The 1153433-nt window shown below is 45.7% G+C and overlaps 12 protein-coding genes, 6 long non-coding RNA genes and 1 other non-coding gene across 38 annotated transcripts; 12 read left to right on the top strand and 7 right to left on the bottom strand.

The window, feature by feature from the left end:
• Positions 1-2413: 2413 nt before the first annotated feature.
• Positions 2414-27744, bottom strand: LOC143781396 (uncharacterized). Of its 2 annotated transcripts, none has more exons than XM_077267990.1 (7): positions 27564-27744; positions 26486-26583; positions 24453-24521; positions 19363-19476; positions 13789-14442; positions 12108-12170; positions 2414-3504 (listed from the first exon to the last, which is right to left on the bottom strand). In XM_077267990.1, exons 2-7 carry the CDS (start codon positions 26568-26570, stop codon positions 2774-2776), a joined length of 1716 nt encoding a protein of 571 aa, XP_077124105.1. In that variant the 5' UTR covers positions 26571-26583; positions 27564-27744; the 3' UTR covers positions 2414-2773. The 2 variants fall into 2 exon arrangements, with proteins under 2 accessions (XP_077124105.1, XP_077124106.1); XM_077267991.1 differs by having other exon boundaries at positions 2622-3504; positions 19363-19473; positions 27564-27699.
• A 13421-nt stretch (positions 27745-41165) lies between these two features.
• LOC143783363 (thiosulfate sulfurtransferase-like) lies at positions 41166-56965 on the top strand. Its single transcript, XM_077271772.1, has 2 exons — positions 41166-41818; positions 56433-56965. Exons 1-2 carry the CDS (start codon positions 41242-41244, stop codon positions 56711-56713), a joined length of 858 nt encoding a protein of 285 aa, XP_077127887.1. The 5' UTR covers positions 41166-41241; the 3' UTR covers positions 56714-56965.
• A 7454-nt stretch (positions 56966-64419) lies between these two features.
• RPS10 (ribosomal protein S10) lies at positions 64420-68688 on the bottom strand. The gene is made up of 6 exons (XM_077267996.1): positions 68560-68688; positions 66801-66950; positions 66542-66713; positions 65234-65311; positions 65087-65142; positions 64420-64507 (listed from the first exon to the last, which is right to left on the bottom strand). The coding sequence occupies exons 2-6, from the start codon at positions 66948-66950 to the stop codon at positions 64463-64465; spliced, it is 501 nt and encodes a 166-aa protein (XP_077124111.1). The 5' UTR covers positions 68560-68688; the 3' UTR covers positions 64420-64462.
• A 20-nt stretch (positions 68689-68708) lies between these two features.
• Positions 68709-91034, top strand: CCDC13 (coiled-coil domain containing 13). 3 transcript variants are annotated; one of them, XM_077267993.1, is made up of 15 exons: positions 68709-68828; positions 71399-71611; positions 73203-73351; positions 73736-73878; positions 74202-74285; positions 79050-79166; positions 79863-79967; positions 82867-83031; positions 83113-83289; positions 83666-83872; positions 84674-84816; positions 85510-85593; positions 87162-87433; positions 87907-88009; positions 89783-91034. In XM_077267993.1, the coding sequence occupies exons 2-15, from the start codon at positions 71406-71408 to the stop codon at positions 89946-89948; spliced, it is 2121 nt and encodes a 706-aa protein (XP_077124108.1). In that variant the 5' UTR covers positions 68709-68828; positions 71399-71405; the 3' UTR covers positions 89949-91034. The 3 variants fall into 3 exon arrangements, with proteins under 3 accessions (XP_077124108.1, XP_077124110.1, XP_077124109.1); XM_077267995.1 differs by having other exon boundaries at positions 84689-84816; positions 89783-91030; XM_077267994.1 differs by lacking the exon at positions 68709-68828 and adding an exon at positions 68843-68925 and having other exon boundaries at positions 89783-90087.
• A 6628-nt stretch (positions 91035-97662) lies between these two features.
• On the bottom strand, positions 97663-101844 carry RPS23 (ribosomal protein S23). Its single transcript, XM_077268000.1, has 4 exons — positions 101690-101844; positions 99290-99449; positions 98477-98597; positions 97663-97855 (listed from the first exon to the last, which is right to left on the bottom strand). The coding sequence occupies exons 1-4, from the start codon at positions 101691-101693 to the stop codon at positions 97709-97711; spliced, it is 432 nt and encodes a 143-aa protein (XP_077124115.1). The 5' UTR covers positions 101694-101844; the 3' UTR covers positions 97663-97708.
• Positions 101845-102020: 176 nt separating this feature from the next.
• Positions 102021-107309, top strand: LOC143781401 (uncharacterized). The gene is made up of 5 exons (XR_013216689.1): positions 102021-104021; positions 105508-105628; positions 106027-106109; positions 106324-106423; positions 106934-107309. It is a non-coding gene; the product is annotated as an uncharacterized LOC143781401 (long non-coding RNA).
• Positions 107310-111664: 4355 nt separating this feature from the next.
• On the top strand, positions 111665-168654 carry LOC143781399 (protein-cysteine N-palmitoyltransferase HHAT-like protein). 3 transcript variants are annotated; one of them, XM_077267999.1, is made up of 13 exons: positions 111665-111819; positions 113377-113483; positions 125738-125861; positions 125958-126025; positions 126275-126388; positions 129734-129928; positions 138633-138842; positions 139377-139548; positions 139964-140108; positions 140488-140523; positions 155945-156146; positions 163911-164052; positions 168415-168654. In XM_077267999.1, exons 3-13 carry the CDS (start codon positions 125756-125758, stop codon positions 168534-168536), a joined length of 1512 nt encoding a protein of 503 aa, XP_077124114.1. In that variant the 5' UTR covers positions 111665-111819; positions 113377-113483; positions 125738-125755; the 3' UTR covers positions 168537-168654. The 3 variants fall into 3 exon arrangements, with proteins under 3 accessions (XP_077124114.1, XP_077124112.1, XP_077124113.1); XM_077267997.1 differs by lacking the exons at positions 111665-111819; positions 113377-113483 and adding an exon at positions 114277-114393; XM_077267998.1 differs by lacking the exons at positions 111665-111819; positions 113377-113483 and adding an exon at positions 122376-122511.
• Positions 168655-216002: 47348 nt separating this feature from the next.
• On the top strand, positions 216003-257551 carry LOC143783206 (uncharacterized). The gene is made up of 7 exons (XM_077271625.1): positions 216003-216137; positions 219021-219113; positions 242155-242187; positions 242376-242417; positions 252766-252823; positions 253391-253466; positions 257388-257551. Exons 2-7 carry the CDS (start codon positions 219109-219111, stop codon positions 257549-257551), a joined length of 378 nt encoding a protein of 125 aa, XP_077127740.1. The 5' UTR covers positions 216003-216137; positions 219021-219108.
• A 1215-nt stretch (positions 257552-258766) lies between these two features.
• On the bottom strand, positions 258767-282329 carry LOC143783364 (uncharacterized). The gene is made up of 14 exons (XM_077271773.1): positions 282137-282329; positions 281890-282036; positions 266750-266829; positions 266566-266626; positions 266367-266489; positions 266127-266264; positions 265722-265943; positions 261760-262209; positions 261446-261652; positions 261242-261369; positions 261019-261158; positions 260848-260931; positions 259881-259952; positions 258767-259125 (listed from the first exon to the last, which is right to left on the bottom strand). Exons 3-12 carry the CDS (start codon positions 266817-266819, stop codon positions 260887-260889), a joined length of 1584 nt encoding a protein of 527 aa, XP_077127888.1. The 5' UTR covers positions 266820-266829; positions 281890-282036; positions 282137-282329; the 3' UTR covers positions 258767-259125; positions 259881-259952; positions 260848-260886.
• A 3317-nt stretch (positions 282330-285646) lies between these two features.
• On the bottom strand, positions 285647-728775 carry LOC143781409 (uncharacterized). 2 transcript variants are annotated; one of them, XR_013216696.1, is made up of 3 exons: positions 727604-728775; positions 711678-711829; positions 285647-286957 (listed from the first exon to the last, which is right to left on the bottom strand). It is a non-coding gene; the product is annotated as an uncharacterized LOC143781409 (long non-coding RNA). The 2 variants fall into 2 exon arrangements; XR_013216697.1 differs by lacking the exon at positions 285647-286957 and adding an exon at positions 701523-702759.
• LOC143781410 (uncharacterized) lies at positions 317004-318825 on the top strand. The gene is made up of 3 exons (XR_013216698.1): positions 317004-317150; positions 318623-318657; positions 318797-318825. It is a non-coding gene; the product is annotated as an uncharacterized LOC143781410 (long non-coding RNA).
• LOC143781407 (uncharacterized) lies at positions 323122-325703 on the top strand. The gene is made up of 5 exons (XR_013216695.1): positions 323122-323178; positions 323367-323408; positions 324231-324270; positions 325220-325269; positions 325595-325703. It is a non-coding gene; the product is annotated as an uncharacterized LOC143781407 (long non-coding RNA).
• LOC143781402 (uncharacterized) lies at positions 344591-359965 on the top strand. The gene is made up of 7 exons (XR_013216690.1): positions 344591-345663; positions 354706-354774; positions 356267-356305; positions 356553-356611; positions 357938-358053; positions 359580-359614; positions 359754-359965. It is a non-coding gene; the product is annotated as an uncharacterized LOC143781402 (long non-coding RNA).
• Positions 368241-489239, top strand: LOC143781406 (uncharacterized). Of its 4 annotated transcripts, XM_077268005.1 has the most exons (6): positions 430419-431276; positions 431463-431504; positions 436533-436572; positions 437884-437942; positions 438168-438203; positions 438392-439037. In XM_077268005.1, the coding sequence occupies exons 1-6, from the start codon at positions 431251-431253 to the stop codon at positions 438561-438563; spliced, it is 375 nt and encodes a 124-aa protein (XP_077124120.1). In that variant the 5' UTR covers positions 430419-431250; the 3' UTR covers positions 438564-439037. The 4 variants fall into 4 exon arrangements, 1 of the variants encoding a protein (XP_077124120.1); XR_013216693.1 differs by lacking the exons at positions 430419-431276; positions 431463-431504 and adding an exon at positions 437509-437558 and having other exon boundaries at positions 436385-437417; positions 437884-437944; XR_013216692.1 differs by lacking the exons at positions 430419-431276; positions 431463-431504 and adding an exon at positions 437509-437558 and having other exon boundaries at positions 436385-437417; positions 437884-438203.
• Positions 728776-857581: 128806 nt separating the features above from the next.
• Positions 857582-998109, bottom strand: LOC143783366 (uncharacterized). 11 transcript variants are annotated; one of them, XM_077271781.1, is made up of 14 exons: positions 924865-924877; positions 924577-924633; positions 923847-923966; positions 923295-923316; positions 922514-922532; positions 920971-921036; positions 911647-911721; positions 910237-910284; positions 908862-908915; positions 895194-895268; positions 887197-887286; positions 885492-885542; positions 876789-876862; positions 857582-857733 (listed from the first exon to the last, which is right to left on the bottom strand). In XM_077271781.1, exons 3-14 carry the CDS (start codon positions 923856-923858, stop codon positions 857702-857704), a joined length of 618 nt encoding a protein of 205 aa, XP_077127896.1. In that variant the 5' UTR covers positions 923859-923966; positions 924577-924633; positions 924865-924877; the 3' UTR covers positions 857582-857701. The 11 variants fall into 11 exon arrangements, with proteins under 11 accessions (XP_077127896.1, XP_077127895.1, XP_077127892.1 ...); XM_077271780.1 differs by having other exon boundaries at positions 924861-924877; XM_077271777.1 differs by lacking the exons at positions 923847-923966; positions 924865-924877 and adding an exon at positions 998078-998109.
• Positions 877471-911884, top strand: LOC143783368 (uncharacterized). The gene is made up of 3 exons (XR_013217132.1): positions 877471-877562; positions 878801-878837; positions 911846-911884. It is a non-coding gene; the product is annotated as an uncharacterized LOC143783368 (long non-coding RNA).
• On the bottom strand, positions 879015-883193 carry LOC143782051 (cyclin-T2-like). The gene is given in 3 exon segments (XM_077269148.1): positions 879015-879040; positions 882546-882731; positions 882734-883193. Coding segments are annotated over 3 exon segments (636 nt in total). The 5' UTR covers positions 883158-883193.
• LOC143784088 (5.8S ribosomal RNA) lies at positions 909901-910054 on the top strand. Its single transcript, XR_013217706.1, has one exon. It is a non-coding gene; the product is annotated as a 5.8S ribosomal RNA (ribosomal RNA).
• LOC143783365 (uncharacterized) lies at positions 927325-931550 on the top strand. The gene is made up of 2 exons (XM_077271774.1): positions 927325-928292; positions 930710-931550. The coding sequence occupies exons 1-2, from the start codon at positions 927555-927557 to the stop codon at positions 930722-930724; spliced, it is 753 nt and encodes a 250-aa protein (XP_077127889.1). The 5' UTR covers positions 927325-927554; the 3' UTR covers positions 930725-931550.
• Positions 998110-1153433: the final 155324 nt, after the last annotated feature.

Below are 1153433 nucleotides of genomic sequence, written 5' to 3' on the forward strand. Positions count from 1 at the left end.
TACTTATCTAGATGTGTTGTGAGAACTTTGAACCCCCAAGTGTTTCACTACAGTTTATAACGCAGAGCCGTGAAAATAAAGCATCTTTTTTTTCCCACAAAAATGATTTTTAGCCCCCCAAATTTTTATTTTCCTAAGGATAACAAGAGAACTTGGACCCCAGAAGTTGTTGTTCAATTTGTCCCGAGTACGCTGATAATACATATGTTGGGGTAAACCCCTTTTTGGGCGCACGGGAGAGCTCGGAAGGGAAGGAGCACTGTTTTACTTTTTCAATGCAGAATTGGCTGGAATTGAGATTGGACGCCATGTCGCGCTTGGAGAGCCCCTGATGTGCCTAAACAGTGGAAACCCCCCAATTATAACTGAAACCCTAACCCAAACACACCCCTAACCCTAATCCCAACGGTAACCCTAACCACACCCCTAGCCCTGACACACCCATAATTCTAATCCCAACCCTAATCCAAACCGTAAATGTAATCCAAACCCTAACTTTAGCCCCAACCATAACTTTAGCCCCAACCCTAACCCTAACTTTACCTCCAACCCTAGCCCTAACCCTAACCCTACCCCTACCCCTAAACGTGACTGAAATACGTGGCACTTAAATACGTGGCACTGAAATACGTGGCACTGAAATACGTGGCACTGAAATACGTGGCACTGAAATACGTGCAACTGAAATACGTGCAACTGAAATACGTGGCACTTAAATATGTGGCACTGAAATACGTGATACGTGGCACTTAAACATGTGGCACTGAAACACGTGGCACTGAAACACGTGGCACTGAAACACGTGGCACTGAAATACGTGGCACTGAAATACGTGGCACTATGACTGTCAGAAAATGTTCATTAAACGGTTAGGGGTGAGGTTAGGGGTAGAGTTAGGGTTAGGGTTTGGATCTCTTTATCACCTTGATGGTGGTGGGTGGCTTTTCAGTGTGTTTTATGTTTTTTTTCGATAAAAACGCATGCGTTTTTAACGCAAACGCATGTGCTTAAAAACGCAAGAAAATACTGCAGGTTGTATTTCTGAAAATGAACGCATGCAGAAAAAAAACGCATGCGTTTGAAAACGCGACCAAACCCGTACAAAAAAACGCATGCGTTTTCAATGTTAAATATAGGGAAAAAACGCATGCGTTTTTTTGTGCAAAAAACGCCGCAGACAAAAACGCAAGTGTGAAACCAGCGACGCTTTTTATAGCAAAAAAGTTTTTGCGTCTCCACATTTTGAGACCTATAATTTTTCCACATTTTGCTCCACAGAGTCATGTGAGGTCATGTGAGTACGATTACAGTGATACCTCATTTATATCATTTTTTTATGTTTTGGCGCTTTTATACGATAAAAACTATTTTATAGAATAAATAATTATTTTGGTATTGCTTTATTCTCAGGACTATAACTTTTTTATTTTTTTGCTGATGATGCTGTATGGCGGCTTGTTTTTTGCGGGACAAGATGACGTTTTCAGCGGTACCATGGATATTTATATCAGTCTTTTTGATCGCGTGTTATTCCACTCTTTGTTCGGCGGTATGGTAATAAAGCGTTGTTTCTTGCCTCGTTTTTTTTTTTTTTTTCTTACGGTGTTTACTGAAGGGGTTAACTAGTGGGACAGTTTTATAGGTTGGGTCGTTACGTACGCGGCGATACTTAATATGTGTACTTTTATTGTTTTGTTTTTTTTTATTTAGATAAAGAAATGTTTTTATGGGAATAATATATATTTTTTTAATTATTATTTAGGAATTTTTTTTAATTTATTTTTTTTTTACACATGTGGAAAAATTTTTTTTTACTTTTTTACTTTGTCCCAGGGGGGGACATTACAGATCGATGATCTGATAGTGTGCACAGCACTCTGTCAGATCACCGATCTCACTTACATCGGTGCAGGCTTACCAGCGCTTGCACTGAGCAGACACTCGGTAAGCCACCTCCTTCCCTGCAGGACCCGGATGCCGCGGCCATCTTGGATCCGGGACCTGCAGCCAGGAAGGAGGTAGGAGACCCTCGCAGCAACGCGATCACATCGCGTTGCTCCGGGGGTCTCAGGGAAGCCCGCAGGGAGCCCCCTCCCTGCGCGATGCTTCCCTATACCGCCGGTACACTGCGATCATGTTTGATCGCGGTGTGCCGGGGGTTAATGTGCCGGGGGCGGTCCGTGACCGCTCCTGGCACATAGTGCCGGATGTCAGCTGCGATATGCAGCTGACACTCGGCCGCGCTCCCCCCGTGAGCGCCGCTGATCGGTGATGACGTACTATCCCGTCGGTGGTCATACGGGCCCACCCCACCTCGACGGGATAGTACGTCCGATGTCAGGAAGGGGTTAAAGTAATTTCCTCAAGAAAAATCTAAGGAAAAGAGTCAATATCAGCACCAACATCCAATATCTTCCTTAGACTCGAGGAGGCACGTTACAGATTTATTAGCGATCAGCTTCGATGATAATAAAGACATGAAGAAGCCGCGTTCCTCCGACGTGACACTATATCGCCACGTTTGGGTAGCAATACCCGGCGCCGTCTTGTCTCTGCTACATTTGGACATTACTGACTCCGGCTCGGCTGCGCTGCCTGCTGGGGTCTGAGGTAGTCTAAAATTCACCCGATTTCTCATCACATGATCCGTTTGTTGCTTTGTCCCGCACACATACTTTACACTGCAGCTCTGCTTTTCCAGATTGGCTGCTGGAATACCATCAACTATGGAGATCAAGAAGCTGCCGTAATGGTCAGATAGGCAACGTCCGGATCAATGTTTTTTCCGAGGCCGGGATTGGAAAGCCGTGGCCGCTCTCCGTCTTTGTCTACTTGGGTTGAACTCCGAGGCGGTGGACGAAGCAGACGCTGGTTCTGCAGAACCTGCCGGAGACATTGATGTGGAGTCAAACATGGCCGCCGTCTCCAATATTTGGCTGGGGTTGGATTGGGCTGCCGGGTATTTAGGTGACGATGCAGGCGACGCCATAGGGCTCACAGTCGGGGCCGGCTGCAGGGCTTTTATGGCTTGCACGATGGCCCCGTAGAACTGTTTGGTGTCGCTCATATAGTTCTGGAACATGTGGTTGAAATGCGTTTGGTTCATGTGTATCTGCTGCACGTGAGCGTTTAGCTCTCGCACCTCCGACGCCAGCCCCTCCAGCTGCTGCACCATCCTGGCGTTTCCTTCCACTACGTTTTCTCGTAACTTGTGCAGTTCGGCATTGCCGGCCTGTTTCAGGTGGTGGAGGATGCGGGCACGGTCTTCCTGCAGCTGGTAATGCTGCTCACTGACTGATGGCTCGGGGCCGTTTGTGATGTCCAGGGGGGCAGGTAATTTGTACTCAGGCTGCAGTTCGGCACCATTCATTGCCTCATGGGTGGCTGGGGTACAAGGGGCTTCTTCCTCCGACCATTCACCGATAAGGTGGATGTCTGCCGGGGAGGAAATCTCGTCATAGTCAGAGACGGGCTCACACGTCAGGGCTTGGGTCATCTGCGGAGCTGCAGAGAACAAGGAAAAGATTTTACTAAATCAATGTCCACCCAAAATGTAGATCACCCCCATCACTTGGTGATAAACCCTAGTGGATCCGAATATATCAAATTGATCTCCAAATGTGTAAGTTCTCTGCTCCATCAAGGTATGTGATGAGGGAACAGCCGCCATCTTGGACGGGCATACTAACACAGATTGGCGTGACTCCATTTTGCCTCCTGGTCACAGGTGTGCAGAGAGGAGTGCTCCTGGCCCCCACCTTTTCTAATGAACATAGTGCCTATTAGTATGGTAATCGGCTGAGCTCAGTGTAGATTGCAGAAGGTACTTCAAAGCTCAGTTAGGAAGCCACACCAGCAGGGGGCTTGGAAATGCCTGGGGGCTTAATTAAACCACGCATGTCAAGTGGCCACTGGATACACATCTCTTATGGCTGTCCAGTCAAACCGTCTCCAACATGGAATCATGAATTATGGACGCATAATCCGAGATACCGGCTCATAAAAAATATTCCCCTCGTCCTAAAGAAATTGTGCATCTAATAGTGCGACTCCTGTGTCTGTGGGAGGTCTGAAACCCGAGATATAGAGATCAGCCTCCCACAGGGACCGAATGGGTCCAGGTTTGATCCCTGTACGACCGGCAGAACAAACCACAGGCGCTGGTACTGCCCGGGTACTGATCCGATCATCCGAGAGAAGTTATCCCATTTATTAGATATTGGAATAAATCTTGCAGGGAGGCAGAGGGGTGGAGATTGCTAAGCCCACCCAGCTACAGGGGGAGGGACACGGCAGGGTTAAGAGCTGGAACATGTGGAGAGTGGGACACACAGAAGATGACCAGCTAAGAAACAGGGCATGCCAGCCAGAGGGGAGCAAGCACACGCTTTCTGGGGGCTGCCCGGCAACTAAAGTTTTGGACCTGCGGAACGCTGCGCCCCCCGGCTTCCACAAGCGACCTCTAACCTGGTAAAGTGACCTCCAGCTTTATACCTTAAGCCTTGTATCATTGTTGTTGTATTGTACTCTGACTGTAACTCTTGATATATTGTGATGTATATTTCTTGTAATTACCTAGTGCGCCCTTAAGGCAATTAAACCATAAATTAATTTTGGGCTGATCCTTTTACTCTGATTGCGAATCTTAGAATACCCAGTGTGGGTAACAGGGCAGCCTCCCCGGCGGCCATTTGCTCTAGGTGCAGTTCCCTTACTGACCTGAGAGACAAAGGGGGCGCCTGAGAGCTGTGCCTATGTAGTGACGTCACGGATTGGTGACGTGGGAGGAACAGGGGCTTCCTTCACAGTGGTGGCAGCAGTGGGATCAGAGTAATAGTGTGCGTGGGACCCCTACTCCCAGACACTAAAGGCTACCAGTGGTAACTTTCACTGCTGGGGTCTTAAGGTCAGCCCAGCACTAGACGGTCAGAGTGTAAATATAATAAGTTGTGTGCAAGGTCAGGGTTACAGCTGTGTCAGTAACCAGAGGTTCCAAAGATGGCAGAGGGCACCAGGAGTGCAGTGAGGGCGCAGGCCAGTGCTATGGTCGATGAGGAGGTGGTGGTGGACTTTACTGTTCAAGGCGAGGGGGAGCTCAGCCCAGACTCCCCAAGGAGCCAGCCACCTGTGCTTAGTCCGGCAAGGGACTACCCACCACCTACCCGCCCCAGCCTGTCCACATCAGAGGCCCTTGTTGCAGCGGCAGTGGCACGTCTCGAGGCGGGTAATGAAGACGCCTATATGAGACTCATGGCAGCTGCAGAGAAGGCAGCGGAGGCCGAGCGTGCAGAACGCCGTGAAGCGGTGGAGCAAGAGCGTGCAGAACGCCGTGAGGCAGCGGAGCGGGCCGAGAAAGCTGCAGAGCGGGCAGAGAAAGCTGCAGAGCGGGCAGCAGAGCAAGCAGCGGCAGAGAGAGCAGCGGAGCGCCAGCACCGACTGGAGATGGCTCAACACGGGCTCCCGCTGGACGCCCCAGCACCACCAGAGTCCAGGGTTTCCAAAGTCCGGGCCGAGGACTTCCCTCTGCTTGAGAAGGATGGAGACCTGGATTCCTTCTTGCTGGCCTTTGAAAGGACCTGCCTTCAACACCATCTGGCCCCGGCTCAGTGGGCAAGATACCTGACCCCCCGTTTGAGGGGTAAGTCCCTGGAAGTTTTGGGGGACTTACCTGCCGGGGCGGAGCAGGACTACAGCAGCATCAAACGGGCCCTGATCCAACACTACAACCTCACCCCGGAGTCCTACCGCAAGAAGTTCCGGAGCCTGCAGCGGGGCCCAAAGGACACCTGGACCGACCACATGCGGGCGTTGCTGCGAGCTGCAGAGCACTGGACCTCGGGTCTAGCGCTCAACACCCGCCAGGAGGTCCAGGAACTGTTCGTCACGGAGCAGTTCTTGTGGAACTGCTCAGAGGACCTCCAGCAGTTCCTTCGTGACCGGAAACCGAAGGGGGCTTCTGCTACAGCCGCCCTGGCAGACGAGTATGCCAATAACCGGGCGCCTGAGCCGAAGAAGCCTGCCAGCAGCTCCTGGAGAGGGGGTAAGCCCAATCCTGCCCCTGTTTCCCCAGCCCCCAGAGTGCAAGGGGTGTACCCCCCTGCTGCCCTCTCCAGGCCAGGCGCAGAACCCAGACGTTGTCATCACTGCAACCAGCTGGGACACTTCAAGTCTGCATGTCCCCAGCGTCTTAAGGCCTCATCCCTGTCCCTGAAACCGTCCACTGTTTTATGTGTGGGAGGGGGTGGTGGGAGGTCCCTGGACAATTACCAACCCGTCACTATCGGCCGCACAGCGGTCATAGGACTGCGGGACACAGGCGCTGAACGAACCCTGGTACGTCCTGAGGTGGTGTCCCCTCAAGACTTGGTACCGGGAAAAACCCTTTCAGTCTCCGGAATTGGAGGCGTGGAACCGGCGCTGCCTGTCGCCAAGGTGTTTTTGGACTGGGGCGCCGGGAGGGGAATGCGGGAGGTGGGAGTAACGTCAAATATTCCTGCCAATGTATTACTTGGGACCGATTTGGGGCGGATAGTGTCTCAGTATGTGGCCACTGAACCCCCAAGTTCGGCTCCCCAAGAATGTCATGACTCTACTGTGAATGTTGATGTGTTGAATGTGCCTCCAACAGTGGAGGAGGGATTGAAACCTGAGGGTAATCCATACACTGACACCACACACACAGGGCTCACAGGGAGGACAGGTGAGGAGACTGTAGGGGAGAGCTCAGAGGTGGAGGGAGGGGCTGCTATGGGCAGTGTAGGGCCCCTAAGTGAATCCAGCCTGCTGAGCCTAGGGCCCCTGCAGGAAGAGGAACAGGCCATGGGGGGAGGAGGCGTCCCAGGAGAGGAGCCACCAGGTAAGACCCCAGGGCAGGAGTTCCCCACACCCGGGATGTCAGGAGGGCAGGGAAGTCTGCCTGACCCGGCGACTTGGTCAGGAGTCGGGGGGAAGCAGGCGCTACCCATGGGCACAGCGGTCGTGGCCGCTGTCACCAGGAGTGGGAGCGCCGGAGCCCAAGGAGCCTTGCAGAGGTCCGAAGGCTTCCCCCTCTCTGACCAAGTGGCGGCCGAGTCAGACAGCGGCCAGGAGACAGATCCCGGGGAGCTGACAGCGGATGTGGCAGTGTCGTCCATTCTCGCCACATCGAGTCAGGGATTTCAGGCAGCGTTGGAAGCTGACGCTAGCCTGAAAACTCTCAAGGAGCAGGCGGCACAGCCTCCTGGTGAGTCAGACCGCGAGCGTTTGGTCTGGGACCAGGGACGGCTGTACCGGGTATCGGTCCAGCAGGGTTCACCGGAGGCGTGGCCCAGGGACCGACAGTTAGTGGTACCCTATCCGTTCAGGGTGGAATTGTTGCGGATAGCACACGAGATTCCCATGGCTGGACACCTAGGGATCGCTAAAACCAGGGCCAGGCTAGCGCAGCATTTCTACTGGCCTGGAATGAGGACCGAGGTAATTGCCTACTGCCGTTCGTGTGACACCTGTCAGAGGGTGGGGAAGGCGGGGCGACGCCCCAAAGCCCCACTGGTAACTCTGCCCATCATTGAAGAGCCTTTCTCGAGGGTGGCTGTGGATCTCATTGGACCTCTGTCCACTCCCAGTCGCTCCAGGAAATGCTTCATATTAACGGTAGTGGACTATGCCACTCGGTACCCGGAGACGGTCGCTTTGTCATCCATTCGGGCTGACAAAGTGGCCACTGCCTTACTGGAGATCTTCTCCAGAGTGGGGTTTCCCCAGGGAATGCTCACCGACCGAGGGACCCAGTTCATGTCACAGCTGATGGAGTCTCTCTGTAAGCAGATCCAGGTGCAACATCTGGTAGCCAGCCCGTATCACCCACAGACCAATGGCCTGTGTGAGCGGTTCAACGGCACCTTAAAGCAGATGCTTAAGATGTTGGTCGACTCCCACGGGAGAGACTGGGAGCGGTATCTCCCACACCTTCTATTTGCCTACCGGGAGGTTCCACAGGCCTCAACGGGGTTCTCCCCCTTTGAGCTCCTGTACGGGCGACGTGTACGGGGGCCCCTTGCTCTGGTGAAGGAAGCGTGGGAAGGAGATTTTGCCACCCCTGGAGTGTCGGCCATTGAGTATGTTGTGCGCTTCCGGGACAGAATGACGGCCTTGACACGGCTGGTGCATGACAATATGGCCCAGGCCCAAGCTGACCAGAAGCGGTGGTACGACCAGAATGCTTGTGAGAGGACCTACCAGGTGGGTCAAAAGGTGTGGGTACTGGTCCCCGTCCCACAAAACAAGCTTCAGGCAGCCTGGGAGGGTCCATACCTTGTGCACCAGCAGCTCAACGCCGTCACCTATCTGGTCACCCTGGACCACGCCCGTGGAAGGAGGAAGGCCTTCCACGTGAACATGATGAAGGCACATCATGAGCGGGAGGCTTGTGCCCACCCAGTATGCAACCTCCCGGAGGAAGGGGAGGTAGAGACCCTCCTGGATCTGCTCACCCAAGCCAAGGCGGGTGGATCCATCGAGGATGTGGGGGTTGGCCACCAGCTCTCGGAGGACCAACGTTCCCAGCTGGGGGTCACCCTACACCCCTTTCGGGAGCTGTTCAGCAGCCTGCCCGGAAGGACTGAGGCAGCCGTCCATGATGTGGACACCGGCAATCACCCCCCGATCCGGCGTTCAGCATATCGGGTCTCTCTCGAGGTGCAGCAGCACATGCGCCAAGAGATAGACGAGATGCTGAAGCTGGGGGTGATCCAAGCATCTAACAGCGCGTGGGCTTCGCCGGTAGTCCTCGTCCCAAAAAAGGACCGAACTACGCGGTTCTGCGTGGACTACCGGGGGCTCAACGCTGTGACGGTCACCGATGCGTACCCAATGCCGCGCATCGATGACCTGCTCGATCAACTGGCCGGGGCCAAGTACCTGACCATCATGGATCTGAGCAGGGGATATTGGCAGATTCCCCTGACCCCTAAGGCACGGGAACGCTCTGCCTTTATCACCCCATTTGGACTGTACGAGTCCACGGTGATGCCCTTCGGCATGAAGAATGCCCCTGCCACTTTTCAGCGGATGGTCAACACGCTGCTCAAGGGACTGGAAGGGTATGCGACCGCGTACCTGGATGACATTGCCATCTTCAGTCCCACCTGGGAGGATCACCTACAGCACCTGGCGCAGGTGTTGGGGAGGATCCAGAGGGCAGGGTTGACCATTAAGCCAGAAAAGTGCCAGGTGGGTATGAGTGAGGTCCAGTACCTGGGACACCGGGTAGGTGGGGGAGCTCTGAAGCCAGAGCCCGGGAAGGTGGATGCCATCACCTCCTGGCCCTCCCCCAGGACCAAGAAGCAGGTGATGTCCTTCTTGGGGACTGCCGGGTACTATAGGAGGTTTGTTCCACACTATAGCACCCTGGCCAAGCCCCTGACGGACCTCACCAAGAAGAAGCTGCCCGTCGCAGTCGACTGGACAGTCGCCTGTGAGACAGCTTTCCAGGCGCTCAAAACCGCCTTGTCTAGCTCTCCGGTACTACAGGCAGCCGACTTCACGCGGCCGTTCGTAGTACAGACCGATGCCAGTGACTTTGGCCTCGGTGCTGTGCTCAGCCAGGTCGACACTACGGGACATGAACACCCTGTTTTGTACCTGAGCCGGAAGCTCCTGCCGAGGGAAGTGGCCTATTCCACGATGGAGAAGGAATGTCTGGCAATTGTATGGGCCCTGCAGCGTCTGCAGCCGTACTTGTACGGACGCCACTTCACCGTGGAAACAGACCACAACCCCCTCAGCTGGTTACACTCGGTCTCTGGGACGAATGGGAGGTTGCTACGCTGGAGCCTGGCTCTCCAGCAGTATCACTTCAGCATTCGCCACAGAAGCGGCAGAGACCATGGTAACGCTGATGGGTTGTCCCGGCAAGGAGAAGGTGCGGAAGGGCGCACGGAGGAACACAGGAATGTGATGCCCCCTAGCGCCCTCTAAAGTAGGGAGGTGTGATGAGGGAACAGCCGCCATCTTGGACGGGCATACTAACACAGATTGGCGTGACTCCATTTTGTCTCCTGGTCACAGGTCTGCAGAGAGGAGTGCTCCTGGCCCCCACCTTTTCTAATGAACATAGTGCCTATTAGTATGGTAATCGGCTGAGCTCAGTGTAGATTGCAGAAGGTACTTCAAAGCTCAGGGAGGAAGCCACACCAGCAGGGGGCTTGGAAATGCCTGGGGGCTTAATTAAACCACGCATGTCAAGTGGCCACTGGATACACATCTATTATGGCTGTCCAGTCAAACCGTCTCCAACATGGAATCATGAATTATGGACGCATAATCCGAGATACCGGCTCATAAAAAATATTCCCCTCGTCCTAAAGAAATTGTGCATCTAATAGTGCGACTCCTGTGTCTGTGGGAGGTCTGAAACCCGAGATATAGAGATCAGCCTCCCACAGGGACCGAATGGGTCCAGGTTTGATCCCTGTACGACCGGCAGAACAAACCACAGGCGCTGGTACTGCCCGGGTACTGATCCGATCATCCTGAGAGAAGTTATCCCATTTATTAGATATTGGAATAAATCTTGCAGGGAGGCAGAGGGGTGGAGATTGCTAAGCCCACCCAGCTACAGGGGGAGGGACACGGCAGGGTTAAGAGCTGGAACATGTGGAGAGTGGGACACACAGAAGATGACCAGCTAAGAAACAGGGCATGCCAGCCAGAGGGGAGCAAGCACACGCTTTCTGGGGGCTGCCCGGCAACTAAAGTTTTGGACCTGCGGAACGCTGCGCCCCCCGGCTTCCACAAGCGACCTCTAACCTGGTAAAGTGACCTCCAGCTTTATACCTTAAGCCTTGTATCATTGTTGTTGTATTGTACTCTGACTGTAACTCTTGATATATTGTGATTGTATATTTCTTGTAATTACCTAGTGCGCCCTTAAGGCAATTAAATCATAAATTAATTTTGGGCTGATCCTTTTACTCTGATTGCGAATCCTAGAATACCCAGTGTGGGTAACAGGGCAGCCTCCCCGGCGGCCATTTGCTCTAGGTGCAGTTCCCTTACTGACCTGAGAGACAAAGGGGGCGCCTGAGAGCTGTGCCTGTGTAGTGACGTCACGGATTGGTGACGTGGGAGGTACAGGGGCTTCCTTCACAAGGTACAACTATGCTCAATGACTCTTACACTGCATTGCCTGTGGGGATGTGGGCGGTCTGGACTCCGTCCCGATAAATGGATTATTTTATCATTCATTAATCTTGGATTTATCCTCAGAGTCCCATTATAAGGAACATTCTGTAACAACACTTCAGCTCTGCTATATCCTAGGGGCCTGTGTAGGAATTATTGCGAGGGAGATAGAGTATTACCGTATATGGGGGAGATATCTTGAAATTCTGAAATTGCTATGTATTAAAATAATAATACATTAAGAAGACTTTTTCTCCACCATCAAATGTGGGTGAACTCAGTTCTCACTGAAACTAGGGGCTTTTTTTTTTTTTACTTGCCAGCTGCAGAATGAGTCATCTGAAAATCAGTCAGTGAGATCATTCTGGTGGAGAGTTTGTAACTCTCTGGTCTGTCTTTCGCTGAGCGCCTCTGTGCGGCTTTATGACCACATGAAAGCTAAGTTTTCCTTTAGTGTGGTCATAAATCAGTTGAGAGTAGATCAGGGAAAGGCAGATAAAAGCCTTACTTTTCATTAGTCTGAGCTCACTGATGAAATACCAGTTAACTCAGCCAGTGACAGACAGTGCAACGCAGAGGCTATAGGAAGCAAGTACTGCAAAAGAAGTAATAAAACCCAAATGCAGAAAATATTTTTAGCCCCAAATACATGAATTTAGGTAAAAAAAAGTTTTTGCTTGAAGGTGTCCATTTTAAGTATATACAGTTCTGTGCAAAAGTTTTAGGCAGGTGTGTAAATAGTGATGATGATAATAATAATAATAATAATAATAATAATAATAACAGTATCTGGTGACCGCCCGTCGCCTCCATCATCATTATCTGGTGACCGCCCATCACCTCCATCATTTTCTATGCATTTTCCACACCTGCCTAAGACTTTTGCACAATGTTTTACCTCCGGAATTAGTTCAAAACAGATGTTGTTATAATGGGGGTCTCACCTGAAGTATCGATGATGGGGGTCCAGGATGGACACTGCTGAGGTGTTGATGGAGCAATGGAATCTGAAAAAATGAAATCCTTATTTTTCGGGTGAAGCTGTGCTGTGATCACTGGAGGACGGGGGTCTGTAATGTCACTACATGAAGAATCGGGGCATTGCTGAACATCATGGGGAGAAGGAGCACTGCTATAACTACTGGGGGGCTAATGTCAGAAGTGCCAGGAATGCTGTGATTACTGGGGCACGAGGGGTCTGCTGTGACTACTAGAAGGACAGGACCAGGGGTAGTAGGGGAGGGGGAGGTACTGCACTGTATACTGGGGAAGTGGGGCAATAAGGGGAGTAAGAAAGAGCTGGTACAAGAGGAGCCCAACACTGACTGGGAATGGGCAGGGGTCAGCTGTGACTACCAGGGGAAAACAAAGGGAGGGACTGGGGTAATTACAGGGAAGGAAAGAAATGAACTGCTGAATCTACTGGAGTAAAAAAAGAGAGAGGCTTCCCATGACTATGCCTGTCCAGACTGGTGGGGAAGGAAAGGGAGGGCTTGTTGTCATTACAGGTGGAAATAATGGGGGTCTGATTTGGAGAAAGAAAGATGGGTTGATCATGGGGAAAGGAAAGAGAGGGCTGCTGTGGCTACTGGAAGAAAGAAAGGGAGGATCTGCTGGGACTACTGGGTAAAAGAAACGGAAGGCCTGCTGTGACTACTGGGTAAAAGAAAGGGAAGGCCTGCTGTGACTACTGGGGGAAGGATAGGGAGGGTCTGCTGTGACTACTGGGTAAAAGAAAGGGAGGCCCTGCTGTGACTACTGGGGGAAGGATAGGGAGGGTCTGCTGTGACTACTGGGTAAAAGAAAGGGAGGCCCTGCTGTGACTACTGGGGGAAGGATAGGGAGGGTCTGCTGTGACTACTGGGTAAAAGAAAGGGAGGCCCTGCTGTGACTACTGGGAGAAGGATAGAGAAGGCCGGCTGTGACTACTGGGTAAAAGAAAGGGAAGGCCTGCTGTGACTACTGGGTAAAAGAAAGGAAAGCCCTGCTGTGACTACTGGGTAAAAGAAAGGGAAGGCCTGCTGTGACTACTGGGGGAAGGATAGGGAGGGTCTGCTGTGACTACTGGGTAAAAGAAAGGGAGGCCCTGCTGTGACTACTGGGGGAAGGATAGAGAGGGCTGGCTGTGACTACTGGGTAAAAGAAAGGGAGGCTCTGCTGTGACTACTGAGGGAAGGATAGGGAGGCTCTGCTGTGACTACTGAGAGAAGGATAGGGAGGGCCTGCTGTGACTACTGGGGGAAGGAAAGGGAGGGCCTGCTGTGACTACTGGGGGAAGGATAGGGAGGGCCTGCTGTGACTACTGAGGGAAGGAGGGGTATGCTATAATTATTGGTAGAAAGAGGGGCCTGTTGTGCCTACTGGAGAAGGAGGGATCTGCTATAAATACTGGGGAAAGGAAGTCTGCTTTGACTACTGGGGAACGGACGAGTCTGCTGTGACTACTGGGGAACGGACGAGTCTGCTGTGACTACTGGGGAACGGACGAGTCTACTGTGTCTACTGGGGAAGGAGGTTGGGGCTGCTAATACTTCTGGAGGAAGAAGCATACATTACAATTTGTGCCGTAGCTTATTTTCCTATATTCCATGCTGTGACCGTTAGTCCCCCCATAGTTGCACTCACCGGGGTCCTCCAGGCTGGAGGGCTTGCATGTGTCCAGTACACGTTGTGCTGCATTCATGGTCACAGAGACGATCTTCTGCCGTAATTTTTCCTCCCAGTGATTGAACCTGATCTGCTCCGGTGGGCCGATGCCCCCCATGGCCTGATGTTCCAGAGCCGCCATCTTGACTTTCACAGCTCGCTTGCAGTCCCCGTAGCGCTTCTTGCACACCTCGATAGTCCTGTAAGTGGCCCCGATACTGTTGACCTTATTAACCACTTCCTGCCAGAGACGTTTCTTCCTGGAGGCGCTGCCTTTCAGGGCAGAGTACCCGCAGAGCTCCTTGTAATGGCTGAGCACGCTCTCTACCAGCACCTTGTTCTCTTCTTCACTGAACCTCTGCCCCCGCTGCCGCTCCTCTTCCACATAGGCAGCACTGTGTATCTTCATCTTTCGGTCAAATTGCTGCCGGTCCCTAAACACATACTGGCGCCAGCCGCCCCTCTTCCTCCGTCCAGGGTTCCTCCCAATCTGCCTGGACAGCCCGTTACACCCCGGTCTGGAGGCCGCTCTCCCCGGCTCCCCGTTACCTCCGGGCTTTGCAGGTGCCGTCTCCCGATGATATTCTATACTGTCTTCTGCCCCCTGGCACCCGGTGCCACCGTCTGTGCCAGCTGAATACATGACAAATGCCCACAGGAATAGACAGGAAAAGTGGAGAAGAGGAAAAAAAAAAAAACACAAAATGGATATTATATTTACCAAATAAACCAATATTTAGGGTTTATGGGTCAGGAGCGCTGCATGGGGACCTCAAAACATCCGGGACCCAAGAGGCAGCAAAGGGCCCTGGAACTATCTTGGCCCCAGAGTTGGCCACTATTTTGCCTACTTTGTCTTTTTAGAAAAAATATCAAGATCTCCGCTTGCCATCAGTGAAGGTAAACATCCCTGTCGACCTCCCCTGGCCAAAAACCTGAACAGACCTGATACTTCCCACAGCTGAGGGTTGGATACAATTGTATCGAATCTAACAATACACTTCAGGCCAAGTTTCTGTTACTTTGCTGCAATGTATCAGTCCAGGCTGTCACAGACATCTCCTGCTGTAGGCAGATAAACTTCAGCTAAACATTCAATGACCATTTGCAGTATCTCTGCTTGCTGCGGTGAACGGTTCACAACCAGTGACTCAGTAACATATGTGCACAGGGCGAGAATGAGACCAAATACAGGAATTACAGCTGAACAGTGGATACAGCAATAACACAAGAGGCTCGTACCTGTCCCTTTAAAAAGATTGGACATGTTGTAAGAAACCTTATACCCAACAGTGAGGATGTAAGTGACTGGTAACACCCTGATAATGGTGCTGTCGCCATGAGGCCGGCGTCACACTAGAGAGTTTTACGGACGCATGAGAGGCGCAAAAACTACGCATTGCACACGGACCAATGATTCTCTATGGGACAGCTCCTATCTGCCGTATATTTCTCACCGTATTTTACGGGCGTAGAAAATCGCAGAATGCTGTCAGCGTATTGCATAGAAAATCCGCCAATGAAAGTCTATGGAGGCGAGAAAAATACGGATTATACACGGACCAGCAGTGTGACTTGTGAGAAATACGGACCGGTGTTCTCTAGAAAAGCCGGTAATTGAGTGCGGTGTACAGTCAAATCACACTGACAGGTTAGAACAGTATAGATAGAATAAATGTCTACACATAGTATAGGGAGGGAGATATATATAATGTCAGTGAGACATATATATATATATATATATATATATATATATTTCATACAGCACTAGATAGCAGAACAGCCGGTAATTCAATTGCCGGCTTTTCATTTCTCCTTCCCAAACCCGACAGGATATGAGACATGATTACATACAGTAAACCATCTCAGATCCCTTCTTTTTTTACATATTCCTCACTACTAATATTAGAAGTGTCTGTGTGCAAAATTTTGTGGCTGTAGCTGTTAAAATAAAGGGTTAAATCACGGAAAAAATTGTTGTGGGCTCCCGCGCAATTTTCTCCGCCAGAGTGAAAGCCAGTGACGGAGGGCAGATATTAATAGCCAGGAGAGGGTCCATGGTTTCCCCCCCCCCCCCCCGGCTAAAAATATCTGCCCCCAGCCACCCCAGAAAAGGCACATCTGGAAGATGCGCCTATTCTGGCACTTAGCCTCTCTCTTCCCTCTCCCCTGTAGAGGTGGGATATGGGGTAATGAAGGGTTAATGTCACCTTGACATTAAGCCTGGTTAATAATGGAGGCGTCAATAAGACACCTATCCATTATTAATCCAATATTAATAAAGGGTTAAAAAAACACACACATTTGGAAAAAAGTATTTTAATGAAATAAATACACATGGTGTTGTAATATCTTTATTATACGTTCAATCCAATTGAAGACCCTTGTCACCTGAAACAAAGTTAACATGAAAAAAAAACGGGGAATGAATGGAAAGCAGGGGAACGTAGCTACCTAGACTTGCGGTGCTGCGCCCCCTGCTGGCATAAACTCATATGAACTCGAGCGTGAAAAAATATTCAGAAAAATTCCCACGCTCGAGTTCATATGAGGTTATGCCACCAGGGGACGCAGCACCGCAAGTCTAGGTAGCTACATTCCCCTGCTTTCCATTCACTCCCCAGTTTTTACAGACAGGAGCACAGCTGCATTAGCAGAGCTCATGGTTGTAAAATTATTTAGCCCCTTCTGATGGATTTACAGCGTGGGACATGACTGTAGCGGCGGAGAGGTATGGGATATTGTTGTTTGGTTTTTTTACCTTTTTTACAGAAGACATGGGTCATCATTTGGATTGAGAGTATAATAAAATATTAAAACATCCTGTGTATTTATTTCATTAAAATACTTTATTCACAATGTGTGTGTGTATTATTAACCCTTTATTAATATAGGATTAATAATGGATAGGTGTCTTATTGACACCTCTCCATTATTAACCTGGCTTGATGTCACCTTACAATAGCAAGGTGACATTAACCCTTCATTACCCCATATCCCACCGCTACACGGGAGTGGGAAGAGAGTGGCCAAGTGCCAGAATAGGCGCATCTTACAGATGTGCCTTTTCTGGGGTGGCTGGGGGCAGATGTTTTTAGCCAGGAGGGGCCAATAACCATGGTCCCTCTCTAGGCTATTAATATCTGCCCTCAGTCACTGGCTTTACTACTCTGGCGGAGAAAATTGCGCGGGAGCCCACGCCAGTTTTTTCCGTGATTTAACCCTTTATTTTAACAGCTAGAGCCCCCAAATTTTGCACACACACTCTACTAACATCATTAGTGAGGAATATGTAAAAAAGAAGGGATATGAGATGGTTTACTGTATGTAAACCATGTCTCATATCCTGTCGGGTTTGATAAGGAGAGAGCAAAAGTCGGCAATTGAATTACCGGCTTTTCTGCTATCTAGTGCTGTATGAAATCTACATATATATATATGTGTGTCTCGCTGATATACAGGTCCTTCTCAAAAAATTAGCATATAGTGTTAAATTTCATTATTTACCATAATGTAATGATTACAATTAAACTTTCATATACTATAGATTCATTATCCACCAACTGAAATTTGTCAGGTCTTTTATTGTTTTAATACTGATGATTTTGGCATACAACTCCTGATAACCCAAAAAACCTGTCTCAATAAATTAGCATATCAAGAAAAGGTTCTCTAAATGACCTATTACCCTAATCTTCTGAATCAACTAATTAACTCTAAACACATGCAAAAGATACCTGAGGCTTTTAAAAACTCCCTGCCTGGTTCATTACTCAAAACCCCCATCATGGGTAAGACTAGCGACCTGACAGATGTCAAGAAGGCCATCATAGACACCCTCAAGCAAGAGGGTAAGACCCAGAAAGAAATTTCTCAACAAATAGGCTGTTCCCAGAGTGCTGTATCAAGGCACCTCAATGGTAAGTCTGTTGGAAGGAAACAATGTGGCAGAAAACGCTGTACAACGAGAAGAGGTGACCGGACCCTGAGGAAGATTGTGGAGAAGGACCGATTCCAGACCTTGGGGAACCTGAGGAAGCAGTGGACTGAGTCTGGTGTGGAAACATCCAGAGCCACCGTGCACAGGCGTGTGCTGGAAATGGGCTACAGGTGCCGCATTCCCCAGGTAAAGCCACTTTTGAACCATAAACAGCGGCAGAAGCGCCTGACCTGGGCTACAGAGAAGCAGCACTGGACTGTTGCTAAGTGGTCCCAAGTACTTTTTTCTGATGAAAGCAAATTTTGCATGTCATTCGGAAATCAAGGTGCCAGAGTCTGGAGGAAGACTGGGGAGAAGGAAATGCCAAAATGCCTGAAGTCCAGTGTCAAGTACCCACAGTCAGTGATGGTGTGGGGTGCCATGTCAGCTGCTGGTGTTGGTCCACTGTGTTTCATCAAGGGCAGGGTCAATGCAGCTAGCTATCAGGAGATTTTGGAGCACTTCATGCTTCCATCGGCTGAAATGCTTTATGGAGATGAAGATTTCATTTTTCAGCACGACCTGGCACCTGCTCACAGTGCCAAAACCACTGGTAAATGGTTTACTGACCATGGTATTACTGTGCTCAATTGGCCTGCCAACTCTCCTGACCTGAACCCCATAGAGAATCTGTGGGATATTGTGAAGAGAAAGTTGAGAGACGCAAGACCCAACACTCTGGATGAGCTTAAGGCCGCTATTGAAGCATCCTGGGCCTCCATAACATCTCAGCAGTGTCACAGGCTGATTGCCTCCATGCCACGCCGCATTGAAGCAGTCATTTCTGCCAAAGGATTCCCGACCAAGTATTGAGTGCATAACTGAACATTATAATTTGATGGTTTTTTTGTTTGTTATTAAAAAACACTTTTATTTGATTGGACGGTTGAAATATGCTAATTTATTGAGACAGGTTTTTTGGGTTATCAGGAGTTGTATGCCAAAATCATCAGTATTAAAACAATAAAAGACCTGACAAATTTCAGTTGGTGGATAATGAATCTATAATATATGAAAGTTTAATTGTAATCATTACATTATGATAAATAATGAAATTTAACACTATATGCTAATTTTTTGAGAAGGACCTGTATATATAGAGACTGTATATATGTCTTCATGAATATTTGAGCCCATGGATCCATTCTATCTCCATTTAGCAAGGTTGCGAGAAAAAAACGCAGTACGGATGCCATACGGATTACATATGAAGGATGACATGCGTAAAATACGCTGCCACACCTTGCCTACGGATGACATATGGGTCACTGTTTTGGGATCATTTCTGCGTATTACGCCTGTAAAAAACGGACCGTATTTTCATACGCCAAGTGTGACGCCGACCTAACAGTTACCAAAGGGAAAATCTTTTTCTCTGCAATCCAAGTTTGAGAAAGGCCCATGTTATAGGGCCGAAATGTTACTATTGATTCAATTTTCTTATAAATAAAAGCATATTTGTCCTGAGTGCCGTGAACGTCACATAATTACTGATGCTGGAGCAGCAGCCATTGTGGGAGGTCGGGGCGACGGCCATTCATTTCCTTTCCATATAATGATAAGAGGACACTCACCCGGGCTGCAGCAGGGAGCAGCGGCGCTCTCCTCCGGGGGATCACGCTTCTCCGTCTTCCACTCCTTCTCAGATTTAACCTGACGTTCCCCTACAATTGGCGCCTCCTTTCCTACTGGAAGTAGAAAGAATAGAACGGGTCAGTCCCTCTATATTACAGATCAGTCCCTCTATATTACAGATCAGTCCCTCTATATTACAGATCAGTCCCTCTATATTACAGATCAGTCCCTCTATATTACAGATCAGTCCCTCTATATAACAACTCAGTCCCTCTATATTACAGCTCAGCCCCTCTATATTACAGCTCAGCCTCTCTATATTACAGCTCAGCCCCTCTATATTACAGCTCAGCCCCTCTATATTACAGCTCAGCCCCTCTATATTACAGCTCAGTCCCTCTATATTACAGCTCAGCCCCTCTATATTATAGCTCAGTCCCTCTATCTTACAGATCAGCCCCTCTATCTTACAGATCAGCCCCTCTATATTACAGCTCAGTCCCTCTATATTACAGCTCAGTCCCTCTATATTACAGCTCAGTCCCTCTATATTACAGCTCAGTCCCTCTATATTACAGCTCAGTCACTCTATATTGCAGCTCCCCCCCTCTATATTACAGCTCAGTCCCTCTATATTACAGATCAGTCCCTCTATATAACAGCTCAGTCCCTCTATATTACAGATCAGTCCCTCTATATTACAGCTCAGTCCCTCCATATTACAGCTCAGTCACTCTATATTGCAGCTCCCCCCCCCTCTATCTTACAGCTCAGTCCCTTTCTATTACAGATCAGCCCCTCTATATTACAGCTCAGCCCCTCTATATTACAGCTCAGTCCCTCTCTATTACAGATCAGCCCCTCTATATTGCAGCTCAGCCCCTCTATATTACAGCTCAGTCCCTCTCTATTACAGATCAGCCCCTCTCTATTACTGATCAGTCCCTCTCTATTACAGATCAGCCCCTCTCTATTACTGATCAGTCCCTCTCTATTACAGATCAGTCCCTCTCTATTACAGCTCAGTCCCTCTCTAATACAGATCAGCCCCTCTCTATTACAGCTCAGTCTCTCTATATTACAGATCAGTCCCTCTATATTATAGATTAGTCCCTCTATATTACAGATCAGCCCCTCTCTATTACAGATCAGCCCCTCTCTATTCCAGATCAGTCCATCTCTATTACAACTCAGTCCCTCTATATTACAGACTAGTCCTTCTATATTACAGATCAGCCCCTCTCTATTACAGATCAGCCCCTCTCTATTACAGATCAGCCCCTCTCTATTACAGATCAGTCCCTCTCTATTACAGCTCAGTCCCTCTATAATACAGATCAGTCCCTCTCTATTACAGATCAGCCCCTCTCTATTACTGATCAGTCCCTCTCTATTACAGCTCAGTCCCTCTATATTACAGATCAGTCCCTCTCTATTACAGATCAGCCCCTCTCTATTACAGATCAGTCCCTTTCTATTACAGATCAGCCCCTCTCCATTACAGATCAGTCCTTCTATATTATAGATCAGTCCCTCTCTATTACAGATCAGCCCCTCTATATTATGCTACGTTCACATTTGCGGTCAGCGCCGCAGCGTCGGGCGCCGCAGCGTCGCCGCATGCGTCATGCGCCCCTATATTTAACATGGGGGCGCATGTACATGCGTTGTGCTGCGTTTTGCGCCGCATGGCTGCAAGCGTTGGACGCAAGAAACGCATCAAGTTGCATTTTTTTTGTGTCCAACTTTCGGCCAAAAAGCACGCATGCGGCGCAAAACGCAGCGTTTTAGCGTGCGTTTTGCCGCGTTTTTGTTTGCGTTGTGCGCTGCGGCGCCGACGCTGCGGCGCACAACGCAAATGTGAACGTAGCATTACAGATCAGCCCCTCTATTTTACAGATCAGTCCCTCTATATTACAGATCAGCCCCTCTCTATTACAGATCAACCCCTCTCTATTACAGATCAGTCCCTCTATATTACAGATCAGTCCCTGTATATTACAGATCGGTCCTTCTCAATTACAGATCAGCCCCTCTCTATTACAGATCAGTCCCTCTCTATTACAGATCAGCCCCTCTCTATTACAGATCAGTCCTTCTATATTATAGATCAATCCCTCTCTATTACAGATCAGCCCCTCTATATTACAGATCAGCCCCTCTATTTTACAGATCAGTCCCTCTATATTACAGATCAGCCCCTCTCTATTACAGATCAGTCCCTCTCTATTACAGATCAGTCCCTCTATATTACAGATCAATCCCTCTCTATTACAGATCAGTCCCTCTATATTACAGATCAGCCCCTCTCTATTACAGATCAGCCCCTCTCTATTACAGATCAGTCCCTCTATATTACAGATCAGTCCCTGTATATTACAGATCAGTCCTTCTCAATTACAGATCAGCCCCTCTCTATTACAGATCAGCCCCTCTCTATTACAGATCAGCCCCTCAATATTACAGATCAGTCCCTCAATATTACAGATCAGTCCCTCAATATTACAGATCAGTCCCTCTATATTACAGATTAGTCCCTCTATATTGCACATCAGTCCCTCTATATTACAAATCAGCCCCTCTCTATTACAGATCAGTCCCTCTCTATTACAGATCAGCCCCTCTCTATTACAGATCAGTCCCTCTCTATTACAGATCAGTCCCTCTCTGTTACAGATCAGTCCGTCTCTATTACAGATCAGTCCGTCTCTATTACAGATCAGTCCCTCTATATTACAGATCAGCCCCTCTCTATTACAGATCAGTCCTTCTATATTATAGATCAGTCCCTCTATGTTACAGATCAGCCCCTCTATATTACAGATCAGCCCCTCTCTATTACAGATCAGTCCTTCTATATTATAGATCAGTCCCTCTGTTACAGATCAGCCCCTCTATATTACAGATCAGCCCCTCTATTTTACAGATCAGTCCCTCTCTATTACAGATCAGTCCCTCTCAATTACAGATCAGTCTGTCTCTATTACAGATCAGTCCCTCTTTATTACAGATCAGCCCCTCTCTATTACAGATCAACCCCTCTCTATTACAGATCAGTCCCTCTCTATTACAGATCAGCCCCTCTCTATTACAGATCAGTCCCTCTCTATTACAGATCAGTCCCTCTCTATTACAGATCAGCCCCTCTCTATTACAGATCAGCCCCTCTCTATTACAGATCAGTCCCTCTCTATTACAGATCAGTCCCTCTCTATTACAGATCAGTCTGTCTCTGTTACAGATCAGTCCCTCTATATTATAGATCAGTCCTTCTCAATTACAGATCAGCCCCTCTCTATTACAGATCAGTCCTTCTATATTATAGATCAGTCCTTCTATATTATAGATCAGTTCCTCTATATTACAGATCAGCCCCTCTATTTTACAGATCAGTCCCTCTATATTACAGATCAGCCCCTCTCTATTACAGATCAGTCCCTCTATATTACAGATCAGTCCCTCTATATTACAGATCAGCCCCTCTCTATTACAGATCAGTCCCTCTCTATTACAGATCAGTCCCTCTCTATTACAGGTCAGCCCCTCTCTATTACAGGTCAGCCCCTCACTATTACAGATCAGCCCCTCTCTATTACAGATCAGCCCCTCTCTATTACAGATCAGTCCCTCTCTATTACAGATCAGTCCCTCTCTATTACAGATCAGTCTGCCTCTATTACAGATCAGTCCCTCTCTATTACAGATCAGTCTGTCTCTATTACAGATCAGTCCCTCTATATTACAGATCAGCCCCTCTCTATTACAGCTCAGTCCTTCTATATTATAGATCAGTCCCTCTCTATTACAGACCAGTCCTTCTATATTATAGATCAGCCCCTCTCTATTAGAGATCAGTCCCTCTCTATTACAGCTCAGTCCTTCTATATTATATATCAGCCCCTCTCTATTACAGATCAGTCCCTCTCTATTACAGCTCAGTCCTTCTATATTATAGATCAGTCCCTCTCTATTACAGACCAGTCCTTCTATATTATAGATCAGCCCCTCTCTATTACAGATCAGTCCTTCTATATTATAGATCAGTCCTTCTATATTATAGATCAGTCCCTCTCTATTACAGCTCAGTCCTTCTATATTATAGATCAGTCCCTCTCTATTACAGACCAGTCCTTCTATATTATAGATCAGCCCCTCTCTATTACAGATCAGTCCTTCTATATTATAGATCAGTCCTTCTATATTATAGATCAGTCCCTCTCTATTACAGCTCAGTCCTTCTATATTATAGATCAGTCCCTCTCTATTACAGACCAGTCCTTCTATATTATAGATCAGCCCCTCTCTATTAGAGATCAGTCCCTCTCTATTACAGCTCAGTCCTTCTATATTATACATCAGTCCCTCTCTATTACAGACCAGTCCCTCTATATTATAGATCAGCCCCTCTCTATTACAGATCAGTCCTTCTATATTATAGATCAGTCCCTCTCTATTACAGACCAGTCCTTCTATATTATAGATCAGCCCCTCTCTATTAGAGATCAGTCCCTCTATATTATAGACCAGTCCTTCTATATTATAGATCAGACCTCTGTGCAGGGACATTATAAGGGCCCTTTGCAGTCCAATATCTCACCACTCTGCACAGTTCCTCCTGCTTTAGGCCGGTGCCCACAATCCGTAAGTTGCAGCGCTCTGGACGCAGTGTATATTCGCTGCCGTCTACTGGACGCAGGTGACTCCTCTGTGATCACTGAACCGTGCGGATTCACCGCGTCCAATACATTACATTAATGTCATTTCTGTTGTGGGGACTCGCGTGTCCAGAAGACAAATAGACGTGCTGCGGTCTGGGAAGACGCACCGCATGTCCGTCTCCGCGAGTGAGCCGCGACGTAGTATGAGGTTTCTTGAATCACATCCACTGTGCTGTAACATCTGGATGCTGCGGGTTGGATGTTGAACAAGTACACAGCATCCAACCGGCAGCGTTTACTGATCGTGGGCACATACCCTGTGATAGGGGACCCCTTACATCTTGGACCCCCGTGCGGCTGCACAGGTTGCACCAATGATGTCTCTGCCCCTGGGTCACTATGTCTCCCCATATTACAGCTCAGTCACTCACCTACTGTTTTACTCAGGGGATCGTCCTCTATCTTGATCTCAATTCTCTCCAATACGACCTCGGGGATTCCTGCAATGTGTAAACAGTGAATTGTGATCTTTAATAAACACAGAAGCAGATGAAGCAGAGCTGACTATGTCATTTCAGGGGACGTGTCATCATTTCTCCCCCTAAACTGCTGTCATGAAAGAATGAAAAAATTTTAAGTGAAAAATAGCATCAAACAGCAGAGCATAGAAATGAACCTGCATGCAAGGAAATGGTGATGTGTCCAGTGGGCGGTCCTTCATCTATTAAGAGTCCTGTGATAGATAACGTCGGAAGCCCGTCCCTTCTGTATCATCTGATGTCCTCTGACCACATGAGATGGTTTAGCGAGGGGTGACTGCAGGTAACAAAGGACACTTCACAGGTGAAGGACCGGGCGACAAACAAAGGACCAAGCTGCAGATGCTTCACAGATAAAAGACCACCCAGAGGACACTTCTCAGATCAAAGACCACCCAGAGGACACTTCTCAGATCAAAGACCTCCCAGAGGACACTTCACAGATAAAAGACCACCCAGAGGACACTTCTCAGATCAAAGACCACCCAGAGGACACTTCTCAGATCAAAGACCACCCAGAGGACACTTCTCAGATCAAAGACCTCCCAGAGGACACTTCACAGATGAAGGACTGCCCAGAGGACACTTCAATGATGAAAGACCGCCCAGAGGACACTTCAAAGATGAAGGACTGCCCAGAGGAAACTTCAATGATGAAGGACTGCCCAGGGGACACTTCAAAGATAAAGGACTGCCCAGGGGACTCTTCAAAGATAAAGGACTGCCCAGGGGACACTTCAATGATGAAGGACTGCCCAGAGGACACTTCAAAGATGGAGGACTGCCCAGAGGACACTTCAAAGATGGAGGACTGCCCAGAGGACACTTCAAAGATGGAGGACTGCCCAGAGGATACTTCAAAGATGGAGGACTGCCCAGGGGACTCTTCAAAGATGGAGGACTGCCCAGGGGACACTTCAATGATGAAGGACTGCCCAGAGGACACTTCAATGATGAAGGACTGCCCAGAGGACACTTCAAAGATGGAGGACTGCCCAGAGGACACTTCAAAGATGGAGGACTGCCCAGAGGATACTTCAAAGATGGAGGACTGCCCAGGGGACTCTTCAAAGATGGAGGACTGCCCAGGGGACACTTCAATGATGAAGGACTGCCCAGGGGACACTTCAATGATGAAGGACTGCCCAGAGGACACTTCAAAGATGGAGGACTGCCCAGGGGACACTTCAATGATAAAGGACTGCCCAGAGGACACTTCAAAGATGGAGGACTGCCCAGAGGACACTTCCAAGATGAAGGACTGCCCAGAGGACACTTCAAAGATGGAGGACTGCCCAGAGGACACTTCAAAGATGGAGGACTGCCCAGGGGACACTTCAATGATGAAGGACTGCCCAGAGGACACTTCAATGATGAAGGACTGCCCAGAGGACACTTCAATGATGAAGGACTGCCCAGGGGACACTTCAATGATGAAGGACTGCCCAGAGGACACTTCAATGATGAAGGACTGCCCAGAGGACACTTCAAAGATGGAGGACTGCCCACGGGACACTTTAATGATGAAGGACTGCCCAGAGGACACTTCAATGATGAAGGACTGCCCAGAGGACACTTCAATGATGAAGGACTGCCCAGAGGACACTTCAAAGATGGAGGACTGCCCAGAGGACACTTCCAAAATGAAGGACTGCCCAGGGGACACTTCAATGATGAAGGACTGCCCAGAGGACACTTCAAAGATGGAGGACCACCAAGCTGACACTTTTGGAGTCATTGGCACACAGGGCTAGAATGATTACAGAATGATGTTAAGCAGGGAGATACCACAGGTCATATACTGTGCTCAGCAAGACAACCAGCATCTTGATCTTAGTCTGTGTATAATTGTAAGCTCTGCTACACCGGCTCACACTACTACCATGTGTATGTGCAGCAATTGGTGCTACGCTCCGCACACTCACGTAACAGGTTGGGGTCCATGCTGATGAAGGCCTGCGCTCCTCTGATCCTGCTGAGATACGAGTGTTTCTGAGATAACATCTGCATGATGGCTGCTCACCTGAAAAACAAGAATATCGATATAATGTGGAGTCACAGAGGATCAGCTCTTACCATGTAACCTTCAGGGGCCACAGAGACACGGGGCCAAATCCTGATATCGTCAATTCTTACTGTAAAGGAAGACAGATAAGAAGAACCCACAAATATGTGTCCCAGAGATACGATAAATAGAATACATAATGGATAGATAATAGAAATAGATAGAATATATAAAAGATAGATAATAGATAGATGTGGGCCTAATAAAGTCCACCTTTACATTTGAAAACCTTGGAGTGCTGCTTCCCATCTTTATATATTTGGTAAATATATGGATTATTGCCAGGAGACCTGTGTACCCATCTAACTGAATGTGCTGTGCCATTTTTCTCTAACTACATAGATAGATAGATAGATAGATAGATAGATAGATAGATAATAGATAGATAATATATGGATAGATAATAGATAGATGATAGATAATAGATAGATAGATGATAGATAATAGATAGATAGATAGATAATAGATAGATAATAGATAGATAGATAATAGATAGATAGATAATAGATAGATAATAGATAGATAATAGATAGATAGATAGATAGATAATAGATAGATGATAGATAATAGATAATAGATAGATAATAGATAATAAATAGATAGATAATAGATAGGTAATAGACAGATAGATGATAGATAATACATTAATAGATAGATATGAGATAGGTAAGCAAATCTAATATTCCAAGAAAAAAATAAAAAGTATTCCTATGCAATTACATATTCAGCTGTGGTTGTTTGATATTTGCATCTTTCCCATACAATCCATTTTATATCTTCCTATTATTCTTATAATCATATTTTTACAGATGCATCAGTACTATATACATCCTTCCTACACATTTCTATGTACACACATTGTGTACACCGGTCCTTCTGTTCTCTCATGGAAGGGTTAATAGACTGGGGAGGGGTTTGCCTGCAGTAAAGTGACTCACCCAGGGACACAGGAGGGAGGTGCTGGGTGCAGAAAATACAAGAAGAGAGTGAGGTCTGGCAGGATGCCGGTGTTCCGTGCTGTGGCCCTTCCTCCGCTCCTCCCGGGGGCCCGTGCATTTGATGCCTGTACAGCGAGGAACCGATCATCCGGGAACAGCCAGATCCTCCTGCTGCTGATACAAAGGAAGCACTTCCAGTGGGAGGAGCTACAGAGAGTGCAGGGGGTGGGGCCTCACCTAGATACATTGTATCAGCACCAGCAACACTGGAGATCCTGCGAATGCAACAAAGTAGCACATTAAGTCTGCTGTGTATACCCACAGCACTGATCATCCTGTCCAAACATACGCCCTACTGATCATCCTGTCAACCCCAACATACACCCCACTAATCCTCATGTCCAAACTAACAAATACCCCACTGATCATCCTGTCCACCCCAACATACACCCCACTGATCCTGTCCACCCCCAACATACACCCCACTGATCCTTCTTTGCCCCTCAACATGCACCCCTACATACACCCCACTGATTCTGTTAACAAAAACCCCACTGATTATCCTGTGCATCCCACTATACACCCCACTAATCATCCTGTACACCCCCCAACATACACCCCACTGATCATCCTGTCCACCCCATCTCACACCCGACTGATCCTCCTGTGCACCCCAACATACACCCCACTGATTCTGTCAACAAAAAACACACTTATTATCCTGTGCATCCCCAACATACACCCACTGATCCTCTTGTGCACCCCAACTTACATCCCACTGATCCTCCTGTGCACCCACCACATACACCCCACAGATTATCATGTCTGCCCACAAAATACACCGTACTGTGTAGACACGGGGGGTCAGTGGGTGCTCTAGTCTGCTGGCTCGAGACTGCATGGACCAAGGATCATCCCACCGCACGCCCGCTCTCCTTTTACTATGGGCATAAAACTACTCAGAACAGTCTCAACCCTCTGCTGACTCGCCGGGATTAAAGCAGCTGCAACTTCCATGGCAATCTACCTCCACTTGTGGCATGTACAGAGAGGAGGACAAGCTTAGAAAGGTGACAGTGCTTTGAGGTACAAGGCCAGGTGACTGGAGGGTCACAACCTGGCTTCTCCAAACATCTCCATGGAGTCAGGTGAGTCCCAGTCCTGGCTTTCCCAAACGTGTCAATGGGGCTCAGGTGACCGGTGGTTCCACATCCTGACTTCCCCATATGTATGCGTGGGTTCAGTGATGGTCAATGGAGCAGATCTGTATTCTTTCAGCTGAGGCCGTGGTCCTCTAAGCTGGTGTCCTGTAGAATGTCAAATTTGTGTCGCTTGTGATGGAGCCATGATATACTGGCTGTTGTCTTGTAGAGTGTTCCTGGCTGTGGTTTTGTAAAGAGTCTCTGGAATCTCTTCTTACAGAGGCATATCCCCTTTACATAGTTCACAACTGTTGTCCTTCAAGCCATCATCCACAGGTCAAGAAGAAGGTGTGATGAGATTAACTCATATTGTTTGAGTATTTACCATAATCAAATTGCACAGTTTGTCCTTCTCTGTTTTGCAGGTCAAGAAACTAGCTTGCCTGGACAATGACTAATCAACATATTAACAAGCATGTATTGTTCAATTATCCTGCGTCTCTGTCATCCAGGATAACAACGCAATATGTTACAACAAACATCAACGTAAAAGTCAATATTACGGGCTCATACGAACAATAGTCTGTGTTTTCTTGACCAACCAAAGCAAAGCACATAAATTCAAAAGTCAATATATAGATAACAGTCTATGCCTCCTGGCCTACTGAAAATACAGGGTGGGCCATATATGGGGATAAACTTGGGTGGGCCATTTATATGGATACACCTAAATAAAATGGGAATGGTTGGTGATATCAGCTTACGGTTTGTGGCACTTTAGTATATGGGAGGGGGAAAACTTTTCAAGATGGGTGGTGACCATAGCGGACATTTTTTACCCGCCATTTTGGATGTATCTTTATAAATGGCCTACCCAGGTGTATCCACATAAATGGCCCACCCTCTATATGTCTGGATAATTAAGATAAAATGCAGTGTCAGCACATTGCTCCCTCATTTTAATAAGCCAAACTTGATAGGTTTCCCATCATCCTCCACTTAGGGACAGTCCATCAGCATGTCTAAGCACAGACACAAATGTAAAAGGTCTCACCTTCATGAGAAAAAAACTTTGTATCATCTAGTTTCCCCATAGCATTTTTGTGTCTTCCAATAGACTCCACACGTGCACACGTTGCAGATTTGCTGCGGCTCCGCAGCGTTTTTTGAGGTGCAGAAACGCTGCAGATCCGCAGTTGATTTGCAGTACAATGTAAATCAATGAGAAAAAAAAAATGCTGTGCACACTTTGCAGAAAATCCGCTGCGGAAACGCTGCGGTTTAAAAGAAGTAGCATGTCACTTCTTTTTTGTGAATCTACAGCGTTTTTGTACCCACTCCATTATAGAAAACCGCAGGGGTAAAAAACGCAGCAAATCCGCAAGAAAACCGCAGCAAAAACGCACAAACAAACGCTGCGGAACTGCACAAAAAACCGCAGGTGCGTTTTCTGCCAGGAGAGACAGAATCCACACCAGAAATTCCTAAGCCGAATCCGCAACGTGTGCACATAGCCTAACAGGCCAAGTTACATGTAACATAAGACCCTTCCTTGATGTCACCTTCACAATTCTTGCATCCATTGAACTTGTGAGTTTTTGGAGAGGTTCTCCTTGTATTTCTTCCCTCCCAGAGCTGCTGTTTTGATGTGAACGGCCTCCCACCCTCATAGATCTTTTGCTTGATGATCCTCCAAAGGTTCTCTATAGGGTTGAGGTGAGGGGAAGATGGTGGCCACACCATGAGTTTATCTCCTTTTATGCCCATAGCAGCCAATGACTCGGAGGGATTCTTTGCAGCATGAGATGGGGCATTGTCAGCATGAAGATGATTTTGCTCCTGAAGGCACGTTTCTGCTTTTTATACCATGGAAGAAAGTTGTCAGTCAGAAACTCTATATACTTTGCAGAGGTAATTTTCACACCTTCAGGAACCTTAAAGGGCCTTACCAGCTATTTCTCCATAATTCCGGCCCAAAACATGACTCCTCCACCTCCTTGCTGACGTCGCAGCCTTGTTGGGACATGGTGGCCATCCACTACTCCATCCACTACTCCATCCATCTGGACCATCCAGGATTGCTCGACACTCATTAGTAAACAAGACTGTTTGGAAATTAGTCTTCATATATGCCTGGGCCCATTGCAACCGTTTCTGCTTGTGAACACTGTTTAGGGGTGGCCGAAGAGTAGGTTTATGCACCACAGCAAGCCTTTGAAGGATCCTACACCTTGAAGTTCAAGGGACTCCAGAGGCAACAGCAGCTTCAAATAACTGTTGCTGCTTTGTAATGGTATTTTGGCAGCTGCTCTCTTAATCCAATGAATTTGTCTGGCAGAAACCTTCCTCATTATGCCTTTATCTGCATGAACTCTGTCTGTGCTCTGTTTCAGTCACAAATCTCTTCACAGTATGATGATCACTTTTAGGGCTGTCCCACACGTCCAGATAATTCCGGTACCGGAATAAATCGGTACCGGAGTTATCCGTGTCCGTGTGCCTGGGAACTCACGGAGGCCATACGTGCGGCACACGTGTGCCGCCCGTATGGCGAGTGGGTACCACACGGAGCGTGTGGTACCCACTCTGCATGGTGCTGAAGCTGTGATTCATATCTTCCCTGCAGCAGCGTTTGCTGCAGAGAAAATATGAAGAATAGTGTTTAAAATAAAGATCTATGTGTCCGCCGCCCCCCCACCCCCTGTGCGCCCCCCCGCTGGTCAGAAAATACTTACCCGCGCCCTCGCTGCTTCCTGGTCTGGCCGCGGCTTCTCCTGCATGCGGTCACGTGGGGCCGATCATTTACAGTCATGAATATGTGGCTCCACCTCCCATAGGGGCGGAGCCGACTATTCATGATTGTAAATGAGTGGCCCCACGTGACCGCATACAGTAGGAGGCGCGGCCAGACCAGGAAGCAGCGAGGGAGCGGGTAAGTATTTTCTGACCAGCGGGGGGGCGCACAGGGGGTGGGGGGGCGGCGGACACCTAAATCTTTATTTTTAACACTATTCTTCATATTTTCTCTACAGCAAACGCTGCTGCAGGGAAGATATGAATACCGGCTTCAGCACCATGTGGGGGGGACAGCGCTTACTGTAGCGCTGTCTCCTGCACGCACACGGACCCCAGACGGAGAATGTCCGTGTGAGGTCCGTGTTTTACGCGGACCCATTGACTCTATTGGGTCCGTGTAAAACGTGCGCTCCCACGAACACTGACATGTCTCCGTGTTTGGCACACGGAGACACGGTCCGCAAAAAATCAATGACATCTGAACAGATGCATTGATTTTTATGGGTCTACGTGTGTCAGTGTCTCCGGTACGTGAGGAAACTGTCACCTCACGTACCGGAGCCACTGACGTGTGAAACCGGCCTTAAGTTTTCGTGAAATGTCTAATGTTTTCGTGCCTTGCACTATTTAACACTTTTCGGCAGCAGAGAGATCCTTTTTATTTTCCATATTGTTTGAAACCTGTGGCCTGCTTAATAATGTGGAACATCATTTTTAAGTAGTTTTCCTTTAATTTGAATCACCTGGAAAACTAATTATCACACGTGTTTAAGATTGATTTCAGTGATCCATTGAGCCCTGAGACACAATACCATCCACAAGTTTATTTGAAAAACAAAACAATTAAGGTCCGCAGCAGCTTTACATGCGTTTACAGTACAATGTAAACCTATGGAAAACGCAATCTGCAGTGCCCATGCTGCGGAAAAAAACACGCGGAAACACTGCAGGTTACATTCCGCAGCATGTCAATTCTTTGTGCGGATTCCGCTGCGGTTTACACCTGCTGCACAATAGGAATCTGCAGGTGTAAAACCGCAGGTGGAATCCGCATAAAATCTGCAAAAAAACCATGGTAAATCTGCGCTCCACACCGCAGATAACGCAGCAAGAGTACGCAGCAAGCAGGTCCTGGATGTCCGTATGTGTGCGGTCGTTGCCGTGCAAGCTAGGACGCTCCCCTGGGTTGGAGGCCAGCGGATTGTGCATGTGTGCTTGCCTAGCGTCTGAGTCACAAGTAAAGAGAGGACTAGCTGGATTTAAGTGCAGCTATGATCAACGAGCATGGTTAATCATGTATTGAAGTGTGGTTATAATGAAAGGAACATGGGCGCTCCTATGTCAAAGGGCATGGTAAAATAAATGGACAATAAATGTACAATAAAGGTGTCATAATTAGTGAGGACTGGAGGTGAAATTCCCATTCTGCAGAAATGTAAATAATAGTAGCATTAGGAGGAAAGGCGCGACATACTGAGATTAATGTCCAGTGCTGAAACACACGGATATTGTATGTAACCCAGAAGTAGGGGATGAGGGGGAGGAATATACAGAAAATGTAGTCACTTAGAATTCTATAAATATTAGGGTAACTTTGTGGGGACTGTTTCTGGCAGCATTGATAGTGTTAGGTGCCCCCTGTGAAAGAGTCGTGGAGCTGGATCATCAGTATGTCTGGGTGCACTTACCGAGGCGATGGTGTAAAATCAACGGATCTGTGGGGAACAAAGACATGTAAAACATAATGAGCAGAATATAGCGATGTGTTATGGTAACCTAAATGTAGATATATTCAGGTCACATGTTGTACAAATTCTATATACATTAAATAAAGATAGAACCTAACCCGAAGCAAATAACAAGTAAGGTAATATACAACAGGACGAAAGTGCAATCAGGTCACCAGGCTGATGGTAGGAATAGAGGGAAGCACAAGGTGCCGCACTGTGGTCCTGTATAACAATAGCATAATGGAACGATGTAAAGGCATCTGCGAAACTGCCACGCACAATCCTGGGATGGATGTGTGGGGGCTTTCACAAAATGGCAGAGCCCCCGCACCACCAAACCTGCCACACCAGCCTGGGATGAGTCAGATTATTGCCAGACCATCGAACACCTCCTGTGACCCCGTTCCACCAGCGCTCCCAATCACACCCTACCCCTCCGGTAAGCTGAATAATTCAGACTGTAAGACGGACCCTCATTTGACGCGTTAATTTTTTCCCCTATTTTTCTTCTGAAAATTTGGGGTGCGTCTTATGGTCCAGTGCATCTTATAGTATGAAAAATACAGTAATTAATATACAACAGGACGAAAGCGCAATCAGGTCATCAGGCTGATGGTAGGAATAGAGGGAAGCACAAGGTGCCGCACTGGGGTCCTGTATAACAATAGCATAATGGAACGATATAAAGGCAACACATCAGGACAGGATGCAGAAAGCAGCAATTACGTAACAGTGGGTTTATAGCATATAGTTGTTGGAGCAAGAGGAAAAGAGGTTTCTCAGTAGTGGCATACTGTGTAGGGCATGTGCGGTAAGGTGCTGTAATGAAAGGACAATATGTCAATAATAGCAAGGAATCTCAACGTTACAGATGACACCTGCTGTGCATGCCTCATCAATGGTCTGCTGGATCTGTCTACATGCCTCCCTGCTTGTGGAGCCTTGGACAGTGTCTGCAAGCACCAGTCCCCTGCAGCTCATCCGGATCCACCGGGCTCAATAGTATCCCACTACTGGCACCATAATGTGGAGACACAGGCGATCAGCAGGCGCCCCGGGTCCGCTGGCTCAAGACCGTATGGACCAGGGCTCATCCCACTGAATGCCCGCTCTCCTTTTACCGCGGGCATAGCACTACTCAGACAACACAGGGTGAGAGTAAAACAGTATGGCAACACTTTATTGAACCACAAACAGACAATAACACATAGAACAGTCTCAGTAAAATACCCAAGATGGTGCAAAATTACAGAGTCTCACCCGCCCGCTTTGATTAAAGCAGCTGCGACTTCCAGGGCTGACTACCCCCACCTGTGGCATGCACAGAGAGGAGGTAACGACAAGCTTAGGACACTGACAGTCCATTGAAGTATGAGGCCAGGAGACCGGTGGGTCCAAATCCTGGCTTCTCCAAATGTATCCATGGCTTCAGTGATGGCCAATGGAGTAGATCTGTATTCTTTCAGCCAGGGCCGCGGTCCCCTAAACTGGTGTCCTGTAAAATGTCAAATCTGTGTCCCTCATGATGTAACCATGAAGTCCTGGCTGTTGTCTTGTCGAGTGTTCCTGGCTGTGGTTTTGTAAAGAGTCTCTGGATCTCTTATTACAGAGGCATATCCCCTTTATATAGTTCACAACTGTTGTCCTTCAAGCCTTCATCCAGAGCTCAAGAGGAAGGTGTGATGAGATTAACTCGCATTGTTTGAGTATTTAATCAATTTGCATAGTTTTTCCTTCTTTGTTTCCAGGTCAACAAATTAGCTGGCCTGACAATGACTAATCAACATATTAACAAACATCTACTGTTAAATTATCCTGCATCTCTGTCATCCAGGATATTAACCAAATATGTTACAACAAATGCCAACTTAAAAGTCAATATTATGGGCTCATACGAACAATACTGTTGTCTGTGTTTCTTGACCAACAAAAGCAAAACACTTACATTCAAAAGTCAATATAACAGGTAACAGTCTATGCTTCCTGGCCTACTGAAAATAGATGTCTGGATAATTAAGATTAAATCCTGTGTCCTCACACCTGGTGATCATCCTGTGCACCCCCAACATACACCCCACTGATCATCCTGTCCACCCCCAACATACACCCCACTGATAATCCTGTCCACCCCCAATACACACCCCACTGATCATCCTGTGCACCCCCAATACACACCCCACTGATCATCCTGTGCACCCCCAATACACACCCCACTGATCATCCTGTGCACCCCCAAATACACCCCACTGATAATCCTGTCCACCCCCAATACACACCCCACTGATCATCCTGTGCACCCCCAACATACCCCTCACTGATCATCCAGTCCACCCCCAATATACACCCCATTGATCATCCAGTCCAGTCCTTCTATGCACCCCATTGATCATCCTGTTCACCCCCAGGGTACAACCATATGTGGGAACATCCTACTTTGAAAGGGATTGTGGGAGCATCCTACTGTGTGTGGGGAGGTGTAGGTGACATATTACTGTGTATGTGTAGCTGTAGAGCCCATCTTACTCCGTATGGGGACCTGTGATCACATTATACTGTATAGGGGTCTGTAGGGGCATCATACAGCGTAGGGGACTGTGGGGGCATAATACTATGTGTGGAGGGATTTGGGGGAATCATACTGTGTGTGGGGAACTGTGTGGGAAATCATACTGATTGGGGGCATTATGCAGTGTGCTGTGTATGGGAAGAATACTGTATGTGGAAAGAGTTGTGGGGGCGTCACACTGTGTGGCCATCATACTGGGTGGGGGCATCATGCTACGTGTGTGGAGCTATGTTTGGCCTTAAATTGTGTGTGGGGACTTCACAATGTGTCAAGGCTGCTGATGTGGGCATGTGGGGGCTATTCCTTTTCGTGGGAGCATCACACTGTTTGTAGGGGGCTGAGGCAGCATCATACTGTATGGAAGAACGTGGGGGTATTGTAAGAAAGTCCTTACTGAGAGCTGAAAGATCCGAGAAGACACTGCAGACAATTCCTTATTAAGGTTTATAAGAGAAGTGCCACAGAGCAGATACAGAAGACAAGTGAAGCCCGCAGACACGCGTAGGTGTCCAGACAAGTAATACAACGGTGGGCGATCTGGTGATGCTGGGCGAGCTGGCGATGGTGGGCGATCTGGCGATGGTGGGGGATCTGGCTATGGTGGGGGATCTGGCCATGGTGGGCGATCTGGCCATGGTGAACGATCTGGCGATGGTGAGTGATCTGGCGATGGTAGGCGAGCTGGCGATGGTGGGCGAGCTGGCGATGGTGGGCGATCTGGCGATGGTGGGCGATCTGGCGATGGTGGGCGATCTGGCGATGGTGGGCGATCTGACGATGGTGAGCGATCTGGCGATGGTGGGCGATCTGATGATGGTGGGCGATCTGGCGATGGTGGGTGATCTAGCGATGGTGGGCGATCTGGCGATGGTGGGCGATCTGGCGATGGTAGGCGAGCTGGCCATGGTGGGCGATCTGGCGATGGTGAACGATCTGGCGATGGTGAGTGATCTGGCGATGGTAGGCGAGCTGGCGATGGTGGGCGAGCTGGCAATGGTGGGCGATCTGGCGATGGTGGGCAATCTGGCGATGGTGAGCGATCTGGCGATGGTGAACGATCTGGCGATGGTGAGCGATCTGGCGATGGTGAGCGATCTGGCGATGGTGAACGATCTGGCAATGGTGAGTGATCTGGTGATGGTGGGCGATCTGGCGATGGTAGGCGATCTGGCCATGGTGGGCGATCTGGCGATGGTGAACGATCTGGCAATGGTGAGTGATCTGGTGATGGTGGGCGATCTGGCGATGGTAGGCGATCTGGCCATGGTGGGCGATCTGGCGATGGTGAACGATCTGGCAATGGTGAGTGATCTGGTGATGGTGGGCGATCTGGCGATGGTAGGCGATCTGGCCATGGTGGGCGATCTGGCGATGGTGAACGATCTGGCAATGGTGAGTGATCTGGTGATGGTGGGCGATCTGGCGATGGTAGGCGATCTGGCCATGGTGGGCGATCTGGCGATGGTGAACGATCTGGCCATGGTGAGTGATCTGGCGATGGTAGGCGAGCTGGCGATGGTGGGCGATCTGGCGATGGTGGGGGATCTGGCGATGGTGGGGGATCTGGCGATGGTCTGGCCACGGACAACAGTGTTAGAGGCTTCTTATACATGGTTAGGCAAAGGAAACTACATACAGCAGAGGAAAAGGCACATACATGATAACTTCATACTGCGGAGAATAACGTATTTTAGAACAAAGTGATAATGCAGCAGGACAATAATTACTAGTATTCCAACAAACCCTGAGATCACCCATAAATCTCAATGTTAGCCGCTGTCATTATTACTGACATCACTATTGTCCTGCTTCTATCCCAATATTGCTACCATATCGTACCACTTATTACCTATCACAGCCCCCGATTCCAGTGACCCTCTACGGACTCATTCACATCTACTAACGGCACTGATGTCACTTTGTGTCTCCTCTGTGGGTAAGTCTCCCAGAGCGGCATCTTCACTCTTCTTCCAACCTACAGATCACTCATCTCCTCCCAGATCTAGTGGATCCACGATTCTACCACAGTAAGGATGACGAGCCACTTTCCATACATTGTACATGGCAGCGCCGTCACCAGATTTACATCACACGGTTCAAGGCTGGAACAATGTGTCACCTAATATTATCCTTTTGTCATTAGTCTGGTTATTGTCATGTGGCTCTGATATCGTATCTCACCTGTTTTCCTTATGGTCCTGATTACATTTATGGCCCATTATTTAATAATTTACTGTAAGAACAAATCTATTTACCGCCTTACCTAATTACAGTTATGTAGAGGAAATGCCCAGGTTATAGCAGTGTGGTCCATAGCACTTCATACAAGATGCATAATTTACACCAGATATACATATTACATACATGAAATGCCCGGGTTATACCAGCTGTACATGTATAATTATATACAGGAGATGCCCAGGTTATACCGGCTGTACATATATAATTATATACAGGAGATGCCCAGGTTATACCGGCTGTACATGTATAATTATATACAGGAGATACCCAGGTTATACCAGCTGTACATATATAATTATACACAGGAGATGCCCAGGTTATACCAGCTCTACATATATAATTATATACACAGGATATACCCAGGTAATACCGGCTGTACATATATAAATATATACAGGAGATGCCCAGGTTATACCAGCTGTACATATATAATTATATACAGGAGATACCCAGGTTATAGCGGCTGTACATATATAATTATATACAGGAGATGCCCAGGTTATACCAGCTGTACATATATAATTATATACAGGAGATGCCCAGGTTATACCGGCTGTACATGTATAATTATATACAGGAGATGCCCAGGTTATACCAGCTCTACATATATAATTATATACAGGAGATACCCAGGTTATAGCGGCTGTACATATATAGTTATATACAGGAGATGCCCAGGTTATACCAGCTGTACATATATAATTATATACAGGAGATGCCCAGGTTATAGCGGCTGTACATATATAATTATATACAGGAGATGCCCAGGTTATAGCGGCTGTACATTTTCCTATCTTGCTGTGTTTACGTCAGACTTTACTCGAGCAGTAAACATATTTACATCTTTCGTGCAGTATAGATTCATTGATTTCCTTAGCAGCGGACAAAGTACCTTTTAATTAATATTATCAGATTAATCATTAACAAATTAAAGTCTTCGTTATCAGGGTCGCAGAGAAACAAATAATCGTAAATAATTGCAGCCTCTGTGATCTACCGCCATATCTGTACTATGGAAAGCTGAGTGACAACCACATTCTTCTTCACATTCGCTCATGCGTTTCCTGAATGGCCGCTCTGTTGGGTTCGGCGGTGTCACCACTAAGTGATAATCTCTGCGACACTCAGCTTTCCCAGGAGCAGATATGTAGATACAGGAGTGAGGGACTGAGCAGTCGGACACCCAATGATCAGCAAGTTGTCACCAGACAACCCCTTTAATTCTCCAGCCAAGTGTTGGTGATACAGTCAGTTTAACATTGGAGAGAAGACAAAGGTATCCCATACACAAGTGCAGTTTGCTATCTGGCCACTGTGTGGCAGCACCTCCAGACTCTCCAGCTATGTGCTGATGATACTGCCAGGGTTTCACTGGGAAAAAGGCAAAAATGGGAACATCTCACCTGCAATCATTGCAAATTCATAATTCATCATTACCCTCCCAGTCTATATGACCTGAGGATTCACCCGGGATAACTGTCATTAGTGATTGGGCAATTGCTGGTATGGACGGGGGTGTATTCAGCAGCTAAAGCGTTAATTGCCACTAATCAGTTAGAAACAATATATTTCGCAATAATATGTTATGAGGTTACAATGGGCAAGATACAAGAAGTTTGTCAACAAGTGGAAGGATTGTGAGCAGTCCCAGCTACACAGGGACAAGTCACACTTTAACCACAAATTGCTTAAAACCCAACTTTCCCTGATTCCTGAGACCACGACCCGGTGACCCCCGCACCGTCAGACTCAGTAATGTATCAGGCTATGTCACCACCTTCCGGAAACTAATTACTTTACATGGTTTTAATCCAACTTTTACAGTTTTTTAGAGTTATTTTTTCTTTAATGGAACCTTTTCAGAGGACATACAAAGTTTTGAAAAACTTTTACAAAGTTGTTAGTTGTTGTGTGAGGGTGGTGAATAAAACAGCAAATTCTGCAATTTTACGGGCACAAGTGAGGCGATAACTCGTGGTACAGACGCCAGATTTATATTGGCTGTTTTATGTTTTGCACAATTAAAATACTTAAAAACCCTTTATTATCAGTGATTATGTTCTGAGCCAGAATGTGATTTTAGATGGATAAAGGTTACCTTTTATTGTTGTCATTTTGGGGAACTTATAAATGATTACTTATCTTCCATTTTGTTGTTAGGCAGGGTGATTGTTTTTTTTTGTTTTCTTTTGTTTTGCTTTTTTATGTTTTGGTATGGACCAGGGTGCATTCAGCAGCTAAAGCGTTAATTGCCACTAACAGCTGAGGACGTTCTAGAAGCCAAAATACACATTTATTCATATTAAAGTGTTTTATAAAGTTATCCCCGATCTTTAGGAAAGGGGTAAGTCACTGCTCAATGGGGGCCAAACAAGTGGAACCCCCCAAACGAGCGTAGAGCGACACTCAGAAGACCCCTCTGAAAGGAGCCAAGGTCGAGCATGCGCACCTCCACTCCATTCTTTGTTTGGGGGACCTCCGTTCCATTTAATTGAGCTTTTCTGAGCCCAGTTCATGAAATTATTGGGGGTCCCAATAATCAGACCCTCAGCGATCAGTAAGTTATGGCCTGTCCTTTCAATTGTGGTAGAATAAACTTTTTTGTGCTTTTTCCTCTTTTTCATATTTTTAAGCATTTAATTTAATCAAAAGCCTCTGAGACCCTTATAAGTATAACACATCCGTAGCTGCCATAGCCATCCATTTCACCCTGTCCACGTCTGTCCCATAGAAGTGAACGGAGTGGCGGTCACCACGGCTCCATTCATACAAGGCTCTTCTTTTATCCTCTAAATATCATCTATCATTGCATGCACTCTTCTACTAATCTGCATGGGTGACAGTCTGCACTGCATATCTGGCATTGTAGTCATGAACCAGGAGGCCCAGGATGAACAATGCCATAGATTATCCAGGGTCACGGATGTGTGGTAGCTCCTGTGTGCTCTCAGCCCTGCCTATCTAATGACTGTGCAACTTGCCTTCTGTGGCTGTCACTTCACTAATGATAATGACCTGATAAGCGGCTGATAAGCGTCCTAACCTAAAGGTGAATAGTAGCTGAGACTCTGCGCGCCACCTCCACCGATGGCAGGATGCCGCAAGGAAATAATTAACTGCTAGATCTGCATAAGCCCCAGGAGCCTCCTCCGCCTTAGAATAAAAACTATGGGCAGGCGTCTTCTTCACCCATTGAAGCAGCCATGGTGAACCGGGCATTGGTCTCCGCTGGTTGGCTCGCAGGAGCCCTGAAAGCCAAGAAAGTCCCAGTCCTAAGGGTGCTGGACACAACCTGGTACTCACCAGGGGGTAAAGATGCCAGGAAGGAGTTTGCAGAGCGGCACATACCAGGAGCCTCCTTCTTCGACCTGGAGCACTGCAAAGACCAGCAGTCGCCCTATGAGATGATGCTGCCCAGTGCCGCCCAGTTTGCCAAGTACGCTGGTGAGCTTGGCATCAGCAATGACTCCCACGTGGTGGTCTACGACTCCGACAGCTCGGGCATGCTCTATGCCCCCAGGCTGTGGTGGATGTTCCGTCTTTTTGGCCATGACAATGTGTCGGTACTTGACGGGGGTCTCACAAATTGGATGAAGCAGGGCCACCCGGTGACATCTGAGGACACAAATGTGACGCCCGAGACGTTCCAGGTGACAATGAACCGCACTCTGCTCAAGAGCTTCGAGGACATAGAGGAGAACATCACCAGCAAGAGGTTCCAGGTGGTGGACGCCCGATCCAAAGGGAGATACCAGGGCCCGGAGCCAAAGCCCGGAGAAGGTGAGGACTAGGGGATGGTGGAGCACAATGACCATCATGTGTGGGAAAATGATGACGTGTATAAATATATACAAAAGCAAGAAATAAGTATTGAACACGTCTCCAATTTTCTAAGTAAATATATTTCTAAAAGGTGCTATTGACATGAAATTCTCCCAAGATGTCGTTAGCAACCTATCCAATCCACAAAGGACAAGAAATCATCCATATATTTCCATAAATTATGTGTAATAATGAGAAATGACGCAGGAAAATATACTGAACACGTTATTGAAATGTATTTAATACTTTGTATAAAAGCCTTTGTCGGTGATGAAGCTTCAGGACACCTAATGTATGGAGAAACTAGTCGCAGACATTGCTCAGGTGGGATTTTGGCCCATTTTTCCTCATAAACTTTCTTCACATCCTGAAGCTTCCATGGCTCCTGCTATGAACTCTGAGCTTTAGTTACTTACATACATTTTCTCTTTGAAACCAATTGTGAGTTTCCTTGGCTGTGTGCTTGTGATCATTGTCTTTCAGTCCTCCCTGGTTTCATCTTCATCCTGATAGATGACAGCAGATTTTTTTTATCAAGAATATCTCGGTACACTTGTCCATTCATCCTTCCTTCAATTACATAAAGTTTGCCAGTGCTGTATACTGAAAAACAGCCCAACACCACGAAACTTCACTGTAGGTATGGTGTTTTTGGGGTGATATACAGTGCCTTTTGGCCTCCAAACATCATGTCTTATGGCATCCAAAGAGTTCACATTTTGTCTCATCTGACCAGACTATATTATTCTACAGTCTTGTCTAAATATAAAAACCATACAGGCCATGGAGGTTGCGTGGTGAGCGTGCATACAGGCCATGGTGGTTGCATGGTGAGCGTGCATACAGTCCATGGAGGTTGCATGGTGAGAGTGCATACAGGCCATGGAGGTTGCATGGTGAACGTGCATACAGGCCATGGAAGTTGAGTGGTGAGCGTGCATACAGGCCATGGAAGTTGAGTGGTGAGCGTGCATACAGACCATGGAGGTTGCATGGTGAGCGTGCATACAGGCCATGGAGGTTGCGTGGTGAGCGTGCATACAGGCCATGGAGGTTGAGTGCATTGCTTATAGTTTTCTTTGAAACAATTGTTCCTACTGATTCCAGGTCTTTCTGTTGCTCTCCTCAGATTGTCCTTGGCTCTTGGAAAACTCTTCTGATAATTAATTTCACTCCTTTGTCTGAAATCTTGTGGGTAGCACCTAGTTGTGGCCGGTTTATGGTGAAATTATTTACTTTCCACTTCTAGATTATGACCACAACAAAGTTCAGTGGAAACTTCAGTAGATTAGAAATTCTTCTGTAACCAATTCCATCAGTTTGTTTTGCAACAATAAGGCTGTGAAGGTCTTGAGACAGCTCACTGGTTTTCCCCATCATGAGATGTTTTTTTGTGTGGCACCTTAGTAATGAGACACCATTTATAGACATCAGTTGCACCAGCTGATATTATTTGTCACTAACTGGCAGGATTGCTTTCTAATTACTGATAGATTTCAGCTGGTATCAGGACTTTCCAGGTCTAGTTGCACATTTCTTTCTTCATGTGTTCTTTATGTTTCCCTGTGTAATTTCTCATTATAAGACATAATTTATGGACAACTAGGGTGACTTTATTGACTGTGTGGATTGGATGGGATGTTACCAACATCTCGAGAGAATATCATGTCAATAGAACCTTTAGAAATAGATTTACTTAGAAAATTGGTGACCTGTTCAATAATTATTTCACCATCTGTATACATTGCACAGTACTACTACTCCTTCTGTCCTGTATATATACACTGCACAGTACCACTCCTCCTCCTGTCCTGTATATATACTCTGCACAGTACCACTCCTGTCCTGTATATATACACCGCACAGTAACACTCCTCCTGTCCTGTATATATACACTGCACAGTACCACTCCTCCTGTCCTGTATATATACACTGCATAGTACCACTCCTCCTGTCCTGTATATATACACCGCACAGTACCACTCCTCCCGTCCTGTATATATACACTGTATAGTACCACTTCTCCTGTTCTGTATATATACACCGCACAGTACCACCTCTCCTGTATATATACACTGCACAGTACCACGCCTCCTGTATATATACACTGCACAGTACCACTCCTCCTGTATATATACACTGCACAGTACCACTCCTCCTGTATATATACACTGCACAGTGCCACTCCCCCTGTATATATACACTGCACAGTACCACTCCTCCTGTATATATACACTGCACAGTACCACTCCTCCTGTCCTGTATATATACACTGCACAGTACCACTCCTCCTGTCCTGTATATATACACTGCACAGTACCACCTCTCCTGTATATATACACTGCACAGTACCACGCCTCCTGTATATATACACTGCACAGTACCACTCCTCCTGTATATATACACTGCACAGTACCACTCCTCCTGTATATATACACTGCACAGTGCCACTCCCCCTGTATATATACACTGCACAGTACCACTCCTCCTGTATATATACACTGCACAGTACCACTCCTCCTGTCCTGTATATATACACTGCACAGTACCACTCCTCCTGTCCTGTATATATACACTGCACAGTACCACTCCTCCTGTCCTGTATATATACACTGCACAGTACCACTCCTCCTGTCCTGTATATATACACTGCACAGTACCACTCCTCCTGTCCTGTATATATACACTGCACAGTACCACTCCTCCTGTTCTGTATATACACACTGCACAGTACCACTCCTCCTGTCCTGTATATATACACCGCACAGTACCGCTCCTCCTGTCCTGTATATATACACTGCACAGTACCGCTCCTCCTGTCATGTATATATACACCGCACAGTACCACTCCTCCTGTCCTGTATATATACACTGCACAGTACCACTCCTCCTGTCCTGTATATATACACTGCACAGTACCACTCCTCCTGTCCTGTATATATACACTGCACAGTACCACTCCTCCTGTTCTGTATATACACACTGCACAGTACCACTCCTCCTGTCCTGTATATATACACCGCACAGTACCGCTCCTCCTGTCCTGTATATATACACTGCACAGTACCGCTCCTCCTGTCCTGTATATATACACTGCACAGTACCGCTCCTCCTGTCCTGTATATATACACTGCACAGTACCGCTCCTCCTGTCCTGTATATATACACTGCACAGTACCACTCCTCCTGTCCTGTATATATACACTGCACAGTACCGCTCCTCCTGTCCTGTATATATACACCGCACAGTACCACTCCTCCTGTCCTGTATATATACACTGCACAGTACCGCTCCTCCTGTCCTGTATATATACACTGCACAGTACCGCTCCTCCTGTATATACACTGCACAGTACCACTCCTCCTGTCCTGTATATACACACTGCACAGTACCGCTCCTCCTGTATATACACACTGCACAGTACCGCTCCTCCTTTATATATACACTGCACAGTACCACTCCTCCTGTATATATACACTGCACAGAACCACTCCTCCTGTCCTGTATATATACACTGCACAGTACCACTCCTCCTGTCCTGTATATATACACTGCACAGTACCACTCCTACTGTATATATACACTGCACAGTACCGCTCCTCCTGTCCTGTATATATACACCGCACAGTACCGCTCTTCCTGTCCTGTATATATACACCGCACAGTACCACTCCCCCTGTCCTGTATATATACACTGCACAGTACCACTTCTCCTGTCCTGTATATATACACTGCACAGTACCACTCCCCCTGTCCTGTATATATACACTGCGCAGTACCACTCCTCCTGTCCTGTATATATACACCGCACAGTACCACTCCTCCTGTCCTGTATATATACACCGCACAGTACCGCTCCTCCTGTCCTGTATATATACACCGCACAGAACCGCTCCTCCTGTCCTGTATATATACACCGCACAGTACCGCTCCTCCTGTCCTGTATATATACACTGCACAGTACCACTCCTCCCGTCCTGTATATATACACCGCACAGTACCACTCCTCCTGTCCTGTATATATACACTGCACAGTACCACTCCCCCTGTCCTGTATATATACACTGCGCAGTACCACTCCTCCTGTCCTGTATATATACACCGCACAGTACTGCTCCTCCTGTCCTGTATATATACACCGCACAGAACCGCTCCTCCTGTCCTGTATATATACACCGCACAGTACCGCTCCTCCTGTCCTGTATATATACACTGCACAGTACCACTCCTCCCGTCCTGTATATATACACCGCACAGTACCACTCCTCCCGTCCTGTATATATACACTGTATAGTACCACTTCTCCTGTTCTGTATATATACACCGCACAGTACCACCTCTCCTGTATATATACACTGCACAGTACCACGCCTCCTGTATATATACACTGCACAGTACCACTCCTCCTGTATATATACACTGCACAGTACCACTCCTCCTGTATATATACACTGCACAGTGCCACTCCCCCTGTATATATACACTGCACAGTACCACTCCTCCTGTGTATATATACACTGCACAGTACCACTCCTCCTGTCCTGTATATATACACTGCACAGTACCACTCCTCCTGTCCTGTATATATACACTGCACAGTACCACCTCTCCTGTATATATACACTGCACAGTACCACGCCTCCTGTATATATACACTGCACAGTACCACTCCTCCTGTATATATACACTGCACAGTACCACTCCTCCTGTATATATACACTGCACAGTACCACTCCTCCTGTCCTGTATATATACTCTGCACAGTACCACTCCTCCTGTCCTATATATATACGCTGCACAGTACCACTCCTCCTGTCCTGTATATATACACTGCACAGTACCACTCCTCCTGTCCTGTATATATACACTGCACAGTACCACTCCTCCTGTATATATACACTGCACAGTACCACTCCTCCTGTCCTGTATATATACACTGCACAGTACCACTCCTCCTGTCCTGTATATATACACCGCACAGTACCACTTCTCCTGTCCTGTATATATACACCGCACAGTACCGCTCCTCCTGTCCTGTATATATACACTGCACAGTACCGCTCCTCCTGTCCTGTATATATACACTGCACAGTACCACTCCTCCTGTATATATACACTGCACAGTACAACTCCTCCTGTCCTGTATATACACACTACACAGTACCACACCTCCTGTCCTGTATATATACACTGCACAGTACCACTCCTCCTGTATATACACTGCACAGTACCACTCCTCCTGTATATATACACTGCACAGTACCTCTCCTCCTGTCCTGTATATATATATATATATATATATACACTCACCGGCCACTTTATTAGGTACACCATGCTAGTAACGGGTTGGACCCCCTTTTGCCTTCAGAACTGCCTCAATTCTTCGTGGCATAGATTCAACAAGGTGCTGGAAGCATTCCTCAGAGATTTTGGTCCATATTGACATGATGGCATCACACAGTTGCCGCAGATTTGTCGGCTGCACATCCCAAAGATGCTCCATACAAGGCAGGATGGATCCATGCTTTCATGTTGTTTACGCAAAATTCTGACCCTACCATCCGAATGTCGCAGCAGAAATCGAGACTCATCAGGCCAAGCAACGTTTTTCCAATCTTCTACTGTCCAATTTCGATGAGCTTGTACAAATTGTAGCCTCAGTTTCCTGTTCTTAGCTGAAAGGAGTGGTACCCGGTGTGGTCTTCTGCTGCTGTAGCCCATCTGCCTCAAAGTTCGACGCACTGTGCGTTCAGAGATGCTCTTAGGCCTACCTTGGTTGTAACGGGTGGCGATTTGAGTCACTGTTGCCTTTCTATCAGCTCGAACCAGTCTGCCCATTCTCCTCTGACCTCTGGCATCAACAAGGCATTTCCGCCCACAGAACTGCCGCTCACTGGATTTTTTTTCTTTTTCGGACCATTCTCTGTAAACCCTAGAGATGGTTGTGCGTGAAAATCCCAGTAGATCAGCAGTTTCTGAAATACTCAGACCAGCCCTTCTGGCACCAACAACCATGCCACGTTCAAAGGCACTCAAATCACCTTTCTTCCCCATACTGATGCTCGGTTTGAACTGCAGGAGATTGTCTTGACCATGTCTACATGCCTAAATGCACTGAGTTGCCGCCATGTGATTGGCTGATTAGAAATTAAGTGTTAACAAGAAGTTGGACAGGTGTACCTAATAAAGTGGCCAGTGAGTGTATATATATATATACATATACACTGCACAGTACCACTCCTGTCCTGTATATACAGTTGTGGCCAAAAGTATTGACACCCCTGCAATTCTGTCAGATAATCCTCAGTTTCTTCCTGAAAATGATTGCAAACACAAATTCTTTGTTATTATTATCATCATTTAATTTGTCTTAAATGAAGAAACACAAAAGAGAATGAAGCAAAAAGCAAAACATTGATCATTTCACACAAAACTCCAAAAATGGGCCAGACAAAAGTATTGGCACCCTCAGCCTAATACTTGGTTGCACAACCTTTAGCCAAAATAACTGCAACCAACCGCTTCCGGTAACCATCAATGAGTTTCTTACAATGCTCTGCTGGAATTTTAGACCATTCTTCTTTGGCAAACTGCTCCAGGTCCCTGATATTTGAAGGGTGCCTTCTCCAAACTGCCATTTTTACATCTCACCACAGGTGTTCTATGGGATTCAGGTCTGGACGCATTGCTGGCCACCTTAGAAGTCTCCAGTGCTTTCTCTCAAACCATTTTCTAGTGCTTTTTGAAGTGTGTTTTGGGTCATTGTCCTGCTGGAAGACCCATGACCTCTGAGGGAGACCCAGCTTTCTCACACTGGGCCCTACATTATGCTGCAACATTTGTTGGTAGTCTTCAGACTTCATAATGCCATGCACACGGTCAAGCAGTCCAGTGCCAGAGGCAGCAAAGCAACCCCAAAACATCAGGGAACCTCCGCCATGTTTGACTGTAGGGACCGTGTTCTTTTCTTTGAATGCCTCTTTTTTTCTCCTGTAAACTCTATGCTGATGCCTTTGCCCAAAAAGCTCTACTTTTGTCTCATCTGACCAGAGAACATTCTTCCAAAATGTTTTAGGCTTTTCAGGTAAGTTTTGGCAAACTCCAGCCTGGCTTTTTTATGTCTCGGGGTAAGAAGTGGGGTCTTCCTGGGTCTCCTACCATACAGTCCCTTTTCATTCAGCCGCCGACGGATAGTACGGGTTGACACTGTTGTACCGTCGGACTGCAGGGCAGCTTGAACTTGTTTGGATGTTAGTCGAGGTTCTTTATCCAACATCCGCACAATCTTGGGTTGAAATCTCTTGTGAATTTTTCTTTTCTGTCCACATCTAGGGAGGTTAGCCACAGTGCCATGGGCTTTACACTTCTTGATGACACTGCGCACGGTAGACACAGGAACATTCAGGTCTTTGGAGATGGACTTGTAGCCTTGAGATTGCTCATGCTTCCTCACAATTTGGTTTCTCAAGTCCTCAGACAGTTCTTTGGTCTTCTTTCTTTTCTCCATGCTCAATGTGGTACACACAAGGACACAGGACAGAGGTTGAGTCAACTTTAATCCATGTCAACTGGCTGCAAGTGTGATTTAGTTATTGCCAACACCTGTTAGGTGCCTCAGGTAAGTTACAGGTGCTGTTAATTACACTAATTACAGAAGCATCACATGATTTTTCGAACAGTGCCAATACTTTTGTCCACCCCCTTTTTTATGTTTGGTGTGGAATTATATCCAATTTGGCTTTAGGACAATTCTTTTTGTGTTTTTTCATTTAAGACAAATTAAATGAAGATAATAATAACAAAGAATTTCTGTTTGCATTCATTTTCAGGAAGAAACTGAGTATTATCTGACAGAATTGCAGGGGTGTCAATACTTTTGGCCACAACTGTATACACTGCACAGTACCACTCCTCCTGTCCTGTATATATACACTGCACAGTACCGCTCCTCCTGTCCTGTATATATACACTGCACAGTACCACTCCTCCTGTATATATACACTGCACAGTACCACTCCTCCTGTCCTGTATATATACACCGCACAGTACCACTCCTCCTGTCCTGTATATATACACTGCACAGTACCGCTCCTCCTGTCCTGTATATATACACTGCACAGTACCACTCCTCCTGTATATACACTGCACAGTACCACTCCTCCTGTATATATACACTGCACAGTACCACTCCTCCTGTATATATACACTGCACAGTACCACTCCTCCTGTCCTGTATATATACACTGCACAGTACCACTCCTCCTGTATATACACTGCACAGTACCACTCCTCCTGTCCTGTATATATACACTGCACAGTACCACTCCTCCTGTCCTGTATATATACACTACACAGTACCACTCCTCTATATACACTGCACAGTACCACTCCTCCTGTATATATACACTGCACAGTACCGCTCCTCCTCTATATATACACTGCACAGTACCACTCCTCCTCTATATATACACTGCACAGTACCGCTCCTCCTCTATATATACACTGCACAGTACCACTCCTCCTGTATATACACTGCACAGTACCACTCCTCCTGTATATACACTGCACAGTACCACTCCTCCTGTCCTGTATATATACACTGCACAGTACCACTCCTCCTGTATATATACACCGCACACTACCACTCCTCCTGTATATACACTGCACAGTACCACTCCTCCTGTATATATACACTGCACAGTACCACTCCTCCTGTCCTGTATATATACACTGCACAGTACCACTCCTCCTGTTCTGTATATATACACTGCACAGTACCACTCCTCCTGTATATATACACTGCACAGTACCACTCCTCCTGTATATATACACTGCACAGTACCACTCCTCCTGTCCTGTATATATACACTACACAGTACCACTCCTCCTGTCCTGTATATATACACCGCACACTACCACTCCTCCTGTATATATACACTGCACAGTACCGCTCCTCCTGTATATACACTGCACAGTATCACTCCTCCTGTCCTGTATATATACACTGCACAGTACCACTCCTCCTGTCCTGTATATATACACTGCACAGTATCACTCCTCCTGTCCTGTATATATACACTGCACAGTACCACTCCTCCTGTCCTGTATATATACACCGCACACTACCACTCCTCCTGTATATATACACTGCACAGTACCGCTCCTCCTGTATATACACTGCACAGTATCACTCCTCCTGTCCTGTATATATACACTGCACAGTACCGCTCCTCCTGTATATACACTGCACAGTATCACTCCTCCTGTCCTGTATATATACACTGCACAGTACCACTCCTCCTCTATATACACTGCACAGTACTGCTCCTCCTGTCCTGTATATATACACTGCACAGTACCACTCCTCCTGTATATATACACTGCACAGTACCACTCCTCCTGTATATACACTGCACAGTACCACTCCTCCTCTATATACACTGCACAGTACTGCTCCTCCTGTCCTGTATATATACACTGCACAGTACCACTCCTCCTGTATATATACACTGTACAGTACCACTCCTCCTGTATATACACTGCACAGTACCACTCCTCCTCTATATATACACTGCACAGTACCACTCCTCCTGTTCTGTATATATACACAGCACAGTACCACTCCTCCTGTATATATACACTGCACAGTACCACTCCTCCTGTATATATACACTGCACAGTACCACTCCTCCTGTCCTGTATATATACACTGCACAGTACCACTCCTCCTGTCCTGTATATATACACTGCACATTACCTCTCCTCCTGTCCTGTATATATACACTGCACAGTACCACTCCTCCTGTATATACACTGCACAGTACCACTCCTCCTGTATATATACACTGCACAGTACCGCTCCTCCTCTATATATACACTGCACAGTACCACTCCTCCTGTATATACACTGCACAGTACCACTCCTCCTGTCCTGTATATATACACTGCACAGTACCACTCCTCCTGTCCTGTATATATACACTGCACAGTACCACTCCACCTGTATATATACACTGCACAGTACCACTCCTCCTGTATATATACACTGCACAGTACCACTCCTCCTGTTCTGTATATATACACAGCACAGTACCACTCCTCCTGTATATATACACTGCACAGTACCACTCCTCCTGTATATATACACTGCACAGTACCACTCCTCCTGTCCTGTATATATACACTGCACAGTACCACTCCTCCTGTATATATACACTGCACAGTACCACTCCTCCTGTATATATACACTGCACAGTACCACTCCTCCTGTATATATACACTGCACAGTACCACTCCTCCTGTATATATACACTGCACAGTACCACTCCTCCTGTATATATACACTGCACAGTACCACTCCTCCTGTATATATACACTGCACAGTACCACTCCTCCTGTATATATACACTGCACAGTACCACTCCTCCTGTCCTGTATATATACACTGCACAGTACCACTCCTCCTGTATATATACACTGCACAGTACCACTCCTCCTGTATATATACACTGCATAGTACCACTCCTCCTGTCCTGTATATATACACTACACAGTACCACTCCTCCTGTCCTGTATATATACACTGCACAGCACCACTCCTCCTGTCCTGTATATATACACTGCACAGTACCACTCCTCCTGTATATATACACTGCACAGTACCACTCCTCCTGTATATATACACTGCACAGTACCACTCCTCCTGTCCTGTATATATACACTGCACAGTACCGCTCCTCCTGTCCTGTATATATACACTGCACAGTACCACTCCTCCTGTCCTGTATATATACACCGCACACTACCACTCCTCCTGTATATATACACTGCACAGTACCGCTCCTCCTGTATATACACTGCACAGTATCACTCCTCCTGTCCTGTATATATACACTGCACAGTACCACTCCTCCTGTCCTGTATATATACACTGCACAGTATCACTCCTCCTGTCCTGTATATATACACCGCACACTACCACTCCTCCTGTATATATACACTGCACAGTACCGCTCCTCCTGTATATACACTGCACAGTATCACTCCTCCTGTCCTGTATATATACACTGCACAGTACCGCTCCTCCTGTATATACACTGCACAGTATCACTCCTCCTGTCCTGTATATATACACTGCACAGTACCACTCCTCCTGTATATATACACTGCACAGTACCACTCCTCCTGTATATATACACTGTACAGTACCACTCCTCCTGTATATACACTGCACAGTACCACTCCTCCTCTATATATACACTGCACAGTACCACTCCTCCTGTTCTGTATATATACACAGCACAGTACCACTCCTCCTGTATATATACACTGCACAGTACCACTCCTCCTGTATATATACACTGCACAGTACCACTCCTCCTGTCCTGTATATATACACTGCACATTACCTCTCCTCCTGTCCTGTATATATACACTGCACAGTACCACTCCTCCTGTATATACACTGCACAGTACCACTCCTCCTGTATATATACACTGCACAGTACCGCTCCTCCTCTATATATACACTGCACAGTACCACTCCTCCTGTCCTGTATATATACACTGCACAGTACCACTCCTCCTGTCCTGTATATATACACTGCACAGTACCACTCCACCTGTATATATACACTGCACAGTACCACTCCTCCTGTATATATACACTGCACAGTACCACTCCTCCTGTTCTGTATATATACACAGCACAGTACCACTCCTCCTGTATATATACACTGCACAGTACCACTCCTCCTGTATATATACACTGCACAGTACCACTCCTCCTGTCCTGTATATATACACTGCACAGTACCACTCCTCCTGTATATACACACTGCACAGTACCACTCCTCCTGTATATATACACTGCACAGTACCACTCCTCCTGTATATATACACTGCACAGTACCACTCCTCCTGTATATATACACTGCACAGTACCACTCCTCCTGTTCTGTATATATACACAGCACAGTACCACTCCTCCTGTCCTGTATATATACACCGCACAGTACCACTCCTCCTGTCCTGTATATATACACTGCACAGTACCGCTCCTCCTGTCCTGTATATATACACCGCACAGTACCGCTCCTCCTGTCCTGTATATATACACCGCACAGTACCACTCCTCCTGTCCTGTATATATACACTGCACAGTACCTCTCCTCCTGTCCTGTATATATACACCGCACAGTACCACTCCTCCTCTCCTGTATATATACACTGCACAGTACCACTCCTCCTGTCCTGTATATATACACTGCACAGTACCACTCCTCCTGTCCTGTATATATACCCTGCACAGTACCACTCCTCCTGTCCTGTATATATACACTGCACAGTACCACTCCTCCTGTATATATACACTGCACAGTACCACTCCTCCTGTATATATACACTGCACAGTACCACTCCTCCTGTATATATACACTGCACAGTACCACTCCTCCTGTCCTGTATATATACACTGCACAGTACCACTCCTCCTTTCCTGTATATATACACTGCTCAGTACCACTCCTCCTTTCCTGTATATATACACTGCACAGTACCACTCCTCCTTTCCTGTATATATACACTGCACAGTACCACTCCTCCTGTCCTGTATATATACACTGCACAGTACCACTTCTCCTGTCCTGTATATATACACTGCACAGTACCACTCCTCCTGTCCTGTATATATACACTGCACAGTACCACTCCTGTCCTGTATATATACACTGCACAGTACCACTCCTCCTGTCCTGTATATATACACTGCACAGTACCACTCCTCCTGTCCTGTATATATACATTGCACAGTACCACTCCTCCTGTCCTGTATATATACACTGCACAGTACCACTCCTCCTGTCCTGTATATATACACTGCACAGTACCACTCTTCCTGTCCTGTATATATACACTGCACAGTACCACTCCTCCTGTATATAAACTGCACAGTACCTCTCCTCCTGTCTTGTATATATACACTGCACAGTACCACTCCTCCTGTATATATACACTGCACAGTACCACTCCTCCTGTCCTGTATATATACACTGCACAGTACCACTCCTCCTGTATATATACACTGCACAGTACCACTCCTCCTGTCCTGTATATATACACTGCACAGTACCACTCCTCCTGTCCTGTATATATACACTGCACAGTACCACTCCTCCTGTCCTGTATATATACACTGCACAGTACCACTCCTCCTGTATATATACACTGCACAGTACCATTTCTCCTCTCATAGAATCCTAGAATGTAGAGTTGGAAGGGACCTCCTGGGTCATCTTGTCCAACCTCCTGCTCAAAGCAGGATTCACTAAACCATCTCAGACAGATGTCTGTCCAGCCTCTGTGTGATGACTTCCATTGAAGGAGAACTCACCACCTCTCGTGGCTGCCTGTTCCACTCATTGATCACCCTCACTGTCAAAAAGTTTTTTCTATTATCTAATCTGTGTCTCCTCCCATTCACTTTCATCCCATTGCTTCTAGTCTTTCCTTGTGCAAATGAGAATAAAGATGATCCCTCTACACTGTGACAGCCCTTCAGATATTTGTAGACTAATACATCCCAGAATTGCATTTGCCCTTTTTGCTGCTGCATCACACTGTTGACTCATGTTCAGTCTGTGATCTATTAGTATACCCAGGTCTTTTTCACATGTGCTGTTACTTAGCCCTATTCCTCCCATTCTGTATATGCTTTTTTCATTTTTATTGCCCAGATGTAGTATTTTGTATTTTTCCGTTAAAAACCATTCTGTTAGTTGCTGTCCACTGCTCCAGTTTATTTATATCTTTTTGATTCCTCTCTCTCTGTTCTCTAGTATTAGCTATCCCTCCTAGCTTTGCGTCATCAGCAAATTTAATCAGTTTACCCTCAATTCCTTCATCTAAATCATTGATAAAGATGTTGAACAGTACAGGGCCCCAGACAGAGCCCTGTGGTACCCCACTTGAGACATTCTTCCAACTGGATGTGCAGCCATTTACGACCACTCTTTGAGTCCGATCACTAAGCCAGTTATGAATCCACCTAACAGTTGCCTTGTCCATTCCACACTTAAGTCATTTTTTCAATAAGGATTGTGTGAGATACTTTGTCAAATGCTTTGCTGAAGTCAAGATATAATATATCTACAGCATTTCCCTGATCCACCCAGTCAGTGATTCTGTCATAGAAGGATATTAAGTTAGTCTGACATGACTTATTAGTTTCAAACCCATGCTGACTCTGTTTAATCACTTCATTCTTATCAAGGTATTTACATACATGTTGTTTAATAATTTGTTCAAAGATCTTTCCTGGTATGGAAGTCAGACTCACCGGCCTATAGTTCCCTGGGTCCACCTTCTTCCCCTTTTTGAAGATAGGAACAACATTTGCTCTTCTCCAGTCTTCAGGGACTTCTCCTGTTCTCCAAGAATTTTCAAAGATTATGGAGAGTGGTTCAAAAATTTCTTCCTGTATATATACACTGCACAGCACCACTTTTGGTTGTAATTCTCAATTTCTGCTGTTATTTTGGGGGAAGATTAGTAACATTTTCTCCTTTTCTTCAGGCATTGAGCCCGGACACTTTCCTGGATCCGTGAATCTTCCTTTCTCCGTCTTCCTGACGCCGGACGGCTATGAGAAACCAGTGCATGAGATCCGACAGCTGTTTGAGGAGCGAGGCATCGACTTGACCAAGCCACTGACCGCCACCTGTCGCCGGGGGGTCACCGCCTGCCACCTTGCTCTGGCCGCATTCGTACTGGGAAAAGAAGACGTGGCCGTCTATGACGGCTCTTGGTCAGAATGGTTTCATAGAGCAAAGCCAGAGCACAAGGTCTTCGAATAGAGGAACAGGGTGCAATAAATATGGGGGGAGGGGCTGTGGTGGACTTGATGGGTCAATTAGGGGGCAAAGTCAATTGTATATACTCTGTCAATGGTTGCATTTATTTGTATGAGCCCCTATTGGGATCTATGGAGATCCAGAAGCTATGGAGATCCAGAAGCTATGATTTATTTTAGCAGTGATTTTGCGATTTCTAAAGTGTCCACTAGGTGTCAGTATAACATATAGAATTCAATAAAAGCAATAAATCTCTTTTTCTGGTCTAATTAGTATCTATGGTCTAGTTAGCATCTATGGTCGGGTTGGCTTTGCAAGTGACATTAAATACTCTGTCCTGTAGAAAATCCTCAGCTATGAAGCGATGCTATCTACAGGTGGGTGTCTCTTCACTCTAACATCAGAATTGGCTTGTAAAGGCTTCTAGAGGTGGCAATGGAGCGAGGTCTTGTCTTCCTTCTGTGTAAGAACTATTTTGTATACCAGCTGGATCTCCACAAGGATTGACAGTAACTTCTGAGAAGCACAAATTACTGTGCAGTGCCCAGAATGGTCACCAGAGGGCGCACCAACAGGAAAGTAAATTGGGGGGAATTCTGAAAAAATGTAATTCATTGTAAATGTATAAAAAAGCCGAATAATTGTGATTTATCAGCTTCACTGTACGTCACTGAGATCCCTGCACTATGACTCTGGGCAAGAGTTACGTAACTTCCTCTGCAGACGATGCACATCGTCGCCTAATGCTAAATTTTTACAGTAATACACAAGCAAGGAATATGCAAAATGAAGCCTCCACAATGTACAGTACTCCTGACAGCCAAGGATGTTACATATCAGCTGCAACCAATCACTGGCTGCAGTGGTCACCTGGCATCCTGCTTTGTCAGTGGAAGCGAGGATTGAGGCAGCGGTACAGTGGAGCGGCCGAGCTTTAGTGACAGTGTGACTGTATATATTGTAGTCGGCGCATGAGCTGTAGGTGCCATGGCGGCCCGTAAGGGGACACGCGGGACCTGGAACATCACAGTCAAGGGGACAGACATGTGCATCCCGCCAGCTGGTGGGAGGCTGCCCCATCCATCACGTGTCGCGAGGCCGGACGACCTGCAGGTTTTGCATATGATGATCTCCTACGTGGCGGCATTATGACTGCACAGTCTGATTTTGCATCACAGTCGACACAGCAGCCATAGATGTCAATGCAAATTACAGGCGACCGGTCTGCAATTCATTCCTCTTATTTCCTATACAGTCACACGATTTTACTTGCACAACTCCTCTGATAATCACCTGCACGATACATTTTGATCAGGACATTAAAAAAAATTATGTTTCGTGGATGTTCCATTATATAATGTCCCCATATGATCCGGGGTCCCACATCGAGTCTTTCTCTTGGAACACAGTGGTATCCCCCCACCGGCACAGGAGCAGACCACATTGCAGACCCCAGGAACGTTAGTAAAACTTTGAGACAATGATGATGTCATGGTGGGTGAAGATATAATTTAACATTAGGGTATAAAAGCCCCAATGACGGGTAAGATGGGCTCCGGGAAATAATGAAACCTTTAACCACTTAGTGCAAAATGCTGTGTATTTAGGGCAGCAGCGGAGCAGTCTCCACACGGTAGGAGCCATATATGCTGCATCGTCCGGACCGGAGCTGCAGTCACTGCTGTCAACCATTTATTGCTGCTGTCAATGTCTGACGTTTACATCAGGGGCAAGGAACCATATTTCTGCCAGGGAACATTTGGATATTCATTCCATCTTTTGGGGGCCGTACAAAGTTTATCAACTTCTATAAATTACCCTGCTACATTTGGTCACACATTTAATTACCTCCCCCCTAATGTGACGGCTGGAGCTGCTCCTCAGTGGTGATGGATGATGTTGCTACGCACAGCTGCTTTTCCAGAGTTGTGTCTGGAGCACAGGAAATTTTCCGCAATAAGAGCTCTGCAGTTTACATCCCACAGGAGCTGCCGAGACCGCCCTATACACATCCCACAGGTGCCGCCGAGACCGCCCTATACACATCACACAGTAGAGGCCGAGACCGCCCTATACACATCCCACAGGTGCCGCCGAGACCGCCCTATACACATTACACAGTAGAGGCCGAGACCGCCCTATACACATCACACAGGAGAGGCCGAGACCGCCCTATACACATCCCACAGGAGAGGCCGAGACCGCCCTATACACATCCCACAGGAGCCGCCGAGACCACCCTATACACATCCTACAGGAGCCGCCGAGACCGCCCTATACACATCCCACAGGAGCCGCCGAGCGGCCCTATACACATCACACAGGAGAGGCCGAGACCGCCCTATACACATCACACAGGAGAGGCCGAGACCGCCCTATAGACATCACACAGGAGAGGCCGAGACCGCCCTATACACATCCCACAGGAGAGGCCGAGACCGCCCTATACACATCCCACAGGAGACGCCGAGCGGCCCTATACACATCACACAGGAGAGGCCGAGACCGCCCTATACACATCACACAGGAGAGGCCGAGACCGCCCTATACACATCACACAGGAGAGGCCAAGACCGCCCTATACACATCACACAGGAGAGGCCGAGACCGCCATACGCACGTCACACAAGACGCTGCCGTATACACATCACACAGGAGACTGCTGTATACACAATGCACAGGAGATAGTGGGGCAGGTGTATAAACATCACGAGACAGTGGCGCTTGGTCCTACATCACAAAGGACACTGTGGCTCCTGGCTTCTTCAGAGGGTCGGGGCACTGGCTGGTGTCAGCACATAATCCTTTTTCTAGTCACCTTCCACGACAGCATAGGAGGATGTCTCCATTCCCTAATGGGGGACAGGAAGCAGAAGATGTTAAAAGGCCCCTCCTACCTCCTATTCGCCAGTCTTTCCTGTCCCCCATGGGGCATGGAAAGGTTTCGTATGCTGTGTGGCCGGCGACCGCAGTATACCTGTTTTTTTCCTGCAGGGCAGTGGTGATCGTCGGCTCTGCCTTCCTCCGCATTCCTGCTGCTTCCGTCTCCCTGTGACTCAGGACCATCCTGGCCCATCTGCGCCTCCGAGGGGGTAAAGCGGGCCAGTGATCCCCGGCAGTGTCCTCCGTGAGCTCACCGCCATTTGCCTCCTCCTCTGCTGCGGTGTTCGGCGTCCCAGAAGTGACGTCACCGCTGCGCGCGCGCGCGTCACTTCCGGTCCTGCGGTCCACTGTGTGGAACGCTACTGCTTCCTGGATTTTGCCTCCTACGGCCCCCGGATCTCCGACGCCGCAGATAGCACGCCGCTCCACGTGGTAGCCTGCTCTAGGACCCGGGGAGGAGGAGGGGAGTTGATTGACCTGCGCTGGGGGCTGGGTTTATTTCCTATATAAACCGGCCTGAAGACACCTCCAGGTAAGACTGATCCCTGTTAGAATGGATGGTGCTTCCTGCCCTGCATCTGCAGAGCCCAGCGCTGCCCCTGCTCCAGTAAGTCTGCCCGGAGTGGGTCCGAGCCAGGGTGGTGGGTACCCTTCTATTTTCCTGACTCCACTCTCCCTCTTTTTGAGGGAGACAAGTCTGCCCAGAAAATCCAGGCCAAAAAGTCTTCAAAATGTGCAATCTGAAGCTTCCCGCTCTATGGGAGAAGAAACGGTGTCCGGGGTGCACGGATAAAGTTGTCAGAGCCGAACAGCCTTCCCTCCTTGAGGAAATCCGTACCCTAGTTAAACATGAAGTACAATCCTCTCTAGCCGCCTTCAATCCTCCTCCACCTCCGCTGCACGATCCATCTCCTTCTAAAAAAAAAAAGATTCAAATTGAGGACTCTGAGTCTAATCATTCATATTCATCCTCCTCGGAGAGATGGGGTGAACCTTCAAATTCTAAATTTGTGGAAGTGAGAAAATATTTTTTCTCCTCTGATTATATTGATGAGCTGGCAATGGCGGTTCGTAACACAATGGGGTTACAGGAGGAGTCTGTTCCTCAATCTATACAGGATGAAATGTTTGGAGGATTGAAGTCAGAAAAGCAGGTGGGGTTCCCAGTACATAAAAATATCCTAGACTTAATATCTCAGGAGTGGGAGCTCCCGGAGAAACGCCTAGTCACCCCTTCTGAAATGAGACCCAGGTTTCCCTTAGAAGCGGGTTCTCCTTCATGGGATGTGCCAAAGGTCCATACAGGTAGCGAGAGTTGCACAGACAACCTCGCTTCCCCTTGAAGACTCCTCTCAGCTGAGGGATCTGTTAGATAGGAAAATGGAGAGCTTACTGAAAAAGTCGTGGGAACATTGCTGCTACCTGTGTCACAAGAGCCCTCTCTCGATGGATAGATTAACTGGAAAAACATATTTCTCAGGGTACTTAAAGAGAGGAGAACTACTGGACTCTCTTCCCATGCTTCAAAAGGCTTCGGCCTTTCTAGCGGACGCCTCCATGGAGTCTATTAAGATTGCGGCCAGATCCTTAGTCCAATCTAATTCTGACCGAGGAGCCCTTTGGCTCAAGATGTGGAGCGGGGACGTTACCTCGAAAATTAAGCTGTGCTCAATTCCTTTTAAGGGCGATTATCTCTTTGGTCCCGCTCTAGATTAAAATTCTGGAAAAGGCCACCGATAAGAAAAAGACCCTTCTAGAGCAAAAACCTGTCAGGAAGCAGTTTTTTCGTGCTCCCCCAATTTAATACTCCTCAAACAAGAGGTAAAGGAAAAACTGGGAGATGGAACTACACCAAGGGAAAGGAAGAAATTATCCTCATTCCGCAGCAGGATATATGACTCCATCCCGGTGGGGGGGGGGGAAGGATCGCAAAGTTTGTCCATCATTGGCGGGCCATTACCAATTGTCAGTGGGTCCTCAATGTGATACAAGAGGGCCTACTGATATTAATTCTATCACCCCCCCCCCCCCCTCGTAATCTAAGAATTACCTCCCCAACATCTCAGGGGGCCTATACAATGATGGGGGGGGGGGGGCGGTAATATTGCATACTCCTTTTCAGGGACACTGGAATCAGACGAGTGCCAGGTCCTCCAATTTCAGGGAGTTGAAAGCAGTAGAGGAAGCCCTCCTAGCCACAAACAGCTTAATATCAGGCAGTCACGTAAAAGTTTATTCAGACAACACGACTACTGTTGCTCACCTCAAGCATCAGGGGAGCTCAAAATTCAACAGCCTGGCAGGCATCTCAAACCGAATATTCCACTGGGCCGAAAATCACCTTCTCTCCCTCACAGCTGACCACTTGAAGAGGTCTTCCAACCTTCAGGCAGATTTCCTGAGTCGCCAGGACATTCAGCCAGGAGAGTGGAGCCTGAACAAAAGTCTTCGGGATGTTGGCGGACAGATGGGACCTACCAGAGGTCGATTTATTCGCCTCAAGCCAAAATAACACAGGTCAAAACCTTTTTTCTCTGAATCTCAGAGACAATTCCAGAGGGGTAGACGCATTGGCCCAACCATGGAACTTCTGTTTAGCCTATTCCTTCCCGCCAATCCCAATATTGTCGAAAACCCTTCGGAAGGTCCGAGAGGAGCAGGTGCCGACCATCTTGGTGGCCCCGGTATGGGCGAAAAGAAGCTGGCTCAATCTCATCATCGAACTACAAATAGACAGGCCAGTCCACCTGACGATATTCTTCTACAGGGGTCCTTCCAACATCAGAACCCAAAAAAATTGCTGAAGCTGAAGTTCTAAAGGCTGTAGGACTGTCAGACTAATTTCTACGTTGCAAAGGTTTAGGTAACCGGTTACTAATGCAATCTACAGCAAGGTATGGAAAACATTTTCATCCTTCTGTCTACCTAATAATCCAGATCCACTTCATCCGAATATATCAAGAATATTAGATTTCCTTCAGCCTGGGTTAGAGTTAGGCCTTAGACCCAGCACACTAAAGGTTCAAGTTTCCGCTCTCAGCATTGCTTTTGACCAAGATCTGGCCAACCACCACTGGATCAGAAGATTCATGGTATCAGCTCTTAGATCACAACCTGGGAAACAGCCCAATGTACCTTCATGGGATTTAAATCTAGTCCTTAAGAGGGCTCACACAAGCCCTTGACTTCTTGTTCTCCTCAATTCCTGTCATACAAAGCTGCCTTTCTGGTAGCGATAACCACAGCAAGACGTGTGGGGGAACTTCAAGCCTTATCAGTCAGAGAACCCTATTTGTTAATAACAGATGACTATAATCCTCCGTCTTGATCCATTTTCTCTACCAAAGGTGGTGTCTGATTTTCACCGATCTCAGAGCATTATTCTTCCCTCCTTCTGCCAGAATGCAGCAAACCCAAAAGAGGAAGAGTCCCATACTCTCGATGTTAAACGTACTGTCCTACACTACATTGAACAAACTAGCTCTTTTAGAGTTGATCAAAACTTGTTTATCCATATGTCAGGTCAGAAAAAGGGGAGAAAGGTAGCAAAAAGCACCACCTCTAGTTGAATCAAGAGGACCATACAAGACACCTATCTGGCCCAGAACTTGACACCTCCAATTGGGGTCAAAGCCCACTCTACAAGATCTACTTCAGCTTCATGGGCAGAAAGAGCAGGCGCCTCCATCGAGCAGATCTGCAGGGCCGCAACATGGTCTTCACCCCATACCTTTACCAATCACTACAGATTGGACTTATTGTCAAATAGGGATCTAGTCTTTGGCCGGAAAGTTCACCAGGATATTGTCGTTTTTTTCCACCTCTAGAGTACTTTAGAATTCAATAAAACTCACCAACTACCACCAGATTCTTCAACTTTTTATGTCCATTTACCTCCATTTTTCCCCAGGAGTGCCGTTCTTCCTGCCCAATACTGTGGTACAGAGTCGAAGTGATCAGATGACGGCAGGTTCAAATACCCCTGATTAACAAGTCAAATCACTACTGCTCTCTATTACAGATACAGAACAAGTATTACCACATCCCAAAAATACAATAAAAGCATAATATTAAATAACTCCGACGATAGAGGCTGTGGGAGGAATATCGACGCGACAGAACTGTGGTTCAGTCACTGCTCCAAACAAATAAAATTATATATAACGTTCCCCAAATTGGCATAAAGTCAGAACACCCCTCCAACTGCACCATGGACCAAAAAGTCACACAAATGCAAAATATTCACCTGGAATAGGGTTTTTACTGAAGGGCAGGAGAGTTGCACAATAGAGGGTCTGCAGGAGCAGCAAGTGGGGGTCCGACAAGTTTGCGGCTGCATTTTTTAAAATTATATTACGGCTTTAGTCAGGATTAATGGTGTCATTAGTAATGAGAAATCCCGGCAGATACTTCTCATCTGATCGGCCCCACATTTTTTCTGAAGTCGGACAATGACCCCCAACATCCAGCTAATGTCGTTAAGAATGAGTAGTCCTGGGGGTGATGATCTGGTCCCGGAGCCCTGATCTCTCATCATCCCGTCTGTCTGGGATCACATGAAGGATCTGCACAAGCGTCAAACACAGGAGATCGGAGGTCAGGTCTCCCAGGTTCAGCTCAGGATTGTGCGAGCAGAGCGGCAGCAACCAGATCCGACTCCTGTACTAGTCCAGCTAGGGGACAGCGCAGACCCCCCACCTGCACCATACTATCAGAACACAGCTCCTATAAGTGCACAATAAGAATATAATACCATACACTAAATATTCAACACGGACCCTTTATATGGCAGATGTGGTTGGATAAACAAAAGGCAGAAAATACTGTTGTGTCGCAAAATGTTTTATTGAGAAAGCATAAAGAGCCGCATCACTGTGGGGGTTGTTGTCCGCGACCGCGTCCGAAGCCTCCTCTCTGCAATACAAGACAGCAATGATAAGACACGGAGGACTTTATTATTAGAGGTCAATTAACAGTTGAAACGTACGGCAGAAACGCAGCCAAGTTCCCACCATCAGTATATGGTGCGAATATAATGCTGCAGATCTTATGCAACATTATCTGCTCTTGTGGGAATTTTTATTATGCCCTTTTCTGAAGGTTTTTTCAGCTGCAGCTTTTGTCATCTTTTCTGTTTGTCAGGTTTTAAATAAAGAGACTTTGTTTAGAAGCAGCATCACTTTACTGTGATAAAACCCATTGATAAAATTCATCCATAAATAAACCCACATTTACAGAAACAGACCTGCTGTAGATAGACACCAGAAACCATATTTTTGCAGAGTAAAAAACAAAAACAAGCACCCCCACAGTGTACATGAGGTTTGCATACATCTTACCCACCTTGCTAGATCTATACACAAGTTGCATATTTTTTGGGGGGGCATGAAGTGGTTTTTTTTTTTTTTTTTTTTTTAAGGGGATTGGGGGGGGGGGGGGGGGAAGCACCCATCCTAAAACAGAAATCTACAGCTGGAGGTTGATAAAACTTACAAACTGAAATTCTGTGGCAGCTCCAGCGCCAGCCTCTGCTTTCTTGTCTGCACCAGCTGCAAAGAAAAAAAAATAAAAAAAAATGTAAATCTAAAGATCACAGCATCAACCGATCCAGAGGTAGCAATCATTTCACTGGAGACTTACGTGGAGCAGCGCTGCGTCTGTAGGTGTCTCTGTCTGTCTCACCACGGGACAAGCGGGCAGGACGCTCGCCCTCCAAACCTAAGAGAAAGCAGGCAAATTCATGTAAGATTCATGATCCCGACAGATCCGAGGTATTTTACTGACTGCAGTTATAAAAAAAAAAAACACACGTAAAAAGGAAACATTTAAAAGAAAATCCTTTTATTATGTGCTTCATAAAAATAGAGCAAATCCCAATTGTCAGATTTCTCAGGGATTATCTGTCATGGCATCAAATCCTCCGAGCCCCGAAGGAGCGTTGCGACCTGTACATAGCGGGGAGGACTCTACTGCAGACTTTGTTAGGGATAAGGATCAGACCTGGCTGGGTCTCATAGGCAGACTGGGGGGGGGGTGTCTTTAGTTGGCAACCCATTGGTACCCTATGCTCACAGGATTTTTTTTTGGGGGGGGGGGTCAGACGTGACCTCACCATCTCCTTTGTTCCCAACAGCCTAACTGCTGCTGTCGCAATGGTCAATGGCATCCAAGAAGTTACTCGAGTGATTGCGGCTCGCTCCCATTGCTGCATATAAGAGTGCCGATTGCTAAAGAGCGTCTCATCGGAACATTCCCAAGACGGGATGTAAAAGTGAATTAAAATGTCACTTAAGGCATAAATGTGGAAAGATAAATAGAGCTAAGTAGCAGCATTGCCTGTAAGCAGTCATGTGGGGGTCCCCATCTCAGGACTAGTCCTGGCTTGCACACAGTCACCTCACCTCAATGTGCAGGCAACAGATGAAGACAGTCCGGACTGATCATGGGACAAGGACCGCCGGACTATTCCTCCTAGCACAGTAAGATCTTAATCACTTTATGCTGAAAAGGACAATAATTTAGAGACTGGCAACGTTACAAAACCTAATACTGCGTATAATGCTATGGTGGAGGTTGGAGGTTTATCTGCAGAAACCTAGGCCAGAGTCACAAGCCTGAACTATATGGCCCATACTCAGACCACAAAACATTAGGTCTGGATGCAGGTAGGTCGTCTGACCTGAACCATCAACTCATAGGCCAAAAAAAGAGCCCGTCAGCACCGGTGTGGAGACCCACTGGTGCCCCATACATTAGCGCTGTGTGAATCCAGCCTTCAATAGGAGAAGGATACTGTTCGCCAATACAATGGAGCTTTGATGCCGTGCTATATCGATTGCACAGTCCACTGCCAGAGGGGCTCTTTCTGGTGACCCCCATGTCTTGCACCCCTTTCCTGGAGCCGGCACATTTGCTCCAATAGGCACCATATTGACGGCCATTGCTCACCTTTAGGTCGTGGTCTGCCAGTCTCAGGACGACTCCTCCTTAGAGTAGCGGGGACGATCTCTGGGGGCAGATGCAGGAAATCCCGCAAATACTGGATCCCTTCATTTGTCAGGTACCAGTAGAAGTGACGCCAGGCAAACTGCTCCTTCACATACCCACGGGACTTCAGAGACTGCGGGAGAAGCACAAAAGCGTCAGAAGTTCAACCCCAGCACAACATACCGGTATAGGAACCCTGCGCCGTTACATGGCCACGGACCTGCATGGCCTTCATCACATGGAGGTTGGGCACGTTCTTGTCACTCAGTTCTGGGTGCTTTGGCATGTGGACATCCTTCTTGGCCACCATAACTCCCTCCTTAAACAGGAGCTCGTAGATGGCAATGCGATCTTTCTTGGGCATCAACATCTAAGGGCAAAGAAAAGAAAATCAATACTGGTGATCTGGATAAAGGTACCTTCACACTGACCAACTTTCCAACGATAACGATAGCGATCCGTGACGTTGCAGCGCCCTGGATAACGATATCGTTGTGTCTGACACGCAGCAGCGATCAGGATCCTGCTGTGATATCGCTGGTCGGAGCTAGAAGTCCAGAACTTTATTTGGTCGTCAGTTCGCCGTGTATCGTTATGTTTGACAGCAAAAGCAACGATGTCAGCAATGTTTTACAATGGTAACCAGGGTAAATATCGTGTTACTAAGCGCAGGGCCTCTCTGACCTTTCCGGCGCCTGCGCACTGCAGTACTTTGCTCTGCCCTCAACAGGGCAGACAAAGTACACCTGCGCCGGAGCCGCGGCGTAAAGACCTGAAGAGGACGTCATGGAATGAAGATGGGAGGTGCCGGAGCGGACCGGAGACACCCATCCGACCGGACCGCAGCGGGACCGCCCCTGGGTGAGTATAATCTAACGTCTTTTTCTCCTCTTTTAGGTAACATCGGGGGCTTATCTACAGCATTACAGAATGCTGGAGATAAGCCCCTGATGCCGGTGAGCTTACCTCACCAGCCATTTTGGGGGGGACAGGTTCCCTTTAATGTGATGGTACCTTAAGACACGGTGGCAGATCAGACAGTAGAATTAAGGCTCATTAAACCAGGAACACAGAGGCAAGGGGGCTCACAGCCGCCACATGGGGGCCAGGCAGCATGTTGGTTGTTCATGGCTACAGACAAGAGCCCTGAAAATCTCCTAGCTACCAACATCATTTCAGATTGTAAATGTTGATGTAAATCGCTGTGATGTGCATATAATGTCTTACCCCAACTACTAATCAAAATAGACACCGGGACCCCCTCCCCAAAACAAGCCAGGGCAGCAGACCCCCCCTCCCCAAAACAAGCCAGGGCAGCAGACCCCCCCTCCCCAAAACAAGCCAGGGCAGCAGACCCCCCCTCCCCAAAACAAGCCAGGGCAGCAGACCCCCCCTCCCCAAAACAAGCCAGGGCAGCAGACCCCCCCTCCCCAAAACAAGCCAGGGCAGCAGACCCCCCCTCCCCAAAACAAGCCAGGGCAGCAGACCCCCCCTCCCCAAAACAAGCCAGGGCAGCAGACCCCCCCTCCCCAAAACAAGCCAGGGCAGCAGACCCCCCCTCCCCAAAACAAGCCAGGGCAGCAGACCCCCCCTCCCCAAAACAAGCCAGGGCAGCAGACCCCCCCTCCACAAAACAAGCCAGGGCTGCAGACCCCCAATCCACAAAACAAGCCAGGGCTGCAGACCCCCAATCCACAAAACAGCCAGGGCTGCAGACCCCCAATCCACAAAACAGCCAGGGCTGCAGACCCCCAATCCACATACCTAGGTTCGCTGCCCCACCCCCGGCTCTCAGCCGCCAGTCCGGGAGGAGGCCGCAGACTCTTTCTCCATTATCACCCCACTCCACGTTAATCCCCACATATACGGCGGCTCCCCTCCCTCCACAGCTCCTATACACACTGCGCCATCGATAAACGCCGAGCAGCACCGGATGGCGGCCACGTACACCGGATTACCGGGAGCCGGCTGAAACTCACCTCTGCTGCTTTCTTGGAGGCCTGATGAGGAAAGGAAAGAGCATGCGCAGAACGGTCGAACTTCCCTCAGAGAGCAGGACCCCGGATGAGGTGTCCTCTTACTGCCTGTTTACAATTACTGAACACGTGACAATGTGACGTCAGTGGTCGCGGCCTTCACGCGGCCCAGAGGGGAGGCGCTGGATGATGACGTTGTGGCGCCGTTTCTATGGAGCCGGTCACCTTGGTTACGCGTCCTCCTCCTAAGGACGGTGAAAACTGGGGAACGGGTGAGTGATCGGAGGAGATGGGCTAACCGGTCATATCCTCTGTACAGCAGTGACTACACCGCTGAGGATGCGGGACAGTGTGTGAGGATGAAGGCGGGTATATCACGCTATAAAGAGTGTAAACATCCACCCCCCTCCCCCATAGTGGAAAAACTCAGGATCCCCCATAATAATCAGATACCCCCATAATAATCAGGATCCCCCATAATAATCAGGAGCCCCCTTAATAATCAGGATCCCCCATAATAATCAGGAGCCCCCATAATAATCAGGATCCCCCATAATAATCAGGAGCCCCCATAATAATCAGGAGCCCCCATAATAATCAGGAGCCCCCATAATAGTCAGGAACCTCTATAATAATCAGGAGCCCCCATAATAATCAGGAGCTGCCATAATAATCAGGAGCCCCCATAATAATCAGGAGCCCCCATAATAATCAGGAGCCCCCATAATAGTCAGGAACCTCTATAATAATCAGGAGCCCCCATAATAATCAGGAGCCCCCATAATAATCAGGAGCCCCCATAATAATCAGGAGCCCCCATAATAATCAGATACCCCCATAATAATCAGGATCCCCCATAATAATCAGGAGCCCCCATAATAATCAGGATCCCCCATAATAATCAGGAGCCCCCTTAATAATCAGGATCCCCCATAATAATCAGGAGCCCCCATAATAATCAGGATCCCCCATAATAATCAGGAGCCCCCATAATAATCAGGAGCCCCCATAATAATCAGGAGCCCCCATAATAGTCAGGAACCTCTATAATAATCAGGAGCCCCCATAATAATCAGGAGCCCCCATAATAATCAGGAGCCCCCATAATAATCAGGAGCCCCCATAATAGTCAGGAACCTCTATAATAATCAGGAGCCCCCATAATAATCAGGAGCCCCCATAATAATCAGGAGCCCCCATAATAATCAGGAGCCCCCATAATAGTCAGGAACCTCTATAATAATCAGGAGCCCCCATAATAATCAGGAGCTGCCATAATAATCAGGAATCACCATAATAATCCAGCGCCCCCATAATAATCAGGATCCCCCATAGTGGGAAAACTCAAGGGCCCCCATAATAATCAGGATCCCCCATAATAATCAGGATCCCCCATAATAATCAGGATCCCCCATAATAATCAGGAGCCCCCTTAATAATCAGGATCCCCCATAATAATCAGGAGCCCCCATAATAGTCAGGAACCTCTATAATAATCAGGAACCTCTATAATAATCAGGAATCACCATAATAATCAGGAATCACCATAATAATCCAGCGCCCCCATAATAATCAGGATCCCCCATACTAATGAGGAGCCCCCTTAATAATCAGGAACCCCCATACTAATGAGGAGCCCCCTTAATAATCAGGAACCCCCATACTAATGAGGAGCCCCCGTAATAATCAGGAATCACCATAGTGGAAAAACACAAGGGCCCCCATAATAATCCACTTCCTTTTTGCACGACGGAAAGTCATTTGATCTAGTGGTCTTCATCTGTATCTATTGGTCCACCTGACCTAATAGACACACTGTAATCAGTAACTGAAGGTCTGATGTAAGACCGAAATGTTGTGTTTACTACGTCAGTGGACAACATTAAATTATCGTTTGATCACTTAAGTTCAGTGCCTTGTTATATGCTAACAGTGTGGGAACCTACTCTGGCACCTTCATTAAGTGTCCCCCATAATAATCAGGAACCCCCTTAATAGTCAGGATTCCCATAATAATCAGGATTCCCATAATAATCAGTTGTCCCCATAATAACCAGGAGCCCCATAATAATCAGATGTCCCCCATAACAATCAGGAGCCCCCTTAATAATTAGGTGTTCCCATAATAATCAGTTGTCCCCATAATAACCAGGAGCCCCATAATAATCAGATGTCCCCCATAACAATCAGGAGCCCCCTTAATAATTAGGTGTTCCCATAATAATCAGGAGCCCCCATAATAATCAGGTGTCCCCATAATAATCAGAAGCCCCCTTAATAATCAGGAGCCCCCATAATAATCAGGAGCTCTTATAATAATAATAATATGTCCCCCATAATACCTGGGAGCCCCCATAATAATCAGATGTCTACATAATAATTAGGAGCCCCCATAATAATCAGGAGACCCAATAATAATCAGGAACCCCCATAGTGGAAAAACTCAGGACCCTCCATAATAATTAGGTGTCCCTATAATAATTAGGTGTCCCCATAATAATCCAGTGCCCCCATAATAATCAGGATTCCCATAATAATTCAGTGCCCCCATAGGAGCCTCGTGTTCCCTATACTAGGATTGGACATATATTTGTCCTCTGACATCATCAGATTTGGGCAGATGCCAGAACCCCTATTGTGCCCGTGTCCAGCCCCCCTGCCATATTGGACCCTTTAGGACCGGCCCAGACAGTTGGAGGATGGGAGCTGCTGACAACAGCTGACAACCTCCCGCCAGCTTAGCGGTGATAGGCGGGGGTTCCCCATACCGCCGAGGCTTCCTCTAGTCTTTGGGGTCTTCTGTAACTAGTGAATCTCTGCTGTTTTTTATCTCTCCCTCCAGGATCATCATGGAGTCGGACGCCGCCGTGAACGAGAACCTGCGGCTGCAGTTCCGGGCGCTGCAGGAGCAGCAGCAGAAGCGTCTGCAGAGACTGATGGAGAGAAAGAGAGAGAAACTCAGCGAGGAAGACAAGAAGGCCGACACGTTCGGAGTCCAGGACCGGATGAACCTGCTGCAGACTGACGCCGAGGCCTCCGGTGAGCTGGGGAGAAGGTGAGACTGTCCGGCTGTGTGCGACCTCTCCATCAGTCCCTCCAGAGCTGATCCTGCAGACATGGTGGCATCGCTGGAGTGTTCGGCGACATTACTATTGTAACGTCAGGACATGTCAGTGAGCACCAGCATGGCGTACAGCTGCCAAACCTGGCTCCTGCCTTCTGCTGCCTTCACCACCCCCCCGTATATCAGCACAGCTTCATTCCTGGAGTGATTTCCCATCCGTCCCCTGCAGAGTCTGCCCTGGATGCTTTGCTTTATCTTTGCCTTATTTGTGCTTTCCTCCCAACCCACAGTAATGAGAATCTGCCTTTCTTAGGGTTCTTAGAGTGCTGAAGACGGCCCACATCAATGTCCCATGGTCCGCCTGCGATCAGCGTGAGCAGGGGACAGTGTTGAGAGTTGTATTCAAGTGTAAAATTAAGAATAAAATGAAAGATCACATTGTCCCCTGTAAACATAGAAATAATAAACAGCAATATCCCTCACCTGTCTGAAGCTGAAATAATCCATGGTGTCCCATGTCATAATTCGCCTGTGCAACATTTGCTCATCAGTATGACCGGAGGTCGGAGGCGACCGCTCACGCTGAAGAGCTGGGGAGAATGGCTCGCTGCAGTGAGACCGGGCCTCACAGTGAACTGTGGTGACCACAATGAGATCACTGCTAGCACCGTGAGAAAAACTCTAACTATGCAGAGCTGAGCTCAGCGACTTCACCGCAGTTCCCCGTGAGAATTTCACTGGGGAACGCAGACTCAGTGACATGCAGTAACCTTGATGATGTCACCGCTGGTCACTGCCGCTGCGCTCGCAGCAGCTCATTCTCCAGTGATTCTCAGCCTTGATGGTGACATCACTATTTATCGCAGACATGGGTTACGGCTGATCACAGGCAGAGCAGGGGACAATGATGTGAGCTGTCTTCAGCACCCAGCGCTGGGGAACAGCATTAATGGTACAGTTGATTCCCAGGCACCGGTACATGTCACACTGATGACACATGGATGTCATCAGCGTACACATGTGTGGGACATTTTGCAGCCCTTGCTGCTGTTAAAAACGGACATGTCAGCGCGCTTTGCCCACGGACACACAATCTGTGGAAACACACTGACGTGCACACTCATTCACATATTCTTGTATATGTGAAAACTGTGACCACACGTACCGGACACACTGACGTGTGAAGGAGGCCGTAGATGCATTTCCCCCTCTCCTGACAGGTACGACCTCCCCCTCGGCCCTGCTGCATATATGTGGATCCTCCAGCTGAAATCCAAGGCTGAACCTCTGATCATTCACTGGGGCTAATCCTCTGTCTTTCCACACAGTGTCCCCACAAAATATGTGGCAGGTTAAGAAAATGTGCTGAAATGCGTCAGCGGTGGAGAGATGGCGCTGGGGCGACAGACAATAAGTAACACCGATATTATTCTTACACACAAGATACCATAACAAAAATGTAAAACCCCTTTCACGCCTCTGCTCTCCAGCGCCACCTATCGACTCATCTGCATGAAGCTGATTTATCCTACAGAGCCCGCCGTCTATGTGCCCCGTGTACTAACCCTTCCCCACATTACAGGCTCCTGGAGGATGAGAACGAGCAGCTGCAGGGCCAGATCCGGGAGCTGCAGGACGAGAACGGGCGGCTCCACAAACTCCTCAAGGAGAAAGACTTCGAGATCCGACATCTCAGGAGGAAAGTAGAAGAAAGCAAGATGGCGCTGACAGGTGACTGCTCCCTGGCCGCAGTAACATAACAGCGCAGATGGCGTATTCTGTGGTTAAAGTGTTACTCCGCTGTCACTATCAGTCACTGATCCTGAGCGTTGTGGACCCTCCTCTGTGGGTGGTCTGGAGAACCACAGTTCAGGAAACCAGCACGATCCCATTGGGCTTTATCCTTCCTCTGTAGACCACTGCAGAGAACGGCATTAACCCCTTCCACATCCAAACCCACCGGAAAGAGTAGATGTTACTAATAATGGTTAAGAGCTTTGACCAGTATAGTCCTCCATGGCAGCGAGATCAGGGCGGCAGTGTAATGCCGGCATCCTGGCCACCTCTTGTGACTACTAGCCGCTTCGACTCACACCTCTGTACATCTGCCTGCAGGGACGGCCGGCCTCGCTGGAGATGTCGCAGCCACGAAAATCGTAGAATTGTCCAAAAAGAACCGGGAACTGAGCGCCGAAATGGAAAGCGAGAAAAGCAAAGTGAGACAGCTGAATAACAAAGTGAAGGCGCTGGAGAGAGAGGTAACAACATGGCGGATGAGAAAGCACAGAGTGTCCAGCCCGACCACCACAGGCCACATCTCCATCCTAACTAGTCATTCCTACAGCCCCCATGCAGACCAATGTGTCTTCATGGTTACAGATTAACCCTATACAGTGTGATCCCGCAGATGTGCTTTCCCTCACCCTCCTTGTCTCCTCTCCTGCCATCTATTGAAGGGTGTGGGGTAAGACCCCATTGCAGGGCCTGACCACTGTCTCCGTGCTCGTATTATTCCTCCCTCATTATGGGGGGTGAGCACATACAGTGAATGTCACTTGGGGTGTGTCAACTTTTTTTGCAGCTTCAGAATGCAAATCTTGCAGAAAACTTTGGGAAGAATGCAGGACCTGGGCTCAAGGTCTCCCGCTCTGCAGAAGTCACTCCGGTGAGTTTACCACGTAAAAGGCAAATATTTAGAATTGAGAGTCCTCAGTGGTTGATACTAGTGATGAGCGAGTGTACTCGTTGCTCGGGTTTTCCAGAGCATGCTCGGGTGGTCTCTGAGTATTTGTTAGTGCTCGGAGATTTAGTTTCTATCACTGCAGCTGAATGATTTACAGCTACTAGCCAGGCTGAGTTCATGTGGGGGTTGCCTGGTTGCTAGGGAATCCCCACATGTAATCAAGCTGGCTAATAGCTGTAAATCATTCAGCTGCGGTGATGAAAACAAAATCTCTGAGCAGTCATAAATACTCGGAGGACACCCGAGCAACGAGTACACTCGCTCATCACTAGTTGATACCTTTTAATTGCTAACTGAAAAGATGGTAAGAAATTGCAGCTTTCGAGACTACTCAGGCCTCTTCATCAGGCATAGACTAATGCAAAATCTGAAGAATCACTATTCATACACAACACAGCACAGAACTGTCATTATGGGAGAGTGATAAACAGTTGTGTCCATAAATTTTGGAACAGTTCCTAGATAAGGAGTGTGAATGTTTTGTTGTCCTCTGATTGGTGTCTGGTTCTGCTATGATGGCCCATAAGGTCTAAAGTGCAAATTCCTTAATTGATGTACAAAGACATAAATCCATGCGGCACATTCATTCCTGCACTGAGAGTGTCAAAGGTTGTCATAAATTTATACTCCCAAATTCTCCTGTCTCTCTTAGATTTGAAGTTACCCTTCAATACACGTAATTTCATGTCCATAATGTTATGATTGGGGAGACAAAAATGTTTGGCCACAGGTAGATCCATTCTTTTTTCTCTTATTGTGTGGCGGTGAGAATTTATCCTTGTTCTCAGTTTCTGCCTGTCTCCCCCACATACAGACCCCCAGCTAGACATTTGGTACAAATAATTAAAGGGAATCTGTCACCCCCAAAATGGAAGATGAGCTAAGCCCACCAGCATCAGGGGCTTATCTACAGCATTCTGTAATGCATTCTGTAATGCTGTAGATAAGCCCCCAATGTGTCCTGAAAGATGAGAAAAAGAGGTTAGATTATACTCACCCAGGGGCGGTCCTGCTGCGGTCCGATCCGATGGGCGTCGTGGTCCGGTCCGGGGCCTCCTATCTTCTTACGATGACGTCCTCTTCTTGTCTTCACGCTGCGGCTCTGACGCAGGCGTACTTATATTCCCTGTTGTGGGCAGAGCAAAGTACTGCAGTGCGCAGGCGCTGGGCCTCTCTGACCTTTCCCGGCACCCGCACACTGAGTACTTTGCTCTGCCCTCAACAGGGAATATAAGTACGCCTGCGTCAGAGCCGCAGCGTGAAGACAAGAAGAGGACGTCATCGTAAGAAGATGGGAGGCCCCGGACCGGACCGCGACGCCCATCGGATCGGACCGCAGCGGGAACGCCCCTGGGTGAGTATAATCTAACCTCTTTTTCTCCTCTTTCAGGATACATCGGGGGCTTATCTACAGCATTACAGAATGCATTACAGAATGGTGTGGATAAGCCCCTGATGCCGGTGGGCTTAGTTCATCTTCCATTTTCGGGGTGACAGGTTCCCTTTAAGTACACCCCATTAGATGTGACGCAGCTGAAAGTACCTGGGATCTTGTAGTCCTGATGTGAGTTGTGATCTTTATCTTGTCCGTGGTCATTATAAATGGACAGGTTTTACATTTTTTCTGGTTGCAGGGAAAGGTTCCTGCAGCTGTTGGAGAGGACAGGGAGCTTCTGACAATGATGCTTCTTAGATTTGGGGGCTGCCTAAAACACAGTAGTGGGGGGTCTGGAAAAATGGATTGTAGTCGGGCATCTTTTTGCAGTAAAGGTTGTAATTTCCGTGCAGCTCCCCTTAGCACCTCCAGATTTGGATTGTAGGTGACTACTAGAGGTACCCGGTTATTCTCTTCTTTAGTTTTGTAATGTAGCAGGTGATTCCTTGATATTCTGGTGGCTCTTGTAATCTGGTTTTCAATTGTTCTTGGATGGTCGCCCTGATTCACAAAGGTCTTTCTGAGGCGACCAAGGTGTTCATCTCTATCCATGGGTTGGAACATACAGTTAGGTCCATATATATTTGGACAGAGACAACATTTTTCTTATTTTGGTTATAGACATTACCACGATGAATTTTAAACAAAACAATTCCGATGCAGTTGAAGTTCAGACTTTCAGCTTTCATTTGAGGGCATCCACATTAAAATTGGATGAAGGGTTTAGGAGTTTCAGCTCCTTATCATGTGCCACCCTGTTTTTAAAGGGACCAAAAGTAATTGGACAGATTCAATAATTTTAAATATAATGTTCATTTTCAGTACTTGGTTGAAAACCCTTTGTTGGCAATGACTGCCTGAAGTCTTGACCTCATGGACATCACCAGACGCTGTGTTTCCTCCTTTTTGATGCTCTCCAGGCCTTCACTGCGGTGGTTTTCAGTTGCTGTTTGTTTGTGGCCTTTCTGTCTGAAGTTTAGACTTTAACAAGTGAAATGCTGCTCAATTGGGTTGAGATCAGGTGACTGACTTGGCCATTCAGGAATATTCCACTTCTTTGCTTTAATAAACTCCTGGGTTGCTTTGGCTTTATGTTTTGGGTCATTGTCCATCTGTAGTATGAAACGACGACCAATCAGTTTGGCTGCTTTTGGCTGGATCTGAGCACACAGTATGGCGGCTCTGAAGACCTCAGAATTCATTCCTGTGTCACATCATCCATAAACACTAGTGACCCAGTGCCACTGGCAGCCATGCATGCCCAAGCCATCACACCGCCTCCGCCGTGTCTTACAGATGATGTGGTATGCTTTGGATCATGAGCTGTACCACACCTTCGCCATACTTTTCTCTTTCCATCATTCTGGTAGAGGTTGATCTTGGTTTCATCTGTCCACAGAATGTTCTTCCAGACCTGTGCCGGCTTTTTAGATGTTTTTAGCCTTTTTCTTCTTGATGCTTATGAGTGGCTTGCACCGTGCAGTGAACCCTCTGTAGTTACTTTCATGCAGTCTTCTCTTTATGGTAGATTTGGATATTGATACGCCGACCTCCTGGAGAGTGTTGGTCACTTGGTTGGCTGTTGTGAAGGGGTTTCTCTTCACCATGGAGATTATTCTGCGATCATCCACCACTGTTGTCTTCCGTGGACGCCCAGGTCTTTTTGCATTGATGAGTTCACCAGTGCTTTCTTTCTTTCTTTCTCAGGATGGACCAAACTGTAGATTTTGCCACTCCTAATATTGTAGCAATTTCTCGGATGGTTTTTTCTGTTTTCGCAGCTTAAGGATGGCTTGTTTCACCTGCATGGAGAGCACCTTTGACCACATGTTTACTTCACAGTAAAACCTTCCAAATGCAGCACCACACCTCAAATCAACGCCAGGCCCTTTATCTGCTTAATTGAGAATGACATAACGAAGGGATTGCCCACACCTGTCCATGAAATAGCCTTGGAGTCAATTGTCCAATTACTTTTGGTCCGTTTAAAAACAGGGTGGCACAGGTTAAGGAGCTGAAACTCCTAAACCCTTCATCCAATTTTAATGTGGATACCCTCAAATGAAAGCTGAAAGTCAGAACTTCAACTGCATCGGAATTGTTTTGTTCAAAATTCATTGTGGTAAAGTCTAGAACCAAAATTAGAAAAATGTTGTCTCTGTCCAAATATATATGGACCTAACTGTATACGATTGTATCTGATGGCTTGGCTGTAGACAATGGAGTTTTTTATGTGTTTTGGATGGAAACTGTCCCATTTACGGTATGTTGGACGGTTGATTGGCTTCTGATACAGGGACGTCTCTATTTCATTGTTCCGGCTAACATGGTACAAAGATATATATCCTTCCACGTAAAAGGAAAATCCATTTCTACAGATCTGATCTGTTACCCATAATTGATGCGTTTTGCATGCGTTTTTCATGCATTAGAAAATCGCTTGTAAATCGCATGTCTATGGGTGCGGAATTGTCGCGATTTCGCAAAAATAATGAACAGGCTGCTTTTTTTTTTCAGCGATGCGTTTCCCCCACGGAAAAAAATGCATCATGGGCACATAAATTGTGGAATGCATTAGAAAATAATGCTGCTGGTAAGCGGCAAAAACGCTGAAAAAACGCAACGTGGGCACATAGCCTAATCCCATCTGATTAGTGATGGCTGTATACGTCTGTATGTAGTGAGCTCCCTCTAGTGGTGGCTGTATAAATCTGTATGTAGTGAGCTCCTCCTATTGGTAGATGTATAAATCTGTATGTAGGGAGCTCCTCCTATTGGTAGATGCATAAATCTGTAGTGAGCTCCCTCTAGTGGTGGCTGTATAAATCTGTATGTAGTGAGCTCTCCCTAGTGGTGGCTGTGTAAATCTGCATGTAGTGAGCTCCCCCTAGTGGTAGGTGTATAAACCTGTATGTAGTGAACTCTTTTATTATAAAAATACAAAACTTACAATCAATAAATAGCAAAAATCAAAAACCCCAGCAAAAGCAGCTGTCCGAGTCCAACATTACCCCCCCAGTCCAAAGCAAAGTCCGAGTCCAGCATAACTGCCCCCTGTCAAAGCAAACCCGCAAACCTGTATGTAGTGAGCGCCTCCTAGTAGTGGCTGCAAAAAGCCATTTTTACCGTAGTTCATGCCTGTGTCGGGGGAGCTGAGCTCTGACTATTGTGAAGCAGAATGGAGAAAGGGAAGTGACGGATTCCTCATGTTTGGTCCTTTACTTTTTAATGTACCTTTTCTATGTCTGCAGCAGGACAGCTCTGAGCTGAAGGCTGTGCAGGAGAAGCTGGCGGCGGCCAACCTGAAACTGTCCGAATATCGTAACCAAATCCAGAGCACAAGGCAGGAGCTGAAGATGGCGCACAAGGTACGTGTGATGTAACTTAAAGGGAACCTGTCACCAGGAATAACGCTGTTCACCAGCACATACGGGGTTAGTCTGCAGGTTAACAGCGTTCTGATGCTGTCCAGCAGCCGAGTGCAGTGGTGATCAGCCGTCAGTCAGGGCCGGGGGCGCATTTACAGCGGCAGAGTGGTGACTGAACCAGCCCGCCCACACCTCCATGACTGAAAACCGAATGCTGGTGGGGAAAATTAAGGTAACTTTATCCCCGCTGCATTCGGCTACGTGCAGGCACCGGGCAGCATCATAACGCTATTAACCTGCAGATTAACCCCTTATCTGCAGCCTGTGTCTGGTGACAGGTTCCCTTAAAAGGTGCATTCCTGTAAACTGGACCTATCCACACAGTAGCTGATAACTGTCTGATCACTGGGGGTCTTCATCTGAAGAATGGAGGTCCGTGAGGTGTCAGTGGAATGGCGGATGTGCATGCTAAGTGTAAAGGACTGATAGATGGCGCTCCCCGATCTGCATCATGTGCAACCGCTGCTGCCTTGAAACTAGGGACTTGTGACCAGTGAGGGGCTCAGCAGTCGGACCCCCAGTGGACAGACACTTATCACCTGTTCTGTGGCTGAGTAATATGTTGTCATCCTTGGAACACCCCTTTAATGTTTGTACTTCCTAAGAATGAAGGATTCTTGTCACATGGACCTACAGGTGTTAGTCAGCGAGGTCGGTGAAGAGGTGACCATTTCTCAGCTGCTTTCCTCAGCGGGCGGCTGGAGGGGGCGAGCACAACAGATACTGGCGTTACAAGGACGGGTGAGTAGAATCAGGGATATGTGCAGATATGAGGAGGAATCGGTGTATGAACTGCAACCTAACAACTGGAATGTGTACCGCCACCTAATGGGTGCAATGTGTACCGCCACCTAATGGCTGCAATGTGTACCGCCACCTAATGGCTGTAATGTGTACTGCCACCTAATGGCTGTAATGTGTACTGCCACCTAATGGGTGTGATGTGTACTGCGACTTAATGACAGCAGTGTGTACTTTCACCTAACGGCTGCAATGTTTACCTCCGCCTAATGGCTGTAGTGGGTATTGCTACCTACTGGCTGTAATGTGTACTGCCTCTTAATGGCTGCAATGTGTACTTCCATCTAATGGCTGCAATGTGTACCGCCACCTAATGGCTGCAATGTGTACCTCCACCTAATGGCTGCAATGTGTACCTCCACCTAATGGCTGCAATGTGTACCACCACCTAATGGCTGCAATGTGTATCGCCACCTAATGGCTGCAATGTGTACCGCCACCTAATGGCTGCAATGTGTACCGCCACCTAATGGCTGCAATGTGTATCGCCACTTAATGGCTGCAATGTGTGCTACTTCCTATTGGCTGTAATGTGTACCGCCACTTAATGGCTGCAATGTGTGCTGCTTCCTAATGGCTGCAATGTGTACCTCCACCTAATGGCTGCAATGTGTACCGCCACCTAATGGCTGCAATGTGTACCGCCACCTAATGGCTGCAATGTGTACCGCCACCTAATGGCTGCAATGTGTACCGCCACCTAATGGCTGCAATGTGTACCGCCACCTAATGGCTGCAATGTGTATCGCCACTTAATGGCTGCAATGTGTGCTACTTCCTATTGGCTGTAATGTGTACCGCCACTTAATGGCTGCAATGTGTACCTCCACCTAATGGCTGCAATGTGTACCTCCACCTAATGGCTGCAATGTGTATCGCCACTTAATGGCTGCAATGTGTGCTGCTTCCTAATGGCTGCAATGTGTACCGCCACCTAATGGCTGTAGTGGGTATTGCTACCTACTGGCTGTAATGTGTACTGCCTCTTAATGACTGCAATGTGTACCGCCACCTAATGGCTGCAATGTGTACCTCCACCTAATGGCTGCAATGTGTACCTCCACCTAATGGCTGCAATGTGTATCGCCACTTAATGGCTGCAATGTGTGCTGCTTCCTAATGACTGCAATGTGTACCGCCACCTAATGGCTGCAATGTGTACCTCCACCTAATGGCTGTAGTGGGTATTGCTACCTACTGGCTGTAATGTGTACTGCCTCTTAATGACTGCAATGTGTACCGCCACCTAATGGCTGCAATGTGTACCTCCACCTAATGGCTGCAATGTGTATCGCCACTTAATGGCTGAAATGGGTGCTGCTTCCTAATGGCTGTAATGTGAACTGCAGCTCTGGCAAGTATTCACTGAAAAGGACATCAACCCCCCAAAAAATCACTGAAAAAAGTCTAATTACCAATATCTGGTTGCAGTATATTGCATTACATTGGTATTGTGACCAGGTATTGGGAATAGGCATTGTGGAGACACGGGGAAGGGGGGGGTCAGCGGGTGCCCTGGTCCACTAGTCGAAACTGTGGACCAGGGATCATCCTGCCGAACGCCCGCTCTCCTTTCCTTTTACCGTAGGCATAATACTAGTCAGACAGCACAGGGTGAGAGTAAAACAATGTGACAATACTTTATTGTACCATAAAACAGGCAAATAACACATAGAAGAGTCCCGGCACACTACCCAATATGGTGCACATTACAGTCTCCCCTCCACTGACTCGCCGGTATAAGAGCAGCTGTGACTTCAGATCTTCCAGAGCCGACTACCTCCATGTGTGGCAAGCACAGAGAGGAGGTAGCGAGAAGCTTAGGAAGCTGACAGTCCATTCAGGAGCAAGGCCAGGTGACTAGAGGGTGGGTCCCAATCCTGGCTTTCTCCAAACGTATCCATGGACCGGTGGGTCCAAATCCAAACTACCCTAAAAGTATCCATAGGTTCAGTGATGATTAATGGAGCAGATCTGTATTCTTTCAATCGGGGCCGTGGTCCCCTAAGCTGGCATCCTGCAGAATGACAAATGTGTCACTCGTGATGGAGCAATGATGTCTTGCGTGCTGTCCTGTAGAGTCTGGTTCTTTGGATCTCTGGATGTAGATCTGTATGGTTGCAGAGGGGCATATCCTCTTTTTATCCTTCAAGCAAGCATCTAGAAGTCAAGAGAAAGATGTAATAAGGTTGACTAGCATTGTTAGATTATTTATAGTTTATCCTTCAATGTTTGCAAGTCAACAAACTGGTTGGCCTGGACAATGTGTAATCAACATATCAGCAAACATCCTTGTTCAATTAACCGGCTTCTCTGTCATCAAGGATAACAGCACAATACTGTATGTTACAAGAAACATCAACTTACAAGTCAATATTACAGGCTTATACGAACAAAAGTCTTTGTTTTCATGACCAAAAAGAAAGAAACACATGCATTCAAAAGTTAACAAAAAGATATTGGTTTATTCCTCCTGGCTTACTGAAAATAGCCGTCTGGTTAATTAAGATAAAATGCTGTGTTGTCACAAACATTTTTCACTGTGTTTCTTTATTCTTTTTTAAGCTCTTGCTTCTAAGGGGTTAAAACAAGTGATAACTTATTAATAGGATAGGTATACTCGTTACAAAATGGGGCGGTAGGTCGGACGCCTGGCCACCATTTTATTCATTCTCTAGGTGAACATTGTTCTGCAGCCCCCATAAAGAATGAGTGGAGCTGTGAGAAGGGGGAGATGTTACCAGTCAGGTCTTCAAGGAGCAAAAGTGCTAAGTACTCCATGTAGATCTAGAGCGTTTCCGTTCTCCCTTATGTGACCTCCGTTCTTGTTCTCCCCGAGGTTCGGGAGCTGGAGACTCAGCTGGGGCAGGCGAGGAGTCCGGTCTCTGAGCTCAGCCTAGAAGAGGAGATGTTGGGCATTTCTGTACCCAAGAGATTCGCTGCTCAGGAGAAGAACCTAATCAGGATCCGCAACCTGGAGAAAGAAAGGAAGGAAACCTTGGAGGTGAGTGATCCGCCAGCGTGGCACAATATGGCAGCACATTACTCTGCAGCCCGGCGACTCCATTCTTGTGTCTGATCCTAGCGGCTGACCGGAGAACACGACGCTCTGAAGAAAGAACATGAGGAACTGAAAAAGAAGCTTGATGGCTCCAAAGCCAGGAACAAGTCCTTGTGTAATGAGCTGAAGACCCTGAAGATGCAGGCGGCGACGCTGCTGGAGAAGGGGAAGCACGACGACGAGCTGATCGATGCTTTACTGGTAACGTCCCAGTCATTACTCGGCACAACATGGCTGACACTGTCTGACGAGAGCGAGTCAGATTTTCCCTGGTGGTCTAAAGCAAAAACAGGGGCCTCAGATATTTTATTCCTTGGTGGTAGTGTTTTTTTTACCTGGGTGGTCTCGGGCACCATCATACCTGATGGTCTAGGATAGAAGAAGCCATTAATACCTGGCGGTTTAAGGAGAGAGGGTGCTTCAGATTTAATTACCTGGTGGTCTTCATTAACGATCGGCACCCCCCTGACTCCACACTCTCAGACACGGAGACTTTTCACCACGTAACCACCATGGGGAACATCTTACACCTGTAATGCCGTGCCTCACACGTGTAGTAATCAGCATCTCCTTCCAGGACCAGCAGAAGAACATGCAGGAGATCTTAAGTCGTCTCAGTCAGCAGGAAGAAAAGCACAAAGACTCCCAGCAGACCCTGAACCTGCAGCTCAACAGCGAGAGCCAAAAACAGAACGCTCTGGTCGCCCAACTGAAGGGGATGGTGGCCGAGAGAGAGGCGAAGGTGAAAGAGCTGGAAAAGGAGGTGCAGCAGCTGACCCTGAAGGTGAGACGTCAGCTCCTTGTCTGTCTGCCCAGTAATTATAGTATGTTAAATAGGGAGAAAAGTATGTGCCCCCCACACACATCCATCTCCTAGAGCTGATCTGACCTCCCATCCCATATTCTTAGATGTCAATATGGAGTCGCTCCTCTGCAGATATAACGGCTCCTGCTCTGATAACAGCCCAGAGCATCATCCTCCTCCACCACAGCGGGCACAGTGCAGTCAGGGGGCAACGTCCTCCTGGAATCACCAAACCCAGACTCCTCCATCAGACATAGAGAAGTGTGATCCGTCACTGCACAGAACACGTCTCCTCCAGAGTCCAGCGGTGGCGGATTTACACCGCTCCATCCGACGCTCGGCATTGTGCTTGGTGATGTACGGCTGCATGCAGCTGCTCGGCTATGAAGCTCCCGGCGGGGCGCAGTGTTTGTACTGATATCAGAGGAGGTCTGGACTCTGCAGTTATGGGGTCAGCAGAGCGGTGGTGACTTTTCTGTCCTCTGCTCCTCAGCACTCGGCCCCCCGGCTCTGTTGCATTATGCGATCTCCACTTTGTGGCTGAGTTGCTGCGGCTCCTTCCAGTTATCAGTAATATCACTCACAGGTGATGGGGAAGATTTAGGAGGAAGAAATGTCATGGACGGACTTGTTACCCCGGTGGCTCAGGGATCCAAATACTTTCGCAAGGCACTGTAATATGAGTTTCACTTTTTATATTGAAGAACTGAAATAAATTAACTTTTTGATGATATTTTAATTTTGTGACAAGCACCTGTATATATCTATAAATAGTGTCAGGTTTTCCATTCACAGAGCCCCAGTGACAAGCAAGTGAGAAGTAAAAGTGCTGAGACCATAAAGGCAGCAGAGGGGATGAGATGTGAGAGCTTCGGCCCGGTGCGGTCACCATCGGACAGCGAGGACTCCCTCGGCTCAGCCAGGTAACATACAACACCCGGGTGATAGTGATCGTTATCAGGGACTTTTCTATGATATGGACTACGCAGATCTGTGATCGATCGATTCCATCCCGAGTCTCTATCATTGGGATAGAGGAGAACCTCCCAATCGTTAAGGCTCTGACAGTTGGTGCCCCCACTGATCCTGAGAATCAAGCATGAATGGAGCGGTGGTCGATCATGCCAACTGCCACTCCCATTCATAATCATTGGAGAGCTCGGTCCTCCGTCAGTCGGGAATGTATGTGCTCTCTCCAGGATCGGTGACAACCCCTGGGATCTGCTCCTCCTTCTGGGGTTTATGCCTCTGATGGCAGCCACCTCCGGGGCAGGGACCCCATCCTGCAGGAAGATCCCTGCTGGACATCACCTCCAGACTGCCTGAACCTGGAAGTAATGGAGGGAACAGAACGTCCTGTCCTTGTGCCCCGCTGTACGGAGCCGCGCTAGCACTGAGCGACATTGTGCCCACAGCAATGTATCATGTCACCGTCCGGTCGTCCCATCCATGCACTGCTCTCATGGTCGCAGTGTGACTCCGGCCTCGAGGATGAGGTTGGTCGGTGCTGCTGCCGTTACTGCGCCTCGGTCCCCTGCACTCAGTAACGTGAGCGAGAAGTGCACATGTGCCGCACCGCATACGTGACGTTAGTTATGTCTCCTTATTTCATGCAGGACGGTATCAAAACTGGGACATGAACTAATAGAGACAGCGCCGGCCTCCTCCGCGGTTCTACGCTCCGGACCCGCACCTCACAGGTAGACGGAGTCATTACTGTATCACACCCAGAGTAAGCGCATTGCTAGTGCACCTATGATGACACATCAGGCATTACTAGTGCACCCATGACGACATGCCAGATATTACTAGTGCACCCATGACGACATGCCAGATATTACTAGTACACATGATGACATGCCAAGTATTACTAGTACACATGATGACATGTCAGGCATTACTAGTGTACATGATGACATTGCAGGCATTAGTACATGATGACATGCCAGATATTACTAGTGCACCCATGACGACATGCCAGATATTACTAGTACACATGATGACATGCCAGATATTACTAGTACACATGATGACATGCCAGATATTACTAGTACACATGATGACATGTCAGGCATTACTAGTGTACATGATGACATTGCAGGCATTAGTACATGATGACATGCCAGATATTACTAGTGCACCCATGACGACATGCCAGATATTACTAGTGCGTGTGACAATGTGCCAAGCATTACTAGTACACATGATGACATATAAGCACTAGTAATGCCTGACATGTCATCATGTGCACTAGTAATGCCTGTAATGTCATCACAGGGACTCTTATTGCCTGCAATTTCATAATTTGTGCTAGTAATGCCTGACACATCAGGCATTACTAGTGCACATTATATGTCAGGCATTACTAGTACACATGATGACATTGCAGGCATTACTAGTCCCCGTGATGACATGTCAGGCATTATTGGTGCACATGATGACATGTCAGGCATTACTAGTGCATATGATGGCATTACTAGTGCACATGATGACATTGCAGGCATTACTAATCCCCGTGATGACATATCAGGCATTATTGGTGCACATGATGACATGTCAGGCATTACTAGTGCATATGATGGCATTACTAGTGCACATGATGACATTGCAGGCATTACTAGTACACATGATGACATTGCAGGCATTACTAGTACACATGATGACATTGCAGGCATTACTAGTCTCGTGATGACATGTCAGGCATTACTAGTACACATGATGACATTGCAGGCATTACTAGTCCCCGTGAAGACATGTCAGGCATTACTAGTGCATATGATGGCATTACTAGTGCACATGATGACATTGCAGGCATTACTAATCCCCGTGATGACATATCAGGTATTATTAGTGCACATGATGACATGTCAGGCATTACTAGTGCATATGATGGCATTACTAGTGCACATGATGACATTGCAGGCATTACCAATCCCCGTGTTGACATGTCAGGCATTATTAGTGCACATGATGACATTGCAGGCATTACTAGTCCCCGTGATGACATGTCAGGCATTACTAGTGCATATGATGGCATTACTAGTGCACATTATGACATTGCAGGCATTACTAGTCCCCGTGAGGACATGTCAGGCATTACTAGTGCACATGATGACATGTCAGGCATTACTAGTTCACATGATGACATGTCAGGCATTACTACTGCACATGATGACACATCAGGCATTACTAGTGCACATGATGACATGTCAGGCATTACTAGTTGACGTGATGATGTGTCAGGCAGTAATTGTGTTGTCTCTCTCAGTGACAGCTCGGAGCTGCGGGTTTGGCGGGCGCAGGCGGCAGAGTTCAGAGCGCTGTGCCAGGCCGCTGAGGTGGAGAGGGACCGCCTGGTGGAGTTTGTGTCTGTGCTGCAGCGGAGGGTGGAGGAAAGTAACACGAAGGTCCTGGAGGCAGAGAAGAAGCTTCAGGAGGAGAGGAAACGCTGCGTCCTGCTGGAACAGCAGCTGGAGAAGATGAAGATGGAGGCAGGCAGGAACGGAAGTACGCAAAAGCCGTCTGCTCGCGGAAAGGCCGGTACGTTCCCAAAATCTGTGTGTAAAAAGGGGGCTGCTGTGTTACCAACTACTATACATGTGGCGTGAAGTCACCCAGGGCTAATATGGGCATCATAAATCCTAATTCACAGGATGTACTCCAATCACTCATGTACTACTGGCGCCCCTTGCTGGTTCTGTGTCTCCTAGCGCCATAGGCACACACAGCGAGCTCTGCGCGGAGCCTTCACAGTATATACTCAGTCACTCATATATTCCTGGCGCCCCCTGCTGGTTCAGTGTCCTCACACACCATGCTCCCTTGGCTCCATAGGCACACACAGCGAGCATGACGCAGAGCTTCACAGTATATCTCCAGTTACTAATGTATTTGGGCGCCCCCTGCTGGTTCAGTGTCCTCACACACCAGCCGTGCTCCCCTGGCTCCATAGGCACACAGAGGGAGCTCTGCGCGGAGCGTTCACCCACTGACGCCGTCTCTTCTCTCCGCAGCTCCGTCTCTCAACAACTCCAGACACTTCCTGAATTTCGGTGAAATGAGCGAGCTGTCGTCCAATGTCCCCCTGGAGACACAGATGGAGGAGCTCCGTACACAGTAAGGCCGCCCTCCGCACACAGTAAGGCCGTCCTCCTCACGCAGTGAGACCGCCCTCCGCAGACAGTGAGACCGCCCTCTGTAGACAGTGAGGCCGTCCTCCGCACAGTGAGGCTGCCCTCCGCACGCAGTGAGACCGCCCTCCGCACGCAGTGAGACCGCCCTCCGCACGCAGTGAGACCGCCCTCCGCACGCAGTGAGACCGCCCTCTGCACGCAGTGAGGCTGCCCTCCGCACGCAGTGAGACCGCCCTCCGTAGACAGTGAGGCCGCCCTCCGCACGCAGTGAGGCCGCCCTCCGTAGACAGTGAGGCCGCCCTCCGTAGACAGTGAGGCCGCCCTCCGCACGCAGTGAGACCGCCCTCTGTAGACAGTGAGGCTGCCCTCCGCACGCAGTGAGACCGCCCTCCGTAGACAGTGAGGCCGCCCTCCGTAGACAGTGAGGCCGCCCTCCGTAGACAGTGAGACCGCCCTCCGCACACAGTGAGGCCGCCCTCCGCACGCAGTGAGGCCGCCCTCCGTAGACAGTGAGGCTGCCCTCCGCACGCAGTGAGACCGCCCTCCGTAGACAGTGAGACCGCCCTCCGTAGACAGTGAGACCGCCCTCCGCACACAGTGAGGCCGCCCTCCGCACGCAGTGAGGCCGCCCTCCGTAGACAGTGAGGCCGCCCTCCGCACGCAGTGAGACCGCCCTCTGTAGACAGTGAGGCTGCCCTCCGCACGCAGTAAGACCGCCCTCCGTAGACAGTGAGGCCGCCCTCCGTAGACAGTGAGGCCGCCCTCCGTAGACAGTGAGACCGCCCTCCGTAGACAGTGAGACCGCCCTCTGTAGACAGTGAGGCCGCCCTCCGCACAGGCGCGCTCTGTGGCATCTCTTCCTGATCTATTTTAATTACGGAGTGTTTTAAAGGGATTGTCTTCTGTGAACAACCCCTTTACCATCGGGAAAACCTCAGCCGAGATTCTGTATATTTTCCAACTGAAAACCCCGCCATGTAGAGGTTATCTCCAGAGCAGGCGGCATCCAGTGCAGGAGACAAGGCCTAGTACAGGGTGTTTAGTTAAAGGGGTTTAAGCCAAGAGGTGGGAATGTGTGCAGTAAAAAACAAACCACTTCGCCTTTTCAATCCTCTGCTGCACCTATGGTCTCTGCCAGTCTCTACTTTCCTGCTGCATTCATGTTATTGCAGCCAATCCCAGGCCTGCATGTGGCACATGACCACCAAGGCCAGTGATTGGCTACAGCAGTCACATTACCACCGAGGCCAGTGATTGGCTACAGCAGTGAGCAGATAGTTGTCTGTGACCAGAGCAGCTACGCTGCAGCAAGAGGGTGAGAAATGGTGAATAAGGGGGATTTTTTTTATACCTTACTCTCTGCTCGTTTTTACGAATCCTAAAAAAAACCTTTAAGGGTATGTGCACACGTCAGGATTTTGTCAGGATTTGTAGCCAAAACCAGGAGTGGAACAATTAGAGGAAAAGTATAATAGAAACATCTGCTCCACTTCTGCATTTATCACCCACTCCTGGTTTTGGCTACAAAACCTGATGAAAAATCCTGACAAAATCCTGACGTGTGCACATACCCTAAATGCATTGATCTGTAATCCCTCACCTGCTCCTGAGTAGCAGCCTTGTGACAGACTATGACGGGAACAGAACCTGTGGGATTTGGACCAGCGCCCATGAGCTGTAAGAGGCAGTGTTAGTTCCCATATACAGCTGTGCCCGCGAGCAGCTCAATAATCGTCCTGTCACATCTGTATTTCAGGCTCGACATTCAGGTCGACGAAAACGAAGCTCTGAAAACGGCCCTGAGGAGCGCGCTGAAGACCAAGGAGGACGACCTGCGGCTCTACCACGACATGATCACCCAGGTGAAGCAGATCTTCCTCCAGGCCCTGCGGCAGCACAAGCAGGAGCACGGCGCCCTCTAGTGGCCCCGGAATGTGACACGAGGTCCAGCACTGGTGCCGTTCCGTCAAATGGCCCAGAACCAGTCACAGCAACTTACATACGGTATATACTGGGCCGGCACACGTCCTGCAAAGAGCACGATGTTCTGTCTGCTCCAAACACAAGATCTAAACATTTCACAGCCCCCAATACTGTGATGGGCTCTTAAAGAGGAACTGCACTTTTATAACACGGCGTGTCTCTGCCGATGCCCCCACTTGTGTTTGGAGCACGCCCCAGCTCAGATTCTCCTGGTTTCCAGAGAGTGCCGAGAACGTAAGGCCGACCTCACATATCCAACAATCATAGTGCAAGTACGGACCCCCATGTCCAGACTGGCCGCAGATCTCGTGCCCCAAGTACAACAGCCTAAGGCCACATTCACACTTCTCCTGACTCGCCAGCCGTTTTGCCTCAATATTGCATCCTTTTTTATAAACTGAAGTTAAACTTTTTTTTTTGTCCTTCAACTCTTGATGCATTAAAAACAGATGGAAGCGCGACAGGTCCGTGCATCGCCCAAGAAGCAGCAGACGGGTGTGAATGTGGCTGAGCGAATATGTTCGGAATCGATCACCGAATCTGAGTTTGCCGTATCGGTTCCCTATTCGGGCAGAATTTGTTTGATGATCGCGTCCCAACAGATTCGGTCATTTCTACTCCCACTGACATTCGTCTGTGTTTGGCAAATATTGCAAAAACTATATTCGCTGCTGATCATAATCAGAACTAAATATTGAAAAACTGGCTCAACTCTACTTATAAGCACAGATGGGGCAGGAGCCCCTCACCCTGCCCAGACTGCGGGGGCTCAGGAATATTTACTATTCGCCGTCATCACTGATGTGCAACATGTAGTAGGCAGGACGGGCCATTGGGGACCAATTACCAAGACACCCCCCCCGGAACCGCATCCTGTGCACATACAGCTGCACATATACGCTGGTTATACCGCATCCTATCCTCCGCACTGCCGCAGCTTCTGATCGCTGCTGTATAAACATTGATGAGGTCTTCAATTTTTTGTTTTATAAAATTGTCAAAATAAAGAACCTTAAACTTGAGATAATAGATGAAGAGTTGTGTCTGGTGTGAAATGCATGGGTTATAATTAAAGGGGAACTGCAGTCAGGATTAAAAATATATATTGTTTAGTCCATCAATGCCATCCTGGGGCCGAGCTACAGTACGAAACAGCAGCTGATCTTGGAGGTGCCGGTGTCTTGACTGAACCGATATGGACGACCTATTCTATTGTCCATGTTGCCAAGTACACAGCGCTCAGCCAGTGCCACGTAGTGTACAGACCTTCCTGTGAGCACAGGACGGCCGGGACAGAGCACCTTGTTTCTAGCAGACACAGATCAGCTCTTCCTGTGACCAGTTGCTGGATCGGGCTCTTTCCTCTGATGTACAACTTACATTGAGTGAAAAAAAAGTTTATTTAAAAAAAAAAAAAAAAAAAAAAGTATATACCCCAAACTAGCACAAAAAAAAAAAAAAAAAAATTTACAAGTTGTCCTGGATAAACAAAACCCCATACAGTGACATGACCGCTGAAGACAGGCAAAAAAAAAAGTCTGCCCAGTCATTAAGGCCCATTCTGGGGTTCATTTAGGAAGCGTTTTCCTTCTAGACATGAGCCAGCGCAGCTCCTTTCACCTATAAGGACAAGTAGGACTTCACCATAGTTTGGACTCCAGATCTGTTTTGGGGCACGATAGCGGCATAGACCCAGATACCAGCAGTGCATCTTATACTGAGCTTCTTGCTGTAGTTTTGATTAAATCTCCATTTTATTTGTGACACTCACGATTTGTAAGTTTCTGTCTACACTAATGCACATAGGAAGGATTGTGACAGTCGATGGCAGGTACAGAGTGAGCAATTACAGGGGCTCATCACTGATCTAGCAAAACTACTGCAAGAAGCCTCATAGGAGACAGAACTAGAATCAGGATCTCTATCCCAACTTTATAATACAATCCCATCGGGCGGCAAAAAAAAACAAACACCAAGGTTACTTACGGGTAGCCGGTTTTTCCGGAGCCCATGACGGCACACCTGAGAGAGGGGATCCGCCCAGTCAGGACAGGAAACCCTACTGAAAATAAAAGGGCGGTACCTCTCCCTCGCTTCAGTTGGTTTTCAGAGCATGAGAGGCCCCCCTGGTTAGTACACATGGCAAATCCATCACCACATTATATTAACTAAACACACCCAAAACAATAGTGCACACCGAAGGGTGATAAAAGGGGGGGAATATACGGGTGCCGTCATGGGCTCCGGAAAAACCGGCTACCCGTAAGTAACCTTGGTGTTTTCCCTTCCCCCATGACGGCACACCTGAGAGAATTTTGTAGAATGAAACCTTTAGGGAGGGACCACCGCTTGGAGCACCCTTCTACCAAAGGTTAGGTCAGCAGAGGAGGAAAGGTCTAGCCGGTAGTGTTTGAAAAAAGTTGAGGGTGAGGACCAGGTAGCGGCCTTGCAAATTTGGTCAATTGATACCTCAGCTTTCTCTGCCCAGGAGGTAGCCACAGCTCTGGTGGAGTGAGCCTTGATGCCGTCAGGAACCGGAGTGCCACTTGCAGAGTAGGATAAACTAATGGCCTCCCTGATCCATCTAGCAATAGTACTTTTAGCTACCCCGCACCCTCTTTTGCTACCCTGAAAGGCTACGAATAGGGTTTGGTCTTTCCTCCACTGACTAGTCATAGACATGTAATGTAACATAGATCTTCTCACATCTAACATGTGGAACTTTTGTTCCCCTGGATTTTTAGGATTACTACAGAATGATGGTAAAGTAATCTCTTGACTTCTATGGAACTTTTGAACCACCTTGGGGAGATAAGCCGGGTCTGGTCTTAGAACAATTCTGTCATCAAAAACCTGAGTATAAGGAGGGCATATTGACAGGGCCTGTAAATCACTTACCCTACGTGCCGATGTTAAGGCTACTAGTAAAACTGTTTTAAGGGTAAGTAACTTAGGTGATAACTCCTGCAAAGGCTCAAAGGGCTGTTTAGTCAGGGCTTCTAAGACCAAATTTAGATCCCAAGGAGGGATTTTTGGGATAATGACCGGCCGAGATCTACTGCAAGATTTTATGAATCGTGAGACCCATCTATTTGAGGCAAGATTACAATTATATAGGGCCCCCAGGGCAGAAACCTGAACTTTAAGGGTGCTGGTTGCCAACCCAAGATGTAACCCTGCTTGCAGAAACTCTAAGATAGGACCTATAGGAGCCACCTCCCCCAATGGTTCACCCAGGAAGTCGAGGAATTTTTTCCATGTCCTACCATAGATCCTGGAGGTTATGGGTTTTCTGCTTTTCAACAGGGTGGAGATTAACCCTGGAGAGAATCCTTGGCGACTTAGTAACGCCCTCTCAAATTCCAGGCTGCGAGATGGAAGCCCTTCACCTGAGAGTGGGTCACTGGGCCCTGGGTTAGCAGGTCCGGAACCTCTGGCAGGATCCATGGGTCTGTTACCGACATCTGCCTTAGAAGGGAGAACCAAGGTCTCCTTGGCCAAAAAGGAGCTATGAAGATGATATTCGCCTGATCCTCTCTGATCTTCCGGATCACAGCTGGAATCATCACTATCGGGGGGAATGCGTAGGCCAGAGAAAACTTCCAAGGTATCAGTAGGGCATCTACTGCGAAGGGATGTTCTCTCGGATTCAAGGAGCAGAACCTCCTGACTTTTCTGTTGTGGGAGTTGGCGAACAAGTCTATCTCTGGTGTGCCCCAGGCTTGGACTATTTGTTGAAATATCTGGGGGTTTAATGACCATTCCCCCTGCTTTAAGCCTCTGCGACTCAGGAAGTCCGCTTGAGTGTTTTCTGTGCCTTTGATGTGCAATGCCGACAGAGATGACAGGTGTTGTTCTGCTAGTTGAAAAAGTATGTTTGATGCCTGCATGAGGCCTTTGCACCTCGTTCCCCCCTGATGATTGACATACGCCACCACTGCTCGATTGTCCGTCAGGATTCGAGTATGGCGACCCCGGAGTAAAGGAAGAAAATGTCTTAGGGATTTCTCCACTGCCCACAGCTCTTTTTCGTTTGATCCATAGTTCTTTTCTCGTATGGACCAGGTCCCTTGTACAGAGTGAGACCTCAGGTGAGCCCCCCAACCTGTACCACTTGCGTCGGTCGTGATAATGTCTATGACCGGATTTTGCCACCGGACCCCCATTGTCAGGTGGTTTCTCACAGTCCACCAAACTAGGGAATCCCTTACGCCCAGGGAGAGACATAGATTTCCTTCTAAATGCCCTTTTAGTAGTCTTTGAGCTGAGAGAACTTCCCACTGTAGTTGTCTTAGGTGGAATTGTGCCCATTCTACTGCCGGAATACACGATGTTAACGAGCCTAGAAGGGACATTGCCTTTCTCAGAGTCATTGTCGGCTGGCGTATTGCTGTACTGGTCAGATTTATTATTTTGTCTACCTTGTTTTCTGGAAGAAGGCAGAGCTGACGTTCGGAGTCCAGTATTAACCCCAGGAAAGATTGTAATTTTACTGGCAGCAGTCTGGACTTGGGGATATTTATTATCCAACCCAGCTCCCTTAGAGTTGATGTTACCACTGATACTTGATGAGTGCAGTGGGACTCTGATCTTCCTATTACCAGGAAATCGTCCAGATATGGGACAATGACTACATCCCGGGACCGGAGGTATGACATAACCTCCACCATCACCTTGGTGAAAACCCTGGGAGCTGTAGACAGACCGAACGGAAGGGCTGTGTATTGATAATGTTTTATCTGGTTCTGGACATAGAGAGCTACTCTCAAATATTTCTGATATTCCGGATGTATTGGTATATGATAATACGCGTCTTTCAAGTCGATTACTGCCATGAAGCAGTGTTGGAAAAGGAGTTTTATGGTCGTATTTATAGACTCCATCTTGAAAGAGTAGTTCTCTATGGATTGGTTGAGTTTTCTCAAATTTATAATAGTTCTCCAAGAACCATCCGGTTTTTGGATCAAGAAGAGGGGGGAGTAAAATCCCTCTCTCTCCTCCCGAGCAGGAACCTCCTGAAGAACCCTTTTTTGGATGAGTCCCAAGACTTCGGTTTCTAGGGCAGATTGTTCCTGCAGAGACTTTCTTCGGGGAGTTATGATAAAGTTTCGTCTGGGTGGACAGGTGAATTTTATTTTGAGGCCGTCTCTGATGATATTTATGACCCAGGTACTGGGGGAGATGTTTACCCAGGCCGGAAAGAAGAGGGAGAGTCTTCCTCCCACTTCTGGCGTAATGTCATTGGGGGGATTTTTTGGCTGAAGTAGAGGGCCCTTTAAACATATAGCCTGAGCCTCTTTTATCCCTAAAGTCCCAGTTTTTCCTCTCCCCTGGGGGGCGACCTCTATTAAATCTTCTCCTCCGAAAAAAGGGTTTTTTGGACTCTTTAGGGATATTGGGAAAGCCTTTCTTTTTATCTCCTGCATGTTCCAGGATTTCTTCAAGCTTCTTCCCAAAGAGAAGTTGACCATCACATGGGATGGAGCACAGCTTGTGTTTAGATGGTAAATCCCCCGGACAACCTTTGAGCCAGAGGGCTCTTCTTGCCGCATTAGACAAGCTCGCTGCTCTGGCCGTTAGTCTTGCGGAATCTGCAGAAGAGTCTGCTAAAAAGGCTGCTGCTCCTTGCACTAAGGATATATTGGCAAGGATGTCGGTTCTGGGTACCTTGTCCCTTAGCTGATCCTCTATCTGCTGTAGCCAGACCATCAGAGCGCGGGCCGTACATGTTCCAGCGACTGCTGGCTTCAGGCCCCCCGCTGAGGCTTCCCAGATATGTCTGAGAAACCCATCTGCTTTTTTGTCAAGCGGGTCTTTAAGAACACCCGAGTCCTCTAATGGGAGGGATGATTTTTTTAAGCATTTGGCTACCGCTCCGTCAATTTTTGGGATCTTTTCCCAGGGTTCAGAGTCTTTATTCTCAAAGGGATATCTCCTTTTGGATGAAGAGGGCAAAGAACCCATTTTTTCAGGTCTTTTCCACTCTTTCTCGATTAATGCTTTTATTTTTGCATTAACTGGAAACGTGCGTTTCCTCCTCTCTTCTAAGCCACCAAACATGACATCCTCTAGTGACCTAGGTGTCTTCTCTTCTTTAAGGCCCATTGCAGACCTAACTGCTTTGACTAATTTGTCCACGTCCTCAGTGGGAAAGCATGGACGACCCCCTGAATCACTGTCCGAGGAGGAATCTGAAGAGTGGACCGAGGCTGGAGAAGTAGAGGGAGATCGGGATGTTTTATGACTCCCCTGTCTCTGAGAGGTATCCGACTCTGTGGATGCCTTACGGCTTCTCCCTCTTGGCTCGCTAAGGGCCAATTTCAAGGAGTCTTTAATTTCAGCCTGTATTATGGCTTTAAGGCTAGTGGCGAAATTAGGGGTTTCTTCTTGAATAGTCTTATTAATGCAGTCAGCACAGAGATCCTTCTGATACTGCACTGCAAGCGGGTTTTTACAAAGGGCACACTCTCGGTTCTTTGTTTTACCGGTAGCTTTCCTGGACCCCTAGTGATCAAAACAGAAAAATGGACCCTGTTACCATAAGGGATACATTCACGTAGATCACTCACCACCGCCGACAATCAAGGGTACCGATTTTGGAGGCTGGACAGATGCACGTGAAGCGTCCCTCCTGGACGCCGACGAATCTTGCCGGACGGAACGACCACTGTTTCTACCACTTGAGCGGCTGCTCCTGGTATGCTGGTGGCTCGGCAAGGCATCTGGTGAGAGCTCCTGCTGCTGTTGCTGTTGTGAAAGCGGCTGCTGCAGCTGCTCTTGTTGTCCTACTTCCATGGTGAAGTTTTTGGACATGAGCGCGTCTTCTGTGGTCTACCACCCTTTTATGGGGGGACCACTGCACTCCCCGCCTCTCCGGTGCCCAGTAATGGCCCCTCCCCCTCTCTGCCATGCCGCCGGAGTCTTCATTCACCGGCCGGCGTTTTCTTCATGGGCGCCGCCATCTTGGATCCGGCGCCTGCCTCCGACGCCACACGGGCACGCCCATTCCCAGCGTGCCTGGCGTGTGACGTCAGAAGAGCGACCCGGAAGCGGCCGCCGCGCCTGGACGCCGGCAGAGAGGGGAGGGCGGCGTGGCAGCCATGGAAGGAACCCGGTCCTCCAACCATGCTGCGCAACGCCCGCACGGACGCAGTGACCCGGGGGGACCTGCGGACGGCGCCTCCAGGACCCGAACCTCCGACGCACAGGCGCTGCCTGTTCTTCCACGCCGGGACGGGACCTGGGTAAGTTGAACCGCCGTGTTCAGTACAAGGGTCCCTGTCAGGACAGGAAACCCAACTGAAGCGAGGGAGAGGTACCGCCCTTTTATTTTCAGTAGGGTTTCCTGTCCTGACTGGGCGGATCCCCTCTCTCAGGTGTGCCGTCATGGGGGAAGGGAAAAAAAAGTGTGAGGTTTACTTTATGGGGATAGAAGACAATCTTGCATTACAATGTATAGAAATGCAGCAAGGAGCCCAGAGCTTGATCCTGGAAGAGCGCTACTAGTATACAGGTCCGATAATCACCGAGGAAACTGCAGGGAGCAGCCCGACAGGGTCTCCTCCTCACCAAGCAGTCATGTGTGATCGGTCGGACCCCCAATGCAAAAAAACTAAATACGAGAGCAAAAAAAACATGTACAGTGATAACCTGGAGTGTGAGAAAACTGTTTATTGTACGAGGAGATGGCAAAACACGTCTAGGATCTGGGTCTCTCCTTCTTGCCTTTGTACAAAGCCAGCAGGGACACATTGGCTACTTTCACAACCTTGAACCTGACACCGGGAATGTCACCAACAGCGTGACCGGCCCGACCGAATCCAGCCACCAAAACTTCATCGTTCTCCTAAGAGAAAAAGAAAAGGGAAAATGTACGTGTCACAAAGAATCACTGATGATGCAGATTACACACGGCCCCCGGAGGACGAGACCCAACCTTCATTTACTCGTCTTGTAATAACGAAACTTAATTGGAGAAAGGAGCCCATCAGTGAGATTTCACCCACCAGTCACTGTTACATTAGGGCGTGTGACTTCTAAAACTGTTCTCGTTGGATATATTTGGAGAAGGACCTTTTCAACAGTTTCCTGGAGGGTTTTTTTTTTTGCCAACCCGGCAAATTATCCCTTACAGGATGGGGGATTATGGATTGCTGGAGGTCTGACTGCTGGGACCCCAAGTGAATGCAATCAGAGACCAGTTCTCAGAATCTAATAGAGGTATAAGCAGTAGGACGCTGGTAACTGGCAAGCTGCCCCCCCTGCAGATGGACAAAACATGCCTGCTTAGGGTAACCCTTTTGTTCACTGTAAGCAAGTTATTCTACTGAAGTAAAGGATTTGGAGCCGATCAGATTAGTCCAGGAGACCGCTCCAGATCCCTTTATTATTTCTTGACCGACATCCCGAGGACATCATGTGAAGCCAGTGTGACCCTCTCCTGACTGCTGCCCCCAACCAAAATTACCTCAATGAAGTTCAAGCAGCCGTCATTGGGAACGAAGGCGGTGATCTTCTTGCCGTTCTTGATGAGTTGCACTCGAACACATTTTCTGATGGCAGAGTTGGGCTGTTTGGCCTCAACACCACTAAAAACACAAGAATAGACCAGAATAAGATCAGGCTGCGGATCACAGTGCACACTGAAATGGCAAAATACTACCGCAGTCAGGCTTAGTTCACATATTGGGCCCTTGCTGCAGATTTTATATGTGAATTTGAGTGCAGAAAACACATGAATATGTCAATTGTTTTTGTAGACTCTGCAGATTTCACCATTTCCAATGGAAAGTGAAAATCTGCAGGTAACAAGCGGTAATAAGCGCATTTTTACCATGGAAACATCTGCACTAAAGGTCAAGTCTGACTACAGAGCGGGATCGTGATCACACAGGTCGCTCCTTGCTGCACGTAAGGACACATACTTCAGTGCACAAATCCAGCAACCCTGATAAATGTACTTGGGGGCCTCTCTGGCTACAAGCAGGTGCAGACCTGTGCTGCAAATGTCACCAAATCCTGGAATACATGCAGTAATCTAGGATTAGAAAACAGTGTCAATGCTTAGAACCCACATGTAATAAACATGTCGGCACAACGGTGGTCCTGCCCCCATTGGCTTTGATTTAATCCACTGTTGAAAGAGTGTAAAGTAACACATTTTCGCACAAAAATGACTTGGGCCAAAATCTGCAACATTTTCACACCACATAAGTGTTAAAACGAAATCGATCATTTCTAATTAGATTTCTAATTACGACACACAAGTCCGGCCACTTACACTTTTTCCAGGACGATGCCTTTGGCGTGGGAAGCGCCTCCAAAAGGGTTAGCCTTGAGCGCTGTCCCCAGGTGGGCCTTCTTGTACTGCTTGTCGTGCCATTTCTGCTCACGTCGGTTGTCGCGGAGCTTTCTTGCTGTACGAAGACCACGGCACTTACCTGAGAATGGAGAAATAGGTTAGTAAAATATACGTCTGCTGCCCAGGATTGCTGGGAATTGTAGTTTCACAACCTAATGTGTCACAGGTTAGCGTATACTGCCGTATGGAATTATTTTAGGGCTTTGTGATTGCAATAACTTCTTATACCACCCCTCCCCCGGTCTAGTGCTGTGAGGGCATGTTCTTGGGGTACATTACAGCATTTCCAATGTAAATGAGAAATGGGGGAATCTGCAGTTTTGCTGTGGTGACCCTGCTGTGTAGATTGCTTTACTAAGTTCTTACTTTTATAGTTTGCAGTAACCCCAATTATGTGGCTTTTATTTTTGACACATTGTAAATAACTTTTCTGCCCCCATGGCTTTTTTCCTCTCTTAATCTCTCAGGTCACATTTATATACCAAATACTGACCTTCTGCGCCCTCCCACCCCCCCACCCACTAATTGGGTCTAATGCCTTCTGATGTGGCCAGGATGTGACTGATGCAGCCTGGCGGTGGCTGCAGCTCATCAGGGAACATGGCGGATGGCAGAGCAGACTGGCACCATGGTAAAGGAACCCCTGCAGACAGTCCCATGGTATTTAATGAAAGAATATAGCCAAGGTCAGCGTCATCTCTGATCACTGCCGTTAGATGGTTGACCGCTGGAAGATACAGCCGGCAGCCACAAGTGATGATGCCGGCAGCGATGTTTATGATGGGAGGTGACAGCCCGCAGCCACAAGTGATGGTGCCGGCAGTGATGTTTATGATGGGAGGTGACAGCCCGCAGCCACAAGTGATGGTGCCGGCAGCAATGTCTATGATGGGAGGTGACAGCCCGCAGCCACAAGTGATGATGCCGGCAGCGATGTTTATGATGGGAGGTGACAGCCCGCAGCCACAAGTGATGATGCCGGCAGCGATGTTTATGATGGGAGGTGACAGCCCGCAGCGATGTTTATGATGGGAGGTGACAGCCCGCAGCCACAAGTGATGATGCCGGCAGCGATGTTTATGATGGGAGGTGACAGCCCGCAGCGATGTTTATGATGGGAGGTGACAGCCCGCAGCCACAAGTGATGATGCCGGCAGCGATGTTTACGATAGGAGGTGACAGCCCGCAGCGATGTTTATGATGGGAGGTGACAGCCCGCAGCGATGTTTATGATGGGAGGTGACAGCCCGCAGCCACAAGTGATGATGCCGGCAGCGATGTTTACGATAGGAGGTGACAGCCCGCAGCCACAAGTGATGATGCCGGCAGCGATGTTTACGATAGGAGGTGACAGCCCGCAGCCACAAGTGATGGTGCCGGCAGCAATGTTTATGATAGGAGGTGGTCTTATGTGTCTGATGTGCGGCCCTGATGGAGCCAATCGGGCAGAAGCATCAACAGCACTGACCGGAGACTCCACACATCACAAGTCATCACCGAGGATCGGGATAGGAAAGTTCCAACCCAGCAGTGACTGAGCAAGTTTGGGGGTTTTGATTTTTTTCCTCTTTGCTGGGGGGGGGGGGGAATTTACCTGCCTTCTAAAAGTTATGTTTGCACCATCAGGAATCCCTGCTCTTTGGATGCAGCAGATACCCCGCTCCGCCCAAAGCGCTGCCCCTTGTTGAACGCGCGGTGATTCCAGATATGTTCATTGAGCACATCTGGAATCACGGCATCGTATTCATAGACTGGGTTATTTATCTCACGGGGATGGTGCGTCTCAGCAAGATAGACATGCTGCAGTCTGGAGAGACGCGCCACATGTCCGGATACGCGGGTCTGCCGCCTGTGTACTTGTACGCATAGTGGAGATGGGATTTCACTAAATCCGCTCTGAGGTAACGTCTGGACGCTGCGGGGTGGATGATGCAGGTGTACACAGCGTCCAATCCGCAGCTAATCCTGAAGGAAACACTGAAGCCACCAATTCAGAAAAACATCAGCGATTCAGACCACAAAAAAAAATGTAATTCTTAAAAAAAAATGGTGAATTTCTAACACATTTGCTCGGTGACGGCTCGGGTCCCTCATCATTGTGCCCCACTATAAAGGCCATGCGGCCTCCCCGCACATTACACGGCGGTGTCATGGCGCCTCCTCACTGCGCCTCATGGAGTCACCAGTCCCGCGCCTCATCTCCCCGGGCCCCGGCCGCTCTCCCTCCCGCTCACACCCGGGATCTGCCGCCCGCTCCCCGCACAGCACGGTCCCCTCCCGGCCGCACGGCAGCCGCTTCACGCGAGCAGCCTCACTCACCCATCCTGCCTGATTCAGGGCCGACTGCGGAAAGACTGATTCCCAGAAGCCACCGAGAGACCCGGCCGCTGCCAGGACCCCAGAAAGGCCGTCCTCAGCGATGCCTGATCCACAAACACCCACGTTATAGCCGGTATCGCTCTCTAGGCCACCATTACACCCTGGTATCTGACTGGACAATATTCATATATTATGTAGACGACTTGCGGATGATTTCATGCTTAAAATATTGAGGTTTTCTTTTGCCCCCAACAGGCAGTAGCTGGTAAAAGACTTAGTAAACTACAAATCCCGTGATGCTTAGCGGTTCAGGGGGCCTGAAGCTCACTCCGCCCCCGAACGGCCCCATAGTAGTCTGGTCACGTGGACAATAACATGAGCCAGCTTACTGCTATGCTAGTCAAAGAGATGGGTGTTGGGGCTGGAGCCGGAGGAGCTGAGACTTGTAGTCCCCCACACTGAATTGCAGGCTCCGCTGTCCATTTTATTTATGTGTGATAATGACGGCAGCTGCAGTGTGTGCTGAGAGAGACAGTGCCCCCTTATGGCTGCAGGGCCTCCATTGTAACCAGTCTCCCCTCTGATAGCCACAGTGCCCCCCATAGCAACCAAGACCCCCGTTATAGTCACAGTGCCCCCATAGTAACCAGGTACCTACCTGATAGTCACAGTGCCCCCATAGTAACCAAGACCCCCGTTATAGCCTCAGTGCCCCCATGGTAACCAGGTACCTACCTGATAGTCACAGTGCCCCCCATAGCAACCAAGACCCCCGTTATAGTCACAGTGCCCCCATAGTAACCAAGACCCCCGTTATAGCCTCAGTGCACCCATGGTAACCAGGTACCTACCTGATAGTCACAGTGCCCCCCATAGTAACCAAGACCCCCGTTATAGTCACAGTGCCCCCATAGTAACCAAGACCCCCGTTATAGTCACAGTGCCCCCATAGCAACCAAGACCCCCGTTATAGTCACAGTGCCCCCATAGTAACCAAGACCCCCGTTATAGCCGCAGTGCCCCCATGGTAACCAGGTACCTACCTGATAGTCACAGTGCCCCCCATAGTAACCAAGACCCCCGTTATAGTCACAGTGCCCCCATAGTAACCAAGACCCCCGTTATAGCCACAGTGCCCCCATAGTAACCAAGACCCCCGTTATAGCCTCAGTGCCTCCATAGTAACCAGGTGCCTACCTGATAGTCACAGTGCCCCCCATAGTAACCAAGACCCCCGTTATAGCCACAGTGCCCCCATAGTAACCAGGTGCCTACCTGATAGTCACAGTGCCCCCATAGCAACCAAGACCCCGTTATAGCCTCAGTGCCTCCATAGTAACCAGGTGCCTACCTGATAGTCACAGTGCCCCCCATAGTAACCAAGACCCCCGTTATAGCCACAGTGCCCCCATAGTAACCAGGTGCCTACCTGATAGTCACAGTGCCCCCATAGCAACCAAGACCCCGTTATAGCCTCAGTGCCCCCATAGTAACCAGGTGCCTACCTGATAGTCACAGTGCCCCCCATAGTAACCAAGACCCCCGTTATAGCGTCAGTGCCCCCACAGTAACCAGGTGCCTACCTGATAGTCACAGTGCCCCCATAGTAACTGTGGCTATAAGGAGGGCACCTGGTGACTATGGGGGCACTGTGGCTATAACGGGGGAGACTGGTCATTATGATTTAAAAAGAGAAAACAACAAAAATATCTTATTGACCCCCTGGGAAGGGGAACAATATCATTAGTCTACTCAGCCATCAACCCTCCACATGATGAGAATAACTCTAATTCATGGTACAATGGGAGGAGGATTCACTATATCTGTGGAGAGCTGACAGCGATGTTGGAAGCCCCCAGACGTCTGTTGTGAAGACTTCCCTGAACGTTCTCCACAGAACATACCATGTCCCGGCAAAACTTCATAGCATTTACCCAAATGTTTCAGAGGATGCAATTTACTAGGAGATGTGTACCATACTTGGTGGCCTTGCCCAGCGGTATCAGACCTGTGGCACAAAGTGAATCTTCTCATTGTACAAATGTTTGAGGGACAGTCCAATTAGACCCCTTTATCTTGCTCCTGGGGGCAAAACACCCGGGATTCACTAATAACTTACACAGACTGGTACATTTTCCATTTATGGCCACCACAATCCACGTAGCGGCAAAGTGGAAGTCCCCTTCACTCTGTGTATCTCTGGTAAGACAGAGGATGAATGCTATCATGCTACAGTATATGAGCGTATTGAAGCCACCAGAGCTGACATGTGGACCCCTTCTGTAAGATATGGAACCCGTGGATGGATCTAGATCCGAACACACAACTAAAGGTACCTTCACACTAAACGATATCGCTAGCGATCCGTGACGTTGCAGCGTCCTGGATAGCGATATCGCTGGTCGTTTAGGAAAGTTCAGAACTTTATTTAGTCGTCCAATCGCCGTGTATCGTCGTGTTTGACAGCAAAAGCAACGATACCAGCGATGTTTTACAATGGTAACCAGGGTAAATATCGGGTTACTAAGCGCAGGGCCGCGCTTAGTAACCCGATGTTTACCCTGGTTACCAGCGTAAAAGTAAAAAAAACAAACAGTACATACTCACCTGCGCGTCCCCCGGCGTCCGCTTCCCACACTGACTGAGCGCCGGCCGTAAAGTGAAAGCACAGCACAGCGGTGACGTCACCGCTCTGCTGTTAGGGCCGGCGCTCAGTCAGTGCAGGGAAGCGGACGCCAGGGGACGCGAAAGTGAGTATGTACGGTTTGTTTTTTTACATTTTGACGCTGGTAACCAGGGTAAACATCGGATTACTAAGCGCGGCCCTGCGCTTTACACTTTAATTAGCCCTTTTCTGTGCAATTGACACTGCACTTCGCACCTTATATTCCTATATGTCCCTTTTTTTGTATTTGACGCACTGCTTGTAAAATACTTCAATTGCATTTTTTTGGTCACTGTTGCAAAAAAAAAATTTTTGCCTCTTTGGGGGTTTGATTTTTTTCACAGATTGACTATGATTATTTATTTCTCCCCACTAACCTATTTAACACTATATATACAATTATTTTTGTTGACATTATTTATTTGCAGTCATTTTCACAGATTTTTTTGCACATTGTTTCTATTTAATTTGTAAGTAATTTTTTCCTATATTCGATAATCTTTGGGAGCTATTTTATGTGATCACATATATATTAATATTTATTACATTTTTATATTGTGATCAATAATCAAAATTATATTTTATTTCATTTAAATTGTTTTCCCTTCTGGTCCGCTACTTTTTATGTTAGGCCCATATATTCAACTATATATTTATAAAAATATTCTCTTAAATATATTTTTATACAACACTGTCCTGATACATGCACATGTTTCTTATACAGTACTACTGTTTGCCTCTATATGTTTAATAAAGGCAATTTTATTCTAATATTTCTTGTCCAGTATTTTATGATAGTCCACCGTTTCAGGGTTTCTTTTCTGTTCTCATGTTCCAAAGGAGAATTTCTTTTTTCTATAGTCTATACTTAATATGGCATGTCTGATGTGAACTGATGATCATGAATTGATATGATCCACTGTAATCAAGTATTGAAACCAAGAATCCATTGAGCTATAGAAATATCAGGAAAGTTTTTTCAGTGTAATATTCTTTTTATTGGATTGTATGAACACCCATTGCGGTTCCTCTTCTATGACTCAAAGAAGCAATGTCAACCCAATGCTATTCTTGGGATGGACCCACGACATGAAATCGGGTTATCACCTTCACCCGGGTTTTCAGAGTTTAGATAATCCCAGTGTTTTATTAGCAGTGTGAGGACCCATAGCGGTTCCCGAATGTTGGGGATTTCTGTACCTAATTGACTCGCTGCTCAGAAGAATCTATTCAGGATCCGCAACCTGGAGAAAGAAAGGAAGGAAACCTTAGAGGTGAGCGATCCAACAGCGTGACACAACATGGCAGCACTTTTTAATGTCACATTTGCAAATATGTCAACCACAATGTAAGATTTTAAGTTGGAGTAAGAAATCTTCTCTCTAGGGTATTATCTCTTTTTGTACAACTGTATCTTTCTGAATAATTTCTTGTAAAAATCAACTGTTTTGTGTATGCAGCTCCTATGCAGATTCATGTACATTCAGCCATTTCCTACAACAAATGATCACGAACGGCAGCATTGTGATCCTCATTTTCGTGCTCACTGGAGTCCTAATAAATCATTTCAATGATGTGGGGTGATTTTGGCTGTGATACTGAGAGCAAACGTTACATTTTGGTATATCGTGTTCTAAAGGTGAATTTCTGTTTTATACTATATATTTTACAGGTAACATATAACACCCCAAATAGATGCAACACCACAGTCTCGGAAACCCAGACACATGCAGCTTTGGTGGAATTAGGCGTTAGGCGAGTATAACTGTGTTAGTTTTCCATTTGTATTTAAAAATAACAGTCTTTTGTTTTATTTCTAATTAAAGACTTTATTCTGGCTGTGTATTTACCATATAACTATAGGATTAGTAATGTATAGGAGCCTTATAGACGCGTCTCCATTACTAAGCCGTGGGCTTGATGTCACCTGACAATACCCGAAGAAAACAATTTCCCATGCTTTTCAAAGGGCCAAGGGACTGAACCAGGATCTGTTCATTTCCCCCAGTGATCGCCATCAGGACAGAAGCGTCCGATTTATCACGGACTACAATGACCAATGGAACCGGGTAAGGAACATTCTAGCATCCCATTGGGATATCCTTACAACGGACACACAAACCTCTCCCTTAGTCACTCCCCGTCCTGCCCTAACGGCCAAGAGGGCTCCCAACCTGGGTGACATTCTGACCAGGAGCCACTTTTCACATCCCTCCACCAGTCTGAATCGTGGGATACGATTTAGGGGGTCATTCGCTCGTGGGGAATGTAGTGTTTGTCAATATATCCCAGCTACTAGAGATTTCTTCACCAATCCTCTTGATTCAAAGTCATATCGGTTGACATCCTACATCAACTGCAAGGCTGTTAATGTGATCTATGCTATCATCTGCCCCTGCAATAAGCTGTATGTGGGCCAGACTTCTCAGGAGCTTAGAATGAGGGCACAGAAACATCTGTCCACGATACATCTGGCAGCTTCTGACATTAAAAAGGACAAGACGGTGTCCCCAATTGCCTCACATTTTTTGACTGATCATGGTGGCTCCTCTGCTCACATTTCCTTTTTTGGCCTACAGAAAATTCAACTTCATGCTAGAGGTGGAAACCACAGGAAGCGGTTGCTTCAAATCGAATCTCGGTGGATCTTCAATCTGCGGAGTCTTTCACCATGGGCCATGGCTGAACGTCCCCACATATGTACTCACACCTGCTGGGACTCTCCATTTATGAATATCCTCCTATTATATGTTTACAATATGTTAAGTAAACCATTGAGTAGTATTCTACATGGTTCCTTTTTTTCTCTTTTTTTTTTTTTTAGCTTGGGGTGCATATTTTTATCTGTTCCATTCTGATAAGTACATATATTCGGGGCCTTTGCCTCCTCCATATCTCCCTGCTATTATAGCAGGCACCTATTGGCGTCCTCCAGTTCCGGATTACTGTGGTATGTAATCAGGCTATTGCCGTTTTCTCACATCATTCACCTGTCCTCAATCTTGACCAATCTGACTGCTATTTAAGACTTCTTGGCTCCCTCTCCTGTCACTTCCCCTGACGAAGCTGCATCCTGCAGCGATACGCGTGGGGCTCTCCCCACACTACTTGGGTCCCGGGACCATTCCCTTTCTGACTCTGTGACGGCTGACGCCACGCACTGGACTGCCTGATATAGTCAGTGACGCTGCTACCATGAGGCGACTTGAGCTCTTTGGCTCAGGCGGCAGAAGAGAGGGGGCAGCAGATTCTGTAACTGGATTTGCGCTGCTAGGTTTTTTTTTTTTTTTTTTTTTTTAACTCCGGGGTCAAATGCCCGGGGAGAAGGATGGGGGAGCCACGCACGCAGGGGAGAAGGATGGGGGAGCCACGCACGCAGGGGAGGAGGATGGGGGAGCCACGCACGCAGGGGAGGAGGATGGGGGAGCCACGCACGCAGGGGAGAAGGATGGGGGAGCCACGCACGCAGAGGAGAAGGATGGGGGAGCCACGCACGCAGGGGAGAAGGATGGGGGAGCCACGCACGCAGGGGAGAAGGATGGGGGAGCCACGCACGCAGGGGAGAAGGATGGGGGAGCCACGCACGCAGGGGAGGAGGTTGGGGGAGCCACGCACGCAGGGGAGGAGGATGGGGGAGCCACGCACGCAGGGGAGGAGGATGGGGGAGCCACGCACGCAGGGGAGGAGGATGGGGGAGCCACGCACACAGGGTGGGAGGATGGGGGAGCCACGCACACAGGGTGGGAGGATGGGGGAGCCACGCACACAGGGTGGGAGGATGGAGTATAAATATGGAGTATAAATACTAGGCCCTATAGGGGGGGACACAGTGTGTATAGAAAGGAGAGGTCAGTGTGAAGAACATGTACCATAAGAGGGACAGTGTGGGGGTCATATTTTGTGCAGACAATATAGTGAGGGGCAATTTATTATACAGGAGCATTATAATGACACATCTTTAAGGGCGTCTTGTGGAGACTTTCTGCAAAAGAGTGGAGAAGATGGAAGTCTGCAGAGACGGCTGTGGATGAGAAAACTCATCATGGGATCTGGACAAGATGAAGAAAAGAAGGAGAACGACTCCAGAGGCGACGTCATCTATAAGGTACCTGGATGTAAATGTTATTTGTGATACTAATTTTCATGTTTTTATTTATGTTAGGAGCATTAAAGGGGATGTCCAGGTTTGTAATGAGTCTGCAGTCATTCTTTGTGACTGCAGACTTCTGACTTCTCACAGTGCGCCCTGCACACTGTCAGGATTCTCTGGTGCTGGCGATTTACATACATGCGGTCACGTGCTGACTAGACATGTGTGACCTCACTCTATGAAAATGAACTGAGTGAGGCCGGGCACGTCTAGTCGGAATGTGGTCAGAAGTATACAAATCACATGCTTGTGCTGACATGACCGTCCACCGGCCAGGGAGAATCCCAAATGTGTGCAGTGCATTAGCTGTGAGAATTCAGAAGCTGCGATGTCAGGATTCAGCTCTGCAGGTTCCAGTCGTCACATGGACACGTCACTCATATGCGATTTTCATACTCATGGTCCTGTGACATCGAGCTTCTCTTCTGCTTCTCTCAGTTTTTCACTGAACATTGAGAGCATTAGGGAGAGGAGCTCGTGGGCACATGACTGAGTGTGCAAATCCCATATGTCCTTGGTGGAGGGGGGGGGGGGCGGGTTTACCAAAATTGCCCCTGGTGCCAGAAACCCTAGATACACCTCTGCTGGTATGCTACTGTGAGCGGCGATTACTGGGATCGGTGGAGGGATGTGTGTGCACAGGCAGTGAGGCAGGGACTGTGTGAGTGTGTGTGTGTGGGGGGGGGGCGCCATTTTTCCTTTCGCCTCAGGCAGCAGAGAGGCTAGGTTCACCCCTGGATATGGTGATGTTCTTTTTTCACATTTAGCCTTTTGGCCCACTTTCCTGACATAGGTCTGCCCTTTTTCCTTCCATTTTGATGGCATATGTCGGCGGGTGAACCCTAAACGCTCCCTACACTACGCCAACAGTACTCCGCAGTGGTAGCTTTGCCTTTCCATAGGAGCTGTTTCTGGTATAAAACTCCCCCTTTTTTTTTTGTTTTTGAGGGATTTATGCTTATTCCCTTGCTGCACTTTAGTAGGCTTATCGGGGACCCCTAGCGAGCATTAGCCCCTTTGCTTATATAGGGGCAATCCCGCACTATATGGTACTCTGGGGACGCCCAGAGTTTTCCTGCTGCCTTGCTCTGTGTACACAAGCCATTGTCCGTGCATATGTGTGGTGCTATTTGTGATACATCATTGTACCCTAGGTTGTCCTTCTATATATTTCATGATAGTACCAATGGTGTGTTGGTGGCGTGATTTACGATATACTATTGTACCTTAAGCTGTCTCTATATATTGACTTATTATAGGACCAGTGGTGTGTTAGGTTGTATTTTAATATATGTTTTTACTTGTGTTTTCTGTCTTCCCTAATAAAAATTTTGTATTTTGGTATTTAATTGTATTTTGGGTGTGCGCCCTATATGCATAGTCTCTTTTCTTGTTTGTCTGATATATGCTGCTGCTATGCATTGAGTTGCACCCCTCACTATACTTACCCTATAGGTTGTGATTGGCTTCTTGCCCATTGGTAGTGCTCCCTAGCTTTCCCCCTTTTTTGCTGACAATACAAAGGTGACATCACCTCCACAAATATGAACCCCACTTGCCACCGCTACAGGGCAAGTGGGAAGAGCCAGGCAAAGCGCTAGAATTGGTACATCTAATAGATGCGCCTTTTCTGGGCAGCTGCGGGCTGCTATTTTTAGTCTGGGGGGCCTATATCAATGGCCCTTTACCAGCCTGAGAATAACAGCCCCCAGCTTTCAGCTTTAGCAAGACTGGTCAAAAAAGAGGTGACCCCACACCTTTTTTTTCAATTATTTATTTAAATAATTAAAAAACAACAACATTGGCACCCCTCTATTCTTGATAACCAGCCTTGCTGAAGCTGACAGCTGAGGGATGCAGCCCCCAGCTGTGAGTTTTGCCTGGCTGGTCATAGAAAATAGGGGGGACCCACGCTGTTTTTTTTTGGTTTTTTTTTCATTTATTTATTTACATTTCAGGCAGCGAGTGAGGAATACTCCCATCAGACGCTACTGCTGTCATTGTTATTAGCAGCAGCAGGTGTAGGCTGTTGGGAGTAATAGTCCCACCAGTCACCGCCTGCTGTCATTGTTATCACTTGAATACAACTCTCATCATTCTCCCTTGTTCATGCTGATCGCCGGCAGAGCAGGGGAGAATGAAGAGAGCTTCTTTAGCACCCGGCGCTTACTGTACCGCTGCTTCCCTGACGCCCGCCGTGTGGTACTGATGCGGCACAAGTTGCCACACATGTGCCGCAAGTATTACACACATGGACACTATCATCTCCGGTAACATTTTTTCCGGTACTGGAAATATCAGGACATTTGAATCTGGTGTGTAAAGTAGTAAAGAGATTACTAGTAAACCCGTGATGACATGCCAGGCATTACTAGTGCATGTGATGACAGTGCAGGCATTATCGTACACATACCATTAAATGAAAAACATTACTAGTAGCCATAATTACATATTAGGCATTACTATTACACATGATGGCACTGCAGGCATTACTAGTACAAATAATGACATGTTAGGCATTACTAGTACACATGACATTGCCGGCATTACTAGTGCACATGATGACATTGCCGGCATTACTAGTACAAATAATGACACGTCAGGCATTACTAGTGCACATGATGACATGTTAGGCATTACTAGTACACGATAACATTGCAGGCATTACTAGTACACATGATGATATTGCAGGTATTACTGGTGTACATAATGACATGTCAGGCATTACTAGTACACATGATGACATTGCAGGTATTACTAGTGCACATGATGACATGTCAGGCATTACTAGTACACATGATGACATGTCAGGCATTACTAGTGCACTTGATGACTTTGCAGGCATTACTATAGTGTGCACACATATCAGGCATCACTAGTGCACATGTCATGCTGAAAGAGAATTATTGGTGTTTGGTGTGACAGCTCAGGGCTGCGGCTTTGTCGGGCGCAGGCTGCAGAGTTCTGACCGATGTCTGGGGGTCTCAGCTCGGGGTTAATACGACATGCAGTGAATAGAGCGATTCTGCCCCTAACACAATATATTCTCTCCGCAGCTCCGTCTCTCAGTAACGCCAGACCCTTCATGAATTTCAATGAAATGAGCGAGTGCTCATCTAACATCGAAAGAAGAAATATAAGCCAGCTCACCCGTGATGCATAAACCAAACCTCGGGAGCACGGACCCGCTGTGTCCAGGCGTATAGAGTCCAAAAAAGAAGAGAATGTCCAGCTTCACCGAATCCGTAAAAAAGAGTTTTCTTTATTCACAAACTTTAAACATAGAGGATACAGACTTCAGCACGAACCATATGGGTAAGAATCTCAACGCGTTTCTGGAGACTAAGCTCCCTTGCTCATCTAACGTCCCCTTACAGACATCGATGTGGGAACTCCGCACACAGTGAGGCCGCCCTCCGCACACAGTGAGGCCGCCCTCCGCACACAGTGAGGCCGCCCTCCGCACACAGTGAGGCCGCCCTCCGCACACAGTGAGGCCGCCCTCCGCACACAGTGAGGCCGCCCTCCGCACACAGTGAGGCCGCCCTCCGCACACAGTGAGGCCGCCCTCCGCACACAGTGAGGCCGCCCTCCGCACACAGTGAGGCCGCCCTCCGCACACAGTGAGGCCGCCCTCCGCACACAGTGAGGCCGCCCTCCGCACACAGTGAGGCCGCCCTCCGCACACAGTGAGGCCGCCCTCCGCACACAGTGGGGCCGCCCTCCGCACACAGTGGGGCCGCCCTCCGCACACAGTGGGGCCGCCCTCCGCACACAGTGAGGCCGCCCTCCGCACACAGTGGGGCCGCCCTCCGCACACAGTGAGGCCGCCCTCCGCACACAGTGAGGCCGCCCTCCGCACACAGTGAGGCCGCCCTCCGCACACAGTGAGGCCGCCCTCCGCACACAGTGAGGCCGCCCTCCGCACACAGTGAGGCCGCCCTCCGCACACAGTGAGGCCGCCCTCCGCACACAGTGAGGCCGCCCTCCGCACACAGTGAGGCCGCCCTCCGCACACAGTGAGGCCGCCCTCCGCACACAGTGAGGCCGCCCTCCGCACACAGTGAGGCCGCCCTCCGCACACAGTGAGGCCGCCCTCCGCACACAGTGAGGCCGCCCTCCGCACACAGTGAGGCCGCCCTCCGCACACAGTGGGGCCGCCCTCCGCACACAGTGGGGCCGCCCTCCGCACACAGTGGGGCCGCCCTCCGCACACAGTGGGGCCGCCCTCCGCACACAGTGAGGCCGCCCTCCGCACACAGTGAGGCCGCCCTCCGCACACAGTGAGGCCGCCCTCCGCACACAGTGAGGCCGCCCTCCGCACACAGTGAGGCCGCCCTCCGCACACAGTGAGGCCGCCCTCCGCACACAGTGAGGCCGCCCTCCGCACACAGTGAGGCCGCCCTCCGCACACAGTGAGGCCGCCCTCCGCACACAGTGAGGCCGCCCTCCGCACACAGTGAGGCCGCCCTCCGCACACAGTGAGGCCGCCCTCCGCACACAGTGAGGCCGCCCTCCGCACACAGTGAGGCCGCCCTCCGCACACAGTGAGGCCGCCCTCCGCACACAGTGAGGCCGCCCTCCGCACACAGTGAGGCCGCCCTCCGCACACAGTGAGGCCGCCCTCCGCACACAGTCAGGCCGCCCTCCGCACACAGTCAGGCCGCCCTCCGCACACAGTCAGGCCGCCCTCCGCACACAGTCAGGCCGCCCTTCGCACACAGTCAGGCCGCCCTCCGCACACAGTCAGGCCGCCCTTCGCACACAGTGAGACCGCCCTCCGCACACAGTGAGGCCGCCCTCCTGCCTGCTTTGTTTCTTTTTTCTTTGTATTGTTTTGTGTGTTTTTTCTATGTTTGCCATTATGGTCAGATTTGGAGTTTCCAGAAGTTTTCGGCTGATTTATCAACTGCAACAAATTTCATCCAAATTCATCGATGCTGCAAAAGATTTCATCCTATTCCTATATTCCAGCAATAGTGAGTACAAGAGATCAAATGATCACAGGTTCAAGTCCCATGTGGTGACAAAAAAAATATATAAAAAATTGATATTTTCTAAAACAAAAAAAAAAAAAAGTAAAATATATAAAAAAAAAAATAAAAAAGGTTCCATCTATCTATCTATCTATTGAATCAAAACCCTTGCCCGGTCCGAAAATAGAGAAATTAAAAAAAAATCAAATAAATTAATCATATTTGATGTCACTTTGTCTATAAACTTCCAATCAATGAAAATATTAAATTGTATTAACTTTTTGGGTAACTGCAATAATGGGAAAAAAATGGCAAAAAAATAAAAATGTGTCTTGTCATGAAGGAGTTAAGATCGGCGGTTCTTCCAGGAGATCAGGCAGGTGAAGGAGGTCTTCCTCCACGCCCTGTGGCAGCGCCCTCTAGTGTCCTGGAAGGTGATAATGAGATACACAATATCAAATTCATATTAATTATTTATTAGAACTGATTAATTAGCACTAATGTATTAGAGAATCGCATAACTGGCAATTCCCTAATATTCTCATGGGGTCACAGTGCTCTGTACCAGGTGAATCACTACTCTAGCCGCACTGTGGCGGAGATGGCGAGTGTGGAAACCCTGAGACTGAAGCTGATCCCTGAACTCAAGGAGAGAAGAGGCCACTGGCCGATACTAATATAGACTGGAAAACGATCCCCGCTCTATATTAAGAGCGCAGTGAGCCGAGGGAGGGTACGATTACTGACCGCCGCCTCCACCGGACCACCACCTGCTGTCTAGAGAATTAAAGGGGCTTCTCACTCCTCCAAGGAGAAAGTCACCTTACACTTTATACTCTGCACTATGAACATGTTGGCTCTAAAGTGTATGTGCACACAAGCACTGCACTAATCTGCTGCACAGACCGGACTGGTGAGCATCCTCATAGATTTACGCTGCAAGCAGTATTATAGGAGTTATATTCTTGTACATAGGAGCAGTATTATAGTAGTTATATTCTTGTATATAGGAGCAGTATTACAGTAGTTATATTCTTGTACATAGGAGCAGTAGTATAATAGTTATATTCTTGTACATAGGAGCAGTAGTATAATAGTTATATTCTTGTACATAGGAGCAGTATTATAGGAGTTATATTCTTGTACATAGGAGCAGTATTATAGTAGTTATATTCTTGTACATAGGGGCAGTATTATAGGAGTTATATTCTTTTACATAGGAGCAGTATTATAGTAGTTATATTCTTGTACATAGGAGCAGTATTACAGTAATTATATTCTTGTACATAGGGGCAGTATTACAGTAATTACGGTATATTCTTGTACATGGGGGCAGTATTATAGTAGTTATATTCTTGTACATAGGGGGCAGTATTATAGTAGTTATATTCCTGTACATAGGAGCAGTATTATAGTAGTTATATTCTTGTACATAGGGGCAGTATTATAGTAGTTATATTCTTGTATATAGGAGCAGTATTATAGTAGTTATATTCTTGTACATAGGAGCAGTATTATAGTAGTTATATTCTTGTACATAGGGGCAGTATTATAGTAGATATATTCTTGTACATAGGAGCAGTATTATAGTAGTTATATTCTTGTACATAGGGGGCAGTATTATAGTAGTTATATTGTTGTACATAGGAGCAGTATTATAGTAGTTATATTCTTGTACATAGGGGCAGTATTATAGTAGATATATTCTTGTACATAGGAGCAGTATTATAGTAGTTATATTCTTGTACATAGGAGCAGTATTTTAGTAGTTATGTTTTTCACATAGTGGCAGTAAGTATTTTAGTATAGTAGATGATATAGAACAGTATATCTATTTCATGGCAGTTACTGTATAATGATATTCCGTCCTGGATGCCTTCACTGTCATGTATTGGACACAATGTCTTCCATTCAGGACTATTTGGCGGTACAGTACAGATGTATGAATTGCTGGTGATGGCCTCGGGCTTTGTATTTGCTGCACTTATAAGGAAATCACACGAGCTAATTACATTTTCTGTGGAGCTGATTCTTGCTTCATAGACATTTCCTTTACCTACATGTTTCTGATCAGGTGTGACATCATTTCTTATACTGTTGTCACACCCTGAGTGTCTTCGTCCTGTTCCTAATTGGCAGGTGATAGAATTTCCAGTCTCAGATAGAGGAGAGCGGTGGCAGAACTGTGATTGCAGCTCTGGCTGTGACATGAGTAGAAGACATCATGTAGCTGTAGATAAGAGGAGGATTCATAAGTTTCTGAATGTTCTGAAGAATGGAGTTCAGATAACCGTGTGTTTTGTAGAAACCTGTATAATTTTGCCGCAGTAGTTGCCCTTGGTGATATAACTGCCTGGCTCGGTGAGAAGGGGCATTTCTCTGGGTACAATGCTGAGCTTGTCTCTAGGTTTTGTCATATAATCAGACCCACATTACAATAATTGTGTTATAGGAAACACTAGCTGACCCCATTACACAGCTTATACAATGCCGCCCCTGTTACCTGCCCACCATCGCTGCCAAGAAGCCCATAGGTAGAAGCCAGGAGGGCACAGAATAGGGAACATGAAACACGATTCATCCAGGGTCCTGGAGTCACATTGTGTTTCCCATCCCATAATATAAGGAGAGTAATTGACAAAACACCAACAGGACCAGACAAGACAGATCATGACCAGCACTACTGGACCAGATAGGACAGATCAGAACAGGACCGGACTGGACTAGACAGGACAAATCAGGACTGAAATGAACTGGACCAGCAGACAGGACAGAACAGGACTGGCCCTGTGTGCGCTGGCGCTCTGACGTCCTGTGTGTGCTGGCGCTCTGACGTCCTGTGTGTTCTGGCGCTCTGACGTCCTGTGTGTGCTGGCGCTCTGACGTCCTGTGTGTGCTGGCGCTCTGACGCCCTGTGTGTGCTGGCGCTCTGACGCCCTGTGTGTGCTGGCGCTCTGACGCCCTGTGTGTGCTGGCGCTCTGACGCCCTGTGTGTGCTGGCGCTCTGACGCCCTGTGTGTGCTGGCGCTCTGACGCCCTGTGTGTGCTGGCGCTCTGACGCCCTGTGTGTGCTGGCGCTTTGATATCCTGTGTGCGCTGGTGCGCTGACGCCCTGTGTGTGCTGGCGCTTTGATATCCTGTGTGTGCTGGGGCTCTGACGTCCTGTGTGTGCTGGTGCTCTGACGTCCTGTGTGTGCTGGCGCTCTGACGCCCTGTGTGTGCTGGCGCTCTGACGCCCTGTGTGTGCTGGCGCTCTGACGCCCTGTGTGTGCTGGCGCTCTGACGCCCTGTGTGTGCTGGCGCTCTGACGCCCTGTGTGTGCTGGCGCTCTGACGCCCTGTGTGTGCTGGCGCTCTGACGCCCTGTGTGTGCTGGCGCTCTGACGCCCTGTGTGTGCTGGCGCTCTGACGCCCTGTGTGTGCTGGCGCTCTGACGCCCTGTGTGTGCTGGCGCTCTGACGCCCTGTGTGTGCTGGCGCTCTGACGCCCTGTGTGTGCTGGCGCTCTGACGCCCTGTGTGTGCTGGCGCTCTGACGCCCTGTGTGTGCTGGCGCTCTGACGCCCTGTGTGTGCTGGCGCTCTGACGCCCTGTGTGTGCTGGCGCTCTGACGCCCTGTGTGTGCTGGCGCTCTGATGCCTTGTGTGTGCTGGCGCTCTGACATCCTGTGTGTGCTGGCGCTTTGATATCCTGTGTGTGTGCTGGCGCTCTGACGTCCCGTGTGTGCTGGCGCTCTGACGTCCTGTGTGTATGCTGGCGCTTTGATATCCTGTGTGCGCTGGTGCTCTGATGCCTTGTGTGTGCTGGCGCTCTGACGTCCTGTGTGTGCTGGCGCTTTGATATCCTGTGTGTGTGCTGGCGCTCTGACGTCCTGTGTGTGCTGGCGCTCTGACGTCCTGTGTGTGCTGGCGCTTTGATATCCTGTGTGTGCTGGCGCTCTGACGTCCTGTGTGCGCTGGCACTTTGATATCCTGTGTGTGTGCTGGCGCTCTGACGTCCTGTGTGCGCTGGCGCTTTGATATCCTGTGTGTGCTGGCGCTCTGACGTCCTGTGTGCGCTGGCGCTTTGATATCCTGTGTGTGTGCTGGCGCTCTGACGTCCTGTGTGTGCTGGCGCTCTGACGTCCTGTGTGTGCTGGCGCTCTGACGTCCTGTGTGCGCTGGCGCTTTGATATCCTGTGTGTGTGCTGGCGCTCTGACGTCCTGTGTGTGCTGGCGCTTTGATATCCTGTGTGTGCTGGCGCTCTGACGTCCTGTGTGCGCTGGCGCTTTTATATCCTGTGTGTGTGCTGGCGCTCTGACGTCCTGTGTGTGCTGGCGCTTTGATATCCTGTGTGCGCTTGCGCTCCTTGCCCTGCATTATCCTGCTTATCTGGCAGCTTACAGTGACTGACCTGTGGTCTACAGAACGGGGAGCAGTGGAGCAGGGAGATTGTGTGTCCCTGATCTACCACAGGGCTTAACCATATGGGTGAGGGACTCGGGACATCCGCACCCTCTTTCCCCTTCCCTCCACCTCGGTAACGACACTACTGGTTCCACTGCAGTAGAAAGTATCACCATTGATAGGCTTAGATACACAGCAGCACCCTAGGGTTGTTGGTTATGGATACTGAAGGGTCAGATGATGGACGTGTGCAGGGTTCACTGTCATGTAATAAACCTACAATTAAACAGAGTCAGAAAACATACAACAAGACATACAGATGGGCGATCTGTGAGGGGCTCCTACTAAGGCCGGGGTCCAACTCGCACGGATCTCGCGCATCAATTCCTGGCACTGCCGCCGGCGGTTCGGACCGCAGCGTTCAGCTGCATAGAAATACATACAACCGCACGCTCCAGCCCGAGTGCCGGCGGCAGTGCCGGGTATTGATGCGAGAGACTCGTGCGAGTGTTTATCACATTGCACTTGCAAGTGTGACCCCGGCCTAAGAGACAAGCACACTGTCTGTGCTCAGGGCGACCAGTGTTATCATAGGGACACCGGACAGTCAGTCAGTTCTCATTTATCATCATCTTCCAGGAAAAATATCATCTGGATTCTGCCAAGCGCTATTGACCATATGTGTACTGAGCTGGAGCAGGATACAATTGTAACAAACCTTCAGCTATACCAAGAATGTTTCCTTTCAATGACAGCAAGCAGAGATGTTGAATCACAAAGTATATTAGAAAACTATTGGCATTCATTTAGTTCTTTCATCCTAAGTGCAAAGGAAAACACTAATTCTCTAAATGTCTGGCTTTAAAACAGAATGTTCCTATTCACTGACAGCAAGCACAGATACAGGTCCTTCTCAAAAAATTAGCATATAGTGTTAAATTTCATTATTTACCATAATGTAATGATTACAATTAAACTTTCATATATTATAGATTCATTATCCACCAACTGAAATTTGTCAGGTCTTTTATTGTTTTAATACTGATGATTTTGGCCTACAACTCCTGATAACCCAAAAAACCTGTCTCAATAAATTAGCATATTTCACCCGTCCAATCAAATAAAAGTGTTTTTTAATAACAAACAAAAAAACCATCAAATAATAATGTTCAGTTATGCACTCAATACTTGGTCGGGAATCCTTTGGCAGAAATGACTGCTTCAATGCGGCGTGGCATGGAGGCAATCAGCCTGTGACACTGCTGAGATGTTATGGAGGCCCAGGATGCTTCAATAGCGGCCTTAAGCTCATCCAGAGTGTTGGGTCTTGCGTCTCTCAACTTTCTCTTCACAATATCCCACAGATTCTCTATGGGGTTCAGGTCAGGAGAGTTGGCAGGCCAATTGAGCACAGTAATACCATGGTCAGTAAACCATTTACCAGTGGTTTTGGCACTGTGAGCAGGTGCCAGGTCGTGCTGAAAAATGAAATCTTCATCTCCATAAAGCATTTCAGCCGATGGAAGCATGAAGTGCTCCAAAATCTCCTGATAGCTAGCTGCATTGACCCTGCCCTTGATGAAACACAGTGGACCAACACCAGCAGCTGACATGGCACCCCACACCATCACTGACTGTGGGTACTTGACACTGGACTTCAGGCATTTTGGCATTTCCTTCTCCCCAGTCTTCCTCCAGACTCTGGCACCTTGATTTCCGAATGACATGCAAAATTTGCTTTCATCAGAAAAAAGTACTTGGGACCACTTAGCAACAGTCCAGTGCTGCTTCTCTGTAGCCCAGGTCAGGCGCTCCTGCCGCTGTTTATGGTTCAAAAGTGGCTTTACCTGGGGAATGCGGCACCTGTAGCCCATTTCCTCCACACCAGACTCAGTCCACTGCTTCCTCAGGTTCCCCAAGGTCTGGAATCGGTCCTTCTCCACAATCTTCCTCAGGGTCCGGTCACCTCTTCTCGTTGTACAGCGTTTTCTGCCACATTATTTCCTTCCAACAGACTTACCATTGAGGTGCCTTGATACAGCACTCTGGGAACAGCCTATTTGTTGAGAAATTTCTTTCTGGGTCTTACCCTCTTGCTTGAGGGTGTCAATGATGGCCTTCTTGACATCTGTCAGGTCGCTAGTCTTACCCATGATGGGGGTTTTGAGTAATGAACCAGGCAGGGAGTTTTTAAAAGCCTCAGGTATCTTTTGCATGTGTTTAGAGTTAATTAGTTGATTCAGAAGATTAGGGTAATAGGTCATTTAGAGAGCCTTTTCTTGATATGCTAATTTATTGAGACAGGTTTTTTGGGTTATCAGGAGTTGTAGGCCAAAATCATCAGTATTAAAACAATAAAAGACCTGACAAATTTCAGTTGGTGGATAATGAATCTATAATATATGAAAGTTTAATTGTAATCATTACATTATGGTAAATAATGAAATTTAACACTATATGCTAATTTTTTGAGAAGGACCTGTACAACTCGCCTTGTCCATTGTAAGAGATGTAGCAGAGCTGATCTGCTTTGGGGTAAGATAACACAAGAGGACCAACAGCAGATCTACGTAACACCCCAAATAACGCCCGATCATAGCGCCATGAGCAGAATGACGCGCTCAGCTCTGCACCTTGGGGACAGGAGCGTCGCTGCTCACGTTCAGTTTCCGCACCAGCGGTGCCTACAATCAGTGCCAGTCCAGCACTCCGCTGCCAAGTGCAGAGCAATCCGCCTACGACCCTCCTGTCAGACACTGCACCATCCTGAGGCCTTAAAGACAAGTTTAGCGGTACAGGACATTATTTTAAGAATGTTCAACGTTTTTACATCTCTGCTTGTTGTCACCTATAGGCTGGAAATATTGTACAAAACTTCTCACAGCTGAGGATTTGTTACAACTGTATCCAGTCTAGATAATCCGTAGGAGAGAAAAAAGCTCGCAAAAATGTACAACCCTTTAATAAATGAGGGGATGAAAACTATGTGACAATTCAGATTAGGTGATAATGAAAGTGAGTCCAGGGCTACATGTAGCAGAGGTAGTGTCACAGTGTGTGGGGGGCTTCTAGGGGATTCTCATTTCTACTACTTTACAATACACTTTGCTTCGGTTATGCTTCAATTTTATATTTCTGCAACCTGACTGTGAACACATCACATCTATAGGTTTATATCCTGTACAGATCTTCTACTTCTCATATATGGACCCCAGTCTGATACATGTTACCTGCACTGATACATTGTAACAACCCACCAGCCCAGACCCCAGACTGATACATGTTACCTGCACTGATACATTGTAACAACCCACCAGCCCGGACCCCAGACTGATACATGTTACCTGCACTGATACATTGTAACAACCCACCAGCCCGAACCCCAGACTGATACATGTTACCTGCACTGGTACATTGTTACAACCCACCAGCCCGGACCCCAGACTGATACATGTTACCTGCACTGATACATTGTAACAACCCACCAGGCCGGACCCCAGACCGATACAGGTTACCTGCACTGATACATTGTTACAACCCACCAGCCCGGACCCCAGACTGATACATGTTACCTGCACTGATACATTGTAACAACCCACCAGCCCGAACCCCAGACTGATACATGTTACCTGCACTGGTACATTGTTACAACCCACCAGCCCGGACCCCAGACTGATACATGTTACCTGCACTGATACATTGTAACAACCCACCAGGCCGGACCCCAGACCGATACAGGTTACCTGCACTGATACATTGTTACAACCCACCAGCCCGGACCCCAGACTGATACATGTTACCTGCACTGATACATTGTAACAACCCCTCAGCCTGGACCCCAGACTGATACATGTTACCTGCACTGGTACATTGTAACAACCCCTCAGCCTGGACCCCAGACTGATACATGTTACCTGCACTGATACATTGTAACAACCCACCAGCCCGGACCCCAGACTGATACATGTTACCTGCACTGGTACATTGTAACAACCCCTCAGCCTGGACCCCAGACTGATACATGTTACCTGCACTGATACATTGTAACAACCCCTCAGCCCGGACCCCAGACTGATACATGTTACCTGCACTGATACATTGTAACAACCCCTCAGCTGTTCTATGAACTGAGTATAGACATAAACATTATATTTGCTGACAGTAATCACAGGATATGTTAGAAAGTTGCAGAACTTCTCTTCTTGGCTTGTGTGTCGGGGTCCTAGTTCATTTTAATAGCTGTGTGACCCCACATGCTGCCACCATGGTGAGTATGCCCCCTACAGCCATTGAATATAATCCCCCCTCCCCCAGTCATAGCCTGATATCAGTGGAGTCCTGGGCTATATGGAGAATGTTATCACAGGCAGGAGGGGAGCAGCCATCTGACCCCCAATGTATCTGCTCCTTTGAGCACCTGTGCACCTGGCAGTGCTCCTCAGCCCCTCTCCAGCCATTGTGTGTGACAGGCGGCCCCTGCACATCCCATCCCTGCTCAGCTCATCCCAGCCTCCCACATCCATCTAAACTTACTTGTGAGACCCTGAGGCAGTCACACCCTGGATCCAGGGGTCCCTTTCTCCTGACTCTTCCCTGCTGGACTCTGCTGCCTTCCTCCATCCTGGGCTCCCACATTCTGCACCTCAAGGTCAGTGATAGGGGGGGACCTCAATAATGGAGCATTGTGTCCAGCCTTGATTAGCATTGCAGAGCCTGTCACATGGGGGCTGTGGGCTTCATGCCCCTCTTTATACCACCCAGGGTCCTGTACACTGGAGCAGAATACTGATTTGTGCACTGCAGATATTTCTCCAGAGCTCTGATATTACATTGCTTTGTGGAATATTATGTCACATTGTCTTATAATAGCCCTGGATACATTAGAACAGCACAGAGTGAGACTTCATCATTGATACATTGTTACATTTCACAGTAAATAAATAAATAGGAAAGTAAAAGACTCCCCCTTCCTCCAGGTCTTCTCTGGGGATTGGGAGCTGTAGGTTACTGGTGGATGTTACATTGTAGCAGAATATCCTCCTGATCATACAATGTAGCAGTGTGGTGGGTTGTGGATTTTGCTGCAGACCCCATGCACTGCAGTGACTGCGCTATTAATGGAAAGAGATGAAGAACACAACACAGCTGAATTAGCTGCCACCAGCATTGCTGACATTACAAAGTGCCAGAAGTAACCCAGCACCAACTGCACCCAGCAGAGCCCCTGCAGCACTTCTTCACTCTGCAGTCTGTACATGAAGGCTATATTGTCATACCACCCATCCGCCACCAGGGGAGCTATAGCAGCTGCTGTCATTGGCTTAAAGGGAAAGTCTATTATACCATTTCTGTCCATATTTTGGGGGACGCTGAGTGCACGAAGCCCCTCTCCTGAGATCCCATCATATAAGTAAAAATCCACATCGATAGTCTAACATTAATTTCAGAGAAAATCTCACAAATGTTTAATCGATTAGAGTTTCAAACAGATGAGCCGATACTTTTGGAAAAATATAACCAGGAGTGAGTAGGATAGGTTAGAAAAAAGTTAGTAATTAATGAATTTTCATAAACGCATGCAAGAATAAATTCATTTCTAGAATCCTACAAGCCATAAACCCTGATAAACATCCACTGCCCGGCACCATGGCTCTGCCCGAAAGAGTCACCGCATAGCATTGGCCTAAGAAAGTCAAGAATCCCAACCCGGTCACCATTACCCTCCATTTACTAATGATAAAGTAAAAGCCTGACCAGTGTAGATAAGATACAAGACAGAGAAGGAGCAGAATGTAGAGTAATGTGTGCAGCGCCCCAGTATGTGTGCCCCCCAGAGCCGCCATGTTATCAACAAGAAACAGGAGCAAAGACAAGTGACGGGCAGGGAGGGTAACAAAGAGATCACCGATAAAATGATCCACTCATGTAATAAATACTAGTAAAGATATTTCCAAACACATGTGCTGGGACCCTGCCGAGACCCCGGGGAAGGACACAAATACACGTGAGGACCGCTGCCATATATACAAGTGAGGACCGCTGCCATATACACACACACGTGAGGACCGCTGCCATATACACACGTGAGGACCGCAGCCATATATACACACGTGAGGACCGCTGCCATATATACACGTGAGGACCGCTGCCATATATACACGTGAGGACCGCTGCCATATATACACACACGTGAGGACCGCTGCCATATACACACGTGAGGACCGCTGCCATATACACACGTGAGGACCGCTGCCATATACACACCTGAGGACCGCTGCCATATACACACCTGAGGACCGCTGCCATATACACACCTGAGGACCGCTGCCATATATACACCTGAGGACCGCTGCCATATATACACCTGAGGACCGCTGCCATATATACACGTGAGGACCGCTGCCATATATACACGTGAGGACCGCTGCCATATATACACGTGAGGACCGCTGCCATATATACACGTGAGGACCGCTGCCATATATACACGTGAGGACCGCTGCCATATATACACGTGATGCCCATTTAATGACTGTATAGACTAGACGATAATTAGGAAACAAGGGATCCTAGATATACTCAACACTCCAACATCAAACCTTATAAAAAAGGGACTTTACTGTATGCAATGTATATCGTATTAACGAATTGTTGACAAAAATATATTTGTCATAATATTGTCCTACATCTACACACGTATCTACTACAGTACTGCTCCTATGAGCAAGAATATAACTACTATAATACTGCTCCTATGTACAAGAATATAACTGCTATAATACTGCCCCTATGTACAAGAATATAACTACTATAATACTGCTCCTATGTACAAGAATATAACTACTATAATACTGCTCCTATGTACAAGAATATAACTGCTATAATACTGCCCCTATGTACAAGAATATAACTACTATAATACTGCCCCTATGTACAAGAATATAACTACTATAATACTGCTCCTATGTACAAGAATATAACTACTATAATACTGCCCCTATGTACAAGAATATAACTACTATAATACTGCTCCTATGTACAAGAATATAACTACTATAATACTGCTCCTATGTACAAGAATATAACTACTATAGTACTGCCCCTATGTACAAGAATATAACTACTATAATACTGCTCCTATGTACAAGAATATAACTACTATAATACTGCCCCTATGTACAAGAATATAACTACTATAATACTGCTCCTATGTACAAGAATATAACTACTATAATACTGCTCCTATGTACAAGAATATAACTACTATAATACTGCTCCTATATACAAGAATATAACTACTATAATACTGCTCCTATGTACAAGAATATAACTACTATAATACTGCTCCTATGTACAAGAATATAACTACTATAATACTGCCCCCTATGTACAAGAATATAACTACTATAATACTTCCCCTATATACAAGAATATAACTACTATAATACTGCTCCTATGTACAAGAATATAACTACTATAATACTGCTCCTATGTACAAGAATATAACTACTATAATACTGCTCCTATGTACAAGAATATAACTACTATAATACTGCTCCTATGTACAAGAATATAACTACTATAATACTGCTCCTATATACAAGAATATAACTACTATAATACTGCTCCTATGTACAAGAATATAACTACTATAATACTGCCCCTATGTACAAGAATATAACTACTATAATACTGCCCCTATATACAAGAATATAGCTACTATAATACTGCCCCTATGTACAAAAATATAACTATTATACTGCCATTTCTGTAGAATCTATTGATATTGAATAGGTCGGAGATCCTTCCCATCTCTCGGTATCGCGTTTACGGTATATATTCTTAGCTGGCTGACAGTATTCTTCCATTTGTAGAGTTGATTTGCCGCCACTATGGGGATTAAGACAGCATTACCGCACTATGAGCTCGGCTTCTACGCTCTGGTCCTGAGCTGCGCTCTCGCTTACTCTATGAATGGCATCTTTGAAGCCTCTCGAGGTATGGCGTGTTTTTTTTTTTATTAATGTGACTATATTGGGGGAGATTATTATATATGAGGCTGATTGTTATTTATGTTGTTTTATTCTTTTTCAGATAACATGAATCGGAAATCATTCAAAGAGAACGTGAAATCTGGCTGGTATTACTTTGGGAGAAAAATGGTGAGAGAAAGCAATGATTGAGGCCGGCAGCAATAATAACAGCGCCACCTCGTGGCCTTTTAAGCTACTACAAGTCCTTTATGCAAGTTAACCCATAACTATAATGGCGGCCATTGTTCCGGTCACCCAGCTTTCCCCACCTCCTGAATGAGCAATTTCTGTAGACATCTCAGAAACTAGGAAGATAATGGCAGATAATTCCCTTTATTTCCATACGAGCTGCAGTTTGACATCTTCTGATTGTTGCAGGACGTCGCAGACTTTGAGTGGGTCATGTGGTTCACGACTTTCAGAAATTACATCATTTTTGCGCTTGCCGGACACGTCATTTTCGCCAAGGTCTTCTCTCTCCTAATCCCTCAGGTGGGTTTCTTCATGTGACGTACTTGCAGATGATAAGGGTCCCCCACAATCAGTATGAAGCATCTCTGTAATGGGGTCCTCGTAGAATATTGAACCCATATATACACCTGCCCACAAGTACGAGCGCAGCCTCAGAATAACAGCACAAGAGCCTCCATTATACAACCCCTGGCAAAAATTATGGAATCTCCGGCCTTGGAGGATGTTCATTCAGTTGTTTAATTGTGTAGAAAAAAAAGCCGATCACAGACATGGCACAGAACTAAAGTCATTTCAAATGGCAACTTTCTGGCTTTAAGAAACACTAAAAGAAATAAAGAACAAACAATGTGGTAGTCAGTAATGGTTACTTTTTTAACCAAGCATAGGGGAAAAATTATGGAATCACTCAATTCTGAGGAAAAAATTATGGAATCATGAAAAACAAACAAACACTCCAACCCATCACTAGTACAGTCGCACCACCTCTGGCTTTTCTAACAGCTTGCAGTCTCTGAGGCCTGGCCTTAATGAGGGTCACACAGGACTCTTCATCAATCTGGCTCCTACTTTCTCTGATTGCTGCTGCCAGATCAGCTTTGCAGGTTGGAGCCTTGTCATGGACCATTTTCTTCAACTTCCACCAAAGATTGTTCTATTGGATTGAGATCCGGACTATTTGCAGCCATGACATTGACCTTATGTGTCTTTTTTCCAGGAATGTTTGCACAGTTTTTGCTCTATGGCAGGATGCATTATCATATTGAAAAATGATTTAATCATCCCCAAACATCCTTTCAATTGATGGGATAAGAAAAGTGTCCAAAATATCAACATAAACTTGTGCATTTATTGAAGATGTAATGACAGCCATCTCCCCAGTGCCTTTACCTGACATGCAGCCCCATATCATCAATGACGGTGGAAATTCACATGTTCTCTTCAGGCAGTCATCTTTATAAATCTCATTAGAATGGCACCAAACAAAGGTTCCAGCATCATCACCTTGCCCAATGCAGATTCACCATTCATCACTGAATATGACTTTCATCCAGTCATCCACAGTCCACGATTGCTTTTCCTTAGCCCATTGTAACCTTGTTTTTCCTGTTTAGGTGTTAATGATGGCTTTCGTTTAGCTTTTCTGTATGTAAATCCCATTTCCTTTAGGCGGTTTCTTACAGTTCTGTCACAGACGTTGACTCCAGTTTCCACCCATTCGTTCCTCATTTGTTTTGTTGGGCATTTCCTGTTTTGGAGACATACTGCTTTAAGTTTTCGGTCTTGACGCTTTGATGTCTTCCTTGGTCTACCAGCATGTTTGCCTTTAACAACCTTCCCATGTTGTTTGTATTTGGTGCAGATTTTAGACACAGCTGACTGTGAACAACCAACATCTTTTGCAACATTGTGGGATGATTTACCCTCTTTTAAGGGTTTCATAATCCTCTCCTTTGTTTCAATTGACATCTCTCCTGCTGGAGCCATGATTCATGTCAGTCCACTTGGTGCAACAGCTCTCCAAGGTGTGAGCACAACTTTTTAGATGCAGACTAACGAGCAGATCTAATTTGATGCAGGTGTTAGTTTTGGGAATTGAAATTTACAGGGTGATTCCATAATTTTTCCCCTCTGCTTGTTCTAAAAAAGTAACCATTACTGACTACTACCACATTTTTTGTTCTTGATTTCTTTTAGTGTTTCTTAAAGCCTGAAAGTTGCCATTTGAAATTACTTTAGTTTTGTGCCATGTCTGTGATCTGCTTTTTTTTCTGCAAAATTAAACAACTGAATGAACATCCTCCAAGGCCGGTGATTCCATAATTTTTGCCAGGGGTTGTATATCCAATACTGAGCTCCACATCCCCCGATTCCCTCCTCACAGCCTTAGGGCAGTCTCACACGTCCAGATAATTCCGGTACCGGAAACAATCGGTACCGGAATTATCCGTGTCCGTGTGCCCCTACGTTTCTGGTGTACATCAGTGTGGCACACGTGCGGCACACATGTGCCGCCCGTGTGCCCACTGGGTACCACACGCACCGTGCTGGGTACCACACGTACCAGCATCTGGTGCTGAACTCGCAAGTCATATCTTCCCTGCAGCAGCATTTGCTGCATAGAAGATATGAATAATAGTGTTTAAAAGAAAGATCTATCTGTCCAAACCTTTGCGCCCCCCCGCTGTTCTGAAAATACTCACCCGCCTCCCTCGTTGGCTGTCGCTGCTTCCTGTCCTGGCCGCACCTTCTACTGTATGCGGTGACGTGGGGCCGCTCATTTACAGTCATGAATAGGCGGCTCCACCCCTATGGGAGGTGGAGCCACATATTCATGACTCTAATCGGCGGCCCCACGTGACCGCATACAGTAGAAGGTGCGGCCAGGACAGGACACTGCGAGGGAGGCGGGTGAGTATTTTCAGAACAGCGGGCGGACGCACAGGGGGCGGGAGGGCGGCGGACACATAGATCTTTCTTTTAAACACTATTATTCATATCTTCTATGCAGCAAACGCTGCTGCAGGGAAGATATGAATGGCGGCTTCAGCACCATGTGGGGGGGACAGCGCTTACTGTAGCACTGTCTCCTGCACGCACAGGGACTGCACACGGAGAACGTCCGTGTGCGGTCCGTGTTTTACATGGACCCATTGACTTTAATGGGTCCGTGTAATACGTGCGCTCCCACGAACACTGACATGTCTCCGTGTTTGGCACGCGGAGACACGGTCCGCAAAAAATCAATGACATCTGCACAGATGCATTGATTTTAATGGGTCTACGTGTGTCAGTGGCTCCGGTACGTGAGGAAACTGTCACCTCACGTACCGGAGCCACTGACGTGTGAAACCGGCCTTAGGCTGCCGTCACACGCTCAGTATTTGGTCAGTATTTTACATCAGTATCTGTAAGCCAAAACCAGGAGTGGGTGATAAATACAGAAGTGGAGCATATCTTTCTATTATACTTTTCCTTTAATTGTTCCACTCCTGGTTTTGGCTACAAATACTGATCCTGAGCGTGTGACGGCAGCCTTATGGTTACAGGCTGCCACTAGTGGGAGCTCACTCATACAGGGGAGCATATAAAGACTTATGCAGCAGCTCCCCCTAGTGGCAGCTACCAGAAACTCTTACTGGAAACTTACCTGCTCCCCCAGCATTTTGGGGGGACACCGATACATTGCAGGAAAGTAGATACAGATGAATGTAGAATATATTAATCAATAAATGTATCAAGACCATAAGAAATCATTACACCCTGCAGGAATGAATCAGTCTCCCACAGGATCAGTGCACTGCTCTCCTGAAATCCTCTGTGCTGCTGTTTCAGCTTGTCTCCTCTGGTCCTGCCTCCTCACAGCACAGGTCCTGGGTTTACATGCTCTATGGGATGCTGACCGTCCTGACCATCATGGGCAGTAACTACCTGATGCTGATCCTGTCGCACTGCCTCCTCCTCTACACCGTGTCGCTGGTGAAACAGAAGTGGCTCTGCTTCATCGCCGGTCTGTGCAGCCTCGCATCCTTCAAACTGGAACCTTTCATCTCTTGGCAAGTATGTTTTCTGAGCTACAGGAGCTGCCATGACTAAATCACAGGCCTGCTGGGGACTACAAATCCCAGCATACCCCATCAGCCAGGATCAGGGGTTCCACTACTGAGGCAGATGGAGACCTTCAAGTTCAAAGGGGTCTTACCATTTCTGGGGTATGCATTACATAAAGGTTGAGGGTCTTTTCTCTGCATAGACAAAAAGTTATATACTGACTCCCTGCAGCCACCACTAGAGGGAGCTGTATACATGTGAGTGCTGCAGTTGTATTACCACTAGAGGGAGCTGTATACATGTGAGTACTGCAGTTGTATTACCACTAGAGGGAGCTGTATACATGTGAGTGCTGCAGGTGTATCACCACTAGAGGGAGCTGTATACATGTGAGTACTGCAGTTGTATTACCACTAGAGGGAGCTGTATACATGTGAGTGCTGCAGATGTATCACCACTAGGGGGAGCTGTATACATGTGAGTACTGTAGTTGTATTACCACTAGAGGGAGCTGTATACATGTGAGTGCTGCAGTTGTATTACCACTAGGGGGAGCTGTATACATGTGAGTACTGCAGTTGTATTACCACTAGAGGGAGCTGTATACATGTGAGTACTGCAGTTGTATTACCACTAGAGGGAGCTGTATACATGTGAGCACTGCAGTTGTGTTACCACTAGAGGGAGCTGTATACATGTGAGTACTGCAGTTGTGTTACCACTAGAGGGAGCTGTATACATGTGAGTACTGCAGTTGTATCACCACTAGAGGGAGCTGTATACATGTGAGCACTGCAGTTGTATTACCACTAGTGGTAGCTGTATACATGTGAGTACTGCAGTTGTATTAACACTAGGGGGAGCTGTATACATGTGAGTACTGCAGTTGTATTACCACTAGAGGGAGCTGTATACATGTGAGTACTGCAGTTGTATTACCACTAGAGAGAGCTGTATACATGTGAGTACTGCAGTTGTATTACCACTAGGGGGAGCTGTATACATGTGAGTACTGCAGTTGTATTACCACTAGAGGGAGCTGTATATATGTGAGTACTGCAGGTGTATTACCACTAGGGGGAGCTGTATACATGTGAGTACTGCAGTTGTATTACCACTAGAGGGAGCTGTATACATGTGAGTACTGCAGTTGTATTACCACTAGAGGGAGCTGTATACATGTGAGTACTGCAGTTGTATTACCACTAGGGGGAGCTGTATACATGTGAGTACTGCAGTTGTATTACCACTAGGGGGAGCTGTATACATGTGAGTGCTGCAGTTGTATCACCACTAGAGGGAGCTGTATACATGTGAGTACTGCAGTTGTATTACCACTAGGGGGAGCTGTATACATGTGAGTACTGCAGTTGTATTACCACTAGAGGGAGCTGTATACATGTGAGTACTGCAGTTGTATTACCACTAGAGGGAGCTGTATACATGTGAGTACTGCAGTTGTATTACCACTAGAGGGAGCTGTATACATGTGAGTACTGCAGTTGTATTACCACTAGAGAGAGCTGTATACATGTGAGTACTGCAGTTGTATTACCACTAGAGGGAGCTGTATACATGTGAGTACTGCAGTTGTATTACCACTAGAGAGAGCTGTATACATGTGAGTACTGCAGTTGTATTACCACTAGAGGAAGCTGTATACATGTGAGTACTGCAGTTGTATCACCACTAGAGGGAGCTGTATACATGTGAGTACTGCAGTTGTATTACCACTAGAGGGAGCTGTATACATGTGAGTGCTGCAGTTGTATTACCACTAGGGGGAGCTGTAAACATGTGAGCACTGCAGTTGTATCACCACTAGAGGGAGCTGTATACATATGTGTTATGAACTGGTGGCCTAGGAGCAGCATGAGGCGTACTCTGGAGAAGGTGGTACCTGTACTGACCGCAGACCCTGAACTTAACACCGCAACTAGAAGTAGCCGTGGAATGTACCTGTCACTCCCTAGACATCTCGACACAGCCGGAGGACTAATTACCCCTAGAGATAGAAAGGGGAAAACTATCTTGCCTCAGAGAAAATCCCCCCAAAGGATAGACAGCCCCCCACAAAAATTGACTGTGAGAAGAGAGGGAAATAATATACGCAGACTGAAATCAGGATTTAGCAAAGGAGGCCAATTCTAGCTAAATAGAAAGGATAGGACAGAGTACGATGCGGTCAGTATTAAAACACTAGAAAATATCCACCACAGAAAATACAAAAACTCCACAACTAACTAAAGATATGGAGGGTATATCTGCATCTCCAGAGATACCAGCTTGGCTAAACAAATCCTTATACAGACCAAGCTGGACAAGACAAAACATGGAAGGTAACTAGAACAATCAGGCCCACAGCATGTGGACTGCAGAAAACAAAGCCAGCACTTATCTTTGTTGAAATGATCAGCAAGCAAGAGAGACCAGGCAGGGATGTGAATCCTCCAGAAAACAATGGACAACTGACACTAGCTAAAGGGTCAAGCAAGACTAAATAGCCCAGTCAGAATTGCAATAAGTGGACACACCTGATAAATGCTGCGATCCAAACACAGCAGCACTACCACTTATAACCACCGGAGGGAGCCCAAGAACAGAATTCACAACACATATGAGTGCTGCAGTTGTATCACCACTAGAGGGAGCTGTATACATGTGAGTGCTGCAGTTGTATTACCACTAGGGGGAGCTGTATACATGTGAGTACTGCAGTTGTATTACCACTAGGGGGAGCTGTATACATGTGAGCACTGCAGTTGTATCACCACTGGGGGGAGCTGTATACATGTGAGTGCTGCAGTTGTATCACCACTAGAGGGAGCTGTATACATGTGAGTGCTGCAGTTGTATCACCACTAGAGGGAGCTGTATACATGTGAGTGCTGCAGGTGTATTACCACTAGGGGGAGCTGTATATATGTGAGTGCTGCAGTTGTATTACCACTAGAGGGAGCTGTATATATGTGAGTACTGCAGTTGTATTACCACTAGGGGGAGCTGTATACATGTGAGTGCTGCAGTTGTATTACCACTAGAGGGAGCTGTATACATGTGAGTACTGCAGTTGTATCACCACTAGAGGGAGCTGTATACATGTGAGTGCGTTGTATTACCACTAGGGGGAGCTGTATACATGTGAGTACTGCAGTTGTATTACCACTAGGGGGAGCTGTATACATGTGAGTGCTGCAGTTGTATTACCACTAGGGGGAGCTGTATACATGTGAGTGCTCCAGTTGTATTACCACTAGAGGGAGCTGTATATATGTGAGTACTGCAGTTGTATCACCACTAGGGGGAGCTGTATACATGTGTGTACTGCAGTTGTATCACCACTAGGGGGAGCTGTATACATTTGAGCGCTGCAGTTGTATTACCACTAGGGGGAGCTGTATACATGTGAGTACTGCAGTTGTATTACCACTAGGGGGAGCTGTATACATGTGAGTACTGCAGTTGTATTACCACTAGAGGGAGCTGTATACATGTGAGTACTGCAGTTGTATCACCACTAGAGGGAGCTGTATATATGTGAGTACTGCAGTTGTATTACCACTAGGGGGAGCTGTATACATGTGAGCACTGCAGTTGTATTACCACTAGAGGGAGCTGTATACATGTGAGTGCTGCAGTTGTATCACCACTAGAGGGAGCTGTATACATGTGAGTGCTGCAGTTGTATCACCACTAGAGGGAGCTGTATACATGTGAGTGCTGCAGTTGTATCACCACTAGGGGGAGCTGTATACATGTGAGTACTGCAGTTGTATCACCACTAGAGGGAGCTGTATACATGTGAGTACTGCAGTTGTATTACCACTAGGGGGAGCTGTATACATGTGAGTACTGCAGTTGTATCACCACTAGAGGGAGCTGTATACATGTGAGTGCTGCAGTTGTATCACCACTAGAGGGAGCTGTATACATGTGAGTACTGCAGTTGTATCACCACTAGGGGGAGCTGTATACATGTGAGTACTGCAGTTGTATCACCACTAGGGGGAGCTGTATACATGTGAGTGATGCAGTTGTATCACCACTAGGGGGAGCTGTATACATGTGAGTGCTGCAGTTGTATTACCACTAGGGGGAGCTGTATACATGTGAGTACTGCAGTTGTATTACCACTAGGGGGAGCTGTATACATGTGAGCACTGCAGTTGTATCACCACTAGAGGGAGCTGTATACATGTGAGTACTGCAGTTGTATCACCACTAGGGGGAGCTGTATACATGTGAGTGATGCAGTTGTATTACCACTAGAGGGAGCTGTATACATGTGAGTACTGCAGTTGTATTACCATTAGGGGGAGCTGTATACATGTGAGTGCTGCAGTTGTATTACCACTAGGGGGAGCTGTATACATGTGAGCACTGCAGTTGTATCACCACTAGAGGGAGCTGTATACATGTGAGTGCTGCAGTTGTATCACCACTAGAGGGAGCTGTATACATGTGAGTACTGCAGTTGTATTATCACTAGGGGGAGCTGTATACATGTGAGTGCTGCAGTTGTATTACCACTAGAGGGAGCTGTATACATGTGAGTGCTGCAGTTGTATCACCACTAGAGGGAGCTGTATACATGTGAGTACTGCAGTTGTATTATCACTAGGGGGAGCTGTATACATGTGAGTGCTGCAGTTGTATTACCACTAGGGGGAGCTGTATACATGTGAGTACTGCAGTTGTATTACCACTAGAGGGAGCTGTATACATGTGAGCACTGCAGTTGTATCACCACTAGAGGGAGCTGTATACATGTGAGTACTGCAGTTGTATCACCACTAGGGGGAGCTGTATACATGTGAGTGCTGCAGTTTTATTTAGCATTACTTTATACATAGTAACATTCAGCTAAAGCATGATGTTATGCTGGGATTGGTAGTACATTGTGACTTCAGCTCCATGTAGAAGCCGTTTATCAGTATTGCCATTAGCCATGGGTGCTTTATGAGATACCGATCTTGCTATCCTCCCCACAACCCATATAGCAGGATACTCAGCCTCATCTTGTAGCAAGTATCCACAGGGGTGTAACGCCATATTCCCTGAATTGGGGCCTATACTCATACATTTTGCCCCATGTGAGAATGAAAGTTTTCCAGTAACATATCAGTGAACTGCAGTAACAAAGTTTATGGAAATAATGAAAGAAAAGTTTAGAAGGAGTCAAGTGATACATGGTGAGAAATCCCCTATATAGTCATAAAATTCTAGTTATATGCAGCCATCACTAGGGGGCGCACATCATGTGTTTTTCTCTTCCTTACAGTTTCTTCTTCTGCTACACAATATTTGTTTCATTATTTTATACACGTTGAGCGATTGTTGGGATCACTCGCCGTATTTCAGTATTCCGTGTATTTCTTACGCTCTTTATCGTCCCTCACCTCCTGCTATCGGCATTCATTATATTTCCAAGCAATGTTTTTATATTCGGGAGATTTTCCGTTTACGTCCGTATGTGCTTTTTTGTATTTTTCATCACCATCTTTTATCAATTTTGGCTTGTTCACGTTACATGCGCCTTGGTTCTCTTATGCTATGTGCAGTATATATATATTTGTATATGCCCTTTTTATTCGGTCTATTTTGCATTTATATGTTTACGTCTTTCATGTTTTTATTTCACATTTTCACAGAGGATTTTAGTTCTGTTTTGTGGCTTTGCTATTACTTTTTTGTATTTCACATTCCGTCCTCGTTATTACCCTCGGCTATTATATTATCGTCTCTTTATTGTCTATTCTGTGACAGCTTATTCTGATATACGTCAATTATCGAGCTTTATTACAATGCTCTTGCAAATTAAGAGATAATTTTATAACCTGTTTTCTTCCACTATTTTTGTGGCCCTCTCCATTATATGGGATGGTATATTTTATTTCCTAATCTACCCCTCCCATTAACGGTTTGTGATGTCTAACCCTCATTTACATGATTGATTTTTTCTCGTAGTGTTTCCACCGATCTCATTTCATCACTTTTATTTCTTTTGCACTGTGTCATATTTTCATCTCTTTTTTATTCTACTATTTATTAGGTTCACCATCATTTCTCTTTCCTACCTTATTTCATCCTTTGCTATACTCGCCTCTTCTCATCTTTACATTATACTTGGAGTACAAATCATAGTCAGCATCAAGTTTCCACTTTCCTTCTCACCATGACTGGTCCTGCACGCATGCACCACCTGTGTCCTGGCTGTCGAGCCGTCTTCTGTATCTCATGTGTTGAGCACGTCGGGTCACCTGCACCACCCGTGCTGGCGTCACCTGATCACATGACTGACTTCTAGGTTCCTCCTGACGACGGACAAGTCTCCTTGACCTCAGTCTCCTCCTATTGACTTACCTTTTCAATGCCTCCGGCTCCAGTATGACACCATGCCCTGATGAAGGTCTTTATTGGAACGCGCGTCGGGGTGGGCGCCATACTTGTCTCTCCTAGACAACCACATAATCATCCTACTTGCCTATTGACTGTTTGGTGTTGTCTATATCTTTTCCATCATGCAGTGTATTTTTACTATAGTGCTGTATCCTCTGCATAGTGTTTGTACACTTGGGTATATTTGAGCATGCTATGCCCGGTCATCTGCATTTATTCTTTTATTCTTATTTGCTTGGGAAATAGCCTGTCACCCCTATGGCCCTCGGTCTTATTTGTTTGCTGATTCATATGCAGCCCTTTTTGGTGGAATCGTATAAGCCTGTTTGCATGACCCACTTGAGCATTTTCCCCTCTTCTTACATACGGTATATATATATATATATATATATATATATATATATATACTTTTTTATATACCTATATGCTTCCTGTATATATACACTTTATATACAGTTGTATGATAAAGTGTTTGCCCCATTCCATGTAAATATTAGACAAACATAACACCAGTAATCACAAAATGCAGTTTATAAATGAAGGTCTTTATTATTAAGGGAAAAAGAAATCCACACCTCCAGGGTCCTGTGTGGAAGGCCGGGGTCACACTTGTGAGTGTGACCTGAGAAACTCGCATGAGTCTCTCACATTAATCCCCGGCACTGCCGCTGGCACTCGGGACCGGACTGTGCGGCTCCGTGTATTTCTATGTGGCTGAACGCTCCGGTCCCGAGTGCCGGCGGCAGTGCCGGGTATTGATGTGAGAGACTTGGGCGAATTTCTCACATCACACTCGCCAGTGTGACCCCGGCCGAAAAGTGATTGCCCCTAAACCCAATAAGTGGTCGGACCTTAGCAGCAACAACTGCAATGAAGCGTCTGAGATAACTGGCGATGAGGCTTTTACCTAATCAGCATCTACCTGATGCCCTCTGTATAATCTTAGAGTTCCCATTTGTGCTCTCTTATGTTCTCTGGCACACACCTGTTCCCCGTGGTCTCTTTGGGAGGTGAATATAGTTTTTATATATCTTTGTATATACGGATACACGTGAGTAATTGTTTTTATAATGTGGGCGCCGTCTTCTGCAGTGCCGCGGCCCGACCATTGTTATCAAGGGTTTTTTTACTTTTGAGCTCCTTTCCTCTGACTCCTTCTATAACCTAATGTTCGGTTTTTCTTCTTAGAGCGTTTATTTATTTTTGGACTCTTCTTTTGTAAACTGCTCCGGTCTCTCATATGTGAGGTCGTCTTCTCCCAACAGCAATTGTAAGATCTCTCCACAGGGGATCAATGGGATTTAGATCTGGACTTATTGCTGCCACTTTAGAACTTTCCAGCGCTTTGTTTCCATCCATTTCTGGGGGCTTCTTGACGTATGTTTGGGGTCATTGTTCTACTAGAACCTATAACGCAAACCCAGCTTTCTGACACTGAGCACTACATTGTCACCTAAAATCCTTTGGTAATCTTCCGATTTCAGGATGCCAGAGGCAGCAAAATAACCACAAAACATCAGTGGACCTCCACCATATTTGACTGTAGGTACTGTGTTCTTTTCTTTTTAGGTCTCATTCCATTTTTGGTAAACAGTAAAATGATGTGCTTTACCAAAAAGCTCTATCTTGGTCTCATCTGTCCACAAGCTGCTTTCCCAGAAGGATTTTACCTTACTCACATGCATTTTGGCAAAGTGCAGTCTATCCTTTTTATGTCTCTGTGTCATCAGTGGGGTCCTACTGGGTCTTCTGCTAGAGCGTTTCAATCACACGTGGACAGATAGTTTGCACTGACACTGATGCACACTGAGCCTGCAGGACACCTTGAATTTCTTTGAAGCTTGATTGGGGGCGGCTTATCCACCATCCAGACTATCCTGCGTTGCAACCATTCATCAATTTTATTTTTATCATTTACCTCTACGTGTAAGCAGAGGATTTGGGGCTCTGTATCATGGAGCTACACACACTATAAAATAATTTGAGATGTTGTTTTTTTTCAGAACAGAATTTTGATCGACTTGGTTTTAGACAAATCTAAATAACATTTAACTGCAGAAATTAAAAAAAATGTTTAATTTAAAAAAAAATGTATTAGAAGTCAGTTGAGTAAATTATTTGCAATGCCCAATGTCTTGTCCTGCTGCTACCACTAGGGGACACTGTGATATCGCTGTATGCAGACATTGGCCTGAATAGGAGCTGCCCCCTAGTGGTGTTAGCAGGTAATTGTAATGGTAATTGCCCTTTCATTGTCAGAACATTGCTGACTGTCTCCGGTCGGTGACCAATTGCACTTTTCTGTTTTCTACAGAACGGCTTTGTTTCCGGGACCTTCACTCTACAAGAAATCCTCTTTTTTGGGGGCAGCGGCTTCTCCATCCTGCGCTGCATGAGCTTCGCCCTGGAGACCTGCAACAAGAAGGAGGGATTTTACACCCCCATCCAACTCCTCAAGTATAACTTCTACCTTCCTTTCTTCTTTTTTGGCCCAATTATGACCTTTGACAAATTTCGTGAGCAGGTGAGATGAGGTGGTAAATAAAAAACACTATATACATGTGTACAGGGTCATGCAAAAGTATTTGCCCCTTTTTAATTTTTTTCCAGTTTTAACTTTTAAAGGGGATAAAACACACTTGGCATTAGAGAGGGGGTCCAAAGCCAACAGGCTCCATATTACATAATAATTGCCTCCCCTAATACCCGTCTGTTTAAGACGACGACTGCACCATATTACGGGGGCAAATACTTTTTCCCTTCCCTATAAATATAATTTTAATTTGTGTTTTTGCCTTATGTGGTTGGGCTGCAAACAAATATCCAGTCGCTGTCTATCATTCCGAGCTCGCCAGTAATTTCACTTGACTTCCCCTTTAAGAAGTGAGACTTTTAAAGGGGCAGGTGCTGATTTTTTTTTTATTCGATTTGCTGGAATGACGCATCCTGATCAATTCTGGTCACTATATAATTCAGAGATGCTTCACATACACTGAAATTCCTCTAATCCGGCATCCAATAATCCGAAATTTATGATCTGTACTTTCTGCCATTGCAGGTGAGCAGCAAGAGCACGGGCCGTAAGGACGACGAGATGAGGAGCATCCGCGTGCAGGCCGTGGTCCACGTGCTGATCATCCTCCTCGTGGACGTCTTCTTCCACTTCCTCTACATTCTCTCCATACCGTCAGACCTCAGGATGGTGAAGAAACTTTCAGATTGGTCCCTGGGTGAGGCAACTTCTTTTTTTTTTCAGGATTTTTTGTATCAATGCTCATTGTAACACATTAGTATACAAGTATCCCGAGCGGCCGATCACCAGATTTCCCCGGATTCAGGAAAAGGTGAAATCCATCTCTGTGGATGTAAACTCTGGTGACTGATGGCCGCTCTTCTCACTGTTAATCCTGAATCTTTTTATCGCTGCAGATCCCTGTAGATTTGAGCCAGGAAAAAGTCAAAACTTTCCTAAACTTAAGAAAAGTTTAGGAAACTTACTTACAAGCACTAAGACTGACTCCCTCCCCACCCTGAGCCACCAGATATGTGCGCATGAGAAGTTTCCATTCATTGTCAGCAAGCAGAGATCTTGTAAACAGCGATAAAGGTGACATTCTATAACTCCGCGTCCGATCTTCCCGGCAGCCGGACTGGCGTACTCCAACTTGGTCTACGATTGGGTGAAGGCAGCCGTGATGTTTGGTGTTATAAACACCATCTCCAGACTGGACCACCTCGACCCACCGCAGCCCCCCAAGTGTATCACCATGCTATATGTCTTCGCTGAAACGTAAGTCAGCGCCTAATTAACACTATTTTATCCTCATTGTAACATAATGTTGATTTAAATGGTTTGTGTGCACAGTTCCTATGCAGACCTGTATATCTCCATGGTAACAGACTACAAACAAATCCTGTGTAGTCTGATCGTATATACACATAGCTTTTAAGCCATAGTGCATGATTCCTTCTCCTATGGATAATCAACAGACTGTAAGTTTTAGTCTACAACCATGGAGGCACATAGGTCTGCAGAGGAGCTGTATACACAAAACGGTAGGAGATATTTAATACATGATGTTGACAAAGTGATGACAAAAAATAAGTAATAACCTATAAATATCTGCCGAGTTCATTCATTTCATTTCTTTGGTTTTCCTTTGTTTCAGGCATTTTGACAGAGGAATTAATGACTGGCTTTGCAAGTGAGTATCAGCCGGTGTCAGCCATCCCCATAGCTGTCTGTGTCTGCCCAAAAACATCACACAGATTCTGGGAAGTGAAGCACTAAGTACTGCAAAATGTCTTACTCTATGCCCCTCCTATTTATAAAGGACACGCCCCCAACATATTCCATGCCCCTCCTATTTATAAAGGACACACCCCAACTGTACTCTGTGCCCCTCCTATTTATATAGGACACACCCCAACTGTACTCCATGCCCCTCCTATTTATAAAGGACACGCCCCATCTGTACTCTATGCCCCTCCTATTTATATAGGACACATCCCAACTGTACTCTATGCCCCTCCTATTTATAAAGGACACGCCCCATCTGTACTCTATGCCTCTCCTATTTATATAGGACACACCGAACTGTATTCTATGCCCCTCCTATTTATATAGGACACATCCCAACTGTACTCTATGCCCCTCCTATTTATATAGGACACATCCCAACTGTACTCTATGCCCCTCCTATTTATGAAGGACACGCCCCAAATATGCTCTATGCCCCTCCTATTTATAAAGGACACGCCCCATCTGTACTCTATGCCCCTCCTATTTATATAGAACACACCGAACTGTAATCTATGCCCCTCCTATTTATATAGGACACACCAAACTGTACTCTATGCCCCTCCTATTTATATAGGACATAACCCAACTGTACTCTATGCCCCTCCTATTTATATAGGACACATCCCAACTGTACTCTATGCCCCTCCTATTTATGAAGGACACGCCCCAACTGTACTCTATGCCCCTCCTATTTATATAGGACACATCCCAACTGTACTCTATGCCCCTCCTATTTATATAGGACACATCCCAACTGTACTCTATGCCCCTCCTATTTATATAGGACACATCCCAACTGTACTCTATGCCCCTCCTATTTATGAAGGACATACCCCAAATGTGCTCTATGCCCCTCCTATTTATATAGGACACATCCCAACTGTACTCTATGCCCCTCCTATTTATATAGGACACATCCCAACTGTACTCTATGCCCCTCCTATTTATGAAGGACACGCCCCAACTGTGCTCTATGCCCCTCCTATTTATATAGCACACATCCCAACTGTACTCTATGCCCCTCCTATTTATATAGGACACATCCCAACTGTAATCTATGCCCCTCCTATTTATGAAGGACACGCCCCAATTGTACTCTATGCCCCTCCTATTTATATAGGACACACCCCAACTGTACTCTATGCCTCTCCTATTTATATAGAACACACCCCAACTGTACTCTATGCCCCTCCTATTTATAAAGGACACCCCCCAACTGTACTCTATGCCCCTCCTATTTATATAGGACACACCCCAACTGTACTCTATGCCCCTCCTATTTATATAGGACATACCCCAACTGTACTCTATGCCCCTCCTATTTATGTAGGACACACCCCAACTGTACTCTCTGCCCCTCCTATTTATATAGGACACACCGAACTGTACTCTATGCCCCTCCTATTTATATAGGACACATCCCAACTGTACTCTATGCCCCTCCTATTTATATAGGACATAACCCAACTGTACTCTATGCCCCTCCTATTTATGAAGGACACGCCCCAACTGTGCTCTATGCCCCTCCTATTTATATAGGACACATCCCAACTGTACTCTATGCCCCTCCTATTTATGAAGGACACGCGCCTACTGTGCTCTATGCCCCTCCTATTTATATAGGACACATCCCAACTGTACTCTATGCCCCTCCTATTTATATAGGACACATCCCAACTGTACTCTATGCCCCTCCTATTTATATAGGACACATCCCAACTGTACTCTATGCCCCTCCTATTTATGAAGGACACGCCCCAAATGTGCTCTATGCCCCTCCTATTTATATAGGACACATCCCAACTGTAATCTATGCCCCTCCTATTTATATAGGACACGCCCCAATTGTACTCTATGCCCCTCCTATTTATATAGGACACACCCAACTGTACTCTATGCCCCTCCTATTTATATAGGACACGCCCCAACTGTACTTTATGCCCCTCCTATTTATATAGGACACACCCCAACTGTACTCTATGCCTCTCCTATTTATATAGAACACACACCAACTGTACTCTATGCCCCTCCTATTTATATAGGACACGCCCCAACTGTACTTTATGCCCCTCCTATTTATATAGGACACACCCCAACTGTACTCTATGCCTCTCCTATTTATATAGAACACACACCAACTGTACTCTATGCCCCTCCTATTTATATAGGACACGCCCCAACTGTCCTCTATGCCCCTCCTATTTATATAGGACACATCCCAACTGTCCTCTATGCCCCTCCTATTTATAAAGGACACACCCCAACTGTAATCTATGCCCCTCCTATTTATATAGGAAATGCCCCAACTGTACTCTATACCCCTCCTATTTATAAAGGACACGCCCCAACTGTACTCTATGCCCCTCCTATTTATATAGGACACACCCCAACTGTACTCTATGCCCCTCCTATTTATAAAGGACACCCCCCAACTGTACTCTATGCCCCTCCTATTTATATAGGACGCACCCCAACTGTACTCTATGCCCCTCCTATTTATGTAGGACACACCCCAACTGTACTCTCTGCCCCTCCTATTTATATAGGACACATCCCAACTGTACTCTATGCCCCTCCTATTTATGAAGGACACGCGCCTACTGTGCTCTATGCCCCTCCTATTTATCTAGGACACATCCCAACTGTACTCTATGCCCCTCCTATTTATATAGGACACATCCCAACTGTACTCTATGCCCCTCCTATTTATGAAGGACACGCCCCAAATGTGCTCTATGCCCCTCCTATTTATATAGGACACATCCCAACTGTACTCTATGCCCCTCCTATTTATATAGGACACATCCCAACTGTACTCTATGCCCCTCCTATTTATGAAGGACACGCCCCAACTGTGCTCTATGCCCCTCCTATTTATATAGGACACATCCCAACTGTACTCTATGCCCCTCCTATTTATATAGGACACATCCCAACTGTAATCTATGCCCCTCCTATTTATATAGGACACATCCCAACTGTAATCTATGCCCCTCCTATTTATATAGGACACGCCCCAATTGTACTCTATGCCCCTCCTATTTATATAGGACACGCCCCAATTGTACTCTATTCCCCTCCTATTTATATAGGACACACCCCAACTGTACTCTATGCCTCTCCTATTTATATAGAACACACCCCAACTGTACTCTATGCCCCTCCTATTTATATAGGACACGCCCCAACTGTCCTCTATGCCCCTCCTATTTATATAGGACACACCCCAACTGTACTCTATGCCCCTCCTATTTATATAGGACACATCCCAACTGTCCTCTATGCCCCTCCTATTTATAAAGGACACACCCCAACTGTAATCTATGCCCCTCCTATTTATATAGGAAATGCCCCAACTGTACTCTATACCCCTCCTATTTATAAAGGACACACCCAACTGTACTCCATGCCCCTCCTATTTATATAGGACACACCCCAACTGTACTCTATGCCCCTCCTATTTATAAAGGACACGCCCCAACTGTACTCTATGCCCCTCCTATTTATATAGGACACACCCCAACTGTACTCTATGCCCCTCCTATTTATATAGGACATACCCCAACTGTACTCTATGCCCCTCCTATTTATGTAGGACACACCCCAACTGTACTCTCTGCCCCTCCTATTTATATAGCACACATCCCAACTGTACTCTCTGCCCCTCCTATTTATATAGGACACACCCCAACTGTACTCTATGCCCCTCCTATTTATAAAGGACACACCCCAACTGTAATCTATGCCCCTCCTATTTATATAGGACATACCCCAACTGTACTCTATGCCCCTCCTATTTATGTAGGACACATCCCAACTGTACTCTACGCCCCTCCTATTTATATAGGACACGCCCCAACTGTACTCTATGCCCCTCCTATTTATATAGGACACGCCCCAACTGTACTTTATGCCTCTCCTATTTATAAAGGACACACCCCAACTGTAATCTATGCCCCTCCTATTTATATAGGACATACCCCAACTGTACTCTATGCCCCTCCTATTTATGTAGGACACACCCCAACTGTACTCTCTGCCCCTCCTCTTTATATAGGACACATCCCAACTGTAATCTATGCCCCTCCTCTTTACATAGGACACATCCCAACTATACTCTCTGCCCCTCCTATTTATATAGGACACATCCCAACTGTACTCTATGCCCCTCCTATTTATATAGGACATGCCCCAACTGTACTCTATGCCCCTCCTATTTATATAGGGCACACCCCAACTGTACTCTATGCCCCTCCTATTTATATAGGACATGCCCCAACTGTACTCTATGCCCCTCCTATTTATATAGGACACGCCCCAACTGTACTCTACGCCCCTCCTATTTATGTAGGACACGGCCCAACTGTCCTCTATGCCCCTCCTATTTATATAGGACACGCCCCAACTGTACTCTATGCCCCTCCTATTTATATAGGACACACCCCAGCTGTACTCTATGCCCCTCCTATTTATATAGGACACACCCCAACTGTACTCTATGCCCCTCCTATTTATATAGGACACGCCCCAACTGTACTCTATGCCCCTCCTATTTATATAGGACACACCCAACTGTACTTTATGCCCCTCCTATTTAAATAGGACACGCCCCAACTGTACTCTATGCCCCTCCTATTTATATAGGACACACCCCAGCTGTACTCTATGCCCCTCCTATTTATATAGGACATGCCCCAACTGTACTCTATGCCCCTCCTATTTATATAGGACACGCCCCAACTGTACTCTATGCCCCTCCTATTTATATAGGACACATCCCAACTGTACTCTATGCCCCTCCTATTTATGAAGGACACGCCCCAACTGTGCTCTATGCCCCTCCTATTTATATAGGACACATCCCAACTGTACTCTATGCCCCTCCTATTTATATAGGACACATCCCAACTGTAATCTATGCCCCTCCTATTTATATAGGACACATCCCAACTGTAATCTATGCCCCTCCTATTTATATAGGACACGCCCCAATTGTACTCTATGCCCCTCCTATTTATATAGGACACGCCCCAATTGTACTCTATTCCCCTCCTATTTATATAGGACACACCCCAACTGTACTCTATGCCTCTCCTATTTATATAGAACACACCCCAACTGTACTCTATGCCCCTCCTATTTATATAGGACACGCCCCAACTGTCCTCTATGCCCCTCCTATTTATATAGGACACACCCCAACTGTACTCTATGCCCCTCCTATTTATATAGGACACATCCCAACTGTCCTCTATGCCCCTCCTATTTATAAAGGACACACCCCAACTGTAATCTATGCCCCTCCTATTTATATAGGAAATGCCCCAACTGTACTCTATACCCCTCCTATTTATAAAGGACACACCCAACTGTACTCCATGCCCCTCCTATTTATATAGGACACACCCCAACTGTACTCTATGCCCCTCCTATTTATAAAGGACACGCCCCAACTGTACTCTATGCCCCTCCTATTTATATAGGACACACCCCAACTGTACTCTATGCCCCTCCTATTTATATAGGACATACCCCAACTGTACTCTATGCCCCTCCTATTTATGTAGGACACACCCCAACTGTACTCTCTGCCCCTCCTATTTATATAGCACACATCCCAACTGTACTCTCTGCCCCTCCTATTTATATAGGACACACCCCAACTGTACTCTATGCCCCTCCTATTTATAAAGGACACACCCCAACTGTAATCTATGCCCCTCCTATTTATATAGGACATACCCCAACTGTACTCTATGCCCCTCCTATTTATGTAGGACACATCCCAACTGTACTCTACGCCCCTCCTATTTATATAGGACACGTCCCAACTGTACTCTATGCCCCTCCTATTTATATAGGACACGCCCCAACTGTACTTTATGCCTCTCCTATTTATAAAGGACACACCCCAACTGTAATCTATGCCCCTCCTATTTATATAGGACATACCCCAACTGTACTCTATGCCCCTCCTATTTATGTAGGACACACCCCAACTGTACTCTCTGCCCCTCCTCTTTATATAGGACACATCCCAACTGTAATCTATGCCCCTCCTCTTTACATAGGACACATCCCAACTATACTCTCTGCCCCTCCTATTTATATAGGACACATCCCAACTGTACTCTATGCCCCTCCTATTTATATAGGACATGCCCCAACTGTACTCTATGCCCCTCCTATTTATATAGGGCACACCCCAACTGTACTCTATGCCCCTCCTATTTATATAGGACACGCCCCAACTGTACTCTATGCCCCTCCTATTTATATAGGACACGCCCCAACTGTACTCTACGCCCCTCCTATTTATGTAGGACACGGCCCAACTGTCCTCTATGCCCCTCCTATTTATATAGGACACGCCCCAACTGTACTCTATGCCCCTCCTATTTATATAGGACACACCCCAGCTGTACTCTATGCCCCTCCTATTTATATAGGACACACCCCAACTGTACTCTATGCCCCTCCTATTTATATAGGACACGCCCCAACTGTACTCTATGCCCCTCCTATTTATATAGGACACACCCAACTGTACTTTATGCCCCTCCTATTTAAATAGGACACGCCCCAACTGTACTCTATGCCCCTCCTATTTATATAGGACACACCCCAGCTGTACTCTATGCCCCTCCTATTTATATAGGACATGCCCCAACTGTACTCTATGCCCCTCCTATTTATATAGGACACGCCCCAACTGTACTCTATGCCCCTCCTATTTATATAGGACACATCCCAACTGTACTCTATGCCCCTCCTATTTATGAAGGACACGCCCCAAATGTGCTCTATGCCCCTCCTATTTATATAGGACACGCCCCAACTGTACTCTGTGCCCCTCCTATTTATATAGGACATGCCCCAGCTGTACTCTATGCCCCTCCTATTTATATAGGACACGCCCCAACTGTACTCTATGCCCCTCCTATTTATATAGGACACACCCCAGCTGTACTCTATGCCCCTCCTATTTATATAGGACATGCCCCAACTGTACTCTATGCCCCTCCTATTTATATAGGACACGCCCCAACTGTACTCTATGCCCCTCCTATTTATGTAGGACATACCCCAACTGTACTTTATGCCCCTCCTATTTAAATAGGACACGCCCCAACTGTACTCTATGCCCCTCCTATTTATATAGGTCACATCCCAACCGGTGGCAATTAGTTTAGTAGTGCATATATCCCCACTGCAAAATTAACACAGACCCATAAACATATACAGAGACCAGACTCCCGTAGTACATACATACGAACTAATACATAGTCCCTAATGTAATCCATACCTTTTCAATATAAATCTAAGACCAGGTCCTCTAAACCCAGACCCAGTGGCATAACTAGAATCTGATGGGCCCTAGTGCCCATTGGACCTGTTCATCCTCCACATGTTAGCTAAATTTATGGGCCCTTGCACTGTTCTAAATCCTATGAAGGCATAAGTGTTGCCCCCCATTATTTCATAATGTTCACCATTCTGTACTAATGTCCCCCATCGTGGTATATAGGTATATATGTCCCCCATTCTGGTATATATGTCTCCCCTTCTGGTATATATGTCCCCCATCCTGGTATATATGTCTCCCATCCTGGTATATATGTCTCCCATCCTGGTATATATGTCCCCCATCCTGGTATATATGTCTCCCCTTCTGGTATATATGTCCCCCATCCTGGTATATATGTCTCCCATCCTGGTATATATGTCCCCCATCCTGGTATATATGCCCCCATCCTGGTATATATGTCCCCCATCCTGGTATATATGTCTCCCATCCTGTTATTTATTTCCCCCATCCTGGTATATATGTCTCCCCTTCTGGTATATATGTCTCCCATCCTGGTATATATGTCTCCCATCCTGGTATATATGTCTCCCATCCTGGTATATATGTCCCCCATCCTGGTATATATGTCTCCCCTTCTGGTATATATGTCCCCCATCCTGGTATATATGTCTCCCATCCTGGTATATATGTCCCCCATCCTGGTATATATGTCCCCCATCCTGGTATATATGTCTCCCATCCTGGTACATATGTCCCCCATCCTGGTATATATGTCTCCCATCCTGTTATTTATTTCCCCCATCCTGGTATATATGTCTCCTATCCTGGTATATATGTCCCCCATCCTGGTATATATGTCTCCCCTTCTGGTATATATGTCTCCCATCCTGGTATATATGTCTCCCATCCTGGTATATTTGTCCCCCATCCTGTTATTTATTTCCCCCATTCTGGTATATATGTCTCCTATCCTGGTATATATGTCCCCCATCCTGGTATATATGTCTCCTATCCTGGTATATATGTCCCCCATCCTGGTACATATGTCTCCTATCCTGGTATATATGTCCCCCGTCCTGGTATATATGTCCCCCATCCTGGTATATATGTCTCCCATCCTGGTATATATCCCCCATCCTGTTATGTATTTCCCCCATCCTATTATATTTGTCCCCCATCCTGGTATATATGTCTCTCATCCTGGTATATATATCCCTCCAATCTGGTATGTATGTCCCCCATCCTGGTATATATGTCCCCCACCCTGGTGTATATGTTCCTCATCCTGGTATATATATCTCCCATCCTGATATATATGTCCCCCATCCTGGTATATATGTCTTCCATCCTGGTGTATATGTCCCCCATTCTGGTATATATGTTTCCTATCCTGGTATATATGTCCCCCATCCTGGTATATATGTCTCCCATCCTGGTATATATGTCCCCCATCCTGTTATTTATTTCCCCCATTCTGGTATATATGTCTCCTATCCTGGTATATATGTCCCCCATCCTGGTATATATGTCTCCTATCCTGGTATATATGTCCCCCATCCTGGTACATATGTCTCCTATCCTGGTATATATGTCCCCCGTCCTGGTATATATGTCCCCCATCCTGGTATATATGTCTCCCATCCTGGTATATATCCCCCATCCTGTTATGTATTTCCCCCATCCTATTATATTTGTCCCCCATCCTGGTATATATGTCTCTCATCCTGGTATATATATCCCCCCAATCTGGTATGTATGTCCCCCATCCTGGTATATATGTCCCCCACCCTGGTGTATATGTTCCTCATCCTGGTATATATGTCCCCCATCCTGGTATATCTATCTCCCATCCTGGTATATATGTCCCCCATCCTGGTATATATGTCCCCCATTCTGGTATATATGTCTCCTATCCTGGTATATATCCCCCATCCTAGTATATTTGTCTCCCATCCGGAGATCCTTCCTGGTATATATGTCCTATATTCTGATATCTTTCCCCTGCCGTGGCATATCTGTGCCCCATCCTGGTATGTACAGTATTTTTATTATTATTATTTATTCTTATAGCGCCATTTATTCCATGGCGCTTTACATGTGAGGAGGGGTATACATAATAAAAACAAGTACAATAATCTTAAACAATACAAGTCATAACTGGTACAGGAGGAGAGAGGACCCTGCCCGCGAAGGCTCACAATCTACAAGGGATGGGTGAGAATACAGTAGGTGAGGATAGAGCTGGTCATGCAGCGGTTTGGTTGATCGGTGGTTACTGCAGGTTGTAGGCTTGTCGGAAGAGGTGGGTCTTCAGGCTCTTTTTGAAGGTTTCGATGGTAGGCGAGAGTCTGATGTGTTGTGGTAGAGGGTTCCAGAGTAGGGGGGATACGCGAGAGAAATCTTGTATGCGATTGTGGGAAGAGGAGATAAGAGGGGAGTAGAGAAGGAGATCTTGTGAGGATCGGAGGTTGCATGTAGGTAAGTACCGGGAGACGAGGTCACAGATGTATGGAGGAGACAGGTTGTGGATGGCTTTGTATGTCATGGTTAGGGTTTTGTACTGGAGTCTCTGGGCAATGGGGAGCCAGTGAAGGGATTGACAGAGGGGAGAGGCCGGGGAATAGCGGGGGGACAGGTGGATTAGTCGGGCAGCAGAGTTTAGAATAGATTGGAGGGGTGCGAGAGTGTTCGAGGGGAGGCCACAGAGCAGGAGGTTGCAGTAGTCAAGGCGAGAGATGATGAGGGCATGGACTAGGGTTTTTGCAGATTCTTGGTTGAGGAATGAACGGATTCGTGAAATATTTTTGAGTTGAAGTCGGCAGGAAGTGGAAAGGGCTTGGATATGTGGTTTGAAGGAGAGATCAGGGTCAAGGATTACCCCGAGACAGCGAGCTTGTGGGACTGGGGAGAGTGGGCAGCCATTTACTGTAATGGATAGGTTCGTTGGGGGGGGTCGCGTGAGATGGGGAAAGATGATGAATTCTGTTTTGTCCATGTTAAGTTTCAGAAATCTAGCGGAGAAGAAGGATGAAATAGTGGACAGACACTGAGGGATTCTGGTTAGTAGGGAGGTGATATCTGGTCCAGAGATGTAGATCTGTGTGTCATCAGCATAGAGGTGATACTGAAAGCCATGAGATTCTATGAGCTGTCCCAGGCCAAAGGTGTAAATGGAGAAGAGCAGGGGCCCAAGGACTGAACCTTGTGGGACTCCGACAGATAGGGGGCGAGGTGAGGAGGTGGTGTGTGAGTGGGAGACGCTGAATGTCCGGTCTGTTAGGTATGATGAGATCCAGGATAGGACCAAGTCTGTGATGCCAAGGGATGAGAGGGTCTGTAATAATAGGGAATGGTTCACTGTGTCAAAGGCAGAGGACAGGTCGAGGAGGAGGAGAACAGAATAGTGTCGCTTGCTCTTGGCGGTTAAGAGATCGTTGGTGACCATAGTTAGGGCAGTTTCAGTGGAATGGTGTGACCGGAAGCTAGATTGCAAGCAGCCAAAGAGGGAGCAAGAAGAGAGATGGGAGGACAGTTCAAGGTAGATGTGTTGTTCCAGTAGTTTGGAGGCATAGGGGAGAAGTGATATAGGGCGATAGCTAGATACAGAGGATGGGTCAAGAGAGGGCTTTTTGAGGATAGGTGTGATGGAGGCATGTTTAAAGCTTGAGGGGAAAACACCAGTTGTTAGTGATAGGTTGAAGAGATGGGTTAGGGTTGGGATGAAGACTGTGGTGAGGTTTGGGATGAGGTGGGATGGGAGCAGGTCAAGTGCACAGGTGGTGAGATGCGATCTTGAGAGTAGAGTGGAGAGTTGATCTTCTGTAATGGTGGAGAAGTTGGTTTTGGAGGTGGAGGGCAGGGAAGTCGGGAGGAAGGGCTCTGGGGCTTGTTGACCAAAACTGTCTCTGATGTTATCAATCTTCTGCTTGAAAAATGAGGCAAAGTCTTCAGCTGAGATGAGTGGGGAGGGAGGAGGTGCTGGGGGACGGAGGAGAGAATTGAAGGTGTTGAATAACTGTTTAGGGTTGTGAGACAGGGAGGATATGAGAGATGAGAAGTAGGTTTGTTTAGCTGTGGCGAGTGTGGTCTTGAAAGTAGTGAGGGACTGTTTGAATGCGATGAAGTGGTCGTTGGAGTGGGATCTTTTCCATCTGCGCTCAGCAGCCCTGGAAGCTCGCCTCAGTTCTTTGGTCAGGCTGGTGTGCCAGGGCTGTCTGTTGATTTTGTGAGCTTTGGTATGTGTAAGTGGGGCAGCAGATTCCAAAGCTACAGCTATTGTGGTGTTATATAGAGCGGCAGCATCATCCGCATTGTGTATGGAACTTATGTCTGTGAGAGGGAGGAGGGATTCAGAGAATGAATGTAGGTCAAGATGTTTAAGATTTCTGCGAGGGTGTGAAAGTTTGTGGGGTGGGGATTGTAAACATGGAGTGGAGAGAGATGAAAATATGGGAAGGGTGTGGTCAGAGAGAGGAAGAGGTGAGTTAGAGAGGTTAGATAGGGAGCAGAGGCGGGTGAAGATGAGGTCTAGTGTGTGACCATCTTTGTGAGTGGCTGCAGAAGACCATTGAGTGAGGCCAAAGGAGGAAGTGAGAGATAGAAGTTTAGTGGCAGCTGAGAGGGAAGTGTCAATGGGGATGTTGAAATCGCCCATGATGATAGTGGGGATGTCCGCAGAAAGGAAATGAAGTAGCCAGGTGGTGAAGTGGTCAAAGAAGGTGGTGGCTGGCCCTGGGGGGCGGTAAATGGCAGCCAGTTGGAGGTTGGAGGGGGAGTAGATGCGCACAGAGTGCACCTCAAAGGAAGGGAGGGTAACAGAGGGTGGCAGTGGGATTGGGGTGAAGGAGCAGTTATCTGACAGGAGAAAACCAACTCCTCCGCCATGCTTGCTGCTGGGGCGGGGTGTGTGAGAAAGGTGAAAGCCACCGTAAGAGAGTGCAGCAGGGGAGGCTGTGTCAGAAGGGGTGAGCCAGGTTTTGGTGATGGCGAGGAAGGAAAGTTTGGTAGTAACAAAAAGATCATGGATGTAGGAAAGCTTGTTACAGACAGAGCGAGCGTTCCACAGAGCTCCTGTTAGTGGGACTGGGGAAGCGGGGGCTGGGTGAATGGGTATAAGGTTAGAGAGGTTACGGAAGTTTGTGATGGAGCGTGGGTGGGAGGTAGAAATGACTGTGGGAATATGGTGAGGAGGACCAGGATTTGGAGAGATATCACCAGCAGTGAGAAGGAGCAGAGATAGTGTTAGCAGGTGGGAGCAGGAGAGGGCATGAGGGGGCTGCCTGTGCTTTGAGACAGAGGATTGTATATTAAGGACCAGTTCTGAGGAGGAGGTGAGATGAATGGGGAGGATTGAAGAGGAGATGAACAGTTCCTTACTTGGTGTGGGGATTGGGGGAGGTAGCAGAAAGTGAAAGATGATAGGGGTAAAAGTGACAAGAAACAGAAACATTGTTTGCAGTGACTGGCCAGTTACCTTCAGGTTCAATTCAGGTTTTAATTCTAATGTAATCCACACTTCTAGGATCACACTGCAGACTAAAGTCATGCAGACTTGTGCTATGCAATATATGGAAAGCTAAGTGCGTTCAGGTGTGGAGCAGAGAGGAGTGGTCTCTGCTCATCTTGGTCAGAGAATTAAGGGTGGACCAGATGCATACAATCAAGACTAAGTAAACAAGGTCATAAATATCACAGGGTAAGTTGGGGTTAGCTGAAAGGCATACCATATGAAAGCAAGGAGCAGGGGGAAGTCTATGTGCAAAGCTGGGTGATGTACTATGTGCACTTCATAGCAGCAGAGCTGGGTGGATGAACATACCTGTTGGAAGTATGTCCCTTATCCTGGTATATCTGTCTGCCATCCTGGTATATCTGTCCCCCATCCTGGTTTATATCTCCCATCCTGGTATATATGTCCCCCATCCTGGTATATATGTCTCCCATCCTGGTATATACATCCCCCATCCTGGTATATACGTCTCCCATCCTGGCATATATGTCCCCCATCCTGGCATATGTCTCCCATCCTGGTATATATGTCCCCCATCCTGGTATATATGTCCCCATCCTGGTATATATGTCCCCATCCTGGTATATATGTCTCCCATGCTGGTATATATGTCTCCTATCCTGGTATATATGTCCCCATCCTGGTATACATGTCCCCCATCCTGGTATATTTGTCTCCCATCCGGAGATCCTTCCTGGTATATATGTCCCATATTCTGATATCTTTCCCCTGCCGTGGCATATTTGTCCGCCATCCTGGTATATATGTCCCTCATCCTGGTATATCTGTCTGCCATCCTGGTATATATGTCCCCCATCCTGGTATATATGTCCCCATCCTGGTATATGTTTCCCATCCTGGTATATCTGTCTCCCATCCTGGTATATATGTCCCCTTCCTGGTATATATGTCTCCCATTCTGGTATATATGTCTCCTATCCTGGTATATATGTCCCCATCCTGGTATACATGTTCCCCATCCTGGTATATTTGTCTCCCATCCGGAGATCCTTCCTGGTATATATGTCCCATAATCTGATATCTTTCCCCTGCCGTGGCATATCTGTCCGCCATCCTGGTATATATGTCCCTCATCCTGGTATATCTGTCTGCCATCCTGGTATATATGTCCCCCATCCTGGTATGTCCCTCATCCTGGTATATATGTCCCCATCCTGGTATATCTGTTTCCCATCCTGGTATATCTGTTTCCCATCCTGGTATGTCCCTCATCCTGGTATATATGTCCCCCATCCTGGTATATATGTCTCCCATCCTGGTATATATGACTCCCATCCTGGTATATTTGTCCCCCATCCTGTTCTTCCATCCTGGGTTCCCTCCTGGTATATGTGTCCTTCAGCAGCCAATGGACAGGTCGCCTCATCAAGACCTAATTTGTGGAATCACCAGTCTTCAGAAAGTGTTTGCAAGCATCATGTGTGTTTTGCAGAGGCAGTGTTGGTGCACAGAGCTATACAGTGCTGAGCTCTATACTACAACTGTCCTAAGGCAGAATACGGTGAGAACCACTCAAGCAAGCACAGAAAAGTGACCGTCCATCATTACTGTAAGACATTAGACATTACGGAAAATTCCTACAACCTTAAAATTATCCTTATGTGCTGTCGTGAAAACAATCAGTCACTCTGATGAAAATGTCTGTTAGCCTGTTCCATGAAGGAAAGATCTAGAAATACCTCTGCTGCAGAGGATAAGTTCATCAGAGATTCCAGCTTCAGAAACTGTAAATTGACAGCACCGCAGATAACTGCCCTCAAAACTAACGTACAGACATCAAGTACAAAACATATCTCAACATCAAGTGTCTAGAGAAGACTACAAGGAGTGTCCTTCATGGTCAAATTGCTGCAATGAAGCCATTACTGAGGACCACAAACAAGAGGAGGCTTGTATAGACCGAGGACTGGACATCAGATCAGTGGAATCTGTTCTGTGCTCTGATGAGTCAACGTTTGAGATTTTTTGCATCAACCGTTATGTCTTTGTAAAACGCAGAAAAGATGATCGGATGGTTTCTACTTGTCCTGTGCTGGGAACTCCTTCACGACTGATGGCGCCTTTCCAGGTGACGACCTGATGAAGCTGTGGAGAGAGCCCAAAGATGACATAAAGCCGCCATCAAAGTACTAGGAGGTGTACTCTGAAGATTAACACTTAGTCTGGCTTGTCGCATATGTTTCTTTACTCCTTGTTCTCATATCTGTTCCTTCCTTCCTGATTTGCCGCTTTCAGTCTGAATCTACAATGTGCACATTCCAATAAGAACAAGGAAAAGCATCATAGGAACGGGGGTGTCCAAACTTTTAACTAGTGCTGCACATGCAGATACATGCAGACTATAGACCCTCTAAATAAACACAGAAATTCTCATTTATCCCAGAAAAAAATGAGAAAAGAAAACATAAGAATCTCCATTACAGGTTATAGAAGGATTATGTATATGAGCGGTACATTGTTCATACACTGTCTTCTTCTACACAGATATGTCTACGACTACCTTGGCGAGAATCATGATAATATAAAGAAAGAACTGGTGGCCACTATTGCCACATTCATAGTCACTACTCTGTGGCTTGGCCCATGTGAAATCGTCTATATCTGGTCTGTCTGCAACTGCTTTGGTCTGAATTTTGAGCTTTGGGTACAGAAGTTTTTCGAGCTGCAACCATTTGCCAGCATAGAGGTAATTTATTACTATGATACTGCCATATAATTACACTGAAACAATACTGCCCCTATGTACAAGAATATAACTGCTATAATACTCCCCCCTATGTACAAGAATATTACTCCTATAATACTGCCCCTATGTTCAAGAATATACTGTAACTACTATAATACTGCCCTTATGTACAGGAATATAACTACTATAATACTGCTCCTATGTACAAGAATATAACTACTATAATACTGCTCCTATGTATAAGAATATAACTACTATAATACTGCCCCTATGTACAAGAATATAACTACTATAATACTGCCCCTATATACAAGACTATAACTACTATAATACTGCTCCTATGTACAAGAATATAACTACTATAATACTGCCCCTGTGTACAAGAATATAACTACTATAATACTGCCCCTGTGTACAAGAATATAAATACTACAGTATAATACTGCCCCTATGTACAAGAATATAACTGCTATAATACTCCCCCTATGTACAAGAATATTACTCCTATAATACTGCCCCTATGTACAAGAATTTAACTACTATAATACTGCTCCTATGTACAAGAATATAACTACTATAATACTGCCCCTGTGTACAAGAATATAACTACTATAATACTGCCCCTATGTACAAGAATATAACTAATATAATATTGCCCCTATGAACAAGAATATAACTACTATAATACTGCCCCTATGTACAAGAATATAACTACTATAATACTACCCCTGTGTACAAGAATATAACTACTATAATACTGCCCCTATATACAGGAATATAACTACAATACTTCTCCCATGTACAAGAATATAACTACTATAATACTGATCCTATGTACAAGAATATAACTACTATAATACTTCTATGTACAAGAATATAACTACTATATTACTACCCCTGTGTACAAGAATATAACTACTATAATACTGCCCCTATATACAGGAATATAACTACAATACTTCTCCCATGTACAAGAATATAACTACTATAATACTGCCCCTATGAACAAGAATATAACTACTATAATACTGCCCCTATATACAGGAATATAACTACTATACTTCTCCTATGTACATGAATATAACTACTATAATACTGCTCCTATGTACAAGAATATAACTACTATAATACTGCTCCCTATGTACAAGAATATAACTACTATAATACTGCCCCTATATACAGGAATATAACTACTATACTTCTCCTATGTACAAGAATATAACTACTATAATACTGCTTCTATGTACAAGAATATAACTACTATAATACTGCCCCTACGTACAAGAATATAACTACTATAATACTGCCCTTATGTACAAGAATATAACTACTATCATACTGCTCCTATGTACAAGAATATAACTACTATAATACTGCACCTATGTACAAGAATATAACTACTATAATCTTCCCCTATGTACAAGAATATAACTACTATAATACTGCTCCTATGTACAAGAATATAACTACTATAATACTGCCCCCTATGTACAAGAATATTACTACTATAATACTGCCCCTATGTACAAGAATATAACTACTATAATACTGCTCCTATGTACAAGGATATAACTACTATAATACTGCTCCCTATGTACAAGAATATAACTACTATAATACTGCTCCTATGTACAAGGATATAACTGTTATAATCCTGCTTATTGACAGTTTCCATCTCTGTATTTGTCTTACATTACACAGTAATGTCACGCCCTACAGATGGGTCTATCGGGTGGACCCTCTGGACCGCAAATACAGCGGTTGCTGATACCAGGAAGGGAGAGCCAGACCAAGAAAGCAGGTTAAAAGCTTTATTGTAAAGTAATACAAATACTAGGGGAGACTCCCCAAAGGAGGGCCACAGGACCACAACACCAGGGTGCCTCTAAGGAGTCCAAGGCTTGGAGTGACCCCTATACAGGGATTTCCCCTTGACCACCAATAGAGGGTCCGATGAAGCAGACACCTGTGTTAAACCGACCTAGGAGGCTGGGATGAACTGAAAAGACAGGGCAGAACGTGGAACTAGGAAGCAGGCTGAAGACTGCAGGGAACCGTCCAGGATCCAGGACACAGGATGCCGAGAAGGCCAGACACGATCCTAGGGGAAAAAGGAACACAGAGTAAGGCAGGCAAACTGGATTGGTAAGCATAGCAGGACAAGACCTGGAGCAGCAACTTCAGGATAATAGAAGTTGCCCAGGCGGAGTCCAGGAGTGACTGAGATCCTTTTATCCCTCCAGCCTGCAGGTGATAGGCCGGGAGGAGGGGCAGTGAGTAGGAACGGGCTGGCCGTTTAAGAAGCCAGAGAGCTGGCCTGCCCGCCCCCTATGCACTCCCTAGGAGAGGGAGAGGAACGAGGAAGTGCAGCAGACATGGGAGCAAGGACCCGGGCAGCATGTCTGCAGGGATGGGCCCCGGAGCGCCGGCGGATGACCGGAGCGTGACCCTGCTGGCTCAGGACAGAACCGGAGGAGGTAAGAACAGGCGGGGAAGAGAAAGTAGGTGCCCCGGACCACGAGGTGGTGACAGTACCCCCCCCTCCAGGCCCCCCCGGGCGGCGACTGGCAAGGAACCGACGTAGGAGACGAGGAGCATGGATGTTGCCCTCCGGTTCCCAGGACCTCTCCTCAGGACCAAACCCCTTCCAGTCGACTAGGTACCATGTGGCACGCCCTCTCTTCTTCACGTCCAGAATGGCACTGACCTCATACTCGTCATTGGCCGATATAGGAGGAGGACGCTCTCCCGGATCCTGGGAGAAGCGGTTGAGGATCACAGGCTTGAGGAGGGAACGGTGGAAAGAATTATGTATTCGCAGAGAAGGAGGCAGTCGTAGCTGATAGCACACATCGTTGAGTCTCTGGGACACCTCGAACGGTCCGATGTACCGAGGTCCGAGCTTGAAGGAGGGCACCTTAAGGCGGACGTACTTGGCTGATAACCATACCTTGTCACCCGGTTGAAACATCTGGGCATCAAGTCTTCTTTTGTCGGCATGGTTCTTCATACGCTGGGATGCTTTCTCAAGAGCTACACGAGTCTTGTTCCAGATGTCGGCGAAGTCACGAGCCACGGCCTCTGCTGCAGGATTGGTAGTAGCGATGTCCAAGGGGGTCGGGATCCTCGGGTGCTGCCCATATACAATAAAGAATGGAGTGTTACGTGAAGACTCACCAACATGATTATTGTACGAGAACTCCGCCCAAGGCAGTAGGGACGTCCAGTTGTCGTGGTGTGCGTTGACAAAGTGCCGTAGATAACCTGCCAACACCTGGTTTACCCGTTCCACCTGTCCGTTAGTCTGTGGATGATAAGCCGAAGAGAAGTCCAAGGTAATATCGAGTTTCCTGCAGAGAGACCGCCAGAATCGGGACACGAATTGAACTCCCCTATCGGAAACAATGTTGGAGGGTAACCCATGCAACCGGAGGATATGTAGAACAAACAGCTCGGCCAGCTTGGGTGCCGAAGGAAGACCAGGCAGAGAAACGAAGTGACCCATCTTGGAAAATCTGTCCACCACGACCCAGATGACAGTATTCCCGGAGGATGCAGGAAGATCCGTGATGAAGTCCATCGCAATGTGTTGCCATGGTTTTGATGGTACAGGCAAGGGCAAGAGTTGACCGGCGGGAAGCCGTTTGGGGGTCTTGTTGCAGGCACAGGAAGAACAGGCAGAGACGTAGTCTGTCACCTCTTGACGCATCCCAGGCCACCAGTAGTACCGGCCGATCAACTGTAGGGTCTTAGTCAGACCCGCGTGCCCAGCTAGTAAGGAGGAATGTCCCCAGCGGAGGATGCGTTCTCGATTAGGTTCAGGCACCAGCGTCTTCCCTGGGGGTACCTGCGACAGTCGGAGCGGTGCAACCATGATCACCTTGGATGGATCGATGATGGGACGAGGTTCCTCCTCATGATCGTCGGTAAGAAAAGAGCGGGAGAGGGCGTCAGCCTTGACATTCTTATCTGCGGGACGAAAATGAAGACGGTAATCAAACCGAGCAAAGAATAAAGACCAACGGGCCTGGCGAGGATTGAGCCTCTGGGCAGAGTGGAGATAGGCCAAGTTCTTGTGGTCAGTGTAGATCACCACCGGGTGCACTGCTCCCTCTAGGAGGTAACGCCACTCCTCCAAGGCCATTTTGATGGCAAGCAACTCACGGTCACCAATGGAGTAATTCCGCTCACAGGAGGAAAAGGCCTTCGAAAAGAAGCCGCAAGAGACCTTACATCCGGAGGCGGCTCTCTGCGTGAGGACGGCCCCGGCACCTGTGGAGGATGCGTCCACCTCCAGAAAGAACTGCTTCTCAGAGACGGGCCTGTGCAGGGCTGGTGCGGAGGAGAAGGCCCGTTTGAGTGCCTGGAAGGAGCACTCAGCCTCTGGAGCCCATCCATTAGCAGGTGTTCCCTTGGGTGTGAGTGCAGTGAGGGGCTTGACCAGATCCGAGAAGTGCGGGATAAACTGCCGGTAGTAGTTGGCGAATCCCAAGAAGCGCTGGATGGCTTTGATCCCGACTGGCCGAGGCCAGTTCATGATGGCCGACACTTTATCAGGATCCATCTCCAGCCCAGAGTCAGAGACGATGTATCCAAGGAACGGCAGAGAAGACCGCTCGAAGAGGCATTTCTCATACTTGGCGTACAAGCGGTTCTCCCGTAATCGAAGGAGAACTCGTCGGACGTCTCTTCTGTGTGTGGGTAGGTCTGGGGAGAAAACCAAGATGTCATCTAGGTATACCACAACACATACATACAGCAAGTCACGGAAGACGTCGTTCACGAACTCCTGGAAAACGGCTGGTGCATTGCACAGTCCGAAGGGCATCACCCGGTATTCGAAGTGACCATCACGGGTGTTGAAGGCGGTTTTCCACTCGTCACCGGCCCGGATGCGGACAAGGTTGTAAGCCCCTCGCAGGTCCAGCTTGGTGAACAACCGGGCTCCCCGGAGCCGATCGAAGAGTTCTGCAATAAGAGGCAGAGGGTACTTATTCTTTACCGTGATGGCGTTTAATCCACGGTAGTCAATGCAAGGACGCAAAGACCCGTCCTTCTTTTTCACGTAGAAGAACCCGGCTCCGACAGGGGATGAGGACCTCTGGATGAATCCCCGGGCCAAGCTGTCTGTGACGTATTCTGACATCGCCTGAGTCTCAGCAGGGGACAGTGGGTAGATTCGTCCTGTAGGAAAAGAGGCACCTGGAACCAAATCGATGGGACAATCATAAGGCCTGTGCGGGGGCAAGACCTCTGCTTCTCGTTTATCGAAGACGTCTGCATATGCCCAGTAGGCCTCCGGAAGTCCAGGCAAGGACGTAGGTGAGGGAGGCAAACGGATAGGCCGGACGGACAGCAGGCAATGGCTATGGCAGGCCGAACCCCAACGCTGGATCTCCCCACTTCGCCAGTCTATGACTGGCTCATGCATACGCAGCCATGGCAGACCGAGCAAGAAAGGTGGGGAGAGAGTGGGTAGCACGAGAAAGGCAATCCTCTCTGTATGGAGAGCTCCGATCTGAATCTCCACCTCACTGGTAATGCCCTCAACGGAGTCTTGTAGGGGTCTCCCATCAACGGAGGTGATGGTGCGGGGATGCTGCAGGGGGTGTATAGGGATGCCGAGGCGGAGAGCCATGTCTCGCTGAATAAAGTTACCTGCAGATCCCGAGTCCAAATACGCCAACTCTGAGAACCGCCTGTCACCAATTTTCACCTGTATGGAAACAGTTAATGGTAGAGAGGTATCACTCTCACCTAGGATGGCCTCTCTTACCTGTCCTAGGTGGAGGAGTTTTCCGGTCTTCTGGGACATTGCCGGCGGAAGTGGTTGGAGCCACCACAATAGAGACACAACCTCCGGGCGACTCTCTCCTCACGCTCCCGGGGACTCAGCCGGAGACGATCCACCTCCATGGGTTCGGGTGCTTCGGCAGACGAGGCGTTACCTGGTAACAGGGGCCTCTGAAAAGAGGGTGCCAATCGAGGTGGTCTTCTCTCCTGGGCTCTCTCCTTGGTGCGTTCTTGTAGGCGGCGGTCCATCCGGACGGCAAGGGAGATGTATTCGTCCAGGGTATCGGGGAGGTCTCGTACGGCAAGCTCGTCCTTCAGGCGACTGGATAACCCTCTCCGGAAGACACCGATCAGGGGCTCGTCAGACCAGCGAAGCTCCGAAGCCAAAGTGCGAAACTGTATGGCGTATTGGCCAACCGAGAGAGTACCTTGCTGTAAGCTGAACAACTCCTCCGTGGCCGAAGCCACTCGACCTGGCTCATCAAAGATCTTCCGGAAGGTGTCCAAGAAGGACCGCAGATCAGATACAATGGGGTCCTCTCTCTCCAGTAGTGGGTTGAACCAGGCCAAGGCCTCGCCCTCCAGGTGTGATGCCAGAAAGGCCACTTTCGCCACATCTATTGATGAGGGAGAAGCCTGAAATGCAGCTGACATTGGTTGATGAAACCCCTGCACATTTTTGGATCCGCAGAGTACCTGGTGGGTTTGCAGAGACGAGGGGAAGAGAAGACGCCTCCTACGGCAACGGGATCCAACACGGGTGCAGCAACCGGGGCAGGAGGAGACCGCTGCAGATTCGAGAGCCGCTCGTCCACAGACGTCATGTACTCCAGCATCTGGGTCTGTATCCGTCCTTGTTGATCCAGCTCTTGATGTAGATCTGCAAGATGAGAGGAGTAAGATGCATCCACCCCCTGAGGGGAACCTAGACAGGCCTCAAGGGTCCGCATGAACACAACAACCTGTTCCTGGCTCTGGCGGAGACTAGCAAGCTCCCTCTGAGCATCGAACCTGGCATCAGCGGGGTCCATGGCCTGGGCAAAATCTGTCACGCCCTACAGATGGGTCTATCGGGTGGACCCTCTGGACCGCAAATACAGCGGTTGCTGATACCAGGAAGGGAGAGCCAGACCAAGAAAGCAGGTTAAAAGCTTTATTGTAAAGTAATACAAATACTAGGGGAGACTCCCCAAAGGAGGGCCACATGACCACAACACCAGGGTGCCTCTAAGGAGTCCAAGGCTTGGAGTGACCCCTATACAGGGATTTCCCCTTGACCACCAATAGAGGGTCCGATGAAGCAGACACCTGTGTTAAACCGACCTAGGAGGCTGGGATGAACTGAAAAGACAGGGCAGAACGTGGAACTAGGAAGCAGGCTGAAGACTGCAGGGAACCGTCCAGGATCCAGGACACAGGATGCCGAGAAGGCCAGACACGATCCTAGGGGAAAAAGGAACACAGAGTAAGGCAGGCAAACTGGATTGGTAAGCATAGCAGGACAAGACCTGGAGCAGCAACTTCAGGATAATAGAAGTTGCCCAGGCGGAGTCCAGGAGTGACTGAGATCCTTTTATCCCTCCAGCCTGCAGGTGATAGGCCGGGAGGAGGGGCAGTGAGTAGGAACGGGCTGGCCGTTTAAGAAGCCAGAGAGCTGGCCTGCCCGCCCCCTATGCACTCCCTAGGAGAGGGAGAGGAACGAGGAAGTGCAGCAGACATGGGAGCAAGGACCCGGGCAGCATGTCTGCAGGGATGGGCCCCGGAGCGCCGGCGGATGACCGGAGCGTGACCCTGCTGGCTCAGGACAGAACCGGAGGAGGTAAGAACAGGCGGGGAAGAGAAAGTAGGTGCCCCGGACCGCGAGGTGGTGACAAGTAATATCAGCAGTTGATGTGAGACACTTTGGAGATCTAGAACTTTGTTACTGACGGTAATTTCCGGTGACTTATATTATGTCCTTTTTCCTATTAGGCGAAGCTGCCGGAGTCGATGTCTCGGAGAATCCGAGGCTTTTTTGGGGCGGCCAACTTCTGGGCTATTATATTGTACAACATCTTAGCCCTGAACAGTCTGGATTTCGCTCTGCTGGTTGCCAAGAGGATTCTGATCACAGGTGAGTGACGGGTGAATATATGATACCGGCTGTATATATGGCAGTTGGTCACTGTAAGTCCGGCCCTTGCCAGGAGGAAATATCATCTGTGTTATATTTAGAACTAGCTGTACTACCCGGCTTCGCCGGGGTTAATGACTGCTGTTAGCAAAATAGAATGTGATAACAAAAATTTATTCTGCACACAAAAACCACAAAACAAATAGATAGAAATGTAATTATTAAAAGGCAAAAACTAAGCTAATAGAAGCATTTCACAACATATATTAGCTTTGTTATACTGAGAATGTCTTTGTTGCCTATATTAACCAATCAGAGCTCAGATTAATTAACTGTAGCAAAATAGAAGCTGAGCTGTGATTGGTTGCTATTGGCAGCCTGATAAATCCCCAGCCAACAGGAAGCCCTCCCCCTGGCAGTATATATTAGCTCACACATACACATAATAGACAGGTCATGTGACTGACAGCTGCCGGATTCCTATATGGTACATTTGTTGCTGTTGTAGTTTGTCTGCTTATTAATCAGATTTTTATTTTTGAAGGACAATACCAGACTTGTGTGTGTTTTAGGGCGAGTTTCATGTGTCAAGTTGTGTGTGTTGAGTTGCGTGTGGCGACATGCATGTAGCGACTTTTGTGAGATGAGTTTTGTGTGGCGACATGCGTGTAGCAACATTTTGTGTGTCGAGTTGCATGTGACAGGTTAGTGTAGCAAGTTGTGTGCAGCAAGATTTGTGCATGGCGAGTTTTGCGCGTGGCGAGTTTTATGTGTGGTGCGTTTTGAGTATGTGCAAGTTTTGTGTGAGGCAACTTTTGCATGTGTTGCAACTTTTGTGCATGTGGCAATTTTTCTGCGTGTGGCAATTTTTCTGCGTGTGCAAGTTTTGCGTGTGGCGAGTTTTCCATGAGGTGAGTTTTGCACGTGTGGCGAGTTTTGCATGTGGAGAGTTTTGCGCGTGGCGAGTTTTGAGCGGCGACTTTTGTGTTTCTACTTTTATGTGGCGAGGTTGGTGTATGTGTGGGGAAATGTGCGCTGAGGGTGGTATATGTGTTCGAGCACGTGGTAGTGTGTGGCGCATTTTGTGTGTGTTCATATCCCCGTGGTGGTGTGGTGATTATCCCATGTTGGGGCCCCACCTTAGCAACTGTACAGTATATACTCTTTGGCGCCATCGCTCTCACTCTTTAAGTCCCCCTTGTTCACATCTGGCAGCTGTTAATTTGCCTCCAACACTTTTCCTTTCACTTTTTCCCCATTATGTAGATAGGGGCAAAATTGTTTGGTGAATTGGAAAGCGCGGGGTTAAAATTTCACCTCACAACATAGCTTATGACGCTCTCGGGGTCCAGACGTGTGACTGTGCAAAATTTTGTGGCTGTAGCTGCGACGGTTCAGATGCCAATCCCGGACATACATACATACATACACACATTCAGCTTTATATATTAGATTATATGAATTAAGAACAACTAAGACATGGAGTGCTCAAATTTTTTTTACGTAGAAGCAGAATAAGGCCCCCCCCCCCCCCCCAGCTATGGTGTCCAGACGCCTTTTATTAGACAACCCCGTTATCTTGCACAATGCTTTTAGTAATTTTACTATTTGGACACTAGATGGCATCAAAATTCAAGACAGTTCTCCAGGATTTGGGGGGGGGGGGGGGGGGGGCAGGCTGCACCTCTGCGCCCCTATAGCTGCACCTCTGCGCCCCTCTATAGCTGCACCTCTGCGCCCCTCTATAGCTGCACCTCTGCGCCCCTCTATAGCTGCACCTCTGTCCCCCTATAGCTGCACCTCTGCGCCCCTCTATAGCTGCACCTCTGCGCCCCTCTATAGCTGCACCTCTGAGCCCCTCTATAGCTGCACCTCTGTCCCCCTATAGCTGCACCTCTGCTCCCCTCTATAGCTGCACCTCTGCGCCCCTCTATAGCTGCACCTCTGCACCCCTTACAGCTGCACCTCTGCGCCTCCTATAGCTGCACCTCTGCGCCCCCTATAGCTGCACCTCTGCGCCACCTATAGCTGCACCTCTGCGCCCCTTAGAGCTGCACCTCTGCGCCCCTTAGAGCTGCACCTCTGCGCCCCTTAGAGCTGCACCTCTGTGCCCCCTATAGTTGCACCTCTGCGCCCCTCTATAGCTAAACCTCTGTGCCCCCTATAGCTGCACCTCTGAGCCTCCTATAGCTGCAGCTTTGCGCCCCTATAGCTGCACCTCTCCGCCCCTTATAGCTGCACCTCTGTCCCCCTATAGCTGCACCTCTGCTCCCCTCTATAGCTGCACCTCTGCGCCCCTTATAGCTGCACCTCTGCACCCCTCTATAGCTGCACCTCTGCTCCCCTCTATAGCTGCACCTCTGCGCCCCCTATAGCTGCACCTCTGTTCCCATCTATAGCTGCACCTCTGCGCCCCTCTAGAGCTGCACCTCTGCGCCCCTATAGCTGCATCTCTGCGCCCCTCTATATCTGCATCTCTGTGCCCTCTAAAGCGGCGCCCCCTATAGCTGCACCTCTGCACCCTCTATAGCTGCACCTCTGCGCCCCTCTATAGCTGCACCTCTGCACCCCTCTATAGCTGCACCACTTTGCCCCCTATAGCTGCACCTCTGCACCCCATATAGCTGCACCTCTGTCCCCCTATAGCTGCACCTCTGCGCCCCTATAACTGCACCTCTATAGCTGCACCTCTGCGCCCCCTATAGCTGCACCTCTGTCCCCTTATAGCTGCACCTCTGTGCCCCTCTAGAGCTGCACCTCTGCGCCCCTATAGCTGCATCTCTGCGCCCCTATAGCTGCACCTCTGTCCCCCTATAGCTGCACCTCTGTGCCCCTCTATAGCTGCACCTCTGCGCCCCTCTATAGCTGCACCTCTGTCCCCCTATAGCTGCATCTCTGCGCCCCTCTATAGCTGCACCTCTGCGCCCCTCTATAGCTGCACCTCTGCACCCCTTACAGCTGCACCTCTGCGCCTCCTATAGCTGCACCTCTGCGCCCCCTATAGCTGCACCTCTGCGCCCCTTAGAGCTGCACCTCTGTGCCCCCTATAGCTGCCCCTCTATAGCTAAACCTCTGTGCCCCCTATAGCTGCACCTCTGAGCCTCCTATAGCTGCAGCTTTGCGCCCCCTATAGCTGCACCTCTTTGCCCCTTATAGCTGCACCTCTGTTCACCTATAGCTTAACCTCTGTCCCCCTATAGCTGCACCTCTGCGCCCCTCTATAGCTGCACCTCTGCGCCCCCTATAGCTACATCTCTGTGCCCCTATAGCTGCATCTCTGCGCCCCTATAGTTACACCTCTGCGCCCCCTATAGCTGCATCTGTCCCTATAGCTGCATCTCTGAGCCACTCTATAGCTGCACCTGTCCCCCTATAGCTGCATCTCTGCACCCCCCTATAGCTGCACCTCTGCTCCCCTCTATAGCTGCACCTCTGTCCCCCTATAGCTGCACCTCTGGTTCCCCTATAGCTGCACATCTGCTCCCCTCTATAGCTGCGCCTCTGTCCCCCTTTAGCTGCTCCTCTGCGCCCCTATAGCTGCACCTCTGTCCCCCTATAGCTGCACCTCTGTGCCCCTCTATAGCTGCTCCTCTGCGCCCCTATAGCTGCACCTCTGCTAATCTGATAGGTTCTTCTTCTTATATTATCATCCTGCCCTTATTGTGATGGAAATCATATCTCCACATCCCAACTTCCTCCTGAGCCAACCTGAAAAAGTAGAGCTGCAGTGTAAAGCATGGGCTGGGCAGGGACTGAATTGAATTCCAAACCTGGGATTGAAAAGTGCATTGGTCCATCCTGCCCCCTCCACTTCTACAGATCGGGGGTCACTATGGCTCTACGACAGTTGTTAATGGTATCTGTGTCCGGAGGATGTGGCGGCCCCCTGCATGACTGGCCCACCTCTCATTGGCCAGATGGGCAGTCCGGGTCTAGTGCAGAGCAATAATGAGGAGCAGAGGATCCTATGGGGACGAATGTGGACTCACTGGTCGTAGCTGTGCCATTATGTGACACAACTGCAGTGTAAAGCATGGGGGACGGTCAGAACGGCAACTCGAGGCTCTGGCAGAGGTTGGGCTGAATTTTGGGTTTCCTCAGATAATGTTTCTGTAGTCACTGGTCTTAGTTGTTTGCTAATGGATGAAAGCTGCAGTGTAAAGCATGGGGGATAGAGCATCAGCCTGGGATTGTTAAGAGACAGGCGTTGCTTTTTTTACTACCGTAGACTCCAAAAGACAGGGCCTACTTAGTGCTGGAGCGTGTAGTATGCCCTTCAGTGATTGAGGAGCCTGAAGACCCCCAGAGTAATGTTTGGGGGGCTGAGGTAGAACTGACGCCCTGCATCTCCTCCGCTTCCAGGCTTCCCGGTCAGCACGCTGTCCATCCTGTTTGTGACGTACTGCGGAGTTCAGCTCATCAAGGAGCGGGAGCGCGTCCTGGCCCTAGAGGAGGAGAGGAACGAGAAGCTGAAAGCCGCCTGACCCTACACCCAAAGACCCCCAGATCCCGACCCCCCGCAGATCAGCGCTGCAGGATGCCCCCTGCACAGGAGCCGCGAATCTCCACCCAGAACCAATAAATATTTTATATAAGGATGAATTCTGTTACTTTGTATCAACAGGTGAATCATTTAAAGGGCCAGCGTCCAGACTTCATCATCGCACACAACTGGGCAGCTGTGTACTTTGTATGTCAGCTTTTCATTCTGTGCAGGATCTCTGCTTGCTGTCATTGATTGAGAATATTGCATATCGGAGGAGAAAAATCCTTCCTGACCTAATACTTGTCACTGCTGAGGGTTTGCTACAGTTGTGTCCAGTGCAGCCAATCCTCTGTGTAAACTATCAGGATAATGTTGCTGATGCCTAGACAAGTGTAACAAATCCTCTGCTGTAATAAGTATTAAGTCTGTGCAGGTTTTTAGCCTCTAGATGGAAACAGGAATGTTCTCGTTCACTGACAGCAAGCAGATTTATGGAACAGAAATCTGAAGTATTTCAGACAAGTAACCTGGAATCCCCATGATTATTGGGTTTGCAGGATGTTTTTCCGGAGTATTGGACTCAGTCCCACAATCTGCCATACAGGTAGTGATGGAGCGTCGCCGGCAGAGGTTGTCAGCTGACAACGTCCAGGCTCAGAGATATCTCAGATCCCAGCTGTTTAACTGTTTGTGTGCTGCTGTCTTGAGTATCACAGCTTGTAAACGCTTGGTGTACATCACATAAGAAAACCTCGCATTACCCTCGCTACAATGTTATTCAGTTAGGCAGTGCTCATCTCTGAGTATTTCCTCACCTCGAATTGGAGTGAGGAAAAATTTGCAGCTTGCTGCGATCGGCCGCATGAAACGGCCGAGATTCACCAATGAAAGTCAATGGGTGCAAGAAAAAAAAAAATCGTACGGCCCACGGACCATGTGTGTGCACACCCATCTCATGGGAAACCCAATATTTCATCAGCCGAGTACTGTAAATTCACAGCGTGACCCGTTAGAATAGAAGAGATAGAATAAAAGAAAAAAATGGCTTTGGGTGCCCCATATTATTCCTAACCAGCTGAGGGAAAGGCGACAGCTGGGGGCCGATGATTATAGCCTGGAAAGGGGGTAATAAACATGGAACTTCCCATGCTATTAATGCCAGCTCACAGCTGTATACTTAGCCTTTTCTGGCTATTAAAATGGGGGAACTCCCCAAAAAAGATGAAGGATTTTTAAGAACCAGCATGATGTGACTGCAGCGCCCCAGAGTCCTGGTCGTTGCAGTAATGTCGTTCTTCCACCAGGGGGAGTGATGTTACATCTGAAGGCAATAAAGGAGATCTTCCTACCAGGTATCACAAACCATACACCACACTTCACACTCCAGTCCACCAGGGGGAGCCTTGCTCCTATCTACTAGGGCACTTTTCACAATTAGGTAAAACTGGTGGGCTGGATAGAAAGTTAGTCAGATGTTGACTGGGCCTCTCCCAGGCAGTTCCTGTCAGGCAGACAGGGGGAAAAGAGGAACATCAGAGCTGCAGACAGAGAGGTCCCTGACAGGGGTGGGATCCTGTCAGAGGCCTAGAGAGAGGGCCACGGAGCTGCGCCTGCCCCACGTGCGGCAGCATCCTAAGGAAGGACACGAAGAGAATTGTATTGTAGCGGGTGAGAAACGAAGTCGTAGCACAAGGAGAGGAATCCAGAAGGAGTTCTGCCCTGCTCAGGCTGCCTCCTTCTGAGGTGCAGAATCCGGTAGCCGGAACACCGAGGGAGCAATTGTCTCCAAGCCTTGCTTCAGAGACCGGCAGGACAGTCAATTCCACATTGGCTGCCCGACCATATACCCAGGAGGCACGGAGGCAACTTGTGGGGGCTGGGGCGTCTCTAGGGTCACTGTAAAAAGCCTCAGGCCACTAGTCATACGGGTTTGTCCTATCCACACCATCTGGGGGACAGAGAGGAAGACATAACATCTACAACAGTTGTGAGGACCTTACCAAGAAGCTCAGCAGGGAGGAACTACAACACACAAGTGCTAGTGGAAGGCTATTGATTTCCACCTGGGGGACTCTGGATTTGCCTTCGGACCGGCCGGACTCTGCCTACCCTGTGGTCTGTACCCTGGACTGTGGATGCTGAAGTTTCCAGTAAAGGTAAAGAGACTGCAACCTTGTGTTCTCACTCTTCACCGCATCTTACATCATCCACCATCACCTCAGGGAAGCCCTGGGGATACATTTCACCTGTGGGAAGGTATACCATCTAGCTGACATCACATCACCCCAGCGGACCTCTAAGCAGCGTCGGTCACCCTGACCGAACACCACAGGTGGGTGGTTGGTGAGGTGGCAGCTCTGGCGGCTGGTGAGGTGGCAGCTCGGGTGGTTGGTGAGGCGGCAGCTCGTGTGGTTGGTGAGGCGGCAGCTCGGGTGGTGGTGAGGCGGCAGCTCGGGTGGTTGGTGAGGCGGCAGCTTGGGTGGTGGCGAGGCGGCAGCTTGGGTGGTTGGTGAGGTGGCAGCTCGGGTGGTTGGTGAGACGGCAGTTCGGGTGGTAGTGAGGCGGCAGCTCGGGTGGTTGCTGAGGCGGCAGCTCGGGTGGTGGTGAGGCGGCAGCTCGGGTGGTTGGTAAGGCGGCAGCTCGGGTGGTGGTGAGGCGGCAGCTCGGGTGGTTGGTGATGTAACGGCTCGGGTGGTTGGTGGGGCGGCAGCTCAGGTGGTTGGTGAGGCGGCAGAATGGTTATTGCAGGCTGTAGGCTTTCCTGAAGAGATGGGTTTTCAGGTTCCGTCTGAAGGATCCGAGGCTGGGGATAATCGGACATGTTGAGGCGTGGAATTCCAGAGGATGGGGGATATTCGGGAGAAATCTTGGAGGCAGCCGTGCGAGGAACGAATAAGTGTGGAGGAGAATAGGAGGTCTTGGGAGGATCGAAGATTACGTGAGGGAAGATAGTGGGAGATTAGTTCAGAGATATAGGGAGGAGACAGGTTGCGGATGGCTCCGCAGATCAGTGTCAGTAGTCTGAACTGGATTTGCTGGGGAATCGGGAGTGTTGTGATCCTTAGTGGCTGAGGATCACGAATAGACCAGCAAGTGAATAAACTAAGGACAAGCTCTAGGGAAATGGTAACTGGACTGATCGCAAATCTGAACCTATCCAACACAACTAGAGGTAGCCGGTGAACGTGCCTAAAAAATTCCTGGACGTCTCGAGCCAGCCTGAGGAACTAGCTACCCCTAAAGAGAAAGAAAGACCTCGCTTGCCTCCAGAGAAATAATCCCCAAAGATATAGAAGCCCCCAACAAATATTAACGGTGAAGTAAGAAGAAGGCAAATACGTAGGGATGAAATCAGATTCAGTAAAAGAGGCCCACTAGTACTAGAAAGCAGAAAATAGAGCAGGGGTCTATGCGATCAATTAAAAACCCTTACAAAATATCCATCCTGAGATTTCAAGAACCCACACACCAACTAACGGTGTGTGGGGAGAAACTCAGCCCACTAGAGCAACCAGCAAGCGAGGGAATTACATTTTAGCAAGCTGGACAAGAAAACATGATAAACACTGCTGATCAAAAAATGAGCAAAGAAAACTTAGCTTGTCCTGGATGGACTGGGAGCAAGGAGTCAGAAGGAATCTGAGTAGCACTGATTACATCGACAGCCGGCAACAAGTGAAAGTAAAACAGAGCTATATAGGAACCTCCCAGAGGATAACGAACCAGCTGATAGCCAGAGACCAGCAGGATAACAAACAAAGCCACCAGGGGGAGCCCAAAGCAAAAGTCACACCATACCACCAGTGACCACAAGAGGGAGCCTGAAAACAGAGTTCACAACAGTACCCCCCCCTTAAGGAGGGGTCACCGAACCCTCATGAAAACCCCCAGGGCGATCAGGATGAGCCACATGGAAGGCACGAACCAAATCGGCCGCATGAACATCAGAGGCGACAACCCAAGAATTATCCTCCTGACCATAGCCCTTACACTTGACCAAATACTGGAGCCTCCGTCTAGAAACACGAGAATCCAAGATCTTCTCCACCACGTATTCCAATTCTCCCTCAACCAGCACCGGGGCAGGAGGCTCAACCGGAGGAACCACAGGTACCACATACCTCCGCAACAACGAGCGATGGAACACATTATGAATAGCAAATGATGCCGGGAGGTCCAGACGGAATGACACAGGGCCAAGGACTTCCAGAATCTTATAAGGACCGATAAACCGAGGCTTGAACTTAGGAGAGGAGACCTTCATAGGAACGAAGCGAGAAGACAACCACACCAAGTCCCCAACGCGAAGTCGGGGACCCACACAGCGACGGCGGTTGGCAAAGAGCTGAGCCTTCTCTTGTGACAACTTCAAATTGTCCACCACATGATTCCAAATCTGATGCAACCTATCCACCACAACATCCACTCCAGGACAGTCAGAAGGCTCCACCTGACCCGAAGAAAAACGAGGATGAAATCCCAAATTACAAAAAAAAGGAGAAACCAAAGTAGCAGAACTAGCCCGATTATTAAGGGCAAACTCGGCCAACGGCAAAAAAGTAACCCAGTCGTCCTGGTCAGCAGAAACAAAACATCTTAAATAAGTCTCCAAGGTCTGATTAGTTCGCTCGGTTTGGCCATTCGTCTGAGGATGGAAGGCCGACGAAAAAGACAATTCAATGCCCAACTTAGCACAAAAGGTCCGCCAAAATCTAGACACAAACTGGGATCCTCTGTCAGAAACAATGTTCTCAGGAATCCCGTGCAAACGAACCACATTTTGAAAAAACAGTGGAACCAACTCGGAGGAGGAAGGCAACTTAGGCAAGGGCACCAAATGGACCATCTTAGAAAAACAATCACACACCACCCAGATGACAGACATTCTCTGAGAGACAGGGAGATCTGAAATAAAATCCATGGAAATGTGCGTCCAAGGCCTCTTCGGGACAGGCAAAGGCAACAGCAAACCACTGGCACGAGAACAGCAAGGCTTCGCCTGAGCACAAATTCCACAAGACTGCACAAAGGAACGCACATCCCGCGACAAGGAAGGCCACCAAAAAGACCTGGCCACCAAGTCTCTGGTACCAAATATTCCAGGATGGCCCGCCAACACCGAAGAATGAACCTCGGAGATGACTCTGTTGGTCCATCTATCCGGGACAAACAGTCTCTCCGGTGGACAGCGGTCAGGTCTATCCGCCTGAAACTTTTGCAGCACACGTCGCAAATCTGGGGAGATGGCAGACAAAATCACCCCTTCTCTAAGGATACCAGCCGGCTCTGAATCTCCAAGAGAGTCAGGTACAAAACTCCTAGAAAGAGCATCAGCCTTCACATTCTTCGAACCCGGCAGGTACGAGACCATGAAATCAAAACGAGAGAAAAACAACGACCAACGAGCCTGTCTGGGATTCAGCCGCTTGGCCGACTCGAGATAAATCAAATTCTTGTGATCAGTCAAGACCACCACACGATGTTTAGCTCCCTCGAGCCAATGTCGCCACTCCTCAAATGCCCACTTCATAGCCAACAGCTCCCGATTACCGACATCATAATTCCGCTCGGCAGGCGAAAACTTTCTTGAAAAGAAAGCACATGGCTTCATCACAGAGCCATCGGGGCTTCTCTGCGACAAAACAGCCCCCGCTCCAATCTCGGAAGCATCAACCTCCACCTGGAAGGGAAGTGAGACATCTGGTTGACATAAGACCGGAGCCGGAGAAAACCGACGCTTCAGCTCCCGAAAGGCCTCCACAGCCGCAGAAGACCAATTAGTCACATCAGAACCCTTCTTGGTCAAATCCGTCAAAGGCTTAACAACGCCAGAAAAATTAGCTATGAAGCGACGGTAAAAATTAGCAAAACCCAAGAACTTCTGAAGACTCTTAACAGATGTAGGCTGCGTCCAGTCATGAATAGCCTTGTTGAGGGAGGATTTAAATTGATCCTTCACGGTTAACTCAGTGATTTCCAAATTAATATACAAGGTGTTGCCGGCAACTGAAAATGACCAGACGGAGACGTGTGTCTCTGTATGGGGGATCGAGCTGATCTCTGGCCCCCGTTTATTTTGTATATGAGTTTTCATTGTCACAGAAATTATACTTCAACCAATCAGCATAAGAACACGCTCACAGTTCTTAACCTATAAGAATGCAGGAAAAACTTAACCCATGAGGATACAGGAAAAATGGAAACTACAGATATAGTCATGTCTTTTTGGCACAGTATGTGTTTTTCTAACAGATGCCTCAGTCTTGTATAGCGATACACCCCCGAATCTCTTATCTGGCTCGAGACAGAAGACTCAAGGTCTTTATACCAATTATGAACAATAGCCTAGTTGCATACCAGGCTTGTGAACAACAAGATAAAGTTACTTCATGGCAGCTGTAACCTTTTACCTAATTAAATAACAGAATTTATCTTTAAGCAACAAGAAAATGGAGTCAAAAACACAAAATGGAGAATCTAGCACAAAATGGAGAACCTTTCATAATTTGTTCCTTCACATTCCCCCCTAGATAAATTTTGTTAATTAATGTCCAGCATCAGAGATACTATCCCGAGCTCTAAGCTCGAGGGGTACTGGTCTTCACATGACTGGTGCCATGTTACCAGCCATTTTAAATACAGTTTCATTAATATCTACAAGCGAGGGAAAAATGTTATTATTTCACAGTCTAAGATATAGCAGTACAAAAAGTATATAAGAAAATATATTTTCACCTTGACAATCCCCCCTAAACACTAAGTTTTTCCCTTAAAGAAAGATCCTTCGAGACTGTCCATGTGATTGGAAAAGGGGAGGTGGATTTCTTCATCCAGACACCACAGAAACTCTCCCCTAGCGAGAGGCCTCCAGGCAGCTGAACCCTTCACTAACCTCACATGGAGTTCTCCCACTGTCCCTAAACTAAATCTCTTAGCATCATCTGAGAATGGGGGGTTCTGTCTACTCTCTTGAGGGGGACATACTTAGGGATCTCCCTTGGATCAGTACCATCATACTCTGGTGGGTCTACTTCTTGATTGAGGAAGGTGCCAGTCGAGATTGCTTTCACTAACTACCTAGGCCTGCTCAGGTGTACTTATACATCTATCATATTGTCATTATTTGCTTGTAAAATGAGAAAGGTTGTTTCTCAGGGTCAGCCAATTGTTTTTGCATAGCTAGCTAGTCAGAGGGCCTCCAGGGATAATACTCCTGTATCTGTCTTACCCTACCTGATGTGGTTGGTTCTCTGGTGGTGGGGGGCGACATGACATACTGGTCTACAGCTCCTTCCCAAAAGGATTACTGTCAGCCTACTCCCAAAAGTTAATGTCCCCACTATCTGCCAACCACAATCCTGTGTCAGCTTCTTATATCACTACATGTGATCTTGTCTGGACAGGTTTCAGTGTAATTCTCTTAGGTCGGGTTGCAGCACGGGTCATACAAGTGTTAGGGCCCAAATCCTCAACTATACCCTGGAAGGCATCACAGCTATAATTGACAAATCTTTGTTCACTGTAATATATATATTTGATCCACTCAACATTTTTATTAATCTGCACCTGTGGGATTATAGAAGCAATGCCGGCATAAATCTGGTTCTGGGCTTTAAACTGGTCAGGTACCCCCCTTGGCACTCCAATGGCATCAATATATATACTAGTGGATCTTCTTCATAACTCATGTGGAGCTGATCAAAACTTCTCCTCTTTCTGGTAAGTCCATCAGGTATCTTTGGTGTACATATATTGTGTATGTTTAATTAGCAAATCAGTATCTAGAGAACTGTTCTCTTTGCAGAAACTTGTCTTGAAGATCCCTACTGGTGTACCTGTGGTGTCGTGGGAATTATAGCAGGTGTAATTGTCAGCTAATACGGTTACTCCTCCTGGAACCTTTAGGCCATGTGCACACGTTCAGTATTTTTCGCGTTTTTTTCGCGTTTTTTCGCTATAAAAACGTGATAAAAACGCGAAAAAAACGCTTACATATGCCTCCTATTATTTTAAGTGTATTCCGCATTTTTTGTGCAAATGTAGCCTTTTTTTCCGCGAAAAAATCGCATCGCGGAAAAAAAAGCAACATGTTCATTAAAATGCGGAATTGCAGGGGATTCCGCACACCTAGGGGTCCATTGATCTGCTTATTTCCCGCACGGGGCTGTGCACACCATGCGGGAAGTAAGCAGATTATGTGCGGTTGGTACCCAGGGTGGAGGAGAGGAGACTTTCCTCCACGCACTGGGCACCATATAAGTGGTCAAAAAATAAGAATTAAAATAAAAAATAGCGATATACTCACCCTCGATGTCTTCCCGCCTCCACTGCATGCTGCCGTTCGGTTCCTGTAGCTGATGTGCGGCGAAGGACCTCGCCGATGACGTCACTGTCCTGTGATTGGTCGTGAGCGGTCATGTGACCGCTCACGTGACCGTGACGTCACGGAAGGTCCTGCGCGCACTCACCAGCTATAGGAAGACGAACGGACGCCGCTGATGAGATGTCTGGGTGAGTATAAGCATTTTTTTATTTTTTTTATTATTTTTAAACATTCTCTCTTTTACTATAGATGCTGCATAAGCTGCATCTATAGTAAAAAGTTGGTCACACTTGTCAAACAGTATGTTTGACAAGTGTGACCAACTTGTCAGTCAGTTTTCCAAGCGATGCTACAGATCGCTTGGAAAACTTTAGCATTCTGCAAGCTAATTACGCTTGCAGAATGCTAAAAAAAACGCGAAAAAAACGGAAAAAAACCGCAAAAAAAAAAATGCGGATTTCTTGCAGAAAATTTCCGGTTTTCTTCAGGAAATTTCTGCAAGAAATCCGCAACGTGTGCACATACCCTTAGTTTAGGTTCCTTATGAATTAGTGGAACATAATCTGAGCAATCAGTGGACTTCAAACCTTTCAACAGATTCATGACACAGGCGGTGGTGTTGTCATCAGGAAAAAGCAATACATATGTGTATAGGTGTGTATTCGCAGCAGCACAAGCAATACATCCTACAGAGATATTCTGGACTCTTACATTGTATCTCACCCATTCTAACCACAGGTTTTTCCTTGGGGCTGTTTGTGTTTCTATGGAGAAAACCTCTTGCCAACTGAGACCTGGAATGGGGATCACTTCATTGACTACATTTTGCAAACGCTCACCTGGGCCTAAATTCCCATGGTATCCACTACTAAATACATAATTATAATGCCTTCCCAGTACAAATGTCTGCAGGTCAGCAGATTGGGGGCTTTCGAGATTTAGGAGGAGGGGGTGACAACTTTTACCCCATTTACAGCCCCTAAGTGGTTGCAGAAGGGCTGTTAGATGCATTCTCTCACGAAGACTCCTACCCGTCCCATCCTTGGGAACATGGCTTCACTAGATTTATATCCCCAATCATCTCCCGTATTCCAGGCAGCATCTGACCAATAATAACAGTTACTGTTGTCATTTCTGGTAACACATATATAAAACTGGATGATCCCCTCTACCACCCGTTCAGTCTCGGGGCACTTGACTACATCACAGAAATCAAATCGCCAGATATTCACCGGGGCTGTCAGGTTTACCCAGAGTATAGTGGGACCAGAATTCTTATTTACAATAGGGGCCGAAGAGGTAGGGGCGAGGATGGCCCCCATTTCCAGGATCAAAAACAACAGTCTCTTTTACAGTGTGAGGCATGGATCCAGGTGCTCTTTCCTTCAAGTTTTACTGCAGTGGGGGTGACCAAGATCACCGTGTGAGGTCCTTCAAATCTCGGCTGGAGACAATCTCTGCGCACAAACTTTTTCACATACACCAGGTCTCCTGGCACAAAGGGATGGTGTCCAGGAACCTTGTCTGGGTCTGGAAAAGAACTGAAAACGGTTAAATGCACTTTGGCAAGGTGTCCATGTGAGGCCTGCACATAGCTAGTCAAGTCCTGGTACTTGAGCTGCAACTGTTGTGGAAAGAAACATTCAATATTGGGGCTCCTGACAAACAGAATCTCATACGGTGACAGTCCTGTCTTCCTGTTTGGGGTATATCTTACTGAAAACAAAGCTAGAGGAAGGCATTCTGTCCATGGTTTACCAGTCTCTACCATTGCCTTTTGGATTTTTAAGCTTAAAAATTCCATTTAGTCTCTCCACTCTTCCACTACTCTGCGGATGGTATGGAGTATGCAATGCTTGACTTACCCCCAGTGCTGCCATTACCTCTGACATGATCTCTCCAGTAAAATGGGAACCCCGATCGCTTTCAATGACTTCAGGAACTCCATACCTGCATATGATCTCAGCCATCAGTTTCTTCACCGTTGTCTTAGCCGTAGCTTTGGCAACTGGGTAGGATTCTGGCCAACCTGAAAATAAATCAATGCAGACCAACACATACTCATACGTCCCTACCCTGGGTAACTGAATATAATCAATCTGCAGTCTCTGGAATGGGTAAAGGGGCCGGGGAGCGTGTTTGGATGGGGTTTTCACTGTCCTACCCTGATTATGTGTGGCACATATCATGCAGCTCTGTACCTGCCTTTCTGCGCAGGTGGAAAACTCGGGGGCAATCCATTGTTTCTGTAGGGTGTCACACATGGCCGTCTTCGAGTGGTGCACATTCTCGTGCAGAACCTGTGCCATCATTGGGTACAGTACCTGTGGTAGGCAGACCTTTTCACCCCTCCCCCATAGTCCAGTGACGGTATCAGAGCAAGCCCCTATCTTTTGCCACCTATTTTTCTCCTCCTTACTTGCCTGTTCTTGTAACTGGGCTAAGATGTCTTTCAACACAAGTGGAGATGGTGGGGTGTCCAGGTGATGTACTCTAGAGGCCACAGGAGTGCTTGCTACTTTCTTGGCAGCCTGGTCTGCCAGTGCGTTACCCTTTTTGTCCGTCCATCAGTGCCTTTGGTATGTGCCTTTACCTTTATGATGCCTGCTTGGGTGGGGAGCTGTAGTGCATTCATAAGTTGCTGGACTGCCTCAGCATGTTTAATGGGGTGGCCATTTGCTGTCAGGAAAGCCCTGGCTCTCCAGATAGGCCCATAATCATGTGTAATGCCAAAAGCATACCTGGAATCAGTGTAGATATTTACAGTCTTACCTTCTGCTTCTTGTGCAGACATATGAGCTGGCATTGACTCTGCCTTGATTACCTCATGTTCTGAGACCACAGCATATCTGGTACAGTAGCGTCCTTGGTCATCTTGGTGACGGGATCCATCTACAAAAAGCTCAAAATCAGCATTAGAATAGGCACACTAGAGACCAGCCGTTTCCTGAGACATCAATTCTAGACAATCATGTGGTTTGGAATCCTAATCTTGTTCCTCTGGATCCATTCTTAAAAGAAAAAAAATAAAAAGAGAGTGTCCTTGCTCATGTCACCTACTCCTCCCCCCTTTGGATCCAGGGGAACTAGGAGAAAAGTAGCGGGGTTTAGGACAGTGCACCTTTTTTTTTTTAAATCACATTAGTAGGCATGAGAATAGCACACTGAAGTCGCAACTGTCTAGCCATGGACATGTGGCCAGGTTGTACTTGGTTAAGGATACTATATACATCGTGTGGGGTGGCCATAGCCTCTCCTGGTTGCAAGGGGCCATAAGTGGCAAGGTAGGCCTGACACTCTTGGGCTATGACTGGCCCCCCTTTGGCATAACTGTCCACGTCAATTGTCATCCCTGATAAATGAATGCAAACAGAACTGGCAATCTGGGTGTAATGGAATGCTGAAGAAGACATTGGCAAGATCGATAACCATGAACCAAGCAGCATCCTGAGATATCTGGGACAAAAGAGTATGTGGATTAGGCACCGGAGTTTCTGGAACAGTAACTGCATTAACTGCCCGTAGATCTTGTACCAGCCGGTACACAGGGGGTTGGCCGGGTGGGGTCTTTTTCTTAATGGGAAACAAGGGCGTGTTCCATGGGGAAACACAGGGTATCAGGGCACCATTATCGAGTAACGTTTGTATTTGCCCCTTGAGGCACTGCTCCTGATCATGTTTCAAACGGTACTGATGGACTTTGGGAAAAGGGGCACCAGGTTTGAGAAACACTTTTACTGGTTCTACAGGCATTATTGGGGGAGAATCTGGGTCTATCAGGACCATCATAACTGTGGGAAGGGCATGTAGGATACAGATCTCATTATATTCATCTGCATAGGGGTTATATAACGTAAGGACCATCTGACCATCATCTTGGAATTGTATTCTGGAGCGGAACTGTGATAATAAATCTGCCCCCAGTATATATTGGTGCTTTGGGATTGAGGGGCACAGAGCTTACAGTCGGGAGAAGAGGCTTGATTTCCTGGGGAGGGACCTTATCATCAAGCAGGGAGACCCCCTGTTCCAGATCATCATTTTTAATTGTTTGTCTTTCTGACACATTATTCATCAGAATTCACTTCCTCTGTTGATCCTCAATTTGCTATATATCAACCACTCAACTTGCTTTTACCAATCTTTCATTCACTTACAAATTTCCTTCTAAAACTAGACACTAGATTTCACTTTCAATTTTCCAGATTATATTTCTTTGTACTTCAAACAATATTGTCGCCTTAAACAAAACACAAATTTATCAGCGCGTAATCTACACCAAGAAAACACAGAGAGACTCAAGAGCGCAGCTACGCGCGCGCGCCCTCCCTTTTCAGAAACAGATAAGAAAAATCACAGCATTCCTCAGCACAGAAGAAAGCCATAACGCAGCTGTATGACTCCCCCCGCCCATCGGATATTCCAAAGACAAACACAGACACAAAATACAGCAGTTCTTAGACTTAATTAATTTCTACGAAACCTTCATCACACAATTCACATACCAGAACACCTTAGAAAAACCTATAATTGAGAATATTTTCCCCATTTTTGGGCTAACAATATCAGATTCATAATACAACTTCAAAGACTTCTTTTCCTTCCACAAAAACGGATTCTCCTTTAGAGCTAAATATCCTTCTTAGTTGTGCATAATACCGACGGCCTTACGGTTTTATTCCACTGGGTCTCTCTCTGTCCCCCGCTGGGACAACCCAAAAACGCGGTACTCAGTGAAAGGAGGAGGGCGTCTTAGACTTAACCCTCCGGACACCCCTGGAAATACATAAATATATGATTCCTGAGTTACGCATCCTACCCAATCTTCGATCACCTCACCGCGCCTGATTCTAACAGTGATCAGGAATTCAGAATATTTTGACTATAAAGAGAATTACATCACTGGTCAATCCGGGGTGTCCGTCCCTTATGAGGTACGGTTCGAGCACTGGGCTTCCAACGGAACTACACCTCTATATGATTCCACCCAAGAATCATCCCACCTCCGGGGACAAACCTCAGATCCTCTTTGCAGCAACAAACACAGGAAAACCACACCAAACGGTCAGTCTGGACAGTATAACTGCCAACTTACCGTGGTTGTTGTGGGGGATGATCAGTCCCAATTTTCCAGTGCCTGTGTCCGGTCCGAGGATCCTTTGTCTTGTTGTCCTCCGGGCAGCAGAGGCGTTCCTGCTTGGAGCCCCACGTTAAGCGCCAACTGTTGAGGGAGGATTTAAATTGATCCTTCACGGTTAACTCAGTGATTTCCAAATTAATATACAAGGTGTTGCCGGCAACTGAAAATGACCAGACGGAGACGTGTGTCTCTGTATGGGGGATCGAGCTGATCTCTGGCCCCCGTTTATTTTGTATATGAGTTTTCATTGTCACAGAAATTATACTTCAACCAATCAGCATAAGAACACGCTCACAGTTCTTAACCTATAAGAATGCAGGAAAAACTTAACCCATGAGGATACAGGAAAAATGGAAACTACAGATATAGTCATGTCTTTTTGGCATAGTATATGTTTTTCTAACAGATGCCTCAGGCTTGTATAGTGATACACCCCCGAATCTCTTATCTGGCTCGAGACAGAAGACTCAAGGTCTTTATACCAATTATGAACAATAGCCTAGTTGCATACCAGGCTTGTGAACAACAAGATAAAGTTACTTCATGGCAGCTGTAACCTTTTACCTAATTAAATAACAGAATTTATCTTTAAGCAACAAGAAAATGGAGTCAAAAACACAAAATGGAGAATCTAGCACAAAATGGAGAACCTTTCATAATTTGTTCCTTCACAGCCTGAACCTTGACTGGGTCCATCTCAATAGTAGAAGGAGAAAAAATGAAACCCAAAAAAGAAATCTTCTGGACTCCAAAAAGACATTTTGAGCCCTTCACAAATAAAGCATTGTCACGCAGGACCTGAAAGACCATCCTGACCTGCTTAACATGAGACTCCCAATCATCCGAAAAAAAAAGAATATCATCCAGATACACAATCATAAACTTATCCAGATATTCACGGAAGATGTCATGCATAAAGGACTGAAAGACAGAAGGAGCGTTAGAAAGTCCAAAAGGCATCACCAAGTACTCAAAATGGCCTTCAGGCGTATTAAATGCAGTTTTCCATTCATCACCCTGTTTTATACGCACAAGGTTATACGCACCACGAAGATCTATCTTGGTGAACCAACTAGACCCCCTAATGCGAGAAAACAAATCAGTTAACAATGGCAAAGGATACTGAAATTTGACCGTGATTTTATTCAAAAGGCGATAATCAATATAGGGTCTCAGGGAACCATCCTTTTTAGCCACAAAAAAGAATCCTGCACCAAGAGGGGATGAGGACGGGCGAATATGTCCCTTCTCCAAAGACTCCTTTATATAACTGCGCATAGCAGCATGCTCCGGCACAGATAAATTGAAAAGTCGTCCCTTAGGAAACTTACTACCAGGAATCAAATTTATAGCACAATCACAGTCCCTTTGAGGAGGTAGAGAATTGAGTTTGGGCTCCTCAAATACATCCTGGTAGTCTGACAAAAACGTAGGGACTTCAGAAGGAGTGGACGAAGCAATGGACACCACAGGAGCGTCACCATGAATTCCCTGACAACCCCAACTTGACACCGACATAGCTTTCCAATCCAGGACTGGATTATGAGTCTGCAACCATGGTAGACCCAACACGACGACATCATGCAAATTATGCAGTACAAGAAAGCGAATCACCTCCTGATGAACAGGAGTCATGCACATGGTCACTTGTGTCCAGTACTGAGGTCTATTCGTAGCCAATGGTGTAGAATCAATTCCCCTTAGTGGAATAGGGAATTTTAAAGGCTCCAAATCAAAACCACAGTGCCTGGCAAATGACCAATCCATCAGACTCAGGGCGGCACCTGAATCTACAAAAGCATTAACCGGGAAAGATGACAGGGAACAAATCAGGGTAACAGACAAAATGAACTTAGGCTGTAAAGTACCAATGGTGACAGATTTATCAACCTTTTTTTTGCGCTTAGAGCATGCTGAGATAACATGAGCTGAGTCACCACAGTAAAAGCACAACCCATTTTGCCGTCTATAATTTTGCCGTTCACCTTTGGTCAGAATTCTGTCACATTGCATAGATTCAGGTGTCTGTTCAGAAGACACCGCCAAATGGTGCACAGGTTTGCGCTCCCGCAAACGCCGATCAATCTGAATGGCCAGAGTCATTGACTCATTCAGACCTGCAGGCGTAGGGAACCCCACCATGACATTCTTAATGACTTCAGAAAGACCTTCTCTGAAATTTGCAGCCAGGGCACACTCATTCCACTGAGTAAGCACCGACCATTTCCGAAATTTCTGGCAGTACACCTCTGCTTCATCTTGCCCCTGCGAGAGGGCCAATAACGTTTTTTCAGCCTGGTTCTCAAGATTAGGTTCCTCATAGAGCAATCCAAGGGCCAGAAAAAACGCATCTGCACTGAGCAATGCAGGATCCCCTGGCGCCAATGCGAAGGCCCAATCTTGGGGGTCACCACGCAAAAAGGAAATGATAATCTTAACTTGCTGAACGGCATCACCAGAGGAACGAGGTTTCAAAGAAAGAAACAACTTACAATTGTTCCTAAAATTCAGGAACCTAGATCTATCTCCAGAAAACAACTCCGGAATAGGTATTTTAGGCTCTGACATAGGACTGTGAACAACAAAATCCTGAATACTTTGAACCTTAGCAGCAAGATGATCCAGACTGGAAGCCAAGCTCTGGACATCCATGTCAGCAGCTGAACTCAGAGCCACACCAAGATTAAGAGGAGGAGAGAAGCTAGCCACAGCAACTAGACACACGGCAACAAAAAAAAAAATTAAAAATTTCTCAAGGCTTCTTTTCTCCTGCTTCTGCCATGCACTTAACACTTTGTGGCCGGCTGTACTGTTGTGATCCTTAGTGGCTGAGGATCACGAATAGACCAGCAAGTGAATAAACTAAGGACAAGCTCTAGGGAGATGGTAACTGGACTGATCGCAAATCTGAACCTATCCAACACAACTAGAGGTAGCCGGTGAACGTGCCTAAAAAATTCCTGGACGTCTCGAGCCAGCCTGAGGAACTATCTACCCCTAAAGAGAAAGAAAGACCTCGCTTGCCTCCAGAGAAATAATCCCCAAAGATATAGAAGCCCCCAACAAATATTAACGGTGAAGTAAGAAGAAGGCACATGCGTAGGGATGAAATCAGATTCAGTAAAAGAGGCCCACTAGTACTAGAAAGCAGAAAATAGAGCAGGGGTCTATGCGATCAATTAAAAACCCTTACAAAATATCCATCCTGAGATTTCAAGAACCCACACACCAACTAACGGTGTGTGGGGAGAAACTCAGCCCACTAGAGCAACCAGCAAGCGAGGGAATTACATTTTAGCAAGCTGGACAAGAAAACATGATAAACACTGCTGATCAAAAAATGAGCAAAGAAAACTTAGCTTGTCCTGGATGGACTGGGAGCAAGGAGTCAGAAGGAATCTGAGTAGCACTGATTACATCGACAGCCGGCAACAAGTGAAAGTAAAACAGAGCTATATAGGAACCTCCCAGAGGATAACGAACCAGCTGATAGCCAGAGACCAGCAGGATAACAAACAAAGCCACCAGGGGGAGCCCAAAGCAAAAGTCACACCATACCACCAGTGACCACAAGAGGGAGCCTGAAAACAGAGTTCACAACACGGGAGCCAGTGGAGGGATTCGCAGAGGGGAGAAGCAGGGAAGTAGTAAGGAGAGAGGTGGATTAGCCGAGCAGCAGAGTCGAGGACAGACTGGAGTGGTGCAAGAGAGCCAGCGGGGAGGCCACAGAGGAGGGCGCCACAGCAATCGAGGCGGGAGACAATGAGGGCATGCATAAGAGTCTATTATCTATCTATTATTTACAGGTGGGTACGGAAAGTATTCAGACCCATTTAAATGTTTCACTCTTTGTTTCATTGCAGCCATTTGGTAAATTCAAAAAAGTTCATTTTTTCTCATTAATGTACACTCTGCACCCCACCTTGATTGAAAAAAACAGAAATGTAGAATATTTTGCAAATTTATTAAAAAAGAAAAAATTAAATATCCCATGGTCATAAGTATTCATACCCTTTGCTCAGACACTCATATCTAAATCACATGTTGTCCATTTCCTTGTGATCCTCCTTGAGATGGTTCTACTCCTTCATTGATTGGGAAAGGCGCACACCTGTCTATATAAGACCTCACAGCTTACAGTGCATGTAAGACCAAATGAGAATCATGAGGCCAAAGGAACTGGCCAAGGAGCTCAGAGACAGAATTGTGGCAAGGCACAGATCTGGCCAAGGTTACAATAGAATGTCTGCAGTACTCAAGGTTCCTAAGAGCACAGTGGCCTCCATAATCCTTAAATAGAAGAAGTTTGGGACCATCAGAAATCTTCCTAGACCTGGCCGTCCAGCCAGACTGAGCTGTACTGAGCCAAGTACAGAGATATCATGGATGAAAACCTCTTCCAGAGTGCTCTGGACCTCAGACTTGGCCAAAGGTTCACCTTCCAACAAGACAATGACCCTAAGCACACAGCTAAAATAACAAAGTGGCTTCAGAACAACTCTGTGACCATTGTTGATGGGACCAGCCAGAGCCCTGACCTAAACCCAATGGAGCATCTCTAGAGAGACCTGAAAATGGGGTCCACCAACGTTCACCATCCAACCTGACGGAACTGGAGAGGATCTGCAAGGAAGAATGGCCGAGGATCCCCAAATCCAGGGGTGAAAAACTTGTTGCATCATTCCCAATAAGACTCATGGCTGCACTAGCTCAAAAGGGGCTTCTACTCAATACTGAGCAAAAGGTCAGAAGACTTATGAGCATGTGATATTTCAGTTTTCTTTTTTAATAAATTTGCATAAATTTCTACATTTCAGTTTTTTTTTTTAGTCAAGGTGGAGTGCAGAGTGTACATTAATGAGAAAAAATGAAAATTTAAGAATTTACCAAATGGATGCAATGAAACAAAGAGTGAAAAATGTAAAGGAGTCTGAATACTTTCTGTACCAACTGTATTTATTATTATCCATCATCTATTATCTATCTACATTACGCGTCTCGGAAAGTGGCGCTTTTTTTTTTGCAAACTTTGCATTTTTCTTTTGACCACTTAAATAAAACAGAACCTATACATGTTTGGTATCTGTGAACACGTAATGACCTGGAGAATCATAACGGCAGGTCAGTTTTAGCGTTTAGTGAGCATGGTAAAGAAAACAAAAACGAAATTTGTGGAATTGCCTTTTTGCAGATTCACTGCCCTTCGATTTTTTTTTTCCTGTTTTCAATATATGATATGGTAAAACCAATGGTGAAGTTCAAAAGTACAACTCGTCCCGCAAAAAAAACAAGCCCTCACGTGGCAATATTGACAGAAAAACATTAAAAAGTTATAGCTCTGGGAAGACGGGGAGCAAAAAACAGAAACTCAAAAACAGAAAATCCCACGGTCGTTAAGAGCTTTTTGTTTTACTGCAAAAAACTTGCACATTTTGCAAAATGTCGCAAAGTTTGACAAAAATGTTCTGCTTCATATAAAATCTATCTTGGTGGAGGCTGCTGTACATTTCCACAAACATTTTAGTGACTTTTCAAAAAGTTTAAAATAAAAAAAAAAAAATCGCATGAAAACTTCTGGAAAGTCTAAACCCTGCCCACAAATGCTTAAAACAAAACAGACGTACACAAAACAGGGAGTTTAGAAAAGGTACAAATGAAAAGATGATTATGGTGCAAATGGAAAGCTGGCAAAATCTGCCCCAATCAATGGTGAATCGGCCCCTTCATCTCTAATGAGTAAGTCTGTTCTCCGCTGACATCTGCTTATGATCAGTCTGTCTCTGCCATCTCTAATCCATATTTTCCTTTACAGAAGTTCAGTTCTCACATGGCGCGGTCATTGTCCTGATTATTTATCATTCTTGTTCTTGCTGCCATCGACACTGCAATTTCTTCTACGTAGAAAGAAAGTGATCAAGCCACAAGCATGAAATGGTTTCACCAACAGCTGCTAGTGTCTACCCAGAATCTGTGCCTGTTCTGTCAGAGTGCAAGTGACACCTCCTAGCGGGTAGAAAGACCCTGCGCTAAAGCTGTAATGTAACTGATCCGTATGTGCACGATGCGCAGCGACCTTACAGAGGCCTGTAGTATGCCAGCATGCAAGGATGTGTGACAGAGTGGTGAGCGCAGTGCTCGTGCCAGGAGTCCGGTGATGCTACCGGCACATGTGAAACACACTCCCTAGTGGTGTGCAGCTTACTTCTGGTAGCGGTGAGCACAGTGCATGTGCCAGGAGTCTGGTGATGCTGCTATCTGGAGAAGTGGAGAGCACGGTTTGTGTGCTGAGCCTCCGATGGCGCTGCAGGATTACTGCGGAGGGTAGTTAAGGCAGAAGACCTGGGGAGCCTCCTACTGTGGTGTCAGGTTCCCTCCGTTAGCCAATGCAGTAGACTGGCGGTGTGCTTCGGCCAAAAAGCGCTGCCGCACAGTGGCGAGGTTGGAGGTGGGCATGGTCTGGGTGATGTCACCAGAACTGGGGGATGGGTGTGCAGCGCCCCAGAGTCCTGGTCGTTGCAGTACTGTGGCTCCGCCGCTAAGGGGGGCTATGGTACGTCTGATGGCACTGAAGGAGTTCATCTGACCAGGTATCACATACACCAATACATTTCACAGTCGGGCCTCCAGGGGGAGCTAAGGGTGCTATTTATTAGGCCACTCCTCACCGTGCGGGTAAACTGGGGGTCAGGCAGGAAGTTAGTTCAGAAAGCTGACTGGGTTGGAACCAGGCAACACCTTGTGGCAGGGGGTGTTGTGGGGAAGATTCGGTAGGGTCCCTGTCAGGTTTGGGACCCTGACAGAGGCCTGGCAACAAGAAAGAACGTTGCGGGACCGTGCCTGCTCAGCATAGCGGCGGTGCCCTAAGATAGGATCAGAAGCGAGATATATTGTGCTGAGTGAGAAACGAGATCAGAGCAAGAAGGAGAATACCAGTAGGAGTCGTGCTGTAAGACCGAGGCAACATCCTACTGAGGCGCACAACAGGCGGCCGGAACGCCGAGGAAGTATTCATATATCTAGCTCCAAGCAATACTTCAAACCACCGGCAGGACAGTCAGTCACAGGCAGGCTGTCTCACCTAAATCACCTATGCAGACTTGGGGGGCAACCTGTGGAGAGGGGCGACTTTAGGGTCCCGGAAGAGCTCCGAGCCTACCCGTCATACAGGTGCGTCCCAACCATAACACCGGGAGGGACGGAGGATTAGCAGAAGATCATCTAATCGAGTTGTTGTGAGGGAACACGAGAAACAGACACAACAGTTGTGGGGACTATCCCGTAAGCACAGCAGGGGAGGACCACAACACATAGCGCTAGCAGGAAGGCACAGATTTCCACCTGCAAGGAGAACTCTGGAGGTGCCATCGGACCGGCCGGACTTGCGCAGCCTGGTGAACCGTATTCCGAACTGAGGACCCAGAGACCTTCAGTAAAGAGGTAAAGAGACTGCAACCTGGTGTCCTCGTTATTTACTGCACCGCACCACCACCACTATCTACATCTATCACTGTACGCCCCTCAGCAGGGTCACGGACCGGGTCTAGCCACCGTGACAACCCCAGAGCAGGGACTCAGAGGCCCGGTACTGGGTACCCCTCGGCCCTGCAGCAGTGGGGGCGCTACAACTTGGCGTCACGAACAGGATCTACTTAAGCCTGACGAATCAGGTCATGTGTGCCTTGGAATTGTGATTTATTGTGCTTGGACTGTACTTTATTGCAAAGACTGTGCTGCGCCATTTGCCGCCAAAATCCGCCGCCATTACAGCGCTGAGGAGAGCGCAGGAGAAGAAGAGGGGCGTGGAGTAGGCGTGGACAAGCTGGAGAGCGCGAATGACAATGGCCGCCCAGTCTAAATATTTCTGTGTCCTGAGGACGTGTCCGTCAACAGCCGAGGTCTGCCTCCTGATCCTGTTTGGAGGGTGGAGACCATGGAGACGGGGCCGCCCACGAAAGAGACCGCGGGAAGAAGATGCTGGGGAGGAGATAAAGATGGCGACGCCGGGAGCACCGCGTGGGGATGACCCGACTCGGCATGGAGCCGCATCACCGGACACAGCCTCGGAGACGCCATCGTTGCGGGGACTGGCTCTCACGGAACCACCGATGGGTCGACCTAACTGGCAGATGTCCGAGGAGTGTGTGGCCGCGGCCGAGGCCCGACAGATAGCACGCCGCTTGGAGGCTGATGCCCGCGTGCTCGCTCGGCTGGGCCAGCCCACGGAGGTCCGCCTGTCTCCGGTGTCCCCTGCTCCTCCCAACCCGACCGCGGCTGGAGGTACGCTGCAGACACAGGGCATGAGAATCCTGCCGGAGGCCGAACACCTGCGGCACCTGTTGACGGCGTGGCGGAGCCGGCCCCATCCTGCAGCCCAGATTGACCTGACCAGCGTGGAAGAAACCCCGCCGTCACACTGGGGTGTAGTGGTGTCCTTTAACTCCCGACACGGAAGGGGAGTTATACAGGAGATTGGGGAGCCGCTACAGGTCCGTGTAGACCGGGAGGAAGTAGAGCCCTGCGGAGGAAGGTTCGCTCGCGACCTGGAGCCAGGTGACGCTGTAACCTACACCAGGTGGAGGAGGGAAACAGGTGAAGCTGGCTGGATAGCTCGGGGAGTCCAGCGGTGCGTCACACTCCAGGCCGCTGCCGGAACATCAGAAGACGCACCTCCTGCTGAGAAGGCAACGGAACCTGTCCCTGCAGAGCAGCGGGGAACCCGGACCCACCACGTACCTTGGGGGCGTGCCGGTCCATCAGTGAGAAGAGCATCACGGCGAGGGATCCTGTCACTGTCGGGGCAGGAACCGCTCCTTGGATCGGCAGCGCGACCCGTTGGTCTGGTGAGGCCCAGAAGGAAACCACCTTCTGCACCACAATAGTAAGATCTTAAAACTCTGCATGACCTGTAAATAGTTCTTCAAACTGTTTGTTTTTGCTGCTACGTTGCTGCTAAACCCGTCCAGGGTTACTCTTAAAGGGATCCCTTTGTTGACCCGGGATCCCTATTGCTCTTTGTTTGTTTTTCTACCTTTGGTTCCATTACTAAGAAACTGCTGAATCATGAACGATGCATGATACGAACTCCTTGTACATAGTTTGCACCTTCTTAAAGGTGCTCCTTACTGGTTTTACATAAAAGAAGGACTCTTTGCGAAGATACGATTCTTGGAACTTGTACTGGAGTCCTAGCTGCATACGGACTCGCAGCTTGAGAAGCTGCGCTACCTCATAAAGACTTGGTCTCCTCTTAAAGGGGATGTTCACGCGTTGCACTTAGGAATGGTATTGCCTTGAGACCGCTAGAGGGCAATAATGTCTTAGAAGAAAGAAAGTAATAATGTTGATATGTAAACGTTAAATGTAACCAACTAGTTAATTGTGAAAAGTGTTTGATAATGTTGATAGAAGGATGAGGACAGGAAGTGAACCCGTAGGGGTTAGTGGTGAGTCCTCTTAGGAGCCATATAGGGATGGCTCAGTAATCTCCAACTGAAGGAAAAACATGTTCTATACTGTGTATAGTAGTGGAAGGACAGAAGGCTCGGGCTGAAAGGAGCGGTCCTGTAATAGAAAGGAGAGGCAGTAGGTCTGGAGCCGTTAGGACAGGCGGTCCTGCAGACGTAAAGTAGGAGAATGTAGCACAGTTGCTTAAGCCTTATAATGTGTTATAAGAAGGTCTTTAGTGGATTCAGAGTGTACGTCCTTAAAGGCAATGTTAAATTATTGTTCAAAGATTTGCACTAAGTAGAATACCCGGTTGGGTGAGAAAAGTTATTTATACTAAGTTATTCAAAGTATTTAACCATGTTTGTAACGTTCAAGTGTCCTTACCTCCCATAAAGGGAAGCTCTGTTCAAGTATGCTTATTGTTATTGCACTCACAAAAATTGTATGTATTTTTGCTGACATGTATTGTTGTTTTCTTCCCGGAGTACTGGATTTAACCGGGGGGGAGTGCAGCGCCCCAGAGTCCTGGTTGTTGCAGTACTGTGGCTCCGCCGCTAAGGGGGGCTATGGTACGTCTGATGGCACTGAAGGAGTTCATCTGACCAGGTATCACATACACCAATACATTTCACAATTTCACAGTCGGGCCTCCAGGGGGAGCTAAGGGCGCTATTTATTAGGCCACTCCTCACCGTGCGGGTAAACTGGGGGTCAGGCAGGAAGTTAGTTCAGAAAGCTGACTGGGTTGGAACCAGGCAACACCTTGTGGCAGGGGGTGTTGTGGGGAAGATTCGGTAGGGTCCCTGTCAGGTTTGGGACCCTGAGAGAGGCCTGGTAACAAGAAAGAACGTCGCGGGACCGTGCCTGCTCAGCATAGCGGCAGTGCCCTAAGATAGGATCAGAAGCGAGATATATTGTGCTGAGTGAGAAACGAGATCAAAGCAAGAAGGAGAATACCAGTAGGAGTCATGCTGTAAGACCGAGGCAACATCCTACTGAGGCGCACAACCGGCGGCCGGAACGCCGAGGAAGTATTCATATATCTAGCTCCAAGCAATACTTCAAACCACCGGCAGGACAGTCAGTCACAGGCGGGCTGTCTCACGTAAATCACCTATGCAGACTTGGGGGGCAACCTGTGGAGAGGGGCGACTCTAGGGTCCCGGAAGAGCTCCAAGCAGGGCCGGCTCCAGGTTTTTGAGGGCCCTGGGCGAATGAGTCTCAGTGGACTCCCCTTTAACACATACCACGATTCATGATCGCATATAACACAGCCATGTAGTATATAACACAGCCCATGTAGTATATAACACAGCCACGTAGCATATAACACAGCCATGTAGTATATAACACAGCCTATGTAGTATATAACACAGCCACGTAGCATATAACACAGCCATGTAGTATATAACAGCCCACGTAGCATATAACACAGCCACGTAGTATATAGCACAGGCCACATAGCATATAACAGCCCATATAGTATATAGCACAGCCACATATTATATAACAGCCCACATAGTATATAGAACAGTCATGTAGTATATAGCACAGCCCACGTAGCATATCTCTCCTCCATCATTTGCTTTGAACTTTACCGGCAGACGCCGGTATAGTTCAATGCAGCGGGGGAGTCGGCGCTGGCAGCAGGCGGGCCCCCTGCCTCACAGGGGCCCCATAGCGGCTGCGTGATGTGCCACTAGCTGAGGGCCCCTGGTGGGCAGGGGCCCTAGGCACTGGCAGCTGCCTTACCCTAACGCCGGCCCTGAATGGGCCCCCCTGTCTCGCCAGGGCCCCGGCGCTTGCCCCGGTACGCCGGGTGCTGACGCCGGCCCTGGCTCCGAGCCTACCTGTCATACGGGTGCGTCCCAACCATAACACCGGGAGGGACGGAGGATTAGCAGAAGATCATCTAATCGAGTTGTTGTGAGGGAACACGAGAAACAGACACAACAGTTGTGGGGACTATCCCGTAAGCACAGCAGGGGAGGACCACAACACATAGCGCTAGCAGGAATGCACAGATTTCCACCTGCAAGGAGAACTCTGGAGGTGCCATCGGACCGGCCGGACTTGCGCAGCCTGGTGAACCGTATTCCGAACTGAGGACCCAGAGACCTTCAGTAAAGAGGTAAAGAGACTGCAACCTGGTGTCCTCGTTATTTACTGCACCGCACCACCACCACTATCTACATCTATCACTGTACGCCCCTCAGCAGGGTCACGGACCGGGTCTAGCCACTGTGACAACCCCAGAGCAGAGACTCAGAGGCCCGGTACCGGGTACCCCTCGGCCCTGCGGCAGTGGGGGCGCTACAGGTGCATGAGAGGGCCAGAAAACCAATGCGTTTCAAAGGACTCAGTCCTTCTTTGTCAGGGCTGCTGACCCCACCTTAAACTTGGCCATATATATATATATATATATATATATATATATATATATATATATATATGTAAGCCCCCCACTGTGTCCCACTGATACCTATTGTTGAAATGCGCATCTTGTTAAATGAGGAGAGGTGACCAATCTGCATATTCAATTATCTACTTTTCATACCCTGTTTCCCCGAAAATAAGACATCTCCCAAAAATAAGACCTAGCTGTGGTTTTGCAGAACTGCTAAATATAAGGCCTCCCCTGAAAGTAAGACCTAGCAAAATTGTTTTTTGGTAGCATGCCTGCTAGAACACCAGAGCATACAGCTGTGATTCTTTTTCGCCCGCTGCCGTTGTCCCCTACCTTCACTGTCTGTTGCAGGACATGAAGACCGGCCGCCAACCCCGATGTTCCGTTCTGCGGCCATCACTTGTAAAGGTGCAGGCAAGGCATCAAGAGGCCCGTCGCCTGCAGCCTTCCCTGTTGTCAATTGTCAGCCTGTCATTAACCCGTCTCCTGCTGCCATACCGTACTGTAGTCTCCAGGGCCGGACTGAGCATCTGGCACTTCCGGCAAATGCCAGAAGGGCCGGTGCCTGTAGTGGGCCGCTGGATCTGTTCCTGCTTCCGGGGCACACCACGTAACTACGGGATCCCCCTCCTGCAATGACGCCACATGGATATTCCCTTGTACTGTGAATGGAGAGCGGCCATCCCATCCCCATGCAGACAAGCAGCACCGGCAGCCTCCGCCCGCAGAGCATGAGCACGCCATCAGGGAACCACGCACAGACAGCACGGAGTGATGACCCGACCAAGAAGGGGCATGAGCACTCATTATTCCTCATTATCCCCTGCAGCGCCGGACAAGTGTGTGAGGTGCCGTGCCGCAATAGTGATTGCAAGACCCCAACGACTCCCACACACATTAGGCCCCACACACCCCTTCACCCCCGGAGCTTTTTCCGTTTTTCCGTTTTCGTTTTTCGCTCCCCTCCTTCCCAGAGCCATAACTTTTTTATTTTTCCGTCAATTTGGCCATGTGAGGGCTTATTTTTTGCGGGACGAGTTGTACTTTTGAACGACATCATTGGTTTTACCATGTCGTGTACTAGAAAACGGGAAAAAAATTCCAAGTGCAGTGAAATTGCAAAAAAAGTGCAATCCCACACTTGTTTTTTGCTTGCCTATTTTGCTAGGTTCACTAAATGCTAAAACTGACCTGCGATTATGATTCTCCAGGTCAGTACGAGTTCATAGACACCTAACATGACTAGGTTATGTTTTACCTAAGTGGTGAAAAAAAATTCCAAACTTTGCAAAAAACAAAACAAAACAAAATTGCGCCATTTTCCGATACTCGTAGCGTCTCCATTTTTCGTGATCTGGGGTCAGGTGATGGCTTATTTTTTGCGTGCTGAGCTGGCATTTTAAATGATAGCATTTTGGTGCAGATACGTTCTTTTGATCGCCCGTTATTGCATTTTAATGCAACGTCGTGGCGACCAAAAAAACGTAAATCTGGCGTTTCGATTTTTTTTCTCATTACGCCGTTTAGCGATCAGGTTAATGCTTTTTTTTATTGATAGATCGGGCGATTCTGAACGCGGCGATACCAAATATGTGTAGGTTGGTTTTTTTTTTATTGATTTATTTTGATTGGGGCGAAAGGGGGGTGATTTAAACTTTTATATTTTTTTTATTTTTTTCACATTTTTTTTTACTTTTTTTTTTTCTTTTGCCATGCTTCTATAGCCTCCATGGGAGGCTAGAAGCAGGCACAGCCCGATCGGCTCTGCTATGCAGCAGTGATCATAAGATTGCTGCTACACAGCAGAAATGCCGTTGTGCTGTGAGCGCCGACCACAGGGTGGCGCTCACAGCCACCGGCGATCAGTAACCATAGAGGTCTCCAGGACCTCTATGGTTACAATGTACAAGCATCGCCGACCCCCGATCATGTGACGGGGGTCGGCGATGCGCTCATATCCGGCCGCACGGCCGGATGCGGTAGTTAAATGCCGCTGTCTGCGTTTGACAGCGGCATTTAACTAGTTAATAGCGGCGGGTGATCGCGATTTCACCCGCCGCTATTGCGCGCACATGTCAGCTGTAAAAAACAGCTGACATGTCGCGACTTTGATGTGCGCTCACCGCCGGAGCGCACATCAAAGCAGGGGACCCGACATCTGACGTACTATTACGTCAGATGTCGGGAAGGGGTTAGGCTCTACACACAACAGATGGAAATTAATGGAAATTATCAAGACACCTTCAATAAAGGAGTGGTTCTGCAGGTGGGGATCCACAGACAACATCTCAGTACCAATGCTTTCTGGCTGATGTTTTGGTAATTTTTGCATGTTGGTTGTGCTTTAACACTTGTGGTAGCATGAGACGGACTCTACAACCCACACAAGTGGCTCAGGTAGTGCAGCTCATCCAGGATGGCACATCAATGCGAGCAGAGGCAAGAAGGTTTGCTGTGTCTGTCAGCTTACGGTCTAGAGGCTGGAGGCGCTACCAGGAGACAGGCCAGTACACCAGGAGACGTTGATGGGGCCATAGAAGGGCGACAACCCAGCAGCAGGACCACTACCTCCACCTTTGTGCAAGGAGGAACAGGAGGACCACTGCCAGAGCCCTGCAAAATGACCTCCGGCAGGCCACAAATGTGCATGTGTCTGCACAAATGGTTAGAAACTCACTCCATGAGGATGGTCTGAGTGCCCGACGTCCACAGATGGGGGTTGTGTTCACAGCCCAACACCGTGCGGGACGCTTGGCATTTGCCACAGAACACCAGGATTGGCAAATTCGCCACTGGTGACCCGCGCTCTTCACAGATGAAAGCAGGTTCACACTGAGCACATGTGACAGACGTGACAGAGTCTAGAGACACCGTGGAGAGCGATCTGCTGCCTGCAACATCCTCCAGGATGACCGGTTTGACAGTGGGTCAGTGATGGCGTGGGGTGGCATTTCTTTGGATGGCCGCACAGCCCTCCATGTGCTCGCCAGAGGTATCCTGACTGCTATTAGGTACCGAGATGAGATCCTCAGACCCCTTGTGAGACCATATGCTGGTGCAGTTGGCCTTGGGTTCCTCCTAATGCAGGACAATGCCAGACCTCATTTGGCTGGAGTGTGTCAGCAGTTCCTGCAAGATGAAGGCATTGAAGCTATGGACTGGCCTACCGGTTCCCCAGACCTGAATCCGATTGAACACATCTGGGACATCATGTCTCGCTCCATCCACCAACATCACGTTGCACCACAGACTGTCCAGGAGTTAGTGGATGCTTTAGTTGAGGTCTTGGAGGAGATCCCTCAGGAGACGATCTGCCGCCTCATCAGGAGCATGCCCAGACGTTGTAGGGAGGTCATACAGGCACGTGGAGGCCACATACTATACTGAGCATCTTTTCCTTGTCATGAGGCATTTTCACTGAAGTTGGATCAGCCTGTAATTTGATTTTCCACTTTGATTTTGAGTATCATTCCAAATGAAGACCTCCATGGGATATTCATTTTGGTTTACATTGACAATTATGTTTTATTGTTCTGAACACATTCCACTATGCAATGAATAAAAATTTGCAACTGGAATATTTCATTCAGAGATATCTAGGATGTGGTATTTTAGTGCTACCTTTATTTTTTTGAGCAGAGCCACGTATATTGCCCAGCCCACGTAGTATATTGCCCAGTGACGTAGTATATTGCCCAGCCACGTAGTATATTGCCCAGCCACGTAGTATATTGCCCAGTCACGTAGTTTATTGCCTAGTCACGTAGTATATTGCACAGCCCACATAGTATATTGCCCAGTGACGTAGTATATTGCCTAGCCACGTAGTATATTGCCCAGTCACGTAGTATATTGCCCAGTCACGTAGTATATTGCCCAGCCATGTAGTATATTGCCCAGCCATGTAGTATATTGCCCAGTCATGTAGTATATTGCCATCACGTAGTATATTGCCCAGTGACGTAGTATATTGCCCAGTCACGTAGTATATTGCCCAGCCATGTAGTATATTGCCTAGTCACGTAGTATATTGCCCAGTCACGTAGTATATTGCCCAGTGACGTAGTATATTGCCCAGTGACGTAGTATATTGCCCAGTGACGTAGTATATTGCCCAGCCACGTAATATATTGCCCAGTCACGTAGTATATTGCCCAGCTACGTAGTATATTGCCCAGTCACGTAGTATATTGCCCAGTCATGTAGTATATTGCCCAGTCACGTAGTATATTGCCCAGTGACGTAGTATATTGCCCAGCCACGTAGTATATTGCACAGCGACGTAGTATATTGCCCAGTCACGTAGTATATTGCCCAGCCACGTAGTATATTGCACAGCGACGGAGTATACAGCACAGAGCCACATAGTATACAGAGTTAAAATAAAAAATAAACATATACTCACCCTCCGAAGGCCCGTTAAAGTCCTGGCCCTGTGCGCGGTGCAGGCGTCAGTTTCCAGTTCCAGGGTGTGATGACGTCGCGGTCACATGACTGTGACGTCATGGAAGGTCCTTCTCGCAGGGCCTGTGATAACGTCGCGGTCACATGACCGTGACGACCGCAGGCGGCAGCTTCCGGTCCCAGGATGGTATGCCAGAAGGACCTTCCATGACGTCACGGTCATGTGACCGCGACGTGATCACAGGCCCTGCGAGAAGGACCTTCCATGACGTCACGGGCCTGTGATCACGTCGCGGTCAGATGACCGTGACGTCATGGAAGGTCCTTCTGGCATACCATCCTGGGAACGGAACCTGCCGCTTGCATGGAGCGGTCACCGTAGCGTCGCTAGGAGTGCGAAAGGCGGCGGATGGTGAGTATAGCAGGTTTTTTTTATTATTATTATTTTTAACATGACATATTTTTACTATTGATTCTGCATAGGCAGCGTCAATAGTAAATAGTTGGGGACACACAGGGTTAATAGCAACGGTAATGGAGTGCACTACACTGTGGCCCGTTACCGCTGCCATTAACCCTGTGTGAGCGGTGACTGGAGGGGATTATGGAGCGGGTGACTGCAGGGGAGTAGGGGAGGGACTAATCGGACTGTGCCCGTCGCTGATTGGTTGCGGCAGCCATGACAGGCAGCTGCCGAGACCAATCAGCGACTTGCATTCCATGACAGAGGCCGCGACCAATGAATATCCGTGACAGACAGAAGGACAGACGGAAGTGACCCTTAGACAATTATATAGTATATATATATATATATATATATATATATATATATATATATATATCCAAAAAATTGAGGCAGCACACCAAATCCAAAGTTACAAAGTACTTTTTAATAGCCCATATGGCTATTAAAAAGCACGTTGTAACTTTGGATTTGGTGTGCTGCCTCAACTTTTTTGGATAAGTATTTACTAGGACTGGCATGTACCTGTGAGGCATCTGCACCCTACCTCTTAACTGTGCTGATTTTTCTATTTATTATGTATATATACACTCACTGGCCACTTTATTAGGTACACCTGTCCAACTTCTTGTTAACACTTAATTTCTAATCAGCCAATCACATGGCGGCAACTCAGTGCATTTAGGCATGTAGACATGGTCAAGACAATCTCCTGCAGTTCAAACCGAGCATCAGTATGGGGAAGAAAGGTGATTTGAGCGCCTTTGAACGTGGCATGGTTGTTGGTGCCAGAAGGGCTGGTCTGAGTATTTCAGAAACTGCTGATCTACTGGGATTTTCACGCACAACCATCTCTAGGGTTTACAGAGAATGGTCCGAAAAAGAAAAAAAATCCAGTGAGCGGCAGTTCTGTGGGCGGAAATGCCTTGTTGATGCCAGAGGTCAGAGGAGAATGGGCAGACTGGTTCGAGCTGATAGAAAGGCAACAGTGACTCAAATCGCCACCCGTTACAACCAAGGTAGGCCTAAGAGCATCTCTGAACGCACAGTGCGTCGAACTTTGAGGCAGATGGGCTACAGCAGCAGAAGACCACACCGGGTACCACTCCTTTCAGCTAAGAACAGGAAACTGAGGCTACAATTTGTACAAGCTCATCGAAATTGGACAGTAGAAGATTGGAAAAACGTTGCTTGGTCTGATGAGTCTCGATTTCTGCTGCGACATTCGGATGGTAGGGTCAGAATTTGGCGTAAACAACATGAAAGCATGGATCCATCCTGCCTTGTATGGAGCATCTTTGGGATGTGCAGCCGACAAATCTGCGGCAACTGTGTGATGCCATCATGTCAATATGGACCAAAATCTCTGAGGAATGCTTCCAGCACCTTGTTGAATCTATGCCACGAAGAATTGAGGCAGTTCTGAAGGCAAAAGGGGGTCCAACCCGTTACTAGCATGGTGTACCTAATAAAGTGGCCAGTGAGTGTATATATATATATATATATACATATATATATATCTATCTATCTATACAGTATCTATCTCCAACCCGTTACTAGCATGGTGTACCTAATAAAGTGGCCAGTGAGTGTATATCTCCAACCCGTTACTAGCATGGTGTACCTAATAAAGTGGCCAGTGAGTGTATATATATATATATATACATATATATATATCTATCTATCTATACAGTTGTCTCACTTATTCACTCTCGTCTGGACTATTGTAACTCTCTACTAATTGGCCTACCTTTTACCAGACTCTCCCCGCTCCAATCTGTCCTGAATGCTGCTGCCAGGATCATATTCCTCGCCAACCGTTACACCGATGCCTCTACCTTGTGCCAGTCATTACACTGGCTACCCATCCAATCCAGAATCCAGTACAAAACTACTACCCTCATCCACAAAGCACTCCATGGCTCAGCACCACCCTACATCTCCTCTCTGGTCTCAGTCTACCAACCTACCCGTGCCCTCCGCTCTGCTAATGACCTCAGGTTAGCATCCTCAATAATCAGAACCTCCCACTCCCGTCTCCAAGACTTTACACGTGCGGCGCCGATTCTTTGGAATGCATTACCTAGGTTAATACAATTAATCCCCAATCCCCACAGTTTTAAGCGTGCACTAAAAACTCATTTGTTCAGATTGGCCTACCGCCTCAACGCATTAACCTAATTATCCCTGTGTGGCCTATTAATAAAAAACAACAACATAATCACGTTCCTCCATCATGTTCTCATACACTTTACGCAGTTAATTAGCCTCTGTGTCTGTACTGTTACATACTTAGGCAGTTAACTGGTTCATGCAGCTTTACATGAACACCCGAGCCTTACACTATGGCTGGTCCAAATAACTAAAGCAATTGTTACCATCCACCTCTTGTGTCTCCCCTTTTCCTCATAGATTGTAAGCTTGCGAGCAGCAGGGCCCTCATTCCTCCTGGTATCTGTTTTGAACTGTGATTTCTGTTATGCTGTAATGTCTATTGTCTGTATAAGTCCCCTCTATAAGTTGTAAAGCGCTGCGGAATATGTTGGCGCTATATAAATAAAATTATTATTATTATTATTATTATTATTATATATACTGTATTATATTTAATGCCAACCAGTCAAAATGTGAAAAAAGCATGTATTGAATGTTGTTACAAAATATTATTGGTGTATATCGCAGCAGTGAAGTAGTGGCTTACAAATGTATTAACCCCAACTCCTGGCATTTTTCGTGTTTTACTACCGCACAACCTGGAATTAAACAGTTTTTTTGAGGGTTTGTGTCAGTTCATGTACAGAACATGCCGACAACTGTGAACATTTGATTTTTTTTTTATTGTGAAGCAAACAACAAATAGGACAAAATAACTGAAAACTTCAGTGTGCAAAGCTATTCACCCCCCTAAAGTCAGTACTTTCTAGAGCCTCCTTTTGCAGCAATTACAGCTGCAATTTGCTTTGGACAAAACTCTACAACAGGGGTCTCAAACTCGGCTGGGTATATGGGCCGCACACAGAAAAACATTCAATTTCGGGGGCTGCATTATTTGCATGACAAAATGACATTTTTAGTGATACCACTTTTTTCTCTATACACCTTTTCAACTAGTCCCTATCTTGTAGTAATGCCCCATGCCGGTCCCTATCTTGTAGTAATGTGCCCCATGCTGGTCCCTATCTTGTAGTAATGCCCCATGCTGGTCCCTATCTTGTAGTAATGCCCTATGCTGGTCCCTATCTTGTAGTAATGCCCTATGCTGGTCCCTATCTTGTAGTAATGCCCCATGCTGGTCCCTATCTTTTAGTAATGTGCCCCATGCTGGTCCCTATCTTGTAGTAATGCCCCATACTAGTCCCTATCTTGTAGTAATGCCCCATGCTGGTCCCTATTTTGTAGTAATGCTCCATGCTGGTCCCTATCTTGTGGTAATGCCCCATGCCAGTCCCTATCTTGTAGTAATGCTCCATGCTGGTCCCTATCTTGTAGTAATGCTCCATGCTGGTCCCTATCTTGTAGTAATGTGCCCATGCTGGTCCCTATCTTGTAGTAATGCCCTATGCTGGTCCCTAGCTTGTAGTAATGTGCTCCATGCTGGTCCCAATATTGTAGTAATGCCCCATGCTGTTCCCCATCTTATAGTAATGCGCCCCATGCTGGTCCCTATCTTGTAGTAATGCCCATGCTGGTCCCTATCTTGTAGTAATGTGCCCCATGCTGGTCCCTAGCTTGCAGTAATGTGCCCCATGCTGGTCCCTATCTTGTAGTAATGTGCCCCATGCTGGTCCCTATCTTGTAGTAATGCCCCATGCTGGTCCCTATCTTGTAGTAATGCCCTATGCTGGTCCCCATCTTGTAGCAATGCCCCATGATGGTCCCAATATTGTAGTAATACCCCATGCTGGTCCCCATCTTATAGTAATGTGCCCTATGCTGGTCCCTATCTTGTAGTAGTGCCCCATGCTGGTCCCTATCTTGTAGTAGTGACCCCATACTAGTCCCATCTTGTAGTAATGCCCTATACTAGTCCCTATCTTGTAGTAATGCCCCATGCTGGTCCCTATCTTGTAGTAATGCCCCATGCTGGTCCACATCTTGTAGTAATGTGCCCCATGCTGATCCCTATGTTGTAGTAATGCCCCATGCTGGTCACTATCTTGGAATAATGCCCCATGCTGGTCCCTATCTTGTAGTAATGTGCCCCATCCAGGTCCCCTCCCATATATTGCAGACATGTGCTCCATCCAGGTCCCCCCATATATTGCAGACATGTCCCCCATCCAGGTCCCCCCCATATATTGCAGACGTGCCGCATCCAGGTTCCCCCATATATTGCAGACATGTCCCCCATCCAGGTTCCCCCATATATTGCAGACATGTCCCCCTTCCAGGTTCCCCCATATATTGCAGACATGTCCCCCATCCAGGTTCCCCTATGTATTGCAGACATGTGCCCCATCCAGGTTCCCCCATATATTGCAGACATGTGCCCCATCCAGGTCCCCCCATATATTACAGACATGTGCCCCATCCAGGTCCCCCCATATATTGCAGACATGTCCCCCATCCAGGTTCCCCCATATATTGCAGACATGTGCCCCATCCAGGTTCCCCCATATATTGCAGGCATGTCCCCCATCCAGGTCCCCCCATATATTGCAGACTTGTGCCCCATCCAGATCCCCCCATATATTGCAGACATGTCCCCCATCCAAGCCCCCCCATATATTGCAGACATGTCCCCCATCCAGGTTCCTCCATATATTGCAGACTTGTGCCCCATCCAGATTCCCCCATATATTGCAGACAGGTCCCCCATCCAGGTTCCTCCATATATTGCAGACTTGTGCCCCATCCAGATTCCCCCATATATTGCAGACAGGTCCCCCATCCAGGTCCCCCTTCCAGGTCCCCCCCATATATTGCAGACATGTGCCCCATCCAGGTTCCCCCATATATTGCAGAAATATGCCCCATCCAGGTTCCCCCATATATTGCAGACAGGTCCCGCATCCAGGTCCCCCCCATATTGCAGACAGGTCCCGCATCCTGGTTCCCCCATATTGCAGACAGGTCCCCCATCCAGGTCCCCCCATATATTGCAGACAGGTCCCCCATATATAGCAGATGGGTCCCCCATCCAGGTCCCCCATATATTGCAGACAGGTCCCCCATCCAGGTCCCCCCATATATTGCAGACGAGTCCCCCATCCAGGTCCCCCAATATGTTGCAGACAGGTTCCCCCATCCAGGTCCCCCCATATATTGCAGATGGGTCCCCCATCCAGGTCCCCCCGTCCCCCCATATATTGCAGACATGTCCCCCATCCAGGTCCCCCCATATATTGCAGACAGGTCCCCCATCCAGGTCCCCCCCATTTTCACATAGACATAACAGAGGAGAAAAAAAAAAAAGATCCTTCTCACCTGTCCTCCGATCCCTCGGCGTCCTTTCTGCTCCTGTGGCCCGCAGGCACATAGACCCCTTGATGATGGCAGCCCGGTCCAGCAGCCGCCGACATCCGCGCTGTAGTGCAGTGTATTGCCGCGCAGACACCGTCTCTCCGCACAGCATTACTGGTGTCAGGCGCCGGCCTATCAGGGGCCCGCAGCTGACATCTGCGTCCTGGCGCAGCGGCGTATGACGTCACTGCCACACGCAGATGTCAGCCGCTGGGCTCCGATAGGCCGGCGGCTGTCACTAGTATTTCTGTGCAGAGAGCCAGTCTCTGCGCAGCAATACACTGCACTACAGCGCGGATGTCGGCGGCTGCTGGAGCGAGCGCGATCGTTACAGGGTCTATGTGCCGGCGGGCCGCATGAAGCAGCCAGAGGGGCCGCGTGTTTGAGACCCCCTGCTCTATAAGCTTTCCACATCTTGCCACTGGGATTTCTGGCCATTCCTCAATGCAAAACTTCTCCAGTTTATTCAAGTTAGATGGATTCCTTTAGTGAACAACAATCTTCAGGTCTGACCATAGATTCTCAGCTGGATTAAGGTCCGGGCTGTGAATAGACCACTCCAAAACTATTACATGTTTCCCCTTAAACCACTGGAGTGTTGCCTTAGCAGTATGCTTTGGGTCACTGTCTTCTTGGAAGGTGAACCTCCGTCCCAATCTCAAATCACTGATAGACTGAAACAGACACTAAGGCTACTTTCACACACAGCATATTTGCTGCGTATTTTTACGCGCGCGTATTTTGCTGCTGCTTTACCTGCGTTTTTTTACGCAGGCAAAAAACGCAGCTGCTTTCACACACAGCGTTTTTTGCTGCGTTTTTTGCAGCTGCGTTTTTTTCAGCATTGTGTACTGAAAATAAAGTTTGTTTGAAAAAAAAAAAAGGGGAAAAAAAAAAAGAGTCATTGAGGTCATTTCCTGTCTTTATGACTCAGAATACAATACACACTGGAGTTAACATCATGTCGATTCTGCCAGCTGCAATGGCCTTGAGCCAAAGACGCCTCAGCAAGCGGAACAGACATCAGCTGGGGTTTACTAACCCCACTGTCACTAACCCCAGGTTACTAGGGCAGGCGTCAGTCAGACGCCCCCCCTCGTAACCCTGTACGGTAAGGGTATGTTCACACGATCCTGATTTCAATCCTTTTTTTTCAGGACAAAAACCGCAGCTCTTGGCAGAAAACGCAGGTGCGTTTTTGGTGCGTTTTTGATGCGTTTTTTGATGCGGTTTTTAGTGCGGTTTTTTATGCAGTTTTCTCTGCAGATTGTCTGTGTTTGACACAAATAAAGCTTTAACTGCAGTGGGGGAAAAAAAAAAGAAATGATGTCATTTCCTTGTCCAACCCTTTTCTTCTTCCATCCTCCATTTTGGGACTAAACACCAAAATGAGTGGACGTGTTTTGAATGACAGCGCTCCGCAGAGTGCTGAGCGTAGGCCAGATCACAGCCCGCGGATCCAGCTCTATCCAGATATTTAAGTCTACGTTCACATTTGCGGTCTGCGCCGCAGCGTCGGGCGCCGCATGCGTCATGTGCCCCTATATTTAACATGGGGGCGCATGGACATGCGTCGCACTTGCGTTTTGCGCCAGCCGCATGCGTCACTGCAGCGCACGCATCCGGCCGCAGAGGACGCAGCAAGTTGCATTTTTGCTGCGTCCAAAATCAATCAAAAAAAGGACGCATGCGGCGCACAACGCAAATGTGAACATAGCCTAAGTGCCACGTATTTCAGTGCCACGTATTTCAGTGCCACGTATTTCAGTGCCACGTGCCACGTATTTCAGTGCCACGTGCCACGTATTTCAGTGCCACGTATTTCAGTGCCACGTGCCACGTATTTAAGTGCCACGTGCCACGTATTTAAGTGCCACGTATCACGTATTTCAGTGCCACGTATTTCAGTGCCACGTGCCACGTATCAAAGTGCCACGTGCCACATATTTCAGTGCCACGTATCAAAGTGCCACGTGCCACGTATTTAAGTGACACGTGCCACGTATCAAAGTGCCACGTGCCACATATTTCAGTGCCACATATTTCAGTGCCACGTGCCACGTATCAAAGTGCCACGTATCAAAGTGACTGAGCGCCGGCCCTAAAGTGAAAGTGAAAGCAGAGCGGTGACGTCACCGCTGTGCTGTTAAGGCCGGAGCTCAGTCAGTGTCAGGAAGCAGAGGCTGGGGGACGCGCAGGTGAGCATGTACTGTTTGTTTTTTTTACTTTTACGCTGGTAACCAGGGTAAACATCGGGTTACTAAGCGCGGCCCTGCGCTTAGTAACCCGATGTTTACTCTGGTTACCCGGGGGCCTCGGCATCCTTGGTCGCTGGAGAGCGGTCTGTGTGACAGCTCTCCAGCGATCAAACAGCGACGCTGCAGCGATCGGCATCGTTGTCGCTATCGCTGCAGCGTCGCCACACACACACACACACACACACACCTTCACTCAGCGTCGCTACACACACACACACACACACACACACACACACACACACACACACACACACTCCATGCTGCTTCACTGGGGGGCGGGGGCTTCCCTCTTCCTGTCCGACGTCACGTCCGGTCCTGGGTGTCAACCCCTCCGTACAAAGACGCCGACACCCAGGACAAAGGCGCTGTGTGTGCACGTTAATATGGGGCCCTAGGGGGATACGCAGACACGCCGCTGCGTAAAGAATTGACATGTCAATTCTTTTTACGCCGGCGTGTTTGCAGACAAAAGCGCCGCGTTTTTTTGCGGTGTGTCTGAACGGCAAAGTGAATTTCTCATTCACTTTGCCGGCAGACGAAAATGACATTGCGCATTTTTGAAAAGCGCCCGCAAAATAGCGCTCAAAAATGCGCTATGTCTGAAAGTAGCCTAAGGCCGGTTTCACAAGTCCGTTTCTTTCCGGTACCGGAGTCCATGTGTTTAATACTTGCGGCACACATGTGGCAACCGTGTCCACACGGATGGGTGCCAGGGAAGAAGCGCTGCAGTAAGCCCCAGGCACCTGGTGCTGAAGACGGCTCTCATCATCCCCCTGCTCTGTTGGCGATCAGCGTGAGCAGGGGAGAATGATGAGAGTTATAGTCCTGTGATAACAATGACAGCGGGCAGACTCTTACTCCCATGAGGCTGCACCTGTTGCCACTAATAACAGTGACACCAGGAGCGGCTGATGGGAGTATTCATCAGCCGACTCCTGTGCTGTAAATACATTTTAAAAAACGGCGTGGGTTCCCCTGTATTTTCTATAATCAGTCAGGCAAAACTCACAGCTGGGGGCTGCAACCGTCAGCGTCAGCAAGGCTGGTTATCTAGAATAGAGGGGGCCCCACGCTTTTTTAAATTAATAATCAAAAAACGTTGTGGGGTCTGCCCCCATTTTTAACAACCTGCCTTGCTAAAGCTGACAGCTGGGAGCTGGTATTCTCAGGCTGGCAAGGGGCCAGGGTCGGACTGGATGGCAGGATATCGGGGAATTGCCCGGTGGGCCCCGATGATTGAGAGACTGCGCCGGGCCCTTTAAAAGCGCCTCCTAAGGTTATGCAGGGCCGCGCGCACATATATTAACCGCGGCGACGCTGTCACTGTGTCACGTGATAATAAGGATTCAGGAGGATTGTGACATTCTATGTGGGCGGCGACTCGCACGGCACTCTGCTTTCCTGCTCTCCGGTGCCTTGTTGCTATAGCAGTGGTGTCAGGTGACCCCGCACTGTGCTCTCCTGTCTCGGTTGCATCTAGTTCGGAGTTGATTTTTTGTGGTCCTCAAAAACTCAACTCCATTCTAGCTGATTCACTAGTGAGCCGTCTAGATCGGAGTTGATTTTTTGAGGCCTCATTTTATCAACTCCACTCTAGACGGCTCACTACTGAAGTGACTAGATCGGAGTGGATATTTTGTGCTATTTTGAGGTCCTCATTCCAGCAACTCCACTGTAGAGGGTTCACTGGTGAGGTGACTAGATTAGAGTTGAATTTTTGAGGCCTCACTGCAGTCACGTTTTTGATGACCTCATTTTAGCCTCTCCACTGTAGACGGTTCACTGGTGAGGTGACTAGATTATGTATAAGAAAAAAAAAACAGCCACAAACCTAATCGGGCTCTCTCTACGTCCCGGAAGTGGGCGGGGCTTCACCGGCGGCCGCAAATTCGGGATTTTAAATGCCCGAAGCGGGATAGCGGGACCCCGGTGCCAAAGCGGGACTGTCACGCTGAAATCGGGACGGTTGGGAGGTATGGACTAGATCAGAGTGGATTTTTTGATGATCTCTCTGCAGCTTCTCCATTCTAGACAGTTCAGTCTCTACAGTGACGTTCCTCAAAAAATCAACTCCAATGTTCAGAATGGAGCTGATTCCAGGAGCCTCATAGACTGCAATGTAGTGTAATTGGAATGTATACACACACATTGTGTGTGTATATATATATATATATAATTGTCTAAGGGTTTTTCCGTCTGTCTGTCTGTCTGTCTGTCTTTCTGTCTGTCTGTCTGTCTGTCTGTCTGTCTGTCCTGGAAATCCCGCGTCTCTGATTGGTCGAGGCCTGGCAGCCTCGACCAATCAGCGACGGGCACAGTATCGACGTAGATGTCATAATGGTTGCCATGGCGACGATGATGTCATAAAGGTTGCCTCGACCAATCAACAACGGGCACAGTCTGCCGCGAATTCTGGAATCATCATTGTCCATATAGTACGGGGACATGCATATTCTAGAATACCCGATGCTTTAGAATCGGGCCACAGTCTAGTATATATATAATCAGCTTTATAATTGTAATAATTTAATATTTTTATTTTTTAGATACTTGCTCAAACTGTTATATTTATTATGTATTTTCAAAGGGCAAATTTTTTTTTCCATGATTAATCAAACTTGCATTTTATTATCGCTTTTTGTAATATAAATAATTACACATAGCGCTGATTGTTAATATTTGCCTGAATTTTACTTTTAGTGTATTTCCACCAGTCCTGGCCACACCACCGACATTGGAAGAGTGGGCGAAGCCTCACGGGGAAAAACGTAACAGCGCATCAACAGAGTCCTCATAATTTACAACATTGGATCGGAGTGGATTTTTTGAGGACCTCATTTTAGCAACTCCATTCTAGTTGATTCATTATTGAACCGTCTAGATCAGAGTGGATTTTTGGAGGATCTCCCTGTAGCCTCCAATCTGTATATTTTGGTGCTGAGGTGAATGGAATCGAGTTTTTCAAAGAGCGGAACTTTGCATGGAGAAACATAACAGAGCGCAGCAACAGAGGCCTCGTAATTTACAACATTGGATCGGAGTGCATTTTTTGAGTTCCTCATTTTAGCAACTCCGTTGTAGCTGATTTACTATTCATTGTTATAATACATTTTTATAGCGCCATTTATTCCATGGCGCTTTACATGTTAAAGGGGCAGATATAGACAAGCACAATAAGCATGTGCAAAACAAGGCACACACAAGTACAGAAGGAAGACCCTGCCTGCGAGGGCTTAGTCCACAGGGGATGAGTGAGGATACACTAGGAGAAGGTAGAGGGTCGTACGGTGGTTCAGCAGACTAATGATCACTGCAGTTGTAGGCTTGTCGGAAGAGGTAGGTCTTCAGGTTCTTTTTGAAGGTTTCCTTTGTAGGAAAGTCTGATGTGTTGGGGTAGGGAGTTCCAGAGTATGGGGAGACATAGAAGTCTTGTATGCGGTTGTGGGAAGAAGAGATAATAGGGGAGTAGAGAAGGAGATCCTGAGAGGATCGAAGGTTGCGTGTGGGTAAGTAGCGGGAGGCCATGTCACAGATGTATGGAGGAGACTGGTTGTGGATGGCTTTGTATGTCAGTTAGGGTTTTGAACTGGAGTCTCTGGACAATAGGAAGCCAGTGAAGAGCTTGGCCGAGATGAGAGGCTGGGGAATAGCGTGGAGACAGGCGGATTAGTCGGGCAGCAAAGTGTAGGATGATTGCAGTGGCACCAGAGTCCTAGAGGGGAGGTCAGAGAGTAGGAGGTTGCAGTAATCGAGGGGGGAGATCATAAGGGCATGCACTAGCGTTTTTGTGGTTTCATGGTCATGGAATGCACGGATCCGGGAAATATTTTTGAGTTTAATTCGGCAGGAGGAGGCAAGGGCTTTCACACGTTGCAGATTTTTGTGCAGATTTCTTCTTTTTTTTACCCCTGCAGATTTCTATTATGGAATGGGTGCAGAAATGCAGCAGATCTGCACAAAGAATTCACATGCTCCTTTTTATAATCTGCTGCGTTTTCCATGCAGCACAGCATTTTTTTGCCATTGATTTACACTGTACTGTAAATCACTTGCAGATCTGCAGCGTTTCTGCATGGAAAAAAAAAGCTGCAGTACTGCAGGAAATCTGCAACGTGTGCACATACCCTGAATGTTCAATCTATTAGATGTGACGAGATACAGGATAGGGCCAAGTCTGTGATGCCAAGAGATGAGAGAATATGTGGCAGAAGGGAATGGTCGACACAGTATCCAAGGCAAAAAACAGGTCCAGGAGAAGAAAGTCAGAGTAGTGTCGCTTGCTCTTGGCAGTTAGTAGGTTGTTGGTCACTTTAGTTAGGGCAGTATCAGTTGAGTGATGAAGTCGGAAGCCAGATTGTAAGCGGTCAAAGAGGGAGCAGGAGAGGTGGGAGGACAGTTCAAGATGGACATGCTGTTCCAGTAGTTTTGAGGCATAAGGGAGAATAGATATTGGGTGATAGCTAGTCTCCGAGGATGGGTCGAGGGAGCGCTTTTTGAGGATGGGTGTGATTGAGGCATGCTTTTAGAGTGAGGGGAAGACACCAGTTGTGAGAGGTTGAAGAGGTGTGTTATGATTGGGATGAAGACTGTGGCGAGGCTATGGATGAGGTGGGACGGGAGCGGGTCAAGCGTGCAAGTGGTGAGATGCGATCTTGACAGGAGGGTGAAGAGCTGATCTTCTGTCATGGAGGAGAAGCTGGTTTTGGAGGAACAGTGATGAGCAGCTAAGAGGGGCATTGGGGGCTGCGGGCCAAAGCTTTCTCTGACTGTATCAATCTTTTGCTTAAAGAGGCAAAGTCTTCAGCAGAAATGAGAGGAGAGTGGGGAGGTGCTGGGGGATGGATTAGAGAATTGAAAGTGTTGAAAAGCTGTTTAGGGTTGTGAGGAGGATATGAGAGATGAAAAGTTTGTTTTGTGGCAGTGAGCGTAGACTTAAAGCTGGCGAGGGACTGCTTGTATGCGATGAAGTGCTAGGCAGAGCAGGATCGCTTCCTTGACCCTGGAAGCCCGTCTCAGTTCTTTGCTCAGGCTGGTCAGCCAGGGCTGCCTGTTGATTGCACGAGTTTTGCTATGCGTGAGGGGGGCGGCTGAGTCAAGTGTTGCTGTTATTGTGGTGTTATAAAGTCTTTCCAGATGGCCCCATTCCCTGGATAAAATGGTTTCAAACTCATTGTGGTAAGAAAACAACATAGGGGTATGTTTTGCCTTTTTAAGTATACCAACGGCTCTGTGGGAAGCAAGTCATCTTCCCTGACCTCGAGAGTCTGGTTGACTACCAAGATCAGATTGTTCACCATATCCTGAAGCTTTGATGGCCCAGTCAGAGTCTAAATCAGAGTTCAACTTAGTCAGAAGCCTGAGCAGCCTGTGGCTCGAATGATGAAGAGCAATTGACAGATGTCAACCTGGAAGAAATGGAAGTCCAGGGAGAACCAGAAGAGTAAATGGAGGGTGTCTGCTTTTTGGATCTTCTATGCAATCGGCACTGACGGAGTGCATAAGAAGGGAAACCAACACACCTCGTGGAGCGTTCAGAACACCAGGGGCTGCTGAAAAATTAGATTTTTGGGGGGATTGTAAGGTTATGTACACACGTGGATTTTGATGCGGATCCACAGCTTAGTTGGATGTGAGGAATTGCATCAAATCCGCAGTGTAGTGCTCAAGCAATATTAGTCAATGGGAAAGTGAGAACTGTTGTGCACATGCTGCGGAAAAAAACACACGGATTTGCAGTGTTTTTTACATAGCATGTTAATTCTTTTTGCGGATCTGCAGCGTTTCTGCACCCATTGACTTACATTGAGTCAGGCAAATCCGCAGGCTTAAAAAAGATCTGCGGATTTGCTGCGGATGTGCCTGCGAGAAACGCTGCAGATCGGTAGGAGGAAGAGTTTGTGGGCGGAGAAGATTTGCATGTCTGTGTGTCTCTGCGGGGCTGTGTGTAGGCAGGCATCGTCTGATGGGACTACTAGTCCCATCCAGCTATGCCTGCTACAGTGACAGCTAGCCAGATGATGGGACAGTAGTAGTCCCATCATCCGGCTACTGTGTTGAAGTGTATAAAAAAAAAACAAAAAAAAAACACATACACACATATAGACATTCAGTACATACTTAGCAATCACCTAGTCCCTGAAGCTCTCAATCACCTGTTTTAAAAAAAAATAAAAAATTAACCAACAGTATACTCCCTGATCCGATGTAATCCATTTAATAACAAGTGTCCCACGACGATCTCCCGTGGAGAGCTGTCACATCGGCAGATGCGACCGCTCTCCAGGGGCTCTGGTGATACGGTGACAGTGACAGGAGGCAATCCTCTGCACTGTATCACTCCGCCGCTGTGAGTGCAGAGTTCATACTGTCACTTGCAGCACCGCTGTGTGGGAAAATTCTCACGCAGCAGTGCCGTAAAGTGAGAGCCCATTGAACCCTTAGTGATAACACTGCAGGAGCCATTGTCTCCTGTCAGTGTGTCACTGGAGGCCTATAGAAAAGTCACATCTCCTGATGTGACTGCTCTATAGGGGAGATCGCTGTTGTACAGTCATTATTAAATGGACTGTGTCGGACCAGGGAGTATTTGTGTTGGTTTATTATTTTTTTCTTTTTTTGCAAGAGATCGAGGGCGCCGCATGGATTGGCAGAAAAAAGAAAACACAATAGTTTAGCCATATTTCATTAAAATACTTTATTTTGGGTGTTTATTTAACCCTTTCACAACTATTGATGCCTCTCCATCACTAAGCCGGCTTGATGTCACCTTAAAATTCAAAGGTGGCATCAACCCCCTATGCCAATGCTACTTGGGAGTGGGAAGAGAGAGAGGCTAAGTGCCAGAATTGGTGCATCTTAGAGATGCGCCATTTCTGGGGGCGGCTGTGAGCTAGTGTTTGTAGTCGGGGGGGGGGGGGGGGGGGTACAATATCCATGGCCCTTTCCTAGGCTATGAATATCAGCCTGCAGCTGTCTGCATAGCCTTTTCTATTAAAGGGGGACCCCAGGTTTTTTTTTTTTTTGGGGGGGGGGGAGGTCCCCCTATTTTAATAGCCAGTAAAGGCTAAATATACAGCTGCGGGCTGAGATTCCTTGCCTGGGAAAACCCATGGGTATTAACCACTTCCCAGGCTATAAACATCGGCCCCCAGTAACTGGTTTTCCCTCTCTGGCGCAGAAAATTGTGCGGGAGCCCACACCATTTTTTTAAACAGATATTACGTATAAGGCCAGTCTCACTCGTCCAGATAATTCCGGTACCGGAAAAATCGATACCGGAGTTATCCGTGTCCGTGAGCTCACGTGGCACATCAGTGTGGCACACGTGTGGCAGCCATGTGCCGCCCGTGTGCCGACTGAGTACCACACGGACTGTGCAGGAGACAGCGCTACAGTAAGCGCTGTCCCCAGCGTGGTGCTGAAGCCGCCATTCATCCCTTCTCTCCAGCAGCGTTCACTGGAGAGAAGGAATGAAAAATCGATGTTTTTTTATTTTTTTTGTGGTTAAAATAAACTTCCCGGCAACCTCCCACCCCGTGCGCCCGCCCGCTGTAAATAAAATACTCACCCAGCTCCCTCGATGCTTCCTCTCAGCGCCGCAGCTTGTCCTGTATGAGCGGTCACGTGGTACCGCTCATTACAGTGATGAATATGCGGCTCCACCCCTATGGGAGGTGGAGCCGCATATTCATCTCTGTAATGATAGGTGAAACAGGCACCTGAAAAAATGCATTGGTTTAGTAACAACATAGGTATTGGACTGGGACCATCACTGATTCGACCAGACGAACTCAATCTGACCCTAATGGACAGTTCCATAGGCTAATGCTTGCCGGACACATGTGCCGGCGATCACTAGCTAATTAAGTAAGTGCACTTACAGCATATATACCCGACGTGACCATCAGTCTAACACTTCCCCTGACGAAGCTACCGGCAGTAGCGATACGCGTAGGGAGGTAGCGGACCCCACTTCTCCCAGTGAGTATAACAGCATCATTATTTTATGATATGTTATGAACAGTGCTTCTAGCGGGTGTTCCGGTGGGGGTACCCTTACCAGTGATATATATATGCACTAAAACATGGACTTGTATATTTCACACCAGGGACATTCCAGCATTATCCCTGCATCTTGATTATTGTTGGACTTATTATTATTATCCCACATGTTGACGGAGATTGTTCATGTGTTTATATACAGTGTGATTTGATGTGGGTTGACATTTATTTAACTCATTGAAACACAGGATATCAGGTTTATCACTATTTGTGAAATCAGATCCAATCATTGAAGCTCTATGGAAGGGCAGATTTGACATCGGAAGCCTAAACAGAAGCACGTGCATGACCTAATGTAATATTAATTGTGCTGCTGTGATACCATAATTTCCCACGGGATCAATAAAGTGTATCGTATCGTATCGTATCGTAATATTGTATGTTACTCACTGGGTGAATTTTAGGGATTATTTTTCCCTTGGGTGCCTGCTATTTTTCATATCCCCATATTCAGGGGATATTGAAAACGTGTGAGGGTATGTTTTTTAAAATGTTTTTATGTTTATATGCACTTTAAACTTGGTCTCAATAAAGCAGTCTTCACATTAAATATTATGGCTATGTGTGCACCTTCATTGCGCTTCTTTCTTCCTTCTTCTACTGCCTCTTCATATCCCCCTCACACAGCCCCCTGGATGCCCCTTCTACATACCCCATGCCCCCTTAAACCAGTCACACAGCTGGAGAGGACTGAGGAGCTGCACCGTGCAGCCGTGTGAGGAGAGGACCTGCACCGTGCAGCCCTGTGAGGAGAGGACCTGCACCGTGCAGCCGTGTGAGGAGAGGACCTGCACCGTGCAGCCGTGTGAGGAGAGGACCTGCACCGTGCAGCCGTGTGAGGAGAGGACCTGCACCGTGCAGCCGTGTGAGGAGAGGACCTGCACCATGGAGCCCTGTGAGGAGAGGACCTGCACCGTGCAGCCGTGTGAGAAGGACTCAGGGGCTGCACATGGACCCTTGTACAAGGGAATGAGGATGCAGGAATCGGTGTGTGTGCTCTAAAGTTGTAATTTGGTGTGAGGGGGGAGCATGAGGTGTGTAGAGGGGGCTGGTGTGAAGGGGTATGTAGAGGGGCAACCAGGGGGCTGGTGTGAGGGGGCTTGTGTGAGGGGGTATGATTGGCATCCAGGGGGCTTGTGGTATGTAGAGGGGCATCCAGAGGGCTACATACCCCCTGGATGCCCCTCTACAAACCCCATTCCCCTTCACACCAGCCCCCTCTACAAACCTCTTGCCCCCCCCTCACACCAAATTACAACTTCAGAGCACACACCGATTCCTGCTGTCCTCATTCCCTTGTACAAGGCTCCATGGTGCGGCCCCTGAGTCCTCTCCTCACACGGCTGCACGGTGCAGCATCTCACTTCCTGCGTCTCTTCTCCAGCAGCAGCCTCAGCAAAACGCAGCTTCCTGCTATCAGCGCGTCATTGGACTAAAGGAGGCCCCGCCCCTTCCGGTGACATCACGATTCCAAGAAATCACTCCTCCCCCTCAAGAAATCAACTCCATTCTAGACGGTAGACGCTGCTCTCCTGTCTCCCGCAACTCCACCTGAGTGATGACTCCTCCCTGGAAGCGCCGACTACAGCTGGGGCTGCGGCTTATTCTAAGGTGCAAGACAGGGTTTTTCTTGGTGAGTGTTCCCAACTATGTATGTGTGTGTGTATATATGCCTGTGTGTATTATATATGCCTGTGTGTGTGTGTATAAATATATGCCTGTGTGTGTATATATGCTTGTGTGTGTGTGTGTGTGTGTGTGTGTATATACCTGTGTGCGCGTGTGTATATATATGCCTGTGCGCGCGTGCGTATATATGCGTGCGTACACACACACACACACACACACACACACACACACACACACACACACACACACACACACACACATATATATATATATATATATATATATATATATATATATATATATATATATTCTATACACCTGTGTGTGCGTATACGGATGTGGCTAAATCCCAGTCGGCTAAAGGCCCAGGTCCCTCTGTGCACTGGGATTTCGCTTTCTCACACAGTCGGCTATTTCCTAGTTGGCGGAGGGACCAGGTCCTTTAGCCGACTTGGATTTCGCCTGCTCTATATAAGAATGCTTAATCCCAGAAGATAGAAGGACCCTCATTGTATATAGATATATATGAATCCTGTCATGTGATTTTTTTTGCAGTAATATTGAGCTGCAGACTAGATATGACATCTGATTACACATTTATTTATACAGGTCCTTCTCAAAAAATTAGCATATAGTGTTAAATTTCATTATTTACCATAATGTAATGATTACAATTAAACTTTCATATACTATAGATTCATTATCCACCAACTGAAATTTGTCAGGTCTTTTATTGTTTTAATACTGATGATTTTGGCCTACAACTCCTGATAACCCAAAAAACCTGTCTCAATAAATTAGCATATCAAGAAAAGGTTCTCTAAATGACCTATTACCCTAATCTTCTGAATCAACTAATTAACTCTAAACACATGCAAAAGATACCTGAGGCTTTTAAAAACTCCCTGCCTGGTTCATTACTCAAAACCCCCATCATGGGTAAGACTAGCGACCTGACAGATGTCAAGAAGGCCATCATTGACACCCTCAAGCAAGAGGGTAAGACCCAGAAAGAAATTTCTCAACAAATAGGCTGTTCCCAGAGTGCTGTATCAAGGCACCTCAATGGTAAGTGTGTTGGAAGGAAACAATGTGGCAGAAAACGCTGTACAACGAGAAGAGGTGACCGGACCCTGAGGAAGATTGTGGAGAAGGACCGATTCCAGACCTTGGGGAACCTGAGGAAGCAGTGGACTGAGTCTGGTGTGGAAACATCCAGAGCCACCGTGCACAGGCGTGTGCAGGAAATGGGCTACAGGTGCCGCATTCCCCAGGTAAACAGCGGCAGAAGCGCCTGACCTGGGCTACAGAGAAGCAGCACTGGACTGTTGCTAAGTGGTCCCAAGTACTTTTTTCTGATAAAAGCAAATTTTGCATGTCATTCGGAAATCAAGGTGCCAGAGTCTGGAGGAAGACTGGGGAGAAGGAAATGCCAAAATGCCTGAAGTCCAGTGTCAAGTACCCACAGTCAGTGATGGTGTGGGGTGCCATGTCAGCTGCTGGTGTTGGTCCACTGTGTTTCATCAAGGGCAGGGTCAATGCAGCTAGCTATCAGGAGATTTTGGAGCACTTCATGCTTCCATCGGCTGAAATGCTTTATGGAGATGAAGATTTCATTTTCCAGCACGACCTGGCACCTGCTCACAGTGCCAAAACCACTGGTAAATGGTTTACTGACCATGGTATTACTGTGCTCAATTGGCCTGCCAACTCTCCTGACCTGAACCCCATAGAGAATCTGTGGGATATTGTGAAGAGAAAGTTGAGAGACGCAAGACCCAACACTCTGGATGAGCTTAAGGCCGCTATTGAAGCATCCTGGGCCTCCATAACATCTCAGCAGTGTCACAGGCTGATTGCCTCCATGCCACGCCGCATTGAAGCAGTCATTTCTGCCAAAGGATTCCCGACCAAGTATTGAGTGCATAACTGAACATTATTATTTCATGGTTTTTTTGTTTGTTATTAAAAAACACTTTTATTTGATTGGACGGGTGAAATATGCTAATTTATTGAGACAGGTTTTTTGGGTTATCAGGAGTTGTAGGCCAAAATCATCAGTATTAAAACAATAAAAGACCTGACAAATTTCAGTTGGTGGATAATGAATCTATAATATATGAAAGTTTAATTGTAATCATTACATTATGGTAAATAATGAAATTTAACACTATATGCTAATTTTTTGAGAAGGACCTGTATGTGACAATTATACACACGAATTTTCCCCTTAATCCCAGTGTGTACAATATTCTGCGCCAATCTCATCCGCGTCCCGTTTTATTTACTGGTGATCATTTTTGTAGATCACACAACCACAGATTTTTTCCATGCATGCACCTAGGAGTGTTTTATCCCTCATGCGATTTTCCGTTTTTTTTTTTTTTATTTTTTTTCCTTCCCATAACTTACCGTATTTTCCGGCGTATAAGACGACTTTTTAACCCCTGAAAATCTTCTTAAAAGTCGGGGGTCGTCTTATACGCCGGGAATCGTCTTGTACGCCGGGTGTATATGGTGGGTGGGTGGGGGGGGAGTGGTCCTGATGACGACGAGGGGGTGTCTCACAGGAAAGTGCGTGGACTATCCTTGGACAGGTGTATGCGCCTATGTATGATTATATCCCCTGCTGTGATAAACACACGTTCCAACATTACACTTGCCACGGGGCATGCCAGCACTTTCAAGTCAAAAAGTACAAGCCTAGGCCATGTGTCCAGTTTGGAAGCCAAGAAGTTAAATGGGCAGACCCATCACTTAGTACATGCAGATGTGTGGACATAGACATGTACTCTTCCGCATAACGCTGGCACCTGGTTGTATAGACCGTATCAGATGGTGGTGCAGGATGCTGTGGCATGCTGATGAATTTTTTTTCACATTTTAGCCATGCTAACCCTCCCTTCCGAGGTGGTGCCCCAGCTGCGTTGGCGACTTCCTCCTCCTCTGCCTTGTGTTTCTTCTGTCAGGTGGAAATGCCGTGAGTAGTGCCCCTACCAGCATGTGCTTGTATTCACACATTTTGCCATCCCACTCCAGTGACAGAAGTAATAATGGTACTTTGTCTTCGCAGCAGGGATCCAGCAGGGTGGCCACCCAGTAATCAGCAGGGGTATGATCTGGGCAACTCTGCGGTCGTTGCGCAGGCACAGCAGACTGTATTGGCTCATCCCGCCCTCTCTTTGTTGAAGTCCCTCAAGGCTCTGTCCTGGGGCCCCTACTTTTTTCCATCTATACCCTTGGCCTAGGACAACTCAAAGTCCCATGGCTTCCAGTATCACCTGTATGCTGATGACACTCAGATCTACCTCTCTTGCCCAGAAGTCACCTCTCTGCTGTCCAGAATCCTGAAGTGTCTATCAGACATATCCTCCTTCACCTCTCGCTTCCTAAAACTCAATGTAGACAATACCGAACTCATCATCTTTCCTCCATCTCGCGTATCCCCCCTGCCTGATCTGTCTATTATGGTAAGCGGCACCACGCTCTCTCCCACACCTGAAATCCGCTGCCTCACGGTAACTCTCGACTCTGCCCTGTCCATCAAACCGCACATCCAAACTCTTGCCACCTCCAACTCAAATATATTGCCAGAATCCGTCCCTTCCTCTGCCCTCAATCTACTAAAACGCTTGTGCATGCCGTCATCATCTCTCGCCTCGACTACTGCAACATCCTCCCCGTTAACTCTCTTGCACCACTCCAGTCTGTCCTCAACTCTGCTGCCCGGCTAATGCACCTCTCTCCTCCCCTCTGCAAATCCCTCCACTGGCTCCCAATTCCCCAATGAATCCAGTTCAAACTACTAACACTGATCTACAAAGCCATCCACAACCTGTCCCCTCCCTATATCTCTGAACTAATCTCCCAATATCTTCCCTCATGTAATCTTCAATCCTCCCAAGACCTCCTTCTCTCCACCACACTAAGGGTACCGTTACACTAAACGTAACGTCACCGCTGTGCTCTGCTTTACAGCCGGCCGGCGCTGACACATTCAGTGCAGGGAAGCCGCCGGCGGGGGACGTGACAGACATCAGAAGGTGAGTATGTAGTGTTTTTTTTTTTTTACTTTTACAATGGTAACCAGGGTAAATATCGGGTTACTAAGCGCGGCCCTGCGCTTAGTAACCCGATGTTTACCCTGGTTACAAGTGAACGACATCGCTGGATCGGCGTCACACACGCCGATACAGCGATGACAGCGGGTGACCAGCGACCAAATAAAGGTCCTGATCATTACCTACGACCAACGATCTCCCAGCAGGGGCCTGATCGTTGGTCGCTGTCACACTATAACGAGATCGTTAGCGGGATCGTTGCTACGTCACAAAAAGCGTGACGTTGCAACGATATCGTTAACGATATCGTTGTGTGAAGGTACCTTTATTCATTCCTCACACAACCGCCTCCAAGATTTCTCCACAATATCCCCCATCCTCTGGAATTCCATGCCTCAACATGTCAGATTATCCACCACCCTCGGATCCTTCAGACGGAACCTGAAAACCCATCTTTTCAGGAAAGCCTACAGCCTGCAATAACCATTCTGTTGCCTCACCACCACCAGAGCTGCTGCACCCCCGACCTTCTGTCTCTTCCCCATTATCCCATAGAATGTAAATCCTCTCCCCTCTGTACCGGTCTGTCATTGTAAATTTGTTCACTGTAAATGATATTTATAACCCGGTATGAAACCCGTTTTTTTCATGTGCAGCACCATGGAATTAATGATGCTATATAAATAAATAATAATAATTCATGCCAGGCTGCCCAGAGGCAAAGACAAACTGTCCTCTGTGGGAGGTGTATGGTCTATGTCCTCCATGCCATGCTCCAGTGATGCCCGTGAGCTACTTTGAGTACCACCCTGTTGTGTTCAAGACATGGTGAAGTGTTGTTCCACAGAGCGACTCGCCCGTGTGTGCTGCAGCTGAAACTCCAGTATTGCTTCTGCTCGCACAGCCTGTACAGCATATTCAACTTTTGAGTTCCACCTTGTTGATGTCACATATGAGGCGCTGAGCGAGAAGGCAGAAGTGACGATGTAGCGCAGACCGTCGAGCAGCTGCAGGGTGTGAACGCCATAATCGTGCACAGACGACCTCTCTCACATATGGGTAATTTTTAAGAAAGATTTTCACCACTAAACTTAACACATGTGCCAGGCAAGGGATGTGGTTAAACGAGCTAGGCCTAGAGCTGCTACTAGATTTTGCCCGTTATCGCACACCACCAGGCCGGGATTTAGGTCCAGCGGCACCAACCACTCATCAGTCTCTTGTTTAATCCCTGTCCACAGCTCTTGCGCAGTATGGAACTTGTCCCCCAAAATGATGAGTTTGAGAACAGCCTACTGTCTTTTTCCCCTAGCTGTGTTGAAGTTGCTGATGCAAGTCTTACTGCTAGGTGATGGAGTAAGCGCAGTAGGAGGCCACATGGGCAGAGCAATGTCCAACAATAGATGTAGGATGTGCTAGAACGCCTTCCTCCTCTGTCTCAGCTGCCAATTTACCCAGTGTGCAGATAGGGAGATGTAACGTCCCTGCCCATGCTTACTGGTCTATGTATCGGTAGTTATCTGGACCTTGCCACTGATGGCGTTGCACACTGCACACCTGATTTTGGTTGCAACATGTGTGTGCTGGGCAGGGATGGCCAACTTGAAACATTAGTGGTGGATGGGAACCACGTACTTCGCAACAGCCACCATTTTTTTTTTTAAATGGTTTTTCTCCATCAGCTGGAATGGCAGCGTTTCAAAGGCCATGAATTGGTAAATGCTGTTATTCAGGACCAGGGCCTGTGGGCGGGTAGTGGGGTATTTCCTCTTTCTCTATGGGGTTTGGGTGATGGAGAGATGAACACTTCCATGGGACAGGGTGGAGATGCTTGGTGACACTGCTGGTGGTGGTGCTGTCACATCCTGTCTTTGCCGGTAGGCTGTTGTTCGTGAGCTGGATGAAGATGTCAAGACCGCAGCAGAAGAGGGAGCAGGAGGAAAGCTCACATCTGTCATGTTTTTTAAGGTGTCTACTCTACTGCAGCTCGTACTTAGAACTCAGATGCAGGTGGTGCTCAGGTTAAGAAAATGTTTAAAAAAAAAAAATCCGAAGAGACTGCTTCTTGACTTTGGGCTGATACTGCTTGGCCAATTTGCAAGGGGGTGAGGTGGTAGAAAGATGCCCACGGTCCTCAGGTGAAAACTCTGCGCTTTCAGCAGTAGAAGGAACTGGAGGGGCTCTCAGCCATCCAATCTAACACCGTCTGCACGTGTTCTTGCCTCACTATCCATCCAGCGGTGCTCGTGCCTAGGATATGGTGCACAACATCCCGTGGACTGCATGCACCAGAGGAACGTGTTTCATGTAGACACGTAACAGGCACAGATCAACTATGTCATCTCCTTGAAGCAGGTACACCTCCACCACGACCTTCATTTGATGCTCTCATGTCCCTCCCCCAACAATAATTCCCAGTAGAGAAGAGGCTGAATTAGGGCACACTGAACCATGCTTCATTACTGGCACAGTGCATCAGGTTGTTACGGCATGCTGCACAAGGGTGGTAAATAAACAGTATACGGTAATTGTCTAAATTTTTCTTTAAAAAAAAAAAAAAAGAGTAAAATATTAAAATTTGAGGATCATCAGTGGTTGATACCCTTTTAAAGGAGAAGTGTAACAATGATTGTAGCCGGCATCTTGGGAGTCTCCTCCGGTCTTTATCAGGCTCCGTATAGGAGGATGCTTACAGCAGTGATTACAGAAAGCACTCCCACTCTCATCCAGGAGAACGGGATGATTTCTTCTCACTTCTCATTGGTGTACTAGCCCAGTTTTTATTCATCTTGCAGAACCATTTTTCAGTATTCCATGTTGCAGAATTGTCTACATATATAATTATCTAAGGGGTACTTCCATCTTTCTGTCAGCAACTTCCGTCACGGAAATCCCGCGTCGCTGATTGGTCTCGCCAGCTGCCTGTCATGGCTGCCGCGACCAATCAGCGACGGGCAGAGTCCGATTAGTCCCTCCCTACTCCCCTGCAGTCAGTGCCCGGCGCCCGCTCCATACTCCCCTCCGGTCACCGCTCACACAGGGTTAATGCCAGCGGTAACGCACTCCATTACCACTGCCATTAACCCTGTGTGACCAACTTTTTACTATTGATGCTGCCTATGCAGCATCAATAGTAAAAATATCTAATGTTAAAAATAATAAAAAAAACAAAAAACCTGCTATTCTCACCTTCCTTCGAGGCACGCGCGGCTGCCGCCAGCTATCGTTCCCAGAGAAGCATTGCGAAATTACCCAGAAAACTTAGGGGTCTTGCGAGACCGCTACGTCATCTGTGTAATTTCGCAATGCATCCTGGGAACGGAAGATGGTGGACGACAGAGGGTGAGTATAGAACTATTATTTTAATAATTTTTTTAAACAGGAATATGGGGCCCACACTGCTATATACTACATGGGCTGTGTGATATACTGCGTGGGCAATGTTATAGACTACGTGGGCTGTGTTATATACTACATGGGCAGTGTTATATACTACGTGGGCAATGTTATAGACTACGTGGGCTGTGTTATATACTACATGGCTGCTATATACTACATGGGCAGTGTTATATACTACGTGGGCAATGTTATAGACTACGTGGGCTGTGCTATATACTACATGGCTGCTATATACTACATGGGCAGTGTTATATACTACGTGGGCAATGTTATAGACTGCGTGGGCTGCGTTCTATACTACATGGCTGCTATATGCTACATGGGCAATGTTATATACTATGTGGGCAGTGTTATATACTGCGTGGCCTGTATTAACGCATCGGGTATTCTACAATATGTCGTGGCCTGTGCTATATACTATGTGGCTGCTACATACACACATACATACATATTTTAGAATACCTGATGCATTAGAATCGGGCCACCATCTAGTATCTTTATAAATGTCGCACTGATGGGCCGTATGGCATCCAATGTTTTCTGCTCACACCCATCTGATTTCAGTCACATTGCAGCTGAATGCAGATCTGCCCGGCCTGATAGAAGAACATTGCTCCGAGGGCAGACCGACATTTACAGGATTGCACTCATCTGATTTTTATGCTAACAAAAGAGAGAGAAAATGTGAAGAGTCACATATTATATAGAACTGGCCATAAATAAGACAAGTGATGCAGAACTATCAATATGGGAGGGATATCATTGTACAAGGGGTACTTGCGTCTGCCTGTCTGGGATATTCATTGGTCGCGGCCTCTGTCATGGAAATCCAAGTCGCTGATTGGTCGTGGCAAAACGCCCACGACCAAAGTCTGGCAGCGAAATGGCTGCTGCTTTACTGCCCTGCAGTCAGCGCTGAGCGCTCACAGGGTTAATGCCAGCGTTAACGGACCGCAGTGTAACGCACTCCGTTAACGCAGATATTAACCCTGTGTGACCAACTTACAAAAGATCTAATGGTAAAAATAATAATTAAAAAAAAAAAAAAGGTTATTCTCACCTTCCGACGTGGCGTGCTGTTCTCGGCAGTGCAAGCTGCAGGTTCCGGTGTCAAGGATGCTATGCGAGAAGGACCTGCCATGACGTCACGGTCATGTGACCGTGACGTCATTACAGGTCCTGCGCTCATACCAACCCTGGGACCGGAATCTGCCGCTTGCACCGCACAGGCGCCAGGACTTCAAGGGGCCTTCGGAAGGTGAGTATATGATTATTTTTTATTTTAAGTCTTTTTTAAACCACGCATATAGTGCCCATATTGCTATATACTACATGGGCTGTGTTACATACTACATCTCTGTGCTATATACTATGTAGCTAGGCAATATACAACGTGACTGTCCAATATACTACATGGCAGTGCAATATACTACGTGCTGTGTTATATACTACGTAGCTGTGCAATATACTATGTGTCTGTTCTATACTACGTCGACTACGTAGCTATGCAATATACTACATAGCTATGCAATATACTACATAGCTGTGCAATATACGTGGCTGACCAATACACTACGTGGCTGACCAATACACTACGTGGCTGACCAATACACTACGTGGCTCTGTTATATACTACGTAGCTCTGTTATATACTACGTCACTGTGCAATATAGTACGTAGCCTGTGCTATATACTACCTACATAGTCTAGAATACCCAATACATTAGAATAGGGCCACCATCTAGTTCATACATAAGGAGTGTGAGGTTTTATAGTCCTGTGATTTAGGTCTGATCCATGGCTGTGAAGTCTCCTCCAAGAGGTCTGAGGGGAACATTGCTTAATTGATGGAGCTAGACAAATACATGCGACACATTCATTCCAGCTCTGTCACAGGTTGTCAGAAATTTGTAAACCATTAGTACAAAAAATAAAAATGTGAATATTGCCTAACATTACAGAGATACATTTTTCATCTGGAAAATATGTCATAGCCTGTCCCATCAGTGGTGGCAGCAGCAGTCAAACCCTCAGCGAAAAGCAGCTAATGTCTTTTTAAGAAAAAACAATTACAGATTTAAAAAAACAAAACAAAAAAAAACACCAAAACATACAGCTAGTCCGGCTGTATGGAAGTGCGGGTCCGGTCTACTGGTGAGGACGTCCCTACAGATAGTTTCCCCAATAACCTGCAATGTGTAAACTCAGCCTGATACAGATCCAACTGCGTTACTCTCCACTAATGTCACCCCGCGCTTAAGAATTATAGAAATGAAAATTCAACTCATAGCTGTCAAACAATTTTATTACAAGTCAAATAGTTAGAAATAAAAAAGAGAAATATATAAATATATGCATACATACAAATGAATAATAAAGAGTTTTAGAAATCAAAACAATAATTTAAACATTAAAGACAGATTGGTACAAAATGTGTTTTGCTTTTTTGTCATTAAAGTCCCCTGCAGGGTGGATTTGATTTAAATCTGATTTAAATCACAATTTAAATCACTAGTCAGTAAGGCTTGATGTAAATCAGTGATTTAAATCAAAGTTTCTACCTAAACTAGTTCTTGCTACTTTAACATGCAAGTAGATGAAGATTTTTAGAATCACTTTTTATGTTACTTTTTTCTCCCCAGTTTAATGGGTTAATCATTCATATTTGGACACCACTGTTCTGTTGTACTTAGGAAGGAGAAAAATAATCCTGACCTTAATAACAATTTAAATAGATTTATTCAACTGAAACAATAACAACATTACAGCATAAGTTATTTGCTTAAACAAACATCCATGTTTGTTAACTAATTTGGCTAAACAAAATATATTTTAAGAAACTTAGACTGTCAGCCCAGCCGACACATGAAAAACTTAAATACTACTGTCCCTGCTGTCCTCTGTAGCTCACTTGTCGTCATCTTCATCATCATCTTCTTCTTTGTTCCTATTCATAATCTGGAAAAGAAAAACAAGCTTTCCTGCTTTATTGGGTCCCAACCGATTTCTCAATTTAGAATGAATGAGTCCAAAGGAAGAGAATATTCTTTCAACGCCTGCAGAAGAAGCTACTGCTGTTAAAAGTGAAATCATTACTTGAACAGTCTCTAAATCCAAGCGCTTAAGTGACTTCCACCAGTTTACTGGTGTGACCTTCCTTAAAATATCTTCAGCAAACATATGTTTCTTGAATGGTTCCCCCTTAGCTCTGAAGTTTATTATAGTTGGCATTAAAGATGGATGATTGCTGGATACCCATGTCATAGCTAACTCCTCTTCCTCAGCACTTAGGTTTTGACCCTGATATTGGATATTGACAATATTTGCCAAAAAATGAGCTGGAGTCAGTGCTTGTCCCATTCGTTTGTTTACTGCTTGTAATTTAATTCTGTCCATGTGTAGTTCTGTTTTTAAGTGTTCACTCAGTTCCTTCAAAATTTCAACAGCATCCGCAATAAAACAGCTATTTTTCTGTATTTTGTTTAAAGCTTGAGAGATGGGTTTCAGGAAGCTCAGCATATGTTCAACATTTCTCTTAAGCCCAATGTTGAGGATTTTGGCCGTGACAGTGCCATCTATTTTATCTCGATTTTCTTCACAAAGTGTCATCAGAATAGGCCAGTTTTTGATATACTGCTCAAAACAGTCCACCACAGAGTTCCATCTAACATCTTGTGGGAGCGTTAGCTTGGTTCCACCCATCCTTTTCAGAGCTGCTGCAGCAAAATGATTATTACGGAAGTATTTAGCAATTTCAACAACATTAGCCTTTATTTCTGGAACACTTAAGTCTTTGGCTAAGAGGTGCAGCAAATGAGCACTGCAACCATATGTTATTAGCAGCTTTGTATTCCCTCCCTGCTCCTCTAAATCTCTTCTCATCTTGGATACGTTTGCAGCATTGTTAGTGACCAAACTGCGTACTAGACATTTGAATTTTTGTTCACATGTCGTTATAGCTTTTACTGCCACTTCTTGTAAGTATTCTGCTGTGTGTGCATTTCCTGACGTATCAGTTGTTAGTGCAAGGAAGACTTTACCTTCTTCTGTTGTTATACAAGCACATACAATAGGATCATTGTGGACATTACTCCACCCATCAATACTTAGGTTAACAATTTTACCCTCCAGAGCTGTTGCACATTGCTCCATTTCTCTGTCATACACTTGATCCAGCAGTTTCCCTGCAACATCAGCTCTGCTGGGTGGACTGTATCCTGGTCTCAGTGACTGAACCATATTAATGAAATGTGGGTTCTCAGTCAGACGGAAAGAAGAGTTCGTTGCATAAATAAACTGGGCAATTTTTTCATCAATCAGCTCTTTTTCTAATCTGCTAGTTCTTATCACAAACCTATCTATGGTGGTTCCAGGAGGTAAAGGTTTTTTTCTTCCTTTTGGGTGATGGTGATATGTGGCTGTGGGTGTCTGATGATGATGATGCTGCTGCTAATGAAGCACTATCCTGGATGGATAACTCTGAAACTGTAGAACAGGATGATGGTGATCTTGGAGGTGGATAGTTTCCAGAATCCATGAATTCCCCTAAACAAAAAAAGTCAATGCTGTTATTTTATTGTTTATACAATTTCTGCTTATTGTACACAACACATCACTGCCCCTGCCCCAAAAGGAATATTTGTTTTTCTTCATAACTGTACCAAATGACAGTAACATGCAGTAATAATAAGAAATATAATTTTTCTCACATGACAGTTCAGTCTTTAGAAATAGGATTGAATAAAAATGTTTACCAACCTGAAGATCCTGCCTGTTCAGAAGTGTTTCTTTGGTCATCTTCATCACCGCACTTCTCATGATGTTGCCTCATTCGCGCCACCAGGCCTTGCATCTCTTTGTTGCATCGTTTGCATTTTGCACGCATGCCTGCCTTACCGATAGGCGAAGGAGCTTCATTAAAATATTCCCAAACTGGGTCTCTTTTACGGCCTGCTGCCATTATAAGGAAAGAATGTAATAAACCTCAGATCGTACACACAGACTTGTCTGTCTGTGGCTATGCTGCAGTATTGTGCTCAAAGTTTCACTTTCATTTTCTTGTCTGCTTGCCCTTCCTCCTCCTCACACTTAGATTCACATTCTTCTTGTGTTGTGCAGATCTATTCCACTCCAAACAATCAGAAACATATTGTCTAACTTCTTGGACTTGGCACTGAAGGGGTTGATTCTGTATTCATAGGTTTGTAGAACAATAGGATTAAAGTCTTTTTCTCAACTCTGTTCATGTTGTAACATTTTTGCCATGAAGAAGAGGCTGGGACCTCTGCGGAGTCAAATTCAGTTTTGAGAACTGCGTAAGTAAAGTGAGCGTCTGTGATAATATAGGAGAGAAACTGCCCACTAATCCTACAGAAACCTCTGGAAGAGCATGGCATTGTGAATGTTACACATATACAGCCTTTATTCTACTGAGTTAAACAACTCCGCTTTATCTCATGATGGAAGAACCTTTGGATGGTAAAATATTTTCCTCAAAAAGCAGTTTATTGAAAAAAATCCGATTTAAATAAAAAAAATCAGATTTTTTTTTTTTTTTTTTTTTTAAAACATTGATTTTTATCCACCCTGGTCCCCTGTGCTTTAGCTGCAAAAATTGTATTGTGGTGCTTAAAAAGGGAACCTATCACCCCCAAAATAGAGGGCGAGCTAAGCCCACCAGCATCAGGGGCTTATCTACAGCATTCTGAAATGCTGTAGATAAGCCCCCGATGTAACCTGAAAGATGAGAAAAAGAGGTTATAATATACTCACCCAGGGACAGTCCCGGTCCTGTCCGATGGGCGTCGCGGTCCGGCGCCTCCTATCTTCATCAGATGACATCCTCTTCTTCCCTTCACGCTGCGGCTCCAGCACAAAGTACTGCAGTGCGCAGGCCCCAGGACTCTCTGACCTTTCCCGACGCATGCGCATCGCAGCGTGAAGACAAGAAGAGGAAGTCATCCTATCAAGATGGGAGGCCGAGGACCGGACCGCGACGCCCATCAGATCGGACCGCCTGCGTGAGTATAAGAGAACCTCGTTTTCCTCATCTTTTAGGTTACATCGGGGCTTATCTACAGAATTACAGAATGCTGTAGATAAGCCCCTGATGCTGGTGGGCTTAGCTCACCGTCTATTTTGGGGGTCACAGGTTCCCTTTAACACAAAATTCCTCTTATTGAATACACTATAAGGGAAAGACGGACGGAGCGGGGGCGTCAGAGGACGGGGCGTGGGTGTCAGAGGACCGGACTGGGCAGGGGCAACAGAGGCCCCTTCCTCAGGCAGACCCCAAGCACGCAGTCTCACGCAAGCATCACCCCCTTCCCCAGGCAGACCCCCCCGTCCAGCAAGCGCATGCAGCCTCATGCAAGCACATGCAGCCCCATACAAGCAACATCACCCCTTTCTCCCCAGGCAGACCCCCGTCCAGCATGCACATGCAGCCCCATACAAGCAACATCACCCCTTTCTCCCCAGGCAGACCCCTGTCCAGCATGCACATGCAGCCCCATGCAAGCACATGCAGCCCCATACAAGCAACATCACCCCTTTCTCCCCAGGCAGACCCCCGTCCAGCATGCACATGCAGCCCCATGCAAGCACATGCAGCCCCATGCAAGCAACATCTCCTCTTTCTCCCCAGGCAGGCTCCCACTTACCTGATTTGTGACTATGGAGAATGACCCCAAAATACCCCAAATCCTGTACGAAATCCCGCCATGACATCTACAGCTTCTTCCTGTCTGTTCTGTCTGCTCTATGGAGGAAGAGGCGCCGCCCCTTCCGGTCACATGGGCATGACGTCAGCAGAGGTCCTTTAGCCGACTTGGATTTAGCCTCTACCGTGCATATACACTCACCGGCCACTTTATTAGGTACACCATGCTAGTAACGGGTTGGACCCCCTTTTGCCTTCAGAACTGCCTCAATTCTTCGTGGCATAGATTCAACAAGGTGCTGGAAGCATTCCTCAGAGATTTTGGTCCATATTGACATGATGGCATCACACAGTTGCCGCAGATTTGTCGGCTGCACATCCCAAAGATGCTCCATACAAGGCAGGATGGATCCATGCTTTCATGTTGTTTACGCCAAATTCTGACCCTACCATCCGAATGTCGCAGCAGAAATCGAGACTCATCAGACCAAGCAACGTTTTTCCAATCTTCTACTGTCCAATTTCGATGAGCTTGTACAAATTGTAGCCTCAGTTTCCTGTTCTTAGCTGAAAGGAGTGGTACCCGGTGTGGTCTTCTGCTGCTGTAGCCCATCTGCCTCAAAGTTCGACGCACTGTGCGTTCAGAGATGCTCTTAGGCCTACCTTGGTTGTAACGGGTGGCGATTTGAGTCACTGTTGCCTTTCTATCAGCTCGAACCAGTCTGCCCATTCTCCTCTGACCTCTGGCATCAACAAGGCATTTCCGCCCACAGAACTGCCGCTCACTGGATTTTTTTTCTTTTTCGAACCATTCTCTGTAAACCCTAGAGATGGTTGTGCGTGAAAATCCCAGTAGATCAGCAGTTTCTGAAATACTCAGACCAGCCCTTCTGGCACCAACAACCATGCCACGTTCAAAGGCACTCAAATCACCTTTCTTCCCCATACTGATGCTCGGTTTGAACTGCAGGAGATTGTCTTGACCATGTCTACATGCCTAAATGCACTGAGTTGCCGCCATGTGATTGGCTGATTAGAAATTAAGTGTTAACAAGAAGTTGGACAGGTGTACCTAATAAAGTGGCCGGTGAGTGTATATGCCTGTGTGTGTATATATATGCCTGTGTGTGTGTGTATATATGCGTATGTGTATATGCCTGTGTATGTGTATATGCCTGTGTGTGTGTGTATATGCCTGTGTGTGTGTGTGTGTGTGTGTGTATATGCCTGTGTGTGTGTGTATATGCCTGTGTGTGTGTGTGTATATGCCTGTGTGTGTGTATATGCCTGTGTGTGTATATGCCTGTGTGTGTGTGTATATGCCTGTGTGTATATGCCTGTGTGTGCGTGTATATGCCTGTGTGCGTGTGTATATATGCCTGTGTGTATGTATATAGGCCTGTGTGTGCGTGTGTGTATGTATGTATGTATGTGTGTGTGTGTGTGTATATATATATATATATATATATATATATATATATATATATATATATATATATATATATATATATATATATATATATATATATATATATATATATATATATACCTGCCTGTGTACATGCCTGTATGTGTATGTATGTGTGCTCATGTATGTCTGTGTGTGCGTATCAGCGTATGCATTTTTGTGTGTCTGCGTTCACGTGTCTGTATTTACATATGCATTTGTGTGTGTCTTTCAGTGTTTGCATTTCTGTGCATCGTGCGTGCCTCTGGTGTTTACGTGTGCATTTCTGGGTGTGTATGTCTTTGAGTGTCTGCATGTGATTGTGTGTGTGCATGCCTCCCTGGGTGTGCATTTTTGTGTATGTGTCTTCACGTGTGTGCATTTTCACATTTTGTGTGTGTACTTGTCGGAGTGTGAATTTTTAGGCGCTTCTCTGTGTGTATGAGCATGTCTGTGTGTTTACGTGTGCCTTTTTGTGTGTGTAAGTGCGCTTGCCTGTGTGTATATGTTGTGTCCCCATTTCTGCATGTGTGCAATCTGCAAGTGTGTGTGTCTGCGAGTGCATGTCTGCACACGTGTGTACGTGTCTTGGTGTGTATATGTTCTTCTGCATGTCTGTGTGTCTTTGTGTTCTTCCAAAGATTTATTATAATTGGGGAGAGATAGCGGAAGACATTTTAGGAGTCAGTATGGGGATAATGTGTGAAGACACAGTATGGTTAATGGGTGCGGGAACTGAAGGGGGAGGTGTGAGGAGACATTATGGAGAGTGGGAGGAATGTATGAGGAGATGGCATTGGGGGAGAAAAGTGTGAGGGGACATAGAACAGAGCCCACGTGGTGGTGGGGGACATATAGATGCGGCAGTATGGGGGGGGGGAATAGTATGCTGAAGAGAAGAAGTGTGATGAGGGGGCACAGTATAGGGGCTGGGCAGTATAGGGGGGCACCATGTGAGAGGACAGTGTGGGGGGCATGTACCATTAGAGGGACAGTGTGGGTCATATTGTGAGCAGTCTTACAGGGGCTCAGTGTAGGGCAGATATTTTTATTCAGGCGTGCTATAATGACACTACTATTTTTAAGGGCGTCGAGTGGAGATGTGCTGCAGAAGACCGGAGAAGATGGACGTCTGCGGAGACGGCTGTGGATGAGAAGAGTCATCATGGAGTCTGGACAAGATGGAGATGAAAAGAAAGAGAACGACTCTAATCAGAAAACACATCACAGGTTCACAGGTAAGATACCTGGATGTAAGTGTTTATTTGTGATCCTGCCTGCGTCTCATCAGTGCTGTGGTTCCTGTATGGTCCGCAGTCTGATGACTGACAACTCCCAGTATCTCCATTGTTAAGGACATACTGGGAGTTGTAGGTTCATGTGATACAAAGGTACATGGGGCTGACCGGACACTACAATTGATGTACCATGTACTGATGGTGGTTCAGGTGATGTACTTATACTGTATACTGATGTGTGTGTGCCTGTCTGCATGTTAGTATATCTGGAATTGCGAGATATATGTATCGTATATGTATTTTTGTAAGATGTGTGTATGTAACAGTGCATTGTGGTGTGTAAAAGTATTCTTATGTTTGTGCACATTTACTATATCTAAGGGCTCTTTCATACTGTATGTGTTAGGGAATTTCATTAGTCTTTCCATGTTTAGGAACAGACAAGTGAAATTTTCTAACCTTGTCATAGCTGTCACCATAGGGATGTGATTGCATTGAGCAGGTTCAGGAGCTGAGCCTGCTCCACACCAGGCAGATGTCGGATGTGATACACAGCCGGCATCTGCCTGTAACAGCAGTGATCAGAGCTCGCCTTGATTGCTGCTGTTTTAACTATTTAAATACCCTTGTCAATCAATGACAGCGGCATTTAGATGGCACGATGGCCGGAGCCTGCACTCACCTGCACCCAACAGCCTCTTGTGACGCCGTTGCAGGTTGCTGATGGGTGTCACGTGCTGTTGTCATCTTAGGCTACTTTCACACTAGTGTCGGGCTCGGCCCGTCGCTGTGCGTCGGGCTGACGTTCCCGACGCTAGCGTTGTCTCCGCCGCACAACGGGAGCAGCGGATGCATTTTTTCCCTTCCCCATGACAGCACCGGTACATGAGAGATGGTCCCGCCCCCAAGAACAGGAAACCTGCATAGGAGATAAAAGATGGGGGCGGCACCTCTCTCCTCAGTTTGGTTTCCTGTTCTTGCGGGCGGGGAACCTGCGGTGCTGCATGGGGAGAGGTCTCCCTTGCTAAGGCCGGTCTCTGACCGAGGTCCGCGGTGGGAGCAGCGGCGTGCGCGCGTCGCCTCCATACCTGGCTGCATGTGCGTCCTCCCCACTGCGGACTGCCCGGCGTCCGCTCCTGGCCGGAGGCTGGGCTGGGGGAGAAACTGAAAGCGTGTCCATCACGACGCTGGTGCCGAGTGAATGGAGGAACTTCCGGGTGAGAACCGGAAGTGACGCTGTAAGCTGAAGGAGCGGTGTGCTGACACTCCCCGGGGGGGAGGAAGTTCAGGGGCGCACACACCGCTTCCTGGCTGGCTATATTTAAACTACAAGGCGGCAAGCAGGCACCGGTAACGGTCTCCTGCAAGATGGCAGATCCAAAGGAATCAGCGATCCCAGCAGAGAACCCATAGCCTGTCGTGGTACTAAGGGTCCGGTGGGTGAGTGCCTTTGTAAGGCAAAAAACATGTTAGTAACTCTGTGTTTTCTGTATATATATATATATATATAGGGAAAGAAAGTTACCTCTAAACAAAAGCATAAAGTGTGTGCACTCTGTGATAGAAGCCTTCCCAAAGCATATGAGAAGCGTATGTGCCGCTCATGCATAGAAAAAACTGTATCCGAAGAGTCATCATCTTTACTTCAGAGTATAAAGGATATTGTGAGAAACGAGGTGCAGAGCACTGTAAAGGAGCAGTTAAAACATCATGGATTGCAGAGCTCCGTAAACCCACCCTCTACGCCTGCCCAAATGTCTGATGTAGAATCCGAGGGTGAACTGGGGGAACTTCCGCCCGAGGAGGGTTCGGGCCTGGACTCTTCAGATGAAGAGTGTGGCCGGCCATATATGTTATCAGAAGACATGGGGAAGTTGCTAAAACTGGTCAGGTCCACCCTGGGGGTTGAGACGCCAAAAGAAAAGCAAACAATTCAGGACTCCATGTTCAGTAATTTAGAGGATAAAAAACGGAAAGTTTTCCCTTTTCACGATAACATATTAAATCTTATCAAAAAAGAATGGAAAAAAACGAATAAGAGGATTTCAGTTCCCCAGGCCTTAAAACGTAAATATCCCTTTGATGAGGAAATTTTCGAGAAATGGGGAAAAAGCGCCTAGGTTGGACGCAACTATCGCAAGTACCTCCAGGGGCATAGCACTTCCCTTCGAGGATATGGGGGCCCTAAAAGACCCCCTAGATAAAAAGGCGGATGCCTTTCTAAAATCAGCCTGGGAAGCCTCAACTTGGGTGTTCAAGCCTGGAGTAGCGGCTACCTGCACTGCCCGTGCCATGGTTAAATGGCTGGAGGAACTAAGCGACCAAATAAAAAACAAATGTCCAAGAGACAGACTTCTAGAAGTCATCCCTCCACTTCAAAATGCAGCAGGATTCCTGGCGGACGCTGCCATTGATTCGGTACGGTTTGCTGCCCGGGCTAGTGCCCTCTCTAATTCAGGAAGAAGAGCGTTATGGTTAAAAAACTGGAATGCTGATTTTCAATCAAAAGTGAATCTCTGTGCTGTACCCTGTGAGGGGCAATATTTATTCGGCAGGGCTTTAGATGAAATTTTAGAAAAAGCGGCGGACAAGAAGAAACACTTTCCTCCACCTCCCTTCTTTAAACGACGCTGGTATGACAATCGTCGATCCTTTCGAGGATCAGGTAGAGGCCGGGGCCGCCCAACGGATAGAACCACACAGGGGAAACCCTGGGGTGAAAAAAGAGAAAAAGGGTTTCTTTTCAATAAACCTCCAAAACCAGATCCCAAACAATGACGCCATATTCCAGGTGGGAGGAAGGTTACGTTTTTTTGTCCATCAGTGGGTAACCTTACAGCCGTCTCCATGGATAATCAACTTGTTATCAGACGGCCTACGATTAAACTTCATCTCCCTGCCTCCTCACCGAATAAAAGTTACTCGGGTGGCCAAAAAGAACCAGTTAGTTCTCGAGAAAGAAGTTCGTCTTCTTTTAGACAAAAAAGTCCTGGTAAGAGTACCTCCACAGGAAATAGGGAGGGGGTTTTACAGCACCCTTTTCCTCACTCCAAAACCGGATGGGTCATTAAGAACAATTTTCAACTTAAAAGAATTAAGCAAATTCATCCGAGTGGAAAAATTCAAAATGGAGACTCTGAGAACGGCGGTAAAACTGCTGTATCCAGGATGTTACATGGCAGTGATAGACCTTACCGATGCCTATTATCATGTACCAATCAGCAGAGAGCATCAACAATTCCTGAGGTTGGTTGTGCAGCTGGGGCAGGTCTACACCCATCTACAATACCAATGTCTCCCCTTTGGGGTATCAGTGGCTCCTCGTATTTTTACAAAAATAATTTCGGAAGTAGCATCCTTCGTAAGGAGAGAAAACATTCTACTAGTGCCCTATTTGGACGATTTCCTCCTTATAGCCGACAATCAAGAAGATTGCATAAAAGCAGTTACGACAGTACGAGAGCTGCTTACCAAACTAGGGTGGATAATAAACTTAAAAAAATCAAGATTGATTCCGGTCCAGATACAAGAGTTCCTGGGGATACAATTAAATTCAATCAGACAAGTCTGTATCCTTCCAGACAGAAAAGTCGAGGCCATAAAACAACGAGTAAGACAAATACAGGTGGCCCAATATGTCTCGGTGAGGGAAGCCATGTCCCTCCTAGGTATGCTAACTGCAACAATTCCAGCAGTCCAATGGGCACAACTTCATTCAAGGGACCTACAGTGGCAGATCCTGTCAGAACAAACAAAAATACCTTACAACTTAAATCGAAGAATCGTATTGTCACAACATGTACGGGACTCTCTAAGCTGGTGGCTAGATTCCGAAAATCTAAAAAAAGGGGTCCCATGGTCAATCCAGAATCCGGTGGTACTAACCACGGATGCGAGCCCGTTAGGTTGGGGGGCACACCTATTAGATCGGATCCTACAGGGTCTATGGGATCCACAAATGCAATTAGCCTCCTCAAACTTGAAGGAATTAACAGCGGTAAGGCAAGCGATTCTTCAAACGGAAGAGGATGTCAAAGGAAAACATCTGTTAGTGTTGTCCGACAACAGCACAACGGTGTCGTATATAAATCGACAGGGGGGAACCAGATCAAGTCCCCTAATGGAAGAAGCAGGAAGACTATTTCTTTGGGCCGAAAACCACCTTTTATCTCTTACAAGTACACACTTAAAGGGGTCGGACATCTTTGTCGCAGATTTTCTAAGTCGTCACGTCCTGCACCAAGGCGAGTGGTCGCTAAATCAAAAAATATTTGGAGAAATCTGTGCCATCTGGGGGCTTCCTCAAGTGGATCTTTTTTCCACAAGGCAGAATCGAAAAGTAGAAAGATTCTACTTTCTAAACCCGAAAGAAAACCCGGAAGGAGTAGATGCGTTACTGCACCAATGGAGATTCCAACTAGCCTATGCGTTTCCCCCAATCCCATTAATCCCCACAGTCCTGAAGAAGATCCGAGAAGAGAAATCACGCATAATCTTAATCGCACCCTTCTGGCCAAAGAGAGCTTGGTTCACTTGGATCAGACGTATGTCCATCTCGGACCCATGGATACTTCCAGAGGTTCCAAACCTTCTGCACCAGGGTCCAGTGACACATCCTCAGGTTCACAGCCTACACCTTACTGCTTGGAACTTGAGAGGGGACTGCTAGCAAAGGGGTTCTCGGATCCGTTGGTTACTACTCTACTGTCCAGTAGAAAGAAGATCAAGGCTGATAAATACCAAAGGGTATGGGGAAAATTTTTAGAATTCTCAGGCCGACGGATAACAGATACCGTTCAGAAAGTCCCTATATCAGAAATCCTAGAATTTCTCCAAAAGGGGCTGGAGAGAGGATTATCTACCAGCACCCTAAAAGTGCAAGTCTCGGCGCTTAGCGCCCTGTTTGACCAAAAATTGGCTGATCACCCCTGGGTGTATAGGTTCATTCGGGCCTCCTTTACAGCCAGACCATTTAAACCTCGTCCAAAGGTCGCTCCCTGGGATTTAAATTTAGTTTTAAATGCCTTGACCTCCTCTCCTTTTGAGCCTCTTTCCTCCATATCGGAAAAAGCGCTAACTTTAAAAACGGTCCTTCTCATTGCCCTTACCTCAGCCAGACGCATTAGTGAGCTTCAGGCTATATCTATAGACCCTCCTTACACTACATTTCTAGAGGACAGGGTAATTATAAAATCTGATCCGGCCTTCTTACCAAAGGTCAACTCGAAATTTCACAGGGACCAGGAGATAGTCTTGCCTTCATTTTGTGCCAATCCAAAATCCCAGGGAGAAGAAACCTTCCATTGCTTGGACGTCAGACGTTGCCTACTTCAATATATAGAAGTGACAAAACCATGGCGACAGTCTTCAGCCCTTTTTGTCTCCTTTCAGGGGGCAAACAGGGGAAAAAAGGCCACAAAATCAACCATTGCACGATGGCTCCGTATGGCTATATCACTTTCCTATTCCTCTTCGGGGCAGGTCCCTCCACCTGGTGTTACGGCCCACTCTACTAGGGCTATTTCCACATCTTGGGCAGAGAGGGCAAATGCATCGATAGAGCAAATCTGTAATGCAGCAGTATGGTCTTCACCCTCTACGTTCTTCCGCCATTATAGATTAAATCTGGGGCTATCAGATCTTGCCTTTGGTAGAAAAGTACTATCTGCCGTTGTCCCACCCTAGAGGTTCTTTCTATTTCTTCCTCTCATGTACCGGTGCTGTCATGGGGAAGGGAAAAAATGATAATTACTTACGGGTAATTTGATTTTCCAGATCCATGACAGCACCGCTCTAGTTCCCGCCCTATCTTGGTGATGGTGTGTGATTCACAAAAAAAAAAAAAAACACACAAACAAAAGATGGGGTAATAACCACTTAACATAACAATAGATAAATAGTCTTAGCGTTTAAAATAATGTATATATGCCTAAAGGTACCTTCACACGAAACGACTTTACAACGAGAACGACAACGATCCGTGACGTTGCAGCGTCCTGGATAGCGATATCGTTGTGTTTGACACGCAGCAGCGATCTGGATCCTGCTGTGATATCGCTGGTCGGAGCTAGAAGTCCAGAACTTTATTTGGTCGTCAGATCGGCGTGTATCGTCGTGTTTGACAGCAAAAGCAACGATGCCAGCAATGTTAAACATGGAGCTAACGACCTGTGAGAACGATAAGTGCGTCACCGCTACGTCACAGGATCGCTCCTGCGTCGTTCTGGAGCGGCTGTGTTTGACATCTCTACAGCGATGTAAACAGCGACGCTGCAGCGATCAGATCGTTGTCGTTCTCGTTGTAGAGTCGTTTCGTGTGAAGGTACCTTAAAACTAACATAGCGGTTACCTTACATTCTCTGTAAACAAACTGAGGAGAGAGGTGCCGCCCCCATCTTTTATCTCCTATGCAGGTTTCCTGTTCTTGGGGGCGGGACCATCTCTCATGTACCGGTGCTGTCATGGATCTGGAAAATCAAATTACCCGTAAGTAATTATCATTTTTCCAGCGCATCCGCTGCCCCATTGTGAGATGTGGGGAGGTGGGGGCGGAGTTCCGGCCGCGCATGCGCGGTCGGAAAAGACGTTTACGACGGAGCAAAAAACGTTGCAAGTAACGTTTTTTGCTCCCGACAGTCCGCCACTGCACGACGCATCCGTCGCACGACGGGTGCGACGTGTGGCAATCCGTCACAATGCGTCGCTTAATGTTAATCAATGGTGAAAAAACGCATCCTGCAAACACTTTTGCAGGATGCGTTTTTTCGGCAAAACGACGCATTGTGACGGAATGCAGTTAACGCTAGTGTGAAAGTAGCCTTAGTCATCAATGAAGCTCAGCCTGAGGTTGGGCTCCATGGGCGATGTCACGATCACAATGCCGGGACGTTATTCCAGCACGCTCACTTTGTAGTTAGTGGTTACTGTAACTTCTCCCTCCTGGCACCAACCCTATCTCAGGAAGCGACTGGCGGAAGGGAGAATAAAGCTTAATTTTCTCACTTTAGCCAATGCTTTCCCATTAAGCCGGCTAACCAGGCTTTAAGCCCCATTAACCTGCAGATTATCCCTATATCTGCAGATAAATAGAGTTTCTCAAGGTGACAAGTTACCCTTAAAGGGACAGTCAGTGCAGAATGACTGTTCAAACTAGGTCCTGCTGCTCGGTGCTTCATGGCGTGGCCAATCATGTACATTCATCTTCCCACCTGTATGTTTTCCATCATTCTCCACCCCCCTCTAGTGTGATTGACAGCTCTGGCTTCATAGAGCCAGAGAAGGATGGAGATGGATGGGAAAGAAGCAGGTGGGAAGGTGTATATAAATGTTTGGCCGCCATGATAATCTGAGCTCCTCTGCTTGGTTTGAACAGTAATTCTGTGCTGACAGAGAACCTTTATAGAGGTGTCCAATACACTTGAAAGATTTTGCTCTGACTCATAACATTGTATATAATGCACCCGGCATTAGATATGAGTATATATCCGTATAATCTCGGCATGATCCTCCTCCAGAGCGGGTCCACTGTGGGTACAAGCAGCGGGCATCCTGCAGTGGACTCACTAGTGGGAAACTATCCTTAAGGTAGTATCCAGGGATTCTGTTAAAGGGAATCTGTCACTGATTTTATGGTATCCTAACTAAGGGTAGCAAACTAATGACAGATCCCCAATCAGGACTCATCATTTGCTGCTGTCAGAAACTTATTTTCCCAATGAGGTAGATTACTAATCTGGTTGATATCACTGTCCTTATATTATATAAAAAAAAAAGTTTATGGTAGCTGTAGAGTGGGCCCCTAGAGTTAATTCCCCTGGTGGGCCCCAGTCCGACCCTGCATGTGGCTATTAAAAAGCACTTTCTAACTTTGGATTTGGTGCGCTGCCTCAACTTTTTTTGGATAAGTATTTACTAGGACTGGTATATACTTGTGAGGCGTCTGCACCATACCTCTTAACTGTGCTGTTTTTTCTATTTTTTATGTAATATATATGTATACAGTACAGACCAAAAGTGTGGACACACCTTCTCATTCAAAGATTTTTCTGTATTTTCATGACTATGAACATTGTACATTCACACTGAAGGCATCAAAACTGTGAATTAAAACGTGGAATTATATACTTAATTTCAGTTGTTTCACACTTTTTTTATGTCTTATATTCAGGGTTCTTCAAAGTAGCCACCTTTTGCTTTGATTGCTTTGCACACTCTTGGCATTCTCTTGATGAGCTTCAAGAGGTAGTCACCGGGAATGGTTTTCCAACAATCTTGAAGGAGTTCCCAGAGATGCTTAGCACTTGTTGGCCCTTTTGCCTTCACTCTGCGGTCCAGCTCACCCCAAACCATCTCGATTGGGTTCAGGTCTGGTGACTGTGGAGGCCAGGTCATCTGGCGTAGCACCCATCACTCTCCTTCTTGGTCAAATAGCCCTTACACAGCCTGGAGGTGTGTTTGGGGTCATTGTCCAGTTGAAAAATAAATGATGGTCCAACTAAACGCAAACCGGATGGAATAGCATGACGCTATAAGATGCTGTGGTAGCCATGCTGGTTCAGAATGCCTTCAATTTTGAATAAATCCCCAACAGTGGTGGGAGTGCTGAGTGTTTTTTCTCTCGCACCCATTGCCTTGCATTAGCGAGTCTCGTCCAAGATATGCAGCAAATCGCAGCATGCTATGATTTTTTTTCTCAGTCCAATTTCAGCTGAGAAAATGAGATGTAACCCATTGAATAACATTGGTCAGAGTGCAATCCGATTTTTTTTTTTTTTTTTATCGGATTGCACTCGTCCGTTTTTCTTGCAAGTGAGTTTGAGCCCTTAGGCCCCCTTCACACGTCTGTAGAAAACAGGTATTGGGAAAACGGTACCGGTGCCATCAGTGTGTCATCAGTATCTCATCAGTGTCATCAGTGTCTCATCAGTATCTCATCAGTGAGCTGTACGTGTTTTACATGGACCCATAGACCTGTATTGACTCTTGTCATCAGCGCTGACGGTAAAATACGGACATGTGAGCAGTCCCACATGTTATACTGGGTACGTGTGGATATCTTCGCCAGTACATGAGAAGATGGATGACACGAGTACATGTGAAGGGGCCGTACACTACGCCAGTTTTTTTCATGCAAAAGTTGTAAATTTTAGTGACCGTTGATCTTCTGTTATCATCTGATACAATCATTGCTAATTGTCTTCCTTACTCTTCTATAGGATGATGTCAGCAGAGGAAGAGGAGGAATTCCTGTAAGTATATCATATAATTGGGATCATTGATTCTCCTAGACTCTCCCTGTAATAATCCACCGCAGAGATGTTCGCTATCAGTCTGCACTGGTTATATTAAGGCTCAATAGGATCATCTGTCTTCCTACTATTTTGGTGAATGTGTAAGAGTAATATTATTCATTCTTTTTTCTTGTCTTTTTCTTTAGTAAATGGATTGAATCAGTGAAGATGTGGAAAATAAAGTACAAGTATGTATCTTACTACATCTCTCCACATCCATCTATTAGTAGTATGTGTAGAATAAGGGGAGGACTCCATAGTGATGGTATCATGACATTACTGCTCTATCACGGGCATTTACAATGTTTCCATATGAAGGATAAAATTGCTTTCAATAATAAAGAATTTAGGCCACGCTGAATTCTTCTTACTGCTCCTCATCCCTTTTCTTCATAGGATAACAATGAGGTTATGAGTAAATTATGGTCAGGCCGGAGTCACACTAGAGAGGACTACGGAGGAGTGCTAAGTGAGAAAAAATCGCATGGCACTCGGACCAGTGTTACTCTATGGGGCAGCTCCCATCATCCGTTGTTTTCTCAGCCGTATTTATTTGTATGTAGAGACCTCTTATATCATTACACGGAGCAAGTTTCCAATGGGCAGCGACTATTTTTCAGCAATTATAAAAATCTTACCTTCAGGTTTTGGGGAACAGATGGTTTACGGAGGTGTTTGAGGATGAGCAGTGCCTCCAGATAATACACAGCCAGGGTTTGGTGTCTTTCACTCAGCTGTATCCCCGAGCTTGCCTGCTCAAATATGGTTTTCACTTGGGGTTTTGCCAGTTGGAGGACTTTCTGACATGAGATGAAGGTAGGGGGTTCATGTTTCAAACTGTGGGTGATAAAAAAGTAGGCATGGAAGTATAAAGTTTTCAAGGAAGGAGTAGAGGAGCTTAAGTAAAACTACCATGGCAGCATTAATCACTGAAAATTATAACTACTGTTAAGTTCAATATTTAAAGCAAATCTCTGTAGGGAACATTAAGTCTAGACCTTATGTGATAATCTATGTGACTTCCCATCTCTACGATGCGTTTTCTACCAACATCATTGTATACGCTCAGAGCATAGCAGTGCTATTAGAGTGCTACTTACGGCCTTTTTCTGCTCTTAGTGGCCTTCTGGTTTGCCTTCTGTTCTATTTTCTTTAACCCTTCTGAAAATGGACCAACAGCTGTTTTACTTTCTTCATCGAGTTTGTTTTGGGCAGTCCTCTGATGATAAAAAGCAAATAAACTGCTTAATATGCCCAAGGTATTTCTTTATTGTATTTCCAGTTGTGTCTGAAACCAAAAACTTGCTGAAATATTCCTCGCTCTTTTCAAAACTTTTAAGAAAGTTGGTAGACACATCACTTGGGTCCAAATAGAATAAAAATTTTGCAACATGGTCCATCTGTGATTAAACATAAATATCCATTAGGGCATACATGTCAAACCCGGGGCCCCTTTCACACTTGTGAATGTGCTACCCATAAATTTGCTCCGCACTGAACCGTGAATGCGCTGTGAATTTGCTGGTGCAGTTTTTATTCACATGTACTTGTGACTGTGGAGAATATTATACAGCTTATGTCTTATAATTGGGCCATTTCCCACCATTATCGGACATGCGCAATAACCTATTCACAAGTGCATGCTTGTCAATACATTTTTGATAGTGTGAATGGACCCATTTAAATCGCGTATGAATTCAGACGCAGCAAATTTGCTTTGAAATTCAGAAGTGTGAAAAGTCCTGCAGGTAAAATCTGCTGTGGCCTCCAATAAAATGACTTTGACATGCCTGCATTAGGGTTTGAATGTGTAAAGAAACTATCAACTACAGGTAACCTAATAGAAAACCACACTTACCATCGCACTGATGCTCGCCTGACCAAACTCCTTACTCAAAAAGTTTCTGAAGCTTTCCAAGAGGGGGTGATCTAAATTATGTTTTTTATAGACCCCAGCAATAGCCAGTCTCCTACGCTGTGGGGTGTGGGAGCTCGGCCTGAAATGTTAGGGCACATGTTACAACCAGCAGAACACCTACTAATATTCATGTGGCTACAAATGGCAGACTAGTAAATTAAACTTACCCAGTGTCTTCAGAAACATCCTCATCACAGATGCTCTCTGCATCTTGGTGGCCTAAAGAGATGTTGAAAATTGCAAATCATTCATTTGTGCATACAGAAACATGTGTTTGGCAGCATGTCATGTGTTAAAGCAATTTCAGTAACTTTTCATTCAGATTGTTTTATGTAACAAAAAAAAGCACACTATTGTTTTTAAAGTCAGGGAAAAAAGGGATTGCACATACGGCCATTATTCCACAAATAGCGGCTCAGGAATATATCAGCCGTGTGAAATCAGCTTAAAGCCGGTTTCATACGTCAGTGTCTCCGGTACGTGTAGTGACAGTTTTCTCTAGTAGCCTTCCACGACAGCGACCAGGAGGTTGTCTCCATACCCTAATGGGGGACAGGAAGCACGAGAGGTTAAAAGCCCCTCCCATTAACCAGTGTCTTTCCTGTCCCCCATGGGGCATGGAGAGGTTTCTGGTGCGCTGCAGCGGCGGCTCTGAGCAGTGTACCTGTATTTCCAAGATGCCGGGCACTAATGGTCGGGTCCCTCGGGGCTTCCTCCTGCGCTGTGCCTCCCGTCTCCCCTGTGATTCTGGGACCGCGTTCCCGGTCCTCCTGTGTCCTCTTGCGGGGACAAAGCTGGCCGGTGTGTGCCCATCCCAGAGGCCTCCCTGAGCTCTCCGGCGTCTCCCCCTCCTGACGCACGCTGTTCGGCGACCCGGAAGTCAGGTGATCCTAGCCACTTCCGGGTCGGCGCTCCTGCACAGGAGCGATACAGGCCAGAACTATGGATCACCGAACGGCGTGCGAGGCACGCTGCATCCTCGCACGCCTGCCTGGGACTACGGAGGGGGAGGGGCGGCGAAATGCCTCGCGCTGGTGCAGGCTTATTTCCTATATAAGCTGCGAAGACGTCTCAGGTAAGCTGCTGTAAGCATGGATTCGTCTTGCCCTGCAGCTGCAGAGCCCAGCGCTCCTCAAGCCCTAGTAAGTGTGGCAGAGATGGGTCCCATTCAAAGGTAGTACCTTATACACCTTCTTACACCGCTTCCTCTCTCTTTGCAGGCAGTGAAGTCTGGCCCTAAAAACATTACCAAACGCAAATGTGCTACCTGTAATGTAAAAATGCCGCTAGATTGGGAGAAAAAGCTGTGCCAGCCTTGTACTGATAACTGTCCGGGCGGAACACCCTTCATTAATTGAGGAGATCCGCTCCCTGGTTAGGCAGGAGGTTCAGACCTCTCTGGCCACGCTCGCCCCACCTCCACCGCCGCCACCATCCTCACCTGGTCCATCACTCCCCAAAAAGAGGAAAATCCAGGAGTATTCTGAGTCAGAGTCTGAAGGGTCTTATACGTCGTCTTCAGTCAAATGGGAGGATGTGTTACCCCATAAATCTGTGGAAATTAGAAAATATCTTTTTTCCTCTGAATACATTGAGGAATTGGTATCTGCAGTGAGGAACACAATGGGGCTAAAAGAGGAATCAGTTCCTCAGTCCATACAGGACGGACTTTTTGGTATACATACTGAAAAACATCCTGGGTTTCCCATCCATAAAAGCATAATAGACATGATCAATAATGAATGGGAATTGCTGGAGAAACGTCTAACAACTCCTCCAGACTTCAAACATCGGTTTCCTCTTGATGAGGATGCAATAAAATGGAACATCCCAAAAATTGATGTTCAGGTGGCTAGAGTGGCTAAAAAAACGGCTTTGCCGTTCGAGGATTCCTCCCAGTTGAAAGACCCCCTTAGATAGAAAGATTGAGAGCCTTCTCAAAAAATCCTGGGAGACGTCTACCTCAGCCCTCAGATTCAACATCGCATCCACCTGTGTGGCCCGCTCCCTCTTCCGCTGGATAGAAGAGCTAGAAAACCACATCTCTCAGGGTACCCCGAGAGAAGAAGTTCTGGACTCCCTGCCTATTTTGCACAGAGCGACTGGTTTCCTCGCAGATGCCTCACTGGAATCTATCCGGGTGGCAGCCAGGTCCTTGGTCCAGACAAATTCAGCCAGAAGAGCTCTCTGGTTAAAGATGTGGAGCGGAGACGTCACTTCCAAAATAAAACTCTGTTCCATTCCCTTTAAAGGTGACTATGTGTTTGGGCCCTCATTAGATGACATCTTAGAGAAAGCCACAGACAGAAAGAAAACTCTTCCTGAACAGAGGCCTCCCAGGAAGTTTTTTTCGAGCCTCCCAGTCCCAGCCCTCCCAGGGTAGAGGAAAAGGAAAAACCGGGAGGTGGAGTTATGCTAAGGGGAAGCCTAAAAACATCCTTATTCCCCAGCAAGCTCAACAAGAAAAGCAATGACTCCGATCCGGTGGGGGGGAGGCTTTCGAACTTCGCTCACAGTTGGCAGAATATCTCCAACAGCCCCTGGGTGGTCAGTGTTATACAACAGGGGCTTCTGATAGAGTTCGATGCACCTCCCCCCAGGATCGTAAGAGTCACCTCCCCGTCATCTCGGGAGACTCAGAAACTGATGATGGCTGGAATTCAGGACTTGCTAGACTCGAGAGCTATCTCCCCGGTCCCGGTGAACGAGCAAGGGAAAGGGCACTATTCCCGTATCTTCATGATAAAAAAGCCTTCCGGGCAATCTCGGATTATAATAAATCTGAAAGCTCTCAACAAAGTTATAACTTACCGCAAGTTGAAGATGGAGTCAGTAAAAACAGCCATCCCTCTAATAGCTCCTCAATCATATATGGCAACAATAGACCCCAAGGATGCCTATTTCCATATTCCAATGCATCCTCGTCACAGAAAATATTTAAGATTTGCGGTCCAATTCAATCAAAAAATCTTACATTTCCAATACAATGTTCTCCCCTTCGGGATCTCGGCCCCAAGGGTGTTTTCCAGAGTCATGGCGGAAGCAGTAGCCCATATCAGGAGCCAAGACATCGCTATAGTGCCGTACTTGGACGACCTTCTAATAATTGGTCCTTCCGCCGAAATTCTCAGAGAATTTCCAAAACTCTGAACATTTTACAGGATTTGGGTTGGATATCAAATCTAAAAAAGTCTCAACTGTCACCATCGAAAGTGAGGAAATTCCTCAGGGTCCTCTTGGATTCAGAGAATCAGAAATCTTTCCTACCAGAGGAACACCGAGTAAACCTGATTTCCAAAGTCTCAGACTTCAAAAAACAACGTTCTCCGACTCTACGGGCTGCAATGTCTCTCCTGGGGTCAATGACGGCCTGTATACAATCAGTCCAGTGGGCTCAAAGCCACTCAAGAGTACTGCAGGCACACATCTTAGAGAACTGGAACGGAAATCCAAATTCCCTGAACAGAAGAATATACACTCCTGGGAAGGTAAAGGTCTCGTTAACCTGGTGGGCGATCCAATCAAACCTGCTAAAAGGAGTAGACTGGGTACAGGATCCTCTGATCACGGTGACAACGGATGCCAGTCAGAAAGGTTGGGGAGCAGTTGTCTCGCAGATCCCATTCCAGGGTCACTGGAATCAAAGAGAAAGTTCCAGTTCCTCCAACTCCAGAGAATTGATGGCAGTGGAGAGGGCCCTCCTGGCGGCCAGCAGTCTCATTATAGGTCAACATGTCAGAATTTATTCGGACAATATGACGACTGTTGCGCATCTAAAACACCAGGGAAGTCCAAAGTTCAACCAGCTGAGAGCAATATCAAACAGAATATTTTGCTGGGCAGAGAAACACCTCCTCTCACTATCGGCAATACACCTCAGAGGGTCAGTGAACATTCATGCAGATCTCCTAAGTCGTCACGACTTACATCCAGGAGAGTGGAGCCTGAAGGCGGACACTTTAAGAATGTTGACAGACAGATGGGGACTTCCCGATATAGACCTTCTAGCGTCAAGTCACAATGCACAGGTCGAGAACTACTTCTCCCTGAACCCCAAAGACAGGTCTCAAGGAGTAGACGCCTTCGCTCACGCATGGAGGTTTCATCTAGCGTACGCATTCCCTCCAATACCGTTACTGGCGAAGACCCTCCGGAAGATCCGGGACGATCAAGTCCAAACTATCCTAGTAGCGCCGACATGGCTGAAAAGAAGCTGGTACCACCTCATAAAAGAACTGAAGGTGGATGGTCCAGTTTTTCTTCAAGCAGAAGATCTTCTCCGCCAGGGCCCCTTTTATCATCCGGAACCACAAAGGTTCAATCTGGCAGCCTGGCTATTGAAGCCCAGGTACTATGGGCTAAAGGCCTTTCGCAGTCGGTAATCACTACCCTACAGAAGTCTAGAAAACCTATCACCAACGCCATATATGGAAGAATTTGGAATAGATTCTCCTCGTGGTGTCACCCTCATAATCCTGACCCTTTCCATCCTAATATCTCCCAGATATTAGATTTTTTACAAAAAGGTTTGGAGTTAGGGCTGAAGCCAAGTACCTTGAAAGTTCAAGTGTCAGCCTTGAGCTCTGTCTTCGATCAAGACCTTGCAAGTCATCGTTGGATAAAGAGGTTTATGGTCACAGCATCAAGGCATTGTCCAAGAAAACAAATTTTTGTACCATCATGGGACTTAAACATAGTTCTAAAGGGCCTTACGGCTCCTCCATTTGAGCCATTGTCATCTTGTTCCTCGCAACTTTTGTCCTGCAAAACGGCCTTCTTGGTTGCAATTTCTACTGCAAGACGAGTGGGGGAAATATAAGCCCTTTCAGTTAGAGAGCCTTATCTTACCATAAGAGATGACTCCATCGTGTTCCGACCTGATCCATGCTTTCTCCCGAAGGTAGTGTCAGAATTTCATCGATCACAGGATATAGTCCTCCCATCGTTCTGTCACAATCCTTCAAATCCGGAGGAACACAGATTTCATACTTTGGATGTACGACGTATAGTGTTGTGCTATTTAGAACATACTAAATCGTTCAGGATTGACAAAAATCTCTTCGTTCATCTTTCTGGCAGAAACAAGGGCAAGAAGGTAGCGAAGAGTACCATCGCCAACTGGATAAAGAAAGCCATTACTGAAGCATACCTAACTCAGAATATTGCTATTCCTGCGGGCCTAAAAGCTCATTCCACCAGATCTATGTCTGTCTCTTGGGCTGAAAGGGCTGGTGCTTCAACAGAGCAGATTTGCAGGGCAGCAACATGGTCTTCCTTGCACACTTTTACTAAGCATTACAGATTGGACTTCTGGTCCAACCGGGATCTTGCCTTTGGCCAGAAGGTTCTTCAGGCTGTGGTCCCCCCCCCCCTAAAAATACAGAATTGGTTGGCATTCCTCCTGGTGGCTGTCGTGGAAGGCTACTAGAGAAAATAGAATTATTCTTACCGTTAATTCGGTTTCTAGGAGCCTTCCACGACAGCATTAATTCCCTCCCGATGTTCTTGGATAATTTTTTTCTGAGAACCTAAAAGGTAACCGGTGCTATGGGTTCAGCTGTAAGTCACTGGTTAATGGGAGGTGGGAGGGGCTTTTAACCTCTCGTGCTTCCTGTCCCCATTAGGGTATGGAGACAACCTCCTGGTGGCTGTCGTGGAAGGCTCCTAGAAACCGAATTAACGGTAAGAATAATTCTATTTTCTCACGTACCGGAGACACTGACACACGTAGACCCACTCAAATGAATGGGTCTATGCACATGTCTGCGTGTTTTCACGGACCATGTGTCCGTGTTGAAAACACATAGACATGTCCGTTTTTCTCTGGCAGCACAGTCCGCAAAGCGTCCCGCACACGTGCACACGTAAAACAGTGTGCACTCTCCTCCGTGTGCAAGTGCCACCACAGGAGAGACAGCGCTACAGTGAGCGCTGTCCCCTGCCTGTGGTGCTGAAGCCGTCATTCATCCCTTCTCACGTGCTCGGCCGAAAGAAGCGCGAGCAGGAGAGAAGGGATGAAAGATCAATATTTTTGTTTCTGTCCATCCTCTGTTTAAAGGCTTCCATTGAAAGAGGACTCACTACCTGCCTTCAATTAAGTCTTCAAATAAATGCTGAATCAGAAAAGTGTGGCACTTCTGGTATTGGTTGAGTGCTCTGGTAGGCACCAAATCCGTGAATAATAAAAATTGTAACCAAGCACTCCACGGGTGATTAATGAGACTTTATTGATAGCAGTCAAGTGTCAGATTCCAGTAAAAAAACAGTGTATGGGCATTTCTTGCACAGCGGTGGATGGCGCTGCTGCTTGCACGCCATTATCACAGGCTGTCTTTCTCTAGGCACGATAATACTAGTACGACTGATGAAGGTCAAAGTTTACTGACCGAAATGTTTTGTACACTGTTTTTTTTTTCACTGGATTCTGACACTTGACTGCTATCAATAAAATCTTAAAATATTCACCTATTTGAGTTTCTGGTTACAATTTTTAAATAAATGCTGGGCATTCATATATTGAATAACATAGATTTCTTACCTTTCTGATGGCTTATCTGAGACGATACAGCCACGGTGTTCCAGAAAATCCACCAAAAATGACTGGGGGTCTGAAAATTTGCTCTTCTTAAAATCAAGAGCGTCAAAAGATACAGTGCTCAATGGAGTGAACAGCTTATATCTGTTTTTCTTAGCCTCGTCCAGGTAATTATCCAGCTCCTCTGATGAAGCAGTTTTTCTGCAAACCAGGTGGAGGTGTTTCCGCAAATGTCTCTGAAGTTTAAAACAAAACTTGCAGAGCAGCTTGTTGATCTCCATCTTCCAGTAGATGCAAAAAAAATATTTGGTACAGCTGAATAATAGCAAGATGCTCCCTCAAGCCCTGTTGCAAAGTGCCATATAGCTGCTTGTATGGAAACCTTCCATCCTCCACCCCTGTGCAAGATAAGGAACTCGCCCTCCCATCAGTCTGGGGCCACACTACACAAAATATTCTCTAAGGCCATGTGCACACGTTGCGGATTTCTTGCAGAAATTTCCTGAAGAAAACCGGAAATTTTCTGCAAGAAATCCGCATTTTTTTTTTTGCGTTTTTTTTCGCGTTTTTTTAGCATTCTGCAAGCGTAATTAGCTTGCAGAATGCTAAAGTTTTCCAAGCGATCTGTAGCATCGCTTGGAAAACTGACTGACAAGTTGGTCACACTTGTCAAACATACTGTTTGACAAGTGTGACCAACTTTTTACTATAGATGCAGCTTATGCAGCATCTATAGTAAAAGATAGAATGTTTAAAAATAATAAAAAAAATAAAAAAATGCTTATACTCACCCAGACATCTCCTCACCGGCGTCCGTTCGTCTTCCTATAGCTGGTCTGTGCGCACAGGGCCTTCCGTGACGTCACGGTCACGTGAGCGGTCACATGACCGCTCACGACCAATCACAGGACAGTGACGTCATCGGCAAGGTCCTTCGCCGCACATCAGCTACAGGAACCGAACGGCAGCGTGCAGCGGTGAGGCGGGAACACTGCGCGGGACATCGAGGGTGAGTATAGGACTATTTTTTATTTTATTTCTTATTTTTTGACCACTTATATGGTGCCCAGTGCGTGGAGGAGAGTCTCCTCTCCTCCACCCTGGGTACCAACCGCACATAATCTGCTTACTTCCCGCATGGTGTGCACAGCCCCGTGCGGGAAGTAAGCAGATCAATGGACTCCTAGGTGTGCGGAATCCCTGCAATTCCGCATTTTTAATGAACATGTTGCTTTTTTTTCCGCTATGCGATTTTTTCGCGGAAAAAATCGCAACATTTGCACAAAAAATGCGGAATACCTTGTAAATAATAGGAGGCATATGTTAGCGTTTTTTTCGCGTTTTTATCACGTTTTTATAGCGAAAAAACGCGAAAAAAAACGCTAAAAATCCTGAACGTGTGCACATGGCCTAAGGCTACTTTCACACTAGCGTCGGGCCGAGGTTACCGGAGAATTTCACCAGAAAAACAACGGCATGCTTTTTTTCCGCATAATGTTAGTTGTTCTCGATTCAATGCAGCATTTCACTTTCATTTTAGGCAAAATGAACGATATTCTGTTAACTAAGTGGTAGGAAGTAGAGAGGGGTCGCAAAATGTTGGTGAGACTTCGTGCTCTCACCCTCTGATATTGTAGCCACGTGACACCGCCATGGAGATATGGTTGAATTTCTCCCTATGGAGAATGCCATTCATTTAGGACTTTGATTTTTTTTTTCACCCTCGTTTTAAGCCCAGGAAGGAACAAGGGGAAATGGACTGCTGGTACCCAGCTCCCGATATGGTAATTTACATGGACCGGGCCTCCTGCTGTGAGAACACCGGTCCTCTAGAGCCACTAACGGCTCATGTTTTCAGGTTTTCCTTAGTATTGTAGAGGTGTTGACTGCATCACCTGGACAGGCAATAAATCCATCTCCTGGGCAACACTAAGGAAATCCTGAAAACATGACCTGTTGGTGGCTCTTGAGGACCGGAGTTGGGGAACACTGGATGGAGATGGTTCAGCCTGTAGTGTCAGTAGTGTTCTAATACTTTATTGTCTGCTTGATTCAATATCATTTCTTGCTCTATTTCTTTAAGGGGTGTTGTCTTCGACTTGAGTAGTGACGGCACTGCCAATCTAGAGGAGGAAGCGGAGGTGAGGATTTGCCTACGGGCATGTCTTATTGTCTTTACTTGCTTTCACACTGCCCGTGAGGAAAGATGGCTGGGAGGCAAAATGTAAGGGCATAAATCACTAACCCAGTGTTGATGTCTATTTGAAGGGCAGACCCTGGGCTTTCTTCCCCTAAAAGGGCTCGTTTTCAGGACTTACAACTGCAGAGCTGTGACCGCAGAGCTTGGGCATGTTTTTTCTCATAGACATGCATTGGAAGCATTTTGGATGGGGGGTCCCTGTTTTGGGCGAATTTCTCTGAATACCAAGTTGCAGCAGGGCGATGGGGGTCTTAAAATTTGTGGGAGACTCTGTACTCTAACCCGATTAAAGACCTAGTGGCGGTGTGCATCAGCCACGGAGATATAATTGTTTAGCTCCCTAGGAAGAATCCCATTCATTTAGGACTTGCATATGTTGATGAGCATGCTTCCTATAATTTATAGCACGGCTTACGGAGAGGCTTCACAATGGCACATGCTCTGATTGATGCACAATTCGAATTGACTCAGATTCCTTGTCCTTATTAAGATGTCTATTGTTTTCTAGGATTATGCACACTCCAATTATGACGTCTCCAAAGTTTCTCCTCAAGAATCATTGATTCCTCTGACTGAAAAAAGAGGTGGGTGTAATCATAAAAGAACATGAGGCCATGGTGTCACATGCAATATTCAATAGCATTTCGTATTGGGTTTCATCTATTTCTGTGGAAAATGGGGAACAAGTAGTGTTCCAGTGAGGAAGAGGTGTTTACCATACAGGTAATGTCCTGCCCACATATTTCTCCACGTTCCCATTTGTTCTCCATCCTCAATCACATTAAGGTACCTTCACACTGAACAACTTAAAGGGACACTGTCACCTGAATTTGGAGGGAACAATCTTTAGCCATAGGGGCGTGGTTTTAGGGTGTTTGATTCACCCTTTCCTTACCCACTGGCTGCATGCTGGCTGCAATATTGTTTTGAAGTTCATTCTCTGCCTTGCGCAGGTGTGTACTATGGAGGACAGAATGAACTTCAATCCCATATTGCAGCCAGCATGCAGCCAACATGCAGCCAGCGGGTAAGGAAAGGGTGAATCAAACACCCGAAAACCCCGCCCCTATGGCTAAAGAGTGTTCCCTCCAAATTCAGGTGACAGTGTCCCTTTAACAATGACATCGCTAGTGATCCGTGACGTTGCAGCGTCCTGGATAGCGATATCGTTGTGTTTGACACGCAGCAGCGATCAGGATCCTGCTGTGACATCGTTGGTCGGAGCTAGAAGGCCAGCACCTTATTTCGTCGCTGGATCGGTGTGTGTGTGTGACACCGATTCAGCGATGTCTTCACTAGTAACCAGGGTAAACATCGGGTTACTAAGCGCAGGGCCGCGCTTAGTAACCCGATATTTACCCTGGTTACCAGTGTAAATGTAAAAAAAACACAAACACTACATACTCACATTCCGGTGTCTGTCGGGTCCCCGGCGTTCTGCTTCCCTGCACTGTCAGCGCCGGCTGGCCGTAAAGCAGAGCACAGCGGTGACGTCACCGCTCTGCTTTACGGCCGGCGCTTACAGTGCAGGGAAGCAGAACGCCGGGGGACGCGACAGACACCGGAATGTGAGTATGTAGTGTTTGTTTTTTTTACATTTACCCTGGTTACCCGGGGACGTCGGCATCGTTGGTCGCTGGAGAGCTGTCTGTGTGACAGCTCTCCAGCGACCACACAGCGACGCTGCAGCGATCGGCATCGTTGTCTAGATCGCTGCAGCGTCGCTAAATGTGACGGTACCTTTACTCTTTCTGTAGGTCAGAAGTCGGCGTGTGTACAGAATTCTAAACATAATAATCGATGCCCTGGAAAAACAGGATGAAGCCAACCAGATGAAAGTATACAGGTCCTTCTCAAAAAATTAGCATATAGTGTTAAATTTCATTATTTACCATAATGTAATGATTACAATTAAACTTTCATATATTATTATAGATTCATTATCCACCAACTGAAATTTGTCAGGTCTTTTATTGTTTTAATACTGATGATTTTGGCATACAACTCCTGAAAACCCAAAAAACCTGTCTCAATAAATTAGCATATCAAGAAAAGGTTCTCTAAACGACCTATTACCCTAATCTTCTGAATCAACTAATTAACTCTAAACACATGCAAAAGATACCTGAGGCTTTTAAAAACTCCCTGCCTGGTTCATTACTCAAAACCCCCATCATGGGTAAGACTAGCGACCTGACAGATGTCAAGAAGGCCATCATTGACACCCTCAAGCAAGAGGGTAAGACCCAGAAAGAAATTTCTCAACAAATAGGCTGTTCCCAGAGTGCTGTATCAAGGCACCTCAATGGTAAGTGTGTTGGAAGGAAACAATGTGGCAGAAAACGCTGTACAACGAGAAGAGGTGACCGGACCCTGAGGAAGATTGTGGAGAAGGACCGATTCCAGACCTTGGGGAACCTGAGGAAGCAGTGGACTGAGTCTGGTGTGGAAACATCCAGAGCCACCGTGCACAGGCGTGTGCAGGAAATGGGCTACAGGTGCCGCATTCCCCAGGTAAAGCCACTTTTGAACCATAAACAGCGGCAGAAGCGCCTGACCTGGGCTACAGAGAAGCAGCACTGGAAATTTTGCATGTCATTCGGAAATCAAGGTGCCAGAGTCTGGAGGAAGACTGGGGAGAAGGAAATGCCAAAATGCCTGAAGTCCAGTGTCAAGTACCCACAGTCAGTGATGGTGTGGGGTGCCATGTCAGCTGCTGGTGTTGGTCCACTGTGTTTCATCAAGGGCAGGGTTAATGCAGCTAGCTATCAGGAGATTTTGGAGCACTTCATGCTTCCATCGGCTGAAATGCTTTATGGAGATGAAGATTTCATTTTCCAGCACGACCTGGCACCTTCTCACAGTGCCAAAACCACTGGTAAATGGTTTACTGACCATGGTATTACTGTGCTCAATTGGCCTGCCAACTCTCCTGACCTGAACCCCATAGAGAATCTGTGGGATATTGTGAAGAGAAAGTTGAGAGATGCAAGACCCAACACTCTGGATGAGCTTAAGGCCGCTATTGAAGCATCCTGGGCCTCCATAACATCTCAGCAGTGTCACAGGCTGATTGCCTCCATGCCACGCCGCATTGAAGCAGTCATTTCTGCCAAAGGATTCCCGACCAAGTATTGAGTGCATAACTGAACATTATTATTTGATGGTTTTTTTGTTTGTTATTAAAAAACACTTTTATTTCATTGGACGGGTGAAATATGCTAATTTATTGAGACAGGTTTTTTGGGTTTTCAGGAGTTGTATGCCAAAATCATCAGTATTAAAACAATAAAAGACCTGACAAATTTCAGTTGGTGGATAATGAATCTATAATATATGAAAGTTTAATTGTAATCATTACATTATGGTAAATAATGAAATTTAACACTATATGCTAATTTTTTGAGAAGGACCTGTAGGTGCAGAGTCCTGTGAAAGTACTTTTACAAGGGATGATTTATCATACTGTCACCCACATCTAGCACCTAGATTGTCAATGAGATTTTAGCATCAGGCGACTTTACACACAACCATTAAGCAACTGTCGCTCAGTAGTTGGTGATGAGCAATTATCGTTCCAGTTGTGCACAGCCACACACCGGCCACTAAACGATAGTCCCTCACATCATGCAGGGTTGGTTTGTTGGACTGAGGTCATGCTCCGGCCAATATTTAATTAGCACACTGGCTGGGGAACACTGCATTAGCACTGTGAGGTTTGTACCACACTCCGGTATATATGACAGTTCACCACATATCATATATACCGGAGCGTTGAAAGGGTTAAACACCTGAATGCTGCCACTGCTGACCGAGGCTTCCTGCAGTACATCAGGACCTTTAACACTCAGAGATCAGTTGATCTCCGACATCATTGAAGGTCCTGCAGGAAGCCTTGTTGAGCAGCGGTGTCGTTTAGGTGAGTAAAGCCACCCTTTGATAAAAAAATAAAAAAGTGACAATGAACACTGAGCAACTTCTAGATCAGCCATCTTGGGCAGTAATATATAGGCTGTGTGCCTTCAGAGCAAAATCCATCAGCACAGAATACATTAAAGTTGTTCACTGACAGGGGCAGCAGGAGGTGGTAAGAGAGGTAATGAAGAAGAAAAAAAAAATCAGTTGGACAAAAACGTGCACATGTCCACAGCCAGGCTGTCTGCACTAGACCCTTGTGATTGCAGGCACAGACATCTCAGAAGCTCCCAGATAACACAGGAGATAAGAGTTGGTGTGTAGAAAACATAGCTATGCACAGGGGGTAGACATTACATTTTTATAAAATAAAATGGACAAACTCCACATAGCACATTTTTGTACACCCCTCAACTCTTATGTCCATTGCTATCTTCTACCATTGTGATCTGACTCGCAGCCTATAAGCATCTTCAACTATAGTATATAATGTGTAATATTTTAGGTGACAATGTCGCCGAAGTGCCATACCAGACACATTCACTATGCAGAATGCTGCAATATTGATCACATTTTTCTTTTCTCCCCAGTTCTGATACCGATTCACAAAGGGGCAATAATGAAGATGGAGAAAGGCAGCTATGTAAAGCAGAGGAATAAGAACAAATATACTTTTATTATGTTTGCTTCTCTAAATAAAATGAAGTTTGCTTTGGTTTTGTGCCCTTTTCTATACTATAGTGGTGATATATAAATATAATGAGTCCATGTCCGCATGTGGCATTGCAGAGTAAAGTAAACATAATATTAATGTGCAGCAGTATATAGTATGATGTAAACCGATAAAGGTCCTTAGTGATGAGGTGACCAGAGGTTACAGAATGCTATTGCAGCCATGGTGTCCGATGAGGTTATTCTCATATGTGATGTCCTCGTCACATACCTGAAAAAGGAGATGAAAGTAGAAAGGTCCTGGATAATGTGACAGTGCATGCAGTAAGGCAACTCACTGGCAGCTATGTGATTCCAGCTACACGCCAGCTAACGTACTTAATGCCTAGTGGGGAGTGAGAGGTGCTATAAGGACAGAGCACCAGGAGGCCACGAATACAAAGATGGTGGCCTTACAAACCCCAATACCATTAAGCAAGTCCTCTGTAGCACATATCCGGGGAGTTGCGGTAGATCCTTGACAATCTGTATGATGTAAAGTACCACCTGTACAGCAGCTTTCTGGCGTTCTCCCGGTGACTGGTGCACTTAGAGGGTGTCCCTATCATTGAGTTGCAGGAGATGCCAATGCAGATGTGTTACATGTCTGATGTAAGTTTATGGTTTAAAAAAACAAACAAAAGTCTTCTGTAGCCCACATACAACTACAACACAGCCAACCTAAATATCACTTTATTGAATGCAAAAGAAAGCTCAAACCGTTACAAATAATTATTCAAATAAGAGTATGTTTGCTCAGGCAAGTAATCCAGTGACACGGGATGTGCCTTATATAACAGCTCAGATTGGTGAAAAGGTTTTGTTGATCCAGGGAACTAGTCTGATTGCCGTATGTGGGGTCGGGAAGGAATTTTTTTCCCCATGGTGGAGCTTACTCTTACCACATGGGTTTTTTTGCCTTCCCCTGGATCAACATGTTAGGGCATGTTAGGTTAGGCTATGGGTTGGACTAGATGGACTCAAAGTCTTCCTTCAACCTTAATAACTATGTAACTATGATTCCTAGTCCATGGTCGCTTTTGCTCTGATGCCAACACTTGACAGTTTTGTTTTTTTTTCTCATCATTGCTGTTAGCCCTAGGCCTTAAAGCTTAGCAATTCTTTTAGTATAATAATAACAACAACAGCAGCATCATATAATCCAATATATGGATGTGTGGATGGGTCCCAAGTTTGAAGACACCCGTGAATATAAAAATATATATATATATAGTTACGCTTTACCAATACAAACATGTAGAATGAAAACCAATAGTTTATTAAACAAAAACAAAGAACAGCAACATGTACATTGTTTAAACAACTAAATTTCACCTGCAAAAAAAGTCAGAAGAATGGACTCAATTAAACGTTAATTCTAGTACTAGAAAAACTGCTACCTCCTTACAAAAAACTGCCACTTCTGAACTGGCGTTAAATGTAGTCATGATGCTCGGCTCCATTGAACTCAATGCCACACATTTCTGGAAGCTATGTTTTTCTATTACTAGAGTACCCACCTAATACACAACCAAAACTGAACTTTACAGTCGCTTCAGCATAACCACAGGGTTCATCCTCCATCCTGTCATCTGCGATGTCCTTGATTTTTCAGTTCTTTGAAGGAAAAATGAATAATGATATTACAACTGAAATACATGCATAAAAAAAAAACAACACACACTTCTAGCATACTGGCACTTAGCCAAAATGCAATAATACTTAACACAAATGCTGCAAGGTGTCACTATGCTTTAGGTTTTTCAGAAACGTGTCCTGGCTATCACATTAAAGGGGAGCTCTGGTGGCAGGACTTTTTTTTTTTTCCAATGTTGCCCTCTATCCATAAGATAGGGGACAACTAACTGATCTGTGTGGGTCCTGCTGCTGGCACCTGCACCGATCATCAGCACTACGCACAGACATGACAGAGCTAGGAGCAGGAGCTGTGATCTCCGGCTTATCCTGTGATGTGCATGGGTCTACCATTATTTTCTATGAATACACGTCAATCTTGCATGGACAGTGCGAGTCCCAGCAGCGGGACCTGCGCCAATCAGCTAGTTATCCCCTATCCTATGGAATGAATAGGACTCAACTCTGAAAAAAATATCCCGCCTCCAAAGTTCCCCTTTGAGGGAACACACACACACACACACACACACACACACACACACACACACACACACCAGTTTGAGATGCGAGTTTGACACTGCAGCCAATGTTCTATGGAATTTTGAAATGACATACAGGTGCACTTTTCAACGTTTCATACAATAGAATTATCTGCAGTTTCAGACTCAGTGGCTTCTGTAGCTGGTCTCTACAACTACAGTGAGAATTTAATATAAATAGAAGTGTTGAATAGTTACCTTGATGAGCTCCTTTCTCTTAACTGCTTCTGCCTCGATCGCGTTTCCATGTGAAAGGAAGGTACATGTGCCCTAAAATGAATACAATAGTATTAAAGCTGATAATGAGTGCATCCATTAGCTTAAAAAAAAAAAAAAAAAAAAAAAGGGGCGAAGCCAGCGCTGCTTGTGGTCAGAACGCAGTACATAAAGTGCACATGCACATATTAATTTCTAACTGTATTTCAAAAACAGACATTTAGCAAACAATTGATCAATTCTTTGAGCCATCCCGCCACGTCAAGGCTATTCTCATAATGGGGCAGTCCTACTCTACGTGTTTTACATTTGCTGTGCCACTACGGCTTCCTAAAAGCAAGACCATATTAGGTAAGAGCTGTACCTGAAGCATTACTGAGTAACTCCCATGGTGCCAGAAGGGGCAAGCACAGAAAAAGGTCGACCAGGTCCAGATTGACATTTCAGGTCCAACCCACACCCCAGCACCACAGATAAAGCATGAGACAGGCCAAGGCACAGGTGCACAATCAAACAGAACCTGGGGCAGGGCAGGGCTGCTGCATGTGTGTACAGCAGCCTAGAGCAATCATAATGAACACAGAGAGAATGGCGCACATGGCCCAGCGCGCACGGCAACAGTGGTGGTCAACCACTAACCAATGTCTAGGCAAAAAAAAGGGGGGGAGCCAGCGCTGCTTATGGTCAGAACGCAGTAATGGCACAGCAAATATAAAACACGTAGAGGAGGACTGCCCCATTATGAGAATGCCATGACATGGCGGGGTGGCTCAAAGAATTTATCAATTGTTTGCTCAATGTCTCTTTCTGAAATACAGTTAGAAATCAATATGTGCATGTGCACTTTATGTACTGCGTTCTGACCATAAGCAGCGCTGGTTTCTCTCCCCTTTTTCTTTTGCCATCCTTTAGCTTGGTACCATGGTACTGGAGTAAAAGGTCTATTCACCTTGCACTCGAATACTCTTCATCGCTATCCAAGTCAGAGTCAGCTGCCTGGTCTATTCTTCCACTGGTGCTCTGTTCTGCAGCCCTTCAGGGGAGTCGAGAAAAAAAAAAGCATTAGTGTTTGTCAACTTTATTTCAAAGCAGGTATTATTTCCATTTCACAATAAAATACCTGGAGGTGCTGGCTGTGGTTCATATCATTGGTTACGTTGTAAATCGCATTCCCTTTAGTGGACAAAAAAAAAATGGATCTTCCGGATTTTCGGTACTGCTCAGTACAGGTCGCACATGTGTAAAATGCACATTGAACCACTTTAAAGGCAAAAAAATAGAATTATGATGTGACTGAAAAACTCACATTCCAACTTTGCAGTAAGGAGACTGAGAAAGCCTACCTCTTCTTCGGTTGGAGTCAACACAAAGCTGGCCACTTGTTGTGTTGAAGTCTTGTGTTCCTTGACCCGATGACCACAAAGGCTTCTCCTTTATACTGATGCTGAATCCTCTCCTTCCACTCAATAACCTACGAGTCAGGAGATGGGCAAGTTGAACAACAAGTGTCACTTAAGAAAACAGGACAAACTAGAGGAGGTGGTTACTTAGTCGTATGTTGTACTACTCCTGGTCTTTGTCCGTGCTTCAGCACTAGGAGGCACTCCAGGTAATTAAGGATTTGCAGTTGTTGTTCTTTAACTTTGCTCCCTGCACGAATCTTTCTGAGACACTTCAAAAAATCCAGTTTGGCGACATCCAGAATTTTCTGAGCCTCCGCTGCGGTCATTGTTAAAGTATTCAATGCTTTATATCTAAGAAAAAATTAAAACATATGAAGTGAGTTCATCTGAAAACCCGGAGGGGGATTAAGTATTTATTGTTAGGAAATATACACAAATCATAATAGCTCATAACTCACCTTTTGCCAACAACCTCCTTTGAAATCCCTTTGGACAGGCTAGTCTGTAGGTCTTTTGTCACCCCTTTGAATATTTTGAAGGAATTATACAATTCCCTGTTCTCATGCGCCAGATTGGTTGCCCTGAGTTGATGGTGTATGAACCTCTTCAGATGCTTCAAGTAGTTAAATATTGTCTGGGATGCGAGCTTCAAATCTTGTAGCTTGTTAAAAAATGAGATAGCCCTCTCGATGTCCAGCACAAAGTTCAAGGTCACCTGCACTGGGTCCATAAAGTAAAGGAATCTTGCGACGTTCTCAACTTCTTGCTTGTAGTTTTGAACACGCAAAGTATTTTGTAAATAATCAGCAAACCTTTGCAAGATAGGATGAGTTAGCGAATGACGCTTATAAAGACCTGCAGTCTTCATCTTTTTCCTGACATCAGTTGACCATTTTGTCTGCAGAATTCTATAATTTTGGAGGAAAGAACAGCAAGCCAACGTTGAGATATTTTAGAAACCATAAGGGTATGTGTCCACGTTCAGGATTTGGTCAGGATTTTCCATCAGTATTTGTAAGCCAAAACCAGGAGTGGGTGATAAATGCAGAAGTGGAGCATATGTTTCTATTATACTTTTCCTCTAAGTGTTCCACTCCTGGTTTTGGCTTACAAATACTGATGTAATAATGTTAGTAGTGTGTATGTGGAAAATTTGGCCGCTGTAGCTGCTAAAATAAAGGGTTAAATGGCGGAAAAAATTGGCATGGGCTCCCGCTCAATTTTCTCCGCCAGAGTGGTAAAGCCAGTGACTGAGGGCAGATATTAATAGCCTAGAGAGGGTCCATGGTTATTTGCCCCCCCGTGGCTACAAACATCTGCCCCCAGCCACCCCAGAAAAGGCACATCTGGAAGATGCGCCTATTCTGGCACTTGGCCACTCTCTTCCCATTCCCGTGTAGCGGTGGGATATGGGGTAATGAAGGGTTAATGCCACCTTGCTATTGTAAGGTGACATTAAGCCAGATTAATAATGGAGAGGCGTCAATTATGACACCTATCCATTATTAATCCAATTGTTTTAAAGGGTTAATAAAACACACACACACATGATTAAAAAGTATTTTAATGAAATAAACACAGCGGTTGTTTTAATATTTTATTGCTCTCTCAATCCATTTGAAAACCCTCGCTTGGCAAAATAATAAACGCACAAGATACATACCCTCTGGTGAACTGTCACGTCCAACGAGGTAATCCATCTGAAGGGGTTAATTATTTTACAGCCAGGAGCTGCGCTAATGCACTCGCTCGTGTATGTAATCCCCGGGGAATGAAGGAAATCTGAGTGATCTGTACTTCCACCAGAGGGCGCCTCACCGCAACTCAATGTAAGTACAGATCACTCAGATTTCCTTTTATTACCCGGGGGATTACAGACACGAGCGAGTGCATTAGCGCAGCTCCTGCCTGTCAAATAATTAACCCCTTCAGATGGATTACCTTGTGGGACCTGACAGATCCTCGGATGGTATGTATATTGTTGGTTTATTATTTTGCCAAGCGAGGGTCTTCAGGTGGATTGAGAGAGCAATAAAATATTAAAACAACCGCTGTGTTTATTTCATTAAAATACTTTTTAATAATGTGTGTGGTTTTTTTAACCCTTTCATACAATTGGATTAATAATGGATAGGTGTCATAATTGACGCCTCTCCATTATTAATCTGGCTTAATGTCACCTTACAATAGCAAGGTGGCATTAACCCTTCATTACCCCATATCCCACCGCTACACGGGAGTGGGAAGAGAGTGGCCAAGTGCCAGAATAGGCGCATCTTCCAGATGTGCCTTTTCTGGGGTGGCTGGGGGCAGATGTTTGTAGCCAGGGGGGGCCAATAACCATGGACCCTCTCCTGGCTATTAATATCTGCTCTCAGTCACTGGCTTTACCACTCTGGCGGAGAAAATTGCGCGGGAGCCCACGCCAATTTTTTCCCGCCATTTAACCCTTTATTTTAGCAGCTAGAGCGGCCAAATTTTGCACATACACAATACTAACATTAGTAGTGTGGAATATGCAAAAAAAAAGGGGATATGAGATGGTTTACTGTATGTAATCATGTCTCATATCCTGTCGGGTTTGTGCAGGAGAAATGAAAAGCCGGCAATTGAATTACCGTATATACTCGAGTATAAGCCGACCCCCCTAATTTTGCCACAAAAAACTGGGAAAACTTATTGACTCGAGTATAAGCCTAGGGTGGAAAATGCAGCAGGTACCGGTGAATTTCAAAATTAAAAATAGATACTCCATACCGTTCATTATGGCCCCATAGATGCTCCACATAAAGCTGTGCCACATATAATGCTCTGCACCGTTCATTATGGCCCCATAGATGCTCCAAATAAAGCTGTGCCATATATATAATGCTCTGCACCGTTGCCCCATAGATAGCTGTGCCATATATATAATGCTCTGCACCGTTGCCCCATAGCTGTGCCATATAGTGCTCTGCACCGTTGCCCCATAGCTGTGCCATATAGTGCTCTGCACCGTTGCCCCATAGATGGCTGTGCCATATATATATAATGCTCTGCACCATTGCCCCATAGATAGCTGTGCCATATATATAATGCTCTGCACCGTTGCCCCATAGCTGTGCCATATAATGCTCTGCACCGTTGCCCCATAGCTGTGCCATATAGTGCTCTGCACCGTTGCCCCATAGCTGTGCCATATAATGCTCTGCACCGTTGCCCCATAGCTGTGCCATATAGTGCTCTGCACCGTTGCCCCATAGCTGTGCCATATAGTGCTCTGCACCGTTGCCCCATAGCTGTGCCATATATATATAATGCTCTGCACCGTTGCCCCAGAGATGCTCCACAAAAATCTGTGCCATTGCTGCTGCTGCTGCAATAAAGTAATAAAACACATACTCACCTGTCTTGCTTGCAGCTCCTCAGCGTCCCGTCGTCTCTCCGCACTGACTGATCAGGCAGAGGGCGGCGCGCACACTATATGTGTCATCGCGCCCTCTGACCTGCACAGTCAGTGCAGAGAGACGCCGGGAAGATGGCGCGGCGCCCGGCGGGTGGAACGAGGACAGGTGAATATGTGATACTTACCTGCTCCCGGCGTCCTGCTCCTTCCCCCGGACAGCTGGTCTCCGGATGCCGCAGCCTCTTCCTCTATCAGCGGTCACCGGCACCGCTTCATTAGAGAAATGAATAGGCGGCTCCGCCCCTATGGGAGGTGGAGCAGCCTATTCATTTCTCTAATGAGCGGTCCCACGTGACCGCTCAGGGGAAGAGGCTGCGGGGGGAGCGTCAGGAACGCCGGGACTAGGTGAGTATATGACAGTCCTCACCCGCCGACCCCACCACCGATCATGACTCGAGTATAAGCCGAGAGGGGCACTTTCAGCCCAAAAATTTGGGCTGAAAATCTCGGCTTATACTCGAGTATATACGGTACCGGCTTTTCACATATATCGCGCTGAATGAAATATAAATACAGAATATATATATGTGTGTCTCAATGACATATATATATATATATATATCTCTATTTATCTATCTATATATATATATACTGTATATATGTTTTACCGAACATTTGAGCACATAAATCCATTAGATGTCGGTTTTGCAAGCCTGCGAGAAAATCTCGCAGTACGGATGCCATACGGATTACATACGGAGGATGCCATGCGCAAAATACGCTGACACACCCTGCCTACGGATCACTATTTTGGGAACATTTCTCCGTATTACGGCCATAAAAAACGGACCGTATTGTCTTACGCTGAGTGTGACGCCGGCCTAATAGAAACACATGCGCCAATTCTGCATTTATCACCCACTGCTGGTTTTGGCTTACAAATACTGACGTAAAATCCTGACCAAATCCTGATGCAATCCTGAACGTGGACACATACCCTTAGAAGCCATGAAAATATATTACCCATAAACTAACTTTTGGGTTCGCGAATCCAAGGTACTGGGTCCCTCTTCATCCTCATTTTCCATTGCTGAAGAGTCATCCGTTTCTTCTGCGAGATGCACAGGTGCTTGTCCCGGGCCCACACAGGTAGGTATGTCTGCAGGTGCTTGTCCCGGGTCCGCACAGGTAGGTATGTCCGCAGACACATCTTCAGAAGCCTCGACTGGATCACCAATGTTGCTGTCACAGGATTGGCTGGAAGAGATTGTTAGCAGTTTATCCTTTACAAGACATTATTAGATATAAAAACAAAAAAACTTGGGCACGTATCCTTCCCGTGTACATACACTGCAACAGGTACCAGGGGTGAGTGAATCAACATGCACAGCTGCATAAAGCTAAGAAAATTCCCCCCACCCCCAATTTATATACTCTGACCTCACGCAAATCTCTCCGACTTGGATACTTCCGATAGGCTCGTCATTCTCCCATCTGTCACCAAAGTCTTCAGGGTCCATAGGGGGTGGAGATCCCGCCACACCGTAGGGACTGACAGTTGGCGACTGTTGGAGCATCCTGTAAAATGATAAACACACACAGACACATATACTTCCTGTGTATATACACCGCAACAGGTACCAGGGATGAGTGAGGCCAAGAGCACATATGTATTCTAACCTCAAGCTCTCTTGGAAATTGCATTCTCTATCCTGCCCGTCATCCATAGGGGCTGGAGATCCCTCCGTAGGTGCTTGCTCAGTACTGGTGGAAGGTGTCTGTGTCTCTACATCTCGGACAGTCCTGTAAACTATAAAAAGCCAATTGATTACCGGACAAGTAGATATTCGAGGCATAGGTCGACAAAAAGGGGACATACCTGGCCGTTGTCTTGTTTAACACAAGGAATCCTCTATTCTCCAGGAAAGGAACCACGTTCTCTAAGGACCCAAGAGACATTATGTCTTCATACTTGATGGTCCCTCCCTTTGATGCAATTTTCATGAGGTTCTGCCTCGCGATTGCCAAAGTAGCTTTTCTCTGGTCGTCCGTGTCAAACCTACCACACCGCCGCCTGAGATGTTTGGCGAGTATGGTTGTTACTCTGTGGCAGTTGGGACAGGTCATGGGCATCCTAGACAACCTATTAAAAAAGAAATGCAAGGTTTGTAATGCAGCGTTGGAATTATAAAGGCTAAGTCACATTTGTGATGTGAACTTGCACCTTAAAATTTGGTGTGAATTTACTGTCTACTAATGGCCACTGCTTCACTCTACCCAGGTCAAGGCACTCTCCATCTCCTCCTTCATAGCTGATCATGTGACCAGCAGCGCCAGGACTCGTGGAAAGTGCGGCAGCAGCAACATGTCCCCCTGCCCCTTGTAACCGAGTCCCTGATTCCTGCCTGCCCCTTCTGAGAGACAGCAGGGGTCCCTCCTGAGTATTGATACTTTACTTTGCATTCGCCTTCAGGTTACATGGCAAACACCTGCTATCAGCGTCTCTTTAACATGGTGTGCCTTCTGAGAGATGGCAGAGGTCCCTCCTGAGTAGTGTTGAGCGATACCGTCCGATACTTGAAAGTATCGGTATCGGATAGTATCGGCCGATACCCGAAAAGTATCGGATATCGCCGATACCAATACAAGTCAATGGGACACCAAGTATCGGAAGGTATCCTGTATGGTTCCCAGGGTCTGAAGGAGAGGAAACTCTCCTTCAGGCCCTGGGATCCATATTAATGTGTAAAATAAAGAATAAAAATAAAAAATATTGCTATACTCACCTCTCCAACGCAGCCTGGACCTTGCCGATGTAACCGTCAGCTTCCGTTCCTAAGAATGAGCGCTTGAAAGACCTTAGATGACGTCGCGGCTTGTGATTGGTCGCCTGGCGGTCACGTGACCGCTCACGCGACCAATCACAAGCCGCGACGTCATCTAAGGTCTTTCAAGTGCTCATTCTTAGGAACGGAAGCTGCCGGTTCCCTCGGTGAGGTCCAGGCTGCGTCGGAGAGGTGAGTATATCAATATTTTTTATTCTTTATTTTACACATTAATATCGATACCGATTACCGATATCACAAAAGTATCGGATCTCGGTATCGGAATTCCGATACCGCAAATATCGGCCGATACCCGATACTTGCGGTATCGGAATGCTCAACACTACTCCTGAGTATTTATACTTTACTTTGCATTCACCTTTAATAGACATACATGTACAAGAACAGATGAGACCTACAAATTTGGATTAGAATTGCGATTCCTACCCTGCTTCTCCAGAACCGCAAGTCACAGCAACCTGAGCCATAACAGTCAATTGGCTCCGTATGCAGAATGGCATTCATTTAGGACTTTGAAATTCTTACACTCTCAGTAATAAATGTGAGGAATGGGAGGCAGCTACCCAGACTAGCTACGATATGTGGTTCCAGAGAAATTGGCCCAAAACAGTGACACCAGCTTACCAAAACACTTTCCAATGTTTCACCTTTAACCCCTTAATCCCGTATGACGTACTATCCCGTCAAGGTGACCTGGGACTTAATTCCTGGTGACGGGATAGTACGTCATAGGCGATCGGCCGCGCTCACGGGGGGAGCGCGGCCGATCGCGGCCGGGTGTCAGCTGCATATCGCAGCTGACATCCGGCACTATGTGCCAGGAGCGGTCACGAACCGCCCCCGGCACATTAACCCCCGGCACACCGCGATCAAACATGATCGCGATGTGCCGGCGGTGCAGGGAAGCATCGCGCAGGGAGGGGGCTCCCTGCGGGCTTCCCTGAGCCCCCCGCAGCAACGCGATGTGATCGCGTTGCTGCGAGGGTCTTACCTCCCTCCCTGCCTGCTCCAGACCCGGATCCAAGATGGCCGCGGATCCGGGTCCTGCAGGGAGGGAGGTGGCTTCACAGAAGCCTGCTCAGAGCAGGCACTGTGAAGCAGCCTGCACTTCTCTCAGATCGGTGATCTGTCAGAGTGCTATGCAAACTGACAGATCACCGATCTGTATTGTCCCCCCCTGGGGCAAAGTAAAAAAGTAAAAAAAAAATTTTCCAAATGTGTAAAAAAAAATAAAAAAAAATATTCCAAAATAATGAAAAAAAATAAATAAATATTATTCCCATAAATACATTTCTTTATCTAAATATATAAAAAAAAACAATAAAAGTACACATATTTAGTATCGCCGCGTCCGTAACGACCCGACCTATAAAACTGGCCCACTAGTTAACCCCTTCAGTAAACACCGTAAGAAAAAAAAAAAAAAAAACGAGGCAAAAAACAACGGTTTATTATCATACCGCCGAACAAAAAGTGGAATAACACGCGATCAAAAAGACTGATATAAATGACCATGGTACCGCTGAAAGCGTCATCTTGTCCCGCAAATAACGAGCCGCCATACAGCATGATCAGCAAAAAAATAAAAAAGTTATAGTCCTGAGAATTAAGCGATGCAAAAATAATTATTTTTTCAATAAAATAGTTTTTATCGTATAAAAGCGCCAAAACATAAAAAAATGAGATAAATGCGGTATCGCTGTAAGCGTACTGACCCGAAGAATAAAACTGCTTTATCAATTTTACCAAACGCGGAACGGTATAAACGCCTCCCCCAAAAGAAATTCATGAATAGCTGGTTTTTAGTCATTCTGCCTCACAAAAATCGGAATAAAAAGCGATCAAAAAATGTGACGTGCCCAAAAATGTTACCAATAAAAACGTCAACTCGTCCCGCAAAAAACAAGATCTCACATGACTCTGTGGACTCAAATATGGAAAAATTATAGCTCTCAAAATATGGTAACGCAAAAAATATTTTTTGCAATAAAAAGCGTCTTTCAGTGTGTGACGGCTGCCAATCATAAAAATCCGCTAAAAAACTCGCTATAAAAGTAAATCAAACCCCCCTTCATCACCCCCTTAGTTAGGGAAAAATAAAAAAAAAGTATTTATTTCCATTTTCCCATTAGGGCTAGGGTTGGGGCTAGGGTTAAGGCTACAGTTAGGGTTGGGGCTAAAGTTAGGGTTAGGGTTTGGATTACATTTACGGTTGGGAATAGGGTTGGGATTAGGGTTAGGGGTGTGTCAGGGTTAGAGGTGTGGTTAGGGTTACTGTTGGGATTAGGGTTAGGGGTGTGTTTGGATTAGGGTTTCAGTTATAATTGGGGGGTTTCCACTGTTTCGGCACATCAGGGGCTCTCCAAACGCAACATGGCGTCCGATCTCAATTCCAGCCAATTCTGCGTTGAAAAAGTAAAACAGTGCTCCTTCCCTTCCGAGCTCTCCCGTGTGCCCAAACAGGGGTTTACCCCAACATATGGGGTATCAGCGTACTCAGGACAAATAGGACAACAACCTTTGGGGTCCAATTTCTCCTGTTACCCCTGGGAAAATACAAAACTGGGGGCTAAAAAATAATTTTTGTGGGAAAAACAAAGATTTTTTATTTTCACGGCTCTGCGTTATAAACTGTAGTGAAACACTTGGGGGTTCAAAGTTCTTACAACACATCTAGATAAGTTCCTTGGGGGGTCTAGTTTCCAAAATGGGGTCACTTGTGTGGGGCTTCTACTGTTTAGGTACATTAGGGGCTCTGCAAACGCAATGTGACGCCTGCAGACCATTCCATCTAAGTCTGCATTCCAAATGGCGCTCCTTCCCTTCCGAGCCCTCCCATGCATCCAAACGGTGGTTCCCCCCACATATGTGGTATCAGCGCACTCAGGACAAATTGGACAACAACTTTTGGGGTCCAATTTCTCCTGTTACCCTCGGGAAAATACAAAACCGGGGGCTGAAAAATATTTTATGTGGGAAAAATTTTTATTTTTATTTTTACGGCTCTGCATTATAAACTTCTGTGAAGCCCTTGGTGGGTCAAAGCGCTCACCAAACATCTAGATAAGTTCCTTAGGCGGTCTACTTTCCAACATGGTGTCACTTGTGGGGGGTTTCTACTGTTTAGATACATTAGGGGCTCTGCAAACGCAATGTGACGCCTGCAGACCATTCCATCTAAGTCTGCATTCCAAATGGCGCTCCTTCACTTCCGAGCCCTTCCATGCGTCCAAACGGTGGTTCCCCCCCACATATGGGGTATCAGCGCACTCAGGACAAATTGGACAACAACATTTGGGGTCCAATTTCTCCTGTTACCCTCGGGAAAATACAAAACTGGGGGCTAAAAAATAATTTTTGTGGGAAAAAATTTTTGTTTTATTTTTACGGCTCTGCATTATTAACTTCTGTGAAGCCCTTGGTGGGTCAAAGCGCTCAAAACACATCTAGATAAGTTCCTTAGGGGGTCTACTTTCCAAAATGGTGTCACTTGTGGGGGGTTTCAATGTTTAGGCACATCAGTGGCTCTCCAAACGCAACATGGCGTCCCATCTCAATTCCTGTCAATTTTGCATTGAAAAGTCAAACGGTGCTACTTCCTTTCCGAGCTCTCCCATGCGCCCAAACAGTGGTTTACCCCCACATATGGGGTATCAGCGTACTCAGGACAAATTGTACAACAACTTTTGGGGTCCAATTTCTCCTGCTACCCTTGGAAAAATACAAAACTGGAGGCCAAAAAATAAGTTTTGTGGGAAAAAAAAGATTTTTTATTTTCACGGCTCTGCGTTGTAAACTGTAGTGAAACACTTGGGGGTTCAAAGTTCTCACAACACATCTAGATAAGTTCCTTGGGGGGTCTAGTTTCCGATATGGGGTCACTTGTGGGGGGTTTGTACTATTTGGGTACATCAGGGGCTCTGCAAATGCAACGTGACGCCTGCAGACCAATCCATTTAAGTCTGCATTCCAAATGGCGTTCCTTCCCTTCCGAGCTCTGTCATGCGCCCAAACAGTGGTTCCCCCCCACATATGGGGTATCAGCATACTCAGGACAAATTGGACAACAACTTTTGGGGTCCAATTTATCCTGATACCCTTGTAAAAATACAAAACTGGGGGCTAAAAAATCATTTTTGTGAAAAAAAAAAAGAATTTTTATTTTCACGGCTCTGCGTTATAAACTGTAGTGAAACACTTGGGGGTTCAAAGTTCTCACAACACATCTAGATAAGTTCCTTGGGGGGTCTAGTTTCCAATATGGGGTCACTTGTGGGGGGTTTGTACTGTTTGGGTACATCAGGGGCTCTGCAAATGCAATGTGACGCCTGCAGACCAATCCATTTAAGTCTGCATTCCAAATGGCGCTCCTTCCCTTCTGAGCTCTGTCATGCGCCCAAACAGTGGTTCCCCCCCACATATGGGGTATCAGCATACTCAGGACAAATTGGACAACAACTTTTGAGGTCCAATTTATCCTGATACCCTTGTGAAAATACAAAACTGGGGGCTAAAAATCATTTTTGTGAAAAAAAAAAAGAATTTTTATTTTTACGGCTCTGCATTATAAACTTCTGTGAAGCACTTGTTGGGTCAAAGTGCTCACCACACATCTAGATAAGTTCCTTAGGGGGTCTACTTTCCAAAATGGTGTCACTTGTGGGGGGTTTCAATGTTTAGGCACATCAGGGGCTCTGCAAACGCAACATGGCATCCCATCTTAATTCCAGTCAATTTTGCATTGAAAAGTAAAATAGCGCTCCTTCCCTTCCGAGCTCTTCTATGCGCCCAAACAGTGGTTTACCCCCACATATGGGGTATCGTCGTACTCAGGACAAATTGCACAACAACTTTTGTGGTCTAATTTCTTCTCTTACCCTTGGGGAAATAAAAACATAGGGGCGAAAAGATCATTTTTGTGAAAAAATATGATTTTTTTATTTTTACGGCTCTGCATTATAAACTTCTGTGAAGCACTTGTTGGGTCAAAGTGCTCACCACACATCTAGATAAGTTCCTTAGGGGGTCTACTTTCCAAAATGGTGTCACTTGTGGGGGGTTTCAATGTTTAAGCACATCAGGGGCTCTCCAAATGCAACATGGCGTCCCATCTCAATTCCAGTCAATTTTGCATTGAAAAGTCAAATGGCGCTCCTTCCCTTCCGAGCTCTGCCCTGCGCCCAAACAATGGTTTACACCCACATATGGGGTATCAGCGTACTCAGGACAAATTGCACAACAATTTTTGAGGTCCAATTTCTTCTCTTACTCTTGGGAAAATAAAAAATTGGGGGCGAAAAGATCATTTTTGTGAAAAAATATGATTTTTTATTTTTACCGCTCTGCATTATAAACTTCTGTGAAGCACTTGTTGGGTCAAAGTGCTCACCACACATCTAGATAAGTTCCTTAGGGGGTCTACTTTCCAAAATGGTGTCACTTGTAGGGGGTTTCAATGTTTAAGCACATCAGGGGCTCTCCAAATGCAACATGGCGTCCCATCTCAATTCCAGTCAATTTTGCATTGAAAAGTCAAATGGCGCTCCTTTCCTTCCGAGCTCTGCCATGCGCCCAAACAGTGGATTACCCCCACATATGGGGTATCAGCGTACTCAGGACAAATTGTACAACAAATTGGGGGGTCTATTTTCTCCTGTTACCCTTGGTAAAATAAAACAAATTGGATCTGAAATAAATTTTGTGTGAAAAAAAGTTAAATGTTCATTTTTATTTAAACATTCCAAAAATTCCTGTGAAACACCTGAAGGGTTAATAAACTTCTTGAAATTGGTTTTGAGTACCTTGAGGGGTGCAGTTTTTAGAATGGTGTCACACTTGGGTATTTTCTATCATATAGACCCGTCAAAATGACTTCAAATGAGATGTGGTCCCTAAAAAAAAAATGGTGTTGTAAAAATGAGAAATTGCTGGTCAACTTTTAACCCTTATAACTCCGTCACAAAAAAAAATTTTGGTTCCAAAATTGTGCTGATGTAAAGTAGACATGTGGGAAATGTTACTTATTAAGTATTTTGCATGACATATGTCTGTGATTTAAGGGCATAAAAATTAAAAGTTGGAAAATTGCGAAATTTTCAAAATTTTTGCCAAATATTCATTTTTTTCACAAATAAACTCAAGTTATATCGAAGAAATTTTACCACTATCATGAAGTACAATATGTCACGAGAAAACAATGTCAGAATCGCCAAGATCCGTTGAAGCGTTCCAGAGTTATAACCTCATAAAGGGACAGTGGTCAGAATTGTAAAAATTGGCCCGGTCATTAACGTGCAAACCACCCTCGGGGCTTAAGGGGTTAAAAGGGATTTTTCATCAGGTTTTTGCTACCTCATCTGAGAGCAGCATAATGTAGGCAGAGACTCTGAATTCAATGAGAAATCACTCAGATTGGCAGCTACGGCCGTTCTGACACAACTAAAGTTTTTATAAACAGAAAAGAAGCAGAATTGAAGAGCTGTCACTCCCCCACACCAGGCTCTTAATAGAGAGATTTTTAGTGCAGACACAAGCGCCTCTGGTCAGACACTGTTAAATCACTGTCAATAGCTGGAAGATAAAGATAACAAAAAACACACATTGTAGACAGACAGTGAGATCGGAAGTTTTTCAACTCCTGCAGCATGCTGCCTTCAGGTTACATGGCAAACACCGGCTGACAGCATCCCTTTAACATGGTGTGCCTTCTGAGAGATGGCAGAGGTCCCTCTTGAGAGGCAGCGGATGTCACTCCTGACTACCTATAGTTTACTTTGCATTCACCTTTATGCTCTGTGCACACGTTGCAGATTTGGGTGCAAAATTTTCTGCACAAAATCTGCATGTCCTGGCAGAAAACGCAAGGGTAGATTTGATGCCTTTTTCTTGTGGATTTTCTGCATTTTTGTTGCAGATTTGCTTCGGATTTCATGCGTTTTTTACTCCTGCAGATTTCTATAATGGAATGGGTGCAGAAACGCTGCAGAACTGCACAAAAGAAGTGACATGGTCCTTTTTTGAATCGGCTGCGTTTTCAGTGCAGTTTTCTGCACCATTAGCAAACATTTTTTTTGCCATTGATTTACATTGTACTGTAAATCACTTGCAGATCTGCAGCGTTTCTGCGCGGGAAAAAAACGCAGATCCGCAAGTGATTTATAGTACAATGTAAATCAAGGGCAAAAAAAATAAATGCCGTGCTAATGGTGCAGAAAAATGTGCACGGAAAACGCAGCTGATTTAAAAAAGAACAATGTCACTTCTTTTGTGCAGTTCTGCACCCATTCCATTATAGAAATCTGCAGGGGTAAAAAAGAAGAAATCCACACAAAAATCGGAAACGTGTGCACATAACAAAAAAAAGGCACAGATTCTGACCTGCATTTTCTGCCAAGAAATGCAGAACCTGCACAGAAAATTACACAGTCAAATCTGCAAAGTGTGCACATACCCTAAGACATACATTGATGTGTGCCACAACATAGTGTTTTCACACCATGTGCGGACCCAGCCAAACACAAACAAACTGTGATCACAAGAGAAAGTGGGATCAACTCATGCACATTAGGAAGATAAACACTGCTGGGGGTTTGTAATATACTTAAGGTACAGTTACACTAAACGATTTACCAACAATCACGACCAGCGATACGACCTGGCCGTGATCATTGGTAAGTCGTTGTGTGGTCGCTGGGGAACTGTCACACAGACCGCTCTCCAGCGACCAACGATGCCGAAGTCCCCGGGTAACCAGGGTAAACATCGGGTTACTAAGCGCAAGGCCGCTCTTAGTAACCCGATGTTTACCCTGGTTACCATTGTAAATGTAAAAAAAACCAAAACACTACATACTTACATTCCGATGTCTGTCACGTCCCCCGCCGGCGGCTTCCTGCACTGACTGTGTCAGTGCCGGCCGTAAAGCAGAGCGGTGACGTCACCGCTGTGCTCTGCTTTTACTTTACGGCCGGCGCTCACAGTCAGTGCGGGAAGCCGCCGGCGGGGGACGTGACAGACATCGGAATGTAAGTATGTAGTGGTTTTTTTTTTACATTTGCAATGGTAACCAGGCTAAACATCAGGTTACTAAGCGCGGCCCTGCGCTTAGTAACCCGATGTTTACCCTGGTTACAAGCGAACACATAGCTGGATCGGTGTCACACACACCGATCCAGCGATGACAGCTGGTGATCCAGCGATGAAATAAGGCGCTGGACTTCTAGCTCCGACCAGCGATGTCACAGCAGGATCCTGATCGCTGCTGCGTGTCAAACACAACGAGATCGCTATCCAGGACGCTGCAACGTCACGGATCGCTGTCGTTCTCGTTGGAAAGTTGCTCAGTGTGACGGTACCTTTACTCTTTTGCTGATGAAGATGCCATTGTATCCACGTGTGTGTCAAGGCTTGAATGAGCTATGAATGAGCTGTTTGTAAACTTCCCACAAAAAAGGGGCATGTTTTAAAAATCTATTGTTTACAAGCCTTTACATTGGTCCCCCATTTAGACTCCTCCCTCCAATGAATCTCAGACTACAGTAGGCTGTGATTGCTTAATGACACATAAGGGCATGTTCTAGAAGAATCTATTCCATACAAGCCATACTATTGGTCCCCCATTTTTACTCCTCCCTTCAATGAATTAAAGGCGAAATGCTGCATTAAATCGAAGAACGACAAACATGCAGAAACCAAGCACGCCGCTGTTTTTCTGGTGAAATTCTCTATACGATTGACATATCACACGCTGGGCAAAGACGTCTCATACCCCCCCCACCCCAAATGTCAAAATGGCCGACATTTTCATATTTTTGCTGGATAACTCTGCAGACTAAGCGCTCAGCTATTAGCCATTTTAGGGGTTGAAAGCCAAGGAAATTCCCCAGATTTTAAGACCCGTTTCGGACGGCTTCGGTTGCGGTTTCGGATAGATGAGGCCGTGACTGTGAGCTCCCCTTCAATGCCAATTGTCATGTTGAGAGCTCTTACAGCCTCTGACAACCTGCCCCCAGGCTCCCACAGCCTCTAACAACTTGCCCCCAGGCTCTTCCAGACTCTGACAACCTGCCCCGGGCTCTTCCAGCCTCTGACAACCTGCCCCCAGGCTCCGAAAGCCTCTGACAACCTGCCCCGAGCAATTCCAGCCTCTGACAACCTGCCCCAGGCTCTTCCAGCTTTTGACAACCTGCCCCCAGGCTCCGACCGCTTCTGACAACCTGCCCCCAGGCTCCGGCAGCCTCTGACAACCTGCCCTGAGCAATTCCAGCCTCTGACAACCTGCCCCGGGCTCTTCCAGCTTCTGACAACCTGCCCCCAGGCTCCGACCACTTCTGACAACCTGCCCCAGGCTCCGACCTCTTCTGACAACCTGCCCCCAGGCTCCGACCGCTTCTGACAACCTGCCCCGAGCAATTCCAGCCTCTGACAACCTGGCCCGGGCAATTCCAGCCTCTGACAACCTGCTCCCAGGTTCCAACAGCCTCTGACAACCTGCCCCCAGGCTCTTCCAGCCTCTGACAACCTGCCCCCAGGCTCCAACCGCTTCTGACAACCTGCCCCCAGGCTCCGACCGCTTCTGACAACCTGCCCCGAGCAATTCCAGCCTCTGACAACCTGCCCCGAGCAATTCCAGCCTCTGACAACCTGCTCCGGGCTCTACCAGCCTCTGACAACCTGCCCCCAGGCTCTGACCGCTTCTGACAACCTGCCCCCAGGCTCCGACAGCCTCTGACAACCTGCTCCGGCCTCTACCAGCCTCTGACAACCTGCTCAGGCTCCGATCGCTTCTGACAACCTGACCCCAGGCTCCGACAGCCTTTGACAACCTGCCCCGGGCAATTCCAGCCTCTGACAACCTGCCCTGGGCTCTTCCAGCTTCTGACAACCTACCCCCAGGCTCCGACAGCCTTTGACAACCTGCCCCGAGCTATTCCAATCTCTGACAACCTGCCCCCAGGCTCCGACCGCTTCTGACAACCTGCCCCCAGGCTACGACAGCCTCTGACAACCTGCGCCGGACAATTCCAGCACCTGACAACCTGTCCCCAGGCTCTGACCGCTTCTGACAACCTGCCCTCAGGCTCCGACAGCCTCTGACAACCTGCCCCGGGCTCTTCCAGCCTGACAACAGTGAGACAGCGAGCAACGAAATGAGCGTCTTACTAGACACCACACAAGGCAAATGCAAGGTAAAGCCGAGTCCCGTCCCGCAAGAGGGACCCGAGTCACGCTGGTGGGACGTATGCAAGGTAAAGCCGAGTCCCGTCCCGCAAGAGGGACCGGAGTCCCTCTTGCGGGACGGGACTCGGCTTTACCTTGCATTTGCCATATGTAGTGTCTCAGAGGCTGGAGGAGGGTCACTGAGGGCCCGGAGTCAGAGGCTGGAGGAGGGTCACTGAGGGCCCGGTGTCAGGGGCTGGAGGAGGGTGACAGGGGCTGGAGGAGGGTGACAGGGGCTGGAGTCAGGGGCTGGAGGAGGGTGTCAAGGGCTGGAGGAGGGTGTCAGGGGCTGGAGGAGGGTGTCAGGGGCTGGAGGAGGGTGTCAGGGGATAGAGGAGGGTGTCAGGGGATAGAGGAGGGTGTCAGGGGATAGAGGAGGGTGTCAGGGGCTGGAGTCAGAGGCTGGAGGAGGGTGTCAAGGGCTGGAGGAGGGTGTCAGGGGCTGGAGGAGGGTGTCAGGGGCTACAGGAGGGTGACAGGGGCTGGAGTCAGAGGCTAGAGGAGGGTGTCAAGGGCTGGAGGAGGGTGTCAGGGTCTGGAGGAGGGTGTCAGGGGCTGGAGGAGGGTGTCGGGATAGAGGAGGGTGTCAGGGGATAGAGGAGGGTGTCAGGGGATGGAGGAGGGTGTCAGGGGATGGAGGAGGGTGTCAGGGAATGGAGGAGGGTGTCAGGGGATGGAGTCAGGGGCTGGAGGAGGGTATCAGGGGCTGGAGGAGGGTGTCAGGGGCTGGAGGAGGGTGTCAGGGGCTGGAGGAGGGTGTCAGGATGGAGATGGGTGTCAGGGGCTGGAGGAGGGTGTCAGGGGCTGGAGGAGGGTGACAGGGGCTGGAGTCAGAGGCTGGAGGAGGGTGTCAAGGGCTGGAGGAGGGTGTCAGGGGCTGGAGGAGGGTGACAGGGGCTGGAGTCAGGGGCTGGAGTCAGAGGCTGGAGGAGGGTGTCAGGGGCTGGAGGAGGGTGTCGGGATAGAGGAGGGTGTCAGGGGATAGAGGAGGGTGTCAGGGGATGGAGGAGGGTGTCAGGGGATGGAGTCAGGGGCTGGAGTCAGGGGCTGGAGGAGGGTATCAGGGGCTGGAGGAGGGTGTCAGGGGCTAGAGGAGGGTGTCAGGGGCTAGAGGAGGGTGTCAGGGGATGGAGGAGGGTGTCAGGGGATGGAGTCAGGGGCTGGAGGAGGGTATCAGGGGCTGGAGGAGGGTGTCAGGGGCTGGAGGAGGGTGTCAGGGGCTGGAGGAGGGTGTCGGGATGGAGATGGGTGTCAGGGGCTGGAGGAGGGTGTCAGGGGCTGGAGGAGGGTGACAGGGGCTGGAGTCAGAGGCTGGAGGAGGGTGTCAAGGGCTGGAGGAGGGTGTCAGGGGCTGGAGGAGGGTGACAGGGGCTGGAGTCAGGGGCTGGAGTCAGAGGCTGGAGGAGGGTGTCAGGGGCTGGAGGAGGGTGTCGGGATAGAGGAGGGTGTCAGGGGATAGAGGAGGGTGTCAGGGGATGGAGGAGGGTGTCAGGGGATGGAGTCAGGGGCTGGAGGAGGGTATCAGGGGCTGGAGGAGGGTGTCAGGGGCTGGAGGAGGGTGTCAGGGGCTGGAGGAGGGTGTCAGGGGCTGGAGGAGGGTGTCAGGGGCTGGAGGAGGGTGTCGGGATGGAGATGGGTGTCAGGGGCTGGAGGAGGGTGTCAGGGGCTGGAGGAGCGTGACAGGGGCTGGAGTCAGAGGCTGGAGGAGGGTGTCAAGGGCTGGAGGAGGGTGTCAGGGGCTGGAGGAGGGTGACAGGGGCTGGAGTCAGGGGCTGGAGTCAGAGGCTGGAGGAGGGTGTCAGGGGCTGGAGGAGGGTGTCGGGATAGAGGAGGGTGTCAGGGGATAGAGGAGGGTGTCAGGGGATAGAGGAGGGTGTCAGGGGATAGAGGAGGGTGTCAGGGGATAGAGGAGGGTGTCAGGGGATGGAGTCAGGGGCTGGAGGAGGGTGTCAGGGGATGGAGTCAGGGGCTGGAGGAGGGTATCAGGGGCTGGAGGAGGGTGTCAGGGGCTGGAGGAGGGTGTCAGGATGGAGATGGGTGTCAGGGGCTGGAGGAGGGTGACAGGGGCTGGAGGAGGGTGACAGGGGCTGGAGTCAGAGGCTGGAGGAGGGTGTCAAGGGCTGGAGGAGGGTGTCAGGGGCTGGAGGAGGGTGACAGGGGCTGGAGTCAGGGGCTGGAGTCAGAGGCTGGAGGAGGGTGTCAAGGGCTGGAGGAGGGTGTCAGGGGATGGAGGAGGGTGTCAGGGGATGGAGGAGGGTGTCAGGGGATGGAGTCAGAGGCTGGAGGAGGGTGTCAAGGGCTGGAGGAGGGTGTCAAGGGATGGAGGAGGGTGTCAAGGGATGGAGGAGGGTGACAGGGGCTGGAGTCGGGCTGGAAGAGGGTGTCAAGGGCTGGAGGAGGGTGTCAAGGGATGGAGGAGGGTGTCAAGGGATGGAGGAGGGTGTCAAGGGATGGAGGAGGGTGACAGGGGCTGGAGTCAGGGGCTGGAGGAGGGTGACGGGCTGGAGTCGGGTGTCAGGGGATGGAGGAGGGTGTCAGGGGATGGAGGAGGGTGTCAGGGGTTGGAGGAGGGTGTCAGGGGTTGGAGTCAGAGGCTGGAGGAGGGTGTCAAGGGCTGGAGGAGGGTGTCAAGGGATGGAGGAGGGTGTCAAGGGATGGAGGAGGGTGTCAAGGGATGGAGGAGGGTGACAGGGGCTGGAGTCAGGGGCTGGAGGAGGGTGACAGGGGCTGGAGTCGGGCTGGAGGAGGGTGTCAGGGGCTGGAGGAGGGTGTCAGGGGCTGGAGGAGGGGGGTCAGGGGCTGGAGGAGGGGGGTCAGGGGCTGGAGGAGGGGGGTCAGGGGCTGGAGGAGGGGGGTCAGGGGCTGGAGGAGGGGTGTCAGGGGCTGGAGGAGGGGTGTCAGAGGGGTGTCAGGGGCTGGAGGAGGGTGTCAGGGGCTGGAGGAGGGTGTCAGGGGCTGGAGGAGGGTGTCAGGGGCTGGAGGAGGGTGTCAGGGGCTGGAGGAGGGTGTCAGGGGCTGGAGGAGGGTGACAGGGGCTGGAGGAGGGTGACAGGGGCTGGAGGAGGGTGACAGGGGCTGGAGGAGGGTGACAGGGGCTGGAGTCAGGGGCTGGAGGAGGGCGTCAGGGGCTGGAGGAGGGCGTCAGGGGCTGGAGGAGGGCGTCAGGGGATGGAAGAGGGCGTCAGGGGATGGAAGAGGGCGTCAGGGGATGGAAGAGGGCGTCAGGGGATGGAAGAGGGCGTCAGGGGATGGAAGAGGGTGTTTAGGGGCTGGAGGAGGGTGTCAGGGGCTGGAGGAGGGTGTCAGGGGCTGGAGGAGGGTCACTTAGGGGCTGTGGCAGAGCCTGTGGCATGCTGCAGGGGCAAGTAAAGGGGGGCTGTGGAGGCTGTGTGTCTCTGAGTGGCAGAGAATGCTGGCTCTGAGTGGCAGAGAATGCTGGCTCTGAGTGGCAGAGAATGCTGGCTCTGAGTGGCAGAGAATGCTGGCTCAGAGTGGCAGAGAATGCTGGCTCAGAGTGGCAGAGAATGCTGGCTCAGAGTGGCAGAGAATCCTGGCTCAGAGTGGCAGAGAATGCTGGCTCTGAGTGGCAGAGAATCCTGGCTCAGAGTGGCAGAGAATCCTGGCTCAGAGTGGTAGAGAATCCTGGCTCAGAGTGGCAGAGAATCCTGGCTCAGAGTGGCAGAGAATCCTGGCTCAGAGTGGCAGAGAATCCTGGCTCAGAGTGGTAGAGAATGCTGGCTCAGAGTGGCAGAGAATGCTGGCCCTGAGTGGCAGAGAATGCTGGCTCTGACACTGAGGGCCTTGTGTGGCAGTCACTGAGGGCCTGGTGTGTGATAGCCTGTCAGAGCCTGTGGTGTGCTGCAGGGGCCAGTAAAGGGGGGCTGAGGGAGTCTGTGGGCCTGGTATGGGGCTGTGGAGGCTGTGTAGCGCTGTAGAGGGGGTCGTGTGCGCTGTAGAGTGGGTCGTTTGCGCTGTAGAGGGGGTCGTGTGGCGCTGTAGAGGACCACAGAGCCACACAGCCCCCTGGTGTGACTTCCCGAGTGCCATGACAGCTGACTGTATATACATGTATACACATACATGTATGTACATGTGCCATGACCGCTCCTTAGACCGTACATACATGGACTGTCACTTACCCAAACCGAGGATGAAGAGGCTTAGCTGCTCCACATGATGATGGAGGCCGGAGAGCAGTGTTCCTCCATAGCGATGTCGTCCATTAGGGAAACTTGGGAGTCCTTGTCCCGCCAGTTCTTGAGCCAGTGTCCACGATGCCTTGTTACCTATTTGAAAAAAAAAGGGAATTATTGAATTTTTAAATAATTTTTATTCTAAGCCCTATAAATTCTACTGGTACATTAACCCCTTCTTCCATGAGCGTACATTCCCAGCAGACACACAGCAAGCGGGCGACTGTCCCAAGAGCTTCCTGTGGGTGACGCTCTGTTAACCTACTGAGACACAGGGAAAGAAAAAAAATTAATAAGGGAAATATTGTATTTTATAACTAGTGTTCATAGCAGTAACAACACAGCCCCCCTAACCCTCCCCTGACCCCACAGGGACTGCCTGTACCCCCGCCATGCCCCTCAGTGTTGACCCCATACGCTGTGCTCGGCTCCCCCTCCCCCTACAGAGACAGCCTGTCGGAGGCCGTGAGAGCCTATCTGTCGGAGGCCGTGAAAGCCTATCTGTCGGAGGCCGTGAGAGCCTATCTGTCGGAGGCCGGAGAGCAGTGTTCCTCCATAGCGATGTCGTCCATTAGGGGAACTTGAAGTCCTTGTCCCGCCAGTTCTTGAGCTAGTTTAGTGTCCACAATGCCTTGTTACCTATTTGAAAAAAAAAGGGAAAAAAAGGAAATTATTGAATTATTTTTATTCTAAGCCCTATTATTTCTACTGGTACATTGTACATTAACCCCTTCTTCCACGAGCGTATGTTCCCAGCAGACACACAGCGAGCGGGCGACTGCCCCAAGTATTACCTACTGAGAGACAGGGAAAGAAAGAACAATAATTAATAAGGGAAATATTGCATTCATAATTAGTGTTCACAGCTGAGTGACTGTGCTCAGCTCCCCCTAACTCTCCCCTACCCCACAGGGAATGCCTGTACCTCGCCATGCCCCCCACAGCTGACCCTATACACTGTCCTCACCTCCCCCTGCAGGGACCCCGTCTCCCCCGCAATGCCCCCCACAGCTGACTCCATACACTGAGCTCAGTGGCTGTGGCTCTGTCCCTCCAGGGACAGCCTGTCTCCCCCGCAGTGCCCCCCCATACACTCTGCTCAGCTCACCTTCCCCCTCCAGGGACAGCCTGTCTCCCCCGCAGTGTCCCCCCATACACTCTGCTCAGCTCACCTTCCCCCTCCAGGGACAGCCTGTCTCCCCCACAGTGCCCCCCCATACACTGTTCTCAGCTCACCGTCCCCCTCCAGGGACAGCCTGTCTCCCCCGCAGTGCCCCCCCATACACTGTGCTCAGCTCACCGTCCCCCTCCAGGGACAGCCTGTCTCCCCCCGCAGTGTCCCCCCACAGCTGACCCCATACAGACATGCAGCGGTGGTGCCGATATGGGCACAAAATTACCGTCCGGCAGCTCCAAGCTTCAAATCCGGCGCTCACAGGTCTCGTCATTGTTGCTGCAGTCAGACCGGAGAAGCAGCGATTGGGCTCGGCGCCATGTCACACAGAGCCCGGCCGCCCTTCCCCCCGCTTCACCGTACAGCCGGGCAGAGGATGTTACTAGTGTGCTGCAGCTGCACGGCGCTGACTCCGCCCCCCGAGCGAGCCTTCACTACAGGGGACGAGTCACAGGCAGCCCGGGTGTCACAGGAGTCCTCCCCCTTCCACTATGCACACAGGCCGGCGAGTGAATTCCGGGTGCTGGCCGCACAGCGGGGACCCCGCCCACCGGCCAGACACTGCTGAGAAGGGGGATGAGTGACAAACTCCACACACACCGCCCCTCCCCCGCCCACTGTCCGCCGTAACAGCACACAGCCGGGGAATGAATGAGCCCCAGGGGCGCAGCACTGGCACTGCCCACCACGGGCAGCACTGGCCCTGACCCCGCCCACCCTGCACCACACAGCGGAGCACAGGGGGAGAGCTATGAGCCCCGGGGGCACACGACGCTGACTCCGCCCACACCGCACCACACAGCGCTGACTCCGCCCACCCTGCGCCACACACCGGAGCACAGGGGGGCATCTATGAGCCCCGGGGGCACACGGCGCTGACCCCGCCCACCCTGACCCACACACAGTAAAAGCCGGGGGGAGATGTATGAGCCCCGGAGGCACACAGCGCTGACTCCACCCACCGTGCACCACACAGCGCTGACTCCGCCCACCCTGCGCCACACCGGAGCACAGGGGGGATCTATGAGCCCCGGGGGCACACGGCGCTGACCCCTCCCACCCCGACCCACCCACAGTAAAAGACGGGGGGAGATGTATGAGCCCCCCCGGCATTATGCACTGACGCTAACCCCGCCCGCTCCTTACACGGTCCCGTTGTAGGCATTTGGGCTGGTTTGTAACTATTTTTTTCGGACGGTCAGCCTCCGTGGGGCGCCCTGATCCTAACGCGCACGCTTTCAACTTCGTCTGCGACGAAAAAGTCACCGTGACCCCGGGTTTCAGGGTGTTTTTCCATCGCAGAGGAATTTAAACGCGCGCGTCAGTATCAGCTAAGGGCTCCTCAGATTAAAAAAGAAAACGCACGCACGATGTCTTATTGCGCTTAGCGCGGTGAGATTGGGTATGAAACGTGGGGAACCGGCGTCCCTTACCAAAGCTCGACACGGCAAACAGCACTGAAGGGGAGCCGAGGGTCACCAGGCTCCTCGATGGAGCGCCGCTGCCATCCAGTGGCCAGTCGGTCTTTAAAAAAACTGAATGATGACACCTGGTGTTCGCTGCGGTACTGCAGTTAAACCTCTAAACTCCAGTCTGGGTAGACAGGACAAAGGGGGCGGGAAAAGGGGTGGAGAAAGTTCAGTCTGGGTAAGGAGTCCATTTTTTCACGTCCGATTCGCCCGCGATTTTTTTCGGCGGTCCGCGGGGCGGCAGGGAGCGCGTCGGAGACCCTCGGAGCACGCTCGCGGCAGCGGGGAAAAACCTTAAGAGCGCAAAATCCGCCGGCGACCGTCAAAGTACCTCGGGGGCGCTCCCGGCGATCTGCGGTGGCGTTCTGGCCACGCCCCCGTGGCGCTCGGCCGCACGGCGGGGTCAAACTGTTGATTTTATAACGGTGTTGAACCACAATGACTTCCATGTCAGGTTCACTTACAAGTTTCATTAACAACAAACTCATTATTTGACTATCCAACTCAAAACATCTGGGAATAGCCTAATACAGACGGATATCTTCAGAAAGAAGGTTATTTCATTATTGCACACAACTTCCGCCCATATTAGATCAACTAGACGGGCCATTCCCACGGGTCAGTTCCTGACGATGAGGAGAATCTGATCCTCTGAGGAAAGTTTTGAGAAACAAACGGATGATCAGAAAGATAAATATTTTTGCCTCGCGGTTATAGCAAAAGAACCATCAAATATAAGTATAGCCATGCTTAACATAGTAACAGTTAGTAAGGCCGAAAAAAGACATTTGTCCATCCAGTTCAGCCTATATTCCATCATAATAAATCCCCAGATCTACGTCCTTCTACAGAACCTAATAATTGTATGATACAATATTGTTCTGCTCCAGGAAGACATCCAGGCCTCTCTTGAACCCCTCGACTGAGTTCGCCATCACCACCTCCTCAGGCAAGCAATTCCAGATTCTCACTGCCCTAACAGTAAAGAATCCTCTTCTATGTTGGTGGAAAAACCTTCTCTCCTCCAGACGCAAAGAATGCCCCCTTGTGCCCGTCACCTTCCTTGGTATAAACAGATCCTCAGCGAGATATTTGTATTGTCCCCTTATATACTTATACATGGTTATTAGATCGCCCCTCAGTCGTCTTTTTTCTAGACTAAATAATCCTAATTTCGCTAATCTATCTGGGTATTGTAGTTCTCCCATCCCCTTTATTAATTTTGTTGCCCTCCTTTGTACTCACTCTAGTTCCATTATATCCTTCCTGAGCACCGGTGCCCAAAACTGGACACAGTACTCCATGTGCGGTCTAACTAGGGATTTGTACAGAGGCAGTATAATGCTCTCATCATGTGTATCCAGACCTCTTTTAATGCACCCCATGATCCTGTTTGCCTTGGCAGCTGCTGCCTGGCACTGGCTGCTCCAGCTTAACCTACATCCAGCTTAAATATATTGACCTCCACTTCGAAAAACACAGAGTGATCCCACATTGGGACTTATTTTTACCTATATTTCTCAAAAGGAGGTCACCAGTGACATTTTACAAAAACAGTGATCTATCCTAAAAACTGAACCAACACTGTGAGACTTCCTGAAGTTTTCTTATTGACAACTAGAAGGAACAAAAACTTGAAGGATTTGCTGGTGAGGAGCCACTATGTGGCCACACCAATCAGACTATTCAATACTGCACGTGGGGGGAATGAAGTGAGATTGTATTACATGTAAATAAAGAGAAATATGATGCACAACCAATACGATAAATAAGGGTGCTACATCCTGTACCAAATTAGAAGACAGACAAGAAAAAACAAAACAATAGCGATGAGCACATCTAAAATAATAATGATTTTATTGAAGAGACAATACAAGTGCAAAACTGCATTAAAAACACGAAAACAACCATAAACACATACTGACATCCACTGTATTCAGTGCAGAAATAGGCAACAGGCTTAAGAATATAATTGACATGTGCAACTAGACATGGACTAATAAAGTCTATACTATCAAGACCGGCTATGTATACAAATGCCATATCAAATGTAGAGCGAAGACCTGTGAAGAGGCATATAACGAAACAGAAAATACAATAAAAAGAGATACAAATATGTCCTATAAATCAACCAATAAAGTAATATACCTAATGAGTGTGACAGTTGTAAAGGCAAAATAGCCAAATACTAAACCCAATACAAAGCCAATAAATATCCAATAAACCCATGAATGGGAAATAAAGTCAAATAAGCAGCCCAAAAAATAGTGAAGAGGAATGCCGGAATACTGAAGAGGAATGGATACTCACCGCTCTCCCCGAGGAACGGTCCGGTGACTATTCCGGCAGCAGCTGGCACTGGAGCAGGACACTGCGAGGGAGCGGAGGAAGGTAACTGTAATGTTTTGTTTTTTTTTAAATCTTTTCTGATGGGCCCAATCATACCAGGAACGGGATGGGGTCAATTATAAAAGAAAAAGGATGGGACCAATTATACCACGATCTTGATGGGGCCAATCATACCAGAATAAGGATGGACCAATTATTATTATTATACATTTTTATAGCGCCATCTATTCCATGGCGCTTTACATGTGAAAAGGGGGGCAAATATAGACAAATACATTAAACATGAGCAAAAAACAAGGCACACAGGTACATAAGGAGGGAGGACTCTGCCCGCGAGGGCTCACAGTCTGCAGGGGATGGCTGAGGATACACTAAGAGAGGGTAGAGCTGGTTGTGCAGCGGTTCAGTAGGTTGAGGATCACTGCAGGCTGTAGGCTTGTCGGAAGAGGTGAGACTTCAGGTTCTTTTTGAAGGTTTTTATGTTAGGCGAGAGTCTGATGTGTTGGGGTAGAGAGTTCCAGAGTATGGGGGAAGCACGGGAGAAGTCTTGGATGCGGTTGTGGGAAGAAGAGATGAGAGGGGAGTAGAAAAACACCAAAAAGGAAAAATTCAAGAAAATACACCAAAAACACGTAGAGATGCTTACCTGTCTGAATGGGCCTCAATACAAATGCACAAGCAGGGTGCAGCGGACCCAAATAAAATAGCAGATGCACAGGTGCAATACCTAATGAAACAGCCAGCCTTCAATCAGGGTTTGGCCGTGTGGTACACCAATGCACTAAGATAAAAACTCTGTATGTGGCATGTTCACACAAGGAATGCAAGCATCTGGCTCCAGCCTATTAATGACGCCCTATGGCGGGCTGCCCACTCTTGGCAGTTAGTTGATCATTGGTGACTTTAGTTAGGGCAGTTTCAGTTGAGTGATGGGGTCGGAAGCCAGATTGTAACTAGACAGAGGATGGGTCGAGGGAAGGCTTTTTGAGGATGAGTGTGATCTTGGCATGTTTGAAGGATGAGGGGAAGACACCTGTTGTTAGTGAGAGATTGCAGAGGTGTGTTAGGGTTTTGATGAAGACCGTGGCAAGGTTAGGGATGAGGTGGGACGGGAGCGGGTCAAGCGTGCAGGTGGTGAGGTGTGATCTTGACAGGAGACCGGACAGGACCTTGATGGGGACAATCATACCAGAAAAAGGAACGGACCAATCATACCAGGACCCTGATGGGGACAATCATACCAGAAAAAGGATCGGACCAATCATACCAGGACCCTGATGGGGACAATAATACCAGAAAAAGGATGGGACCAATCAAACCAGGACCATGACGGGGCCAATCATACGAGGGGCGTTCCAAAAGTAATGATAATCGGATATTTCTATTGCACACAGAAATTAAAATAAAATGTTTTCTTCTCTCTTAGGTACCCACTAGTCCAGGAAAAAAAAAATCACTTAAATAGACCACGATTCCCAGGAGCTACATTCATTTGAATATGAACTGCCGAGGAGTGAACATCAAAATGGAAAAAAACGAGCTCAGAGCTGCCATCAAATACCTCTGCTTGAAAAAAAATGACTACCAAAGACATACACAGCGACTTGGTGGAACATTGGGGGACTCTTCTCCTCCATATTCCACAGTTGCACGCTGGGCCAAGGAATATAAGCTGGGAAGAACATCGACGGAAGATGAACATCGTGAAGGACGCCCATCCATGTCCCTCAATGAAGAAAACGTGAAAAAAGTTGAAGAAGTTGTATTGGCAGATCGAAGAGTGACTATCAGGCATGTAGCTGAGGTCACAGGGATCTCATATGGCAGTATTCAAAGAATCCTTGCAAAAGAATTGCATATGAGAAAGGTCTCCGCGCGTTGGGTGCCAAAAATGTTAACCGACGAGCAAAAGAAGAAACGAGTTGACATTTCAATAGCAAATCTCGAAAAGTTCCAAGCAGACAAGGAAAATTTTTTGTCACATTTTTTGACCATGGACGAGACCTGGATCCACCACTTTGATCCCGAAAATAAACAACAATCGATGACATGGAAACGAGCCGATGCCGAAGAAATTCAAAGTGTCAAGCTCAGCAGGGAAGGTTATGGCGTCCGTTTTTTGGGACGCTGAAGGAATTATTATGGTGGACTATTTGGAGAAGGGAGCCACTATTACAGGCTCCTACTACGCAGAACAAATAAGAAGATTGCGGAAGGCTATCAAGGAGAAAAGGCGAGGCAAACTGCGGGCTGGAGTGCTGTTTCACCAAGAAAATGCGCCGGCTCACAAAGCTGCAGTTGCCATGGCTACCATTCAAGAAGCGGGCTTTGAACTGGTGGAACACCCCCCCCCCCCCTATTCACCAGATCTAGCCCCGAGTGACTTATTTCTCTTTCCTCGGCTCAAGGAACACCTCCGGGGCAAGAGATTTGACGACAACAGCGACGTGATCACCGCTGTTGGGGATTTTTTTAAGGGTCAAGATCAAGAATTTTTTTCGCATTTAGAAAAGAGTTGGACTAAATGTATAGACTTGTTAGGAGACTATGCAGAAAAATATATTTTTTTTTACTGTATTCATTGTGTTTAGTATTGATTATCATTACTTTTGGATCGCCCCTCGTACCAGGATAAGGATGGGACCAATCATACCAGGACCTTGATGAGGACAATTATACCAGAATAAGGATGGGACCAATCAAACCAGGACCGGGATGGGGACAATCATACCAGAATAAGGATGGGACCAATCAAACCTGGACCGGGATGGGGACAATCATACCAGAATAAGGATGGGACCAATTATACCAGGACCTTGATGGGGACAATCATAACAGAAAAAGGATGGTGCCAATCATACCAGGTCCTTGATGGGGACAATCATAACAGAAAAAGGATGGGACCAATCATACCAGGACCTTGATGGGGACAATCATACCAGAATAAGGATGGGACCAATCATACCAGGACCTTGATGGGGACAATCATAACAGAAAAAGGATGGGACCAATCATACCAGGACCTTGATGAGGACAATCATACCAGAATAATGATTGTCCCCATCAAGGTCCTGGTATGATTGGTCCCATCATAACAGAAAAAGGATGGTGCCAATCATACCAGGTCCTTGATGGGGACAATCATAACAGAAAAAGGATGGGACCAATCATACCAGGACATTGATGGGAACAATCATATCTGAATAAGGATGGGACCAATCAAACTAGGACCGTGATGGGGCCAATCATACCAGGATAATGATGGAGCCAATCATACCAGGACTGGGATGGGGCCGTGCATACCAGGACCGGGCTGGTGCCAATCATACCAGTATAAGGATGGGGCCATGCATACCAGGATATGGATGAGGGAGCCATGCATACCAGGACAGGGATGAGGGGCCATGTGTATCAGAATGGGGATGAGGGGACCATATATACCAGGATAGGGATATTAAGTACAGATCTGACCATTTTTTTGCTTCAATTTTTTTCCCTAATTTCCTCCTCTAAAACATAGGTGCATCTTATGGTCCGGTGCATCTTATAGTCCAAAAATACGGTAGATACTAACTGTACTTCACTGATGTGTAACAAAACACACTAAGTGTACAGTTTCATCAGTGCTTTATGGTTTTCTCTACTTGCCTCAATTGCTAAATTTTGATATCCTCTCACTATCCAGATTCACCCCAGAATTGCTTCTGCGCTACACTCCCTGCATTGGCTTTTATACAGGCTGTGATAGTTCATCCTAATTGGCTATGCTATACCATGTAATTTGATAGTTGGAAGGCAATATGAGGAAGCTCACCTGGCCATGTGCAATGTCATGTGAGCCTTCTCTGACTCATGTAATCTTTTGCATTTTTGGAGATTTCTGTGAATTGCATTGCAAACTATTAAAATTTATCGGGTCTCCTGAATTTTTTAAAATTTCACATTCATTTTAACTCACATCCAATCGATTCACACATCTCGACTTACAATCTAACCATAAAGCTGTGACGATAACTGTGACAATAATTGTGATCCAAGTTCCTTCTACATTTTCAAGACATACTGATAGGGAATATAGATTATGAGTCCCAATGGGGACAGTGATGGTGATATCTGTAATGCGCTGTGGTAATTAATGGCGCTATATAGATTGTAAGCTTGCGAGTAGGGCTAGTGCAGCGCCCCAGAGTCCTGGTCGTTGCAGTACTGTGGTTCCGCCACTAAGGGGAGCTATAGTACGTCTGATGGCACTGAAGGAGTTCATCTGGACAGGTATCACAGACACCAATACATTTCACAGCCGGGCCACCAGGGGGAGCTAAGGGTTCTATTCACTAGGCCCCTCCCCACCATTGTGGGTAAACTGGGGGTCAGGCAGGAAGTTAGATCAGAAAGCTGACTGGGTTGGAACCAGGCAACACCTTGTGGCAGAGGGTGTTGTGGGGGAAGATACAGTAGGGTCTCTGTCAGGGGTGGGATCCTGACAGAGGCTTGGCAACTTGAGCGAACGTAACGGGACCGTGCCTGCTCAGGATAGCGGCGGTGCCCAAGGAAGGATTAGAAGCGAGATAGATTGTGCTGAGTGAGAAACGAGATCAAAGCAACAAGGAGAATACCAGTGGGAGTCGTGCTGTAAGACCGAGGCAACATCCTACTGAGGCGCACGACCGGCGTCCGGAACGCCGAGGGAGTATCACAATATTCAGCTTCAAGCAGTGCTCCGGGCCACGGCAGGACAGTCGGTCTAGGGCGGGCTGTCTCACCTAGATCACCTGTGCAGTCTTGGGGGGCAACTTGTGGAGAGGGGCGACTCTAGGGTCCCGGAAGAGCTCCGAGCCTACCCGTCATACGGGTGCCGTTCCAACCGTAACATCAGGGAGGGACGGAGGATTAGCAGAACATCATCTAATCGAGTTGTGAGGGAACTTAACGGACACAACAGTTGTTGGGACTTTCCGTGGGCACAGCGGGGAAGGACCGCAACACATAGCGCTGGCGGGGGGGCGCAGATTTCCACCTGTTGGGGGAACTCTGGAGGTGCCATTGGACCGGCCGGACTTGCGCAGCCTGGTTATCCGGATTCCGGACTGAGGACCCAGAGATCTTCAGTAAAGAGGTAAAGAGACTGCAACCTGGTGTCCTCGTTATTTACTGCACCGCACCACTACAGCATCACCACCACCACCATCATCTACCCACATCTATTACTGTACGCCCCTCAGCAGGGTCACGGATCGGGTCTAGCCACCGTGACAACCCCAGAGCAGAGACTCAGAGGCCCGGTACCGGGTACCCCTCGGCCCTGCGGCAGTGGGGGCGCTACACACATAATACCCAAGTGACTGCACGGCTGAAGAGCACATAATACCCCAGTGACTGCACGGCTGAAGAGGACATAATACCCCAGTGACTGCACGGCTGAAGAGGACATAATACCCCAGTGACTGCACGGCTGAAGAGCACATAATACCCCAGTGACTGCACGGCTGAAGAGCACATAATACCCCAGTGACTGCACGGCTGAAGGGGACATAATACCCCAGTGACTGCATGGCTGAAGAGGACATAATACCCCAGTGACTGCACGGCTGAAGAGGACATAATACGTCAGTGACTGTACGGCTGGAAAGCACATAATACCCCAGTGACTGCACGGCTGGAGAGCACATAATACCCCAGTGACTGCTCGGCTGGAGAGCACATAATACCCCAGTGACTGCACGGTTGAAGAGCACATAATACCCCAGTGACTGCACGGCTGGAGAGGACATAATACCCCAGTGACTGCACGGCTGGAGAGCACATAATACACCAGTGACTGCACGGCTGAAGGGGACATAATACCCCAGTGACTGCACGGCTGAAGAGGACATAATACCTCAGTGACTGCACGGCTGAAAGGGACATAATACCCCAGTGACTGCACGGCTGAAGGGGACATAATACCCCAGTGACTGCACGGCTGGAGAGCACATAATACCCCAGTGACTGCACGGCTGGAGAGCACATAATACCCCAGTGACTGCACGGCTGGAGAGCACATAATACCCCAGTGACTGCACGGCTGAAGGGGACATAATACAAAAGTGACTGCACGGCTGAAGGGGACATAATACCCCAGTGACTGCACGGCTGAAGGGGACATAATACCCCAGTGACTGCACGGCTAAAGAGCACATAATACCCCAGTGACTGCACGGCTGAAGAGCACATAATACCCCAGTGACTGCACGGCTGAAGAGCACATAATACCCCAGTGACTGCACGGCTGAAGGGGACATAATACATCAGTGACTGCACGGCTGAAGGGGACATAATACCCCAGTGACTGCACGGCTGAAGAGCACATAATACCCCAGTGACTGCACGGCTGGAGAGCACATAATACACCAGTGACTGCACGGCTGGAGAGCACATAATACCCCAGTGACTGCACGGCTGGAGAGCACATAATACCCCAGTGACTGCACGGCTGAAGGGGACATAATACCCCAGTGACTGCACGGCTGAAGAGGACATAATACCTCAGTGACTGCACGGCTGAAAGGGACATAATACCCCAGTGACTGCACGGCTGAAGGGGACATAATACCCCAGTGACTGCACGGCTGGAGAGCACATAATACCCCAGTGACTGCACGGCTGGAGAGCACATAATACCCCAGTGACTGCACGGCTGGAGAGCACATAATACCCCAGTGACTGCACGGCTGAAGGGGACATAATACAAAAGTGACTGCACGGCTGAAGGGGACATAATACCCCAGTGACTGCACGGCTGAAGGGGACATAATACCCCAGTGACTGCACGGCTAAAGAGCACATAATACCCCAGTGACTGCACGGCTGAAGAGCACATAATACCCCAGTGACTGCACGGCTGAAGAGCACATAATACCCCAGTGACTGCACGGCTGAAGGGGACATAATACATCAGTGACTGCACGGCTGAAGGGGACATAATACCCCAGTGACTGCACGGCTGAAGAGCACATAATACCCCAGTGACTGCACGGCTGGAGAGCACATAATACACCAGTGACTGCACGGCTGGAGAGCACATAATACCCCAGTGACTGCACGGCTGGAGAGCACATAATACCCCAGTGACTGCACGGCTGAAGAGGACATAATACCCCAGTGACTGCACGGCTGAAGGGGACATAATACATCAGTGACTGCACGGCTGAAGAGCACATAATACCTCAGTGACTGCACGGCTGGAGAGCACATAATACCCCAGTGACTGCACGGCTGGAGAGCACATAATACCCCAGTGACTGCACGGCTGGAGAGCACATAATACCCCAGTGACTGCACGGCTGGAGAGCACATAATACCCCAGTGACTGCACGGTTGAAGAGCACATAATACCCCAGTGACTGCACGGCTGGAGAGGACATAATACCCCAGTGACTGCACGGCTGGAGAGCACATAATACCCCAGTGACTGCACGGCTGAAGGGGACATAATACACCAGTGACTGCACGGCTGAAGAGCACATAATACCCCAGTGACTGCACGGCTGAAGGGGACATAATACACCAGTGACTGCACGGCTGAAGGGGACATAATACAAAAGTGACTTCACGGCTGAAGGGGACATAATACCTCAGTGACTGCACGGCTGAAGAGCACATCATACCCCAGTGACTGCACGGTTGAAGAGCACATAATACCCCAGTGACTGCACGGCTGGAGAGCACATAATACCCCAGTGACTGCACGGCTGAAGAGCACATAATACCCCAGTGACTGCACGGCTGGAGAGCACATAATACCCCAGTGACTGCACGGCTGAAGAGCACATAATACCCCAGTGACTGCACGGCTGAAGAGCACATAATAGCCCAGTGACTGCACGGCTGGAGAGCACATAATACCCCAGTGACTGTACGGCTGGAGAGCACATAATACCCCAGTGACTGCACGGCTGAAGGGGACATAATACACCACTGACTGCACGGCTGAAGGGGACATAATACCTCAGTGACTGCACGGCTGAAGAGCACATAATACCCCAGTGACTGCACGGCTGAAGAGCACATAATACCCCAGTGACTGCACGGCTGAAGAGCACATAATACAAAAGTGACTTCACGGCTGAAGGGGACATAATACAAAAGTGACTTCACGGCTGAAGGGGACATAATACCTCAGTGACTGCATGGCTAAAGGGGACATAATACCTCAGTGACTGCACGGCTGGAGAGAACATAATACACCAGTGACTGCACGGCTGAAGGGGGCATAATACCCCAGTGACTGCACGGCTGAAGGGGACATAATACCCCAGTGACTGCACGGCTGAAGGGGACATAATACCCCAGTGACTGCACGGCTGAAGAGCACATAATACCCCAGTGACTGCACGGCTGAAGAGCACATAATACCCCAGTGACTGCACGGCTGAAGGGGACATAATACCTCAGTGACTGCACGGCTGGAGAGCACATAATACCTCAGTGACTGCACGGCTGAAGGGGACATAATACAAAAGTGACTGCACGGCTGAAGGGGACATAATACATCAGTGACTGCACGGCTGGAGAGCACATAATACCCCAGTGACTGCACGGCTGAAGGGGACATAATACCCCAGTGACTGCTCGGCTGAAGGGGACATAATACCCCAGTGACTGCACGGCTGGAGAGCACATAATACCCCAGTGACTGCACGGCTGAAGGGGACATAATACCCCAGTGACTGCACGGCTGAAGGGGACATAATACCTCAGTGACTGCACGGCTGGAGAGCACAAAATACCTCAGTGACTGCACGGCTGAAGGGGACATAATACAAAAGTGACTGCACGGCTGAAGGGGACATAATACCTCAGTGACTGCACGGCTGAAGGGGACATAATACCCCAGTGACTGCACGGCTGAAGGGGACATAATACCTCAGTGACTGCACGGCGGGAGAGCACATAATACCCCAGTGACTGCACGGCTGAAGAGCACATAATATCCCAGTGACTGCACGGCTGAAGAGCACATAATACCCCAGTGACTGCACGGCTGAAGAGCACATAATACCCCAGTGACTGCACGGCTGAAGAGCACATAATATCCCAGTGACTGCACGGCTGGAGAGCACATAATACCTCAGTGACTGCACGGCTGAAGGGGACATAATACAAAAGTGACTGCACGGCTGAAGGGGACATAATACATCAGTGACTGCTCGGCTGAAGGGGACATAATACCCCAGTGACTGCACGGCTGAAGGGGACATAATACCCCAGTGACTGCACGGCTAAAGAGCACATAATACCCCAGTGACTGCACGGCTGAAGAGCACATAATACCCCAGTGACTGCACGGCTGAAGGGGACATAATACCCCAGTGACTGCACGGCTGGAGAGCACATAATACCCCAGTGACTGCACGGCTGAAAGGGACATAATACAAAAGTGACTGCACGGCTGAAGGGGACATAATACATCAGTGACTGCACGGCTGAAGGGGACATAATACCCCAGTGACTGCACGGCTAAAGAGCACATAATACCCCAGTGACTGCACGGCTGAAGAGCACATAATACCCCAGTGACTGCACGGCTGAAGAGCACATAATACACCAGTGACTGCACGGCTGGAGAGCACATAATACCCCAGTGACTGCACGGCTGAAGGGGGCATAATACCCCAGTGACTGCACGGCTGAAGGGGGCATAATACCCCAGTGACTGCACGGCTGAAGGGGACATAATACCCCAGTGACTGCACGGCTGAAGGGGACATAATACCCCAGTGACTGCACGGCTGAAGGGGACATAATACCCCAGTGACTGCACGGCTGAAGAGCACATAATACCCCAGTGACTGCACGGCTGAAGGGGACATAATACCCCAGTGACTGCACGGCTAAAGAGCACATAATACCCCAGTGACTGCACGGCTGAAGGGGACATAATACCCCAGTGACTGCACGGCTGAAGAGCACATAATACCCCAGTGACTGCACGGCTGAAGAGCACATAATACCCCAGTGACTGCACGGCTGAAGAGCACATAATACCCCAGTGACTGCACGGCTGAAGGGGACATAATACATCAGTGACTGCACGGCTGAAGGAGACATAATACCCCAGTGACTGCACGGCTGAAGAGCACATAATACCCCAGTGACTGCACGGCTGGAGAGCACATAATACACCAGTGACTGCACGGCTGGAGAGCACATAATACCCCAGTGACTGCACGGCTGAAGAGCACATAATACCCCAGTGACTGCACGGCTGAAGAGCACATAATACCCCAGTGACTGCACGGCTGAAGAGCACATAATACCCCAGTGACTGCACGGCTGAAGAGCACATAATACCCCAGTGACTGCACGGCTGAAGAGCACATAATACCCCAGTGACTGCACGGCTGGAGAGCACATAATACCCCAGTGACTGCACGGCTGAAGGGGACATAATACCCCAGTGACTGCACGGCTGAAGAGCACATAATACCCCAGTGACTGCACGGCTGAAGGGGACATAATACCCCAGTGACTGCACGGCTGAAGAGCACATAATACCCCAGTGACTGCACGGCTGAAGGGGACATAATACCTCAGTGACTGCACGGCTGAAGAGCACATAATACCACAGTGACTGCACGGCTGAAGACCACATAATACCCCAGTGACTGCACGGCTGAAGACCACATAATACCTCAGTGACTGCACGGCTGAAGAGCACATAATACCTCAGTGACTGCACGGCTGAAGGGGACATAATACAAAAGTGACTTCACGGCTGAAGGGGACATAATACCCCAGTGACTGCACGGCTGAAGAGCACATAATACCTCAGTGACTGCACGGCTGAAGAGCACATAATACCCCAGTGACTGCACGGCTGAAGAGCACATAATACCTCAGTGACTGCACGGCTGAAGAGCACATAATACCCCAGTGACTGCACGGCCGAAGAGGACATAATACCCCAGTGACTGCACGGCTGAAGAGCACATAATACCTCAGTGACTGCACGGCTGGAGAGCACATAATACCCCAGTGACTGCACGGCTGAAGGGGACATAATACCTCAGTGACTGCACGGCTGGAGAGCACATAATACCTCAGTGACTGCACGGCTGAAGGGGACATAATACAAAAGTGACTGCACGGCTGAAGAGCACATAATACCCCAGTGACTGCACGGCTGAAGGGGACATAATACCCCAGTGACTGCACGGCTGAAGAGCACATAATACCCCAGTGACTGCACGGCTGAAGGGGACATAATACCTCAGTGACTGCACGGCTGAAGGGGACATAATACCCCAGTGACTGCACGGCTGAAGAGCACATAATACCCCAGTGACTGCACGGCTGAAGAGCACATAATACCCCAGTGACTGCACGGCTGGAGAGCACATAATACACCAGTGACTGCACGGCTGAAGAGCACATAATACCCCAGTGACGGCACGGCTGGAGAGCACATAATACCCCAGTGACTGCACGGCTGAAGAGGACATAATACCCCAGTGACTGCACGGCTGAAGGGGACATAGTACCCCAGTGACTGCACGGCTGAAGAGCACATAATACCCCAGTGACTGCACGGCTGGAGAGCACATAATACCCCAGTGACTGCACGGCTGAAGAGCACATAATACCCCAGTGACTGCACGGCTGAAGGGGACATAATACCTCAGTGACTGCACGGCTGAAGAGCACATAATACCCCAGTGACTGCACGGCTGAAGAGGACATAATACCCCAGTGACTGCACGGCTGAAGGGGGCATAATACCCCAGTGACTGCACGGCTGAAGGGGACATAATACCCCAGTGACTGCACGGCTGAAGGGGACATAATACCCCAGTGACTGCACGGCTGAAGAGCACATAATACCTCAGTGACTGCACGGCTGGAGAGCACATAATACCCCAGTGACTGCACGGCTGAAGGGGACATAATACCCCAGTGACTGCACGGCAGAAGGGGACATAATACCCCAGTGACTGCACGGCTGAAGAGCACATAATACCCCAGTGACTGCACGGCTGAAGAGCACATAATACCTCAGTGACTGCACGGCTGGAGAGCACATAATACCCCAGTGACTGCACGGCTGAAGGGGACATAATACCCCAGTGACTGCACGGCTGAAGGGGACATAATACAAAAGTGACTGCACGGCTGAAGGGGACATAATACCCCAGTGACTGCACGGCTGAAGGGGACATAATACCCCAGTGACTGCACGGCTGAAGAGCACATAATACCCCAGTGACTGCACGGCTGAAGAGCACATAATACCCCAGTGACTGCACGGCTGAAGAGCACATAATACCCCAGTGACTGCACGGCTGAAGAGCACATAATACCCCAGTGACTGCACGGCTGAAGGGGACATAATACCTCAGTGACTGCACGGCTGGAGAGCACATAATACCCCAGTGACTGCACGGCTGAAGGGGACATAATACCCCAGTGACTGCACGGCTGAAGAGCACATAATACCCCAGTGACTGCACGGCTGAAGGGGACATAATACCCCAGTGACTGCACGGCTGAAGAGCACATAATACCCCAGTGACTGCACGGCTGGAGAGCACATAATACCCCAGTGACTGCACGGCTGAAGGGGACATAATACCCCAGTGACTGCACGGCTGAAGAGCACATAATACCTCAGTGACTGCACGGCTGAAGGGGACATAATACCCCAGTGACTGCACGGCTGAAGAGCACATAATACCGTACTGCACGGCTGAAGGGGACATAATACCCCAGTGACTGCACGGCTGAAGGGGACATAATACATCAGTGACTGCACGGCTGAAGGGGACATAATACCCCAGTGACTGCACGGCTGAAGAGCACATAATACCCCAGTGACTGCACGGCTGGAGAGCACATAATACCCCAGTGACTGCACGGCTGGAGAGCACATAATACCCCAGTGACTGCACGGCTGAAGAGGACATAATACCCCAGTGACTGCACGGCTGAAGGGGACATAATACCCCAGTGACTGCACGGCTGAAGGGGACATAATACCCCAGTGACTGCACGGCTGAAGGGGACATAATACCCCAGTGACTGCACGGCTGAAGGGGACATAATACCCCAGTGACTGCACGGCTGAAGAGCACATAATACCCCAGTGACTGCACGGCTGAAGGGGACATAATACCCCAGTGACTGCACGGCTGAAGGGGACATAATACCCCAGTGACTGCACGGCTGAAGGGGACATAATACCCCAGTGACTGCACGGCTGAAGAGCACATAATACCCCAGTGACTGCACGGCTGAAGGGGACATAATACCCCAGTGACTGCACGGCTGAAGGGGACATAATACCCCAGTGACTGCACGGCTGAAGGGGACATAATACCCCAGTGACTGCACGGCTGAAGAGCACATAATACCCCAGTGACTGCACGGCTGGAGAGCACATAATACACCAGTGACTGCACGGCTGAAGAGCACATAATACCCCAGTGACTGCACGGCTGGAGAGCACATAATACCCCAGTGACTGCACGGCTGGAGAGCACATAATACCCCAGTGACTGCACGGCTGAAGGGGACATAATACCTCAGTTACTGCACGGCTGAAGAGCACATAATACCCCAGTGACTGCACGGCTGAAGAGCACATAATACCCCAGTGACTGCACGGCTGAAGAGGACATAATGCCCCAGGCTCAGCAACTCTACCTGTCGCTCCAGCTTGCACATTAGATACTGCTAGTCCCTGTTGCTGCACTGCCCCCCTCAACTCAGTGACCTGTAGGGACAGCGCCTCCAACTGGCGAGTTATGGAAGTCATTGGACCCATGACAAAACAAAAAAAAAGGAAACCCCTTTTTTTGTTGTTTTTTTTTTGTTTTAAAGGCCGATTATAATGTCACAGACAGACTAGGTGAGCGAGAGCTAATAACCCGGGCCCCTGCAATTTCCCTCAGACTAGAGAAATCCTGACTGACCCTCTACCTAGAGTTTACACTGATGGTGTGCATGTCTAGGCCTCGACCCTCGCCCTGTCTCCTATTTCAACCCTAGGCTGAAACCACCGCCCACCACCCAGTGAAAAGATAATACACCAATACCCACAGTTAGAACAGACAAGGATAACGGAAAATATACACCACGCCGCAGTCACTCAGGAATACACTATAAATGCGCAGGGCAAAATAAATACAAATATAGGAAGGAGTAAATAAGACAAAGGGAAATACACCACCAGCAACGATACTCCAACCACTAGCTTTCCACTCCAGACCGAGATAACAACGCACAAGACAGAAGCTATAATCAGCGACGCCCAATGATCAGGAGAACTATTTAAAGGCAATGGGCATGGCCCAGCTTCCAATCCGAGCATCAGATAAATTAACCCCGGACCAGCTAGATAAAATCTAGCCGACGCCAATGAGCACATAGTGGTCAAAAGCGGAATTACCGCTGTCTGTCGAATGACCTGGTCTGAACAGCGTCCGACATGACACTATGATGGGGAAAGTATGGCAGAAAATTAAGCAATGGAGGTGAGTAACGGAATTCATGAGATATACGCCAATTTGGTTTGAACCTAGGTTGGCAGAGCTCATGAGATTGCGGGAGTTCGGTCAGTGGAGGCGCATTGGCATTTGGTTCGTGTCTCAGTTGCTTGATGGAGATGTTATTAAAACATTCGAGACAATTAGGACTGAGTTTCCTTTAACCAGAAGTCATTCTTCAGTACCTGCAGTTGAGACATGCCCTAAACTGTCAAAATGAGGTGTCGCGCATGAATCTGCAGTCACATAGGTTGTTGAATCTTATTAGGCCTCGGAGGAGTACGTGGGGGTTCATTAACTTGATGTACAGGGGTTTGATGGATACCTTTTTATTGAAGCATCCATTAAGGATTAAGGAGAAATGGGTGGCGGATGTGGGCCCCTTATCGGAGTCCCAGTGGGAGTCCATACTTCAATATATCCCCAGGGCTTCCCAGAGTGAGGCTAAGAGGGTGTCACAGTTATACCTGGTGTATAGGGTGTACAGGACCCCGGCATGGATGAGGAAGGCAGGACTGAGAGGTGACTCAGAATGTCCCAGGTGTGGCGAGGAAGGCGCTGATCTGCTACATATGATGTGGTCGTGTGCTCTCTGTCACCGGGAGACAAGGAGGGCGAGAGCTAATAACCCGGGCCCCTGCAATTTCCCTCAGACTAGGGAAACCCTGTCTGACCCTCTACCTGAAGTTTACACTGATGGTGTGCATGTTCAGGCCTCCACCCTCACCCTGACTCCTAATTCAGCCCTAGACTGAACACCACCGCCCACCACCCAGTGAATGCAATAGACCAATTCCCACAGTTATAACAAACAAGGATAAAGGAAAATATACACTACGCCGCAGTCAATCAGGAATACACTATAAATGTGCAGGGCAAAATAAATACAAATATAGGAAGGAGTAAATAAGACTAAGGACAATACACCACCAGCAACGATTCTCCAACAACCAGCTCTCCTCACCAGACCGAGATAACTACGCACAAGACAGAAGCTATAATCGGCGACGCCCAAAGATCAGGAGAACCATTTAAAGGAAATGGGCATGGCCCAGCTTCCAATCCGAGCATCAGATAAATTAACCCCGGAGCAGCCAGACGAAAACTAGCCGACGCCAATGAGCAAACAGTGGTCAAACGCGGAATTACCGCTGTCTGTCAGACGACCTGGTCTGAACAGTGTCTGACATGACAGTCTCCTACAACCCTTTTGGGTGAAGGTGCTTAACTTGATCCAGGAGGTGACGGGAGTAGATGTGGTGCGTAACCCGCTGACTTGCCTTTTGGGCTGTATGGATGATATTGCTACGGATGAATGTGGAAGGCTGACTATCGCAAGATTGTTGTATGCTGCGAGAAAGCTTATCGCAATGCACTGGTTGGATGAAAAACCGCCAGGGAAAAAGGAATTTATCAACAAGATACATTTTATTGTCCTTATGGAAAGAAATATATACAGTAAGAGGTCAGAATACAAAATTTGAAAATGTGTGGGGTGGATGGATGGATTACCCAGGTGTGGCGTCTGCTGAGTTACTGCAAAGTAGAATGGGTGTTGTGTAGTTGATTCTGGGGGGACTCCTACATGTACAGGCATGTTTTTGTAAAGCTTGTTATCTTATCTCAAGAGGTGATGCTGTCAGATGGTGGTATTGGATAATGGGCAAGAGATTGGGGGGAGGGAGAGGGGGTTTGGTTAGGTGGTAAGGGTGTTGTGTAGTAAAATGAAAATATATTATCAGGTCATGTATCTAATGTACGGTATTTGTCTGGAAATTGTATCGGACTGTGTTAATGGCGTGTCATATGCTTTAATAAAAAACACATGATTTAAAAAAAAAAAAAAGAAGGGAAACGATGATTCCCACCCGTTGTTCCTCACTCCCTGATGAACGAGGGCAGAGCCTGCAGTATAACTTGCAGGCCTCCTTAAAAACCAAAAATGTATCTCTCCCTCCAGAAAACCTGTCAGGGAGAGATATCTTGGGTTCTGGTAGAGCCTGTACCTGAGCCGAGGCCCAGAACCCAACAACTGCTGCAGCTGCTGCACCACCTCACCACGCAGATCCTTAAGCTCAGTGGTGAGAGTCTGGAGCAGTTGGGCAAAGGCCTGCATTTGAGCCATGGCTCACCAGAGAAAATGTGATGGTCGGTGTTAATGTCACGGAGTGACTGACCCGGTATAACACGACCCAACCGTAGGTCTGTCACGAACAGCACAACACACAAGGGAACACCGGGGACACAATTACAACGGTGGGCCCTGTCGGTAGGGACTGGGGGAATGGGCACCTCCTGCACTGGCCTGCAGATGTGCCCTGATCTTGCTACCGTCCCTATACGGGTTCTTTCAACCCGTCGCCGACCAGGATACCTAGTCCCTCACTTGCCCTGCACCTATCCCTAAGTAGGGAACTGGCAGGTGAGAGCACTGGTCCCACCGCTGCACTAATACAACACGGGGTAAGGAAATACAGACAAGGTAATGGAAAACAACACTTAGCTTAATGCTGCAAGGCACAGCACAGCAGGAAGAAACACCAGGTTCACTGGGCACAGCAGTAGAACAACAGTTCCCAGCAAGCTCCTACTCCCAGCTTGGTCGCTGAAGAATGAACTAACACCGACAGTCAGCTGATGAACCAGGTGACCTCTTAAAGGATGGAGGGAGTGGTCACCACAAACATCAGCTGACCCAGCAGCAATGCAATAACACCAGCGGCCACCAGGGGGGGGGGGGACTGCATTAACTCCGATGACCAGAAAGGAAAAAAGGTCTTAAACTGAGGCAAACCAGATCTGCCACAAATCCAAAATTGGATCGTGACAGTGGTGATATGGGATTAAGGGGTTAAAATAAGAGCAATGATCTGATTGGTTGCTGTGAGAGGCACTGACACTTTTTCTTAGAGCTATTTTCATGGATCTTGCCTGGGAGGTTTATGAAACCATTTATGTCCTCCATACACAGTCCACCATAAATTTCAGCCTTCATTCTGCCACTGGTTGGCAACTGGAGGATAACATCGACCATGGAATCAAAACTCTACATTTTTGAGAAAAATATATTGTATAAAATAAGTGATTGTAACACTGGTAGTTTATGAGAGTTGCTAAACAGAGTCTGTTATATATCCAATAGTGAGGAAGAGGAGGAAGAGGAGAGAGGAGAGAACGCAGTGAGCAGTGATGACAACTTATTGTAAGTAGAGAGATAGTGAGGTTATAACGTTCTCGCCAACACTCCCAGAACATCCCCGAGTCTCCCGGAAAAAGATACTCAAGGATCCATCTATAGCAGCTGTATACAGGCAGAGGACGTTATCCGTAGGCTTCCTAAGCATCATTTCTTCTAACCAGAGCTGTATGGTTTTATTTCAGGCGCTTTGGATGCCGTCTTAAGAACACATGGTCCAGTGATAGCAACACCACAGAAGAAATACTAGCGCAGGCTTCCAGTATCTGATGTTTCAGATGCTGCACATCTCGTATCTTCACAGCATAGACAATTGCCTTCAGATGACTCAAAGATAAAAGTCTAATGGGGTCAGATCGGGAGACGTTGGTGGCCATTCAACTGGCCCACGACGACCAATCCACTTTCCAGAAAACTGTTCATGTAGGAATGCTCGGACCTGACACCCATAATTGATAGTATGGTGTGATATATGGGGTCCAAAGATAGTGGGGCCATTCTTCATCAATGGAAACCTCAACGCCACTGGATATCTGAAATTGCCACATGATGATCTGTTGTCCTCTTTATGCAGTGAAGATGGCAGATTCCGCGAGTTTTTCCAGCAAGATGGTGACCACATTATGGGTGTCAGGTCCGAGCATTCCTACAAGGAATCTGACCCCCTTAGACTAGCATTTCTTCTGCGGTGTTGCTATCAGTGTGTCAAGAGTGGGAGAAGAGGGCTGCATTGACAATCCAACACTATGGGTAGCACTTTGAACACATGTTATAAGTGGTCATAAACTTGTAAATAACTCATGAAAGAAAAAAAGTTACGTTAAAACCAAGCACACCATTGTTTTTCTTGTGAAATTCTCAATAAGTTTGATGTGTCACATGACCCTCTTCCCATTAAAAAAAATAAAGTTGGATCCACATGGCCAAATTCAAAATTGCCGCCATGGTCACCTCCTATCTTGAAAGTTTCCCTCTCCCATATATTAATGTGCCACAATCAGGAAGTTGATATCACCAACCATTCCCATTTTATTTAGGTGTATCCATATAGATGGCCCACCCTATATATATATATACATGGCTGTAATTCTTCCTCTAATGGGGTGAATGAATCTCAGTTGTGGAGAAATGAGATAATGAACGTAAGGTCACAAAAGGAGCAATACATGGAATATGGGCACAGAAATCAGTGACCCCTATGTGCCATTTGCCCCTTTGGTGCTTCAGGCTGACCTTTTCCAGTTTATTGCTCATGTAGCACCCAAAGGGCACAGAAGGGCATTAATAAAGAATGATAAATGGTAAGTGGACACTAAGAGGCAGGGCCGGCCTTTGCCCTGTGCGACCTGTGCGGCCGCACAGGGCGCCAAGGCTCGTTAGCATACAAGGGGCGCATTTGAGCTCAGCAGATTAATGTCACATTACATCACAATGTAGACGCTTAATGGCCTGAGGGCGCCCGCACCTCTTGTGGCGCCCCCCGCCGCGCCATTTGCGCTATCTGTATCTGCTGCTCGCCTGCTCCTGCCCAGTGCCGCCCGCCCGGCGCCCGCCCTGTCGCTCGGCTCTCTGCGTGTGACGTAATGTCACACGCGCAAGCCGTTCTCCCCGCTGGGCAAGGACAGCACGCAGAGGAACTTTAGTTCCGCCTTCTGCTGTCCCCGGCGGGAGAGAACGGCTGCACAGCGTGTGACATTACGCCACACGTCCCCGCTCGTGCCCCGCTGCTCTCTTCCCGGCACTGAAGAGCAGAGCAGAGGTGGACCTGAGGAGCCAACTCAGCCAAGCAAAGCGTGAGTAATAACCACCTCACATGGCCTCCACTATGCTGGCGGTCGCCCCGGGGGGGGGTTGGGGTGCAGCTTGCTTTTTTGCAGTGTGCGTGTGGGGGGGGGGGGGGGGGGGGGTGTTGGGGTGCAGCCTTATTTTTTGGTGTGTGTGGAGGGTGGGGTGGGGTTGGGGTGCAGCTTGCTTTATTTTTTGCAGTGTGTGTGTGGGGGGGGTGGGGTTGGGGTGCCGCTTGCTTTATTTTTTGCAGTGTGCGTGTGTGGGGGGGGTGGGGTTGGGGTGCAGCCTTATTTTTTGGTGTGTGTGTGTGTGTGGGGTGGGGGGGTTGGGGTGCAGCCTTATTTTTTGCAGTGTGTGTGTGTGTGGGGGGGGGCGGGGGGGTTGAGGTGCTGCTTTACTTTGCAAACGTATTATGTGTGGGGGGGGCGGGGGGTTGGGGTGCAGCTTTATTTTGGAAACGTATTATGTGTGTGGGGGGGGGCGGGGGGGGGTGCAGCTTTATTTTGGAAACGTATTATGTGTTGCCGCAAGCAAGGGGCCCATCCGCAAGCATGGTCGCTGTGACTGGGTCCGGACACTGTGGCTGGGCACCATTGCTGTGACCCTTTTGCTGTGGGGCCCATTGTGTGGCTGGGCCCTGTTGCTGTGGCTGGGCACTGTGCTTGTGGTGGGGCCTAGCCACAGCAATGGGGCCCAGCAGCAAGCACGGGGCCCAACAGCAGCAATGGGGCCCAGCCACAAAAAAAGGGGACCAGCCGCAAGAAAAGGGCCCAGCGACAGCAATGGGGCCTAGCCACAAGCACGGTCACTGTGACTGGGTCCGGACACTGTGGCTGGGCACCATTGCTGTGACCCTTTTGCTGTGGGGCCCATTGTGTGGCTGGGCACTGTGCTTGTGGCAAAAATAAAAAAAAAGGACACACCATGGATGCGGGCGGGCGGCACTGGGCCCCCCCAAGCCACGGGCCTGGGTGCTTCCGCATCCGTCACATCTATGGTGTGTACGCCACTGCATATGGCTCTAGGAACACAAAAGGGTGTTTAGCCTGATTTTCAGGCGTCCTATGGGTCTACCATGTAACATACTACTATGTCCAGGGCAGAAGGGGCTAAAATAGCCCTATGGTGCCTAACCTAACCATGGCAACCGGGGGGGCAATTGGGGGTTAGGTGCATTGCTCAGGAGCCACCCTACTCTCACTTCCTCCCGCTCCTCTCTGCTAAATGTATTCATCCATCCTTCTCCTTCTCCTTCTCCCCCTCCCACTCTTCCCAGACTTTGTGCAGTGTACAGTGGCTTACTTGTTTCTAGTTACTTATCACCTGCTCACCTCTGCCACCTTAGGTTTAAATGAGCAGATAGATGGTTATAGTAGCATGTGGACTGCACTAATAAGACTTTTGGTCCACACCTAACCTTTTCAGGGAAGAATAACATTTGTCAGGCAAGATGAGCCCTAAGAAAGCATCTGGTGCACAGAACAGAAAGCGAAAGGCCTTAGCAGAACAGGCAAATCAAAAGCAAGCAGGGTCTTTAAAAAGACTGTTCGAAAAATCTTCTGAACATGGTGGCACCAATGTACCGAGCACTGCTGAGGAATCAACATCAGATATTCCACAGCAAGAATGTGAAATAAGGAGTGGTATGGATACAATCCCATTGGAGCCAGGGGAACCATCAACGTCATTGAAAATTAGGATCAGCGAAGTTGACCAAGAGTCTACCATAGCAGACGTTTATGAGGTTGCAGTAGAACAAGATCAGTCTACCACACCAGCCCTCACATCAGAAGGGGATAACACATGCCAGCATGTGGAGGGCATTGATGAGGCTGAAAGCAGTGAAATTTCTGCAATCATTGACTCAGATCCTGCACTTTGGCCTACATTAAATTCTTCATCAATTGATCTAATCGTAGAAGCAGGCCCTGTGCAACTTAAAAATATAGAATTTAAGAGAGATGAGAGGAATCGACATTTTTCAGAGGACTTTTACTCTAGAATTTTGGACAATGGCGTGAAACGAGCAAGAAAGTGGTTGGTGTACTCCAAAAGTTTGAACAAAGTATTTTGCTTTTGTTGCAAACTGTTTGATAGAAGATCCCGTACGGCACTTGCATTGGATGGATCACAGGATTGGAGCCATATGAGTCAGATGTTAAAGGCCCATGAAACTTCCATTAACCATTACTCAGCAGAAACAAAGTGGATAGAAGTTCAGCTTCGCATGAAAAACAAAAAAACAATTGACCATCAGTTACAGAGCAGAATACAGAAAGAGCAGCAGCACTGGAGAAACGTACTGGAAAGACTCATGCGTATTACTCAGTTGTTGGCTGAACGGAACTTGGCATTTCGAGGATCTTCTGATCGTCTATACACCGCAAATAATGGAAATTTTCTTGCTATAGTACAGTTATTAGGAAATTATGACTTTGTAATGGCAGAACATCTGCGACGAGTCAAGTCAAAGGAGACATCTGACCACTACTGTAGTAAAACTATTCAAAATGAAATAATTAATTTGATGGCCAAAAAGGTTATTAGTGACATTCTTGAAAGATGCAAAAAGGCAAAGTATTATTCCTTAATTCTTGATTGTACAACTGATCTAGCCCATCAAGAGCAGATGTCTTTTACCATCCGTTTTATTGATGTTAAACTTGGGTTATGCCAGATCAGGGAACATTTTCTTGGATATGTTGCTGTAACAGACACAACTGGTAGAGGATTATCAGATATTATTCTTAATTTCCTAATTAGCAAAGAGCTAGATATTGATGACTGTCGTGGCCAGGGCTATGACAATGGTGCCAATATGGCAGGCAAAAATAATGGTGTTCAAGCCAACATACTAAAAAAAAATCCAAGGGCGTTTTTTGTACCATGTGGATGCCACAGCCTCAATTTAGTGGTTGGAGATGCAGCAGAATCTAACATAGATTCTATAACCCTGTTTGGAATTATTCAGCGTGTATATACTATTTTTGCTGGGTCAGCCAAGAGATGGAAGGTTTTGACAGACCATGTATCAGGTCTTACTGTAAAACCTCTATGTACCACAAGATGGGAATGCCGGATAAACTGCCTCAAACCACTGATCCAAAATCTAGCAGGTATACAGGAGGCATTATATGCCCTTTCTGAAGACAGCAGTACAGAGCCAAAAACAAAACATGATGCTCTAGAGTTGTCCCAACATATCCTTAATTTTAAATTCATGGTGTCCTTAATTGTGTGGTATGACATATTATTTCAAATCAATATTGTGAGCAAAGCTTTGCAAAACCAGACCGCCAACCTCATCACAGCAGCAGACATGATTGAAAAAACCCATGATTTTCTTAAGAAATTCAGGGAGAATGGTTTTGAAGGCTCTTTCCAAAGAGCAAAGAATATAGCAGAGGAAAATGGTGTGGACCCCATATTTAAGAGTACCTCACGTGTTAGAATTAAAAAACCCACTTTTAGCTATGAAGGACGGGATGAACCAATTGTGGATGCAAAGCAGAAATTTAAGGTTGAGTTCTTCAATGTGTTGGTGGATACTGCTTTAAATTCAATGGAGGAGCGTTTCCAGCAACTCAGTATTCATAATAAAAAATGGGGCTTTTTGTACGATATAAAGAGCCATGAATCACGGGAAGACTTGTTGGCACATAGTGTAGAACTGCAGAAGTCTCTGACTTATGGCAATAAGTCTGACATAAATGGTGCTGAACTTTCTGATGAACTCTGGCACATTCGGAATGTGCTCCCTGATGATGTTGAGACTCCGCTGCAGATACTTGGTTTCCTCACCAAAAATGAGTTTACAGAGCACTTTCCACAAACCTGGACTGCACTTCAGATTCTGTGCACCATCCCGATTTCTGTGGCCTCAGGAGAGCGCAGTTTTTCAAAACTTAAGCTCATTAAGACATATTTAAGGTCCACTATGACAGAGAGCAGGTTATCCTCACTTGCAGTCTTGTCAATTGAAAATGATGTGTTGGCATCTCTAGACTTAAATGAAACTATTGATGAGTTTGCCAAAGTAAAAGCACGGAAAGTTGCTTTTTAAATCAGTTTATGTAGCACGTTATTATGTTCTTGTTGTTGCTGGATTACAGTATATTGCACTGTATTTTTATTTTTTTGTCTTGAAGGTTGAAAATTGTGCACATATTTAATGACAGTTTTTCTCATGTATGTTGCATATTTATTATATTATTTATATTTGATATTTTAAGATATTTTATTTAGTATTAAGGTGGATCAAAAGTCATAGAATGACTCTTGGTCCGCACGGCACCCGACCTGCTGCCACCCGTCCGGAACTCTTCTCCATGCTGGCCATCATCTCTGCACTCCGATTGGCTGTCAGCGTTGGGCTGACAGCCAATCAGAGTGCAGGGCGGTGTTTGGCCTTGCAGGCCGCCGCTCTGCACTCTGATTGGCTGTCAGCCCATATGGCTTTGGACCAAGCGTCATTTTTTCCTTTTGGTCCGCTTTAAAGCACTTTATAATTCCCGTTATTGCAATATTAGTGTTTCTTCAAGTGTTTTGCAGGGAAACACAAGTTTTCTAAGTAAACGTGTTGTTGTGAATATTAAAGAGTTATTGTTTTCTTTCAAAGTTTGGAGGGGGGGGGGGGGCGCCGTCCTGCAGTCTCGCACAGGGCGCCTTTTGGGCTAAGTCCGGCCCTGCTAAGAGGCACTGATTTTTGTGTCAGTTTGCCATTTATTGCCCCTTTAATTATGCCATTTATTTCTATTCAGTGCCTGAATGTCCCCATTTAATCACCTGAAGCTCACGATGACTGACTTGGGCTTTGTACTTGTGCAGCCTCTTTGGCCAGAGAAGTAGAAGGCCCCTGTAGTGCTCTGTCGTACACCCGCTCTCCTAGTGCCTGCGGCGTGATGTCATCAATGCGCTAGGATGTATCGCTATTAACTACATAACAGACAGCGTTCTTAGGCTTAAAAGCGCCCCCTACTGGAGCTGTGCAGTACTGTGCGCTGTCCTGTAAAATTCTGAATTTGTCAGAAATATCTTACACCTAGTCATGGATGACGTATTTATCCGCACTATGGTGGGCTCACACAATGTGATCACAGGGTATGTTTCTGTCCTTAATGCAAGTTTTCCTCTGGATTTGGAGCAGCACAGCAGTAAATGCACCATTGTTGCATTGTATGAACCCACTGTAACACTCCCTATAAAGGAGCGATTACAATAATGTTCATTTATGATATTTATTACTGCATGTAATCAATGTTATGTGCTTAGTAGTGAGGAAGAGGAGCAAGAGGTGGGCAGGGATTGCTCCAAATAAGAGAGGAAGACCAAAGCGAAGATACCATCAGACTGTACAGCTCTGGCAAAAATTAGGAGACCACCACATCAAATCCCTGTCATGGCCGCCCAATCTCCAGACCTGAACCCCACTGAAAACCTCTGGAATGTAATCAGGAGGATGATGGATAGTCACAAGCCACCAAACAAAGAACTGCTGACATTATTGTACCAGGAGTGGCATAAGGTCACCCAGGAGCAGCGTGACAGACTGGTGGAAAGCTGCCAAGACGCATGAAAGCTGTGATTAAAATGCATGGTTATTCCACAAAATATTGATGTCTGAACTCTTCCTGCGTTAAAACATTAGTATTGCTGTTTGTAAATGATTATGAACTTGTTTTCTTTGCATTATTTGAGGTCTGAAAGCACTGGGGTTTTTTTTTAGTTTTGACCAATTCTCCTTTTCAGGAAAAAAATACAAAATTGATTGCCTAAAAATTTGGAGACATGTTGTCAGAAGTTTATAGAATAAAAGAGCAATTTACATTTTACTGAAACTTATATCTATAAAGAGAAAAATCAGACAAACTGAACATTTTGTAGTGGTCTGTTCATTTTTGCCAGAGCTGTAAGTACAGAGATATGGAGTATAGAGAGATATCACAGGTTGTATATGATTGTAGATATTAATTAGTATCTGATAATGATTTGTTATCACTGAGTATAGGATAGAAAACATTGCTGTGCATACTGATTTAGGGATTCTCCTACTCCAGGATTATAGGGGGCACAATTTTCTGAGCTCTTGGTCTTGTCTGAGCAGTGCTGCCGCTCCAATGTGGCCATGGCGCACTGAAAACAGTTTTGCCAATGGCCGGTATGACTGGCAAAGATGAAGGTAGAGGCGCTGGTGGGTGGCGCAGAGGAGGGAGACATACAGTGTAATTGTATTTGACCTGTGAGAAAATAAAACAAATGTCTCCTAGAGCCGACCCGCTGATACCACTACTGATCCCGCATCTCCAGTCCGGCACGCTCTCGGGTTACTACAAGGCCATTTACAACACTCACTCCCCAGCTATGATGCCCTTCCTGAGCGGCCTTCACCTGAGCCGGAGGTTCCCTCCTCTTCTCCCTACATCTTCGCACCTCCTCCGTGTGCCCTCCCAAACATCTAAGTGCGCACAGCGCCTACTAACCTCTGTCTCCTCCACTAGCTAGGCATAGGTCTGCGTATTGGGGTCCTCCATTCCTTAGCCAGATTCCCCAACACATTTATTCTTCCTTTCCTCCCTTTTTTTCTGTCGCGATTAACGTTATATCAAGGTTGGCCCTCAACCTTTCGTTTTGGCCCACTGTGTACTTGAGTTTGACATCCCTGGACACAACATGGCTGTATATACTGAACATAATGATAACTAAGTCCAAAAACATAAGACCAGTGAGACCAGAAACCCTCCAGTCGTTTGTTCTGAGGTTTTCACATGCAGATGTAAAGGTTCTTACCTAGATGGTATAGAAGTGAAATTTATGGAGTCCGTTGTTGGATATCTGTTTTTTTTTTTATCTATTAACTCTCTATAACTGTGCCCCTGACTCTACAGATTATATTTTCTGATATTTTCTCTGTTTCTAATAAAAACTTCATTTTTATTATAGATATGAAACAAAGACCACAGTGGCAGACACAGAGCCGATCCCGTAAGTAATAAGAGCAATCATGGCTGCATTTAGACTAACGAGACCTTGGACTTTTGAACGATGATGTCAAAAGTGACATAAGTGCAGGACGTTACACAGGACAATAACGATGCTGTATAAATCCTCATAGACTGATCAGAATGATAATAATAATAATGTGAACTGTCTGTGTCTCAATTTGTTTGTTTGGATTTTTCTTCAGATGCAAACGTAAATGGTGGATGCCGAAATGCTTTGCTAGAACATCCAGAAGCAAAGTCATAAACATGTAGGTATTTTAACACTTTCCACAAATGGACATGCCCTGATTTCCTAAATGCTGTTTTCTAGATGCAAAATTATACAATGACTCGTCCTGGTAGTTACACAGGTGTCACGGTTCACACCCGTGCTGCCAACAATGTGTCACGGATCCCAACAACATGTCAGGGATCCCGGGTAGGATACCTTTATCTTCCCCACTACTCACACCAATTTGTCACAAACCGAGGTGGTTTGGTTGCCCCTGGTTCCTTCTGAAGGGGATTTATCTATATCCCAGTTCCGGTTTGGAACTTGCAGCTCTCTGGCGTCCCCCTTACCCTCAGGTCAGATTAGGTCCTACACCTAGGGTAATTAGTCACCAGAAAGGCTACCTGCTATGCACTGGCTATTGGGCATCCTGCAGCGAAGGCATTATAACTACTCCCACAAAGACGGGAACAATAATTATCAATGCCGCCGTCGCTACAAAGATTCCCAATCGCACAGAACAAAGTATGCTGCCACCAGCTTCGATTCCACAAGGGTTAACTGGTCCAGAGCCAACCCAAATCAGTAGCGTAATTTACTTCAGAGGAAGCGACAGTTCGTTTATAGAGCAGAGAGAGACAAGCTAGTAAATTATATATTTTACTCCATAAAAAGGTAGGCAGTGTTTACAAAGTATAAAAAATATTATAAAGAAGACAAAATCATGTGTACATTACAAATAAAATAGGGTTAACATTGAAAAGAGAACACTTACATAGCATTCAGAACATTTCAGCTTGTGACTGGCCGTGTGCTATGGAGGATAAAGGGCTTCCATATATCCAGATGCATGAACACAGCTTTGCCGAGCTGTTGTTAGCTCGCTTCCTGGACCAACTCTTCCCACAATTCAGCAGGGGTAAAGATCTGCCCTCTTGTCGTGACATCACTGAGTGGGCTGAGTAATGACATGCACTCTTTTTCCACCTATTTACATTTTTTGAGCCCCCAGACAAAGATATTCCTTGGGCAAGGGGCAACGAGGGGCTTTACAGGATTAGTTGTCTGCAGTTTAAAAGCCATACACTGCTCACACATTGGTATCAAGTTGCACAGTATCTGCCATAGGGCTTTGTTTGTTGTATGAGCGAATGCAGAGGGGGAGAAAGGTGGGTCGAAACTGCAATGTGTGTCTGTGACATGGTAATTTCTAGAACTATCTTACATTATGACATTTTTACATTATCGTGACAACAGGTTAAAGATCAGTCCCGTTACAGGTGCATGTGAATTTGATATTCATACAATGAGCTATTAATGTATTAATTATTATTAATAATAATGTTAATTGTAACATTATTTAAAAATATAATATTATTAATTAGTAATGACATCTATCTAAATCGTGTGGTGACGTATATGAGACAGGTAATGCATTATGTTTGTCGGTGTCCCTATGAGACAAGGATTTGTTGTTGATTATTACATTACAAGGTATTTATTTGTGATCATTTCTTCTATTTCTCCAACAGCAAAAAAGAGCATAATAAAAAACAGAGCCGCATTCCAAAGTAAGGAAACTCTTCCCCCATTATTGTATGTGACATGTTGTTGCACTCAGGCTCATTATATCCGGGGCAGATACACTTTGTGTCTTCCCTTTACATCGTTATACTATATGGTATATTTTTAATGGAAGAAACCAATATATTTAAATGTCTATATGTCCCATTATGAGAGAAAATAATTTCCCTTTTTAGTTAATGTCTTCCAAACTCTCTAACCTTCCCGTCCTTTCGTCTCCATTCTAAACACTAGGCTCCTCAGATTATTTCTCTGCTGCTTTAAGAACACAGCAGCAGAGTAAAGAAAATCACGTATGATTTTTCTTTATTGAAAGATTTTAAGATTAACAAACTCTACATCAGTGTCTTCTTAAGTATTGATTATCATATAAAGAGTCAGTAGGTGACAAATTAGTTTAATTCTTATGCATAGAAAATAAGGTAGGAGGACACCTAATTATTTTACATTCAAAGATAGGTCATTTTTACAGAAGCAAGGCACTGCCATGGGCACGGCATGGCGCCATCGTATGCAAATCTTTCTCAGCCTATAAGAGGAGATTTTCCACAGTAGTCCCCAGGCCACTTCCCACATGCAGTGCTAGTACAGATACATTGATGACCTGTTAAAAATTAAAAAAAAAAAAAAAAAAAAAAAAATCGAAAAAAAGTTTAAATTACCCTCCATTCGACCCATTCAAAATAAAACAATAACAAAATTAAAAATACACATATTTGGTATTGCCACTTTCAGAAATGCCCGATCTATCAAAATATAAATATAATTAACTTGAATGGTAATCGGCATATTGAGAAAAATAATGGAAACTCCAGAATTACTTTTTTTTGGTCGCCTCAATATTGCAATAAAATGCAATAACAGGCGATCAAAAGATTGTATCTACACCAAAATGGAATCAATAAAAACATCAGCTTAACGCGCAAACAATAAGCCATCACCCAGCCCCAGAGAATGAAAAATGGAGACATTACACGTCTCGGAAAGTGGCGTTTTTTTTTTTTTTGTTGCAAACTTTGCATTTTTCTTTTGACCACTTAAATAAAACAGAACCTATACATGCTTGGTATCTGTGAACTCGTAATGACCTGGAGAATCATAACGGCAGGTCAGTTTTAGCGTTTAGTGACCATGGTAAAGAAAAAAAAAACAACGAAATTTGTGGAATTTTGCCTTTTAGCAGCTTCACTGCACTTTGATTTTTTTTTTCCTGTTTTCAATATACGATATGGTAAAACCAATGGTGAAGTTCAAAAGTACAACTTGTCCTGCAAAAAAACAAGCCTTCACGCGGCCATATTGACAGAAAAACATTAAAAAGTTATAGCTCTGGGAAGACGGGGAGGAAAAAACGGAAACTCAAAAACAGAAAATCCCACGGTCGTTAAGAGCTTTTTGTTTTACTGCAAAAAACTTGCACATTTTGCAAAATGTCGCAAAGTTTGGCAAAAATGTTCTGCTCTATATAAAATCAATCTTGGTGGAGGCTGCTGTACATTTCCACAAACATTTTAGTGACTTTTCAAAAAGTTTAAAATTAAAGAAAAAAAATAGCATGAAAACATCTGTAAAGTCTAAACCCTGCCCACAAATGCTTAAAACAAAACAGACGTACACAAAACAGGGAGTTTAGGAAAGGTACAAATGAAAAGATGATTATGGTGCAAATGGAAAGCTGGCAAAATCTGCCCCAATCAATGGTGAATCGGCCCCTTCATCTCTAAAGAGTAAGTCTGTTCTCCGCCGACATCTGCTTATGATCGGACTGTCTCTGCCATCTCTAATCCATATTTTCCTTTACAGAAGTTCAGTCATCACATGGCGCGGTCATTGCCACAGCCACCATGTCACCAAAAGCTGCAAGAGTCTACCAAGAATCTGTGGCTGCGCTAAAGCTGTAATGTAACTGATCCGTATGTGCACGATGCGCAGCGACCTTACAGAGGCCTGTAGTATGCCAGCATGCAAGGATGTGTGAGAGAGTGGTGAGCGCAGTGCTCGTGCCAGGAGTCCGGTGATGCTATCGGCACATGTGAAACACATTCCCTAGTGGTGTGCAGCTTACTTCTGGTAGCGGTGAGCACAGTGCATGTGCCAGGAGTCTGGTGATGCTGCTATCTGGAGAAGTGGAGAGCACGGTTTGTGGGCAGAACGGCAGAAGACCTGGGGAGCGTCGTACCGTGGTGTCAGGTTCCCTCCATGACCTCCGTAAGCCAATGCAGTAGACTGGCGGTGTGCTTCGGCCAAAAAGCGCAGCCGACCAGTGGCGAGGTTGGAGGTGGTCATGGTCTGGGTGAGGTCACCAGAATTGGGGGACGGGTGCATGAGAGGGCCAGTAAACCAACACGTTTCAAAAGACTCAGTCCTTCTTCATCAGTGCTGCTGACCCCACCTTAAACCCGGCCATATATATATATATATAGATGTGCGCCCCCCACTATGTCCCACTGATACTTATAGTTGAAATGCGCATCTAGTTAAATGAGGACAGGTGACCAATCTGCATATTCAATTATCTACTTTTCATACCCTGATTCCCCGAAAATAAGACATCTCCCGAAAATAAGACCTAGCTGTAGTTTTGCAGAACTGCTAAATATAAGGCCTCCTCCGAAAGTAAGACCTAGCAAAGTTGTTTTTTGATAGCATGCCCGCTAGAACACCAGAGCATACAGCTGTGATTCTTTTTCGCCCGCTGCCGTTGTCCCCTACCTTCACTGTCTGATGCAGGACATGAAGACCGGCCGCCAACCCCGATGTTCCGTTCTGCGGCCATCACTTGTAAAGGTGCAGGCAAGGCATCAAGAGGCCCGTCGCCTGCAGCCTTCCCCGTTGTCAACTGTCAGTCTGTCGTTAACCCGTCTCCTGCTGCCATACCGTACTGTAGTCTCCAGGGCCGGACTGAGCATCGGGCACTTCTGGCAAATGCCAGAAGGGCCGATGCCTCTAGTGGGCCACTGGATCTGTTCCTACTTCCGGGGCACACCACGTAACTACGAGGTCCCCCTTCTGCAATGATGCCACATGGATGTTCCCCTGTACTGTGAATGGAGAGTGGCCATCCCATCCCCATGCAGACAGGCAGCACCGGCAGCCTCCACCCACAGAGCATGAGCACACCCTCAGGGAACCACACACAGACAGCTCAGAGTGATGACGTGTGAGGGCGCTGCGGTCAAACGACCACGAGGGATTATCACAATGGAAAAATATCCCAGTTCTGAAATTTTTCAATGTGTACAAATGTCCGTTTTAGGTTATTGCACCTTCACCCCATAAAACAGAAGAAAAATGATGTAACTTCTGATAACCTGGATGAAAATCCATATAAAAAGCCACCAAAGACGAGCAAAAATGTGTAACCTGCTGTGTTTTGTGTTTACAGCTCCACCATCTACTAAAAAACAACAAAGATTCCAGGTACAGTAAAAATCCTATTTATTACATTCACCGTAAATTACTGTGATCCTCACCCCCCCAGCATGTTCCAGGAGGATCTATGAATGGAAACATTGGCAAAGAACTTTTTCTTAATTTTGTTTTTCTTTTCCGTGCCTAGTTTCATCTGAAATTTGACCTTAAGGCCGGCCTCACACTCAGCGTTTCAAAATACGGTCCGTATTTTACGTCCGTAATACGCAGAAAAGTCCCCAAAATAGTGGTCCGTATGTCATCCGTAGGCAGGGTGTGTCAGCGTATTTTGTGCATGGCATCCTCCGTATGTAATCCGTATGGCATCCGTACTGCGATATTTTCTCGCAGGCTTGCAAAACCGACATCTCATGGATTTATGTGCTCAAATGTTCGTTAAAACATATATACAGTATATATATGTCATTGAGACACATATATACACTCACTGGCCACTTTATTAGGTACACCTGTCCAACTTCTTGTTAACACTTAATTTCTAATCAGCCAATCACATGGCGGCAACTCAGTGCATTTAGGCATGTAGACATGGTCAAGACAATCTCCTGCAGTTCAAACCGAGCATCAGTATGGGGAAGAAAGGTGATTTGAGTGCCTTTGAACGTGGCATGGTTGTTGGTGCCAGAAGGGCTGGTCTGAGTATTTCAGAAACTGCTGATCTACTGGGATTTTCACGCACAACCATCTCTAGTGTTTACAGAGAATGGCCCGAAAAAGAAAAAAAATCCAGTGAGCGGCAGTTCTGTGGGCGGAAATGCCTTGTTGACGCCAGAGGTCAGAGGAGAATGGGCAGACTGGTTCGAGCTGATAGAAAGGCAACAGTGACTCAAATCGCCACCCGTTACAACCAAGGTAGGCCTAAGAGCATCTCTGAACGCACAGTGCGTCGAACTTTGAGGCAGATGGGCTACAGCAGCAGAAGACCACACCGGGTACCACTCCTTTCAGCTAAGAACAGGAAACTGAGGCTACAATTTGCACAAGCTCATCGAAATTGGACAGTAGAAGATTGGAAAAACGTTGCTTGGTCTGATGAGTCTCGATTTCTGCTGCGACATTCGGATGGTAGGGTCAGAATTTGGCATAAACAACATGAAAGCATGGATCCATCCTGCCTTGTATGGAGCATCTTTGGGATGTGCAGCCGACAAATCTGCGGCAACTGTGTGATGCCATCATGTCAATATGGACCAAAATCTCTGAGGAATGCTTCCAGCACCTTGTTGAATCTATGCCACGAAGAATTGAGGCAGTTCTGAAGGCAAAAGGGGTCCAACCCGTTACTAGCATGGTGTACCTAATAAAGTGGCCGGTGAGTGTATATATATATATATATATATATATATATATATATATGTATATATATATGTATATATATATATATATATATATATATATATATATATATATATACTGTATTTAAATTTAATTCAGCGCAATATATGTGAAAAGCCGTTAATTCAATTGCCGGCTTTTCATTTCTCCTTCACAAATCTGACAGGATATGAGACATGATTACATACATATTCACACGTAGTTGCTCTATGCTAATACACAAAAAAACCCTTCCATACGAAGGGTATATGTACCACCAAATCAGACTATCACATGTAGTGGAACCTATGCAATAAAGCAATCTCCACTATGGTACTAATATAGAACAATTTTTATTACACATAATGTTAAAATACACATTGGGATAAAATTACTACATGTAAGAAGGTACAGAAACCACAAATAGGGACTATGTTGCCATAGGAAATTGCAGGATAACTGAAGTGAAATACAGCATAAATCAAATGAATTAACAAGTGCCTCTGCTTTTATGTGGGTGTTCATGGGTTAGGAGCTGCCTGGATCATCAGGACACTGCTAAATAGTAAATAATCCTAAAATTGAACCCCTCAACATACATGGCATATGCACAAAAAGTAGAAAGGAGTATTACCTCACTGTATTTCCACTGCAAAAGTCCCCGGCGTCCCGCTGCCCCATGATTACATACAGTAAACCATCTCATATCCCTTTTTTTTTTTGCATATTCCACACTAGTAATGTTAGTAGTGTGTATGTGCAAAATTTGGCAGCTGTAGCTGCTAAAATTAAGGGTTAAATGGCGGAAAAAATTGGCGTGGGCTCCCGCGCAATTTTCTCCGCCAGAGTGGTAAAGCCAGTGACTGAGGGCAGATATTAATAGCCTAGAGAGGGTCCATGGTTATTGGCCCCCCTGACTACAAACATCTGCCCCCAGCCACCCCAGAAAAGGCACATCTGGAAGATGCGCCTATTCTGGCACTTGGCCACTCTCTTCCCACTCCCGTGTAGTGGTGGGATATGGGGTAATGAAGGGTTAATGTCACCTTGCTATTGTAAGGTGACATTAAGCCAGATTAATAATGGAGAGGCGTCAATTATGACACCTATCCATTATTAATCCAATTGTATGAAAGGGTTAAAAACACACACATATTATTAAAAAGTATTTTAATGAAATAAACACACAGGTTGTTTTAATATTTTATTGCTCTCTCAATCCACCTGAAGACCCTCGCTCTGAAAAATAATAAACCAACAGAGGCGCCATCTGCTGGATGTCCTCATGAAATGGAGCCTTGGAAAAGTTCCCACGCTCGAGTTCATATGAGGACATCCAGCAGAAGGCGCATCAGTGCAACTCAAGGTAAGTACAGATCATCCTGCTTTCCATTCAGTACCCGGGGTTTACAGGCACGAGCGAGTGCTTTAGCACAGCTCCTGGCTGTAAAATGATTTAACCCCTTCAGATGGATTTACTTCGTGGGACGTGACAGATCATCTGAAGGTATGTATATTGTTGGTTTATTTTTTTTCAGAGCGAGGGTCTTCAGGTGGATTGAGAGAGCAATAAAATATTAAAACAACCTGTGTGTTTATTTCATTAAAATACTTTTTCATAATGTGTGTGTTTTTTTAACCCTTTCATACAATTGGATTAATAATGGATAGGTGTCGTAATTGACGCCTCTCCATTATTAATCTGGCTTAATGTCACCTTACAATAGCAAGGTGACATTAACCCTTCATTACCCCATATCCCACCGCTACACGGGAATGGGAAGAGAGTGGCCAAGGGCCAGAATAGGCGCATCTTCTGGGGTGGCTGGGGGCACACTATCTAGAAAACGCAGGTCAGTACTTCTCTATATCATGTCCACCACTAGGCTCAGCACCACCCTACATCTCCTCTCTGGTCTCAGTCTACCAACCTACCCGTGCCCTCCGCTCTGCTAATGACCTCAGGTTAGCATCCTCAATAATCAGAACCTCCCACTCCCGTCTCCAAGACTTTACACGTGCGGCGCCGATTCTTTGGAATGCACTACCTAGGTTAATACAATTAATCCCCAATCCCCACAGTTTTAAGCGTGCCCTAAAAACTCATTTGTTCAGATTGGCCTACCGCCTCAACGCATTAACCTAATTATCCCTGTGTGGCCTATTAATAAAAAAACAACAACATAATCACGTTCCTCCATCATGTTCTCATACACTTTATGCAGTTAATAGCCTCTGTGTCTGTACTGCTACACACTTAGGCTGTTAACTGGTCCATGCAGCTTTACATGAACACCCGAGCCTTACACTATGGCTGGTCCAAATAACTAAAGCAATTGTTACCATCCACCTCTCGTGTCTCCCCTTTTCCTCATAGATTGTAAGCTTGCGAGCAGGGCCCTCATTCCTACTGGTATCTGTTTTGAACTGTGATTTCTGTTATGCTGTAATGTCTATTGTCTGTACAAGTCCCCTCTATAAGTTGTAAAGCGCTGCGGAATATGTGGGCGCTATATAAAAAAAATTATTATTATTATTATTTATTACCACTAGGTATAACCTTACTTAATTTTGTACCCAATTTTGTACCTATTTTTTGAGCTTTGCTGGTCCGACTGGACCTTGTTCCCACTCTCTATAATAGAACTTTATGTTAGCGACAGCACCCCTGATAGACCTTGTAGAGGTTCTCTATTTGACAGCAATATCTCATAAAGATACTTTTCAGATGGGATCCTTACTTTATATTGTTTTCTGTAAATTATGTTATGTTCATCTGGTTTTGTCTTTATGTAAAGCACCTCATATGTATATAACACTAATTGTTATTTGTGTTTGATTACAGTTTGAGAAAGACCCGAGGCAGGGTCGAAACGTTACTACTCCGTTTATACTCCCTGCTGTGTGTGTGTGTATATATATATATATATATATATATATATATATATATACACATTTTTGTCTCAACACATGTGAATAAATACATCACATTTTTGCAAAGATATACCATAAGAGTGCGGCTGATTTTTCTATATTGGACTTGTTGTTGGGTTTTTCCCAAGTACAGCCAGCACCAACTTAAGATAGCTGAGAGCGCTCCTTTTTTCTTAATATCATCTGATACAATCATTGCTAATTGTCTTCCTTACTCTTCTATAGGATGACGTCAGATCAGGAAGAAGAGGAGGAATTCCTGTAAGTATATCATATAATTGGGATCATTGATTCTCCTAGACTCTCCCTGTAATAATCCACCGCAGAGATGTTCGCTATCAGTCTGCACTGGTTATATGAAGGCTCAATAGGATCATCTGTCTTCCTACTATTTTGGAGAATGTGTATGAGTAATATTATTCATTCTTTTTTCTTGTCTTTTTCTTTAGTAAATGGATTGAGTCGGTGAAGGCGTGGAAGATAAAATACAAGTATGTATCTTACTACATCTCTCCACATCCATTAGTAGTATGTGTAGAATAAGGGGAGGACTCCATAGTGATGGTATCATGACATTACTGCTCTCCATCACGGGCATTTACAATGTTTCCATATGAAGGATAAAATTGCTTTCAGTAATAAAGAATTTAGGCCACGCTGAATTCTTCTTACTGCTCCTCATCCCTTTTCTTCATAGGATAACAATGAGGTTATGAGTAAATTATGGTCAGGCCGGAGTCACACTAGAGAGGACTACGGAGGAGTGCTAAGTGAGAAAAAATCGCATGGCACTCGGACCAGTGTTACTCTATGAGGCAGCTCCGAATCGAATTTTGTAGTATATGTGGTTAAATGCCCCTGCGGTTTAGTTTACGTAGGTGAAACGACACAACACATCCGTGACCGCATATCGAGCCATAAATCCACTATTAGATGCAAAAAGACATGGTTACCCATACCGGATCACTTCATAACAGCCAAACACTCCATTTCACAACTAAGATTCCAAGTTGTGGAACAGGTCGAAAGACCCAGGAGGGGCGGCAATCAGGTCAAGCTACTTAAGAGAGAGGGAGGCCTACTGGATACACACACTACAGACCCTCGCACCAAAGGGCCTCAACAGGGAATTGGATCTAGTGACTTCGGACCTCTGGTTGAACTACTGAGTCAGTCATATTTTGCTATAATATTCTTTCCGTGCAACATGTTGTCTCTATATGTATAATTGTACATGAGTTATAACTTAGTGGTGGTGGTGGATATGATTATTATTTGTTTCTTCAGTTCTAACCTTTTATTAATTCTTATAGATGCACTGAGCCGACTATCTATTTCTTACACCTGCCATGGGTAAGTTACAAAGTCCCCCGGTTTTATTTTTTATTTATTTTTATTTTTTATGTTTTATTGTTTATTTTTTATCTTTATTTTTATTTCTATTTTTATTTCATTTTATCATTATTTTTATTTTTTATTTTATATTTATTTTTATTTTCCTTTTTTTCCTTTTGATCTTTATTCTGATTTTGATTTTCATTTTATTTTACTATATAATTTTGTTCGATTTAGTTTCATTTATTATTTTTTATTACCTCCTTCATTATTATTATCATTATTTTTGTTCTGTTCTATTATTTCTCTATTTTTCAATTTTCCTTCTTTTGTCAATTTTTTCTTTTTTCAGTATATTTTCACTTAGGTTCAACCTTTGTTCCATTTTTTCAATCCGATCTTCTCGTTTTATTTTTCCGATTTGATCTTTATTTTTGGCTCCCTGCAGTTTTACCAATGGTTCCACGTTTTCTCCCCATTATTCTTACTGATGTGCTCCTTTTACAAAGGACACTCTCGCATTTTATACCCTTCCCACTCCTCTCTCTTCTCCCCCCATTCGCCACACCTCCTCCCAGATAACTCAGCCCTCCTTGACATACGAGCACTGTGCTCCCAAACATTGCGCGCGCACAGCTTCCACACCTCCCTTGGGAGATCTAGCAACTGCACAGCACATTACAGAGACCCCAAGCCTCTCTCTCACCCCCCACAGTGCGCTGGCACCACTCATTAGGGGCACACATACAGCGTCCCACACCTCCCTTTGGGAGCTGCAGCCTCCGATTGAATAGGTGCTATAAGTAGAGGCACAATTACCCATGCAGGCACACATGCCCACAGACGCAGGACGTCCCGACACCACAACAATAGGAGGTTGGTGACTCATCTGTATTTCCTACCACGGCCCCATTACCTTTAATCTCGCATCTTCTCACAAGGGGCCCTCTCTCCTCTTTATTCGCAGCCCTTAAAGGGACCACACTTCTTATTTTGCCCTCTATCTAGAAAACGCAGGTCAGTACTTCTCTATATCATGTCCACCACTAGGTATAACGTTACTTAATTTTGTACCCAGTTTTGTACCTATTTTTTGAGCTTTGCTGGTCCGACTGGACCTTGTTTCCACTCTCTATAATAGAACTTTATGTTAGCGACAGCACCCCTGATAGACCTTGCAGAGGTTCTCTATTTGACAGCGATATCTCATAAAGATACTTTTCAGATGGGATCCTTACTTTATATTGTTTTCTGTAAATTATGTTATGTTCATCTGGTTTTGTCTTTATGTAAAGCACCTCATATGTATATAACACTAATTGTTATTTGTGTTTGATTACAGTTTGAGAAAGACCCGAGGCAGGGTCGAAACGTTACTACTCCGTTTATACTCCCTGCTGTGTGTGTGTGTGTATATATATATAAATTTTTGTCTCAACACATGTGAATAAATACATCACATTTTTGCAAAGATATACCATAAGAGTGCGGCTGATTTTTCTATATTGGACTTGTTGTTGGGTTTTTCCCAAGTACAGCCAGCACCAACTTAAGATAGCTGAGCGCGCTTCTTTTTTCTTAATATCATCTGATACAATCATTGCTAATTGTCTTCCTTACTCTTCTATAGGATGACATCAGCAGAGGAAGAGGAGGAATTCCTGTAAGTATATCATGTAATTGGGATCATTGATTCTCCTGGACTCTCCCTGTAATAATCCACCGCAGAGATGTTCGCTATCAGTCTGCACTGGTTATATGAAGGCTCAATAGGATCATCTGTCTTCCTACTATTTTGGTGAATGTGTATGAGTAATATTATTCATTCTTTTTTCTTGTCTTTTTCTTTAGTAGATGGATTGAATCAGTGAGGATGTGGAAAATAAAGTACAAGAATGTATCTTACTACATCTCTCCACATCCATCTATTAGTAGTATGTGTAGAATAAGGGGAGGACTCCATAGTGATGGTATCATGACATTACTGCTCTCTATCACGGGCATTTACAATGTTTCCATATGAACGATAAAATTGCTTTCAATAATAAAGAATTTAGGCCACGTTGAATTCTTCTTACTGCTCCTCATCCCTTTTCTTCATAGGATAACAATGAGATTATGAGTAAATTATGGTCAGGCCGGAGTCACACTAGAGAGGACTACGGAGGAGTGCTAAGTGAGAAAAAAATCGCATGGCACTCGGACCAGTGTTACTCTATGGGGCAGCTCCCATCATCCGTTGTTTTCTCAGTCGTATTTTAACTGGGAAGGAAATGGCAGCATGCTGAGATTTGCACCGTATATTGGCCGAGACTCGCCAGTGCAAGTCTATGGGGGCGAGAAAAACTCGCACACCACACGGACCATCAGGGTGACTTGCGAGAAATACGCAGCGGTGTCCTATAGAAAAGCCGTCAATTCAGTGCGGTGTACAGTAAAATCACACTGACAGGTTACAATAGAATAGAAATCTACACATAGTATAGGTATATACACTCACCGGCCACTTTATTAGGTACACCTGTCCAACTTCTTGTTAACACTTAATTTCTAATCAGCCAATCACATGGCGGCAACTCAGTGCATTTAGGCATGTAGACATGGACAAGACAATCTCCTGCAGTTCAAACCGAGCATCAGTATGGGGAAGAAAGGTGATTTGAGTGCCTTTGAACGTGGCATGGTTGTTGGTGCCAGAAGGGCTGGTCTGAGTATTTCAGAAACTGCTGATCTACTGGGATTTTCACGCACAACCATCTCTAGGGTTTACAGAGAATGGTCCGAAAAAGAAAAAAAATCCAGTGAGCGGCAGTTCTGTGGGCGGAAATGCCTTGTTGATGCCAGAGGTCAGAGGAGAATGGGCAGACTGGTTCGAGCTGATAGAAAGGCAACAGTGACTCAAATCGCCACCCGTTACAACCAAGGTAGGCCTAAGAGCATCTCTGAACGCACAGTGCGTCGAACTTTGAGGCAGATGGGCTACAGCAGCAGAAGACCACACCGGGTACCACTCCTTTCAGCTAAGAACAGGAAACTGAGGCTACAATTTGTACAAGCTCATCGAAATTGGACAGTAGAAGATTGGAAAAACGTTGCTTGGTCTGATGAGTCTCGATTTCTGCTGCGACATTCGGATGGTAGGGTCAGAATTTGGCGTAAACAACATGAAAGCATGGATCCATCCTGCCTTGTATGGAGCATCTTTGGGATGTGCAGCCGACAAATCTGCGGCAACTGTGTGATGCCATCATGTCAATATGGACCAAAATCTCTGAGGAATGCTTCCAGCACCTTGTTGAATCTATGCCACGAAGAATTGAGGCAGTTCTGAAGGCAAAAGGGGTCCAACCCGTTACTAGCATGGTGTACCTAATAAAGTGGCCGGTGAGTGTATATATATATATATATATATATATATATATATATATATATATATATATATATATATATATATATATATATATACACTGCATGTCAGTGAAACACAAATATGTATCTTTATATTTCATACAGAGCTAGATAGCAGAATAGCCGATAATTCATTTGTCGGCTACTAAAAATCATTGCAGAACCCAACAGGATAGGAGACATGGTTTACATACAGTAAACCCGTGCAGAACAGTTAGATTTATAGATGTCAGTGACTAAGGCTACTTTCACACTAGCGTTAACTGCATTCCGTCACAATGCGTCGTTTTGCCGAAAAAACGCATCCTGCAAAAGTGTTTGCAGGATGCGTTTTTTCACCATTGATTAACATGAAGCGACGCATTGTGACGGATTGCCACACGTCGCACCCGTCGTGCGACGGATGCATCGTGCAGTGGCGGACCGTCGGGAGTAAAAAACGCTACATGTAACATTTTTTGCTCACGACGGTCCGCTTTTTCCGACCGCGCATGCGCGGCCGGAACTCCGCCCCCACCTCCCCGCACCTCACAATGGGGCAGCGGATGCGCTGGAAAAATGCATCCGCTGCCCCCGTTGTGCGGCGGAGACAACGCTAGCGTCGGGAACGTCGGCCCGACGCACAGCGACGGGCCGAGCCCGACACTAGTGTGAAAGAAGCCTAATACTGTTAGTATTATGTGTGTGTAAAATTTGGGATCTGTATGTATTTACTAAAAGAATGTATTCATGGAAAAACTGGCGTGGGCTCCCGCACAATTTTTCTCCTCCCTGAGGTGTATTTTTGAGTACACCAAAATGGGGGACCAAAAGTTGCAAAATAAGTTCAAGAGAGGAGGAAAAAAAAAAAAAAAAAAATTTTGGCTATTCGACAGATTCATGAATCGCGAGCATCATTTTGAAAAATTTGGTGCCAAAACAGAAACCAACACCACGAGATAAAAAAGGAAAGTGATTTAAAAAAAGCTGCAAATCATGAGCCAAGGTGTAAATGATTCTGTTAAAGGAAGGGATTTCCTCTTACAATACTAAATTTATAGTTATCAAATGGAGGATCTCTCCTTACACCTCTATTGAGGTTCGATATCAACTATTATCGCTGAACTTGGCTATTAATAATTAATATCCACTACATATGCCTCAACGTTATCTTTTCCTTATACTATACACTGAGACAAAACAGTGTAACAATAAAGGATATTTATTACACACACACACACACACAAGTCTGCAGTCTATAACATACATATATATTTATACCCAAGCTAGCGACTATAAATATATATATATATATATATACACATATACGGATACTACAACTCTGTATACTGTAGTGATATTACTGTATTAGTGATATCCCAGCAATAACACACAGTAATAACCCACAATATCCAGTAATATCACAACAATATCACACAATATAAAAACCCACAATTAACTGCCCGATTACCCAAATCACACACACAATATCAGCCCTCCCATCTATAGCTTACTAACCCTAAGGCCTAAGAGGTTACAGGGCCTAGTAAGAAAAGGGGGTACAGAGTATACTTATCCACCATCCATGATCATTCCAGCATGCAGGCACAGCAAAAAAGAGAGAACCACCTGGTCTTGTCCCTTATATGTGACCAGCTAAAAGCGGTGTGTCCAGCCCCAGGCGTGGGGGATGAGGTCACAAGTCTATTGTCCACTGGCAAAGGTACATCCCCTCAATCCTAAAGGAAACTTGTTTTTCCAGCTCATGGCAGCTTTGTTTTACAGCAGGCTGGAGGGGGGAGCTTCATGTGGAACACATGGCAGGATTATATCACTAAACACATGTCTATGTAAAGATATACATTTTGGGGCACTTCCCCTTCTACAGATTCTCACCACAGCTGTATGTTCTTTTATAGGCGCAAAAAATTTAGAAGAGCTTCCCGCGTCCCTGCTCTGGAGACAATTTTGTAAGTTGGTGTAATAAACGGTAATATTTATTAGAGGTTCCCCCATATAATCTATTGCCATAATCAATGCATCTATAAGGGGAAACGATGTAAAAAAGCGTAGGAAATGCAGGAGGATTTCACATAGGGCGCAGTCAGACAGCCATATAACAGGGATGACGATTGCATCGCAATGCTCGGACTGGCCGGCGGCTATCCCAGCCCTAGTGTGACAGTTACATAGAAATACATGGTGTCATGCTCAGGTACGGAGAGCTGCCGGCCAGTCTGAGCATTCCCATGCAACAGTCGTCCTTATTTTACGGCCGTCTGACTGCGCCCATACCCTCATTGTCACTGTACCACCAGCAGCCGACACAGGGGCACTCATGTATAAAAACTGTTCTAAGACAAAGTATCAGTGTGGCCCATCAGAGCCAATCAGATTCCAGGTTTTAGCATCAGTTTCCTTTAACCCCTTAAGCCCCAAGGGTGGTTTGCACGTTAATGACCGGGCCAATTTTTACAATTCTGACCACTGTCCCTTTATGAGGTTATAACTCTGGAACGCTTCAACGGATCCCGGTGATTCTGACATTGTTTTCTCGTGACATATTGGGCTTCATGATAGTGGTAAAATTTCTTTGATATTACCTGCGTTTATTTGTGAAAAAAAAAAACGGAAATTTGGTGAAAATTTTGAAAATTTCTCAATTTTCCAACTTTGAATTTTTATGCCCTTAAATCACAGACATATGTCACACAAAATACTTAATATGTAACATTTCCCACATGTCTACTTTACATCAGCACAATTTTGGAACCAAATTTTTTTTTTTTGTTAGGTTGTTATAAGGGTTAAAATTTGACCAGCAATTTCTCATTTTTACAACACCATTTTTTTTTTTGGACCACATCACATTTGAAGTCATTTTGAGGGGTCTATATGATAGTAAATAACCAAGTGTGACACCATTCTAAAAACTGCACCCCTCAAGGTGCTCAAAACCACATTCAAGAAGTTTATTAACCCTTCAGGTGTTTCGCAGGAATTTTTGCAATGTTTTAAGAAAAATGAACATTTAACTTTTTTTCACTAAAAATTTACATTAGCTCCAATTTGTTTTATTTTACCAAGGGTAACAGAAGAAAATGGACTCCAAAACATGTTTTACAATTTGTCCTGAGTACGCCGATACCCCATATGTGGGGGTAAACCACTGTTTGGGCGCATGGCAGAGCTCGGAAGAGAAGGAGTGCTATTTGACTTTTCAATGCAAAATTGACAGGAATTGAGATGGGACGCCATGTTGCGTTTGGAGAGCCACTGATGTGCCTAAACATTGAAACCCCCACAAGTTACACCACAAGTTACACCATTTTGGAAAGTAGACACCCTAAGGAACTTATCTAGATGTGTTGTGAGAGCTTTGAACCCCCAAGTGTTTCACTACAGTTTATAACGCAGAGCTGTGAAAATAAAAATTAATATTTTTTCCACAAAAATTATTTTTTTAGCCCCCAGTTTTGTATTTTCCCAAGGGTAACAGGAGAATTGGACTCCAAAAGTTGTTGTCCAATTTGTCCTGAGTACGCTGATACCCCATATGTGGGGGGGAACCACCGTTTGGGCGCATGGCAGAGCTCGAAAGGGAAGGAGCGCCATTTGGAATGCAGACTTAGATGGATTGGTCTGCAGGCGTCACGTTGCATTTGCAGAGCCCCTGATGTACCTAAACAGTAGAAACCCCCCACGTGACCCCATATTGGAAACTAGACCCCCAAGGAACTTATCTAGATGTGTTGTGAGAACTTTGAACACCCAAGTGCTTCAATACAGTTTATAACGCAGAGCCATGAAAATAAATAAAAAAAAATTTTTTCCCCACAAAAATGTTTTTTTAGCCCTGCAAATTTTTAGTTTCCCAAGGGTAACAAGAGAAAATGGACCCCAAAAGTTGTTGTCCAATTTGTCCTGAGTACGCTGATACCCAATATGTTGGGGGCAAATCCGTTTGGGTGCACGGCAGAGCTCAGAAGGGAAGGAGCACTGGTTTACTTTTTCAACGCAGAATTGGCTGGAATTGAGATCGGACGCCATGTCGCGTTTGGAGAGCCCTGATGTGCCTAAACAGTGGAAACCCCCAATTGTAACTGAAACCCTAACCCAAACACACCCCTAACCACAACACACCCCTAACCCTAATCCCAACCTTAACCACACCCCTAACTAAAACATACCCCCAACCCTAAACCCTAACTTTAGCCCCAGCCCTAACCCTAACTTTAGCCCCAACCCTAACCCTATCCCCATCCCTAACCATAAAAATGGAAATAAATACATTTTTTTTATTTTATTATATTTGCCTAAGAGGGTCATGATTTACTTTTATAACCATTTTTTAGAGGATTTTTATGATTGGCAGCTGTCACACACAAAAAGACACTTTTTATTGCAAAAAAAATAGTTTGTGTGTCTCCACATTTTGGGAGGTATAATTTTTCCATATTTTGGTCCACAGAGTCATGTAAGGTCTTGTTTTTTGCAGGACGAGTTGACGTTTTTATTGGTAACATCTTTTTTTTTACATTATCACATTGTCTCAGGGGGAGGACATCACTATATAGTGACAGATCGTTGATCTAACACTTTGCAGAGCACTGTGTGCTCTGAGCAGGCGCTTGTAAGCCACCTCCCTGCAGGACCCGGAAGTAGCCCCGCAGACATTTTGGATCCGGGGCCTGCAGGGAGGAGACGCTCCGTACAAGGTGAGTACATCGCCTTGTACCGAGGTCTCAGGGAAGCCCGCAGGGATCCCCTTCCCTGCGCGATGCTTCCCTATGCCCCCGCAATGCTGCGATCATGTTTGATCGCAGAGTGCCGGGAGTTAATGTGCCAGGAGCGGTCCGTGACTGCTCCTGGCACATAGTGCCAGATGTCAGCTGCGATAGTCAGCTGACACCCAGCCGCGCTCCCCCCGAGAGCGCTGCATATCGCATATGACGTACTATCCCGTCATTGGGAATTAAGTCCCAGGTCACCTTGACGGGTTAGTAGGTTGTCACGGAGTGACTGACCCAGTATAAAACGACCCAACCGTAGGTCTGTCACGAACAGCACAACACACAAGGGAACACCGGGGACACAATTACAACGGTGGGCCCTGTCGGTACGGACTGGGGGAATGGGCACCTCCTGCACTGGCCTGCAGATGTGTCCTGATCTTGCTACCGTCCCTATACGGGTTCTTTCAACCCATCGCCGACCAGGATACCTAGTCCCTCACTTGCCCTGCACCTATCCCTAAGAAGGGAACTGGCAGGTGAGAGCACTGGTCCCACCGCTGCACTAATACAACACGGGGTAAGGAATTACAGACAAGGTAAAGGAAAACAACACTTAGCTTAATGCTGCAAGGCACAGCACAGCAGGAAGAAACACCACATTCACTGGGCACAGCAGTAGAACAACAGTTCCCAGCAAGCTCCTACTCCCAGCTTCGTCGCTGAAGAATGAACTAACACCGACAGTCAGCTGATGAACCAGGTGACCTCTTAAAGGATGGAGGGAGTGGTCACCACAAACATCAGCTGACCCAGCAGCAATGCAATAACACCAGCGGCCACCGGGGGGGAAAAACTGCATTAACCTCCGATGACCAGAAAGGAAAAAAGGTCTTAAACTGAGGCAAACCAGATCTGCCACAAATCTAAAATTGGATCGTGACAGTACCCCCCTTTCAATGAGGGGCCTCTGGACCCTCAACACTGGACCTCACCAGTAAACAACCTACAGTGAGAACGTCTCGATTCACCAGAGTTCACCTCCTCAGTCACCTGACCCTCAGGTTTACGGTGGACACATCACGATGGAGATGACAACGTAGACGGCACAAATCTCCAGAGCGCCGACCTGTGGAATGAGTTGTGTATGGGCATTACTGAGGGTAACTCCAACTGGTAAGTCTTCGGACTGACAATGGCTGACACCCGATATGGCCCGATTACCCTCGAACTCCAGCTTCCAGTTCCACACTTCCACCTGATATTTTTGGTGGACACCTATACGTAATCATTCACACACAGGTCCGGACCTGAACGTTCATTTTCACGCATGCGTCTGCCACAAGATGGTGAACTCTTTACAGAACCGACAACATAGGTGTCCCCCTGTGTCACCAAACTCACCCCCCCACTATGCACCGAGGGAACCACCACCCTCCTCTGACCCCTCCTCTTAAGAAGTCTCTGACATACCGGGTTAGAATGTAGTGAGGGTGGACCTCCTTACCTCGCCCTTTAATATTTCAGAAATAAAGAGTATAATCCATAATTTGAAACCACAAAAATCGCCAGGTCCTGATGGATTTATTAATGAATATTACAAGATTTTCACAGATGTCTTATCCCCGCATTTAGAACAGATCTTCAATAGAGCATCACACTGTGGCTTTTTTTCCCAAGGAAATGCTTGAAGCAACAGTAATCATGATCCCCAAGAGCCAAAGCGACTCTGACAGAGTCTAAAACTACAGACCCATCTCTCTCATAAACTGCGATTTAAAAATTTACTCCAAGATACTTGCAGAGAGACTGAAAGGCATTCTCCCTAAGCTGATCCATAACGATCAGCTAGGATTCATCGAAGGTAGACAGACCTCAGATGGGACTAGGAGACTCCTCAACATCATCAACAAAATAAATACAAACTAAGTCCCCTCGATAATAATCACTCTAGATGCGGAAAAAGCATTTGATAGAGTAAATTGGGAATTCCTTAGGGCTGTTTTGACTTGCTTTGGCTTTTGCGACAGATCAATCACATCTATCTTTGCTCTTTACTCTTTTCCGAATGCGAGTATTTATATTAATAACCAAATGTACAAATTTTTTTCAATTAGTAACGGTACCAGACAGGGATGTCCATTGTCACCCCTGTTATTTGCATTGGCCATAGAACCATTGGCAATCAAAATTAGAAACAACAAACTAATCTCAGGTATCAACACTTCCAACCGCCAATATAAAATCAGTCTCTTTGCAGATGACTTGTTGCTTTCCCTCTCGGATCCGATAACCTCGACTTCAAACTTGATGGAAATCCTAGATTCATTTTCTAGAGTGTCATACTTTAAAATAAATAACAAAAAATCTAAGTTACTCCATTTCAACTTAGACAAACAAACCGAGGGGTATCTGGGGGCGAGGACGGGTTTCACCTGGGAAGAGACTGAAATCCCCTATTTAGGGGTACTATTCACTAAAAACATCCCATCCACCATTAAAACTAATGTTGACAAAGTCATAAAAACTATTTCAAACGACTTCCTTGCGTGGAGTAAATCTGGATTGACATGGGTAGGTAAAATACTAGCAGTCAAGACAATCGTCCTCCCTAAAATCCTTTACTTATTCAGAACGCTTCCGCTAATGATCCCTTTCTCCTCTTTAAACAAGCTGCAAGCTTTAATCAATTCATTTATATGGGACAACAAAAGGGCAAGAGTAGCTAGTAATATCCTGTATAAAAATAAACTTAAAGGAGGCCTAGGGCTCCCGAACATCCAAGCTTATTTTTTTGCAATTTTATAAAGCAAAGCCTTAACTGGTTCAACAATTCAACAAATCCAGCCTGGCTGGAACTAGAGGTTTCCAACAACAATAACCGACCCCTAAAAAATTATATATATGACAAAATATTCAAATCTAAATCTCCCACTTCTTCACACCCCATCATAGGGGCTATTTCCGCCGCATGGGTTAAACTCGCTAAACCTAAGACAGGCATAAACAAATCAGACTTAGTAAATAACTTTCCGCTTCCGTTACTCGCGGACATTTACAACTCCCACTTCCCAACAAATTGGTCACAACTAGGCATTAAAACTGTTAAAGATATCTATAACGACAATTTTATTAGCTTTGAAAAATTAAAAAAAAAGTTCAACCTCCAGCCCTCAGATTTCATGTCATATTTTGTTCTAAAGGAACAAGTCAGTAAATTCATAGGCAGACCATACCTGAAGGCGGAAATAGCAACTCTACTTCTCAACAACACACGACATAAGACTGTTTGGAGCACGAAATTCCTTTATAATCACTTCAATGATGACACTAACTTTACTAAAAACTCCTATCTGATCAACTGGGAGAAAGATCTAAGAACCCCAATTAGTGAAGAACATTGGGAAAGGGCCATAAATAATTCTTATTCCTCCAACATTTCATTAACCCTCCACGAATCCTTCTATAAGATTTTGGCAAGATGGTATCTTACGCCAGTAAGACTGTCACATATTAACAATACGCAATCTTCCTTTTGTTGGAGGGAATGTGGTTACCCAGGAAGCTTAGTGCACATATTCTGGAGCTGTCCTAAAATTAAACCTCTATGGAGACAGATATCCATCTATATAAACAAAATCCTTAACAGAGAGTTGACTCTCACCCCTCAAACGGCTTTACTTTCTATTGATTTGGACAACATTCACCCCTCATTGAGATATGTTGTTATACATGTCTTATTAGTCACAAAAAATTTGATAGCTTTCTACTGGAAAAAGAAAACGGTGCCGGAACTCTCTGACGTTGTCGATAGACTCTACCTTCACAACTCCTTGGAATATAGATTTGCAGTAGTAAATGGTAATCTATCCAAATATAATTTAAAATGGGATAAATGGAATCTCTTGTTCCCCCAATTCTAACTTGCTAGGTGGTCACTTGTATTTGATATTTTGTTTGTTAATATTTTCTCTTTTAGGGTATTTTACCCACTGATAACCCTGTTATAACTGTGTTTCTGAACGTGACTTTAGGTCTTATTCGTTACTATTGTCAAAGATTCTATCCATTTAGGATTAAGTTATGGTTTTAAGTTACTCATGTAGACACTACTTGAATTAAAGTTCTCCAGTTTACCCTCTGTCCTTTACCCATTTATCATCCCCCTTCCCCCCCCCTTTTATTTCCTCCACCTCATATTTTCCTCTTAGAAAACTTTAAAATTCCTCACAGTTGTTTGTTTTAACATTTGAAAATTTCAATAAAAATGTTTGAAAAAGAATGTAGTGAGGGTAGAGTCTTGCCCCTACTCCCTTCAAGCACCTCTACTGCCCCCACTGGAGAAGAAGAGGTAGGTTGTAGAAGGACGGCAGAGATCGTAGCTCCTGGGCAGCAGTCCTCACACGACTGACCCCAGCTGACTACTTCTCTGGACCGCCAGTCTATGACCGGGTTGTGTTTTTTCAACCAAGGGAGACCTAAGACCATGGGAGTTGGTATGCCCTCCAAGACGTAGCATTACAGGGACTCTTCATGACAAGCCCCTATACCCAGATGTATATTGTCTACGACTTGGGTAATGCTCCCCTGGCTGAGTGGGGCAGAGTCAATGGCCTGGACGCTTAGGGGTCTAGCTAGCGACCTACTCATTAGGCCATGGGTCTGGACAAAATGAGCATCCACCAAATTGATTCCTGATCCACTGTCCACAAGCACCGAAACATCCTCAGTTACCCCACCAACAACCACCTCAGCAGGTAAGGTACACTGAGACGAGAAAATGGAGGAAATATACACTCCCTGGTCGCTTCCTTCCAGATAACCAGGGGGACGCGGATTTTTAGATGGAACAGGTATTTTGGCGCGAGCTGGGCAGACATTGATAAAATGACCAGTCTGCCTACAGTAAAAACATGCCCCCACACCACGGCGAACCCCAGTCAAACCCGTTTGGAAACCAACTCCTCCCACCTGCATGGGTTCGTCCGCCTGGTCAGGCGTGTCCTCCTCCCTAGCAAGGACTACAGGGGGCACATTTGGTGTATGCCTCTCCCTCAAGCGTCTATCCACCCGGATGGCAAGGGACATGGCGGCCTCCAACGAGTTGGGGGCGGCGTACTGTACCAGAGTATCTGGCAACCTAGGGGACAGACCCTGCACAAAATGGCTCCTAAGGGCCGGGTATTTCCACTGTGTGTCAGTGGCCCACCTCCTGAACTCTGAACAGTAGTCCTCCGCCGGCCAGCCCCCCTGCTTGATTTTATGGAGTCGGGATTCAGCCAAGGAAACGCCGTCCGGGTCACCATATACCAGCGCCAGAGCTGCAAAAAACTTGTCCACTGACCGTAGAGATGGTGAAGCGGTTGGCAGGGAGAAGGCCCAGGATTGGGGATCACCTTTAAGAAGGGAAACGATGATTCCCACCTGTTGTTCCTCACTCCCTGATGAACGAGGGCGGAGCCTGAAGTATAAATTGCAGGCCTCCTTAAAACCAAAAATGTATCTCTCCCTCCAAAAAACCTGTCAGGGAGAGATAGCTTGGGTTCTGGTAGAGCCTGTACCTGAGCCGAGGCCCAGAACCCCAACAACTGCTGCAGCTGCTGCACCACCTCACCACGGAGATTCTTAAGCTCAGTGGTGAGAGTCGGGAGCAGTTGGGCAAAGGGCTGCATTTGAGCCATGGCTCACCAGAGAAAATGTGATGGTCAGTGTTAATGTCACGAAGTGACTGACCCGGTATAAAACGACCCAACCGTAGGTCTGTCACGAACAGCACAACACACAAGGGAACACCGGGGACACAATTACAACGGTGGGCCCTGTCGGTAGGGACTGGGGGAATGGGCACCTCCTGCACTGGCCTGCAGATGTGCCCTGATCTTGCTACCGTCCCTATACGGGTTCTTTCAACCCGTCGCCGACCAGGATACCTAGTCCCTCACTTGCCCTGCACCTATCCCTAAGTAGGGAACTGGCAGGTGAGAGCACTGGTCCCACCGCTGCACTAATACAACACGGGGTAAGGAAATACAGACAAGGTAAAGGAAAAAAACTTAGCTTAATGCTGCAAGGCACACCACAGCAGGAAGAAACACCAGATTCACTGGGCACAGCAGTAGAACAACAGTTCCCAGCAAGCTCCTACTCCCAGCTTCGTCGCTGAAGAATGAACTAACACCGACTACAGTCAGCTGATGAACCAGGTGACCTCTTAAAGGATGGAGGGAGTGGTCACCACAAACATCAGCTGACCCAGCAGCAATGCAATAACACCAGCGGCCACCGGGGGGGGGGGGAACTGCATTAACCCCCGATGACCAGAAAGGAAAAAAGGTCTTAAACTGAGGCAAACCAGATCTGCCACAAATCTAAAATTGGATTGTGACAGTACCCCCCTTTCAATGAGGGGCCTCTGGACCCTCAACACTGGACCTCACCAGTAAGCAACCTACAGTGAGAACGTCTCGATTCACCAGAGTTCACCTCCTCAGTCACCTGACCCTCAGGTTTACGGTGGACACAGCACGATGGAGATGACAACGTAGGCGGCACAAATCTCCAGAGCGCTGAGATGTGGAATGAGTTGTGTATGGGCATTACTGAGGGTAACTCCAACTGGTAAGTCTTCGGACTGACAATGGCTGACACCCGATATGGCCCGATTACCCTCGAACTCCAGATTCCAGTTCCACACTTCCACCTGATATTTTTGGTGGACACCTACACGTAATCATTCACACACAGGTCCGGACCTGAACGTTTATTTTCAGGCATGCGTCTGCCACAAGATGGTGAACTCTTTACAGAACCGACAACAGAGGCGTCCCCGTGTCACAAAACTCACCCCCCCAATATCCACCCCCCCACTATCCACCGAGGGAACTACCACCCTCCTCTGACCCCTCCTCCTAAGAGGTCTCTGACATACTGGGTTAGAATGTAGTGAGGATAGTCTTGCGCCTACTCCCTTCAAGCACCTCTACTGCCCCCACTGGAGAAGAAGGGGTAGGTTGTAGAAGGACGGCAGAGATCGTAGCTCCTGGGCAGCAGTCCTCACACGACTGACCCCAGCTGACTACTTCTCTGGACCGCCAGTCTATGACCGGGTTGTGTTTTTTCAACCAAGGGAGACCTAAGACCATGGGAGTTGGTATGCCCTCCAAGACGTATCATGACAGGGACTCTTCATGACAAGCCCCTATACGCAGATGTATATTGTCTACGACTTGGGTACTGCTCCCCTGGCTGAGTGGAGCAGAGTCAATGGCCTGGACGCTTAGGGGTCTAACTAGCGACCTACTCATCAGGCCATGGGTCTGGACAAAATGAGCATCCACCAAATTGTCTCCTGCTCCACTGTCCACAAGCACCGAAACATTCTCAGTGTACCTTACCTGCTGAGGTGGTTGTTGGTGGGGTAACTGAGACGAGAAAATGGAGGAAATATACACTCCCTGGTCGCTTCCTTCCACACAACCAGGGGGACGCGGCTTTTTAGATGGAACAGGTATTTTGGCGCGAGCTGGGCAGACATTGATAAAATGACCAGTCTGCCCACAGTAAAAACATGCCCCCACACCACGGCAAACCCCAATCAAACCCGTTTGGAAACCAACTCCTCCCACCTGCATGGGTTCGTCCGCCTGGTCAGGTGTGTCCTCCTCCCTAGCAAGGACTACAGGGGGCAAATTTGGGATATGCCTCTCCCTCAAGTGTCTATCCACCCAGATGGCAAGGGACATGGTGGCCTACAACGACTTGGGGGTGGCGTACTGTACCAGAGTATCTTGCAACCTAGGGGACAGACCCTGCACAAAATGGCTCCTAAGGGCCGGGTCATTCTACTGTGTGTCAGTGGCCCACCTCCTGAACTCTGAACAGTAGTCCTCCGCCGGCCGGCCCCCTGCTTGATCTTACGGATTCGGGATTCCGCCAAGGAGACGCCGTCCGGGTCACCATATACCAGCGCCAGAGCTGCAAAAAACTCGTCCACTGACCGTAGAGATGGTGAAGCGGTTGGCAGGGAGAAGGCCCAGGATTGGGGATCACCTTTAAGAAGGGAAACGATGATTCCCACCCTTTGTTCCTCACTCCCTGATGAACGAGGGCGGAGCCTGAAGTATAACTTGCAGGCCTCCATAAAAACAAAAAAAATTTTCTTTCCCTCCAGAAAACCTGTCAGGGAGAGATATCTTGGGTTCTGGTAGAGCCTGTACCTGAGCCGAGGCCCAGAACCCCAACAACTGCTGCAGCTGCTGCACCGCCTCACTACGCAGATCCTTAAGCTCAGTGGTGACAGTCTGGAGCAGTTGGGCAAAGGCCTGCATTTGAGCCATGGCTCACCAGAGAAAATGTGATGGTCGGTGTTAATGTCACGGAGTGACTGACCCGGTATAAAACGACCCAACCGTAGGTCTGTCACGAACAGCACAACACACATAGAACACCAGGGACACAATTACAACGGTGGGCCCTGTCGGTAGGGACTGGGGGAATGGGCACCTCCTGCACTGGCCTGCAGATGTGCCCTGATCTTGCTACCGTCCCTATACGGGTTCTTTCAACCCGTCGCCGACCAGGATACCTAGTCCCTCACTTACCCTGCACCTATCCCTAAGTAGGGAACTGGCAGGTGAGAGCACTGGTCCCACCGCTGCACTAATACAACACGGGGTAAGGAAATACAGACAAGGTAAAGGAAAACAACACTTAGCTTAATGCTGCAAGGCACAGCACAGCAGGAAGAAACACCAGATTCACTGGGCACAGCAATAGAACAACAGTTCCCAGCAAGCTCCTACTCCCAGCTTGGTCGCTGAAGAATTAACTAACACCGACTACAGTCAGCTGATGAACCAGGTGACCTCTTAAAGGATGGAGGGAGTGGTCACCACAAACATCAGCTGACCCAGCAGCAATGCAATAACACCAGCGGCCACCGGGAGGGGAAAAACAGCATTAACCCCCGATGACCAGAAAGGAAAAAAGGTCTTAAACTGAGGCAAACCAGATCTGCCACAAATCCAAAATTGGATCGTGACAGTACCCCCCTTTCAATGAGGGGCCTCTGGACCCTCAACACAGGACCTCACCAGTAAACAACCTACAGTGAGAACGTCTCGATTCACCAGAGTTCACTTCCTCAGTCACCTGACCCTCAGGTTTACGGTGGACACAGCACGATGGAGATGACAACGTAGGCGGCACAAATCTCCAGAGCGCCGACCTGTGGAATGAGTTGTGTATGGGCATTACTGAGGGTAACTCCAACTGGTAAGTCTTCGGACTGACAATGGCCGACACCCGAAATGGCCCGATTACCCTCGAACTCCAGATTCCAGTTCCACACTTCCACCTGATATTTTTGGTGGACCCCCATACGTAATCATTCACACACAGGTCCGGACCTGAACGTTTATTTTCAGGCATGCGTCTGCCACAAGATGGTGAACTCTTTACAGAACCGACAACAGAGGCGTCCCCGTGTCGCCAAACTCAATTCCCCACTATGCATCGAGGGAACCACCACCCTCCTCTGACCCCTCCTCCTAAGAGGTCTCTGACATACTGTGTTAGAATGTAGTGAGAGTAGAGTCTTGCCCCTACTCCCTTCAAGCACCTCTACTGCCCCCACTGGAGAAGAAGGGGTAGGTTGTAGAAGGACGGCAGAGATCGTAGCTCCTGGGCAGCAGTCCTCACACGCCTGACCCCAGCTGACTACTTCTCTGGACCGCCAGTCTATGACCGGGTTGTGTTTTTTCAACCAAGGGAGACCTAAGACCATGGGAGTTGGTATGCCCTCCAAGACGTATCATGACAGGGACTCTTCATGACAAGCCCCTATACGCAGATGTATATTGTCTACGACTTGGGTACTGCTCCCCTGGCTGAGTGGAGCAGAGTCAATGGCCTGGACGCTTAGGGGTCTAACTAGCGACCTACTCATCAGGCCATGGGTCTGGACAAAATGAGCATCCACCAAATTGTCTCCTGCTCCACTGTCCACAAGCACCGAAACATTCTCAGTGTACCTTACCTGCTGAGGTGGTTGTTGGTGGGGTAACTGAGACGAGAAAATGGAGGAAATATACACTCCCTGGTCGCTTCCTTCCACACAACCAGGGGGACGCGGCTTTTTAGATGGAACAGTTATTTTGGCGCGAGCTGGGCAGACATTGATAAAATGACCAGTCTGCCCACAATGAAAATATGCCCCCACACCACGGCGAACCCCAGTCAACCCCGTTTGGGAACCAACTCCTCCCACCTGCATGGGTTCGTCCGCCTGGACATGTGTGTCCTCCTCCCTAGCAAGGACTACAGGGGGCACATTTGGTGTATGCCTCTCCCTCAAGCGTCTATCCACCCGGATGGCAAGGGACATGGCGGCCTCCAACGAGTTGGGGGCGGCGTACTGCACCAGAGTATCTTGCAACCTAGGGGACAGACCCTGCACAAAATGGCTCGTAAGGGCCGGGTCATTCCACTGTGTGTCAGTGGCCCACCTCCTGAACTCTGAACAGTAGTCCTCCGCCGGGCGGCCCCCCTGCTTGATATTACGGAGTCGGGATTCCGCCAAGGAGACGCCGTCCGGGTCACCATATACCAGCGCCAGAGCTGCAAAAAACTCGTCCACTGACGAACATTTAACTTTTTTTCACCAAAAATTTACTTCAGCTCCAAATTGTTTTATTTTACCAAGGGTAACAGGAGAAAATGAACCCCAAAAGTTGTTGTCCAATTTGTTCTGAGTACGTGAATACCCTATATGTGGGGGGAAACCATCGTTTGGGCGCATAGCAGAGCTCGGAAGGGAAAGGGCGCCATATGGAATGCAGACTTAGATGGATTGGTCTGCAGGCGTCACGTTGCATTTGCAGAGCCCCTAATGTACCTAAACAGTAGAAACCCCCCCACAAGTGATCCCATATTGGAAACTAGACCTCCCAAGGAACTTATCTAGATGTGTTGTGAGAACTTTGAACCCCCAAGTGTTTCACTACAGTTTATAACGCAGAGCCGTGAAAATAGAAAAACATTTTTTCCCCACAAAAATGTTTTTTGAGCCCCGCAAATGTTTATTTTCCCAAGGGTAACAGGAGAAATTGGACCCCAAAAGTTGTTGTCCAATGTGTCCTGAGTACACTGATAACCATATGTTGGGGTAAATCCCTGTTTGGGCGCACGGGAGAGCTCGGAAGGGAAGGAGCACTGTTTTACTTTTTCAACGCAGAATTGGCTGGAATTGAGATCGGACGTCATGTCGCGTTTGGAGAGCCCTGATGTGCCTAAACAGTGGAAACCTCCAATTGTAACTGAAACCCTAACCCAAACACACTCCTAACCCTAATCCCAACCACAACCCTAACCCCAACACACCCCTAATCCCAACCCTAACCACACCCCTAACTCCAACACACCCCCAACCCTAACTTTAGCCCCAGCCCTAACCCTAACTTTAGCCCCAACCCTAACTGTAGCCCTAACCCTATCACCAACCCTAACCCCAACCCTAACTCTAATGGGAAAATGGAAATACATTTTTTTTTATTTTATTATGTTTCCCTAACTAAGAGGGTCATGAAGGGGGGGGGTTGATTTACTTTTATAGCCTTTTTTTAGCGGATTTTTATGATTGGCAGCTGTCACACACAAAAAGACGCCTTTTATTGCAAAAAAATAGTTTGTGCATCTCCGCATTTTGAGAGCTATAATTTTTGCATATTTTGGTCCACAGAGTCATGTGAGATCTTGTTTTTTGCGGGACGAGTTGACGTTTTTATTGGTAACATTTTTGGGCATGTGACATTTTTTGACCGCTTTTTATTCCGATTTTTGTGAGGCAGAATGACCAAAAACCAGCTATTCATGAATTTCTTTTGTGGGGGGCGTTTATACCTTTCCATGATTTGTAAAATTGATAAAGTAGTTCTATTCTTCGGCTCAGTACGATTACAGCGATACCTCATTTATATCTTTTTTTAGGTTTTGGCGCTTTTATACGATAAAAACTATTTTATAGAAAAAATAATTATTTTTGCATCACTTTATTCTGAGGACTATAACTTTTTTATTTTTTCGCTGATGATGCTGTATGGCGGCTCGTTTTTTTGCAGGACAAGATGACGTTTTCAGCGGTACCAGGGTTATTTATATCCGTCCTTTTGATCGCGTGTTATTTCACTTTTTGTTCTGTGGTATGATAAAGCGATGTTTTGTGCCTCGTATTTTTTTTTTATTTTATTTTATTTACGGTGTTCACTGAAGGGGTTAACTAGTGGGACAGTTTTATAGGTCGGGTCGTTACAGAAACGGCGATACTAAATGTGTACTTTTATTGTTTGTTTGATTTTTTTATTTAGATAAAGAAATATATTATGGGAACAATATATAGATGTTTTCTTTATTTAGGAATTTATTTTATTATTTTTTTACACATGTGAACATTTTTTTTTTTACATTATCACATTGTCCCAGGGGGAGGACATCACTATATAGTGACAGATCGCTGATCTGACACTTTGCAGAGCACTGTGAGCTCTGAGCAGGCGCTTGTAAGCCACCTCCCTGCAGGACCCGGTAGTAGCCCAGCGGCCATTTTGGATCCGGGGTCTGCAGGGAGGAGACGCTCGGTACAAGGTGAGTACATCGCCTTGTACCGAGGGTCTCAGGGAAGCCCACAGGGAGCCCCCTCCCTGCGCGATGCTTCCTTATGCCCCCGCAATGCTGCAATCATGTTTGATCGCAGTGTGCCGGGGGTTAATGTGCCAGGAGCGGTCCGTGACTGCTCCTGGCACATAGTGCTGGATGTCAGCTGCGATAGTTAGCTGACACTCGGCCGCGCTCCCCCCGTGAGCGCGGCCGATCTCATATGACGTACTATCCCGTCACTGGGAATTAAGTCCCAGGTCACCTTGATGGGTTAAGTAGGTCATATGGGATTAAGGGGTTAAAATAAGAGCAATGATCTGATTGGTTGCTGTGAGAGGCACTGACACTTTTTCTTAGAGCTATTTTCATGGATCTTGCCTGGGAGGTTCATGAAACCATTTATGTCCTCCATACATAGTCCACCATAAATTTCAGCCTTCATTCTGCCACTGGTTGGCAACTGGAGGATAACATCGACCATGGAATAAAAATTCTAAATTTTTGAGAAAAATATATTGTATAAAATAAGTGATTGTAACACTGGTAGTTTATGAGAGTTGCTAAATAGAGTCTGTTATATATCCAATAGTGAGGAAGAGGAGGAAGAGGTGAACAATGTGAGCAGTGAGGACAAGGAATTGTAAGTAGAGAGATAGTGAGGTTCAGGGCCGGACTGGCCATAGGGCACTTCTGGCAAATGCCAGAACGGCCGGTCCCTCTAATGGGCCGCTCGATCACCTCCACTCCCTCTTCAGCGTGCATGTCTGCCAGGCGCAGCATTAGCCTGCCTGCACACGCAATCACGGCGCTGCACTGATGAAACCAGCAGGACCAGGAAAGGGGCGACTCTGTGCTGTTCTGTGCCGCCCCTTGGCTCTGCTTATTTCAATTCTGCAGCGCGATCATGCACACAAGCAGGGGGCGCTGTGCACGTCTGCCCCGTGCAGAACTTTTAGGCCTCCCAGCACTGTACTGTACCATCAAGTTGTACAAGTGCCGGCCCGGACATCCCAGGATTGCAGACACACCACATGATGGAGGGTGGACGTCACCTGCGGGCCGGGCTGAGAGGAGCTTCAGTGATGACTCTGAGGTCAGCAGAGCAGGGGGCCGGGGCAGGAGGTCTCTGACAGAGTCGGATCTTGTCTGGCCGTGGTGTCTGCAGTCAAGCTGAGGCCGGAGAGATGATTTATTGTCCAGCTTGAAGCTTCACACAGATGGGGTCGCGCTGTCAGTGGGGTCATCGGCTCCAGTGTGGCCTGATCTGTGTGCAGGAACAAGCTGCAGCAATAACTCCCAGCAGACAGCTGTATACAGGACCATAGGCTGACTGCTCCTGAGCCTGGCTGCAGGACATCATACACTGTATATATATATATATATATATATATATATATATATATATATATATATATAGCCACTCTATATTATATCATGTATGTCCTGTGGCCCGGTCCAGGAGCAATCGGTCAATGCATATATCATAATATACAATACACAGTGCACATAGTACACATACTGTACAGGAGAATATGTCACTCATATCCTATACTATGTGCACAGACATCTGATCTTATATGCAGGATAATATGTGATGATATAAGATCTGATGTCTGTACTCAATAGTGTAATATACGACATGACATATAATCCTGTATATAGCATCTGATGTCTGGACACATAGCATAGGATATATCAGGGATATGATATAAGTGGTGCACAGACATCGGATGTTATATACAGGGAACTATGTGACTGGTGTAACCTCTTATGTCTGTAGCCACAGTATACAGCAGCGCAGCTACCAGGGGGCAGAGTGGACGGTTACCCTGGGCCTCAGGGGGCGCACCCAAAGCTGCACTACCCTTAATTAATCAGCATGTATAATGTGCATATACAGTTGAGCCCTGCAGTAGATCCCCCTGCACTACCGCTCTCTGTTCTGTAGACCGCAGACCGCTTTATGCCTCAGGTCTACAGAACCACCAAGGCGCCGACGCACGCTGGGGACGTCAGAGTCCTGGCGCATGCTACACTGCGTTGCCTTGCCACTGGACTTGTCAGGATCCTGGGTTAGATGAGTATATGATTTTTTTTTTATTAAAACTTGTGATGTGATGTGGGGGCATCGTAAACAATGGGAGACCCTTCTACGTAGTATGGGGGACTCTGAAACTTTGTGGGGGCCCTCATACAATTCAGGGACTAATTCAGCATCTGTTATACAGCTTGTGGACTAATGCAAGGGTCACTATACAGCTTGAGGACTAATGCAGGGGCCATTATGCAGCTTGGGGACTAATGCGGGGGCCATTATACAGCTTGGGGACTAATGCAGGGGACATTTTACAGCTTGGGAGCTATTGTGGAGGAGCATTATAGTGTACAGTTTGGGAGCTGATGTGCAGGGGCCATTATGCAGTTTGGTGACTAATTTGGAGGTCATTATACAGTCTGAGGGCTACTGTGGTAGTCAGTATTTTGCTGGAGCAGTGGGGACATCATACTCTGTATAGCGGAGCTGTGGGCCCAATATACTGTGTAAAGGGGAGCTGTGGGCCCACCATACTGTGCATTGAGCAGCTGTGGGCCCACCATACTGTGTATTGGGGAGCTGTGGGCCCACCACACTATGTATAGTGGAGTTTAAGGCCCATAATGCTGTGTAGAGGGCAGTTGTGGGAACATCATATTGTGTATAGAGTAACTGTGGGTGTATTATACTGTATATAGGGGAGCTGTTTGCCCATCATAATGTATATAAAGGAGTTGTACATTGGGGACTCAGGGGACTTTAGATGCTAACTGGGCACTTAAGAAGCATCATTGTTATAGGGGCACTCAGAGTATTATGGCAGTCATGTGCACAAGGGGCATTATTACTTTCTAGGGGAAAAATGTGGATACTGTTTTCAAGTGCATTTGCACGGTGCATTAATATTTTCTAGTGGGGGCAATTTTACCATATAGAGGGCACAAAGGCATTATTACTATTTAAAGGGCACAGTGGTGGCATTATTATGTAGGGCAGTAAAAGGAGTGCTGTTTTTGTACCACACAGCAGGTGCAGTAATAGGGACACATACGGCCCCAGCGGCTCAGTATTGGGGTATCAGGTGTAGTAATAGGGACACATACGGCAGCAGCGGCTCAGTATTGGGGTATCAGGGGCAGTAATAGGGACACATACCGCAGCAGCGGCTCAGTATTGGGGTATCAGGGGCAGTAATAAGGACACATACGGCAGCAGCGGCTCAGTATTGGGGTGTCGGGCAGTAATAGGGACACATACGGCAGCAGTGGCTCAGTATTGGGGTATCGGGCAGTAATAGGGACACATACGGCAGCAGAGGCTCAGTATTGGGGTATCAGGGGCAGTAATAGGGACACATACGGCCCCAGCGGCTCAATATTGGGGTATCAGGGGCAGTAATAGGGACACATACTGCAGCAGCGGCTCAGTATTGAGGTATCAGGGGCAGTAATAGGGACACATACGGCAGCAGCGGCTCAGTATTGGGGTATCAGGTGCAGTAATATGGACACATACGGCAGCAACGGCTCAGTATTGGGGTATCAGGTGCAGTAATATGGACACATACGGCAGCAGTGGCTCAGTATTGGGGTATCAGGTGCAGTAATAGGGACACATATGGCAGCAGTGGCTCAGTATTGGGGTATCAGGTGCAGTAATAGGGACACATACGGCAGCAGTGGCTCAGTATTGGGGTATCAGGGGCAGTAATAGGGACACATACGGCAGCAGCGGCTCAGTATTGGGGTATCAGGGGCAGTAATAGGGACACATAGGGCAGCAGTGGCTCAGTATTGGGGTATCAGCTGCAGTAATAGGGACACATATGGCAGCAGAGGCTCAGTATTGGGGTATCAGCTGCAGTAATAGGGACACATATGGCAGCAGAGGCTCAGTATTGGGGTATCAGGTGTAGTAATAGGGACACATATGGCAGCAGCGGCTCAGTATTGGAGTATCAGGGGCAGTAATAGGGACACGTACGGCAGCAGCGGCTCAGTATTGGGGTATCAGGGGCAGTAATAGGGACACATACGGCAGCAGCGGCTCAGTATTGGGGTATCAGGTGCAGTAATAGGGACACATACGGCAGCAGCGGCTCAGTATTGGGGTATCAGGGGCAGTAATAGGGACACATATGGCAGCAGCGGCTCAGTAATGGGGTATCAGGGGCAGTAATAGGGACACATACGGCAGCAGCGGCTCAGTATTGGGGTATCAGGGGCAGTAATAGGGACACATACAGCAGCAGCGGCTCAGTATTGGGGTATCAGGTGCAGTAATAGGGACACATACGGCAGCAGAGGCTCAGTATTGGGGTATCAGGTGTAGTAATAGGGACACATACGGCAGCAGCGGCTCAGTATTGGGGTATCAGGGGCAGTAATAGGGACACATACGGCAGCAGAGGCTCAGTATTGGGGTATCAGGGGCAGTAATAGGGACACATATGGCAGCAGCGGCTCAGTAATGGGGTATCAGGGGCAGTAATAGGGACACATACGGCAGCAGCGGCTCAGTATTGGGGTATCAGGGGCAGTAATAGGGACACATACAGCAGCAGCGGCTCAGTATTGGGGTATCAGGTGCAGTAATAGGGACACATACGGCAGCAGAGGCTCAGTATTGGGGTATCAGGTGTAGTAATAGGGACACATACGGCAGCAGCGGCTCAGTATTGGGGTATCAGGGGCAGTAATAGGGACACATATGGCAGCAGCGGCTCAGTATTGGGGTATCAGCAGGATGAGGAGTTTGTGCAGGTTGGGAATAGATGGTGATGAGGCTGAAATATGAGAAGTGAAATTTGTCTGTGTTGTATTCTCTGCAGACGAGTTATGGCTGGAGAAGTTGTCATGTCGGTCTGGGCCAGATGTAAAAGATGGGAAAAGTGAACGAGTCAATCAGAAAGAAAGTAATCTGTAAGTCATTATCTGTAACTGTGCTGTGATCTCTTATATGTTATGCAGAGCTGATATCTACTGCTATATGGTAACGATATGGCGTTAATACAGATCTTGGCCTTTGTAGAGATTTTTGGTGGCTCAGTGGTTAGCACTGTTGCTTTGCAGCGCTGGGGTCGTGAGTTCAAATCCCACCAATGACAACATCTGCAAGGAGTTTGTATGTTCTCCCCGTGTTTGTGTGGGTTTTCTCCGGTTCTCTGGTTTCCTCCCACATTCCAAAGACTCATAGGGAATGTAGATTGTGAGTCCCAATGGGGACAGTGATAACGTCTGTAAAGACCTGTGGTGCTATATCAGTGAGTAAAATAAATACATAAATATTAGCTCATTGGTATCTGACCCTTTGCATCACTGTCCATCAGCTACTGTGTATGAAGAGGCCGCAGCACCATGTAGAGCGCAGCATCATCTTCATTATCTATGAGACCCCACTCTGTGCGTAAAATAGCAGTTTTGCCCGCTCCTGCACCTAAGAGCAATACATAGGACTGAGCTGTAATACTGGGCACAGCTGTGACTATATGTTATATAGTCGTGTTACACGCACCTCACTTCTTGTGACCTACAAGTGTACAAAGATATTATACAGTCACCATGTGACAAGTGGGCCTGTGCAACTTCAAATGCCAGGGCTGAATTTTAGTCCCAGTCCGGCCCTGGTGAGGTTATAACGTTCTCGCCAACATTCCCAGAACTTTTCCGAGTCTCCCGGAAAAAGATACTCAAGGATCCATCTATAGCAGCTGTATACAGGCAGAGGACGTTATCCGTAGGCTTCCTAAGCATAATTTCTTCTAACCAGAGCTGTATGGTTTTATTTCAGGCGCTTTGGATGCCGTATTAAGAACACATGGTCCAGTGATAGCAACACCACAGAAGAAATGCTAGCGCAGGCTTCCAGTGTCTGATGTTTCAGATGCTGCACATCTCGTATCTTCACAGCATAGACAATTGCCTTCAGATGACTCAAAGATAAAAGTCTAAAGGTACCTTCACACGAAACGACATCGCTAGCGATCCGTGACATTGCAGCGTCCTCGCTAGCGATATCGTTTCGTTTGACACGCAGCAGCGATCTGGATCCTGCTGTGATGTCGCTGGTCGCTGAATAAAGTTCAGAACTTTATTTGGTCGTCCGATCGCTGTGTATCGTTGTGTTTGACACCAAATGCAACGATACCAGCGATGTTTTACACTGGTAACCAGGGTAAACATCGGGTTGCTAAGCGCAGGGCCGCGCTTAGTAACCCGATGTTTACCCTGGTTACCAGCGTAAAAGTAAAAAAAACAAACAGTACATGCTCACCTGCGCGTCCCCCAGCCTCTGCTTCCTGACACTGACTGAGCGCCGGCCCTAAAGTGAAAGTGAAAGCACAGCGGTGACGTCACCGCTGTGCTGTTAGGGCCGGAGCTCAGTCAGTGTCAGGAAGCAGAGGCTGGGGGACGCGCAGGTGAGTATGTACTGTTTGTTTTTTTTACTTTTACGCTGGTAACCAGGGTAAACATCGGGTTACTAAACGCGGCCCTGCGCTTAGCAACCCGATGTTTACCCTGGTTACCCGGGGGCCTCGGCATCGTTGGTCGCTGGAGAGCGGTCTGTGTGACAGCTCTCCAGCAATCAAACAGCGACGCTGCAGCGATCGGCATCGTTGTCGCTATCGCTGCAGCGTCGCTTCGTGTGAAGGTACCTTAAGGAGGTCAGATCAGGAGACCTTGGTGGCCATTCAACTGGCCCACTACAACCAATCCACTTTCCAGAAAACTGTTCATGTAGGAATGCTCGGACCTGACACCCATAATTGATAGCATGGTGTGATATATGGGGTCCAAAGATAGTGGGGCCATTCTTCATCAATGGAAACCTCAACGCCACTGGATATCTGAAATTGCCACATCATGATGTGTTGCCCTCTTTATGCAGTGAAGATGGCAGATTCCGCGAGTTTTTCCAGCAAGATGGTGACCACCACATTATGGGTGTCAGGTCCGAGCATTCCTACAAGGAATCTGACCCCCTTAGACTAGCATTTCTTCTGCGGTGTTGCTATCAGTGTGTCAAGAGTGGGAGAAGAGGGCTGCACACCATTGTTTTTCTTGTGAAATTCTCAATAAGTTTGATGTGTCACATGACCCTCTTTCCATTAAAAAAAATAAAGTTGGATCCAAAATGGCCAAATTCAAAATTGCCGCCATGGTCACCACCCATCTTGAAAAGTTTCCCCCTCCCATATACTAATGTGCCACAAACAGGAAGCTGATATCACCAACCATTCCCATTTTATTTAGGTGTATCCATATAGATGGCCCACCCTATATATATATATATACATGGCTGTAATTCTTCCTCTAATGGGGTCAATGAATCTCAGTTGTGGAGAAATGAGATAATGAACGTAAGGTCACAAAAGGAGCAATACATGGAATATGGGCACAGAAATCAGTGACCCCTATGTGCCATTTGCCCCTTTGGTGCTTCAGGCTGACCTGTTCCAGTTTATTGCTCATGTAGCACCCAAAGGGCACAGAAGGGCATTAATAAAGAATGATAAATGGTAAGTGGACACTAAGAGGCACTGATTTTTGTGTCAGTTTGCCATTTATTGCCCCTTTAATGATGCCATTTATTTCTGTTCAGTGCCTGAATGTCCCCATTTCATCACCTGAAGCTCACGATGACTGACTTGGGCTTTGTACTTGTGCAGCCTCTTTGGCCAGAGAAGTAGAAGGTCCCTGTAGTGCTCTGTCATACACCCGCTCTCCTAGTGCCTGCGGCGTGATGTCATCAATGCGCTAGGATGTATCGCTATTAACTACATAACACACAGCGTTCTTAGGCTTAAAAGCGCCCCCTACTGGAGCTGTGCAGTACTGTGCACTGTCCTGTAAAATTCTGAGTTTGTCAGAAATATCTTACACCTAGTCATGAATGATGTAGTTATCCGCACTATGGTGGGCTCACACAATGTGATCACAGGGTATGTTTCTGTCCTTAATGCAAGTTTTCCTCTGGATTTGGAGCAGCACAGCAGTAAATGCAGCATTGTTGCATTGTATGAACCCACTGTAACACTCCCTATAAAGCAGCGATTACAATAATGTTCATTTATGAGATTTATTTATTACTGCATGTAATCAATGTTATGTGCTGAGTAGTGAGGAAGAGGAGCAAGAGGTGGGCAGGGATTGCTCCAAATAAGAGAGGAAGACTATAGCAAAGACACCATCAGACTGTACAGCTCTGGCAAAAATTGGGAGACCACCACATCAAATCCCTGTCATGGCCGCCCAATCTCCAGACCTGAACCCCACTGAAAACCTCTGGAATGTAATCAGGAGGATGATGGATAGTCACAAGCCACCAAACAAAGAAGAACTGCTGACATTATTGTACCAGGAGTGGCATAAGGTCACCCAGGAGCAGCGTGACAGACTGGTGGAAAGCTGCCAAGACGCATGAAAGCTGTGATTAAAATGCATGGTTATTCCACAAAATATTGATTCCTGAACTCTTCCTGCGTTAAAACATTAGAATTGTTGTTTGTAAATGATTATGAACTTGTTTTCTTTGCATTATTTGAGGTCTGAAAGCACTGGGTTTTTTTTTTAGTTTTAACCAATTCTCCTTTTCAGGAAAAAAATACAAAATTGATTGCTTGAAAATTTGGAGACATGTTGTCAGAAGTTTATAGAATAAAAGAGCAATTTACATTTTACTGAAAATTATATCTATAAAGAGGAAAATCAGACAAACTGAACATTTTGCAGTGGTCTGTTCATTTTTGCCAGAGCTGTAAGTACAGAGATATGGAGTATAGAGATATCACAGGTTGTATATGATTGTAGATATTTATTAATATCTGATGAATGACTTGTTATCACTGAGTATAGACTGAGGAGGATAGAAAACATTGCTGTACATACTGATTTAGGGGTCTCCTACTCCAGGATTATAGGGGGCACAATTTTCTGAGCTCTTGGTCTTGTCTGAGCAGTGCTGCCGCTCCATTGTGGCCATGGCGCACTGAAAACAGTTTTGCCAATGGCCGGTATGACTGGCAAAGATGAAGGTAGAGGCGCTGGTGGGTGGCGCAGAGGAGGGAGACATACAGTGTAATTGTATTTGACCTGTGAGAGAAAAAAAACAAATGTCTCCTAGAGCCGACCCGCTGATACCACTACTGATCCCGCATCTCCAGTCCGGCACGCTCTCGTGTTACTACAAGGCCATTTACAACACTCACTCCCCAGCTATGACGCCCTTCCTGAACGGCCTTCACCTGAGCCGGACGTTCCCTCCTCTTCTCCCTACATCTTCGCACCTCCTCCGTGTGCCCTCCCAAACATCTAAGTGCGCACAGCGCCTACTACCCTCTGTCTCCTCCACTAGCTGGGCATAGGTCTGCTACTAAGCCAGTGCACTCGTGCCATGATTTATATTATTGCTTTATTTGGTCATATATTCTCCATTTTGTTTTTTGCACATTGTTATCCTTTTGCTACATATATTGTGATCTTGCCCTTTTTGTTCACATTCTACCATCTTGACTCTGAGAATATTATTCTTTCAGTGCAGTTAATGAGCTTCTTATTTTCTCTACTTTCCTAGATTTCCTCATAGACTGATCAGAATGATAATGTGAACTGTCTGTGTCTCAATTTGTTTGTTTGGATTTTTCTTCAGATGCAAACGTAAATGGTGGCAAAGGTGGCAAAAATGCTTTGACAGAAAAAACAGCAAAGTCGTAAACATGTAGGTATTTTAACACTTTCCACAAATGGACATGCTCTTATTTCCTAAATGCTGTTTTCTAGATGCAAAATTATACAATGACTCGTCCTGGTAGTTACACAGGTGCCACGTTTCACACCCGTGCTGCCAACAATGTGTCACGGATCCCAACAACATGTCAGGGATCCCGGGTAGGATACCTTTATTGTCCCCACTACTCACACCAATTTGTCACAAAGCGGGGTGGTTTGGTTGCCCCTGGTTCCTTTTGAAGGGGATTTATCTATATCCCAGTTCCAGTTGGGAACTTGCAGCTCTCTGGCGTCCCCCTTACCCTCAGGTTAGATTAGGTCCTGCACCTAGGGTAATTAGTCACCAGAAAGGCTGCCTGCTATGCACTGACTATTGGGCATCCTGCAGCGAGGGCATTATAACTACTCCCACACAGGCGGGAACAATAATTATCAATGCCACCGTCGCTACAAAGATTCCGAATCACACAGAACAAAGTATCCTGCCACCAGCTTCGATTCCACAAGGGTTAACTGGTCTGGAGCCAACCCAAATCAGTAGCGTAATTCACTTCAGAGGAAGCGACAGTTCGTTTATAGAGCAGAGAGAGAGATAAGCTAGTAAATTATATATTTTACTCCATAAAAAGGTAGGCAGTGTTTACAAAGTATAAAAGATATTATAAAGAAGACAAAATCATGTGTACATTACAAATAAATTAGGGTTAACATTGAAAAGAGAACGATTAAATAGCATTCAGAACATTTCAGCTTGAGACTGGCCGTGTGCTATGGAGGAGAAAGGGCTTCCATATATCCAGATGCATGAACACAGCTTTGCCGAGCTGTTAGCTCGCTTCCTGGACCAACTCTTCCCCCAATTCAGCAGGGGTAAAGATATGCCCTCTTGTCGTGACATCACTGAGTGGGCTGAGTAATGACATGCACTGATTTTCCACCTATTTACATTTTTTGAGCCCCCAGACAAAGATATTCCTTGGGCAAGGGGAGGGGCAACGAGGGGCTTTACAGGATTGATTGCAGATTAAAAGCCATACACTGCTCACACATTGGTATCAAGTTGCACAGTATCTGCCATAGGGCTTTGTTTGTTGTATGAGCGAATGCAGAGGGGGAGAAAGGTGGGTCGAAACTGCAATGTGTGTCTGTGACATGGTAATTTCTTGAACTATCTTACATTATGACATTTTTACATTATCGTGACAACAGGTTAAAGATCAGTCCCGTTACAGGTGCATGTGAATTTGATATTTATACAATGAGCTATTAATGTATGAATTATTATTAATAATGTTAATTGTAACATTATTAAAAAATATAATATTATTAATTAGTAATGACATCTATCTAAATCGTGTGGTGACGTATATGAGACAGGTAATACATTATGTTTGTCGGTGTCCCTATGAGGCAAGGATTTGTTCTTGATTATTACATTACAAGGTATTTATTTGTGATCATTTCTTCTATTTCTCCAACAGCAAAAAAAAGCATAATAAAAAAGTGAGCCGTATACCAAAGTAAGGAAACTCTTCCCCCATTATTGTATGTGACATGTTGTTACACTAAGGCTCATTATATCAGGGGCAGATACACTTTGTGTCTTCCCTTTATATCCTTATACTATATGGAATATTTTTAATGGAAGAAACCAATATATTTAAATGTCTATAAGTCCCATTATGAGAGAAAAGAATTTCCCTTTTTAGTTAATGTCTTCCAAACTCTCTAACCTTCCCGTCCTTTCGTCTCCATTCTAAACACTAGGCTCCTCAGAGGGATTCTCTGCTGCTTTAAGAACACAGCAGCAGAGTAAAGAAAATCACGTAAGTATAATTTTTTTTATTGAAAGATTTTAAAGGGCCACTGTCACCCCCCCCTCCAGCCGTTATAAACTAAAAGAGCCACTTGTGCAGCAGTAATGCTGCATTCTAACAAGGTGGCTCTTTTAGTGTTAGGTTCAAGTATACCCCAAATAAAACGTTTTTAAACTTAGCCACAATTCCTGTCTCTAGCCAGGGTGGCGGGTCCTCACTCCCCAGCGTGGCCAGCTCCTCTGCCGTCACTCACATCTTCAGTGGCTTTCGGCGCCGCCCCCTCAGCGCTGTTATCGTTTCAAAACCGGCGCCTGCGCTGTGTACTGGTGTCCTGCGCAGACGCAGTAAGCTCTGGCCATCTGATGTCCCAGCCAGACTCAATATTGCAATAAAAAACAGGCGATCAAAAGATTGTATCTACACGAAAATGGAATCAATAAAAACATCAGCTTAACGTGCAAACAATAAGCCATCACCCAGCCCCAGAGCATGAAAAATGGAGACATTACACGTCTCGGAAAGTGGCGCTTTTTTTTTTTCTTGCAAACTTTGCATTTTTCTTTTGACCACTTAAATAAAACAGAAGCTATACATGTTTGGTATCTGTGAACTCGTAATGACCTGGAGAATCATAACGGCAGGTCAGTTTTAGCGTTTAGTGAGCATGGTAAAGAAAAAAAACAAAACGAAATTTGTGGAATTTTGCCTTTTAGCAGCTTCACTGCACTTTGATTTTTTTTTTCCTGTTTTCAATATACGATATGGTAAAACCAATGGTGAAGTTCAAAAGTACAACTTGTCCTGCAAAAAAAACAAGCCTTCACGCGGCCATATTGACAGAAAAACATTAAAAAGTCATAGCTCTGGGAAGACGGGGAGGAAAAAACGGAAACTCAAAAACAGAAAATCCCACGGTCGTTAAGAGCTTTTTGTTTTACTGCAAAAAACTTGCACATTTTGCAAAATGTCGCAAAGTTTGGCAAAAATGTTCTGCTTTATATAAAATCAATCTTGGTGGAGGCTGCTGCACATTTCCACAAACATTTTAGTGACTTTTCAAAAAGTTTAAAATTAAAGAAAAAAATCGCATGAAAACATCTGTGAAGTCTAAACCCTGCCCACAAATGCTTAAAACAAAACAGACGCACACAAAACAGGGAGTTTAGGAAAGGTACAAGTGAAAAGATGATCATGGTGCAAATGGAAAGCTGGCAAAATCTGCCCCAATCAATGGTGAATCGGCCCCTTCATCTCTAATGAGTAAGTCTGTTCTCCGCTGACATCTGCTTATGATCAGTGTGTCTCTGCCATCTCTAATCCATATTTTAATTACAGAAGTTCAGTCATCACATCGCGCGGTCATTGCCACTGCAAGAAAGTAATCCAGCCACAGCCACCATTTCACCAAAAGCTGCAAGAGTCTACCAAGAATCTGTGCCTGCGCTAACGCTGTAATGTAACTGATCCGTATGTGCACGATGCCCAGCGACCTTACAGAGGCCTGTAGTATGCCAGCATGCAAGGATGTGTGACAGAGTGGTGAGCGCAGTGCTCGTGCCAGGAGTCCGGTGATGCTATCGGCACATGTGAAGCAGATTCCCCAGTGGTGTGCAGCTTACTTCTGGTAGCGGTGAGCACAGTGCATGTGCCAGGAGTCCGGTGATGCTGCTATCTGGAGAAGTGGAGAGCACGGTTTGTGTGCTGAGCCTCCGATGGTGCTGCAGGATTACTGCAGAGGGTAGAACGGCAGGAGACCTGGGGAGCGTCCTACCGTGGTGCCAGGTTCCCTCCGTGACCTCCGTAAGCCAATGCAGTAGACTGGCGGTGTGCTTCGGCCAAAAAGCGCAGCCGACCAGTGGCGAGGTTGGAGGTGGTCATGGTCTGGGTGAGGTCACCAGAATTGGGGGACGGGTGAATGAGAGGGCCAGTAAACCAACACGTTTCAAAGGACTCAGGCCTTCTTTGTCAGTGCTGCTGACCCCACCTTAAACCCGGCCATATATATATATATATAGATGTGCGCCCCCCACTATGTCCCACTGATACCTATAGTTGAAATGCGCATCTAGTTAAATGAGGAAAGGTGACCAATCTGCATATTCAATTATCTACTTTTCATACCATGATTCCCCGAAAATAAGACATCTCCCGAAAATAAGACCTAGCTGTGGTTTTGCAGAACTGCTAAATATAAGGCCTCCTTCGAAAGTAAGACCTAGCAAAGTTGTTTTTTGATAGCATGCCCGCTAGAACACCAGAGCATACAGCTGTGATTCTTTTTCACCCGCTGCCGTTGTCCCCTACCTTCACTGTCTGATGCAGGACATGAAGACCGGCCGCCAACCCCGATGTTCCGTTCTGCGCCCATCACTTGTAAAGGTGCAGGCAAGGCATCAAGAGGCCCGTCACCTGCCGCCTTCCCTGTTGTCAACTGTCAGTCTGTCGTTAACCCGTTTCCTGCTGCCATACCGTACTGTAATCTCCAGGGCCGGACTGAGCATCGGGCACTTCTGGCAAATGCCAGAAGGGTTGATGCCTCTAGTGGGCCACTGGATCTGTTCCTACTTCCGGGGCACACCACGTAACTACGAGGTCCCCCTTCTGCAATGATGCCACATGGATGTTCCCCTGTACTGTGAATGGAGAGTGGCCATCCCATCCCCATGCAGACAGGCAGCACCGGCAGCCTCCGCCCGCAGAGCATGAGCACACCATCAGGGAACCACGCACAGACAGCTCAGAGTGATGACGTGTGAGGGTGCTGCGGTCAAACAACCACGAGGGATTATCACAATGGAAAAATATCCCAGTTCTGAAATTTTTCAATGTGTACAAATGTCCGTTTTAGGTTATTGCACCTTCACCCCATAAAACAGAAGAAAAATGATGTAACTTCTGATAACCTGGATGAAAATCCATATAAAAAGCCACCAAAGACGAGCAAAAATGTGTAACCTGCTGTGTTTTGTGTTTACAGCTCCACCATCTACTAAAAAACAACAAAGATTCCAGGTACAGTAAAAATCCTATTTATTACATTCACCGTAAATTACTGTGATCCTCACCCCCCCAGCATGTCCCAGGAGGATCTATTAATGGAAACATTTGCAAAGAACTTTTTCTTAATTTTGTTTTTCCTTTCCGTGCCTAGTTTCATCTGAAATTTGACCTTAAGGCCGGCCTCACACTCAGCGTATCAAAATACGGTCCGTATTTTACGGCCGTAATACGCAGAAAAGTCCCCAAAATAGTGATCCGTATGTCATCCGTAGGCAGGGTGTGTCAGCGTATTTTGTGCATGGCATCCTCCGTATGTAATCCGTATGGCATCCGTACTGCGAGATTTTCTCGCAGGCTTGCAAAACCGACATCTCATGGATTTATGTGCTCAAATGTTCGTTAAAACATATATACAGTATATATATATATATATATATATATATATATATATATATGTAATTGAGACACATATATATATGTATATATATATATATATATATATACTGTATTTAAATTTAATTCAGCGCAATATATGTGAAAAGCCGGTAATTCAATTGCCGGCTTTTCATTTCTCCTTCACAAATCTGACAGGATATGAGACATGGTTACATACAGTAAACCATCTCATATCCCCATTTTTTTTGCATATTCCACACTACTAATGTTAGTAGTGTGTATGTGCAAAATTTGGCAGCTGTAGCTGCTAAAATTAAGGGTTAAATGGCGGAAAAAATTGGCGTGGGCTCCGCGCAATTTTCTCCGCCAGAGTGGTAAAGCCAGTGACTGAGGGCAGATATTAATAGCCTAGAGAGGGTCCATGGTTATTGGCCCCACTGACTACAAACATCTGCCCCCAGCCACCCCAGAAAAGGCACATCTGGAAGATGCGCCTATTCTGGCACTTGGCCACTCTCTTCCCACTCCCGTGTAGTGGTGGGATATGGGGTAATGAAGGGTTAATGTCACCTTGCTATTGTAAGGTGACATTAAGCCAGATTAATAATGGAGAGGCGTCAATTATGACACCTATCCATCATTAATCCAATTGTATGAAAGGGTTAAAAAAACACATATTATTAAAAAGTATTTTAATGAAATAAACACACAGGTTGTTTTAATATTTTATTGCTCTCTCAATCCACCTGAAGACCCTCGCTCTGAAAAATAATAAACCAACAGAGGCGCCCTCTGCTGGATGTTCTCATGAAATGGAGCCTTGGAAAAGTTCCCACGCTCGAGTTCATATGAGGACATCCAGCAGAGGGCGCATCAGCGCAACTCAAGGTAAGTACAGATCACCCTGCTTTCCATTCAGTACCCGGGGTTTACAGGCACGAGTGAGTGCTTTAGCACAGCTCCTGGCTGTAAAATGATTTAACCCCTTCAGATGGATTTACTTCGTGGGACGTGACAGATCATCTGAAGGTATGTATATTGTTGGTTTATTTTTTTTCAGAGCGAGGGTCTTCAGGTGGATTGAGAGAGCAATAAAATATTAAAACAACCTGTGTGTTTATTTCATTAAAATACTTTTTCATAATCTGTGTGTGTTTTTTTAACCCTTTCATACAATTGGATTAATAATGGATAGGTGTCGTAATTGACGCCTCTCCATTATTAATCTGGCTTAATGTCACCTTACAATAGCAAGGTGACATTAACCCTTCATTACCCCATATCCCACCGCTACACGGGAATGGGAAGAGAGTGGCCAAGTGCCAGAATAGGTGCATCTTCCAGATGTGCCTTTTCTGGGGTGGCTGGGGGCACACTATCTAGAAAACGCAGGTCAGTACTTCTCTATATCATGTCCACCACTAGGTATAACGTTACTTAATTTTGTACCCAATTTTGTACCTATTTTTGAGCTTTGCTGGTCCGACTGGACCTTGTTTCCACGCTCTGTAATAGAACTTTATGTTAGCGACAGCACCCCTGATAGACCTTGCAGAGGTTCTCTATTTGACAGCAATATCTCATAAAGATACTTTTCAGATGGGATCCTTACTTTATATTGTTTTCTGTAAATAATGTTATGTTCATCTGGTTTTGTCTTTATGTAAAGCACCTCATATGTATATAACACTAATTGTTATTTGTGTTTGATTACAGTTTGAGAAAGACCCGAGGCAGGGTCGAAACGTTACTACTCCGTTTATACTCCCTGCTGTGTGTGTGTATATATATATATATATATATATATATATATATATATATAAATTTTTGTCTCAACACATGTGAATAAATACATCACATTTCTGCAAAGATATACCATAAGAGTGCGGCTGATTTTTCTATATTGGACTTGTTGTTGGGTTTTTCCCAAGTACAGCCAGCACCAACTTAAGATAGCTGAGCGCGCTCCTTTTTTCTTAATATCATCTGATACAATCATTGCTAATTGTCTTCCTTACTCTTCTATAGGATGATGTCAGCGGAGGAGGAATTTCGGTAAGTATATCATAATTGGGATCATTGATTCTCCTAGACTCTCCCTGTAATAATCCACCGCAGAGATGTTCGCTATCAGTCTGCACTGGTTATATGAAGGCTCAATAGGATCATCTGTCTTCCTACTATTTTGGTGAATGTGTATGAGTAATATTATTCATTCTTTTTTCTTGTCTTTTTCTTTAGTAAATGGATTGAATCAGTGAAGGCGTGGAAGATAAAATACAAGTATGTATCTTACTACATCTCTCCACATCCATCTATTAGTAGTATGTGTAGAATAAGGGGAGGACTCCATAGTGATGGTATCATGACATTACTGCTCTCTATCACGGGCATTTACAATGTTTCCATATGAAGGATAAAATTGCTTTCAATAATAAAGAATTTAGGCCACGTTGAATTCTTCTTACTGCTCCTCATCCCTTTTCTTCATAGGATAACAATGAGGTTATGAGTAAATTATGGTCAGGCCGGAGTCACACTAGAGAGGACTACGGAGGAGTGCTAAGTGAGAAAAAATCGCATGGCACTCGGACCAGTGTTACTCTATGGGGCAGCTCCGAATCGAATTTTGTAGTATATGTGGTTAAATGCCCCTGCGGTTTAGTTTACGTAGGTGAAATGACACAACACATCCGTGACCGCATATCGAGCCATAAATCCACTATTAGATGCAAAAAGACATGGTTACCCATACCGGATCACTTCATAACAGCCAAACACTCCATTTCACAACTAAGATTCCAAGGTGTGGAACAGGTCGAAAGACCCAGGAGGGGCGGCAATCAGGTCAAGCTACTTAAGAGAGAGGGAGGCCTACTGGATACACACACTACAGACCCTCGCACCAAAGGGCCTCAACAGGGAATTGGATCTAGTGACTTAGGACCTCTGGTTGAACTACTGAGTCAGTCATATTTTGCTATAATATTGTTTCCGTGCAACATGTTGTCTCTATATGTATAATTGTACATGAGTTATAACTTATCTTAAGATCTCCTTCGTAAGAGGACCAGAGTATGGTGGAACCATGCCTATTTTGAAAAGTATTTACAAGGGAAACTAATCCCTCGTGGTCTCAGGATACATGTGTTTCCCTCCTTCCCTATCCCTGATGGTAACTTCAAAGAGAGATGGGAGGAATTGTCTAACACATGTTCACTGGATTATATGACACTCTTAAAGGAGATGGACTCACAGACATTGAGCAACATAGAAACTGAAATTGAGTCTATTCAATTGTTTCTTCCAAAAGAGATGTCTTCTGAAGCACTCAAAAAGTTGAATGACACTATTGATGCTGATTTGCAAAAATGGGCAACTGAGATACAGAATAACAAGGCGAGGAAATTTAAGCGAGATGTGCGTGACAAACAAACAGCTAATGTTTATAGATGGCGTAGCCAGGGTGATCGCTCCCGTTCCCGCTACAGGAACATCTCTAGTTCCAGATCTAGATCTCGGTCAATAACATCCAACATTTCCCGGGAAGCTCAATCTATTCAGATGTCTGAAGACCTGGTGGGATCCACAGTGTCCCAGAATAGAATTACAACTAGACAAACATCTAAGAACAAAGGCTCAGCCGGTAAACGACCAGGGACAAGCACCCAGGGGGGCCTTCAGGTATTGAACGTAAGGTCACAAAAGGAGCAATACATGGAATATGGGCACAGAAATCAGTGACCCCTATGTGCCATTTGCCCCTTTGGTCCTTCAGGCTGACCTGTTCCAGTTTATTGCTCATGTAGCACCCAAAGGGCACAGAAGGGCATTAATAAAGAATGATAAATGGTAAGTGGACACTAAGAGGCACTGATTTTTGTGTCAGTTTGCCATTTATTGCCCCTTTAATTATGCCATTTATTTCTATTCAGTGCCTGAATGTCCCCATTTAATCACCTGAAGCTCACGATGACTGACTTGGGCTTTGTACTTGTGCAGCCTCTTTGGCCAGAGAAGTAGAAGGCCCCTGTAGTGCTCTGTCGTACACCCGCTCTCCTAGTGCCTGCGGCGTGATGTCATCAATGCGCTAGGATGTATCGCTATTAACTACATAACAGACAGCGTTCTTAGGCTTAAAAGCGCCCCCTACTGGAGCTGTGCAGTACTGTGCGCTGTCCTGTAAAATTCTGAATTTGTCAGAAATATCTTACACCTGTTCATGAATGATGTATTTATCCGCACTATGGTGGGCTCACACAATGTGATCACAGGGTATGTTTCTGTCCTAAATGCAAGTTTTCCTCTGGATTTGGAACAACATAGCAGTAAATGCACCATTGTTGCATTGTATGAACCCACTGTAACACTCCCTATAAAGGAGCGATTACAATAATGTTCATTTATGAGATTTATTTATTACTGCATGTAATCAATGTTATGTGCTCAGCAGTGAGGAAGAGGAGCAAGAGGTGGGCAGGGATTGCTCCAAATAAGAGAGGAAGACCAAAGCAAAGACACCATCAGACTAAACAGCTCTGGCAAAAATTAGGAGACCACCACATCAAATCCCTGTCATGGCCGCCCAATCTCCAGACCTGAACCCCACTGAAAACCTCTGGAATATAATCAGGAGGATGATGGATATTCACAAGCCACCAAACAAAGAACTGCTGACATTATTGTACCAGGAGTGGCATAAGGTCACCCAGAAGCAGCGTGACAGACTGGTGGAAAGCTGCCAAGACGCAGGAAAGCTGTGATTAAAATGCATGGTTATTCCACAAAATATTGATTCCTGAACTCTTCCTGCGTTAAAACATTAGTATTGTTGTTTGTAAATGATTATGAACTTGTTTTCTTTGCATTATTTGAGGTCTGAAAGCACTGGGGTTTTTTTTTTTTTAGTTTTGACCAATTCTCCTTTTCAGGAAAAAAATACAAAATTGATTCCTTGAAAATTTGGAGACATGTTGTCAGAAGTTTATAGAATAAAAGAGCAATTTACATTTTACTGAAACTTATATCTATAAAGAGGAAAATCAGACAAACTGAACATTTTGCAGTGGTCTGTTCATTTTTGCCAGAGCTGTAAGTACAGAGATATGGAGTATAGAGATATCACAGGTTGTATATGATTGTAGATATTAATTAGTATCTGATTTGTTATCACTGAGTATAGCCTGAGGAGGATAGAAAACATTGCAGTACATACTGATTTAGGGGTCTCCTACTCCAGGATTATAGGGGGCACAATTTTCTGAGCTCTTGATCTTGTCTGAGCAGTGCTGCCGCTCCATTGTGGCCATGGCGCACTGAAAACAGTTTTGCCAATGGCCAGTATGACTGGCAAAGATGAAGGTAGAGGCGCTGGTGGGTGGCGCAGAGGAGGGAGACATACAGTGTAATTGTATTTGACCTGTGAGAAAATAAAACAAATGTCTCCTAGAGCCGACCCGCTGATACCACTACTGATCCCGCATCTCCAGTCCGGCACGCTCTCGGGTTACTACAAGGCCATTTACAACACTCACTCCCCAGCTATGATGCCCTTCCTGAGCGGCCTTCACCTGAGCCGGAGGTTCCCTCCTCTTCTCCCTACATCTTCGCACCTCCTCCGTGTGCCCTCCCAAACATCTAAGTGCGCACAGCGCCTACTACCCTGTGTCTCCTCCACTAGCTGGGCATAGGTCTGCTACTAAACCAGTGCACTCGTGCCATGATTTATATTATTGCTTTATTTGGTCATATATTCTCCATTTTGTTTTTTGCACATTGTTATCCTTTTGCTACATATATTGAGATCTTTCCCTTTTTGTTCACATTCTACCATCTTGACTCTGAGAATATTATTCTTTCAGTGCGGTTAATGAGCTTCTTATTTTCTCTACTTTCCTAGATTTCCTTCTCTGTGAGAGTCCCGCACCCTCTACATTCCCCTTTACACTGCTATCTACCATCCCCACAACCCTAACTTCTCCTGCCGTATTGGGGTCCTTCATTCCTTAGCCAGATTCGCCAACACATTTATTCTTCCTTTCTTCCCTTTTTTTCTGTCGCGATTAACGTTATACATATCAAGGTTGGCCCTCAACCTTTCGTTTTGGCCCACTGTGTACTTGAGTTTGACATCCCTGGACACAACATGGCTGTATATACTGAACATAATGATAACTAAGTCCAAAAACATAAGACCAGTGAGACCAGAAACCCTCCAGTCGTTTGTTCTGAGGTTTTCACATGCAGATGTAAAGGTTCTTACCTAGATGGTATAGAAGTGAAATTTATGGAGTCCGTTGTTGGATATCTGTTTTTTTTTTTATCTATTAACTCTCTATAACTGTGCCCCTGACTCTACAGATTATATTTTCTGATATTTTCTCTGTTTCTAATAAAAACTTCATTTTTATTATAGATATGAAACAAAGACCACAGTGGCAGACACAGAGCCGATCCCGTAACTAATAAGATCAATCATGGCTGCATTTAGACTAACGAGACTTTGGACTTTTGAACGATGACGTGAAAAGTGACATAAGGGCAGGCCGTTACACAGGACAATAACGCTGCTGTATAAATCCTCATAGACTGATCAGAATGATAATGTGAACTGTCTGTGTCTCAATTTGTTTGTTTGGATTTTTCTTCAGATGCAAACGTAAATGGTGGATGCCGAAATGCTTTGCTAGAACATCCAGAAGCAAAGTCATAAACATGTAGGTATTTTAACACTTTCCACAAATGGACATGCCCTGATTTCCTAAATGCTGTTTTCTAGATGCAAAATTATACAATGACTCGTCCTGGTAGTTACACAGGTGTCACGGTTCACACCCGTGCTGCCAACAATGTGTCACGGATCCCAACAACATGTCAGGGATCCCGGGTAGGATACCTTTATCTTCCCCACTACTCACACCAATTTGTCACAAACCGGGGTGGTTTGGTTGCCCCTGGTTCCTTCTGAAGGGGATTTATCTATATCCCAGTTCCGGTTTGGAACTTGCAGCTCTCTGGCGTCCCCCTTACCCTCAGGTCAGATTAGGTCCTGCACCTAGGGTAATTAGTCACCAGAAAGGCTGCCTGCTATGTACTGACTATTGGGCATCCTGCAGCGAGGGCATTATAACTACTCCCACAAAGGCGGGAACAATAATTATCAATGCCGCCGTCGCTACAAAGATTCCCAATCGCACAGAACAAAGTATGCTGCCACCAGCTTCGATTCCACAAGGGTTAACTGGTCTGGAGCCAACCCAAATCAGTAGCGTAATTCACTTCAGAGGAAGTGACAGTTCATTTATAGAGCAGAGAGAGACAAGCTAGTAAATTATATATTTTACTCCATAAAAAGGTAGGCAGTGTTTACAAAGTATAAAAGATATTATAAAGAAGACAAAATCATGTGTACATTACAAATAAAATAGGGTTAACATTGAAAAGAGAACACTTACATAGCATTCAGAACATTTCAGCTTGTGACTGGCCGTGTGCTATGGAGGATAAAGGGCTTCCATATATCCAGATGCATGAACACAGCTTTGCCGAGCTGTTGTTAGCTCGCTTCCTGGACCAACTCTTCCCTCAATTCAGCAGGGGTAAAGATATGCCCTCTTGTCGTGACATCACTGAGTGGGCTGAGTAATGACATGCACTCTTTTTCCACCTATTTACAGTTTTTGAGCCCCCAGACAAAGATATTCCTTGGGCAAGGGGAGGGGGCAACGAGGGGCTTTACAGGATTAGTTGTCTGCAGTTTAAAAGCCATACACTGCTCACACATTGGTATCAAGTTGGATAGTATCAGCCATAGGGCTTTGTTTGTTGTATGAGCGAATGCAGAGGGGGAGAAAGGTGGGTCAAAACTGCAATGTGTGTCTGTGACATGGTAATTTCTAGAACTATCTTACATTATGACATTTTTACATTATCGTGACAACAGGTAAAAGATCAGTCCCGTTACAAGTGCATGTGAATTTGATATTCATACAATGAGCTATTAATGTATGAATTATTATTAATAATAATGTTAATTGTAACATTATTTAAAAATATAATATTAATTAGTAATGACATCTATCTAAATCGTGTGGTGACGTATATGAGACAGGTAATGCATTATGTTTGTCGGTGTCCCTATGAGACAAGGATTTGTTGTTGATTATTACATTACAAGGTATTTATTTGTGATAATTTCTTCTATTTCTCCAACAGCAAAAAAGAGCATAATAAAAAACAGAGAAGCATACCAAAGTAAGGAAACTCTTCCCCCATTATTGTATGTGACATGTTGTTACACTAAGGCTCATTATATCAGGGGCAGATACACTTTGTGTCTTCCCTTTATGTCTTTATATTATATGGTATATTTTTAATGGAAGAAACCAATATATTTAAATGTCTATAAGTCCCATTATGAGAGAAAATAATTTCCCTTTTTAGTTCATATCTTCCAAACTCTCTAACCTTCCCGTCCTTTCGTCTCCATTCTAAACACTAGGCTCCTCAGAGTATTTCTCTGCTGCTTTAAGAACACAGCAGCAGAGTAAAGAAAATCACGTAAGTATATTTTTTTTTATTGAAAGATTTTAAGATTAACAAACTCTACATCAGTGTCTTCTTAAGTATTGATTATCATATAAAGAGTCAGTAGGTGACAAATTAGTTAAATTCTTATGCATAGAAAATAAGGTAGGAGGACACCTAACTATTTTACATTCAAAGATAGATTATTTTTACAGAAGCAAGGCACTGCCATGGGCACGGCATGGCGCCATCGTATGCAAATCTCTTTCTCAGCCTATAGGAGGAGATTTTCCACAGTAGTCCCCAGGCCACTTCCCACATGCAGTGCTAGTACAGATACATTGATGACCTGTTAAAAATTGAAAAAATAAATAAAAATTGAAAAAAAGTTTAAATTACCCTCCATTCAAACCCATTCAAAATAAAACAATAACAAAATTAAAAATACACATATTTGGTATTGCCACTTTCAGAAATGCCCGATCTATCAAAATATAAATATAATTAACTTGAATGGTAATCGGCATATTGAGAAAAATAATCGAAACTCCAGAGTTACTTTTTTTTTGGTCGCCTCAATATTGCAATAAAATGCAATAACAGGCGATCAAAAGATTGTATCTACACCAAAATGGAATCAATAAAAACATCAGCTTAACGTGCAAACAATAAGCCATCACCCAGCCCCAGAGCATGAAAAATGGAGACATTACACGTCTCGGAAAGTGGCGCTTTTTTTTTTGCAAACTTTGCATTTTTCTTTTGACCACTTAAATAAAACAGAACCTATACATGTTTGGTATCTGTGAACTCGTAATGACCTGGAGAATCATAACGGCAGGTCAGTTTTAGCGTTTAGTGACCATGGTAAAGAAAAAAAAAAAAACGAAATTTGTGGAATTTTGCCTTTTAGCAGTTTCACTGCACTTTGATTTTTTTTTTCCTGTTTTCAATATACGATATGGTAAAACCAATGGTGAAGTTCAAAAGTCCAACTTGTCCTGCAAAAAAACAAGCCTTCACGCGGCCATATTGACAGAAAAACATTAAAAAGTTATAGCTCTGGGAAGACGGGGAGGAAAAAACGGAAACTCAAAAACAGAAAATCCTACGGTCGTTAAGAGCTTTTTGTTTTAGTGCAAAAAACTTGCACATTTTGCAAAATGTCGCAAAGTTTGGCAAAAATGTTCTGCTTTATATAAAATCAATCTTGGTGGAGGCTGCTGTACATTTCCACAAACATTTTAGTGACTTTTCAAAAAGTTTAAAATTAAAAAAAAAAATCGCATGAAAACATCTGTAAAGTCTAAACCCTGCCCACAAATGCTTAAAACAAAACAGACGCACACAAAACAGGGAGTTTAGGAAAGGTACAAATGAAAAGATGATTATGGTGCAAATGGAAAGCTGGCAAAATCTGCCCCAATCAATGGTGAATCGGCCCCTTCATCTCTAATGAGTAAGTCTGTTCTCCGCTGACATCTGCTTATGATCGGTCTGTCTCTGCCATCTCTAATCCATATTTTAATTACAGAAGTTCAAGAAAGAAGCATGAAATACAAAGAATCTGTGCCTGCGCTAACGCTGTAATGTAACTGATCCGTATGTGCACGATGCCCAGCGACCTTACAGAGGCCTGTAGTATGCCAGCATGCAAGGATGTGTGACAGAGTGGTGAGCGCAGTGCTCGTGCCAGGAGTCCGGTGATGCTATCGGTACATGTGAAACACATTCCCTAGTGGTGTGCAGCTTACCTCTGGCAGCGGTGAGCACAGTGCATGTGCCAGGAGTCTGGTGATGCTGCTATCTGGAGAAGTGGAGAGCACGGTTTGTGGGCTGAGCCTCCGATGGTGCTGCAGGATTACTGCAGAGGGTAGAACGGCAGGAGACCTGGGGAGCGTCCTACCGTGGTGTCAGGTTCCCTCCGTGACCTCCGTAAGCCAATGCAGTAGACTGGCGGTGTGCTTCGGCCAAAAAGCGCAGCCGACCAGTGGCGAGGTTGGAGGTGGTCATGGTCTGGGTGAGGTCACCAGAATTGGGGGACGGGTGAATGAGAGGGCCAGTAAACCAACACGTTTCAAAGGACTCAGTCCTTCTTCGTCAGTGCTGCTGACCCCACCTTAAACCCGGCCATATATATATATATAGATGTGCGCCCCCCACTATGTCCCACTGATACCTATAGTTGAAATGCTCATCTAGTTAAATGAGGACAGGTGACCAATCTGCATATTCAATTATCTACTTTTCATACCCTGATTCCCCGAAAATAAGACCTAGCTGTGGTTTTGCAGAACTGCTAAATATAAGGCCTCCTTCGAAAGTAAGACCTAGCAAAGTTGTTTTTTGATAGCATGCCTGCTAGAACACCAGAGCATACAGCTGTGATTCTTTTTCGCCCGCTGCCGTTGTTCCCTACCTTCACTGTCTGATGCAGGACATGAAGACCGGCCGCCAACCCCGATGTTCCGTTCTGCGGCCATCACTTGTAAAGGTGCAGGCAAGGCATCAAGAGGCCCGTCGCCTGCCGCCTTCCCCGTTGTCAACTGTCAGTCTGTCGTTAACCCGTTTCCTGCTGCCATACCGTACTGTAATCTCCAGGGCCGGACTGAGCATCGGGCACTTCTGGCAAATGCCAGAAGGGTTGATGCCTCTAGTGGGCCACTGGATCTGTTCCTACTTCCGGGGCACACCACGTAACTACGAGGTCCCCCTTCTGCAATGATGCCACATGGATGTTCCCCTGTACTGTGAATGGAGAGTGGCCATCCCATTCCCATGCAGACAGGCAGCACCGGCAGCCTCCACCCACAGAGCATGAGCACACCCTCAGGGAACCACGCACAGACAGCTCAGAGTGATGACGTGTGAGGGTGCTGCGGTCAAACGACCACGAGGGATTATCACAATGGAAAAATATCCCAGTTCTGAAATTTTTCAATGTGTACAAATGTCCGTTTTAGGTTATTGCACCTTCACCCCATAAAACAGAAGAAAAATAATGTAACTTCTGATAACCTGGATGAAAATCCATATAAAAAGCCACCAAAGACGAGCAAAAATGTGTAACCTGCTGTGTTTTGTGTTTACAGCTCCACCATCTACTAAAAAACAACAAAGATTCCAGGTACAGTAAAAATCCTATTTATTACATTCACCGTAAATTACTGTGATCCTCACCCCCCAACATGTTCCAGGAGGATCTATGAATGGAAACATTTGCAAAGAACTTTTTCTTAATTTTGTTTTTCCATTCCATGCCTAGTTTCATCTGAAATTTGACCTTAAGGCCGGCCTCACACTCAGCGTATCAAAATACGGTCCGTATTTTACGGCCGTAATACGCAGAAAAGTCCCCAAAATAGTGATCCGTATGTCATCCGTAGGCAGGGTGTGTCAGCGTATTTTGCGCATGGCATCCTCCGTATGTAATCCGTATGGCATCCGTACTGCGATATTTTCTCGCAGGCTTGCAAAACCGACATCTAATGGATTTATGTGCTCAAATGTTCGTTAAAACATATATACAGTATATATATATACACTCACCGGCCACTTTATTAGGTACACCATGCTAGTAACGGGTTGGACCCCCTTTTGCCTTCAGAACTGCCTCAATTCTTCGTGGCATAGATTCAACAAGGTGCTGGAAGCATTCCTCAGAGATTTTGGTCCATATTGACATGATGGCATCACACAGTTGCCGCAGATTTGTCGGCTGCACATCCCAAAGATGCTCCATACAAGGCAGGATGGATCCATGCTTTCATGTTGTTTACGCCAAATTCTGACCCTACCATCCGAATGTCGCAGTAGAAATCGAGACTCATCAGACCAAGCAACGTTTTTCCAATCTTCTACTGTCCAATTTCGATGAGCTTGTACAAATTGTAGCCTCAGTTTCCTGTTCTTAGCTGAAAGGAGTGGTACCCAGTGTGGTCTTCTGCTGCTGTAGCCCATCTGCCTCAAAGTTCGACGCACTGTGCGTTCAGAGATGCTCTTAGGCCTACCTTGGTTGTAACGGGTGGCGATTTGAGTCACTGTTGCCTTTCTATCAGCTCAAACCAGTCTGCCCATTCTCCTCTGACCTCTGGCATCAACAAGGCATTTCCGCCCACAGAACTGCCGCTCACTGGATTTTTTTTCTTTTTCGGACCATTCTCTGTAAACCCTAGAGATGGTTGTGCGTGAAAATCCCAGTAGATCAGCAGTTTCTGAAATACTCAGACCAGCCCTTCTGGCACCAACAACCATGCCACGTTCAAAGGCACTCAAATCACCTTTCTTCCCCATACTGATGCTCGGTTTGAACTGCAGGAGATTGTCTTGACCATGTCTACATGCCTAAATGCACTGAGTTGCCGCCATGTGATTGGCTGATTAGAAATTAAGTGTTAACAAGAAGTTGGACAGGTGTACCTAATAAAGTGGCCAGTGAGTGTGTATATATATATATATATATATATATATATATATATATGTCATTGAGACACACATATATATATATATATATATATATATATATATATACTGTATTTAAATTTAATTCAGCGCAATATATGTGAAAAGCCGGTAATTCAATTGCCGGCTTTTCATTTCTCCTTCACAAACCCGACATGATATGAGACATGATTACATACAGTAAACCATCTCATATCCCTTTTTTTTTTTTTGCATATTCCACACTAGTAATGTTAGTAGTGTGTATGTGCAAAATTTGGCAGCTGTAGCTGCTAAAATTAAGGGTTAAATGGCGGAAAAAATTGCCGTGGGCTCCCGCGCAATTTTCTCCGCTAGAGTGGTAAAGCCAGTGACTGAGGGCAGATATTAATAGCCTAGAGAGGGTCCATGGTTATTGGCCCCCCTGGCTACAAACATCAGACCCCAGCCACCCCAGAAAAGGCACATCTGGAAGATGCGCCTATTCTGGCACTTGGCCACTCTCTTCCCACTCCCGTGTAGTGGTGGGATATGGGGTAATGAAGGGTTAATGTCACCTTGCTATTGTAAGGTGATATTAAGCCAGATTAATAATGGAGAGGCGTCAATTATGACACCTATCCATTATTAATCCATATATTATTAAAAAGTATTTTAATGAAATAAACACACAGGTTGTTTTAATATTTTATTGCTCTCTCAATCCACCTGAAGACCCTCGCTCTGAAAAATAATAAACCAACAGAGGCGCCATCTGCTGGATGTCCTCATGAAATGGAGCCTTGGAAAAGTTCCCACGCTCGAGTTCATATGAGGACATCCAGCAGAGGGCGCATCAGCGCAACTCAAGGTAAGTACAGATCATCCTGCTTTCCATTCAGTACCCGGGGTTTACAGGCACGAGCGAGTACTTTAGCACAGCTCCTGGCTGTAAAATGATTTAACCCCTTCAGATGGATTTACTTTGTGGGACGTGACAGATCATCTGAAGGTATGTATATTGTTGGTTTATTATTTTTCAGAGCGAGGGTCTTCAGGTGGATTGAGAGAGCAATAAAATATTAAAACAACCTGTGTGTTTATTTCATTAAAATACTTTCATAATGTGTGTGTGTTTTTTTAACCCTTTCATACAATTGGATTAATAATGGATAGGTGTCGTAATTGACGCCTCTCCATTATTAATCTGGCTTAATGTCACCTTACAATAGCAAGGTGACATTAACCCTTCATTACCCCATATCCCACCGCTACACGGGAATGGGAAGAGAGTGGCCAAGTGCCAGAATAGGCGCATCTTCCAGATGTGCCTTTTCTGGGGTGGCTGGGGGCACACTATCTAGAAAACGCAGGTCAGTACTTCTCTATATCATGTCCACCACTAGGTATAACGTTACTTAATTTTGTACCCAATTTTGTACCTATTTTTTGAGCTTTGCTGGTCCGACTGGACCTTGTTCCCACTCTCTATAATAGAACTTTATGTTAGCGACAGCACCCCTGATAGACCTTGCAGAGGTTCTCTATTTGACAGCGATATCTCATAAAGATACTTTTCAGATGGGATCCTTACTTTATATTGTTTTTTGTAAATTATGTTATGTTCATCTGGTTTTGTTTTTATGTAAAGCACCTCATATGTATATAACACTAATTGGTATTTGTGTTTGATTACAGTTTGAGAAAGACCCGAGGCAGGGTCGAAACGTTACTACTCCGTTTATTCTCCCTGCTGTGTGTGTGTATATATATATATAAATTTTTGTCTCAACACATGTGAATAAATACATCACATTTCTGCAAAGATATACCATAAGAGTGCGGCTGATTTTTCTATATTGGACTTGTTGTTGGGTTTTTCCCAAGTACAGCCAGCACCAACTTAAGATAGCTGAGCGCGCTCCTTTTTTCTTAATATCATCTGATACAATCATTGCTAATTGTCTTCCTTACTCTTCTATAGGATGATGTCAGCGGAGGAGGAATTTCGGTAAGTATATCATAATTGGGATCATTGATTCTCCTAGACTCTCCCTGTAATAATCCACCGCAGAGATGTTCGCTATCAGTCTGCACTGGTTATATGAAGGCTCAATAGGATCATCTGTCTTCCTACTATTTTGGTGAATGTGTATGAGTAATATTATTCATTCTTTTTTCTTGTCTTTTTCTTTAGTAAATGGATTGAATCAGTGAAGGCGTGGAAGATAAAATACAAGTATGTATCTTACTACATCTCTCCACATCCATCTATTAGTAGTATGTGTAGAATAAGGGGAGGACTCCATAGTGATGGTATCATGACATTACTGCTCTCTATCACGGGCATTTACAATGTTTCCATATGAAGGATAAAATTGCTTTCAATAATAAAGAATTTAGGCCACGTTGAATTCTTCTTACTGCTCCTCATCCCTTTTCTTCATAGGATAACAATGAGGTTATGAGTAAATTATGGTCAGGCCGGAGTCACACTAGAGAGGACTACGGAGGAGTGCTAAGTGAGAAAAAATCGCATGGCACTCGGACCAGTGTTACTCTATGGGGCAGCTCCGAATCGAATTTTGTAGTATATGTGGTTAAATGCCCCTGCGGTTTAGTTTACGTAGGTGAAATGACACAACACATCCGTGACCGCATATCGAGCCATAAATCCACTATTAGATGCAAAAAGACATGGTTACCCATACCGGATCACTTCATAACAGCCAAACACTCCATTTCACAACTAAGATTCCAAGGTGTGGAACAGGTCGAAAGACCCAGGAGGGGCGGCAATCAGGTCAAGCTACTTAAGAGAGAGGGAGGCCTACTGGATACACACACTACAGACCCTCGCACCAAAGGGCCTCAACAGGGAATTGGATCTAGTGACTTAGGACCTCTGGTTGAACTACTGAGTCAGTCATATTTTGCTATAATATTGTTTCCGTGCAACATGTTGTCTCTATATGTATAATTGTACATGAGTTATAACTTATCTTAAGATCTCCTTCGTAAGAGGACCAGAGTATGGTGGAACCATGCCTATTTTGAAAAGTATTTACAAGGGAAACTAATCCCTCGTGGTCTCAGGATACATGTGTTTCCCTCCTTCCCTATCCCTGATGGTAACTTCAAAGAGAGATGGGAGGAATTGTCTAACACATGTTCACTGGATTATATGACACTCTTAAAGGAGATGGACTCACAGACATTGAGCAACATAGAAACTGAAATTGAGTCTATTCAATTGTTTCTTCCAAAAGAGATGTCTTCTGAAGCACTCAAAAAGTTGAATGACACTATTGATGCTGATTTGCAAAAATGGGCAACTGAGATACAGAATAACAAGGCGAGGAAATTTAAGCGAGATGTGCGTGACAAACAAACAGCTAATGTTTATAGATGGCGTAGCCAGGGTGATCGCTCCCGTTCCCGCTACAGGAACATCTCTAGTTCCAGATCTAGATCTCGGTCAATAACATCCAACATTTCCCGGGAAGCTCAATCTATTCAGATGTCTGAAGACCTGGTGGGATCCACAGTGTCCCAGAATAGAATTACAACTAGACAAACATCTAAGAACAAAGGCTCAGCCGGTAAACGACCAGGGACAAGCACCCAGGGGGGCCTTCAGGTATTGAATCTGTCTTCGCGTATATTTACAAATACACAAATTGCAGTATTGAGTAGGGGCCTGACTTTCTCTCCCACCCACCCCTATAATTTCTTCACAGCACTGAAGGATCTCCATCTCTTCTCTAGGAAATTAATCCCAAGGAAACTACATTATAAGAGTCATGATCCTTCTGACTCTTTGACTGAGACGGAAAGGGAAACTTTACAAATTTTGGAGGAATTGTTAGAAGAACAATCTCCAACACCTTCAGGTAGGTTTCCTCCCTCCATCATGCCCAGATCAACAAGGTTCCCCCCCTGTCCGGCGGTGGATCTGTTTACTAAGTTGGTAATTGCCGACTTGAAAAAACTTTCATCTAAACGTACTTTTGACAATTTGACGTATAGCCAACGGTCCGCCATAAAGGAGCTACAGTCTTATACTGATGTGGTTTATAAACCCGCTGACAAGGGGGGAAACATCGTGATCTGGCCATGTTGCAAATATGAAAAAGAAGTGTTCCGACAATTGAAGGATACTTCAACTTATACCAAACTTGCATATAATCCGATGCTTTCCTTTGCGTCTCAGCTACAAATTTTACTCTCCGGTGCTGTGGATGAGGAAATTATTGACAAAAAGGTGTGGGAGGGTCGGACGGTCAGGCACCCCAGAATTCCCACCTTTTATCTTTTACCAAAGATCCACAAGGACCCCGTTGACCCCCCGGGACGTCCGATTGTGTCAGGCATCGACGGCCTCTGTGACCCGATCTGCAGATTCATAGATTTCTATCTCAAACCTTTGGTCGAGGTATTACCGTCGTACGTCAAAGACACAACGGACGTCCTTACTCGGGTGGATGGGGTCCTTGTGGATCCTGATGTGCTCTTGGTCACTGCAGACATTCAAACATTATACACTTGTATTGACCATGAGCAAGGTATAAAGGCAGTGCGCTTTTTCCTGGGAGCCTCCGACCTGGGCGGCCCTCTGTGCAATTTTATCCTCGAGCTGCTGCGCTTTATCCTCACCCACAACTTTTTTATATTTAAAGATTCTTATTATCTACAGAGGCGCGGCACGGCCATGGGCGCGGCCGGCGCGCCCTCGTATGCTAATCTCTTCCTAGGTTACTGGGAGAGATTCCTTTTTGGCGACGAGGGGGCACGGGCCGCTGCCCATGTGCTGTGCTGGTTCCGATATATAGATTATTTTCTATTCTTGTGGGGGGGAACGGCGCAGCAGCTCGAGGACTTTATGAGTCAGCTGAATGATAATCCATATAACATCCGTTTAACTTACAAATTTGATAAAAATTGCATTGAGTTCCTGGACGTCCTTCTGGAAATCGACAATACACGTCGGGTCCAGACGGACGTCTTCAGGAAATCAACGGCTGTAAATTCTCTTCTTCATGCTGACTCTGCACATAACCCAGCCACAGTGAGGGCCGTCCCGGCCGGACAGTTTCTTAGGATGAGGCGCATCTGCTCTACGGAAGACAGATTTCAGGCTCAATCCCTGGCTCTCAGGACACGCTTTGAGGAGCGTGGTTATAGTCGCAGGTGCATTAGACGTGGCTATGACAGAGCCCGAAGGATACCACGTAGGGATCTTCTCTACACGACAGGAGATAAACCCAGGGTTAGAGGCAAGGATGAGACGATTAGGTTTATAACAACTTATAATCATGAGTGGTCCCATATGCGAGAAATTCTTTCTAGACATTGGCCAATTTTGTCAACTGAGCCATGCTTGCGCTCTGCCCTGGGGGACTTTCCTGCCATGACAGCTCGTAGATCTCCTAATTTGAGTAACATGCTTGTACGTAGCCATTATGTCCCTCCTGCCACTAATCCATTTGGTTCTAGAGGTCCCACTTTGGGATGTTTTCAGTGTGGACACTGTGTGGCTTGTGTTAATATCCTGCGGACCACCTCATTTACATCCTCTGACGGATCCAGGACTTTCTCAATCAGACAACATATTTCATGTGGCACCAAAAATGTCATCTATTACGCTACATGTGGGTGCCCATTGATCTATGTTGGTCTTACCTCTAGAGAGCTTCGGATCCGCACAAGGGAGCATGTGCGAGATATCCGGGCGGCCAGGACCACGGTCGATGCCTCTGAGTTAAAAACATTACCCCGCCGCTTTAAATTATACCATGATTGTGATGCGGGGTCCTTGCGGGTCAGGGGCATCGACTGTTTTCACCTGGGCGCCGACTATAAGAAGATACTCGCACAGCGCGAGGCAAGTTGGATTGTTCGCCTCAACACTGTTACGCCTCACGGCTTGAATGAGTCACTCAGTTTTTCTTCATTTTTGTAGGCCACATCATTTTGAGGTTCCATGTATTTCATTTATTTTGCTATTGGTCTGTTTCATATATTGTTCCTGCCCGTTTCCCACCCTGTCCCCCTCTTGTAGGAATAGGTACCACATGCTGGTTCCATTTTTATTGTTTTTAATGTTTACTAATATAATCTTTGTTTTTTATTTATGTTTCTCTATAGTCTTTTTGATTTTTCTTTTTGTGTGCCTGGGAGGACGGATACCTTCACACTTACCCACCAGCAATACTGCACATGAACCCAGCAGAGACTTGGAAGATGCGTCCCACAATCCAACGAAAAATCGCCACATTAACTGAAAAGATGGACCATATTGTGGCAATTTAATGATTTGTACCTATTGTTGGATTCTCATGTTATGTCTATTGGGGTATCTGTGTCCCTGTATTCATTGGGCTCTTTGCGCATTGGTGGTTCTTTTGTGTGTACATTTTTACTGATTTTTTGTTACACGGGGCTAATTGTCCTTGTACCTGCGGCTGTGCGCATCCGTTGGTTGGGGCTGCGGTCTCCTCCCCCGGAGCGGCGTCTTCTGGCCTCGCACATGTGACTGGGGCCTTTTCCCCGCCCACATGTTGTGATGCTTGACGCCTGTCTCTGGTGTAGGACCTGCGGCTCGACCGGCGCATGCGCCGTTACGGCCTCTGTTCATTGGCTGTTATGCAGCATGTGATGTGTCACATGCTTCTATTTAAGGTCCTTTTCGGCACATTTGTACTATTCCCCTTGAGAAAGCAGCACATTTCCAGGCGAAACGCGCGTCGGGGGTTCCTTTCTATTCCAGCTGGGTTCCAGTCCGGTGTGCTCTATTGCCCTGTAACTTGCGGTAAGTCCTGCGTAAATAAATACATAGACATTTTACTTTTCAATACGGCGGGTACTTGTCGCTTTGCGACTACCAGTATTTTGACCATGTCAGACTGGTTACTCTAATAGGGACATAGTTCACACCGGTGGTTACCTGTTTCTTTTTTACCATTCTTGTGCACCTTAATTCTATTTATATGTGTGATGTTACTTTTTGCTACTATGTATGACCTTTTTTGCTTTTGATAATATAATAAATTATTTATACCCGTTATACTCCGGTTTCTCCGTGTTACTTAGCTCTGATATGGAGTGGGTTGCCTCAGGCTTTGGGCTTTCTCTCACTATTTAGTGCTAATTGCCCAATTTTCTTTCTTAATAATATGTGGTCTGGTGTTGTTATAATGAGTTATAACTTAGTGGTGGATGTGATTATTATTTGTTTCTTAAGTTCTAACCTTTTATTAATTCTTATAGATGCACTGAGCCGACTATCTATTTCTTACACCTGCCATGGGTAAGTTACAAAGTCCCCCAGTTTTATTTTTTCTTTATTTTTATTTTTTATATTTTATTGTTTATTTTTTATCTTTATTTTTATTTCTATTTTTATTTCATTTTATCATTATTTTTATTTTTTATTTTATATTTATTTTTATTTTTTTCCTTTTGATCTTTATTCTGATTTTGATTTTCATTTTATTTTACTATATAATTTTGTTCGATTTAGTTTCATTTATTATTTTTTATTACCTCCTTCATTATTATTATTTTTGTTCTGTTCTATTATTTCTCTATTTTTCAATTTTCCTTTTTATTGTCAATTTTTTCTTTTTTCAGTATATTTTCACTTAGGTTCAACCTTTGTTCCATTTTTTCAATCCGATCTTCTCGTTTTATTTTTCCGATTTGATCTTTATTTTTGGCTCCCTGCAGTTTTACCAATGGTTCCACGTTTTCTCCCCATTATTCTTACTGATATGCCTTTTACAAAGGACACTCTCGCATTTTATACCCTTCCCACTCCTCTCTCTTCTCCCCCCATTCGCCACACCTCCTCCCAGATAACTCAGCCCTCCTTGACATACGAGCACTGTGCTCCCAAACATTGCGCGCGCACAGCTTCCACACCTCCCTTGGGAGATCTAGCAACTGCACAGCACATTACAGAGACCCCAAGCCTCTCTCTCACCCCCCACAGTGCGCTGGCACCACTCATTAGGGGCACACATACAGCGTCCCACACCTCCCTTTGGGAGCTGCAGCCTCCGATTGAATAGGTGCTATAAGTAGAGGCACAATTACCCATGCAGGCACACATGCCCACAGAAGCAGGACGTCCCGACACCACAACAATAGGAGGTTGGTGACTCATCTGTATTTCCTACCACGGCCCCATTACCTTTAATCTCGCATCTTCTCACAAGGGGCCCTCTCTCCTCTTTATTCGCAGCCCTTAAAGGGACCACACTTCTTATTTTGCCCACTATCTAGAAAACGCAGGTCAGTACTTCTCTATATCATGTCCACCACTAGGTATAACGTTACTTAATTTTGTACCCAATTTTGTACCTATTTTTTGAGCTTTGCTGGTCCGACTGGACCTTGTTCCCACTCTCTATAATAGAACTTTATGTTAGCGACAGCACCCCTGATAGACCTTGCAGAGGTTCTCTATTTGACAGCGATATCTCATAAAGATACTTTTCAGATGGGATCCTTACTTTATATTGTTTTCTGTAAATTATGTTATGTTCATCTGGTTTTGTCTTTATGTAAAGCACCTCATATGTATATAACACTAATTGTTATTTGTGTTTGATTACAGTTTGAGAAAGACCCGAGGCAGGGTCGAAACGTTACTACTCCGTTTATTCTCCCTGCTGTGTGTGTATATATATATAAATTTTTGTCTCAACACATGTGAATAAATACATCACATTTTTGCAAAGATATACCATAAGAGTGCGGCTGATTTTTCTATATTGGACTTGTTGTTGGGTTTTTCCCAAGTACAGCCAGCACCAACTTAAGATAGCTGAGCGCGCTCCTTTTTTCTTAATATCATCTGATACAATCATTGCTAATTGTCTTCCTTACTCTTCTATAGGATGACGTCAGATCAGGAAGAAGAGGAGGAATTCCTGTAAGTATATCATGTAATTGGGATCATTGATTCTCCTGGACTCTCCCTGTAATAATCCACCGCAGAGATGTTCGCTATCAGTCTGCACTGGTTATATGAAGGCTCAATAGGATCATCTGTCTTCCTACTATTTTGGTGAATGTGTATGAGTAATATTATTCATTCTTTTTTCTTGTCTTTTTCTTTAGTAGATGGATTGAATCAGTGAGGATGTGGAAAATAAAGTACAAGAATGTATCTTACTACATCTCTCCACATCCATCTATTAGTAGTATGTGTAGAATAAGGGGAGGACTCCATAGTGATGGTATCATGACATTACTGCTCTCTATCACGGGCATTTACAATGTTTCCATATGAACGATAAAATTGCTTTCAATAATAAAGAATTTAGGCCACGTTGAATTCTTCTTACTGCTCCTCATCCCTTTTCTTCATAGGATAACAATGAGATTATGAGTAAATTATGGTCAGGCCGGAGTCACACTAGAGAGGACTACGGAGGAGTGCTAAGTGAGAAAAAAATCGCATGGCACTCGGACCAGTGTTACTCTATGGGGCAGCTCCCATCATCCGTTGTTTTCTCAGTCGTATTTTAACTGGGAAGGAAATGGCAGCATGCTGAGATTTGCACCGTATATTGGCCGAGACTCGCCAGTGCAAGTCTATGGGGGCGAGAAAAACTCGCACACCACACGGACCATCAGGGTGACTTGCGAGAAATACGCAGCGGTGTTCTATAGAAAAGCCGTCAATTCAGTGCGGTGTACAGTAAAATCACACTGACAGGTTACAATAGAATAGAAATCTACACATAGTATAGGTATATACACTCACCGGCCACTTTATTAGGTACACCTGTCCAACTTCTTGTTAACACTTAATTTCTAATCAGCCAATCACATGGCGGCAACTCAGTGCATTTAGGCATGTAGACATGGACAAGACAATCTCCTGCAGTTCAAACCGAGCATCAGTATGGGGAAGAAAGGTGATTTGAGTGCCTTTGAACGTGGCATGGTTGTTGGTGCCAGAAGGGCTGGTCTGAGTATTTCAGAAACTGCTGATCTACTGGGATTTTCACGCACAACCATCTCTAGGGTTTACAGAGAATGGTCCGAAAAAGAAAAAAAATCCAGTGAGCGGCAGTTCTGTGGGCGGAAATGCCTTGTTGATGCCAGAGGTCAGAGGAGAATGGGCAGACTGGTTCGAGCTGATAGAAAGGCAACAGTGACTCAAATCGCCACCCGTTACAACCAAGGTAGGCCTAAGAGCATCTCTGAACGCACAGTGCGTCGAACTTTGAGGCAGATGGGCTACAGCAGCAGAAGACCACACCGGGTACCACTCCTTTCAGCTAAGAACAGGAAACTGAGGCTACAATTTGTACAAGCTCATCGAAATTGGACAGTAGAAGATTGGAAAAACGTTGCTTGGTCTGATGAGTCTCGATTTCTGCTGCGACATTCGGATGGTAGGGTCAGAATTTGGCGTAAACAACATGAAAGCATGGATCCATCCTGCCTTGTATGGAGCATCTTTGGGATGTGCAGCCGACAAATCTGCGGCAACTGTGTGATGCCATCATGTCAATATGGACCAAAATCTCTGAGGAATGCTTCCAGCACCTTGTTGAATCTATGCCACGAAGAATTGAGGCAGTTCTGAAGGCAAAAGGGGTCCAACCCGTTACTAGCATGGTGTACCTAATAAAGTGGCCGGTGAGTGTATATATATATATATATATATATATATATATATATATATATATATATATATATATATATATATATATACACTGCATGTCAGTGAAACACAAATATGTATCTTTATATTTCATACAGAGCTAGATAGCAGAATAGCCGATAATTCATTTGTCGGCTACTAAAAATCATTGCAGAACCCAACAGGATAGGAGACATGGTTTACATACAGTAAACCCGTGCAGAACAGTTAGATTTATAGATGTCAGTGACTAAGGCTACTTTCACACTAGCGTTAACTGCATTCCGTCACAATGCGTCGTTTTGCCGAAAAAACGCATCCTGCAAAAGTGTTTGCAGGATGCGTTTTTTCACCATTGATTAACATGAAGCGACGCATTGTGACGGATTGCCACACGTCGCACCCGTCGTGCGACGGATGCATCGTGCAGTGGCGGACCGTCGGGAGTAAAAAACGCTACATGTAACATTTTTTGCTCACGACGGTCCGCTTTTTCCGACCGCGCATGCGCGGCCGGAACTCCGCCCCCACCTCCCCGCACCTCACAATGGGGCAGCGGATGCGCTGGAAAAATGCATCCGCTGCCCCCGTTGTGCGGCGGAGACAACGCTAGCGTCGGGAACGTCGGCCCGACGCACAGCGACGGGCCGAGCCCGACACTAGTGTGAAAGAAGCCTAATACTGTTAGTATTATGTGTGTGTAAAATTTGGGATCTGTATGTATTTACTAAAAGAATGTATTCATGGAAAAACTGGCGTGGGCTCCCGCACAATTTTTCTCCTCCCTGAGGTGTATTTTTGAGTACACCAAAATGGGGGACCAAAAGTTGCAAAATAAGTTCAAGAGAGGAGGAAAAAAAAAAAAAAAAAAATTTTGGCTATTCGACAGATTCATGAATCGCGAGCATCATTTTGAAAAATTTGGTGCCAAAACAGAAACCAACACCACGAGATAAAAAAGGAAAGTGATTTAAAAAAAGCTGCAAATCATGAGCCAAGGTGTAAATGATTCTGTTAAAGGAAGGGATTTCCTCTTACAATACTAAATTTATAGTTATCAAATGGAGGATCTCTCCTTACACCTCTATTGAGGTTCGATATCAACTATTATCGCTGAACTTGGCTATTAATAATTAATATCCACTACATATGCCTCAACGTTATCTTTTCCTTATACTATACACTGAGACAAAACAGTGTAACAATAAAGGATATTTATTACACACACACACACACACAAGTCTGCAGTCTATAACATACATATATATTTATACCCAAGCTAGCGACTATAAATATATATATATATATATATACACATATACGGATACTACAACTCTGTATACTGTAGTGATATTACTGTATTAGTGATATCCCAGCAATAACACACAGTAATAACCCACAATATCCAGTAATATCACAACAATATCACACAATATAAAAACCCACAATTAACTGCCCGATTACCCAAATCACACACACAATATCAGCCCTCCCATCTATAGCTTACTAACCCTAAGGCCTAAGAGGTTACAGGGCCTAGTAAGAAAAGGGGGTACAGAGTATACTTATCCACCATCCATGATCATTCCAGCATGCAGGCACAGCAAAAAAGAGAGAACCACCTGGTCTTGTCCCTTATATGTGACCAGCTAAAAGCGGTGTGTCCAGCCCCAGGCGTGGGGGATGAGGTCACAAGTCTATTGTCCACTGGCAAAGGTACATCCCCTCAATCCTAAAGGAAACTTGTTTTTCCAGCTCATGGCAGCTTTGTTTTACAGCAGGCTGGAGGGGGGAGCTTCATGTGGAACACATGGCAGGATTATATCACTAAACACATGTCTATGTAAAGATATACATTTTGGGGCACTTCCCCTTCTACAGATTCTCACCACAGCTGTATGTTCTTTTATAGGCGCAAAAAATTTAGAAGAGCTTCCCGCGTCCCTGCTCTGGAGACAATTTTGTAAGTTGGTGTAATAAACGGTAATATTTATTAGAGGTTCCCCCATATAATCTATTGCCATAATCAATGCATCTATAAGGGGAAACGATGTAAAAAAGCGTAGGAAATGCAGGAGGATTTCACATAGGGCGCAGTCAGACAGCCATATAACAGGGATGACGATTGCATCGCAATGCTCGGACTGGCCGGCGGCTATCCCAGCCCTAGTGTGACAGTTACATAGAAATACATGGTGTCATGCTCAGGTACGGAGAGCTGCCGGCCAGTCTGAGCATTCCCATGCAACAGTCGTCCTTATTTTACGGCCGTCTGACTGCGCCCATACCCTCATTGTCACTGTACCACCAGCAGCCGACACAGGGGCACTCATGTATAAAAACTGTTCTAAGACAAAGTATCAGTGTGGCCCATCAGAGCCAATCAGATTCCAGGTTTTAGCATCAGTTTCCTTTAACCCCTTAAGCCCCAAGGGTGGTTTGCACGTTAATGACCGGGCCAATTTTTACAATTCTGACCACTGTCCCTTTATGAGGTTATAACTCTGGAACGCTTCAACGGATCCCGGTGATTCTGACATTGTTTTCTCGTGACATATTGGGCTTCATGATAGTGGTAAAATTTCTTTGATATTACCTGCGTTTATTTGTGAAAAAAAAAAACGGAAATTTGGTGAAAATTTTGAAAATTTCTCAATTTTCCAACTTTGAATTTTTATGCCCTTAAATCACAGACATATGTCACACAAAATACTTAATATGTAACATTTCCCACATGTCTACTTTACATCAGCACAATTTTGGAACCAAATTTTTTTTTTTTGTTAGGTTGTTATAAGGGTTAAAATTTGACCAGCAATTTCTCATTTTTACAACACCATTTTTTTTTTTGGACCACATCACATTTGAAGTCATTTTGAGGGGTCTATATGATAGTAAATAACCAAGTGTGACACCATTCTAAAAACTGCACCCCTCAAGGTGCTCAAAACCACATTCAAGAAGTTTATTAACCCTTCAGGTGTTTCGCAGGAATTTTTGCAATGTTTTAAGAAAAATGAACATTTAACTTTTTTTCACTAAAAATTTACATTAGCTCCAATTTGTTTTATTTTACCAAGGGTAACAGAAGAAAATGGACTCCAAAACATGTTTTACAATTTGTCCTGAGTACGCCGATACCCCATATGTGGGGGTAAACCACTGTTTGGGCGCATGGCAGAGCTCGGAAGAGAAGGAGTGCTATTTGACTTTTCAATGCAAAATTGACAGGAATTGAGATGGGACGCCATGTTGCGTTTGGAGAGCCACTGATGTGCCTAAACATTGAAACCCCCACAAGTTACACCACAAGTTACACCATTTTGGAAAGTAGACACCCTAAGGAACTTATCTAGATGTGTTGTGAGAGCTTTGAACCCCCAAGTGTTTCACTACAGTTTATAACGCAGAGCTGTGAAAATAAAAATTAATATTTTTTCCACAAAAATTATTTTTTTAGCCCCCAGTTTTGTATTTTCCCAAGGGTAACAGGAGAATTGGACTCCAAAAGTTGTTGTCCAATTTGTCCTGAGTACGCTGATACCCCATATGTGGGGGGGAACCACCGTTTGGGCGCATGGCAGAGCTCGAAAGGGAAGGAGCGCCATTTGGAATGCAGACTTAGATGGATTGGTCTGCAGGCGTCACGTTGCATTTGCAGAGCCCCTGATGTACCTAAACAGTAGAAACCCCCCACGTGACCCCATATTGGAAACTAGACCCCCAAGGAACTTATCTAGATGTGTTGTGAGAACTTTGAACACCCAAGTGCTTCAATACAGTTTATAACGCAGAGCCATGAAAATAAATAAAAAAAAATTTTTTCCCCACAAAAATGTTTTTTTAGCCCTGCAAATTTTTAGTTTCCCAAGGGTAACAAGAGAAAATGGACCCCAAAAGTTGTTGTCCAATTTGTCCTGAGTACGCTGATACCCAATATGTTGGGGGCAAATCCGTTTGGGTGCACGGCAGAGCTCAGAAGGGAAGGAGCACTGGTTTACTTTTTCAACGCAGAATTGGCTGGAATTGAGATCGGACGCCATGTCGCGTTTGGAGAGCCCTGATGTGCCTAAACAGTGGAAACCCCCAATTGTAACTGAAACCCTAACCCAAACACACCCCTAACCACAACACACCCCTAACCCTAATCCCAACCTTAACCACACCCCTAACTAAAACATACCCCCAACCCTAAACCCTAACTTTAGCCCCAGCCCTAACCCTAACTTTAGCCCCAACCCTAACCCTATCCCCATCCCTAACCATAAAAATGGAAATAAATACATTTTTTTTATTTTATTATATTTGCCTAAGAGGGTCATGATTTACTTTTATAACCATTTTTTAGAGGATTTTTATGATTGGCAGCTGTCACACACAAAAAGACACTTTTTATTGCAAAAAAAATAGTTTGTGTGTCTCCACATTTTGGGAGGTATAATTTTTCCATATTTTGGTCCACAGAGTCATGTAAGGTCTTGTTTTTTGCAGGACGAGTTGACGTTTTTATTGGTAACATCTTTTTTTTTACATTATCACATTGTCTCAGGGGGAGGACATCACTATATAGTGACAGATCGTTGATCTAACACTTTGCAGAGCACTGTGTGCTCTGAGCAGGCGCTTGTAAGCCACCTCCCTGCAGGACCCGGAAGTAGCCCCGCAGACATTTTGGATCCGGGGCCTGCAGGGAGGAGACGCTCCGTACAAGGTGAGTACATCGCCTTGTACCGAGGTCTCAGGGAAGCCCGCAGGGATCCCCTTCCCTGCGCGATGCTTCCCTATGCCCCCGCAATGCTGCGATCATGTTTGATCGCAGAGTGCCGGGAGTTAATGTGCCAGGAGCGGTCCGTGACTGCTCCTGGCACATAGTGCCAGATGTCAGCTGCGATAGTCAGCTGACACCCAGCCGCGCTCCCCCCGAGAGCGCTGCATATCGCATATGACGTACTATCCCGTCATTGGGAATTAAGTCCCAGGTCACCTTGACGGGTTAGTAGGTTGTCACGGAGTGACTGACCCAGTATAAAACGACCCAACCGTAGGTCTGTCACGAACAGCACAACACACAAGGGAACACCGGGGACACAATTACAACGGTGGGCCCTGTCGGTACGGACTGGGGGAATGGGCACCTCCTGCACTGGCCTGCAGATGTGTCCTGATCTTGCTACCGTCCCTATACGGGTTCTTTCAACCCATCGCCGACCAGGATACCTAGTCCCTCACTTGCCCTGCACCTATCCCTAAGAAGGGAACTGGCAGGTGAGAGCACTGGTCCCACCGCTGCACTAATACAACACGGGGTAAGGAATTACAGACAAGGTAAAGGAAAACAACACTTAGCTTAATGCTGCAAGGCACAGCACAGCAGGAAGAAACACCACATTCACTGGGCACAGCAGTAGAACAACAGTTCCCAGCAAGCTCCTACTCCCAGCTTCGTCGCTGAAGAATGAACTAACACCGACAGTCAGCTGATGAACCAGGTGACCTCTTAAAGGATGGAGGGAGTGGTCACCACAAACATCAGCTGACCCAGCAGCAATGCAATAACACCAGCGGCCACCGGGGGGGAAAAACTGCATTAACCTCCGATGACCAGAAAGGAAAAAAGGTCTTAAACTGAGGCAAACCAGATCTGCCACAAATCTAAAATTGGATCGTGACAGTACCCCCCTTTCAATGAGGGGCCTCTGGACCCTCAACACTGGACCTCACCAGTAAACAACCTACAGTGAGAACGTCTCGATTCACCAGAGTTCACCTCCTCAGTCACCTGACCCTCAGGTTTACGGTGGACACATCACGATGGAGATGACAACGTAGACGGCACAAATCTCCAGAGCGCCGACCTGTGGAATGAGTTGTGTATGGGCATTACTGAGGGTAACTCCAACTGGTAAGTCTTCGGACTGACAATGGCTGACACCCGATATGGCCCGATTACCCTCGAACTCCAGCTTCCAGTTCCACACTTCCACCTGATATTTTTGGTGGACACCTATACGTAATCATTCACACACAGGTCCGGACCTGAACGTTCATTTTCACGCATGCGTCTGCCACAAGATGGTGAACTCTTTACAGAACCGACAACATAGGTGTCCCCCTGTGTCACCAAACTCACCCCCCCACTATGCACCGAGGGAACCACCACCCTCCTCTGACCCCTCCTCTTAAGAAGTCTCTGACATACCGGGTTAGAATGTAGTGAGGGTGGACCTCCTTACCTCGCCCTTTAATATTTCAGAAATAAAGAGTATAATCCATAATTTGAAACCACAAAAATCGCCAGGTCCTGATGGATTTATTAATGAATATTACAAGATTTTCACAGATGTCTTATCCCCGCATTTAGAACAGATCTTCAATAGAGCATCACACTGTGGCTTTTTTTCCCAAGGAAATGCTTGAAGCAACAGTAATCATGATCCCCAAGAGCCAAAGCGACTCTGACAGAGTCTAAAACTACAGACCCATCTCTCTCATAAACTGCGATTTAAAAATTTACTCCAAGATACTTGCAGAGAGACTGAAAGGCATTCTCCCTAAGCTGATCCATAACGATCAGCTAGGATTCATCGAAGGTAGACAGACCTCAGATGGGACTAGGAGACTCCTCAACATCATCAACAAAATAAATACAAACTAAGTCCCCTCGATAATAATCACTCTAGATGCGGAAAAAGCATTTGATAGAGTAAATTGGGAATTCCTTAGGGCTGTTTTGACTTGCTTTGGCTTTTGCGACAGATCAATCACATCTATCTTTGCTCTTTACTCTTTTCCGAATGCGAGTATTTATATTAATAACCAAATGTACAAATTTTTTTCAATTAGTAACGGTACCAGACAGGGATGTCCATTGTCACCCCTGTTATTTGCATTGGCCATAGAACCATTGGCAATCAAAATTAGAAACAACAAACTAATCTCAGGTATCAACACTTCCAACCGCCAATATAAAATCAGTCTCTTTGCAGATGACTTGTTGCTTTCCCTCTCGGATCCGATAACCTCGACTTCAAACTTGATGGAAATCCTAGATTCATTTTCTAGAGTGTCATACTTTAAAATAAATAACAAAAAATCTAAGTTACTCCATTTCAACTTAGACAAACAAACCGAGGGGTATCTGGGGGCGAGGACGGGTTTCACCTGGGAAGAGACTGAAATCCCCTATTTAGGGGTACTATTCACTAAAAACATCCCATCCACCATTAAAACTAATGTTGACAAAGTCATAAAAACTATTTCAAACGACTTCCTTGCGTGGAGTAAATCTGGATTGACATGGGTAGGTAAAATACTAGCAGTCAAGACAATCGTCCTCCCTAAAATCCTTTACTTATTCAGAACGCTTCCGCTAATGATCCCTTTCTCCTCTTTAAACAAGCTGCAAGCTTTAATCAATTCATTTATATGGGACAACAAAAGGGCAAGAGTAGCTAGTAATATCCTGTATAAAAATAAACTTAAAGGAGGCCTAGGGCTCCCGAACATCCAAGCTTATTTTTTTGCAATTTTATAAAGCAAAGCCTTAACTGGTTCAACAATTCAACAAATCCAGCCTGGCTGGAACTAGAGGTTTCCAACAACAATAACCGACCCCTAAAAAATTATATATATGACAAAATATTCAAATCTAAATCTCCCACTTCTTCACACCCCATCATAGGGGCTATTTCCGCCGCATGGGTTAAACTCGCTAAACCTAAGACAGGCATAAACAAATCAGACTTAGTAAATAACTTTCCGCTTCCGTTACTCGCGGACATTTACAACTCCCACTTCCCAACAAATTGGTCACAACTAGGCATTAAAACTGTTAAAGATATCTATAACGACAATTTTATTAGCTTTGAAAAATTAAAAAAAAAGTTCAACCTCCAGCCCTCAGATTTCATGTCATATTTTGTTCTAAAGGAACAAGTCAGTAAATTCATAGGCAGACCATACCTGAAGGCGGAAATAGCAACTCTACTTCTCAACAACACACGACATAAGACTGTTTGGAGCACGAAATTCCTTTATAATCACTTCAATGATGACACTAACTTTACTAAAAACTCCTATCTGATCAACTGGGAGAAAGATCTAAGAACCCCAATTAGTGAAGAACATTGGGAAAGGGCCATAAATAATTCTTATTCCTCCAACATTTCATTAACCCTCCACGAATCCTTCTATAAGATTTTGGCAAGATGGTATCTTACGCCAGTAAGACTGTCACATATTAACAATACGCAATCTTCCTTTTGTTGGAGGGAATGTGGTTACCCAGGAAGCTTAGTGCACATATTCTGGAGCTGTCCTAAAATTAAACCTCTATGGAGACAGATATCCATCTATATAAACAAAATCCTTAACAGAGAGTTGACTCTCACCCCTCAAACGGCTTTACTTTCTATTGATTTGGACAACATTCACCCCTCATTGAGATATGTTGTTATACATGTCTTATTAGTCACAAAAAATTTGATAGCTTTCTACTGGAAAAAGAAAACGGTGCCGGAACTCTCTGACGTTGTCGATAGACTCTACCTTCACAACTCCTTGGAATATAGATTTGCAGTAGTAAATGGTAATCTATCCAAATATAATTTAAAATGGGATAAATGGAATCTCTTGTTCCCCCAATTCTAACTTGCTAGGTGGTCACTTGTATTTGATATTTTGTTTGTTAATATTTTCTCTTTTAGGGTATTTTACCCACTGATAACCCTGTTATAACTGTGTTTCTGAACGTGACTTTAGGTCTTATTCGTTACTATTGTCAAAGATTCTATCCATTTAGGATTAAGTTATGGTTTTAAGTTACTCATGTAGACACTACTTGAATTAAAGTTCTCCAGTTTACCCTCTGTCCTTTACCCATTTATCATCCCCCTTCCCCCCCCCTTTTATTTCCTCCACCTCATATTTTCCTCTTAGAAAACTTTAAAATTCCTCACAGTTGTTTGTTTTAACATTTGAAAATTTCAATAAAAATGTTTGAAAAAGAATGTAGTGAGGGTAGAGTCTTGCCCCTACTCCCTTCAAGCACCTCTACTGCCCCCACTGGAGAAGAAGAGGTAGGTTGTAGAAGGACGGCAGAGATCGTAGCTCCTGGGCAGCAGTCCTCACACGACTGACCCCAGCTGACTACTTCTCTGGACCGCCAGTCTATGACCGGGTTGTGTTTTTTCAACCAAGGGAGACCTAAGACCATGGGAGTTGGTATGCCCTCCAAGACGTAGCATTACAGGGACTCTTCATGACAAGCCCCTATACCCAGATGTATATTGTCTACGACTTGGGTAATGCTCCCCTGGCTGAGTGGGGCAGAGTCAATGGCCTGGACGCTTAGGGGTCTAGCTAGCGACCTACTCATTAGGCCATGGGTCTGGACAAAATGAGCATCCACCAAATTGATTCCTGATCCACTGTCCACAAGCACCGAAACATCCTCAGTTACCCCACCAACAACCACCTCAGCAGGTAAGGTACACTGAGACGAGAAAATGGAGGAAATATACACTCCCTGGTCGCTTCCTTCCAGATAACCAGGGGGACGCGGATTTTTAGATGGAACAGGTATTTTGGCGCGAGCTGGGCAGACATTGATAAAATGACCAGTCTGCCTACAGTAAAAACATGCCCCCACACCACGGCGAACCCCAGTCAAACCCGTTTGGAAACCAACTCCTCCCACCTGCATGGGTTCGTCCGCCTGGTCAGGCGTGTCCTCCTCCCTAGCAAGGACTACAGGGGGCACATTTGGTGTATGCCTCTCCCTCAAGCGTCTATCCACCCGGATGGCAAGGGACATGGCGGCCTCCAACGAGTTGGGGGCGGCGTACTGTACCAGAGTATCTGGCAACCTAGGGGACAGACCCTGCACAAAATGGCTCCTAAGGGCCGGGTATTTCCACTGTGTGTCAGTGGCCCACCTCCTGAACTCTGAACAGTAGTCCTCCGCCGGCCAGCCCCCCTGCTTGATTTTATGGAGTCGGGATTCAGCCAAGGAAACGCCGTCCGGGTCACCATATACCAGCGCCAGAGCTGCAAAAAACTTGTCCACTGACCGTAGAGATGGTGAAGCGGTTGGCAGGGAGAAGGCCCAGGATTGGGGATCACCTTTAAGAAGGGAAACGATGATTCCCACCTGTTGTTCCTCACTCCCTGATGAACGAGGGCGGAGCCTGAAGTATAAATTGCAGGCCTCCTTAAAACCAAAAATGTATCTCTCCCTCCAAAAAACCTGTCAGGGAGAGATAGCTTGGGTTCTGGTAGAGCCTGTACCTGAGCCGAGGCCCAGAACCCCAACAACTGCTGCAGCTGCTGCACCACCTCACCACGGAGATTCTTAAGCTCAGTGGTGAGAGTCGGGAGCAGTTGGGCAAAGGGCTGCATTTGAGCCATGGCTCACCAGAGAAAATGTGATGGTCAGTGTTAATGTCACGAAGTGACTGACCCGGTATAAAACGACCCAACCGTAGGTCTGTCACGAACAGCACAACACACAAGGGAACACCGGGGACACAATTACAACGGTGGGCCCTGTCGGTAGGGACTGGGGGAATGGGCACCTCCTGCACTGGCCTGCAGATGTGCCCTGATCTTGCTACCGTCCCTATACGGGTTCTTTCAACCCGTCGCCGACCAGGATACCTAGTCCCTCACTTGCCCTGCACCTATCCCTAAGTAGGGAACTGGCAGGTGAGAGCACTGGTCCCACCGCTGCACTAATACAACACGGGGTAAGGAAATACAGACAAGGTAAAGGAAAAAAACTTAGCTTAATGCTGCAAGGCACACCACAGCAGGAAGAAACACCAGATTCACTGGGCACAGCAGTAGAACAACAGTTCCCAGCAAGCTCCTACTCCCAGCTTCGTCGCTGAAGAATGAACTAACACCGACTACAGTCAGCTGATGAACCAGGTGACCTCTTAAAGGATGGAGGGAGTGGTCACCACAAACATCAGCTGACCCAGCAGCAATGCAATAACACCAGCGGCCACCGGGGGGGGGGGGAACTGCATTAACCCCCGATGACCAGAAAGGAAAAAAGGTCTTAAACTGAGGCAAACCAGATCTGCCACAAATCTAAAATTGGATTGTGACAGTACCCCCCTTTCAATGAGGGGCCTCTGGACCCTCAACACTGGACCTCACCAGTAAGCAACCTACAGTGAGAACGTCTCGATTCACCAGAGTTCACCTCCTCAGTCACCTGACCCTCAGGTTTACGGTGGACACAGCACGATGGAGATGACAACGTAGGCGGCACAAATCTCCAGAGCGCTGAGATGTGGAATGAGTTGTGTATGGGCATTACTGAGGGTAACTCCAACTGGTAAGTCTTCGGACTGACAATGGCTGACACCCGATATGGCCCGATTACCCTCGAACTCCAGATTCCAGTTCCACACTTCCACCTGATATTTTTGGTGGACACCTACACGTAATCATTCACACACAGGTCCGGACCTGAACGTTTATTTTCAGGCATGCGTCTGCCACAAGATGGTGAACTCTTTACAGAACCGACAACAGAGGCGTCCCCGTGTCACAAAACTCACCCCCCCAATATCCACCCCCCCACTATCCACCGAGGGAACTACCACCCTCCTCTGACCCCTCCTCCTAAGAGGTCTCTGACATACTGGGTTAGAATGTAGTGAGGATAGTCTTGCGCCTACTCCCTTCAAGCACCTCTACTGCCCCCACTGGAGAAGAAGGGGTAGGTTGTAGAAGGACGGCAGAGATCGTAGCTCCTGGGCAGCAGTCCTCACACGACTGACCCCAGCTGACTACTTCTCTGGACCGCCAGTCTATGACCGGGTTGTGTTTTTTCAACCAAGGGAGACCTAAGACCATGGGAGTTGGTATGCCCTCCAAGACGTATCATGACAGGGACTCTTCATGACAAGCCCCTATACGCAGATGTATATTGTCTACGACTTGGGTACTGCTCCCCTGGCTGAGTGGAGCAGAGTCAATGGCCTGGACGCTTAGGGGTCTAACTAGCGACCTACTCATCAGGCCATGGGTCTGGACAAAATGAGCATCCACCAAATTGTCTCCTGCTCCACTGTCCACAAGCACCGAAACATTCTCAGTGTACCTTACCTGCTGAGGTGGTTGTTGGTGGGGTAACTGAGACGAGAAAATGGAGGAAATATACACTCCCTGGTCGCTTCCTTCCACACAACCAGGGGGACGCGGCTTTTTAGATGGAACAGGTATTTTGGCGCGAGCTGGGCAGACATTGATAAAATGACCAGTCTGCCCACAGTAAAAACATGCCCCCACACCACGGCAAACCCCAATCAAACCCGTTTGGAAACCAACTCCTCCCACCTGCATGGGTTCGTCCGCCTGGTCAGGTGTGTCCTCCTCCCTAGCAAGGACTACAGGGGGCAAATTTGGGATATGCCTCTCCCTCAAGTGTCTATCCACCCAGATGGCAAGGGACATGGTGGCCTACAACGACTTGGGGGTGGCGTACTGTACCAGAGTATCTTGCAACCTAGGGGACAGACCCTGCACAAAATGGCTCCTAAGGGCCGGGTCATTCTACTGTGTGTCAGTGGCCCACCTCCTGAACTCTGAACAGTAGTCCTCCGCCGGCCGGCCCCCTGCTTGATCTTACGGATTCGGGATTCCGCCAAGGAGACGCCGTCCGGGTCACCATATACCAGCGCCAGAGCTGCAAAAAACTCGTCCACTGACCGTAGAGATGGTGAAGCGGTTGGCAGGGAGAAGGCCCAGGATTGGGGATCACCTTTAAGAAGGGAAACGATGATTCCCACCCTTTGTTCCTCACTCCCTGATGAACGAGGGCGGAGCCTGAAGTATAACTTGCAGGCCTCCATAAAAACAAAAAAAATTTTCTTTCCCTCCAGAAAACCTGTCAGGGAGAGATATCTTGGGTTCTGGTAGAGCCTGTACCTGAGCCGAGGCCCAGAACCCCAACAACTGCTGCAGCTGCTGCACCGCCTCACTACGCAGATCCTTAAGCTCAGTGGTGACAGTCTGGAGCAGTTGGGCAAAGGCCTGCATTTGAGCCATGGCTCACCAGAGAAAATGTGATGGTCGGTGTTAATGTCACGGAGTGACTGACCCGGTATAAAACGACCCAACCGTAGGTCTGTCACGAACAGCACAACACACATAGAACACCAGGGACACAATTACAACGGTGGGCCCTGTCGGTAGGGACTGGGGGAATGGGCACCTCCTGCACTGGCCTGCAGATGTGCCCTGATCTTGCTACCGTCCCTATACGGGTTCTTTCAACCCGTCGCCGACCAGGATACCTAGTCCCTCACTTACCCTGCACCTATCCCTAAGTAGGGAACTGGCAGGTGAGAGCACTGGTCCCACCGCTGCACTAATACAACACGGGGTAAGGAAATACAGACAAGGTAAAGGAAAACAACACTTAGCTTAATGCTGCAAGGCACAGCACAGCAGGAAGAAACACCAGATTCACTGGGCACAGCAATAGAACAACAGTTCCCAGCAAGCTCCTACTCCCAGCTTGGTCGCTGAAGAATTAACTAACACCGACTACAGTCAGCTGATGAACCAGGTGACCTCTTAAAGGATGGAGGGAGTGGTCACCACAAACATCAGCTGACCCAGCAGCAATGCAATAACACCAGCGGCCACCGGGAGGGGAAAAACAGCATTAACCCCCGATGACCAGAAAGGAAAAAAGGTCTTAAACTGAGGCAAACCAGATCTGCCACAAATCCAAAATTGGATCGTGACAGTACCCCCCTTTCAATGAGGGGCCTCTGGACCCTCAACACAGGACCTCACCAGTAAACAACCTACAGTGAGAACGTCTCGATTCACCAGAGTTCACTTCCTCAGTCACCTGACCCTCAGGTTTACGGTGGACACAGCACGATGGAGATGACAACGTAGGCGGCACAAATCTCCAGAGCGCCGACCTGTGGAATGAGTTGTGTATGGGCATTACTGAGGGTAACTCCAACTGGTAAGTCTTCGGACTGACAATGGCCGACACCCGAAATGGCCCGATTACCCTCGAACTCCAGATTCCAGTTCCACACTTCCACCTGATATTTTTGGTGGACCCCCATACGTAATCATTCACACACAGGTCCGGACCTGAACGTTTATTTTCAGGCATGCGTCTGCCACAAGATGGTGAACTCTTTACAGAACCGACAACAGAGGCGTCCCCGTGTCGCCAAACTCAATTCCCCACTATGCATCGAGGGAACCACCACCCTCCTCTGACCCCTCCTCCTAAGAGGTCTCTGACATACTGTGTTAGAATGTAGTGAGAGTAGAGTCTTGCCCCTACTCCCTTCAAGCACCTCTACTGCCCCCACTGGAGAAGAAGGGGTAGGTTGTAGAAGGACGGCAGAGATCGTAGCTCCTGGGCAGCAGTCCTCACACGCCTGACCCCAGCTGACTACTTCTCTGGACCGCCAGTCTATGACCGGGTTGTGTTTTTTCAACCAAGGGAGACCTAAGACCATGGGAGTTGGTATGCCCTCCAAGACGTATCATGACAGGGACTCTTCATGACAAGCCCCTATACGCAGATGTATATTGTCTACGACTTGGGTACTGCTCCCCTGGCTGAGTGGAGCAGAGTCAATGGCCTGGACGCTTAGGGGTCTAACTAGCGACCTACTCATCAGGCCATGGGTCTGGACAAAATGAGCATCCACCAAATTGTCTCCTGCTCCACTGTCCACAAGCACCGAAACATTCTCAGTGTACCTTACCTGCTGAGGTGGTTGTTGGTGGGGTAACTGAGACGAGAAAATGGAGGAAATATACACTCCCTGGTCGCTTCCTTCCACACAACCAGGGGGACGCGGCTTTTTAGATGGAACAGTTATTTTGGCGCGAGCTGGGCAGACATTGATAAAATGACCAGTCTGCCCACAATGAAAATATGCCCCCACACCACGGCGAACCCCAGTCAACCCCGTTTGGGAACCAACTCCTCCCACCTGCATGGGTTCGTCCGCCTGGACATGTGTGTCCTCCTCCCTAGCAAGGACTACAGGGGGCACATTTGGTGTATGCCTCTCCCTCAAGCGTCTATCCACCCGGATGGCAAGGGACATGGCGGCCTCCAACGAGTTGGGGGCGGCGTACTGCACCAGAGTATCTTGCAACCTAGGGGACAGACCCTGCACAAAATGGCTCGTAAGGGCCGGGTCATTCCACTGTGTGTCAGTGGCCCACCTCCTGAACTCTGAACAGTAGTCCTCCGCCGGGCGGCCCCCCTGCTTGATATTACGGAGTCGGGATTCCGCCAAGGAGACGCCGTCCGGGTCACCATATACCAGCGCCAGAGCTGCAAAAAACTCGTCCACTGACGAACATTTAACTTTTTTTCACCAAAAATTTACTTCAGCTCCAAATTGTTTTATTTTACCAAGGGTAACAGGAGAAAATGAACCCCAAAAGTTGTTGTCCAATTTGTTCTGAGTACGTGAATACCCTATATGTGGGGGGAAACCATCGTTTGGGCGCATAGCAGAGCTCGGAAGGGAAAGGGCGCCATATGGAATGCAGACTTAGATGGATTGGTCTGCAGGCGTCACGTTGCATTTGCAGAGCCCCTAATGTACCTAAACAGTAGAAACCCCCCCACAAGTGATCCCATATTGGAAACTAGACCTCCCAAGGAACTTATCTAGATGTGTTGTGAGAACTTTGAACCCCCAAGTGTTTCACTACAGTTTATAACGCAGAGCCGTGAAAATAGAAAAACATTTTTTCCCCACAAAAATGTTTTTTGAGCCCCGCAAATGTTTATTTTCCCAAGGGTAACAGGAGAAATTGGACCCCAAAAGTTGTTGTCCAATGTGTCCTGAGTACACTGATAACCATATGTTGGGGTAAATCCCTGTTTGGGCGCACGGGAGAGCTCGGAAGGGAAGGAGCACTGTTTTACTTTTTCAACGCAGAATTGGCTGGAATTGAGATCGGACGTCATGTCGCGTTTGGAGAGCCCTGATGTGCCTAAACAGTGGAAACCTCCAATTGTAACTGAAACCCTAACCCAAACACACTCCTAACCCTAATCCCAACCACAACCCTAACCCCAACACACCCCTAATCCCAACCCTAACCACACCCCTAACTCCAACACACCCCCAACCCTAACTTTAGCCCCAGCCCTAACCCTAACTTTAGCCCCAACCCTAACTGTAGCCCTAACCCTATCACCAACCCTAACCCCAACCCTAACTCTAATGGGAAAATGGAAATACATTTTTTTTTATTTTATTATGTTTCCCTAACTAAGAGGGTCATGAAGGGGGGGGTTGATTTACTTTTATAGCCTTTTTTTAGCGGATTTTTATGATTGGCAGCTGTCACACACAAAAAGACGCCTTTTATTGCAAAAAAATAGTTTGTGCATCTCCGCATTTTGAGAGCTATAATTTTTGCATATTTTGGTCCACAGAGTCATGTGAGATCTTGTTTTTTGCGGGACGAGTTGACGTTTTTATTGGTAACATTTTTGGGCATGTGACATTTTTTGACCGCTTTTTATTCCGATTTTTGTGAGGCAGAATGACCAAAAACCAGCTATTCATGAATTTCTTTTGTGGGGGGCGTTTATACCTTTCCATGATTTGTAAAATTGATAAAGTAGTTCTATTCTTCGGCTCAGTACGATTACAGCGATACCTCATTTATATCTTTTTTTAGGTTTTGGCGCTTTTATACGATAAAAACTATTTTATAGAAAAAATAATTATTTTTGCATCACTTTATTCTGAGGACTATAACTTTTTTATTTTTTCGCTGATGATGCTGTATGGCGGCTCGTTTTTTTGCAGGACAAGATGACGTTTTCAGCGGTACCAGGGTTATTTATATCCGTCCTTTTGATCGCGTGTTATTTCACTTTTTGTTCTGTGGTATGATAAAGCGATGTTTTGTGCCTCGTATTTTTTTTTTATTTTATTTTATTTACGGTGTTCACTGAAGGGGTTAACTAGTGGGACAGTTTTATAGGTCGGGTCGTTACAGAAACGGCGATACTAAATGTGTACTTTTATTGTTTGTTTGATTTTTTTATTTAGATAAAGAAATATATTATGGGAACAATATATAGATGTTTTCTTTATTTAGGAATTTATTTTATTATTTTTTTACACATGTGAACATTTTTTTTTTTACATTATCACATTGTCCCAGGGGGAGGACATCACTATATAGTGACAGATCGCTGATCTGACACTTTGCAGAGCACTGTGAGCTCTGAGCAGGCGCTTGTAAGCCACCTCCCTGCAGGACCCGGTAGTAGCCCAGCGGCCATTTTGGATCCGGGGTCTGCAGGGAGGAGACGCTCGGTACAAGGTGAGTACATCGCCTTGTACCGAGGGTCTCAGGGAAGCCCACAGGGAGCCCCCTCCCTGCGCGATGCTTCCTTATGCCCCCGCAATGCTGCAATCATGTTTGATCGCAGTGTGCCGGGGGTTAATGTGCCAGGAGCGGTCCGTGACTGCTCCTGGCACATAGTGCTGGATGTCAGCTGCGATAGTTAGCTGACACTCGGCCGCGCTCCCCCCGTGAGCGCGGCCGATCTCATATGACGTACTATCCCGTCACTGGGAATTAAGTCCCAGGTCACCTTGATGGGTTAAGTAGGTCATATGGGATTAAGGGGTTAAAATAAGAGCAATGATCTGATTGGTTGCTGTGAGAGGCACTGACACTTTTTCTTAGAGCTATTTTCATGGATCTTGCCTGGGAGGTTCATGAAACCATTTATGTCCTCCATACATAGTCCACCATAAATTTCAGCCTTCATTCTGCCACTGGTTGGCAACTGGAGGATAACATCGACCATGGAATAAAAATTCTAAATTTTTGAGAAAAATATATTGTATAAAATAAGTGATTGTAACACTGGTAGTTTATGAGAGTTGCTAAATAGAGTCTGTTATATATCCAATAGTGAGGAAGAGGAGGAAGAGGTGAACAATGTGAGCAGTGAGGACAAGGAATTGTAAGTAGAGAGATAGTGAGGTTCAGGGCCGGACTGGCCATAGGGCACTTCTGGCAAATGCCAGAACGGCCGGTCCCTCTAATGGGCCGCTCGATCACCTCCACTCCCTCTTCAGCGTGCATGTCTGCCAGGCGCAGCATTAGCCTGCCTGCACACGCAATCACGGCGCTGCACTGATGAAACCAGCAGGACCAGGAAAGGGGCGACTCTGTGCTGTTCTGTGCCGCCCCTTGGCTCTGCTTATTTCAATTCTGCAGCGCGATCATGCACACAAGCAGGGGGCGCTGTGCACGTCTGCCCCGTGCAGAACTTTTAGGCCTCCCAGCACTGTACTGTACCATCAAGTTGTACAAGTGCCGGCCCGGACATCCCAGGATTGCAGACACACCACATGATGGAGGGTGGACGTCACCTGCGGGCCGGGCTGAGAGGAGCTTCAGTGATGACTCTGAGGTCAGCAGAGCAGGGGGCCGGGGCAGGAGGTCTCTGACAGAGTCGGATCTTGTCTGGCCGTGGTGTCTGCAGTCAAGCTGAGGCCGGAGAGATGATTTATTGTCCAGCTTGAAGCTTCACACAGATGGGGTCGCGCTGTCAGTGGGGTCATCGGCTCCAGTGTGGCCTGATCTGTGTGCAGGAACAAGCTGCAGCAATAACTCCCAGCAGACAGCTGTATACAGGACCATAGGCTGACTGCTCCTGAGCCTGGCTGCAGGACATCATACACTGTATATATATATATATATATATATATATATATATATATATATATATATATAGCCACTCTATATTATATCATGTATGTCCTGTGGCCCGGTCCAGGAGCAATCGGTCAATGCATATATCATAATATACAATACACAGTGCACATAGTACACATACTGTACAGGAGAATATGTCACTCATATCCTATACTATGTGCACAGACATCTGATCTTATATGCAGGATAATATGTGATGATATAAGATCTGATGTCTGTACTCAATAGTGTAATATACGACATGACATATAATCCTGTATATAGCATCTGATGTCTGGACACATAGCATAGGATATATCAGGGATATGATATAAGTGGTGCACAGACATCGGATGTTATATACAGGGAACTATGTGACTGGTGTAACCTCTTATGTCTGTAGCCACAGTATACAGCAGCGCAGCTACCAGGGGGCAGAGTGGACGGTTACCCTGGGCCTCAGGGGGCGCACCCAAAGCTGCACTACCCTTAATTAATCAGCATGTATAATGTGCATATACAGTTGAGCCCTGCAGTAGATCCCCCTGCACTACCGCTCTCTGTTCTGTAGACCGCAGACCGCTTTATGCCTCAGGTCTACAGAACCACCAAGGCGCCGACGCACGCTGGGGACGTCAGAGTCCTGGCGCATGCTACACTGCGTTGCCTTGCCACTGGACTTGTCAGGATCCTGGGTTAGATGAGTATATGATTTTTTTTTTATTAAAACTTGTGATGTGATGTGGGGGCATCGTAAACAATGGGAGACCCTTCTACGTAGTATGGGGGACTCTGAAACTTTGTGGGGGCCCTCATACAATTCAGGGACTAATTCAGCATCTGTTATACAGCTTGTGGACTAATGCAAGGGTCACTATACAGCTTGAGGACTAATGCAGGGGCCATTATGCAGCTTGGGGACTAATGCGGGGGCCATTATACAGCTTGGGGACTAATGCAGGGGACATTTTACAGCTTGGGAGCTATTGTGGAGGAGCATTATAGTGTACAGTTTGGGAGCTGATGTGCAGGGGCCATTATGCAGTTTGGTGACTAATTTGGAGGTCATTATACAGTCTGAGGGCTACTGTGGTAGTCAGTATTTTGCTGGAGCAGTGGGGACATCATACTCTGTATAGCGGAGCTGTGGGCCCAATATACTGTGTAAAGGGGAGCTGTGGGCCCACCATACTGTGCATTGAGCAGCTGTGGGCCCACCATACTGTGTATTGGGGAGCTGTGGGCCCACCACACTATGTATAGTGGAGTTTAAGGCCCATAATGCTGTGTAGAGGGCAGTTGTGGGAACATCATATTGTGTATAGAGTAACTGTGGGTGTATTATACTGTATATAGGGGAGCTGTTTGCCCATCATAATGTATATAAAGGAGTTGTACATTGGGGACTCAGGGGACTTTAGATGCTAACTGGGCACTTAAGAAGCATCATTGTTATAGGGGCACTCAGAGTATTATGGCAGTCATGTGCACAAGGGGCATTATTACTTTCTAGGGGAAAAATGTGGATACTGTTTTCAAGTGCATTTGCACGGTGCATTAATATTTTCTAGTGGGGGCAATTTTACCATATAGAGGGCACAAAGGCATTATTACTATTTAAAGGGCACAGTGGTGGCATTATTATGTAGGGCAGTAAAAGGAGTGCTGTTTTTGTACCACACAGCAGGTGCAGTAATAGGGACACATACGGCCCCAGCGGCTCAGTATTGGGGTATCAGGTGTAGTAATAGGGACACATACGGCAGCAGCGGCTCAGTATTGGGGTATCAGGGGCAGTAATAGGGACACATACCGCAGCAGCGGCTCAGTATTGGGGTATCAGGGGCAGTAATAAGGACACATACGGCAGCAGCGGCTCAGTATTGGGGTGTCGGGCAGTAATAGGGACACATACGGCAGCAGTGGCTCAGTATTGGGGTATCGGGCAGTAATAGGGACACATACGGCAGCAGAGGCTCAGTATTGGGGTATCAGGGGCAGTAATAGGGACACATACGGCCCCAGCGGCTCAATATTGGGGTATCAGGGGCAGTAATAGGGACACATACTGCAGCAGCGGCTCAGTATTGAGGTATCAGGGGCAGTAATAGGGACACATACGGCAGCAGCGGCTCAGTATTGGGGTATCAGGGGCAGTAATAGGGACACATACGGCAGCAGCGGCTCAGTATTGGGGTATCAGGTGCAGTAATATGGACACATACGGCAGCAGTGGCTCAGTATTGGGGTATCAGGGGCAGTAATAAGGACACATACGGCAGCAGCGGCTCAGTATTGGGGTATCGGGCAGTAATAGGGACACATACGGCAGCAGAGGCTCAGTATTGGGGTATCAGGGGCAGTAATAAGGACACATACGGCAGCAGCGGCTCAGTATTGGGGTATCAGGGGCAGTAATAAGGACACATACGGCAGCAGCGGCTCAGTATTGGGGTATCAGGTGCAGTAATATGGACACATACGGCAGCAACGGCTCAGTATTGGGGTATCAGGTGCAGTAATATGGACACATACGGCAGCAGTGGCTCAGTATTGGGGTATCAGGTGCAGTAATAGGGACACATACGGCAGCAGTGGCTCAGTATTGGGGTATCAGGTGCAGTAATAGGGACACATATGGCAGCAGTGGCTCAGTATTGGGGTATCAGGTGCAGTAATAGGGACACATACGGCAGCAGTGGCTCAGTATTGGGGTATCAGGGGCAGTAATAGGGACACATACGGCAGCAGCGGCTCAGTATTGGGGTATCAGGGGCAGTAATAGGGACACATAGGGCAGCAGTGGCTCAGTATTGGGGTATCAGCTGCAGTAATAGGGACACATATGGCAGCAGAGGCTCAGTATTGGGGTATCAGCTGCAGTAATAGGGACACATATGGCAGCAGAGGCTCAGTATTGGGGTATCAGGTGTAGTAATAGGGACACATATGGCAGCAGCGGCTCAGTATTGGGGTATCAGGGGCAGTAATAGGGACACGTACGGCAGCAGCGGCTCAGTATTGGGGTATCAGGGGCAGTAATAGGGACACATACGGCAGCAGCGGCTCAGTATTGGGGTATCAGGTGCAGTAATAGGGACACATACGGCAGCAGCGGCTCAGTATTGGGGTATCAGGGGCAGTAATAGGGACACATATGGCAGCAGCGGCTCAGTAATGGGGTATCAGGGGCAGTAATAGGGACACATACGGCAGCAGCGGCTCAGTATTGGGGTATCAGGGGCAGTAATAGGGACACATACAGCAGCAGCGGCTCAGTATTGGGGTATCAGGTGCAGTAATAGGGACACATACGGCAGCAGAGGCTCAGTATTGGGGTATCAGGTGTAGTAATAGGGACACATACGGCAGCAGCGGCTCAGTATTGGGGTATCAGGGGCAGTAATAGGGACACATACGGCAGCAGAGGCTCAGTATTGGGGTATCAGGGGCAGTAATAGGGACACATATGGCAGCAGCGGCTCAGTAATGGGGTATCAGGGGCAGTAATAGGGACACATACGGCAGCAGCGGCTCAGTATTGGGGTATCAGGGGCAGTAATAGGGACACATACAGCAGCAGCGGCTCAGTATTGGGGTATCAGGTGCAGTAATAGGGACACATACGGCAGCAGAGGCTCAGTATTGGGGTATCAGGTGTAGTAATAGGGACACATACGGCAGCAGCGGCTCAGTATTGGGGTATCAGGGGCAGTAATAGGGACACATATGGCAGCAGCGGCTCAGTATTGGGGTATCAGCAGGATGAGGAGTTTGTGCAGGTTGGGAATAGATGGTGATGAGGCTGAAATATGAGAAGTGAAATTTGTCTGTGTTGTATTCTCTGCAGACGAGTTATGGCTGGAGAAGTTGTCATGTCGGTCTGGGCCAGATGTAAAAGATGGGAAAAGTGAACGAGTCAATCAGAAAGAAAGTAATCTGTAAGTCATTATCTGTAACTGTGCTGTGATCTCTTATATGTTATGCAGAGCTGATATCTACTGCTATATGGTAACGATATGGCGTTAATACAGATCTTGGCCTTTGTAGAGATTTTTGGTGGCTCAGTGGTTAGCACTGTTGCTTTGCAGCGCTGGGGTCGTGAGTTCAAATCCCACCAATGACAACATCTGCAAGGAGTTTGTATGTTCTCCCCGTGTTTGTGTGGGTTTTCTCCGGTTCTCTGGTTTCCTCCCACATTCCAAAGACTCATAGGGAATGTAGATTGTGAGTCCCAATGGGGACAGTGATAACGTCTGTAAAGACCTGTGGTGCTATATCAGTGAGTAAAATAAATACATAAATATTAGCTCATTGGTATCTGACCCTTTGCATCACTGTCCATCAGCTACTGTGTATGAAGAGGCCGCAGCACCATGTAGAGCGCAGCATCATCTTCATTATCTATGAGACCCCACTCTGTGCGTAAAATAGCAGTTTTGCCCGCTCCTGCACCTAAGAGCAATACATAGGACTGAGCTGTAATACTGGGCACAGCTGTGACTATATGTTATATAGTCGTGTTACACGCACCTCACTTCTTGTGACCTACAAGTGTACAAAGATATTATACAGTCACCATGTGACAAGTGGGCCTGTGCAACTTCAAATGCCAGGGCTGAATTTTAGTCCCAGTCCGGCCCTGGTGAGGTTATAACGTTCTCGCCAACATTCCCAGAACTTCTCCGAGTCTCCCGGAAAAAGATACTCAAGGATCCATCTATAGCAGCTGTATACAGGCAGAGGACGTTATCCGTAGGCTTCCTAAGCATAATTTCTTCTAACCAGAGCTGTATGGTTTTATTTCAGGCGCTTTGGATGCCGTATTAAGAACACATGGTCCAGTGATAGCAACACCACAGAAGAAATGCTAGCGCAGGCTTCCAGTGTCTGATGTTTCAGATGCTGCACATCTCGTATCTTCACAGCATAGACAATTGCCTTCAGATGACTCAAAGATAAAAGTCTAAAGGTACCTTCACACGAAACGACATCGCTAGCGATCCGTGACATTGCAGCGTCCTCGCTAGCGATATCGTTTCGTTTGACACGCAGCAGCGATCTGGATCCTGCTGTGATGTCGCTGGTCGCTGAATAAAGTTCAGAACTTTATTTGGTCGTCCGATCGCTGTGTATCGTTGTGTTTGACACCAAATGCAACGATACCAGCGATGTTTTACACTGGTAACCAGGGTAAACATCGGGTTGCTAAGCGCAGGGCCGCGCTTAGTAACCCGATGTTTACCCTGGTTACCAGCGTAAAAGTAAAAAAAACAAACAGTACATGCTCACCTGCGCGTCCCCCAGCCTCTGCTTCCTGACACTGACTGAGCGCCGGCCCTAAAGTGAAAGTGAAAGCACAGCGGTGACGTCACCGCTGTGCTGTTAGGGCCGGAGCTCAGTCAGTGTCAGGAAGCAGAGGCTGGGGGACGCGCAGGTGAGTATGTACTGTTTGTTTTTTTTACTTTTACGCTGGTAACCAGGGTAAACATCGGGTTACTAAACGCGGCCCTGCGCTTAGCAACCCGATGTTTACCCTGGTTACCCGGGGGCCTCGGCATCGTTGGTCGCTGGAGAGCGGTCTGTGTGACAGCTCTCCAGCAATCAAACAGCGAAGCTGCAGCGATCGGCATCGTTGTCGCTATCGCTGCAGCGTCGCTTCGTGTGAAGGTACCTTAAGGAGGTCAGATCAGGAGACCTTGGTGGCCATTCAACTGGCCCACTACAACCAATCCACTTTCCAGAAAACTGTTCATGTAGGAATGCTCGGACCTGACACCCATAATTGATAGCATGGTGTGATATATGGGGTCCAAAGATAGTGGGGCCATTCTTCATCAATGGAAACCTCAACGCCACTGGATATCTGAAATTGCCACATCATGATGTGTTGCCCTCTTTATGCAGTGAAGATGGCAGATTCCGCGAGTTTTTCCAGCAAGATGGTGACCACCACATTATGGGTGTCAGGTCCGAGCATTCCTACAAGGAATCTGACCCCCTTAGACTAGCATTTCTTCTGCGGTGTTGCTATCAGTGTGTCAAGAGTGGGAGAAGAGGGCTGCACACCATTGTTTTTCTTGTGAAATTCTCAATAAGTTTGATGTGTCACATGACCCTCTTTCCATTAAAAAAAATAAAGTTGGATCCAAAATGGCCAAATTCAAAATTGCCGCCATGGTCACCACCCATCTTGAAAAGTTTCCCCCTCCCATATACTAATGTGCCACAAACAGGAAGCTGATATCACCAACCATTCCCATTTTATTTAGGTGTATCCATATAGATGGCCCACCCTATATATATATATACATGGCTGTAATTCTTCCTCTAATGGGGTCAATGAATCTCAGTTGTGGAGAAATGAGATAATGAACGTAAGGTCACAAAAGGAGCAATACATGGAATATGGGCACAGAAATCAGTGACCCCTATGTGCCATTTGCCCCTTTGGTGCTTCAGGCTGACCTGTTCCAGTTTATTGCTCATGTAGCACCCAAAGGGCACAGAAGGGCATTAATAAAGAATGATAAATGGTAAGTGGACACTAAGAGGCACTGATTTTTGTGTCAGTTTGCCATTTATTGCCCCTTTAATGATGCCATTTATTTCTGTTCAGTGCCTGAATGTCCCCATTTCATCACCTGAAGCTCACGATGACTGACTTGGGCTTTGTACTTGTGCAGCCTCTTTGGCCAGAGAAGTAGAAGGCCCCTGTAGTGCTCTGTCGTACACCCGCTCTCCTAGTGCCTGCGGCGTGATGTCATCAATGCGCTAGGATGTATCGCTATTAACTACATAACACACAGCGTTCTTAGGCTTAAAAGCGCCCCCTACTGGAGCTGTGCAGTACTGTGCGCTGTACTGTAAAATTCTGAGTTTGTCAGAAATATCTTACACCTAGTCATGAATGATGTAGTTATCCGCACTATGGTGGGCTCACACAATGTGATCACAGGGTATGTTTCTGTCCTTAATGCAAGTTTTCCTCTGGATTTGGAGCAGCACAGCAGTAAATGCAGCATTGTTGCATTGTATGAACCCACTGTAACACTCCCTATAAAGCAGCGATTACAATAATGTTCATTTATGAGATTTATTTATTACTGCATGTAATCAATGTTATGTGCTGAGTAGTGAGGAAGAGGAGCAAGAGGTGGGCAGGGATTGCTCCAAATAAGAGAGGAAGACTATAGCAAAGACACCATCAGACTGTACAGCTCTGGCAAAAATTGGGAGACCACCACATCAAATCCCTGTCATGGCCGCCCAATCTCCAGACCTGAACCCCACTGAAAACCTCTGGAATGTAATCAGGAGGATGATGGATAGTCACAAGCCACCAAACAAAGAAGAACTGCTGACATTATTGTACCAGGAGTGGCATAAGGTCACCCAGGAGCAGCGTGACAGACTGGTGGAAAGCTGCCAAGACGCATGAAAGCTGTGATTAAAATGCATGGTTATTCCACAAAATATTGATTCCTGAACTCTTCCTGCGTTAAAACATTAGAATTGTTGTTTGTAAATGATTATGAACTTGTTTTCTTTGCATTATTTGAGGTCTGAAAGCACTGGTTTTTTTTTTTAGTTTTAACCAATTCTCCTTTTCAGGAAAAAAATACAAAATTGATTGCTTGAAAATTTGGAGACATGTTGTCAGAAGTTTATAGAATAAAAGAGCAATTTACATTTTACTGAAAATTATATCTATAAAGAGGAAAATCAGACAAACTGAACATTTTGCAGTGGTCTGTTCATTTTTGCCAGAGCTGTAAGTACAGAGATATGGAGTATAGAGATATCACAGGTTGTATATGATTGTAGATATTTATTAATATCTGATGAATGACTTGTTATCACTGAGTATAGACTGAGGAGGATAGAAAACATTGCTGTACATACTGATTTAGGGGTCTCCTACTCCAGGATTATAGGGGGCACAATTTTCTGAGCTCTTGGTCTTGTCTGAGCAGTGCTGCCGCTCCATTGTGGCCATGGCGCACTGAAAACAGTTTTGCCAATGGCCGGTATGACTGGCAAAGATGAAGGTAGAGGCGCTGGTGGGTGGCGCAGAGGAGGGAGACATACAGTGTAATTGTATTTGACCTGTGAGAGAAAAAAAACAAATGTCTCCTAGAGCCGACCCGCTGATACCACTACTGATCCCGCATCTCCAGTCCGGCACGCTCTCGTGTTACTACAAGGCCATTTACAACACTCACTCCCCAGCTATGACGCCCTTCCTGAACGGCCTTCACCTGAGCCGGACGTTCCCTCCTCTTCTCCCTACATCTTCGCACCTCCTCCGTGTGCCCTCCCAAACATCTAAGTGCGCACAGCGCCTACTACCCTCTGTCTCCTCCACTAGCTGGGCATAGGTCTGCTACTAAGCCAGTGCACTCGTGCCATGATTTATATTATTGCTTTATTTGGTCATATATTCTCCATTTTGTTTTTTGCACATTGTTATCCTTTTGCTACATATATTGTGATCTTGCCCTTTTTGTTCACATTCTACCATCTTGACTCTGAGAATATTATTCTTTCAGTGCAGTTAATGAGCTTCTTATTTTCTCTACTTTCCTAGATTTCCTCATAGACTGATCAGAATGATAATGTGAACTGTCTGTGTCTCAATTTGTTTGTTTGGATTTTTCTTCAGATGCAAACGTAAATGGTGGCAAAGGTGGCAAAAATGCTTTGACAGAAAAAACAGCAAAGTCGTAAACATGTAGGTATTTTAACACTTTCCACAAATGGACATGCTCTTATTTCCTAAATGCTGTTTTCTAGATGCAAAATTATACAATGACTCGTCCTGGTAGTTACACAGGTGCCACGTTTCACACCCGTGCTGCCAACAATGTGTCACGGATCCCAACAACATGTCAGGGATCCCGGGTAGGATACCTTTATTGTCCCCACTACTCACACCAATTTGTCACAAAGCGGGGTGGTTTGGTTGCCCCTGGTTCCTTTTGAAGGGGATTTATCTATATCCCAGTTCCAGTTGGGAACTTGCAGCTCTCTGGCGTCCCCCTTACCCTCAGGTTAGATTAGGTCCTGCACCTAGGGTAATTAGTCACCAGAAAGGCTGCCTGCTATGCACTGACTATTGGGCATCCTGCAGCGAGGGCATTATAACTACTCCCACACAGGCGGGAACAATAATTATCAATGCCACCGTCGCTACAAAGATTCCGAATCACACAGAACAAAGTATCCTGCCACCAGCTTCGATTCCACAAGGGTTAACTGGTCTGGAGCCAACCCAAATCAGTAGCGTAATTCACTTCAGAGGAAGCGACAGTTCGTTTATAGAGCAGAGAGAGAGATAAGCTAGTAAATTATATATTTTACTCCATAAAAAGGTAGGCAGTGTTTACAAAGTATAAAAGATATTATAAAGAAGACAAAATCATGTGTACATTACAAATAAATTAGGGTTAACATTGAAAAGAGAACGATTAAATAGCATTCAGAACATTTCAGCTTGAGACTGGCCGTGTGCTATGGAGGAGAAAGGGCTTCCATATATCCAGATGCATGAACACAGCTTTGCCGAGCTGTTAGCTCGCTTCCTGGACCAACTCTTCCCCCAATTCAGCAGGGGTAAAGATATGCCCTCTTGTCGTGACATCACTGAGTGGGCTGAGTGATGACATGCACTGATTTTCCACCTATTTACATTTTTTGAGCCCCCAGACAAAGATATTCCTTGGGCAAGGGGAGGGGCAACGAGGGGCTTTACAGGATTGATTGCAGATTAAAAGCCATACACTGCTCACACATTGGTATCAAGTTGCACAGTATCTGCCATAGGGCTTTGTTTGTTGTATGAGCGAATGCAGAGGGGGAGAAAGGTGGGTCGAAACTGCAATGTGTGTCTGTGACATGGTAATTTCTTGAACTATCTTACATTATGACATTTTTACATTATCGTGACAACAGGTTAAAGATCAGTCCCGTTACAGGTGCATGTGAATTTGATATTTATACAATGAGCTATTAATGTATGAATTATTATTAATAATGTTAATTGTAACATTATTAAAAAATATAATATTATTAATTAGTAATGACATCTATCTAAATCGTGTGGTGACGTATATGAGACAGGTAATACATTATGTTTGTCGGTGTCCCTATGAGGCAAGGATTTGTTCTTGATTATTACATTACAAGGTATTTATTTGTGATCATTTCTTCTATTTCTCCAACAGCAAAAAAAAGCATAATAAAAAAGTGAGCCGTATACCAAAGTAAGGAAACTCTTCCCCCATTATTGTATGTGACATGTTGTTACACTAAGGCTCATTATATCAGGGGCAGATACACTTTGTGTCTTCCCTTTATATCCTTATACTATATGGAATATTTTTAATGGAAGAAACCAATATATTTAAATGTCTATAAGTCCCATTATGAGAGAAAAGAATTTCCCTTTTTAGTTAATGTCTTCCAAACTCTCTAACCTTCCCGTCCTTTCGTCTCCATTCTAAACACTAGGCTCCTCAGAGGGATTCTCTGCTGCTTTAAGAACACAGCAGCAGAGTAAAGAAAATCACGTAAGTATAATTTTTTTTATTGAAAGATTTTAAAGGGCCACTGTCACCCCCCCCTCCAGCCGTTATAAACTAAAAGAGCCACCTTGTGCAGCAGTAATGCTGCATTCTAACAAGGTGGCTCTTTTAGTGTTAGGTTCAAGTATACCCCAAATAAAGCGTTTTTAAACTTAGCCACAATTCCTGTCTCTAGCCAGGGTGGCGGGTCCTCACTCCCCAGCTTGGCCAGCTCCTCTGCCGTCACTCACATCTTCAGTGGCTTTCGGCGCCGCCCCCTCAGCGCTGTTATCGTTTCAAAACCGGCGCCTGCGCTGTGTACTGGTGTCCTGCGCAGACGCAGTAAGCTCTGGCCATCTGATGTCCCAGCCAGACTCAATATTGCAATAAAAAACAGGCGATCAAAAGATTGTATCTACACGAAAATGGAATCAATAAAAACATCAGCTTAACGTGCAAACAATAAGCCATCACCCAGCCCCAGAGCATGAAAAATGGAGACATTACACGTCTCGGAAAGTGGCGCTTTTTTTTTTTCTTGCAAACTTTGCATTTTTCTTTTGACCACTTAAATAAAACAGAAGCTATACATGTTTGGTATCTGTGAACTCGTAATGACCTGGAGAATCATAACGGCAGGTCAGTTTTAGCGTTTAGTGAGCATGGTAAAGAAAAAAAACAAAACGAAATTTGTGGAATTTTGCCTTTTAGCAGCTTCACTGCACTTTGATTTTTTTTTTCCTGTTTTCAATATACGATATGGTAAAACCAATGGTGAAGTTCAAAAGTACAACTTGTCCTGCAAAAAAAACAAGCCTTCACGCGGCCATATTGACAGAAAAACATTAAAAAGTCATAGCTCTGGGAAGACGGGGAGGAAAAAACGGAAACTCAAAAACAGAAAATCCCACGGTCGTTAAGAGCTTTTTGTTTTACTGCAAAAAACTTGCACATTTTGCAAAATGTCGCAAAGTTTGGCAAAAATGTTCTGCTTTATATAAAATCAATCTTGGTGGAGGCTGCTGCACATTTCCACAAACATTTTAGTGACTTTTCAAAAAGTTTAAAATTAAAGAAAAAAATCGCATGAAAACATCTGTGAAGTCTAAACCCTGCCCACAAATGCTTAAAACAAAACAGACGCACACAAAACAGGGAGTTTAGGAAAGGTACAAGTGAAAAGATGATCATGGTGCAAATGGAAAGCTGGCAAAATCTGCCCCAATCAATGGTGAATCGGCCCCTTCATCTCTAATGAGTAAGTCTGTTCTCCGCTGACATCTGCTTATGATCAGTGTGTCTCTGCCATCTCTAATCCATATTTTAATTACAGAAGTTCAGTCATCACATTGCGCGGTCATTGCCACTGCAAGAAAGTAATCCAGCCACAGCCACCATTTCACCAAAAGCTGCAAGAGTCTACCAAGAATCTGTGCCTGCGCTAACGCTGTAATGTAACTGATCCGTATGTGCACGATGCCCAGCGACCTTACAGAGGCCTGTAGTATGCCAGCATGCAAGGATGTGTGAGAGAGTGGTGAGCGCAGTGCTCGTGCCAGGAGTCCGGTGATGCTATCGGTACATGTGAAACACATTCCCTAGTGGTGTGCAGCTTACTTCTGGTAGCGGTGAGCGCAGTGCATGTGCCAGGAGTCCGGTGATGCTGCTATCTGGAGAAGTGGAGAGCACGGTTTGTGTGCTGAGCCTCCGATGGTGCTGCAGGATTACTGCAGAGGGTAGAACGGCAGGAGACCTGGGGAGCGTCCTACCGTGGTGTCAGGTTCCCTCCGTGACCTCCGTAAGCCAATGCAGTAGACTGGCGGTGTGCTTCGGCCAAAAAGCGCAGCCGACCAGTGGCGAGGTTGGAGGTGGTCATGGTCTGGGTGAGGTCACCAGAATTGGGGGACGGGTGAATGAGAGGGCCAGTAAACCAACACGTTTCAAAGGACTCAGGCCTTCTTTGTCAGTGCTGCTGACCCCACCTTAAACCCGGCCATATATATATATATATAGATGTGCGCCCCCCACTATGTCCCACTGATACCTATAGTTGAAATGCGCATCTAGTTAAATGAGGAAAGGTGACCAATCTGCATATTCAATTATCTACTTTTCATACCATGATTCCCCGAAAATAAGACATCTCCCGAAAATAAGACCTAGCTGTGGTTTTGCAGAACTGCTAAATATAAGGCCTCCTTCGAAAGTAAGACCTAGCAAAGTTGTTTTTTGATAGCATGCCCGCTAGAACACCAGAGCATACAGCTGTGATTCTTTTTCGCCCGCTGCCGTTGTTCCCTACCTTCACTGTCTGATGCAGGACATGAAGACCGGCCGCCAACCCCGATGTTCCGTTCTGCGCCCATCACTTGTAAAGGTGCAGGCAAGGCATCAAGAGGCCCGTCACCTGCCGCCTTCCCCGTTGTCAACTGTCAGTCTGTCGTTAACCCGTTTCCTGCTGCCATACCGTACTGTAATCTCCAGGGCCGGACTGAGCATCGGGCACTTCTGGCAAATGCCAGAAGGGTTGATGCCTCTAGTGGGCCACTGGATCTGTTCCTACTTCCGGGGCACACCACGTAACTACGAGGTCCCCCTTCTGCAATGATGCCACATGGATGTTCCCCTGTACTGTGAATGGAGAGTGGCCATCCCATCCCCATGCAGACAGGCAGCACCGGCAGCCTCCGCCCGCAGAGCATGAGCACACCATCAGGGAACCACGCACAGACAGCTCAGAGTGATGACGTGTGAGGGTGCTGCGGTCAAACAACCACGAGGGATTATCACAATGGAAAAATATCCCAGTTCTGAAATTTTTCAATGTGTACAAATGTCCGTTTTAGGTTATTGCACCTTCACCCCATAAAACAGAAGAAAAATGATGTAACTTCTGATAACCTGGATGAAAATCCATATAAAAAGCCACCAAAGACGAGCAAAAATGTGTAACCTGCTGTGTTTTGTGTTTACAGCTCCACCATCTACTAAAAAACAACAAAGATTCCAGGTACAGTAAAAATCCTATTTATTACATTCACCGTAAATTACTGTGATCCTCACCCCCCCAGCATGTCCCAGGAGGATCTATTAATGGAAACATTTGCAAAGAACTTTTTCTTAATTTTGTTTTTCCTTTCCGTGCCTAGTTTCATCTGAAATTTGACCTTAAGGCCGGCCTCACACTCAGCGTATCAAAATACGGTCCGTATTTTACGGCCGTAATACGCAGAAAAGTCCCCAAAATAGTGATCCGTATGTCATCCGTAGGCAGGGTGTGTCAGCGTATTTTGTGCATGGCATCCTCCGTATGTAATCCGTATGGCATCCGTACTGCGAGATTTTCTCGCAGGCTTGCAAAACCGACATCTCATGGATTTATGTGCTCAAATGTTCGTTAAAACATATATACAGTATATATATATATATATATATATATATATGTAATTGAGACACATATATATATGTATATATATATATATATATATATACTGTATTTAAATTTAATTCAGCGCAATATATGTGAAAAGCCGGTAATTCAATTGCCGGCTTTTCATTTCTCCTTCACAAATCTGACAGGATATGAGACATGGTTACATACAGTAAACCATCTCATATCCCCATTTTTTTTGCATATTCCACACTACTAATGTTAGTAGTGTGTATGTGCAAAATTTGGCAGCTGTAGCTGCTAAAATTAAGGGTTAAATGGCGGAAAAAATTGGCGTGGGCTCCGCGCAATTTTCTCCGCCAGAGTGGTAAAGCCAGTGACTGAGGGCAGATATTAATAGCCTAGAGAGGGTCCATGGTTATTGGCCCCACTGACTACAAACATCTGCCCCCAGCCACCCCAGAAAAGGCACATCTGGAAGATGCGCCTATTCTGGCACTTGGCCACTCTCTTCCCACTCCCGTGTAGTGGTGGGATATGGGGTAATGAAGGGTTAATGTCACCTTGCTATTGTAAGGTGACATTAAGCCAGATTAATAATGGAGAGGCGTCAATTATGACACCTATCCATCATTAATCCAATTGTATGAAAGGGTTAAAAAAACACATATTATTAAAAAGTATTTTAATGAAATAAACACACAGGTTGTTTTAATATTTTATTGCTCTCTCAATCCACCTGAAGACCCTCGCTCTGAAAAATAATAAACCAACAGAGGCGCCCTCTGCTGGATGTTCTCATGAAATGGAGCCTTGGAAAAGTTCCCACGCTCGAGTTCATATGAGGACATCCAGCAGAGGGCGCATCAGCGCAACTCAAGGTAAGTACAGATCACCCTGCTTTCCATTCAGTACCCGGGGTTTACAGGCACGAGTGAGTGCTTTAGCACAGCTCCTGGCTGTAAAATGATTTAACCCCTTCAGATGGATTTACTTCGTGGGACGTGACAGATCATCTGAAGGTATGTATATTGTTGGTTTATTTTTTTTCAGAGCGAGGGTCTTCAGGTGGATTGAGAGAGCAATAAAATATTAAAACAACCTGTGTGTTTATTTCATTAAAATACTTTTTCATAATCTGTGTGTGTTTTTTTAACCCTTTCATACAATTGGATTAATAATGGATAGGTGTCGTAATTGACGCCTCTCCATTATTAATCTGGCTTAATGTCACCTTACAATAGCAAGGTGACATTAACCCTTCATTACCCCATATCCCACCGCTACACGGGAATGGGAAGAGAGTGGCCAAGTGCCAGAATAGGTGCATCTTCCAGATGTGCCTTTTCTGGGGTGGCTGGGGGCACACTATCTAGAAAACGCAGGTCAGTACTTCTCTATATCATGTCCACCACTAGGTATAACGTTACTTAATTTTGTACCCAATTTTGTACCTATTTTTGAGCTTTGCTGGTCCGACTGGACCTTGTTTCCACGCTCTGTAATAGAACTTTATGTTAGCGACAGCACCCCTGATAGACCTTGCAGAGGTTCTCTATTTGACAGCAATATCTCATAAAGATACTTTTCAGATGGGATCCTTACTTTATATTGTTTTCTGTAAATAATGTTATGTTCATCTGGTTTTGTCTTTATGTAAAGCACCTCATATGTATATAACACTAATTGTTATTTGTGTTTGATTACAGTTTGAGAAAGACCCGAGGCAGGGTCGAAACGTTACTACTCCGTTTATACTCCCTGCTGTGTGTGTGTATATATATATATATATATATATATATATATATATATATATATAAATTTTTGTCTCAACACATGTGAATAAATACATCACATTTCTGCAAAGATATACCATAAGAGTGCGGCTGATTTTTCTATATTGGACTTGTTGTTGGGTTTTTCCCAAGTACAGCCAGCACCAACTTAAGATAGCTGAGCGCGCTCCTTTTTTCTTAATATCATCTGATACAATCATTGCTAATTGTCTTCCTTACTCTTCTATAGGATGATGTCAGCGGAGGAGGAATTTCGGTAAGTATATCATAATTGGGATCATTGATTCTCCTAGACTCTCCCTGTAATAATCCACCGCAGAGATGTTCGCTATCAGTCTGCACTGGTTATATGAAGGCTCAATAGGATCATCTGTCTTCCTACTATTTTGGTGAATGTGTATGAGTAATATTATTCATTCTTTTTTCTTGTCTTTTTCTTTAGTAAATGGATTGAATCAGTGAAGGCGTGGAAGATAAAATACAAGTATGTATCTTACTACATCTCTCCACATCCATCTATTAGTAGTATGTGTAGAATAAGGGGAGGACTCCATAGTGATGGTATCATGACATTACTGCTCTCTATCACGGGCATTTACAATGTTTCCATATGAAGGATAAAATTGCTTTCAATAATAAAGAATTTAGGCCACGTTGAATTCTTCTTACTGCTCCTCATCCCTTTTCTTCATAGGATAACAATGAGGTTATGAGTAAATTATGGTCAGGCCGGAGTCACACTAGAGAGGACTACGGAGGAGTGCTAAGTGAGAAAAAATCGCATGGCACTCGGACCAGTGTTACTCTATGGGGCAGCTCCGAATCGAATTTTGTAGTATATGTGGTTAAATGCCCCTGCGGTTTAGTTTACGTAGGTGAAATGACACAACACATCCGTGACCGCATATCGAGCCATAAATCCACTATTAGATGCAAAAAGACATGGTTACCCATACCGGATCACTTCATAACAGCCAAACACTCCATTTCACAACTAAGATTCCAAGGTGTGGAACAGGTCGAAAGACCCAGGAGGGGCGGCAATCAGGTCAAGCTACTTAAGAGAGAGGGAGGCCTACTGGATACACACACTACAGACCCTCGCACCAAAGGGCCTCAACAGGGAATTGGATCTAGTGACTTAGGACCTCTGGTTGAACTACTGAGTCAGTCATATTTTGCTATAATATTGTTTCCGTGCAACATGTTGTCTCTATATGTATAATTGTACATGAGTTATAACTTATCTTAAGATCTCCTTCGTAAGAGGACCAGAGTATGGTGGAACCATGCCTATTTTGAAAAGTATTTACAAGGGAAACTAATCCCTCGTGGTCTCAGGATACATGTGTTTCCCTCCTTCCCTATCCCTGATGGTAACTTCAAAGAGAGATGGGAGGAATTGTCTAACACATGTTCACTGGATTATATGACACTCTTAAAGGAGATGGACTCACAGACATTGAGCAACATAGAAACTGAAATTGAGTCTATTCAATTGTTTCTTCCAAAAGAGATGTCTTCTGAAGCACTCAAAAAGTTGAATGACACTATTGATGCTGATTTGCAAAAATGGGCAACTGAGATACAGAATAACAAGGCGAGGAAATTTAAGCGAGATGTGCGTGACAAACAAACAGCTAATGTTTATAGATGGCGTAGCCAGGGTGATCGCTCCCGTTCCCGCTACAGGAACATCTCTAGTTCCAGATCTAGATCTCGGTCAATAACATCCAACATTTCCCGGGAAGCTCAATCTATTCAGATGTCTGAAGACCTGGTGGGATCCACAGTGTCCCAGAATAGAATTACAACTAGACAAACATCTAAGAACAAAGGCTCAGCCGGTAAACGACCAGGGACAAGCACCCAGGGGGGCCTTCAGGTATTGAACGTAAGGTCACAAAAGGAGCAATACATGGAATATGGGCACAGAAATCAGTGACCCCTATGTGCCATTTGCCCCTTTGGTCCTTCAGGCTGACCTGTTCCAGTTTATTGCTCATGTAGCACCCAAAGGGCACAGAAGGGCATTAATAAAGAATGATAAATGGTAAGTGGACACTAAGAGGCACTGATTTTTGTGTCAGTTTGCCATTTATTGCCCCTTTAATTATGCCATTTATTTCTATTCAGTGCCTGAATGTCCCCATTTAATCACCTGAAGCTCACGATGACTGACTTGGGCTTTGTACTTGTGCAGCCTCTTTGGCCAGAGAAGTAGAAGGCCCCTGTAGTGCTCTGTCGTACACCCGCTCTCCTAGTGCCTGCGGCGTGATGTCATCAATGCGCTAGGATGTATCGCTATTAACTACATAACAGACAGCGTTCTTAGGCTTAAAAGCGCCCCCTACTGGAGCTGTGCAGTACTGTGCGCTGTCCTGTAAAATTCTGAATTTGTCAGAAATATCTTACACCTGTTCATGAATGATGTATTTATCCGCACTATGGTGGGCTCACACAATGTGATCACAGGGTATGTTTCTGTCCTAAATGCAAGTTTTCCTCTGGATTTGGAACAACATAGCAGTAAATGCACCATTGTTGCATTGTATGAACCCACTGTAACACTCCCTATAAAGGAGCGATTACAATAATGTTCATTTATGAGATTTATTTATTACTGCATGTAATCAATGTTATGTGCTCAGCAGTGAGGAAGAGGAGCAAGAGGTGGGCAGGGATTGCTCCAAATAAGAGAGGAAGACCAAAGCAAAGACACCATCAGACTAAACAGCTCTGGCAAAAATTAGGAGACCACCACATCAAATCCCTGTCATGGCCGCCCAATCTCCAGACCTGAACCCCACTGAAAACCTCTGGAATATAATCAGGAGGATGATGGATATTCACAAGCCACCAAACAAAGAACTGCTGACATTATTGTACCAGGAGTGGCATAAGGTCACCCAGGAGCAGCGTGACAGACTGGTGGAAAGCTGCCAAGACGCAGGAAAGCTGTGATTAAAATGCATGGTTATTCCACAAAATATTGATTCCTGAACTCTTCCTGCGTTAAAACATTAGTATTGTTGTTTGTAAATGATTATGAACTTGTTTTCTTTGCATTATTTGAGGTCTGAAAGCACTGGGGTTTTTTTTTTTTTAGTTTTGACCAATTCTCCTTTTCAGGAAAAAAATACAAAATTGATTCCTTGAAAATTTGGAGACATGTTGTCAGAAGTTTATAGAATAAAAGAGCAATTTACATTTTACTGAAACTTATATCTATAAAGAGGAAAATCAGACAAACTGAACATTTTGCAGTGGTCTGTTCATTTTTGCCAGAGCTGTAAGTACAGAGATATGGAGTATAGAGATATCACAGGTTGTATATGATTGTAGATATTAATTAGTATCTGATTTGTTATCACTGAGTATAGCCTGAGGAGGATAGAAAACATTGCAGTACATACTGATTTAGGGGTCTCCTACTCCAGGATTATAGGGGGCACAATTTTCTGAGCTCTTGATCTTGTCTGAGCAGTGCTGCCGCTCCATTGTGGCCATGGCGCACTGAAAACAGTTTTGCCAATGGCCAGTATGACTGGCAAAGATGAAGGTAGAGGCGCTGGTGGGTGGCGCAGAGGAGGGAGACATACAGTGTAATTGTATTTGACCTGTGAGAAAATAAAACAAATGTCTCCTAGAGCCGACCCGCTGATACCACTACTGATCCCGCATCTCCAGTCCGGCACGCTCTCGGGTTACTACAAGGCCATTTACAACACTCACTCCCCAGCTATGACGCCCTTCCTGAGCGGCCTTCACCTGAGCCGGAGGTTCCCTCCTCTTCTCCCTACATCTTCGCACCTCCTCCGTGTGCCCTCCCAAACATCTAAGTGCGCACAGCGCCTACTACCCTGTGTCTCCTCCACTAGCTGGGCATAGGTCTGCTACTAAACCAGTGCACTCGTGCCATGATTTATATTATTGCTTTATTTGGTCATATATTCTCCATTTTGTTTTTTGCACATTGTTATCCTTTTGCTACATATATTGAGATCTTTCCCTTTTTGTTCACATTCTACCATCTTGACTCTGAGAATATTATTCTTTCAGTGCGGTTAATGAGCTTCTTATTTTCTCTACTTTCCTAGATTTCCTTCTCTGTGAGAGTCCCGCACCCTCTACATTCCCCTTTACACTGCTATCTACCATCCCCACAACCCTAACTTCTCCTGCCGTATTGGGGTCCTTCATTCCTTAGCCAGATTCGCCAACACATTTATTCTTCCTTTCTTCCCTTTTTTTCTGTCGCGATTAACGTTATACATATCAAGGTTGGCCCTCAACCTTTCGTTTTGGCCCACTGTGTACTTGAGTTTGACATCCCTGGACACAACATGGCTGTATATACTGAACATAATGATAACTAAGTCCAAAAACATAAGACCAGTGAGACCAGAAACCCTCCAGTCGTTTGTTCTGAGGTTTTCACATGCAGATGTAAAGGTTCTTACCTAGATGGTATAGAAGTGAAATTTATGGAGTCCGTTGTTGGATATCTGTTTTTTTTTTTATCTATTAACTCTCTATAACTGTGCCCCTGACTCTACAGATTATATTTTCTGATATTTTCTCTGTTTCTAATAAAAACTTCATTTTTATTATAGATATGAAACAAAGACCACAGTGGCAGACACAGAGCCGATCCCGTAACTAATAAGATCAATCATGGCTGCATTTAGACTAACGAGACTTTGGACTTTTGAACGATGACGTGAAAAGTGACATAAGGGCAGGCCATTACACAGGACAATAACGCTGCTGTATAAATCCTCATAGACTGATCAGAATGATAATGTGAACTGTCTGTGTCTCAATTTGTTTGTTTGGATTTTTCTTCAGATGCAAACGTAAATGGTGGATGCCGAAATGCTTTGCTAGAACATCCAGAAGCAAAGTCATAAACATGTAGGTATTTTAACACTTTCCACAAATGGACATGCCCTGATTTCCTAAATGCTGTTTTCTAGATGCAAAATTATACAATGACTCGTCCTGGTAGTTACACAGGTGTCACGGTTCACACCCGTGCTGCCAACAATGTGTCACGGATCCCAACAACATGTCAGGGATCCCGGGTAGGATACCTTTATCTTCCCCACTACTCACACCAATTTGTCACAAACCGGGGTGGTTTGGTTGCCCCTGGTTCCTTCTGAAGGGGATTTATCTATATCCCAGTTCCGGTTTGGAACTTGCAGCTCTCTGGCGTCCCCCTTACCCTCAGGTCAGATTAGGTCCTGCACCTAGGGTAATTAGTCACCAGAAAGGCTGCCTGCTATGTACTGACTATTGGGCATCCTGCAGCGAGGGCATTATAACTACTCCCACAAAGGCGGGAACAATAATTATCAATGCCGCCGTCGCTACAAAGATTCCCAATCGCACAGAACAAAGTATGCTGCCACCAGCTTCGATTCCACAAGGGTTAACTGGTCTGGAGCCAACCCAAATCAGTAGCGTAATTCACTTCAGAGGAAGTGACAGTTCATTTATAGAGCAGAGAGAGACAAGCTAGTAAATTATATATTTTACTCCATAAAAAGGTAGGCAGTGTTTACAAAGTATAAAAGATATTATAAAGAAGACAAAATCATGTGTACATTACAAATAAAATAGGGTTAACATTGAAAAGAGAACACTTACATAGCATTCAGAACATTTCAGCTTGTGACTGGCCGTGTGCTATGGAGGATAAAGGGCTTCCATATATCCAGATGCATGAACACAGCTTTGCCGAGCTGTTGTTAGCTCGCTTCCTGGACCAACTCTTCCCTCAATTCAGCAGGGGTAAAGATATGCCCTCTTGTCGTGACATCACTGAGTGGGCTGAGTAATGACATGCACTCTTTTTCCACCTATTTACAGTTTTTGAGCCCCCAGACAAAGATATTCCTTGGGCAAGGGGAGGGGGCAACGAGGGGCTTTACAGGATTAGTTGTCTGCAGTTTAAAAGCCATACACTGCTCACACATTGGTATCAAGTTGGATAGTATCAGCCATAGGGCTTTGTTTGTTGTATGAGCGAATGCAGAGGGGGAGAAAGGTGGGTCAAAACTGCAATGTGTGTCTGTGACATGGTAATTTCTAGAACTATCTTACATTATGACATTTTTACATTATCGTGACAACAGGTAAAAGATCAGTCCCGTTACAAGTGCATGTGAATTTGATATTCATACAATGAGCTATTAATGTATGAATTATTATTAATAATAATGTTAATTGTAACATTATTTAAAAATATAATATTAATTAGTAATGACATCTATCTAAATCGTGTGGTGACGTATATGAGACAGGTAATGCATTATGTTTGTCGGTGTCCCTATGAGACAAGGATTTGTTGTTGATTATTACATTACAAGGTATTTATTTGTGATAATTTCTTCTATTTCTCCAACAGCAAAAAAGAGCATAATAAAAAACAGAGAAGCATACCAAAGTAAGGAAACTCTTCCCCCATTATTGTATGTGACATGTTGTTACACTAAGGCTCATTATATCAGGGGCAGATACACTTTGTGTCTTCCCTTTATGTCTTTATATTATATGGTATATTTTTAATGGAAGAAACCAATATATTTAAATGTCTATAAGTCCCATTATGAGAGAAAATAATTTCCCTTTTTAGTTCATATCTTCCAAACTCTCTAACCTTCCCGTCCTTTCGTCTCCATTCTAAACACTAGGCTCCTCAGAGTATTTCTCTGCTGCTTTAAGAACACAGCAGCAGAGTAAAGAAAATCACGTAAGTATAATTTTTTTTATTGAAAGATTTTAAGATTAACAAACTCTACATCAGTGTCTTCTTAAGTATTGATTATCATATAAAGAGTCAGTAGGTGACAAATTAGTTAAATTCTTATGCATAGAAAATAAGGTAGGAGGACACCTAACTATTTTACATTCAAAGATAGATTATTTTTACAGAAGCAAGGCACTGCCATGGGCACGGCATGGCGCCATCGTATGCAAATCTCTTTCTCAGCCTATAGGAGGAGATTTTCCACAGTAGTCCCCAGGCCACTTCCCACATGCAGTGCTAGTACAGATACATTGATGACCTGTTAAAAATTGAAAAAATAAATAAAAATTGAAAAAAAGTTTAAATTACCCTCCATTCAAACCCATTCAAAATAAAACAATAACAAAATTAAAAATACACATATTTGGTATTGCCACTTTCAGAAATGCCCGATCTATCAAAATATAAATATAATTAACTTGAATGGTAATCGGCATATTGAGAAAAATAATCGAAACTCCAGAGTTACTTTTTTTTTGGTCGCCTCAATATTGCAATAAAATGCAATAACAGGCGATCAAAAGATTGTATCTACACCAAAATGGAATCAATAAAAACATCAGCTTAACGTGCAAACAATAAGCCATCACCCAGCCCCAGAGCATGAAAAATGGAGACATTACACGTCTCGGAAAGTGGCGCTTTTTTTTTTGCAAACTTTGCATTTTTCTTTTGACCACTTAAATAAAACAGAACCTATACATGTTTGGTATCTGTGAACTCGTAATGACCTGGAGAATCATAACGGCAGGTCAGTTTTAGCGTTTAGTGACCATGGTAAAGAAAAAAAAAAAAACGAAATTTGTGGAATTTTGCCTTTTAGCAGTTTCACTGCACTTTGATTTTTTTTTTCCTGTTTTCAATATACGATATGGTAAAACCAATGGTGAAGTTCAAAAGTCCAACTTGTCCTGCAAAAAAACAAGCCTTCACGCGGCCATATTGACAGAAAAACATTAAAAAGTTATAGCTCTGGGAAGACGGGGAGGAAAAAACGGAAACTCAAAAACAGAAAATCCTACGGTCGTTAAGAGCTTTTTGTTTTAGTGCAAAAAACTTGCACATTTTGCAAAATGTCGCAAAGTTTGGCAAAAATGTTCTGCTTTATATAAAATCAATCTTGGTGGAGGCTGCTGTACATTTCCACAAACATTTTAGTGACTTTTCAAAAAGTTTAAAATTAAAAAAAAAAATCGCATGAAAACATCTGTAAAGTCTAAACCCTGCCCACAAATGCTTAAAACAAAACAGACGCACACAAAACAGGGAGTTTAGGAAAGGTACAAATGAAAAGATGATTATGGTGCAAATGGAAAGCTGGCAAAATCTGCCCCAATCAATGGTGAATCGGCCCCTTCATCTCTAATGAGTAAGTCTGTTCTCCGCTGACATCTGCTTATGATCGGTCTGTCTCTGCCATCTCTAATCCATATTTTAATTACAGAAGTTCAAGAAAGAAGCATGAAATACAAAGAATCTGTGCCTGCGCTAACGCTGTAATGTAACTGATCCGTATGTGCACGATGCCCAGCGACCTTACAGAGGCCTGTAGTATGCCAGCATGCAAGGATGTGTGACAGAGTGGTGAGCGCAGTGCTCGTGCCAGGAGTCCGGTGATGCTATCGGTACATGTGAAACACATTCCCTAGTGGTGTGCAGCTTACCTCTGGCAGCGGTGAGCACAGTGCATGTGCCAGGAGTCTGGTGATGCTGCTATCTGGAGAAGTGGAGAGCACGGTTTGTGGGCTGAGCCTCCGATGGTGCTGCAGGATTACTGCAGAGGGTAGAACGGCAGGAGACCTGGGGAGCGTCCTACCGTGGTGTCAGGTTCCCTCCGTGACCTCCGTAAGCCAATGCAGTAGACTGGCGGTGTGCTTCGGCCAAAAAGCGCAGCCGACCAGTGGCGAGGTTGGAGGTGGTCATGGTCTGGGTGAGGTCACCAGAATTGGGGGACGGGTGAATGAGAGGGCCAGTAAACCAACACGTTTCAAAGGACTCAGTCCTTCTTCGTCAGTGCTGCTGACCCCACCTTAAACCCGGCCATATATATATATATAGATGTGCGCCCCCCACTATGTCCCACTGATACCTATAGTTGAAATGCTCATCTAGTTAAATGAGGACAGGTGACCAATCTGCATATTCAATTATCTACTTTTCATACCCTGATTCCCCGAAAATAAGACCTAGCTGTGGTTTTGCAGAACTGCTAAATATAAGGCCTCCTTCGAAAGTAAGACCTAGCAAAGTTGTTTTTTGATAGCATGCCTGCTAGAACACCAGAGCATACAGCTGTGATTCTTTTTCGCCCGCTGCCGTTGTTCCCTACCTTCACTGTCTGATGCAGGACATGAAGACCGGCCGCCAACCCCGATGTTCCGTTCTGCGGCCATCACTTGTAAAGGTGCAGGCAAGGCATCAAGAGGCCCGTCGCCTGCCGCCTTCCCCGTTGTCAACTGTCAGTCTGTCGTTAACCCGTTTCCTGCTGCCATACCGTACTGTAATCTCCAGGGCCGGACTGAGCATCGGGCACTTCTGGCAAATGCCAGAAGGGTTGATGCCTCTAGTGGGCCACTGGATCTGTTCCTACTTCCGGGGCACACCACGTAACTACGAGGTCCCCCTTCTGCAATGATGCCACATGGATGTTCCCCTGTACTGTGAATGGAGAGTGGCCATCCCATTCCCATGCAGACAGGCAGCACCGGCAGCCTCCACCCACAGAGCATGAGCACACCCTCAGGGAACCACGCACAGACAGCTCAGAGTGATGACGTGTGAGGGTGCTGCGGTCAAACGACCACGAGGGATTATCACAATGGAAAAATATCCCAGTTCTGAAATTTTTCAATGTGTACAAATGTCCGTTTTAGGTTATTGCACCTTCACCCCATAAAACAGAAGAAAAATAATGTAACTTCTGATAACCTGGATGAAAATCCATATAAAAAGCCACCAAAGACGAGCAAAAATGTGTAACCTGCTGTGTTTTGTGTTTACAGCTCCACCATCTACTAAAAAACAACAAAGATTCCAGGTACAGTAAAAATCCTATTTATTACATTCACCGTAAATTACTGTGATCCTCACCCCCCAACATGTTCCAGGAGGATCTATGAATGGAAACATTTGCAAAGAACTTTTTCTTAATTTTGTTTTTCCATTCCGTGCCTAGTTTCATCTGAAATTTGACCTTAAGGCCGGCCTCACACTCAGCGTATCAAAATACGGTCCGTATTTTACGGCCGTAATACGCAGAAAAGTCCCCAAAATAGTGATCCGTATGTCATCCGTAGGCAGGGTGTGTCAGCGTATTTTGCGCATGGCATCCTCCGTATGTAATCCGTATGGCATCCGTACTGCGATATTTTCTCGCAGGCTTGCAAAACCGACATCTAATGGATTTATGTGCTCAAATGTTCGTTAAAACATATATACAGTATATATATATACACTCACCGGCCACTTTATTAGGTACACCATGCTAGTAACGGGTTGGACCCCCTTTTGCCTTCAGAACTGCCTCAATTCTTCGTGGCATAGATTCAACAAGGTGCTGGAAGCATTCCTCAGAGATTTTGGTCCATATTGACATGATGGCATCACACAGTTGCCGCAGATTTGTCGGCTGCACATCCCAAAGATGCTCCATACAAGGCAGGATGGATCCATGCTTTCATGTTGTTTACGCCAAATTCTGACCCTACCATCCGAATGTCGCAGTAGAAATCGAGACTCATCAGACCAAGCAACGTTTTTCCAATCTTCTACTGTCCAATTTCGATGAGCTTGTACAAATTGTAGCCTCAGTTTCCTGTTCTTAGCTGAAAGGAGTGGTACCCGGTGTGGTCTTCTGCTGCTGTAGCCCATCTGCCTCAAAGTTCGACGCACTGTGCGTTCAGAGATGCTCTTAGGCCTACCTTGGTTGTAACGGGTGGCGATTTGAGTCACTGTTGCCTTTCTATCAGCTCAAACCAGTCTGCCCATTCTCCTCTGACCTCTGGCATCAACAAGGCATTTCCGCCCACAGAACTGCCGCTCACTGGATTTTTTTTCTTTTTCGGACCATTCTCTGTAAACCCTAGAGATGGTTGTGCGTGAAAATCCCAGTAGATCAGCAGTTTCTGAAATACTCAGACCAGCCCTTCTGGCACCAACAACCATGCCACGTTCAAAGGCACTCAAATCACCTTTCTTCCCCATACTGATGCTCGGTTTGAACTGCAGGAGATTGTCTTGACCATGTCTACATGCCTAAATGCACTGAGTTGCCGCCATGTGATTGGCTGATTAGAAATTAAGTGTTAACAAGAAGTTGGACAGGTGTACCTAATAAAGTGGCCAGTGAGTGTGTATATATATATATATATATATATATATATATATATATATATATATATATATATATGTCATTGAGACACACATATATATATATATATATATATATATATACTGTATTTAAATTTAATTCAGCGCAATATATGTGAAAAGCCGGTAATTCAATTGCCGGCTTTTCATTTCTCCTTCACAAACCCGACATGATATGAGACATGATTACATACAGTAAACCATCTCATATCTTTTTTTTTTTTTGCATATTCCACACTAGTAATGTTAGTAGTGTGTATGTGCAAAATTTGGCAGCTGTAGCTGCTAAAATTAAGGGTTAAATGGCGGAAAAAATTGCCGTGGGCTCCCGCGCAATTTTCTCCGGTAGAGTGGTAAAGCCAGTGACTGAGGGCAGATATTAATAGCCTAGAGAGGGTCCATGGTTATTGGCCCCCCTGGCTACAAACATCAGACCCCAGCCACCCCAGAAAAGGCACATCTGGAAGATGCGCCTATTCTGGCACTTGGCCACTCTCTTCCCACTCCCGTGTAGTGGTGGGATATGGGGTAATGAAGGGTTAATGTCACCTTGCTATTGTAAGGTGATATTAAGCCAGATTAATAATGGAGAGGCGTCAATTATGACACCTATCCATTATTAATCCATATATTATTAAAAAGTATTTTAATGAAATAAACACACAGGTTGTTTTAATATTTTATTGCTCTCTCAATCCACCTGAAGACCCTCGCTCTGAAAAATAATAAACCAACAGAGGCGCCATCTGCTGGATGTCCTCATGAAATGGAGCCTTGGAAAAGTTCCCACGCTCGAGTTCATATGAGGACATCCAGCAGAGGGCGCATCAGCGCAACTCAAGGTAAGTACAGATCATCCTGCTTTCCATTCAGTACCCGGGGTTTACAGGCACGAGCGAGTACTTTAGCACAGCTCCTGGCTGTAAAATGATTTAACCCCTTCAGATGGATTTACTTTGTGGGACGTGACAGATCATCTGAAGGTATGTATATTGTTGGTTTATTATTTTTCAGAGCGAGGGTCTTCAGGTGGATTGAGAGAGCAATAAAATATTAAAACAACCTGTGTGTTTATTTCATTAAAATACTTTCATAATGTGTGTGTTTTTTTAACCCTTTCATACAATTGGATTAATAATGGATAGGTGTCGTAATTGACGCCTCTCCATTATTAATCTGGCTTAATGTCACCTTACAATAGCAAGGTGACATTAACCCTTCATTACCCCATATCCCACCGCTACACGGGAATGGGAAGAGAGTGGCCAAGTGCCAGAATAGGCGCATCTTCCAGATGTGCCTTTTCTGGGGTGGCTGGGGGCACACTATCTAGAAAACGCAGGTCAGTACTTCTCTATATCATGTCCACCACTAGGTATAACGTTACTTAATTTTGTACCCAATTTTGTACCTATTTTTTGAGCTTTGCTGGTCCGACTGGACCTTGTTCCCACTCTCTATAATAGAACTTTATGTTAGCGACAGCACCCCTGATAGACCTTGCAGAGGTTCTCTATTTGACAGCGATATCTCATAAAGATACTTTTCAGATGGGATCCTTACTTTATATTGTTTTTTGTAAATTATGTTATGTTCATCTGGTTTTGTTTTTATGTAAAGCACCTCATATGTATATAACACTAATTGGTATTTGTGTTTGATTACAGTTTGAGAAAGACCCGAGGCAGGGTCGAAACGTTACTACTCCGTTTATTCTCCCTGCTGTGTGTGTGTATATATATATATAAATTTTTGTCTCAACACATGTGAATAAATACATCACATTTCTGCAAAGATATACCATAAGAGTGCGGCTGATTTTTCTATATTGGACTTGTTGTTGGGTTTTTCCCAAGTACAGCCAGCACCAACTTAAGATAGCTGAGCGCGCTCCTTTTTTCTTAATATCATCTGATACAATCATTGCTAATTGTCTTCCTTACTCTTCTATAGGATGATGTCAGCGGAGGAGGAATTTCGGTAAGTATATCATAATTGGGATCATTGATTCTCCTAGACTCTCCCTGTAATAATCCACCGCAGAGATGTTCGCTATCAGTCTGCACTGGTTATATGAAGGCTCAATAGGATCATCTGTCTTCCTACTATTTTGGTGAATGTGTATGAGTAATATTATTCATTCTTTTTTCTTGTCTTTTTCTTTAGTAAATGGATTGAATCAGTGAAGGCGTGGAAGATAAAATACAAGTATGTATCTTACTACATCTCTCCACATCCATCTATTAGTAGTATGTGTAGAATAAGGGGAGGACTCCATAGTGATGGTATCATGACATTACTGCTCTCTATCACGGGCATTTACAATGTTTCCATATGAAGGATAAAATTGCTTTCAATAATAAAGAATTTAGGCCACGTTGAATTCTTCTTACTGCTTCTCATCCCTTTTCTTCATAGGATAACAATGAGGTTATGAGTAAATTATGGTCAGGCCGGAGTCACACTAGAGAGGACTATGGAGGAGTGCTAAGTGAGAAAAAATCGCATGGCACTCGGACCAGTGTTACTCTATGGGGCAGCTCCGAATCGAATTTTGTAGTATATGTGGTTAAATGCCCCTGCGGTTTAGTTTACGTAGGTGAAATGACACAACACATCCGTGACCGCATATCGAGCCATAAATCCACTATTAGATGCAAAAAGACATGGTTACCCATACCGGATCACTTCATAACAGCCAAACACTCCATTTCACAACTAAGATTCCAAGGTGTGGAACAGGTCGAAAGACCCAGGAGGGGCGGCAATCAGGTCAAGCTACTTAAGAGAGAGGGAGGCCTACTGGATACACACACTACAGACCCTCGCACCAAAGGGCCTCAACAGGGAATTGGATCTAGTGACTTAGGACCTCTGGTTGAACTACTGAGTCAGTCATATTTTGCTATAATATTGTTTCCGTGCAACATGTTGTCTCTATATGTATAATTGTACATGAGTTATAACTTATCTTAAGATCTCCTTCGTAAGAGGACCAGAGTATGGTGGAACCATGCCTATTTTGAAAAGTATTTACAAGGGAAACTAATCCCTCGTGGTCTCAGGATACATGTGTTTCCCTCCTTCCCTATCCCTGATGGTAACTTCAAAGAGAGATGGGAGGAATTGTCTAACACATGTTCACTGGATTATATGACACTCTTAAAGGAGATGGACTCACAGACATTGAGCAACATAGAAACTGAAATTGAGTCTATTCAATTGTTTCTTCCAAAAGAGATGTCTTCTGAAGCACTCAAAAAGTTGAATGACACTATTGATGCTGATTTGCAAAAATGGGCAACTGAGATACAGAATAACAAGGCGAGGAAATTTAAGCGAGATGTGCGTGACAAACAAACAGCTAATGTTTATAGATGGCGTAGCCAGGGTGATCGCTCCCGTTCCCGCTACAGGAACATCTCTAGTTCCAGATCTAGATCTCGGTCAATAACATCCAACATTTCCCGGGAAGCTCAATCTATTCAGATGTCTGAAGACCTGGTGGGATCCACAGTGTCCCAGAATAGAATTACAACTAGACAAACATCTAAGAACAAAGGCTCAGCCGGTAAACGACCAGGGACAAGCACCCAGGGGGGCCTTCAGGTATTGAATCTGTCTTCGCGTATATTTACAAATACACAAATTGCAGTATTGAGTAGGGGCCTGACTTTCTCTCCCACCCACCCCTATAATTTCTTCACAGCACTGAAGGATCTCCATCTCTTCTCTAGGAAATTAATCCCAAGGAAACTACATTATAAGAGTCATGATCCTTCTGACTCTTTGACTGAGACGGAAAGGGAAACTTTACAAATTTTGGAGGAATTGTTAGAAGAACAATCTCCAACACCTTCAGGTAGGTTTCCTCCCTCCATCATGCCCAGATCAACAAGGTTCCCCCCCTGTCCGGCGGTGGATCTGTTTACTAAGTTGGTAATTGCCGACTTGAAAAAACTTTCATCTAAACGTACTTTTGACAATTTGACGTATAGCCAACGGTCCGCCATAAAGGAGCTACAGTCTTATACTGATGTGGTTTATAAACCCGCTGACAAGGGGGGAAACATCGTGATCTGGCCATGTTGCAAATATGAAAAAGAAGTGTTCCGACAATTGAAGGATACTTCAACTTATACCAAACTTGCATATAATCCGATGCTTTCCTTTGCGTCTCAGCTACAAATTTTACTCTCCGGTGCTGTGGATGAGGAAATTATTGACAAAAAGGTGTGGGAGGGTCGGACGGTCAGGCACCCCAGAATTCCCACCTTTTATCTTTTACCAAAGATCCACAAGGACCCCGTTGACCCCCCGGGACGTCCGATTGTGTCAGGCATCGACGGCCTCTGTGACCCGATCTGCAGATTCATAGATTTCTATCTCAAACCTTTGGTCGAGGTATTACCGTCGTACGTCAAAGACAACGGACGTCCTTACTCGGGTGGATGGGGTCCTTGTGGATCCTGATGTGCTCTTGGTCACTGCAGACATTCAAACATTATACACTTGTATTGACCATGAGCAAGGTATAAAGGCAGTGCGCTTTTTCCTGGGAGCCTCCGACCTTGGCGGCCCTCTGTGCAATTTTATCCTCGAGCTGCTGCGCTTTATCCTCACCCACAACTTTTTTATATTTAAAGATTCTTATTATCTACAGAGGCGCGGCACGGCCATGGGCGCGGCCGGCGCGCCCTCGTATGCTAATCTCTTCCTAGGTTACTGGGAGAGATTCCTTTTTGGCGACGAGGGGGCACGGGCCGCTGCCCATGTGCTGTGCTGGTTCCGATATATAGATTATTTTCTATTCTTGTGGGGGGGAACGGCGCAGCAGCTCGAGGACTTTATGAGTCAGCTGAATGATAATCCATATAACATCCGTTTAACTTACAAATTTGATAAAAATTGCATTGAGTTCCTGGACGTCCTTCTGGAAATCGACAATACACGTCGGGTCCAGACGGACGTCTTCAGGAAATCAACGGCTGTAAATTCTCTTCTTCATGCTGACTCTGCACATAACCCAGCCACAGTGAGGGCCGTCCCGGCCGGACAGTTTCTTAGGATGAGGCGCATCTGCTCTACGGAAGACAGATTTCAGGCTCAATCCCTGGCTCTCAGGACACGCTTTGAGGAGCGTGGTTATAGTCGCAGGTGCATTAGACGTGGCTATGACAGAGCCCGAAGGATACCACGTAGGGATCTTCTCTACACGACAGGAGATAAACCCAGGGTTAGAGGCAAGGATGAGACGATTAGGTTTATAACAACTTATAATCATGAGTGGTCCCATATGCGAGAAATTCTTTCTAGACATTGGCCAATTTTGTCAACTGAGCCATGCTTGCGCTCTGCCCTGGGGGACTTTCCTGCCATGACAGCTCGTAGATCTCCTAATTTGAGTAACATGCTTGTACGTAGCCATTATGTCCCTCCTGCCACTAATCCATTTGGTTCTAGAGGTCCCACTTTGGGATGTTTTCAGTGTGGACACTGTGTGGCTTGTGTTAATATCCTGCGGACCACCTCATTTACATCCTCTGACGGATCCAGGACTTTCTCAATCAGACAACATATTTCATGTGGCACCAAAAATGTCATCTATTACGCTACATGTGGGTGCCCATTGATCTATGTTGGTCTTACCTCTAGAGAGCTTCGGATCCGCACAAGGGAGCATGTGCGAGATATCCGGGCGGCCAGGACCACGGTCGATGCCTCTGAGTTAAAAACATTACCCCGCCGCTTTAAATTATACCATGATTGTGATGCGGGGTCCTTGCGGGTCAGGGGCATCGACTGTTTTCACCTGGGCGCCGACTATAAGAAGATACTCGCACAGCGCGAGGCAAGTTGGATTGTTCGCCTCAACACTGTTACGCCTCACGGCTTGAATGAGTCACTCAGTTTTTCTTCATTTTTGTAGGCCACATCATTTTGAGGTTCCATGTATTTCATTTATTTTGCTATTGGTCTGTTTCATATATTGTTCCTGCCCGTTTCCCACCCTGTCCCCCTCTTGTAGGAATAGGTACCACATGCTGGTTCCATTTTTATTGTTTTTAATGTTTACTAATATAATCTTTGTTTTTTATTTATGTTTCTCTATAGTCTTTTTGATTTTTCTTTTTGTGTGCCTGGGAGGACGGATACCTTCACACTTACCCACCAGCAATACTGCACATGAACCCAGCAGAGACTTGGAAGATGCGTCCCACAATCCAACGAAAAATCGCCACATTAACTGAAAAGATGGACCATATTGTGGCAATTTAATGATTTGTACCTATTGTTGGATTCTCATGTTATGTCTATTGGGGTATCTGTGTCCCTGTATTCATTGGGCTCTTTGCGCATTGGTGGTTCTTTTGTGTGTACATTTTTACTGATTTTTTGTTACACGGGGCTAATTGTCCTTGTACCTGCGGCTGTGCGCATCCGTTGGTTGGGGCTGCGGTCTCCTCCCCCGGAGCGGCGTCTTCTGGCCTCGCACATGTGACTGGGGCCTTTTCCCCGCCCACATGTTGTGATGCTTGACGCCTGTCTCTGGTGTAGGACCTGCGGCTCGACCGGCGCATGCGCCGTTACGGCCTCTGTTCATTGGCTGTTATGCAGCATGTGATGTGTCACATGCTTCTATTTAAGGTCCTTTTCGGCACATTTGTACTATTCCCCTTGAGAAAGCAGCACATTTCCAGGCGAAACGCGCGTCGGGGGTTCCTTTCTATTCCAGCTGGGTTCCAGTCCGGTGTGCTCTATTGCCCTGTAACTTGCGGTAAGTCCTGCGTAAATAAATACATAGACATTTTACTTTTCAATACGGCGGGTACTTGTCGCTTTGCGACTACCAGTATTTTGACCATGTCAGACTGGTTACTCTAATAGGGACATAGTTCACACCGGTGGTTACCTGTTTCTTTTTTACCATTCTTGTGCACCTTAATTCTATTTATATGTGTGATGTTACTTTTTGCTACTATGTATGACCTTTTTTGCTTTTGATAATATAATAAATTATTTATACCCGTTATACTCCGGTTTCTCCGTGTTACTTAGCTCTGATATGGAGTGGGTTGCCTCAGGCTTTGGGCTTTCTCTCACTATTTAGTGCTAATTGCCCAATTTTCTTTCTTAATAATATGTGGTCTGGTGTTGTTATAATGAGTTATAACTTAGTGGTGGATGTGATTATTATTTGTTTCTTAAGTTCTAACCTTTTATTAATTCTTATAGATGCACTGAGCCGACTATCTATTTCTTACACCTGCCATGGGTAAGTTACAAAGTCCCCCAGTTTTATTTTTTCTTTATTTTTATTTTTTATATTTTATTGTTTATTTTTTATCTTTATTTTTATTTCTATTTTTATTTCATTTTATCATTATTTTTATTTTTTATTTTATATTTATTTTTATTTTTTTCCTTTTGATCTTTATTCTGATTTTGATTTTCATTTTATTTTACTATATAATTTTGTTCGATTTAGTTTCATTTATTATTTTTTATTACCTCCTTCATTATTATTATTTTTGTTCTGTTCTATTATTTCTCTATTTTTCAATTTTCCTTTTTATTGTCAATTTTTTCTTTTTTCAGTATATTTTCACTTAGGTTCAACCTTTGTTCCATTTTTTCAATCCGATCTTCTCGTTTTATTTTTCCGATTTGATCTTTATTTTTGGCTCCCTGCAGTTTTACCAATGGTTCCACGTTTTCTCCCCATTATTCTTACTGATATGCCTTTTACAAAGGACACTCTCGCATTTTATACCCTTCCCACTCCTCTCTCTTCTCCCCCCATTCGCCACACCTCCTCCCAGATAACTCAGCCCTCCTTGACATACGAGCACTGTGCTCCCAAACATTGCGCGCGCACAGCTTCCACACCTCCCTTGGGAGATCTAGCAACTGCACAGCACATTACAGAGACCCCAAGCCTCTCTCTCACCCCCCACAGTGCGCTGGCACCACTCATTAGGGGCACACATACAGCGTCCCACACCTCCCTTTGGGAGCTGCAGCCTCCGATTGAATAGGTGCTATAAGTAGAGGCACAATTACCCATGCAGGCACACATGCCCACAGAAGCAGGACGTCCCGACACCACAACAATAGGAGGTTGGGGACTCATCTGTATTTCCTACCACGGCCCCATTACCTTTAATCTCGCATCTTCTCACAAGGGGCCCTCTCTCCTCTTTATTCGCAGCCCTTAAAGGGACCACACTTCTTATTTTGCCCTCTATCTAGAAAACGCAGGTCAGTACTTCTCTATATCATGTCCACCACTAGGTATAACGTTACTTAATTTTGTACCCAATTTTGTACCTATTTTTTGAGCTTTGCTGGTCCGACTGGACCTTGTTCCCACTCTCTGTAATAGAACTTTATGTTAGCGACAGCACCCCTGATAGACCTTGTAGAGGTTCTCTATTTGACAGCGATATCTCATAAAGATACTTTTCAGATGGGATCCTTACTTTATATTGTTTTCTGTAAATAATGTTATGTTCATCTGGTTTTATCTTTATGTAAAGCACCTCATATGTATATAACACTAATTGTTATTTGTGTTTGATTACAGTTTGAGAAAGACCCGAGGCAGGGTCGAAACGTTACTACTCCGTTTATTCTCCCTGCTCTGTGTGTGTATATATATATAAATTTTTGTCTCAACACATGTGAATAAATACATCACATTTTTGCAAAGATATACCATAAGAGTGCGGCTGATTTTTCTATATTGGACTTGCTGTTGGGTTTTTCCCAAGTACAGCCAGCACCAACTTAAGATAGCTGAGCGCGCTCCTTTTTTCTTAATATCATCTGATACAATCATTGCTAATTGTCTTCCTTACTCTTCTATAGGATGACGTCAGATCAGGAAGAAGAGGAGGAATTTCTGTAAGTATATCATGTAATTGGGATCATTGATTCTCCTGGACTCTCCCTGTAATAATCCACCGCAGAGATGTTCGCTATCAGTCTGCACTGGTTATATGAAGGCTCAATAGGATCATCTGTCTTCCTACTATTTTGGTGAATGTGTATGAGTAATATTATTCATTCTTTTTTCTTGTCTTTTTCTTTAGTAAATGGATTGAATCAGTGAAGGCGTGGAAGATAAAATACAAGTATGTGTCTTACTACATCTCTCCACATCCATCTATTAGTAGTATGTGTAGAATAAGGGGAGGACTCCATAGTGATGGTATCATGACATTACTGCTCTCCATCACGGGCATTTACAATGTTTCCATATGAAGGATAAAATTGCTTCAATAATAAAGAATTTAGGCCACGCTGAATTCTTCTTACTGCTCCTCATCCCTTTTCTTCATAGGATAACAATGAGGTTATGAGTAAATTATGGTCAGGCCGGAGTCACACTAGAGAGGACTACGGAGGAGTGCTAAGCGAGAAAAAATCATGGCACTCGGACCAGTGTTACTCTATGGGGCAGCTCCCATCATCCGTTGTTTTCTCAGCCGTATTTTAACTGGAAGGGAAATTGCAGCATGCTGATATTTGCACCGTATATCGGCCGAGACTCGCCAGTGCAAGTCTATGGGTGCGAGAAAAACTCGCACACCACACGGACCATCAGTCAGACCGGAGTTCTATAGAAAAGCCGTCAATTCAGTGCGGTGTACAGTAAAATCACACTGACAGGTTACAATAGAATAGAAATCTACACATAGTATAGGTATATATATATATATATATATATATATATATATATATTATACTGCATGTCAGTGACACACATTTCCCTTGTATCTATAAGGGGGAACGATGTAAAAAGCGTAGAAAATGCAGGAGGATTTCACATAGGGCGCAGTCAGACAGCCATATAACAGGGATGACGATTGCATCGCAATGCTCGGACTGGCCGGCGGCTATCCCAGCCCTAGTGTGACAGTTACATAGAAATACATGGTGTCATGCTCAGGTACGGAGAGCCGCCGGCCAGTCTGAGCATTCCCATGCAACAGTGGTCCTTATTTTACGGCCGTCTGACTGCGCCCATACCCTCATTGTCACTGTGCCACCAGCAGCCGACACAGGGTAACTCATGCATAAAAACTGTTCTAAGACAAAGTATCAGAGCCAATCAGATTCCAGGTTTTAGCATCAGTTTCCTTTAACCCCTTAAGCCCCAAGGGTGGTTTGCACGTTAATGACCAGGCCAATTTTTACAATTCTGACCACTGTCCCTTTATGAGGTTATAACTCTGGAATGCTTCAACGGATCCCGGTGATTCTGACATTGTTTTCTCGTGACATATTGGGCTTCATGATAGTGGTAAAATTTCTTTGATATTACCTGCGTTTATTTGTGAAAAAAACGGAAATTTGGTGAAAATTAAAATTTCGCAATTTTCCAACTTTGAATTTTTAAGAAAAACGAACATTTAACTTTTTCACCAAAAATTTACATCAGCTCCAATTTGTTTTATTTTACCAAGGGTAACAGAAGAAAATAGACTCCAAAACATGTTTTACAATTTGTCCTGAGTACGCCGATACCCCATATGTGGGGGTAAACCACTGTTTGGGCGCATGGCAGAGCTCGGAAGAGAAGGAGCGCTATTTGACTTTTCAATGCAAAATTGACAGGAATTGAGATGGGACGCCATGTTGCGTTTGGAGAGCCACTGATGTGCCTAAACATTGAAACCCCCACAAGTTACACCACAAGTTACACCATTTTGGAAAGTAGACACCCTAAGGAACTTATCTAGATGTGTTGTGAGAGCTTTGAACCCCCAAGTGTTTCACTACAGTTTATAACGCAGAGCTGTGAAAATAAAAATTCTTTTTTTTCCACAAAAATTATTTTTTTAGCCCCCAGTTTTGTATTTTCCCAAGGGTAACAGGAGAATTGGACTCCAAAAGTTGTTGTCCAATTTGTCCTGAGTACGCTGATACCCCATATGTGGGGGGGAACCACCGTTTGGGCGCATGGCAGAGCTTGAAAGGGAAGGAGCGCCATTTGGAATGCAGACTTAGATGGATTGGTCTGCAGGCGTCACGTTGCTTTTGCAGAGCCCCTGATGTACCTAAACAGTAGAAACATCCCACATGTGACCCCATATTGGAAACTAGACCCCCAAGAAACTTATCTAGATGTGTTGTGAGAACTTTGAACACCCAAGTGCTTCAATACAGTTTATAACGCAGAGCCATGAAAATAAAAAAATAAAAAATTTTCCCCACAAAAATGTTTTTTTTAGCCCCGCAAATTTTTAGTTTCCCAAGGGTAACGAGAAATTGGACCCCAAAAGTTGTTGTCCAATTTGTCCTGAGTACGCTGATACCCCATATGTTGGGGTAAATCCCTGTTTGGGTGCACAGGAGAGCTCAGAAGGGAAGGAGCACTGGTTTACTTTTTCAACGCAGAATTGGCTGGAATTGAGATCGGACGCCATGTCGCGTTTGGAGAGCCCTGATGTGCCTAAACAGTGGAAACCCCCAATCGTAACTGAAACCCTAACCCAAACACACCCCTAACCCTAATCCCAACCACACCCCTAACCACAACACACCCCTAACCCTAATCCCAACCTTAACCACACCCCTAACTAAAACATACCCCCAGCCCTAACCCTAACTTTAGCCCCAACCCTAACTGTAGCCCTAACCCTATCCCCAACCCAAACCCTATCCCCAACCCTAACCCTAACCCTAAAAATGGAAATAAATACATTTTTTTATTTTATTATTTTTGCCTAACTAAGAGGGTCATTAAGGGGGGTTTGATTTACTTTTATAGCCATTTTTTAGCGGATTTTTATGATTGGCAGCTGTCACACACAAAAAGACACTTTTTATTGCAAAAAAATAGTTTGTGTGTCTCCACATTTTGGGAGGTATAATTTTTCCATATTTTGGTCCACAGAGTCATGTGAGGTCTTGCTTTTTGCAGGACGAGTTGACGTTTTTATTGGTAACATTTTTTTTTTTACATTATCACATTGTCTCAGGGGGAGGACATCACTATATAGTGACAGATCGCTGATCTTACACTTTGCAGAGCACTCTGTGCTCTGAGCAGGCGCTTGTAAGCCGCCTCCCTGCAGGACCCGGAAGTAGCCCCGCAGACATTTTGGATCTGGGGCCTGCAGGGAGGAGACGCTCGGTACAAGGTGAGTACATCGCCTTGTACCGAGGGTCTCAGGGAAGCCCGCAGGGAGCCCCCTCCCTGCGCGATGCTTCCCTATGCCCCCGCAATGCTGCGATCATATTTGATCGCAGAGTGCCGGGGGTTAATGTGCCAGGAGCGGTCCGTGACTGCTCCTGGCACATAGTGCCGGATGTCAGCTGCGATAGTCAGCTGACACCCAGCCGCACTCCCCCCGAGAGTGCTGCCAATCGCATATGACGTACTATCCCGTCATTGGGAATTAAGTCCCAGGTCACCTTGACAGGTTAGTAGGTTATCGGAGTCGGAGTGACTGATCCAGTATAAAACGACCCAACAGTAGGTCTGTCACGAACAGCACAACACACAAGGGAACACCGGGGACACAATTACAACGGTGGGCCCTGTCGGTAGGGACTGGGGGAATGGGCACCTCCTGCACTGGCCTGCAGATGTGCCCTGATCTTGCTACCGTCCCTATACGGGTTCTTTCAACCCGTCGCCGACCAGGATACCTAGTCCCTCACTTGCCCTGCACCTATCCCTAAGTAGGGAACTGGCAGGTGAGAGCACTGGTCCCACCGCTGCACTAATACAACACGGGGTAAGGAAATACAGACAAGGTAAAGGAAAACAACACTTAGCTTAATGCTGCAAGGCACAGCACAGCAGGAAGAAACACCAGATTCACTGGGCACAGCAGTAGAACAACAGTTCCCAGCAAGCTCCTACTCCCAGCTTGGTCGCTGAAGAATGAACTAACACCGACTACAGTCAGCTGATGAACCAGGTGACCTCTTAAAGGATGGAGGGAGTGGTCACCACAAACATCAGCTGACCCAGCAGCAATGCAATAACACCAGCGGCCACCGGGGGGGAAAAACTGCATTAACCCCCGATGACCAGAAAGGAAAAAAGGTCTTAAACTGAGGCAAACCAGATCTGCCACAAATCTAAAATTGGATTGTGACAGTACCCCCCTTTCAATGAGGGGCCTCTGGACCCTCAACACTGGACCTCACCAGTAAACAACCTACAGTGAGAACGTCTCGATTCACCAGAGTTCACCTCCTCAGTCATCTGACCCTCAGGTTTATGGTGGACACAGCACGATGGAGATGACAACATAGGCGGCACAAATCTCCAGAGCGCTGACCTGTGGAATGAGTTGTGTATGGGCATTACTGAGGGTAACTCCAACTGGTAAGTCTTCGGACTGACAATGGCTGACACCCGATATGGCCCGATTACCCTCGAACTCCAGATTCCAGTTCCACACTTCCACCTGATATTTTTGGTGGACACCTATACGTAATCATTCACACACAGGTCCGGACCTGAACGTTTATTTTCACGCATGCGTCTGCCACAAGATGGTGAACTCTTTACAGAACCGACAACAGAGGCGTCCCCCTGTGTCACAAAACTCACCCCCCCACTATCCACCGAGGGAACTACCACCCTCCTCTGACCCCTCCTCCTAAGAAGTCTCTGACATACCAGGTTAGAATGTAGTGAGGATAGTCTTGCGCCTACTCCCTTCAAGCACCTCTACTGCCCCCACTGGAGAAGAAGGGGTAGGTTGTAGAAGGACGGCAGAGATCGTAGCTGCTGGGCAGCAGTCCTCACACGACTGACCCCTGCTGACTACTTCTCTGGACTGCCAGTCTATGACCGGGTTGTGTTTTTTCAACCAAGGGAGACCTAAGACCATGGGAGTTGGTATGCCCTCCAAGACGTAGCATGACAGGGAATCTTCATGACAAGCCCCTATACGCAGATGTATATTGTCTACGACTTGGGTAATGCTCCTTGTTATGACCTGGTGGTAACGGAGCAGTACTGATATGACCTGGTGAGAACGAAGCAGCACTGATATGACCTGGTGGGTACGGAGCAGCACTGAAATGACCTGGTGGATACGGAGCAGCACTGATATGACCTGGTGGGTACGGAGCAGCACTGATATGACCTAGTGGGTACGGAGCAGCACTGATATGACCTGGTGGGTAAAATAGATCATGAACAAGCTCTGAGGAGGTGGTAGCTTTACTGACCGCAAACCCTAATCCTAACACAAACACTAGAAATAGCCGTGGGACGTTCCTGTCACTCCCTAGACGCCTCTTCACAGCCTAAGAACTAACTACCCCTAAAAGATGGAAATAGAAAACTCTCTCGCCTCAGATAAATTCCCCCAAAGGAAAGATAGCCCCCCACATATATTGACTGTGAGTGGAGAGGGAAATAACAAACGCAGGGATGAAAACAGATTTTAGCAAAGGAGGCCAACTCTGGCTAGATACACAGAAATAGGAAAGGGCACTGTGCGGTCAGTATATAGAACCTAAAAATCCACGCAGAGATTACAAAAATAACCTCCACACCGACTCACGGTGTGGAGGGGCAACTCTGCTTCCCCAGAGCTTCCAGCTAGCCTGAATGTTTCATAATGACAAGCTGGACAAAAAGAGACATAACTTTAAACTGAACAGTAAGTACAAGAACTAGCAAGAACTTATCTTATAATGGCATGGACAGGCCATCAGAGAAATCCAAGGAGAAGACTGAGTCTAACCTAGAAGAACATTGACAGCTGGCATGAATTACAGGCCAGAGCCCTGTTAAATACCAAGGCCAAGGGAGCCGATTAGTGAAGTCAGCTGCCAGGCCAAACTCCAGGAGCAGCAGTTCCACTCAAACCCACCAGAGGGAGCCCAAGGGCAGAACTCCCAAAAGTATCATTCACAACCACAGGAGGGAGCCCAAGAACGGAATTCACAACAGCTCCCCTGGCTGAGTGGGGCAGAGTCAATGGCCTGGACGCTTAGGGGTCTAGCTAGCGACCTACTCATCAGGCCATGGGTCTGGACAAAATGAGCATCCACCAAATTGACTCCTGCTCCACTGCCCACAAGCACTGAAACATTCTCAGTTACCCCACCAACAACCACCTCAGCAGGTAAGGTACACTGAGACGAGAAAATGGAGGAAATATACACTCCCTGGTCGCTTCCTTCCACACAACCAGGGGGACGCGGCTTTTTAGATGGAACAGGTATTTTGGCGCGAGCTGGGCAGACATTGATAAAATGACCAGTCTGCCCACAGTAAAAACATGCACCCACACCACGGCGAACCCCAGTCAAACCCGTTTGGAAACCAACTCCTCCCACCTGCATGGGTTCGTCCGCCTGGTCAGGTGTGTCCTCCTTCCTAGCAAGGACTACAGGGGGCACATTTGGGGTATGCCTCTCCCTCAAGCGTCTATCCAACCAGATGGCAAGGGACATGGCGGCCTACAACGACTTGGGGGCGGCGTACTGTACCAGAGTATCTTACAACCTAGGGGACAGACCCTGCACAAAATGGCTCCTAAGGGCCGGGTCATTCTACTGTGTGTCAGTGGCCCACCTCCTGAACTCTGAACAGTAGTCCTCCGCCGGCCAGCACCCCTGCTTGATCTTACGGAGTCGGGATTCCGCCAAGGAGATGCCGTCCGGGTCACTATATACCAGCGCCAGAGCTGCAAAAAACTCGTCCACTGACCGTAAAGATGGTGAAGCGGTTGGCAGGGAGAAGGCCCAGGATTGGGGATCACCTTTAAGAAGGGAAACGATGATTCCCACCCTTTGTTCCTCACTCCCTGATGAACGAGGGCGGAGCCTGAAGTATAACTTGCAGGCCTCCTTAAAAAACAAAAAATTTTCTTTCCCTCCAGAAAACCTGTCAGGGAGAGATATCTTGGGTTCTGGTAGAGCCTGTACCTGAGCCGAGGCCCAGAACCCCAACAACTGCTGCAGCTGCTGCACCACCTCACCACGCAGATCCTTAAGCTCAGTGGTGATAGTCTGGAGCAGTTGGGCAAAGGCCTGCATTTGAGCCATGGCTCACCAGAGAAAATGTGATGGTCGGTGTTAGTGTCACGGAGTGACTGACCCGGTATAAAACGACCCAACCGTAGGTCTGTTACGAACAGCACAACACACAAGGGAACACCGGGGACACAATTACAACGGTGGGCCCTGTCAGTAGGGACTGGGGGAATGGGCACCTCCTGCACTGGCCTGCAGATGTGCCCTGATCTTGCTACCGTCCCTATACGGGTTCTTTCAACCCGTCGCCGACCAGGATACCTAGTCCCTCACTTGCCCTGCACCTATCCCTAAGTAGGGAACTGGCAGGTGAGAGCACTGGTCCCACCGCTGCACTAATACAACACGGGGTAAGGAAATACAGACAAGGTAAAGGAAAACAACACTTAGCTTAATGCTGCAAGGCACACCACAGCAGGAAGAAACACCAGATTCACTGGGCACAGCAGAACAACAGTTCCCAGCAAGCTCCTACGCCCAGCTTCGTCGCTGAAGAATGAACTAACACTGACAGTCAGCTGATGAACCAGGTGACCTCTTAAAGGATGGAGGGAGTGGTCACCACAAACATCAGCTGACCCAGCAGCAATGCAATAACACCAGCGGCCACCGGGGGGGAAAAACTGCATTAACCCCCGATGACCAGAAAGGAAAAAAGGTCTTAAACTGAGGCAAACCAGATCTGCCACAAATCCAAAATTGGATCGTGACAGTACCCCCCTTTCAATGAGGGGCCTCTGGACCCTCAACACTGGACCTCACCAGTAAACAACCTACAGTGAGAACGTCTCGATTCACCAGAGTTCACCTCCTCAGTCACCTGACCCTCAGGTTTACGGTGGACACAGCACGATGGAGATGACAACGTAGGCGGCACAAATCTCCAGAGCGCCGACCTGTGGAATGAGTTGTGTATGGGCATTACTGAGGGTAACTCCAACTGGTAAGTCTTCGGACTGACAATGGCTGACACCCGATATGGCCCGATTACCCTCGAACTCCAGATTCCAGTTCCACACTTCCACCTGATATTTTTGGTGGACCCCCATACATAATCATTCACACACAGGTCCGGACCTGAACGTTTATTTTCACGCATGCGTCTGCCACAAGATGGTGAACTCTTTACAGAACCGACAACAGAGGCGTCCCCCTGTGTCGCCAAACTCACTTCCCCACTATGCATCGAGGGAACCACCACCCTCCTTTGATCCCTCCTCCTAAGAGGTCTCTAACATACCAGGTTAGAATGTAGTGAGGGTAGAGTCTTGCCCCTACTCCCTTCAAGCACCTCTACTGCCCCCACTGGAGAAGAAGGGGTAGGTTGTAGAAGGACGGCAGAGATCGTAGCTCCTGGGCAGCAGTCCTCACACGACTGACCCCAGCTGACTACTTCTCTGGACCGCAAGTCTATGACCGGGTTGTTTTTTCAACCAAGGGAGACCTAAGACCATGGGAGTTGGTATGCCCTCCAAGACGTAGCATGACAGGGACTCTTCATGACAAGCCCCTATATGCAGATGTATATTGTCTACGACTTGGGTAATGCTCCCTGTCATGATTCTCAATGGCGAGAGAACATAGCCCAGCATATATGAGAACTAGCTCTTGGAAGATGGAAACTATACTGACCATGAACTAAACCTGCCGCACAACTAGAAGTGGCCGGGTAGCATGCCTACGTTTTTTTATCCCTAGATGCCCAGCGCCAGCCGGAGAACTACCTAATCCTAGCAGAGGAAAAGACAGTCCTGGCTCACCTCTAGAGAAATTTTCCCAAAAGGCAGACAGAGGCCCCCACATATATTGGCGGTGATTTTAGATGAAATGACAAACGTAGTATGAAAATAGGTTTAGCAAAATCGAGGTCCGCTTACTAGATAGCAGGAAGACAGAAAGGGCACTTTCATGGTCAGCAGAAAACCCTATCAAAACACCATCCAGAAATTACTTTAAGACTCTAGCATTAACTCATAACACCAGAGTGGCAATTTCCGCTCACAAGAGCTTTCCAGACACAGTAACGAAACAGCAGCTGTGAACAGGAACAAAATGCAAAAACACACAAGGACAAAAGTCCAACTTAGCTGGGAGTTGTCTAGTAGCAGGAACATGCACAGAAAAGCTTCTGATTACATTGTTGACCGGCATGAAACTGACAGAGGAGCAAGGTTATATAGCGACTCCCACATCCTGATAGGAGCAGGTGAACAGAGGGGATGATGCACACAAGTACAATTCCACAAGTGGCCACCGGGGGAGCCCAGAATCCAATTTCACAACAGTACCCCCCCCCTCAAGGAGGGGGCACCGAACCCTCACCAGAACCACCAGGGCGATCAGGATGAGCCCTATGAAAGGCACGGACAAGATCGGAGGCATGAACATCAGAGGCAGTGACCCAAGAATTATCCTCCTGACCGTATCCCTTCCATTTGACCAGATACTGGAGTTTCCGTCTGGAAACACGAGAGTCTAAGATCTTTTCCACAACGTACTCCAACTCACCCTCAACCAACACCGGAGCAGGAGGCTCAACGGAAGGCACAGCCGGTACCTCATACCTGCGCAACAATGACCGATGAAAAACATTATGAATCGAAAAGGATGCAGGGAGGTCCAAACGGAAGGACACAGGGTTAAGAATCTCCAATATCTTGTACGGGCCGATGAACCGAGGCTTAAACTTAGGAGAAGAAACCCTCATAGGGACAAAACGAGAAGACAACCACACCAAGTCCCCAACACAAAGCCGAGGACCAACACGACGACGGCGGTTGGCAAAAAGCTGAGTCTTCTCCTGGGACAACTTCAAATTGTCCACCACCTGCCCCCAAATCTGATGCAACCTCTCCACCACAGCATCCACTCCAGGACAATCCGAAGATTCCACTTGACCGGAGGAAAATCGAGGATGAAACCCCGAATTACAGAAAAACGGGGACACCAAGGTGGCAGAGCTGGCCCGATTATTGAGGGCGAACTCCGCCAAAGGCAAAAAAGCAACCCAATCATCCTGATCCGCAGACATAAAACACCTCAAATATGTCTCCAAGGTCTGATTAGTCCGCTCGGTCTGGCCATTAGTCTGAGGATGGAAAGCAGACGAAAAAGACAAATCTATGCCCATCCTCGCACAGAATGCCCGCCAAAATCGAGACACGAATTGGGTCCCTCTGTCAGAAACGATATTCTCCGGAATACCATGCAAACGAACAACATTTTGAAAAAACAGAGGAACCAACTCGGAAGAAGAAGGCAACTTAGGCAAGGGAACCAGATGGACCATCTTAGAGAAACGGTCACACACCACCCAGATGACAGACATCTTCTGAGAAACAGGCAGATCCGAAATAAAATCCATCGAGATGTGCGTCCAAGGCCTCTTCGGGATAGGCAAGGGTAACAACAATCCACTAGCCCGAGAACAACAAGGCTTGGCCCGAGCACAAACGTCACAAGACTGCACAAAGCCTCGCACATCTCGTGACAGGGAAGGCCACCAGAAGGACCTTGCCACCAAATCCCTGGTACCAAAGATTCCAGGATGACCTGCCAACGCAGAAGAATGAACTTCAGAGATGACTCTACTGGTCCAATCATCAGGAACAAACAGTCTACCAGGTGGGCAACGATCAGGTCTATCCGCCTGAAACTCCTGCAAGGCCCGCCGCAGGTCTGGAGAAACGGCAGACAATATCACTCCATCTTTAAGGATACCTGTGGGCTCAGAATTACCAGGGGAGTCAGGCTCAAAACTCCTAGAAAGGGCATCCGCCTTAACATTCTTAGAACCCGGTAGGTAAGACACCACAAAATTAAACCGAGAGAAAAACAACGACCAGCGCGCCTGTCTAGGATTCAGGCGCCTGGCAGACTCAAGGTAAATTAAATTTTTGTGGTCAGTCAATACCACCACCTGATGTCTGGCCCCCTCAAGCCAGTGACGCCACTCCTCAAAAGCCCACTTCATGGCCAAAAGCTCCCGATTCCCAATATCATAATTGAGCTCGGCGGGTGAAAATTTACGGGAAAAAAAAGCACAAGGTCTCATCACGGAGCAGTCGGAACTTCTCTGCGACAACACCGCCCCAGCTCCGATTTCAGAAGCGTCGACCTCAACCTGAAAAGGAAGAGCAACATCAGGCTGACGCAACACTGGGGCGGAAGAAAAGCGGCGCTTGAGCTCCCGAAAGGCCTCCACAGCATCAGGGGACCAATCAGCAACATCAGCACCCTTCTTAGTCAAATCAGTCAATGGTTTTACAACATCAGAAAAACCAGCAATAAATCGACGATAAAAGTTAGCAAAGCCCAAAAATTTCTGAAGACTCTTAAGAGAAGAGGGTTGCGTCCAATCACCAATAGCCTGAACCTTGACAGGATCCATCTCGATGGAAGAGGGGGAAAAAATGTATCCCAAGAAGGAAATCTTTTGAACCCCAAAAACACACTTAGAACCCTTCACACACAAGGAATTAGACCGCAAAACCTGAAAAACCCTCCTGACCTGCTGGACATGAGAGTCCCAGTCATCCGAAAAAATCAGAATATCATCCAGATACACAATCATAAATTTATCCAAATAATCGCGGAAAATGTCATGCATAAAGGACTGGAAGACTGAAGGGGCATTTGAAAGACCAAAAGGCATCACCAAATACTCAAAATGGCCCTCGGGCGTATTAAATGCGGTTTTCCACTCATCCCCCTGCTTGATTCGCACCAAATTATACGCCCCACGGAGATCAATCTTAGAGAACCACTTGGCCCCCTTTATACGAGCAAACAAATCAGTAAGCAGTGGTAACGGATATTGATATTTAACCGTGATTTTATTCAAAAGTCGATAATCAATACACGGCCTCAAAGAGCCGTCTTTCTTAGACACAAAGAAAAAACCGGCTCCTAAGGGAGATGACGAAGGACGAATATGTCCCTTTTCCAAGGACTCCTTTATATATTCTCGCATAGCCGCGTGTTCAGGCACAGACAGATTAAATAAACGACCCTTAGGGTATTTACTACCCGGGATCAAGTCTATGGCACAATCGCACTCCCGGTGCGGAGGTAGTGAACCAACCTTGGGTTCTTCAAAAACGTCACGAAAGTCAGACAAGAATTCAGGAATCTCAGAGGGAATAGATGATGAAATGGAAACCAAAGGTACGTCCCCATGAGTTCCTTTACATCCCCAGCTTAACACAGACATAGCTCTCCAGTCGAGGACTGGGTTATGAGATTGCAGCCATGGCAATCCCAGCACCAAAACATCATGTAGATTATACAGCACCAGAAAGCGAATAACCTCCTGGTGATCCGGATTAACACGCATAGTCACTTGTGTCCAGTATTGTGGTTTATTACTAGCCAATGGGGTGGAGTCAATCCCTTTCAGAGGTATCGGAGCCTCCAATGGCTCCAAATCATACCCACAGCGTTTGGCAAAGGACCAATCCATAAGACTCAAAGCAGCGCCAGAGTCGACATAGGCGTCCGCGGTAATAGATGACAAAGAACAAATCAGGGTCACAGATAGAATAAACTTAGACTGTAAAGTGCTAATTGAAACAGACTTGTCAGGCTTCTTAGTACGCTTAAAGCATGCTGATATAACATGAGTTGAATCACCACAATAGAAGCACAACCCATTTTTTCGTCTAAAATTCTGCCGCTCGCTTCTGGACAGAATTCTATCACATTGCATATTTTCTGGCGTTTTCTCAGTAGACACCGCCAAATGGTGCACAGGTTTGCGCTCCCGCAGACGCCTATCGATCTGAATAGCCATCGTCATGGACTCATTCAGACTCGCAGGCACAGGGAACCCCACCATAACATCCTTAATGGCATCAGAGAGACCTTCTCTGAAAATCGCCGCCAGGGCGCACTCATTCCACTGAGTAAGCACAGACCATTTGCGGAATTTTTGGCAGTATATTTCAGCTTCATCTTGCCCCTGAGACAAGGACATCAAGGCCTTTTCCGCCTGAAGCTCTAAATGAGGTTCCTCATAAAGCAACCCCAAGGCCAGAAAAAACGCATCCACATTGAGCAACGCAGGATCCCCTGGTGCCAATGCAAAAGCCCAGTCTTGAGGGTCGCCCCGGAGCAAGGAAATTACAATCCTGACCTGCTGTGCAGGGTCTCCGGCAGAGCGAGACTTCAGGGACAAAAACAATTTGGAATTATTTTTAAAATTTTGAAAGTGAGATCTATTCCCCGAGAAGAATTCAGGCAAAGGAATTCTAGGCTCAGACATAGGTGCATGAACAACAAAATCTTGCAAATTTTGTACCTTTGTGGCGAGATTATTCAAACCTGTAGCTACACTCTGAAGATCCATTTGAAACAGGTGAACACAGAGCCATTCAAGGATTAGAAGGAGAGAAAGAGAGGAAGGCTGCAGTATAGGCAGACTAGCAAGTGATTCAATTAAGAGCAAACTCAGAACTAGAGGAAAAAAAAAAAAAAATTGTAGCAGACTTCTTTTTTCTCTCCTTTCTCAGCCAGTAATTTAACCCTTTTTTGGGCCGGTCAAACTGTCATGATTCTCAATGGCGAGAGAACATAGCCCAGCATATATGAGAACTAGCTCTTGGAAGATGGAAACTATACTGACCATGAACTAAACCTGCCGCACAACTAGAAGTGGCCGGGTAGCATGCCTACGTTTTTTTATCCCTAGATGCCCAGCGCCAGCCGGAGAACTACCTAATCCTAGCAGAGGAAAAGACAGTCCTGGCTCACCTCTAGAGAAATTTTCCCAAAAGGCAGACAGAGGCCCCCACATATATTGGCGGTGATTTTAGATGAAATGACAAACGTAGTATGAAAATAGGTTTAGCAAAATCGAGGTCCGCTTACTAGATAGCAGGAAGACAGAAAGGGCACTTTCATGGTCAGCAGAAAACCCTATCAAAACACCATCCAGAAATTACTTTAAGACTCTAGCATTAACTCATAACACCAGAGTGGCAATTTCCGCTCACAAGAGCTTTCCAGACACAGTAACGAAACAGCAGCTGTGAACAGGAACAAAATGCAAAAACACACAAGGACAAAAGTCCAACTTAGCTGGGAGTTGTCTAGTAGCAGGAACATGCACAGAAAAGCTTCTGATTACATTGTTGACCGGCATGAAACTGACAGAGGAGCAAGGTTATATAGCGACTCCCACATCCTGATAGGAGCAGGTGAACAGAGGGGATGATGCACACAAGTACAATTCCACAAGTGGCCACCGGGGGAGCCCAGAATCCAATTTCACAACAGCTCCCCTGGCTGAGTGGAGCAGAGTCAATGGCCTGGACGCTTAGGGGTCTAGCTAGCGACCTACTCATTAGGCCATGGGTCTGGACAAAATGAGCAGCCACCAAATTGACTCCTGCTCCACTGTCCACAAGCGCCGAAACATTCTCAGTTACCCCACCAACAACCACCTCAGCAGGTAAGGTACACTGAGACGAGAAAATGGAGGAAATATACACTACCTGGTCACTTCCTTCCACACAACCAGGGGGACGCGGCTTTTTAGATGGAACAGTTATTTTGGCGCGAGCTGGGCAGACATTGATAAAATGACCAGTCTGCCCACAATAAAAATATGCCCCCACACCACGGCGAACCCCAGTCAACCCCGTTTGGGAACCAACTACTCCCACCTGCATGGGTTCGTCCGCCTGGACAAGTGTGTCCTCCTCACTAGCAAGGACTACAGGGGGCACATTTGGTGTATGCCTCTCCCTCAAGCGTCTATCCACCCGGATGGCAAGGGACATGGCGGCCTCCAACGACTTGGGGGCGGCGTACTGTACCAGAGTATCTTGCAACCTAGGGGACAGACCCTGCACAAAATGGCTCGTAAGGGCCGGGTCATTCCACTGTGTGTCAGTGGCCCACCTCCTGAACTCTGAACAGTAGTCCTCCGCAGGCCGGCCCCCCTGCTTGATATTACGGAGTCGGGATTCCGCCAAGGAGACGCCGTCCGGGTCACCGTATACCAGCGCCAGAGCTGCAAAAAACTCGTCCACTGACGAACATTTAACTTTTTTTCACCAAACATTTACTTCAGCTCCAATTTGTTTTATTTTACCAAGGGTAACAGGAGAAAATGGACTCCAAAACATGTTTTACAATTTGTCCTGAGTACGCCGATACCCCATATGTGGGGGTAAACCACTGTTTGGGCGCATGGCAGAGCTCGAAAGGGAAGGAATGCCGTTTGACTTTTCAATGCAAAATTGACTGGAATTGAGATGGGACACCATGTTGCTTTTGGAGAGCCCCTGATGTGCCTAAACATTGAAACCCCCCACAATTGACACTATTTTGGAAAGTAGACACCCTAAGGAACTTATCTAGATGTGTTGTGAGAGCTTTGAACCCCCAAGTGTTTCACTACAGTTTATAACGCAGAGCTGTGAAAATAAAAATTCTTTTTTTTTTTCCACAAAATTTTTTTCTTTTAGCCCCCAGTTTTGTATTTTCCCAAGGGTAACAGGAGAAATTGGACCCCAAAAGTTGTTGTCCAATTTGTTCTGAGTACGCGAATACCCTATATGTGGGGGGAACCATCGTTTGGGCGCATAGCAGAGCTCGGATGGGAAAGGGCGCCATATGGAATGCAGACTTGGATGGATTGGTCTGCAGGCGTCACGTTGCATTTGCAGAGCCCCTAATGTACCTAAACAGTAGAAAACCCCCACAAGTGATCCCATATTGGAAACTAGACCCCCCAAGGAACTTATCTAGATGTGTTGTGAGAACTTTGAACCCCCAAGTGTTTCACTACAGTTTATAACGCAGAGCCGTGAAAATAGAAAAACATTTTTTCCCCACAAAAATGTTTTTTTTAGCCCCGCAAATGTTTATTTTCCCAAGGGTAACAGGAGAAATTGGACCCCAAAAGTTGTTGTCCAATTTGTCCTGAGTACACTGATAACCATATGTTGGGGTAAATCCCTGTTTGGGCGCACGGGAGAGCTCGGAAGGGAAGGAGCACTGTTTTACTTTTTCAACGCAGAATTGGCTGGAATTGAGATCGGACGCCATGTCGCGTTTGGAGAGCCCCGATGTGCCTAAACAGTGGAAACCCCCAATTGGAACTGAAACCCTAACCCAAACACACTCCTAACCCTAATCCCAACCACAACCCTAACCCCAACACACCCCTAATCCCAACCCTAACCACACCCCTAACTCCAACACACCCCCAACCCTAACTTTAGCCCCAGCCCTAACCCTAACTTTAGCCCCAACCCTAACTGTAGCCCTAACCCTATCACCAACCCTAACCCCAACCCTAACTCTAATGGGAAAATGGAAATACATTTTTTTTATTTTATTATTTTTCCCTAAATAAGAGGGTCATGAAGGGGGGGTTGATTTACTTTTATAGCGGATTTTTATGATTGGCAGCTGTCACACACAAAAAGACGCTTTTTATTGCAAAAAAATAGTTTGTGCGTCTCCACATTTTGAGAGCTATAATTTTTGCATATTTTGGTCCACAGAGTCATGTGAGATCTTGTTTTTTGCGGGACGAGTTGACATTCTTATTGGTAACATTTTTGGGCATGTGACATTTTTTGACCGCTTTTTATTCCGATTTTTGTGAGGCAGAATGACCAAAAACCAGCTATTCATGAATTTCTTTTGTGGGTGGCGTTTATACCTTTCCATGTTTTGTAAAATTGATAAAGCAGTTCTATTCTTCGGGTCAGTACGATTACAGCGATACCTCATTTATATCTTTTTTATGTTTTGGCGCTTTTATACGATAAAAACTATTTTATAGAAAAAATAATTATTTTTGCATCGCTTTATTCTGAGAACTATAACTTTTTTATTTTTTCGCTGATGATGCTATATGGCGGCTCGTTTTTTGCAGGACAAGATGACGTTTTCAGCGGTACCATGGTTATTTACATCCGTCCTTTTGATGGCGTGTTATTTCACTTATTGTTCTGTGGTATGATAAAGCGATGTTTTGTGCCTCGTATTTTTTTTTATTTATTTTATTTACGGTGTTCACTGAAGGGGTTAACTAGTGGGACAGTTTTATAGGTCGGGTCGTTACAGAAACGGCGATACTAAATATGTGTACTTTTATTGTTTGTTTGATTTTTTTATTTAGATAAAGAAATATATTATGGGAACAATATATAGATTTTGTTTTCTTTATTTAGGAATTTATTTTATTATTTTTTTACACATGTGAACATTTTTTTTTTTACATTATCACATTGTCCCAGGGGGAGGACATCACTTTATAGTGACAGATCGCTGATCTGACACTTTGTAGAGCAATGTGTGCTCTGAGCAGGCGCTTGTAAGCCACCTCCCTGCAGGACCCGGTAGTAGCCCCACGGCCATTTTGGATCCGGGGCCTGCAGGGAGGAGACGCTCGGTACAAGGTGAGTACATCGCCTTGTACCGAGGGTCTCAGGGAAGCCCGCAGGGAGCCCCCTCCCTGCGCGATGCTTTCTTATGCCCCCGCAATGCTGCAATCATGTTTGATCGCAGTGTGCCGGGGGTTAATGCGCCAGGAGCGGTCCGTGACTGCTCCTGGCACATAGTGCTGGATGTCAGCTGCGATAGTCAGCTGACACCCTGCCGCGATCGGCCGCGCTCCCCCCGCGAGCGCGGCTGATCTCATATGACGTACTATCCCGTAACTGGGGATTAAGTCCCAGGTCACCTTGATGGGTTAGTAGGCCATATAAAATTAAGGGGTTAAAATAAGAGCAATGATCTGATTGGTTGCTGTGAGAGGCACTGACACTTTTTCTTAGAGCTATTTTCATGGATCTTGCCTGGGAGGTTCATGAAACCATTTATGTCCTCCATACACAGTCCATCATAAATTTCAGCCTTCATTCTGCCACTGGTTGGCAACTGGAGGATAACATCGACCATGGAATAAAAATTCTAAATTTTTGAGAAAAATATATTGTATAAAATAAGTGATTGTAACACTGGTAGTTTATGAGAGTTGCTAAACAGAGTCTGTTATATATCCAATAGTGAGGAAGAGGAGGAAGAGGAGGGAGGAGAGGATGAAGTGAGCAGTGATGACAATGGATTGTAAGTAGAGAGATAGTGAGGTTATAACGTTCTCGCCAACACTCCCAGAACATCCCCGAGTCTCCCGGAAAAAGATACTCAAGGATCCATCTATAGCAGCTGTATACAGGCAGAGGACGTTATCCGTAGGTTTCCTAAGCATCACTTCTTCTAACCAGAGCTGTATGGTTTTATTTCAGGCGCTTTGGATGCCGTATTAAGAACACATGGTCCAGTGATAGCAACACCACAGAAGAAATGCTAGCGCAGGCTTCCAGTGTCTGATGTTTCAGATGCTGCACATCTCGTATCTTCACAGCATAGACAATTGCCTTCAGATGACTCAAAGATAAAAGTCTAATGGGGTCAGATCGGGAGACCTTGGTGGCCATTCAACTGGCCCATGACGACCAATCCACTTTCCAGAAAACTGTTCATGTAGGAATGCTCGGACCTGACGCCCATAATTGATAGTATGGTGTGATATATGGGGTCCAAAGATAGTGGGGCCATTCTTCATCAATGGAAACCTCAACGCCACTGGATATCTGAAATTGCTACATGATGATGTGTTGCTCTCTTTATGCAGTGAAGATGGCAGATTCCGTGAGTTTTTCCAGCAAGATGGTGACCACCACATTATGGGTGTCAGGTCCGAGCATTCCTACAAGGAATCTGACCCCCTTAGACTAGCATTTCTTCTGCGGTGTTGCTATCAGTGTGTCAAGAGTGGGAGAAGAGGGCTGCATTGACAATCCAACACTATGGGTAGCACTTTGAACACATTTTATAAGTGGTCATAAACTTGTAAATAACTCATGAAAGAAAAAAAGTTACGTTAAAACCAAGCACACCATTGTTTTTCTTGTGAAATTCTCAATAAGTTTGATGTGTCACATGACCCTCTTCCCATTAAAAAAAATAAAGTTGGATCCAAAATGGCCAAATTCAAAATTGCCGCCATGGTCACCACCCATCTTGAAAGTTTCCCCCTCCCATATATTAATGTGCCACAATCAGGAAGTTGATATCACCAACCATTCCCATTTTATTTAGGTGTATCCATATTGATGGCCCACCCTATAAATATATATATACATGGCTGTAATTCTTCCTCTAATGGGGCGAATGAATCTCAGTTGTGGAGAAATGAGATAATGAACGTAAGGTCACAAAAGGAGCAATACATGGAATATGGGCACAGAAATCAGTGACCCCTATGTGCCATTTGCCCCTTTGGTCCTTCAGGCTGACCTGTTCCAGTTTATTGCTCATGTAGCACCCAAAGGGCACAGAAGGGCATTAATAAAGAATGATAAATGGTAAGTGGACACTAAGAGGCACTGATTTTTGTGTCAGTTTGCCATTTATTGCCCCTTTAATTATGCCATTTATTTCTATTCAGTGCCTGAATGTCCCCATTTCATCACCTGAAGCTCAGGATGACTGACTTGGGCTTTGTACTTGTGCAGCCTCTTTGGCCAGAGAAGTAGAAGGTCCCTGTAGTGCTCTGTCGTACACCCGCTCTCCTAGTGCCTGCAGCGTGATGTCATCAATGCGCTAGGAAGTATCGCTATTAACTACATAACAGACAGCGTTCTTAGGCTTAAAAGCGCCCCCTACTGGAGCTGTGCAGTACTGTGCGCTGTCCTGTAAAATTCTGAATTTGTCAGAAATATCTTACACCTAGTCATGAATGATGTAGTTATCGGCACTATGGTGGGCTCACACAATGTGATCACAGGGTATGTTTCTGTCCTTCATGCAAATTTTCCTCTGGATTTGGAGCGGCACAGCAGTAAATGCACCATTGTTGCATTGTATGAACCCACTGTAATACTCCCTATGAAGGAGCGATTACAATAATGTTCATTTATGAGATTTATTTATTACTGCATGTAATCAATGTTATGTGCTGAGTAGTGAGGAAGAGGAGCAAGAGGTGGGCAGGGATTGCTCCAAATAAGAGAGGAAGACCAAAGCAAAGACACCATCAGACTGTACAGCTCTGGCAAAAATTAGGAGACCACCACATCAAATCCCTGTCATGGCTGCCCAATCTCCAGACCTGAACCCCAATGAAAACCTCTGGAATGTAATCAGGAGGATGATGGATAGTCACAAGCCACCAAACAAAGAACTGCTGACATTATTGTACCAGGAGTGGCATAAGGTCACCCAGGAGCCGTGTGACAGACTGGTGGAAAGCTGCCAAGACGCAGGAAAGCTGTGATTAAAATGCATGGTTATTCCACAAAATATTGATTCCTGAACTCTTCCTGCGTTAAAACATTAGTATTGTTGTTTGTAAATTATTATGAACTTGTTTTCTTTGCATTATTTGAGGTCTGAAAGCACTGGGGTTTTTTTTTAGTTTTAACCAATTCTCCTTTTCAGGAAAAAAATACAAAATTGATTGCTTGAAAATTTGGAGACATGTTGTCAGAAGTTTATAGAATAAAAGAGCAATTTACATTTTACTGAAACTTATATCTATAAAGAGAAAAATCAGACAAACTGAACATTTTGCAGTGGTCTGTTCATTTTTGCCAGAGCTGTAAGTACAGAGATATGGAGTATAGAGATATCACAGGTTGTATATGATTGTAGATATTTATTAGTATCTGATAATGATTTGTTATCACTGAGTATAGACTGAGGAGGATAGAAAACATTGCTGTACATACTGATTTAGGGGTCTCCTACTCCAGGATTATAGGGGGCACAATTTTCTGAGCTCTTGATCTTGTCTGAGCAGTGCTGCCGCTCCAATGTGGCCATGGCGCACTGAAAACAGTTTTGCCAATGGCCGGTATGACTGGCAAAGATGAAGGTAGAGGCGCTGGTGGGTGGCGCAGAGGAGGGAGACATACAGTGTAATTGTATTTGACCTGTGAGAAAATAAAACAAATGTCTCCTAGAGCCGACCCGCTGATACCACTACTGATCCCGCATCTCCAGTCCGGCACGCTCTCGGGTTACTACAAGGCCATTTACAACACTCACTCCCCAGCTATGACGCCCTTCCTGAGCGGCCTTCACCTGAGCCGGAGGTTCCCTCCTCTTCTCCCTACATCTTCGCACCCCCTCCCAAACATCTAAGTGCGCACAGCGCCTACTACCCTCTGTCTCCTCCACTAGCTGGGCATAGGTCTGCTACTAAGCCAGTGCACTTGTGCCATGATTTATATTATTGCTTTATTTGGTCATATATTCTCCATTTTGTTTTTTGCACATTGTTATCCTTTTGCTAAAAATATTGTTATCTTGCCCTTTTTGTTCACATTCTACCATCTTGACTCTGAGAATGTTATTCTTTCAGTGCTGTTAATGAACTTCTTATTTTCTCTACTTTCCTAGATTTCCTTCTCTGTGAGAGTCCCGCACCCTCTACATTCCCCTTTACACTGCTATCTACCATCCCCACAACCCTAACTTCTCCTGCCGTATTGGGGTCCTCCATTCCTTAGCCAGATTCCCCAACACATTTATTCTTCCTTTCTTCCCTTTTTTTCTGTCGCGATTAACGTTATATCAAGGTTGGCCCTCAACCTTTCGTTTTGGCCCACTGTGTACTTGAGTTTGACATCCCTGGATACAACATGGCTGTATATACTGAACATAATGATAACTAAGTCCAAAAACATAAGACCAGTGAGACCAGAAACCCTCCAGTCGTTTGTTCTGAGGTTTTCACATGCAGATGTAAAGGTTCTTACCTAGATGGTATAGAAGTGAAATTTATGGAGTCCGTTGTTGGATATGTTTTTTTTTTTATCTATTAACTCTCTATAACTGTGCCCCTGACTCTACAGATTATATTTTCTGATATAAAAACTTCATTTTTTATAGATATGAAACAAAGACCACAGTGGCAGACACAGAGCCGATCCCGTAAGTAATAAGAGCAATCATGGCTGCATTTAGACTAACGAGACCTTGGACTTTTGAACGATGACGTGAAAAGTGACATAAGCGCAGGACAATAACGCTGCTGTATAAATCCTCATAGACTGATCAGAATGATAATGTGAACTGTCTGTGTCTCAATTTGTTTGTTTGGATTTTTCTTCAGATGCAAACGTAAATGGTGGATGCCGAAATGCTTTGCTAGAACATCCAGAAGCAAAGTCATAAACATGTAGGTATTTTAACACTTTCCACAAATGGACATGCCCTTATTTCCTAAATGCTGTTTTCTCGATGCAAAATTATACAATGACTCGTCCTGGTAGTTACACAGGTGTCACGGTTCACACCCGTGCTGCTAACAATGTGTCACGGATCCCAACATGTCAGGGATCCCGGGTAGGATACCTTTATTGTCCCCACTACTCACACCAATTTGTCACAAACCGGGGTGGTTTGGTTGCCCCTGGTTCCTTTTGAAGGGGATTTATCTATATCCCAGTTCCGGTTTGGAACTTGCAGCTCTCTGGCGTCCCCCTTACCCTCAGGTTAGATTAGGTCCTGCACCTAGGGAAATTAGTCACCAGAAAGGCTGCCTGCTATGTACTGACTATTGGGCATCCTGCAGCGAGGGCATTATAACTATTCCCACACAGCCGGGAACAATAATTATCAATGCCGCCGTCCCTACAAAGATTCCCAATCGCACAGAACAAAGTATGCTGCCACCAGCTTCGATTCCACAAGGGTTAACTGGTCTGGAGCCAACCCAAATCAGTAGCGTAATTCACTTCAGAGGAAGCGACAGTTCGTTTATAGAGCAGAGAGAGATAAGCTAGTAAATTATATATTTTCCTCCATAAAAAGGTAGGCAGTGTTTACAAAGTATAAAAGATATTATAAAGAAGACAAAATCATGTGTACATTACAAATAAAATAGGGTTAACATTGAAAAGAGAACACTTAAATAGCATTATTAATTTTTGGAGGACAGAGAGTCAAAATTGGCCCAAAAGGTAATATTAAACCATGTTTATTAATAGTTCAATTTTGCATATAAGCACATACATAGTACATGTGGAAAAACTTCATATAGTAAAATAACAAATTGTGACTATATCCTTAAGTGCAACCAATACACCAGGATCACAGATCAGGGCACAATAATAATAGTAATATAATTTATATGTTGCAGCAAAGAATGGCAGTAAACTCCATATAAATAGGAAGATGCATGGCAGCCAAAACAAGTATTAACAGCTAACAATAGTGCTGACCGTATAACCATGCATGCATATATACCTTGCAACATATAGAGTATAGAGGAGTAAAGATTAGTTACCCATAAATATTCTAGTGAGCCCGTCTGGATCCTGGATGAGTACCCCAACGCACGTTTCGCGTCTATGTATAACCGCTTCCTCAGGGGGCGTCACAAGGGTTAACTGGTCTGGAGCCAACCCAAATCAGTAGCGTAATTCACTTCAGAGGAAGCGACAGTTCGTTTATAGAGCAGAGAGAGATAAGCTAGTAAATTATATATTTTACTCCATAAAAAGGTAGGCAGTGTTTACAAAGTATAAAAGATATTATAAAGAAGACAAAATCATGTGTACATTACAAATAAAATAGGGTTAACATTGAAAAGAGAACACTTAAATAGCATTCAGAACATTTCAGCTTGAGACTGGCCGTGTGCTATGGAGGAGAAAGGGCTTCCATATATCCAGATGCATGAACACAGCTTTGCCGAGCTGTTGTTAGCTCGCTTCCTGGAAAAACTCTTCCCCCAATTCAGCAGGGGTAAAGATATGCCCTCTTGTCGTGACATCACTGAGTGGGCTGAGTAATGACATGCACTCATTTTCCACCTATTTACATTTTTTGAGCCCCCAAAGACATTCCTTGGGCAAGGGGAGGGGCAACGAGGGGCTTTACAGGATTAGTTGTCTGCAGTTTAAAAGCCATACACTGCTCACACATTGGTATCAAGTTGCACAGTATCTGCCATAGGGCTTTGTTTGTTGTATGAGCGAATGCAGAGGGGGAGAAAGGTGGGTCGAAACTGCAATGTGTGTCTGTGACATGGTAATTTCTAGAACTATCTTACATTATGACATTTTTACATTATCGTGACAACAGGTAAAAGATCAGTCCCCTTACAAGTGCATGTGAATTTGATATTTATACAATGAGCTATTAATTTATTATTATTAATAATGTTAATTGTAACATTATTCAAAAATATATTATTAATTAGTAATGACATCTATCTAAATCGTGTGATGACGTATATGAGACAGGTAATGCATTATGTTTGTCGGTGTCCCTATGAGACAAGGATTTGTTCTTGATTATTACATTACAAGGTATTTATTTGTGATGATTTCTTCTTTTTCTCCAACAGCAAAAAAAAGCATAATAAAAAACAGAGAAGCATACCAAAGTCAGGAAACTCTTCCCCCATTATTGTATGTGACATGTTGTTGCACTCAGGCTCATTATATCAGGGGCAGATACACTTTGTGTCTTCCCTTTATGTCTTTATATTATATGGTATATTTTTAATGGAAGAAACCAATACATTTAAATGTCTATCTATATGTCCCATTATGAGAGAAAATAATTTCCCTTTTTAGTTCATGTCTTCCAAACTCACTAACCTTCCCGTCCTTTCGTCCCCATTCTAAACACTTGGTTCCTCAGAGGGATTCTCTGCTGCGCTACCATCTCATCAGCAGAGTAAAGAAAAACATGTAAGTTAAATTTTTTTTAATTCAAAGATTTTAAAATTAACAAACGCTACATCAGTGTCTTCTTAAGTATTGATTATCATATAAAGAGTCAGTAGGTGACAAATTAGTTTAATTCTTATGCATAGAAAATAAGGTAGGAGGACACCTAATTATTTTACATTCAAAGATAGATTATTTAGTGACTGCACGACTGAAGAGCACATAACACCCCAGTGACTGCACGGCTGAAGAGGACATAATACACCAGTGACTGCACGGCTGAAGGGGACATAATACATCAGTGACTGCACGGCTGAAGGGGACATAATACATCAGTGACTGCACGGCTGAAAAGCACATAATACCCCAGTGACTGCACGGCTGAAGGGGACATAATACCCCAGTGACTGCACGGCTGGAGAGCACATAATACCTCAGTGACTGCACGGCTGAAGGGGACATAATACCCCAGTGACTGCACGGCTGAAGGGGACATAATACATCAGTGACTGCACGGCTGAAGGGGACATAATACCCCAGTGACTGCACGGCTGAAGGGGACATAATACCCCAGTGACTGCACGGCTGAAGGGGACATAATACCCCAGTGACTGCACGGCTGAAGGGGACATAATACCCCAGTGACTGCACGGCTGAAGGGGACATAATACCCCAGTGACTGCACGGCTGAAGGGGACATAATACCCCAGTGACTGCACGGCTGAAGGGGACATAATACCCCAGTGACTGCACGGCTGAAGGGGACATAATACCCCAGTGACTGCACGGCTGAAGGGGACATAATACCCCAGTGACTGCACGGCTGGAGAGCACATAATACACCAGTGACTGCACGGCTGAAGAGCACATAATACCCCAGTGACTGCACGGCTGGAGAGCACATAATACCTCAGTGACTGCACGACTGAAGAGCACATAATACCCCAGTGACTGCACGGCTGGAGAGCACATAATACCCCAGTGACTGCACGGCTGAAAAGCACATAATACCTCAGTGACTGCACGGCTGAAGGGGACATAATACCCCAGTGACTGCACGGCTGAAGGGGACATAATACCCCAGTGACTGCACGGCTGAAGGGGACATAATACCCCAGTGACTGCACGGCTGAAGAGCACATAATACCTCAGTGACTGCACGGCTGAAGAGCACATAGTACCCCAGTGACTGCACGGCTGAAGGGGACATAATACCCCAGTGACTGCACGGCTGAAGGGGACATAATACCCCAGTGACTGCACGGCTGAAGAGCACATAATACCCCAGTGACTGCACGGCTGAAGAGCACATAATACCTCAGTGACTGCACGGCTGAAGAGCACATAATACCCCAGTGACTGCACGACTGAAGAGCACATAATACCCCAGTGACTGCACGGCTGAAGGGGACATAATACCCCAGTGACTGCACGGCTGAAGGGGACATAATACCCCAGTGACTGCACGGCTGAAGGGGACATAATACCCCAGTGACTGCACGGCTGAAGGGGACATAATACCCCAGTGACTGCACGGCTGAAGGGGACATAATACCTCAGTGACTGCACGGCTGAAGGGGACATAATACATCAGTGACTGCACGGCTGAAGAGGACATAATACCTCAGTGACTGCACGGCTGAAGGGGACATAATACCCCAGTGACTGCACGGCTGAAGGGGACATAATACCCCAGTGACTGCACGACTGAAGAGCACATAATACCCCAGTGACTGCACGGCTGAAGAGCACATAATACCCCAGTGACTGCACGGCTGAAGGGGACATAATACATCAGTGACTGCACGGCTGAAGGGGACATAATACCCCAGTGACTGCACGGCTGAAGGGGACATAATACCCCAGTGACTGCACGGCTGAAGGGGACATAATACCCCAGTGACTGCACGGCTGAAGGGGACATAATACCCCAGTGACTGCACGACTGAAGAGCACATAATACCCCAGTGACTGCACGGCTGAAGAGCACATAATACCCCAGTGACTGCACGGCTGAAGGGGACATAATACATCAGTGACTGCACGGCTGAAGGGGACATAATACCCCAGTGACTGCACGGCTGAAGGGGACATAATACCCCAGTGACTGCACAGCTGAAGGGGACATAATACCCCAGTGACTGCACGGCTGAAGGGGACATAATACCTCAGTGACTGCACGGCTGAAGGGGACATAATACCCCAGTGACTGCACGGCTGAAGGGGACATAATACCCCAGTGACTGCACGGCTGAAGGGGACATAATACCCCAGTGACTGCACGGCTGAAGGGGACATAATACCCCAGTGACTGCACGGCTGAAGGGGACATAATACCTCAGTGACTGCACGGCTGAAGGGGACATAATACATCAGTGACTGCACGGCTGAAGAGGACATAATACCCCAGTGACTGCACGGCTGAAGGGGACATAATACCTCAGTGACTGCACGGCTGAAGAGCACATAATACCCCAGTGACTGCACGGCTGAAGAGCACATAATACCTCAGTGACTGCACGGCTGAAAAGCACATAATACCCCAGTGACTGCACGGCTGAAGAGCACATAATACCTCAGTGACTGCACGGCTGAAAAGCACATAATACCTCAGTGACTGCACGGCTGAAGAGCACATAATACCTCAGTGACTGCACGGCTGAAGGGGACATAATACCCCAGTGACTGCACGGCTGAAGAGCACATAATACTCCAGTGACTGCACGGCTGAAGGGGACATAATACCCCAGTGACTGCACGGCTGAAGAGCACATAATACCCCAGTGACTGCACGGCTGGAGAGCACATAATACCTCAGTGACTGCACGGCTGAAGGGGACAATACCCCAGTGACTGCACGGCTGAAGGGGACATAATACACCAGTGACTGCACGGCTGAAGAGCACATAATACCCCAGTGACTGCACGGCTGAAGGGGACATAATACCCCAGTGACTGCACGGCTGAAGGGGACATAATACCCCAGTGACTGCACGGCTGAAGAGCACATAATACCCCAGTGACTGCACGGCTGAAGAGCACATAATACCCCAGTGACTGCACGGCTGAAGAGCACATAATACAAAAGTGACTGCACGGCTGAAGGGGACATAATACATCAGTGACTGCACGGCTGAAGGGGACATAATACCCCAGTGACTGCACGGCTGAAGGGGACATAATACCTCAGTGACTGCACGGCTGAAGAGCACATAATACCCCAGTGACTGCACGGCTGAAGGGGACATAATACCCCAGTGACTGCACGGCTAAAGAGCACATAATACCCCAGTGACTGCACGGCTGAAGAGCACATAATACCCCAGTAACTGCACGGCTGGAGAGCGCATAATACCCCAGTGACTGCACGGCTGAAGGGGACATAATACCCCAGTGACTGCACGGCTGAAGAGCACATAATACCCCAGTGACTGCACGGCTGGAGAGCACATAATACCCCAGTGACTGCACGGCTGGAGAGCACATAATACACCAGTGACTGCACGGCTGGAGAGCACATAATACCCCAGTGACTGCACGGCTGGAGAGCACATAATACACCAGTGACTGCACGGCTGGAGAGCACATAATACCCCAGTGACTGCACGGCTGGAGAGCACATAATACCCCAGTGACTGCACGGCTGAAGGGGACATAATACCCCAGTGACTGCACGGCTGAAGAGGACATAATACCCCAGTGACTGCACGGCTGAAGAGCACATAATACCCCAGTGACTGCACGGCTGGAGAGCACATAATACCTCAGTGACTGCACGGCTGGAGAGCACATAATACCCCAGTGACTGCACGGCTGAAGGGGACATAATACCCCAGTGACTGCACGGCTAAAGAGCACATACTACCCCAGTGACTGCACGGCTGAAGAGCACATAATACCCCAGTGACTGCACGGCTGAAGGGGACATAATACATCAGTGACTGCACGGCTGAAGGGGACATAATACATCAGTGACTGCACGGCTGAAGGGGACATAATACCCCAGTGACTGCACGGCTGAAGGGGACATAATACCCCAGTGACTGCACGGCTGAAGGGGACATAATACCTCAGTGACTGCACGGCTGAAGAGCACATAATACCCCAGTGACTGCACGGCTGAAGGGGACATAATACCCCAGTGACTGCACGGCTAAAGAGCACATAATACCCCAGTGACTGCACGGCTGAAGAGCACATAATACCCCAGTGACTGCACGGCTGGAGAGCGCATAATACCCCAGTGACTGCACGGCTGAAGGGGACATAATACCCCAGTGACTGCACGGCTGAAGAGCACATAATACCCCAGTGACTGCACGGCTGGAGAGCACATAATACCCCAGTGACTGCACGGCTGGAGAGCACATAATACACCAGTGACTGCACGGCTGGAGAGCACATAATACCCCAGTGACTGCACGGCTGGAGAGCACATAATACACCAGTGACTGCACGGCTGGAGAGCACATAATACCCCAGTGACTGCACGGCTGGAGAGCACATAATACCCCAGTGACTGCACGGCTGAAGAGCACATAATACCCCAGTGACTGCACGGCTGAAGGGGACATAATACCCCAGTGACTGCACGGCTGAAGAGCACATAATACCTCAGTGACTGCACGGCTGGAGAGCACATAATACCCCAGTGACTGCACGGCTGGAGAGCACATAATACCCCAGTGACTGCACGGCTGGAGAGCACATAATACCCCAGTGACTGCACGGCTGAAGAGCACATAATACCCCAGTGACTGCACGGATGGAGAGCACATAATGCCCCAGTGACTGCACGGCTGAAGGGGACATAATACACCAGTGACTGCACGGCTGAAGGGGACATAATACCCCAGTGACTGCACGGCTGAAGGGGACATAATACCCCAGTGACTGCACGGCTGAAGGGGACATAATACCTCAGTGACTGCACGGCTGAAGGGGACATAATACCCCAGTGACTGCACGGCTGAAGGGGACATAATACCCCAGTGACTGCACGGCTGAAGGGGACATAATACCTCAGTGACTGCATGGCTGAAGGGGACACAATACCCCAGTGACTGCACGGCTGAAGGGGACATAATACCTCAGTGACTGCACGGCTGAAGGGGACATAATACCCCAGTGACTGCACGGCTGAAGGGGACATAATACCCCAGTGACTGCACGGCTGAAGGGGACATAATACCTCAGTGACTGCACGGCTGAAGGGGACATAATACATCAGTGACTGCACGGCTGGAGAGCACATAATACCCCAGTGACTGCACGGCTGGAGAGGACATAATGCATCAGTGACTGCACGGCTGAAGAGCACATAATACCTCAGTGACTGCACGGCTGAAGGGGACATAATACCCCAGTGACTGCACGGCTGAAGAGCACATAATACCCCAGTGACTGCACGGCTGAAGGGGACATAATACCCCAGTGACTGCACGGCTGAAGAGCACATAATACCCCAGTGACTGCACGGCTGAAGAGCACATAATACACCAGTGACTGCACGGCTGGAGAGCACATAATACCCCAGTGACTGCACGGCTGGAGAGCACATAATACCTCAGTGACTGCACAGCTGAAGAGCACATAATACCCCAGTGACTGCACGGCTGGAGAGCACATAATACCTCAGTGACTGCACGGCTGAAGGGGACATAATACCCCAGTGACTGCACGGCTGAAGGGGACATAATACCCCAGTGACTGCACGGCTGAAGAGCACATAATACCTCAGTGACTGCACGGCTGAAGGGGACATAATACCCCAGTGACTGCACGGCTGAAGAGCACATAATACCTCAGTGACTGCACGGCTGAAGGGGACATAATACCTCAGTGACTGCACGGCTGAAGAGCACATAATACCCCAGTGACTGCACTGCTGAAGGGGACATAATACCCCAGTGACTGCACGGCTGGAGAGCACATAATACCTCAGTGACTGCACGGCTGAAGGGGACATAATACCTCAGTGACTGCACGGCTGAAGAGCACATAATACCCCAGTGACTGCACTGCTGAAGGGGACATAATACCCCAGTGACTGCACGGCTGGAGAGCACATAATACCTCAGTGACTGCACGGCTGAAGGGGACATAATACCTCAGTGACTGCACGGCTGAAGAGCACATAATACCCCAGTGACTGCACGGCTGGAGAGCACATAATACCCCAGTGACTGCACGGCTGAAGGGGACATAATACCCCAGTGACTGCACGGCTGAAGAGCACATAATACCCCAGTGACTGCACGGCTGGAGAGCACATAATACCTCAGTGACTGCACGGCTGAAGGGGACAATACCCCAGTGACTGCACGGCTGAAGGGGACATAATACACCAGTGACTGCACGGCTGAAGAGCACATAATACCCCAGTGACTGCACGGCTGAAGGGGACATAATACCCCAGTGACTGCACGGCTGAAGGGGACATAATACCCCAGTGACTGCACGGCTGAAGAGCACATAATACCCCAGTGACTGCACGGCTGAAGAGCACATAATACCCCAGTGACTGCACGGCTGAAGAGCACATAATACAAAAGTGACTGCACGGCTGAAGGGGACATAATACATCAGTGACTGCACGGCTGAAGGGGACATAATACCCCAGTGACTGCACGGCTGAAGGGGACATAATACCTCAGTGACTGCACGGCTGAAGAGCACATAATACCCCAGTGACTGCACGGCTGAAGGGGACATAATACCCCAGTGACTGCACGGCTAAAGAGCACATAATACCCCAGTGACTGCACGGCTGAAGAGCACATAATACCCCAGTGACTGCACGGCTGGAGAGCGCATAATACCCCAGTGACTGCACGGCTGAAGGGGACATAATACCCCAGTGACTGCACGGCTGAAGAGCACATAATACCCCAGTGACTGCACGGCTGGAGAGCACATAATACCCCAGTGACTGCACGGCTGGAGAGCACATAATACACCAGTGACTGCACGGCTGGAGAGCACATAATACCCCAGTGACTGCACGGCTGGAGAGCACATAATACACCAGTGACTGCACGGCTGGAGAGCACATAATACCCCAGTGACTGCACGGCTGGAGAGCACATAATACCCCAGTGACTGCACGGCTGAAGGGGACATAATACCCCAGTGACTGCACGGCTGAAGAGGACATAATACCCCAGTGACTGCACGGCTGAAGAGCACATAATACCCCAGTGACTGCACGGCTGGAGAGCACATAATACCTCAGTGACTGCACGGCTGGAGAGCACATAATACCCCAGTGACTGCACGGCTGAAGGGGACATAATACCCCAGTGACTGCACGGCTAAAGAGCACATACTACCCCAGTGACTGCACGGCTGAAGAGCACATAATACCCCAGTGACTGCACGGCTGAAGGGGACATAATACATCAGTGACTGCACGGCTGAAGGGGACATAATACATCAGTGACTGCACGGCTGAAGGGGACATAATACCCCAGTGACTGCACGGCTGAAGGGGACATAATACCCCAGTGACTGCACGGCTGAAGGGGACATAATACCTCAGTGACTGCACGGCTGAAGAGCACATAATACCCCAGTGACTGCACGGCTGAAGGGGACATAATACCCCAGTGACTGCACGGCTAAAGAGCACATAATACCCCAGTGACTGCACGGCTGAAGAGCACATAATACCCCAGTGACTGCACGGCTGGAGAGCGCATAATACCCCAGTGACTGCACGGCTGAAGGGGACATAATACCCCAGTGACTGCACGGCTGAAGAGCACATAATACCCCAGTGACTGCACGGCTGGAGAGCACATAATACCCCAGTGACTGCACGGCTGGAGAGCACATAATACACCAGTGACTGCACGGCTGGAGAGCACATAATACCCCAGTGACTGCACGGCTGGAGAGCACATAATACACCAGTGACTGCACGGCTGGAGAGCACATAATACCCCAGTGACTGCACGGCTGGAGAGCACATAATACCCCAGTGACTGCACGGCTGAAGAGCACATAATACCCCAGTGACTGCACGGCTGAAGGGGACATAATACCCCAGTGACTGCACGGCTGAAGAGCACATAATACCTCAGTGACTGCACGGCTGGAGAGCACATAATACCCCAGTGACTGCACGGCTGGAGAGCACATAATACCCCAGTGACTGCACGGCTGGAGAGCACATAATACCCCAGTGACTGCACGGCTGAAGAGCACATAATACCCCAGTGACTGCACGGATGGAGAGCACATAATGCCCCAGTGACTGCACGGCTGAAGGGGACATAATACACCAGTGACTGCACGGCTGAAGGGGACATAATACCCCAGTGACTGCACGGCTGAAGGGGACATAATACCCCAGTGACTGCACGGCTGAAGGGGACATAATACCTCAGTGACTGCACGGCTGAAGGGGACATAATACCCCAGTGACTGCACGGCTGAAGGGGACATAATACCCCAGTGACTGCACGGCTGAAGGGGACATAATACCTCAGTGACTGCATGGCTGAAGGGGACACAATACCCCAGTGACTGCACGGCTGAAGGGGACATAATACCTCAGTGACTGCACGGCTGAAGGGGACATAATACCCCAGTGACTGCACGGCTGAAGGGGACATAATACCCCAGTGACTGCACGGCTGAAGGGGACATAATACCTCAGTGACTGCACGGCTGAAGGGGACATAATACATCAGTGACTGCACGGCTGGAGAGCACATAATACCCCAGTGACTGCACGGCTGGAGAGGACATAATGCATCAGTGACTGCACGGCTGAAGAGCACATAATACCTCAGTGACTGCACGGCTGAAGGGGACATAATACCCCAGTGACTGCACGGCTGAAGAGCACATAATACCCCAGTGACTGCACGGCTGAAGGGGACATAATACCCCAGTGACTGCACGGCTGAAGAGCACATAATACCCCAGTGACTGCACGGCTGAAGAGCACATAATACACCAGTGACTGCACGGCTGGAGAGCACATAATACCCCAGTGACTGCACGGCTGGAGAGCACATAATACCTCAGTGACTGCACAGCTGAAGAGCACATAATACCCCAGTGACTGCACGGCTGGAGAGCACATAATACCTCAGTGACTGCACGGCTGAAGGGGACATAATACCCCAGTGACTGCACGGCTGAAGGGGACATAATACCCCAGTGACTGCACGGCTGAAGAGCACATAATACCTCAGTGACTGCACGGCTGAAGGGGACATAATACCCCAGTGACTGCACGGCTGAAGAGCACATAATACCTCAGTGACTGCACGGCTGAAGGGGACATAATACCTCAGTGACTGCACGGCTGAAGAGCACATAATACCCCAGTGACTGCACTGCTGAAGGGGACATAATACCCCAGTGACTGCACGGCTGGAGAGCACATAATACCTCAGTGACTGCACGGCTGAAGGGGACATAATACCTCAGTGACTGCACGGCTGAAGAGCACATAATACCCCAGTGACTGCACTGCTGAAGGGGACATAATACCCCAGTGACTGCACGGCTGGAGAGCACATAATACCTCAGTGACTGCACGGCTGAAGGGGACATAATACCTCAGTGACTGCACGGCTGAAGAGCACATAATACCCCAGTGACTGCACGGCTGGAGAGCACATAATACCCCAGTGACTGCACGGCTGAAGAGCACATAATACCCCAGTGACTGCACGGCTGAAGAGCACATAATACCCCAGTGACTGCACGGCTGAAGAGCACATAATACCCCAGTGACTGCACGGCTGAAGGGGACATAATACCCCAGTGACTGCACGGCTGGAGAGCACATAATACCTCAGTGACTGCACGGCTGAAGACCACATAATACCCCAGTGACTGCACGGCTAAAGAGCACATAATACCCCAGTGACTGCACGGCTGAAGAGCACATAATACCCCCAGTGACTGCACGGCTGGAGAGCGCATAATACCCCAGTGACTGCACGGCTGAAGGGGACATAATACCCCAGTGACTGCACGGCTGGAGAGCACATAATACACCAGTGACTGCACGGCTGGAGAGCACATAATACCCCAGTGACTGCACGGCTGGAGAGCACATAATACCCCAGTGACTGCACGGTTGAAGAGCACATAATACCCCAGTGACTGCACGGCTGGAGAGCACATAATACCCCAGTGACTGCACGGCTGGAGAGCACATAATACCTCAGTGACTGCACGGCTGAAGGGGACATAATACCCCAGTGACTGCACGGCTGAAGGGGACATAATACCCCAGTGACTGCACGGCTAAAGAGCACATAATACCCCAGTGACTGCACGGCTGAAGAGCGCATAATACCCCAGTGACTGCACGGCTGAAGGGGACATAATACCCCAGTGACTGCACGGCTGAAGAGCACATAATACCCCAGTGACTGCACGGCTGGAGAGCACATAATACCCCAGTGACTGCACGGCTGAAGAGCACATAATACCCCAGTGACTGCACGGCTGGAGAGCACATAATACCCCAGTGACTGCACGGCTGAAGAGCACATAATACCCCAGTGACTGCACGGCTGAAGGGGACATAATACCCCAGTGACTGCACGGCTGAAGAGGACATAATACCCCAGTGACTGCACGGCTGAAGGGGACATAATACCCCAGTGACTGCACGGCTGGAGAGCACATAATACCTCAGTGACTGCACGGCTGAAGGGGACATAATACCTCAGTGACTGCACGGCTGAAGAGCACATAATACCCCAGTGACTGCACGGCTGGAGAGCACATAATACCCCAGTGACTGCACGGCTGAAGAGCACATAATACCCCAGTGACTGCACGGCTGAAGAGCACATAATACCCCAGTGACTGCACGGCTGAAGAGCACATAATACCCCAGTGACTGCACGGCTGAAGGGGACATAATACCCCAGTGACTGCACGGCTGGAGAGCACATAATACCTCAGTGACTGCACGGCTGAAGACCACATAATACCCCAGTGACTGCACGGCTAAAGAGCACATAATACCCCAGTGACTGCACGGCTGAAGAGCACATAATACCCCCAGTGACTGCACGGCTGGAGAGCGCATAATACCCCAGTGACTGCACGGCTGAAGGGGACATAATACCCCAGTGACTGCACGGCTGGAGAGCACATAATACACCAGTGACTGCACGGCTGGAGAGCACATAATACCCCAGTGACTGCACGGCTGGAGAGCACATAATACCCCAGTGACTGCACGGCTGGAGAGCACATAATGCCCCAGTGACTGCACGGCTGAAGGGGACATAATACCCCAGTGACTGCACGGCTGAAGAGGACATAATACCCCAGTGACTGCACGGCTGAAGGGGACATAATACCTCAGTGACTGCACGGCTGAAGGGGACATAATACCCCAGTGACTGCACGGCTGAAGGGGACATAATACCTCAGTGACTGCACGGCTGGAGAGCACATAATACCCCAGTGACTGCACGGCTGAAGAGCACATAATGCCCCAGTGACTGCACGGCTGAAGAGCACATAATACCCCAGTGACTGCACGGCTGAAGGGGACATAATACCCCAGTGACTGCACGGCTGGAGAGCACATAATACCCCAGTGACTGCACGGCTGGAGAGCACATAATACCCCAGTGACTGCACGGCTGAAGAGCACATAATGCCCCAGTGACTGCACGGCTGAAGGGGACATAATACCCCAGTGACTGCACGGCTGAAGGGGACATAATACCCCAGTGACTGCACGGCTGAAGGGGACATAATACCCCAGTGACTGCACGGCTGGAGAGCACATAATACCCCAGTGACTGCACGGCTGGAGAGCACATAATACCCCAGTGACTGCACGGCTGGAGAGCACATAATGCCCCAGTGACTGCACGGCTGAAGGGGACATAATACCCCAGTGACTGCACGGCTGAAGGGGACATAATACCCCAGTGACTGCACGGCTGAAGGGGACATAATACCTCAGTGACTGCACGGCTGGAGAGCACATAATACCTCAGTGACTGCACGGCTGAAGAGCACATAATACCTCAGTGACTGCACGGCTGAAGAGCACATAATACCCCAGTGACTGCACGGCTGAAGAGCACATAATACCCCAGTGACTGCACGGCTGAAGAGCACATAATACCCCAGTGACTGCACGGCTGAAGGGGACATAATACCTCAGTGACTGCACGGCTGAAGGGGACATAATACCTCAGTGACTGCACGGCTGAAGGGGACATAATACCTCAGTGACTGCACGGCTGAAGGGGACATAATACCTCAGTGACTGCACGGCTGAAGAGCACATAATACCCCAGTGACTGCACGGCTGAAGAGCACATAATACCTCAGTGACTGCACGGCTGAAGAGCACATAATACCCCAGTGACTGCACGGCTGAAGGGGACATAATACCTCAGTGACTGCACGGCTGAAGGGGACATAATACCTCAGTGACTGCACGGCTGAAGGGGACATAATACCCCAGTGACTGCACGGCTGAAGAGCACATAATACCCCAGTGACTGCACGGCTGAAGAGCACATAATACACCAGTGACTGCACGGCTGGAGAGCACATAGTACCCCAGTGACTGCACGGCTGGAGAGCACATAGTACCCCAGTGACTGCACGGCTGGAGAGCACATAATACCTCAGTGACTGCACGGCTGAAGGGGACATAATACCTCAGTGACTGCACGGCTGAAGGGGACATAATACCCCAGTGACTGCACGGCTGAAGAGCACATAATACCCCAGTGACTGCACGGCTGAAGAGCACATAATACACCAGTGACTGCACGGCTGGAGAGCACATAGTACCCCAGTGACTGCACGGCTGGAGAGCACATAATACCTCAGTGACTGCACGGCTGAAGGGGACATAATACCTCAGTGACTGCACGGCTGAAGAGCACATAATACCTCAGTGACTGCACGGCTGGAGAGCACATAATACCCCAGTGACTGCACGGCTGAAGAGCACATAATACCCCAGTGACTGCACGGCTGAAGAGCACATAATACCCCAGTGACTGCACGGCTGGAGAGCACATAATACCCCAGTGACTGCACGGCTGGAGAGCACATAATACCCCAGTGACTGCACGGCTGAAGAGCACATAATACCCCAGTGACTGCACGGCTGAAGAGCACATAATACCCCAGTGACTGCACGGCTGAAGGGGACATAATACACCAGTGACTGCACGGCTGAAGAGGACATAATACCTCAGTGACTGCACGGCTGAAGAGCACATAATACCCCAGTGACTGCACGGCTGAAGGGGACATAATACCTCAGTGACTGCACGGCTGAAGGGGACATAATACCTCAGTGACTGCACGGCTGAAGGGGACATAATACCTCAGTGACTGCACGGCTGAAGAGCACATAATACACCAGTGACTGCACGGCTGAAGAGCACATAATACCCCAGTGACTGCACGGCTGAAGAGCACATAATACCCCAGTGACTGCACGGCTGAAGAGCACATAATACCCCAGTGACTGCACGGCTGAAGAGCACATAATACCCCAGTGACTGCACGGCTGAAGGGGACATAATACACCAGTGACTGCACGGCTGAAGAGGACATAATACCTCAGTGACTGCACGGCTGAAGAGGACATAATACCTCAGTGACTGCACGGCTGAAGGGGACATAATACCCCAGTGACTGCAAGGCTGGAGAGCACATAATACACCAGTGACTGCACGGCTGAAGAGCACATAATACCCCAGTGACTGCACGGCTGGAGAGCACATAATACCCCAGTGACTGCACGGCTGAAGAGCACATAATACCTCAGTGACTGCACGGCTGAAGAGCACATAATACCTCAGTGACTGCACGGCTGGAGAGCACATAATACCCCAGTGACTGCACGGCTGAAGAGCACATAATACCCCAGTGAGTGTACGGCTGAAGAGCACATAATACCCCAGTGACTGCACGGCTGAAGAGCACATAATACCCCAGTGACTGCACGGCTGAAGAGCACATAATACCCCAGTGACTGCACGGCTGGAGAGCACATAATACCTCAGGCTCAGCAACTCTTCCTGTCGCTCCAGCTTGCACATTAGATACTGCTAGTCCCTGTTGCTGCACTGCCCCCCTCAACTCAGTGACCTGTAGGGACAGCGCCTCCAACTGGCGGGTTATGGAAGTCATTGGATCCATGACAAAACAAAAAAAAAGGAAACCCCTTTTTTTGTTTTTTTTTTTTGTTTTAAAGGCCGATTATAATGTCACAGGCAGACTAGGTGAGCGAGAGCTAATAACCCGGGCCCCTGCAATTTCCCTCAGACTAGGGAAATCCTGACTGACCCTCTACCTAGAGTTTACACTGATGGTGTGCATGTCTAGGCCTCGACCCTCGCCCTGTCTCCTATTTCAACCCTAGGCTGAAACCACCGCCCACCACCCAGTGAAAAGATAATACACCAATACCCACAGTTAGAACAGACAAGGATAACGGAAAATATACACCACGCCGCAGTCACTCAGGAATACACTATAAATGCGCAGGGCAAAATAAATACAAATATAGGAAGGAGTAAATAAGACAAAGGGAAATACACCACCAGCAACGATACTCCAACTACTAGCTCACCACTCCAGACCGAGATAACAACGCACAAGACAGAAGCTATAATCGGCGACGCCCAATGATCAGGAGAACTATTTAAAGGCAGTGGGCGTGACCCAGCTTCCAATCCGAGGATCTGGTAAATTAACCCCGGACCAGCTAGATAAAATCTAGCCGACGCCAATGAGCACATAGTGGTCAAAAGCGGAATTACCGCTGTCTGTCGAATGACCTGGTCTGAACAGCGTCCGACATGACACTATGACGGGGAAAGTATGGCAGAAAATTAAGCAATGGAGGGGAGTAACAGAATTCATGAGATATACGCCAATTTGATTTGAACCTAGGTTGGCAGAGCTCATGAGATTGCGGGAGTTCGGTCAGTGGAGGCGCATTGGCATTTGGTTCGTGTCTCAGTTGCTTGATGGAGATGTTATTAAAACATTCGAGACAATTAGGACTGAGTTTCCTTTAACCAGAAGTCATTCTTTCAGTACCTGCAGTTGAGACGTGCCCTAAACTGTCAAAATGAGGTGTCGCGCATGAATCTGCAGTCAGATAGGTTGTTGAATCTTATTGGGCCTCGGAGGAGTACGAGGGGGTTCATTAACTTGATGTACAGGGGTTTGATGGATACCTTTTTATTGAAGCATCCGTTAAGGATTAAGGAGAAATGGGTGGCGGATGTGGGCCCCTTGTCGGAGTCCCAGTGGGAGTCCATACTTCAATATATCCCCAGGGCTTCCCAGAGTGAGGCTAAGAGGGTGTCACAGTTATACCTGGTGTATAGGGTGTACAGGACCCCGGCATGGAAGAGGAAGGCAGGACTGAGAGATGACTCAGAATGTCCCAGGTGTGGTGAGGAAGGCGCTGATCTGCTACATATGATGTGGTCGTGTGCTCTCTGTCACGGGGAGACAAGGAGGGCGAGAGCTAATAACCCGGGCCCCTGCAATTTCCCTCAGACTAGGGAAACCCTGTCTGACCCTCTACCTGAAGTTTACACTGAAGGTGTGCATGTTCAGGCCTCCACCCTCACCCTGACTCCTGATTCAGCCCTAGACTGAATACCACCGCCCACCACCCAGTGAATGCAATAGACCAATTCCCACAGTTATAACAAACAAGGATAAAGGAAAATATACACTACGCCGCAGTCAATCAGGAATACACTATAAATGTGCAGGGCAAAATAAATACAAATATAGGAAGGAGTAAATAAGACTAAGGACAATACACCACCAGCAACGATTCTCCAACAACCAGCTCTCCACTCCGGACCGAGATAACTAAGGATAAGACAGAAGCTATAATCGGCGACGCCCAAAGATCAGGAGAACCATTTAAAGGAAATGGGCATGGCCCAGCTTCCAATCCGAGGATCAGATAAATAATCCCCGGAGCAGCCAGACGAAAACTAGCCGACGCCAATGAGCAAACAGTGGTCAAACGCGGAATTACCGCTGTCTGTCAGACGACCTGGTCTGAACAGTGTCTGACATGACACTCTCCTACAACCCTTTTGGGTGAAGGTGCTTAACTTGATCCAGGAGGTGACAGGAGTAGATGTGGTGCGTAACCCGCTGACTTGCCTTTTGGGCTGTATGGATGATATTGCTACGGATGAATGTGGAAGGCTGACTATCGCAAGATTGTTGTATGCTGCGAGAAAGCTTATCGCAATGCACTGGTTAGATGAAAAACTGCCAGGGAAAAAGGAATTTATCAACAAGATACATTTTATTGTCCTTATGGAAAGAAATATATACAGTAAGAGGTCAGAATACAAAATTTGAAAATGTGTGGGGTGGATGGATGGATTACCCAGGTGTGGCGTCTGCTGAGTTACTGCAAAGTAGAATGGGTGTTGTGTAGTTGATTCTGGGGGGACTCCTACATGTACAGGCGTGTTTTTGTAAAGCTTGTTATCTTATCTCAAGAGGTGATGCTGTCAGATGGTGGTATTGGATAATGGGCAAGAGATTGGGGGGAGGGAGAGGGGAGTTGGTTAGGTGGTAAGGGGGGTGTTTAGTAAAATGAAAATATATTATCAGGTCATGTATCTAATGTACGGTATTTGTCTGGAAATTGTATCGGACTGTGTTAATGGCGTGTCATATGCTTTAATAAAAAATACATGATTTAAAAAAAAAAAAAAAAAGGGAAACGATGATTCCCACCCGTTGTTCCTCACTCCCTGATGAACGAGGGCGGAGCCTGAAGTATAACTTGCAGGCCTCCTTAAAAACCAAAAATTTATCTCTCCCTCCAGAAAACCTGTCAGGGAGAGATATCTTGGGTTCTGGTAGAGCCTGTACCTGAGCCGAGGCCCAGAACCCAACAACTGCTGAAGCTGCTGCACCACCTCACCACGCAGATCCTTAAGCTCAGTGGTGAGAGTCTGGAGCAGTTGGGCAAAGGCCTGCATTTGAGCCATGGCTCACCAGAGAAAATGTGATGGTCAGTGTTAATGTCACGGAGTGACTGACCCGGTATAACACGACCCAACCGTAGGTCTGTCACGAACAGCACAACACACAAGGGAACACCGGGGACACAATTACAACGGTGGGCCCTGTCGGTAGGGACTGGGGGAATGGGCACCTCCTGCACTGGCCTGCAGATGTGCCCTGATGTTGCTACCGTCCCTATACGGGTTCTTTCAACCCGTCGCCGACCAGGATACCTAGTACCTCACTTGCCCTGCACCTATCCCTAAGTAGGGAACTGGCAGGTGAGAGCACTGGTCCCACCGCTGCACTAATACAACACGGGGTAAGGAAATACAGACAAGGTAAAGAAAAACAATACTTAGCTTAATGCTGCAAGGCACAGCACAGCAGGAAGAAACACCAGATTCACTGGGCACAGCAGTAGAACAACAGTTCCCAGCAAGCTCCTACTCCCAGCTTGGTCGCTGAAGAATGAACTAACACCGACAGTCAGCTGATGAACCAGGTGACCTCTTAAAGGATGGAGGGAGTGGTCACCACAACATCAGCTGACCCAGCAGCAATGCAATAACACCAGCAGCCACCGGGGGGGGGGGGGGGGAAGCTGCATTAACCCCGATGACAAGAAAAGAAAAAAGGTCTTAAACTGAGGCAAACCAGATCTGCCACAAATCCAAAATTGGATCGTGACAGTGGTGATATGGGATTAAGGGGTTAAAATAAGAGCAATGATCTGATTGGTTGCTGTGTGAGGCACTGACACTTTTTCTTAGAGCTATTTTCATGGATCTTGTCTGGGAGGTTTATGAAACCATTTATGTCCTCCATACACAGTCCACCATAAATTTCAGCCTTCATTCTGCCACTGGTTGGCAACTGGAGGATAACATCGACCATGGAATCAAAACTCTACATTTTTGAGAAAAATATATTGTATAAAATAAGTGATTGTAACACTGGTAGTTTATGAGAGTTGCTAAACAGAGTCTGTTATATATCCAATAGTGAGGAAGAGGAGGAAGAGGAGGGAGGAGAGGATGAAGTGAGGACAAGGAATTGTAAGTAGAGAGATAGTGAGGTTAAAACGTTCTCGCCAACACTCCCAGAACATCCCCGAGTCTCCCGGAAAAAGATACTCAAGGATCCATCTATAGCAGCTGTATACAGGCAGAGGACGTTATCCGTAGGCTTCCTAAGCATCATTTCTTCTAACCAGAGCTGTATGGTTTTATTTCAGGCGCTTTGGATGCCGTATTAAGAACACATGGTCCAGTGATAGCAACACCACAGAAGAAATGCTAGCGCAGGCTTCCAGTGTCTGATGTTTCAGATGCTGCACATCTCGTATCTTCACAGCATAGACAATTGCCTTCAGATGACTCAAAGATAAAAGTCTAATGGGGTCAGATCGGGAGACCTTGGTGGCCATTCAACTGGCCCACGACGACCAATCCACTTTCCAGAAAACTGTTCATGTAGGAATGCTCGGACCTGACACCCATAATTGATAGTATGGTGTGATATATGGGGTCCAAAGATAGTGGGGCCATTCTTCATCAATGGAAACCTCAACGCCACTGGATATCTAAAATTGCTACATCATGATGTGTTGCCCTCTATGCAGTGAAGATGGCAGATTCCGTGAGTTTTTCCAGCAAGATGGTTCACCACATTATGGGTGTCAGGTCCGAGCATTCCTACAAGGAATCTGACCCCCTTAGACTAGCATTTCATCTGCGGTGTTGCTATCAGTGTGTCAAGAGTGGGAGAAGAGGGCTGCATTGACAATCCAACACTATGGGTAGCACTTTGTACACATTTTATAAGTGGTTATAAACTTGTAAATAACTCATGAAAGAAAAAAAGTTACGTTAAAACCAAGCACACCACTGTTTTTCTTGTGAAATTCTCAATAAGTTTGATGTGTCACATGACCCTCTTCCCATTAAAAAAAATAAAGTTGGATCCAAATGGCCAAATTCAAAATGGCCGCCATGGTCACCACCCATCTTGAAAGTTTCCCCCTCCCATATATTAATGTGCCACAATCAGGAAGTTGATATCACCAACCATTCCCATTTTATTTAGGTGTATCCATATAGATGGCCCACCCTATATATATATACATGGCTGTAATTCTTCCTCTAATGGGGTGAATGAATCTCAGTTGTGGAGAAATGAGATAATGAACGTAAGGTCACAGAAGGAGCAATACATGGAATATGGGCACAGAAATCAGTGACCCCTATGTGCCATTTGCCCCTTTGGTGCTTCAGGCTGACCTTTTCCAGTTTATTGCTCATGTAGCACCCAAAGGGCACAGAAGGGCATTAATAAAGAATGATAAATGGTAAGTGGACACTAAGAGGCACTGATTTTTGTGTCAGTTTGCCATTTATTGCCCCTTTAATGATGCCATTTATTTCTATTCAGTGCCTGAATGTCTCCATTTCATCACCTGAAGCTCACGATGACTGACTTGGGCTTTGTACTTGTGCAGCCTCTTTGGCCAGAGAAGTAGAAGGCCCCTGTAGTGCTCTGTCGTACACCCGCTCTCCTACTGCCTGCGGCGTGATGTCATCAATGCGCTAGGATGTATCGCTATTAACTACATAACAGACAGCGTTCTTAGGCTTAAAAGCGCCCCCTACTGGAGCTGTGCAGTACTGTGCGCTGTCCTGTAAAATTCTGAATTTGTCAGAAATATCTTACACCTGTTCATGAATGATGTATTTATCCGCACTATGGTGGGCTCACACAATGTGATCACAGGGTATGTTTCTGTCCTTCATGCAAGTTTTCCTTTGGATTTGGAGCAGCACAGCAGTAAATGCACCATTGTTGCATTGTATGAACCCACTGTAACACTCCCTATAAAGCAGCGATTACAATAATGTTCATTTATGAGATTTATTACTGCATGTAATCAATGTTATGTGCTCAGTAGTGAGGAAGAGGAGCAAGAGGTGGGCAGGGATTGCTCCAAATAAGAGAGGAAGACCAAAGCGAAGATACCATCAGACTGTACAGCTCTGGCAAAAATTAGGAGACCACCACATCAAATCCCTGTCATGGCCGCCCAATCTCCAGACCTGAACCCCACTGAAAACCTCTGGAATGTAATCAGGAGGATGATGGATAGTCACAAGCCACCAAACAAAGAACTGCTGACATTATTGTACCAGGAGTGGCATAAGGTCACCCAAAAGCAGCGTGACAGACTGGTGGAAAGCTGCCAAGACGCAGGAAAGCTGTGATTAAAATGCATGGTTATTCCACAAAATATTGATTCCTGAACTCTTCCTGCGTTAAAACATTAGTATTGTTATTCGTAAATGATTATGAACTTGTTTTCTTTGCATTATTTGAGGTCTGAAAGCACTGGGGTTTTTTTTTTAGTTTTGACCAATTCTCCTTTTCAGGAAAAAAATACAAAATTGATTGCTTGAAAATTTGGAGACATGTTGTCAGAAGTTTATAGAATAAAAGAGCAATTTACATTTTACTGAAACTTATATCTATAAAGAGAAAAATCAGACAAACTGAACATTTTGCAGTGGTCTGTTCATTTTTGCCAGAGCTGTAAGTACAGAGATATGGAGTATAGAGATATCACAGGTTGTATATGATTGTAGATATTAATTAGTATCTGATAATGATTTGTTATCACTGAGTATAGACTGAGGAGGATAGAAAACAACATTGCTGTACATACTGATTTAGGGGTCTCCTACTCCAGGATTATAGGGGGCACAATTTTCTGAGCTCTTGATCTTGTCTGAGCAGTGCTGCCGCTCCAATGTGGCCATGGCGCACTGAAAACAGTTTTGCCAATGGCCGGTATGACTGGCAAAGATGAAGGTAGAGGCGCTGGTGGGTGGCGCAGAGGAGGGAGACATACAGTGTAATTGTATTTGACCTGTGAGAAAATAAAACAAATGTCTACTAGAGCCGACCCGCTGATACCACTACTGATCCCGCATCTCCAGTCCGGCACGCTCTCGGGTTACTACAAGGCCATTTACAACACTCACTCCCCAGCTATGACGCCCTTCCTGAGCGGTCTTCACCTGAGCCGGAGGTTCCCTCCTCTTCTCCCTACATCTTCGCACCTTCTCCGTGTGCCCTCCCAAACATCTAAGTGCGCACAGCGCCTACTACCCTCTGTCTCCTCCACTAGCTGGGCATAGGTCTGCTACTAAGCCAGTGCACTCGTGCCATGATTTATATTATTGCTTTATTTGGTCATATATTCTCCATTTTGTTTTTTGCACATTGTTATCCTTTTGCTACATATATTGAGATCTTGCCCTTTTTGTTCACATTCTACCATCTTGACTCTGAGAATGTTATTCTTTCAGTGCAGTTAATGAACTTCTTATTTTCTCTACTTTCCCAGATTTCCTTCTCTGTGAGAGTCCCGCACCCTCTACATTCCCCTTTACACTGCTATCTACCATCCCCACAACCCTAACTTCTCCTGCCGTATTGGGGTCCTCCATTCCTTAGCCAGATTCCCCAACACATTTATTCTTCCTTTCCTCCCTTTTTTTCTGTCGCGATTAACGTTATATCAAGGTTGGCCCTCAACCTTTCGTTTTGGCCCACTGTGTACTTGAGTTTGACATCCCTGGATACAACATGGCTCTATATACTGAACATAATGATAACTAAGTCCAAAAACATAAGACTAGTGAGACCAGAAACCCTCCAGTCGTTTGTTCTGAGGTTTTCACATGCAGATGTAAAGGTTCTTACCTAGATGGTATAGAAGTGAAATTTATGGAGTCCGTTGTTGGATATCTGTTTTTTTTATCTATTAACTCTCTATAACTGTGCCCCTGACTCTACAGATTATATTTTCTGATATTTTCTCTGTTTCTAATAAAAACTTCATTTTTATTATAGATATGAAACAAAGACCACAGTGGCAGACACAGAGCCGATCCCGTAAGTAATAAGAGCAATCATGGCTGCATTTAGACTAACGAGACCTTGGACTTTTGAACGATGATGTCAAAAGTGACATAAGTGCAGGACGTTACACAGGACAATAACGCTGCTGTATAAATCCTCATAGACTCATCAGAATGATAATAATAATAATGTGAACTGTCTGTGTCTCAATTTGTTTTTTTGGATTTTTCTTCAGATGCAAACGTAAATGGTGGATGCCGAAATGCTTTGCTAGAACATCCAGAAGCAAAGTCATAAACATGTAGGTATTTTAACACTTTCCACAAATAGACATGCCCTCATTTCCTAAATGCTGTTTTCTAGATGCAAAATTATACCATGACTCATCCTGGTAGTTACACAGGTGCCACGTTTCACACCCGTGCTGCCAACAATGTGTCACGGATCCCAACACATGTCAGGGATCCCGAGTAGGATACCTTTATCGTCCCCACTACTCACATCAATTTGTCACAAACCGAGGTGGTTTGGTTGCCCCTGGTTCCTTCTGAAGGGGATTTATCTATATCCCAGTTCCGGTTTGGAACTTGCAGCTCTCTGGCGTCCCCCTTACCCTCAGGTCAGATTAGGTCCTACACCTAGGGTAATTAGTCACCAGAAAGGCTGCCTGCTATGTACTGACTATTGGGCATCCTGCAGCGAGGGCATTATAACTACTCCCACAAAGGCGGGAACAATAATTATCAATGCCGCCGTTGCTACAAAGATTCCCAATCGCACAGAACAAAGTATGCTGCCACCAGCTTCGATTCCACAAGGGTTAACTGGTCCAGAGCCAACCCAAATCAGTAGCGTAATTCACTTCAGAGGAAGTGACAGTTCATTTATAGAGCAGAGAGAGACAAGCTAGTAAATTATATATTTTACTCCATAAAAAGGTAGGCAGTGTTTACAAAGTATAAAAGATATTATAAAGAAGACAAAATCATGTGTACATTACAAATAAAATAGGGTTAACATTGAAAAGAGAACACTTACATAGCATTCAGAACATTTCAGCTTGTGACTGGCCGTGTGCTATGGAGGATAAAGGGCTTCCATATATCCAGATGCATGAACACAGCTTTGCCGAGCTGTTGTTAGCTCGCTTCCTGGACCAACTCTTCCCTCAATTCAGCAGGGGTAAAGATATGCCCTCTTGTCGTGACATCACTGAGTGGGCTGAGTAATGACATGCACTCTTTTTCCACCTATTTACATTTTTTGAGCCCCCAGACAAAGATATTCCTTGGGCAAGGGGAGGGGCAACGAGAGGCTTTTACAGGATTAGTTGTCTGCAGTTTAAAAGCCATACACTGCTCACACATTGGTATCAAGTTGCACAGCATCTGCCATAGGGCTTTGTTTGTTGTATGACCGAATGCAGAGGGGGAGAAAGGTGGGTCAAAACTGCAATGTGTGTCTGTGACATGGTAATTTCTAGAACTATCTTACATTATGACATTTTTACATTATCGTGACAACAGGTAAAAGATCAGTCCCGTTACAAGTGCATGTGAATTTGATATTTATACAATGAGCTATTAATGTATGAATTATTATTAATAATAATGTTAATTGTAACATTATTTAAAAATATAATATTATTAATTAGTAATGACATCTATCTAAATCGTGTGGTGACGTATATGAGACAGGTAATGCATTATGTTTTTCGGTGTCCCTATGAGACAAGGATTTGTTGTTGATTATTACATTACAAGGTATTTATTTGTGATAATTTCTTCTATTTCTCCAACAGCAAAAAAGAGCATAATAAAAAAGTGAGCCGCATTCCAAAGTAAGGAAACTCTTCCCCCATTATTACTGTATATGTGACATGTTGTTACACTAAGGCTCATTATATCAGGGGCAGATACACTTTGTGTCTTCCCTTTATGTCTTTATATTATATGGTATATTTTTAATGGAAGAAACCAATATATTTAAATGTCTATAAGTCCCATTATGAGAGAAAATAATTTCCCTTTTTAGTTCATATCTTCCAAACTCTCTAACATTCCCGTCCTTTCGTCTCCATTCTAAACACTAGGCTCCTCAGATTATTTCTCTGCTGCTTTAAGAACACAGCAGCAGAATAAAGAAAATCACGTAAGTATAATTTTTTTTATTGAAAGATTTTAAGATTAACAAACTCTACATCAGTGTCTTCTTAAGTATTGATTATCATATAAAGAGTCAGTAGGTGACAAATTAGTTTAATTCTTATGCATAGAAAATAAGGTAGGAGGACACCTAATTATTTTACATTCAAAGATAGATTATTTTTACAGAAGCAAGGCACTGCCATGGGCACGGCATGGCGCCATCGTATGCAAATCTCTTTCTCAGCCTATAGGAGGAGATTTTCCACAGTAGTCCCCAGGCCACTTCCCACATGCAGTGCTAGTACAGATACATTGATGACCTGTTAAAAATTGAAAAAATAAATAAAAATTGAAAAAAAGTTTAAATTACCCTCCATTCAAACCCATTCAAAATAAAACAATAACAAAATTAAAAATACACATATTTGGTACTGCCACTTTCAGAAATGCCCGATCTATCAAAATATAAATATAATTAACTTGAATGGTAATCGGCATATTGAGAAAAATAATCGAAACTCCAGAGTTACTTTTTTTTGGTCGCCTCAATATTGCAATAAAATGCAATAACAGGCGATCAAAAGATTGTATCTACACCAAAATGGAATCAATAAAAACATCAGCTTAACACGCAAACAATAAGCCATCACCCAGCCCCAGAGCATGAAAAATGGAGACATTACACGTCTCGGAAAGTGGCGCTTTTTTTTTTTTTGCAAACTTTGCATTTTTCTTTTGACCACTTAAATAAAACAACCTATACATGTTTGGTATCTGTGAACTCGTAATGACCTGGAGAATCATAACGGCAGGTCAGTTTTAGCGTTTAGTGACCATGGTAAAGAAAAAAAAAAAAAACGAAATTTGTGGAATTTTGCCTTTTAGCAGTTTCACTGCACTTTGATTTTTTTTTTCCTGTTTTCAATATACGATATGGTAAAACCAATGGTGAAGTTCAAAAGTCCAACTTGTCCTGCAAAAAAACAAGCCTTCACGCGGCCATATTGACAGAAAAACATTAAAAAGTTATAGCTCTGGGAAGACGGGGAGGAAAAAACGGAAACTCAAAAACAGAAAATCCCACGGTCGTTAAGAGCTTTTTGTTTTAGTGCAAAAAACTTGCACATTTTGCAAAATGTCGCAAAGTTTGGCAAAAATGTTCTGCTTTATATAAAATCAATCTTGGTGGAGGCTGCTGTACATTTCCACAAACATTTTAGTGAGTTTTCAAAAAGTTTAAAATTAAAGAAAAAAATCGCATGAAAACATCTGTAAAGTCTAAACCCTGCCCACAAATGCTTAAAACAAAACAGACGCACACAAAACAGGGAGTTTAGGAAAGGTACAAATGAAAAGATGATCATGGTGCAAATGGAAAGCTGGCAAAATCTGCCCCAATCAATGGTGAATCGGCCCCTTCATCTCTAATGAGTAAGTCTGTTCTCCGCTGACATCTGCTTATGATCAGTCTGTCTCTGCCATCTCTAATCCATATTTTAATTACAGAAGTTCAGTCATCACATGGCGCGGTCATTGCCACAGCCACCATTTCACCAAAAGCTGCAAGAGTCTACCAAGAATCTGTGCCTGCGCTAATGCTGTAATGTAACTGATCCGTATGTGCACGATGCCCAGCGACCTTACAGAGGCCTGTAGTATGCCAGCATGCAAGGATGTGTGACAGAGTGGTGAGCGCAGCGCTCGTGCCAGGAGTCCGGTGATGCTACCGGTACATGTGAAACACATTCCCTAGTGGTGTGCAGCTTACTTCTGGTTGCGGTGAGCACAGTGCATGTGCCAGGAGTCTGGTGATGCTGCTATCTGGAGAAGTGGAGAGCACGGTTTGTGTGCTGAGCCTCCGATGGTGCTGCAGGATTACTGCAGAGGGTAGAACGGCAGGAGACCTGGGGAGCGTCCTACCGTGGTGTCAGGTTCCCTCCGTGACCTCCGTAAGCCAATGCAGTAGACTGGCGGTGTGCTTCGGCCAAAAAGCGCAGCCGACCAGTGGCGAGGTTGGAGGTGGTCATGGTCTGGGTGAGGTCACCAGAATTGGGGGACGGGTGAATGAGAGGGCCAGTAAACCAACACGTTTCAAAGGACTCAGTCCTTCTTCGTCAGTGCTGCTGACCCCACCTTAAACCCGGCCATATATATATATATATATATATATATATATATATAGATGTGCGCCCCCCACTATGTCCCACTGATACCTATAGTTGAAATGCTCATCTAGTTAAATGAGGACAGGTGACCAATCTGCATATTCAATTATCTACTTTTCATACCCTGATTCCCCGAAAATAAGACATCTCCCGAAAATAAGACCTAGCTGTGGTTTTGCAGAACTGCTAAATATAAGGCCTTCCAAGAAGGTAAGACCTAGCAAAGTTGTTTTTTGATAGCATGCCCGCTAGAACACCAGAGCATACAGCTGTGATTCTTTTTCGCCCGCTGCCGTTGTTCCCTACCTTCACTGTCTGATGCAGGACATGAAGACCGGCCGCCAACCCCGATGTTCCGTTCTGCGGCCATCACTTGTAAAGGTGCAGGCAAGGCATCAAGAGGCCCGTCGCCTGCCGCCTTCCCCGTTGTCAACTGTCAGTCTGTCGTTAACCCGTTTCCTGCTGCCATACCGTACTGTAATCTCCAGGGCCGGACTGAGCATCGGGCACTTCTGGCAAATGCCAGAAGGGTTGATGCCTCTAGTGGGCCACTGGATCTGTTCCTACTTCCGGGGCACACCACGTAACTACGAGGTCCCCCTTCTGCAATGATGCCACATGGATGTTCCCCTGTACTGTGAATGGAGAGTGGCCATCCCATCCCCATGCAGACAGGCAGCACCGGCAGCCTCCACCCACAGAGCATGAGCACACCCTCAGGGAACCACGCACAGACAGCTCAGAGTGATGACGTGTGAGGGTGCTGCGGTCAAACGACCACGAGGGATTATCACAATGGAAAAATATCCCAGTTCTGAAATTTTTCAATGTGTACAAATGTCCGTTTTAGGTTATTGCACCTTCACCCCATAAAACAGAAGAAAAATAATGTAACTTCTGATAACCTGGATGAAAATCCATATAAAAAGCCACCAAAGACGAGCAAAAATGTGTAACCTGCTGTGTTTTGTGTTTACAGCTCCACCATCTACTAAAAAACAACAAAGATTCCAGGTACAGTAAAAATCCTATTTATTACATTCACCGTAAATTACTGTGATCCTCACCCCCCAACATGTTCCAGGAGGATCTATGAATGGAAACATTTGCAAAGAACTTTTTCTTAATTTTGTTTTTCCATTCCGTGCCTAGTTTCATCTGAAATTTGACCTTAAGGCCGGCCTCACACTCAGCGTATCAAAATACGGTCCGTATTTTACGGCCGTAATACGCAGAAAAGTCCCCAAAATAGTGATCCGTATGTCATCCGTAGGCAGGGTGTGTCAGCGTATTTTGCGCATGGCATCCTCCGTATGTAATCCGTATGGCATCCGTACTGCGATATTTTCTCGCAGGCTTGCAAAACCGACATCTCATGGATTTATGTGCTCAAATGTTCGTTAAAACATATATACAGTATATATATATACACTCACCGGCCACTTTATTAGGTACACCATGCTAGTAACGGGTTGGACCCCCTTTTGCCTTCAGAACTGCCTCAATTCTTCGTGGCATAGATTCAACAAGGTGCTGGAAGCATTCCTCAGAGATTTTGGTCCATATTGACATGATGGCATCACACAGTTGCCGCAGATTTGTCGGCTGCACATCCCAAAGATGCTCCATACAAGGCAGGATGGATCCATGCTTTCATGTTGTTTACGCCAAATTCTGACCCTACCATCCGAATGTCGCAGCAGAAATCGAGACTCATCAGACCAAGCAACGTTTTTCCAATCTTCTACTGTCCAATTTCGATGAGCTTGTACAAATTGTAGCCTCAGTTTCCTGTTCTTAGCTGAAAGGAGTGGTACCCGGTGTGGTCTTCTGCTGCTGTAGCCCATCTGCCTCAAAGTTCGACGCACTGTGCGTTCAGAGATGCTCTTAGGCCTACCTTGGTTGTAACGGGTGGCGATTTGAGTCACTGTTGCCTTTCTATCAGCTCAAACCAGTCTGCCCATTCTCCTCTGACCTCTGGCATTAACAAGGCATTTCCGCCCACAGAACTGCCGCTCACTGGATTTTTTTTCTTTTTCGGACCATTCTCTGTAAACCCTAGAGATGGTTGTGCGTGAAAATCCCAGTAGATCAGCAGTTTCTGAAATACTCAGACCAGCCCTTCTGGCACCAACAACCATGCCACGTTCAAAGGCACTCAAATCACCTTTCTTCCCCATACTGATGCTCGGTTTGAACTGCAGGAGATTGTCTTGACCATGTCTACATGCCTAAATGCACTGAGTTGCCGCCATGTGATTGGCTGATTAGAAATTAAGTGTTAACAAGAAGTTGGACAGGTGTACCTAATAAAGTGGCCAGTGAGTGTATATATATATATATATATATATATATATATATATATATATATATATATATATACAGTCATATGAAAAAGTTTGGGCACCCCTATTAATCTTAAGCTTAATGTTTTATAAAAATTGTTTTTTTTGCAACAGCTATTTCACTTTCATATATCTAATAACTGTTGGACACAGTAATGTTTCTGCCTTGAAATGAGGTTTATTGTACTAACAGAAAATGTGCAATCTGCATTCAAACAAAATTTGACAGGTGCATAAGTATGGGCACCCTTATCATTTTATTGTTTTAAATACTCCTACCTACTTTTTACTGACTTACTAAAGCACTTTTTTGGTTTTGTAACCTCATTGAGCTTTGAACTTCATAGCCAGGTGTATGCAATCATGAGAAAAGCTACTTATAGGGCCACTTGCAAGTTGTTCTCCTGTTTGAATCTCCTCTGAAGAGTGGCATCATGGGCTCCTCAAAACAACTGTCAAATGATCTGAAAACAAAGATTATTCAACATAGTTGTTCAGGGGAAGGATACAAAAAGCTGTCTCAGAGATTTAACCTGTCAATTTCCACTGTGAGGAACATAGTAAGGAAATGGAAGAACACAGGTACAGTTCTTGTTAAGGCCAGAAGTGGCAGGCCAAGAAAAACATCAGAAAGGCAGAGAAGAAGAATGGTGAGATCAGTCAAGGACAATCCTCAGACCACCTCCAGAGAGCTGCAGCATCAACTTGCTGCAGATGGTGTCACTGTGCATCGGTCAACTATACAACGCACTGTGTTTTTTTGCCGCCATGCATAACGCCTTTTTGTATTACCAAACAACTCAATCTTGGTTTCATGAGTCCACAGGACCTTCTTCCAAAAAGAAATTGGCTTCTTCAAATGTGCTTTTGCATACCTCAGTCAACTCTGTTTGTGGCGTGCTTGCAGAAACGGCTTCTTTCGCATCACTCTCCCATACAGCTTCTCCTTGTGCAAAGTGCGTTGTATAGTTGACCGATGCACAGTGACACCATCTGCAGCAAGTTGATGCTGCGGCTCTCTGGAGGTGGTCTGAGGATTGTCCTTGACTGATCTCACCATTCTTCTTCTCTGCCTTTCTGATGTTTTTCTTGGCCTGCCACTTCTGGCCTTAACAAGAACTGTACCTGTGTTCTTCCATTTCCTTACTATGTTCCTCACAGTGGAAATTGACAGGTTAAATCTCTGAGACAGCTTTTTGTATCCTTCCCCTGAACAACTATGTTGAATAATCTTTGTTTTCAGATCATTTGACAGTTGTTTTGAGGAGCCCATGATGCCACTCTTCAGAGGAGATTCAAACAGGAGAACAACTTGCAAGTGGCCACTTTAAGTAGCTTTTCTCATGATTGCATACACCTGGCTATGAAGTTCAAAGCTCAATGAGGTTACAAAACCAAAAAAAGTGCTTTAGTAAGTCAGTAAAAAGTAGGTAGGAGTATTTAAAACAAGAAAATGATAAGGGTGCCCATACTTATGCACCTGTCACATTTTGTTTGAATGCAGATTGCACATTTTCTGTTAGTACAATAAACCTCATTTCAAGGCAGAAACATTACTGTGTCCAACAGTTATTAGATATATGAAACTGAAATAGCTGTTGCAAAAAAAGCAATTTTTATAAAACATTAAGCTTAAGATTAACAGGGGTGCCCAAACTTTTTCATATGACTATATATATATATATATATATATATATATATATATATATATATATATATATATATATATATATATATGTCATTGAGACACACACACATATATATATACTGTATTTAAATTTAATTCAGCGCAATATATGTGAAGAGCCGGTAATTCAATTGCCGGCTTTTCATTTCTCCTTCACAAACCCGACATGATATGAGACATGATTACATACAGTAAACCATCTCATATCCCTTTTTTTTTTTTGCATAGTCCACACTAGTAATGTTAGTAGTGTGTATGTGCAAAATTTGGCAGCTGTAGCTGCTAAAATTAAGGGTTAAATGGCGGAAAAAATTGGCGTGGGCTCCCGCGCAATTTTCTCCGCTAGAGTGGTAAAGCCAGTGACTGAGGGCAGATATTAATAGCCTAGAGAGGGTCCATGGTTATTGGCCCCCCTGGCTACAAACATCAGACCCCAGCCACCCCAGAAAAGGCACATCTGGAAGATGCGCCTTTTCTGGCACTTGGCCACTCTCTTCCCACTCCCGTGTAGTGGTGGGATATGGGGTAATGAAGGGTTAATGTCACCTTGCTATTGTAAGGTGACATTAAGCCAGATTAATAATGGAGAGGCGTCAATTATGACACCTATCCATTATTAATCCATATATTATTAAAAAGTATTTTAATGAAATAAACACACAGGTTGTTTTAATATTTTATTGCTCTCTCAATCCACCTGAAGACCCTCGCTCTGAAAAATAATAAACCAACAGAGGCGCCATCTGCTGGATGTCCTCATGAAATGGAGCCTTGGAAAAGTTCCCACGCTCGAGTTCATATGAGGACATCCAGCAGAGGGCACATCAGCGCAACTCAAGGTAAGTACAGATCATCCTGCTTTCCATTCAGTACCCGGGGTTTACAGGCACGAGCGAGTACTTTAGCACAGCTCCTGGCTGTAAAATGATTTAACCCCTTCAGATGGATTTACTTTGTTGGACGTGACAGATCATCTGAAGGTATGTATATTGTTGGTTTATTATTTTTCAGAGCGAGGGTCTTCAGGTGGATTGAGAGAGCAATAAAATATTAAAACAACCTGTGTGTTTATTTCATTAAAATACTTTCATAATGTGTGTGTGTTTTTTTAACCCTTTCATACAATTGGATTAATAATGGATAGGTGTCGTAATTGACGCCTCTCCATTATTAATCTGGCTTAATGTCACCTTACAATAGCAAGGTGACATTAACCCTTCATTACCCCATATCCCACCGCTACACGGGAATGGGAAGAGAGTGGCCAAGTGCCAGAATAGGCGCATCTTCCAGATGTGCCTTTTCTGGGGTGGCTGGGGGCACACTATCTAGAAAACGCAGGTCAGTACTTCTCTATATCATGTCCACCACTAGGTATAACGTTACTTAATTTTGTACCCAGTTTTGTACCTATTTTTTGAGCTTTGCTGGTCCGACTGGACCTTGTTTCCACTCTCTGTAATAGAACTTTATGTTAGCGACAGCACCCCTGATACACCTTGTAGAGGTTCTCTATTTGACAGCGATATCTCATAAAGATACTTTTCAGATGGGATCCTTACTTTATATTGTTTTCTGTAAATTATGTTATGTTCATCTGGTTTTGTCTTTATGTAAAGCACCTCATATGTATATAACACTAATTGTTATTTGTGTTTGATTACAGTTTGAGAAAGACCCGAGGCAGGGTCGAAACGTTACTACTCCGTTTACTCTCCCTGCTGTGTGTGTGTATATATATATATATAAATTTTTGTCTCAACACATGTGAATAAATACATCACATTTTTGCAAAGATATACCATAAGAGTGCGGCTGATTTTTCTATATTGGACTTGTTGTTGGGTTTTTCCCAAGTACAGCCAGCACCAACTTAAGATAGCTGAGCGCGCTCCTTTTTTCTTAATATCATCTGATACAATCATTGCTAATTGTCTTCCTTACTCTTCTATAGGATGACGTTAGCGGAGGAAGAAGAGGAGGAATTTCGGTAAGTATATCATAATTGGGATCATTGATTCTCCTAGACTCTCCCTGTAATAATCCACCGCAGAGATGTTCGCTATCAGTCTGCACTGGTTATATTAAGGCTCAATAGGATCATCTGTCTTCCTACTATTTTGGTGAATGTGTATGAGTAATATTATTCATTCTTTTTTCTTGTCTTTTTCTTTAGTAAATGGATTGAGTCGGTGAAGGCGTGGAAGATAAAATACAAGTATGTATCTTACTACATCTCTCCACATCCATCTATTAGTAGTATGTGTAGAATAAGGGGAGGACTCCATAGTGATGGTATCATGACATTACTGCTCTCTATCACGGACATTTACAATGTTTCCATATGAAGGATAAAATTGCTTTCAATAATAAAGAATTTAGGCCACGCTGAATTCTTCTTACTGCTCCTCATCCCTTTTCTTCATAGGATAACAATGAGGTTATGAGTAAATTATGGTCAGGCCGGAGTCACACTAGAGAGGACTACGGAGGAGTGCTAAGTGAGAAAAAATCGCATGGCACTCGGACCAGTGTTACTCTATGGGGCAGCTCCGAATCGAATTTTGTAGTATATGTGGTTAAATGCCCCTGCGGTTTAGTTTACGTAGGTGAAATGACACAACACATCCATGACCGCATATCGAGCCATAAATCCACTATTAGATGCAAAAAGACATGGTTACCCATACCGGATCACTTCATAACAGCCAAACACTCCATTTCACAACTAAGATTCCAAGCTGTGGAACAGGTCGAAAGACCCAGGAGGGGCGGCAATCAGGTCAAGCTACTTAAGAGAGAGGGAGGCCTACTGGATACACACACTACAGACCCTCGCACCAAAGGGCCTCAACAGGGAATTGGATCTAGTGACTTAGGACCTCTGGTTGAACTACTGAGTCAGTCATATTTTGCTATAATATTGTTTCCGTGCAACATGTTGTCTCTATATATATAATTGTACATGAGTTATAACTTATCTTAAGATCTCCTTCGTAAGAGGACCAGAGTATGGTGGAACCACGCCTATTTTGAAAAGTATTTACAAGGGAAACTAATCCCTCGTGGTCTCAGGATACATGTGTTTCCCTCCTTCCCTATCCCTGATGGTAACTTCAAAGAGAGATGGGAGGATTTGTCTAACACATGTTCACTGGATTATGACACTCTTAAAGGAGATGGACTCACAGACATTGAGCAACATAGAAACTGAAATTGAGTCTATTCAATTGTTTCTTCCAAAAGAGATGTCTTCTGAAGCACTCAAAAAGTTGAATGACACTATTGATGCTGATTTGCAAAAATGGGCAACTGAGATACAGAATAACAAGGCGAGGAAATTTAAGCGAGATGTGCGTGACAAACAAACAGCTAATGTTTATAGATGGCGTAGCCAGGGTGATCGCTCCCGTTCCCGCTACAGGAACATCTCTAGTTCCAGATCTAGATCTCGGTCAATAACATCCAACATTTCCCGGGAAGCTCAATCTATTCAGATGTCTGAAGACCTGGTGGGATCCACAGTGTCCCAGAATAGAATTACAACTAGACAAACATCTAAGAACAAAGGCTCAGCCGGTAAACGACCAGGGACAAGCACCCAGGGGGGCCTTCAGGTATTGAATCTGTCTTCGCGTATATTTACAAATACACAAATTGCAGTATTGAGTAGGGGCCTGACTTTCTCTCCCACCCACCCCTATAATTTCTTCACAGCACTGAAGGATCTCCATCTCTTCTCTAGGAAATTAATCCCAAGGAAACTACATTATAAGAGTCATGATCCTTCTGACTCTTTGACTGAGACGGAAAGGGAAACTTTACAAATTTTGGAGGAATTGTTAGAAGAACAATCTCCAACACCTTCAGGTAGGTTTCCTCCCTCCATCATGCCCAGATCAACAAGGTTCCCCCCCTGTCCGGCGGTGGATCTGTTTACTAAGTTGGTAATTGCCGACTTGAAAAAACTTTCATCTAAACGTACTTTTGACAATTTGACGTATAGCCAACGGTCCGCCATAAAGGAGCTACAGTCTTATACTGATGTGGTTTATAAACCCGCTGACAAGGGGGGAAACATCGTGATCTGGCCATGTTGCAAATATGAAAAAGAAGTGTTCCGACAATTGAAGGATACTTCAACTTATACCAAACTTGCATATAATCCGATGCTTTCCTTTGCGTCTCAGCTACAAATTTTACTCTCCGGTGCTGTGGATGAGGAAATTATTGACAAAAAGGTGTGGGAGGGTCTGACGGTCAGGCACCCCAGAATTCCCACCTTTTATCTTTTACCAAAGATCCACAAGGACCCCGTTGACCCCCCGGGACGTCCGATTGTGTCAGGCATCGACGGCCTCTGTGACCCGATCTGCAGATTCATAGATTTCTATCTCAAACCTTTGGTCGAGGTATTACCGTCGTACGTCAAAGACACAACGGACGTCCTTACTCGGGTGGATGGGGTCCTTGTGGATCCTGATGTGCTCTTGGTCACTGCAGACATTCAAACATTATACACTTGTATTGACCATGAGCAAGGTATAGAGGCAGTGCGCTTTCCTGGGAGCCTCCGACCTGGGCGGCCCTCTGTGCAATTTTATCCTCGAGCTGCTGCGCTTTATCCTCACCCACAACTTTTTTATATTTAAAGATTCTTATTATCTACAGAGGCGCGGCACGGCCATGGGCGCGGCCGGCGCGCCCTCGTATGCTAATCTCTTCCTAGGTTACTGGGAGAGATTCCTTTTTGGCGACGAGGGGGCACGGGCCGCTGCCCATGTGCTGTGCTGGTTCCGATATATAGATTATTTTCTATTCTTGTGGGGGGGAACGGCGCAGCAGCTCGAGGACTTTATGAGTCAGCTGAATGATAATCCATATAACATCCGTTTAACTTACAAATTTGATAAAAATCGCATTGAGTTCCTGGACGTCCTTCTGGAAATCGACAATACACGTCGGGTCCAGACGGACGTCTTCAGGAAATCAACGGCTGTAAATTCTCTTCTTCATGCTGACTCTGCACATAACCCAGCCACAGTGAGGGCCGTCCCGGCCGGACAGTTTCTTAGGATGAGGCGCATCTGCTCTACGGAAGACAGATTTCAGGCTCAATCCCTGGCTCTCAGGACACGCTTTGAGGAGCGTGGTTATAGTCGCAGGTGCATTAGACGTGGCTATGACAGAGCCCGAAGGATACCACGTAGGGATCTTCTCTACACGACAGGAGATAAACCCAGGGTTAGAGGCAAGGATGAGACGATTAGGTTTATAACAACTTATAATCATGAGTGGTCCCATATGCGAGAAATTCTTTCTAGACATTGGCCAATTTTGTCAACTGAGCCATGCTTGCGCTCTGCCCTGGGGGACTTTCCTGCCATGACAGCTCGTAGATTTCCTAATTTGAGTAACATGCTTGTACGTAGCCATTATGTCCCTCCTGCCACTAATCCATTTGGTTCTAGAGGTCCCACTTTGGGATGTTTTCAGTGTGGACACTGTGTGGCTTGTGTTAATATCCTGCGGACCACCTCATTTACATCCTCTGATGGATCCAGGACTTTCTCAATCAGACAACATATTTCATGTGGCACCAAAAATGTCATCTATTACGCTACATGTGGGTGCCCATTGATCTATGTTGGTCTTACCTCTAGAGAGCTTCGGATCCGCACAAGGGAGCATGTGCGAGATATCCAGGCGGCCAGGACCACGGTCGATGCCTCTGAGTTAAAAACATTACCCCGCCGCTTTAAATTATACCATGATTGTGATGCGGGGTCCTTGCGGGTCAGGGGCATCGACTGTTTTCACCTGGGCGCCCGGGGGGTGACTATAAGAAGATACTCGCACAGCGCGAGGCAAGTTGGATTGTTCGCCTCAACACTGTTACGCCTCACGGCTTGAATGAGTCACTCAGTTTTTCTTCATTTTTGTAGGCCACATCATTTTGAGGTTCCATGTATTTCATTTATTTTGCTATTGGTCTGTTTCATATATTGTTCCTGCCCGTTTCCCACCCTGTCCCCCTCTTGTAGGAATAGGTACCACATGCTGGTTCCATTTTTATTGTTTTTAATGTTTACTAATATAATCTTTGTTTTTTATTTATCTGTTTCTCTATAGTCTTTTTGATTTTTCTTTTTGTGTGCCTGGGAGGACGGATACCTTCACACTTACCCACCAGCAATACTGCACATGAACCCAGCAGAGACTTGGAAGATGCATCCCACAATCCAACGAAAAATCGCCACATTAACTGAAAAGATGGACCATATTGTGGCAATTTAATGATTTGTACCTATTGTTGGATTCTCATGTTATGTCTATTGGGGTATCTGTGTCCCTGTATTCATTGGGCTATTTGCGCATTGGTGGTTCTTTTGTGTGTACATTTTTACTGATTTTTTGTTACACGGGGCTAATTGTCCTTGTACCTGCGGCTGTGCGCATCCGTTGGTTGGGGCTGCGGTCTCCTCCCCCGGAGCGGCGTCTTCTGGCCTCGCACATGTGACTGGGGCCTTTTCCCCGCCCACATGTTGTGATGCTTGACGCCTGTCTCTGGTGTAGGACCTGCGGCTCGACCGGCGCATGCGCCGTTACGGCCTCTGTTCATTGGCTGTTATGCAGCATGTGATGTGTCACATGCTTCTATTTAAGGTCCTTTTCGGCACATTTGTACTATTCCCCTTGAGAAAGCAGCACATTTCCAGGCGAAACGCGCGTCGGGGGTTCCTTTCTATTCCAGCTGGGTTCCAGTCCGGTGTGCTCTATTGCCCTGTAACTTGCGGTAAGTCCTGCGTAAATAAATACATAGACATTTTACTTTTCAATACGGCGGGTCCTTGTCGCTTTGCGACTACCAGTATTTTGACCATGTCAGACTGGTTACTCTAATAGGGACATAGTTCACACCGGTGGTTACCTGTTTCTTTTTTACCATTCTTGTGCACCTTAATTCTATTTATATGTGTGATGTTACTTTTTGCTACTATGTATGACCTTTTTTGCTTTTGATAATATAATAAATAATTTATACCCGTTATACTCCGGTTTCTCCGTGTTACTTAGCTCTGATATGGAGTGGGTTGCCTCAGGCTTTGGGCTTTCTCTCACTATTTAGTGCTAATTGCCCAATTTTCTTTCTTAATAATATGTGGTCTGGTGTTGTTATAATGAGTTATAACTTAGTGGTGGATGTGATTATTATTTGTTTCTTAAGTTCTAACCTTTTATTAATTCTTATAGATGCACTGAGCCGACTATCTATTTCTTACACCTGCCATGGGTAAGTTACAAAGTCCCCCAGTTTTATTTTTTCTTTATTTTTATTTTTTATATTTTATTGTTTATTTTTTATCTTTATTTTTAATTCTATTTTTATTTCATTTTATCATTATTTTTATTTTTTATTTTATATTTATTTTTATTTTTTTCCTTTTGATCTTTATTCTGATTTTGATTTTCATTTTATTTTACTATATAATTTTGTTCGATTTAGTTTCATTTATTATTTTTTATTACCTCCTTCATTATTATTATCATTATTTTTGTTCTGTTCTATTATTTCTTTATTTTTCAATTTTCCTTCTTTTTATTGTCAATTTTTTCCTTTTTCAGTATATTTTCACTTAGGTTCAACCTTTGTTCCATTTTTTCAATCCGATCTTCTCGTTTTATTTTTCCGATTTGATCTTTATTTTTGGCTCCCTGCAGTTTTACCAATGGTTCCACGTTTTCTCCCCATTATTCTTACTGATATGCTCCTTTTACAAAGGACACTCTCGCATTTTATACCCTTCCCACTCCTCTCTCTTCTCCCCCCATTCGCCACACCTCCTCCCAGATAACTCAGCCCTCCTTGACATAGGAGCACTGTGCTCCCAAACATTGCGCGCGCACAGCTTCCACACCTCCCTTGGGAGATCTAGCAACTGCACAGCACATGACAGAGACCCCAAGCCTCTCTCTCACCCCCCACAGTGCGCTGGCACCATTCATTAGGGGCACACATACAGCGTTCCACACCTCCCTTTGGGAGCTGCAGCCTCCGATTGAATAGGTGCTATAAGTAGAGGCACAATTACCCATGCAGGCACACATGCCCACAGAAGCAGGACGTCCCGACACCACAACAATAGGAGGTTGGGGACTCATCTGTATTTCCTACCACAGCCCCATTACCTTTAATCTCGCATCTTCTCACAAGGGACCCTCTCTCCTCTTTATTCGCAGCCCTTAAAGGGACCACACTTCTTATTTTGCCCACTATCTAGAAAACGCAGGTCAGTACTTCTCTATATCATGTCCACCACTAGGTATAACGTTACTTAATTTTGTACCCAATTTTGTACCTATTTTTTGAGCTTTGCTGGTTCGACTGGACCTTGTTCCCACTCTCTATAATAGAACTTCATATTAGCGACAGCACCCCTGATAGACCTTGTAGAGGTTCTCTATTTGACAGCGATATCTCATAAAGATACTTTTCAGATGGGATCCTTACTTTATATTGTTTTCTGTAAGTAATGTTATGTTCATCTGGTTTTGTCTTTATGTAAAGCACCTCATATGTATATAACACTAATTGTTATTTGTGTTTGATTACAGTTTGAGAAAGACCCGAGGCAGGGTCGAAACGTTACTACTCCGTTTATACTCCCTGCTGTGTGTGTATATATATATATATACATTTTTGGCTCAACACATGTGGATAAATACATCACATTTTTGCAAAGATATACCATAAGAGTGCGGCTGATTTTTCTATATTGGACTTGTTGTTGGGTTTTTCCCAAGTACAGCCAGCACCAACCTAAGATAGCTGAGCGCGCTCCTTTTTTCTTAATATCATCTGATACAATCATTGCTAATTATCTTCCTTACTCTTCTATAGGATGACGTCAGATCAGGAAGAAGAGGAGGAATTTCTGTAAGTATATCATATAATTGGGATTATTGATTCTCCTGGACTCTCCCTGTAATAATCCACCGCAGAGATGTTCGCTATCAGTCTGCACTGGTTATATGAAGGCTCAATAGGATCATCTGTCTTCCTACTATTTTGGTGAATGTGTATGAGTAATATTATTCATTCCTTTTTCTTGTCTTTTTCTTTAGTAAATGGATTGAATCAGTGAGGATGTGGAAAATAAAGTACAAGTATGTATCTTACTACATCTCTCCACATCCATCTATTAGTAGTATGTGTAGAATAAGGGGAGGACTCCATAGTGATGGTATCATGACATTACTGCTCTCCATCACGGGCATTTACAATGTTTCCATATGAACGATAAAATTGCTTTCAATAATAAAGAATTTAGGCCACGCTGAATTCTTCTTACTGCTCCTCATCCCTTTTCTTCATAGGATAACAATGAGGTTATGAGCAAATTATGGTCAGGCCGGAGTCACACTAGAGAGGACTACGGAGGAGTGCTAAGTGAGAAAAAATCGCATGGCACTCGGACCAGTGTTACTCTATGGGGCAGCTCCCATCATCCGTTGTTTCCTCAGCCGTATTTTAACTGGGAGGGAAATTGCAGCATGCTGAGATTTGCACCGTATATTGTCCGAGACTCGCCAGTGCAAGTCTATGGGGGCAAGAAAAACTCGCACACCACACGGACCATCAGTCAGACCGGAGTTCTATAGAAAAGCCGTCAATTCAGTGCGGTGTACAGTAAAATCACACTGACAGGTTACAATAGAATTAGAATAGATAGAATAGAAATCTACACACAGTATAGGGGTATATATATATATATATATTATACTGCATGTCAGTGACACACATTTCCCTTGTATCTATAAGGGGGAACGATGTAAAAAGCGTAGGAAATGCAGGAGGATTTCACATAGGGCGCAGTCAGACAGCCATATAACAGGGATGACGATTGCATCGCAATGCTCGGACTGGCCGGCGGCTATCCCAGCCCTAGTGTGACAGTTACATAGAAATACATGGTGTCATGCTCAGGTAGGGAGAGCTGCCAGCCAGTCTGAGCATTCCCATGCAACAGTCGTCCTTATTTTACGGCCGTCTGACTGCGCCCATACCCTCATTGTCACTGCCACCAGCAGCCAACACAGGGGCACTCATGTATAAAAACTGTTCTAAGACAAAGTAGCAGTGTGGCCTATCAGAGCCAATCAGATTCCAGGTTTTAGCATCAGTTTCCTTTAACCCCTTAAGCCCCAAGGGTGGTTTGCACGTTAATGACCGGGCCAATTTTTACAATTCTGACCACTGTCCCTTTATAAGGTTATAACTCTGGAACGCTTCAACGGATCCCGGTGATTCTGACACTGTTTTCTCGTGACATATTGGGCTTCATGATAGTGGTAAAATTTCTTTGATATTACCTGCGTTTATTTGTGAAAAAAACGGATATTTCGTGAAAATTAAAATTTCGCAATTTTCCAACTTTGAATTTTTATTCCCTTAAATCACAGAGATACGTCACACAAAATACTTAATATGTAACATTTCCCACATGTCTACTTTACATCAGCACAATTTTGGAACCAAATTTTTTTTTTTTATTAGGTTGTTATAAGGGTTAAAATTGGACCAGCAATTTCTCATTTTTACAACACCGTTTTTTTTTTTGGACCACATCACATTTGAAGTCATTTTGAGGGGTCTATATGATAGTAAATAACCAAGTGTGACACCATTCTAAAAACTGCACCCCTCAAGGTGCTCAAAACCACATTCAAGAAGTTTATTAACCCTTCAGGTGTTTCGCAGGAATTTTTGCAATGTTTTAAGAAAAATGAACATTTAACTTTTTTTCACCAAAAATTTACATCAGCTCCAATTTGTTTCATTTTACCAAGGGTAACAGAAGAAAATGGACTCCAAAACATGTTTTACAATTTGTCCTGAGTACGCCGATACCCCATATGTGGGGGTAAACCACTGTTTGGGCGCATGGCAGAGCTCGGAAGAGAAGGAGCGCTATTTGACTTTTCAATGCAAAATTGACAGGAATTGAGATGGGACGCCATGTTGCGTTTGGAGAGCCACTGATGTGCCTAAACATTGAAACCCCCCACAAGTTACACCATTTTGGAAAGTAGACACCCTAAGGAACTTATCTAGATGTGTTGTGAGAGCTTTGAACCCCCAAGTGTTTCACTACAGTTTATAACGCAGAGCTGTGAAAATAAAAATATTTTTTTTTCCACAAAAATTATTTTTTTAGCCCCCAGTTTTGTATTTTTCCAAGGGTAACAGGAGAATTGGACCCCAAACGTTGTTGTCCAATTTGTCCTGAGTACGCTGATACCCCATATGTGGGGGGGAACCACCGTTTGGGCGCATGGCAGAGCTCGAAAGGGAAGGAGCGCCATTTGGAATGCAGACTTAGATGGATTGGTCTGCAGGCGTCACGTTGCTTTTGCAGAGCCCCTGATGTACCTAAACAGTAGAAACATCCCACATGTGACCCCATATTGGAAACTAGACCCCCCAAGAAACTTATCTAGATGTGTTGTGAGAACTTTGAACACCCAAGTGCTTCAATACAGTTTATAACGCAGAGCCATGAAAATAAAAAATTTTCCCCACAAAAATGTTTTTTTAGCCCCGCAAATTTTTAGTTTCCCAAGGGTAACGAGAAATTGGACCCCAAAGGTTGTTGTCCAATTTGTCCTGAGTACGCTGATACCCCATATGTTGGGGTAAATCCCTGTTTGGGTGCACGGGAGAGCTCAGAAGTGAAGGAGCACTGGTTTACTTTTTCAACGCAGAATTGGCTGGAATTGAGATCGGACGCCATGTCGCGTTTGGAGAGCCCTGATGTGCCTAAACAGTGGAAACCCCCAATTGTAACTGAAACCCTAACCCAAACACACCCCTAACCCTAATCCAAACCACACCCCTAACCACAACACACCCCTAACCCTAATCCCAACCTTAACCACACCCCTAACTAAAACATACCCCCAACCCTAACCCTAACTTTAGCCCCAGCCCTAACCCTAACTTTAGCCCCAACCCTACCTGTAGCCCTTAACCCTAGCCCCAACCCTAACCCTATCCCCAACCCTAACCCTAAAAATGGAAATAAATACATTTTTTTTATTTTATTATTTTTGCCTAACTAAGAGGGTCATGACGGGGGGTTTGATTTACTTTTATAGCCATTTTTTAGCGGATTTTTATGATTGGCAGCTGTCACACACAAAAAGACACTTTTTATTGCAAAAAAATAGTTTGTGTGTCTCCACATTTTGGGAGGTATAATTTTTCCATATTTTGGTCCACAGAGTCATGTGAGGTCTTGTTTTTTGCAGGACGAGTTGACGTTTTTATTGGTAACATTTTTTTTTTACATTATCACATTGTCTCAGGGGGAGGACATCACTATATAGTGACAGATCGCTGATCTGACACTTTGCAGAGCACTGTGTGCTCTGAGCAGGCGCTTGTAAGCCACCTCCCTGCAGGACCCGGAAGTAGCCCCGCAGACATTTTGGATCTGGGGCCTGCAGGGAGGAGACGCTCGGTACAAGGTGAGAACATCGCCTTGTACCGAGGGTCTCAGGGAAGCCCGCAGGGAGCCCCCTCCCTGCGCGATGCTTCCCTATGCCCCCGCAATGCTGCGATCATGTTTGATCGCAGAGTGCCGGGGGTTAATGTGCCAGGAGCGGTCCGTGACTGCTCCTGGCACATAGTGCCGGATGTCAGCTGCGATAGTCAGCTGACACCCAGCCGCACTCCCCCCGAGAGCGCTGCCAATCGCATATGACGTACTATCCCGTCATTGGGAATTAAGTCCCAGGTCACCTTGACAGGTTAGTAGGTTATCGGAGTCGGAGTGACTGATCCAGTATAAAACGACCCAACCGTAGGTCTGTCACGAACAGCACAACACACAAGGGAACACCGGGGACACAATTACAACGGTGGGCCCTGTCGGTAGGGACTGGGGGAATGGGCACCTCCTGCACTGGCCTGCAGATGTGCCCTGATCTTGCTACCGTCCCTATATGGGTTCTTTCAACCCGTCGCCGACCAGGATACCTAGTCCCTCACTTGCCCTGCACCTATCCCTAAGTAGGGAACTGGCAGGTGAGAGCACTGGTCCCACCGCTGCACTAATACAACACGGGGTAAGGAAATACAGACAAGGTAAAGGAAAACAACACTTAGCTTAATGCTGCAAGGCACAGCACAGCAGGAAGAAACACCAGATTCACTGGGCACAGCAGTAGAACAACAGTTCCCAGCAAGCTCCTACTCCCAGCTTGGTCGCTGAAGAATGAACTAACACCGACAGTCAGCTGATGAACCAGGTGACCTCTTAAAGGATGGAGGGAGTGGTCACCACAAACATCAGCTGACCCAGCAGCAATGCAATAACACCAGCGGCCACCGGGCGGGGGGGGGGGGGGGGGGGGACTGCATTAACCCCCGATGACCAGAAAGGAAAAAAGGTCTTAAACTGAGGCAAACCAGATCTGCCACAAATACAAAATTGGATCGTGACAGTACCCCCCTTTCAATGAGGGGCCTCTGGACCCTCAACACTGGACCTCACCAGTAAACAACCTACAGTGAGAACGTCTCGATTCACCAGAGTTCACCTCCTCAGTCACCTGACCCTCAGGTTTACGGTGGACACAGCACGATGGAAATGACAACGTAGGCGGCACAAATCTCCAGAGCGCCGACCTGTGGAATGAGTTGTGTATGGGCATTACTGAGGGTAACTCCAACTGGTAAGTCTTCGGACTGACAATGGCTGACACCCAAAATGGCCCGATTACCCTCGAACTCCAGATTCCAGTTCCACACGTCCACATGATATTTTTGGTGGACCCCCATACGTAATCATTCACACACAGGTCCGGACCTGAACGTTTATTTTCACGCATGCGTCTGCCACAAGATGGTGAACTCTTTACAGAACCGACAACAGAGGCGTCCCCCTGTGTCGCCAAACTCAATTCCCCACTATGCATCGAGGGAACCACCACCCTCCTCTGACCCCTCCTCCTAAGAGGTCTCTGACATACCAGGTTAGAATGTAGTGAGGGTAGAGTCTTGCCCCTACTCCCTTCAAGCACCTCTACTGCCCTCACTGGAGAAGAAGGGGTAGGTTGTAGAAGGACGGCAGAGATCGTAGCTCCTGGGCAGCAGTCCTCACACGACTGACCCCAGCTGACTACTTCTCTGGACCGCCAGTCTATGACCGGGTTGTTTTTTCAACCAAGGGAGACCTAAGACCATGGGAGTTGGTATGCCCTCCAAGACGTAGCATGACAGGGACTCTTCATGACAAGCCCCTATACGCAGATGTATATTGTCTACGACTTGGGTAATGCTCCCCTGGCTGAGTGGAGCAGAGTCAATGGCCTGGACGCTTAGGGGTCTAGCTAGCGACCTACTCATCAGGCCATGGGTCTGGACAAAATGAGCAGCCACCAAATTGACTCCTGCTCCACTGTCCACAAGCACCGAAACATTCTCAGTTACCCCACCAACAACCACCTCAGCAGGTAAGGTACACTGAGACGAGAAAATGGAGGAAATATACACTCCCTGGTCGCTTCCTTCCACACAACCAGGGGGACGCGGCATTTTAGATGGAACAGGTATTTTGGTGCGAGCTGGGCAGACATTGATAAAATGACCAGTCTGCCCACAATAAAAATATGCCCCCACACCACGGCGAACCCCAGTCAACCCCGTTTGGGAACCAACTCCTCCCACCTGCATGGGTTCGTCCGCCTGGACAAGTGTGTCCTCCTCCCTAGCAAGGACTACAGGGGGCACATTTGGTGTATGCCTCTCCCTCAAGCGTCTATCCACCCGGATGGCAAGGGACATGGCGGCCTCCAACGACTTGGGGGCGGGGTACTGTACCAGAGTATCTTGCAACCTAGGGGACAGACCCTGCACAAAATGGCTCCTAAGGGCTGGGTCATTCCACTGTGTGTCAGTGGCCCACCTCCTGAACTCTGAACAGTAGTCCTCCGCCGGCCGGCCCCCCTGCTTGATATTACGGAGTCGGGATTCCGCCAAGGAGACGCCGTCCGGGTCACCATATACCAGCGCCAGAGCTGCAAAAAACTCGTCCACTGACGAACATTTAACTTTTTTTCACCAAAACTTTACTTCAGCTCCAATTTGTTTTATTTTACCAAGGGTAACAGGAGAAAATGGACTCCAAAACATGTTTTACAATTTGTCCTGAGTACGCCGATACCCCATATGTGGGGGTAAACCACTGTTTGGGCGCATGGCAGAGCTCGAAAGGGAAGGAATGCCGTTTGACTTTTCAATGCAAAATTGACTGGAATTGAGATGGGACACCATGTTGCGTTTGGAGAGCCCCTGATGTGCCTAAACATTGAAACCCCCCACAATTGACACTATTTTGGAAAGTAGACACCCTAAGGAACTTATCTAGATGTGTTGTGAGAGCTTTGAACCCCAAAGTGTTTCACTACAGTTTATAACGCAGAGCTGTGAAAATAAAAATTCTTTTTTTTTTCCACAAAATTTTTTTCTTTTAGCCCCCAGTTTTGTATTTTCCCAAGGGTAACAGGAGAAATTGGACCCCAAAAGTTGTTGTCCAATTTGTTCTGAGTATGCGAATACCCTATATGTGGGGGGAACCATCGTTTGGGCGCATAGCAGAGCTCGGAAGGGAAAGGGCGCCATATGGAATGCAGACTTAGATGGATTGGTCTGTAGGCGTCACGTTGCATTTGCAGAGCCCCTAATGTACCTAAACAGTAGAAACCCCCCACAAGTGATCCCATATTGGAAACTAGACCCCCCAAGGAACTTATCTAGATGTGTTGTGAGAACTTTGAACCCCCAAGTGTTTCACTACAGTTTATAACGCAGAGCCGTGAAAATAGAAAAACTTTTTCCCCACAAAAATGGTTTTTTTTAGCCCCGCAAATGTTTATTTTCCCAAGGGTAACAGGAGAAATTGGACCCCAAAAGTTGTTGTCCAATTCGTCCTGAGTACACTGATAACCATATGTTGGGGTAAATCCCTGTTTGGGCGCACGGGAGAGCTCGGAAGGGAAGGAGCACTGTTTTACTTTTTCAACGCAGAATTGGCTGGAATCGAGATCGGACGCCATGTCGCGTTTGGAGAGCCCTGATGTGCCTAAACAGTGGAAACCCCCAATTGTAACTGAAACCCTAACCCAAACACACTCCTAACCCTAATCCCAACCACAACCCTAACCCCAACACACCCCTAATCCCAACCCTAAGCACACCCCTAACTCCAACACACCCCCAACCCTAACTTTAGCCCCAGCCCTAACCCTAACTTTAGCCCCAAACCTAACTGTAGCCCTAACCCTAACCCCAACCCTAACTCTAATGGGAAAATGGAAATAAATTTTATTTATTTTATTATTTTTCCCTAAATAAGAGGGTCATGAAGGGGGGGTTGATTTACTTTTATAGCCTTTTTTTAGCGGATTTTTATGATTGGCAGCTGTCACACACAAAAAGACGCTTTTTATTGCAAAACAATGTGCGTCTCCACATTTTGAGAGCTATAATTTTTGCATATCTTGGTCCACAGAGTCATGTGATTGTTTTTTGCGGGACGAGTTGATGTTTTTATTGGTAACATTTTTGGGCATGTGACATTTTTTGACCGCTTTTTATTCCGATTTTTGTGAGGCAGAATGACCAAAAACCAGCTATTCATGAATTTCTTTTGTGGGTGGCGTTTATACCTTTCCATGTTTTGTAAAATTGATAAAGCAGTTCTATTCTTCGGGTCAGTACGATTATAGCGATACCTCATTTATATCATTTTTATGTTTTGACGCTTTTATACGATAAAAACTATTTTATAGAAAAAATAATTATTTTTGCATCGCTTTATTCTGAGGACTATAACTTTTTTATTTTTTCGCTGATGATGCTGTATGGTGGCTCGTTTTTTGCAGGACAAGATGACGTTTTCAGCGGTACCATGGTTATTTATATCCGTCCTTTTGATCGCGTGTTATTTCACTTTTTGTTCTGTGGTATGATAAAGCGATGTTTTGTGCCTCGTATTTTTTATTTTTTTTATTTTATTTACGGTGTTCACTGAAGGGGTTAACTAGTGGGACAGTTTTATAGGTCGGGTCGTTACGGACGCGGCTATACTAAATATGTGTACTTTTATTGTTTGTTTGATTTTTTTATTTAGATAAAGAAATATATTATGGGAACAATATATAGATTTGTTTTCTTTATTTAGGAATTTATTTTATTATTTTTTTACACATGTGAACATTTTTTTTTTACATTATCACATTGTCCCAGGGGGAGGACATCACTATATAGTGACAGATCGCTGATGTGACACTTTGCAGAGCAATGTGTGCTCTGAGCAGGCGCTTGTAAGCCACCTCCCTGCAGGACCCGGAAGTAGCCCCGCGGCCATTTTGGATCTGGGGCCTGCAGGGAGGAGACGCTCGGTACAAGGTGAGAACATCGCCTTGTACCGAGGGTCTCAGGGAAGCCCGCAGGGAGCCCCCTCCCTGCGCGATGCTTCCCTATGCCCCCGCAATGCTGCGATCATGTTTGATCGCAGAGTGCCGGGGGTTAATGTGCCAGGAGCGGTCCGTGACTGCTCCTGGCACATAGTGCCGGATGTCAGCTGCGATAGTCAGCTGACACCCAGCCGCACTCTCCCCGAGAGCGCTGCCAATCGCGTATGACGTACTATCCCGTCATTGGAAATTAAGTCCCAGGTCACCTTGACAGGTTAGTAGGTTATCGGAGTCGGAGTGACTGATCCAGTATAAAACGACCCAACCGTAGGTCTGTCACGAACAGCACAACACACAAGGGAACACCGGGGACACAATTACAACGGTGGGCCCTGTCGGTAGGGACTGGGGGAATGGGCACCTCCTGCACTGGCCTGCAGATGTGCCCTGATCTTGCTACCGTCCCTATATGGGTTCTTTCAACCCGTCGCCGACCAGGATACCTAGTCCCTCACTTGCCCTGCACCTATCCCTAAGTAGGGAACTGGCAGGTGAGAGCACTGGTCCCACCGCTGCACTAATACAACACGGGGTAAGGAAATACAGACAAGGTAAAGGAAAACAACACTTAGCTTAATGCTGCAAGGCACAGCACAGCAGAAAGAAACACCAGATTCACTGGGCACAGCAGTAGAACAACAGTTCCCAGCAAGCTCCTACTCCCAGCTTGGTCGCTGAAGAATGAACTAACACCGACTACAGTCAGCTGATGAACCAGGTGACCTCTTAAAGGATGGAGGGAGTGGTCACCACAAACATCAGCTGACCCAGCAGCAATGCAAAAACACCAGCGGCCACCGGGGGGGAAAAACTGCATTAACCCCCGATGACCAGAAAGGAAAAAAGGTCTTAAACTGAGGCAAACCAGATCTGCCACAAATCTAAAATTGGATTGTGACAGTACCCCCCTTTCAATGAGGGGCCTCTGGACCCTCAACACTGGACCTCACCAGTAAACAACCTACAGTGAGAACGTCTCGATTCACCAGAGTTCACCTCCTCAGTCACCTGACCCTCAGGTTTACGGTGGACACAGCACGATGGAGATGACAACGTAGGCGGCACAAATCTCCAGAGCGCTGACCTGTGGAATGAGTTGTGTATGGGCATTACTGAGGGTAACTGTTATGACCCAAATGGCGAGGGTCTCAGAGGAACGTGGAAGTCTGCAGAATACAAAAATCCAGCTCATAGGGCAGTGGTAACTGGGTTGACCATATATCTACTTCTAACGCCAACACTAGAAGTAGCCGGGGATCATTCCTACGTTGATTCTAGATGACACGCGCCAGCCGGAGAATCTAACTACCCCTAGTAGAGGAAAACAAAGACCTTTCTTGCCTCCAGAGAAGGGGACCCCAAAGTTGGATAGAAGCCCCCCACAAATAATAACGGTGAGGTAAGAGGAAATGACAAACACAGAAATGAACCAGGTTTAGCACAGAGAGGCCCGCTTACTGATAGCAGAATAAAGAAAGGTAACTTATATGGTCAACAAAAACCCTATCAAAATCCACACTGGAAATTCAAGAACCCCCGAACCGTCTAACGGTCCGGGGGGAGAACACCAGCCCCCTAGAGCTTCCAGCAAAGGTCAGGATATAGATTAGGAACAAGCTGGACAAAAATACAAAACCAAAACAAATAGCAAAAAGCAAAAAGCAAACTTAGCTGATATAACCGGAACCAGGATCAGTAGACAAGAGCACAGCAGACTAGCTCTGATAACTACGTTGCCAGGCATTGAACTGAAGGTCCAGGGAGCTTATATAGCAACACCCCTAACTAACGACCCAGGTGCGGATAAAAGGAATGACAGAAAAACCAGAGTCAAAAAACTAGTAACCACTAGAGGGAGCAAAAAGCAAATTCACAACAGTACCCCCCCCTTAGTGAGGGGTCACCGAACCCTCACCACGACCACCAGGGCGATCAGGATGAGCGGCATGAAAGGCACGAACTAAATCGGCCGCATGAACATCAGAGGCGACCACCCAGGAATTATCCTCCTGACCATAGCCCTTCCACTTGACCAGGTACTGAAGCCTCCGCCTGGAGAGGCGAGAATCCAAGATCTTCTCCACCACGTACTCCAACTCGCCCTCAACCAACACCGGAGCAGGAGGCTCAGCAGAAGGAACTACAGGCACAATGTACCGCCGCAACAAGGACCTATGAAATACATTGTGAATAGCAAACGACACAGGAAGATCCAGACGAAAAGATACAGGATTATTCCAATATCTTGTAAGGCCCAATAAAACGAGGTTTAAATTTGGGAGAGGAGACCTTCATAGGAACAAAGCGGGAAGAAAGCCATACCAAATCCCCAACGCGTAGTCGGGGACCCACACCGCGGCGGCGGTTGGCAAAGCGCTGAGCCCTCTCCTGTGACAACTTCAAGTTGTCCACCACATGATTCCAGATCCGCTGCAACCTATCCACCACAGAATCCACCCCAGGACAGTCAGAAGGCTCCACATGACCCGAAGAAAAGCGAGGATGGAAACCAGAGTTGCAGAAAAAAAGGCGAAACCAAGGTGGCGGAACTAGCCCGATTATTAAGGGCAAACTCAGCCAACGGCAAGAATGTCACCCAATCGTCCTGATCAGCAGAGACAAAACACCTCAAATAAGCCTCCAAAGTCTGATTGGTTCGCTCCGTCTGTCCATTGGTCTGAGGATGGAAAGCAGACGAAAACGACAAATCAATGCCCATCCTACTACAAAAGGATCGCCAGAACCTGGAAACGAACTGGGATCCTCTGTCTGACACAATATTCTCAGGGATGCCGTGCAAACGAACCACGTTCTGGAAAAACACAGGAACCAGATCGGAAGAGGAAGGTAGCTTAGGCAAAGGAACCAAATGGACCATCTTGGAGAAGCGATCACATATCACCCAGATAACGGACATGCCCTGAGATAGCGGAAGATCAGAAATGAAATCCATGGAGATATGTGTCCAAGGTCTCTTCGGGACAGGCAAGGGCAAGAGCAAACCGCTGGCACGAGAACAGCAAGGCTTAGCTCGAGCACAAGTCCCACAGGACTGCACAAATGACCGCACATCCCTTGACAAGGAAGGCCACCAAAAGGACCTGGCCACCAGATCTCTGGTGCCAAAAATTCCCGGGTGACCTGCCAACACCGAGGAATGAACCTCGGAAATGACTCTGCTGGTCCACTTATCCGGGACAAACAGTCTGTCAGGTGGACAAGACTCAGGCCTATCAGCCTGAAATCTCTGCAACACACGTCGCAGATCCGGAGAAATAGCTGACAAGATAACTCCATCTTTAAGAATACCAACAGGATCAGCGACTCCAGGAGCATCAGGCACAAAGCTCCTAGAAAGAGCATCGGCCTTCACATTCTTTGAACCTGGTAAATACGAGACAACAAAATCAAAGCGGGAGAAAAACAATGACCAGCGGGCCTGTCTCGGATTAAGGCGTTTAGCAGACTCGAGATACATCAGATTTTTGTGATCAGTCAAGACCACCACACGATGCTTAGCACCCTCGAGCCAATGACGCCACTCCTCAAATGCCCATTTCATGGCCAACAACTCCCGATTGCCCACATCATAATTTCGCTCGGCAGGCGAAAACTTCCTAGAGAAAAAGGCACAAGGTTTCATAACAGAGCAACCAGGGCCTCTCTGCGACAAAACGGCCCCTGCTCCAATCTCTGAAGCATCCACCTCAACCTGAAAGGGAAGTGAGACATCGGGCTGGCACAAAACAGGCGCCGAAGTAAACCGGCGTTTCAACTCCTGGAAAGCCTCCACGGCAGCAGGAGCCCAGTTAGCTACATCGGAGCCCTTCTTGGTCATATCCGTCAAAGGTTTCACAATGCTAGAAAAATTAGCGATAAAACGACGGTAGAAGTTAGCGAAACCCAAGAACTTCTGAAGACTCTTAACTGACGAGGGCTGAGTCCAATCAAGAATAGCTCGGACCTTGACTGGGTCCATCTCCACAGCAGAAGGGGAAAAAATGAACCCCAAAAAGGGAACCTTCTGTACACCAAAGAGACACTTTGAGCCCTTGACAAACAAAGAATTTTCACGCAAAATTTTAAAGACCAACCTGACCTGCTCCACATGCGAATCCCAATTATCAGAAAAAACCAAAATATCATCCAGATAAACAATCAAAAATTTATCCAGATACTTCCGGAAAATGTCATGCATAAAGGACTGAAAAACTGAAGGCGCATTGGAGAGCCCAAAAGGCATCACCAAGTACTCAAAATGACCTTCGGGCGTATTGAATGCGGTTTTCCATTCATCACCTTGCTTAATGCGCACAAGGTTGTACGCACCACGAAGGTCTATCTTGGTGAACCACTTGGCACCCTTAATCCGGGCAAACAAGTCAGACAACAGCGGTAAAGGATACTGAAATTTGACAGTGATCTTATTTAAAAGCCGATAATCAATACAAGGTCTCAAAGATCCGTCCTTTTTTGCCACAAAAAAGAATCCCGCACCAAGAGGGGAAGAAGACGGACGAATATGTCCTTTCTCCAGACTCCTTGATATATGAACGCATAGCGGTATGTTCAGGTACCGACAGATTAAACAGTCTTCCCTTAGGAAATTTACTGCCTGGGGTCAAATCTATAGCACAGTCACAGTCCCTATGAGGAGGCAGTGCACTGGACTCAGACTCACTGAAGACATCCTGATAATCAGACAAATACTCCGGAACTTCCGAAGGCGTAGAAGAAGCAATAGACACAGGCAGGGAATCCCCATGAATACCACGACAGCCCCAACTTGACACTGACATAGCCTTCCAGTCCAGGACTGGATTATGGGTCTGTAACCATGGCAGCCCTAAAACAACCAAATCATGCATTTTATGTAAAACCAGGAAACGTATCACCTCGCGGTGTTCAGGAGTCATGCACATGGTAACCTGTGTCCAATACTGCGGTTTATTTGCTGCCAATGGCGTAGCATCAATACCCCTAAGAGGAATAGGATTTTCTAATGGTTCAAGAGTAAAACCACAGTGCTTAGCAAATGACAGATCCATAAGACTCAGGGCAGCACCTGAATCTACAAACGCCATGACAGGATAAGACGACAGTGAGCAAATCAAAGTTACAGACAGAATAAATTTAGGTTGCAAATTACCAACGGTGACAGGACTAACAACCTTAGCTATACGTTTAGAGCATGCTGAGATAACATGTGTAGAATCACCACAGTAGTAGCACAAGCCATTCCGGCGTCTATGAATTTTCCGCTCATTTCTAGTCAGGATTCTATCACATTGCATTAAATCAGGTGTCTGTTCAGACAACACCATGAGGGAATTTGCGGTTTTTCTATCACATTGCACCGAATTAGGTGTCTGTTCAGACAACACCATGAGGGAATTTGCGGTTTTGCGCTCCCGCAACCGCCGGTCAATTTGAATAGCCAGTGCCATAGTATCATTCAGACCTGTGGGAATGGGAAAACCCACCATAACATTCTTAATGGCTTCAGAAAGGCCATTTCTAAAATTAGCGGCCAGTGCACACTCGTTCCAATGTGTCAGCACGGACCATTTCCGAAATTTTTGGCAATACACTTCAGCCTCGTCCTGCCCCTGAGACATAGCCAGCAAGGCCTTTTCTGCCTGAATCTCAAGATTGGGTTCCTCATAAAGTAAACCGAGCGCCAGAAAAAACGCATCAATATCAGCCAATGCCGGATCTCCTGGCGCCAGCGAAAAAGCCCAATCCTGAGGGTCGCCCCGTAAGAACGAAATAACAATTTTTACTTGCTGAGCAGAGTCTCCAGATGAACAGGGTCTCAGGGACAAAAACAATTTACAATTATTCATGAAATTCCTAAACTTAAACCTGTCTCCGGAAAACAGTTCAGGAATCGGTATTTTAGGTTCTGACCTAGGATTTCTGATAACATAGTCTTGTATGCCCTGCACACGAGTAGCCAGCTGGTCCACACTTGTAATCAAGGTCTGGACATTCATGTCTGCAGCAAGCATAGCCACTCTGAGGTAAAGGGGAAGAAGAAAAAAAAAAAAAAAAAAAAACTCAGAATCTTCTTTCTTATAATCCCTCTTCTGCAATGCATTAAACATTTAATACTGGCCTGGCAAACTGTTATGACCCAAATGGCGAGGGTCTCAGAGGAACGTGGAAGTCTGCAGAATACAAAAATCCAGCTCATAGGGCAGTGGTAACTGGGTTGACCATATATCTACTCCTAACGCCAACACTAGAAGTAGCCGGGGATCATTCCTACGTTGATTCTAGATGACACGCGCCAGCCGGAGAATCTAACTACCCCTAGTAGAGGAAAACAAAGACCTTTCTTGCCTCCAGAGAAGGGGACCCCAAAGTTGGATAGAAGCCCCCCACAAATAATAACGGTGAGGTAAGAGGAAATGACAAACACAGAAATGAACCAGGTTTAGCACAGAGAGGCCCGCTTACTGATAGCAGAATAAAGAAAGGTAACTTATATGGTCAACAAAAACCCTATCAAAATCCACACTGGAAATTCAAGAACCCCCGAACCGTCTAACGGTCCGGGGGGAGAACACCAGCCCCCTAGAGCTTCCAGCAAAGGTCAGGATATAGATTAGGAACAAGCTGGACAAAAATACAAAACCAAAACAAATAGCAAAAAGCAAACTTAGCTGATATAACCGGAACCAGGATCAGTAGACAAGAGCACAGCAGACTAGCTCTGATAACTACGTTGCCAGGCATTGAACTGAAGGTCCAGGGAGCTTATATAGCAACACCCCTAACTAACGACCCAGGTGCGGATAAAAGGAATGACAGAAAAACCAGAGTCAAAAAACTAGTAACCACTAGAGGGAGCAAAAAGCAAATTCACAACAGGTAACTCCAACTGGTAAGTCTTCGGACTGACAATGGCTGACACCCGATATGGCCCGATTACCCTCGAACTCCAGATTCCAGTTCCACACTTCCACCTGATATTTTTGGTGGACACCTATACGTAATCATTCACACACAGGTCCGGACCTGAACGTTTATTTTCACGCATGCGTCTGCCACAAGATGGTGAACTCTTTACAGAACCGACAACAGAGGCGTCCCCCTGTGTCACAAAACTCACCCCCCCCCCCCCCACTATCCACCGAGGGAACTACCACCCTCCCCTCTGACCCCTCCTCCTAAGAGTTCTCTGACATACCGGGTTAGAATGTAGTGAGGATAGTCTTGCGCCTACTCCCTTCAAGCACCTCTACTGCCCCCACTGGAGAAGAAGGGGTAGGTTGTAGAAGGACGGCAGAGATCGTAGCTGCTGGGCAGCAGTCCTCACACAACTGACCCCAGCTGACTACTTCTCTGGACCGCCAGTCTATGACCGGGTTGTGTTTTTTCAACCAAGGGAGACCTAAGACCATGGGAGTTGGTATGCCCTCCAAGACGTAGCATGACAGGGAATCTTCATGACAAGCCCCTATACGCGGTTGTATATTGTCTACGACTTGGGTAATGCTCCCTGTTATGACCTGGTGGTAACGGAGCAGTACTGATATGACCTGGTGGGAACGAAGCAGCACTGATATGACCTGGTGGGAACGGAGCAGCACTGAAATGACCCGGTGGATACGGAGCAGCACTGATATGACCTGGTGGGTACGGAGCAGCACTGATATGACCTGGTGGGTACGGAGCAGCACTGATATGACCTGGTGGGTAAAATAGATCATGAACAAGCTCTGAGGAGGTGGTAGCTTTACTGACCGCAAACCCTAATCCTAACACAAACACTAGAAATAGCCGTGGGACGTTCCTGTCACTCCCTAGACGCCTCTTCACAGCCTAAGAACTAACTACCCCTAAAGATGGAAATAGAAAACTCTCTCGCCTCAGAGAAATTCCCCCAAAGGAAAGATAGCCCCCCACATATATTGACTGTGAGTGGAGAGGGAAATGACAAACGCAGGGATGAAAACAGATTTTAGCAAAGGAGGCCAACTCTGGCTAGATAGACAGAAATAGGAAAGGGAACTGTGCGGTCAGTATATAGAACCTAAAAATCCACGCAGAGATTACAAAAATAACCTCCACACCGACTCACGGTGTGGAGGGGCAACTCTGCTTCCCCAGAGCTTCCAGCTAGCCTGAATGTTTCATAATGACAAGCTGGACAAAAAGAGACATAACTTTAAACTGAACAGTAAGTACAAGAACTAGCAAGAACTTATCTTATACTGGCATGGACAGGCCATCAGAGAAATCCAAGGAGAAGACTGAGTCTAACCTAGAAGAACATTGACAGCTGGCATGAATTACAGGCCAGAGCCCTGATAAATACCAAGGCCAAGGAAGCCGATTAGTGAAGTCAGCTGCCAGGCCAAACTCCAGGAGCAGCAGTTCCACTCAAACCCACCAGAGGGAGCCCAAGGGCAGAACTCCCAAAAGTATCATTCACAACCACAGGAGGGAGCCCAAGAACGGAATTCACAACAGCTCCCCTGGCTGAGTGGGGCAGAGTCAATGGCCTGGACGCTTAAGGGTCTAGCTAGCGACCTACTCATCAGGCCATGGGTCTGGACAAAATGAGCATCCACCAAATTGACTCCTGCTCCACTGCCCACAAGCACCGAAACATTCTCAGTTACCCCACCAACAACCACCTCAGCAGGTAAGGTACACTGAGACGAGAAAATGGAGGAAATATACACTCCCTGGTCGCTTCCTTCCACACAACCAGGGGGACGCGGCTTTTTAGATGGAACAGGTATTTTGGCGCGAGCTGGGCAGACATTGATAAAATGAACAGTCTGCCCACAGTAAAAACATGCCCCCACACCACGGCGAACCCCAGTCAAACCCGTTTGGAAACCAACTCCTCCCACCTGCATGGGTTTGTCCGCCTGGTCAGGTGTGTCCTCCTTCCTAGCAAGGACTACAGGGGGCACATTTGGGGTATGCCTCTCCCTCAAGCGTCTATCCGCCCAGATGGCAAGGGACATGGCGGCCTACAACGACTTGGGGGCGGCGTACTGTACCAGAGTATCTTACAATCTAGGGGACAGACCCTGCACAAAATGGCTCCTAAGGGCCGGGTCATTCTACTGTGTGTCAGTGGCCCACCTCCTGAACTCTGAACAGTAGTCCTCCGCCGGCCGGCACCCCTGCTTGATCTTACGGAGTCGGGATTCCGCCAAGGAGATGCCGTCCGGGTCACTATATACCAGCGCCAGAGCTGCAAAAAACTCGTCCACTGACCGTAGAGATGGTGAAGCGGTTGGCAGGGAGAAGGCCCAGGATTGGGGATCACCTTTAAGAAGGGAAACGATGATTCCCACCCTTTGTTCCTCACTCCCTGATGAACGAGGGCGGAGCCTGAAGAATAACTTGCAGGCCTCCTTAAAAACCAAACATTTTTCTTTCCCTCCAGAAAACCTGTCAGGGAGAGATATCTTGGGTTCTGGTAGAGCCTGTACCTGAGCCGAGGCCCAGAACCCAAACAACTGCTGCAGCTGCTGCACCACCTCACCACGCAGATCCTTAAGCTCAGTGGTGACAGTCTGGAGCAGTTGGGCAAAGGCCTGCATTTGAGCCATGGCTCACCAGAGAAAATGTGATGGTCGGTGTTAATGTCACGGAGTGACTGACCCGGTATAAAACGACCCAACCGTAGGTCTGTCACGAACAGCACAACACACAAGGGAACACCGGGGACACAATTACAACGGTGGGCCCTGTCAGTAGGGACTGGGGGAATGGGCACCTCCTGCACTGGCCTGAAGATGTGCCCTGATCTTGCTACCGTCCCTATACGGGTTCTTTCAACCCGTCGCCGACCAGGATACCTAGTCCCTCACTTGCCCTGCACCTATCCCTAAGTAGGGAACTGGCAGGTGAGAGCACTGGTCCCACCGCTGCACTAATACAACACGGGGTAAGGAAATACAGACAAGGTAAAGGAAAACAACACTTAGCTTAATGCTGCAAGGCACACCACAGCAGGAAGAAACACCAGATTCACTGGGCACAGCAGTAGAACAACAGTTCCCAGCAAGCTCCTACTCCCAGCTTTGTCGCTGAAGAATGAACTAACACCGACTACAGTCAGCTGATGAACCAGGTGACCTCTTAAAGGATGGAGGGAGTGGTCACCACAAACATCAGCTGACCCAGCAGCAATGCAATAACACCAGCGGCCACCGGGGGGGGGACTGCATTAACCCCCGATGACCAGAAAGGAAAAAAGGTCTTAAACTGAGGCAAACCAGATCTGCCACAAATACAAAATTGGATCGTGACAGTACCCCCCTTTCAATGAGGGGCCTCTGGACCCTCAACACTGGACCTCACCAGTAAACAACCTACAGTGAGAACGTCTCGATTCACCAGAGTTCACCTCCTCAGTCACCTGACCCTCAGGTTTACGGTGGACACAGCACGATGGAAATGACAACGTAGGCGGCACAAATCTCCAGAGTGCCGACCTGTGGAATGAGTTGTGTATGGGCATTACTGAGGGTAACTCCAACTGGTAAGTCTTCGGACTGACAATGGCTGACACCCGAAATGGCCCGATTACCCTCGAACTCCAGATTCCAGTTCCACACTTCCACCTGATATTTTTGGTGGACCCCCATACGTAATCATTCACACACAGGTCCGGACCTGAACGTTTATTTTCACGCATGCGTCTGCCACAAGATGGTGAACTCTTTACAGAACCGACAACAGAGGCGTCCCCCTGTGTCGCCAAACTCAATTCCCCACTATGCATCGAGGGAACCACCACCCTCCTCTGACCCCTCCTCCTAAGAGGTCTCTGACATACCAGGTTAGAATGTAGTGAGGGTAGAGTCTTGCCCCTACTCCCTTCAAGCACCTCTACTGCCCCCACTGGAGAAGAAGGGGTAGGTTGTAGAAGGACGGCAGAGATCGTAGCTCCTGGGCAGCAGTCCTCACACGACTGACCCCAGCTGACTACTTCTCTGGACCGCCAGTCTATGACCGGGTTGTTTTTTCAACCAAGGGAGACCTAAGACCATGGGAGTTGGTATGCCCTCCAAGACGTAGCATGACAGGGACTCTTCATGACAAGCCCCTATACGCAGATGTATATTGTCTACGACTTGGGTAATGCTCCCCTGGCTGAGTGGAGCAGAGTCAATGGCCTGGACGCTTAGGGGTCTAGCTAGCGACCTACTCATCAGGCCATGGGTCTGGACAAAATGAGCAGCCACCAAACTGACTCCTGCTCCACTGTCCACAAGCACCGAAACATTCTCAGTTACCCCACCAACAACCACCTCAGCAGGTAAGGTACACTGAGACGAGAAAATGGAGGAAATATACACTCCCTGGTCGCTTCCTTCCACACAACCAGGGGGACGCGGCTTTTTAGATGGAACAGGTATTTTTTTTTTTTAAATTCGTTTATTGATTACAGCATGAATCATACATACATTTGCTTATATTCGCTATCATCCATAAGGTATATAAAATAACCACACATAACCATGTCTGGGATATTACAAAGGTTACAAGCAATGCATGTCAATCATTTGTACATATCTTATTCAAACTTTAACTATCTTAACTTCTAATGAAACCTCTAAAACTAACATGCTGCCGCTTAAAGGAGAGTTCTAGATAAATTCTGCCCTGTAAGTAGGTAATGCCCATGCAATCTTACACCCTTTCCTTGTATAATTATTAAGTTATGTTGACCTAAACAGTATGGCAAGAGGAGTTCCATCTTCCCCATATCTTCTCAAATTTGGCTGGATTACCTCTATTCTGATATAATGCTCGCTCATACGGAATAATGGAATTTACCAAGTCGACCCACGTTCTAAGAGTTGGGCAAGAACCCCCCATCCATCGCAGAGCCAACACTTTTCGTGCCAAAAACAGAGTCTCCCTCAGAAAAATTCCCATATGACGATCCCAAGTCTCAGCTTCCCATACTCCAAACAAGCATACCAGAGGTTCAAGTGGGACAGGGATCGACACCAGCGATGTCAATAGTGTCGTTACCTCATTCCAGAACTGGAAGATAATAGGACATTTCCATATCATGTGGATAAAATCCGCATTGCTAGAATGGCATCTCAGGCAGTCTGACGAATGCAAACGACCCATTTTAAAGAGACGAATCGGGGTCAGATAGGACTGATATATGATGTATAGTTGTATCATCCTATTATTAACTGATGGGGATACTTTAGTTGGGGATTCCAAAATTTCATCCCATTCCTCTCCCAGTGTACCTGGGAGAAGCCGTTCCCATTTCCCCTTAATTGAATCTATGGTGGATCCCTCGCCCATGGATAACAGGTAGGTATACAGAGAGGAAATAAGTCCCTGGGGACCCTGCGAATTAAGGATACCTATTAACGGTAAATCTGAGATAGCTCGGCCCATACCCATATTCCGCATGTGTGACTGGAAGGCTGACCTTAGTTGTAGGTAACGGAAAAATTGAGATTTGGGTATACTGTAGGTATTTTGTAGTTGTTCAAAAGAGACAAAAACCCCTTGTTTATATAGATTACTCACTGTAAGGACATTATACGATATCCAGAATTCAGTGGACGGATGACTCAATAATTCCGGAAAATAACTATTATACCACAATGGCATTTCAGCTGCTATATCAGCAAATCCTGTCACCTTTTTAGTTTGCCTCCATATTGATCGTGCTAGTCGGAGCAAAGGAAGCAAATGAGGAACCGCAGTTCTCTCCAACTCCAAAAATCCCAGTGGACAATCAATTTTGGCTGAGTACAGAATATGGTGTTCAGAGTTAGGAAGAGTTTTCCCGGGCATCCACATACTCAACATTTTGGTCTGACCAGCTAGATAGTATAGATAGAAGTCTGGCAGGGCCGCCCCACCCCCTTGTTTAGGCCTTTGTAGGGTGGATAATTTAAGCTTAGGCCTAGCCTTTCCCCATATGAAGGACGTAGTAAGGGAATTTAGGGTTGCGAAGAAAGATTTAGGTATTATAACCGCGCTATGTTGAAAACAATAGCTCAATTTTGGGAGTAATATCATCTTTATGAGATTAATACGTCCAGCCACAGATAACGGTAATTTGTCCCAGGTAGCGAATTTGAGTTTAACCATATCCAGTAGCGGGAATATATTAAGATGTAGATCTAGGTGGCTACTTTGGGACATATATATTCCTAGATATTTAAACTGGGAAACAATGGGTAGCAGTGAGAGGGTTTCAAGGCAGGACATTGGGGTATGGGAGAGAGGCATCAGAGCAGATTTTTCCCAATTTATATAAAGGCCAGAAAATTTACTAAATCTATCTATCATCGTTATTACTTTTGGTAATGTGTCTTCCGTTTGATCCATAAACACCACCATATCATCAGCATACAGACCGATGACGTCTATCCTATCCGCGATATGTATCCCTTTAATATCTACAGAAGACCTCATTCGTATTGCCAAGGCCTCTATTGCCAGGGCAAATAGAGCTGGGGAGAGAGGGCACCCTTGTCGAGTCCCCCTATGCAAAGAAAACGATGCAGACATTGAGCCATTCACCACCATTCGCGCCCTAGGTTTCACATACAATGTATCTATCCCTCTCAAGAATTTATTTCCAAACCCATATTTCCGTAGACATGCAATTAAGAAGGGCCATTCGAGGGAGTCAAAAGCCTTGGCTGCGTCTAGTGAAGCCAATGCCCACTTGTTATCTGGTTCCAAAGAACTATATTGTATGACCGACTGTACCCGCCTGATATTGATAGAGGTGCTTTTCCCAGGCATGAAACCGGTTTGATCTGGGTGTATAAGATCTAATATGATCTTATTAAGTCTAGTAGCTATAATTTTAGTGAAAATTTTGTAATCCACGTTCACCAAAGAAATTGGTCTATATGATCCACATTCTAAAGGGTCCTTCCCCTCCTTCCTGAGTACTACAATATTAGCATCATAAAACGTTTCGGGTACAGATTCCCCCTCCCATATTCCTTTGAGTACCTTCAGCAGTGTAGGGGCTAACTTGTCACGGTATTTCCTATAGAACTCTATGGGAAATCCATCAGGTCCCGGGGCCTTTCCAGTTGCCATATCACCTATAGCTTGCTCCACCTCTTCCAGAGTAAATTCAGCCTCCATAAGGGCCTGTTGCGATGGACTTAGCGAGGGGAATGTTATATCTGATAAATAATCTAAGCACTCATCGATACCAGAGTCACTGCTAGATCTATATAATGAGGTATAATAGTCATAAAAGCCCTGAAGTATTCCGTCAGTAGAAGACACCAAAGAGCCATCAGACACCCGGATCTGCAATATTGTATTGGAAGCATTGTGTTGGCGTACCAAGAAGGCCAAAAGTGTACTGGCCTGATTCCCTAACTCAAAATAGGATTGGCGAGTGAAAAATAATTTACGCTTTGATTTAACATCTGTATGTTGGATATAAAGTCTCTGGGAGGTGAGCCATTCAATTCTATTACTGCTGGACTGATTAGCTATATAAGTGGCCTCTGAATCTTTTAATCTTTGTTCTATCTCCTCATCCTCCCTCGCCGTTACCCTCTTAACATAGGAGATAGTAGAGGACAGACACCCCCTCAAGTATGCCTTCAGGGTGTCCCAAAATAGACCGAGGTTTTGGAGTTCCGAGTGTACTAGAATGAAATTATTTAACTGATCAACCGTCCTGTCACTAGAGTCTATTAATTTTAACCAGAAGGGGTTCAATTTCCAGGATCTACTATTATTGTTGGGTCGTCCAATTTTAAGTTTAAGGATGATTGGGCTGTGATCTGAGATCCCCCGGCTACCATGTTCAATACTATCCACCCACAATGCCAATCCACTCGACCCAAATATATAGTCTATTCGAGATAATGATCGTCTAGTGGATGAGTGACAAGTATACCCTCTGATCTCCGGGTGACTCATTCTCCATAAATCCAGCCATCCACTACCATCCATAAATAATGCCAACTGAGAGGGAGGCTGAGGTAAAGTGTCTCCCGATGTTGCGTCATCTAGTCTCAATCTGTCCATGGATTGATTCATAACTAAATTAAAGTCTCCCATGCAGACAACATTGGCTTCCGGGTATTTTAAGGAGAAGGCTAGGGCCATACGGAGAATTGACATACTGGCAGGGGGGGGGTTATAGATACATAACAACACGTATTCTCGTGAGTTGATGAATGCATGCACAAAAACAAAGCGGCCCTCTGGATCACGTCTCGCCTCCTTGGCCTCCCATCTGACCTCTTTGTGTATGAGTAGAGAGACCCCTCTTGAATAGCTGGTGTGGAAGGAGTGTAGGGACCATTGTACCCATGGTTTTTGCATACATCGAGCCGTGTCCCTTGTTAAATGTGTTTCTATTAATGCTACAATATGGGGGTGGTATCTTTTTATCTGTGAAAATACTTTAATTTTCTTTCTAGGGGTTTTAATGCCTCGGATATTCCAGGTCATACATATAAGTTCAGCTCCCATGTTTACTCTTGAGGGAAGAATTAATACATATCAATATTATTCGGGTGCATTTCAATAGCGTCATATTGGGCAAAAAGTTAGTGTCAGCAGCAGCCTTACTGAATAAACAATCAAAACTGAAACAGAAAACCGTGTTAAACAAGAAAACTTGAACAGTAGGGGGAAGCATTTTCATCTTCCCACAGTCAAATTGAAAAGGGGATACCCTCACTGAATTCAGTGTCCGGTATTGTTGATTTTTCCCGCACCTATACGGAAAGCTCAATTTTAATTGCCATCAAACAAGGAACCCAAGTTAGGGGTCTGCCACATTCGGTCCTCCATTAGATCGCAACCACTCAATCGCTTCTGCCGGGTCTGTGAAGAACAAGGAGGAGCTATTATGGACGATGCGGAGCCGAGCTGGGTAGAGCATAGAATAGACAATGTTCTTGTCTCTAAGTTGCTTCTTAACATCCACAAATCGTGCACGCTGCTTTTGAAGATCCACGGAAAAATCTGGAAAAATCGATATGGTGGCGTTATCGAATTTGATGAGGCCTTTCTGACGCGCCAGACGAAGGGTGGTATCTCTGTCTCTGCAATTAAGAAGACGTGCCAGGAAAGGGCGTGGTGGAGCTCCAGGAGGGAGGGGCCTCGTTGGTACCCTATGGGCTCTTTCCACCGCAAATGTCGAGGAGAAACCATCTCCTAGTGTAGACTTGAGCCATTCCTCCAAAAATTGCTCAGGCCGCTGACCCTCTGACCGCTCCGGGAGACCTATAATTCGAATGTTATTACGGCGCAGTCTATTTTCCAAATCATCCGCTTTTTGCTTCCAAGCATTTACGGATCCAGCGGCTTTGGTCAATTTGGCCTCCATAGGATTGATAGTGTCTTCTATATGAGACACCCTTGTTTCAACCTCAGAAATACGCCCCCTCATAGTTTGCATGTCATGTCGCAGGCGGCCCACTTCAGTATGCACATCCTCTATTTTCTCCGTAAGAGATGATCTAGTGAGGGATATAGCTTGCATTAACTGTTCCGATGCCTGTTTGAGAGTCAGTTCTTCCTCCTCCCCTTCCCCGGTACCATCAGAGGGGCGAACCCTGCGTTGAGATGATGTGGAGTTACCCCTGAGGTTGCGTACATTTTCATGAGGGTCATCCTTAGCGAATTTTTTAAGCTTTTCAGCAGCCGCCGCTCCTCTAGGATGTTGCATGGCGGGTATACACAAAAGGACCTCACAAATTAGTTCCAGAAGTAATTATAGGCAAGCTGTGCTCCAACTTTATGGTTATAGATAAATCAAGCTCTAACTCCAGGTCTTGTACAGTATTAGATTGTGCTCCAAGGCTCCATAAATTTAACAGATAGTGATAGTGAGGATCGCAGGGTGGTTGTCCAAGTATTTATTTAGGCTTTATACGCTGGGCAGGTGCTCAGTTCGTGCATAGAGGGAGAGCAGCAAGGAGGGGGTTAATTCCCACTATTATGGCGCCACCAGTGAAGCAATTGATTAACAGGGGAGGTGCAGGGCCCAATATCTCAGGGCATACATACACCGCACCACCCCACTAGCTTCCCAGGCACAGAATAGTTTCTTAGGTAGCACCGCAAGTACATAAAGCGCCGCTCCCTGTGCTGTTAGGGAGCGCGCTATAGTAATGGCCGCCGCTCCCCTCAAGCCCTATATCCCTATCAGGCGCCTTAATTATCGTGCGTCAGCACAGTCCTCACCACCGCGATCCTGCCGCTTTCAGCTCCGTTGTGAGGGAAGTCCGGTTCCAGCTGGAGGTGGTGGCGCCGCGTCCTGTGTCTCGGAGCGCGCGCACCGAAGATGGCTGCCGCTCCACGTGTGTCTTCCCAGTGCCTCTGTCTCCGCAGCTTCCTGCCGCCTCGGATCACTGCAGCGGCCGTTCAGAGGGTCCACAGGGTTCCCTGGGGTAAGAGATTTCAGCTTTTGACGGTAACGTGTACCGGAGTATGGTAGATGTGGCAGGATAAAGGAAGGATATTGGGAGCTCTCACTCAGTGCGTCCTGCTTCTTCGGCTACATAGCCACGCCCCCATATGGAACAGGTATTTTGGTGCGAGCTGGGCAGACATTGATAAAATGACCAGTCTGCCCACAATAAAAATATGCCCCCACACCACGGCGAACCCCAGTCAACCCCGTTTGGGAACCAACTCCTCCCACCTGCATGGGTTCGTCCGCCTGGACAAGTGTGTCCTCCTCCCTAGCAAGGACTACAGGGGGCACATTTGGTGTATGCCTCTCCCTCAAGCGTCTATCCACCCGGATGGCAAGGGACATGGCGGCCTCCAACGACTTGGGGGCGGGGTACTGTACCAGAGTATCTTGCAACCTAGGGGACAGACCCTGCACAAAATGGCTCCTAAGGGCTGGGTCATTCCACTGTGTGTCAGTGGCCCACCTCCTGAACTCTGAACAGTAGTCCTCCGCCGGCCGGCCCCCCTGCTTGATATTACGGAGTCGGGATTCCGCCAAGGAGACGCCGTCCGGGTCACCATATACCAGCGCCAGAGCTGCAAAAAACTCGTCCACTGACGAACATTTAACTTTTTTTCACCAAAACTTTACTTCAGCTCCAATTTGTTTTATTTTACCAAGGGTAACAGGAGAAAATGGACTCCAAAACATGTTTTACAATTTGTCCTGAGTACGCCGATACCCCATATGTGGGGGTAAACCACTGTTTGGGCGCATGGCAGAGCTCGAAAGGGAAGGAATGCCGTTTGACTTTTCAATGCAAAATTGACTGGAATTGAGATGGGACACCATGTTGCGTTTGGAGAGCCCCTGATGTGCCTAAACATTGAAACCCCCCACAATTGACACTATTTTGGAAAGTAGACACCCTAAGGAACTATCTAGATGTGTTGTGAGAGCTTTGAACCCCAAAGTGTTTCACTACAGTTTATAACGCAGAGCTGTGAAAATAAAAATTCTTTTTTTTTTTCCACAAAATTTTTTTCTTTTAGCCCCCAGTTATGTATTTTCCCAAGGGTAACAGGAGAAATTGGACCCCAAAAGTTGTTGTCCAATTTGTTCTGAGTACGCGAATACCCTATATGTGGGGGGAACCATCGTTTGGGCGCATAGCAGAGCTCGGAAGGGAAAGGGCGCCATATGGAATGCAGACTTAGATGGATTGGTCTGTAGGCGTCACGTTGCATTTGCAGAGCACCTAATGTACCTAAACAGTAGAAACCCCCCACAAGTGATCCCATATTGGAAACTAGACCCCCCAAGGAACTTATCTAGATGTGTTGTGAGAACTTTGAACCCCCAAGTGTTTCACTACAGTTTATAACGCAGAGCCGTGAAAATAGAAAAACTTTTTCCCCACAAAAATGGATTTTTAGCCCCGCAAATGTTTATTTTCCCAAGGGTAACAGGAGAAATTGGACCCCAAAAGTTGTTGTCCAATTCGTCCTGAGTACACTGATAACCATATGTTGGGGTAAATCCCTGTTTGGTTTGCACGGGAGAGCTCGGAAGGGAAGGAGCACTGTTTTACTTTTTCAACGCAGAATTGGCTGGAATCGAGATCGGACGCCATGTCGCGTTTGGAGAGCCCTGATGTGCCTAAACAGTGGAAACCCCCAATTGTAACTGAAACCCTAACCCAAACACACTCCTAACCCTAATCCCAACCACAACCCTAACCCCAACACACCCCTAATCCCAACCCTAACCACACCCCTAACTCCAACACACCCCCAACCCTAACTTTAGCCCCAGCCCTAACCCTAACTTTAGCCCCAAACCTAACTGTAGCCCCAACCCTAACCCCAACCCTAACTCTAATGGGAAAATGGAAATACATTTTATTTATTTTATTATTTTTCCCTAAATAAGAGGGTCATGAAGGGGGGGTTGATTTACTTTTATAGCCTTTTTTTAGCGGATTTTTATGATTGGCAGCTGTCACACACAAAAAGACGCTTTTTATTGCAAAACAATAGTTTGTGCGTCTCCACATTTTGAGAGCTATAATTTTTGCATATCTTGGTCCACAGAGTCATGTGATTGTTTTTTGCGGGACGAGTTGATGTTTTTATTGGTAACATTTTTGGGCATGTGACATTTTTTGACCGCTTTTTATTCCGATTTTTGTGAGGCAGAATGACCAAAAACCAGCTATTCATGAATTTCTTTTGTGGGTGGCGTTTATACCTTTCCATGTTTTGTAAAATTGATAAAGCAGTTCTATTCTTCGGGTCAGTACGATTATAGCGATACCTCATTTATATCATTTTTATGTTTTGACGCTTTTATACGATAAAAACTATTTTATAGAAAAAATAATAATTATTGCATCGCTTTATTCTGAGGACTAGAACTTTTTTATTTTTTCGCTGATGATGCTGTATGGTGGCTCGTTTTTTGCAGGACAAGATGACGTTTTCAGCGGTACCATGGTTATTTATATCCGTCCTTTTGATCGCGTGTTATTTCACTTTTTGTTCTGTGGTATGATAAAGCGATGTTTTGTGCCTCGTATTTTTTATTTTTTTTATTTTTTTTATTTTATTTACGGTGTTCACTGAAGGGGTTAACTAGTGGGACAGTTTTATAGGTCGGGTCGTTACGGACGCGGCTATACTAAATATGTGTACTTTTATTGTTTGTTTGATTTTTTTATTTAGATAAAGAAATATATTATGGGAACAATATATAGATTTGTTTTCTTTATTTAGGAATTTATTTTATTATTTTTTTACACATGTGAACATTTTTTTTTTACATTATCACATTGTCCCAGGGGGAGGACATCACTATATAGTGACAGATCGCTGATGTGACACTTTGCAGAGCACTGTGAGCTCTGAGCAGGCGCTTGTAAGCCACCTCCCTGCAGGACCCGGTAGTAGCCCCGCGGCCATTTTGGATCCGGGGCCTGCAGGGAGGAGACGCTCGGTACAAGGTGAGTACATCGCCTTGTACCGAGGGTCTCAGGGAAGCCTGCAGGGAGCCCCCTCCCTGCGCGATGCTTCCCTATGCCCCCGCAATGCTGCAATCATGTTTCATCGCAGTGTTCCGGGGGTTAATGTGCCTGGAGCTCTTGGCACATAGAGCCGGATGTCAGCTGCGATAGTCAGCTGACACCCGGCCGCGCTCCCCCCATGAGCGCGGCCGATCTCATATGACGTACTATCCCGTCACTGGGAATTAAGTCCCAGGTCACCTTGACTGGTTAGTAGGTCATATGGAATTAAGGGGTTAAAATAAGAGCAATGATCTGATTGGTTGCTGTGAGAGGCACTGACACTTTTTCTTAGAGCTATTTTCATGGATCTTGCCTGGGAGGTTTATGAAACCATTTATGTCCTCCATACATAGTCCACCATAAATTTCAGCCTTCATTCTGCCTCTGGTTGGCAACTGGAGGATAACATCGACCATGGAATCAAAACTCTAAATTTTTGAGAAAAATATATTGTATAAAATAAGTGATTGTAACACTGGTAGTTTATGAGAGTTGCTAAACAGAGTCTGTTATATATCCAATAGTGAGGAAGAAAAGGAAGTGGAGGAAGAGGAGGACAATGTGAGCAGTGAGGACAACAGATTGTAAGTAGAGAGATAGTGAGGTTAAAACTTTCTCGCCAATACTCCCAGAGCATCCCCGAGTCTCCCTGAAAAAGATACTCAAGGATCCATCTATAGCAGCTGTATACAGGCAGAGGACGTTATCCGTAGGCTTCCTAAGCATCATTTCTTCTAACCAGAGCTGTATGGTTTTATTTCAGGCGCTTTGGATGCCGTATTGAGAACACATGGTCCAGTGATAGCAACACCACAGAAGAAATGCTAGCGCAGGCTTCCAGTATCTGATGTTTCAGATGCTGCACATCTCGTATCTTCACAGCATAGACAATTGCCTTCAGATGACTCAAAGATAAAAGTCTAAAGGGGGTCAGATCGGGAGGCCTTGGTGGCCATTCAACTGGCCCACTACAACCAATCCACTTTCCAGAAAACTGTTCATGTAGGAATGCTCGGACCTGACGCCCATAATTGTTAGTATGGTGTGATATATGGGGTCCAAAGATAGTGGGGCCATTCTTCATCAATGGAAACCTCAACGCCACTGGATATCTGAAATTGCCACATGATGATCTGTTGCCCTCATTATGCAGTGAAGATGGCAGATTCCGTGAGTTTTTCCAGCAAGATGGTGACCACCACACTATGGGCGTCAGGTCCGAGCATTCCTACAAGGAATCTGACCCCCTTAGACTAGCATTTCTTCTGCGGTGTTGCTATCAGTGTGTCAAGAGTGGGAGAAGAGGGCTGCATTGACAATCCAACACTATGGGTAGCACTTTGAACACATTTTATAAGTGGTCATAAACTTGTAAATAACTCATGAAAGAATAAAGTTACGTTAAAACCAAGCACACCATTGTTTTTCTTGTGAAATTCTCAATACGTTTGATGTGTCGCATGACCCACTTCCCATTAAAAAAATAAAGTTGGATCCAAATGGCCAAATTCAAAATGGCCGCCATGGTCACCACCCATCTTGAAAGTTTCCCCCTCCCATATACTAATGTGCCACAAACAGGAAGTTGATATAGCCAACCATTCCCATTTTATTTAGGTGTATCCATACAGATGGCCCACCCTATATATATATACATGGCTGTAATTCTTCCTCTAATGGGGTCAATGAATCTCAGTTGTGGAGAAATGAGATAATGAACGTAAGGTCACAAAAGGAGCAATACATGGAATATGGGCACAGAAATCAGTGACCCCTATGTGCCATTGGCCCCTTTGGTCCTTCAGGCTGACCTGTTCCAGTTTATTGCTCATGTAGCACCCAAAGGGCACAGAAGGGCATTAATAAAGAATGATAAATGGTAAGTGGACACTAAGAGGCACTGATTTTTGTGTCAGTTTGCCATTTATTGCCCCTTTAATGATGCCATTTATTTCTATTCAGTGCCTGAATGTCCCCATTTCATCACCTGAAGCTCACGATGACTGACTTGGGCTTTGTACTTGTGCAGCCTCTTTGGCCAGAGAAGTAGAAGGCCCCTGTAGTGCTCTGTCGTACACCCGCTCTCCTAGTGCCTGCGGCGTGATGTCATCAATGCGCTAGGATGTATCGCTATTAAATACATAACAGACAGCGTTCTTAGGCTTAAAAGCGCCCCCTACTGGAGCTGTGCAGTACTGTGCACTGTCCTGTAAAATTCTGAATTTGTCAGAAATATCTTACACCTGTTCATGAATTATGTATTTATCGGCACTATGGTGGGCTCACACAATGTGATCACAGGGTATGTTTCTGTCCTTAATGCAAGTTTTCCTTTGGATTTCGAGCAGTACAGCAGTAAATGCACCATTGTTGCATTGTATGAACCCACTGTAACACTCCCTATAAAGGAGCGATTACAATAATGTTCATTTATGAGATTTATTTATTACTGCATGTAATCAATGTTATGTGCTGAGTAGTGAGGAAGAGGAGCAAGAGGTGGGCAGGGATTGCTCCAAATAAGAGAGGAAGACCAAAGCAAAGACACCATCAGACTGTACAGCTCTGGCAAAAATTAGGAGACCACCACATCAAATCCCTGTCATGGCCGCCCAATCTCCAGACCTGAACCCCACTGAAAACCTCTGCAATGTAATCAGGAGGATGATGGATAGTCACAAGCCACCAAACAAAGAACTGCTGACATTATTGTACCAGGAGTGGCATAAGGTCACCCAGGAGCAGCGTGACAGACTGGTGGAAAGCTGCCAAGACGCAGGAAAGCTGTGATTAAAATGCATGGTTATTCCACAAAATATTGATTCCTGAACTCTTCCTGCGTTAAAACGTTGTTTGTAAATGATTATGAACTTGTTTTCTTTGCATTATTTGAGGTCTGAAAGCACTGGGGTTTTTTTTTTTTTAGTTTTGACCAATTCTCATTTTCAGGAAAAAAATACAAAATTTATTGCTTGAAAATTTGGAGACATGTTGTCAGAAGTTTATAGAATAAAAGAGCAATTTACATTTTACTGAAACTTATATCTATAAAGAGAAAAATCAGACAAACTGAACATTTTGCAGTGGTCTGTTCATTTTTGCCAGAGCTGTAAGTACAGAGATATGGAGTATAGAGAGATCTCACAGGTTGTATATGATTGTAGATATTAATTACTATCTGATAATGATTTGTTATCACTGAGTATAGACTGAGGAGGATAGAAAACATTGCTGTACATACTGATTTAGGGGTCTCCTACTCCAGGATTATAGGGGGCACAATTTTCTGAGCTCTTGATCTTGTCTGAGCAGTGCTGCCGCTCCATTGTGGCCATGGCGCACTGAAAACAGTTTTGCTAATGGCCGGTATGACTGGCAAAGATGAAGGTAGAGGCGCTGGTGGGTGGCGCAGAGGAGGGAGACATACAGTGTAATTGTATTTGACCTGTGAGAAAATAAAACAAATGTCTCCTAGAGCCGACCCGCTGATACCACTACTGATCCCGCATCTCCAGTCCGGCACGCTCTCGGGTTACTACTAGGCCATTTACAACACTCACTCCCCAGCTATGACGCCCTACCTGAGCGGCCTTCACCTGAGCCGGAGGTTCCCTCCTCTTCTCCCTACATCTTCGCACCTCCTCCGTGTGCCCTCCCAAACATCTAAGTGCGCACAGCGCCTACTACCCTCCGTCTCCTCCACTAGCTGGGCATAGGTCTGCTACTAAGCCAGTGCACTCGTGCCATGATTTATATTATTGCTTTATTTGGTCATATATTCTCCATTTTGTTTTTTGCACATTGTTATCCTTTTGCTAAAAATATTGTTATCTTGCCCTTTTTGTTCACATTCTACCATCTTGACTCTGAGAATATTATTCTTTCAGTGCAGTTAATGAACTTCTTATTTTCTCTACTTTCCTAGATTTCCTTCTCTGTGAGAGTCCCGCACCCTCTACATTCCCCTTTACACTGCTATCTACCATCCCCACAACCCTAACTTCTCCTGCCGTATTGGGGTCCTTCATTCCTTAGCCAGATTCCCCAACACATTTATTCTTCCTTTCTTCCCTTTTTTTCTGTCGCGATTAACGTTATACATATCAAGGTTGGCCCTCAACCTTTCGTTTTGGCCCACTGTGTACTTGAGTTTGACATCCCTAGATACAACATGGCTGTATATACTTAACATAATGATAACTAAGTCCAAAAACATAAGACCAGTGAGACCAGAAACCCTCCAGTCGTTTGTTCTGAGGTTTTCACATGCAGATGTAAAGGTTCTTACCTAGATGGTATAGAAGTGAAATTTATGGAGTCCGTTGTTGGATATCTGGTTTTTTTTTATCTATTAACTCTCTATAACTGTGCCCCTGACTCTACAGATTATATTTTCTGATATTTTCTCTGTTTCTAATAAAAACTTCATTTTTATTATAGATATGAAACAAAGACATTTCGAAACACAGAGCCGATCCTGTAAGTAATAAGAGCAATCATGGCTGCATTTACGCTAAAGAGACCTTGGACTTTTGAGCGACGACCTGAAAAGTGACATAAGCGCAGGACGTTACACAGGACAATAACGCTGCTGTATAAATCCTCATAGACTGATCAGAATGATAATGTGAACTGTCTGTGTCTCAATTTGTTTGTTTGGATTTTTCTTCAGATGCAAACGTAAATGGTGGATGCCGAAATGCTTTGCTAGAACATCCAGAAGCAAAGTCATAAACATGTAGGTATTTTAACACTTTCCACAAATGGACATGCCCTTATTTCCTAAATGCTGTTTTCTAGATGCAAAATTATACCATGACTCATCCTGGTAGTTACACAGGTGTCACGGTTCACACCCGTGCTGCCAACAATGTGTCACGGATCCCAACATGTCAGGGATCCCGGGTAGGATACCTTTATTGTCCCCACTACTCACACCAATTTGTCACAAACCGGGGTGGTTTGGTTGCCCCTGGTTCCTTCTGAAGGGGATTTATCTATATCCCAGTTCCGGTTTGGAACTTGCAGCTCTCTGGCGTCCCCCTTACCCTCAGGTCAGATTAGGTCCTACACCTAGGGTAATTAGTCACCAGAAAGGCTGCCTGCTATGCACTGGCTATGGGGCATCCTGCAGCGAGGGCATTATAACTACTCCCACAAAGGCAGGAACAATAATTATCAATGCCGCCGTCGCTACAAAGATTCCCAACCGCACAGAACAAAGTATGCTGCCACCAGCTTCGATTCCACAAGGGTTAACTGGTCCGGAGCCAACCCAAATCAGTAGCGTAATTTACTTCAGAGGAAGCGACAGTTCGTTTATAGAGCAGAGAGAGACAAGCTAGTAAATTATATATTTTACTCCATAAAAAGGTAGGCAGTGTTTACAAAGTATAAAAGATATTATAAAGAAGACAAAATCATGTGTACATTACAAATAAAATAGGGTTAACATTGAAAAGAGAACACTTACATAGCATTCAGAACATTTCAGCTTGTGACTGGCCGTGTGCTATGGAGGAGAAAGGGCTTCCATATATCCAGATGCATGAACACAGCTTTGCCGAGCTGTTGTTAGCTCGCTTCCTGGACCAACTCTTCCCCCAATTCAGCAGGGGTAAAGATATGCCCTCTTGTCGTGACATCACTGAGTGGGCTGAGTAATGACATGCACTCTTTTTCCACCTATTTACATTTTTTGAGCCCCCAGACAAAGATATTCCTTGGGCAAGGGGAGGGGGCAACGAGGGGCTTTACAGGATTGGTTGTCTGCAGATTAAAAGCCATACACTGCTCACACATTGGTATCAAGTTGCACAGTATCTGCCATAGGGCTTTGTTTGTTGTATGAGCGAATGCAGAGGAGGAGAAAGGTGGGTCGAAACTGCAATGTGTGTCTGTGACATGGTAATTTCTAGAACTATCTTACATTATGACATTTTTACATTATCGTGACAACAGGTAAAAGATCAGTCCCGTTACAAGTGCATGTGAATTTGATATTCATACAATGAGCTATTAATGTATTCATTATTATTAATAATAATGTTAATTGTAACATTATTTAAAAATATAATATTATTAATTAGTAATGACATCTATCTAAATCGTGTGGTGACGTATATGAGACAGGTAATGCATTATGTTTGTCGGTGTCCCTATGAGACAAGGATTTATTGTTATTACATTACAAGGTATTTATTTGTGATAATTTCTTCTATTTCTCCAACAGCAAAAAAAAGCATAATAAAAAAGTGAGCCGCACACCAAAGTAAGGAAACTCTTCCCCCATTATTGTATGCGACATGTTGTTGCACTCAGGCTCATTATATCAGGGGCAGATACACTTTGTGTCTTCCCTTTATGTCTTTATATTATACGGTATAATTTTAATGGAAGAAACCAATATATTTAAATGTCTATAAGTCCCATTATGAGAGAAAAGAATTTCCCTTTTCAGTTCATGTCTTCCAAACTCACTAACCTTCCCGTCCTTTCGTCTCCCTGCTAAACACTAGGCTCCTCAGATTATTTCTCTGCTGCTTTAAGAACACAGTAGCAGAGTAAAGAAAATCACGTAAGTATAATTTTTTTTATTGAAAGATTTTAAGATTAACAAACTCTACATCAGTGTCTTCTTAAGTATTGATTATCATATAAAGAGTCAGTAGGTGACAAATTAGTTTAATTCTTATGCATAGAAAATAAGGTAGGAGGACACCTAATTATTTTACATTCAAAGATAGATTATTTTTACAGAAGCAAGGCACTGCTATGGGTACGACATGGCGTCATCGTATGCAAATCTCTTTCTCAGCCTATAGGAGGAGATTTTCCACAGTAGTCCCCAGGCCACTTCCCACATGCAGTGCTAGTACAGATACATTGATGACCTGTTAAAAATTAACCCCTTCCCGACCTTTGACGCCACGTAGGCGTCATGAAAGTCGGTGCCAATCCGACCCATGACGCCTATGTGGCGTCATGGAATGATCGCGTCCCTGCAGATCGGGTGAAAGGGTTAACTCCAATTTCACCCGATCTGCAGGGACAGGGGGAGTGGTACTTCAGCCCAGGGGGGGTGGCTTCACCCCCTCGTGGCTACGATCGCTCTGATTGGCTGTTGAAAGTGAAACAGCCAATCAGAGCGATTTGTAATATTTCACTATGAAAACTGGTGAAATATTACAATCCAGCCATGGCCGATGCTGCAATATCATCGGCCATGGCTGGAAAACCTAATCTGTCCCCCCCCACACCCACCGATCTCCTCCACAGTCCTCAGTTATGTGGTCCGTCCCCCTAGGTCGTCCTGCCCGCTCCCCTGTTGTCCTGTCCGCTCCCCCGTGCTCCGATGCCACCCCGCCGTGCTCAGATCACCCCCCCCCCATGCTCAGATCCCCCCCCCCCCCCGTGCTCAGATCACCCCCCCTCATACTTACCGAGCCTCCGGGCGTCCGTCCATCTTCTCCATGGGCGCCGCCATTTTGGGCGGGTGCATGCGCAGTGCGCCGGCCGAATCTGCCGGCCGGCAGATTTGTCCCAGGTATATTTTGATCACTGCCATATAGCCTATCACAGTGATCAAAATAAAAAAGATTGTAAATGACCCCCCCCCACCTTTATCACCCCCATAGGTAGGGACAATAATAATTAAAAAAAAGAAAATATTTTTTTTTCTTTTTCCCCTAGGGTTAGGGTTAGAACTAGGGTTAGGGTTAGGGCATGTGCACAGTGGGGATTTGGCTGAGGATCCGCAGCGGCTTAGCCGCGGATCCGCAACGGATTGGCCGCTGCGAATTCGTAGCAGTTTTCCATCAGGTTTACTGTACCATGTACACCTATGGAAAACCAAATCCGCTGTGCCCATGGTGCGGAAAATACCGTGCGGAAACGCTGTGTTGTATTTTCCACAGCATGTCAATTTTGTGCGGATTCTGCAGCGTTTTACACCTGTTCCTCAATAGGAATCCGCAGGTGAAATCCGCACAAAAAAACACTGGAAATCCGCTGCAAATCCGCAGGTAAAATGCAGTGCCTTTTACCTGCGGATTTTTCAAAAATGGTGCGGAAAAATCTCACACGAATCCGCAACGTGGGCACATAGCCTTAGGGTTAGGGTTGGAATTAGAGTTAGGGTTGGAATTAGGGCTAGGGTTGGAAATAGGGTTAAGTTTAGGCTTGTGGTTAGGGTTACGGATAGGGTTAGGGGTGTGTTGGGGTTACAGTTGTGGTTAGGGTTCGGATTAGGGTTAGGGTTGCGATTAGGGTTAGGACTAGGGTTAGGGTTGGGAATAGGGTTACGGGTGTGTTGGGGTTAGGGTTGTGGTTAGGGGTGTGTTGGGGTTAGGGTTATGGCTACAGTTGGGATTAGGGTTAGGGGTGTGTTGGGGTTAGTGTTGAAGTTAGAATTGAGGGGTTTCCACTGTTTAGGCACATCAGGGGTCTCCAAGCGCAACATGGCGCCACCATTGATTCCAGCCAATCTTGCGTTCAAAAAGTCAAATGGTGCTCCCTCCCTTCCAAGCCCCGACGTGCGCCCAAACAGTGGTTTACCCCCACATATGAGGTATCAGCGTACTCAGGACAAATTGAACAACAACGTTCGTGGTCCAGTTTCTCCTTTTACCCTTGGGAAAATAAAAAAATTGTTGCTAAAAGATCATTTTTGTGACTAAAAAGTTAAATGTTAATTTTTTCCTTCCATGTTGCTTCTGCTGCTGTGAAACACCTGAAGGGTTAATAAACTTCTTGAATGTGGTTTTGAGCACCTTGAGGGGTGCAGTATTTAGAATGGTGTCACTTTTGGGTATTTTCAGCCATATAGAACCTTCAAACTGACTTCAAATGTGAGGTCGTCCCTAAAAAAAATGGTTTTGTAAATTTTGTTGTAAAAATGAGAAATCACTGGTCAAATTTTAACCCTTATAACTTCCTAGCAAAAAAAAAAATGTGTTTCCAAAATTGTGCTGATGTAAAGTAGACATGTGGGAAATGTTATTTATTAACTATTTTGTGTCACATAACTCTCTGGTTTAACAGAATAAAAGTTCAAAATGTGAAAATTGCAAAATTTTCAAAATTTTCACCAAATTTCCTTGTTTTTCACAAATAAACTCAGAAATTATCGACCTAAATTTACCACTAACATGAAGCCCAATATGTCACGAAAAAACAATCTCAGAATCGCTAGGATCCGTTGAAGCGTTCCTGAGTTATTACCTCATAAAGGGACACTGGTCAGAATTGCAAAAAATGGCCAGGTCATTAAGGTCAAAATAGGTTGGGTCATGAAGGGGTTAAAAAAAAAAAAAAAAGTTTAAATTACCCTCCATTTGACCCATTCAAAATAAAACAATAACAAAATTAAAAATACACATATTTGGTATTGCCACCTTCAGAAATGCCCGATCTATCAAAATATAAATATAATTAACTTGAATGGTAATCGGCGTATTGAGAAAAATAATCGAAACTCCAGAATTACTTTTTTTTGGTCGCCTCAATATTGCAATAAAATGCAATAACAGGCGATCAAAAGATTGTATCTACACCAAAATGGAATCAATAAAAACATCAGCTTAACGCGCAAACAATAAGCCATCACCCAGCCCCAGAGCATGAAAAATGGAGACATTACAAGTCTCGGAAAGTGGCGCTTTTTTTTTTTGCAAACTTTGCATTTTTCTTTTGACCACTTAACTAAAACAGAAGGTATACATGTTTGGTATCTGTGAACTCGTAATTACCTGGAGAATCATAACGGCAGATCAGTTTTAGCGTTTAGTGAGCATGGTAAAAAAAAAAAAAAAAAAATTTGTGGAATTTTGCCTTTTAGCAGTTTCACTGCACTTTGATTTTTTTTTTCCTGTTTTCAATATACGATATCGTAAAACCAATGGTGAAGTTCAAAAGTACAACTTGTCCTGCAAAAAAACAAGCCCTCAAGCGGCCATATTGACAGAAAAACATTAAAAAGTTATAGCTCTGGGAAGACGGGGAGGAAAAAACGGAAACTCAAAAACAGAAAATCCCACGGTCGTTAAGAGCTTTTTGTTTTACTGCAAAAAACTTGCACATTTTGCAAAATGTCGCAAAGTTTGGCAAAAATGTTCTGCTTCATATAAAATCAATCTTGGTGGAGGCTGCTGTACATTTCCACAAACATTTTAGTGACTTTTCAAAAAGTTTAAAATGAAAGAAAAAATCGCATGAAAACATCTGTAAAGTCTAAACCCTGCCCACAAATGCTTAAAACAAAACAGACGCACACAAAACAGGGAGTTTAGGAAAGGTACAAATGAAAAGATGATCATGGTGCAAATGGAAAGTTGGCAAAATCTGCCCCAATCAATGGTGAATCGGCCCCTTCATCTCTAATGAGTAAGTCTGTTCTCCGCCGACATCTGCTTATGATCAGTCTGTCTCTGCCAACTCTAATCCATATTTTAATTACAGAAGTTCAGTCATCACATGGCGCGGTCATTGCCACTGCAAGAAAGTAATCCAGCCACAGCCACCATTTCACCAAAAGCTGCTAGTGTCTACCAAGAATCTGTGCCTGCGCTAACGCTGTAATGTAACTGATCCGTATGTGCACGATGCCCAGCGACCTTACAGAGGCCTGTAGTATGCCAGCATGCAAGGATGTGTGACAGAGTGGTGAGCACAGTGCTCGTGCCAGGGGTCCGGTGATGCTACCGGCACATGTGAAACACATTCCCTAGTGGTGTGCAGCTTACGTCTGGCAGCGGTGAGCGCAGTGCATGTGCCAGGAGTCTGGTGATGCTGCTATCTGGAGAAGTGGAGAGCACGGTTTGTGGGCTGAGCCTCCGATGGTGCTGCAGGATTACTGCGGAGGGTAGAACGGCAAAAGACCTGGGGAGCGTCCTACCGTGGTGTAAGGTTCCTTCCGTGACCTCCGTAAGCCAATGCAGTAGACTGGCGGCGTGCTTCGGCCAAAAAGCGCAGCCGACCAGTGGCGATGTTGGAGGTGGTCATGGTCTGGGTGAGGTCACCAGAACTGGCGGACGGGTGCATGAGAGGGCCAGTAAACCAACACATTTCAAAGGACTCAGTCCTTCTTCGTCAGGGCTGCTGACCCCACCTTAAACCCAGCCATATATATATAGACGTGCGCCCCCCACTATGTCCCACTGATACCTATAGCTGAAATGCGCATCTAGTTAAATGAGGACAGGTGACCAATCTGCATATTCAATTATCTACTTTTCATACCCTGATTCCCCGAAAATAAGACATCTCCCGAAAATAAGACCTAGATGTGGTTTTGCATAACTGCTAAATATAAGGCCTCCCCCGAAAGTAAGACCTAGCAAAGTTGTTTTTTGATAGCATGCCCGCTAGAACACCAGAGCATACTGCTGTGATTCTTTTTCGCCCGCTGCCGTTGTCCCCTACCTTCACTGTCTGTTGCAGGATATGAAGACCGGCCGCCAACCCCGATGTTCCGTTCTGCGGCCATCACTTGTAAAGGTGCAGGCAAGGCATCAAGAGGCCCGTCGCCTGCAGCCTTCTCCGTTGTCAACTGTCAGTCTGTCGTTAACCCGTCTCCTGCTGCCATACCGTACTGTAGTCTCCAGGGCCGGACTGAGCATCTGGCACTTCTGGCAAATGCCAGAAGGGCCGGTGCCTGTAGTGGGCCGCTGGATCTGTTCCTACTTCCGGGGCACACCACGTAACTACGAGGTCGCCCTTCTGCAGTGATGCCACATGGATGTCCCCCTGTACTGTGCATGGAGAGTGGCCATCCCATCCCCATGCAGACAGGCAGCACCGGCAGCCTCCACCCACAGAGCATGAGCACACCGACAGGGAACCACGCACAGACAGCTCAGAGTGATGACGTGTGAGGGTGCTGCGGTCAAACGACCACGAGGGATTATTATTATTATTTTTCAGAGCGAGGGTCTTCACGTGGATTGAGAGAGCAATAAAATATTAAAACAACCTGTGTGTTTATTCCATTAAAATACTTTTTCATAATGTGTGTGTTTTTTTAACCCTTTCATACAATTGGATTAATAATGGATAGGTGTCGTAATTGACGCCTCTCCATTATTAATCTGGCTTAATGTCACCTTACAATAGCAAGGTGACATTAACCCTTCATTACCCCATATCCCACCGCTACACGGGAATGGGAAGAGAGTGGCCAAGTGCCAGAATAGGCGCATCTTCCAGATGTGCCTTTTCTGGGGTGGCTGGGGGCACACTATCTAGAAAACGCAGGTCAGTACTTCTCTATATCATGTCCACCACTAGGTATAACGTTACTTAATTTTGTACCCAATTTTGTACCTATTTTTTGAGCTTTGCTGGTCCGACTGGACCTTGTTCCCACTCTCTATAATAGAACTTTATGTTAGCGACAGCACCCCTGATAGACCTTGTAGACGTTCTCTATTTGACAGCGATATCTCATAAAGATACTTTTCAGATGGGATCCTTACTTTATATTGTTTTCTGTAAATAATGTTATGTTCATCTGGTTTTGTCTTTATGTAAAGCACCTCATATGTATATAACACTAATTGTTATTTGTGTTTGATTACAGTTTGAGAAAGACCCGAGGCAGGGTCGGAACGTTACTACTCCGTTTATACTCCCTGCTGTGTGTGTGTATATATATATATATAAATTTTTGTCTCAACACATGTGAATAAATACATCACATTTTTGCAAAGATATACCATAAGACTGCGGCTGATTTTTCTATATTGGACTTGTTGTTGGGTTTTTCCCAAGTACAGCCAGCACCAACTTAAGATAGCTGAGCGCGCTCCTTTTTTCTTAATATCATCTGATACAATCATTGCTAATTGTCTTCCTTACTCTTCTATAGGATGACGTCAGCGGAGGAAGAAGAGGAGGAATTTCTGTAAGTATATCATGTAATTGGCATCATGGATTCTCCTAGACTCTCCCTGTAATAATCCACCGCAGAGATGTTCGCTATCAGTCTGCACTGGTTATATGAAGGCTCAATAGGATCATCTGTCTTCGTACTATTTTGGTGAATGTGTATGAGTAATATTATTCATTCTTTTTTCTTGTCTTTTTCTTTAGTAAATGGATTGAGTCAGTGAAGGCGTGGAAGATAAAATACAAGTATGTGTCTTACTACATCTCTGCACATCCATCTATTAGTAGTATGTGTAGAATAAGGGGAGGACTCCATAGTGATGGTATCATGACATTACTGCTCTCTATCACGGGCATTTACAATGTTTCCATATGAACGATAAAATTGCTTCAATAATAAAGAATTTAGGCCACGTTGAATTCTTCTTACTGCTCCTCATCCCTTTTCTTCATAGGATAACAATGAGGTTATGAGTAAATTATGGTCAGGCCGGAGTCACACTAGAGAGGACTACGGAGGAGTGCTAAGTGAGAAAAAATCGCATGGCACTCGGACCAGTGTTACTCTATGGGGCAGCTCCCATCATCCGTTGTTTTCTCAGCCGTATTTTAACTGGAAGGGAAATTGCAGCATGCTGAGATTTGCACCGTATATTGGCGAAGACTCGCCAGTGCAAGTCTATGGGTGCGAGAAAAACTCGCACACCACACGGACCATCAGTCAGACCGGAGTTCTATAGAAAAGCCGTCAATTCAGTGCGGTGTACAGTAAAATCACACTGACAGGTTACAATAGAATTAGAATAGATAGAATAGAAATCTACACACAGTATATATATATATATATATATATATATATATATTATACTGCATGTCAGTGACACACATTTCCCTTGTATCTATAAGGGGGAACAATGTAAAAAGCGTAGGAAATGCAGGAGGATTTCACATAGGGCGCAGTCAGACAGCCATATAACAGGGATGACGATTGCATCGCAATGCTCGGACTGGCCGGCCGCTATCCCAGCCCTAGTGTGACAGTTACATAGAAATACATGGTGTCATGCTCAGGTACGGAGAGCCGCCGGCCAGTCTGAGCATTCCCATGCAACAGTGGTCCTTATTTTACGGCCGTCTGACTGCGCCCATACCCTCATTGTCACTGCGCCACCAGCAGCCGACACAGGGGCACTCATGCATAAAAACTGTTCTAAGACAAAGTATCAGTGTGGCCCATCAGAGCCAATCAGATTCCAGGTTTTAGCATCAGTTTCCTTTAACCCCTTAAGCCCCAAGGGTGGTTAATGACCGGGCCAATTTTTACAATTCTGACCACTGTCCCTTTATGAGGTTATAACTCTGGAACGCTTCAACGGATCCCGGTGATTCTGACATTGTTTTCTCGTGACATATTGGGCTTCATGATAGTGGTAAAATTTCTTTGATATTACCTGCGTTTATTTGTGAAAAAAACGGAAATTTGGTGAAAATTAAAATTTCGCAATTTTCCAACTTTGAATTTTTATTCCCTTAAATCACAGAGATATGTCACACAAAATACTTAATATGTAACATTTCCCACATGTCTACTTTACATCAGCACAATTTTGGAAACAAATTTTTTTTTTGTTAGGTTGTTATAAGGGTTAAAATTTGACCAGCAATTTCTCATTTTCACAACACCGTTTTTTTTTTGGACCACATCACATTTGAAGTCATTTTGAGGGGTCTATATGATAGTAAATAACCAAGTGTGACACCATTCTAAAAACTGCACCCCTCAAGGTGCTCAAAACCACATTCAAGAAGTTTATTAACCCTTCAGGTGTTTCGCAGGAATTTTTGCAATGTTTTAAGAAAAATGAACATTTAACTTTTTTTCACCAAAAATTTACATCAGCTCCAATTTGTTTCATTTTACCAAGGGTAACAGAAGAAAATGGACTCCAAAACATGTTTTACAATTTGTCCTGAGTACGCCGATACCCCATATGTGGGGGTAAACCACTGTTTGGGCGCATGGCAGAGCTCGGAAGAGAAGGAGCGCTATTTGACTTTTCAATGCAAAATTGACAGGAATTGAGATGGTAGAACAACTTGGCACACACGTGTTATGATGCAAATGTGATTTTAATAAGAGAGTACATACACCAGACGTTTCGGTCATAGACCTTCTTCAATGTACCTCTCTCAAAGAGATGTCAAGTGGACGGATATTTTGGGCAAAAAACCCCTTAGGCTATCCTGTATGGATCGGTCTGTGCGCTTGTAAAGCACTAGAAGAAAGAGTAAACCGCTATCAAGGTCCGCTGCTGCGGTATGGTGGTGCTGTGTGAGCGGTGAAGTGCCTTGCTTACCTAATCGTTTTCTGCACTGGACGCGGCATCCACCGCTTGTCCTCAGTGTGTCACACTGGTGTATGTACTCTCTTATTAAAATCACATTTGCATCATAACACGTGTGTGCCAAGTTGTTCTACTATGATATACGGTTTGGGCACCTACTTGCGCACCACTCCCAATAGTAGTGCCTACGGCTATCAACCATAGGAATTGAGATGGGACGCCATGTTGCGTTTGGAGAGCCACTGATGTGTCTAAACATTGAAACCCCCCACAAGTTACACCATTTTGGAAAGTAGACACCCTAAGGAACTTATCTAGATGTGTTGTGAGAGCTTTGAACCCCCAAGTGTTTCACTACAGTTTATAACGCAGAGCTGTGAAAATAAAAATATTTTTTTTTCCACAAAAATTATTTTTTTAGCCCCCAGTTTTGTATTTTCCCAAGGGTAACAGGAGAATTGGACTCCAAAAGTTGTTGTCCAATTTGTCCTGAGTACGCTGATACCCCATATGTGGGGGGGAACCACCGTTTGGGCGCATGGCAGAGCTCGAAAGGGAAGGAGCGCCATTTGGAATGCAGACTTAGATGGATTGGTCTGCAGGCGTCACGTTGCTTTTGCAGAGGCCCTGATGTACCTAAACAGTAGAAACCCCCCACATGTGACCCCATATTGGAAACTAGACCCCCAAGAAACTTATCTAGATGTGTTGTGAGAACTTTGAACACCCAAGTGCTTCAATACAGTTTATAACGCAGAGCCATGAAAATAAAAAAATAAAAAATTTTCCCCACAAAAATGTTTTTTTAGCCCCGCAAATTTTTAGTTTCCCAAGGGTAACGAGAAATTAGACCCCAAAGGTTGTTGTCCAATTTGTCCTGAGTACGCTGATACCCCATATGTTGGGGTAAATCCCTGTTTGGGTGCACGGGAGAGCTCAGAAGTGAAGGAGCACTGGTTTACTTTTTCAACGGAGAATTGGCTGGAATTGAGATCGGACGCCATGTCGCGTTTGGAGAGCCCTGATGTGCCTAAACAGTGGAAACCCCCAATTGTAACTGAAACCCTAACCCAAACACACCCCTAACCCTAATCCCAACCACACCCCTAACCACAACACACCCCTAACCCTAATCCCAACCTTAACCACACCCCTAACTAAAACATACCCTCAACCCTAACCCCAACTTTAGCCCCAGCCCTAACCCTAACTTTAGCCCCAACCCTAACTGTAGCGCTAACCCTAGCCCCAACCCTAACCCTATCCCCAACCCTAACCCTAAAAATGGAAATAAATACATTTTTTTATTTTATTATTTTTGCCTAACTAAGAGGGTCATGAAGGGGGGTTTGATTTACTTTTATAGCCATTTTTTAGCGGATTTTTATGATTGGCAGCTGTCACACACAAAAAGACACTTTTTATTGCAAAAAAATAGTTTGTGTGTCTCCACATTTTGGGAGGTATAATTTTTCCATATTTTGGTCCACAGTCATGTGAGGTCTTGTTTTTTGCAGGACGAGTTGACGTTTTTATTGGTAACATTTTTTTTTTACATTATCACATTGTCTCAGGGGGAGGACATCACTATATAGTGACAGATCGCTGATCTGACACTTTGCAGAGCACTGTGTGCTCTGAGCAGGCGCTTGTAAGCCACCTCCCTGCAGGACCCGGAAGTAGCCCCGCAGACATTTTGGATCTGGGGCCTGCAGGGAGGAGACGCTCGGTACAAGGTGAGTACATCGCCTTGTACCGAGGGTCTCAGGGAAGCCCGCAGGGAGCCCCCCTCCCTGCGCGATGCTTCCCTATGCCCCCGCAATGCTGTGATCATGTTTGATCGCAGAGTGCCGGGGGTTAATGTGCCAGGAGCGGTCCGTGACTGCTCCTGGCACATAGTGTCGGATGTCAGCTGCGATAGTCAGCTGACACCCAGCCGCACTCCCCCCCGAGAGCGCTGCCAATCGCATATGACGTACTATCCCGTCATTGGAAATTAAGTCCCAGGTCACCTTGACGGGTTAGTAGGTTGTCGGAGTCGGAGTGACTGATCCAGTATAAAACGACCCAACCGTAGGTCTGTCACGAACAGCACAACACACAAGGGAACACCGGGGACACAATTACAACGGTGGGCCCTGTCGGTAGGGACTGGGGGAATGGGCACCTCCTGCACTGGCCTGCAGATGTGCCCTGATCTTGCTACCGTCCCTATACGGGTTCTTTCAACCCGTCGCCGACCAGGATACCTAGTACCTCACTTGCCCTGCACCTATCCCTAAGTAGGGAACTGGCAGGTGAGAGCACTGGTCCCACCGCTGCACTAATACAACACGGGGTAAGGAAATACAGACAAGGTAAAGGAAAACAACACTTAGCTTAATGCTGCAAGGCACAGCACAGCAGGAAGAAACACCAGATTCACTGGGCACAGCAGTAGAACAACAGTTCCCAGCAAGCTCCTACTCCCAGCTTGGTCGCTGAAGAATGAACTAACACCGACAGTCAGCTGATGAACCAGGTGACCTCTTAAAGGATGGAGGGAGTGGTCACCACAAACATCAGCTGACCCAGCAGCAATGCAATAACACCAGCGGCCACCGGGGGGGAAAACTGCATTAACCCCCGATGACCAGAAAGGAAAAAAGGTCTTAAACTGAGGCAAACCAGACCTGCCACAAATCTAAAATTGGATTGTGACAGTACCCCCCTTTCAATGAGGGGCCTCTGGACCCTCAACACTGGACCTCACCAGTAAACAATCTACAGTGATAACGTCTCGATTCACCAGAGTTCACCTCCTCAGTCACCTGACCCTCAGGTTTACGGTGGACACAGCACGATGGAGATGACAACGTAGGCGGCACAAATCTCCAGAGCGCCGACCTGTGGAATGAGTTGTGTATGGGCATTACTGAGGGTAACTCCAACTGGTAAGTCTTCGGACTGACAATGGCTGACACCCGATATGGCCCAATTACCCTCGAACTCCAGATTCCAGTTCCACACTTCCACCTGATATTTTTGGTGGACACCTATACGTAATCATTCACACACAGGTCCGGACCTGAACGTTTATTTTCACGCATGCGTCTGCCACAAGATGGTGAACTCTTTACAGAACCGACAACAGAGGCGTCCCCCTGTGTCACAAAACTCACCCCCCCACTATCCACCCCCCCACTATCCACCGAGGGAACTACCACCCTCCTCTGACCCCTCCTCCTAAGAGGTCTCTGACATAGCGGGTTAGAATGTAGTGAGGATAGTCTTGCGCCTACTCCCTTCAAGCACCTCTACTGCCCCCACTGGAGAAGAAGGGGTAGGTTGTAGAAGGACGGCAGAGATCGTAGCTGCTGGGCAGCAGTCCTCACACGACTGACCCCAGCTGACTACTTCTCTGGACCGCCAGTCTATGACCGGGTTGTGTTTTTTCAACCAAGGGAGACGCAAGACCATGGGAGTTGGTATGCCCTCCAAGACGTAGCATGACAGGGAATCTTCATGACAAGCCCCTATACGCGGATGTATATTGTCTACGACTTGGGTAATGCTCCCTGTTATGACCTGGTGGTAACGGAGCAGTACTGATATGACCTGGTGGGAACGAAGCAGCACTGATATGACCTGGTGGGTACGGAGCAGCACTGAAATGACCTGGTGGATATGGAGCAGCACTGATATGACCTGGTGGGTACGGAGCAGCACTGATATGACCTGGTGGGTACGGAGCAGCACTGATATAACCTGGTGGGTAAAATAGATCATGAACAAGCTCTGAGGAGGTGGTAGCTTTACTGACCGCAAACCCTAATCCTAACACAAACACTAGAAATAGACGTGGGACGTTCCTGTCACTCCCTAGACGCCTCTTCACAGCCTGAGAACTAACTACCCCTAAAGATGGAAATAGAAAACTATCTCGCCTCAGAGAAATTCCCCCAAAGGAAAGATAGCCCCCACATATATTGACTGTGAGTGGAGAGGGAAATGACAAACGCAGGGATGAAAACAGATTTTAGCAAAGGAGGCCAACTCTGGCTAGATAGACAGAAATAGGAAAGGGAACTGTGCGGTCAGTATATAGAACCTAAAAATCCACGCAGAGATTACAAAAATAACCTCCACACCGACTCACGGTGTGGAGGGGCAACTCTGCTTCCCCAGAGCTTCCAGCTAGCCTGAATGTTTCATAATGACAAGCTGGACAAAAAGAGACATAACTTTAAACTGAACAGTAAGTACAAGAACTAGCAAGAACTTATCTTATACTGGCATGGACAGGCCATCAGAGAAATCCAAGGAGAAGACTGAGTCTAACCTAGAAGAACATTGACAGCTGGCATGAATTACAGGCCAGAGCCCTGATAAATACCAAGGCCAAGGAAGCCGATTAGTGAAGTCAGCTGCCAGGCCAAACTGCAGGAGCAGCAGTTCCACTCAAACCCACCAGAGGGAGCCCAAGGGCAGAACTCCCAAAAGTATCATTCACAACCACAGGAGGGAGCCCAAGAACGGAATTCACAACAGCTCCCCTGGCTGAGTGGGGCAGAGTCAATGGCCTGGACGCTTAGGGATCTAGCTAGCAACCTACTCATCAGGCCATGGGTCTGGACAAAATGAGCATCCACCAAATTGACTCCTGCTCCACTGCCCACAAGCACCGAAACATTCTCAGTTACCCCACCAACAACCACCTGAGCAGGTAAGGTACACTGAGACGAGAAAATGGAGGAAATATACACTCCCTGGTCGCTTCCTTCCACACAACCAGGGGGACGCGGCTTTTTAGATGGAACAGGTATTTTGGCGCGAGCTGGGCAGACATTGATAAAATGACCAGTCTGCCCACAATAAAAATATGCCCCCACACCACGGCGAACCCCAGTCAACCCCGTTTGGGAACCAACTCCTCCCACCTGCATGGGTTCGTCCGCCTGGACAAGTGTGTCCTCCTCCCTAGCAAGGACTACAGGGGGCACATTTGGTGTATGCCTCTCCCTCAAGCGTCTATCCACCCGGATGGCAAGGGACATGGCGGCCTCCAACGACTTGGGGGCGGCGTACTGTACCAGAGTATCTTGCAACCTAGGGGACAGACCCTGCACAAAATGGCTCCTAAGGGCCGGGTCATTCCACTGTGTGTCAGTGGCCCACCTCCTGAACTCTGAACAGTAGTCCTCCGCCGGCCGGCCCCCCTGCTTGATATTACGGAGTCGGGATTCCGCCAAGGAGACGCCGTCCGGGTCACCATATACCAGCGCCAGAGCTGCAAAAAAAACTCGTCCACTGACGAACATTTAACTTTTTTTCACCAAAAATTTACTTCAGCTCCAATTTGTTTTATTTTACCAAGGGTAACAGGAGAAAATGGACTCCAAAACATGTTTTACAATTTGTCCTGAGTACGCCGATACCCCATATGTGGGGGTAAACCACTGTTTGGGCGCATGGCAGAGCTCGAAAGGGAAGGAATGCTGTTTGACTTTTCAATGCAAAATTGACTGGAATTGAGATGGGACACCATGTTGCGTTTGGAGAGCCCCTGATGTGCCTAAACATTGAAACCCCCCACAATTGACACTATTTTGGAAAGTAGACACCCTAAGGAACTTATCTAGATGTGTTGTGAGAGCTTTGAACCCCCAAGTGTTTCACTACAGTTTATAACGCAGAGCTGTGAAAATAAAAATTCTTTTTTTTTTTTCCACAAAATTTTTTTCTTTTAGCCCCCAGTTTTGTATTTTCCCAAGGGTAACAGGAGAAATTGGACCCCAAAAGTTGTTGTCCAATTTGTTCTGAGTACGCGAATACCCTATATGTGGGGGGAACCATCGTTTGGGCGCATAGCAGAGCTCGGAAGGGAAAGGGCGCCATATGGAATGCAGACTTGGATGGATTGGTCTGCAGGCGTCATGTTGCATTTGCAGAGCCCCTAATGTACCTAAACAGTAGAAACCCCCCACAAGTGATCCCATATTGGAAACTAGGCCCCCCAAGGAACTTATCTAGATGTGTTGTGAGAACTTTGAACCCCCAAGTGTTTCACTACAGTTTATAACGCAGAGCCGTGAAAATAGAAAAACATTTTTTCCCCACAAAAATGGTTTTTTAGCCCCGCAAATGTATATTTTCCCAAGGGTAACAGGAGAAATTGGACCCCAAAAGTTGTTGTCCAATTTGTCCTGAGAACACTGATAACCATATGTTGGGGTAAATCCCTGTTTGGGCGCACGGGAGAGCTCGGAAGGGAAGGAGCACTGTTTTACTTTTTCAACGCAGAATTGGCTGGAATTGAGATCGGACGCCATGTCGCGTTTGGAGAGCCCTGATGTGCCTAAACAGTGGAAACCTCCAATTGTAACTGAAACCCTAACCCAAACACACTCCTAACCCTAATCCCAACCACAACCCTAACCCCAACACACCCCTAATCCCAACGCTAACCACACCCCTAACTCCAACACACCCCCAACCCTAACTTTAGCCCCAGCCCTAACCCTAACTTTAGCCCCAACCCTAACTGTAGCCCTAACCCTATCAACAACCCTAACCCCAACCCTAACTCTAATGGGAAAATGGAAATACATTTTTTTTATTTTATTATTTTTCCCTAAATAAGAGGGTCATGAAGGGGGGGTTGATTTACTTTTATAGCCTTTTTTTAGCTGATTTTTATGATTGGCAGCTGTCACACACAAAAAGACGCTTTTTATTGCAAAAAAATAGTTTGTGCGTCTCCACATTTTGAGAGCTATAATTTTTGCATATTTTGGTCCACAGAGTCATGTGAGATCTTGTTTTTTGTGGGACGAGTTGACGGTTTTATTGGTAACATTTTTGGGCATGTGACATTTTTTGACCGCTTTTTATTCCGATTTTTGTGAGGCAGAATGACCAAAAACCAGCTATTCATGAATTTCTTTTGTGGGTGGCGTTTATACCTTTCCATGTTTTGTAAAATTGATAAAGCAGTTCTATTCTTCGGGTCAGTACGATTACAGCGATACCTCATTTATATATTTTTTATGTTTTGGCGCTTTTATACGATAAAAACTATTTTATAGAAAAAATAATTATTTTTGCATCGCTTTATTCTGAGGACTATAACTTTTATTTTTTCGCTGATGATGCTGTATGGTGGCTCGTTTTTTGCAGGACAAGATGACGTTTTCAGCGGTACCATGGTAATTTACATGCGTCCTTTTGATTGCGTGTTATTTCACTTATTGTTCTGTGGTATGATAAAGCGATGTTTTGTGCCTCGTATTTTTTTTAATTTTCTTTTATTTACGGTGTTCACTGAAGGGGTTAACTAGTGGGACAGTTTTATAGGTCGGGTCGTTACGGAAACGGCGATACTAAATATGTGTACTTTTACTGTTTGTTTGATTTTTTTATTTAGATAAAGAAATATATTATGGGAACAATATATAGATTTGTTTTCTTTATTTAGGAATTTATTTTATTATTTTTTTTACACATGTGAACATTTTTTTTTTTACATTATCACATTGTCCCAGGGGGAGGACATCACTATATAGTGACAGATCGCTGATCTGACACTTTGCAGAGCAATGTGTGCTCTGAGCAGGCGCTTGTAAGCCACCTCCCTGCAGGACCCGGTAGTAGCCCAGCGGCCAATTTGGATCCGGGGCCTGCAGGGAGGAGACGCTCGGTACAAGGTGAGTACATCGCCTTGTACCGAGGGTCTCAGGGAAGCCCGCAGGGAGCCCCCTCCCTGCGCGATGCTTCCCTATGCCCCCGCAATGCTGCAATCATGTTTGATCGCAGTGTGCCGGGGGTTAATGCGCCAGGAGCGGTCCGTGACTGCTCCTGGCACATAGTGCTGGATGTCAGCTGCGATAGTCAGCTGACACCCTGCCGAGGTCACCTTGACGGGTTAGTAGGTCATATGGGATTAAGGGGTTAAAATAAGAGCAATGATCTGATTGGCTGCTGTGAGAGGCACTGACACTTTTTCTTAGAGCTATTTTCATGGATCTTGCCTGGGAGGTTCATGAAACCATTTATGTCCTCCATACACAGTCCACCATAAATTTCAGCCTTCATTCTGCCACTGGTTGGCAACTGGAGGATAACATCGACCATGGAATCAAAACTCTAAATTTTTGAGAAAAATATATTGTATAAAATAAGTGATTGTAACACTGGTAGTTTATGAGAGTTGCTAAACAGAGTCTGTTATATATCCAATAGTGAGGAAGAGGAGGGAGGAGAGAACGCAGTGAGCAGTGATGACAATGGATTGTAAGTAGAGAGATAGTGAGGTTATAACTTTCTCGCCAACACTCCCAGAACATCCCCGAGTCTCCCGGAAAAAGATACTCAAGGATCCATCTATAGCAGCTGTATACAGGCAGAGGACGTTATCCGTAGGCTTCCTAAGCATCATTTCTTCTAACCAGAGCTGTATGGTTTTATTTCAGGCGCTTTGGATGCCGTATTAAGTACACATGGTCCAGTGATAGCAACACCACAGAAGAAATACTAGCGCAGGCTTCCAGTATCTGATGTTTCAGATGCTGCACATCTCGTATCTTCACAGCATAGACAATTGCCTTCAGATGACTCAAAGATAAAAGTCTAAGGAGGTCAGATCGGGAGACCTTGGTGGCCATTCAACTGGCCCACGACGACCAATCCACTTTCTAGAAAACTGTTCATGTAGGAATGCTCGGACCGGACGCCCATAATTGTTAGTATGGTGTGATATATGGGGTCCAAATATAGTGGGGCCATTCTTCATCAATGGAAACCTCAACGCCACTGGATATCTGAAATATCCACATGATGATCTGTTGCCCTCTTTATGCAGTGAAGATGGCAGATTCCGTGAGTTTTTCCAGCAAGATGGTGACCACCACATTATGGGTGTCAGGTCCGAGCATTCCTACAAGGAATCTGACCCCCTTAGACTAGCATTTCATCTGCGGTGTTGCTATCAGTGTGTCAAGAGTGGGAGAAGAGGGCTGCATTGACAATCCAACACTATGGGTAGCACTTTGAACACATTTTATAAGTGGTCATAAACTTGTAAATAACTCATGAAAGAATAAAGTTACGTTAAAGCCAAGCACACCATTGTTTTTCTTGTGAAATTCTCAATAAGTTTGATGTGTCACATGACCCTCTTCCCATTAAAAAAATAAAGTTGGATCCAAAATGGCCAAATTCAAAATTGCCGCCATGGTCACCACCCATCTTGAAAGTTTCCCCCTCCCATATATTAATGTGCCACAAACAGGAAGCTGATATCACCAACCATTCCCATTTTATTTAGGTGTATCCATATAGATGGCCCACCCTATATATATATATACATGGCTGTAATTCTTCCTCTAATGGGGTGAATGAATCTCAGTTGTGGAGAAATGAGATAATGAACGTAAGGTCACAAAAGGAGCAATACATGGAATATGGGCACAGAAATCAGTGACCCCTATGTGCCATTTGCCCCTTTGGTCCTTCAGGCTGACCTGTTCCAGTTTATTGCTCATGTAGCACCCAAAGGGCACAGAAGGGCATTAATAAAGAATGATAAATGGTAAGTGGACACTAAGAGGCACTGATTTTTGTGTCAGTTTGCCATTTATTGCCCCTTTAATGACGCCATTAATTTCTATTCAGTGCCTGAATGTCCCCATTTAATCACCTGAAGCTCACAATGACCGACTTGGGCTTTGTACTTGTGCAGCCTCTTTGGCCAGAGAAGTAGAAGGCCCCTGTAGTGCTCTGTCGTACACCCGCTCTCCTAGTGCCTGCGGCGTGATGTCATCAATGCGCTAGGATGTATCGCTATTAACTACATAACACACAGCGTTCTTAGGCTTAAAAGCGCCCCCTACTGGAGCTGTGCAATACTGTGCGCTGTCCTGTAAAATTCTGAATTTGTCAGAAATATCTTACACCTGTTCATGAATGATGTATTTATCCGCACTATGGTGGGCTCACACAATGTGATCACAGGGTATGTGTCTGTCCTTAATGCAAGTTTTCCTCTGGATTTGGAACAACATAGCAGTAAATGCACCATTGTTGCATTGTATGAACCCACTGTAACACTCCCTATAAAGCAGCGATTACAATAATGTTCATTTATCAGATTTATTTATTACTGCATGTAATCAATGTTATGTGCTCAGTAGTGAGGAAGAGGAGCAAGAGGTGGGCAGGGATTGCTCCAAATAAGAGAGGAATACCAAAGCGAAGATACCATCAGACTGTACAGCTCTGGCAAAAATTAGGAGACCACCACATCAAATCCCTGTCATGGCCGCCCAATCTCCAGACCTGAACCCCACTGAAAACCTCTGGAATGTAATCAGGAGGATGATGGATAGTCACAAACCCTCAAACAAAGAACTGCTGACATTATTGTACCAGGAGTGGCATAAGGTCACCCAAAAGCAGCGTGACAGACTGGTGGAAAGCTGCCAAGACGCATGAAAGCTGTGATTAAAATTCATGGTTATTCCACAAAATATTGATTCCTGAACTCTTCCTGCGTTAAAACATTAGTGTTGTTTGTAAATGATTATGAACTTGTTTTCTTTGCATTATTTGAGGTCTGAAAGCACTGGGTGTTTTTTTTTTAGTTTTGACCAATTCTCCTTTTCAGGAAAAAAATACAAAATTGATTGCTTGAAAGTTTGGAGACATGTTGTCAGAAGTTTATAGAATAAAAGAGCAATTTACATTTTACTGAAACTTATATCTATAAAGAGAAAAATCAGACAAACTGAACATTTTGCAGTGGTCTGTTCATTTTTGCCAGAGCTGTAAGTACAGAGATATGGAGTATAGAGATATCACAGGTTGTATATGATTGTAGATATTAATTAGTATCTGATAATGATTTGTTATCACTGAGTATAGACTGAGGAGGATAGAAAACATTGCTGTACACACTGATTTAGGGGTCTCCAACTCCAGGATTATAGGGTGCACAATTTTCTGAGCTCTTGATCTTGTCTGAGCAGTGCTGCCGCTCCAATGTGGCCATGGCGCACTGAAAACAGTTTTGCCAATGGCCGGTATGACTGGCAAAGATGAAGGTAGAGGCGCTGGTGGGTGGCGCAGAGGAGGGAGACATACAGTGTAATTGTATTTGACCTGTGAGAAAATAAAACTAATGTCTACTAGAGCCGACCCGCTGATACCACTACTGATCCCACATCTCCAGTCCGGCACGCTCTCGTGTTACTACAAGGCCATTTACAACACTCACTCCCCAGCTATGACGCCCTTCCTGAGCTGCCTTCACCTGAGCCGGAGGTTCCCTCCTCTTCTCCCTACATCTTCGCACCTCCTCCGTGTGCCCTCCCAAACATCTAAGTGCACACAGCGCCTACTACCCTCTGTCTACTCCACTAGCTGGGCATAGGTCTGCTACGAAGCCAGTGCACTCGTGCCATGATTTATATTATTGCTTTATTTGGTCATATATTCTCCATTTTGTTTTTTGCACATTGTTATCCTTTTGCTACATATATTGAGATCTTGCCCTTTTTGTTCACATTCTACCATCTTGACTCTGAGAATATTATTCTTTCAGTGCTGTTAATGAGCTTCTTATTTTCTCTACTTTCCTAGATTTCCTTCTCTGTGAGAGTCCCGCACCCTCTACATTCCCCTTTACACTGCTATCTACCATCCCCACAACCCTAACTTCTCCTGCCGTATTGGGGTCCTCCATTCCTTAGCCAGATTCCCCCAACACATTTATTCTTCCTTTCTTCCCTTTTTTTCTGTCGCGATTAACGTTATATCAAGGTTGGCCCTCAACCTTTCGTTTTGGCCCACTGTGTACTTGAGTTTTACATCCCTGGATACAACATGGCTGTATATACTGAACATAATGATAACGAAGTCCAAAAACATTAGACCAGCGAGACCAGAAACCCTCCAGTCGTTTGTTCTGAGGTTTTCACATGCAGATGTAAAGGTTCTTACCTAGATGGTATAGAAGTGAAATTTATGGAGTCCGTTGTTGGATATCTGTTTTTTTTTTTATCTATTAACTCTCCATAACTGTGCCCCTGACTCTACAGATAATATTTTCTGATATTTTCTCTGTTTCTAATAAAAACTTCATTTTTATTATAGATATGAAACAAAGACATTTCGAAACACAGAGCCGATCCTGTAAGTAATAAGAGCAATCATGGCTGCATTTAGACTAACGAGACCTTGGACTTTTGAACGATGACGTCAAAAGTGACATAAGCGCAGGACGTTACACAGGACAATAACGCTCTATAAATCCTCATAGACTGATCAGAATGATAATGATAATAATGTGAACTGTCTGTGTCTCAATTTGTTTGGATTTTTCTTCAGATGCAAACGCAAATGGTGGCTGCCGAAATGTTTGGCTAGAACAACCAGCAAAGACATGAACATGTAGGTATTTTAACACTTCCCACAAATGGACATGCCCTTATTTCCTAAATGCTGTTTTCTAGATGCAAAATTATACAATGACTCGTCCTGATAGTTACACAGGTGTCACAGTTCACACCCGTGCTGCCAACAATGTGTCACGGATCCCAACAACATGTCAGGGATCCTGGGTAGGATACCTTTATCGTCCCCACTACTCACACCAATTTGTCACAAACCGGGGTGGTTTGGTTGCCCCTGGTTCCTTCTGAAGGGGATTTATCTATATCCCAGTTCCGGTTGGGAACTTGCAGCTCTCTGGCGTCCCCCTTACCCTCAGGTCAGATTAGGTCCTGCACCTAGGGTAATTAGTCACCAGAAAGGCTGCCTGCTATGTACTGGCTATTGGGCATCCTGCAGTGAGGGCATTATAAAAACTCCCACACAGGCGGGAACAATAATTATCAGTGCCGCCGTCGCTACAAAGATTCCCAATCGCACAGAACAAAGTATGCTGCCACCAGCTTCGATTCCACAAGGGTTACCTGGTCCGGAGCCAACCCAAATCAGTAGCGTAATTCACTTCAGAGGAAGCGACAGTTCGTTTATAGAGCAGAGAGAGACAAGCTAGTAAATTATATATTTTACTCCATAAAAAGGTAGGCAGTGTTTACAAAGTATAAAAGATATTATAAAGAAGACAAAATCATGTGTACATTACAAATAAAATAGGGTTAACATTGAAAAGAGAACAATTACATAGCATTCAGAACATTTCGGCTTGAGACTGGCCGTGTGCTATGGAGGAGAAAGGGCTTCCATATATCCAGATGCATGAACACAGCTTTGCCGAGCTGTTGTTAGCTCGCTTCCTGGACCAACTCTTCCCCCAATTCAGCAGGGGTAAAGATATGCCCTCTTGACGTGACGTCACTGAGTGGGCTGAGTAATGACATGCACTCATTTTCCACCTATTTACATTTTTTGAGCCCCCAGACAAAGACATTCCTTGGGCAAGGGGAGGGGCAACGAGGGGCTTTACAGGATTAGTTGTCTGCAGTTTAAAAGCCATACACTGCTCACACATTGGTATCAAGTTGCACAGTATCTGCCATAGGGCTTTCTTTGTTGTATGAGCGAATGCAGAGGGGGAGAAAGGTGGGTCGAAACTGCAATGTGTGTCTGTGACATGGTAATTTCTAGAACTATCTTACATTACGACATTTTTACATTATCGTGACAACAGGTAAAAGATCAGTCACATTACAAGTGCATGTGAATTTGATCTTTATACAATGAGCTATTTATTAATAATAATAATAAATTATGTTAATTGTAACATTATTAAAAAATATAATATTAATTAGTAATGACATCTATCTAAATCGTGTGGTGACGTATATGAGACAGGTAATGCATTATGTTTGTCGGTGTCCCTATGAGACAAGGATTTGTTCTTGATTATTACATTACAAGGTATTTATTTGTGATAATTTCTTCTATTTCTCCAACAGAAAAAAAGAGCTTAATAAAAAACAGAGCCGCATTCCAAAGTAAGGAAACTCTTCCCCCATTATTGTATGTGACATGTTGTTGCACTAAGGCTCATTATATCAGGGGCAGATACACTTTGTGTCTTCCCTTTATGTCTTTATATTATACGGTATAATTTTAATGGAAGAAACCAATATATTTAAATGTCTATCTATATGTCCCATTATGAGAGAAAAGAATTTCCCTTTTCAGTTCATGTCTTCCAACCTCACTAACCTTCCCGTCCTTTCGTCCCCATTCTAAACACTAGGTTCCTCAGAGTATTCATCTGCTGCTTTACCATCACAGCAGCAGAATAGAGAAAAACATGTAAGTATCATTTTTTATTCGGACTCCCATGACAGCACTACGAGAGAGGGGATCCGCCCTTCAGGAACAGGAAACCTACAGAGATACAAAAGGGCGGCACCTCTCCCTATGCATCAGTTGGTTTCCTGTTCCTGGAGGGACAGGATCCTACAGATGAAAATCTCCGTAGTGGATCCCAGGCCGGCCGGACGAATCTGGTAGCGGGGGGGTCTCCTACCTCGGCCGGTGCGGATGTCCCTGGAGGCGCCACGGTGGTCCTGGCTGGACTGCACGTCGGTGGCGTATGGCAGCAGGGAGCAGGGTCCGGAGGATTGCCTCATCTCCATTCTATGCCGGCGTTGGTAAGTATATCCCCCCCTTGGTTCTTGCAGCGATGCGGTGCGGCGGTGGAGTGGGGTAGCGGTGACGGGAGAGCGGCGCCGACCGGAGCGCTGTCGCACATCTCCGGCGTCCTGCACCGCTCTCAGGAGCGTTTCCGGAGTGCTGTGACGCCGGGGGCGGAGTCGGCAGGCGCTTCCGGGTTACTGGATGGCTGCGCATGCGCAGTCTATCCAAGATGGCGGCGCCCATCGATCCTGGACACCGGATTCCCCACTAACTACCGCTGACCTCCCAGCTGCGGTCTGGTAAGCAGAAACCAATGGGATGACGCCAGGCAGCCTGCTGACCGGAACCCAGGGGGATTTAAGCAGGTGTCGGACTTAGAGCCCTGCTTTTGGTCACACTTCCATCATGGAGAGTGATGGTGAGCAGCCTCAGCTACTGGAGGTGCGACAGAAGCCCTTGGAGAAGGAGCATGTCAGGAGTGACCAGTCCAGCCGCAAAAGCTCGTCCAAGCAGGGATCGAGAGCGTCGACTGGGAAAGAACCCCCTCGTGTTCCGGTACCTTTCTTGGCGTACGCTGGTAAGTGATCTACGTGAATGTTCACTCAGTGACGCGGGCCCCCTTATACTTTGTCATTCTAGGGGAAGAAAAGTGCAAAGACGAAACATAAGGAGTGCGCCCTATGTGGAATCCCCTTACCAGATTCTTATCCCAAAAAGTTATGTGCCCCCTGTATACAGCAGACGGTGAGGTCTACAGGTGTGGTAGGGGTTAAGGGACATCAGGTCGGATAGATGGTATCACCTTATTGTCCTCCCCTAGGTAGCGGAAGAATCTGCAACTACGGCTAACTTAAAAGAGATGATCCGTCTGGAAGTAAGGGAATCCCTGCGGTCTCTATCCCAGGCGGGAAGTTCAAAACCTAGAACTCCCTTAATCTCTGAGTCTTCGGAGGAAGAAAGAGAGGAAGGTTCCTATGGCTCTATTCCCTCTTCCTCGTCATCGGAAGAGGACTCTGGCCGTTTTTGTCTGCCACTGGACCGAGTTGATAAACTAGTTAAATCGGTCAGGGGTACGATGGGCCTGGAAGAGCCAAAAACTCAACCTTCCAGGCAGGAATTAATGTTCAGCGGATTAGACCATAAGAAACGCAGATCTTTTCCGTTGATAGATAAAGTTCAAGAGTTAATTCTCCGAGAGTGGAAGAAACCGGAGAAAAAAGGCTCGTTACCACCAGCTTTAAAACGCAGGTATCCCTTTGAGGATGCAGCGGTTGATACCTGGGACAAGGCCCCTAAGCTAGATGCTGCGGTGGCAAAAGCGTCCAAAAAAGCCGCATTACCCTTTGAGGATATGGGGTCCCTTAAAGATCCGCTTGATAGGAAGGCAGACACCTTTCTTAAAGGTACCTGGGAGATGGCGGCTGGATCTCTGAGACCAGCGGTGGCCGCAACGTGTACAGGAAGATCCTTAATGGTCTGGCTGAATCAGCTGGAGTCACAACTTAAGGAAGGTGCGTCCAGGAATACAATCCTGAATGCGCTCCCAGTAATTCAAGATGCTGCGGCCTTCCTGTCGGACGCTTCATTGGATTCTGTCAAGATGGCGGCCAGAGCAGCAGGTCTTTCCAACGCGGCTCGTAGAGCCTTATGGTTAAAATGTTGGTCCGGTGACATCCAATCAAGATCCAAGCTCTGCGCTATCCCATGTAAAGGGGAATATCTCTTCGGACCAACTCTGGATGACTTGCTTGAAAAAGCAGGTGATGATAAGAAGAAGTTCCCTAATCTGGCATCAGCATCTTACCGTCGCCCCTTCAACAGAAGGAGGTTTGGTCGCGGAAGGAAACGCGCGTCCTCACCCTCGAGAGATAATTTCAGATGGGAGGATAGACGCAAGAGAGGTACGGGCTATATGTTCCGCCGTTCCTCAAAAGAACGTAAAAAGTCAGACCAATGACTAGCAATCCCTGTGGGAGGGAGATTGGCAGCCTTCTCTTCCGCATGGTCTGACATCACTAATAGTGACTGGGTCCGAGGCATTGTATCAGACGGCCTGAGACTGGAGTTTGACCATTGGCCTCGGGATAAGTTCAAATTAACCCCCTTACGTTCCTCCTCTATTGAACAAACGGCTTTGGAAGCTGAAGTCACCAATTTATGTCTTAAAAAGGTGCTGATTGAGATCCCAGATTCAGAAAGAGGAAGAGGGTTCTACTCTCCTCTATTTCTGATTCAAAAACCAGATAAGTCATTTAGGACCATCATTAATCTTAAATCTCTTAATGAATTCCTGGTTAATAAAACCTTCAAAATGGAGTCTATCAGTACTACAATAAAGATGTTGTTCAAACACTGCTTTATGGTAGTTGTAGATCTTAAGGACGCATACTATCATGTTCCTATCCATGAGAACTTCCAGAGGTTCCTGAGGGTGGCGGTGTCTATAGAGGGAATTGTTCGTCATTTTCAATATCGAGCCCTTCCCTTCGGCATTTCTGCAGCTCCTAGGGTATTTACCAAGGTAGTCGCTGAGGTTATGACATATTTGCGAGAATCCGATATCCTCATAATACCTTATCTGGATGATTTCCTTATTGTGGGGAATTCAGCAGATCATTGCCTTTCGCAAGCAATGACAGCCATAGCCAAACTAGAACATCTGGGCTGGATTATAAATTATGACAAATCCCGTTTACAGCCCCTAAAAATTCAGAGATTCCTCGGACTGTTATTAAATTCAGAGACCCAACAATGCTGTTTGCCGCCTTATAAATTACTCCACATTCAACAACAGGTGTTGAAGGCGATTAATAAACCATCCATGACCCTTAGACAGGCTATGTCACTGTTAGGATCCCTAACTTCGTGCATTCCTGCCGTCCGTTGGGCCCAATTCCATACCAGACCTTTACAGTTTGAGGTTCTGGACAATGATAGAGCCTTACAGGGGTCCTTGCAGGGTCAGGTGACGTTAAGTCCAGTAGTACTTACATCTCTCAGATGGTGGCTAGTAGAAGGCAATCTGTCGGCAGGAGTTCCCTGGGTGACACATGTGACTCGTGTAATAACAACTGACGCCAGCCCTACGGGATGGGGGGCGCACATGGGTGACATCGTAGTTCAAGGGCTATGGGACCCTCAAACATCAGCTTCCTCCAATCAGAGAGAGTTAATGGCTATTGAGCTAGCAGTTAAAAAACTCCTCGTGTATCTACAGGGTCACCATGTCAAGATCCTCTCCGACAACCAGGTGGCAGTAGCCTACGTAAACCACCAGGGTGGAACACACTCCGAATCTCTGATGGAAGTAGCAGACCGCCTTCTCCAGACAGCAGAGAGCAATTTACTATCTTTAACTGCTCTACATTTAAAAGGGAAAGAAAACATAAAAGCGGACTTTCTAAGCCGCAACACGTTAAAACAAGGGGAATGGTCCCTGAACAGAGACATCTTCGGTCAGATTGTCCACATGTGGGGTCATCCAGACGTGGACCTGTTTGCCACCAGGGACAACAGAAAAACAAAAAAATTCTGTTCTCTGAATCCCAGGGAGAATCCGTTGGCAGTGGACGCCTTCCTGATCAAATGGGACTTCCGTTTGGCTTATGCGTTTCCCCCGCTGGGCCTATTACCTCTTGTGGTCAGGAAAATAAGGGAGGACCGAGCAAGGGTCATACTGGTCGCCCCTTTCTGGCCCAAGAGAGCTTGGTTCGCGTGGCTCAGGACCATGTCGGTGGAAGACCCCTGGGTACTTCCGGACATTCCCAATTTACTCCATCAAGGTCCGATCACCCATCCGCAGGTGAAGGGGCTCCATTTGACGGCATGGTGTTTGAGAGGTCATTATTAAAAAACAGAGGTTTTTCCCCAAACTTAATTGATACCCTTATGAAGAGTAGAAAAAATATAACAACAAAGATCTACTCTAGAACCTGGAGGAAGTTCTTGGCCTCTTCAGATTTCAGAATTGAAGAAGGGTTACCAATTAACCAAATTTTAGAATTCCTGCAGAAAGGGTTAGAGTTAAACCTATCCACGAGTAAACTAAAAGTACAAGTCTCAGCCCTGGGGGCCCTGTTTTCTTGTAACGTTGCTAATAACTATTGGGTATCAAGGTTTATAAAAGCTTCTAGTAGAGCTAGACCTATACACAAGAACAGGTCGGTACCTTGGGATCTCAACCTAGTCCTGTCAGCCTTGACTAGAGAACCGTTTGAGCCCTTACATTCTGCTTCAATTAAATTATTGTCCCTCAAGACAGCGTTCTTGGTAGCGATAACATCTGCTCGTAGAGTAGGGGACATTCAAGCGCTCTCTAGACTCTCCCCATATACAGAGTTTTTACAGGACAGAGTAGTCCTAAAACCGGACCCCGCCTATTTGCCAAAAGTCGCCTCACATTTTCAGAGATCACAGGAGATAGTGTTACCATCATTTCTCCCTAACCCCTCTAACGCCAAAGAAGAACTACTCCATACATTAGATGTTAGGAGATGCCTGTTAGAATACATCACAGTCACTAACGCTTGGAAGAGAGAGGATGCGTTATTTTTATCCTTCCAAGGTCCTAGGAAAGGGCTTAGAGTTTCGAAGTTCACACTAGCGAAGTGGATTAGGGAGGCTATCTCTCTGGCTTATACTGCAGGTGGAGGTCCGGCTCCGCAGAATCTGAGGGCGCATTCCACCAGGGCCATGGCTACATCCTGGGCGGAAAGATCTGGAGTATCAATCGACCAGATATGTAAGGCAGCTACGTGGTCGTCCCCTTCCACCTTTTTCAAGCACTATCGGTTGGACTTGGGGTGCTCCTCTGATCTCACCTTCGGGTTAAGGGTGCTGCAGGCTATAGTCCCTCCCTAAGGTAGTTTTACATCTCTGTAATTCTCTCGTAGTGCTGTCATGGGAGTCCGAATAAAGCATTAAGCTACTTACGGGTAGCTGCGTTTTTCGGAGGCCCATGACAGCACCCTTAGTTCCCTCCCTATTCACGGGGGGTTGCACTTCCTATAATGTATATAATGAGATATATATAGATCTCACGTGTGGTATTTGTATTGGATTAGTTTTGTATATAAACTGTATATAATATTTGTGTGCTACTAACCGCGGTAGTCCTCTCAGGCTCTAATATACAACTGATGCATAGGGAGAGGTGCCGCCCTTTTGTATCTCTGTAGGTTTCCTGTTCCTGAAGGGCGGATCCCCTCTCTCGTAGTGCTGTCATGGGCCTCCGAAAAACTCAGCTACCCGTAAGTAGCTTAATGCTTTTCATTGAAAGATTTTAAGATTAACAAACTCTACATCAGTGTCTTCTTAAGTATTGATTATCATATAAAGAGTCAGTAGGTGACAAATTAGTTCAATTCTTATGCATAGAAAATAAGGTAGGAGGACACCTAATTATTTTACATTCAAAGACAGATTATTTAGTGACTGCACGGCTGAAGAGCACATAACACCCCAGTGACTGCACGGCTGAAGAGCACATAACACCCCAGTGACTGCACGGCTGAAGAGCACATAATACCCCAATGACTGCACGTCTGAAGGGGACATAATACCCCAGTGACTGCACGGCTGAAGAGCACATAATACCCCAGTGACTGCACGGCTGGAGAGCACATAATACCCCAGTGACTGCACGGCTGAAGGGGACATAATACCCCAGTGACTGCACGGCTGAAGGGGACATAATACCCCAGTGACTGCACGGCTGAAGAGCACATAATACCCCAGTGACTGCACGGCTGAAGAGCACATAATACCCCAGTGACTGCACGGCTGGAGAGCACATAATACCACAGTGACTGCACGGCTGAAGGGGACATAATACCCCAGTGACTGCACGGCTGAAGAGCACATAATACACCAGTGACTGCACGGCTGAAGAGCACATAATACCCCAGTGACTGCACGGCTGAAGAGCACATAATACCCCAGTGACTGCACGGCTGAAGAGCACATAATACCTCAGTGACTGCACGGCTGAAGGGGACATAATACCCCAGTGACTGCACGGCTGAAGAGCACATAATACCCCAGTGACTGCACGGCTGAAGAGCACATAATACACCAGTGACTGCACGGCTGAAGAGCACACAATACCCCAGTGACTGCACGGCTGAAGGGGACATAATACCCCAGTGACTGCACGGCTGAAGGGGACATAATACCCCAGTGACTGCACGGCTGAAGAGCACATAATACCCCAGTGAGTGTACGGCTGAAGAGCACATAATACCCCAGTGACTGCACGGCTGAAGGGGACATAATACCCCAGTGACTGCACGGCTGGAGAGCACATAATACCTCAGTTACTGCACGGCTGAAGAGGACATAATACCTCAGGCTCAGCAACTCTACCTGTCGCTCCAGCTTGCACATTAGATACTGCTAGTCCCTGTTGCTGCACTGCCCCCCTCAACTCAGTGACCTGTAGGGACAGCGCCTCCAACTGGCGGGTTATGGAAGTCATTGGATCCATGACAAAACAAAAAAAAGGAAACCCCTTTTTTTGTTGTTTTTTTTTGTTTTAAAGGCCGATTATAATGTCACAGGCAGACTAGGTGAGCGAGAGCTAATAACCCGGGCCCCTGCAATTTCCCTCAGACTAGGGAAATCCTGACTGACCCTCTACCTAGAGTTTAAACTGATGGTGTGCATGTCTAGGCCTCGACCCTCGCCCTGTCTCCTGTTTCAACCCTAGGCTGAAACCATCGCCCACCACCCAGTGAAAAGATAATACACCAATACCCACAGTTAGAACAGACAAGGATAACGGAAAATATACACCACGCCGCAGTCACTCAGGAATACACAATAAATGTGCAGGGCAAAATAAATACAAATATAGGAAGGAGTAAATAAGACAAAGGGAAATACACCACCAGCAACGATACTCCAACTACTAGCTCACCACTCCAGACCGAGATAACAACGCACAAGACAGAAGCTATAATCGGCGACGCCCAATGATCAGGAGAACTATTTAAAGGCAGTGGGCATGGCCCAGCTTCCAATCCGAGCATCAGATAAATTAACCCCGGACCAGCTAGATAAAATCTAGCCGACGCCAATGAGCACATAGTGGTCAAAAGCGGAATTACCGCTGTCTGTCGAATGACCTGGTCTGAACAGCGTCCGACATGACACTATGACGGGGAAAGTATGGCAGAAAATTAAGCAATGGAGGGGAGAAACAGAATTCATGAGATATACGCCAATTTGGTTTGAACCTAGGTTGGCAGAGCTCATGAGATTGCGGGAGTTCGGTCAGTGGAGGCGCATTGGCATTTGGTTCGCGTCTCAGTTGCTTGATGGAGATGTTATTAAAACATTCGAGACAATTAGGACTGAGTTTCCTTTAACCAGAAGTCATTCTTTCAGTACCTGCAGTTGAGACATGCCCTAAACTGTCAAAATGAGGTGTCGCGCATGAATCTGCAGTCAGATAGGTTGTTGAATCTTATTGGGCCTCGGAGGAGTACGAGGGGGTTCATTAACTTGATGTACAGGGGTTTGATGGATACCTTTTTATTGAAGCATCCGTTAAGGATTAAGAAGAAATGGGTGGCGGATGTGGGCCCCTTATCGGAGTCCCAGTGGGAGTCCATACTTCAATATATCCCCAGGGCTTCCCAGAGAGAGGCTAAGAGGGTGTCACAGTTATACCTGGTGTATAGGGTGTACAGGACCACGGCATGGAAGAGGAAGGCAGGACTGAGAGATGACTCAGAATGTCCCAGGTGTGGTGAGGAAAGCGCTGATCTGCTACATATGATGTGGTCGTGTGCTCTCTGTCACGGGGAGACAAGGAGGGCGAGAGCTAATAACCCGGGCCCCTGCAATTTCCCTCAGACTAGGGAAACCCTGTCTGACCCTCTACCTGAAGTTTACACTGAAGGTGTGCATGTTCAGGCCTCCACCCTCACCCTGACTCCTGATTCAGCCCTAGACTGAATACCACCACCCACCACCCAGTGAATGCAATAGACCAATTCCCACAGTTATAACAAACAAGGATAAAGGAAAATATACACCACGCCGCAGTCACTCAGGAATACACTATAAATGTGCAGGGCAAAATAAATACAAATATATGAAGGAGTAAATAAGACTAAGGACAATACACCACCAGCAACGATTCTCCAACAACCAGCTCTCCACTCCGGACCGAGATAACTAAGGATAAGACAGAAGCTATAATCGGCGACGCCCAAAGATCAGGAGAACCATTTAAAGGAAATGGGCATGGCCCAGCTTCCAATCCGAGGATCAGATAAATTATCCCCGGAGCAGCCAGACGAAAACTAGCCGACGTCAATGAGCAAACAGTGGTGAAACGCAAAATTACCGCTGTCTGTCAGACGACCTGGTCTGAACAGTGTCTGACATGACAGTCTCCTACAACCCTTTTGGGTGAAGGTGCTTAACTTGATCCAGGAGGTGACGGGAGTAGATGTGGTGCGTAACCCGCTGACTTGCCTTTTGGGCTGTATGGATGATATTGCTACGGATGAATGTGGAAGGCTGACTATCGCAAGATTGCTGTATGCTGCGAGAAAGCTTATCGCAATGCACTGGTTGGATGAAAAACCGCCAGGGAAAAAGGAATTTATCAACAAGATACATTTTATTGTCCTTATGGAAAGAAATATATACAGTAAGAGGTCAGAATACAAAATTTGAAAATGTGTGGGGTGGATGGATGGATTACCCAGGTGTGGCGTCTGCTGAGTTACTGCAAAGTAGAATGGGTGTTGTGTAGTTGATTCTGGGGGGACTCCTACGTGTACAGGCGTGTTTTTGTAAAGCTTGTTATCTTATCTCAAGAGGTGATGCTGTCAGATGGTGGTATTGGATAATGGGCAAGAGATTGGGGGGAGGGAGAGGGGGTTGGTTAGGGGGTAAGGGTGTTGTTTAGTAAAATGAAAATATATTATCAGGTCATGTATCTAATGTACGGTATTTGTCTGGAAATTGTATCGGACTGTGTTAATGGCGTGTCATATGCTTTAATAAAAAATACATGATTTAAAAAAAAAAAAAAAAAGAAGGGAAACGATGATTCCCACCCGTTGTTCCTCACTCCCTGATGAACGAGGGCGGAGCCTGAAGTATAACTTGCAGGCCTCCTTAAAAACCAAAAATGTATCTCTCCCTCCAGAAAACCTGTCAGGGAGAGATATCTTGGGTTCTGGTAGAGCCTGTACCTGAGCCGAGGCCCAGAACCCAACAACTGCTGCATCTGCTGCACCACCTCACCACGCAGATCCTTAAGCTCAGTGGTGAGAGTCTGGAGCAGTTGGGCAAAGGCCTGCATTTGAGCCATGGCTCACCAGAGAAAATGTGATGGTCAGTGTTAATGTCACGGAGTGACTGACCCAGTATAACACGACCCAACCGTAGGTCTGTCACGAACAGCACAACACACAAGGGAACACCGGGGACACAATTACAACGGTGGGCCCTGTCGGTAGGGACTGGGGGAATGGGCACCTCCTGCACTGGCCTGCAGATGTGCCCTGATCTTGCTACCGTCCCTATACGGGTTCTTTCAACCCGTCGCCGACCAGGATACCTAGTCCCTCACTTGCCCTGCACCTATCCCTAAGTAGGGAACTGGCAGGTGAGAGCACTGGTCCCACCGCTGCACTAATACAACACGGGGTAAGGAAAGACAGACGAGGTAAAGGAAAACAATACTTAGCTTAATGCTGCAAGGCACAGCACAGCAGGAAGAAACACCAGATTCACTGGGCACAGCAGTAGAACAGTTCCCAGCAAGCTCCTACTCCCAGCTTCGTCGCTGAAGAAAGAACTAACACCGACAGTCAGCTGGTGAACCAGGTGACCTCTTAAAGGATGGAGGGATTGGTCACCACATACATCAGCTGACCCAGCAGCAATAACACCAGCAGCCACCGGGGGGGGGCGGTAGGGGAGCTGCATTAACCCCCGATGACCAGAAAGGAAAAAAGGTCTTAAACTGAGGCAAACCAGATCTGCCACAAATCCAAAATTGGATCGTGACAGTGGTGATATGGGATTAAGGGGTTAAAATAAGAGCAATGATCTGATTGGTTGCTGTGAGAGGCACTGACACTTTTTCTTAGAGCTATTTTCATGGATCTTGCCTGGGAGGTTTATGAAACCATTTATGTCCTCCATACACATTCCACCATAAATTTCAGCCTTCATTCTGCCACTGGTTGGCAACTGGAGGATAACATCGACCATGGAATCAAAACTCAAAATTTTTGAGAAAAATATATTGTATAAAATAAGTGATTGTAACACTGGTAGTTTATGAGAGTTGCTAAACAGAGTCTGTTATATATCCAATAGTGAGGAAGAGGAGGGAGGAGAGAGCAGTGAGCAGTGATGACAACTTATTGTAAGTAGAGAGATAGTGAGGTTATAACGTTCTCGCCAACACTCCCAGAACATCCCCGAGTCTCCCGGAAAAAGATACTCAAGGATCCATCTATAGCAGCTGTATACAGGCAGAGGACGTTATCCGTAGGTTTCCTAAGCATCACTTCTTCTAACCAGAGCTGTATGGTTTTATTTCAGGCGCTTTGGATGCCGTCTTAAGAACACATGGTCCAGTGATAGCAGCACCACAGAAGAAATACTAGCGCAGGCTTCCAGTGTCTGATGTTTCAGATGCTGCACATCTCGTATCTTCACAGCATAGACAATTGCCTTCAGATGACTCAAAGATAAAAGTCTAAGGGGGTCAGATCGGGAGACCTTGGTGGCCATTCAACTAGCCCACGACGACCAATCCACTTTCCAGAAAACTGTTCATGTAGGAATGCTCGGACCTGACACCCATAATTGATAGTATGGTGTGATATATGGGGTCCAAAGATAGTGGGGCCATTCTTCATCAATGGAAACCTCAACGCCACTGGATATCTGAAATTGCCACATGATGATCTGTTGCCCTCTTTATGCAGTGAAGATGGCAGATTCCGCGAGTTTTTCCAGCAAGATGGTGACCACATTATGGGTGTCAGGTCCGAGCATTCCTACAAGGAATCTGACCCCCTTAGACTAGCATTTCTTCTGCGGTGTTGCTATCAGTGTGTCAAGAGTGGGAGAAGAGGGCTGCATTGACAATCCAACACAATGGGTAGCACTTTGAACACATTTTAGAAGTGGTCATAAACTTGTAAATAACTCATGAAAGAAAAAAAGTTACGTTAAAACCAAGCACACCATTGTTTTTCTTGTGAAATTCTCAATAAGTTTGATGTGTCACATGACCCTCTTCCCATTAAAAAAAATAAAGTTGGATCCAAAATGGCCAAATTCAAAATTGCCGCCATGGTCACCACCCATCTTGAAAGTTTCCCCCTCCCATATATTAATGTGCCACAAACAGGAAGCTGATATCACCAACCATTCCCATTTTATTTAGGTGTATCCATATAGATGGCCCACCCTATATATATATATACATGGCTGTAATTCTTCCTCTAATGGGGTGAATGAATCTCAGTTGTGGAGAAATGAGATAATGAACGTAAGGTCACAAAAGGAGCAATACATGGAATATGGGCACAGAAATCAGTGACCCCTATGTGCCATTTGCCCCTTTGGTCCTTCAGGCTGACCTGTTCCAGTTTATTGCTCATGTAGCACCCAAAGGGCACAGAAGGGCATTAATAAAGAATGATAAATGGTAAGTGGACACTAAGAGGCACTGATTTTTGTGTCAGTTTGCCATTTATTGCCCCTTTAATGACGCCATTAATTTCTATTCAGTGCCTGAATGTCCCCATTTAATCACCTGAAGCTCACAATGACCGACTTGGGCTTTGTACTTGTGCAGCCTCTTTGGCCAGAGAAGTAGAAGGTCCCTGTAGTGCTCTGTCGTACACCCACTCTCCTAGTGCCTGCGGCGTGATGTCATCAATGCGCTAGGATGTATCGCTATTAACTACATAACAGACAGCGTTCTTAGGCTTAAAAGCGCCCACTACTGGAGCTGTGCAGTACTGTGCGCTGTCCTGTAAAATTCTGAATTTGTCAGAAATATCTTACACCTGTTCATGAATGATGTATTTATCCGCACTATGGTGGGCTCACACAATGTGATCACAGGGTATGTGTCTGTCCTTAATGCAAGTTTTCCTCTGGATTTGGAACAACATAGCAGTACATGCACCATTGTTGCATTGTATGAACCCACTGTAACACTCCTTATAAAGCAACGATTACAATAATGTTCATTTATCAGATTTATTTATTACTGCATGTAATCAATGTTATGTGCTCAGTAGTGAGGAAGAGGAGCAAGAGGTGGGCAGGGATTGCTCCAAATAAGAGAGGAATACCAAAGCGAAGATACCATCAGACTGTACAGCTCTGGCAAAAATTAGGAGACCACCACATCAAATCCCTGTCATGGCCGCCCAATCTCCAGACCTGAACCCCACTGAAAACCTCTGGAATGTAATCAGGAGGATGATGGATAGTCACAAACCCTCAAACAAAGAACTGCTGACATTATTGTACCAGGAGTGGCATAAGGTCACCCAAAAGCAGTGTGACAGACTGGTGGAAAGCTGCCAAGACGCATGAAAGCTGTGATTAAAATTCATGGTTATTCCACAAAATATTGATTCCTGAACTCTTCCTGCGTTAAAACATTAGTGTTGTTTGTAAATGATTATGAACTTGTTTTCTTTGCATTATTTGAGGTCTGAAAGCACTGGGTGTTTTTTTTTTAGTTTTGACCAATTCTCCTTTTCAGGAAAAAAATACAAAATTGATTGCTTGAAAGTTTGGAGACATGTTGTCAGAAGTTTATAGAATAAAAGAGCAATTTACATTTTACTGAAACTTATATCTATAAAGAGAAAAATCAGACAAACTGAACATTTTGCAGTGGTCTGTTCATTTTTGCCAGAGCTGTAAGTACAGAGATATGGAGTATAGAGATATCACAGGTTGTATATGATTGTAGATATTAATTAGTATCTGATAATGATTTGTTATCACTGAGTATAGACTGAGGAGGATAGAAAACATTGCTGTGCATACTGATTTAGGGGTCTCCTACTCCAGGATTATAGGGGGCACAATTTTCTGAGCTCTTGGTCTTGTCTGAGCAGTGCTGCCGCTCCAATGTGGCCATGGCGCACTGAAAACAGTTTTGCCAATGGCCGGTATGACTGGCAAAGATGAAGGTAGAGGCGCTGGTGGGTGGCGCAGAGGAGGGAGACATACAGTGTAATTGTATTTGACCTGTGAGAAAATAAAACTAATGTCTACTAGAGCCGACCCGCTGATACCACTACTGATCCCACATCTCCAGTCCGGCACGCTCTCGTGTTACTACAAGGCCATTTACAACACTCACTCCCCAGCTATGACGCCCTTCCTGAGCGGTCTTCACCTGAGCCGGAGGTTCCCTCCTCTTCTCCCTACATCTTCGCACCTCCTCCGTGTGCCCTCCCAAACATCTAAGTGCACACAGCGCCTACTACCCTCTGTCTACTCCACTAGCTGGGCATAGGTCTGCTACGAAGCCAGTGCACTCGTGCCATGATTTATATTATTGCTTTATTTGGTCATATATTCTCCATTTTGTTTTTTGCACATTGTTATCCTTTTGCTACATATATTGAGATCTTGCCCTTTTTGTTCACATTCTACCATCTTGACTCTGAGAATATTATTCTTTCAGTGCTGTTAATGAGCTTCTTATTTTCTCTACTTTCCTAGATTTCCTTCTCTGTGAGAGTCCCGCACCCTCTACATTCCCCTTTACACTGCTATCTACCATCCCCACAACCCTAACTTCTCCTGCCGTATTGGGGTCCTCCATTCCTTAGCCAGATTCCCCCAACACATTTATTCTTCCTTTCTTCCCTTTTTTTCTGTCGCGATTAACGTTATATCAAGGTTGGCCCTCAACCTTTCGTTTTGGCCCACTGTGTACTTGAGTTTTACATCCCTGGATACAACATGGCTGTATATACTGAACATAATGATAACGAAGTCCAAAAACATTAGACCAGCGAGACCAGAAACCCTCCAGTCGTTTGTTCTGAGGTTTTCACATGCAGATGTAAAGGTTCTTACCTAGATGGTATAGAAGTGAAATTTATGGAGTCCGTTGTTGGATATCTGTTTTTTTTTTTATCTATTAACTCTCCATAACTGTGCCCCTGACTCTACAGATAATATTTTCTGATATTTTCTCTGTTTCTAATAAAAACTTCATTTTTATTATAGATATGAAACAAAGACATTTCGAAACACAGAGCCGATCCTGTAAGTAATAAGAGCAATCATGGCTGCATTTAGACTAACGAGACCTTGGACTTTTGAACGATGACGTCAAAAGTGACATAAGCGCAGGACGTTACACAGGACAATAACGCTCTATAAATCCTCATAGACTGATCAGAATGATAATGATAATAATGTGAACTGTCTGTGTCTCAATTTGTTTGGATTTTTCTTCAGATGCAAACGCAAATGGTGGCTGCCGAAATGTTTGGCTAGAACAACCAGCAAAGACATGAACATGTAGGTATTTTAACACTTCCCACAAATGGACATGCCCTTATTTCCTAAATGCTGTTTTCTAGATGCAAAATTATACAATGACTCGTCCTGATAGTTACACAGGTGTCACAGTTCACACCCGTGCTGCCAACAATGTGTCACGGATCCCAACAACATGTCAGGGATCCTGGGTAGGATACCTTTATTGTCCACACTACTCACACCAATTTGTCACAAACCGGGGTGGTTTGGTTGCCCCTGGTTCCTTCTGAAGGGGATTTATCTATATCCCAGTTCCGGTTGGGAACTTGCAGCTCTCTGGCGTCCCCCTTACCCTCAGGTCAGATTAGGTCCTGCACCTAGGGTAATTAGTCACCAGAAAGGCTGCCTGCTATGTACTGGCTATTGGGCATCCTGCAGTGAGGGCATTATAAAAACTCCCACACAGGCGGGAACAATAATTATCAGTGCCGCCGTCGCTACAAAGATTCCCAATCGCACAGAACAAAGTATGCTGCCACCAGCTTCGATTCCACAAGGGTTACCTGGTCCGGAGCCAACCCAAATCAGTAGCGTAATTCACTTCAGAGGAAGCGACAGTTCGTTTATAGAGCAGAGAGAGACAAGCTAGTAAATTATATATTTTACTCCATAAAAAGGTAGGCAGTGTTTACAAAGTATAAAAGATATTATAAAGAAGACAAAATCATGTGTACATTACAAATAAAATAGGGTTAACATTGAAAAGAGAACAATTACATAGCATTCAGAACATTTCGGCTTGAGACTGGCCGTGTGCTATGGAGGAGAAAGGGCTTCCATATATCCAGATGCATGAACACAGCTTTGCCGAGCTGTTGTTAGCTCGCTTCCTGGACCAACTCTTCCCCCAATTCAGCAGGGGTAAAGATATGCCCTCTTGACGTGACGTCACTGAGTGGGCTGAGTAATGACATGCACTCATTTTCCACCTATTTACATTTTTTGAGCCCCCAGACAAAGACATTCCTTGGGCAAGGGGAGGGGCAACGAGGGGCTTTACAGGATTAGTTGTCTGCAGTTTAAAAGCCATACACTGCTCACACATTGGTATCAAGTTGCACAGTATCTGCCATAGGGCTTTGTTTGTTGTATGAGCGAATGCAGAGGGGGAGAAAGGTGGGTCGAAACTGCAATGTGTGTCTGTGACATGGTAATTTCTAGAACTATCTTACATTACGACATTTTTACATTATCGTGACAACAGGTAAAAGATCAGTCACATTACAAGTGCATGTGAATTTGATCTTTATACAATGAGCTATTTATTAATAATAAATTATGTTAATTGTAACATTATTAAAAAATATAATATTAATTAGTAATGACATCTATCTAAATCGTGTGGTGACGTATATGAGACAGGTAATGCATTATGTTTGTCGGTGTCCCTATGAGACAAGGATTTGTTCTTGATTATTACATTACAAGGTATTTATTTGTGATAATTTCTTCTATTTCTCCAAGAGCAAAAAAGAGCTTAATAAAAAACAGAGCCGCATTCCAAAGTAAGGAAACTCTTCCCCCATTATTGTATGTGACATGTTGTTGCACTAAGGCTCATTATATCAGGGGCAGATACACTTTGTGTCTTCCCTTTATGTCTTTATATTATACGGTATAATTTTAATGGAAGAAACCAATATATTTAAATGTCTATCTATATGTCCCATTATGAGAGAAAAGAATTTCCCTTTTCAGTTCATGTCTTCCAAACTCACTAACCTTCCCGTCCTTTCGTCCCCATTCTAAACACTAGGTTCCTCAGAGTATTCATCTGCTGCTTTACCATCACAGCAGCAGAATAGAGAAAAACATGTAAGTATCATTTTTTATTCGGACTCCCATGACAGCACTACGAGAGAGGGGATCCGCCCTTCAGGAACAGGAAACCTACAGAGATACAAAAGGGCGGCACCTCTCCCTATGCATCAGTTGGTTTCCTGTTCCTGGAGGGACAGGATCCTACAGATGAAAATCTCCGTAGTGGATCCCAGGCCGGCCGGCCGAATCTGGTAGCGGGGGGGGTCTCCTACCTCGGCCGGTGCGGATGTCCCTGGAGGCGCCACGGTGGTCCTGGCTGGACTGCACGTCGGTGGCGTATGGCAGCAGGGTCCGGAGGATTGCCTCATCTCCATTCTATGCCGGCGTTGGTAAGTATATCCCCCCCTTGGTTCTTGCAGCGATGCGGTGCGGCGGTGGAGTGGGGTAGCGGTGACGGGAGAGCGGCGCCGACCGGAGCGCTGTCGCACATCTCCGGCGTCCTGCACCGCTCTCAGGAGCGTTTCCGGAGTGCTGTGACGCCGGGGGCGGAGTCGGCAGGCGCTTCCGGGTTACTGGATGGCTGCGCATGCGCAGTCTATCCAAGATGGCGGCGCCCATCGATCCTGGACACCGGATTCCCCACTAACTACCGCTGACCTCCCAGCTGCGGTCTGGTAAGCAGAAACCAATGGGATGACGCCAGGCAGCCTGCTGACCGGAACCCAGGGGGATTTAAGCAGGTGTCGGACTTAGAGCCCTGCTTTTGGTCACACTTCCATCATGGAGAGTGATGGTGAGCAGCCTCAGCTACTGGAGGTGCGACAGAAGCCCTTGGAGAAGGAGCATGTCAGGAGTGACCAGTCCAGCCGCAAAAGCTCGTCCAAGCAGGGATCGAGAGCGTCGACTGGGAAAGAACCCCCTCGTGTTCCGGTACCTTTCTTGGCGTACGCTGGTAAGTGATCTACGTGAATGTTCACTCAGTGACGCGGGCCCCCTTATACTTTGTCATTCTAGGGGAAGAAAAGTGCAAAGACGAAACATAAGGAGTGCGCCCTATGTGGAATCCCCTTACCAGATTCTTATCCCAAAAAGTTATGTGCCCCCTGTATACAGCAGACGGTGAGGTCTACAGGTGTGGTAGGGGTTAAGGGACATCAGGTCGGATAGATGGTATCACCTTATTGTCCTCCCCTAGGTAGCGGAAGAATCTGCAACTACGGCTAACTTAAAAGAGATGATCCGTCTGGAAGTAAGGGAATCCCTGCGGTCTCTATCCCAGGCGGGAAGTTCAAAACCTAGAACTCCCTTAATCTCTGAGTCTTCGGAGGAAGAAAGAGAGGAAGGTTCCTATGGCTCTATTCCCTCTTCCTCGTCATCGGAAGAGGACTCTGGCCGTTTTTGTCTGCCACTGGACCGAGTTGATAAACTAGTTAAATCGGTCAGGGGTACGATGGGCCTGGAAGAGCCAAAAACTCAACCTTCCAGGCAGGAATTAATGTTCAGCGGATTAGACCATAAGAAACGCAGATCTTTTCCGGTGATAGATAAAGTTCAAGAGTTAATTCTCCGAGAGTGGAAGAAACCGGAGAAAAAAGGCTCGTTACCACCAGCTTTAAAACGCAGGTATCCCTTTGAGGATGCAGCGGTTGATACCTGGGACAAGGCCCCTAAGCTAGATGCTGCGGTGGCAAAAGCGTCCAAAAAAGCCGCATTACCCTTTGAGGATATGGGGTCCCTTAAAGATCCGCTTGATAGGAAGGCAGACACCTTTCTTAAAGGTACCTGGGAGATGGCGGCTGGATCTCTGAGACCAGCGGTGGCCGCAACGTGTACAGGAAGATCCTTAATGGTCTGGCTGAATCAGCTGGAGTCACAACTTAAGGAAGGTGCGTCCAGGAATACAATCCTGAATGCGCTCCCAGTAATTCAAGATGCTGCGGCCTTCCTGTCGGACGCTTCATTGGATTCTGTCAAGATGGCGGCCAGAGCAGCAGGTCTTTCCAACGCGGCTCGTAGAGCCTTATGGTTAAAATGTTGGTCCGGTGACATCCAATCAAGATCCAAGCTCTGCGCTATCCCATGTAAAGGGGAATATCTCTTCGGACCAACTCTGGATGACTTGCTTGAAAAAGCAGGTGATGATAAGAAGAAGTTCCCTAATCTGGCATCAGCATCTTACCGTCGCCCCTTCAACAGAAGGAGGTTTGGTCGCGGAAGGAAACGCGCATCCTCACCCTCGAGAGATAATTTCAGATGGGAGGATAGACGCAAGAGAGGTACGGGCTATATGTTCCGCCGTTCCTCAAAAGAACGTAAAAAGTCAGACCAATGACTAGCAATCCCTGTGGGAGGGAGATTGGCAGCCTTCTCTTCCGCATGGTCTGACATCACTAATAGTGACTGGGTCCGAGGCATTGTATCAGACGGCCTGAGACTGGAGTTTGACCATTGGCCTCGGGATAAGTTCAAATTAACCCCCTTACGTTCCTCCTCTATTGAACAAACGGCTTTGGAAGCTGAAGTCACCAATTTATGTCTTAAAAAGGTGCTGATTGAGATCCCAGATTCAGAAAGAGGAAGAGGGTTCTACTCTCCTCTATTTCTGATTCAAAAACCAGATAAGTCATTTAGGACCATCATTAATCTTAAATCTCTTAATGAATTCCTGGTTAATAAAACCTTCAAAATGGAGTCTATCAGTACTACAATAAAGATGTTGTTCAAACACTGCTTTATGGTAGTTGTAGATCTTAAGGACGCATACTATCATGTTCCTATCCATGAGAACTTCCAGAGGTTCCTGAGGGTGGCGGTGTCTATAGAGGGAATTGTTCGTCATTTTCAATATCGAGCCCTTCCCTTCGGCATTTCTGCAGCTCCTAGGGTATTTACCAAGGTAGTCGCTGAGGTTATGGCATATTTGCGAGAATCCGATATCCTCATAATACCTTATCTGGATGATTTCCTTATTGTGGGGAATTCAGCAGATCATTGCCTTTCGCAAGCAATGACAGCCGTAGCCAAACTAGAACATCTGGGCTGGATTATAAATTATGACAAATCCCGTTTACAGCCCCTAAAAATTCAGAGATTCCTCGGACTGTTATTAAATTCAGAGACCCAACAATGCTGTTTGCCGCCTGATAAATTACTCCACATTCAACAACAGGTGTTGAAGGCGATTAATAAACCATCCATGACCCTTAGACAGGCTATGTCACTGTTAGGATCCCTAACTTCGTGCATTCCTGCCGTCCGTTGGGCCCAATTCCATACCAGACCTTTACAGTTTGAGGTTCTGGACAATGATAGAGCCTTACAGGGGTCCTTGCAGGGTCAGGTGACGTTAAGTCCAGTAGTACTTACATCTCTCAGATGGTGGCTAGTAGAAGGCAATCTGTCGGCAGGAGTTCCCTGGGTGACACATGTGACTCGTGTAATAACAACTGACGCCAGCCCTACGGGATGGGGGGCGCACATGGGTGACATCGTAGTTCAAGGGCTATGGGACCCTCAAACATCAGCTTCCTCCAATCAGAGAGAGTTAATGGCTATTGAGCTAGCAGTTAAAAAACTCCTCGTGTATCTACAGGGTCACCATGTCAAGATCCTCTCCGACAACCAGGTGGCAGTAGCCTACGTAAACCACCAGGGTGGAACACACTCCGAATCTCTGATGGAAGTAGCAGACCGCCTTCTCCAGACAGCAGAGAGCAATTTACTATCTTTAACTGCTCTACATTTAAAAGGGAAAGAAAACATAAAAGCGGACTTTCTAAGCCGCAACACGTTAAAACAAGGGGAATGGTCCCTGAACAGAGACATCTTCGGTCAGATTGTCCACATGTGGGGTCATCCAGACGTGGACCTGTTTGCCACCAGGGACAACAGAAAAACAAAAAAATTCTGTTCTCTGAATCCCAGGGAGAATCCGTTGGCAGTGGACGCCTTCCTGATCAAATGGGACTTCCGTTTGGCTTATGCGTTTCCCCCGCTGGGCCTATTACCTCTTGTGGTCAGGAAAATAAGGGAGGACCGAGCAAGGGTCATACTGGTCGCCCCTTTCTGGCCCAAGAGAGCTTGGTTCGCGTGGCTCAGGACCATGTCGGTGGAAGACCCCTGGGTACTTCCGGACATTCCCAATTTACTCCATCAAGGTCCGATCACCCATCCGCAGGTGAAGGGGCTCCATTTGACGGCATGGTGTTTGAGAGGTCATTATTAAAAAACAGAGGTTTTTCCCCAAACTTAATTGATACCCTTATGAAGAGTAGAAAAAATATAACAACAAAGATCTACTCTAGAAACTGGAGGAAGTTCTTGGCCTCTTCAGATTTCAGAATTGAAGAAGGGTTACCAATTAACCAAATTTTAGAATTCCTGCAGAAAGGGTTAGAGTTAAACCTATCCACGAGTACACTAAAAGTACAAGTCTTAGCCCTGGGGGCCCTGTTTTCTTGTAACGTTGCTAATAACTATTGGGTATCAAGGTTTATAAAAGCTTCTAGTAGAGCTAGACCTATACACAAGAACAGGTCGGTACCTTGGGATCTCAACCTAGTCCTGTCAGCCTTGACTAGAGAACCGTTTGAGCCCTTACATTCTGCTTCAATTAAATTATTGTCCCTCAAGACAGCGTTCTTGGTAGCGATAACATCTGCTCGTAGAGTAGGGGACATTCAAGCGCTCTCTAGACTCTCCCCATATACAGAGTTTTTACAGGACAGAGTAGTCCTAAAACCGGACCCCGCCTATTTGCCAAAAGTCGCCTCACATTTTCACAGATCACAGGAGATAGTGTTACCTGTTATGGTTCTCAATGGCAAGAGAACATAGCCCAGCAAACATAAGAACTAGCTCTTGGAAGGATGGAAACTAAACTGACCATGAACTAAACCTGTCGCACAACTAACAGTAGCCGGGTAGCGTTGCCTGCGTTTTATCCCTAGACGCCCAGCGCCGGCCGGAGGACTAACTAATCCTGGCAGAGGAAAATATAGTCCTGGCTCACCTCTAGAGAAATTTCCCCGAAAGGCAGACAGAGGCCCCCACATATATTGGCGGTGATTTTAGATGAAAATGACAAACGTAGTATGAAAATAGGTTTAGCAAAATTGAGGTCCGCTTACTAGATAGCAGGAAGACAGAAAGGGCACTTTCATGGTCAGCTGAAAACCCTATCAAAACACCATCCTGAAATTACTTTAAGACTCTAGTATTAACTCATAACATCAGAGTGGCAATTTCAGATCACAAGAGCTTTCCAGACACAGAAACGAAACTACAGCTGTGAACTGGAACAAAATGCAAAAACAAACGAGGACTAAAGTCCCACTTAGCTGGAAGTTGTCTAGCAGCAGGAACATGCACAGAAAGGCTTCTGATTACAATGTTGACCGGCATGGAAGTGACAGAGGAGCAAGGCTAAATAGCGACTCCCACATCCTGATGGGAACAGGTGAACAGAGGGGATGATGCACACCAGTTCAATTCCACCAGTGGCCACCGGGGGAGCCCAAAATCCAATTTCACAACAGTTACCATCATTTCTCCCTAACCCCTCTAACGCCAAAGAAGAACTACTCCATACATTAGATGTTAGGAGATACCTGTTAGAATACATCACAGTCACTAACGCTTGGAAGAGAGAGGATGCGTTATTTTTATCCTTCCAAGGTCCTAGGAAAGGGCTTAGAGTTTCGAAGTTCACACTAGCGAAGTGGATTAGGGAGGCTATCTCTCTGGCTTATACTGCAGGTGGAGGTCCGGCTCCGCAGAATCTGAGGGCGCATTCCACCAGGGCCATGGCTACATCCTGGGCGGAAAGATCTGGAGTATCAATCGACCAGATATGTAAGGCAGCTACGTGGTCGTCCCCTTCCACCTTTTTCAAGCACTATCGGTTGGACTTGGGGTGCTCCTCTGATCTCACCTTCGGGTTAAGGGTGCTGCAGGCTATAGTCCCTCCCTAAGGTAGTTTTACATCTCTGTAATTCTCTCGTAGTGCTGTCATGGGAGTCCGAATAAAGCATTAAGCTACTTACGGGTAGCTGCGTTTTTCGGAGGCCCATGACAGCACCCTTAGTTCCCTCCCTATTCACGGGGGGTTGCACTTCCTATAATGTATATAATGAGATATATATAGATCTCACGTGTGGTATTTGTATTGGATTAGTTTTGTATATAAACTGTATATAATATTTGTGTGCTACTAACCGCGGTAGTCCTCTCAGGCTCTAATATACAACTGATGCATAGGGAGAGGTGCCGCCCTTTTGTATCTCTGTAGGTTTCCTGTTCCTGAAGGGCGGATCCCCTCTCTCGTAGTGCTGTCATGGGCCTCCGAAAAACTCAGCTACCCGTAAGTAGCTTAATGCTTTTCATTGAAAGATTTTAAGATTAACAAACTCTACATCAGTGTCTTCTTAAGTATTGATTATCATATAAAGAGTCAGTAGGTGACAAATTAGTTTAATTCTTATGCATAGAAAATAAGGTAGGAGGACACCTAATTATTTTACATTCAAAGATAGATTATTTAGTGACTGCACGGCTGAAGAGCACATAACACCCCAGTGACTGCACGGCTGAAGAGCACATAATACCCCAGTGACTGCACGTCTGAAGGGGACATAATACCCCAGTGACTGCACGGCTGAAGAGCACATAATACCCCAGTGACTGCACAGCTGGAGAGCACATAATACCCCAGTGACTGCACGGCTGAAGGGGACATAATACCCCAGTGACTGCACGGCTGAAGGGGACATAATACCCCAGTGACTGCACGGCTGAAGAGCACATAACACCCCAGTGACTGCACGGCTGAAGAGCACATAATACCCCAGTGACTGCACGTCTGAAGGGGACATAATACCCCAGTGACTGCACGGCTGGAGAGCACATAACACCCCAGTGACTGCACGGCTGAAGAGCACATAATACCCCAGTGACTGCACGTCTGAAGGGGACATAATACCCCAGTGACTGCACGGCTGAAGAGCACATAATACCCCAGTGACTGCACAGCTGGAGAGCACATAATACCCAAGTGACTGCACGGCTGAAGGGGACATAATACCCCAGTGACTGCACGGCTGAAGGGGACATAATACCCCAGTGACTGCACGGCTGAAGAGCACATAATACCCCAGTGACTGCACAGCTGGAGAGCACATAATACCCCAGTGACTGCACGGCTGAAGAGCACATAATACCCCAGTGACTGCACGGCTGGAGAGCACATAATACCCCAGTGACTGCACGGCTGAAGGGGACATAATACGCCAGTGACTGCACGGCTGAAGAGCACATAATACACCAGTGACTGCACGGCTGAAGAGCACATAATACCCCAGTGACTGCACGGCTGAAGAGCACATAATACCTCAGTGACTGCACGGCTGAAGGGGACATAATACCCCAGTGACTGCACGGCTGAAGAGCACATAATACCCCAGTGACTGCACGGCTGAAGAGCACATAATACACCAGTGACTGCACGGCTGAAGAGCACATAATACCCCAGTGACTGCACGGCTGAAGGGGACATAATACCCCAGTGACTGCACGGCTGAAGGGGACATAATACCCCAGTGACTGCACGGCTGAAGAGCACATAATACCCCAGTGAGTGTACGGCTGAAGAGCACATAATACCCCAGTGACTGCACGGCTGAAGGGGACATAATACCCCAGTGACTGCACGGCTGGAGAGCACATAATACCTCAGTTACTGCACGGCTGAAGAGGACATAATACCTCAGGCTCAGCAACTCTACCTGTCGCTCCAGCTTGCACATTAGATACTGCTAGTCCCTGTTGCTGCACTGCCCCCCTCAACTCAGTGACCTGTAGGGACAGCGCCTCCAACTGGCGGGTTATGGAAGTCATTGGATCCATGACAAAACAAAAAAAAGGAAACCCCTTTTTTTGTTGTTTTTTTTTTGTTTTAAAGGCCGATTATAATGTCACAGGCAGACTAGGTGAGCGAGAGCTAATAACCCGGGCCCCTGCAATTTCCCTCAGACTAGGGAAATCCTGACTGACCCTCTACCTAGAGTTTAAACTGATGGTGTGCATGTCTAGGCCTCGACCCTCGCCCTGTCTCCTGTTTCAACCCTAGGCTGAAACCACCGCCCACCACCCAGTGAAAAGATAATACACCAATACCCACAGTTAGAACAGACAAGGATAACGGAAAATATACACCACGCCGCAGTCACTCAGGAATACACAATAAATGTGCAGGGCAAAATAAATACAAATATAGGAAGGAGTAAATAAGACAAAGGGAAATACACCACCAGCAACGATACTCCAACTACTAGCTCACCACTCCAGACCGAGATAACAACGCACAAGACAGAAGCTATAATCGGCGACGCCCAATGATCAGGAGAACTATTTAAAGGCAGTGGGCATGGCCCAGCTTCCAATCCGAGCATCAGATAAATTAACCCCGGACCAGCTAGATAAAATCTAGCCGACGCCAATGAGCACATAGTGGTCAAAAGCGGAATTACCGCTGTCCGTCGAATGACCTGGTCTGAACAGCGTCCGACATGACACTATGACGGGGAAAGTATGGCAGAAAATTAAGCAATGGAGGGGAGAAACAGAACTCATGAGATATACGCCAATTTGGTTTGAACCTAGGTTGGCAGAGCTCATGAGATTGCGGGAGTTCGGTCAGTGGAGGCGCATTGGCATTTGGTTCGCGTCTCAGTTGCTTGATGGAGATGTTATTAAAACATTCGAGACAATTAGGACTGAGTTTCCTTTAACCAGAAGTCATTCTTTCAGTACCTGCAGTTGAGACATGCCCTAAACTGTCAAAATGAGGTGTCGCGCATGAATCTGCAGTCAGATAGGTTGTTGAATCTTATTGGGCCTCGGAGGAGTACGAGGGGGTTCATTAACTTGATGTACAGGGGTTTGATGGATACCTTTTTATTGAAGCATCCGTTAAGGATTAAGGAGAAATGGGTGGCGGATGTGGGCCCCTTATCGGAGTCCCAGTGGGAGTCCATACTTCAATATATCCCCAGGGCTTCCCAGAGAGAGGCTAAGAGGGTGTCACAGTTATACCTGGTGTATAGGGTGTACAGGACCACGGCATGGAAGAGGAAGGCAGGACTGAGAGATGACTCAGAATGTCCCAGGTGTGGTGAGGAAAGCGCTGATCTGCTACATATGATGTGGTCGTGTGCTCTCTGTCACGGGGAGACAAGGAGGGCGAGAGCTAATAACCGGGGCCCCTGCAATTTCCCTCAGACTAGGGAAACCCTGTCTGACCCTCTACCTGAAGTTTACACTGAAGGTGTGCATGTTCAGGCCTCCACCCTCACCCTGACTCCTGATTCAGCCCTAGACTGAATACCACCACCCACCACCCAGTGAATGCAATAGACCAATTCCCACAGTTATAACAAACAAGGATAAAGGAAAATATACACCACGCCGCAGTCACTCAGGAATACACTATAAATGTGCAGGGCAAAATAAATACAAATATAGGAAGGAGTAAATAAGACTAAGGACAATACACCACCAGCAACGATTCTCCAACAACCAGCTCTCCACTCCGGACCGAGATAACTAAGGATAAGACAGAAGCTATAATCGGCGACGCCCAAAGATCAGGAGAACCATTTAAAGGAAATGGGCATGGCCCAGCTTCCAATCCGAGGATCAGATAAATTATCCCCGGAGCAGCCAGACGAAAACTAGCCAACGTCAATGAGCAAACAGTGGTGAAACGCAAAATTACCGCTGTCTGTCAGACGACCTGGTCTGAACAGTGTCTGACATGACAGTCTCCTACAACCCTTTTGGGTGAAGGTGCTTAACTTGATCCAGGAGGTGACGGGAGTAGATGTGGTGCGTAACCCGCTGACTTGCCTTTTGGGCTGTATGGATGATATTGCTACGGATGAATGTGGAAGGCTGACTATCGCAAGATTGCTGTATGCTGCGAGAAAGCTTATCGCAATGCACTGGTTGGATGAAAAACCGCCAGGGAAAAAGGAATTTATCAACAAGATACATTTTATTGTCCTTATGGAAAGAAATATATACAGTAAGAGGTCAGAATACAAAATTTGAAAATGTGTGGGGTGGATGGATGGATTACCCAGGTGTGGCGTCTGCTGAGTTACTGCAAAGTAGAATGGGTGTCGTGTAGTTGATTCTGGGGGGACTCCTACATGTACAGGCGTGTTTTTGTAAAGCTTGTTATCTTATCTCAAGAGGTGATGCTGTCAGATGGTGGTATTGGATAATGGGCAAGAGATTGGGGGGAGGGAGAGGGGGTTGGTTAGGGGGTAAGGGTGTTGTTTAGTAAAATGAAAATATATTATCAGGTCATGTATCTAATGTACGGTATTTGTCTGGAAATTGTATCGGACTGTGTTAATGGCGTGTCATATGCTTTAATAAAAAATACATGATTTAAAAAAAAAAAAAAAAAGAAGGGAAACGATGATTCCCACCCGTTGTTCCTCACTCCCTGATGAACGAGGGCGGAGCCTGAAGTATAACTTGCAGGCCTCCTTAAAAACCAAAAATGTATCTCTCCCTCCAGAAAACCTGTCAGGGAGAGATATCTTGGGTTCTGGTAGAGCCTGTACCTGAGCCGAGGCCCAGAACCCAACAACTGCTGCATCTGCTGCACCACCTCACCACGCAGATCCTTAAGCTCAGTGGTGAGAGTCTGGAGCAGTTGGGCAAAGGCCTGCATTTGAGCCATGGCTCACCAGAGAAAATGTGATGGTCAGTGTTAATGTCACGGAGTGACTGACCCAGTATAACACGACCCAACCGTAGGTCTGTCACGAACAGCACAACACACAAGGGAACACCGGGGACACAATTACAACGGTGGGCCCTGTCGGTAGGGACTGGGGGAATGGGCACCTCCTGCACTGGCCTGCAGATGTGCCCTGATCTTGCTACCGTCCCTATACGGGTTCTTTCAACCCGTCGCCGACCAGGATACCTAGTCCCTCACTTGCCCTGCACCTATCCCTAAGTAGGGAACTGGCAGGTGAGAGCACTGGTCCCACCGCTGCACTAATACAACACGGGGTAAGGAAAGACAGACGAGGTAAAGGAAAACAATACTTAGCTTAATGCTGCAAGGCACAGCACAGCAGGAAGAAACACCAGATTCACTGGGCACAGCAGTAGAACAGTTCCCAGCAAGCTCCTACTCCCAGCTTCGTCGCTGAAGAAAGAACTAACACCGACAGTCAGCTGGTGAACCAGGTGACCTCTTAAAGGATGGAGGGATTGGTCACCACATACATCAGCTGACCCAGCAGCAATAACACCAGCAGCCACCGGGGGGGGGGGGGGGGGGGGGGGTAGGGGAGCTGCATTAACCCCCGATTACCAGAAAGGAAAAAAGGTCTTAAACTGAGGCAAACCAGATCTGCCACAAATCCAAAATTGGATCGTGACAGTGGTGATATGGGATTAAGGGGTTAAAATAAGAGCAATGATCTGATTGGTTGCTGTGAGAGGCACTGACACTTTTTCTTAGAGCTATTTTCATGGATCTTGCCTGGGAGGTTTATGAAACCATTTATGTCCTCCATACACAGTCCACCATAAATTTCAGCCTTCATTCTGCCACTGGTTGGCAACTGGAGGATAACATCGACCATGGAATCAAAACTCAAAATTTTTGAGAAAAATATATTGTATAAAATAAGTGATTGTAACACTGGTAGTTTATGAGAGTTGCTAAACAGAGTCTGTTATATATCCAATAGTGAGGAAGAGGAGGGAGGAGAGAACGCAGTGAGCAGTGATGACAACTTATTGTAAGTAGAGAGATAGTGAGGTTATAACGTTCTCGCCAACACTCCCAGAACATCCCCGAGTCTCCCGGAAAAAGATACTCAAGGATCCATCTATAGCAGCTGTATACAGGCAGAGGACGTTATCCGTAGGTTTCCTAAGCATCACTTCTTCTAACCAGAGCTGTATGGTTTTATTTCAGGCGCTTTGGATGCCGTCTTAAGAACACATGGTCCAGTGATAGCAGCACCACAGAAGAAATACTAGCGCAGGCTTCCAGTGTCTGATGTTTCAGATGCTGCACATCTCGTATCTTCACAGCATAGACAATTGCCTTCAGATGACTCAAAGATAAAAGTCTAAGGGGGTCAGATCGGGAGACCTTGGTGGCCATTCAACTAGCCCACGACGACCAATCCACTTTCCAGAAAACTGTTCATGTAGGAATGCTCGGACCTGACACCCATAATTGATAGTATGGTGTGATATATGGGGTCCAAAGATAGTGGGGCCATTCTTCATCAATGGAAACCTCAACGCCACTGGATATCTGAAATTGCCACATGATGATCTGTTGCCCTCTTTATGCAGTGAAGATGGCAGATTCCGCGAGTTTTTCCAGCAAGATGGTGACCACATTATGGGTGTCAGGTCCGAGCATTCCTACAAGGAATCTGACCCCCTTAGACTAGCATTTCTTCTGCGGTGTTGCTATCAGTGTGTCAAGAGTGGGAGAAGAGGGCTGCATTGACAATCCAACACAATGGGTAGCACTTTGAACACATTTTAGAAGTGGTCATAAACTTGTAAATAACTCATGAAAGAAAAAAAGTTACGTTAAAGCCAAGCACACCATTGTTTTTCTTGTGAAATTCTCAATAAGTTTGATGTGTCACATGACCCTCTTCCCATTAAAAAAAATAAAGTTGGATCCAAAATGGCCAAATTCAAAATTGCCGCCATGGTCACCACCCATCTTGAAAGTTTCCCCCTCCCATATATTAATGTGCCACAAACAGGAAGCTGATATCACCAACCATTCCCATTTTATTTAGGTGTATCCATATAGATGGCCCACCCTATATATATATATACATGGCTGTAATTCTTCCTCTAATGGGGTGAATGAATCTCAGTTGTGGAGAAATGAGATAATGAACGTAAGGTCACAAAAGGAGCAATACATGGAATATGGGCACAGAAATCAGTGACCCCTATGTGCCATTTGCCCCTTTGGTCCTTCAGGCTGACCTGTTCCAGTTTATTGCTCATGTAGCACCCAAAGGGCACAGAAGGGCATTAATAAAGAATGATAAATGGTAAGTGGACACTAAGAGGCACTGATTTTTGTGTCAGTTTGCCATTTATTGCCCCTTTAATGACGCCATTAATTTCTATTCAGTGCCTGAATGTCCCCATTTAATCACCTGAAGCTCACAATGACCGACTTGGGCTTTGTACTTGTGCAGCCTCTTTGGCCAGAGAAGTAGAAGGTCCCTGTAGTGCTCTGTCGTACACCCACTCTCCTAGTGCCTGCGGCGTGATGTCATCAATGCGCTAGGATGTATCGCTATTAACTACATAACAGACAGCGTTCTTAGGCTTAAAAGCGCCCACTACTGGAGCTGTGCAGTACTGTGCGCTGTCCTGTAAAATTCTGAATTTGTCAGAAATATCTTACACCTGTTCATGAATGATGTATTTATCCGCACTATGGTGGGCTCACACAATGTGATCACAGGGTATGTGTCTGTCCTTAATGCAAGTTTTCCTCTGGATTTGGAACAACATAGCAGTACATGCACCATTGTTGCATTGTATGAACCCACTGTAACACTCCCTATAAAGCAGCGATTACAATAATGTTCATTTATCAGATTTATTTATTACTGCATGTAATCAATGTTATGTGCTCAGTAGTGAGGAAGAGGAGCAAGAGGTGGGCAGGGATTGCTCCAAATAAGAGAGGAATACCAAAGCGAAGATACCATCAGACTGTACAGCTCTGGCAAAAATTAGGAGACCACCACATCAAATCCCTGTCATGGCCGCCCAATCTCCAGACCTGAACCCCACTGAAAACCTCTGGAATGTAATCAGGAGGATGATGGATAGTCACAAACCATCAAACAAAGAACTGCTGACATTATTGTACCAGGAGTGGCATAAGGTCACCCAAAAGCAGCGTGACAGACTGGTGGAAAGCTGCCAAGACGCATGAAAGCTGTGATTAAAATTCATGGTTATTCCACAAAATATTGATTCCTGAACTCTTCCTGCGTTAAAACATTAGTGTTGTTTGTAAATGATTATGAACTTGTTTTCTTTGCATTATTTGAGGTCTGAAAGCACTGGGTGTTTTTTTTTTAGTTTTGACCAATTCTCCTTTTCAGGAAAAAAATACAAAATTGATTGCTTGAAAGTTTGGAGACATGTTGTCAGAAGTTTATAGAATAAAAGAGCAATTTACATTTTACTGAAACTTATATCTATAAAGAGAAAAATCAGACAAACTGAACCTTTTGCAGTGGTCTGTTCATTTTTGCCAGAGCTGTAAGTACAGAGATATGGAGTATAGAGATATCACAGGTTGTATATGATTGTAGATATTAATTAGTATCTGATAATGATTTGTTATCACTGAGTATAGACTGAGGAGGATAGAAAACATTGCTGTACACACTGATTTAGGGGTCTCCAACTCCAGGATTATAGGGTGCACAATTTTCTGAGCTCTTGATCTTGTCTGAGCAGTGCTGCTGCTCCAATGTGGCCATGGCGCACTGAAAACAGTTTTGCCAATGGCCGGTATGACTGGCAAAGATGAAGGTAGAGGCGCTGGTGGGTGGCGCAGAGGAGGGAGACATACAGTGTAATTGTATTTGACCTGTGAGAAAATAAAACTAATGTCTACTAGAGCCGACCCGCTGATACCACTACTGATCCCACATCTCCAGTCCGGCACGCTCTCGTGTTACTACAAGGCCATTTACAACACTCACTCCCCAGCTATGACGCCCTTCCTGAGCTGCCTTCACCTGAGCCGGAGGTTCCCTCCTCTTCTCCCTACATCTTCGCACCTCCTCCATGTGCCCTCCCAAACATCTAAGTGCGCACAGCGCCTACTACCCTCTGTCTACTCCACTAGCTGGGCATAGGTCTGCTACGAAGCCAGTGCACTCGTGCCATGATTTATATTATTGCTTTATTTGGTCATATATTCTCCATTTTGTTTTTTGCACATTGTTATCCTTTTGCTACATATATTGAGATCTTGCCCTTTTTGTTCACATTCTACCATCTTGACTCTGAGAATATTATTCTTTCAGTGCTGTTAATGAGCTTCTTATTTTCTCTACTTTCCTAGATTTCCTTCTCTGTGAGAGTCCCGCACCCTCTACATTCCCCTTTACACTGCTATCTACCATCCCCACAACCCTAACTTCTCCTGCCGTATTGGGGTCCTCCATTCCTTAGCCAGATTCCCCCAACACATTTATTCTTCCTTTCTTCCCTTTTTTTCTGTCGCGATTAACGTTATATCAAGGTTGGCCCTCAACCTTTCGTTTTGGCCCACTGTGTACTTGAGTTTTACATCCCTGGATACAACATGGCTGTATATACTGAACATAATGATAACGAAGTCCAAAAACATTAGACCAGCGAGACCAGAAACCCTCCAGTCGTTTGTTCTGAGGTTTTCACATGCAGATGTAAAGGTTCTTACCTAGATGGTATAGAAGTGAAATTTATGGAGTCCGTTGTTGGATATCTGTTTTTTTTTTTATCTATTAACTCTCCATAACTGTGCCCCTGACTCTACAGATAATATTTTCTGATATTTTCTCTGTTTCTAATAAAAACTTCATTTTTATTATAGATATGAAACAAAGACATTTCGAAACACAGAGCCGATCCTGTAAGTAATAAGAGCAATCATGGCTGCATTTAGACTAACGAGACCTTGGACTTTTGAACGATGACGTCAAAAGTGACATAAGCGCAGGACGTTACACAGGACAATAACGCTCTATAAATCCTCATAGACTGATCAGAATGATAATGATAATAATGTGAACTGTCTGTGTCTCAATTTGTTTGGATTTTTCTTCAGATGCAAACGCAAATGGTGGCTGCCGAAATGTTTGGCTAGAACAACCAGCAAAGACATGAACATGTAGGTATTTTAACACTTCCCACAAATGGACATGCCCTTATTTCCTAAATGCTGTTTTCTAGATGCAAAATTATACAATGACTCGTCCTGATAGTTACACAGGTGTCACAGTTCACACCCGTGCTGCCAACAATGTGTCACGGATCCCAACAACATGTCAGGGATCCTGGGTAGGATACCTTTATCGTCCACACTACTCACACCAATTTGTCACAAACCGGGGTGGTTTGGTTGCCCCTGGTTCCTTCTGAAGGGGATTTATCTATATCCCAGTTCCGGTTGGGAACTTGCAGCTCTCTGGCGTCCCCCTTACCCTCAGGTCAGATTAGGTCCTGCACCTAGGGTAATTAGTCACCAGAAAGGCTGCCTGCTATGTACTGGCTATTGGGCATCCTGCAGTGAGGGCATTATAAAAACTCCCACACAGGCGGGAACAATAATTATCAGTGCCGCCGTCGCTACAAAGATTCCCAATCGCACAGAACAAAGTATGCTGCCACCAGCTTCGATTCCACAAGGGTTACCTGGTCCGGAGCCAACCCAAATCAGTAGCGTAATTCACTTCAGAGGAAGCGACAGTTCGTTTATAGAGCAGAGAGAGACAAGCTAGTAAATTATATATTTTACTCCATAAAAAGGTAGGCAGTGTTTACAAAGTATAAAAGATATTATAAAGAAGACAAAATCATGTGTACATTACAAATAAAATAGGGTTAACATTGAAAAGAGAACAATTACATAGCATTCAGAACATTTCGGCTTGAGACTGGCCGTGTGCTATGGAGGAGAAAGGGCTTCCATATATCCAGATGCATGAACACAGCTTTGCCGAGCTGTTGTTAGCTCGCTTCCTGGACCAACTCTTCCCCCAATTCAGCAGGGGTAAAGATATGCCCTCTTGACGTGACGTCACTGAGTGGGCTGAGTAATGACATGCACTCATTTTCCACCTATTTACATTTTTTGAGCCCCCAGACAAAGACATTCCTTGGGCAAGGGGAGGGGCAACGAGGGGCTTTACAGGATTAGTTGTCTGCAGTTTAAAAGCCATACACTGCTCACACATTGGTATCAAGTTGCACAGTATCTGCCATAGGGCTTTGTTTGTTGTATGAGCGAATGCAGAGGGGGAGAAAGGTGGGTCGAAACTGCAATGTGTGTCTGTGACATGGTAATTTCTAGAACTATCTTACATTACGACATTTTTACATTATCGTGACAACAGGTAAAAGATCAGTCACATTACAAGTGCATGTGAATTTGATCTTTATACAATGAGCTATTTATTAATAATAAATTATGTTAATTGTAACATTATTAAAAAATATAATATTAATTAGTAATGACATCTATCTAAATCGTGTGGTGACGTATATGAGACAGGTAATGCATTATGTTTGTCGGTGTCCCTATGAGACAAGGATTTGTTCTTGATTATTACATTACAAGGTATTTATTTGTGATAATTTCTTCTATTTCTCCAAGAGCAAAAAAGAGCTTAATAAAAAACAGAGCCGCATTCCAAAGTAAGGAAACTCTTCCCCCATTATTGTATGTGACATGTTGTTGCACTAAGGCTCATTATATCAGGGGCAGATACACTTTGTGTCTTCCCTTTATGTCTTTATATTATACGGTATAATTTTAATGGAAGAAACCAATATATTTAAATGTCTATCTATATGTCCCATTATGAGAGAAAAGAATTTCCCTTTTCAGTTCATGTCTTCCAAACTCACTAACCTTCCCGTCCTTTCGTCCCCATTCTAAACACTAGGTTCCTCAGAGTATTCATCTGCTGCTTTACCATCACAGCAGCAGAATAGAGAAAAACATGTAAGTATCATTTTTTATTCGGACTCCCATGACAGCACTACGAGAGAGGGGATCCGCCCTTCAGGAACAGGAAACCTACAGAGATACAAAAGGGCGGCACCTCTCCCTATGCATCAGTTGGTTTCCTGTTCCTGGAGGGACAGGATCCTACAGATGAAAATCTCCGTAGTGGATCCCAGGCCGGCCGGCCGAATCTGGTAGCGGGGGGGTCTCCTACCTCGGCCGGTGCGGATGTCCCTGGAGGCGCCACGGTGGTCCTGGCTGGACTGCACGTCGGTGGCGTATGGCAGCAGGGAGCAGGGTCCGGAGGATTGCCTCATCTCCATTCTATGCCGGCGTTGGTAAGTATATCCCCCCTTGGTTCTTGCAGCGATGCGGTGCGGCGGTGGAGTGGGGTAGCGGTGACGGGAGAGCGGCGCCGACCGGAGCGCTGTCGCACATCTCCGGCGTCCTGCACCGCTCTCAGGAGCGTTTCCGGAGTGCTGTGACGCCGGGGGCGGAGTCGGCAGGCGCTTCCGGGTTACTGGATGGCTGCGCATGCGCAGTCTATCCAAGATGGCGGCGCCCATCGATCCTGGACACCGGATTCCCCACTAACTACCGCTGACCTCCCAGCTGCGGTCTGGTAAGCAGAAACCAATGGGATGACGCCAGGCAGCCTGCTGACTGGAACCCAGGGGGATTTAAGCAGGTGTCGGACTTAGAGCCCTGCTTTTGGTCACACTTCCATCATGGAGAGTGATGGTGAGCAGCCTCAGCTACTGGAGGTGCGACAGAAGCCCTTGGAGAAGGAGCATGTCAGGAGTGACCAGTCCAGCCGCAAAAGCTCGTCCAAGCAGGGATCGAGAGCGTCGACTGGGAAAGAACCCCCTCGTGTTCCGGTACCTTTCTTGGCGTACGCTGGTAAGTGATCTACGTGAATGTTCACTCAGTGACGCGGGCCCCCTTATACTTTGTCATTCTAGGGGAAGAAAAGTGCAAAGACGAAACATAAGGAGTGCGCCCTATGTGGAATCCCCTTACCAGATTCTTATCCCAAAAAGTTATGTGCCCCCTGTATACAGCAGACGGTGAGGTCTACAGGTGTGGTAGGGGTTAAGGGACATCAGGTCGGATAGATGGTATCACCTTATTGTCCTCCCCTAGGTAGCGGAAGAATCTGCAACTACGGCTAACTTAAAAGAGATGATCCGTCTGGAAGTAAGGGAATCCCTGCGGTCTCTATCCCAGGCGGGAAGTTCAAAACCTAGAACTCCCTTAATCTCTGAGTCTTCGGAGGAAGAAAGAGAGGAAGGTTCCTATGGCTCTATTCCCTCTTCCTCGTCATCGGAAGAGGACTCTGGCCGTTTTTGTCTGCCACTGGACCGAGTTGATAAACTAGTTAAATCGGTCAGGGGTACGATGGGCCTGGAAGAGCCAAAAACTCAACCTTCCAGGCAGGAATTAATGTTCAGCGGATTAGACCATAAGAAACGCAGATCTTTTCCGGTGATAGATAAAGTTCAAGAGTTAATTCTCCGAGAGTGGAAGAAACCGGAGAAAAAAGGCTCGTTACCACCAGCTTTAAAACGCAGGTATCCCTTTGAGGATGCAGCGGTTGATACCTGGGACAAGGCCCCTAAGCTAGATGCTGCGGTGGCAAAAGCGTCCAAAAAGCCGCATTACCCTTTGAGGATATGGGGTCCCTTAAAGATCCGCTTGATAGGAAGGCAGACACCTTTCTTAAAGGTACCTGGGAGATGGCGGCTGGATCTCTGAGACCAGCGGTGGCCGCAACGTGTACAGGAAGATCCTTAATGGTCTGGCTGAATCAGCTGGAGTCACAACTTAAGGAAGGTGCGTCCAGGAATACAATCCTGAATGCGCTCCCAGTAATTCAAGATGCTGCGGCCTTCCTGTCGGACGCTTCATTGGATTCTGTCAAGATGGCGGCCAGAGCAGCAGGTCTCTCCAACGCGGCTCGTAGAGCCTTATGGTTAAAATGTTGGTACGGTGACATCCAATCAAGATCCAAGCTCTGCGCTATCCCATGTAAAGGGGAATATCTCTTCGGACCAACTCTGGATGACTTGCTTGAAAAAGCAGGTGATGATAAGAAGAAGTTCCCTAATCTGGCATCAGCATCTTACCGTCGCCCCTTCAACAGAAGGAGGTTTGGTCGCGGAAGGAAACGCGCGTCCTCACCCTCGAGAGATAATTTCAGATGTAAGGATAGACGCAAGAGAGGTACGGGCTATATGTTCCGCCGTTCCTCAAAAGAACGTAAAAAGTCAGACCAATGACTAGCAATCCCTGTGGGAGGGAGATTGGCAGCCTTCTCTTCCGCATGGTCTGACATCACTAATAGTGACTGGGTCCGAGGCATTGTATCAGACGGCCCGAGACTGGAGTTTGACCATTGGCCTCGGGATAAGTTCAAATTAACCCCTGAAGTCACCAATTTATGTCTTAAAAAGGTGCTGATTGAGATCCCAGATTCAGAAAGAGGAAGAGGGTTCTACTCTCCTCTATTTCTGATTCAAAAACCAGATAAGTCATTTAGGACCATCATTAATCTTAAATCTCTTAATGAATTCCTGGTTAATAAAACCTTCAAAATGGAGTCTATCAGTACTACAATAAAGATGTTGTTCAAACACTGCTTTATGGTAGTTGTAGATCTTAAGGACGCATACTATCATGTTCCTATCCATGAGAACTTCCAGAGGTTCCTGAGGGTGGCGGTGTCTATAGCGGGAATTGTTCATCATTTTCAATATCGAGCCCTTCCCTTCGGCATTTCTGCAGCTCCTAGGGTATTTACCAAGGTAGTCGCTGAGGTTATGGCATATTTGCGAGAATCCGATATCCTCATAATAACTTATCTGGATGATTTCCTTATTGTGGGGAATTCAGCAGATCATTGCCTTTCGCAAGCAATGACAGCCATAGCCAAACTAGAACATCTGGGCTGGATTATAAATTATGACAAATCCCGTTTACAGCCCCTAAAAATTCAGAGATTCCTCGGACTGTTATTAAATTCAGAGACCCAACAATGCTGTTTGCCGCCTGATAAATTACTCCACATTCAACAACAGGTGTTGAAGGCGATTAATAAACCATCCATGACCCTTAGACAGGCTATGTCACTGTTAGGATCCCTAACTTCGTGCATTCCTGCCGTCCGTTGGGCCCAATTCCATACCAGACCTTTACAGTTTGAGGTTCTGGACAATGATAGAGCCTTACAGGGGTCCTTGCAGGGTCAGGTGACGTTAAGTCCAGTAGTACTTACATCTCTCAGATGGTGGCTAGTAGAAGGCAATCTGTCGGCAGGAGTTCCCTGGGTGACACATGTGACTCGTGTAATAACAACTGACGCCAGCCCTACGGGATGGGGGGCGCACATGGGTGACATCGTAGTTCAAGGGCTATGGGACCCTCAAACATCAGCTTCCTCCAATCAGAGAGAGTTAATGGCTATTGAGCTAGCAGTTAAAAAACTCCTCGTGTATCTACAGGGTCACCATGTCAAGATCCTCTCCGACAACCAGGTGGCAGTAGCCTACGTAAACCACCAGGGTGGAACACACTCCGAATCTCTGATGGAAGTAGCAGACCGCCTTCTCCAGACAGCAGAGAGCAATTTACTATCTTTAACTGCTCTACATTTAAAAGGGAAAGAAAACATAAAAGCGGACTTTCTAAGCCGCAACACGTTAAAACAAGGGGAATGGTCCCTGAACAGAGACATCTTCGGTCAGATTGTCCACATGTGGGGTCATCCAGACGTGGACCTGTTTGCCACCAGGGACAACAGAAAAACAAAAAAATTCTGTTCTCTGAATCCCAGGGAGAATCCGTTGGCAGTGGACGCCTTCCTGATCAAATGGGACTTCCGTTTGGCTTATGCGTTTCCCCCGCTGGGCCTATTACCTCTTGTGGTCAGGAAAATAAGGGAGGACCGAGCAAGGGTCATACTGGTCGCCCCTTTCTGGCCCAAGAGAGCTTGGTTCGCGTGGCTCAGGACCATGTCGGTGGAAGACCCCTGGGTACTTCCGGACATTCCCAATTTACTCCATCAAGGTCCGATCACCCATCCGCAGGTGAAGGGGCTCCATTTGACGGCATGGTGTTTGAGAGGTCATTATTAAAAAACAGAGGTTTTTCCCCAAACTTAATTGATACCCTTATGAAGAGTAGAAAAAATATAACAACAAAGATCTACTCTAGAACCTGGAGGAAGTTCTTGGCCTCTTCAGATTTCAGAATTGAAGAAGGGTTACCAATTAACCAAATTTTAGAATTCCTGCAGAAAGGGTTAGAGTTAAACCTATCCACGAGTACACTAAAAGTACAAGTCTTAGCCCTGGGGGCCCTGTTTTCTTGTAACGTTGCTAATAACTATTGGGTATCAAGGTTTATAAAAGCTTCTAGTAGAGCTAGACCTATACACAAGAACAGGTCGGTACCTTGGGATCTCAACCTAGTCCTGTCAGCCTTGACTAGAGAACCGTTTGAGCCCTTACATTCTGCTTCAATTAAATTATTGTCCCTCAAGACAGCGTTCTTGGTAGCGATAACATCTGCTCGTAGAGTAGGGGACATTCAAGCGCTCTCTAGACTCTCCCCATATACAGAGTTTTTACAGGACAGAGTAGTCCTAAAACCGGACCCCGCCTATTTGCCAAAAGTCGCCTCACATTTTCACAGATCACAGGAGATAGTGTTACCTGTTATGGTTCTCAATGGCAAGAGAACATAGCCCAGCAAACATAAGAACTAGCTCTTGGAAGGATGGAAACTAAACTGACCATGAACTAAACCTGTCGCACAACTAACAGTAGCCGGGTAGCGTTGCCTGCGTTTTATCCCTAGACGCCCAGCGCCGGCCGGAGGACTAACTAATCCTGGCAGAGGAAAATATAGTCCTGGCTCACCTCTAGAGAAATTTCCCCGAAAGGCAGACAGAGGCCCCCACATATATTGGCGGTGATTTTAGATGAAAATGACAAACGTAGTATGAAAATAGGTTTAGCAAAATTGAGGTCCGCTTACTAGATAGCAGGAAGACAGAAAGGGCACTTTCATGGTCAGCTGAAAACCCTATCAAAACACCATCCTGAAATTACTTTAAGACTCTAGTATTAACTCATAACATCAGAGTGGCAATTTCAGATCACAAGAGCTTTCCAGACACAGAAACGAAACTACAGCTGTGAACTGGAACAAAATGCAAAAACAAACGAGGACTAAAGTCCCACTTAGCTGGAAGTTGTCTAGCAGCAGGAACATGCACAGAAAGGCTTCTGATTACAATGTTGACCGGCATGGAAGTGACAGAGGAGCAAGGCTAAATAGCGACTCCCACATCCTGATGGGAACAGGTGAACAGAGGGGATGATGCACACCAGTTCAATTCCACCAGTGGCCACCGGGGGAGCCCAAAATCCAATTTCACAACAGTTACCATCATTTCTCCCTAACCCCTCTAACGCCAAAGAAGAACTACTCCATACATTAGATGTTAGGAGATACCTGTTAGAATACATCACAGTCACTAACGCTTGGAAGAGAGAGGATGCGTTATTTTTATCCTTCCAAGGTCCTAGGAAAGGGCTTAGAGTTTCGAAGTTCACACTAGCGAAGTGGATTAGGGAGGCTATCTCTCTGGCTTATACTGCAGGTGGATGTCCGGCTCCGCAGAATCTGAGGGCGCATTCCACCAGGGCCATGGCTACATCCTGGGCGGAAAGATCTGGAGTATCAATCGACCAGATATGTAAGGCAGCTACGTGGTCGTCCCCTTCCACCTTTTTCAAGCACTATCGGTTGGACTTGGGGTGCTCCTCTGATCTCACCTTCGGGTTAAGGGTGCTGCAGGCTATAGTCCCTCCCTAAGGTAGTTTTACATCTCTGTAATTCTCTCGTAGTGCTGTCATGGGAGTCCGAATAAAGCATTAAGCTACTTACGGGTAGCTGCGTTTTTCGGAGGCCCATGACAGCACCCTTAGTTCCCTCCCTATTCACGGGGGGTTGCACTTCCTATAATGTATATAATGAGATATATATAGATCTCACGTGTGGTATTTGTATTGGATTAGTTTTGTATATAAACTGTATATAATATTTGTGTGCTACTAACCGCGGTAGTCCTCTCAGGCTCTAATATACAACTGATGCATAGGGAGAGGTGCCGCCCTTTTGTATCTCTGTAGGTTTCCTGTTCCTGAAGGGCGGATCCCCTCTCTCGTAGTGCTGTCATGGGCCTCCGAAAAACTCAGCTACCCGTAAGTAGCTTAATGCTTTTCATTGAAAGATTTTAAGATTAACAAACTCTACATCAGTGTCTTCTTAAGTATTGATTATCATATAAAGAGTCAGTAGGTGACAAATTAGTTTAATTCTTATGCATAGAAAATAAGGTAGGAGGACACCTAATTATTTTACATTCAAAGATAGATTATTTAGTGACTGCACGGCTGAAGAGCACATAACACCCCAGTGACTGCACGGCTGAAGAGCACATAATACCCCAGTGACTGCACGTCTGAAGGGGACATAATACCCCAGTGACTGCACGGCTGAAGAGCACATAATACCCCAGTGACTGCACAGCTGGAGAGCACATAATACCCCAGTGACTGCACGGCTGAAGAGGACATAATACCCCAGTGACTGCACGGCTGAAGGGGACATAATACCCCAGTGACTGCACGGCTGAAGAGCACATAATACCCCAGTGACTGCACAGCTGGAGAGCACATAATACCCCAGTGACTGCACGGCTGAAGAGCACATAATACCCCAGTGACTGCACGGCTGGAGAGCACATAATACCCCAGTGACTGCACGGCTGAAGAGCACATAATACCCCAGTGACTGCACGGCTGGAGAGCACATAATACCCGAGTGACTGCACGGCTGAAGGGGACATAATACCCCAGTGACTGCACGGCTGAAGAGCACATAATACACCAGTGACTGCACGGCTGAAGAGCACATAATACCCCAGTGACTGCACGGCTGAAGAGCACATAATACCTCAGTGACTGCACGGCTGAAGGGGACATAATACCCCAGTGACTGCACGGCTGAAGAGCACATAATACCCCAGTGACTGCACGGCTGAAGAGCACATAATACACCAGTGACTGCACGGCTGAAGAGCACATAATACCCCAGTGACTGCACGGCTGAAGGGGACATAATACCCCAGTGACTGCACGGCTGAAGGGGACATAATACCCCAGTGACTGCACGGCTGAAGAGCACATAATACCCCAGTGAGTGTACGGCTGAAGAGCACATAATACCCCAGTGACTGCACGGCTGAAGGGGACATAATACCCCAGTGACTGCACGGCTGGAGAGCACATAATACCTCAGTTACTGCACGGCTGAAGAGGACATAATACCTCAGGCTCAGCAACTCTACCTGTCGCTCCAGCTTGCACATTAGATACTGCTAGTCCCTGTTGCTGCACTGCCCCCCTCAACTCAGTGACCTGTAGGGACAGCGCCTCCAACTGGCGGGTTATGGAAGTCATTGGATCCATGACAAAACAAAAAAAAGGAAACCCCTTTTTTTTTTGTTTTTTTTTGTTTTAAAGGCCGATTATAATGTCACAGGCAGACTAGGTGAGCGAGAGCTAATAACCCGGGCCCCTGCAATTTCCCTCAGACTAGGGAAATCCTGACTGACCCTCTACCTAGAGTTTAAACTGATGGTGTGCATGTCTAGGCCTCGACCCTCGCCCTGTCTCCTGTTTCAACCCTAGGCTGAAACCACCGCCCACCACCCAGTGAAAAGATAATACACCAATACCCACAGTTAGAACAGACAAGGATAACGGAAAATATACACCACGCCGCAGTCACTCAGGAATACACAATAAATGTGCAGGGCAAAATAAATACAAATATAGGAAGGAGTAAATAAGACAAAGGGAAATACACCACCAGCAACGATACTCCAACTACTAGCTCACCACTCCAGACCGAGATAACAACGCACAAGACAGTAGCTATAATCGGCGACGCCCAATGATCAGGAGAACTATTTAAAGGCAGTGGGCATAGCCCAGCTTCCAATCCGAGCATCAGATAAATTAACCCCGGACCAGCTAGATAAAATCTAGCCGACGCCAATGAGCACATAGTGGTCAAAAGCGGAATTACCGCTGTCTGTCGAATGACCTGGTCTGAACAGCGTCCGACATGACACTATGACGGGGAAAGTATGGCAGGAAATTAAGCAATGGAGGGGAGAAACAGAATTCATGAGATATACGCCAATTTGGTTTGAACCTAGGTTGGCAGAGCTCATGAGATTGCAGGAGTTCGGTCAGTGGAGGCGCATTGGCATTTGGTTCGCGTCTCAGTTGCTTGATGGAGATGTTATTAAAACATTCGAGACAATTAGGACTGAGTTTCCTTTAACCAGAAGTCATTCTTTCAGTACCTGCAGTTGAGACATGCCCTAAACTGTCAAAATGAGGTGTCGCGCATGAATCTGCAGTCAGATAGGTTGTTGAATCTTATTGGGCCTCGGAGGAGTACGAGGGGGTTCATTAAATTGATGTACCGGGGTTTGATGGATACCTTTTTATTGAAGCATCCGTTAAGGATTAAGGAGAAATGGGTGGCGGATGTGGGCCCCTTATCGGAGTCCCAGTGGGAGTCCATACTTCAATATATCCCCAGGGCTTCCCAGAGAGAGGCTAAGAGGGTGTCACAGTTATACCTGGTGTATAGGGTGTACAGGACCACGGCATGGAAGAGGAAGGCAGGACTGAGAGATGACTCAGAATGTCCCAGGTGTGGTGAGGAAAGCGCTGATCTGCTACATATGATGTGGTCGTGTGCTCTCTGTCACGGGGAGACAAGGAGGGCGAGAGCTAATAACCCGGGCCCCTGCAATTTCCCTCAGACTAGGGAAACCCTGTCTGACCCTCTACCTGAAGTTTACACTGAAGGTGTGCATGTTCAGGCCTCCACCCTCACCCTGACTCCTGATTCAGCCCTAGACTGAATACCACCACCCACCACCCAGTGAATGCAATAGACCAATTCCCACAGTTATAACAAACAAGGATAAAGGAAAATATACACCACGCCGCAGTCACTCAGGAATACACTATAAATGTGCAGGGCAAAATAAATACAAATATAGGAAGGAGTAAATAAGACTAAGGACAATACACCACCAGCAACGATTCTCCAACAACCAGCTCTCCACTCCGGACCGAGATAACTAAGGATAAGACAGAAGCTATAATCGGCGACGCCCAAAGATCAGGAGAACCATTTAAAGGAAATGGGCATGGCCCAGCTTCCAATCCGAGGATCAGATAAATTATCCCCGGAGCAGCCAGACGAAAACTAGCCAACGTCAATGAGCAAACAGTGGTGAAACGCAAAATTACCGCTGTCTGTCAGACGACCTGGTCTGAACAGTGTCTGACATGACAGTCTCCTACAACCCTTTTGGGTGAAGGTGCTTAACTTGATCCAGGAGGTGACGGGAGTAGATGTGGTGCGTAACCCGCTGACTTGCCTTTTGGGCTGTATGGATGATATTGCTACGGATGAATGTGGAAGGCTGACTATCGCAAGATTGCTGTATGCTGCGAGAAAGCTTATCGCAATGCACTGGTTGGATGAAAAACCGCCAGGGAAAAAGGAATTTATCAACAAGATACATTTTATTGTCCTTATGGAAAGAAATATATACAGTAAGAGGTCAGAATACAAAATTTGAAAATGTGTGGGGTGGATGGATGGATTACCCAGGTGTGGCGTCTGCTGAGTTACTGCAAAGTAGGATGGGTGTTGTGTAGTTGATTCTGGGGGGACTCCTACATGTACAGGCGTGTTTTTGTAAAGCTTGTTATCTTATCTCAAGAGGTGATGCTGTCAGATGGTGGTATTGGATAATGGGCAAGAGATTGGGGGGAGGGAGAGGGGGTTGGTTAGGGGGTAAGGGTGTTGTTTAGTAAAATGAAAATATATTATCAGGTCATGTATCTAATGTACGGTATTTGTCTGGAAATTGTATCGGACTGTGTTAATGGCGTGTCATATGCTTTAATAAAAAATACATGATTTTAAAAAAAAAAAAGAAGGGAAACGATGATTCCCACCCGTTGTTCCTCACTCCCTGATGAACGAGGGCGGAGCCTGAAGTATAAATTGCAGGCCTCCTTAAAAACCAAAAATTTATCTCTCCCTCCAGAAAACCTGTCAGGGAGAGATATCTTGGGTTCTGGTAGAGCCTGTACCTGAGCCGAGGCCCAGAACCCAACAACTGCTGCATCTGCTGCACCACCTCACCACGCAGATCCTTAAGCTCAGTGGTGAGAGTCTGGAGCAGTTGGGCAAAGGCCTGCATTTGAGCCATGGCTCACCAGAGAAAATGTGATGGTCAGTGTTAATGTCACGGAGTGACTGACCCGGTATAACACAACCCAACCGTAGGTCTGTCACGAACAGCACAACACACAAGGGAACACCGGGGACACAATTACAACGGTGGGCCCTGTCGGTAGGGACTGGGGGAATGGGCACCTCCTGCACTGGCCTGCAGATGTGCCCTGATCTTGCTACCGTCCCTATACGGGTTCTTTCAACCCGTCGCCGACCAGGATACCTAGTCCCTCACTTGCCCTGCACCTATCCCTAAGTAGGGAACTGGCAGGTGAGAGCACTGGTCCCACCGCTGCACTAATACAACATGGGGTAAGGAAATACAGACAAGGTAAAGGAAAACAACACTTAGCTTAATGCTGCAAGGCACAGCACAGCAGGAAGAAACACCAGATTCACTGGGCACAGCAGTAGAACAACAGTTCCCAGCAAGCTCCTACTCCCAGCTTGGTCGCTGAAGAATGAACTAACACCGACAGTCAGCTGATGAACCAGGTGACCTCTTAAAGGATGGAGGGATCAGCTGACCCAGCAGCAATGCAATAACACCAGCAGCCACCGGGGGGGGGGGGGGGGGACTGCATTAACCCCGATGACCATAAAGCAAACCAGATCTGCCACAAATCCAAAATTGGATCGTGACAGTGGTGATATGGGATTAAGGGGTTAAAATAAGAGCAATGATCTGATTGGTTGCTGTGAGAGGCACTGACACACTTTCTTAGAGCTATTTTCATGGATCTTGCCTGGGAGGTTTATGAAACCATTTATGTCCTCCATACACATTCCACCATAAATTTCAGCCTTCATTCTGCCACTGGTTGGCAACTGGAGGATAACATCGACCATGGAATCAAAACTCAAAATTTTTGAGAAAAATATATTGTATAAAATAAATGATTGTAGCACTGGTAGTTTATGAAAGTTGCAAAACAGAGTCTGTTATATATCCAATAGTGAGGAAGAGGAGGGAGGAGAGAACGCAGTGAGCAGTGATGACAACTTATTGTAAGTAGAGAGATAGTGAGGTTATAACGTTCTCGCCAACACTCCCAGAACATCCCCGAGTCTCCCGGAAAAAGATACTCAAGGATCCATCTATAGCAGCTGTATACAGGCAGAGGACTTTATCCGTAGGCTTCCTAAGCATCATTTCTTCTAACCAGAGCTGTATGGTTTTATTTCAGGCGCTTTGGATGCCGTATTAAGAACACATGGTCCAGTGATAGCAACACCACAGAAGAAATGCTAGCGCAGGCTTCCAGTGTCTGATGTTTCAGATGCTGCACATCTCGTATCTTCACAGCATAGACAATTGCCTTCAGATGACTCAAAGATAAAAGTCTAAGGGGGTCAGATCGGGAGGCCTTGGTGGCCATTCAACTAGCCCACGACGACCAATCCACTTTCCAGAAAACTGTTCATGTAGGAATGCTCGGACCGGACGCCCATAATTGATAGTATGGTGTGATATATGGGGTCCAAAGATAGTGGGGCCATTCTCCATCAATTGAAACCTCAACGCCACTGGATATCTGAAATTGCTACATGATGATCTGTTGCCCTCTTTATGCAGTGAAGATGGCAGATTCCGCGAGTTTTTCCAGCAAGATGGTGACCACCACATTATGGGTGTCAGGTCCGAGCATTCCTACAAGGAATCTGACCCCCTTAGACTAGCATTTCTTCTGCGGTGTTGCTATCAGTGTGTCAAGAGTGGGAGAAGAGGGCTGCATTGACAATCCAACACTATGGGTAGCACTTTGAACACATTTTATAAGTGGTCATAAACTTGTAAATAACTCATGAAAGAAAAAAAGTTACGTTAAAACCAAGCACACTATTGTTTTTCTTCTGAAATTCTCAATAAGTTTGATGTGTCACATGACCCTCTTCCCATTAAAAAAATAAAGTTGGATCCAAAATGGCCAAATTCATAATGGCCGCCATGGTCACCACCCATCTTGAAAAGTTTCCCCCTCCCATATATTAATGTGCCACAATCAGGAAGTTGATATCTCCAACCATTTCCATTATATTTAGGTGTATCCATATAGATGGCCCACCCTATATATATATATACTTGGCTGTAATTCTTCCTCTAATGAGGTCAATGAATCTCAGTTGTGGAGAAATTAGATAATGAACGTAAGGTCACAAAAGGAGCAATACATGGAATATGGGCACAGAAATCAGTGACTCCTATGTGCCATTTGCCCCTTTGGTCCTTCAGGCTGACCTGTTCCAGTTTATTGCTCATGTAGCACCCAAAGGGCACAGAAGGGCATTAATAAAGAATGATAAATGGTAAGTGGACACTAAGAGGCACGGATTTTTGTGTCAGTTTGCCATTTATTGCCCCTTTAATGACGCCATTTATTTCTATTCAGTGCCTGAATGTCCCCATTTAATCACCTGAAGCTCAGGATGACTGACTTGGGCTTTGTACTTGTGCAGTCTCTTTGGCCAGAGAAGTAGAAGGTCCCTGTAGTGCTCTGTCGTACACCCGCTCTCCTAGTGCCTGCGGCGTGATGTCATCAATGCGCTAGGATGTATCGCTATTAACTACATAACAGACAGCGTTCTTAGGCTTAAAAGCGCCCCCTACTGGAGCTGTGCAGTACTGTGCGCTGTACTGTAAAATTCTGAATTTGTCAGAAATATCTTACACCTAGTCATGAATGATGTAGTTATCCGCACTATGGTGGGCTCACACAATGTGATCACAGGGTATGTTTCTGTCCTAAATGCAAGTTTTCCTTTGGATTTGGAGCAGCATAGCAGTAAATGCACCATTGATGCATTGAATGAACCCACTGTAACACTCCCTATAAAGGAGCGATTACAATAATGTTCATTTATGAGATTTATTACTGCATGTAATCAATGTTATGTGCTCAGCAGTGAGGAAGAGGAGCAAGAGGTGGGCAGGGATTGCTCCAAATAAGATACCATCAGACTGTACAGCTCTGGCAAAAATTAGGAGACCACCACATCAAATCCCTGTCATGGCCACCCAATCTCCAGACCTGAACCCCACTGAAAACCTCTGGAATGTAATCAGGAGGATGATGGATAGTCACAAGCCACCAAACAAAGAACTGCTGACATTATTGTACCAGGAGTGGCATAAGGTCACCCAGAAGCAGCGTGACAGACTGGTGGAAAGCTGCCAAGACGCAGGAAAGCTGTGGTTATTCCACAAAATATTGATGTCTGAACTCTTCCTGAGTTAAAACATTAGTATTGTTGTTCGTAAATGATTATGAACTTGTTTTCTTTGCATTATTTGAGGTCTGAAAGCACTGGGATTTTTTTTTTAGTTTTGACCAATTCTCCTTTTCAAAAAAAAAATACAAAATTAATTGCTTGAAAATTTGGAGACATGTTGTCAGAAGTTTATAGAATAAAAGAACAATTTACATTTTACTGAAAATTATATCTATAGAGAGAAAAATCAGACAAACTGAACATTTTGCAGTGGTCTGTTCATTTTTGCCAGAGCTGTAAGTACAGAGATATGGAGTATAGAGATATCACAGGTTGTATATGATTGTAGATATTTATTAATATCTGATGAATGACTTGTTATCACTGAGTATAGACTGAGGAGGATAGAAAACATTGCTGTGCATACTGATTTAGGGGTCGACAACAATAAGAAAAGGCGTTCCAGCTCCGTAAAATTTCAATGCTTTATTCGTCCATTAAAAATTAATGCAGCATAATAAATCCTCTAATGCCTTAATGCGAATGTCCCAGTGCAGAGTACATGCGACGCGTTTCGATCGTACCCGATCTTAATCAATGCATGGTTTCCCGGAGATTGCGGTGATTGTTATCAAGTGTTCACGGACCAATCCTGTGGACAGTTCAAGTCACATGACTATTGCCGCAGGTCCTGAACACACAATCTCCACCGCAGCTGCAAGAATTACATCTGAGTGCGGTAAATATAACAATGACAGACAAAATATTTCTTACAATATATACATCTAAAAATACAATTTAAATAATACAGTAAATGAGTGACTAACAATAATGATACATGATTTCATTTTTTCGATTGAGACCAAGTGGATATCTGGTTCGCAGGTTATACAGGTCCTTCTAAAAAATTAGCATATAGTGTTAAATTTCATTATTTACCATAATGTAATGATTACAATTAAACTTTCATATATTATAGATTCATTATCCACCAACTGAAATTTGTCAGGTCTTTTATTGTTTTAATACTGATGATTTTGGCATACAACTCCTGATAACCCAAAAAACCTGTCTCAATAAATTAGCATATCAAGAAAAGGTTCTCTAAACGACCTATTACCCTAATCTTCTGAATCAACTAATTAACTCTAAACACATGCAAAAGATACCTGAGGCTTTTAAAAACTCCCTGCCTGGTTCATTACTCAAAACCCCCATCATGGGTAAGACTAGCGACCTGACAGATGTCAAGAAGGCCATCATTGACACCCTCAAGCAAGAGGGTAAGACCCAGAAAGAAATTTCTCAACAAATAGGCTGTTCCCAGAGTGCTGTATCAAGGCACCTCAATGGTAAGTCTGTTGGAAGGAAACAATGTGGCAGAAAACGCTGTACAACGAGAAGAGGTGACCGGACCCTGAGGAGGATTGTGGAGAAGGACCGATTCCAGACCTTGGGGAACCTGAGGAAGCAGTGGACTGAGTCTGGTGTGGAGGAAATGGGCTACAGGTGCCGCATTCCCCAGGTAAAGCCACTTTTGAACCATAAACAGCGGCAGAAGCGCCTGACCTGGGCTACAGAGAAGCAGCACTGGACTGTTGCTAAGTGGTCCCAAGTACTTTTTTCTGATGAAAGCAAATTTTGCATGTCATTCGGAAATCAAGGTGCCAGAGTCTGGAGGAAGACTGGGGAGAAGGAAATGCCAAAATGCCTGAAGTCCAGTGTCAAGTACCCACAGTCAGTGATGGTGTGGGGTGCCATGTCAGCTGCTGGTGTTGGTCCACTGTGTTTCATCAAGGGCAGGGTCAATGCAGCTAGCTATCAGGAGATTTTGGAGCACTTCATGCTTCCATTGGCTGAAATGCTTTATGGAGATGAAGATTTCATTTTTCAGCACGACCTGGCACCTGCTCACAGTGCCAAAACCACTGGTAAATGGTTTACTGACCATGGTATTACTGTGCTCAATTGGCCTGCCAACTCTCCTGACCTGAACCCCATAGAGAATCTGTGGGATATTGTGAAGAGAAAGTTGAGAGACGCAAGACCCAACACTCTGGATGAGCTTAAGGCCGCTATCGAAGCATCCTGGGCCTCCATAACATCTCAGCAGTGTCACAGGCTGATTGCCTCCATGCCACGCCGCATTGAAGCAGTCATTTCTGCCAAAGGATTCCCGACCAAGTATTGAGTGCATAACTGAACATTATTATTTGATGGTTTTTTTGTTTGTTATTAAAAAACACTTTTATTTGATTGGCCGGGTGAAATATGCTAATTTATTGAGACAGGTTTTTTGGGTTATCAGGAGTTGTATGCCAAAATCATCAGTATTAAAACAATAAAAGACCTGACAAATTTCAGTTGGTGGATAATGAATCTATAATATATGAAAGTTTAATTGTAATCATTACATTATGGTAAATAATGAAATTTAACACTATATGCTAATTTTTTGAGAAGGACCTGTAAATCCAGAAAGCTTCTCTGGTTAGAAGCTGTCTTTTGACATCTCCACCCCGCTGTGTTAAATTAACATGCTCTATGCCTTGAATCGTCATCATAGATATATCTCCTGAATGGTACGTAGTGAAATGTTTGGCAACAGCTGATATATTCCTATTTGGAGTGTTACTACTCCCCAAGTCCCTCAAATGCTCAGATATTCTAGTTTTCGGCTTTCTCGTGGTGCATCCTATGTATGCTACATTGCACTTAATACAGTCAATTTTGTAAACTACATTACTTGTATGGCAATTGATAAAATTCTTAATATGAAAGGTTTTAATATTATCCTTATCCTGAAAAGTATTTTTTGTCAGTGCATTTCGACAAGTGCTGCAGGCAGTAACACCACACTTGTAAAAGCCCTTGCATTGAAGCCATGTTTTGGATACCGGCTGCGATAAAAAAACCATGCATTCATTAAGATCGGGTACGATCGAAACGCGTCGCATGTACTCTGCACTGGGACATTCGCATTAAGGCATTAGAGGATTTATTATGCTGCATTAAATTTTAATGGACGAATAAAGCATTGAAATTTTACGGAGCTGGAACGCCTTTTCTTATTGCTGTCATACCCACCCATCTTGGTCCGAGATGAAGTTCCGAGCACCTGCGTAGATCGGTGAGCTGGATGTGGCTTTTAGCTTATTCATTTTTGCTTATTGATTTAGGGGTCTCCTACTCTAGGATTATAGGGGGCACAATTTTCTGAGCTCTTGATCTTGTCTGAGCAGTGCTGCCGCTCCAATGTGGCCATGGCGCACTGAAAACAGTTTTACCAATGGCCGGTATGCCCGGCAAAGATGAAGGTAGAGGCGCTGGTGGGTGGAGAAGAAGAGGAGGGAGACATACAGTGTAATTGTATTTGACCTGTGAGAAAATAAAACATATGTCTAATAGAGCCGACCCGCTGATACCACTACTGATCACACATCTCCAGTCCGGCACGCTCTCGGGTTACTACAAGGCCATTTACAACACTGACTCCCCAGCTATGATGCCCTTCCTGAGCGGCCTTCACCTGAGCTGGAGGTTCCCTCCTCTTCTCCCTACATCTTCGCACCTCCTCCGTGTGCCCTCCCAAACATCTAAGTGCGCACAGCGCCTACTACCCTCTGTCTCCTCCACTAGCTGGGCATAGGTCTGCTACTAAGCCAGTGCACTCGTGCCATGATTTATATTATTGCTTTATTTGGTCATATATTCTCCATTTTGTTTTTTGCACATTGTTATCCTTTTGCTACATATATTGAGATCTTGCCCTTTTTGTTCACATTCTACCATCTTGACTCTGAGAATATTATTCTTTCAGTGCTGTTAATGAGCTTCTTATTTTCTCTACTTTCCTAGATTTCCTTCTCTGTGAGAGTCCCGCACCCTCTACATTCCCCTTTACACTGCTATCTACCATCCCCACAACCCTAACTTCTCCTGCCGTATTGGGGTCCTCCATTCCTTAGCCAGATTCCCCCAACACATTTATTCTTCCTTTCTTCCCTTTTTTTCTGTCGCGATTAACGTTATATCAAGGTTGGCCCTCAACCTTTTGTTTTGGCCCACTGTGTACTTGAGATTGACATCCCTGGATACAACATGGCTGTATATAGTGTACATAATAATAACTAAGTCCAAAAACATAAGACCAGTGAGACCAGAAACCCTCCAGTCGTTTGTTCTGAGGTTTTCACATGCAGATGTAAAGGTTCTTACCTAGATGGTATAGAAGTGAAATTTATGGAGTCCGTTGTTGGATATCTGTTTTTTTTTTAATCTATTAACTCTCTATAACTGTGCCCCTGACTCTACAGATTATATTTTCTGATATAAAAACTTCATTTTTATTATAGATATGAAACAAAGACCACAGTGGCAGACACAGAGCCGATCCCGTAAGTAATAAGAGCAATCATGGCTGCATTTAGACTAACGAGACTTTGGACTTTTGAACGATGACGTCAAAAGTGACATAAGCGCAGGACGTTACACAGGACAATAACGCTGCTGTATAAATCCTCATAGACTGATCAGAATGATAATAATAATAATGTGAACTGTCTGTGTCTCAATTTGTTTGTTTGGATTTTTCTTCAGATGCAAACGTAAATGGTGGATGCCGAAATGCTTTGCTAGAACATCCAGAAGCAAAGTTGTAAACATGTAGGTATTTTAACACTTCCCACAAATGGACATGCTCTTATTTCCTAAATGCTGTTTTCTAGATGCAAAATTATACAATGACTCGTCCTGGTAGTTACACAGGTGCCACGTTTCACACCCGTGCTGCCAACAATGTGTCACGGATCCCAACAACATGTCAGGGATCCCGGGTAGGATATCTTTATCGTCCCCATTACTCACACCAATTTGTCACAAACCGGGGTGGTTTGGTTGCCCCTGGTTCCTTTTGAAGGGGATTTATCTATATCCCAGTTCCGGTTTGGAACTTGCAGCTCTCTGGCGTCCCCCTTACCCTCAGGTTAGATTAGGTCCTGCACCTAGGGTAATTAGTCACCAGAAAGGCTGCCTGCTATGTACTGACTATTGGGCATCCTGCAGCGAGGGCATTATAACTATTCCCACACAGCCGGGAACAATAATTATCAATGCCGCCGTCGCTACAAAGATTCCCAATCGCACAGAACAAAGTATGCTGCCACCAGTTTCGATTCCACAAGGGTTAACTGGTCTGGAGCCAACCCAAATAAGTAGCGTAATTCACTTCAGAGGAAGTGACAGTTCCTTTATAGAGCAGAGAGAGACAAGCTAGTAAATTATATATTTTACTCCATAAAAAGGTAGGCAGTGTTTACAAAGTATAAAAGATATTATAAAGAAGACAAAATCATGTGTACATTACAAATAAAATAGGGTTAACATTGAAAAGAGAACACTTAAATAGCATTCAGAACATTTCAGCTTGAGACTGGCCGTGTGCTATGGAGGAGAAAGGGCTTCCATATATCCAGATGCATGAACACAGCTTTGCCGAGCTGTTGTTAGCTCGCTTCCTGGACCAACTCTTCCCCCAATTCAGCAGGGGTAAAGATATGCCCTCTTGTCGTGACATCACTGAGTGGGCTGAGTAATGACATGCACTCATTTTCCACCTATTTACATTTTTTGAGCCCCCAGACAAAGACATTCCTTGGGCAAGGGGAGGGGCAACGAGGGGCTTTACAGGATTAGTTGTCTGCAGTTTAAAAGCCATACACTGCTCACACATTGGTATCAAGTTGCACAGTATCTGCCATAGGGCTTTGTTTGTTGTATGACCGAATGCAGAGGGGGAGAAAGGTGGGTCGAAACTGCAATGTGTATCTGTGACATGGTAATTTCTAGAACTATCTTACATTACGACATTTTTACATTATCGTGACAACAGGTAAAAGATCAGTCCCCTTACAAGTGCATGTGAATTTGATATTTATACAATGAGCTATTAATTTATTATTATTAATAATAATGTTAATTGTAACATTATTAAAAAATATAACATTATTAATTAGTAATGACATCTATCTAAATCGTGTGGTGACGTATATGAGACAGGTAATGCATTATGTTTGTCGGTGTCCCTATGAGACAAGGATTTATTGTTATTACATTACAAGGTATTTATTTGTGATAATTTCTTCTATTTCTCCAACAGCAAAAAAAAGCGAGATAAAAAAGTGAGCCGCATTCCAAAGTAAGGAAACTCTTCCCCCATTATTGTATGTGACATGTTGTTACACTAAGGCTCATTATATCAGGGGCAGATACACTTTGTGTCTTCCCTTTATGTCTTTATATTATATGGTATATTTTTAATGGAAGAAACACATATATATAAAAATGTCTCTATATGTCCCATTATGAGAGAAAAGAATTTCCCTTTTTAGTTCATGTCTTCCAAACTCACTAACCTTCCCGTCCTTTCGTCTCCATTCTAAACACTTGGTTCCTCAGAGTATTTCTCTGCTGCGCTACCATCTCATCAGCAGAGTAAAGAAAAAAATGTAAGTATAATTTTTTTTAATTGAAAGATTTTAAAATTAACAAACTCTACATCAGTGTCTTATTAAGTATTGATTATCATATAAAGAGTCAGTAGGTGACAAATTAGTTTAATTCTTATGCATAGAAAATAAGGTAGGAGGACACCTAATTATTTTACATTCAAAGACAGATTATTTAGTGACTGCACGACTGAAGAGCACATAATACCCCAGTGACTGCACGGCTGAAGAGCACATAATACCCCAGTGACTGCACGTCTGAAGAGCACATAATACCCCAGTGACTGCACGGCTGAAGAGGACATAATACCCCAGTGACTGCACGGCTGAAGGGGACATAATACCCCAGTGACTGCACGTCTGAAGAGCACATAATACACCAGTGACTGCACGGCTGAAGGGGACATAATACCCCAGTGACTGCACGTCTGAAGAGCACATAATACCCCAGTGACTGCACGTCTGAAGAGCACATAATACACCAGTGACTGCACGGCTGAAGGGGACATAATACCCCAGTGACTGCACGGCTGGAGAGCACATAATACCCCAGTGACTGCACGGCTGAAGGGGACATAATACCCCAGTGACTGCACGTCTGAAGAGCACATAATACACCAGTGACTGCACGGCTGAAGGGGACATAATACCCCAGTGACTGCACGGCTGGAGAGCACATAATACCTCAGTGACTGCACGGCTGAAGAGGACATAATACCCCAGTGACTGCACGGCTGAAGAGCACATAATACCCCAGTGACTGCACGGCTGAAGGGGACATAATACCTCAGTGACTGCACGGCTGAAGGGGACATAATACCCCAGTGACTGCACGGCTGGAGAGCACATAATACCTCAGTGACTGCACGGCTGAAGAGCACATAATACCCCAGTGACTGCACGGCTGAAGGGGACATAATACCCCAGTGACTGCACGGCTGAAGGGGACATAATACCTCAGTGACTGCACGGCTGAAGGGGACATAATAGCTCAGTGACTGCACGGCTGAAGGGGACATAATACCCCAGTGACTGCACGGCTGAAGGGGACATAATACCACAGTGACTGCACGGCTGAAGGGGACATAATACCTCAGTGACTGCACGGCTGAAGAGCACATAATACCCCAGTGACTGCACGGCTGAAGAGCACATAATACACCAGTGACTGCACGGCTGAAGGGGACATAATACCTTAGTGACTGCACGGCTGAAGGGGACATAATACCTCAGTGACTGCACGGCTGAAGGGGACATAATACCCCAGTGACTGCACGGCTGAAGAGCACATAATACCCCAGTGACTGCACGGCTGAAGGGGACATAATACCCCAGTGACTGCACGGCTGAAGGGGACATAATACCCCAGTGACTGCACGGCTGAAGAGCACATAATACCTCAGTGACTGCACGGCTGAAGAGCACATAATACCCCAGTGACTGCACGGCTGAAGAGCACATAATACACCAGTGACTGCACGGCTGAAGAGCACATAATACCCCAGTGACTGCACGGCTGAAGAGCACATAATACCCCAGTGACTGCACGGCTGAAGGGGACATAATACCCCAGTGACTGCACGGCTGAAGGGGACATAATACCCCAGTGACTGCACGGCTGAAGGGGACATAATACCCCAGTGACTGCACGGCTGAAGAGCACATAATACCCCAGTGACTGCACGGCTGAAGGGGACATAATACCTCAGTGACTGCACGGCTGAAGAGCACATAATACCCCAGTGACTGCACGGCTGAAGAGCACATAATACCCCAGTGACTGCACGGCTGGAGAGCACATAATACCCCAGTGACTGCACGGCTGGAGAGCACATAATACCCCAGTGACTGCACGGCTGAAGAGCACATAATACCCCAGTGACTGCACGGCTGGAGAGCACATAATACCTCAGTGACTGCACGGCTGAAGAGCACATAATACCCCAGTGACTGCACGGCTGAAGAGCACATAATACCCCAGTGACTGCACGGCTGAAGGGGACATAATACCTCAGTGACCGCACGGCGGAAGGGGACATAATACCCCAGTGACTGCACGGCTGAAGAGCACATAATACCCCAGTGACTGCACGGCTGAAGAGCACATAATACCCCAGTGACTGCACGGCTGAAGAGCACATAATACCCCAGTGACTGCACGGCTGAAGAGCACATAATACACCAGTGACTGCACGGCTGAAGACCATTTATTACCCCAGTCACTTCACTGCTCTAGAGCAGATATTATGCCAGCACCGTTGGGTTGATGGCTACTCTCACCCTTGAGCCTGCAGATAGTGCTGTCCCTCAGCTTTATTTCGCTGTGCCTGGTTTGTGCACTGGCAGGTGCCGGAAGGTTAGAGAGAAGATACAGAGGTAATTCTGCAGCGCAGCTACTCACAGTAGTTGTCCTGTTTTCAGCTTCCAGGCTGTAGGACATCTGGAAGAGGAAGGTCCCACAGGAAAGGCGCTATTTGGTCCCAGGAGGCGGAAGTTGGCAGCCGTGAGTGGATGTCCTGGCTCCGGAGGGTAAAAGCGCACGTTACAGGGACGCACACTGAAAAAACCCACTCTGTACAAGGAGACTGAGACCTGGAAGAGGGGCAGAGCCAAGCGCCGGGTTCAGGAGGCTAAAGATGGCGCTGGCTCCGAGGCAGAGAGATGAAGCCGAGAGTTGCGGGGCTATAACAGGCTGGGTGTGCCAAGCTACACAGGCCAGGAGGAACTGAACAACGGGCAGGAAAAAAGCCCGCCTGAAGAGCAGGAAGAAAGGGGCGGAGCCGGCGCTGCAGCTAGGCCCGAGTGAAGCCAGGAGCTAGATTACAGCCGGTGACCGCCGGAGCATGGGGGAGCAGTGCGGAGGATCTAAAAATGCTGCAAAAGAATGCCTGGAGCCACCAAAATTTAAGGAGGGATAGGTCCTTAATGCCCAACGCCGCAGCTAGGCCCAGGAGCAGATGGGACCTAGATTACTACTGATAACCGCGGGAGCGTGGGGGGGGGCGGCGTGGTCAGTATTTAAATAAATGAAAAATTGGTCTTCTTTGATCTTCTTTCCTTCTTCACCGCACCAGAGGGGTGGGGGGAGAGAGAGAAAGTACCTCCCCATCCAAGAAAGTTCGGACGTCCGATAATCCAGCGTTGTGGGACATCCGCGTCTCCTCAAACTGACAGGCTCTGGTGGGCGAGTGGGTGGGAGACGGAGGCAGGACCAGGTCCGGAATACCTCAACACACTTCTGTGTTAGGGGCTGGGGTCCTGCCGACTAGACGTATGAGGATACGGGGTGGCACCACACGTGCTCATAGTCTCTATGTGGGAATACAGTTGTGACCTTTCACACTGTATCCCTCCATGGTACCTGAAAAGGAACGACGCACACTGAGGTAGATATGGGTCTAATGAAAGACCCGTGTCCACCTCCTACTGACACTAAGCTAAACTCAATATCCTACTTCCTGTTGGTGGGGTGTACACTGCGGAAGAGGAGCTAACTTTTTTATTTGCATAGTGTCAGCCTCCTAGTGGCAGCAGCATACACCCCATGGTTTCCTGTGTCCCCCAATGAAGGGATAAATAGCTTTTATTTTTGTCTTTAGCCCCTTAACGACCGTTGACGTATATATACGTCAAAGGTTGTGTCCCTGCACTCCATGCGGGCTCCGGAGCTGAGCCCGCATGTTTTCCAGCACATGTCAGCTTATTTTATCAGCTGATATGTGCCCCTAACAGCAGCGGGTGGTATCGCAATCCATCTGTGGCTGTTATCATATTAAATTCCACTATCAATCTCGGACAGCGGCATTTAACATGCTTGCGCTGGAAGCACGTCACAAACCTCAGCATCTGTGTCACATAACTGCGGGTTGCCGACACGATAGCATGACAACCCAGGATCTGCAAGAGAATCCTGTGGTGGTTAGATCACTATGCGTGCCATCTCTCGTAGCAGGTGATCATTTTGACTACACACAGCAGGGCTGAAGCCCTGGAGACTATTGAAGCAAGTGAAAAGTAAAAAAAAAAAAAGTTTGTTAAAAAAAAAAAAAAAAAAAGTTTAAATTACCCTCCATTCGACCCATTCAAAATAAAACAATAACAAAATTAAAAATACACATATTTGGTATTGCAGCTTTCAGAAATGCCTGATCTATCAAAATATAAATATAATTAACTTGAATGGTAATCGGCGTATTGAGAAAAATAATCGAAACTCCAGAATTACTTTTTTTTGGTCGCCGCAATATTGCAATAAAATGCAATAACAGGCGATCAAAAGATTGTATCTACACCAAAATGGAATCAATAAAAACATCAGCTTGACGCGCAAACAATAAGCCATCACCCAGCCCCAGAGCATGAAAAATGGAGACATTACGCGTCTCGGAAAGTGGCGCTTTTTTTTTTTTTGTCTGCAAACTTTGCATTTTTCTTTTGACCACTTAAATAAAACAGAAGCTATACATGTTTGGTATCTGTGAACTCGTAATGACCCGGAGAATCATAACGGCAGGTCAGTTTTAGCGTTTAGTGAGCATGGTAAAGAAAAGAAAAAAACGGAATTTGTGGAATTGCCTTTTAGCAGTCTCACTGCACTTTGATTTTTTTTTTCCTGTTTTCAATATACGATATGGTAAAACCAATGGTGAAGTTCAAAAGTACAACTTGTCCCGCAAAAAAACAAGCCCTCACGCGGCCATATTGACAGAAAAACATTAAAAAGTTATAGCTCTGGGAAGACGGGGAGGAAAAAACAGAAACTCAAAAACAGAAAATCCCACGGTCGTTAAGAGCTTTTTGTTTTACTGCAAAAAACTTGCACATTTTGCAAAATGTCGCAAAGTTTGGCAAAAATGTTCTGCTTTATATAAAATCAATCTTGGTGGAGGCTGCTGTACATTTCCACAAACATTTTAGTGACTTTTCAAAAAGTTTAAAATAAAAAAAAAAAAATCGCATGAAAACATCTGTAAAGTCTAAACCCTGCCCACAAATGCTTAAAACAAAACAGACGTACACAAAACAGGGAGTTTAGGAAAGGTACAAATGAAAAGATGATTATGGTGCAAATGGAAAGCTGGCAAAATCTGCCCCAATCAATGGTGAATCGGCCCCTTCATCTCTAAGGCTACTTTCACACTAGCGTTAACTGCAATACGTCGCAAATGCGTCGTTTTGCCGAAAATACGCATCCAGCAAAAGTTCTTGCTGGATACGTTTTTTCGTCATAGACTAACATTAGCGACGCATTTGCGACGCATTGCCAAACGTTGCGTCCGTTTTGTGACGCTTGGGCGTGTGGTAGCGGACCGTCGGGAGAAAAAAACGTTACATGTAACGTTTTTTGCTCCCGACGGTCCGCTTTTTCCGACCGCGCATGCGCGGCCGGAACTCCGCCCACACCTCCCCGCACTTCCCCGCACCTCACAATGGGGCAGCGGATGCGTGGGAAAAATGCATCCGCTGCCCCCGTTGTGCGGCGGAGACCCGGCCCGACGCACAGCGACGGGTTGTTCCCGATGCTAATGTGAAAGTAGCCTAATTGGTAAGTCTGTTCTCCGCTGACATCTGCTTATGATCAGTCTGTCTCTGCCATCTCTAATCCATATTTTCCTTTACAGAAGTTCAGACATCACATGGCGCGGTCGCCACTGCACTGTAGCAAGAAAGTGTATCAGCCACAAGCAAGTTTTCACCAACAGCTGCTAGTTTCTAACCAGAATCTGTGCCTGCGCTAAAGCTGTAATGTAACTGATCCGTATGTGCATGATGCGCAGCGACCTTACAGAGGCCTGTAGTATGCCAGCATGCAAGGATGTGACAGAGTGGTGAGCGCAGTGCTCGTGCCAGGAGTCCGGTGATGCTACCGGCACATGTGAAACAGATTCCCTAGTGGTGTGCAGCTTACTTCTGGCAGCGGTGAGCGCAGTGCTCGTGCTACGGAAATGCTCATAGTTATTGTTGGGTATTGCTGGTGTTGACTTATATAGGTATACTTTGTATTAAGACTATCGCAAACAAATATATCATAAGTCCACCATTAATGTAAACATCTCATCAAGAGAGTGTATTCTAAATATGGATTCCGTAAAGATCATAAGGGTAAAAACACATACAAGTATCAAAAATCAATAGAAAGTATGCTTTACCGTATATATCACTGTAACCTAGGTGGGATATAGAGAACACCAGCAATACCTAACAATAACGATCAGCATTTCCGTAAGGTTTCATTGTAATAAAATGTTTATATAGCAATTTGTAACAATACAACAACAGCGCCATCTAGTGCTCATACATAGTTAAGGTATTCTTATACCTACAAATTATGGCACTAGACACTTTATTACTTTATTTTTGTATGTACACCAGATGGACAGTTGAACATATATATATTAAAAGACTTTGTATGTAATTACTATCTATGTAATGGGATGGTCAGTATATAGAGTAACCTCTGTTTTTCCAGTACCTTGCCTCTGAATTTTAATATCGTACTGTTTGTTGTATGAACTAATAAAAAATTGTATTTATGATAATTCATTTTGTGTTGTCACTTCATTTTTTTGTATATTTTTTTGCCCCTTATGAAATATATTTGAAGAGATGTGCAAAAAAATATATGGTATGGTAATTTTTTTCCTTGCAGAGTTGAAACAGTCTGAATTTGGCGGCCTGACAATTGTTTTCAGCTTTCTGACAGAGATCACTAGATAAAGCATACCTTTTGGCTAAATAAAGGTATTTAGAAAAATGTTCCATTTTGTAATGTGTATTATTTCTTTTATTCCGTGTCTCGGAGAACCCCTTTAAGGCCAAAGTCCGCTGTGTCCATAAGAGGACAGAAGCCCATTCCATGTACAGGGCATTGGCTGCAGGTGATTGTCGATTATGAGGTCACGGAATGTTGTGACGGTGACTCGGCAACTGGCGAGCGGAATCCTCAGAGAGCTCCAGCTAGCGCAGGGTGAGGAGCCTTCCATTATCTGCTGGTTTATGTCCTGTCCTATCCCTCGTGTCTGTGACTTCCTCTCCTCATTTCCCTCATTCTCTAATAATATCTGAACTTTTATTTCACTAATGAGCAAAATGTGTCATTCATGCAACCGGCCTTCTGTCTTTGTATCCAGCATCCATACGTGGGTACAATGCAGAGCAATGTAAAGATAACTCATAATTAAGAATTTATCATCATTTCCATAAATCTTTATTTTTTACCAGTTACTTAATGTTTAGAGAGTGCAGGAGGTCAAGTTGTACCTCGTGGATGGGCCCAGTTGGTGTAAGGAGACTTATAGGCCAGTGCTGCTCTGGGAATTATAAGATGCAAGTTGCCCGTTTAGGTGAAGAGGACAGGAGCTCTAGTGCCCCCTATTGGCAGTAGGTTTGCACTGATAGGAAGCAAAGCACCCGAAACACTTGTCAGTAAATGGAGCTTCCTATCCTGAGTCATGTGCCGCGGCTCATTAAAGGGTCGATATTCACTTTTAGCATTGCTACCTCTGATGGGTGGCACTAGTGCTCCTGTCCTCTTCCTCTGTGAAGTGAATATTTGCTTCATATTTGGATAATTACATTGATATCTCTGATATAAGGTTTCGGCTTAAGGTAAAGAATCTAAGAGGGTTGTACAAGATTTGAAAAATTCTGCTTTGTTTCTTCGAAAACCAGCGCCACACCTGTCTGTTGGCTGTGTGTAGTATTACAGTCCAGCTCTGCTCACTGCTATGACGCAGAGTTACAATGCCACACACAGGATAGGAGTGGCGCTGTTTTTGGAAGAAAGCAGTTATGTTTTTGTAATCCTGCACATTCCCTTCAATCACCATTTCCCAGATACGGGATTGGTTGCAGGTTTTTGTCCCTTCCGATGGTTCCTGTTATTACTGATGATTAGTAATCCAGGGCGAGTGATGACATCACACGGTGACATCACGGTAACTGCCGAGGGGACACTCACTAGAGGGAAGCAGTTGGCAGTGAAGTGTGAGATAACTTTGTATTGGCCTCTTTCTATGTCCTTTATTATGTTCTGTTCATTTCTCCTCACTCTGTAGGTATTAACCCTGTAATGTCAGGACGTCACTTACCCGTCCTTATAGATTCTTGTTCCCTTTAACAAGTGAATCTTTATTTAATGAGCCGAGGTGTCGGTAACCGACTGATCCCCCTTTACTTCTTCACAAATATCCAAATAGGAATGAAGTACAACGTCTGCTATCATTCTATCCTTTTAGGATTTTAGTGATACCTGAGCATTTTAATAAAGAGGAGAATAAGGTAAATGCTTACTTATCCTAAATCTGCAATTTCTCTGATAGACTGGGGCCTCTCGGAGTCACCTTCCATGTCATCCATAATCTCCTGCAATTCTGCTTCCCACAAGGAAACATTCAGGGTATGTTCCCACGGTCAGTAAACGCTGCATACCTCCGCAGAGTCCAGCCCGCAGCGGCCAGATGTTCACAGTGCGTTTTTTACCGCGGAACCGCAGCGGTTTTGCCGCTGCGGTTCCGCAGCTTTTTTCCATGCAGGGTACAGTACAATGTACCCTATGGAAAACAGGAACCACTGTGCACATGATCCTGAATTTTAAAAAAAAAGCTGCGCTGAATAGCTGCGGGAAAAAAGAAGGAGCATGTCACTTCTTGTCCGAAACAGCAGCGGTTCTGCACCCATAGACCTCCATTGTGAGGTCAAACCCGCAGTAAAACCCGCAGATCAAAAATATATCTGCGGGTTTTATTGCGGTTTGTGGTGCAGAACCGCTGCAGCAGGAAGTGCGGGGAAGCGGCCGGAAGTGCGTGGGCGGACGTGCTTGGGCGGAGAGACATGGAGGCATACCGTCGCATGGGGATCGTGTCGGCCGTTTGATTGATTTGGTATGTGTGTGTGTGTGTGTGTGTGTGTGTGTGTGTGTGTGTGTGTGTGTGTGTGTGTGTGTGTCCCCATGCGACGCTAGTGCCACCATTGTGATAAGTCGCCGTATGGGACTACTACTCCCATCCGGTATTAGGATGGGAGAGTTGTCCCTGTGTCCGGCGACTTAGCACAGTTGTAAAGTTACACAAAACACACACAATACACATACATGACACACAGTACATACAACATATAACACAGAGTATATACTCACCAACAGCACACTGGTAGGCGAAGCCCTCGATCCCCTAGAAAAAAATCCCAAAATAAAAAATCAAATTCATACTCCCTGTCCGCAGAATCCATAAAACGAGTGTCCCACGCGGATCGGCTGCTGTCCAGCGATACACTGCCAGGAGCGAAGCTCCTAGCAGTGTATCGCGTACTGTTCCGGAGTTCAATGGCTCCGGCGTCTCGGTTAACGGCAGTACAGCTGAGTTGAACTTTCCCACGCAGCACTGCCGTTAAGCGAGAGTGCCGGGGTCAATGACCGCCGGTAAACTCGCTCGCGCATGCGCAGTGACACACCGACAGGAACTATGGCTCCTGTCAGTGTGTTATACGTTATATATATGTGTGATATGTGGCACTGAAATACGTGATACGTGGCACTGAAATACGTGGCACTTAAATACGTGATACGTGGCACTGAAATACGTGATACGTGGCACTGAAATACGTGATACGTGGCACTGAAATACGTGGCACTGAAATACGTGATACGTGGCACTGAAATACGTGGCACTGAAATATGTGGCACTGAAATACGTGGCACTGAAATACGTGATACGTGGCACTGAAATACGTGATACGTGGCACTGAAATACGTGGCACTGAAATATGTGGCACTGAAATACGTGGCACTGAAATACGTGATACGTGGCACTTTAATACGTGGCACTTAAATACGTGATACGTGGCACTTTAATACGTGGCACTTAAATACGTGGCACTTAGGCTATGTTCACATTTGCGTTGTGTGCCGCAGCGTCGGCGCCGCAACACACAACGCAAACAAAAACGCAGCAAAACGCATGCACAACGCTGCGTTTTGTGCCGCATGCGTCCTTTTTTTGATTGATTTTGGACGCAGCAAAAATGCAACTTGCTGCGTCCTCTGCGCCCCGATGCGTGCGCTGCAGTGACGCATGCGGCGCAAAACGCAAGTGCGACGCATGTCCATGCGCCCCCATGTTAAATATAGGGGCAGTTAAATACGTGGCACTTAAATACGTGATACGTGGCACTTAAATACGTGGCACTGAAATACGTGGCACTTAAATACATGATACGTGGCACTTGAATACGTGATACGTGGCACTTTAATACGTGGCACTTAAATACGTGATACGTGGCACTTAAATACGTGATACGTGGCACTGAAATACGTGGCACTTAAATACGTGATACGTGGCACTTTAATACGTGGCACTGAAATACATGCAACGCATTTGCGACGCATTGCCAAACGTTGCGTCCGTTTTGTGACGCTTGGGCGTGTGGTAGCGGACCGTCGGGAGAAAAAAACGTTACATGTAACGTTTTTTGCTCCCGACGGTCCGCTTTTTCCGACCGCGCATGCGCGGCCGGAACTCCGCCCACACCTCCCCGCACTTCCCCGCACCTCACAATGGGGCAGCGGATGCGTGGGAAAAATGCATCCGCTGCCCCCGTTGTGCGGCGGAGACCACGCTAGCGTCGGGAACGTCGGCCCGACGCACAGCGACGGGTTGTTCCCGACGCTAGTGTGAAAGTAGCCTAATTGGTAAGTCTGTTCTCCGCTGACATCTGCTTATGATCAGTCTGTCTCTGCCATCTCTAATCCATATTTTCCTTTACAGAAGTTCAGACATCACATGGCGCGGTCGCCACTGCACTGTAGCAAGAAAGTGTACCAGCCACAAGCAAGTTTTCACCAACAGCTGCTAGTTTCTAACCAGAATCTGTGCCTGCGCTAAAGCTGAAATACGTGGCACTTAAATACGTGATACGTGGCACTTTAATACGTGGCACTTAAATACGTGATACGTGGCACTGAAATACGTGATACGTGGCACTTAAATACGTGGCACTGAAATACGTGGCACTTAAATACGTGGCACTTAAATATGTGGCACTTAAATACGTGGCACTTAGGCTATGTTCAGGATACGTGGCACTTGAATACGTGATACGTGGCACTTTAATACGTGGCACTTAAATACGTGATACGTGGCACTTTAATACGTGGCACTTAAATACGTGATATGTGGCACTGAAATACGTGATACGTGGCACTGAAATACGTGGCACTTAAATACGTGATACGTGGCACTTTAATACGTGGCACTGAAATACGTGATACGTGGCACTTTAATACGTGGCACTTACATACGTGATACGTGGCACTGAAATACGTGATACGTGGCACTGAAATACGTGGCACTTAAATACGTGATACGTGGCACTTTAATACGTGGCACTGAAATACGTGATACGTGGCACTTAAATACGTGGCACTGAAATACGTGGCACATAAATACGTGATACGTGGCACATAAATACGTGGCACATAAATACGTGGCACTTAAATACGTGGCACTTAAATACGTGGCACTTAAATACGTGGCACTTAGGCTATGTTCACATTTGCGTTGTGCGCCGCAGCGTCGGCGCCGCAACACACAACGCAAACAAAAACGCAGCAAAACGCATGCACAACGCTGCGTTTTGTGCCGCATGCGTCCTTTTTTTTTATTGATTTTGGACGCAGCAAAAATGCAACTTGCTGCGTCCTCTGCGCCCGGATGCGTGCGCTGCAGTGACGCATGCGGCGCAAAACGCAAGTGCGACGCATGTCCATGCGCCCCCATGTTAAATATAGGGGCGCATGACGCATGCGGCGACGCTGCGGCGCCCGACGCTGCGGCGCAGACCGCAAATCTGAACGTAGACTTAAATAGCTGGATAGAGCTGGATCCGCGGGCTGTGATCTGGCCTACGCTCAGCACTCTGCGGAGCGCTGTCATTCAAAACACGTCCACTCATTTTGGTGTTTAGTCCCAAAATGGAGGATGGAAGAAGAAAAGGGTTGGACAAGGAAATGACATCATTTCTTTTTTTTTTTTTCCCCCACTGCAGTTAAAGCTTTATTTGTGTCAAACACAGACAATCTGCAGAGAAAACTGCATAAAAAAATCGCACTAAAAACCGCATCAAAAAACGCACCAAAAAACGCACCAAAAACGCACCAAAAACCGCACCTGCGTTTTCTGCCAAGAGCTGCGGTTTTTAGTCCTGAAAAAAAGAAGGGAAATCAGGAACGTGTGAACATACCCATAATCTCCTGCAATTCTGCTTCCCACAAGGAAACATTCAGGGTATGTTCCCACGGTCAGTAAACGCTGCATACCTCCGCAGAGAGTCCAGCCCGCAGCGGCCAGATGTTACAGCATAGTGGATGGATCTCCACTATGCGTGCACAGACACCTCTGGCTTCCCTGCAGAGACGGACATACGGCGCGTCTTTCTAGACCGCAGCATGTCTATTTATCTTGCGGAAACACTCAGTCTCTGCAAGATAAATGCCATCCGTCCAATGTATAGGACACGGTGATTCCGCTCGGTTCAATGAACACATGCAGAATCACCAGCGTTCAAAAGCCGGTCAGCGCTTTGGACGGAGCGAACATGTGATGAGTCCAAAGTGCTGCCAATTACTGACCGTGGGGATGTAGCCTGAAGCTCCATGTAAGGAGAATGGCAGGTGACTCTGTATTACTGCCGAGCATTAGCCTAAGGCCACGGTCACATGTTCAGGATTTGGTCAGTATTTTACATCAGGATTTGTAAGACAAAATCAGGAATGAGTGAAAAATACAGAAGTGGTGACGTGTTTCTATTATAATTTTCATCTGATTGTTCCATTCTGATGTAAAATACTGACCTGAATGTGGCCTCATGCCAATTCAGATGTGGCAGATTTGTAGTGTCCACATTTTTGGAAATTCAGTCATAGGGGAAAATTCATCTTAGCACTCATAACCATATGGGACAAAAGAAAGGTTCCGATATCTGGACCGAAAAAGCAGACGAGTGTCATGCGAGTACAATGCGATTTTCACATCTAGCATCCGATTTACATCGGATTGCAATGCGGTTTTAATATGCGCTTTTACATATAGGAGTTCTCTGTCATTCACACATCATTTTCAAAGGAAATATTCATCAAAAACACACACATATATATAAACAACAGAATATAACTCCAAGAAAATCAAACCACATCTCAGTACCAATGCTTCCTGGCTGATGTTTTGGCCACTTTTGAATGTTGGTTGTGCTTTCACACTCGTGGTAGCATGAGACGGACTCTACAAAACACACAAGTGGCTCAGGTAGTGCAGCTCATCCAGGATGGCACATCAATGCCAGCTGTGGCAAGAAGATTTGCTGTATGTTAGCGTAGTGTCCAGAGGCTGGAGGCGCTACCAGGAGACAGGCCAGTACACCAGGAGACGTGGAGGGGGCCGTAGGAGGGCAACAACCCAGCAACAGGACCGCTACTTCAGACTTTGTGCAAGGAGGAATAGGAGGAGCACTACCAGATGTGTCTGCACAAAAGGTTACAAACCGACTCCGTGAGGATGGTCTGAGTGCCCGACGTCCACAGATGGGTGTTGTGCTCACAGCCCAACACCATGCAGGACGCTTGGCATTTGCCACAGAATACTAGGATTGACAAATTCGCCACTGGCGCCCTGTGCTCTTCACAGATGAAAGCAGGTTCACACTGAGCACATGTGATAGACGTGACAGAGTCTGGAGACGCCGTGGAGAGAGATCTGCTGCCTGCAACATCCTTCAGCATGACTGGTTTGGCAGTGGGTCAGTAATGGTGTAGGGTGGCATTTCTTTGGAGGGCCGCACAGCCCTCCATGTGCTCACCAGAGGTAGCCTGACTGCCATTAGGTACCGAGATGAGATCCTCAGACCCCTTGTGAGACCATATGCTGGTGCGGTTGGCCCTGGGCTCCTCCTAATGCAGGACAATGCCAGACCTCATGTGGCTGGAGTGTGTCAGCAGCTCCTGCAAGATGAAGGCATTGAAGCTATGTACTGGCCTGCCCGTTCCCCAGACCTGAATCCGATTGAACACATCTGGGACATCATGTCTCGCTCCATCCACCAACATCACGTTGCACCACAGACTGTCCAAGAGTTGACGTTCTATTTAATTAAAAAACTTTATTCTGGCTGTGTCTTTATTTAACATGTAACAACTATAGGATTAGTAATGGATATGTGTCTTATTGACGCCTCTCTATTACTAAGCCCTGAGCTTGATGTTACCTTACAATACAAAGTGACACCATCCCCACAAATATTACCTCACTTGCCACCGCTACAGGGCAAGAGGGAAGAGCAAGACTAAGTGCCGGAATTAGCACATCTTAGAGGTGCACCTTTTCTGAGGCGGCTGAGTAGTGATGTTTTTAGCCAGGGGGACAATATCCATGGCCCCTTCCTAGGCTATTAATATCAGCCTGTAGCTGTCTGCATAGCCTTTGCTGGTTATTAATTATAGGAGGACCCCATGTCTTTTTTGGGGGGGTTCCCCCATTTTAATAGCCATTAAAGGCTAAGTTTACAGTTGTGAGCTGATATTAATAGCCTGGGAAGCTCCATGGGTATTACCCCCTTCCTAGGCTATTAATATCAGCCCCCAAGCGCTGGCTTTCCCTCTGCTGGTTCCAAAAATTACACGGGAGCCCACGCCATTTTTTTTTACCCAAAAAGAATCTATTATTAATTACCGAACTTTTCGGACTACAAGATGCACCGTACCATAAGACGCACCCCAAATTTGGGGTGAAAATTGCAGAAAAAAGGATTTTTTTATAAGATGGGGGTCCGTCTTATTGTCCGAATTTAAGATCTCTTACCTGAGGGCAGGCAGTGGCAGAGCAGGGTCACAGGAGGCATGGTGGTGGCAGAGGTGAGGTGATGCTGAGGTGGGCGGAACGGCGTGCACCTGAGCAGGGTCCCATCCTGCTTAGGTGGGCGACGCCATGGCCTGGTGTCCATGGGGAGGTTGTGGCAGTGCTGTGGCGGCGGCAGATGTGCGGTCACTTCCTCAGGTGGCGGCGGCCAGGGTCCCTTCCACATTTGAGGTGAATCCACGGCCCGTTATTAAAGGAGAGCAGCAGAGCTGGGTGAGTTACGGTTTCCCCGGTGGCGGCGGCTATCTTTCTGAGGCCGCGCGTGCGCAGATTCAGTACTCTGCTTCCCAGGGCTTCAGAAAAATGGCCGCGGGAGGCCGCGCGTGCGCAGATGGAGATCGCGGTGGCCATTTTCCTGAAGCCGACGTTAGCGGAGGAGGAGGAATTTCTGTAAGTATATCATATAATTGGGATCATTGATTCTCCTAGACTCTCCCTGTAATAATCCACCTCAGAGATGTTCGCTATCAGTCTGCACTGGTTATATGAAGGCTCAATAGGATCATCTGTCTGCCTACTATTTTGGTGAATGTGTATGAGTAATATTATTCATTCTTTTTTCTTGTCTTTTTCTTTATGGAAAAAGCCTGGCTCAAACAAATTAGTGTCAAAAAAACAATGTATTGGATGCGAGTATAAGCAGGTTTTTGAGGATAGACTAGTTAAAACATAACTTTTACTATATTTCTTTAAAAAATATAGACATATAGTGAAAACAAGGTGCTCGTGCAGACAACAATAAACAATTAAAAACAAACAGACAATAAAATGCCTTACTGCCTTAGGCAAGTGTATAGAGCTAAAGCTGGTCTCTATTTGATTGAATATGCTCTACTAAGGTCTATAATACCCGGAACACAGGGGATCCCCCCCTAAGTGATAGGTCAGGTATACTCAACAAAAAGCAGTGGTGCTCCGCCACGCCTAAGCAGGGGGCCGCACACCTTACACACGATACAATAAATTTGAGGATGTCCCTAGGCTTACAGAACCCAACTGTACGGGGTGTAGTTTACACCCAATAATAGACCTTCATATATATATAGCAATGTTGTTAAGCAATGTGCTTCATACATAAGAGATACAGGATCTTAATGTGTGTCCTGAAAGAAGCACAAACCAAAAACCCAACAAAACCCAAATTAGAGCCTAGAATACACCTATACCGTTTTTCAAGTACAGAAAAAACCTTGTGGTATACGTTCACAGCGGCCTACACATGGGGTATAGAGTAGGATCAAATCATTTTACACTCATCTGCTTCCACTGATAACCATCACAGTCCTAGTGCAGAGTTGAGTTAAACCGGACAATCTTGTGCCTAAGGCTACTTTCACACTAGCGTTAACTGCAATACGTCGCAAATGCGTCGTTTTGCCGAAAATACGCATCCAGCAAAAGTTCTTGCTGGATACGTTTTTTCGTCATAGACTAACATTAGCGACGCATTTGCGACGCATTGCCAAACGTTGCGTCCGTTTTGCGACGCTTGGGCGTGTGGTAGCGGACCGTCGGGAAAAAAAAACGTTACATGTAACGTTTTTTGCTCCCGACAGTCCGCTTTTTCCGACCGCGCATGCGCGGCCGGAACTCCGCCCCCACCTCCCCGCACTTCCCCGCACCTCACAATGGGGCAGCGGATGCGTGGGAAAAATGCATCTGCTGCCCCCGTTGTGCGGCGGAGACCACGCTAGCGTCGGGAACGTCGGCCCGACGCACAGCGACGGGTTGTTCCCGACGCTAGTGTGAAAGTAGCCTTAGGGAAAAAAAACGCACTTGTGTGTCCTGTTCTTATGATGCCTCCCGACGTGTTTCATCCTGAATAGACTCATCAGGGGATTATGGCATATGTACATTAGAGGTGAGAAATCGCTTTAGTAAATGGATTGAGTCTGTGAAGGCGTGGAAGATAAAATACAAGTATGTATCTTAGGCCGGGGTCACATTAGACCGTAATACGGACGAGTGCTATGCGATAAAAAATCGCATAGCACTCGGCCCAATGTTAATCTATGGTGCAGCTCCCATCATCCGATATTTTCTCCACCGTATTTCGGATCCGAGGGAACTCGCAGCAGGCTGCGATTGTCAGCGTATCTCGGCCGAGACTCGCCAATGCAAGTCTATGGGGGCGAGAATAAATCGGATTACACACGGACCATGCGTGTGCATTGCGAGAAATACGCAGCGGTGTTCTATAGAAAAGCCGGTAATTCAATTGCCGGCTTTGCATTTCTCCTTCACAAACCCGACAGGATATGAGACATGGTTTTCATACAGTAAACCATCTCATATCCCCCTTTTTTTGCATATTCCACACTACTAATGTTAGTAGTGTGTATGTGCAAAATTTGGCCGCTGTAGCTGCTAAAATAAATGGTTAAATGGCGGAAAAAATTGGAGTGGGCTCCCGCGCCATTTTCTCCGCCAGAGTGGTAAAGCCAGTGACTGAGGGCAGATATTAATAGCCAGGAGAGGGTCCATGGTTATTGCCCCCCCGTGGCTAAAAACATCTGCCCCCAGCCACCCCAGAAAAGGCACATCTGGAAGATGCGCCTATTCTGGCACTTGGCCACTCTCTTCCCACTCCCTGTAGCGGTGGGCTATGGGGTAATGAAGGGTTAATGCCACCTTGCTATTGTAAGGTGACATTAAGCCAGATTAATAATGGAGAGGCGTCAATTATGACACCTATCCATTATTAATCCAATTGTTTGAAAGGGTTAAAAAACACACACACACACACACACGATTTAAAAGTATTTTAATGAAATAAACACAGCGGTTGTTTTAATAATTTATTGCTCTCAATCCATTTTCAGACCCTCGCTTGGCAAAACAATAAATGCACAAGATACATACCCTCTGTTGAACCGTCACGTCCCACGACGTAATCCATCTGAAGGGGTTAACTAATATTACAGGCATGAGCTGCGATAAACCACTCGCTCGTGCCTGTAATCCCCGGGTGCTGAAAGGAAAGCAGAGTGATCTATACTTACATTCAGTCGCGGTGATGCGCCCCTGCTGGATGTTCTCATGAACTGCAGCCTGGGAACTTTTTCCCACACTCCAGGTCATATGAGGACATCCACCAGGGGGCGCATCACCGCGACTGAAGGAAATGTAGGTCAATGACCTACATTTCCTTCATTCGCCGGGGAATTACAAGCACAGCTGCTTTTGCAGGGCTTCTGCTTGTAAATTATTTTAACCCCTTCAGATGGATTACGTCGTGGGACGTGACGGTTCAGCTGAGGGTATGTATCTTGTGCATTTATTGTTTTGCCAAGCGAGGGTCTGAAAATGGATTGAGAGAGCAATAAAATATTAAAACAACCGCTGTGTTTATTTCATTAAAATACTTTTAAATCATGTGTGTGTGTGTTTTTTAACCCTTTCAGACAATTGGATTAATAATGGATAGGTGTCATAATTGACGCCTCTCCATTATTAATCTGGCTTAATGTCACCTTACAATAGCAAGGTGACATTAACCCTTCATTACCCCATAGCCCACCGCTACAGGGAGTGGGAAGAGAGTGGCCAAGTGCCAGAATAGGCGCATCTTCCAGATGTGCCTTTTCTGGGGTGGCTGGGGGCAGATGTTTTTAGCCACGGGGGGGGCCAATATTCATGGACCCTCTCCTGGCTATTAATATCTGCCCTCAGTCACTGGCTTTACCACTCTGGTTTTTTTATACGTTAAGTGTGTCCCCGGCCTTACTACAGCTCTCCACATCCATCTATTAGTAGTATGTGTAGAATAAGGGGAGGACTCCATAGTGATGGTATCATGACATTACTGCTCTCTATCACAGGTATTTACAATGTTTCCATATGAACGATAAAATTGCTTTCAATAATAAAGAATTTAGGCCACGTTGAATTCTTCTTACTGCTCCTCATCCCTTTTTTTCATAGGATAACAATGAGGTTATGAGTAAATTATGGTCAGGCCGGAGTCACACTAGAGAGGACTACGGAGGAGTGCTAAGTGAGAAGAAATTGCATGGCACTCGGACCAGTGTTACTCTATGGGGCAGCTCCCATCATCCATTGTTTTCTCTGCCGTATTTTAACTGGGAGGGAAATTGCAGCATGCTGATATTTGCACCGTATATTGGCCGAGACTCGCCAGTGCAAGTCTATGGGGGCGAGAAAAACTCGCTCACCACACGGACCATCAGGGTGACTTGGGAGAAATACGCACCGGAGTTCTATAGGAAAGCCATCAATTCAGTGCGGTGTACAGTAAAATCACACTGACCGGTTACAATAGAATAGATAGAATAGAAATCTACACATAGTATAGGTGTATATATACACTCACCGGCCACTTTATTAGGTACACCATGCTAGTAACGGGTTGGACCCCCTTTTGCCTTCAGAACTGCCTCAATTCTTCGTGGCATAGATTCAACAAGGTGCTGGAAGCATTCCTCAGAGATTTTGGTCCATATTGACATGATGGCATCACACAGTTGCCGCAGATTTGTCGGCTGCACATCCCAAAGATGCTCCATACAAGGCAGGATGGATCCATGCTTTCATGTTGTTTACGCCAAATTCTGACCCTACCATCCGAATGTCGCAGCAGAAATCGAGACTCATCAGACCAAGCAACGTTTTTCCAATCTTCTACTGTCCAATTTCAATGAGCTTGTACAAATTGTAGCCTCAGTTTCCTGTTCTTAGCTGAAAGGAGTGGTACCCGGTGTGGTCTTCTGCTGCTGTAGCCCATCTGCCTCAAAGTTCGACGCACTGTGCGTTCAGAGATGCTCTTAGGCCTACCTTGGTTGTAACGGGTGGCGATTTGAGTCACTGTTGCCTTTCTATCAGCTCGAACCAGTCTGCCCATTCTCCTCTGACCTCTGGCATCAACAAGGCATTTCCGCCCACAGAACTGCCGCTCACTGGATTTTTTTTCTTTTTCGGACCATTCTCTGTAAACCCTAGAGATGGTTGTGCGTGAAAATCCCAGTAGATCAGCAGTTTCTAAAATACTCAGACCAGCCCTTCTGGCACCAACAACCATGCCACGTTCAAAGGCACTCAAATCACCTTTCTTCCCCATACTGATGCTCGGTTTGAACTGCAGGAGATTGTCTTGACCATGTCTACATGCCTAAATGCACTGAGTTGCCGCCATGTGATTGGCTGATTAGAAATTAAGTGTTAACAAGAAGTTGGACAGGTGTACCTAATAAAGTGGCCAGGGAGTGTATATACTGCATGTCAGTGACACACATATATATCTTTATATGTCATACAGAGCTAGATAGCAGAATAGCCGATAATTCATTTGTCGGCTTCTAAAAAATTTGGTGCCAAAACAGAAACCAACACCACAAGATAAAAAAGGAAAGTGATTTTAAAAAAGCTGCAAATGATGAGCCAGGGTGTAAATGATTCTGTTAAAGGAAGGGATTTCCTCTTACTAAATTTATAGTTATCAAATGGAGGATCTCTCCTTACTCCTCGATATCGATATCAACTATTATCGCCGAACTTGGCTATTAATAATTAATATCCACTAAATATGCCTCAACGTTATCTTTTCTTTTTGCTATACACTAACAGACAAAACAGTGTAACGATAAAGGATATTTATTACACACACAAGTCTGCAGTCTATAACATATATATTTATACCCAAGCTAGCGATATATATATATATATATATATATATACATACATATATATACACACACACATATACGGATACTACAACTCTAATACAGTAATATCACTACAGTATACAGTGATATCCCAGCAATAACACACAGTAATAACCCACAATATCCAGTAATATCACAACAATATCACACAATATAAAAACCCACAATTAACTGCCCGATTACCCAAATCACGCACACAATATCAGCCCTCCCATCTATAGCTTACTAACCCTAAGGCCTAAGAGGTTACAGGGCCTAGTAAGAAAAGGGGGTACAGTGTATACTTATCCACCATCCATGATCATTCCAGCATGCAGGCACAGCAAAAAAGAGAGAACCAGCTGGTCTTGTCCCTTATATGTGACCAGCTAAAAGCGGTGTGTACAGCCTCAGGTGTGGGGGATGAGGTCACAAGTCTATTGTCCACTGGCAAAGGTACATCCCCTCAATCCTAAAGGAAACTTGTTTTTCCAGCTCATGGCAGCTTTGTTTTACAGCAGGCTGGAGGGGGAGCTTCATGTGGAACACATGGCAGGATTATATCACTAAACACATCTCTATGTAAAGATATACATTTTGGGGCACTTCCCCTTCTACAGATTCTCACCACAGCTGTATGTTCTTTTATAGGCGCAAAAAATCTAAAAGATTTAGAAGACCTTCCCGCGTCCCGGCTCTGGAGACAATTTTGTAAGTTGGTCTAATAAACAGGGTAATATTTATTAGAGGTTCCTCCATATAATCTATTGCCATAATCAATGTATCTATAAGGGGGAACGATGTAAAAAGCGTAGGAAATGCAGGAGGATTTCACAAAGGGCGCAGTCAGACAGCCATATAACAGGGATGACGATTGCATCGCAATGCTCGGACTGGCCGGCGGCTATCCCAGCCCTAGTGTGACAGTTACATAGAAATACATGGTGTCATGCTCAGGTACGGAGAGCCACCAGCCAGTCTGAGCATTCCCATGCAACAGTGGTCCTTATTTTACGGCCGTCTGACTGCGTCCATACCCTCATTGTCACTGTGCCACCAGCAGCCGACACAGGGGCACTCATGTTTAAAAACTGTTCTAAGACAAAGTATCAGTGTGGCCCATCAGAGCCAATCAGATTCCAGGTTTTAGCATCAGTTTCCTTTAACCCCTTAAGCCCCAAGGGTGGTTAATGACCGGGCCAATTTTTACAATTCTGACCACTGTCCCTTTGTGAGGTTATAACTCTGGAACACTTCAACGGATCCCGGTGATTCTGACACTGTTTTCTTGTGACATACTGGGCTTCAAGATAGTGGTAAAATATCTTTGATATTACCTGCGTTTATTTGTGAAAAAAATGAAAATTTGGTGAAAATGTAGAAAATTTCGCAATTTTCCAACTTTGAATTTTTATGCCCTTAAATCACATATGTCACACAAAATACTTAATATGTAACATTTCCCACATGTCTACTTCACATCAGCACAATTTTGGAACCAAATTTTTTTTTTTGTTAGGGAGTTAAGGGTTAAAATTTGACCAGCAATTTCTCATTTTTACAACACCATTTTTTTTTTAGAGACCACATTACATTTGAAGTCATTTTGAGGGGTCTATATGATAGAAAATAACCAAGTGTGACACCATTCTAAAAACTGCACCCCTCAAGGTGCTCAAAACCACATTCAAGAAGTTTATTAACCCTTCAGGTGTTTCACAGGAATTTGGGGAATGTTTAAAAAAAAATGAACATTTAACTTTTTTTCACAAAAAAATTACTTCAGCTCCAATTTGTTTTATTCTACCAAGGGTAACAGGAGAAAATGGACTCCAAATCTTGTTTTACAATTTGTCCTGAGTACGCCGATACCCCATATGTGGGGATAAACCACTGTTTGGGCGCATGGCAGAGCTCGGAAGGGAAGGAGCAATATTTGACTTTTCAATGCAAAATTGACTGGAATTGAGATGAAATGCCATGTTGCGTTTGGAGAGCCCCTGATGTGCCTAAACATTGAAACCCCCCACAAGTGACATCATTTTGGAAAGTAGACCCCCTACGGAACTTATCTAGATGTGTGGTGAGTACTTTGACCAATCAAGTGCTTCACAGAAGTTTATAATGATGAGCCGAAAAATAAAAAAATCATATTTTTTCACAAAAATTATCTTTTCGCCCCCAATTTTTTATTTTCCCAAGGGGAAGAGAAGAAATTGGACCCAAAAAGTTCTTGTGCAATTTGTCCTGAGTAAGCTGATACACCATATGTGGGGGTAAACCAATATTTGGGCGCATGGCTGAGCTCGGAAGGGAAGGAGCGCCGTTTGACTTTTCAATGCAAAATTGACAGGAATTGAGGTGGGACGCCATGTTGCGTTTGGAGAGCCCCTGATGTGCCTAAACATTGAAACCCCCCACAAGTGACACCATTTTGGAAAGCAGACCCCCTAAGGAAGTTATGTAGATGTGTGGTGAGCACTTTGACCCACCAACTGCTTCACAAAAGTTTATAATGTAGAGCCGTAAAAATAAAAAATAATATATTTTCACAAAAATGAACTTTTCGCCCCCAATTTTTTATTTTCCCAAGGGTACCAGAAGAAATTGTACTCCAAAAGTTGTTGGGCAATTTGTCCTGAGTACACTGAAACTCCATATGTGGGGTTAAACCACTGTTTGGGCGCATGGAAGAGCTCGAAAGGGAAGGAGCGCCGTTTGACTTTTCAATGCAAAATTGACTGGAATTGAGATGGGACACCATGTTGCGTTTGGAGAGCCCCTGATGTGCCTAAACATTGAATCCCTCAAAAGTGACACCATTTTGGAAAGTAGACACCCTAAGGAACTTATCTAGATGTGTTGTGAGAGCTTTGAACCCCCAAGTGTTTCACTACAGTTTATAACGCAGAGCTGTGAAAATAAAAATTCCTTTTTTTTTTTCCACAAAAATTATTTTTTAGCCCCCAATTTTGTATTTTCCCAAGGGTAACAGGAGAAATTGGACCCCAAAAGTTGTTGTCCAATTTGTCCTGAGTACGCCGATACCCTATATGTGGGTGAGAACCATCGCTTGGGAACATGGCATAGCTCGGAAGGTAAAGGGCGCCATATGGAATGCAGACTTAGATGGATTGGTCTGCAGGCGTCATGCTGCATTTCCAGAGCCACTGATGTACCTAAACAGTAGAAACCCCCCACAAGTGACCCCATATTGAAAGCAAGTTGTTGTCCAATTTGTCTTGAGTATGCTGATACCCCATATGTTGGGGTATATCCCTGTTTGGGCGCACGGGAGAGCTCGGCAGGGAAGGAGCACTGTTTTACTTTTTCAACGCAGAATTGGCTGGAATTGAGATCGGACACCATGTCGCGTTTGGAGAGCCCTGATGTGCCTAAACAGTGGAAACCTCCAATTGTAACTGAAACCCTAACCCAAACACACCAGTAACCCTAATCCCAATCACACCCCTAACCCTAATCCCAACTCTAACCACACCCCTAACTCCAACACACCCCAACCCTAACCCTAACTTTAGCCCCAACCCTAACCCTAGCCCTAACCCTAATGGGAAAACGGAAATAAATACTTTTTTTATTTTATTATTTTTCCCTAACTAAGAGGGTGATGAAGGGGGGTTTGATTTACTTTTATAGCCGTTTTTTTAGCGGATTTTTATGATTGGCAGCTGTCACACACAAAAAGACGCTTTTTATTGAAAAAAATAGTTTGTGCGTCTCCACATTTTGAGAGCTATAATTTTTCCATATTTTGGTCCACAGAGTTATGTGAGGTCTTGTTGTTTGCGGGACGAGTTGACATTTTTATTGGTAACATCTTTGGGCACGTGACATTTTTTAATCGCTTTTTTATTCCGATTTTTCTGAGGCAGAATGACCAAAAACCAGCTATCCATGAATTTCTTTTGTGGGGGGCGTTTATACCGTTCCATGTTTGGTAAAATTGATAAAGCAGTTTTATTCTTCGGGTCAGTACGATTACAGCTATACCTCATTTATATCATTTTTTAATGTTTTGGCGCTTTTATACGATAAAAACTATTTTATAGAAAAAATAATTATTTTTTGACTAACTATGTTTTCGCTGATGATGCTGTATGGTGGCTTGTTTTTTGCGTGACAAGATGACGTTTTCAGTGGTACCATGGATATTTATATCCGTCCTTTTGATCGCGTGTTATTTCACTTTTTGTTCGGCAGTATGATAATGCAGCGTTTTTTGCCTCTCTTTTTTTTTTTACGGTGTTCACTGAAGGGGTTAACTAGTGGGACAGTTTTATAGGTCGGGTCATTACGGACGCGGCAATACTAAATATGTGTACTTTTATTGTTTCCTTTTTTTATTTAGATAAAGAAATATATTTATGGGAACAATATTTTTTTCTCTTTATTTAGGAATTTATTTATTTATTTTTTTACACATGTGAACATTTTTTTTTTTACATTATCACATTGTCCCTGGGGGAGGACATCACTATATAGTGACAGATCGCTGATCTGACACTTTGCAGAGCAATGTGTGCTCTGAGCAGGAGCTTGTAAGCCACCTCCCTGCAGGACCCGGTAGTAGCCCCGTGGCCATTTTGGATCCGGGGCCTGCAGAAAGGAGACGCTCGGTACAAGGTGAGTACATCGCCTTGTACCGAGGTCTCAAGGAAGCCCGTAGGGAGCCCCCTCCCTGCGCGATGCTTCCCTATGCCCCCGCAATGCTGCAATCATGTTTGATCGCAGTGTGCCGGGGGTTAATGTGCCAGGAGCGGTCCGTGACAGCTCCTGGCACATAGTGCCCGGATGTCAGCTGCGATAGTCAGCTGACACCCGACTGCGATCGGCCGCGCTCCCCCCGTGAGCGCGGCCGATCGCATATGACGTACTATCCTGTCACTGGGAATTAAGTCCCAGGTCACCTTGACGGGTTAGTAGGTCATATGGGATTAAGGGGTTAAAATAAGAGCAATGATCTGATTGGTTGCTGTGAGAGACACTGACACTTTTTCTTAGAGCTATTTTCATGAATCTTGCCTGGGAGGTTTATGAAACCATTTATGTCCTCCATACACATTCCACCATAAATTTCAGCCTTCATTCTGCCACTGGTTGGCAACTGGAGGATAACATCGATCATGGAATAAAAACTGTAAATTTTTGAGAAAAATATATTGTATAAAATAAGTGATTGTAACACTGGTAGTTTATGAGAGTTGCTAAACAGAGTCTGTTATATATCCAATAGTGAGGAAGAGGAGGAAGAGGTGAACAATGTGAGCAGTGAGGACAACAAATTGTAAGTAGAGAGATAGTGAGGTTAAAACTTTCTCGCCAACACTCCCAGAACATCCCCGAGTCTCCCGGAAAAAGATACTCAAGGATCCATCTATAGCAGCTGTATACAGGCAGAGGACTTTATCTGTAGGCTTCCTAAGCATCATTTCTTCTAACCAGATAAAACCAGGTTTTATTCCAGGCGCTTTGGATGCCGTATTAAGAACACATGGTCCAGTGATAGCAACACCACAGAAGAAATGCTAGCGCAGGCTTCCAGTGTCTGATGTTTCAGATGCTGCACATCTCGTATCTTCACAGCATAGACAATTGCCTTCAGATGACTCAAAGATAAAAGTCTAAGGGGGTCAGATCGGGAGGCCTTGGTGGCCATTCAACTGGCCCACGACGACCAATCCACTTTCCAGAACACTGTTCATGTAGGAATGCTCGGACCTGACGCCCATAATTGATAGTATGGTGTGATATATGGGGTCCAAAGATAGTGGGGCCATTCTTCATCAATGGAAACCTCAACGCCACTGGATATCTGAAATTGCCACATGATGATCTGTTGCCCTCTTTATGCAGTGAAGATGGCAGATTCCCTGAGTTTTTCCAGCAAGATGGTGACCACCACATTATGGGTGTCAGGTCCGAGCATTCCTACAAGGAATCTGACCCCCTTAGACTAGCATTTCTTCTGCGGTGTTGCTATCAGTGTGTCAAGAGTGGGAGAAGAGGGCTGCATTGACAATCCAACACTATGGGTAGCACTTTGAACACATTTTATAAGTGGTCATAAACTTGTAAATAACTCATGAAAGAATAAAGTTTCGTTAAAACCAAGCACACCATTGTTTTTCTTGTGAAATTCTCAATAAGTTTGATGTGTCACATGACCCTCTTCCCATTAAAAAAATAAAGTTGGATCCAAAATGGCCAAATTCAAAATGGCCGCCATGGTCACCACCCATCTTGAAAGTTTCCCCCTCCCATATATTAATGTGCCACAAACAGGAAGTTGATATCACCAACCATTCCCATTTTATTAGGTGTATTCATATAGATGGCCCACCCTATATATATATATATATATATATATATATATATATATATATATATATATATATATATATATATATATATATATATATACATGGCTGTAATTCTTCCTCTAATGGGGTCAATGAATCTCAGTTGTGGAGAAATGAGATAATGAACCTAAGGTCACGAAAGGAGCAATACATGGAATATGGGCACAGAAATCAGTGACCCCTTTGTGCCATTTGCCCCTTTGGTCCTTCAGGCTGACCTGTTCCAGTTTATTGCTCATGTAGCACCCAAAGGGCACAGAAGGGCATTAATAAAGAATGATAAATGGTAAGTGGACACTAAGAGGCACGGATTTTTGTGTCAGTTTGCCATTTATTGCCCCTTTAATGATGCCACTTATTTCTATTCAGTGCCTGAATGTCCCCATTTCATCACCTGAAGCTCACGATGACTGACTTGGGCTTTGTACTTGTGCAGCCTCTTTGGCCAGAGAAGTAGAAGGCCCCTGTAGTGCTCTGTCATACACCCGCTCTCCTAGTGCCTGCGGCGTGATGTCATCAATGCGCTAGGATGTATCGCTATTAACTACATAACAGACAGCGTTCTTAGGCTTAAAAGCGCCCCCTACTGGAGCTGTGCAGTACTGTGCGCTGTCCTGTAAAATTCTGAATTTGTCAGAAATATCTTACACCTGTTCATGAATGGTGTATTTATCCGCACTATGGTGGGCTCACACAATGTGATCACAGTGTATGTTTCTGTCCTAAATGCAAGTTTTCCTTTGGATTTGGAGCAGCACAGCAGTAAATGCACCATTGTTGCATTGTATGAACCCACTGTAACACTCCCTATAAAGGAGCGATTACAATAATGTTCATTTATGAGATTTATTACTGCATGTAATCAATGTTATGTGCTGAGTAGTGAGGAAGAGGAGCAAGAGGTGGGCAGGGATTGCTCCAAATAAGAGAGGAAGACCAAAGCGAAGATACCATCAGACTGTACAGCTCTGGGAAAAATTAGGAGACCACCACATCACATCCCTGTCATGGCCGCCCAATCTCCAGACCTGAACCCCACTGAAAACCTCTGGAATGTAATCAGGAGGATGATGGATAGTCACAAGCCACCAAACAAAGAACTGCTGACATTATTGTACCAGGAGTGGCATAAGGTCACCCAGGAGCAGCGTGACAGACTGGTGGAAAGCTGCCAAGACGCATGAAAGCTGTGATTAAAATGCATGGTTATTCCACAAAATATTGATTCCTGAACTCTTCCTGCGTTAAAACATTAGTATTGTTGTTTGTAAATGATTATGAACTTGTTTTCTTTGCATTATTTGAGGTCTGAAAGCACTGGGGGGTTTTTTTTTAGTTTTGACCAATTCTCCTTTTCAGGAAAAAAATACAAAATTGATTGCTTGAAAATTTGGAGACATGTTGTCAGAAGTTTATAGAATAAAAAAACAATTTACATTTTACTGAAACTTATATCTATAAAGAGAAAAATCAGACAAACTGAACATTTTGCAGTGGTCTGTTCATTTTTGCCAGAGCTGTAAGTACAGAGATATGGAGTATAGAGATATCACAGGTTGTATATGATTGTAGATATTTATTAATATCTGATAATGATTTGTTATCACTGAGTATAGACTGAGGAGGATAGAAAACATTGCTGTACATACTGATTTAGGGGTCTCCTACTCCAGGATTATAGGGGGCACAATTTTCTGAGCTCTTGGTCTTGTCTGAGCAGTGCTGCCGCTCCAATGTGGCCATGGCGCACTGAAAACAGTTTTGCCAATGGCCGGTATGACTGGCAAAGATGAAGGTAGAGGCGCTGGTGGGTGGCGCAGAGGAGGGAGACATACAGTGTAATTGTATTTGACCTGTGAGAAAATAAAACAAATGTCTCCTAGAGCCGACCCGCTGATACCACTACTGATCCCGCATCTCCAGTCTGGCATTCTCTCGGGTTACTACAAGGCCATTTACAACACTCACTCCCCAGCTATGACGCCCTTCCTGAGCGGTCTTCACCTGAGCCAGAGGTTCCCTCCTCTTCTGCCTACATCTTCGCACCTCCTCCGTGTGCCCTCCCAAACATCTAAGTGCGCACAGCGCCTACTACCCTCTGTCTCCTCCACTAGCTGGGCATAGGTCTGCTACTAAGCCAGTGCACTCTTGCCATGATTTATATTATTGCTTTACTTGGTCATATATTCTCCATTTTGTTTTTTGCACATTGTTATCCTTTTGCTACATATATTGAGATCTTGCCCTTTTTGTTCACATTCTACCATCTTGACTCTGAGAATATTATTCTTTCAGTGCTGTTAATGAGCTTCTTATTTTCTCTACTTTCCTAGATTTCCTTCTCTGTGAGAGTCCCGCACCCTCTACATTCCCCTTTACACTGCTATCTACCATCCCCACAACCCTAACTTCTCCTGCCGTATTGGGGTCCTCCATTCCTTAGCCAGATTCCCCCAACACATTTATTCTTCCTTTCCTCCCTTTTTTTCTGTCGCGATTAACGTTATACATATCAAGGTTGGCCCTCAACCTTTCGTTTTGGCCCACTGTGTACTTGAGTTTGACATCCCTGGATACAACATGGCTGTATATACTGAACATAATGATAACTAAGTCCAAAAACATTAGACCAGTGAGACCAGAAACCCTCCAGTCGTTTGTTCTGAGGTTTTCACATGCAGATGTAAAGGTTCTTACCTAGATGGTATAGAAGTGAAATTTATGGAGTCCGTTGTTGGATATCTGTTTTTTTTTTATCTATTAACTCTCTATAACTGTGCCCCTGACTCTACAGATTATATTTTCTGATATTTTCTCTGTTTCTAATAAAAACGTCATTTTTTTATAGATATGAAACAAAGACCACAGTGGCAGACACAGAGCCGATCCCGTAAGTAATAAGAGCAATCATGGCTGCATTTAGACTAACGAGTAGTGTTGAGCGATACCGTCCGATACTTGAAAGTATCGGTATCGGAAAGTATCGGCCGATACCGGCAAAGTATCGGATCCAATCCGATACCGATACCCGATACCAATACAAGTCAATGGGACTCAAGTATCGGACGGTATTCCTGATGGTTCCCAGGGTCTGAAGGAGAGGAAACTCTCCTTCAGGCCCTGGGATCCATATAAATGTGTAAAAGAAAGAATTAAAATAAAAAATATCGCTATACTTTACCTCTCCGACGCAGCCGGGACCTCAGCGCAGGAACCGGCAGCGTTGTTTGTTTAAAATTCCCGCTTTTACATGGTTACGCGAACTCCCGGCTTGTGATTGGTCAGGGCGCCCATGTTGCCGGGCCGCGGACCAATCACAGCAAGCCGTGACGAAAATACGTCACGGCTTGCTGTGATTGGTCCGCGTCCCGGCAACATGGCCGCCATTAACCAATCACAAGCCGTGACGTCACGGGAGGCTGGACTTGCGCGCTTTTGAAAAAGCGCGCGTGTCCAGCCTCCAGTGACGTCCCGGCTTATGATTGGTCACGGCGCCATGTTGCCGGGACGCGGACCAATCACAGCAAGCCGTGACGAAAATACGTCACGGCTTGCTGTGATTGGTCCGCGGCCCGGCAACATGGCCGCCATTAACCAATCACAAGCCGTGACGTCACGGGAGGCAGGACAAGCGCGCATTTTAAAATTGCGCGCGTGTCCAGCCTCCCGGCTTGTGATTGGTTGATCGCGGCGCAACCAATCATAAGCCGGGACGTCACTGGAGGCTGGACACGCGCGCTTTTTCAAAAGCGCGCAAGTCCAGCCTCCCGTGACGTCACGGCTTGTGATTGGTTAATGGCGGCCATGTTGCCGGGACGCGGACCAATCACAGCAAGCCGTGACGTATTTTCGTCACGGCTTGCTGTGATTGGTCCGCGGCCCGGCAACATGGGCGCCCTGACCAATCACAAGCCGGGAGTTCGCGTAACCATGTAAAAGCGGGAATTTTAAACAAACAACGCTGCCGGTTCCTGCGCTGAGGTCCCGGCTGCGTCGGACAGGTGAGTATAGCGATATTTTTTATTTTAATTCTCTCTTTTACACATTTTAACAATGTTAAAATGTGTAAAAGAGAGAATTAAAATAAAATGTTGTTCCGATACCCGATACCCGATACCACAAGAGTATCGGAATCCCGGTATCGGAATTCCGATACAGCAAGTATCGGCCGATACCCGATACTTGCAGCATCGGAATGCTCAACACTACTAACGAGACCTTGGACTTTTGAACGATGACGTGAAAGGTGACATAAGCGCAGGACGTTACACAGGACAATAACGCTGCTGTATAAATCCTCATAGACTGATCAGAATGATAATGATAATAATGTGAACTGTCTGTGTCTCAATTTGTTTGTTTGGATTTTTCTTCAGATGCAAACGTAAATGGTGGCCGAAATGCTTTGCTAGAACATCCAGAAGCAAAGTCATAAACATGTAGGTATTTTAACACTTTCCACAAATGGACATGCCCTTATTTCCTAAATGCTGTTTTCTCGATGCAAAATTATACAATGACTCGTCCTGGTAGTTACACAGGTGCCACGGTTCACACCCGTGCTGCCAACAATGTGTCACGGATCCCAACAACATGTCAGGGATCCCGGGTAGGATACCTTTATCGTCCCCACTACTCACACCAATTTGTCACAAACCGGGGTGGTTTGGTTGCCCCTGGTTCCTTTTGAAGGGGATTTATCTATATCCCAGTTCCGGTTTGGAACTTGCAGCTCTCTGGCGTCCCCCTTACCCTCAGGTCAGATTAGGTCCTGCACCTAGGGAAATTAGTCACTAGAAATGCTGCCTGCTATGTACTGACCATTGGGCATCCTGCAGCGAGGGCATTATAACTACTCCCACACAGGCAGGAACAATAATTATCAATGCCGCCGTCGCTACAAAGATTCCCAATCGCACAGAACAAAGTATGCTGCCACCAGCTTCGATTCCACAAGGGTTAACTGGTCTGGAGCCAACCCAAATCAGTAGCGTAATTCACTTCAGAGGAAGTGACAGTTCATTTATAGAGCAGAGAGAGACAAGCTAGTAAATTATATATTTTACTCCATAAATAGGTAGGCAGTGTTTGCAAAGTATAAAAGATATTATAAAGAAGACAAAATCATGTGTACATTACAAATAAAATAGGGTTAACATTGAAAAGAGAACACTTAAATAGCATTCAGAACATTTCAGCTTGAGACTGGCCGTGTGCTATGGAGGAGAAAGGGCTTCCATATATCCAGATGCATGAACACAGCTTTGCCGAGCTGTTGTTAGCTGGACCAACTCTTCCCCCAATTCAGCAGGGGTAAAGATATGCCCTCTTGTCGTGACGTCACTGAGTGGGCTGAGTAATGACATGCACTCATTTTCCACCTATTTACATTTTTTAAGCCCCCAGACAAAGACATTCCTTGGGCAAGGGGAGGGGCAACGAGGGGCTTTACAGGATTAGTTGTCTGCAGTTTAAAAGCCATACACTGCTCACACATTGGTATCAAGTTGCACAGTATCTGCCATAGGGCTTTGTTTGTTGTATGACCGAATGCAGAAGGGGAGAAAGGTGGGTCGAAACTGCAATTTGTGTCTGTGACATGGTAATTTCTAGAACTATCTTACATTACGACATTTTTACATTATCGTGACAACAGGTAAAAGATCAGTCCCCTTACAAGTGCATGTGAATTTGATATTTATACAATGAGCTATTAATTTATTATTAATAATAATTTTAATTGTAACATTATTAAAAAATATAATATTATTAATTAGTAATGACATCTATCTAAATCGTGTGGTGACGTATATGAGACAGGTAATGCATTATGTTTGTCGGTGTCCCTATGAGACAAGGATTTGTTGTTGATTACTACATTACAAGGTATTTATTTGTGATAATTTCTTCTATTTCTCCAATAGCAAAAAAAAGCGAGATAAAAAAGTGAGCCGCATACCAAAGTAAGGAAACTCTTCCCCCATTATTGTATTTAACGAGGGCCCATAAGACGGGGATTAGACTCTGGTGGAATATGAGGAGTCTGGAGGAGTATCTGAGATTGGGCTTGATACCCCGTGGTTTACGTGTCTCTATATTTCCTGCCTGGGAACCCTCAGTTTCATTTAAGCAGAGTTGGGAACAGGGTCTTACACGCTGCTCAAATATATTGATAAACCTATTACTAGAGCATGATAGGGACCTCTTTACCGTCACGAAGACCCTGATTAAGGAGTTGGAAACTAAATTAAACTCTTTTGAGGGGACACAGGTACATACCTTTAAGATGACACTCAAGGATACCCTGGACAAGTATGAAACAGAGGTGACAGATAGGAAACGAAAAAAACTCCTCAGGGACAAAATGGACTATGAGCATAGTGCAGTATACAGATGGACACACAAGGGCAATTCCCGCCATGTTAGAGCCAATGGAAATGGCTCTTCAGTGGTAGCTGCTACATCCACCATGCCAGCCCGTGGTGAAGAAAGCTCCAGTGATTTTTTGTCTTCCACCGGAAGCGAGATAGACCACGGACCAGACGTGGGAGGAGACGGAGGAGCCATAAGAAAACGGACGGCACATTACAAAAGCCGCAATCAGTCCTACCGTCACAGATATCCGACCAGGCGGAGGTGACTCAGATAACCCCTTTCCCCCACATGGAACAGGCCCCAGGACCATCCACATCTACCTTACAGGTAATAAATCTTTCTAAACATGTGCTTTCTCCTGTGGAACTTGCTGTCCTCAATAAGGGTCTAACCTTTGTCCCCACACATGGGGCTGACAAATTTACTTTGGTCAAAGACCTTTATTTATTTTGTAGGAACCTTACATTCCAGGTCATTTACAAAAAACCGGATACCCTGCAATCGATACCTTCGGATGAACGCCAAGCCTTCCAGGACCTATTGGCCCTGTTGGAGGAAAATGAATCCGGATGTACTAGGAGAAAATTCCCGGGAAGAAATAGATCCTTTAACCCCTTCATGACCTTGCCGTTTTTTGCAATTCTGACCAGTGTCCCTTTATGAGGTAATAACTCAGGAACGCTTCAACGGATCCTAGCGATTCTGAGATTGTTTTTTCGTGACATATTGGGCTTCATGTTAGTGGTAAATTTAGGTCGATAATTTCTGAGTTTATTTGTGAAAAAAACGGAAATTTGGCAAAAATTTTGAAAATTTCGCAATTTTCACATTTTGAATTTTTATTCTGTTAAACCAGAGAGTTATGTGACACAAAATAGTTAATAAATAACATTTCCCACATGTCTACTTTACATCAGCACAATTTTGGAAACAAATTTTTTTTTTGCTAGGAAGTTATAAGGGTTAAAATTTGACCAGTGATTTCTCATTTTTACAACAAAATTTACAAAACCATTTTTTTTAGGGACCACCTCACATTTGAAGTCAGTTTGAGGGTTCTATATGGCTGAAAATACCCAAAAGTGACACCATTCTAAAAACTGCACCCCTCAAGGTGCTCAAAACCACATTCAAGAAGTTTATTAACCCTTCAGGTGTTTCACAGCAGCAGAAGCAACATGGAAGTAAAAAATGAACATTTAACTTTTTAGTCACAAAAATGATCTTTTAGCAACAATTTTTTTATTTTCCCAAGGGTAAAAGGAGAAACTGGACCACGGACGTTGTTGTCCAATTTGTCCTGAGTACGCTGATACCTCATATGTGGGGGTAAACCACTGTTTGGGCGCACGGCAGGGCTCAGAAGGGAAGGAGCGCCATTTGACTTTTTCAATGAAAAATTGGCTCCAATCTTTAGCGGACACCATGTCGCGTTTGGAGAGCCCCCGTGTGCCTAAACATTGGAGCTCCCCCACAAGTGACCCCATTTTGGAAACTAGACCCCCCAAGGAACTTATCTAGAAGCATAGTGAGCACTTTAAACCCCCAGGTGCTTCACAAATTGATCCGTAAAAATGAAAAAGTACTTTTTTTTTCACAAAAAAATTATTTTAGCCTCAATTTTTTCATTTTCACATGGGCAACAGGATAAAATGGATCCTAAATTTTGTTGGGCAATTTCTCCTGAGTACACCAATACCTCACATGTGGGGGTAAACCACTGTTTGGGCACATGGTAAGGCTCGGAAGGGAAGGAGCGCCATTTGACTTTTTGAATGAAAAATTATCTCCATCGTTAGCGGACACCATGTCGCGTTTAGAAAGCCCCTGTGTGCCTAAACATTGGAGCTCCTCCACAAGTGACCCCATTTTGGAAACTAGACCCCCCAAGGAACTCATCTAGAGGCATAGTGAGCACTTTAAACCCCCAGGTGCTTCACAAATTGATCCGTAAAAATGAAAAAGTACTTTTTTTTCACACAAAATTTTTTTTAGCCTCAATTCTTTCATTTTCACATGGGCAACAGGATAAAATGGATCCTAAAATTTGTTGGGCAATTTCTCCTGAGTATGCCGATACCTCATATGTGGGAGTAAACCACTGTTTGGGTGCACGGCAAGGCTCGGAAGGGGAGGCGTGCCATTTGACTTTTTGAATGGAAAATTAGCTCCAATCGTTAGCGGACACCATGTCGCGTTTGGAGAGCCCCTGTGTGCCTAAACATTGGAGCTCCCCTACAAGTGACCCCATTTTGGAAACTAGACCCCCCAAGGAACTTATCTAGATGCATAGTGAGCACTTATAACCCCCAGGTGCTTCACAGAAGTTTATAACGCAGAGCCGTGAAAATAAAAAAATAATTTTTCTTTCCTCAAAAATGATTTTTAGCCCAGAATTTTTTATTTTCCCAAGGGTAATAGGAGAAATTGGACCCCAAATCTTGTTGTCCAGTTTGTCCTGAGTACGATGATACCCCATATGTGGGGGTAAACCACTGTTTGGGCGCACGGCAGGGCTCGGAAGGGAAGGCACGCCATTTGGCTTTTTGAATGGAAAATTAGCTCCAATCATTAGCGGACACCATGTCGCGTTTGGAGAGCCCCTGTGTGCCTAAACATTGGAGCTCCCGCACAAGTGACCCCATTTTGGAAACTAGACCTCCCAAGGAACTAATCTAGATGTGTGGTGAGCACTTTGAACCCCCAAGTGCTTCACAGAAGTTTATAACGCAGAGCCATGAAAATAAAAAATAATTTTTCTTTTCTCAAAAATGATTTTTTAGCCCACAATTTTTTATTTTCCCAAGGGTAATAGGAGAAATTGGACCCCAAAAGTTGTTTTCCAGTTTCTCCTGAGTACGATGATACCCCATATGTGGGGGTAAACCACTGTTTTGGCACACGTCGGGGTTCGGAAGGGAAGTAGTGACGTTTTGAAATGCAGACTTTGATGGAATGCTCTGCGGGCATCAGGTTGCGTTTGCAGAGCCCCTGATGTGCCTAAACAGTATGAACTCCCCACAAGTGACTCCATTTTGGAAACTAGACCCCCAAGGGAACTTATCTAGATGTGTGATGAGCACTTTGAACCCCCAAGTGCTTCACAGAAGTTTATAACGCAGAGCCGTGAAAATAATAAATGTGTTTCCTTTCCTCAAAAATATTTTTTTAGCCCAGAATTTTTTATTTTTGCAAGAGTAACAGGAGAAATTGGACCCCAAAAGTTGTTGTCCAGTTTCTCCTGAGTACGCTGATACCCCATATGTGGGGGTAAACCACTGTTTGGGTACATGCCGGGGCTCGGAAGGGAAGTAGTGACGTTTTGGAATGCAGACTTTGATGGAATGGTCTGCGGGCATCATGTTACGTTTACAGAGCCCCTGATATGCCTAAACAGTAGAAACCCCCCACAAGTGACCCCATTTTGGAAACTAGACCCCCCAAGGAACTTATCTAGATGTGTGGTGAGCACGTTCAACCCCCAAGTGCTTCACAGAAGTTTACAACGCAGAGCCGTGAAAATAAAAAAACATTTTTCTTTCCTCAAAAAAGATGTTTTAGCAAGCAATTTTTTATTTTCACAAGGGTAACAGGAGAATTTGGACCCCAATATTTGTTGCCCAGTTTGTTGTGAGTACGCTGATACCCCTTATGTGGGGGTAAACCACTGTTTGGGCACACGTCAGGGCTCGGAAGGGAAGTAGTGACATTTGAAATGCAGACTTTGATGGAATGGTCTGCGGGCGTCACATTGCATTTGCAGAGCCCCTGATGTGCCTAAACAGTAGAAACACCCCACAAGTGACCCCATTTTGGAAACTAGACCCCCGAAGGAACTTATCTAGATGTGTGGTGAGCACTTTCAACCCCCAAGTGCTTCACAGAAGTTTATAACGCAGAGCCGTGAAAATAAAAAATAATTGTTCTTTCCTCAAAAATTATGTTTTAGCAAGTAATTTTTTATTTTTGCAAGGGTAACAGGAGAAATTGGACCCCAACAGTTGTTGCCCAGTTTGTCCTGAGTACGCTGGTACCCCAAATGTGGGGGTAAAACACTGTTTGGGTGCACGTCGGGGCTTGGAAGGGCGGGAGCACCATTTGACTTTTTGAACGCAAGATTGGCTGGAATCAATGGTGGCGCCATGTTGCGTTTGGAGACCCCTGATGTGCCTAAACAGTGGAAACCCCTCAATTCTAACTTCAACAACTGTAGCCATAACCCCAATCACAACCCTAACCCCAACACACCCCTAACCACAACCCTACCCGCAACACAACCGTAACCCTAATTCCAACCCTAATCCTAACCCTAATCCCAACCGTAACCCTAATCCCAACCCTAACCACAACTGTAACCCCAACACACCCCTAACCCTATCCGTAACCCTAACCACAAGCCTATTCTTAACCCTATTTCCAACCCTAGCCCTAATTCCAACCCTAACCCTAAGGCTATGTGCCCACGTTGCGGATTCGTGTGAGATTTTTCCGCACGATTTTTGAAAAATCTGCAGGTAAAAGGCACTGCGTTTTGCCTGCGGATTTACAGCAGATTTCCAGTGTTTTTTTTGTGCGGATTTCACATGCGGATTCCTATTGAGGAACAGGTGTAAAACGCTGCGGAATCCGCACAAAGAATTGACATGCGGAAAATACAATGCAGCTTTTCTGCACGGAATTTTCCGCACCATGGGCACAGCGGATTTGGTTTTCCTTAGGTGTACATGGTACTGTAAACCTGATGGAAAACTGCTTCGAATTCGCAGCGGCCAATCCGCTGCGGATCCGCGGCCAATCCGCTGCGGATCCGCGGCCAATCCGCTGCCAATCCGCTGCAGATCCGCTGCCGATCCGCTGCCGATCCGCGGCCAATCCGCTGCAGATCCGCGGCTAATCCGCTGCCGATCCGCTGCGGATCCGCGGCCAATCCGCTGCGGATCCGCGGCCAATCCGCTGCCAATCCGCTGCAGATCCGCGGCAAATCCGCTGCGGATCCGCTGCCGATCCGCGGCCAATCCGCTGCCAATCCGATGCAGATCCGCGGCCAATCCGCTGCGGATCCGCTGCGGATCCGCGGCCGATCCGCTGCCAATCCGCTGCAGATCCGCTGCGGATCCGCGGCCGATCCGCTGCGGATCCGCGGCCGATCCGCTGCGGATCCGCGGCCGATCCGCTGCGGATCCGCGGCCGATCCGCTGCGGATCCGCGGCCGATCCGCTGCGGATCCGCGGCCGATCCGCTGCCGATCCGCTGCGGATCCGCGGCCGATCCGCTGCGGATCCGCGGCCGATCCGCTCTGTGTGCACATGCCATAACCCTACCCCTAACCCTAACCCTACCCGTAACCCTAACTCTACCCCTAGTTCTAACCCTAACCCTAGTGGAAAAAGAAAAAAAAATATTTTCTTTATTTTATTATTGTCCCTACCTATGGGGGTGATAAAGGGGGGGGTTTATTTATTATTTTTTTATTTTGATCGCTGTGGTAGAACCTACCACAGCGATCAAAATGTACCTGTAACGAATCTGCCAGCCTGCAGATTCGGCGGGCGTACTGAGCATGCGCCCGCCATTTTCCAAGATGGCGGCGCCCAGCAAGGAGACGGCCGGACACCGGGAGGATCGGTAAGTATGAGGGGGTGGTGGGGGGGTGGATCGGAGCACAGGGGGGGGATCGGAGGACGGGGGGAGCGGACAGGAGCACGGGGGAGCGGGCAGGAGGACGGGGAAGCGGACAGGAGGACGGAGAGGACCGGGGCACATAACGGACGACTGGGGAGGAGATCGGGGGCGGTGGGGGGGGCCAGAACATGATTTCCAGCCATGGCAGATGCTATTGCAGCATCGGCCATGGCTGGATTGCAATATTTCACCATTTTCATAGGTGAAATATTGCAAATTGCTCTGATTGGCTGTTGCACTTTCAACAGCCAATCAGAGCGATCGTAGCCACGTGGGGGCAAAGCCACCCCCCCTAGGCTGAAGTGCAACTCCCCCTCTCCCTGCAGATCGGGTAAAATAGGAATTAACCCTTTCACCCGATCTGCAGGGATGCGATCATTCCATGACGCCGCATAGGCGTCATGGGTCGGGAAGGGGTTAAAACACCTTCCTTCTCATTGGTACCCGCCATCAAGATATTTTTCGAGTTGGTCAAACGTGATATTTTGGCTATGCCTGAACAGGTGGGTATGCCTTCTGTTGTGAATTTGGTTTCTGGGCTCCCCCGGTGGTCTCTGGTGGTACTGAACTTGTGTGCTTCATCGCCTCTGTTCACCTGTTTCCATCAGGATGTGGGAGTTGTCTATTTAGCCTTGCTCCTCAGTCATTTCTATGCCGGCCAACAATGTTACCAGAAGCCTTTCTGTTGCATGTTCCTGCTCCTAGACTACTATCAGCTAAGTTGGACTTGTAGTCCTAAGTTTGTTTTGCATTTTTGTTCCAGTTCTCTGTGTTTGAATATTTCTGAGGCTGGAAGCTCTTGTGAGCTGAAATTGCCACTCTGGTGTCATGAGTTGATATTAGAGTCTTAAAATAATTTCAGGATGGTGTTTTGAAAGGGTTTTCAGCTGACTGTGTAGTTCCCTTTTCTGTCTTCCTACTATCTAGTAAGCGGACCTCAATTTGCTAAACCTATCTTCATACTTCGTATGTCAATTTCCTCTAAAATCACCGACATTATATGTGGGGGCTACTGTCTGCCTTTTGCGGAAAATTTCTCTAGAGGTAAGCCAGGTCTGTATTTTCCTCTGCTAGGGTCAGTCAGTTCTCCGGCTGGCGCTGGGCGTCTAGGGATAAAACGTAGGCACGCTACCCGGCCACTGTTAGTTGTGCGGTAGGTTTAGCTCACAGTCAGCTCTAGTTCCCATCTTCCAAGAGCTAGTCCTTTTGTATGCTTTACTACGGTCTCTTGCCATTGAGAACCATGACAGTTTGGCCGGCCAAGGGTTAAAATAATTGGCAGAAGAAAGGAGAGAAAAGAAGTCTGCAGAGAATTTTTTATTTTTTTTTTTCCTGAGTTTGCTCATTAGTTGATTCACTAGCATCTCTGCTTACTGCAGCCTTCGTCTCTCTCTCCTTCTAATCCTTGAATGGTTCTGATTTCACCTGATGAAAATGGATCCTCAGAGTTTAGCTACAGGTTTGAACAATCTCGCTATGAAGGTTCAAAGTTTACAGGATTTTGTAATTCATGCTCCTATATCTGAACCTAGAGTACCTTTGCCTGAATTTTTCTCCGGGGATAGATCTCGCTTCCAGAATTTCAAACATAATTGTAAATTATTTTTGTCTCTGAGATCTCGCTCCGCTGGAGATCCTGCACAGCAAGTCAGGATTGTAATTTCCTTGCTCCGGGGCGACCCTCAGGATTGGGCATTTGCTTTGGCACCAGGGGATCCTGCGTTGCTCAATGTGGATGCGTTTTTCCTGGCTTTGGGGTTGCTTTATGAGGAACCTCATTTAGAGATTCAGGCTGAAAAAGCCTTGATGGCCCTGTCTCAAGGGCAAGATGAGGCTGAAATATACTGCCAAAAATTTCGTAAGTGGTCTGTGCTTACTCAGTGGAATGAGTGCGCCCTGGCGGCGAATTTCAGAGAGGGTCTCTCTGATGCCATTAAAGATGTTATGGTGGGGTTCCCTGTGCCTGCAGGTCTGAATGAGTCCATGACAATGGCTATTCAGATTGATCGGCGTTTGCGGGAGCGCAAACCTGTGCACCATTTGGCGGTGTCTACTGAGAAGGCGCCAGAGATTATGCAATGTGATAGAATTCTGTCCAGAAGCGAACGACAGAATTTTAGGCGAAAAAATGGGTTATGCTTCTATTGTGGCGATTCAACTCATGTTATATCAGCATGCCCTAAACGTACTAAGAAGGTTGATAAGTCTGTTTCAATTGGTACTTTACAGTCCAAGTTCATTCTATCTGTGACCCTGATTTGCTCTTTATCGTCTATTACCGCGGACGCCTATGTCGACTCTGGCGCCGCTTTGAGTCTTATGGATTGGTCCTTTGCCAAACGCTGTGGGTTTAATTTAGAGCCTCTGGAAGTTCCTATACCTCTGAAGGGTATTGACTCCACGCCATTGGCTAGTAATAAACCACAATACTGGACACAAGTAACTATGCGTATTAATCCGGATCACCAGGAGATTATTCGCTTCCTTGTGTTGTATAATCTACACGATGTGTTGGTGCTTGGATTACCATGGCTGCAATCTCATAACCCAGTCCTCGACTGGAAAGCAATGTCTGTGTTAAGCTGGGGATGTCGGGGGACTCATGGGGACGTACCTTTGGTTTCCATTTCGTCATCTATTCCCTCTGAGATTCCGGAATTTTTATCTGATTATCGTGACGTTTTTGAGGAGCCTAAACTTGGTTCGCTACCTCCGCACAAAGATTGCGATTGTACAATAGATCTGATTCCGGGCAGTAAGTTTCCAAAGGGTCGTTTATTTAATCTATCTGTGCCTGAACATGCTGCTATGCGGGAATATATTAAGGAGTCCTTGGAAAAGGGACATATTCGTCCTTCGTCATCTCCCTTAGGAGCCGGTTTTTTCTTTGTATCTAAAAAAGATGGCTCTTTGAGGCCGTGTATTGATTATCGGCTTTTGAATAAAATCACGGTTAAATATCAGTATCCTTTGCCACTGCTTACTGATTTGTTTGCTCGAATAAAGGGGGCCAAGTGGTTCTCTAAGATTGATCTTCGTGGGGCGTATAATTTAGTGCGAATTAAGCAGGGGGATGAGTGGAAAACCGCATTTAATACGCCTGAGGGCCATTTTGAGTATTTAGTAATGCCTTTTGGTCTTTCAAATGCCCCTTCAGTCTTTCATGCATGACATTTTCCGTGAATATTTGGATAAATTTATGATTGTGTATCTGGGTGATATTTTGATTTTTTCGGACGACTGGGACTCTCATGTCCAACAGGTCAGGAGGGTTTTTCAGGTTTTGCGCTCTAATTCCTTGTGTGTAAAGGGTTCTAAGTGCGTTTTTGGGGTTCAAAAGATTTCGTTTTTGGGGTACATTTTTTCCCCCTCTTCCAATGAGATGGACCCTGTCAAGGTTCAGGCTATTTGTGATTGGACGCAACCCTCTTCTCTTAAGAGCCTTCAGAAGTTTTTGGGCTTTGCTAATTTTTATCGTCGATTTATAACTGGTTTTTCTGATGTTGCTAAACCGTTGACTGATTTGACTAAGAAGGGTGCTGATGTTGCTGATTGGTCCCCTGCTGCTGTGGAGGCCTTTCGGGAGCTTAAGCGCCGCTTTTCTTCCGCCCCTGTATTGCGTCAGCCTGATGTTACTCTTCCTTTTCAGGTTGAGGTCGACGCTTCAGAAATCGGAGCTGGGGCGGTTTTGTCGCAGAAAAGTTCCGACTGCTCCGTGATGAGACCTTGCGCGTTCTTTTCTCGTAAATTTTCGCCCGCTGAGCGAAATTATGATATTGGTAATCGGGAGCTCTTGGCTATGAAGTGGGCTTTTGAGGAGTGGCGTCATTGGCTTGAGGGGGCTAGACATCAGGTGGTGGTATTGACCGACCACAAGAATTTGATTTATCTTGAGTCTGCCAGGCGCCTGAATCCTAGACAGGCGCGCTGGTCGTTATTTTTCTCTCGGTTTAATTTTGTGGTTTCTTACCTACCGGGTTCTAAAAATGTGAAGGCGGATGCCCTTTCTAGGAGTTTTGAGCCTGATTCCCCTGGTAATTCTGAACCTACAGGTATCCTTAAGGATGGAGTGATATTATCTGCTGTTTCCCCAGACTTGCGACGGGTCTTGCAGGAGTTTCAGGCGGATAGACCTGATCGTTGCCCGCCTGGTAGAATGTTTGTTCCTGATGATTGGACCAGTAGAGTCATCTCGGAGGTCCATTCTTCTACGTTAGCTGGTCATCCTGGAATCTTTGGTACCAGGGATTTGGTGGCTAGGTCCTTCTGGTGGCCTTCCCTGTCGCGAGATGTGCGAGGTTTTGTGCAGTCTTGTGATGTTTGTGCTCGGGCCAAGCCTTGTTGTTCTCGGGCTAGTGGATTGTTGTTATCTTTGCCTATTCCGAAGAGGCCTTGGACTCACATCTCCATGGAGTTTATTTCTGATCTCCCTGTTTCTCAGAAGATGTCTGTCATCTGGGTGGTGTGTGACCGTTTCTCTAAGATGGTCCATTTGGTCCCCTTGCCTAAATTGCCTTCCTCATCCGAGCTGGTTCCTCTGTTTTTTCAAAATGTGGTTCGCTTGCATGGTATTCCGGAGAATATCGTGTCTGACAGGGGAACCCAATTCGTGTCTAGATTTTGGCGAGCGTTCTGTGCTAGGATGGGCATTGATTTGTCTTTTTCGTCTGCTTTCCATCCTCAGACTAATGGCCAGACCGAGCGAACTAATCAGACCTTGGAGACTTATTTGAGGTGTTTTGTGTCTGCGGATCAGGATGATTGGGTTGCCTTTTTGCCCTTGGCGGAGTTTGCCCTCAATAATCGGGCTAGTTCTGCCACCTTGGTTTCTCCTTTCTTCTGTAATTCGGGGTTTCATCCTCGTTTCTCTTCCGGTCAGGTGGAGTCTTCGGATTGTCCTGGAGTGGATGCTGTGGTGGAGAGGTTGCATCAGATTTGGGGGCATGTGGTGGACAATTTGAAGTTGTCCCAGGAGAAGACTCAGCATTTTGCCAACCGCCGTCGTCGTGTTGGTCCTCGTCTTTGTGTTGGGGACTTGGTGTGGTTGTCTTCTCGTTTTGTCCCTATGAAGGTTTCTTCTCCTAAGTTTAAGCCTCGGTTCATCGGCCCGTACAAGATATTGGAGATTCTTAACCCTGTGTCCTTTCGTTTGGACCTCCCTGCATCTTTTTCTATTCATAATGTCTTCCATCGGTCATTGTTGCGCAGGTATGAGGTATCGGTTGTGCCTTCCGTTGAGCCTCCTGCTCCGGTGTTGGTTGAGGGTGAGTTGGAGTACGTTGTCGAGAAGATCTTGGACTCCCGTGTTTCCAGACGGAGACTTCAGTATCTGGTCAAGTGGAAGGGCTACGGTCAGGAGGATAATTCTTGGGTGACAGCCTCTGATGTTCATGCCTCCGATTTGGTCCGTGCCTTTCATAGGGCTCATCCTGATCGCCCTGGTGGTTCTGGTGAGGGTTCGGTGCCCCCTCCTTGAGGGGGGGGTACTGTTGTGAATTTGGTTTCTGGGCTCCCCCGGTGGTCTCTGGTGGTACTGAACTTGTGTGCTTCATCGCCTCTGTTCACCTGTTTCCATCAGGATGTGGGAGTTGTCTATTTAGCCTTGCTCCTCAGTCATTTCTATGCCGGCCAACAATGTTACCAGAAGCCTTTCTGTTGCATGTTCCTGCTCCTAGACTACTATCAGCTAAGTTGGACTTGTAGTCCTAAGTTTGTTTTGCATTTTTGTTCCAGTTCTCTGTGTTTGAATATTTCTGAGGCTGGAAGCTCTTGTGAGCTGAAATTGCCACTCTGGTGTCATGAGTTGATATTAGAGTCTTAAAGTAATTTCAGGATGGTGTTTTGAAAGGGTTTTCAGCTGACTGTGTAGTTCCCTTTTCTGTCTTCCTACTATCTAGTAAGCGGACCTCAATTTGCTAAACCTATCTTCATACTTCGTATGTCAATTTCCTCTAAAATCACCGACATTATATGTGGGGGCTACTGTCTGCCTTTTGGGGAAAATTTCTCTAGAGGTAAGCCAGGTCTGTATTTTCCTCTGCTAGGGTCAGTCAGTTCTCCGGCTGGCGCTGGGCGTCTAGGGATAAAACGTAGGCACGCTACCCGGCCACTGTTAGTTGTGCGGTAGGTTTAGCTCACAGTCAGCTCTAGTTCCCATCTTCCAAGAGCTAGTCCTTTTGTATGCTTTACTACGGTCTCTTGCCATTGAGAACCATGACAGCCTTCCAACTTGAGTTATGTGGAAAAAACAGTAATTAGACTTACTGGTAATTGTATTTCCAGGAATCCATCCTGACAGCACACTGGAGGACGTCCTTCTTAGCCATGATGGGACAGGAAACACGAGAGGTTAAAAGGACCCTCCCCCTACCACCCTTCAGTGTTTTTCCAAAGTAACACATCTGGATGGATGCAAAAACAAGTTTTATTACAACAAGATAATCAATCATACAAATGTTACACCACATAAGTATAAAGATCAAACCATAGGGAGGGAACTAACAGTGCTGTCAGGATGGATTCCTGGAAATACAATTACCAGTAAGTCTAATTACTGTTTTCCAGGTCACCACCTGACAGCACACTGGAGAAATACCAAAGGAGAATGGTATTCAGGGTGGGACCACTGCTTGAAGTACCTTCCTACCAAAAGCCAACTGAGGCGAAACTACATCTAGTTTATAGTGTTTAGAAAAGGTACTAAGATTAGACCATGATGCAGCTCTACAGATCTGGTCTGCCGTAGCCCCCCCTTTCTCCGCCCATGATGTGGCCATGGCCCTAGATGAGTGGGCTTTAAGATTAACCGGGGAATTTAGACCTTTAGCTTTGTAGGCTAAATCAATTGTAGATTTTATCCACCGTGCGATAGTCGCTTTAGACGCTTTTTTTCCCTTATTTGAACCCCTGAACTGAACAAACAAGTTATTGTCCTGTCTCCAGGGTCTAGATAGATCAAGGTACCTGAGTACTGATTCCCTTACATCAAGGTTATGAAAAAATCTTTCTTTTTGATTTTTAGGGAATTGGCAAAAGGACGGTAAAACAATCTCCTGATTCATATTAGTATCAGAAACGACCTTAGGGAGAAAGGCCGGATCCAGCTTTAGTACTATTTTATCATCGAAGATCTGTAAATACGGGTTCTGTACCGAAAGAGCCTGTAGTTCCCCCAACCTTTTTGCCGATGTGATCGCAACTAAAAACGCGGTTTTAAGAGAGAGTTTGTTGATGTCTATGTCTCCCGATATATCCCAGGACTGATCACAGAGAAAATTCAGGACCAGATTAAGATCCCACGGTGGGACTGATTTCCTAATAAATGGCCTTAGCCTCTGGACTGCTCTAGAGAATCGACTAATCCAGGGGTGAGTAGATAAAGAAAAATCAAAAAATACACTTAGGGCCGCTATCTGGACTCTTAATGTACTTGGTCTAAGACCTTTCTGAAATCCTGACTGCAAGAAGTCAAGAATTTTTGGGATATCTGGATGGTCAGTATCAACTGTCATCTTCCCACAGAATCCACAGAATGTTTTCCATATTTTTGTGTAGATGGCAGATGTCACCGGCTTCCTGCTGGCTTGAAGGGTAGAAATGACGTCATCTGAAAGACCTTTTGCCCTCAAGACCTTCCGTTCAGGATCCAGGCTGCCAACTGAAGCGCTCCTGGGTTCTGGTGTAGAACTGGACCTTGTAGAAGAAGATCCTCTCTGTCTGGTAACCGGAAGGGTTCTTCCACTGATAATCTCTTTAGCATTGGAAACCAACTTCGTTTCGGCCAGTGAGGAGCTATGAGGATGACTTTGGCCCCGTCCTCGCAGATTTTCCTGAGTGCTCTTGGAATCAATGCCAGAGGTGGAAACGCATACAGAAGACCGTCGTTCCAAGGCTGTGACAGGGCATCGATCGCAGCTGGGCTTTCCCAGGGGTTTAGGGAGTAAAAGGTCTTGACTTTTGCGTTTTGCTTTGTAGCAAATAGATCCACAGCCGGCTTCCCCCAACGATGACAAAGATCCCTGAATACTTCGTCGTTTAGTTCCCACTCTGTAGGGGATACACTTTTCCTGCTCAGGAAATCCGCCAACTGGTTCTTGGATCCCTCCAGATGTACCGCCGAGATTGACCGCACCGACTTCTCTGCCCACTTGAAGATCTGTTCTGCTAGATCTTGCAATGCCAGATGTCTTGGGCCCCCCTGGTGTCGAAGGAAGGCTACGGTCGTCGTATTGTCCGAGAAGATCTTTACATGCTTGTTCTTCAGCAAATGTTGTGCCGCCGTTAAGACCTTCCAAACCGCATGCAACTCTCTGTGGTTTGATGACTTCTTGCTGTCCTTTCTTTCCCAGCGACCTTGGAAATATCTTCCCAGGACATGACCTCCCCAACCTTCCTGACTTGCGTCTGTCGTGACTGACACACTCGGAGTTTGGAGCCATGGTACTCCCAGCCGGAGATTTTTGGAGAGAGTCCACCATACCAGAGACCTCTTGATCTGAAAAGAAAGATTTAGTCTTTGATTTAGAGAATTTTGCGTTCTGTTCCAGCTCTTCAGAACTCCCTGCTGAAGCTGTCGGGAATGAAACTGACTCCATCTCACGCAAGGGATACAGGCCGTCATTAGCCCCAGTATTATCATCCCGTCTCTGATCGTATTTCGGCCTCGGGAGAAAAGATGGACCTTTTTTACTATACCCTTTAGCCTGTCTTCCGGAAGGTAGGACATTCTTGTTTCCGAGTCGAGCATGACTCCTAGGAATTTTATTCTGGATTTTGGTATTAGATCTGACTTCTCCCAGTTTATGATCCATCCGAGACTCTCTAGAGTGGATATGAGGAACTGACAGTTGATCCTGAGCTGGTTTACTGACTCTGCCGCTACCAAAAAGTCGTCTAGGTAAGGGATTACCAACAAATCCTGATTTCTCAGATATGCGACTACCTCTACCATAAGTTTTGTAAAAACTCTGGGAGCCGACGCCAGGCCGAAGGGGAGACAGCGAAACTGAAAGTGATAGATTTTCCCTTCCATGTTTACCGCGAACCGCAGGAACTTTTGGTGGTTTAAGTAAATGGGAACATGGTAATATGCACTCTTTAGGTCCAGAGTGCACATCACCATACCCTTTCCCAACAGAGGAATGGTAGACCGAATCGACTCCATTTTGAACCTTTTGTATACCACCCAGTTGTTTAGGTGCTTCAGATTTATAATTGTTCTCGACTCTCCTGATGGTTTTGTTATCGAGAAGAGATTCGAGTAATGACCTCTGTACTCTTCTTGAGAGGGGACCGGAACAATTGCTGCCATTTTTAGGAGGTCCTGTATATCCGACCACATGGGGGACGATGATTTTAGATGTGTACTGGACACCAGAAATCTTTCGGGCGGAAGGGAGGAAAATTCGATTTTGTACCCCTGGGACACCACTTGTAACACCCAAGGACTCGTTGTTATTTCCCTCCAACCTTCTAGGAATCCGGCTAGACGACCCCCTACTCTGATGGCGTCATTTTCTATGGTAGCTGGACCTCGGACCTGAGTAACTCGAGTCCTTGGTTTTGGGTCTACTATCTCCCCCTTTCTGGTAGCTCCATCTACCTTGCTTCCCTTTACCCCTGTAATCCTGTTTCTGATTATAGCGGGGTCTCCGAAAGGGCTGGAATTTTTTAGGCTTTTCTTCGGGGAACCCCTTTTTTACATCTGCGGCTTTCTCTAAGATATCGTCGAGGACTGGTCCGAAGACCCTGCCCCCAGAGAAGGGTATGGAACATAATTTATTTTTGGAGTGCATATCACCCGACCAGCTTTTGAGCCAGATAGCTCTTCTGGCTGCATTAGAGAGAGATTGCCCTCTAGCCGCAAATCTAACAGTCTCTGCGGACGCGTCTGCTAAAAAGGTGGTTGCCAATTTTAACAGAGGCAGAGATTTCAGGATAGTATCTCTAGGAGTTTTGGCTATTAATTGATCCTGAAGATCATTTAGCCACAGGTCCATGGAGCGAGCCACTGATGTTGCTGCAATATTAGCTCCGATAACCGCCGAAGAACTTTCCCAGGCCCGTTTCAAAAGTCCATCTGCCTTTCTGTCCATGGGCTCTTTTAAGTTGGAAGAGTCCTCAAAGGGGATTGAGGTTCTTTTGGACACTTTCGCCAATGGAATGTCTATTTTAGGAACATCGACCCATTCTTTAACATCCTCCGGGTCAAACGGCAAGCGGAGTCGGAAATCTTTAGGAATAGTCAATCTCTTCTCCGCCTCCTCCCATTCATCCAAAATCATGGATCTAATATGGGAATTTACAGGAAACACCATCGCAGTTTGTGAGCGCAGGCCACCAAACATTTCATCTTGAACCGAACAAGATGGTTGTGGATCCTCAATCTGCATAGTATGCCGTACAGCTTCCAACAGTTCTCCTGTGTCTGCTGCGGAGAATAAGTATTTCCTCCCTCTCTCTGGAGGGTCTCTGCTCTCCTCTTCCTCCCCTATATCCGATACAGCAGATAACGAGTCTCCTGAAGAGTAATCGACCCTCTGCCTTTTGCTCGGTCTCTCTGAAGGTGAGGCTTGCGGTAGTACCAGACTTGATACCGAAGCCTGGACCTCCTCTCTTATCATGGCTCTCATATTTGACATAAGAGAAGCCTGCTCCTCTCCTATGATTTTGCAGGTGCATGCTTCACATAGGGGTTTCTGCCAGGTATCTTTCAGCTTGGCTGCACAAATAGGGCACTTCTTGCTTTTGCCAGGTTTCTTTAACGGTTTTTCAGGTAATGAGGCAGCCTATAGAAAATAACAAACTCTAGGATAATGCCCCCTTTTTTTTTTTTTTTTTTTTTAGATATCCATAACAAAGAGCCCTGCTCTACTTACTAGCGCTGTGGACTCCTGCCCCTCTGCTCTAGCTGCGTCCTCCATGTTACTGCACTGGAGATCGCTTACTGCCCCTGCACATACCTTTATCTTCTGTTCCTCTTTTCATCTGTACAGCGCTCCCGCGCTCACTACCGCCTGCAGAGACGCCGCCCGCCCCCCTCAGCCGCAAACCGGAAGTGACGCGCGGCCGGAAAGAGAGGATGGTGCAGCGAGGGTTTCCATCCCCATGCCGGCCGCATGGAGACGCCGACATCAGCAGAGGCCGCCGCTGGGATTCGCATGCACCAGGGGGCGTGACGGAAGGATCGAGAGCCCCCGGCAGGGGGAAGCGATCCTCATACCAGGAGCAGCGCTACACTGGTAGGCAGAGGGACCCTCGGTCGGGTGTCAGCCAGCGGGCGCCTTATGGAGGGAAGGGTGAGGCAAAGCCCCCCCGATCCACATCCCCCTGCACAGAACGGTAGCTTCCTCTCGCCGTTCCTATCCATAATGGGACAGGAAAAACACTGAAGGGTGGTAGGGGGAGGGTCCTTTTAACCTCTCGTGTTTCCTGTCCCATCATGGCTAAGAAGGACGTCCTCCAGTGTGCTGTCAGGTGGTGACCTGGAAAAGGGCTTTACGTGATTTACAAAATAATAAAGAATTTGTGATTAAAGAGGCTGACAAAGGGGGTAACGTGGTGTTATGGTCTGTGGAGGCTTATCTGATTGAGGCCAACAAACAGCTCACCAACTCCAGGTGTTATCAAAAACTACCATCGGACCCCACAGAAACCTTTGCATCTAAATTTGATTCCTTACTTTGCAGGACACAGCGCCTTGGTATCATCTCACCGCAAGAGAAAAGATACCTATGGGTGGAACATCCGATTACGGCAACATTTTATATGTTGCCGAAGATACATAAGGACGAGAGGAGACCACCCGGGAGACCGATTGTCTCTAGTATCGGTAGCATCTGTGAGCGGGCAAGTGAGTATTTAGATTTCTTTTTTCAACCCATTGTCACTGCCCTGCCCTCTTTTATCAGGGACTCTGCACACTTGATTGAGGTTTGTGGGCGGTTGGAACTGCCGGAGGAGTTTTACTTGGTCACTTGCGATGTGGAGTCCTTGTACTCCAACATCGAGCATAGGGATGGTCTCAATGCGGTTGCCCACTTCCTTGACAAGAATACAAACACAGACCGGGGGCATGATTCCTTCCTCCTGGATCTACTCAGATTTGTACTCCACCATAATTTCTTTTTGTTTAATAGGACGTTTTATTTACAAACAGCAGGAGTGGCGATGGGGGCGAAATGCGCACCAACCTATGCAAACATCTTTTTAGGTTGGTGGGAGGAGATGTTTGTGTACCCATCCAGGATTTTTAGAAACCAGGTCCGGAATTGGCATCGTTATATCGATGACATATTCTTCATATGGTTGGGTAGTAGAGAAGGTTGTATTGAATTTATCAACGACCTCAATTCTAATGTCCACAACATCTTCCTCACCCACTCTGTCTCCAACAGTTCTATCAACTTTTTGGATCTGAGGATCTTTGTGAGGGGAAATCGATTGGCAACGGATTTATTCCGGAAGCCCACAGCGACTAATGCTCTTTTGGAATTTAACAGCTTCCATCCCTGGCATACCAAGGTGGGCGTCCCTACAGGACAGTTTCTACGCATCAGACGCAATTGTACCCTGGACCGGGACTTCCTTACACAGGCTCGCGAGCTGACGGATCGTTTTAAACAGAGGAGTTATCCGAGACGGGTGGTCTCCACAGCCTTCCAGCGGGCTAGACAACATGACCAAGCCTCACTTTTGACCCCTGTTAGACAGAATATAATGACAACTGGGGACAGGTAAGAACCATTCTGACTAGGCACTGGCCGGTGCTGCAAACGGATACTCAAACAACGGATATTATTGGTAGCAGGCCATTGTTGGTACCCAAGAGGGCTCCTAATTTGAGACAGTTGTTGACCAGGAGCCACTTCTCTAGGCCCACTGTCAAAATGAATAGGGGCATTGTTCTTAAGGGGTCGTTCCCTTGTGGGGAATGCAATGTTTGCACCTTCATGGTGCCTACTCGAGATGTGTTTGTACATCCCAGTAATTCTAGCAAACACAATCTAAACACTTATGTAAATTGCAGGACCCGGAACGTGATCTATGCTCTCATCTGTCCTTGCGATAGGATTTATGTGGGACAAACGTCCCAGGAACTGCGGAAAAGGTCACAAAAACATATTTCCACCATACGTTTGGCGGCCACAGAGCAACAAAAAGGTAATGCCCTCACCCCTGTGGCGGCACATTTTTTAACAATGCACAGGGGCTCCCCCACCAATCTTAAAATAGTGGGTCTACAAAGAGTCTTCTGTGGCGAAAGGGGCGGGGATATATGTAATCACCTTCTGCGTGCTGAGTCCAGATGGATTTTTGACCTCCAGGCGGTTACACCAAACGGACTCAATGAGGAGTTACTCTTCACGGGGTTCCTAGGGTAGATTGGTGGCCATAATAGTATTTCTTTTTGGGGGGGAATTGTATCTGATGGACAACAGTTGACCCTCTCTTTATTTCCTTCAGAGAAGCTGAAAGCACACGGAATGGAGTGATGTTGATCCATAATGGACGCCTATATTATCTGGAGGTTGTGGGTTCATCTCTGATACCAGTACTGGTCCATATAACCCTGGAACATCGGATGAGGGAGGAATCAATGGAAGGTGGATGTAGCAAGCTATTGGAGATTATGTGGATGAAATCATCTCAAGCAACTTAAATAACTACCATATGGTCGCCATAGAAACGTTTATCTTCAATTGAAGAAATTGTCCGATGGCACTTTTCGGATCCATGAACATGGAGGTTGTGTTGGACGATTTGACAAACTGGAAGATCTCCGAACTAGGGGCTTCCAGCAATTGGGGCTTGTGCTCTTTTGCCTTATGAGCCCTTTTGGACTGTGATGTCGGGCAAAAACATGTGTGTTTAATGATGTATATATATACTCAAATGGGTTGTTGTACATATCTTGAGTACTTCTATTTCTTGTTAATAATTTTTTGTTTATATTTATTTTTATTTTTAGATATACTCAGCATGTTGTCACACTGTTATATTACTAATAGTATAGCATTGGACACGCAGTTTTCATATGCTATTATTATTGTTATGATTATTCCTGTGTGCATGCCCATGCCTACTAATCCTGTTTCCTCCCTGTTTAGGATCTATAGGTTTATGTGGCTTTCTCCATCAGACTCTATTTGTCCACTGGTGCGCTATTTTGTGCCCACTGAAATTGCTATTTTTGGCCCATGCACATTGTGCATTATCTCTGGGTGATGTGTATTCTCTGCACTCCCTCATACTGTTATGCTTCTCCTACTTGCCTTCTCTAGCTGCTGGTACCAGCCTGTATGCTATCCATCCTCTACTTTTTAGACAGCGCATTGTTCTCCATCTCAGTCCCTCTGTCGCACAGTACTGCGCGTGCGCAACGCGATCCTATCCGGAATCGCGGTGTGCGCACGCGCACTCTGCTTCATGGACGCGCACTTACTTCCGGTATATGCCGGCTGCCCTGGCATGGCGAGAATGGCCCCTCATGTCTGCTTCTTGCCGCCTTCTCCACCCTCGCTTTGGCAGAGCGCTCCACACCCAGCGGTATGTAATTATCTTTATTATGGACGCTATTTAAATCCATTATCGGCGCCTATAGCTACTTCCCCTGACGAAGCTGCTGCGGCAGCGATACGCGTGGGGTCTCTCCTCACCATACCCTCTCTTTACTTTGGGACCATTGCTCCAGATCTCCTCCTTTACTTCATGGGATTCTTCCCCCGTGGTAGTCCTATGATATTCATCGTTGCTGCATTTGGTTGCCCTGACCCGACCTACTGACAGGTTGTATCCACTGGGATTGCATGCATCTTGGGATAATAGACCTGGGGTTTGCATGAACGCACATACATGCACGCAGTGTAGATACTTACCTCTTGTGGTTTGAGTCGGGCTAATAGGGCTACATATGGGTTATGCTGTTCAGCCTTATTATTAGGCACCCCATGAAGGAGGATTAATTTGTAATATATAGGGCCAGATGCATTGCATTTATTTTGATATTTTTGGCATTATTATGGTAAATTGATTTGCCCTAGGGTATGGTGTAAGTACTCACTTATTTTTCATGTTTTAAATGTTTTTAAATGTGTGTTTCCAAGGTTCTAATAAAGTTGTTTTTGATATATTTATAATTTGTGTGGTAGTGCATACCTTATGGGTCTATCTTTTCTCTTTCTTCATTTGACATGTTGCCATACATAGACCCGGTATTGCACCCACCTATGGTCATCTATATATGATATTGGTGCGCCCCCTTTTTGTTTATATTCTTCCATTATTGTATGTGACATGTTGTTACACTAAGGCTCATTATATCAGGGGCAGATACACTTTGTGTCTTCCCTTTATGTCTTTATATTATATGGTATATTTTTAATGGAAGAAACACATATATATAAAAATGTTTATCTATATGTCCCATTATGAGAGAAAAGAATTTCCCTTTTTAGTTCATGTCTTCCAAACTCACTAAACTTCCCGTCCTTTCGTCCCCATTCTAAACACTAGGTTCCTCAGAGGGATTCTCTGCTGCGTTACCATCTCAGCAGCAGAGTAAAGAAAAAAATGTAAGTTAAATTTTTTTTAATTGAAAGATTTTAAAATGAACAAACTCTACATCAGTGTCTTCTTAAGTATTGATTATCATATAAAGAGTCAGTAGGTGACAAATTAGTTTAATTCTTATGGATAGAAAATAAGGTAGGAGGACACCTAATTATTTTACATTCAAAGATAGATTACACTGGGGAACAATTTGAAAAAAAATTTCTGTTGAGTTAGGTTTTTGAGCTGATTTATACTAAAATTGGCATGCTGATTCCAAAAATGTAGTCAGTTTTTTTCTAGCACGTCAAGTTTTTCCTCCACAACTTACCTGCCAGAGAAGCACAACTGCACTGATATCTGTAATAAGACTTGTTATCTGATTACAATTCGACTCATATAGAGCTACGTGGCAACTTGTAAGAGTAGTCACAACTGAGACAGTGTGGTGAGGTGTGTGCAGCTCCCAATACGTCATAATTATCAATATCTTTACACAAAAAATGTATCATAGTAGGAATAAATAGGATTTGTGATAGCTTTTCTCTTTACATTGGGCGCTTAGTTGTAATTTATATATCTTTTATGATTTTTTTCTTTGTTAGTTTTCAAAGCTTGTAACTTTCCATCTCAGTGTTTTATTTACATATGTACATATTTCCTTTGTTTCAGATCATGTCTGCTCCTTCTTCCTCTCGTCGTAAATGCCTAAACAACCCTGACTCCTTCTGTTATATTTGTGGTGTTTTCACCATTCCAGTTCAAAGGGCAAACATCAGTGCATTTGTCAAACAAGCATATTTTGCATATTTTAAAGTAAAACTCGGTGATCAAGATAAGCCATGGGCCCCTCACATAGTGTGCAAGCAGTGTGTCGAGAATTTACGGATGTGGACCAAAGGAACACGTGAAAAGTTGGCATTTGGTATCCCCATGGTGTGGAGAGAGCAAAAAGGTCATTCCACAGACTGTTACTTCTGTTTAGTGAAAACATCAGGATTTAACAGGAAAAATAAAAGTAAAATAGAATATCCAAATCTACCGTCAGCTATCAGACCAATGCCTCATTCAGCTGAAATTCCAGTGCCAGTTTTCGAACAGCTACCATCTCTAGAAGTTCTGAGTGATGTTGACGAACACAGTGACAGCAATGATGCAGAATTTGAAATTCACAAGGATTCAGTTCGTAAGGGATTTGATCAGCACGAGTTAAATGATTTAGCACGTGAATTGGGTTTATCAAAAAAAGCTTCAGAAATACTAGCATCAAGGCTGAATGAGAAACAGTTACTTGAACAAGGAGCGAAGGTATCATACTTTCATACTAGAGAAAGTACATTTTTGCAGTACTTTCAGTGTGACAGCGGTTTTGTGTTTTGTCATAATATTCCTGGTTTACTACAAGAATTAGGGCTTTCAATGTACAATCCAAATGAATGGCGATGGTTTATTGATAGCTCAAAGTGGAGTCTTAAGTGTGTCCTACACAATGGCAATTTATTTGGTGCAGTCCCTATTGGGCATTCTGTCTCTCTTCGTGAAGAACATGGAGATGTAAAGAGAGTTATTGAGTTATTGAAATATGACACACACAATTGGATCATCTGTGTTGACCTTAAAATGGTTTGCTTCCTTCTTGGTCAGCAACATGGGTACACAAAGTATCCCTGCTTTCTCTGTATGTGGGATAGCAGAGCTCGAGAAAAGCATTGGGTTGAGTCGCATTGGCCTCCAAGATCTGGTCTTAAACCTGGAGATCCTAACATTCTACATCAGCCACTTGTTGACAGGAAGAATATACTATTCCCACCTCTGCACATAAAACTAGGTCTCATGAAGCAATTTGTAAAAGCATTGCCAACTTACGGCGACTGTTTTAAGTACATCATGTTGGCACTTCCTGGACTGTCCATTGAAAAAATCAAGGCTGGTGTGTTTGATGGTCCACAAATTCGACAGCTCATCAAAGATGAACATTTCACCGGGACTATGTCAGATCTTGAGAAGAATGCTTGGTTATCATTCAAAGACGTCGTCAAGAACTTTCTTGGAAATACACGTGCAAGTAATTACAAAGAAATTGTTCAGAAACTATTGGAGAGCTACAAAGCGCTTGGTTGCAACATGAGTATTAAACTACATTTTCTGCATTGCCATCTTGCCAACTTTCCAGAAAATCTTGGTGCTGTTAGCGATGAGCAAGGTGAACGATTTCACCAAGATTTGAAGGTTATGGAAGACCGTTACCAGGGTAGATGGGATGTACATATGATGGCTGACTATTGCTGGAGCATCAAACGTGATTGTCCTTAAGTTAAACACTCCAGAAAAAGCTATAAATGTACATATTTACGTTAAATACTTGTGTGTATATATATATATATATATACACACATATATCCTTTGTAAAAAAACATGATAGTGTTAAAAAAGATATTTGTCATGCCAATTTCTTAAATATTTCATTTTTTGTTCATATTTGTACTATTTAAAAAAAAAAAACACTTTTTAGGTACAGTAGTTTACATATTTTTGAGAAGACAAAAATCATATAGTTCAAAAACTTGACGTGATAGAGAAAAACTGAGATCATTTCTGGATTCAGCATCCAAAAATTAATTAAGAACAGTGGTCTGACCTAACTCTTAAAAAATTGTGTTCCCCAGTGTTATTTAGTGACTGCACAGCTGAAGAGCACATAATACCCCAGTGACTGCACGGCTGAAGAGCACATAATACCTCAGTGACTGCACGGCTGAAGAGCACATAATACCTCAGTGACTGCACGGCTGAAGGGGACATAATACCTCAGTGACTGCACGGCTGAAGGGGACATAATACCCCAGTGACTGCACGGCTGAAGAGGACATAATACCCCAGTGACTGCACGGCTGAAGAGCACATAATACCTCAGTGACTGCACGGCTGAAGGGGACATAATACCCCAGTGACTGCACGGCTGAAGGGGACATAATACCTCAGTGACTGCACGGCTGAAGAGCACATAATACCCCAGTGACTGCACGGCTGAAGAGCACATAATACCTCAGTGACTGCACGGCTGAAGAGGACATAATACCCCAGTGACTGCACGGCTGAAGAGCACATAATACCCCAGTGACTGCACGGCTGAAGACCACATAATACCCCAGTGACTGCACGGCTGAAGAGCACATAATACCTCAGTGAATGCACGGCTGAAGAGCACATAATACCCCAGTGACTGCACGGCTGGAGAGCACATAATACCCCAGTGACTGCACGGCTGAAGAGGACATAATACCCCAGTGACTGCACGGCTGGAGAGCACATAATACCCCAGTGACTGCACGGCTGAAGAGGACATAATACCCCAGTGACTGCACGGCGGAAGAGCACATAATACCTCAGTGACTGCACGGCTGGAGAGCACATAATACCCCCGTGACTGCACGGCTGAAGAGCACATAATACCCCAGTGACAGCACGGCTGAAGAGCACATAATACCCCAGTGACTGCACGGCTGAAGAGGACATAATACCCCAGTGACTGCACGGCTGAAGAACAAATAATACCCCAGTGACTGCACGGCTGAAGGGGACATAATACCTCAGTGACTGCACGGCTGAAGAGCACATAATACCTCAGTGACTGCACGGCTGAAGAGGACATAATACCCCAGTGACTGCACGGCTGAAGACCACATAATACCTCAGTGACTGCACGGCTGAAGAGCACATAATACCTCAGTGACTGCACGGCTGAAGGGGACATAATACCTCAGTGACTGCACGGCTGAAGGGGACATAATACCCCAGTGACTGCACGGCTGAAGAGGACATAATACCCCAGTGACTGCACGGCTGAAGAGCACATAATACCTCAGTGACTGCACGGCTGAAGAGGACATAATACCCCAGTGACTGCACGGCTGAAGACCACATAATACCCCAGTGACTGCACGGCTGAAGAGCACATAATACCTCAGTGAATGCACGGCTGAAGAGCACATAATACCCCAGTGACTGCACGGCTGAAGAGCACATAATACCCCAGTGACAGCACGGCTGAAGAGCACATAATACCCCAGTGACTGCACGGCTGAAGAGGACATAATACCCCAGTGACTGCACGGCTGAAGGGGACATAATACCCCAGTGACTGCACGGCTGAAGAGGACATAATACCCCAGTGACTGCACGGCTGTAGAGGACATAATACCCCAGTGACTGCACGGCTGAAGAGCACATAATACCCCAGTGACTGCACGGCTGTAGAGGACATAATACCCCAGTGACTGCACGGCTGAAGAGCACATAATACCCCAGTGACTGCACGGCTGAAGAGCACATAATACCTCAGTGACTGCACGGCTGAAGAGGACATAATACCCCAGTGACTGCACGGCTGAAGAGCACATAATACCCCAGTGACTGCACGGCTGAAGAGCACATAATACCCCAGTGACTGCACGGCTGAAGGGGACATAATACCTCAGTGACTGCACGGCTGAAGAGGACATAATACCTCAGTGACTGAACAGCTGAAGAGCACATAATACCCCAGTGACTGCACGGCTGAAGGGGACATAATACCCCAGTGACTGCACGGCTGAAGAGCACATAATACCTCAGTGACTGCACGGCTGGAGAGCACATAATACCCCAGTGACTGCACGGCTGAAGGGGACATAATACCCCAGTGACTACAAGGCTGAAGAGCACATAATACCTCAGTGACTGCACGGCTGAAGAGCACATAATACCCCAGTGACTGCACGGCTGGAGAGCACATAATACCCCAGTGACTGCACGGCTGAAGGGGACATAATACCCCAGTGACTGCACGGCTGAAGGGGACATAATACCCCAGTGACTACAAGGCTGAAGAGCACATAATACCTCAGTGACTGCACGGCTGAAGAGCACATAATACCCCAGTGACTGCACGGCTGGAGAGCACATAATACCCCAGTGACTGCACGGCTGAAGGGGACATAATACCCCAGTGACTGCACGGCTGAAGGGGACATAATACCTCAGTGACTGCACGGCTGAAGAGCACATAATACCTCAGTGACTGCACGGCTGAAGAGCACATAATACCCCAGTGACTGCACTGCTGAAGAGCACATAATACCCCAGTGACTGCACGGCTGAAGGGGACAGAATACCTCAGTGACTGCACGGCTGAAGTGGACATAATACCCCAATGACTGCACGGCTGAAGAGCACATAATACCTCAGTGACTGAACAGCTGAAGAGCACATAATACCCCAGTGACTGCACGACTGAAGGGGACATAATACCACAATGACTGCACGGCTGAAGAGCACATAATACCCCAGTGACTGCACGGCTGAAGAGGACATAATACCCCAGTGACTGAACAGCTGAAGAGCACATAATACCCCAGTGACTGCACGGCTGAAGGGGACATAATACCCCAGTGACTGCACGGCTGAAGAGGACATAATACCCCAATGACTGCACGGCTGAAGAGCACATAATACCCCAGTGACTGCACGGCTGAAGGGGACTTAATACCCCAGTGACTGCACGGCTGAAGAGCACATAATACCTCAGTGACTGCACGGCTGAAGAGCACATAATACCCCAGTGACTGCACGGCTGAAGGGGACATAATACCTCAGTGACTGCACGGCTGGAGAGCACATAATACCCCAGTGACTGCACGGCTGAAGAGGACATAATACCCCAGTGACTGCACGGCTGGAGAGCACATAATACCCCAGTGACTGCACGGCTGAAGGGGACATAATACCTCAGTGACTGCACGGCTGAAGAGGACATAATACCCAAGTGACTGCACGGCTGAAGGGGACATAATACCCCAGTGACTGCACGGCTTAAGAGCACATAATACCCCAGTGACTGCACGGCTGAAGAGCACATAATACCCCAGTGACTGCACGGCTTAAGAGCACATAATACCCCAGTGACTGCACGGCTTAAGAGCACATAATACCCCAGTGACTGCACGGCTTAAGAGCACATAATACCCCAGTGACTGCACGGCTGAAGAGCACATAATACCTCAGTGACTGCACGGCTGAAGGGGACATAATACCCCAGTGACTGCACGGCTGAAGGGGACATAATACCCCAGTGACTGCACGGCTGAAGAGCACATAATACCTCAGTGACTGCACGGCTGAAGGGGACATAATACCCCAGTGACTGCACGGCTGAAGAGCACATAATACCTCAGTGACTGCACGGCTGAAGGGGACATAATACCCCAGTGACTGCACGGCTGAAGGGGACATAATACCCCAGTGACTGCTCGGCTGAAGGGGACATAATACCCCAGTGACTGCACGGCTGAAGAGCACATAATACCCCAGTGACTGCACGGCTGAAGAGCACATAATACCTCAGTGACTGCACGGCTGAAGGGGACATAATACCCCAGTGACTGCTCGGCTGAAGGGGACATAATACCCCAGTGACTGCTCGGCTGAAGAGCACATAATACCCCAGTGACTGCACGGCTGAAGAACACATAATACCCCAGTGACTGCACGGCTGAAGAACACATAATACCCCAGTGACTGCTCGGCTGAAGAGCACATAATACCTCAGTGACATAATACCTCAGTGACTGCTCGGCTGAAGAGCACATAATACCTCAGTGACATAATACCTCAGTGACTGCACGGCTGAAGAGGACATAATACCCCAGTGACTGCTCGGCTGAAGAGCACATAATACCTCAGTGACATAATACCCCAGTGACTGCACGGCTGAAGAGCACATAATACCCCAGTGACTGCACGGCTGAAGACCATTTATTACCCCAGTCACTTCACTGCTCTAGAGCAGATATTATGCCAGCACCGTTGGGTTGATGGCTTCTCTCACCCTTGAGCCTGCAGATAGTGCTGTCCCTCAGCTTTATTTCGCTGTGCCTGGCTTGTGCATTAGGAGGTGCCAGAAAGTTAGAGAGAAGATACAGAGGTAATTCTGCAGCGCAGCTACTCACAGTAGTTGTCCTGTTTTCAGCTTCCAGGCTGTAGGACATCTGGAAGAGGAAGGTCCCACAGGAAAGGCGCTATTTGGTCCCAGGAGGCGGAAGTTGGCAGCCGTGAGTGGATGTCCTGGCTCCGGAGGGTAAAAGCGCACGTTACAGGGACGCACACTGAAAAAACCCACTCTGTACAAGGAGACTAACAGACCTGGAAAAGGGGCAGAGCCAAGCGCCGGGTTCAGGAGGCTAAGGATGGAGCTGGCTCCGAGGCAGAGAGATGAAGCCGAGAGGTGCGGGGCTATAATAGGCTGGGTGTGCCAAGCTACACAGGCCAGGAGGAACTGAACAACGGGCAGGAAAAAAGCCCGCCTGAAGAGCAGGAAGAAAGGGGCGGAGCCGGCGCTGCAGCTAGGCCCGAGTGAAGCCAGGAGCTAGACTACAGCTGGTGACCGCCGGAGCATGGGGGAGCAGTGAGGAGGATCTAAAAACGCTGCAAAAGAATGCCTGGAGTCCCCAAAATTTAAGGGGGGAAGGTCCCTAATGCCTAACTCGGCAGCTAGGCCCGGGAGAAGCTGGGACCTAGATTACTACTAATAAACGCGGGAGCGTGGGGGGGGGGGGCGGCGTGGTCACTATTGAAATAAATGAAATATTGGTCTTCTTTGATCTTCCTTCCTTCTTCGCCGCACCAGGGGGGTGGGGGGAGAGAGAGAAAGTACCTCCCCATCCAAGAAAGTTCGGATGTCCGATAATCCAGCGTTGTGGGACATCCGCGTCTCCTCAAACCGACAGGCTCTGGTGGGCGAGTGGGTGGGAGACGGAGGCAGGACCAGGTCCGGATCACCTCAACACACTTCTGTGTTAGGGGCTGGGGTCCTGCCGACTAGACGTATTAGGATACGGGGTGGCACTACACGCCGTACTCATAGTCTCTATGTGGAAATACAGTTGTGACCGTTCACACTGTATCCCTCCATGGTACCTGAAAAGGAACGACGCACACTGAGGTAGATATGGGTCTAATGAAAGACCCGTGTCCACCTCCTACTGACACTAAGCTAAACTCAATATCCTACTTCCTGTTGGTGGGGTGTACACTGCGGAAGAGGAGCTAACTTTTTTATTTGCATAGTGTCAGCCTCCTAGTGGCAGCAGCATACACCCCATGGTTTCCTGTGTCCCCCAATGAAGGGATAAATAGCTTTTATTTTTGTCTTTAGCCCCTTAACGACCGTTGACGTGTATATACGTCAAAGGTCGTGTCCCTGCACTCCATGCGGGCTCCGGAGCTGAGACCCCATGTTTTCCAGCACGTCAGCTTATTTTATCAGCTGATATGTGCCCCTAACAGCAGCGGGTGGTATCGCAATCCATCTGTGGCTGTTATCATATTAAATTCCACTGTCAATCTCGGACAGCGGCATTTAACATGCTTGCGCTGGAAGCGCGTCACAAACCTCAGCATCTGTGTCACATAACTGCGGGTTGCCGACAGAGTCTGCAAGAGACCCCTGTGGTGGCTAGATCACTATGCGTGCCGTCAAGTGGCAAGTGGCCATTGCTCGTAGCAGGTGATCATTTTGACTACACACAGCAGGGCTGAAGCCCTGGAGACTATTGAAGCAAGTGAAAACTTAAAAAAAAATGTTTGTTAAAAATTTAAAAAAAATAAAAAAAATAAAAGTTTAAATTACCCTCCATTCAACCCATTCAAAATAAAACAATAACAAAATTAAAAATACACATATTTGGTATTGCCGCTTTCAGAAATGCCTGATCTATCAAAATATAAATATAATTAACTTGAATGGTAATCGGCGTATTGAGAAAAATAATCGAAACTCCAGAATTACTTTTTTTTGGTCGTCTCAATATTGCAATAAAATGCAATAACAGGCGATCAAAATATTGTATCTACACCAAATAAATAAAAAAAACATGAGCTTGACGCGCAAACAATAAGCCATCACCCAGCTCCAGAGCATGACAAATGGAGACATTACGCCTCTCGGAAAGTGGCGCTTTTTTTTTGTTGCAAACTTTGCATTTTTCTTTTGACCACTTAAATAAAACAGAACCTATACATGTTTGGTATCTGTGAACTCGTAATGACCTGGAGAATCATAACGGCAGGTCAGTTTTAGCGTTTAGTGAGCATGGTAAAGAAAAAAAAAAAAAACGAAATTTGTGGAATTTTGCCTCTTAGCAGTTTCACTGCACTTTGATTTTTTTTTTTCCTGTTTTCAATATACGATATGGTAAAACCAATGGTGAAGTTCAAAAGTACAACTTGTCCTGCAAAAAAACAAGCCCTCAAGCGGCCATATTGACAGAGAAACATTAAAAAGTTATAGCTCTGGGAAGACGGGGAGGAAAAAACGGAAACTCAAAAACAGAAAATCCCACGGTGGTTAAGAACTTTTTGTTTTACTGCAAAAAACTTGCACATTTTGCAAAATGTCGCAAAGTTTGTCAAAAATGTTCTGCTTTATATAAAATCAATCTAGGTGGAGGCTGCTGTACATTTCCACAAACATTTTAGTGACTTTTCAAAAAGTTTAAAATTTAAAAAAAAGAAATCGCATGAAAACATCTGTAAAGTCTAAACCCTGCCCACAAATGCTTAAAACAAAACAGACGTTCACAAAACAGGGAGTTTATGAAAGGTACAAATGAAAAGATGATTATGGTGCAAATAGAAAGCTGGCAAAATCTGCCCCAATCAATGGTGAATCGGCCCCTTCATCTCTAATGAGTAAGTCTGTTCTCCGCCGACATCTGCTTATGATCAGTCTGTCTCTGCCATCTCTAATCCATATTTTCCTTTACAGAAGTTCAGATATCACATGGCGCGGTCATTGCCACTGCACTGTAGCAAGAAAGTGTACCAGTCACAAGCAAGTTTTCACCAACAGCTGCTAGTTTGATCCGTATGTGCACGATGCGCAGCGACCTTAGAGAGGCCTGTAGTTTGCCAGCATGCAAGGATGTGTGACAGAGTGGTGAGCGCAGTGCTCGTGCCAGGAGTCCGGTGATGCTATCGGCACATGTGAAACACATTCCCTAGTGGTGTGCAGCTTACTTCTGGCAGCGGTGAGCACAGTGCATGTGCCAGGAGTCTGGTGATGCTGCTATCTGGAGAAGTGGAGAGCACGGTTTGTGTGCTGAGCCTCCGATGGTGCTGCAGGATTACTGCGGAGGGTAGGACGGCAGGAGACCAGGGGAGCGTCCTATCGTGGTGTCAGGTTCCCTCCGTTCCCTACGTAAGCTAATGCAGTAGACTGGCAGTGTGCTTCGGCCGAAAAGCGCAGCCGCGCAGTTGCGAGGTTGGGTTGGAGGTGGTCATGGTCTGGGTGACGTCACCCGAACTGGGGGACGGGTGCATGAGAGGGCCAGTAAACCAACATGTTTCAAAGGACGCAGTCCTTCTTCGTCAGTGCTGCTGACCCAACCTTAAACCGGGCCATATATATATACATATATATATATATATATATATATATATATACACACGTGCGCCCTCCCCACTGTGTCCCACTGATAGCTATTGTTGAAATGCGCATCTAGTTAAATGAGGACAGGTGACCAATCTGCATATTCAATTACCGTATCTACTTTTCATACCGTTTCCCTGAAAATAAGACATCTCCCAAGAATAAGACCTAGTTGTGGTTTTGCAGAACTGTTAAATATAAGGCCTCCCCCGAAAGTAAGACCTAGCAAAGTTGTTTTTTGATAGCATGCCCGCTAGAACACCAGAGCATACAGCTGTGATTCTTTTTCGCCCGCTGCCGTTGTCCCCTACCTTCACTGTCTGATGCAGGATATGAAGACCCGCCAACCCCGATGTTCCGTTCTGCGGCCATCACTTGTAAAGGTGCAGGCAAGGCATCAAGAGGCCCGTCGCCTGCAGCCTTCCCCGTTGTCAACTGTCAGTCTGTCGTTAACCCGTCTCCTGCTGCCATACCGTACTGTAGTCTCCAGGGCCGGACTGAGCATCGGGCACTTCTGGCAAATGCCAGAAGGGCCAGTGCCTGTAGTGGGCCACTCGATCGGTTCCTGCTTCCGGGGCACACCACGCAACTACGAGGTCCCCCTCCTGCAATGATTTCACATGGATGTTCCCCTGTACTGTGAATGGAGAGCGGCCATCCTATCCCCATGCAGACTGGCAACACCGGCAGCCTCCGCCCGCAGAGCAGGAGCACAACGTCAGGGAACCACGCACAGATAGCTCAGAGTGATGACGCTGCGGTCACCCGACCACGAGGGGGCATGAGCGCTCATCCCCTGCAGCGCCGGATGTTATGGTCCGGTGACCTTGGAGCCGCATGAAACTTTCTCTGGAGTGGGTGGAAACTGTACTGACCGCAGATCCTGAACTAACACCGCAACTAGAAGTAGCCGTGGGGTGTGCCTAACAAACCCTAGACACCTCGACACAGCCGGAGGACTAAATACCCCTATAGATGGAAATAGGAATACTACCTTGCCTCAGAGCAGAACCCCAAAGGATAGGCAGCCCCCACGAATATTGACTGTGAGTAGGAGAAGAAAAGACACACGCAGGCAGAAAACAAGATTTAGCAAAAGAGGCCACTCTAGCTAAATAGGAAAGGATAGGACAGAATACTAGGCGGTCAGTATTAAAACCCTTCAAAAAATATCCACAGCAGATAATACAAAAAATTCCACAATCTAACTAAAGACGTGGAGGGAATATCTGCAACCCCAGAGAATTCAACAAGACTGAGAAAATACTGACACAATCTAAGCTGGACAAGAAAACACAAAAGAATAGCACTGAATTATGAAGCACACAGCATGTGTGCCACAGAAACAAAACCAGACACTTATCTTTGCTGATTTGGCAGAAAGGCAGGAGGAACCAGGCAGAGGTCCAACACCTCCCAACAACAATTGACAACTGGCAAGGACTAATGAATCCTGCACGCCTAAATACCCCAGTCAGAACTGCAATCAGCAGATACACCTGACCAGGACTGCAACTCAGGGACAACTACATTATCACCTACAACCACCGGAGGGAGCCCAAAAGCAGAATTCACAACAGCCGGACAAGTGTGTGAGGTGCCGTGCCGCAATAGTGATTGCAAGACCCCGATGACTCCCACACACATTAGGCTCCACTCACATTAGGCCCCACGCACATTAGGGCTCCACACACATTAGGCCCCATACACATTAGGAGCTTCCATACATATTAGGACCCACACACACATTAGGCCCCACACACATTAGGCCCCACACACATTAGGCCCCACACACATTAGGCCCCACACACATTAGGCCCCACACACATTAGGCCCCACACACATTAGGCCCCACACACATTAGGCCCCACACACATTAGGAGCTCCCACACACATTAGGGCTCCACACACACATTAGGCCCCATATACATTAGGAGCTCCCATACATATTAGGACCCACACACATTAGGGCTCCATGCACATTAGGAGCTCCCATACACATTTGGCTCCACACACACATTAGGAGCTCCCATACACAGCGTCGGACTGGAGCACCTTGGGCCTACCAGAGAAAATCATTCTTGGGGCCCACTATGTAGCTTCATAGAAATAAATACAAGACCACCAATTGTGTGAAAAAACGCCCTAATATCAGGGTATAATATAAGGTAGTACACGTCTTAATTATGTAGAAGGGGTTGGGGTAGCCCCCTCATAGAAAATAAAGTAGCCCCCTCATAGGGTACAATGTATCCCCCTCACAGAATATAATGTAGCCCCCCCCATAGAATATAATGCAACCAGCCTCAGAGTATAATGCAGCCCCCTTAGAGTATAGTGCAACCCCCCTCATAAGGTATAATGCAGCCCCTTCATGGAATATATTGTAGCCCCCTCATAGGGTATCACGCTGCCCCCGCTCATAGGGTATTATGCAGCTCACCCTCATAGGGCATCATACAGCTCCCCCCATAGGGCATCATGCAGCTCACTCCCCCCATAGGGCATCATACAGCTCCCCCCATAGGGCATCATGCAGCTCACTCCCCCCATAAGGCTTCATGCAGCTCACTCCCCCCATAGGGCATCATGCAGCTCACTCCCCCCATAGGGCATCATGCAGCTCACCCTCTCCATAGGGTATCATGCAGCTCATCCTCCCCATAGGGTATCATGCAGCTCACCCTCCCCATAGGGTATCAGGCAGCTCACCCTCCCCATAGGGCATCATGCAGCTCACTCCCCCCATAGGGCATCATGCAGCTCATTCCCCCCATAGGGTATCATGCAGCTCACTCCCCCCATAGGGCATCATGCAGCTCATTCCCCCCATAGGTACCTAACACATCCTAGACACCTCGACACAGCCGGAGGACTAAATACCCCTATAGATGGAAATGGGAATTCTATCTTGCCTCAGAGCAGAACCCCAAAGGATAGGCAGACCCCCACAAATATTGACTGTGAGTAATAGAGGAAAGACACACGCAGGCAGAAATCAGGATTTAGCAAAAGAGGCCACGCTAGCTAAATAGGAAAGGATAGGACAGAATACTAAGCGGTCAGTATTAAAACCCTAAAAATATCCACAGCAGATAATACAAAAATTCCACCATCTAACTAAAGACATGAAATGTATATCTGCATCTCCTGAGAATCCAACTTGACTGAAAAATCCAAACACAGTCTAAGCTGGACAAGAAAAAACATTGAATAGTACTGAATTGTAAAGCACACAGCATGTGTGCTGCAGAAACAAAACCAGACACTTATCTTTGCTGATTTGACAGCAGGGCAGGAGGAACCAGACAGAGATGCAAAACCTCCAAGAACAATGGACAACTGGCAAGGGCTAATGAATCCTGCACACCTAAATATCCCAGTCAGAGCTGCAATCAGCAGGGACACCTGCCCAGGATTGCAACCCAGGGACAACTGTATTACTACCAACAACCACCGGAGATAACCCAAGAGCAGAATTCACAACAGTACCCCCCCCCCTTGAGGAGGGGTCACCGAACCCTCACCAGAGCCCCCAGGCCGATCAGGACGAGCCAGATGAAAGGCACGGACCAAATCAGCAGCATGGACATCAGAGGCAAAAACCCAAGAATTATCCTCCTGGCCATAACCCTTCCATTTGACAAGGTACTGAAGCCTCCGCCTCGAAAAGCGAGAATCCCAAATCTTCTCAACCACATACTCCAACTCCCCATCAACCAACACAGGGGCCGGAGGATCAACAGAGGGAACAACGGGCACCACATATTTCCGCAATAAAGATCTATGGAAGACATTATGGATAGCAAAAGAGGCCGGAAGGGCCAATCGAAAAGACACCGGATTAATAATCTCAGAAATCCTATAAGGACCAATAAAGTGAGGCTTAAACTTAGGGGAAGAAACCTTCATAGGAACATGCCGGGAAGACAACCAGACCAGATCCCCAACCCGAAGCAGGGAACAAACACACCGACGACGGTTAGCAAAACGTTGAGCCTCCTCCTGAGACAACACCAAATTGTCCACCACATGAGCCCAAATCTGCTGCAACCTGTCAACCACAGAATCCACACCAGGACAGTCAGAAGGCTCAACCTGCCCCGAAGAAAAACGAGGAAGAAAACCAAAATTACAAAAGAAGGGCGAAACCAAGGTAGCCGAACTAGCCCGATTATTAAGGGCAAACTCGGTCAATGGCAAGAAAGCCACCCAATCATCCTGATCAGCAGACACAAAGCATCTCAGATAAGTTTCCAAAGTCTGATTAGTTCGCTCGGTTTGGCCATTTGTCTGAGGATGAAATGTGGAAGAAAAAGACAAATCAATGCCCAGCCTAGGACAAAAGGCCCGCCAAAACCTAGAAACAAACTGGGAACCTCTGTCGGACACAATATTCTCCGGAATACCATGCAAACAAACCACATGCTGAAAAAACAACGGAACCAAATCAGAAGAGGAAGGCAATTTGGGCAAAGGCACCAAATGAACCATCTTAGAGAGCCGGTCACAAACAACCCAGATGACCGACATCCTCTGGGAAACCGGAAGATCAGAAATAAAATCCATAGAAATATGCGTCCAGGGCCTTTCAGGGACCGGCAAAGGCTAAAGCAACCCACTAGCACGGGAACAACAAGGCTTGGCCCGCGCACAAGTCCCACAGGACTGCACAAAAGAACCCACATCACGTGACAAAGAAGGCCACCAAAAGGACCTACCAACCAAATCTCTGGTACCAAAAATACCAGGATGGCCAGCCAACACAGAACAATGAACCTCAGAAATCACTCTACTAGTCCATCTATCAGGAACAAACAGTTTCCCCACTGGACAGCGGTCAGGTTTGTCAGCCTGAAATTCCTGTAGAACCCGTCGTAAATCAGGGGAAATGACAGAAAGGACCACCCCTTCTTTCAGAATGCCGACCGGTTCAAGGACCTCAGGAGAATCAGGCAAAAAACTCCTAGAGAGGGCATTAGCCTTAATATTCTTAGAACCCGGAAGATACGAGACCACGAAATCAAAACGGGAAAAAAACAAGGACAATCGAGCCTGTCTAGGATTCAGCCGTCTGGCAGACTCGAGGTAAATCAGATTTTTATGATCGGTCAAGACCACAAAACGGTGCTTAGCTCCCTCAAACCAATGTCGCCACTCCTCAAACGCCCACTTCATAGCCAACAACTCCCGATTGCCGACATCATAATTGCGTTCAGCAGGCGAAAACTTACGGGAAAAGAAGGCACACGGTTTCATCAAGGAACCAACAGGATCCCTCTGAGACAAAACGGCCCCTGCCCCAATCTCAGAACCTCAACCTGAAACGGAAGAGAAACATCTGGTTGACGCAACACCGGGGCAGAAGTAAATCGGCGTTTAAGCTCCTGAAAGGCAGAGATAGCCGCAGAGGACCAATTCGTCACATCAGCGCCTTTCTTCGTCAAATCGGTCAAGGGTTTAACCACACTGGAGAAGTTAGCAATGAAACGGCGATAAAAATTAGCAAAGCCCAAGAATTTCTGAAGGCTCTTCACAGATGTGGGTTGAATCCAATCATGAATGGCCTGAACCTTAACCGGATCCATCTCTATAGATGAGGTAGAAAAAATGAAGCCCAAAAAAGAAACCTTCTGCACTCCAAAGAGACACTTAGACCCCTTCACAAATAAAGCATTATCACGAAGGATCTGAAATACCATCCTGACCTGTTCCACATGAGACTCCCAATCATCGGAAAAAATTAAAATGTCATCCAAATATACAATCATGAATTTATCAAGATAAGTCCGGAAGATATCGTGCATGAAGGACTGAAAAACAGATGGAGCATTAGAGAGGCCGAATGGCATCACAAGGTATTCAAAATGGCCTTCGGGCGTATTAAACGAAGTTTTCCATTCATCACCCTGCTTAATACGAACAAGATTATATGCCCCCCGAAGGTCAATCTTCGTAAACCAACTAGCCCCCTTAATCCTAGCAAACAAATCGGAAAGCAGAGGTAAAGGGTATTGAAACTTGACCGTGATCTTATTCAAGAGGCGATAATCAATACAGGGTCTCAAGGAGCCATCCTTCTTAGCAACAAAAAAAAATCCCGCTCCCAACGGTGAAGAAGATGGCCGAATATGCCCTTTCTCCAAAGACTCCTTAACATAACTCCGCATGGCGGTATGTTCAGGCACAGACAGGTTGAAAAGTCGGCCCTTAGGAAACTTACAGCCTGGAATCAAGTCAATCGCACAATCACAGTCCCTATGCGGTGGAAGGGAACTGGACTTGGGCTCATCGAATACATCCTGAAAATCAGACAAAAACTCTGGAATTTCAGAAGAGGAAGAAGAGGAGATTGACATCAAAGGAACGTCATTATGAACCCCCTGACATCCCCAACTAGTCACAGACATAGACTTCCAATCCAACACAGGATTATGTACCTGCAACCACGGAAAACCCAGTACGATAGCATCATGCAAATTATGCAACACCAGAAATCGACACTTTTCCTGATGGGCTGGCACCATGCAGATGGTCACCTGTGTCCAGAACTGGGGCCTATTTTTAGCCAAAGGTGTAGCATCAATGCCCCTTAAAGGGAAGGTGCCACCAGTTTTCTTGTAGTTTGTTTTTTTGTGAAATTAAGCTTAAAATAGTAAATAAAATGTATTAATGCAATGTTTGCACTGTTTGCAAACATTTCTATATGAAAAATATTATATATTTTCTTACAAATATATATATTGACCACTAGGGGGAGCATTTTCCGTTTTAGACCTCAAGCAGCTATAGTGAGACTTACCAGCTTTACTGTTAGCTGGAAAATCTGGGCAGTAACTGCTGACATCAGCATTTCCCTCCCCTTTTGGGTGGTCTAACATCCCTGGGGCAGAATGAAGAGCAGCATCACAGGGCAGAGCCATTTTGTGTGTGACTGCCCTGTGATCTGCTATCACCAGCAGTTTATAGTTTATGTGGTGTGTATGGAGCAGCATTGTCTGTGCAGAGCTGTCTGTGACTCATCCCTCAGTAAGATAAGAAGGAGCTCCAGATCTGCAGTGAATGGCCAGGCAATGTGGAGGGAGGGGAGAGATACATTGTATCAGGTGTCACCTCTCTCTGCAGGCTGGGAATGCAGCTTAATGGAGTGAATGGAGCTCCTGTGATAGAGAGTAAGTGGAGCTGGGCAGAGAGCACTGGGCTATAATAAAATGGCTGCTAGTCACACCTACAGCAGTGAGTTGTGCAGCCCACAGAGGTGTGCCCAGCTCACTGCTAACACCTCTCCAATGTTAAAGATAGGGTCAGCGCCGGTCTATTATCTCCTATGTCCATGGGGTGCTGTAAAATGACACTGCTAGTGCCCTGCTACTGCTGCAAAACCAAGATGTCAGCCCCCAGTTCCTTCTTTAAACACATATAACACACGAAATCTGTTTCACATGCATTTAAAACTTGGTTATAGCAGCATGTTATGCTACATTACAGTGATTTATTAATGATCTACAAACGCGGTACCTTACCTTTAAAGGAATAGGGTTCTGCAAAGACTGCAAGGGAAAATCACAACGCCTGGCAAACTCAAAGTCCATTAAGTTCAAGGCGGCGCCTGAATCCACAAACGCCATGACAGAAAATGATGACAATGAGCAGATCAAGGACACAGATAACAGAAATTTAGATTGTACAGTACTGATGGTAAATGAACTAGCGATCCTCTTGGTACGCTTAGGGCAGACTGAAATGACATGAGAAGCGTCGCCACAATAAAAACACAACCTATTCTGACGTCTGAATACTTGTTGTTCCGTTCTAGACAGAATCCTATCACACTGCATTGGCTCAGGCATCTGCTCTGAGGACAACGTCAGAGCGCGCACAGTTCTGCGCTCCCGCAAGCGCCGATCAATCTGAATGGCCAGAGACATAGAATCACTCAGACCGAAAGGCGTGAGAAATCCCAACATAACATCTTTTACGGATTCAGAAAGACCCTTTCTGAAAATTGCCGCCAAAGCATCATCATTCCATTTAGTCAACACAGACCATTTTCTAAATTTCTGACAATACAATTCTGCCGCTTCTTGACCCTGAGACAGGACCAACAAGGTCTTCTCCGCTTGATCCACAGAATTTGGTTCATCATATAATAATCCTAAAGCCTGAAAAAAGGCGTCTACATTAAGCAAGGCTGGATTCCCAGATTCCAGGGAAAATGCCCAATCCTGAGGATCGCCACGCAGCAGGGAGATGACAATTTTAACCTGCTAAATGGAATCACCAGAGGATCGAGGTCTCAGAGCAAAAAAACAGTTTACGTTTGTTTTTAAAACTCAAAAATTTGGACCTGTCCCCAAAAAACAAATCAGGAGTAGGAGGAATCTTAGGCTCTAAAACTGGAGTCTGAACAATATAATCAGAAATACTCTGTACCCTAGCAGCAAGCTGGTCTACACGAGAAGCTAATCCCTGAACATCCATGCTAGCACAAGACTCTTCAGCCACCCAGTGAAAAAGAGGGAAGAAAAGACAAAGCAGGCTACAGAAAAAAAAATGGCTCAACACCTTTCTTCCCTTCTTCTGAGATGCATTTAACTCATTGTTGGCCAGTTGTACTGTTATGATCCGGTGACCTTGGAGCCGCATGAGACATTCTCAGGAGTAGGTGGAACCTGTACTGACCGCAAACCCTAAACTGACACCGCAACTAGAAGTAGCCATGGGGTGTACCTAACACATCCTAGACACCTCGACACAGCCGGAGGACTAAATACCCCTATAGATGGAAATGGGAATTCTATCTTGCCTCAGAGCAGAACCCCAAAGGATAGGCAGACCCCCACAAATATTGACTGTGAGTAATGGAGGAAAGACACACGCAGGCAGAAATCAGGATTTAGCAAAAGAGGCCACGCTAGCTAAATAGGAAAGGATAGGACAGAATACTAAGCGGTCAGTATTAAAACCCTAAAAATATCCACAGCAGATAATACAAAAATTCCACCATCTAACTAAAGACATGAAATGTATATCTGCATCTCCTGAGAATCCAACTTGACTGAAAAATCCAAACACAGTCTAAGCTGGACAAGAAAAAACATTGAATAGTACTGAATTGTAAAGCACACAGCATGTGTGCTGCAGAAACAAAACCAGACACTTATCTTTGCTGATTTGACAGCAGGGCAGGAGGAACCAGACAGAGATGCAAAACCTCCAAGAACAATGGACAACTGGCAAGGGCTAATGAATCCTGCACACCTAAATATCCCAGTCAGAGCTGCAATCAGCAGGGACACCTGCCCAGGATTGCAACCCAGGGACAACTGTATTACTACCAACAACCACCGGAGGGAACCCAAGAGCAGAATTCACAACAGCCCAGGTCACCTCGACGGGATAGTACGTCTAAGGTCAGAGAGGGGTTAAGGACCACATCACATTTGAGGTGACTGAGAGGTCTTTATGAAAGAAATTACCCAAAACTGACACCATTCTACAAACTGCACCCCTCAAGGTGCTTAAAAACCACATTCGAGAAGCTTATTAACCCTTGAGGTGCTTCACAGGAACTGAAGCAATGTGGAAGGAAAAAAATAACATTTAATTTTTTTCCACAAAAACTTTTTTTATTTTCACAAGAGTAACAGGAGAAAATAGACCCCAAAATTTGTTGTGGAATTTCTCCTGAATACGCCAATACCTTAATTGTTGGGGGGGGAAACTACTGTTTGGCGCACTGAAGGGCTTGGAAGAGAAGAAACATACTTTGATTTTTTCAATGTAAAATTTGCTGGAATTATTAGCCGACACCATGTTGTGTTTAGAGAGCCCCTGATGTGCCTAAACAGTGGAAACCCCCCCACAGGTGACCCCATTTTGGATACCACACCCCTCAAGCATTTTATCCAGAGGTATAGTGAGCATTCTGAATTCACAAGATGACACAGAATTTGATAACATTAGGTCGTCATATTGAATATGTCATCATTAGTGTTGAGCGCAAGTGCTCGCTACTACAGTTTGCATCGGGTGCTCGGATATGCGCGGTTGCTCGAGTCCTTGCCAGCATGGGATCAGGGAAATGTGGTAGATGTAGTAAATCTCAACTTCAGCAAAGCATTTGATTAAGTATCTCATGTCATCCTTATTGAAATGACCAAGCATGGGATTGACAAGTGTTGTGAATTTGGATTCTGGGCTCCCCCGGTGGCTACTGGTGGAATTGAACTGGTGTCCTCATCTTCTCTGTTCACCTGTTCCCATCAAGATGTGGGAGTCGCTATATAACCTTGCTGCTCTGTTAGTTGCTTGCCGGTCAACAATGTTATCAGAAGCCTCTCTGTGCTTGTTCCTGCTCCTAGACAACTACTAGATAAGTTGGACTCTTGTCCATGATTGTTTTTGCATTTTTGTTCCAGTTCACAGCTGTAGTTTCGTTACTGTGTCTGGAAAGCTCTTGTGAACAGGAATTGCCACTCTGGTATTATGAGTTAATGCCAGAGTTTTAAAGTAATTTCTGGATGGTGTTTTGATAGGGTTTTCAGCTGACCATGAAAGTGTCCTTTCTGTCTTCTGCTATGTAGTAAGTGGACCTCAAATTTGCTAAACCTATTTTCATACTACGTTTGTTGTTTCATCTTAACTCACCGCCAATACATGTGGGGGGCCTCTGTCTCCTTTCGGGGTATTTCTCTAGAGGTGAGCTAGGACTAATATTTTCCTCTGCTAGCTTTATTTAGTCCTCCGGCTGGTGCTGGGCATCTAGAATCAACGTAGGCATGCTACCCGGCCACTGCTAGTTGTGCGGTAGGTTTAGTTCATGGTCAGCTCAGTTCCCATCTTCCAAGAGCTAGTTCCTGTATATGCTGATGCTATGTTCTCTTGCCATTGAGATCATGACAGTATTGATTATCGGCTTTTGAATAAAATCACTGTTAAATATCAATACCCATTGCCGTTGCTGACTGATTTGTTTGCTCGCATAAAGGGGGCCAAGTGGTTCTCTAAGATTGACCTTCGTGGGGCGTATAATTTGGTGCGAATCAGGCAGGGGGATGAGTGGAAAACCGCATTTAATACTCCCGAGGGCCACTTTGAGTATTTAGTGATGCCTTTTGGTCTTTCAAATGCTCCGTCAGTTTTCCAGTCCTTTATGCATGATATTTTTCGCGATTATTTGGATAAATTTATGATTGTGTATCTGGATGATATTCTGATTTTTTCGGATGACTGGGACTCTCATGTCCAGCAAGTCAGGAGGGTTTTTCAGGTTTTGCGGTCTAATTCTTTGTGTGTGAAGGGTTCTAAGTGTGTTTTTGGGGTACAGAGGATTTCCTTTTTGGGATATATTTTTTCCCCCTCTTCCATTGAAATGGATCCTGTCAAGGTTCAAGCTATTTGTGATTGGACGCAGCCCTCTTCTCTTAAGAGTCTTCAGAAATTTTTGGGCTTTGCTAACTTTTATCGTCGATTTATTGCTGGTTTTTCGGATATTGCTAAGCCATTGACCGATTTGACTAAGAAGGGTGCTGATGTTGCTGATTGGTCCCCTGATGCTGTGGAGGCCTTTCGGGAGCTTAAGCGCCGTTTTTCCTCTGCCCCTGTGTTGCGTCAGCCTGATGTTGCTCTACCTTTTCAGGTTGAGGTCGACGCTTCTGAGATCGGAGCTGGGGCAGTGTTGTCGCAGAAAAGTTCTGACTGCTCCGTGATGAGGCCTTGTGCCTTCTTTTCCCGTAAATTTTCGCCCGCTGAGCGGAATTATGATGTTGGGAATCGGGAGCTTTTGGCCATGAAGTGGGCTTTTGAGGAGTGGCGCCATTGGCTTGAGGGGGCCAGACATCAGGTGGTGGTATTGACTGACCACAAAAATTTGATTAATCTTGAGACCGCCAGGCGCCTGAATCCTAGACAGGCGCGCTGGTCATTATTTTTCTCTCGGTTTAATTTTGTGGTGTCATACCTACCGGGTTCTAAGAATGTTAAGGCGGATGCCCTTTCTAGGAGTTTTGAGCCTGACTCGCCTGGTAACTCTGAGCCCACAGGTATCCTTAAGGATGGAGTGGTATTGTCAGCCGTTTCTCCAGACCTGCGGCGGGCCTTGCAGGAGTTTCAGGCGGATAGACCTGATCGTTGCCCACCTGATAAACTGTTTGTTCCTGATGATTGGACCAGTAGAGTCATCTCTGAGGTTCATTCTTCTGCGTTGGCGGGTCATCCTGGCATTTTTGGTACCAGGGATTTGGTGGCAAGGTCCTTCTGGTGGCCTTCCCTGTCACGAGATGTGCGAGGCTTTGTGCAGTCTTGTGACGTTTGTGCTCGGGCCAAGCCTTGTTGTTCTCGGGCTAGTGGATTATTGTTGCCCTTGCCTATTCCTAAGAGGCCTTGGACGCACATCTCGATGGATTTTATTTCAGATCTGCCTGTTTCACAGAAGATGTCTGTCATCTGGGTGGTGTGTGACCGTTTTTCTAAGATGGTCCATTTGGTTCCTCTGCCCAAGTTGCCTTCTTCTTCCGAGTTGGTTCCTCTGTTTTTTCAAAATGTTGTTCGTTTGCATGGTATTCCTGAGAATATCGTTTCTGACAGAGGGACCCAATTCGTGTCTAGATTTTGGCGGGCATTCTGTGCTAGGATGGGCATAGATTTGTCTTTTTCGTCCGCTTTCCATCCTCAGACGAATGGCCAGACCGAGCGGATTAATCAGACCCTGGAGACATATCTGAGGTGTTTTGTGTCTGCTGACCAGGATGATTGGGTTGCTTTTTTGCCATTGGCGGAGTTCGCTCTCAATAATCGGGCCAGCTCTGCCACTTTGGTGTCCCCGTTTTTCTGTAATTCGGGGTTTCATCCTCGATTTTCCTCTGGTCAGGTGGAATCTTCGGATTGTCCTGGAGTGGATGCTGTGGTGGAGAGATTGCATCAGATCTGGGGGCAGGTGGTGGACAATTTGAGGTTGTCCCAGGAGAAGACTCAGCTTTTTGCCAACCGCCACCGTCGTGTTGGTCCTCGGCTTTGTGTTGGGGATTTGGTGTGGTTGTCTTCTCGTTTTGTCCCTATGAGGGTCTCTTCTCCTAAGTTTAAGCCTCGGTTCATCGGCCCGTATAAGATATTGGAGATTCTTAACCCTGTTTCCTTCCGTTTGGACCTCCCTGCATCCTTTTCTATTCATAACGTTTTTCATCGGTCATTATTGCGCAGGTATGAGGTACCGGTTGTGCCTTCCGTTGAGCCTCCTGCTCCGGTGTTGGTTGAGGGTGAGTTGGAGTACGTTGTGGAGAAAATCTTAGACTCTCGTGTTTCCAGACGGAGACTCCAGTATCTGGTCAAGTGGAAGGGATACGGCCAGGAGGATAATTCTTGGGTGAATGCATCTGATTTTCATGCCTCTGATCTGGTTCGTGCCTTTCATAGGGCCCATCCTGATCGCCCTGGTGGTTCTGGTGAGGGTTCGGTGCCCCCTCCTTGAGGGGGGGGTACTGTTGTGAATTTGGATTCTGGGCTCCCCCGGTGGCTACTGGTGGAATTGAACTGGTGTCCTCATCTTCTCTGTTCACCTGTTCCCATCAAGATGTGGGAGTCGCTATATAACCTTGCTGCTCTGTTAGTTGCTTGCCGGTCAACAATGTTATCAGAAGCCTCTCTGTGCTTGTTCCTGCTCCTAGACAACTACTAGATAAGTTGGGACTCTTGTCCATGATTGTTTTTGCATTTTTGTTCCAGTTCACAGCTGTAGTTTCGTTACTGTGTCTGGAAAGCTCTTGTGAACAGGAATTGCCACTCTGGTATTATGAGTTAATGCCAGAGTTTTAAAGTAATTTCTGGATGGTGTTTTGATAGGGTTTTCAGCTGACCATGAAAGTGTCCTTTCTGTCTTCTGCTATGTAGTAAGTGGACCTCAAATTTGCTAAACCTATTTTCATACTACGTTTGTTGTTTCATCTTAACTCACCGCCAATACATGTGGGGGGCCTCTGTCTCCTTTCGGGGTATTTCTCTAGAGGTGAGCTAGGACTAATATTTTCCTCTGCTAGCTTTATTTAGTCCTCCGGCTGGTGCTGGGCACCTAGAATCAACGTAGGCATGCTACCCGGCCACTGCTAGTTGTGCGGTAGGTTTAGTTCATGGTCAGCTCAGTTCCCATCTTCCAAGAGCTAGTTCCTGTATATGCTGATGCTATGTTCTCTTGCCATTGAGATCATGACAGACAAGGCTACAGTTAGGTGGATTCATAACTGGCTCCGTGATCGTACTCAAAGAGTGGTGATAAATGGTTGTACATAAAATTGGAAAAGTGTTTCAAGTGGGGTACAACAAGGCCTGGCCCCAGTGTTGTTCAACATTTTTATAAATGATCTATATATAAGGCAACTGAAGGTAAACTAACTAAATTTGCAGATGATGCAAAGCTAGGAGGGTTAGCTAACACTAGAGTAGACAGAGAAAGGATTCCGAAGGATCTAGATAAAGTTGAACAATGGGCAGCGACTAATAGAATGGTATTTAACAGGGAGGAATGCAAGATTCTACATATGGGCAAGAAAAACAAAAATTACATCTATAGGATGGGAGGAATAGAACTAAGCAACAGCAGGTGTGAAAAAGACTTGGGTATACTAAAAGATCAAAGACTGCACATGAGTCAACAGTGTGATGCAGCAGCAAAATAGGCAAACAGTTCTAGGATGTATTAAGAGAAGCATAGAGTCTAGATCATGTGAAGTAATTATCTCCCTCTACTCCCCCTCGGTCAGGTCTTATCTGGGATATTTTGTCCAGTTCTGGGCACCACTTTTTAAAAAGGCATTGAAAACCTGGAGCAATTTCAGAGAAGAGCGACCAGGATGGTCGTGTCCTACCAGGAACGGTTTAAGCAACTTGGAATGTTTAGCTTGCAAAAAAGATGGCTAAGAGGAAACTTAATAGCTGTCTACAAATATCTGAAGGGCTGTCACAGTGTAGAGGGATCATCATTATTCTCATTTGCATACGGAAACTCGAGAAGCAATGGGATGAAACTGAAAGGGAGAAGTTACAGGTTAGATATTAGAAAAGCTTTTTGACAGTTAGGGTGACCAACGAGTAGAACAGGTGGCCACGATAGGTGGTGAGTTCTCCTTCAATGGAAGCCTTCACACAGGCTGGACAGACATCTGTCTGAGATGGTTTAGTGAATCCTACATTGAGCAGCGGGTCGGACACGATGACGAGGTCCCTTCCAAATCTAACATTCTAGGATTCTATGAAGACCTTCTATATACCAGGAACACCCCACAAGACCTGCCACATACCAGGAAGACCCCACAAGACCCTCTATATACCGGGATCGCATCATTGCTCACATTCCTCCATGTTTGTGGATTGCAGTGGATTACTGACTGATCACTTACTATTTCCCCATCCCCGGGCCGTGGTATTAATGTTCTGGCTAGTGGTGTATGGTAGCGATGTAACCGCTCTGGAGGTAAATCCTCCATTAAGGAGCTGGTACTGTACCAGCCACAGTGCCCCCCTCAGTCACAGTGTTCATCAGTACCAGCCACAGTGCCCCCCTCAGTCACAGTGTCCATCAGTACCAGCCATAGTGCCCCCCTCAGTCACAGTGTTCATCAGTACCAGCCACAGTGCCCCCCTCAGTCTCAGTGTTCATCAGTACCAGCCACAGTGCCCCCCTCAGTCACAGTGTTCATCAGTACCAGCCACAGTGCCCCCTCAGTCAGTGTCCATCAGTACCAGCCACAGTGCCCCCTCAGTCACAGCGTCCATCAGTACCAGCCACAGTGCCCCCTCAGTCAGTGTCCATCAGTGCCAGCCACAGTGGCCCCTCAGTCACAGTATTCATCAGTACCAGCCATAGTGCCCCCCTCAGTCACAGTGTTCATCAGTACCAGCCACAGTGCCCCCTCAGTCAGTGTCCATCACTATCAGCCACAGTGCCCTCCTCAGTCACAGTGTTCATCAGTACCAGCCACAGTGCCCCCTCAGTCACAGCGTCCATCAGTACCAGCCACAGTGCCCCCTCAGTCAGTGTCCATCAGTGCCAGCCACAGTGGCCCCTCAGTCACAGTATTCATCAGTACCAGCCATAGTGCCCCCCTCAGTCATAGCGTCCATCAGTACCAGCCACAGTGCCCCCCTCAGTCACATTGTCCATCATTATCAGCCACAGTGCCCCCCCTCAGTCAGAGTGTTCATCAGTACCAGCCACAGTGCCCCCCTCAGTGTTCATCAGTACCAGCCACAGTGCCCCCTCTGTCACAGTGTCCATCATTATCAGCCACAGTGCCCTTCTCAGTTACAGTGTTCATCAGTACCAGCTACAGTGCCCTCCTCAATCACAGTGTCCATCATTATCAGCCACAGTGCCCTCTCTGTCACAGTGTCCATCATTATCAGCCACAGTGCCCTTCTCAGTTACAGTGTTCATCAGTACCAGCTACAGTGCCCTCCTCAATCACAGTGTCCATCATTATCAGCCACAGTGCCCCCTCTGTCACAGTGTCCATCATTATCAGCCACAGTGCCCTTCTCAGTTACAGTGTTCCTCAGTACCAGCTACAGTGCCCTCCTCAGTCACAGTGTCCATCATTATCCGCCACAGTGCCACCCCTCAGTCAGTGTTCATCAATACCAGCCACAGTGCCCTCCTCAGTCACAGTGATCATCATAATCAGCCACAGTGCCCCCCTCAGTCACAGTGTACATCAGTACCAGCCACAGTGCCCCTCTCAGTCACAATGTTAAAGGGAACCTGTCACCCCCCCAGTTGTTTCAAACTAAAAGAGCCACCTTGTGCAGCAGTAATGCTGCATTCTGACAAGGTGGCTCTTTTAGTTGTGGGTGCTGTAACTTGAGAAATAATCAGTTTTATAATTAGTCAGAAATACCTGCTCCTCAGTCAAGTGGGCCGGCGTTTCCCCCCTGCTTCAGACAGCACACAGCTGTCACTCACATCTTCTTGGCGCCGGGCGCCGCCTCCTCCTCGCCGCTGTTTTCAAAATAGCTGGCACCTGCGCTCTTATCCCCTCCCTGGCGCAGGCGCAGTGAATGCTGGCCGTCTTTCCTCATATGCAGCCCAGCTGACTGCGCCTGCGCGGCAGCTCTGCTTATGATTCCCAGCCCCGCAGTGACTTATGATTTATTCACATTGCGGGGCTGGGAATCACAGGCAGGGAGGCCACGCAGGCGCAGTCAGCTGGGCTGCATATGAGGAAAGACGGCCAGCGTTCACTGCGCCTGCGCCAGGTGGGATAAGAGCGCAGGCGCCGGCTATTTTGAAAACAGCGGCGAGGAGGAGGCGGCGCCCGGCGCCAAGAAGATGTGAGTGACAGCTGTGTGCTGTCTGAAGCAGGGGGGAAACGCCGGCCCACTTGACTGAGGAGCAGGTATTTCTGACTAATTATAAAACTGATTATTTCTCAAGTTACAGCACCCACAACTAAAAGAGCCACCTTGTCAGAATGCAGCATTACTGCTGCACAAGGTGGCTCTTTTAGTTTGAAACGACTGGGGGGGGGTGACAGGTTCCCTTTAATTATTATCAGCCACAGTGATCATCATTATCAGCCACAGTGCCCCCTCAGTCACAGTATCCATCAGTACCAGCCACAGTGCCCCCCTCAGTCAGTGTCCATCAGTACCAGCCACAGTGCCCCTTCAGTCACAGTGATCATCATTATCAGCCACAGTGCCCCCCTCAGTCACAGTGTCCATCAGTACCAGCCACAGTGCCCCCCTCAGTCAGTGTCCATCAGTACCAGCCACAATGCCCCCTCAGTCACAGTCTTCATCAGTAGCAGCCACAGTGCCCCCCTCAGTCAGTCAGTGTCCATCAGTACCAGCCACAATGCCCCCTCAGTCAGTCTTCATCAGTACCAGCCACAGTGCTCCCCTCAGTCACAGTGTTCATCAGTATCAGCCACAGTCCCCCCGTCAGTCACAGTGTCCATCAGTGCCAGCCATAGTGCCCCCCTCAGTCAGTGTCCATCATTATCCGCCACAGTGCCACCCCTCAGTCACAGTGTTCATCAGTACCAGCCACAGTTCCCTCCTCAGTCACAGTGATCATCATAATCAGCCACAGTGCCCCCCCTCAGTCACAGTGTTCATCAGTATCAGCCACAGTGCCCCCGTCAGTCAGTGTCCATCAGTGCCAGCCACAGTGCCCCCCTCAGTGTCCATCAGTACCAGCCACAGTGCCCCCCTCAGTCACAGTGTTCATCAGTGCCAGCCACAGTGCCCCCCTCAGTCAGTGTCCATCAGTACCAGCCACAGTGCCCCCCTCAGTCACAGTGTCCATCAGTGCCAGCCACAGTGCCCCCCTCAGTGTCCATCAGTACCAGCCACAGTGCCCCCCTCAGTCAGTGTTCATCAGTACCAGCCACAGTGCCCCTTCAGTCACAGTGATCATCATTATCAGCCACAGTGCCCCCCCTGAGTCACAGTGTTCATCAGTACCAGCTACAGTGCCCTCCTCAGTCAGTGTCCATCATTATCCGCCACAGTGCCACCCCTCAGTCACAGTGTTCATCAGTACCAGCCACAGCGCCCTCCTCAGTCACAGTGATCATCATAATCAGCCACAGTGCCCCCCTCAGTCAGTGTTCATCAGTACCAGCCACAGTGCCCCCCTCAGTCACAGTATCCATCAGTACCAGCCACAGTGACCCCCTCAGTGTCCATCAGTACCAGCCACAGTGCCCCCCTCAGTCAGTGTTCATCAGTACCAGCCACAGTGCCCCTTCAGTCACATTGATCATCATTATCAGCCACAGTGCCCCCTCAGTCAGTGTCCATCAGTACCAGCCACAGTGCCCCCTCAGTCACAGTGTTCATCAGTATCAGCCACAGTGCCCCCGTCAGTCAGTGTCCATTAGTGCCAGCCACAGTGCCCCCCTCAGTGTCCATCAGTACCAGCCACAGTGCCACCCCTCAGTCACAGTGTTCATCAGTACCAGCCACAGTTCCCCCCTCAGTCACAGTGTTCATCAGTATCAGCCACAGTGCCCCCGTCAGTCAGTGTCCATCAATACCAGCCACAGTGCCACCCTCAGTCACAGTGTTCATCAGTACCAGCCACAGTGCCCCTTCAGTCACAGTGATCATCATTATCAGCCACAGTGCCCTCCTCAGTCACAGTGTCCATCTGCAACGCCCCAGGGTCCTGGTCGTCGCAGTGGTATTACTTTCCTCTCGGGGAGAGTGATACTACGTTTGGAGGCAAAGAAGCATAACTGCATCCAGGTACCACAAACATGCAACACAGTGTACACTCCAGGCCACCAGGGGGAGCTTCTGCTCCTATTTATTAGGTCACTCCCCACACATAGGTAAAACTGGTAGTTTGGAGGGAAAGTTAGTTAGTTGCTGGCTGAGTTCAGCTCAGTTAGTTGGTCCCTGACAGGGGTGGGATCCTGTCAGAGAACGAAGGAGAAGGACAAGGAGAAGGGGACCAGCCCCAAATAGGCTGCCTCCTTCTGAGGCGCAGGATCCCGGTAGCCGGAACACCAAGGGGGTAAGGACCTCTACGCTTTACTCCAGAAACCGGCAGGACAGCTAATTCCACGTTACCTGTCCGACCTTATACCCAGGAGGCACGGTGGTACCCCTCAGAGGCCGGGGCATGCTAGAGTCCCTGTAAAAAGCCTCAAGCCACCAGTCATATGGGTTTTGTCCTATCCAACCAGGGGACAGAGAAAGACATAACATCTACAACAGTTGTGAGGACCTTATGAGAAGCTTAGCAGTAAGGGACTACAACACCACGGCACTAGAGGAAGGCTTCTATTTCCCACCTGGACAAGGGGACTCTGGACTTGCCTCCAAACCGGCCGGACTCTGCCTGCCCTGTGGTCTGGTGCTCTGGACTGTGGATGCTGAAGTCTTCAGTAAAGGTAAAGAGACTGCAACCATGTGTCCTCGTTCTTCTCTGCACCTCTCATCATTCCACCATCTACACTGGGAGCACTGGGGACATACTTCACCTGTGAGAAGGTATACCATCTAGCTGCCATAACATCACCCCAGCGGACCCCTTAAAGCAGCGTCGGTCATCCTGACCGAATACCACAGGTCGCGTTACGAACACAAACTCTATCCCTTTAAAGACCTTTCCCTTTTACTTGGACGTCCCAGGGCCACGGACCGGGTCAGCCATGTGACATCCCCCCATGAAGTACCGGACCCGGTATCGAGTACCCCATTGCCCACTGGGGGCGATCCACATCAGTACCAGCTACAGTGCCCCCTCAGTAACAGTGTCCATCAGTACCAGCCACAGTGCCCCCCTCAGTCAGTGTCCATCAGTGCCATCCACAGTGCCTCTTCAGTCACAGTGATCATCATTATCAGCCACAGTGCCCCCCTCAGTCAGTGTCCATCAGTACCAGCCACAGTGCCCCCCTCAGACACAGTGATCATCATTATCAGCCACAGTGCCCCCCTCAGTCACAGTGTCCATCAGTACCAGCCACAGTGCCCCCCTCAGTCAGTGTTAAAGCCCAGCTCTGCCCCTATTTCACACTATTTTTATCTAATCTTTAAAAAACGGGGTGATAGGTTCCCTTTAAAGGACCTGGTCTTCATGATTAGTGACACGGGGGCAGTCGGATATGATCCAATCGCAAATGAATGCTTCTTTGCTTCACTATCAGCTCAGATCCCGAAAAATCACGTCAGTTTGGTAACGAAGGAAAACCAGATCTTTGTGGCTGGTGGACTTTACTACAATGAGGAGAGCAAAGACGAACCACTCAGTTCATACTTCTTACAGGTAAGCCCTTGAAGAGAGTTTTCAATGCTCTCTAGGGAAAAAAATGTTATTCTTGTATCTATGGTTATCACACATTTTCCAACAATCCAAACAAGATGGTTAATAAAAGTATTTTCACTAATTTTCTGGCCTAAAACACCTCCAAACTTTTGTTTTTGGCCAATCTGGGTTGAGCTGGAGTTTTATGGGGCTTGGCTAAGCCAACCTGTCTAATTCATCAAAGGTTATTATGCCACTATGGTGTCGTAACTTCCTCCAGAAATGTCCTACAGACCCTGAGTGGAGCAATATTCCTGGAGGAAGGTTTAAGATGCAACTAAATCACCACATTGAGTGGCACATGCCTCCTGATGAATGAGGCTCGTTATCTCCTACGACTGCCACCACAATGCCAGGCTTGAAGAATCGGATCTGAAAAGTTCAGGAGCATAGTTTCCTGTCTATAGAGATGAGCCAACAAGTACAGGGTGGAGCGCGGTAATTTGCTTTTTTGCACTGCATGCTGTGGCGGCACTGTCGGTCAAAGAGAGGGGAGAGTGGGTGTGGCTTACAGTGGCTGATGGGAGATTTGTATTCCTCCGCCTTTCAGTTGCCATCATGCAGTGGACACGTGAGGAGAGGTCATGTTGTGTTGAAGCGTATTTTTCAAATGCCCACTCGATCATTGCAGTGCAGCGTGCTTTTCGTTTACAATTCGCTGTTCCTCCACGCGGACGTGTTCCTGGACGGCAATCAATTGTAAATTGGGTGAATGCATTCAGAACAGCAGGGAATGTGTCATGTGTACGAAGGGGACCTGAGAGAAGGATTACAACACCACAAAACATCGAGAGAGTTAGAGCAGCAGTACTGCAATCTCCGAAACGCTCTGCTCGGAAGCAATCATTTGCTCTTGGCATTTCAAGACGTTCTCTCCACCGGATTCTTCATGATGAACTGAATTTTCACCCGTATAAAATGTGCGTGGTCCAACAATTGTCAGCACGGGACTATTTGACACGGCGGACCTCTTGTGAAGACATGTTAGCAACGATACCCCGTGACGCAATTGTGTTCTGATGAGGCACATTTTCACCTCAGTGGGTGTGTAAACAAACAAAATATGCGTTACTGGAGTGAAACAAACCCCAGAGAAGTTCACGAGAGACCTCTGCATTCGGACCGCGTCACTGTGTGGTGCGCCATATCACGAGTAGGCATCATTGGTCTTTACTTTTTTCAGGATAACGGTCGTGCCATAACTGTGAACTCCGAACGGTACTTGTCTATGATACAGGATTATTTTCAGCCGGCTCTTGAGGCAATGGAACTAGAGGATACATGGTTCCAACAGGATGGTGCCACTGCACACACAGCGAGGGTTACCATGAATTGTTTGAGGCAAATGTTTCCTGGACGGCTTATCTCTTTGAGGGGAGATGTGAACTGGCCAGCACGCTCACCAGATTTAGCCCCATGCGATTTTTTCCTTTGGGGTTACCTGAAGTCTAAGGTGTATATCAACCGTCCCAACACCTTGGAAGACCTAAGGAACAATATTGAAGCTGAAATTGGCAGAATACCAGTGGACATGCTTGTTAGAGTTCATGAAAACTTCAGAAAACGTATGCACCAGTGTGTGGATAGCGAAGGTCGACATTTGCCAGATACACTATTTAAAACCATGTAATTTAAAAATTCCATTACTGTTCAGTATAATTAAAATATAAAATAAATTTTTCTAATGATCATAATTTTTTTATTTCATTCCCAAATCAGCAAATTACCGCGCTCCACCCTGTATAATAATCTATCAAATGCACTGAAATATTAAATTAATGTAATCATTAATCAAAATAATCAATGTTATCCTGATCGTCGATGATGAGAATAGTCAACACAGATGATCCGAAGTAGTTACCGAGCCCGGATTAAAGTCCAGGCTTACCCCAAAAAAAACAAAGGGGGACACATAAAAACTTCCCACTTTATTCAATGCATATGAAGACCCTCACGGAGCCCTGTGTAGGGTCCTGACAAGTCTCGCACTTCATCAGCCATCACTCATTGCTGGTATCGTAACTCTGGTAGTGAAGTCCAGATATTGTATCAGCGGATGAAGCTACTAAAGGCCCCGTCTCACATAGCGATTTACCAACGATCACGACCAGCGATACGACCTGGCCGTGATCGTTGGTAAGTCGTTGTGTGGTCGCTGGGGAGCTGTCACACAGACAGCTCTCTCCAGCGACCAACGATCAGGGGAACGACTTCGGCATCGTTGAAACTGTCTTCAACGATGCCGAAGTCCCCCTGCAGCACCCGGGTAACCAGGGTAAACGTCGGGTTACTAAGCGCAGGGCCGCGCTTAGAAACCCGATGTTTACCCTGGTTACCAGCGTAAATGTAAAAAATAACAAACAGTACATACTCGCCTTCTGATGTCCGTCAGGTCCCTCGCCGTCTGCTAAGCTTCCTGCTCTGAGTGCCGTACAGTGAGAGCAGAGCGCAGCGGTGACGTCACTGCTGCGCTCTGCTCTCACTGTACGGCGGCACTCAGAGCAGGAAGCAGACGGCAAGGGACCTGACGGACATCAGATGGTGAGTATGTACTGTTTGTTATTTTTTACATTTACGCTGGTAACCAGGGTAAACATCGGGTTACTAAGCGCGGCCCTGCGCTTAGTAACCCGATGTTTACCCTGGTTACCAGTGAAGACATCGCTGGATCGGTGTCACACACACCGATTCAGCGATGTCAGCAGGACCTCAACGACCAAAAAAAGGTCCAGGCCATTCTGACACGACCAGCGATCTCGCAGCAGGGGCCTGGTCGCTGGTACGTGTCACACATAGCGAGATCGCTACTGAGGTCGCTGTTGCGTCACAAAACTTGTGACTCAGCAGCGATCTCGCTAGCGATCTCGCTATGTGAGACAGGGCCTTAAGTTTATAAAACAAAATTGTGATAAAATAAAAGCATTAAGCTACTTACGGGTAGCGGCATTTTTCGGAGGCCCATGACAGCACCACGAGAGAGGGGATCCGCCCCTTTAGGAACAGGAAACCCACAGATACAAAAGGGCGGCACCTCTCCCATGCATCAGTTGGATTACAGAGCCTGAGAGGACTAACCGCAGTTAATGACAAGCAAACACAAAATTGCATACAATTAAACACAATGACTTTTAATAAAGTAATACACGTGAGAAGATAACATTCCTTCTTTAAATTATTTGGTTGATTATAAACCCAGGATGTGCAACCCCACGTGAAAAGGGAGGGAACTAAGGGTGCTGTCATGGGCCTCCGAAAAATGCCGCTACCCGTAAGTAGCTTAATGCTTTATTCGGACTCCCATGACAGCACTACGAGAGATTTACAGAGATGTAAGCCATTTTTAGGGAGGGACCACAGCCTGTAACACCCTTAACCCGAAGGTGAGATCTGAGGAGAACCCCAAGTCTAACCTATAGTGCTTAAAGAAGGTAGAAGGGGATGACCATGTGGCCGCCTTACATATCTGGTCGACCGACACTCCAGACCTCTCTGCCCAGGATGACGCCATGGCTCGGGTGGAATGTGCCCTCAGATTCTGCGGAGCTGGACCCCCACCTGTCGTGTAAGCAAGAGAGATAGCCTCCCTAATCCATTTCGCTAATATGTATTTAGATGCTCTAGCCCCTTTCCTTGGACCTTGGTAGGACAGGAATAGTGCATTATCCTTCTTCCAATCATTAGTGACCGAGATATATTGAAGAAGGCATCTCCTGACATCTAAGGTATGGAGCTCACTTTCTTTAGGGTTAGAAGGATTAGGGATAAACGACGGTAAAACTATCTCCTGCGATCTGTGAAACTGGGATACTACTTTTGGTAAGTAGGCTGGGTCCGGTCTAAGGATAACGCTATCCTGAAGAAATTCTGTATACGGGGGATTTCTAGAGAGCGCCTGGATGTCTCCTATTCTGCGAGCTGATGTTATAGCTATTAGGAAAGCTGTTTTAAGAGACAACATCCTGACTGAGGCTTCATTCAACGGCTCAAAAGGGGGCTTTGTCAAAGAAGAAAGGACCAGATTTAAATCCCATGGTACCATTTTGTTTCTATACAGTGGTCTAATTCTACCGACCGCCTTAATGAACCTCGACACCCAGTAGTTACCCGCAATATTACATGAGAACAGGGCTCCAAGCGCTGAAACTTGTACCCTTAATGTGCTTGTGGAGAGTTTTAACTCTAACCCTCTTTGCAAAAATTCCAATATTTGACGTATTGGTACACCATCATTAATATTAAATTTTGAGGAAGTTAAGAACTTTCTCCAGGTTCTGGAGTAGATTCTTGTTGTTATCGGCTTTCTACTTCTTAAAAGGGTATCGACTAATTTAGGAGAGAAGCCTTTATTTTCTAACAATGACCGCTCAAAATCCAAGCCGTCAAATGAAGTCCCTTTACTTGTGGATGGAGTATCGGCCCCTGGGAAAGCAAATTTGGGATGTCTGGGAGTACCCAGGGATCGCCCACTGACATCGTCCTGAGCCATGAAAACCAGGTTCTCCTGGGCCAAAAGGGAGCAATCAGAATGAGTCTCGCCCGATCTTCTCTGACTTTCCTCACCACTAGAGGTAGTAGGTTCAGTGGCGGGAAGGCGTAGGCCAGAGAAAAATTCCATTTCATGAGGAATGCGTCCACTGCCAGTGGATTTTCCCTGGGATTTAAGGAACAAAAGCTTTTTACTTTTTTGTTCTCCCTTGTGGCGAATAGGTCCACCACCGGTTGACCCCATAAGCGGACAATCTGTTTGAAGATGTCTCCATTTAGAGACCATTCTCCTTGCTTTAGGACATTGCGGCTGAGAAAGTCCGCTTTTATGTTGTCTTTTCCTGTGATGTGCAGAGCAGTCAAAGATTGTAAATTCTCTTCTGCCATCCGGAGGAGACGATCTGTGATCTGCATCAGAGCCTCGGAGTGTGTCCCTCCTTGATGATTTATATAGGAGACTGCCACCCGGTTGTCTGAGAGGATCCTGACGTGGTGGCCCTGCAGATACATGAGGAGGTTTTTAACCGACAACTCGATTGCTAATAATTCTCTCTGATTGGAAGAGGACGTTGAGTATGGTTCCCATTGGCCTTGCACTACAACGTCATTCATGTGAGCCCCCCAACCTGAGGAGCTGGCATCCGTAGTCACAACCCGGGACACATCTATCATCCAGGGAACGCCTGCTGACAAATTATCCCTATCCAGCCACCAACTTAGGGATTTGAGAGTCGCTGGTTCAAGCGTTATTTTTTCTTCTAATACACCCCTCAAGATCCTATCCTTAACCAAAATCTCTTTTTGGAGGGATCTAGTGTGAAAGTGTGCCCACCTTACCGCTGGAATGCACGATGTGAGGGACCCCAACAGGGACATAGCTTGCCGCAGGGTCATAGAGGGTGTATTAACTGCTTTTAGAACCTGATGCTGAATCTGAGTTAATTTATTTTCTGGAAGATAACACTGTTGTGTAGTTGAATCTAGTAATAAGCCCAGAAACTTCTGAATTTTTTGAGGCTGTAACCGAGATTTTTCAAAATTAATTATCCAGCCCAGGCGTTCCAACTTAACTCTAGTTAGCTCTAGTTGGGACAAACAGTGTTCTACAGAGTTACCTACTATGAGGAAATCATCAAGGTATGGGACAATAAGGACATTAGATTCTCGCAAGTGAGCCATCACCTCCGCCACTATTTTTGTGAATACTCTAGGGGCTGATGTTATACCGAAAGGAAGAGCTCTGTACTGAAAATGATAAACAACTCCTCCCATTAATACTGCTACCCTCAAGAACTGCTGGAAATCCACATGAATAGGTACGTGGTAATAGGCATCCTTTAAATCGACTACCACCATAAAGCAGTTTTTGAACAGTATCTTTATTGTTGAGCTGATGGACTCCATTTTAAAGGTATGCTTAACCAAATAACTGTTAAGATGTCTGAGATTTATGATGGTTCTATACGTGTTGTCGGGCTTCTGAATAAGAAACAAGGGAGAATAGAACCCTTTCCCTCTATCAGCCTCTGGAACCTGTGTAAGGACATTTTTTGAACAGAGAGACCACACCTCTTCTTCCAGAGCAGATTGCTCTAGAGGATTAGAACGCAATGGAGTTAACATAAACTTATCCCGTGGGGTATGGCAGAACTCAAGAGTAAGACCCCGAGAAATAGTATCTTGCACCCAGATACTATTCGTGATCTTTGACCATTCTGAACCAAAATGTAAAAGTCTACCTCCCACCGGGGCTCCTAGTCATTTGTCCTCCTTCTTCCTTTCTTTTGAGGAACGACGGAACATATATCCCGTACCTCGTCTACGTCTGTCATCCCACCTAGACCGATCCCTTGAAGGTGAAAAGGTACGCTTCCCTCCGCGACCGAACCTTCTTTTATTAAAGGGACGACGGTAGGACCCCAGCAGATTGGGGAACTTCTTTTTGTCATCTCCCGCCTTCTCTAGGAGTTCGTCTAAGGTGGGCCCGAATAGGTATTCCCCTTTACAAGGGATGATGCAGAGTTTTGACCTTGATTGTATATCGCCTGGCCAACATTTCAGCCAAAGAGCCCTCCTGGCCGCATTCGAGAGACCTGCTGCTCTAGCCGCCATTTTGACAGAGTCAATAGATGCATCTGATAAGAAAGCAGCCGCTTCTTGGATCAGTGGTAAGGCAGTCAAAATAGAATCCCTTGATGCACCTTCTTTTAACTGAGTCTCTAACTGTTCCAACCAGACCATCATTGATCTGGCTGTACAGGTTGAAGCCACCGCAGGCCTTAAAGAGCCGGCCGCCATCTCCCAGGTACTCTTTAGAAAGGTGTCCGCTTTTCTATCAAGGGGGTCCTTAAGGGTCCCCATGTCCTCAAAAGGGAGAGAGGCTCGTTTTGCCACTTTGGCTATTGCCGCATCCAACTTAGGGGCTTTTTCCCAGTTGGTGACTGCAGGATCATCGAATGGATATCTGCGCTTCTGCGCTGGAGGTAAGGAACCCTTTCTTTCGGGTTTTTTCCACTCTTTATTGATGAGATCCTGGATTTTTTCATTGAGCGGGAAGACTCTCCGTTTTTTCTGCTCCAACCTACTGAACATAATTTCCTCCTTGGAAAGTTGGGGTCTCGGTTCCGTTATGCCCATCGTTCCTCTGACCGCCTTAACCAGCTTATCCACTCGTTCAAGGGGTAGACAGAAGCGGGCGGTGTCCTCATCCGAGGAAGAGGAAGACGCAGCTGAACCGGAAAAAACTTCCTCCTTATCCTCTTCCACTGAAGAATCGGAGAGTAACGGAGCTTTGGACTTAGAGCTTCCTTGAGAAAGACCCTTTAAGGATTGTCTGACCTCCATTCTGATCATCTCCTTCAAGCTGGTGGTCATAGTAAGGGATTCCTCCGCTACCTGAGGGGGGTAAGTAAAGCAATCTAATCCCTGTAGATATAATGCTCTCCCCCTCACCCCTTTCCTGAGACCTCACCGTCTGCTGGATACAGGGGCCACATAACTTTTTAGGGCACGAATCAGGTAGGGGAACCCCGCAGATGCCACATTCCCTGTGTTTCGCCTTCCCGGCACATTTCTTCCCCTATAATGGAACATATGAGGGGAATCATGTCACTGGGTGAACTTTCACGAAGATCACTTACCAGCGCTGCCCAAAGAAAAAGTACCGGAATACGAGGGGGATTTCCACTGGCTGATGCTCCAGACCCCTGTCTGGAGGTGCTTTTGTGGCCTGACTCACTACTCCTCCTGTCGCGATCCTTCCCTTTAGGCTTCTGGGACACCTCTTGCAGCAACTGCACGTGCTCGTCCTCCATCTTCACCATATGAGGCCAGAAGCAAGGGATCACGATCCGGAGTTCCTTTTATAACCCCTCCTCCGGTCAGCAGCTGTGCCTAGCGCTCCCCTGATTACTTCTTTCGGCCTCCCCCTGGTGCAGGCGGTAAGCCCTGGGGCTCAGAACGCCGGCGACGCTATTACCGGTGGGCGCCGCCATCTTGGATTCACTGCGCATGCGCAGGACCCCGGAAACCCGGAAGTGACCGCCGACTCCTCCCCCGGCGTCACCCGGGCTCCCAGCGCTTCAGTATCGGCGCACAGAGCGGCGAGGACGCCGGACAGAGCCGCAGCACCCCCGCATGGCGCCCCCGAGCACCGCCGCATACCTGAGACCCCAGCCACCACAGAAGGAGGAGACCCAGGGGACATACTCACCCGGCGCTGGCCCGGAGACAGGACACCACCGGTGGCTGCTCCCTGCTGGAATGTCGCCACATGCAGCCCTGCCAGGACCATTGCGACATCTACCAGGAACCCCGCACCGGCCGAGGTAGGAGACCCCCTCGCTACCTGAGTCGGCCGGCCGGCCTGGGATCCTTTTGTGAAATCTGCAGGATCCCGTCCCGTTAGGAACAGGAAACCAACTGATGCATGGGAGAGGTGCCGCCCTTTTGTATCTGTGGGTTTCCTGTTCCTAAAGGGGCGGATCCCCTCTCTCGTGGTGCTGTCATGGGAGTCCGAATAAATAAAACTTTTCTTAAAGTTCAAATGAAAGAGCCAAGACTCTCAGTGATGATCCAAAAACTTGTCTCCGGTCAGTAATGATTGTAGCCACGGATTATAAAACAACAATGTAACAATGTAACACCTATCAGGGTCGGACTGACTAGGGCCCACCAGGGGAATTAACTCTAGGGGCCCACTCTACAGCTACCATAAACTTTTTTTTTTATATAATATAAGGACAGTGATATCAACCAGATTTGTAATCTACCTCATTGGGAAAATAAGTTTCTGACAGCAGCAAATGATGAGTCCTGATTGGGGATCTGTCATTAGTTTGCTACCCTTAGTTAGGATAAAATCAGTGATAGATTCCCTTTAACAGAATCCCTGGATACTACCTTTAGGGTAGTTTCCCACTAGTGAGTCCACTGCAGGATGCCCGCTGCTTGTATCCCACAGTGGACCCGCTCTGGAGGAGGATCATGCCGAGATTATACGGATATATACTCATATCTAATGCCGGGTGCACTATATACAATGTTATGAGTCAGAGCAAAATCTTTCAAGTGTATTGGACACCTCTATAAAGGTTCTCGCTCAGCACAGAATTACTGTTCAAACCAAGCAGAGGAGCTCAGATTATCATGGTGGCCAATCATTTATATACACCTTCCCACCTGCTTCTTTCCCATCCATCTCCATCCTTCTCTGGCTCTATGAAGCCAGAGCTGTCAATCACACTAGAGGGGGGTGGAGAATGATGGAAAACATACAGGTGAGAAGATGAATGTACATGATTGGCCACGCCATGAAGCACCGAGCAGCAGGACCTAGTTTGAACAGTCATTCTGCGCTGACTGTCCCTTTAAGGGTAACTTGTCACCTCGAGAAACGCTATTTATCTGCAGATATAAAGATAATCTGCAGGTTAATGGGGCTTAAAGCCTGGTTAGCCGGCTTAATGGGAAAGCGTTGGCTAAAGTGAGAAAATTAAGCTTTATTCTCCCTTCCGCCAGTCGCTTCCTGAGATAGGGTTGGTGCAAGGAGGGAGAAGTTACAGTAACCACTAACTACAAAGTGAGCGTGCTGGAATAACGTCCCGGCATTGTGATCGTGACATCGTCCATGGAGCCCAACCTCAGGCTGAGCTTCATTGACGACTAAGATGGCAGCAGCACGTGACACCCATCAGCAACCTGCAGCTGCGTCACAGGAGGCTGATGGGTGCAGGTGAGTGCAGGCACCGGCCATCGTGCCATCTAAATGCCACTGTCAGTGATTGACAAGGGTATTTAAATAGTTAAAACAGCAGCAATCAAGGCGAGCTCTGATCACTGCTGTTACAGGCAGATGCCGGCTGTGTATCACATCCGACATCTGCCTGGTGTGGAGCAGGCTCAGCTCCTGAACCTGCTCAATACAATCACATCCCTATTGTGACAGCTATGACAAGGTTAGAAAATTTAACTTGTCTGTTCCTAAACATGGAAAGACTAATGAAATTCCCTAACACATACAGTATGAAAAAGCCCTTAGATATAGTAAATGCGCACAAACATATGAATACTTTTACACACCACAATGCACTGTTACATACACACATCTTACAAAAATACATATACGATACATGTACAATACATATATCTCGCAATTCCAGATATACAAACATGCAGACAGGCACCCACACATCAGTGTACAGTATAAGTACATCACCTGAACCACCATCAGTACGTGGTACATCAATTGTAGTGTCCGGTCGGCCCCATGTACCTTTGTATCACATGAACCTACCACTCCCAGTATGTCCTTAACAATGGAGATACTGGGAGTTGTCAGACTGCGGACCGTACAGGAACCACAGCACTGATGAGACGCAGGCAGGATCACAAATAAACATTTACATCCAGGTATCTTACCTGTGAACCTGTGATGCGTTTTCTGATTAGAGTCGTTCTCTTTCTTTTCATCTCCATCTTGTCCAGACTCCATGATGACTCTTCTCATCCACAGCCGTCTCCGCAGACGTCCATCTTCTCCGGTCTTCTGCAGCACATCTCCACTCGACGCCCTTAAAAATAGTAGTGTCATTATAACACGCCTGAATAAAAATATCTGCCCTACACGGAGCCCCTGTAAGACTGCTCACAATATGACCCACACTGTCCCTCTAATGGTACATGCCCCCCACACTGTCCTCCCACATGGTGCCCCCCTATACTGCCCAGGCCCTATACTGTGCCCCCTCATCACACTTCTTCTCTTCAGCATACTATTCCCCCCCCATACTGCCGCATCTATATGTCCCCCACCACTACGTGGGCTCTGCTCTGTGTCCCCTCACACTTTTCTCCCCCAATGCCATCTCCTCATACATTCCTCCCACTCTCCATAATGTCTCCTCACACCTCCCCCTTCAGTTCCCGCACCCATTAACCATACTGTTTCTTCACACATTATCCCCATACTGACTCCTAAAATGTCTTCCGCTATCTCTCCCCAATTATAATAAATCTTTGGAAGAGCACAAAGACACACACAGGCATGCAGAAGAACATATACACACCAAGACACGTACACACGTGTGCAGACATGCACTCGCAGACACACACACTTGCAGATTGCACACATGCAGAAATGGGGACACACATACACGCAGGCATATATACACACACAGGCATATATACGCACACACATACACTCACAGGCATATATACATACAGGCATATATACGCACACACACACACACAGGTATATATACACATACACACAGGCATATACGCACACACAGGCATATATACACACACACAGGCATATACACACACACACACACACAGGCATATATACGCACACACACAGGCATATATACACACATACACACACACAGGCATATATACACATACAGGAACCACTCAAAGCAAATAATTTTAGGATCCTAGGAACGACCAAAAAAACAAAAACAACAAGGATCCCTAAAATATAACTTTTAATAATTAAAGCTAAAAACAGTTTGTTCCAATATAGAAAACATCGGTATTAGGCTGCCGTCACACGCTCAGTATTTGGTCAGTATTTTACATCAGTATCTGTAAGCCAAAACCAGGAGTGGGTGATAAATACAGAAGTGGTGCAGATGTTTCTATTATACTTTTCCTCTATTTGTTCCACTCCTGGTTTTGGCTTACAAATACTGATGTAAAATACTGACCAAATACTGATAGTGTGACGGCAGCCTTAAGAGAAATACACACAGCTCAAAAAAACAAACAAAAATACAAGCTAACTTACCCTGTCAGGTGTCCTAGTACTGGTCCCTACCTGACAGCGGAGGTTGGCACCCTAAGTTTCTGCGGTAGGTGCCCCCGCTCCTCGACGACTGGCCCTAGTAGCCCTAGATCAACCCTGTGTTCCCTAAAGGAGACCTACTAATTACTAATACCCAGAAAAAAATGAAAAAAAAGAAAAAAAAAAAAAAAATATGCAAAAATTAGAATAGAAAAAAGCAAAAAAAACAAAATTGTTATTTGCTACCAGACAAAAAGGTCCCTAATAGGTAGTAGAAAAATCACAATTATTGGGTAGAAATATAAAACCAATGTCTCGTTTATCCAAAAAATATCAACGGGCCACTCCATCCCATATTTGTATTTTTAAGTAAACATGTAGTTATGTATAGCCAAAGTTTTCAATTGGTCAAATGACTCCCAGATATTCAATGTTCTCAATAGGACAGCGGCCCACAACAGCACAGAGACATCCCAACCACAACCAGGGGACCACCAGAGCAGGTTAGAAAACCGTACAGAAACCAGCCCATAGTTCAATACTGTAGTAAACGCTTCTACTCATCTGCATCCCAGAGGCGTTGTGGGTGGTCATGCAATCATACAGCTCCGTTGGTCTCCTGCCGGGATATCCTCCCTATTCTGCCCGACGCGTTTCCCCCCCCCCCCACCCCCGTGGGAATCCTGGGGGTTCATCAGGGGACATGGAGCAATGCCACAAACATGTAAAGGTGCAGGAGCGCCATCCATACCGTTGCCATGTTATATATCGGTCTGTCTGCTCCACGTGGAGACAGACCACGCCCCCTAGCCGCGCACCCGGAAGTGCGTCACTGGAGCGCATCAGCGTTCCAGACGCCTCGCATGACGTTCCCAGTAAAGCGGTGCGCATATTGAGGGAATCACCCTCAGTCACTAGAACACACCGCGCATGCGTCCAGATACGACGCCCGCCCAACACAGATCCAGGGCGGCGCGCACATTACGGGAGCTGCATATTCCACAGCTTGATCAAACCGCGCATGCGTAGGCTCAAATAGCATCACACACACCCGGGAGATGCTAAATAGGAGGACGGAGTAAGAGGAGCAAGATCTACATAATGTCAATCATAGAACTGTGCACACTCACTCTCTACATAGAGGCGCATACAGTACAAAGCAATAGAGTTGTATCGGTGGAACATCCAGCATCAACACAGGAGCCTGCATCCGGTAACAGACACCTATAAAGCTCACATACCTAAGTGCCTCATAAGAATATCTACCCCATGTAGACATATATAGTCATATTAAACAGGCACCTATAGGATGCCAACCACAACGGCATAAAAAAAAAACCACTCCAAAAAGAAACTTAATAGAATGAACAAACAAAAAAGAACAAACTAATGCATATAAGAAAGAAAATAATATTTCTATTCATTATAAGGGTACAAATCTACCAGACAGGTTAAATATATGTAAGGACCCCAGACGGTTTTTAGATGAAGCTCGCAAAAGACATCACCCATTAACCATACTGTTTCTTCACACATTATCCCCATACTGACTCCTAAAATGTCTTCCGCTATCTCTCCCCAATTATAATAAATCTTTGGAAGAGCACAAAGACACACAGACATGCAGAAGAACATATACACACCAAGACACGTACACACGTGTGCAGACATGCACTCGCAGACACACACATGCAGAAATGGGGACACAAATATACAAGCAGGCAAGCGCACTTACACACACAAAAAGGCACACGTAAACACACAGACATGCTCATACACACAGAGACGCGCCTAAAAATTCACACTCAGACAAGTACACACACACAGGCATATATACACATAGGCATATATACACACACACACACACAGGCATATATACATATAGGCATATATACACACACACAGGCATATATACACACACACAGGCATATATACACACACAGACATGTATACACACACACACAGGCAAATATACGCACACACAGGCATATATACACACACACACAGGCATATATACACACACACACACAGGCATATATACACACACACACAGGCATATATACACACACACACACAGGCATATATACACACACACACACAGGCATATATACACACACACACACACAGGCATATATACGCACACACACACAGGCATATATACGCACACACACACACAGGCATATATACGCACACACACAGGCATATATACGCACACACAGGCATATATACGCACACACACAGGCATATATAAGCACACACACAGGCATATATAAGCACACACACAGGCATATATACATAAAACAAGATACAGCTGACCGCACCACCAGGACGTCAGAGCCGACACAACGGACTCAGCAAGCATTGATTTCAGCCGGACAACAAGACCTCGGATGCTCTCACCAAGAAGATATAACAATGCAATGATCCAAGCAGGAGAAGAAACGGCAGCACTCACCAGTCTTGACGGCAGGTAATACTTTATTGATACATACTCTTCACGGCTCGGGGGTGCATATTTACAGATGAGTGTGCAGGTAAAACGACGGCCGTTTCGCGCTACTCGAGCGCTTCAACAGGTCTGTGAGGGAAGAAATACCTGCCTGGGCAGGCCCTCTCCACGCCCCACACTCACTGCATGAAAATATATAACACATAAAAACAGTTTAAAAGCAAGTGAAAAAAGACCTTAGCACCTATTGTAACAACATTATGTGGTGTGAACCTTATAATATTACTAGCTGTACTACCCGGCTTCGCCCGGGTTAATGACTGCTGTTAGCAAAATAGAATGTGTTAACAAAAATTTATTCTGCACACAAAAACCACAAAACAAATAGATAGAAATGTAATTATTAAAAGGCAAAAACTAAGCAAATAGAAGCATTTCACAACATATATTAGCTTTGTTATACTGAGAATGTCTTTGTTGCCTATATTAACCAATCAGAGCTCAGGTTAATTAACTGTAGCAAAATAGAAGCTGAGCTGTGATTGGTTGCTATTGGCAGCCTGATAAATCCCCAGCCAACAGGAAGCCCTCCCCCCTGGCAGTATATATTAGCTCACACATACACATAATAGACAGGTCATGTGACTGACAGCTGCCGTATTTCCTATATGGTACATTTGTTGCTCTTGTAGTTTGCTTATTAATCAGATTTTTATTTTTGAAGGACAATACCAGACTTGTGTGTGTTTTAGGGCGAGTTTTATGTGTCAAGTTGTGTGTGTTGAGTTGCGTGTGGCGACATGCATGTAGCGACTTTTGTGAGATGAGTTTTGTGTGGCGACATGCGTGTAGCAACATTTTGTGTGTTGAGTTGCATGTGACAGGTTAGTGTAGCAAGTTGTGTGCAGCAAGATTTGTGCATGGCGAGTTTTGCGCGTGGCGAGTTTTATGTGTGGTGCATTTTGAGTATGTGCAAGTTTTGTGTGAGGCAACTTTTGCATGTGGTGCAACTTTTGTACATGTGGCAATTTTTCTGTGTGTGCAAGTTTTGCATGAGGTGAGTTTTCCATGAGGTGAGTTTTGCACGTGTGGCGAGTTTTGCGTGAGCCTAGTTTTGCATATGGCGAGTTTTGCATGTAGCGAGTTTTGAGTGGTGACTTTTGTGTTTCGACTTTTATGTGGCGAGGTTGGTGTGTGTGTGTGGTGAAATGTGTGCTGAGGGTGGTATATGTGTTCAAGCACGTGGTAGTGTGTGGCGCATTTTGTGTTTGTGTTCATATCCCCGTGTGTGGTGAGTATCCCATGTCGGGGCCCCACCTTAGCAACTGTACGGTATATACTCTTTGTCGCCATCGCTCTCATTCTTTAAGTCCTCATTGTTCACATCTGGCAGCTGTCAATTTTCCTCCAACACTTTTCCCTTCACTTTTTCCCCATTATGTAGATAGGAGCAAAATTGTTTGGTGAATTGGAACGCGCGGGGTTAAAATTTCACCTCACAACATAGCCTATGACGCTCTCGGGGTCCAGACGTGTGACTGTGCAAAATTTTGTGGCTGTAGCTGCGACGGTACAGATGCCAATCCCGGACATACACACATACATACATACACACATTCAGCTTTATATATTAGATATACCTGTATGTAATCTCCTGTATATAGTATATACCTGTGTGTCATCTCACCTATATATAGTATATATCTGTGTGTCATCTCCTGTATATAGTATATACCTGTATGTCATCTCCTCCTATACATAGCATATACCTGTGTCATCTCCTCCTGTATATACTATATACCTGTAGGTAATCTGCTCCTGTATATAGTATATACCTGTGTGTCATCTCCTCCTGTATATAGTATATACCTGTATGTCATCTCCTCCTGTATGTAGTATGTACCTGTATGTCATCTCCTCCTCTATATAGTATATACCTGTGTGTCATCTCTCCTGTATATAGTATATACCTGTAGGTAATCTGCTCCTGTATATAGTATATACCTGTGTGTCATCTCCTCCTGTATATAGTATATACCTGTATGTCATCTCCTCCTGTATGTAGTATGTACCTGTATGTCATCTCCTCCTCTATATAGTATATACCTGTGTGTCATCTCTCCTGTATATAGTATATATCTGTGTGTCATCTCCTCCTGTATATAGTATATACCTGTGTGTCATCTCCCCTGTAAATAGTATATACCTGTGTGTCATCTCCTGTATATAGTATATAGCTGTATGTCATCTCCTCCTGTATTAGCCCTCGTTCACACGTTATTTGGTCAGTATTTTTACCTCAGTATTTGTAAGCTAAAATGGCAGCCTGATAAATCCCCAGCCAACAGTAAGCCCACCCCCTGGCAGTATATATTAGCTCACACATACACATAATAGACTGGTCATGTGACTGACAGCTGCCGGATTCCTATATGGTACATTTGTTGCTCTTGTAGTTTGTCTGCTTATTAATCAGATTTTTATTTTTGAAGGATACCAGACTTGTGTGTGTTTTAGGGCGAGTTTCGTGTGTCAAGTTGTGTGTGTTGAGTTGCGTGTGGCGACATGCATGTAGGGACTTTTGTGAGATGAGTTTTGTGTGGCGACATGCGTGTAGCAACTTTTTGTGTGTCGAGTTGCATGTGACAGGTTAGTGTAGCAAGTTGTGTGCAGCAAGTTTTGCGCATGGCGAGTTTTGCGCGTGGCGAGTTTTATGTGTGGTGCCTTTTGAGTATGTGCAAGTTTTGTGTGAGGCAACTTTTGCATGTGTTGCAACTTTTGTGCATGTGGCAATTTTTCTGCGTGTGGCAATTTTTCTGCGTGTGCAAGTTTTGCGTGTGGCGAGTTTTGCACGTGTGGCGAGTTTTGCATGTGGAGAGTTTTGCGCGTGGCGAGTTTTGAGCGGCGACTTTTGTGTTTCTACTTTTATGTGGCGAGGTTGGTGTATGTGTGGTGAAATGTGCACTGAGAGTGGTATATGTGTTCGAGCACGTGGTAGTGTGTGGCGCATTTTGTGTGTGTGTTCATATCCCCGTGGTGGTGTGATTATCCCATGTTGGGGCCCCACCTTAGCAACTGTACAGTATATACTCTTTGGTGCCATCGCTGTCATTCTTTAAGTCCCCCTTGTTCACATCTGGCAGCTGTTAATTTGCCTCCAACACTTTTCCTTTCATTTTTTCCCCATTATGTAGATAGGGGCAAAATTGTTTGGTGAATTGGAAAGCGCGGGGTTAAAATTTCACCTCACAATATAGCTTTGACGCTCTCAGGGTCCAGACGTGTGACTGTGCAAAATTTTGTGCCTGTAGCTGCGACGCCTCCAACACTTTTCCTTTCACTTTTTCCCCATTATGTAGATAGGGGCAAAATTGTTTGGTGAATTGGAAAGCGCGGGGTTAAAATTTCACCTCACAACATAGCCTATGACGCTCTCGGGGTCCAGACGTGTGACTGTGCAAAATTTTGTGGCTGTAGCTGCTACGGTTCAGATGCCAATCCCGGACATACATACATACATACATACACACACACACACATTCAGCTTTATATATTAGATTATTAGTAGGAGAGAATGGATCTATCTCCTCGCTATCTCAGTGGACCTGGGTTCATAAATGGTACTAGTGATCCTCTATTGAATCTAGAGCCCTACAAATAAACAGATATTGTACATGAAGCAAAGCACTGAAGAAAATATAGTAATAAGGATACAGGAAACAACGGAACAGCGTCAAAAAAACCTCATCACCAAATTGTCAAAAAGGCTCCTTAAAGGACCTACGATCTAAACCGGACTTACAACCCAAAGCGCAGACCTACTAAATGCTATGGCATAATATTACAGGTATAATGGTGGAAACAAAAAAACAACGTGAAGCAGGGCAAATCCATTTCTAAAACATATCAAATTATATCTTAGATATGTTGATGACCTGTTCTTTGTTTGGGATGGGTCGGAAGACAATTTTGTAGATTTTATCGGCCATCTTAATAAAAATACGATGGGTATGTCCTTCATGTCATCTTTTGGGGGATCCCAACTTAATTTTTTAGACGTGTCTTTGAACATAGAGGAAGGGGAAATATGCACCTCATTATACCGCAAACCAATAGCCACTAATGCAGTCATGCATTAGGATAGCTACCATCCCGTTAATACGAAACGTTCACTACCATACAGCCAACTTTTAAGAACACGAAGAGCCAACAATACCCAAAAGGGATTTGAGGTACAAGCAGGTGAATTGGGTCAGAGACTCAGAGAAAGAGGTTATCCACACAAAGTGTGGCAAGATGCGGTATGTAGGCTAAATGAAGGTAGTGGCAGCAACAGTCATGTAGTAAGAGATAAAATAGATAAAAAATTCACATTTTGTTTCCAATATGGCCCTATGGACCAACATATTCGAGCGGCCATCAGGAAAAACTGGCATGTGTTAGAAAAAGATAAAGATCTAGCCAGCATGGTGGTTAGAGGCCCCTAATTTCTAATACGCGTAGTACAACGATTAGAGATTTATTAGTGCGGAATCGTATTACACGAGAGAAAACCGACAACTGGTTACAAAAAAGTATCCCAAAAGGTAATTTTCACTGTGGACATTGTCCATATTGTGAATATCACACAACGCAACAGACCCTAAAGATAGGTCCCATTACCCACCGAGTTACTCATTTTATATCTTGTAAATCAGATTACGTCGTTTATGTGCTTTTTTGTCCATGTGGACGCTTCTATATCGGTAAAACCATCCGGTCCCTGTACATACGATTCAGGGAACATTTTACATCTATTACATCAGGTAAAGGGGTACCTAGACTAATCAACCACATCCGGGAAGCCCATGGAAGCAATCCTAGAGTCATGTCTTTTGCTGGCATTGAAAGGGTATCAAAATCTGAGAGAGCGGGAGATCTCCACAACCAGCTTTTGAGGAAAGAGGCTAGGTGGATAATGAAAACAGGAGCAATGGGCCCCTTAGGTCTAAACGAGAAATTGGATATGTCTATTTTTTTTATAGACTATTCATTTTGTAGATCTATTATTTAAACCATATATAATGGTGGGGGTCGCTAGACTCTTACGAGTATAGCACAACAGATGTACACATTGCCCTGCTTCACGTTGTTTTTTTGTTTCCACCATTATACCTATAATATTAGGCCATAGCATTTAGTAGGTCTGCGCTTTGGGTTGTAAGTCCGGTTTAGATCGTAGGTCCTTTAACCCCTTAAGCCCCGAGGGTGGTTTGCACGTTAATGACCAGGCCAATTTTTACAATTCTGACCACTGTCCCTTTATGAGGTTATAACTCTGGAACGCTTCAACGGATCTTGGCGATTCTGACATTGTTTTCTCGTGACATATTGTACTTCATGTTAGTGGTAAAATTTCTTCGATATAACTTGCGTTTATTTGTGAAAAAAACGAATATTTGGCGAAAATTTTGAAAATTTCGCAATTTTCCAACTTTGAATTTTTATGCCCTTAAATCACAGACATATGTCACACAAAATACTTAATAAATAACATTTCCCACATGTCTACTTTACATCAGCACAATTTTGGAACCAACATTTTTTTTTGTGACGGAGTTATAAGGGTTAAAAGTTGACCAGCAATTTCTCATTTTTACAACACCATTTTTTTTTAGGGACCACATCTCATTTGAAGTCATTTTGACGGGTCTATATGATAGAAAATACCCAAGTGTGACACCATTCTAAAAACTGCACCCCTCAAGGTACTCAAAACCACTTTCAAGAAGTTTATTAACCCTTCAGGTGTTTCACAGGAATTTTTGGAATGTTTAAATAAAAATGAACATTTAACTTTTTTTCACACAAAATTTATTTCAGCTCCAATTTGTTTTATTTTACCAAGGGTAACAGGAGAAAATAGACCCCAAAAGTTGTTGTACAATTTGTCCTGAGTACGCTGATACCCCATATGTGGGGGTAAACCACAGTTTGGGCGCATGGCAGAGCTTGGAAGCAAAGGAGCGCCATTTGACTTTTCAATGCAAAATTGACTGGAATTGAGATGGGACGCCATGTTGCATTTGGAGAGCCCCTGATGTGCCTAAACATTGAAACCCCTAACAAGTGACACCATTTTGGAAAGTAGACCCCCTAAGGAACTTATCTAGATGTGTGGTGAGCACTTTGACCCAACAAGTGCTTTACAGAAGTTTATAATGCAGAGCCGTAAAAATAAAAATCATATTTTTTCACAAAAATGATCTTTTCACCCCCAATTTTTTATTTTCCCAAGGGTGAGAGAAGAAATTGGACCCCAAAAATTGTTGTGCAATTTGTCCTGAGTACGCTGATACCCCATATGTGGGTGTAAACCATTGTTTGGGCGCAGGGCAGAGCTCGGAAGGGAAGGAGCGCCATTTGACTTTTCAATGCAAAATTGACTGGAATTGAGATGGGACGCCATGTTGCATTTAGAGAGCCCTTGATGTGCCTAAACATTGAAACCCCTAACAAGTGACACCATTTTGGAAAGTAGACCCCCTAAGGAACTTATCTAGATGTGTGGTGAGCACTTTGACCCAACAAGTGCTTTACAGAAGTTTATAATGCAGAGCCGTAAAAATAAAAAATCATATTTTTTCACAAAAATGATCTTTTCACCCCCAATTTTTTATTTTCCCAAGGGTAAGAGAAGAAATTGGACCCCAAAAATTGTTGTGCAATTTGTCCTGAGTACGACGATACCCCATATGTGGGTGTAAACCATTGTTTGGGCGCATAGCAGAGCTCAGAAGGGAAGAAGCGCTATTTTACTTTTCAATGCAAAATTGACTGGAATTAAGATGGGATGCCATGTTGCGTTTGGAGAGCCCCTGATGTGCCTAAACATTAAACCCCCCCACAAGTGACACCATTTTGGAAAGTAGACCCCCTAAGGAACTTATCTAGATGTGTTTTGAGAGCTTTGAACCCCCAAGTGTTTCACTACAGTTTATAACGCAGAGCCGTGAAAATAAAAATTATTTTTTTTTTTCACAAAAATGAAATTTAGCCCCCAGTTTTGTATTTTCACAAGGGTATCAGGATAAATTGGACCCTAAAAGTTGTTGTCCAATTTGTCCTGAGTACGCTGATACCCCCTATGTGGGGGGGAACCACTGTTTGGGCGCATGACAGAGCTCGGAAGGGAAGGAGCGCCATTTGGAATGCAGACTTAAATGGATTGGTCTGCAGGCGTCACGTTGCATTTGCAGAGCCCCTGATGTACCCAAACAGTACAAACCCCCCACAAGTGACCCCATATTGGAAACTAGACCCCCCAAGGAACTTATCTAGATGTGTTGTGAGAACTTTGAACCCCCAAGTGTTTCACTACAGTTTATAACGCAGAGCCGTGAAAATAAAAATTATTTTTTTTTTTCACAAAAATGATTTTTTAGCCCCCAGTTTTGTATTTTCACAAGGGTATCAGGATAAATTGGACCCTAAAAGTTGTTGTCCAATTTGTCCTGAGTACGCTGATACCCCCTATGTGGGGGGGAACCACTGTTTGGGCGCATGACAGAGCTCGGAAGGGAAGGAGCGCCATTTGGAATGCAGACTTAAATGGATTGGTCTGCAGGCGTCACGTTGCATTTGCAGAGCCCCTGATGTACCCAAACAGTACAAACCCCCCACAAGTGACCCCATATTGGAAACTAGACCCCCCAAGGAACTTATCTAGATGTGTTGTGAGAACTTTGAACCCCCAAGTGTTTCACTACAGTTTATAACGCAGAGCCGTGAAAATAAATTTTTTTTTTTTTTTTTCACAAAAATGATTTTTTAGCCCCCAGTTTTGTATTTTCACAAGGGTATCAGGATAAATTGGACCCTAAAAGTTGTTGTCCAATTTGTCCTGAGTACGCTGATACCCCCTATGTGGGGGGGAACCACTGTTTGGGCGCATGACAGAGCTCGGAAGGGAAGGAGCGCCATTTGGAATGCAGACTTAAATGGATTGGTCTGCAGGCGTCACGTTGCATTTGCAGAGCCCCTGATGTACCCAAATAGTACAAACCCCCCACAAGTGACCCCATATTGGAAACTAGACCTCCCAAGGAACTTATCTAGATGTGTTGTGAGAACTTTGAACCCCCAAGTGTTTCACTACAGTTTACAACGCAGAGCCGTGAAAATAAAACATATTTTTTTTCCCACAAAAATGATTTTTAGCCCCCCAAATTTTTATTTTCCCAAGGATAACAAGAGAACTTGGACCCCAGAAGTTGTTGTTCAATTTGTCCCTAGTACGCTGATACCCCATATGTTGGGGTAAACCCCTTTTTGGACGCACGGGAGAGCTCGGAAGGGAAGGAGCACTGTTTTACTTTTTCAACGCAGAATTGGCTGGAATTGAGATTGGACGCCATGTCGCGTTTGGAGAGCCCCTGATGTGCCTGAACAGTGGAAACTCCCCAATTCTACCTGAAACCCTACCCCTAACCTCACCCCTAACCGTTTACTGAACATTTTCTGACAGTCATAAGTGCCACGTATATAAGTGCCACGTATATAAGTGCCATGTATATAAGTGCCACGTATATAAGTGCCACGTATATAAGTGCCACGTATATAAGTGCCACGTATATAAGTGCCACGTATTTAAGTGCCACGTATTTAAGTGCCACGTATTTAAGTGCCACGTATTTCAGTGCCACGTATTTCAGTGCCACGTATTTCAGTGCCACGTATTTCAGTGCCACGTATTTCAGTGCCACGTATTTCAGGCACTGAAAAATACGTGGCACGTAAATACTTCAGTGCCATGATATTTCAGTGCCACGATATTTCAGTGCCACGTATTTCAGTCCCACGATATTTCAGTGCCACGTATTTCAGTGCCACGTATTTCAGGCACTGAAAAATACGTGGCACGTAAATACTTCAGTGCCACGATATTTCAGTGCCACGATATTTCAGTGCCACGTATTTCAGTGCCACGTATTTCAGTGCCACGTATTTCAGGCACTGAAAAATACGTGGCACGTAAATACTTCAGTGCCACGATATTTCAGTGCCACGATATTTCAGTGCCACGTATTTCAGTGCCACGTATTTCAGTGCCACGTATTTCAGGCACTGAAAAATACGTGGCACGTAAATACGTGGCACTTAAATACGTGGCACTTAAATACGTGGCACTTAAATACGTGGCACTTAAATACGTGGCACTTAAATACGTGGCACTTAAATACGTGGCACTTAAATACGTGGCACTTAAATACGTGGCACTTATATACGTGGCCACTGAAATATCGTGGCACTTATATACGTATATACGTATATAAACGTATATTTCAGTGCCACGTATTTCAGGTTAGGGGTGGGGTTAGGGTTTTTTGTTTTTTTCTTGTTTTCTTGTGTTTTTCTATAAAAACGCATGCGTTTTACCGCGTTTACATGCATTTTTTCACACATGCTGTTTTTTTAAAAAACGCATGCAGATAAAAACGCAAGTGTGAAACCAGACTAAAAGACGCTTTTTATAGCAAAAAAGTTTTTGCGTCTCCACATTTTGAGACCTATAATTTTTCCACATTTTGGTCCACAGAAGTCATGTGAGGTCTTGTTTTTTGCGGGACGAGTTGACGTTTTTATTGGTAACATTTTCGGACACGTGACCATTTTTTATCACTTTTTATTCCGATTTTTGTGAGGCAGAATAACCAAAAACCAGCTATTCATGAATTTCTTTTGGGAGAGGCGTTTATACCGTTCTGCGCTTGGTAAAATTGATAAAGCAGTTTTATTCGTCGGGTCAGTACGATTACAGCGATACCTCATTTATATCATTTTTTTATGTTTTGACGCTTTTATACGATAAAAACTATTTTATAGAAAAAATAATTATTTTGGCATCGCTTTATTCTGAGGACTATAACTTTTTTATTTTTTTGCTGATGATGCTGTATGGCGGCTCGTTTTTTGCGGGACAAGATGACGTTTTCAGCGGTAACATGGTTATTTATATCCGTCTTTTTGATCGCGTGTTATTCCACTTTTTGTTCGGCGGTATGGTAATAAAGCGTTGTTTTTTGCCTCGTTTTTTTTTTTTTTTTCTTACCGTGTTTACTGAAGGGGTTAACTAGTGGGCCAGTTTTATAGGTTGGGTCGTTACGGACGCGGCGATACTAAATATGTGTACTTTTATTGTTTTTGTTTGTTTTTTTTAGATAAAGAAATGTATTTATGGGAATAATATTTTTTTTTTTTGTATTATTTATTTAGGAATTTTTTTTTTTTTTTTTACACATGTGGAAATTTTTTTTTTTACTTTTTTACTTTGTCCCAGGGGGGGACATCACAGATCGCAGATCTGATAGTGTGCACAGCACTCTATCAGATCCGCGATCATACTTTCATCGGAGCAGGCTGCAGCTTTCATCTGCAGCCTGCTCCGACCCGGAAGTGCTCCCTGCAGGACCCGGATACAGCCCCTCGGCCATTTTGGATCCGGGGCCTGCAGGGAGAAGACGTTCGGTACGAGGTGAGTACATCACCTTGTACCGATCGTCTCAGGGAAGCACGCAGGGAGCCCCCTCCCTGCGCGATGCTTCCCTGTACCGCCGGTACACCGCGATCATGTTTGATCGCGGTGTGCCGGGGGTTAATGTGCCGGGGGCGGTCCGTGACCGCTCCTGGCACATAGTGCCGGATGTCAGCTGCGATATGCAGCCGACACCCGGCCGCGATCGGCCGCGCTCCCCCCGTGAGCGCGGCCGATCGCGTATGACGTACTATACCGTCGGTGGGAATTAAGGCCCACCCCACCTCGACGGTATAGTACGTCAGATGGGATTAAGGGGTTAAGGAGCCTTTTTGACAATTTGGTGATGAGGTTTTTTTGACGCTGTTCCGTTGTTTCCTGTAGCCTTATTACTATATTTTCTTCAGTGCTTTGCTTCATGTACAATATCTGTTTATTTGTAGGGCTCTAGATTCAATAGAGGATCACTAGTACCATTTATGAACCCAGGTCCACTGAGATAGCGAGAAGTTAGATCCATTCTCTCCTACTAATAATAATATTATAAGGTTCACACCACATAACGTTGTTACATTAGGCGCTAAGGTCTTTTTTCACTTGCTTTTAAACTGTTTTTATGTGTTATATATTTTCATGCAGTGAGTGGGCGGCGTGGGGAGGGCCTGCCCAGGCAGGTATTTCTTCCTAGCGTCATGTCCGTTCCCTCACAGACCTGTTGAAGCGCTCGAGTAGCGCGAAACGGCCGTCGTTTTACCTGCACACTCATCTGTAAATATGCACCCCCGAGCCGTGAAGAGTATGTATCAATAAAGTATTACCTGCCGTCAAGACTGGTGAGTGCTATATACATACACACAGGCATATACACACAGGCATATATATACACACACACACACACACACGCATATACACACAGAGGCATATATACACACACACATGCAGGCATATATACACACACAGAGGCATATATACACACAGACACAGACATATATACACACACAGACATATATACACACACAGGCATATATACACACACACACAGGCATATATACACACACACACATAGGCATATATATATATACACACACAGGCATATATACACACACACACACACACACAGGCATATACACACACACACACACACAGGCATATATATATACACACACAGGCATATATACGCACACACACACAGGCATATATACACACACACACATGCAGGCATATATATACACACACACACACACACACACATAGGCATATATATATACACACACAGGCATATATACACACACACACACACACAGGCATATATACACACACACACACACACACACACACATAGGCATATATATACACACACAGGCATATATACGCACACACACACAGGCATATATACACACACACACATGCAGGCATATATATACACACACACACACACAGGCATATATACACACACACACACACAGGCATATATACACACACACACAGGCATATATACACACACACACAGGCATATATACACAAACACACACAGGCATATATATATATATATACACACACACACACATATACATACACACATAGTTGGGAACACTCACCAAGAAAAACCCTGTGTCGCACTTTAGAATAAGCCGCAGCCCCAGCTGTAGTCGGCGCTTCCCGGGAGGAGACATCACACAGTTGGAGACAGTTACAGCGCGGGAAACAGGAGGGCGGGAAACAAGAGAGCAGCACAGTGAGGGGTCACCTGACAACCGCTGCTATAGCAACAAGGCACCGGACTGCAGGAAAGCAGAGTGCCGTGCGAGTCGCCGCCCACGAAGAACGTCACCGTCCTCCTGAATCCTTATCACGTGACGCAGTGACAGCGTCTCTCTCTCCGCGGTCAATAAATGTGCGCGCGGCCCTGCATAACCTTAGGAGGCGCTTTTAAAGGCGCAGTCTGTCAATCATCGGGGCCCACCGGGCAATTTCCGCCAGGCCAGTCCGACCCTGAACACCTTCATGGTGTAGACAATGGGTGAGCGACAAGGGGAGACGATCCGCAGACAGGAGAAACAATGGCGTTCTCACCCCCACTAACCGCAGGGATGTCTGTGCTTCTCCGCAGTCAGCCCTCATTCACACCTAGTAAAGGAAAGGAGCATCGTCAGCCATTATCAGATGACCGTTTTCATCACGGGTCATCAGACGTTGCTGCTCACAGCCAATACTGGGCGTCCATTGTTTCTATCACACATGTCACTCACTCACTATCTGTGCTGCGGAGATGTTTTTGCCACCTAATCTGAGAGCAGTTTAATGTAGGGGCAGAGACGCTGATTCCAGTGATGTGTCACTTACAGGGCTGCGTGCTGTAATTTCAATAAAATCAGTGTTTTATCAGCAGGAGATTATCACTGAGGTTTAGCTGTCTCATGCCCTGTAGTCCTCCATCTGATTAGCAGATTTCTGCCTATGCACAGTGTACACGGGAAGCTGCCAATCAGAGGTGTGGGTAGGATAATACAGAGCTCAGCATTCAGAGATCTGCAGCAGGGAAAACAGGGATTTTATCACAACTGCATTAAACTCTTCATCCTTGGGCCATTTTCGTTTTTTTTTTTCCGTTTTTGTTTTTTCCTCCCCTTCTTCCAAGAGCCATAATTTACCTTTCTCTGCCCATCGATGTGGCCGGATCAGGGCTTGTTGTTTGCGGGACGAGTTGTACTCTTGAATCCCAGCATTGACTTTACTATATAGTGCACTGGTAACGGGAAATAATATTGCAATGCGGTGAAAGTGAAATTGTGCAATTCCTCAATGTTTTTTGGGGGATTTTAATTTACCACGTTCACTATATGGTAAAACTGCCCAGGTGATGTGATTGTGCCGGTCAGTGCGATTACGCAGATACCAAACATGTAGGGTTTATTTTTTATTTAATTGGTAAAAAAAAGTTCCAAAATTTGTATAAAACCTTTTTTTGCGTTTGTGGCCATTTTCCGACACCTGTAGCATCTCCATTTTTCGGATCTGGGGCTGGTGAGGACTCAGTCTTTGCTTCCTGAGCTGATTTTTTTATACCATTTTCGTGTAGATACGATGATATTGCATTTTATTACAAAGTTGCAAAAAAATGTAATTCTGTCATTTCTATTTTTTATTTTTTTTCTCGCTACGCCCTTTACAGATCTGATCAATTGTTTTTATATTCTGACAGATCGGACGATTCTGAACGCAGCGGTAACAATTCTGTGTATTTTTCATTGTTTTATTTTCAGTATATACACCACTCCAATAGAGGACTGATGTGAACTTTTATGTTGTTTTTTTATTTTGTTCATATTTTTAAACATTTTCTTTTTACTGTATTTAATAGTCCCCTTAGGTGACTTGAAGCCGGCGGTCACAGGACTGTTGTAATGACAGGCACAGGGGTCTTCTGCAGACCCCCAGCTGCCATAACAACCCATCAACACCCGACCGATCACATGACAGGAGCGCCCATGGACGGAATTTGTGATGGTTGTCGGGTTAAAACCGATAACTACAATCCCTCTGTGTGACTGCTGACTCCTAAATCCCCCCAGCACCCGCTCTGTGCACTGGGGGGATTCTCCGATTTTAGAACCGGGACCAGAGGGTATGTATGAGTTATGTATACCCTCTGACAGTGGGCGACGCCTTGCACCATACACTGACTGGGGGTCTGCATATCTCATACATACCCTCCGGTCCCGGGCCTGTAATCAGCAAATCGAATTTCACCGGACAACCCCTTTAAATCCCGCTGTCAGAGATCAACAGCAGGATTTAGTTGGTTAACAGCTGCGGGAGGAGCGCCGATCCACCTGCGGCTGTTAAAGGCACATGACAGCTGATTAAATCAGACATCACGTACGGGGAAAGAGGCCGGGACTGATGAGTAAATACACGTCTAATGTCGTGAAGGGATAAGAAGCCCTGGAAGTTCCACAACGCTGGAATCAGGATCTCTGCCCCTGCTTGATGCTGCTCTCACATGGGAAAGAACCAATCACCAAATCAAAGGATGCACCAGGAAGACCAGACTGGATCACATATATAACTTTATTATTTCATTATCCAGCTGCAATACAATATATAAAAAAACACTAATTACTGTTAAAATGATACAATTAGTTATAAAAAAAAAAAATTTTGTGCTGCACAGGACGGCGTATAAAAAAGAAAAAAATAATAAATAAACGGAAACCCAAGCGCACAACTGTAATAATAACTTATATATCTGTGCAAGGTAAGTATTCCCCGACATCGGGGTATATTAATTTCCCTGGAAATAAGGTGCAAACATTGTGACAAATAGTATAAAAAAATATTATAGAATATTCCCAAAATATTGTGCGATATATGCAAAAAAGTGCTAAGGTGCAATTAAACATTAGGGAACTCAATTTTTAAAGGGGGTTTCTTCCCCACAACCCCTACACAGTGCCAGCAAGAAAAAAGTGCAAAGTGCTAGTTAAAAAGAATCCAGGGATAAAAATAATAAATACTACCTGAGGGTACCGCGCCGTCCTGAGTACAAGCACACACCCGACGCGCGTTTTGGAACTGAATTCCTTCGTCAGGGGGTGGTGTTCAGGCATAATAGACATGTTTATATAGTGCGCACACTGAAAAAAAAAACACACTGGGAACCGGAACATTTCCGGGTCAAAGTTGGCACGTGCGCAGACGAACTCACTCTTCAGTACATCGCCGATGATGTCGGTCTGGGTACTGTCGGCGCGTGCGCGGCCGGGTGAATCCCGAACCTCCCCCACATCGCGAGACCGGACGTACGGGATAGTGACCCGACGTTGCCAAGGTGATCGCAATGTAAGAGGCAGGAGATCCTGAACGCAGGCCACGCATGCGCACTGACCAGGACACACATCATGAGCGGTGCAATCTGAAAATGAGCTATTTAGACCTCAAAATACGGGGGCAATCTATATTAGACGTGAGATTAACATTTCCATATGATTGGACAACACTTCTAGGAAAAGAAAAGACATGACAGTATACACTAAACAATATATGCATAACATAGTGTATATAAATAAGACACCGTGACGGAAAGATTATTCCAGATATTGTCTGCAAAAACATATAACAACAAAAATTGAAAATAATGAGACAATATATCCATATGTATCAGACAGCGCTGGATGTGTACAAAGAAGTTGATGCGAGGAAATACATAATATAATGCATCATATGATAATTAATCTATCCATAATATGTATCCACGTGCATCAGACAGCTCCGGATGTGTACAAAAAATAAATACAAAGAATGCACCATATGATAATTAATATTGCTCAAAAATTGATGCATAGCCTAAATAGTTAAAAAGAGTCTCTATGCATCAGACCGCTGTAGTTGTGTAAAAGTAAAAAGTAACACATAAGACATACAATTTCACTTCCGTCATACATCAAAGATACTAACGAGTTTCTTAAAAAGGTGGATGGGTTACATATGGACGACGATGCGATCTTGGTAACTTGTGACGTGGAGTCCTTATATACCAACATACGCCATAGCGATGATATTCAAGAGGTAAAATACTTTGTTGATTATTCCTCTATGACTCCATCTATGAGTCAATTTTTGGTTCTACTATTACAATTCTCACTATCTCATATTTTTTTCTTTTTTAAGGGGTCCCTCTACCTGCAGCTCCAAGGTACTGCAATGGGTGCTTCTTTTGCGCCAAATTATGCAAAACGCGCGTAGGGGCTGGCAGTACCACAGACACATACCACGACTGACATGGGTGAGGCCCGGTCCTTTATATTCCTATAGACTTCCACTGTATATGGGTCTCTGGTGGGACCAGTAAGGCGTTATTGCTCTGCATTTACTTTGTTTAGTGAACCTGGGTCCTCAAGTCGTAGACTGGAGGTGTGTTATGTGGTTTTTGCTACCTGTTTCTGTGATTCACAATATTATCCTATTATGTTTCTGACTTTGTATTTCATTGTGACAATTTAATATAAAATGGTTGTTAATAAATAATGTTACTTTTTTACATCTTTAATGACAGCTTTATGACTCCTTTTTTCGGATTATATATATATAATTATATATGTACAACCGGTATAACCTGGGTATCTCCTGTATATAATTATATAAGTACAGCCGGTATAACCTGGGCATCTCCTGTATATAATTATATATGTACAGCCGGTATAACCTGGGTATCTCCTGTATATAATTATATAAGTACAGCCGGTATAACCTGGGCATCTCCTGTATATAATTATATATGTACAGCTGGTATAACCTGGGCATCTCCTGTATATAATTATACATGTACAGCCGGTATAACCTGGGCATCTCCTGTATATAATTATACATGTACAGCTGGTATAACCTGGGCATCTCCTGTATATAATTATATATGTACAGCCGGTATAACCTGGGTATCTCCTGTATATAATTATATAAGTACAGCCGGTATAACCTGGGCATCTCCTGTATATAATTATATATGTACAGCTGGTATAACCTGGGCATCTCCTGTATATAATTATACATGTACAGCCGGTATAACCTGGGCATCTCCTGTATATAATTATACATGTACAGCTGGTATAACCTGGGCATCTCCTGTATATAATTATATATGTACAGCCGGTATAACCTGGGTATCTCCTGTATATAATTATATAAGTACAGCCGGTATAACCTGGGCATCTCCTGTATATAATTATATATGTACAGCTGGTATAACCTGGGCATCTCCTGTATATAATTATATATGTACAGCTGGTATAACCTGGGTATCTCCTGTATATAATTATATATGTACAGCTGGTATAACCTGGGCATCTCCTGTATATAATTATATATGTACAGCTGGTATAACCTGGGCATCTCCTGTATATAATTATATATGTACAGCCGGTATAACCTGGACATCTCCTGTATATAATTATATATGTACAGCCGGTATAACCTGGGCATCTCCTGTATATAATTATATATGTACAGCTGGTATTACCTGGGCATCTCCTGTATATAATTATATATGTACAGCCGGTATAACCTGGGCATCTCCTGTATATAATTATATATGTACAGCCGGTATAACCTGGGCATCTCCTGTATATAATTATATATGTACAGCCGGTATAACCTGGGTATCTCCTGTATATAATTATATAAGTACAGCCGGTATAACCTGGGCATCTCCTGTATATAATTATATAAGTACAGCCGGTATAACCTGGGCATCTCCTGTATATAATTATATAAGTACAGCCGGTATAACCTGGGCATCTCCTGTATATAATTATATATGTACAGCCGGTATAACCTGGGCATCTCCTGTATATAATTATATATGTACAGCCGGTATAACCTGGGCATCTCCTGTTTATAATTATACTAGATAGTGGCCCGATTCTAACGCATCGGGTATTCTAGAATATGCATGTCCACGTAGTATTTTGCCCAGTAACGTAGTATAATGCTCCATGCAATTATGGCCCCATAGATGCTCCATATAATGCTCCATGCAATTATTGCCCCATAGATGCCCCATATAATGCTCCATGCAGTTATGGCCCCATAGATGCCCCATATAATGCTCCATGCAGTTATGGCCCCATAGATGCCCCATATAATGCTCCATGCAGTTATGGCCCCATAGATGCCCCATATAATGCTCCATGCAGTTATGGCCCCATAGATGCTCCATATAATGCTCCATGCAGTTATGGCCCCATAGATGCCCCATATAATGCTCCATGCAGTTATGGCCCCATAGATGCCCCATATAATGCTCCATGCAGTTATGGCCCCATAGATGCCCTATATAATGCTCCATGCAGTTATGGCCCCATAGATGCCCCATATAATGCTCCATGCAGTTATGGCCCCATAGATGCCCCATATAATGCTCCATGCAGTTATGGCCCCATAGATGCTCCATATAATGCTCCATGCAGTTATGGCCCCATAGATGCCCCATATAATGCTCCATGCAGTTCTTTATGGCCCCATAGACGCTCCATACAGCATTGTGCCACATGTAATGCTGCAATAAAAAAATCACATACTCACCTCTCGTCGCTGCTCCTCAACGTCCCGTCTCTCCGTACTGACTGTTCAGGCAGAGGGCGGCGTGCACACTAGTACGTCATCGCACCCTCTGACCTGCACAGTCACTGCAAGAGGACAGGAAGACAGAGCGGCGCCCGGCGGATGGAACGTGGACAGGTGAATATGAAATACTCACCTGCTCCTGGCGCTCCTGACGCTGTCCCTGCCTGTCCCATGGTACCGCAGCTTCTTCGCGCCTGCGTGAGAAGGACCTGCCATGATGTAACGGTCACATGACTGTGACATAATGCCAGGTCCTTCTCGCACAGGGCCTGTGATGACGTCGCGGTCACATGACCGTGACGTCATGACAGGTCCTTCGCGCATACCAACCTTGCCACCGAAACCTGCCGGCGGAAGGTGAGTATATAATGATTTGTTATTTTTTTTAAATTATTTTTCACATTAGATGTTTTTACTATTGACGCTGCATAGGCTGCGTCAATAGTAAAAACTTGGTCACACAGGCTTAATAGCTGCGGTAACGGAGTGAGTTACCCGCGGCATAACGCGGTCCGTTACCGCTGGCATTAACCCTGTGTGAGCCGTGATTGCGGGGAGTATGGAGCGGGCGCCGGGCACTGACTGCAGGGGAGTAGGGAGGGACTAATTGGACTGTGGCCGTCGCTGATTGGTCGCGGCAGCCATGACAGGCAGCTGGCGAGACCAATCAGCGACTTGGATTCCATGACAGACAGAGGCCGCGACCAATGAATATCCGTGGCAGAAAGACAGAAGGACAGACAGAAGGACAGACGGAAGTGACCCTTAGACAATTATATAGTAGATGTACAGTTGGTATAACCTGGACTGTTATGGTTACCCCAATGACCATGGGAAACAAAAATACAAAACGGACTAGCTCTCGGGTGATGGAAACTAAGGTCGACCGTGACCTGAACCTGACCCAACACTTACAGTAGCCGGGGGATGTACCTACGATGCCCTAGACACCACGCGCCAGCCGGAGATCTAACTACCCCTATAAGAGGAATATACAGGCCTGCCTTACCTCCAGTGAGGAACCCCAAAAGATGATAGTAGGCCCCCACAGATATTGACGGTGAGTTCAGAGGAAATGACATACGTAGGATGAACAGCAGATTTAGCACAGTGAGGTCCGCTTACTAGATAGCAGAAGGACAGGAAAGAGTTACTTCACGGTCGACCTAAAAATCACTATTCAAAAACACCATCCAGAAAATACTTTAAACTCCAGTGACAACTCATGCCACTGGAGTAGTAATTTTCTGTCCACAAGAGCTTCCAGCACTGAAGAGTCACATTGCAGATAGCTGGACAAAAATAGCAAAACAAGAAACAAAATTCAACTTAGCTGAACTGGAACTTGAGGCAGGTGAATGCAACAGAATGCTACTAGCACATTGTTGGCCGGCATGTGACTAACAGCCAAGCAGCCTTAAATAGGAAACTCCCCTAGAGGGTGGCGACAGGTAATCAGAGATGGAGGAAGGCACATAAGAGACACTACCATAACAGACCACCGGGGGAGCCCACAAACCGAATTCACAACACTGGACATCTCCTGTATATAATTATATATGTACAGCTGGTATCTAGAATATGTATGTAGTTTATTTATGAAGATTTTAGAATAATACATTGAATACACAGGATTGCGCCTGTCGCTGATTGTTCGCAGCCGGCCATGTAATATATAATAGCCCATGTAGTATATAGCACAGCCACGTAGTATATAGCACAGCCACGTAGTATATAGCACAGCCACGTAGTATATAACACAGCCCACTGTGTATATAGCACAGCCACGTAGTATATAGCACAGCCACATAGTATATAACACAGCCCACGGAGTATATAGCACAGCCACATAGTATATAGCACAGCCCACGGAGTATATAGCACAGCCACGTAGAGGACACAAGAGAACGGAGTAATAAAATCCCAAAAATCATATTAGTAAAATAGTATAAATTTTATTTAGACCAATAATAACAAATTATATCACAATCAAAAACAGGCACATAGCCTAGGAATAGGGTGTAGAGGAAACTAATGATATGCCTGGGAAATAGGAGGAAACAATCAAGGGTTATCACCCTGGGTTTTGCTGAAGAGGTATTTGCTGATCACATTTAAGGACTTGTGAAAAAATGCCACAGTCCCGAATAACTCAGTAAAGTGTCCATGACACTATGGAATCAGATACCACAGTACAATAAATATAAGCACAAATGCTGACAAAAATCAAGCAGCTTACCCATATAGGTGGATGGTTCCCTCAGATTCCACAAGCGGCCCCCTGACGCATGTTTCGCGGTCTGCTTTTTCAAAAGGGGTATGTCTATTGGTCACTCGTATGGGTTTAAATGGGGAAAAGACCGGAAGTATATTTAGCCTATTGGTGCGTGCGCACTTGAGACCCAGCTCCTGTCTCCATAGCAGCCGTCATTGCTGTGTGCGCATAAGGCGGAAGTCCGCCTATTGACGTCACATTATATGCGCCCACAGCTACGTCAGATGGCTCCACAGGAGAAAGGGGGTAGGGATCCGAAATGCGCATGCGCACAGCCGGTGGCCATCTTACCGAAGACCATACCAATCGCCATATTGCTGGGGAAATTTTTAAAGGAACAATATAAGGTAAAACCGTTGTGTGAATATAAGGTAAATTACAGTGCAAGGCGTAAAACTAGTGTATTGCGCTATTAAGACAAAGACTGGTGCACTAATAGTAATTCTAGGGAATTGAAGGTTAGGACACGCGAACACGTTCGGGATATAGTGGCTGCAAGGGAGGTTTTGGATGTGTCTACACTTAAGACTATACCAAGGCATTTCTATACACATCACGGATCCGATCCCAGCGGTTTAAAAGTAAGAGGGATTGATAAAATCCATGGGGGCATCAGGGGTGGCAATCTAAAACAACTACTTGCACAACGTGAATGCAGGTGGATTGTCACCCTTGACACTATGTCCCCCAAAGGATTGAATGAACAATTAAGTTTTGTTCCTTTTTTGTGATGGTTTGCAAATAGGGGTTCCCTACTATGTTCCGCCGCTTCCTTGTCCTCCGGTTTTTGCGACATTAGTGCGGACATGTGTCCTCACTCCTGATATTTTAGGAATTTGTTTCCTCCTCCCCCCTGTATATCTCCTCCCTCTCAGTTTTTAATTTGTTTTTAATGTTTGTTGTTCTTTGTTGTAGTTATTTTCATCATATGGGGTTACAATACCAGGCCTTTACTCCCGTCTTCAAACCGCCGGACTGCAGGGATCGATATTTCACATATCCTCTATGGACGAAATGGACTTCTCACATTAGTGTGTTTTTATCTATGTTGTATGACATGTACTTCTGTCAGGGGAAAAACATCTTTTTATGTATTATGCACTTTGCACTTTTATATACATATATATGCTTAATTGCACACTTTGCATTGTTTCATTATATCCTTGTGTTTTATAGTGTAGCACTCTGCTGTTTACACATGAACTCTGGTAGTATTATGAGCTTTGCGGTCATGTTGTCAGGACCACCTATCAAATGCACGCGCCGGGGATTTTTTATTACTATTAGTGCACCAGTCTTTGTCTTAATAGCGCAATACACTAGTTTTACGCCTTGCACTGTAATTTACCTTATATTCACACAACGGTTTTACCTTATATTGTTCCTTTAAAAATTTCCCCAGCAATATGGCGATTGGTATGGTCTTCGGTAAGATGGCCACCGGCTGTGCGCATGTGCATTTCGGATCCCTACCCCCTTTCTCCTGTGGAGCCATCTGACGTAGCTGTGGGCGCATATAATGTGACGTCAATAGGCGGACTTCCGCCTTATGCGCACACAGCAATGACGGCTGCTATGGAGACAGGAGCTGGGTCTCAAGTGCGCACGCACCGATAGGCTAAATATACTTCCGGTCTTTTCCCCATTTAAACCCATACGAGTGACCAATAGACATACCCCGTTTGAAAAAGCAGACCGCGAAACGTGCGTCAGGGGGCCGCTTGTGGAATCTGAGGGAACCATCCACCTATATGGGTAAGCTGCTTGATTTTTGTCAGCATTTGTGCTTATATTTATTGTACTGTGGTATCTGATTCCATAGTGTCATGGACACTTTACTGAGTTATTCGGGACTGTGGCATTTTTTCACAAGTCCTTAAATGTGATCAGCAAATACCTCTTCAGTAAAATCCAGGGTGATAACCCTTGATTGTTTCCTCCTATTTCCCAGGCATATCATTAGTTTCCTCTACACCCTATTCCTAGGCTATGTGCCTGTTTTTGATTGTGATATAATTTGTTATTATTGGTCTAAATAAAATTTATACTATTTTACTAATATGATTTTGGGGATTTTATTACTCCGTTCTCTTGTGTTCTATATATGTGGGAGTTTCCTGAATGGTCCTATAGATTTGGACAGCATTATTGGAGGAGGTACACAAGTGAACTCCTGGCCACAAAAAAATTACTATAAGGTTTTTGAGTTTTGTGTTAAAAGCACAGCCACGTAGTATATAGCACAGCCACATAGTATATAACACAGCCCATGGAGTATATAGCACAGCCACATAGTATATAGCACAGCCCACGGAGTATATAGCACAGCCACGTAGTATATAACACAGCCCACTGAGTATATAGCACAGCCACGTAGTATATAGCACAGCCACATAGTATATAACACAGCCCACTGAGTATATAGCACAGCTACATAGTATATAGCACAGCCCACGGAGTGTATAACAGCCCACATAGCATATAACACAGCCACGTAGTTTATAACAGTCCACGTAGCATATAACAGCTCACGCAGTATATAACAGCCCACGCACGCAGTATATAACACAGCCCACGTAGTGTATAACACAGGCCACGTAGTGTATAACACAGGCCACGTAGTGTATAACACAGCCCACATAGTGCATAACACAGCCATGTAGTGTATAACACAGCCCACATAGTATATTGCACAGCCCACGTAGTACATTACACAGGCCATGTAGTATATAGCACAGCCCACATAGTATATAGCACAGCCCACGTAGTATATTGCACAGCCCACATAGTGCATAACACAGGCCACGTAGTGTATAACACAGGCCACGTAGTGTATAACACAGCCCACATAGTATATAGCACAGCCCACATAGTATATAGCACAGCCCACGCAGTACATTGCACAGCCCACGTAGTATATTGTACAGCCCACGTATTATATTGCACAGCCCACATATTATATTGCTCACCCTCTGTCGTCCAGCAAAGCTGTCCCAATGCGCGATGTTGTGAATTTGCTTTTTGCTCCCTCTAGTGGTTACTAGTTTTTTGGACTCTGGTTTTTCTGTCATTCCTTTTATCCGCACCTGGGTCGTTAGTTAGGGGTGTTGCTATATAAGCTCCCTGGACCTTCAGTTCAATGCCTGGCAACGTAGTTATCAGAGCTAGCCTGCTGTGCTCTTGTCTACTGATCCTGGTTCCAGTTATATCAGCTAAGTCTGCATTTTGCTTTTTGCTATTTGTTTTGGTTTTGTATTTTTGTCCAGCTTGTTCCTAATCTATATCCTGACCTTTGCTGGAAGCTCTAGGGGGCTGGTGTTCTCCCCCCGGACCGTTAGACGGTTCGGGGGTTCTTGAATTTCCAGTGTGGATTTTGATAGGGTTTTTGTTGACCATATAAGTTACCTTTCTTTATTCTGCTATCAGTAAGCGGGCCTCTCTGTGCTAAACCTGGTTCATTTCTGTGTTTGTCATTTCCTCTTACCTCACCGTTATTATTTGTGGGGGGCTTCTATCCAGCTTTGGGGTCCCCTTCTCTGGAGGCAAGAAAGGTCTTTTGTTTTCCTCTTCTAGGGGTAGCTAGATTCTCCGGCTGGAGCGTGTCATCTAGAATCAACGTAGGAATGATCCCCGGCTACTTCTAGTGTTGGCGTTAGGAGTAGATATATGGTCAACCCAGTTACCACTGCCCTATGAGCTGGATTTTTGTATTCTGCAGACTTCCACGTTCCTCTGAGACCCTCGCCATTGGGGTCATAACAGTTTGCCAGGCCAGTATTAAATGTTTAATGCATTGCAGAAGAGGGATTATAAGAAAGAAGATTCTGAGTTTTTTTTTTTTTGTTTTTTTTTCTTTTTCCCCTTTACCTCAGAGTGGCTATGCTTGCTGCAGACATGAATGTCCAGACCTTGATTACAAGTGTGGACCAGCTGGCTACTCGTGTGCAGGGCATACAAGATTATGTTACCAGAAATCCTAGGTCAGAACCTAAAATACCGATTCCTGAACTGTTTTCCGGAGACAGGTTTAAGTTTAGGAATTTTGTGAATAATTGTAAATTGTTTTTGTCCCTGAGACCCTGTTCATCTGGAGACTCTGCTCAGCAAGTAAAAATTGTTATTTCGTTCTTACGGGGCGACCCTCAGGATTGGGCTTTTTCGCTGGCGCCAGGAGATCCGGCATTGGCTGATATTGATGCGTTTTTTCTGGCGCTCGGTTTACTTTATGAGGAACCCAATCTTGAGATTCAGGCAGAAAAGGCCTTGCTGGCTATGTCTCAGGGGCAGGACGAGGCTGAAGTGTATTGCCAAAAATTTCGGAAATGGTCCGTGCTGACACATTGGAACGAGTGTGCACTGGCCGCTAATTTTAGAAATGGCCTTTCTGAAGCCATTAAGAATGTTATGGTGGGTTTTCCCATTCCCACAGGTCTCAATGATACTATGGCACTGGCTATTCAAATTGACCGGCGGTTGCGGGAGCGCAAAACCGCAAATTCCCTCATGGTGTTGTCTGAACAGACACCTAATTCGGTGCAATGTGATAGAAAAACCGCAAATTCCCTCATGGTGTTGTCTGAACAGACACCTGATTTAATGCAATGTGATAGAATCCTGACTAGAAATGAGCGGAAAATTCATAGACGCCGGAATGGCTTGTGCTACTACTGTGGTGATTCTTCACATGTTATCTCAGCATGCTCTAAACGTATAGCTAAGGTTGTTAGTCCTGTCACCGTTGGTAATTTGCAACCTAAATTTATTCTGTCTGTAACTTTGATTTGCTCACTGTCATCTTATCCTGTCATGGCGTTTGTAGATTCAGGTGCTGCCCTGAGTCTCATGGATCTCTCATTTGCTAAGCGCTGTGGTTTTACTCTTGAACCATTAGAAAATCCTATTCCTCTTAGGGGTATTGATGCTACGCCATTGGCAGCAAATAAACCGCAGTATTGGACACAGGTTACCATGTGCATGACTCCTGAACACCGCGAGGTGATACGTTTCCTGGTTTTACATAAAATGCATGATTTGGTTGTTTTAGGGCTGCCATGGTTACAGACCCATAATCCAGTCCTGGACTGGAAGGCTATGTCAGTCTCAAGTTGGGGCTGTCGTGGTATTCATGGGGATTCCCTGCCTGTGTCTATTGCTTCTTCTACGCCTTCGGAAGTTCCGGAGTATTTGTCTGATTATCAGGATGTCTTCAGTGAGTCTGAGTCCAGTGCACTGCCTCCTCATAGGGACTGTGACTGTGCTATAGATTTGATCCCAGGCAGTAAATTTCCTAAGGGAAGACTGTTTAATCTGTCGGTACCTGAACATACCGCTATGCGTTCATATATCAAGGAGTCTCTGGAGAAGGGACATATTCGTCCGTCTTCTTCCCCCCTCGGTGCGGGATTCTTTTTTGTGGCAAAAAAGGACGGATCTTTGAGACCTTGTATTGATTATCGGCTTTTAAATAAGATCACTGTCAAATTTCAGTATCCTTTACCGCTGTTGTCTGACTTGTTTGCCCGGATTAAAGGTGCCAAGTGGTTCACCAAGATAGACCTTCGTGGTGCGTACAACCTTGTGCGCATTAAGCAAGGTGATGAATGGAAAACCGCATTCAATACGCCCGAAGGTCATTTTGAGTACTTGGTGATGCCTTTTGGGCTCTCCAATGTGCCTTCAGTTTTTCAGTCCTTTATGCATGACATTTTCCGGAAGTATCTGGATAAATTTTTGATTGTTTATCTGGATGATATTTTGGTTTTTTCTGATGATTGGGATTCGCATGTGGAGCAGGTCAGGTTGGTCTTTAAAATTTTGCGTGAAAATTCTTTGTTTGTCAAGGGATCTAAGTGTCTCTTTGGTGTACAGAAGGTTCCCTTTTTGGGGTTCATTTTTTCCCCTTCTGCTGTGGAGATGGACCCAGTCAAGGTCCGAGCTATTCTTGATTGGACTCAGCCCTCGTCGGTTAAGAGTCTTCAGAAGTTCTTGGGTTTCGCTAACTTCTACCGTCGTTTTATCGCTAATTTTTCTAGCATTGTGAAACCTTTGACGGATATGACCAAGAAGGGCTCTGATGTAGCTAACTGGGCTCCTGCTGCCGTGGAGGCTTTCCAGGAGTTGAAGCGCCGGTTTACTTCGGCGCCTGTTTTGTGCCAGCCTGACGTCTCACTTCCCTTTCAGGTTGAGGTGGATGCTTCAGAGATTGGAGCAGGGGCCGTTTTGTCGCAGAGAGGCCCTGGTTGCTCTGTTATGAAACCTTGTGCCTTTTTCTCCAGGAAGTTTTCGCCTGCCGAGCGAAATTATGATGTGGGCAATCGGGAGTTGTTGGCCATGAAATGGGCATTTGAGGAGTGGCGTCATTGGCTCGAGGGTGCTAAGCATCGTGTGGTGGTCTTGACTGATCACAAAAATCTGATGTATCTCGAGTCTGCTAAACGCCTTAATCCGAGACAGGCCCGCTGGTCATTGTTTTTCTCCCGCTTTGATTTTGTTGTCTCGTATTTACCAGGTTCAAAGAATGTGAAGGCCGATGCTCTTTCTAGGAGCTTTGTGCCTGATGCTCCTGGAGTCGCTGATCCTGTTGGTATTCTTAAAGATGGAGTTATCTTGTCAGCTATTTCTCCGGATCTGCGACGTGTGTTGCAGAGATTTCAGGCTGATAGGCCTGAGTCTTGTCCACCTGACAGACTGTTTGTCCCGGATAAATGGACCAGCAGAGTCATTTCCGAGGTTCATTCCTCGGTGTTGGCAGGTCACCCGGGAATTTTTGGCACCAGAGATCTGGTGGCCAGGTCCTTTTGGTGGCCTTCCTTGTCAAGGGATGTGCGGTCATTTGTGCAGTCCTGTGGGACTTGTGCTCGAGCTAAGCCTTGCTGTTCTCGTGCCAGCGGTTTGCTCTTACCCTTGCCTGTCCCGAAGAGACCTTGGACACATATCTCCATGGATTTCATTTCTGATCTTCCGCTATCTCAGGGCATGTCCGTTATCTGGGTGATATGTGATCGCTTCTCCAAGATGGTCCATTTGGTTCCTTTGCCTAAGCTGCCTTCCTCTTCCGATCTGGTTCCTGTGTTTTTCCAGAACGTGGTTCGTTTGCACGGCATCCCTGAGAATATTGTGTCAGACAGAGGATCTCAGTTCGTTTCCAGGTTCTGGCGATCCTTTTGTAGTAGGATGGGCATTGATTTGTCGTTTTCGTCTGCTTTCCATCCTCAGACTAATGGACAGACGGAGCGAACCAATCAGACTTTGGAGGCTTATTTGAGGTGTTTTGTCTCTGCTGATCAGGACGATTGGGTGACATTCTTGCCGTTGGCTGAGTTTGCCCTTAATAATCGGGCTAGTTCCGCCACCTTGGTTTCGCCTTTTTTCTGCAACTCTGGTTTCCATCCTCGCTTTTCTTCGGGTCATGTGGAGCCTTCTGACTGTCCTGGGGTGGATTCTGTGGTAGATAGGTTGCAGCGGATCTGGAATCATGTGGTGGACAACTTGAAGTTGTCACAGGAGAGGGCTCAGCGCTTTGCCAACCGCCGCCGCGGTGTGGGTCCCCGACTACGCGTTGGGGATTTGGTATGGCTTTCTTCCCGCTTTGTTCCTATGAAGGTCTCCTCTCCCAAATTTAAACCTCGTTTTATTGGGCCTTACAAGATATTGGAAATCCTTAATCCTGTATCTTTTCGTCTGGATCTTCCTGTGTCGTTTGCTATTCACAATGTATTTCATAGGTCCTTGTTGCGGCGGTACATTGTGCCTGTAGTTCCTTCTGCTGAGCCTCCTGCTCCGGTGTTGGTTGAGGGCGAGTTGGAGTACGTGGTGGAGAAGATCTTGGATTCTCGCCTCTCCAGGCGGAGGCTTCAGTACCTGGTCAAGTGGAAGGGCTATGGTCAGGAGGATAATTCCTGGGTGGTCGCCTCTGATGTTCATGCGGCCGATTTAGTTCGTGCCTTTCATGCCGCTCATCCTGATCGCCCTGGTGGTCGTGGTGAGGGTTCGGTGACCCCTCACTAAGGGGGGGGTACTGTTGTGAATTTGCTTTTTGCTCCCTCTAGTGGTTACTAGTTTTTTGGACTCTGGTTTTTCTGTCATTCCTTTTATCCGCACCTGGGTCGTTAGTTAGGGGTGTTGCTATATAAGCTCCCTAGACCTTCAGTTCAATGCCTGGCAACGTAGTTATCAGAGCTAGCCTGCTGTGCTCTTGTCTACTGATCCTGGTTCCAGTTATATCAGCTAAGTCTGCATTTTGCTTTTTGCTATTTGTTTTGGTTTTGTATTTTTGTCCAGCTTGTTCCTAATCTATATCCTGACCTTTGCTGGAAGCTCTAGGGGGCTGGTGTTCTCCCCCCGGACCGTTAGACGGTTCGGGGGTTCTTGAATTTCCAGTGTGGATTTTGATAGGGTTTTTGTTGACCATATAAGTTACCTTTCTTTATTCTGCTATCAGTAAGCGGGCCTCTCTGTGCTAAACCTGGTTCATTTCTGTGTTTGTCATTTCCTCTTACCTCACCGTTATTATTTGTGGGGGGCTTCTATCCAGCTTTGGGGTCCCCTTCTCTGGAGGCAAGAAAGGTCTTTTGTTTTCCTCTTCTAGGGGTAGCTAGATTCTCCGGCTGGAGCGTGTCATCTAGAATCAACGTAGGAATGATCCCCGGCTACTTCTAGTGTTGGCGTTAGGAGTAGATATATGGTCAACCCAGTTACCACTGCCCTATGAGCTGGATTTTTGTATTCTGCAGACTTCCACGTTCCTCTGAGACCCTCGCCATTGGGGTCATAACAGCGCGAGCGGCTGCTGCCAGCTTCCGTTCCCAGAGATACTACGTGACTGGGCAATATACTACGTGACTGGGCAATATACTACATGACTGGGCAATATACTACGTGGCTGGGCAATATACTACGTGACTGGGCAATATACTACGTGGCTGGGCAATATACTGCGTCACTGGGCAATATACTACGTGGCTGGGCAATATACTACGTCACTGGGCAATCTGCTATTCTCACCTTCCGTTGTCCGCCGATGCGTGTGCGCGACTGCCACCAGCTTCCGTTCCCAGAGATGCATTGCAAAATTACCCAGAAGACTTAGCGGTCTCACGAGACCGCTAAGTCATCTGGGTAATTTCGCAATGCATCTCTGGGAACGGAAGCTGGCAGCAGCCGCTTGCGCATTGGGACAGCTTCGCTGGACGACGGAGGGTGAGTATATAACTATTTTTTATTTTTTTTATAGGGATATGGTGCCCACACTGCTATATACTACGTGGGCTGTGTTATATACTGCGTGGCTGCTATATACTACGTGGGCAGTGTTATATACTGCGTGGGCTGTGCTATTTATTATTGTGGGCTGTGTTATATACTGCGTGGCTGCTATATACTACGTGGGCTGTTATATACTGTGTGGGTTGTGTTATATTCTTCATGGGCTGTTGTATACTGCGTGGCCTGTGCTATACATTACGTGGGCTGTGTTATAAACTATGTGGCTGTGTTATATACTGCGTGGCTGCTATATACTATGTGGCTCCAATATACTACGTGGCCTGTGCTATATACTATGTGGCTGCTATATACATACATACAAACATACATATTCTAGAATACCCGATGCGTTAGAATCGGGCCACCTGTCAGGACTCTGAACATTTTTTACCTTTTGCGCATTACTGCCCTTTTCCAACATGGCGTCTTTGGTCTCATGTGCACTTGTCTTCTTGCTATAAAACTCCACCCCAGCCTTCAGTCTGTGCTAGATTATTCTGCTTTGCATCCAGCTCCTGATTACTCCCTGGCCTTGCACCTGCACCTGCTCCTGTGAACCTGTGTTGGAGATCCTTCTACTCTGCTCTGAGTTCCTGCTGCATACACCAGTGTTCAGTATCCTCCTTCATCTGCTGCTCGTGTTACTTCCATCTGCATTGCTGGACATGTAAGCTGTTTGCTGCTCTGCAAAACCTGAGACTATTAACCAGGCCTCCCTGGTTGAGCTAAGATATGATTTGAACTGCCTTATAGCATATCTATCTGTGTCTGGACTAAGTCAAGGATCTATTCGTGTCAAGTTTCCTCAAGAATAACTGTGCTTCATAGACTTTCCGTTTGTTTGCATCTACCTCTGAAGTTTCCTATAGACTGCTAAGCTGCGTTTATTATTTGCACCAAGTGTTGTGGACTTGAGTTTCTCTCTGCACCTGTTTGAATCACCGTGTGATAATATAAACTTTACCACTTATGAAACTGTGTCCTGTTGTCTTGTTCCACGCAAAGAGTCTCCTGAATTATCCCCTATAATTATTACAGGATAATCTAGCCATAAAAAAAAGGAGACTACTGGAACAATGACTGCAGAGAGCAGATTAGAGCAGGTGTTTTCCATAATTAGATCACTGCAGAAAAAAAGAAGTTTGGAAGCTTTGATAACAATCAACAAGTGTTTGGACAAACTTTGCAGGACTTAAGCACCCGCATGGCAGCCCAGGAAAACAAACTTGCTGGCATAGAGTCCCAGTATGGACGGGCTTTTCAGGACATAAGCACGCAAATAGCTGCACAAGTGACTTTATCCTCTGGGCAACCGCCACCAGCTAGCCCACCTAAGTTGCCCCCATTCAGATTTAATGGTGATCGCGACAAATTTCGTGGCTTTGTGAATCAATGTATGCTATATTTTGATGTGCATGCTGACCGTTTTCCTACTGACAGATCCAAAGTATTGTGTGTAATAATGCTACTGACCTCACGAGCGCTCGCCTGGGCGAATCCGATGATTGAGTCTTGTGACCCACGGTTAAATGACTTGGATGATTTCTTGGCCGCTATGGCATTAATGTTTGATTACCCTAATCGCCGTGCAACCGCTTAATCTGCTTTGTTGTCTTTACGCCAGGCTAAACGCTCTGTTATTGAGTATGCCACTGAATTCAGGAGATTAGCGGTAGATACCAATTGGGACAGTTATGCACAATTGCCTATTTTTAAAAGGGGTCTGTCTAGTATTATAAAAGATGAACTAGCCTGCTCGGAGTCACCACAAGAACTTGAGACATTTACACAGCATTGTGTGCGCATTGACATTCTCTTTACTGAGCGTAGGCAGGAGAAATTTGCTGCATATAATCGTATTTCTAACTTTTCCCTTCCTTCCAAAGAGCCTGCAGGTAAAACATCTCGGGAGGTGGAGGAGGTGCCCATGCAAATTGATTCCATTCAGAGACGCGAGATCAATGAGCGCCGGGAGCATCGCCTTCGTGAAAGTCTATGTTTCTACTGGGGCCAGTCTGACCACTTCTTGATCAATTGTCCTAAGTGTCCTAGACGGCCTAACAAGGTGCTAGCAGCAGTAGGGGAGTATGATAACTGTGATGATGAATCTGACATCTCTGAATGTAGCCTGCCTTTAAACGCTGTATTCCATTCACTTTCTATGACTTCACCCCCAAGGAGCTGAAGGAAAAGAACTCTCACTGTTCTCTCCCTATTAAGATCCTGTGTTCAGGACAGTGGATTTCCAGTTCAGCTATGATTGACTCTGGTGCAGGTGGCAATTTCATGGATATCGCATTTGCCAAGGAACATGGTATTAAAATTCAGCAAAGAGCCTCTCCAATTACCATGGAAACAGTGGATGGGTCACCTTTAATCTCTGGGCCTGTGGATCAGGAGACTGTACCCCTTGAAATTTTGTTGGCGCCTAATCATCAGGAGCAACTTTCTTTCTTGCTAATTTCTTCTCCTCATTTTCCTGTGATTTTAGGCATTCCTTGGTTGCGTTCTCAGAACCCAGTTATCAACTGGGAGACAAAGGAGATTATCTTTCCAACAAGGAGCAACTCAGCATTAACAGAAGCTGTCCCTGAGTCCACGGCTACGGAACCACATGTACAGGTATTTTGTTTACCTCCAGCATATAAAGAGTTCTCTGACCTCTGTGACAAGAAGAATGCAGATCAGCTTCCTCCACACAGGCATTATGACTGTCCCATTGAGTTGCTTCCTGGGGCAGATATTCCTTTTGGTCACGTATACCTTTTGGCGGCACCTGAGCTTCAAGCCTTAAAGGAGTATATTGATGAAAATCTGACCAAAGGCTTTATACGTCTTTGTTCCTCACCAGCAGGGGCACCCATTTTTTTTGTAAAGAAGGATGGGACCCTGAGACCCTGTGTTGACTATCGGGAACTCAATAAGGTAACCGTACGAAACCGTTACCCTTTGCCTCTGATTCCCGAATTACTGGAAAGAGTCCACCATGCTAAGGTGTTCTCTAAGCTGGATCTTCGTGGGGCTTATAATTTGGTGCGTATTCGTCCAGGGGATGAGTGGAAGACAGCATTCAGATGCCGGTATGGACACTTTGAATCTCTTGTGATGCCCTTCGGGCTTTGTAACGCCCCTGCAGCATTTCAACACCTTGTTAATGACATCTTCAGAGATTTGTTGGACCAGTTTGTGGTGATCTATTTGGATGATATACTAATCTTTTCTGACTCTCTACAGGAACATGAAGAACATGTCAAAACTGTTTTAAGACGTCTGAAAGAGAACCAACTGTATATCAAGCCGGAGAAATGCGAGTTCCATCGTTCTGAGATACAGTTCTTGGGTTATATCATCTCTCCCCAGGGGCTGAACATGGAATCTGGTAAGATTCAGGCTATCCTTGACTGGCTGGCACCCAAGAACGTTAAGGAGGTCCAACGTTTTATTGGTTTTGCAAATTTCTACAGACGCTTCATTCGAAATTTTTCTGATATTGTCCGTCCCATTACTTTCTTGACAAAGAAGGAAAAGCCCTTTAAGTGGTCATCACAGGCTCAAGAAGCTTTTTTTTTTTTAAATCAGATATTTTTATTGAACAATAAGGATAATACATGGAAATTGCATTACTGTAAACAGTAAACATATGTATTTTTACTTTTTGAGAAACATTTTAACCCCAAGCCAAACTCCCACCCCCCTCCCCCCCTTTAGAGACCCAACGAGAGCCGCCCCAATTTATTACATTATACATAAATGAATAAGAAAAGGAAGATGGCATATCGATAATGCTCCCGAGAGGACAAAAGGCCCAAGATCAGGAACAAGGTCACTTAAATCAAGTGGATTCAAGCCAAGGATTCCACAACCTATGGAAGAAGTCCATCTTGTTTCTCTTAAAGTAGATACTCTTCTCCAAAGCAACAATATAATCCACTTGCATCAAGAAGTCTCTTCTTGTTGGTGGTTCTTCTCTAATCCAGAACTTGGCGATCAATTTACGCGCAATAAACAGCAATCTAGCAATAACCATTTTATACAAATTGTCAGTTACAATCTCTTCTACGTAGCCTAGAACACATACCAAGGGATCTTGCGGTATAGAACAATTATACATCAGTCCCACCTTGCTCAGAACCACAGTTCAAAAGGAGGACAGCCTGGGGCATTGCCACATCATATGGAGGATACCCGCCTCGGACTGCGAGCACCTAGGGCATTCCAAATTAGGTCTCAGACCAGCCTTGAATAACATGTCCGGGGTTCTATAAACCCTATGGATAACAAATAATTGTGACAACCTCCCAGGCTCACTCATCGAGATTTTGGGTACATATTCCAATATTGAGTCCCAACGATCCTTGTCGATCACCCCCAGGTCATTTTCCCTTTTTACTCTGGCTCTAATAGGGTGCCCCTCTAAAAAAGAGAATAGAAGGATTTCATATATTCCCGAGATCGCCCCCTTCGTGCCTCCCCCCATAAGGATAAAATCCAGCATGAGGTCTACCTGAATCTCCACAGGTCCTCTCCTACACTGTGCTTGAAACGCATGAGAGATGCGGCTATACTGATACACCTCAGAGTTTGGCAGTAAAAATTCTTCCTGCAGAACCTCGAAATTCTTAATTCTGCCCTGATGTAAAATTTCTCCCATCCGAGAAATGCCTGCCTCCTTCTAGACATGGAATCCCGGCATCTGTCTAAACTCCTGTAGAAAAAAATTATTCCAGATGGGTGAGAACCTAGTAAGTGCCCTCACTCCCCTAATTCCCTTTACTTTGTCCCATACCTTATGAATAAGCCTAATAGTGCAGAATTTAGAACCTTTCTCCTGGAAATGTCCACCCTCCAGACCCTCACTCAATACCTTCAACCCTATCAGTGTCTTCAGGCTACAGGGTGCCCGCGCCCCACCAGATTCCTCGCCTCATCCCCTAAAATGCTGAAACTGTGATGCCAAAAAGTATAACCAAGGATTAGGGAGCGCCAACCCACCCTCCATCTTCAGCCTTTGTAGAATTTCCTGTTTAAATCTGGGGCTTTTTCCTCCCCAGATCAACTCACCAAATAAGGATCTGATCCTACGAAATCTATTTTGCGATATCCAGATAGGGGAGTTGTGTAACACATAAAGAAGTTGCGGCATCACAATCATCTTTATAAGATTTACCCTACCGATTACAGATAAGTGTAACTTTTTCCACGCCTGGATTTTAGTGCGTATTTTCCGCAAAAGTGGTGCCAAGTTCAGTTCCTCAAAGCTAGTTAAAGGTAAAGCAATCTGGATCCCAAAATATTTAAATTTATCAACGAATCTCAGCTCTGTAGGAGAATTTCTCATTTCACTAACTCCATAAACCCCATCTATCAACATCATATTGGATTTGTCCCAATTGATCCTTAGTCCTGAATAGCACCCAAATTCCTCAATGATGGCCACCGCCCTAACCAGGGTTCCCCCAGAGTCCTCCAAAAAAAGCAAAATATCGTCAGCATATAACGCTACTTTTTCTTCTGAGTCCCCATACAGAAAACCCCTCACCTCCTGGGACCCTCTTATTTTGGCAGCAAGGGGCTCCACCGTCAGGGCAAAAAGCAGCGGGGACAAAGGACAGCCCTGTCTAGTTCCTCTAGACAAAGAAAAGGTCTCAGAGAGAGCATTGTTAACTCTGATTTTAGCCACTGGAGAAGAGTACAACAGCCGCACCCATGAGATGAATTTAGGTCCAAACCCCAAACGTTCCAGCACCGACCACAGGTAACCCCACTCCACGCAATCAAAAGCCTTATGGGCATCCAAGGAAACCACAACCCTTTTACCGACATTGTCGGAAGGGATTTGCAAATTTAAAAACAACCTTCTCAAATTGAGTGCCGTTGACTTATTGGGCATAAAGCCTGATTGATCCGGGTGAACCAGTTTGTCAATCACCCGAGTCAACCTATTTGCCAAGGCTTTTGCCAGAATCTTAATGTCAGCCGTCAGAAGTAGGGTTGAGCGACTTTTACTTTTTCAGGATCGAGTCGGGTTTAACGAAACCCGACTTTGTCAAAATTCGGGTCGGGTGAAATCGGCCGATTATTTCGAAAAGTCGGGGATCCGACCGAAACACGAAACCCAATGCAAGTCAATGGAGAATCAAAGTCGGCAGTGAGTGGAGGACAGGAAAACACCAACAGAGCCCATTTTAATGCCAAAAACATCAATTCTTGTTACTTAAGCTTGTCAATCTTAATTTACCTTATAAGAATAGTTAGGCATTGAAAATTGGGGCTCATTTGGCAAAAGTTGTGGGGGGATTCGGGCTGGCTAAACTTTTTCAGGGGCCCAGGAAATTTTGGACTACGTCACGGCGGTGGAGCAGGGAGAGGTAAGTATTTCAACTTTGCAAGTGCTGTGATCCTGAGCAAGCAGGGGGGGCACACTCGTTCGCATTGCCACTGGCACAGGGCCCCTCAAAGTACGGCGTTGTGATTGACGGCGGGGGCGCCTCCCACTGGCAGAGACACTTTTGCGTACTATGAGGGGCCCTGTGCCAGTGATGTCGCCAACGAGTATGCCCCCCCACCTGTTGAAGGAACCTGCACTTTGATCTGCACCTTCCTCTTTGTCCCCGTGTAAGGTGGTATGGTATGCGGGAAGGGGAACCAGACTTTCTGCAGGGTCAGATACTGGCTATGTAGAGTGCAAGGGGAATGTAGTGTTCTGGGTCAATGTACCGCCAGACTCATCTAGCAGTGGCTGGGCAATGAGCAGGATGAGGCGGAAACACAGATATAGGCCCAAAGAATAAAGTAGGCTAAATGCAGTTCAAAATTGGTAACAGGAGTAAACAGGCAGCACTGCTTTGTTCAGTGGAGGAGAACAGCAACGAGCGGCAGACACCGTTAGTAGGCCCAACCAAACCAGTAGGCCAAATGCAGTTTTAACATTCCTATAGGCCGAAAGCCTGAAGATTGAAGCTCAGGAGAAAAACACAGGTGAATACCAAGGAGCGGCAGATACCGTTAGTAGGCCCAACCAAACTAGTAGGCCAAATGCACTTTAATATGTGATATCGGCAGCAAATTGAGGCTCTGCTTTGTGGAGTGAAGACTAAGCTGAGAGGTTAACGACTAAGTGGAGATTCTAAATAAAAAGTGTGGATGTTGAAGACTAAGCAGAGAGGCTAAATACTTAATGGAGAGGCTGAAGACTAAGTGGAGAGGCTAAAGATTAAGTCAAGAGTCTAAAAAAATAAGTGTTGAGGCTGAAGACTAAGCGCCAAGCGGGGACTTCTAATACTAAGTGGAGAGGCTAAAGATGAAGGGGACAGGCTGAAGACAAAGCATCAATGCTACATACAATGCTTAGAGGCTGAAGGCTAAGCTGGGAGGCTAAAGACTAAGTAAATAGGCTAAAGTCTGAACATTAAGCAGAGAAGCTGTAGACTAAGTAGAGAGTGCGAAGTCTCAGCACTCAAGAGTTCCGGACTGGACCAAGGGAACCCAGTAGATGTAGTGTATATGAACTTTTCAAAAGCTTTTGATACGGTGCCACACAAAAGGTTGATACATAAAATGAGAATAATGGGGATAGGGGAAAATATGTATAAGTGGGTTGAGAGCTGGCTCAGGGATAGGAAACAAAGGGTGGTGCACACTCGGACTGGGTTGCGGTTAGCAGTGGGGTACCACAGGGGTCAGTATTGGGCCCTCTTCTTTTTAACATATTTATTAATGACCTTGTAGGGGGCATTCAGAGTAGAATTTCAATATTTGCAGATGACACTAAACTCTTCAGGGTAATCAATACAGGGGAGGACAATTTTATATTACAGGATGATTTGTGTAAACTAGAATCTTGGGCTGATAAATGGCAAATGAGCTTTAATGGGGATAAATGTAAGGTAATGCACTTGGGTAGAAGTAATAAGATGAATAACTATGTGCTTAATTCTAAAACTCTGGGTAAAACCGTCAATGAAAAAGACCTGGGTGAATGGGTGGATGACAAACTCATATTCAGTGGCCAGTGTCAGGCAGCTGCTACAAAGGCAAATAAAATAATGGGATGCATTAAAAGAGGCATAGATGCTCATGAGGAGAACATAATGTTACCTCTATACAAGTCACTAGTGCGACCACACTTAGAATACTGTGCACAGTTCTGGTCTCCGGTGTATAAGAAAGACATAGCTGAACTGGAGCGGGTGCAGAGAAGAGCAACCAAGGTTATTAGAGGACTGGGGGGTCTGCAATACCAAGATAGGTTATTACACTTGGGGCTGTTTAGTTTGGAAAAACAAAGACTAAGGGGTGATCTTATGTTAATGTATAAATATATGAGGGGACAGTACAAAGACCTTTCTGATGATCTTTTTAATCATAGACCTGAGACAGGGACAAGGGGGCATCCTCTATGTCTGGAGGAAAGAAGGTTTATTCTGCCACCAATATACGTGGGTGAGATGTGTCTGAGGGATGTGATCACAAATCGCTATATAAACAATGGCGGACAGCGTTACTCACTAACTGTGCTTCTAGTCCTTATCAGCTGTGCGTGGTGATCCGGAAGGATGATGCAGTGATACATTCAACAGGTTTTATTTACAGTACCTTGGTGAGATGAGATGAGAGTGAGGACTGTAGGTTAGAGGTCTTACAGGATCACCAAATAGAGATAATAGAAGCTCCAGGTTAGAGGTAACAAGAGAATCCTTTCTCCAGCTCTGCAGCACATGTGAGATCTAAGATGGCACGGAGTACAAAACAGGAAAAGAAGGAAGAAGATAGGAGGAGCTAAAGACAGAAAGGCATTGTGGGAAAGTTCCATAACATATTACAGTGTGATACAACAATGGCCAGTAGATGGCAGCAAAGTACAACAAATACAATAAATGAAAGAACTAGGTATATTAGCACTACATAAATGTCAATGTATGGCTGAAAGTCTATCAGAATAAACTGAACAGCACAAGGTTTAAGCATAATAACAGACGCGGATTCTTTACTGTAAGAGCAGTGAGACTATGGAACTCTCTGCCGTATGATGTTGTAATGAGTGATTCATTACTTAAATTTAAGAGGGGACTGGACGCCTTTCTGGAAAAGTATAATGTTACAGGGTATATACACTAGATTCCTTGATAGGGTGTTGATCCAGGGAACTAGTCTGATTGCCGTATGTGGAGTAGGGAAGGAATTTTTTTCCCCAATGTGGAGCTTACTCTTTGCCACATGGATTTTTTTGCCTTCCTCTGGATCAACATGTTAGGGCATGTTAGGTTAGGCTATGGGTTGAACTAGATGGACTTAAAGTCTTCCTTCAACCTTAATAACTATGTAACTATGAGAGAGATACTCAGATGTTATTGTGGAGGCAGCAGATTGAGCAGCTAAGGAGATGATGTGTGACATGTTGTGGAAATTCATCTTATAAAAGTAACATTTGAGTGACCTTAGAGTCCTGTGGCACTGAGAGTAAAGCCAAACAAGTCAGTGACAGAGAACTAAATGTGAGAGTGGGGAAAGACCAAGGAAAATGTCAAAGGAGTATCGCAAAGCAGTGGGACAAAATTGCTGGAAATTGCTCTATGGGGGGCACAGATTCAGTTGGTACTATTGGCACCCATTAGATATTGTGAAGGTCATGGTTTAGAGCTGTGAATTAGAATGGCATGAAAGGTATTTCTGGCTGTGACAGCAAGGTGGGCATGAGCCTCTCTGCACCATGGTGCGATTGTGGTCATACTGGAAAACCAGTAAAAAGCGAACAAAGAGGAGGTTGCATGGTGTAAAGTCTGAGGGGATTGAGAGAGGACCACCAGTGTGAGAGAACAATGGCCCTGTATGAGGGAGCTCCTCCTGGGGATTGAAAGATTTGAAAGGCAAAGGATCCACCAAGGCCACCAGAGCCGCAGAGATGTAGTGCCGCAAGTTAGTGGTTCATAACCCACATTGTGTTGCCGAATCAGCAACAATAAGCTTATTTCTTGTTTTTTTCCATCCTGGTTCTGTATTCAGTCAATCTATGACATATGTGCTGCACCGTATTGTATCCGTCACCTCCGACTCCTGCCACTAAAAGCAGAAATTAGTACCAAAAATGAGAAATGAAAGCCAAAAATTGATAATAAAACTGTGTTCTTATGCTAGAAGTCCTGTAAGTCAGATATTAACCGATCTTAAGATTAACAACATACATATCATTCTCCATGCTATCTGTCCTTTAATAATTTGACCACCCAAAACATATAAATGGAAAGGTCAAATTAAGCATTTGTAATGATCCCGTGAAATAAAAGAGATCAGGAAGACATTAACCCATTAGTGGCATATTGCCAGCAAGAAGACTGTGGTCCTTCAGACAATGTGACGAGTCCCACAGACGAAGGATATAATAATGTATCAGGACGGACTGTCCCTCAGACGTTACATTTGTCGCTCTCAGGAAAAGATAGCATTGTCGTCAATGTAATTTCCTACATGTCCACCAGCCGTCCATTATCCGGATGCCTGATGTTACATTTCAGGACTTGGCCGTGGTCGTAGCCTTCACGTAGCACATCTATCTGACAGCTGTAGGAACTACTGTACATACTTGTAATGGCAACATAAAAGCAATGATAGATTTCTTTCAGCAAATTCCTAAACTTCGTAGACTTTCTCCTCCTCAATGTGAAAAAGTCACCAAGTTCTAGAAAGATCCAGATTTCGATACACGGGAGCAAATGAGACTGGGACTTGTCAACCGTTCCAGCAGAAATTCAGCGTGTAGTGGAACATTTCTGAATAATTTGCAGTTCTCTCCCCCTAGAGAGCTGCTGACCTTCCTGTTACCTGTAGTTTGAACATTCCTTTTAGCTAAATGAGGGTCCGCTTTATTTACTACTATTTTGTGGATAGTATGTGAAAGCCAGGGGAATGGAGATATATGACATTGAATGCTAATGCTCCTGGAGAGATCCGGGGGCCCAAATCCAGGTGCAAAATGTAACACACGCAAATTGTAAACTATATAGCTCAAGTATCCAGGGTTTATTTGTGATGCTGCTCATAGAACTTAGGTGTCACAGAGCTGATAAGGGACAGGAGAATACGGAGCAGATTAGTGAGATCTCCACCTACTTGTAGGTATGAGAAGACCTTCATCAAACCGTAAGTGCATGAGCATCGTCCATGGGATTACTATTCTGATATTTGATGGAACCTCCTTAAAGAGGTTGCTTGTGAGCTAAATAAAGATGATCAATTTATAATTGCAGGGATCTGCGCCAATCACAAGAACAGAGGTTCCAAATTCCCCTGTGTGAATAGTGTTGCAGTGAGCATGTGCAACCACCAAACCATTGGACTGGTGGTTACACGTGCTCCCATCTGCTCCATTCACACTTTCAGCCTCACATTCTTAGGATTGGTGGGTGGTGCAGAAGATGATCCCTTAGGATAGCAAGTTTATCACATGTTCTGTAAGTCAAGCATGCCAGTCCTAAAGGTGAATTTTGGTTTATCCCAATTTAATGTGAAACATTCTGACAAGTGACTGACCGTCAATGAATAAATCCTCAGTTCACTCCATGAGCTTGGACTCCAATATTGGACCTCAATGCCATGTAAACTGTACCCTAGTACTCTACTACCATTATAGTTAAGTAGCTGAGCTGACCGCTCCATGATTGCTACATTGCATGCACTATGTTTCCAAATAAACTGCCCTCCTAGAAGAAACTTCTCATCTAGCCTCAGGTTGGAGATCAATGTTCTTCAGATGTGTCCATCATTACCTCCTTACAAGTGTCATTAAAGATTTCCATTACATTACAAGACAAACTCAATATAATATCTAGTAAGGCAATAAAGCCCATGACAGGGTATAATTCACATCACAACCACTGGGTGACCACAAATAGACACGTATAGCATAAGCATCTCCTGACCAAGGATGGTGCACACATTGCTTCACAGAAGGGGAACTTACCGCGCATGCGCAGACTCTCTACATTCATCAGAGAGCTGAGGGAACATCTCACCCCATAGCGCCTGTGTAATTTAACTAGATGGACCTCTGGTGTCTGAAATCTTCAAACATTAGAGAAGTGTGGGACAGAGAAGTGCGAAAGAGGTTTAAGACAAGACAAGGTATTAATTTATCCCCCCAAACAGGAACTTATGTACGAGGTTAGGGTTTGAAAACCCTCAATGGAGGCCTATACATTTATATGAAAAAGTTTGGGCACCCCTATTAATCTTGAGCTTAATGTTTTATAAAAATAGTTTTTTTTTCAACAGCTATTTCAGTTTCATATATCTAATAACTGTTGGACACAGTAATGTTTCTGCCTTGAAATGAGGTTTATTGTACTAACAGAAAATGTGCAGTCTGCATTCAAACAAAATTTGACAGGTGCATAAGTATGGGCACCTCACCAGAAAAGTGACATTAATATTTAGTAGATCCTCCTTTTGCAAAAATAACAGCCTCTAGTCACTTCCTGTAGCTTTTAATGAGTTCCTGGATCCTGGATGAAGGTATTTTTGACCATTCCTCTTTACAAAATAATTCCAGTTCAGTTAAGTTTGATGGTCGCCAAGCATGGACAGCCCTCTTCAAATGATCCCACAGATGTTCAATGATATTCAGGTCTGGGGACTGGGATGGCCATTCCAGAACAGTGTAATTGTTCCTCTGCATGAATGCCTGAGTAGATTTGGAGCGGTGTTTTGGATCATTGTCTTGCTGAAAGATCCATCCCCTGCATAACTTCAACTTTGTCACTGATTCATGAACATTATTGTCAAGAATCTGCTGATACTGAGAGGAATCCGTGCGTCCCTCAACTTTAACAAGATTCCCGGGGCCGGCATTGGCCACACAGCCCCAAAGCATGATGGAACCTCCACCAAATTTTACTGTGGGTAGCAAGTGTTTTTCTTGGAATGCTGTGTTTTTTTTGCCACCATGCATAACGCCTTTTTGTATGACCAAACAACTCAATCTTGGTTTCATCAGTCCACAGGACCTTCTTCTAAAAAGAAATTGGCTTCTCCAAATGTGCTTTTGCATACCTCAGCTGACTCTGTTTGTGTGCTTGCAGAAACGGCTTCTTTCGTATCACTCTCCCATACAGCTTCTCCTTGTGCAAAGTGCGTTGTATAGTTGACCGATGCACAGTGACACCATCTGCAGCAAGTTGATGCTGCAGCTCTCTGGAGGTGGTCTGAGGATTGTCCTTGACTGATCTCACCATTCTTCTTCTCTGCCTTTCTGATGTTTTTCTTGGCCTGCCACTTCTGGCCTTAACAAGAACTGTACCTGTGTTCTTCCATTTCCTTACTATGTTCCTCACAGTGGAAATTGACAGGTTAAATCTCTTACACAGCTTTTTGTATCCTTCCCTTGAACAACTATGTTGAATAATCTTTGTTTTCAGATCATTTGACAGTTGTTTTGAGGAGCCCATGATGCCACTCTTCAGAGGAGATTCAAACAGGAGAACAACTTGCAAGTGGCCACTTTAAGTAGCTTTTCTCATGATTGCATACACCTGGCTATGAAGTTCAAAGCTCAATGAGGATACAAAACCAAAAAAAGTGCTTTAGTAAGTCAGACAATAGCACACTGGAGCTAATGAGGTATGTGTGCAAGCTGCTGATATCAGACGAGTGCCGTGGCTCACTCGTCACACCTGCTGGTGAACAAAAATAATCATAAAATTGAGATATCGCGCTAAAACACTATATGTGTCAATCAGGCCTCTTAGATTTTTAAAAACATAAAGACCTTCACTATATAAACATGCTACCGCCACTCTAAGTGCCAGAACCAGTACAAATAATGTACAGGAGGTGAGCTATGCTCCTTACCTAGAGGATGGCTTGATTTACAGCTGGTATAGCGATACAACTGGCGGCAGGAGTGGATGATGAAAAAGCCTGTGATCAGAAGACGCGCAGAGCCAGAAGCGCTCCGGCCGGCAGCGATCCTGGATGCGCGTATGGAAAAGATGGCCGCCGCTGCTAAACAGCAGCGTGTGACGTCACAAAAAACCTACGGCGTGTAACACAGGGCAAGAAGCTAACTAGCTTCTGGCTCTGCGCATCTTCTGATCACAGGCTTTTTCATCATCCACTCCTGCCGCCAGTTGTATCGCTATACCAGCTGTAAATCAAGCCATCCTCTAGGTAAGGAGCATAGCTCACCTCCTGTACATTATTTGTACTGGTTCTGGCACTTAGAGTGGCGGTAGCATGTTTATATAGTGAAGGTCTTTATGTTTTTAAAAATCTAAGAGGCCTGATTGACACATATAGTGTTTTAGCGCGATATCTCAATTTTATGATTGCTTTAGTAAGTCAGTAAAAAGTAGGTGGGAGTATTTAAAACAAGAAAATGATAAGGGTGCCCATACTTATGCACCTGTCAAATTTTGTTTGAATGCAGATTGCACATTTTCTGTTAGTACAATAAACCTCATTTCAAGGCAGAAACATTACTGTGTCCAACAGTTATTAGATATATGAAACTGAAATAGCTGCTGCAAAAAAAACAATTTTTATAAAACATTAAGCTTAAGATTAATAGGGGTGCCCAAACTTTTTCATATAACTGTATATAGCGGGATTTTTGATAGAAGGAGTGCAACTCATCTGTAGGGTATACATGGGTGGATCCTTGACCATAGATCTCCTAATGAACTTACATCCGGTGGGGAAACGCGTCAAGATGGAACCTACGAGATGAACATGTGGATTGATAAGCTCCATGATGCATGTTCTCTTATCCTTATCATTCTCTATAAATTGAATATGTATTCATTATAATAGTGCCAATATATCAGATCTAATCTAATCATTTTGTATACCATAGTATAAGTTGCTATTTATTCTCCTACTCTCTGGTGACTTCTTCTCTTATGGGTATGTGATCTGTGTAGTTTTCTGCTGTGTATATGTTGGTATCGGACTAGGCCTATTGTATCGATATTTACCCTTTCTTTATACCTATTAGGTTTAAGTGCCTTTATGTGTGGAACTCATCTAATTCCTCTAGACACTTATTCTTCATATTCCTTGGAGAAACTGTTTGACAGAAGCGACTCCTATTGTTGTATATTTGATCTATCCTGCAAACTCCTAATGTTCGGCCATTTTTGAGAATCCATTTATGTACATGTGACTGTTTATTGTAGACACCTCTACCCTCCACAGAAGAGCCGAGAGTACGTGCACTGTTGTGAACTCTGTTTTCAGGCTCCCTCTTGTGGTCACAGGTGGTATTGTGTGACTTTTGTTTTGGGCTCCCCCTGGTGGCTTTGTTTGTTATCCTGCGGGTCTGTGGCTGGATCAGCTGCCTCATTATTCATTTGGGAGTTTCCTATTTAGTTCTGTTCCACTTCCACTTGTTGCCGGCTGTCAATGTATTCAGTGCTATTCTGATTACTATTATTATTCTTATTACTATTATTATGCTATTCCTGATTATCTTCGTTTTCTGTCTCTTCAGGAGAAGCTAAGTTCTGTTTAATTATTTTTTGCTCATCAGTCTGCAATATGATTTCCGTGTATGATGAGTTTAGTCTAGCTTGCTAATATGTGATTATTGCCGCTGGTTAGCTCTGGGTACAGGGTTGCTTCCCCCGCACCGTTAGTTGGTGCGGGGGCTCGAGCAATCTCTGCGTGGATTTTTTGAATAGGGTTTTTAATTGACCGCACAGTTCCCTTTCTATTTTCAGCTATCTAGTATTAGCGGGCCTCATTTGCTAAATCTAATTTCATCTCTGCATTTGTGCTTTCCCCTTAACTCACCGTTAATATTTGTGGGGGGCTATTCTATATCTTTGGGGTCACTTCACTGAGGCAAGCGAGGACTTTCATTCCCTCTAGGAATAGTCAGTTTCTCAGGCCGTGATGAGACGTCTAGGATTTTTCAGGTAACGTTCCACGGCTACCTATAGTTGTGTGCGGATAGGATCAGGTTGCGGTCAATTCAGTTACCACTTCCCCAGAGTTTGTAGTCTGTTCAGTTACTTAGCTAGTCCGACCTGCGATCCTTGGACTAGGATAATAACAGTTCAGGTTCTATTACCCGTGAAGGCCTATCTTTAGAGGCATCACATAGATCAAAGAACCTGGATAGGACGTCGGATCTTCAGCTTTTCTCAACAGTACAGCCGGCCAGTAAAGTGTTAATTGCATGGCAGAAGCAGGAGAAAAGAAGTCTTGAGAATTTTTTTTTTTTTTTTGCTGCCGTGTGTCTAGCTTCTCTCCTCCTCTTAATCTTGGTGTGGCTCTGAACTCAGCTGCTGATATGGATATTCAGAGTTTGGCCTCCAGTGTAGATCATCTTGCTGCAAGGGTACAAAGTATTCAGGATTTTGTTGTTCACAGTCCTATGTCAGAGCCTAGAATACCTATTCCGGAGTTGTTTTCTGGAAATAGATCTAGGTTCCTGAATTTTAAGAACAATTGTAAATTGTTTCTTTCTTTGAAACCTCGTTCCTCTGGTGATTCCGTTCAGCAAGTTAAAATTATTATTTCTTTCTTGCGTGGTGACCCTCAAGATTGGGCCTTCGCATTGGCGCCAGGGGATCCTGCATTGCTCAGTGTGGATGCGTTTTTTCTGGCCCTTGGATTGCTCTATGAGGAACCTAATCTTGAGAACCAGGCTGAAAAAGCGTTGTTGGCCCTCTCTCAGGGGCAAGATGATGCAGAGGTGTACTGCCAGAAGTTTCGGAAGTGGTCGGTGCTTACTCAGTGGCATGAGTGTGCCCTGGCTGCAAATTTCAGAAAAGGTCTTTCTGAGGCCATTAAGAATGTCATGGTGGGGTTCCCTACGCCTGCAGGTCTGAATGAGTCAATGACTCTGGCCATTCAGATTGATCGGCGTTTGCGGGAGCGCAAACCTGCGCACCATTTGGCGGTGTCTTCTGAACAGACACCTGAGTCTATGCAATGTGATAGAATTCTGACCAGAAGTGAACGGCAAAATTATAGACGGCAAAATGGGTTGTGCTTAGTGTTGAGCGATACCTTCCGATATCGGAAAGTATCGGTATCGGAAAGTATCGGCCGATACTGTCAAAGTATCGGATCTAATCCGATACCGATACCCGATCCCAATGCAAGTCAATGGGACGAAAATATCGGAATTAAAATAAACCCTTTCTTTCCTTGTAGGTTAATTCTACATGAAGGAAAACAACTAAGAGTAATGTAGGATGTATTGGGGGAGGTGGCGGAGACATTAAAGGCACAGAGGTTTAGCCCAATCAAATAGAATAGCAGGATTTTTATATATTTTTATGACGTTCGGCGTTAGAAAGATTTTTACTATGTTAATTTTTTATTTATTTTGCCAGATATTGATGTTTCACTACTTCCACGCCCTTCACCTTCTTTTTTACTTCTCCCACACTTTCTTCTTCATTATCCTCATCATCAGCTTCTTTGACATCAACTTCTTCACCTTATTCATCTTCTTCTTCATCTTCTACCTATTATTTTTTTTCTTACATTGTTCATATTCTTTTTATTTAACTATTATCTTCTTCGTATTCAACTTCTTCATCATATTCTTATTTGTGACAGGCATTCCCGTAGTTGTTATCTATAAAAGTTTGAAGATTACACCTTCCGTTCTGCCTGTCACAAAAGAGTTACATTTGTCCGCGTTCAGTTTGGCCTGCAGCATCAGGCTTTATCCAGGGGCAACACGAGGAGGAACGGACTCACCCCCATACACTGCTTAGTCTTCTTCTTCTTATAATTTAGATAATATCTTTTGCTCTGATATTTAGTCTTATGCTTAATGTTCTTCTGCTCTTTGTTCTGCAGCCTCTTGTTCTTCTGCTTCTCGGTCTTCCAGGTCGTCGTCGTCTCCATGGTCGTCGTCTCCGGGGTCGTCGTCATCGGGGTCGTCTTCAGGGTCATCGTCTCCAGGGTCGTCGTCATCTCGGTGGTTGTCGTCTCTGGTGTCGTCATCATCTTAGGGGTAGTCTTCCGGGTCATCGTCTTTAGGGTCTTGAACTTGGAAATGTAGCAGAAGGTACAAGAAGGCTGAGAAAATGCCGAGAAACAGCTGATGGAACTGGAACTCGGATGGCTACCCGAAGGTCCAAGAGCCAATGGAACTACCGAGGACCAGCTGACGTTACTGGAACCCGGTTACTAAGCAGGAGGTACCCGTGCCTGAAAGCACTACCAAGGACCACCTGACGTTGGTGGAACTCGGATACCCAGAGGGAGGCACCTAAGCCAAAGGCTCTGCCCGGAACCAGCTGACGGTACTGGAACCAGGATGGGGAGCAGAAGGTACAAGAGCAAAAGATACTGCCGAGAACCAGCTGACGGTACTGGAACCCGGATGGGTAGCCGAAGGTCCAAGAGCCAATGGAACTACCGAGGACCAGCTGACGTTACTGGAACCCGGTTACTAAGCAGGAGGTACCCGTGCCTGAAAGCACTTCCAAGGACCACCTGACGTTGGTGGAACTCGGATACCCAGACGGAGGCACCTAAGCCAAAGGCTCTGCCCGGAACCAGCTGACGGTGCTGGAACCAGGATGGGGACCTATTCAAGCTTGTCTTCCTAGAGCCCCAACTAGCAGTGTTGGAGCAAAGGGTCAGCAGGGGGAGCGGAGTGTAGGTCGAAGCCTGCACTGGCGGCAGCTTTGGGTCTGTTGTGTCTGCGTGGCTGTTGCAGGACACATTGCCGGCTACACAGCAGGGGAACAGCTGGCGGTGCTGAACCCCACTGACACATTGGCGAGGTGTTTGGCTCTGTGCAGCCAGCGCATCTGGGCCCCAACTGGCGGTGTTAGAGCCCAGGGTCAGCAGGAGGAGGAGAGGGAGCGGAGTGTAGGCCGAAGCCTAATTGAACCAATTTCAAAGGTAACCTTTAACCCCCCCTCAGGTGTTACAAACTAGAAGAGCCACAGCTTATGCAGCAGTAGTGCTGCACAAGTCAAAGGTTGCTCTTTTAATTTTTCTCCTTGCACACGCTGAATGAAACACGTATAACATTTTGGCCCTTTATACAGTCAAACTGTGTTGGAGGCGAGAGTTCCCTTCGTAATGAGACGCAGCACAGATGTCAAGAATCCCACCTTGGTGCTGGGCGCAGCCTCCTGAGCGTTGTTATTTGCTGTACAGGAGTCTGCGCTGTCATGTTATCCCTTGGCCTTGCGCTGTTAGCGCTGCCCGTCCTCTGACATCATTTCATGTCGGCCGGTGCGGTTTGCGATGACCATGAATCCCAGCCCCGCAGTGTCTTAACATTGTTAAAACACTGCTGGGCTGGGATTCATGGCCTGGCGCAGTACATATGTTCGCCTCTCGCTTGGGTTCTTACACCCGCTTCAGACTATGCGGCGTCAGCTGATCCCTTATCGCATGCCACGGCCATGAAGACGCACAGTCCGAAGAAGGCGGAAGGAGATGAGGGACAGGCGAAGAAATGCACCGTTCATGCCCGTCAATCACACCCTCGCAGTCCAAATAAATAAGACACCGAGGGGCGTTGTGTAGGGCAAGGCGGCCGCAGAGGCGCAGGCAGCCAAACAATGATGCCAGAAGACGGGCAGCACTACCAAGGGGGTTGCAGCGTGTCATTACAAAGGAAAGTCACACCTCCGGGACGGTTAAATGGTCACACAGAGGACACATTTTAGACGTGTTCAGTTCCACATGTGCGAGGAGAATAAGTTTATGAGCCACCTTGCACACATGCAGCATTACTGCTGTACAAGGTGGCTGAAAAACATACAAACGCCTGGGGGAGGGGGGACAGGTTCCCTTCAATTTCAGTTCTTGTGTCTGCGTGGCTGTTGCAGGACACGTTGCCGGCTACACAGCAGGGGAACAGCTGGCGGTGCTGAACCCCACTGACACATTGGCGAGGTGTTTGGCTCTGTGCAGCCAGCACATCTGGGCCCCAACTGGCGGTGTTAGAGCCCAGGGTCAGCAGGAGGAGGAGAGGGAGCGGAGTGTAGGCCGAAGCCTGCACTGGCGGCAGCTTTGGGTCTGTTGTGTCTGCGTGGCTGTTGCAGGACACGTTGCCGGCTACACAGCAGGGGAACAGCTGGCGGTGCTGAACCCCACTGACACATTGGCGAGGTGTTTGGCTCTGTGCAGCCAGCACATCTGGGCCCCAACTGGTGGTGTTAGAGCCCAGGGTCAGCAGGAGGAGGAGAGGGAGCGGAGTGTAGGCCGAAGCCTAATTGAACCAATTTCAAAGGTAACCTTTAACCCCCCCTCAGGTGTTACAAACTAGAAGAGCCACAGCTTATGCAGCAGTAGTGCTGCACAAGTCAAAGGTTGCTCTTTTAATTTTTCTCCTTGCACACGCTGAATGAAACACGTATAACATTTAGCCCTTTATACAGTCAAACTGTGTTGGAGGCGAGAGTTCCCTTCGTAATGAGACGCAGCACAGATGTCAAGAATCCCACCTTGGTGCTGGGCGCAGCCTCCTGAGCGTTGTTATTTGCTGTACAGGAGTCTGCGCTGTCGTGTTATCCCTTGGCCTTGCGCTGTTAGCGCTGCCCGTCCTCTGACATCATTTCATGTCGGCCGGTGCGGTTTGCGATGACCATGAATCCCAGCACCGCAGTGTCTTAACATTGTTAAAACACTGCTGGGCTGGGATTCATGGCCTGGCGCAGTACATATGTTCGCCTCTCGCTTGGGTTCTTACACCCGCTTCAGACTATGCGGCGTCAGCTGATCCCTTATCGCATGCCACGGCCATGAAGACGCACAGTCCGAAGAAGGCGGAAGGAGATGAGGGACAGGCGAAGAAATGCACCGTTCATGCCCGTCAATCACACCCTCGCAGTCCAAATAAATAAGACACCGAGGGGCGTTGTGTGGGTCAGGGCGGCCGCAGAGGCGCAGGCAGCCAAACAATGATGCCAGAAGACGGGCAGCGCTACCAAGGGGGTTGCAGCGTGTCATTACAAAGGAAAGTCACACCTCCGGGACGGTTAAATGGTCACACAGAGGACACATTTTAGACGTGTTCAGTTCCACATGTGCGAGGAGAATAAGTTTATGAGCCACCTTGCACACATGCAGCATTACTGCTGTACAAGGTGGCTGGAAAACATACAAACGCCTGGGGGAGGGGGGACAGGTTCCCTTCAATTTCAGTTCTTGTGTCTGCGTGGCTGTTGCAGGACACGATGCCGGCTACACAGCAGGGGAACAGCTGGCGGTGCTGAACCCCACTGACACATTGGCTGGTGTTTTTCTCTGTGCAGCTAGCAGTACCGGGCACCAACTGGCGGTGTTAGAGCCCAGGGTCAGCAGCAGGAGGAGAGGGAGCAGAGTGTAGGCCGAAGCCTGCACTGGCGGCAGCTTTGTGTCTGCGTGGCTGTTGCAGGACACGTTGCCGGCTACACAGCAGGGGAACAGCTGGCGGTGCTGAACCCCACTGACACATTGGCGAGGTGTTTTTCTCTGTGCAGCCAGCACTTCGGGGCACCAGCTGGCGGCGTTAGAGCCCAGGATCTGCGGGAGGAGCAGAGTGTAGGCCGAAGCCTAATTGAACCAATTTTAAAGGTAACCTTTAACCCCCCCTCAGGGGTTACAAACTAGAAGAGCCACACCTTGGGCAGCAGTAATGCTGCACAAGTCAAAGGTTGCTCTTTTAAATTCTGTTCCTTGCACACGCTGAATGAAACACGTATGACATTTAGCCCCTTAAACAATCAAAACTGTCTTGGAGGCGGGAGTTTCCTTCTTAATGAGACGCAGCACAGATGTCAAGAATCCCACCTTGGTGCTGGGCGCGGCCTCCTGAGCGTCGTTATTTGCTGTACAGGAGTCTGCGCTGTCGTGTTATCCCTTGGCCTTGCGCTGTTAGCGCTGCCCGTCTCCTGACATCATTTAATGTCGGCCGGTGCGGTTCTCGATGACCATGAATCCCAGCCCCGCAGTGCCTTTACAGTGTTTCACACTGCGGGGCTGGGATTCATGGCCTGGCGCAGTACATATGTTCGCCTCTCGCTCGGGTCCTTACACCTGCTACAGACTGTGCGGCGTTAGCTGATCCCTTATCGCATGCCACGGCCATGAAGCCGCACAGTCTGAAGAAGGCGGAAGGAGATGAGTGACAACAGGCGAAGATATGCACTGCTCATGCCCGTCAATCACACCCTCGCAGTCAAAATAAATAAGACACCGAGGGGCGTTGTGTCGGGCAGGGCAGCCGCAGAGGCGCAGCCAGCCAAACAATTATGTCAGAAGACGGGCAGCGCTACCAAGGGGGTTGCAGCGTGTCATTACAAAGGAAAGTCACACCTCAGGGACGTTTTAATGGTCTCAGGGGACACATTGTAGACGTGTTCCGTTCCACGTGTGCAAGGAGAATAAGTTTATGAGCCACCTTGCACACATGCAGCATTACTGCTGTACAAGGTGGCTGTAAAACACACAAACACCTGGGGGAGGGGGGACAGGTTCCCTTCAATTTCAGTTCTTGTGTCTGCGTGGCTTTTGCAGGACACGATGCCGGCTACACAGCAGGGGAACAGCTGGCGGTGCTGATCCCCACTGACACATTGGCTGGTGTTTTTCTCTGTGCAGCTAGCAGTACCGGGCACCAACTGGCGGTGTTAGAGCCCAGGGTCAGCAGCAGGAGGAGAGGGAGCAGAGTGTAGGCCGAAGCCTGCACTGGCGGCAGCTTTGTGTCTGCGTGGCTGTTGCAGGACACGTTGCCGGCTACACAGCAGGGGAACAGCTGGCAGTGCTGAACCCCACTGACACATTGGCGAGGTGTTTTTCTCTGTGCAGCCTGTCATGGTTCCCAATGGCAAGGGAACGTAAGAAACATATAAATAACGAACGAGCTCTCGGGTGATGAAACTCGAGTTGACCGTGAGCTAAATCTACCACACAACTAATAGTAGCCAGGGAGCATACCTACGGCTTCCTAGATGCCACGCGCCAGCCGGAGGACTAACTACACCTGGTAGAGGAAGAAACAGATCTGGCTTACCTCTAGGGAAATACCCCAAAAGATGATAGCAGCCCCCCACATGTAATAACGGTGAATTAAGAGGAAAAGACATACACAGTATGAAAGTAGATTTAGCAAAGAGGACTTCACGGTCAACTGAAAAACCTTTCAAAAACCATCCTGAAATTACTTTAAGACTCCTGTGTCAACTCATGACACAGGAGTGGCAATTTCAGCCCGCAAGAGCTTCCAGCTACAGAGAATTACAAAAACTGCAAACTGGACAAAAGATAACAAAACAAAAGGACAAAGTCCACTTAGCTGATCAGCAGACTAGTAGCAGGAACATGCAACCGAAGGCTCTGGTTACAATGATGACCGGCAAGGAAATGACTGGAGAGCAAGGCTAAATAGGAAACTCCCAAACACTGATGGAAGCAGGTGAACAGAAGCAGCAAAGTGCAAACAAGTACCAGTACCACCAGCAACCACCAGGGGAGCCCACAAAGCGGGTACACAACAGTACCCTCCCCTTAAGGAGGGGGCACCGAACCCTCACAAGAACCGCCAGGGCGATCTGGATGAGCCCTATGAAAGGCACGAACCAAATCCGAGGCATGAACATCAGAGGCAGTTACCCAAGAATTATCTTCCTGACCATAGCCTTTCCATTTAACCAGATATTGAAGTCTCCGTCTGGAAATACGGGAGTCCAAGATCTTCTCTACGACGTACTCCAATTCACCCTCCACCAGCACAGGAGCAGGAGGTTCAGTAGAAGGAACCACCGGTACCTCATATCTCCGCAACAACGACCGATGGAACACATTATGGATAGCGAAAGATGCCGGGAGGTCCAAACGAAAAGAAACAGGGTTAAGAATCTCCAAAATCCTATAAGGACCGATGAACCGAGGCTTAAATTTGGGAGAAGAAACCCTCATAGGGACAAAACGGGAAGACAACCACACCAAGTCCCCAACGCGAAGGTGGGGACCAACACGACGACGACGGTTAGCAAACCGCTGAGTCCTCTCCTGGGACAATTCCAAATTATCCACCACTTGTCCCCAAATCCGATGCAACCGATCCACTACCGCATCCACTCCAGGACAATCCGAAGATTCAACCTGACCAGATGAAAAACGCGGATGAAACCCAGAATTGCAAAAGAAAGGAGAAACCAAAGTGGCAGAACTAGCCCGATTATTAAGAGCAAACTCCGCTAACGGCAGAAAGGTAACCCAATCATCCTGATCCGCAGACACAAAACACCTCAAATAAGTCTCCAAAGTTTGATTAGTTCGCTCCGTCTGGCCATTGGTCTGAGGATGGAATGCAGACGAAAAGGACAAATCAATGCCCAACCTGGCACAGACTGCCCGCCAAAATCTAGACACGAACTGGGTACCCCTGTCAGAAACGATGTTTTCCGGAATACCATGCAAGCGAACCACATTTTGAAAAAACAGAGGGACCAACTCAGATGAGGAAGGCAACTTAGGCAATGGCACCAAATGAACCATTTTAGAAAAACGGTCACACACCATCCAGATGACAGACATCTTCTGAGAAACAGGGAGATCCGAGATAAAGTCCATAGAGATGTGCGTCCAAGGCCTCTTAGGAATAGGCAAGGGCAACAACAACCCACTAGCCCTAGAACAACAAGGCTTGGCCCGAGCACACACATCGCAAGACTGCACAAAAACACGCACATCTCGAGACAGGGAAGGCCACCAGAAGGATCTAGCCACCAAATCTCTGGTGCCAAAAATTCCCGGATGACCTGCCAGAGTAGAAGAATGAACTTCCGAGATGACTCTAGTGGTCCAATCGTCAGGAACAAACAGTCTACCAGACGGACAACGATCAGGTCTATCCGCCTGAAATTCTTGCAAAGCACGTCGCAGATCTGGAGAGACAGCAGACAAAACCACCCCATCCTTAAGGACACCAGCAGGTTCAGAATTCCCAGGAGAGTCAGGCTCAAAACTCCTAGAAAGAGCATCTGCCTTCACATTCCTAGAACCCGGTAAGTACGAGACCACAAAATTAAACCGGGAAAAGAACAACGACCAACGTGCCTGTCTAGGATTCAGGCGCCTGGCAGACTCCAAATAAATTAAATTCTTGTGATCAGTCAAAACTACCACCTGATGTCTGGCACCCTCAAGCCAATGACGCCACTCCTCAAATGCCCACTTCATGGCCAAAAGCTCCCGATTACCAACATCATAATTTCGCTCGGCGGCCGAAAATTTTCACGAAAAGAACGCACAAGGTCTCATCACTGAGCAGTCGGAACTTCTCTGCGACAAAACCGCCCCCGCTCTGATCTCGGAAGCATCGACCTCAACCTGAAAGGGAAGAGAAACATCAGGCTGGCGCAACACAGGGGCAGACAAAAAGCGGCGCTTAAGCTCCCGAAAGGCCTCCTGTTGTGAAATTGGATTTTGGGCTCTCCCGGTGGCCACTGGTGGAATTGAACTGGTGTGCATCATCCCCTCTGTTCACCTGTTTCCATCAGGATGTGGGAGTCGCTATTTAGCCTTGCTCCTCTGTCACTTCCATGCCGGTCAACATTGTAATCAGAAGCCTTTCTGTGCATGTTCCTGCTGCTAGACAACTCCCAGCTAAGTTGGACTTTAGTCCTCGTTTGTTTTTGCATTTTGTTCCAGTTCACAGCTGTAGTTTCGTTTCTGTGTCTGGAAAGCTCTTGTGATCTGAAATTGCCACTCTGATGTTATGAGTTAATACTAGAGTCTTAAAGTAATTTCAGGATGGTGTTTTGATAGGGTTTTCAGCTGACCATGAAAGTTCCCTTTCTGTCTTCCTGCTATCTAGTAAGCGGACCTCAATTTTGCTAATCCTATTTTCATACTACGTTTGTCATTTTCATCTTAAATCACCGCCAATATATGTGGGGGCCTCTGTCTGCCTTTCGGGGAAATTTCTCTAGAGGTGAGCCAGGACTATATTTTCCTCTGCCAGGATTAGTTAGTCCTCCGGCCGGCGCTGGGCGTCTAGGGATAAAAAACGTAGGCAACGCTACCCGGCTACTGTTAGTTGTGCGGCAGGTTTAGTTCATGGTCAGTTTAGTTTCCATCCTTCCAAGAGCTAGTTCTTTTGTTTGCTGGGCTATGTTCTCTTGCCATTGAGAACCATAACAGTTTGACCGGCCCAAAAAGGGTTAAATTAATTGACAGAGAAAGGAGAGAAAAGAGAAGTCTGCTGAAGATTTTTTTTTTTTTTTTTTTTTTTCCTTCAGTTCTGAGTGTGCTTGTAATTGAATCTCTTGCAAGTCTGCCTATTTTGCAGCCTTTCTCTCTCTCTCTCCTTCTAATCCTGGAATGGCTCTGTGTTCACCTGTTTAAAATGGATATTCAGAGTTTAGCTGCAGGTTTGAATAATCTCACCACGAAAGTTCAAAATTTACAAGATTTTGTTGTTCATGTTCCTATATCTGAACCTAGAATTCCTTTGCCTGAATTTTTCTCGGGGAATAGATCTTGCTTTCAAAATTTCAAAAATAATTGCAAGTTGTTTTTGTCCCTGAAATCTCGCTCTGCTGGAGATCCTGCTCAGCAGGTCAGGATTGTGATTTCCTTGCTCCGGGGCGACCCTCAGGATTGGGCTTTTGCATTGGCTCCAGGGGATCCTGCGTTGCTCAATGTGGATGCGTTTTTTCTGGCCTTGGGGTTGCTTTATGAGGAACCTCAGTTAGAGCTTCAGGCGGAAAAGGCCTTGATGTCCCTATCTCAGGGGCAAGACGAAGCTGAAATATACTGCCAGAAATTCCGTAAATGGGCTGTGCTTACTCAGTGGAATGAGTGCGCCCTGGCGGCGAATTTCAGAGAGGGTCTCTCTGATGCCATCAAGGATGTTATGGTGGGGTTCCCTGTGCCTGCGGGTCTGAACGAGTCCATGACAATGGCTATCCAGATCGATAGGCGTCTGCGGGAGCGCAAACCTGTGCACCATTTGGCGGTGTCTACTGAGAAGACGCCAGAGAATATGCAATGTGATAGAATTCTGTCCAGAAGTGAACGGCAGAATTTTAGACGAAAAAATGGGTTGTGCTTTTATTGCGGTGATTCAACTCATGTTATATCAGCATGCTCTAAGCGTACTAAGAAGCTTGATAAGTCTGTTTCAATTGGCACTTTACAGTCTAAGTTTATTCTATCTGTGACCCTGATTTGTTCTTTATCATCTATTACCGCGGATGCCTATGTCGACTCTGGCGCCGCTTTGAGTCTTATGGATTGGTCCTTTGCCAAACGCTGTGGGTATGATTTGGAGCCTCTTGAAACTCCTATACCCCTGAAGGGGATTGACTCCACCCCATTGGCTAGTAATAAACCACAATACTGGACACAAGTAACTATGCGGATTAATCCGGATCACCAGGAGATTATTCGCTTTCTTGTGCTGTATAACCTACATGATGTGTTGGTGCTTGGATTGCCATGGCTGCAATCTCATAACCCAGTCCTTGACTGGAAAGCTATGTCTATGTTAAGCTGGGGATGTAAGGGGACGCATGGGGACGTACCTGTGGTTTCCATTTCATCATCTATTCCCTCCGAGATTCCTGAATTCTTGACTGAATATCGTGACGTTTTTGAAGAACCTAAGCTTGGTTCATTACCTCCGCACCGGGAGTGCGATTGTGCCATAGATTTGATTCCGGGGAGTAAATACCCTAAGGGTCGTTTATTTAATCTGTCTGTGCCTGAACATGCTGCTATGCGAGAATATATAAAGGAGTCCTTGGAAAAGGGACATATTCGTCCTTCGTCATCTCCCTTAGGAGCCGGTTTTTTCTTTGTGTCTAAGAAAGATTATCGGCTTTTGAATAAAATCACGGTTAAATATCAATATCCGTTGCCACTGCTGACTGATTTGTTTGCTCGCATAAAGGGGGCCAAGTGGTTCTCTAAGATAGATCTCCGTGGGGCGTATAATTTGGTGCGAATTAAGCAGGGGGATGAGTGGAAAAACGCATTTAATACGCCCGAGGGCCACTTTGAGTATTTGGTGATGCCTTTTGGTCTTTCAAATGCCCCTTCAGTCTTTCAGTCCTTTATGCATGACATTTTCCGTGATTATTTGGATAAATTTATGATTGTGTATCTGGATGATATTTTGATTTTTTCGGATGACTGGGACTCTCATGTCCAGCAGGTCAGGAGGGTTTTTCAGGTTTTGCGGTCTAATTCCTTGTGTGTGAAGGGTTCTAAGTGCGTTTTTGGGGTTCAAAAGATTTCCTTTTTGGGATATATTTTTTACCCCTCTTCCATCGAGATGGATCCTGTCAAGGTTCAGGCTATTTGTGATTGGACGCAACCCTCTTCTCTTAAGAGTCTTCAGAAATTTTTGGGCTTTGCTAACTTTTATCGTCGATTTATTGCTGGTTTTTCTGATGTTGTTAAACCATTGACTGATTTGACTAAGAAGGGTGCTGATGTTGCTGATTGGTCCCCTGCTGCTGTGGAGGCCTTTCGGGAGCTTAAGCGCCGCTTTTCTTCCGCCCCTGTGTTGCGTCAGCCTGATGTTGCTCTTCCTTTTCAGGTTGAGGTCGACGCTTCTGAAATCGGAGCTGGGGCGGTTTTGTCGCAGAGAAGTTCCGATTGCTCCGTGATGAGACCTTGTGCTTTTTTCTCGCGTAAATTTTCGCCCGCCGAGCGGAATTATGATGTTGGGAATCGGGAGCTTTTGGCCATGAAGTGGGCTTTTGAGGAGTGGCGTCATTGGCTTGAGGGGGCTAGACATCAGGTAGTGGTATTGACTGACCACAAAAATCTAATTTATCTTGAGTCCGCCAGACACCTGAATCCTAGACAGGCGCGCTGGTCGTTGTTTTTCTCTCGGTTTAATTTTGTGGTGTCCTACCTGCCGGGTTCTAAGAATGTTAAGGCGGATGCCCTTTCTAGGAGTTTTGAGCCTGACTCCCCTGGTAATTCTGAACCTACAGGTATCCTTAAGGATGGAGTGATATTGTCTGCCGTTTCTCCAGACCTGCGGCGGGCCTTGCAGGAGTTTCAGGCGGATAGACCTGATCGTTGCCCACCTGGTAGACTGTTTGTTCCTGATGATTGGACCAGTAGAGTCATTTCTGAGGTTCATTCTTCTGCGTTGGCAGGTCATCCTGGAATCTTTGGTACCAGGGATTTGGTGGCAAGGTCCTTCTGGTGGCCTTCCCTGTCTCGAGATGTGCGAGGCTTTGTGCAGTCTTGTGACGTTTGTGCTCGGGCCAAGCCTTGTTGTTCTCGGGCTAGTGGATTGTTGTTGCCCTTGCCTATCCCGAAGAGGCCCTGGACGCACATCTCGATGGATTTTATTTCGGATCTTCCTGTTTCTCAGAAGATGTCTGTCATCTGGGTGGTGTGTGACCGTTTCTCTAAGATGGTCCATTTGGTTCCCCTGCCTAAGTTGCCTTCTTCTTCCGAGTTGGTTCCTCTGTTTTTTCAAAATGTGGTCCGTTTGCATGGTATTCCGGAGAATATCGTTTCTGACAGAGGAACCCAATTCGTGTCTAGATTTTGGCGAGCATTCTGTGCTAGGATGGGCATAGATTTGTCTTTCTCGTCTGCTTTCCATCCTCAGACTAATGGCCAGACCGAGCGGACGAATCAGACCTTGGAGACATATTTGAGGTGTTTTGTGTCTGCAGATCAGGATGATTGGGTTGCTTTTTTGCCTTTAGCGGAGTTTGCCCTCAATAATCGGGCCAGCTCTGCCACCTTGGTGTCTCCTTTTTTCTGTAATTCGGGGTTTCATCCTCGATTTTCTTCTGGTCAGGTGGAATCTTCGGATTGCCCTGGAGTGGATGCTGTGGTGGAGAGGTTGCATCAGATTTGGGGGCAGGTAGTGGACAATTTAAAGTTGTCCCAGGAGAAGACTCAGCTTTTTGCCAACCGCCGGCGTCGGGTTGGTCCTCGGCTTTGTGTTGGGGACTTGGTGTGGTTGTCTTCTCGTTTTGTCCCTATGAGGGTTTCTTCTCCTAAGTTTAAGCCTCGGTTCATCGGCCCGTACAAGATATTGGAGATTCTTAACCCTGTGTCCTTCCGTTTGGACCTCCCTGCATCTTTTTCTATTCATAATGTTTTTCATCGGTCATTATTGCGCAGGTATGAGGTACCGGTTGTGCCTTCCGTTGAGCCTCCTGCTCCGGTGTTGGTTGAGGGCGAGTTGGAGTACGTTGTGGAAAAAATCTTGGACTCCCGTGTTTCCAGACGGAAACTCCAGTATCTGGTCAAATGGAAGGGATACGGTCAGGAGGATAATTCTTGGGTGACTGCCTCTGATGTTCATGCCTCCGATCTGGTCCGTGCCTTTCATAGGGCTCATCCTGATCGCCCTGGTGGTTCTGGTGAGGGTTCGGTGCCCCCTCCTTGAGGGGGGGGTACTGTTGTGAAATTGGATTTTGGGCTCCCCCGGTGGCCACTGGTGGAATTGAACTGGTGTGCATCATCCCCTCTGTTCACCTGTTTCCATCAGGATGTGGGAGTCGCTATTTAGCCTTGCTCCTCTGTCACTTCCATGCCGGTCAACATTGTAATCAGAAGCCTTTCTGTGCATGTTCCTGCTGCTAGACAACTCCCAGCTAAGTTGGACTTTAGTCCTCGTTTGTTTTTGCATTTTGTTCCAGTTCACAGCTGTAGTTTCGTTTCTGTGTCTGGAAAGCTCTTGTGATCTGAAATTGCCACTCTGATGTTATGAGTTAATACTAGAGTCTTAAAGTAATTTCAGGATGGTGTTTTGATAGGGTTTTCAGCTGACCATGAAAGTTCCCTTTCTGTCTTCCTGCTATCTAGTAAGCGGACCTCAATTTTGCTAATCCTATTTTCATACTACGTTTGTCATTTTCATCTTAAATCACCGCCAATATATGTGGGGGCCTCTGTCTGCCTTTCGGGGAAATTTCTCTAGAGGTGAGCCAGGACTATATTTTCCTCTGCCAGGATTAGTTAGTCCTCCGGCCGGCGCTGGGCGTCTAGGGATAAAAAACGTAGGCAACGCTACCCGGCTACTGTTAGTTGTGCGGCAGGTTTAGTTCATGGTCAGTTTAGTTTCCATCCTTCCAAGAGCTAGTTCTTTTGTTTGCTGGGCTATGTTCTCTTGCCATTGAGAACCATAACAGCCTCCACAGCAGCAGGGGACCAATTGGCAACATCAGCACCCTTTTTAGTCAAATCCGTCAGAGGTTTAGCAACGCCAGAAAAACCAGCTATAAATCGACGATAAAAATTAGCAAAGCCCAAGAATTTCTGAAGACTCTTCAGAGAAGTAGGCTGCGTCCAGTCGTAAATAGCCCGAACCTTGACAGGGTCCATCTCAATAGAAGAAGGGGAAAAAATGTACCCCAAAAAGGAAATTTTTTGAACCCCAAAAACACACTTTGAACCCTTTACACACAAAGAATTCTCCCGCAAAACCTGAAAAACCCTCCTGACCTGCTGAACATGAGACTCCCAGTCATCAGAAAAAATCAAAATATCATCCAAGTACACAATCATAAACGCAGGGCCGGCTCCAGGTTTTCATGGGCCCTTGGGCGACAGAACCTCAGTGGGCCCCCTTGTGGAGCAAATCATGTGGCGAGAGTAAAACAGCAGGGACCACAGAGACCCAAATATTTTATTTAGAAAAAAACTATGTAAACTTTATAAAAACACTAGTGCAAAATAGAGAAAGTGCAATATATCAGGGAAACTTTTGATAAATTTGCTTCTCTGTAAGTTGTAAACTTCTAAACAAATTTAAACAATTTATGCCTTTTGCTAGATCTTTAACAGTAGTTACTTTTCTTAGGTGCTCCTTTAAACCTTTCTTCTTGATTTCTCTGAAGCAAAACGGTGTATAACGTCATTAAAATCTACACACTCAGCTTCTTCTGCCTCAATGGAAAGAACGGCCAAAGCATTTAACCTGTCCTGAGACATCTGGGACCTGAGGTAGTTCTTAATCAGCTTCAGTTTGCTGAAGCTCCTTTCAGCTGATGCCACTGAGACAGGAACAGTTAACAGCAATTGCAATGCTAAAACAAGATTAGGAAATGTCAAGTACAGTGAGTGAGACACTATATACTGCAAAGTCTCTTGTGGGCTTAGATGATCATCTGGCAACATCCTAGCCAGTGTTTTACATTCTTCCAGCATATCCTCCCCATCAACTGCTGGATCAGAAAAGTTTAAACAGTGTTGCTCCAGCACCGATCCATCAGAGGCTGATTTCTTGAGGTCCGTTAGAAATCCAAATTTGGTAGTGAATTGTTTCAAAAAATTAAATCTTGTATCTATTTCCTCAAGGACGGTGTTAAGCAGAGGCTTGAAGTAAGTTTCTTCAAATTCAGTCCTTGTGTCTAAAAATGACGATCCACTACTTGCTTGCTGGCATGCTGGCTCTTGACAATCTTTATCACTGCATTGTCGAGTTTTTTTTCTCATTCTGTGAGTTGGGTACACAATCGGGATATCGAGCTTTTCACAAATACCAGCAGCTTTACTTTCTGCTGTTTTGAATCCTGATGACAAATATTCTTTAAAAGAAGCAGTCACAGATTCGACAAGTGGAAGGACATCAGCGAGATTAATGGTCTTTGTCTGGACAGCCAGGCTAATTTGATTAACCTGCAGAAGGACATCATACCAAACATATAATGAGACAACAAAAGGGTATGAGCATATGCAGTCTAATAAAAACTTTGCCTCGCTGTATGTGTCACTTGAATATGTAGTAGAAGTAGTACCATGTACAAATACTTCTAGGGCTTCGACAAGCTGGGGAAACTGTAATAAAACAGCTTTCAATGATTGAAGACGAGCACACCACCGTGTCTGAGACAAAGCCTTAAGTGTCAACTGTGACAAATGCTCTTTGGCCACTTCCCACCTTTTTGTCGCTCCAGAGAAAAATGTATAAAGGCGATTTAGGACGTCATAAAAACGTTTGGCTTGGCTCGAACTTTCAGCAGCGTGTACAATGACAAGGTTCCAATTATGTGGCGAGCAGGGTACAAAAAAGGCATAGGGATTTTTTTCTAAAATTATGGCCTGCACTCCTTTGTATTGCCCCCTCATATTGGCACCATTGTCGTAGCATTGACCTCGAATGTCAGATACACATAATCCATGTTCGCTCAGTCTTTCCAAAACAACTCCTGCAAGACTTCTTCCAGTTGTTTCTGTGACATGAACGAATTGCAGAAAACTTTCCTTTACCTCCACTGTTTTTGTTATTTTATCAATCTCCACATATCGCAGCACAAGTGACAACTGCTCTTTTTTGGAGATGTCTGGTGTACAGTCCACTATTATACTGAAAAATTTAGCTTGTTTTACCTTTTGAATTATTATTTCAATCACTGCTTCTGCGATCAGTTGCAAGAACTTGTTTTGCATATCCTTACTTAGGTAGTGGACATTGGTTCCTTCTTTAGCACGCTGCAAGTGTTCCTTCAGAACCAGATCAAAATCGGAGATTAACTCCAGTAACTGCAGAAAAATTCCATTTTGTTCTGTAAACACTGTATCTGACGATCCTCTAAATGGCAGATTATTTTTTGCCATCCATCGAATAACTTTTAACAATCTCAACAATACTTCACGCCACCGCTGTTCTTCTAAACGGAGTTGTTGGCGCAAATCTTTATCAATAGTTCTCTCTGAACTCATGCTTGCCTCTAGCTCTTTCCACTTGACATAATTAGACATGTGGCTGCTAGATACTTCATGGAGGTGCAAAGATCCCTTACCACCGACATGCTTCCAGTCTTTAAATCCACCTGGGCTGGAGAATATTGATCTACTTTGATTGTCAAATAACCGACAACAAAAACAATATATGGAGTCACCAAGCATTGAGTATATTAGCCAATCACGTGGAACCTTTTCTCCAGTACCTATCACCCTGTAATAATGAACAGAAGCAAATCGTCTCTTACTACCATCCGGAAAATCTGTGAGTGGAAAATCGTGAAGATTTACTTGTTTAGGTCCCCTTTTGATAGTTTGGCATCTCTGAAGGTTGGTGATTACATCAGGCCATTTTGCTGGATCATCACTGAGTTCTGGCACAGGTCCAGGATGACAGGGCAGGACTGGCTGGTCTGGAGAATCCAAAGGCATGTCACCTATTTCCTCAATGTTGGAACACGCTTCTAATGAGCCACTAACATTTGGCTGCACATCAGACATGGTAGCAATCACAGATTCTTCATTCTCTTTAGATGCACTCTTCCTGAAGAAACGATCAATAGAAGGTAGCTTCTTGATTTTGTCCTCCAATAACTGTTTATCTTTTCTTTTCTGACTTCCAGACTTGTACTTCTTTGTAGGAGGTCCATGTTGACTTGCCAGTTCTTGGCCTTGATCCGTGCTATCCATTTTAGCCTAAAAAAAATAAAAAGGGATCGCCGCCATCATCTCCGCATCACCGTCCGTCATTATTTTTCCTATCACCGCCATCATGTCTGATGTTCCACAGCGGCTTCAGCGGCTCAGTTTGCGCTGCCATGCGCCGTGGCTCCAGCGGACCGGACGGCTCCCTGTGTCTGCGCTCCTATGTCACATAGGACCAGTGGCGGACACAGAGGCCAAAGGCCCAAGGGCCCATGTTCAAAGAATGGTCCTGGGCCGGGCCCCCCCTTCCCCCATATATAGTGTATAACGCAGCACTTCCACATGTAGTTCAGTCAAGGAAAGTAATGTTTATTCATTATACGGTATTGGCTGTGTGCGCACACACTCATTCTCACTCACGCTGCCACGCACACACACGCACGCACACACACACTCACGCACACACTCACTCACACACTCACACATATATTATATACATATACACAGTATGTAACACATATGTATATACATAGTGGACGTTAATTGAGTACTTACTGCTGTCTGCTGGTTCTGGCGGGCAGGTGTGGTGTGCAGCGATTGTTATGCCCAGGCAGGCTTGAGCGGGGTCCTGAAAAAAAGACAATCAAGAACTTGAAATTAGTTCAGATTAGGCAAGTGGAGATTTAAAAAAAGAAAAGAACACCGGCCAATAGGTATGACCAAAAGGGCACTCTTGAGGAATAGTTTTGGCTATTGAAGTCTCTGAGTACACTGGCTTTTGCCGACAGATGAAATGCAATCACAGCCTCACAGTAAAAGACATTCTGATTTCAGTATATAAAACATATTCAGTATGTAATTTTATAATATTCTTTTTGTATCAATTCTCCGTGATCCTCAAGATCTCTGTAGGTATCCATTAACCCACTTTCATCCAGTTGATGAATATCCGTCCTAGTTATATAATGATCACACAGAGTTCAATACATTACAGTCATTAGAGCTTTGTCTCATAACTAAGCATTTTAGTCTTTGGAAAGAAATAATCATTAGAATGTAATGACAGCAAGTTAGGGAATTAATGCACAAAGTAGATCAGGAAACTGCATAATGTTTTATACAATGGAGAAGTTTCATTGGCAGAAAACATTATACCCCACTATGTTGCCTCTTTTTCTTCATGTGGTATAATGTAGAAGTTCAGAAAAATTAAGTAATGTGTTCTGCAAGCGGAGCTCGAGATAACTGTGTTATTTCCTGCAGAGATGAGTCCTGGCTGGATGAAGTGATGGCGGTCTGTGCTGGATGAAAGATGAAGGACTTCACCTAGAGACGTCACTGGTGAGTCAGTGTTACCTATACACTGTATACTTTATACAGAGTTCCTGTGTATAATGTCACCGGTGATCACTGTATTACCTCTACACAGACACTGCATACTAAGTACAGATCTCCTGTGAATACTGGCACTTATGGTGATAGTATTGTGGTTTTTTTTTCTTCCTAACTGAAGGGTAAATTGACTAGATCAATGGATGTTTGATAGGTTAAAGTCTCACACAGCAACTATTTTTCTGGAATAATCTGGTTCAGGTATAGCATGACCCCATCACATGATCCCATCACATGATCGGGGTCCCACAGTGTCTGAACAGCCCCGGGCCCTGGCTACCCTTAATCCACCCCTGGTTAGACAGTAGGCTTCCACTTTCCAAGGTTTTGGCATCAGTATTGGTGGTTAAATTTTGGGTTTATAGAGCGCATGGACAGCCATAGGATGGTCAGTGTGGCTGTCCCTCTGTTTTGTAATGAACCCTGACTTTTTTGTAGTGAGCCCTGATTTCATGCAAATCATTGCTCTGCATCTTAGTTTTCACTATTAAATAATAAAAAGATACAAATCTACATACAATATCTATGGCCGGAGAACAATCAGTGAATGGTATTTCTGGGACTCTGACCTCTATCCTGACTGGGCTACCTGGGGGTCTGTTTGGAAGGTTTTTTGTCATCTCATATTTATGCAGGATTATTCTTCTGTAACTAGTTTTCTGTTCTAGTCACAGTAGTAGTCATTGTTGCATAAATCCTCTAAATGATGACACATTTATGACAGGATTTTATGTAATAGAAGACATAGTATCCATGAAACGAGAGACACAGTGTCCTCACAGTGTCTATCCGCAATGATCTGGTATTGATAATAATAATTTTTATTTCTATAGCACCAACCCTTTCCGCAACACTTTACAATTTAAAGGAGACATGAACAGATGATAGACATTACTGAGTAGCACAAAATTCAACAAATGCCAAAAGGAGTGAGGTCCCCGCTGCCAAGCTTAGCAATCTATAAGGAAATAGGGGCACACAAAATGTAAATCATAAAAAATCTTTGTATTGTGTGGGGCTGCCATCAATGTAATAAACGGGCCATTCACATAATGCTGTGTGATCCGGTCACCAGCCGCCAGTATGTGTACAGTACAGATAGAGGGCTTCTCAGTGCCTGGAGGCAGATTATATATCTATAGTGCCCAATCTAATAATAGCCATAGAGCCCCAATTACAAGATTGTGTCCCATAATGACAGTCACAGTTCCCTTACAAATACCTCGGTGCCAATAGCAGCAATGTCTTCTTAAACACAACCACAGAAACAGCTTCTAAAATTATTCTAGGGATTGCAATGTGATCTTGTGTCACACAATGTATATTCGGTAATGGAGAAGTGCATGTGTTACAGGGGCCCTGTAACACATGCACTTCTCCATTACCGAATATACAGAAATAACCCACCTCTGTGATCTTTCTACACAGCGGCGGTGAACCTGCCGATACGAGGGGAGATGGGGAGATGGGCAAGTGGACGGCCGACGGCCGTGGTCTGGAGGTGGCTCTGTGACTGTGACACAGACAGAGCCACAGCCACCTGTGTGGACAGCCATAAAGGGGGTGCAGCTCACCCTGGCTCATGTGGACAGCCATAAAGGGGGTGCAGCTCCCCCTGGCTCATGTGCGCAGCCATAAAGGGGGTGCAGCTCGCCCTGGCTCATGTGGACATCCATAAAGGGGGTGCAGCTCGCCCGCCCAGGCTCATGTGGGCAGCCATAAATGGGCTGCTGCTCGCCCTGGCTCATGTGGGCAGCCATAAAGGGGGTGCAGCTCGCCCTGGCTCATGTTGCCAGACAAAGTGGGTGCAGCTCGCCCTGGCTCATGTTGCCAGACAAAGCGGGTGCAGCTCGCCCTGGCTCATGTGGGCAGCCATAAAGAGGGTGCAGCTCGCCCTGGCTCATGTTGCCAGACAAAGTGGGTGCAGCTCGCCCTGGCTCATGTGGGCAGCCATAAAGAGGGTGCAGCTCGCCCTGGCTCATGTGGGCAGCCATAAAGGGGGTGCAGCTCGCCCTGGCTCATGTGGGCAGCCATAAAGGGGGTGCAGCTCGCGCTGGCTCATGTGGGCATTTTACAAACACCCACTCATTTAATATAAGTGCAGTGTAATCCCCAATGTCCCTATTGTGACATAGTAGGGGCAGTAAGAACTTGACAGACAGCTAATTAAAGTGACCCATTACTGATGCCCCTAGATCAGCTCGGGGTGTGTTATGCTGTGGACTAGTCCGACGGGAAGAAATATCTAGAAAAACAACCCTGTAACCTGGATGGTAAAGACAGTACTGATCGCGCCCCGAACCCTCGATGCCCAGCACTGCAGTCCAGACAGAAAACCTGATTTGTACCAAGTTGGGGCAAATGAAAGCACCTGTGGGAATGCTACTGGTAGTGCGGCTATTACCCTGTATGGTGGGTGGCAGAGGCACCACAAGTCCCAGCAGCACAGTGCGTGCAGGTGTATAGCTCCCCGTTGTGCAGCGCTCCAGCTGTTGCACGACTACAACACGGTGACCTGCGAGCCGGCGGGTTCTGCGTCCGGAATTCCGCCGGGGTGCAGCAGTGGCTCGCTTCCGGGTCCAGCAAGCAACGGCTGAAGGACGTTCCGCGTGGAGGGGCCGGGCAACATATGGCTGGGCGGGGCTTTCAGCGGGGACTCCGTCCCCTCTGTCTCTGGATCGGCGAGTCGCCGGCCACGGCCAGTCCCAGTAAGAAATAAAAAAAAAAAAAAAATTGCCGTCGGATCCTGGGGGGGCCCCCAGAAGTCAGGGGGCCCCGGCATCTGCCCGACCCTGCCGTCCGCTGACGCCGGCCCTGCATAAACGTATCCAAATATTCACGGAAAATATCATGCATTAAGGACTGAAAGACAGAAGGTGCATTAGAAAGGCCGAAAGGCATTACCAAATACTCAAAATGGCCCTCAGGCGTATTAAATGCGGTTTTCCACTCATCCCCCTGCTTAATTCGCACCAAATTATACGCCCCACGAAGATCAATCTTAGAGAACCACTTAGCCCCCCTTATGCGAGCAAACAAATCAGTCAGCAAAGGCAACGGATACTGATATTTGACTGTAATTTTATTCAGGAGTCGATAATCAATACAAGGCCTCAGAGAGCCATCCTTTTTAGAGACAAAGAAAAAAACGGCTCCCAAAGGTGATGAAGAAGGACGAATATGTCCCTTTTCCAGGGACTCCTTAATATACTCGCACATAGCAGCATGTTCAGGTACAGACAGGTTAAACAAACGACCCTTTGGAAATTTACTGCCAGGGATCAGATCTATGGCGCAATCACAATCCCTGTGAGGAGGGAGTGAACCAATTTTAGGCTCTTCAAAAATATCACGATAATCAGACAAAAATGCCGGAATCTCAGATGGAATAGATGATGAAATGGACACCAAAGGAGTGTCCCCATGAGCCACCCGACATCCCCAGCTTAACACAGACAGCTTTCCAGTCAAGGACTGGGTTATGAGACTGTAACCATGGTAATCCAAGCACCAAAACATCATGTAAATTGTACAACACAAGGAAGCGAATCACCTCCTGATGGTCTGGAGTCATACGCATAGTCACTTGCGTCCAGAACTGTGGTTTATTACAAGCCAAAGGTGTAGAATCAATACCCTTCAGAGGTATAGGGACTTCCAGAGGCTCTAAATCAAACCCACAGCGCCTGGCAAAGGACCAGTCCATAAGACTCAGAGCGGCGCCAGAGTCCACATAGGCATCCACAGTAATAACTGATAATGAACAAATCAAGGTTACAGACAAAATAAATTTGGACTGCAAAGTGCCAATTGAAATAGACTTGTCAACCTTCCTAGTACGTTTAGAGCATGCCGATATAACATGAGCAGAATCACCACAATAGAAGCATAACCCATTTTTACGCCTATAATTCTGCCGCTCGCTTCTGGACATAATTCTGTCACATTGCATTTTCTCTGGCATCTCTTCAGAAGACACCGCCAAATGGTGCACGGGTTTGCGCTCACGCAAACGCCGATCAATCTGAATCGCCATTGTCATGGACTCATTCAGACCTGTAGGCGCAGGGAACCCGACCATAACATCTTTAACGGCATCAGAAAGGCCCTCTCTGAAAATTGCCGCTAAGGCGCACTCATTCCACTGAGTAAGCACAGACCATTTACGAAATTTTTGGCAGTATATCTCAGCTTCATCTTGCCCTTGAGATAGGGCTATCAAAGCTTTTTCAGCTTGAATCTCCAAATTAGGTTCCTCATAAAGCAACCCTAAGGCCATGTGCACACGTTCAGGATTGTTAGCGTTTTTTTCGCGTTTTTTCGCTATAAAAACGTGATAAAAACGCGAAAAAAAACGCTTACATAAGCCTCCTATTATTTACAGGGTATTCCGCATTTTTTGTGCAAATGTTGCGATTTTTTCCGCGAAAAAATCGCATAGCGGAAAAAAAAGCAACATGTTCATTAAAAATGCGGAATTGCAGGGATTCCGCACACCTAGGGGTCCATTGATCTGCTTACTTCCCGCACGGGGCTGTGCACACCATGCGGGAAGTAAGCAGATTATATGCGGTTGGTACCCAGGGTGGAGGAGAGGAGACTCTCCTCCACGCACTGGGCACCATATAAGTGGTCAAAAAATAAGAAATAAAATAATAAACAGTCCTATACTCACCCTCGATGTATTCCCGCCTCCTCGCACGCTGCCGTTCGGTTCCTGTAGCTGGTGTGCGCTGAAGGACCTCGCCGAATGACGTCACTGTCCTGTGATTGGTCGTGAGCGGTCATGTGACCGCTCACGTGACCGTGACGTCACGGGAGGTCCTGTGCGCACAGACCAGCTAGAAGAGGAGCCGGACGGCCGCTGAGGAGATGTCTGGGTGAGTATAAGCATTTTTTTTATTTTTTTTATTATTTTTAAACATTCTATCTTTTACTATAGATGCTGCATAAGCTGCATCTATAGTAAAAAGTTGGTCACACTTGTCAAACGCTATGTTTGACAAGTGTGACCAACCTGTCAGTCAGTTTTCCAAGCGATGCTACAGATCGCTTGGAAAACTTTAGCATTCTGCAAGCTAATTACGCTTGCAGAATGCTAAAAAAACGCGAAAAAAACGCAAAAAAAACGCAAAAAAAAAATGCGGATTTCTTGCAGAAAATTTCCGGTTTTCTTCAGGAATTTTCTGCAAGAAATCCGCAACGTGTGCACATACCCTTAAGCCAGGAAAAACGCATCCACATTGAGCAACGCAGGATCCCCTGGTGCCAATGAAAATGCCCAATTTTGAGGGTCACCTCGCAGCAAAGAAATTACAATCTTAACCTGCTGGACAGGATCTCCTGAGGAATGAGGTCTGAGAGAAAGGAATAATTTACAATTATATTTGAAATTCAGAAACCGAGATCTATCTCCGGAAAACACCTCTGGTGTAGGGATTTTAGGTTCAGAAATAGGAGTATGCATAACAAAATCTTGTAAATTTTGCACCTTCGTGGCAAGATTATTTAAACCTGCAGCCAAACTCAGAGGATCCATCTTTAAACAGGTGAGCTCAGAGCCATTCAAGGATTATAAGGAGAGAAAGGCAAAGGCTGCAATTAGAGCTGAAATACAACTGATCCAACTAAGGAGCAAGCATGGGGAAAAAAAAAAAAAAAAATTACAGACTTCTTTTTTCTCTCCTTTCTTCTGCCAATAAGTTTAACACAGGCCGGTCATACTGTCATGGTTCCCAATGGCAAGGGAACGTAAGAAACATATAAATAACGAACGAGCTCTCGGGTGATGAAACTCGAGTTGACCGTGAGCTAAATCTACCACACAACTAATAGTAGCCAGGGAGCATACCTACGGCTTCCTAGATGCCACGCGCCAGCCGGAGGACTAACTACACCTGGTAGAGGAAGAAACAGATCTGGCTTACCTCTAGGGAAATACCCCAAAAGATGATAGCAGCCCCCCACATGTAATAACGGTGAATTAAGAGGAAAAGACATACACAGTATGAAAGTAGATTTAGCAAAGTGAGGTCCACTTACTAGATAGCAGAAGGATACAAAAGAGGACTTCATGGTCAAATGAAAAACCTTTCAAAAACCATCCTGAAATTACTTTAAGACTCCTGTGTCAACTCATGACACAGGAGTGGCAATTTCAGCCCGCAAGAGCTTCCAGCTACAGAGAATTACAAAAACTGCAAACTGGACAAAAGATAACAAAACAAAAGGACAAAGTCCACTTAGCTGATCAGCAGACTAGTAGCAGGAACATGCAACCGAAGGCTCTGGTTACAATGATGACCGGCAAGGAAATGACTGGAGAGCAAGGCTAAATAGGAAACTCCCAAACACTGATGGAAGCAGGTGAACAGAAGCAGCAAAGTGCAAACAAGTACCAGCACCACCAGCAACCACCAGGGGAGCCCACAAAGCGGGTACACAACAGCAGCCAGCACTTCGGGGCACCAACTGGCGGCGTTAGAGCCCAGGATCTGCGGGAGGAGCAGAGTGTAGGCCGAAGCCTGCACTGGAGCAAGTTGAAAGGGAACCTTTAACCCCCCCCCCCCAGGCGTTTGTAGCTGAAAGAGCCATCGTGTACAGCACTAATGCTGGAAAAGGTAAACTTAGCTCTTTTAATTATGGTCCTTGCACATGCTGAACCTAACACTTATGAAATGTGTCCCCTCCTACCGTGATACCGTCTGGTTGGTGGAACTTTCCTTTGTCATGTGACGCAGCACAGCCGTCATTCTTACCCCCTTGGCGCCGTGCGCCGCCTCCTCAGCGTTGTTTGAATCAGTCCCGGAGCCTGCGCTGTTAGGTTAGCCCTTGGCCATGCACACATTTTGCGCTGCCCGTCTTCTGACATCATTTGGTGTCAGACTGGCTGCGCCTGTGCGGCTGCGCTGGCCGAGATCCCGCCTCGCAGTGTCGTCTAATGTAATCCCACCACGGGCCTGGGATCCGTGGCCATGCGCAGTGCATATCCTCGCCTCTCACTCCCCTCCCTACGGCTTCTTCAGACTGTGCGGTGTCACGGCCGTGGCATGCTATTAGGGATCAGCTGACACCGCACAGTCTGAAGAAGCCGTAGGGAGATGAGTGAGAGGCGGAGGTTCAGATATGCACTGCGCATGTCCATGGATCCCAGGCCCGCGGTGGGATTACATTAGACGACACTGCGAGGCGGGATCTCGGCCAGCGCAGCCGCACAGGCGCAGCCAGTCTGACACCAAATGATGTCAGAAGACGGGCAGCGCAAAATGTGTGCATGGCCAAGGGCTAACCTAACAGCGCAGGCTCCGGGACTGATTCAAACAACGCTGAGGAGGCGGCGCATGGCGCCAAGGGGGTAAGAATGACGGCTGTGCTGCGCCACATGACAAAGGAAAGTTCCACCAACCGGACGGTATCACGGTAGGAGGGGACACATTTCATAAGTGTTAGGTTCAGCATGTGCAAGGAGCACCACGAAAAGAGGCACTTTTTCCCTTTGCATCATTACTGCTGCACAAGGTGGCTCCTTCAGTAACAAACGCCTGGGGGGGGACAGGTTCCCTTAAATTTAACTTGTTGTGCCTGCGTGGCGGTCGCAGTACACGTTGCCGTATACACAGCAGGGGAACAGCTGGCGGTGCTGAACCCCACTAACACATTGGCGAGGTGTTTGGCTCTGTGCGGACAGCACTTCTGGACAGCAACTAGCGGTGTTGGAGCCCAGGGACAGGAGGAGGTGGAGGAGGAGATAGGAGGGATTGCCACACACACAGCTGGGGAACAGCTGACGTTACTGAACCCCAATAACAGTGGAGGGACTGTTGGGACTGTGCGTACAGCACTACCAGGCAACAACTAGCGGTGTTGGAGCCCAGGGACAGGAGGAGGAGGAGGTGGAGGAGGAGATAGGAGGGATTGCCACACACACAGCAGGGGAACAGCTGACGTTACTGAACCCCAATAACAGAGGAGGGACTGTTGGGACTGTGCGTACAGTACTACCAGGCAACAACTAGCGGTGTTGGAGCCCAGGGACAGGAGGAGGTGGAGGAGGAGATAGGAGGGATTGCCACACACACAGCAGGGGAACAGCTGACGTTACTGAACCCCAATAACAGAGGAGGGACTGTTGGGACTGTGCGTACAGCACTACCAGGCAACAACTAGCGGTGTTGGAGCCCAGGGACAGGAGGAGGAGGTGGTGGAGGAGGAGATAGGAGGGATTGGCACACACACAGCAGGGGAACAGCTAACGTTACTGAACCCCAATAACAGAGGAGGGACTGTTGGGACTGTGCGGACAGCACTTCTGGACGGCAACTAGCGGTGTTGGAGCCCAGGGACAGGAGGAGGAGGAGGTGGAGGAGATAGGAGGGATTGCCACACACACAGCTGAGGAACAGCTGACGTTACTGAACCCCAATAACAGAGGAGGGACTGTTGGGACTGTGCGTACAGCACTACCAGGCAACAACTAGCGGTGTTGGAGCCCAGGGACAGGAGGAGGAGGAGGTGGTGGAGGAGATAGGAGGGATTGCCACACACACAGCTGGGGAACAGCTGACGTTACTGAACCCCAATAACAGAGGAGCGACTGTTGACAGTGCGTACAGCACTTCTGGACAGCAACTAGCCGTGTTGGAGCCCAGGGACAGCAGGAAAAGCAGAGGAACACAGTGTAGGCCGAAGCCTGATTGGAGAAAGTCTAAAGGGAACCTTTAACCCCCCCCCCCCCCAATGCGTTTGTAGCTGAAAGAGCCAGCTTGTGCAGCACAAAGGATGCAAAAGGAAAAGGTGGCTCTTTTCATTATGCTCCTTGCAAACACAGAACTTAACACTTATAAAATGTGTCCCCTGATACCGTGAGACCGTCCCGGAGGTGGGACTTTCCTTCGTAATATGACGCAGCACAGCCGTCATTCCTACCCCCTTGGCGCCGTGCCCCGGCTCCTCAGCGTTGTTTGATTCCTTCCCGGAGCCTGCGCTGTTATGTTATCCCTTGGCCAGGCACACTTAGCGCTGCCCATCTTCTGACATCATTTGGTGTCAGGCTGGCTGCGCCTGTGCGGCCGCGCTGGCCGAGAGCCCGCCTCGCAGTGTCGTCTAATGTAATCACACCGCGGGCCTAGGATCCATGGCCATGCGCAGTGCATATCCTCGCCTCTCACTCCCCTCCCTACGGCTTCTTCAGACTGTGCGGTTTCACGGCCGTGGCATGCTATTAGGGACCAGCTGACACCGCACAGTCTGAAGAAGCCGTAGGGAGATGAGTGAGAGGCGGAGGTTCAGATATGCACTGCGCATGTCCATGGATCTCAGGCCCCCAGTGGGATTAAATCAGAAGACACTGCGAGGCGGGCTCTCGGCCAGCGCGGCCGCACAGGCGCAGCCAGCCTGACATAAATGATGTCAGAAGATGGGCAGCGCTAAGTGTGCCTGGCCAAGGGATAACATAACAGCGCAGGCTCCGGGACGGAATCAAACAACACTGAGGAGCCGGGGCACGGCGCCGAGGGGGTAGGAATGACGGCTGTGCTGCGTCATATTACGAAGGAAAGTCCCACCTCCGGGACGGTTTTACGGTATCAGTGGACACATTTTATAAGTGTTAAGTTCTGCGTGTGCAAGGAGCTAAACAAAAATAGCTACCTTTTCCTTGTGCAGCATTACTGCTGCACAAGGTGGCTCTTTCAGTATCAAACGCCTTGGGGGGGGGGGGACAGATTCCCTTACATTTCAGTTGTTGTGTCAGCGTGGCGGTCGCAGGACACATTGCCGGCTACACAGCTGGGGATCAGCTGACGTTACTGAAACCCAATAACACTGGGTCGTATGTTTTGACTGTGCAGACGGCACTTCTGAGCCTCAACTGGCGGTGTTGGAGCCCAGGAATTTAAGTTCAGGTGGTAGAAAGATGAACACAACAGGAGACCTGGATAACGTAGACAGTGACCTAATTATTTAATCAGGAAGAGGAGTGGCAAATTCCTGCGAGATCCAGGCCTTGTTCATTTTCAGGAAAGTAAGCCGGTCAACGTTATCGGAGGATAGTCGCATGCGACGGTCAGTTAGTACACCACCTGCAGCACTAAAGACGCGTTCCGATAATACACTAGCCGCAGGGCAAACCAGCACCTCCAATGCATACTGGCTTAGCTCTGGCCATGTATCCAGCTTTGAGACCCAAAACTTGAAAGGTGAAGAGCCGTCTGGGAGTACAGCAAGAGGGCAAGACATGTAGTCTGTCACCATCTGACGGAACCGTTGCCTCCTGCTGACTGGAGCCGTCTGTGATGGTGTAGACTTTTGTGGGGGGCACAGAAAACTGTGCCACAGTTGGGCCATACTGGTCTTGCCTTGGGCAGAGGCACTGCTTCTGCTCCCTCTTTGTGCAGAGCCTCCACCACTGCCTGGACGCACTGAGCTGCTTTGTAATGCACTAGCAGCACTTCTCTCACTTGGAATGGAGAAGATGATGGAATTCACCAGTGTGTCTTGGTACTCCCGCATTTTTCGCTCCCGGTTCAACGGTGTGATGAGGCTTTCTACGTTGTCCCGGTAGCGAGGATCGAGGAGGGTGAACACCCAATAATCAGACATGTTGAGAATGTGGGCGATGCGGCGGTCGTTTGTCAGGCACTGCAGCATGTAATCCACCATGTGCTGCAGACTGCCAACTGCCCAAGAAACGCTGTCCCCTGCTGGAGGCGTGATCTCTGCCCGCTCGTCATCACCCCACCCTCGCTGTACACACTGAGTACTGGACAATTGTGTAACTCCCTCCTCTGGACAGATGTCTTCCTCCTCCATTGACTCCTCCTCATCCTCCTCACAAACTGTCCCCTGCCTACGCGTTTGTGAGGAACCACGTGGCGCTGACTGTCCAGAAGATGATGGAAATGGTGAATCCTCATCCTCCACCTCTTCCACAACATCATCCCTTAGCACTTGCAGTGATTTTTCAAGCAGGCAGATAAGGGGGACAGTCATGCTGACTAGTGCATCATCTGCACTCGCCATCCGCGTGGAATAATCGAAGGGACGCAAAACCTGGCAGACGTCATTCATAGTGGCCCACTCTGTGGTTGTGAAGTCTGAACGGCGCGGAGTGCGACTTCTTTGCGCCTGATGCAGCTGGTACTCCATTACAGCTTGCTGCTGCTCACACAACCGCTCCAACATATGTAACGTGGAATTCCACCTGGTAGGTAGGTCACATATGATGCGATGTTCCGGCAGGTGGTGTCGGCGCTGCAGAGCCGCAATGCGCGCTTTTGCCGTGCTGGAACGCCGCAAGTGAGCACACTCTAGGCGGACCTTGTGCAGCAGTGCATCAAGATCCGGATAGTCCCTCAAAAAACTCTGCACGACCAAATTGAGCACATGTGCCAGACATGGGATGTGAGTGAGGTTGCCGAGGCCCAGAGCTGCCACCAGATTTCGGCCATTATCACACACTACCATGCCTGGCTGGAGATTCGCTGGCACAAACCACACATCGCTCTCCTGCTTGATGGCATTCCAGAGCTCCTGCGCTGTGTGGCTTCGATTCCCCAAAGAAATTAATTTCAAGACGGCCTGTTGACGTTTGGCCACGGCTGTGCTCATGTCGGTCGTAACAGGTAAACGTTCATCACGGGTCCATGTGGAGGTGGACTGTGACGGCTCCTGCAGCGATGATTCTGAGGAACTGGTGTAAGAGGAGGAGTCAATGCATACAGAATGGATTCCTGCAATCCTTGGAGTGGGCAGGACACGTCCTGCGCCACTCGCATGGTCTGTACCCGGCTCAACGACATTAAACCAATGGGCAGTGAGGGAAAGGTATCACCCCTGTCCATGTTGACTGGTCCACGCATCGGTGGTGAGGTGGAACTTGCTACTGACGGCGTTCAGTAGCGCGTGTTTTATGTGTCCCTCCACATGCTTGTGCAGGGCAGGGACGGCTTGCCTGCTGAAATAAAAGTGGCTGGGCACATTGTACTGTGGGACTGCCAATGACATCAAGTCACGGAAGCTGTCAGTCTCCACCAGCCTGAATGACAGCATTTCCAGTGACAGAAGTTTGGCAATGCCTGCAGTCAGAGCCTGTGCTCGTGGGTGGTTTGCCGAGAAAGGCCACCTTTTCTCCCATGCCTGTACTACCGATGGCTGTACACTGGGCTGGGAGTGTGTGGATGACTGGGAAAGTGGTGCTGCGGGTGGAATTACAGCGGGTCTCTGGACAACAGGGCCAGAGGTTCTTCCACGGCGATCCTGGGAGGAAGCCGAACCAGCTGCGTGTGAGCTGGAGGAAGAGGCAACACGAGCTGAAGAGGTGGTAGCTGCCGCTGTTGGTTGGCCTAGCTCTTCAGTGTGTCTTTCTAACTCCGCCGCGTGCCTGTTGCGCACATGTTTCCACATGTTGGAGGTATTGAGATTGCTGACATCTCGACCTCTTTTGACTTTGTGATGACACACCTTGCATTTGACATAGCAAATGTCATCTGCAACTGTGTCAAAAAAGGACCAGGCACTGCAAGTCTTGGGAGCGCCCTTTTTGGCTTTTGGAAGAGACATGCTCCTAACGGTTGCCAAAGCGGAGGTTGCAGGATCCGCAGTCTTCCCCCTCCCTCTCCCTCTTTGGGCCGTACGGGGAATCTCTTCCTCAGAGCTGCTCCCACCACCTTCCTGTCCCTCACGCCAAGATGGGTCAAGGACCTCATCATCTACACTACCCTCTGCCCCCAACTGCTCCTCCTGGGTAGTCTCAGCAGCAGAGCACGCACCAGTAAGTGGCACCTGAGTGTCATCATCAGCAGATGCGGCCTGCGATGTGGTGACCGGAGGCACTGGCCCACCCGCCTCTTCAGAGGAAGAGAGAAAAAGCTGTTGGGCATCACTGCACCCTGCCTCTTCTTCCATTTCTCCAATGCTGCTTGGCTGGCCCCCTGTTTCCAAGCCAAGAGATTCAGAGAACAGAAGTAGAGACGGCTCCTGTCCTGGGCTCTCTGTCTGCCTGGGCAATTTGGCAGGTGGTGAAGAGACAGATGGCTGCTCTCCAGTGCTCTGTGTCTGAGAGGATGTGGCACTAATTGAAGTTGATGCATTAGCTGCCATCCATCCAACAACGGCTTCAATTTGGTCTTCACGCAGCAGCGGTGTACGGCGCTCTGCGACAAAGCTGCGCATGAAAGACTGTTCCCTGGTGAAAGTGGGTGCTGATGATTCACCGGTGCCCGCAGCAGGCACAGAATCCCCACGTCCTCTCCCTGCTCCGCGCCCACGCCCACGTGCCTTACTCACTGCCTTCTTCATCTTGGTTGACTGATAAAGATAAGCAGAAAAGTACTAACGGCTTTGTGTGCTTATTCCTGAACAACTCCTAACAGGTATAAGAAACACTAATTTTCTAAAGTGTGGACTAGACTTTAATGTGAGCTAATGTGGCCTACACAAATGTAAAGTGGTGTCACTGGTGTGTTTGGTGAACTTTATTATTTATTTATTTTTTGGGGGCTGAACTGACAACAGAGAGAGCTGCAGTCACACGGAGACCGTGCAGACAGCCGTAAACGGCGCTGCAAGGCCCAAAAACCCTCCTCTACGTTATCCTATGTAGTGTTTTTCCACAAGTTAGCTGGAGACGGGTGGAAAGACACTAATAGGAATTTTTTGAAAAAATGTGCAGCAGCCTGCACTACTTAAAACAAAAGGAAAATTGATTTTACGGTATGACGCAGTGAAGAACCCTGAGCTGGAGACAACCAGGCTATGGCTGCTCACAGACTACAGGGCGAGCTGCAGTCACGTGGAGACCGTGCAGACAGCCGTAAACGGCGCTGCAAGGCCCAAAAACCCTCCTCTACGTTATCCTATGTAGTGTTTTTCCACAAGTTAGCTGGAGACGGGTGGAAAGACACTAATAGGAATTTTTTTAAAAAAATGTGCAGCAGCCTGCACTACTTAAAACAAAAGGAAAATTGATTTTGCGGTATGACGCAGTGAAGAACCCTGAGCTGGAGACAACCAGGCTATGGCTGCTCACAGACTACAGGGCGAGCTGCAGTCACGTGGAGACCGTGCAGACAGCCGTAAACGGCGCTGCAAGGCCCAAAAACCCTCCTCTACGTTATCCTATGTAGTGTTTTTCCACAAGTTAGCTGGAGACGGGTGGAAAGACACTAATAGGATTTTTTGGAAAAAAAAAAAAAAAAAAAGAACAGTATGAGGCAATGAACCACCCTCCCTGAACTGAATACAACCAGCTATGGATGGCCTATGGCTGCACTCAGACTAGAGAGTGGGCTGCACTCACACACACACACACACAGACCTTGCAGATCGCTGTGAAAACAGCGCTACAAGGCAAAAGCAAGGTGATTAGTAGGTGAACACAGCGGTTGCTAAATTAGCCTTTGAAAAGCACAAAGAAGCAAATCGCTATCTCTAAACTGGCCCTCAGTCAGCAAACAGCGTCCTGTCACTAACTGAATTCACAGCAGAGTGAGCGCAAAATGGCGCCAGCGACTTTTAAACTGCATCATGACATCATTTCAGCAGCCAATCACAGCCTTGCCAGTAGTTTCAGGCCCTCCATGCTGAACAGGATGTGCCCACACTTGGAATCATTCTCATTGGCTGATTTCGTACAAAGTTGTGCAGTTTGAATCCTGGGAACTTCCGATTCCGGTATCCGATACGCGGCAAGTATCGGATCTCGGTATCGGAATTCCGATACCGCTAAGTATCGGCCGATACCCGATACTTGCGGTATCGGAATGCTCAACAGTGCACTAGTTGTGCTTTTACTGTGGTGACTCAGCTCATGTTATCTCAGCATGCTCTAAGCGCAAAAAAAAGGTTGAAAAATCTGTCACCATCGGTACGTTACAGCCTAAGTTCATTTTGTCTGTTACCCTGATTTGTTCCCTGTCATCTTACCCGGTTATGGCTTTTGTAGATTCAGGTGCTGCCCTGAGTCTGATGGACTTGTCATTTGCCAGGCGCTGTGGTTTTGTTTTGGAGCCTTTAAAATTCCCTATTCCACTAAGGGGAATTGATGCTACACCATTGGCTACGAATAAACCTCAGTACTGGACACAAGTGACCATGTGCATGACTCCTGTTCATCAGGAGGTGATACGCTTTCTTGTACTGCATAATTTGCATGATGTTGTCGTGTTGGGTCTGCCATGGTTGCAGACTCATAATCCAGTCCTGGATTGGAAAGCAATGTCTGTGTCAAGTTGGGGTTGTCAGGGAATTCATGGCGACGCTCCTGTGGTGTCAATTGCTTCTTCCACTCCTTCTGAAGTCCCTGCGTTTTTGTCAGACTACCAGGACGTATTTGATGAGCCCAAACTCAGTTCTCTACCTCCTCATAGGGATTGTGATTGTGCTATAAATTTGATTCCTGGTAGTAAGTTTCCTAAGGGACGACTTTTCAATTTGTCAGTGCCGGAGCATGCTGCCATGCGGAGTTACAGTATATAAAGGAGTCCTTGGAGAAAGGACTTATTCGCCCCTCCTCCTCCCCTCTTGGTGCGGGGTTCTTTTTTGTGGCTAAGAAGGATGGTTCCCTGAGACCTTGTATTGATTATCACCTTCTAAATAAAATCACGGTCAAATTTCAGTATCCTTTGCCATTGTTGTCTGATCTGTTTGCTCGCATTAAGGGGGCTAGTTGGTTCACCAAGATAGATCTTCGTGGTGCGTATAACCTTGTGCGTATTAAGCAGGGTGATGAATGGAAAACTGCATTTAATACGCCCGAAGGCCATTTTGAGTACTTGGTGATGCCTTTTGGACTTTCTAACGCTCCTTCTGTCTTTCAGTCCTTTATGCACGACATCTTCCGCGAACATCTGGATAAATTTATGATTGTGTATCTGGATGATATTCTGTTTTTTTCTGATGATTGGGAGTCCCATGTTAGGCAGGTCAGGATGGTGTTTCAGGTCCTGCGTGCCAATGCTTTATTTGTGAAGGGCTCAAAATGTCTTTTTGGAGTCCAGAAGGTTTCTTTTTTGGGTTTCATTTTTTCTCCTTCTACTATTGAGATGGACCCAGTCAAGGTTCAGGCTATTCATGACTGGACGCAGCCTACATCTGTTAAGAGTCTTCAGAAGTTCTTGGGTTTTGCTAATTTTTACCGTCGCTTCATCGCTAATTTTTCTGGTGTTGTTAAGCCTTTGACGGATTTGACCAAGAAAGGTTCTGATATTACTAATTGGTCTCCTGCGGCTGTGGAGGCCTTTCGGGAGCTGAAGCGCTGGTTTTCTTCGGCTCCGGTCTTATGTCAGCCAGATGTCTCTCTTCCTTTCCAGGTCGAGGTTGATGCTTCCGAGATTGGAGCGGGGGCTGTTTTGTCGCAGAGAAGCTCCGATGGCTCTGTGATGAAGCCATGTGCTTTCTTTTCAAGAAAGTTTTCGCCTGCCGAGCGGAATTATGATGTCGGTAATCGGGAGTTGTTGGCTATGAAGTGGGCATTTGAGGAGTGGCGACATTGGCTCGAGGGAGCTAAGCATCGTGTGGTGGTCTTAACTGATCACAAGAATCTGATTTATCTCGAGTCGGCCAAGTGGCTGAATCCTAGACAGGCTCGTTGGTCGTTGTTTTTCTCTCGTTTTGATTTCGTGGTCTCGTACCTGCCTGGTTCGAAGAATGTGAAGGCTGATGCTCTTTCTAGGAGTTTTGTGCCTGACTCTCCTGGAGATTCAGAGCCGGCTGGTATTCTCAGAGAAGGGGTGATTTTGTCTGCCATCTCCCCAGATTTGCGACAAGTGCTGCAGGAGTTTCAGGCGGATAGACCTGACCGTTGTCCACCGGAGAGACTGTTTGTCTTGGATAGATGGACCAGCAGAGTTATTTCTGAGGTTCATTCTTCGGTGTTGGCGGGCCATCCTGGAATATTTGGTACCAGAGATTTGGTGGCCAGGTCCTTTTGGTGGCCTTCCTTGTCGCAGGATGTGCGTTCCTTTGTGCAGTCTTGTGGAATTTGTGCTCGGGCTAAGCCTTGCTGTTCTCGTGCCAGTGGGTTGCTGTTACCTTTGCCTGTCCCGAAGAGGCCTTGGACGCACATTTCCATGGATTTTATTTCGGATCTCCCTGTCTCTCAATGAATGTCTGTCATCTGGGTGGTGTGTGATCGTTTTTCTAAGATGGTCCATTTGGTGCCTTTGCCTAAGTTGCCTTCCTCCTCCGAGTTGGTTCCGCTGTTTTTTCAAAATGTGGTTCGTTTGCGTGGAATCCCTGAAAATATTGTTTCCGACAGAGGATCCCAGTTTGTGTCTAGATTTTGGCGGACCTTTTGTGCTAAGATGGGCATTGATTTGTCTTTTTCGTCGGCCTTCCACCCTCAGACGAATGGCCAAACCGAGCGAACTAATTAGACCTTGGAAACCTATTTAAGATGTTTTGTTTCTGCTGATCAGGACGACTGGGTGACTTTTTTGCCATTGGCCGAGTTTGCCCTTAATAATCGGGCTAGTTCTGCTACTTTGGTGTCTCCTTTTTTTTGTAATTCGGGGTTTCATCCTTGTTTTTCCTCGGGTCAGGTGGAGCCTTCTGACTGTCATGGAGTGGATGTTGTGGTGGATAGGTTGCATCAGATTTGGAATCATGTGGTGGACAATTTGAAGCTGTCACAAGAGAAGGCTCAGCGCTTTGCCAACCGCCGTCGCTGTGTGGGTCCCCGACTTCGCGTTGGGGACTTGGTGTGGTTGTCTTCTCATTTTGTTCCTATGAAGGTCTCCTCTCCTAAGTTCAAGCCTCGGTTTATCGGTCCTTATAAGATTTTGGAAGTCCTTAACCCTGTGTCATTTCATTTGGACCTCCCAGCATCGTTTGCTATTCATAATGTTTTCCATCGGTCGTTGTTGCGGAGGTATGTGGTGCCTGTGGGTCCTCCGGTTGAGCCTCCTGCCCCTGTGCTGGTTGAGGGAGAATTGGAATACGTGGTGGAGAAGATCTTGGATTCTCGGATTTCTAGACGGAGGCTTCAGTATTTGGTTAAATGGAAGGGCTATGGTCAGGAGGATAATTCCTGGGTTGTCGCCTCTGATGTTCATGCGGCCGATTTGGTTCGTGCCTTCCATGTGGCTCACCCTGATCGCCCTGGGGGTTTTGATGAGGGTTCGGTGACCCCTCCTCAAGGGGGGGGTACTGTTGTGAACTCTGTTTTCAGGCTCCCTCTTGTGGTCACAGGTGGTATTGTGTGACTTTTGTTTTGGGCTCCCCCTGGTGGCTTTGTTTGTTATCCTGCGGGTCTGTGGCTGGATCAGCTGCCTCATTATTCATTTGGGAGTTTCCTATTTAGCTCTGTTCCACTTCCACTTGTTGCCGGCTGTCAATGTATTCAGTGCTATTCTGATTACTCCTGATTATCTTCGGTTTCTGTCTCTTCAGGAGAAGCAAAGTTCTGTTTAATTATTTTTTGCTCATCAGTCTGCAATATGATTTCCGTGTATGATGAGTTTAGTCCAGCTTGCTAATATGTGATTATTGCCGCTGGTTAGCTCTGGGTACAGGGTTGCTTCCCCCGCACCGTTAGTTGGTGCGGGGGCTCAAGCAATCTCTGCGTGGATTTTTTGAATAGGGTTTTTAATTGACCGCACAGTTCCCTTTCTATTTTCTGCTATCTAGTGTTAGTGGGCCTCATTTGCTAAATCTAATTTCATCTCTGCGTTTGTGCTTTCCCCTTAACTCACCGTTAATATTTGTGGGGGGCTATTCTATATCTTTGGGGTCACTTCACTGAGGCAAGCGAGGACTTTCGTTCCCTCTAGGAATAGTCAGTTTCTCAGGCCGTGACGAGACGTCTAGGATTTTTCAGGTAACGTTCCACGGCTACCTATAGTTGTGTGCGGATAGGATCAGGTTGCGGTCAATTCAGTTACCACTTCCCCAGAGTTTGTAGTGTGTTCAGTTACTTAGCTAGTCCTACTTGCGATCCTTGCCACTAGGATCATAACAGTGCACGTTGAATATATTCTCCATCTACCCCAGGTGTGTACACATAACTAGTGGGGTCAGGGACATTAAGGGACAGATGACTCATGAGTGGGACCGCCATTGGTGTGCTGAAATACGGCGCCATCCTCCATAGACAGGAAGGGTAATTCTAAGGGTTACTGAGGATACAAAGAATTTTCCCTTTGAATCGGATATATATCATGACCATAAACCTTTTTAACAAACCTTTGGACTATATTATGTCATTCTTTCGTTATCTGATCAATAAGATGAGGTCCTCGTACCCTTCAATGGTTGAACTGAATGCACCTTTGCATCGAATATTCTCTGTCCGAAATGACAGACGAAATGTGAGTGGAGGCACCATTGGCTGAATTAGGGCGCCATCCTCCACGGATAGTAAGGGTGAGTGTAGGGGATATCAAGGACAGTATTTCCCTCTTAGGCTTGGGTACCTACATTTTTTCGTGAAGGTCTCTACCTTCTTGTTTCAGGTGGGATTTTTGTTTCCTGAATAGTTTAAAGATCTTTAAAAAAAATTATACCTTCAAAGGGGTTATTTATGCAAATTGTTACGTCCATACCTTGGTCTACATCTAACTTTGTAAGCCAACGTAATGATCATGCAGCACGGTGGCGCAGTGGTTAGCACAGCAGCCTTGCAGCGCTGGAGTCCTGGGTTCTAATCCCACCCAGGACAACATCTGCAAAGAGTTTGTATGTTCTCTCCGTGTTTGCGTTGGTTTCCTCCGGGCACTCCGGTTTCCTCCCACATTCCAAAGACATACTGATAGGGAATTTAGATTGTGAGCCCTATCGGGGACAGCGATGATAATGTGTGTAAACTGTAAAGCGCTGCGGAATATGTTAGCGCTATATAAAAATAAAGATTATTATTATTGTGGTTTTGTCCTGATGAAGAGGTTTGGAAACTTTGAAACACGTGGACAAATAAACCGCATTCCTGCTTCACCTCCGTGTGTGATCGCATTGTTGGGACCATGGGCAGCGCGGACTTTAAACCACCATATCCCTCACTCATTAGATATGATTTTAGTGGTGCAATGAGAAGTGATATAATTGCCTATTTTATCCTATGAGTTTGGCCCATACAAGTCACATTTGTTGTGGAGGGCTGCCACAGCGCATAACAGCAAAGCAGAATTTCCTTGCAGCGCCCCCGCAGAAGAAATAAAGAATTGCACAAATCTTTGTAAATCATTAAGTTGTGTGTGAAATCAATGGACATCCCAGGTCCTCCAGGGCGAAAAAATGCTCCTATTAGTAATTGTGCATTCTAGCTAATAGATGTGAGCCATAAATGTTATAAATCCCTAAAAGGGAATTTGTCTTCCAACCTGGTCAACCCCTTTATGCCTTGTATACCATCCTTTATTGACTAAATTATACTGTAGGGGTTGACATACTATTGGTGCAACCTGTACAAGGGCCAAAGAGGTACAGACCACTACCACCTCCACGAGCTGCGAGCAGCTTCTGTCAGAGACACATAAGTAGGTGCACTATGATGAGCTATTGGACTGCAAATGGCCTTTGCAAAGGAGCCCTTCTCCACCTATATATATATATATATATATATATATATATATATATATATATAGACACCTATATATATTAGACTTACTTTCTAGGTATCTTGAAGGTAATACCCGGATGTGCCGCATACCTACTGTAATCCTAGTGTTTGAAAGGATATATTGATGATCAGTTAAGCAGTACTGCAATAGAATGTAATTGGAAAAGTTCTCTAATCCTTATATTTACAGCAGATTTCTTATGGATATAGACAGTTGCAGTGGCATTGAGTGGCGCATTACGGCACGAGTATGGGGCTTGAATGTTGAGTATCAGTCATTGCAGGGATGTCAGGAACACATCTCTCCCATTCTCTGTTTTAAGGAGTTAAAGGCTAATACCTCAGCATTCCCTTTTTTTTCCAAGTGCCTGTCTGGATGCGTTGGGTATTGTGACAAGTCAAGAGAGCCACCTACTGGTCAATGCTAGATATGTAAGCAACTTCTTTAATAAGTTCTTCTCGAAAACTTCGATCCTCAAGGACTTTGAGCAAAATCCGTAAAATGATAAGTATCATCTATAAGACTGGTAGTTTCTTATATATGGCAAGCAAGTGGGCTACCTCTGCACGCCTATACAGAGACTAGAGAGGGTGCATATAACTTACTAGATGGTGGCCCGATTCTAATGCATCGGGTATTCTAGAATATGTATGTATGTATGTCCGTCGTGCTGTGAGTGGGGGTTAAATTCCGCGCCAATATCGCTGATTGGTTGCGCCCGGCTGGCCGATCAGCGAAGCGTGGTTCAAATCTGGCGCCAATTCGTGGCCTGACTGCGCCTGTCGCTGATTGGTCGCGGCCAGCCGGGCACGACCAATGACCGAAGCGGTGTTTAAATACCACGCCAATATCGCTGATTGGTCGCGGCCAGCCATGAGCTACCAATCACTGAAGCGGAGTTTAAATCCCGCGCCAATATCGCTGATTGGTCGCGGCCAGCCGTGAGCTACAAATCACTGAAGCAGTGTTTAAATCCCGCACCAATATCGCTGATTGGTTGTGGCCGGCCGTGCGCAACCAATCACTGAAGCGTGGTTTAAATCCCGTGCCAATATCGCTGATTTGTCGCGGCCAGCCCGGATGCAATCAATCAGCGAAGTGTGGTTTAAATCCCGTGTCAATTCGTGGCTGGACTGCGTCTGTCGCTGATTGGTCGCAGGATGTCAGGGGTTTCGGGGTGCAGGATATAGTACAGCCACATAGTATATAACAGCCATGTAGTATGTAGTATATAGCACAGCCACGTAGTATGTAGCACAGCCACGTAGTATATGGCACAGCCACGTAATATATAGCAGCCACATAGTATATAGCACAGTCCGTAGTATATAGCACAGCCACGTAGTATATAGCACAGCCACATAGTATATAGCAGCCACATAGTATATAGCAGCCACATAGTATATAACAGCCACATAGTATATAGCAGCCACATAGTTTAAAGCAGCCACATAGTATTTAGCACAGCCATGTAGTATATAGCAGCCACGTAGTATATAGCACAGCCACATAGTATATAGCACAGCCACATGGTATATAGCACAGCCACGTAGTATATAACACAGCCCACGTACTATATAACAGACAGCCATGTAGTATATAGCACAGCCATATAGTATATAGCACAGCCACATAGTATATAACACAGCCCACGTACTATATAACAGACAGCCACATAGTATATAGCACAGCCACATAGTATATAGCACAGCCACGTAGTATATAACACAGCCCACGTTCTATATAACAGACAGCCACGTAGTATATAACACAGCCACGTAGTATATAGCACAGCCACGTAGTATATAGCTCAGCCACATTGTATATAGCACAGCCACATAGTATATAGCACAGCCACATAGCATATAGCATCTAAGTAGTATATAGCAGCCACATAGTATATAGCAGCCATCTAGTATATAACAGACCACGCAGTAAATAACACAGCCCACACAGTATATAACACTGCCCATGTAGTATATATCAGTCACGCAGTATATAACATAGCCCACGTAGTATATAGCAGTGTGGGCACCATGTTTCTGTTAAAAAAAGAAAATAAAAAATAGTTATATACTCACCCTCCGGCGTCCACCGATCTGCGCGAGCGGCGAGGCTGCCGCCAGCTTCCGTTCCCAGTGATGCATTGCGAAATTACCCAGATGACTTAGCGGTCTCGTGAGACCGCTAAGTCATCTGGCTAATTTCGCAATGCATCTCTGGGAACGGAAGCTGGCGGCAGCCTCGCCGCTCGCGCACATTGGTGGACGGTGGAAGGTGAGAATAGCCCCATTTTTTTAATTATTATTTTTAACATTATATCTTTTGACTATTGATGCTGCATAGGCAGCATCAATAGTAAAAAGTTCATCACACAGTGTTAATAGCAGCGTTAACAGACCGCGTTATGCCACGGTGTTACGCAGTTGGTTTAACGGACTGCTAAAACGCTATGTGGGTGGCGGGCGCTGACTGGGGGGGAGTATGGAGGGGGCACTGACTGCAGGGAGTAGGGAGTGGCCATTTCGAATCCGGACTGTGCCCTTCGCTGATTGGTCGCGACCAATCAGCGACTTGGGATTTCCGTGACAGGCAGACAAACAGACAGACAAACAGACGGAATTGCCCCTTAGACGATTATATATATAGATTTGACATCAGCCATGACAACAGCCTTTTTTTCAGAGACAGGATGGGGTTCCTAGTCACCCCATGGGCAATCAGGTAGAAATGTTCCAAGTACTTCAGCTTTGATGAAACATCATATTGATTTTTCGGCAGTTTTCGACACTTTTCCTTTAATAAATGGTATTTGGCTACTTGTTTTTTTTTTTACTTAACTTCAAGAAGTAATATTAATACAGAGGGCAGAAAAATGGCCCCGGACCGGATGATTGACGCAGTCAAAACAAAACCTTCTCTCGCTTTTCACAGTTTTAATTTCAGATGTTGAGAACATAAATGAACCGATGTGTTAAAATGTTCTGTTCCTGCCCTCAGATCCGTCACTCTGATTAGACCATATAGAAAATATTATTGCAACGTTTGGCCGCTTTCCCTCACGCTTGAAGGTCCTGCCGTTACGGTCACAGATAAATTTACTGCACGGAGCCAATGAATATGGCTTCAACCAATTCATTTTCTGGGTCAAACAGGAAAAACTTATTTCTAGATGTTGAAAATTGGCCATAAAAAAAAAAGATTTACGCAATATTTTCTAGTTCTCCTGTTGAGTTTTTCTATAGGCATCTCATTGAAATGTTGTCTATGCGGTCCCTTGATTCCCAAAGGGAGCAAAAAAAAATGAAATAGTGCCAACTAGGCTAATAAGAAAGACATAATGCCAAAATTAATCTATCATAGAAACCATTGGGGCGGTGAGGAGTTTCCAGCACATTTAGTAGAGCCACGTTTTCGCAAACTTGTGGTATGGTGCAAGCTAGTCATGACTTCCTCGATGAGCAGAAGAAGAGAAGAGACCATAATGGACACCACAGAACATGGTTACTTACAGAGGTACCTAAATAAGATACCAGACAAGAGTGTGATTGTATAATTCCTCTAAAATGAATCTGAAAGAGAACATGGGAGTAAAGGACAGTAATATCCATAAACTTGGACACAATCTTCTAAAAACGTCTACCAAAAGTCAATGCAAAGTCATAAAATACAAAAAAACATGCCCGATATTACCTGTTTTAAAGGAAGATAAACCAGCACAATGGTAAAGCCAAAGTGAAGAACCAAGAGGGGCCCTGTACTATCACAGCAACAGTTTGAAAATTGACTTCTGATTGGTAAGTTTTTGAGCAAGAGAAGCAAAGAGTCAAACAGCTCAGAGGTGAGCGAAAACCTCAAATACATTTTTAATTAAATAAAACAACTGGGCATATAGCTAAAATAAGACAGATCATCTTTGGCTCAGAAAAAATGAAGTAAGCGGCAGAAGTAAAGAAGCTGACAATACGTCTCAAATCTAAGATGGCGATGATCTGATGAGTTGTGCACCGACTCCAAGGACAACCTCCGATCACTCAGAAAGTGAAGGTCATAAAACTATCCACTTCTCAAAAAGAGCAAACTCATATCCTAAGGAAACAGATACACAGACAGTTGAACGGAGACAGATCCACATGCAAAGAAGTGACTTGCTGTTGATGTGGAGACGTCCATCAAAGAATGTCCAAGCTTAGAAGGTTGGTTAGCAGAGGTTGACCAAAGAAATCCCTAAAGGGAAGTGTTTCAGAGGAACTCTTCTAAAGGGTAATGTTTCTCCTTGTGGAGAGTGACATGTCTGTCTAAGGAGAGTTATAAGCCATGCAATGCTCCTTTGGGAAATTAAATATGCAAATTGCCTGTTCAGAGAAGAAGAGGAGTTGAACTTTAGTGCCAATTATTGGAAGTAGCAATCCTAAAAGTCAATATTAACCTTGCCACATGACTTAGGATAAAAGCCAAACCAGAATCTCAATCTGCATACACGTTTCATGTTTCAGGGTGTTGCCCCTCCTCAGTGCAAAACATGAGCTATGATTGGGCTGTCTGGGAGGCCTCGGATTGTGGTCTAAAGGATAACATTTCTCCTTGTGGAGAGTGACATGCCTGATATTCCACTGTAAGGAGACTTATTGGCCGTGCAATGCTCATATGGGAAATTAAATATACATATTGCTTCTTCAGAGAGAAAGAGGGCAAGAACTCTAGTGCTACTGTCATAGAAAATATTAAAAATCCTTGAGGTCCCTCATAACCCTCCTTCCGTTTTTTCTTTCATCTACCATTTGTCCTGAGCAGTGAGGAGCTAGCACTCCATGCTGCCTTTATGCAAAATGGCAGTGAGAGAGATGTGAAGCAGATTAATTAAAATTTGAGGATTCCTCTTTATGCCCAGGTGACTGCAGGGGATGTGTATTGTCCACACAGAAAGAATTCAAAGGGAAAATAAACTCCAAGCAAATGTGGCGCTAAGCACCTTAGGATTTTTTGAATGCATTCACTTCCAGTGAAAAATGTTAATAAAAATGCATTTATTTTCTCAAAACAAAAAAGGAAAAAAAAAAAATAATATATAAATTATATTTTAAAAATATTTTTTAAATACAGTACAACGCGTTTCGGCTGCTATTTTTACAGTGCAGACTTCATCAGGTAGCAAAAAGTAATCAGACATACAAAAAGCACTATTTTTTTTTGTTTTGCTACCTGATAAAGGCTGCACTGTAACAATAGCACCCGAAACGCTTTGTGCTGTATTTTAAAAATATTGTGAAAATATAATTTATATATTATTTTTTTTCTAGATACAGATTCAAAAAGCAAAAATAACTAATCTCAGCCAGAAGCATTGTTGTAACTACTTCTCCATTAATAATATCCAACAAAATCACAGATAGTGGACAATTAAATATTGCTGCCAAAAAATGAGTAACTAGTACTCACAGACCACTATAACACAACCAATATAAAATCAATACAAGTTTATTGAAAATTATTTAAAAAAAAATATACAAATCATACCATGTGAGGATCTCAAAAGGAATCAGTCAAAAGTTCCATATAGACACAGTGGTAACATCTCATAAAATATCACTAAGCATTTAAAGTCTGTGTATATCTATATTTGTTCTATATGAGGTTTCTCAGAGACACCCTTTAAGGTTGTTTTCAATATATAACTGCCCGGATGGTGAGAATTCATCATTAAGAACATCTAAAGATATATTGAAGTGAGTCAATGCTTACCCATTCTGTGTACCACTGGCAGGAACGCCCCGACGCGCGTTTCGCCTACGTGCTTTCTCAAGGGGAGTGTATTCTTTGTCCCCACCTTACCTCATTAAATACCCCTCCAAGTTTCAAGTCAGCCAGTCAGATAATTCGCATGCGGAGACGCTCACCATTCTCCTATGTGCAATGTATCCGGCACTCATTTCCGGCTAGCGCTAGAGGAAATCCCTCTCTGACGTCATTTGGCGCCCACCGGAAACTCAGAGGCCTTCGCCGATGCAAGAGAAAAAAGGTAAGCGAGTGCGCATGCGCAGACCAGCGCCATCTTTAAGAAGTCCGGAGGAAGATACTATACTGCTCAAAGCAATAGGAAAAATAGAGCGCGCTTGCGCATCTAGGTGCCATCATTAAGGAGTTAGCTGTTATACCCCCACGCCATTTTTTAAAAGACCCACAAAAACTGTCGTATTTACCTAACCGCTAATAGAATATTGCAATGCGCTTGCGCACCTAAACGCCATCTCTATGTAGCCCTATGGAAATAAAGAATATTCTCATCATCCGTGCAGCATATCACCGAGAGTGAAAATACGTATAAAACATATAAAAAGGTAAGTATTTAGCAAAAAACACATACAGGACATCATAAAACATACAAATGTGAACTATAATACAAAAAATGCTACCCACAATGTGCAAATGTATACCAATGATATTCTCAAGGGATCACGAGAGAGCATCACATGTATAAGCATGGACACCTCCCCTCAAGGTCCGAAAAGAATACAGACATGGTTGTGATAATATGGGTGCCATAAAACTCTTAATATTATCTAAATAAATATAATAATACTAATGGCGCATGTATTCTTTTCTGATAAGGCTTGTTCAATCTTCACTTTCTCCTCATATTTGCCTTAATCACCTCTTTTGTGCTTTCTTTTCTTTTTCATTATTCTTTTCTTGCTAAGATATTCTCCATTCTTAAGTAAGACATATTTGTGCAAATGATGCCGAATAGTCCATATAACTTCACATAACTGACGATTGCTTGTACATTTAGTATGTCTTCCCCCTGTTTGTATATCTCGGAGGACCTACTAAACGTAGGATCCTCCGAGTATTTTTTAGTGCTTGGAGATTTAGTTCTTATTGCTGCAGCTGAATGATTTACATCTGTTAGCCAGCATAAGTACATGTGGGGGCTGCCTGGTTGCTAGGGAATCCCCACATGTACTTATGCTGGCTAACATGTAAATCATTCATTTGTGGCAAGAAAAACTAAATCTTCGAGTAATAAAAAATACTCGGAGGACCCCCGAGCATGCTTGAGAAATCTCGAGTAATGAGTATTTTCGCTCATCACTACTAGGCGAAAATACCCATATTTTTCTCATAATTATAGCCCCCACCAAAAGGGCCAAATCCATAGGGGCCATACAACTGCCAGCAGCTAGGCCATGTTTGGTCTCTAAACGTAGATAAAATCCCAATACGAAAGATGACTCAGTCTCAAACTTCTGCGGTCATCTTATGGGGAGTCATTGCATAATTTTCCTAAAATCAACCGGGCCATTGTGAGGTCATCAGAGAGGTGTGCGTGGGTGGGACACAGGGTCTGATAAAAGATCAATCCCAATTATCATCAGGGTTCGTATAGAGAGCTAAATATCATGTATGCAGGGATCCCGTTTATCGACAGCCAAATCAAAGCGCTCTCCTTCTGCTAAACTGAATCATCTCTGTGATCTGTATACTGTAGTAAGTTTTCCTGTTAATCCCTTTTATTTTCTGTAAGTGTTTATGCTGTATTGGTTTGTTCCCCTTGTAAAATCTTTTGTATATTTTTCATAATCACTGCCTCCATTTGGATTAAATATAAAATGTAATAGTTCTGTTCCTTCTGTTCTATAAACCACACCTTGAAACCATAAGCTACCGTACCCACTACTCCCCCAGGTGATACACTAATTGGGACACCCAGCTGACCAACGAGAAGAAAAAGGAAGGGGCATTTGGCCACACCCACAAGGGTTAAATCCAGGTGCCGGGGTCAGCACCTTCCTCTTTCTCCCTGGCTAACCCTCTGGAAGCATTTGTCCCGGATCTCCTGACATGTCCGATGCCATGATCGAGGCCCTGCGGCAGAGAGCAGCACAGGAAGGTGAGCAATGGTTACAATCCCTTATATCTGGCTTGGACGCTCACCTTCCTGTGCCCTCTTGCGACCCCCTAGCCCCATTTCAGGCTTCCCCATCGTCCCCCAGGGCTCTGTCTCCTCCTAACTGCTCTCCTGGAGCTCACTCGGACAGCGTCTCCAAGCCTCCCGCTGCCTCCTCTCCTGGGCTGCCAGCTCCCTCTCCCCCGCCCGCAGACCCACCTCTGTCCACTGCCAGTACAGCGGGCTCTTCCTCCTCCCCTGCTCCACCGGGGCTTCTGTCCTCTGCTACCGGCGCTCCTATTGCCAGCGCTGCAGCATTGCCCCCGGGTAGACGCTCGGGGCTCTCCTCCCGCCCTCCCGAGTGCCTGCATGTCGGCGGGGAGCCGGCGCTTCCAAGCCACCGTGCTCCTTCAGCTGCCCCGCGCACGGCTCCAGGGAGCGCGGCAGGCGTCGCGACGTCCTCGCCGAGCGCCGCTGCCCGCCGCAAGGTATCATGCCATCAGGCCCATCCACGCTGCGCTCCATCTCCCACAAGCGCGCAGGCCCCGGTCACTTCTTGTCCCTGGCTTGCAGACCGGGGAAGCCCTGCCCACCTCACTAATGCTGGCCCGCACTGCTGCCCACAGTGCAGTGCGAGCCAGTAAAGCCCCGCCTACTGCCGGCTCCACTTCCGGTCTGCAGGCTCGCGCTGCTGCTCAGCGTGAGCCTATGGACACCCAACTGCCTCCACCCCTGTATCACAGTCGCGGCACATGCCACTCCAGGCCCCTTACCCTGGCCCACCAGCTCGCGTGTCAGGACTCTGAACATTTTGATTACCTTTTGTGCATTACTGCTGCAGCGCCCCAGAGTCCTGGTCGTTGCAGTACTGTGGCTCCGCCACTAAGGGGAGCCATGGTGCGTTCGATGGCACTGAAGGAGTTCCTCTGATCAGGTATCACAGACACCAATATGTTTCACAGCAGGGCCTCCGGGGGGAGCTAAGGGTGCTATTCATTAGGCCACTCCCCACCATAGTGGGTAAACTGGGGGTCAGGCAGGAAGTTAGTTAGAACGCTGACTGGATTGAACGAAGCAACACCTAGTGAGAGAGGGTGTTGTGGAGGAAGAGACAGTAGGGTCTCTGCCAGGGGTGGGATCCTGGCAGAGGCTTGGCATTGGAAAGAACGTAACGGGACCGTGCCTGCTCAGCATAGCGGCGGTGCCCAAGAAAGGACTAGAAGCGAGATAGATTGTGCTGAGTGAGAAACGAGATCAAGCAGAAGGAGAATACCAGCAGGGGTTTTGTTGAAAGAGGCAGCACCTTGCTGAGGCGCATTACCGGTGGCCGGAACGCCGAGGGAGTGGAATAAGATACAGCTTTAAGCCATACTCCAAACAGCGGCAGGACAGTCAGTCTCAGGCGGGCTGTCTACCACATATCACCTATGAAGTCTTGGGGGGCAATTGCGGGAGAGGGGCGTCTCTAGGGTCCCGGAAGAACTCCAGGCCTACCTGACAAACGGGTGCCGTTCTTACTGTAATATCAGGAAGGGACGGAAGATTAGCAGAAGACCAGTTAATCGAGTTGTGAGGGAACTTAAGAAACAGACACAACAGTTGTGGAGTACTTTCCGTGAGCACAGCAGGGAAGGACTACAACACACAGCGCTAAGAAGGAAGGCACTGATTTCCACCTGTGAAGAGAACTCTGGAGGTGCCATTGGACCGGCCGGACTTGCGCAGCCTGGTGAACCGTGCTCTGGACTGAGGACTCAGAGATCTCCAGTAAAGAGGTAAAGAGACTGCAACCTGGTGTCCTCGTTATTTACCACGACCTGCACCCCACGACTGCACCGCTACACCACCATTATCACCACCTATTTCACCGGACGTCCCCCACTGACGGACAGGGCCACGGACCGGGTCTAGCCACCGTGACAACCCCAGGACTGAGACCTAGAGGCCCGGCTCCGGGTACCCCTCGGCCCTGCGGCGGTGTGGGGGCGCCGCACTGCCCTATTCCAAGATGGCATCTTTGGTCTCATGTGCACTGTGTCTTCCTGCTATGTAACTCCACCCCAGCCTTTAGTCTGTGCTAGAGTATTCTGCCTTGCATCTGTAGCGCCCCCCCAGTCCCAGGGCCACAGAGCACTCCGTACCGGGTCTCTCTTCTGTGGTTCTGGTGATGTCACGGTGGCTAGACCCCGGTCCTTGACCCTGCTAGGGGGGTGCCCAATGAAAAGTGTATAGTTCGGTGTGTGGTGCAAGGCGCAATGAATAAGGAGGACACAGGGTTGCAGTCTCTTTACCTCTTTACTGAAGGCTTCAGGATCCTCAATCCAGAGTACTCCTAACCGAGCTGGCTGAGACCGGCCAGTCCGATGGCACATCCAGAGTTCCCTTTGCAGGTGGAAATCGGTGCCTTCCAACTAGCGCTGTGTGTTGTAGTCCTTCCCTGCTGAGCACCACGGGATAGTCCTCACAACTGTTGTGTCTGTTTCTGATGTTACTTCTGATGTTCCCTCACAACTCGATTCTGATGTTCTTCTCCGTCCCCCAGATGATATGGCTAGGACGCACCCGTATGACGGGAGGCCTGGAGTTCTTCCGGGACCCTAGAGTTGCCCCTCTCCCACTGTTGCCTCCTATGTCTGCTTAGGTGATTTAGGTGAGACAGCCCGCCTATAACTGACTGTCCTGCCGCTGTTTAAAGTACTGCTTGGAGTCAATACTTCCTCGGCGTTTCAGCCACCGGCTACGCGCCTCAGTAGGATGTTGCCTCGGTCTTACAGCACGACTCCTACTGGCTTATTCTCCTTATTGCTTTGATCTCGTTTCTTACTCAGCACAATAAACCTCGCTTCTTGTCTTTTCTTAGGGTACCACCGCGGTGATCTGCAGGCGCGGTCCCGTAACGTTCTTTCTGTACGCTGGGCCTCTGTTAGGATCCTACCCCTGACAGGGACCCCCCTGAGTCTCTCCCCGCAACACCCTCTGCCACAGGATGTTGCCTGTTCGATCCCCATCAGCTTCTAACTAACTTTCGGTCCAACACCCAGTTTTACCAGATTGTGAGGAGTAGCCTACTGCATAGTGCCCTTAGCTCCCCCTGGAGGCCTGACTATGAAGTGTCTTGGTGTCTGTGATACCTGGTCACGTGAACTCCTTAGATGCCATCGGACGTACCAGCACTCCCCTTAGCGGCGGAGCGCCAATACTGCAACGACCAGGACTCTGGGGCGCTGCACTCCCCCCCGGTTAAATCCAGTACTCCCGGACTGGGAAGAAAACAACAATACATGTCAGCAAAAAGACATACAAATTTTAAAATGCAATAAACAAGAAAATAACAATGCATCCCTTTATGGGAGGTGAGGACACTTGAACGTTACAAACAATATTTTTGGACATTTTTATATTTTTCTTTAAATAACAGTTTCACTTATGAACTATAAATAACTCTCTTTTACCCAATCGGGTATTCTACTAAGTGCAAATTCTGCCAACGCTGAACAATAATTTAACTTTGCCTCTAAGGACGTATATGCTGAATCCACTAAAGGCCTACCTATAAAACTCTTAAAATACAAATTAACTTTTCTTCATTTTCCTTACTCAAAGCACAACTTTTTCTTTTACTCTCTTGATTTGTCTTATGCAGGACCGCCTGTCTATCTGCCCAGACCTACTGCCTCTTTCTTAGCACAGGACTATTAAACCATCTCTCTATGGCTTCTTAAGAGGACTCACCACTAACCCCTACGGGTTCACTTCCTGTCCCCATTCTCTAGCACATTATTAAACATTTTTCTATCACTAACTAGCTAACTACATATAACTTTCTCTATGTAAAACATTATTTACTTTTTCTTTAAGGCAACATTATATATTAAGTGCAACTAGCAAACATTCCCTTTAAGAGGGAGCCAAGTCTCCTTGAGGTAATGCAGCTACTCATGCTGCCAGTCCGTGTAAATAGGAACGCCAATGCGGTCCTCAGGAACACTTTCTTCGCAAAGAGTTCTCTTTTTTGTAAAACCAGTAGGGGGCACCTTTAATAAGGTGCAAACTATTTACAAAGTAGTTTTTGAATCATTCACCGTCCATAATTCGGCAGTCTTGTACAAAAACAGAAAACAAAACAAAACGGAAGAGGGGTCCCGGGTAAACTAAGGGACCCCTCTTAAGAACAACCCTGGTCGGGTATTAGCAGCAAAACACATTCAAGGACGAACAGTTAACTATATACAGTTTCCGTTGTTTCGAGGTTTATCCTCATAGAAGGTTACATGTTGTGAACTCTGCTCTTGGGCTCCCTACGGTGGTTAAGAATGGTAGCGCTGCTCCTTTGGATCGCAAGTATTTGTCAGGTGTGTTCACTTTTTGCAGTCATGACTAGGCTATTTAATCTTGCTGGGCCCTTTTGTCAGTGCCAGTTGTCCATGGTTTTTGGAGGATTCACATCTCTGCTTGGTTTCTCCTGCTATGCTGTCCAAATCATCAAAGATAAGTCCTGGCTTGTTTTTTGCAGTCCACATGCTGTGGACCTTATAGCTCAGTGCATTTCTATGCTTTTTATTCTTGTCCAGCTTTGTCTGTGTAAGGATTTATTCAGCCAAGCTGGAAGCTCTGAAGATGCAGAGTTACCCTCCATGCCTTTAGTTAGGTGTGGAGATTTTGTATTCTCTGTGGTGGATATTTTGTAGTATTTTAATACTGACCGCATAGTACTCTGTCCTATCCTTTCTATCTAGCTAGAATGGCCTCCTTTGCTAAATCCTGATTTCAGTCTGTGTATGTTATTTCCCTCTTCTCTCACAGTCAATATTTGTGGGGGGCTGTCTATCCTTTGGGAATTTTCTCTGAGGCAAGATAGTTTTCCGTTTCTTTCTCTAGGGGTATTTAGTTCTCCGGCTGTGACGAGGTGTCTAGGGAGTGTCAGGAACATCCCACGGCTACTTCTAGTTGCGGTGTTAAGTTCAGTGTCCACGGTCAGTACAGGTACCACCTTCTCCAGAGTACGTCTCATGCTGCTCCTAGGCCACCAGATCATAACAGTTACACATCAGTTGGGGACGAACACTCACCGCCCGGGGAGGTTGCAATCCCCTGTCTTCGTGGGTACAGTGTCAGCATGATGAGTTGGCCTCCCAGACACAGCCAGATCACCCGGTGTCTGGATTCGAAAATCCGCTGTGGTTGCAAGTTCAGTAGCAGCAAAAATACACACTGTAGCAACAGTAGTAGTGTTGGTCAAATCAGGGTTGGTCGTCATTGGGACAGCAGGTTATAGAATATAAAGATGGCTGACAGCACTCACTTATATAGGGCGCTCATTCCTAGTCCAGGGAACTCTCCTGGGTACAGCATATATTCCAAGATAGAAGGACAGCGCTCCAACCAGGTGTTATAGTCCAATAAAAAGAATCTTTATTTCAGCCAAGGTAAAACTGCAACGTTTCGACCGATCACTGGTCTTTTTCAAGCATAAAACATGGTGTTTGGGGCTGCCTTAAATAGTGTGGACACCACGCAGGGAGCCAATCACCATTCAGTGCCCGCCCACTTATCTATATCTTTATACAAATATTAAAAAAATAAACCAAAACAGACATCAAACAATCGTGTACATACAAATAAAATAAACACAACTCATCGCTGTGTAGATAACTGCAGTAATCAATCCGCAAATATGCAAACTTGTAATGCTTGTCTTCCAATTTCCTTGTGGATGTGCATTGCGTCTCTGTTACCATGGTGCTAAGCAACCAATACATCGAACTTCCTCCTGGGTCATCCACCAATCAGGAGCGATGTCGCCGATTTTTAAGTTTAGCCAATCCGGGCTCTTAATATAGCATTAATAGATCCTGATCACCAATCGTGTCTGCTTTACCAAGTAATATACTTACATCAGTAGCGGCATTCTCCAATCAGGCATTAGCCCCGAGTCGTCGGTACAGACACCGGCGCCGAGATGTACGCATCAGCGCTCCACGTCATGGCTGCGCCCGATCATATGATCAGGGTGAAGCCGCGCCCTGACGTGATGCCCCACCCACCGCCGGCCTCACGTGACCGCCACTCGGACCAGTTACCCGGGAGACGCCGACATACAAAGGAAAAAAAAAAAACTGCTCTAGTGATCGATATTTCTTTATAGTAGTATATGACTCATTAGGATCATAATCTGGGTGGGAACACTTTTAAATGATTCTGTTTCGGCACACCTTAAGAGAACCATAGTATACCTAATTGGATCATAATAACAAAATCAGGCAACATAATATATAACAGTGGGGGGAAACAGAAAGAGCAACAGGCACTAAATAGTGCACTATAACCCCCCACCAAAAGAGAAAACCAACTCCATACTAGTCATTGAAACAAGGAGAGACATAGGAGCATAAGGATGTTTGAATAATAAAAAAATGCTTTATTAAATAACATACAAGTAACAAGCTAAGTAGCCAAAATACAAAAAGCACCGAAACATACAAAGAAGTGCATTAATAAGGATGATTTAAAAGGAGAGTGGGTAGCCCCCGGTGTGCGCTTACAAAGAAACCATCATGCATAGCTCCATAAAGTAAGGCCAGCTGCTGCACAGACCTATATCGCTATAGTAGCGATAGACAAGTAATATATTAGATCATAAAGAAAATGAACGGTTAAAAGAGCAGCGCTTACCAGCAGGAGGTACCAGGAAGAGCACACCGGTTGGGATCCACAAACGCGACCCCCGACGCGCGTTTCGCCCGCAAAGAGACGGCTTTATCAAGCTTTGATAAAGCCGTCTCTTTGCGGGCGAAACGCGCGTCGGGGGTCGCGTTTGTGGATCCCAACCGGTGTGCTCTTCCTGGTACCTCCTGCTGGTAAGCGCTGCTCTTTTAACCGTTCATTTTCTTTATGATCTAATATATTACTTGTCTATCGCTACTATAGCGATATAGGTCTGTGCAGCAGCTGGCCTTACTTTATGGAGCTATGCATGATGGTTTCTTTGTAAGCGCACACCGGGGGCTACCCACTCTCCTTTTAAATCATCCTTATTAATGCACTTCTTTGTATGTTTCGGTGCTTTTTGTATTTTGGCTACTTAGCTTGTTACTTGTATGTTATTTAATAAAGCATTTTTTTATTATTCAAACATCCTAATTGGATCATAGTATTATTATATCAAGAGTCCATGGTGCATCACCAAAGGATGGTAGTATTCCCCACCAAACTATTAAGAGATATAGTCATACCGCAAAACAATTAATGGTGCGCAGCAAATCAAATCCACAGAACAAAAAAATATTTTAACATAACTTACATGGCATATTTTAACATAACATAGACGGAATATTTAATGGGACAGTCGGAACATAGACTTCAATGAAACAGCATAGCATGTATACAGTATAGTGTGCTAATCCTGCACTCTATTGTAGCATAATCCAACTATTTAATCCACCGACTGTCTCATCCATTATCCATCTATAGAAACAAAACATGATTAACCACACAACTAATAAATATATCTAAAAACAAAATAAAAACAAAAAGAGACGACAATGTTCAGAAGGGGAAAGAGATTACTTAGGGCATCAACTCATTTGGATACACATAAAGCCAAATTGAACTCTATGTTTAAACCTTTAGGTTGTAATGTATCTAAGGTATAAATCCATCTCATTTCTTTGATTTTAAGTAACCTTACCCTATCACCTCCCCTTCTCAAGCTAGGGTAGGGACGCTATCAATGACTCTAAATCTCAACTGGTTCACAAGATGTTTGTTCTCCAAAAAATGTTTTGGAACCGGTAATTCCCGTTCTTATAGTACTTTTGTGTTTGCTAATATGGGTCCTCACTTCAGTAGTAGTCTCACCAATATACGCTAGTCCACAGGGGCAAGTAATCATATAGATGACATAGCTTGACGCACAGGTATATCTCTCCTTTATCTGGAATCTCTTTCCAGTGTGCGGATGATAAAAGAAATCTCCTTTGAGCAGATTATTGCAGCTCGCGCAACCAAGGCATGGAAAATTACCGTGTCTTGGTGCGCTTAGGGTCTGTTGACATGACTTTTTCGATGTACCAAAGTCAGATTTCACTAATTTGTCACCTAGATTTTTTCCATTTCTGTATGACATCATAGGGAATGATTTAAAACCAGAGACTTGAGGTAAGTCCCGTTCTAGAAGGGCCCAACGTATTTTTATAATCCCACTGATCCGGTTACTAACTGGATTAAAGGTGGAAACAAACGGAATTCTATCGCTAACCCGTTTTTTTGAGGACTTCTTTCTGACATTTTCACGTGAAAGATTGAGTGCCTTAGTCTTAAAGTCACTAATATCCTTAGCGGGGTTTCCTCTCTTTACAAATTTAGAACACATTTCATTTAATCTTTGATTTACTGTGTTCTCATCAGATACAATCCTGCGCACTCTCAATAGTTGACTCCATGGGAGTGAATCAACCATTCTTCTCGGATGGTTGCTATCATATAGCAACAAGCTATTCCGATCCGTTTCTTTTATAAAAATATCTGTCCTCAGTCTGTTTCCCTCTTTATACACCAGAGTGTCCAAAAATTGTATTTGGGCAGTCGACCATATAAGGGTAAATTGTAATTCTGAGTATATCCCATTTAAGTACTGGTGGAAGGCTTCCAGTTCTGTCTAATTGCCATCCCATATCACAAAGATATCGTCAATGTAGCGCCACCAGGCTCTGATGTGGCACCAGAGGATGGATTTGTACACAAACCTGTCCTCAAATACCACCATGTAGATGTTGGCATACGTTGGGGCCACATTGGACCCCATGGCGGTACCTCGCAACTGAGGATGAGCTCCAACAGTGTGAGGACAAGTCAGGCACACTCTGAGCCAACGTCAGAGCCCGATAGCGCACAATGGACAGCTTCGAGGCCCTTTTCATGTTCAATCGACGTATATAATGACGTAACGTCAAATGATGCCAAGATGACATAATCGGGCACCATTATCTCCTCAATTTTATCAAGAAAATCATTAGTATCTCTGATATAGGATTTCGCTGACATAGCGAATGGTCTTAGCACTCGATTTAGGAAAATAGCAGTCTTATTAAATAGAAACCCCCTTCCTGAGACTATTGGTCTACCTGGGGGATTAGACAAATTTTTATGGATTTTTGGTAGTACATATAGTACTGGTACAATCGGTGCATCCACATTCAAAAATTCAAACAGCTTGTGGTCAATGAGTCCCATGGCTAGGGAGTCACTAATCACAAGCTGTAATTCCTTCTGGAATCGCAGAGTGGGATTATGGGACAATTTCTCATATACTAAATGATCATCCAGTTGTCTAAGGATTTCAGCTTTATATTTAAGACTATCCATCACAACTACCGCCCCACCCTTATCAGCTCTTTTAATGGTAAGAGTAGTATTATTCATCAAATTACTCAAGGCTTTCCTCTCGGCAGATGTTATATTTTGATGCAGGGGAGATTTATAACTATTTTTTAATTTTTCAATCTCACTCTGTATCAATTCTATATATGATACTATAAAATGGTTCTTAATAGGCGGTTGAAATGTGCTTTTATTATATAGGCCCAATTCTTTTAAAGAAAAGCCTTGTGTGGAATCTCTATCAACCGATTCTACATCTTCCACTTTATCAGAGAAATAAGCAGATAGTCTTAATCTTCTAAAGAAAGCTTGTAGATCTATTTCTATCTCAAACCAATCTGGATTGTTTGATGGGCAGAACGATAGTCCCTTAGATATTATTTCAAGTTCAATATCAGATAGTATAGTAGAAGAAATATTTACCACCAACTCTTTATTCATTAGTGGTTGTTCTTCGTATTCCTTGTCCTCATTGTGGCTGTCCTCGCTTGTCTCCATTCCTTGGATCTTGTACCTCCTATGTTTCCGGACCCCTCTCCGACCATGTCTTCTGGATTTGTTTTCTCTAAAAAATGAGCTCCCTTGTTTTCAACCGTAGTAGATTCATCAGTAGAGTCTGATTCAGCCGTAGTAAAACCAAAATTAGAGTGTTTCCTCTCTTGTGGTCTTCTATGTCTCCTAGATGTCATAGGTCTACCTCTTTTGGTGTTGGAGAACTGACTAGAACCATTATGCCAGGAAAACACACGGCCTGTCTTGTAATCCTCCATGTCTCTGAACCACTTTGTCCTTTTGGTGGTTTCAATATCAGCTCTAAATTTAACAAGATTTTCATCAGTCTTATTTTTAAGGGAACTCCATTCCTGTACTGTCAGCTGTGTCTTCAGCTGTTCCTCCCAATCAATAATGTTCCTCTTAATAATATCCAATTCTTTATTAAGAAATTCAATATTGAGCAACATAATATCGAATGCATATTTATTGGAAATGGCTTCGAATTTAGTACAGAATTGTATATTCTCAGGAAATAGGGTTGGCCTTAGATGTGGGCGTAACCCCCGTGGAATCCTCCTGGCCCTGAAATATTCTGTCAAAGTCATAGCATCTAATCCAGCATAGTCAACTAATTATTAAAACTTAGCTTTTACTTATTTATGTCTAAAATTTCAATGGTACCGGACAACAAAACAAAAAACCACATATATAAAGTGCTCAATAACACCAGTGCTTATAAAAAATTGGTTTGGTCTCACCCAGTTGTTGATTCCGATTTCCTGGGATCAAGCTTGCGCCTTTGAGACCCACATGAGAGCATTTGGAGGGAGAATACTAGGGTCTGACTTCCCTGTCGTGCCCACTGTGAGAGACTCCCGCCCTGACAAGGACAGTACCCGAGTGTGGAACTACCTTCTGATACCCATGGTACATATGGCCTCCCTGGGTGTTATGTATATCGCTTCCCAACTCGTTTCCCCCCCTGTTCAGGGGGTTCGTCAGGGGAAGTAATTCAGATTATTCTGAGTCTCCTGCAGTGGCAAGTGAGACCCTTCTCTGTGCTATGTGTCTCTGGTATGCAATCTCTATGTTACTCCTCTATTTGCTGCCTTTATATAGGGTAGTGGGTGGGACCATATGATTTTTAGCGTCTTTCATCATTTCCTTTTTAGATAGGCACCATTATCCCCGTATTGCTGCGTAGCATGCGGTGTTTCAGCGCCATGATTCTCACTCAGCCGGTTACCTTATCTTCTATCCGCGGCCGTATGTTATATTCGGCGCGTGCGCAGTCGCCAATGCCCCGGTCATGTGACCACAGGTCCTTTTCGGTAAAGTACACCTCAGACTCACTGCGCATGTCTATTCTGCAGGTCCTAACATTCCCAGCCTTTCTGTCTATAATTGCGACAGCGCATGTCTATTCTGTAGATTCTACTATTTCAATCTACATGTATCTAGCTACAGCAGTATAATTATTCACATTCTACTATCGGAGTCTCTTGTTAGTACCTTGCCTACAATATTCTCATAGATACAATAGTTCACACATTATCATTTATATTCATTCTCCAATATACCAGCACTACCCTATATATATCTATACTACACACTGTAAACAGATAAGGCCACCATATCATTTTAGTGGCTTTTACCTGTTGATCATGGACAGTGGGTTTTTACACCTATATTTACTGTATATACAGTCTAGGTTCAATCTCACAATTCTCATCTTGAGATCCTTTTTTGAGGTTTCCAATTGGCTGCATTTGCCATCACCTAACAAGATACTTGGCATGTTTTATATTATCCTATATATGACCGTGATCACAGGATGGGGTCACTGATCTATAGAAAACAACTAAAATTAAGCTGTTCATTAAGCCCTAGGGGTTGTTGGGTGTCCAGCCGGTATATCCAACGACATTCCCTTTGTAGGATCAGTTTGTCATAATTTCCACCTCTTATGGGTGGTTTAACTTGATCTATACCCATAAATTTAACCACCTCACATTTACCTTCATGACAATTGTTTACATGATTTGCAAGCGGCGTATCTCTGCCATTTCGTATGTCTCCTAGATGTTCCCCTACTCTTTTTTTAAATTCTCTGATAGTCTTCCCTATATAGGATTTACCACATATGCAAGAAGCTTCGTAGATTACTCCCATTGTTTTGCAATTGATAAATTGTTTAATTGTAAATTTCTCCTGTGTTGTGTCATTTATGAACTCCTTCCCTGCTTGTATACTTTTACACACTACACATAGTCCACATTTGTAGCACCCCTTAGGTTTTTCCGGCAGCCATGTTCTTTTTGCTGCTGGTCTCGTCAGATGACTATGTACTAGTCTATCTTTAAGGGATCTGCCTTTTTTGTATATGATTTGAGGTGTTTTACCAATCACATCTTTCAGATCTCGGTCCATTTGTAATATATTCCAGTGTTTATTTAAAATCTTGCGTACTGTAGGTGCCCCATTATCAAAGGTTGTGATCAACCGAATTAAACCCTGGTTTTCTTCATTTTTTACTCTTGGCTGAGTTTACACGTAGCAGAATTGCCGCGGAAATATCCGCGGCAATTCTGTGCCTCCTGCCGCGGGTATATCGCATGCAGAATTGGCATGCATATACCCGCAAAAAACTAGCGTTTTGCAAGCATAATTAGCTTGCAGAATGCTAGAGTTTTCCAAGCGATCTGTAGCATCGCTTGGAAAACTGACTGACAGGTTGGTCACACTTGTCAAACATAATGTTTGACAAGTGTGACCAACTTGTTACTATAGATGCTGCCTATGCAGCATCTATAGTAAAAGATAGAATGTTAAAAATAATAAAAAAAATAAAAAAAGGTTATACTCACCTCAGCGGCGTCCGTTCCTAATGCTGTGTGTTCAGGACCTTCCATTGACGTAGCGGTCACGTGACCCGCGGTCATGTTACCGCGACGTCATTGCAGGTCCTTCACACACACCACGGAAGCCGCTGAGAAGGTCGGGCCGCCAGAAGGTGAGTATATCGCTATTTTTTATTTTAATTCTTTTTTTTTTACCACTTATATGGTGCCCAGTCCGTGGAGGAGAGTCTCCTCTCCTCCACCCTGGGTACCAACCGCACTTGATCTGCTTACTTCCCGCATGGTGTGCACAGCCCCGTGCGGGAAGTAAGCAGATCAATGCACTCCTATGTGTGCAGAATCGCCGCGATTCTGCAATTTTAATGAACATGCTGCATTTTTTTCTGGATTGCGATTCCGCTTATAGTGAAAAACCGCAAAAAAAACGCAAAAAATCTGCTACGTGTGCACACAGCCTAAGTAAGCTTTCTCTGGGTTGTGTTTGTACGAATTTAAATGATTCCCTTAAGATTTTATCAGGATATCCCCTCCTCTGGAATCTCTCTCTCAGATCCTTTGCTTTTGTCTTATAGTCCTTCTCGTCTGAACAGTTTCGTTTTAATCTTAAATATTGCCCTTTTGGGATTCCCCTTTTTTGGGGAGTTGGGTGGTGACTGTCCCACCTTAATAGGGAGTTTGTGGAGGTTAGTTTTCGAAAGATGGAAGTACTTAAGGTGTCTCCTTCTTTTGTTTTACTGATACAGATATCTAAAAATGGTAAACTTTGTACCTCAATCACGTAAGTAAAACGGAGACCGATTTCGTTAATATTCAGAGCTGCCACAAATAAATCAAACATTTCCCTTGTGCCCTTCCACAATATAAAAACATCGTCAATGAATCTCACCCAAAGATCTATAGATCTGGTGAATTCATTGAGTTCATCCGAGAAGACTATCGTATCCTCCCACCAGCCCAGGAGCAGATTTGCGTAACTTGGTGCTGATGGATTACCCATCACAGTGCCCCTGAGCTGGTGGTAGGTTTGATTGTCAAATACGAAAAAATTATTTCTGAGAGAGAATTCTAGGAGTTCAACCACAAACTTATTGTGTTCTTCAAACTGACACCCTCTTGATCCTAAAAAATATTCCACTCCTTTAATCCCGTATTCATGGGGTATGGAGGAATATAGGGCTTCTACATCAATGCTTGCCAGCATGGTTTCTTTCTCAATCGGTATTCCCTCCAGTCTCTGGAGGAGGTCTGTTGTATCCCTTATGAATGAGGGCAATGTACTTACAAAAGGTTTCAAAATTTGATCTGTATATACCCCAACACCACTACAAATACTCCCTACCCCAGAGACAATCGGTCTACCTTTTAGAGGGGTATATCCTTTGTGCACCTTTGGTAGGCTATAAAACGTAGGCATGACTGGAAATTCAGGGAGAAGAAACTCAAATTCTTCTTGACTAATTAATTTGAGGGATTTAGCTCTCAATAATAGTTTTGTAAGGTCATTAATACACAGAGGTATTGGATTATCTTTGATCACTTCATATGTTAGTGTGTCTTTCAATATGGAAAAACACATGTCCCTGTATTGTTTTAAGTCCATTATGACTATATTTCCCCCTTTATCCGAGGGTTTGATTACTATGGAGGTGTCTTTTTCAAGATCATGTAATGCCTCCATTTGACCTTTTGAAAGATTGAAAGGCACATGTGTTTTTCCCATCTCTTTAATATCCTTCGTGACCATACTGAGAAAAACATCAACAGCAGACACGTCTCCTCTAGTTGGAGGCATTTTTGTACTCGGATTTTTTAAGGAGGTAAATGGGCCCAGTCCTACAGATGTTGGTATTACCTCATCCAGATTGGCTAAACATTGAACGTCTTGCAATATCTCAGGAGGGATATTGAGCTCTTGGCAGGTTTTAAGATCTTTTTCTTTAAAGAATTTGTGCCATCTCAGCTTTCTTACGAATAGATTCACGTCTTTAATTACATCAAATGTTACCATGTCTGTTGTCGGTACAAATGACAACCCCTTACTTAGAACCGTCATTTCTGTATCTGTTATCAACCTCTGTGATAGATTAATTATTTGTAGGTCTATTCCTTGTAGGGAGGATTGTTCCGGTTCCTGAGGGGGTACACTCGGTCTAAAAAAACCCCTCTCGGTGAAGACGGTGTATATCGTCCCCTACCCGAAAAACCTCTTTGTTTGCCTCTCTGTCGCCCCTTGTAATTCCTTGATCTTGTGTCTGTATCCGAGTACTCAGTGTCTGTGGAGGATATGTCTGTCTCTCTTTCTCTATCTTGTCTTTCCCCTATATACTGATAGATTTTGTTATCTTTAAAATCCTGTAGATCCCTACAGAATTGTTTGTGTTTCCTTTCTTTTAGATGATATTGAAGCTTTTCCACTGTATTCTGTAATGCCGTTTCCTTTGTACTAAAATCACTCTCTCCCTTAAATTTTTTTGTGATGTCTATTTGTTCTTTAAGTTTTTCATTTAGGACCTCGAAATTCAATTTTTCTTCATTTACAAGTATTTGCATCAGTCTGAGTGAGCTTGCAGTTGCCTCTGCCTCCCATTTACTCATAAGTTGTGGGGATCGGCATCGGGAATCATTTAAATTCGTACAAACACAACCCAGAGAAAGCTTACTTAAACCGAGAGTAAGAAATGAAGAAAACCAGGGTTTAATTCGGTTGATCACAACCTTTGATAATGGGGCACCTACAGGACGCAAGATTTTAAATAAAGACTGGAATATATTACAAATGGACCGAGATCTGAAAGATGTGATTGGTAAAACACCTCAAATCACATACAAAAAAGGCAGATCCCTTAAAGATAGACTAGTACATAGTCATCTGACGAGACCAGCAGCAAAAAGAACATGGCTGCCGGAAAAACCTAAGGGGTGCTACAAATGTGGACTATGTGTAGTGTGTAAAAGTATACAAGCAGGGAAGGAGTTCATAAATGACACAACACAGGAGAAATTTACAATTAGACAATTTATCAATTGCAAAACAATGGGAGTAATCTACGAAGCTTCTTGCATATGTGGTAAATCCTATATAGGGAAGACTATCAGAGAATTTAAAAAAAGAGTAGGGGAACATCTAGGAGACATACGAAATGGCAGAGATACGCCGCTTGCAAATCATGTAAACAATTGTCATGAAGGTAAATGTGAGGTGGTTAAATTTATGGGTATAGATCAAGTTAAACCACCCATAAGAGGTGGAAATTATGACAAACTGATCCTACAAAGGGAATGTCGTTGGATATACCGGCTGGACACCCAACAACCCCTAGGGCTTAATGAACAGCTTAATTTTAGTTGTTTTCTATAGATCAGTGACCCCATCCTGTGATCACGGTCAGTATATAGGATAATATAAAACATGCCAAGTATCTTGTTAGGTGATGGCAAATGCAGCCAATTAGAAACCTCAAAAAAGGATCTCAAGATGAGAATTGTGAGATTGAACCTAGACTGTATATACAGTAAATATAGGTGTAAAAACCCACTGTCCATGATCAACAGGTAAAAGCCACTAAAATGATATGGTGGCCTTATCTGTTTACAGTGTGTAGTATAGATATATATAGGGTAGTGCTGGTATATTGGAGAATGAATATAAATGATAATGTGTGAACTATTGTATCTATGAGAATATTGTAGGCAAGGTACTAACAAGAGACTCCGATAGTAGAATGTGAATAATTATACTGCTGTAGCTAGATACATGTAGATTGAAATAGTGGAATCTACAGAATAGACATGCGCTGTCGCAATTATAGACAGAAATGCTGGGAATGCTAGGACCTGCAGAATGGACATGCACAGTGAGTCTGAGGTGTACTTTACCGAAAAGGACCTGTGGTCACATGACCGGGGCATTGGCGACTGCGCACGCGCCGAATATAACATACGGCCGCGGATAGAAGATAAGGTAACCGGCTGAGTGAGAATCATGGCGCTGAAACACCGCATGCTGCGCAGCAATACGGGGATAATGGTGCCTGTTGTGAATTCCGTTCTTGGGCTCCATCCTGTGGTTGTGAATGGTATTTTTGGGAGTTCTGCTTTTGGGCTCCCTCTGGTGGTTTCGAGTGGAACTTAGCAGCTGCCTTCACTAATCGGTTCCCTGGCCTTGTTATTTAACTGGGCTCTAGTCTGTAGTCGATGCCAGCTGTCAATGTTTTCCTGTTGGATTCAGTCCTCTCCTGGAAGTACTCTGTTGGCCAGTCCATTTCAGCTTAAGATAAGTTCTGCTAGTTCTTGGGTGTATCCCTGCTTTTGACCTTCTGTTCAGGTTTAAGTTATGTCTCTTTTGTCCAGCTTGTCATTATGAAATATTCAGTCTAGTTGGAAGCTCTGGGGTGCAGATTTGCCCCTCCACACCGTGAGTCGGTGTGGAGGTTATTTTTGTAAACTCTGCGTGGATTTTAGTTTTTATACTGACCGCACAGTATCCTTTTCTATCTCTGTCTATTTAGATAGTTTTGGCCTCCTTTGCTGAAATCTATTTTCATTTCTGAGTTTGTCATTTCCCTCTCCACTCACCGTTAATATTTGTGGGGGGCTATCTTTCCTTTTGAGGGTTTCTCTGAGGCGAGATAGTTTTCCGTTTCCATTTTCAGGGGTAGTTAGTTCTTAGGCTGTGTCGAGGCGTCTAGGCAGAGATAGGAACGTCCCACGGCTATTTCTAGTGTTGGTGTTAGGAGTAGGGATTGCGGTCAGTAAAGCTACCACCTCCTCAGAGCTTGTACATTTTACCCACCAGGTCATTTCTGTGCTGCTCCATAATCACCAGGTCATAACTGTGATTGTTGTCAGTGGAGCTGCCACCTCCTCGGAGCTTGTCCATGATTGGTTTTACCCACCAGGTCATCTCAGTGCTACTCCGTAACCACCACGTCATAACAGTACAGCTGGCCCACAATGTGTTAAATGCATCTCAAAAGAGGTAAAAGAAAGTTCTGAGTCATTGTTTTTTTTTTCCTTGTTGCCTGTTTTGTCCTTTTTTTTCCCCTTGATCTTTGGATGGTTCAGGAGCTTGGTGCGGATATGGAGGTTCAGGGTCTGTCTGCGCGTGTTGATCATCTCGCTGCAAGAATACAGAGTATCCAAGATTATGTTATTCAAACTCCTGTTTCTGAGCCTAGAATTCCTATCCCTGATTTGTTTTCTGGGGATAGATCTAAGTTTTTGAACTTTAAAAATAATTGCAGATTGTTTTTTGCTCTGAGACCCCGTTCCTCTGGTGACCCCATTCAGCAGGTGAAGATTGTTATTTCTCTGCTGCGCGGAGACCCGCAGGACTGGGCATTCTTGCTTGAGCCAGGGAATCCTGCATTGCTCAATGTAGATTCATTTTTCAAGCGCTTGGACTGCTTTATGACGAACCTAATTCTGTGGATCAGGCAGAAAAAATCTTGCTGGCTCTTGGTCAGGGTCAGGAAGCAGTAGAAATATATTGTCAGAAATTTAGAAAGTGGTCTGTGCTTACAAAATGGAATGAGGATGCCCTGGCAGCTATTTTCAGAAAGGGTCTTTCTGAAACCCTTAAAGATGTTATGGTGGGGTTCCCCACGCCTGCTGGTTTGAACAAATCAATGTCTCTGGCCATTCAGATTGATCGACGCCTACGTGAACGTAAGGTGGTGCACCATATGGCGGTGTCCTCTGGGCAGAGTTCTGAGCCTATGCAATGTGATAGGATTTTGACGAGAGCAGAACGGCAGGAGTTCAGACGTCAGAATGGGCTGTGTTTTTACTGTGGTGACGCTACTCATGCTATCTCTGATTGCCCGAAGCGTTCTAAGAGGGTCCCTGGGTCTGTTACCATTAGTACTGTACAGCCTAAATTTCTCTTGTCTATTACCCTGATTTGCTCATTGTCGTCCTTTTCTGTAATGGCATTTGTGGATTCTGGTGCTGCCCTGAACTTAATGGACCTAGAATTTGCCAAGCGCTGTGGTTTTTCCTTGGAGCCATTGCAGAGCCCTATTCCCTTGAGGGGGATTGATGCTACGCCATTGGCCAAGAATAAACCTCAGTACTGGACACAGTTAACCATGAACATGGCTCCAGCACATCAGGAAAATATTCGCTTTTTGGTGTTGCATAATTTGCATGATGTGGTTGTGCTGGGGTTTCCATGGTTACAGGTACATAATCCAGTGCTGGATTGGAAATCTATGTCTGTGACTAGTTGGGGTTGTCAGGGGATACATAGTGACATTCCTCTGATGTCAATTTCCTCATCCCCTTCTTCTGAAGTTCCTGAGTTTTTGTCAGATTTCCAGGATATATTTGAGGAGCCCAAATCCAGTCCCTTGCCTCCTCATAGGGACTGTGATTGCGCTATTAATTTGATTCCTGGCTGTAAGTTCCCTAAGGGCCGACTTTTCAATCTGTCTGTGCCAGAGCATGCCGCTATGCGGACTTATGTAAAGGAGTCCTTGGAGAAGGGGCATATTCGCCCGTCTTCGTCACCGTTGGGAGCGGGGTTCTTTTTTGTTGCCAAGAAGGATGGCTCCTTGAGGCCCTGTATAGATTATCGCCTTCTCAATAAGTTCACTGTCAAATTCCAGTACCCTTTGCCTTTGCTCTCTGATTTGTTTGCTCGGATTAAAGGGGCTAGCTGGTTTACCAAGATTGACCTTCGAGGGGCGTATAATCTTGTCCGCATCAAACAGGGTGATGAATGGAAAACAGCATTTAATACGCCCGAAGGCCATTTTGAATATCTTGTGATGCCTTTCGGGCTCTCTAATGCTCCATCTGTGTTTCAGTCCTTTATGCATGATATTTTCCGGGAGTATCTGGATAAATTCATGATTGTATATTTGGATGATATTTTTTTTTTTTCCGATGTTTGGGAGTCTCATGTGAAGCAGGTCAGGATGGTATTTCAGATTCTTCGTGCTAATGCACTGTTTGTGAAGGGGTCTAAGTGCCTTTTTGGAGTTCAGAAGGTTTCTTTTCTGGGGTTCATTTTTTCTCCCTCTGCTATTGAAATGGACCCTGTTAAGGTCCAGGCTATTTATGATTTGACTCAACCCACATCTGTGAAAAGCCTCCAGAAATTTTTGGGCTTTGCTAATTTTTATCGCCGCTTCACTGCTAATTTTTCTACTGTGGTTAAACCTCTGACCGATTTGACCAAGAAAGGTGCTGATGTGGTGAATTGGTCCTCTACGGCTGTGGAGGCCTTTCAGGAGCTTAAGCGTCATTTTACTTCTGCCCCTGTGTTGCGTCAGCCAGATGTTTCTCTCCCTTTTCAGGTTGAGGTTGACGCTTCTGAGATTGGGGCAGGAGCTGTTCTGTCTCAGAGAAGTTCTGATGGCTCTGTGTTGAAACCGTGTGCTTTCTTCTCCAGAAAGTTTTCGCCTGCTGAGCGTAATTATGATGTCGGCAATCGGGAGTTGTTGGCTATGAAGTGGGCATTTGAGGAGTGGTGACATTGACTTGAGGGAGCTAAGCATCGTGTTGTGGTCTTGACCGATCATAAGAATCTGATTTACCTAGAGTCTGCCAAGCGGTTGAATCCTAGAAAGGCTCGGTGGTCTTTGTTTTTCTCCCATTTTGATTTTGTGGTCTCGTATCTTCCGGGATCTAAGAATGTGAAGGCTGATGCCCTGTCTAGGAGTTTTTTGCCTGATTCTCCGGGAGTCCTTGAGCCGGCTGGTATTCTCAAGGAGGGGGTGATTCTTTCTGCTATCTCCCCTGATTTGCGGTGGGTACTTCAGGAGTTTCAGGCTGATAGACCCGACCGCTGTCCTGTAGGGAAATTGTTTGTTCCTGATAGATGGACTAGTAAGGTGATTTCTGAGATTCATTGTTCTGTATTGGCTGGTCATCCTGGGATCTTTGGCACCAGAGATTTGGTTGCCAGGTCCTTTTGGTGGCCTTCTTTGTCACGGGATGTGCGTTCCTTCGTGCAGTCCTGTGGGACCTGTGCCCGGGCTAAGCCCTGCTGTTCTCATGCTAGTGGGTTGCTTTTGCCTTTGCCTATCCCTGAGAGGCCCTGGACGCATATTTCCATGGATTTTATTTCTGATCTTCCTGTTTCTCAGAAGATGTCTGTCATCTGGGTGGTTTGTGACCGATTTTCTAAAATGGTCCACTTGGTACCTTTGCCTAAGTTGCCTTCCTCCTCTGATTTGGTTCCTTTATTTTTTCAGCACGTGGTTCGTTTGCATGGTATTCCGGAGAATATTGTGTCTGATAGAGGAACCCAGTTTGTTTCTAGGTTTTGGCGGTCCTTTTGTGTTAGAATGGGCATTAATTTGTCTTTTTCTTCGGCATTTCACCCTCAGACAAATGGACAGATGGAGCGAACCAATCAGACCTTGGAAACCTATTTGAGATGCTTTGTGTCTGCTGATCAGGATGATTGGGTTACCTTTTTGCCGTTGGCCGAGTTTGCCATTAATAATCGGGCTAGTTCGGCTACCCTGGTTTCGCCTTTTTTTTGTAACATCGGTTTTCATCCTCGTTTTTCTTCAGGGCAGGTTGAGCCTTTGGACTGTCCTGGGGTAGATTCTGTGGTGGACAGGTTGCAGCGGATTTGGACTCATGTGGTGGACAATTTAACATTGTCTCAGGAAAAGGCTCAACGTTTTGCTAACTGCCGTCGGTGTGTTGGTCCCCGGCTTCGGGTTGGGGATTTGGTCTGGTTGTCTTCTCGTCATGTTCCTATGAAGGTCTCTTCCCCTAAGTTCAAGCCTCGTTTTATTGGTCCTTATAGGATTTCGGAAATTATCAATCCGGTGTCTTTTCGTTTGGCCCTTCCAGCTTCTTTTTCCATTCATAATGTGTTCCATAGATCTTTGTTGCAGAGGTATGTGGTGCCCATGGTTCCCTCCGTTGACCCTCCTGCTCCGGTGTTGGTTGAGGGGGAGTTGGAATATGTGGCGGAGAAGATTTCGTATTCTCGTCTTTCGAGGCGGAAACTTCAGTATCTGGTCAAGTGGAAGGGTTATGGCCAGGAGGATAATTCTTGGGTTTTTGCCTCCGATGTCCATGCTGCCGATTTGGTACGTGCTTTTCATTTGGCTCGTCCCGATCGGCCTGGGGGCTCTGGTGAGGGTTCGGTGACCCCTCCTCAAGGGGGGGGTACTGTTGTGAATTCTGTTCTTGGGCTCCATCCTGTGGTTGTGAATGGTATTTTTGGGAGTTCTGCTTTTGGGCTCCCTCTGGTGGTTTCGAGTGGAACTTAGCAGCTGCCTTCACTAATCGGTTCCCTGGCCTTGTTATTTAACTAGGCTCTAGTCTGTAGTCGATGCCAACTGACAATGTTTTCCTGTTGGATTCAGTCCTCTCCTGGAAGTACTCTGTTGACCAGTCCATTTCAGCTTAAGATAAGTTCTGCTAGTTCTTGGGTGTATCCCTGCTTTTGACCTTCTGTTCAGGTTTAAGTTATGTCTCTTTTGTCCAGCTTGTCATTATGAAATATTCAGGCTAGTTGGAAGCTCTGGGGTGCAGATTTGCCCCTCCACACCGTGAGTTAGTGTGGAGGTTATTTTTGTAAACTCTGCGTGGATTTTAGTTTTCATACTGACCGCACAGTATCCTTTTCTATCTCTGTCTATTTAGATAGTTTTGGCCTCCTTTGCTGAAATCTATTTTCATTTCTGAGTTTGTCAGTAGTAGAGCATAGGGACCTTTCGTCAAACTCAATTTGACAGGTGGACAAGCCCCTATCAAAGTGTATCAAAGTGTGTAACCCCACCCCTCCCTGGCTGCTGTCAGCAGCTGTGTGCCTGCTCCCCCTCCCTTTTTGATATAGTTTAATTTGTTAATACAGTGAATATTATCCCCGTAATTGTTTTTATATTAGATTTATGTGCTGTATTAAAGTTTACTCTTATTTGATAAACCGATGATAGGGAGAATGAGCCTGTGTTTCTGCTATCACAGTGTTTAATATTGTTAATACAGTGTTTATTATCCCCGTAATTGTTTTTATATTAGATGTTTATATGTAGTGTTTATATGTAATTTTGAGAATAAGGAGCATTGTGTCTTAGAATAGCTCACTCGTCTAATGCTTCCTACATAAACACAATGTAAGCATTTTACACAAGATTCACATGACATGTCAGCACGGATGCTCTTCCTTTCTGAGAACACAGACAGCTGTTCAAAACACAGAAAGCTTTATCAGAGATTTAGAGTCTGTATAATTATCGGACTTCAGTATCGCTGTAAGCTGCAGACTGTCCATTTGATAATAAATTGTTATCAAAGTGACAGCAAAGCATATTAAATAGATAACACACCAAAATCATAGTGTATCAAAGTGTATTATTTTATTTATAGTCCCAATAATATTTATTTGACCAGCAGATAATTAATTAAAATCGCATAAAGTGTGCTAAATAGACATCATACGGATATCGTAGTGAATCAAAATGTATTAAATTGATTACTGATACGATTCCAACAAATTGATAATAAATTGTTATCAAAGTGACGGCAAAGCATATTAAATAGATAACACACCAAAATTATAGTGTATCAAAGTGTATTATTTTATTTATAGTCCCAATAATATTTATTCTCTTTTATTGACATTTTCATAAACCTATAGTCCCAATAATATTTATTTGACCAGCAGATAATTCATTAAAATCGCATAAAGTGTGTTAAATAGACTTCATACGGATACCGTAGTGAATCAAAATGTATTAAATTGATTACTGATACGATTCCAACAAATTGATAATAAATTGTTATCAAAGTGACAGCAAAGCATTTTAAATAGATATCACACCAAAATCATAGTGTATCAAAGTGTATTATTTTATTTATAGTCCCAATAATATTTATTCTCTTTTATTGACATTTTCATAAACCTATAGTCCCAATAATATTTATTTGACCAGCAGATAATTCATTAAAATCGCATAAAGTGTGTTAAATAGACATCATACGGATACCGTAGTGAATCAAAATGTATTAAATTGATTACTGATACGATTCCAACAAATTGATAATAAATTGTTATCAAAGTGACAGCAAAGCATATTAAATAGATATCACACCAAAATCATAGTGTATCAAAGTGTATTATTACACCTATTATTACATAGGACCATTTATTTATAGTCCCAATAATATTTATTCTCTTTTATTTACATTTTCATACACCTATAGGCCCAATAATATTTATTTGACCAGCAGATAATTAATTAAAATCGCATAAAGTGTGTTAAATAGACATGTTGTTTGATCTGATTTAAAATCATATAGTTCAGCGATAATGTCAGGTGTTGGACAGTCATTTATCAGTTTTTCATACGTATCACAGAAAGATTTTAGCTTGATCTGTGCGAGTTTGCGGGCATATTATGTATATTCTGTGTTTATGCATCATTATTTCATACTGTGATTCTCATTTTATGAGTTTTATAACACATCAGACTGATTTAAGGACATATTATGTATAATTATTTTAGAATGAAGCAGGCCCAGAGACGCCCCCAACCTGTACAGATAATGTTCAGTGTTAGTGTGATACAGCATTGTGTCATTATTCCAGGCTGTAACATTTCTATTCCCACAATTTCAACGATCACTTGATTTTTATCAGAGTCGGTATTCACATATAATAATAATAATAACCATCGGTGATATTATGTATATCATGTGTTTTTGACAGGTATAAAACCGTTGTTTTATACATGACTGGTATATGAATATAAAAAGTAAAAATCATCACATGTGCAATTAATATACGTCATTACACTTCTTACAAAATAGATAATATACAGTATATAGTTCAGTGATAATTGTTACAGTATTTTATTTTCCCGGTGTTACTTTTGTTCATGTATTACCGGATTCTTCTGCAGTTGTGATTCTCACCTTTCTATATAAATAGTGCAATAATTCGCACCCACGGCCAGTTTCCGTTAAAAATATGAATATTATTGAATATAATGTTTTACGTATGTTACAGTTTTTTTTTTGTTTGTTTTTTTTAATTTTCCTGATGCTACTTTTGTTTGTGTATTATCGGCGTCTTCTTCAGTTGTGATTCTTACCTTTTCTATATAAATATGGACAAATGAATTGTCCAGTGCCAGCATAATTTTTCAGCGTGTCCAGGGGTTGTGTTTAACTATCCTTTTAGAGTGTCTAGTAGTTTTATATTCTTTGTCTGATATTTTTCTACACAAAGCTTCAAAACTATTTTGTAATTTATAATGTATCACAGTAGTTTCATATGAAGTTACATCTTAGGCTCTGTTCAGACTATTGTAATATCTGTAGCTTAAAATAGAGCCAAATAGCTACTTTCAAATCCGGACATACACCATTGATTTTAATGGGGTCTAAGGGGATTCTATCAAGCTTTTCCACATAATAGTTATGGAAAGAATAATGCTACAGAATTGGCCGCTCCAGTTATAAAACAAAAATGATGAAAATTATCCTTGATGATAATGTGAAAAAGGCTTATGCAGCGGGTTTATGGATCTCTACAATAAACACCATGTGTAGAAATTTGGTTCTAGAACTTGTTGGATTAGTGAATATAATAACGTTTGGCATATTTTATAACATACAGCTAATGATTCATGCTTTTAACTTGTATGTAACTGGTTAATGTTACTAATACCCTCTAACATGGGGTCATGGTTCTGCATTTTCTGAAGAGTTGAGCTTCATCTCCATCTTTCTTTAATTCTACATTATTTTATCACATATTAATTTCACAGCTGTCTGTGCTGGCTATTTGCACACAGTCTTCTTGAATTCAATGTTTGTAGATTTTTCTGTCGTGGAAAAAAAAAAAAAAAGTGTACAAAGTTAAAACATAATTAAAATAAAGAATAATTACCTAGCTGGTTGTTTGGGTGATATTGTAAAATCATTTACTGCTTCTACTACTTGGCAATTGTTACACTCAGTTATTTTTATTTATTTATTTATTTTTTATTTATTTTTTTTTCCTTGGATTTTGTTAGTCATTACAATTATTTCTGCTCCCAAGATAGGGTTTTAGAGTCACCAAGTAACATAAATGTGCAGACTCCTGAATATTACAATTACAAAACATTCAAAGTTTGTTTCTCCACTTTTTGCAGATAATAAATCTTAATTTCTTTATAATTTGACTTTTAGTTATAGTTTGTTTCAGCTCTTTGTCGTTCTATGTATACCGTAAATTTTGCTTCCTTTCAGTGAGTAATATAAGACAAATTATTTTTATTCAAAGAAATCTAACTTATGTATACTTTTAAAGCTTTGTTACATTTCTATCCAGCCTACACCATGCTGTGTAACATAAATACATGTGGTCTTGTAGTATGGTTTTTGGTTTCTCTGAACTGCCGCAAATAAAACATATAAGGTAGTACGGCACAAGATGTGAGCGTACCCGCAGCTCGCTGAGCATTACCGCTGCACTCACTTCTCTTTGCAGCTTCTGAATGTACACTATTCTCACCCATGGAGAGTTTTCCTTTAAAATATGAATATTATTGAATATAATGTTTTACATATGTTACAGTATTTTATTTTCCATGCAAAAATCCATCTTTGTGCTGATGGAGGCATCAACATTTTGCCATTATAAGTTTATGGTTCTGTAAAGAGAGAGGAGAATTGCAGAACGGAGATGGCGGCAGTCACACACAACACACAGAACACATGCACAACAAACACACATAACATACAGAACACACACAACACATACAACACACACAACAAACATACACACACAACATACAGAACACACACAACATACAGAACACACACAACACATACAACACACACAACAAACATACAGAACACACACACACAGAACACACACACACACAAGAATCACAAACACACACAACACTCATGGAAAATAAAATACTGTAACATATGTAAAACATTATATTCAATAATATTCATATTTTTAACGGAAACTGGCCGTGGGTGCGAATTATTGCACTATTTATATAGAAAGGTGAGAATCACAACTGCAGAAGAATCCGGTAATACATGAACAAAAGTAACACCGGGAAAATAAAATACTGTAACAATTATCACTGAACTATATACTGTATATTATCTATTTTGTAAGAAGTGTAATGACGTATATTAATTGCACATGTGATGATTTTTACTTTTTATATTCATATACCAGTCATGTATAAAACAACGGTTTTATACCTGTCAAAAACACATGATATACATAATATCACCGATGGTTATTATTATTATTATTATATGTGAATACCGACTCTGATAAAAATCAAGAGATCGTTGAAATTGTGGGAATAGAAATGTTACAGCCTGGAATAATGACACAATGCTGTATCACACTAACACTGAACATTATCTGTACAGGTTGGGGCGTCTCTGGGCCTGCTTCATTCTAAAATAATTATACATAATATGTCCTTAAATCAGTCTGATGTGTTATAAAACTCATAAAATGAGAATCACAGTATGAAATAATGATGCATAAACACAGAATATACATAATATGCCCGCAAACTCGCACAGATCAAGCTAAAATCTTTCTGTGATACGTATGAAAAACTGATAAATGACTGTCCAACACCTGACATTATCGCTGAACTATATGATTTTAAATCAGATCAAACTAAAATCTTTCTGTGATACGTATGAAAAACTGATAAATGACTGTCCAATTAACTAATAATTATACATAATATGTCCGTAAATCAGTCTGATGTGTTATAAAGCTCATAACATGAGAATCACAGTATGAAATAATGATGCATAAACACAGAATATACATAATATGCCCACAAACTCGCACAGATCAAGCTAAAATCTTTCTGTGATACGTATGAAAAACTGATAAATGACTGTCCAACACCTGACATTATCGCTGAACTATATGATTTTAAATCAGATCAAACAACATGTCTATTTAACACACTTTATGCGATTTTAATTAATTATCTGCTGGTCAAATAAATATTATTGGGCCTATAGGTGTATGAAAATGTAAATAAAAGAGAATAAATATTATTGGAACTATAAATAAATGGTCCTATGTAATAATAGGTGTAATAATACACTTTGATACACTATGATTTTGGTGTATATATATATATTTAATATGCTTTGCCGTCACTTTGATCACAATTTATTATCAATTTGTTGGAATCGTATCAGTAATCAATTTAATGCATTTTGATTCACTACGATATCCGTATGATGTCTATTTAGCACACTTTATGCAATTTTAATTAATTATCTGCTGGTCAAATAAATATTATTGGGACTATAAATAAAATAATACACTTTGATACACTATGATTTTGGTGTGTTATCTATTTAATATGCTTTGCTGTCACTTTGATAACAATTTATTATCAAATGGACAGTCTGCAGCTTACAGCGATACTGAAGTCCGATAATTATACAGACTCTAAATCTCTGATAAAGCTTTCTGTGTTTTGAACAGCTGTGTTCTCAGAAAGGAAGAGCATCCGTGCTGACATGTCATGTGAATCTTGTGTAAAATGCTTACATTGTGTTTATGTAGGAAGCATTAGACGAGTGAGCTATTCTAAGACACAATGCTCCTTATTCTCAAAATTACATATAAACACTACATATAAACATCTAATATAAAAACAATTACGGGGATAATAAACACTGTATTAACAATATTAAACACTATGATAGCAGAAACACAGGCTCATTCTCCCTATCATCGGTTTATCAAATAAGAGTAAACTTTAATACAGCACATAAATCTAATATAAAAACAATTACGGGGATAATATTCACTGTATTAACAAATTAAACTATATCAAAAAGGGAGGGGGAGCAGGCACACAGCTGCTGACAGCAGCCAGGGAGGGGTGGGGTTACACACTTTGATACACTTTGATAGGGGTGTGTCCACCTGTCAAATTGAGTTTGACGAAAGGTCCCTATGCTCTACTACTTACAGCTTACAGCTTCCGATTATTTCTTCACTTTGCATCAAATACCTTCCCTTGTACTGTATTTGCTCATACCTTTCTGAACGCACATTTATTGATTTGCACTCCCACACTCGCTCCTCCTCCCGCCCTCTCTTTGTCGGAGTCACTCAAGGGTCTGTCCTATGGGCCCAACTTTTTTCCATCTATAAGCTTATTCCCATTTGGCTAAGTCAACTGATAAAGTCACATGGCTTCCAGTACCACCTGTATGTGGACGAAACTCAGATGTAACTCTTTTGCACAGCTGTCCCCTCACTGATGTCCATAATCACGGAGTGTCTATCATTCACATCATCCTTCTTCATCTCTCTCATCCTAATACTTAATGTGTAAAAAAGGCACTGTACTGTGCCTGTACTTCAAACCGCATGTACAAACTCTTGCCTCCTCGTGTCACCTCCAACTACAAAATCTTTGATTAATCAGTCCCTTACTCTGCCCAGTAAATCCTAAAACTCTTGTGCATGCCCTCATCATCTCCCGCCTCGACTACTGCAACACCCTCCTCTGTGGCCTCAACGATAACTCTATTGAAACAATCCAGTCTTTCCTAAAATTTGCAGCACACCTAATCCACCTATCTCCTATGTACTCCCCAGGTTCAACCCCTCTTAAAAGTCTTTATATCGCTCTATAATACCCTACGAATACACTTAAAACTACTAACAGTGATCTACAAAGCTACCCCCAAACTGTCCCCTCCCTATATCTCATAACTAATCTAAAAATATCTTCATAAAATTAATCTTTAATCCTCCCATGAACTCATACTCTCCACACTTATTTTTTCCTCAAACAACTGTCAGTAAGATTTCTCCCAAATATGACGCATCCTCTTTAACCCCTTCATGACCCAGCCTATTTTGGCATTAATGACCTTGCCGTTTTTTGCAATTCTGACCAGTGTCCCTTTATGAGGTAATAACTCAGGAACGCTTCAACGGATCCTAGCGATTCTGAGATTGTTTTTTCGTGACATATTGGGCTTCATGTTAGTGGTAAATTTAGGTCGAAAATTTCTGAGTTTATTTGTGAAAAAAACGGAAATTTGGCGAAAATTTTGAAAATTTCGCAATTTTCACATTTTGAATTTTTATTCTGTTAAACCAGAGAGTTATGTGACACAAAATAGTTAATAAATAACGTTTCCCACATGTCTACTTTACATCAGCACAATTTTGGAAACAATTTTTTTTTTTGCTAGGAAGTTATAAGGGTTAAAATTTGACCAGTGATTTCTCATTTTTACAACAAAATTTACAAAACCATTTTTTTTAGGGACCACCTCACATTTGAAGTCATTTTGAGGGTTCTATATGGCTGAAAATACCCAAAAGTGACACCATTCTAAAAACTGCACCCCTCAAGGTGCTCAAAACCACATTCAAGAAGTTTATTAACCCTTCAGGTGTTTCACAGCAGCAGAAGCAACATGGAAGTAAAAAATGAACATTTAACTTTTTTGTCACAAAAATGATCTTTTAGCAACAATTTTTTTATTTTCCCAAGGGTAAAAGGAGAAACTGGACCACGGACGTTGTTGTCCAATTTGTCCTGAGTACGCTGATACCTCATATGTGGGGGTAAACCACTGTTTGGGCGCACGGCAGGGCTTGGAAGGGAAGGAGCGCCATTTGACTTTTTGAATGAAAAATTGGCTCCAATCTTTAGCGGACACCATGTTTGGAGAGCCCCCGTGTGCCTAAACATTGGAGCTCCCCCACAAGTGACCCCATTTTGGAAACTAGACCCCCCAAGGAACTTATCTAGAAGCATAGTGAGCACTTTAAGCCCCCAGGTGCTTCACAAATTGATCCGTAAAAATGAAAAAGTACTTTTTTTTCACAAAAAAATTAATTTAGCCTCAATTTTTTCATTTTTACATGGGCAACAGGATAAAATGGATCCTAAATTTTGTTGGGCAATTTCTCCTGAGTACACCAATACCTCACATGTGGGGGTAAACCACTGTTTGGGCACATGGTAAGGCTCGGAAGGGAAGGAGCGCCATTTGACTTTTTGAATGAAAAATTATCTCCATCGTTAGCGACACCATGTCGCGTTTGGAAAGCCCCTGTGTGCCTAAACATTGGAGCTCCTCCACAAGTGACCCCATTTTGGAAACTAGACCCCCCAAGGAACTCATCTAGAGGCATAGTGAGCACTTTAAACCCCCAGGTGCTTCACAAATTGATCCGCAAAAATGAAAAAGTACTTTTTTTTCACACAAAATTTCTTTTAGCCTCAATGCTATCATTTTCACATGGGCAACAGGATAAAATGGATCCTAAAATTTGTTGGGCAATTTGTCCTGAGTACGCCGATACTTCATATGTGGGGGTAAACCACTGTTTGGGTGCACGGCAAGGCTCGGAAGGGGAGGCGTGCCATTTGACTTTTTGAATGGAAAATTAGCTCCAATCGTTAGCGGACACCATGTCGCGTTTGGAGAGCCCCTGTGTGCCTAAACATTGGAGCTCCCCTACAAGTGACCCCATTTTGGAAACTAGACCCCCCAAGGAACTTATCTAGATGCATAGTGAGCACTTATAACCCCCAGGTGCTTCACAGAAGTTTAAAACGCAGAGCCGTGAAAATAAAAAATAATTTTTCTTTCCTCAAAAATGATTTTTTATCCCACAATTTTTTACTTTCCCAAGGGCAACAGGAGAAATTGGACCCCAAAAGTTGTTGTCCAGTTTCTCCTGAGTACGCTGATACCCCATATGTGGGGGTAAACCACTGTTTTGGCACACGTCGGGGTTCGGAAGGGAAGTAGTGACGTTTTGAAATGCAGACTTTGATGGAATGCTCTGCGGGCATCAGGTTGCGTTTGCAGAGCCCCTGATGTGCCTAAACAGTAGGAACTCCCCACAAGTGACTTCATTTTGGAAACTAGACCCCCAAGGGAACTTATCTAGATGTGTGGTGAGCACTTTGAACCCCCAAGTGCTTCACAGAAGTTTATTTTTTTTTTAAAAAAAAATCTGTTTATTAGATTTTCCAAAACAGTACAAATCATACCATTCCAATAATAATACAGTAATATGGCAGTATTAAATAACAATGTGACCTCAACATCCCTTCCTCCCCCCCAACAAAAAGACTCCCAAACTCTGCTTGCGCTTGACCAAGAAGTGTCTCATGAAACTGGTGAATTGCCACCTATCCTTTGTAATAAATACCATTGGGTATTTTCAAAATGTGCTCTCAGTTTCTCCCTAGTTTCTAGAGGGAGCGAGGGAATAAAAGTAGCCCACGTGGAAAAGAATTTACCCACCTGCTTCTCTCTATTAGTCAGTGCGTCCAGCCATTCCATTCTGAATATAAACTGGATTTTTGTGCGGATGAAAGGAAGTGAAGGGACCAAAGGGCTCAACCACTGGTGTAAGATGCTCTTTCTAGTCGCTGAGGTCCAAATCATAAGTGTTGCCTTAATGTGTTTGGGCAATTTATGAGATGTCTCGTCTAGGATATTAAAAATGGCCCATTGTGGAGTGAGCGTGAAGTTTACTTTACAAATATTCTGTAATTCTTTGTGTACCTCTCTCCATAGTCCCAGAATTTGCGGGCGGCTCCACAAGTGATGGTAAATGTCAGTGTTACGAGTCTTGCATTTAGAACACAGGTATACAGTGGATGGGGACATCTTAGATTGCAAGCATGGTGTAATATAGGCTCTGTGTAGTATTAAAAGTGCCATGTCCGTGTAGCTGCTGTATGGCAGAGTCTTTCTCTGTGACACAGTAGCCTCAAAGAGGTCTCCCACCTCCAAGCATGGCATGTCCCTCAACCACCTCGCCACTCCCGTAGTTTTCCCTTCCCCCACCCACTTTCTACGTAATAATGAATAGATGTTACTTATAGAAGCCGGGTTGGATTTTGCATTTCGAATAAACCCATCTAGATTAGTTCGACCCCCCCCCCCCCCCCCCGACTGACATTTCTGTACCAAACTGCGTGCCTGGAGAAATAAGAATGGTCTATTACTAAATAGTGGGAATCGTTGTGACGCCGTTTCAAAGGATAATATTGAGAAATTAGGATCCATGAGATCCACTACCTGCCCACAACCCTGGGAAGCCAAAAGCTTATAAAAAGATGGTGCGGAGCCCCTCAAAAACCCCGGATTTCCCAAAAAGGACTGGAAAGGGGACAGACCATGCTTTAAATTACAAATTTTCCTGCATTGTTTCCAAGTTTGCAACGTCTGCCATAGTGATGGGTGTTCATGTATTCCCGTTGGGAGATCTTCCCCACTTAGATGTAACAAGGCCGGTAACAAGATATGTGGGAAGAATTGTTGCTCTAATTCAACATTTGCAAAGTGGGAAACACCCCTAATCCAATCAATTGCATATCTAAAATTAGCCGCTAAATTATATCTTCCCAAATCAGGAAAATTAACACCACCCTCCAATCTCGTCGCCTGCAATCTTGCAAGACTTATGCGTGATCTACCTCCAACCCCCCAAATGAATTTACGAAAGTTTAGGTTCAATAAGTCCAGATCTGATCGAGTCAGGAGAAGGGGCAACGTCTGAAAGGTGTATAGCAATTTAGGAAACACTACCATTTTAATTAAATGGCATCTACCAGAAAACGACAGTGTGAAGTGTTTCCATGAATGGAGAAGGTCAACCACGGAGGAGATTAGTGGCTTGTAATTAACTCTATATAAAATAGATGGGTCTGCAGGCAATCGTATCCCCAAGTATTTGATAGAATCCTGGCACCAATGGAACGGGAATGAGGGGTCGCCCAGCCTCCCAGATCTAAAAACCGCCAAGGCCTCAGATTTACCATGGTTAACTTTAAATCCAGAGCATCTGCCGAAATTCTCCAAAATTTGCATAATGACCGGGATTGCTTTTTCTGGGTTGGCTATAAATAAAAGAACATCATCAGCAAAGGCCGAGATCTTTATGGATGTAGCTCCCACCCTCACCCCCTCAAAAGCTGCCTCGTTCTGTAGTGTTCTTAAAAGGGGGTCTAGTGCGATATCAAATAAGAGTGGGGACAAAGGGCAGCCCTGGCGTGTTCCCCACTGAATCTCAAAGGGTCTAGATAAAACATTATTCACGGACATCCTGGACATTGGCTGTCTGTAAATTGATTTGACAGCTTCACAAAACCATGGACCAAACTCTCGGAATGATAGCAGATTGTATAAATAGTCCCATGCTACCCTATCGAACGCCTTGTCAGCGTCAAGGCTGACCACGATAGTTTTCATCCGCTTGTGTGCTTTACTATAAGATATGGCACTCAAAGCTGTCCTAATGTTGTATGTGATGGATTTTCCGTGGATGAAACCAGTTTGTTGTGGCGAGATCAAATTTGGAATTATTTTCTGTAGTCTATCTGCCAAGATTTTTGTAAAAATTTTAAAGTCCGAATTTAATAATGAGATAGGTCTATATCCTTCAACCTGAGTGTGGTCTTTACCTGGTTTTGGGAGAACAATAACCACCGCCTCGTTGAACCGGTCTGGCAGGTGACCCGATTCAACTATATTGTTAAATAACTCACTTAAATGGGTAGCTATATCTGTTCCTAGGATTTTATAATGTTCATTGCTGAACCCGTCTGGGCCTGGTGCTTTGGAAAGTTTGAGTTTAGTTAAAGTCTGTAAAATTTCTGAGGGTGTAATAGGGGAGTTAATGGTTTCCCTCTCTTCTTCCGTGAGCGACGGAGCAAGGTGATTTTTCAGGAATTCCCCACTCCCTCCTCCTCCTCCCTCCTCTGACCTATATAACTCGCCGAAAAAGGAGCGGAATTCATCCACTATCTCTTCGTTATTAGTTAAGGTGTGACCATTGCGTTGTTGTATTTTATATATTTTCGTTGCTTTCCTGTATGGCCTTGTAAGAGACGCCAGTACCTTCCCCGGTCTGTTACCCCATTTAAAATATTTTTGTTTTTGATAGTCCAGGTTGAACAAAGCCATCTCATGAGCCAGAGTATCCGCCTCCTCCTTTGCCCTCAAAAATTTTCCTTTTGTCAGTGGGGAATTATTCAGTTTAAAATCTTTGTAGGCTTGAGTTACTGATTTTTGTGTTTCCATTGCTCTTTTCGTAATATCTTTTCTTTTATGGCTAACATAAGAGATAATTTTACCCCTCAGCACGGCCTTAGAGGCCATCCAAAACAGGTGTGCGTTGTCACAGTGAGCTAGATTATCATTTTTATATTCTCCCCAAGACATCTGCAAATATTTTTTAAAATCGTCTGATTGGTATAAGTAAGAGGGAAAGCGCCATCTCCTCTCCTGGTAAATTGGAAATGTTAGTTTAGATTGGAACGTCACCGGGGCATGATCTGAAATATGAATATTTTGTATATTAGACTGTGTTACTAGGGGCACCAATGACTCATGTAATAACCAGCAATCAATCCTGGCGTGTGAATCATGTACGTGGGAGTAGTGAGAATAGTCCCTCTCCAAGGGGTGTTGCAGTCTCCATATGTCAATCAAGTCAAAATGATCTATTAATGATTGAATACCATTCCCCTGCACCAGTCGATGGGTATCTTTAGGGTTGGATCTATCCATGGAGATGTCTGCTACCTCGTTGAAGTCTCCTCCCATGATCACCCTTGACGTGTCCCATCCCGCCAACCTCTCTTTCAGTTTAACCTGAAACTGAACCTCAGGCGTGTTTGGGGCATAGATATTGACTAAACTAAAACACATTCCCTCAATTATAATTTTAACCAAGAGAAATCTGCCCTGAGGGTCTTCTAAGGTATCAAGTATCTCGTAATTGAGGCCATTGTGTTGTGAATTTGCTTTTTGCTCCCTCTAGTGGTTACTAGTTTTTTGACTCTGGTTTTTTCTGTCATTCCTTTTATCCGCACCTGGGTCGTTAGTTAGGGGTGTTGCTATATAAGCTCCCTGGACCTTCAGTTCTATGTCTGGCAACGTAGTTATCAGAGCTAGTCTGCTGTGCTCTTGTCTACTGATCCTGGTTCCGGTTATATCAGCTAAGTTTGCTTTTTGCTTTTTGCTATTTGTTTTGGTTTTGTATTTTTGTCCAGCTTGTTCCAAATCTATATCCTGACCTTTGCTGGAAGCTCTAGGGGGCTGGTGTTCTCCCCCCGGACCGTTAGACGGTTCGGGGGTTCTTGAATTTCCAGTGTGGATTTTGATAGGGTTTTTGTTGACCATATAAGTTACCTTTCTTTATTCTGCTATCAGTAAGCGGGCCTCTCTGTGCTAAACCTGGTTCATTTCTGTGTTTGTCATTTCCTCTTACCTCACCGTTATTATTTGTGGGGGGCTTCTATCCAGCTTTGGGGTCCCCTTCTCTGGAGGCAAGAAAGGTCTTTGTTTTCCTCTACTAGGGGTAGTTAGATTCTCCGGCTGGCGCGTGTCATCTAGAATCAACGTAGGAATGATCCCCGGCTACTTCTAGTGTTGGCGTTAGGAGTAGATATATGGTCAACCCAGTTACCACTGCCCTATGAGCTGGATTTTTGTATTCTGCAGACTTCCACGTTCCTCTGAGACCCTCGCCATTGGGGTCATAACAGGCCAGTATTAAATGTTTAATGCATTGCAGAAGAGGGATTATAAGAAAGAAGATTCTGAGTTTTTTTTTTTTTTTCTTCTTCCCCTTTACCTCAGAGTGGCTATGCTTGCTGCAGACATGAATGTCCAGACCTTGATTACAAGTGTGGACCAGCTGGCTACTCGTGTGCAGGGCATACAAGACTATGTTATCAGAAATCCTAGGTCAGAACCTAAAATACCGATTCCTGAACTGTTTTCCGGAGACAGGTTTAAGTTTAGGAATTTTATGAATAATTGTAAATTGTTTTTGTCCCTGAGACCCTGTTCATCTGGAGACTCTGCTCAGCAAGTAAAAATTGTTATTTCGTTCTTACGGGGCGACCCTCAGGATTGGGCTTTTTCGCTGGCGCCAGGAGATCCGGCATTGGCTGATATTGATGCGTTTTTTCTGGCGCTCGGTTTACTTTATGAGGAACCCAATCTTGAGATTCAGGCAGAAAAGGCCTTGCTGGCTATGTCTCAGGGGCAGGACGAGGCTGAAGTGTATTGCCAAAAATTTCGGAAATGGTCCGTGCTGACACATTGGAACGAGTGTGCACTGGCCGCTAATTTTAGAAATGGCCTTTCTGAAGCCATTAAGAATGTTATGGTGGGTTTTCCCATTTCCACAGGTCTGAATGATACTATGGCACTGGCTATTCAAATTGACCGGCGGTTGCGGGAGCGCAAAACCGCAAATTCCCTCATGGTGTTGTCTGAACAGACACCTAATTCGGTGCAATGTGATAGAAAAACCGCAAATTCCCTCATGGTGTTGTCTGAACAGACACCTGATTTAATGCAATGTGATAGAATCCTGACTAGAAATGAGCGGAAAATTCATAGACGCCGGAATGGCTTGTGCTACTACTGTGGTGATTCTACACATGTTATCTCAGCATGCTCTAAACGTATAGCTAAGGTTGTTAGTCCTGTCACCGTTGGTAATTTGCAACCTAAATTTATTCTGTCTGTAACTTTGATTTGCTCACTGTCGTCTTATCCTGTCATGGCGTTTGTAGATTCAGGTGCTGCCCTGAGTCTTATGGATCTGTCATTTGCTAAGCACTGTGGTTTTACTCTTGAACCATTAGAAAATCCTATTCCTCTTAGGGGTATTGATGCTACGCCATTGGCAGCAAATAAACCGCAGTATTGGACACAGGTTACCATGTGCATGACTCCTGAACACCGCGAGGTGATACGTTTCCTGGTTTTACATAAAATGCATGATTTGGTTGTTTTAGGGCTGCCATGGTTACAGACCCATAATCCAGTCCTGGACTGGAAGGCTATGTCAGTCTCAAGTTGGGGCTGTCGTGGTATTCATGGGGATTCCCTGCCTGTGTCTATTGCTTCTTCTACGCCTTCGGAAGTTCCGGAGTATTTGTCTGATTATCAGGATGTCTTCAGTGAGTCTGAGTCCAGTGCACTGCCTCCTCATAGGGACTGTGACTGTGCTATAGATTTGATCCCAGGCAGTAAATTTCCTAAGGGAAGACTGTTTAATCTGTCGGTACCTGAACATACCGCTATGCGTTCATATATCAAGGAGTCTCTGGAGAAAGGACATATTCGTCCGTCTTCTTCCCCTCTTGGTGCGGGATTCTTTTTTGTGGCAAAAAAGGACGGATCTTTGAGACCTTGTATTGATTATCGGCTTTTAAATAAGATCACTGTCAAATTTCAGTATCCTTTACCGCTGTTGTCTGACTTGTTTGCCCGGATTAAAGGTGCCAAGTGGTTCACCAAGATAGACCTTCGCGGTGCGTACAACCTTGTGCGCATTAAGCAAGGTGATGAATGGAAAACCGCATTCAATACGCCCGAGGGTCATTTTGAGTACTTGGTGATGCCTTTTGGGCTCTCCAATGCGCCTTCAGTTTTTCAGTCCTTTATGCATGACATTTTCCGGAAGTATCTGGATAAATTTTTGATTGTTTATCTGGATGATATTTTGGTTTTTTCTGATGATTGGGATTCGCATGTGGAGCAGGTCAGGTTGGTCTTTAAAATTTTGCGTGAAAATTCTTTGTTTGTCAAGGGCTCAAAGTGTCTCTTTGGTGTACAGAAGGTTCCCTTTTTGGGGTTCATTTTTTCCCCTTCTGCTGTGGAGATGGACCCAGTCAAGGTCCGAGCTATTCTTGATTGGACTCAGTCCTCGTCAGTTAAGAGTCTTCAGAAGTTCTTGGGTTTCGCTAACTTCTACCGTCGTTTTATCGCTAATTTTTCTAGCATTGTGAAACCTTTGACGGATATGACCAAGAAGGGCTCCGATGTAGCTAACTGGGCTCCTGCTGCCGTGGAGGCTTTCCAGGAGTTGAAACGCCGGTTTACTTCGGCGCCTGTTTTGTGCCAGCCCGATGTCTCACTTCCCTTTCAGGTTGAGGTGGATGCTTCGGAGATTGGAGCAGGGGCCGTTTTGTCGCAGAGAGGCCCTGGTTGCTCTGTTATGAAACCTTGTGCCTTTTTCTCTAGGAAGTTTTCGCCTGCCGAGCGAAATTATGATGTGGGCAATCGGGAGTTGTTGGCCATGAAATGGGCATTTGAGGAGTGGCGTCATTGGCTCGAGGGTGCTAAGCATCGTGTGGTGGTCTTGACTGATCACAAAAATCTGATGTATCTCGAGTCTGCTAAACGCCTTAATCCGAGACAGGCCCGCTGGTCATTGTTTTTCTCCCGCTTTGATTTTGTTGTCTCGTATTTACCAGGTTCTAAGAATGTGAAGGCCGATGCTCTTTCTAGGAGCTTTGTGCCTGATGCTCCTGGAGTCGCTGATCCTGTTGGTATTCTTAAAGATGGAGTTATCTTGTCAGCTATTTCTCCGGATCTGCGACGTGTGTTGCAGAGATTTCAGGCTGATAGGCCTGAGTCTTGTCCACCTGACAGACTGTTTGTCCCGGATAAGTGGACCAGCAGAGTCATTTCCGAGGTTCATTCCTCGGTGTTGGCAGGTCACCCGGGAATTTTTGGCACCAGAGATCTGGTGGCCAGGTCCTTTTGGTGGCCTTCCTTGTCAAGGGATGTGCGGTCATTTGTGCAGTCCTGTGGGACTTGTGCTCGAGCTAAGCCTTGCTGTTCTCGTGCCAGCGGTTTGCTCTTGCCCTTGCCTGTCCCGAAGAGACCTTGGACACATATCTCCATGGATTTCATTTCTGATCTTCCGCTATCTCAGGGCATGTCCGTTATCTGGGTGATATGTGATCGCTTCTCCAAGATGGTCCATTTGGTTCCTTTGCCTAAGCTGCCTTCCTCTTCCGATCTGGTTCCTGTGTTTTTCCAGAACGTAGTTCGTTTGCACGGCATCCCTGAGAATATTGTGTCAGACAGAGGATCCTAGTTCGTTTCCAGGTTCTGGCGATCCTTTTGTAGTAGGATGGGCATTGATTTGTCGTTTTCGTCTGCTTTCCATCCTCAGACTAATGGACAGACGGAGCGAACCAATCAGACTTTGGAGGCTTATTTGAGGTGTTTTGTCTCTGCTGATCAGGACGATTGGGTGACATTCTTGCCGTTGGCTGAGTTTGCCCTTAATAATCGGGCTAGTTCCGCCACCTTGGTTTCGCCTTTTTTCTGCAACTCTGGTTTCCATCCTCGCTTTTCTTCGGGTCAGGTGGAGCCTTCTGACTGTCCTGGGGTGGATTCTGTGGTGGATAGGTTGCAGCGGATCTGGAGTCATGTGGTGGACAACTTGAAGTTGTCACAGGAGAGGGCTCAGCGCTTTGCCAACCGCCGCCGCGGTGTGGGTCCCCGACTACGCGTTGGGGATTTGGTATGGCTTTCTTCCCGCTTTGTTCCTATGAAGGTCTCCTCTCCCAAATTTAAACCTCGTTTTATTGGGCCTTACAAGATATTGGAAATCCTTAATCCTGTATCTTTTCGTCTGGATCTTCCTGTGTCGTTTGCTATTCACAATGTATTTCATAGGTCCTTGTTGCGGCGGTACATTGTGCCTGTAGTTCCTTCTGCTGAGCCTCCTGCTCCGGTGTTGGTTGAGGGCGAGTTGGAGTACGTGGTGGAGAAGATCTTGGATTCTCGCCTCTCCAGGCGGAGGCTTCAGTACCTGGTCAAGTGGAAGGGCTATGGTCAGGAGGATAATTCCTGGGTGGTCGCCTCTGATGTTCATGCGGCCGATTTAGTTCGTGCCTTTCATGCCGCTCATCCTGATCGCCCTGGTGGTCGTGGTGAGGGTTCGGTGACCCCTCACTAAGGGGGGGGTACTGTTGTGAATTTGCTTTTTGCTCCCTCTAGTGGTTACTAGTTTTTTTGACTCTGGTTTTTTCTGTCATTCCTTTTATCCGCACCTGGGTCGTTAGTTAGGGGTGTTGCTATATAAGCTCCCTGGACCTTCAGTTCTATGCCTGGCAACGTAGTTATCAGAGCTAGTCTGCTGTGCTCTTGTCTACTGATCCTGGTTCCGGTTATATCAGCTAAGTTTGCTTTTTGCTTTTTGCTATTTGTTTTGGTTTTGTATTTTTGTCCAGCTTGTTCCAAATCTATATCCTGACCTTTGCTGGAAGCTCTAGGGGGCTGGTGTTCTCCCCCCGGACCGTTAGACGGTTCGGGGGTTCTTGAATTTCCAGTGTGGATTTTGATAGGGTTTTTGTTGACCATATAAGTTACCTTTCTTTATTCTGCTATCAGTAAGCGGGCCTCTCTGTGCTAAACCTGGTTCATTTCTGTGTTTGTCATTTCCTCTTACCTCACCGTTATTATTTGTGGGGGCTTCTATCCAGCTTTGGGGTCCCCTTCTCTGGAGGCAAGAAAGGTCTTTGTTTTCCTCTACTAGGGGTAGTTAGATTCTCCGGCTGGCGCGTGTCATCTAGAATCAACGTAGGAATGATCCCCGGCTACTTCTAGTGTTGGCGTTAGGAGTAGATATATGGTCAACCCAGTTACCACTGCCCTATGAGCTGGATTTTTGTATTCTGCAGACTTCCACGTTCCTCTGAGACCCTCGCCATTGGGGTCATAACACCATTGTAAATCAGTACAGCTACTCCTCGTTGTTTTTTTGTGTAAGAAGCCTCGGCACAAAGTGTATATTTTCTACTTAATAGAGAGGGGTGATTTCCCCTGATCCAATGTGTTTCTTGGAGGAAAATGATGTGAAAATTTTGTTTTTGTAAAAAATTTAGGATCTTTTTCCTTTTAACTGGGGAATTCAGTCCGTTGACATTCCATGAGCACCATTGTAAGGAGCGGATAGTGGTATCTTTAGTGCCTGCCTGGTCTGTCATTAACCTATCCCTTTTCGGGTGACCACCAGACCCACCTGCAGAAGCTGTAAGTGAGATCCCCACCCATCCCAGCGAGTGAGCGCGAGATCTCCCAGAACCTGAGAATTAAGTATGCGCAAGCAGAGCCCCTCCCACCCTCCCAATTCCCCATCCCCCAACTCCCCCCCCCCAATTAAACTTTATAGCTAGAACAAATGTACTCAACTCAAGAGTGAGCATAACATAGAAAATAAACATGCCGCCTAAGGGCGAAAGAGTAATAGCATAAACACGACATCACTTAATAATGACAAATTAGAGCAGCTCTTCTTATTCAGGATTTGTCAGAGTTAGAGTGGGCCCGGGGTGTTTCCTGAAGAAATTCCAGAGCCTTTCCTGGGTCACTAAAGGACCAATTTTTACCCTCCATGACAAAGCGCAGAATCGAGGGATATTGCAGGCTAAAGCGAATGTTTTTATCCACCAAAATTTTACAAGCAGGGTTGAAGGCTTTACGTTTGGCCGCCATTGCGGCTGAGTAATCTTGGAACAGAAGTAGTTTGTGGTTCTCAAACCGCAAGGTGCGTTGTTTCCTAAATGCTGCCAAGATGCGAGATTTATCTTGAAAATCCAGGATTTTAAAGATGACTGGACGTGGTCTATCGCCCTCTCCTCCCCTCGGTGGTCCCAACCGGTGTGCTCTCTCAACAGCCATTACGCCCGAAGCTGGTAGTACCCCAAGAGCTTTAGGCAACCACTCAGATGTAATTTTAACTAGCTCCGAAGGGGGGATAGACTCTGGGAGGCCTATAAGTCTCAAATTATTGCGACGAGACCGATTTTCAAGGTCATCTACTTTGTCTAGAAGATCCGAAATGACCTTTTCTTTGTCATCTAGTTTGTTTTTGAGGGTCAAGGTAGAATCCTCCAGGTCTGATAGTCTTTGTTCCATTTCTGCTATGCGTGCACCCTGGGTGTTAACTTGTGAAACTATTGTGTCCAATGAAGTTTGAAAAGCTGCTAAGCGATTGTCTATCTCAGGCATCAGCCGTTCTATGATAGCAGTTGCAATGGACTGTGGGTTTTCTGTATTGATATCGTCTTTTTGTGACGCAGGCGATGTGCCTGCTTGGTTACGTGTGGAGCTTCTGCCAGACTTGGCGTTTTTACCCACAAATTTGTCCATGATGAGATGGATGCCTAAGGTAGTTAGTAAAGTTGTCAGTGATATCGTTATACGTAATAATTACATCTGGGGATGAATTTGGATGTCTTTTAGGTTATTGCCCTAAGTGGGCTTTCACTCATGACTTTGCATTAATGATACCAGAAGAATTAAGAGTGCCTTTCACAAAGATGTTGCATATACACTTCAGAGAATATAAAGCTGTGGTTTTAGCCAGTACAGAGCCCCAGATGCGTAGTTATGCAGGGATCCCAGCAGACTGTTACCGATACCAGGTGTGCTTTCTATAAACCGGAAGAAATGTCTCTCCCCACGCTTCACACCCCCGCCGGTGTTATGATTATCTGGGATCAAGGATGTTACTCTCCTTCTCCTATACTTGTACTATGTCCTCCAAAGTGTCTCCAAAGAATTATTGCCTGCAGTGTAGAGGGCTATTCTGGGTCTTGCAGCCGTCTCCTACCTCCCCAGTGCCTGGGTGTTATAAATGTCACCTGTGCCGCTCACCCTGTCACAGCGGCGGCAGTTGCGGTTTGGCTTCCCTCTCCCCTCCAGCGGCGTGTGGCATGTAGTGAGGACCTGCACGCTTTCTGCCAAGATGGCGCCTGCTCACCTCCTCTTCCCGCGCAGATCTTCCTGCACAGCTGTGACGCCGCTTACCGTCCCGGGGCGCCTTGAATCCTCACCGGTAACTCCCGCTCTCCTCTTCCTGGCGGTGAATAAGACTGCTAAGTGCAGGGCGCCTTCACTCCTCCGGTTTCTTCACCGCTTCCGGCCTCTGGTCACCAAAAAGGAGCGGCGCCGCGTGTTGTGAGGAATGTGGTGCAGATTACACCTGGTGACTCCCGGGGAGTCCGGAGAGCCGGGACCTCAGTGAGTATCCCTTGTCCGGTCCCTATCCTGGCCTCAATAAGAGAAACTGGCGTTAGAGTAGGTGTTCTGCGCCCTTGGTCCAGGAGCTCTAGTAAGAAGCGGCCATTCACAAGCTCCGCCTCCCGGAAGTCCCCTTCACAGAAGTTTATAACGCAGAGCAGTGAAAATAATAAATGTGTTTCATTTCCTCAAAAATATTTTTTTAGCCCAGAATTTTTTATTTTTGCAAGAGTAACAGGAGAAATTGGACCCCAAAAGTTGTTGTCCAGTTTCTTCTGAGTACGCTGATACCCCATATGTGGGGGTAAACCACTGTTTTTTGGGCACATGCCAGGGCTCGGAAGGGAAGTAGTGACGTTTTGGAATGCAGACTTTGATGGAATGGTCTGCGGGCATCATGTTACGTTTGCAGAGCCCCTGATATGCCTAAACAGTAGAAACCCCCCACAAGTGAACCCATTTTGGAAACTAGACCCCCCAAGGAACTTATCTAGATGTGTGGTGAGCACGTTCAACCCCCAAGTGCTTCACAGAGGTTTATAATGCAGAGCCGTGAAAATAAAAAATCATTTTTCTTTCCTCAAAAATTATGTTTTAGCAAGTAATTTTTTATTTTTGCAAGGGTAACAGGAGAAATTGGACCCCAACAGTTGTTGCCCAGTTTGTCCTGAGTACGCTGGTACCCCAAATGTGGGGGTAAACCACTGTTTGGGCGCACGTCGGGGCTTGGAAGGGAGGGAGCACCATTTGACTTATTGAACGCAAGATTGGCTGGAATCAATGGTGGCGCCATGTTGCGTTTGGAGACCCCTGATGTACCTAAACAGTGGAAACCCCTCAATTCTAACTTCAACACTAACCCCAACACACCCCTAATCCTAATCCCAACTGTAGCCATAACCCTAATCACAACCCTAACCCCAACACACCCCTAACCACAACCCTAACCGCAACACACCCGTAACCCTAATTCCAACCCTAATCCTAACCCTAATCCCAACCGTAACCCTAATCCCAACCCTAACCACAACTGTAACCCCAACACACCCCTAACCCTATCCGTAACCCTAACCACAAGCCTAATCTTAACCCTATTTCAAACCCTAGCAATAATTCCAACCCTAACTCTAATTCCAACCCTAACCCTAAGGCTATGTGCCCACGTTGCGGATTTGTGTGAGATTTTTCCGCACGATTTTTGAAAAATCTGCAGGTAAAAGGCACTGCGGATTTACAGCAGATTTCCAGTGTTTTTTTGTGCGGATTTCACCTGAGGATTCCTATTGAGGAACAGGTGTAAAACGCTGCGGAATCCGCACAAAGAATTTACATGCTGTGGAAAATACAATGCAGCGTTTCTGCACGGAATTTTCCGCACCATGGGCACAGCGGATTTGGTTTTCCATAGGTGTACATGGTACTGTAAACCTGATGGAAAACTGCTTCGAATTCGCAGCGGCCAATCCGCTGCAGATCCGCGGCCAATCCGCTGCGGATCCGCGGCCAATCCGCTGCGGATCCGCAGCCAAATCCGCACTGTGTGCACATGCCATAACCCTACCCCTAACCCTAACCCTACCCATAACCCTAACCCTTCCCCTTACCCTAACCCTACCCCTAGTTCTAACCCTAGTTCTAACCCTAACCCTAGTGGAAAAAGAAAAAAAAATATTTTCTTTATTTTATTATTGTCCCTACCTATGGGGGTGATAAAGGGGGGGGGGTTTATTTTTAATTTTTTTTATTTTGATCGCTGCGATAGAACCTACCACAGCGATCAAAATGTACTTGTAATGAATCTGCCGGCTGGCAGATTCGGCGGGCGCACTGCGCATGCACCCGCCATTTTCCAAGATGGCGGCGCCCATGGAGAAGACGGCCGGACACCGGGGAGGGACATCGAAGCTAGGTAAGTATGGGGGGGTGGGATCAGAACACGGGGGGGGGATCGGAGGACCGGACGAGAGGACCGGGGGAGCGGACAGGAGGGAGGAGGGGAGCGGACAGGAGATCGGGGCAGAAAGGACGAGTGGGGGGGCGATCGGTGGCGGTGGGGGGGGGCAGATCGGGGTCTCCAGCCATGGCAGATGCTATTGCAGCATCGGCCATGGCTGGATTGTAATATTTCACCATTTTCATAGGTGAAATATTACAAATCGCTCTGATTGGCTGTTTCACTTTCAACAGCCGATCAGAGGGATCGTAGCCACGGGGGGTGAAACCACCCCCCCTGGGCTGAAGTACCACTCCCCCTGTCTCTGCAGATCGGGTGAAAATGGAATTAACCCTTTCACCCGATCTGCAGGGACGCAATCTTTCCATGACGCCACATAGGCATCACAGGTCGGATTGGCACCGACTTTCATGACGCCTACGTGGCGTCAAAGGTCGGGAAGGGGTTAACTGAATGCCTCTACATGTCCGATTATCCACCACCCTCGTATGTTTTATTTTAAAATTGAAAACCCATTTGTTCCGGAAAGCATAGAGCCTTCAATAACCATTGTGACGTGTCACCAGCCGTCTGAGCAGCCGCATCACCATGCCCCGGATTTGACATGTCACCAGTGGCAGAGCTGCTGGTGCCCCCACCTTCTGTCTCATACCCATTATCCCATTTAATGTAAGTCCGGAATTACAGTGTCTTCTCCACTCTGTACAAGTCTTTCCTTGTATATTTTTATAACTATAAAATTTATTTTAAAACCCTTTAGACATGTACAGCACCATGAAAGTAATGGAGATATAAAAGTAAGTAATAAATAATATTAGTAGTAATGATAATAACAATAATGAGAGCAAAGTAATGACAGAGAAAGAATGAGAAAAATGGAATCCGAGATAACATAAATGATAGAGAATGATTGTAAAAAAGTATAAAAAAGGGAGAAGGAATGATCGACTAAAGTAATGAAAGATACGGAAAGGTACCGTATTTTCCGGCATGTAAGATGACTTTTTAACCCCTGAAAATCTTCTTAAAAGTCGGGGGTCGTCTTATACGCCGGGTATCGCCTTGTACGCCGGGTGTATATGGTGGGTGGGTGGGGGGGGAGTGGTCCTGATGACGACGAGGGGGCGTCTCTCAGGAAAGTGAGTATCCCCCATTACCTCATCGTAGCGCTGCAGCGTGGGGTCTCTGTGCTGGGAGCGGCGGCTGCTGTGCTGTGGGGCGGCGGCTCCTCTTCTGCAGTGTGGGGCCTCTGGTGCTGTGGGGCGGCGGCGTATCTTCATGCAGTCGGGGCTCCTCCGGCATCTTCTTAAAGCCCGGAGGCCACACTGGCAGCTCCATCGGTACAATGCGGTGGCCTCCGGGAAAATGGCCGCTGCTCAGATTCAGATCTCGTGTCCCGAGATCTCGGGACGAGATCTGAATCTGAGCATGCGCCGCCCCCAGTGGCCATTTTCCCGGAGGCCACCGCATCGCACCTATTGAGCTGCCTCCGGGAAAATGGCCGCTGCTCAGATTCAGATCTCGTCTCCCGAGATCTCAGGACGAGATCTGAATCTGAGCAGCGGCCATTTTCCCAGAGGCCACCGCATTGTACCGATGGAGCTGCCAGCGGGGTCTCCAGGCTTTAAGAAGATGCCGGAGGAGCCCCGACTGCATGAAGATACGCCGCCGCCGCTGCCCCACAGCACCAGAGGCCCCACACTGCAGAAGAGGCGCCGCCCCACAGCACAGCAGCCGCCGCTCCCAGCACAGACCCCACGCTGCAGCGCTACGATGAGGTAATGGGGGATACTCACTTTCCTGTGAGACGCCCCCTCGTCGTCATCAGGACCACTCCCCCCCCCCCAAAAAGGCACATATTCACCGGCCCTATAAGACGACATACGGTGTATAAGAAGACCCCCGACTTTTAAGAAGATTTTATATTTTAACTGGTAAAGTTGGGGGGTCGTCTTATACGCCCAGTCGTCTTATACGCCGGAAAATACGGTAGTTATAAAGAATGATAGCTTGAAATGTGTTATGAGAGATAGAAAGATGTATAGACAAATATAATGTAATATTTAAAAAATAAAGATCAGAGATGTATTATTAACTACTCTTATTTGAATTAAAATTTTTTAATATTGACCTTTTCACACCTTTACTCTCCTTAGCTGTTCTTGTCTGCTCCTGCACTGTTATTTTCAAGGATTTTCCTTGAAATAAAATCAGAAGGAGATATGTAGAGATATAAATGATGTTTAGAAAGCTTGACAAACTTACCAAATGAAAGAGTTACAAACTTTAATTTGTCAAATCATGGTTTATTTAAACGTTATTTATATTTAATATTCTTTTTATTAGACTTTTATATGGTATTCTCTTGTGCTCTAGTCTTCTGCTCTTGTCCTGTGCTCTTTTCTTCTGCTTACTCCAGGAAAGACAGATTCAACGACGTTCCTGGTACATTAAGAAAAAAGTAAAATAAAATTATATGTAAATGAAAGCACATAGATACATATAATTATTTAGTTAGATAAAGAAAAATGATCACTTAGCAATATTTTTTATTTGATGGAAAGTAACCCCTGGATATGTCACGGAGGGTCCAAATGAGGGGGGCATGACCGAAGCAGGTAGCGAGTGACAATTTAGATTTGTGATTTGGGCTTATGCTGGTTTATGACAGGGTAAAGGTTGGGGAGAAGAGAGGTAGTAAGTGTAGGATTTGTTAAAGGGGAAGTGATTTTTGGGAAAGTGACGTAGGACTGTGGCAAAAGCAGGATGGCCAAAGGGTGATAAAAAGGCCGCATGGAGGAGCCGTGATCAGATGTCGCTACCAAGATGGCCGAACATTAATCCACAACCACCTATACCAGAGGAAAAGAAGTACGACCGTGTAGCAGTAGCCTGAATAAAAATTTGAATGACGACCTTAATGATATTTATCCCAAAATATTACTTTGTCAGTTAACTTGTAAGGCCAGGGGAAGGTAAAGTATTGTCCATGGTTCCATGAAGCTTTTGAAAACAGGGGATTTTCCCTCACATGACTGGTGTAGGATAGCTGTTTGTGAGCCACATGTTATGTGATATAATTGTAATTATGATTTTAGCGGAGTTTGGTCCTTGAATCTAGCCAAAAATTAGGCTAAAGGGGTGATTATTGCATTGCGGGACCCCCCAACAGTGAATAGTTACTTTGTTGGTGGTCTGATGATACTTTGATGATACCCGACGCGGCAATTCGGGATCACATTAACAAGGGACACGGAGGGCCACCTGTTGTTGTCGGTCGGGTAAGCGTTACCACTGTGTGTTTACCCGATGATGGAAGTCGGGTACAGGTTAACGGTGTGTAGGCAACCTCTTCCCTCATTTCATGGTGCTTCCGAGTTTTGAGAAAAACAGGGCTGGAAGTAGGGCTGAGAGGGAAGAGACAATGACGACAGGTTAATGACCAGACCATGATCAAGCTAGGTTAGAGGGCCTCACCAACGTTATTTTATTATGATTAATAATAAATTATCAGAAGTGGACATTATTATACCAAATTAATGGTGTGGTGTGGTTAGTCAATAAATAATTGTTGGGAAATCACGGAGAGTCAACCTTGCCAAGGTAATGAGTAGATCAATACATAGATAAGTAATGATAAAGATAAATGTAATTTGATGGAAGTAAAGATACAAAATAATAGAAGAAATCCTATAGACAGAAGTAATGAGAGAGACAGATGTAATAATAATGAAAGCTACCTAGATCGATAGATAGCTAGATAGATAGATAGATATAGTCAAAAAAAGAGGCAGCACTCCATATTCCAAAGTGAAAAAATGTGCAGGATTTAATCACATCTCAAGGCGACGTTTCAGCTCGCAATGAGCTTTTCTCAAGCAGTGAATATGTCCATGTGCTCTGTCTTTATACATATCTTAACAATCCTTAATTATTACAAGGTGCTTTTCATTACAAATTAAAGTGCCATTGTGCATGTTTGTGCTAATTAAAAACATATTAAAAACATATTATCGCTTTTCATGTACCCATATAACCCTTAACGGGTATAACGTTTTTACTTTACCCTTGTGGACGCATGTTCGGCGTGGGGGACGCCATTCTGTCTGTTCGGCGTCTAATGAGACCTACTGCGCATGTCCAATGCGTCACCGCTGTGAACTAACTGGCTGGCCAATCGGCAATGTTGTGTCTCATTCACTGACTGCGCCTGCGCGCGTCATATCTAAGTCGCCATATTTGTGGTGGCTATTTCCTTATTACGGCCGTAGTAATCCAATCATCACCTTATGGACTTTCTCCAGGTATAATTTCCACCCTGACACCCCGGACGGCACCTTACGCAGGCTGTCTCCGGGAGTCATGTAGTAAATCGCCTACGGCAATTAACCTCTTCAGGCCCATATACCGCAGCAATACTACATAAGGTAGTAATACCTTAGTCCTGGTTCAATTATTTATAAAGTGTATCTCACTTGGCCTTGCCACCATCCGTTCACACGCGGTATATTATAATTATTAAGAAATAACAAACTCATAAATTTCTTTCTATTCAATATTATTTTATTAAAGTTAATAAATCTCTTTATGTAGGAATTCTTTATCCATCCCCCACACCGATATGTTCCACGTGGTACACGTCTTCAAAGATTGGTATATCTAAGAAATAAAACAAAATGTACACTAATTAAAGATATTCCATAACAGGAAATATCTCTAATATAATACCACCTTGATGGTGGCAAGGCCAAGTGAGATACACTTTATAAATAATTGAACCAGGACTAAGGTATTACTACCTTATGTAGTATTGCTGCGGTATATGGGCCTGAAGAGGTTAATTGCCGTAGGCGATTTACTACATGACTCCCGGAGACAGCCTGCGTAAGGTGCCGTCCGGGGTGTCAGGGTGGAAATTATACCTGGAGAAAGTCCATAAGGTGATGATTGGATTACTACGGCCGTAATAAGGAAATAGCCACCACAAATATGGCGACTTAGATATGACGCGCGCAGGCGCAGTCAGTGAATGAGACACAACATTGCCGATTGGCCAGCCAGTTAGTTCACAGCGGTGACGCATTGGACATGCGCAGTAGGTCTCATTAGACGCCGAACAGACAGAATGGCGTCCCCCACGCCGAACATGCGTCCACAAGGGTAAAGTAAAAACGTTATACCCGTTAAGGGTTATATGGGTACATGAAAAGCGATAATATGTTTTTAATATGTTTTTAATTAGCACAAACATGCACAATGGCACTTTAATTTGTAATGAAAAGCACCTTGTAATAATTAAGGATTGTTAAGATATGTATAAAGACAGAGCACATGGACATATTCACTGCTTGAGAAAAGCTCATTGCGAGCTGAAACGTCGCCTTGAGATGTGATTAAATCCTGCACATTTTTTCACTTTGGAATATGGAGTGCTGCCTCTTTTTTTGACTATATTTGAACTTGGATGATCGGTGGACTGGTTGTCTGGGGGCCTTGCACCCAAAGATAAGTATATCTGTGCTGTTCCCTCTTTTTTTGCTATATCCATGTCTGGAAATTTTTGCACAGTGAGATTTTGTATAATTTTTTATATACTTAACATCCTTAAGCCATTTTTTGGAGACATGGAGGAACACTCCATGGAACCAGGAGTCTTCAATTATACCGTTGAGGATGAGGAACGCATACTAAATAATATTGAGGGGGATGCTGCCTTCCTAAAGAAACCATCAATAATAGAAATGAAGCGTATATATGAAAATGACAATAAGCGGCTGATTAGCTCACAACTGCACCTTACTACTTTGGGTCAATATTATAAGGAACACAAAATACCAAGAGGACTAAGGTCCAATATAAGACCTAATTTATTTATGAACAATTCTACCTTTTGCACCAGATTTACTAGGATATCAAATAAGTATGCAATGGATGTGATGTTACTCAATATTGAATATTTACAACTGGAGGTGAAAAAGCTACAATTGAGCGTGAATGAAAAAGAAAAAAAGATACAGGAGATACTTAATAAAGAGGACTGGATTATGTACAAAGAGAAAGTGGAGAAAGATTTCTGTAAATTTCGGAGTGATCTAGAAGAAACGAAAAGAAAAAAATGGAGTAGGGACACAAGTGACTATGAAAATGGCCAGGTGTACACATGGCAGAGTGACAATGCCAGAATGCCATGGAGGAGGAGAGGTCATTTTGAAAACAGAGGGACATGTAATAACAATAATGTATGGTCTGGTAATAAATTTGTTTTTAATAGATCTGACGGATGGGATGGAAAACGCAAAAGAAGGGGAGGCAAGCGCCACCACCGGAACAAAAAAGAAAATGGAAAAAAGCAAGCCTCAAAGACAACCGAACCTCAGGAAGAGGGATCCGAATTAATAATCAACATCTCGCATAAGGTATTGACGGATATGGAAGTAGCGGTACTTAGTAAGGGACTATCATTTAGCCCAAGCTCACATGTGGACTGGTTTGAGCTACAAATAGATTTGGGACAATTTTTCAGGAGAATTAAATTAAAGGAGTGGTTCTTTGATAAGGATCACTCAGGTAAAGAAAAAACGAGTGAATTTGATCTGAAGGGGGTTGAATTGAGGAAAGAGAGTAATTTTAGTCCTCCAACAAGTTCCAGTGTAGTGGAGGCATTTGAAAAGGCAGTGCTTATGGACGTCGAGACTCTGAGGGGTAAAACTATAAAGGGATATAAGTATCCTAATGTCCTAAAAGAGGAATATGCAGCATTGCAGGGTCTTGTCCGTGACGACGACATCATAATCAAACCCGCTGATAAGGGGGGTGCTGTCGTCGTCATGGACAGGACAATGTATGTAAATGAAATAAGGAGACAGTTACAAGATGAGAGTGTGTATTGTCAAATAGAACATGACCCGAAATTCAATATTGGTAGAGAGATCAAAATGATACTAAAAGAAGCATTCGAAGGAGGAATTATAGATCAAGATTTACAAGAATACTTATTAGTTGAATACCCACGGACTCCAGTCCTATATGTATTACCAAAAATACACAAGACCTTAGACAACCCACCGGGTCGCCCAATTATATCGGGGGTAGGGTCAATCTTTAATAAAATCGGTATATTCTTAGATAAAGTATTCAACCCCATGGTGAAAAATGGAAGGTCATATGTAAAGGATACAACAGACTTCCTTAATAAATTAGAAGGGATTAAATTGGATCAAGAAGTAATCCTAGCCTCCTTTGACGTTGTATCATTGTATACATCTATAGACCATGAACGGGGATTAAAGGCAATAGAAAGGAAATTAAATATGGCTGAATATACCACAGAAGGAGGGACGTTCATATTAAAGTTACTTGAAATTATACTGAGGCAAAATTATTTTTTATTTGGAGATGTTTTTTATATGCAAAAACGAGGAACAGCAATGGGGGCCAATATGGCCCCCTCGTATGCAAATTTGGTGATGGAAGTGCTGGAGGAGGAGCACATCTACACGTCCAGCCACTTCCAGCATGCGTTGGTTTGGTGGAGGTACGTGGATGATGTGTTCCTCCTCTGGACGGGATCACAGGAGGCTTTGGAGGAATTCCTCAATTTTCTAAACACTATAGATCAAACGATCAAATTCACGTTGGTGTCGTCTGGAGTGGAAATACAATTCCTAGACGTACTAATTAAGCAAATAGAGAATAAATTGACTACCACTTTGTTCGTAAAAAGTACCGATAGAAATAATTTACTAGCATACGATAGTCAACACCCACGCAACATGGTCAGGTCCATACCACTTGGCCAGTTGCTAAGAGTGCGACGAATTGTTCAGAGTGAGGATGAGGTGGATATGGTAATGGATTCCCTCCTAAGAAAATTTCAGGATAGGGGATATCCAAGAGAACTTTTGGCGAACACTAAAGAGAGGGTCCTGAAATTGGATAGAAGTGAGTTGATTAAAAAGAAAACAAATAATAGGAGGATAAAGAATTTGGAACGGATACCAATGGTAACAACTTATGTAGAGGAGAGTAGGGAAATTGGCAATATCATAAAAAAACACTGGGGGATGTTAACAAAATGCCTCCCAGATATAAAAGAATTTAAAAGACCACCTTTATTCTCGTATAGAAGAAATAAAAATATCAAAGATTACCTAGTAAAATCGGACATAGGATCATTTAAAAGAGGTACCCAAACAACCCTGACAGGTAAAAATAGAGAGGGGTGTTTCCCATGCTTGGGATGCGTCAATTGTGTGCATATGATAAGAGGGCCTACATTTCAGCATCCTGAAACAAAAAAAGTATATCGGATTAAGCAATATCTAACGTGTAATACAGACCATGTTATTTATTTATTAATGTGCCCGTGTAACCTATGGTACATAGGAGAGACTACATGTGAATTCAAAGTCAGGATGAATCAACATAGGTACACAATTAGAAAGAAAAGAACAGACCTTCCTGTTCCCAAACATTTTACGGAATTTAATCACTCTGAGAAGGATCTCAAATGCAAATTAATAGATGCAGTACCCATCCAAAGGAGAGGTGGAGATAGGGAGCAAATCTTAAAGAAAAAAGAACTCATGTGGATTTATGAGTTAAATACGCTCAAACCCAAGGGGTTAAATGTGGATTTCAATATGAATGCCATGTATTTAGGATAAATTTGTGTTCCTTATTGATTGGTTGATGTGAAGATTCTTTGGTATTATATTAGAGATATTTCCTGTTATGGAATATCTTTAATTAGTGTACATTTTGTTTTATTTCTTAGATATACCAATCTTTGAAGACGTGTACCACGTGGAACATATCGGTGTGGGGGATGGATAAAGAATTCCTACATAAAGAGATTTATTAACTTTAATAAAATAATATTGAATAGAAAGAAATTTATGAGTTTGTTATTTCTTAATAATTATAATATACCGCGTGTGAACGGATGGTGGCAAGGCCAAGTGAGATACACTTTATAAATAATTGAACCAGGACTAAGGTATTACTACCTTATGTAGTATTGCTGCGGTATATGGGCCTGAAGAGGTTAATTGCCGTAGGCGATTTACTACATGACTCCCGGAGACAGCCTGCGTAAGGTGCCGTCCGGGGTGTCAGGGTGGAAATTATACCTGGAGAAAGTCCATAAGGTGATGATTGGATTACTACGGCCGTAATAAGGAAATAGCCACCACAAATATGGCGACTTAGATATGACGCGCGCAGGCGCAGTCAGTGAATGAGACACAACATTGCCGATTGGCCAGCCAGTTAGTTCACAGCGGTGACGCATTGGACATGCGCAGTAGGTCTCATTAGACGCCGAACAGACAGAATGGCGTCCCCCACGCCGAACATGCGTCCACAAGGGTAAAGTAAAAACGTTATACCCGTTAAGGGTTATATGGGTACATGAAAAGCGATAATATGTTTTTAATATGTTTTTAATTAGCACAAACATGCACAATGGCACTTTAATTTTTAATGAAAAGCACCTTGTAATAATTAAGGATTGTTAAGATATGTATAAAGACAGAGCACATGGACATATTCACTGCTTGAGAAAAGCTCATTGCGAGCTGAAACGTCGCCTTGAGATGTGATTAAATCCTGCACATTTTTTCACTTTGGAATATGGAGTGCTGCCTCTTTTTTTGACTATATTTGAACTTGGATGATCGGTGGACTGGTTGTCTGGGGGCCTTGCACCCAAAGATAAGTATATCTGTGCTGTTCCCTCTTTTTTTGCTAGATAGATAGATAGATAGATAGATAGATAGATAGATAGCTAGATAGATAGATAGATAATACATAGATAGATAGATAGATAGATAGATACATAGCTAGATAGATAGATAGATCGATTGATAGATAGATAGCTAGATAGATAGATAGATAGATAGATAGATAGATAGAGTAAAAGAGAGATTTTTTTTTTTAAAAATTCTAAACATTGGTTGCATTAAGAAAGCTAACAATTTGGCGTTGCATTCATTCCTTTGTAAAAAAAAAATTCATTAACAATACGATCAATAATGAATGATATTAGAAATGAATTAAAAAAAAGCTTAGAGATAGAATGAATGATATAGAATAAATTAGAGAAGTAATGCAAGCAATAGTTTTTATGAAAAAAATTGTAAAGAAAGAAGAAAAGTAATTTTAACCCCTTTCTGTCATTAGACGTACTATTCCGTCCATGTGGGGTGGGCCCTACTTCCCAAGGACGGAATAGTACGTCCAGCACGATCGGCCGCGCTCACGGGGGGAGCGCGGCCGATCGCGGCCGGGTGTCAGCTGACTATCGCAGCTGACATCCGGAACTATGTGCCAGGAGCGGTCACGGACCGCCCCCGGCACATTAACCCCCGGCAAACCGCGATCAAACATGATAGTGGTGTACCAGCGGTATAGGGAAGCATCGCGCAGGGAGGGGGCTCCCTGCGGGCTTCCCTGAGACCCCCGGAGCAACGCGATGTGATCGCGTTGCTCCGAGGGTCTCCTACCTCCCTCCTCGCCGCAGGTCCCGGATCCAAGATGGCCACGGCATCCGGGTCCTGCAGGGAGGGAGGTGGCTTACCGAGTGCCTGCTCAGTGCAGGCGCTGGTAAGCTTGCTGCACTCTAAATGAGATCGCCGATTTGACAGAGTGCTGTGCACACTGTCAAATCACCGATCTGTAATGTCCCCCCCTGGGACAAAGTAAAAAAGTAAAAAAAAAATGTCCACATGTGTAAAAAAAAATTTCCTAAATAAATAAATAAAATAAAAAAATTATTCCCATAAATACATTTCTTTATCTAAATAAAAAAAAAAATCAAACAATAAAAGTACACATATTTAGTATTGCCGCGTCCGTAACGACCCCACCTATAAAACTATATCACTAGTTAACCCCTTCAGTGAACACCGTAAAAAAAAAAAAAAAAAAAAAAAAACGAGGCAAAAAACAACGCTTTATGTTATGATCCCAATGGCAGAGGATCTCTGATATTCCGGCAAGATAGCAAAAATATAAATACTGCTCTAGGGAGGTGGAAACTGGACTAACCGCATACCTGATCCTGACACAAACAACTAAAAGTAGCCGGTGAACGTGCCTACGTTGGTTCTAGACGTCTCGAGCCAGCCGGAGAACTGACTACCCCTAGAGGGAAAAAATAAGACCTCGCTTGCCTCCAGAGAAATTGAACCCCAAAGATATAGAAAGCCCCCAACAAATAATAACGGTGAGGCAAGAGGAAAACACAAACGTAGAGATGAACTAGATTCAGCAAAGTGAGGCCCAATAGTCTAGATAGCAGAAAATAGATAGTGGACTATGCGGTTAGCAGAAAACCCTACAAAACATCCACGCTGAACATTCAAGAACCCCCACACCGACTGACGGTGTGGAGGGAGAATATCAGCCCCCTAGAGCTTCCAGCGAGTCAAAAATCAAATGTAAAGCAAGCTGGACAAAAACACTGAATAATGCAAACGATCCAAATTGTACAAAACAGACTTAGCTTTTCTTGCATGAGGCAGACTGAAAGGAATCCGGAGGAGACCAAATAGGTCTGGATACAACGATGCCAGGCAAGAGACTGAGTCCAGAGGAGACTCAAATAGGAAACACCCGCTGCTTAACGACACAGCTGGAGCTCAGGCCTGCAACAAGACATACCTAACACAATACCGTTAGTGACCACCAGAGGGAGCCCAGAAACACAGTTCACAACAGTACCCCCCCCTTGAGGAGGGGTCACCGAACCCTCACCAAGACCCCCAGGGCGATCAGGATGAGCAGCGTGAAAGGCATGAACCAAATCAGCCGCATGAACATCAGAGGCGACAACCCAGGAATTATCCTCCTGACCATAGCCTTTCCACTTAACTAAATACTGGAGTTTCCGTCTAGAGATACGAGAATCCAGAATCTTCTCCACCACGTACTCCAACTCGCCCTCAACCAAAACTGGGGCAGGAGGCTCAACAGCAGGAACCATAGGCACCACGTACCGCCGCAACAAGGACCTATGGAACACATTATGAATAGCAAAAGACGCTGGAAGGTCCAAGCGAAAAGACACCGGGTTAAGGATTTCCAAAATCTTATAAGGACCGATAAAGCGAGGCTTGAACTTAGGAGAGGAGACTTTCAAAGGAACATGCCGAGAAGACAACCAAACCAAATCCCCAACACGAAGTCGGGGACCCACACCGCGGCGGCGGTTGGCAAACCGCTGGGCCTTGTCTTGTGACAATTTCAAATTGTCCACCACATGGTTCCAAATCCGCTGCAACCTATCCACCACAGAATCAACCCCAGGACAGTCAGAAGATTCAACCTGACCCGAGGAGAAACGAGGATGAAAACCAGAGTTGCAGAAAAAGGGTGAAACCAAGGTGGCACAACTAGCCCGATTATTAAGGGCAAACTCGGCCAGTGGCAAAAAGGTAACCCAGTCGTCCTGATCAGCAGAAACAAAACATCTCAAATAAGTCTCTAACGTCTGATTAGTTCGCTCGGTCTGGCCATTAGTCTGAGGATGAAAAGCCGACGAAAAAGACAAGTCAATACCCATCTTAGCACAAAAGGATCGCCAGAATCTGGACACAAACTGGGATCCTCTGTCAGATACAATATTCTCAGGGATGCCATGCAAACGAACCACATTCTGAAAGAACAAAGGAACCAAATCAGAGGAGGAAGGCAACTTAGGCAAGGGCACCAAATGGACCATTTTAGAAAAACGATCGCACACCACCCAGATGACAGACATCTTCCGAGACACCGGAAGATCCGAAATGAAATCCATGGAAATGTGCGTCCAAGGCCTCTTTGGGATAGGCAAGGGCAAAAGCAACCCGCTGGCACGAGAACAGCAAGGCTTAGCCCGAGCACAAATCCCACAGGACTGCACAAAAGAACGCACATCCTGCGACAAGGAAGGCCACCAAAAGGACCTGGCCACCAAATCTCTGGTACCAAAAATCCCAGGATGTCCCGCCAACACCGAAGAATGAACCTCAGAAATAACTCTATGGTCCATCCATCAGGGACAAACAATCTCTCTGGTGGACAACGATCAGGCCTATCAGCCTGAAATTTTTGCAGCCCTCGTCGCAAATCTGGGGAAATGGCAGACAAAATTACTCCCTCTCTGAGAATACCAGCCGGCTCAGAGACTCCCGGAGAATCAGGCACAACACTCCTAGAAAGTGCATCAGCCTTCACGTTCTTCGAACCAGGCAGGTACTAGACCACAAAGTCAAAACGGGAGAAAAACAACGACCAACGGGCCTGTCTAGGATTCAGGCGCTTGGCAGACTCGAGGTAAATCAGATTTTTATGATCACTCAAGACCACCACACGATGTCTAGCTCCCTCGAGCCAATGTCGCCACTCCTCAAATGCCCACTTCATGGCCAACAACTCCCGATTACCAACATCGTAGTTCCGCTCAGCAGGCGAAAATTTCCTTGAAAAGAAGGCGCATGGCTTCATCACGGAGCCATCAGAACTTTTTTGCGACAAAACAGCCCCTGCACCAATTTCAGAAGCATCAACTTCAACCTGGAAGGGAAGAGAGACATCCGGCTGGCACAAGACTGGCGCTGAAGTAAACCAACGCTTCAGCTCCCGAAAGGCCTCCACGGCCGCAGGAGACCAATTTGCAACATCAGAACCCTTCTTGGTCATATCCGTCAAAGGTTTAACCACGCTGGAGAAATTAGCGATAAAACGACGGTAAAAATTAGCAAAGCCCAAGAACTTCTGCAGGCTCTTAACAGACGTGGGCTGAGTCCAGTCATGAATGGCACGGACCTTAACTGGGTCCATCTCCACAGTAGAAGGGGAAAAAATAAAACCCAAAAAAGAAACCTTCTGTACACCAAAGATACATTTTGAACCCTTCACAAATAGAGCATTCTCCCGCAAAACCTGAAACATCATCCTGACCTGGTTCACATGGGACTCCCAATCATCAGAAAAAACCAAAATATCATCCAGATAAATAATCATAAATTTATCCAGATATTTCCGGAAGATGTCATGCATGAAGGACTGAAACACAGAAGGAGCATTAGATAATCCGAAAGGCATCACCAGGTACTCAAAATGACCCTCAGGCGTATTAAATGCCGTTTTCCATTCATCTCCCTGCTTTATGCGCACAAGGTTATACGCACCACGAAGATCTATCTTGGTGAACCAACTGGATCCCTTAATCCGAGCAAACAAATCAGACAACAATGGCAAAGGATACCGAAATTTAACAGTGATCTTATTCAGAAGACGATAATCAATACAAGGTCTCAGAGACCCGTCTTTCTTGCCCACAAAAAAGAATCCTGCACCAAGAGGGGACGAGGATGGGCGAATATGTCCCTTCTCCAAAGACTCCTTTATATAAGAACGCATCGCGGCATGCTCTGGCACAGATAAATTAAAGAGTCGTCCCTTAGGAAACTTACTACCAGGAATCAAATCTATAGCACAATCACAGTCCCTATGAGGAGGAAGGGCACTGGACCTGGCCTCATTAAATACATCCTGAAAGTCTGACAAAAACTCAGGGATCTCAGAAGGAGTAGAAGAAGCAATAGACACCAATGGAGAATCGCCATGAATCCCCTGACACCCCCAACTAGACACAGTCATAGCTTTCCAATCTAAAACTGGATTATGGGCCTGTAACCATGGCAGACCCAAAACGACAACATCATGCATTTTATGCAGTACCAAAAAACGAATCACCTCCTGATGTACAGGAGTCATGCACATGGTCACCTGCGTCCAATACTGAGGTTTATTCTCTGCCAATGGCGTAGAATCAATTCCTCTAAGAGGAATAGGATTTTCCAAAGGCTCCAGGACAAAACCGCAGCGCTTGGCAAACGACAAATCCATCAGACTTAAAGCAGCACCAGAATCCACAAAAGCCATAACTGAGTAAGAAGATAATGAACAAATTAAAGTCACCGACAAAATAAACTTAGGCTGAAAAGTACCAATGGCGACAGGATTAACTCTTTTCTTTAAACGTTTAGAGCATGCTGAGATAACATGTGTTGAATCACCACAGTAGAAACACAACCCATTTTGACATCTATGATTTTGTCGCTCGGCTCTGGTCAAAATTCTGTCACATTGTATAGAATCAGGTGACCGTTCAGACAGCACCGCCAAAGGATTATCAGATTTGCGCTCCCGCAAACGTCGATCAATTTGAATGACCAGAGCCATTGAATCATTTAGACCTGTAGGTATAGGAAACCCCACCATCACATCTTTAATGGCTTCAGAAAGACCATTTCTGAAATTTGCGGCCAGTGCACACTCATTCCATTGAGTAAGCACGGACCATTTCCGAAATTTTTGGCAATATACCTCAGCTTCGTCCTGACCCTGAGAGATAACCAGCAACATTTTTTCAGCCTGATTTTCAAGATTAGGCTCCTCATAAAGCAAACCAAGTGCCAGAAAAAAACGCATCAACATTCACCAATGCAGGATCTCCTGGCGCCAGAGAGAAGGCCCAATCCTGAGGGTCGCCGCGCAAGAAGGAAATAACAATCTTAACTTGCTGAGCGGAATCACCAAAGGAACGAGGTTTCAGAGACAGAAACAATTTACAATTATTCCTAAAATTCAGGAATTTAGATCTATCTCCAAAAAACGGCTCAGGAATAGGTATTTTTGGTTCAGACATAGGGCTATGGATAACAAAATCCTGAATGCTTTGCACCCTAGCAGCAAGCTGATCCACACTAGAAGTCAGAGTCTGGACATTCATATCTGCAGCAGAGTTTCAGCCACTCAGAGAAAAAGGGGATGGAAGAAGCTAGGCAAACTGCAGCAAAAAAAACCAAAAAACCTCAGAACTTCTTTTTAATCCCGCTTCTGCGATGCATTAAACATTTTCTTTTGGCCTGGCATTCTGTTATGATCCCAATGGCAGAGGATCTCTGATATTCCGGCAAGATAGCAAAAATATAAATACTGCTCTAGGGAGGTGGAAACTGGACTAACCGCATACCTGATCCTGACACAAACAACTAAAAGTAGCTGGTGAACGTGCCTACGTTGGTTCTAGACGTCTCGAGCCAGCCGGAGAACTGACTACCCCTAGAGGGAAAAAATAAGACCTCGCTTGCCTCCAGAGAAATTGAACCCCAAAGATATAGAAAGCCCCCAACAAATAATAACGGTGAGGCAAGAGGAAAACACAAACGTAGAGATGAACTAGATTAAGCAAAGTGAGGCCCAATAGTCTAGATAGCAGAAAATAGATAGTGGACTATGCGATTAGCAGAAAACCCTACAAAACATCCACGCTGAACATTCAAGAACCCCCACACCGACTGACGGTGTGGAGGGAGAATATCAGCCCCCTAGAGCTTCCAGCGAGTCAAAAATCAAATGTAAAGCAAGCTGGACAAAAACACTGAATAATGCAAACGATCCAAATTGTACAAAACAGACTTAGCTTTTCTTGCATGAGGCAGACTAAAAGGAATCCGGAGGAGACCAAATAGGTCTGGATACAACGATGCCAGGCAAGAGACTGAGTCCAGAGGAGACTCAAATAGGAAACACCCGCTGCTTAACGACACAGCTGGAGCTCAGGCCTGCAACAAGACATACCTAACACAATACCGTTAGTGACCACCAGAGGGAGCCCAGAAACACAGTTCACAACAGCTTTATTCTCATACCGCCAAACAAAAAGTGAAATAACACGCGATCAAAAAGACGGATATAAATAACCATGGTACCGCTGAAAACGTCATCTTGTCCCGCAAAAAACGAGCCACCATACACCATCATCAGCGAAAAAATAAAAAACTTATAGTCCTCAGAATAAAGCGATGCCAAAATAATTATTTTTTCTATAAAATAGCTTTTATCGTATAAAAGCGCCAAAACATAAAAAAAATTATATAAATGAGGTATCGCTGTAATCGTACTGACCCGAAGAATAAAACTGCTTTATCAATTTTACCAAACGCAGAACGGTATAAACGCCTCCCCCAAAAGAAATTCATGAATAGCTGGTTTTTGGTCATTCTGCCTCACAAAAATCGGAATAAAAAGCGATCAAAAAAATCTCCCGTGCCCGAACATGTTACAAATAAAAACGTCAACTCGTCCCACAAAAAACAAGACCTCACCTGACTCTGTGGACTCAAATATGGAAAAATTATAGCTCTCAAAATGTGGTAATGCAAAAAATATTTTTTGCAATAAAAAGTGTCTTTCAGTGTGTGACGGCTGCCAATCATAAAAATCCGCTAAATAACCTGCTATAAAAGTAAATCAAACCCCCCTTCATCACCCCCTTAGTTAGGGAAAAATTAAAAAAAATTAAAAAATGTATTTATTTCCATTTTCCCATTAGGGTTAGGGCTAGGTTTGGGGCTAAAGTTAGGGTTTGGATTACATTTACGGTTGGGAATAGGGTTGGGATTAGTGTTAGGGGTGTGTCTGGGTTAGAGGTGTGGTTAGGGTTACCGTTGGGATTAGGGTTAGGGGTGTGTTTGGATTAGGGTTTCAGTTATAATTGGGGGGTTCCCACTGTTTAGGCACATCAGGGGCTCTCCAAACGTGACATGGCGTCCGATTTCAATTCCAGCCAATTCTGCGTTGAAAAAGTAAAACAGTGCTTCTTCCCTTCCAAGCTCTCCCGTGCGCCCAAACAGGGGTTTACCCCAACATATGGGGTATCAGCGTACTCGGAACACATTGGAGAACAACTTTTGGGGTCCAATTTCTCCTGTTACCTTTGGGAAAATACAAAACTAGGGGCTAAAAAATAATTTTTGTGGAATTTTTTTTTTTTTTTATTTGCATGGCTCTGCGTTATAAACTGTAGTGAAACACTTGGGGGTTCAAAGCTCTGACAACACATCTAGATGAGTTCCTTAGGGGGTCTAATTTCCAAAATGGTGTCACTTGTGGGGGGTTTCTACTGTTTAGGTACATTAGGGGCTCTGCAAACGCAATGTGACGCCTGCAGACCATTCCATCTAAGTCTGCATTCCAAATGGCGCTCCTTCCCTTCCGAGCCCTCCCATGCACCCAAACGGTGGTTCCCCCCACATATGGGGTATCAGCGTACTCAAGACAAATTGGACAACAACTTTTGGGGTCCAATTTCTCCTGTTACCATTGGGAAAATACAAAACTGGGGGCTAAAAAATAATTTTGTGGGGAAATTTTTTATTTTTTTTTATCTTCACGGCTCTGCGTTATAAACTGTAGTGAAACACTTGGGGGTTCAAAGTTCTCACAACACAACTAGATAAGTTCCTTGGGGGGTCTAGTTTCCAATATTGGGTCACTTGTGGGGGGTTTCTACTGTTTAGGTACATTAGGGGCTCTGCAAATTCAATGTGACGCCTGCAGACCAATCCATCTAAGTCTGCATTGCAAATGATGATCCTTCCCTTCCGAGCTCTGCCATGCGCTCAAACGGTGGTTCCCCCCCAGATATCAGGTATCAGCATACTCAGGACAAATTGGACAACAATATATAGGGTCCAATTTCTCCTGTTAACCTTGGAAAAATACAAAACTGGGGGCTAAAAAATAATTTTTGTGGAAAAAAAATATTTTTTATTTGCACTGCTCTGCGTTATAAACTGTAGTGAAACACTTGGGGGTTAAAAGCTCTCACAACACATCTAGATGAGTTCCTTAGGGGGTCTACTTTCCAAAATGGTGTCACTTGTGGGGGGTTTTACTGTTTAGGTACATTAGGGGCTCTGCAAACGCAATGTGACGCCTGCAGACCATTCCATCTAAGTCTGCATTCCAAATGGCGCTCCATCCCTTCCGAGCCCTCCCATGCGCCCAAACGGTGGTTCTCCCCCACATATGGGGTATCAGCGTACTTAGGACAAATTGGAAAACAACTTTTGGGGTCCAATTTCTCCTGTTTACCCTTGGGAAAATACAAAACTGGGGGCTAAAAAATAATTTTTGTGGGAAAAAATTTTTGTTTTATTTTTACGGCTCTGCATTATAAACTTCTGTGAAGCACTTGGGTCAAAGTGCTCACCACACATCTAGATAAGTTCCTTAGGGGGTCTACTTTCCAAAATTGTGTCACTTGTGGGGGGGTTTCAATGTTTAGGCACATCAGTGGCTCTCCAAACGCAACATGGCGTCCCATCTCAATTCCTGTCAATTTTGCAGTGAAAAGTCAAACGGCGCTCCTTCCCTTCCGAACACTCCCATGCGCCCAAACAGTGGTTTACCCCCACATATGGGGTATCAGCGTACTCAGGACAAATTGTACAACAACTTTTGGGGTCCAATTTCTTCTCTTACCCTTGGGAAAATAAAAAATTGGGGGCGAAAAAATCATTTTTGTGAAAAAATGATTTTTTATTTTTACGGTTCTGCATTATAAACTTCTGTGAAGCACTTGGTGGGTCAAAGTGCTCACCACACATCTAGATAAGTTCCTTAGGGGGTCTACTTTCCAAAATGGTGTCACTTGTGGGGGGTTTCAATGTTTAGGCACATCAGGGGCTCTCCAAACGCAACATGGCGTCCCATGTCAATTCCTGTCAATTTTGCAGTGAAAAGTCAAACGGCGCTCCTTCCGTTCCGAGCTCTCCCATGCGCCCAAACAGTGGTTTACCCCCACATATGGGGTATCAGCGTACTCAGGACAAATTGTACAACAACTTTTGGGGTCCAATTTCTTCTCTTACCCTTGGGAAAATAAAAAATTGGGGGCGAAAAGATCATTTTTGTGAAAAAATATGATTTTTTATTTTTACGGTTCTGCATTATAAACTTCTGTGAAGCACTTGGTGGGTCAAAGTGCTCACAACACATCTAGATAAGTTCCTTAGGGGGTCTACTTTCCAAAATCGTGTCACTTGTGGGGGGTTTCAATGTTTAGGCACATCAGTGGCTCTCCAAACACAACATGGCGTCCCATCTCAATTCCAGTCAATTTTGCATTGAAAAGTCAAATGGCGCTCCTTCGCTTTCGAGCTCTGTCATGCGCCCAAACAGTGGTTTACCCCTACATATGGGGTATCGGCGTACTCAGGACAAATTGTATAACATCTTTTGGGGTCCATTTTCTCCTGTTACCCTTGGTAAAATAAAACAAATTGGAGCTGAAGTAAATTTTGTGTGAAAAAAAGTGAAATGTTCATTTTTATTTAAACATTCCAAAAATTCCTGTGAAACACCTGAAGGGTTAATAAACTTTTTGAATGTGGTTTTGAGCACCTTGAGGGGTGCAGTTTTTAGAATGGTGTCACACTTGGGTATTTTCTATCATATAGACCCCTCAAAATGACTTCAAATGAGATGTGGTCCCTAAAAAAAAATGGTGTTGTAAAAATGAGAAATTGCTGGTCAACTTTTAACCCTTATAACTCCCTAACAAAAAAAAATTTTGGTTCCAAAATTGTGCTGGTGTAAAGTAGACATGTGGGAAATGTTACTTATTAAGTATTTTGTGTGACATATCACTGTGATTTAATTGCATAAAAATTCAAATTTGGAAAATTGCGAAATTTTCTAAATTTTCGCCAAATTTCCATTTTTTTCACAAATAAACGCAGGTAATATCAAAGAAATTTTACCACTATCATGAAGTACAATATGTCACGAGAAAACAATGTCAGAATCACCAGGATCCGTTGAAGCGTTCCAGAGTTATAACCTCATAAAGGGACAGTGGTCAGAATTGTAAAAATTGGCCCGGTCCATAACGTGCAAACCACCCTTGGGGGTGAAGGGGTTAAAGGGAACCTGTGACCCCCAAAATGGCTGGTGAGGTAAGCTCACCGGCATCAGGGGCTTATCTCCAGCATTCTGTAATGCATTCTGTAATGCTGTAGATAAGCCCCCGATGTTACCTGAAAGATAAGAAAAAGATGTTAGATTATACTCACCCAGGGGCGGTCCTGCTGCGGTCCGGTCGGATGGGTGTCTCTGGTCCGCTCCGGCGCCTCCCATGTTCATTCCATGACGTCCTCTTCGGGTCTTTACGCCATGGCTCCGACGCAGGCGTACTTTGTCTGCCCTGTTGAGGGCAGAGTAAAGTACTGCAGTGCGCAGGCGCTGGGCCTCTCTGACCTTTCCGGCGCCTGCGCACTGCAGTACTTTGCTCTGCCCTCAACAGGACAGACAAAGTACGCCTGCGCCGGAGCCGCGGCGTAAAGACCCGAAGAGGACGTCATGGAATGAACATGGGAGGTGCCGGAGCGGACCGGAGACACCCATCCGACCTGACCGCACCGGGACCGCCCCTGGGTGAGTATAAACGTCTTTTTCTTATCTTTCAGGTAACATCGGGGGCTTATCTAAAGCATTACAGAATGCATTACAGAATGCTGGAGATAAGCCCCTGATGCCGGTGAGCTTACCTCACCAGCCATTTTGGGGGTGACAGGTTCCCTTTAATGAATGTTAATCTGTATGAAAAAAGTAGAGAAAGAAAGAAGGATAGATGTCATGACAGATAATGACTTAGTCACCTTTACTTTTTTCAGCTCTTCTCTTCTGGTCTTGTAATCTGCCTAATCCAGTATATCCACATTCAATGACGTTCCTTTGAAAAGTAATAGAAAGCTATTGTTACTTAAGAATCATTTTTGAATCAGATAGATCAATCGAATATGATCAGTAGAATAGATAAGAAAGATTCAATCAGAGAGATAAATAGATAGATAGCAGCATAGATCGATAGATAGATATAAGATAGATTTAATTACGTAAATTGATAAATAATATAAGCATTGAGATACATGGAATTATATAGATACATAGAAGTAAAATGATAGATAGATGGAATGATAGATGGATATATATGAACACTGACAAAATAATTTGACCGCGCTTAGGCTATTTGCACACGTTGTTTATTAACAGCGCATCTTCCTTTTTTTATTGTACAAAAAGAATGCAGATCACTGAGTGCTTGACAGTACTAATTACATGTATTTTTTTTTAAAAAGATGTGATAATGCTGCTGAAAATTAAGCCATTAAAACGCTGCGGATTAACCAAAGGAGCTTGTCATGAATTTTCCTGAACCTGCTTCCTCTTTGTATCGATTCCATGATATAAATTTTCTTTTGTAAAAACAACAATATTGAAGACAAAATAATCAGCAGTAAATCAGCATTAACTCCACACATTATCCTGAAGATAAAGTCCAAAATTCAGCACCAGCGTTATCTGGCAAGAGATGCGTAAGCGGCACACACAATTTCAGAGACAAATATGCAACAGGAGCACGGATGCAAAAGGTACCACCAAACAATCAACGGATATGTAGACAGCTAATCAGTGCTTATGTATAGGACCATTCATATATTACCCTTACTGTTAACCACAGTGGATATATTGCGCTGACGTAAAATTATCCTAACTGTATCAAGATTAAAATTACAGATAGATAGCAAAACTTCATGAACCCATGGTGGGAAGCAAGTAACGATGTTAGAAGTTTGACAAAGATAATCCCCAAATAAATTTAAAAAAAAAAGGCGTGGGCTCCCGCGGAAATTTCTGCGCCAGAGGGGGAAAGCCGACGGCCGTGGACCAATATTTGTAGCCTGCTATGAATATCAGCCCGCAGCTGTCTGCGTAGCCTTTGCTGGCTATTAAAATAGGGGGACCCCCCCAAAAAATGATGTTTTGTCCCCCTATATTTTATAGCCAGAAAGGCTACGCGGACAGCTGCGGGCTGATATTCATAGCCTAGAGAGGGGCCATGGATATTGCCCCCCCCCCCGGCTACAAACACCAGTCCACAACCGCCCCGGAAATGGCGCATCTGTAAGATGCGCCAATTCCGGCACTTAGCCCCTCTCTTCCCACTCCCGTGTAGCGGTGGGATATGGGGTAATAAGGGGTTAATGTGACCTTGCTATCGTAAGGTGACATTAAGCCGGGTTACTAACGGATAGGCGTCAATAAGACGCCTATCCGTTATTAATCCAATGATAGTAATGGGTTAATAAAACACACACATTTTTTGAAAATTTATTTTTAATATTCTTAATTTGACCATACTTACCATAGTTCTGCACCTGTAAAAAAAATAACATAATAAACCGTATACTACCTGTCTTCACCGAAGTACAATTAATAACGAGTGTCCCACGACGATCTCACCTATAGAACAGTGACATCGGGTGATGTCACTGCTCTATAGGACCCTCAGTGACACACTGACAGGAGACAATGGCTCCTGCACTGCATCACTGAAGAGGTTAACCTTAGTTCATAGTCTCAGTTTCTGTCAAAGCTGCCTGAACAGCATTGCCAGAAGTGAGGCCAGGGACTATTTTCTCACAATGGTGTAGGAATATATTGTGAGGAACACATTGTGGAAGGATATCTTCCATCATTGTGTTCCTGGAACCCCAGGAGAGCAGTCACATCACCAGATGCTCCTGCTCTCCAAGGGAGATCGTCGTGGGACACTCGTTTACATTGGATTTCTGCGGACAGGGTGTTAATTTTTTTTTTTTTTTTAAAGATGACACTGGCTTCGGGGATCAAAGTGACAAGTGATGGTGAGTATGTAATGTATGTTATATGTACTGTATGTCTGTATGTATGTATTGTATGTATGTTGTATATGGTGTATTTTGCATGCTGCATGTTGCATGTCGCATGCTGTTGCAACTCACATGCTATCACATGTGGCATGGTTCTGCATGTTGCATTCTGACGCATGTTTTTTGCATGTCTCATGTGTTTGCATGTCGCACGTAGTCTGATGTTGTTGCATGTTGCATGTAGTCGTATGTTGTTGCATGGCGCATGTACTTGCATGTTGCTGCATGTAGTCGCATGTTGAATGTTGTCGCATGTTCTTGCATGTAGTAGCTTGTTGCATGTAGTCGCATGTTGCTGCATGTCACATTTTGTTACATGTCGCATGTTGTTGCATGCTTCATGTTGTTGAATGTTGCATGTTTGTTGCATGTCGCATGTAGTCGCATGTTGAATGTTGTTGCATGTAGTCGCATGTTGCATGTAGTCGCATGTTGCTGCATGTCGCATTTTGTTACATGTCGCATGTTGTTGCATGCTGCATGTTGTTGAATGTCGCATGTTTGTTGCATGTCGCATGTAGTCGCATGTTGAATGTTGTTGCATGTATTCGCGTGTTGCTGCATGTCGCATTTTGTTACATGTCGCATGTTGTTGCATGCTGCATGTTTTTGCATGTTGCATGTTGTTGCATGTCGCATGTAGTCGCATATTGTTGCATGGCGCATGGACTAGCATGTTGCATGTAGTCGCATGTTGTTGTATGTCGCATGTAGTCACTTGTTGCATGTCGCATGTAGTAGCATGTTGTTGCATGTCGCATGTAGTCGCATGTCGCATGTAGTCGCATGTCGTTGCATGTAGTCGCATGTTGTTGCATGTCGACGCATGTCGCATGTATTCGCATGTTGCACGATGTTGCATGTCGCATGGGGTAGCATGTTGTCGCTTGTCGCATGTTGTTGCATGTAGACTCATGTTGTTGCATGTCACATGTAGTCGCATGTTATAGCATGTCGCATGTAGTGGCATGTTGCGTGTAGTCGCATGTAGTCGCTTGTTGCATGTCGAATGTAGTCGCATGTAGTTGCATGTCGCATGTAGTCACTTGTTGCATGTCGCATGTAGTAGCATGTTGTTGCATGTCTCATGTAGTTGCATGTTGTTGCATGTCGCATGTTGTTGCATGTCGCATGTACTTGCATGTTGTCGCATGTTGTAGCATGTCACATGTAGTCTCATGTAATTGCATGTCGCATGTTGTCACATTTTTATTGCATGTTGCTGCATGTCGCATGTAGTCGCTTGTTGGCGCATGGTGTATGTAGTTGCATGTGTCATGTAGTCGCATGTTGCATGTGGCATGTTGTTGCATGTCGCATGTAGTCGCATGTTGTTGCATGACGCATGTACTCGCATGTAGTCTCATGTTGCATGTCGCCTGTTGTTGCATATCGCATGTAGTCGCATGTTGCGTGTAGCATGTTTTCATATGTCACATGTTGGCATCGCATGTTGCATGTCGAACACAGTATGTTGAAAGTCGTATGTTGCATGTCAAATGTGGTAGGTTGCAAGTCGTATATCGCAGGGTGTATGTCATAAGTGTTTATGTTGCCGGGTGTATGTTTTATGTAATCTGCTCTTAGATAGATGAGATAGACACATAGATATAAAGAAGGAATAAGAAAGTTAGATGGTATACCATAGATAGAATGGGATAGCTAGCTGAAAAGAGATAGATAATAGATAGATAGATCGATAGAAAAATAGATATATAGTAAGAACGATAGATAGATAATTGATAGATAGAATGATCGATAGATAGATTATAGATAGACAGAAAGAACGATAGATAAATAGATAATAGATAGAAAGATCGATAGATAATAGATAGATAGAAAGAACGATAGATAGATAGAAAGATAGAAAAAACAATAGAGAGATAATAGATAAATAGAAAGATCGATAGATAGATAGAATGATATATAGATAGATAGAAAGAACGATAGATAGATAGATAGATAGATAGATAGATAGATAGATAATAGATAGATTGATCCATAGATAGATCGATAGAAAGAATGATAGATTAATAGATAGATATATAGGTATAAACAACGATCGATAGATAGATACATAGATAGAAACAACAATAGATAATAGATAGAAAGATCAATAGATAGATAAATTGAACAATAGATAATAGATACTTAGAAAGATCGATAGATCGATAGATAGATAATACATAGATAGATAGATCAATAGAAAGAATGCTAAATAGATAATAGATAGATAAAAAGATAAATTAAAAAACAGATAGATAGATAGAACGATAGATAGATAGATGATAGATAGAAAGAACAAAAGATAGATAATAGAGAGATAGATAAAAAAATCGATAGATAGAAAGAACGATATATACTGTAGATAACACAGGTAAACAAAAAAAATTTTTTTTTCTGGTGTCCAAAATATTTAAATGAATTTGGGGTATTTTTGGGGTGCTGATTCTGAATATGTCATCAGTTTTGCCAGATTGGCTCAAGTTTTTGAGATTTTTGGTATCTTATTTATAGCACTTGTTGGTAAATGCGACGCATCATCTCATTAATTTCTTTGGATTAGTACTTGAACTGAGCAGTTCTCAATATAGTTTTGTGTTAATTAGTGTTCTAAAAGTTTGTTCATAGCTTGATTTTTGCACTAACTTTATGTTGTTGTCTGTTTTCCAGTGAAAAGCATGAACTCATCAAGAAGAAGTTGTCTTAACGATCCAGACTCATTCTGTTACATTTGTGGTGAATACACACTGCCAAAACATAGAAGAAACATAACAGACTTCGTAAAAAAAGTGTATTTTGCCTATTTTGGGGTTATGCTTGGGGACCAAGACAAGTTTTGGGCACCACACATAGTGTGCAAAGCATGTATCGAATTATTACGAAAATGGAGCAAAGGACAAAGAAAAAGCTTCAAATTTGGTGTTCCAATGGTGTGGAGAGAGCCAAAAAATCATCATGATGACTGTTATTTATGGTAAACACAGGTACAGACACATCTTCACAATGAGGGACAGGCCTTCTTGCAGATTCCATGTTACTCCCATTTTCGTTTCTTATGCTTATTGAATCCTTGCACTTGCACTGCACAGAAATAACAGTCATCATGATGATTTTTTGGCTCTCTCCACACCATTGGAACACCAAATTTGAAGCTTTTTCTTTGTCCTTTGCTCCATTTTTGTAATAATTCGATACATGCTTTGCACACTATGTGTGGTGCCCAAAACTTGTCTTGGTCCCCAAGCATAACCCCAAAATAGGCAAAATACACTTTTTTTACGAAGTCTGTTATGTTTCTTCTATGTTTTGGCAGTGTGTATTCACCACAAATGTAACAGAATGAGTCTGGATCGTTAAGACAACTTCTTCTTGATGAGTTCATGCTTTTCACTGGAAAACAGACAACAACATAAAGTTAGTGCAAAAATCAAGCTATGAACAAACTTTTAGAACACTAATTAACACAAAACTATATTGAGAACTGCTCAGTTCAAGTACTAATCCAAAGAAATTAATGAGATGATGCGTCGCATTTACCAACAAGTGCTATAAATAAGATACCAAAAATCTCAAAAACTTGAGCCAATCTGGCAAAACTGATGACATATTCAGAATCAGCACCCCAAAAATACCCCAAATTCGATGAAATATCTTTGGCACCAAAAATGCTGTTGACCAGTGTAATAGATAGATAGAAAGAAAGATGCTGAAGGGAGAACGTTGTGAGGTGAAGGCTGTTGGTAGCCATGAAATAGGATGTCTGTGCCAAATCCTTGCTTGCTCTCACTAATTGGGTGCATTTAACGACATCTGTATGCAGATGTTCGATAGTGATCTCGAAGCCTAGGTCTGTAGCAGAACAGTTTCAAGTATAACCAGCTCTTGAGCTTGCTGTAGATAAGCATCACTTTTTGTATCCAGCTGTGGATCGTTTGGATTAAGACAAGCATGACATATTTTAATGACATGTTCAAGTTTTCGTGGCTGTTCCTCCACTTTAGCAGCCAGAAACAATGCAGTAGGAGATATTATATTTCTGTGGTATTTGGTAAAAGAATGATGCATATAGAAGCGGTGCATGTAAACAATGGCAGTGTTGATGGTGAGCTGGGATACGTTGAGCCGCTGCCCCATGTCCTGGATGAGGTTGGCAGCTTGTTGCCGGTACGACAGCTCCTTATCGGCCTCCACTCCGCTGCGCCTGGACGGGCTGCTCTCCAGCTGCTCCCGGGTGAAGAACCAGCAAGGATTCGGCTCTCGGCAGTCCGCCATCACCGTCTGCCGCTGAACCCCAGTGCGTCACAATCACCGGAAAGATATAGATAATAGATAGAAAGATAGATAGAAAGAACGATAGATAATAGATAGATAGATAGATAGATAGGACGAGCGATAGAGAAATAAGAGATAGAAAGAAGGATACATAGATGATAGATAGATAGATAGATAGATAGATAGATAGATAGATAGATAGATAGATAGATAGAGCGATAGATAGATAGATTTTGGCACCAAACTTACGATCACAGTTCGGGAAGAGAAATTTTTACCGACATCCACATAAACACTATGTGCATATGATAACTTCCGGGGCACCCAGGGAGTGACGACCCGCGCATGCGCACTGATGTAAAGTATGCTATGCCCACAGATGGGCAAAGCATAATGCGCAGGCGCAAGAGGCGAATTCACTGCGCAACTGCGAAGAAAGAGCGCGATCTGTGCCATTCACAGATCGAATTTACGCCACACACACCGAGGAGCAGGGGGAAGGAACTGCTATTTACCAACGCCCACATGACCAGACCAGACTGAGTGACAGCCCAAAACGGAGACTTTGCAAAGGTATTTCGGCAGCTTCGGTGGGTAATAAACGCATAACAAACACACTAATGTAACGCCCACCTCTACCCCTATTTAACGCTATTTTTATCCCATCTTCCAAAAACGTGGTGACAGGTGCCCTTTAAGAGAAATGAATATTCTGAATATTCACATGTAGATCTTCAAATAACTCATAAAGGAAATCAGTCGGACCTCAGAGGCGGTGCCTCACTGAGAGCCATATACTGAGCTCTGATGTAATGCCTCTACAGCCCCTTTTTGCTCTTTCCCAATGGCAAGACATGTCCCCTATTGTTGAATTGAAAGGAAGTTTTTTTTGTATGTTCACAAAGTATTTTATGATAAACTTTTCAATCGTATCTTAATTGGATTTATTACTTCTAGTTCAATATAGAGATATTTTTCACTAGCATCTTACATTTCTACTTCATTTATTTATTATTTCCAGTTTGGGCTATTTGACTTTAACAAGTGCACTTTGGCAATATTTAGATAATTTTTATTCCCATAGTATAATTTAGAGGTACTATGCACCAGCATACATTTATACTTGCACTTCTTCCTCATTTATTTTTATTCTATTTCCACCAGGAGGTTTATTATACCAAACTTGCACCTTACGTACTCTGACAATATTAATATGTTTCTATACATAATGGAATTATCTTGAGGCCTTTTCTTGTTATGTGTTCACAATCATGCATATGACTAATTTTTGTGCTAATACTCGCTAAATACACTTAAAAGGCTAATCATTTAGAGCATGCCTAAAATGTGGATTTTTTTATTCTGATGATCCACACTAGATATTCAATTAGTTTTGACACCACTGTGCCCTAACATTAGTAAGGAACATTTTGCTTGTTACTATTCTATATGGAATTATATTTTAAAGTATTTTGAATAAATGTGTGATTTTAATATTGGATTTTCTTTACCCTTTCATTTGTCTCTCTGGGATTTTGCATGTCTCCCATGAGAGCTCATATTACTTGATTTATCATACTTGGTTGGATACTGCTATTTTAATTGGATTTTGGTTTATGGTATATGAAAATGATGAAAAAAAAAGTGAAGCCAAGCATTTTAAAAATATTTATTGCTGCCGGATGTTAAGTTGTTGTTGCTGCCGGATGTTAAGAAGTTGTTGCTGCCTGATGTTAAGAAGTTGATATTGCCAGATGCTAAGTTGATGTTGCCAGATGTTAAAACAAGCTATAGTTTTATGTTTCTTAACCTCTATCCACCCTGGTCAATAATTAAATTATTTACTACATAATTTGCTAGAATTACAAGGCTGTCGTTTAATGCTGCAACTATTCCTTCATGTGATGGCTTAAAAATCAGGTATATAAGATGTGTGACTGATAACTAATAAATGGCCGATATCTGTGCAGTCAGATGTATACAGTAGTAAGGAAGCGTGATGAGCGAGCGTGCTCAGATAAGGTGTTATACAAGCACGCTCGTGTCCTAATCGAGTATTTTCCACATGCTCGAAAAAAATGCCTGAGTCATCGCAGCTGTTCAACAGCTGCAACACATACAAGGATTACCTAACAAACGGGCATTCCCTGCGTGTGTTGCAGCTATCCAACAACCAAGGTGACTCGAATATTTTTTTAGCATGCCAAAATACTCTATTAGGACATGAGAGTACTCAGATAGCACTTCATCCGAGCATGCGCGCTCATCGCTAGTAATGAATCAACTATATCATTATGTAATCTAGAAGGTTTGCTGAGTAATCTCTGCTCTTACATGGTCAAGGTGGTGGTCTCCTCCTTTTCCACATTTTCGGTGCGCTCCTCTCTACAGTACATGAAGCATAGATCGTCTCATGTAAATGTGCAAGTAACAGTGCGGATTAAGATCAATATTCACAGTAAAAATATAGTACTAAAATCACACTTTAATAGTTAGAACCAACACACAACTCAAACAAAAAATGCTTCAGGGACCAGGTAGTGAGCCCTAGTGGAAAGCTACAAGTGTAATATCTAACAATGTGGGGTCCGAAACTGACCCTGTTACATATCCTACCTAACTGCGGAGGTTGGCACCCTAGCAAATGGCGCCTCTGCTCAAAGACTGACCCCAATAATCCCTAGCAGTCTTCTGCATAGGTGAACAAGTCACAGGTACGTCACATTATGGAAGGGTCATCATATTTGGACACAGATATATTACCCACACAAGTAGACATACACTCACCGGCCACTTTATTAGGTACACCTGTCCAACTTCTTGTTAACACTTAATTTCTAATCAGCCAATCACATGGCGGCAACTCAGTGCATTTAGGCATGTAGACATGGTCAAGACAATCTCCTGCAGTTCAAACCGAGCATCAGTATGGGGAAGAAAGGTGATTTGAGTGCCTTTGAACGTGGCATGGTTGTTGGTGCCAGAAGGGCTGGTCTGAGTATTTCAGAAACTGCTGATCTACTGGGATTTTCACGCACAACCATCTCTAGGGTTTACAGAGAATGGTCCGAAAAAGAAAAAAAATCCAGTGAGCGGCAGTTCTGTGGGCGGAAATGCCTTGTTGATGCCAGAGGTCAGAGGAGAATGGGCAGACTGGTTCGAGCTGATAGAAAGGCAACAGTGACTCAAATCGCCACCCGTTACAACCAAGGTAGGCCTAAGAGCATCTCTGAACGCACAGTGCGTCGAACTTTGAGGCAGATGGGCTACAGCAGCAGAAGACCACACCGGGTACCACTCCTTTCAGCTAAGAACAGGAAACTGAGGCTACAATTTGTACAAGCTCATCGAAATTGGACAGTAGAAGATTGGAAAAACGTTGCTTGGTCTGATGAGTCTCGATTTCTGCTGCGACATTCGGATGGTAGGGTCAGAATTTGGCGTAAACAACATGAAAGCATGGATCCATCCTGCCTTGTATGGAGCATCTTTGGGATGTGCAGCCGACAAATCTGCAGCAACTGTGTGATGCCATCATGTCAATATGGACCAAAATCTCTGAGGAATGCTTCCAGCACCTTGTTGAATCTATGCCACGAAGAATTGAGGCAGTTCTGAAGGCAAAAGGGGTCCAACCCGTTACTAGCATGGTGTACCTAATAAAGTGGCCGGTGAGTGTATATGCTGATAGTTGCAAACTAACATGGCTTCATATCCTCATCATCAGTTAACATAAAGGTAAACTAGATTGTTTTATGCAAATCCAAAGAATAGAGCAAGTTCTCATATATGGCATTAAAAGCTGATGTAGCCTAAATGACAAAACACCCCAGTGTATCCAGGACCGGATGTCAGCCCGGTGGGTCGTTTGTGGTGGTAAAACTGCTACTGGATAACTAGGGAGTAATAGAAAGCACTGGAGCGGCGGGTGTGAGGAATGAATATCGGGATCACTACAAACGCTGTACTCCACCAGTGGGTCAAGTGAAAACACAACATTGTATAATATAGTATTATATTTCCAGAAATGCATACATACTCAATGGTTTCTAGAAAAGGATACTCGATAACATTCTTATAGATGAATGTCCAGTATAGCTGTTTGGCATTACGTATTTTGAGGAGCCATCTGTTGGAGAAGGGAAGAAAAAAATAAAATAGTTACATAAATTTCACAACAGCAAATGTATGACAGCGACTATAGACCCACAATGATCGGACAAACGTGACGTATTGGAGAGTGTGACTGCAGGGGGCGCCACTATCTAATAGCAGCTTCCTCTCCCTGCAGCTTCTTTCATCAGCTTCAGATGATTGACTGTTAAGTAATCTGTTTTGTTTTTTTACTGCACCATTTAATTTTTGATACAGTTTAAGATCAGAATTTGTAACAGTAATTTATCCAGAATTCTGCCATAAATGGCTTTGAAAAGTTGCTAAATTTTGGAACAACTTGGAGTTGCGCAATAATTTGGGAACTTTGAAGGACAGAAAAGAAGGTCATGTATTGTAGGGCCCTTAGTCTTCTATCACAGTAGAAGACCCCCGAATATGCCCCACCCCTACAGTATAAATTCCCCAGTGTAACCCTCACAATGCCCCCAGTGATGCATTCCCACCCATAGAACATCCCCAACACCCATACATTATGATGCAACTACACATGATATTGTAAAATGTTGCGCCCCACTCCCCATACAGTATGTTGCCCCAAGGCATCCCCCTCACACTATGATGCCCCCACAGTATAATGACCCAAGGTGCTCCTTCTCACTCAGTACAATGCCTCTAAATGCCCTCCCCAGTGCCCACTGTTGTGAATTCCGTTCTTGGGCTCCCTCCGGTGCTTGTAAATGGCATTTTTGTGAATTCTGCCCTTGGGCTCCCTCCGGTGGTTTTAAGTGGAACTGCTGCTCCTTGGATTTAGCTTTAGCAGCTGCTTCCACTGATCGTCTCTCCTGCTCTGCTATTTAGCCTGGCTCTGATCTTCAGCCAGTGCCAGCTGTCAATGTTTCTTGGTTGGATTCAGATCTCTCCTTGGATTTCCCTGATAGTCTGTCCAGTTCAGCAAAGATAAGTCCTTGCATGTTCATTTGTTGTCCACTTGCTGTGGACTTAATCGTTCAGCTCATTTAAAGTTTTGCTCTAGTCCAGCTTGTCAAGTATTATATATTCTGTTAAGCTGAAGCTCTGGGGAAGCAGATTTGCCCTCCACACCATTAGTCAGGTGTGGAGATTTTTTGTAAACTCTGCGGTGAATTTTTCTAGCTTTTATTACTGACCGCACAGTATCCTTTCCTATTCTGTCTATCTAGTTAGAAGTGGCCTCCTTTGCTAAATCCTGGTTTCATTCTGTGTATGTCATTTCCCTCTCCACTCACAGTCAATATTTGTGGGGGGCTGTCTGTCCTTTGGGAATTTTCTCTGAGGCAAGATAGCTTTCCTGTTTCCATCTTTAGGGGTAGTTAGTTCTCCGGCTGTGACGAGATGTCTAGAGAGTGACAGGAACATTCCACGGCTACTTCTAGTGTTGTGTTAGATTCAGGAACTGCGGTCAGTAAAGATACCACCTCCTCAGAGTTCGTCCCATGTTGCTCCTTAACCACCAGGTCATAACAGTACAGCTGGCCAACAATGTATTGAATGCATCTCAAAAGAAGGAAAAAAAAAGTTCTGAACCATTTTTTTTTCTCTGCAGCCTGTTTTGTCTTTTTTTTCCCCTTAATCATTGGGTGGTTCAGGATTTTGGCGCTGACATGGATGAACAGGGTTTGTTCTCTCGTGTGGATCAACTTGCTGCAAGGGTACAGAGTATCCAAGATTATGTTGTTCAGACTCCGGTTTTGGAGCCTAGAATTCCTACTCTTGATTTGTTTTTTGGGGATAGATCCAAGTTTTTGAACTTTAAAAATAACTGCAGATTGTTTTTTGCTTTGAGACCCCGTTCCTCTGGTGACCCCATTCAGCAGGCGAAAATTGTCATCTCTCTGCTGCGTGGAGACCCTCAGGATTGGGCATTCTCTCTTGAGTCAGAGGATCCGGCATTACTTAATGTAGACGCATTTTTTCAAGCGCTCGGATTACTGTATGACGAACCTAATTCTGTGGATCAGGCAGAAAAAACCTTGTTGGCCCTGTGTCAGGGTCAGGAAGCGGCAGAATTATACTGCCAGAAATTTAGAAAGTGGTCTGTGCTCACTAAATGGAATGAAGATGCTCTGGCTGCAATTTTCAGAAAGGGTCTTTCTGAAGCCCTTAAAGATGTTATGGTGGGGTTCCCCACGCCTGTTGGTTTGAACGAATCTATGTCTCTAGCCATTCAGATTGATCGGCGCCTGCGCGAGCGCAAGGTTGTGCACCATATGGCAGTATCCTCTGAGCAGAGTCCTGAACCTATGCAATGTGATAGGATTTGGACTAGAGCAGAACGGCAGGAATTCAGACGTCAGAATAGGCTGTGTTTTTACTGTGGTGATTCCGCTCATGCTATTTCTGATTGCCCTAAGTGTACTAAGAGGGTCGCTAGGTCTGTTACCATTAGTACTGTGCAGCCTAAATTTCTCTTGTCTGTTACCCTGATTTGCTCATTATCGTCCTTTTCTGTCATGGCATTTGTGGATTCAGGCGCTGCCCTGAACTTAATGGACTTAGAGTTCGCCAGGCGCTGTAGTTTTTCCTTGCAGCCTTTGCAGAGCCCTATTCCCTTAAGGGGCATTGATGCAACACCATTGGCCAAGAATAAACCTCAGTACTGGACTCAGCTGACCATGTGCATGCATGGCTCCAGCACATCAGGAAGATTGTCGTTTTCTGGTGTTGCATAATTTGCATGATGTGGTTGTACTGGGTTTTCCATGGTTACAGGTACATAATCCAGTGCTGGATTGGAAATCTATGTCTGTGACTAGTTGGGGTTGTCAAGGGGTACATAGTAACGTTCCTTTGATGTCAATTTCCTCTCCCCCCTCTTCTGAAGTTCCTGAGTTTTTGTCGGATTTCCAGGATGTATTTGATGAGCCCAAGTCCAGTTCCCTTCCTCCTCATAGGGACTGTGATTGTGCTATTAACTTGATTCCTGGCTGTAAGTTCCCTAAGGGCCGACTTTTCAATCTGTCTGTGCCAGAGCATGCCGCCATGCGGAGTTATGTTAAGGAGTCTTTGGAGAAGGGGCATATTCGGCCCTCTTCGTCACCATTGGGAGCGGGATTCTTCTTTGTTGCCAAGAAGGATGGCTCCTTGAGACCCTGTATTGATTATCGCCTTCTTAATAAGATCACGGTCAAATTCCAATACCCTTTACCTTTGCTTTCTGATTTGTTTGCTCGGATTAAGGGGGCTAGTTGGTTTACTAAGATTGACCTTCGAGGGGCGTATAATCTTGTTCGTATTTAACAGGGTGACGAATGGAAAACTGCATTTAATACGCCGAAGGCCATTTTGAATACCTTGTGATGCCATTCGGGCTCTCTAATGCCCCATCTGTGTTTCAGTCCTTCATGCATGATATCTTCCGGAATTATCTTGATAAATTCATGATTGTATATTTGGATGATATTTTGATTTTCTCCGACGATTGGGAGTCCTTGAGCCGGTTGGTATTCTCAAGGAGGGGGTGATTCTTTCTGCCATCTCCCCTGATTTACGGCGGGTGCTTCAGGAATTTCAGGCTGATAAACCTGACCGCTGTCTAGTGGGGAAACTGTTTGTTCTTGATAGATGGACTAGTAAGGTAATTTCTGAGGTTCATTGTTCGGTGTTGGCTGGTCATCCTGGGATTTTTGGTACCAGAGATTTGGTTGCTAGGTCCTTTTGGTGGCCTTCCTTGTCGCGGGATGTGCGTTCTTTTGTGCAGTCCTGTGGGACTTGTGCCCAGGCCAAGCCTTGCTGTTCCCGCGCTAGTGGGTTGCTTTTGCCTTTACCGGTCCCTGAGAGGCCCTGGACGCATATTTCCATTGATTTTATTTCGGATCTTCATGTTTCCCAGAAGATGTCTGTTATCTGGGTGGTTTGTGACCGGTTTTCTAAGATGGTCCATTTGGTACCTTTGCCTAAATTGCCTTCCTCCTCTGATTTGGTTCCATTTGTTTTTTCAGCATGTGGTTCGTTTGCATGGCATTCTGGAGAATATTGTGTCTGACAGAGGTTCTCAGTTTGTTTCTAGGTTTTGGCGGTCCTTTTGTGCTAGGATGGGCATTGATTTGTCTTTTTCTTCGGCGTTTCATCCTCAGACAAATGGCCAAACTGAGCAAACCAATCAGACCTTGGAAACCTATTTGAGATGCTTTGTGTCTGCCGATCAGGATGATTGGGTGGCCTTCTTGCCGTTAGCCGAGTTTGCCCTTAATAATCAGGCTAGTTCGGCTACTTTGGTTTCGCCTTTTTTTTGTAATTTTGGTTTTCATCCTCGTTTTTCTTCAGGGCAGGTTGAGCCTTCTGATTGTCCTGGTGTGGATTCTGTGGTGGACAGGTTACAGCAGATTTGGACTCATGTGGTGGACAATTTGACGTTGTCTCAGGAAAAGGCTCAACGTTTTGCTAACCGCCGTCGGTGTGTTGGTCCCCGGCTTCGTGTTGGGGATTTAGTTTGGTTATCTTCTCGTCATGTTCCTATGAAGGTTTCTTCCCCTAAGTTCAAGCCTCGCTTTATTGGTCCCTATAAGATTTCTGAGATTATCAATCCGGTATCTTTTCGTTTGGCCCTTCCTGCCTCTTTTGCCATCCATAATGTTTTCCATAGATCTTTGTTGTGGAGATATGTGGTGCCTGTTGTTCCCTCTGTTGATCCTCCTGCCCCGGTGTTGGTTGAGGGGAAGTTGGAATATGTGGTGGAGAAGATTTTGAATTCTCGTTTTTCAAGGCGGAAGCTTCAGTATCTTGTCAAGTGGAAGGGTTATGGCCAGGAGGATAATTCTTGGGTTGTTGCCTCCGATGTCCATGCCGCCAATTTGGTTCGTGCCTTTCACTTGGCTCGTCCTGATCGGCCTGGGGGCTCTGGTGAGGGTTCGGTGACCCCTCCTCAAGGGGGGGGTACTGTTGTGAATTCCGTTCTTGAGCTCCCTCCGGTGCTTGTAAATGGCATTTTTGTGAATTCTGCCCTTGGGCTCCCTCCGGTGGTTTTAAGTGGAACTGCTGCTCCTTGGATTTAGCTTTAGCAGCTGCTTCCACTGATCGTCTCTCCTGCTCTGCTATTTAGCCTGGCTCTGATCTTCAGCCAGTGCCAGCTGTCAATGTTTCTTGGTTGGATTCAGATCTCTCCTTGGATTTCCCTGATATTCTGTCCAGTTCAGCAAAGATAAGTCCTTGCATGTTCATTTGTTGTCCACTTGCTGTGGACTTAATCGTTCAGCTCATTTAAAGTTTTGCTCTAGTCCAGCTTGTCAAGTATTATATATTCTGTTAAGCTGAAGCTCTGGGGAAGCAGATTTGCCCTCCACACCGTTAGTCAGGTGTGGAGATTTTTTGTAAACTCTGCGGTGGATTTTTCTAGCTTTTATTACTGACCGCACAGTATCCTTTCCTATTCTGTCTATCTAGTTAGAAGTGGCCTCCTTTGCTAAATCCTAGTTTCATTCTGTGTATGTCATTTCCCTCTCCACTCACAGTCAATATTTGTGGGGGGCTGTCTGTCCTTTGGGAATTTTCTCTGAGGCAAGATAGCTTTCCTGTTTCCATCTTTAGGGGTAGTTAGTTCTCCGGCTGTGACGAGATGTCTAGGGAGTGACAGGAACATTCCACGGCTACTTCTAGTGTTGTGTTAGGTTCAGGAACTGCGGTCAGTAAAGATACCACCTCATCAGAGCTCATCCCATGTTGCTCCTTAACCACCAGGTCATAACAGCCCACCTCACGACACTCGTGCAATGGCTAAAAGCCCTCACAAAGCCTTGTTCCCATGGTAAGCATGAATCTACAGACTGCTCTGTTCTATGCTGTGTGTGGCCGGGGGCTGCAGACATGATCTAGTGCCATCATTATGTCTTCTGCACCGTCTTAGACAGCCGTGTGGTGGTGCAGGAAGCTGACGGCTCCCGGATCCACTATTGTATTCAGCCATATCGGTGAGGATACAGACTGGACCAGTGCCAATCTCCTGAGACAGCTCCAAAAAATCAGGCATCCTAGACATTAGGTATGCTATAGAAAGTATACCTGCTTCTAATTATACACTGCTCAAAAAAATAAAGGGAACACTTAAACAGAATATAACTCCAAGTAAATCAAACTTCTGTGAAATCAAACTGTCCAATTAGGAAGCAACACTCTTTGACAATCAATTTCACATGCTGTTGTGCAAATGGAATACACAACAGATGGAAACTATTGGCAATTATCAAAACACACTAAATAAAGGAGTGGTTCTGCAGGTGGGGACCACAGACCACATCTCAGTACCAATGCTTTCTGGCTGATGTTTTGGTCACTTTTGAATGTTGGTTGTGCTTTCACACTCGTAGTAGCATGATATGGACTCTACAACCCACACAAGTGGCTCAGGCAGTGCAGCTCATCCAGGATGGCACATCAATGCGAGCCGTGGCAAGAAGGTTTGCTGTGTCAGTTAGCATAGTGTGCAGAGGTTAGAGGTGCTACCATGAGACAGGCCAGTACACCAGGAGACGTGGAGGAGGCCATAGGAGTGCAACAACCCAGCAGCAGGACCGCTACCTCAGCCTTTGTTCAAGGAGGAACAGGAGGAGCACTGCCAGAGCCCTGCAAAATGAGCTCCATCCAGCAGGCCACAAATGTGTATGTGCCAGAGCGCTGCCAGAGCCCTGCAAAATGACCTCCAGCAGGCCACAAATGTGCATGTGTCTGCACAAACGGTTAGAAACTGACCCCATGAGGATGGTCTGAGTGCCCGACGTCCACAGATGGGAGTTGTGCTCTCAGCCCAACACCGTGCAGGACGCTTGGCATTTGCCACAGAACACCAGGATTGGCAAATTTGCCACTGGCGCCCTGTGCTCTTCACAGATGAAAGCAGGTTCACACTGAGCACATGTGACTGATGTGACAGAGTCTGGAGACGCCGTGGAGAGTGATCTGCTGCCTGCAACATCCTTCAGCATGACCGGTTTGGCAGTGGGTCAGTAATGGTGTTGGGTGGCATTTCTTTGGAAGGCCGCATAGCCCTCCATGTGCTCGCCAGAGGTAGCCTGACTGCCATTAGGTACCGAGATGAGATCCTCAGACCCCTTGTGAGACCATATGCTGGGCTGGTACAGTTGGCCCTGGGTTCCTCCTAATGCAGGACAATGCCAGACCTCATGTGGCTGGAGTGTGTAAGCAGGTCCTGCAAGATGAAGACATTGAAGCTATGGACTAGCCCACCTGTTCGCCAGACCTGAATCTGATTGAGCACATCTGGGACATCATGTCTCGCACAATCCACCAACGTCACGTTGCACCACAGACTGTCCAGGAGTTGGCGGATGCTTTAGCCCAGGTCTGGGAGGAGATCCCTCAGGATACCATCCGCCGCCTCATCAGGAACATGCCCAGGCATTGTAGGGAGGTCATACAGGCACGTGGCGGCCACACACTATACTGAGCATCATTTCCTTGTTTTGAGGAATTTCCACTGAAGTTGGATCAGCCTGTAATTTGATTTTCCACTTTGATTTTGAGTATCATTACAAATCCAGGCCTCTGTGAGATATATATTAATTTTGATTTACATTGATTATTTTTATGTTTTACTGTTCTCAATGCTTTCAACTATGTAGTGAATAAAGATTTACAACTGGAATATTTTATTCCGTGATATCTAGGATGTGGTATTTTAGTGTTCCCTTTATTTTTTTGAGCAGTGTACATCGTGTCTTTCTAAAGAAGCCATATAAAATGCTGCTCATGGTCTATTCTTCCTGGTGCCCATTTTAAACAGTGAAATAAATAGAATTCAACTAATTTGTGTAATAAAAACATCCTAAACTGAGAAATGAATTTTAAACCCTGATGCTATACATCTGTCTATGCTGATAGTTATGTGTATACAGGCTTCATATCATTTCTACCTGAAAAAAAATCACTTACAAAGATTCCGCTATTGCCTCCAACTGTTTGTTGTAATTTTCGCTTCTGTGTTCCAGATGTTGTTTGATTTCTTTCCTGTTGTACATGGAACATAAATCGTCATCTCATATGTAAAGGTATAAATATCAGCAATTTGAAGAGCAGCAGTGATCACATTCTGCCCCTTGGTCTCTATCCCAAATACTTCTCAACATTTTCCATCTACATCACACAAATGATGCGATTTAGTCCCCGTGGAGCCATCACTAGGGGGCTCTCACTGTGTGGGGACAGAAGACACCTAGAAGGCTGGCGGCATAAATAGATCTCCTGGTCCATCTGCCCGTATTTACTATTCATATACGTCTATCCCAGACTAATTTAATGCTTTAATGACTTCAAAATTTCCATTTTGGAGCCTTTATTTTTTACTGAGGAGCAAAAATCCAGCGAGGCAGCAGGTGTGCATGATAACCGTGAGTAAGGCTCCAAGGCGCTGAAACGCATAGGTCTCCATCACATTGGAACTCCATGCACTTTTAGTTAATTTTTCTCTAATAAATTTGGATTTTATGCTACACACCTGCTGCCGCGCTGGATTTTCATTCCTCTGTTTTGCCTCAGTCGCTTCCAGGCTTGTCCGTTGTTGGTACCCCTCGTTTAATGACAGAAAAACCCACAATGGTCACAGAAATAACTTGAGTTTGACAAATTTAATGATAAATAAAAATATATATGAAAATGAACAAATTAAAGTCAGACATTGCTTTTCAATCATGCTTCCACAAAAATTTTTTAAAACTGAAACTCATGAAATAGGCCTGGACAGAAATGATTGTAGCCTTAAGTTAATATTTTGTTGCACATCCTTTTGAGGCAATCACTGCAATCAAACGAATTCTCTAACTGTCAATTAGACTTCTGCACCTCTCAACAGGTATTTTGGCCGCTCCTCAAGAGCAAACTGCTCCAGTTGCCTCGAATTTGAAGGTTGCCTTTTCCAGACTGCATGTTTCATCTCCTTCTAAAGATGCTCAATAGGATTTAGGTCAGGGCTCATATTAGGCCACTTCAAAATAGTCCAATGTTTTCCTTTTAGCCATTCTTGGGTGTTTTTAGCTGTACACTTTGGGTCACTATCCTGTTTCAAGATCCATCACCTGCGACTGAGACCAAGCTTTCTGACACTGGGCAACACATTTCTCTCTAGAATTCATTGATAGTGTTGAGATTTCATTGTACCCTGCACAGATTCTAGACACCTTGTGCTAGATGCAGCAAAGCAGCCCCGGAACATAACAGCCTCCTCCATGATTCACAGTAGGGACAGTGTTCTTTTTTTGATATGCTTAATTTTTCTGTTGTGAACTGTGTTTCTGGGCTCCCTCTGGTGGTCACTAACGGTATTGTGTTAGGAATGTCTTCTTGCAGGTCTGAGCTCCAGCTGTGTCGTTAAGCAGCGGGTGTTTCCTATTTGAGTCTCCTCTGGACTCAGTCTCTTGCCTGGCATCGTTGTATCCAGACCTATTTGGTCTCCTCCGGATTCCTTTCAGTCTGCCTCATGCAAGAAAAGCTAAGTCTGTTTTGTACTATTTGGATCGTTTGCATTATTCAGTGTTTTTGTCCAGCTTGCTTTACATTTGATTTTTGACTCGCTGGAAGCTCTAGGGGGCTGATATTCTCCCTCCACACCGTCAGTCGGTGTGGGGGGTTCTTGAATGTTCAGTGTGGATGTTTTGTAGGGTTTTCTGCTAACCGCATAGTCCACTATCTATTTTCTGCTATGTAGACTATTGGGCCTCACTTTGCTGAATCTAGTTCATCTCTACGTTTGTGTTTTCCTCTTGCCTCACCGTTATTATTTGTTGGGGGCTTTCTATATCTTTGGGGTTCAATTTCTCTGGAGGCAAGCGAGGTCTTATTTTTTCCCTCTAGGGGTAGTCAGTTCTCCGGCTGGCTCGAGACGTCTAGAACCAACGTAGGCACGTTCACCGGCTACTTTTAGTTGTTTGTGTCAGGATCAGGTATGCGGTTAGCCCAGTTTCCACCTCCCTAGAGCAGTATTTATATTTTTGGTATCTTGCCGGAATATCAGAGATCCTCTGCCATTGGGATCATAACAGAATGCCAGGCCAAAAGAAAATGTTTAATGCATCGCAGAAGCGGGATTAAAAAGAAGTTCTGAGTTTTTTTTTGTTTTTTTTTTGCTGCAGTTTGCCTAGCTTCTTCCATCCCCTTTTTCTCTGAGTGGCTGAAACTCTGCTGCTGATATGAATGTCCAGACTCTGACTTCTAGTGTGGATCAGCTTGCTGCTAGGGTGCAAAGCATTCAGGATTTTGTTATCCATAGCCCTATGTCTGAACCAAAAATACCTATTCCTGAGCCGTTTTTTGGAGATAGATCTAAATTCCTGAATTTTAGGAATAATTGTAAATTGTTTCTGTCTCTGAAACCTCGTTCCTCTGGTGATTCCGCTCAGCAAGTTAAGATTGTTATTTCCTTCTTGCGCGGCGACCCTCAGGATTGGGCCTTCTCTCTGGCGCCAGGAGATCCTGCATTGGTGAATGTTGATGCGTTTTTTTCTGGCACTTGGTTTGCTTTATGAGGAGCCTAATCTTGAAAATCAGGCTGAAAAAATGTTGCTGGTTATCTCTCAGGGTCAGGACGAAGCTGAGGTATATTGCCAAAAATGTCGGAAATGGTCCGTGCTTACTCAATGGAATGAGTGTGCACTGGCCGCAAATTTCAGAAATGGTCTTTCTGAAGCCATTAAAGATGTGATGGTGGGGTTTCCTATCCCTACAGGTCTAAATGATTCAATGGCTCTAGCCATTCAAATTGATCGACGTTTGCGGGAGCGCAAATCTGATAATCCTTTGGCGGTGCTGTCTGAACGGTCACCTGATTCTATGCAATGTGACAGAATTCTGACCAGAGCCGAGCGACAAAATCATAGACGTCAAAATGGGTTGTGTTTCTACTGTGGTGATTCAACACATGTTATATCAGCATGCTCTAAACGTTTAAAGAAAAAAGTTAATCCTGTCGCCATTGGTACTTTTCAGCCTAAGTTTATTTTGTCTGTGACTTTAATTTGTTCATTACCTTCTTACTCAGTTATGGCTTTTGTGGATTCTGGTGCTGCTTTAAGTCTGATGGATTTGTCGTTTGCCAAGCGCTGCGGTTTTGTCCTGGAGCCTTTGGAAAATCCTATTCCTCTTAGAGGAATTGATTCTACGCCATTGGCAGAGAATAAACCTCAGTATTGGACGCAGGTGACCATGTGCATGACTCCTGTACATCAGGAGGTGATTCGTTTTTTGGTACTGCATAAAATGCATGATGTTGTCGTTTTGGGTCTGCCATGGTTACAGGCCCATAATCCAGTTTTAGATTGGAAAGCTATGACTGTGTCTAGTTGGGGGTGTCAGGGGATTCATGGCGATTCTCCATTGGTGTCTATTGCTTCTTCTACTCCTTCTGAGATCCCTGAGTTTTTGTCAGACTTTCAGGATGTATTTAATGAGGCCAGGTCCAGTGCCCTTCCTCCTCATAGGGACTGTGATTGTGCTATAGATTTGATTCCTGGTAGTAAGTTTCCTAAGGGACGACTCTTTAATTTATCTGTGCCAGAGCATGCCGCGATGCGGAGTTATATAAAGGAGTCTTTGGAGAAGGGACATATTCGCCCATCCTCGTCTCCTCTTGGTGCAGGATTCTTTTTTGTGGGCAAGAAAGACGGGTCCCTGAGACCTTGTATTGATTATCGTATTCTGAATAAGATCACTGTTAAATTTCAGTATCCTTTGCCATTGTTGTCTGATTTGTTTGCTCGGATTAAGGGATCCAGTTGGTTCACCAAGATAGATCTTCGTGGTGCGTATAACCTTGTGCGCATAAAGCAGGGAGATGAATGGAAAACGGCATTTAATACGCCTGAGGGTCATTTTGAGTACCTGGTGATGCCTTTCGGATTATCTAATGCTCCTTCTGTGTTTCAGTCCTTCATGCATGACATCTTCTGGAAATATCTGGATAAATTTATGATTATTTATCTGGATGATATTTTGTTTTTTTCTGATGATTGGGAGTCCCATGTGAACCAGGTCAGGATGGTGTTTCAGGTTTTGCGGGAGAATGCTCTATTTGTGAAGGGCTCAAAATGTATCTTTGGGGTACAGAAGGTTTCTTTTTTGGGTTTTATTCCTCAGACTAATGGCCAGACCGAGCGAACTAATCAGACGTTAGAGACTTATTTGAGATGTTTTGCTTCTGCTGATCAGGACGACTGGGTTACCTTTTTGCCACTGGCCGAGTTTGCCCTTAATAATCGGGTTAGTTCTGCCACCTTGGTTTCGCCCTTTTTCTGCAACTCTGGTTTTCATCCTTGTTTCTCCTCGGGTCAGGTTGAGCCTTCTGACTGTCCTGGGGTTGATTCTGTGGTGGATAGGTTGCAGCGGATTTGGAACCATGTGGTGGACAATTTGAAATTGTCACAAGACAAGGCCCAGCGGTTTGCCAACCACCGCCGCGGTGTGGGTCCCCGACTTCGTGTTGGGGATTTGGTTTGGTTGTCTTCTCGGCATGTTCCTTTGAAAGTCTCCTCTCCTAAGTTCAAGCCTCGCTTTATCGGTCCTTATAAGATTTTGGAAATCCTTAACCCGGTGTCTTTTCGCTTGGACCTTCCAGCGTCTTTTTCTATTCATAATGTGTTCCATAGGTCCTTGTTGCGGCGGTACGTGGTGCCTGCTGTTGAGCCTCCTGCCCCGGTTTTGGTTGAGGGCGAGTTGGAGTACGTGGTGGAGAAGATTCTGGATTCTCGTATCTCTAGATGGAAACTCCAGTATTTAGTTAAGTGGAAAGGCTATGGTCAGGAGGATAATTCCTGGGTTGTCGCCTCTGATGTTCATGCGGCTGATTTGGTTCATGCCTTTCACGCTGCTCATCCTGATCTCCCTGGGGGTCTTGGTGAGGGTTCGGTGACCCCTCCTCAAGGGGGGGTACTGTTGTGAACTGTGTTTCTGGGCTCCCTCTGGTGGTCACTAACAGTATTGTGTTAGGTATGTCTTGTTGCAGGCCTGAGCTCCAGCTGTGTCGTTAAGCAGCGGGTGTTTCCTATTTGAGTCTCCTCTGGACTCAGTCTCTTGCCTGGCATCGTTGTATCCAGACCTATTTGGTCTCCTCCGGATTCCTTTCAGTCTGCCTCATGCAAGAAAAGCTAAGTCTGTTTTGTACTATTTGGATCGTTTGCATTATTCAGTGTTTTTGTCCAGCTTGCTTTACATTTGATTTTTGACTCGCTGGAAGCTCTAGGGGGCTGATATTCTCCCTCCACACCGTCAGTCGGTGTGGGGGTTCTTGAATGTTCAGCGTGGATGTTTTGTAGGGTTTTCTGCTAACCGCATAGTCCACTATCTATTTTCTGCTATGTAGACTATTGGGCCTCACTTTGCTGAATCTAGATCATCTCTACGTTTGTGTTTTCCTCTTGCCTCACCGTTATTATTTGTTGGGGGCTTTCTATATCTTTGGGGTTCAATTTCTCTGGAGGCAAGCGAGGTCTTATTTTTTCCCTCTACAGGTAGTCAGTTCTCCGGCTGGCTCGAGACGTCTAGAACCAACGTAGGCACGTTCACCGGCTACTTTTAGTTGTTTGTGTCAGGATCAGGTATGCGGTTAGCCCAGTTTCCACCTCCCTAGAGCAGTATTTATATTTTTGGTATCTTGCCGGAATATCAGAGATCCTCTGCCATTGGGATCATAACATTTTTCCATCTATGAACATAGAGCTGATGTGCCTTGCCAAAAAGTTCCATTTTTGTCTCATCTGTCCATAGGACATTCTCCCAGAAGCTTTATGGCTTGTCAACATGTAGTTTGGCAATTTCCAGTCAGCTTTTTTATGATTTTTTTTCAACAATGGTGTCCTCCTTGGTCGTCTCCCATGAAGTCAACTTTGACTCCTACAATGATGTATGGTGCGATCTGACACTGAGGTTCCTTGAGCTTGAAGTTCACCTTTAATCTGTTAGCAGTTTTTCTGGGCTCTTTTGTTATCATTCATATTAGTCTCTTTGATATGTCAACAAATTTCTTCCTGCGGCCACGTCCAGGGAGGTTGGCTACAGTCCCATGGATCGTAAATTTCTGAATAATATGTGCAACTGTAGTCACAGGGACATCAAACTGCTTGGAGATGGTCTTATAACTTTTACCTTTAACATATTTGTATATAATTTTCTTCCTAATCTGCTGAGACAACTCTTTCCTTCGCTTCCTCTGGTCCATTTTATTATTATTATTATTATTGTTTATTTATATAGCACCATTAATTCCATGGTGCTGTACATGAGAAGGGGTTACATCAAAATACAAATATCACTTACAGTAAACAAAACTAACAATGACAGACTGGTACAGCGGGAAGAGGACCCTGCCCTTGCGGGCTTACAATCTACACACACCATGTCAACAAATAGCAGAGTTGAGTACATGTACCCCTATATACAGGCCACTCACTGATTCTAAGATTGTAGACACCTGTGATGCAATTAGTGGACACATCGTGATGTAACATGTCCCTTTTGTCACATTATTTTCAGGGTTACCGTCATTTCTGTCCAGGCCTATTTCAAGAGTTTTTTTTTTCTTTTTTAATTCTGTGGAAGCATGGTTGAAAAGCAATGTCTGGCTTTCATTTGTTCATTTTCATAGATTTTTTTTTATTATTACTTTTGTCAGATTCAAGTTATTTCTGTGACCATTGTGTGTTTTTCTGTCATTAAATGAGGGGTTCCAACAATTTTAACCACATGTATATACCCTAGTGTGTGCCAGCCCTTTTTCTATGTGTTTAACATATATTATGTCTGATATATTTGTTCTGTCTCCGCCATCTAATTTGTTACCTCCAATTATCTGTTTGCATAATTTTCAGTTTCTCAGTCAGTATACAGGACTTGATATATTCATACCTTTATTTATCTGTGTGCTTTGGCTCCCTCTAGCGGTCAGAGTTATGTTGACAGTTCTATTTTTCTGTTATGTATTTTTTATGTCTGATTCTCCTCCCTTGCAATGCATTATGGTAGCTCAGCCCATATTTCCCTCCAGTTTCCTTTCACTTTCTTCAGTTTGCCTTTCAAGGAAAGAAGCTTGCACTTCATCCCCCTTGCGATTGCATTGCCGGTATGTCTTTATGTTTTTCTCTAGATAATTCCTGCTCTATATTAGCCTAGCCTAACCAGTTGTACTCCTAGTTCAGTTACTAGCCTTCTAAATGTCATGCATAACGTTTATCATGTGTAGTATGTATTCGTTCTATACCATGTACTGATTCCATGTATATCATTGTTCACAGTTTCACCGCATCAATATACCACTACGTTTAATAAAGCACAGACTCAACCACAGTCTCCTTATTGGACCCGGTATAGCGGTTTAGCTGACTGGATAGCTACATGAGCCTGCCTCATTTAGTGAGGACAGAACAGTGAAACGGCAGCCATCCAACTAGTGGGATTCAAGTCACCGGCTACTCAGGGACTAAATACAGCTACAGCAATCTCTGCACAGCCAAGCACTTTCCCAAGACACCATGTCTCACAAATCGCATAGAACAAGATCTGTTACTTCCGTCTCCTCAAAGACAACATCCATCAGCAGCGCGGTCGCCATTGCCCGCGCAAATGCTGAAGCCGCCAAAATACGAGCGAGCTTTGCTGACCAAGAGATGCAACTTAAATTAGAAAAAGCACGCCTAGATGATGAAGAGAGAAGGTCACGCTTAGAGAGAGCACGCATAGATCATGAGAGAGCCGATCAAGAGAGAAGGACGCAGTTAGAAAAGGCACGTGTGGATGCCGCCTTAGAAAGCCTAGCAGCAAAAAGGGAAGCTGCCGCAGCCCTCGCCGAAGCAGAATCACTAGAAGCCGTACAAAACCCCAAGCTGCATAGCCAAAGCAGTATGTCGAGTCTGGAGTTTCCACTACAAGACTCACCACAACGCACATCTCAGTATGTCAATGAACTTCCTGATCTAAACTATAACCCTGAACCAGTATCAAAACAAGAATACGACGTCTCCAGCGAAGGGAGCGAAAGTCGTCATGAGGCTCGCCTCCAGGACAGAAACAAACTCGAAAATGTGAGGCAAAACAACTCTGCTAATGACTACCTTGCCCCTCACCAGGTAACCAACGTGGATCACCCTGCTGACACACCGTACGTCAGGCCGAAGCAATACGACACCGGCTGGCGCCACCCTGAGGACACTAACAGGTACGAACGCACCTCACATCACTATCAGGGCGACCCATCACCAGTATACTCTGCTGACAACCGGTTCACGACAGAATTTGCCAAGTTCTTCACACGACGTGAACTGGTTGCCAAGGGACTCATGAAATTCACTGACCAAGCTGAAGGTTACAGAGCTTGGAAATATTCCTTCCAAAATGTCATTAGAGACTTGGGGCTACAACACAGGGAAGAGATAGACCTGTTAGTCAAATACCTGGGAGAAGAGTCAGTCAAACACGCAGTAAGAATCAGAGACATTAATATAAACCGCCCTGAGACCGGCCTCAAAGAGATCTGGAAGAGGCTGGATGAGTGTTACGGCTCAGCAGAGGTAATAGAAAGAGCCTTGTTCAAAAGAATCGATGACTTTCCTAAAATATCTAACAAAGGTCTCCAGAAACTTAGAGAGCTAAGCGACCTACTAAAGGAAGTCCAAGTTGCCAAATACGAGGACGACCTACAGGGACTTGCATTTCTCGACACAGCCAGAGGTGTTAACCCTATAGTCCAGAAGTTGCCCTACAATCTACAGGAGAGGTGGCTCACACATGGTTCCACGTACAAATACAAACACAGCGTTCCATTCCCTCCCTTCTCCGTTTTTGTAGACTTCATACACCAACAAGCGAGAATTAGAAACGATCCCAGCTTTGACTTTGCAATGCCATATGCCACACCATCACCACCTGCAAATCCACGCAGAACATCTGTGGCAGTACACAAGACTTATGTTTCTTCTCCAGGTTCTAATTACAGGTCTGCTGGCTGCTCCCAATCAGAGACAAAGGTGCAGGACCCCGACAAGCAGTGCCCACTTCATCAGAAGCCTCATCCTCTCCTGAAATGCAGAGCCTTCAGAGGAAAATCTATGCCAGATCGCAGAAGCTTCCTGAAAGAAAACGGTATCTGCTACAAGTGCTGCTTGTCCACAACTCATCTCGCCAAGGATTGCAAGGTCAGTGTAAAATGCACAGAATGTGGCACCACAGATCATAACACCGCTCTACACCCTGGCCCAGCTCCATGGAGTACACAAAACACGCCAGCTGACAGTGAGCATGGCGGGGAGGAAAGGAACACTGATACAGCTATGCCAGAGATCACTTCACAATGTACCGAGGTCTGCAAAAGGACAATAGACAGTAGGTCCTGTTCAAAAATATGCCTCGTCAGAGTATACCCGAAGGGCCATAGAGACCAAGCTGTGAGACTGTATGCTATCTTGGATGATCAAAGTAATCGATCCTTGGCTAGATCAACGTTCTTTGACCTATTCAACATCAAAGGGCCAAGCACTCCCTACTCATTAAAGACGTGTGCAGGTACTATGACAACAGCAGGCAGGAAAGCTACAGACTACTAAATCGAGTCATTAGACGGTCAATTCTGCCTACCACTACCTACGATCATCGAATGTAACCAGATCCCAGACAACAGATCTGAAATCCCTACACCAGATGTAGCAATCCATCACGCTCACTTAAAACGAATAGCACACCTTATACCGGAACTCGACCAGCAGGCCCAGATAATTCTGCTGTTGGGTAGAGATATCCTGCAGGTTCATAAAGTGAGACGTCATATCAATGGACTCCACAATGCTCCCTATGCCCAAAGGCTAGACCTAGGATGGGTCATAATTGGCAATGTATGCTTGGGACAAATGCACGCCCCATCTTCTGTGACAAGCATGCTGACAAATACATTGGAGAAAGGACGACTATCTCTGTTTCAACCTTGCAACAATGAGTTCCATGTCAGGGAAATGCCACACAGCATCCAACTGCCCAACCATTCAATAGACTTTACTCACGACAGCAGTATAGTGTCGGGAAGCTATGAGGATCAGTTGGGGTGCACAGTCTTCCAGAGAACTAAGCAGGACAACCAAGTGGCAATGTCGGTAGAAGACAAGTTGTTCTTAGATGTAATGGACAAGGGACTCGTTAAAGATGAGATCAACAGCTGGGTCGCACCTCTTCCCTTCAAAACCCACAGACTACGTTTACAGAATAACAGAAATCAGGCATTACAACGTTTCTCCTCTCTCTAACGTAATCTGCAAAAGAAACCAGAGATGAAAGATCACTTTTTCTCCTTCATGTCAAAGATTTTTGAAAACTGTCACGCAGAACTAGCTCCCACTCTCAAAGACTCTGAAGAATGCTGGTTCCTACCCATGTTCGGAGTATACCACCCTAAGAAACCAGGCCAGATTAGAGTCGTGTTCGATTCCAGTGCCAAATTTAATGATGTCTCCCTGAATGACGTTCTACTGTCAGGACCAGATCTCAATAACAAACTGCTGGATGTACTTATGCGCTTCCGCAAGGATTCCATTGCCTTCATCGCTGACATCCAGCAAATGTTCCATTGTTTCCTTGTGAGAGAGAGAGACAGGAACTTCCTAAGATTCTTCTGGTACAGAGACAATGATCCTACTAAAGAAGTCACAGAGTATCGCATGAGAGTGCACATCTTTGGCAACAGTCCTTCCCCTGCAGTCGCCATTTACGGACTCAAAAGGTCGGCTCAGGAAGGAGAAGCAGAATACGGAGCAGATGTCAGACGATTCATAGAAAAGGACTTTTATGTCGACGACTGTCTGAAAGCCATGCCTTCAAATGAGACTGCCATCAGTCTTCTCAGGAGAGCCCAGGACATGCTTGCCTGCTCGAACCTTAGGCTTCATAAAATAGCCTCAAACAGCCAAGAACTCATGGAAGCATTCCCTTCTCAGGACCTATGTAATGGTCTCAGAGACCTGGACCTGGGGTCAGACCCCGCACCAATGCAACGCAGCCTCGGGCTTCTCTGGAATCTACAGTCAGACACTTTCACCTTTCAGGTCAACCAGGAAGAAAGGCCTTTCACATGTAGAGGCGTCCTGTCTACCATCAACAGTCTGTACGATCCCTTGGGTTTCGCAGCTCCTGTTACTATACAAGGCAAGGCCCTACTAAGAGACTTAACTAGGGAAACATCTGACTGGGATGCACCTCTGCCAAATGATAAGAGGATCCAGTGGGAAGAGTGGAAGAACTCATTAGCGGCACTCTCCAACCTGAATGTGCCAAGACCGTACGCCCCTGTGCCATCTACCGAGATACAGAGCCAAAGACTGTACGTATTTGCAGATGCTTCCGTCAAAGCAATTGCCGCTGTTGCCTACCTCAAAACTGTAGACTCCAAATGTCAGTGCCACATTGGTTTCATTATGGGAAAGGCCAAACTCGCACCACAACCAGAACACACTATACCCAGGTTAGAGCTTTGTACCGCAGTCCTAGCTGTTGAGTTAGCGGAGTTCATCGCATCCGAAATGGATATCGATCTGACACAGACCAAGTTCTACTCAGACAGCAAAGTAGTCCTGGGATATATCCACAACGAAACCAGGCGATTCTACGTTTATGTTAATAACAGAGTGCTACGAATCAGGAGATCAGTTCATCCAAAGCAGTGGCATTACATACCCACGGACCAGAATCCTGCAGATCATGCAACTAGTGCAGTTGACGCAAGTCGACTAGGAAGCACAACGTGGCTCTCAGGACCAAAACTATTGTACATTGAGGAATGTTTTCCAGACACCTTTGAACTAGTAGGAGAGGACTCAGATGCTGAAATCCGCCCTCAGGTGTCTACACTTCATACAATGACCTCTGTTATCCAGCTTGGATCTTGCAGGTTTGACAGATTCTCAAGTTGGAAGTCACTTACTCGAGCCATTACCTGCCTGACTCATATAGCTCGCTCATTCAGGACCACCAGAACTTGTGGCACAGAAAAATGTAAAGGTTGGCATCTTTGTAAAAATACCTATGTTACCTCTGACTTAGAGTTCTCTAGAAATCACATCATCCTCACTGTTCAAAGAGAAACCTACTTTGCAGAAATCCAATGTCTCATTAACAAAGCTCCAATACCAATGAGCAGTGTATTGAGAAAACTCGACCCATTCATCGACAACAGTGGCCTACTGAGAGTAGGGGGCCGACTCAAAGAAGCTGAGATAGAGTTTGTGGAGAAATTCCCTCTTATACTTCCCGGAAAATGTCATATTGCCTACCTAATCGTACAACATTACCACAATCTGGTCAAGCGCCAATGGAGACAGGTACAAAGTCTTGCAAATACCTTATGGGACAGGTGGCGCAAACAATATTTGTCTACCCTGCAGCCACGTACGAAGTGGCAATCTACTAAACCTAATCTGAACGTAGGTGACCTTGTTCTTGTGAAAGACTGTCAGATTCATCGGAACCAGTGGCCACTTGGTCTAGTTACCGCAACGTTCCCCAGGAAGGACAGCAACGTCCGCAAAGTTGAACTAAGGATGACCAAAGGGAATGAACCTAAGACATTTTCCAGACCGGTATCTGAACTGGTCCTATTGTTGCCTTCGGAGGAAAGGAGTAGTGACATCCGTTGATGTCAGACGGGGAGTGTTCTGTCTCCGCCATCTAATTTGTTACCTCCAATTATCTGTTTGCATAATTTTCAGTTTCTCAGCCAGTATACAGGACTTGATATATTCATACCTTTATTTATCTGTGTGCTTTGGCTCCCTCTATCGGTCAGAGTTATGTTGACAGTTCTATTTTTCTGTTATGTATTTTTTATGTCTGATTCTCCTCCCTTGCAATGCATTATGGTAGCTCAGCCCACATTTCCCTCCAGTTTCCTTTCACTTTCTTCAGTTTGCCTTTCAAGGAAAGAAGCTTGCACTTCATCCCCCTTGCGATTGCATTGCCGGTATGTCTTTATGTTTTTCTCTAGATAATTCCTGCTCTATATTAGCCTAGCCTAACCAGTTGTACTCCTAGTTCAGTTACTAGCCTTCTAAATGTCATGCATAACGTTTATCATGTGTAGTATGTATTCGTTCTATACCATGTACTGATTCCATGTATATCATTGTTCACAGTTTCACCGCATCAATATACCACTACGTTTAATAAAGCACAGACTCAACCACAGTCTCCTTATTGGACCTGGTATAGCGGTTTAGCTGACTGTATAGCTACGTGGGCCTGTCTCATTTAGTGAGGACAGAACAATATTTCTATGGACGCCATGTTAAAATATTGTCTCATGTTTCTTTTTTTATGTTTCTTTTTTTTTCTCACCAGTCAAATAACAAGACATCTAATGTTTGTATCCCATAAACACTTTGCCATCTTTTTACCCTAACATATAATAAATGAGTGACACCCTGTACATGTCACCTATATGTGTAGTAGATTTATGGTGTATCATGTGCAGACAGCTTTATATCATCTGTCCCTTAATACAATGAATCACATTGGAGCTAAGGAAACGCCTGTATCATTATGGGATCTATAAGGTTTGCTTATATTACGTCAGTAATTCTCGGCACTTACATGGTCCTGATCCTCTTTTTCATCATTTTTGTGTTTTTCTTTCCTTCATTCTCACTATTGTACAAAGAAAATTGATGAATTTATGTTAAATGGTCACAAACTCAATACTACAAACAAATGTAAGAAGCTTTGTAATATAAGTTAGTAGATGAATCTTCTTCCTTCTCCACTTATGAGCCACTTCTACTCCTACCTGTATCTTGAACTTACAATCCATAAAATGAATTAATAAAACAGTTTAAAGTGAACCTGTCAGGTCCTGTAAAGCTATTATCTGCAGATATTGAGTTAATCTGCAGGTTAATAGCATTATGAAGGTGTCCAGCCGCTGTACTGAAAGTGCGTCCTCTGTGAGAAAATGAACTCTATTTCTTCCATGATCCGCCATCTTTCAGTCATGCGAGCATGCCCAAAGGAATTAGTCACGACTCACTGCACTGAGAACAGCGGCTGTAACCACACCCCGACACTCACTGACAGGTCGCTCAGGAGTGTATCAGTGCAGAGCCGGCTGTCAGTCAGTGTCGGGGTGCGGTTACAGCCGCCCTCACTGTGTACTGACTGGTGACTGAAGCTGGGCCGAACACTCCTCTATGACTGACCTGCTGCCGGCAGGTATAAAGTTTTGCCATCCCATTACCGGGCTTTCAGTGTGGCAGCCTCACGCCTTTACTCTGCTTATCAACTTCCAGATTTACCCCATATCTACAGGCTAATAACGTTTGCGGACATGACAGGTTCCCTTTAAACTCCTTCAAAAAGCGCATCTTTCCTGTGATGTTTTTCTTCACCTTCCCTTTTTTTTGGGGGGGAGGTCAATGGCATTTTTTTCAGGCTGTTACTCATCTGGTGATATTGTATTCATAGGAGAAATGACGTTTTATCGGGCTGTGCTGCTGAATAAATTGATCTTCCAACAATAGGAGTATAAGGTTTTTAGTCACTTGATAATATTGGCGCACTAGGCAGGGAACAGTGTGGAGAATATATGCACAGTGAAAAAGGGGGCGCCTCCGAGCGTCCCAGACCCAGAAAGCGCGACTCTTAACGGTGGATCACTCGGCTCGCGCGTCGATGAAGAACGCAGCTAGCTGCGAGAATTAGTGTGAATTGCAGGACACATTGATCATCGACACTTCGAATGCACCTTGCGGCCCCGGGTTGCTCCCGGGGCTACGCCTGTCTGAGGGTCGCCCCTCCGTCGATCGCCTCCGTGGCGCGGCTGGGGTCCGGTCGCAAGGGTGACATCGAGGGAGGCCCGAGGCTCCGCGCCCCGACGCCCTCCCCTCACTAGAAATCATCCCACCCTCAGGGCACTTGCATCCTCATTTACATATAATACTATATAATATATTCTCTGATATAATACACGTACTTGGTATTTGAGCGCCAGAAAAAACATTTATTTCTCTTGTTTCCTGAACTGTAACAGAAAACAGTTTTGATACATGAGGCCTCATATCATGATTAATTATACACTATATTACAATACATACATCTGATTTAAAGGGAACCTGTCGGCAGGATTGTGCACAGTATCCTACAGACAGTGTCAGGTTGGCGCCGTTATACTGATTAAAATGATACTTGGTTTAATAAAATCCGTCTTGTGTTTGTTGTTTAATCTTTATTTTCAGTTAATGATAGGCTTGTGCTCCTGAGCGGCCTGTGGGGGGTCTTCATGTGGTGCTCTGATTAGATATTCATCTGTATGGCCTCAGTGACCTGGCCTCTAATTTACATAATGAATATTATATGTATCTTGGCAGAGAAAAACTCTTCTGCAGGCAGGCGCCGGCGGTGGCACCTAGTGGCAGCCTGATTGCATGAGTACTGTGTATATAATTCATTTGTTTGATGTCCTCTTGATATTCATAGAAAAAATCCATTTGGAAATGGAGCCTGCATGCAGAAGGGTTCCCCCCCCCCCAAAAAAAATATAATATTCATTATGTAAATTAGGGGCCAGGTCACTGAGGAATTTCTATAAGCAGTGCACCACATGATCTCACAAAGTTCAAGAGAGTAGAGCACAGCCACTGGCTGTCACAAATAAACAATGCTGAAAACAGTACCCCTTAGGTTCAATTAGCCAAATCTTCAGTTGCTCACCATAGAAGAAACAATGATGCAGTATCCAAAAAAGTGAAAAAGGTGGCACTCACCAGATAAAATCCATGCTTTATTAGTCAAACTTGTAAAATTACATCTGCAGCTGGAGGGAGGGCAGTGGAGTGGTAGGACGACGGGCCGTTTTGCGCTGAATAGCGCTTCACTGGGTCAGTTCGAAACGGTTTGTCGTCCTCGCACTCCACTGCCTTCCCTCCAGCTGAAGATGTAATTTTACAAGTTTGACTAATAAAGCATGGATTTTATCTGGTGAGTGCCACCTTTTTCATTTTTTTGGGATAGTACAGCAGATGATGAACACAGGTAAATATATATATATGATCACTGAACCGTGCGGATTCAGCACGTTCAATACATTCTAGCGTCTCAGCAAGAGAAATTGACATGCTCGAACGACGAGCCACATGTCAGTCTCCGTGGGTGTCTGGACGCATAGTGGACATGGGATTTCTTGAACTCCCATCCACTATTCTGTAACACCTTGCCGCTGTGGGTCTGATGCATAAGTACGCAGGTTCCAACCTGCAGCAACTCCGGATGGTGGGCACATTTCCTTACAGCCCATGGTGGGAGGGGAGAGGAGCAACTGTAAGAATATAGATCATTGTTATATAGAACGATTATTTTTAGTAGTTCAATAAATCTCCGCACTTACAGAGTCAGATAAATGTTGTCAAGGGCGATGTTCTCCTCTACAATCTTCTTCTCGAGAAGATTTATGTTCCTCTCACTATTGTACAAGGAAAATATATGTCGTATTGAAATGTACAAATGCCATTAATTATCACAATGTACAACAACATTAGTGACCATGACGAATTTGGCTAAATTCCTCACTTCTCCCTCCATTCTAGGTACTTTCTTTGCCAACATGTTCATCTGCGAGATTTTCAACAGCTGGAATCGGACTAAGGATAAAATCGCAGCATCCTAGTTTGGTTGCATATCGGACAAGACTCGTCAATGTCTCAAGAAAAAAATCAGACTTCATAGACAGGGCTGTGGAGTTGGAGTCAGAGTCAGCCCATTTTGGTGTAGTCGGTATAAAATGGACCTACTCCGATTCCTAAAATATATAATAAATTGGGTACAGTAGTTCAATGCAGTTTGTGGGGAATATTTTTTTCTTAACAATTTGGGAAAGTTATGAAATGTCCTATAAATGTCTGTCCTATTCCTGATCTAAGGGTACTGTCACACCGTGCAATTTTCGTCGCTACGACGGCACGATCCGTGACGTCGCAGCGTCGTATGAGTATCGCTCCAGCGTCGTAGACTGCTGTCACACGTTGCAATCACGGCGCTGGAGCGATGCCGAAGTCCCCGGGTAACCAGGGTAAACATCGGGTTACTAAGCGCAGGGCCGCGCTTAGTAACCCGATGTTTACCCTGGTTGCCAGCGTAAACGTAAAAAAAACAAACCGTACATACTTACATTCCGGTGTCTGTCCTCCGGCGTTCTGCTTCTCTCCACTGTGTAAGCAGCAGAGCCGGAAAGCACAGCGGTGACGTCAGACGTCACCGCTGTGCTCGCTTTCCGGCTGGCAGGCGCTCACAGTGGAGAGAAGCTGAGACGCCGGAGGACAGACACCGGAATGTAAGTATGTACGGTTTGGTTTTTTTTACTTTTACGCTGGTAACCACGGTAAACATCGGGTTACTAAGCGCGGCCCTGCGCTTAGTTACCCGATGTTTACCCTGGTTACAAGCGAACACATCGCTGGATCGGTCACACACAACGATCCAGCGATGTCAGCGGGTGATCAAGCGACGAAAGAAAGTTCCATACGATCTGCTACGACGTACGATTCTCAGCAGGATCCCTGATCGCTGCTGCGTGTCAGACACTGCGATATCGTAACGATATCGCTAGAACGTCACGGATCGTACCGTCGTAGCGATCAAAGTGTGACTGTGTGACAGTACCCTAAGGTCTAGACTTTTAGCTGAGATGAATCTGTGCTGCAGTTTATGTTCAAGATAAGTAGTGAAGCTCCTCCTCTACAGATAAGGGGAAAAAAATAACAAACACACATGGAAGGAAAGCCTTCATTCATCTCCGAACTTCTGGAGTGAACAGGAAAGCAGGATTAAAGAAGGTAAGTATTTCCTAAAGCATATCTAAACTTTCAATAAACTGTGCATAAATCAATAGTCCAGTATATGTTGTCTCTATATGCTTGATGTTTTAGTTTGTTTTTCCTCTTAGCTCATGTTTGGAGAAATTAGCTGCCCTGATGATTTATATACACTATACATAGAATATAAGGGGAAAAACTGTTTTCTAACATCTCAAATTCAGAAATACAGTAACAGGATCAATGAGAACATGTATATTTGTGTGTTCTGCAATATGATTCAGCACAAACATGCCCCCTCCCTCCTCCCCTCTTCATAGACTCTGAAGAAATATGATGTGAAGCATTTAGTGAGCTGTATCCTGAAACAAGCCTGACATTGAAAATTCAGCATAAAGTTATCTATCAGCAGTGGCATAGGAAGGGGGGTGCGGGGGGGGGGCGGTCCGCCCCGGGCGGCACAATGCCGGGGGTGGCTCCGACCCAGAGAGGAGGAGGAGGAAAGAAAAAAAAAAAGAGAAACGCGGGCCCTTTAAATCTTCGGGCGGCGCCGACCGCCGCCACAACCAGGGTCCCCCCCCGATACCAGCGCTGGCATTGGGCCCCCCGTTCTAATACTCACCTCTCCTGGTTCCTGCGGCAGCTGCAGCGTCTTCGGCGCCCTCTGGCTCTGCGACGTCTCAGGGCAGAGGGTGTGATGACGTCATCACTGCGCGCTCAGCCTCTCTGTCCTGAGCGTTGCAGAGCCGGAGAGACGTTACTATGTTACTATGTTGCAGAGCCGGAGAGACGCTGAGTGCACGGGACCTGTGCTGGGAACGGGAGAGGTGAGGATTTTACTTTTTTTTTTTTCTTTATGTCTGACTCAGACAGACTGGGGGCAATATGCTGGACACACAGACTGGGGGCAATATGCTGGACACACAGACTGGGGGCAATATGCTGGACACACTGTCTGGGGGCAATATGCTGGACACACTGTCTGGGGGCAATATGCTGGACACACTGGGGGCAATATGCTGGACACACTGTCTGGGGGCAATATGCTGGACACACTGTCTGAGGGCAATATGCTGGACACACTGTCTGGGGGCAATATGCTGGACACACTGTCTGGGGGCAATATGCTGGACACACTGTCTGGGGGCAATATGCTGGACACACTGTCTGGGGGCAATATGCTGGACACACTGTCTGGGGGCAATATGCTGGACACACTGTCTGGGGGCAATATGCTGGACACACTGGGGGCAATATGCTGGACACACTGTCTGGGGGCAATATGCTGGACACACTGTCTGGGGGCAATATGCTGGACACACTGTCTGGGGGCAATATGCTGGACACACTGTCTGGGGGCAATATGCTGGACACACTGTCTGGGGGCAATATGCTGGACACACTGGGGGCAATATGCTGGACACACTGTCTGGGGGCAATATGCTGGACACACTGGGAGCAATATGCTGGACACACTGGGGGCAATATGCTGGACACACTGGGGGCAATATGCTGGACACACTGGGGGCAATATGCTGGACACACTGGGGGCAATTTGCTGGACACACTGGGGGCAGATTGCTGGACACACTGGGGGCAGATTGCTGGACACACTGGGGCAGATTGCTGGACACACTGGGGGCAGATTGCTGGACACATTGGAGCAATGCTGGACACACTGGGGCAATGCTGGACACTGCGCCTGTGCGGCCGCCCTGCTTGTGAATCCCAGCCCCGCACTCTGCATAATGCATAACACTGCGGGGCTGGGATTACCAAGGTGGGTGGCCGCACAGGCGCAGTCTGCAAGCCTGGCTGTGACGTCAGACGGCCAGAGCTCTCTGCGCCTGCACCAAACAGCAATACACAGCGCAGGCACCGGCTTTCATGGGTAAACAGCGCTGAGGGGGCGGTGCCCGGCGTTGAGTGACGGCAATGGGGGGGGCGCCAAACTCGGGAACAGCCCCGGGCGGCAAAAGCTCTAGCTACTCCAGTGTCTATCAGATTTTACAAACTTTATACTTATCATCTGTCCTATTGATTTATGCAAAGATTGTTTTATTTATATGCTAAATTATACAGTGCATGATTCCCTATTCTTGCAAGAATTACAATATACCTTATTGTTTTACAGGACAAAAATATTTTGAGAGCTAATCTACATAATTACAAAATGTCTAAGAAGCATCTTATGATGTCAGCTGTATTTGAGCAGTGACTCAAGATAAAAAAAACATTTTGTGTGTCAGTGTATAAGTGACCCAGATGAAAACAAATGCTATGATGCCAAAGTCAGTGCATACTCATGCAGTGATAGAAATGCTCCTTCAAGAGCTTCCAATCTAAGAAAGCATTTACAAAGCTGTGATTGAAAAAGATCACAGCAGCACCAAGAAACCAGAGACCAGCACTTCCTGCCAGGCAAAGGAGGAGGAAAGAGCGTCTCAAACATCAGTTACAAGATATTTTTTAAGTGACAAAGTTACTGCAACAATGACAGCAGATGTGTTTGAAAGACAGCTCATCGAGCTTGTTGTGAAGATCTGTGTACCATTATCATTATTTGCATGGCCAGCTTATGCAGCTCTTAATGGAGATATGGCCCACAAACTTGATGTTTCTCTTGAAAGAGAAAGTATTAGAAAATTAGTGATTGAAGAAGCCCTTAACCAAAAGGAGGATCTCAATGTAGTCTATCCCTCTCTCCCCTAACAAACCCTGCCATGCAGGTGAGAAAACAATGATTATATAGAAAAGAGATGAAGAAAAATCAAAACACAATGCCTAAGTAAACCTTTGCAGGAGTCCTTAACGAATAAAGATAGCAAAATACTGTTAATCACAGAAAGAGATGCCCACAACACGATGAGCAGCCAGATAAGCACCCACAATATAAGTAATATAAATCAATTCAATGCCTTAATGAAAGGTCAAAAGATAACGGGTGTACCCCATAAACGATGAGTACAACTGTTGTTATCTTTTGACCTTTCATTAAGGCATTGAATAGTATTTTGCTATTTAAATTCATTAAGGACTCCTGCAAAGGTTTAATTAGGCATTGTGTTTTGATTTTTCTTCATCTCTTTTCTATATAATCATTGTTTTCTCACCTGCATGGCAGGGTTTGTTAGGGGAGAGAGGGATAGACTACGTTGAGTGGGGGCGCCAGAATCGTGCTATCAGGGTGCCAACCTCCACAGCAAGGCAGGTATCCAGATAGGCCTATTTAGCAGGGGCATTTGTTAGGTCGGTTGTTAGGTCATTTTTACATAATTTTATGGAATATACGGTACCTTTTTCACTGGTAGGTGTCTTTTTATATCTTAATATTAACCCCTTCCTGACATCTGACGTACTATCCCGTCGAGGTGGGGTGGGCCCGTATGACCACCGACGGGATAGTACGTCATACGCGATCGGCCGCGCTCACGGGGGGAGCGCGGCCGATCGCGGCCGGGTGTCGGCTGCATATCGCAGCTGACATCCGGCACTATGTGCCAGGAGCGGTCACGGACCGCCCCCGGCACATTAACCCCCGGCACACCGCGATCAAACATGATCGCAGTGTACCGGCGGTATAAGGAAGCATCGCGCAGGGAGGGGGCTCCCTGCGGGCTTCCCTGAGACCCCCGGAGCAACGCGATGTGATCGCGTTGCTCCGAGGGTCTCCTACCTCCTTCCTCACTGCAGGTCCCGGATCCAAGATGGCCGCGGCATCCGGGTCCTGCAGGGAGAAAGGTGGCTTACCGAGCGCCTGCTCAGAGCAGACGCTGGTAAGCCTGCACCGATGTAAGTGAGATCGGAGATCTGACAGAGTGCTGTGCACACTGTCAGATCACCGATCTGTAATGGGACAAAGTAAAAAAGTAAAAAAAAAATTTCCACATGTGTAAAAAAAAAAAAAAAAAATTCCTAAATAAATAATAATAAAAAAAATATATATTATTCCCATAAATACATTTCTTTATCTAAATAAAAAAAACAAAACAATAAAAGTACACATATTTAGTATCGCCGCGTCCGTAATGACCCAACCTATAAAACTGCCCCACTAGTTAACCCCTTCAGTAAACACCGTAAGAAAAAAAAAAAAAAACGAGGCAAAAAACAACGCTTTATTACCATACCGCCGAACAAAAAGTGGAATAACACGCGATCAAAAAGACTGATATAAATAACCATGATACCGCTGAAAACGTCATCTTGTCCCGCAAAAAACGAGCCACCATACAGCATCATCAGCAAAAAAATAAAAAAGTTATAGTCCTGACAATAAAGCGATACCAAAATAATTATTTTTTCTATAAAATAGTTTTTATCGTATAAAAGCGCCAACACATAAAAAAATGATATAAATGAGGTATCGCTGTAATCGTACTGACCCGAAGAATAAAACTGCTTTATCAATTTTACCAAACGCAGAACGGTATAAACGCCTCTCCCAAAAGAAATTCATGAATAGCTGGTTTTTGGTCATTCTGCCTCACAAAAATCGGAATAAAAAGTGATCAAAAATGGTCACGTGTCCGAAAATGTTACCAATAAAAACGTCAACTCGTCCCGCAAAAAACAAGACCTCACATGACTCTGTGGACCAAAATGTGGAAAAATTATAGGTCTCAAAATGTGGAGACGCAAAAACGTTTTTGCTATAAAAAGCGTCTTTTAGTGTGTGACAGCTGCCAATCATAAAAATCTGATATAAAAAACGCTATAAAAGTAAATCAAACCCCCTTCATCACCCCGTTAGTTAGGGAAAAATAATAAAATTAAAAAAATGTATTTATTTCCATTTTCCCATTAGGGCTAGGGTTAGGGCTAGGGTTAGGGTTTGGGCTAAAGTTAGGGTTAGGGCTAGGGTTAGGGCTAGGGTTAGGGTTGGAGGTAAAGTTAGGGTTAGGGTTTGGATTACATTTACGGTTGGGATTAGGGTTGGGATTAGAATTATGGGTGTGTCAGGGTTAGGGGTGTGGTTAGGGTTACCGTTGGGATTAGGGTTAGGGGTGTGTTTGGGTTAGGGTTTCAGGTAGAATTGGGGAGTTTCCACTGTTCAGGCACATCAGGGGCTCTCCAAACGGGACATGGCGTCCAATCTCAATTCCAGCCAATTCTGCGTTGAAAAAGTAAAACAGTGCTCCTTCCCTTCCGAGCTCTCCCGTGCGTCCAAAAAGGGGTTTACCCCAACATATGGGTTATCAGCGTACTCGGGACAAATTGAACAACAACTTCTGGGGTCCAAGTTCTCTTATTATCCTTGGGAAAATAAAAATTTGGGGGGCTAAAAATAATTTTTGTGGGAAAGAAAATATGTTTTATTTTCACGGCTCTGCGTTGTAAACTGTAGTGAAACACTTGGGGGTTCAAAGTTCTCACAACACATCTAGATAAGTTCCTTGGGAGGTCTAGTTTCCAATATGGGGTCACTTGTGGGGGGTTTGTACTGTTTGGGTACATCAGGGGCTCTGCAAATGCAACGTGACGCCTGCAGACCAATCCATTTAAGTCTGCATTCCAAATGGCGCTCCTTCCCTTCCGAGCTCTGTCAGGCGCCCAAACAGTGGTTCCCCCCACATAGGGGGTATCAGCGTACTCAGGACAAATTGGACAACAACTTTTAGGGTCCAATTTATTCTGTTACCCTTGTAAAAATACAAAGCTGGGGGCTAAAAAATCATTTTTGTGAAAAAAAAAATAATTTTTATTTTCACGGCTTTGCGTTATAAACTGTAGTGAAACACTTGGGGGTTCAAAGTTCTCACAACACATCTAGATAAGTTCCTTGGGAGGTCTAGTTTCCAATATGGGGTCACTTGTGGGGGGTTTGTACTGTTTGGGTACATCAGGGGCTCTGCAAATGCAACGTGACGCCTGCAGACCAATCCATTTAAGTCTGCATTCCAAATGGCGCTCCTTCCCTTCCGAGCTCTGTCATGCGCCCAAACAGTGGTTCCCCCCCATATATGGGGTATCAGCGTACTCAGGACAAATTGGACAACAACCTTTGGGGTCCAGTTTATTCTGTTACCCTTGTAAAAATACAAAAGCTGGGGGCTAAAAAATCATTTTTGTGAAAAAAAAAAGAATTTTTATTTTCACGGCTCTGCGTTATAATCTGTAGTGAAACACCTGGGGGTTCAAAGCTCTCAAAACACATCTACATAAGTTCCTTAGGGGGTCTAATTTCCAAAATGGTGTCACTTGTGGGGGGTTTCAATGTTTAGGCACATCAGGGGCTCTCCAAACGCAACATGGCGTCCCATCTCAATTCCAGTCAATTTTCATTGAAAAGTCAAATGGCGCTCCTTCCCTTCCAAGCTCTGCCATGCGCCCAAACAATGGTTCACACCCACATATGGGGTATCAGCGTACTCAGGACAAATTGCACAACATTTTTTGGGGTCCAATTTCTTCTCTTACCCTTGGGAAAATAAAAAATTGGGGGCGAAAAGATCATTTTTGTGAAAAAATATTTTTTATTTTTACGGCTCTGCATTATAAACTTCTGTGAAGCACTTGGTGGGTCAAAGTGCTCACCACACATCTAGATAAGTTCCTTAGGGGGACTACTTTCCAAAATTGTGTCACTTGTAGGGGGTTTCAATGTTTAGGCACATCAGGGGCTCTCCAAACGCAGCATGGCGTCCCATCTCAATTCCAGTCAATTTTGCATTGAAAAGTCAAATGGCGCTCCTTTCCTTCCGAGCTCTGCCATGCGCCCAAACAGTGGTTTACCCCCACATATGGGGTATCAGTGTACTCAGGACAAATTGTACAACAACTTTGGGGGTCCATTTTCTCCTGTTACCCTTGGTAAAATAAAACAAATTGGAGCTGAAATAAATTTTGTGTGAAAAAAAATTAAATGTTCATTTTTATTTAAACATTCCAAAAATTCCTGTGAAACACCTGAAGGGTTAATAAACTTCTTGAATGTGGTTTTGAGCACCTTGAGGGGTGCAGTTTTTAGAATGGTGTCACACTTGGGTATTTTCTATCATATAGACCCCTCAAAATGACTTCAAATGAGATGTGGTCCCTAAAAAAAAATGGTGTTGTAAAAATTAGAAATTTCTGGTCAATTTTTAACCCTTATAACTCCCTAACAAAAAAAAATTTTGGTTCCAAAATTGTGCTGATGTAAAGTAGACATGTGGGAAATGTTACTTATTAAGTATTTTGTGTGACATATGTCTATGATTTAAGGGCATAAAAATTCAAAGTTGGAAAATTGCGAAATTTTCAAAATTTTCGCCAAATTTCCGTTTTTTTTCACAAATAAATGCAAGTTATATCGAATAAATTTTACCACTAACATGAAGTTCAATATGTCACGAGAAAACAATGTCAGAATCGCCAAGATCCGTTGAACCGTTCCAGAGTTATAACCTCATAAAGGGACAGTGGTCAGAATTGTAAAAATTGGCCCAGTCATTAACGTGCAAACCACCCTGGGGGGTGAAGGGGTTAAAGATGATTTTTTAAGGGAATACATGTTCACTTTGTTTTTTGATTATTTCCTGATACACATTTAATTTTGGTAGGATTCTAACATTGCCCAGTAGTTACAATCACTGGTGTCATATAAATAGCATAGTGCATGAAAATAAGAAATGGTCAGGTTTTTAATATTAGAGTTAGGATTGTCCCAATTACGGTCACCGTGACGAGGTGGGATGGCTTTGCATTATTTTTTTAATCAAAAAACATGTTAATTAAGTGCTTTATATCATTTTCATGCACTATGCTATTTATTTATCATTATGTTTCTGTCTTTGTTTTTTCTGTTCAGTGGCCGGTGTGAATGTTAGCTTACATGCTGCATGCACACCAGTTTATATTCCAGTTTTTTTTTTCCTGGAGGTCTACTTATATTAGATCCTTACATTGTTTTCACTTACGTTATTGTGATCTTGTCTGTAAGACCATCACACTGAGTCTGAAGAATAATCTCAAAGGGGTCCACCCTATAGTAGAAGGAAAATATATCAATGTGTATATTAGGTAAGGGAGAAACTGGAACTTTTTTGTAACACTGGTATTTATAAAAAAGATGTCAGAACTTACCGTATATACTCGAGTATATACCGAGAATTTCAGCCCATTTTTTTAGGCTGAAATTGCCCCTCTCGGCTTATACTCGAGTCATACCCAGGGGTCGGTAGGAGAGGTGGAGTGGCAGCTGTCTAAGCATACTCACCTGCTCCTGGCGCGGTCCCTGGTTCCCGGTGCCGGCAGCTTCTTCCTGTAGTGAGCAGTCACATGGTACTGCTCATTACAGTAATGAATATGGACCCCACTCCACTCCCATAGGGGTGGAGCCGCATATTCATTACTGTAATGAGCGGTACCATGTGACCGCTCACTACAGGAAGAAGCTGTCAGCACCGGGGAAGCAGGGACCGCGCCAGGAGCAGGTGAGTATAAGCCGTGCACTATATTCACCTGCTCCCCGTTCCACCACCGCCGGCCACCGCTGTGTCTTCTGCATCCTCTGCACTGACACTCAGGTAAGAGGGCACGGTGATGCGATTAGTGCGTGCCGCCCTCTGCCTGAGCAGTCAGTGCAGTGGACGGGGAACATAGTGGCGGCTGGCGGCGGTGGAACGGGGAGCAAGTAAATATAGAAAGTGCCGGGGGCCTGAGCGACGAGAGGTGAGTATGTGATTTTTTTTTTTTTTTTATTGCAGCAACAGCATATGGGGCAAATGACTGTATGGAGCATCTTATGGGGCCATAATCAGCATTTATGGAGCATTACATGGGGCAAATGACTGTAAGGAGCATCTTATGGGGCCATAATCAGCATTTATGGAGCATTACATGGGGCAAATGACTGTATGGAGCATCTTATGAGGCCATAATCAGCATTTATGGAGCATTACATGGGGCAAATGACTGTATGGAGCATCTTATGGGGCCATAATCAGCATTTATGGAGCATTACATGGGGCAAATGTCTCTATGGAGCATCTTATGGGGCCATAATCAGCATTTATGGAGCATTATATGGGGCGTATTTTGTATGGAGCATCTTATGGGGCCCATCATGAACTGTATGGAGCATTATATGGGACTCCTGATTCAGTATGGATATTCAAAAACACTTAACCTACTGATGTCTCAATTAATTTTACTTTTATTGGTATCTGTTTCTATTTTTGACATTTACCGGTAGCTGCTGCAATTTCCACCCTAGGCTTATACTCGAGTCATTAAGTTTTCCCAGTTTTTTGTGGCAAAATTAGGGTTCTTGGCTTATACTCGGGTCGGATTACACTCGAGTATATACGGTAGTTTTCCCCTATCCACAGTATAGTGAATAAGTTACTGATTACTGGGGATCCGTCCGCTGGGACTTCCAGCTCTGACATGTCCCTGTAGGATGGAGCCGAGGGGGCACATGTTCACCCCACACTATACAATGAGAAGAAAGACTCTTACCTGAGATTTCCACTTGCAGCTGAAAGACAAACCCTTTACAATTAGATTTACTAAACTATTTAATAAATCACTCAGTTGCTGTAGTCGATTTATTTTTAGACAGTATTCACACTTCATTTTATTCTTAACCAAACCAACTAATTTTCATTAGTGTGCTGCATCCGAATTTAATATTTTTTTTGTTTTTGGTCTGTGTCACCATTTTTACCATCAGAATGTCATCAATTTCTCTTATAGGCAAAAAAGGGAAAAAAGCTGATGGACGTTTTTCCTAGGAGACAGTCAATGGGTGAGTTTGGCCGACAATTCTCCCCAAAGCTGACACGTTACCAGCTCCATAGACTATAAGGGCCAGTGAGAAAAACAGACCGCACAAATGGTACAAAAACCAACATGTGAATGAGCGTTTTCTTTCCAATGTTATTGTACAGTGACTTCCTTGCACGATTATCGGATCTGATCTGGTGTTCAGGTTTCGGCTATACTGTAACTACCAGGGTGCAGGGGTGTTACATCCATAGTGGCGGACCACGCGGCCGGGAGTCCTGGGGAGCACTGGCTCTGTTCCCTTCACCCAACCATCATCATAATGTTCCAGGTCCACCATTCAGCCTGCCCCTGTGCGTCAGAGACTCAGCTCAGCCAGCGCCATTACATCAATAGATCGCACCTGATGTGCAAAGCCTCAGTCCCCGCACTGCACAGACCGGAGCAGGGCGCTGGGAGGAGACGGCGAGGTGTAGATGCTGTAATTGTCAGTACTGAGAATGTCAATACTTACATTGGATGTTGGACACTGCCTGCTGTAATAGTAACAGAGAAACGTATAAAGGCCATGAAATATTTCCGCTTCTTACATTGTACCGTACGTCACACACTCATAGGCTTTTATTATACTGGATAATAATCAATGGGTTTTCAAATAATCACACAAGATAGATTTAATAATTCGATGGCAAACTGGCAGAGCTAAATTGCTAAATCTGCCTTAATGTAAGAGTTCTGCATATTCCGGGGGGCTGTATGCTACATGATGAGTATATTAATCGTGGAGTGTGTCAGGGACTTTGTAGGGGTATCCGATTCAGAGCCCACTCCACACCGGGCAGCTGGTTGTATTATATGGATGCCATCATCCTCTAACAGCAGTAATTAACGTGACCACCGATTGCCGCTGTTAACCTGTTCAATGCCACTGTCAGTTGCTGACAGCGACATTTAAGCGTGATGTGATCACAGGGAGCCGATGGGTTGCTATGACAGGCAGGGTCGGCTAAATGCCCTCATTTCCCCTTCACCCCGCCTCTACCCCCCGCGCCGGTCATGTGACGACCTTATGTGACATCCAGCCTGTAGTTGGGCAGAGAAGACAGTGATTGTTCCTATATACCACAATACTGCTGTATATAGTACAAGCGATCAGATGATTGCAGCTTCAAGTCCTGTAAGGGAACTAATAAAAAAGAAAGTAAATAAAAAATTAAAAGTTTTTAAAAATAAAAAAAAAAAAAACATAAAAATTTGAATCACCCTGTTAAAATTAAACAGTTAAAAAAATGAAAAAAATGCACATATTTGATATGAACGTCTTCAGAAAAGTACAATATGAAAATATTGACCTAATCTGTAAAAACTGTAAAGTAAAAAAAAAATTAAAATACCAAAATTGCTTTTTTTTGGTTGCTACAACACAATAAAAAAATTCATTAAAAATCTATAAAAGCTTTGTAACTATCAATAAAAACATCCGCTCCCTACCCAAAAAAAACCAAGCCCTCACACTCCTCCATTATCCAAAAAATAAAAATGTTACTGGTATTTCAAAATGGCGACTCAGGTTATTTTCTGGGGGCTTTTAAGAAATTCAGAATTTTTTTGCCACTTTAAATTTAAAAAATGCAGGTTTGGTATTGTCGTAATCGCGTTGACCTGATTGGTCCAGGCAGTTGTCTGTGCGTGAAGAACGGACATCAGACAACAGAAAATAATTTTTATATCCACGTATAGATGTAACATTACAATCACTATTCTGAATTCTATGGCTTTTCTTATTTCGGACTTACATAGATTGTGTTCCAATTTTCGCGCGTCATTTTTCACAAATAAATAACTGCAAATATCTGAATTAGAGAGAGAGAGAATTCCTTATAAGAAGCCTAATATTAAATACCAATTGTATCAATAGTACATATTACTAGATGATTAACAAATATAAAGTTTTCTAATTAAAAATGTACAGGATATGAGAATTGGGAAGTAGAGGAAGCTTGTCATAAGAAATCAGAAACTTATACAGCTAGGAAATGTGGACTAATAAGGACAGGAAAGGAGCATAACACGCACATACTCACTACTAAACTCCTACTACAACCCTCAACGGAATTCTGGGTGAGCGGTTGCTTATATATTCCTCATGATGTCATAATATCGAGGCCAGAGGTGACCATGGCGACGATCCTGTGATGTCACAGCATTATAGAATGTGCTAGAACAAGCCCTGCAGCCAATCCGATCCAAGATAATAATGTGTAATAAAGTCTATGGAGGGTTTATAATAGTATGTAATATAAATAATCTGATACAGTAAATTGTTACAAATGATAAACACCTCCATGCACACAGATCCATGACCACATATATGCAGAAGCTTGTTATAATCCAGTTTTTTAACTTATATTGTTCTTATACATATCCACCATATAGACATAAGTATAGGGATATAGAATTTTGTAACATCCCACTCTAAATCCATAGGCATTCATTTGGGTGGGGTTGGTCCCCGAAGATTTTAGAGGAATCTGTGGGATTTTTTGCCCCTTCATTCAGAAGATTATTTGTAACGTCAGACACTGATGCTGGATGGGTCCTGGCTAGCAATCTATATTCTAGTTCATCCCAAAGGTGTTGGTTGAGGTTCAGACTCTGTGCGGGCAGTCAGGTTCTTCCAAACCAAACTCCCCCCAACCTTGCCTTTATGGACCTTGCTTTGTGCACTGGAGCATAGCCGTGCTGGGACAGAAAATGACCTTCTTCAAACTGTTCCCACAATGCTGGAAGCATATATTTGTCCATAATCTATTCTATACTGAAGAATTAGGACTTCCCTTCACTGAAACTAATATGCCAAAGCCGACCCATAAAAAACAACCCCAGCAGACTGATTCCAGATCACTACACTCCTAAGCCATCATTCTCATCCCATTTGGAACAAAAATGGTGGCTAGTGTGGGGAGTACTGTGAAGGCCATTATATAGCATGAGAACCATTATACAGCGTGGAGGCCATTATACAGTGTGATGAAAAATAACTTGGCACACACGTGGACTGATGCTGAGTGAAAATTTAATAAAGAGAGTACATACAGACGTTTCGGTCAAAGACCTTCTTCAATGTACTGAACAAAAATAATAACAATAGAACATAATAAATAAGGTATGTACAAAATACATGGAATGCATATAATAAATAAATTCGTGGTCTTTTGTAATTTCAAGCTGAATAAAGGAAATAAACTGCTGAAGGCTTGTCATGTGCTTGAATTGCCACTGTCTTGTACTGTGCAGTTTAGAGAGAAACGTGCCAATACTCATGCACAAAAGTTATAAATGTTATGGAGGACTGGTGCCCTGGTGACCGTGGGAGTGAGGGGTAAGGAATGATGAGTACAAAGCGGAAGAGAGCTTACCCTCTCACAAGTTAATTTGTCTGTTACTCAGATACGTGAGGAAAAGAAGGGGGGAACCTGTAGACGTATATAAAATAATTATAAACCTATGGTGGTCTATGCTGGCATATTGTGCAGATAGAGCTGCATGACATACCCCTTATAGGCTCCGTCAGGAGTAATCATGAGCTGTGCAGCATATCCGCTGTGGAGGAAAGAGGAGTACATATTGCTAAAGAGGCACTCGCCTGTAAAGTGCAGTCTGTGATCCGGTCCAGTGCTTACCTATATTGGTCCTCTCAGGACGCGGCATCCACCGCTAGTCCTCTGTGTAAGGAGGCAGTGGTGTAAGTGCCGTGAGTATTTCTCTGGATGAGCGGGTCCTGTTTCCCATTATCTCTGGCACAGCCTCACCACGCAGACTCACAGTGGAACGCATGGCCCCACCTACTTCAGCGGTAATGACACGCATGAATCAGGATACTCACAGCGCAGGGGCGCTTCCAGTTAGCCACTTCCGGTAGCGCGCTTCATAACGCGCTCACTCACGGCACTTACACCACTGCCTCCTTACACAGAGGACTAGCGGTGGATGCCGCGTCCTGAGAGGACCAATATAGGTAAGCACTGGACCGGATCACAGACTGCACTTTACAGGCGAGTGCCTCTTTAGCAATATGTACTCCTCTTTCCTCCACAGCGGATATGCTGCACAGCTCATGATTACTCCTGACGGAGCCTATAAGGGGTATGTCATGCAGCTCTATCTGCACAATATGCCAGCATAGACCACCATAGGTTTATAATTATTTTATATACGTCTACAGGTTCCCCCCTTCTTTTCCTCACGTATCTGAGTAACAGACAAATTAACTTGTGAGAGGGTAAGCTCTCTTCCGCTTTGTACTCATCATTCCTTACCCCTCACTCCCACGGTCACCAGGGCACCAGTCCTCCATAACATTTATAACTTTTGTGCATGAGTATTGGCACGTTTCTCTCTAAACTGCACAGTACAAGACAGTGGCAATTCAAGCACATGACAAGCCTTCAGCAGTTTATTTCCTTTATTCAGCTTGAAATTACAAAAGACCACGAATTTATTTATTATATGCATTCCATGTATTTTGTACATACCTTATTTATTATGTTCTATTGTTATTATTTTTGTTCAGTACATTGAAGAAGGTCTTTGACCGAAACGTCTGTATGTACTCTCTTTATTAAATTTTCACTCAGCATCAGTCCACGTGTGTGCCAAGTTATTTTTCAAGATTATATGGTTTGGGCACCTACTTGCGCACCACCCGTAATAGTAGTGCCTACGGATATCTCTTATAACCACAACCCTTACGTAAGAGCACACTATTTTGGTCATGTCATCTCTCACGTTTTCGTACAATACTGAAGAAACCACCAATATCATTGCACAAACTACCACATCCACCGATTTTCTTAGAGTTCCTCCTAAGGAAACAAGGGGACGAGATCTGGAGAGGGAACTAAGACGGAGCACAAATTCAGAGCTGCACTGTGCAACTCTTACGGAGTACCTCAAGGTCCAGAGGATTCCGAGGGGACTCAGGGTCCCCCTCCGTCCTACCCTCTTCAGTGACTCTCCCGATTTTTGTTCTCGTTTTGAAAGAATTTTAAACAAATGTTCTTTTGATCTCATGACACTAACCCTGGAACATTTACACAGAGGGATTGCGGAGAGTAAGGAACGTATCAAGAATATCGAACAGCAGCTGGCGTCATCATCCACCCCGGACGAGCTTCAGGACCTGAAAAATCGTATCAACACCACCATCGAACAACATAGACGGGACACGGAAGCAAGGAAAAGGTCAAAATTCATTAGGGACGCAGAAGATTACGAACAGAATAAAGTCTACAAATGGCGCGACAACTCCAGCTCCGGGACCTTCTCCATACGCTCCAACTACAGATCTACAACAGACAACTCGACATCAGGATCAGATCAAGAACGACGGGAGAGACTACCACCAGGTCGTTTTTTAGGACGAGGAAGGAGACAGTCGAGAAGAAGAGGACCCGTAGAGGAAAGGGACGGTCAAAGAAATACGGACTTCACAAGGATAACCCGCTCTCAGGTAGGAACCCCCTGGTGATAAACATTTCCTCAAAATCATTGAGCATAGCAGAACACCAGGTACTTCAAAAAGGGTTATCCTTTTGCCCCAGTTATAGACTAAACACATTTAACTTAGATATGGATCTACAGAGATTCTACAGATCCCTCAGACTGAAATTACACTTCTCAGGTCTGATAACTGACAACCCACCCCCGAACACTGTAGAAGATCGACTCCTCACTGCAAGGAACTTAGGCCTGAGAAACAAGAGCAATTACAGACCACCGATAGGCTCCCCGGCACTAGAAACATTTATCTCACTAGTGAACGACTCCTTCCAGAAACTAAGGAGTGATTTAGACAGAGGCAGATTGTACGCTCCTTCCAACCTCACGGCCTTGGACCAACAAGCACTCAACTCTCTACAGGCAGATAAGGAAATAATAGTAAAACCAGCAGATAAGGGGGGAGCCATAGTTGTATTAGATAAGTCTACATACATACAGGAAGTCTACCGCCAGTTAAATGACAATTCTATCTACAGACCACTAGAAAGAGATCCAACCAATAAGATCAGGGAGGAAATACAGAGTACACTCACTAAGTATAGAGAACTGAAAATATTAGACCAAAAGACATGTGAATTTCTGTCCAAACAAAACCCCATCACGCCAGTGTTCTACGTACTCCCAAAAATTCACAAAAGCCTATCAAACCCACCAGGGAGACCCATAGTAGCATCAACAGATTCCATACTGTCACCAATATCCAGATACTTAGAGAAAATCCTTACTCCCATGATCAAGCAAACCCCCTCTTTTTTACTAGACACAGGGGCCTTCCTAAAACTTATAGATGAGCTCCAAACCATCCCAGTAGAGGCCTATCTGGTCACATTTGACGTGAAGGACTTATACACGTCCATACCTCATGAGGAAGGTATCAACTCAGTAAGAAAGCTACTATGTACTTCTGACTTAGATTCAGACCAGACCAACCTGTGCTGTGAATTATTATCCTTGATACTGACGAAAAACTATTTTTTGTTCGAGGATAAATTCTACCTACAGAAGAGGGGTACCGCGATGGGCAGTAACGCAGCACCACCGTATGCAAACGCCTATATGGCTGACTATGAGGGCAGTGTCATATATGTCAATGACCTTTTCCGCACACATTCCATAGTGTGGAAAAGGTACATTGATGACATATTTTGTATCTGGAATGGTCCAGAAGCAACACTACTATCCTTCTTTGAGGTCCTGAAAACTTCCTGGCCAGGTCTGGACTTCACAATCACATATGACCGGGATCGAGTTCACTTCTTAGATACTACAATAGTCAAAAATAGCGCTGGTGAACTCTCCACTGACCTACATGTTAAACCAACAGACCGCAATAGTCTTTTACACTATGACAGCTTTCACCCCACAAGAATGAAAGAATCTATTCCAAAATCCCAATTCCAGAGAGTCCAAAAAATAGTCACAAACAGGGACCTACAGAGCCTACGACTAGAGGAGATGCGGACAAAATTCCTAGAGAGGGGCTACCCCCCCGCATACTCTAGGTACCACCACCACAAATCCCGCCTCGAAAAAGAAGAGCGATACTAAACATCGCATCCCCTTTGTCCACAACTATCACCCCCAAGCCTATCTACTTCACAGGACAATTCGACGCCACTGGCATATTCTGGGAGCAGCCCACCCAGGGATCAGAGAATTTGTTGAACCTTTCCTCCCCTGCTTCCGGAGACCGCGCAACATACGTGACATGTTAGTGAGAGCAGACATAGGGAGCACACATACCATACCCAGACAACGCTTCCTAACCAATCCAAGGACAGGTACATTTCCATGTCTCCAATGCACACAATGTAATAACATACAAAGGGGCACAACTATACGCCACCCACATAATGGCAAGGAATATCCAATCAAGGGTTTCTTCACATGTGACTCAACGTATGTGGTATACATAATTAAATGCCCATGCGGACTGTATTATGTGGGGGAGACCACTCAACCCATCAAACAGAGGATCTCGAAGCATAAGTCCACGATTAGGTGTAAAAATACTCTACTACCCATCCCATACCACTTCATCACAAAGGGCCACACAATAGCCCAATTAAGATTTCAAGTAATTGAACAAGTAACAGCACCACGAAGAGGGGGGGATAGAGTGAGCCTACTCAAAAAAAGGGAGGCTTACTGGATACACGAATTGCAAACTCTGACCCCAAGGGGTATGAACAGAGACTATGACATTCAATCCTTCCTTTCTTAAAAAGATACAGGTATCCAGTGGACTATGACTTCGGAAGAGTTTTAAATGGGACTTTTACATTGCCACCTTTATTGCAGAACATTGTTGATTAATGTACCGCTGTATCTGTGAACCGATTCTAACTTTACTATTTCTTTCCGCAGAATCGGCTATACTAAGATACTTCTATCTAGCTCACACCCAATGGATCACCTCTATTTTTGAGAAATCGGTCACAAAATAAGATCACAAAACAGGATTTCTCTGGATGAGCGGGTCCTGTTTCCCATTATCTCTGGCACAGCCTCACCACGCAGACTCACAGTGGAACGCATGGCCCCACCTACTTCAGCGGTAATGACACGCATGAATCAGGATACTCACAGCGCAGGGGCACTTCCAGTTAGCCACTTCCGGTAGCGCGCTTCATAACGCGCTCACTCACGGCACTTACACCACTGCCTCCTTACACAGAGGACTAGCGGTGGATGCCGCGTCCTGAGAGGACCAATATAGGTAAGCACTGGACCGGATCACAGACTGCACTTTACAGGCGAGTGCCTCTTTAGCAATATGTACTCCTCTTTCCTCCACAGCGGATATGCTGCACAGCTCATGATTACTCCTGACGGAGCCTATAAGGGGTATGTCATGCAGCTCTATCTGCACAATATGCCAGCATAGACCACCATAGGTTTATAATTATTTTATATACGTCTACAGGTTCCCCCCTTCTTTTCCTCACGTATCTGAGTAACAGACAAATTAACTTGTGAGAGGGTAAGCTCTCTTCCGCTTTGTACTCATCATTCCTTACCCCTCACTCCCACGGTCACCAGGGCACCAGTCCTCCATAACATTTATAACTTTTGTGCATGAGTATTGGCACGTTTCTCTCTAAACTGCACAGTACAAGACAGTGGCAATTCAAGCACATGACAAGCCTTCAGCAGTTTATTTCCTTTATTCAGCTTGAAATTACAAAAGACCACGAATTTATTTATTATATGCATTCCATGTATTTTGTACATACCTTATTTATTATGTTCTATTGTTATTATTTTTGTTCAGTACATTGAAGAAGGTCTTTGACCGAAACGTCTGTATGTACTCTCTTTATTAAATTTTCACTCAGCATCAGTCCACGTGTGTGCCAAGTTATTTTTCAAGATTATATGGTTTGGGCACCTACTTGCGCACCACCCGTAATAGTAGTGCCTACGGATATCTCTTATTATACAGTGTGAGTCCTACTGTGGGGGCCATGATACCGTGAGAGAGCTTTTGTTGGGACCATTATACTGTGTATAAGGAATCTATGAGACATCATATTCTGTATAAAGGTGCCGTAGGGACATCATACTCTGTATAAAAGAGCTGTGGACCCACCATACTCTGTATAAAGAAGCTGTGGGACCACCATACTGTATATAGAGGAGCTGTGGGACCACCATACTGTATATAGAGGAGCTGTGGGACCACCATACTGTATATAGAGGAGCTGTACATTGCGAGACTCTGGACATTATCAAATGTTAAGCATTATTGTTACGCAAGCACTCCGAGTATTGTGGCCGTCAAAGGGGCAAAAGTTGAACACGATTTTTTTAAGGCCTTTGCACAGGGCATTAATATTTTTTCATTGAGGGCACAAAGGAGGCATTATTACTATTTAAGGGGCACAGGGGTTGGCAGTATTATGTGGGGCACTAAGAGGAGCGCTGTTATATTGTGCCAAACAGCCGATGCAGTAATAGGGACACATACTGCAGCAGTGGCTCAGTATTTGGGTATCCGTAGGATGAGGCATATGTGCCAGTTGAGAATAGATGGTGCCGTTCTGGAAATGTGAGAAGTCAAATGTCTTTGTTGTATTCTCTGCAGACGAGTCCTGGCTGGAAGAAGTTGTCATGTTGGTCTGGGTCAAATGGAAAACACATGAAAATTAAACGACTCTATCAGAAAGAACGTCAGCTGTAAATGCCTATATATAACTGTACTGTGATCACTTGTATGTTATGCCACTGTATGTCACCATATGGCGGTAATATCAACGCAGAAAATAACAAGAAAACAGCCTTACCAACTCCAGGTCAGATTACCAATACACTAGCAGGATGTTGCAGACCCCGATGATAAAGGCGGGGGCATCATAGGTGCAAAATACTGATGGAGCAACCACAGGCAGCCCGACTAAACTAATGGTATGGGTTTTATCAATAGGCTATAAGCCAGACACTGTGCATCACACTTATCTGTGTGCATTTTTAACCCTTCATGCCGCAGCCCATTTTTGTCTTTGCGTTTGTTTTTTCCTCCCCTTCTTCCCACAGCCATAACTTTTTTTTCTGTCAATATGGTCTTGTTTTTTGTGGGACGAGTTGTGCTTTTGAACGTCCCCATTGCTTTTACCATATAGGTTACTGGAAAACAGGGAAAAAATTCCAAGTGTGGTGAAACTGGAAAAAAAAAGTGCAATTCCATAATTGTGTTTTTTTTGGGGGGGTTTTAACCCTGTTCACCAAATTCTAAAACTGACATGTCAATACGATTCTCAAGGTCTTTACGAGTTCGTAGATGCCAGACAGGTCTAGGTTCTTTTTTTATTTATCGAAAAAAAATCCAAAGTTTGTAAAAAACATAAATAAATAAAGTAAAATAAAAAAATTGCGTCATTTTCTAAGACCCGTAGCGTCTCCATTTTTCTTGATCTGGGGCTGGTAAGGGCTTATTTTATGCATGCCGAGATAATGTTGTTTTTTTTTATACCATTTTGGTATACATACAATGTTTTGATTGCCCACTATTACAATATAATACAATGTTGTGGTGACCAAAACAACATAATTCGGGCGTTTCAGCTTTTTATTTTCATTACACAGTTTACTCATCTAATTATTTTTACAAATTGATAGAACGGGTGATTCTGAACGCAGAAATACCAGATATGTGTACTTCTTATTATTTTTTTTATTTTGAATGGGATGTGATTTAACCCCTTAACGACCGCCGATACGCCTTTTAACGGCGGCAGTTAAGGGTACTTATTTGTCAGCGCCGCTTTTTATCGGTGCTGAGAGATAAGTGTATAGCGCCCCCAGCGTCGAGGGTCTTGGCTACCGGGGGTAGCTGAGACCCCAGAGAACATGATTCGGGTTGGTTTTTACCGACCCCAGTGTTGCGATTCCATTAATAACGGCGACTGCAAAAAAAAAAAAAGTCAAATTTCCCATTTAATTTCTCCTCTGATGTGAATGCACATTGGAGGAGAGAGAAATAATATCATGACATTTTTCTTTAAGAGTAATGCACCTGGCGAATAGTCTTGATTAAATAAATGTGCAAAATAAGCATATTTAACATTGGCCATGCCAGCCAGTTTTGATTTTCTGTGCTAGTTTTGCGTGAACCTCCTTCTTCTTGCACACAGGGACAAGTGAAGCGTTGATTTGCTAGATATTGTGCAAGTATTCAGGATTTTCACTTCAAAACTTCAAGTCACAAAGATCTCATACAAGAGCCTACGAATTACGGAGATTTTATCAGGTGTCAGATGGATTGACAAGCACTAGCACTGGAAGTGCTGAAGACAGACGTGCTGAAAATAGCCGTGCTGAAGTCCAGAGTCCAGCGTTGTAAAGACAAGCTGAGATATTTCAAAGGAACTTAAGTTAAGAAATGGATTTAATTAATTCATATGCTAAATCAAGTCAGATAGAATTTGTAAGTTCGTACAAATCTAGCATAGAAATATTTTGGCTTTCTTTATTTGCAGAATGCAAAATAGCAAATTTAAAGATAGATTCTAAGCTAGTATCTAGCAAAAAAGAAAAAGAGCAACTGAAAAATATATTACATATGATTAATGTATTTCACGAGTTTGTTACAGAAAAGTCCAAAAAAGATTGTGTAGAAAGAATTTCTAAGGAAACTAATGATGTTCCCAAGATTGACTGTAATGTGAAGAGTGAGGAAGAGGAAGATGTGACGCACATGTCTGTAATGGCGGCCACTCAAGGTGACCTTGACTTTGTGTCTCATGATGAAAAACAAGATGGAGGACATGTAGGAGACATGACAACTGACAACGATGATGTACGAGGGACAGATGTAGAAGGGTCACTAAAAATAGAAGACGGCTCAGAAGCCCAATCCCAAACTAAATCTAGGAAAATCTTGTTAACCCCTTCAAGTCGCGGCCCTTTTTCGTTTTTGCGTTTTCGTTTTTCACTTCCCTCCTTCCCAGAGCCATAACTTTTTTATTTTTCCGTCAATATGGCCATGTGAGGGCTTATTTTTTGCGGGACGAGTTTTACTTTTGAACAACACCATTAGTTTTACCATGTCTTTTACTAGAAAACGGGAAAAAAATTCCAAGTGCGGTGAAATTGCAAAAAAAGTGCAATCCCACACTGGTTTTTTGTTTGGCTTTTTTGCTAGCTTCACTAAATGCTAAAACTGACCTGCCATTATGATTCTCTAGGTCATTACGAGTTCATAGACACCTAACATGTCTAGTTTATTTTTTATCCAAGTGGTGAAAAAAAATTCAAAACTTTGCTTAAAAAAAAAAAAGTGCCATTTTCCGATACCAGTAGCGTCTCCATTTTTCGTGATCTTGGGTCGGGTGAGGGCTAATTTTTTGCGTGCTGAGCTGATGTTTTTAATGATACCATTTAGGTGCAGATACGTTCTTTTGATCGCCCGTTATTCTATTTTAATGCAATGTCGCGGCGACCAAAAAAAATGTAATTCTGGCGTTTCGGATTATTTTCTCGCTACGCTGTTTAGCGATCAGGTTAATGATTTTTTTTAGTTGATAGATCGGGCGATTCTGAACGCGGCGATACCAAATATGTGTATGTTTGATTTTTTTTTATTGTTTTATTTAGGATGGGGCGAAAGGGGGGTGATTTCAACTTTTATATTTTTTATATTTTTTTCATATTTTTAAAAACATTTTTTTTTTACTTGTGCCATGCTTCAATAACTTCCATGGGAAGCTAGAAGCTGGCACAACTGGATCGGCTCAGCTACATAGCAGCGATCATCAAATCGCTGCTATGTAGCTGAAATGCAGGTGTGCTGTGAGCGCCGACCACAGGGGGGCGCTCACAGCAGGCCGGCATCAGTAACCATAGAGGTCTCAAGGACCTCTATGGTTACTGTTCTGACACATCGCCGACCCCCGATCATGTGACAGGGGTCGGCGATGACGTCATTTCCGGATGCCCGGCCGGATGCGGTAGTTAAATGCCGCTGTCTGCGTTTGCCAGCAGCATTTAACAGGTGAATAGCGGCGGGTGAATAGCCATTTCAACCGCCGCTATTGCGCGCACATGTCAGCTGTACAAAACAGCTGACATGTCGCGACTTTGATGCGGGCTCAGCGCCGGAGCCCACATCAAAGGGGGAGACACGGCATGCGCAGTACATGTACGGCGCATGTCGTGAAAGGGTTAAAATTATGCAAAATCATTCCTGCATATGATGACAAAATTCATGTATGCAGAAATTCAGAGATATTTGAAAGTTTTGCTGATAAGTTTGATTTGACTAATCAAGAGAAAAATCAATTATTTAAAATTTGACTACCAGTAAGTTTCTCCAGAAAATTCTCATTAAAAATGCAGGATGATGAGTTCCATGAAGAAATGACTGATGTAGAAAGATAAAAATTTTTGATATTTTGTGGATTAAAAGAAAATTATCCAGATCTTGATATTCTTCTAAAATTGAGGATTGGCCGGAAAGAATGTACTTTTACATTCATGTCTATTTTTGAAACGGTGTACAAAATGATCAGTACTAATTCCAATAAACAATCAATGATAAATTGTTTTGTAAACAGATTTAGATTCCTAAATCTTGTATCTCGTGTTATTGCTTCACAAAAAGATTCTTTATATGAATGTGCACAATCCCTTGATTTTTCTAGAAAACATGAGAATCTTGAAAGGAAAACAAATCATACTAAGTTTTTGAAACCAAGCAGAATTATATCTTATCAGAAGCCAAAATCAAAATCTCCAAAACTGACCCAAAATCAAATCTATGAAGTACGAAGAAAATTACATATTTGCTACAAACCCTATGAGTCCATTAAAGAAGTTCCTCTGAAAGGGTTAAAAGCTGAAGGTTCAGATCTGTCTGTAAAGATGGCGGAAATTGACAGACGGAAACAGATGAGCATAGGGGCTGCTCAACTGAACACTCCATTTTCACAGCTCATAAGTTTAAAGATGACCTTATTAAATAGAGCTTTCCAACAGATTATCGACAGAGAGGTAAATTTTGGTTTAGGAATTGGCTAAAAATTTAATTATATCATGTGTAAATGAGTCATACAATGTATTATTTATTAATATGTAATTATTTTATACAATATAGTTATGTTTATATATATTAATATAGTATACAGTAAATACTGTAGCATATTTGTATAAGTAGAGATTATATTAACTGTATTTTTGTATATATATATATATATATATATATATATATAATGAAATAATTAGAATTTACTCCAGTAATAATACTTAGAATTACATTAATTACATTTATTAAATATATACATATGTATAACATATTTAAATTATTTTGTTTCTGAGTAAATATGAAATTAACTTTATCTTTTATTTTTCCTTAGAGCTTTCATTTCAAAATAGGAATTGAACAAAAAACCTTCTTACATGAATTTATGTTTTATTTACACAGGAAGCTATAATAACTGCATGATTTTATATATTTAACATTTAAAATAAATAATATATAACTAACAATCTAAAATTTATGTACTGTAATTCTTGTTCAGTAACAATCTAAAACTTGTTTTTTTTTCCCTTTGCATGGGGATAATAATATATAGGTTTTTTTTCCTTTACTGCATGTCGTGACATGTCACACTCTCTTGTTTTAACTTGGAGCTGTAAGAAGAATCTTTAGAAGTTCCAGGCCCTGTACCAGAAATAGCTGTGGAACAAATACCCTTGTTTTAGTGTAAGAAGAATTTAGAAAGCTTCTAAGCCTTTACATTCAAATGGATGAGTCTTATCTATAGGTTAGAACATAGCGTTCCTGAAGATAATATGTATTTGGGGAATATTCAAATAAATATTAGAATACTAAATTTAATAGATTACAATGCGCATTGATTGATAATTAGGATACAATATTTTGGGTTAATATACTTGTTTCCTTATTCTTTGCATGTGATATATGTATTGTGAACTTCTATGTGTGTCACAGTCTGAGTGACAGATGACAGATGAGCGAATGAGCAGCTGCTAAGAGTGAAGGTAATGTAAGAGTGAAGTGTAACGTAAGACTAGTGTGGAATGTACAGTATGTAAGAGGCCTCATGATTTATGGTGTTTCGAGAGAAAGAAAAACCTTGTGTGTAAGAGAAAATAATAAGATTCAGTAAATTTATTACAATATTAAGTTATATTTAAATATTATTTACTCAACATATATTTATATATTTCTTTAGTAATTATTATTTCTTGATTTAGTTAATAGTGAATAAGTGTAATCACACATCAATATGGTTTATCAAGAAAATCTACATTTAGAACATTTTTACAAATGATAATTTTTTGATATTCAGTGTTTTTTAGTTACGTAGATGGGTACACATCTTCAAACAAATATATGGCACAAACTGATATGACAATTATAAAACTAATTATTTTTAATTTTGGTTTTTACAAATTAATTTTTTTCATAAAATAATATTTGTTGATATTAATGGGGAAATGTGTTTTTGATCCAGATTACATCATCACATTTCATCAATATCTCTTCACACATGTTAATGAAGAAGAAATATTAATAAGGTACTATTGGGTATAATAACATTAAGTATTATAAAAGTAATTTTTTTCTCTAATGAAGGATATTATATGCAAAGTTGCATAATTTCAATATTTTGATAATCCAAGGTTATGACAACATCTAGATAAGGAAAATATTAAGGAATGTGTTACTGAGACATAACCTCATCATTTATCATCAACATATAAGGCCTTATTTTTATTCTTATTTTTATTTTTATTCTCATTTTTCTTTTTCATTTTTCATTTTTTCTTCATTTTTATTCTTAATTTTTATTTTTTATCTCAAGAAAAAAAAAACAATATTTAATAAAGTAATGTCTAATATAAGAATATTGCTTTATCAAAATAGTGAATAGTCCTTGGAAAATTTCATATAGTAGGGGAATAAGTATAAATCATAATGAATTGCCCTAACGTTAAAAAATACTTTATTGTTAAAACCAGGGCAGACTGCCACAACCCAACCTAAACACACCCAAACAAACAGTGCTCAAACAAATATAAACCCAAATAAAGGGGATGTAAATCTAGATGACCCTATCACCGGCTTCTATGATGCCCCTGCCTAGCTGCGGAGGTTGGCACCCTAGGGGGGAGCGTAGTGGCGCCCCCGCTCCTCGATGGCTATCCCTGGTGGCCCTGATGCACCCTACCGCCGCTAGTGAGAGCCTCTACCCGTGCTCTAAAGGATCCTCTACCACTAGACAGAGGTCTACCTATGCTAGGGACACACTAGATCCCCAAGATTAAAAACATTGTATAAACACTTGGCATATATCAATAGGAACACCGATAGTAGTCCTCTGGGAGGTATTTGGATGTATCAGTCTCAGGAGTCTACAAATCAATCTAACGAACAGCCCCTCCAATAAAACTGGGGTTATAAGGTCACCTCTGTATAGTGCATGCATATGATCACAATTAGACACAATGCTCAATACCTGTCTAGATATTCAATTAGATGTCCTTATCTTCTACTAATTCACTGGCTTACCATCAGTTAAGACACGAATTATCTCTCTATCGGACCTCCTGACGAGCCCAAATGGGCGAAACGCGTAGAGGTGTTAAATGAATAAGGGCATGTGGGGAACTACCGCGGGATCAGGAGATGAGTATCCGTTTTTCCTATATTTCATTGGATGGATATGAATATTGAGTCTATTGGTATAAGAGATGTAACTAAATAATATATACAATAATATACAATCACTCTAATCTATTATACATCAAGTGAATTAGTAGAAGATAAGGACATCTAATTGAATATCTAGACAGGTATTGAGCATTGTGTCTAATTGTGATCATATGCATGCACTATACAGAGGTGACCTTATAACCCCAGTTTTATTGGAGGGGCTGTTCGTTAGATTGATTTGTAGACTCCTGAGACTGATACATCCAAATACCTCCCAGAGGACTACTATCGGTGTTCCTATTGATATATGCCAAGTGTTTATACAATGTTTTTAATCTTGGGGATCTAGTGTGTCCCTAGCATAGGTAGACCTCTGTCTAGTGGTAGAGGATCCTTTAGAGCACGGGTAGAGGCTCTCACTAGCGGCGGTAGGGTGCATCAGGGCCACCAGGGATAGCCATCGAGGAGCGGGGGCGCCACTACGCTCCCCCCTAGGGTGCCAACCTCCGCAGCTAGGCAGGGGCATCATAGAAGCCGGTGATAGGGTCATCTAGATTTACATCCCCTTTATTTGGGTTTATATTTGTTTGAGCACTGTTTGTTTGGGTGTGTTTAGGTTGGGTTGTGGCAGTCTGCCCTGGTTTTAACAATAAAGTATTTTTTAACGTTAGGGTAATTCATTATGATTTATCAAAATAGTGATCATATGATTTCAATTCTGAGTTAAATACAACAATTCTTTCACTCATTCATTCATTCATTTATTCATATATATATTCTTATTTTGGTTCATGGCTACACATTCTTACATATTATTGGTCTATTTTAATAATAAATATCAGCACTTATTACATGAAAGACACACTGACATCTATGGGTTCAAAAAGAAATTACACTTATGACATACAAATGTCCTATCACATGAAGAATATGGTTAATAATGTATTAACATTTCTTCTTATTATTATTACTATTTTATTTTTCCAAATATGAATTCCATATTAATATTCTGATAATAATTATATGGATATTATTGATTGCTATGATAAGCAATGATATTATAGGTTAGGAAAATTACCAGATTTGGTATAGAATAGGGAATGAAGACTTCAATCAAGATACTGAAGTTACGTTAATAAAAAAACTTTTCATATTTTTAAATTAAATTGATTCTTAAAAGTTTCAAGAAGAAAAAGCCGTTATCCAGAAGTTCCACAAGGTAACAATGCTATGATTTCTGAGAAATAATAGACTGTGTCAAATACAATTCATGTCACCACTCACAACTACAGCATCCAACACTGACAACTATGAGTACAGTATCTAAATTACCTGTCATGGGGAGATAATGAGGGTGAGAGCTAATAACCCGGGCCCCTGCAATTTCCCTCAGACTAGGGAAATCCTGTCTGACCCTCTACCTGAAGTTTACACTGAAGGTGTGCATGTTCAGGCCTCCACCCTCGCCCTAACTCCTGATTCAGCCCTAGACTGAATACAACCACCCACCACCCAGTGAATGCAATAGACCAGTACCCTCGGTTATAACAAACAGGGAAAAAGAAAAATATATGTACGCCGCAGTCAATCAGGAATACACTATAAATGTGCAGGGCAAAATAAATACAAATATAGGTAGGAGTAAATAAGACAAAGGTAAATACACCACCAGCAACGATTCTCCAACAACCAGCTCTACACTCCGGACCGAGATAACGGATAAGACAAGCTATAATCGGCAACGCCCAAAGATCAGGAGAACCATTTAAAGGAAATGGGCATGGCCCAGCTTCCAATCCGAGGATCAGATAAATTAACCCCAGAGCAGCCAGACGAAAACTAGCCGACGCCAATGAGGAAACAGTGGTCAAATGCGGAATTACCGCTGTCTGTCAGATGACCTGGTCTGAACAGTGTCCGACATGACAGTACCCCGCCTTCTACGAGGGACCGAAGGGCCCTCACGGCTTATAGGACCCGGCTTGTCCGGATGGCAACGATAAAAACACCTGACCAGCCGATCCGCATAAATGTCCGAGGCTTGTACCCAGGACCTCTCCTCAGGCCCATAACCACGCCAGTCAACCAAGTATTGTAAAGTGCGGCGCACCATACGAGAGTCAACCACCCTGGAGACTTCAAATTCTAGGTTACCATCCACCAAGACAGGAGGTGGCATAGGCGCCGCGTCCACAGAACCCACCACCTTCTTAAGAAGAGACCTGTGGAACACGTGTATTTTATACACCGTAGGGAGTTCCAATCGGTACGCTACTGGGTTAATGACGGCTGTGACCCTAAACGGACCAATAAACCGTGGACCCAATTTAAGGGATGGTATCTTGAGTCTTATGTTTTTTGTGGATAACCACACCCAGTCATCCACACTCAGGTCCGGACCTGGCACACGCCTACTGTCAGCCACACGTTTGTACCTAGCACCCACACTCAACAGGCGCTGTTTCACTCTCCTCCAGACTGATGACAATTGTGTTCCTAACTGGTCTTCCTCCGGAATGCCGGAAGAGCCTCTCTGTCTGACTCAAAACTGAGGATGTAGCCCGTAAACACAAAAAAACGGAGACTCCCCAGACGACTCCTGGTGGTGATTATTGATGGCAAACTCAGCCAAAGGAAGAAAGGTAGACCACTCCTCCTGGTTATCAGAGACAAAGCAGCGCAAGTACTGCTCCAAATTTTGGTTCATACGCTCGGTCTGACCATTTGACTGGGGATGAAACGCAGACGAATGAGACAACTTGATCCCCAGCCGTGAGCAAAATGCTTTCCAAAATTTAGCTACAAACTGAGTACCCCTATCTGACACGATGTCAGACGGAACTCCATGAAGCCTGACCACCTCCGGTACAAACACCTGAGCAAGAGTTTTAGCGTTAGGTAAAGAAGGCAAAGACACAAAGTGCAACTTTTTTGAAAACCGATCCACAATCACCAAAATGACCGTGTTCCCAGCTGAGGGAGGCAAATTAGTGATGAAATCCATGGATATTTCCATCCATGGCTTACTAGGCACCTCCAGAGGAAGTAATGTGCCAACAGGACGGGAGCGGGGCGTCTTCGCCCTAGCGCACGTGGTGCAAGCTGACACATATGAGACCACGTCCTGTCGGATTTTGGGCCACCAAAACCGACATGACACCAACTCCAAAGTACCTCTAACCCATGGGTGGCCAGCCAGGACAGTATCATGATGCTCCGCCTACACCTTTAGGCGGAGATGAAGCGGTACAAATGATTTGTTAATGGGAAGCTCAGATGGTACCTCCTCCTGAGCCTCGGCAATCTCAACCTCAACCTCGGTAGTGAGAGCCGAAACCACAACACCCTTTTGGAGAATGGGTACTGGGTCTTCCCGAGGTTCTCCCCCGGAAAACACCTGGACAGAGCATCCGCCTTAGTGTTTTTAGACCCTGGTCTGTAAGTGACAACAAAGTTGAACCGCGTGAAAAACAGTGCCCAGCGAGCCTGCCTGGGAGACAGACGCTTGGCAGACTCCAAATACAGAAGATTCTTATGGTCGGTAGATACGTCTGGTTGCACAAGAATGGGGGCTGAAACAAAACTGTTCTTGAGAAATTCAAATGCGCGAACAGCAGCCTCAGGCCAAACGGAGAAATTGGTACCCTTTTTAGTCATGTCAGTTAGCGGTTTAGCAACGATAGAAAAATTCTTAATAAATTTCCTATAGTAGTTAGAAAACCCCAGGAACCGCTGAAGTGCTTTCAGGTTATCAGGACGTTCCCAATGCAGCACCGCTTGCACCTTAGCGGCGTCCATTTTAAAACCAGAAGCAGACACAATGTAACCCAAGAACGGCAACTCTTGAGCAAAAAATACACATTTCTCAATTTTAGCATACAGCTTATTCTCTCTGAGAAGCTGTAACACCTGCCTGACATGATCTAAATGAGCATCACGGTCGCAAGAATATGAGGATGTCATCTAGGTACACGATAACGAATCTCCCCAAAACATGCGAGAACACATCATTGATGAAGTGTTGGAACACTGCAGGTGCGTTTGTCAACCCAAATGGCATCACCAAATTTTCAAAATGACCCTCAGGGGTATTAAAAGCCGTCTTCCACTCATCACCTTGACGGACTCTTATGAGGTTGTACGCCCCCCTGAGGTCAAGCTTGGTAAACCACTTAGCACCTGCCACCTGGTTGAACAAGTCAGGTATCAGTGGCATAGGGTATGGATCACGAACCGTAATCTGGTTCAACTCCCTGAAATCCAAACACGGGCGTAATCCGCCATCTTTCTTCTTCACGAAGAAGAACCCTGCTGCCACCGGCGAGGATGACGGCCTGATGTGCCCTTTGCTCAAACTTTCAGAAATGTAATCCTTGAGCGCTTGTCTCTCCGGACCGGAGATGTTGAACATCCTTGCTTTGGGCAACTTGGCCCCTGGTTTAAACCTGATAGAACAGTCATAAGAGCGGTGTGGCGGCAACTCTGAACAACCCTTCTCAGAGAACACATCCGCATAATCCTGAAGTGACTCAGGAACGATTGAAGTCACAGCGGACACACATGTGGCCAGGCAATTCTCCTGACAGAAATCACTCCACTGGATTATGTCCTGAGTTTTCCAGTCAATCACCGGGTTGTGTGTAGACAACCATGGAAAACCCAGAACCAATTGTGCCGGAAGACTCTTGAGCACCTTACATGTGACCTGCTCGAAATGAAGAACCCCAATGTGGAGTTTAACCTCAGCCACAAACTCAGTAATCTCCCCCTGTGGAAGAGGAGCAGAATTGATGGTGACCACACGTATAGGATGAGGCAGTATCTCAATCTTAAAACCAGCAGTGCACGCAAACTCCTCATCAATGAGATTTGTGGCTGAACCACTATCCACAAAAATAGTGATTGGTATCTCTCTACGAGCGACAACAACTTTGGCAGGGAGCATGCACTGAGAAACCATCATTGAGGATATACATAAGCTCAGATTGGACTCCTCCACACCCTCTGAGAAGTTTTCCGCCGTTGCGTTTTTCTTTAATAGCAGAAGACAGATATTAACAAAATGACCAGTTTTATCGCAGAAAAAACAGGCTCCCTGCTTCCTGAGTACAGGGGTATGATTCTTAACATGTGACACCCCTGCGATTTGCATAGATTCCGTGGGCTCACCTGCAGCAACCTCACGTGAACCTAAACCTTCACCCACAGGCGGCGTCTCATGATTCCCCTGACACAAACGGCGATCAATGCGGACAACAAGACTTATAGCGGAATCTAGTGAAGTAGGAGTCTCGTACAATTCCGAGCAGTAATCCTCCGCAACACGCTCCCCCTGACAAATAGTGCGTAACTTAGATTCTGCTAGAGCCATTCTGTCTGGATCGTCGTAAATGTGTCCTAGAGCAGAAAAGAAATTCTCCACCGAGTTAAATGCAGCGGAATCAGACGGCAATGAAAATGCCCATGCTTGGGGATCCCCGCTTAATAATGATAACACCAGGCCCACACGTTGAGCCTCATTACCAGAGGAGATCGGGCACATATGGAAATACAGTTTGCAAGCTTCACGAAAATAAACAAATTTACTGCGTTCCCCAGCAAATTTTTCAGGCAAAGGAAACTTGGGCTCATTAACTCCTCCTGTCACTCCAGCTTGTATATTGGATACTGCTAGTCCCTGTTGCTGCACTGCTCCCCTCAACTCAGTGACCTGTAGGGACAGCGCCTCCAACTGGCGGGTTATGGAATTTTTTTTTTGTTTGTTTGGCCAATTATAATGTCACGGGGAGATGAGGGTGAGAGCTAATTACCCGGGCCCCTGCAATTTCCCTCAGACTAGGGAAATCCTGTCTGACCCTCTACCTGAAGTTTACACTGAAGGTGTGTATGTTCAGGCCTCCACCCTCGCCCTAACTCCTGATTCAGCCTTAGACTGAATACCATCACCCACCACCCAGTGAATGCAATAGACCAGTACCCACGGTTATAACAAACAGGGAAAAAGGAAAATATACATACGCCGCAGTCAATCAGGAATACACTATAAATGTGCAGGGCAAAATAACCGCAGTTCCTGATCCTAACACCAACACTAGAAATAGCCGTGGGATGTTCCTCTCACTCCATAGACACCTCGTCACAGCCTGAGAACTAACTACCCCTAAAGATGGAAACAGAAAGCTATCTTGCCTCAGAGAAAATCCCCAAAGGAAATATAGCCCCCCACAAATATTGACTGTGAGTGGAGAGGGAAATGACATACACAGAATGAAAACAAGATTTAGCAAAGGAGGCCAATACTAACTAGATAGACAGGATAGGAAAGTATACTGTGCGGTCAGTATTAAAAGCTAAAAATCCACACAGAGTTTACAAAAAAATCTCCACACCGACTCACGGTGTGGAGGGGAAAATCTGCTTCCCCAGAGCTTCCAGCTAAGCTGAATATATCATACTGACAAGCTGGACAAGAAAAAACATAACATGAGCTGAACGACTAAGTCCACAGCAAGTGGACAACCAAAAGAACAAGCAATGACTTATCTTTGCTGAAATGGCAGGCTATCAGAGAAATCCAAGGAGAGATCTGAATCCAACCAAGAAACATTGACAGCTGTCACTGGCTGAAGACTAGAGCCAGGCTAAATAGCAGAGCCAGGAGAGACGATCAGTGGAAGCAGCTGCTAATGCTAAACCCAAGGAGCAGCAGTTCCACTCAAAACCACCAGAGGGGGCCCAAGGGCAGAATTCACAAAAGTACCATTTACAACCACCGGAGGGAGCCCAAGAACGGAATTCACAACAGTACCCCCCCCTTGAGGAGGGGTCACCGAACCCTCACCAGAGCCCCCAGGCCGATCAGGACGAGCCAAGTGAAAAGCACGAACCAAATCGGCAGCATGGACATCGGAGGCAACAACCCAAGAATTATCCTCCTGGCCATAACCCTTCCACTTGACCAGATACTGAAGCTTCCGCCTCGAAAAACGAGAATCCAAAATCTTCTCCACCACATATTCCAACTCCCCCTCAACCAACACCGGAGCAGGAGGATCAACAGAGGGAACCACGGGCACCACATATCTCCGCAACAAAGATCTATGGAAAACATTATGGATGGAAAAAGAAGCTGGAAGGGCCAAACAAAAAGATACCGGATTGATAATTTCAGAAATCTTATAAGGACCAATAAAGCGAGGCTTGAACTTAGGGGAATAAACCTTCATAGGAACATGACGAGAAGATAACCAGACTAAATCCCCAACACGAAGCCGGGGACCAACACACTGACGACGGTTAGCAAAACGTTGAGCCTTTTCCTGAGACAACGTCAAATTGTCCACCACATGAGTCCAAATCTGCTGTAACCTGTCCACCACAGAATCCACACCAGGACAGTCAGAAGGCTCAACCTGCCCTAAAGAAAAATGAGGATGAAAACCAAAATTAAAAAAAAAAGGCGAAACCAAGGTAGCCGAACTAGCCTGATTATTAAGGGCAAACTCGGCCAACGGCAAGAAGGTCACCCAATCATCCTGATCAGCAGACACAAAGCATCTCAAATAGGTTTCCAAGGTCTGATTGGTTCGCTCAGTTTGGCCATTTGTCTGAGGATGAAATGCTGAAGAAAAAGACAAATCAATGCCCATTCTAGCACAAAAGGACCGCCAAAACCTAGAAACAAACTTGGAACCTCTGTCAGACACAATATTCTCCGGAATGCCATGCAAACGAACCACATGCTGAAAAAACAATGGAACCAAATCAGAGGAGGAAGGCAACTTAGGCAAAGGTACCAAATGGACCATCTTAGAAAACCGGTCACAAACCACCCAGATAACAGACATCTTCTGGGAAACAGGAAGATCTGAAATAAAATCCATGGAAATATGCGTCCAGGGCCTCTCAGGGACCGTCAAAGGCAAAAGCAACCCACTAGCACGGGAACAGCAAGGCTTGGCCCGGGCACAAGTCCCACAGGACTGCACAAAAGAACACACATCCCGCGACAAGGAAGGCCACCAAAAGGACCTAGCAACCAAATCTCTGGTACCAAAAATCCCAGGATGACCAGCCAACACTGAACAATGAACCTCAGAAATTACCTTACTAGTCCATCTATCAGGAACAAACAGTTTCCCCACTGGACAGCGGTCAGGTTTATCAGCCTGAAACTCCCGAAGCACCCGCCGTAAATCAGGGGAGATGGCAGAAAGAATCACCCCCTCCTTGAGAATACCAACCGGCTCAAGGACCCCCAGAGAATCAGGCAAATAACTCCTAGAGAGGGCATCAGCCTTCACATTCTTAGATCCCGGAAGATACGAGACCACAAAATCAAAACGGGAGAAAAACAGGGACCATCGAGCTTGTCTATGATTCAACCGCTTGGCAGACTCGAGGTAAATCAGATTCTTATGATCGGTCAAGACCACAACGCGATGCTTGGCTCCCTCAAGCCAATGTCGCCACTCCTCGAATGCCCACTTCATAGCCAACAACTCCCGATTGCCGACATCATAATTACGCTCAGCAGGCGAAAACTTTCCGGAGAAGAAGGCACACGGTTTCATTAAAGAACCATCAGAACTTCTCTGAGACAAAATGGCCCCTGCCCCAATCTCAGAAGCGTCAACCTCAACCTGAAAAGGAAGAGAAACATTTGGCTGACGCAACACAGGGGCAGAAGTAAACTGACGTTTAAGCTCCTGAAAGGCCTCAACAGCCGCAGAGGACCAATTCATCATATCAGCGCCTTTCTTCGTCAAATCGGTCAGGGGCTTAACCACACTGGAAAAGTTAGCAATGAAACGGCGATAAAAATTAGCAAAGCCCAAAAATTTCTGAAGGCTCTTCACAGATGTGGGTTGAATTCAATCATGAATGGCCTGGACCTTAACAGGATCCATTTCTATAGTTGAGGGAGAAAAAATGAAACCCAAAAAAGAGACCTTCTGAACTCCAAAAAGGCACTTAGACCCCTTCACAAACAAAGCATTAGCACGAAGGATCTGAAATACCATCCTGACCTGTTTCACATGAGACCCCCAATCATCGGAAAAAAACAAAATATCATCCAAATATACAATCATGAATTTATCAAGATAATTCCGGAAGATATCATGCATAAAGGACTGAAACACAGATGGAGCATTAGAGAGCCCGAATGGCATCACAAGGTATTCAAAATGGCCTTCGGGCGTATTAAATGCTGTTTTCCATTCGTCACCCTGTTTAATACGAACAAGATTATACGCCCCTCGAAGGTCAATCTTAGTAAACCAACTAGCCCCCTTAATCCGAGCAAACAAATCAGAAAGCAAAAGTAAAGGGTATTGGAATTTGACCATGATCTTATTGAGAAGGCGATAATCAATACAGGGTCTCAAGGAGCCATCCTTCTTGGCAACAAAAAAGAATCCCACTCCCAACGGTGACGAAGACGGGCGAATATGCCCCTTCTCCAAAGACTCCTTAACATAACTCCGCATGGCGGCATGCTCTGGCACAGACAGATTGAAAAGTCGGCCCTTAGGGAACTTACAGCCAGGAATCAAGTTAATAGCACAATCGCAGTCCCTATGAGGAGGAAGGGAACTGGACTTGGGCTCATCAAATACATCCTGGAAGTCCGACAAAAACTCAGGAACTTCAGAAGAGGGGGAAGAGGAAATTGACATTAAAGAAACATCACTATGTATCCCTTGACAACCCCAACTAGTCACAGACATAGATTTCCAATCCAGCACCGGATTATGTACCTGTAACCATGGAAAACCCAGCACAACAACATCATGCAAATTATGCAACACCAGAAAAGACAATCTTCCTGATGTGCTGGAGCCATGCACATGGTCAACTGTGTCCAGTACTGAGGTTTATTCTTGGCCAATGGTGTAGCATCAATCCCCCTTAAGGGAATAGGGCTCTGCAAAGGCTGCAAGGAAAAACCACAGTGTCTGGCGAACTCTAAGTCCATTAAGTTCAGGGCAGCGCCTGAATCCACAAATGCCATAACAGAAAAGGACGATAATGAGCAAATCAGGGTAACAGACAAGAGAAATTTAGGCTGTACAGTACTAATGGTAACAGACCTAGCGACCCTCTTAGTACGCTTAGGGCAATCAGAAATAGCATGAGCAGAATCACCACAGTAAAAACACAGCCCATTCTGACGTCTGAATTCCTTCCGTTCTGCTCTAGTCAAAGTCCTATCACATTGCATAGGCTCAGGACTCTGCTCAGAGGACACTGCCATATGGTGCACAACCTTGCGCTCGCGCAGGCGTCGATCAATCTGAATGGCTAGAGACATTGATTTGCTCAAACCAGCAGGCGTGGGGAACCCCACCATAACATCTTTAAGGGCTTCAGAAAGACCCTTTCTGAAAATTGCTGCCAGGGCATACTCATTCCATTTAGTGAGCACAGACCACGTTCTAAATTTCTGGCAGTATACTTCTGCCGCTTCCTGACCCTGACACAGAGCCAGCAAGGTTTTTTCTGCCTGATCCATAGAATTTGGTTCATCATACAGCAATCCGAGCGCTTGAAAAAATGCCGGATCCCCTGATTCAAGGGAGAATGCCCAGTCCTGAGGGTCACCACGCAGCAGAGAAATGACAATCTTCACCTGCTGAATGGGGTCACCAGAGGAATGGGGTCTCAAAGCAAAAAAGAATCTGCAGTTATTTTTAAAGTTCAAAAATTTAGATCTATCCCCAAAAAACAAATCAGGAGTAGGAATTCTAGGCTCTAAAGCCGGAGTCTGAACAACATAATCTTGGATACTCTGTACCCTTGCAGCGAGTTGATCCACACGAGAGAACAAACCCTGAACATCCATGTAAGCGCCAAAATCCTGAACCACCCAGAGATTAAGGGAAAAAAAAAAGACAAAACAGGCTGCAGAAAAAAATAAATAGCTCAGAAGTTTTTTTTTTCCCTCTTTTGAGATGCATTTAACACATTGTGGGCCAGCTGTACTGTTATGACCTGGTGGTTAAGGAGCAACATGAGACGAGCTCTGAGGAGGTGGTATCTGTACTGACCGCAGTTCCTGATCCTAACACCAACACTAGAAATAGCCGTAGGATGTTCCTGTCACTCCCTAGACACCTCGTCACAGCCTGAGAACTAACTACCCCTAAAGATGGAAACAGAAAGCTATCTTGCAGCAGAGAAAATCCCCAAAGGAAAGATAGCCCCCCACAAATATTGACTGTGAGTGGAGAGGGAAATGACATACACAGAATGAAAACAAGATTTAGCAAAGGAGGCCAATACTAACTAGATAGACAGGATAGGAAAGTATACTGTGCGGTCAGTATTAAAAGCTAAAAATCCACACAGAGTTTACAAAAAAATCTCCACACCGACTCACGGTGTGGAGGGGCAAATCTGCTTCCCCAGAGCTTCCAGCTAAGCTGAATATATCATACTGACAAGCTGGACAAGAAAAAACATAACATGAGCTGAACGATTAAGTCCACAGCAAGTGGACAACCAAAAGAACAAGCAATGACTTATCTTTGCTGAAATGGCAGGCTATCAGAGAAATCCAAGGAGAGATCTGAATCCAACCAAGAAACATTGACAGCTGGCACTGGCTGAAGACTAGAGCCAGGCTAAATAGCAGAGCCAGGAGAGACGATCAGTGGAAGCAGCTGCTAATGCTAAACCCAAGAAGCAGCAGTTCCACTCAAAACCACCAGAGGGGGCCCAAGGGCAGAATTCACAAAAGTACCATTTACAACCACCGGAGGGAGCCCAAGAACGGAATTCACAACATATAGGTAGGAGTAAATAAGACAAAGATAAATACACCACCAGCAGCGATTCTCCAACAACCAGCTCTACACTCCAGACCGAGATAACAACGGATAAGACAGAAGCTATAATCGGCGACGCCCAAAGATCAGGAGAACCATTTAAAGGAAATGGGCATGGCCCAGCTTCCAATCCGAGGATCAGATAAATTAACCCCGGAGCAGCCAGATGAAAACTAGCCGACGCCAATGAGCAAACAGTGGTCAAATGCGGAATTACCGCTGTCTGTCAGACGACCTGGTCTGAACAGTGTCCGACATGACACCTATCCTGCTATGTGTGGCTCCCGCCCATCCTGTCCTGCTATATGTTGCTCCCCCTGTTGTATGCATGGCTCCCCCGTCCTATCGTTGTATGCATAGTTCACCTGCCCCACCCCCGTCTTACTAACCCTCCTTGCGCCGTCGCTGCATCTTTGTTGTCCCAGCGCGGCTGCACTCCTGTGCTGAGCGGTCACGTGGTACCGCTCATTAAGATGATGAATATGTGTTCTATGCCTATAGGAGTGGAGACGCGTGTATATTAATTACCTTAATGAGCGGTACCACGTGACTGCTCAGCACAGGAAGAAGCGCTGGGAAGGAGATGCCAGTGACAGAGATACAGCGACAGTGCCAGGAGGGTGAGTACGATGTCTTCTGTTAGCCGGCTCCTGCCGCTACTCCGCCGGCTTTTTGGACAATGACTCGTGTGTAAGCTGAGGGGGCGATTCAGCACAAAAAAGTGTGCTGAAAATCTCGGCTTATACACAAGTATATACGGTATATTAAATAATTTTTTTTACTCAGTACACCAGTGTACTCCTCATGATAGTTACAAGTAACGTCAGAAGCCAGGGACCCACCACACCCGACGCGTGTTTCACTAAGGAAAGCTTCATACAGGTCACTCAGTTATGTCTCATGAGTTATAACGTCAGTAATTTCATTACCTATGAGACATGACCATAAGTGACATCTGGAGCCTCGAGAACGAGGTCACTCCCCATTCTTATCTCATGGGCGATGACGTTACTGACGTCATTGCTCATCAGACATGACCGGAAGTAATCCATAGGTTGCAGGAGAGAATGATAGGTCTTATTAGGCTGGAAAGGGGCCACTATCAATGGATCGTTCCAGCCTATTAATATTAGCCCCCAGCTGTCTGCTTTGCATTAGCTGGTTATTAAAAATAGGGGGGACCCAGCGTAATTTTTTTTGAGTGGTCCTCCTATCATTAAAGGGAACCTGTCACCTGAATTTGGCGGGACCATTTTTGGGTCATATGGGCGGGGTTTTCGGGTGTTTGATTCACCCTTTCCTTACCTGCTGGCTGCATGCTGGCGGCAATATTGGATTGAAGTTCATTCTCTGTCCTCCGGAGTACACGCCTGCGCAAGACAATATTTCCTTGTGCAGGCGTGTACTGCGGAGGACAGAGAATGAACTTCAATCCAATATTGCGGCCAGCATGCAGCCAGCGGGTAAGGAAAGGGTGAATCAAACACCCGAAAACCCCGCCCATATGACCCAAAACTGGTCCCGCCAAATTCAGGTGACAGGTTCCCTTTAATAACAGCAAAGGCAATTTGGACAGCTGGGGGGTGAGATTTATAGGCTTGGATATTGGCCCTTTCCCAACACAATGAGATCCGCTCACAGCTGTCTGGTTTCCCTTGGCTGATTATTAAAAAATACGAGGGACCTAATGTTGTTTTTATTTATTTATTTTACACTGTACCTCACTCGAGCAGCATCCTGTCCCTACGCTAGTCGGAGCACCATGGCAGTGCCACCCGTTATCCGGTGTTTATACAGGCCTGGTCTCATGTTGCACTGGCCAGTAACAGGTATGCCAATGGCTCTGGAAGTGCCCACAGTCTAAAAGCTTGTTGATTGCCTGCACTGCAACAAACTTTATTCGGCCCCGAACCATAAAATGGACTTCCAGGAAAAAGGCCATATCCGGTGTCCAGTACGAACACCGAACTAATACAGTTTCGGTTCACTCAACCTTAATATGTTTTAATTTTTTGTTTGAAGGTGCAGTGAATAGTTCAGTGATTTTTCTTTTGTCTGGAGCTCTACAGAATTTTTTTTTTGTGTGTGAATGGAAGGGAAACTGTTTCCTAAAACTGAGATAGACTTTGGCTTGTCTGCTTAACCCCTTAATGACCGCCAATACATCTTTTCACTGACCTGCTGTCGACTGTACACTACAGCTGACAACTTGCTGCATCAGCCATGATCAGCGTTGGCACCGTCCATATCTGTTTAACCTCTTAGATGCTGCTGCCAATAATGACACCCTGCGATCATGATTGTGTGGTCCTGATATTTGCCATGGCAATTCACGGCCAAATAGCGGCCTTAGGGTATGTGCACATGCTGCGGATTTTGCTGCGGATTTTTCCGCAGCAGATTTGGAAAATCCGCAGTGCAAAACCACTGCAGTTTTCACTGTGGATTTTCAAGCGGTTTCTTCTGCGGATTCCTCGGCGGGTTTTCAACTGCACTTTCCTATTGGTGCAGGTTGAAAACCGCTGTGGAATCCGCAGAAAGAATTGACATGGTCCTTTTTTCAATCTGCAGGGGAATCTGCGCGGCTTTTTCCGCAGCATGTGCACAGCGGATTTTATTTCCCATAGGTTTACATGGTACTGTAAACTCATGGGAAACCGCTGCGGATCCGCAGCAAAATCCGCAGCAAAATCCGCAGCGTGTGCACATACTCTTAGAGTCTGCCGGCTACAGCGGTCTGTTCAAAAGTTAGTGACATTTAGGGCTGTCCCACACGTCCAGATAATTCCGGTACCGGAAAAAATCGGTACCGGAGTTGTGCCCGTGAGCTCACATAGGCCATACGGAGCGTGTGGTACCCACGCGTGTGGTACACTGCATCGTGCTGAAGCCGCGATTCATATCTTCTGTGCAGCAGCGTTTGCAGCATAGAAGATATGAATAATAGTGTTTAAAAGAAAGATCTATCTGTCCGCCGCCCTCCCACCCCCTGTGCGCCCCCCCGCTGTTCTGAAAATACTCACCCGCTCCCTCGTTGGCAGCCGCTGCTTCCTGTCCTGCCTTCCTGCCTTCTACTGTATGCGGTCACGTGGGGCCGCCGATTAGAGTCATGAATAGGCGGCTCCGCCTCCCATAGGGGTGGAGCCACCTATTCATGACTGTAAATGAGCGTCCCTGTTATGACCCCAATGGCAGAGGGTCTCAGAAATAATTACTAAGTCAGCAAACACAAAAAACCAGCTCATAGGGCAGTGGTAACTGAGCTGACCATATATCTAATCCTAGCACCACAAATAGCAGCAGCCGGGGAACGTGCCTACGTTGGTTCTAGACGTCTCGCGCCAGCCGGAGAACTAACTAACCCTAGAAGGGAAAAGAAAGACCTTTCTTGCCTCCAGAGAAAAGACCCCAAAAGTTGGATACAAGCCCCCAACAAATAATAACGGTGAGGTAAGAGGAAAAGACAAACGTAAGAATGAGCTAGGTATTTAGCAAAGAGAGGCCCACTAGCTAATAGCAGAATATAGTAAGATGACTTATATGGTCAGAAAAAACCCTATCAAAATATCCACGCTGGATATTCAAGAACCCCCGAACCGTCTAACGGCCCGGGGGGAGAACACCAGCCCCCTAGAGCTTCCAGCAAAGTCAGAAATAACATTTGGTACAAGCTGGACAAAAATAAGAGCAAAGCAAATAACCAAAAAACAAAGAAGCAGGACTTAGCTTAATTTTGCACGAACCAGGACCAGCAGACAGGAGCAAACAGAAAGGATCTGATTACAACGATGCCAGGCACTGGACTAAGGATCCAGGAAGCTTATATAGCAACACCCCTGGACTAACGACCCAGGTGGGTGCCAAACTGAGGAAAGACAATCCCAGAGTCATATCACTAGTAACCACAAGAGGGAGCCAAAAAGTCTAATTCACAACAGTACCCCCCCCTTAAGGAGGGGTCACCGAACCCTCACCAAGACCACCAGGGCGATCAGGATGAGCAGCGTGAAAGGCACGAACTAAATCGGCCGCATGCACATCAGAAGCAACCACCCAGGAATTATCCTCCTGACCATAGCCCTTCCACTTGACCAGATACTGAAGCCTCCGTCTGGAGAGACGAGAATCCAAGATCTTCTCCACCACGTACTCCAACTCGCCCTCAACCAACACCGGAGCAGGAGGCTCAACAGAAGGAACCACAGGTACAACGTACCGCCGCAACAAAGACCTATGGAACACGTTGTGAATGGCAAACGACACCGGAAGATCCAAGCGAAAGGACACAGGATTAAGGATTTCCAATATCTTGTAAGGACCGATGAAGCGAGGCTTAAATTTAGGAGAGGAGACCTTCATAGGAACAAATCGAGAAGACAGCCATACCAAATCCCCAACACGAAGTCGGGGACCCACACCGCGGCGGCGGTTGGCAAAACGCTGAGCCTTCTCCTGTGACAACTTTAAGTTGTCCACCACATGATTCCAGATCTGCTGCAACCTATCCACCACAGAATCTACCCCAGGACAGTCAGAAGGCTCCACATGTCCCGAGGAAAAACGAGGATGGAAACCAGAGTTGCAGAAAAATGGCGAAACCAAAGTAGCGGAACTAGCCCGATTATTAAGGGAAAACTCAGCCAACGGCAAGAAGGTCACCCAATCATCCTGATCTGCCGAAACAAAACACCTCAAATAAGCCTCCAGAGTCTGATTAGTTCGCTCCGTTTGTCCATTAGTCTGAGGATGAAAGGCAGACGAAAACGACAAATCAATGCCCATCCTAGCACAAAAGGATCGCCAGAACCTGGAAACAAACTGGGATCCTCTGTCAGACACAATATTCTCAGGAATGCCGTGTAAACGAACCACATTCTGAAAGAACACAGGAACCAGATCGGAAGAGGAAGGCAGCTTAGGCAAAGGCACCAAATGGACCATTTTAGAAAAGCGATCACATACCACCCAGATGACAGACATGCCCTGAGACACCGGGAGATCTGAAATGAAATCCATGGAAATGTGTGTCCAAGGCCTCTTCGGAACAGGCAAGGGCAAGAGCAACCCGCTGGCACGAGAACAGCAAGGCTTAGCTCGAGCACAAGTCCCACAGGACTGCACAAATGACCGCACATCCCGTGACAAGGAAGGCCACCAAAAGGACCTAGCCACCAGATCTCTGGTGCCAAAAATTCCCGGATGCCCTGCCAACACCGAGGAATGAACCTCGGAAATGACTCTGCTGGTCCACTTATCAGGAACAAACAGTCTGTCAGGTGGACAAGAGTCAGGTCTACCGGCCTGAAATCTCTGCAACACACGTCGCAAATCAGGAGAAATGGCCGACAAGATAACTCCCTCTTTAAGAATACCAACTGGTTCTGCGACTCCAGGAGAGTCAGGCACAAAGCTCCTTGAAAGAGCATCAGCCTTCACATTCTTTGAACCTGGTAAATACGAGACCACAAAGTCAAAACGGGAGAAAAACAATGACCAGCGGGCCTGTCTAGGATTCAGGCGTTTAGCAGACTCGAGATACATCAAATTTTTGTGATCAGTCAAGACCACCACACGATGCTTAGCACCCTCGAGCCAATGACGCCACTCCTCAAATGCCCACTTCATGGCCAGCAACTCCCGATTGCCAACATCATAATTCCGCTCAGCAGGCGAAAACTTCCTAGAGAAGAAAGCACATGGTCTCATTACCGAGCAACCAGGGCCTCTCTGCGACAAAACGGGCCCTTCCCCAATCTCAGAAGCATCCACTTCGACCTGAAAGGGAAGTGAGACATCAGGCTGGCACAAAACAGGCGCCGAAGTAAACCGGCGCTTCAACTCTTGGAACGCCTCCACGGCTGCAGGAGCCCAGTTAGCAACATCAGAACCTTTCTTGGTCATATCCGTCAAAGGTTTAACAACGCTAGAAAAATTAGCGATAAAATGACGGTAGAAGTTAGCAAAACCCAAGAACTTCTGAAGACTCTTAACTGACGTGGGTTGAGTCCAATCATGAATAGCTCGGACCTTGACTGGGTCCATCTCCACAGCAGAAGGGGAAAAAATAAACCCCAAAAAGGGAACCTTCTGTACTCCAAAGAGACACTTTGAGCCCTTAACAAACAAAGCATTCTCACGCAAAACCTGAAACACCATCCTGACCTGCTCCACATGTGAGTCCCAATCTTCAGAGAAAACCAGAATATCATCCAGATAAACAATCATAAATTTATCCAGATACTTCCGGAAAATATCATGCATAAAGGACTGAAACACTGAGGGAGCATTAGAGAGCCCAAAAGGCATCACCAAGTACTCAAAATGACCTTCGGGCGTATTAAATGCTGTCTTCCATTCATCTCCTTGCTTAATGCGCACAAGGTTGTACGCACCACGAAGATCTATCTTGGTGAACCACTTGGCACCTTTAATCCGGGCAAACAAGTCCGACAACAGAGGCAAAGGATACTGAAATTTAACAGTGATTTTATTCAGAAGCCGATAGTCAATACAAGGTCTCAAAGATCCGTCCTTCTTGGCCACAAAAAAGAATCCCGCACCAAGAGGGGAAGAGGATGGACGGATATGCCCCTTCTCCAGAGACTCCTTGATATACGAACGCATTGCGGCATGCTCAGGTACAGACAGATTAAATAGTCTTCCCTTAGGAAATTTACTATCTGGAATCAAATCTATGGCGCAGTCACAGTCCCTATGAGGAGGCAAAGCACTGGACCTGGACTCGCTGAATACATCCTGATAATCAGACAAATACTCAGGAACTTCCGAAGGAGTAGAGGAAGCAATAGACACCGGCGGGGAATCAGCATGAATTCCCTGACAGCCCCAACTTGACACAGACATTGCCTTCCAATCCAAGACTGGATTGTGGGTCTGTAACCATGGCAGACCCAAAACGACCAAATCATGCATTTTATGCAGAACAAGAAAACGAATCACCTCCCGATGTTCAGGAGTCATGCACATTGTTACCTGCGTCCAAAACTGCGGTTTATTTTCCGCCAATGGCGTATCATCAATACCTCTAAGAGGAATAGGATTTACCAACGGTTCAAGAACAAAACCACAGCGCTTGGCAAATGACAGATCCATAAGACTCAGGGCAGCACCTGAATCCACAAACGCCATAACAGGGTAAGAAGACAATGAGCAAATTAAAGTCACAGACAAAATAAATTTAGGTTGCAAATTACCAATGGCGACAGGACTAACAACCCTTGTTAGGCGTTTAGAGCATGCTGATATAACATGTGTAGAATCACCACAGTAAAAACACAACCCATTCTGACGTCTATGATTTTTCCGCTCATTTCTAGTCTGAAATCTATCACATTGCATTAAATCAGGTGTTTGTTCAGACAACACCACCAGAGGATTAGCGATTTTGCGCTCCCGCAAACGCCGGTAATTTGAATAACCAGCGCCATGGAATCATTCAGACTTGTAGGAATGGGGAAACCCACCATCACATTCTTAATGGCTTCAGAAAGGCCATTTCTGAAATTTGCGGCCAGAGCACACTCATTCCACTGAGTAAGCACGGACCATTTCCGAAATTTTTGGCAATACACTTCAGCTTCATCCTGGCCCTGAGAAATAGCCAGCAAGGCTTTTTCTGCCTGAACTTCAAGATTGGGTTCCTCGTAAAGCAATCCGAGCGCCAGAAAAAACGCATCAATATTTGCCAATGCCGGATCTCCTGGCACTAGCGAGAAAGCCCAATCCTGAGGGTCGCCCCGTAAAAAAGAGATAACAATTTTAACTTGCTGAGCTGAATCTCCAGATGAATGGGGTCTCAGAGATAGAAACAATTTACAATTATTCCTGAAATTCCTAAACCTAAATCGGTCTCCAGAAAACAGTTCAGGAATAGGTATTTTAGGTTCAGACATTGGACTACTGGTAACAAAATCTTGTATGCCCTGCACACGAGCAGCAAGCTGGTCTACACTTGTAATCAAGGTCTGGACATTCATGTCTGCAGCAAGCACAAGCCACTCAGAGGTAAAGGGGAGGAAGAGAGGAAAAAAAAAAAAAACTCAGAATTTCCTTTCTTATTATCCCACTTCTGCAATGCATTAAACATTCAATGTTGGCCTGGCATACTGTTATGACCCCAATGGCAGAGGGTCTCAGAAATAATTACTAAGTCAGCAAACACAAAAAACCAGCTCATAGGGCAGTGGTAACTGAGCTGACCATATATCTAATCCTAGCACCACAAATAGCAGCAGCCGGAGAACGTGCCTACGTTGGTTCTAGACGTCTCGCGCCAGCCGGAGAACTAACTAACCCTAGAAGGGAAAAGAAAGACCTTTCTTGCCTCCAGAGAAAAGACCCCAAAAGTTGGATACAAGCCCCCAACAAATAATAACGGTGAGGTAAGAGGAAAAGACAAACGTAAGAATGAGCTAGGTATTTAGCAAAGAGAGGCCCACTAGCTAATAGCAGAATATAGTAAGATGACTTATATGGTCAGCAAAAACCCTATCAAAATATCCACGCTGGATATTCAAGAACCCCCGAACCGTCTAACGGCCCGGGGGGAGAACACCAGCCCCCTAGAGCTTCCAGCAAAGTCAGAAATAACATTTGGTACAAGCTGGACAAAAATAAGAGCAAAGCAAATAACCAAAAAACAAAGAAGCAGGACTTAGCTTAATTTTGCACGAACCAGGACCAGCAGACAGGAGCAAACAGAAAGGTGTTGTGAATTTGGATTCTGGGCTCCCCCGGTGGCTACTGGTGGAATTGAACTGGTGTCCTCATCTTCTCTGTTCACCTGTTCCCATCAAGATGTGGGAGTCGCTATATAACCTTGCTGCTCTGTTAGTTGCTTGCCGGTCAACAATGTTATCAGAAGCCTCTCTGTGCTTGTTCCTGCTCCTAGACAACTAATAGATAAGTTGGACTCTTGTCCATGATTGTTTTTGCATTTTTGTTCCAGTTCACAGCTGTAGTTTCGTTACTGTGTCTGGAAAGCTCTTGTGAACAGGAATTGCCACTCTGGTATTATGAGTTAATGCCAGAGTTTTAAAGTAATTTCTGGATGGTGTTTTGATAGGGTTTTCAGCTGACCATGAAAGTGTCCTTTCTGTCTTCTGCTATGTAGTAAGTGGACCTCAAATTTGCTAAACCTATTTTCATACTACGTTTGTTGTTTCATCTTAACTCACCGCCAATACATGTGGGGGGCCTCTGTCTCCTTTCGGGGTATTTCTCTAGAGGTGAGCTAGGACTAATATTTTCCTCTGCTAGCTTTATTTAGTCCTCCGGCTGGTGCTGGGCATCTAGAATCAACGTAGGCATGCTACCCGGCCACTGCTAGTTGTGCGGTAGGTTTAGTTCATGGTCAGCTCAGTTCCCATCTTCCAAGAGCTAGTTCCTGTATATGCTGATGCTATGTTCTCTTGCCATTGAGATCATGACAGTTTGACCGGCCCACTAAAGGGTTAAAATCCTTGGCTGAGAAAGGAGAGAAATAAGAAGTCTGCTGAGATTTTTTTTTTTTTTTCCTCTTGAGTGTGCTCTTAATTGGACCTCTTGCCAGTCTGTCTATGCTGCAGCCTTTTTTTTTTTTTCCTTTCTCTCCTTCTAATCTTTGAATGGCTCTGTGTCCACCTGTTTGTAATGGATCTTCAGAGTGTAATTGCAGGTTTGAATAATCTCGCCACGAAAGTACAAAATTTGCAGGATTTTGTTTGTCATGCACCTGTATCTGAGCCGAGAATTCCCTTGCCGGAATTTTTCTCGGGGAATAGATCCGGGTTTCAGAATTTTCGAAATAATTGCAAATTATTTTTGTCCCTGAAATCTCGCTCTGCTGGAGACCCTGCACAGCAGGTCAGGATTGTGATTTCCTTGCTCCGGGGCGAACCTCAAGATTGGGCTTTTGCATTGGCACCAGGGGATCCTGCGTTGCTCAATGTGGATGCGTTTTTTCTGGCCTTGGGGTTGCTTTATGACGAACCTCATTTGGAGCTTCAGGCAGAAAAAACTTTGATGTCCCTATCTCAGGGGCAAGATGAAGCGGAAATTTACTGCCAAAGATTCCGTAAATGGTCTGTGCTTACTCAGTGGAATGAGTGCGCCCTGGCGGCGACTTTCAGAGAGGGTCTCTCTGATGTCATTAAGGATGTTATGGTGGGGTTCCCTGTGCCTGCGGGTCTGAATGAGTCCATGACAATGGCTATTCAGATCGATAGGCGTTTGCGGGAGCGCAAACCAGTGCACCATCTGGCGGTGTCCACTGAGAAGTCGCCAGAGAGTATGCAGTGTGATAGAATTCTGTCCCGAAGCGAGCGGCAGAATTTTAGACGGAAAAATGGGTTGTGTTTCTTTTGTGGTGATTCTACTCATGTTATATCAGCATGCTCTAAGCGCACTAAAAAGCTTGGTAAATCTGTTTCCATTTGCACCTTACCGTCTAAGTTTATTCTATCTGTGACCCTGATTTGCTCCTTGTCATCTATTACCACGGACGCCTATGTCGACTCTGGCGCCGCTTTGAGTCTTATGGATTGGTCCTTTGCCAAACGCTGTGGGTATGATTTAGAGCCTTTGGAGACTCCTATTCCTCTGAAGGGGATTGACTCCACCCCATTGGCTAATAATAAACCACAATACTGGACACAAGTAACTATGCGTATTAATCCGGATCACCAGGAGATTATTCGCTTTCTGGTGCTGTATAATCTACATGATGATTTGGTGCTAGGATTGCCTTGGCTGCAATCTCACAACCCAGTCCTCGACTGGAGAGCTATGTCTGTATTGAGTTGGGGATGTAAGGGGGCTCATGGGGATGTACCTGTGGTTTCCATTTCATCATCTATTCCCTCTGAAATTCCTGAGTTCCTGTCTGACTATCGTGACGTCTTTGAAGAATCCAAGCTTGGTTCGTTACCTCCGCACCGAGAGTGCGATTGTGCCATAGATTTAATCCCAGGTAGTAAATACCCAAAGGGTCGTTTATTTAATCTGTCTGTGCCTGAACATGCTGCTATGCGAGAATATATAAAGGAGTCCTTGGAAAAGGGACATATTCGTCCATCGTCATCTCCCTTAGGAGCCGGTTTTTTCTTTGTGTCAAAAAAAGACGGCTCTTTGAGACCATGTATTGATTATCGGCTTTTGAATAAAATCACTGTTAAATATCAATACCCATTGCCGTTGCTGACTGATTTGTTTGCTCGCATAAAGGGGGCCAAGTGGTTCTCTAAGATTGACCTTCGTGGGGCGTATAATTTGGTGCGAATCAGGCAGGGGGATGAGTGGAAAACCGCATTTAATACTCCCGAGGGCCACTTTGAGTATTTAGTGATGCCTTTTGGTCTTTCAAATGCTCCGTCAGTTTTCCAGTCCTTTATGCATGATATTTTTCGCGATTATTTGGATAAATTTATGATTGTGTATCTGGATGATATTCTGATTTTTTCGGATGACTGGGACTCTCATGTCCAGCAAGTCAGGAGGGTTTTTCAGGTTTTGCGGTCTAATTCTTTGTGTGTGAAGGGTTCTAAGTGTGTTTTTGGGGTACAGAGGATTTCCTTTTTGGGATATATTTTTTCCCCCTCTTCCATTGAAATGGATCCTGTCAAGGTTCAAGCTATTTGTGATTGGACGCAGCCCTCTTCTCTTAAGAGTCTTCAGAAATTTTTGGGCTTTGCTAACTTTTATCGTCGATTTATTGCTGGTTTTTCGGATATTGCTAAGCCATTGACCGATTTGACTAAGAAGGGTGCTGATGTTGCTGATTGGTCCCCTGATGCTGTGGAGGCCTTTCGGGAGCTTAAGCGCCGTTTTTCCTCTGCCCCTGTGTTGCGTCAGCCTGATGTTGCTCTACCTTTTCAGGTTGAGGTCGACGCTTCTGAGATCGGAGCTGGGGCAGTGTTGTCGCAGAAAAGTTCTGACTGCTCCGTGATGAGGCCTTGTGCCTTCTTTTCCTGTAAATTTTCGCCCGCTGAGCGGAATTATGATGTTGGGAATCGGGAGCTTTTGGCCATGAAGTGGGCTTTTGAGGAGTGGCGCCATTGGCTTGAGGGGGCCAGACATCAGGTGGTGGTATTGACTGACCACAAAAATTTGATTTATCTTGAGACTGCCAGGCGCCTGAATCCTAGACAGGCGCGCTGGTCATTATTTTTCTCTCGGTTTAATTTTGTGGTGTCATACCTACCGGGTTCTAAGAATGTTAAGGCGGATGCCCTTTCTAGGAGTTTTGAGCCTGACTCGCCTGGTAACTCTGAGCCCACAGGTATCCTTAAGGATGGAGTGGTATTGTCAGCCGTTTCTCCAGACCTGCGGCGGGCCTTGCAGGAGTTTCAGGCGGATAGACCTGATCGTTGCCCACCTGATAAACTGTTTGTTCCTGATGATTGGACCAGTAGAGTCATCTCTGAGGTTCATTCTTCTGCGTTGGCGGGTCATCCTGGCATTTTTGGTACCAGGGATTTGGTGGCAAGGTCCTTCTGGTGGCCTTCCCTGTCACGAGATGTGCGAGGCTTTGTGCAGTCTTGTGACGTTTGTGCTCGGGCCAAGCCTTGTTGTTCTCGGGCTAGTGGATTATTGTTGCCCTTGCCTATTCCTAAGAGGCCTTGGATGCACATCTCGATGGATTTTATTTCAGATCTGCCTGTTTCACAGAAGATGTCTGTCATCTGGGTGGTGTGTGACCGTTTTTCTAAGATGGTCCATTTGGTTCCTCTGCCCAAGTTGCCTTCTTCTTCCGAGTTGGTTCCTCTGTTTTTTCAAAATGTTGTTCGTTTGCATGGTATTCCTGAGAATATCGTTTCTGACAGAGGGACCCAATTCGTGTCTAGATTTTGGCGGGCATTCTGTGCTAGGATGGGCATAGATTTGTCTTTTTCGTCCGCTTTCCATCCTCAGACGAATGGCCAGACCGAGCGGATTAATCAGACCCTGGAGACATATCTGAGGTGTTTTGTGTCTGCTGACCAGGATGATTGGGTTGCTTTTTTGCCATTGGCGGAGTTCGCTCTCAATAATCGGGCCAGCTCTGCCACTTTGGTGTCCCCGTTTTTCTGTAATTCGGGGTTTCATCCTCGATTTTCCTCTGGTCAGGTGGAATCTTCGGATTGTCCTGGAGTGGATGCTGTGGTGGAGAGATTGCATCAGATCTGGGGGCAGGTGGTGGACAATTTGAGGTTGTCCCAGGAGAAGACTCAGCTTTTTGCCAACCGCCACCGTCGTGTTGGTCCTCGGCTTTGTGTTGGGGATTTGGTGTGGTTGTCTTCTCGTTTTGTCCCTATGAGGGTCTCTTCTCCTAAGTTTAAGCCTCGGTTCATCGGCCCGTATAGGATATTGGAGATTCTTAACCCTGTTTCCTTCCGTTTGGACCTCCCTGCATCCTTTTCTATTCATAACGTTTTTCATCGGTCATTATTGCGCAGGTATGAGGTACCGGTTGTGCCTTCCGTTGAGCCTCCTGCTCCGGTGTTGGTTGAGGGTGAGTTGGAGTACGTTGTGGAGAAAATCTTAGACTCTCGTGTTTCCAGACGGAGACTCCAGTATCTGGTCAAGTGGAAGGGATACGGCCAGGAGGATAATTCTTGGGTGAATGCATCTGATGTTCATGCCTCTGATCTGGTTCGTGCCTTTCATAGGGCCCATCCTGATCGCCCTGGTGGTTCTGGTGAGGGTTCGGTGCCCCCTCCTTGAGGGGGGGGTACTGTTGTGAATTTGGATTCTGGGCTCCCCCGGTGGCTACTGGTGGAATTGAACTGGTGTCCTCATCTTCTCTGTTCACCTGTTCCCATCAAGATGTGGGAGTCGCTATATAACCTTGCTGCTCTGTTAGTTGCTTGCCGGTCAACAATGTTATCAGAAGCCTCTCTGTGCTTGTTCCTGCTCCTAGACAACTACTAGATAAGTTGGACTCTTGTCCATGATTGTTTTTGCATTTTTGTTCCAGTTCACAGCTGTAGTTTCGTTACTGTGTCTGGAAAGCTCTTGTGAACAGGAATTGCCACTCTGGTATTATGAGTTAATGCCAGAGTTTTAAAGTAATTTCTGGATGGTGTTTTGATAGGGTTTTCAGCTGACCATGAAAGTGTCCTTTCTGTCTTCTGCTATGTAGTAAGTGGACCTCAAATTTGCTAAACCTATTTTCATACTACGTTTGTTGTTTCATCTTAACTCACCGCCAATACATGTGGGGGGCCTCTGTCTCCTTTCGGGGTATTTCTCTAGAGGTGAGCTAGGACTAATATTTTCCTCTGCTAGCTTTATTTAGTCCTCCGGCTGGTGCTGGGCATCTAGAATCAACGTAGGCATGCTACCCGGCCACTGCTAGTTGTGCGGTAGGTTTAGTTCATGGTCAGCTCAGTTCCCATCTTCCAAGAGCTAGTTCCTGTATATGCTGATGCTATGTTCTCTTGCCATTGAGATCATGACAGAAAGGATCTGATTACAACGATGCCAGGAACTGGAAGGATCCAGGAAGCTTATATAGCAACACCCCTGGACTAACGACCCAGGTGGGTGCCAAACTGAGGAAAGACAATCCCAGAGTCATATCACTAGTAACCACAAGAGGGAGCCAAAAAGTCTAATTCACAACACGTCCCCATACAGGAGAAGATGGGGCCAGACCAGGAAGCAGCGGCAGCCAACGAGGGAGCGGGTGAGTATTTTCAGAACAGCGGGGGGGCGCACAGGGGGTGGGAGGGCGGTGGACAGATAGATCTTTCTTTTAAACACTATTATTCATATTTTCTCTGCAGCAAACGCTGCTGCAGGGAACATATGAATCGCGGATTCAGCACCAGTGGGGGGGACAGCGCTTACTGTAGCGCTGTCCCCTGCACGGCACACGGACTGCAAACGGAGAAGGTCCATGTGCGGTCCGTGTTTTACACGGACCCATTGACTTTAATGGGTCCGTGTAATACGTGCGCTCCCACGAACACTGACATGTCTCCGTGTTTGGCACACGGAGACACGGTCCGCAAAAAATCAATGACATCTGAACAGATGCATTGATTTTAATGGGTCCACGTGTGTCAGTGTCTCCGGTACGTGAGGAAACTGTCACCTCACGTACCGGAGCCACTGACGTGTGAAACCGGCCTTAGGTGGTAAAAATACACTTTTTAATTCCTATCATGCCACTTTGTATTAATTGCTGAAAATAACCTGAAGGGTTAATGAAACAACCTGACAGCAGTTTTCAGTGTGTCAGGGGATGGTGTTTTTAACCTTTTCATGTCTGGAGGTATTTTCGTTTTTGTGTCTTCGTTTTTTGCTCCCCTTCTTCCCTGAGCCAGAACCTTTTTATTTTTCAGTCAATATTGCCATGTGAGGGATTGTTTTTTGCGAGTTGTACTTTTGAAGGACACCATTGGTTTTAACAAACCATGTACCGGGAAACGGGAAAAAAATCCAAGTGTGGTGAAATTGCAGAAAAAGTGCAATTCCATAGTTTTTTGTTTTGCTTTTTTACTATGTTCACTAAATGCTAAAACTGACCTGCCATTATGATTCTCCAGGTTATTACGTGTACACAGACACCAAACATGTCTAGGATCTTTTTTTTATCTAAGTGGTGAAAAAAAATTCCAAACTTTGTTTTAAAATAAAAATTGCACCATTTTCCGATACCCGCAGCGTCTCCCATTTTTCTTGATCTCAGGTTGGGTTACAGCTTATTTTCTGCACCCTGAGCTGATGTTTTAAATTATACCATTTTGATGCAGATATGATCTTTTGATCGCCAATTATTGCATTTTAATGCAATGTCGCGGCGACCAAAAAACTTGTATTCTGGCGTTTTGACTTTTTTTCTCGCTACGCCGTTTACCGACCAGGTTAATCCTTGTATCTTTTATTGATCGGTGTGATTGTGAACTCGGTGATATCAAATATGTGTATGTTTGTTTATTTTTATTTTTTTAGTGTTTTAATTTCAATGGGGTGAAAGAAGGGTGATTTTAACTTTTTTTTATTTTTTTTTTTATATTTTTAAAAACATTTTTTACTTTTGGTATGCTTCAATAGTCTCCATGGAAGACTTGAAGCTGCCATTACCCGATCGGCTCTGCTACATACAGGCGATGACCAGATCACCTGTATGTAGCAGAATTACCGTACTCACTTGCTTCACCGGGCGGTGCTCATAGCAATCAGGCAGTAACAACCATAGAGGCCTGTAGGAGACCTCTGGGGGTCATGCCAACCCATCGGTGACCCACAATCACATGACGGGGGTCACTGATGGGCGGATTTCGGCACGCTTGCCAGAAGCGCGTGTTAAATGCCGCGGTTGTTAGTGGCACACGTCAGCTGTTCAAAACAGCTGACATGTGCCGGGAAAGATGTGGCTCAGTGCCGGAGCCCACACTGAAGGGAGGGAGTCCGACATCGGTGTATTATTACACCCGGTGTCGGAAAGGGGTTAAAATGGTATCACTTCTGGGGGTTTTCCAATATATAAGGCCCCTAAAGTCACTTCGAACCTGGATAGGTCCCTAAAAAAATATAAATTTTGTAAATTTCCATGAAAAAAATGAAAAATTGCTGCTACAATTTTAAACCTCCTAAAATGCTAACAAAATAAAACAACATTTCCCTCATGCCTGCTTTAAATCGGCACCATTTGTAAAGTGATATTTAGTAAGGTTTTTGTGTGGTATGACTGGAATAATGGGATAATCAAGCAAAATGTGAAAATTGCTACTTTAAAAAAAAAAAATCAAATTTCTGATTTTAACTGAACACAAAACATATCGAACTAAGTTTACCATTATCATAAAGTATAATGTGCCACGAAAAAAACATTCTCAAAATCACTGGGATTTGTTGAAGCATTCCAGAATTATCTATCTATATAATCGTCTAAGGGGTACTTCCGTCTGTTTGTCTGTCTGTAAGTGAAATCCCGCGCCGCTGATCGGCCGGCCGCGACCAATTAGCGAATTCGCCCCTCCCTACATCCGTCCAGTCAGTGCCCAGTGCCCGCTCGATACTCCCCTCCAGTCAGCGCTCACACAAGGTTAATGGCAGCATTAACGGACCGCGTTATGCCACGGTGTAACACATTGATGCTGCCTAAATAGTAAAAAGATCTAATGTTAAAAATAATAAAAAAAATAAAAAATAGTACTATTCTCACCTTCCGTCGTCCACCAATGTGCGCAATGCTGCCGCTAGCTTCCGTTCCCAGTGATGCATTGCGAAATTACCTTGATGACTTAGCGGTCTCACGACCGCCAAGTCATCTGGGTAATTTCGCAATGCATCACTGGGAACGGAAGATGGCGGCAGCATCGTGCGCATCGGGACAGCTTCGGTGGACGCCGGAGGGTGAGTATATAACTTTTTTATTTTAATTCTTTTTTTTAACAGGGATATGGTGCCCACGCTGCTATATAGTACTTGGGCTGTGTTATATACTGCATGGCTGCTATATACTATGTGGGCAGTGTTATATACTGCGTGGGCTGTGTTATATACTATGTGGGCAGTGTTATATACTACGTGGCTGTGCTATATACTACGTGGGCTGTGTTATATACTACGTGGCTCCTATATAATTCGTGACTGTGTTATATACTACGTGGCTGCTATATACTACGTGGCTGAGCTATATACTACGTGGCTGCCTGTGTTACGTGGGCTGTGCTATATACTATGTGGCTGCTATAAACATACATACATACATACTTTAGTCTGCTGTGTGATCCTAGAAGTGTGGCCTAAAAGTGTGGATTACATTAGAATTAAAACCTGAATGATGTATACAGACTGTGCCCTGCTACCTGCCACCATCGCACTCTAACAAGCATCTCTATTCTTCCAACAGGTATGTTCATCCACCCAGCTCTCCTGCAGTCTGTCAATGAAGCGCACATCGTACATCACCCAGCTTTGCACACAGACTTCCCTCTGCACCTAGCATTCACATGGTATGTTCATCCACCCAGCTCTCCTGCTGTCTGTCCATGAAGTGCACATAGTACATCACCCAGCTTTGCACACAGACTTTCCTCTGCACCTAGCATTCACATGGTATGTCTTTCAGCTAACCCCAGCTTACACTGTGATATTTATGACCTTGTTTACTCAGGCTTGATCGTATGCATCTGGTCCACTCTTAATTCTCTGACCAAGATGAGCAGAGACCACTCCTCTCTGCTTCACACCTGAATGCATTTAGTTTTCCATATATTGCATAGCAAAAGTCTGCATGACTTTAGTCTGCTGTGTGATCCTAGAAGTGTGGCCTAAAAGTGTGGATTACATTAGAATTAAAACCTGAAAGGAACCTGAAGGGAACTGACCAGTCACTGTAACAATGTTTCTGTTTCTTTTCACTTTCACCCCTGTAATCCTTCACTTTCTGCTACCTCCCCCAATCCCCACACCAAGTAAGGAACTGTTCATCTCCTCTTCAATCCTCCCCATCCACCTCACCTCCTCCTCAGAACTGTTCCTTAACATACAGTCCTCTGTCTCAAAGCACAGGCAGCCCCCTCATGCCCTCTCCTGCTCCCACCTGCTAACACTATCTCTGCTCCTTCTCACTGCTGGTGATATCTCTCCAAATCCTGGTCCTCCACACCACATCCCCACAGTCATTTCTACCTCCCATCCATGCTCCATAACAAACTTCCGTAACCTCTCTAACCTTATACCCATTCGCCCAGCCCCCACTTCCCCAGTCCCAATAACAGGAGCTCTGTGGAACGCTCGCTCTGTCTGCAACAAGCTTTCCTACATCCATGATCTTTTTGTTACTACCAAACTTTCCTTCTTCGCCATCACCGAAACCTGGCTCACCCCTTCTGACACAGCCTCCCCTGCTGCACTCTCTTACGGTGGCTTCCACCTTTCTCACACACCCCGCCCCAGCAGCAAGCATGGCGGAGGAGTTGGTTTTCTCCTGTCAGATAACTGCTCCTTCACCCCAATCCCACTGCCACCCTCTGTTACCCTCCCTTCCTTTGAGGTGCACTCTGTGCGCATCTACTCCCCCTCCAACCTCCAACTGGCTGCCATTTACCGCCCCCAGGGCCAGCCACCACCTTCTTTGACCACTTTACCACCTGGCTACTTCATTTCCTTTCTGCAGACATCCCCACTATCATCATGGGCGATTTCAACATCCCCATTGACACTTCCCTCTCAACTGCCACCAAACTTCTATCTCTCACTTCCTCCTTTGGCCTCACTCAATGGTCTTCTGCAGCCACTCACAAAGAAGGTCACACACTGGACCTCATCTTCACCCGCCTCTGCTCCCTATCTAACCTCTCTAACTCACCTCTTCCACTCTCTGACCACAAACTTCTCACATTCTCATCTCTCTCCACTCCACGTCTACTGTTATGATCTGGTGACCTTGGAGCCGCATGGACTTTCTCTGGAGAGGTGGAATCTGTACTGACCGCAATCCCTAATCTGAAACCGCAACTAGAAGTAGCCGTGGGGTGTACCTAACACATCCTAGACACCTCGACACAGCCGGAGGACTAAATACCCCTATAGATGGAAATGGGAATTCTATCTTGCCTCAGAGCAGAACCCCAAAGGATAGGCAGCCCCCCACAAATATTGACTGTGAGTATAAGAGGAAAGACGTACACAGGCAGTGACAGGACTTAGCAAAAGAGGGCACTCTAGCTAAATAGAAAAGGATAGGACAGAATACTAAGCGGTCAGTATTAAAACCCTAAAAATATCCACAGCAGATAATACAAAAATTCCACCATCTAACTAAAGACATGGAGTGTATATCTGCATCTCCTGAGAATCCAACTTGACTGAATAAATCCAAACACAGTCAAAGCTGGACTAAGAAAAACAATGAAAAGCACAGAATTGTAAGCACACTGCATGTGTGCTGCAGAAACAAAAACCAGAACTTATCTTTGCTGATTTTGGCAGCAGAACAGGAGGAACCAGCCAGAGATGCAACACCTCCAAGAACAATGGACAACTGGCAATGACTAATGAAACCTGCCCACCTAAATAGCCCAGTCAGAGCTGCAATCAGCAGGGACACCTGCCAAAGATTGCAACCCAGGGACAACTGCATTACCACCAACAACCACCAGAGGGAACCCAAGAGCAGAATTCACAACAGTACCCCCCCTTGAGGAGGGGCACCGAACCCTCACCAGAGCCCCCAGGTCGATCAGGCTGAGCCAGATGAAAGGCACGGACCAAATCAGCAGCATGGACATCAGAGGCAGAAACCCAAGAATTATCCTCCTGCCATAACCCTTCCATTTGACAAGGTACTGAAGCCTCCTCCTCGAAAAGCGAGAATCCAAAATCTTCTCAACCACATACTCCAACTCCCCATCAACCAACACAGGGGCCGGAGGATCAACAGAGGGAACAACGGGCATCACATATTTCCGCAATAAAGATCTATGGAAGACATTATGGATTGCAAACGAGGCCGAAAGGGCCAATCGAAAAGACACCGGATTAATAATCTCAGAAATCCTATAAGGACCAATAAACCGAGGCTTAAACTTAGGGGAAGAAACCTTCATAGGAACATGACGGGAAGACAACCAGACCAGATCCCCAACCCAAAGCCGGGAACCAACACACCGACGACGGTTAGCAAAACGTTGAGCCTCCTCCTGAAACAACACCAAATTGTCCACCACATGAGCCCAAATCTGCTGCAACCTGTCCACCACAGAATCCACACCGGGACAGTCAGAAGGCTCAACCTGCCCCGAAGAAAAATGAGGATGAAAACCAAAATTACAAAAGAAGGGCGAAACCAAAGTAGCCGAACTAGCCCGATTATTAAGGGCAAACTCGGCCAATGGCAAGAAAGCCACCCAATCATCCTGATCAGCAGACACAAAGCATCTCAAATAAGTTTCCAAGGTCTGATTAGTTCGTTCAGTCTGGCCATTTGTCTGAGGATGGAATGCGGAAGAAAAAGACAAATCAATGCCCAGCTTAGCACAAAAGGACTGCCAAAACCTAGAAACAAACTGGGAACCTCTGTCGGACACAATATTCTCCGGAATACCATGCAAACGAACCACATGCTGAAAAAACAATGGAACCAAATCAGAAGAGGAAGGCAATTTAGGCAAAGGCACCAGATGAACCATCTTAGAGAACCGGTCACAAACAACACAGATAACTGACATCCTCTGGGAAACCGGAAGGTCAGAAATAAAATCCATAGAAATATGCGTCCAGGGCCTCTCAGGGACCGGCAAAGGCAAAAGCAACCCACTAGCACGGGAACAACAAGGCTTGGCCCGCGCACAAGTCCCACAGGACTGCACAAAAGAACGCACATCACGTGACAAAGAAGGCCACCAAAAGGACCTACCAACCAAATCTCTGGTACCAAAGATACCAGGATGGCCAGCCAACACAGAACAATGAACCTCAGAAATCACTCTACTAGTCCATCTATCAGGAATAAACAGTTTCCCAGTTGGACAGCGGTCAGGTTTGTCAGCCTGAAATTCCTGAAGAACCCGTCGTAAATCAGGAGAAATGGCAGAAAGGACCACCCCTTCTTTCAAAATGCCGACCGGTTCAAGGACCTCAGGAGAATCAGGCAAAAAACTCCTAGAGAGGGCATCAGCCTTGATATTCTTAGAACCCGGAAGATACGAGACCACGAAATCAAAACGGAAAAAAAAGAAGGACCATCGAGCCTGTCTAGGATTCAACCGTTTGGCAGACTCGAGGTAAATCAGATTCATATGATCGGTCAAGACCACAATACGGTGCTTAGCTCCCTCAAGCCAATGTCGCCACTCCTCAAACGCCCACTTCATAGCCAACAACTCCCGATTGCCGACATCATAATTGCGTTCAGCAGGCGAAAACTTACGGGAAAAGAAGGCACACGGTTTCATCGAGGAACCAACAGGATCCCTCTGAGACAAAACGGCCCCTGCCCCAATCTCAGAAGCATCAACCTCAACCTGAAACGGAAGAGAAACATCCGGTTGACGCAACACCGGGGCAGAAGTAAATCGGCGTTTAAGCTCCTGAAAGGCAGAGACAGCTGCAGAGGACCAATTCGTCACATCAGCGCCTTTCTTCGCAAATCAGTCAAAGGTTTAACCACACTGGAGAAGTTAGCAATGAAACGGCGATAAAAATTAGCAAAGCCCAAAAATTTCTGAAGGCTCTTCACGGATGTGGGTTGAATCCAATCATGAATAGCCTGAACCTTAACCGGATCCATCTCTATAGATGAGGGAGAAAAAATGAAGCCCAAAAAAGAAACCTTCTGCACTCCAAAGAGACACTTAGACCCCTTCACGAACAAAGCATTATTACGAAGGATCTGAAATACCATCCTGACCTGTTCCACATGAGACTCCCAATCATCGGAAAAAATTAAAATGTCATCCAAATATACAATCATGAATTTATCCAGATAAGTCCGGAAAATATTGTGCATGAAGGACTGAAAAACCGATGGAGCAGAGAGCCCGAATGGCATCACAAGGTATTCAAAATGGCCCTCGGGCGTATTAAACGCAGTTTTCCATTCATCACCCTGCTTAATACAAACAAGATTATATGCCCCCCGAAGGTCAATCTTCGTAAACCAACTAGCCCCCTTAATCCTAGCAAACAAATCGGAAAGCAGAGGTAAAGGGTATTGAAACTTGACCGTGATCTTATTCAAGAAGCGATAATCAATACAGGGTCTCAAGGAGCCATCCTTCTTAGCAACAAAAAAAAATCCAGCTCCCAACGGTGAAGAAGAGGGCCGAATATGCCCTTTCTCCAAAGACTCCTTAACATAACTCCGCATGGCGGTATGTTCAGGCACAGACAGGTTGAAAAGTCGGCCCTTAGGAAACTTACAGCCAGGAATCAAGTCAATCGCACAATCACAGTCCCTATGTGGTGGAAGGGAACTGGACTTGGGCTCATCGAATACATCCTGAAAATCAGACAAAAACTCTGGAATTTCAGAAGAGGAAGAATAGGAAATTGACATCAAAGGAACATCACTATGAACCCCCTGGCAACCCCAACTAGTCACAGACATAGACTTCCAATCCAACACAGGATTATGTACCTGCAACCATGGAAAACCCAGCACGATAGCATCATGCAAATTATGCAACACCAGAAAACGACAATCTTCCTGATGGGCTGGCGCCATGCACATGGTCACCTGTGTCCAAAACTGGGGCTTATTTTTAGCCAAAGGTGTAGCATCAATGCCCCTTAAAGGAATAGGGTTCTGCAAAGACTGAAAGGGGAAACCACAATGCCTGGCAAACTCAAAGTCCATTAAGTTCAAGGCGGCGCCTGAATCCACAAACGCCATGACAGAAAATGATGACAATGAGCATATCAAGGACACAGATAACAGAAATTTAGGTTGTACAGTACTGATGGTAAATGAACTAGCGATCTTCTTTGTACGCTTAGGGCAGACTGAAATGATATGAGAAGCATCGCCACAATAAAAACACAACCAATTCTGACGTCTGAATCCACGTTGTTCCGTTCTAGACAGAATCCTATCACACTGCATTGGCTCAGTTATCTGCTCTGAGGACAACGCCACAGCGCGCACAGTTCTGCACTCCCGCAAGCGCCGATCAATCTGAATGGCCAGAGACATAGAATCACTCAGACCGAAAGGCGTGGGAAACCCCACCATAACATCTTTAAAGGATTCAGAAAGACCCTTTCTGAAAATTGCCGCCAAAGCATCATCGTTCCATTTAGTCAACACAGACCATTTTCTAAATTTCTGACAATACAATTCTGCCGCTTCTTGACCCTGAGACAGGGCCAACAAGGTCTTCTCAGCTTGATCCACAGCATTTGGTTCTTCATATAATAAACCTAAAGCTTGAAAAAAGGCGTCTACATTAAGCAAGGCCGGATTCCCAGATTCCAGGGAAAATGCCCAATCCTGAGGATCACCACGTAGCAGGGAGATGACAATTTTAACCTGCTGAATGGAATCACCAGAGGATCGAGGTCTCAGAGCAAAAAAACAGTTTACAGTTGTTTTTAAAACTAAAAAATTTGGACATGTCCCCAAAAAACAAATCAGGAGTAGGAATCTTAGGCTCTAAAACCGGAGTCTGAACAATATAATCAGAAATACCCTGTACCCTAGCAGCAAGCTGGTCTACACGAGAAACTAATCCCTGAACATCCATGCCAGCACAAGACTCCTCAGCCACCCAGGAAAAAAGAGGGAAGGAAAGACAAAGCAGACTACATAAAAAAAATGGCTCAACACCTTTCTTCCCTTCTTCTGAGATGCATTTAACTCATTGAAGGCCAGTTGTACTGTTATGATCTGGTGACCTTGGAGCCGCATGGACTTTCTCTGGAGAGGTGGAACCTGTACTGACCGCAATCCCTAATCTGACACTGCAACTAGAAGTAGCCGTGGGGTGTACCTAACACATCCTAGACACCTCGACACAGCCGGAGGACTAAATACCCCTATAGATGGAAATGGGAATTCTATCTTGCCTCAGAGCAGAACCCCAAAGGATAGGCAGCCCCCCACAAATATTGACTGTGAGTATAAGAGGAAAGACGTACACAGGCAGAGAGGATTTAGCAAAAGAGGCCACTCTAGCTAAATAGAAAAGGATAGGACAGAATACTAAGTGGTCAGTATTAAAACCCTAAAAATATCCACAGCAGATAATACAAAAATTCCACCATCTAACTAAAGACATGGAGTGTATATCTGCATCTCCTGAGAATCCAACTTGACTGAATAAATCCAAACACAGTCAAAGCTGGACTAAGAAAAACAATGAAAAGCACAGAATTGTAAGCACACTGCATGTGTGCTGCAGAAACAAAAAAAAAGAACTTATCTTTGCTGATTTTGGCAGCAGAACAGGAGGAACCAGCCAGAGATGCAACACCTCCAAGAACAATGGACAACTGGCAATGACTAATGAAACCTGCACACCTAAATAGCCCAGTCAGAGCTGCAATCAGCAGGGACACCTGTCAAAGATTGCAACCCAGGGACAACTGCATTACCACCAACAACCATCGGAGGGAACCAAAGAGCAGAATTCACAACAGTCTACAATTCCCACCCCACAAACTTTCACACCCTCGCAGAAATCTTAAACATCTTGACCTACATTCATTCTTTGAATCTCTCCTCCCTCTCACAGACATAAGTTCCATACACAATGCGGATGACGCTGCCGCTCTATATAACACCACAATAGCTGTAGCTTTGGAATCTGCTGTCCCACTTACACATACCAAAGCTCGCAAAATCAACAGACATCTCTGGCACACCAGCCTGACCAAAGAACTGAGGCGAGCTTACAGGGCTGCTGAGCGCAGATGGAAAAGATCCCACTCCAACGAGCACTTGTCACGGGCAGACTAGGTGGGTAAGAGCTAATAACCCGGGCCCTTGCAATTTCCCTCAGACTAGGGAAATCCTGACTGACCCTCTACCTAGAGTTTACACTGATGGTATGCATGTCTAGGCCTCGAACCTCGCCCTGTCTCCTGTTTCAACCCTAGGCTGAAACCAACCACCCACCACCCAGTGAAGAGATAATACAACAGTACCCACAGTTAACACAGACAAGGATAACTGAAAGTATACACCACGCCGCAGTCACTCAGGAATATACAATAAATGCGCAGGGCAAAATAAATACAAATATAGGAAGGAGTAAATAGACAAAAGGGAAAATACACCACCAGATACTATACTCCAACTCCTAGCTCCACTCCAGACTGAGATAACAACGCACTAGAGAGAAGCTATAATCGGCGACGCCCAATGTTCAGGAGAACTATTTAAAGGCAGTGGGCATGGCCCAGCTTCCAATCCGAGCACCAGGTAAATTAACCCCGGACCAGCTAGATAAAATCTAGCCGACGCCAATGAGCACATAGTGGACAAAAGCGGAATTACCGCTGTCTGTCGGACGACCTGGTCTGAACAGCGTCCGACATGACAGTACCCTGCCTTCTACGAGGTACCCCAGGGCCCTCACGGCTTACAGGACCCGGCTTGTCCGGATGGCGGCGGTGAAACAACCCGACCAGCCGATCCGCATGAACGTCCGAGGCTGGTACCCAGGACCTCTCCTCAGGCCCATAACCACGCCAGTGTACCAAGTACTGTATAGTGCGGCGCACTACACGAGAGTCAACCACCTTGGAGACTTCAAATTCCAAATTACCATCCACCAAGACTGGAGAAGGCATTGGTGTCGCGTCTAAAAGACCCACCACCTTCTTTAACAACGATCTGTGGAACACGTTGTGTATTTTATACACCGTAGGAAGCTCCAACCGGTACGCTACTGGGTTAATGACAGCGGCGACCTTAAATGGACCAATAAACCGTGGACCCAAGTTAAGGGATGGTATCTTGAGTCTTATGTTTTTTGTGGATAACCACACCCAGTCATCCACACTCAGGTCCGGACCTGGCACACGCCTACTGTCAGCCACACGTTTGTACCTAGCACCCACACTCAACAGCCGCTGTTTAACTCTCCTCCAGACTGTTGACAATTGTGCTCCTAACTGGTCTTCCTCCGGAACGCCGGAAGAGCCCATCTGACTCAAAGTACAAAATTGAGGATGTAACCTGTACACACAAAAAACGGAGACTCCCCAGATGACTCCTGGCGATGATTATTTATGGCAAACTCAGCCAAAGGAAGGAACGTAGACCACTCCTCCTGGTTATCAGAGACAAAGCAGTGTAAGTACTGTTCCAAATTTTGGTTCATACGCTCAGTCTGACCATTTGACTGAGGATGAAACGCCGAAGAACGAGACAACTTGATCCCCAGCCGTGAGCAAAATGCTTTCCAAAATTTTGCCACAAACTGAGTACCCCTATCAGACACAATGTCAGACGGAACCCCATGAAGTCTGACCACCTCCTGCACAAATACCTGAGCCAGAGTCTTAGCGTTAGGCAACGAAGGCAAACACACAAAGTTTGACATTTTTGAAAACCGATCAACAATCACCAAGATGACCGTGTTCCCAACTGAGGAGAGCAAATCAGTGATGAAATCCATGGAGATTTCCATCCATGGCTTACTAGGTACCTCAAGAGGAAGTAGTGTGCCAACAGGACGGGAGCGGGGCGTCTTAGCCCTAGCGCACGTGGTACAAGCTGACACGTATGAGACCATGTCCTATCGGATCTTGGGTCACCAAAACCGACGTGACACCAACTCCAAGGTACCTCTAACCCCTGGGTGGCCAGCCAGGACAGCATCATGATGCTCCGCCAAAACTTTTAAGCGGAGATGAAGCGGTACAAAAGATTTGTTGATGGGAAGCTCAGATGGTACCTCCTCCTGAGCCTCGGCAATCTCAGCCTCAACCTCGGTAGTGAGAGCCGAAACCACAACACCCTTTTGGAGGATGGGTACTGGATCCTCCCGAGGTTCTCCCCCCGGAAAACACCTGGACAGAGCATCCGCCTTAGTGTTTTTAGACCCCGGTCTGTAAGTGACAACAAAATTGAACCGCGTGAAAAACAATGCCCAGCGAGCCTGCCTGGGGGACAGACGCTTGGCTGACTCCAAATACAGCAGATTCTTATGATCGGTAATAACAGTTACCTGATGAACAGACCCCTCCAAGAAGTGTCGCCATTCCTCAAAGGCCAACTTGATAGCCAACAACTCCCTGTTGCCGATATCGTAGTTACGTTCGGCGGACGACAGTTTCTTGGAAAAATAGGCGCATGGACGCAAATCACTCAAAGATGAGCCTTGTGACAGTACCGCCCCCACACCAACCTCAGACGCATCGACTTCCACAACAAAAGGTTTTGATACGTCTGGCTGCACAAGAATGGGGGCTGAAACAAAGCTGTTCTTAAGAAACTCAAATGCGCGCACAGCAGCCTCAGGCCAAACGGAGAAATTGGTACCCTTTTTAGTCATGTCAGTTAGCGGTTTAGCAATGATGGAAAAATCCTTGATAAATTTCCTATAGTAGTTAGAAAACCCAAGGAAACGCTGAAGTGCTTTCAGGTTATCAGGCCGTTCCCAATGCAGCACCGCTTGCACCTTAGCGGTGTCCATTTTAAAACAAGAAGCAGACACGATATAACCCAAGAAAGGCAACTCTTGAACAGAAAATACACATTTCTCAAGTTTAGCATACAGCTTATTCTCTCTGAGAAGCTGTAACACCTGCCTGACATGATCTAAATGAGTATCACGGTCGCAAGAATATATGAGAATGTAATCTAGGTACACGATAACGAATTTCCCCAAAACATGCGAAAACACATAATTGATGAAATGTTGGAACACTGCAGGTGCGTTAGTCAACCCAAATGGCATCATCAAATTTTCAAAATGACCCTCAGAGGTATTAAAAGCCGTCTTCCACTCATCACCATGACGGACTCTTATGAGGTTGTACGCCCCCTGTGGTCAAGCTTGGTGAACCACTTAGCACCTGCCACCTGGTTGAACAAATCTGGGATTAGTGGCATAGGGTATGGATCACGAACCGTAATCTGGTTCAACTCCCTGAAATCCAAACACAGGCGTAATCCGCCATCTTTCTTCTTCACGAAGAAGAACCCTGCTGCCACAGGCGAGGATGAAGGCCTGATGTGCCCTTTGCTCAAACTTTCAGCAATGTATTCCTTTAACGCTTGTCTCTCCGGACCGGAGATGTTGAACATCCTTGCTTTAGGCAATTTGGCCCCTGGTTTAAACCTGATAGAACAGTCATAGGGGCGATGTGGCGGCAATTCTGAACAACCCTTCTCAGAGAACACATCCACAAAATCCAGAAGTGACTCCGGAACGCTTGAAGTCACAGCAGACACACATGTGGCCAGGCAATTCTCCTGGCAGAACTCGCTCCACTGAATTATGTCCTGAGTTTTCCAGTCAATTACCGGGTTGTGCATAGACAACCATGGAAAACCCAAAACCACCTGAGCAGGAAGATTCCTGAGCACCTTACATGTAACCTGCTCGGAATGTAGAACCCCAATGTGGAGTTTTACCTCAGCCACAAATTCAGTAATCTCCCCCTGTGAGAGAGGAGCAGCATTGATGGTGATCACGCGAATAGGATGAGGCAGTTTTTCGATCTTAAAACCAAAAGTGCGCGCAAACTCCTCATCAATGAGATTTGTGGCTGAACCACTATCCACAAAAATAGTAATCGGCAGCTCACTGCCAGTGATAATAACCTTAGCAGAGAGCATGCATTGAGAAACCACCATGGAGGATATACATAAGCTCAGATAGGTCTCCTCCACACCCTCTGAGCTTAGAAGTTTTCCGCCGTTGCGTTTTTCTTAGACAGCAGAGGACAGATGTTAATAAAATGACCAGTCTTACCGCAGTAAAAACAGGCTCCCTGCTTCCTGAGCTCAGAGGCTCGACGCTTCACATGTGACACCCCTGTGATTTGCATAGGCTCCATGGGCTCACCTGCAGCAACCACACGTGAACCTAAACCCTCTCCCATAGGCGGTGTCTCATGCTCCCCCTGACGCAAACGGCGATCAATGCGGACAACCAAACTCATAGCGGAATCTAGAGAAGTAGGAGTCTCGTACATCAGAAGGGCTTTTTTAACCCTTCCAGAAACCCCATGAATAAACTGACTCCGCAGTGCTGGATCATTCCACTGTGTATCGATCACCCAGTGACGAAATTCAGAACAGTAATCCTCTGCAACTCGCTCCCCTTGGCGAATAGTGCGTTGTTGTGGATTCTGTTTGTGGGCTCCCTCTGGTGGTTACTGCTGGTACTGGGTGACTTTGGTGGGTTGCGGCCTTTGGTTTCCACCTGTCCATCAGAGGCTGGGTGTTTCCTATTTTACCTGGCCTTTCTGTCATTCCCTTGCCGGCTATCAATGTATTCAGATGTGCTCTGTTTGGTTCCTGCCTACCTGCTCCCAGATCTTTCAGGATAAGCTAAGTGCTGATTTTCAGTTGTTTGGTTTTTTGTCCAGCTTGCTTATTATGTCTCTATGCTAGCTGGTAGCTCTAGTGGACTGAGGTTCTCCCCATGTGCCATGAGTTGGCACATGGGTTCTTGTAATCTCAGGATGGTTTTTTTTGATTAGGGTTTTTTGCTGACCGCTCAGTCCCCTTTTGTATCGTTCTGCTTTCTAGTTTACAGCGGGCCTCAATTTGCTAAAACTATATATATCATCTCTATGTGTGTGCCTTCCTCTCATTTCACCGTTAATACATGTGGGGGGCAACTATATCTTTTGGGGTTCATTCCTCTGGAGGCAAGTGAGGTCTTTATTTTCTCTGCAGTGCTAGTTAGCTCTTAGGCTGGTGCGTGGCGTCTAGAACCAACGTAGGCACGCTCCCTGGCTATCTCTAGTTGCGTTTGTCAGGCGTAGGGCAGCGGTCAGCCCAGGTTCCATCACCCTAGAGCTCGTCCGTTATACATTTGTACTTTGCTTGTCCTGTGCTATCCCTAGCCATTGGGATTCATGACAGTATAGCCGGCCCACAAAGTGTTAATTGTTTGGGCTGAAGCAGGAGAAAAAGAAGTGTTTAAGGGAAATTTTTTTTTTTTTTTTTCCCTTCAGAGTTTTGCTGCCTAGCCCTTAATTGCTGTCTAGCTGCTTCTTACCTCCTCTTAACCCTTGAATGGCTCTGATCTTAGCTGTTTAACATGGATGTCCAGAGTTTGGCTTCCAGCCTGAGTAATCTCGCGGCAAAAGTTCAAAACATACAGGATTTTGTTGTTCACACTCCCATGTCTGAACCTAGAATTCCTATTCCAGAGTTCTTTTCTGGAGATAGATCTACCTTCCTGAATTTCAGGAACAATTGTAAATTGTTTCTTTCTTTAAAATCTCGCTCCTCTGGAGACCCTGCTCAACAGGTCAAGATTGTAATATCTTTCCTGCGGGGCGACCCTCAGAATTGGGCATTTGCATTGGCACCAGGGGATCCTGCATTGCTCAGTGTAGATGCGTTTTTTCTGGCATTGGGATTACTCTATGAGGAACCTAACCTGGAGATTCAGGCTGAAAAGGCTTTATTAGCCCTCTCTCAGGGGCATGATGAAGCGGAAATATATTGTCAAAAATTTCGGAAATGGTCGGTGCTTACTCAGTGGAATGAGTGCGCCCTGGCTGCAAACTTCAGAAATGGTCTTTCTGAGGCCATTAAGGATATTATGGTGGGGTTCCCTACGCCTACAGGTCTGAATGAGTCTATGGCTATGGCCATTCAGATTGATCGGCGTTTACGGGAGTGCAAACCCGTGCACCAGTTGGCGGTGTCTTCTGAACAGGCACCTGAGACTATGCAATGTGATAGAATTCAGTCCAGAAGTGAACGGCAAAATTATAGGCGGAAAAATGGATTGTGTTTTTATTGTGGTGATTCAGCTCATGTTATATCAGCATGCTCTAAACGCACAAAAAGGGTTGATAAATCTTTTGCCATTGGTACTCTGCAGCCTAAGTTCATTTTGTCTGTGACTGATTTTTTCACTGTCTTCCATTTCCGTCGATGCCTATGTGGATTCGGGCGCTGCCCTGAGTCTTATGGATTGGTCATTTGCTAAACGCTGCGGTTTTAGTCTGGAACCTCTGGAAGTTCCTATTCCTCTGAAGGGAATTGACTCTACACCATTGGCTATGAATAAACCGCAGTATTGGACACAAGTGACCATGCGCATGACTCCCGTTCATCAGGAGGTGATTCGCTTCCTTGTACTGTATAATTTACATGATGTACTAGTGCTTGGTCTGCCATGGTTACAAACTCATAATCCTGTCCTGGACTGCAAAACAATGTCTGTGTTAAGCTGGGGATGTCAGGGGGTTCATGATGATGCACCTCCGATTTCAATCGCTTCATCTACTCCTTCTGAGATCCCTGCGTTTTTGTCTGACTATAGGGATGTTTTTGAGGAGCCTAAGCTCAATTCGCTCCCTCCTCATAGAGATTGTGACTGTGCTATAGAATTGATTCCTGGCAGTAAGTTCCCTAAGGGTCGTTTATTTAATCTGTCACTGCCAGAGCATACTGCTATGCGGAATTATATTAAGGAGTCCTTGGAAAAGGGACATATTCGTCCATCTTCGTCCCCTCTGGGAGCAGGTTTTTTTTTCGGGGCAAAAAAGGACGGTTCCCTGAGGCCTTGTATAGATTATCGCCTTCTGAATAAGATTACAGTCAAATATCAGTATCCATTGCCATTATTGACTGATTTGTTTGCTTGCATTAAGGGGGCTAGGTGGTTCACTAAGATAGATCTTCGCGGTGCGTATAATCTGGTGCGGATAAAACAGGGTGATGAGTGGAAAACCGCATTTAATACGCCTGAGGGCCATTTTGAGTATTTGGTAATGCCTTTTGGACTCTCCAATGCTCCGTCAGTCTTTCAGTCCTTTATGCACAATATTTTCCGTGAATATCTGGATAAGTTTATGATTGTGTATTTGGATGATATTTTGGTGTTTTCTGATGACTGGGAGTCTCATGTTCTACAGGTCAGGAAGGTGTTTCAGGTTCTGCGGGCCAATTCTCTGTTTGTGAAGGGCTCAAAGTGTCTCTTCGGAGTCCAGAAGATTTCTTTTTTGGGGTACATTTTTTCTCCTTCTACTATTGAGATGGATCCCGTCAAGGTTCAGGCGATTTGTGACTGGACACAACCTACATCTGTTAAGAGCCTTCAGAAGTTCTTGGGGTTTGCTAATTTTTATCGTCGGTTCATTGCTAATTTTTCCAGTATTGTTAAACCTTTGACTGATTTGACTAAAAAGGGTGCTGATGTTGCTGATTGGTCTCCTGCGGCCGTGGAGGCCTTTCAGGAACTTAAGCGCCGGTTTTCTTCTGCTCCTGTGTTGTGTCAACCAGATGTTTCACTTCCTTTTCAGGTTGAGGTTGATGCTTCCGAGATTGGAGCGGGGGCGGTTTTGTCACAGAGAAGTTCTAATGGCTCGGTGATGAAGCCATGTGCATTCTTCTCTAGAAAGTTCTCGCCCGCCGAGCGCAATTATGATGTGGGTAATCGGGAGCTTTTGGCCATGAAGTGGGCATTTGAGGAGTGGCGTCATTGGCTTGAGGGTGCTAACCATCGTGTGGTGGTCTTGACTGATCACAAGAATCTCATTTACCTTGAGTCTGCCAGGCGTTTGAATCCTAGACAGGCTCGTTGGTCGTTGTTTTTTTCTCGTTTCAATTTCGTGGTTTCATACCTGCCAGGTTCAAAGAATGTGAAGGCAGATGCTCTTTCCAGGAGTTTTGTGCCTGACTCTCCTGGAGACTCTGGGCCTACTGGTATCCTTAGGGATGGGGTAATATTGTCCGCTGTATCCCCAGACTTGCGACGTGCATTGCAGGAGTTTCAGGTGGATAAACCGGATCGTTGTCCACCAGAAAGACTGTTTGTTCCGGATGATTGGACCAGTAGAGTCATCTCCGAGGTCCATTCTTCTGTGTTGGCTGGTCATCCTGGAATATTTGGTACTAGAGACTTGGTGGCCAGGTCTTTTTGGTGGCCTTCCTTGTCTAGGGATGTGCGTACCTTTGTGCAGTCTTGTGAAGTGTGTGCTCGAGCTAAGCCTTGCTGTTCTCGGGCCAGTGGGTTGTTGTTATCCTTGCCCATCCCGAAGAGGCCTTGGACGCACATTTCCATGGATTTTATTTCTGATCTCCCGGTTTCACAGAAAATGTCCGTTATCTGGGTTGTGTGTGACCGCTTTTCTAAGATGGTTCATTTGGTGCCCTTGCCTAAGTTGCCTTTCTCATCTGAGTTGGTCCCTTTATTTTTTCAGAACGTGGTTCGTTTGCATGGGATTCCGGAGAATATCGTTTCTGACAGGGGATCCCAGTTTGTGTCTAGATTTTGGCGGACGTTTTGTGCCAAGATGGGCATTGATTTGTCTTTCTCGTCTGCATTCCATCCTCAGACGAATGGCCAGACAGAGCGAAATAATCAGACCTTGGAAACTTATTTGAGGTGTTTTGTTTCTGCTGATCAAGATGACTGGGTTGCTTTTTTGCCACTGGCCGAATTTGCTCTTAATAATCGGGCTAGTTCTGCCACGTTGGTCTCTCCTTTTTTTTGTAATTCGGGGTTTCATCCTCGTTTTTCCTCTGGTCAGGTGGAGCCTTCGGATTGTCCTGGAGTGGACGTGGTGGTGGACAGGCTACATCAGATTTGGAATCAGGTGGTGGACAATTTGAAGTTATCTCAGGAGAAGACTCAGCAGTTTGCTAATCGCCGTCGCCGCGTGGGTCCCCGACTTCTTGTTGGGGATTTGGTGTGGTTGTCTTCTCGTTTTGTCCCTATGAAGGTCTCTTCTCCTAAGTTCAAGCCTCGGTTCATCGGTCCTTATAGGATCTCGGAGATTCTTAACCCTGTATCTTTTCGTTTGGATCTCCCAGCATCGTTTGCTATTCATAATGTGTTCCATCGGTCGTTGTTGCGGAGGTATGAGGTGCCCGTTGTTCCTTCGGTTGAGCCTCCTGCTCCGGTGCTGGTGGAGGGAGAATTGGAGTATGTTGTTGAGAAGATCTTGGATTCTCGTGTTTCCAGACGCAAACTCCAGTATTTGGTTAAGTGGAAGGGTTATGGTCAGGAGGATAATTCCTGGGTGGTCGCCTCCGATGTTCATGCGACTGATTTGGTCCGCGCCTTCCATAGAGCTCACCCTGATCGCCCTGGGGGTTCTCGTGAGGGTTCGGTGACCCCTCCTCAAGGGGGGGGTACTGTTGTGGATTCTGTTTGTGGGCTCCCTCTGGTGGTTACTGCTGGTACTGGGTGACTTTGGTGGGTTGCGGCCTTTGGTTTCCACCTGTCCATCAGAGGCTGGGTGTTTCCTATTTTACCTGGCCTTTCTGTCATTTCCCTTGCCGGCTATCAATGTGTTCAGATGTGCTCTGTTTGGTTCCTGCCTACCTGCTCCCAGATCTTTCAGGATAAGCTAAGTGCTGATTTTCAGTTGTTTGGTTTTTTGTCCAGCTTGCTTATTATGTCTCTATGCTAGCTGGTAGCTCTAGTGGACTGAGGTTCTCCCCATGTGCCATGAGTTGGCACATGGGTTCTTGTAATCTCAGGATGGTTTTTTTTGATTAGGGTTTTTTGCTGACCGCTCAGTCCCCTTTTGTATCGTTCTGCTTTCTAGTTTACAGCGGGCCTCAATTTGCTAAAACTATATATATCATCTCTATGTGTGTGCCTGCCTCTCATTTCACCGTTAATACATGTGGGGGGCAACTATATCTTTTGGGGTTCATTCCTCTGGAGGCAAGTGAGGTCTTTATTTTCTCTGCAGTGCTAGTTAGCTCTTAGGCTGGTGCGTGGCGTCTAGAACCAATGTAGGCACGCTCCCTGGCTATCTCTAGTTGCGTTTGTCAGGCGTAGGGCAGCGGTCAGCCCAGGTTCCATCACCCTAGAGCTCGTCCGTTATACATTTGTACTTTGCTTGTCCTGTGCTATCCCTAGCCATTGGGATTCATGACAGTGCGTATCTTAGATTCTGTTAGAGCCATTCTGTCAGGTTCATCGTAAATATTTCCAAGAGAGGAAAAAAACCTCTCCACAGAGTCAAATGCAGCAGAATCAGATGGCAAAGAAAACGCCCATGCTTGGGGATCCCCGCTTAACAATGACAACACCAGACCCACACGCTGAGCCTCATTACCCGAGGAGATCGGGCGCATACGGAAATATAGTTTGCAAGCTTCACGAAAAGAAACAAATTCACTGCGTTCCCCAGCAAATTTTTCAGGCAAATTAAACTTAGGCTCAGCAACTCTACCTGTCGCTCCAGCTTGCACATTAGATACTGCAAGTCCCTGTTGCTGCACTGCCCCCCTCAACTCAGTGACCTGTAGGAACAGCGCCCTCAACTGGCGGGTTATGGAAGTCATGGGATCCATGACAAAACAAAAAAACGGAAACTCCCCTTTTTATTCTTTCTTTTTTTTAAGGCCGATTATAATGTCACGGGAGACTTAGGTGTGAAAGAGATCTCGCTGAGGATCTGTTTATACCAAGGAAGGTGACGGGCACAAGGGGGCATTCTTTGCGTCTGGAGGAGAGAAGGTTTTTCCACCAACATAGAAGAGGATTCTTTACTGTTAGGGCAGTGAGAATCTGGAATTGCTTGCCTGAGGAGGTGGTGATGGTGAACTCAGTCGAGGGGTTCAAGAGAGGCCTGGATGTCTTCCTGGAGCAGAACAATATTGTATCATACAATTATTAGGTTCTGTAGAAGGACGTAGATCTGGGGATTTATTATGATGGAATATAGGCTGAACTGGATGGATAAACGTCTTTTTTCAGCCTTACTAACTATGTTACTATGTTACTATGTTACTATGTAAAAAGCAAATAACCCGGGCCCCTGCGATTTCCCTGAAAACTAGGGAAACCCTGACTGACCCTCTACCCAGAGTTTACACTGATGGTGTGCATGTCTGGGGCTCCACCCTCGCCCTATCTCCTGTTTCAACCCTAGGCTGAAACCACCACCCAGCCACCCAGTGAAGAGACCTCTAACCAGTACCCACAGTAAGCACAGACAAGGATAACGGAAAATATACACCACGCCGTAGTCACTCAGGAATACACTATAAGTGCAAAGGGCAAAACAAATACAAATATGGGAAGGAGAAAATAAGACAAAGGGAAATACACCACCAGCAACGATACTCCAACTACCAGCTCACCACTCCAGACCGAGATAACAACGCAGAAGACAGAAGCTATAATCGGCGACGCCCAATGTTCAGAAGAACTATTTAAAGGCAGTGGGCATGGCCCAGCTTCCAATCCGAGCACCAGCTAAATTAACCCCGGACCAGCTAGATAAAATCTAGCCGACGTAACTGAGCACATAGTGGACAAAAGCGGAATTACCGCTGTCTGTCGAACGCCCTGGTATGAACAGCGTCCGACATGACAGCTTCAGCTTGAGGACTTTGGTCTTACGCAAACTTCTTCGCCTCTCTGGCAGCTGTTTATTAACTTGCAGTCTCTCAAGTCTCAGCTGCTCTACCTCCCTTAGGTATGGCATAAGATATTTCAGGAGCATGCAGATATTCCTAAGACTCTCTCTGGATCCGACAACCAGGAAAGGAACCATCCCATCTTCACCCATGACCTGGACCTCTTCATCAGCCAGTATCCTCAGTCTCTTCAGACCGGATTTATCCACCATCTCCTGCATCACTCTCCCAAGTTTCCCAATGACTTTCGCCACCAGAACTTTGGGTACTTGGACTGTGTCTTCCACTAAGCCCAACCGACTAAGAGCTTTTCTTTCACGCTCCAAACGTCGAACGGCTTCATCATTCTTCAAAATGATCCTCTGTTTTGTATGGAGGCAGTGTAGGTGCATATCCCTCAGGACAGCCACCTGCTTCACTGTGACTTCCCTAGTCGACAGTATGGCCAATTGCTGAGTCTCAGGCACCCAGTGCACACTACACGTCTCTACTGCCTTTCTAAATGCCTCATGCACACCCTTCCTGGCGCACGCTTCTCGCATGTCTTCGGGTACTTCTATTATGCTCTTGAAAAGCGGGGTCTCATCTTCATGGACATCTGCCATGGCCGGGTGATTGACTTGCTCCGCTTTTAGCACGAACTCTTCCCCAGTCTTTTCTTCTGCTTGAGCCTTCGCCAAGATGGGCATTGGCAACTCCTCTGCCAGGCAGCGACACTCCTCCTCTCTCTGGAGAAGCTCCTGCTGATGCTTTTCTTGAGCCATTCTGAGCACGTCCGTATCTTTCAATATGGCCCTATTCATGGCCTGACACACCGACAGGTGACGTCTGAGTTCAAAGACCTCCTTCTCTAGGTCACCCACTTTGTGCTCAATTGCTTGCCTCAGGACCCTTTCTCGTTCAACTGTTTCTTTAAGCAGCTCTATGTTATGGTCCTGCTCTCTTTTGGCTAGCACATGTCGCACCACCAGTTCTTTAATTAAACTTTCAAACGGGGTCTCTTGCCCACCCACACTATGCCTCTTCAGAGTTCCACCTGTTTCTGCATCCACCTCTATGGTCTCTCCTGGACTCTCTGTCTGTTTACTCTTAGGTACCTCTGGACTCTTGGTAACTTCAGAGTTCTCCATCTCTTCAGCATCAGGTACTCTGGAGCCTTCATACTGAGCCACTTCACCCTTTCCGGGCATTGCAGATATGGGACTACCACCGGTCTGTTTTAATTCCAGCCCTACCTCTGTGCTGGGATTTGTCAGAGGTAAAGTGACCTCCTTATCAAGGACAGTAACCTGATCTGTACCTGACCCTGTCTCTTCCTCATCATCTCTCTTCTCAGAGGGTGTAACCTGTCCCGCCTTTCTGTGGCCCCCGCAACGAGATGAAGATCTGTGATTTTTACTCGGCTCCTCCTTACTGCACTCTTTTCCCTTTGCGCTTGAGTCACAGTCTGGATAGGAGACACCCCCTCTCACTCTGTCATCCTGGAACAGCAATTCCCCATTTAAACAAGTGTCAAACTCACACTTTCTTCCAGTCACCCGGAACTCTGGACTATCGACCTTAGGTGTCGCTATCTCCTTTTCACACAACACACGATCCGGAATCACTACAGCCGCCTGTTGTGGTGGGGCTCCCTTAGGGTCATTCCGGCTCTGTTCTGAGCAATCAGACACTCCCCTTTCCTCCCACAAGTCCCCAAACCTTTCAAAGTCCTGGCCTATTACAACAGGGAATGGCAAGTCTGGGACTACAGGTACATCATGGCTGGCAATAATAGTGGGCGTCTCAATGATTACCCTGGACACCGGATAATCCCTAGCGACCCCATGAACGCAGAGGACTCCCATCTTCCTTCCGGAAATCAGATAGACAGGGAGTGTGGCACTCAGCGTCACCAGGCTCCCTGAGTCCAGAAGTCCAGTCACGCACACTCCATTGACTTCTACAGAACAGCTCTGTGTCATCTTGTCAGATGAAAAGTCAGTACAATATTTTAAACATGCGCTGTTCGAACACTGAACCCGGCAACAGTCCAACAGCGCATTCGCCGCTGTCCTTTTTTGGGCCACCACCCCTATTTGGGTTGCCGCCCCTTTTGGAACTCCACCCCCTTTTGGGTCACCGCCCCCTTGTGGGCCATTTTCTCCTTTAGGGCCACTACCCCATTTAGGGACTCCACCCCCTTCTGGGCAACTACCCCCTTTTGTGATGCAGTCCCTTTTTGGCCAACGATAATTATTTGGGGCACCGCTCTGTTTTTTGCGACTCCACCCCCTTTAAGGACACCACCCCACTGTGGGGTACATCCTGTGGACTTCCTCACAGTACTCTCAAGCCCCAACAGCTCCACAGTATATATCTCTTTAGGTCGGCACTGGCCCTTTAAGAGTCCGCCCGACCTAGTCAAGCAATGGCTATTCCGACACCTCGCCATTTCCTACTGGTGCTACCACAGCTCCCGCTGCAGACACAAACCACCGGCACCTCTGGCTGCCGATCACAAGCCGCTGCTGCTGCCACCGCAACTCCGGCTGCTGCAGAACCTCTTGCTGCAACTGCATTGCACGTAACCACTTCAGACTTCGTGGACCCGCCAATCTACAGCAAACTTCGTAACCCCGCCGAGATACCGCCAGACGCCTTCAGTCTTCGTGGCCCCGCCGAGCCACAGCAAGTTGATCAGAGAAGGAAAAGAGAAAAAAAAATACATGGACTTGCCGGTCCACAGCAAGCACCTGCATACGTGCTTTAAAAAAAAAACACAGTCTCTCATTGACCCCGGTCAGTATCACACAGACTCCTGTCTGTTACACACCCGGCTTTACAGCCCAAACACAGTTTCTCACTGACCCCGGTCAGTATCACACGGACTCCTGTCCACTACCTGTTGGTGGCGGCCACACAGGTTCCCGGATCCCTCTTCTCCTCAGAGGTATCCCATAAACAGCAATTCTCACTGACCCCGGTCAGTATTTACTCACGGTTGTGAAGACCGTCCACTCTTCTGGCTCAGACCAGCCAGCGCTGCAACATGTGTTCCTTGGATTGTTGCCCGCATTCGAAACACCAATTGTAAGGTTTGTACTTGCTCAGATGAATAGGAGGAAACAGGAGGCACATCCTCTTTAACCCCTTAAGCCCCGAGGGTGGTTTGCACGTTAATGACCGGGCCAATTTTTACAATTCTGACCACTGTCCCTTTATGAGGCTATAACTCTGGAACGCTTTGACGGATCTTGGCGATTCTGACATTGTTTTCTCGTGACATATTGTACTTCATGTTAGTGGTAAAACTTATTCGATATAACTTGCGTTTATTTGTGAAAAAAATGGAAATTTGGCGAAAATTTTGAAAATTTCGCAATTTTCCAACTTTGAATTTTTATGCCCTTAAATCACAGACATATGTCACACAAAATACTTAATAAGTAACATTTCCCACATGTCCACTTTACATCAGTACAATTTTAGAACCAAAATTTTTTTTTGTGACGGAGTTATAAGGGTTAAAAGTTGACCAGCAATTTCTCATTTTTACAACACCATTTTTTTTTAGGGACCACATCTCATTTGAAGTCATTTTGATGGGTCTATATGATAGCAAATACCTAAGGAGGGAGTAATGTCAGGACTCGTGTTTACTTCCATCTGCATTTGCTGGACATGTAAGCTGTTGCTGCTCTGCAAGAACCTGAGACTATTACCCAGGCCTCCCTGGTTGAGCGAAGATATTATTTGAACTGCCTTATAAGCATATCTATCTGTGTTTTGGACTAAGCAAGGACTTTTTCATGTCAAGTATCCTCAAGAATAATTGTGCTTCATAGACTTTCTGCGTGATTGCATTTTCCTCTGAAGTTTCCTATAGACTGCTAAGCTGCATTTAATATTTACTCCAAGTGTTGTGGACTTGAGTTTCTCTCTGCACCTGTTTGAATCACCGTGTGATAATATAGACTTTACCACTTATAAAACTGTGTCCTGTAGTTGTCTTGTTCCACGCAAAGAGTCTCCTGAGTTATCCCCTATAATTATTACAAAGGTAAAACATCACACCAATCATCCTGCCTGATAGAGGCCAAACACCGCAGAATTTATTCCAGGGACTGATTAGTGCGTTCGGTCTGCCCATTACTCTTAGGGTGATAGGCAGAAGAAAGGGACAATGCAATGCCCAATTTTTTACAAAAATGCCCTCCAGAACTTGGCCACAAACTGCAGACACCACATTCATCGGCACACCATGCAGCCGGCCACATGTTGCACAAACAGCCTGGACAAGGTTTCTGCTGAAGGCAACGCAGAAAAGGGTACAAAATGGGCTTATTTTGAAAATTTGTCCACCACCACCCACACAACGGTGTTACCCCTGGAAGAAGGGAGATTGGTGATAAAATCCATGGACAGATGAGTCTATGGTCTATACGGAACTGGTAGAGGCACCAATTCCCCGGCCGGCCGGCTATGAGAGGTCTTACAACGCGCACAAACACCACATGCCGACACAAATTTTTTTACATCAGTAACTAGTGATGGCAACAACAAAAAACCTTTTCACAGCCTCTCGGGTGGCCAAAATTCCCAGATGGGCACTTAACATGGACTCATGGAACTTTCGAAGGAGCCTAAAACAAAATTGCTCAAGGACAATCTCCCAACTGGCTCGGAACTGTGAGCAAGAGACTGGGCCTCAATATTCTCTCTCCAACTCAGATGAGATATCAGCCACAATCACCCCAGGTTAAAGAATAGAGGATGGAGGTTCGGGAGGGGACACTGGATCCAAGCTACGGGATAATGCATCAGCCTTAACATTTTTTGATCCCGGGTGAAAAGTAATGTAAAATTAAAACTGAGAAAAAAAAGTGACCACCGGGCCTGCCTGGCGGTCAATCTTTGGGCAGACTCGATGTAAGCTAGGTATTTATGATCAGTCACCACAGTAATAGGATGAACCGCCTCCTCAAAAAATGCCTCCATTCTTCAAAAGCCAACTTGACCACAAGAAGTTCTCTGTTGCCCACATCATAATTTCTCTCTGCCGAAAAGAACTTTTTGGAAAAGAAGGCACACGGTTTGAGTTTAGGCAGAGTGGCGAGTGCCTGAGACATCATTGCCCCTACCCCCACCTCGGAAGCGTCAACCTCCACCACAAAGGGTTCAGACGAATTTGGTTGAACCAATACCGGGTCGGTCATAAAACACTTGTTCAATGCCAAAAAAGATTCTACAGCGGATGATGACCAGTTCTTTACATCCGCACCCTTTAACGTGAGATCAGTAAGAGGCTTAACTACCTGCATAAAACCCTTGATGAACTTTCGATAGTAGTTTGCAAACCCCAAGAAGCGTTGCAAATAGTGATGAGCGAGTATACTCGTTGCTCGGGTGGTCTCCGAGTATTTGTGACTTTTCATTGGAGATTTAATTTTTGTTGACACAGCTGCATGATTTACAGCTTCTAGCCAGCCTGAGTACATGTGGGGGTTGCCTGGTTGCTAGGGAATCCCCACATGTAATCAAGCTGTCTAGTAGCCGCATATCATGCAGCTGCGGCAAGGAAAACTAAATCCGAGCAGTCACAAATACTCAGAGACCACCCGAGCATGCTTGGGAAAACCCGAGCAACGAGTATACTCGCTCATCACTAGTTGCAAACCCTTCAAGTCACAGGGCTGAACCCAATCACTAATAGCCTACACCTTCTTGGGATCCATGTGAAACCCCTCATAGTAAACAATCAAACTCAAAAATGATAACTCCGGTACAAAAAAATTAAATTTTTCAAATTTTGCAAAAAGTTGGTTTTCCCTGAGTCTCTGAAGGACAGTACACAAATAGTGTAAATGGGTTTCACTCTCAGGGGAGTAAACCAAGATGTCGTCAAGGTAAATCTTCACAAAGCGACCAATCAGATCAGCAAACAACATTAATAAAAATTTGAAAAATGGCTGGGGCGTTTGTTAGCCCGAAGGGCATAAGCACATTCTCAAAAAGAACTTCTCACGTGAGAAACACCATCTTCCACTAGTCTCCCTCTCGAACCCTTAGCCAATTATAGGCTCCTCGCAAATGCAACTTAGAAAACCATTTGGCCTCAGACAATTGGTTACACAAGTCAGGAATGAGAGGAAGTGAGTACATGTTTCTCACAGTGATTTTGTTGAGTTCCCGAAAGCCGAGGCAAGGATGCAAACCACCATCTTTTTTCTTTGCAAAGAAAAAGCCAGCTGCCACAGGAGAAACAGAAGGGCGGATATGCCCCTTACGAAGACTCTCGGCAATATGCTCCTTCAAGGCCAGACACTCAGGACCAGACAGTTTAAACAAACTGGCCTTGGGTAATTTAGCCCCAGGAATTAAATTGATGGCACAATCAAAAGATGGATGTGGTGGTAGAACCTCAGCCTTGCTTTCAGTGAACACGTCTTCAAAGTCCCTCAGGTACTCCGGAATACCTTCCAGACTGACAGACAACAAAGATACAGACTTCAAGGACTTAGACAAAAACACAGATTTACAACATTGGTTAACACAGTTAGACACCCATTGAACAATTTCCCCAGTAACCCAGTTAATAACAGGGTTATGATGCTGTAACCAAGGTGTCAGGAACATGAGGTATTTGATTGTCTGGGATCACGCACACTGAGCTCTGCTACGTTCCTTAAAGCTGAGCAGACACACGCTGTAGACCATCCCGACCCCACCCTCTTCTCACTCTCCCTGCTGCTGTGGTTGTAATTCAAAACCCTTTCTATAATCACTGAAGTTTTATTGCTTTACACTGCAGAGCAGTCTCCCTAAAACTACTCATACCTCTTCCCACATGGTACTAGTTTAAACGGGTGTAGCCACCATGAGATTCTTTGTTCCATTAAAGTGACATATTCTGGCACCGATTCGGGCTAGAGATATGAGAATTATGTATTCCGGATGTCCATCGATAGATCTATCACTCACTGAAACCGCTAGCAGCTAAACGCAACGAGTGCAAAGTGTGGAATTCTCCTTAAGCGGTTCATGTAAGTACGCCATGCTTATACTTAAAAGAATCACCCTGACGTGGTGCACCTCGAGAACCTGGTGTATTTCATATACGAGTTTCATACAGCGAGATAAATAGACAGCGAGAAAAATAGTTTTCATATTCTAAGTAAAGGGGAGGTGTCAGCCTCTAAGTGATGTCACCACAGGGGGAGTGTCTGGGTTTTGGGCTAGGAATAACTTAATGAGAGAGCATTTTTGCAGTGTCTTTGTCCAGAATCTAGTTGAGATACAGATGGGTGGCATGCATCTACGGTAGATGTATCCCCTCCTCCACAGCACACGGCCAGTCATGAGATAAGATGACATAACGCTATGTAAGTGTTTTTCCACATTAAATCGCTTTTTTATTTGTAATTGTATTGTACATATGATTTGTCTCCTTTATAATATGTTTTTATACTTTGTAAACACTGCCTACCTATTTTTGGAGTAAAATATAAAATTACTAGCTTGTCTCTCCATGCGCTAAACGAATTGTCGCATCCTTTGAGGTGAATTATGCTACTGATTTGGGTTGGCTCCGGACCCGTCAATACTTTGAAAATTGGAGCTGGTGGCAGCATACTTTGTTCTGTGCATTTGGGAGGCTTTGTAGCGACGGCGGCATTGATAATTATTGTTCCTGCCCAAGTGGGAGTAGTTACATCGCCCTTGCTGCAGCGTGCCCAATAGCCAGTACATAGCAGGCAGCCTTTCTGGCGTCTAATTACCCTAAGTGCAGTACCCCGACTGACCTGAGGTTAAGGGGGTTGCCAGAGAGCTGCAAGTTCCAAACCAGAACTGGGAAGTGGGATATAGATAAATCTCCTCCAGAAGGAACCAGGGGTAACCAAACAACCCTGGTTTGTGACAAATTGGTATGACTGGTGGGGATGTTAAAGGTATCTTCCCCGTGAACCGTGACAGATTGCTGGGATCCCGGTGGGATCCGAGACACAAGGCAATTCCAAAACTAACCCACTATTTGCCCACTTTGATGCCAAGTGTGGTGCCCAGAACCCATTTGGGCCAGGCTGGTGGGACATGGGTTTGATGCAGGGAATCACTATCTGTGTATTTAAGGCTATGTGCACACGTCAGGATTTCTTGCAGAAATTTCCTGAACAAAACCGGCGTATTTATCGCGTTTTTTTGCACGTTTTTTTACGGATTTTTTGCGTTTTTTTCCAGAGGTTCTGGGATGCAATAATATAGTGGGAAATCCGCAAAAAATCCGCAAAATTAATTAACATACTGCATTTTTCCGCGATGCGTTGCACAAATATTGCGGAATGCATTCTAAATGATGGGATGCATATGTATGCGTATTTTAAGCGTTTTTTATCGCATTTTCATAGCAAAAAAACGCAACGTGTGCACACAGCCTAAGTGTCAGATCAGTGGCCCAAAGTCATTTAACCCCTTAAAAACATCAGTTACTTATTCAAATGTGTGAAAATGGGCTTTTTGCCCAATTTGATGCCAGTTCTGGTGCCCAGAACCCATTTGGGCCAGGCTGGAGGGACCTTGGTTTGATGCAGGGCATCACTATCTGTGTATTTTATGTATAAGATCAGTGACCCATTCATTTAACTCCTTAAAAACATCAGTTACTTATTCAAATGGCCAAAATTGACTGTCTGCCCACTTTGATGCCAGTTCTGATGCCCAGAACCCATTTGGGCCAGGCTGGAGATAACTGGTTTTGATGTGGGGTGCCCAGTTCTATCTGTCTGCAGTGTGAGATCAGTGGCCCGAAGGCATTTAACCCTTTCTGAAACGCTCTTTGCTGCCCACTTTGATGCCCATTTTTGTGCCAGTTTTGATGTTTTTGTAGCTGTTTTTAAGTGTATTCACATCAGGGCTCCTCGCTGCATTGTCTTTTATTATTGTAATGATTATTTTTTGTTGATAAACCTATAAAAAACAGAAAAGAAAAAATTGCCGAATAAGAAACTGACGAATAAGAAACCAACTTCAGCTTTGTGTATAATACAGCAGAAATGTGACACAACAGCCATGTCTGTATGGAGGTCACACAGGAGCTGTCTCTGCAGTGTGTGAGACAACTTGTAACAGACCCATGAAGGAACATGGCAGCTACATGAATCTCTGAGGTAATATTGCTCCCAAATAAGATGTAAGACCTGGTACTACACTAATACATGATGAATGTGGAGTAGTATATCAGCCATGTCTGCAGGGAGGAACACATGAGGGAACATGGCGGCTACATGAATCTCTGAGGTAATATTGCTCCCAAATAAGATGTAAGAGCTGAGACTACACTAATACATGATGAATGTGGAGTAGTATATCAGCCATGCCTGCAGGAAGGTACACATGAGGCAACATGGCGGCTACATGAATTTCTGAGGTAAAATTGATCCCATATATGATGTAGGAGCAGATACTACACTAATACATGATGTGTGAGGTGAATGTACTCCTATCAGCTATAATGTGAGGTGATAACCCCAGTATTATACTCCCTGACACTGCAGACATGTTTCCTTAATGTTTCCTCCTGTCCATCCTGTCTGAGAGAAAGAGGGAGAGCCAGAGTTGCCTCCCTATATAAGCCCACCCTCCTCACAGTAATACACACTAGTGATGGGCAGTCCGGCTCTTTTTGGTGATCCGGCTCTCATGGCTCCGCTCACTATAAAGAGCCGGCTCTTTCGGCTCGTGAACCGGCTCTTTTTGGATTGTATTAGATCCCTATTGAGTACCTGTTCATGCGTCCGAAACTCCGCCCATCTACCTACTTGAGAGAGAGAGCCAATTAAATTGAAGAGTGGGCGGGTTTTGCTCGGGTGGGCGCAGTTACGCCCCCCCGAGCCCGGGATTTTACACCCAATGAGAGCCATTCAGGGATTTTAGTGGCTCTCACTGGTGTACCGGCTCCCATCGTTCACAGAAGGGAGCCGGCTTGTTAAATATTCTTATTCTGCACATTCATTTAAATCAGGACTTAACCAGGTGCGTTATTCTTAAAAGAAAAATGTCGTCATATTCACTTAAAAAGTATAGTGGTTTATTGATTGTCCATAGAAAAATCAGGTTGCAACAAAACATAAAACAGATCAAAATAGTTACGAACGGATTGTCCATGTGTAGAGAACAGCATTAGTTACCCATCTTTCCCAAGTCCTGAATGGAAGTCATCTGTCTGTGTGTCTGGAGTTTGAAGGTCATCATGACTGCAGCTATCAGCTGTTGCTTCTTCTTCAGACATCCATGGAGAAATGAAGTGAAGATGGGAGGTGACAGTCCCACGTGACAAAAGACCCCCACACCCTCCTAAGAGACGCTTATATCTCTTCTCTACAGATCACGTGTTGCCCTGTATATGGAGTGGACTTATGCTCTGTGCTCCTATATACATAAATAGCTTTTGTAACGTCAGCATGAAACAATATGCTCTATACTGCATCAAGACCAAGAATAAGTCAATTAATTAATATTTAACAATTCCCCCTTTTGAGGGTGAAAGACATTGATTGCAACCCTCAAATTAAATATATATTAATAAAATCTTCTTTCTTCTTTTCTTCTTCTTTAGCAAAATAATTTAGTGTTCATAATATCAATAATAATAATAATAATAATATTGTTCTACGTATTCAATAATATAATGATATGTAAATTCATGTTATGGTAAGCCGTGACTAATATTCATATAAAATATGTAATTATACTTCCCTATATCTACTTGAAGCATCTCTGGTCTGATGTCATCTGATGTCATCTGGTCTTCATTTTGATGTCTTCTTCTTGGATCTTTTTAAACAATCTTTATTATAATTCTTATGAAATAGATGATAGTATGTAGATATTGTAGAGACAGTGTGTCATGTGTCAATCAAAGTCCATAAATTCAAATGTTGATAAGAAAACAAAGTTCATAGATGAGATGTAGCTTTAATATCTGTGTAGTGTCACCTTTAGAAACCTGGACGTACATTGGCTCGCCTTGGATATTTCTGGAATCTCCATATCATCCGTAGTGGTCTTGGAACAGGTGTTTTTGGTCAGCACAGCAAGGGTTAAATTGACTCTTCCCTGCTAAATATAGCACCATGACCAGTCTTTGGTGCACTGGACACATGTCAGGGTTGTAGCATCCTGACAATTACCTGTTCACCAGCTTTCATTGAAGTCTTATAGGTGATAGGAAACCACTGGAACATAATAACACAGTTCATCTTAGCATCATAGGATCATCGTCCTCTCCGTGGTTGGCAGGTAGGATACTGTACTCATACTTGTCAGTGATGGATGCTGTAGTTATGAATGGTGACATGAATTGTATTCGACACAGTCTATTATTACTCAGAAATCATAGCATTGTTACCTTGTGGAACTCTGGATAACGTCTTTTTCTTCTTGCAACTTTTAATTGAATTTAAAAATATGAAAAGTCTTTATTAACGTAACTTTAATATCTTGATTGAAGTCTTCATTCCCTATTTTATACCAAATCTGGTAATTTCCCTAACTTATAATATCATAGCTTACCATAGCAATCAATAATATCCATATAATTATTGTCGGAATATTAATATGGAACTCATATTTGGAAAAATAAAATAATAATAATAAATGATAATATATTATTAGCCATATTCTTCATGTGATAGGACATTTTTATGTCATGGGTGTAATTTCTTTTTGAACCCATAGATGTCAGTGTGTCTTTTATGTAACAAGTGTTTATATTACTAAAACTTTATTAATAACCTATAACCAATAATATGTAAGAATGTGTAGCCATGAACCAAAATAAGAATATATATATGAATAAATGAATAAGTGAAAGAATTGTTGTATTTAAACCAGAATTGAAACATTTCTTATATAATGAAACCATATGATCATTATATTTGATAAAGCAATATACTTGTATTAGACATTACTTTATTAAATATTGATTTTTCTTTTTGAGATAAAAAATGAAAATTGAGAATAAAAATTGAATAAAAAGTGAAAAATAAAAAATAAAAGTTGAGAATAAAAATTGAAGGAAAAAATGAAAAAATGAAAAATAAAAATGATAAACAAATAAAAATAAGAAATGGTGAAAAATGAAAAATGAGAATAAAATAAAAATAAAAATAAAAATAAGGCCTTTATATGTTGATGATGAATGCAAAGGTTATGTCTCAATAACACATTCCCTTTAATATTTCCATTATCTAGATGTTGTCATAACCTTGGATTACCAAAATATTGAAATTATGCAACTTTGCATATAATACCCTTCATTAGAGGAAAAAAATGACTTTTATAATACTTATTGTATTGTACCCAATAATACCTTATTAATATTTCTTTTTTATTAAAATGTGTGAAAAAGAGGTATTGATGAAATGTGATGATGTAATCTGGATCAAAAACACATTTCCCCCTTAATATCAAAAAATATTATTTTATGAAAAAAATAAATTTGTAAAAACCAAAATTAAAAATAATTAATTTTATAACTGTCATATCAGCTTGTGCCACATATTTGTTTGAAAATGTGTACCCATCTATGTAACTTAAAAAAAACACTGAATATAAAAAAATTATAATTTAACCATATTGATGTGTAATTGCACTTATTCACTATTTACTAAATCAAGAAATAATTACTAAAGAAATATAGAAATATGTTGAATAAATAATATTTCAATATATCTTAACATTTGTAAATTTAACTGAATCTTATTTTCATACACACAAGTTTTTTGTTATTTTCTTTCTTTCTCTCTCTCAACATACCATAAATCATGAGGCCTCTTACATTCTGTAAATTCCACATTCCACGCTCCTTACATTACACTTCATTCTTACGTTGAATGCACTTAGCAGCTGCTCATCTGTCATCTGTCACTCACATAAATTGACAATACTTATTTCACATATAAACAACATGTATTTTAACCCAAAATATTGTGTCCTAATTATCAATCAATGCGCATTGTAATCTATTAAATTTAGTATTCTAATATTTTTTTTTTTTTTTTTTTTTGAATATTCCCCAAATATTATTCTCTAACACTATCTAACTTAACACTATGTTCTAACCTATAGATAGGACTCTTCCATATGAAATGTGTGCATTTGTTGTACAGTTATATTTAGTACAAGTCTGCAACTGAATCCATTTGAATGTAAAGGCTGAGGAGCTTCTAAAGTTTCCTTTTTACAGCTTTAAGTTGAAACAAGAGAGTGACCTGTCACCCCATGCAGTGAAGGAGAAAAAGTATATTATTACCATGCAAAGGAAAAAACAAGTTTTTAGTTTATTAGTTATGTATTATTTTTTATTAAGTGTTAAATATATACAATCATGCAGTTATTATAGCTTCCTGTGTAAATAAAACATAAATTCATGTAAAAAGGTTTTTTTGTTCAATTCCTGTTTTGCAATGAAAGCTCTAAGGAAAAATAAAAGATAAAGGTTAATTTCATATTTATTCAGAAACAAAATAATTTAAATATGTTATACATATGCATATATTTAATATATGTAATTAATGTAATTCTAAGTATTACTGGAATAAATTCTAATTATTTCACTATACATATAAAAATACAGTTAATATAGTCTGTACTTATACAAATATGCTACAGTATTTACTGTATTCTATATTAATATATATATAACTGCAGAAATATATTGTATAAAATATTTACATATTAATAAATAATACATTGTATAACTCCCCTACACCTCATATAATTGATTACATTTTTAGCCAATTCCTAACCCAAAATTTACCTCTCTGTTGATAATCTGTTGGTAAACACCATTTAATAAGGTCATTAACCCTATGGACTCTTTGAAGTTGAAGAGCTGCAATAATGGAGTGTTCAGTTGAGCAGGCCCTGGGATACTCACCTGCTTCCATCTGTCAATTTCCGCCATTTTTAAAAGGAGCTCTGAACCTCCAGCTTTTAACCCTTTCAGTGCAGCTTCAGTGGGAGACTTCTGCATTTCATTATAGGGTTTGTAGCAAATATGTAATTTTCTTCGTTCTTCATAGATTTGATTTTGAGTCAGTTTTGGAGATTTTGATTTTGGCTTCTGATAAGATATAATTCTGTCTGATCTAAAAACCTTAGTATGATTTGTTTTCCTTTCAAGATTCTCATGTTTTCTAAAAAATTCAATGGACTGTGCACATTCATATAAAGAATCTTTTTGTGAAGCAATATCACGAGATACAGGATCTAGGAATCGAAATTTGTTCACAAAACAATTTATCATTGATTTTTTACTGGAATTAGTACTGATCATCCTGTAAACCCTTTCAAAAATGGACATGAATGTAAAAGTACATTCTTTCCGGCCAATCCTCAATTTTAGAAGAATATCAAGATCTGGATAATTTTCTTTTAGTCCACAAAATATCAAAATTTTTAATCTTTCTACATCAGTCATTTCTTCATGGAATTCTTCATTCTGCATTTTTAGTGAGAATTTCCTGGAGAAACTTACTGGTAGCCAAATTTTAAATAATTTATTTTTCTCCTGATTAGTCAAATCATACTTATCGGCAAAACTTTCAAATATTTCTGAATTTCTGCACACATCGATTTTGTCATCATATGCAGGAATGATTTTACATAATTTTAACAAGGTCTTCCTAGATTTAGTTTGGAGTTGGGCCTCTGAGCCGTCTTCTATTTTTAGTGGCCCTACCACATCATCTTTGTCAGTTATCAGGTCTCCTACGTGTCCTCCATCTTGTTTTTCATCATGAGGCACAAAGTCAAGTTCACCTTGAGTGGCCGCCATTACAGACATGTGCGTCACATCTTCCTCTTCCTCACACTTCACATTACAGTCAATCTTGGGGACATCATTAATTTCCTTTTCCTTAGAAATTCTTTCTACACAATCTTTTTTGGACTTCTCTGTAACAAACTCATGAAATACATTAACCATATGTAATATATTTTTCAGTTGCTCTTTTTCTTTTTTCCTAGATACTAGCTTAGAATCTAACTTCAAGTTCGCGATTCTACATTCCGCATATAAAGATAACCAAAATATTTCTACACTAGATCTATACAAACTTACAAATTCTATCTGACTTGATTTAGCAAATGAATTAATCAATTCCATTTGCCCTACCTTGAAATCTCAGCTTGTAGATCCTTTTGCTGGGCTCCAAACTTCACTTGACCACGGCTATTTTTAGCACGTCTATTTTCAACACGTCCGGCACTTGTAGTACTCCTACTACTTGTCAATTCATCTGACACCCGTTAGTCTCTGTACAAAGTCATAGGTTCTTCTTGAGATCTTTGTGACTTGAAGTTTTGAAGTGAAATTTCTGAATACTTGCACAAAATCTTGCAAACTGTTCTGTCTTCCCCCCGTGTGCAAAAATGAAGGAAATTCACGAAAAAAATAGCACAAAAATCAAAACTGGCTGGCTTCGCCAATGTTAAATATTCTTATTCTGCACATTCATTTAAATCAGGACTTAACCAGGTGCGTTATTCTTAAAAGAAAAATGTCGTCATATTCACTTAAAAAGTATAGTGGTTTATTGATTGTCCATAGAAAAATCAGGTTGCAACAAAACATAAAACAGATCAAAATAGTTACGAACGGATTGTCCATGTGTAGAGAACAGCATTAGTTACCCATCTTTCCCAAGTCCTGAATGGAAGTCATCTGTCTGTGTGTCTGGAGTTTGAAGGTCATCATGACTGCAGCTATCAGCTGTTGCTTCTTCTTCAGACATCCATGGAGAAATGAAGTGAAGATGGGAGGTGACAGTCCCACGTGACAAAAGACCCCCACACCCTCCTAAGAGACACTTATATCTCTTCTCTACAGATCACGTGTTGCCCTGTATATGGAGTGGACTTATGCTCTGAGCTCCTATATACATAAATAGCTTTTGTAACGTCAGCATGAAACAATATGCTCTATACTGCATCAAGACCAAGAATAAGTCAATTAATTAATATTTAACACGGCTCTTTGTGTCGGCTCGTTCGCGAACGACACATCACTAATACACACCAGGCACAAACATCTAAACTTCCTCTTAAAGCAACAACACTCTTGTTTAACCCCTTAACGACCGCCGATACGCCTTTTAACGGCGGCCGCTAAGGGTACTTAAACCACAGCACCGTTAATTAACGGCGCTGTGGAAAAAGTGAATAGCGCCCCCCAGAGTCGGATTTTCTCTGGGGTCTCGGTTGCCGAGGGTAGCCGAGACCCCAGAGAACATGATTCGGGGGGTTTTTACTGACCCCCGAGTTGCGATCGCCGGTAATTAACCGTTTACCGGCGGTCGCAACAAAAAAAAAAAACGCGATTTGCCGTTTAATTTCTCTGTCCTCCGATGTGATCGCACATCGGAGGACAGAGAAATGTGGTCCCCGATGCCCCCCAATAGCCCCCCAATACTCACCTACCTCCCCCGGTGCTCCTCGTGTCTCCCCATGGGCGCCGCCATCTTTTTTCCGGGAAAAAATGGCAGGCGCACGCGCAGTGCGCCCGCCGCCCGGCACCCGGAAGATCTTTGGGGTCTCGGCTGCCGGGGGTAGCCGAGACCCCAAAGAACATGATCGGGGTCGGTTTGCACCGACCCCTCTTTTGCGATCGCCGGTAATTAACAGTTTACCGGCGACCGCAAAAAAAAAAAAAAAAAAAGCGATCTGTAATTCTCTGTCCTCTGATGTGATCGCACATCAGAGGACAGAGAAATAGGGGGATTCGGGGACCCTAACATACTCACCCGGTGTCCCTGGGTCCTCTTCTGTCTTCTCCTGCCAGCCGGCTTTTCCATCATGGCGGGCGCATGCGCAGTGCGCCCGCCATCTGCTGCCATCTGCCGGCCGGCAGGAGAAGACGAGTTGGGGCTAAAATTAGGGTTAGGGTTAGGGTTAGGGTTAGAGTTAGGGTTAGGGTTAGGGTTAGAGTTAGGGTTAGGGTTAGGGTTAGGGTTAGAGTTAGAGTTAGGGTTAGGGTTAGGGTTAGGGTTAGAGTTAGGGTTAGGCTACTTTCACACTAGCGTTTTTTGGCTTCCATCGCAATGCGTCGTTGGAGAAAAAACGCATCCTGCAAAAGTGCTTGCAGGATGCGTTTTTTCTCCATTGGCTTGCATTAGCGACGCATTGCGACGGATTGCCACATGTCGCATCCATAGTGCGACGGATGCGTCGTGCTTTGGCGGACCGTCGGCACAAAAAAAGCTACATGTAACTTTTTTGTGCGACGTGTCCGCCATTTCCGACCGCGCATGCGTGGCCGGAACTCCGCCCCCGCCTCCCCGCACCTCACAATGGGGCAGCGGATGCGTTGAAAAAACAGCATCCGCTGCACCCGTTGTGCGGCGCTTACAACGCTAGCGTCGGTACGTCGGCCCGACACACTGCGATGGGCTGAGCACGACGCTAGTGTGAAAGTAGCCTTAGGCTTCTTTCACACTTGCGTCGGTACGGGGAGGTCGCAATGCGTCGGCCCGACGTACCGACGCACGTTGTGAAAATTGTGCACAACGTGGGCAGCGGATGCAGTTTTTCAACGCATCCGCTGCCCAGTCTATGTCCTGGGGAGGAGGGGGCAGAGTTACGGCCACGCATGCGCGGAAATGGCGGACGCGACGTACAAAAAAAAGGTTACATTGAACTTTTTTTGTGACGACAGGGGCTAAAGTTATGGTTAGGGTTGGGGCTAAAGTTAGGGTTAGGGTTGGGGCTAAAGTTAGGGTTAGAGTTGGGATTAGGGTTAGGGTTTGGATTAGGGTTGGGATTAGTGTTACGTTTGGGATTAGGGTTGGGATTAGGGTTAGGGTTGGGATTAGGGTTAGGGGTGTGTTGGATTTAGGGTTTTGATTAGGGTTATGGTTAGGGTTGAGATTAGGGCTGTTTTGGGGTTAGGGTTGTGATTATCGTTAGGGTTGTGATTAGGATTATGGATCGGGTTGAGATTAGGGTTAGGGGTGTGTTGGAGTTAGGGTTGGAGTTATAATTTGGGGGTTTCCACTGTTTAGGTACATCAGGGGGTCTCCAAACACGACAGCCAATTTTGCGCTAAAAAGGTCAAATGGTACTCCCTCCCTTCTGAGCTCTGCCGTGCGCCCAAACAGTGGTTTACCCCCACATATGGGGCATCAGCGTACTCGGGATAAATTGGACAACAACTTTTGGGGTCCAATTTCTCCTGTTACCCTTGTGAAAATAAAAACTTGGGGGCTAAAAATCTTTTTTGTTGGAAAAAAAAAATATTTTTTTATTTTCACTACTCTGCATTATAAACTTCTGTGAAGCACTTGAGCTTTCAAAGTTCTCACTACATATCTAGATAAGTTCCTTAGGGGGTCTAGTTTCCAAAATTTGGTCACTTGTGGGGGTTTCTACTGTTTAGGTACATCAGGGGCTCTGCAAACGCAACATAACACCCACAGACAATTCTATCAAACTCTGAATTCCAAAATGGCGCTCCTTCTCTTCCGAGCTCTGCCGTGTGCCAAAACAGTGGTTTACCCCCACATATGGGGTACCAGCATACTCAGGACAAATTGGACAACAACTTTTGGGGTCCAATTTCTCTTGTTACCCTTGTGAAAATAAAAATTTGGGGGCTAAAAAAATCTTTTTTGTGGGAAAAAAAATATTTTTTATTTTCACTACTCTGCATTATAAACTTCTGTGAAGCACTTGGGCATTCAAAGTTCTCACCACATATCTAAATAAGTTCCTTGGGGGGTCTAGTTTCCAAAATGGGGTCACTTGTTGGGGGTTTCTACTGTTTAGGTACATTAGGGGTCTGCAAACGCAACATAACGCCCGCAGACAATTCTATCAAAGTCTGCATTCCAAAATGGCGCTCCTTCCCTTCCGAGCTCTGCCGTGCGCCCAAACAGTGGTTTACCCCCACATATGGGGTACCAGCATACTCAGGGCAAATTGGACAACAACTTTTGGGGTCCAATTTCTCTTGTTACCCTTGTGAAAATAAAAATTTGGGGGCTAAAAAAATCTTTTTTGTGGGAAAAAAAATATTTTTTATTTTCACTACTCTGCATTATAAACTTCTGTGAAGCACTTGGGCATTCAAAGTTCTCACCACATATCTAGATAAGTTCCTTGGTGGGTCTATTTTCCAAAATGGGGTCACTTGTTGGGGGTTTCTACTGTTTAGGTACATTAGGGGTCTGCAAACGCAACATAACGCCCGCAGACAATTCTATCAAAGTCTGCATTCCAAAATGGCGCTCCTTCCCTTCCGAGCTCTGCCGTGCGCCCAAACAGTGGTTTACCCCCACATATGGGGTACCAGCATACTCAGGACAAATTGGACAACAACTTTTGGGGTCCAATTTCTCTTGTTACCCTTGTGAAAATAAAAACTTGGGGGCTAAAAAATCTTTATTGTTAAAAAATATATATTTTTTATTTTCACGACTCTGCATTATAAACTTCTGTGATGCACTTGGGCATTCAAAGTTCTCACTACACATCTAGTTAAGTTCCTTGGGGGGTCTAGTTTCCAAAATGGGGTCAATTTGGGGGGTTTCTACTGTTTAGGCACATCAGGGGCTCTCCAAACGCGACATGGCGTCCGATCTCAATTCCAGTCAATTTTGCATTGAAAAGTCAAATGGCGCTCCTTTGCTTCCGAGCTCAGCCATGCGCCCAAACAGTGGTTTACCCCCACATATGGGGTGTCGGCGTACTCAAGACAAATTGTACAACAACTTCTGGGGTCCATTTTCTCCTGTTACCCTTGGTAAAATAAAAATTTGGAGGCAAAAAGATCATTTTTGTAGAAAAAATGCGATTTTTTCATTTTCACGGCTCTACGTTATAAACTTCTGTGAAGCACCTGGGGGTTTAAAGTGCTCACCACACATCTAGATAAGTTCCTTAAGGGGTCTAGTTTCCAAAATGGTGTCATATGTGGGGGGGTCTCCACTGTTTAGGCACATCAGGGGCTCTCCAAACGTGACATGGCGTCCGATCTCAATTCCAGCCAATTCTACATTGAAAAAGTAAAACGACACTCCTTCTCTTCCAAGCTCTGCGGTGCGCCCAAACAGTGGTTTACCCCCATATATGGGGTATCGACGTACTCAGGAGAAATTGCACAACAACTTTTGTGGTCTAATTTCTTCTGTTACCCTTGTGAAAATAAAAATTTGGGGGCAAAAAGATCATTTTTGTAGAAAAAATGAGATTTTTTATTTTCACGGCTCTACGTTATAAACTTCTGTGAAGCACTTGGGGGTTCAAAGTGCTCACCACACATCTAGATAAGTTCCTTAAGGGGTCTAGTTTCCAAAATGGTATCACTTGTGGGGGGTTTCCACTGTTTAGGCACATCAGGGACTCTCCAAACGCGACATGGCATCCGATCTCAATTCCAGCCAATTCTGCATTGAAAAAGTCAAACGGTGCTCCTTCACTTCCAAGCTCTGCGGTGCGCCCAAACAGTGGTTTACCTCCACATATGGGGTATTGACGTACTCAGGAGAAATTGCACAACAACTTTTGTGGTCTAATTTCTCCTGTTACCCTTGTGAAAATAAGAATTTGTGGGCGAAAAAATCATTTTTGTGAAAACAAATGCGATTTTTTATTTTCACGGCTCTACGTTATAAACTTCTGTGAAGCACTTGGGGGTTCAAAGTGCTCACCACACATCTAGATAAGTTCCTTGGGGGGTCTAGTTTCCAAAATGGTGTCACTTGTGGGGGGTTTCCACTGTTTAGGCACATTAGGGGCTCTCCAAATGCGACATGGCGTCCGATCTCAATTCCAGCCAATTCTGCATTGAAACAGTCAAACGGTGCTCCTTCACTTCCAAGCTCTGCGGTGCGCCCAAACAGTGGTTTACCTCCACATATGGGGTATCGGCGTACTCAGGAAAAATTGCACAACAAAATTTGTGGTTAAATTTCTGTTTTTACACTTGTGAAAATTAAAAAAAATGGTTCTGAAGTAAAATGTTTGCAAAAAAAAGTTAAATGTTCATTTTTTTCTTCCACATTGTTTTAGTTCCTGTGAAGTACGTAAAGGGTTAATAAACTTCTTGAATGTGGTTTTGAGCAGCTTGAGGGGTGCAGTTTTTAGAATGGTGTCACACTTGGTTATTTTCTATCATATAGACCCCTCAAAATCACTTCAAAGGTGATGTGGTCCCTAAAAAAAACATGGTGTTGTAAAAATGAGAAATTGCTGGTCAACTTTTAACCCTTATAACTCCCTAACAAAAAAAAAAATTGTTTCCAAAATTGTGCTGATGTAAAGTAGACATGTGAGAAATGTTATTTATTAACTATTTTTTGTGACATATCTCTCTGATTTAAGGGCATAAAAATACAAAGTTTGAAAATTGCAAAATTTTAAAAATTTTCGCCATATTTCCATTTTTTTCATAAATAATCGCAAGTAATATCGAAGAAATGTTACCACTAACTTGAAGTACAACATGTCACGAAAAAACAATCTCAGAATCAGCGGGATCCGATAAAGCGTTCCAGAGTTATAACCTCATAAAGTGACACTGGTCAGAATTGTAAAAATTGGCTCGGTCATTAAGTACCAAATTGGCTCTGTCACTAAGGGGTTAAAATCTACACCGCAATACAAACAAAAGCTGCAGGAGTTCTCGGTCCACCCATCGCTAACTGTACCGTCTCACAGTGGCACTTTGGTCGCTACGACGGTACGATCCGTGACGTTCCAGCGATATCCATACGATATCTCTGTGTCTGACACGCAGCGGCGATCAGGGGCCCAGCTGAGAATCGTACGTCGTAGCAGATCGTTTGGAACTTTATTTCGTCGCTGGATCTCCCGCTGTCATCGCTGGATCGGTGTGTGTGACAGCGATCCAACGATGCGTTCGCTTGTAACCAGGGTAAACATCGGGTTACTAAGCGCAGGGCCGCACTTAGTAACCCGATGTTTACCCTGGTTACCAACGTAAATGTAAAAAAAAAAAAACAGTACATAGTCACATTCCGGTGTCACGTCCCTCGCCATCTGCTTCCCGCACTGACTGTGAGTGCCGGCCGTAAACTAAAAGCAGAGCACAGCGGTGACATCACCGCTGCGCTCTGCTTTTAGTTTACGGCCGGCACTCACAGTCAGTGCGGGAAGCCGCCGGCTAGGGACGTTACAGACACCGGAATGTAAGTATGTACTGTTTTGGTTTTTTTACATTTACGCTGGTAACCAGGGTAAACATCGGGTTACTAAGCGCGGCCCAGCGCTTAGTAACCCGATGTTTACCCTGGTTACAAGCGAACGCATCGTTGGTCGCTGGAGAGCGGTCTGTGTGACAGCTCCCCAGCGAACACACAACGACTTACCAACGATCACGGCCAGGTCGTATCGCTGGTCCTGATCGTTGGTAAATCGTTTAGTGTAACGGTACCCTAAGTCATGTCCACCTCCGTCTAGTCTCCGGTGGTTTCTGTGTCAGTGTCATTATCTCGCACCCCAAGTGTCAGCGTCATTATCCTGTACCCCGGATGTCAGTGTCATTATCCTGTACCCCGAGTGTCAGTGTCATTATCCTGTACCCCGAGTGTCAGTGTCATTATCCTGTACCCCGAGTGTCAGTGTCATTATCCTGTACCCCCAGTGTCAGTGTCATTATCCTGTACCCCGAGTGTCAGTGTCATTATCCTGTACCCCGAGTGTCATTATCCTGTACCCCGAGTGTCAGTGTCATTATCCTGTACCCCGAGTGTCAGTGTCATTATCCTGTACCCCGAGTGTCAGTGTCATTATCCTGTACCCCGAGTGTCAGTGTCATTATCCTGTACCCCCAGTGTCAGTGTCATTATCCTGTACCCCCAGTGTCAGTGTCATTATCCTGTACCCCGAGTGTCAGTGTCATTATCCTGTACCCCCAGTGTCAGTGTCATTATCCTGTACCCCGAGTGTCAGTGTCATTATCCTGTACCCCGAGTGTCAGTGTCATTATCCTGTACCCCCAGTGTCAGTGTCATTATCCTCTACCCCCAGTGTCAGTGTCATTATCCTGTACCCCGAGTGTCAGTGTCATTAACCTGTACCCCGAGTGTCAGTGTCATTATCCTGTACCCCGAGTGTCAGTGTCATTATCCTGTACCCCGAGTGTCAGTGTCATCATCCTGTACCCCGAGTGTCAGTGTCATTAACCTGTACCCCCAGTGTCAGTGTCATTATCCTGTACCCCGAGTGTCAGTGTCATCATCCTGTACCCCGAGTGTCAGTGTCATTAACCTGTACCCCCAGTGTCAGTGTCATTATCCTGTACCCCAAGTGTCAGTGTCATTATCCTGTACCCCAGTGTCAGTGTCATTATCCTGTACCCCCAGTGTCAGTGTCATTATCCTGTACCCCGAGTGTCAGTGTCATTATCCTGTACCCCGAGTGTCAGTGTCATTATCCTGTACCCCGAGTGTCAGTGTCATTAACCTGTACCCCCAGTGTCAGTGTCATTATCCTGTACCCCAAGTGTCAGTGTCATTATCCTGTACCCCAGTGTCAGCGTCATTATCCTGTACCCCGAGTGTCAGTGTCATTATCCTGTACCCCCAGTGTCAGCGTCATTATCCTGTACCCCGAGTGTCAGCGTCATTATCCTGTACCCCCAGTGTCAGTGTCATTATCCTGTACCCCCAGTGTCAGCGTCATTATCCTGTACCCCCAGTGTCAGTGTCATTATCCTGTACCCCCAGTGTCAGTGTCATTATCCTGTACCCCCAGTGTCAGTGTCATTATCCTGTACCCCCAGTGTCAGCGTCATTATCCTGTACCCCGAGTGTCAGCGTCATTATCCTGTACCCCCAGTGTCAGCGTCATTATCCTGTACCCCCAGCGTCAGTGTCATTATCCTGTACCCCGAGTGTCAGTGTCATTATCCTGTACCCCCAGTGTCAGCGTCATTATCCTGTACCCCGAGTGTCAGCGTCATTATCCTTTACCCCGAGTGTCAGTGTCATTATCCTGTACCCCGAGTGTCAGTGTCATTATCCTGTACCCCCAGTGTCAGGGTCATTATCCTGTACCCCAAGTGTCAGTGTCATTATCCTGTACCCCCAGTGTCAGCGTCATTATCCTGTACCCCGAGTGTCAGCGTCATTATCCTTTACCCCCAGTGTCAGCGTCATTATCCTGTACCCCCAGTGTCAGTGTCATTATCCTGTACCCCCAGTGTCAGTGTCATTATCCTGTACCCCGAGTGTCAGTGTCATTATCCTGTACCCCCAGTGTCAGTGTCATTATCCTGTACCCCGGGTGTCAGTGTCATTATCTCGCACCCCGAGTGTCAGTGTCATTATCCTGTACCCCAAGTGTCAGCGTCATTATCCTGTACCCCGAGTGTCAGTGTCATTATCCTGTACCCCCAGTGTCAGTGTCATTATCCTGTACCCCCAGTGTCAGTGTCATTATCCTGTACCCCGAGTGTCAGTGTCATTATCCTGTACCCCCAGTGTCAGTGTCATTATCCTGTACCCCCAGTGTCAGTGTCATTATCCTGTACCCCCAGTGTCAGCGTCATTATCCTGTACTCCCAGTGTCAGTGTCATTATCCTGTATCCCGAGTGTCAGTGTCATTATCCTGTACTCCGAGTGTCAATGTCATTATCCTGTACCCCCAGTGTCAGTGTCATTATCCTGTACCCCGAGTGTCAGTGTCATTATCCTGTACCCCGAGTGTCAGTGTCATTATCCTGTACCCCGAGTGTCAGTGTCATTATCCTGTACCCCGAGTGTCAGTGTCATTATCCTGTACCCCCAGTGCCAGTGTCATTATCCTGTACCCCCAGTGTCAGCGTCATTATCCTGTACCCCTAGTGTCAGTGTCAGTGCAGCGCCCCAGAGTCCTGGTCGTTGCAGTACTGTGGCTCTGCCACTAAGGGGAGCCATGGTACGTTCGATGGCACTGAAGGAGTTCCTCCAATCAGGTATCACAGACACCAATATGTTTCACAGCTGGGCCTCCGGGGGGAGCTAAGGGTGCTATTCATTAGGCCACTCCCCACCATAGTGGGTAAACTGGGGGTCAGGCAGGAAGTTAGAGAGAGAACGCTGACGGGATTGAACGGAGCAACACCCTGTGGCAGAGGGTGTTGTGAAGGGAGAGACTGTAGGGTCTCTGCCAGGGGTGGGATCCTGGCAGAGGCTTGGCATTGAGAGAACGTAACGGGACCGTGCCTGCTCAGCATAGCGGCGGTGCCCAAGAAAGGACTAGAAGCGAGGCAGATTGTGCTGAGTGAGAAACGAGATCAAGCAGAAGGAGAATACCAGCAGGGGCTTTGTTGAAAGAGGCAGCACCTTGCTGAGGCGCAATACCGGTGGCCGGAACGCCGAGGGAGTGGATTAGAATACAGCTTCAAGCCATACTCCAAACAGCGGCAGGACAGTCGGTCTCAGGCGGGCTGTCTACCACATATCACCTATGAAGTCTTGGGGGGCAATTGCGGGAGAGGGGCGACTCTAGGGTCCCGGAAGAACTCCAGGCCTACCTGACAAACGGGTGCCATTCCAACCTGAATACAGGGAGGGGTGGATTACAGAGGAACATCAAATCGAGTTGTGAGGGAACTTAAGAAACAGACACAACCGTTGTGGGGTTACTTTCCGTGAGCACAGCAGGGAAGGACTACAACACATAGCGCTAGAAGGAAGGCACAGATTTCCACCTGAGAGGAGAACTCTGGAGGTGCCATTGGACCGGCTGGACTTGCGCAGCCTGGTGAACCGTATTCTGGACTGAGGACTCAGAGAGCTCCAGTAAAGAGGTAAAGAGACTGCAACCTGGTGTCCTCGTTATTTACCGCGACTTACACCCCACAACTGCACCGCTACTGTTATGACCCCAATGGCGAGGGTCTCAGAGGAACGTGGAAGTCTGCAGAATACAAAAATCCAGCTCATAGGGCAGTGGTAACTGGGTTGACCATATATCTACTCCTAACGCCAACACTAGAAGTAGCCGGGGATCATTCCTACGTTGATTCTAGATGACACGCGCCAGCCGGAGAATCTAGCTACCCCTAGTAGAGGAAAACAAAAGACCTTTCTTGCCTCCAGAGAAGGGGACCCCAAAGCTGGATAGAAGCCCCCCACAAATAATAACGGTGAGGTAAGAGGAAATGACAAACACAGAAATGAACCAGGTTTAGCACAGAGAGGCCCGCTTACTGATAGCAGAATTAAGAAAGGTAACTTATATGGTCAACAAAAACCCTATCAAAATCCACACTGGAAATTCAAGAACCCCCGAACCGTCTAACGGTCCGGGGGGAGAACACCAGCCCCCTAGAGCTTCCAGCAAAGGTCAGGATATAGATTTGGAACAAGCTGGACAAAAATACAAAACCAAAACAAATAGCAAAAAGCAAAAAGCAGACTTAGCTGATATAACTGGAACCAGGATCAGTAGACAAGAGCACAGCAGACTAGCTCTGATAACTACGATGCCAGGCATTGAACTGAAGGTCCAGGGAGCTTATATAGCAACACCCCTAACTAACGACCCAGGTGCGGATAAAAGGAATGACAGAAAAACCAGAGTCAAAAAACTAGTAACCACTAGAGGGAGCAAAAAGCAAATTCACAACAGTACCCCCCCCTTAGTGAGGGGTCACCGAACCCTCACCACCACCACCAGGGCGATCAGGATGAGCGGCATGAAAGGCACAAACTAAATCGGCCGCATGAACATCAGAGGCGACCACCCAGGAATTATCCTCCTGACCATAGCCCTTCCACTTGACCAGGTACTGAAGCCTCCGCCTGGAGAGGCGAGAATCCAAGATCTTCTCCACCACGTACTCCAACTCGCCCTCAACCAACACCAGAGCAGGAGGCTCAGCAGAAGGAACTACAGGCACAATGTACCGCCGCAACAAGGACCTATGAAATACATTGTGAATAGCAAACGACACAGGAAGATCCAGACGAAAAGATACAGGATTAAGGATTTCCAATATCTTGTAAGGCCCAATAAAACGAGGTTTAAATTTGGGAGAGGAGACCTTCATAGGAACAAAGCGGGAAGAAAGCCATACCAAATCCCCAACGCGTAGTCGGGGACCCACACCGCGGCGGCGGTTGGCAAAGCGCTGAGCCCTCTCCTGTGACAACTTCAAGTTGTCCACCACATGATTCCAGATCCGCTGCAACCTATCCACCACAGAATCCACCCCAGGACAGTCAGAAGGCTCCACATGACCCGAAGAAAAGCGAGGATGGAAACCAGAGTTGCAGAAAAAAGGCGAAACCAAGGTGGCGGAACTAGCCCGATTATTAAGGGCAAACTCAGCCAACGGCAAGAATGTCACCCAATCGTCCTGATCAGCAGAGACAAAACACCTCAAATAAGCCTCCAAAGTCTGATTGGTTCGCTCCGTCTGTCCATTAGTCTGAGGATGGAAAGCAGACGAAAACGACAAATCAATGCCCATCCTACTACAAAAGGATCGCCAGAACCTGGAAACGAACTGGGATCCTCTGTCTGACACAATATTCTCAGGGATGCCGTGCAAACGAACCACGTTCTGGAAAAACACAGGAACCAGATCGGAAGAGGAAGGCAGCTTAGGCAAAGGAACCAAATGGACCATCTTGGAGAAGCGATCACATATCACCCAGATAACGGACATGCCCTGAGATAGCGGAAGAAATGAAATCCATGGAGATATGTGTCCAAGGTCTCTTCGGGACAGGCAAGGGCAAGAGCAAACCGCTGGCACGAGAACAGCAAGGCTTAGCTCGAGCACAAGTCCCACAGGACTGCACAAATGACCGCACATCCCTTGACAAGGAAGGCCACCAAAAGGACCTGGCCACCAGATCTCTGGTGCCAAAAATTCCCGGGTGACCTGCCAACACCGAGGAATGAACCTTGGAAATGACTCTGCTGGTCCACTTATCCGGGACAAACAGTCTGTCAGGTGGACAAGACTCAGGCCTATCAGCCTGAAATCTCTGCAACACACGTCGCAGATCCGGAGAAATAGCTGACAAGATAACTCCATCTTTAAGAATACCAACAGGATCAGCGACTCCAGGAGCATCAGGCACAAAGCTCCTAGAAAGAGCATCGGCCTTCACATTCTTTGAACCTGGTAAATACGAGACAACAAAATCAAAGCGGGAGAAAAACAATGACCAGCGGGCCTGTCTCGGATTAAGGCGTTTAGCAGACTCGAGATACATCAGATTTTTGTGATCAGTCAAGACCACCACACGATGCTTAGCACCCTCGAGCCAATGACGCCACTCCTCAAATGCCCATTTCATGGCCAACAACTCCCGATTGCCCACATCATAATTTCGCTCGGCAGGCGAAAACTTCCTAGAGAAAAAGGCACAAGGTTTCATAACAGCGCAACCAGGGCCTCTCTGCGACAAAACGGCCCCTGCTCCAATCTCTGAAGCATCCACCTCAACCTGAAAGGGAAGTGAGACATCGGGCTGGCACAAAACAGGCGCCGAAGTAAACCGGCGTTTCAACTCCTGGAAAGCCTCCACGGCAGCAGGAGCCCAGTTAGCTACATCGGAGCCCTTCTTGGTCATATCCGTCAAAGGTTTCACAATGCTAGAAAAATTAGCGATAAAACGACGGTAGAAGTTAGCGAAACCCAAGAACTTCTGAAGACTCTTAACTGACGAGGGCTGAGTCCAATCAAGAATAGCTCGGACCTTGACTGGGTCCATCTCCACAGCAGAAGGGGAAAAAATGAACCCCAAAAAGGGAACCTTCTGTACACCAAAGAGACACTTTGAGCCCTTGACAAACAAAGAATTTTCACGCAAAATTTTAAAGACCAACCTGACCTGCTCCACATGCGAATCCCAATTATCAGAAAAAACCAAAATATCATCCAGATAAACAATCAAAAATTTATCCAGATACTTCCGGAAAATGTCATGCATAAAGGACTGAAAAACTGAAGGCGCATTGGAGAGCCCAAAAGGCATCACCAAGTACTCAAAATGACCTTCGGGCGTATTGAATGCGGTTTTCCATTCATCACCTTGCTTAATGCGCACAAGGTTGTACGCACCACGAAGGTCTATCTTGGTGAACCACTTGGCACCTTTAATCCGGGCAAACAAGTCAGACAACAGCGGTAAAGGATACTGAAATTTGACAGTGATCTTATTTAAAAGCCGATAATCAATACAAGGTCTCAAAGATCCGTCCTTTTTTGCCACAAAAAAGAATCCCGCACCAAGAGGGGAAGAAGACGGACGAATATGTCCTTTCTCCAGAGACTCCTTGATATATGAACGCATAGCGGTATGTTCAGGTACCGACAGATTAAACAGTCTTCCCTTAGGAAATTTACTGCCTGGGATCAAATCTATAGCACAGTCACAGTCCCTATGAGGAGGCAGTGCACTGGACTCAGACTCACTGAAGACATCCTGATAATCAGACAAATACTCCGGAACTTCCGAAGGCGTAGAAGAAGCAATAGACACAGGCAGGGAATCCCCATGAATACCACGACAGCCCCAACTTGAGACTGACATAGCCTTCCAGTCCAGGACTGGATTATGGGTCTGTAACCATGGCAGCCCTAAAACAACCAAATCATGCATTTTATGTAAAACCAGGAAACGTATCACCTCGCGGTGTTCAGGAGTCATGCACATGGTAACCTGTGTCCAATACTGCGGTTTATTTGCTGCCAATGGCGTAGCATCAATACCCCTAAGAGGAATAGGATTTTCTAATGGTTCAAGAGTAAAACCACAGTGCTTAGCAAATGACAGATCCATAAGACTCAGGGCAGCACCTGAATCTACAAACGCCATGACAGGATAAGACGACAGTGAGCAAATCAAAGTTACAGACAGAATAAATTTAGGTTGCAAATTACCAACGGTGACAGGACTAACAACCTTAGCTATACGTTTAGAGCATGCTGAGATAACATGTGTAGAATCACCACAGTAGTAGCACAAGCCATTCCGGCGTCTATGAATTTTCCGCTCATTTCTAGTCAGGATTCTATCACATTGCATTAAATCAGGTGTCTGTTCAGACAACACCATGAGGGAATTTGTGGTTTTGCGCTCCCGCAACCGCCGGTCAATTTGAATAGCCAGTGCCATAGTATCATTCAGACCTGTGGGAATGGGAAAACCCACCATAACATTCTTAATGGCTTCAGAAAGGCCATTTCTAAAATTAGCGGCCAGTGCACACTCGTTCCAATGTGTCAGCACGGACCATTTCCGAAATTTTTGGCAATACACTTCAGCCTCGTCCTGCCCCTGAGACATAGCCAGCAAGGCCTTTTCTGCCTGAATCTCAAGATTGGGTTCCTCATAAAGTAAACCGAGCGCCAGAAAAAACGCATCAATATCAGCCAATGCCGGATCTCCTGGCGCCAGCGAAAAAGCCCAATCCTGAGGGTCGCCCCGTAAGAACGAAATAACAATTTTTACTTGCTGAGCAGAGTCTCCAGATGAACAGGGTCTCAGGGACAAAAACAATTTACAATTATTCATGAAATTCCTAAACTTAAACCTGTCTCCGGAAAACAGTTCAGGAATCGGTATTTTAGGTTCTGACCTAGGATTTCTGATAACATAGTCTTGTATGCCCTGCACACGAGTAGCCAGCTGGTCCACACTTGTAATCAAGGTCTGGACATTCATGTCTGCAGCAAGCATAGCCACTCTGAGGTAAAGGGGAAGAAGAAAAAAAAAAAAAAAAAAAACTCAGAATCTTCTTTCTTATAATCCCTCTTCTGCAATGCATTAAACATTTAATCAAGGCCTGGCAAACTGTTATGACCCCAATGGCGAGGGTCTCAGAGGAACGTGGAAGTCTGCAGAATACAAAAATCCAGCTCATAGGGCAGTGGTAACTGGGTTGACCATATATCTACTCCTAACGCCAACACTAGAAGTAGCCGGGGATCATTCCTACGTTGATTCTAGATGACACGCGCCAGCCGGAGAATCTAGCTACCCCTAGTAGAGGAAAACAAAAGACCTTTCTAGCCTCCAGAGAAGGGGACCCCAAAGCTGGATAGAAGCCCCCCACAAATAATAACGGTGAGGTAAGAGGAAATGACAAACACAGAAATGAACCAGGTTTAGCACAGAGAGGCCCGCTTACTGATAGCAGAATTAAGAAAGGTAACTTATATGGTCAACAAAAACCCTATCAAAATCCACACTGGAAATTCAAGAACCCCCGAACCGTCTAACGGTCCGGGGGGAGAACACCAGCCCCCTAGAGCTTCCAGCAAAGGTCAGGATATAGATTTGGAACAAGCTGGACAAAAATACAAAACCAAAACAAATAGCAAAAAGCAAAAAGCAGACTTAGCTGATATAACTGGAACCAGGATCAGTAGACAAGAGCACAGCAGACTAGCTCTGATAACTACGATGCCAGGCATTGAACTGAAGGTCCAGGGAGCTTATATAGCAACACCCCTAACTAACGACCCAGGTGCGGATAAAAGGAATGACAGAAAAACCAGAGTCAAAAAACTAGTAACCACTAGAGGGAGCAAAAAGCAAATTCACAACACGCTACATCGCTACCATTACTACCACCTATTACACCGGACGTCCCCCACTGACGGGCAGGGCCACGGACCGGGTCTAGCCACCGTGACAACCCCGAGACTGAGAACTAGAGGCCCGGCTCCGGGTACCCCTCGGCCCTGCGGCGGTGTGGGGGCGCTCCATTAACTTGGCGTCACGAACAGGATCTACTTAAGCCTGAAGAATCGGGTCATGTGTGCCTTGGAACTGTGATTTGTTGTGCTTAGACTGTACTTTATTGCAAGACTGTGTGCTGCGCCATTAGCCGCCAAAAGTTCCCGCCAAAAGGCGCCGCCATTGCTACATCCAAGGGGAAGGAGGGCGTGTTATGGGCGGAGACTCCCAGTGTGGCGCGAGAAATGGCTACCGCCCCCTGCGCTTCTGGCTGCAGAGGAATGACCTGCCCCAAAACGGAAGAGAAACACCCCTTGATATGCAACAGCGAGAGGCTGGTGACGGAGAAGCCCGACCTCGGAGAAATGGCGGAGTTAGGTGCATGCGCTGCCACCGACTATCAGGCAGCGATGATGAACGGCGAGTGCCTGAGCGAGGAAGAAGCGGTTCCGGCCTGCCCTTCTTCACCGGAGATGGACCGGAAGCCTGCGGACCCGACAGCGGGGCTACGTCCACCAATCCCGACCTCGGAGTTAGAGGAGGAGGAACCACAGCAAGCGGAGCCGAATCCGAGCATCCCATTGGAGGAGCCCCGGTCCGGGCTGCAGCCGACTCCAGTGTCCTCGTTAACGGACCGGAGCGACACCGATGGAACCACATTAGGCGCAGGTATGGCCGACGTCCCTGCTCCCCTTCACGAGCCCGCTTCCATGACCCACCTCCGTCTCAGTAGGGAGCGACTTATCTCGGCAGGGCTAATGGTGCTATCCCCCGATGACCTGGGGAGGATGGTGCCACCGCTGTCGACTGGAGTGGGGGAGCCCGTGGATGTGAGCTTAGATGGAGTAGTTCTTCGGTGGGACACCCCCTGGTTTAGAGCAGATGGATCCCGGGAGAACGGGTCCACTCTTGCGGTGCTTACATGGGAACAATATAGACAGTGCTTGATTCTGCAGTGGAAAGGACGGAAAGGGGCTGAGTCGATGGGCCCATCGAAAGTACGACAACCCCCCCCGGCAGGGGATGACAGAGACGCGGTAAGGCGGGGCACTGTGTTGGCCTACCATGTAAAAAGGGGGTGGGGCCTCATACACGAGCCGGGACTGGATACTGATGTTTTCGTTGCGCATTGTAACGTGAGGGCTCCCTGTTGTGGCCGAAGCGGAGAACCGTTACAAAAGGGGGATCCAGTGACCTACAGCCGCCACTTGAACCCACTCGGGTGGTATGCACGGAATGTTCGGCGGTGTATGTCTGGAGCCGCGGCACTAGCTACCCCAGACCTGGTCCCGGGAGCACCCGAACTTGTCACCATCGCAACGGTACGCCTAGTGGCAGCCCCAGAGTTGGCCAGTCGAGTTCATCTGCATGTTCGAACCGCGGACACTGGCGCTACAGTGGCCGGGGTCCCAGAACCCAAGCCACCTGAACAAGAATAAACCTCGATACCATGAAAAATGTAAATAGTTTTCCTTTAACTGTTCCTGTTTGCTGCTAGAACCCGTCCAGGGTTAATGGATCCCTTTGTTGACCCGGGATCCCTGTGTTTGTTCTGAGTTTTCCTAAAATTTTGCACAAGTTTAAAAAACTGCAGTAATCATGGACTGTGCATGATTCGAACTGTCTTGTAAATAGTTTGCACCTTCTTAAAGGTGCTCCCTACTGGTTTTAGCCAAAGACACTTTGCGAAGAAATCCAGGGAAAAAATCAAAGATCTGACAAATAAAATTCGAATAATTGAAAATAACCTAATCAACAAAACTAAATCCCCCCAGAACACCCCAAATGAACTCTCCAAACTTAGAACGGAACTAAGAGAGACCTTATTCTCACCGTATGATAGCATAGTTAAAATGTCAAATTATAAATTCTACACATCACACAATAAACCAACAAAATATATGGTCAACAAAATAAAAAGGAAAAGAACAATTAACAAAATCAACAGAATAAACAAACTAAATGGGATGGGCAAAACCTCTCACCCGAAGGAAATAGCCAACGAATTCGCATGTTTCTACTCCAAACTATATAACTTAGACCCCCTACAAAACAACCACACAAACAAGCAGGTCAGAATAGACAAAATCAAAAAATACCTAAAACAAATAAACCTCCCCACCCTAACACCCGACGAATTAAATGCCCTCAAAACTTCCATCACCCCTGAGGAAGTGGAAAACGTTATCAAAAAATTCAATCTCCATAAATCACCAGGCCCAGACGGATACACCAATGCATACTACAAAGCTTTTTCAAACACCCTCTCCCCACATCTGGCTGATACTTTCAACCATATTTTTCGTGGAGGCTCCTTTCCCTCTGAGATGTTAATGGCCATAGTATCAGTGATCCCAAAATCAAAGGGAGATCCAGAAACCCTAGAAAATTTCAGGCCCATCTCACTAATAAATGTGGATGTAAAAATATACTCTAAAATCTTAGCAGACAGAATTGGTCTGTTATTACCAAAACTAATAGCCGGTGACCAAATGGGATTTGTGAGGGGCAGACAACCAACGGACGCCACTAGGAGAATTATCAATATCACTAGCTGGGCAAGGAAACGGAAAACACCCACCACATTACTATCACTCGATGCAGAAAAAGCATTCGATAGAGTCAATTGGGATTTTTTAAAAGAATGTCTAGCCAAATTTGGTTTCGGTGAAGATATGACATCCCGCATAATGGCCTTATATTCAGATCCTAAGGCCAGCGTCTATTGCAACTCGCAAATTTCAGACCCATTTAACATAAGAAATGGGACTAGACAAGGTTGTCCCCTCTCACCAATTCTATTCAACATGGCCATCGAACCTCTAGCTGAAACCATTAGAAATAACAACAAAATCACTGGCATCTCCACCCCCACTAAACACCATAAAATCACATTGTTTGCGGACGATATCATACTTTCCCTCACCGATCCAATAACCTCAATCCCCGAAGCAATGGAAGACATAGATAAATTCTCCACACTATCAAATTTTAAAATCAACTTAGCTAAATCTAACATACTCCCAATAGAATTAAGTAAAGACCAAACCCAAACCATTAAAAACGCTACACCCTTAATCTGGTGTGATAAAGAATTTTCATATTTAGGAGTCATAATAAATAAAACAATCAAGGGCACAATAAAAGCTAACTTTAGCCTACTAAAGGAGATAATATCCAAGGCAACCCTAGCACACAGGGACAACACTTTGTCCTGGTGGGGTAGGGTACTAACTATGAGACTATTCTTCCTTCCCAAACTCCTGTATATCCTCAGATGTGTCCCACTCCCATTCCCAGACATCAGCCTCACACACTTACAGACACAAATAAATGACTTTATATGGAACTCAAAAAAAGCTAGAACGGCCACTCAAACTCTCTTCAAAAAGAAAACCAATGGAGGGATCAATATTCCAAACATTAAAGCCCACTACTATACTTTGCTCATTAAACAAAGTATACACTGGCTGCAAAGCTCTAACCCGCCAATTTGGATGGACCTAGAGACAACACTAAATAATGACCGCCACCCGAAGTGGATTATATATAAAACAATACTTGGTAATTACCCCGACTTGATAGCTCATTCAATTTTTCAGGCAATAGCTTCAGCATGGAAAAAACTCTCACTTCAAAAAGGCCTAAAAAAATCAGATATTCAAAAAAAGATTCCCATCTCCTTGGCCTACTCTATAATCGACCAACCCCTCCCTGAAATTTGGCCAAATCATAAAATAAAGAAAATTGGAGATATACATACAGGAGAGTCATTCCTAAGCTTTCTAACTCTAAAAGGTCAATACAATACACCCTCTTCTTCCTTCCTTGAGTTCTTGATACTCAAGAGAAACATAGAATCTTTCTTGGGGAGAAAACCCAAATTCTCTGAAGCTTCCATCAAACTCTTGAATAACATCGGACATCCTATATTCTGGAGTCACAAATTCATCTATAATAACTTTAATTCAGATCATAATCTATCTAAAACTCCCCCAATGGTAAAATGGGAACAAGATACAAAAAACACTTTTAGCATGGAGGAATGGGAGGAGGCCTTCACTGCCTCCTATCAGTCCACCATCTCAATGTCATTACAAGAGACCCACTTTAAAACGGTCTCGAGATGGTATTATACCCCTAGTAGACTAGCCCATATGGACACCATTAATTCTGCCCAATGTTGGAGAGGATGCGGCCAGAAAGGCGACATAATGCACATTTTTTGGAGTTGCCCTTCAGTAAAACCCATCTGGAAGAAAACCTCAAAAGAGATAATAGATAAACTTACTGATGAACATTTTGAATTGAAGCCTCAGAGTGCTTTGTTGTCCCTTGGACTCGGTCGGCTCGAACATAACTTGAAATTACTGATATTACATATATGTTTAGTAGTTAAAAATTATATTGCTTCCCAATGGAAAACACAGCAAACTCCCTCAATAAATGATATTATCACGAGAATATCTTTACACAGATCCCACGAATTCCATTTTGCTATAGCCAACGACCAATGCAAAAAATTCACAAAGAAATGGGCAAGATGGGATCAACAATTCCCTACTCCTATCACATAAAATAATTGCCAAACTCACACTCACCAACCAATCAAATTAGATTCCCACTTGCCTTACTCTCCCACGGATCTATCAAAACTTTCAGCGAGAACCACTAGTTAAACTGTGTTTTCCATCTCTATCCATGTTACGTCACGTAATATTCATTATAGCTATGAATGTCATTAATAAATGCAGAACTAACAAACTTTATACAATGTTATACATAAAAGTAATGTTGTCAGTCTGAACTGTTCAAAATTGTACATAGTTCCTGTTTAGAATCCCCAAATGTTACAGGGGATTCACCTACCCCTTGCTTCTTATCCTCTTCCCCCTCCCCCCCTCCCCACCCTAACTCATCCTACCTATGTTTAAAGATCAAAATCTAATAAAATTATTTTGAAACAAAGACACTTTGCGAAGATACCTTTCCTACTGGTCTTAGTTAAAGACACTTTGCGAAGATATCAGTACCGGAACCTTTGCATAGACTGGTAGGCTGAGAGGACGAGCTACCTCAGTAGGACTTGGTCCCCTCTTAAAGGGGATGTGAAGAATTGAACTTGAAAGTGATACTGTTGTAAAACAGTACTGTGATAATGATGCTTTGAAAAGAAATGTAACTGTTCTACATGAAAAGTTAAATGTGTTTAACCTGTTTAAAATGTGAAGTATAGATAATGTTCTTTAGAAAGAAGGATGCAGAAGGCCTGTTGAGCTAGACTTAGAGTCCTGCATGGTTAGAAATAAGAAAGTAATAATGAAAGTGAGGATAGAAGGTAAACCCTGCGTCCCCATAGAAAGTTACTTTGTTACTAAGGACAGAAAGTGAACCCGTAGGGGTTAGAGAGTGAGTCCTTAAAGGAGCCGAGTAGAGCGGGCTCAGAGTTCTTTAAACTAAAGGAATGTTATGTCTATACTATGTATAGTAGCGAAAGGCAGTAGGCCCTGGCTGAACGGGGCGGTCCTGTAAAAGAAAGGAGAGGCAGTAGGTCTGGTGCCATAGGGACAGGCGGTCCTGCAGGTTCAAAGTAGGAGAATGTGAAGTTACCTTACCCTGTAATGTGATTATAGGAAGGCCTTTGGTAAACTAAGAGTGTATGTTTCTTAAAGGCAATGTTAATTTATTGTTCCAGAATTTGCACTAAGTAGAATACCCGGTTGGGTAACAGGAGTTATGTATAGCCTGTAATTTATAATGTTGACTATGTTTGTAACGTTAAAAGTGTCCTCATCTCCCAAAAAGGGAAGCCTGTTCAAGTATACTTATTGTTTTGCACTCAACAAAATTGTATGTCTGTTTACTAATCTGTATTGTTGTTTTTCTTCCCAGTCCCGGAGTACTGTGTTTAACCAGGGGGGAGTGCAGCGCCCCAGAGTCCTGGTCGTTGCAGTACTGTGGCTCTGCCACTAAGGGGAGCCATGGTACGTTCGATGGCACTGAAGGAGTTCCTCCAATCAGGTATCACAGACACCAATATGTTTCACAGCTGGGCCTCCGGGGGGAGCTAAGGGTGCTATTCATTAGGCCACTCCCCACCATAGTGGGTAAACTGGGGGTCAGGCAGGAAGTTAGACAGAGAACGCTGACGGGATTGAACGGAGCAACACCCTGTGGCAGAGGGTGTTGTGAAGGGAGAGACTGTAGGGTCTCTGCCAGGGGTGGGATCCTGGCAGAGGCTTGGCATTGAGAGAACGTAACGGGACCGTGCCTGCTCAGCATAGCGGCGGTGCCCAAGAAAGGACTAGAAGCGAGGCAGATTGTGCTGAGTGAGAAACGAGATCAAGCAGAAGGAGAATACCAGCAGGGGCTTTGTTGAAAGAGGCAGCACCTTGCTGAGGCGCAATACCGGTGGCCGGAACGCCGAGGGAGTGGATTAGAATACAGCTTCAAGCCATACTCCAAACAGCGGCAGGACAGTCGGTCTCAGGCGGGCTGTCTACCACATATCACCTATGAAGTCTTGGGGGGCAATTGCGGGAGAGGGGCGACTCTAGGGTCCCGGAAGAACTCCAGGCCTACCTGACAAACGGGTGCCATTCCAACCTGAATACAGGGAGGGGTGGATTACAGAGGAACATCAAATCGAGTTGTGAGGGAACTTAAGAAACAGACACAACCGTTGTGGGGTTACTTTCCGTGAGCACAGCAGGGAAGGACTACAACACATAGCGCTAGAAGGAAGGCACAGATTTCCACCTGAGAGGAGAACTCTGGAGGTGCCATTGGACCGGCCGGACTTGCGCAGCCTGGTGAACCGTATTCTGGACTGAGGACTCAGAGATCTCCAGTAAAGAGGTAAAGAGACTGCAACCTGGTGTCCTCGTTATTTACCGCGACTTACACCCCACAACTGCACCGCTACATCGCTACCATTACTACCACCTATTACACCGGACGTCCCCCACTGACGGGCAGGGCCACGGACCGGGTCTAGCCACCGTGACAACCCCGAGACTGAGAACTAGAGGCCCGGCTCCGGGTACCCCTCGGCCCTGCGGCGGTGTGGGGGCGCTCCATCATTATCCTGTACCCCGAGTGTCAGTGTCATTATCCTGTACCCCCAGTGTCAGTGTCATTATCCTGTACCCCGAGTGTCAGTGTCACTATCCTGTACCCCCAGTGTCAGTGCCATTATCCTGTACCCCCAGTGTCAGCGTCATTATCCTGTACCCCGAGTGTCAGCGTCACTATCCTGTACCCCCAGTGTCAGTGTCATTATCCTGTACCCCGAGTGTCAGTGTCATTATCCTGTACCCCGAGTGTCAGAGTCATTATCCTGTACCCCGAGTGTCAGTGTCATTATCCTGTACCCCCAGTGTCAGCGTCATTATCCTGTACCCCGAGTGTCAGCGTCATTATCATGTACCCCGAGTGTCAGTGTCATTATCTTGTACCCCCAGTGTCAGTGTCGTCATCATCCTGTACCCCCAGTGTCAGTGTCATCATCCTGTACCCCAAATGTCAGTGTCATTATCCTGTACCCCCAGTGTCAGTGTCATCATCCTGTTCCCCGAGTGTCAGCGTAATTATCCTGTACCCCCAGTGTCAGTGTCATTATCCTGTACCCCCAGTGTCAGTGTCATTATCCTGTACCCCAGTGTCAGTGTCATTATCCTGTACCCCCAGTGTCAGTGTCATTATCCTGTACTCCGAGTGTCAGTGTCATTATCTTGTACCCAGAGTGTCAGTGTCATTATCCTGTACCCCGAGTGTCAGTGTCATTATCCTGTACCCCGAATGTCAGTGTCATTATCCTGTACCGTCAGTGTCATTATCCTGTACCCCCAGTGTCAGTGTCATTATCCTGTACCCCAGTGTCAGTGTCATTATCCTGTACCCCCAGTGTCAGTGTCATTATCCTGTACCCCGAGTGTCAGTGTCATTATCCTGAACCCCGAGTGTCAGCGTCATTATCCTGTACCCCTAGTGTCAGCGTCATTATCCTGTACCCCGGGTGTCAGTGTCATTATCTCGCACCCCAAGTGTCAGTGTCATTATCCTGTACCCCGAGTGTCAGTGTCATTATCCTGTACCCCCAGTGTCAGTGTCATTATCCTGTACCCCTAGTGTCAGCGTCATTATCCTGTACCCGAGTGTCAGTGTCATTATCCTGTACCCCCAGTGTCAGTGTCATTATCCTGTACCCCCAGTGTCAGTGTCATTATCCTGTACCCCTAGTGTCAGCGTCATTATCCTGTACCCGAGTGTCAGTGTCATTATCCTGTACCCCGAGTGTCAGTGTCATTATCCTGTACCCCGGGTGTCAGTGTCATTATCTCGCACCCCGAGTGTCAGTGTCATTATCCTGTACCCCCAGTGTCAGCGTCATTATCCTGTACCCCGAGTGTCAGCGTCATTATCCTGTACCCCGGGTGTCAGTGTCATTATCTCGCACCCCGAGTGTCAGTGTCATTATCTCGCACCCCGAGTGTCAGTGTCATTATCCTGTACCCCCAGTGTCAGTGTCATTATCCTGTACCCCGAGTGTCAGAGTTATTATCCTGTACCCAGAGTGTCAGTGTCATTATCCTGTACCCCGAGTGTCAGTCATTATCCTGTACCCCGAGTGTCAGTGTCATTATCCTGTACCCCGAGTGTCAGTGTCATTATCCTGTACCCCAGTGTCTGCGTCATTATCCTGTACCCCGAGTGTCGGCGTCATTATCCTGTACCCCTAGTGTCAGCATCATTATCCTGTACCCCGATTGTCAGGGTCATTATCCTGTACCCCCAGTGTCAGTGTCATTATCCTGTACCCCCAGTGTCAGTGTCATTATCCTGTACCCCGAGTGTCAGTGTCATCCTGTACCCCCAGTGTCAGTGCCATTATCCTGTACCCCCAGTGTCAGTGCCATTATCCTGTACCCCCAGTGTCAGTGCCATTATCCTGTACCCTGAGTGTCAGTGTCATTATCCTGTACCCCGAGTGTGTGTCATTATCCTGTACCCCCAGTGTCAGTGTCATTATCCTGTACCCGAGTGTCAGTGTCATTATCCTGTACCTCGGGTGTCAGTGTCATTATCCTGTACCCCGAGTGTCAGCGTCATTATCCTGTACCCCTAGTGTCAGCGTCATTATCCTGTACCCGAGTGTCAGTGTCATTATCCTGTACCCCCAGTGTCAGCGTCATTATCCTGTACCCGAGTGTCAGTGTCATTATCTCGCAACCCGAGTGTCAGTGTCATTATCCTGTACCCCCAGTGTCAGTGTCATTATCCTGTACCCCGAGTGTCAGAGTTATTATCCTGTACCCCGAGTGTCAGTGTCATTATCCTGTACCCCAGTGTCAGTGTCATTATCCTGTACCCCGAGTGTGTGTCATTATCCTGTACCCCTAGTGTCAGTGTCATTATCCTGTACCCCGAGTGTCAGCGTCATTATCCTGTACCCCTAGTGTCAGCGTCATTATCCTGTACCCCGAGTGTCAGTGTCATTATCCTGTACCCCCAGAGTCAGTGTCATTATCCTGTACCCCGAGTGTCAGTGTCATTATCCTGTACCCCCAGTGTCAGTGTCATTATCCTGTACCCCGAGTGTCAGCGTCATTATCCTGTACCCCGAGTGTCAGTGTCATTATCCTGTACCCCCAGTGTCAGTGTCATTATCCTGTACCCCGAGTGTCAGTGTCATTATCCTGTACCCCCAGTGTCAGTGTCATTATCCTGTACCCCGAGTGTCAGTGTCATTATCCTGTACCCCGAGTGTCAGTGTCATTATCCTGTACCCTCAGTGTCAGTGTCATTATCCTGTACCCCCAGTGTCAGTGTCATTATCCTGTACCCCCAGTGTCAGTGTCATTATCCTGTACCCCGAGTGTCAGTATCATTATCCTGTACCCCCAGTGTCAGTGTCATTATCCTGTACCCCTAGTGTCAGCGTCATTATCCTGTACCCGAGTGTCAGTGTCATTATCCTGTACCCCCAGTGTCAGTGTCATAATCCTGTACCCCGAGTGTCAGTGTCATTATCCTGTACCCCCAGTGTCAGCGTCATTATCCTGTACCCCGAGTGTCAGCGTCATTATCCTGTACCCCCAGTGTCAGTGTCATTATCCTGTACCCCCAGTGTCAGCGTCATTATCCTGTACCCCCAGTGTCAGTGTCATTATCCTGTACCCCGAGTGTCAGTGTCATTATCCTGTACCCCGAGTGTCAGTGTCATTATCCTGTACCCCCAGTGTCAGCGTCATTATCCTGTACCCCCAGTGTCAGCGTCATTATCCTGTACCCCCAGTGTCAGTGTCATTATCCTGTACCCTCAGTGTCAGTGTCATTATCCTGTACCCCCAGTGTCAGTGTCATTATCCTGTACCCCCAGTGTCAGTGTCATTATCCTGTACCCCGAGTGTCAGTATCATTATCCTGTACCCCCAGTGTCAGTGTCATTATCCTGTACCCCTAGTGTCAGCGTCATTATCCTGTACCCGAGTGTCAGTGTCATTATCCTGTACCCCCAGTGTCAGTGTCATTATCCTGTACCCCCAGTGTCAGCGTCATTATCCTGTACCCGAGTGTCAGTGTCATTATCCTGTACCCCCAGTGTCAGCGTCATTATCCTGTACCCCTAGTGTCAGCGTCATTATCCTGTACCCGAGTGTCAGTGTCATTATCCTGTACCCCCAGTGTCAGCGTCATTATCCTGTACCCCGAGTGTCAGCGTCATTATCCTGTACCCCGGGTGTCAGTGTCATTATCTCGCACCCCGAGTGTCAGTGTCATTATCTCGCACCCCGAGTGTCAGTGTCATTATCCTGTACCCCCAGTGTCAGTGTCATTATCCTGTACCCCCAGTGTCAGTGTCATTATCCTGTACCCCGAGTGTCAGAGTTATTATCCTGTACCCAGAGTGTCAGTGTCATTATCCTGTACCCCGAGTGTCAGTCATTATCCTGTACCCTGAGTGTCAGTGTCATTATCCTGTACCCCTAGTGTCAGCGTCATTATCCTGTACCCCGATTGTCAGGGTCATTATCCTGTACCCCCAGTGTCAGTGTCATTATCCTGTACCCCCAGTGTCAGTGTCATTATCCTGTACCCCGAGTGTCAGTGTCATTATCCTGTACCCCGAGTGTCAGTGTCATTATCCTGTACCCCCAGTGTCAGTGCCATTATCCTGTACCCCCAGTGTCAGTGCCATTATCCTGTACCCCCAGTGTCAGTGCCATTATCCTGTACCCTGAGTGTCAGTGTCATTATCCTGTACCCCGAGTGTCAGTGTCATTATCCTGTACCCCGAGTGTGTGTCATTATCCTGTACCCCCAGTGTCAGTGTCATTATCCTGTACCCGAGTGTCAGTGTCATTATCCTGTACCTCGGGTGTCAGTGTCATTATCCTGTACCCCGAGTGTCAGCGTCATTATCCTGTACCCCTAGTGTCAGCGTCATTATCCTGTACCCGAGTGTCAGTGTCATTATCCTGTACCCCCAGTGTCAGCGTCATTATCCTGTACCCGAGTGTCAGTGTCATTATCTCGCACCCCGAGTGTCAGTGTCATTATCCTGTACCCCGAGTGTCAGTGTCATTATCCTGTACCCCCAGTGTCAGTGTCATTATCCTGTACCCCCAGTGTCAGTGTCATTATCCTGTACCCCGAGTGTCAGTGTCATTATCCTGTACCCCCAGTGTCAGTGTCATTATCCTGTACCCCCAGTGTCAGTGTCATTATCCTGTACCCCCAGTGTCAGTGTCATTATCCTGTACCCCAGTGTCAGTGTCATTATCCTGTACCCCGAGTGTCAGTCATTATCCTGTACCCCGAGTGTCAGTGTCATTATCCTGTACCCCAGTGTCTGCGTCATTATCCTGTACCCCGAGTGTCAGCGTCATTATCCTGTACCCCCAGTGTCAGTGTCATTATCCTGTACCCCGAGTGTCAGTGTCATTATCCTGTACCCCGAGTGTCAGTGTCATTATCCTGTACCCCAGTGTCTGCGTCATTATCCTGTACCCCCAGTGTCAGCGTCATTATCCTGTACCCCAAGTGTCAGTGTCATTATCCTGTACCCCGAGTGTCAGTGTCATTATCCTGTACCCCAGTGTCTGCGTCATTATCCTGTACCCCGAGTGTCAGCGTCATTATCCTGTACCCCTAGTGTCAGCGTCATTATCCTGTACCCCGATTGTCAGGGTCATTATCCTGTACCCCGAGTGTCAGTGTCATTATCCTGTATCCCCAGTGTCAGTGTCATTATCCTGTACCCCGAGTGTCAGTGTCATTATCCTGTACCCCGAGTGTCAGTGTCATTATCCTGTACCCCGAGTGTCAGTGTCATTATCCTGTACCCCGAGTGTCAGTGTCATTATCCTGTATCCCCAGTGTCAGTGTCATTATCCTGTACCCCGAGTGTCAGTGTCATTATCCTGTATCCCCAGTGTCAGTGTCATTATCCTGTACCCCGAGTGTCAGTGTCATTATCCTGTACCCCGAGTGTCAGCGTCATTATCCTGTACCCCGATTGTCAGGGTCATTATCCTGTACCCCGAGTGTCAGTGTCATTATCCTGTATCCCCAGTGTCAGTGTCATTATCCTGTACCCCGAGTGTCAGTGTCATCATCCTGTACCCCGAGTGTCAGTGTCATTATCCTGTACCCCCAGTGTCATTATCCTTTACCCCCAGTGTCAGTGTCATTATCCTGTACCCCCAGTGTCAGTGCCATTATCCTGTACCCCGAGTGTGTGTCATTATCCTGTACCCCTAGTGTCAGTGTCATTATCCTGTACCCCGAGTGTCAGTGTCATTATCCTGTACCCCCAGTGTCAGCGTCATTATCCTGTACCCCCAGTGTCAGTGTCATTATCCTGTACCCCAGTGTCAGTGTCATTATCCTGTACCCCGGGTGTCAGTGTCATTATCTCGCACCCCGAGTGTCAGTGTCATTATCCTGTACCCCCAGTGTCAGTGTCATTATCCTGTACCCTGAGTGTGTGTCATTATCCTGTACCCCTAGTGTCAGTGTCATTATCCTGTACCCCGAGTGTCAGCGTCATTATCCTGTACCCCCAGTGTCAGTGTCATTATCCTGTACCCCAGTGTCAGTGTCATTATCCTGTACCCCGGGTGTCAGTGTCATTATCTCGCACCCCGAGTGTCAGTGTCATTATCCTGTACCCCCAGTGTCAGTGTCATTATCCTGTACCCCGAGTGTCAGTGTCATTATCCTGTACCCCGAGTGTCAGTGTCATTATCCTGTACCCCCAGTGTCAGTGTCATTATCCTGTACCCCGAGTGTCAGTGTCATTATCCTGTACCCCCAGTGTCAGTGTCATTATCCTGTACCCTGAGTGTGTGTCATTATCCTGTACCCCTAGTGTCAGTGTCATTATCCTGTACCCCGAGTGTCAGCGTCATTATCCTGTACCCCCAGTGTCAGTGTCATTATCCTGTACCCCAGTGTCAGTGTCATTATCCTGTACCCCGGGTGTCAGTGTCATTATCTCGCACCCCGAGTGTCAGTGTCATTATCCTGTACCCCCAGTGTCAGTGTCATTATCCTGTACCCCGAGTGTCAGTGTCATTATCCTGTACCCCGAGTGTCAGTGTCATTATCCTGTACCCCCAGTGTCAGTGTCATTATCCTGTACCCCGAGTGTCAGTGTCATTATCCTGTACCCCCAGTGTCAGTGTCATTATCCTGTACCCTGAGTGTCAGTGTCATTATCCTGTACCCCGGGTGTCAGTGTCATTATCTCGCACCCCGAGTGTCAGTGTCATTATCCTGTACCCCCAGTGTCAGTGTCATTATCCTGTACCCCGAGTGTGTGTCATTATCCTGTACCCCTAGTGTCAGTGTCATTATCCTGTACCCCGAGTGTCAGCGTCATTATCCTGTACCCCCAGTGTCAGTGTCATTATCCTGTACCCCAGTGTCAGTGTCATTATCCTGTACCCCGGGTGTCAGTGTCATTATCTCGCACCCCGAGTGTCAGTGTCATTATCCTGTACCCCCAGTGTCAGTGTCATTATCCTGTACCCCGAGTGTCAGTGTCATTATCCTGTACCCCGAGTGTCAGTGTCATTATCCTGTACCCCGAGTGTCAGTGTCATTATCCTGTACCCCCAGTGTCAGTGTCATTATCCTGTACCCCGAGTGTCAGTGTCATTATCCTGTACCCCAAGTATCAGTGTCATTATCCTGTACCCTGAGTGTCAGCGTCATTATCTCGCACCCCCAGTGTCAGCATCATTATCCTGTACCCCCAGTGTCAGTGTAATTATCTCGCACCCCCAGTGTCAGCGTGCCACTCTCTACCTGTGATAGAATTACTGAATGCCGACACTCCTCTCGGTCATTTCCAGGATGTGGACTATTGACTTCTCTCATATTTGGACGGTTCTTCAACATTAATCTCCGGCTTTTATATTAACTCTGGACATTTCTTCTGATGAACGACAGCTCTGGGAACAATGGAGGAATGATTCTTCTATGCAGGTTACAGTAAATGAGATATGTGATCTGTCAGATCAACTCCGATACTTCAAGGATCACTTCCCTGTCATGTAGAGAAGTCACCATTATTGCTTCCTGGTAAATCACGGTAAGAAACCGTCCGTCACTACAACCCCCACAGGCCGTCACCAAACCTTCAAATCTGCCCGGATAAGTAGTGATGCTGGTATACTGACTTATCGGGCAGCTTAGTACATGCAGGAGTCTGGGAAAGCTGGGTGACAAAAGCTACAAACTGCAATATTATGATAAAAGGCTTATATTTCCTGATACTTCAGATCTAGCTGTGTTGATGGCGACAACCACTGGTTGTTAAAGAGACTGTTCCCGTTTTACCGTAAAAGTTCCTGTTGTGCTTTAACTTCCAAGCTCTTTGCTTGTAAAAGTAAACCATCAAAATGTGTGCCTCCTAGGAGGAAAGCAACAAGCTCTGTGCGTCCTAGGAGCAAAGCAACAAGATCTGTGCATCCTAGGAGCAAAGCAACAAGATCTGTGCGTCCTAGGAGCAAAGCAACAAGATCTGTGCGTCCTAGGAGCAAAGCAACAAGCTCTGTGCTTCTTAGGAGCAAAGCAACAAGCTCTGTGCCCCCTAGGAGTAACGCAACAAGCTCTGTGCCTCCTAGGAGCCAAGCAACAAGTTATGTGCCTCCTAGGAGTAAAGCAACAAGCTCTGTGCCTCCTAGGAGCAAATCAACAAGATCTGTGCATCCTAGGAGCAAAGCAACAAGATCTGTGCGTCCTAGGAGCAAAACAACAAGCTCTGTGCCTCCTAGGAGCAAATCAACAAGATCTGTGCGTCCTAGGAGCAAAGCAACAAGATCTGTGCGTCCTAGGAGTAAAGCAACAAGCTCTGTGCCTCCTAGGAGCAAATCAACAAGATCTGTGCATCCTAGGAGCAAAGCAACAAGATCTGTGCGTCCTAGGAGCAAAGCAACAAGCTCTGTGCCTCCTAGGAGTATTGCAACAAGCTCTGTGCCTCCTAGGAGCAAATCAACAAGATCTGTGTCTCCTAGGAGCAAAGCAACAAGATCTGTGCGTCCTAGGAGCAAAGCAACAAGGTCTGTGCTTCGTAGGAGCAAAGCAACAGGCTTTGTGACTCCTAGGAGTAACGCAACAAGCTCTGTGCCTCTTAGGAGCCAAGCAACAAGTGTGAAGGAACAAATTATGAAAGGTTCTCCATTTTGTGTTAGATTCTCCATTTTGTGTTTTTGACTCCATTTTCTTGTTGCTTTAAGATAAATTCTGTTATTTAATTACTTAGGTAAAAGGTTACAGCTGCCATGAAGTAATTTTATCTTGTTGTTCACAAGCCTGGTATGCAAGTAGGCTATGGTTCATAATTGGTATAAAGACCTTGAGTTTTCTGACTCAAGCCAGATAATAGATTCGGGGGTGTATTGGAGCGCCCCCACACCGCCGCAGGGCCGAGGGGTACCCGGAGCCGGGCCTCTAGGTCTCAGTCCTGGGGTTGTCACGGTGGCTAGACCCGGTCCGTGGCCCTGTCTGTCAGTGGGGGACGTCCGGTGCAATAAGTGGTGTTGTAGGTCGCGGTAAATAACGAGGACACCAGGTTGCAGTCTCTTTACCTCTTTACTGAAGCTCTCTGGGTCCTCAGTCCAGAATACGGCTCACCAGGCTGCGCAAGTCCGGCCGGTCCAATGGCACTTCCAGAGCTCTCCTTGCAGGTGGAAATCGGTGCCTTCCTTCTAGCGCTATGTGTTGCAGTCCTTCCCTGCTGTGCTTACGGAAAGTACCCCACAACTGTTGTGTCTGTTTCTCGTGTTCCCTCACAACAACTTAATTCGCAATGATCTTCCTCGTCCCTCCAGATACTATGGTAGGAACGCACCCGTATGACGGGGAGGCTCGGAGATCTTCCGGGACTCTATCTGCGCCCCTCTCCTGTTGGTACCCCCCTTTGCCTTCCTGGGTGATGCGTGAGACAGTCCGCCTCAAGCTAACTGCCCTGCCGTAGGTCTGAGGTATGGCTTGAAACTCTTTACCTCCTCGGCGTTCCGGCCACCGGTAGTGCGCCTCAGTAAGGTGCTGCCTCTTTCAGCACAACCCTCACTGGTATCTCCTTTCGCTTGATTTCGTTTCTCACTCAGCACAATCTATCTCGCTTCTTAGTCCTTCCTCGGGCACCGCCGCTATGCTGAGCAGGCACGGTCCCTTTACGTTCTTTCCATGCCAAGCCTCTGCCAGGATCCCACCCCTGGCAGAGACCCTACAGTCTCTCCCTTCACAACACCCTCTGCCACCAGGTGTTGCTTCAATCCCGTCAGCGTTCTCTCTAACTTCCTGCCTGACCCCCAGTTTACCCACTATGGTGGGGAGTGGCCTAATGAATAGCACCCTTAGCTCCCCCCGGAGGCCCAGCTGTGAAATGTATTGGTGACTGTGATACCTGCTCAGAGAACTCCTTCCGTGCCATCGAACGCACCATGGTCCCCCTTAGTGGCTGAACCATGCTACTGCAACGACCAGGACTCTGGGGCGCTGCACTCCCCCCTGGTTAAACACAGTACTCCGGGACTGGGAAGAAAAACAACAATACAGGTTAGCAAAAAGACATACAATTTTGTTGAGTGCAAATAACAATAAGTATACTTAAGTAGGCTTCCCTTTATGGGAGGTGAGGACACTTGTAACGTTACAAACATAATTAACCTTATAATTTACAGAGTATAAATAACTTCTGTTACCCAACCGGGTATTCTACTTAGTGCAATTTTTGAAATAATAACTTAACATTGCCTTTAAGAAACTCGCACTCTTAGTCTATCAAAGGCCTTCCTATAATCACATTATAAGGCATTGCAACTTTACATTCTCCTTCTTGTGAACCTGCAGGACCGCCTGTCCCTACGGCACCAGACCTACTGCCTCTCCTTTCTTCTACAGGACCGCCCTGTTCAGCCAGGGCCTACTGCCTTTCGCTACTATACACAGTATAGACATAACATTCCTTTCGGTTGAAGAACTCTGAGCCAGCTCTACTCGGCCCCTTTAAGGACTCACTCTCTAACCCCTACGGGTTCACTCTCTGTCCTTAGCAACAAAGTAACTTTTCAATGGGGACGCAGGGTTTACCTTCTATCCTCACCCTCATTATTACTTCTCTTACTTTCAACTATGCAGACCTCTACTTCTACCCCTACGGGCTCTCTGCATCTTTCCTGTCTTCAAAACATTATTCAAATTTCACATTTTAACAAATTCAACACATATAACTCAGCATGTAAAACAGTTACATTTTCTTTTCAAGGCATCATTATCACATTACTGTTGTGTAACAGTATCACTTTCAAGTACAATTCTTCACATCCCCTTTAAGAGGGGACCCGGTCTCTCTGAGGTAGCTCGTCTTCTCAGCCTACCAGTCTCATGCAAAGTTCCGGTCCGGTATCTTCACAAAGTGTCTTTAACTAGGACCAGTAGGAACGGTTTCTTCGCAAAGTGTCTTTTGACTAAAACCAGTAGGGAGCACCTTTAAGAAAGTGCAAACTATTTACAAGGGAAAGTTTGAATCATGCGCAGTTCATGATTTCTGCAGTTCTCTTTTAAAACTGTATAAACTTCAGGAAAACAACAGTGACCCCGGGTCAACAAAGGGGTCACCTTTAACCCTAGACGGGTTTAGCAGCAAACAGGAACAGTTAAAGGAATGAACAGTTAATTATTTACATTCTCATGGTATCGAGGTTTATTCTCCTTCCGGTGGCTGGGACTCCGCGCCCCCGGCCACTACAGCGCCAGTGTCCTCGGTTCGAACATGCAGATGGACTCGACTGGCCAACTCCGGGGCTGCCACTAGGCGTACCGTCGCGATAGTGACAAGTTCAGGCGCTCCCGGGACCAGATCTGGGGCTGCAGGTGCCGCAGGCCCAGACATACACCGCCGAACATTTCGTGCATACCACCCGAGTGGGTTCAAGTGGCGGCTGTAGGTCACTGGATCCCCCTTTTGTAACGGTTCTCCGCTTCGGCCACAACAGGGAGCCCTCACGTTACAGTGCGCAACGAAAACATCAGTATCCAGTCCCGGCTCGTGTATGAGGCCCCACCCCCTTTTTACATGGTAGGCCAACACAGTGCCCCGCCTTACCGCGTCTCTGTCATCCCATGCCGGGGGGGGTTGTTGTACTTTCGTTGGGCCCATCGACTCAGCTCCTTTCCGTCCTTTCCACTGCAGAATCAAGCACTGTCTATATTGTTCCCATGTAAGCACCGCAAGAGTGGACCCGTTCTCCCGGGACCCATCTGCTCTAAACCAGGGGGTGTCCCACCGAAGAACTACTCCATCTAAGCTCACATCCACAGGCTCCCCCACTCCAGTCGACAGCGGTGGCACCATCCTCCCCAGGTCATCGGGGGATAGCACCATTAGCCCTGCCGAGATAAGTCGCTCCCTACTGCGATAGAGGTGGGTCATGGAAGCGGGCTCGCGGAGGGGAGCAGGGACGTCGGCCATACCTGCGCCTAATATGGTTCCATCGGTGTCGCTCCGGTCCGTTAACGAGGACGCTGGAGTCTGCTGCAGCCCGGACCGGGGCTCCTCCAATGGGATGCTCGGATTCGGCCCCGCTGGCCGTGGTGCCTCCTCCTCTAACTCCGAGGTCGGGATTGGTGGACGTAGCTCTGCTGTCGGGTCCGCGGCCTTCCGGTCCATCTCCGGTGAAGAAAGGCAGGCCTGAACCGCTTCTTCCTCGCTCAGGCACTCGCCATTCATCATCGCCGCCTGATAGTCGCTGGCAGTGCATGCACCTGACTCCGCCATTTCTCTGAGGTCGGCCTTCTCCGTCACCAGCTTCCCGCTGTTGCATCTCAGGGGGTTGTCTTCTGTTTTGGGGCAGGTCATCTCTTTGCAGCCAGAAGCGCAGGGGGCGGTAGCCATTTCTCGCGCCACACTGGGAGTCTCCGCCCATAACACACCCTCCTTCTCCTGGGGTGTAGCAATGGCGGCGCCTTTTGGCGGGAACTTTTGGCGGCTAATGGCGCAGCACAATCTTGCAATAAAGTACAGTAAATCACAGTCTCTAGGCACACATGACCTGATTCTTCAGGCTTAAGTAGATCCTGTTCGTGACGCCAAGTTGGAGCGCCCCCACACCGCCGCAGGGCCGAGGGGTACCCGGAGCCGGGCCTCTAGGTCTCAGTCCTGGGGTTGTCACGGTGGCTAGACCCGGTCCGTGGCCCTGTCTGTCAGTGGGGGACGTCCGGTGCAATAAGTGGTGTTGTAGGTCGCGGTAAATAACGAGGACACCAGGTTGCAGTCTCTTTACCTCTTTACTGAAGCTCTCTGGGTCCTCAGTCCAGAATACGGCTCACCAGGCTGCGCAAGTCCGGCCGGTCCAATGGCACTTCCAGAGCTCTCCTTGCAGGTGGAAATCGGTGCCTTCCTTCTAGCGCTATGTGTTGCAGTCCTTCCCTGCTGTGCTTACGGAAAGTACCCCACAACTGTTGTGTCTGTTTCTCGTGTTCCCTCACAACAACTTAATTCGCAATGATCTTCCTCGTCCCTCCAGATACTATGGTAGGAACGCACCCGTATGACGGGGAGGCTCGGAGATCTTAGGGGACTCTATCTGCGCCCCTCTCCTGTTGGTACCCCCCTTTGCCTTCCTGGGTGATGCGTGAGACAGTCCGCCTCAAGTTAACTGCCCTGCCGTAGGTCTGAGGTATGGCTTGAAACTCTTTACCTCCTCGGCGTTCCGGCCACCGGTAGTGCGCCTCAGTAAGGTGCTGCCTCTTTCAGCACAACCCTCACTGGTATCTCCTTTCGCTTGATTTCGTTTCTCACTCAGCACAATCTATCTCGCTTCTTAGTCCTTCCTCGGGCACCGCCGCTATGCTGAGCAGGCACGGTCCCTTTACGTTCTTTCCATGCCAAGCCTCTGCCAGGATCCCACCCCTGGCAGAGACCCTACAGTCTCTCCCTTCACAACACCCTCTGCCACCAGGTGTTGCTCCGTTCAATCCCGTCAGCGTTCTCTCTAACTTCCTGCCTGACCCCCAGTTTACCCACTATGGTGGGGAGTGGCCTAATGAATAGCACCCTTAGCTCCCCCCGGAGGCCCAGCTGTGAAATGTATTGGTGACTGTGATACCTGCTCAGAGAACTCCTTCCGTGCCATCGAACGCACCATGGTCCCCCTTAGTGGCTGAACCATGCTACTGCAACGACCAGGACTCTGGGGCGCTGCAGTATCACTATACAAGACTCAGGCATCTGTTAGAAAAACACATACTATGCCAAAAAGACATGACCATATCTGTAGTTTCCATTTTTCCTGTAGCCTCATGGGTTAAGTTTTTCCTGCATTCTTATAGGTTAAGAACTGTGAGCGTGTTCTTATGCTGATTGGTTGAAGTATAATTTCTATGACAATGAAAACTCTTACAGAATAAACGGGGGCCAGAGATCAGCTCGATCCCCCATACAGAGACACACGTCTCCGTCTGGTCATTTTCAGTTGCCGGCAACACCTTGTATATTAATTTGGAAATCACTGGGTTAACCGTGAAGGATCAATTTAAATCCTCCCTCAACACAAGTTATGTGCCTCCTAGGAGTAAAGCAACAAGCTCTGTGCCTCCTAGGAGTAAAGCAACAAGCTCTGTACTAGTGATCAATTAATTTGTTCGAAAAATGATTAGCAAACATAAATTTGGCAAGAGTATAGGCCCCGTCTCACATAGCGAGATCGCTAGCGAGATCGCTGCTGAGTCACAAGTTTTGTGACGCAACAGCGACCTCCATAGCGATCTCGCTATGTGTGACACGTACCAGCGATCAGGCCCCTGCTGCGAGATCGCTGGTCGTGTCAGAATGGCCTGGACCTTTTTTTGGTCGTTGAGGCCCCGCTGACATCGCTGAATCGGTGTGTGTGACACCGATCCAGCGATGTCTTCACTGGTAACCAGGGTAAACATCGGGTTACTAAGCGCAGGGCCGCGCTTAGTAACCCGATGTTTACCCTGGTTACCAAAAAAAACAAACAGTACATACTCGCCTTTCGGTGTCCCTTGCCGTCTGCTTCCTGCTCTCACTGACTCCCGGCCGTACAGTGAGAAGTGAGAGCGCAGCAGTGACGTCACCGCTGCGCTCTCACTGTACGGCGGCTCAGTCAGAGCAGGAAGCAGACAGCAAGGGACCTGGACACCGAAAGGCGAGTATGTAGTGTTTGTTTTTTTTGGTAACCAGGGTAAACATCGGGTTACTAAGCGCGGCCCTGCGCTTAGTAACCCGATGTTTACCCTGGTTACCCGGGTGCTGCAGGGGGACTTCGGCATCGTTGAAGACAGTTTCAACGATGCCGAAGTCGTTCCCCTGATCGTTGGTCGCTGGGGAGAGCGGTCTGTGTGACAGCTCCCCAGCGACCACACAGCGACTTACCAACGATCACGGCCAGGTCATATCGCTGGTCGTGATCGTTGGTAAATCGCTTAGTGAGACGGGGCCTTTTGACACATTCAGAGTAAAGACCTCTGCACCCTTCTGCACAGTTTCGAAATGGCTACTATGATGGTTAGCACTGAGGATGCCGTCATCAGCATCACTATTCCTGTCATCTATATGCTGGAGCAGACTTTGAATAGCCTGCAAGAGGAGGTGGTGGTCCCAGAAGAAGAGGAGGAAGCACAGGAGGATGTGGAAGGGATAACATTGTCTCTAAGTTCCAGGCTGTCATAACACAGGCGGGTGCCAGGGGAGGGTGGATTACTGCGATTGAGGGGGGCTGGTGATAACCAACAAACTGTTATCGAAGGTGCAAGATCCGAGGAATAAAAATGGAGGAGGAAGAGGTGATGGGCGAGCAACTGTCAGATGAAGAGGATAATCCTTCCCTCTATGTTGTTCGTGGTTGGCCGGAGGGGACGGAGGAAACGAACCTCATTGGTTACCCAGCCACCAGCAAAGCATGGGCTTAGACCTCATGGTAGAGCCCGACATATGAGTGCCTTCTTGCTCCACTATCTACAGCATGATTTCTGTATAGTAATGATTAGGCCCCCGAAAGAAGCAGAAAGGGCGAAACGCGCGTCGGGGAGCTGGGGAAACTTCGGGATTACGGACGCCATGGGATATTTATACATAGGTAACTTTGTATTCATGGTTACATATTACTGGTCCTGAGACATTGGAGTCACCTGTATATGCGGATTACAACGCTACTGCACTCTATAATACTACTGCACTTTATGAATCGCACTTATACAGAAGTCACTTTAACATAGATATAGAAAAGGATGGCGTTAGCACCTAATAAGGGATCTATGTGTTGCATGTGAGTCTGTGGGTTTGAATAATTGGTACATGTTGCAGCTTGGTTGTTTTTCAGTACTCCTGCTGTTATTTCATTGGTATTGTTGTCTGTTTTTCTCTATGGTTCCCCCCTGGGGTATTGTTCTGATTTAATATGGAGGTAGCCTTTTTAAACGTATGTATGTCTATTGTTTCTATTGTCTTTAGATAAAATTTAACTGGAATTTTATCTATGGTTGGCTTTTGGTTTGTTTGTAGGATTGAAAAGTGAACAAAAAAACAAAGAAAGTACAAAACGGAATCCTAGACCAAGAAAAAAACAAAAACACAAGGATCCCTAAAATATAACTTTTAATAAACAAAGCTAAAAAGCTCTTTGTTCCAAATTTGAAGACATTAATATAAATTAACACAGGAATACACCAAATGTGGACTATCTGACCCTGTCAGGTGCCCTAATACTGATCGCTACCTGCCTGCGGAGGTTGGCACCCTAAGCTTCTGCGGTTGGTGCCCCCGCTCCACGACGACTGGCCCTGATAGCCCTATACAGTATATTCCCTGTGATCTCTAACAAGTTGTGTCCCAATAAATTAGTTACCCAAAAAAAAAACAGAAAAATAATTTAAAAAATCAGCAAAACATGAAAAAATATTAGAAAAACTCAAAAAAACAAAACTCAGCAAAAAAACATAAAATTAGTTTCCTTGCCCCAGACAAAAACCCTTAATAGGGTATTCATATGAATCAATTTTTGGGCAAAATTAATGTCTCGTTTATCCAAAATGCTCAATGATGGAGGGCCACTCCAACTGACTCATAATACCCACATAATACTGAGATCAGCCCTGCAGATACAAAACACTGTTCAGACCAGGTCGTCTGACAGACAGCGGTAATTCCGCATTTGACCACTGTTTGCTCATTGGCGTCGGCTAGTTTTCGTCTGGCTGCTCCGGGGTTAATTTATCTGATGCTCGGATTGGAAGCTGGGCCATGCCCATTTCCTTTAAATGGTTCTCCTGATCATTGGGCGTCGCCGATTATAGCTTCTGTCTTATCCGTTGTTATCTCGGTCCGGAGTGTAGAGCTGGTTGTTGGAGAATCGTTGCTGGTGGTGTATTTACCTTTGTCTTATTTTCTCCTACCTATATTTGTATTTATTTTGCCCTGCACATTTATAGTGTATTCCTGATTGACTGCGGCGTATGTATATTTTCCTTTTTCCCTGTTTGTTATAACCGTGGGTACAGGTCTATTGCATTCACTGGGTGGTGGGTGGTGGTATTCAGTCTAGGGCTGAATCAGGAGTTAGGGCGACGGTGGAGGCCTGAACATGCACACCTTCAGTTTAAACTTCAGGTAGAGGGTCAGACAGGATTTCCCTAGTCTGAGGGAAATTGCAGGGGCCCAGGTTATTAGCTCTCGCCCTCATTATCTCCCCGTGACACCTTATTAAACATACAAATATATCCCACAGAGATCTTTAAGCAAATTGTCATTTTCAACCGCTCAAATGGCGATATCCCAATAAGTCAGTCACTAAAATCTATACAGCGCTTTTACTCATCTGATTCCCAGTATTCCATCTCAAGCGCTGGGGGGCATCCATTCAGCCATATAAGAAGACCTCCGATCGGGATGTCATCCCTAATCATACCCGACGCGTTCTTTACCCTCTCACTATCTGGGCGGTCAATACCCCCTGATGAACCCCCGGGACTCCCACAGGGGGGGGGGGAAACGCCTCGGGTATGATTAGGGATGACATCCCGATCGGAGGTCTTCTTATATGGCTGAATGGATGCCCCCCAGCGCTTGAGATGGAATACTGGGAATCAGATGAGTAAAAGCGCTGTATAGATTTTAGTGACGGACTTATTGGGATATCGCCATTTGAGCGGTTGAAAATGACAATTTGCAGGTAGCGATCAGTATTAGGGCACCTGACAGGGTCAGATAGTCCACATTTGGTGTATTCCTGTGTTAATTTATATTAATGTATTCAAATTTGGAACAAAGAGGTTTTTAGCTTTATTTATTAAAAGTTATATTTGAGGGATCCTTGTGTTTTTTGTTTTTTTTTCTAGGATTGAGAAGTGCCATAGAAAGTATACATCTGGACACTTTTTTGAATAAGTGTCTAAGGAGTAGTCTAAGTGCAATCCTCAACCCGTGGGACTATTCCTGTTGGGCTATAAACCCTAAGTTTTGTGCCTCTTAGGAGTAAACTGCCAAGTTCTGAGTTTCTTCGGAGTACACCACAAAGCTCTGTGAATCATAGGAGTAAGCCACCAAGATCTTTGCCTTTTAAGCTTTAGTTCTCCATACAGAAGTGTAACTGTAGACGGCTGCTTTTATACTGTAACCGCTAAGCTCTGTGCCTCATTGGTGACATAACCGACGAGATCTGCGCCTATAGACTGCCATGGATGCACTGTGCCTTTGTGAGATGCTGTGACAGTTCTGCCGGTCTACATCAGATTGAGTAAAGTGGATCACATTGACCCCGGCATGTCCGTGTTTGCCTTTAATTCATCCTTAATCTAAGATCCCTTTTAGGTATCAAACAAGCTGCCCTGCTTACAGATATTGCCAGATATATGATGGACTGAGAACTATCTGCCTACATTGTATCAAATCAGGATAGTGCAGAGATTTGTGCTGCAGTGGTCGCCCCACAGAGGATTGTCAGGACTGGACACAACTGTAGCAAATCCTCAACTGTGGAAATCATAAGGTCTGTATGCCATCACTTGTACTTACCAAGGACCTAAACACATGCACTTATATATTGCAGGACTCACAGTATCTCTCGGCATTAATGCCCTGCTGACCCCCAAAATCTTCCAAAATGAAACACCCCTAAGTTTACTCACCAAAGAAAAAAACCGTAGTGAAAAGAAGAATTATCAAAATAATATTTAGTAATTTTAGTGCGTTATTACCAGCATTATCCCGACAGTCTCAGTATTATACAACTGTTACTAAGCAACCGGGATAATGTTAAATATTATTAAACATAAAGTCAACCAGGCTCCAAGCTTCCCACACAAACACTGTATATCTTATAGGCTTACATATACGAAATGAAATAACAATGTACAAATATATGAACCAATGAAATGCAGAATTTATAGCAGAAGCGTAAGTCACCGACTAAATGTTATACAGTCAGGTTTATAGCTATAGAGAACTGATGTAAGAAGAAAATTATGAGTAAACACGGATATTAATGGAAAACATAGAGAATATTGTATATTATATATATAGCTATTATAATACCACCAGAATAAAACTGCTATAATATGTACAAGAATATAACTACTATAATACTGCCCTCTATGTACAAGAATACAACTACTGTAATACTGCTCCTATGTAGAAGAATATAACTACTATAATACTACCCCCTATGTACAAGAATATAACTACTATAATACTGCCCCTATATGCAAGAATATAACTACTATAATACTGCCCCTATGTACAAGAATATAACTACTATAATACTGCCCCCTATGTACAAGAATATAACTACTATAATACTGCCCTCTATGTACAAGAATATAACTACTATAATACTGCCTCTATGTACAAGAATATAATATAACTACTATAATACTGCCCCTATGTACAAGAATATAACTACTATAATACTGCCCACTATGTGCAAGAATATAACTACTATAAAACTACCTCCTATGTACAAGAATATAACTACTAAAACAGTGTGCCCCTATGTACAAGAATATAACTACTATAATACTGCCCCTATGTACAAGAATATAACTACTATAATACTGCCCCTATGTACAAGAATATAACTACTATAATACTGCCCTCTATGTACAAGAATATAACTACTATAATACTGCTCCTATGTACAAGAATATAACTACTATAATACTGCCCTCTATGTACAAGAATACAACTACTGTAATACTGCTCCTATGTAGAAGAATATAACTACTATAATACTACCCCCTATGTACAAGAATATAACTACTATAATACTGCCCCTATATGCAAGAATATAACTACTATAATACTGCCCCTATGTACAAGAATATAACTACTATAATACTGCCCCCTATGTACAAGAATATAACTACTATAATACTGCCCTCTATGTACAAGAATATAACTACTATAATACTGCCCCTATGTACACGAATATAATATAACTACTATAATACTGCCCCTATGTACAAGAATATAACTACTATAATACTGCCCACTATGTGCAAGAATATAACTACTATAAAACTACCTCCTATGTACAAGAATATAACTACTAAAACAGTGTGCCCCTATGTACAAGAATATAACTACTATAATACTGCCCCTATGTACAAGAATATAACTACTATAATACTGCCCCTATGTACAAGAATATAACTACTATAATACTGCCCTCTATGTACAAGAATATAACTACTATAATACTGCTCCTATGTACAAGAATATAACTACTATAATACTGCCCCTATGTACAAGAATATAACTACTATAATACTGCTCCTATGTACAAGAATATAACTACTATAATACTGCCCTCTATGTACAAGAATATAACTACTATAATACTGCCCCTATATACAAGAATATAACTACTATAATACTGCCCCTATGTACAAGAATATAACTACTATAATACTGCTCCTATGTACAAGAATATAACTACTATAATACTGCTCCTATGTACAGGAATATAACTACTATAATACTGCTCCTATGTACAAGAATATAACTACTATAATACTGCTCCTATGTACAAAAATATAACTACTATAATACTGCTCCTATGTACAGGAATATAACTACTATAATACTGCTCCTATGTACAAGAATATAACTACTATAATACTGCTCCTATGTACAAGAATATCACTACTATAATACTGCCCCTATGTACAAGAATATAACTACCATAATACTGCTCCTATGTACCAGAATATAACTACTATAATACTGCCCCTATATACAAGAATATAACTACTATAATACTGCCCCTATGTACAAGAATATAACTGTTGTGAATTCTGCTCTTGGGTTCCCTCCGGTGGTTGTTGGTGGTAATGCAGTTGTCCCTGAGTTGCAGTCCTGGGCAGGTTTTTCTGCTGATTGCAGCTCTGACTGGGCTATTTAGGTGTGCAGGATTCATTAGTCATTGCCAGTTGTCCATTGTTCTTGGAGGGTTTGCATCTTTGTCTGGTTCCTCCTGCCCTGCTGCCAAAATCAGCAAAGATAAGTCTCTGGTTTTGTTTCTGCAGCACACATGCCGTGTGCTTTACAATTCAGTTCTATTCATTGTTTTTCTTAGTCCAACTTTGACTGTGTTTGGATTTATTCAGTCTAGTTGGATTCTCTGGAGATGCAGATATACATTCCATGTCTTTAGTTAGATGGTGGAATTTTGTATTATCTGCTGTGGATATTTTTAGGGTTTTAATACTGACTGCTTAGTATTCTGTCCTATCCTTTTCTATTTAGCTAGAGTGGCCTCTTTTGCTAAATCTTGTTTTTCTGCCTGTGTGTGTTTTTCCTCTTATACTCACCGTCAATATTTGTGGGGGGCTGCCTATCCTTTGGGGGTCTGCTCTGCGGCAAGATAGAATTCCCATTTCCATCTATAGGGGTATTTAGTCCTCCGGCTGTGTCGAGGTGTCTAGGATGTGTTAGGTACACCCCACGGCTACTTCTAGTTGCGGTGTCAGATTAGGGATTGCGGTCAGTATAGGTTCCACCTTCTCCAGAGAAAGTCCATGCGGCTCCAAGGTCACCAGATCATAACAGTACAACTGGCCAGCAATGAGTTAAAGGCATCTCAGAAGAAGGGAAGAACGGTGTTGAGCCTGTTATGATCCTAGTGGCAAGGATCGCAAGTCGGACTAGCTAAGTAACTGAACAGACTACAAACTCTGGGGAAGTGGTAACTGAATTGACCGCAACCTGATCCTTTCCGCACACAACTATAGGTAGCCGTGGAACGTTACCTGAAAAATCCTAGACGTCTCGTCACGGCCTGAGAAACTGACTATTCCTAGAGGGAATGAAAGTCCTCGCTTGCCTCAGTGAAGTGACCCCAAAGATATAGAATAGCCCCCCACAAATATTAACGGTGAGTTAAGGGGAAAGCACAAACGCAGAGATGAAATTAGATTTAGCAAATGAGGCCCACTAACACTAGATAGCAGAAAATAGAAAGGGAACTGTGCGGTCAATTAAAAACCCTATTCAAAAAATCCACGCAGAGATTGCTCGAGCCCCCGCACCAACTAACGGTGCGGGGGAAGCAACCCTGTACCCAGAGCTAACCAGCGGCAATAATCACATATTAGCAAGCTGGACTAAACTCATCATACACGGAAATCATATTGCAGACTGATGAGCAAAAAATAATTAAACAGAACTTAGCTTCTCCTGAAGAGACAGAAACCGAAGATAATCAGGAGTAATCAGAATAGCACTGAATACATTGACAGCCGGCAACAAGTGGAAGTGGAACAGAGCTAAATAGGAAACTCCCAAATGAATAATGAGGCAGCTGATCCAGCCACAGACCCGCAGGATAACAAACAAAGCCACCAGGGGGAGCCCAAAACAAAAGTCACACAATACCACCTGTGACCACAAGAGGGAGCCTGAAAACAGAGTTCACAACAGTACCCCCCCCCTTGAGGAGGGGTCACCGAACCCTCATCAAAACCCCCAGGGCGATCAGGGTGAGCCACATGGAAGGCACAAACCAAATCGGCCGCATGAACATCAGAGGCGACAACCCAGGAATTATCCTCCTGACCATAGCCCTTCCATTTAACCAAATACTGAAGCCTCCCTCTAGAAATACGAGAATCCAAGATCTTCTCCACCAGGTATTCCAATTCTCCCTCAACCAGCACAGGGGCAGGAGGCTCAACCGGAGGACCCACAGGCACCACATACCTCCGCAACAACGACCGATGGAAAACATTATGAATAGCAAACGATGCTGGGAGGTCCAAACGAAATGACACAGGGTTAAGGACTTCCAAAATCTTATAAGGACCGATAAACCGAGGCTTGAACTTAGGAGAGGAGACCTTCATAAGAACAAAACGAGAAGACAACCACACCAAGTCCCCAACGCGAAGTCGGGGACCCACACAGCGATGGCGGTTGGCAAAGCGCTGAGCCTTCTCTTGTGACAGCTTCAAATTGTCCACCACATGATTCCAAATCTGATGCAACCTATCCACCACAACATCCACTCCAGGACAGTCAGAAGGCTCCACCTGACCCGAGGAAAAACGAGGATGAAACCCCGAATTACAAAAAAAAGGAGACACCAAAGTAGCAGAACTAGCCCGATTATTAAGGGCAAACTCGGCCAATGGCAAAAAAGTCACCCAGTCATCCTGATCAGCAGAAACAAAACATCTCAAATAGGTTTCCAAGGTCTGATTAGTTCGCTCGGTTTGGCCATTCGTCTGAGGGTGGAAGGCCAACGAAAAAGACAAATCAATGCCCATCTTAGCACAAAAGGTCCGCCAAAATCTAGACACAAACTGGGATCCTCTGTCGGAAACAATATTTTCAGGGATCCCATGCAAACGAACCACATTTTGAAAAAACAGCGGAACCAACTCGGAGGAGGAAGGCAACTTAGGCAAGGGCACCAAATGGACCATCTTAGAAAAACGATCACACACCACCCAGATGACAGACATTCTTTGAGAGACAGGGAGATCCGAAATAAAATCCATGGAAATGTGCGTCCAAGGCCTCTTCGGGACAGGCAAAGGTAACAGCAACCCACTGGCACGAGAACAGCAAGGCTTAGCCCGAGCACAAATTCCACAAGACTGCACTAAGGAACGCACATCCTGCGACAAGGAAGGCCACCAAAAGGACCTGGCCACCAAATCTCTGGTACCAAATATTCCAGGATGGCCCGCCAACACCGAAGAATGAACCTCAGAAATAACTCTGCTGGTCCATCTATCCGGGACAAACAGTCTCTCCGGTGGACAACGGTCAGGTCTATCCGCCTGAAACTCCTGCAGCACTTGTCGCAAATCTGGGGAGATGGCAGACAAAATCACCCCTTCTCTGAGGATACCAGCCGGCTCTGAATCTCCAGGAGAGTCAGTCACAAAACTCCTAGAAAGAGCATCAGCCTTCACATTCTTCGAACCAGGCAGGTACGAGACCACGAAATCAAAGCGAGAGAAAAACAACGACCAACGAGCCTGTCTAGGATTCAGCCGCTTGGCCGACTCGAGATAAATCAGATTCTTGTGATGATTTAAGACCACCACACGATGCTTAGCTCCCTCGAGCCAATGTCGCCACTCCTCAAATGCCCACTTCATAGCCAACAACTCCCGATTACCGACATCATAATTCCGCTCGGCAGGCGAAAACTTTCTTGAAAAGAAAGCACATGGCTTCATCACAGAGCCATCGGAGCTTCTCTGTGACAAAACAGCCCCCGCTCCAATCTCGGACGCATCAACCTCGACCTGGAAAGGAAGAGAGACATCTGGCTGAAATAAGACTGGAGCCGAAGAAAACCGGCGCTTCAGCTCCCGAAAGGCCTCCACAGCCGCAGGAGACCAATTAGTAACATCAGAGCCTTTCTTGGTCAAATCCGTCAAAGGCTTAACAACACCAGAAAAATTAGCGATGAAGCGACGGTAAAAATTAGAAAAACCCAAGAACTTCTGAAGACCCTTAACAGATGTAGGCTGCGTCCAGTCATGAATAGCCTGAACCTTGACTGGGTCCATCTCAATAGTAGAAGGAGAAAAAATGAAACCCAAAAAAGAAACCTTCTGGACTCCAAAAAGACATTTTGAGCCCTTCACAAATAAAGCATTGGCACGCAGGACCTGAAACACCATCTTGACCTGCCTAACATGGGACTCCCAATTATCAGAAAAAAACAGAATATCATCCAGATACACAATCATAAATTTATCCAGATATTCGTTGAAGATGTCGTGCATAAAGGACTGAAAGACAGAAGGAGCGTTAGAAAGTCCAAAAGGCATCACCAAGTACTCAAAATGGCCTTCGGGCGTATTAAATGCAGTTTTCCATTCATCACCCTGCTTAATACGCACAATGTTATACGCACCACGAAGATCTATCTTGGTGAACCAACTAGCCCCCTTAATGCGAGCAAACAGATCAGACAACAATGGCAAAGGATACTGAAATTTGACCGTGATTTTATTTAGAAGGCGATAATCAATACAAGGTCTCAGGGAACCATCCTTCTTAGCCACAAAAAAGAACCCCGCACCAAGAGGGGAGGAGGAGGGGCGAATAAGTCCTTTCTCCAAGGACTCCTTTATATAACTCCGCATGGCAGCATGCTCTGGCACTGACAAATTGAAAAGTCGTCCCTTAGGAAACTTACTACCAGGAATCAAATTTATAGCACAATCACAATCCCTATGAGGAGGTAGAGAACTGAGTTTGGGCTCATCAAATACGTCCTGGTAGTCTGACAAAAACGCAGGGACTTCAGAAAGAGTGGAAGAAGCAATTGACACCACAGGAGCGTCGCCATGAATTCCCTGACAACCCCAACTTCACACAGACATTGCTTTCCAATCCAGGACTGGATTATGAGTCTGCAACCATGGCAGACCCAACACGAAAACATCATGCAAATTATGCAGTACAAGAAAGCGTATCACCTCCTGATGAACAGGAGTCATGCACATGGTCACTTGTGTCCAGTACTGAGGTTTATTCATAGCCAATGGTGTAGCATCAATTCCCCTTAGTGGAATAGGGAATTTTAAAGGCTCCAAAACAAAACCACAGCGCCTGGCAAATGACAAGTCCATCAGACTCAGGGCAGCACCTGAATCTACAAAAGCCATAACCGGGTAAGATGATAGGGAACAAATCAGGGTAACAGACAAAATGAACTTAGGCTGTAACGTACCGATGGTGACAGATTTATCAACCTTTTTTTTGCGCTTAGAGCATGCTGAGATAACATGAGCTGAGTCACCACAGTAAAAGCACAACCCATTTTGCCGTCTATAATTTTGCCGTTCACTTCTGGTCAGAATTCTATCCCTTTGCATAGACTCAGGTGTCTGTTCAGAAGACACCGCCAAATGGTGCGCAGGTTTGCGCACCCGCAAACGCCGATCAATCTGAATGGCCAGAGTCATTGACTCATTCAGACCTGCAGGCGTAGGGAACCCCACCATGACATTCTTAATGGCCTCAGAAAGACCTTTTCTGAAATTTGCAGCCAGGGCACACTCATTCCACTGAGTAAGCACCGACCACTTCAAAAACTTCTGGCAGTACACCTCTGCATACTCTTGCCCCTGAGAGAGGGCCAACAACGCTTTTTCAGCCTGGTTCTCAAGATTAGGTTCCTCATAGAGCAATCCAAGGGCCAGAAAAAACGCATCCACACTGAGCAATGCAGGATCCCCTGGCGCCAATGCGAAGGCCCAATCTTGAGGGTCACCACGCAAGAAAGAAATAATAATTTTAACTTGCTGAACGGAATCACCAGAGGAACGAGGTTTCAAAGAAAGAAACAATTTACAATTGTTCTTAAAATTCAGGAACCTAGATCTATCTCCAGAAAACAACTCCGGAATAGGTATTCTAGGCTCTGACATAGGACTGTGAACAACAAAATCCTGAATACTTTGTACCCTTGCAGCAAGATGATCTACACTGGAGGCCAAACTCTGAATATCCATATCAGCAGCTGAGTTCAGAGCCACACCAAGATTAAGAGGAGGAGAGAAGCTAGACACACGGCAGCAAAAAAAAAAAAAAAAAATTTCTCAAGGCTTCTTTTCTCCTGCTTCTGCCATGCAATTAACACTTTACGGGCCGGCTGTACTGTTATGATCCTAGTGGCAAGGATCGCAAGTCGGACTAGCTAAGTAACTGAACAGACTACAAACTCTGGGGAAGTGGTAACTGAATTGACCGCAACCTGATCCTATCCGCACACAACTATAGGTAGCCGTGGAACGTTACCTGAAAAATCCTAGACGTCTCGTCACGGCCTGAGAAACTGACTATTCCTAGAGGGAACGAAAGTCCTCGCTTGCCTCAGTGAAATGACCCCAAAGATATAGAATAGCCCCCCCACAAATATTAACGGTGAGTTAAGGGGAAAGCACAAACGCAGAGATGAAATTAGATTTAGCAAATGAGGCCCACTAACACTAGATAGCAGAAAATAGAAAGGGAACTGTGCGGTCAATTAAAAACCCTATTCAAAAAATCCACGCAGAGATTGCTCGAGCCCCCGCACCAACTAACGGTGCGGGGGAAGCAACTCTGTACCCCAGAGCTAACCAGCGGCAATAATCACATATTAGCAAGCTGGACTAAACTCATCATACACGGAAATCATATTGCAGACTGATGAGCAAAAAATAATTAAACAGAACTTAGCTTCTCCTGAAGAGACAGAAACCGAAGATAATCAGGAGTAATCAGAATAGCACTGAATACATTGGCAGCCGGCAACAAGTGGAAGTGGAACAGAGCTAAATAGGAAACTCCCAAATGAATAATGTGGCAGCTGATCCAGCCACAGACCCGCAGGATAACAAACAAAGCCACCAGGGGGAGCCCAAAACAAAAGTCACACAATACCACCTGTGACCACAAGAGGGAGCCTGAAAACAGAGTTCACAACATGAGCCATTTTTTTTTCTGCAGCCTGCTTTGTCTTTCCTTTCCCGCTTTTTCTCTGGGTGGCTGAGGAGTCTGGTGCTGGCATGGATGTTCAGGGATTGGCTTCTCGTGTGGACCAGCTTGCTGCTAGAGTACAGGGTATTTCGTATTATATTGTTCAGACTCCGGATTTAGAGCCTAAGATTCCTACTCCTGATTTGTTTTTTGGGGACAGGTCCAAATTTTTGAGTTTTAAAAACAAACGTAAACTGTTTTTTGCTCTGAGACCTCGATCCTCTGGTGATTCCATTCAGCAGGTTAAAATTGTCATCTCCGTGCTGCGTGGCGATCCTCAGGATTGGGCATTTTCCCTGGAATCTGGGAATCCGGCCTTGCTTAATATAGACGCCTTTTTTCAAGCTTACGGATTATTATATGATGAACCAAATTCTGTGGATCAAGCTGAGAAAACCTTTTTGGCCCTGTCTCAGGGTCAAGAAGCGGCAGAATTGTATTGTCAGAAATTTAGAAAATGGTCTGTGTTGACTAAATGGAATGATGATGCTTTGGCGGCAATTTTCAGAAAGGGTCTTTCTGAATTCGTTAAAGATGTTATGGTGGGGTTTCCCACGCCTGTCGGTCTTAGTGATTCTATGTCTCTGGCCATTCAGATTGATTGGCGCTTGTGGGAGCGCAGAACTGTGCGCGCGTTGGCGTTGTCCTCAGAGCAGATGACTGAGCCAATGCAGTGTGATAGGATTCTGTCTAGAATGGAACAACAAGGATTCAGACGTCAGAATAGGTTGTGTTTTTATTGTGGTGATGCTTCTCATGTCATTTCAGTCTGCCCTAAGTGTACAAAGAGGATCGCTAGGTCATTTACCATCAGTACTGTACAACCTAAATTTCTGTTATCTGTGTCCTTGATCTGCTCATTGTCATCATTTTCTGTCATGGCGTTTGTGGATTCAGGCACCGCCTTGAACTTAATGGACTTTGAGTTTGCCAGGCGTTGTGGTTTCCCCTTACAGTCTTTGCAGAACCCTATTCCTTTGAGGGGCATTGATGCTACACCTTTGGCTAAGAATAAGCCCCAGTTTTGGACACAGGTGACCATGTGCATGGCGCCAGCCCATCAGGAAGATTGTCGTTTTTTGGTGTTGCATAATTTGCATGATGCTATCGTGCTTGGTTTTCCATGGTTGCAGGTACATAATCCTGTGTTGGATTGGAAGTCTATGTCTGTGACTAGTTGGGGTTGCCAGGGGGTTCATAATGATGTTCCTTTGATGTCAATCTCCTCTTCTTCCTCTTCTGAAATTCCAGAGTTTTTGTCTGATTTTCAGGATGTATTCGATGAGCCCAAGTCCAGTTCCCTTCCACCGCATAAGGACTGTGATTGTGCGATTGACTTGATTCCTGGCTGTAAGTTTCCTAAGGGCTGACTTTTCAACCTGTCTGTACCTGAACATACCGCCATGCGGAGTTATGTTAAGGAGTCTTTGGAGAAAGGGCATATTCGGCCATCTTCTTCACCGTTGGGAGCGGGATTTTTTTTTGTTGCTAAGAAGGATGGCTCCTTGAGACCCTGTATTGATTATCGCCTCTTGAATAGGATCACGGTTAAGTTTCAATACCCTTTACCTCTGCTTTCCGATTTGTTTGCCAGGATTAAGGGGGCTAGTTGGTTTACTAAGATTGACCTTCGGGGGGCATATAATCTTGTTCGTATTAAGCAGGGTGATGAATGGAAAACTGCGTTTAATACGCCCGAGGGCCATTTTGAATACCTTGTGATGCCATTCGGGCTCTCTAATGCTCCATCTGTTTTTCAGTCCTTCATGCATGATATCTTCCGGACTTATCTTGATAAATTCATGATTGTATATTTGGATGACATTTTGATTTTTTCCGAAGATTGGGAGTCTCATGTGGAACAGGTCAGGATGGTATTTCAAATCCTTCGTGATAATGCTTTGTTCATGAAGTGGTCTAAGTGTCTCTTTGGAGTGCAGAAGGTTTCTTTTTTGGGCTTCATTTTTTCTCCCTCATCTATGGAGATGGATCCGGTTAAGGTTCAGGCCATTCATGATTGGATTTAACCCACATCCGTGAAGAGCCTTCAGAAATTTTTGGGCTTTGCTAATTTTTATCGCCGTTTCATTGCTAATTTCTCCAGTGTGGTTAAACCCTTGACCGATTTGACGAAGAAAGGCGCTGATGTGACCTATTGGTCCTCTGCGGCTGTCTCTGCCTTTCAGGAGCTTAAACGCCGATTTACTTCTGCCCCGGTGTTGCGTCAACCTCAACCTGAAACGGAAGAGAAACATCCGGTTGACGCAACACCGGGGCAGAAGTAAATCGGCGTTTAAGCTCCTGAAAGGCAGAGACAGCCGCAGAGGACCAATAGGTCACATCAGCGCCTTTCTTCGTCAAATCGGTCAAGGGTTTAACCACACTGGAGAAATTAGCAATGAAACGGCGATAAAAATTAGCAAAGCCCAAAAATTTCGGCTGTTTCTGCCTTTCAGGAGCTTAAACGTCGATTTACTTCTGCTCCGGTGTTGCGCCAACCGGATGTTTTCCTTCCGTTTCAGGTTGAGATTGATGCTTCTGAGATTGGGGCAGGGGCTGTTTTGTCTCAGAGGGATCCTGTTGGTTCCTCGATGAAACCGTGTGCCTTCTTTTCCCGTAAGTTTTCGCCTGCTGAACGCAATTATGATGTCGGCAATCGGGAGTTGTTGGCTATGAAGTGGGCGTTTGAGGAGTGGCAACATTGGCTTGAGGGAGCTAAGCACCGTATTGTGGTTTTGACTGATCATAAAAATCTGATTTACCTCGAGACTGCCAGACGGCTGAGTCCTAGACAGGCTCGATGGTCCTTGTTTTTTTCCCGTTTTGATTTTGTGGTCTCATATCTTCCGGGTTCTAACAATATCAATACTCTAGGAGTTTTTTGCCTGATTCTCCTGATGTCCTTGAACCGGTCGGCATTCTGAAAGAGGGGGTGGTCCTTTCTGCCATTTCCCCTGATTTACGACGGGTTCTTCAGGAATTTCAGGCTGACAAACCTGACCGCTGTCCAGTGGGGAAACTGTTTGTTCCTGATAGATGGACTAGTAGAGTGATTTCTGAGGTTCATTGTTCTGTGTTGGCTGGCCATCCTGGTATTTTTGGTACCAGAGATTTGGTTGGTAGGTCCTTTTGGTTGCCTTCCCTGTCACATGATGTGCGTTCTTTTGTGCAGTCCTGTGGGACTTGTGCGCGGGCCAAGCCTTGTTGTTCCCGTGCTAGTGGGTTGCTTTTGCCTTTGCCAGTCCCTGAGAGGCCTTGGACGCATATTTCTATGGATTTTATTTCTGATCTTCCGGTTTCTCAGAGGATGTCGGTTATCTGGGTTGTTTGTGACCGGTTCTCTAAGATAGTTCATTTGGTGCCTTTGCCTAAATTGCCTTCCTCTTCTGATTTGGTTCCGTTTTTTTTTCAGCATGTGGTTCGTTTGCATGGTATTCCGGAGAATATTGTGTCCGACAGAGGTTCCCAGTTTGTTTCTAGGTTTTGGCGGACCTTTTGTGCTAGGCTGGGCATTGATTTGTCTTTTTCTTCCGCATTCCATCCTCAGACAAATGGCCAGACCGAGCGAACTAATCAGACTTTGGAAACTTATTTGAGATGCTTTGTGTCTGCTGATCAGGATGATTGGGTGGCTTTCTTGCCATTGGCCGAGTTTGCCCTTAATAATCGGGCTAGTTCGGCTACTTTGGTTTCGCCCTTCTTTTGTAATTTTGGTTTTCATCCTCGGTTTTCTTCAGAGCAGGTTGAGCCTTCTGACTGTCCCGGTGTGGATTCTGTGGTGGACAGGTTGCAGCAGATTTGGGCTCATGTGGTGGACAATTTGGTGTTGTCTCAGGAGGAGGCTCAACGTTTTGCTAACCGTCGTCGGTGCGTTGGTTCCCGGCTTCGGGTTGGGGATCTGGTCTGGCTGTCTTCCCGTCATGTTCCTATGAAGGTTTCTTCCCCTAAGTTTAAGCCTCTGTTTGTTGGTCCTTATAGGATTTCTGAGATTATTAATCCGGTGTCTTTTCGATTGGCCCTTCCGGCCTCGTTTGCTATCCATAATGTCTTCCATAGATCTTTATTGCGGAAATATGTGGTGCCCGTTGTTCCCTTGGTTGATGGGGAGTCGGAATATGTGGTTGAGAAGATTTTGGATTCTCGCTTTTCGAGGAGGAGGCTTCAGTACCTTGTCAAATGGAAGGGTTATGGCCAGGGGGATAATTCTTGGGTTTTTGCCTCTGATGTCCATGCTGCTGATTTGGTCCGTGCCTTTCATCTGGCACGGCCTGATCGACCTGGGGGCTCTGGTGAGGGTTCGGTGCCCCCTCCTCAAGGGGGGGTACTGTTGTGAATTCTGCTCTTGGATTCCCTCTGGTAGTTGTTGGTGGTAATGCAGTTGTCCCTGAGTTGCAGTCCTGGGCAGGTTAATTCTGCTGATTGCAGCTCTGACTGGGCTATTTAGGTGTGCAGGATTCATTAGTCATTGCCAGTTGTCCATTGTTCTTGGAGGGTTTGCATCTCTGTCTGGTTCCTCCTGCCCTGCTGCCAAAATCAGCAAAGATAAGTCTCTGGTTTTGTTTCTGCAGCACACATGCCGTGTGCTTTACAATTCAGTTCTATTCATTGTTTTTCTTTGTCCAACTTTGACTGTGTTTGGATTTATTCAGTCTAGTTGGATTCTCTGGAGATGCAGATATACATTCCATGTCTTTAGTTAGATGGTGGAATTTTGTATTATCTGCTGTGGATATTTTTAGGGTTTTAATACTGACCGCTTAGTATTCTGTCCTATCCTTTTCTATTTAGCTAGAGTGGCCTCTTTTGCTAAATCCTGTTTTTCTGCCTGTGTGTGTTTTTCCTCTTATACTCACCGTCAATATTTGTGGGGGGCTGCCTATCCTTTGGGGGTCTGCTCTGAGGCAAGATAGAATTCCCATTTCCATCTATAGGGGTATTTAGTCCTCCGGCTGTGTCGAGGTTTCTAGGATGTGTTAGGTACACCCCACGGCTACTTCTAGTTGCGGTGTCAGTTTAGGGATTGCGGTCAGTATAGGTTCCACCTACTCCAGAGAAAGTCCATGCGGCTCCAAGGTCACCAGATCATAACATATAACTACTATAATACTGCACCTATGTACAAGAATATAACTGCTATAATACTGCTCCTATGTACAAGAATATAACTACTATAATACTGCCCTCTATGTAGAAGAATATATCTACTATAATACGGCTCTATGTACAAGAATATAACTAATATAATACGGCTCTATGTACAAGAATATAACTACTATAATACTGCTCCTATGTACAAGAATATAACTACTATAATACTGCACCTATGTACAAGAATATAACTACTATAATACTGCTCCTATGTACAAGAATATAACTACTATAATACTGCACCTATGTACAAGAATATAACTACTATAATACTGCTCCTATGTACAAGAATATAACTACTATAATACTGCCTTTTATGTGCATACCTTAGTATCACAGAGCCTTAGGTGGTGACTGGTTTATAACCTGATGGTAGTTAGAAGCTCTAGTGCACTGTTTGTCGATCTTCTACATGTCTTTTTGCTATGTGGACTCTATATGATCACTAATTTAAAGATCAGAATGCTGCAATAAATCTTTTGCCTCAAAAAGACTGAAGGAAAGAAATCATGTACTGTACATATATTGAAGTATCAGGGATTACTGGGAGTTGTAGTCTCCCAACAGCTGGAGACCACTTGAAATTTCTTGTAATTTATATAATCCCACAAATAATAAACAGCCCAGCCCCAAACATAACTTCCCGTATCTATAAAAACTAACACACTGCGACGGCACGGCTGCGAGGTTTACTCTCGCTCGTTATTGTTTGTGTCCTGTTTATATTGAGGATTTATGAGACCACAGAGGCTTCAAGTCTCATGACCAAGTGTGATCACAGCGGAGAGGTACGCCACAGCTGCTCCGGGGTCCGTGACAAGATTAGGCTAGTCCTGAACTACCATAGTGTGGAAATCGTGAAGGTGATCAATACCAGACCTATAGACCTGACACAGAACCATAGCAAAACCTATAGACCGCAGTCCACCTATGTCACCAGCTTTTCACTGCAGAGAGCGAAGAGCAAGGATTAGAGGGGCTGACCAGAGTTAGTATGATCTTTACTGGTAGCACAGCCCCCCAACTGCAGATCGGCGCACCCAGCTGAGAGCCTGCACTATTAATAAAAAAACTTATGTTTAATGAAGCCATAATTACTGTTTATTCTGACGTATAATGCCCCATTTTTCCTTGACTAAATCATCCAAGGTTATGGATTCTCAAAAATCACATGGCCTACACTTTACACAATCACCCATAAGGGGAGCACATTACTCATGGGTTTAAAGGGGGAGCTCAAAACATTGGATTATGCCGATACTACTACAAAGAGCTCCCAATATTCAGATGTATTCAACCATCACTAGAGGGATCTCACTAAATGCAGATTTATACAGTCACCACTAGAGGGACCTCACTAAATATATATTTATACAGCCACCACTAGGGGGAGCTCATCACATACAGATTTTTACAGCAACCACTAGGGGGAGCTCACTACATACAGATTTATACAGTCACCACTAGAGGGACCTCACTAAATATATATTTATACAGCCACCACTAGGGGGAGCTCATCACATTCAGATTTTTACAGCAACCACTAGGGGGAGTGTTGTGAATTTGCTTTTTGCTCCCTCTAGTGGTTACTAGTTTTTTGACTCTGGTTTTTCTGTCATTCCTTTTATCCGCACCTGGGTCGTTAGTTAGGGGTGTTGCTATATAAGCTCCCTGGACCTTCAGTTCAATGCCTGGCAACGTAGTTATCAGAGCTAGTCTGCTGTGCTCTTGTCTACTGATCCTGGTTCCAGTTATATCAGCTAAGTCTGCCTTTTGCTTTTTGCTATTTGTTTTGGTTTTGTATTTTTGTCCAGCTTGTTCCAAATCTATATCCTGACCTTTGCTGGAAGCTCTAGGGGGGCTGGTGTTCTCCCCCCCGGACCGTTAGTCGGTTCGGGGGTTCTTGAATTTCCAGTGTGGATTTTGATAGGGTTTTTGTTGACCATATAAGTTACCTTTCTTTATTCTGCTATCAGTAAGCGGGCCTCTCTGTGCTAAACCTGGTTCATTTCTGTGTTTGTCATTTCCTCTTACCTCACCGTCATTATTTGTGGGGGGCTTCTATCCAGCTTTGGGGTCCCCTTCTCTGGAGGCAAGAAAGGTCTTTGTTTTCCTCTACTAGGGGTAGCTAGATTCTCCGGCTGGCGCGTGTCATCTAGAATCAACGTAGGAATGATCCCCGGCTACTTCTAGTGTTGGCGTTAGGAGTAGATATATGGTCAACCCAGTTACCACTGCCCTATGAGCTGGATTTTTGTATTCTGCAGACTTCCACGTTCCTCTGAGACCCTCGCCATTGGGGTCACAACAGTTTGCCAGGCCAGTATTAAATGTTTAATGCATTGCAGAAGAGGGATTATAAGAAAGAAGATTCTGAGTTTTTTTTTTTTTTTTTTCCTTTTTCCCCTTTACCTCAGAGTGGCTATGCTTGCTGCAGACATGAATGTCCAGACCTTGATTACAAGTGTGGACCAGCTGGCTACTCGTGTGCAGGGCATACAAGACTATGTTATCAGAAATCCTAGGTCAGAACCTAAAATACCGATTCCTGAACTGTTTTCCGGAGACAGGTTTAAGTTTAGGAATTTCGTGAATAATTGTAAATTGTTTTTGTCCCTGAGACCCTGTTCATCTGGAGATTCTGCTCAGCAAGTAAAAATTGTTATTTCGTTCTTACGGGGCGACCCTCAGGATTGGGCTTTTTCGTTGGCGCCAGGAGATCCGGCATTGGCTGATCTTGATACGTTTTTTCTGGCGCTCGGTTTACTTTATGAGGAACCCAATCTTGAGATTCAGGCAGAAAAGGCCTTGCTGGCTATGTCTCAGGGGCAGGACGAGGCTGAAGTGTATTGCCAAAAATTTCGGAAATGGTCCGTGCTGACACATTGGAACGAGTGTGCACTGGCCGCTAATTTTAGAAATGGCCTTTCTGAAGCCATTAAGAATGTTATGGTGGGTTTTCCCATTCCCACAGGTCTGAATGATACTATGGCACTGGCTATTCAAATTGACCGGCGGTTGCGGGAGCGCAAAACCGCAAATTCCCTCATGGTGTTGTCTGAACAGACACCTGATTTAATGCAATGTGATAGAATCCTGACTAGAAATGAGCGGAAAATTCATAGACGCCGGAATGGCTTGTGCTACTACTGTGGTGATTCTACACATGTTATCTCAGCATGCTCTAAACGTATAGCTAAGGTTGTTAGTCCTGTCACCGTTGGTAATTTGCAACCTAAATTTATTCTGTCTGTAACTTTGATTTGCTCACTGTCATCTTATCCTGTCATGGCGTTTGTAGATTCAGGTGCTGCCCTGAGTCTCATGGATCTCTCATTTGCTAAGCGCTGTGGTTTTACTCTTGAACCATTAGAAAATCCTATTCCTCTTAGGGGTATTGATGCTACACCATTGGCAGCAAATAAACCGCAGTATTGGACACAGGTTACCATGTGCATGAATCCTGAACACCGCGAGGTGATACGTTTCCTGGTTTTACATAAAATGCATGATTTGGTTGTTTTAGGGCTGCCATGGTTACAGACCCATAATCCAGTCCTGGACTGGAAGGCTATGTCAGTCTCAAGTTGGGGCTGTCGTGGTATTCATGGGGATTCCCTGCCTGTGTCTATTGCTTCTTCTACGCCTTCGGAAGTTCCGGAGTATTTGTCTGATTATCAGGATGTCTTCAGTGAGTCTGAGTCCAGTGCACTGCCTCCTCATAGGGACTGTGACTGTGCTATAGATTTGATCCCAGGCAGTAAATTTCCTAAGGGTAGACTGTTTAATCTGTCGGTACCTGAACATACCGCTATGCGTTCATATATCAAGGAGTCTCTGGAGAAAGGACATATTCGTCCGTCTTCTTCCCCTCTTGGTGCGGGATTCTTTTTTGTGGCAAAAAAGGACGGATCTTTGAGACCTTGTATTGATTATCGGCTTTTAAATAAGATCACTGTCAAATTTCAGTATCCTTTACCGCTGTTGTCTGACTTGTTTGCCCGGATTAAGGGTGCCAAGTGGTTCACCAAGATAGACCTTCGTGGTGCGTACAACCTTGTGCGCATTAAGCAAGGTGATGAATGGAAAACCGCATTCAATACGCCCGAAGGTCATTTTGAGTACTTGGTGATGCCTTTTGGGCTCTCCAATGCGCCTTCAGTTTTTCAGTCCTTTATGCATGACATTTTCCGGAAGTATCTGGATAAATTTTTGATTGTTTATCTGGATGATATTTTGGTTTTTTCTGATAATTGGGATTCGCATGTGGAGCAGGTCAGGTTGGTCTTTAAAATTTTGCGTGAAAATTCTTTGTTTGTCAAGGGCTCAAAGTGTCTCTTTGGTGTACAGAAGGTTCCCTTTTTGGGGTTCATTTTTTCCCCTTCTGCTGTGGAGATGGACCCAGTCAAGGTCCGAGCTATTCTTGATTGGACTCAGCCCTCGTCAGTTAAGAGTCTTCAGAAGTTCTTGGGCTTCGCTAACTTCTACCGTCGTTTTATCGCTAATTTTTCTAGCATTGTGAAACCTTTGACGGATATGACCAAGAAGGGCTCCGATGTAGCTAACTGGGCTCCTGCTGCCGTGGAGGCTTTCCAGGAGTTGAAACGCCGGTTTACTTCGGCGCCTGTTTTGTGCCAGCCTGACGTCTCACTTCCCTTTCAGGTTGAGGTGGATGCTTCGGAGATTGGGGCAGGGGCCGTTTTGTCGCAGAGAGGCCCTGGTTGCTCTGTTATGAAACCTTGTGCCTTTTTCTCTAGGAAGTTTTCGCCTGCCGAGCGAAATTATGATGTGGGCAATCGGGAGTTGTTGGCCATGAAATGGGCATTTGAGGAGTGGCGTCATTGGCTCGAGGGTGCTAAGCATCGTGTGGTGGTCTTGACTGATCACAAAAATCTGATGTATCTCGAGTCTGCTAAACGCCTTAATCCGAGACAGGCCCGCTGGTCATTGTTTTTCTCCCGCTTTGATTTTGTTGTCTCGTATTTACCAGGTTCAAAGAATGTGAAGGCCGATGCTCTTTCTAGGAGCTTTGTGCCTGATGCTCCTGGAGTCGCTGATCCTGTTGGTATTCTTAAAGATGGAGTTATCTTGTCAGCTATTTCTCCGGATCTGCGACGTGTGTTGCAGAGATTTCAGGCTGATAGGCCTGAGTCTTGTCCACCTGACAGACTGTTTGTTCCGGATAAGTGGACCAGCAGAGTCATTTCCGAGGTTCATTCCTCGGTGTTGGCAGGTCACCCGGGAATTTTTGGCACCAGAGATCTGGTGGCCAGGTCCTTTTGGTGGCCTTCCTTGTCAAGGGATGTGCGGTCATTTGTGCAGTCCTGTGGGACTTGTGCTCGAGCTAAGCCTTGCTGTTCTCGTGCCAGCGGTTTGCTCTTGCCCTTGCCTGTCCCGAAGAGACCTTGGACACATATCTCCATGGATTTCATTTCTGATCTTCCGCTATCTCAGGGCATGTCCGTTATCTGGGTGATATGTGATCGCTTCTCCAAGATGGTCCATTTGGTTCCTTTGCCTAAGCTGCCTTCCTCTTCCGATCTGGTTCCTGTGTTTTTCCAGAACGTGGTTCGTTTGCACGGCATCCCTGAGAATATTGTGTCAGACAGAGGATCCCAGTTCGTTTCCAGGTTCTGGCGATCCTTTTGTAGTAGGATGGGCATTGATTTGTCGTTTTCGTCTGCTTTCCATCCTCAGACTAATGGACAGACGGAGCGAACCAATCAGACTTTGGAGGCTTATTTGAGGTGTTTTGTCTCTGCTGATCAGGACGATTGGGTGACATTCTTGCCGTTGGCAGAGTTTGCCCTTAATAATCGGGCTAGTTCCGCCACCTTGGTTTCGCCTTTTTTCTGCAACTCTGGTTTCCATCCTCGCTTTTCTTCGGGTCATGTGGAGCCTTCTGACTGTCCTGGGGTGGATTCTTTGGTGGATAGGTTGCAGCAGATCTGGAATCATGTGGTGGACAACTTGAAGTTGTCACAGGAGAAGGCTCAGCGCTTTGCCAACCGCCGCCGCGGTGTGGGTCCCCGACTACGCGTTGGGGATTTGGTATGGCTTTCTTCCCGCTTTGTTCCTATGAAGGTCTCCTCTCCCAAATTTAAACCTCATTTTATTGGGCCTTACAAGATATTGGAAATCCTTAATCCTGTATCTTTTCGTCTGGATCTTCCTGTGTCGTTTGCTATTCACAATGTATTTCATAGGTCCTTGTTGCGGCGGTACATTGTGCCTGTAGTTCCTTCTGCTGAGCCTCCTGCTCCGCTGTTGGTTGAGGGCGAGTTGGAGTACGTGGTGGAGAAGATCTTGGATTCTCGCCTCTCCAGGCGGAGGCTTCAGTACCTGGTCAAGTGGAAGGGCTATGGTCAGGAGGATAATTCCTGGGTGGTCGCCTCTGATGTTCATGCGGCCGATTTAGTTCGTGCCTTTCATGCCGCTCATCCTGATCGCCCTGGTGGTCGTGGTGAGGGTTCGGTGACCCCTCACTAAGGGGGGGGTACTGTTGTGAATTTGCTTTTTGCTCCCTCTAGTGGTTACTAGTTTTTTGACTCTGGTTTTTCTGTCATTCCTTTTATCCGCACCTGGGTCGTTAGTTAGGGGTGTTGCTATATAAGCTCCCTGGACCTTCAGTTCAATGCCTGGCAACGTAGTTATCAGAGCTAGTCTGCTGTGCTCTTGTCTACTGATCCTGGTTCCAGTTATATCAGCTAAGTCTGCCTTTTGCTTTTTGCTATTTGTTTTGGTTTTGTATTTTTGTCCAGCTTGTTCCAAATCTATATCCTGACCTTTGCTGGAAGCTCTAGGGGGGCTGGTGTTCTCCCCCCCGGACCGTTAGACGGTTCGGGGGTTCTTGAATTTCCAGTGTGGATTTTGATAGGGTTTTTGTTGACCATATAAGTTACCTTTCTTTATTCTGCTATCAGTAAGCGGGCCTCTCTGTGCTAAACCTGGTTCATTTCTGTGTTTGTCATTTCCTCTTACCTCACCGTCATTATTTGTGGGGGGCTTCTATCCAGCTTTGGGGTCCCCTTCTCTGGAGGCAAGAAAGGTCTTTGTTTTCCTCTACTAGGGGTAGCTAGATTCTCCGGCTGGCGCGTGTCATCTAGAATCAACGTAGGAATGATCCCCGGCTACTTCTAGTGTTGGCGTTAGGAGTAGATATATGGTCAACCCAGTTACCACTGCCCTATGAGCTGGATTTTTGTATTCTGCAGACTTCCACGTTCCTCTGAGACCCTCGCCATTGGGGTCATAACAGGGGAGCTCATCACATACAGATTTATACAGCCACCACTAGGAGGAGCTCACAACATACAAATTTATCGAGCCACCACTAGAGGGAGCTCACTACATACTGCATACATATTTATACAGTTACCGCTAGGAGGAGCTCACTACCACCACAAAAGGGCGTTAATTCAGTATCGAGCATTGAGTTGCACGGTAAGTTATATCTTTCTATTCCACAGGTTATTATTTCACTATTTGCCCTGTCGGCAATATGGCCACCACCATATCCAATGGAAATGAACATTATGTTGCCTGATTCTCCCACACTGTGCTGCAGCTGAATAAATCCATTATAACTGTGGTGAAAGTCACTGCGACGGGAATAATTTAATTGAAATTCAAGTGCTTATGAAATAACAGAATGCAAGATCCAGGGGCTGCGTCCAGCACAGCGACTGAGGCCGTCACTCACATCAGCATGTATTAATCCGTCACAGATCTGATCAGAGGATGGCTCTGCGGGGCCGGAGGTGGCAAAGAAAAAATGGTGCAAAAATAGGAAACGAAAAATATCTGATCTCATAGACAGAGCACGAACCCACAGCCCAGACGATGCAGGATTCAGGCGGTTTTCTCCTACCAGCACCAACACCTCAAACCCCGTGTCCCTGCAGTGTGAAGGGTCTTCTAAATTGTTAGATTTAAAGGGCCGGTACATCAGAACTTCCTTTGATCTATCTTTGTACCTATGTTCCTAGTGTTCCAGTAAATTTCTCTAAAGCCACTTTTATGATTAAGATCTGCTCCCCTATAACTGATCGCATATGTTCTCAAGTCTGATTTCTTCCCACCCAGCTTGTGAAGAAATGTTTCCTATCTTGCTGTATTGCCTTGCCCAATTATAATCTTGTCCTTGGACCTATTTTTAAATGAAAATGTAAAATTTAGGATTGTAGTGTCTTGTACTGAAAAAAAATTAACTTCCTCCTCCTCCTGTACAATGACTGATAACACCTCTATATACAGTAGATAACACAGGATTCACCATTCACAATAGGTGATGTCACAGCTCACCTCCTCCTCTACAATGACTGATAGAACCTCTATATACAGTAGATAACACAGGATCCACTGTCATGATCTCAATGGCAAGAGAACATAGCATCAGCATATACAGGAACTAGCTCTTGGAAGATGGGAACTGAGCTGACCATGAACTAAACCTACCGCACAACTAGCAGTGGCCGGGTAGCATGCCTACGTTGATTCTAGATGCCCAGCACCAGCCGGAGGACTAAATAAAGCTAGCAGAGGAAAATATTAGTCCTAGCTCACCTCTAGAGAAATACCCCGAAAGGAGACAGAGGCCCCCCACATGTATTGGCGGTGAGTTAAGATGAAACAACAAACGTAGTATGAAAATAGGTTTAGCAAATTTGAGGTCCGCTTACTACATAGCAGAAGACAGAAAGGACACTTTCATGGTCAGCTGAAAACCCTATCAAAACACCATCCAGAAATTACTTTAAAACTCTGGCATTAACTCATAACACCAGAGTGGCAATTCCTGTTCACAAGAGCTTTCCAGACACAGTAACGAAACTACAGCTGTGAACTGGAACAAAAATGCAAAAACAAACATGGACAAGAGTCCAACTTATCTAGTAGTTGTCTAGAAGCAGGAACAAGCACAGAGAGGCTTCTGATAACATTGTTGACCGGCAAGCAACTAACAGAGCAGCAAGGTTATATAGCGACTCCCACATCTTGATGGGAACAGGTGAACAGAGAAGATGAGGACACCAGTTCAATTCCACCAGTAGCCACCGGGGGAGCCCAGAATCCAAATTCGAAACAGTACCCCCCCCTCAAGGAGGGGGCACCGAACCCTCACCAGAACCACCAGGGCGATCAGGATGGGCCCTATGAAAGGCACGAACCAGATCAGAGGCATGAACATCAGATGCATTCACCCAAGAATTATCCTCCTGGCCGTATCCCTTCCACTTGACCAGATACTGGAGTCTCCGTCTGGAAACACGAGAGTCTAAGATTTTCTCCACAACGTACTCCAACTCACCCTCAACCAACACCGGAGCAGGAGGCTCAACGGAAGGCACAACCGGTACCTCATACCTGCGCAATAATGACCGATGAAAAACGTTATGAATAGAAAAGGATGCAGGGAGGTCCAAACGGAAGGAAACAGGGTTAAGAATCTCCAATATCTTATACGGGCCGATGAACCGAGGCTTAAACTTAGGAGAAGAGACCCTCATAGGGACAAAACGAGAAGACAACCACACCAAATCCCCAACACAAAGCCGAGGACCAACACGACGGTGGCGGTTGGCAAAAAGCTGAGTCTTCTCCTGGGACAACCTCAAATTGTCCACCACCTGCCCCCAGATCTGATGCAATCTCTCCACCACAGCATCCACTCCAGGACAATCCGAAGATTCCACCTGACCAGAGGAAAATCGAGGATGAAACCCCGAATTACAGAAAAACGGGGACACCAAAGTGGCAGAGCTGGCCCGATTATTGAGAGCGAACTCCGCCAATGGCAAAAAAGCAACCCAATCATCCTGGTCAGCAGACACAAAACACCTCAGATATGTCTCCAGGGTCTGATTAATCCGCTCGGTCTGGCCATTCGTCTGAGGATGGAAAGCGGACGAAAAAGACAAATCTATGCCCATCCTAGCACAGAATGCCCGCCAAAATCTAGACACGAACTGGGTCCCTCTGTCAGAAACGATATTCTCAGGAATACCATGCAAACGAACAACATTTTGAAAAAACAGAGGAACCAACTCGGAAGAAGAAGGCAACTTGGGCAGAGGAACCAAATGGACCATCTTAGAAAAACGGTCACACACCACCCAGATGACAGACATCTTCTGTGAAACAGGCAGATCTGAAATAAAATCCATCGAGATGTGCGTCCAAGGCCTCTTAGGAAAAGGCAAGGGCAACAATAATCCACTAGCCCGAGAACAACAAGGCTTGGCCCGAGCACAAACGTCACAAGACTGCACAAAGCCTCGCACATCTCGTGACAGGGAAGGCCACCAGAAGGACCTTGCCACCAAATCCCTGGTACCAAAAATGCCAGGATGACCTGCCAACGCAGAAGAATGAACCTCAGAGATGACTCTACTGGTCCAATCATCAGGAACAAACAGTTTATCAGGTGGGCAACGATCAGGTCTATCCGCCTGAAACTCCTGCAAGGCCCGCCGCAGGTCTGGAGAAACGGCTGACAATACCACTCCATCCTTAAGGATACCTGTGGGCTCAGAGTTACCAGGCGAATCAGGCTCAAAACTCCTAGAAAGGGCATCCGCCTTAACATTCTTAGAACCCGGTAGGTATGACACCACAAAATTAAACCGAGAGAAAAATAATGACCAGCGCGCCTGTCTAGGATTCAGGCGCCTGGCGGTCTCAAGATAAATCAAATTTTTGTGGTCAGTCAATACCACCACCTGATGTCTGGCCCCCTCAAGCCAATGGCGCCACTCCTCAAAAGCCCACTTCATGGCCAAAAGCTCCCGATTCCCAACATCATAATTCCGCTCAGCGGGCGAAAATTTACGGGAAAAGAAGGCACAAGGCCTCATCACGGAGCAGTCAGAACTTTTCTGCGACAACACTGCCCCAGCTCCGATCTCAGAAGCGTCGACCTCAACCTGAAAAGGTAGAGCAACATCAGGCTGACGCAACACAGGGGCAGAGGAAAAACGGCGCTTAAGCTCCCGAAAGGCCTCCACAGCATTAGGGGACCAATCAGCAACATCAGCACCCTTCTTAGTCAAATCGGTCAATGGCTTAGCAATATCCGAAAAACCAGCAATAAATCGACGATAAAAGTTAGCAAAGCCCAAAAATTTCTGAAGACTCTTAAGAGAAGAGGGCTGCGTCCAATCACAAATAGCTTGAACCTTGACAGGATCCATTTCAATGGAAGAGGGGGAAAAAATATATCCCAAAAAGGAAATCCTCTGTACCCCAAAAACACACTTAGAACCCTTCACACACAAAGAATTAGACCGCAAAACCTGAAAAACCCTCCTGACTTGCTGGACATGAGAGTCCCAGTCATCCGAAAAAATCAGAATATCATCCAGATACACAATCATAAATTTATCCAAATAATCGCGAAAAATATCATGCATAAAGGACTGGAAAACTGACGGAGCATTTGAAAGACCAAAAGGCATCACTAAATACTCAAAGTGGCCCTCGGGCGTATTAAATGCGGTTTTCCACTCATCCCCCTGCCTGATTCGCACCAAATTATACGCCCCACGAAGGTCAATCTTAGAGAACCACTTGGCCCCCTTTATGCGAGCAAACAAATCAGTCAGCAACGGCAATGGGTATTGATATTTAACAGTGATTTTATTCAAAAGCCGATAATCAATACATGGTCTCAAAGAGCCGTCTTTTTTTGACACAAAGAAAAAACCGGCTCCTAAGGGAGATGACGATGGACGAATATGTCCCTTTTCCAAGGACTCCTTTATATATTCTCGCATAGCAGCATGTTCAGGCACAGACAGATTAAATAAACGACCCTTTGGGTATTTACTACCTGGGATTAAATCTATGGCACAATCGCACTCTCGGTGCGGAGGTAACGAACCAAGCTTGGATTCTTCAAAGACGTCACAATAGTCAGACAGGAACTCAGGAATTTCAGAGGGAATAGATGATGAAATGGAAACCACAGGTACATCCCCATGAGTCCCCTTACATCCCCAGCTCAACACAGACATAGCTCTCCAGTCGAGGACTGGGTTGTGAGATTGCAGCCAAGGCAATCCTAGCACCAAATCATCATGTAGATTATACAGCACCAGAAAGCGAATAATCTCCTGGTGATCCGGATTAATACGCATAGTTACTTGTGTCCAGTATTGTGGTTTATTATTAGCCAATGGGGTGGAGTCAATCCCCTTCAGAGGAATAGGAGTCTCCAAAGGCTCTAAATCATACCCACAGCGTTTGGCAAAGGACCAATCCATAAGACTCAAAGCGGCGCCAGAGTCGACATAGGCGTCCGTGGTAATAGATGACAAGGAGCAAATCAGGGTCACAGATAGAATAAACTTAGACGGTAAGGTGCAAATGGAAACAGATTTACCAAGCTTTTTAGTGCGCTTAGAGCATGCAGATATAACATGAGTAGAATCACCACAATAGAAACACAACCCATTTTTCCGTCTAAAATTCTGCCGCTCGCTTCGGGACAGAATTCTATCACACTGCATACTCTCTGGCGACTTCTCAGTGGACACCGCCAGATGGTGCACTGGTTTGCGCTCCCGCAAACGCCTATCGATCTGAATAGCCATTGTCATGGACTCATTCAGACCCGCAGGCACAGGGAACCCCACCATAACATCCTTAATGGCATCAGAGAGACCCTCTCTGAAAGTCGCCGCCAGGGCGCACTCATTCCACTGAGTAAGCACAGACCATTTACGGAATCTTTGGCAGTAAATTTCCGCTTCATCTTGCCCCTGAGATAGGGACATCAAAGTTTTTTCTGCCTGAAGCTCCAAATGAGGTTCGTCATAAAGCAACCCCAAGGCCAGAAAAAACGCATCCACATTGAGCAACGCAGGATCCCCTGGTGCCAATGCAAAAGCCCAATCTTGAGGGTCGCCCCGGAGCAAGGAAATCACAATCCTGACCTGCTGTGCAGGGTCTCCGGCAGAGCGAGATTTCAGGGACAAAAATAATTTGCAATTATTTCGAAAATTCTGAAACCCGGATCTATTCCCCGAGAAAAATTCCGGCAAGGGAATTCTCGGCTCAGATACAGGTGCATGACAAACAAAATCCTGCAAATTTTGTACTTTCGTGGCGAGATTATTCAAACCTGCAGTTACACTCTGAAGATCCATTACAAACAGGTGGACACAGAGCCATTCAAAGATTAGAAGGAGAGAAAGAAAAAAAAAAAGGCTGCAGCATAGACAGACTGGCAAGAGGTCCAATTAAGAGCACACTCAAGAGGAAAAAAAAAAAAAAATCTCAGCAGACTTCTTATTTCTCTCCTTTCTCAGCCAAGGATTTTAACCCTTTAGTGGGCCGGTCAAACTGTCATGATCTCAATGGCAAGAGAACATAGCATCAGCATATACAGGAACTAGCTCTTGGAAGATGGGAACTGAGCTGACCATGAACTAAACCTACCGCACAACTAGCAGTGGCCGGGTAGCATGCCTACGTTGATTCTAGATGCCCAGCACCAGCCGGAGGACTAAATAAAGCTAGCAGAGGAAAATATTAGTCCTAGCTCACCTCTAGAGAAATACCCCGAAAGGAGACAGAGGCCCCCCACATGTATTGGCGGTGAGTTAAGATGAAACAACAAACGTAGTATGAAAATAGGTTTAGCAAATTTGAGGTCCACTTACTACATAGCAGAAGACAGAAACGACACTTTCATGGTCAGCTGAAAACTCTATCAAAACACCATCCAGAAATTACTTTAAAACTCTGGCATTAACTCATAACACCAGAGTGGCAATTCCTGTTCACAAGAGCTTTCCAGACACAGTAACGAAACTACAGCTGTGAACTGGAACAAAAATGCAAAAACAAACATGGACAAGAGTCCAACTTATCTAGTAGTTGTCTAGAAGCAGGAACAAGCACAGAGAGGCTTCTGATAACATTGTTGACCGGCAAGCAACTAACAGAGCAGCAAGGTTATATAGCGACTCCCACATCTTGATGGGAACAGGTGAACAGAGAAGATGAGGACACCAGTTCAATTCCACCAGTAGCCACCGGGGGAGCCCAGAATCCAAATTCACAACAATCCACCATTCACAATAGGTGATGTCACAGCTCACCTCCTCCTCCTGTATAATGACTGATAACACCTCTATATACAGCAGATAACACAGGATCCACCATTCACAATAGGTGATGTCACAGCTCACCTCCTCCTCCTGTACAATGACTGATAACACCTCTATATACAGTAGATAACACAGGATCCACCATTCACAATAGATGATGTCACAGCTCACCTCCTCCTCCTCCTGTACAATGACTGATAACACCTCTATATACAGTAGATAACACAGGATCCACCATTCACAATAGGTGATGTCACAGCTCACCTCCTCCTCCTGTACGATGACTGATAACACCTCTATATACAGTAGATAACACAGGATCCACCATTCACAATAGGTGATGTCACAGTGGAGCGCCCCCACACCGCCGCAGGGCCGAGGGGTACCCGGAGCCGGGCCTCTAGTTCTCAGTCTCGGGGTTGTCACGGTGGCTAGACCCGGTCCGTGGCCCTGTCCGTCAGTGGGGGACGTCCGGTATAATAGGTGGTAGTAATGGTAGCGATGTAGCGGTGCGGTTGTGGGGTGTAAGTCGCGGTAAATAACGAGGACACCAGGTTGCAGTCTCTTTACCTCTTTACTGGAGATCTCTGAGTCCTCAGTCCAGAACACGGTTCACCAGGCTGCGCAAGTCCGGCCGGTCCAATGGCACCTCCAGAGTTCTCCTCTCAGGTGGAAATCTGTGCCTTCCTTCTAGCGCTATGTGTTGTAGTCCTTCCCTGCTGTGCTCACGGAAAGTGACCCCACAACGGTTGTGTCTGTTTCTTAAGTTCCCTCACAACTCGATTTGATGTTCCTCTGTAATCCACCCCTTCCCTGTATTCAGGTTGGAATGGCACCCGTTTGTCAGGTAGGCCTGGAGTTCTTCCGGGACCCTAGAGACGCCCCTCTCCCGCAATTGCCCCCCAAGACTTCATAGGTGATATGTGGTAGACAGCCCGCCTGAGACCGACTGTCCTGCCGCTGTTTGGAGTATGGCTTGAAGCTGTATTCTAATCCACTCCCTCGGCGTTCCGGCCACCGGTATTGCGCCTCAGCAAGGTGCTGCCTCTTTCAACACAACCCCTGCTGGTATTCTCCTTCTGCTTGATCTCGTTTCTCACTCAGCACAATCTGTCTCGCTTCTAGTCCTTTCTTAGGGCACCGCCGCTATATCTGAGCAGGCACGGTCCCGTTACGTTCTTTCAATGCCAAGCCTCTGCCAGGATCCCACCCCTGGCAGAGACCCTACAGTCTCTCCCTTCACAACACCCCCTGCCACAGGGTGTTGCTCCGTTCAATCCCATCAGCGTTCTCCCTAACTTTCTGCCTGACCCCCAGTTTACCCACTATGGTGGGGAGTGGCCTAATGAATAGCACCCTTAGCTCCCCCCGGAGGCCCAGCTGTGAAACATATTGGTGTCTGTGATACCTGATTGGAGGAACTCCTTCGGTGCCATCGAACGTACCATGGCTCCCCTTAGCGGCGAAGCCACAGCACTGCAACGACCAGGACTCTGGGGCGCTGCACTCCCCCCTGGTTAAACACAGTACTCCGGGACTGGGAAGAAAAACAACAATACAGATTAGCAAAAAGACATACAATTTTGTTGAGTGCAAAACGATAAGTATACTTGAACAGGCTTCCCTTTATGGGAGGTGAGGACACTTTTAACGTTACAAACATAGTCAACATTATAAATTACAGGCTATACATAACTCCTGTTACCCAACCGGGTATTCTACTTAGTGCAAATTCTGGAACAATAAGTTAACATTGCCTTTAAGAAACGTACACTCTTAGTTCACTAAAGGCCTTCCTATAATCACATTACAGGGCAGGGTAACTTCACATTCTCCTACTTTGAACCTGCAGGACCGCCTGTCCCTATGGCACCAGACCTACTGCCTCTCCTTTCTTTTACAGGACCGCCCCGTTCATCCAGGGCCTACTGCCTTTCGCTACTATACACAGTATAGACATAACATTCCTTTCATTTAAAGAACTCTGAGCCCGCTCTACTCGGCTCCTTTAAGGACTCACTCTCTAACCCTTACGGGTTCGCTTTCTGTCCTTAGTAACAAAGTAACTTTCTATGGGGACGCAGGGTTGACCTTCTATCCTCACCTTCATCATTACTTCCTTACTTTCAACTATGCAGATCTCTACATCTACCCCTACGGGCTCTCTGCATCTTTTCTTTCTGCAAAACATTATTTAGATTCCACATTTCAACAAATTCAACACATATAACTTAGCATGTAAAACAGTTACATTTCTTTTCCAAGCTTCATTATCACATTACTGTTCTGCAACAGTATCTCTTTCAAGTTCGGTTTCTCACATCCCCTTTAAGAGGGGACCAAGTCTTTCCGAGGTAGCTCGTCTCCTCAGCCTACCAGCCCATGCAAAGGTTCCGGTATGGTATCTTCGCAAAGTGTCTTTAACTAGAACCGGTAGGAAAGGTATCTTCACAAAGTGTCTTTGGCTCAAACCAATAGGGCAAATATCTTCGCAAAGTATCCTTGGCTAAAACCAGTAGGGAGCACCTTTAAGAAGGTGCAAACTATTTACAAAGGAAAGTTTGAATCATGCACAGTCCATGATTTCTGCAGTTTGTGTAACTTTAAAACTCGTATAAACTTCAGAAAAACAACAGTGACCCCGGGTCAACAAAGGGGTCACCTTTAACCCTAAACGGGTTTAGCAGCAACTTGGATGAACAGTAACTATGTACATTTAGCAGTAGTATTACTTTACCGTTGAGATGTAGCAGGGGGTCTTCTCTCCGGCCTCACCAAACCAACAGATCGATCTGGTGAGCCAGGGCGTCGTTCCGGTCCCAGTAGCGCTAGAATCCCCCGCTGGGAGATCCTCGCTGTCGGCAACCGTACACGTTCCCCCGGGGCACGGTGAGGTCGGGCTTCTGATGGTTCCGCGGGACCGGGCTCTGCAGCTTTCCTCGCCGGGGTATCGTCTTCCGGTGCCCCTGCAGCAGCCTGGAGAGCAACGCATCGCTGCACACCTCGGGCTATCCAGCCCGTCTCACCCGCGGCCCTCCTCCACCGCGTGTAGGTGACAGCATCACCTGGCTCTAAGTTGCAATCGAACCTCCCGCTGCTTGGTTCCACCTCTATCCGATCCACACGGACCTGTAGTGGCTCCCCGATCTCCTGGATTATTCCCCGTCCAGACTGGGGATTGAAGGCCACCACTACACCCCAGTGCGACGGTGGGATCTCTGGGGGGCTTACCAGGTCAATCTGCTCAGCGGGCTGGGGCCGGCTCCGCCAGGCTGCCATCAGACGCCGGTAGTGTTCCGCATCCGGGATTATTTTCAAGTCCGGCGTCGGTGGTGTATCTTCGGACGCGGCCGGGTGGGAAGGAGCAGGGGACACTGGGGACAGGCGGATTTCTGTTGGCTGCCCCATCCGAGCTAGCACACGAGTGTCATTCTTTAGGCGGCGTGCCAGCTGTCGGATCTCGGCCGCAGCCGCGCACTCCGCGGACATCGGTGGAGGGGGTCGTCCCATCGGTGGCTCTGCCAAGGCCGATCCCCGCAGCGTGGGCGCCCCTGAGGCTACCTCAGGCTGCGTATCCTCAGGCCGAGCCGGGTCAGCTCCGCGTGGTACTCTGGATGTCGCCATCTTTTTCTCCTCTTCCGCGTTTTCTTCCCGCGGTCTCTTTCGTGGGCGGCCCCATCCCCATGGTCTCCACCCTCCAACCAGGATCAGGAGGCGGACCTCGGCTGTTGACGGGCACTGTTATGACCCCAATGGCGAGGGTCTCAGAGGAATGTGGAAGTCTGAGGAATACAAAAAACCAGCTCATAGGGCAGTGGTAACTGGATTGACCATATATCTACTCCTAACGCCAACCCTAGAAGTAGCCGGGGATCATTCCTACGATGATTCTAGATGACACGCTCCAGCCGGAGAATCTAGCTACCCCTAGTAGAGGAAAACAAAGACCTTTCTTGCCTCCAGAGAAATGGACCCCAAAGCTGGATAGAAGCCCCCCACAAATAATAACGGTGAGGTAAGAGGAAATGACAAACACAGAAATGAATCAGATTTAGCACAGAGAGGCCCGCTAACTAATAGCAGAAAAAGGAAAGGGAACTTATATGGTCAACGAAAACCCTATTAAAATCCACACTGGAAATTCAAGAACCCCCGAACCGTCTAACGGTCCGGGGGGAGAACACCAGCCCCCCTAGAGCTTCCAGCAAAGGTCAGATGCAGACCAGGAACAAGCTGGACAAAAATGCAAAAACCAAAACAAATAGCAAAAGCAAAAAGTAGACTTAGCTGATATTTTCTGGAACCAGGATCAGTAGACAAGAGCACAGCAGACTAGCTCTGATAACTACGTTGCCAGGCACAGAACTGAAGGTCCAGGGAGCTTAAATAGCTACACGCTAAACTAACGACCTCAGGTGCGGATAAAGGAATGACAGAAAAACCAGAGTCAAAAAACTAGTAACCACTAGAGGGAGCAAAAAGCAAAATCACAACAGTACCCCCCCCTTAGTGAGGGGTCACCGAACCCTCACCACGACCACCAGGGCGATCAGGATGAGCGGCATGAAAGGCACGAACTAAATCGGCCGCATGAACATCAGAGGCGACCACCCAGGAATTATCCTCCTGACCATAGCCCTTCCACTTGACCAAGTACTGAAGCCTCCGCCTGGAGAGGCGAGAATCCAAGATCTTCTCCACCACGTACTCCAACTCGCCCTCAACCAACACCGGAGCAGGAGGCTCAGCAGAAGGAACTACAGGCACAATGTACCGCCGCAACAAGGACCTATGAAATACATTGTGAATAGCAAATGACACAGGAAGATCCAGACGAAAAGATACAGGATTAAGGATTTCCAATATCTTGTAAGGCCCAATAAAACGAGGTTTAAATTTGGGAGAGGAGACCTTCATAGGAACAAAGCGGGAAGAAAGCCATACCAAATCCCCAACGCGTAGTCGGGGACCTACACCGCGGCGGCGGTTGGCAAAGCGCTGAGCCTTCTCCTGTGACAATTTCAAGTTGTCCACCACATGATTCCAGATCCGCTGCAACCTATCCACCACAGAATCCACCCCAGGACAGTCAGAAGGTTCCACATGACCCGAAGAAAAGCGAGGATGGAAACCAGAGTTGCAGAAAAAAGGCGAAACCAAGGTGGCGGAACTAGCCCGATTATTAAGTGCAAACTCAGCCAACGGTAAGAATGTCACCCAATCGTCCTGATCAGCAGAGACAAAACACCTCAAATAAGCCTCCAAAGTCTGATTGGTTCGCTCCGTCTGTCCATTAGTCTGAGGATGGAAAGCAGACGAAAACGACAAATCAATGCCCATCCTACCACAAAAGGATCGCCAGAACCTGGAAACGAACTGGGATCCTCTGTCAGACACAATATTCTCAGGGATGCCGTGCAAACGAACCACGTTCTGGAAAAACACAGGAACCAGATCGGAAGAGGAAGGCAGCTTAGGCAAAGGAACCAAATGGACCATCTTGGAGAAGCGATCACATATCACCCAGATAACGGACATGCCCTGAGATAGCGGAAGATCAGAAATGAAATCCATGGAGATATGTGTCCAAGGTCTCTTCGGGACAGGCAAGGGCAAGAGCAACCCGCTGGCACGAGAACAGCAAGGCTTAGCTCGAGCACAAATCCCACAGGACTGCACAAATGACCGCACATCCCTTGACAAGGAAGGCCACCAAAAGGACCTGGCCACCAGATCTCTGGTGCCAAAAATTCCCGGGTGACCTGCCAACACCGAGGAATGAACCTCGGAAATGACTCTGCTGGTCCACTTATCCGGGACAAACAGTCTGTCAGATGGACAAGACTCAGGCTTATCAGCCTGAAATCTCTGCAACACACGTCGCAGATCCGGAGAAATAGCTGACAAGATAACTCCATCTTTAAGAATACCAACAGGGTCAGCGACTCCAGGAGCATCAGGCACAAAGCTCCTAGAAAGAGCATCGGCCTTCACATTCTTTGATCCTGGTAAATACGAGACAACAAAATCAAAGCGGGAGAAAAACAATGACCAGCGGGCCTGTCTCGGATTAAGGCGTTTAGCAGACTCGAGATACATCAGATTTTTGTGATCAGTCAGGACCACAACACGATGCTTAGCACCCTCGAGCCAATGACGCCACTCCTCAAATGCCCATTTCATGGCCAATAACTCCCGATTGCCCACATCATAATTTCGCTCAGCAGGCGAAAACTTCCTAGAGAAAAAGGCACAAGGTTTCATAACAGAGCAACCAGGGCCTCTCTGCGACAAAACGGCCCCTGCTCCAATCTCTGAAGCATCCACCTCAACCTGAAAGGGAAGCGAGACATCAGGCTGGCACAAAATAGGCGCCGAAGTAAACCGGCGTTTCAACTCCTGGAAAGCCTCCACGGCAGCAGGAGCCCAGTTAGCTACATCGGAGCCCTTCTTGGTCATATCCGTCAAAGGTTTCACAATGCTAGAAAAATTAGCGATAAAACGACGGTAGAAGTTAGCGAAGCCCAAGAACTTCTGAAGACTCTTAACCGACGAGGGCTGAGTCCAATCAAGAATAGCTCGGACCTTGACTGGGTCCATCTCCACAGCAGAAGGGGAAAAAATGAACCCCAAAAAGGGAACCTTCTGTACACCAAAGAGACATTTAGAGCCCTTGACAAACAAAGAATTTTCACGCAAAATTTTAAAGACCAACCTGACCTGCTCCACATGCGAATCCCAATTATCAGAAAAAACCAAAATATCATCCAGATAAACAATCAAAAATTTATCCAGATACTTCCGGAATATGTCATGCATAAAGGACTGAAAAACTGAAGGCGCATTGGAGAGCCCAAAAGGCATCACCAAGTACTCAAAATGACCTTCGGGCGTATTGAATGCGGTTTTCCATTCATCACCTTGTTTAATGCGCACAAGGTTGTACGCACCACGAAGGTCTATCTTGGTGAACCACTTGGCACCTTTAATCCGGGCAAACAAGTCAGACAACAGCGGTAAAGGATACTGAAATTTGACAGTGATCTTATTTAAAAGCCGATAATCAATACAGGGTCTCAAAGATCCGTCTTTTTTTGCCACAAAAAAGAATCCCGCACCAAGAGGGGAAGAAGACGGACGAATATGTCCTTTCTCCAGAGACTCCTTGATATATGAACGCATAGCGGTATGCTCAGGTACCGACAGATTAAACAGTCTTCCCTTAGGAAATTTACTGCCTGGTATCAAATCTATAGCACAGTCACAGTCCCTATGAGGAGGCAATGCACTGGATTCAGACTCACTGAAGACATCCTGATAATCAGATAAATACTCCGGAACTTCCGAAGGCGTAGAAGAAGCAATAGACACAGGCAGGGAATCCCCATGAATACCACGACAGCCCCAACTTGAGACTGACATAGCCTTCCAGTCCAGGACTGGATTATGGGTCTGTAACCATGGCAGCCCCAAAACAACCAAATCATGCATTTTATGCAAAACCAGGAAACGTATCACCTCGCGGTGTTCAGGAGTCATGCACATGGTAACCTGAGTCCAATACTGCGGTTTATTTGCTGCCAATGGCGTAGCATCAATACCCCTAAGAGGAATAGGATTTTCCAATGGTTCAAGAGTAAAACCACAGCGCTTAGCAAATGAGAGATCCATAAGACTCAGGGCAGCACCTGAATCTACAAACGCCATGACAGGATAAGATGACAGTGAGCAAATCAGAGTTACAGACAGAATAAATTTAGGTTGCAAATTACCAATGGTGACAGGACTAACAACCTTAGCTATACGTTTAGAGCATGCTGAGATAACATGTGTAGAGTCACCACAGTAGTAGCACAAGCCATTCCGGCGTCTATGAATTTTCCGCTCATTTCTAGTCAGGATTCTATCACATTGCATTAAATCAGGTGTCTGTTCAGACAACACCATGAGGGAATTTGCGGTTTTTCTATCACATTGCACCGAGTTAGGTGTCTGTTCAGACAACACCATGAGGGAATTTGCGGTTTTGCGCTCCCGCAACCGCCGGTCAATTTGAATAGCCAGTGCCATAGTATCATTCAGACCTGTGGGAATGGGAAATCCCACCATAACATTTTTAATGGCTTCAGAAAGGCCATTTCTGAAATTAGCGGCCAGTGCACACTCGTTCCAATGTGTCAGCACGGACCACTTCCGAAATTTTTGGCAATACACTTCAGCCTCGTCCTGCCCCTGCGACATAGCCAGCAAGGCCTTTTCTGCCTGAATCTCAAGATTGGGTTCCTCATAAAGCAAACCGAGCGCCAGAAAAAACGCATCAATATCAGCCAATGCCGGATCTCCTGGCGCCAGCGAAAAAGCCCAATCCTGAGGGTCGCCCCGTAAGAACGAAATAACAATTTTTACTTGCTGAGCAGAGTCTCCAGATGAACAGGGTCTCAGGGACAAAAATAATTTACAATTATTCACGAAATTTCTAAACTTAAATCTGTCACCGGAAAACAGTTCAGGAATCGGTATTTTAGGTTCAGACCTAGGATTTCTGATAACATAGTCTTGTATGCCCTGCACACGAGTAGCCAGCTGGTCCACACTTGTAATCAAGGTCTGGACATTCATGTCTGCAGCAAGCATAGCCACTCTGAGGTAAAGGGGAAGAAGGAAGAAGAGAGAGAAAAAAAAAAAAAAAAAAAACTCAGAATCTTCTTTCTTATAATCCCTCTTTTGCAATGCACTAAACATTTAATACTGGCCTGGCAAACTGTTATGACCCCAATGGCGAGGGTCTCAGAGGAATGTGGAAGTCTGAGGAATACAAAAAACCAGCTCATAGGGCAGTGGTAACTGGATTGACCATATATCTACTCCTAACGCCAACCCTAGAAGTAGCCGGGGATCATTCCTACGATGATTCTAGATGACACGCTCCAGCCGGAGAATCTAGCTACCCCTAGTAGAGGAAAACAAAGACCTTTCTTGCCTCCAGAGAAATGGACCCCAAAGCTGGATAGAAGCCCCCCACAAATAATAACGGTGAGGTAAGAGGAAATGACAAACACAGAAATGAATCAGATTTAGCACAGAGAGGCCCGCTAACTAATAGCAGAAAAAGGAAAGGGAACTTATATGGTCAACGAAAACCCTATTAAAATCCACACTGGAAATTCAAGAACCCCCGAACCGTCTAACGGTCCGGGGGGAGAACACCAGCCCCCCTAGAGCTTCCAGCAAAGGTCAGATGCAGACCAGGAACAAGCTGGACAAAAATGCAAAAACCAAAACAAATAGCAAAAGCAAAAAGTAGACTTAGCTGATATTTTCTGGAACCAGGATCAGTAGACAAGAGCACAGCAGACTAGCTCTGATAACTACGTTGCCAGGCACAGAACTGAAGGTCCAGGGAGCTTAAATAGCTACACGCTAAACTAACGACCTCAGGTGCGGATAAAGGAATGACAGAAAAACCAGAGTCAAAAAACTAGTAACCACTAGAGGGAGCAAAAAGCAAAATCACAACAGGGCACGTCCTCAGGACACAGAAATACTTAGACTGGGCGGCCATTGTTGTTCGCGCTCTGCAGCTCGTCTACGCCCACTCCACGCCCCTCTTCTCTTCCTGCGCTCTTCTCAGCGCTGCAATGGCGGCGGATTTTGGCACGAACTCTCAACGGCAAGCAGTAGCACACAGTTCTCTCAATAAAGTACAGTCCAAGCACAACAAATCACAGTCTCTAGGCACACATGACCTGATTCTTCAGGCTTAAGTAGATCCTGTTCGTGACGCCAAGTTTGGAGCGCCCCCACACCGCCGCAGGGCCGAGGGGTACCCGGAGCCGGGCCTCTAGTTCTCAGTCTCGGGGTTGTCACGGTGGCTAGACCCGGTCCGTGGCCCTGTCCGTCAGTGGGGGACGTCCGGTATAATAGGTGGTAGTAATGGTAGCGATGTAGCGGTGCGGTTGTGGGGTGTAAGTCGCGGTAAATAACGAGGACACCAGGTTGCAGTCTCTTTACCTCTTTACTGGAGATCTCTGAGTCCTCAGTCCAGAACACGGTTCACCAGGCTGCGCAAGTCCGGCCGGTCCAATGGCACCTCCAGAGTTCTCCTCTCAGGTGGAAATCTGTGCCTTCCTTCTAGCGCTATGTGTTGTAGTCCTTCCCTGCTGTGCTCACGGAAAGTGACCCCACAACGGTTGTGTCTGTTTCTTAAGTTCCCTCACAACTCGATTTGATGTTCCTCTGTAATCCACCCCTTCCCTGTATTCAGGTTGGAATGGCACCCGTTTGTCAGGTAGGCCTGGAGTTCTTCCGGGACCCTAGAGACGCCCCTCTCCCGCAATTGCCCCCCAAGACTTCATACGTGATATGTGGTAGACAGCCCGCCTGAGACCGACTGTCCTGCCGCTGTTTGGAGTATGGCTTGAAGCTGTATTCTAATCCACTCCCTCGGCGTTCCGGCCACCGGTATTGCGCCTCAGCAAGGTGCTGCCTCTTTCAACACAACCCCTGCTGGTATTCTCCTTCTGCTTGATCTCGTTTCTCACTCAGCACAATCTGTCTCGCTTCTAGTCCTTTCTTAGGGCACCGCCGCTATATCTGAGCAGGCACGGTCCCGTTACGTTCTTTCAATGCCAAGCCTCTGCCAGGATCCCACCCCTGGCAGAGACCCTACAGTCTCTCCCTTCACAACACCCCCTGCCACAGGGTGTTGCTCCGTTCAATCCCATCAGCGTTCTCCCTAACTTTCTGCCTGACCCCCAGTTTACCCACTATGGTGGGGAGTGGCCTAATGAATAGCACCCTTAGCTCCCCCCGGAGGCCCAGCTGTGAAACATATTGGTGTCTGTGATACCTGATTGGAGGAACTCCTTCGGTGCCATCGAACGTACCATGGCTCCCCTTAGCGGCGAAGCCACAGCACTGCAACGACCAGGACTCTGGGGCGCTGCACTAGCTCACCTCCTCCTCCTCCTGTACAATGACTGATGATAACACCTCTATACAGTAGATAACACAGGATCCACCATTCACAATAGGTGATGTCACAGCTCACCTCCTCCTCCTGTACAATGACTGATAACACCTCTATATACGGTAGATAACACAGGATTCACCATTCACAATAGGTGATGTCTCAGCTCACCTCCTCCTGTACAATGACTGATAGCACCTCTATATACAGTAGATAACACAGGATCCACCATTCACAATAGGTGATGTCACAGCTCACCTCCTCCTCCTGTACAATGACTGATAACACCTCTATATACAGTAGATAACACAGGATCCATCATTCACAATAGGTGATGTCACAGCTCACCTCCTCCTCCTCCTGTACAATGACTGATAACACCTCTATATACAGTAGATAACACAGGATCCACCATTCACAATAGGTGATGTCACAGCTCACCTCCTCCTCCTGTACAATGACTGATAACACCTCTATATACGGTAGATAACACAGGATTCACCATTCACAATAGGTGATGTCTCAGCTCACCTCCTCCTGTACAATGACTGATAGCACCTCTATATACAGTAGATAACACAGGATCCACCATTCACAATAGGTGATGTCACAGCTCACCTCCTCCTCCTGTACAATGACTGATAACACCTCTATATACAGTAGATAACACAGGATCCACCATTCACAATAGGTGATGTCACAGCTCACCTCCTCCTCCTGTACAATGACTGATAACCTCTATATACAGTAGATAACACAGGATCCACCATTCACAATAGGTGATGGCACAGCTCACCTCCTCCTCCTGTACAATGACTGATAACACCTCTATATACAGTAGATAACACAGGATCCATCATTCACAATAGGTGATGTCACAGCTCACCTCCTCCTCCTCCTGTACAATGACTGATAACACCTCTACGTACAGTAGATAACACAGGATCCACCATTCACATTTGTGCACCTTTCCACCCACTGATTTATCCCCCTCTCCCTTTACTGACAGCCGTCTTCCTGACCGGAGTAATACTCTGCTTTGCGATCTTTCTAGATGTGCCAAATGTCCGCATTCATCCCTCTTCCCTCTCTGCAGTGACCACTCCAAGGAGAGGGGGCTATGTCTGTTTTGGGGTGGTCAAACTCCCTTTAAATTCTATCTTCACCCATGAATACCCCTGATTGTTTCCTTTCACTCATGCAGGGAATCTGGAGCACTGAATAGGAAATGAAGGCACAGAGAGAGCGATGAATAATGAAAATCAGCAGCGAGAATTGAGAAGGTACAAATTATAAATTCACAGCAGATTTGGTGAAGAATAAAGTGTTTATTACCATAAACAGCACCCCCTTACTCACTGGCAGTGAGCGGTTTTGCAGGTCATCCACAATTTAAAATGGGATACTTGTAACCTTAGTCTGCGGCTTTTATCATGGATGGACGCTCCCGTACTTGTCGGGGCTTCACACGGGGAGAGGTTCGGCCAAGTAAAGAGCTCGCACGTTCTGTCCAGGGTGACAGTTGTTCGTGGCTCTGACAATGTCTGATGCCAGAAATATGTGACCTTACAGTCTGCAACTAGGTTATCATCACATGGAAAGTGCAGAGAGGGGAGAGTGAGGCTGCTCATGGCTGTATCCAAGCTGTAACACGGGGCAGTGAGGCTCCTGTGCTGGGAGGACAGAATCACTATGAACACTCACAAATAGCCAATGTGTCATTGACTTCCATGTAATAGTCAAATTATAACTATTACAGCTATTAGAGGGATCAAAGGGTAGAGCAGCTGTGTAAATCTGTATGTAGTGAGCTCCCTCTAGTGGTGGCTGTATAAATCTGTATGTAGTGAGCTCCCTCTAGTGGTGGCTGTATAAATCTGTATGTAGTGAGCTCCCCCTAGTGGTGTCTGTATAAATCTGTATGTAGTGAGCTCCCCCTAGTGGTGTCTGTATAAATCTGTATGTAGTAAGCTCCTCCTAGTGGTGGTGGTATAAATCTGTATGTAGTGAGCTCCTCTTAGTGGTGGCTGTATAAATCTGTATGTGGTGATCTCCCTTGTTGTGACTGTATAAATCGGTATGTAGTGAGCTCCTCCTACTGGTAGCTATATTAATCTGTATGTAGTGAGCTCCCCCTATTGGTGGCTGTATAAATCTGCATATAGTGAGCTCCCTCTAGTGGTGACTGTATAAATTTGTATGTAGTGAGCTCCCTCTATTGGTGGCTGTATAATCTGTATGCAATGAGCTCCCCCTATCGGTGGCTCTATAAATCTGTTTGCAGTGAGTTCCCTCTAGTGGTAGCTGTATAATCTGTTTGTAGTGAGCTCCCCCTATTGGTGGCTGCATAAATAAGTATGCGGTAAGCTCTCCTAGTGGTGGCTTTATAAATCTGTATGTAGTGAGCTCCTCCTAGTGGTGTCTGTATAAATCTGTATGTAGTGAGCTCCTCCTAGTGGTGGCTGTATAAATCTGTATGTAGTGAGCTCCTCCTAGTGGTGGCTGTAGAAATCTGTATGTAGTGAGCTCCTCCTAGTGGTGACTGTATAAATCTGTATGTAGTGAGCTCTCTCTAGTGATGGCTGTATAAATCTGTATATAGTGAGCTTCCCCAGTGATGGCTGTATAAATCTGTATGTAGTGAGCTCCCCCTAGTGGTGGCTGTATAAATCTGTATGTAGTCAGCTCTCACTAGTGGTGGCTGTATAAATCTGTATGTAGTGAGCTCCCTCTAGTGATGGCTGTATAGATCTGTATGTAGTGAGCTCTTCCTAGTGGTGGCTGTAGAAATCTGTATGTAGTGAGCTCCTCCTAGTGGTGACTGTATAAATCTGTATGTAGTGAGCTCTCTCTAGTGATGGCTGTATAAATCAGTATGTAGTGAGTTCCTCCTAGTGGTGGGTGTATAAATCTGTATATAGTGAGCTCCCCCAGTGATGGCTGTATAAATCTGTATGTAGTGAGCTCCCCCTAGTGGTGGCTGTATAAATCTGTATGTAGTGAGCTCCTCCTAGTGGTGACTGTATAAATCTGTATGTAGTGAGCTCTCTCTAGTGGTGGCTGTATAAATCTGTATGTAGTGAGCTCCCTCTAGTGGTGGCTGGATAAATCTGTATGTAGTGAGCTCCCCCTAGTGGTGGCTGTATAAATCTGTATGTAGTGAGATCCCCCTAGTGGTGGACTTATGAATTTGTAAATGCCAAAAGTTGCAAAATTTGTTATTCTTATACACCAGTTTTCTTGTGTTTAGCATTTAAACTAAATGTGGTCCAGTGGGAGCATTTAATTGTCAATCAAATGTTTCCTGTACATTTACAGCAATTTCCCATATAATTACACTGCATGAATCTTCGTTCATTGCCAGGTGGAAGTTCTGACCTCAGGATGAATAGAAGGGTCTATTATCATTTTTCTCTTTTGTGTCCCCACAGTCGGAGCCGCGAAGTAGAAGTAGAGGTCAACCTTGGTTAAGTTGCTCCTTTGTTCTTTATTTCATAACTTCAAAAAGTCTCTACACAAGTGAATGGGCTATTAAAATGTTTCCTCTTTGTTTGCCAGTGAACAACACACCACTTGAGACGTCCCTTCTGTACACTTTTAATGTTGTTTTCACCAACTCTCATGAATTAAGACGGTATCACATGAGCATCTGCAGTTGATGTAACTGTTAGCATTACACAGGTTTTGTTGGGTTAATACAAAGTATTAAATATACAACGCTTGCCGCTCCAAGTTTTTTAGAAGTTTTGAGTAAACAAACACAATGTAACAGATTCCACTTTCCCACAATCTAATTTGTTTTATTTTGGAATTTTGAAATGAGTTAGAAAAGTTCTTCACAAGCCAATCTCCCATGATCCGGGCTGTGATATTAGATTATAAATTCTATTTTTGCCTAAGTTTCTGGAAGGTTTTAATTTCTTCACTTTCAATAATGTGTTATTTTATAGTTTTTAGAATTTTTGTTAAAATTTATCAATGAATAATGGGCACCCTGTGCTGCAGTTCTGAACAGAGGTTGGGAATGTACCAGTGTGTTCACACTATGTTTATGTATATACAGACGCTACTCACAAAATTAGAATATCATAAAAAAGTGAATTTATTTTAGTTCTTCAATACAAAAAGTGAATCTCCTATATTCTATAGAGTCATTACACACAGAGTGATCTATTTCACGTGTTTATTTCTGTTAATGTTGATGATTATGGCTTACAGCCAATGAGGACCGAAAAGTCATTATCTCAGTAAATTAGAATACTTGATAACACCAGCTTGAAAAATGATTGCAAAATCCGAAATGTTGTCCTACTGAAATGTATGTTCAGTAAATGCAAAATTCAATTTTTGTATTGAAGAACTAAAATAAATTAACTTTTTGATTATATTCTAATTTTGTGAGAAGCACCTGTGTGTGTATATACTGTATATATCAAATACAGTGCCCTGAAAAGGTATGCTATGTTTTTTTAATTATTTGGGGGGATATTATTGAGTCACAAGAATGATTATTTCATCAGTGAAAATAACTCTTAATGACTTGTTTTTTTCAAATCATCACTTTTTTTGTTATTTTTTTATTATCATGGCCATAAGAGGACTTAATTTTTTTTACAGCGCAATTTGTAGTTTTGATTGACAACATTCATTTTACCATAAAATGTAGTGGAAATTGAGAAAAAAAAATCCAAGTTGGTGGAAATTACCCCCCAAAAAAATAATCCTACTTTGTCATTGTATTTAGGATCTATTTTTTTTACAGCAGCTGTTGTGTGGTACAAATGACTTGGATGCACAATTATGGGTGCGAGGATGGTCATATGGAGGCCAAGATGGATATATGGGAGCCAGGATGGACATATGGGGAACAGGTCAGGATATCGCCTTTTTTCTTCATCTGGAGTAGTGTATAAGTCAGAGAATAGTGGAGAATGTCCTCTAGAAGCAATCAGCTATTGATGACTGTGTGATTTTGTGCAGAGACAAGTCCTGATTGGAAGAAGTGATGGCGATCCGTGCCAGTTGAAGAAGAAATGCCAAGATGAAGGACTTTGCTTAGTCACTGGTGAGTCACTGTATCACATACACACTATATACAGAGCTCCTGTGTATAATGTCATTGGTGATCACTGTATTATCTGTACACTATATACAGAGCTCCTGTGTATAATGTCACCCATGATCACTGTATTACCTGTACACTGATACTATATACAGAGCTCCTATGTATAATGTCACCGGTGATCACTGTATTACCTGTACACTGACACTATCTACAGAGCTCCCAATTATAATGTCAATGGTGATCACTGTATTACCTGTACACTATACACGGTTGTAACAGCATGTCCCTCCCCCGACCTGTGCCCCTGGACTGCCATGTAATCAGGCATGAGTCAACAACTAGTGGGGGGAGCCCTCCCCATGGAAGAGTGGATCCCAGGTCACAGAACAATAGACTCATGTGTTGGCTGATTCAGTTGTGAGGTAACTTGTGAAGGGCTGGGATCTTATGCTGAGGCTAGATCCTGGTGCCAGTGTGTGGAGGGTTAAAAGCTGCCACATTGGACTGTGTTGTGGCCCTCATCTGCTGAAGCCATTGAATTCACTCAAGGACTATTTCTATTTCCCTGGCATCGGATTGCCGGGTGGCGCCCCCGGATCTGCTCCCTTTGTGTAGATTCATTGTGGACTACTTACGGACGCTGCAGAATTACTTTCATTTGTGTTATCCCAGTTCCCTATTCCAATAAATCTTGTTGGATTGTCTATCGGCCTGGTGTCTCTTGCTGCTCTGTCGCAAACCCAGTCACAACTATATACAGAGCTCCTGTGTTTAATGTCACTGGTGATCCCTGAATTACCTGTACACTGACACTATATACAGAGCTCCTGTGTATAATGTCACTGGTGATCACTGTATTGCCTGTACGCTGACACTATATATAGAGCTCCTGTGTATAATGTCAGTGGTGATCCCTGTATTACCTGTACTCTATACACTATATACAGAGCTCCCGTGTTTAATGTCACTGGTGATCCCTGTATTACCTGTACACTGACACTATATACAGAGCTCCTGTGTATAATGTCACCTTGGTCACTGTATTACCTTTTACACTGATACTATACTAACAACACTATAAGAGTGTTGTTAGTATTGCGGTTTTTCTTCATGATCAATATTGTAGTATTCGGTCACTATGGGATGGTAATTTGTGGTCCGGTCATGGTGTGGAAGTATTTCTACTTTGTACAGTATGTAGTACTATTTGGTCACTATGTGGTAGTAATATGTGGTCTGGTTACAATGTGGCAGTATTTCCCCCTTATATGTTGTATTATTGGTCTCTATATGTTATGACCCCAGTGGACAGGGTCTCAGAGGAACGTGTAAGTCTGCGAGATACAAAAATCCAGCTCATAGGGCTGTGGTAACTGGGTTGACCAAATAGCTACTCCTAACGCCAACACTAGAAGTAGCCGGGGATCATGCCTACGGTGATCGCTAGATGACTCGCGCCAGCCGGAGAATCTAACTACCCCTAGGAGAAGAAAACAAAGACCTCTCTTGTCTCCAGAGAAAGGGACCCCAAAGCAAGATACAAGCCCCCCACAAATAATAACGGTGAGGTAAGAGGAAATGACAAACACAGAAATGAACCAGGTTCAGCAAAGAGAGGCCAGCTTACTAATAGCAGAATAAAGCAAGATAACTTATCTGGTCAACAAAAACCCTATAAAAATCCACGCTGGAGATTCAAGAACCCCCGAACCGTCTAACGGCCCGGGGGCAGAACACCAGCCCCCTAGAGCTTCCAGCAAAGGTCAGGATACAGATTGGAACAAGCTGGACAAAAATACAAAACAAAACCAAAGCAGAAAGCAAGGAAAAAGACTTAGCTTGAAATACAGGAACCAGGATCAAAGGACAAGAGCACAACAGATTAGCTCTGATTTCAACGATGCCAGGCATTGAACTGAAGGTCCACGGAGCTTAAATAGCAACGCCCCTGAACTAACGGCCCAGGTGAGGAAATAGGAAAAGACAGACGCTCCAGAGTCAAATCACTAATGACCACTAGAGGGAGCAAAAAGCAAAATCACAACACTATATGCTGGTAATATGTGGTCTGGTCATGGTGTGGCTGTATTTGTTCCTTGTATGTGGTATTATTCGGTCACTATGTGGTGGTAATATATGGTCTGGTCACGGTTTGGTGGTATTTGTTCCTTGTCTGTGGTATTATTTGGTCGCTATGTGGTGGTAATATGTGGTCTGGTCATGGTGTGATAGTAAATCTCCCTCGTATGCGGTATTATTCGGTCACTATTTGCTCTTGGTACAGGGGATTGTGTTGTGTATGGTGGTCATTTTTTCTGTCTGATATTAATTAGGAAAATAATCTTTATTTCACTTAGAGATTAAATACTTGGACCACAGCAGCAGAGATGCACTTACAGTGGTTCTCTGGGGAAAAAAATTTAATCACCTCTCCACAGGATAAGTGATGACGTATTGACTGGTGGTGGCGGAGTCTGACTGCTCGAACCCAATAGGCAGAATGTGGAGCTTTTATCCCATTAGACTGGAGTGGCATGTCTGACTAGATGACTGATCCATTCATTCCCTCAGTGGCTGCTCTTGTTTTTTTCTGGAAGCCCCAAAGAGAATGAATGGACCTGCAGTCAGACATCACACCTGCTGCTGCATTTTAAAATGTGGATACGTGTCCTGTCAGGGATAAAACTTCCTCATTCTTCTGATCGGTAAAGTTTCTAATGGTCGGACCTAAGCGATCACCTATCCTGTGGAGCCAATGGATCAGTGATAACTTGTTTTAACCATAGAACCTTTAATGCAAACTACCATAATTGTACATCCCAGGTATGGGGGCACACGGTAGATGTGCAGGAGCCACCTGTGTTTTACAGTCAATGCTCCACTATATTGCTGCTGACAGAGATTAGCAGTGACATGCAAGTGATCAATCAGCAGCAATTGGAGCTAGCTCCTGTGTATAATCTGCACTGGGGTCTATGGTTTATGTTTCTCTCTTTTGCTCTTGAAGGCACTTTGTGTTACTAAGGTTAGCGGCATAGGATAAAATACATCTCCAGATCTAAAGTGGTTAACGGACCTTTCCAGGAGCTTAATAGTCAGAGATTGCAAAGGTCAATATGAGAGATTGTAGATAGGAGGTCGGCTCCTCTCTGCTCATTGTCGCATTAAGTTCCACCACAAATGCATCAACTGTGAAGATATAAACCAAATATAGGACTGGGATAATAGACGAAGAGTAAAACGGGTCCACGTGGTCGGCCCATCTCAGGGAAATGAACAGAGAAAGGGCAGCAAAGAATAAAATATAGTGATAGAAAATAATAGTATAAAATATTACTACGGCTTGTTACATCCCTACCTGGACCTGCTTGAGCGGTGTCTGACTCTGGTTCTAGGCATTGCTGCCTCCACCCTGGATGGCATGAGCTCTGTCCAGACAGGAATACTACTAAAGGCTGGGACTTGTGCTGCCGAGAGAATGGGTGTGCGTGCTGTCCAGCTGTTTAGCAGGAGTAATCAGCTTTCTGCTCACTGCTGATTCTGACCCGGCTTGAGATGCCGACCTCGTCTTTCTCTCCTATTAGCCCTCATCCTCATCATTTGAACGACTTTCTGATAAATCATTGTTTTGTCTCCGGTTTCTGGCCATGGTCCTGTCCTTCTAGTCTTTCTAGTTTGACCAGTCTTGCCTCAGACTCGCTCCACCAGTGAGCAGCTACTCTGTGGACACAACCCAAGGGGCCCCATTGCAAGTCCAGATCACTGTACAGGGAATACAGTGGGAACACTGGAGTTCCTGTAAGTAATCCCAGACGGAGAGGTTAGACCAAGTTTGTCTGAAGTTGCTTTTTTTGACCCTACTGCCTCAAAAAGATTTTATACTAAGAGTAAAATATACATATAAAACAACGCAAAGTATTGAGTAATAAGCTAAAATAATAATAACATAATACTAATAATGTAAATGGAGCGCCCCCAAACGCAGGGCCGCGGGGTACTCGGTACCGGGCCTCTCTGTCTCAGTTCTGGGGTTGTCACGGTGGCTAGACCCGGTCCGTGACCCTGCTAAGGGGCGTCCAGTGAAAGGTGTAGGTGGTGGTGCAGTTCGCGGTGAATAACGAGGACACAGGGTTGCAGTCTCTTTACCTCTTTACTGAAGGCTTCAAGATCCTCAATCCAGAGTACGGTTAACAGGGCTGTCTGAGACCGGCCGGTCCGATGGCACCTCCAGAGTTCCCTTTGCAGGTGGAAATCTGTGCCTTCCTTCTAGCGCATGTGTGTTGTAGTACTTCCCTGCTGAGCACCACGGGATAGTCCTCACAACTGTTGTGTCTGTTTCTGATGTTCTTTCCCACAACTTATGTCTATTCTGATGTTCTTTTCTGTCCCCCAGATGATATGGATAGGACGCACCCGTATGACGGGTAGGCCTGGAGGTCTTCCGGGACCCTAGAGTCGCCCCTCTCCCACAGTTGCCCCCTATGTCTGGCAGTACTATAGTAGTTATATTCTTCTACATAGGGGCAGTATTATAGTAGTTATATTCTTGTACATAGGGGCAGTATTATAGTAGTTATATTCTTGTACATTGGAGCAGTATTATAGTAGTTATATTCTTGTACATAGGGGCAGTATTATAGTAGATTATAGTAGTTATATTCTTTTATGTAGCACCCCCACTGCCGCAGGGCCGAGGGGTACCCGGTACCGGGCCTCTGAGTCTCTGTTCTGGGGTTGTCGCGGTGGCTAGACCCGGTCCGTGACCCTGCTGAGGGGCGCCCAATGAAAGGTGTGGATGGTGGTGTGCGGTGCAGGTCGCAGTAAATAACGGGGACACCAGGTTGCAGTCTCTTTACCTCTTTACTGAAGGTTTCAGGATCCTCAGTCCAGAATACGGTTAACCGGGCTGCGCAAGTCCGGCCGGTCCGATGGCACCTCCAGAGTTCCCTTTACAGGTGGAAATCTGTGCCTACCTTCTAGCGCTTGTGTGTTGTGGTCCTCCCCTGCTGTGCTTACCGGATAGTCCCCACAACTGTTGTGTCTGTTTCTGAAGTTCCCTCACAACTCGATTCTGATGTTCTTCTTCGTCCCCCAGATGATATGGAAAGGACGCACCCGTATGACGGGTAGGTTCGGAGCTCTTCCTGGACCCTAGTGTCGCCGCTATCCTGTTGTTGCCCCCTATGTCTTCTTAGGTGATTTGGGTGAGACTGCCCGCCTATAACTGACTGTCCTGCCGTTGGTTTGAAGTAAGGCTTGGAGCTTAATACTTCCTCGGCGTTCCGGCCATCGGCTACGCGCCTCAGTAGGATGTTGCCTCAATCTTACAGCACGACTCCTACTGGTGTTTTCTCCTTTTTGCTTTGATCTCATTTCTCACTCTTCACAATAAACCTCGCTTCTTGTCCTTTCTTGAGATACCGCCGCGATGTAGTGCAGGCGCGGTTCCTTAACGTTCTTTCCTGTTCGCTAGGCCTCTGTCAGGATCCCACCCCTGACAGGGACCCCCCTGAATCTTCCCCTGCAACACCCTCTGCCACAGGATGTTGCCTGGTTCCAACCCAGTCAGCTTTCTCTCTAACTTCCTATCTAACCCCCAGTTTTACCAGATTGTGAGGAGTGGCCTAATACATAGCGCCCTTAGCTCCCCCTGGAGGCCAGACTGTGAAGTGTATTGGTGTCTGTGATACCTGGTCACGTGAACTCCTTCAGTGCCATCAGACGTACCATCACTCCCCTTAGCGGCGGAGCATCAGTACTGCAACAACCAGGACTCTGGGGCGCTGCATAAATATCACACCTAACAATAAAAATAATTCATATAATATAATGCAACAAGCAATAATATAAAATATTATTACTAATAATAATATTACATGTAAAATAAAAGTTTCAAAAATATAACATAATAGTAATAACACAATAATTATATAAAATACTAAAATTACTAGTAATATAACCTAAAAATAATACAAAAGTATCAATATAAAAAAATAGTTCTAACATAATAAATATTAATGATATAAAATATCACAACTGTCAATAACAATAATACAGATAAAATAATAATATAAAATAATAGTAGTATTTGAAATATCACTACTGCTAATAGTAAAACATGTAAAATAATACAAATAATGACGTAATATAAAATCACCATCATCAGAATATTTTTTTGCAGTAACTTATATGATCTACAATACTGGACATGAAGTGGAGCAGAGTAATGATTCCTTAGGGCTGAATATGTGCAAAATGTCTGTTCATGATTCCACCTACTACTGGCAAAGTGCACTGAGTTTGGGGGAAAAGTGACGTAATGGATGGACATATAGACGTGGAGGAAGGTGGGATTGGCTTTTATCTGGATGGGGGTACAGGCTAAACACATAAAGGCAATGCACCCAAATTCATTAGTCGCAAACTTCTTTGTGCGCGTTTTCCAGTCCCTCTTTCTCTCCGGAGTGATTTTATGTATGCCTGTAAAAGTTTGCACAAATTGTGCAACATTCTAAGCAAAACATACGACTATTTTTTGCTAGAAAAAAAGTCACAAAAAGAATAAGGATAAAAAAACTATTTTAATATTGCAAAAAAAAAATCATGAACCAAATGCAAAATTTTGAAGAATTTGGGACAAAAAAAAATGAAGGAATAAGGTGAGACAAAAAAAATAAAAATAACAACAAAAAAAACTTGCAAATGATGAATCAGGACTGATGTCTTTGCGCACGTCCACTCTTACCCCTCCTCTAATTGGAGGGTCAGTTTTCATTTTGGTACAGAACCCCCCTCGCTGCTGAAATGCCGGTCATATTCTACAGAGTAATTAGAAAAGAATGTACAGCCACTAATAACTCCCTTGGTAATTAGCCTGGTACATGTGGGGCAGTTAGGTTTGCCCGTCTCGGTCAAGTCTTCAGCAGGATGGGCAGACAGGACATATTAATCCCCGATCTCCATTCACGGTCACTGACAGTTCTCACAAATAGTGAGGACATTTATTACTAGATTCAATACAGACTGAAAAACGGATATTTGCTGACCATAATATCCCAGACCCAATGTAACAAACACCGGAGAGTTCAGCCGTGTAATAAACGAGTAAATTAAACTCCGGCTGGAGCTGCGTCCTCCCGGGTGCTCCGGTCAGGGCTTACAGAGTATTTGAGGACAAGGTGATTCTGTGTCAGGTTGTCTCAGTTCTTCGGTTCTGCACCTGATGTAGCAGAAGTAATAGATACATTTTAACACATTATGCTTCCTTCTCAAAAAAACTTACATTTCTATCTTTTTCTCTTCATCATTCTAATCTATTTATCTATCTATATATAAAAAAGAACAAAAAGCAGCACCAATAAATGATATCACATGATGTTTAATTGCCCAACTGCCAACGTTTTGGTCCAGAGATGTGAACCTTTCTCAAGCAGTACAAAAGTGCAAGTGCAAGTGCAAGGCAAGCAAATGACCCAGGTATTTAGCAGCAATTACAAGGATTTAGGATATATCACATTGATTTACATGATATAAAAGCATAGTGTAATAGTTCATAATCAATATGATGTCTTAAGGTGTAAAAAATAATAACACATACATTCATACGATCCTACGTACAGATTAAGCACATAATTGGTGATCAATGACAGCTGTTTATAGTTGACACAAAATATGACTCGCCTCATTCATATTCAATAGTAGCACCAAAAGATGGCACTTTCATTAACAAAATGCACATAACAGGAAGTGATCAGAGGTTAGATGGGAATCGCGGATACTTCCGCTCCTGCGCCGATGTTGACTGAAGTATTCGGCGCCATCTTGGTGAAGGAAATCGCCAGGAAGCGCCAATGACAACATCCTCTGTTGATTGACCATTTTAGAAGTGGGAACAGCAAGCGCAGGTTCCCACATAAGATAACATCGAGGTATTTATAATTTTGATTCATATGAGAATTATTATTCAATAAAAATGTAATAAATATTCACGAGATCCATATACACATATTATTTCTTATTCATAGGCTTATAGCCCTGCATAGGGGTATTAGGGCTGCAGTTAGAGTCCAATGGTTATAGGAACACCCCACATTAGCTGGGGTTAGGTAACCCATATAACCCTGGAGCGATGGGAGATATGAACCCCGCGAGGAGAACAATACTCAACCTTCACTCACATTGATTAGAGAACCATGTAAACACCAGTATACACCCCAATAGGTTATGCACGTACATATTGATCCAGAAAGAGAATGTACAAACACATACACAAAAAAATAAGTGGTATTTAATATGACGATTGTGCATGATGTTGGAATCCATTTCACACATAATCTGCATAAATCAATAATTTTGACATAAATGGGTAGGGTCATGTGTCTTAACATGGTCTAAACCAGTAATATAAAAAAGAAGAGAAGACAAATTAATAAATACCTAAATAAATACACCACAAGATATGAAGAAGAACACATAAGAGGAACGCAGGGCGAGCAACAGAATTCTATAATGGAACGTTTACGTTGTAATCTATATTTAGACCAAATGGTTTCGCCGTATCTAATTTCTTAATTCACTCCAACTCTTTAATTTTGAGTAATCTGACCCTATCTCCGCCACTTCTACCGGATCAATGATTCTAAATCTTAGATTTTTTTTTTGGAATGTTTGGCACCGGTAGGTCTAATCTCTTTTTTCTAATTGTATATCCGTGATGATTTATCCTAGTCTTAATATCGCAGGTCGTTTCACCTACGTAGTAAAGGTTACACGGAGATTGTAAAAGCTAGATTACATAGTCCGAGGAACAGGTCAGAGTGTGATTGATCAAAAAGACTTGTTTAGTTATTGGGTGTTGATATTAATTACCTTCAGCATATTGGAGAAATTTGTGCAGTTTAGACATGGAAAACAAGCGGTTCGTAGTTTGCTTGGGAAAGTTTGGACAGACGTTTTTTGTGAACCTATATCAGAGTGAACCAATCTAAGGTTTTTGTCATGTTTATAGAAAATAAGAGGAGAGATTCAAATTCCTTTATTTCAGGTAGACACTTTCCAAGTATAGGCCAGTGTTGTTTGACTATGTTGGCAATAAACTTACTTTCATCACAGAAAGTGGCCACTAATGATATTCTGTCCATTGATTTATCTCTCGTGCTTGTGTTTATCAAGAACATTGTTATTTTCTAACCCTTGCTCTCAGACTCTCCATTTAGTCAATAATTTGTTCGGATACCTTCTCTGTTTACATTTTTTATTCATTGAGCCTAAAGACGCATTCAATTCATCAGTGTCACTTACGATTCTTCTGACTCGCAATTATTGACTAAATAGTAGAGATTCCACCATTTTGCGTGGATGGTGACTATTGTAACAAAAAAGATTATTTTTGGCAGTTAGTTTAAGAAAAATTTCAGTTGTAAGTTGATTGTTCTGATATTCAACCAGCTCATCAAGAAATTATATTTCTGTCTCTGAGTATGTAAGGGTAAATTTAATATCCTCAATGAGATCATATAGGAAGTTAAACATTAAGTTCTGTAATAGAACCTGTCCAAAGGAGGAAGAAATCATCTATGTATCTCCACCACCTAAGGACATGGTCAAAGTGGTGGGATACATAGATAAGGTTCTCCTCCAACATAGTAAAATTAGCATAAGCTGGCACCATATTTGCGCCCATGGCAGTCCCTCTCAATTGCATTAAAAAGTCACCAAATAAGAAATAATAGTTTCTGAAAACTACTTCCAAAAGGTCCAATATAAATTTGACTGCAATGGGTGTATATGTTGTATCCAGAAGTCTCCCATGTACAGAAGCAAGACCCATTTCATGATTAATTGAAGTATACAAACATACCACATCAAAGGATTCCAAATTTACTGTACATTCCAATTTAATAGCTTCTCGTTTATTATAAAAATCAGTGGTATGGAATACAAAAGATGTAGCTTGTCTGGCCAATGGACTGAATATTTTGTCTGAGAAGACACCAAAGTGATTAAATATGGATCCCCTCCCTGAGACTATGGGGCATCCCAGGAGATTTTCTAATGACTTATGTATCTTTGGTAATACATACAGGTGCTTCTCACAAAATTAGAATATCATCAAAAAGTTAACTTATTTCAGCTCTTCAAGTGGATTTAGTGGACTCTATGGTAGTTTGATCTTTAGTTCTCCTGGAATACCAATGTTTTCATTTAAGTTGTCTGAAAAATCTAAAGAGTTCAGTTTATGTACCCAGGTTATATTTCTACAACAAAGGGTCAACAGTAGTGTTGAGCATTCCGATACCGCAAGTATCGGGTATCGGCCGATATTTGCGGTATCGGAATTCCGATACCGAGATCCGATACTTTTGTGGTATCGGGAATCGGTATCGGAACCATATTAATGTGTAAAATAAAGAATTAAAATAAAAAATCGGGATATACTCACCCTCTGACGCGCCCTGGTTGTAACCGTCAGCTTCCGTTTCTAAGAATGAGCGCTTGAAAGACCTTAGATGACGTCGCAGCTTGTGATTGGTCGCTGGGCGGTCACGTGACCGCCACGCGACCAATCACAAGCCGCGACGTCATCTAAGGTCTTTTAAGCGCTTGAAAGACCTTAGATGACATCGCGGCTTGTGATTGGTCGCTGGGCGGTCACGTGACGTCACGTCATCTAAGGTCTTTCAAGCGCTTGAAAGACCTTAGATGACGTCGCGGCTTGTGATTGGTCGCGTGGCGGTCACGTAACCGCCCAGCGACCAATCACAAGCCGCGACGTCATCTAAGGTCTTTCAAGCGCTCATTCTTAGAAACGGAAGCTGCCGGTTACAACCAGGGCGTGTCAGAGGGTGAGAATATCCCTATTTTTTATTTTAATTCTTTATTTTACACATTAATATGGATCCCAGGGCCTGAAGGAGAGTTTCCTCTCCTTCAGACCCTGGGAACCATACAGGATACCTTCCGATACTTGGTGTCCCATTGACTTGTATTGGTATCGGGTATCGGTATCGGCGATATCCGATACTTTTCGGGTATCGGCCGATACTATCCGATACCGATACTTTCAAGTATCGGACGGTATCGCTCAACACTAGTCAACAGTAATTTTAAATGGTGACATTGTAGCTGGTGGGTAGATGGAAACATTGCGATTGGCACTTGTATTTTGCACTATGAGAAAAGCTAGGGGGGAGCAATGTCTTAAAACGTTTCAGCCGCCCACTATGTGCAATATTTCTATACTTTATTGTTGGCTTCTGCAGAACATGATGTGAGATAGAGCAGAGCAGTACCTGGACGATATTGTCAGGGCATCGCGGGGCACGGTCAGGGGGCAGCATCTGCCAAGGAAATTATCATTTTTTTAAAGTGTTCAATTAGACAGATTTTTTTATTAGGAAGCATGAAGGTCACATCATGAGCAGCTCCCCGTCGCTGATATAGACCTGGTGGAGAAATTAAGCGTCATCCTCGTGTTATTTCCTATATTACGATGATCAGTAGCGGCTCCACACACGTGCGCCGGGTGCAAATAGTTTAATGAGATGATGGTGGAATTGTTTATGTAACTTTACAGAAGGATCCCCGGAGGACTGTTCATTATAACAATACTTCATGTCATCTGCATCTATGTTGTATACAGAACAACATGGAGGCACCACATGATGGCACATGGAGTGTAATACAGGGTATTAATACAGTGTCTCCACTATATGGATTACCTGGTGATTATCAGCGAGTGATCTAGAGATATAACTGTCACTTGCTCATTATCTGCAAGTGAGATAATTATATAGCTGTCGCTTGCTAATTATCTGCTTGTGATATAATGATATATCTGTTAACTACTAATTATAAGCAAGTGATATAGCTGTCACCTGCTAATTATCTGCAAGTAATGTAATGAAATAGCTGTCACTTGCTAATTATCTGCAAGTGATTTAATGGTTTAACTGTTATATACTAATTATCAGCAAGTAACATAGTGATATGGCTGTGACCCAAGTAAACAAGCATCCAGGATTTCACAACAAAAAATCCAATATTCTCCCACTTCACTGCAATCAAGGTATAAAAGTTAACTTTTTATTACCGTATTTTCTGGTGTATAAGACGACTGGGCGTATAAGACGACCCCCAATTTTTCCATATAAAATATGGAATTTGGGATATGCCCGCTGTATAAGACGGGGGTCATCTTATACGCCCAGTCATCTTATACGGCGTGTGGTTCCCAGGGTCTGAAGGAGAGGAGACTCTCCTTCAGGCCCTGGGATCCATATTCATGTAAAAAATAAAGAATAAAAATAAAAAATATGGATATACTCATCCCTCCGAGAAGCCTGGCTGTCACCGCTGCAAGCGTCTGCCTCCGTTCCTAAGAATTGCAGAGCGTGAAGGACCTTCGATGACGTCGCGGTCTTGTGATTGGTCCGTGACCGCTCATGTGACCGGTCACCTGACCGCGACGTCATCGAAGGTCCTTCACGCTCTGCAATTCTTAGGAACGGAGGCAGACGCTTGCAGCGGTGACAGCCAGGGTTCGTCGGAGGGGTGAGTATATCCATATTTTTTATTTTTATTCTTTATTTTTTACATGAATATGGATCCCAGGGCCTGAAGGAGAGTTTCCTCTCCTTCAGACCCTGGGAACATCCAGGATCGCTCCCTGCACACGCCGTACCCGGCGTATAAGATGACCCCCGACTTTTGGGACAATTTTTAGGGGTTAAAAAGTCGTCTTATACGCCGGAAAATACGGTACTCACATTTTGCTTCTATATATATATATATATATATATATATATATATAGAAGCAAAATGTGTGTAATAAAAGTTTTAACTTTTAATGATCGTTAAAGTGCTCAACACACACTTAATAAAATGTCCCGTAACTAAAACAGATGAAAAACGAACCTTAATTCCACATTGACGGATTCAATGCACTGCTGGTGAAAATTATCCAATGAGGTCTATGGGTAAAAATGACAGTGGTCAGATATCCATGTACAGTGAGGAAAATAAGTATTTGATACACTGCTGATTTTGCAAGTTTTCCCACCTACACAGAGTGGAGAGGTCTGTAATTTTCATCATAAGTTCACAACAGGGATTTTGGCCCCCTCCTCCATACAGATCATCTCCAGGTCTTTCAGGTTTCGGGGCTGTTGCTGGGTAACATGAAGTTTCAGCTCCCGCCAAAGATTTTCTGTTGGGTTCAGGTTTGGAGACTGGCTAGGCCACTCCAGGATCTTGAAATGCTTCTTACTGAGCCACTCCTTAGGTGCCCTGGCTGTGTGCTTTGGGTCATTGTAATGCTGGAAGACCCAGCCACGACCCATCTTCAATGTTCTTACTGAGGGAAGGAGGTTATTGGCCAAAATCTCATGACACATGACCTGGCCATCCTCCCTTCAATACAGTGCAGTTGTCCTTTCATTTTTCAGAAAAGCACCACAAAACGTTTGATGTTTCCCCCACCATTCTTCACAGTTGGGATGGTGTTCTTGCGGTTGTACTCATCCTTCTTCTTCTTCCAAACACAGCAAGTGGAGTTGATACAGAAAAGTTCTATTTTGGTCTCATCTCACCACATGACCTTCTCCCATGCCACCTCTGGATCATCCATATGGTCATTGGCGAACTTCAAAAGTGTCTGGACATGTGCTGGCAGGAGCAGGGGGACCTTGTGTGCCCTGCAGGATTGTAATCCATGACAGCGTAGCATGTTACTAATGATAATGTTTGAGACTGTGGTCCCGGACCTCTTCAGATCATTGACCAGGTCCTCCTTTGTAGTTCTGGGCAGATTCCTGACCTTTCTCAGAATCATCCTTACCCCATGAGGCGAGATCTTACATGGAGCCTCAGAGTGAGGAAGATTGACAGTCATCTTGTATTTCTTCCATTCACTAATAATTGTGCCAACAGTTGTTGCCTTCTCACCAAGCTGCTGCCTATTGTCCTGTAGCCCATCCCAGTCTAAATTGTGATAGGTATCTTCCGTCTAAATATCATTATAAGGCATAACCAATATGTCCGTCTCATTATCATTAAAGGCCGGGGAGACCCGACATCTTCTTATCATTGTCAGCAGAGTCATCTCATTATTAGAGGGCAGGGTTAGCAGAGTCATCTCATTTTTAGAGGGAATGGTCGGCAGAGTTATCTCATTGTCAGAAGGCAGGGTCAGTAGAGTCATCCCATTATTAGAGGGCTGGATCAGGGAGAGTCATCTCATTATTAGAGGGCAGGGTGTTGTGAATTCGCTTTTTGCTCCCTCTAGTGGTTACTAGTTTTTTGACTCTGGTTTTTCTGTCATTCCTGTTATCCGCACCTGGGTCGTTAGTTAGGGGTGTAGCTATATAAGCTCCCTGGACCTTCAGTTCAATGCCTGGCAACGTAGTTATCAGAGCTAGTCTGCTGTGCTCTTGTCAACTGATCCTGGTTCCAGTTATATCAGCTAAGTCTGCCTTTTTGCTTTTTGCTATTTGTTTTGGTTTTGTATTTTTGTCCAGCTTGTTCCAAATCTATATCCTGATCTTTGCTGGAAGCTCTAGGGGGGCTGGTGTTCTCCCCCCGGACCGTTAGACGGTTCGGGGGTTCTTGAATTTCCAGTGTGGATTTTGATAGGGTTTTTGTTGACCATATAAGTTACCTTACTTTATTCTGCTATCAGTAAGCGGGCCTCTCTGTGCTAAACCTGGTTCATTTCTGTGTTTGTCATTTCCTCTTACCTCACCGTTATTATTTGTGGGGGGCTTCTATCCAGCTTTGGGGTCCCCTTCTCTGGAGGCAAGAAAGGTCTTTGTTTTTCCTCTACTAGGGGTAGTTAGATTCTCCGGCTGGAGCGTGTCATCTAGAATCATCGTAGGAATGATCCCCGGCTACTTCTAGTGTTGGCGTTAGGAGTAGATATATGGTCAACCCAGTTACCACTGCCCTATGAGCTGGGTTTTTGTATTCTGCAGACTTCCACGTTCCTCTGAGACCCTCGCCATTGGGGTCATAACAGTTTGCCAGGCCAATGTTAAGTGTTTAATGCATTGCAGAAGAGGGATTATAAGAAAGAAGATTCTGAGTTTTTTTTTTTCTTCTTCCCCTTTACCTCAGAGTGGCTATGCTTGCTGCAGACATGAATGTCCAGACCTTGATTACAAGTGTGGACCAGCTGGCTACTCGTGTGCAGGGCATACAAGACTATGTTATCAGAAATCCTAGGTCAGAACCTAAAATATCGATTCCTGAACTGTTTTCCGGAGACAGGTTTAAGTTTAGGAATTTCGTGAATAATTGTAAATTGTTTTTGTCCCTGAGACCCTGTTCATCTGGAGACTCTGCTCAGCAAGTAAAAATTATTATTTCGTTCTTACGGGGCGACCCTCAGGATTGGGCTTTTTCGCTGGCGCCAGGAGATCCGGCATTGGCTGATATTGATGCGTTTTTTCTGGCGCTCGGTTTACTCTATGAGGAACCCAATCTTGAGATTCAGGCAGAAAAGGCCTTGCTGGCTATGTCTCAGGGACAGGACGAGGCTGAAGTGTATTGCCAAAAATTTCGGAAATGGTCCGTGCTGACACATTGGAACGAGTGTGCTCTGGCCGCTAATTTTAGAAATGGCCTTTCTGAAGCCATTAAGAATGTTATGGTGGGTTTTCCCATTCCCACAGGTCTGAATGATACTATGGCACTGGCTATTCAAATTGACCGGCGGTTGCGGGAGCGCAAAACCGCAAATTCCCTCATGGTGTTGTCTGAACAGACACCTAATTCGGTGCAATGTGATAGAAAAACCGCAAATTCCCTCATGGTGTTGTCTGAACAGACACCTGATTTAATGCAATGTGATAGAATCCTGACTAGAAATGAGCGGAAAATTCATAGACGCCAGAATGGCTTGTGCTACTACTGTGGTGATTCTACACATGTTATCTCAGCATGCTCTAAACGTATAGCTAAGGTTGTTAGTCCTGTCACCGTTGGTAATTTGCAACCTAAATTTATTCTGTCTGTAACTTTGATTTGCTCACTGTCGTCTTATCCTGTCATGGCGTTTGTAGATTCAGGTGCTGCCCTGAGTCTTATGGATCTGTCATTTGCTAAGCGCTGTGGTTTTACTCTTGAACCATTGGAAAATCCTATTCCTCTTAGGGGTATTGATGCTACGCCATTGGCAGCAAATAAACCGCAGTATTGGACACAAGTTACCATGTGCATGACTCCTGAACACCGCGAGGTGATACGTTTCCTGGTTTTACATAAAATGCATGATTTGGTTGTTTTAGGGCTGCCATGGTTACAGACCCATAATCCAGTCCTGGACTGGAAGGCTATGTCAGTCTCAAGTTGGGGCTGTCGTGGTATTCATGGGGATTCCCTGCCTGTGTCTATTGCTTCTTCTACGCCTTCGGAAGTTCCGGAGTATTTGTCTGATTATCAGGATGTCTTCAGTGAGTCTGAGTCCAGTGCTCTGCCTCCTCATAGGGACTGTGACTGTGCTATAGATTTGATCCCTGGCAGTAAATTTCCTAAGGGAAGACTGTTTAATCTGTCGGTACCCGAACATACCGCTATGCGTTCATATATCAAGGAGTCTCTGGAGAAAGGACATATTCGTCCGTCTTCTTCCCCTCTTGGTGCGGGATTCTTTTTTGTGGCAAAAAAGGACGGATCTTTGAGGCCTTGTATTGATTATCGGCTTTTAAATAAGATCACTGTCAAATTTCAGTATCCTTTACCGCTGTTGTCTGACTTGTTTGCCCGGATTAAGGGTGCCAAGTGGTTCACCAAGATAGACCTTCGTGGTGCGTACAACCTTGTGCGCATTAAGCAAGGTGATGAATGGAAAACCGCATTCAATACGCCCGAAGGTCATTTTGAGTACTTGGTGATGCCTTTTGGGCTCTCCAATGCGCCTTCAGTTTTTCAGTCCTTTATGCATGACATCTTCCGGAAGTATCTGGATAAATTTTTGATTGTTTATCTGGATGATATTTTGGTTTTTTCTGATAATTGGGATTCACATGTGGAGCAGGTCAGGTTGGTCTTTAAAATTTTGCGTGAAAATTCTTTGTTTGTCAAGGGCTCAAAGTGTCTCTTTGGTGTACAGAGGGTTCCCTTTTTGGGGTTCATTTTTTCCCCTTCTGCTGTGGAGATGGACCCAGTCAAGGTCCGAGCTATTCTTGATTGGACTCAGCCCTCGTCAGTTAAGAGTCTTCAGAAATTCTTGGGTTTCGCTAACTTCTACCGTCGTTTTATCGCTAATTTTTCTAGCATTGTGAAACCTTTGATGGATATGACCAAGAAGGGCTCCGATGTAGCCAACTGGGCTCCTGCTGCCGTGGAGGCTTTCCAGGAGTTGAAACGCCGGTTTACTTCGGCGCCTGTTTTGTGCCAGCCCGATGTCTCACTTCCCTTTCAGGTTGAGGTGGATGCTTCAGAGATTGGAGCGGGGGCCGTTTTGTCGCAGAGAGACCCTGGTTGCTCTGTTATGAAACCTTGTGCCTTTTTCTCTAGGAAGTTTTCGCCTGCCGAGCGAAATTATGATGTGGGCAATCGGGAGTTGTTGGCCATGAAATGGGCATTTGAGGAGTGGCGTCATTGGCTCGAGGGTGCTAAGCATCGTGTGGTGGTCTTGACTGATCACAAAAATCTGATGTATCTCGAGTCTGCTAAACGCCTTAATCCGAGACAGGCCCGCTGGTCATTGTTTTTCTCCCGCTTTGATTTTGTTGTCTCGTATTTACCAGGTTCAAAGAATGTGAAGGCCGATGCTCTTTCTAGGAGCTTTGTGCCTGATGCTCCTGAAGTCGCTGATCCTGTTGGTATTCTTAAAGATGGAGTTATCTTGTCAGCTATTTCTCCGGATCTGCGACGTGTGTTGCAGAGATTTCAGGCGGATAGGCCTGAGTCTTGTCCACCTGACAGACTGTTTGTCCCGGATAAGTGGACCAGCAGAGTCATTTCCGAGGTTCATTCCTCAGTGTTGGCAGGTCACCCGGGAATTTTTGGCACCAGAGATCTGGTGGCCAGGTCCTTTTGGTGGCCTTCTTTGTCAAGGGATGTGCGGTCATTTGTGCAGTCCTGTGGGACTTGTGCTCGAGCTAAGCCTTGCTGTTCTCGTGCCAGCGGTTTGCTCTTGCCCCTGCCTGTCCCAAAGAGACCTTGGACACATATCTCCATGGATTTCATTTCTGATCTTCCGCTATCTCAGGGCATGTCCGTTATCTGGGTGATATGTGATCGCTTCTCCAAGATGGTCCATTTGGTTCCTTTGCCTAAGCTGCCTTCCTCTTCCGATCTGGTTCCTGTGTTTTTCCAGAACGTGGTTCGTTTGCACGGCATTCCTGAGAATATTGTGTCAGACAGAGGATCCCAGTTCGTTTCCAGGTTCTGGCGATCCTTTTGTAGTAGGATGGGCATTGATTTGTCGTTTTCGTCTGCTTTCCATCCTCAGACTAATGGACAGACGGAGCGAACCAATCAGACCTTGGAGGCTTATTTGAGGTGTTTTGTCTCTGCTGATCAGGACGATTGGGTGACATTCTTGCCGTTGGCTGAGTTTGCCCTTAATAATCGGGCTAGTTCCGCCACCTTGGTTTCGCCTTTTTTCTGCAACTCTGGTTTCCATCCTCGCTTTTCTTCAGGTCATGTGGAGCCTTCTGACTGTCCTGGGGTGGATTCTGTGGTGGATAGGTTGCAGCGGATCTGGAATCATGTGGTGGACAACTTGAAGTTGTCACAGGAGAGGGCTCAGCGCTTTGCCAACCGCCGCCGCGGTGTGGGTCCCCAACTACGCGTTGGGGATTTGGTATGGCTTTCTTCCCGCTTTGTTCCTATGAAGGTCTCCTCTCCCAAATTTAAACCTCGTTTTATTGGGCCTTACAAGATATTGGAAATCCTTAATCCTGTATCTTTTCGTCTGGATCTTCCTGTGTCGTTTGCTATTCACAATGTATTTCATAGGTCCTTGTTGCGGCGGTACATTGTGCCTGTAGTTCCTTCTGCTGAGCCTCCTGCTCCTGTGTTGGTTGAGGGTGAGTTGGAGTACGTGGTGGAGAAGATCTTGGATTCTCGCCTCTCCAGGCGGAGGCTTCAGTACCTGGTCAAGTGGAAGGGCTATGGTCAGGAGGATAATTCCTGGGTGGTCGCCTCTGATGTTCATGCGGCCGATTTAGTTCGTGCCTTTCATGCCGCTCATCCTGATCGCCCTGGTGGTCGTGGTGAGGGTTCGGTGACCCCTCACTAAGGGGGGGGTACTGTTGTGAATTCGCTTTTTGCTCCCTCTAGTGGTTACTAGTTTTTTGACTCTGGTTTTTCTGTCATTCCTGTTATCCGCACCTGGGTCGTTAGTTAGGGGTGTAGCTATATAAGCTCCCTGGACCTTCAGTTCAATGCCTGGCAACGTAGTTATCAGAGCTAGTCTGCTGTGCTCTTGTCAACTGATCCTGGTTCCAGTTATATCAGCTAAGTCTGCCTTTTTGCTTTTTGCTATTTGTTTTGGTTTTGTATTTTTGTCCAGCTTGTTCCAAATCTATATCCTGATCTTTGCTGGAAGCTCTAGGGGGGCTGGTGTTCTCCCCCCGGACCGTTAGACGGTTCGGGGTTTCTTGAATTTCCAGTGTGGATTTTGATAGGGTTTTTGTTGACCATATAAGTTACCTTTCTTTATTCTGCTATCAGTAAGCGGGCCTCTCTGTGCTAAACCTGGTTCATTTCTGTGTTTGTCATTTCCTCTTACCTCACCGTTATTATTTGTGGGGGGCTTCTATCCAGCTTTGGGGTCCCCTTCTCTGGAGGCAAGAAAGGTCTTTGTTTTTCCTCTACTAGGGGTAGTTAGATTCTCCGGCTGGAGCGTGTCATCTAGAATCATCGTAGGAATGATCCCCGGCTACTTCTAGTGTTGGCGTTAGGAGTAGATATATGGTCAACCCAGTTACCACTGCCCTATGAGCTGGGTTTTTGTATTCTGCAGACTTCCACGTTCCTCTGAGACCCTCGCCATTGGGGTCATAACAGCAGGGTCAGCAGAGTCATCTCATTATTAGAGGGCAGGATCAGAAGAGTCATCTCATTATCATAAGGCAGGGTCAGTAGAGTCATCCCATTATTAGAGGGCTGGATCAGGGAGAGTCATCTCATTATTAGAGGGCAGGGTCAGCAGAGTCATCTCATTATTAGAGGGCAGGATCAGAAGAGTCATCTCATTATCATAAGGCAGGGTCGGTAGAGTCATTCCATTATTAGAGGGCTGGGTTAGGGAGAGTAATCTCATTATTAGAGGGCAGGGTCAGTAGAGTCATCTCATTAGAAGGCAGGGTCAGCAGAGTCATCTCATTATTAGAGGGCAGGGTCAGCAGAATCATCTCATTGTTAGAAAGCAGGGTCAGTAGAGTCATCTCATTATTAGAGGGCAGGATCAGAAGAGTCATCTCATTATCATAAGGCAGGGTCAGTAGAGTCATTCCATTATTAGAGGGCTGGGTTAGGGAGAGTAATCTCATTGTTAGAGGGCAGGGTCAGCAGAGTCATCTCATTAGAAGGCAGAGTCAGCAGAGTCATCTCATTATTAGAGGGCAGGGTCAGCAGAGTCATCTCATTGTTAGAAAGCAGGGTCAGTAGAGTCATCTCATTATTAGAGGGCAGGATCAGCAAAGTCATCTCATTATTGGAAAACATGGTCAGCAGAGTCATCTCATTATTAGAGGGCAGGGTCAGTAGAGTCATCTCATTATTAGAGGGCATGGTCAGTAGAGTCATCTCAAAGTTAGAGGGCAGGGTCAGTAGAGTCATCTCATTATTAGAGGGCAGGATCAACAAAGTCATCTCATTATTAGAAAGCAGGGTCTACAGAGTCATCTCATTATTAGAGGGCAGGGTCTGCAGAGTCATCTTATTATCATTGAATGGAACGTAGTTTAGGCTGCTCTTTTGCAATGTTGGTGACCAGACAAGATAGTAACACTGTACACTAGTCACACAGCTATGACGCCAGATGCACCTCCCATGTTACCCCATTATCCATAATGGGAGGTGCTGTACTTCATTACTTAAAAAAATCTGTATTTGTCTTTTGAGGGTTTTCTAATCACGATCTCCATGTATTGCAGACTCCATATGTTGTAGCTACTCTGTGGCGTGTATTTTGCTTTTTTGGATGAGTTTTTGCAGTCTCCAGTGACACTTCTCATCTCCCCCACACCTGACCATGAGCCTCCCATTGTCAGCAGTGGATATTTGGCATTGATTGTCCTTTCCTGCAGGTCTTGCTAGGATTGATAGCTCTGCTTGGAGTGTGCTTCTTATTTATTTACCAGTGATTGTGAAATTATTATCAGTGATTGACTGTAGATTAGGAGGCATCTCTAATTAACATTCTCCTCTGCTGCTGCTTCTTGCTGTTTCCACATTCTATAGTTAACTTGCAAGCACTTGAATATTTTTTCCTGCAAAGTTCATATAGAGTACAGATAAGAAATATTCAGTAACAGGCCTGTATGGATCACCCAACAGTGGACCCACTTAATGAGCCATGGACCCTATGGATCCTGCAGTAAAAGATGGCACCCCTCCATCTATAACATTTGGTCCAATGTTCCCTACAATACCAGTCCTCATTGCAAATTGTTCTAGACAGAGTGATCTAAAGATCTCACAGTACTACAGCACAAGTAACAGTGTCTTAAAACATCACTAAAAGTTCAAAGTAAGAAAAGCCACAATGTCGCAATTACACTGATTACAGAATCTCAACAAAATACGGTGCTCAAATTGCACGAGTCACACAGTCTCCATAATTCCCAAAAATATTATCCACAGGCCTTTATAATACAATTACAGTGCTTCAAAACATCACTAAAAATGCTGATGTGAGGGTCAGTGGGCATTATAATGTGTATGGTGGATGGGGGCATCATACTGTGTGTGGTGGGCTAGGAGATGGGACTGTGGGCAAAGGACTACATGCGAGGGAAGGTCCTGTTGCTGCAGCAGCCTGTGAGTGGGCCCATCATACTGTGTGCTGAAGACTGTAGGGTGTTCATACTGTGTTTTAGAGCCCCAATGGGGAATCATAATCTTTAGGAGGACTGTGGAGGCATCATACTGTGTGGCGGGGTGGCGGAGGCATCATACTATGTTCCAGGCTTCATCTGAAAGCCGTGAGGGTATCATACTGTGTGGCTGTGAGGGAAACATAATATTTTGGGCAATGGTCATTATAATGTGTGTGGGGAATATGAGAAGAAACAAACAATAACAATTAGCAAATTTAAATTGGGTATCAATTTATTTAATTGCATGTACATCTCTGCTAATCCGATGCATCCAATTCCTGATTGTATATATGTCACTGGTTATCCTGTGGTTAATCATATCCCTGCTGCAAGATGATGATTACATGTACAGTACACATTTGCTAATCCTGTGGTTACCTATATCCCTGCTGCAAGATGATGATTACATGTACAGTACATATTTGCTAATCCTGTGGTTAGCTATATACCTGCTGCAAGTTCCTGATTGAATATACATCTATGCTAATCTTGTGGTTAACCATATCCCTGTTTGCAACTGCCTGCTCACATATACATACATCTTTGTTAATCCTGTGGTTAACTATATAATTGCTGCAATTTTCTGAATACATATACAGTACATCTCTGCTTATCCTGTGGTTCATCATATCCCTGCTGCAAGTTACTGATTCCATATACATCTCTGCTATTCCTGTAGTTAACTATGCTTCTGCTGCAAGTACCTGATTGCATACACATCTCTGCTAATCCTGTGGTTGACCATATCCGTTACAGATTACAGTTTCAGTTGCCCTTTTGCCACCCTGCAAGCCCTGATGTCCTGGTCCCTGCCGATTCATTTTTGCTGTATCATCGCCTTTTGTACGTGTTGATGACTAGAGAATTCGCCTCTCTAGGTGAGTCCTTAACAAACAGCACACAAGTCATAGATCCTGTATAACGGTAACAGTAACGGTGTCCTCATTATGAGTATCAGGTCTTTTTTCTTTGCAGCTAAACTTTTTTTCTGCAATAAATTTAATATTTAAAAGTTTGCTAAAAAAAATCAGAACAAGTATTAAATATTTAAAACATTTTGCATATTCCCAGAATGGTGTAATTGTCACATATAGTTCTTGAGTTTAATACGTGACATGTAAAACAAAAAACATAAAATGTTGTAATAAACCCAAGATCCAGTTCAAACTTAGTTCTGGGAAAACATCTTTCAGTTCACTACTTAATGAGCAGATTGGAATCCTCCAGAGCAAGCATATCCCAAGAAACCGAAGAAGACAAAAGCAGTTCTGGTAAATGATTGTACGTTCTTACACATGTAAATTGTTGATGGAGGAACATTACCGGCACTGCGCACCCCAGTGAATTAACTGTCCAAGCTGAGTCTTGTCATGTTGTGCTCACATTGCCCCAGTCCGCACCTGGCCGCACCTATAGCCGTATATTGTTGAGCCCACATAGCAAAAGGGTTCACCAGTTGGTTAGAGCCTCAGAGACCTGCTCAAGACTGCTAAGAAAGTGAATCTTCCAGGAGAGAGTGGAGACGGCTGTGAAGTAGAGCGTGCATAAAGACGGCTCCCTGATTGGAAAAACACCCTAAGTTAAAAGATAGTCAACAAGTTATCCAAAGTGACCGACTGATAGTAATCCAGGCCATCCTGCCTGCTCTGGGGCCACCTTTGATGACAATCAGTGGCTTGTGTGGTGGTGCGGTGGCTTGACGCGGTGAAAGGAGTTGAGGCTGTTGAGAACATGCCATGCTGTGGCTTTCATTAGCAAGAGTGGTGGCCAACCTCTGAGCTTCCTTTGGCATGAGATGGTGGTCTATGTTTCAGTACTGGTGCCTCTGGGACAAGCTGTGCTCGGCATCACTGAGGTGGCAGGAGTTGTCCCGTGATAATTTCAGAATACTTAGGCTCAGGTTATTATTGGTCAGGACTGCTTTATTCTTTCTGTAACTGCTGAGCTCTGTGCCTCAAATTAATGCACGGTAATTGTCTGCCTCTGTGCCCCTAGCAGTGTAACTACCAAACGCTATGCCTCCTAGAGATGCAACTGTTAAGTTTTGTGTGTCCACGTCAGATTGTATTCAAGCTTTTGCCTCAAAGTAATGCATTCATAACTTTCTGTGCCTCCTATTCATGTACCCGCCAAGCTCTTTGCCACAAAATAGTTAAGCTTTGTGCCTCATAATAACTGAGCCTTCTAGTAGTGTAAAAATCATGATCTGAGCTCCTAATAATGTAATAACCCATCTCTTTGTCTCCTAGTAATATTGATTCCAAGCTCTGTGCCTCCTAATAGTGCAACCACCAAGCTCTGTGCCTCCTAATAGCGCAACCTCCAAGCTCTGTGCCTCCTAATAGCTCAATCATCGAGCTCTGTGCCTCCTAATAGCACAATCACCAAGCTCTGTGCCTCCTAATAGCACAACCACCAAGCTCTGTGCTTCCTAATAGCACAACCACCAAGCTCGGTGCCGCCTAATAGCGCAACCACCAAGCTCTGTGCTTCCTAATAGCACAACCATCAAGCTCTATGCCTCCTAATAGCGCAACCACCAAGCTCTATGCCTCCTAATAGCGCAGCCACCAAGCTCTGTGCTTCCTAATAGCGCAACCACCAAGCTCGGTGCCGCCGAATAGCGCAAACACCAAGCTCTGTGCTTCCTAATAGCGCAACCACCAAGCTCTGTGCCTCCTAATAGCACAACCACCAAGCTCTATGCTTCCTAATAGCGCAACCACCAAGCTCGGTGCGTCTAATAGCGCAACCACCAAGCTCTGTGCTTCCTAATAGCGCAACCACCAAGCTCTGTGCCTCCTAATAGCGCAACCACCGAGCTCTGTGCTTCCTAATAGCGCAACCACCAAGCTCGGTGCCGCCTAATAGCGCAACTACCAATCTCTGTGCTTCCTAATAGCACAACCACCAAGCTCTATGCCTCCTAATAGCACAACCACCAAGCTCTGTGCTTCCTAATAGCACAACCACCAAGCTCTGTGCCTCCTAATAGTGCAACCACCGAGCTCTGTCTCCTAATAGTGCAACCACCAAGCTCTGTACCTCCTAATAGAGCAACCACCGAGCTCTGTGTCTACTAATAGCACAACCTACAAGCTCTGTGTCTACTAATAGTGCAACCACCAAGCTCTGTGTCTCCTTATAGCGCAACCACCAAGCTTTGTGTCTACTAATAGCGCAACTACCAAGCTCTGTGCCTCCTAATAATGCAACCACCAAGCTCTGTGTCTCCTAATAGAGCAACCACAGAGCTCTGTGTCTACTAATAGCACAACCTCCAAGCTCTGTGTCTACTAATAGCGCAACCACCAAGCTCTGTGTCTCCTAATAGTGCAACCACCAAGCTCTGTGCCTCCTAATAGCGCAACCTCCAAGCTCTGTGCCTCCTAATAGCTCAATCATCGAGCTCTGTGCCTCCTAATAGCACAATCACCAAGCTCTGTGCCTCCTAATAGCACAACCACCAAGCTCTGTGCTTCCTAATAGCGCAACCACCAAGCTCGGTGCCGCCTAATAGCGCAACCACCAAGCTCTGTGCTTCCTAATAGCACAACCATCAAGCTCTATGCCTCCTAATAGCGCAACCACCAAGCTCTATGCCTCCTAATAGCGCAGCCACCAAGCTCTGTGCTTCCTAATAGCGCAACCACCAAGCTCGGTGCCGCCTAATAGCGCAATCACCAAGCTCTGTGCTTCCTAATAGCGCAACCACCAAGCTCTGTGCCTCCAAATAGCACAACCACCAAGCTCTGTGCTTCCTAATAGCGCAACCACCAAGCTCGGTGCCGTCTAATAGCGCAACCACCAAGCTCTGTGCTTCCTAATAGCGCAACCACCAAGCTCTGTGTCTCCTAATAGCGCAACCACCGAGCTCTGTGCTTCCTAATAGCGCAACCACCAAGCTCGGTGCCGCCTAATAGCGTAACCAGCAATCTCTGTGCTTCCTAATAGCACAACCACCAAGCTCTATGCCTCCTAATAGCGCAACCACCAAGCTCTGTGCTTCCTAATAGCACAACCACCAAGCTCTGTGCCTCCTAATAGTGCAACCACCGAGCTCTGTCTCCTAATAGTGCAACCACCAAGCTCTGTACCTCCTAATAGAGCAACCACCGAGCTCTGTGTCTACTAATAGCACAACCTACAAGCTCTGTGTCTACTAATAGTGCAACCACCAAGCTCTGTGTCTCCTTATAGCGCAACCACCAAGCTTTGTGTCTACTAATAGCGCAACTACCAAGCTCTGTGCCTCCTAATAATGCAACCACCAAGCTCTGTGTCTCCTAATAGAGCAACCACAGAGCTCTGTGTCTACTAATAGCACAACCTCCAAGCTCTGTGTCTACTAATAGCGCAACCACCAAGCTCTGTGTCTACTAATAGCGCAACCACCAAGCTCTGTCTGCTAATAGCGCAACCACCGAGCTCTGTCTACTAATAGCGCAACCACCAAGCTCTGTGTCTCCTAATATCATAACCACCAAGCTCTGTGTCTCCTAATAGCGCAACCACCAAGCTCTGTGTCTCCTAATAGTGCAATCACCAAGCTCTGTCTGCTAATAGCGCAACCACCAAGCTCTGTACCTCCTAATAGAGCAACACCAAGCTCTGTCTCCTAATAGCGCAACCACCGAGCTCTGTCTCCTAATAGCACAACCACCGAGCTCTGTGTCTCCTAATAGCGCAACCACCGAGCTCTGTCTCCTAATAGCACAACCACCGAGCTCTGTGTCTCCTAATAGTGCAACCACCAAGCTCTGTGACTCCTAATAGCGCAACCACCAAGCTCTGTGTCTCCTAATAGCGCAACCACCAAGCTCTGTGTCTCCTAATAGCGCAACCTCCAAGCTGTGTCTCCTAATAGCGCAACCGCCGAACTCTGTCTCCTAATAGTGCAACAACCAAGCTCTGTACCTCCTAATAGAGCAACCACCAAGCTCTGTGTCTCCTAATAGCGCAACCTCCAAGCTCTGTGCCTGCTAATAGCGCAACCACCGAGCTCTGTGTCTCCTAATAGCGCAACCATCAAGCTTTGTGTCTACTAATAGCGCAACCACCAAGCTCTGTGCCTCCTAATAACGCAACCACCAAGCTCTGTGTCTCCTAATAGAGCAACCACAGAGCTCTGTGTCTACTAATAGCACAACCTCCAAGCTCTGTGTCTACTAATAGCGCAACCACCAAGCTCTGTGTCTACTAATAGCGCAACCACCAAGCTCTGCGTCTCTTAATAGCGCAACCCCCAAGCTCTGTCTGCTAATAGCGCAACCACCGAGCTCTGTCTACTAATAGCGCAACCACCAAGCTCTGTGTCTCCTAATAGCATAACCACCAAGCTCTGTGTCTCCTAATAGCGCAACCACCAAGCTCTGTGTCTCCTAATAGTGCAATCACCAAGCTCTGTCTGCTAATAGCGCAACCACCAAGCTCTGTACCTCCTAATAGAGCAACCACCAAGCTCTGTCTCCTAATAGCGAAACCACCGAGCTCTGTCTCCTAATAGCACAACCACCGAGCTCTGTGTCTCCTAATAGCACAACCACCGAGCTCTGTCTCCTAATAGCACAACCACCGAGCTCTGTGTCTCCTAATAGTGCAACCACCAAGCTCTGTGTCTTCTAATAGTGCAACCACCAAGCTCTGTGTCTCCTAATAGCGCAACCACCAAGCTCTGTGTCTCCTAATAGCGCAACCTCCAAGCTGTGTCTCCTAATAGCGCAACCTCCAAGCTGTGTCTCCTAATAGCGCAACCACCGAGCTCTGTCTCCTAATAGTGCAACCACCAAGCTCTGTCTCCTAATAGTGCAACCACCGAGCTCTGTGTCTCCTAATAGTGCAACCACCGAGCTCTGTGTCTCCTAATAGCGCAACCACCGAGCTCTGTGTCTCCTAATAGCGCAACCGCCGAGCTCTGTGTCTCCTAATAGTGCAACCACCAAGCTCTGTGCCTCCTAATAGCGCAACCACCAAGCTCTGTGCCTCCTAATAGCGCAACCACCGAGCTCTGTGTCTACTAATAGCGCAACCACCAAGCTCTGTGTCTCCTAATAGCGCAACCTCCAAGCTCTGTGCCTGCTAATAGCGCAACCACCAAGCTCTGTGTCTGCTAATAGCGCAACCTCCAAGCTCTGTGCCTGCTAATAGCGCAACCACCGAGCTCTGTGTCTCCTAATAGCGCAACCTCCAAGCTCTGTGCCTGCTAATAGCGCAACCACCGAGCTCTGTGTCTCCTAATAGCGCAACCACCAAGCTCTGTGTCTCCTAATAGCGCAACCTCCAAGAGGGAGTCAGAGCTTTACTTCTTAAGACTGGAACAGTGAGGCCGTAGCTGATTGTGCTCGTGCATTGTAAGAACCTCAAGTAAGCATCAGGAACACGAATGCTGACTCTGCTGGAACAGCACTGGCTCCAGAGGTGAGAATAAGCTCACATCCAGCTTGACAAACAAGCACCAAGATGGCAGAGAACTGCGAGCCACAGGTTGGGGACCTGAACACTGCACAGTGTACGCTGTTGTTATGGCTGCACATATACTTCACATCTAATTGTTGCAAGTCCTACTATCATCTGATCAACAGGGTGTTGGGTCCCCATCAATCTGAAACATATCCCAAATATCGTGGTCATCACTTCTTAGGCTATTTCAATGACAAGCCTCTTTTATCTGGAGAAAGTAGACATAGTTTCATCTACTCATGGTCAGAAAAATGCAAAAATGAGATGTAAAATCTTCCTATATGCAAAGAACGTCCCCAAGGGGTGTAATAATTCTAAATTTGTGCATGAAAGGAAAGCGTGAGTATTGTGGATTATTTTAAGTCATTGTATAGCAAGGGCGAGTCTTTGAAGTGGAAATATTTGAAGGGATTTATTAATAAATTAATTTAGTCTCCTGACAAAAATGGGAAGATTAAAGTAAATTACTACACTACAAAAATCAAACTACTATACTACTACTCCCATATAAAGGAATATAACTACTACAATACTGCCCCTATTTACAAGAATATAACTACTATAATACTGCTCCTATGTACAAGAATATAACTACTATAATACTGCCCCTATGTACAAGAATATAACTACTATAATACTGCTCCTATGTACAAGAATATAACTACTATAATACTGCCCCTATGTAGAAGAATATAACTACTATAATAATGCTCTTATGTACAAGAATATAACTACTATAATACTGCCCCCTATGTACAAGAATATAACTACTATAATACTGCTCCTATGTACAAGAATATAACTACTATAATACTGCCCCTATGTAGAAGAATATAACTACTATAATAATGCTCTTATGTACAAGAATATAACTACCGTGTTTCCCCGATAGTAAGACACCCCCGATAGTAAGACGTAGTTGGGGTTTTAGCGGGGTCGGCTAATGTAAGACGCACCCCCGAAAGTAAGACATAGTACTGTACGTTGGAAAAATATAAGCCGTACCGGTACCTTTTGCTGCATTAACTGCGGGATGCGGACAATTCAGCTAAGGCTTCACTGGTAACCAGGGTAAACATCGGGTTACTAAGCGCAGGGCCGCGCTTAGTAACCCGATGTTTACCCTGGTTACCAGTGTAAATGTAAAAAAAAAAAAAAAGTGAGGTGTCATATCATGTTTTTTCCAGAGGTGATTTTGGAGTTTTTAATCCTTCAGAAAGATACTGTTGACTTCCATCTCCGAGGGCGCCCCAGTGCAGGCTGCAGTAGGCCGGCTCTGGCGGCGGGTCCATGCGGGGTGGAGTAGATGAAGTTGGCCGCTGCTTGCTGCTCCGGAGTGCACAGTCCGTGCGGGGGATGGTGCACCGGGCCGGGGGAGGACAGGACGTGCAGGTATCCACCGCCCCCTGCGCCAACCACAGCGCCGCCCCGGCCACGAACCCCCCGGAGAAGCTGGAACATTTGTCGGGGAGCAGCAGCTGGTCGTGCCCGAGGTGGCCTCCCTTTCTCATGGTACGGAGCCAGCCGTCGCTGGAGAGCTGTCACACAGACCGCTCTCCAGCGACCAACGATGCCGAGGTCCCCGGGTAACCAGGGTAAACATCGGGTTGCTAAGCGCAGGGCCGCGCTTAGTAACCCGATGTTTACCCTGGTTACCAGCGTAAAATGTAAAAAAAACAAACAGTACATACTCACCATCTGATGTCCGTCAGGTCCCTTGCCGTCTGCTTCCTGCTCTGACTGAGCGCCGCCGTACAGTGAGAGCAGAGCGCAGCAGTGACGTCACCGCTGTGCTGTGCTTTCACTTTCCCTTTGCGGCGCTCAGTCAGTGTGGGAAGCGGACGCCGGGGGACCTGACGGACATCAGATGGTGAGTATGTACTGTTGGTTTTTTTTTACATTTTACGCTGGTAACCAGGGTAAACATCGGGTTACTAAGCGTGGCCCTGCGCTTAGTAACCCGATGTTTACCCTGGTTACCAGGGGACTTCGCATAGTTGGTCGCTGGAGAGCTGTCTGTGTGACAGCTCTCCAGCGACCACACAGGTTTTTTTTCCAATGTAAGACACCCCCCCGAAAGTAAGACATAGTGGGGCTTTTGAGGGGTAAAAGAAAGTAGGACGCTGTCTTACTATCGGGGAAACACGGTACTATATTACTGCCCCCTATGTACAAGTCTATAACTACTATAATACTGCTCCTATATACAAAAATATAACTACTATAATACTTCCCCTATGTACAAGAATTTAACTACTATAATACTGCCCCTATGTACAAGAATATAACTACTATAATACTGCCCCTATGGAAAAGAATATAAATACTATAATACTTCCCCTATGTACAAGAATATAACTACTATAATACTGCCCCTATGTAGAAGAATATAAATAATACAATACTTCCCCTATGTACAAGAATATAACTACTATAATACTGCTCCTATGTACAAGATTATAACTACTATAATACTGCTCCTATGTACAAGAATATAACTACTATAATACTGCTCCTATGTACAAGAATATAACTACTATAATACTGCCCCTATGTACAAGAATATAACTACTATAATACTGCCCCTATGTACAAGAATATAACTACTATAATACTGCCCCCTATGTACAAGAATATAACTACTATAATACTGCCCCTATGTACAAGAATATAACTACTATAATACTGCTCCTATGTACAAGAATATAACTACTATAATACTGCCCCTATGTACAAGAATATAACTACTATAATACTGCCCCCTATGTACAAGAATATAACTACTATAATACTGCCCCGATGTAGAAGAATATAAATACTATAATACTTCCCCTATGTACAAGAATATAACTACTATAAGACTGCCCCTATGTACAAGAATATAACTACTATAAGACTGCCCCTATGTACAAGAATATAACTACTATAATACTGCCCCTATGTAGAAGAATATAACTACTATAATAATGCTCTTATGTACAAGAATATAACTACTATATTACTGCCCCCTATGTACAAGTCTATAACTACTATAATACTGCTCCTATATACAAAAATATAACTAGTATAATACTTCCCCTATGTACAAGAATTTAACTACTATAATACTGCCCCTATGTACAAGAATATAACTACTATAATACTGCCCCTATGGAAAAGAATATAAATACTATAATACTTCCCCTATGTACAAGAATATAACTACTATAATACTGCCCCTATGTAGAAGAATATAAATAATATAATACTTCCCCTATGTACAAGAATATAACTACTATAATACTGCTCCTATGTACAAGAATATAACTACTATAATACTGCTCCTATGTACAAGAATATAACTACTATAATACTGCTCCATATGTACATGCAGCGCCCCAGAGTCCTGGTCATTGCAGTACTGATGCTCCGCCGCTAAGGGGGGCTATGGTACGTCTGATGGCACTGAAGGAGTTCACCTGACCAGGTATCACAGACACCAATACACTTCACAGTCTGGCCTCCAGGGGGAGCTAAGGGCGCAATGTATTAGGCCACTCCTCACAGTCTGGTAAAACTGGGGGTTAGATAGGAAGTTAGAGAGAAAGCTGACTGGGTTGGAACCAGGCAACATCCTGTGGCAGAGGGTGTTGCAGGGGAAGATTCAGGGGGGTCCCTGTCAGGGGTGGGATCCTGACAGAGGCCTAGCGAACAGAGAGAATGTTACGGGACCATGCCTGCACTTGATCGCGGCGGTACCCTAAGAAAGGACAAGAAGCGAGTTTTATTGTGCTGAGTGAGAAACGAGATCAACGCAACAAGGAGAAACACCAGTAGGAGTAGTGCTGTAAGACGGGGCAACATCCTACTGAGGCGCACAGCCGGTGGCTGGAACGCCGAGGAAGTATTAGGCTCTAGGCAATACTTCAAACCTACGGCAGGACAGTCAGTTATAGGCGGGCTGTCTCACCCAAATCACCTAAGAAGACATAGGGGGCAACAACAGGAGAGGGGCGACACTAGGGTCCAGGAAGAGCTCCGAGCCTACCCGTCATACGGGTGTGTCCTTTCCATATCATCTGGGGGACGAAGAAAAACATCAGAATCGAGTTGTGAGGGAACTTCAGAAAAAGACACAACAGTTGTGGGGACTACCCCGTAAGCACAGCAGGGGAGGACAACAACACACAAGCGCTAGAAGGTAGGCACAGATTTCCACCTGTAAAGGGAACTCTGGAGGTGCCATTGGACCGGCCGGACTTGCGCAGCCCGGTTAACCGTATTCCGGACTGAGGATCCTGAAACCTTCAGTAAAGAGGTAAAGAGACTGCAACCTGGTGTCCTTGTTATTTACTGCGACCTGCACCGCACCCCACCATCCACACCTTTCATTGGGCGCCCCTCAGCGGGGTCACGGACCGGGTCTAGCCACCGCGAAAACCCCAGAACAGAGACTCAGAGGCCCGGTACCGGGTACCCCTCGGCCCTGCGGCAGTGGGGGCGCTACAACTTGGCGTCACGAACAGGATCTACTTAAGCCTGAAGAATCAGGTCATGTGTGCCTTGGAACTGTGATTTATTGTGCTTGGACTGTGACTTATTGTGAAGACTGTGCATTGCCATTTACCACCAAAACCGCTGCCATTGCAGCGCTGAGGAGAGCGCAGGAAGAGAAGAGGGGCGTGGAGTGGGCGTGGACCCGCTGAAGAGCGCGAAGGACAATGGCTGCCCAGTCTAAACATTTTTGCATCCTGAGGATGTGTCCGTCAGCAGCCGAGGTCCGCCTTCTCATCCTCTTTGGATGGTGGAGACCATGGAGACGGGGCCGCCCACGAAAGAGACCGCGGGAAGAAGACACTGGAGAGGAAGCCAAGATGGCGACGCCGGGAGCACCGCGTGGGGATGGCCCGACTCAGCCTGAGGCTGCACCACCCGACACAGCCCCAGATGCGCCATCGTTGCAGGGACTGGCCCTTACGGAGTCACCGATGGGCCGACCCAACTGGCCGCCGTCCGAGGAGTGTGTGGCCACAGCCGAGGCCCGGCAGATAGCACGCCGCCGGGAGGACGATGCCCGTGTGATCGCTCGGCCGGGCCAACCCACGGAGGTCCGCCTAACTCCGGTGTCCCCTGCTTCCTTCATCCCGACCGCGGCGAAGTGTGAGCTGCAGGCCCAGGGCCTGAGGATCTTGCCAGAGGCCGAACACCTGCGGTGCCTGATGACAGCGTGGCGGAACAGACCCCAGCCTGTGGCCCAGGTTGATCTGACGAGCGTCGAGGAGACTCCACCGTCACACTGGGGTGTTGTGGTGTCCTTCAACTCCCGGAAAGGAAGGGGAGTTATTCAAGAGATCGGGGAGCCACAACAGGTCCGTGTTGACCGAGAAGAAGTGGAGCCCTGCGGGGGAAGGTACGATTACGACCTGGAGCCTGGCGACGCAGTGACCTACACCCGGTGGAGGAGGGAGGTCGGCTGGATGGCTCGGGGAGTCCAGCGGTGTGTCGCGTTCCAGGCCGCTGCCAGAACGTCCGAGGACGAGCCTCCTGCAGGGAAGGCGACGGAACCCGTCCCCGCGGAACCTCAGGAAGTCCAGGCCCACCGCGTGCCTCTGGGTCGCGCTCGCCCACAACCAAGGAGGGCATCCCGAAGAGGGATCCTGTCACTGCTGGAGCCGGGACCGGTCCTTGTTACACCAATGTGACCCGTTGGCCTGGTGAGGCCCGGAAGGAGACCGCCCCCTGCGCCACCAGAAACTGAGTAAGCAAGAATGCTTCATCACTTGTAAATAGTTAACTGTTTGTCTTTTTGCTGTTTTGCTGCTAAGTACCTGACCAGGGTTAACTTTAAAAGGGATCCCTTTGTTTACCCGGGATCCCTATTGTTTTTTGCTTTTTGTTTTCCACCTTTTTGCACAAGTTATCAAGAACTGCTGGATCATGAACATTGCATGATTACAAACTCCTTGTAAATAGTTTGCACCTTCTTAAAGGTGCCCTCTACTGGTTTTACAAAAGAAAGGACTCTTTGCGAAGAAACTGTTCCTGGAAACAGCACCGGTGTCTGTTGTGGATTCTGTTTGCGGGCTCCCTCTGGTGGTTACTGCTGGTACTGGGTGACTTTGGTGGGTTGCGGCCTTTGGTTTCCATCTGTCCATCAGAGGCTGGGTGTTTCCTATTTTACCTGGCCTTTCTGTCATTTCCCTTGCCGGCTATCAATGTGTTCAGATGTGCTCTGTTTGGTTCCTGCCTACCTGCTCCCAGATCTTTCAGGATAAGCTAAGTGCTGATTTTCAGTTGTTTGGTTTTTTGTCCAGCTTGCTTAGAATGTCTCTTTGTTAGCTGGTTGCTCTAGTGGACTGAGGTTCTCCCCATGTGCCATGAGTTGGCACATGGGTTCTTGTAATCTCAGGATGGTTTTTTTGATTAGGGTTTTTTGCTGACCGCTCAGTCCCCTTTTGTGTCATTCTGCTTTCTAGTTTTCAGCGGGCCTCTATTTGCTAAAGCTATATACATCATCTCTATGTGTGTGCCTTCCTCTCATTTCACCGTCAATACATGTGGGGGGCAACTATACCTTTGGGGTTAATTCCTCTGGAGGCAAGTGAGGTCTTTGTTTTCTCTGCAGTACTAGTTAGCTCTTAGGCTGGTGCGTGGCGTCTAGAACCAACGTAGGCACGCTCCCTGGCTATCTCTAGTTGCGTTTGTCAGGCGTAGGGCAGCGGTCAGCCCAGGTTCCATCACCCTAGAGCTCGTCCGATATTTATTATACTTTGCTTATCCTGTGCTATCCCTAGCCATTGGGGATTCATGACAGTATAGCCGGCCCACAAAGTGTTAATTGTTTGGGCTGAAGCAGGAGAAAAAGAAGTGTTCAAGGGAAATTTTTTTTTTTTTTCCCTTCAGAGTTTTGCTGCCTAGCCCTTAATTGCTGTCTAGCTGCTTCTTACCTCCTCTTAACCCTTGAATGGCTCTGATCTTAGCTGTTTATCATGGATGTCCAGAGTTTGGCTTCCAGCCTGAGTAATCTCGCGGCAAAGGTTCAAAACATACAGGATTTCGTTGTTCACACTCCCATGTCTGAACCTAGAATTCCTATTCCAGAGTTTTTTTCTGGAGATAGATCTCCCTTCCTGAATTTCAGGAACAATTGTAAATTGTTTCTCTCTTTGAAATCTCGCTCCTCTGGAGACCCTGCTCAACAGGTCAAGATTGTTATATCGTTCCTACGGGGCGACCCTCAGAATTGGGCATTTGCATTGGCACCAGGGGATCCTGCGTTGCTCAGTGTGGATGCGTTTTTTCTGGCATTGGGATTGCTCTATGAGGAACCTAACCTAGAGATTCAGGCTGAAAAGGCTTTATTAGCCCTCTCTCAGGGGCATGATGAAGCGGAAATATATTGTCAGAAATTTCGGAAATGGTCGGTGCTTACTCAGTGGAATGAGTGCGCCCTGGCTGCAAACTTCAGAAATGGTCTTTCTGAGGCCATTAAGGATATTATGGTGGGGTTCCCTGCGCCTACAGGTCTGAATGAGTCTATGGCTATGGCCATTCAGATTGATCGGCGTTTACGGGAGCGCAAATCCGTGCACCAGTTGGCGGTGTCTTCTGAACAGGCACCTGAGACTATGCAATCTGATAGAATTCAGTCCAGAAGTGAACGGCAAAATTATAGGCGGAAAAATGGTTTGTGTTTTTATTGTGGTGATTCTGCTCATGTTATATCAGCATGCTCTAAACGCACAAAAAGGGTTGATAAATCTTTTGCCATTGATACTCTGCAGTCTAAGTTCATTTTGTCTGTGACTCTGATTTTTTTCACTGTCTTCCATTTCCGTCGATGCCTATGTGGATTCAGGCGCTGCCCTGAGTCTTATGGATTGGTCATTTGCTAAATGCTGCGGTTTTAGTCTAGAGCCTCTGGAAGTTCCTATTCCTCTGAAGGGAATTGATTCTACACCATTGGCTATGAATAAACCGCAGTATTGGACACAAGTGACCATGCGCATGACTCCCGTTCATCAGGAGGTGATTCGCTTCCTTGTACTGTATAATTTACATGATGTACTAGTGCTTGGTCTGCCATGGTTACAAACTCATAATCCTGTCCTGGACTGGAAAACAATGTCTGTGCTAAGCTGGGGATGTCAGGGGGTTCATGATGATGCACCTCCGATTTCTATCGCTTCATCTACTCCTTCGGAGATCCCTGCATTTTTGTCGGATTATAGGGATGTTTTTGAGGAGCCTAAGCTCAATTCGCTCCCTCCTCATAGAGAGTGTGACTGTGCTATAGAATTGATCCCTGGCAGTAAGTTCCCTAAGGGTCGTTTATTTAATCTGTCACTGCCAGAGCATACTGCTATGCGGAATTATATTAAGGAGTCCTTGGAAAAGGGACATATTCGTCCATCTTCGTCCCCTCTGGGAGCAGGTTTTTTTTTCGTGGCAAAGAAAGATGGTTCCCTGAGGCCTTGTATAGATTATCGCCTTCTGAATAAGATTACAGTCAAATACCAGTATCCATTGCCATTATTTACTGATTTGTTTGCTCGCATTAAGGGGGCTAGGTGGTTCACTAAAATAGATCTTCGTGGTGCGTATAATCTGGTGCGGATAAAACAGGGTGATGAGTGGAAAACCGCATTTAATACGCCTGAGGGCCATTTTGAGTATTTGGTAATGCCTTTTGGACTCTCCAATGCTCCGTCAGTCTTTCAGTCCTTTATGCACAATATTTTCCGTGAATATCTGGATAAGTTTATGATTGTGTATTTGGATGATATTTTGGTGTTTTCTGATGACTGGGAGTCTCATGTTCTACAGGTCAGGAAGGTGTTTCAGGTTTTGCGGGCCAATTCTCTGTTTGTGAAGGGCTCAAAGTGTCTCTTCGGAGTCCAGAAGATTTCTTTTTTGGGGTACATTTTTTCTCCTTCTACTATTGAGATGGATCCCGTTAAGGTTCAGGCTATTTGTGACTGGACACAACCTACATCTGTTAAGAGCCTTCAGAAGTTCTTGGGGTTTGCTAATTTTTATCGTCGGTTCATTGCTAATTTTTCCAGTATTGTTAAACCTTTGACTGATTTGACTAAAAAGGGTGCTGATGTTGCTGATTGGTCTCCTGCGGCCGTGGAGGCCTTTCGGGAACTTAAGCGCCGGTTTTCTTCTGCTCCTGTGTTGTGTCAACCAGATGTTTCACTTCCTTTTCAGGTGGAGGTTGATGCTTCCGAGATTGGAGCGGGGGCGGTTTTGTCACAGAGAAGTTCTAATGGCTCGGTGATGAAGCCATGTGCTTTCTTCTCTAGAAAATTCTCGCCCGCCGAGCGCAATTATGATGTGGGTAATCGGGAGCTTTTGGCCATGAAGTGGGCATTTGAGGAGTGGCGTCATTGGCTTGAGGGTGCTAAACATCGCGTGGTGGTCTTGACTGATCACAAGAATCTCATTTACCTTGAGTCTGCCAGGCGTTTGAATCCTAGACAGGCTCGTTGGTCGTTATTTTTTTCTCGTTTCAATTTCGTGGTTTCGTACCTGCCAGGTTCGAAGAATGTGAAGGCAGATGCTCTTTCCAGGAGTTTTGTGCCTGACTCTCCTGGAGACACTGGGCCTGCTGGTATCCTTAGGGATGGGGTGATAGTGTCCGCCGTATCCCCAGACTTGCGACGCGCATTGCAGGAGTTTCAGGTGGATAAACCGGATCGATGTCCACCAGAAAGACTGTTTGTTCCGGATGATTGGACCAGTAGAGTCATCTCCGAGGTCCATTCTTCTGTGTTGGCTGGTCATCCTGGAATATTTGGTACAAGAGACTTGGTGGCCAGGTCTTTTTGGTGGCCTTCCTTGTCTAGGGATGTGCGTACCTTTGTGCAGTCTTGTGAAGTGTGTGCTCGAGCTAAGCCTTGCTGTTCACGGGCTAGTGGGTTGTTGTTATCCTTGCCCATCCCGAAGAGGCCTTGGACGCACATTTCCATGGATTTTATTTCTGATCTCCCGGTTTCACAGAAAATGTCCGTTATCTGGGTTGTGTGTGACCGCTTTTCTAAGATGGTTCATTTGGTGCCCTTGCCTAAGTTGCCCTCCTCCTCTGAGTTGGTTCCTTTGTTTTTTCAGAACGTGGTTCGTTTGCATGGGATTCCGGAGAATATCGTTTCGGACAGGGGATCCCAGTTTGTGTCTAGATTTTGGCGGACGTTTTGTGCCAAGATGGGCATTGATTTGTCTTTCTCGTCTGCATTCCATCCTCAGACGAATGGCCAGACGGAGCGAACTAATCAGACCTTGGAAACTTATTTGAGGTGTTTTGTTTCTGCTGATCAGGATGACTGGGTTGCGTTTTTGCCACTGGCCGAATTTGCTCTTAATAATCGGGCTAGTTCGGCCACGTTGGTCTCTCCTTTTTTTTGTAATTCGGGGTTTCATCCTCGTTTTTCCTCTGGTCAGGTGGAGTCTTCGGATTGTCCTGGAGTGGACGTGGTGGTGGACAGGCTACATCACATTTGGAATCAGGTGGTGGACAATTTGAAGTTATCTCAGGAGAAGACTCAGCAGTTTGCTAATCGCCGTCGCCGCGTGGGTCCCCGACTTCTTGTTGGGGACTTGGTGTGGTTGTCTTCTCGTTTTGTCCCTATGAAGGTCTCTTCTCCTAAGTTCAAGCCTCGGTTCATCGGTCCTTATAGGATCTCGGAGATTCTTAACCCTGTATCTTTCCGTTTGGATCTCCCAGCATCGTTCGCTATTCATAATGTGTTCCATCGGTCGTTGTTGCGGAGGTATGAGGTGCCTGTTGTTCCTTCGGTCGAGCCTCCTGCTCCGGTGCTGGTGGAGGGAGAATTGGAGTATGTTGTTGAAAAGATCTTGGATTCTCGTGTTTCCAGACGCAAACTCCAGTATTTGGTTAAGTGGAAGGGTTATGGTCAGGAGGACAATTCCTGGGTGGTCGCCTCCGATGTTCATGCGACTGATTTGGTCCGCGCCTTCCATAGAGCTCACCCTGATCGCCCTGGGGGTTCTCGTGAGGGTTCGGTGACCCCTCCTCAAGGGGGGGGGGTACTGTTGTGGATTCTGTTTGCGGGCTCCCTCTGGTGGTTACTGCTGGTACTGGGTGACTTTGGTGGGTTGCGGCCTTTGGTTTCCATCTGTCCATCAGAGGCTGGGTGTTTCCTATTTTACCTGGCCTTTCTGTCATTTCCCTTGCCGGCTATCAATGTGTTCAGGTGTGCTCTGTTTGGTTCCTGCCTACCTGCTCCCAGATCTTTCAGGATAAGCTAAGTGCTGATTTTCAGTTGTTTGGTTTTTTGTCCAGCTTGCTTAGAATGTCTCTTTGTTAGCTGGTTGCTCTAGTGGACTGAGGTTCTCCCCATGTGCCATGAGTTGGCACATGGGTTCTTGTAATCTCAGGATGGTTTTTTTGATTAGGGTTTTTTGCTGACCGCTCAGTCCCCTTTTGTGTCATTCTGCTTTCTAGTTTTCAGCGGGCCTCTATTTGCTAAAGCTATATACATCATCTCTATGTGTGTGCCTTCCTCTCATTTCACCGTCAATACATGTGGGGGGCAACTATACCTTTGGGGTTAATTCCTCTGGAGGCAAGTGAGGTCTTTGTTTTCTCTGCAGTACTAGTTAGCTCTTAGGCTGGTGCGTGGCGTCTAGAACCAACGTAGGCACGCTCCCTGGCTATCTCTAGTTGCGTTTGTCAGGCGTAGGGCAGCGGTCAGCCCAGGTTCCATCACCCTAGAGCTCGTCCGATATTTATTATACTTTGCTTATCCTGTGCTATCCCTAGCCATTGGGGATTCATGACAGGTGTCCTTACCGTATACAGACTTGCGGCTTGAGAAGTTGCACTACCTCATAGAGACTTGGTTCCTTCTTAAAGGGAACGTTCATCCATAGCACTTAGAGAATGATGATGCTTTACAAGAAGAAGTAATAACACTGACATGTAACAGTTATATGTAGTTAGCTAGTTAATTGTAAGGAATGTTTAATAATGTGGTAGAGAATGAGGACAGGAAGTGAGCCCGTACGGGGTTAGTCGGTGAGTCCTCCTAGGAGCCATACAGAGATGGCTCGGTGATTTTGAACTAAGAGATGGATGATATGTTCTATACTGTGTATAGTAGCAGAAAGGCAGAAGGCCCGGGTGGAAAGGGACGGTCCTGCAACAGAACGAGAGGCAGTAGGCCTGGGGCAGATAGACAGGCGGTCCTGCAGATGTAAGGATGGAAAATGAAGAAAAAGTTGATTAGCCTTATAATGTTTTATAAGAAGGTCTTTAGAGGATTCAGCGTGTACCTCCTTAAAGGCAATGTTAAATTATTGTTCCAAAAAAAAAAATAATAATTTGCACTTAGTAGAATACCCGGTTGGGTAAGAAAAGTTATTTATAGGATGTTATTTAAAATATTTAACCATGTTTGTAACGTTCAAGTGTCCTTACCTCCCATAAAGGGAAGCTCTGTTCAAATTAGCTTATTGTTATTGCATTTCAAAATTGTATGTCTTTTTGCTGACATGTATTGTTGTTTTCTTCCCAGTCCAGGAGTACTGGATTTAACTGGGGGGGAGTGCAGCGCCCCAGAGTCCTGGTCATTGCAGTACTGATGCTCCGCCGCTAAGGGGGGCTATGGTACGTCTGATGGCACTGAAGGAGTTCACCTGACCAGGTATCACAGACACCAATACACTTCACAGTCTGGCCTCCAGGGGGAGCTAAGGGCGCTATGTATTAGGCCACTCCTCAGTCTTGTAAAACTTAGGGTTAGATAGGAAGTTAGAGAGAAAGCTGACTGGGTTGGAACCAGGCAACATCCTGTGGCAGAGGGTGTTGCAGGGGAAGATTCAGGGGGGTCCCTGTCAGGGGTGGGATCCTGACACAGGCCTAGCGAACAGAGAGAACGTTACGGGACCGTGCCTGCACTTGATCGCGGCGGTACCCTAAGAAAGGACAAGAAGCGAGGTTTATTGTGCTGAGTGAGAAACGAGATCAACGCAACAAGGAGAAACACCAGTAGGAGTCGTGCTGTAAGACGAGGCAACATCCTACTGAGGCGCGCAGCCGGTGGCCGGAACGCCGAGGAAGTATTAGGCTCCAGGCAATACTTCAAACCTACGGCAGGACAGTCAGTTATAGGCGGGCTGTCTCACCCAAATCACCTAAGAAGACATAGGGGGCAACAACAGGAGAGCGGCGACACTAGGGTCCAGGAAGAGCTCCGAGCCTACCCGTCATACGGGTGCGTCTTTTCCATATCATCTGGGGGACGAAGAAGAACATCAGAATCGAGTTGTGAGGGAACTTCAGAAACAGACACAACAGTTGTGGGGACTACCCCGTAAGCACAGCAGGGGAGGACCACAACACACAAGCGCTAGAAGGTAGGCACAGATTTCCACCTGTAAAGGGAACTCTGGAGGTGCCATCGGACCGGCCGGACTTGCGCAGCCCGGTTAACCGTATTCTGGACTGAGGATCCTGAAACCTTCAGTAAAGAGGTAAAGAGACTGCAACCTGGTGTCCTCGTTATTTACTGCGACCTGCTCCGCACACACCACCATCCACACCTTTCATTGGGCGCCCCTCAGTGGGGTCACGGACCGGGTCTAGCCACCGCGACAACCCCAGAACAGAGACAGAGAGGCCCGGTACCGAGTGGGGGCGCTATATACAAGAATATAACTACTATAATATTGCCCCTATGTACAAGAATATAACTACTATAATACTGCTCCTATGTACAAGAATATAACTACTATAATACTGCTCCAATGTACAAGAATATAAGTACTATAATACTGCCCCTATGTACAAGAATATAACTACTATAATACTGCCCCTATGTAGAAGAATATAACTACTATAGTACTGCTCCTATATACAAGAATATAACTACTATAATACTGCTCCTATGTACAAGAATATAACTACTATAATACTGCTATGTACAAGAATATAACTACTATAATACTGCCCCTATGTACAAGAATATAACTACTATAATACTGCCCCCTATGTACAAGAATATAGCTACTATAATACTGCCCCTATGTACAAGAATATAACTACTATAAGACTGCCCCTATCTAGAAGAATATAAATACTATAATACTTCCCCTATGTACAAGAATATAACTACTATAATACTGCCCCTATGTACAAGAATATAACTACTATAATACTGCCCCTATGTACAAGAATATAACTACTATAATACTGCTCCTATGTACAAGAATATAAGTACTATAATACTGCCCATATGTAGAAGAATAGAACTGCTATAATATCGTATAATATCGTTATAATAAGGTTTACTATTCTATAAGCCTGTTGTCAGTTTCCCTATAGATGTGTTGGGGCACTGCTCCGCCATTTATCATCTCAATGTCGTCATTATGTCAGTAAGTACTTTAGGGTGCTGTATGTGATTTTACATTTATTCACAACAGGAATTTTGAAGTCTGACACAAAGAAATTCTATGAATTTATCGACCCTGTGATTTCAGGGTTTTTTTTGGTTCGGCCCTATTATATGTGGGACTTTGCGGCACTTTCTCCTCTTGGTTTTCTTAATATTTGGAATTGCCCTTATGCCAGCTTTTATAAATTCAACTCCTTGACGTCACTGAACTTTCATTCGCTCGCGCACACGGCGCACTCAGCACTAATGAGGGTCTGTGGGGAGGGCAGATTACACGAGGATTCCCAATCCCCAAAATAACTATATGAATGTTAAATTCCTTTTGAGGTTATCGGAGGCGCTTTCATCTCTGCGCTCTCATGAGTCGCGCCTCCAATAGATTAGAAAAATGGTGAAAAAAATAATTAATCTCATGAAAATTTCTGCATTTTAACCCCTTCACCCCCAAGGGTGGTTTGCACGTTAATGACCGGGCCAATTTTTACAATTCTGACCACTGTCCCTTTATGAGGTTATAACTCTGGAACGTTTCAACGGATCTTGGCGATTCTGACATTGTTTTCTCGTGACATATTGTACTTCATGATACTGGTAAAATTTCTTCGATATAACTTGCGTTTATTTGTGAAAAAAACGAATATTTGGCGAAAATTTTGAAAATTTCACAATTTTCCAACTTTGAATTTTTATGCCCTTAAATCACAGACATATGTCACGCAAAATACTTAATAAGTAACATTTCCCACATGTCTACTTTACATCAGCACAATTTTGGAACCAAAATTTTTTTTTGTGACGGAGTTATAAGGGTTAAAAGTTGACCAGCAATTTCTCATTTTTACAACACCATTTTTTTTTAGGGACCACATCTCATTTGAAGTCATTTTGAGGGGTCTATATGATAGAAAATACCCAAGTGTGACACCATTCTAAAAACTGCACCCCTCAAGGTACTCAAAACCACTTTCAAGAAGTTTATTAACCCTTCAGGTGTTTCACAGGAATTTTTGGAATGTTTAAATAAAAATGAACATTTAACTTTTTTTCACACAAAATTTATTTCAGCTCCAATTTGTTTTATTTTACCAAGGTAACAGGAGAAAATAGACCCCAAAATTTGTTGTACAATTTGTCCTGAGTACGCTGATACCCCATATGTGGGGGTAAACCACTGTTTGGGCGCATGGCAGAGCTCGGAAGGAAAGGAGCGCCATTTGACTTTTCAATGCAAAATTGACTGGAATTGAGATGGGACGCCATGTTGCATTTGGAGAGCCCCTGATGTGCCTAAACATTGAAACCCCCCACAAGTGACACCATTTTGGAAAGTAGACCCCCTAAGGAACTTATCTAGATGTGTGGTGAGCACTTTGACCCAACAAGTGCTTCACAGAAGTTTATAATGCAGAGCCGTAAAAATAAAAAATCATATTTTTTCACAAAAATGATATTTTCGCCCCCAATTTTTTATTTTCCCAAGGGTAAGAGAAGAAATTGGACCCCAAAAATTGTTGTGCAATTTGTCCTGAGTACGCTGATACCCCATATGTGGGTGTAAACCATTGTTTGGGCACAAGGAAGAGCTCGGAAGGGAAGGAGCGCCATTTGACTTTTCAGTGCAAAATTGACTGGAATTGAGATGGGACGCCATGTTGCGTTTGGAGAGCCCCTGATGTGCCTAAACATTGAAACCCCCCACAAGTGACACCATTTTGGAAAGTAGACCCCTTAAGGAACTTATCTAGATGTGTGTTGAGCACTTTGACCCAACAAGTACTTCACAGAAGTTTATAATGCAGAGCCGTAAAAATAAAAAATCATATTTTTTCACAAAAATGATCTTTTCGCCCCCATTTTTTTATTTCCCCAAGGGTAAGAGAAGAAATTAGACCACAAAGGTTGTTGTGCCATTTGTCCTGAGTACGACGATACCCCATATGTGGGGGTAAACCACTGTTTGGGCGCATAGCAGAGCTCGGAAGGGAAGGAGCGCTATTTTACTTTTCAATGCAAAATTGACTGGAATTAGGATGGGATGCCATGTTGCGTTTGGAGAGCCCTTGATGTGCATAAACATTAAAAACCCCCACAAGTGACACCATTTTGGAAAGTAGACCCCCTAAGGAACTTATCTAGATGTGTTTTGAGAGCTTTGAACCCCCAAGTGTTTCACTACAGTTTATAACGCAGAGCCGTGAAAATAAAAATTCTTTTTTTTCACAAAAATGATATTTTAGCCCTCAGTTTTGTATTTTCACAAGGGTATCAGGATAAATTGGACCCCAAAAGTTGTTGTCCAATTTGTCCTGAGTACGCTGATACCCCATATGTGGGGGGGAACCACTGTTTGGGCGCATGACAGAGCTTGGAATGGAAGGAGCGCCATTTGGAATGCAGACTTAAATGGATTGGTCTGCAGGCGTCACGTTGCATTTGCAGAGCCCCTGATGTACCCAAACAGTACAAACCCCCCACAATTGACCCCATATTGGAAACTAGACCCCCCAAGGAACTTATCTCGATGTGTTGTGAGAACTTTGAACCCCCAAGTGTTTCACTACAGTTTATAACGCAGAGCCGTGAAAATAAAAATTCTTTTTTTTTTCACAAAAATTATTTTTTAGCCCCCAGTTTTGTATTTTCACAAGGGTATCAGGATAAATTGGACCCCAAAAGTTGTTGTCCAATTTGTCCTGAGTACGCTGATACCCCATATGTGGTGGGGAACCACTGTTTGGGCGCACGACAGAGCTCGGAAGGGAAGGAGCGCCATTTGGAATGCAGACTTAAATGGATTGGTCTGCAGACGTCACGTTGCATTTGCAGAGCCCCTGATGTACCCAAATAGTACAAACCCCCCACAAGTGACCCCATATCGGAAACTAGACCCCCCAAGGAACTTATCTAGATGTGTTGTGAGAACTTTGAACCCCCAAGTGTTTCACTACAGTTTACAACGCAGAGCCGTGAAAATAAAAAATCTTTTTTTTCCCACAAAACTTATTTTTTGGCCCCCAGTTTTGTATTTTCCCAAGGGTAGCAGGAGAAATTGGACCACAAAAGATGATGTCCAATTTGTCCTGAGTACGCTGATACCCCATATGTTGGGGTAAACTCCTGTTTGGGCACGCGGGAGAGCTCTGAAGGGAAGGAGCACTGTTTTCCTTTTTCAACGCATAATTGGCTGGAATTCAGATCGGATGCCATGTCCCGTTTGGAGAGCCCCTGATGTGCCTAACCAGTGGAAACCCCCCAATTATAACTGAAACCCTAATCCAAACACACCCCTTACCCTAATCCCAACAGTAACCCTAACCACTCCTCTAACCCAGACACACCCAACCCTATTCCCAACCGTAAATGTAATCCAAACCCTAACCCTATCTTTAGCCCCAACCCTAACTGTAGCCCCAACCCTAGCCCAAACCCTAGCCCTAACCCTAGCCTTAACCCTAGCAATAACCCTAGCCCTATCACTAGCCCTAACACTAGCCGTAACACTAGCCCTAACACTAGCCCTAACCCTAGCCCCAACCCTAGCCCTAACCTTAGCCCCAACCCTAGCCCCAACCCTAGCCCTAACCCTAGCCCTAACCCTAGCCCCAACCCTAACCCTAACCCTAGCCCCAACCCTAGCCCTAACCCTTGCCCTCACCCTAACCCTAACCCTAGCCCTAACTCTAGTCCTAACTCTAGCCCTAACCCTAACCCTAATGGGAAAATGGAAATAAATACATTTTTTTATTTTTTTATTTTTCCCTAACTAAGGGGGTGATGAAGGGGGGTTTGATTTACTTTTATAGTGGGTTTTTTAGCGGATTTTTATGATTGGCAGCCGTCACACACTGAAAGACGCTTTTCATTGCAAAAAATATTTTTTGCGTTACCACATTTTGAGAGCTATAATTTTTCCATATTTGAGTCCACAGAGTCATGTGAGATTTTGTTTTTTGCGGGACGAGTTGACGTTTTTATTGGTAACATTTTCGGACACGTGACATTTTTTGATCGCTTTTTATTCCGATTTTTGTGAGGCAGAGTGATCAAAAACCAGCTATTCATGAATTTCTTTTGGGGGAGGCGTTTATACCGTTCCGCGTTTGGTAAAATTGATAAAGCAGTTTTATTCATCGGGTCAGTACGATTACAGCGATATCTCATTTATATAATTTTTTTTATGTTTTGGCGCTTTTATACGATAAAAACTATTTTATAGAAAAAATAATTATTTTGGTATCGCTTTATTCTCAGGACTATAACTTTTTTATTTTTTTGCTGATGATGCTGTATGGCTGTTCGTTTTTTGCGGGACAAGATGACGTTTTCAGCGGTACCATGGTTATTTATATCAGTCTTTTTGATCGCGTGTTATTCCACTTTTTGTTCGGCGGTATGATAATACAGCGTTTTTTGCCTCGTTTTTTTTTTTTTTTTTTCTTACGGTGTTTACTGAAGGGGTTAACTAGTGGGGCAGTTTTATAGGTTGGGTCGTTACGGACGCGGCGATACTAAATATGTGTACTTTTATTGTTTTGGTTTTTTTTAATTTAGCTAAAGAAATGTATTTATGGGAATAATAAATATATTTTTTTAAAATTTATTTAGGTTTTTTTTTTTTTTTTTTTTTTTTTTACACATGTGGAGAATTTTTTTTTTACTTTTTTACTTTGTCCCAGGGGGGGACATTACAGATCGGTGATCTGACAGTGTGCACAGCACTCTGTCAGATCTGCGATCTGCTGTGCAGGGCTGCAGGCTTACCAGCGCCTGCTCTGAGCAGGCACTCAGTAAGCCACCTCCCTCCCTGCAGGACCCGGATGCCGCGGCCATCTTGGATCCGGGACCTGCGGCGAGGAGGAAGGTAGGAGACCCTCGGAGCAACGCGATCCGGGGGTCTCAGGGAAGCCCGCAGGGAGCCCCCTCCCTGCGCGATGCTTCCCTATACCGCCAGTACACCGCGATCATGGGGTTAATGTGCCGGGGGCGGTCCGTGACCGCTCCTGGCACATAGTGCCAGATGTCAGCTGCGATATGCAGCTGACACCCGGCCGCGATCGGCCGCGCTCCCCCCGTGAGCGCGGCCGATCGCGTATGACGTACTATCCCGTCGGTGGTCATACGGGCCCACCCCACCTCGACGGGATAGTACGTCTAATGTCAGAAAGGGGTTAAAGAAATGGAGATCAGCAACATACAGCTGTGCTCAAAAGTTTACATACCAGGCAGAAGTTTTGCTTTCTTGGCCTTTTTTCAGAGAATATGAATGATAACACCAAACCTTTTTCTCCACTCATGGTTAGTGGTTGGGTGAAGCTGCAGCGCCCCAGAGTCCTGGTCGTTGCAGTACTGTGGCTCCGCCACTAAGGGGAGCCATGGTACGTTCGATGGCACTGAAGGAGTTCTTCCAATCAGGTATCACAGACACCAATATGTTTCACAGCAGGGCCTCCGGGGGGAGCTAAGGGTGCTATTCATTAGGCCACTCCCCACCATAGTGGGTAAACTGGGGGTCAGGCAGAAAGTTAGAGAGAACGCTGACTGGATTGAAAGAAGCAACACCTAGTGAGAGAGGGTGTTGTGAAGGGAGAGACGGTAGGGTCTCTGCCAGGGGTGGGATCCTGGCAGAGGCTTGGCATTGAAAGAACATAACGGGACCGTGCCTGCTCAGCATAGCGGCGGTGCCCAAGAAAGGACTAGAAGCGAGACAGATTGTGCTGAGTGAGAAACGAGATCAAGCAGAAGGAGAATACCAGCAGGGGTTTTGTTGAAAGAGGCAGCACCTTGCTGAGGCGCATTACCGGTGGCCGGAACGCCGAGGGAGTGGAATAATATACAGCTTTAAGCCATACTCCAAACAGCGGCAGGACAGTCAGTCTCAGGCGGGCTGTCTACCACATATCACCTATGAAGTCTTGGGGGGCAATTGCGGGAGAGGGGCGTCTCTAGGGTCCCGGAAGAACTCCAGGCCTACCTGACAAACGGGTGCCGTTCTTACTGTAACATCAGGAAGGGACGGAAGATTAGCAGAAGACCAGTTAATTGAGTTGTGAGGGAACTTAAGAAACAGACACAACAGTTGTGGGGTACTTTCCGTAAGCACAGCAGGGAAGGACTACAACACAAAGCGCTAAGAAGGAAGGCACAGATTTCCACCTGAGAGGAGAACTCTGGAAGTGCCATTGGACCGGCCGGACTTGCGCAGCCTGGTGAACCGTATTCTGGACTGAGGACTCAGAGATCTCCAGTAAAGAGGTAAAGAGACTGCTACCTGGTGTCCTCGTTATTTACCGCGACCTGCACCCCACAACTGCACCGCTACACCACCGTTATAACACCACTTATTTCACCGGACGTCCCCCACTGACGGACAGGGCCACGGACCGGGTCTAGCCACCGTGACAACCCCAGGACTGAGACCTAGAGGCCCGGCTCCGGGTACCCCTCGGCCCTGCGGCGGTGTGGGGGGCGCTCCAAACTTGGCGTCACGAACAGGATCTACTTAAGCCTGAAGAATCAGGTCATGTGTGCCTAGAGACTGTGATTTACTGTGCTTGAACTGTACTTTATTGTAAAGACTGTGCTGCGCCAGTTGCCGCCAAAATCCGCCGCCATTGCAGCGCTGAGGAGAGCGCAGGAAGAGAAGAGGGGCGTGGAGTAGGCGTGGGCAAGCTGGAGAGCGCGAACAATAATGGCCGCCCAGTCTAAATATTGCTGCATCCTAAGGGCGGGCCCGTCGACAGGAGAGATCCGCCTCTTAATCTTCTATGGCGGGCGAAGACCGAAGAAACGAAACTATGACTCAGATGCGGTGGAACTGGAGACCAGGACAGGCTTACAGAAAAGGATGGCTCCGCATCGACCCCCGTCACCAGCGGATTATTCTGACATGCCTCCGCTGGAGGATTTGGATCCTTGGGAGCTGCCGCTGGAGCATCCCGGGCCTGGACGGTCCCCGACTCATACGCCTTCCCCAGGAGGGGCTACCGCAAGTGGAGGTACCCAGTGCCGCGATCCCCGGGATGGCCACCTCACTTCTGCACATGACCCGGTCACTGCTGCGACCGGTGGCGCCCCGATGTCCCCGCCGTCTAGCACCAATGCACCGGGGGGGCATGACCTCGGGCCCTTCCCCTGGGGGGAATATCGGAACCATCTAATCGCAGAGTTCCAGCGTGAAGTGGAGCGGGAGGCGCGAGGTGAGCTGCTGGAGGGCTCCTTGCCGAAGTGGGGCGTGGTGGTTGTATACCTGCCCCAGACGGGAAAGGGCTTCGTGCAGGAGATCGGGACTGCCCTAAGAGTCCGCATCACCCGGGAGGAAGTGGAGCCCTGCCTGAGTGGAGACGGCGCTAAGTCCTTCCTGAAGCCGGGGGATGTAGTCACCTACCGTCGGCACCTAAAGGGGAGCGGATGGTGGGCTCGGGACATGCAGCGCTGCACCGCCGTTCTGGCAGTATCCCGCACCGAGGGGGAGGAGCTTGCCGCTGAAGCCGCCGCTGCCGCTGCTGCTGCTGCCAGCATTATTCATCGGCCCACACAGACCCTCATTGCAGCGCACGACCTGGTCGTGCAGGAGACCCGAACCCACGGGGTGCACCTGGCCGCAGGAGTGAACTTGGAGACCGACCTGCCTGGGCCGCAGAGGGCCACCTGCCAGGTAAAGCCTCGGTGGGGGCTACCGAAGGATGAATAAGCATAATTGCTTTATTAAAATGTAAATAGTTGCTGTGTTATTGTTTTAACTGTTCCTGTTGCTGCTAAACCCGCCCAGGGTAAACTTTAAAAAGGTGACCCCTTGTTGACCCGGGGTCACTATTGTTGTTTCCTTGAAGTTTTTGCACAAAAGTTACATAAACTGTAGTAATCATGGACTGTGCATGATTCGAACTCTTCTTGTAAATAGTTTGCACCTTCTTAAGGGTGCTCCCTACTGGTTTTAGTTAAAGACACTTTGCGAAGATACCATACCGGAACCTTTGCATGGACTGGTAGGCTGAGAAGACGAGCTACCTCAGAAAGACTTGGTCCCCTCTTAAAGGGGATGTGTGAAACTGAACTTGAGGAAGTGATACTGTTGCAGAACAGTAACGTCGTGATGATGCTCTGAAAAGAATGTAACTGTTTTACATGAAAAGTTATATGTGTTTAATTTGTTTGAATTGTGAAATCTAAAAAAAAAAAAAAATAAAAATAATGTTTTGTGAAAGGAAAAGATGCAGAGAGCCTGTAGGGGTAGAAGTAGAGATCTGCATAGCTGAAAGTAAAGAAGTAATGATGAAGGTGAGGATAGAAGGTAAACCCTGCGTCCCCATAGAAAGTTACTTTGTTGCTAAGGACAGAAAGTGAACCCGTAGGGGTTAGAGAGTGAGTCCTTAAAGGAGCCGAGTAGAGCTGGCTCAGAGTTCTCAAACAGAAAGGAATGTTATGTCTATACCATGTATAGTAGCGAAAGGCAGTAGGCCCTGGCTGAACGGGGCGGTCCTGTAAACGAAAGGAGAGGCAGTAGGTCTGGTGCCATAGGGACAGGCGGTCCTGCAGGTTCAAAGTAGGAGAATGTGAAGTTACCTTGCCCTGTAATGTGATTATAGGAAGGCCTTTGATAGACTAAGAGTGTAAGTTTCTTAAAGGCAATGTTAATTTATTGTTCCAGTAATTGCACTAAGTAGAATACCCGGTTGGGTAACAGGAGTTATGTATAGCCTGTAATTTATAAAGTTGACTATGTTTGTAACGTTAAAAGTGTCCTCACCTCCCATAAAGGGAAGCCTGTTCAAGTATGCTTATTGCTTTGCACTCAACAAAATTGTATGTCTTTTTGCTAATCTGTATTGTTGTTTTTCTTCCCAGTCCCGGAGTACTGTGTTTAACCAGGGGGGAGTGCAGCGCCCCAGAGTCCTGGTTGTTGCAGTACTGTGGCTCCGCCACTAAGGGGAGCCATGGTACGTTCGATGGCACTGAAGGAGTTCTTCCAATCAGGTATCACAGACACCAATATGTTTCACAGCTGGGCCTCCGGGGGGAGCTAAGGGTGCTATTCATTAGGCCACTCCCCACCATAGTGGGTAAACTGGGGGTCAGGCAGAAAGTTAGAGAGAACGCTGACTGGATTGAACGAAGCAACACCTAGTGAGAGAGGGTGTTGTGAAGGGAGAGACGGTAGGGTCTCTGCCAGAGGTGGGATCCTGGCAGAGGCTTGGCATTGAAAGAACGTAACGGGACCGTGCCTGCTCAGCATAGCGGCGGTGCCCAAGAAAGGACTAGAAGCGAGACAGATTGTGCTGAGTGAGAAACGAGATCAAGCAGAAGGAGAATACCAGCAGGGGTTTTGTTGAAAGAGGCAGCACCTTGCTGAGGCGCATTACCGGTGGCCGGAACGCCGAGGGAGTGGAATAATATACAGCTTTAAGCCATACTCCAAACAGCGGCAGGACAGTCAGTCTCAGGCGGGCTGTCTACCACATATCACCTATGAAGTCTTGGGGGGCAATTGCGGGAGAGGGGCGTCTCTAGGGTCCCGGAAGAACTCCAGGCCTACCTGACAAACGGGTGCCGTTCTTACTGTAACATCAGGAAGGGACGGAAGATTAGCAGAAGACCAGTTAATCGAGTTGTGAGGGAACTTAAGAAACAGACACAACAGTTGTGGGGTACTTTCCGTAAGCACAGCAGGGAAGGACTACAACACAAAGCGCTAAGAAGGAAGGCACAGATTTCCACCTGAGAGGAGAACTCTGGAAGTGCCATTGGACCGGCCGGACTTGCGCAGCCTGGTGAACCGTATTCTGGACTGAGGACTCAGAGATCTCCAGTAAAGAGGTAAAGAGACTGCTACCTGGTGTCCTCGTTATTTACCGCGACCTGCACCCCACAACTGCACCGCTACACCACCGTTATAACACCACTTATTTCACCGGACGTCCCCCACTGACGGACAGGGCCACGGACCGGGTCTAGCCACCGTGACAACCCCAGGACTGAGACCTAGAGGCCCGGCTCCGGGTACCCCTCGGCCCTGCGGCGGTGTGGGGGGCGCTCCAAACTTGGCGTCACGAACAGGATCTACTTAAGCCTGAAGAATCAGGTCATGTGTGCCTAGAGACTGTGATTTACTGTGCTTGAACTGTACTTTATTGTAAAGACTGTGCTGCGCCAGTTGCCGCCAAAATCCGCCGCCATTGCAGCGCTGAGGAGAGCGCAGGAAGAGAAGAGGGGCGTGGAGTAGGCGTGGGCAAGCTGGAGAGCGCGAACAATAATGGCCGCCCAGTCTAAATATTGCTGCATCCTAAGGGCGGGCCCGTCGACAGGAGAGATCCGCCTCTTAATCTTCTATGGCGGGCGAAGACCGAAGAAACGAAACTATGACTCAGATGCGGTGGAACTGGAGACCAGGACAGGCTTACAGAAAAGGATGGCTCCGCATCGACCCCCGTCACCAGCGGATTATTCTGACATGCCTCCGCTGGAGGATTTGGATCCTTGGGAGCTGCCGCTGGAGCATCCCGGGCCTGGACGGTCCCCGACTCATACGCCTTCCCCAGGAGGGGCTACCGCAAGTGGAGGTACCCAGTGCCGCGATCCCCGGGATGGCCACCTCACTTCTGCACATGACCCGGTCACTGCTGCGACCGATGGCGCCCCGATGTCCCCGCCGTCTAGCACCAATGCACCGGGGGGGCATGACCTCGGGCCCTTCCCCTGGGGGGAATATCGGAACCATCTAATCGCAGAGTTCCAGCGTGAAGTGGAGCGGGAGGCGCGAGGTGAGCTGCTGGAGGGCTCCTTGCCGAAGTGGGGCGTGGTGGTTGTATACCTGCCCCAGACGGGAAAGGGCTTCGTGCAGGAGATCGGGACTGCCCTAAGAGTCCGCATCACCCGGGAGGAAGTGGAGCCCTGCCTGAGTGGAGACGGCGCTAAGTCCTTCCTGAAGCCGGGGGATGTAGTCACCTACCGTCGGCACCTAAAGGGGAGCGGATGGTGGGCTCGGGACATGCAGCGCTGCACCGCCGTTCTGGCAGTATCCCGCACCGAGGGGGAGGAGCTTGCCGCTGAAGCCGCCGCTGCCGCTGCTGCTGCTGCCAGCATTATTCATCGGCCCACACAGACCCTCATTGCAGCGCACGACCTGGTCGTGCAGGAGACCCGAACCCACGGGGTGCACCTGGCCGCAGGAGTGAACTTGGAGACCGACCTGCCTGGGCCGCAGAGGGCCACCTGCCAGGTAAAGCCTCGGTGGGGGCTACCGAAGGATGAATAAGCATAATTGCTTTATTAAAATGTAAATAGTTGCTGTGTTATTGTTTTAACTGTTCCTGTTGCTGCTAAACCCGCCCAGGGTAAACTTTAAAAAGGTGACCCCTTGTTGACCCGGGGTCACTATTGTTGTTTCCTTGAAGTTTTTGCACAAAAGTTACATAAACTGTAGTAATCATGGACTGTGCATGATTCGAACTCTTCTTGTAAATAGTTTGCACCTTCTTAAGGGTGCTCCCTACTGGTTTTAGTTAAAGACACTTTGCGAAGATACCATACCGGAACCTTTGCATGGACTGGTAGGCTGAGAAGACGAGCTACCTCAGAAAGACTTGGTCCCCTCTTAAAGGGGATGTGTGAAACTGAACTTGAGGAAGTGATACTGTTGCAGAACAGTAACGTCGTGATGATGCTCTGAAAAGAATGTAACTGTTTTACATGAAAAGTTATATGTGTTTAATTTGTTTGAATTGTGAAATCTAAAAAAAAAAAAAAAATAATGTTTTGTGAAAGGAAAAGATGCAGAGAGCCCGTAGGGGTAGAAGTAGAGATCTGCATAGCTGAAAGTAAAGAAGTAATGATGAAGGTGAGGATAGAAGGTAAACCCTGCGTCCCCATAGAAAGTTACTTTGTTGCTAAGGACAGAAAGTGAACCCGTAGGGGTTAGAGAGTGAGTCCTTAAAGGAGCCGAGTAGAGCTGGCTCAGAGTTCTCAAACAGAAAGGAATGTTATGTCTATACCATGTATAGTAGCGAAAGGCAGTAGGCCCTGGCTGAACGGGGCGGTCCTGTAAACGAAAGGAGAGGCAGTAGGTCTGGTGCCATAGGGACAGGCGGTCCTGCAGGTTCAAAGTAGGAGAATGTGAAGTTACCTTGCCCTGTAATGTGATTATAGGAAGGCCTTTGATAGACTAAGAGTGTAAGTTTCTTAAAGGCAATGTTAATTTATTGTTCCAGTAATTGCACTAAGTAGAATACCCGGTTGGGTAACAGGAGTTATGTATAGCCTGTAATTTATAAAGTTGACTATGTTTGTAACGTTAAAAGTGTCCTCACCTCCCATAAAGGGAAGCCTGTTCAAGTATGCTTATTGTTTTGCACTCAACAAAATTGTATGTCTTTTTGCTAATCTGTATTGTTGTTTTTCTTCCCAGTCCCGGAGTACTGTGTTTAACCAGGGGGGAGTGCAGCGCCCCAGAGTCCTGGTCGTTGCAGTACTGTGGCTCCGCCACTAAGGGGAGCCATGGTACGTTCGATGGCACTGAAGGAGTTCTTCCAATCAGGTATCACAGACACCAATATGTTTCACAGCTGGGCCTCCGGGGGGAGCTAAGGGTGCTATTCATTAGGCCACTCCCCACCATAGTGGGTAAACTGGGGGTCAGGCAGAAAGTTAGAGAGAACGCTGACTGGATTGAACGAAGCAACACCTAGTGAGAGAGGGTGTTGTGAAGGGAGAGACGGTAGGGTCTCTGCCAGAGGTGGGATCCTGGCAGAGGCTTGGCATTGAAAGAACGTAACGGGACCGTGCCTGCTCAGCATAGCGGCGGTGCCCAAGAAAGGACTAGAAGCGAGACAGATTGTGCTGAGTGAGAAACGAGATCAAGCAGAAGGAGAATACCAGCAGGGGTTTTGTTGAAAGAGGCAGCACCTTGCTGAGGCGCATTACCGGTGGCCGGAACGCCGAGGGAGTGGAATAATATACAGCTTTAAGCCATACTCCAAACAGCGGCAGGACAGTCAGTCTCAGGCGGGCTGTCTACCACATATCACCTATGAAGTCTTGGGGGGCAATTGCGGGAGAGGGGCGTCTCTAGGGTCCCGGAAGAACTCCAGGCCTACCTGACAAACGGGTGCCGTTCTTACTGTAACATCAGGAAGGGACGGAAGATTAGCAGAAGACCAGTTAATTGAGTTGTGAGGGAACTTAAGAAACAGACACAACAGTTGTGGGGTACTTTCCGTAAGCACAGCAGGGAAGGACTACAACACAAAGCGCTAAGAAGGAAGGCACAGATTTCCACCTGAGAGGAGAACTCTGGAAGTGCCATTGGACCGGCCGGACTTGCGCAGCCTGGTGAACCGTATTCTGGACTGAGGACTCAGAGATCTCCAGTAAAGAGGTAAAGAGACTGCAACCTGGTGTCCTCGTTATTTACCGCGACCTGCACCCCACAACTGCACCGCTACACCACCGTTATAACACCACTTATTTCACCGGACGTCCCCCACTGACGGACAGGGCCACGGACCGGGTCTAGCCACCGTGACAACCCCAGGACTGAGACCTAGAGGCCCGGCTCCGGGTACCCCTCGGCCCTGCGGCGGTGTGGGGGGCGCTCCAAAGCCATTTATGGTCAAACTACTGTGTTTTCTCTTTTTAAGTCATAATGACAACCCAAACCATCCAAATGGCCCTGATCATAAGTTCACACATCCTCGTGATTTGGGCCTGATAACATGCACAGAAGTTGACACAAATGGGTGTGAATGGCTACTAAAGGTAACATACTCACCTGTGACCTGTTTGCTTGTAATCAGTGTGTGTGTGTATAAAAGCTGAGTGAGTTTCTGGGATCCAGATAGACTCATGCATCTTTCATCCAGCCACTGATGTTTCTGGATTGTGAGTCATGGGGAAAGCAAAAGAATTGTGAACGGATCTACGGGAAAAGGTAGTTGAACTGTATAAAACAGGAAAGGGATACAAAAAGATATCCAAGGAATTGATAATGCCAGTCAGCAGCATTCACACTGTGATTAACAAATGGAAAATCAGGGGCTCTGTAAAAACAAAACCACGGTCAGGTAGACCAACAAAAATGTCGTCCACAACTGCCAGGAAAATTGTTCGGGATGCAAAGAAAAACCCACAAATAACATCAGCTGAAATACTGGAATCTCTGAAAACTAGCGGTGTGGCTGCTTCAAGATGCACAATAAGGAGGCACTTGGAGAAAAATGGGCTGCATCGTCGAGTCGCCAGAAGAAAGCCATTACTGTGCAAATGCCACAAAGTATCTGGCCTACAATACGCAAAACAGCACAGAGACAAGCCTCAAAACGTCTGGAACAAGGTAATTTGGAGCGATGAGACCAGAATTGAACTCTTTGGCCACAACCATAAACGTTACATTTGGAGAGAGGTCAACAAGTTCTATGATGAAAGGAACACCATTCCTACTGTAAAGCATGGAGCAGGGGTGGACACAGACTGCAAAGGGCCCCCCTCGCCAGCGCAACAAAGTTATGTAAATATATAGGTTGTGATATTTAGTATCAGTTTAGAACACAACGATCAACTCTAAATAATACATTTAAGTTCCATACTTAACTGAATATAAGACAAAGCAGTCATGCACTTGATGTCATATCTGCACAGAAGACACGTGCAGATCATCCTGTCAGCCAATCACAGATGTGCTTGTAAGGCTAGGTTCACATTGCGTTAACAGCAGCCCGTTCAACACATGCGTTAAGCGGGCTGTGTTAACGCGTTCCGACATGCTCTATCTGCGCTAGCAGTGATGGACCCGGAAATGCTGCAGCCCGCGTCCCAGGGTCCGTCACTCAATGATGGCACATCGCTAGCGATATGTCCGACATAGGGTTTAATGGCGGCGTTAACGGACTGCGTTACACCACGTTATGCTACAGTGTAATGCAGTCCGTCTAACGGACTACGGAAACATAATGTGAACCCAGCCTAAGGCAGTGTGTGATTGGCTGAGAGGTAACCATGCACAAATGTCACTGTGCACTCCATATAACCTGAAACATGTAGCAGGCGCTCTGCAGATCTCTATCCCCATCCCCAGGAATAGAACCATCTCAAGGAAATGGTCAGCATGTAACTTACATATGAGGGTCTGAGCAAAGGGGCTGAAGACTTATGACCATGTGATATTTCAGTTTTGCTTTTTTAATAAATTTGCAAACATCTCTGTTTTTTTCAGTCTAGATGGGGTGCAGAGTGTACATTAATGAGAAAAAAGGAACTTTATTGAATTTACCAAATGGCTGCAATGAAACAAAGAGTCAAAAATGTAAAGGGGTCTGAAGACTTTCCGTACCCACTGTATACACATGTGGAGCGGCCCCCAAACGCAGGGCAGCGGGGTACTCGGTACCGGGTCCCTCGGTCTCGGTTCTAGGGGTGTCACGGTGGCCCAACCCGGTCCGTGGCCCTGCTAAGGGGCGCCCAAATAAAGGTGTAGGTGAAAGTTTGTCAAGTGTTCGTGACGCCACCTGTGGTATTCAGTCAGGGTGACCGACGCTGCTAGGGGTCCGCTGGGGTGATGGAATGTCAACTAGATGGTGTAACTTCCCACAGGTGAAGTATGTCCCCAGGGCTTCCCTTGATGAGTAGATGATGATGGTGTAGGTCGCAGTAAATAACGAGGACACAAGGTTGCAGTCTCTTTACCTCTTTACTGAAGGCTTCAGCATCCGCACTCCAGAGTACTGCTAACAGGGCTGGCTGAGACCGGCCGGTCCGAAGGCACATCCAGAGTTCCCTTAGCAGGTGGAAATCAGTGCCTACCTTCTAGCGCCTGGGTGTTGTAGTACCTCCCTGCTGAGCACCACGGGATAGTCCTCACAACTGTCGTATATGTTTCTGTTCTTTCTCTCCGTCCCCCAGATGATATGGATAGGACGCACCCGTATGACGGGGTAGGCCTGGAGTTATTTTATAGGGACCCTAGAGACGCCCCTCTCCCACAATTGCCTCCGTTGTCTTCATTAGGTGTAAAGGTGAGACAGCCAACCTAGAGTTAACTGCCCTGCCTTAGTTCAAAGTAATGTGTAGAGTCTATGACTTATTCGGCGTTCCGGCCGCCGGCTACGCGCCTCAGTAGGATGTTGCCACGATCTTAGGGGCACGACTCCTCCTGGTTCTATCGCCTTTGTGCTGTGATCTCGTTTCTCATTTCTCCACAATATCTTTCGCTTCGTGTCCTTTCTTAAGATGCCGCCGCAATGAAGTGCAGGCACGGCTCCGTAACGATCTGTCTCGTGCTAGGCCTCTGTCATGATCCCACGCCTGACAGGGACCCCCCTGAATCTTCCCAAGCAACTCTCTCTCTCACTAGATGTTACCTGGGCAAAACCCAGTCAGCTTCTCCCTAACTTCCTATCCAACCCCCAGTTTTACCCGAGTGTGAGGAGTGGCCTAATACATAGAACCCTTTGCTCCCCCTGGTGGCCGGAGTGTGAAGTGTAATGTGTGACTGTGATACCTGGTCAGGTGAACTCCTTTAGTGCCATCAGACGTACCATCACTCCCCTTAGTGGCGGAGCATCAGTACTGCAACGACCAGGTCTCTGGGGCGCTGCACATGCAATAAAGGACTGTCTGAAAACATGTGATGGTGAGTGCCGCATACTTGTTCTTATATTTTGAAGCTTTTTTTTTACATGTAATAATTGCAGACAGGTGAGATAGATGCACCCTGTGGGAGTAACTGGGTGGCCACACGACAGAATGGAAAAGGCCAGCATCATTGCAAAAAAAAAAAAAATTTTCAGGAAAGGAAATGGGTGAATACACATTAAATGAATGATAAAAACAATACACTGTTGTGATATATACCACCTCCCCAAAGTTTATACAGCACTCCCCCCTTCATGGCAGCGGATACCCCAGTGGCAGTGATTCTTTCACCAAGACAATGGTCGGCAAGGGAAGGTCGGAGGAACCAAAAGGTGAAGGTGAGGACTCGTCTCCAGATTGCCAATCCTTGTGGGGGGCGCTGGACGTACAAGATCTGGGTCGTTTCCATCTTGTGAAGATATTTGGGAAACACAAATCTGATCATTAGAATTTCCTGAGCAGTTTGTGTGCGAGCGACACATGGACTCCGCTGGACACGTTGCGTCTGTAGGAAAATCATTAGTGGAAATTCCGCGCACGTTCTGCCTCCGCGATCAGTTCTCACATCTCACATTCTGACAGAGGTTATATGTGCGCACGGTTATGCAAATTTACATTCTCATTAGGATAATTAAAGAGCAGATGGTAAGTGGCCGGAGGTCCGAGATGGAGCACAAACATGTTCAGCGCAACTTCTGTCCTTGTAAAGACGAGAACGATGAGATTCCCCGCGATTATTAGGAAGGAATTTATTAGAGCACTGAAAACCTGATACATAAGTACAGCCACGGTTAAAGGGATCTGCAGTTGTAGGAATCCTGTGATGATGATCATTAGTGATCTGCGTAGACGTGTACCAGACCCGGAGAGTTTTATTCATTATTGCTGCAGCTCTTGGGGGTGTTGGACTTAGGGCAGAGCAGCACAACATGTACGATAAATTCTCCTGCGTAATTATTGTGAAACGATGGAAATAAGAAAAAAAAATATTGGTATAATTATACAGAAATATTAGCACTGTGCCCAAATAGTATAGCAGTATAAAATACAATATCACAGTGCCATACGGTGCCCTTCCTTGTCTGTAGGCAGCGGCGGTGTCTGTGCTCGGGGGGCCTATACTTTATATAAATGCTCTACCTCTCCGGCTGGACCCAGTATCACCAGGACCCCAGCGCTCTCAGGGGGTTACTAGATGGCCCACTCCTGACAGTCGTCTATGCCTGGGCCACAAGGCTGTCTCTGTCCCTCCAGTGACTCCAGCATCGCTCCACGGTTACTCTGATGAGCATGACCGCGTATGCCGAGTACGGTCTTTTCCTCCGTATGTAACCTAACCACCAAAAACTGCCCACTGACCCAACCTTTACTTAAATAAAACATAACCAATTATTCTTTTTTGGATATTTTGGCCACAGCGGCCAACTTTATTAATAAAATTAACATAACATAAATACAACAATATAAATTCGAGGGGAGGGTTCTTGGAGCTAAAAAGATCTGGCAAAAACCCCACAATATAAGATCGACCACCATATTACCCTCAGCCGTGAAAACCAGCTCGAGGGCACCGTACATCCCGTTCCGGGAAGAGAAAAAACCACCAACAGCTCCCAGGGTAAAACCCCGTCCAGAGCCCATACCAAAATGCCAGATCCAACCCCACCACATTTTAAATTGCCTGCAATTATGCTCCAATTCCTTCCCCCAACCAATCAGCGTCAACTCCAAGAACCCCCACCCCCCCACCGCCACTGTGACAATAAATGAATAAAATGCAAACAATGACCAAAAACCCGCATACCAAGTGTAAACCCAAACACTTTTTTTTTTTTTTTTTTTTTTTTATAACATCCAGTGCCATATCAATATATAAAAACTCTGCCCCACAATTCCCCCCCCCCCCCTCGTTAAACAAAAAACCCCAAGCACAAGCCTACAAGGGAGGGTGGGTGGGTCTTCCTTCTTCTGGATTCAGGTAGGGAATGGCGGTTTTCCCGCACTTTCCCTACTAACTCCCCTACTAAAACCCCTCCCCCTTTTCCCTTCTCCTATCCCCAGCCGTAGCATCATTTAAAAAAGCCCGCCGGCTCAAAGCAGTCATGGGGGGCCTCCTCCCAGCTGCGCTTTGTTCCGGCCCCCATCTTGACCGCGTATGCCGAGTACGGTCTTTTCCTCCGTATGTAACCTAACCACCAAAAACTGCCCACTGACCCAACCTTTACTTAAATAAAACATAACCAATTATTCTTTTTTGGATATTTTGGCCACAGCGGCCAACTTTATTAATAAAATTAACATAACATAAATACAACAATATAAATTCGAGGGGAGGGTTCTTGGAGCTAAAAAGATCTGGCAAAAACCCCACAATATAAGATCGACCACCATATTACCCTCAGCCGTGAAAACCAGCTCGAGGGCACCGTACATCCCGTTCCGGGAAGAGAAAAAACCACCAACAGCTCCCAGGGTAAAACCCCGTCCAGAGCCCATACCAAAATGCCAGATCCAACCCCACCACATTTTAAATTGCCTGCAATTATGCTCCAATTCCTTCCCCCAACCAATCAGCGTCAACTCCAAGAACCCCCACCCCCCCACCACACACGAACAGCCCTGACCACCTCAGGCTCGTGAGTGCCCCAACGCCACCAACGCCCGTTCAACTCCTTCTTGCAATGCTAAAGTCCACAAATCAATCCCAATCGCGTTTAAGTGGACTCCGTCTTCCAACCAGTAGTTACCAAGCCCCGACTCCAATTCAAAATGTCTAACGCTAATCCCCCCGTTCCTGGAAACAAAACCTGCTATTGCCCTATTCAACTTGACCCTAGCCCTATTAATACCCTTCAAAGATCTAGCCCCCCTCCACCGTTTCCTAGGCACAATGTCCGACCACACAATCAACACCCCAGGAAATGATACCTGCAACCTCAACAAATCAAACCGTATGTCCCTAATCAACTCCCTGACAGGCCGCGCGCCCAAGTCGTTCCCCCCCAAATGCACAAATAAAATGTCAGGTTGCCTGTCTAAACGAACCGCCTTGGAAAATTCAGGAAGGGCCCTGCACCACACCATCCCCCTATACCCCAACCACCGAATGACAACCTGACGCCTACTAAACCCCAGTTGCCTACCGTCCGGCCTGACCTCGGCCCGCAGCGCCCCCCAATGAACGAACGAATGTCCGAAGATCCAGGCTAAGTAAGGGGACACACCTGCAACAAGAAGCATGAAGAAAAAACACTGAGGTCAAATACCAAAATCATAACCACACCACTAAATTAATGACGGATGTAACTCAAGTAACGATTGGAAGTCCACCTGCCAATCCTACAAATGTCCTCCGCGCCCAAACCCAAACTATCAGCTTCTGATGCCGCCCCGATACGAAAAGAATGCGACCCAAACAAATCTGGAGAAAGGCCCAACTCCCGCAAGCCCCTTCTTAACACTGCAATGAACTGAAAGCGTGACAAAAAGGACCCCTCTGCGTGACACAACAAAGGGCCGGATCTGCCCGACCATAACTGCCAGTACGCTTCCAGACAACCTCTAGGGCACATCAGAGACCCGTTAACCCTCCCCAGCACCACACGTTTTCCTCTCCCAAGTTGGTCAGTCTTCGAACGCCGAATCCAAAAAACGACACCCCCCGTCCATACTTCTACATCCTCCGCCAACAAACCCCCTGCTCTAACTTTGGACGTTGACACCAGCTCCCCAACGCGCATAGCCCCAAAAAATGCTAATGAAAAGGCGAGACGAAACAACGCCAACTCAAAACTCGAACCACAAATAATCTCCAAAACCCCACCCAACCGTTCTAAAAGGCTAAACGAAATGGGGCGGCGACGGTCAATCGTCTGAGTACCTCTCCTAAAACCCCTAAGTGCCTGTCTGACCAAAAAATGTTTCGTCGCGTCCACCAACCCCTGTAACTTAAAAGCAAAAGCCAATCCAGCAACAAATTTATTTACCTTCGAAATCGACCAACCTTCTTCGGCCGCCTTCCCTATCAAAAATAACACTGCCAACATTCTATCTTCGTCAGACACCAACTGGCCCCACACC

Source organism: Ranitomeya variabilis, chromosome 6 (genome assembly GCF_051348905.1).
Source record: "Ranitomeya variabilis isolate aRanVar5 chromosome 6, aRanVar5.hap1, whole genome shotgun sequence".
In the NCBI taxonomy this organism is placed as follows: Eukaryota; Metazoa; Chordata; class Amphibia; order Anura; family Dendrobatidae; genus Ranitomeya; species Ranitomeya variabilis.

Bases quoted from the DNA above. Each gene is read 5' to 3' on its own strand.
- LOC143781396 (XM_077267990.1), bottom strand. From the start codon at position 26,570: ATGCAGATGTTATCTCAGAAACACTCGTATCTCAGCAGGATCAGAGGA. The intron at 19,477-24,452 runs GTGAGTGACTGA...TTCTACTTCCAG, and splicing joins TCCCCTGAGTAAAACAGTAG to TAGGAAAGGAGGCGCCAATT. The intron at 12,171-13,788 runs GTGAGTGCAACT...TCATTTTTTCAG, and splicing joins CTCCAGCCTGGAGGACCCCG to ATTCCATTGCTCCATCAACA.
- LOC143783363 (XM_077271772.1), top strand. From the start codon at position 41,242: ATGGTGAACCGGGCATTGGTCTCCGCTGGTTGGCTCGCAGGAGCCCTG. The intron at 41,819-56,432 runs GTGAGGACTAGG...CCTTTTCTTCAG, and splicing joins GGAGCCAAAGCCCGGAGAAG to GCATTGAGCCCGGACACTTT.
- RPS10 (XM_077267996.1), bottom strand. From the start codon at position 66,950: ATGTTGATGCCCAAGAAAGATCGCATTGCCATCTACGAGCTCCTGTTT. The intron at 65,312-66,541 runs GTGAGCAATGGC...GCTTTCTCTTAG, and splicing joins TGGCAGACCACGACCTAAAG to GTTTGGAGGGCGAGCGTCCT. The intron at 65,143-65,233 runs GTAAGTCTCCAG...TTTTCTTTGCAG, and splicing joins CAGACGCAGCGCTGCTCCAC to CTGGTGCAGACAAGAAAGCA.
- CCDC13 (XM_077267993.1), top strand. From the start codon at position 71,406: ATGGAGTCGGACGCCGCCGTGAACGAGAACCTGCGGCTGCAGTTCCGG. The intron at 71,612-73,202 runs GTGAGACTGTCC...CCCACATTACAG, and splicing joins TCCGGTGAGCTGGGGAGAAG to GCTCCTGGAGGATGAGAACG. The intron at 83,032-83,112 runs GTGAGTGATCCG...GTCTGATCCTAG, and splicing joins AAAGGAAGGAAACCTTGGAG to CGGCTGACCGGAGAACACGA.
- RPS23 (XM_077268000.1), bottom strand. The intron at 98,598-99,289 runs GTAAGTGGCCGG...TTGTGTTTTTAG, and splicing joins GGCATCGTCCTGGAAAAAGT to TGGTGTTGAGGCCAAACAGC. The intron at 97,856-98,476 runs GTAATTTTGGTT...TTTTTCTCTTAG, and splicing joins GCTGCTTGAACTTCATTGAG to GAGAACGATGAAGTTTTGGT.
- LOC143781399 (XM_077267999.1), top strand. From the start codon at position 125,756: ATGGGGATTAAGACAGCATTACCGCACTATGAGCTCGGCTTCTACGCT. The intron at 125,862-125,957 runs GTATGGCGTGTT...ATTCTTTTTCAG, and splicing joins CATCTTTGAAGCCTCTCGAG to ATAACATGAATCGGAAATCA. The intron at 164,053-168,414 runs GTGAGTGACGGG...CTCCGCTTCCAG, and splicing joins CAAGAGGATTCTGATCACAG to GCTTCCCGGTCAGCACGCTG.
- LOC143783206 (XM_077271625.1), top strand. The intron at 242,418-252,765 runs GTATGTATCTTA...TATTTCTTTAAG, and splicing joins ATGTGGAAAATAAAGTACAA to GGGTGTTGTCTTCGACTTGA. The intron at 252,824-253,390 runs GTGAGGATTTGC...ATTGTTTTCTAG, and splicing joins ATCTAGAGGAGGAAGCGGAG to GATTATGCACACTCCAATTA.
- LOC143783364 (XM_077271773.1), bottom strand. From the start codon at position 266,819: ATGCCCATGACCTGTCCCAACTGCCACAGAGTAACAACCATACTCGCC. The intron at 266,490-266,565 runs GTATGTCCCCTT...TATAGTTTACAG, and splicing joins TTAAACAAGACAACGGCCAG to GACTGTCCGAGATGTAGAGA. The intron at 261,159-261,241 runs GTAGGCTTTCTC...TTGCCTTTAAAG, and splicing joins TGACTCCAACCGAAGAAGAG to TGGTTCAATGTGCATTTTAC.
- LOC143781406 (XM_077268005.1), top strand. From the start codon at position 431,251: ATGATGTCAGCGGAGGAGGAATTTCG. The intron at 431,505-436,532 runs GTATGTATCTTA...TAATTCTTATAG, and splicing joins GCGTGGAAGATAAAATACAA to ATGCACTGAGCCGACTATCT. The intron at 437,943-438,167 runs GTGTGTGTATAT...ACTCTTCTATAG, and splicing joins CCGTTTATTCTCCCTGCTCT to GATGACGTCAGATCAGGAAG.
- LOC143783366 (XM_077271777.1), bottom strand. From the start codon at position 924,606: ATGACGCGCGAAAATTGGAACACAATCTAT. The intron at 885,543-887,196 runs GTATGTATGCAT...CATGTACTGTAG, and splicing joins CCTTTTCTAGAAACCATTGA to AGAGGAGCGCACCGAAAATG. The intron at 857,734-876,788 runs GTGACTAAGTCA...TTAATGTACCAG, and splicing joins AAGAGCTGAAAAAAGTAAAG to GAACGTCGTTGAATCTGTCT.
- LOC143783365 (XM_077271774.1), top strand. From the start codon at position 927,555: ATGTCATCTCTCACGTTTTCGTACAATACTGAAGAAACCACCAATATC.